The 1095431-nt window shown below is 52.0% G+C and overlaps 65 protein-coding genes, 2 long non-coding RNA genes, 2 other non-coding genes and 2 pseudogenes across 153 annotated transcripts in view; 47 read left to right on the top strand and 24 right to left on the bottom strand.

Annotated features, from left to right (window-relative positions):
• The first annotated feature begins 5483 nt into the window (after positions 1 to 5483).
• Positions 5484 to 34912, top strand: EZH1 (enhancer of zeste 1 polycomb repressive complex 2 subunit). 8 transcript variants are annotated; one of them, XM_053660098.1, is made up of 21 exons: positions 5484 to 5535; positions 6860 to 6933; positions 15965 to 16092; positions 16214 to 16342; positions 17521 to 17640; positions 18743 to 18863; positions 19860 to 20036; positions 21193 to 21295; positions 21748 to 21911; positions 22294 to 22385; positions 25156 to 25336; positions 25597 to 25793; positions 27734 to 27825; positions 28761 to 28801; positions 29266 to 29391; positions 30601 to 30779; positions 31266 to 31361; positions 31799 to 31880; positions 32380 to 32460; positions 32873 to 32957; positions 33239 to 34912. In XM_053660098.1, the coding sequence occupies exons 3-21, from the start codon at positions 15976 to 15978 to the stop codon at positions 33297 to 33299; spliced, it is 2244 nt and encodes a 747-aa protein (XP_053516073.1). In that variant the 5' UTR covers positions 5484 to 5535; positions 6860 to 6933; positions 15965 to 15975; the 3' UTR covers positions 33300 to 34912. The 8 variants fall into 8 exon arrangements, 7 of the variants coding, with proteins under 7 accessions (XP_053516073.1, XP_037004824.1, XP_053516070.1 ...); XM_053660095.1 differs by lacking the exon at positions 5484 to 5535 and adding an exon at positions 5554 to 5755; XR_008390629.1 differs by lacking the exons at positions 5484 to 5535; positions 33239 to 34912 and adding exons at positions 6005 to 6562; positions 31982 to 32064 and having other exon boundaries at positions 32873 to 32891.
• Positions 34913 to 35720: 808 nt separating this feature from the next.
• On the bottom strand, positions 35721 to 49380 carry CNTNAP1 (contactin associated protein 1). The gene is made up of 24 exons (XM_037148966.2): positions 49195 to 49380; positions 48225 to 48326; positions 47939 to 48132; positions 47341 to 47488; positions 47049 to 47252; positions 46329 to 46513; positions 45611 to 45754; positions 44715 to 44976; positions 44085 to 44234; positions 43666 to 43837; positions 43098 to 43204; positions 42820 to 42939; positions 42253 to 42456; positions 41892 to 42048; positions 41680 to 41807; positions 41259 to 41444; positions 40572 to 40793; positions 40101 to 40340; positions 38976 to 39329; positions 38725 to 38852; positions 38178 to 38271; positions 37759 to 38004; positions 37611 to 37658; positions 35721 to 37119 (listed from the first exon to the last, which is right to left on the bottom strand). The coding sequence occupies exons 1-24, from the start codon at positions 49256 to 49258 to the stop codon at positions 36770 to 36772; spliced, it is 4209 nt and encodes a 1402-aa protein (XP_037004861.2). The 5' UTR covers positions 49259 to 49380; the 3' UTR covers positions 35721 to 36769.
• A 755-nt stretch (positions 49381 to 50135) lies between these two features.
• Positions 50136 to 52132, top strand: CCR10 (C-C motif chemokine receptor 10). The gene is made up of 2 exons (XM_037148969.2): positions 50136 to 50159; positions 50931 to 52132. The coding sequence occupies exons 1-2, from the start codon at positions 50136 to 50138 to the stop codon at positions 51996 to 51998; spliced, it is 1092 nt and encodes a 363-aa protein (XP_037004864.1). The 3' UTR covers positions 51999 to 52132.
• Positions 52133 to 54116: 1984 nt separating this feature from the next.
• On the top strand, positions 54117 to 63114 carry PLEKHH3 (pleckstrin homology, MyTH4 and FERM domain containing H3). 6 transcript variants are annotated; one of them, XR_005083050.2, is made up of 13 exons: positions 54117 to 54742; positions 56691 to 56746; positions 57108 to 57187; positions 57277 to 57468; positions 57554 to 57711; positions 57823 to 57943; positions 58718 to 59024; positions 59609 to 59816; positions 60027 to 60163; positions 60450 to 60582; positions 60783 to 61216; positions 61552 to 61743; positions 62234 to 62321. XR_005083050.2 is itself a non-coding variant. In XM_053660713.1 (13 exons), the coding sequence occupies exons 1-13, from the start codon at positions 54581 to 54583 to the stop codon at positions 62408 to 62410; spliced, it is 2373 nt and encodes a 790-aa protein (XP_053516688.1). In that variant the 5' UTR covers positions 54118 to 54580; the 3' UTR covers positions 62411 to 63098. The 6 variants fall into 6 exon arrangements, 4 of the variants coding, with proteins under 4 accessions (XP_053516688.1, XP_037004888.2, XP_037004880.2 ...); XM_053660713.1 differs by having other exon boundaries at positions 54118 to 54742; positions 60027 to 60154; positions 60783 to 61241; positions 62234 to 63098; XM_037148993.2 differs by having other exon boundaries at positions 54118 to 54742; positions 60783 to 61241; positions 62234 to 63097.
• A 390-nt stretch (positions 63115 to 63504) lies between these two features.
• Positions 63505 to 68239, bottom strand: LOC119052032 (tubulin gamma-2 chain). The gene is made up of 11 exons (XM_037149025.2): positions 67955 to 68239; positions 67552 to 67664; positions 67200 to 67367; positions 66813 to 66881; positions 66369 to 66448; positions 65807 to 65933; positions 65092 to 65178; positions 64857 to 65006; positions 64282 to 64434; positions 64029 to 64190; positions 63505 to 63904 (listed from the first exon to the last, which is right to left on the bottom strand). Exons 1-11 carry the CDS (start codon positions 68001 to 68003, stop codon positions 63707 to 63709), a joined length of 1356 nt encoding a protein of 451 aa, XP_037004920.2. The 5' UTR covers positions 68004 to 68239; the 3' UTR covers positions 63505 to 63706.
• Positions 68240 to 68335: 96 nt separating this feature from the next.
• Positions 68336 to 74620, top strand: LOC119052041 (uncharacterized). 2 transcript variants are annotated; one of them, XR_008390735.1, is made up of 5 exons: positions 68336 to 68392; positions 69889 to 71034; positions 71172 to 71380; positions 71916 to 71995; positions 74044 to 74620. It is a non-coding gene; the product is annotated as an uncharacterized LOC119052041 (long non-coding RNA). The 2 variants fall into 2 exon arrangements; XR_008390736.1 differs by lacking the exon at positions 69889 to 71034 and having other exon boundaries at positions 68341 to 68392.
• A 16990-nt stretch (positions 74621 to 91610) lies between these two features.
• Positions 91611 to 96428, bottom strand: TUBG1 (tubulin gamma 1). Its single transcript, XM_037149013.2, has 11 exons — positions 96311 to 96428; positions 95910 to 96022; positions 95584 to 95751; positions 94507 to 94575; positions 94158 to 94237; positions 93580 to 93706; positions 93255 to 93341; positions 93020 to 93169; positions 92446 to 92598; positions 92193 to 92354; positions 91611 to 92004 (listed from the first exon to the last, which is right to left on the bottom strand). The coding sequence occupies exons 1-11, from the start codon at positions 96357 to 96359 to the stop codon at positions 91807 to 91809; spliced, it is 1356 nt and encodes a 451-aa protein (XP_037004908.2). The 5' UTR covers positions 96360 to 96428; the 3' UTR covers positions 91611 to 91806.
• Positions 96429 to 96684: 256 nt separating this feature from the next.
• On the top strand, positions 96685 to 114258 carry RETREG3 (reticulophagy regulator family member 3). Of its 2 annotated transcripts, XM_037149041.2 has the most exons (9): positions 96686 to 96989; positions 105068 to 105174; positions 106869 to 106899; positions 107826 to 107952; positions 108556 to 108640; positions 109656 to 109793; positions 110843 to 110925; positions 111554 to 111686; positions 112104 to 114258. In XM_037149041.2, the coding sequence occupies exons 1-9, from the start codon at positions 96751 to 96753 to the stop codon at positions 112559 to 112561; spliced, it is 1401 nt and encodes a 466-aa protein (XP_037004936.1). In that variant the 5' UTR covers positions 96686 to 96750; the 3' UTR covers positions 112562 to 114258. The 2 variants fall into 2 exon arrangements, with proteins under 2 accessions (XP_037004942.1, XP_037004936.1); XM_037149047.2 differs by lacking the exons at positions 106869 to 106899; positions 107826 to 107952; positions 108556 to 108640 and having other exon boundaries at positions 96685 to 96989.
• A 1052-nt stretch (positions 114259 to 115310) lies between these two features.
• Positions 115311 to 120344, top strand: PSMC3IP (PSMC3 interacting protein). 6 transcript variants are annotated; one of them, XM_053660058.1, is made up of 8 exons: positions 115386 to 115478; positions 115567 to 115667; positions 115845 to 115934; positions 117944 to 118055; positions 119080 to 119225; positions 119354 to 119407; positions 119516 to 119575; positions 119652 to 120344. In XM_053660058.1, the coding sequence occupies exons 1-8, from the start codon at positions 115445 to 115447 to the stop codon at positions 119706 to 119708; spliced, it is 654 nt and encodes a 217-aa protein (XP_053516033.1). In that variant the 5' UTR covers positions 115386 to 115444; the 3' UTR covers positions 119709 to 120344. The 6 variants fall into 6 exon arrangements, with proteins under 6 accessions (XP_053516039.1, XP_037004986.2, XP_053516045.1 ...); XM_037149091.2 differs by having other exon boundaries at positions 115313 to 115478; positions 119516 to 120344; XM_053660070.1 differs by having other exon boundaries at positions 115313 to 115478; positions 119354 to 119575.
• On the bottom strand, positions 119948 to 124743 carry MLX (MAX dimerization protein MLX). Of its 4 annotated transcripts, none has more exons than XM_037149065.2 (8): positions 124644 to 124743; positions 124142 to 124178; positions 123577 to 123666; positions 123220 to 123326; positions 122866 to 122965; positions 122566 to 122665; positions 121997 to 122198; positions 119948 to 121048 (listed from the first exon to the last, which is right to left on the bottom strand). In XM_037149065.2, exons 1-8 carry the CDS (start codon positions 124683 to 124685, stop codon positions 120992 to 120994), a joined length of 735 nt encoding a protein of 244 aa, XP_037004960.1. In that variant the 5' UTR covers positions 124686 to 124743; the 3' UTR covers positions 119948 to 120991. The 4 variants fall into 4 exon arrangements, with proteins under 4 accessions (XP_037004960.1, XP_037004952.2, XP_037004977.1 ...); XM_037149057.2 differs by lacking the exon at positions 124644 to 124743 and adding an exon at positions 124465 to 124572; XM_037149082.2 differs by lacking the exon at positions 123577 to 123666.
• Positions 124744 to 125421: 678 nt separating this feature from the next.
• Positions 125422 to 129576, bottom strand: COASY (Coenzyme A synthase). 4 transcript variants are annotated; one of them, XM_037149100.2, is made up of 10 exons: positions 129476 to 129576; positions 128365 to 129075; positions 127528 to 127742; positions 127118 to 127249; positions 126798 to 126987; positions 126651 to 126715; positions 126435 to 126519; positions 126162 to 126259; positions 125926 to 126072; positions 125422 to 125824 (listed from the first exon to the last, which is right to left on the bottom strand). In XM_037149100.2, the coding sequence occupies exons 2-10, from the start codon at positions 129062 to 129064 to the stop codon at positions 125783 to 125785; spliced, it is 1674 nt and encodes a 557-aa protein (XP_037004995.1). In that variant the 5' UTR covers positions 129065 to 129075; positions 129476 to 129576; the 3' UTR covers positions 125422 to 125782. The 4 variants fall into 4 exon arrangements, with proteins under 4 accessions (XP_037004995.1, XP_037005015.1, XP_037005009.1 ...); XM_037149120.2 differs by having other exon boundaries at positions 126651 to 126700; XM_037149114.2 differs by having other exon boundaries at positions 126798 to 126984.
• A 6521-nt stretch (positions 129577 to 136097) lies between these two features.
• On the bottom strand, positions 136098 to 140283 carry HSD17B1 (hydroxysteroid 17-beta dehydrogenase 1). 2 transcript variants are annotated; one of them, XM_053661367.1, is made up of 6 exons: positions 137894 to 140283; positions 137620 to 137787; positions 137299 to 137478; positions 137111 to 137204; positions 136445 to 136622; positions 136098 to 136357 (listed from the first exon to the last, which is right to left on the bottom strand). In XM_053661367.1, the coding sequence occupies exons 1-6, from the start codon at positions 137988 to 137990 to the stop codon at positions 136148 to 136150; spliced, it is 927 nt and encodes a 308-aa protein (XP_053517342.1). In that variant the 5' UTR covers positions 137991 to 140283; the 3' UTR covers positions 136098 to 136147. The 2 variants fall into 2 exon arrangements, with proteins under 2 accessions (XP_053517342.1, XP_037004422.2); XM_037148527.2 differs by having other exon boundaries at positions 137299 to 137787.
• Positions 140284 to 140373: 90 nt separating this feature from the next.
• Positions 140374 to 147397, bottom strand: NAGLU (N-acetyl-alpha-glucosaminidase). The gene is made up of 6 exons (XM_037149129.2): positions 146951 to 147397; positions 145522 to 145669; positions 144498 to 144644; positions 144031 to 144116; positions 142780 to 143036; positions 140374 to 141757 (listed from the first exon to the last, which is right to left on the bottom strand). Exons 1-6 carry the CDS (start codon positions 147340 to 147342, stop codon positions 140547 to 140549), a joined length of 2241 nt encoding a protein of 746 aa, XP_037005024.2. The 5' UTR covers positions 147343 to 147397; the 3' UTR covers positions 140374 to 140546.
• Positions 147398 to 147412: 15 nt separating this feature from the next.
• Positions 147413 to 152539, top strand: LOC119052132 (uncharacterized). The gene is made up of 2 exons (XR_008390847.1): positions 147413 to 148161; positions 151898 to 152539. It is a non-coding gene; the product is annotated as an uncharacterized LOC119052132 (long non-coding RNA).
• Positions 152540 to 153917: 1378 nt separating this feature from the next.
• On the bottom strand, positions 153918 to 202798 carry ATP6V0A1 (ATPase H+ transporting V0 subunit a1). Of its 7 annotated transcripts, none has more exons than XM_053661364.1 (22): positions 202696 to 202798; positions 200683 to 200844; positions 192233 to 192311; positions 190978 to 191075; positions 189922 to 190050; positions 184314 to 184417; positions 183868 to 183994; positions 183126 to 183208; positions 182424 to 182517; positions 180130 to 180342; positions 177677 to 177827; positions 176166 to 176305; positions 175715 to 175869; positions 175232 to 175322; positions 173519 to 173637; positions 172759 to 172975; positions 172283 to 172390; positions 167549 to 167656; positions 166642 to 166659; positions 161879 to 161996; positions 161402 to 161573; positions 153918 to 155499 (listed from the first exon to the last, which is right to left on the bottom strand). In XM_053661364.1, exons 2-22 carry the CDS (start codon positions 200797 to 200799, stop codon positions 155406 to 155408), a joined length of 2535 nt encoding a protein of 844 aa, XP_053517339.1. In that variant the 5' UTR covers positions 200800 to 200844; positions 202696 to 202798; the 3' UTR covers positions 153918 to 155405. The 7 variants fall into 7 exon arrangements, with proteins under 7 accessions (XP_053517339.1, XP_053517336.1, XP_037005038.2 ...); XM_053661361.1 differs by lacking the exon at positions 202696 to 202798 and adding an exon at positions 201944 to 201962; XM_037149143.2 differs by lacking the exon at positions 202696 to 202798 and adding an exon at positions 201944 to 201962 and having other exon boundaries at positions 184314 to 184396.
• A 4390-nt stretch (positions 202799 to 207188) lies between these two features.
• On the bottom strand, positions 207189 to 227457 carry LOC119052181 (zinc finger protein 212-like; annotated as a pseudogene).
• CAVIN1 (caveolae associated protein 1) lies at positions 227273 to 240810 on the top strand. The gene is made up of 2 exons (XM_037149163.2): positions 227273 to 227926; positions 237767 to 240810. The coding sequence occupies exons 1-2, from the start codon at positions 227456 to 227458 to the stop codon at positions 238466 to 238468; spliced, it is 1173 nt and encodes a 390-aa protein (XP_037005058.1). The 5' UTR covers positions 227273 to 227455; the 3' UTR covers positions 238469 to 240810.
• An 8035-nt stretch (positions 240811 to 248845) lies between these two features.
• STAT3 (signal transducer and activator of transcription 3) lies at positions 248846 to 304708 on the top strand. Of its 4 annotated transcripts, none has more exons than XM_037149195.2 (24): positions 248846 to 249072; positions 281456 to 281606; positions 282480 to 282624; positions 283193 to 283291; positions 286212 to 286307; positions 286470 to 286551; positions 286756 to 286850; positions 287016 to 287167; positions 288803 to 288961; positions 289111 to 289203; positions 290044 to 290103; positions 293202 to 293231; positions 293331 to 293424; positions 293530 to 293577; positions 295788 to 295871; positions 296555 to 296653; positions 296794 to 296929; positions 297571 to 297623; positions 297861 to 297955; positions 298078 to 298217; positions 298638 to 298847; positions 301622 to 301664; positions 302009 to 302071; positions 302697 to 304708. In XM_037149195.2, the coding sequence occupies exons 2-23, from the start codon at positions 281479 to 281481 to the stop codon at positions 302031 to 302033; spliced, it is 2166 nt and encodes a 721-aa protein (XP_037005090.1). In that variant the 5' UTR covers positions 248846 to 249072; positions 281456 to 281478; the 3' UTR covers positions 302034 to 302071; positions 302697 to 304708. The 4 variants fall into 4 exon arrangements, with proteins under 4 accessions (XP_037005090.1, XP_037005077.1, XP_037005083.1 ...); XM_037149182.2 differs by having other exon boundaries at positions 301959 to 302071; XM_037149188.2 differs by having other exon boundaries at positions 298638 to 298850.
• Positions 304709 to 305921: 1213 nt separating this feature from the next.
• On the bottom strand, positions 305922 to 325720 carry LOC119052172 (signal transducer and activator of transcription 5A). Of its 2 annotated transcripts, none has more exons than XM_037149212.2 (19): positions 325663 to 325720; positions 323818 to 323955; positions 323344 to 323500; positions 322195 to 322284; positions 319960 to 320134; positions 315325 to 315455; positions 314948 to 315099; positions 314306 to 314461; positions 313730 to 313909; positions 312129 to 312216; positions 311910 to 312032; positions 311417 to 311509; positions 310884 to 311090; positions 310291 to 310385; positions 310080 to 310210; positions 309470 to 309625; positions 308717 to 308768; positions 308300 to 308404; positions 305922 to 307242 (listed from the first exon to the last, which is right to left on the bottom strand). In XM_037149212.2, exons 2-19 carry the CDS (start codon positions 323943 to 323945, stop codon positions 307080 to 307082), a joined length of 2382 nt encoding a protein of 793 aa, XP_037005107.1. In that variant the 5' UTR covers positions 323946 to 323955; positions 325663 to 325720; the 3' UTR covers positions 305922 to 307079. The 2 variants fall into 2 exon arrangements, with proteins under 2 accessions (XP_037005107.1, XP_037005098.1); XM_037149203.2 differs by lacking the exon at positions 325663 to 325720 and adding an exon at positions 324734 to 324846.
• A 5147-nt stretch (positions 325721 to 330867) lies between these two features.
• STAT5B (signal transducer and activator of transcription 5B) lies at positions 330868 to 385998 on the top strand. Of its 8 annotated transcripts, XM_053659872.1 has the most exons (22): positions 333888 to 334365; positions 351176 to 351324; positions 357316 to 357433; positions 357667 to 357819; positions 363447 to 363583; positions 365973 to 366129; positions 367188 to 367277; positions 369360 to 369534; positions 372569 to 372699; positions 372928 to 373079; positions 373565 to 373720; positions 374090 to 374269; positions 374648 to 374735; positions 374813 to 374935; positions 375516 to 375608; positions 378227 to 378433; positions 379501 to 379595; positions 379706 to 379836; positions 380687 to 380857; positions 384599 to 384650; positions 384963 to 385067; positions 385758 to 385998. In XM_053659872.1, exons 5-22 carry the CDS (start codon positions 363456 to 363458, stop codon positions 385882 to 385884), a joined length of 2361 nt encoding a protein of 786 aa, XP_053515847.1. In that variant the 5' UTR covers positions 333888 to 334365; positions 351176 to 351324; positions 357316 to 357433; positions 357667 to 357819; positions 363447 to 363455; the 3' UTR covers positions 385885 to 385998. The 8 variants fall into 8 exon arrangements, with proteins under 8 accessions (XP_053515867.1, XP_053515847.1, XP_053515827.1 ...); XM_053659852.1 differs by lacking the exon at positions 357667 to 357819; XM_053659880.1 differs by lacking the exons at positions 351176 to 351324; positions 357667 to 357819.
• Positions 360649 to 360784, bottom strand: LOC119052198 (small nucleolar RNA SNORA21). Its single transcript, XR_005083082.2, has one exon. It is a non-coding gene; the product is annotated as a small nucleolar RNA SNORA21 (small nucleolar RNA).
• Positions 385999 to 392339: 6341 nt separating the features above from the next.
• On the top strand, positions 392340 to 396788 carry GHDC (GH3 domain containing). The gene is made up of 9 exons (XM_037129790.2): positions 392340 to 392717; positions 392900 to 393210; positions 393519 to 393640; positions 393774 to 394275; positions 394687 to 394879; positions 394992 to 395063; positions 395140 to 395273; positions 395667 to 395752; positions 396023 to 396788. Exons 2-9 carry the CDS (start codon positions 392913 to 392915, stop codon positions 396239 to 396241), a joined length of 1626 nt encoding a protein of 541 aa, XP_036985685.2. The 5' UTR covers positions 392340 to 392717; positions 392900 to 392912; the 3' UTR covers positions 396242 to 396788.
• Positions 396789 to 397370: 582 nt separating this feature from the next.
• On the top strand, positions 397371 to 399371 carry HCRT (hypocretin neuropeptide precursor). Its single transcript, XM_037129678.2, has 3 exons — positions 397371 to 397497; positions 397966 to 398143; positions 398979 to 399371. Exons 2-3 carry the CDS (start codon positions 398123 to 398125, stop codon positions 399348 to 399350), a joined length of 393 nt encoding a protein of 130 aa, XP_036985573.1. The 5' UTR covers positions 397371 to 397497; positions 397966 to 398122; the 3' UTR covers positions 399351 to 399371.
• Positions 399372 to 401673: 2302 nt separating this feature from the next.
• Positions 401674 to 417530, top strand: KCNH4 (potassium voltage-gated channel subfamily H member 4). Its single transcript, XM_037129734.2, has 16 exons — positions 401674 to 401893; positions 403680 to 403913; positions 404220 to 404366; positions 404492 to 404619; positions 405390 to 405633; positions 405977 to 406134; positions 408928 to 409135; positions 410206 to 410400; positions 410824 to 411023; positions 412624 to 412873; positions 413406 to 413650; positions 414295 to 414333; positions 414515 to 414870; positions 415135 to 415241; positions 415875 to 415948; positions 417135 to 417530. Exons 1-16 carry the CDS (start codon positions 401818 to 401820, stop codon positions 417528 to 417530), a joined length of 3057 nt encoding a protein of 1018 aa, XP_036985629.2. The 5' UTR covers positions 401674 to 401817.
• Positions 417531 to 420401: 2871 nt separating this feature from the next.
• RAB5C (RAB5C, member RAS oncogene family) lies at positions 420402 to 440312 on the top strand. Of its 4 annotated transcripts, XM_053660305.1 has the most exons (7): positions 420414 to 420512; positions 434814 to 434919; positions 435840 to 436092; positions 437591 to 437742; positions 437954 to 438076; positions 438910 to 439003; positions 439464 to 440309. In XM_053660305.1, the coding sequence occupies exons 3-7, from the start codon at positions 435927 to 435929 to the stop codon at positions 439577 to 439579; spliced, it is 651 nt and encodes a 216-aa protein (XP_053516280.1). In that variant the 5' UTR covers positions 420414 to 420512; positions 434814 to 434919; positions 435840 to 435926; the 3' UTR covers positions 439580 to 440309. The 4 variants fall into 4 exon arrangements, with proteins under 4 accessions (XP_036985626.1, XP_053516280.1, XP_053516281.1 ...); XM_037129731.2 differs by lacking the exon at positions 434814 to 434919 and having other exon boundaries at positions 420402 to 420512; XM_053660306.1 differs by lacking the exons at positions 420414 to 420512; positions 434814 to 434919 and adding an exon at positions 432666 to 432683.
• An 820-nt stretch (positions 440313 to 441132) lies between these two features.
• HSPB9 (heat shock protein family B (small) member 9) lies at positions 441133 to 442470 on the bottom strand. The gene has a single exon (XM_037129732.2). It carries the CDS (start codon positions 441630 to 441632, stop codon positions 441150 to 441152), a length of 483 nt encoding a protein of 160 aa, XP_036985627.2. The 5' UTR covers positions 441633 to 442470; the 3' UTR covers positions 441133 to 441149.
• Positions 442471 to 442894: 424 nt separating this feature from the next.
• Positions 442895 to 450401, top strand: KAT2A (lysine acetyltransferase 2A). 3 transcript variants are annotated; one of them, XM_053660297.1, is made up of 18 exons: positions 442895 to 443301; positions 443449 to 443572; positions 443943 to 444088; positions 444193 to 444282; positions 444578 to 444759; positions 444841 to 445032; positions 445905 to 446011; positions 446213 to 446323; positions 446404 to 446543; positions 446647 to 446855; positions 447072 to 447198; positions 448052 to 448162; positions 448599 to 448742; positions 448965 to 449073; positions 449175 to 449211; positions 449296 to 449359; positions 449496 to 449580; positions 449719 to 450401. In XM_053660297.1, exons 1-18 carry the CDS (start codon positions 442963 to 442965, stop codon positions 449910 to 449912), a joined length of 2511 nt encoding a protein of 836 aa, XP_053516272.1. In that variant the 5' UTR covers positions 442895 to 442962; the 3' UTR covers positions 449913 to 450401. The 3 variants fall into 3 exon arrangements, with proteins under 3 accessions (XP_053516272.1, XP_036985658.2, XP_036985659.2); XM_037129763.2 differs by having other exon boundaries at positions 448965 to 449079; XM_037129764.2 differs by having other exon boundaries at positions 442896 to 443301; positions 446407 to 446543; positions 448965 to 449079.
• Positions 450402 to 450874: 473 nt separating this feature from the next.
• Positions 450875 to 458959, top strand: DHX58 (DExH-box helicase 58). 2 transcript variants are annotated; one of them, XM_037129781.2, is made up of 13 exons: positions 450875 to 450940; positions 451191 to 451359; positions 451538 to 451739; positions 452095 to 452285; positions 453025 to 453141; positions 453562 to 453688; positions 453858 to 454049; positions 454979 to 455232; positions 455750 to 455899; positions 455986 to 456147; positions 456814 to 457004; positions 458005 to 458101; positions 458352 to 458959. In XM_037129781.2, exons 2-13 carry the CDS (start codon positions 451192 to 451194, stop codon positions 458523 to 458525), a joined length of 2025 nt encoding a protein of 674 aa, XP_036985676.2. In that variant the 5' UTR covers positions 450875 to 450940; position 451191; the 3' UTR covers positions 458526 to 458959. The 2 variants fall into 2 exon arrangements, with proteins under 2 accessions (XP_036985676.2, XP_036985674.2); XM_037129779.2 differs by having other exon boundaries at positions 450875 to 451009.
• A 2398-nt stretch (positions 458960 to 461357) lies between these two features.
• On the top strand, positions 461358 to 512559 carry ZNF385C (zinc finger protein 385C). 8 transcript variants are annotated; one of them, XM_037129679.2, is made up of 9 exons: positions 461358 to 461416; positions 484651 to 484902; positions 503735 to 503883; positions 506037 to 506147; positions 507420 to 507585; positions 509358 to 509654; positions 510177 to 510373; positions 510704 to 510814; positions 511313 to 512559. In XM_037129679.2, the coding sequence occupies exons 2-9, from the start codon at positions 484653 to 484655 to the stop codon at positions 511547 to 511549; spliced, it is 1518 nt and encodes a 505-aa protein (XP_036985574.2). In that variant the 5' UTR covers positions 461358 to 461416; positions 484651 to 484652; the 3' UTR covers positions 511550 to 512559. The 8 variants fall into 8 exon arrangements, with proteins under 8 accessions (XP_036985574.2, XP_053516083.1, XP_053516093.1 ...); XM_053660108.1 differs by lacking the exon at positions 461358 to 461416 and adding an exon at positions 470261 to 470593 and having other exon boundaries at positions 503738 to 503883; XM_053660118.1 differs by lacking the exon at positions 461358 to 461416 and adding an exon at positions 470261 to 470593 and having other exon boundaries at positions 509502 to 509654.
• A 110-nt stretch (positions 512560 to 512669) lies between these two features.
• NKIRAS2 (NFKB inhibitor interacting Ras like 2) lies at positions 512670 to 518884 on the bottom strand. 3 transcript variants are annotated; one of them, XM_037129686.2, is made up of 4 exons: positions 518795 to 518884; positions 515564 to 515671; positions 514925 to 515166; positions 512670 to 514287 (listed from the first exon to the last, which is right to left on the bottom strand). In XM_037129686.2, the coding sequence occupies exons 2-4, from the start codon at positions 515655 to 515657 to the stop codon at positions 514048 to 514050; spliced, it is 576 nt and encodes a 191-aa protein (XP_036985581.2). In that variant the 5' UTR covers positions 515658 to 515671; positions 518795 to 518884; the 3' UTR covers positions 512670 to 514047. The 3 variants fall into 3 exon arrangements, with proteins under 3 accessions (XP_036985581.2, XP_036985580.2, XP_036985579.2); XM_037129685.2 differs by lacking the exon at positions 518795 to 518884 and adding an exon at positions 516546 to 516635; XM_037129684.2 differs by lacking the exon at positions 518795 to 518884 and adding an exon at positions 516632 to 516728 and having other exon boundaries at positions 512672 to 514287.
• Positions 518885 to 519216: 332 nt separating this feature from the next.
• Positions 519217 to 548950, top strand: DNAJC7 (DnaJ heat shock protein family (Hsp40) member C7). Of its 3 annotated transcripts, none has more exons than XM_037129681.2 (14): positions 519217 to 519329; positions 533217 to 533305; positions 534002 to 534126; positions 534494 to 534607; positions 535346 to 535420; positions 538829 to 538947; positions 539843 to 539996; positions 540628 to 540792; positions 541598 to 541689; positions 545107 to 545180; positions 545563 to 545709; positions 545937 to 546089; positions 548118 to 548180; positions 548625 to 548949. In XM_037129681.2, exons 1-14 carry the CDS (start codon positions 519253 to 519255, stop codon positions 548660 to 548662), a joined length of 1485 nt encoding a protein of 494 aa, XP_036985576.2. In that variant the 5' UTR covers positions 519217 to 519252; the 3' UTR covers positions 548663 to 548949. The 3 variants fall into 3 exon arrangements, with proteins under 3 accessions (XP_036985576.2, XP_036985577.2, XP_036985578.2); XM_037129682.2 differs by lacking the exon at positions 519217 to 519329 and adding an exon at positions 519695 to 519963 and having other exon boundaries at positions 548625 to 548950; XM_037129683.2 differs by lacking the exon at positions 519217 to 519329 and adding an exon at positions 523997 to 524040 and having other exon boundaries at positions 548625 to 548950.
• A 1315-nt stretch (positions 548951 to 550265) lies between these two features.
• On the bottom strand, positions 550266 to 557121 carry CNP (2',3'-cyclic nucleotide 3' phosphodiesterase). Of its 3 annotated transcripts, none has more exons than XM_037129774.2 (4): positions 556961 to 557121; positions 555109 to 555775; positions 553067 to 553206; positions 550266 to 551700 (listed from the first exon to the last, which is right to left on the bottom strand). In XM_037129774.2, the coding sequence occupies exons 1-4, from the start codon at positions 556961 to 556963 to the stop codon at positions 551251 to 551253; spliced, it is 1260 nt and encodes a 419-aa protein (XP_036985669.2). In that variant the 5' UTR covers positions 556964 to 557121; the 3' UTR covers positions 550266 to 551250. The 3 variants fall into 3 exon arrangements, with proteins under 3 accessions (XP_036985669.2, XP_036985671.2, XP_036985670.2); XM_037129776.2 differs by lacking the exon at positions 556961 to 557121 and adding an exon at positions 556792 to 556910; XM_037129775.2 differs by lacking the exon at positions 556961 to 557121 and adding an exon at positions 556712 to 556796.
• Positions 557122 to 558368: 1247 nt separating this feature from the next.
• Positions 558369 to 580402, bottom strand: ODAD4 (outer dynein arm docking complex subunit 4). The gene is made up of 12 exons (XM_037129794.2): positions 580219 to 580402; positions 578179 to 578310; positions 577770 to 577920; positions 577044 to 577105; positions 576608 to 576773; positions 575064 to 575288; positions 574680 to 574887; positions 569515 to 569601; positions 567806 to 568002; positions 564124 to 564224; positions 561563 to 561653; positions 558369 to 559181 (listed from the first exon to the last, which is right to left on the bottom strand). Exons 1-12 carry the CDS (start codon positions 580339 to 580341, stop codon positions 558643 to 558645), a joined length of 2082 nt encoding a protein of 693 aa, XP_036985689.2. The 5' UTR covers positions 580342 to 580402; the 3' UTR covers positions 558369 to 558642.
• Positions 580403 to 585535: 5133 nt separating this feature from the next.
• On the top strand, positions 585536 to 624928 carry ACLY (ATP citrate lyase). 2 transcript variants are annotated; one of them, XM_053660021.1, is made up of 29 exons: positions 585536 to 585659; positions 589756 to 589937; positions 591143 to 591265; positions 593141 to 593203; positions 593671 to 593861; positions 594271 to 594350; positions 595424 to 595554; positions 596341 to 596459; positions 597219 to 597355; positions 597981 to 598042; positions 599495 to 599612; positions 601412 to 601566; positions 602018 to 602108; positions 603196 to 603225; positions 606281 to 606422; positions 606700 to 606868; positions 608642 to 608746; positions 609525 to 609721; positions 611625 to 611706; positions 612311 to 612421; positions 615577 to 615704; positions 616262 to 616355; positions 618584 to 618738; positions 619806 to 619956; positions 620153 to 620296; positions 622649 to 622762; positions 623112 to 623194; positions 623451 to 623527; positions 623934 to 624928. In XM_053660021.1, exons 2-29 carry the CDS (start codon positions 589779 to 589781, stop codon positions 624026 to 624028), a joined length of 3306 nt encoding a protein of 1101 aa, XP_053515996.1. In that variant the 5' UTR covers positions 585536 to 585659; positions 589756 to 589778; the 3' UTR covers positions 624029 to 624928. The 2 variants fall into 2 exon arrangements, with proteins under 2 accessions (XP_053515996.1, XP_053516002.1); XM_053660027.1 differs by lacking the exon at positions 603196 to 603225.
• A 1268-nt stretch (positions 624929 to 626196) lies between these two features.
• On the top strand, positions 626197 to 638205 carry KLHL11 (kelch like family member 11). The gene is made up of 2 exons (XM_037129729.2): positions 626197 to 626814; positions 632449 to 638205. The coding sequence occupies exons 1-2, from the start codon at positions 626270 to 626272 to the stop codon at positions 634028 to 634030; spliced, it is 2127 nt and encodes a 708-aa protein (XP_036985624.2). The 5' UTR covers positions 626197 to 626269; the 3' UTR covers positions 634031 to 638205.
• Positions 631071 to 631201, bottom strand: LOC119037580 (small nucleolar RNA SNORA51). The gene has a single exon (XR_005080224.2). It is a non-coding gene; the product is annotated as a small nucleolar RNA SNORA51 (small nucleolar RNA).
• A 204-nt stretch (positions 638206 to 638409) lies between the features above and the next one.
• KLHL10 (kelch like family member 10) lies at positions 638410 to 644579 on the bottom strand. The gene is made up of 5 exons (XM_037129773.2): positions 644386 to 644579; positions 641202 to 641691; positions 639722 to 640339; positions 639000 to 639149; positions 638410 to 638789 (listed from the first exon to the last, which is right to left on the bottom strand). The coding sequence occupies exons 1-5, from the start codon at positions 644577 to 644579 to the stop codon at positions 638415 to 638417; spliced, it is 1827 nt and encodes a 608-aa protein (XP_036985668.1). The 3' UTR covers positions 638410 to 638414.
• An 837-nt stretch (positions 644580 to 645416) lies between these two features.
• On the top strand, positions 645417 to 654108 carry NT5C3B (5'-nucleotidase, cytosolic IIIB). Of its 10 annotated transcripts, none has more exons than XM_037129765.2 (9): positions 645417 to 645476; positions 645668 to 645766; positions 646351 to 646420; positions 646507 to 646553; positions 648795 to 648880; positions 649437 to 649526; positions 651503 to 651665; positions 652549 to 652749; positions 653467 to 653731. In XM_037129765.2, the coding sequence occupies exons 1-9, from the start codon at positions 645465 to 645467 to the stop codon at positions 653635 to 653637; spliced, it is 939 nt and encodes a 312-aa protein (XP_036985660.2). In that variant the 5' UTR covers positions 645417 to 645464; the 3' UTR covers positions 653638 to 653731. The 10 variants fall into 10 exon arrangements, with proteins under 10 accessions (XP_036985660.2, XP_036985663.1, XP_053517311.1 ...); XM_037129768.2 differs by having other exon boundaries at positions 645419 to 645476; positions 653600 to 654108; XM_053661336.1 differs by lacking the exons at positions 645417 to 645476; positions 645668 to 645766 and adding exons at positions 645579 to 645667; positions 648038 to 648242.
• A 2415-nt stretch (positions 654109 to 656523) lies between these two features.
• On the bottom strand, positions 656524 to 663741 carry FKBP10 (FKBP prolyl isomerase 10). The gene is made up of 10 exons (XM_037129803.2): positions 663436 to 663741; positions 660903 to 661048; positions 660416 to 660605; positions 660163 to 660308; positions 659634 to 659823; positions 659316 to 659461; positions 658633 to 658825; positions 658164 to 658306; positions 657802 to 657965; positions 656524 to 657560 (listed from the first exon to the last, which is right to left on the bottom strand). Exons 1-10 carry the CDS (start codon positions 663678 to 663680, stop codon positions 657375 to 657377), a joined length of 1749 nt encoding a protein of 582 aa, XP_036985698.2. The 5' UTR covers positions 663681 to 663741; the 3' UTR covers positions 656524 to 657374.
• Positions 663742 to 664755: 1014 nt separating this feature from the next.
• Positions 664756 to 670876, top strand: P3H4 (prolyl 3-hydroxylase family member 4 (inactive)). The gene is made up of 8 exons (XM_037129805.2): positions 664756 to 665312; positions 665496 to 665648; positions 665759 to 665930; positions 666600 to 666728; positions 667694 to 667839; positions 668492 to 668575; positions 669979 to 670123; positions 670441 to 670876. The coding sequence occupies exons 1-8, from the start codon at positions 664833 to 664835 to the stop codon at positions 670461 to 670463; spliced, it is 1332 nt and encodes a 443-aa protein (XP_036985700.1). The 5' UTR covers positions 664756 to 664832; the 3' UTR covers positions 670464 to 670876.
• Positions 670877 to 680380: 9504 nt separating this feature from the next.
• JUP (junction plakoglobin) lies at positions 680381 to 701671 on the top strand. 5 transcript variants are annotated; one of them, XM_037129757.2, is made up of 15 exons: positions 680381 to 680522; positions 690191 to 690403; positions 691893 to 692152; positions 692393 to 692631; positions 693353 to 693554; positions 694357 to 694501; positions 694615 to 694718; positions 695917 to 696255; positions 698041 to 698196; positions 698409 to 698528; positions 699122 to 699272; positions 699398 to 699519; positions 700100 to 700139; positions 700414 to 700579; positions 700899 to 701671. In XM_037129757.2, exons 2-14 carry the CDS (start codon positions 690196 to 690198, stop codon positions 700563 to 700565), a joined length of 2238 nt encoding a protein of 745 aa, XP_036985652.2. In that variant the 5' UTR covers positions 680381 to 680522; positions 690191 to 690195; the 3' UTR covers positions 700566 to 700579; positions 700899 to 701671. The 5 variants fall into 5 exon arrangements, with proteins under 5 accessions (XP_036985652.2, XP_036985651.2, XP_036985653.2 ...); XM_037129756.2 differs by having other exon boundaries at positions 690188 to 690403; XM_037129758.2 differs by having other exon boundaries at positions 680401 to 680605; positions 690188 to 690403.
• Positions 701672 to 710619: 8948 nt separating this feature from the next.
• On the top strand, positions 710620 to 719905 carry HAP1 (huntingtin associated protein 1). 5 transcript variants are annotated; one of them, XR_005080221.2, is made up of 13 exons: positions 710620 to 711053; positions 712101 to 712180; positions 712561 to 712677; positions 712774 to 712946; positions 713130 to 713235; positions 713313 to 713373; positions 714646 to 714776; positions 715124 to 715198; positions 715513 to 715641; positions 715790 to 715881; positions 716927 to 717077; positions 717287 to 717385; positions 717685 to 717773. XR_005080221.2 is itself a non-coding variant. In XM_037129797.2 (13 exons), the coding sequence occupies exons 1-13, from the start codon at positions 710627 to 710629 to the stop codon at positions 718921 to 718923; spliced, it is 2421 nt and encodes an 806-aa protein (XP_036985692.2). In that variant the 5' UTR covers positions 710620 to 710626; the 3' UTR covers positions 718924 to 719905. The 5 variants fall into 5 exon arrangements, 3 of the variants coding, with proteins under 3 accessions (XP_036985692.2, XP_036985695.2, XP_036985694.2); XR_005080222.2 differs by having other exon boundaries at positions 717287 to 717391; positions 717685 to 717767; XM_037129797.2 differs by adding an exon at positions 718557 to 719905 and having other exon boundaries at positions 716927 to 717385; positions 717685 to 717888.
• Positions 719906 to 725965: 6060 nt separating this feature from the next.
• Positions 725966 to 726397, bottom strand: GAST (gastrin). Its single transcript, XM_037129690.2, has 2 exons — positions 726187 to 726397; positions 725966 to 726066 (listed from the first exon to the last, which is right to left on the bottom strand). Exons 1-2 carry the CDS (start codon positions 726395 to 726397, stop codon positions 725966 to 725968), a joined length of 312 nt encoding a protein of 103 aa, XP_036985585.2.
• Positions 726398 to 738712: 12315 nt separating this feature from the next.
• Positions 738713 to 741297, bottom strand: EIF1 (eukaryotic translation initiation factor 1). Its single transcript, XM_037129789.2, has 4 exons — positions 741107 to 741297; positions 740227 to 740390; positions 740014 to 740115; positions 738713 to 739535 (listed from the first exon to the last, which is right to left on the bottom strand). The coding sequence occupies exons 1-4, from the start codon at positions 741135 to 741137 to the stop codon at positions 739491 to 739493; spliced, it is 342 nt and encodes a 113-aa protein (XP_036985684.1). The 5' UTR covers positions 741138 to 741297; the 3' UTR covers positions 738713 to 739490.
• A 19034-nt stretch (positions 741298 to 760331) lies between these two features.
• LOC119037531 (hsc70-interacting protein-like) lies at positions 760332 to 779916 on the bottom strand (annotated as a pseudogene).
• An 8473-nt stretch (positions 779917 to 788389) lies between these two features.
• KRT17 (keratin 17) lies at positions 788390 to 793437 on the top strand. The gene is made up of 8 exons (XM_037129704.2): positions 788390 to 788858; positions 789907 to 789989; positions 790370 to 790526; positions 791134 to 791295; positions 791910 to 792035; positions 792129 to 792349; positions 792442 to 792467; positions 793216 to 793437. Exons 1-8 carry the CDS (start codon positions 788430 to 788432, stop codon positions 793308 to 793310), a joined length of 1299 nt encoding a protein of 432 aa, XP_036985599.1. The 5' UTR covers positions 788390 to 788429; the 3' UTR covers positions 793311 to 793437.
• A 13578-nt stretch (positions 793438 to 807015) lies between these two features.
• Positions 807016 to 809967, top strand: KRT16 (keratin 16). The gene is made up of 8 exons (XM_037129702.2): positions 807016 to 807613; positions 808087 to 808169; positions 808321 to 808477; positions 808591 to 808752; positions 808843 to 808968; positions 809275 to 809495; positions 809588 to 809622; positions 809728 to 809967. The coding sequence occupies exons 1-8, from the start codon at positions 807101 to 807103 to the stop codon at positions 809814 to 809816; spliced, it is 1386 nt and encodes a 461-aa protein (XP_036985597.1). The 5' UTR covers positions 807016 to 807100; the 3' UTR covers positions 809817 to 809967.
• A 15505-nt stretch (positions 809968 to 825472) lies between these two features.
• Positions 825473 to 832179, top strand: LOC119037492 (keratin, type I cytoskeletal 14). Of its 3 annotated transcripts, none has more exons than XM_037129701.2 (9): positions 825473 to 825649; positions 828439 to 828567; positions 829609 to 829691; positions 830246 to 830402; positions 830566 to 830727; positions 830809 to 830934; positions 831028 to 831248; positions 831343 to 831386; positions 831926 to 832179. In XM_037129701.2, exons 4-9 carry the CDS (start codon positions 830271 to 830273, stop codon positions 832018 to 832020), a joined length of 780 nt encoding a protein of 259 aa, XP_036985596.2. In that variant the 5' UTR covers positions 825473 to 825649; positions 828439 to 828567; positions 829609 to 829691; positions 830246 to 830270; the 3' UTR covers positions 832021 to 832179. The 3 variants fall into 3 exon arrangements, with proteins under 3 accessions (XP_036985596.2, XP_036985595.2, XP_036985594.2); XM_037129700.2 differs by lacking the exon at positions 825473 to 825649 and adding an exon at positions 826162 to 826194; XM_037129699.2 differs by lacking the exon at positions 825473 to 825649 and having other exon boundaries at positions 827866 to 828567.
• Positions 832180 to 866867: 34688 nt separating this feature from the next.
• Positions 866868 to 870844, top strand: KRT19 (keratin 19). The gene is made up of 6 exons (XM_037129703.2): positions 866868 to 867393; positions 869198 to 869280; positions 869479 to 869635; positions 869930 to 870091; positions 870205 to 870330; positions 870462 to 870844. The coding sequence occupies exons 1-6, from the start codon at positions 866977 to 866979 to the stop codon at positions 870714 to 870716; spliced, it is 1200 nt and encodes a 399-aa protein (XP_036985598.2). The 5' UTR covers positions 866868 to 866976; the 3' UTR covers positions 870717 to 870844.
• A 4673-nt stretch (positions 870845 to 875517) lies between these two features.
• Positions 875518 to 879881, top strand: KRT15 (keratin 15). Its single transcript, XM_037129796.2, has 8 exons — positions 875518 to 876104; positions 877040 to 877122; positions 877246 to 877402; positions 877804 to 877965; positions 878049 to 878174; positions 878353 to 878573; positions 879004 to 879029; positions 879553 to 879881. The coding sequence occupies exons 1-8, from the start codon at positions 875613 to 875615 to the stop codon at positions 879645 to 879647; spliced, it is 1362 nt and encodes a 453-aa protein (XP_036985691.2). The 5' UTR covers positions 875518 to 875612; the 3' UTR covers positions 879648 to 879881.
• An 8255-nt stretch (positions 879882 to 888136) lies between these two features.
• On the top strand, positions 888137 to 891987 carry LOC119037571 (keratin, type I cytoskeletal 13-like). The gene is made up of 8 exons (XM_053659404.1): positions 888137 to 888720; positions 889306 to 889388; positions 889578 to 889734; positions 889881 to 890042; positions 890131 to 890256; positions 890345 to 890565; positions 891230 to 891255; positions 891589 to 891987. The coding sequence occupies exons 1-8, from the start codon at positions 888262 to 888264 to the stop codon at positions 891711 to 891713; spliced, it is 1359 nt and encodes a 452-aa protein (XP_053515379.1). The 5' UTR covers positions 888137 to 888261; the 3' UTR covers positions 891714 to 891987.
• A 7843-nt stretch (positions 891988 to 899830) lies between these two features.
• On the top strand, positions 899831 to 903311 carry KRT36 (keratin 36). Its single transcript, XM_037129728.2, has 7 exons — positions 899831 to 900280; positions 900951 to 901033; positions 901298 to 901454; positions 901978 to 902139; positions 902244 to 902369; positions 902546 to 902766; positions 903134 to 903311. Exons 1-7 carry the CDS (start codon positions 899831 to 899833, stop codon positions 903309 to 903311), a joined length of 1377 nt encoding a protein of 458 aa, XP_036985623.2.
• Positions 903312 to 909147: 5836 nt separating this feature from the next.
• Positions 909148 to 912660, top strand: KRT35 (keratin 35). The gene is made up of 7 exons (XM_037129738.2): positions 909148 to 909618; positions 910423 to 910505; positions 910695 to 910851; positions 910960 to 911121; positions 911416 to 911541; positions 912004 to 912224; positions 912513 to 912660. The coding sequence occupies exons 1-7, from the start codon at positions 909148 to 909150 to the stop codon at positions 912658 to 912660; spliced, it is 1368 nt and encodes a 455-aa protein (XP_036985633.2).
• A 7237-nt stretch (positions 912661 to 919897) lies between these two features.
• Positions 919898 to 924916, top strand: KRT32 (keratin 32). The gene is made up of 7 exons (XM_037129746.2): positions 919898 to 920365; positions 921061 to 921143; positions 921305 to 921461; positions 922680 to 922841; positions 922921 to 923046; positions 923776 to 923996; positions 924478 to 924916. The coding sequence occupies exons 1-7, from the start codon at positions 919898 to 919900 to the stop codon at positions 924605 to 924607; spliced, it is 1347 nt and encodes a 448-aa protein (XP_036985641.2). The 3' UTR covers positions 924608 to 924916.
• An 11418-nt stretch (positions 924917 to 936334) lies between these two features.
• Positions 936335 to 940069, top strand: LOC119037533 (keratin, type I cuticular Ha7-like). The gene is made up of 7 exons (XM_037129748.2): positions 936335 to 936828; positions 937018 to 937100; positions 937858 to 938014; positions 938378 to 938539; positions 938632 to 938757; positions 939228 to 939448; positions 939843 to 940069. Exons 1-7 carry the CDS (start codon positions 936337 to 936339, stop codon positions 939949 to 939951), a joined length of 1350 nt encoding a protein of 449 aa, XP_036985643.2. The 5' UTR covers positions 936335 to 936336; the 3' UTR covers positions 939952 to 940069.
• A 9046-nt stretch (positions 940070 to 949115) lies between these two features.
• LOC119037534 (keratin, type I cuticular Ha7-like) lies at positions 949116 to 953933 on the top strand. The gene is made up of 7 exons (XM_037129749.2): positions 949116 to 949544; positions 950561 to 950643; positions 951641 to 951797; positions 952084 to 952245; positions 952344 to 952469; positions 952863 to 953083; positions 953801 to 953933. Exons 1-7 carry the CDS (start codon positions 949116 to 949118, stop codon positions 953931 to 953933), a joined length of 1311 nt encoding a protein of 436 aa, XP_036985644.2.
• An 8950-nt stretch (positions 953934 to 962883) lies between these two features.
• LOC119037512 (keratin, type I cuticular Ha1) lies at positions 962884 to 966252 on the top strand. The gene is made up of 7 exons (XM_037129727.2): positions 962884 to 963231; positions 963434 to 963516; positions 963847 to 964003; positions 964705 to 964866; positions 964960 to 965085; positions 965258 to 965478; positions 966117 to 966252. Exons 1-7 carry the CDS (start codon positions 962884 to 962886, stop codon positions 966250 to 966252), a joined length of 1233 nt encoding a protein of 410 aa, XP_036985622.2.
• Positions 966253 to 975834: 9582 nt separating this feature from the next.
• LOC119037515 (keratin, type I cuticular Ha3-I-like) lies at positions 975835 to 979015 on the top strand. Its single transcript, XM_037129730.2, has 7 exons — positions 975835 to 976197; positions 976284 to 976366; positions 976861 to 977017; positions 977806 to 977967; positions 978061 to 978186; positions 978359 to 978579; positions 978958 to 979015. The coding sequence occupies exons 1-7, from the start codon at positions 975850 to 975852 to the stop codon at positions 979013 to 979015; spliced, it is 1155 nt and encodes a 384-aa protein (XP_036985625.2). The 5' UTR covers positions 975835 to 975849.
• Positions 979016 to 987187: 8172 nt separating this feature from the next.
• LOC119037520 (keratin, type I cuticular Ha3-I-like) lies at positions 987188 to 992351 on the top strand. The gene is made up of 7 exons (XM_037129736.2): positions 987188 to 987535; positions 988697 to 988779; positions 989752 to 989908; positions 991020 to 991181; positions 991275 to 991400; positions 991573 to 991793; positions 992225 to 992351. Exons 1-7 carry the CDS (start codon positions 987188 to 987190, stop codon positions 992349 to 992351), a joined length of 1224 nt encoding a protein of 407 aa, XP_036985631.2.
• Positions 992352 to 996192: 3841 nt separating this feature from the next.
• Positions 996193 to 1000635, top strand: LOC119037521 (keratin, type I cuticular Ha3-I). The gene is made up of 7 exons (XM_037129737.2): positions 996193 to 996543; positions 997586 to 997668; positions 998157 to 998313; positions 999546 to 999707; positions 999801 to 999926; positions 1000099 to 1000319; positions 1000518 to 1000635. The coding sequence occupies exons 1-7, from the start codon at positions 996196 to 996198 to the stop codon at positions 1000633 to 1000635; spliced, it is 1215 nt and encodes a 404-aa protein (XP_036985632.2). The 5' UTR covers positions 996193 to 996195.
• A 9302-nt stretch (positions 1000636 to 1009937) lies between these two features.
• LOC119037496 (keratin-associated protein 17-1) lies at positions 1009938 to 1010258 on the top strand. The gene has a single exon (XM_037129705.2). It carries the CDS (start codon positions 1009938 to 1009940, stop codon positions 1010256 to 1010258), a length of 321 nt encoding a protein of 106 aa, XP_036985600.1.
• Positions 1010259 to 1015906: 5648 nt separating this feature from the next.
• LOC119037488 (keratin-associated protein 16-1) lies at positions 1015907 to 1017451 on the top strand. Its single transcript, XM_037129693.2, has one exon. It carries the CDS (start codon positions 1015907 to 1015909, stop codon positions 1017449 to 1017451), a length of 1545 nt encoding a protein of 514 aa, XP_036985588.2.
• Positions 1017452 to 1022018: 4567 nt separating this feature from the next.
• KRTAP29-1 (keratin associated like protein 29-1) lies at positions 1022019 to 1023092 on the top strand. Its single transcript, XM_037129750.2, has 2 exons — positions 1022019 to 1022979; positions 1023022 to 1023092. The coding sequence occupies exons 1-2, from the start codon at positions 1022019 to 1022021 to the stop codon at positions 1023090 to 1023092; spliced, it is 1032 nt and encodes a 343-aa protein (XP_036985645.2).
• Positions 1023093 to 1034088: 10996 nt separating this feature from the next.
• On the bottom strand, positions 1034089 to 1035161 carry LOC128626773 (keratin-associated protein 4-7-like). Its single transcript, XM_053661291.1, has 2 exons — positions 1035150 to 1035161; positions 1034089 to 1034436 (listed from the first exon to the last, which is right to left on the bottom strand). The coding sequence occupies exons 1-2, from the start codon at positions 1035159 to 1035161 to the stop codon at positions 1034089 to 1034091; spliced, it is 360 nt and encodes a 119-aa protein (XP_053517266.1).
• Positions 1035162 to 1038739: 3578 nt separating this feature from the next.
• On the bottom strand, positions 1038740 to 1042548 carry LOC128626772 (keratin-associated protein 9-1-like). Its single transcript, XM_053661290.1, has 2 exons — positions 1042125 to 1042548; positions 1038740 to 1038825 (listed from the first exon to the last, which is right to left on the bottom strand). The coding sequence occupies exons 1-2, from the start codon at positions 1042546 to 1042548 to the stop codon at positions 1038740 to 1038742; spliced, it is 510 nt and encodes a 169-aa protein (XP_053517265.1).
• Positions 1042549 to 1047684: 5136 nt separating this feature from the next.
• LOC119037557 (keratin-associated protein 4-3-like) lies at positions 1047685 to 1048275 on the bottom strand. The gene has a single exon (XM_037129786.2). The coding sequence runs from the start codon at positions 1048273 to 1048275 to the stop codon at positions 1047685 to 1047687; it is 591 nt and encodes a 196-aa protein (XP_036985681.2).
• A 4829-nt stretch (positions 1048276 to 1053104) lies between these two features.
• Positions 1053105 to 1053467, top strand: LOC119037537 (keratin-associated protein 9-2-like). Its single transcript, XM_037129751.2, has one exon. It carries the CDS (start codon positions 1053105 to 1053107, stop codon positions 1053465 to 1053467), a length of 363 nt encoding a protein of 120 aa, XP_036985646.2.
• Positions 1053468 to 1066190: 12723 nt separating this feature from the next.
• On the top strand, positions 1066191 to 1066832 carry LOC128626771 (keratin-associated protein 9-7-like). The gene is made up of 3 exons (XM_053661289.1): positions 1066191 to 1066228; positions 1066304 to 1066498; positions 1066700 to 1066832. Exons 1-3 carry the CDS (start codon positions 1066191 to 1066193, stop codon positions 1066830 to 1066832), a joined length of 366 nt encoding a protein of 121 aa, XP_053517264.1.
• A 3331-nt stretch (positions 1066833 to 1070163) lies between these two features.
• On the top strand, positions 1070164 to 1073047 carry LOC119037538 (keratin-associated protein 4-12-like). 3 transcript variants are annotated; one of them, XM_053660652.1, is made up of 2 exons: positions 1070164 to 1070248; positions 1072581 to 1073047. In XM_053660652.1, exons 1-2 carry the CDS (start codon positions 1070164 to 1070166, stop codon positions 1073045 to 1073047), a joined length of 552 nt encoding a protein of 183 aa, XP_053516627.1. The 3 variants fall into 3 exon arrangements, with proteins under 3 accessions (XP_053516627.1, XP_053516629.1, XP_053516626.1); XM_053660654.1 differs by having other exon boundaries at positions 1070164 to 1070250; positions 1072592 to 1073047; XM_053660651.1 differs by having other exon boundaries at positions 1070164 to 1070251; positions 1072584 to 1073047.
• A 6181-nt stretch (positions 1073048 to 1079228) lies between these two features.
• LOC119037556 (keratin-associated protein 4-3-like) lies at positions 1079229 to 1079666 on the top strand. The gene has a single exon (XM_037129785.2). The coding sequence runs from the start codon at positions 1079229 to 1079231 to the stop codon at positions 1079664 to 1079666; it is 438 nt and encodes a 145-aa protein (XP_036985680.1).
• A 10001-nt stretch (positions 1079667 to 1089667) lies between these two features.
• The window catches only part of LOC119037553 (keratin-associated protein 9-1-like), a 16872-nt gene continuing 11108 nt past the window's right edge, over positions 1089668 to 1095431 (top strand). The window contains exon 1 of the mRNA XM_053661287.1: positions 1089668 to 1090246. Coding sequence (XP_053517262.1) covers positions 1089668 to 1090246 — 579 coding nt within the window. The remainder of the gene's footprint in view (positions 1090247 to 1095431) is intronic.

The following is a 1095431-nucleotide window of genomic DNA, read 5'->3' as shown; positions in this document are numbered from 1 at the left end:
TAGCAAAATAATTTACTTTTTTGTGGGTTTTTGTGCATGTGAGTGTATTTTAAGAGAAAGACTGGGAAAAACTGAAACATCCAATTGCCGCTCCACTTATTTATGCATTCATTGACTGATTTTTGTATGTGCCCTCACCAGGCATCAAACCTGAACCCTTGGCATATCAGGGGGACATTCTAATCAGTTGACCTACCCGGCCAGCACTGGAATCATTTAGTGTGTAATTAACAAAGGCTAAGAAGGCCCTTTCTAATATTCTGGCTTGGAGGTTCAGAGTTTAAATTTATAACAGCCATGGACAAGGGTTTATTGTGGACCTTTCCTTACTTGCTGAATTGAATGCATTATTATGATCCCAAAGGAACTAGGGGTCAGGAGCTAAGTACCTGGGGTTGGGTGGAAAGCTGGGTTTTTGAGACCAGAGGACAAAGTGTCCAGCAGAGGAGAGGCTTCAAAGATTGAGCCCTGTTTCCAGGCTCAGTGACGTCTAGGCCTCAATTCACTTTGGAGCTGCCTTTGCCTCTCAGCATTCAGGGAGGGGTCTGGCACTTGGGCCGGCCCCCAAGGGCTGGACAACAGCCCCAGTTTCTGGTGACCTTCGTGCAGACTTTTAGGTTGTGCTTTGCTTTATTTTGTTGTTTGTTTCCTCACAGCAGGGTGGCCTTTCCCTGCCTGCTTCTGGGTGGGAACTGGGGGAGGGAAGATGGTTCGCTCCCATCTCCACAGCTGTGTTTACACGTCCCTGTCAGAGACTGTCTGGGGTCCAGCCGTTCCTCAGCCCTTTGTGTCCCTTCAGAGAAATGTGATTTGATATCCCTGTGGGCTTCGCAAGGGAGGGGCGGAATGAGTCAAGGGGTTACCATGTAAAGGGGGCTGGAAGGAAGTGAGAAAGCTTGCGAGGGAGGATAGTGCAGAAAGCTGTTTGAATTCTGGGAAGCATCATCTCCTTCCCTTTCTGTCTGTGGCCTGAAGACCAGCAGAAGATAAAAGTGCACTCAGACCCCGCCTGCCCCAGAAGGAACAGAGCGTGACCGTCATTTCTGGTCACTGGGTAGAACGAGATCTCGCTTTGTAGTGGGGATGCGAGTGCACAGAACAGAACACTCTTCCCTCAGGCTTCACGGGGGGCCTGAGGGAAGTAGTCACAGTCACAGCCAATGTTACAGCCAATAAGATCATGCTCAAATACACATAAATTTAGAAGGATTTAAGAAAATGGTCAAGTAAATAATGCTCTTCTCCAGGGAGCGAGCGGAGCTGGTATTAATCAGGATAGCAGTGTTGCTGGACTCTCAGCCAAGCCCAGGCGAATGGCTGCCAAGGCAAATCAGGCATCAGGTTTCAGAAATTAAACACATAATTTTATTTTTCCGCAGTAGGGAACTTTCGGAAAAAGAACCAGATCTATTAGGCTACGCAGCACACTTTGTTCAGCTTCTTTCGGCCCCAAAGGCCTCCAGTTTAAGAGCAAGATGAGCAACTGGAAGCCAGAAGTGACACAGTTATTCCTTTCTCCTATTGACTGCCTGGGGGTGGGGCTGGGAGGAGTGGGGCAGGGGTAATGGTACTGTTTTTCAAAGGTCCAGTTGCTGACCACTAGCCAACAGTTTTTCCACGAATTTATAGGACAAAGACCTGAAGGGCTGGAAAAGAAAAAGTCGTAGAGGAAAAGCTGGCCAAACAAAGATTGGCTGATGGTTTCTCATGAACCACAGTCAGCAAAGAAAGCGGCTGGTCTCAGGAAAAATTCTCTTCCATCACCGTAAGGGGGACCCACCTGGCAGACGATTTCCCCCAAGAACCCCAGGCTTGTTGGTGATGGAGAAAGTTGTTTTCACAATTCTCCAGTGAAAAAGAATTATGAAACCCTGGGTTTAGTCCTATGCCAAGTGTTGTGGATATCGAAAACGTACACGGTGAGTGTAAAAGGACCACTGGAGCTGCCGCAAGAGACCCAGGAGGGCTGGAGGCTTAATGAGGAGGTGGAGCTTGTGCTGGTCTGCAGAGCTCTGATCTACAACCTGACATAAATTCCCTCACCTTCCTTCTTTCCCCCCTTAAAATATTTCTGAAATATTATTATTTCTGTAATAATATTTCCTTTATTATTGCAAATTTTCTCTGTCTCTCTGCTCTTATCACTCGGCATAGTCTCCTACAGCGGTGGGGGCCACTCCCGCGAGGTTAGTGACCATCCCATATGTTGATGGTTCCCAGATTTCTCTCCAGTCTCAGCCCTGCCAATCAGATCTTCGGAACATCTCTCCTTTGATAACTCACATTCTTCCTTTCAACAATTATTTTTATGTGGTGTAAAGGTTCTCGAACGTGGTCACACAGGGGAATCCTTGGGATGCGCTTAGAACTTGTGGAGCCCAGGCCGTAGCCCAGAGCAATGAATCGGAGTCTCTGGAGGTGCGAGACAGGCTGCAGTTATTAAAGTTGCCCAGTTTTCATTTCAATGTGAGCCAAGTTCGAGAATTCACTGATCTACGAGGTATATGGAAAGGAACTTTGCTGCAAATCACCAAGTATGTAGGAATTTTATTTTTATTTGGTACTTAATTGGACAGAAACAAGAGAAAAACAGCAAAGTCAAAGCTTCCCGTGAAGGGGAAAGAACACTAAATTGAGAACCCTGATACCCTAGTTTAAGACCTGATGGAGCAATTTTTTATGGGTGTAAGGGAAGTCCTTTCACTCCTTACCTCCGGAAGAGCCTTGAGTGTCACACCGATATCCCTCCTACCTACTTCATAGGGTTACTGTGAACATTATTTGAAAAATAAACATTGTAGGCTTTCACAGTTGTACACTGGAGACAAATTTAAGGTAATATTATTTTGGTTTTAAGTTTTAAATTTATATTTTGAAATAATTTTAGATTTATAAAAGGGCTGCAAATAGCCCTGGCTGGTGTGGCTCAGTGGACTGAGTGCTGGCCTTAATACCAAAGGGTCGCTGGCTCGATTCCCAGTCAGGGCACATGCCTGGGTTGTGGGCCAGGTCCCCAGTTGGGGTTACAGGAGAGGCAACCACACATTGATGTTCTCTCCCTCTCTTTCAACATCCATTCCCCTCCGTCTAAAAATAAGTAATTTAGAAAAAAAAAAGTTGCAAATAGTAGAGCTGCTTCCTGTATACCTTTCAGCCATCTTCCTCAAATGCTGAGGAAGTGCAACTGCCAAAACCAAGAACTGAGGTTAAGAAAACACTACCCTGGCTGGTATGGCTCAGTTAGTCGGGGTCAGTTCCTGATCAGGGTATGTGCCTGGGTTTCGGGTTCTGTCCCCATTCGGGGGGCCCACAGGAGGAAAATGATTAGTGTTTCTCTCTCTCTCTTCTCCTTCCCTTCCCCTCTCTCTAGAAACAATTTTTTAAAGGACTCATAAAATGCTATTCACTAACCTGTGGACTGTATTCTGGTTTTATTATCCCACTGGTGCACTGGGCCCTTTTTCTGGGCCAGGACTAAATCTCGGATCAGGCATCACATTTAGTTGTCATGTCTCTTCAGTCCCCTCTAATCTGGGACTGTTCCTTCCCTTTTCTTTCTTTTATGACCTTAACATTTTTTAAAGGAACTGGCCAGTTCATCTGTAGATTTCCCAATTTTGGATTTGTCTAATGCTTCCTCATGGTTTAACTACGTTTGTACATTTTTTTAAAAGAATACTACAGATGTGATTTTGTGCCCTTCTAACTGCATCGTGTTGAGAAGTACCTAATATGTTCACTTTAACCACTTGGATAAGGTGACGTCTCCCAAATTACTCTCCTCTAAAGTTACCTTTGTAACTTAAAGTTATCTTCACAGGAGATACTTTTCGATACAGGCTAATTTGATTCTAAGTGATTGGGAAGACTATTGCCAGAAATAGAGTGAAGTGTAGGACTTCAGGTGGAGATGGTAAACACAGCTTGTCTCTTTGCACAACCACATCAAAATTACAACGAAAATATAGAACAACCATCACTCAGACATGTTAGAAATCAAGTTGAATGGAAGCCTGACAGCTACAGAATTAAGCCACATCCGTTCAGTCTGGTTGGAGGGGCAGTGACACGGAACTGGCTGGTCCCATATCCATGTGTGGTGGGTAAAAATTTGAGAGGGACATATAGTGAGTGAGGAGTCCCAACCCCACATCAGGCCCCCCAGTCCAAGGTTCCAATGCCAGGAAGATAAGTCTCCATAACTCCCTGCTGCAAAACCCAGCAGGGATTAGTTGGAAGAAACTTCTGGAGTCCCAAGCAGCTCCTCTTAAAGAACCCACAAACATTCTTACTCAGACTCACTCCTTCTGAGTTCCAGCATCAGGGTAGCAGCTTGAAAGGCACCAGTGGCACACAGGAGGCAACTGAAGTGTCTGGCAACAAGGTAAGAGCTGGGAGACAGCTCTCTCCCATACAAAAAGGTGGGCAGAGGCCATTGTCCCTTTTCTGAACCCTCCCCCCACAGAATCACAGACCCAGCAGACCGGTGCCATACCTGAGACAATATCAATATAGCTAACACTGTTTGCCCCACCCTGGAGATTTCCCAGAGACTCTGTCCCACCCAACTTACAGCTTACTTAAGCTGCTTTCCCTATGAATGGCTGGTCTTGGCTCAGGCATCACAACTTTCTAAATCCTCTCAAACAAGCAACAGCCAACCCCAGTGAGTCCCCAGCCCGTCCCTCTTGCTAACTGGCTCCAGGCCCAGCACTAGCAACAGCCATGTCAGATAGCTTTATAGTTCAGGCAGGTGGCCCCAGGCAGAACACAGGAGGGGGATGACTTTGGTCCCCACAACCCGGGAAACTCCAGAGGCTGGCACCCAATGGCCAGATACAGAGCATGTCAGTGCACCACCACCCTGCCCCTGCACAGCTGATCCTCCAGGGAGGGCAGAGGTTGGTGGTCAGTGATCACAGCCAATACAGTATAGAAAATGGAGTAGCCAAAGGACCTATAGGAATGACCCATGGAAAGGAACAAAGGTGTGGGGGTATTACCTGAGGCACTGGGGGTTGCTGGGTACAGGGGGGCAAAGGGAGAAAAATCAAGATGACTGTCATAGCATAATCAATAAAATATAATTTAAAAAAGAAATAGAGTCAGATGTGAATAAAGCAAGAATAAATGCAGCCCATAAACAGGTGTTTGGGGGGACTGGTAGGTGTGAGGGATCTGTATCAAGGAGTTCCAGGTTAGCTTCAAATCCTGAAGTGAGACGTGGGGATGGTGCAATCAATGGATAAGATCTTCAAGAAATCAGTGGCTCCTCCATGTTTCCCAGGAAACCTGTCCCCTGACAGCACCGCCTTGGAAACCTTAGGGCTAGAGCTGTACCACCTCGACCCCTGAGCACTTGGTGTTGGCACCCAATGTCAGACGCTTTTAAAAGGACGCTCAGGTGACCCGACCAGTAGGGCGATCGGGACAGTGCGCACGCGCCGGAGGAGGCGCGGGGCGGGGCCACGCGCGGGGGTGGGGCCTCGGTGCGCAGGCGTCCTGGTGGAGGGTGCCTGCGGCTCCGGATGGAGGGTGAGTGAGTAAACAAGCCCGGGCCGGGCGGTGGGGCCGGGCCTGGGCACCTCTCCACCCTAGGCCTAGGCGGGAGAAGCGAAGGGGTCAGGGAATTGGGAGGAAAGGGAAGGGCACGCTGCCTGTCTACGAGGAGTAGTGGGGCGCCCACTCCCGGTTCCGAGGGCTGGGGGACGGGGGCGACGGGGCGAGTGAACCCCCGGCCAGGACCGCGTCTGAGGTGGAGAGGGCGGTGTGTCCGGGAGGTGGAGCGGCGGGGGCGGGTCCGGAGACGAGGAATCCCGTTGGAGGGCGGGGTGGGTGGGTAGGCGGGAGCCCCAGAGTAGTGAGGGCGTGGGTGGGCGGTGGTACCTGCGGAGGCCCTTAGCTAGGTGGATTCCCACGGACCTGGGGCTGTGAACCGGGAGGGCCGGACACAGGGGCTCAGCTTGGGGGTGTTGAGGAAGGGGTGGCAGTAAAAAAACAGGAAGGGGCTGGGTGGGGTGAGGCGAGGGAGGTCCTAAATTGGAAAATAAAATTGGGCTCTCACGGGGTGGAAGCGGTGCAGACGCCTCCTTAGGTTTGGGGCGCTGGGCGCCTCTCGCCAAGTTTAGTCTCGCACCTGTTCTTGCCCACCTCGGAATTTTCCTGGGGTTCAAACAGTAGAAGGGAAAGAACCTTAAAGAAAAATTGCAAGGTGTTGTGTTTGGGACGTGCGCGTTAGAAAATGTGGGACAAACTTATTTCAGCAAAAAGTAACTACTGATAAATTGTTTGGTTGGCTAGGAGAGGGAAGGAATGTGGAAGGATGTTAGTGCAGCGGGTCGAATATTAAGAGCGGGCTTTTGTAGGTGAATTGTAAGGATGTAGATATATGGAGAGCCTAGGTGTGGATTCTGGCTAGAGGGATGAGGGTAAGGAAAGGAGCCCAGGCGAACGATGTACTATGTGCTCATGAGGACCGCATAGAGAATGTGCTCCGTTTCTCCACGTTTGCTGCGAAACCGGCATTGAATGAAGTTTCCAGCCTCAGAAGTTGCTGTCAGAGGTTCTGTGAGAGCTTGTCTATTTTAAGCCTTGGAATCCCCAGGGCTGGGATGGTTTGGCATTGATAAAAGAGATTACTCACTTACATAGAAGAAAGTGTGCGTTTGAAGATAAGTACGGTTTTATACCACAATTACAATAGAGGCCAGGATTATCTATAAAAATGTAATGATGTTACTGTCAAGGTTTATTTATGTTGAGTGTGTGTATCACAGTATGAATTAACTCTCCCGGAACTGGGATATTTGTTTGTTTGATTTTTATCCTCACCCAAGGACTTTTTTCATTGCTTTTACAGAGAGAGGGAGAGAGAAAAGCATCGATTGGTTGTCTCCCATAAGCACCTTGACCAGAGATTGAACCAAAACTTAGGTATGTTCCTTGAACCGAGAATCCAACAGCTAACCCTTCAATTACTGGACTTTGCTGCAACTAAGTGAACCACATTGGCCAGGGCCTGTTTGTCTGTTTTATTCACGGATGTTCCCTAAGTACCTAAAACAGTGCCAGACACACAGTAGGTGCTCAGTACATATTTGTGGGACACATACATTGCAGGCAGATCTCTGGGTCTGGCAGTCAGAGATCTGGATCCTAACTCTGCTCCTAATTGGCAGAGTCCTTGTAGTCCAATCATGGAACTTGATGTCAAAACACAGCCTTAAAACTACAAGGTTGATATGGTTTCATTATGCTGTTATTTGAATTCTCTTTGAAACAGCACTAGAATAAGGAGCCTAGAATTAAAACAATGAAATTTTTACTACCAAGACCACTTTTGTGAGAAGGCAAAAGGTGAGAAAATATAGTTGGACTTGTTTCTCTTGTCTTACTTGCCTTTGAATTAGTCTGCCTTTAAGGAAAACTATTTAAAGTATTGATTTTGTGGGTTTAATTTTCAATATCTGAAATCTGGCTTCCTTAGTCCTCTGAGAATCAGTTTCTGCCCTTAATTCATGCTTTATGTGAAGCATGTAACAATTCATTTCCTTAAATAGTATATCTTTTTCCTGTTTTAGAATAAGTGTTAAAAGTTTCTACTTTGGACCTTACTGGTGTGGCTCAGTTGGTTGGGCATCATTCTGCAAACTGAAAGGTTGCTGGTTCAATTCTGGTCAGAGCACATGCCTGGGTTTTGGGTTTGGTCCCTGGTGGGGGGCACATAAGAGAGGCGATCCATGTTTCTCTCTCACAGTGATGTTTCTTTCACTGTCTTTCCCACTCTCTATAAAATCAATAAAATGGTTTTTGGGTTTTTTAAAAGATTTTATTTATTTATCTTTAGAGGGGAAGGGAAGGAGAGAAATATCAATGTATGGTTACTTCTCATGGATCCCCTGCTGGGAACTGGCCTGCAACCCAGGCATGTGCCCTGACTGGGAATCGAACCACGATCCTCTGGTTCACAGGCCTGTGCTCAATCCATTGAGCTATACCAGCCAGGGCTGGTTTTTTTGTTTTTTTTTTTAAATAAAAGTAAGTTTCTACTTTGTTAACTGGCAACTTATGAAAAAAAGTTGGAGGCAACAACACTAAAAACACATTACAATTCTACATAGGGTAGTTGAAATTAACAGAGAAAAAAAGGCATGTGGAGAAAGGCATAGCGAATTACACCAGTTATATTAGGATTGAGGGGGAGGATTTAAAAAGGGAAAACTGCTCTTAGGGAATACCTCCATTCTAGGAAGTCCCAGCTTTTTTTCTTTTTAAGTTTGTTCAAACTGTGTTTTGGGCTGTTTTCTGTCTCTCTAGTCCATCAGCCTGTGAGTTGAGACTTGAGAGCTCGAAAACGTAAAGTGAAGAATTACTTAATGGACAGTTAGAGTTACGTGCTTCTCGTGTGTTGTGTTCTCTGACTTGCCCTAATTGATTCAAAATGGAATAACTAAAAAGCCTTATTTTTATTGAATGATAATGAGCAGTCACTAAATATTAAACTTTGTGCTAGTGTAGTACAGAATCGGCCAAGATAGCTGTTAGGAGATTGCTTTAACTATTCTAAGTGATTGTTGTGTATCCTAAGAGCTAGTGTTTTCCTTTGGGTCTCACAAAAAAAAAAATCAATCTGTCTTTGATATTTATCACCATTGTCTCCAGTGCAAGTGATCTTATTCTTTTAATGAAGCAACACTAGGAAATATTAGTGCTATAATTTTATTTTAAATAGAATTCAGGATCACAGCTTCCTGTGAGGTGTTTTTATTCTTTCTTTTGTTTTTTTGAAGATTTTATTTACTTATTTTTAGAGAGAAGGGAAGGGAGGGAGAAAGAGAGGGAGAGAAACATTGATGTATGAGAGATACTTGCCTCTTGCACGCCCCTTGCTGGGGACCTGGCCCACAACTCAGACATGTGCCTTGACTGGGAATTGAACCTGAGACCTTTTGGTTCCCAGGCCAGCACTCAATCCACTGAGCCACACCAGCCAGGGCAGGTGTTTTTTTCTAAGTTTATAGTTCCCAGAACCTCAAACTAATAACAAATGTAAATATCTTGGAGAAGTGGGAGAGTGAGTATAAGTTAAAGATGTGTTTAATACAGCCTACTTGAAGGATCTGTCATATATCTGGCCACAGAGTTGACATTAACAGGGATGTCTATGAAATTGGTGATTGCCACACCGACTCAGCTGTGCGATACTAAAGCCATTTGCAGAGGTAGGTTCATCCCTACCGTTTATGTTTCATCTTCACCATGAACTGAAAAGGAAAGGGTGAGGTGGAAAATTTTAAAATCTACAGGCATTACTTAGCCTGTTGTTTAATAAAATTATTTGTTACAAAAGAGAAAGTAAGACAAGCTTCTGCAAAGGGACACCTTTTTGTGGATAGAAGAATTTCATAGTTTGGAATTTTTACATTCTGATCTCAATCTAAGGTTAAGAATATTGTTCCTAGCCCTGGATGGTGTGGCTCAGTGAATTGAGTGCCAGCCTGTGAACCAAAAGGTTGCTGGTTTGATTCCCGGTCAGGGCACACGCCTGGGTTGCAGACCAGGTCCCCAGCTAAAGGTGTGTGAGAAGCAAGTGATTGATTATCTCTTGCATATCGATGTATCTCTCCGTGCCTTTCTCTCTCCCTTCCCCAATCCCTAAAAATAAATAAATAAATAAATCCATTTGAAAATAAAATCAGACTGTTGTTCCTAAAATCTTTTATCTCCAAACATTTCAAAACTGGTTTTCCATTTCTAACTAGTGGCAAACTACAGTCTGGTTTAAGCCTTTGAAACAAATTGAGATCCAATTTTCTAGGGAAAGATTTCCAAGTTTTTAATAGCATTCTTTTCCCATAGATATTTGAATTGTAAATAAGGTAGTTACTATTTCTAATTGTCAAATATTAAAATTTTTTTTCAAAGGTTTTATTTATTTTTAATACATAAAAGTTTGGAGAGAGGAAGGGAGTGAGAAAGAGGAAACATCAGTATGTGGGTGCCTTCTGTGCGCCCCCTACTGGGGACCTGGCCTGCAGTCCAGCAACCTTATGGTTCACAGGTTGGCACTCAATCCACTGAGCCACATTAGCCAGGGCAACTTATTTTTTTTCTTTAATCTGCTTTATTGAGGTAAAATTTCACATGTAATAAATTATTCATTTCATGTATATAGTTCAGCAAGTTTTCATAAAAGTACATAGTCAAATAACCATTATCACACCAAAGGTATAGAAAAGTTTATCATCCCCAAAAAGTGCTTTTACACTCCTTTCCTTTTAATCGCTTTCCCCAACCCCAGCCCCTAATGATCCCTAATCTACTTTCTGTCAGTGTACATTTGCCCTTTCTAGAATTTTTGTAGTGGAATCATATAGTATGTCATTTTTTTGTGGCTGATTCCTTTCACTTAGCATAATGCTTTTGAAATGTGTTGTGCATGTATAGGAACTGTTCATTCCTTTTTATTGCTGAGTGGTATTTCATTGTGTGTATATACTGCACTTTGTATGCATTTGCAGATCCCTAAATATTTGTCTTGTTTGCACTTTTTGGCTCTTATGAATAAAGATGCTATGAACATTTGTGTACAGGTCTTTGTGGGGACATATATTTTCATTTCTCTTGGAAAATTAGAAATTGTATGTCAGGTTACATGGTAAGTATATATTTAACTTAGTTTATGTATTTATACTTGTCCAACTGGTTTCCAAAGTGTCTGTACCACTGAGCACTTCTGCCTCTGCTGTATGAGGATTCCAGTTTGTTCTGTATCCTCACCACCAGTTGGTAATACCAGTTTTTTTTTTTTATTTTAGCCATTTCAGTGGGTTGTAAGAGTACATCCCTGTGGTTTTGATTTGCGTTTCCCTAATGCTTAATAGTGCTGAGCATCTTTTTGTGCACATTTTTGTCATTTCTATATACTTTTTGGTGAAGAATCTGTTTAGATGTTTTTGGGGGGTTTTTTTTGCTATTTTATTGTGTTTTGGAGTTATTTATATACACTTATTTTTAAACTTCTTGACCAAAACATGTTTTGGAGGGGTTTTTTCCCCAAGATTTTATTTATTTTGTTTTTAGAGAGAGGGGACATGAGGGAGGAGGAAAGGGAGAGAAACATTGGTTGGTTGCCTCTTGGACATGCCCAGACTGGGACCGAACCCACAACCCAGGCATGTGCCCTGACCAGAAACCGAACCAGTGACCTTTCGCTTTGTAAGATGATGCCCTAGCAGCTGAGCCACCAGTGGGTCAGGGCACAGGTTTTGGAGTTTAGTTTCAGTGCATATGTGAACTAAGTGAACATAATGAAAAGTTCTAATACTTAGTAATAGCTTAGTACTAAACTGAAACATAAATGCTGTTTTGCATGTCTACGAACTAAAGAACAGATCTAATAGAAATATAAATATTTTTATGTGCCATTCCCACTGCTGAAGAGGAGTAAACCCATTTCTCCAAATCTGCTGTAGTGAATGCTAAGTGTTTTGTTTGCTTAATTAAAAAACAATACTTGAAGTGATAGTGGTTGGTTAGTGTCAGATGCTATGAGAGCCAGTCTGTGGCTATTTATTTTAATCATACCTGTCTGTTCCCAATAGTATGTCTCATCTTCCTCGCACACTCTGCAGGGATTGGCTAACTGCCGCATAAACATTCAGAGACATTGAAGACCCATTAAAAGGCAAAGCAAAATAAATAATGCCTCACTGGTCACATGAAAGTCAAATACTATTTTTATTTTAAAAGGAGGAAGTGTGGTTGTTTTACAGTATGATGATTAAAACAATGGCATTTTTGTGTATAAGGGTATTCTCTGGCTAAATAACATTTTTGAGTAAAATTAGAAGTGCCATTAATTACTGGACTATTTTGGTGTATTTACTGTTGACTCAACTTTTGGCAAAATATGGGAGATCACATTTGCAGTTATAACTCCTTAAATAAAAATACTGATATTTTTCTGTGGCTGTCTACTCTGAGAAGTCTACACACACACACACCCTAGCAGCTGTGAATTATGTTTTTTTCTATTACTTGATCTCCAGTTTTAAATGAATGCAGCAAACTACTGAACTCACCATACCAAAAAGGGAAATGAGTTCCAAAACAAATGAGAAAGGGAGTTAAAACCCAGTTTTTGAGGCATTTGCGAAGACTCACTGGGTCGTGATCTGTAACATTTGGGCCACTTGCCCAACATCGCAGTTAGGGTAGCTGCAGGTTTCTCAAGGAGGCAGTCGTGTCCTCCGTTTGAACCATTTTTTCATTTTCTGCAGTAGACTATTAATCTTGTCCTACAGAAATTATATGAACAACTACTTAATACTACGTGGGAGTGTGGTGTGTGTTCATAAATAGTTGTATCAGTCAGAGTCCCTCTTTTGGCCCCATTCCATAGAAGAATGAGAAATATTGAAAAGAGGGAGAAGAGAGGCGGTGCAATTCGCAGGAGAGAAATTCGGGTCAGCTTAATTTTTTTTTATAACCCAGCATTTTAACACTCTGAGATTCAAATTCCTAGTTTATGCTGTTTTTTCCTTCTTCCAGAGAGAATATTTAACTCAGGGAATTCTGTTTTTAAGAACTTGAATCATCCTTGGCTGGTGTAGCTCAGTGGATTGAGTGCAGGCTTACAAACCAGACAATCGCGGTTCGATTCCCAGTCAGGGCACATACTGGAGTTGCACACCGGTTCCCTGCAGGCCACTTCCCAGCAGGGGACGCACGAAAGGCAACCATACATTGATACTTCTCTCCCTCTCTCCTTCCCTTCCCCTCTAAAGATTAAAAAAAAAAAACAAAAAAACTTGAATCAGTTAAGTTTATAGTAAACAGTGAGTCTGTCTTGCATTTTTACTATTCCTTCCTTCCTTCATTTATCCTCTAAGTTTCTGATAGCATTACGTCAGTCTGTTTGGTCCGGCAAGTGAAACCAAGTCCCCGGGCGTGAGTGTGATCATCACGACTGGGCTGTGGCGTGTGCGTGGCAGTGGGTTCAGTTTTGCTATTTTCCTGTCTGTGCTGTCAGTTCTCGTGGGAAGAAGCAAGTAATTAAAAAATGATTCTTTAGAAGAAATATAATAGTAAACTCGAAAAGAAAATATTTTTTTTAATTTATTTTTTTAAATTGATTATGCTGTTACAGTTGTTCTATTCCCCCCTTCATTCCCCTCCACCCTGCCCCCCCAACCCCACCATTACCCCCCTTTAGTTTATGTCCATGTGTCTCAAGTCCTTTAGGTTCTATATTTCCCATGCTATTCTTGCCCCCCCGATCTATTTTCTATCTACTGTCTATGCTACTTATTTTCTGTACCTTCTCCCCCCATCTCCTCCTCCCACTCCCCTGTTGCTAACCCTCCTTGAGATCTTCATTTCTATATTTCCACTCCTGATCTAGCTGTTCTTTTAGTTTGCTTTCGTTTTAGGTGTGGTTGTTAATAACTGTGAGCTTGTTGTTCTTTCACTGTTCATGTTTCTTTAACTTCTTTTTCTTAGATAAGTCCCTTTAACATTTCATATAATAAGGGCTTGGTGATGATGAACTCCTTGAATTTGGTCTTATCTGAGAAGCACCTTATCTGTCCTTCCATTCTAAATGAAAGTTTTGCTGGATAGAGCAATCTTGGTTGTAGGTCTTTAGATTTCATGACTTGGAATATTTCTTTCCAGTCCCTTCTTGCCTGTAAGGTCTCTTTTGAGAAATCTGCTGACAGTCTGATGGGGATTCCTTTGTAGGTGATTGTCCCCTTAGCTCTTGCTGCTTCTAGGATTCTCTCCTTCATTTTAATTTTGGCTAATGTAATTATGATATGCCTTGGTGTGTTTCTTCTTGAGTCCAACTTTTTTGGTACTCTCTGGGCTTCTTGGATTTCTTGGAAGTCTATTTCCTTTGCCAGATTGGGGAAATTTTCTTTTATTATTTGTTCCAAATAATTTTTCCACTGGTGGTTGTGTCTTTCCCCCTTCTGGTACCCCTATAATTCGGATATTGGAGCGTTTAAAGATGTCCTGGAGGTTCCTAAGACTCTCCTCATTTCTTTGAATTCTTGCTCCTTGACTCTTTTCTGTTTGGCCATTATTTGGTTTCTTCTGGTCCACTCCATTGATTTGAGTCCCAGTTTCCTTTTCAACGCTGTGGGTTTCCTGTGGAATTCCATTCATTTCCATTAATTTAGCCTTCATATGTTTCTCTAATTTGTGGCTATAATCAACCAGATCTGTGAGGATCCTGATGACCAGTGTTTTAAACTGTGCGTCTGAGAGTTTTGCTATTTCTTCGTCGCTTAGATTTATCTCTGGGGCTTTGAGGTCTTCCTGCGACATTTTTGGTCTGTTCTGGCCCTTTAAATGTGAGAAGCGGCGCCTTGGAGTCCCAGGTCGCTGGGTTGTGACGCTGTATGTGGGGGCGTGGTCAGAGCGGGGGAAATGGCGGAGCCCTCTATCGCTGCCGCAGCCGCAGCCGGTCCAACCGCCCACTCCCTCGCTCGCGCGCAATTAGGCAACCGCAGTCAACTCGCTGCACCGCCTCCCCACTGTCTCCTCTGCAGTCGCTCACCCGGTGGGTTGCTCGGTCGCTCACTAGGTCCAATCCTGGGTTTGGAACCCGTGCGTCTGGATTCGCGCGTCTGGATTCCGCGCCCAGGTCCGACCGAGCCCTCCTTTGCAACTCCTCACTAGACGTCGGTTTCGCCCCTTACCGGTTGGGCTGAAGAATTTGTTGTTGGCGGACTTCCGAAAAGTTCAGTTTTCCGTGTTCTGGTTGTGTTTTCTGATGCTAATATTTAGTTGTCCCTAAACTTGGTTGTGTGAGGAGGCACGGCACATCCACCTAAACCTCCGTCTTGGTGGAAGTCCAGAAAATATTTTTAAAGAAATTTTAAAAAACAGAGTCTGAAACTTTAGTTTCTGTTTCAAATTTTGGCTCTTCCTAGCTCCTTGGAGTGTTTTCAGAAACTTAAAATATTAGGTTAAGTGAGCTGAACTGGTGGTTCTCTAGGAAACCTAAATAGTGAATATAGAGTAAAAACATAATCCTGTAGGTTTTGTTGAATTTTTAAATGTACGTAATATTTGTTCTTTCCCTGAAATAATTGATGGGGCTGCAGGCTGAGCCTAGAAATTGGTTCAGAAAAGCAGAATCGCGAACTTGGTGATTGCGAGACTATATCTGTACACGTGACTGGAAGGAGAGAATTGAGTGAATAGAGGACCCTCCCGACATCAGCATCTAGTATTGCTGAGACAGTGGGATCACTGACTTCAAGACCACTCTCTGTTCTCTTTTGAAAACCCGAACATTTGTTTTGCCTTCATATCTTACTGTTCCTCTGAAGAACAGAAGGCACATTAGAAAACCCAGCCCTTTCTCTTGCCTTCTATGGGTAGGTAGTGTGTGTTATACATAAGTACTTCTTTAACACTGTGACTCTTAAACACAAAGTTATTGCCAGCGTTACATATTTCCATATGTCTTGGGTTTGACTTGGAGGTGAAATTGGGCTGTTGTCACATCCTCCTGTATTGCTGAGGGTGTGACGCGGTTCATCAGCAGATGCAGTTTTATAGCTCGGGTCTTTCCATGACCCCTTTGATCCTGACTTCATTCTTGCTGAACATTTCTTTTACTCCAAGTAGTGAGTAGGCTTCAAAATTTCCAAGTAATTCAAGCTCCTAAATATCTATGAGAGAACTTCTTGGCCACAAAATTAAAAACAAGTTGTCACAAGAAGACAAAGGGTAAGCTCTTTGGTAATGAGACCAGGAATTAAAAGATTTTCCCATCAGGGGAAATCTTCTAATTGAAACTTTGTGTTGAACTCATAGATTTGGGTTCCTTAAATGTATGTCTTTATGAATAAATGTAGCGGGGATGAAAGTAGAACTGACCGTGTTTGAATTTGAGGAATGCTTTATTTTGAGGCAGTAAAGTGCTGTTTCTCATCCCTGTCTCTGTTAGATTACAGCAAAATGGATATACCAAACCCACCAACTTCCAAATGTATCACTTACTGGAAAAGAAAAGTTAAGTCTGAATACATGAGACTTCGACAATTGAAACGGCTTCAGGCAAACATGGGCGCAAAGGTAAAGAATAATTCCTGAGTGAAAGTCTCTGTGTTTTAATACATTGATTCTATGTGGAGGGGTTGAATTTTTTTTTTTAATTCTCTTAAAATCCTAACAACTTTTTTCTTGGCTTTGCTAGGCTCTGTATGTAGCAAATTTTGCAAAGGTTCAAGAAAAAACCCAGATTCTCAATGAAGAATGGAAGAAGCTTCGTGTTCAGCCTGTCCAGTTGATGAAGCCTGTGAGTGGGCATCCTTTTCTCAAAAAGGTACTTCCGGGTGTCTGAGCTCAGCCTTCCTCTCTTATATTTGTGATTAGAAAATAAGGATAATGACACAGCGGTTATACTCAGTTTTGAATAACGAGGATGGAAATTCTGTAGCTTAAAGCAGAAACTTTTGTCTGTTGTTCTCATTTAATGAGCATAATCACAGGTTTTTCATGGAAAAACAAAACATTTGGCTGTGGCCGGTGTGGCTCAGTGGATTGAGCACCGCCAGCCTGTGTACCGAAGGGGCCCCTGTTCGATTCCCCGTCAGGGCACCTGTCTGGGTTGCAGGCCAGGTCTCTAGTTGGGGGCGTGGGAGAGGCAACCGATCGATATTTCTCTGGCACATCGGTGTTTCCCTCCCTCTCTTTCTCTTTCCCTTCTCTCTCTGAAAAATGAACAAATATAATCTAAATAAATAAATAAAGTTTTCTCTCTACCTATTCCTATTTAGGAAAAAAAGAAAAACAAGACATGTGGTGTCTACCTTCCTGGGTTCTGTATCCAGGCTTAACACAGCCTCTTTTTGTGCCTGGTTAGGCACCTTCAGCACGTTGACACTGGAAAAGGGTCCAGGGGTGCCCTGGATAATGGGCAGGAGGGTAGCGATCAGAGAGATACCCTTGATTGGAAATGAACAAGTTTTCTTGTTTTGTAGAGCAATACTATTTTTAAAATACAAAAAGCAGGCAGTGTATTGAGAGTGATTTTGTTTCCCAAAGCAGGATATGACTATGATTTGTTTTGCTTTCCCCTGCACTGTCTGCGTCACTTGTGCAGCTTGGTTGGTGTCTGCTGTCTTAAAGTTTAGGTCTTCAGGAAGACTTCCTCCTGTGCCTCCTCATAGGACTTTCAGAGGCCCTTTACTGTTGTTCGCAGCCCAAGGAGACCAGCAGTTTTAGGTCGAAATAAGAAGCAGGTGTGGGATTTGAATAAACATCATTGAGTATGGGAAGCACTGTGCTGGATCGGTAGAGGATGCAGAGGTGAATTAGAGACAGTCCTGCTTTCCACAGGTTTACAGTGCAGTGCTTCGTTTTAGGAGCTGACTGCCACAAAACATTTAGCTTATGTGAAAGAATTGGAAGGCTACTAGGGTCATTTTGGAAGGAAACTCTGATTCTGTCTTGGGCTGCGTCCTTGCCTTCCCCCTCTCCATGTTGTTGTTTATGTTTCAGTGTACCATAGAGAGCATTTTCCCGGGATTTGCAAGCCAGCACATGTTAATGAGGTCTCTGAACACAGTTGCCTTGGTTCCCATCATGTATTCCTGGTCCCCTCTCCAGCAGAACTTTATGGTATGTATTGAAAGCACTGGTAGTTGTTTAAACTCTTGCAATTTTTTATGTTGACATGCTGGTACTCCTCTTAAGATAAATATTGTCAGAGTACACTTAACAAAGCTTAGACATGCAGGGCAGAATGCTTTTGTAATTTATGTACTCTGAAAAGTAGATTGCAAGTCGTTCTAACTTGTTAGATGTGCTCTCTAAGGTTTTTCCTGCATTAGTGCTGGTTCTTTTTTGAATGAGTGAGACTGGGCAAGACTCCAGTTTTTCCTTACTACCCTGGCCCAATTTTGTAACATTCTGTGCAGTTAAATGCAGTCTAAATCAAAACACTTGAGGCTTAAGCAGGTTGACAACTCCCTGCCCATGGCTTAGTCCTTTCTGAATCCCCTAAAGGCAAGATGCTGTGAAAGCACCTGAGCTAAATGAGGTGCACAGGGATCCACAGTCCTTTCATCTGGGCCTTTGTGCTGACTCCTGCCGGGGTCATTTGTGGTCCCGATAAGCAGTCTTCTCTTCATACTGCCATTGCTTATCATCTGCCTGGCGACAGATAACATTTCTGACTAGAATGGGATATAGGTTTACAAAAGGGAATCCTCTCTTAAAATAAAAGTTCAGAGTAACTTTACTTTGATAGTTGAGGATTTGAGAATGACTATGTTCTCTGCTGAACCAAAAAATGAAAAAAATTATTAGTATTGCTTATTGCCAGAAAATATTTGTAGTTCATACTGCGATTGATTTTGACATTCCCACTAAGTATATATTTTTATTTTTATTTGATTTTCGAGGAGACAGGGCAGGGGGAATAGAAAGAAAGGGGAGAGACATGGATTTGTTGCTCCATTCGTTTTTGCATTCATTGGCTGCTGCTTGAATAGGCTGTGACTAGGGATGAACCTGCAACCTTGGTGTGCCAGGACAGCGCTCTGACCAACTGAGCCACCTGGCCAGAGCAATGGCCAGTTTTCAAAATGCGGGGAACTGTGAACACAGGCATTTGTAGGAGATTCAAGCAGCAAATAAAGCTCAGCAAAGATTTAGTTAAACAGAAAAGAGGAGCTGCATAGTGGATTCATGGAACGAATCACATCTGGTTTGATTTCAGGTAGAAGATGAAACTGTTTTGTGCAATATCCCCTACATGGGAGATGAGGTGAAAGAAGAAGATGAAACTTTCATTGAAGAGCTGATCAATAACTACGATGGGAAAGTCCACGGTGAAGAAGGTAGTGGTGCTGGGCTCTTTGGGAGAAAACTTTGTGCCTCTTCTTTGGTCCATCATCATCTTTTATCTGCTGCCTTGCAATGCGCACACTAGAGAACATTCCAGTGTAGTCACCTGGCTCAGAATAGTTTTATATTAAAAATATTCCAGTTAAATTTTAAAAGGAGTTGGGACAGAAAAGGATCATATAGTAATTGGTGACAGGAGAAAGTTACGTGTACAATTGGTTTGATTTTAGAAGTTTTTTATAAATCCATCCTAGGCCACTGATTCTTCACTTTCCATTCTCCGAGAATGGCAGTGAGCTGAACTCTGTTCTACGGCCCTGATCCCGATGTCCCCGAGGTCGATATCTCAGAAGTTGGCTATGATATCCTGCCTTTCCCAGAAGAAGGTCATTTGGATTTAGTAGTTCTGGAAAATGCTGTCATTGTGCAAGAAGTGGGGAGATGGGGAGAGACTCCCATGGATTTGCAAACCAGTAGCCTCACCTGCTCTTTTGACAATTGTGGGCGCTGATAAGATGTTGTTGAAGTGCATTTATCCTCTACGCCCCCTAGTGTTCAAAGACTTTCTCCTAAGGTGTAGTGTAACTTCATATAATACGATTTTAGAAAAAAATGCTGTCTTTTTCAAAGAAGTCACTACTGGCCAATTAGCAGCAAAATCAAGTACATTTTCATTGTATCATTCTTTTTCTGTCCCACTTATATTATTTGCACATTTCTCTGAGGTTTTGGACCATAAATACAGTGTGACCTGTGACTGTAGAAGTGAAGTAACCCAGTAAGAATAAAGCCTATAACTCAATTTCCCACTCTAGTCAGCTGAACTGTTGCAGGTGTGTGAGCCTGTCAAATTATCGAAATTCCCTCCATGTAAACATGTACACACGTCACCCAGCTGGGCCTCGGGAGCCAGTACGAGAAGACCTTCCGAGGAGGACTGATGGCAGATGAAACAACCACTGCTCCTCCATTTAATCCTTATGTTTCAGAGATGATCCCTGGGTCTGTCCTCATTAGTGATGCTGTTTTTCTGGAGTTGGTCGATGCCCTGAATCAATACTCAGATGAGGAGGAAGAGGGGCACAATGACACCTCAGATGGAAAGCAAGATGACAGCAAAGAAGATCTGCCAGTGACAAGGAAGAGGAAACGACATGCTATCGAAGGTAAACAGCACTGCTTCCTTATTATCCTTCAAAGTGACGGGGACAGGGGAGAAGGAGGAAATAGAGTCACTGCTGGTGTTGGTTCACTTAAAATGAGGACAGTGACCGCTGACTAATCACTCACGAAGCTGCAACCCAGCTGAGAAGAAGTAGAACTTAGAGTGCAGTTTCCACTTCCGTTATAAAAGTGGTGTATTTGGAAAACATGAAAAGTTACAAAGAACAGAATGAAATTACCTCGTAATCCTGCTCCCTAGGAATAAACAGCATTAAGATTTCCTTCTAGACCTAAAGAAATGTAAAATGTGTGTATATAATACTATTACACTGTTATATTTTAAATATATGTCATTTTTAAGTACATACATGTCAACCTGTTTGTGTTATGTGAATTTGGGATTGTGCCGTGTGTGCATACACACATATATAATTCTGTTTCCCTTTTTTATGTAACCTTATGAGCATTTTTCCATGTTTTTAATATTTAATTATTTCATGTTTAATTATACACATTATTTAATTATGCCGTATGTCCAGGGACATAGTGTCTCTTTTGGTAAAACTATAAGTTATAATACAATATTAGTCTTGGGGTTTTTTTTTTTTAAGATTTTATTTATTTATTTTTAGAGAGAGGGGAAAGGGGGGAGAAAGAGAGGGAGAGAAACACCGATGTGTGAGAGATACATCGATCAGTTGCCTATCACATGCCTCCAAGTGGGGATCTGGCCTGCAGCCTAGGCATGTGCCCTGGAAGGGAATTGAACCAGTGACCTTTCACTTTGCAGGCCAGCACTCTATCCACTGAGCCACAAGAGCCAGGGCCAGTCTTGTTTTATCAGCATCAACATTATGATTGGATTCTGGTATATTCAGGTCTCCATAAAAACTGTGGTTTTCATCTCCAGCATCTATCTAAGGCAGTGAATTTTGTTAATGTATAAATGACTCTGATTTCTTTATTTACTGGTAGCCTATCAGATAAGTCCAGGTAGCCTTGACTTTCTTTAAAGGCTATTTCTAAACAGCCAGTGGTTAGATTTACAAACCAGCTCTAATCAAAATGCTGTGATAAAAGGAAAAATCATCAAATAGTCTCATTTGCATATTCTAATTATAGATAGCACTCAGGAGCTTTTTGTCTTTTTTAATCCAGGCAACAAAAAGAGTTCCAAGAAACAGTTCCCAAATGACATGATCTTCAGTGCAATTGCTTCAATGTTCCCTGAGAATGGTGTCCCAGATGACATGAAGGAGAGGTAGGGAAAGCTGTCCCTTCAGGCCATGTAGAGTGAGCGGGCAAAATTTTTATTCAGGCCTGCACTTTGGTTAGTAGGAAGCCTTATTTATGGTAAGTGCATGAGGATTTGCCCACACTTCTGATTATTACTTGGCTTACCCTGAAATACCCATTTCCACATTAAGGGTCCCTGGATTTCGAGTAAGTCTGGGCAGAGAGCTTTTATAATTCTGCCATTTTTCTGGAGAGTGACCCCAGCACCATCCTTATCAGATCTTCCCCTCCCCTACTTTCAGACATATGCCCACCCGTCATACCAACTTCATTGTACACCATTTGTACAATGTCCCTCCTACGAATTCCCACGCTCTCTTGGCTGACTGCACCTGGATGACTCTCAGCACCCAATCTGTGTTTGCCCAGTGGAGACAGTGTCTTGGAAGGAACTCTTACCTCTCTTTTCTTAAATAGGTATCGGGAGCTAACAGAGATGTCCGACCCCAATGCACTGCCCCCTCAGTGCACGCCCAACATCGATGGCCCCAATGCCAAGTCCGTGCAGCGGGAGCAATCACTGCACTCCTTCCACACACTTTTTTGCCGGCGCTGCTTCAAATACGACTGCTTCCTTCACCGTGAGTAGGCTGCTCTGAAATGCTCTCCTGTTTTCCCTTCCTAGTCACTATTTCCTTCTCTTTATTTTAGTTTGTCATACGGAGTTCTTGGCTTCCACTCTGAAGGTGGCTTGACTTAGGACCACTCTGTGTTTACATGTTGAGTTGTAGTGCAGTGCGCTTTGCAGGGTCAGGACAGAATAATCATTGATGTCATTGTTTCCTAATGCTTCCTAGCTTGAAAGGGTTGTGTTGGTACTGGAAGTGATTAAATTCTGTGCACCTTGATGGCAGCTGTTTATATCCAAATCCTCCCACACTGGCTCCCTAACGCGATTCTGTTCCTCCCTCTCCTGCCAAGTGGAGCAAACCACTGGAGACAGGACACTGTTGTGTTTTCCAGCTTTCCACGCCACCCCTAATGTGTATAAACGCAAGAACAAAGAGATCAAGATTGAACCAGAGCCATGCGGCACGGACTGCTTCCTTCTGCTGGTACGTCGTTCTGAAGCCGTTCTACCCTTGTTAACTCTTCGAGCAGGAAGTGCTCCTTGGGCTTTCTGCCCCTGGGAACACAAACCGAGTGAGGCAGTACATAGCACTTGGGGGTCGTAGAGTACAAATAAAACGGGACCTCAGCTCTGAAGGCGCTCCCAGATACGGAGGCAGTGGGGCCTCGGAGTTGGTCTTACGGGGTGAGGTTTGAAGAGCACTGATGGCTTTCCTGCCCCAGGTTATCATGTATGCAGACTTCAGAGCCTGAAGCTGTATTGTCTGAATTGAGCTGTGTGTTTATGTTTAACTTACAGAAATGTATATGCACACGTTCTATTTTACTACTTTTAGAAGTCAGTGCATATTCAAATGCTGGACTGTTTTCCCCTAAACTTTTTTTTTTTTTAAGATTTTGTTTATCTTTAGAGAGGAAGGGAAGGAGAGAAGGAGAGAAACATCAATGTGTGTGGTTGCCTCTCATGAGTCCCCTGCTAGTAACTGGCCTGCAACCCAGGCATGTGCCCCGACTGGGAATTGAACCGCGATCGTGTGGTTCACAGGCCCGCACTGAATCCACTGAGCTATGCCAGCCAGGGCTTCCCTAAACTTTTTATTAAGAAAATTTTCAGTTATGCAAAGAAATTGGAAGATACCTGTGTCCTCAATTTAATAGCTTTTTTCATATTGACTTTATTTCTATATTTGCGTGTATGTATTTTGTGCTGAGCCATTTGAAAATAAGTGCAGACATTGTGATGCTTGTTTGCTAAGTATTTCAGCAAGCATCTCCAAAAAATAAGGCATTCTCTTGGATATCACAGCTAAGAAAATTAACAAGAATTCCATAGCATCATCTATCTGTTACATATTCAGATTTTTTAGTGGAACCAGGAATAGCTGGTATCTTTTCAATCAAAGATCATACAGTCCATACATCATATTTGGTTATTGTATCTTCTCAACCTCTTTTATTATTTTAAATCTATTTATTGATTTGAGAGAGAAACATCAATTTGTTGTTCCATTGATTTATGCATTCACTGGTTGCCTCTTGGTCGTGCCCTGCCTGGGAATTGAACCTGGAACCCTGGTGTATTGGGATGATGCTCCAAGCAACTGAGGTACCGTACCTACCAGAGTTTCTCAGTCTTTTTTAATCTTAGATGATCACACCTTTCTTTCTTTTCTTTTGAAAAGTTAGGCTGGTTGTCTTGTAGGATGTCCCGTATTCTGGATCTGTCTGTCATTTCCTTCTGGTGCTATTTAACTTTTTACTCTGCCCCCTGTTTCCCATAAAGCTAGAATTAGCTTGGGAGGCTTCATTATACTCACGTTAAATATTTTGAGGAAAAATATAAGTGATACTGTGCATGTCACATCTTAGCATAGGTACATAATGCCAGATTCACTTAATTCAGAACTTTTCTTTTGAGCCCTGCCTGGTGTGGCTCAGTGGATTGAGCCATGGCCTGCAAACCAAAGGGTCGCAGGTTCAGTTCCCAGTCAGGGCACATGCCTGGGTTGTCGGCCAGGTCCCCAGTAGGGGATGTGTGAGAAGCAACCACGCATTAAAAAAAAGACACTTTTGGAATTGCCATTGATATCCTTATTAATGGTAAATCTTCATCCTTTACATGTAGATTTAGTTTTCAGAAACAGCTATAAGTCTTTGGGAACCAAGTGGGGTAAGAAGATAGATAATGAAGCTGAATGATAGTTATTTGGTCTTTAAAAAACGAGAAAAGAGCCCTGGCTGGTGTAGCTCAGTGAATTGGCTGCGGGCTGGGAACCAGGGGGTTGCGAGTTCTATTCCCAGTCGGGGCACATGCCTGGGTTGCAGGGCCGGGTCCCCAGTGGGGGCCACATGAGAGGCAACCACACATTGATGTTTCTGTCTTTCTCCCTCCCTTCTCCTCTGCCTAAAAATAAGTAAATAAAATCTTTAAAAAGAGAGAGAGAAGAGAAAAGCAAACCTGAAAAGCAAACCTGGCTGGTGTGACTCAGTTGTTTGGAGCATCATCCCATAACCAAAAGGTTGCAGGTTCAATTCCCAGTCAGGACGAATCCCTAGGTAATGGGTCCGATGCCCAGTCTGGGCTCGTATGGGAAGCAACCGTTTGATATTTCTCTCTCACGTGGATGTTTCTCTCTCTTCCTCCCTTTCTCTCTAAAAGTAATGAAATATATATCTTTGGGTGAGGATTAAAAAAACATAGCTATAAAATAGTGAAAATTATTCTTCCAAGTTTGATACACTGATTTAAAAGGAAGTTCCAAAATTAAGTAGTAATATTATACAAATTCAGCAATTACACGTTTTGTTGAAACAGAGGCAAGGCAGTAGAGTGTAAAGAGCAGTGTGGCTCCTGGTCCCCACGCTGGAAAAATGAGCTATATACCCTCCAGCAGGTTCCTCCCCCTTCCCCACCTCATTACCTCATCTACAGCAGAACGTGTTCTCAAATTTCGAACAATTAATATGCAAATGAATTTTAGATACAGCTCACTGGAAAGTGGAAGATGCATAGATTATATCTTTTTAAGATCACTTTGTAGGGCAGCTCTTTCACAAAGAGGTGGAAGTTACTAAGTTTTAGGGTGTTTGCTGAGCGGCTGTTATGTGGTCACACTTATCTGGGACAGCAAACAAACTAGAAAGACAGTGTTGCCGCACGTGAGCACAGGGGTTGATGAAGATGTTTCTTGGCGGTGGGATAGACACGGCGACTGGGCCCATTCAGGTTTTCTGTCTCCAACCCGTCTGCCGCAGGAAGGCGCAAAGGAATACGCCATGCTGCACAACCCTCGCTCCAAGTGCTCTGGCCGTCGCCGGCGAAGGCACCACATGGTCAGCGCTTCCTGCTCCAACACTTCAGCCTCTGCTGTGGCGGAGACTAAAGAAGGGGACAGTGACAGGGACACGGGCAATGACTGGGCCTCCAGCTCCTCAGGTACTGTGAGCAGAGAATGATCTCTTCTTCCCACCCAAGGACTTGGATGAACCCGGGATCACCTCCAAACACTTACCATTACTATGTTTTATAAAATTGCTAATTTTTCCACAACTTTACCTATAAGCATTGGATACAGGGAATATTATTTTTGTTCCTAACTGTGCTGCTTTTAAGTAATGTACTTCTGAGTTTGTGGCCAAGTCCCGATGACAGCTGCAGCGCACCTTCTTCGTTTCTCTTACTCCTTCCTGTCTTAGAGGCCAACTCTCGCTGCCAGACGCCCACAAAACAGAAGGCGAGTCCGGCCCCACCCCAGCTCTGTGTGGTGGAAGCGCCCTCGGAGCCTGTGGAGTGGACTGGGGCTGAAGAGTCTCTTTTTCGTGTCTTTCATGGCACCTACTTCAACAACTTCTGTTCCATAGCGAGGCTCCTGGGGACTAAGACGTGCAAGCAGGTACTGTCTGAAAGTGGCCGGAGTGAGATGGGCCCTCCTTTCGTGCACCACTCTGTCAGCCCTTGCTGTCTCGTGGGCCCGCCTGTCTGGGCAAAGCTCTCGGGCTCAGCCCTCGTGAGCCTGTGCTGCTAGGCCATGAAGTGAGTCTCCAGACACGGCCCCCCTCGGAGGCCGGGCCTAGCAGTGCTTGGGGACCTGCCATCCTCCTTGCTGGCTTTTCATTTCTATCTTTAACCACCATTTAATTCTTCTGAATGTTTCAGCACACTTTTAGCTTCTTCTTTTGGTTCCTGCTTTTTCTTCTAAATGTGTATCGGTTTTCTAGAAGAGACCCCGGGTCTTTCTGGGGATGTTCTTACCTAGTGTACTCCTACTCCTTAGCCGCAGCTGCTGCGCCCTCCATCAGCCTCCTCATTGCTTTATCTACAGCTGTCTTACCACGGGGTTTTCTGATCACCACCCCCAAAGCCAGGCCTAGATCTCACCCCGCTCACTCATACTGTCACCAGAGTCACGGCTTGACAGTAGCCACTGATGCTCCGCAGTCAGGACAAGAATGCCGGAGAGATACTAACTAGAACAGGGACCGTGAATCAGGTGACCAAGCCAGTCTGTCCACAAAGAAAGGAGCACCAGGGCTTGAGCCCTGCCCACAGAGCTCCCTAATTTCTGGAGGAGTCTCTGTGGCCTCATCTTCCTGCTCCCTTTACTTAGAAAGAGCAGTAGAGCCGTGAGTCGAAGTGCCCACTGCTCTCATTGCGGAGCTTAGACCTGTTTCCCTGAGACACAGGTTCTTAACCTAAAGTTCTATCAAAGTGGGTGCCAAACAGTTTTCATGCATATTTCCTAAGAAGAAGATTTATACTTTTCATAGAATCTCAAAAGGGCCTGTAACCAAAAAGGAGGTGGTGTGGGTGGGAAAGAGCTACAAATGAATGCTGTAAAGGAAGAAGCACAATGAAAGGGAACCCGCCTTCTCCTAGTCAAGGCTCTGACATCTTTATACCAGCAGAGGGAGCTAGTACTGGTAGACGAGGGGGGCTCAAAAAAACCCTGAATTATAGATAAAAGATTGTCTACTTATTCTTACATGTTTAAACTTCTGTCACCTTCAAAGTACTCTCCATTTAATGCAACACACCTGTTGAGCCTTTTTTCCACTGCTCAAAAGTTTTTGAACTTCTTGATTTTGATGGTTTTTAGTGTTTCTGCCATTTTTAATTTCACCTCTTAACACACTGGCAAAATGTTTCCCTTTGAGGGTTTTTTTCATACAAGGAAACAAAAAAAAAGGTTGCTTGGGGCAAGATCGGGTGAATAGGGAGGGTGGAGCCCGGGGGTCATGCAGTTGTTAGTCAAAAACTGCTGAACACTCAGCACAGCGTGGGCAGGTGCACTCATAAATTGCCCATTATGAAATGGGCAAATGTGTTGAAAGAGTCTTCAAAAAAACCTCACCAAAGCTGAACTCAGCCTTTCACAACAACGCCAGCTGCCACACTGGTGCAGATGGGTTCCTAGAACACTCAGCCAGGGAGTCCCATACTATAAGGGGCCTGCCCTTTAGAAGATAATTCCGATCTTTGGGGGTCTCCCATCGCGTGTCAGGTCTTACATTCACCATACAAGGTACACAAAGTTGCCCTTCGTAAGGGTACTGTTGTTAAGCCCATATGCAGGGCTTTGTAGGTAGAGCAATAGGTGAAAGCTACTAACCACAAAAGCTGTTAACTGTGTTCAATATCTCCCCTTTCTCAAGTCAAGATAAATTCATGAGAACTTCAGAGCTGTTGTCACCCTGACTCTCTCTGACTATAGAGATGCTCAGTCAGCTTCCTGGAGCTCTCTAGCACCCTCCTAAACCCCTCCCCTGGCTGGATCACTTACGTGACCACCTAGCTCAAGAAGGAGTGACAGGCCCTGTTGGATTTCTTTTCCAGGTCTTTCAGTTTGCAGTCAAAGAATCACTTATCCTGAAGCTGCCAACAGATGAGCTCATGAACCCCTCTCAGAAGAAGAAAAGAAAGCACAGGCAAGGGTGGGACAAAGGACTTTCTGTGGACAAGCTGTTCCTGGGCTCTGCCCTCCCCTCAGACTTCCCATCTGCCTCCCTCTTTAGCCGCTGCCCATCCGTTTGGCATTGCACAACCGAGGGCCAGTCTGCTCAGCATTCCCTGTGGGTCTCTGCCTCGGGCCAGCCTTTCACCCAGCCCTGGATGCTGAGAGTCATGAGATAACTGTTTGGTTTTCTCTTAATCTGGCCAGTGGGAGGAGATCTAGCCTCACTGCTCCACCGTGAGGCCATTTTCCTCGTTTGGTGATTAGTTCACCACAGTGCCCACTTCTCGGCCCTGACCAGAGTTGTTTCGGCTTGTTGTTGGCACCTGTATTGTTTATCTAAGTTGCACAATAACACCATCTAGGTAGCCTTTGCGTAGGGGTCGAAGTTGTTTGTTGTTTTTTTAAATTGACTTTCTGCTTGGCTTGGTTCCCTAGTGACTATCACCTACTGAAGGAAGGAACTAACACCGATTCCAGATACAGGAGGAATCCCCATGGCTGCTCCCTTTCAGTTTCTTCACTCAGAGCATATTCCCAAAAAGCCTTCTTACCTCCCCATCTTGAAACTCCCCCCACATTTTCCTCTCCCCAAAGGCCAAGGAGAGGGAGAAACAATAGTATTATAATAGACTAGAGGGTTTTTGTCTCTTGTTTTATGTATGTTTCTTTGTTAAGGGTGGGGACTGTTGTTTATGTTTAAGTCTAGAGGCATAGTCCAGCAGCATTTGGGATGGATTGGACTCTGGCCTCTCTGTGCCAGAACAGAGGCCTCCCGTGCAGGGACTGGGAAGGACACTCTTCAGCTACCAAAGCACAGTCCCTCAGAGTAGGTCACATTGTCCTCTACTTGAATCTGCAGAGTCCCTCAGGACCATGACCCCAACCTGCCCTGTCTCTCTCTTTCAGGCTGTGGGCTGCACACTGCAGGAAAATCCAGCTGAAGAAAGGTAGGTCCCACCATGGCCTTCTGCAGTTCAGCTTGGGTCTCACCGTTGTGGCCCTCCACCGGCCTGCAGCTGCACTTGTTGGCCATCTACCACGTCTGCAGGTTGCAGCTTTTCTGCAGCAGCTGAGAACAGCTCAGCTTCTCACTGCAGCTGCAAAGATCTCTTAGGAGGTAGAGTTAGGGGCTTTGTGGCCTCTGACCTTCATAGTATGCCATTTTCCAGTGTAGACTTCATTCAGTGCTCAAAGAGCTGCCCTATAATCCCAGACTGTTTCCACACTTTCCCCACAAAACGAATCACCCCATCATAGCTTATGAACAACCATCATCTAGGGTTGCCTGTCATTTCAGGCACTAAATGTGTGTCCAATGGCACTCTGAATCAGCGCCATTGGACACCTGGGAGGGAGGGCAGTCAGGGAGCGTGGCCACTGCAGTGTCCTCGTCTGTTCTCTTCTCTCCTAGATAACTCTTCCACCCAGGTGTACAACTACCAGCCCTGCGACCACCCAGACCGCCCCTGTGACAGCACCTGCCCCTGCATCATGACCCAGAATTTCTGTGAGAAGTTCTGCCAGTGCAACCCAGACTGTAAGGGCCCTTCCGTTTCCCCATGTCTGGCAAACGGCACCCTCGGTGCCGCTCAGGTTGCCCAACCTCCTGTGCCTTTTGCTGCTTACGGGGTCTTCTGATATCTGTTTGCTGTGCTTCTGATATTCTACAAGAGACTGAAGATCTGGAAATGTCATTTTTTTTTTTAAACCCTTACCTCTGTGGTTCTAAAAACAGCAATTACACAGAAATCAGACGCTTTCCCAACTTCACCTTCCAGGGCAGAATTAAGAAACATGAGGATCTTTTTTCTTATGGAGCAGTCACAGCCTCCCTTTCCAGAATGTTTTATAACATACACAGGTTACAGTTCTGCCTGTGTCCAGTTTAGTTTAATATCTGGAGTTTTAATATCAGGCTGGTCTGGTTGTTAGCAAACGGTAGGATGGAGGCTAAAAGCGCTTCTCTCACTTCTCATCCCACCATGCCCTTCCCCCTCAAAGCAGTGTGCTGGCAGCCCTTGCAGAACTCAGTGCCCAGGCAGCTGTGCTGGAAATGCCTCCAGCCCATGCCAGATACCAGTCTTAACCACAGAAGAGGGGCGCTCGGACTGGGGGGCAGGGGTGCAGGAGGGTGGCACAGAACGGATGCACTCGGCTCTCAGAATGACTTGTTTTGATGTTGAGTGTTTCCCAGTGAAAAACACTGATTTCATCTTCTTTGGGGTACTACCCACCTCCCTTCCAAACCCCACCCCCAAGGAGGAGGGAGAGCGTTGTTGGGGGATCTCAGGGAACTACATGTCCACAGTGAAACCTTTTTTAAAAAAATTTTTTAAAGATTTTATTTATTTATCTTTTAGAGGGGAAAGGAAGGAGAGAGGGAGAGAAATATCAATGTATGGTTGCCTCTCGTGCGTTCCCTGCTGGGAACTGGCCTGCAACCCAGGCATGTACCCTGCCTGACTGGGAATTGAACTGCGATCCTTTGGTTCACAGGCCCGTGCTCAATCCACTGAGCTACACCAGCCAGGGCTAAACCTGCTGTTTGATTCTCAGGCATGAATGTTGGATAGTGCTCCGTTTTCATTGGGAAAAAAATTGAGTGTATGGTTATTGGGCAGGGAACTTCTCTCCTATTTTACCAAATATCCTTGAACACGTCATATTGACTTCTCTGCTGTCCCTGAGTCAGACCTGACCAGCACTAGCCAGCTCTTCCCCCAACCTTACCTGCTGCCCCGCCCAGGTCAGAACCGTTTTCCTGGCTGCCGCTGTAAGACCCAGTGCAACACCAAGCAGTGCCCTTGCTACCTGGCCGTGCGGGAGTGTGACCCCGACCTGTGTCTCACCTGTGGGGCCTCCGAACACTGGGACTGCAAAGTGGTTTCCTGTAAAAACTGCAGCATCCAGAGGGGCCTCAAGAAGGTGAGGGCTTTTCTCAGGATTCTGGGCTGGGCGATGCAGCGGGAAGGGCTGGCCGGACCCCAGCAGCCTGTTTCTACCGATTCCTTAGAGGGTTTGTACGTGCAGGTGCTTGCTAAGTCCTGAAAGACACACGTTTACTGAATTAATAAAGTTTCTCTCCCAGCGGTGGGTTAGAAAAGTGACACCTTGAACTGGCCAAATGGAAAGGAGCAGAGAGGATGGACTGGTCATTGATGTCCATTTTTACTGGACACGTAGCAGTGAATTCCCGTAGACTCAGGTTCAGAAAGGCCCAGGTCTAGAGGAAGAGGGTCACGTTCTATTTCCCTCCCACCAGAATAGGGTGGCCGAGGTCTTTTTCTGTTTTCAGATCCTGTTACAGTTGCTAGCTCTTTCCACCTTGCCCCCCCCCACTGTCCACATGCACACCTCACAGATACCCCTCGTCACCCACACCCTAGTCTGAGGTTTGTCTCTCTTCCCCAGCACCTGCTGCTGGCCCCCTCGGATGTGGCCGGATGGGGCACCTTCATTAAGGAGTCTGTGCAGAAGAATGAGTTCATTTCTGAATACTGTGGGGAGGTGAGTGCTATCGGTTTGGCCCACACTCTTATGTGGGGAGGTGCTGTTGAGAAACCCTGATTTTCTGTGGTCCAGACTTCTGTGAATTAGTCTCTAAATAACTCAGTGAGTTCTCATATGGCCTCTTGCGGGATCCCACGGAACAGTTTGCAGTCCTTAAACAAACCACTCTTCTTCATCTCTTTGGCAGCTCAGGCCATACAAGAGGGGCAGGCGGGGAGGGAGGGAGGATGGCTCTTTTCAGCCTCCACACTGGCCAGCCTAGGTAGGGATTGAAACGAAACACCCCGAGCTCAGTATGTTGCAATTTGCCTCATGACACTCAGTATGTGACACCACCACCACTCCCGACTGCTGTCTGTGGACAGGGCTCCGTGCTCTGAGCAGACAGCCTGACACCCCCCCCCCCGCCATCTGATCCTTTTCTGTCTCTGCAGCTCATCTCTCAGGATGAGGCTGATCGACGAGGGAAGGTCTATGACAAGTACATGTCCAGCTTCCTCTTCAACCTCAACAATGGTACGGAGTCCCCCTCATCCCAAGGTGGTCTTGAGCAGGTCCTCCTACCAGATGTGCCTTGTCATGGTCCAGGTTCAGGTCAGCTCTGAATCTTCCAACAGATGCACAGAGCAAGGTGGTGAGATTGAACTCAGAGACACCATGCGCCACAGTTCACTTGCTTTGGGAGAACTTCCATCTCCAGGTTGTGTTTGTAATCGGAGCACTGAGCACTCACACCTCAGAAATCTCCCCTCCCAGATGAGGGCAGGAGCTCCACAATTCCAGCAGGGGGGGCCCACGGGGAGTACTCCCGCATGAAGCTGCATTCTTTTTTGTTTTTTCTTTTAAGCTGCATTCTCATGCTGCCTGCTTTCCCAGCTCCTACTAGTACACTGGGCTTCAGAATCCCACTGGATTGTCTTGTTTTCGTTACTGTGTGATTGATTTTAAGTTCAGGCTCAAGAAGCTATGGACTGGCCTGGCGAGCTCACAGTCTTCCTCGGTTTACTTTACACAGATTTCGTAGTGGATGCAACCCGGAAAGGAAACAAAATTCGATTTGCAAACCATTCAGTGAACCCCAATTGTTATGCCAAAGGTGAGTTCCCAGTGGCGTGGGAGGTGGGCTGGGGAATGTATGCTTCATTTTCTATGATTTCTATCCATTATTTACTCGTTTTAGCTGAGTTACTTTTTGTCCAGAGATAATCATGATTAATGTCTGATACCATTTTGAGCCCCCATCTCTCAGTTTTATAATGTCTTTTTTTTTTCAGTGAAGACATTATAAACATTTCTGCCAAAACACAAACCTTTTAAAGATAATTCTTTCCCCATGTCAGTTGTGAGAAAAAGAGATCTAAAATCATACAGGCAACTTCACTGACTACTTTCTAACTCCACTTCATTTATGTTTTCACTGGGAATTGGGAGAAAATTCATCCAGAGCCAGACTGATTATTGGTTTGGGGTGGACTAGGAACCTAGCCCTGGGTCTATCCTATTTGCAGTGGTCATGGTGAATGGGGACCATCGGATTGGGATCTTTGCCAAGAGGGCAATTCAAGCTGGCGAAGAGCTCTTCTTTGATTACAGGTGAGGCAGCCAGGACTGGTTCTACAGAGGTGGCCCTAGAGGTGGAAAGGGTGGCTGCTGGAATTGATTGGGAGGCTTAAGTGGGTGATACGGAAGAAGGAGAGGGTCTTTTGGTGGTCAGGGCCTTTTCTTGGTTCTGATCCCGGTGCCTTGTCTCAGAAGGGGAAGCATTGCTAACTGCTGTTAAGAAGTGGGAGGGGAAGTGAAACGGGAGGGGACTCCATCTTTTTAATCACAAAAGCCTTGATGGTAATCTCATTCCTCCTCCTGCTCTGGGACAGGTACAGCCAAGCTGATGCCCTCAAATACGTGGGGATCGAGAGGGAGACTGATGTCCTTTAGCCCTCCTGGGCCCTGCGCCTGCGCTTATGGTAGCAGCACTGTCTTTGCTTTCCTGCACACACCACCACCCCTCGACTTCCTGTGCTCTGTCTCCCATGCTGAGAAAACCCCCCACCCACTCCCTCTGTAGTGAGGCCTCACCCGTGTCGGCGGGAACCACACTGTCTCAGTGAGAGGGGAGACAGAGGCATCTCAGGCTGGGGCTCCTGGGAAGGAGCGTTGCGGGCAACGGAGGCTGCTGCTCGGTCCCCAGAGGAAGAGAGCACAGGCTCGGGGTGGGTGATGTATGCTTGACTGATTTCTCGTCACCCAGGCTGCAGGCCTCCGAATCAACTCAGGCAGTTCCTAACAAGCATCAGCCTATAATTCTAACTTCCTGAATCAAGGGTCCTTAGATAATTGGGTTGCCAGCCTCTCTCTTGGGTCCTAAGACCCAGAGAGGACAGGATAAGTGAAGTTTAGTACCTGGAGCTTATGAGTGGTCTGGGTTAAAGAAGGGCCTGGCAGGCAGTGCAGACGAGATTCAGTGGGGAGATGGGTCACCTCACCACCTCTTCCTTCCTGGCAGGGTTCAAACTGTTAGGGTGGGTTCTGAGCATAGACATTCAGTGCTGGGAAAAGAGAAGCTAAGGGCCATCCTTCCATGGACAGAGTGGGCATCAGCCTGATGATAGCAGGCAAACTGCTGAGCTTGGGGCCCAGCAGGCTTTGAGGGACCTCTGTGTATCCTGGAGGATGTGTTTCTGATGCCCCGCAACAAGAGCCAGTGCCTGGTTAGCTCCTCCTAACATTCTAGCTTAGCAACTGCAGGCAGGCATCGCTGCTACCGAAGAAGCATGAAGGGTGTGTCAGGCTGGGTGTGAGTCTCCTATTCCCTGGATCTGTAGTTGTTTCCAGGCCTTCCACTGGCCTTAGAGGCCAGGCCCGCGGAGCCACTGTTACTTATCTCTTCCTGGTAGATGGGTGCAGGCCTGGACTAGGGGGAAGACAATTGGTGTGACTGACTTTCCTGTCTGTAGCACCTGCTCTTGGAAAGGGTGGGTTGACAGTGTGTGTTTGGAGGTGGGCGAGGGGCTCCCACATTGTGTGTGTTTAGTTAGGATGGCATCCTGTGTGTGCACTGCGGACTGGCAGGGGGTATTTGCAGTGTCGAGAAGACTACCCGGGCCATTCTGTGGTGCCGTTCTCTCTGGGATTCATGCAGAGCAAAGCACTTTATTTCTTTTAGAAGATCTGTAGATTGGGGTAGAGTTTGAGCCAAGGTTTCTGAGGTCCTTGCCCAAATCCCATTCCTGAGAGAGGGGAGGGAGAGAGGTGGAAGATTTCCCTCCAGCTCTGTCTCTTTGCCTGGCGGAGGTGGGAGGTGCTGCCTTCACACAGAACTCAGTGAGAAGAGGCCAGCACTAAGAGCTGCCCTGTGTCTATGGCTGCTTGTGCTGAGCTGGCAGGGAATAAGGGGTGTTGTGCTGGGCAAAAAGGACATGGGCAGGCGTAGACTGGCCTGAAGAGGGTCAGAATGGGGAGCAGGCTTCCCCCTGCTCTCTGGGAAAGCAGAGCTGTTCTTTCCCCGTCTGTACTGATCACGCCCTTCCTCCAGCCCCTCCAGGCACTTAATAGCAGCAGCACCCACCACAACCCTGAAATGAACTTCTGCTGCAGTTTGTGTTGGTCGTGTTGGGGGGACACCTTCCAGCTGAACTGTGGGCTCTGAACTACTCATAAATTATAGGGAAAACCAGAGACAGTTGAAGGAGGAGTTAAATCTGTCTGAAATGCCAGGCACTGGCCATGAGGAATAAGTAGGTGGAGAAAACTTACCTGTAGCCTTCGAGAGGCTGGACTGACCCTGCTCTGCCCTCAGTGTGTAGTGTCACCGTGGGCCGACCCTCTGTCCCTGGTGTGTCAGGCCACTGATGCTCCTGTCTCTCCAGCATTGCCATCTTTCCTTGCTGGCCCCCACCTTCCATGACGGGTGCCAACCCCTGCCCCTGGACCAGTAACGATGAATGGAGCAAGGTGGTGGGGGTGGGGGAGGCTGGTATATATGTGCGGCTTTATTGCCGGTGAATTTCACGCACTTTAAAGTCCTGTGGCTTGTGACCTCTTATATGAATAAAGTGGCAGAATCCATTTGGGCACATTGTGTACTGTCTGCTTTGGGGCTGGAAGGAGCCAGGGTTGGTGGTACAGGGGCAGCTCAGGCTGAAGCCTTAGCATTCTGATCCCCACTTTTCTGCTGAGATCTGGTGCTGGGGAGGGAAGGGCATTGGTGAGAACCAGGCAGGCTCCTGGTAGGTCACACAAGGACTCCGAGGGCTCCCCTCAGAGATTTCCAGTCCCTCAGATTAGTTTCCTTAAAACCATCGCACTACCCACCACCCCACCCAACCAGGACACCAGCCACCACACACCGACTGGGGCTCTGCCACTCTGCTTTATTGGAATGGTGCCAAGTCCGAGAGCACAGCTTCAGAATAGACGCCGGGTCAGACCGGCTGAGGGACCGGCTGGCCACACAGCATCTCCAGCACAGGAGAAGTGAACTGCAGACCGTGGCCCCAGCACAGGACAGGACAAATCGATTGATTTTTTTCCTTTTATATAGAAACATAATTTAAAAATTAGAGTGATATATAGTGGTTCTCTAGAGAGAAACTTGGCAACAAAAAATATATATATAAAGAATATGACCTCCTGGGCAAAGGAAGCAGCTTCTCTGAGCGGAGGAAAGAGGGCTCCTCATGCATTGGAGGGGGAGCCGAGCCTTTGGACAGGCGGCAAGCCTATTGCATACCTTGGAGGGAGGAAGAGTAAAGGGCTGGCTAGTCGGTGTGTCTGCATGATTTTTTTTCTATGTTGCAAGTTTTATGGCTTTGGCTAAAGCATGTGAAGCAGCGGAGGTACTAAAGTGCTAAGCTGAGGCCTCTCAGTCTTTGTAAAAAACAAAAGAGAAGGAGAGCCGGGGCCAGTGGTGAAGCCCTCCCTAACCCCCAATGGAGTGGACACAGGTGGAAGACATTCTGTAGGGCAGGGTTAGACTGGGGGATATGATTCAGCCACCTCCTCCCCCATACCTTGTGCATCCCTACAACCCCACACATCTGTCCCTGCTGAGATTGAATGTTTGAAGAGAGACAGTTAATCTCTTCTGCACTCTGTTAATCCCTGGCAGCAGCTGGGACAGGGATGGCAGGAAGGACCTGTCTTAACCCCATGAGGCTTCTCCTTTGTGGCAGAAAAACAATCAGGAGCCTGGAAAAATGGAAATGGGCAAGGCATTGGTTTAGGCAGTGAGGCTTGGCCACTCCCTTTGGTCCCATCTGTAGCTCTGCCCACCAAATTTGGCAGGAAGGGCATCCTCTATATGAGTAGGACCAGCTAAGAGGAGCCAAATGTCCCTGACAGGGTTGGGTGGAGACAGGTACTGGGGGATTCGAGAAAATGGACTTGGTCCCTGAAGCCCTTCTGATTCACTCAGACCTGGACTCCTCCAAGATCTGGGGTAGGTTTTGGTCCCGGGGACCTGGGGCTAGGCCTGGGGCTGGACCTGGGCCTGGGGCTGGACCTGGGGCTGGGCCTGGGCCTGGGGCTGGGGCTGGGCCTGGGGCTGGGGCTGGGCCTGGAGGTGGAACTTGGGTGGAAGCTGGTGTAGGGGCTGTGGCGGGGGCAGAGCCTGAAGTAGGTAGGGGAGGTTTGCTGCCAGGGTAGTCGTGGGTGGCCTTGGGTTCATTGGTGTGGTAGGAACCCTTGTAGCGATGATGTTGCAGATAGAAGAGCACCAACATTCCCACCAGTCCCAGCAGCAGGAAGGCTACCAAAACTGAAGGGGGAAAAAATTCAGGGCAGATCTTAGGGATTTCACCTACACATAGACGCGCATATATCCTTCTGACTAAAGCAGACGTGTGCAACAGTGTCCGCTCTACAACCCATCAGGCTTCCCTAAGTGTCTGCTAGGTCTGAACCCTGGCTTATCCCCTGCTGTCTTCTATTTTTAATATTCTCTTCGTGTCCCTGGTAGTTACTGCAGTTTCTTCTCTCTCTGGATGTTACTATATCCCCATTTCCTCATTCCTTACCCATAGCCGCACCTTAATAATTCAGTTAAAAGTGTAGCATCCTCAAGCACTTAAAAATCTCTAGCTCAGTTACGTGCCACCTTCATTCAGCATTGCCTGTCTCATCCTTCTTTGCACCACTGTGCACCTGGTGCCTTCGCCACCCCTCAGCCCTGGACACATGGGGCGGGAAGGGGGTGCTGACGGTCAGAGGGTGGAGTCAGGAGGTCTGGGTGGGGATCGCACTACTCACATCCTAAAAGTATGGCGACCCATCCTTCATCATGGTAGTATGGGAAGTCTGAAGAGGAGAAAGCACTCGTTAGGAGAAGCCTCCCTCCTTGTGTGGTAAAAACCACTCTCTTTCCCCGTCACCCCTCTTCTGTGTTGTGGGGACATACCTGGGGGCAGGTACCAGGGGTCCAGCTCAGGTGGCACCTCTGCGACAAGGCGTGGCATGGCCCCACAGTTAGATTCAGACAGGTCCCCCTGAACTCGAAGGGCCTCGGCTAGCTCTGCGGTCACGGGTCGAGGGGTCCGAAAGTGGGCCTTGAGGGGAGCCACATTGTTGAATCGAACACCAGACAGGCAGCCTGAGAAACCTGGGGTGTTGTAGCGCTGGATCTCCGGGTCAATTACTCCCGTCTCTGGGGGAGAGAGATGAGTCTTGGACCACCAGTAGCCCTGTCCCCTCCCACCAACTGTAGGTACCCACTTGTCACCACCTGCACTGCGAGTCCCAGTTCCTCCACTCTATTCTAGGCTCCAGGGACTTTGCCCACAATTTCTTACCCCAAACGCACTGTCACCCACAGCTTACCCATGACACGGCCTAGATACAAGGCCTTAGGTGAGTCCAGCTGGCTGTCCACCAACAGGGAGAATTTCTGCTCTGTCAGTGGGAAGTAGTCCACCTGAGGCGGGGCGGGGGAAGGAAATGAGGGGGGAGAACCAGAGGCAGACGCAGCCACGATCGTGCAGGAACTCGGCTCGAATTCTGTCCTCGGTGGTGTAAGTCCTGGCTCTGTCCTCGGTGGGCGACCCCTGGGCCCAGGTACAGGATTGGGTGTGGAAAACCCAACAGCCTGGTTTGGAGCCTTGTTTTTGCAGCTGCTGAGTGGTTTGACTTTGGGAAAACCACTGTACTTCCTGAGTCCATGTAAGGATTTGTAAAACAGCTGTAAGAACACCTGCATAACTGAGCTACCGTGAGGCCCGTTGTTAAGAGTCACACGAGGTAACAAGTGTGAAGATGCTCTGTAAACTGGAATGTGCTCTATAAATGCTAAACATGTGACATTTTCCTGGGTGCTCCCACCTAGACCATGGGGCTACGGTCAGAGCTGGGCCGCCTCCCTCGCACACACCTGGACAGAGAGACTGCGGTAGACCCGGGTGATGTTGACACTGTGCGGTTGGCCGTCAGTGACGGGTCGGGTGGTCAGTTGGTACACGTAGGGACTGGTGCCCAGCTGGTACCGCAGCTGCAGAGTCCCTGTGGGGTGTGGAGGGGAGGTCTCCTCTCAGGTCCTACAATCCCCATTATCTAGGGTTCTTGCAGGTATCAGTGTGTCATGGAGGAGCCAGGGTAGCAGAGGAGCACCTGTCGGGAGCTTACCATCCTCCTTGATGAGCACGGCCATGTAGTCGCGCACGAAGGAGCTGACATAGAGTAGGACAGCGGGGGCGGAGTGGGTGCTGAAGCTGAAGGACACTTCCTCGCCAGTGACGTTATAGACGGGGCCCCGGTAGCCAGGCACAGGCCGGCCAGGCTGTGGGTAGTCGGGCAGACGGTAGCCGGGGCCGTGGTAGCCAGGCACGTAGCCAGGAGTGTCGTAGCCAGGGATGTAGCCTGGCTCGTAGCCCGGCACCGGCCGGCTCAACATGTGGGAGAACTCCCGGGCTGCCGAGCGCAGGGCCGACTGCAGGTTATAGCGCATCCAGGTGCCGGGCTCGAAGAAACCACCGATATCTGAAGGCAGAGGTAGTGAGATCAAGGCCTCGTCCCCACGTGAAGACACTGTCTGTGTCAGCCACACATACCTGCCCCTGGGACTTGCCTTCAGTTCTTGCCACCAACCACAGTTTCATCTAATCCAACCCCTGCATTTTACAGGTGGGGAAACTAAAGCTCAGATGGGTGTTGTTGCTTAAGAATACACAATAAGTGGAGAGCCAAGATTAGCATGGAGATAGCATGACCCCATCCAGCACCTTCACCACTACTCACACTTCCAAACCAAGACCAGGGGTCTCTTGCTGGTCCCTAAGCCCCTGCCTCTCCCTAACTCCGCCAGACTTGCCGTCAATGACCCACTTGCTCTGGTGAATGACAAGGTTCTCCTTAACCGAGAACCAGGCTGGAGGCAGGTGTTAGGAGTGCAGCAAGGGTCAAATAGGAAATGGCATAGGAGGGCCTCATGCAGCCTGAGGTGGGTATGCTTGCAGGGGGGGTAACCTGTGTTACCTTGGTGACAGGGGAAGACGGGAAAGTTATTTGCTTGTTGCATCGGAGTTCTTTTCCTACCACCTAGCTGTACCACCCTTTCTTGTCCCATTTTATGCCCTTGGAGTCGCCCAGCATCCTCAGCTGCCTGATGGCCCCAGCTCAGGGCTCAGGAACCTAGGCACAGCTCGTTTTCTTCTGGTGCTGACCTGATACCCTCCTTCCTTTCTTCCCTGCCACCCCTGCATCTCCTTACACCCTAGGGCTCCCTGCCTTCCCACAGCCAGCAGTGCTGACCGTGGTTGCAGTATGGTCCATCAAATGCCGTGAGGTCACAGTCACATGTGTAGTAGCTGTAGCGCTCCACGCATCGGCCTCCATGGAAACAGGGGAACCGGGGGTGGGCGCAGCGGCCCGTGCAGTTGGGTGAGGTACCCTCAGAGGCATTGGCGCGTCCTTCCAGGTTCAGAGTCACTCCATTCAGACGCATAGCCCTCAAGCAGCCCACGAAGGGGCGCCTCTTAAACTCTGCAGACCCTGGGAATGGTGGGCAGGTCAAGAAATGGGTAAGTGTTGGGGCTGGGAAGGGAGCCAAGCCGGAAAAATGGAACAGAGCCGGGGACTGGAAGGGAAAGGTGGGCCTTCGGCTCACTGGGAAGCAGAGGGGATTGGGAGCTAAGACATGGGGTCCCTGGGAACAAGGAGAGCAGCCTTGAGAGGGTGGGAAGGTTAAGGAGGCTTCAGACCTGCCTCTGGGTTGCCACTCACCGACGTAGAGGGGCTGGTCGTACTCCAGCCAGATGTAGGTCTGCAGGGGCATTGGCCGCACCACCCAGGGCCGGTGGTCCACGCGGAGCCGGGCCTGCTTCACGTTGATGTCAGCCCGCACCAGGTGCCACTCATCATCATTGAACTCAAAGTCCTCCGAGTGCACCGTAAGGTTCTCATCTCCATTCCCCACATCGAAGGCGAAGACCACATCCCGGGATGCTAGACCACGTGGGGGTGAGGGGAGAGACTCAGACCTCCAAGGTCCCACACAGACCACTCAGCCAACACCACCTCTCTTCTTCACTCGGAACCCCTAGAGTGCCCCTCCAGTTTGTCTGTAGCCTGGGACAAAACCCATAAACTGCCCAAACCCTTGTGCCCCAGGTCTCTCCCAAATTTATAGACCACTGAGCCAGCTTCCCAGCCCCACTTCTTGGGTTAGAAGCACAGCTGGTCAGGTAGGAGTCCAGATAAGGAGCCCAAGGCCCAGAGAGGCGAACGGGGTGCCCCGGTCACAAAGCCAGCTTTCCAGACAGAGCTCAGCCCAGGATCCAGGGTCCTTGAAAGCCCACTCCATCCTGCCCCTCACAGGGGCATCTGGCCTGGTCTCTTGCCCCAGCTTCCACCTACCCCATTTCTCCCCAGAGAACAACACCCCATGTTCTTCCCAGTACGTCTGCTCACTGTTTAGTTCCACCCGCACGTAAGGGCGGCACCACTGGTAGTACGGGCCCCCCATGTTCTCTAGGAAGACTCCTGAGGGAGCCGAGGTCCGGAAGTAGAAGGAGATGTCGAGGCTGTGGTTGGCACAGATTGGAGGGAAGCGCAGGGTGGTTCCGGTGTGGAAGGAGATAGTGTTCCAGGAATTGCCTAGAAAATCAGACGGAGGAGGGCCTTGTCCGGGAGGTTGGGGGGGTGGGGTAAGGGAGCTTCAGGGGAGCTGGGGGAGGAAAGGCCAAGCTGACGGCTGGGGAAACCATAGTATCGTAGCAGGACCTGGGGTGTCTGGCCGTGTGTCCTGCAGGCACCTGGGGGGTCAGGTGGCCTAGATGTTGGAAACAGGAGAGCCAACCCTGGAGGGTACACAAAAGGGCCTGCCACTCACGATCGCCATAGCAGCGCAGCGGCCTCAAGAAGAACTGGGCCTCAGAAGTGGAGCGGTTTGTGTCCCCCACCACCACCTGAGTGACAGGCAGGTGGTCCACAAAGGTCAGCAGTCCCTTGTCGGTTCTCCTGTGGAGGTGAGATGCGGAAGCTCAGCCCCTGCCTTTCACATGCCCAGGGATCCAGAAAGCCCTGGCCCTTTGTCTCCCTCACCACTGGGGCTGGTCAGCATCACAGTTACAGTGCAGAGCGGGGTCCACGCAGCTCCGGTCCAGGCCACAGGCGCAGCGCTGGATCCCAGGCTGCGAGCCTCCCCAGTAGAAGTGCTGCTCCTCGTTTCGGCCGATCCAGAAGCTGTATGGGTAGCCTCCTGGGAAGAGGGGCAGGTGGCTTCCAGGCCCTGTCCCTCCACTGGCCTCTAGGCTCCCTTCTTGCCCTTCTAACCAGCCCGGGGGCTCTTGCATCCTCTAGGCCAAGGCTCCAGCTTAACCATCTGGTTTCTTTCTCCCAGGCCACCACTGGCCTCGCCTCCAGCTCTCTGCCTCACCCTCCCAACCCCACCCCCACCCCCAACCTGCAGTGTTGAGCAGCCGGGAATTGTAGCAGGAGAATTCGATCCATTGTTCACAGTGCTGGGAAGCGTTGGCCAGGGCACCGACTTCCTCCCAGGATGCATTCCAGTACTGGACAGCCCCCAGGAATGGCCGCTCCATGCTAGAGCCTGTCACCCGAGTTGTCCACAGCCTGTCATGCCGCACAACTGTCCATGCCCGGTTCTCTGGGGGAGGAGCAGGGACAGCTGCGGCTGGAGATGGGCATTCTCTATCCATCTCTCTGCCCACCTCCACCACCAATGCTGCAATTCGGAGCCAATAAAAGTGGCCAGCAGCTGCACTCCAGCCCAGCTTTGGGCCCCGGGCCCTGTAGGCTGGAGGTGAGGTGCCCAAAACCAGGAAACTAGAATTTATCTGCAAGGCTAGATTACAAATTCGAGAGTGTCCCTTTTCCCTTCTGCCCTCCTTGAACTCCACCGCAGGTTACTCCTTCTGGCCCCTGGCCACCCTTCACTCCTTCCCTGTTTCCCCCACAACCCAGCATAGCCTTGTCAGCTGCCCCTCCACCGCCAGTCAGAGCCCCTTACCTCGGATGTCACAGTACACCACAAATGGCTTCAGGGGGCCACTGCCGTCAGGGTCGATGGTGAAGTTTCCAGAAGTTTTCCCACTAAGCCGATAAGCCTCACAAGATTCCTTATACAAAGCTGGCAGGTGGTAGAGTGAGGGAAAGGCAATTACGGGTTCAGAGGGCTAGGAGAGGCAGCCCCACCACCTCTAGCAGCCTCGCGATCCCCACAACTTTCTCCTGACCCCCCACCACTGTCGCTGACTCTTCCCCATATCCCACAAGTGAAAGGCTTACGTTCATGGCAGGTCACCCCCTTGTAGCCGGTCAGCTCACAATAGCAGATGAAGTCATCCCAAGACTGGTAGCAGCGTCCATCATGCTCACACATGTTGGGGCTGCACCTAAGGATGGGGCCGGCACCGAGGGCAGAAGCCTTGTTGGGAGCCCGAGAGTGGGGTCTGACCCCCACAGGCCCCGTTCCCAGCCCCCGGGAGCGCCGGAACGCCATGAGAGACACCTCGCCCAACTAGCCACTGTGGGCCGAAATGCCAGGGCCTCAGGCAGACCGCAGGGCTCAAGTACTGTTCCCCCTTCCCTGAAAGAGCAAATAATGCTTTGTATCGCACCCCCAAGAGAAAACCTTCTAGGGCCAAAAAATAGATTCCTCATTTCCATCCTGAGCATATGTCACTTTAAGGGGAGACACAGGAGGTGAGAGGTCAAGGAGGAATCATCTTCAGGTGGGAGACTGAGGCGCTGGGACCAGAAGAAAGATTGTTGAGAAAGGCCACTCCCTTTGGGACGTCGAGGAAGAGGGCTTTGAAAGGGCTCACTTCCGGCAGGGAGAGGAGCTACCGGATACCTGTCAGTGATGCCACATGTGTCAAAAAGGATCTCGGCGAAGTGTCCAAGCCGCCGGCCCTCCACCAGAGTCAGGTTGACCAGTTGACCGTCCACCTTGAACAGCTCCATGCAGCCATGGAATGCTGTCTGGTTGGAGTGGCAGTCCCATCGACTGGCCGGCTTGGGACAACCTGGAGCAACCGCCCCTGTGAGGCCCTGCCCACAGGACACCCCGAGGCCCTCCCCAGGGAGATGCCAAGGCAGAGCCAGACATGAAGGGAGGAGGGCAACAGGTAATGGTGACTTTCCAGTTCCCACAGCCCCAGAGTAGAAGGGGTTGATCCCTACACAGCTCTCCATGTCGTCCCACCTGGGTGGACTCCCGTGGCAGCCTTCCCTCCCAGGGACGGGGGTCTGGCAGGGTTAGCTGACACTTACCCCCAAAGAAGTATGAGGTCCCTGTACGGATCAACAGCGGGTATGAGACCCTGACCTCCGCCCCCTCCACATCATCGATGCTGATGACTGCGTGGTTGTCCTGTGCTGCAAAGTTCACCTCATGCCAAAAGCCATCATTCAGGCGGAACCCTGGACAGGAAAGGAGGCTGCTGTTGGTGGGAAAGCACCTGGCCCTAGGAAAAACGTGCTTTTCGTGGGGAGGCAGTACCCCCACTTTGTGTCCCCCTCCCATTGTTAACACTTATCACACTGAGCGGTGACATCCCAGTGTCTCTCTTCACCATCCATAACCCCAGCAGCTTGTACAGAGTCTGCAAAGTTGTAAATGAGTAACAACCACCTCCAGAGACTCCTTGGAACTGGAGAATATACAGGGACTCTCAGCCTTCCTGCTTCTCCCAGCACCTAAGGCCCCTCAGGTCTGCCCCAGGCCCAGCTGCCTCCATCCTCTCCCACCTTTTCCCAGGGTCCTGGGACCTCCTGCTCTGCCCCCCTCACCCTCTCACCCCTCTCCAATATGCAAGGCCTCAGGCCAGGCCTACAACCTCCCCAGGTCTCCTCTGCCCTTCTAGGGCCTCCTAGTGTCCCGCACCCCCATCCGCCCCTCACCCGCGGCGAACTGCAGCTTCTTTCGGCCCGTCTGCGCGATGGACACGTTGACCTGCCCTTCACTGAGCATCAGCTCCACGTGGCCCAGCCCGTCCCCCAGTTTGGAGTAAAGCAGCAGTCCTGTGAGGTCCCAGGTGCGGAAGCGGAAGGAGACTGCCAGGCGGCCGCGGCGCGGGAAGCCAGGCACTTGCAGGAAGTTGTGCGGACCTCCGAAGTTGACCGGGTGAGGAACCGGGTCCAGGCAGCGGAAGGCCACCTTACCCTGGGGCGAAAGTGAGCATCCATCAGCGGTCGAAAGCAACGGGCCTCTGCTGGGAATGCCATTTCCATACTGGTCTAAGATCTTTGTCACAGCGCTCTCTGGGCTTGGGAGCGTGGGGCCCGGGGGTAAGACCTCCATCCCTGACCCTTCTCACCCCCCTAGAAACATGTCCAGCTGCAGAGGGGGTCTCCGCTGGCTCGCTATCGCTGATCTACACCGTCTGCAGGGTGGCCGCCTCCTTCCTTCCGAAGGCCAGAGGCGATTTCCTGCAGGTTTTACTGATTGCGCGCTCCTGAGCTGGGACCGAAGGATTCCACCAACGCGGCCAAAGTTCAAGTCCCTACGAAGCCACCGCACCTCTGCGCGCCCCCTGGCCGCGCCTCTCCAGGCGTCTGCACCTGATTCTCTTTACCTATTCATTGAGCTGGTGGATGGCCAGACCACAGCTTCCTAACCGGGCGGGTAAAGGGGGGAACTTTGGACTTCCCGAATTTCCGTGATGCCCCCCACTCGAGCATCTGGCTGCGGAGAGGTCCTGGGCTTCTGTCTGATGGTCAAGGTCTCTCCCCGCTCCACCTCTTTACTCTGGGAGCGGCTCTGCTGTCCCCTTCTCCCAGACCCCCTGCCCACTGGCCTCGAAGGTGATCCGCGAATGGCGCCGCACAGCCAGGTCCGCGATGTTGACTCGGTTGAAGATGATGTTTTCCATGCAGCCACGGAAATTATGCCGATAGCCGAGGTTTTTCTGCGCGGCTCCCACCAGGCCCCCGATGAACATCTACGGTCGGGGTAGGGGGTGAGGTTCCGGGGTGCGGGAGCACCCGCGCACACGCGCGCTTCCCTTGCGCTCCCCGCCATACAGCTTTGTAAAAGGCTTGGGATACTCATCCCCCCTCCCCCCCCATCAGTATTAACGCTGTAAGCTTGCTGGGCCCCCCTACGTTTGTGTTCTAGTCCCGAACCCAACACCAAGTGGCTGCATGCCGTTGGGCAAGTCCATACAACTTTCTGGGATTCTTCACATGCAGACCGGGGCCAGGGTCTTTACCAACTCCATAGAGCTGGGCAACCCAGACGGGTAATTTTCCCATCTCGCCCAATCCCCTACATCTAGATTTCCAAACTGCATCTCAGTAATTCTGGGCGGGGAGGGGGCGCCGGGGGATCTGTATGTTAACAGCAACAACGACAAAACCTCAGGCCTTTGTGTGAGCTACAAATTTGCCAAAAGCTGCCAGGATATTCAGAAACTGTAAAGCAAGAGCTTGTCGTTGGACGGTGGAGAAAGTGCTGCCCCCCCCACCGACCCACCCAGCATGCCACTCAATCAAAAGAGCCCCTACTCTGCTCACCTCGGAGTCCAGGTTCAGTCTCTCGAAGTCGCCATTGAGAATAAAACGCTGCACGTAGCCATCCAGGGTGAGGTTGGCTTGGCGGCCAAATCGGTCCACGCGCACGTAATGCCAGTGCTGGTCATTGAGGACCCCGCCAGCGCTCACAGATGTGTGCCCGGGCCTCGGTTGGATGGGGCTGCTGCCTGAGGGGCAGTAGGGCTAGGTCAGGCTTTGAACCTGGAGATCCCCAGTAAACCCCCCAGGCCAAGCAGCAGCCAGGGGGAGTGTGCGTACAGAGAGTGGACCACCAGGAGTCTGGGATGGAGTGGTGGTCATCGGCAAGGATGTGACTCAGGGTGAGACAGTTAACCTCTTTGGGCCTCTGTTTTCCTATCGGTAAAACTTGGGGCATGATAGCTGCTTCTACTTCATCATGTGGACGTTCCAAAAAAAAAAAAACCCCAACTAATTAGACCAAAAAATAATGTCCATTTAGTGTGTGTGTGACATTTTTACAGTGAGGAGACTGGGACTGAAGTGCTGTGTCCAGGGTCACACCGCTAGCAGGTAGTAGAGCTGACACTGGAATCCAATCTGCTAACTCGCTGACCAGGGTTTTGCTAGCACCAAATTCTACGCGGGAAAGGCGGGGTGGTCGGTCCCAACAGAACAGGGCTTCGGGGGCAGGCGCGGGTTGGCGCGGAGAAGATGCCTCAAGAGTCGCACCGGTTCGCTCACCCAGGCTCATGTGCAGCAGCAAGTGCGCCCCCTTCAACTCGAGCGTCACGTAGTCGCCCTGGACGCCCTCGGCGTGCAGCAGGAGCCCGTCCTTCTCTTCGGTCTTGAAGCTGAAGGCGATCACGTCCCACAGGCTTCGGCTGACCCCTCGCGGAAAGCGGTACGAGATGGCATCATCGCCGTCGAAATAGAGCACGTCGGACTCTGCGCAAACGACCGCAGGTGGGCCGGGGACCGGGGAGTCTGTGTGTCTCCCAGGGCCCCTCCACGACGTCCGCGCGCACTCACTCACTGTAGGGACAACCGTAGACGCCCAGCCTCAGGCCGATCTTGCCGCGCGGGTTCCAGGCCAAGGGCACGATGCGGAGGTAGCGCGCGGTGAAGTGGTAGTGCAGGTCGTGGCGCACCACCGCCGAATCGTTCACGTTACCGAAGAAGGTCTGAGGGGGGAGGGGAGAGGAGTGACCGGTCCCCACCCCGGACTTGTTCCCCAGCAGCCTCCCAGCCTACAGTTGTCACCCTCAGCCAATCTCCACTTCCCAAGAGCAAACACTCCTTGACCTCCCCTGCTTTCAGGGCTTGATGCAAACACAACTCCCCTAGCCTAGAGTGTCCTCTCCCACGATCGCATCATTTCCTCAGAGCTCAACTCAAGGGTCACCTCCTTCAAGAAGTTCTCCCAGATTTCACCCTAGGGTTGTCAAACCCTGCCATCCGGGAGTGTCTTGCACATATGGCGAGCTTACAGTCCCTCCAGACGGAGTCTCCGGAGTGGAAGTCACTGTTCCTCATCTGTGCCCTCACCATCACCTCCTCCCCTTCCCCACAACTGAATGCCCAGCCCAAAGCTGAGAAGGTCCCCAAAGTGCATGTGCAGGAGGCTGGAGTACCGCATTGTGCCCTTGCTGGTAGAATGGCGTCCAGCTGTCCACTCGGTCTCCATAGAGCAGCATGTAACGTGTGACCCAGTCCCAAGAGTTAAAGGAGCCCTGTGTGGCCACGGCCCGAATCCGGTGCTTCTTCATTAAGTCGATCTGGAGCCAGGGATTCGGGTCCCCGATCCGGGGAGACCATCCGCTTATGCCTACAGAAGGGGCGAGGGCTTTCGCTACTGGCTCCCCCTCTGCCCGCAGCCCTCCAGATCCACCCCACTTCTCCGTGGGGCCAGGTGCTCACCGTGCAGCCGGGCAAAGCGCGGCGTCGTGAAGAGCCCATAGTAGGAGGAGGCACCCAGGGAGCGGGCGTACAGGGGCCCAACCAGCTCTTCGTCACAGCCGTCTGGGTGGGGGGAACAGTCGTATGGGTGGGGACAGCCCCTCCCAAAGGCCCCACACACTGATCCATTAGAGCTCCTCCTCCTCAGTTCCCCAGAGGCAGACCCAGACCTCACTTAAGCCACCTAATCAACCTAGGCCGCAGCAAGTGCTGCTGCACGCTCAGGGGAAGAAGCTGCCTTCTTTGGGGGAACCCTTAAGCCAGACCCTCCCTAGTCCCGTTCCTGCGTTGATACCCGCGGGGCTCAGAATCTCCAACACACAGTTAGAAACTGAGCGTCTTTCAGAACCCGAGTCAGCCTGACAGCAATCCGGCCGAATCCTGAGCAGCGCTCCCACTCAGCATCCCCAACCTGCACCGATTCCAGATCCAGGCCTTGGTCCCAACCCCAGCCAGTCCTGGCATCACCGTCAGCTCCATGTCCAACCTTAGCAACAATCAGCCGCCAACTCCTGCTTGGATCCCAGCCCCAAAGTCCAGCCCTCACCCCCAAACCCTAGCCCCTGGGCCAGTGCTAAGCCGAACCCCAGCCCTTGGCAAAACCTTAACCCAACCCCGGGTCACCAGTAACACCCTTATTCTCAACCCTCAAACCCAGGCACCGGCTCCGGCTTGGATCGTAGTGCCAAATCACGGCCAGGGTCGACTCTATCCTCAGCCTCGGCTCCGAGCCCAGCCCCAGCCCTGGGCGCACGCGCCAGTCTCGGAGCTGCATTGCGGAGCGCGGGGGAGAGGAAGGAAAGGATGAGAGCGAGCGAGCGCCGGCCGGGAAGGGACCCACGACCACCCAGCCGCAATGCGGTTCGGGACGCGCCCTGCAGGCTTTGAACTCCTGGGCCCAACCCTGCCGGCCTCTGAGCCCCGCACTCACAGTAGCCCCAGCCCTGAGCTCCTGAGACCGCGGCAAGCAGGATACAGAACAGCCGGAGACTCATCCTGCGGGGTTGCCAGGTCTCCGCGGCCGCCTCCCGGTGCCCCGCTGGGGCTAGGGCTCCAGTTCCAGCTCCGGCTCCCAGCTCTCCTGGGGTTCGCAGCGGGTCACAGTCTCTCCTCTTCACCCACCCTCTCTCTTTCCTTCTCCTCCGACCCTTCTCTCCCCCCGCCCCCCCTCCCTCAGTCGCTCCTGGTTCTCCGCTGTTCTCTCCGCTCTCCTTTCCACCCTCTGTCCTCTCACCTCCCCCCTCCCCAGCCTCCCTTTCCTAGCGGTGCGCTTTCCCGGACCCCGCGCAAGCGCGCGCCTCAGCATTGCTTCGAAAGGGCGGGGGTAGAGAGCCTCCAGCCACCGGGAAATACCCTGAATAACCGAGGCTGGCAAGGACTGTGGTCGCAGGGGAGGGGGGGGGAAGGGAGGGCGTGGAGAATCCGAGGCGTGGCGGGGGGGGGGCGAGTTGCCTGTGGATGGGGAGAAGAATAAGTAAAACATTCTAACATTTTCCAAAGGCAAATTACGAGTATGTTCCAAGCACCCTTGGTAGGCATCCTCATAACCCTGTGAATTCAGCATTTTTACCTTTTACTCCACTTTGCAGATGAAAATCCCGAGGCTCAGAGAAGTAAAAAACAAAACAAAACAAAAACAGAAAAACTTACGATCACACAGGTAGCTAGCAAAGAAGGATATTCCAAAAAGCCATTCTTTTTGTACTGAAATAGATTGTTTTTAGGGGGTGGAATGGTAAAGTTAGGTAGAGAGGGCCCGCAGACCCTAATACCCACCGCCCTCTTGGGCCCTCTCCCCGCCCCTTCCTTCCTGTCCCACTAGTTTAACTTCTGTCCCCAGTGGCTACACCTCAGAAACCTGTGTGGCCAGAGATGGAGACTGAGCCCGCAGAACAGGTGGGCCTGGGGCCAGGGAGGGAAGGATTGCAGACAGGGAGGGAAAGGGACAGGGCGGGGTCCCACACCGGGCAACAGGCCTCTGCAGCGTTATGATCTATCCAGGACGCCTGGAGCCATTTGGGGTCAGGAGCCTCCAGAAAAATGGGGCTGGTGAATGTGAGGGTGGGGTTGGGGGATGGGGCTGGAGCTGAAGGGAAGGGTGAGCACAAAGTAGAGGTCTCAGGTGCTAAAAAAAAAAACCTGAGCCCCAACTCTTGAGACCCGCTCATCAGGAGCAGTACAGTGTACCTGTACTGGAGGTAGACGTGGCAGGTGGGGAGGGGACCAGGCCACCAGGCTGAGGCAAAGCCTGCACGTGTACGTTCTTCCAGGAGAGGGCGCTGCAAGCAGAACGGAAGCTCCAAGACTTATTAACAATACAAACCCTTGGCCTATGAAAAGCACAGATGCTTCACATCCATTATCTTCCTATTTCAAACAATCCTTATTTCGAACAGCCCTGCCGGGTGGGCTGGTCAGGATTTCTAACTTCTACATTACGTATCGCGCAACTGAGATCCAGAAAGGGCAAGTGGCTTCCTCAAGGTCACCCAGAAAGCCGGATGCAGAGGCAGAAGGGGTGCAAGGGAAGCCAAGGCCTGTTGCGGGTGTGCTAGGGAGTTTGGAAACATTTGTACCTTCTCGGCCCTTAGAAGGGGTGGTGGGAGGGGCAAGTGAGTGGGGAGAGAAGGATTCATAAAGTCTCTCCTCTCATTTTGCCCTCCCCAGGTCTCCCCGGGCCCCTATTCCGGGTACAGTGAAGACACATACTCGCCTGGGCCATTTCCAGAGGTTTGCCACAAGGCGGATGTCCAGGCCTTCAGTCGAGCTTTCCAATCCAGTGTCTCCCTGACGGTGGCTGCCCTGGGTCTGGCGGGCAATGGCCTGGTCCTAGCCACCCACCTGGCAGCCCGACGTGCTACCCGCTCGCCCACCTCCGCCCACCTGTTCCAGCTGGCCCTGGCCGACCTTCTGCTGGTCCTGACCCTTCCCTTTGCTGCAGCCGGGGTTCTGCAGGGCTGGAGTCTGGGAAGTGTCACCTGCCGTGCCATCTCCGGCCTCCACTCGGCCTCCTTCCACGCAGGCTTCCTCTTTCTGGCCTGTATTAGCGCTGACCGCTATGTGGCCATTACGCGAGCCCTCCCAGCTGGACCTAGGCCCTCCGGGCCAGGCCGAGCACACCTGGTCTCAGCCATCGTGTGGCTGCTGTCGCTGCTCCTGGCATCGCCTGCTCTCTTTTTCAGCCAGGACGGGCAGCGGGAAGGCCAACGGCGCTGCCGTCTCATCTTCCCGGAAGGCCTCACTCAGACGGTGAAAGGGGCGAGTGCGGTGGCCCAGGTGGTCGTAGGCTTCGCGCTGCCGCTGGGGGTCATGGCGGCCTGCTATGCGCTCCTGGGCCGCACGCTGCTGGCCGCCAGGGGGCCAGAGCGGCGGCGCGCGCTGCTCGTCGTGGTGGCCCTGGTGGTGGCCTTCGTGGTGCTGCAGCTTCCTTACAGTCTCGCCCTGCTATTGGATACAGTGGACCTACTGGCCGCGCGGGAGCGGAGTTGCCCCGCCAGTAAGCGCAAGGATCTGGCACTGCTGGTGACCGGGGGCTTGGCTCTCGCCCGCTGCGGCCTCAACCCCGTGCTCTACGCTTTTCTGGGCCTGCGCTTCCGCCAGGACCTGCGGAGGCTGCTCCGCGTTGGGAGCTGCAGTTCAGTGCCTCATCCCCGCGGCTGCTGGCCCCGTCGGCCCCGCCTTTCTTCCTGCTCGGCTCCCACTGAGACCCACAGTGTTTCCTTGTGGGACAACTAAGGCCACGAAGCAAGAGGGTGCAAGCCGAGGAAATGAATCTGGGAAGGCAGTGGGAAGGGGGAGTAGGTGGAGGTACGCTGAAAAAGAGGTAGAGACCTACACGAATTGCTTATGTACTTTGCCACATTAAATTGATAACATGGAAATGAGATACAGCCCAACAACTGTTACTATTTTTGAGCCACTGACTTGGAAGTGATTTGTAGCCGGGCAGAGCCATGGGTTTCCCCTCCACCCCGCCCCCACACCTCCACCTCCAGAGCGCTGGGCTCTGAGTGGAAGGTGATGAGAGCCTGAGTGGGGGTGGGGGGCTGCCGAGCCTGCTAAAGCCCCAGGCACTGGACACCCCCGCCCCCCCTTCACTGCTCTCTGCCGACAGGGGAGAGGTGGGAAAGCTGGCAAGAGAGGAGGGGCGGGGGTTCCTCTTGAAATAGCTAAGGAAGAGCTTTCTAACAACCGGAGTGCTATCCAGTAATGGCTGCCTTAGTAAGTACCGCGTTCGTCGCCAATGGAATGTTCAGGCTGAGTCTGTCGGGACTGTGTGTGCCTGTGTGCGGTGCGGGGGACCGGGACGAGGCAGGTGATTCCCGTTTTGAGTGGGCTTTTGGATTAGATTACCATTTTATAGTCTCTGCTAAGGTTCTGTGGTGGAAAAGAAAAAATAAATAAAAAGTTGAGTCGGAGTTTTTTCACCTTGGAGAGACACCAAGGAGAGATTTCCAATGTGCAAATTTCCAAAGAGTCATTATCATGAGCGTGGTGGGGGTGGAGGTGACTGCTGCTCTCAGTCTTCCCCGGGAAGGGGTCCAAGGAAACGCACCGAGCCTGCCGGAAAGAGAGAGGTTAGACTTTGGGAAGAACTTCCCTGCAACAAGGGCCTGGGATCCAGACAGGGAAGCGAGTGTATCGCTGTGGTGTCTCCACGCCCAGGAAACCGTGGTGCAGGCCACTCTCATCTGGGGCCTGGGCCAGGGCAGGATGGTCTGTAGAGAGGGTCGCATTGACTCCTGGTCTTTGTTTCACACAATCACGACAGGCAGGATGGTGTCCACGTGCGACAACTCTCGCAGTTTAACATCCGGTCAGCAAAGCTGTCCGGCCACTCCAGCCAGCAGTCTGGGGACCTGGGGCAAGAAGGGCGTGGCGTGGCGGGGAGGTCTCCAGGGAGGCGCTGGCTTGATGTCCCCGCCCTGTCCTGCCCAGCTCAGCTCGGACGAGCCTTTCGTCCCAGAGCCTCTGGCGGCTGAGATGGAAACGCGGCATCCAGCGACCGTGAACTTCGGAATCGGAATGCACGCAGATGGCACCGATCCTCAAAGTGCCCCACGCACGGACCACTGGGGGTCAACCTGGAACCCTCCACCGACCGACCGAGGAAATCGTCGCTGAGTCAGCAACGCACGCGCGCGCCCGCTGTGGCCCGGGTCCCCCGCCCTGTCTCCGGCCCCGCCCCGGGTTAACCCCTTTCTGCACAGAACCGCAGGAGGTCCCCCCTGAGAGGCCTGCACTCTATCCGAGGACAGCAGAATTGCCTGGAACCCCAAGTCACTCTCCCTACTGGAGTTTAGTGAGCTGTACGCTCTAAATTAGGTTTCTTCACTTCGAAAAGGAGGTGACTCATGCCGAGGACTTGGACTTCATCCCCGGCGGAGAGCCACCTCCGGGGCTGTGCCTGGCGCAGGTAGTCTCAGGGGCGCTGGGACCTTACGCAGGGGTTCAGAGGACAGCAATCGGGGCCTGCCTCTATGCCCTCTGCTCTTCGTCCTCCAAAGCCTCTTTTTTCAAAAGGGTTTTTAATCTGTAGGTTGGTGCGCCAAGAGTTAAAACCAGAGCTTGAAGGCGGGCTTCCGTGACGTCATTAGCACTCCGCGTCCGACCTCAGAGACGGGGGCGTGACTAACAGCGCACCGCTCCCTCCCTCCCCATTCCCTGGCTCCTCCTCGCTGTCACCAAGCCAGAGGCACATGACGCCACCCGCCGCCGTTCCAGTAGCTTGATTGGTGGCCGCGCCCGGCGCCAGGCACAGGGATTGGGCAGAGGAGGCTGTGACGAAAATTGGACCCTGCCCAAAAGAAGGGAGGGGAGAGAGAAGGGAGGGGCCAGAGGGGAGGGGATTTGGGAGGCGGGGTCCCGGCGCGGTGCTCGCGCCCCTTGCGCGCCAGTCCCGGGGCTGCAGGGAGCGCAGAGCGCGCTCTGGGCCCGGGCCCCGGCCACCGGACGTTCTACCGGACACGACCCTCCCTGAAGCTTGGACAGCTGCCCACCTTGGACACTGCCCCACACAGGGCTGGACACTACAACGGACACTACTTCCCAGCTCCGGACATTGCTCCCTCCTCCCCCCTGGGCCCTGGACGATTTTCCCCCTCCCCCTTCGGGGGCCCAGACACTGAGCCCCCGCAGGCTCTAGCGACCAACCCCTGCACCCCGGCTGCAGACACTGCCTCCTCCCAGTCCCCTTCTCCCTTCCCCTCCACCCGCCCCGTATTTCCCCCGACTGAGTAGGAGCCTCGCCAGCTTCTCCGACCCCCTGCAGCTTGGCCCCGGCTGCCCAAGCCCCCATCCCCCGGCTGCTCGTCCGGATGCCTCTCCCCGGGGGATTGTGGTGGCTCCTCTGCTGCCGTCGAGGCTTTACTCTTCTGCACCGGGACTACGGGGACGGCGAACTTAGCGGGGACGGGGACGAGGACGAGGACGAGGAGACCTTTGAGCTACGGACCCCGAGTCCAGCGGGCGGCGGGAGGGTAAGTCCCCGGGGTTTGGAGCCTTGTCTCAGTCCCTCTCACCACCACCGACCGTCACGCCTGATCCCGCTCCAGACTCCAGCCAAACGCCGAGCTCTTGGCAAGCTGGGGACCTGGGAGAGGTTTTTGCCTGGGGCCAGAAGCCCCCGGGAGCTCAAGAAGCAGCCCTACTTGGATGTGCCTGGGGGCCTCGCGCCGCACGCTGGGCGCTGTCCACCTGCTGGGGGCCCGGAGGCAGGGAGGCGTCACGCGTGGCCCAACCTGGCCCTGCCTCACCCTTCCCCGCCGGGCCCGCGTCCCATCCCATCTCCTTCCGCCTCCGCCAGAGCCGAGGAATGTGGTGAGGCCGGCTGGGCGGCTCGGACGCCTGGGTCCGCTCCATTCCCAGGTCGTGAGCGCTGAGCGCTGGGGCCAGATGCGGGAGTTCCCGCCTCAGGGACCTGGGCAAGGGGGAGAAGGCATCCTCACATTGGGGTCCGTGGCGGGGACCCCATGGAGAGGGCTTTGGGAGCCACAACTCTTGGAGGACTCCTCGTCGTTACCCTCAGGACAGAGCTCTCGGCCCTTCCTGGTGAGCCTCCTGGGAAATCCCGGAGGGGATGATGCGGGATCATACTGTCTCCCCGGTTTTGTCGAATCTCCTCCTGGAGAAACTGAGGCACCATTGGTGTGGGAGACCTCCATCCCCCGAGGTCCCCTCTCTGATTCTGGGGCAGATAGGGCAGCCAGATTCCCCAGGTTTGTGACCTGGGTCAGGCTCCCATCCCCCGCTCAGGGGTCCCCAGCAGGCCTGGTGGCTCGTTGCCCGGGTAGGGCGGGCTGTGCCGCCGGGGCCGGCGCCAGCACCTGGCGGAGGCGGAGGGCGGATAAATATAGAGGGGGGGGGGCAGGGAGGGAAGCAGGGGACTGCGATTAGGGGAGTTGGTCTAAGAGTGGTCAGCACCTGCCCTCCGCGGCGGCGTGGCCAGGAACCCCTTTCAGATCCTCTAGAAAACAGGTGGGTCTTCGCCTCCGGAATGCACAGGACGCAGGCGTCCTCGGGCTTCCAGGCTGCGCAGGGTCAGCTCTGTGAACCGCGCCACTGCCTCCCTCGTGCTCCACCTCCACCCCCCTCCCGGGAGCTTGGGGACAGGTGTCCCTGGCCCCCCTTCCCCCACCTCCCCCTGCTGGCTTCAGCAGTCTGCCCCAAATGGGACGATGGCACAGTTCCTGCCTGACCTGGCTCCTGGACGGGTCTGCGGCCTTTCTCAGACCCCAGTGCACAGCTGAAGTTCCAGGGCAAAGGGGGAGGGGCAAACCCCCCTTCGGCATCTCCCCGTGAGAGCGTGTGCCATTCCTCTGCCGGGCCAGCCCTTCCGGAGCCCCAGCAAAGGCGCAGGGTCTCTGTTGACAATGAGACGCAGGGGTGTCTGTGGGGGGCGAAGCTCTTGGAGAAAGCCTGTACCAAAGGGATCCCTCTCCCTTTCATTCATCTCTGTGCCCACCTTCTGCCTGCCTATCAGGCAAAGAAGGGAAAATAAAGGGGGGGGGCTACTTTCAACCTGCCAGACTCGAAGGGACTTCATCCACCTCTCCCTTTTCGAAGATCAGGATGCTAAGGCCCAAAGACTGAAGAGGACTTACAAAGTTCCTCTTCTGCTTCCCTGGGGAGGTAGTGCTGGAGCTGGTACTAGAGCCCGGGCCTCCTGACTCCTTGCCCAGGGCTCCTTCCACCCTCCTGAACCCCTTACTGCATCTTCGAAGGGTGATGAAAGGTAACAGACCAGGCTTCTTAGCTCTGGCATTTCCGTAGAGACTGATGGGAGGGGCCAGCCCAGGGTTTCAGCTTACTCCGTCACCTTCACCACCCCACTACTGATTCCTCAATCCCCTGAGCAGCGCTGACCTGAGGGCAGAGGCCGCGGGCATCCCTGAGGAGGGCTCTCTGACCCTGAACCTGTGTCCCCAGGGCCCGCTGGATGTGACGCTGACTCAGCCTGTGAGGGGTGGGCCTATCTCAGACAGGTGAGCTCCTCCTCTGCGTCCCATGGTCTGGAGACCCCAGCCTGTTCCAGGACCCCCCATCCTTGCCGCCTTCCCTCTTGCGATTGTGCAATAAGGGAGAGTCCTTACTGCCGGACGCTGTGGTTTGGCTAGGGTCCCGAGGGGGCGGTCCGGCTGGGGGGGCCCCCGAGGAAGAGGGGGGGGTCCGGGCTATTTTTGGTGCGAGGTCAGACCGGCCCAGCGGTTCCCACAGCCTGGGGGAAGGGTGCCTAGCCTAGGAGCAGGCACCCCTCGCAGTCTGGGGAACCCCTGTTGAGGAGCCCCCTGGAGGCGGGGTGCAGGACCCTCGGTCTCGCCCAACGCTTCCTCCCCTCTGGCCCAGGCTGCAGAGCTGGGAGGAGACCCGGAGCCTCATCCCGGAGAAAGGGCTGCTGGAGGAGGACTCAGATGTCGTCGTGAAAGGTGAGGACCCATCTTACGCACTTTGGATGTCCCCCCAGTCCCAAGCCTTCAGGGAATAATGTCTTTGCCTGGTGATCCTTTCTCGCCAGGTTGGCTGTACCGTGAGACCCGCGATCGAGGGGCACGGCCCTGGTTGCCCCCCCGCCGGGCCTGGTTCGTGCTCAGCCGGGACTCCCTGGACCAGTTCAGCAGCAGCGGGAAGGGGGCGCGGCGCCTGGGGAGCCTGGTTCTCACCAGCTTGTGCTCTGTGACCGGCCCGGAGCGCAGGCCCAAGGAGACCGGTGAGACCTTGTGGGGACTCCCTTACCTCCTTGGGCAGTAGCCCCAGCCGGCTCTGATTGCCCTGTCGGCCTTTCTTCCCGCCAGGTCTGTGGTCGGTAACCGTGTCTGGCCGGAAGCACAGTGTGAGGCTCTGCTCCCCGCGCCAGGCCGAAGCAGAGCGCTGGGGGGTGGCCCTGCGCAAAGTGATCGCCTCCAAGGCGCCGCTGGAGACCCCCACCCAGCTGCTGCTCAGGGACATTCAGGTACTGGAGAGGGGACTCCGTGGAGGAAGAGGAGGGCTGTGGGCCCCGCAGCTTTCTGCATTCGTGGGGGGCCCCCTTCTCCATCACCCTGACTCTTGCCCTGGCCTCCAGGAGAGTTGCGGGGACCCGGAGGCCGTGGCCCTCATTTACCGACGAAACCCAATTCTGAGGCACACCAGTGGAGCCTTGTACGCCCCGCTCCTGCCCCTGCCGTATGGCGTCAGCGCCCCAGGTGAGTGACTGGAGCCTTTGATTGGGGGACCTGAATGCCTTACCCCGAGAGACCTAGCAGTCCTCGGGGCACCTACCCAGCCCCTCACTTTTTAAAGGGTGAATCTGAAACCAGAAGCTGACCAGACTGCTACCAGGGGTGGTGGGATAAAGAACCAACACACACACACACACACACACAGTTCCCATGACCTTCTTTTCTGACTACTGTGTCCTCCATGAGTTTTTACCCTGTCTTCTATTTTTTCATTATACTCTTAAGACCATGCCGTACTAACTTTATGAGTGGTGGGAAAGCCACCGTGGTTGGGATCACGTGCTGGCCTCATCCAGCTGTATTTCTTCCCAAGTGGGTCTGGGGACTGGCCCAGTCCTCCAGCTAAAGGATTCAGGGGGACTGGCAGAAGAACCCAGGTTTTCTGACTCCAAGTCCAGCCTGTGTTCTGACCTGTAGTGACGGCTCTCTGTCCCCAGTTACAGAGTCTGGGTTTGAACTTCTGTCCTTCAGTCTTGTCCCTCTACCTTAGTGACTAGAAGTGCAGCTTTAGCAGATGGGCGGGGTGGGGTGGGGGGGGTCCTGGGAGGCAGGGGTTGAGATTTTGGCCTTGTGGGGTCCACTGCTTTCCCTTCACTCTTCCTGTCGTTCGTACTCTCCCCTCCTGGCCTCCCCCTGTCCCTTATACTCCCTCTGACCTCCCCTGGTTCGTGCCTTCCTCCCAGGGCCCAGCTCCGTGTCCCCTCTCCAAACCGTCCCTCCGCCCCCACCCTCCCGCAGGTCCTGGCTACGCACCCTTGCGAGAGGAGGCGGTACGGCTGTTCCTGGCGCTACAGGCCCTGGAGGGGGCGCGGCGCCCCGGGCCCCTGATGCAGGGTGTACTTCAGACCTGCCGGGACCTGCCTGCACTTCGTGACGAACTCTTCCTGCAGCTGGCTAAGCAGACCTCGGGCCCCGCGGGGCCCCCCGGGTTCCCCGATACCCAAGACCCCGCAGCCCTCCGGTACTGGCAGCTCCTCACCTGCATGAGCTGCACCTTCCGGCCTGGGGGAGCTGTACGAGGTCACCTCCTGGGACATCTGGAGAGGTGAGAGGGCTGGGGCGGGGCAAGGCCTTGGCACACCACCGAGGGAGCTATGGGGCTGGGAGAGAATGACGGGCCTTTGGAAAGGGGTTGGCAAATGGAGAACTGAGACCCGGAGAAGGAGAGGGACTTGCCCAAGGTCAGGGCCCCTGCTAATATGTACAACGCCATTGTAGGAATTACAGGATCATGTCTCACTTGCCCGCGGAGGAGTTGTAAAAAGGCGCCCCCTTGGAGCAGAGGAATAATCAAAAGGGTGCTTCTCCCCGAGGCCGATGCAGTCCAGCATCAGGGCTTTTAGGTTGGAAAGCGGCAGGCGGCTAGATTTTGGATTTCAGCTCGAAGGAGGAGGACCTTGGAGACTTTGGGGATTAGGAGGGGCAGATCGGAGAGAGCTGCCAGGAGCGTTAGGAAGTAATTCACCTCCGTGCAGAGCTCCAGAGGTCGATTCGGAAGAGCGTGTCTCTGGCGTAAAGTTGGAGGGGAGGGAGTGGACGAGATGAATTAAACTAGGAAGTAAGAATGTGAGAGGCAGGGGGAGGGGGAAGGCCCTCCGGGCACTGATCTGCGGGTTCGCCCTAACCCAGGACCGAGCGGGCGCTCCCGGATTCGGAACTGGCGGAGTACGCGCGCTTCATCCGCAGAGCGCTGGGCCGGACGCGCGGCCGAGAGCTCGTGCCCTCGCTGGCAGAGATTTCCGCGCTGAGCCGACGGCAAGAGCTGTGGTGTACCGTGCACTGTCCGGGGGCTGGTGCCTGCCCCGTGGCCATAGACTCCCACACCACAGCGGCGGAGGTAGGGCCAGAGAAAGACCCCTGACATTGTACCCCTGTCCTTCCCATGCCCGGCTCCCCTGGTACGCAGACCCGAGGTTCACCCGGGCCTGAGAGTCGTCACTTGGGTGACGGGTGTGTGTGGCAGGACTAGGGGAGCTGAAAGACCCCTGCGGTTGGGTCAGCCCCTCCGGAAGTCCTGACTCGCCCCGCACCGTCGTTCCCCCTCCAGGTTGCTCGGGAGCTGGTGGGGCGGCTGGGCTTGGCTCGAAGCCGCAACGCTTTCGCGCTGTACGAGCAGCAAGGGGCCCAGGAGCGAGCCCTGGCTGGGGGGACTCTCGTGGCCGACGTGCTCACCAGGTTTGAGAAGTAAATGTCCATCCCCAGCCCTGCTGTCCAGTAGCCCATCTTCCTCAGCTTCGGTCAGCCCCTAAGCAAACATTTATGAGCGCTTGCCACTTGCCCCGAGCGGTGTCGTAGCTGGTTCCGAGACGGACTCCCGCCCACCAGTGGTTTGCTGTCCAGCTTCCAGGCCCATCCCGGGGGTCCCCAGAGCCCTGGCCCCGCCCCCAACACCTGGCCCCTTTCCGCCCCAGCCGGGGCGGGGGGATGGGGGCTGCCCCCGAGTCGCTTAGCACTGGGTTCTCGAATGCAGATTGGCGGCGGAGGAAGCTGGCCCGGAGGACTCGCCCGACCCCGGTTGGAGACTGTGCCTGCGCCTTCACGGACCCCTGCGCCCCGAGGGGCTGTCCCCAGACGGTCACGAGCTGCCTTTCCTCTTCGAGCAGGTGAGGATCTCTAGCATTCACGCCCCACACACCCAAAAGCCTCCCGAGCCAGAATTCCCTCGCCGGGCCATCGTATTTCGGCGCTGTGGCAACCCCGTGGGAGGCTTTACTCGAAACCGGACTTAAGACGCCTCGCCCCGAGGTGTTTTCACGGCCGCACAGCCGCCGCTGCCTCGCTGACTCCGGCGCCTCTCCCGCAGGCTCACGCTCTGCTGCTGCGCGGCCGTCCTCCCCCGCCCGACGACACGCTGCGCGCCCTGGCGGCGTTGCGCCTGCAGAGCCTGCACCGAGACTTCTCCCCGCGGGCGCCCCTGCCGCGCCTGGACCGCTTGCTGCCGCCTCCCGCCCCGCCGCGTGAAGACCCTCCCCGCCCGATCTCCAGGCCTCCCCCGTCCGCCGCCCTGCTGGCCAGGGCATTCTGGAGCGCGGGCCTGGCCAAGAGGCCAGCGGAGCGGGTCCAGCGCGGCGGGGCGGGCAGCGCGGCGGGCCTCACGGCCCGGGAGGGAGGTGGTGGCGCCGGTATGGCGGCTGCTGTGCTGGGCGGCTGGAAGCGGCTACGGGGCATGGGCCGAGCTGAGGCCATGGCTGCCTACCTGACTCTGGCGGCGCAGTGTCCAGGGTTCGGCGCTGCTCGGTATGAAGTACTGGAGCTGAGCACGGTGAGGGGGAAAAGGGCGAAGGGGACTCTGGTGGCCCAATCCCTACACCTTTGCCCCAGAGCCAGAGGCCCCCACTAAGGGAGTCAACTCGTTCCCTACATGCACCTCAGCAGCCCATCTCAGACCCCAGGGGTCACCGGCCCTTGGGTTCTCCCAGTTCCGGAGCCCTAGCGCCCCCTCCACACATGCGCTGTGGATCATGGGGGTAGGGGGGGCACTGGGAAACGACTGCTCTCAGCCCTCTCCTCCAGCCTAAAATGATGCTGCAGTGTCCCCCTTTTGCACCCTGACTCTGCCTGTTTGTCCCCAGGAGGCTGGTGGGGGTGCTCCACAGAAGCTATTCCTGGGCCTGGGGGCCAAGGCGATGTCCCTCTCCCGACCTGGGGAGACTGAGCCCATCCACAGTGTCAGCTACGGTCATGTGGCCGCCTGCCAGCTAATGGGCCCCCACACCCTGGCACTGAGGGTGGGAGAGAGCCAGCTCCTCCTGCAGAGTCCCCAGGTGAGTGGAAAGAGGAGTGTGGAAGGAGGGAGGGAAAAGGCTGTTAAGAAACGTTTATTAAGCACTGAGCATGGGCCAGGTGCAGCTCACTCTAGGCACTGGTGATGGGACAGTGATGATGGAAGAGCTCCAGGAGTTTAATGCTACGATGGGAAGTGCAGTGTGACAGGAGGTGGCCTCAGCATTAGGTGGGATGGTCGAGAAAGTACAGGCAAAGAAGGTGATATTTAAACTGCTCATGGGCAGCTCTGGGGGAACAGCATGCCAGGTAGAGGGAATTGCAAATGCCAGGGCCCTGAGATGAGAATAAACTTCGCTTATGGGGAAGCACAGATAAGGCAGTGTGACCGGCACATCGTGAGGGAGTGATGTTGAGAAAGGAACAGTTGTAGGGGCAGCTCAGGTCAGGCCTTGGTAGGGAGCCTGGGTAGGGGGTGAGATAGGAGAGCCCCGTGGCCCCTGGTGCATCCTGACCTCTGCCCTCCCTTAGGTGGAAGAGATCATGCAGCTGGTGAATGCTTACTTGGCTCACCCCTCCCCGGAGAGGCCCTGCGGCAGTGCTGCTCCTCCCTGCCAAGACCTGCCAGACACCTCCTCTCCCAGCCAGCGCCGGGGCCTGGACGAGCCCCAGGGACAGTCTGGCTGTTTGGGGCAGCTGCAGAAATGAGCCTGCCAAGAGGTCACGACCTCCCTCCCTTCTCCGTCGTCTCTGGCCTGGACTGCTCTGAGATTGGAGGGAACCATGGACCCTTTTAGCCCTGCAGGGACAGGGCACACCCCATACCCAAGGGCTGCAATGGGTGCAGACAATTTTCTAGTTTGTTTCTTAATTTATTTGTAGAAGGAAAGCAAAAAAAAAATTCTTATTTACACAAACCCTTCCTGTGGGAGCGTTGTCAGTGGGACAAGTTGGAGCCCCATAGGTCAGAGCTCCACCCCTGGGACGCCCACACTCCGAGTTTTCAGCAGGGCTGAAGGGAGTCTGGACACCACAGGGCTCCACCCTTCTTGACTGTCTGGATTTAACCTCCTCCTGGCCATTGTGCTGCCACTGGCTGGTGGGTGGGGTAGAAAAGAGGGCAGCTGTGGAGGCTGCAATCACTTACCCTCTCTTCCCCACTGAGTGGAAGAGAGGTGGCCTGCTGGTGTCCCTGAGGCCGGAGGCCAGTGAGTCATCAGGACCACCACTACCCAGTTGCTACGCTGGTGTGTCTAGCTTGTAGGGCCCATCTTTGGTGTGCCTGCCTACTGCCTTGGGCCTGGATTGGAGAGAAGCCTGGGACAGGATTAGACCCAGAAACTTCTCTGGCATGGATAAAGGGCTTGTCAGGATCGGCTCAGCCCTGCTCCTGGGTTCTGTTTCTGCTTTATCAGGTTGGATTGGATTGGGTTGAATTTCTGAAGATCTATACCCTTAGGCACTGGGATTCCAGAGCCCCAGCTTTCCTGCCCTGCTCAGGATGCTGGTCCTTCAGTAGTCAGACCTCATCGGTGAGTAGAGCAGCCTGGGGCCATATTGATCTACCCTGGGGTAGGGACTTAGGCATGGACGATAGCAGACCTCAGTAATCAGTCCTCTGTAGCCCTGACAGTAGAGCTACCTCCAGGAAAACAGCCTCATTGTAGGCACAGGGATGTCAACAGAAACAGTGGACACACTAAGACCAGGACTAAGTGGCCATTCTACCACCCCATGCCTGGGCGCCGGGAAGGAACTTGAAGGGCCCTTTATCATCCCCATAGTCACAGACCAAGCCCTGATTATATTCACAACCAAGCTTTATTATCTTATTGGAGGTAAACAGGCACATCGAGGGTTAGGGCATGGAAGGGAGGGAGCACGGGTAGCTCCTGAGCTGCAGATGCACCTGAAAGAGTTGCTGGTGAGGGGAGTTTGGGTCAGAGGAACCGACCAGCATGATAGGAACAATGCTCATGGTCCAGGGGGAGTCGTGGGAGGACGTCACTGCTCCTGGGTGCCCCAGGAGATGTAGTCTGGCCGCGTGGCCGCGTGGTACTCGTCAATGAGCTCCTGCACAACCTCCCTGGACCTGTCCAGTTCATCAAAGTTCTCCTTGAAGATGTCCTCCTTGCGGAATTGCTCCAGGAAGGCCTCCCGCTTCCGCAGCTTGTCGTACTGCTGGCAAGAACTTTCAAAGAGCTGAAAGAGAAATGTCCGTGGTGGGAGCCAGTGCAGGATAGGGGGCGTTGGAACAGACCTGGGGAGAATGACGAAGGGGCAAGTGGAACAGAGTGGCCAGAGAAGACCAGGAGACTAGTCTCACCGAGGAGATGCTGGTGTGGTTGGCCATCATGAGCCCGCTGACCCGGTGGGCAGAGGGCAGGTAGGGAGACTTCCTGGACAGGGCCACCTGGATGCTGGCCGGGCCCCAGGGGATGAAGTTGGCCAACTTCCGTTCCCGGATCCTCTGCAGGCTCTTGTGGACCTGGAAGTGGGGGCAGCGCACAGGGGTGGTGGTGGTCGCCTCTCCTCTACCCCTGCAGGTCCCAGGGGTGGAATGAAGGGGCCTCACCTACCTGAGTGGGGTCCACCTCGCCCTGGATGATGTTGAGGATGGCGATGTAGCAGTGGTTGGTCTGGCGATCCCGGCCGGTGGACACCATCACGTTCTTGGGCTGCAGCAGCCGCCTCATGACATCCAGGACCGTGGTCTTCCTCACACTGGCCACCTGAGGGGAGAGTGGGCCACGGGGACCAGGCCAGCACTCAGGGCACAGCCCACACATGCATGGACAGAGACAACAGGCCACAGGTGGCCCCCACCAGACTGGGGGCAGTACGGTCTCTTTGGGCCGTGTCTTCAGATTCAGGTCTACACTGAGCCTCTGCTGTGGGGTTGGGACTCTGAGCTGGGCTCAGCTCAGCAACCTCATGCCCCTGTGTGGGAGCATCAGTGGGTCCCCTAGTACAGCCCAGGCCCTGCAGGGGAGCCAAAGGCAGGGGGAGAGGACAGCCAGTCAGCAAGGAAGTGGTCCAGTCAGTGCTGGTCCCTGAGCACAGAGCCTGCTGGGCCAGCAGGGAGAAGAGAAAGGCCAGGTGGGGCCTCCTGGGCCAGGGGCAGTTGGGCCTGGGACACTGAGGCCCCTCTTACCGACTGGTCTGTGGTGAGGGGGGTGTAACCAGTCATGAGGAAGTGGAGCCGTGGTGTGGGAATGAGGGAGGCGATGAGGCCGATGAGGTCATTGTTCATGTAGCCCGGGTAGCGCAGGGTGGTGGTGCTGGCAGACATGATGGTGGACACCTGGGGACAGGGACAGCATGCTGTGGGTGGGCCTGGTCAGGGGGTGTTCCCTTCCGCAGGCAGCAGCCCAGGAGTGGGGGCCCACCAGCTGGTTGATCTGGGAGAAGGACGGGTTCTGGATGTGCAGGCGGTCCGTGGCGATCCGGTTCAGGGCTGTGTTGTCCAGCACCACCTGGGGGGACAGAAGAGGGTCACGGCACCTTTTTGAGGAGAAAGGGGGCAGAGAAAGAAGTCATTAGCTTAGCCCCCTTCTAAACTCCAAAACCAGGAATTCAGTGTGTTAATTTAAAAGAGAAGGACTGTGTCTGGGGCATCGTGAGACAGGTTTCTACCATCCAGCGCAGTAAATAAATGTTTGACTATCCCCATGAGCCAGGCATGGTGTGTGGCTGCTCTGGAGATAACAAGGAAAGTAACCAGGCTGGTCTTCCCCCTCACCAGGTCACCAGACTAGCGGCGGGAGCTTGACATTAAATGTAAAACAACAGAAAAGGATAGTTACAGCCTGAAATACGCACAAAGGCATTTGACTTTGACTTGAGTGGTCAGCAAGGTTTCTGCTAAGAAAGTGACCCTGGGGCTGAAAATTTAAGCATGAGCAGGCATGAAGAGGCTAAATGGAGACACACAGGGGACTGTGGGCAACTTGGCATCAGGTACTTATTTCATAATTTGGGGCACCAGGAATGGCTTTGTGGGTCCTCTTGTTTTCTCGGCTGGGGCTCAGGAAGGGCAGGTGTATGTGTCCGTCTGGTTTGGAGAGGGGGACTCAAGTCCCCCACTTCCTCCTCTGTGCTCACCACACAGTCTGCGTTCTGGGTCAGCCGCTTGAGCGTGAGCAGGGAGTTGTAGGGCTGGACCACCACGTCGCTCATCTCGTCCTGGTTGGGAAACACTGAGTACGTCTGCACCAGCTTCTTGGGGTACCTGGCAGTGAGGAAGAGGGAGGAGGGAAGGTCGCACAGTGAACTGAAGGACTCTCATCACTGTTCATCTCTGTCTTCTCCAGGGATAACAGGGGCCATTCCTTTCCAAGGGCCACCAAACTCATATCACAAAAGGGTTTGTATAAGAGGGCAGAAGTGAGTCTTCCCAGCACAGGAGCCAAAAAGCAGAAGCCAAAAGCATCAAACCCTGTAGGTCCCCTCCTCTCCCTAGGTAAACCCCCAGGAATGACTGCTTCCAAGATGCTGCCTAGGTCGCCAGGCCCTGTTCCTTCCTATGGCTCAAAGGGCTAGTAGCAGGCCTTCCAGTCCAAGAGAAAAAAGTGACAAAAAAAAAAAAAAAAAAAAAAAAAGACAGACAGACAAGACATTACCCAGGAAGCTAGGGCTAACACCCTCTCCCCAAACACAGGCTTACCTGTCATTCAGTCGCTCGAGGAGGTAGGAGCCCAGGCCAGAACCCGTACCCCCGGCGATGGAGTGACACAGCACGAAGCCCTGCACCGGGAGGGATGGAGAGACAGTCCCCAGGGACCTGGGGAGAGGCTCCAGGCTCGTCTCGTTCCCCACTCCCAACACACACGTCTCAGGCCTTCCTCTGTGTCCACCCAGGCTGAGGCTCCCCGGGAAGAGTGACTCATATCTGAGAAGCGGATGCCATCCAGGCTAGGGTCTCCTTGAAGACAAGGACTGGACCTTATTCGCCTCGATATCTCACATCTGAGGCTCAATAAATAAGGCCTGACTTGAAGTGCCCTCCTCGTCCGTCCCCCCCGCCCCGTTCAAGGCTACCTGCTGACCTTTCCCCAGCACTTGGCAGCTTCCTTGTTTTTTCCTTCCCTTCAGTGGGGCGGAACCTCACCTCTAGGCTGTCACTGCCATCTGCTTCTCGGTCTATGATGTCAAAAATATCTTCGTGGATTTTCTCACCCTGCACAGAGTCACCGGGAGGGAGGATCAGGACGAAGGTTCTGGAGAGCATGTCCTTTCAGCACCAGTAACTCTACCCGGGGACACTGCTGCCATCCTCAAGGAGAGCCACGGCTGCGGCCCTCAACCCAGAAAAGCTGCTTTGCACATGATTTGCACAGTTTGCATAAACCTCTCCCTGGCTGTCCCTCTTGTTAGGGTATCTATCCCTTTGTCTGCTATTATTGTTAATCAGGTCTAGTTAGATTCCCAGGCTGCTTGAGCCTGCCTTACCTAGGGGAGAGGACATCAAGGGTCTCTGAGATGGCCACCTGAATACCTGGGAGAATCCACTGGCCCAGTTGTTGCCAGCTCCTCCTCCGTGCTCTGACAGGTAGATGTTCTCTGGGTTGTAGAGCTTGGCATAGGGCGAGTTGAGGATGGAGTGGATCACCCGGGGCTCCAGGTCCAACAGCACAGCCCTGGGGATGTAGTGCTCATCGTCGGCCTGTCAGCGGGAGTCCAGGAGGGCGCCCACTCAGCTATGGCTGAGTCTGCCATCCTCCTGACTCTGGCTGCTGCTTGCCCTCCCTCCTCCAGCCAGCCGCCCGGGTCCCTCTGCCCAGTCAGGGTTCCCAGTACCGGGAGTTTGCCCTTCCCTTCAGGCCTCCTGGCCAAGTCGCTGGGAGCACCTGGTAGAAAAAGACGTCCTTGCGGTCAGTGCCCTCGGTGGCGAATTCCTCCACGATGCCCTCGGGGCTGATACCATGCTCGGCGCACAGCTGTTTCCAGAACTCGAACCCAACTAGGGGATGGGGAGAGATGCCTGGTTCTGCTAGAGTCATAAGGCCCCAGAAGCCCAGGGTTAGATTCACAGGCTGTCACACTCAGAGGCTGGATCCAAGACGCCTGGTCTGGGAGCCGTGACAGCCTTGGGCTGGAGGCGCAGCTCTGGGTTTGGGGCTGGTTCATCATGCGCAGTAAGGCAGGGGTCATGGGAGGAAAAGGGGAACTGGAGGATGCCAAGCGCTTGGGTGGGACCCGAAAGAGCAGAACCGGAGGAGACTGGAGGGCCCCCGGCGCACGCTCGCTCACTCTGGTTGCCGCACTGGCCCAGCTGCAAGGTGATGATCTCCCGGGGCATCGCTCTTCAGAAGCGGGCGTTCCAGCCCGGCCCGGCGGGAGTCAGGGACACAGACGAAAGCCTAGCAGCCGGACGCGCAGGACGTGGAAAGCGCGCTCTCTCTTCGTCTTTTGACGTGGGCGCTCGGTCTGCGCGTGTGCAGTGCGGGTCTCCCCGCGGCCGGCGGGCCAGGATGCCCAGGTTGGGCATCATTTTCACCAAAACACTTGCAGCTGGAATTCAGCACAGGCGCAGAGTGAGGCCACGCCCTCTCCGTAAACCACCTAGCTCCGCGCCTGCGCGACGAGACTGGCTGGGGCGGCAGGGTTGCGACCCCAGTGTTGGGGAGGTGAGGGGAGGGGCGGGGACAGCGGCTCAGTGGTGTGGAGTCCGCCGCGCGGTGTAGGCAGGTGAGTGACTGCTCGATGGAGGGGCTGCAGTCAAAACAGTTTTTTTCTTTTTAATTTTTAAATTAAGTATCTCTAACAGAAAATTGACTATTTGAATCACTTTGAAATGTATCATTCTATGGCAGAAAGTACATTCACGTTGTTCTGAAGGCCTCAGGACCATTCATGCCCAGAACTTTGTTGTCTTTCCAAACTGAAACTCTGTTCCCACAAACAGTAACTCCCCATCGCCATTCTACTCTGTCTCTGTGATTTTGAGTGTCCCAGGTACTCGCACAGGTGGGATCACACAGTCTTTGCCCTCTTGTGTCTGGCCTAATTCTCTTACCATAATGTCTTCAGGCCTACTCCATGTTGTAGCTAGTGTCAAATTTTCACTCTTTTTTAAGGATGTATAACATTCCATCGTGTGTGTATTTTATATATATATATATACATATATATTTATATATATGTATATATAAAATATTTTTATATATTTATATTTATATATATTTTATATATTTATATTTATATATTTATATAAAATATATTTATATATTTATATATATTTATATGTTATTTATATATATTTGTATATATATTTATATTTTATATATATATAAAAATGGAGGCCTGCAGAACAATGTGAACAAATATATATATATTTTTTCTCACATTTTGTGTTTATGCATTCATCTGTCAACAAACCCTGGGGATGCTTCCACGTATTAGCTATTGGGAATAATTCTGCTTTGAACATGGGTGTACAAATATCTGAGTCTCTGCTTTCAGTTCTTCTGGGTCTACACTCAGAATTAAAATTGCTGAGTCATGAGGCAATTTCATGTTTAATTTTTTGAGGAATTGCTGTACCCTTCTCCACACTGCTGCACCATTTTACGTTGCCACCAGCAATGCATTAGGGCCCCAGTTTCTCCACATCCTTGCCAACGGCTTCTCTCTCTTTCTTTTTTTCTTTCTTTCTTAATAATAGCCATCCTAATGAGTGTAAAGTAGTATCTCATTTTGGTTTCTATTTTAACTTAAATTAGAGTTTGAAACATACAAGCATGACTTTGTTCTTTTACTATATATATATTTTTTAAGATTTTTTTATTTGTTTATTTTAGAGGGGAAGGGAAGGAGAGAGGGAGAGAAACATCAGTGTATGGTTGCCTTCGTGCGTCCCCTGCTGGGAACTGGCCTGCAGGGAACCGGCCTGCAACCCAGGCATGTGCCCTGACTGGGAACCGAACCGCGATTGTCTGGTTCACAGGCCCGAGCTCAATCCACTGAGATACACCAGCCAGGGCTCTTTTACTATATATTTTTGTTTTGAAATTATATATTAATGGTATGAGACTGTAATATTCTTTTGTAACCTGCATTTTCCACCCAGCAGTAGATTTTTGTAACTTAGCAATGTTGATATCTGTAGACTTGTTTCATTCTTTTTAACTGCTTTATAGTATTTCGTCAGATAGATAAAACCAATTCATTCTGTTTCCACACAGGGGCGATTTTATTTCCACTTATTCCCTGCTACCTCGAAGGAGTATAGGATTTGTTTGCTTGTGAACAGGAAGGAAGATATTTCTTCCTGGTTTTCATTTTCCTCCACCCGCATCCACCCTCTGGTTGTTGGATCTGAATTTTTGTCAATACCACGGCTGCTCAATGAGGTCTTTTGGCTGCAATTTGAAGTTACAGTCACAAGTGAAGTCGATTCTATTTTCTTTAGAACAGAATATTCTAGTGAATATTTTTGTTAGTGACCTTCAGAATTGCCTGTTCACGTCCTTTGCCCATTTTTCTATTTACGCAGACAAAGCGATCCATCTTTTCCTTCTGGTTTGCCCCTGTTAAAGAAGCCTTCCCCTCTCCCCGCATCATAAAGCTGGGTTTTCTGTGCCTTCTCCAAAAGCCCCATCTTGGTTTCCCTCGGTCCCTGTAGGTCTTTAGTTCATTTGAACTTATTTGGAGGCCTTCTGGAAGACAGGGATCTCCTTTGTCTTCTGCATATGGACAGCCAATTGTCACCTAACCGATTATTGAAGCGTCGGTCTCCTCCGCCTCCGCAACACTCCAAGCCCGCGCCCAGATCGCGGGCCGCCTCTGGCCTCTCTTCTGCTCGGCTGGGCGGTGCGTCCCAGTCTGGCTGGCTTTCTCCTGGGGCTGCTGCAGAGGCGCTAAACCACCGCCGCCAAGACTCACGCTCAGACAATGTTTTTTTGCTTTCTTTTCTCTCTTTTTAAGAGAACTCGGCCGCCTTCTAGCGCCGACCGCTAGGAATCCCCTGGGCTTCTTTAGAAGAGTCTGGCTTGCCCCACGCCCACCCCCTCCCCGGCCTCAGCTCAGTTTCCCTCCCTTCGCCCTACACAGGCTGCCCGCTTGTTTCCTCCAGCCAGGCTGAGAGACGATCCCGAGCAGCCGCCTGCAGGACGGGCTGCTTCGCCCTTTCAGGGAGGGTTTGGCTGCACCCTTTGAAGTTTGAAGGTGGGGTGCACGCTCCACCGTTAGCCTCGCGCCTCCCCTCTCGGCCAGAGTCGCTCCTCCAGGGCCAGCTGCCCTCAGAGGCTGTGCCAGGCCCCTCTCTGAGTGTGCCCGGGTGAAGAGGAAGGCTTCAGAGATGAGAGTCAACCTGCCAGGCCTCCCTCCTGGTGAGTGTGGGTCAGCTGTTTGCTTCCTGGAAGATAAGCTGGAAGCAGTTTGTGACCACTTGTGAAACACAAGAGTTTAATTTCAACCTTTTCTTAGGATGAATAACAGTGCATTGCTTTTCCTCCTGTTTTCGCAGATGTGGGGAACGTCCTTCAAACCCCGTTTTATAGGCGAACAGGTCAGAACGTGTGAATTTCTCTGAGTTGGAGAAGTCGCAGAGTCAGTTTCCTCTAAGAAGCCACCTCTGACCAGCGAAAGGCTCCTCCTAGTCTGTAGACGCGGACTGGAAACGGGTGCTTGTGTACATCAGGAGAGCGGAATGTGAATGCTCCTGGGTGGTAGCAGGTGTGCTTGTGCTTTCCATTTCTGCTGAGAAATGACCAGTTCGTGTCTGTTAAGGGCAGGGGACCAGCACTCAGCACTGTGCCAGAGTCATGGACAGCACTCCGTACACATGAACTGTAGCCACGGTTATCACCAGATGCAGTAGGAACTGAAAGGTAGTTTGGCTGCTGTTACAGATGAAGGCTCTTGTGCAGGGTTAAAAGCAAAATGAGTGGTTGCTTTAAATAGATTTTTAAATATTAAAACCTACTTATTTGTCATGGTCCTATAGATTTGGTTTTCTATCTGACTTTATGGAGGTTGAGCAAAAGGCCCAGGTTCATGATCTTTCTAATGGGTTTCAGATCCAGAGTCTCAAGGTCATTACCCATGATTACTGGGCATTGAGTTTAATTTGCTTGGCTCCATATTCTATGATAATGTACTGGGACGAGGCATTCTTTTGTCCGGGGCCTTGGTCTGGGTCTAATATAAGTGTAGCATTTGTAAACTAACAAGCTGGGTGAATGTCTTAAGCCTTTATTTGACATTCCAGGTGGAAAAGACATTATTTGGGCTGCACCTTCATTTCTGTCTTTTCCTGGACACCTGACCTGCCATTTTTCAGGAGCTCAGGTATGTTGGGGAGGGAATGAGGCAGAGGTGTGAGGTGGGGAAAGGAAGGTGTGTCTCAGGGACTGGGAGGAAGAAAGCTAGAGCAGCTTTAGATCTTGAGACTGGGATCCTATGGCTCCAGGGAGTTTAACTTTCAAAAGGAAGCGCAGGGAAGATTTAATGAAGGTGAAGGTGAAGAGCTGAAGCTCTTACTTTAACTCTTAAGTTACCTTTACTTGAAGGTAGGTGTATGCTAAGTTCGCACTTTGGTTATGAAATAGAACACAATGGGGTATTTTGTTCTGTGTTCTTTTCTTTAAAAAAAATTATTTGTTTATTTTTAGAAAGAGGAGAGAGAGAAAGGGAAAGAAACATCACTGTGTAGTTACCTCTTGCACGCCCCTAACTGGGCATCTGGCCTGCAACCCGGGCGTGCGTCCTGACTGGAAATTGAACCTGCGACCTTTAGGTTCAATTGGCACTCAATCCACTGAGCCACACCAGCCAGGGCTGTGTTGTTTTCTCAAGGAAAAGGAAATAAGCCTAAGAGTAATTCTGTTTGTGGTCATTTGCTCATTCATTCATTTGTTCTGCACCTTTTTACTATGCAGAGTACAATAATAGGCGCTGTGGAAGTAGAGGTAACGGACCCAAGTGCCCATGGCCTTGTGGAGAAGACACACAGCAAGGTTAGCACACAGTGCAGAGTGGAGAGCCTAACTTGACGGAGCAGGGAGAGGCCAGAGAATTGGGAAGACTTTTTGGAGAAGGTGGTTGCCTGGCCTAGACTTGAGTGTCCCAGTACGAAATGACCAGGTGGGAAAAATGGACAAGTGTACAAAGCAATATGAAGGAAAACCAACACCCAGAAAAAGATGTATAAATGCCACCCAAGTGGCATTTAAAGCCATGGCCATGAATAAGGTCATCGAGGGAGAATGAATGCTGTGGGGTGGCCCTGTATTGGAAGAGGATTGGAATAGAACCTAACAGAATACAATGCTTAAGAGGTAGAAAGGAAGACTGTATTGCAAAGAAAAATATAGGCGTGAGCAGGGGAAAAAAACCAGAAGAAACACTAATGCATACCAGTGAGGGTCATTGCTGACCCTCTTCTTTTCTGGCAGAGCCCGGGTTTTGTTCTGCATCCCACCCTTCTTCCAGCAGAAAACCCTAGTTCATCCAAGCTGATTACGGTTATCACAGTTTCCTAGCCAGGAGCTCATTTAAGAGGGGACATACGATGCAATTCAGGTCAATGAAATGCGAGGAAAGTTTCCTGGGGGCTTCTGGAGAAGGTCTCCTCACTGGTTAAAATAGACACACAGGAAGAGACACCCTCTTCTTGTTGCATGTTGTCACTTGTGGATATGGCACCTCGAACTGCTACCACCACTGTCCTTTAACTGCAGAGAGCGTCTTGGGGAGGAAGCCTCCTGCTATGGGTGGTAGAGCAGAAAGACAGGGGACACCTGGGTCCCTGATGACATTGCTGAGACATCAGATGAACCAGCCCTGGAGCTTCCCCATGTCTAGACCTCTTCAGCTGTGGGATATATTTTTTCTCTTATGGTTTAAGCCAGTGGTTTTCAACTGGTGGGCCACAGTACACAGTGCGCCACAAGACTTTATAAAACATGTAATACCCGAGGTTTTAGTCAGGGGCACTGACCTATTTTCCTTTCGATTGTCAAATAAAAACATGACAAAGCTTTGCACAGTGGCAGCATCAAGGCCAACGAGGTTTATCTGAGGAGCGACAATTGCTAATTGAAAGGAAAAAAAAATGACAACAGAAAACACCAGGGCGGCGGGGGCGTGGGCTGGGTGGGTCCCGATGGGTTTCCGAGGGGCCCTTCCAGGATCTCTCTTAATAAATAAAAAAAAAAAAAACACCACAATAGCCATTCAGTATGAATGAATCAAATTTATACCTGTTTTTTTGTCAGATTGGCAATAATATAGTATACTTTTTGGTGTGCTGCAGAATTTTAGTAATGAGTTAGATGTGCCGTGAGGTGAAAAGGGTTGAAAATCGCTGGTTTAAGCTGTTCTGTTTGGACTTGCAGCTGAGAGCGCGGCCATAGAGAAGCAGACTGCAGAAGCCCAGGAAGGAGAAAGCGGCAAACAGCCAGTGGGGCGGCATCTGAGGCTGCGGGGAGATGGTGGATAAGGAGACGCCAGAGGAACCTTTGGGTCCGGGGGAGCGTGGTGACTTTGGTGAGGACGGTGATCCTGGGCCATGGGAGGAAAACCCAGATTCCAAAAGGTTACTTACCCTTACACATAGTTGGCGCTAACGAAATCATATTTTGTCATTTGAGAAATTATAAAATTGAAACATGAGTGGAAAATAACAAGGTGAGCAGGGACTATATAGACTTTAAAACAAGGATTTTAGCCCTGGCTGGTGTAGCTCAGTGGATTGAGCGTGGGCCTGCGAACCAGATGATCGAGGTTCAATTCCCAGTCAGGGCACATGCCTGGGTTGCAGGCCAGTTCCCTGCAGGTCAGTTCCCAGCAGGGGAGGCACAAAAGGCAACCATACACTGATGTTTCTCTCCCTCTTTCCTTCCCTTCCCCTCTAAAGATAAATAAATAAACTCTTTAAAAAGAAAAAGAAGATACATATTTTAAAAAAAACAAGGATTTTAATCTGGGGCCCACGGATCGCCTCCAGTGTATCTATGGCTACAGTTTGGGGATCTGTGAATTCTAATTTTTTGGTCACCTCTAACAGAAATTTAGCCTTTCCTTCAATTAGGTCTAGAGGCATCACACCTCGGTAGCATTAGCAGTACCTGCGACTATGCCACCTATAAAAGTCACACCTGCTTTAATATCACATCACAGTTTGATGAATATGTTACAAAATATTGTTTATAGTCACCACTACTTGAAAACAAAGGGTATCTTTGCCTTGGCCCGGTAGCTCAGTTGGTTAGAGCATCATCCTGATACCCTAAGGTTACAGGTTCGATCCCTGGTCAGGGCACATACAGGACTCAACCAGTGAACGCCTAAATGAGTAGAACAGAGAACTGTTGTTTCTCTCTCGCTCCTCAATCTCTCTCTCTCCCCCTCCCTCCCTCCATCTAAGATCAATAAATAAGAATTAAATAAATAAAAGTCAACAAATAGAACTTCAGAAAAAAGAATATATGAGCTATCCACTTCAAGATTTTTTAAATTGTAGTGCATTAATAAAGGACACACAAAAATAAAAGAAGCATGTGCATTACTATGTCACAACTTTAAAAAAATCGATTGTAGCAACTGTATGTCAATATCATTGATTTCCATGGTAATTCTATGTGTATGGTTGTATGCGTTCACAGACATTACCTGCCAGACTGCCAAAGACATTCCTGATGTGAAAAAAAGGTTAAGAACTCCAGCTCTGGGGCAGGGAGAGCAGGGGAGGCGTGTCCACCGGAAATGGGCCTGTCGCGTGTGAGGAACTCACTCTTTAGCACACAGGGCAGGCGTCCCTGTTGAAATGCTGAAGGGATGGAGAGGGGATTGTGAGAGCCAAGGTCCCTGAGGATGCTGGAGCTATTCGGATGCAGGGCTCAGGTGGAGAGATTAATACAGGAAGGAAACTTTTCCCACAATAAAAGAGAGGAAAGGATGAGTGTAGATAAAAATAAGTGTTTTAGTGGGGTGGGAGTGCCGGCAGGAAGTTGAGGGGGTTCTGCCTGATGGCTTCTATTTTCACCGTGAAGTAGGAGTGAAGTTGTCTGCTGCGGGTGAGAATGAGGGGAGGCAGGCGATAAAGGCAGGGAACAAAAGAGAGGGTTGACACAGACAAGTAGAAGGACTACCAGTCCAGTGGGGCAGGGAGGTGGGGCAGTTAGAGACCACCAGTTGTCATGGCAACAGTGGGGGGTATATGGGTAGGAGTTGGGGCAGAAAGTCAGCTAGAGGCAGGGCTGGAATTTTACCAGGAGGTTAGGGTGAGGAGCGGAATGAAGGAAGGCTGGATCAAAGTGTCCAGGCTGCGTGGAGAAGGATGTGAAGCCGGGAAGGGCTGATAGCTTGGGAGAGTGAAGCCAACTGTGGGAAGAATGAGACAACGGGAATGAGAAAGTGGTGGTACGGGAGTGAAGCAGTCAAGTTCAAGGGTGAGGAGTAGTTGGTGGGATGGCAGGTGCTGAGGGCTGTCCACACAGTGTGGGTGGGTGACAAACAGGAAGGTAGGAAAGGGCATTGGAGGTGAGGAGGTCAAGGAACAGCCAGTCCGGCCAGGACCATCCTTGTGGATGTCAGCATTTCTAGGATGAAGGTAAAGCTTAGAGTGGAGAGAAGGCCTGAAGAATGTGGAAGGGTGGAAGCAGGCAGATTTTTGGAACAAGTGGTGGAGTGTGGTGGTGTTGGGTAACATATGCCTCGAAGGAGGAAGGTTATTGCAATGAGGTCAAATAGTAGTGGTTTAAAAGTAGCAATAAGGAGATAAAAGAATGCCTACCCCTCCATGCTCCTTGCTGTGTAGCCAGGACTTCAAAAAACAGACAAAAAAAAAAAAAAAACAACCTACCCTTCGGTAAAGAGGCCGGAGAGAATAAGACAGTTGTGGACCAGATACAAGCTAGTACAGCGGTTTCCAACCTCAGAAGACAGTTTCCCTCCATGTCCCACCCCAACCAAGGGGCTTCTATACACCAGCAAAGGCCTGTTTGGTTTTATCACAGTGGTAGGGGAGGAGGTACTGGCATTTGGTGCCTAAAGAACAGAGATGCTCAGCATCTTGCAGGGTCCCTTAGTGATGAATTGTCCTGTCCCCAAATGCCAGTAGCACATCTCATGCACTTTGTAGATGAGGAGATGAGGGTTCAGAGAGCCGATATGTGTAATGTTTTGGAACTTCTGTAGTCTTTAAAAAAAAAAAAAGATTTCATTTCTCTTTAGAGAGAGGGGAAAGGGGGAGAAAGAGATAGAGAGAAACATCAATGTGAGAGAGAAACAGCCATTGGTTGCCTCTGGCAGGCCCAACCAGGGACTCAGCTTGTAAACCCAGGCATGTGCCCTGACTGGGAACCAAACTATTGGCAGAGCGGCCACAGCCTGCTAGAGCTGGACGGGACATGGAGATCATTAGTAATCAGGCCTTCCCAACCTTTCCCCTCGCTGTTCTCAGAGATGTGCAGCACCCCGAGGAAAAGGAAGGGAAGAGGCAGTTTGCTGGGGGCGGGGAGGTATCTGCCTGGGTGCCCTAGGGACAGAGCAGCACCCATTTTAAGCGCCCTAGTCTTTTTCAGCTTTTCATTTTACGAATGAGGGAATGGAGGCTTGTTTCTTTTTCCTTTTTGAAAACGTTTTTATTGTATTTTTTTCATTACTATTTCGTTTTCTATACGCCCCTCACCACAAGGCTTGTTTCTTTTTCAGAAAAAGTATTTGCATTATGTATGCATAATAGTATTAGTCTTCATGGTCTGTATTTTTCTTTCTTTTGAAAGTTGTGCCTCACCTTCCTTTTTACAGTAAATATGATTTCTTTTTTTTTTTAAGATTTTATTTATTTATTTATTTATCTTTAGAGGGGAAGGGGAGAGGGAGAGAAACATCAATGTATGGCTGCCTTTGATGCATCTCCTGCTGGGAACTGGCCTGCAACCCAGGCATGGGCCCTGACTAGGAATCGAACCTCGATCCTTTGATTCGCAGGCCCGAGCTCTATCCACTGAGCTACACCAGCCAGGGCAAGATTTCTGTTAGACTCACGATGTATTTGTGTTGGTGCCTTCGTCACAGCTCCTTTCCACGGTCCTGTTGTCCCGGCTGTTCGTGCTTCTGTGTCTTCACAGGTGGTTTTCCTGATGCGATTCAAAAACATTTCCAATGTGACAAGAGATTGTGTTTTCTGCTACCGTGTTACTATATTGTTATATTTAATAAGTAGAGCTCTTTAAGCATCTGGGGTTAAATTATTATTGCTTTATGTCTTTTTAAATAAGTTTACTTTTTACTGTATTTTTTTCATTACCATTTCCCCCTTATACTCTCTTCCACCTTCACTCTCCCCTCCCCCTACTGTAATTTTATATTTATATATGTGTGTATGTGTGTGTGTGTGTGTATATATATATATATATATATATATATATATATATATAAATTTTGGTCTATTTTGACTATTGATGTCAGTACCTCTCTCCAACTATGTCCGGTTAGTGGATTTGGCTAATTAAAACTACTTAAAAGCCCTGGCCAGTGTGGCTAGGTTGGTTGGAGTGTCATTCCATACACTGAACGGTCACTGTTCGATTCCCGGTCAGGGCTCATGCCTAGGCTGCAGGTTCAATCCCCATTCTGGGTGTGTGCGGAAGGCAACTAATCAATTTCTCTCTCTCTCTCTCTCTCTCTCTCTCTCTCTCTTTCTTGAATGACAATAAAATAAACCTTAAAAAAACTATTTAGGAGATGACTAGAAAAGAACTTTTGACCTGGTTTTATTTTCCCGCTCTCCATCACTTGGTGAAATGCACACCAAGCTCCGAGAACAGTTCTTTAGCTGTCTCGCCAGAAACAGGAAGGTCTGCCCCTGACCGATGTGGCTCGGCGGGCTGGGTGTGGTCCGCAGAGTGAGAGGTCCCGGGTTTGGCAGTCGGGGTCGCGCCCTGGTTTTAGGTTCGGTCCCAGGGTGCTGCGTGTGTGAGAGGCAGCCAGTCGCCATTTCTCTCTCACGTCTCCCAGTCACATCTCAGACGGATGTTTCTCTCCTCTTTCTACATCCCTTCCCCTCTAAAAATGAACGAAACCTTGAAAAAAATCAGAAGACCCAGCCCTATATTCACCTTTTAACATTTTTTTAAATTTTATTTATTTATCTTTAGAGGGGAAGAAAAGGAGAGAGGGAGAGAAATATCAGTGTATGGTTGCCTCTTGTGCATCCCTTGCTGGGAACTGGCCTGCAACCCAGGCATGTGCCCGGACTGGGAATCAAACCGTGATCTTCTGGTTTGCAGGCCTGCACTCAATCCACTGAGCTACACCAGCCAGGGCTCACCTTTTAGCATTTTTTATTAGTGATTTTTTTAGTTTGTTTTGGAGCTCTTGCTTTCTTAGTCCTAGCCTGCCTGCCCCTCTGGCTCCTTATCTCTTCAGACTATGACTTTGGCTGTTGACCCTGGGCCTCTGCAAGTCTGTGACGGTTCTGAGATTTCCCCAGTGAAAATTGAGAGTGATAGAAGCGAGTCAGCAAGTGTGCTTTCTGGATGGACCAAGACCAAACAGGTTGAAACAGTGCTCCTTCTGTTGAATCAGCCAGTGATCACATAAGCCAGGAACCCGGGAAACAAGCAGTGCCCAGCGCCCTGGGCTGCGGCGCAGGAGTGCCGCTTGGCTTCGGGTGCTCTTTGTTAATCACGCTCCGGAGCAGGCATTCTCAAACCGGTCCGCGTGTGGGGATCAAAGCCAGCTTAGCCTTATCTTCCCTAATCTGAGTTGACAGCTGTGTGACACGGTCCCTCCCCCTTGGCATGTCTTAGAAGTGTTTGAGAGTGCAAAAAAATATATATTTTGTACTCTGGAGCCCTTGCTTTGTCAGTGTAGATTTGGGTTTTGAAAGGAAAAAGTAAAGTTGTCTTTATTACAGGAAACCTGAGACATGACTGTACAAAGAAAACCCTAAGGGAGTATAAAAAGAGGCCACTAGAACTAATAAGTGAGTTTAGCAAGGATACAGGATACAAGACCCATATACACATATCGCTTATATTTTCAATTAAAAATTTGTATTCTTCATTTTAAAAAATCGTGGTAAAATGTACATAACAAAGGTTACCATTTTAACCATTTTAAGTGTATCGTTCAGGGCCACTGAGTACACCGTGACACTGTTGTGTCGCCATCAAGGTATCTTCTTAACGTGCAGAATTTTTGATTGCTACGCATGTAGCTAGCTACACACACATATACACGGGAATATATAGTGAAGAAATGGGGAAGTCTTGTATATGACCTGCATTTCTTTTTTAAAAAATATTTTATTTATTTACTTTTAAAGAGAAGGTTAGGGAGGGAGAAGGAGAGGGAGAGCAACATCGGTGTGGGAGAGAGACATGGATTGGGTGCCTCTCGCACATGCCCATGTGGGGACCTGGCCCGCCACCCAGGCCTGTGCCCTGACTGGGAATCAAACTGACGCCCTTTCTGTTTGCAGGCTGCTGCTCAACCCACTGAGCCACACTAGCCAGGGCTATATTACCTGCTTTTCTACTTCAAGACAGAAAAATGTTTAAGCGCTGAGTTATACGTATAACTGACTTACCAGCCAGTCTGTGACTGCGTCAGATTTCTCACACTTCCTTGGGAAGAGAGGAAAAAAACTAATAAATCTGTTAATGGTAGATGACAGTTTATACCATGTGAAATAACCTCAACCAGGTTACTATTAGTTTAAACACTACAACATCAAAACATATTTGTGGTAGTGAATATAGGAAATACAGGTAAGCAGGAAGGACTGATACTGCCCTTTTAGGAATTCGTAACGATCCCTTTCAGTACTGGAGGATTTAAACAGTATTAGCTGGTGTGCAATGTAATTGTAAGCCACAGTCAGCACGCTTCAGTGTCAATAGCAACTCGGGGTTAATACTGAGTTCCTGGCAATAAAAACATCAATCGGCTTTCCTTCTGGTTTTGTACGAAAGGAAACCTTGTGATCCAGTCATGTTATATGTGTCTGGGTTTCTTTTTTTTCCCTCCCGAATGATGTTCGTCAGCTGGTTCAGTGGGCGCACGTGTGTAGGGCACAAGGGTACGTAGTGTGTTTTGGGAACTTTGAGTCGGAAGAGACTTCATTTTACCAAGTGTCATTTCCATGCCTCGGCGATCGCCAGAATGGGATAACACAAAAGTCTGACGATAAGAGTCTGGCTTCTGTTGAATTTGAACGAGAGGTGTCCGTGCCAAATGGGGAACTGCCAATGGCACGCGCCTTATCGGCCCCGGTAGAGGGCTGACATCGCACACTATTCCTTGGAATGCAGCATCCAAAGGGCTTCCGTGCCCTGTTGGAAGGCACCACCCTCTGAGAACAACAGGCCCTTTGATCTAGGAGCCCAACGCCACAGACCCCGAGGCCCTAGTCAGTCACGGGTGCCCCCTCCTAGTTTTCCTCTCGCAGTCATGTGACAGGTTATTTAGATTAAGCCAGGAGATATCTTGCTCATCTTTGTTGTCTTCAGCATTTATCACATTGCTTGGATCTTATTAGCTTCTCAATAAATATTTGTTGAGTGAATGAATGGTGAAACCAAGGCCTGGGGACAGGAAGTGACCCGCCTCAGATCACAAATCCGGTTAGGAACTGATAGGTTACTTTTTGATAACATTTTAATGACATTGCATTGCTTGAAAGCACATGTTGAGAGGCCAGAATCTGGCTGGGTCTTGGAGCAACACTCTGGCAACACGGTACTCGCAGACTGGAAATTCATGTGGTGGTCCACAGCATCAAGAGTTGACTCAGTCCTGGCTGGTTCGGCTCTGTTGGTTGGTCGTCATCCCGCAAAGCAAAAGGTCACCAGTTTGATTCCTGGTCAGGGCACGTGCCTAGGTTGCAGGTTTGGTCCTGGTTGAGAGGCAACCGATTAATATTTTTCTCTCTCTTTCTCCCTCCCTTATTCTCTCTCTAGAAATGGATAAAGTGGGGTTTTCTTTTAACCTCTTACAAAGCAAGAAAAAAGAAGAGTTGACTCCGAGGTCCATCTCAAGAGCTTTTTTTGGTACCTTAAAGTTTTGCTTTTTTTGCTAATGCTCTGCCAGTCTGAATGGCGGGGACGTGTTTGTGGGGCGGAGAAAGCTGCCTTCGCTGCAAAAAGCTAGAAGGGAAAAAGTTCCTAATCTGTGGAGTGTCAGTGAGACCTCTCCCCACCCTGGGGTCCACAGACCCTCGATTATGTTCACGATCAGTCTTTGTTGGAAATTGCAATCATTTTTGGCATAGGCTAGGGAAGGTTTGGTGGCATCCCTGTGTGTGTGAGAGAGAGAGAGATGAACACTTAGCCTCGTGCCAAGACCAAGGTTGTTTTGTTGTTGTTGTTTGGAGGCAGAGAGGGTTGGAGGAGGATACTGACAGGAGAACGCCAGCTCAGGGATAGCTGTGGCTTTTGAGGAATGTAATCTGGCGGTGAGGTGGCAGTCGTCCCTGAGCTCAGCAGAGCTGACCTGACCATGTGCGCCAGGGAGGTGTGGCCCAACAGACCTGGTGGAAGTCCTTTTCATCCACCGTTTCGAGGTGCCAAGGTGAGCACCAGACTCACCTGACTTGCCTCCATGGCCGTACGGGAAGGTGTGTAAGGTCTGGGCTAGACCTGTGTGTAGGGCTGTACTGGTGTGGGCAAGGGGCGGGGCCTGCGTCCTGCCTCCCTGGGTCATTAGGAGCCTGCTGCCTCAACCGGGTGGACCGGTGCGGACAGCACCTGGCTGGACCTCAGGAATGAGGTCGACCAGCTTTTCCCCCCAAATCCTCTGCAGGCTTTTATGGACATGGAGAACAAGTAGGGAAGAATGAAGTTTAAGCTCTCACTCTTCTGACTGCCTGTTTTGTTTTTTTTTGAGGTGCCATCATTTCTTTATTTTTTAATTTCTCAATTTCAGTTGACATTCAGTGTGCCCCATGTGTTTTGTGTGTGAGTGTGCGTGTATGTGTATTAGAGAGAGGGGAAGGGGGAAAGAGAAGGCTGGCACGCACTTACAGGGGCCTTATCCATTGGCGAGGGGATCCATGAGTGGCGTGTGCCAGGGCGGTAATGACCTGTTTGGCGGCTCAGGGCGTGCAGATCAGCAGCTGCCGTATCACCTGACAGCAGCAGTTACCTGAAGGCACGTACACACGTATATGGGTCAGAGGCTCTGGTCAGGAACTTGCTGAATGAGCAGGGGTCAGTGGCAGTGCCTACAGAGAAGTAAATACTGTGCGTTCCAAGGGACAGAGCTGGTTGGGATGGAAGTCACTGTGGGGAGGTCCCTGCACACAGAAGAACACCATAGTGTTCTCAGGACTGATATGTTTACAAGCCAAGAATTTCCAGGGGTCACGTTAGACTTCACTTAAGGTTGTTTCCTGGCTGTGGGTGGGGGACCCTCTTCGACTGTATTGCCTATCACTGTGTCCTAGAAGCAGAAATAGTGGTCTGGCCTTCCTGAGCCTCTTGACCTAAACCCTGTATTATATGCTTCTCTGTTTCATTCTTTTCTTGAATTTCAGGATATATATATTTTTTTCTCTCTCTCTCCCCCATCCCTTCCTTTTTGAAAATTTTATTTATTTATTTTTAGAGAGGGGGAGGGGAAGGAGATAGGGAGAGACACATCAATTGGTTGCCTCTCACTCACCCCAACTGGGGGCCTGGCCTGCAACTCAGGCATGTGCCCCAGCTGAGAACCGAACCATGGACCTTTGAGTTTGCAGGCCAGCATTTAATCCCCTGAGCCACGCCAGCCAGGGCAAGGTATTTTTTCCTACTATCCCTGTGACCAGTGCTCTCTGTGATTCATTTCTAGCCTGGGGGGCCAGGCTGATAGAATACTCAGGATAGTACCATTACCAGAACTGGAATCTAAGTGGGCAAGAGAGGAGTTCTGGGTAGCAGTTCTCTCGAGATTTAGGAAGCCTCAGCAAGGGTGGGACGTGGAGTGGGAGCTCTTGGAGACGACTATGGACCAGGGGAAGGAAGAGAAATCATTTTCAAGACTTGGGCACGAGGTGGGACTGATCCTGAGGCTCTCTCTCACCTCCTCCTTCTCGCTGTCTCTTGACCGAGGCTGTGCTCCTTGAGTGACGCAAGATACTGGAAGTCGTTGCACAGGAGCTCATCTAGTTGGCAAGCATTTCACCCTGTGGGAGCCCTTCCAGCTGAGTCAGTTCTGACCACACCCTTTTCCCAACTTACTTGACAGGTTCGACCTTGAAACTGCTCTACCTCCCACTGGTATCCCATTTTAGTGCAGTCGTCCACAGATCCAGTTCATGATTCATGACTATTATTTCATCTTGTAGAAAGTAAGATACTTAGAGTCCCTATTTCATTTCCATTCAGGCGCTACATGGCACTTTGTATAAGGTATCCATTGAGGACATGTCCAAAGGATCAAATGTCGGAAATTCAGCTACATCAAGCCATTTGGGTTCCTGATACCATGCATCAAAGGAATTGAAAAAATTCATTTCTCAAGTTAAGTCGCAGCAAGTACAACCCTTCCTCCCTGCCCCCCTCCTTTCCTCTTTGAAAACGGTCTAAGATTCAAGTCCCAGTATCCTGATCTGTAGGCCACGGGTGAACGTACAGATTTTGCCTGGGGCACTCTATTATCTGATGGTGTGGCAAATCTTCTAATGTCTGGTTAAAGGAAAGGCAGGGAGCAGCAGGAGTGGCTTCGATAGCCTTCTTCCGTCTGTCCAACCCACGTTTGTCCAACAGCTGCCTTGTGCTGGGTCCTGTGCCTGGATGTCAGGCAAGCAGACACAAAAGACACTGTCGTAGGCACAGAGGGGCCTAGACCAGCGAGGACAACAGGGACATGAGTCACCAACTGAAACACAATAGGGTCATCGCCAGGAGAGCAGTGACAGGGTGCAGGTGACCCTGAGGAAGCTCCTGGCTTCTTTTAAGTGGAAAAGCGGTAGTTCCTCATTTTTCTGCTATTTTTACCTTTGTTACATTTTCATCAGAAAAAAAATCCCATGTAGATATAAGCATCACAGCAGATGCCTGAGGAACTATCGTTCTCATGATCGGCTGAAACATTCGATCCCCCAGATTCCCAGTGGATCTTAAGTCTTATTTGTTTGAGTGTTGTCTGCTCTCGGAGGGCATTGCATTAGCCAGCCCTGGGGGGAACACATGTCAAAAACCCGCTGTATAACAAGTATTGATCATGCTTTATAGTGAAGGAAACGTACCTATTACAAAATTTAAGAACATCTATTTTCATATTTCCCGTATTTGAAGAAATTAGTTCTGAGGCACAAGTTGGTTGAATGTATAACTTTTAGGGATTAGACTTTGCAGATACTTGTTTTTAAAGAAATCTTTTTTAAAATAAAGAGCTAAATCATGTTTGGGGATTGTTCAGAAAAGAAAAATTCTTATCTATATATTCTCTACATATGAAAATAGATTTATGAAGTTTAGGCCATGATGTGAAAATGAATGTAACCTCTATTCATTTTGAAGAAATGTATAACATACATCCTAATATTTACAACAGCATGCTCCAACAATTTTCAAGTTGGAAAAAGATCCGTTAGATTTTAATTTACTAACTTGACCAGCAGCTCAAAATAACTTCCATTCCATGTGTACAATGTTGTAAATTTCTACATAATACAGATTATGTAATTGTATTCTTTAGTTGGTTTGGGGAAATTGGCCTTTTCTGTTACTTTGGATGAATCGTGGTTAGATGCAGATTGGAGATGGCCTTACTTACCCGTACCATTGGATCAAAAGCATTATTTTATTTTATTGATATTTAAATTCATATACAGGGGCAAGCCGTGAAGGCCCCTAGAGAATCCTGAGTCCCACTATTCATGCCCAGTGAAGTTCCTCCCTTGCAGACTCCAGGCTTGGCCGTGAGGCTGGCCTTGGCCAGTGTGCACGACACAGCACAGGAGGGTCGGTGCTTGCGCACTGGGGCTCAGCCTCTCGCAACCCCCTCCTGGACACCTGTGTAAGGAAGTGGGCCTAGTCTCCTGGAGGCGGGGAGGTCACCAGGAGGACTGATGCTCCCAGCCCAACACCAGTGGCCAGATGTGGTGACAAAGCAAACTTGGACCGCCCAGCTGTGGGCCGCAGGGGACGGCAGAAGCGCTGCCCCCGTAACTCACGATCGCGAGAGAAACATCAGTGTGCCTCTGTGTTTTCCGGTGAGTTTTTGTGCAGCACCACGTGACTGAAATGATGTCCTTTTACCTGGGATGTTCTGCTTTGTAAGTTGCTCTGAGGGAGATGGAAAATATTTTACACATGGAATGGAAGTTATTTTGAGCTGCTGGTCAAGTTAGTAAGTTAAAATCTAACGGATCTTTTTCCAACTTGAAAATTGTTGGAGCATGCTATTGTAAATATTAGGATGTATGTTATACATTTCTTCAAGATATTTTTCTCGTGAAAGTAATATATTCTCACTGGAGAAAAATGTAAAAACCTGAACATTTTAAAAATAAAAAAATTAGGTATTATCCTGCGATCCAGACATCTATTGATAATCATTTTCGTGTGTTTTTCTCTTTTTTAAAAAATTGTTTTTCCCGGACTTGTGGCTCAGTGGATTGGGCATCATCCCGCAAACTGAAAAGTCACCAGTTCGATTCCTGGTCAGGGCACATGCCTGGGTTGTGGGCCAGGTCCCCGGTTGGGGGCGTGTGAGAGGCCACCAATCAATACTTCTCTCACACATTGATGTTTCTCTCTTCCTCGCTCCCTTTTCCTCTCTCTAAAAAGTAAATTGAAAAAAAAAATCTTTGAAGATAAAGAAATAAAATCTTTAATTTTTTTTATTGATTAATTTTTACAGAGAGAGAGAAAAGGAGGGAGGGAAGGAGAGAGAGAGGGAGAGAGAAATACCGATGTGTTGTTCCACTTATGTACGCATTCATTTGTTGATTCTTGCATGTGCCCCGACCTGAGATCAAACCTGCAACCTTGGCATACTGGGGCAATGCTCTAACCAACTGAGCTACCCAGCCAGACCAGGGAGGGCTTGGTGTGTTTTCTCTCAGCAACTTTTCTGTGCTCCATTTCATATGTTTTAACATTTAAGTCAGGCTCGGGGAGAGTGAGTGTGTATATAAAAGTGTGGTTCAAGACAGTCTCGTGATGTTGGTACAATTAAGTACCTTGCTTACCGTAGTGGTTACATGAAGGTGCACACATCTGATCAAAATGCTCAGAGCTCGGCACACACAAACAAGTGCCCTAGCTGTAATAGGTGACCTCTGCACATGCTCTGTGGGTTGTGCCAAGGTCAGTTTCCTGGTTTGGACATTGCACTGTAGTCATGCAAGAAGCTGACGCCAGGGGAGGCTGGGCGAACGGTGCGGGAAACCTCCTGTTCGCTTCTTGGTACTTGTGAATCTATCATCATTTCAAAATGAAAAAGAACTGTCTGTAGGTAGAGTTTGGTGCCCTACTTTTTCCATTTATATTTTTGTTTTTAACAGAAAGAGAACGTTCCACATTTTGCCTCCATGTGTCCTGGTCACTTTTTTTTAAATAAAATATTTTTTAAAGATTTTATTTATTTATTTTTAGAGGGGAAGGGAAGGAGAGAAATATCAATGTTTGGTTGCTTCTTGTGCATCCCCTGCTGGAAACTGGCCTGCAACCCAGGCATGTGCCCTGACTGGGAATCGAACCAAGGTTGTTTGGTTTGCAGGCCCATGCTCAATCCACTAAGCTACACCAGTCCTGGTCACTTTTAAGAACAGTCTCAATATACAGGGTGCAGCACAAATAACGCCCTTTTTGTTACAAAAACTTTAAAAAAAGATTTTATGTATTTATTTTTAGAGAGAGGGGAAGGGAGGGAGAAAGAGAGAGAAACATCAGTGTGTGGTTGCCTCTCACATGGCTCCCACTGGGGACCTGACCTGCAACCCAGGCATGTGCCCTGACTGGGAATCGAACTGGCAACCCTTTGGTTCACAGCCTGCACTCAATCCACTGAGCTATACCAGCCAGGGCTGTTACAAAAACTTTTATTACAAAATCATAAGCGTGTAATTCTATAAAACAACAATATCACACTCAAGCACAGCATATGACATTTTAGGTGAAATGTCACCCTCCCAACTACACTCAATGGCGTTACTTTTGCCAGATCCTGTATTTTATTTAATTTATTATTATTATTTTTAATATTTTATTTACCTTTAGAGGGGAAGGGAAGGAGAGAGGGATAGAAATATCAATGTATGGTTGCCTCCCGTGTGCCCCCTGCTGGGAACTGGCCTGCAACCCAGGCATGTGCCCTGACTGGGAATTGAACCATGGTTGCTTGGTTCCCAGGCCCACGCTCAATCCACTGAGCTACACCAGCCAGGGTAAGATCCTGTATTTTAGAATGAACAAGTTACTTCACCTCTCTGAGCCATTTCCCTACGATGATAAATGACAACCATCTTACCTCCAAGGATTCAGATGGTTATTGGGGGTGAAAGTGCATCATGAAGAGCAACATGCTGTGCAGATAGTAATGATGCTACATTCTCCACCCCCAGTAAAACTGGGAACTCCCTTAGGCGGGGTCCATTGTGAATGAAGCCCAGTGGTGGGCAATGTGGTCTCTAGTTTCAATAATGCTTACTTAATTCATAAGCAAACAAATGTCTGCTAGGCCTAATTCAGCCCTGATCATTCATATGTACTACTTTAAGATTTTATGGCCTTGGCTGGTGTAGCTCAGTGGGTTGAGCGTGGGCCTGCGAACCAGAGGATCGATTCCCAGTCAGGGCACATGCCTGGGTTACAGGCCAGGTCCCCACTGGGGGGTTGCAAGAGAGGCAACCACCCATTGGTGCTTTCTCCCTCTCTCTCCCACTCCCCCTCTCTCTAAAAATAAATAAGTAAAATCTTAAAACCAAAACTGTTTCTGTTAGTTTTCCAGGCCAGCCCCTACCCTGCTTAAGATACCCAAGAGGCAATGAAAAGTGAGCCAGTGGCGGCAGGCATTAGTGAAGGGCCCTGTGTACTGGATTTTGGTCGCCTTGCCACTGCACAGGGGCTGCCTGTTCCTAGGGAGATCTAGAATGCTTGTGGCTGGTGGGGACCATGGATAAGGCTTCCTGGACTGATCACCAGCTCTGTTCTGCGTCTGTGCTTACCCTCATCACCTCTTCGCCTCATCTGCAGCACCTTTCCAAAGTCATGGTCCCTGAGTTTCTGATTCGTTCACACCACTCTGTTTTTGGTTATGTGCTTCCTGCTGCTGGGTCTCTGCCTCATGCAGGTTCGAGGGTCCCCTAGCGTCCCATTACATGGAGTGTTCTGGGAACATTACCTTTTGTCGACTTGGTTTCTCTTCTTTGTTCAGTTAAAAAAAGGCCCCTAGCCCTGGCTGGTGTAGTTCAGTGCATTGAGTGTGGGCCTATGAACCAAAGCATCGTGGTTCGATTCCCAGTCAGGGCACATGCCTGGGTTGCAGGCCAGTTCCCGGCAGGGGATGCACGAGAGGCAACCATACATTGATATTTCTCTCCCTTTCTCCTTCCCTTCCCCTCTAAAGATAAAGAAATAAAATAAAATAAAATAGGCCCCTGTTCCAGGCCTGAGCATTCTGCTTTCTCTCCAGTCTTTTTGCAGCAGCCTCTCGCAGGGACTGTCACCGCTGTGGCTGGCAGTCTCTCAGGCCACAGGGATTTTTCGCCACCAGCACCACCTGCTGCCCTGATTCCCGGAGGCGCCTCTCCCTTCCCACCTGGTCTCCTCACTGCCCTCTAGTTGACGCACAGTACGGGTTTGCTGCTGGCCAAGAGCAGGGAGGAGCTGTGTTGGTGTGGGGTGATGTGTGATCTGGAAATAGCTGTGGGGGAGGGGCTTGGCTCTGAAGCTGACATGAAGGTGTTTGCTCGCCCTCGTAATGCCTGGCACTCAGCAGTCAGAAAACGGAGGCATCGTTACAGATCCAATTAGTTCTGCCTCCTGGGGAGGCCCACTTGTCCAGGGTGTTTACTCCTTACAGTTGGAGACCGCAGTACTATCCACACAAAACTTTTATCCTGGACTAGCTGGGTGTTTCCTCTGCCTGGGGCTCCACACTCTTACTGGATCCTGCAAAGGAAGGCCCTGGGATCCTTCGTGGTGTGGAGGCGGGCCAGCCAGCCACTCACATGTAGCAGTCTGGCCATATCTGCAGTCTTATGACCCCCCCCCTTGTGCAGATCCCCACATGATGAAACACTAGTCATCAGGGGCAGGAGCAGTAAAGGGGGTGGAGCAAGGCCAGGGACCCAGTGGTGCAGGGGTCAGAGGTAGAGCCAGGAAGGGACCAGGTGCAGGCTGGTTTTCCCTGAAGGCGGGTTTTCCCTGAAGTCATCTTCCTCCCTGCTGGGAGAACAGGCAGTTGGTTGACGCCCATCGGCTGGATCTCCCTGAGTCAGCCTTGGCAACCAGCGGTGACAGGCTCTGTGACAGGCTCGTGGCCTCCCTGCCACCCCTCACGCAGCCCAGGGCCTGCCTCTGACTGCCCGTTCTCTGCTCAGCAGTCGTGCCAGGGTTCTGTTCATAAGGGTATGGCCCATATGCTGTTCTCTGTGTTTACAGAGCTTTATTCAAGATAATTAGGCTCATGAGAACAAAAGTGTGTCCCAGGCCAATAGTGAGCAAGAGGGAAAAAATTATTCATCTGTCCAAAGTTCCTGGGTGCTCTTCAGTGTCTGTAGGGAGCTGCCGAACTCTTTTAGGGCTGGTGCTTCCTTCGCGTGCTGAGCTCTGCCAGCTCCAACCCCTCCTCCACTGGGCCTGACCCCTTTGACTTTGGCCCCAGACAGCCTGAGGTGCTGAGGGTAAGAAGGCAGGCACGGCTCCCCAGCTGCTCTGACCTGGTGATGGCAACACTTCGTAGGGGTACCTGTAGCCAGTTGAGGCTGACACCCCCTTCCCTGGATTGCATCTGCCCTGTCTGCACAGGTGTTCAAGGTCCTCACGTCCTCTGATGACCAGTGGCTCCAAAAGACCTCAGCAATGGGATGGATGTTCCTACACCAGCCCTGTAAGATGTCACAGGAGGCAGGGTGGTGTCCAACAGTCAGGAACACAGCCAGGCCAGCCGGGGTGGGACTCCAGCTCTGCCATTTACTGGTGGGGTGACAGGGTCAATTAAACTCTTGGCCCGTTTCCTCGTTTATAAAATGGGATTAATAGTACTATCCACCACTTCAGAGGGTGTCAGGAGGATTAAACAAAATGTTTACTATCTAGCGCAGTGCCCACACGTTACTGCTCCTACGGTCTGTCCCTTTGAGGTATATGAGGGCCTGAGAGGGGCCCTGACAATCCACCACCATCTAGGGACAGCCTGCTTTGCCCTTTTGATCCTGAAGATTGAGATCACTCCGTTTTTACTATTTCCCTTCCACCACAAGTGGAAGGCCCTGGCCCTGTGACAAGACCACCTGAGACCCAGTTTGGGCCCTGTTTACGGTCTAGGCTTTGGGGTGGTCTCCTGAGCTAACTGTCCGAGGCTTCAGCTGCCTGACCAGTAGCTCTCCAGCGCTGCCCCACTTGCTACAAGACCAAAGACGGACTGGGGCGGACTGCATTGCCTGGGGGTACCTGGTGGCGTGGGTGGCAGCCGCAGGTCTCTGCTGTGACATGCAGCAGGACACTCTGCTGTGGGAATGTAAAACCGGTGCAGTGGTCACCTGCTACAGGGAGGGGTGGGAAGGAAGTGGGACACTGTCAGGGAGCAAAGTAGCATCTGTGGGCCTGTTTACTCTGGAGAAAAACTTTCTCAGGTAGCTCCACCCCACCCATGTTCTCTAAGTCCAGGCAGAAGGAGAAGCGAGGGCCAGCTGTTTGCTCAGAGCTGCAGATGCTGGAAGTGGGGGAAGGTCCTGTCAGCAATGGAGAGAAAACAGGCATTTCCCTTCTTGGGTTCTCCAAGCCTTCAAAGAGACCAGTGATTTATATCCAGTGCTTTATTAAACATAAATAGTCTCATAAAAGGAGAAATAAATGTGCCCCCAGGCCAACAGAGCATGTGTGTTTATGACAAAGAAATGTACGAGGTCCCTGATCTGTGCTCGGAGGGGGTGGTCAGCCAGGCGAGGCCTGGGCCAACCAGTAAGGCAGATGAGGGTCTCTGTCCTGGGGTGCTCACTGCTCCTGGGTGCCCCAGGAGATGTAGTCTGGCCGCGTGGCCGCGTGGTACTCGTCGATGAGCTGCTGCACAATCTCCCTGGATGTGTCCAGCTCGTCAAAGTTCTCCTTGAAGATGTCCTCCTTGCGGAATTGCTCCAGGAAGGCCTCCCGCTTCCGCAGCTTGTCGTACTGGCGACAGGTCCTCTCAAAGAGCTTGAGGTGGGCAGAAAGCAAGAGTCACAAAGAACTTGGAGGAAAAATATGGCCCAGAGAGCCAGGGAACCAGGGCTGGGCTGCCTTCACAGTAAAAAAAAGCCAGAAGCAGAACAGCAGGGATGCAAAGAGGTGAGGCACAACCAGGAAAATTATTATGGAGAGAGAGGTGCAAACCGTGAACTCACCGAGGAGATGCTGGTGTGGTTGGCCATCATGAGCCCGCTGACCCGGTGGGCAGAGGGCAGGTAGGGAGACTTCCTGGACAGGGCCACCTGGATGCTGGCCGGGCCCCAGGGGATGAAGTTGGCCAACTTCCGTTCCCGGATCCTCTGCAGGCTCTTGTGGACCTGGAAGTGGGGGCAGCGCACAGGGGTGGTGGTGGTCGCCTCTCCTCTACCCCTGCAGGTCCCAGGGGTGGAATGAAGGGGCCTCACCTACCTGAGTGGGGTCCACCTCGCCCTGGATGATGTTGAGGATGGCGATGTAGCAGTGGTTGGTCTGGCGATCCCGGCCGGTGGACACCATCACGTTCTTGGGCTGCAGCAGCCGCCTCATGACATCCAGGACCGTGGTCTTCCTCACACTGGCCACCTGAGGGGAGAGTGGGCCACGGGGACCAGGCCAGCACTCAGGGCACAGCCCACACATGCATGGACAGAGAGAACAGGCCACAGGTGGCCCCCACCAGACTGGGGGCAGTACGGTCTCTTTGGGCCGTGTCTTCAGATTCAGGTCTACACTGAGCCTCTGCTGTGGGGTTGGGACTCTGAGCTGGGCTCAGCTCAGCAACCTCATGCCCCTGTGTGGGAGCATCAGTGGGTCCCCTAGTACAGCCCAGGCCCTGCAGGGAGCCAAAGGCAGGGGGAGAGGACAGCCAGTCAGCAAGGAAGTGGTCCAGTCAGTGCTGGTCCCTGAGCACAGAGCCTGCTGGGCCAGCAGGGAGAAGAGAAAGGCCAGGTGGGGCCTCCTGGGCCAGGGGCAGTTGGGCCTGGGACACTGAGGCCCCTCTTACCGATTGGTCTGTGGTGAGGGGGGTGTAACCAGTCATGAGGAAGTGGAGCCGTGGTGTGGGAATGAGGGAGGCGATGAGGCCGATGAGGTCGTTGTTCATGTAGCCCGGGTAGCGCAGGGTGGTGGTGCTGGCGGACATGATGGTGGACACCTGGGGACAGGGACAGCATGCTGTGGGTGGGCCTGGTCAGGGGGTGTTCCCTTCCGCAGGCAGCAGCCCAGGAGTGGGGGCCCACCAGCTGGTTGATCTGGGAGAAGGACGGGTTCTGGATATGCAGGCGGTCCGTGGCGATCCGGTTCAGGGCTGTGTTGTCCAGCACCACCTGGGGGGACAGAAGAGAGTGGCAGGTTTTGAGGATTTGAAAGAACAGGAGCTCTGCCTGTGCCTGGGCTTTGAAGTTTAATTTCCCTTGAGCCTCACAGCCAGAAAGACCCATCCAAAAGGGACTTGCACAGTACTAGGGACCAGAAGGAGGCCTCAAAATGGAATTTCTAAATGCATGAAAGTGATGAAACAAAAAGGGGGTTTGGGAGTTGGCAAAGGTAGACTCCAGGGCTTACCACACAGTCTGCGTTCTGGGTCAGCCGCTTTAGCGTGAGCAGGGAGTTGTAGGGCTGGACCACCACGTCGCTCATCTCGTCCTGGTTGGGAAACACTGAGTACGTCTGCACCAGCTTCTTGGGGTACCTGGTGGGGTTGGGAAAAGAGGGTCAGGACGTGGAGCTCCCAACGACTGTCTGCAAGCAGCTGAATCTGGATGCAGAGAGTAGCGTGGGTCCACGAGATCAATAAAGAGATACTTGACTTCTGTCAGTCTGCAACTTTCTCCAAGGGCAGGGATCAAAGATTCCAACTCCATCTTAGGATCATTGTAGGATTCCATCTTAGGATCAAAGATTCCAACTCCAAACAGTCCAAACTCCCTGAACCTTCATCTTTTCATCTAGGGCCCGGGTTCTAGGCTCCGGCCAAGCCCCAGGAGTGAATCAGGTTCTCAATAATCACATTGTGACTTTCCTCCCTCCAGGAGAAACCAGAAGGTCCCTTTCCTGCTCCAGTGAATAGGAAGGTGTATCTGGAGGGACTTCCGGTTACTTGGGAAACCAAGTCCTCCCAGCCCCTGAAAACACAGACATACCTGTCGTTCAGTCGTTCTAAGAGGTAGGAGCCCAGGCCAGAGCCTGTCCCCCCAGCAATGGAGTGACACAGCACAAAGCCCTACACAGGAAAGGAACAGCCAGTGTCTAAGTGTCATGTGGCAGGATTTCATACTGGACCCATCCCACAATTTCTCAGACTCCTGTCTTCCTGAGCCCTCTCCTTCCCTTCCCGGATTGGGAGATTGTGTTTGATTTCCCAGAAAGTCTGGTGGTTTCTGTCCAGTGGAAAGGGTACAAGGGTGGGTCTTGTACCTAACAGGTGGTTTCTATAGGGTATTACTGAGCCTTCCTTATGTTGATTGCCACCCGCATTCCTGAGACACTCACCTCTAGGCTGTCACTGCCATCTGCCTCCCGGTCTATGATGTCAAAAATGTCTTCGTGGATTTTCTCTCCCTGTACAGACACGGGGAAGGTCAGAGTGGTGGGACCATGAGACAAGGACTCTGACATCAAAACAGTCACCCTTGCCCTGGCCGAGTCACTCAGTTGATTAGAGCATCACCCGATACGTTCAGGTTACAGGTTTGATTCCTAGTCAGGTCACATGCAAGAATCAACTAATGAATGCATAAGTAAGCAGAACAACAAATCGATGTTCCTTTCTCTCTCTAAAATAAAAAAAAAAAAAAGAATGCCACCCTTCATAGCACCTAAAAGTCCTTTTTTGGAGCACAGTGGCCCTGCTTTCTATTTGCATTGAGAGGCCATATAGCACAGTGGCTGGGGGCAGGCATTCTATGTCCAGACTGCCTAGGTTCATGCGTTACCTCTAATTCCATTTAGCGGAGTGACTCTGGGAAGGCTACCTAGTCTTTCTATAGCTCAGTTTCCTTAAACATATAATAAAGGTAACAATACTGGTCCCCATACCCTTATCTAAAACCTTTCGTGCTTATGTTTTGGGATTCAAATATTCAGATTCTAGAAAGGTAATATGGTCCATGTAATGTACGTTCATCAAAATGCCAGTGGGGGTCTGAGGTGCGCTAATCAAACATATTACTAGTTCTGCAAGGAAAGCATGAGTAATGACAATAAATTGGATAGAAACTATAAAATAGCCTGTCTTCACTGAGAGTTGGTTTTGCTACTAAATGAGTTGCAGTCTTTTGCTTTCAGATTTTTTTTTTTTTTTAAATTTTGGAAAGGTGGGCAACTGTCTACGGGCTGGTCAGGGGTTTAAATAAGTTAATGTACATAAATCACTTAATGTGGCCTGGTACAGAGCACTAGCTAGTGTAGTCTCTCAATAATATTACATAGTTGACTTAAAGAAAAGAACTCTCCTTGGAGTCTCTCTCTCCCACTCCTTTCTCCATCTGATTTCATCTCTCAGGGGTCATAGGGCCTGTCCCCACACAGGAAGGGTGTGGAGGCTCCTGCCAGAGAATGGCAAATGACCTGGGAGAATCCACTGGCCCAGTTGTTGCCAGCTCCTCCTCCGTGCTCTGACAGGTAGATGTTCTCTGGGTTGTAGAGCTTGGCATAGGGCGAGTTGAGGATGGAGTGGATCACCCGGGGCTCCAGGTCCAGCAGCACAGCCCTGGGGATGTAGTGCTCATCGTCGGCCTGTCAGCGGGGGTCCAGGAAGAAACCCAGTCAGCAAAGGCCTGCCCAGTCCTTCGTCCTCCCAGGCTCCTGGCTGTCGTCTCTCTTTCAGCCCAGAGGGGTACTGACCAGGCCGTTGCCCTTCCCTTCAAGCCCCCTGACCAAGTCGCTGGGAGCACCTGGTAGAAAAAGACGTCCTTGCGGTCAGTGCCCTCGGTGGCGAATTCCTCCACGATGCCCTCGGGGCTGATACCATGCTCGGCGCACAGCTGTTTCCAGAACTCGAACCCAACTGGTCAGGGAAGAAAGAAGATATCTGGGTCTGGGCAGGTTCCAACTAAGAGCTAGGGGACTGAGCGATAGGAAATAAAGCTCTAGGCGTTTCGCTTGACAAGAAAAGGGCTGAATACCAGGGGCCGGGCAGGGAAAGGCCCCTCATGGTTGGGGCAACTGGACACTGGGTCAGGCATGTTCCACCTTTACGATCCTGGGAAGGGGCAGATGGGCGTCTACGACCCCACACAGAGATCCCATTGAAGCTAAGGTGCCTGGCTAATGGAGGGGCCGGAGGTTCGCTCACTCTGATTGCCGCACTGGCCCAACTGTAGGGTGATGATTTCCCTCGGCATCGTTCCTCAGGAATCTACGTTGTTGCCGCTCCCCGCTAGCAAAGCCGCAGCTCGCTAGCCCGCTCACCACACCACGCAGGCGCCAAACAACCCGCTCCGCCCACAAACTTTCTCCGCTCCAATGACAATTGAGTTCTGGTGATGGCACTTCCTTATTCGTTTGGCGTCTGTCATGGAAACTGCGCGTGCGTGCCTCTGGAGGCTCTGCGCCCGGGAGAAGGGGAGGTGCTTTGATGCAGCATTCTCTCCCCTAGGTGGACGTGAGCTCAAGCCCTTGCGCAGGCGCGGTGTCGAGGGAGGCAACTTCCCCCGGCGGAATCGCGCGTTTGCGCAGTTGGTGTTATTGTGATTGTCGGGCCGCGGCCCCGGATGTGGTGGCTGTCGGGGGGTGATGGCGGAGGCAGAGGGGGTGGCCGCGGCCCCGGGCCCAGCTTCGGGGCCGAGGTTCAGGGGCCGCGGCGCTATGTCAGGCTCCTTGGAGCGGGACCAGCAGGTTGAGGCGGCGCAGCGGGCCCTGGTGAAGGTGCTGGGACCTTACGAGCCTCTGCTGAGCCGAGTGCAGGCAGCCCTTGTGTGGGAGCGGCCAGCCAGGAGCGCCCTGTGGTGCCTGGGGCTGAACGCGGCTTTCTGGTGAGAAATTGGACCCTCGGAAACCCACCGAGGCGCGAATTCGTCAGGTTTCTCTAGGGCTCCACTTCTCGCCTCCCCTGTTTAAGGTGCTGCACTGGCTCTTTCCTGTCCCTGCTTATTTTGCCTCACCTCCCTCCACTCCCGCCCGCAAGCTTCGCACCGCAGTTCTCCGCAGGGCCTCCCAGGTGTCTTCCCCGCTCTGCCTCCTCCCGCAGCCTCGTCCGGCACATCTGGCGGGAGCTTTTGGTAACACCTTGAACCGCCCTCGGTGAGCCAGAGCGCCTTATTTTAGCGAGGGAAAGCTGTGTCCTTTAAGGCCATCACCTTCTTTCTCTTGTCTGCTCAAATGTGCCTGGAAGACTCCCCGGAGATTTTAGTAGTTACAATTGGGGTAGATGCGTGAGGTCTTGAAAAGGAGTGATAAGGAAATCTGCTCGAGCGGTATGAATTAGAGCATGTCTAGTTATCCTTTTGCCCACTCCAGGAAGTTTGAGAAGTCTGAGCGTCAGAGCCTCCAGAACTGCAACTTGAGAGAAAGTTATAAGCTTTTAGAGAACGGTTGTGAAACAGTGATAGTGAGATTTCACCCCTTTGAAAACCACTGAGGATTGCAACTGCTTCTTGTTCCAAGGAATTAGACATCTGTAGCCATGGCTTAGAGGCCAGGAAATTGAGGATGCCCAAGACTGTAAGTTTTCCTGAGCTGGGAAAGTGGGGCTAAAATATACTTGAAGAATCCGTGTCGTGCTCTGTTGCAATGGAACTGCTGCTTCTCTTAGTTGTCCTTATCTAGAGTGGACTTTGGTCTTCAATCGACCTGCCACGCTTGTGTAGGGAACTATTATTGATCAAATTCCTCGGGGAACTGAGGAGAGGGGCGGGGCTTGTACACATGAATGAAATAAGACTATTCTGGATGAGCCTGAAACAGAATAAGCCTGAAACCAAAATTTTTTTGGTTTTGCTCAAAATAGCTTTCCTCTTAAGATTCTTGGTTTTAAAACTAAAGCATTTATTCTCTTTTGTCTGAAAGAAGATTTTGTCAGCTGGGGCAAAACATTTTGAGTTCATGGACAGGAAGACACAATGGGCAACTATTCAGTTGATTTTGTCACAGTCTGAAGGAGACTCAGGTTTAAGTTGTCACAGTAGTTTCTGCCATTTTTTGCTTTCAGAGTCTTCAGCAAACGTGATGATAAACAACTTAAAAAAAAGAGCACTCTATTTTGCGGGGGTGGGTAGTAATTCTTCCTCAATCCCTGGTACCTACTTCTCTCTTGTTCTCTGTAACCCCATTCAGGAGTGTTTACCAAAATGACCTTTTCTTTGTTTCCTTCTGTGTCCCCATCCCAACGCCAAAGCCCAGACCATCCAGTCCAAACCTCATTTCCCACATTGGGATTGTACTTGTAGGGGAAAAAAGGGCGGTCCTCAATAAACTATTTTGTATCAAAATGTGCCTGGCTGGTACATAAAAACTTCATCAAGATTTCAATGAATCCTGATAAACTAAGGGTTTGTCAATGTACCTGGGTCAGTAGCATGGAAGTGGTTATTTCTGTGGAGGGGACTTCCTATATGCCCCTTGCCCGAGAGCGATTTTTGGAGTAGAATTCAGGTGGAGGTCTACATATAGGGAGCCGCTCTGACTGAGACACATCTATAATGTTTCAGTGTTAGCCCAACAGTGCTTACTTAATTTTATTAATATGCTGTGCTTAGAATCTCAGATCCCCTTTGCCTGCTGGTCTCTTAAAGAGCAGTGTTGTGGTTGGTTTTTATCTCGGGCATTTGCTGGTAGCTTGCCTGCTGTGTATCCAGAACAGCAATCTAAATAGGTGGGGGAGAGATATAGCAAAATGAGGGTGTGACTCTTGACACCGAAAGCAAATGGATACACCATTGCCTGTGAAGGGTGCAGAAGGATTGATAGCATTAAGGCCCCAGCGGTTAATACAGTGTGGCATTGGCGGTCACAGAATTGATTGTATTAGTAAATGTGCTTCCTGCAAGGTAGTTTGAGGTTCAAAATGAAAGTCAGACTTCACATTCCAGTGGCATCGTATTGAATATGGGTGTCAGTATTTCACTATGGAATGTGGAAGAGTGACTTTAATTCTTGGACATTTCAAGTGTTGGAGAGATGAAGGAGGATCATTGGCTCAGGTCAGAGGGAAATCATTTCCTTATTTGTTTAGAATAATGATATATCACTAACTGAAGTGTTTTATACATTTCGAAGTTTAGAAGATTGGGTAGGAGTGCAAAAAATCAGAGTTCAGGACGGTGACTTTTAACTGTCGTCAGTGTTTTGTGAGGGTTTTTCTTTACCTGTGAGTGTGCCCGCTTAACATCTTAATGAAAAGACAACATAAAAAAGAGATAGATGGAGATGCCTTGCCACTATAGTATTTCAAGCCTTTCACTTAAAAATTTTTTTCTTTCACTTTTCACAGAAATTATGGTGGTTACATCAGAGCTCTTCCAGCCCATTTGGCGTCTGGTACTGTCACGTTGTCGTCACTAGGATAATAATACTCATGTCAGGCCTTCATTTCCAACTGCTTGTATTTTATTTTAGTTTTTCTTTTCCTTCTTTTTTTCTTTTATTATTTCCCCAATTGCTTGTGTTTTCATTATCCTCAACACCACCTATAAAAGAATGATTTGGGGAAGAATACAAATATGAGTCAGAAAGAGTGTTTCCCGAGAGGATCAGCAGAGAACCTGTTGGAGTAGCTTTTCAGCTGGACACAGACCCAGGAGATGGGGGAGGACAAAGGAGCCCTGGAAGTGTGTGCGGAGCGCGGGGTTCACGGGGTTCAAGGAGGGAGGGCCGGAGGGCCACCCTGAGCTCCTCCCCAGTTTTCAGCATTCTGTGATTCCAGGTGGTCTTTCCATCGCACGTAGGATTTAGAGCCATGCACAGGCTGATTTGGATCTGCTTTTACAGTCACCTGAGTTAACCATATCATATTCTAGTGAATATTATGGACTCTGTCGTTTTCACCAATGGGAAAAACCAAAATGTATCCCCACCCCGAAAATAAAAATCTCCCCAAATTAAAAAATGACCCAGAAAGTGCTTAAAGGTGGATAGCAGTGCTGATTTTAAAGGTTAGCACTTGAGCAAAAAAAAAAACACTGATGCGGAACAGGAAATAGAAGGGAGGGCACATTTAAGTAAAGACATTTGTTCTGTGAAAAACATGTACACATCAAATTTCAGAAGAAATCTGTAGAGCAAATGTTTCTGATGATAGTCTTTAGAGGGTTCTTGTTGCTTTTGGCGGCCAAGAAGATGCCCTGGCTTTTATGTTGTTGTTTTGGCCCTTTTGCCATCAGTTTTTACCTGTCCCAATTACAAAGTTGGGTGCTTTCTGCTCACTAACATGAGGTAGGTCAGAGCAGCTCATTGGTTTCATTTCTGGTTTTGTGCAGGTGGAACTATCACTACATGACAGAGGCTGGGGTAATTTTTTCATTCTAATTTACAGCAACTGGCTCGCTAACCAGGGAGCCACAAGTACTGCACAGTGTGGGCTTTCTGTCCCCATAGGATGAAATGCTTTGTTCTGAAGTGTCACTGAGACAGACTTGCTTTGCAATTACAGAGGAACACAGAAATCGTGTCTTCTTTGATCGAAAGTAGACATGTGGCCCTGGCTGGTGTGGCTCAGTGGGTTGAGCGTGGGCATGCGAACCACACGATCATGGTTCGATTCCCAGTCAGGGCACATGTCTGGGTTGCAGGCCGGTTCCCTGCAGGCCAGTTCCCAGCAGGGGATGCAACCATACATTGATGTTTCTCTCCCTCTCTCCTTCCTTTCCCCTCTAAAGAAATAAATAAAATCTTAAAAAAAAAATTAATGCCTTTTGACTTAGTAAATCTATGTAAAGTAATCAATCATAACTAAAGACAGATTTATGCTCAGTGATGTATAGTTCAGCTTTACTTTATTACATCAAAAGTTGGAAATATCCTAGTTCAGTTAGGGAAAGGCTTAGAAGACTAAATGTTTATATATATGATGCAATCATTTTTAAAGTTTTTGATGTCTTTCTGATGATATAGGAAAGCATATGTATATATTGTTCAATGAAGAAGAAGGTTTTTAAACCAGATGTGCCATATACTTCTGTAGAGTTATTATATGTGTATATTTTTTTAAAGGAAGAGAATAACCTCTTCATAGGTTGGGGTATATGTGTGGACAGTGGTCATTTTTAAAAACTTTTCAATGGAAACTTTAAAACACGCACGTAGACAGAATAATGTCTAGCACTGTAGACCCTGCTTTGCCCATTTTCAGCTCACGATTGACTGTGTGTTGTCTCACCTCAGTTCTTTCATGTCTCCTTGAACTTGAGGCAAATTCTAGATGTCATTATTTCATCTGTATTTCAGTGTGTGTCTGAAAAATAGACTTTAAATACTACTACCACTGTCACAAGTAAAAAAAATAGTGATTTCGGTCAGTGTTTAAATTTTCAATTTTCTCATAAATGTCTGATTTTTTTTTTAAAGCTGTTTGTTCGGGTTAAGATCCAAACTAAGTCTCCGTGTTGGGACTGGTTGCTCTGTTTTTACATCCCTTTTCCTTTGTTGGTTCCCTTTCCGTCTTCTTCCCTCCTTACCTTGTGTTGTTAAAGGAACCAGTCTGTCCCGTGAAGTGTCCTACAGACTGGATTTCGGTGACTGCGCCCTCGCCCTCGCCCACGGCCTAGCCTGTTCCCAGTCCTCTGTATGGCCGGTGAATTGGTAGTTGGATCTAGAGGCCTGACCGGATTCAGGTTCAAAAAAAATTTTTTTGCAAGTCAGTGTATTAATTTCATGTTTATTTTCTTGATTACTTATATTTTCTAAACTTTCTTCAATGAATATGCTTGCCTTTAGAAGTAGGAAAAATAAATATAAGGAAAAACGAATTGTGAACCCACAGTGGGTAGAAGGAGTAATGGTCCGTGGGCAATGAATGCCCAGTTTGAATAATTTACATGTGACTGTCCAGAGTTGACTACATTTGCCGTTGTTTTTGTTAAGTTGGGAAATTCTCATGCTGATTATAGTTGCTGGAAGATTTTGCATGTTGTCTTACCAAACTTGTACACTGTTACAGCTGCATGTAAATTTTTTGGCCTGTGTGAATAGACATTGCAGAATTAAACTAATCCAGAGGGATCTTTCCTTATTTTTCTTCCATCCCTTACCTATACTAGTTCCAAAAGTACTGTATCTTCAACTATTATGTCTGTCCTTGGAAATAGTTGCAGAGTTTTTTACAGGTAGGCTTTCAGGTTACCTGCGTAAAATGCCAATGATAGTGTGACCCTCAGCATATCCACAACACACTTATTGAGAATGATAATCCCTTTTTGTTTAGAAATGTCATATGGAGGGCTCGTAGAAAAGGGGCACACACATATTATGTTCTTTGATAGACCCTCGGGTCTGTCAAAGTATTGATATTGATATTGTCTAGTTACCTTGGAGGGATTGGCTCTAGTAGTTTGAGGTGATCCTTTTTCTTCCTTTAAAATAAATGATTTATTTATTTTTGGAGGAGGGAGAAAGAGACGGAGAGAACCATTGATGTGTGAGAGAAACATCGATGAGTTCCCTCTCACGTGGCCTACAACCCAGGCATGTGCCCTGACCAGGAATCGAACCAGAGACCCTTTGCTTTGCAGAGACCCTGAGCCATACCAGCCAGGGCTGATCTTTCTTTAATTAGGTTTTTATCTATATGAAGGAAACTATTTTTTTCAAGAAATGTTATTTTATACCATGCAAAAACTCTTCCTTTGAAGTTCCTGCATTGGCTTGTTCAATAAAAGGATACATCTGGTCCTAAAATTGACTTATGGATCAGAATTAGTCTTGTTCAAGGTGTTAGCCTTCATGACCCAGAAAATACACCCTTTGTAAAACTCTTACTAGATTCGCCTTCAGAATCCAGTACCCTTGGTCACAAAAGGCGTTTCATGGTCTGACTCCCGTCTCTCCCCCAGCTCATTCCCTCCTCTGTTCTTTACATTTCTGTCCTGTCCAAGCACTGCTCTCACGTATGTCACGCCAGCTGGCTGTTCTTCCTGTCTTAATGTCGTCTTCTTCCCTACATCCTTTGGCCAGTGTTTTCTTACCATTTGTCCTTCCAGTTCCAGCTTAGATGTCTTCTTTGTTATTATTACCATGGCAGGTTATATTGCAGACACACGCACAGATGCATAAATACACTTGAAAGTAAGGTCCGTGTCTATCTTACTGTCTTCCGTAACTGGACAGTTTATGAGTCATTGGCATGTAGTAGGAACTCAAATGTTTGCGGGGTTGAGTTGAAGCATCGGTAGGGGGCTATAACAGGCTACTGAAATAGTCCAGGTCTTAGAGGAACAGTATTTCTATCGCTGTCATCTCTAGAAAACCACCTTTCTTAGGAGAGCTTAATATCCTTCCCTACTGCAGTTTACATTAGTGTTAGTAATTACAACCTGGGCAGTGGAGATTGCAGATGGTCTAGACAACCTCCCCAGAGAGCTATTTGAAGTACTCCGGAGAAAACAGCGGTCATGCTGTGGCCCGCTACTGGGGTAATAGAAGCAGCAGCACTGGGGAATGGGAAGCTCTAGAGCCATTATCCTCGGCCATGTTAAATTTGCTTGTTTGTTGGGGTGATCTGGCTTTGGAGAGATTGATGGCCTGGGCCAGCTCTGGAGGCTTATTTCTGCTAAGCCTCTCTCTTTCTTTAACTTCATGTATAATTATAGTGTCCTTTAGGTGGTGGGGTGGAAAATTGGAATAGGGTTGTCCCTGGTGATGGGATTTCTAGGTTCTTGTTTCATTCCATCCCAGACATTATATCATTTCATCACAAATATTTTAGTATATACTTCTGAAAGATAAGGACTCTAAAAATAACTTCTATAACATCACACCTAAAAAAATTAATAATAATTGCTCAATATCTTCAGCTGTACAGTGTTCAAGGTTCCCAGGTTGTTTATAAATCTGTTGTGATTGATTCCTTCAAATAAGAACTAGCTTTTCCTTCATTTTGTTAATGTGTGATACCTTACATTTATTAATGTAATGTTTTTGAATGTTGAACCACCCTTGCATTCCCAGAATAAATCCTAGGGATTGATCATGGTGTATACTCCTATTTACACCATGCTGTTGAATTCAGCTTGTTAGTGTTTTATTGAGTGTTTTGCATCTCTATCCAGAGGGGATGTTTGTCTGTAGTTTTCTTGTAATGTCTTTGTCTGGCTTTGGTATTAGAGTCACTCTGGCCTCATAAGATGAGTCAAGAAGTATCCCTCTTCTAAAGTTTTTGGAAAGTTTAAGTCAGATTGGTGTTATTTCTGAAGAACTGACTTTCATTTTATTTTTATCCTCACTCAAGAACCTTTTTTTTTTCCCATTGCTTTTAGAGAGAGAGGTAGGGAGAGAGAAACATCATGTGGGAGCAAAATATTGATTGGTTGCCTTTTGTATGCGCCCCAACTGGGGATCAAACCAGCAACCTATTGGTTTATGGGATAATGCTGTAACCAGCTGAGCCACACCAACCAGGGCTGAAGAAATGGCTTTGAGACATAGCTTCAGTGCTTTCTGTGTGACCTTGACAGCACTTTACTTTTTGGGCCTTGGTTCCCAAAGGATATCCATTTGAATTAAATGTTCTTTAATGCATCTCTACCGGTTTGTTGCCCTACTGTCAGGTCTAGTTTGGTTGAAAGATGTTTGCTTTCATCATAACAACTTGTTACCAAGGATGAATTTTTCCCTGACATTAACAGAATCACAGACTTAAAAGTTGAAAGCGTCTTGAAGAGGGTATTTGGCTTAGTTCTCTGCCTTTATAGAAGCAAATTGTGTGTCTTTCCCATAGGTAAAACAGATGAAATTCAGAAAGTTGAAGTGATTTTTCTCAAGGTATATAACTAGGATTTAAGTGTATTTACCACAGAGCCTGTCGTGCACATGCGGTCTTTTCTGAAACTAAATTGTCATTCAGTCTTAATTGAATAATGACCCGAATAATGACCTTTCTTCTGTTTTTCCTTCTCTATAGGTTCTTTGCACTGACATCCCTTCGTCTTGTATTTTTACTTGCATTCAGCTCGATGATCATAGTGTGTATAGATCAATGGAAGAACAAAATCTGGCCTGAAATAAATGGTGAGTTCAGTAGCGTTTAGAACACTCTGAACTGGAGTGGTCTTTCCTGTCATTTTTACCTTTAGTTTTGGGTGTTTACGAGGGAGTATGTGGAACTGGGGCTGTCTTTTGACGTTCACATTATTGGCTTTAGGAGACATTTGAAGGGCTAGTGCTCCATTGCACGTAGTTCCTTAGGACTCGGTTCTGCCCTTCCCACTGTCGAGCTCGGGAGGTCTCTGCTGGCCTCCTGAGACATGCTTGCCCCCGTAATTGGCCTGAGGAATAAGTAGTCCTTAAGTTTTTAAAAAATAATTCACTTCATTGGATACTATGTCTTTACTAAGGCAGTATCACTTTGCCTCTCAGGAGTTTCTTTTAAATTGTATATTTGCAAAGCATTAAGCTAAGCGTTATGATTTATATGAAGTATTCTAAGATACGGTTCCTTTCTCAAAGATTATACACACATAAGGAAAGTTAAATGACAGTTGTAGAACAGTGCCAGAGGTGGCATGGTTCACCTTGTGACCAGTGTGTTTGTCGTGTATTTTTGCCCCACCTCAAGCCTTGAATGAAGCAAAAGATTTGGACAGGTAGAGAGAAAACTGTGTTTCCAGAGGGACCAGTGGCTTGATTAGTCTGAGGAGCCAGAAACTGCAAAGTATCTCCTGAGACCAGAGAATTGATGGTTGCACAGGAGTGACGAGGTCTTTAAGAGGAGTGCTAGGAAATAAACTGGAAGTATGTTGGGCTTAGATTTCATAAGCCTTTGAAGTTAGACTTAGAAGTTTAGGCTTTACCCAATAGGTAGTAGGAGGGCATTGCAGATTTTTAAAATTAGAGCTGCATGCTGAAATGATATTAAAAATTGAGGTTTTGATAGCATTTTACAGGACTACATGGAAGGAGAAAGGGGAAGGCGCTAGACCAGATAGGAGACTGGCAGTTTGTGGAAAGCAGTCAGGGAGGCGTCTGTGGGAACAAATGGTGGTGAGCTTGGAGAGCTGTGAAGGAGGAGGACCTGATAAATAGGGGGCTAGAAGAGTAAGGGATAAAAGCTGACCTGGGGATTTCAAAGCTAGGGCAGCAGGAGAACGGCATTGCGGTCAGCAGACGTAGGCAATGTCAGGCAGTGGGGTTGGTTTGGATGGGGAAAGAGGGAGGGGAAAATTGATACGGGTTTTGGGCATGTTAATTTTGCAGTGTTGGAAGGATATTTAGAGCAGAATGTGCAGGTTTTAAATACATTCCCGTCCTATTTTGCAGAGGCTTCAGGGAATCATGTCAAAAGACTTTATACTACTCACCATAGTTAACGCATCCCTTTCTTAAAAGAGTAGGCAGATTTCTTGGGTTGGAGTAGTTACGTCTCAGTAACCTGGTGCACATTGGTGCATTTGAGCAAACCGGATACACTTGGGTGGGGTGAACTATTTTTTGTGTGTACCTTGGCTCCCAGCTTCAGTAATTAGAAGAGGCCCTATTGCTCCATTTGGATCCCCCCTGCCCCCCAACCCCTGTGTGCTGGAGAGTAGAGCAAGCGTCAGGCATCATTCCCTTGTCTGCAGCTCCCTAACTCTGGCAGTATAACAGAGTGTCTCCTTATTTTGCCCCCAAACCTATTAAAACTTGAGCAGTCAGACCGACAGTCTAACATTTTCATGTTTAGTTTTCCCTACCAACTAATGCTGGTGTTTGTTTTAATATTGTAGTGCCAAGACCCGACGCATTAGACAATGAGAGGTATGGAATACTAATTAAATCCATTTTTGTTGCTCTGATTGATTCTCTTGTTGTAATACTCTGGTTACCTGTTGTTAACCCTGTGTTCTGGACAAAGTGTGTGCTGAGAACCTAGTCTGTTCCGAGTAATCTTTTGAACAAATTCTAAGGTTCAGGCAGCAGTGATATGTTGAGATGGCTAGTGTCCTCTGATATTTTTTAAAGAGAAGTTTCCGAACTTCTTACAGTGTCCCATAACTTGACATGCCAAGGAATTAGCTGCATTATCCAGACCTAGTGTGAAAACCAAGAGGCAGCTTATTTCATTTGTCTCCTGGCTTTTATACCAGGTCATTTAGTGTTTTCTATGACCTCTGGTTCTTTTAAGTTCCCTGGTCAGAAAACACCCTGGTTCCTGGCATCAGCAAGCCAAAGATTCCTCTTGTGTCTTACAGCTCCTGCTTTCATTTCTTGGTTCATCCATCCCATATGTGCGATCCCAGTAATTTTCTCTGCTGTGGTTGATTTTCGGTTTTGCTTTGTTTTCTCTCCGAGGGGCATATCCACTGTCGCCTCCTCCTCAGTAGTGGTGGTATCTGACCGCAAGTCACTTTCACCCCCCAGGTTGCAATCACAGCAAATTGCAGTGGTTGGTGCAGGGACGACGTTTCTAAGCACAAAGGGCCTTGGAGCTGGTGGCAGGTTTACACAGGAGGGTTGGGCTGTCTGCTCACAGGGTTGAGCTGTCAGAACAAGTTTGCCCTCGTAGTCCCTAAATTCAAGTTTCAACCTGGTGAGCCAAGAAGAAAGTCATGCTTCACCTCCAGAGCACCTAGGACAGCCACTCCCCTGTCCTTATTTAAACCCGGAAACAGTGGCTGCCTACACGGAAAGATGAGGGAACCCTCGGCACCCTCCTTTCACGGCTCCCCCTTCTCTCTCCATAGCTGGGGCTTTGTGCACCCTCGGTTACTCAGCGTGCCCGAGCTCTGTCACCATGTAGCTGAAGTCTGGGTTAGTGGGACCATTTTCATAAGGAATCTTTTGCTTTTCAAAAGGCAAAACCCAGGCAAGGTAAGACCCTTCCCTTTTTCCCTTTCACTTTTAAACTGAAATAACCCTGTCCTACATATCCTTATTCAAGAAAGAAAAGACCATGACTTCCGTAGAGACAGAGGCAAGTGGGAGGAGAGGACTTCTGACCAGCCACTCAGACTGAAGCAAGGGCTCGAGGACTCCTCCTTGGGCCTTGCCTCTTAGATTAGACCCTGTGTCTGCCCCCAGAAGGGAAAGAGAACTTGCTTGTGTGCATTCTGTGTCGTGTTAAGCATGTGGCAGGTTGTTGGGCTTTATTTATTTTTTTACTTTGACTTAAAAAACCCATCACCAGCACTTACTTTCAGAGAGAATATTTGGCTAAGTCCTATTCAAACCAGTTTTGCAGCATGAAAGGTGCAGCCCTACAGGGCTAGCCACGTAAAAAGGGTTTGAATAGGTTCCCAGAGAGAATCATTCTTGACCGCAAAGCGATCAGGTACATCCGTCATTCTGATGTGTCCATACTTTACTCATAGGTCATAAAGAATTGTTCCAGTCCCATCTCTACCTTACCTCCCTTCCTCACCCCAGTCCCCTGCCATGTAGCAGAAACTTAACACTGTGTCCTAACTCCCCCAGTTCTGCTTGCTGAGCTGTGGGATACTGACCTTTTTGGCCGTCTTGGGCCGCTACCTCCCTGGGCTCCTGCTCTCCTATTTAATGTGTAAGTATGGCAGACACTTCTCCCTGTGCGCTTCCTCCACTCATAGCTTTCCCAGCCACAGCCACCTCTGGGTCTAGGGAGTGGACTTTCATCGTTTGGTTCCCCAGGAAATTGTACCTTTTAATTTTTTCATGGCCTGTTTAGTGTTATGAAATATCTTCTTACATGTATAGCAGGCTTTCCGCGTATGAAGTCCTTATCTCAGCAACTCAGCTTTAGAAATTGAACAGGGTCCGCTAACAGATGCTGCGTTACCAACGGAAACGGGCCATCTGTCCCTGTTGGAGGAGGGGAGTTGTAGAGTGCATGTATATTGTGTAGCAGCAAAACATAACTTTTCCCTAAAGATTTTATTTATTTATTTTTAGAGGGGAAGGGAAGGAGAGAGTGAGAGAAATAAGTGTATGGTTGCCTCTTATGTGTCCCCTGCTGGGAACTGGCCTGCAACCCAGGCATGTGCCTTGACTGGGAATCGAACCAGTGACCCTTTGGTTCTCAGGCCTGCTCTCAATCCACTGAGCTATACCAGCCAGGGTGCAAAACATAATTCTTAGGGGAATCCTCTACTCGCTTCTGTTGAGAGTGTGTTTTTCCCCCTTGGAGCACAGTTCTATAATTACTTCCTGCTGGCATGAACTCCACTTGCTTGAGACTGGAGGAACTGAATAGCTGTGGCTGTGGTCTTTATATAGCGGAAGTTCACCTGATTTGTTGTGTAATTTCTGAGCCACTGTTACCATTTGGCTTTGTTTGTGGCTCAAAGACATACCTGTGTGAGTGACTACACTGCCTTGTTCTGCCCTCGGTATATCGGCTCTGTAGATGGCTGCATTAGCGTCTTCCTCCAACAAAGCCTCCCTCGTGTAGGAGGGAGACTTGGGAAGATGACCAGAATTCAGCATAACTGTCCCACGCTGAGTGTTTGAGCTACATTGACACACAGTGGCAGAGGAGTAGGTAGGACTGGGTTGTGCAGCCCCTTCTCCATTTTGCCATTATTTCCCACCCCTCTCAGTTGTCACGGTCATGATGTGGCCCCTTGCTGTGTACCACCGACTGTGGGATCGGGCCTGTGTGCGGCTGAAGCCAGCTCTGCAGCGGCTGGACTTCAGCGTCCGCGGCTACATGATGTCCAAGCAGAGAGATAGACAACGTAAGTTTAATAAGGAAGCTTCCTTCCACTTGGGCAGTTTGGGGAAGAGAAGGAAAGCCCATAGGTCTGACATATGGGTAGGTCCTCAAAAGGGGGACAAGTGGGGTGTGGTTGGGGTGTAGCGGGTGGGAGATCAGAGTGATATCTATTCCAGGGAAATCTATGCAGGCTTACCAATATTTCTCATTTGGACAAGATACTCCCACTTTAAACAAATCTGAGAAAAGCTCTCCTGTGTTGAGTAAAAGACTGTGAAGACATCCCTAGTGTTTGCTGCTTTTTATGAAGTGTTTTCTGTAGCCCGAGCGCTGTGCTGGCTGCTCTCCACACATCATTTTATTTAACCTTTACAACAACCTTGAGAAGTGGGTGGTATTACCTTCCTTTTCCAGTGGAGGACATTGAAGCTCACAGTTATTAGTTGGCAGAGTAGGCCTTTTAACCCCCCACGCCGGGCCTCTCTTCACTCGAGAGCTGCTGGAGGTGACTGCTGTCTCGGAAGCCAGAAGTGCACTAGCCTGCAGTCCTCCTGCATAATGATGACGGCTGTGTGAGCCTTTCCTCTCCTGTGGTCTGATCAGGGTGGGTGTTGCCTTAAGTCCTGGCCTTCAAAGAGCCCCACATGGCCACCAAAGCCCTGCTCTCTCTGGGGCAGCCAGTTGAATTAAGTGTCAGCCCTCAAAAGCCTGACCTAACTAAGGTAGGGCCTCTCCCTTTGGCCTCAGTGATAGCGTCTACTCTCCACCTCGAAGTCCAGTCTGCCCCTCACTGATCCTGAGAACTGCTGACAAGCCTGGTAGTTGATCATCTGTCCAGAGCAAAAAGGGTTGGGGGGAGGGCTAGGGAAGGGGGAGCTCTTGGGAGAGAGCTCTTTCTCTTCTGTGTTATCAGCGAACCTTCTGTTCCTAGGCTCTGCAACCCGCAGTCTTAGGCCCACATTCAGAGGGGTTGCTTCTCTTGTTCTCATTTTCTGTCTTCAAAGTCCGAAGTGGGCGGGGGTTTCCCCTCGAGGGAAGGAGGCGTCACGGCCTTCTGCTCTCCCCACACAGTGCGCCGCAGAGCTCTACGCCCAGAACGAGCCGTGGACGACCACAGTGACAGCGAGGAGGAGCTTGCTGCCTTCTGTCCTCAGGTACCTTGGCTACAGGAGCTGCACCACTGGCTAGTTTTCTTTAGTTCCCTTTGAACATCCGGCACCTCGCAGTTAGGCCGTGAACTCGTGGCTCAGATATCCCTTCCCCTGCCCCGTGAGAGCCCAGGCGTGAGTGTAACTGGCACTCCGTGAGGAGAAAACCTAGAGTTAATGTTGGGACTTTGTACGTGGACCTCAGTTTGAGCCTGGTGACCAGCACACCCTCTTCCATGTCTCCCTTTAACTCCTCCCATCATGGCAGAACTTCTGGAACTGGTGTGATCATCTTTTAAAGAGCCCTGCTCGCCTTTGGTTGGGCAGTGCGTGTGTCCTCCAGGCCACCTGTGAAAAGTATCCTCTGGATAAGTTTGCGTAAGAGTAAGTAGCTGACCGACTCCCGAGACTGCTTTCCTTCACTCACTCGAGATCGGAGGATAAGGGTGTTTTCCTTGGGGGAGCAGCCTAAAAACGGTCGAGATTTTGACAGACGTCCCCATGTGCTCCTGGTTACACTTGTGGCTCAGGGTGGCCTTTAGGGCCTGCTAATCAGTAAAGCTGTTACTGGGGAACTGCATCTGTTCTCAGTGGCATCATCTCTTCATGCTTGGTGATTTTTTTCTTTCCAAAGCTGGATGATTCTACTGTTGCCAGGGAACTGGCCATCACAGACTCTGAGCACTCAGATGCTGAGGTTTCCTGTACGGACAATGGCACATTCAACCTTTCACGGGGCCAGACGCCTCTAACAGAAGGCTCTGAAGGTGAGGTGGACCTTGGGTCTGAGTTGATAATGGCTTTGACTGTTGCCTTTCAGCTTCCCTAGACATAGGGGATACTGCCCTCTCTCCTGCTTCCTGAGTAGTGCATCGGGTGGCAGAGCAGCCTTAGGGGTGTGGCTACAGCCAGGATGGCACAGCTGCTCTCCTTGAGCCTCAGTTCCTTGGTCACCTCAGGCTGTAGGTTCATGGGGGGCATAGTGGGAGAAGAGAGGGGAAGTTCTCTGGCCAGTAGAGGTCACAGCAGACTGTGGAGGGGAAAAGCTGACTGGTGCCACAGGTTTTGGTCCCCGCCCACCCCGGCCCCTTGATACCCAGGGAGGAGAAATCTGGTTACAGGGGACTGACTGTGGGGCGGGGCCAGGCAGCTGCCATGTCTCAGGCACCCTCCTGTTCTTTCAGACTTAGATGGTCACAGTGACCCAGAGGAATCCTTTGCCAGAGACCTTCCAGACTTCCCTTCCATTAATGTGGATCCTGCTGGCCTGGATGATGAGGATGACACCAGCATTGGAATGCCCAGCCTGATGTACCGTTCCCCACCAGGGCCTGGGGAGCCCCAGCTGCCCCCTGCCAGCCGGGGCGAAGCTGCACTGCCGGAGCTCCTGCTTGAAGCCCTGCCTGCCGGATCCAGCCTTACCAGCAACCTTGCCGGCCTGGTCTCCCAGGGCATGATCCAGCTGGCCCTGTCAGGGGCCTCCCAGCCAGGCCCTTCTGGCCCACCTCCACGGAGAGCAACCAGAGGCTTCCTCCGGGCCCCCAGCTCAGACCTGGACACTGATGCTGAGGGGGATGACTTTGAACTTCTGGATCAGTCAGAGCTGAATCAGCTGGACCCTGCTAGTTCCAGGAGCCACTGAGGCAGAGACTCCTTTTGGGGGTCACTGTGGTTTAGGTTTTTATTCTCCTCATCCCACTAAAGGTGAAGGGGCAAGGGAAGAACCCAGGTCCTGTCCCCTGAATATGTGTGTGTGCCTGGTGGCCCGGCTGGCGCTCAGAGGGCTGCTGAATGCAGATGCTCCCTTCCCTGCTACCAGCTGGGTGCCCGTTTCTAAGCTCAGTCAGTGAAGTGAGAGTGTGCTTCCTTGGGGAGGCTTCTCTCCATCGGGATGGTACTCGTGGGGGACAAAATAGTCAGGGGCATTGGTTCCCCTTTGAGGGGGTGCTGCTGTTTGCTTCTAGGTATGGGTGCTTGGGGGCCCTCAGTGAAAGAAGAGCCCTTCTTCTCCTTCCTCCTTCATCACCTCCCTGGAGGTTCAAGTCAGGCAGCAGCTGGAACAGTTGCATTGTCATCCTCCTCTTTTGCTAAGCCATGATTTGATTTGTCTTTTTTTAAGCAGTTTATCGTTTGGTTCTGCAGAGCAGGCCTGTTCCCTCTGCTCCAGCTCAACCTCATTTCTTGAGGCCTCATCTCCAGTGCTCCAAATCATTGCTCGTGAAATCTAAGAAATGTGAACCTGGTGAGAGAGTGGGCCTCTTCTACGTCATCGGGCTGCGAGGTCAGCTGGCTGGGAGGGTGACTGCTTCTGTAGCTCATGGTCTCACTGAATCTTCAGGAGCTGCCTGGTTGTCTTTGGTGCTGCTAACCCTCTGGCTCCGTTTGACCATAGGCCTGAGCAGCCAGCAAAGCAATACCGTACCCGTTCCCGTGTTCCTGCTCCTTCCCCTGCTCCTCCTCTGGAGAAGCAATGTTCCATGGGGGATGCCAGAGTAGCACTTTACAGATGGCTCAGTGGCATTCATCCCAGGAGCCACCAGCTCTTCTTGCACCAGCTCTTCTTATTCCCTGTTCAACTCCTTTAGTACTTTTTATATTTCATTGCTTCCCAGCTTGGTAGGGCCTCTTTTAAGGATGAGCCCATTGAGCAAGAATATGTCTGTAATGAGCAGAGACCCCTCCAAGGGGTATCTGTTAGACTGCCCCTAGTAAAAATCATGTGAGACAAATACCGAAATTGGTAATTCTATGTGTGCCAGCTTACATCCTCTCTCTGCCTCCAGGATCAGAGCTGAAGCCAAACTCTTATCTCTCTCTCTCTCTCTGCCATTAACCCTTTGCGGATCCTCAGGGACCACTCCCCCAACACCCCACACCTGGGTGAGGGATGCTGGACAGAGCCCATTTTCATGTGCTACAGGTGGGAGTGTACGAACATGTTTGCTCTTGGTTGATGGACGAGGTAGAGGCCAGGAAGTGAAAATAGTTAACAGTGAGAAGGGAGAAGAGCAACGTGCCTATTCCATAGACACGTGTGTGAAGGCTGGGGTGATGGCATCTCCCTGTGTCAGGGTTCTCAGATTGTGGACACCTTATCTCTCAGCAGAGCCTAGATGTCTTACAGGTCTGTGATGTGGGAAAAAATGGGAGGTGTGGGAAAGGAGTGGGATTTTGTGTGTGCATGAGTGTGTGCAGCTTTAGGCCTTGGGAGTTAGTGAGAGGGAGGGAAGGAAGGAGAGCAAACTCTTTGGACGGTGTTTCTTGTACATGGGGGATCCTGCTCTGAATCTCCTTAGTCCTCCACTGTGAACTGGGGTGGGGATGGGGTGGGAGGGGTGCTGGGGAATAAATCTTGTATGAGAACAATCTTTGAGAGACTAATGTTGAATGGTGTCCTCGCCTTAGTAAGTCTTCTCTCATTAGTCTGACGTGTGATAACTTGAGGTGAGAGCCTAAGAAGAGGAGGGGACCTGCTTGCCCACGCCTGTTTTCCCTTGTGATGGTCAGAACCACCGTGGTTGGAGGCCAGTCTCCTCCCTAGCAGAGCCCAGACCTGGGCATGTCTCGCACTCTTGGCCAGCATCTAGCCTGCAGTCATCACTTCTAATTCTTGATATTGCCTCCGAAACGTGTGAAGACAAGTATATTTCAAAGGCTAATGAAATTTTAGGTAACAGGTCTTTAAAAAGTAACACCACCCTTCCTCTGCATTGTTTGGGCTGCGGGGACAGCTGCTCTGAGGCCTTAACCGACCTCAGAAACTAGAAATACTTATTTTAGGCTTTGTCCCATTGACCACTGTGGGCAGGAGTGGAAAGCACCTGTCAGGTGTTTCCAAAAGATTGACCGACCCCACCAAACGGAAACTTCTAAAGCTTTGTGGCTTAACACTAGCTCCCTCCCAAGCCTACCTGTCCTTGGCGTTCGAACCTCAGTGTGAGTCGAGCGCCCTCTGTGGGCGGAACTCGGTAACGGGCCAACAGGGCTGACGAGCACTTTCCGCGGCGTTTTACGCAATGAGTCTTCGCGACCACCCTCCTGCGTGTACCCCTGGCTCCCACTTTACAAACGGGAAGGCTGGCTGGCGAGGAGCCTCGGGCCGTGGGGTAGGACACGTCCCTGTGCGTAATGGCCTTGTGACCTTGAGCAGGCCGCGGGCTGGGCAGGGGCTGCCCCCGTTGGACGCTCAGCCCTACTCCGCGTCACGAGCGCGTGGCCGCCGTCGGGCTGGGGCTGGAAACAGAGGCGTCATTTACCGCGGCTTTCATCCCCACGGGGCGGAGGAGCGAGGTTGGGGGCAGGCGCCCCGCCGCCTCCGCAGAGACCCGGGAGGTCGGGGGTCGGAGCGACCCCCAAGTTCTGAAGGAAAACCAACCGCGGTGCCCCGGAAAAAACGCTGCGATCCTCCGGAAGGCTCCGCCTTCCGCCTGTCCCCGCACGGGGGCCGCCCCTCCCGGCGCCGGAAGGAGCCGTTGCCCGAGCGACTGTAACGTCCGGCTTTCGGAGTTTGGCGGCGGGAAAAGCCATGAGTAAAGGCCGGGCTGAAGCTGCGACTGGAGGTAAGCAGGCCTTGGGAGACCGGGAGGCCCGGCGGGGAGGGCCTCGGCTGACTGGCCCCCCGCCCCGCCTGGCTCATCTCTGCCGTAGCCCCCGGGATCCTCCTGAAGTACCTGCGGGAGCAGAACCGGCCCTACAGCGCCCAGGATGTGTTCGGGAACCTGCAGCGGGAACACGGACTGGGCAAAGCGGTGAGGACCCTCTTCCGGGACTCCCCGCCTTGGGGTCCCTCGAATCAGCCTGGGGTCCTGCACTCTCGCGGCTGCCGTTCTCCCCTTGGGCTTCCTCGGGCTGTCGCGCGCCCCGCGCTGTCACTGGCTGCCCCCCTCGGAGTCACTCTAATTGCTCCGCACCCTCCCCTCTGCCAGGCGGTGGTGAAGGCGCTGGAGCAGCTGGCCCAGCAAGGCAAGATCAAAGAAAAGACGTACGGCAAGCAGAAGATATATTTTGCGGACCAGGTGAGGGAAGCCTGCGCAGATTCTCACCCGCGTGAGGGCCCAATATGAGGTGGATCGGTACCTGGTGTGAACTCTCTTAGGGAGAATTGAGGCAGTCCATAAAGCGCAGCTGTCTGACGCCATGAAAAGGGCCCCAGCCGTTCTTTAAATCAGCTTGTGCTCCCTTGCCATGACCCACACACACATTTCATTAGATTTCTAGACTTGAAATATAACAGAAAATCCTGAATTGTTGCTCCCAAGACCTCTTTCCACTTGGAAGGTCTTGTTCCCAATCATCTAGATTAGAACCACCCCTTGCCAGATGACTTCCTTGTCTCCACTCCCATGGCCAAACACACATAAGTTTTGTATCTCCAGCCCAGCCCTCCATCTGGGTGTCTTTCAGATCATTATGACTAAAGTAGAATGCTTCACCTCACACTGGCTCCTCTCACATTCTTCTTTCGTAATGGAATCACCCTTCACTCGAGTCAGAGACTAGGAAGCCATTCCTAACCTACCTCACGTGGCCGGCCAGCCATCAACGTCCTCTCCTTCCCACCTGCGTCACTGCGCCAGTCCAGGTGCTCCTCGTCTGCTGCAGTACCTAACATCTCCTGGCAGAGCCACCTGTGCTCCTGCAAACCGAGTCATGCCATTTCCCTCCCTGAAACCCTGGCGCTCTCCATAGCAGGTGAAAGGAGGCCCTTGGAGACTTGGCCCAGCCTGCCTCTGACCTTCTATGTCCCTGTTATTTCTCCACCCATTAACACTGGGCCATTTCTGTGTGTTCTACTCCTGGAGCCTCTGCTCGTCGTCCTTCCACTGCCCAGAGTTTTTCAGTCCCTTCTTCCTCTTCTGCTTCTGCGCCCAGCTAATTCACTCAGGCCTTAGAACTTCACCCAGGCAGCACCTTCTGCAGAAACCTGTGAGTGCTGGACGCCCTAAGTTAAAACGGCCTCTTCAGGCGCTCACCTCTGGAGGCGCCCGCCCTGTTTACAGTTGTCTTTTTACTTGTCTCCTCACTGCACTGTCCTAGGACATCTAGACTAGACCCCATTTCTCATTCATCTTCCTTTAGCACCCCCACAGCATTTAACAACCAGCAGACGTTAAATCTTGTTTAATTGAACCAAACCACCGTCAAGGTTTGGGAAGACGTTAATCTTCCCAAAGGAGGTTTCACCGTGTTACTGCCTTGTCGAAGGTCCCCTAAAGGAGTTGGCAGGTTTTTCTGTGAAGGATCAGACTGTTAATATTGTCACGCTCTACAGGCCAGTCGGTCTGCACAGCTACACAAGTGCAATGGCTGCTCACGTCCGCCACTGCAGAGCAGAAGCAGCCATAGGTAATATGCAGTGAATGGGGGTGGCTGTTTCTATGTCTTTTTGAAAACACCCATCTGGTGGGATTTGGCTCATAGCCTGTAGTTGACTGCCACTTGCTGTAAAGGTTTACCTGGCCTTAGTGTAGAGTTCAGACCGCCCAGGATGGCACTCGTGCCCTTTCTCACCTGCCCCTCCATGCCCACCAACTGAGGAGACCCCTCCTAAGCCCCACCATGGTCCTGTTCTAGCAGCTGGTTTCCCGTGGGAGGGGCTCCACGGACTTCTACTGAGTCCTCCCTCCATGCCTCTTTGCCTACCCAGAGTCTTCCTATTGTGGAAACTAATAATTAGGTATGAACATTTTGGAAAGAATGTTCCTTTACTTATTTAGCCCAGAGAGAGGTTTAACCACTAAACCGACAAGATATTCGTCCTACTCAGTATTGTGCCAACTTAGAACCCCTTGAGGATAGGTATGAAGTTTCAACTTTGATACCTATCAACTTTTCAACTTTCAACTTTGGACCCAGCACTAAACCGAATGACTTCTCAAAAGTACACTCCCACTATTTACTCGGGCCCTTTGGAAGGTTGGGGAGACCCAGGTTCTTAAGTAGTGCGAACAGTGCCTTTCTAGACATGGGTTCCCATCCTGTGCCAGACATCAGCCCTCTTCTTTCTTCTTCTTGTCTTTGGCAGGACCAGTTTGACATGGTGAGTGATGCTGACCTTCAAAGCCTGGATGCCAAAATTGTGGCCCTCACGGCCACGGTGCAGAGCTTGCAGCAGAGCTGCCGCCACATGGAGGCTGGTAGGAACCAGCTGTTTGGGAGGGTGCCCCTGGCCCCGGGGTCAGTCCAGAGGTCAGGAGTTACCAAGGGAATGGCTGTCCCATTGCAGTGAAGATCCCTTTGCTGGGCTGCCATGGCATTACATGAAAAGAAATGTGTGACGGCCGGTGGCTTTTGAAATATAAATGGGCAAAACAAGTACTTGCTTTGTTTACCATGATTATCAGTATGTATATTCTTCCCACACTTCCCTTCATTCCGAACTCTTTTAACCGGCTACAGCTAACAGTCTGTTTAGCCTCACACCAGCCCACTACTTGTAGGAGGAGGAGGAGGAAAAGACTATTGGCTTGGCCAAATAGTACGTTTAGTTTTATCCATGAAAAAGACACTTTTTCATTTTCCCAAATAACTTTATGTTGGCTGTCTCCTGCTATTGGCTTCTAGTGGGTAGAGGCCAGGGGTGCTGCTAAACATCTTCCAGTGTATAAGACGGCCCCACAACAAAGGGTTATTTGGCCAGAATGTCAATAGCACCAAGAAACTTCATAAACCACTTTTGACACTTTTGATTAGTCAGAGCATCTTCTCCATCCATATACTGCACAAATCTTTTTTTTTTGGTTTTCAGTGGTGTTTTTACCTTTCTTGAAATAAAAAAGCATAATATGCTGAAAATGGGGTATATTTTCATCTTCAGTATTAAAATGGCTGCACAAAAATTGTTTTGCTAATTAAAAAAAATGCACACTGATATGATTGTCACAAATACAATCTAACAAAATTGTTTCAAGTTAAAGACAACTAAGCACTACTAGAGCCATTGTACAGAAAAAACTAAAGGAACTTTTTGGCCAACCAATAAACTGGTAATTGTGTAAGTTTTCATCTCTCCTGAGCATTTCCGAATAAGGGGCCCATTCTGGACCCTAGGTGTAGAATCCAGAGCCAGCAGAGGCTTGTTTGCCTACCTCAGGGAGTGCCCAGGGGGAAAGAGAACACCTCTGGGGGACAGCAGCTGACCTCAGGGAGATGTGGTTTCAGAGCTGAAGGAGTTAACCAGCGCCCTGACCACACCCGAGATGCAGAAAGAGATCCAGGAGTTGCAGAAGGAATGTGCTGGCTACACCGAGAGACTGAAGAACGTCAAAGCAGCCACCAACCATGTGACCCCAGAAGAGAAAGAGCAGGTGGGTTAGGGGGGTGGGCCAGCAGGGCCAGCCTCTCTCCTGCAGAGCAGTGAGGACAAGGGTTGACCCCAGTGACCGCCTTCTGCCATGGGGCTAAGGGCTTAAAGGAACCCGTTTTCCCCATCTAGGTGTACAGGGAGAGGCAGAAGTACTGTAAGGAATGGAGGAAGCGCAAGAGGATGGTAAGTGCAGAACTCCAAGGCAGGCCCTGCCTGGAGACAGCAGCCCCAGAGCCGTCGGGCAGTGCCCAGGCCTGCCCATCTGCAGAGGGTGGGTTTGCTTCTCCTCAGGCGTCAGAGCTGTGCGATGCAATCCTTGAAGGGTACCCGAAGAGCAAGAAGCAGTTCTTCGTAAGTGGCTCTTGCTCCTTTGCTTGCTCCCCTGGGCTGTGTGTCCAGGTCTCTTTCACGTCTCATTGCCCCACAGGAGGAAGTCGGGATAGAGACAGATGAAGATTACAACGTCAAGCTCCCAGACCCCTGAGAGCCGTGGCAAGACTGGCGGGTGGGGAGAGATGTCCTGGACTGGCTGCTCCGTTTAGGCCAGTTTTTGTTGTTAGCGCCGCTGCTTTCCGCCTTTGAGCAGAGCAGCTGGGAGAGGGGCACAGACCAGTGTCAGGCGGAGGGTGGGGAGTGCTGGCTGCCCCAGTGGATGGCTATGCTCATTACATCGTCCACATTTCAGGTGCGTGAGCTTACTACCCTTTAAATTTGGGACAAAGCTAAAGGAGAGCATTTGGCAGTATTTATTGTAATATAATTTGATATAAAAATATTTAATTTCCTCTGGATAATCAAACCTCAAGATATCAAATCTGAGGAAGGCAATGAGGGAGCTGGGGGACGAGGGTAGAGAGAGGCCATCATGCACAGCAGTCGGGGAGCACAGGGCTGCCCCGCCCCGGACTCCCTTGGGTTCTGTACACCCAGGCAGGCCTCCACCCACCCCCAAGCCCTGGGAGGAATGCAGGCAGCCCCAAGAGATGGTGGAGACCTGGGTGCGCCTGACTAAAGCTGGGGAGGTTTTGAGGCCCAGTGAATTTTCTAAAATTGTAACATTAACAAAATTGTGTTGTTGGTATTTAGAAAAATAAAAACTTTAACATGTGGTGCTGTGTCACATAGGGCTTTGCTGTGCAGTGCTGCTGCCTGTGGGGACAGAGAGGAGTGGGTGGGGAGGTTGCTTCTCTACTGCCCAGAGTAGAGAAGGAAGAGAGCAGGGGCAGGAGCGGGACCCTGGCAGCCCCTCCCTGCACCGGCCAGAAAGCTGTGGCTTTACTCTGGGCCAACCAGGCAGCTCTAGCTTGGGCATGACTGGCCTTTCACCCTTTGCAGCTGTGGAAGTAGTTCCTCTGAATCCTCCCCTCCTGTCCATCTACTGCCAAAACGGCCAGACTTGAGCCAGTTATTGCCCGAGAGACCAAACAGGCCAACAGTAGTTTCTAAATATGAGTAGCTCATGTGCCAAAATTTGAAACCTGAGGCTTAGGAGAAGGGGGGTGCCCAGAGCAGACCCCCATTCTGAGGACTTCTATGGGGAGGGGTGGGTGAAGATTGGGCAGGTTCGAGCTCTATGGTCAGTGTAATAAATTAATCAGAAGCTTTCACAAAACAAACACCCCAGCCCCACTGAGAACGAGGCGGGCTGGGGACCCAGACACCAGGGGGAAACCAGCTGACTGGCATCAGGTGTCGCAGTCCACCCTCATAAGCCCGGTGGCTCTGGGACCAAGTAGGAGACAGGCCTCTCGCTGGCTGCTCTGCAGGTCAGTAAAGCTGGTTCTTCAGCTGGTGCAGCACACCGATCACGATCTCCCGTAGGGTCTGTTGGGAGGAGAGTAAGAAATGATGCTCAGGAGAGGTGCGGAGCTGTCTGTGACGCCTGCCTCCGTCAGGTGTGCTCTCTGTAGTGAAAGCAGCCCCCGGGAAGCACTGAGGTCTACAGTTCACTTTGCAGTGCTCCCAAAACAGGATGGAGAGATAGAGAGCTATACGATAAAGCAAGTACGGAGAACATTAACAGCAGAATGTTAGGGGTAAGGGGTCCCCAACACCCAGGCTGCAGACTGGCACCAGTCTGGCCTGTCAGGAACCAGGCCACACAGGAGGAGGTGCGCGGCATTTGGCCTGCATCACGGCCTGAGCTCTGCCCTGCCCTGCCCTGCCCTGCCCCTACCCACCCACCTCCATCCATGGAAGGAGGTTGGGCACCTCCATCCACTTTAGGTGGTAGACACATGAATGTTCATTGTACATTCTCTTGGTGTTCCAGTATGTTTAAAGTGTCTCACAATAAAAATGTTGAGAAATAAAAAGAAAGCAGGAATCTCAGATACAAGTTCAAGCCTCAAAAAAAGTGACTAATCCTCAAAAACAGAAGACTCAAATTTAATAACATTAACAAACTACACTATTACAAATAATAAGTCCCAGGAAATGCTACCTTACTAGACCCAGGGTTGGGGCCAGAAATCTTTCCAAAAACCCCAAGTAATTCTGCTTCAAGTGATGGGGGCAGCCGAGGTGGCCACAACATGGGCTAAACCAAGGCCGAACGTGACCTTGCTGGGGTAAGTGCTCAGACCGTACCTGACAAACTGTAATAGGAGAATCTGGACTTGAAAGCAGAGGGGGAAACAAGAGTATTTAAAGTTGTAGAAACCCTTTGAAGAAACTCAAAATCTGCGACCTGCTTTTCTGAAAATGGGTTGGGTCCCTCTGCCTGAGGTCCGGGAGGAGACCCCAGGTCCCAGGACCGCTGCTGCCCCGTACCTGAGGTTTACAGTGCTCCTCAATCCAGCTGAAGACACAGGCCGATAGCTCCTGAAAGCTGGCCATGGAGATGGAGGCGTTGAAGGACTGGAACAGGGAGTCCATGATACCTTGAAACACGTTGAACTTGACCTGGTCAGAGACCTGGTCTTCCCCCTCATGGGGGTTATCCTGGTGCGCCTTCACAATCTGCTCATAGTTCCTGAAAGCCAGCAGACCGGAGCTAAGGTGCTAGCTACAGCAGCCTTACCAGGCCAGGAGGAAGAACAGGGTGCCCCTATATCCCACTGCCACCCGGAAGGGGACTCCTAGAGACCCTGTGGGCTACATTCATCAGCTAGACATTGCTTCTGGGACAAGAATGGAGACCTGTTTCCTCCAGCCTTCCTTTCATCACCCTAACAGGCTTTCCAGAGTGTCTGCTGTGTTGTCAGGGCCTGATGGGGTACAGGGTCCTGCCTCCAAGTGACCACTCGAGGGAGCAGGAGTATTATCTGATGGGGCCTTCGAGCTGGAGTTGGCCTGGGTCCCTCAGGAGCCTGGTCCCCATGGTTCAGCACCCCCCTTACACTTTCATGATCTTTAGGGCCATGACGTCCTTGCGTAGAGTGGACACCTCCTCCTCCTGCTTTTTCTTCTCTTTGTGTAAGAACTGGATGTAGTCAATAGCTAGGGAGCAAGGGAGGAGGTGGGAAGGGGGGTGGACACAAGGAAATCTCAGGCAGAGGACAAGGCGGATCTTGTTTCCTCTGCCCCCATCCCCTAGCTCTCCCCCTACAACCACCCCACCGGGCCAGGCCAACCACACGTCAGGCTGGCCTCCTCCCAGCCCACGGCTCCAACCCTGCCGGCACTCTCCCTGGCCGTACTCTTCTGCAGAACAATGGCTTTGCTGAGCTTTTGGGAGCCAATGGAGAAGTCCTGCTGCTGGCAGGTGGGGACGATGGTCTGAAGGTCGTCATAGCCCCTCTGTGGAGAAAGCGTGGGAAATAGGTTCCTAAACTTGGAGGGATCAAAGGCAAACTGGCACAAAGCTTTTCTTCCATGACACTACATTCTATGCTCACAACTAAGCGGTGAGGAGCCAGAAGCGGGGAGGAGCTTCATGTCCAGGGACGAGACTCGCTGTCCCCAGGCCACTTGGGGCTGTCTGCCGGGGTCAGGGCACAAGGAGTCTCAAGTGCTACGGGCCTCCCTGGGCTGGCCGAGGTCTCCCCAATCACCTTGATGGCATCCCTCCTCTTCTGTTCAGCTTGAGTGTGTGCTCGCCGCCGCCGGTCCTTGTAGGATTCCTTGTAGGACTCCTGGTGGTAATCACTATCCTCGTCATCTACACTCAAGAGTTGGAAGCAGGAAGGGGTCACTCTGGGGTCTAGTGAGGCCCAGCTAGTCCACCTGTCCCTACCTGGGAAAACTGTGTGCCCAGATGGCCGATGGGAACCTAATATTCTAGATGAGGTGAGACCCTGTGTCTAGCACTAGGGCTCTAGCACCTCACATAGAGAGCTGGAGCTTCCTGTCTAAGCAAGATACTAAAATGATGGTGTATCTGAGCCCCACCAGGGGATGTTACTGCCTACCTGTGTTGGGGACGGAAGAGGCACTGGTGGAACCGATGCTATTAGCTCTGGACACTACACTCCCCTTGCGGGTGCTTTCTACAAAAAGCCCTGGAAAAAAGAGGCCCCGATCACTAAGGAGTAAGGTGGGGGGGATCACTGCTAGCCCCTCAGACACCTGTGGGCACAATGGTTCCCTGATTCTTAAATGCTCACCTCTTCCCTTAAACTCAAAAGCCAGCCATACTGGGCCACCAACTTCCTGTGGTGCCATGCTGCAATGCTCCTGTCCCTAGTGCCTACACTGCTCCTATCCTGCAGTGATGCTCCTTGGCTCACGAAGTAACGTCTGGGCTTGATGAGGGCTGTCGCTGTTCCCATCACTTCCCTGCTGCAGGACGGAGGGAACTAGAGGCCACCTTCCCATGCTTCCAGCTAACCCTTCCATGCTTCCAGCTCCTCCCTGTTTCAGGTTCAGGGACAGTGGACCGTGGTCAGGTGTGGCCGACCAGGCCAATCAAACCTACAGGGCTCAAGTGGGAGTGTCAGCCACTCCAGAGCTGAAGCCGGTGGGGGAGGCACTCACCGGGATCCAGGCTGTTGTCGCTGTAGGCATACTCCACCTGCGGCACCGAGTAAGGGAGAAAAGCTCATCAGACCTCCATTCTGGAGGCAGTCGCCACCTTTTACTCTGCGTGAACGCGTACGCGCACACACACGGGTGCGCGGGCAACTAAAGGACAGACACACACGTGCAGGTAATTAAAGGATTCACTCCAGAACTAAAACTGGTTAGTTCGTGGGAGCGCTGCCCCTCTGCATGATCCCGCCCGTCCCACACCTACACTTCCCCAGTCCCAAACCCCGTATCCTCACACTCGCGCACACAAGCCTCAGTCATCTCCCCACCTTGGAACGCGCGGGGGGTGAGCTGTCTCCTCTGCAGCCCCTGGGCCCAGAGAGCGAACTAGAGAGCGAAGGCTGGGGTACTTCGGGGACCAGGGAGACTTCCCTCATCTTCCGGGGCCCCTACGTGCACGCACCCGACCCGCCCTCCCCTCACCAGCGTGCTCGCCCACGGGGCTTGCCTTGATCCAGGGGTCCTCTGGGGAGGCGCCGGGTTCCGTCATCTCCAACCCAGCACACCGGAAATCAACTAGCGGGTGCGCGCGCGTCTCGCCGCGCGGGGGCGGGGGACGGGGGGGAGTAGCGCGAGGCGCACCCGTGTGACCCAAACGCACCAATCCGCGACCAAAGGCAAGGGGCGTGGCGAGAGTGGTGCGCCTGCGTAGCGCGGGGAAACCGATTCCCGCAGAGCGAGCAAATTCTGCTTTTTGGGTTGGTCTCGCCCTTCTTTCGGGTGGACGGTATGAAGCACATTTTGTGAAATGGGGTCCATTCAAAAGCCTTGTTCTAGTAGTGTTGCAGATAGTTGTGCATACCTACACTGCTAGGCCCATCCGGCTCCTGGGGACACCTTTCCCTGCCAGGCCACTCGGACTTGTAGCCTTGGCCACCTCGTCCCACTTCAGGCTGCAGGCTGTGATGGCAGAGGCCAGCCTGGCTTGTTGAAGGACGGTCCTCCTAACACTCAGCCCAGCGTCTGGCTGGGTATTTGTGGAATTAACGCTATCAAAAAGGCTGTTGGGCAAGTTATGCTACTTTACAGATAAGGAAACTGAGGAGCCCAGAAAGTGTGTAACTTGTCCAGAAGCACACAGCCAGTCAGTGGTAGGGCCAAAGGCCATGCTCTTAACCACTGCACTGCTAGCTTTCAGCCAGGCCTGCGCGCTGCACTTGTGGCTCAAGGGTCCCAAAGACACCCACCCAAAGGCATCAGAACAGAAAGCAGACACCACACAGGCAGCACCTACAATCATTCACTTTTAATTGTATTAAAAGTTCCAGTAATTGCCTTCCCCTGACCCGCCACCCCCACCCCAGCCACAAGTACTACAGGCAGGGGTAGGCAGGAACGAGGTTGGAATGCCAGAGGCCTGTTCCCCTATGGACCACATCCTCAGTGATGGCCAAACACCAGCAGGCTGGGTAGGCTTCCCGTGTCCACCAGGCACTGCCCTGCTATGCCCAGCTCAGAGCCGTCTAGGCCCAAGCTCTAGGGTGAGCATTGAAGCCCCCATTCCTTCTCACCACTGGATCTCTCTTCAGTTCCAGGGGCCCATCTGGCCCTACAGAAAACTCATTATCAGTCGTGGCCTGATGGCATCTAGTGGATACGCTTCTGTAGGAGGGCCCAGGCTTCCTCCACCTTTGGACAAGCCAGAATGTTGGGAGGAAGGGAGAACATAGTCAGACAGGGATCCACTGGCGACTCCATCCCCACAACCCAGCCTTTCCCTGGGCACCAACCTGGCGCTGGGTGACATGTGGCTCCCATAAGGTGCTCAGCACCACGTGGCTCTGATCCACAAGCTGCTGCCCACTCATCTGGCTCTGCAGCCGGCTTTGAGCTGCGGCCTCACTCAGGCCGTCCCTCTCCACAATTCGTCTCACAGCCTGGACACAGACATGACATTTGTTGGACCAGGGGCTTAGAGCAGGATGCAGTCTGCAGTGGAGATGGGTAGCACATGGGCTCCAAATACCTCAGTCTCAGGGATGACAATGGTCCACACCTCATGCACCATGTTCTGCCAGCCCGCTTCAAGCAGTACGGCGGCTTCAATCACGCAGACACGCTTTCCTATAAGGAGACCCCAGTCACTGCCAGCGGTACCCTGCCACTTGCTACCAGTCAGAGAGCCCATGAAACACAGTTCTTGGCAAAGGGGACGGTCTAGCTTGGGGTGGGGACACTCTTCAGAAAAGCATGTGCTTAACTGCATCCCTTAGGCACTCCCATCACCCCTCCGACTCACCCTCAGCCACAGCCAGGTCCATCTCCTCTCGAGCCAGCTTTGCGATTATTGGCCACATAATGTCTGTGAGCATCTTCAGCTGCTTCTGAGGAGCAAGATAGAGGGAGTGGGCAGTGGTTACCTCCCCTTGGAGATGGGGCCAGCCCAGAGAGGTCCATTGGGCCCCAGCCCCTGGGTCTATAGCAGCTGACAACCTTTGGAGAGGTGTGCATTTACCTTGTTCCCAAAAACCCGGCTGCCCAGGACCTTCCTGTTGATGGTGCCATCTTTAAGGAGAATATCTAGATGAAGAGACAGAGGACTGGGCAAGGAGACCGGGCCATCTCCCCACTTTGGCCTCCTTCAGTCCTGTCCAGTTATTACCTGTTCCAAAGGTTTCCAACACGGGCTGGTAGGCAGGACCACCTGGGGCGTAGGCTCGATGGCCCAGCTGGTCACTGTCGATGATGAATGCCCCCAGGCCCTTCAACCGCTGAGATACTGAGCTCTTCCCAGAGCCACTGATGCCTGTCAGCCCAATGACATAGAGACCCGGGGGGAGCTCGGGCCTCTTCTGGGGGTAGATAAGAGGAACCCCAGTTACCAGGGTCCTCAGGCCCATGCTCGGGCTAAATCCTTTAGTCTCTGCCTGCCAGCATTTCAAGCCTACCCAAGCAGAGGGGAGGAAGGGAGGACATGCTTACATGTGGAGGCCGAAGCAGGTTTCCCAGCATTCGCTGGCGGAAGCTGGAGGAGCTGACTTTGTCCTCCTCATTTTCCTTGTGGTTTAGGTCCTTCAGTAGCTGGATCTGGTACAATGCAAGCTCTTCCAGGCCCTAGAGTAAAGGAGGAGGGGTGAGGAGGGGGAAAGAGGGCTGAAATGAAGAAGGGCAAACACTGACACCCAACTTGCCCCCTTTATCCTCCCCTACTTACCCCAGAGGCAGAGCTGGCCTCAGAGAACAACCCGGGAGCGAGTTCCTCCCTGCCTCTTTCTACCACCTTGAGCCCTCTCTCCTCTTTTCTGGGGTCATGGTATATTTCCAACAGCCCCCCCCACAGTAGCCTTCCCCATCCCCATCCACTCCCTCTGCCAATCTCCCTCGGGGGTTACATTCTCAAGGCGGAAGCGGTTGACGGCCATCCCCCCACGATAGGTCTCCTCGCTGACCACCAGGAACTCCAGGGAGGGGTCAGAGCCAGCAGGCCCATAGGGGTCCAGCAGGGGTATGATATCAAAAGTCAAGGAGGGCTTGATGTCCACCAGGAACTCACTCAGATGTTCCACACGCTCTGCGTAGGGCTGGAGCAGCTCAGGGAGCAACTTGCCTGAGGAAGGAGCCCAGAACAGTGAGACCTTTTTATTGGGGAGGAAGAGTATGGGCCAGTTTGGGGAAGAGTGTCCCTAAGCATCCTATCTCTAGAGGAGGGTGGCAGGAAGAAAGGGCTGAGAAGTGGTCGGTGACAGGAAAGCTATGACGGGAAGGCACCGGGGAAGCACAGTAGTCCCCACGAGGGCTGGCATGTGTCTGGAGAACTGGCAGTACCAATGGGCACCAGAGCCAGACGCAGACTTTCAAGAACCATATCATGCTTGAGTCCCCTCTTACTGTCTCTGCCACCGCTACCTACAACTTACTCGCCCATTTATTCCCAGGGTCTCAAACTGCAGGGTTCCTCACCTGGAGACCTTGTTAAAAGTGCAGATTCCTTGGCTCCACATTTGGGGGTTCGGATTGAGTGGTGACTAAACCACACACTGAGAAAGCTGCTTTTACTCATTTAACAAGATTTCTTTAGCACCGAGTGCTGAATGTGTGTGACATTTGGGGCGGGGTAGGGGGTGGGGAGCGAGTAATGGATGGCCCCACCCTTTCTCAATCTTGGCATGGTGAGTGCAAGGAGTGTTGGGGGTTCTCCACCACCCTAATCCAGCGTCTCTCCCACTCACTCTTCAACAGGTCTTTGTCTGCTACTCCCACCACAAGCTGCTCCTGGGCCAGGACGCATGCGACACTGAGCAACACCTTGTGGGCGTTGTGCAGGCGGTCAAACGTGCCACCCAGAGCCCCGCGACGGTAGCCACGCACCGGCTGCTTCGGAGATCTGGCCACGGGGTAGGATGGCTTAATGGTGGAGGGTAAGGGATTGTCCGGGGGCTCCACGGGCGGCTCTCCATGCTCATCATCGGGGTAGAGTAGCACTGAAGAAAGTTGCGGACAACAACTGTAACAGCTGGTGGCATAGCGCTCTAGTTGCTGCTTAACCGGGTTGTACTGGCTTCTGTCCAGGGTCTGGAAGTCAGTCAGCACCACCTCCGGCGGGTGGGCCAAGTTCTGGACTGAGCTGGCTGGGGGAGGGAGAAAGGTGCTCTTGGTTCGGATATTGGTCAGCAGGATTCTGATGTCCAGGTTCGTGTGCATGTTGGCGCCAGCATATAAGTGCGTGATGAAATCGAGAACCTCAAACGTGGCCTGCACGGGGCTGGACTGGGGCTGAGCCGGGCCCTCCAGACTCAGGCCCGGCTGCAGGTGTACGTAGAGTGTGTGATTCACCAACTGGGCCGCGGAGGTCAGGATAGGGGCCAGGCGAGGGGCCAGGGAGGCCAGCGGCGTCGTCAGTACCAGGAGGCCCGACCGGAATAAGGCCATGCTGCCTAAGCCTGTAGACAGACAGTCAGGGAGACCAGCAGAGGGTGACTGAGGGGGATGTGCCCGAGGTCGATGTCTGTAGGGGACCTTGGACCCAAGGGAAGGAACGTGGAGAGGGGCGAGGTCTGTGCCAATTGAGAGGAACCCAGGGGCGGGGACCGGGCTTAGTAAACAGAGCCTCGGGGCTGTGCTGTAAGACTCAGTTTTCTCATCTGTAAGACGGGGAGGTGAGCTTGCTGAACTGAATCGAAATCCTGGGAGAGGAAACCGAACAGGAGCCCCTGAGTCATAGGGTTGGGGATCCAGAAGCCTTGGGCCCTCCTGCTAAGCTTCACCAGGGTCTTCAAGGAATCAAAGGAGGGGACTAAAGACAAACACTCAGGCTCGGCTAGGTCCCCTACTTACTGATACCTCTGGGGTTTGGTTCCACTTTCAACACCGCTAAAGACTTTCCCCAGATGCAACCCGGAAACACTGGTTTAGGAATTGCGACTCCGAGCTACGGACACCGAGAAGGGCCAAACTACCCATAGCAGTCCGGGGCAGCATTCTCGCGAGATTTAGAAAGGGGCGGGGCGGAGTCCGGATGTTTGGGAAATGGATAACTCTTCTCTCTGGACCTCTCCCGCGCGAGACTGAGCAAAGTAGGACAATGCGAGCTTGAAAGCCCATTTCACGAATGCGCTTCAGACCCTGAGAGAAAAGTTGGCTTCAGCCAGGTCATCAAGGGCACAACTACAAAGGCAGAACGCCTGGCTTTCTTAACAAATTACAGAGACGGAGGTGAGGGGTTACAAGGTAATGCTTAAATTAGGGTTCAGCGTTCCTGGAGTCCTCCTGCTCCTTGCAGTCCGAGGGTCCTCACGTGGGCGGCCACAGGAAAACTCTGGCCAAGTCCCCATTTCACCGATGGGAAAATTGAGGTCCTGTATGTTTCAGGAACCATCTAGGGAAGTGGTGGCGGGCGCCATGTAATGTGACTCCGAGGCCAACGTGGGATGCTCTAATATCCCACAAACCCAGTGATGCGGCAGTTGGCGGGGGAGAGGCGGAGGAGAGCTCTGTGTGAGCTCCGTGGAGCCGCCAGAGGATGAAAGTGGTCAAGACAAAAGCAGGCGAGGGCCGAAGCCGAGGGCTTAACTGTGAGGCAAGTGAGAGCTGGAAAGGCTGGGATTGGTAGCCTTCGTGAGGGGGAGAAGCCAGGTTGCCATCAGGAAAGATTTTAGGTAGTTGGTGGTTTATTTTCCCAAACAAAATAAATGCTAACTTTCACATCTAATTATGTGTTTGTTTTTCGTATTCTTAGAGTCTCTCCTCCCCGCCCCCCCACCCCCAATGTGTATAAGCCTATGGCCCCACAGAACCTGGACCTGCCCCTGGAGTCAGGGATGGAGAGTTATAGAGTCCTGAAGGCACTGAGGTGAGGCTTTCTGCAGGAGTCCACTTGCAGGTTGAGTTTTAAAGAGAGGAGTGGTTTGGCCCTGGCTGGTGTAGCTCAGTGGATTGAGCACGGGCCTGCGAACCAGACAATTGCAGTTCGATTCCCAGTCAGGGCACATGCCTGGGTTGCAGACTGGTTCCCTGCAGGCCAGTTCCCAGCAGGGGACGCACAAAAGGCAACCATACATTGATGTTTCTCTCCCTCTCTCCTTCCCTTCCCCTCTAAAGATAAATAGATAAATAAATGAAATCTTAAAAATAAATAAATAAATAATAAAGAGAGGAGTGGTTTGAAGAAGCAAATTGTAAAGACTGTTAGGAATCACTCTGAAACATCTGTGCACACAATCCCATGTGCCTCCATGGGGTCACCGTCAGACCAGGACATTGAGGGGACAACTGCTGGTTGACCTTGAGTTGGACCTAGGCACTAGGAAGCTCCTCCCCTGCCCTTGCAACTGATATGCTCTGTGCACACTTCTCATGTGGGAGCTGTCTTCAAGGACAAAGCCTCGAGACAGCAATGTGTTGTTGAGACCATCTGGACTGTATAGTCTCCTTAGAAACTTTTAAGGTTCTGGTGGAGGATGGGGGTGGAGATCTACTTGCCTTGGGTCCACCCTGGACAAGCCTATACGTAATTTTTCTTCTCGCTTATTAAACACCTAGCCACTGTGCTGTACACTTGAAACTAATACCAAGTAATAATGAGTGCCAATCGTCACTGAAAACCGAAAGTTTAAAAAATGCTACTAACCTGGAGTGCCCTGCTTCTTTCTTCCTTACCCTCTGTGTACTGGGGGCTGGTTTCAGATTCCACCCAGGGAACTCCCCAGGTTGCAAACCACCCAGAAGAAATGGGCCTTGGACAAGAGGAATCTGCTGGGGAAGTTCAGGTTGGCCATTGACCCCTGTATGCGGAGGGGCCGCCTGTGTGTTAGAGGCTTGTGGGCCACTACGTGAGCACAGGGACACCCCAAACGCCAGAAGGTCTAACGTCCTGTTTGAGGAACTGCACATAGTTGGCTGCAGCAAAGGAGGGAACCCAGGGGCTGCCACGGCGGGCTGGCCTCCACGGTGGGGGTGTTGGCCGGCCACCCACGCCCAGCTAGAGGCTGAAGGTGGAATTAGAAAATTGCAAGAAGAGCTGAAGTCAGAAAGGATGTGCAGTTGTCCACAACTCTGCTCGCCTTGAGGCTGGCAGACGGGTGGGAGAGCAGGATCGTTGCAAAGCCCGGGGGGGGGGGGGGGGGGGTGCATAAGATGCCTCAGATTAAGGCCTGAGTGCTTGTGACAGAGCCTGACTGGGGATCCCGGAGGTGGAATCCCTGGGAAAGTGAGAGGGAAGGGGAGGATATTGTGGTTGACAGTGACATGGACAAAGCACCCCATGCCACCCAACCCCTAATGAAAAGGAAAGCTGGTGTGGCTCAGTGGATTGAGTGCTGACCTGCAAACTAAAGAATCATGGGTTCGATTCCCAGTCAGGGTACATGCCTGGGTTGCGGGCCAGGTCCCCAGTAGGGGACACTTGATTGGCAACCACACACTCATGTTTCTCTTCCCTATCTCTCCACCTTCCCCTCTTTAAAAATAAATAAATGAAAAATTTTAAGCGATTTTTCCAAGAACTTTAGGTACCGCCTACCCTGCCTCCAGGAGCCCGCAGCCATTGACCTTTGCGTTCCACATGAGATCACAAGCAGTCAAGGTGGCGTCTGAGCCATCGTGTTCCAGAGAGAAAGACAACTGCCTGGGGCACAGCTAACCGCCCAGGGCAAGCGCTGCTGCAGGTTTTTTAAATCTAATCTTCCCTGAATTTCAAATTCCTCACCGTTCTTTGTTCTCTGGTATAAGAAGGCTGGCTTGAAAGGAAATGTAAGGTGGTCTGGTAGAGTACAAACCCGCAGTCTTCTCAGATCGCAGGCCATCTGAGTAAAGTGCCCATAGAGATTCTATCCTTGTCTCTGCTTATTGGGTCTGGTAGGTGACAGGCAGCAGAAACACCAGCTTTTCCAGTTTCAAATGCAAGACATACGGAGGGGAGAGGAGCCGGATGATCTGATCCAAGTGCCTTTATTTGAACTGTGCTTACAGGTGGGCTGAGTCTGGACCAGTTGCAACCCCAGAGAAGAAAGCAAGAATGGGATTTTTAAAAGAAAAAGCGCAGGGTTTGTGGGGGGATAGGGGAGGGATTAATGTCTTGTTCTTCTGGGCCGGAGCCTCTTGGTTCCAGGATGTGTCAGGGCAATGGGTTAGATAAAGGGCTGGGCTGTTCCCAGGCACACGAAGGTCAGGCTGACCACTGGCCTTTGTGGCTCAGTCAGGTGTTGACTGGGCCAGGTAGGAGAGAGTTTCAGTTAAGCCTCAGGCTATCAAGTCAGTCGGGATAATTGAGTCATGGGCAGCGGTTGACTCAGCAGGTTGGAAACTGGCCTGACTGGGTCATGTGCCGTCTGGGGGCTGGGAACTGGCCTGAGTCTTGTAGGAGGCTACTGCAGAAACCCAGGAGAGATGGTATTGCAGGGGCTCGGGTAACTTCCAAGTACATCTTGAAGACTGAGGTAGCGCTGTCAGCATTTGCTGGATTGGTTGAGGGACTAGAGAGACTGGCGTTGAGTATCGAAGGTTTTTGGACTAAGCAACCGGAAGCATAAAATTGTCATATGCTGAAGTAGGGAAGACCAGAAGGGCTGGAAATCAGAAATTGGGGTTTGCACACATTAAGTTTATTAGGCATAAGATGTTGAGCAGCATAGAGAGTAGGATGGCGGCTATTGGGAGCTGGGAGGTCAGGGGGTGGAGGGATCAAGCAAAAAGGATAAAGGACTCAAGGCCATGGGCAACAGTGGGGTGAGTGGAGGGGAAGGGAGGTGGAAGGGTGTTATATGATAATGGAAAAAGTACAATTTAAAAAATTGAAAAGATGTTCAGCAGGTAGTTCAGATATATAAGCTGGAGTTTGTGGGGGACAGTGAAGTCGGAGATATGTGGGAGTTTTTGTTTGGGGGGTTGGGGGGTCATCAGCATGTAAATAGTATTCAGAGTCACGGGACTACTATTGAATCACCCATCAGATTCAGATTCAGGTACCTGATGTGCTCCTAGGCCAACGCATCGAGACACTAGTGCTCAGGGACAGAGAATGTTTTATTCAATTTGATCAAAGTGAGAGGACAGAAGAGCAAGATTGCTCAAATCTGGCTCTTCCAAAAAGCAAAAAAGTGGGGAAATTTTAAGGGGATAGACCAGCAAGGGTGTCAAACTCATTTTCACCGGGGGCCACATCAGCCTCATGGTTGCCTTCGAAGGGCCGAATGTAACTTTAGGGACGTATAAATAGGACTTCTCCTTAACTAGGGGCAAGGAGCTCGGTGCTGCCACCAGGGCAGGACTCTGCCACGGGCCTCGTGTTTGCTGCCTGTGAGATACGGAGTGAGGGGGGCGGGGGGAGTTTCAGGGAACTGAGAGAGAAGTCTGTGTTTCTTTAAGTCACAGATAGCTTTTTCTGCATGGGACTCCTGGGTACCAGCAACTGGTCCCTGCTACCTTGAACACATTCTTTCCTTCTGCAAAACAAACTCATAAAATTCTCTTCCTGACCCTGAAGTTATCACCTCCTGATATGCAGATGCCAATTCAGCAACTAAAGGGGTTGAACAAGCAGAGTGGTTAGTATTTGAACAAAGGACTAATTAAGGGGGTACTGCTGGAGGGAATGGTGGTACCAGGTAGAGGGGAGGCAATGGGGGGAAAAACTGGGACAACTGTAAAAGTGTAATCAATAAAAAAAATTTTAATAAAAAAATAAAAAGTGCAAAGAAAAGAAATTATTTCATTTTAGCTGCCAAAAATACTATGCGCATTGAAATAACAGGGGCTGTGCTACAGGACTACTTGAGATTATTAATTATTTTATTTTACTTTAAAAGATGTTTAAACATTTATTTTATTTTTGTTCAAGTGCAGTTTTCTGCCTCCCCCCCACCCCTCCTCACCACCCCAGCCCCTTGTTATTGTCTGTGTGTCCTTTATAATTGTTCCTGTAAACTGTCCACCCCTTTCCCCCATTATCCCCTCCCCTCTCCCCTCTGGTCACTGTCAGCCTGTTCTCAATTTCAATGTCTTCGGCTATACTTTCTTTGCTTGTCTGTTCTGTTGCCTAGGTTCCTGTTAAAGGTGAGATATCATAAGGTATTTGTCTTTCATCGCCTGGCTTATTTCACTTAACATTTGAAGTGTGCATCTGATAGGTTGGCTGCTTGGTTGTATTTTTTCTGAAGCTTTGATCTGTTCTTTCATTTGGGCCTTTTTTTTTTTTTTTTTTGTCTTGGACTGCTTGAGATTATTAAGAGTGTGGATGCATGGAAGAGAAAGTGGTCACGGTCTGCCTTTCTCATCATCACATCATGTTCCCCCCTGGCACCACGGGTGACCTCTAGAGCAAGGTCACACTCTCACACCCGGGCTCGTAGTGGACAGTTCTCCTGGGCCAGAGCTGTGTGGCCCGGACACTTTCCTGGGTGTTGCAGGGACAGCAGACCTATCTGGGCCGCATGGCAGGGAGATAGGCAGGGAGTGGGTAGCTGAGGCCCCTTCCTGAACCTTCCAGGGAGGAGCAGAAGCAGCAGGAGCAGCTGCAGCAGGAGCAGAAGCAGCAGGAGGTCCGAAGGCTCAGAGCAGCCCACTTTCTGGAAGTGTGGGCAGGTTGGGGAGCAGCGCCTCCTTCCCCCGAGGTCCCACACAGAGCCCCAGGAACCCCAGCAGGTTCCTCTCTGTTCCCACTGCCAGGCCCCTGGTTGTCTTCCCTCTCTCCTCGTCTGTCCCTCAGTACCATCCCCTCAGGGTACCCCTGCCCCTTTCCTCTGCCTGAAACCTGCTCCCCCAATTTCTACCTGTTCTCTACCCCGCCCTCCAGCACCCAGCCCAGGAGGCAGTTAGAAGGAGACAGGCTCCGCACCCCACAGGCCCTTTCGGGGGCTCCTCCATTCCACCTCCCCCGGCTGACCTCAGGAAGGAGTACGGGCCGGTGAGAGGCAGCTTCTGGGCTCTTGGGAATCTCTCCCCACAAGTTTTGTCCAGGGCAGGGGGCAAAGTACAGGATAAGTGGGGCTGTTTCTTTTTGATTCACTTGGCCTTGTTTCTTCTTTCCACATCTGGCTTCTGGATGGGACTAGTTACAATACCAGTCATACCACTAGCAGTAATAATACTCATGCCTTCTGTGAAGACCTCTATACCAGCACGTTCAGGCATTATCTCAATTAATACTCTGATCCATGACATACATATCATACCCACTTTACAGGTAAGAAAATAGGCTCCCAAAGGGTAAAGAACTTGCCCGAGGTCCCATGACTAGTGGCCAAGTCAAACCAGATTTTTTCCCCTCCAAGTCTGCCTAACTGCTACTGCTCAGACGAGAGTAGTGGACTGGAGGCCGACCCTGGCTCACTCTCCCCTCATCCTGGGAGGTTTCCCAGTAGGTATAACCTGAGCTAACACAGTCTTTCCCGGTTGCCCACTCGCGGTGCAGTTCTGCTCCATTTTCCAGAACCGCACATCCCCGGGGGACGCAAAGGAGAGAGAAGAAGACCATGGGGACCAGGCCTTTATTGCGGGGCACCTGGAGGAGCGCCGAGCTCAGGGTCCCCCAGTTCCAGCTCCGGCCTCGGTTGGGGCACTGTCGGGACCGGTGGTGGTGGGCTTGTCACTGAACACTAAGCGGTGCATGGCAGCAACGTAGCTGCAGCCGCTGGGGTCAGCGAGGCGCAGCTGCACCATGGGCAGGATGAGCTTGGAGCTGAAGTAGCGCAGGGCGGGCTGCGGGTCGCGCAGCGCGGTGAGAAAGACCTGTGGAGGAGGGAGGGAGCGCGTTAGCTGCGGCTGGGTGCCAGGGCTCTCCAGGCGGCTGGGTGCCAGGGCTCACCAGGCACCCACCTCTGTCACCTCCTCTGGGTCTTGCGCCTTCTCGCGGAAGACCTGCTTGCTGTGGCGCTGATATTGGGAGAAGAGGTTTTGGGTTTGGGCGTCTACATTGTCCAGCACCACGCTGAGGCCGTCCTGGAACTTCTCCTGGAAGGCGGTGCGCACAGGGCCGCACTCGATGAGGCTCACACTGGGAACCGGAGAGCAGCAGAGCAGCGAGTGGGCTGAGGGCCGATGAGAGCAGGGCCCCCGGCCTGGCCCCCAGCCCCCTGCTACCATGCAGCACCGGGAAGGAGGGTGGGAAGGGGTCTGTGCACGGGCAGGTGACTAGCGACAGAGCACTTGAAAAGTGGTTCTCTGCCCAAGAGGGGCTTCTACATGCATCTGAGGCTGTGAGAGCGGATCTGAAATCAGAATTCCAACTTGGCTGGGTAACGTGCTGTGTGACCTTGAGGCAGTCAGCTAACCTCTCTGGGCCAGAGCTTCCCAATAATTAGACACCTCACTAGCTAGGTCATACCATGTGTGGGCACAGAACAGTGCCTGGCGCACAAATATGGGCTGCAATGGGGACAGGCCAGGGGGCCTGCCTGGGAGCAGCTCCAACGAGAGGAGATGGGATGTGGGGGTTCCCAAAGTTGGGGTTCAGAGGGTTCCAGGGGCAGGGTGGTGACTCACTGGACCCCAAAGGGCAGCAGCAGAACCGCCAGACTCTCACATAAACCTTCGATCGCGAACTTGCTGGCACAGTAAACATCGTTGAAGGGCATCCCTTTTGAGGGGAGATGAGGCTGCTAAGAGGCGGAGGGGTGCGCGTCTGTGGAGAGCAGGCTGTGTCCCCACCCTGCCGGGCCCCTTCCACTCACCCATCAAGCCTCCCATGCTCCCGGTGACCAATATGCGTCCTGATCGCTGGCGCTTCATGTCCGGCAGGAAGGCCTGAAGCACCCGCACTGTCCCGACCAAGTTCACGTTCAGCACAGAGCCCACGGCGTCAGCTGAGTGCACCTCGAGCGGCCCGAGCAGGCCCCGACCAGCGTTGCACACTGCGAGGAGAGGTCTAACCCCTTGTGCCTCCCGCACTGCCCTCCGCCCCAGCCGGGGTCCTGGTGCTCCCTGGGCCTCGGGACACCTAGGTTTGGACACAGGGCAGGGAAGGCTCTGGCAGGCATTTTGGGGAGGCTCACCCAACACGTCCACGCGGCCCTCGGTCACTCGTGCCTTGGCTGCAGCCACAGAATCTGCATCCTGTACATCCAGCTGCAATGTCTCCAGGGAGCCTGGAGGACACCCTTGGGACTCAGCCGCCTCCCACAGTGGGCCCTGCGTGCTCAGGTCCCGGAAAGTGGCATACACTGGAGGGCGGGGGAGGAAACGAGGATCTGAGCAGCTGCTCGCTTTACCCAGATTCTCTTAGACCCAGGGCTGCCCCCTTGTCTCCATCCAAATCCCCTCATGTACCTTTGAAGCTCTGAGATGGGTCTGACGCCAGACGCAGGGCCAGGTGCAGGCCGATGCCGGAGGAGCAGCCGGTGATGAGCACCACGGTGCGGTCCATGGGGACAGGGGCGTGGGAGAGGCTCAGGGAGTGTCAGGCTCTGTCTCTGGACAAGATATCACCTACTCTGTCCTGCCCATGCCTGCAGAGCTCCCCGCCCCTTGTTGTGTCTCCACCTCAAGGCTGATCCCTCCGGAGGTCCCTGGCCAATCTCCCCACTCAGCTCTCCGGTCAAGGCAGGGATGAGGCCACTGCTGGGCACGCCCTCTCTCCATTGCTGGTCAGAGGCAGGGCAAAACTTTGCAGTCAAGAAGTGAAGGCTCGGAGGACTTCTGCCAAGATGGAGGCACAGGTGGAGACACTGTGCTTTCTCACACAACCAAGTTTGGAGACAACTAAATATCAGCAACAGAAAACACAGCCAGAATACAGAAAATTGAACTTTTTGGAAGTCTCATAACAACAAATTCTTCAGCCTGATCGGTAAGAGGAGCGAAACCAGCAGCTGGAGGAGCGGGAATGCACAGGAAAACTCGGTCAGACGGATTCGGGCACGCGGAACCCAGGCGCAGGGTTGGACCTAGTGAGCGACCGAGCGAGCGACCACGGGAAACAGCCAGGGAGCAGGGCCGAGATTTGACTGTGGTCGCGCATTCGTGCGCAGATAGACAAGCGAGGGAGTGGGCGATTGGATGGGTCCCAGCAGGCCCCAGTGGCGAGCTGCAGCGGAGGGCGCCGCCATTTTCCCCACTCTGACCCCACCTCCACATACAGCGTCATAACCCAGCGACCTGTGTGGCCCGGGCATGGGGAACCGCCTAAGGCTCTGCTCAGCAGGGAGAAACAGCAGAGGGGGGTGCCATTTCCCCGCTCTGACCACGCCCCCACATGCAGCGTCACAACCCAGCGACCTGGGAGTCCAAGGCTCCGCTCCTCCTACTTAATGGCCGAGAATAGACCAAAAATGGCTCAAGAAGATCTCAAAGCCCCAGAGCCTATAAATCTAAGCGATGAAGAAATAGCAAAACTCTCAGATGCACAGTTTAAAACACTGGTGATCAGGATCCTCACAGATCTGGTTGATTATAGCCACAAATTAGACAAATATATGAAGGCGAAACTAATTGAAATGAATGGAATTGCACAGGAAACCAATAGCAATGAAAAGGAAACTGGGACTCAAATCAATGGAGTGGACCAGAAGAAAGCAAATAATGGCCAAACAGAAAAGGATGAAGAAGCAAGAATTCAAAAAAATGAGGAGAGGTTTAGGAACCTCCAGGACATCTTTAAACGCGCCAACATCCGAATTATAGGGGTACCAGAAGGAACAGCCACCAGTGGAAAACTTATTTAAACAAGTAATAAAGGAGAATTTCCCCAATCTAGCAAAGGAAATAGACTGCCAGGAAATCCAGGAAGCTCAGAGAGTCCCAAAGAAGTTGGACCCAAGAAGAAGCACACCAAGGCACATCATAATTACATTAGCCAAGATTAAAATGAAGGAGAGAATCCTAGAAGCAGCAAGAGATAAGGGGACAGTCACCTACAAAGGAGTTCCCATCAGACTGTCAGCTGATTTCTCAAAAGAGACCTTACAGGCAAGAAGGGGCTGGAAAGAGGTATTCCAAGTCATGAAATCCAAAGACCTACAACCAAGATTGCTCTATCCAGCAAAACTTTCATTTAGAATGGAAGGGCAGATAAAGTGCTTCTCAGATAAGATCAAATTCAAGGAGTTCATCATCACCAAGCCCTTATTATATGAAATGTTAAAAGGACTTACCTAAGAAAAAGAAGTTAAAAAAATGAACAGTGAAAGGACAGCAAACTCACAGTTATTAACAACCACACCTAAAACAAAAGCAAACTAAAAGGACAGCTAGATCAGGAGTGGAAACATAGAGATGAAGATCTCAAGGAGGGTTAGCAACAGGGGAGTGGGAGGAGGAGAAGGGGGGAGAAGGTACAGAAAATAAGTAGCATAGACGGTAGATAGAAAATAGGTGGGGGGGGCAAGAATAGTATGGGAAATATAGAATCTAAAGAACCTGAGACACATGGTCATAAACTAAAGGGGGGGTAATGGTGGGGACGGGGGGTAGGGTGGAGGGGAATGAAGGGGGGAATAGAACAACTGTAATGGCATAATCAATAAAAAATAAATAAATTAAAAAAAAAAAAAAGAAGTGAAGGCTCCCAGGTGGCCACTGAGCACCCTGGGCGGATCTTCCCACAGGGACAATTATAGTTTCCAAAGTTTGCTATTGACGGTGTGAAAGGAGATGCTTCGAGAAGGCATTCTCAGGTCAAAGGTCAGGGATCAGTATTAAAAATGGGATTACTAGGGCAAAGGGTGGGCAGAAGCTGCCTCACACTGGGTCTGTGCTGTAACCCTGGCCCTTCCAGCGCCATAGCAGTGACATTCAGACAGACAGGCCCAGGAGATTCACCAGTTTAATTAGTTGTATTAAAACAGTACCTTAACCCCCAATTTGGGGTGGTGGGGGAGGGCAGCTCACTCCCCTCCAAATCTCCTTCCCCCCATCTGACTGGCAGGTCTGGAGTTCCTTCACCCAGGCCTGGGGGGCATATGGCCCAGGGGTGGTTAATCTGTCACAAGGAGCCAGCCACCCACCGGGGGTAGTATTTGAGGAAGAGCTGCTTGGCCAGGTCCACAGTGTCACCTTGGGGCTGGTCAGAGTACCTCCGCGTGTTGAGGACAAAGGTCTGCTCTAGCTGGAAGGCGTCTTTATCGAACTGCTGCTGTTGGAAAGGGACCCCTCGGACCAGGCTCTCAACCAGCATGTCCAGGAAGAGGCGCCAGCGGGGGGTGTAGTAATCGGCCACCAGTCCCGCCAGCTGCTTGTTGGCGTAGTCGAGAATGTTGCCCTCTGGCCCCCAAAGCGTCAGCTGGTAGCGGCTGTTCTGTTCATAGAAGCGGGCCTCGGCCTCACTGACCGCCATGGCCCGGGCCTGCTCCAGCCAGCTGCCCAGCAGGAAGTGGCTGTCACTGGCCAGTATGCCATCCAGTGAGGGCAGAAGCTCGTAGGCCAGGATGCCTGCTGCCCTCAGCAGGGGAACCAGCTCCTTGCTCAGGTAGGCAGTCCTCACCTCCTCGTAGTACAAGGTGACCAGCTCCTGGACCGCCTGGCGACTGACGTCCACCAGGTCGTAGCGGAAGGCCGGGCTGGTGGCCAGGGTGGGGGCGGCCGTCAGCAGCAGCCGCCAGGCCTCAAACACGTCTGATCGGTTGTACCAGACCGCGGTAACCAACTGGAGGGATGGCCGCCTGACGAGCGGGCTGCGATTGTGGCCCGTGCAGGCGTCACCGGAGCAGTTGTAGACGCTCCTGAGAAGCAGCCTCCATGCCGCCTCCGCACCCCCGTGGGAGACCCCATACCGCCGGGCGGCAAAGCCGGTCACCCAGGCCCCCAAATCTGTCACGGGATCCTTCCGCCAGCCCAGCTCAGCCATGAGGGCGTAGACCACTTCGTTCTGGCCGATGCCTTCAGGCGCCATGCCCGTCCCTGCCATGGTGGAGTTGGGGAAGAGGCGGGCGGCTGCGGGGCCTCGGTTCACAGCCTCCAGGGCCCCGAACAGGCCGTGGTTGCCCCCAAAGTTATGCAGCATGCACCAGATGAAGGGCTGGCCCTGGAAGGAGGCTGTGCGGTGGTACACGGGCTGGCTCTCAGCGAACAGGTCCAGAACCAGGAGGCGGCCACGGGGCACTGCCCTGAGCACTGCCCCCACCTGCGCAGGGCCCCAGAACTGAGGCTGGTGCTGGAAGAGCCAACCTTGGAGGAGCCATACAGCGTCAGGGTCCACTGTGGTGGGCGTTGGGAATAGAAAAGAAGGGTGATGAGAAAAGCAGAGAGGCCAAGGGAACACTCACCCATTCTACAGATGAGGGACAGGGGTCCAGAGAAGTTAAGTGACTAGCACAGGCTCCCCTTTCCCCTGTACCCCCACCCAGCAGGGCGCTTCCTCACACACACCCTTCCCCTCTCCTTCTCTCCCAGCTGCCACCAGCTGCCGTCCGCTTTATGGAACATCTGAATCGCCCGGAGGGCTGGTTAAAACACACATTCCTGGGCCCCAGTCTGCTCCCGTGACTCAGAACGTGGGCCCAGGAAGGGAGGAGGCTGAACGTGTGATCTGGCAGGCCCTGGGCACCATCAGATGGGGGCAGCGCTGCTCTCGGAGCCCTGAGCCACCCGGCTCCCCTCCTGTGTGACATGGAGGCCTCCCCCAGCCACTCAGGACCTGGCTCAGTCCACCCTCCCCTGTAGGTGGCAGGAAGGAGCACTCAGCTCACACTGGTGCCCCAGGAAGGGTACCTCACAGCTTTGGGCACATTCTCCAATCTCTAGCCTGAGTTAAGTACCTCAGCATGGAGGTAGAGACCAAATAAAACACGGGGTGGGCAGAAGTAGGTTTACAGTTATAATGCAAATGACAATAAGTAATAACAACACAAGAACAAACCCTGTGTTTCAAGTACTCACAACGGTAAACCTACTTTTGCCCACCCCCGTGTTTTCAACAGCCGGCATTTACCGGCACTTCACTCTGGGCCAGGCACCCTTCTACTCCTGAGGGAGCCACAGACAAGCAACCGAGGCACCAGGAAGGAGGCGGCCTGTCACAAGTCGCACAGGCAGGAGGGGGCCGTGCCAGACCTTGAGCTCAGAGCTCCCCCCTCAGCCGGTGTGATCAGATGAGACGAGGTTTGCGGGCAAACCGCCAGGTGCTTTGTGTCCGAGTTGGGTGCTATTCCAACCCTCTCCCAGCCCCACCCCCTAAGAGCCCAGGGGCTCCCCTTCCCCGCCTCCCACTGGCACCAAACCTGTGGTCATGGCCCGGTAGACGGCGGCAGTGGCTGCCGCAAGGTAGGAGGGCTCTGAGGACGGGGGCTGCATCTCATTGAAAGTGTCGGCCCCGTAGATGTGATCGGTGCCAAACTCTTTGGTCAGCTCCCGCAGGAAGAGGCTCCCCACAGTAGGGAACAGGGGGTCTTCCGGAGCCAGAAGGAAGGAGCAGGAGTAGGAGCAGTTGAAGTGTCCCCAGCTGCCCATCTGGGTGACATTGACCCGAGGGAACACCCTAGTTGGGGGTGGGGACAGTCCAGACATTCACTGGAGGCTGATGCAGTATTCACCACCTGTCTCATGAACTCACCCAAAGCTCCTGGGATTCATCCTGGTCCCCCATACCCCCGTGCCTTTGCACATGCTGTGCCCCTGTGCCCGCAGTCCTCTCCTCCTCCCTCCCTGCATATCCAGCTGGTTACGCCTTGACAACTTTTAGGTTCCACCTTGTCTGCAAAGCTTTTGCTGCTTCTCCACTCCCACTGTCTGCAACAAGCAGTACTCGCTTTCCAAGGTCTGGCCCAGTACTGCCACCGCTCTGAGACCTTGCTGCCCGCTTCCCCAGGCAGAAATGACCTTGACAGAGAAGTGGGCCCTCTGTACCGTAGCCCCCCCCCCGCAACCTGCCTCCCACCAGGGGCAGGAACTCAGTGCACCTGTGCCCCCCCCAGGGCCCAGCACAGAGCCTGGTCTGGCAGCCCCAGACAGCCCAACACACGTTCGCTGCCTGTGTGCTGGAGGCTCCTGCCTCTCAGGTTGGAGAGACAAAGGGGTGGCCAGCGAGGCCAGCAGCGCGCACTGAGCACCGTGAGAATGGAGGAAACTGGGTGCTCATGGGCATGAAGGAGGCAGCAACCAACACTGGGGGTGCCAGCAGGACTTCCCGTGGGAGGGGAGGGCTCAGCTGGGCCTTGAAGCATTTTCCCCAACCACAGGGGTGGAGCGGGGAGCACAGAGGAGCAGGAAGGACTGAGAACATTGCCCCCCGACTACCACTCACAGAGCTGCCTTTTGCTAAGACTTCACGCCAAGCCGCATATACTGGCATTTTACAAGGGAGATGGCTGGGGCACAGAGCGGTTACATGATCGGTCCAAGGTCACACAGTTAGTGGGTGGCAGGGCCGGGAACCAAGGCAGGGCTACATCCAGAGCTTCGGTTTTCTTTAAATGTCTTGTAGGAGAAGATAAATTCCATCTCTGAGCTGAGTGGGTGAGGGGGGGGCTCACCTGGTTATAGCCTTGGGGACATGCCCTGCGAATGCCGGCAACACGGGGATCATGCCGAAGGAGCGCATTCGGTCCAGGATCCGATGCTGAGGAGGGTGGGGGGGTAGGGAGCTGGTGAGCCTGACCCAGGATGGGAGGCCCTCACTCTCCCAGGGCACACAGAGTCCTCAGGGCCCAGCTAAAAGCCTTGAGACCAGCCAGACACCACCCTCGCTAGGCCTGTTACTGTCTAACCCAACACTGTGCCTTCCCTTCCCCATTATTATTATTAAGATTGTATTTATTTACTTTTAGAGATAAGGAAGGGAGAAAGGGAGGGACAGAAACATAGATAAGTGGTCTCTCTCTGGGGGACCTGGCCCACAACCAGGGCCTGACTAGGAATCGAAGCTGGGACCTTTTGGTTTGCAGGCTGGAGCTCAATCCACTAAGCCACACCAGCCATGGACCCTTCTCCATTATTTTACCTGCAGGTAAAGCTGCTTGAGGTGCCAGGAGTAGGGCAGGGGGCCACCCCAGGTGTGCAGGTTGCCCATGCGCCCCCAGGCCAGGAAGGCAGGGCCAGTGAAGTACTCATCGATCTCTGACTGGGTCAGGCCCAAGGCCAGGTACACCTGCAGAGGAAGGCAGTCCCCATACACGTAAATACACTGATCTCCATTCACTGAACACTCATTCACTCACCTCTTCTCTGGGCTGTGCCCTACAGTTACTCAGACAAAATGCAACCCCCACCTGCAAGGAGCCCACAGTCCAGTAGAAAGAGATTTGTGAACTGGTGCGTTTACTAATATGTCACCCTTGTTATACAGGTGAGGTGGGCACAAAGGGGCTCTCCCCCAAATGAGGAAGGGGCCTAAGGAGACCTCATGAAGCAAGGCTGGCTAGAGTGATGGGTAAGGAGAGCTCTGTGGGGAGCCTAAGCACCCCAAAGTTCAGCCAGAGCCCTGATGGTCCAGGGACGGAAGCTCCTGGGTCTGGCAGAGATGGAAGGCAGTGGCACTCTCCTGAGTGTGTTAGTGGAAGGTCTGGGCCAGATTCGCTTTTGTGCCCCAGAAAGGGGCACTCTGGCTAGCAGAAGGCTGAGAGTCAAGAGTGCTGTTCAGAGGCTCTTGTAGGTGTCCAGGAAGAGGGCACGAGAGCCTGAACGAGGGCCATGACTAAGGATGAAGAGGATGAGGTAGGTTAGGAACTGCCAATGAGACAGAATCGGCAGAAGCAGCAGATTGAGTGGACATGAGGGCCGGGGCGGGGGGACCTTGACTTCTCAAAGTGTTAACAGCAGCGTGCTGGGGTCCTGCTCTCCATAAGCATCCCAACGTTTGTCTCAGCAGCGGGAGCCTTGGTTTGTAGGTGTGCAGAAGGCTGGAGCCACCGAGCACACCGCAGGCACTTCCAGGGCCCTTATGCTCTCTGTGCCAGATGCTGTGCTGATGTGGGGGTGGGGGCAGGGCTGGGTCCCCTGGGGTGGCCCATGCCCTGGGCACGTACCCGCTGCCAGATGGCCTCCTGACCACTCCAGGCCAGCGCCAGGTTGATGCCATTCAGAGCCATCCAGTCAATCTCCTGCTCCCATCGGGCCCAGTCCCACCACACGAAGGAGTAGCTTTGTGTGCACACGTTCTGGTAATATCGGTACCTGTGGGCAGGGGCGTGAGCTAGGGTGTGTCCCGGACTTCCACCATCCCGGATGAGCTCAGAGGGTGGGTGGCCTGCCTCCACATCTAGCCCAGAGGGGAGGAGTTCCACCTGTGGCCCCTCTACTGCTTCACTTGGGGATCTACCCCAGGTGGAGCTAAGACTCAGGACCCACGGGCCCCCAGCACTCCTTCAGGGCTCTTGAGCCCCACAGGCATTTGAAAGCATATTCCATTCAACCCTCCTAGAATCCCTACTCCGGGCACGGTGTGGAAGCGCTATCTGGCAGAGGTGGTTCCTGTCTTGGAAGGGGGAACACATCACTCCCACACAGTGAGGTAAGAGCTAGAACAGAGGCCTGGAAGAGGCATGTGGGTCATTGCCCAGTAAGTATCTTCGAAGAGAGAGTGGGCAAGCAAAGAAATGACATTTACTGGTCACCAGTTATGCAAATCCTGCTCCCGTCACTGTGCAAATCCTCACAACCAACACTGCAGGGTAGAGGTCAATGTTTCCATTTTTCAGATGAGCCAACCAAGGCTCGGAGAAGTGAAGTGACTTGCCTCAGGACACATAGCTTTTAGAGGCTGAGGAATAGAGTGAATAAGTAAAGTATAGTCACTATGGTCAAGCTGCTAAATCGCTAAAATTATGTAGGTTGCAACATGGGGAGACAAATTTTACTCTTGTTTTAACTTGTCTGGGAACTTAGACTTTTGATCTTCCGGGTCCTGCATCAGTATTTGGATGTGCAGCCCGCTGCAGATACCCGCACTGGAGATCCAGATAACGCTTGGATTATTCCTGAAGGACTAAGGGACAAACGGTCATATCCAGCCCACGGGGTTACCTGGAACCCACCCAGAGGTTGAGTGCAAGATGATTCTTCTCAAGAATACAGCTTTTACAGCTAGGACCCTGAACGTGCCCCCCCACCCCTCCGTCTCGTCTGATCTCGGAAAAATGTACATTTTACTATAAGAATTCTAAGCGTTTCTTTCTTCTTGGAAACACTCTTGAGTATTGCTTAATTGCTTCCAGTTTACATACCCTAAGACCCTGGAATAAATCTTTATCATTTATTTCTACCCAAAGCTTCTAGATTCTTTTTGAGTTAGTTGGACAAGGCAGAGCTGAGATCTGAAGCCAGAGGTGTGCGGCCCTAAGGCTAGCGCTTCCTACCAGCCCAGCGCTGGGGTGGGGCGGGACTTCAGCAAGGCGGGCGCGTGGGCCCGGGGCTGGAGGCAGCCACACGGGAGCCAGGGGCCAGTCCCGCCCGTACCTGTTGGGCGTGGCCTCGGTCAGCTCCTCCGGCAAGGCAGGCAACGGCTGCGGCAAGTGCAGCTGAGAGCCCGACCAGGCCACGTGGCAGCCGCAGAAGTCACGCAGGTAGCGGTGCAGCCCCACGGCAGCAGCTACACCTGTGGAGCCGAGCACCCGCACCTGCGCCCCGGAGCCGCCGCCGCTCAGGCGGTAGGTGTCCAGGCCGGACTCGGCCGCCAGGGAGCGCTTCACCGACACCGAGAAGGCGGCCGCTGGCCCGGGCCCCAGCAGCCGGACCAGTAGCTCCCGCACGGCCTTTGCCTCCCGGGCCTCGTCTCGGGCCGGGGCACCCTGCACGGCCAGTAGCAGGAGCCCCAGGGCCATGGCCATGGCCACGGCCACCACCTCCATAGTCCAGCGGTATCAACCCCGCCCATGGAAAACCAGTTCAAGACTCAGGGGTAGCGGGCGGGCCAGCCTGGAGCCAATCAGCCGCGAGTTTCAGGTCACGTGGAAGCGAAAGTTAAAGCGCCCGCAGGCAGCTCGGAGACTGGCTTCCGGGCGGTGGACCGCCGCGGGAGGGAGTCTTCTGGCTGCACGTGGTGCGGGGGCGCGTGACTCCAGGAACTTCGGAAGTCCAGGGCCGGTGGTGGCCCGCTACCCTTCACTGGTGTCTTCAGATGCAACGCCCTTTCCCGCGCCTATCACGTTCCTTCCACTCCTCCGGGCAGCACCTCCCCTCTCCTGGGGGAGACCTGGAAACCATACACCCCTGTGAAGATTGCCACTGCAATTGCGATGCTCTGAAGAAATACAAGGGCCTCAGGCTTCCAAAAGGAAGTGACGCTTAACCTGAACTATATTGTGAGTGACTAGAAGAGTCGGAAACATTGGAGGGAGAGAGAAATGAAGACCCCCGAAGGATAAAGAAAGCTGGGCAGATTTGAGGAACTAAGGTCACGCACACAGTTGGAGGGGCCATGAGCCACGGAAGCCTAGACTGGCAGCGGTGGGGCAGGGCCTAGCGGACTTGGTAAGGTCGCTCCTTGCACCTGTAAGGGGCAGCAGCAGCAGCACAAGGCAGGAGTTATTTGTATTTGTCTTGTTGAGAAACAGAGGGCCAGTGAAAGGAAATAACTCAGAAAAGATCAACACCAGTAGGAGAGCCGGACTGGGACCAGAGCTGGAACTCCTGTCTCGAAGACCAGCATTCTTGCCACTGTTCCCCAGGTGCTGCGCCTTCTCAGGCTACCTCTCTGGGCACGGAGGGGTTGAGCTGGGCTCTGTGGTGGACCCTTTATTTTTTATTTTATTGATTATGCCATTTCCCCCTTTATTCCCCTCCACCCTTCACACCCCCTCTCCCCACATTCCCCCCCCCAGTTCATGTCCATTTGTCATAAGTTCCTTAGCTTCTACATTTCCCACACTACTCTTGCCCTCCCCCCTATTTTCTACCTACCATCTATGCTGCTAATTCTCTGTACCTTTTCCCCCTCTCTCCTCCTCCCACTCCCCTGTTGCTAACCTTCCATGTGATCTCCATTTCTGTGGTTCTTTTCCTGATCTAGCTGTCCACTTAGTTTGCTTTTGTTTTAGGTGTGGTTGTTAGTAACTGAGTTTGCTGTCCTTTCACTGTTGATATTTTTTAACTTCTTTTTTTTTAGATAAGTCCCTTTAACATTTCATATAATAAGGGCTTTGTGATGATGAACTTCTTGAATTTGACCTTATCTGATAAGTGCTTTATCTGCCCTTCCATTCTAAATGAAAACTTTGCTGGATAGAGCAATCTTGGATGTAGGTTTTTGGATTTCATGACTTGGAATATTTCTTTCCAGCCCCTTCTTGCCTGTAAGGTCTCTTTTGAGAAATCAGCTGACAGTCTGATGGGAACTCCTTTGTAGGTGACTGTCCCCTTATCTCTTGCTTCTAGGATTATCTCCTTCATTTTAATGTTGGGTTATATAATTATGATGTGCCTTGGTGTATTCCTTCTTGGGTCCAACTTCTTTGGGACTCTGTGCTTCCTTGAATTCCTGGAAGTCTATTTCCTTTGCCAGATTGGGGAAGTTCTCCTTTATTACTTGTTTAAATAAGTTTTCCACTTGTGGCGGTTCCTCTTCTCCTTCTGGTACCCCTATAATTCGGATGTTGGAGCGTTTAAAGATGTCCTGGAGGTTCCTAAGCCTCTCCTCATTTTTTTGAATTCTTGTTTCTTCATTGTTTTCTGTTTGGTTGTTTTTTCTTCCTTCTGGTCCACTCCATTGATTTGAGTCCCAGTTTTGTTTCCATCACTGTTGGTTCCTTGTGCATTTTGCTTCATTTCACTTAGTTTAGCCTTCATTTGTTCCTCTAATTTGTGACTAAAATCAACCAGTTCTGTGAGCATCCTGATCACCAGTGTTTTGAACTATGCATTTGATAGATTGGCTGTCTCTTGGTCGCTTAGAAGTATTGGCTCTGGGGCTTTGAGCCGTTCTTCTTGAGCCATAATGTTTTGGTCTGTTTGCGCCTGTTACATATGAGGGGCAGAGCCTTAGGTGTTCACCAGGGCGGGGCAACCCAGGTCACTGTGTTGTGATGCTATATGTGGGGTGGGGTCAGAGAGGGGCAATGGCGTTTTTTTTCTGCTCTCTCTCAGATCTCTGTCCCCTCTGCTGTTTCCCACAAGCAGATTGGGCTCTTCTGGTGCTGGTTCCCAGGTATGTGGGCTTCTGCACCCTCCAGAACCCTGTGGATCTCTCCAGCGAACTCTCTGTGAACCTGGGAGCTTCTCCTGTCACCTCAACCCCCAAAAGTTTTTCCGATTGGTGCTTTTAGGCTGTATTTCCCGTCACTGTGTCCCTGGGTTGTGTGGTCTGTCTCACTGCCCGTTTTCACCTGGTTTATCTGCACACGAATGTGTGTCCCCGGTCAGCTAGCCGCCTTGTGTGTCTCACTGGGTTTGCTCACTTCTTCCCTGCACCCATGTCTGCTAACCATCACCTCTTCCTGCCAGGACCCCTCTCCACTGGCCGCCGAGTCCGCCCCTTTTACCGGTCTGGATGAATGGTTTGTTGTTGTCGGACTCTGGTACAGTTCAATTTTCTGTCTGTTCTGGTTGTGTTTTTGTTTCTAAATCTTTGTTGTTCTTTAATTTGGTTGTGGGAAGAGGTACAGTGTTTTCACCTATGCCTCCATCTTGGCTGGAAGTGCTGCTCAGTGCTGTAAAAATGGGCAATTCCATCACCACCTTCAGGGCCCACTTGGTCTTGTGCACTGGAAGCCTGGTGGGACTGTGCCTCTTCCTGCCCCAGGAGCCCTGGTTAGAGGGGACGCTGGAGCTCCCCTCAGATTCCATTGACAGGGCTGCCTTCCCAGCTCCCCAGCCTGCCCAAGGCCTGTCCTATGCATGGCCTAGGCTGCCCCCTGGTGACCCTTTAGAAAAGCTTTTCTAACAGGAGCATGAGTCCTTTTGGAGGCAGGTGTAGATTTTTGCGGAGTGCCAGGCCTGAGTGAAGCTGCTTAGAAACAGGAAAGGGATCACAGGCGGCTTGTCAATCTGGAGAATCTGGAGTCTGGGCCAAAAAAACCCCACAGGAGTCCCCTGAGCTCTCCCTGCTCCCAGCTGCAGCCACAGCTGCAGCCCCTCTGCCTTGCTCCCGCTCAGTGAGCAGCCCTGTCAGGAGGTGCGACCCCGCTCTCAGTTCCTGGTATCAGGAGGTTCTCAGCCTTTCCCAGGGAGTGGCTGCAAGACCAGGCCAGAGAGAAGTGCCCTCATCCAGCTGTACCACCTCCCCCCTCACCCCCACCCCATTTTCCCTCCAGCTGAAACTTACTAGGTTCTCCTCCTGCCCAGACCTGCATTTCTGGATCTCAGGGAACACACAGGTGGGGTCTGGATTCACCCAGAGTGGTGGCGGTTGCGGGCAGGGGAGGTAGGTTGGGGACCTCATCCAGGGGGCTGGTGGCACATTTAAAGCTGAGTTCATAGCTGCCAGGTGGGAGCTACAGGGGTGATTTGGAGCACCCCCCACTCTTTTCTTACCCTCCCCTTTAGGCTGGGAGCTCTTTGAGGGCAGTAGGGGGCTGGGTGAAAAAGTTAAGGTATAAAATATTAAGCATTTGCTAAAAAAGGAGGAAGATGTGTTGTTAATGATTTGGAATGTTACTCAAACTATATTCTCTCCTCCCGTGGGGCACAGGGATGCTGCAGGTGGACTTGACTTTTTCAGTTAATGTGTATGAAACACGTAGGCCAGGCCCTCCGCTCTCCATTTCATCCCGACCTTTCTTGTTCCTGGCCTTCCCACCCGTGTCCCCCAGAACACCGTCCAGCCCATGGAGTTGCCTGCCTGTCACAACCCAGCTAGGACTACACTCTACACTCACCTTGCCAGTGAAGAGGACTGAGTCCTTCCCTGTCTGGCCACCAGGGGGCAGCCTAGGCCATGCATAGGACAGGCCTTGGGCAGGCTGGGGAGCTGGGAGGCAGCCCTGTCAATGGAATCTGAGGGGAACTTCAGTGTCCCCTCTACCCAGGCCTCCTGGGGCAGGAACAGGCACAGTCCCACCAGGCCGCCAGTGCCCAAGACCAAGTGGGCCCTGAAGGTGGTGATGGAATTGCCCCCGTCTTTACAGCACTGAGCAGGCCTGAAGCCACCCTTTCCATGCCGGTCCTAGGACGGCAAGATGAGGGGCGTTCGCTGGACAGGGCACAGACTCACTCCGCAGATGTCTGGGGTCCAGGGAGTCCGCCAGGAGGGGCTCTCCCACTGTAATCCTGCCCCAGGAGGCCACCGACACGCCCAGTGGCCAGTCCTAGGTACTGGCCATCTACCTTCTGTCTCTATAGATTGGCCCATTTTAGACATTTCACATGGATGGAATATTATGTGGTCTTGCATTTGGCTTCTTAGCATAATGTTTTCGAGGTCCATTCATGTTGCAGCATGTGTCAGTACCTTATTCTTGTTTATTGTAGAGTAATACTCATTGTACGGACGGACTGCCTCTTGTTTACCCAGCTGATGGACAGCCGGGTGGTTTCCATTTGGGGCCATTACAAATAATGCTACCATGAGTGCTGTGTAGGAGTGTGTGCGTGTCTGCACGTTTCTGCTGTGGATACCCAGACGTCGCATTGCTGGGTCTTCGTTGCTTCTAGTCGAACATTTTGAGGAACTGCTGGACCGCTTTCCAAAGCAGGTGCTCCATCTTACATTCCCACCAGCAGGCACTAGGGTTCCAATTTCTCCACACCCTTGCCGACACTTGTCATGAATTTCCTGTATTATAACTTTTCAGCGGATGTGATGTGGTAGCTCCACCGGTTTCTGATTTGCATTTCCCTAATGACTAATCACGTTGCGCATGTTTGCATGGGCTTATTGGCCATTCAGTCTGGGGATGCAGAAGGCCAACCGTGTATTTATTGAAGAAAATCCAAGTATAAGTGGACCCGCGCAGTTCAAATATGTTATTCAGTGTTCAACTGCATGATTTGCAAGTATTGTCCCCCAGTGTTAACATTTTAATTCTGTCCTTTGAAGCAAAAAGTTTTAAAATTTTGCTGAAGCACAACTTACATTTTACCACTTGCATTTTTGCTGTGGTATCTAACGCATTTGTTGTTGTTGTTGTTTTTAAAGATTTCATTTATTTATCTTTAGAGGGGAAGGGAAGGAGAGAAGGAGAGAAATATCAATGTATGGTTGCTTCTGGTGCATCCCCTGCTGGGAACTGGCCCCTGCTGGGAACTGGCCTGCAACCCAGGCATGTGCCCTGACTGGGAACTGAACCGCGATCTTCTGGTTCGCAGGCCTGCGCTCAATCCATTGAGCTATACCAGCCAGGGGCTCTAACGCATTTGTTGTATCTAAATCATTGCCTAACCCAAGGTCAGGATGAAGACTCATGATTTCCTCCAAGAGTTTTATTTAGTTTGTACTCTTACTTCTAGGTCCATGGCTCATTTGGAGGGAACTTTGTATAGAGTGTGGGGTCGTGGTCCAAATTCAGTCTTTTCACACGTGGACACCCAGTGGTACTAATACCATTTGTTGAAAAGACTTTCTCCCTATTGAATTATCTTGGCTCCTTCGTGGAAAATCAATTGACCATAAAAGTTAGGATTTATTTCTGGCTTCTCAATTCAATTCTATTCCATTGATTCCTCATATCTGTTTTAATTAGGCCTCCTGTTTTAAGCCAGTAACAGAGCAGAAGCTAAAAGAGTTCATTTACCTGAATTTCTTTTCTGGACTTCAGGAGGAGCCAGGCCAGGGGAGCTGCACCCGGGCCTACTCCAGGGCAGCCGGCCTGCCAGGGCGGAGTGAGCTTGAGGCTGGGGGAGGGGGTGGGCACACACAGTGAACAGGGTGTCCGCCCCTTCTGGAGCCCCAGTTGTCAGCCTGCTGCCCACATGCCTTTCGTAGCCCCTGCCCCAGAGGCCCCAGGAGGGAGGAGCACAGAGGGAGGGCACTGGAAAAGAATGTGGACGCCTTACATGGCGTTAGGAGGCAGAAGGTGCCCTCCCTGCCCACCCTGCCTGCACGGACAGTCTGCAGGCTTTTTGGCCACCTGCCCACCTTGGCACCTTGCATTCTCCAGCTGCCCTGAGAAACTGCACACTGAGCTGCCTCACACACCAAGGCCAAGGGCATCAGGGCTCACAACAGCCAGGCTACGGAGTCCTGAAGAGCACAACTGGAAAAGAGGGAGAGGGCAGGCAGATGCCCAGACCCCCACAAGCCCCTGCTGGCTGGATGGGGAGTGTGGGAAGGGGAGATGGAGCCGGGGCCCCACGTCCCCTCCCCACCACATGTAGTGCCTGCCAAGCTGCCTTGGCTCATAGGAGTGGAAGGTGCCTGTGAAACTTGAGATAAGGTGAGAATTTCACAAACTGATTGCCCGTTAGGGCCACTGCTGCTGTGGCCTTCGCTGAGAGACAGTGATGCTGGAGGGAGGGGAGAGAGTGTGAGCACAGACAGGCAGCCTTCTCCTCGGGGTCAAACACACTTTATTCAGCACAGGAATGTTTCAACAGGGGGGCCTTGGGCCAGGTTCCTGACACAGAACTTGGCTTCAAGCCTCACTGTAAACAGAACAAAGATCATCACGTAAACCGCAGGGGGCACGGGGGGTAGGCCTCCACACAAGGTCCGGGCAGGTCGCACTGGCCAGCACAGGGCACCTGGGGTGGGTGCTGCAGCCAGGGCCAGGCCCGCCCTGGGGAGCTGAGTGAGCGGCTTGAAGGAGCTCACCCAGGCAAGTCAGGGTGGGAAGAGGACAGGGCCTGGCTGGCTCGGGGGTTATCTCAGCGCTGAAAGGGACTGGATCCATTTAGCTGACGCAGCCAGGGCTGCCGAGTGCTTAAAAGGCCCCAAGACCCACAGCCGGTGTGGGGGTGACAGGGGAGCCGGCCCCTTGGGGGTGCTCACCACCAGCTCACAGGCAGGGCCGTGCAGCTCTCACAGCCTCCAGTCAGAAAACTGCAAATGACAGTGACCTTCCCTGCCCAGGACCTCACTCCTGCAACTCGGGGCTCCCTGTGGAAATGGGCAAGGGCACCAGTGGGCAGAGCAAGGCTGGCCTGGCAGAGAACCGCCCCTGTGGACTAGCTCTTCACTCGAGACTCATGATTTGGGGGTGGGGAACAGCCTCAGGGTCTGCACCAGGAAGAGGGTCCATTTAAACCCTCTGCCCAGAGGGTGTGCTGTGGCAGGGCCCACCCAGGACCTGAGCAGCAGCTCCCCAGGACCCTGGTTTTGGGTCACTCCCAGCTGTGCTATTAGGCAGGGTGCAAATGGGGAAGGGAAAGAAGGGGATTCTGGGAGGAAGGAGGAGTGGGTATGAGTATAGAATGGGGATTAGGAAGGTGGTGTTGGGTTCCCTGGGACCTTTGGGGGTGACAAGAGAAGCCATGCATGATGGCACAGTGGGGTCCATCACTCCAGCCGAATTCCTGATTACCAAGTGCTCTGAAGACTGGAGCTGGGAGATGGAGGACAGAAGCACCATCCTCTGGGACCCGCGCCAGCACCCCAGTGGCACCCCCACTGCAGCCAGAACTAGAACGGCCGGAACAGAAGCTCCGAGTCTGGGTGAGGGTGGGGAAGGCCCTCCCCCCATGGGCTTCAAGCTCATGTGTAAATGCACCACCAGGGGGCAGAGAGGAGCTGCCTTTGGCTGGATGAGGAATGAGGGGTGGGGAGGGGTGGGGGGCAAGGCTGGTGGTGCCCAGGAGTGCGACAGCCAGAGCCCAGCTTCTCTAGAAAATCACTGCACGTCAACACACCAAGCTGAGGCGGCAGGGGACCCGGGGGAGGGCTGGGTCTATCTAAATGACCCACAGGTGGCTGGGGGTGGGTGGCAAGGATGACTCAAATGCCCCGAAATCCAGGGATCACAACCAACACGCAAGAGGAGACACAGCTAATCACCACGGAGGGAGTGGGGGAGGGCAGCAGGCACACAGCCCCACGAGGGGCTCACTCGTCAAGCTTCCCTTCCAGAATGTGCTCGAAGGAGAAGGGTAGGAACTTGAATCCGTTCCCGCTGTAGAATTTATTCTGGAACTCGACCCTGGGGAAAGGGAAGAGGGAGGTCGTCATCCCACAGAAACCTGGGATTTCACAGTCGGGCTAGAAAGATGCCCGACCCCGTGCTCCCGGAGGCCCTGCCTTCCTAGATGAGCTTGGGGGAGCTGCCCTGCCCCCGAGGGCTGTCCCTGCCAGCCCACCAAGCCCAAACCTGTGACTCCTGACACAGCCCTGCGTCTGATGCCCAGGGCCTGCCCTTGGCCCGAGCGGCGCCTGCTCTGCCCTGCTGAGCAGAGAGCCATGTGCAGAGTTGGCGGGCGCGAGTTTCTACCAGCCTCCCGGACTCCGTGGCCTGGCAAGGCTCGCGGCAGACCTCCGAGGGAAGCCCCCAAGCGGCTGCGAGCTCAGCTCCAGGAACCCCTCCAGCCCCACTATTTTCTTGCTTGTTTGTTTCCTTGCGGGGAGGAAGGAGAAGGGAGGTTTCTGAGTGAACACTGGAGGCTTTGGATTTAGGGGAGGAAATTCCCAGGAAAGGGGGTGAGTCAGGAGGGGAAGTCTCCTCAAAGCCATGGTGCAAAAATATGCTCCAACTACAAAAACATCTGAGGAAGAATTCTTCTCTTGGGGCCTGAAAGGAAAAACAGAGCTTTGACTCCCTCCCCAGGCAGCCCAGCGTTCGGCCCGCCCATCTCCCTGGGGCCCTCTCCAGCTCGGGGGGCAGGAAGGAGGGCGCGCTCCCGAGAGCACAGCCAGCTTCCTTGGCTGTGCCCCCCCTGCAGACGCCCTGGACGGCTGCCCAGCAACCAAATCAGCACCAAATAAGGGCAGAAAAAATGCGTGATTCAGAGGATAGAAAAGCCAAGGAGAGCTGCCCTGAGGAATAGTTTCCACTCAGGGCTATGTGACCCCGGGGGCGGCAGAAGCCCTGCAAGAACAGGTGGGGCTGGGGCTGGGGCAGGCCGGTGCAGGACGTGGGAATTAGCAACAAGTATGGGGAGGGGGGCCTGGGGCCGTCACCCCGTTTGTGGGCACCAGGACTGTCTGTGGGTGGCACTGAGGGGTCCACAGAGGCCCCTTTGGCTGTGGGTGCTGGCTGAGGACGCCGACTGCAGAACTGCCAGCTCCACCCTGGGGAGAAGAGTTTTCTGTGGGGCCGGAGGAGTGGGCGGCCTTCTCCCCCAGCCCACAGTCCAGGGGCCGGGCCAGGGTCCCCCAGCCTCCCAGACGCTGGGGAATTCCCATCAGTGCCTGGGCCATGCTCCCAGGGAAAATGGGATGCAGGAGGGGGAGTTTCAAACTAGTCAGTCACAGGACTCCAGGCCAGAGCGATTCCCACCCAGGACCTGGATTCGCACCCACGCCCCGGCACTCCTCAGAAGTCCAGCTACGGCCGCCTCTGGGGCAGGCGGTGGAGAGGGGCAGGGGCTTGCTTCCGGCCCACTGCCGTTAGGTCTGACTTCTTCGCCGTGGGTAGGCTGGTCTGCACGTGGTGAGGGGTTTCTGAACAACTGCAAATACGTGGACGGGTCCCACTCCCATTCAACAGTACGTAGCCAGATGGTGGGCAAGTCACCTTCGGGCCCTGGAGGAGTCAGAATTCTGACCTCCTGGCTGGCTAATCTCACAAACTGGGCGAATGGAGGAGAAGCTTCAGAAGTTTTCAGATGCCCGTGGGGTCACCACCCTTCTCTTGCTGTCCCTCTGCATGACTCTGGCTCGGGCTGACCTCACCTGCCTCCTCGGCCGTGCTCACCCAGCCTCCTGGCACGAGCTGGAAGGCGATTTCCCTGTCGGCCTCCCCACCCTCCTCGCCCTTCAAACCAGGGAAACGTGTGCTTCCTGAGAAAGTACGAACACGAAGTTCTCTGTGTGCTGGGCCCGCTGGCCTCCACGCAAGTGTTTCCTTCCTTTGGGCTCTGTTTGGCGAGCCTCCGGGCCACGCCAAGCTCCAAGCCACTAAAATGCACCTCCGAACCCCATAGTTGTGAGGACGGCCCAGGCAGTCAGATGAGGTGCTGTCACCCCTTCCAGCTGCAGCGCCTGGCAAAGGCCACCCGGTGGCCCAGAGGATGACTGGCAGCCCCAGAGAGTCAGCCCCTGCAGTGTAAGAGGAAACCTTGTTTCCTTGACGGGGTGCAGGAGAAGGAGTTCTGGGCCCTCTTCCCTTTCCTGGCAGGGTGTGACTGGGGGGACGTGGTTTTAGAAAAAGGATTCCAGGTCCGGCTGCTTCTCTGATCCTTTCTGTCACTTGAGGAACAGCACAGGGCGGGAAACACATGCCCGTCTGTCTGATGGCCCAAGGGTCCGACTGGGCTGTCTGGCTGGGGCTCCGTTTCGGGAGTGCTCACTTCTCCTGGGCAGCCGTGCGCTCGCTGGTGCCTAGGTGTCTGCAGAGGCACCACTGTGTTCCTCCCAACACACTGGGCCCGGTTCCGCCCCGGCTGCCATTGACCGCCCTGAGCATGCAGGTGTGCACACCTCCACGTGTGTGGGCTCTGCTAGGTGAGGAGGTAGGCCACGGGGCCACAGTTGCTTTGCTAAAATCAGCTTGGTATCCATGGTTATTGAGACAGGCCAGTAAGCCAGAACAAGTGGAAGGGGAAGCTGAGGCAGATGGCTGGACAAACTGGAGGGGCAATTTACAGCCAGATAGAGTCACCTCCCTGGAGATGACATCTAGGTGTCAGTTTTGTTTCAGCTCCAGGCCCAGAAAAGCAGCAAAACCAGGTAGGCGATGCCAGGACTAACTACAAAGACTAAAGACCCTCTGCCTGCCTGTCACTGACCAATCAGTGGAGACCACGACCCCAGAAGGGCCACACCTGGAGAATTGAGGAATGTTCTACTGGAACCCTCCCCTGAGACCTCCCCTAAGATTCCTGCCTGCGAGAGAGATAAAAGCCTGGAGACAAAGGAGCCAGGGCCCACGCACTCGCCCTTCCTTTCCTCTTCTTCCCCCACAGGCGCGGCTCCTGGACTCAGAGGAACTTGCAACCAGGACAGCAATGCAGCAGCAGCCGCAGCAGCAGCAGCCCACCCCCAGCTGACCCCCTGAACCTGTCCCCAGGGCCCCCTGTTCTCTGCCTTCCCAGTGAGCCGAGGCAGCCCCGCCCACGCTCTCCTGTTGCTTCTTCCATGCTCAGCCCTTCCTGTGTCACTGTCCCCAGCTTTAGTAAACGTGTCCTCACGGCCACCTGGACTCGTGTTGTGCAGTCTTCCCTGCACGAAGTGAAGGACCCACACACCCCGGCCGGGCCCAGGCCCCTGGTCTGGCAGCACTGTAACTACTCGTCATATCGCTGCTCTTGCCAGTTCTGGAGAAGAAAAGACAGCTCCTTAGCGAGACAGGAGAGCTCACCCACTGGGGGTAGTTGGTGGGAGAACAGGACGGCTCAGAGGGCGACGGAACTAGCAGGCTGGTGCGCTGACCTGCCCACTGCTGTTTTCAAAGGTCACCCAGCTCCTCCTGACCCTGCATGGGTCTTACTAGCGGTTTATATTCGTTATCGAATCACAGGTTTTTCTTCTTGTCCCCACGGAAGGGACCCAGAACCTGTACAACGGGGGCAGCCTTTGCTGCGTCAGAATCAGGAAAGCCCAGCTGAACACCAGGGGTCAGGTGACAGGTACAAAGACGTCCAGGCTGGACACCGGGAGAAGCGGCAACCGTGTCCCCGCAGCCATTTCCAGCAGGACCAGCCGCTCTCAGGCCTCACAAGATGGCCACGGCCCCGAGCGCGTCCGGGCCCAGCGGGCCCAGCACCCCGGGCGCACGTCCGCGTCTGGCCAGCAGGGGGTGCGCGGGCACCGGTTTCATTCCCTTCCTTTCGGTGGGGGGACCTGACGAGCTCCTGACGGGGTGTCTCCCTCCCTCCCGCCGGCCGGGGGTCTCCCCTTCTCTAAACAGACTAAACGCAGTTTCTCTACCAGCCACCGCGGCCAGGCGCCCTCTGCACAGGGCACCCCACCTTTAGGCGGGGCCGCCCTGACCTGCGCTTGACCAGCAGCGTGCACTGCACCAGGGCGCAGGGAGAGTCGCCTGCTGTGCAGAGCAGGTCGTGTGCGATCGCGGCGACCCTGTTGGCCGTGACGCTGCCTGTCTCGTCCCACGAGAGAGCGGGCGGCTCAGAGAGCCGCGTGCTTCCTCGGGCAGCGCGGGCAGAGCCGGGCTTTACCGCCAGGCAGGCCTGGTTCTGCAGCCGGCTCTCCCGCAACAGGCCACTTCCTCGGCTCCTTTGCGAGGATGAGGGAAGACGCCTTCACTGGGAGACCGCAGGTGAGCCTGCAGACGAGGTAACCCTTCCCGCCGCCACAGAACGTGACCTCGCCCCTGCCCAGGCTCCCTGCCCCACACCGTGGTGGGCCCAGCACCTCGGCTGCCCCCCACCCCGTCCCACCCGGGATCAAAGTGGGGTGATAACTGGTCCCGCAATCCCAGGGCTCGGGAGACAGAGAAGTGACCGGGGAAGGAAGGAAGCCAAGAGCACAAGAAAAAGTGAGTCACGGCAGGCTGGCTCCAGGGACGGTCCCCCTCCCCGTGGAGCAGCTGTGGCCGAGGAAGTGTGCGCGGCAGATAAGCTGCGGGCAGGGGAGCGGCCAGCCTCGGGCTGGACAGAAAACAACCCGGGAGGGTGGAGGGAGAAGGGGAGGGGGCCTGGCACTGAGAAGCCACAGGTGCCGGCACAGCCGGCCAGGAGCTTTTGGGGGAAGGCTGAGTCCCGGCCCCTCTCCCCCGACGTGCCTCACGCTGCTCCTCTGTGATTTAGAACAGCGAACAGCGGAACCTTTACGAGACTCAGCTGTATCAGCACCAGGACAAAAATCAATTTAAGGGGTGCGGGAAGAAGTTTCTCAGGTTCAGATTCTGGGTTTTCTTCAGGTTTAGATTAGTGATGGATAGAGACTTTCAAACCCCTCTTCTGACCCTGAGATCATTAAAACCACAGATCACAGATCAGGGATTTCTAAGTTCAGGTCAGTGAGTTTGGGAACCCCTAAACTAGTAAAACTGTGGGTGTGCACACTGCAGGGGGTGTTTCTCTGGAGAGAGGGTCCAGGGCTTCCAGAACCACTGGGGGTGGAGACCCCGTAAGGAAGAATCACAGCATAAAGGAGGAAATGGGGACTCGAGGAGGAGGGGAGGCAGGTACACAGCTGCGGTGTAAGGGCACCCCGTGCACACCTGGAAAATACTTAAACTCCAAAGACAAACTATTTGTTGTTGATCTGAGGTTCTAGCTTAACTGGGCGTCCTGTAATTGTATTTGCTGAGTCTGGCAACCCTACTTGGAGGTCACAGGTCACAGCCCAGCCCAGCCTTGAGCTCTCCCACTCCCTGGGCCGACCTCTCCCCGACTACACAGGGCCATTCACAGCCACGAAGGAACGATGTCAGAGAAAACAAACAGACCTGCCCCCCACCCCAAAGCTGCTTCAGGGCACTAAGACACAGCTAGGAAAGCGGGAATCTGCCACCCACGCCGAGCTGCGGGGGTCCTACTCAAAGACACAAGTGTGGAGCAGAAATGGGACAAAGCATGAGTGCAACACTGCGCTCTAGCACTTCCCTGGGCTTAGGATCAAGAGCTGCTTCCGCTGCTCCGAAGACAGGAGAAAGTTCTACGCCAGAGCAAGAAAAACCCCAAACAAACAAACAAACAAACAAACACGAAGTAAAACCTCAGCAGATCTCCCAAGCCATCATCAAGAGTGCTGGGGAATGCCGGGAAGGCAGAGAGGGGGTGGACGAGGCCCACTGGGCGCTGAAAAGCGAGCTGGGCTCGTCTGTGGGCACTTCCTGAAGCTCACGCCTAAGATAGGCCCCTGGCTGTGAGGATGTGAAAGCAGACACTTCCTAGTGTCTCTGGATTCTGTACAGGAGCAAAGCTGCCCTCAGTGCAGCCAAGGACACGTCCCTGCCCCCCCCACCCCTCCCTTCCCCTCACCAGTGCAGCCGCAGCGCGTGGAGGAAGGCGGAGAGGCCCTCCATGATCAGGAGGATGGCCACGGTCAGCGTGGCAAAGGCGGCGAAGATGAAGAACAGCGCCAGACTCCCTGCCAGGCTCTCCATGTTCAGGCCGATGTGGATCACCATGGTCCAGAGCACCTCAGACAGCTCTGGGGGCCGGGAGAGAGACACGACATCCGGGTCATTGTCGCAGACAAAATGGTCCCTGTGGGCCTTGCACTTCGCCCTGCATCCTGGCTCCCCACGACCTTGGTGGGACCACTGTGCGTGGCTAACCTGGCAGAAGCGCTGACTCTGCCATCTGGACATCACTCTGTCTGCACTTCGGGGTCTGAATAACCCCAGAGCCTTTGCGTAATTTCCACTCTCTTTCAGCCATCCACCCACCCCACCACCGGAGCGTGCCCAGAGAAGGGGGCAACCACCGGTTTCCGCCCAAGAGAAACACACTCACGTGCATGAGCGAGGCTGAGTGCCCAGAGCCGCAGGTAGGAGGCGGTGTTGGAGATGCAGCCCAGGCAGAACTCGATGGTGTGGATGGCCTGGTGGACCATGGTGTCTCCGAAGTCGAACTGCGGTGGAGGAAACCAGACAGGAGGGGTAAGGCTGGAGGGGTGTGAGGAAGTCTGGGCTGTGGCCAGGTGGTGCTTTGGGCTCCATGGCCAGGATGCCCCAGCGTTGGACTCGGGTGGTGACATCAGCTTCACAGCAGCTATGCCGTCCCCGGAGAGCCTGCCTGGCTTCGACCCTGACGGGGACACTCCTGCTCCCCTTGATACGCTACATTTTAATGAACTACGTCGTCCTGAGAGTCTTCCCAACACATTTCGTTTTTTTCCCTGCTAGGCCGTGAGCTTAAGCAGAGTGTATGTGCAAGTCGACAATGCTCAGAGAATAAGACCGTCTGGACTCCCGCGTTGCCCTAGCCGACTCCCACCCGACTCCCACCCGCCGCCCACCCACCGGTGCCCGGGGGGAAGGGGAAGCGCCCGCTGTGGATGCTGCAGGAGAGCAGGAAGGGCCCTCCCAGCTGCGAGGCCCCAAATCTCTACAGTCCCTTCACTCAATTATTTTACAAACTATTGGGAGCAAGGTTTTTCTTTTCTCTCCCCCCCCCCCTTTTTTTTGTGACTTCTGAAGAGATGACACAGGGAAACGTTAGCAAAACTTTTACTGATTGCTACTTGGACAGTTTATTAAGACCGGGCAGACTGTCTACGGCAGGGGCGTCAAACTTGTGTTCACTGGGGGCCACGTCAGCCTGACAGTTGCCTTCAAAGGGCCCGATGAAATTTTAGGGCTGTGTAAATGTAACTGCTCCTTACCTAGGAACAAGGAGCTCCACGTTGGGCCCTGTGAAGGCAGCGGGGCTGATGTGGCCCCCAGTGAACATGAGTTGGATGCCCCTGCTCTACTGGATGGCGTTTCTGTTTTCCTCACACTCCCTTTCTCCCAGTCTCCCTTTCAACGTCACCGTTCTTTCCAGAGTAAAGGGGCAGGGCTGGAGCAGGCTGTGGGGAGCTCACATTCGGGGCTGCCCCATGCACAGCTGGGGAAGAACACAGATGCTCCGGAAGCACAGGGGCATCTCTGGCCTCCGGCTCTCCCAGCGGGGGAGACCCACAGCTGCTGGAGAACTAGAGGTCATTCCGTTCCCGGGCCCCTCCCCACAGCCTGGCCCAGACCCCCGGGGGGCAGAGGGCAGCTGCCCTGCGGGCCTCCCCGGCCTGCCCTGCCCTCAGGTCAGAGTCTATTTTTCACTAGTTTCAAGACTCACATGACTCCACACCCAAAGACCTCATACCAGAACTGCCTGGGAAGTCAGGGGAGGGCAGGACGAGAGGAGGGGCTGGGCTGGGCAAGGCCCACAGCCCTGGCCTCCGGGGTGTGGCCAGCGGGCAGAGGGACCCGCTCCAAGGCACAGTCTTTGAGCAGCTGCCTCATTTCCCTCACTTCTGGGGTCACCCAGAGCACCCCAGAGCTCTTCTTCCGGAATAAGCTCGTCAGGCCACCTAGTGACTCCAAAAACTAGGGTACCCCAGCTACCTCAACCCCAACAGTGCTGCTCCCACCCCTGCTGCCTGTCGCCCCAAAACCCGTGCTCAGAGGAAGGAGAGGCCCCCGGCTTCAAGGAGCCCAGGGCTTCACTCCCAAGAGCAGTCAGTGCTGAGCTCTCTTAGGGCCAGCCACGCCCTGCACTTTTATCCCACCTCCAGTTCCTCCCACAAAAAAAAAAAAAGGAAGGACGAGGAAGCTTCCCTTCCAGGCGTTGCCTGGACTTTCTCCTGTCCTTCATTTTTAACTGCCTGCTTTATAACCTTGGGCAAGTCTTCTGTGTGATGAGGGAAGGTAAAGGGTGAGTGTTCAGGGAGTCTCATGCAGACGCCCTGATGTGTCGGCCATGACTGACCACGAACTGCTGCAGACCCCGTCTCCCTTCCCCGTCACCGCTGAGTCTCGGCCTCCGCCCCCCACACCCCACAAACGGGCCTTCTGGGCTGCATGCCCTGACCTCCCAGCATGAGGTCCACTCTGTGTCCTGACAGAGCCTCTGCAGTGTCCACTTCTGCCGCCTTTTCCTCCTCCCTCTGGAGACACTCGCCTCCCCTACGTTTTCCTCCTCTTCCTCTGGAGGCCCCTTCCATCTCCATCTTGGTTCTTCCTTAAACGTGGGAGCCCCGACCTCAGGCCTGACATCTTTCCTGTCCCACTGCCACTCGAGGCTCCAAGGCCGCCCCCGGAGTGACTTCCAAATGGGCACCTCTGCTCCCACGTTCCCCGTCCCCAGCTAGCTGTGCTCTGTGGCCACCCGGTGCACCACCGGCATTCAGCTCAAAGCCCCCAGGCGAAACTAGGTAACTGCTGTCCTCGGACCCCACCGAGACCTACCTCCAGTCCACTCACGCCCCATGCTGAGCAGTGTCACTACCCGTCTCAGGAACCCAAGCCTGGCAGTCACTGTTGACCGCCAGCATCCGTCAAGGCACCGGGGCCTGTAGCTTTTACGTCCTCAGTCTCCTGTGGGTCCCTACCTGTTCAGGCCTTCTCTCCAGGCCTAGTTCCTTCCTGGCTCATGGCAGAGCGGCTGTCCCCCTGCCGCCCCACTGGGGCACATTTACTGTCACTTCCAGTGCCACCTAATGGCTCCTTGTTGTCCAAACCACCTGTGGCTCATTTCTACCAACCTCCAGCCTCAGCACTCACCAGTTCCCCAAACCTTGACTCTGAGCTTCAGCCGGGCTGAATACCTGCCTATCGCCCAGCCCTGAGGCCTGCAGGCCTCTGCGTCTTTGCAGTGACTATGGATACCGACGATTCTGCATCCCCTCCTCCCTCCACAGAGCCTCCTGCTTGAGCAGGAGCAATACTTCCCCGGGGAACCCTTTCCTGGCCGCCCCTTCCCTGCCCCGACTCCTGTGTTTTCCAGGTGCCCTCCTGTGTTGCCACAGCATCCTGGGCTCGCTTGGGTCACAGCGTCTGTCTGTCATCGAGATGGTCTCCTCAATTTGTCTGGGAGTTCCGTGAAAGCCAGGGCTATGTTTTTCTTCTTTCAGTTTCCGCCTCATTACACAGAAAGCTCGACGTGTGCCAGGCGGATGAATGGGTGGGTGGGATGAACTTGATGATGAGGTGACACAGGAGGGAGAGGCCACTGACCCCAGCTGAGCGGTCCCGGCTTCAAAGGTTTCCCGGTCAGCTGCCTGGTCTGCCGCTGCACTGTGTGCACCCCCGGGAGGGGGGCAGCTGCTCCCCCCGGGCTGGGGCGACGGCCTGCTTGGGGCCAGCGGGTTTCCACAGCCAAGCCAAATGGGGAAGCTCTAGAAGTAGGCTGGACTTTAAAAAAATCTGTTTTGTTTGAAATCTTTAGATAACTGTGACAGCTACCCAACTTTGGCCGTCGAGAACTCAACTGTGTACATTCCCGATAAAGTGTTATGTCTGCTTAGGAAGCTACAAGAAAGAGAACCCCTGAGGGAGCCGTGGGGAGGGGGCGTCAGAGGTGACTGGGACAGCTGAACTACAGTCCGTCTCGTCTGGATGTCCAGCCCCCTGGGACGTGGTTACAAGTAAGGGCTGTTCTGACCGTGACGGTGACATTTGGGTGCTCAGTGAGTCTAAGACGCTAAGAGCGAGCAGTATTGTCGGAGGTGACGTGATTGGGAGAGGGCTGAGCACCTCGCTAATGTGCAGCAGGCGCCCCCCCAGCCCTTCCAGGCAGCTCAGCCAGAGACTGGGCACCGGTGGGCGGTCCAGAGGCCCACAGAACCTCCTGGCCTTTGGGCGGGCCGAGCACTGTCTGTTTCTACACCAAACTGCAAAGGTTCCCCCCTTCCCATCCCACTGCCCCCTTGCAGAGGACCAGGCGAGGCAGGAAAGGGAAGGTAAGCATTTGAGAGGAAAATTTGGCGGGAGAGGAAGATGCAAACAGTGCAGCATGGCCTTTTAAAAACCCAGCTCCAGACTCGTCTGTTACGGAATGAATTCTCACGGAGCCAGAAGGCCTCCTTCGGCGTGGCCCGAACATTGAGCCAACTTTCTTTCTCCCTGTTGTTAGGCTGCGTGTGTGGCTGATCTAATGTGAACTCCTTTCGTGCGGATGCATTGCTTTTTTCTGGGATGCATCTAAGAGGCACAGCCTCTTTTCGGAAGCCGCCTACCTCCCACCCGGGTCCCACAGAGGCAGGGCCGACCCTGAGCAAGGGTGCAGCGGTTCTCACTTCAAGCATCAGCAAGCCGATGAAGGCAGCAGGAAGAGGCTGGCTGCATCTCAGACAGGGAGGGAGGGGAGGCTTACCAGGAGCACTCAGAGGATCAGGGAAGAGACAGCTGCTCCCAGTGGCAGAGCGACCGACCACAGACCACACAGAACGTGGCACTCAGGAGAGGCAGGCAGAAGCCAGTGGGATTTAACCCCTGAGGGGCGTCACTTCAAGAATGCCGCTGCGGACATTACTTGTGGCCCCTTACAAAGCCATTCTCAGAGGTATGAGATCAGTGAAGTCAATGAAACAAAGACAGAGGTGACCGACATGAGATGCAGTGAATGGAGACGAGCGTTTTCAGAGCGCGGGTTCACCGCTGGGTTAGAAATGGCCAGTGAGATGCAGGGGGTGCGGGTGTCGCGTGTGGCCCCCGGATGCAGCAGGCTCAGCAAAGTGACAAGGACGGGGAGAGGAGCCCCAGATAAACATGAAGGCAAAGCAGCCCATTTCTTACCGCTTCGTCCTCGGCAGGCTTGAAAACACAAAGTGACACTTAGTGGGGGGCCGGGGCACACGCAAGGTCACAAGTCACGAACACAAGACTCCCGATCGCTTCTCCGGGGAGGGCGGTGAGTGTTAAAGGGGTCTAGCGAGGTGGGGGGCGGGCCTCCTCGGCACACACGGAAAGCAAAACCAGCAGGGTCTAGAGCCTGCGCATGCTTGTTGCCGTTACTTTCTTAAAAAGTCATATGCGTGGCAAGAGGGGTCAGCCAGATGGAAAAGCCCCGTCCTCAACTCCTGTTCTGTTTGCTTTGAAAAGAATATAACGAATGGATGAGATTCCAAAGTTCAGAGGCTTCGTGGTGCGAATGGTCGGCCAAGGAGACTGCGTGTCCAAAAACGGAGCTTGGAGATTTAGGGAAAGTGCAGTCTCCCTATAAAAAGTACGCAAGTGACATTTTGAACAGGCCCCAGTAAAGTACCTGTGACAAGAGCACATCGGGACAGGGCTTCAAAAGTGACAGGGACTACAGTTCCAACGGAAACCATCCTGGGAAGGGGCAAGGGATGAGGACGCCGCAGACGTGGGCTGCGTGGCCGCGGAGAGCTGGGCGGCCGCGGCCTGTCCTGCCGGGTGCCCAGGAGAGCAGTTAGTAGTGGAGCTCTGCATGCAACTCAGAGTTCAGGGAAGTCGAAGACCAGAACAAAACGGCTGCGGGCTGGGCGGGCAGCACCTGGGGGTTGGAGCAGGGGCCCGCTGGGAGGAGCGGGGCGGCCCTGAGAGGTCCAAAAGGCGGGCTGAGCATTAGCGTTAGTATTTCCATGTTTCAAGGAGAAGACTGGAGTGAGGCCACGTAGAGACACAGACTAGGGCTGACCCGGGGGCGGAAGGAGAGGAGGCCCACGCCACTGCATCTTACCTCTTCTGCATCTTCTGAATGGGTGGAGAGCTGGTCATGCTGAATAATCTCAGCATCCTCCTCTGTCGGTCCGTTGCCCACCCTGATCCCACCAAAGTTGAGAGTTCCCTACACACATGAACAGAAAGAGTAGAATTTGCCTGGGCTTTAATGTGACATTTTGTGAGGGGGGGAGGGCGAAGGTTAGTACATACAAACCTCAGAAAAGCATATATGCTAACAACAAAAACGAAACCCGCTGGTCGACTGGCTAAGTCAGAATGCACCACGGTCCCCGCCCTGGCCACCGCTACCCGGGCCCCGGCCCTAGCCACGTGCACCACCACTTCCCAGCGGGAGGGATGCGTGCAGCTCCGCCTGCTGCACCGAGAGACACCAACCTCGCCATGGTCACTGCTCATTGAAAGGCCTGCGCCAGCGGGGACGCTCGGTACGAACAGACTCTCCTAACAAGCAGGGCTCTATCTGTGAAGCCTTCGATGGCCTGAGTTTTTCTGGAGCTGAACTGAAGAGCAGACTTTCTAAGAGGGAGGGGCACCAAATGACAAACAGGGTGGTTGTAACCTGGTCTGATAAGCTTTTGACAGGAGCCCCAAGGGTTCCGGAAACCTCTCCCAGAAATATGCGGCGTCTCTGCCCCGGAGCAAAGGGCTTCCTCACTGTACATAAATAAGCTTGTGGCTAGGGAATACCAAGTTTTGAAACAAGAACAAAGACTCCCTTCCTTCAGTGGAGGATTCTGGAGTGTGAAAACAAGTCTTTCATAGGCACGTGGGCAGATACTGATGGGCTGTTTGCTTCTGTTCACTTCTCAGGCAGAGTTTTCAGTGGGGCCTCCGGAGCCAGAATTTCTGCATCAACTTGATTGGGAAAACCTCGGGTTTACTGAGGCAAAAGGGCCCTGTGGCCACAAAAACCTGGCAGAACTGGGGTCAAGCCTGGCAGGTACCAATCAGTGCTCAGCCTGCCACGGAAGGGAGGGGCTTAAGAGACGCCCGAGACCCACTTCCTACGGTTTCCGTCTGGGGGCCAAACAAGGTGGGAGTGGGAGCCGGTGCTCCCGCGGCGCGGCCTTCCCCGCGAGCAGCACCAACAGCGTGGGCGCGGGTGCGGTGGCCCACCCCGCGGTTACAGACCGCCGGGCCTCCAGCGCGGGCAGAGTCCCTTCCTTCCGGCAGCGGTTCTCACTTGCTGGTTAGAGAAGCCGCGGCACCAGAATCACGGCGAACGCTGCGTTTCAGTAAGTAGACGTTCTCAAACGCTACTCCTGGAAAGTGTTAATGTAGTAGGTTCGGGGTGAGGCCTGGGAAATCTGTATTTAAAAAGAAATTTCCCCAAGGACGGACTGTAGAATCGCTTTGACTGTCTGTCAAAAATTGAAGATGCGTGCGCCCTTTGAGACACAGCAACCCCACCCACTGCCGGGTACAGGCGTGTGGCATTTCGTCCAGGACAAGGACGTGCCCTGCACTGTTATTGTAATAGCAAAGAACTGGGAACAGTGAACATGCCCATCAGTGAGAAAGGGCTCACATAATTGTAGCGTAACCAACGGAAAGGCCTGTGGAGCGCCGGTTGACTATGAAAAAGAGCATCACTGTGAAGCCACCTCTAGGAGACACTCAGTTTTTAACAGCCTCGTAAATCAAGGGGCAGAACAGATCCAGTTTAAACACGACTCCTAGTGTGTTTCATTTTTCCTATTTTTTCTTCCTTTTTTCCAATGTGTAACATTTAATGTCTATATGCACACAGACACGTGTATCGATGGCAGATCTAAGCTGACATATGCAGAAAAACTCAAAAGCATAATTCTCCTTCTCCTTGAGAAGGAGAAGAGTGCTGGGGACAGGGACACTTCTTGCTTTCATTTGCATTTTCTTTTTTTCCAAATTTCTGCAAGACTTTATTTGAGCCAAACAGGTGACATATCCTGGGAGCAAGATCCCAACTGCTCCCTTACTTGCGTTCTCTAACCGAGTGCACCTGTTGCTTTAATTGTACTTTTCAATGTCAGTAGGGGGTTGTCTGGTTCATAGAATTATCCCCACTTTTATTTCTTCTCCTACTAATTTGTTTGGAAGCAAATATAAGGTTCACCAGGTGGTTCTAATGTGCAGCCAGGTTCGGGAACCGCCGAAGCCCTGGGCACCTCCAGGTCACGCACACATGACACCCAACAACCCTCAGAAGGTGGGCTGAGAGGGTGACAAAGAGCGTGAGTGACAGCAGAGGACTCCCAGGGTGGGACCCAGGGCATGGGAGGCCAGCTCCGAGGCTCCTGAAGCAGAAGGCCCATCCTGAGCTCCCCGCAGCCAGAGGGTAAGGTGAGGGGCAGACAGGCTGAACCTCCCAGCCTGACAGTAATGGCTGCCCTTCCAGAACATGGGGGATGAGAGTTACAGGAAGGGGAAAGGGACACATGCACACCAGCAGAAAAGAGAAAAAAAGTTCAACTGGGATACACAGCTCACGGACCACCGAGAGGACACAGCACAGAACAGAAACAGGTCAGTGTTCACATCCGCAGCTCTTGGGGTCAAGCCCAGGGCCCTGTTACGGAACTCTCACCCCGATGCTTTCAGACCGCCCACCAGATGTTTGGCTGGCAAACAAAAACAAACCCCCCATCCAGTGGGCTACAAGGGCCCTGTGAATGTGCAGGTTTCTAGGCTACAGACTTTTGACTTGAATAGTTGGGAAGAAAAGGATGCCAGACTCAAAGGCACTAAGACTGATGCATGAGAAGCACCCCTTAAAAACACTGGGACTGGCAGAAAGAAGAGCACAGGGGAAAAATGCCAATAAATGGATCGTACGAGTGTGGGCTTTGAGTACTTGTAAAAAATTTCTCGCAGGAAAGGAGAAGGTATGTCCCTGCTTGAAAATAATTTTGAGCAGCAATATTAAAATATCTTCTGATCCAAAATATCACCTCTTAGACTAGTTCTAGAAGGATGATCACAGTAGTTTTCTTAAGTTTCAAATGATCAGAAATGCCTGATGAAAGAAATGGTGATCCATCTAAGTATTTTCTGTTCTTTGAAAGGAGTACATGCTACCAGGGCCCAGTAGTACAGGAGCACTCATTGATGGTGAGACATAAAAATCTTACAGATCCATGATCTAGAACAGTCTGGACTAGTTTGATGTTAGGATGTTGTTAAGATTTTGGTTAAGAGATGTTTTGAAGGACAAATATTGACATGCTTAACAGCCGGGGTGCTGGTATTGAACCGTAAGTCCGTGTGGGAAGAAGGGAACAGCAGCCCAGTGGACGCGTCTGGCCCTCACACCAGACAAACGGTACACGCGAGACACACAGCTGGATGGGGCTCTCACGGGAGTGGCTGAGGGCATGAGGGCTACTGAGCTCTTCACGAAAAAGCAGACGTGTATAAGCTTCCATCGGAGAGACGGTTACATCACAGCCACATGGACCAAATGTCCGAGCGTCATTCTGAAGTAGCACGTTAAGTGTCGGAAATGAATTCAAGAATTACAGAGATGTTTTCGCTCCGTGCTGAAAACTCATCCAATCATCGGTCACCAAAGACAGACACGAAAGTAGAGGAGTCAGGGAGCTGCCATCCTGGATTAAGACTCGGGATGGGACTCGGGAGAGGGTACGACAGCCACTCTGTTTCCACAGACATGACTACGGACGTACTCAGACAGAACGTAGCAGACCAATGGGAAAGATGGCATCAGAATCTACCCCTAAGAAGGGGAAAACTTTTCTGTTGTCCCAGTAAATAACAAGGACATACTTCCCAGTGTACATGTCCCACACTCTCAATATAGTTAAAAAGAATTCTGCTGCACTGTTTGCTACCTTTTTAAACAGAACGTGATGGGCGATTGGTTTGAGTTCACTCACTGTTGCAGCCGCTGCTGCCTCTAGTCCCTGTTGGCTCGGGGTTGGGCTGACAGGGGCCTCCACTGGTTGCCCTTCCTGATAGTGGACGGAAGAAAAGAGGAAGGGAGAAGGAAACAAGAGGGGGGGGAGTGACGGGGGAGACGGATGCGGGGTACATGGAAGGATGAAGATGGTCAGAAAAGGGAGAAGGGGGGTCTTGTAACTCCGCTGCTCTCCAACGGGAGCAGTCATCCAACAGCCATATGAGAGGCATGCAGAAAGATCTGGGCTTTACCAGTGTGATAAGGAAGCATCGCTGCGTAGCTGGAAATGGACATTTGGCAACTTAAGTGTGTGTGTACAGAATTCATATGTACACACACATTAAGTAAACATAAGTATGTATGCTGCTTTTTAAAAAAAAAAAAAAAGAAAAAGAAAACAACATGCTTCAAACCAAAGCTTTTCCCCAGATGTTTAGTTGGGGAAAGTATCACGGTCTTAGTTCAAAAGACAATGGCTTGTGGTCACCGCACGAGCGGGGTCCCAGCCCTTGCAGCCTTGCTGTGTCTGATGCTGCGTCTACACAGACCCAGGCCTGGGTTTTGCTGGGCACAGAATAAGCAAGAGGTGACCAGGAGAGGTAAAAACGTGTAACTTATTCTCTATACCCGAGCTACTCAAAACCGAATCCAGACGTCTGGGCAGCAGAAACATACTTTTTTGATTTCAGTGGGTCCCGCGCTCATGCTAGGGTAGGACAGGAATGCATTTGAAGAGTATGTAGATGTACGCACAGTTCATCAGATCCAATGAGGAACTGCCTTGGTCTTAAAAAAAAACCTAGTAACTTTCAGCAACAGAAATACACCTACCAGATGCTTCTTCCTCAAATACTGATGACGAAGGATCAGTGGCTTAAACAGTAGCATCCACGGTACACAGAGCAAGGCGACCACGACCAGAAAACACTGAATCCCTTTCTGCAAAGAAGGACAAGACACCGCACGTTAATCAAACATGCAGCTTCCCACTCCAGCACGAATTAACCCCCAAAGAGCACGTTCTAACCGATCTGTGAATAACACTGTCCAGTTTCTCAAAGTGCCATGAAGATGTAGCAAAGCCCACAAACCCACAGGAGGAGAATTATCATCCTACCCTTGTTGGATGCAGAAATTATAGCAGACCCTCCCCAGTAAGGGGGACGGGCTGAATGTAGATCTGGACATGTGAATGGAAAGCCAAATTCTACAGAAAGGGATTTTTAAAGTTTTTTTAGGGTCTCAGAAGCATCTCACTTCTTGGCCTTGGGTAACACCTAGGACAGTCCGTTCCTGGGTTGACGCACCTGTCCAGGGTATAGCATTGAGTCTTCACTGTCCTCGTAGGAAAAGAGGAACATGTTTATGAAATGGATCAGAAGGCTCGGTGCTGCCTCAGATGTGTGGGCGTCATAGGCTGTCCACTTGTAGAAAATAAGGATAACCAAGTAGCCAAACAAGGAGGTCAAGAAGATTATTTCGGGAATAAATCCAAAATAGATATTCAGAGGCTTCCTAAAATAGCTAAAAAGGAAGAGAGGAAAAAATGTGAAAAGCAAACAGACCCAGGGTCAAGCCGACACCAAGTGGCGTCCTCACTCGATTTTTTCCTAACGCACCCTCAATTCTGTCTTTACCACTTTAAGAAGCGACAGCCAGAAGCATTGGAGGCAACACAGACAAGTAGAAGTAACTACGACTTCCCAGCCTCTGGACAGCACCACCCCACCATTCTCCCATGAAGGAGAGACGGGAAAATCTAGTACATTCCAAGGCACAGTTCATCATTTCGTGTGAATTACACATCAAGGGGAAAAAAACCTCACTCATTTTGATGAAAATTATACAAGGTTCCCTCAACGATCTTTACTGCAATTCTGAATTGCTAAGGGAATAATGTTAAGTAAATCCCATTTAAGAACATGAGATTTCTTAAGAGCACTTAAAAATATATACATAAAGTGGGGTTCTGAGCTACTAATCCCTCCCCCAAAGTGTCCTAAATTCCTTAGGCAGAAGCATCTTCTAAACAATGCACAGTCTTATGACAGAACCAGGGCAACTCACATATGGTTGAACAGGCTGAGGCCGACCCCAAACGTCATGTGGATGATGCCGAGGATGACAGACATCTTCATCTTAAAGGAGTTGAGGAAGGTCAGTTTGTTGTTGGCGATGTTCCAAATCTGTTACAACCCGAGAGAGTGGGAATGTATCACAAAGAGTGCTCAAGTGGAAAAACAGTCATGCATTTTTTTTAAAAACAGGGTTTTAAAAAGATTATGGAGAATTCTAGGCATATACGTCAGTGGAGGGGCGATGTAACTGCTCCGATGCACCCATCACCTGGCTCGCACAGTTACCGCCCCGTCGCTGGCTCTGGCCAGGCTGGTCTCATCATACCCCCGAGACACCCCCCACTCCGGTTACTGTGAAGAGAAGTCCAGACGTCCTATCACTTTACCTGTAAATATTTCAGGGCAGATCTCTAGAAGGTAAGGACTTTTTAAAAACATGGCCACAATACTGTTACCATACCCCAAAGCGTTAACAATGATTCTTTAATATCACGAAATATATAGCTGCCCTGGCTGGTGTGGCTCAATGGATTGAGTGTGGGCCTGCGAACCAAACAACCGCAGTTCAATTCCCAGTTGGGGCACGTGCCCAGGTTGCAGGCCAGTTCCCAGCAGGGGGATGCATGACAGGCAGCCATACATTAATATTTCTCTCCCTCTCTCCTTCCCTTTCCCTCTAAAGATAAATAAATAAAATCTTGAAAAAATATATAGCCAGTATTCAGATTTCTCTGGTTGTGCCCAAGTTTTTAAAATTAACTCATTTATTCCGAGTAGGGTCCCAGATCCGGCCTCTACACCAGGACTGTCGATGTAACTCTTATGTCTCTAATCTCTGTAGGTTCTCCTTCCAGCCCTTGTTTCTTATTTCTTATTTCTTACAGAACATTTATTGAGGAAATTGGGTTGGTAATCTGTAGATGTTCCCACAATCTCTGTTTTGCTGATCATGTCCCTGTGGTGCTGTTGGTCCATCTACTTTTATTTTTTAAAAGATTTCATTTACTTATTTTTAGAGAAGGGAAGGGAGGAAAACATCAATGTGTGGTGGCCTCTTGGGCGCCCCCTACCGGGGACCTGGCCCGCAACCCAGGCATGTGCCCTGACTGGGAATTGAACCAGTGACACTTTGCTTCACAGTCTATTAATCCCCATTTTAACAAGAAACCTTTCTGGCCCATGATTACGTTTTTGCTCTGGCATTTTATAATCCTTACTGTTGAACACTTATTCTTCAGTTCGCCCTCCCCCCTTTTCTTAAGCACACACTGCAAAAGATTTAATCACACTTTATTTGCCTAAATATTCAAAAAAAATAATTAAATTCTGGGATAAGTTCTTAGAAGTATATAAACATAAGAATGGAAATCTAAACCCACAGGGAAGAATTATTTCTATTTTGTTAAAACATGTGTGGAAAATAAAACTCAAATAGATAAGCTGGGAAGGAGTCCTGAAAATCCTTCCTCCCAGAGTCCGAATATTATCAGTCACCTCTGAGATAAGTAGTGCAGGAAGAATTATTTTGGCTCCCAAGGCACTTGGGTCTTTTCTGGCTTTCCAATACACTAGACAGAACACCCAAGGTTTTCCAAAAGGATGTCAACTAAAAACCAAACCACTCTCTTTACTTTCACTCTCTCACTTTTGGGTCACAATTTGAAATCTCAGTGTCAGGCACAGAGGAAGGAAGGGCTCTTACTGGGTCAATGCCGAAAGGGTACGGTCCACCGAAAACTCCAGGGACGGTCGGGTTCAGCTGGAGCACAGAGTTCCCCAGAAGCGTCTCTTCCCTGCCGAGTCAGGAGGAAAGTTGCATTTGTTTTTTCATCAACAGAGGGAAACTACTGGGTCTGAAAACTGATTCCAAAAGAAACTACTACAGCCACCTTGTCCCTTCAGTAAAAGAACAGGGGCTAGCATCTCAGAGGAAAAGAGACCAGCGATAACAGCCAAAACAAAAGATTTAAACACACATATACAGCCACATAGGGAATTTAGAAAATCTGCTTTTAATTTGCAAAAAGAATCGATGTTCCTAATCTGGTCTCAGTTCCTGGAGACTGCTGGACAAACCACGAGCTTCTTCCCAGGCTAGAACGCCCAAAGAGACAGCGCGCTCTTTTGAAACAGAGCTGACTACGAAAGGAATGAGCTTTGACTTTCAGCTTCTTTCGCAACTTACGTCCAATTCGATATAAACATGGGCCGTACGCTCCAGGACGATCCGAAGATATTGAGAGACTTGGAAAAGCAGTCATTGTAGATGAGGCCAGTGTAGATGGAGAACATGCCCATCAAAAGAATAATGTACCGTCCGCTGAACACAGTGCTGAACATCTGGGGACCAGAAGGAAGAGGTCAACGAAATGTGCTCACGGGAGCTTCCGTTGTGACAATGTCATTTACAAGACACTTTTACCCCCTCCCGGGGCAGAGAGCTTGAATTAAAGACCAAAATACAACACAAACTCGAACTTCACTTTCACGGCACGTGGCCTCTTTTAAGTGTGAAAATGAACATAATTTCTTCATAAATTCATGATAAAAGACTTCCAGGTCATAATATTCACAATGAATGCTTGAGAAATTGCGAAGTTTCAGTCTACTGCAGCTGTGACTTAAATTAATATTACCTCATTCTCATTCTTCTGGGAGAGGATCCGGCTCTCCCTTAACACCATCCATACAGCGAAAAGGGTCATCAAAATGCCATGGCCCAAGTCCCCAAACATCACAGCGAAGAGGAAGGGGAAAGTGATGATGGTGTACGGAGCTGAAAAGAAACCAAAGGATGTCAGGTGGGTGGGTACCAGGCTTATCAGGGTGGTCGCTTTGCAAGGTGTAAGTCTAATCACTCTGTGGTGCACCTGAAACTAACATAACGGTGCATGTCACCCGTGCTTAAAAAACTTAATAAAACTCCAAGGAAGGAAAAAGGCAAAGCACAGAAAACCACAACTCCCAACACGTCATATCCCTCTCTGTATGCTGAGATCACAGTGAGGTGACTTGCTCCCAAGCCGGCCAGATGGATCCTGGAGAGAAGCTTCCCTCACAAAGCAGCGTTTTGCACAAGAACACACAGGAAGTGAGAGTTTTGCCTCTGGCGTTGGCAACAATGTATTCTGTTCTTTAATTCCTTTTTTCTAACCCCTGGGACACTGCCCCAGGAGGCGGCCAGCTTTCTCCTCCTGTGCAGCAGCCATTTTCCAGCTGAGTAAAGCTACTGGGTAGGGGGGGGGAAGCCCAGAACTGGGAGCAAAGCAAGTGCCGCAGAAGACTGCAGCTGGCAACGAATCCTCAGACTATCGATTTAATACTTAACTCTGCAAACCGGGGAGAAATCTGCTTTCTGTCTCATGTGGTCAATAATTATACCATGTTTTCTCTAACCTGGAACAGGGAAGCCATTTTAAAATGTAAGATATCTTGGAAAAAACTTTTTGCTTAAAGCAGTTCCTGCAAATGACGTGCTGTAGCAAGGGAGGTGGCTTTATAGCTGCGAGGGCCCACGGGAGACTCCAGTCCGAGGAGCTCATTCCTGTAAAACCACCTCCTCTTTACATATGTAAGGTTTTTCTCCTCTGGTGGGAGCTTGAATGAGATCACTTCTATACTTCTTTCAACATTTAATAATACAATTATGAAAATGTTACACAAATTTCTATTGTATGACTTGTGCTTCATAATCGGGAGAGTTCTCCCCATAACTTGCACTGTAAAACCAGAGAACGGGACTTCCTCATGGAGAAAAATGGGCGCCTCTTTTCAGGAATTACACTGGGGCTGAGCTCTTGATAGCTTTAGTTTTTTTCTTTCTAAAGATTTTATTGATTTATTTTTAGAGACAGGGGAAGGGAGGGAGACAGGGAGTGAAACATCAATGTGCGAGAAACACATTGATCGGCTGCCTCTCTCACACCCCCAACCGGGGGACCTGGCCTGCAACCCAGGCATATGCCCCGACCAGGAATCGAACTGGCGACCCCTCGGTTCCCAGGCTGGCGCTCAATCCACCGAGTCACAGCAGCCAGGGCAGTATCTTGAGTTTTAAGCCAATTGTTCAGCAGCATTTAAAGCGATGCACTGTAATACACAACAAGAAAATAAAGCCTCTAGAGAGAAACGATTCGCGCTTTTTTACCTGGATTGATCTCTCGGTAAGTTCCAATTCCGTAAGCATCCACGATGTTCTGAAAGCCGTGCGTGAACTTGTTTGTTTTGTTGTAGGTGGGGGGCGTCTGGTTCGTCTGCATCCTGTTCAGAATGGACGGCACGGTGGAGCCGCTGTGTTCCTGCGGAACGGAGCGCACGTGAGTCACTGCGGGCCGAGTCACTGCGGGCCGTCTGGGGCAAGGTCGTGCTTCCGCAGGAGCACGTGGGCACCAAAACCCACTGGGCGGTACGCGCGAACGTATTTTATTCTCTGTAAATGATACCTCAATCTTTCACAGTCTTGGGGAAACAGAAACTTGGCATAAAATTTACAGCAAAAGATTTAGATTAAGTCTGGGGAAGAAAACCGTACTGTGAAAAAACATTTCCTTCTAAAACGTGTCACCAGCGAAAACATAGGCCATCTTCCCCCGGAGACGCCCTCGCCTGTCCTTGGGGACGTGACAGCGTCCCCTGCCCAGGTTTTCGTTTCAGCAGAGCGGAGTACGTGCTCCGCCCCCGTTTCTCCACCTGCTCTACCCACCAATCCCTTGCAGTTCAGTTGCACAGGCTTATTCAAAGTGGCTGCTGGTCACCAGGTTCAAACGTTCTTTCTCCCAAATGCAAGCTTGACTCTGGAGATCTTCCTCTTCTTGGGTAAAAATCTTGATTCCCTAGGACTCCCCTCTCGCTCTCTACCTGTGCTATTTACGTCTCTTTGCTGGCTTCTCCTCCTCGGCCTACCCCAGAACATTTTGGGGCCCTCAAGGTGCTATCTCCAGCTTGCTTATTTTCTCTCTCTGAGGTCTCACTGCCTTCCACCCTCATGAACCCACCCTCATGAACCCATGAACCCTCATGAACCCTCATGAACCCTCATGAACCCCAGCACCAACCCTCAGTCTCCGGTTATGAATGAATGGCAAACAGGCATGGCTTTCTGAGAAGAGTTACTGGGGATCTGTTGTTTTTTTCTTCCTCTGGCTACAATGGCTTTTTCCCTTTTGCCTCTGCCATTGAGAGCCTGTCCCATTATGTGCTTAGCATTTTCACGTGGATTTCTGTGCAGCCCATCCAGGTGATTGAAATTGAACTTAACATCTTTAGTTTCCCTAAGTTTCTGTTGCTGAACTTTTACTTCTATTAATGGAACCATTATATTGCTAACCGCCCAGCTTTGATGCCTCATAAACATTGATTTTCTTTCTCCTTGTATTTCTCCTACACAGTGCCAGAAACCAAGTACACCTAATTGATTCTTTCTTCAGAATGCCTCACAAATTCATTATTTTCTTTTTCTATTGTCAATTCTTACCCCAGGGGTCCTTATAATTTACTAGTCTTGTTTAAAATAACCTCCTAACTGACCCCCACCTATAAACTCTCTCTAATCCCCAACCCAACCAAGATACTATCAACAGTTACTCCTTTTTAAAAGAAAGGTTTTATTTATTTTAGAGAGAGGGGAAGGGAGGAAGAAAGAGAAGGAAGAAACATTGATGTGAGAGAGAAACACCGGTCGGTTGCCTTTTGCATTCACCCCAATCAGGGAACCAGGCCCACAACCCAGGCATGTATGTTCCCTGACTAGGAATCGAACCAGCAACATTTCACTTTGCAGGACGACACTCAGCCCACTGAGCCATGCTGGTCAAGGCCAGATTATTCCTTTAAAACTCTACTTTCATCATGTCCTTCCGCTACTAAATAACTTCCAATGCCTCTCTATTCCCCCTGGAATAAATTTTAAATCCTCTAACCTGGTATCAGAAAACCTTTCTCAATTAGGTTCTAACCGACCTCCTGGTCCCTGGCTCACCCATCATAACTCCTGTTCTTGCCCAACCACAAGTGGTCATCCTGTACTTGCTGCTTTTGTCCATGTTTTCTTCTCACCATTGTCGATCGACATCTTACCCACTCTCCAAAGCCCCAGTGCCACCTTCTTTCTGAAGCTTTTGTCCAATCATCCTAGCTGGCACAGCTAGCACCCTCTCTCCACACACATATACCCCGACTTGCATGTTTGCATGTCCGCTTCTCCAAGGAAATGGTAACACACCGAGGTCTCCTATTTCACAGCCCGACCCAGGTCAGTGCCTGGCTCAGGGCAGCGGTTTGAACTCCTAAGTGAAGCTCCAGGGTTAGACGACAGAAACAGTCTAATGGACTGAGAATAGGGTCAGGAAATGACATCTGGTCCTGAGCTACCCTGAAGAATCAGGGATGTATGACTAAGTCATTTCATCTTTTTTGGACTACAGTGTACACATTTGGAACAAAAGGACACATATCCAATGTATTATCAGGGCACAAGATGAACACAAGACAAATATCATAAAGAACTCAAAGTAAAAATGCCATGCAATGTAATTAATGTGACCGGTGACGGGAACCTCTTTTCCTGGCCGCTGGCTGCACTGCGAGCTGCGGGGGACTCACCGTGCCCCTCCGAAGTGCGAACTGGATGGAGTCAAGGTCAGTGACAGGGCACCAGACCTCTGCAATCAGACACTTCTGAGTCACATCTATGTTGCACAGGTTCAGGGTGTGGTAGATGGCCTTCATCTTCCGCACTTTGATGAACCAGACGCGGATGTTCTTGGCAGCTGCCTGCAGAACCCTCTGGCGGTGGTCCTCCGTTTGATTTAAAACCTTTGGGAGAGAAAGGACCGTGGGAGGGACCCTCCCAGCACCAACCCTCAGTCTCCGGTTATGACTGAATGGCAAAGAGGCATGGCTTTCTGAGAAGGGTTACTGGGTATCTCTTGTTTTTTTTCTTCCTCTGGCTACAATGGCTTTTTGCGGGGGGCCAAAGTATAAGAAGTTAGAGTTCTAGTCACTAAGATTCATTTTTGCTTAGCTTCAAGCTCAAGAGAAACCTGAGAAAACAGATTTTACCTTTTCACTACACATTCGACCTTACTACCAAGTCTAAGACACAGCCACGTGGCCGCTGGCTTTTACTCGGAGCGTGGAAGAGTGGGCACTTTGCATGTGAGGCCCGTGACTCGGACTCGGGGAAGTCAGCATCACAGGCCCAGGCCCTGACAAAGGAGCGAGTCCACACTGAAGAACAGCGCGCCGCAGAACCCCCTGCACACCGGCCCGTCAGGGAACACCGGTGGGGAAGGGGCCGTGCCGCCCCACCGCCTGCCTGCGTCAAGAGAGACCCCATAACAGCAGACAGGAGGGTCCAGAAACCTGAGTGGGGGGTCAGGCTGCCACACTCCACTGTCGTCGGCAGGCAGATGAGGCTTTACCTTCCTGTCAGGCTTGGTGGGGGGTCGGGGACCCTGTTTCGGTGCCGACCCTTTGGAAACCAGATTGGAAGCCAAGACGAGAGTGGGAGAGTCGGGCAAGGGCACTTCACACTCTGCTGCCGTATTTGTCAGCAGATAGTCAAGATTTTAACAGCAGAAAAGGGGCTAAGCCGAAATTGGGCAAGCGACCCGCCACGTATATTTGTGTGAACATCTATCTTAAGTCTCTGCATCTCTTTGAAGAGGAAAAAGCTGTATACTAGTCATTTTAGCACAGTCTCCTTCATGGCTCTTCAGGTGAGTTCGGAGGGCAGCAGTAACTGCTCCCCAAACCACAGCCTTGGACAGTAGAACGTGACCTCCACAGAGAGGCTTAAAAAAAAGCCACGCTGTGTTAGGGAAACTCTTAAGTCACTCAAGAATAAAGGAACAAAGCTAGTTTTTCTCCTTCTGGCTACAGACAATTTCACAATTACAATTATACCTTCTGGAAGGATGCCGAATAAACTTATAATCGACCCTGTCCGTGCCCCCCTCCCCCGCATCTCACTCTTTGGTATTCAGTCTTTTTAAAGTTTCAGCTCATACATACAGCTGGGTTGCACAGGCACTTTAAAATCTACCCATGAGCCCAGGAAGGGGTAAGACAGTCCTAGAAGCCAGGACGTACTAATATGGGCTATCACCCCCGGCAGTTTTGGTTAAACAGGAAGTGCATCTCAGAGGAGCCGGCAGTAGGTCCAGATGCCGGGTCACTTATGGTGGGGGTTGGAGGGAGATGGGGGGGGTGCAACGCGAATTGCAGTCTATTGCGGACACCTGTGCCACTGCCGGGACGACATGCCTCCAGGACTGGCACGTCTACTGATGTTTCAAGGGGCGCTCATCACAGTCCCTCAACAGCAAACAAAGCTCCAACTGGCCGCCCTTTTCCTTCCACATACATGTAAATCATGGCACCTTCCCTGTGGCAAGCATGGTGTGTGTAAACCACACACACCGTGATTTGGTGAAAATCCAACACAGTCTCCTTCTCGGGCACAAGACTTACACCAGGACGCTTTGGCCAGCCTGCGTGGTTAACCTGCGAGGTGACCAGAGTGATGCACACCGGGCTGTCGAGAGCGGCTGCCTCGTTCGCAGTGTGTGTATGCGAGAGGGCGGGACAGACTTTGCACATACTTCTGTATTATCTGATTTCTTTCTTAACTAAGCACACATCTGACTCATCACGAGGAGAACTGAATCCTCTAAGCAACAATGATTTCAGATGCATAGCATTCCTGTCTCATTTGAGGACGATGAATGCCATTTTTAACAGCCATTCCCCGCAACGCTTCCCCTGCTCCCAAGGGCACTTGGCTGGTTTTGGTACCCTGAGCTGCTGCAGGTGCTTGGTGAACTGTTAGCGTTTCAGGCATGGAGACTGGTCTTCTGTTTCACAAAACAAATGCCCTGCAGCCCTCTGCGTACCATTTGGAGATCATCAATCCTGGTATTAACTCCAGAAGCCATTTCCTTCCTCTCCTGGGGCGTCTCAGGGCAGGGATAGAGGGAGGCCCGGAACCTGGAATGTACAGACACAGCCTGGAAACCGGACACTTTGTAACCTATCCAGTTTAAATTATTTCAGAAGGTAACCCTAATTTTCTAGAAGGACCAAAGCAGGGTTAGTTCAAACTGATGCATGATCAAAACAATGGTTTCCAGGGAGTGGCCTACAAATGGAATAATATTGTTGAAACTATCTTGACATTCTCTGTAGCTATCCAATTCCCTTAGATTAAAAAAGCAAAACCCAGTAATATAAATTATTCTTTTTTAATGGCACAAAAGAAAGATCCCTGGGCGGAATTTCGGAAAAGCCTAAGGACCCGCACAACGCCTGCGGCTCGCCACCTGGTAGGCAGGCCCCTCGTCCTGGAACAACGTCGCATTCATCAACCAAGCATCCAAGTTGCTTTCTTGCAGGACAAGGAGCTGTGGCTGTGATGGCCCTTTCAAAGCCGAACTTGGACCATTTCGAATTACGTAAAATAGCCCTTACATTATTCATAGGTATGTTCACGAGGTCTAGGCAAACTAACAGGGTTTGTGTGTCAGGGTTCAATATTCTAAGGCTAAAAAGGGCTGTGCAGCCTGGCTGCACCCTCAGAGGGAGCACGTTTCTCTTACCCTTCGCAGATTTTCTTGACTCGGTTTTTCAGCTGGTCGCCTTGGAAGAAAATGATGAACACTGACTTGTGCACGTAGTCGCCCTAGGCCCCAAGCCACAAGCGCAGGTTCAGCCTTCTACTCCAGGAGAGAGCGTCTTAAATCCCCCCCTGCCTTGGTGGTGCAGGACCGGCTGGACTCCGTGAGGACAGGCAATCCTGCACCCCCACCGCCGTCCCACACCCGCCTCTTCGGCTCCCCTACTATCGCATTCGCCTGTAATCGCTCAGCCCCAAAACACGTTCTGTGTTTCTCCTTGATCTCAACCAGGAGCTTGACACAGACTCTAGGAGGATTCTCCTCTTAGTACAAGTTGGCCCTACTTAGCAATTCCCCTTTAAATCTTCATTGCCCCAATGCCCTAGGCACAGAGGAGAGAGAAGAGCCATTCTTGTCTGTTCCCCATGCTTCAAAATGCCCAGTTTGGAGCCAGATAGCTTTTGGCCCCAGATAAGTAACAGCAAACATATAAGGCTGAAGGTTAAAATGACTGGGAAAACATATTGGCGATCAAAGTAATACACAGGCATAGCGTTAAAATGTATACATCATGGCAGGTAAGAGGAAAAGAGCAGCCCCTCACAGCAGGGCAAACACAAGGGCTCCTCTGTGGGAGGTTGGAGGCAGGTGGCGCCGTGCTGGGTTACAGCTCTGAGCTCCCTTTACAAGACCTACTCCAGGAGACACGGTTCCCTTGTCTTACAGTCACAGGGTCCTCCAGGGGGTTCTCGATTTCAGCCTGTCGCAGGAACACATTCCCCCGGCACACCCGCCAAAGCATGCGCTCAAAAGTAGGGATGCGCTCCCGGTTAATCACACCAGCCACGAAGCTGTGGGAAGAAGAGCCAGATTGGGAAATCTGTTCCCTGCCCCTGGGGTGGGAGGCTTCGAGACAAAGAAGGAAAACGAGGAGAGGGACAAAGACGATCACGAGGCTATGCACCGTTACATCAAAAGGACTGGTAACGTTTTATTCCTGGGCCAGGAAGAGAGTTGCCAAAACACAACTCAGGAACTCAGTCCAAAACAGCTCTCAATGGGCTCAGAAGAGCGTGCGTCTGGGAGCAAGTGAAGGCCAGCCTCTTGCCCTTTTGAACAGCGAAAATGAGCGTGGCCCCACTGAGTGCGGAGGGCTGAAGCGGTACTTACCCCAGCCTTAAAGGTGTGCCTCTTCCCAGCTCACTTGGCTCCAAGAGGGATGAGGACTCTTCCAACAGGTCTGGATCCGCCATCTGCTGATGATGCAATTCAGCCTGAATTCACAAATCAATTAATATCTAATGAAAATAGTTAGTGGCATGCAGGGAACGAGGAACCAGGAGATGAGTTCAGAAAAGAAAGATGAAACACAAACCACCGAGAGAGAGGACGTACCCACAACAAGGACACGAGGAGGATACGGAAAGAAAGCAGAGGGAAGAAACGAGAGGTAAAGAAAGCATAACTGACCCAGTGAAGCAACTGGGGACACGGCTTAAGAAATAACAAATTAAAAAGAAAACGACATGAAATGATGGTGACATGTATAAATCTCACTTGGTGGAAGCCATTTTTTTCCCTTATATTTTCCTAAGCGAGCCGTGAAAGTACCAGGAAATACCTTTGCACGTGGATAGGAGCTGGAGTGTTTCTTCCTTCTGAGCAAAAACAAGGCAGCTCAGCAGATACTCTCAACATCGCATTTCCAGGCAGTTACAAACGAGAATTTTCCCTGAGTGAGGATGTGAGAGATGCAGACCCTCTTCCCAGGGAAAAAAGCAGAGCATTGCCACAGTGTGTGATCTGAAGAAAGGCAGGAGAAATTTCTCCGGGCAGCTGGATTGTCTGTGCTCTTAAAAAAATGTACAATATAAGAACTTTCAGCATGGCCACTGCAGGATAAAATGCTCCCCACTGTGGGATTTAAAGAGCATTTCTTTCCCTAAAAGGATAAGAAGCATGACAGCTGGACAGGCCTGGGCCCCCACTGCATCCATAAAGGGAAGAAAAGGTGAAAACATATCTGAATGTCCTACTTTCTGAGCGGGAATCCAGGAATATTAAAAAGTCCATGCAAGCTTTACAGTTCAAGGGTTCTTGAGAACATAGCTTAATCCGACAATCTAAATCAAGGACAGCGAAGACAGTAACAGATATTAAGCCAACAGAGAGTGTGCGGGCGAGTTTCATTGTTTAGATTTAAAATGATTTCCACCGTGACAGTTTATACAATGAAATGAAGGAGCAGAGGGACCCTCTCAGACGTGCTAAGTCTGTGTTTCCTAACCTCTCTCTCTCTCTAACACATCCCACCATTTTCTACTCCCATGAGGAAGGAGAAGCTGCCTTAAAAAATGAAGGCCAGTCAATGCCCCCGCTGTCCGATCTCCCCAGCTTCAATATCCACGCAATTCTTGTTTGACTGAGGACTAAAAGTAAGCCAGAACAGTCTTCTCTGTCAAGAGCAAAATTAATGGGAAAAAAAAAAGAGGAAACTTTTTCTCCATCATTTTCATTCTGAATTTTAGGATTCTGTTTCTGTCAACTCATAAACAAAAACCACCTCATGGGAACCTCAAATATAAGCCTGAAAGCCTGAAAAAGTGAAAGCAATTGTTTTAGGAAGTAAATTCTCAAAGCAGGATCAACTTTGATTGGAGAAAAAAAAAAAAGGGAAGGGCCACACTGAGCACGAAGAGCGGAAGGGCAGAGAAACACTGTCACGAGATTTGGAAAAGCCTGAGACAGATAACGGGAGCACAGGTTACCACCTGCTGCCAAGTGGAAGTTCAGGGGCCCCTTTTGGTTTCTACTAAAAGTCAAATCGGATGACGCTAAGCCACATGCAATTTATTTCGAGGGTCCAGATGACTACCACCTTGCAGCCTGTTCCAGGGATTCCCTTGGCAGAAACCAGTGAAGCAGACTGCTCCTCACAGGACTCCTGCCTCCTTCCCGTGGGGCCCACGAGACCTGGGACAAATCAGCCCTGGAGATCAGGCTCAGAGCAGACATGTGCTCTAACGGGGACAAATGGTGTTATCTGGGACTCTTCTGGTTAAAACTTCCGATAATATTCTAATTCATAATTTCACTACTTCATACCTAAGAATCCCATGTTTTAGACAGGAAAGTTAAAAATTTTTTTAAATAAAGTAATCGAGCTTGCCCTGGCCAGTGTGGCTCAGTTGGTTGGAGTATCATCTCATAACCAAAAGGTTGCAGGTTAGATTCCTGGTCAGGGCACATGCCTAGGTTATGGGTCCGATCTCCAGTCTGGGCGTGTACAGGAGGCAACCAACTGATGTTTCTCTCTCCCTTTCTGTCTCTAAAAGCAATGAAAAAAATGTCCTCAGATGAGGATAAAAAAATTTTTTTAAAGTAATTGTGCCTGATGAGAAAATAGGATGACCAGAACCAGTAACTGAAGGCCTTTAAAGCAATCTCTAAAACCACGACTTCAAGTATCTAAATCCTAATCTGGGTTCTCCAGTAACACTAACAACACAGCCAGTGTTCTCTAAGGCACTAGCTACGCCCTCTAGTTTGCCTGCTGCCCAATCAGAACGCTGAGACCAGGCCTTGAAACAGGAAGTAGCAGAGCCTCACCAGTCCTGGCTCTACTCTTCCACATAAGCAACTCCTTCAGTTCCAGCTATGTCAGTTACCAAGAGACAACACTTTTATTCCCATCTAACATTAAGACAGAAATGACACTCTATCACCTAAGGCATTTGCCCCCACCCCAAAGGAGATGGAAGGTGGAACAGAAAAGTAAGGAAAGCAGATGAATGGAAAACTCAGAAGGAAAGGAAGGCAGGGGTCTGCATGCCATTAACCATTACTTTTCCAGTCTTCTTTACGTTCTCATATGTTATGGTGCTTATGGTAAAAGATGCAGAGAAATCTCTCCAGCTCTTACAGGTCTTCATAAGCAAGAAGACTGAGAAAAGGATAATCATTAACAAGTCATTTTAAATGCTATGGATAAGAAATGGCGAAGTCGGATTTGTAATCATCTTAAATCATAAGAATATTCAATTTGTTTACCTTTCCCCTGCTATACCGCTCACCAATCAATCATAGACCTTCCACCAAAAGATGGGAAGAATCATTCTCTGATTTAGTCATTTTTCTGCTAACTCATTATTATAAATTATGAACCACATCCACCAGAAAGAAAGCTTTGAACTTGGTAGTGTTTTAGGCCATTTGCAAATCTTCTAATTTCAGGCATGGAAGAAAATCTCATGGAAAAACCTATGTTTTCAAGATTTGAGGGTCTCACGTTTCCCTATCTTTTGTGTTATTTAAAGCGTGCCCTTGCACGGGCACACGCAGCTGCTCTGAGGTCTGCTCCGTCATGGCAGCGACCTCTGAGGCTGCTGTTTAGTAACAGCAGGGCAATGGCTATTGAAAGGGGCCTGGCCGAGGCCGCAAGCCAGTGGCGAGAGCAGGCAAGGCACTTGGAGTGAAGACGCAAAGTGGTTCTTGCCAGACTTCCTGGGCTGCACCGAACGTTCCTCGCTAGGAACGAGGGGGACTGATGACAAAAGCGGTCGGAGAACCTCTCACAGCCAAGACCTCGTGCTCCAAAGCACTTCCAGAAATGTGTGTACATGAGTGTTTGATTGTTTTTGCTTAATTAGGAGGGAAGAACAACTCGCCATGGACTGGGCGTGAAGGTCACAGAGACTCAGAGCCAGGCTTCTCAGCACGGGGTTTTCATGTAGGGGTGTGTCAATCACAAAGAAGCGCCTGACCCCTAACTTCGGATTTTAAAATCATGTATCGTCTTTCCAAGTGGTTCCTCTTATTTTATTTTTACTATTTTTTAAAAATGATAACATAAAGTTTAAGTAACTATTTCTCTTAAGGGAGTCCATTTGTCGATCTTTATCCAGAATTTCTTATGGAATGAACGAGACTAGGAAGCCTATTTCACTCCTTAAACTCGGGAGGTTATGAAAGACCTTTTCATACTTTGCAGCAACATCTCAGCAGTGAACAAAGACTGTATGAAAAGGAAAAAAAGAGGAGGGGGGAGAATTAAGCCCCGAATGATGCTAAACATAGCCGGGCTTTGATCTCCAGGCCAGGTTTACACTGCATCTGGGGGCCGCAGCTGGAACACATTGAGACAGGCTCACACCTGTGAGCACCTGGCGGTCCCCCGAGTCTGGGACGTTTCCTGATATGACTAAGTGATAACATTCCTTGAGTCCAGGGACTTTGTCTTACTCATCTTAGGCCTCACAAAGAGCAGGCGTTCCTCATCAAATCCTCGTGAATTAATGAGGGTGGATACAATGTAGGCAGTGAGCACACTGAAACTCCCATTGCTTGTTCACTAAAACCACATGGTACAGTGGCCACGCCTGTTGCAAAAGATCTGAAAGACTCATAAAGAGTTAATCACACTGTCCCACGCCCTGCAATGGGATGGTAATTGGGGACTTTGGAAAGGAGTTACCATCAGTCTCAAAGTTCTCAACTCAGGGAGCAGGCTGAATATTCACACCAAGCTTCTCTGAATAAATATTGCCAGATTCTGATTCTTGGAAGGACCAGGCAATTCAATTCATAAGACCTTTCCCCCTTTCCCTTGTCCCAGCAGATCTTTTTAACTAGTATAGCTTCTCTAAGTTAACTCCTTAGTTATTGAGAAATGTATCACATGTTCGGATCTCTCTAGCACTGTGGTTCTCAAACTAGCCTGCCCTGGGATTGTCTGGTGGACTCGGACTGCTGAGCCGCGCCCTCAGGGTTCCAGATGGAAGTCTGGGGCGGGGGTGAGAATCTGCATTCTGATGCTGCTGGTTGGAGAAATGCTGCCCTCATCTAAGAACTACAGGGACTTGTCCTTTCCTCCAAAGACAGACACTAAAAGTAGAACTGAGGACACAGCAGCTGCTCACTAAAATGGGCCCTCTATGTTTGAAAAGTTTTGCCACACAGGCAAAAATTTTTTTTGAGCAAAGGAAATAAAGAACTTTATGGGAAGGCACGCTGAACAGCGACTTGAACAATCTCTGAAGTGTCTGACGGTGCTAATTGGGTGGCAAAGTCACTTGTAAAAAAGTGAAGTACCCGTATTTTGAGCCATCAGAAAAAGCACGTCCAGGCTGAAAGCTAAGACTCCTTCCTGAGTTTAATCAGAAGAAGGAAGCCTGTCATCTGGCCACTTAGTCACCTGCATTTTTAATCCAGGAACTTATTAACATTTCCCCTGTATGGCAATGCAGTTGAGTTTATGTGAAAATCCAGGAATTCTACCAATATTTCCATATAGCATTAAAAAAACACAAAGTGTTACGTGTGCTGTCTAAGGTAGTTAAAAGTGTGCTCAAAGACTGATGGGCAAACATAGATAATAAAATTAAAATTTGATGACCAGAGGTTTGGAGATTAAACTTTTGTTATCATATCACATATAATCAAAAGTTTCTTGTCGCTTCAATTTTAACCTTAAACATTTACTTACCTTAATATATAATGTAAAAATTTCAACTAACTATGTTTATACAACTACCTTAGGATTCCTTCCCCCATCTGGAAATGAAAAATTACAAAAAATGAAAAAATATATGAAACTATGTCCGGCTGTGTACTGCATGAAAAATGGAACATAAGCTGATATTCCTTCAACTGAAACAGGGTGTGGAAATGGCACTGCTTTCAAACTAGCAAATTAAAATAATTATTGGAATAAAAATATGGCCCACTTATGCAGGTGTAATATCAGCTGCTCAAATACTGAAATAAACAATAGTCTGACCTCATCAAAAAACTGCTGAGTTTTGCGAAGTATAAATTTTAATTCAGTCAGTTCCAGGAAGTTTCTCTTCAGAGCTTCCTGGTTTGTGTTGATTTCCTTCAGTTCATTTTCAATTTTCTCAAAATTGGCCTACAAGACACAAAAGGAAATCAAACTATTAACTCACACTAAGCTCAGTGTTTTTGCTCTGAAAGATATGAATTCATCCAACAAAATTCTTGCCACCTTAATGGCGATCTTCTGTCTACCCTGCAAATATGTTTTTTCCCAGGGCAATTTTCATTATGAAAAATTTTGTTTAAAATCATCTTTGGTTATATATTCTATCATACGTTTGGTTGCATTTCTCAGGGGAAGTCAGATGGAGAAAATAAATATTAAAATCTATTACCTATTAATTTATTTAGCCTATGAGATTAATAAATTATTAGATAAACTGACATTAATACAATAAGGTTTCTTTTTTTTAATTTTTAAATATTTTACTGATTATGCCATTACAGTTGTCCCATTTCACCCCTTCATTCCCTTCCACCCTGCACACCCCCTTCCCCCACATTCTCCCCCTTTAGTTTATGACCATGTGTCATAAGTTCTTTAGCTTCCACATTTCCCATACTATTCTTGCCCTCCCCCTGTCTATTTTCTACTTACCATCTATGCTACTTATTTTCTGTACCTTCTCCCTCTTCTCCTCCTCCCACTCCCCTGTTGCTAACCCTCCATGTGATCTCCATTTCCATGGTTCCACTCCTGATCTAGCTGTCTGCTTAGTTTGCTTTTGTTTTAGGTGTGGTTGTTAATAACTGTGACTTTGCTGTCCTTTCACTGATCATAAGGTTTCAGTATGCCAATAAACATTTATTTCAGGGCACATGATACTGTTCAACATACTGTTCCATGCCATAAAAGAGACTTGGTTTTAATCCCACCCACAAGAAATCTGCAACCAATGGGCAATGCTGACAAGGAGAGCAAGAATTTCCTCTCCATCCACTTGGCAGTCTCTACATTTCAGTAGCAACACAGCTGTCTGGCTTCTCCAGAATTGTTTACCTCTAAGTCAATCATGTCCCGGGGAAAGGGCACCTCTGGATTTTCGCCAGTGTCCATGATTGGAATATTAGCTTTTCTTATCTCTTTCTCGACAAATCCTAAAATGACAGAACCAAAACATTCCTGTATAGTACATGCCTGGAATTGCCAATATTCGAGGAAATAATAATAAGATGCCAAACATAGCTAAAGAAGAACTTCATTTTAAGAAAGGCACTTTTACATAAAAGAAGCAGAACACATACATCCTTGTTTTCTCTACATTCCTCTTTCTCCCCACATTCTCTAAAGCACAGTTACTCCAAAGAGGATTACCATCCCACTACTGCCTTCTTTCCTCTTCTGACCTTCACACTGGCCCACCCCTGCTGCAGCTCTGCACCCCATGTGACTGCTACCCCAGAGCATGATGGTTCTGGCCACAGGTACTGCAGGCAAAGCAGAACCGCGGAAGAGCCAATTCAATAGCATATTTGAAAACTGACACACGAGTAGACAACTCTAGGTGAAAGGGCTGCATTACATTTGAAAAGAGTTGTCTGCTGAAACAAAACAAACAAAAGGCACGAGGCAGAATAAGACCCCAAAACATGAGAAAAACGTTGGCCACTGACATTTTTTTTAGGATGGGGAACAAATTTACCTATTAGCTAAGGGAGAGCTGGCATAGTATAATAGCAAGAACTTGGGTTTTAGAGCCAGATGAGACAACCTGGATTCAAATACTGATTCCATCATGACCACTTACATTATTGGTCCAAGTCACTTAACCCCTCTGATTTCTCATTTATTAAATGAGGTCACCCATCTTGAAGGAATGTTGTGGGAAATGAATGAAATAAGGTATATGGACACCCTAACTCTCAAGGGGACCTTAATAACTATTAGTTTCTTCCTTTATACATGAATAGCTCAGATTAAAAAGTGGTTAGGCTGACATCTAAAATTGATGGTAGTCTGGGTTCCCATTTCTCAGAATTCTATAATACAATTCTACTCTAAAACCCTTCCCACAAAAAATATAACAAAACAAAACAAAAATAGTATTTTCAGCTTACAGCATTGTTACCTCAAACAAGGATTCCATTAAGTACTACTTACCCCAAACACCACAAACTCTATTGCATACTAGAAATTCATCTAAACCTCAGGACCATAAGATTTTTCCCTCCTATGCTATTTCCTTTCTTTATTAGGAGGGCTGGTGTCTCTAATTTAAGACCAATGACTCATGATAGGACCAAAGGGCACATACGAAGCTTTCGATCCATTTCTTCACATCTTCTAACCTCATTCACAAATTTGCGCTGGAAGACATTCACATCTGGATTTAACTGCAAAATAAGAACACAATGCCAAATAGTCAAACATTGCCTCTATTTCCTCTGTTTCATGAGCCACACACCCTGCAAGGTGAAAGCCAACTTTTGCATCAACCTATGATGCAACACGCTGATCCACCTTGGAGCCGGTCGCACCGACTAAAGTTAGAAACCCTTCCTCGCTGCTGCTACATGTTGGACTGAAGGCAGATCAGGCACGGCACAGACGCTCTTCCCAGGCTCAGAGTCCCAGTCAGCCCCCTCCTCAACACACCACCAAAGCTCTGGACCACTAATGCGACAGAAACTGCCTGGTTTCCCTTCTCTCCTTCTTCCCAATCAGAAGGACACAGAAGGCACACTTCTCCTGTTCTTCCGTTCCAGGTTTCCCACCTTCTAAGTGACAAGCTGGTTCACTCATTCACACATCACAAGTAATTTTCATTTCTAAAATAATTATTATCTTTTTAAAAATAATTTTATTTAGTTATTTTTCAAGTACAGTTTTTGGTCTATTTCTCCCATCCCAGCCCACCCCGCCCCGTGCTCCCCACCTCCCTCCCATTTCCACCCCCCTTAGTTCTCATCCCCGTGTCCTTCATATTTGTTCCTCCAAATAAGAAAATTATTATCTTAATCTTCACCCAAGGATATGTTTATTGATTTTAGAGAGGAAGTGGGGTGGGGGAGAGAGAAAGTGAAACATAAACATCAAGGTGAGAGAGAAACATCAATTGGTTGCTTCCCATATGCGCCCTGACCAGGGACCAAACGTGCAACCCAGGCACGTGCCCTGACTGGGAATCAAACTGAGTGACTTATCACTTTGAGGAACAATGCCCAACCAACTGAGCCACATCGGTCAGGGCAGGAAGAACCACTTCTGTTAACTCTTGTTCTCAGCATTCATTAGAACAATGCTCCCAACACAAAATTACAGGTCGTGTGTGTTTAAGGATTTATTTGTGAGTGATTGTAAGAATTCCCTATAAAAGAGCTTAATGATAGTAAGAAGAAATTAGTATTTAATAACAGATATATATAAAGCAACTTAAATAATTTATGAGACAATCATGAAAATGCTTAAGATCAAACTTTGTAGGATGCAGCTAAAGTGGTGGGGAAAATTATAGCCTTAATTGCATATAACAGAAAAGACTAAAAATCAATGTACTAAATATTCAAATTTAAGATGTTAGAAAAAGATAACAGGAAGTAGAAAACAGCAAAAAAACAGAAATGAGGGAAAGTCCCAGAATAAAACAAAGCCCCAGATCAAAAGCTGGCTATTTTTTCTTAATATTTCATTATTTTTTCTTAACAGCTAGTTATTTGAAAAGACAAAATGGCCAAAATGTTTATAAGACTGAGAAAAGGCAGAAATAACTATAAGAATAAAAAAGGGCAACTATACATAGAAAAGATTTTTAAAATATAATACTAAAATCAGCTTTATGCCAATAATGTCTCAGAAAATTTACATCATAAAGAAACTATTTTCTAGAAAAAAATATAACTACTAAAACTAACTTAAAAAAAGACAGAGTAACCTATAATCTGAAAACACCGGGTCTACAAAGTTTCAAGATAGATTCTATTAATCATTCAACAACTAGATAAGCTCAAATCTTAGAAAAATTAATCCAAAGAGGTGAAAAATGAAGGAATACTGCTCAGATAATACCTAAGAATGGCCTGTATAACTCTGATATCAAAATAAGGTAAGAGTAGTTTGAGAAAGGGTCTTTATAGGCCGATTTCACTTATAAATAATTTTTTAATCCTAATAAAATATTAAAAAACTGAAACCTAAAATTTTTTTTGAAATACACCTCATGACCAGTTAAGTTTATCCCAGGCTTGCAAGCATGACTTTATGTTTTTAAAAAACCTATGCAAATGACTGATGAGCCTATGAAAAAACACTCCCCATCATTAGCCATAAGGGAAATGCAAATCAGAACCAGTGAGATGCTGTTTCATACCCACTGGGATGGCCATGATTTCCCTTTAATGGAAAACAACAAGTGCTAGTGAGGATGTGAGGAAACCGGAACCCTCACGCGTTGCTGGTGAGAACATAAAACGGCGCGGCTGCCGTGGAAAGCTGTCTGGGGACTCCTCGAAGAGCTGAACACAGAATTAGCACGTTATCCAGCAAGTCCACTCCTAGCGGTACTCATACATCCCAAAGAAGTGAATGCAGGCACTCGAACACAGGCTTGCACACAAATATCTACAGCAGCATTACCCACACCAGCCAAAACGATGGAAACGCTCCAAGTGTGTTCATCTGCTTCATGAATAAGTAACAGGTGGTGTATCCATACCAAGGGTGCTGAGAGGTAACAGGGAAGGACATAGTAACACATGCTATAACACGAATGAGCCCTGAAAAACAATATGCTCAGGAAAAGAAGCCAGTCACAAGACTACATACTGTATGGTTCCACTTATATACAGGGCAGGGCAAACTAGGTTTACGGCTATTTGTATGGCAAATAATACAATAATAAATAATAACACAAGAATGAACTCTGTTTCTCGTACTTACAACTATAAGCCTCCTTTTGCCCCACTGGGTATAATGTCCAGAATAAGAAAACCCACAGAGAAAGGTAGATTAAGTGGTTGCCAAGGGCTGGGGGGGAAGAGGGGTGACTGCTAATGGGTACAGGGCTTCTTTTGGGGGTGATGAAATGTTCTGCAACCGGGTAGTGATGACAGTTGCACAACCTTATGAAGGCACTAAACACCACTGAACTGCACACTGCAGAAGGGTGGCATTTTTGGTGTATCTCAGTTAAAAAGAACACGGGCAGTGGAACCAGGTAATCCTGGGTGCTAATCTCTGTGTCCTGGGGTGATCATTTCCATCTATGCGCCACAGGCCCCCAATCTGTACAAGGAGAGCGGCAGGCTCCGCTAATTAAAAGCACACTCTGCTTTGCAGGGTTGTCGTGAGAAATGCCTACATAATAATGCAAAATGTTCAACGTGACATCTACTGAAAAAAATGTTAATTGTCATTATGCTCATGTCAGACAGGAAGGGACTGACGAGTAGGAGACAGTATGTCAAAGAGTAGGAATAGCTGAGGGGACATAAGAGTTTGAACAAGCTGAGTGAGGAAACATGTCTTCTCAGCTGTGTCTCTCCACCCAGAGCAATATCTTTTGCAGAGAAGAGAGAAGATACCAACTACTTCTTATATTGAAACCAACCATTTTGGTGTGTTGCATATTTTTGTATTTAAAAAAAGATGCAAAAAGACAGAAATGTACAAATACGTGTTACAACACAGATGAACCTTGAGAACATTATGCTGGTGAAAGAAGCAGTCACAAAATACACTCTGCATGACTCCATTCACATGAAATGTCCAGAATAGGCAAATCCACAGGAACAGGAAGTACATTAGTGGCTGCCAGGGGTCGTGGGAAGTGGTTGTTCATGAGTACAGGGTTTCTCGAAGTAATGAAAATGTTCTAACATTGATTGTGGTGATGCGTGAATATACTAACATTCTGTGAATATACTAAAAATCATTGAACTGTACTCTTTAAAAGGACAAATTATACGGTATATAATCACATCTCAGTAGAGCTATTAAAAATAGTAGAAAAACAATCTGGATATGTAACCCACCAGATTACTAGATTAAGGAGAAAAAACATGATAATCTCAATAGATGAAAAGGCATTCAATGAAATTCTACAATCATTTTTAATAATAACTTCAGAAAATCACAAATTGAAAGGAATCTGCATAATCTAATAAACAGAATTTTTTTATTGAATTAAAAATCCATCACCTCCAACACACCCTTTATTTATGTTATTATTTTTTTTTAAGATTTTATTTATTTATCTTTAGAGGGGAAGGGAAGGGAGGGAGAGAAACATCAATGTATGGTTGCCTCTCGTGCATCCTCTGCTGGGAACTGTCCTGCAGAGAACTGGCCTGCAACCCAGGAATGTGCCCTGACTGGGAATCGAACCGCAATTGTCTGGTTCTCAGGCCCAAGCTCAATCCACTGAGCTACACCAGCCAAGGCCAGAATTTTTTTAAAAAAAGTAAGAGTAAATATCTTAGTTAAATTGTGGAACACCAAAATAAATACCCTTTAAAGTCAGGAGCAAGACAAGAGTCTATATGACAGATACAGGACATAACATTTTGCCCTATTTCTTCAGTAACAAAAATTCTAATTTTGTTCAGCGTAGCAACTGCTCAATTGAAAACCCATATTTCCCAGAATCCCTTGCAGCTAGTATATGCCATAATCTTGGTGCCAATAAAAAATCAGGAAGGAGGATTTCTGGGATAGTTTTTTTCCTCCAGATATAGGTACCTCCCCTTCCTCCTTGCACTTCCTTCAGTGAAACGCCTGGAGCGGTGGTGGTTATCTAAGTACAAAAGCCAAATGTCCAAGGATGGTCAGAAGGACGGAGAGACAGAAATGATGTTAGGACACTGATGACAGTGTGGGGCTGGGCGCCATGTTACGCGAGAAACGTACACCCCGTCCGTCAGTCGGCGTTTCAGTTACACACGGCTAAACACAATCCCAACCAGCACGAGCGCGCTGTTCTTCAGCTTGTTACTGAAGGTCGCAATGGGCCCGGGGAAATGAGGAAAAGCAAGAAAAGGGCAAGGATGCGAAAGGAAGAGACGGCTGGCTCTCCTACGGCGCAGTAGGAAAGATTCTATCAAACGTGACAAGATGTCAACAACTGGTGAAGCTCTGTAAGAGCAGTCAGGCTAGACATTTTTCAAAATAAAATATTTAGGAAAAAAATGCCAATCTGCAAAAAAGAAAAATGAAATTTTATGCATGACAAAATAAACTATAAACCGAAGGAAAAGACAAGCGACAGCCCAGCACTTATCAGTAAAGGAGAGAAAAAGGTTCGCTTCCACAAAGGTATGAAGCACTTTTACAAACCCTGTAAGTTAACAAGCAAACGACAAGCAAACGCCATTGCAAACAGGCAGCTGATACGGACAGACACTCATGGAAAATGAAACCTATTATGTCCAATACACAGATAAAAAGATATCAAATGTACTAATCTAGAAAATGCAAAATAAAACGGTAAGATACCACTTACAGCCCATTGGGTTGGAAAATTTCTTTAAGTCTGAGCACAGAAGTGCTGATACCATTGTGGAGGGACGCCATGGGCGTGCAAAGAGACCCGCGTGCTGGGAAGTACCCCTTGACAACACCTCACAGTCGGAGGCGCAAAGTGCACGCAGCAACACCCATCCTAGTTACCTCCCTGCAGTGGCGGCAGGTCGGTGGGCTCCCTGCCACTTTCACAGTCACACTGAGACCTCATTCGCCTTTTTCATTCTCATTGTCTCATGAGTGTCCAGCAAAGTATTCCAGAGTCGAATGATGCTTTCACTGCAGACTGACCGCAGAAGCCAATGAGACTCCAGCTTTTTTCTATTAATTCAGACACTAAAAGACCTTCAAAAATGTAAAAGCAGCCCTGACCACTGGTAGCTTAGTTGGTTAGAGCATTGTCCTGATACACCAAGATTGCGGGTTCAATCCCTGGTCAGGGCACATACAAGAATCAACCAAATGAATGCTTATGTAAGTAGAGTAACGAATTGATGCTTCTCTCTCTCTCACACTCAAATTGGTAAATAAAAAATTAAAAAAATGTAAAAGTAATACCACTCTTCTCGTTTTTTAAATATAGCTATTTTTTACAAATGTTATGATAACATAGTGAGTTATTATTATAATTTTAAATGATTTAATAAATATTTTAAACATCTCCCAGTTTTAATTTCTAATTCAGTAATTATGAATAGCTATAACTCACATAAAAGCCCTTTAGGGGTCTCTCTCTTTTTTTTTTAATTAAAAGATTTTATTTATTTATTATTAGAGAGTGGGAAGGAGGGAGAAAAAGAGGGAGAGAAACATCAATCTGTGGCTGCCTCTCACATACCCCGCACTGGGGACCTGGCCCACAACCCAGGCATATGCCCTGACTGGGAATCGAACCAGCAACCCTTTGGTTCACAGGCTGGTGCTCAATCCACTGAGCCACACCAGCCAGGGCTCTTTTTTTTTTTTTTTTATGACTTTAAAGAAGTCTTTAGACCAAAATGTTTGAGAACCACTACCCAGGAGGAACTATCGCAGATAGTTTCACCAGGCGGCATAGACAAGAATTTTCACTGCAACATTGTAATAGCAAAGAACTGCAATCAATCTAAATGTTCATCAGAGGAAATAATGATAAATTGTATATTTTTATAATAACTATATAGCAATTTCAATAAAAGAACTAGCTGCAAGTGTCAACATGATCAAACCTGACAAATGTTAAGTTTTAAAAGTATCTGCTGAAGAATACATACAAAATTATACTATATATTACTTAGTGTTACATACATACATATATAGCAAAAGTAAAAAAATACAAGCATATAGGAATGATAAAAGCAGAAGTCACTGTAGAAAGTTACATCTGGGGAGAAGGGGGAATGGCAGGGGCCTTCAATTATATGTGGAATGTTTATCTCTTAAGTAGATAGTTATTCATTGTATTATTCCCTGTAATTTTTTGTATGATTGAAATACATCATAAGTAAAAGTTAAGACTGCTGAGTGGACAAAAAGGCTGTTAGAAAGGGAGACACTATGGGACCAGATGAAGGATTGCAAATTAAGGGTGACTTAGGTTTGATTTAGGTTTCAAGTCTAGAAAACTGGAAGAATATCAGTGCATGGGCTCAACTTCAGGAAGTCAGGAGGAAGAAATGGTTGGTGAAAAGGTAAGGTGCTGGGATTTAGATGTTCTAGCTTGAAAAGCAGGGATGAGAATGATCCTAGAGAATATAAATTCAGAGAAGGTGTTTGGGGGTCAGGGCCAGAAATACAGATTTGGGACTCACTGAATAAAGATGGAAAATTTGAGAATAGTTGAGATCACCTGCCCTTCCCCCCCACCCAAAAAAAACCCCACGATAAATGGAGATGTGGGTGTGGAGGGAGAGCTTAGGGAACACGGACTCCAAGGGCAGGGGTGGAGGAGAAGAACGAGGGGCTGGTGGAAGAAATCTAGAAGGTCTCAGAAAGGGAAGAGAAGGGATTGGGTCCAGCAGAACACTCCAAAAGAGGTAGTGTAGAAAGGTTCAAGGAGAAAGAGGAATAAGACTAAGTCAGTGGATTCTATCTGTGTAGTGTCAGCTCAAGCTGTGAACTTCCTGAAAACCTGCCAGCTCCAGGAAGCCAATATCGATGCATCTCACACTTTTCTGACCACTCCTCTTTCTTTTTCTCTTTTTTCTAAACGTCATTGTTGTTCAAGTACAGTTGTCTGCCTTTCCCCATGAATACTCCCCCCTGCAACCCCAGCCATCCCCACCTCCCTTCCTTGATTCCACCCCCTCCTGGTTTTGTCCATGTGTCCTTTATAGTTGTTCCTGAAAACCCTTCACCCTTGACCATTCCTCTTTCACCCATCCATTCATTCCAGCAAATACTGATTGAGTATCTTCTATGTGGGCACTAAGGATAAGACATTGAGTGTCTCTGTCTTCATGGAACTTAGATCATAGTAGGGGAAGGAGACTTTAATCAACATCCAAGGAGACTTGGATGAATGTAGAATCACGTCTATAATGAATGCTGTCAATGAGAGGTACATGAGCTTTGAGATGGTGTAATGGAGAATTGTTTCCATTCTCCTTTCAGCAGCATCTATCAGGTCGTAAGCCCCACAGGGCGTACTTCTTTATACTCTCAGACTGTCCATTTCCTTTTGATGTCTTCTCCAACTTCCCAACACAATGCTTCAGAATAACAGGTAGTCAGTATATATTTACTTCTGTACGATACATCTGTAACTGGGTGTTTCAGATCTTGTAATAAATACATCAGAGTGCAGGGAAAGCGATGAAGAAATCTCAGTACCCTGGTATGGGTGTTAAAGACCCCAAAAACAAAGTGCAAGCTTTGAACAGGTTAGTTTGGTGTCCTTCACCTGCATCCCAAGCAATTCCCTGGAGAATCCTTTTAGGATTATTCTCAAAGAGGGAAACAGTAAAAACATAAAAAGGATCGGCACACGACATTCTCAGCTCCAGAAAGACAACTCAAAAAACTGTACCAAAAACAAGGGGGGTGGTGTGGAAATGGGAGGGAGATGGGGAGGGCTGGGGGGGGTGGGAGTAAAAGACAAAAGACTGTACTTGAACAACAATTAAAATTTAAAAAAAAAACTGTACCAATAGTAAGCTGTGCTATGTTTTTTTTTTCAAATAAAAAGCAAAACATTCATCATAAGACAATTGGCCATTACAAGAAAAATACATTTCAGTGGTAATCCAGGAACAATCCACAACTACTTACATCACGAAACTGAACCTTTCCAAGTTCTCCTAGTTCACTGACGCAACAATAAGCAGCTTCTGACTGTAGAAAAAGCTGAGCCAGTGTCATCTCCTCGCTCCGGAAAAGCTCCCCCATGGCGCCAGACAGTACATCAACTGAGTATCTGGATTTTGGTCCAACCTGAGGCAAAAAGAGAAAAATTACATGGTCTTGGGAAGCACTAAGAGGGCTAAGAGCAAACAGCAGCCCAGGAAGTCTCTTCTGTTTTGCATGTCATGTATTCCCGCTCATGCTGACAGGTCTTTAACAACTGTTTTGACATCCTGCTTAGAAAGATGGAAAGGAGAAATTGCTGAGGCTGTTACGGAATCCTCTTCCACAGAAGGCCTGATGAAAAGTCACTTCCTTTGTGGTCAACAACAGGATCAAATGACAATATTTTGGGACATCTCAATACATAAGAATGTATCCAGATTATAAACAGGAACTGGGAATCCCAAACAGCTTTTTAATACCCTGGACACAGTATTATGAAGCAGGGACATTCGCACATCCACTTGGGTCAGGAAACAGAATTTCTACCCTCTGCTGTCCATTCCTAACAGCCCAAGTCCCAGCATTACCCTAAAGCTATGGCTACCTTAAAGAGCTTAACCTTCCAAATTCCCCAGAAAGCACCATTTTCTCTCTAAGGAATCTAAATACATAACCATTATCTCAGAAAAATAAATAAAAAGGAGCCAGCTTGCATGGTATGCTCAATTTCAAGTCAAACATAACAGGAATACACTGGTAATGACAAAGCAGTTTTATCAAGCCACCGAGAATAAGCTTTCGACCTTTGAAGCTTTCTGTTTCTTATCACCACCTTCAAGGTTAATTACATTGCCCCATCTGTTAAAGATTCTCATACTTGGGCCAATAAAGGTTTCATTTTAGGGCTGTCCGATTGCTTGCTGCCAGGTAAGAAAGACAATTTGCGCTATCAGTGGTCCTGAAACTGCAATTATTTATTCTCAGTCAGCTATTGGGAGGCACAGACTGTACCCTCTAAACTCAGCAAAACGTGCAGTATTTTTAGTATCATGAGCGCATCCATAATGATAGGTGAAGCTGGCATCAAAGGGAGAATTACTCTTCGGGAAGGCTGGGAGACATTTTGAGAAATTTGAATGACAAAACCTTTGTGCATTTGACGTTCAAGGCAACAGAACAACACACCCAGATATAAGCAAGGATTTTAAGAGATTATGTAGCTTGACTTCATGACTGTTTATACCTGAATCATCCAAATCAGCTGCTACCAGTCCCCAACACACATCGCTCCTCAATGATGGGATAGATTCCACAATCTCTAAACACAAAATTACGCCTGATCAGCATAGTTCAGAGGCTGCCAATAATGACAGCCCACAATGAGTTGCCTCCCTCCTGTTTTTTAACGATTACGAATATCCCTAGAACATCTCTCCGACTGGAGCCAAACAGAAAACCACAGGCCAAAGCGATTAGAGGATGGGGGGTGGGGGGCTGTCACCAAACGAAATAAGAAAAAACAGTAATTCTGCACGAGATGAACCCAAATAACGCGTCTCCGCGTACGACCTGTCACCCAATCCTCACCACCTAACCAGGTATTTAGATTCACCTGCTTCATTTCCTGTCTACCCGGTGAGCCCAGGCACACCTACCTCCTTAAATAGGGACTAAAAGGGGAAAATCTTCAAGTTGGGACCTCCTTTAAGAAGCCCCCCCCCCATATTTTTCGGACATCCCAATAACCTTCAGTTCCTCCGCATACCCCTTAAATGGGGGAAGGGATCAGGACCTCTAAAGAGAAGTCAACCTCCAATTCTTCTGTCCACAAGAGGAGTGTCCAAATAGGGGTGTCCAAAGGGGTTAACCCATATTTCCTTTCAGAGACCTCAGATCCCTGCCAATTTCTTTGACAAGCGAGGGGGCTGCCAGGAGGATTTCCTGTGCCCCTCGGAGGCCGTTTCCTGCCGCGCTGTACCTACAGCCCCCGCTCACCTCCAGCCGCCAGCCGGGCCACTACCAAGGCAGGCAGTCGCGGCAGACCGAGCCCGCAGTCTCCCCAGCTCCTGGCTGCAGCGCCTGGACGTGTGTGCGTCAGCAAGGCCCCGCCCCCGCGCCGCCGCCGGACTCCGCCCCTAAGATAACCTCATTGAAGTCGGCCAATAGGGTGCGGCCTCCGTCGGCCGCCGCAGTGGGTTTACGCCATCTTGTTGGCCCCGGGCAGGCTGCGGGCTTGGGTGGGTGGATGGATGGGTGGGGCCGGCAGTGCAGGTACACTCCGGAGCTCGGGTGCCCGAACCCTTCAGTATCTCTTTTCTGTAACACTTATTCTCCGGGCGAGGCAGTCTGCTCTCTTTATTTTCGTTTCCAGAGAATCAGTTCACGACTGTTTCTCCTCGAGGGAAGTGGCCTGAAGGAAGGGGAGAAATCATTTCTACGGAAAGACCTGAGAGCAGCACTCACACACACTTTTCCCTTTAGTTTACAGAAAAGAAAACGTGAGCCCTAGAGTGCGGAGCGACTTGCGAAAGGTACGAGAGCCTGCAGCAGAGCCCTGAACAGGGGCTCCTCACTTAACTACGGAAAACTCCCCTTTGAAAAGGTACTTGGTTTAGTCCCTCCAGCAACTGGACAGGGTCTGGTTTTCCGCAATTAACAATGGGGGAGGGGGGAGTTCCCTAAGACCCTGATTTGCATCTTGTTTGGTTGATGATGCCTGGGGGCCCATTTGACCACATCAGGTTTTCTAGTCCTCAAAAGTTTTAAAAGAATAACTTGTTTTGTTTAAAAAAAACAAAACAAAACACGGACAAGTGTTGCCAACCCGTTTTTATAAAAACGACGTTCTCGAATATTGATCTTGATTCCTTTTTCTTGACCTTTTGAAGGGGAGTAGGGATCCCACGTCGTTCGTAATAAAGCGAATCAAGAAGAACTCGGAAAACCGGTTATTCCGTCGCCGTGGGTGGTGGAACCCTGTTGAGATTCATAGTGTAATGAGGAAGACATTCCACATAAAAACCTGGTGCTGATAAGTTTGTCAACTTGACAGTGACGACATCGATCCTGCTTTACCAGCCCAAACGAAATGGGGAAGGGCAGAAAGACACGTTTTATTCGATTTCTCTAGTTCACATTGAGAGTGAAAATAGAATTGAACTGCGTTACGGTTTAGTGTAGAAGTAGCACCTTGGAGAGCCCCAGAGCCTTCCTTTCACTGGTGAACTTACATACTCTTGCTCTCTCAACTTTCTCAGCAAGGTAGAGTCTTAGAAACCTTAGGCAGTGACGCTCATTTACCTTCTCTGAGCCTTTAAAAACAAAAAACAAAAACCATTGTTTTAAACTTCAGAGTCAGCTGCATGCCAACCACCAAGTTTTCATACCCGACCTTTAAGGCACCCATTCATCTGGACTCAGCTTAATTCCCTTGAACTCCCCCCCACCCCCACCCCGTGGCTTTCTTGAAAGTATACCCTCCAGAGCTCTTTTTCTGTCTCCTTTCATCTTCCGCCCCCGGTCTTTCTCCAATATTCTAGTTCTATTCCTGCTTTTCATAGCAGCCCTGCTTGTTGTCAGGTGTAAATGTCTGTGTGGGGGACTCATCTAATTTTTCCATCCACCTCTCTTTTCCAAGGCTCAGAGATAGAGTGTCAAGCTGCCGGAATAATGTCATTCAGGCCACAAATGCTTGCTGAGGCCCTAATATGTGGCAGACGTGATCCTAGGTGCTGGGGATAAGAAGATGAAACAGACACATTTTCTATCTTAAAGGAGCTCACCGTGCAGTGAGAAATTAATAATAATAATTGAGAGAGATATAGATATTGTAGATAGATAGAGACCAGAGGTAGAGTGCAGTGGTTAATATTTATTTTTAACCATTATTTACTTAAATATTTACTTTATGAACCATGCACTTTTCTAAATGCTGTGTAAAGAGGATCTCATTTAACCCTCACAACAATATTGGGAGGCAAATACTGTTACTATCCCCACTTAACACAGGCTATGGTGATGGTGAAACTGAGGCACAAAAATTTGCACAAAGCCACTCGGCTGATCCAGGGCAGGTCGGGAACACCCAGTCAGGCTGCCACCGTGTCCCTTGTGTACACGGTGACCCCTGTTTGCCTCTGAGAAGAGTGCTGTCCCTGAGCCCTCCCTCAATTCAAAGCTTGGTCTGCCACGTAATATCTGTAACCTTAAAGCTCTGTAAGTCCCCCTTTCCTCATCCGTAAAATTGAGTTAATAATAGTACTGACTTCATATGGTTATTTTGAGAAGTAAGAGGAACCTAGCACATTCTTGACACTGTCTGCATTTTTTAAATGTTAGCTGTCATTATCATGGTCATTATTACCATTGTTGTTGACATACAAAACTGTGTAATAGCCCTGAGGATGTCAGAAAAGCTTACATTGAGGGGGGTGGCTTGAGAACAGAGCTTTGAAGGATTAGAGCTCTCATTAAATAAAAACTGTCCCTTCCCCTTAGATCCTTAATCCTGCTAATGACATCATTGTTTGTAATTACCCAGGGTCCAAGCTTACACTATCTTTAATTCCGATTTTTTCTTTCCATATTTAGTTGCCAAGCATGCTAACTCTGGGTCCTGCATTTATTTCTTGCCTTTACCCCCTTCACTCTTTTTTATTTTCACTGCCAATAACCTAGTACAGGTTCATTGCCTCTCTCAGATAACTAAAGAAGTAGTCTATGGGAGGCAGCATGGTGTGTAGTAGACCGAAGCTTTTGTACCATCTGGAACTGGCTGTGACTCTCAGTTCCTCCATTGAGTCCATCTGATATCAGATGTAAGAGAAATAAATCTCAGCTCTCACAGCTACATGGGGTGTGAACTGGAGCAAGTTAGTTCACTTCCTTGAGCTTCATTTTCCTCATTGGGAATCTCATGAGATTTTTCTGTTTCTTTTTATAAAACACAGTACTTTCTACGTGACTTTTTTTCTGGTACCAAACTATAAACTCCTTTTCTTCCCTAGCATTGGGCCTACTCATTCAATAGTAAGTACTGTTTCTTGAATGAATGCACTAATAGAAATCTGCTACCACCAAAAGAACACAGGTATCACACAAAAAGGAGTGTGATCTCATCCTGCCTCTTCTCTATTGCCTTTGTCTTATGAACCTCATTACCTGTGGGGAGGAGCACTCACGGCAGATGCCTGTATTCTTGTAACAAAGATGTGAAGGACAGCAGGGAAAGGATCAGAACAGGAGCTAGAATCAGAAAATGTCTGTGGAGTCCGTGAAAATTGCAGGATCATCAACCTCAAAAAAACAATGGTGCTGTTGTCTGTATTCCATTTACAGTTCTCAAATTTATTCTACATCGAAGCATACCTATGAGGGAAAATGCTCTTTAAATTCAATGAAGAGTACCTTTATTAAAAAATCCAAAATCATCACAAATCCAACATTCCCTTTAACAGATGTCTATTAAGTGCATGCTTTATACCAGGCATAATGCTGGAAACTGGAAATGCAAAGATGCGCAGGAGCTCAGAGTCTACTGAGGACAGTCAAACAACTAACTAATACATAGTGTGTAACATAGCAGCAATTGGAACAAAAGTCAATGGAAGCCCAGAGAAGAGCATTTTGAATTCTATCTGGCTCTGGGAAAGGCTTTAAAAAGACGTGACATTTGCACCCAAGCTGGTGTGGCTCAGTGGATTCAGCGCCAGTCTGAATCTAAAGGTTGCCAGTTTGATTCCTGGTCAGGGCCCGTGCCTGGGTTGTGGGCCCATGCTGGGGGCTAGTGAGAGGCAACCAGTTAACGTATCTCTAGTACATCAGATGTTTTCTTCCCCCTCTCCCTCCCTTTCCTGCTCTCTAAAAAATAAATAAAATCTTAAAAATATATTTAAAAAAGAAAGACATAACATTTGAGATGGGTATAGATAGGTAGATACAGATACCGATATTTTTTTAAATTCTTTTTAGATTTTATTTCAAGTGTCAGGCTGTATTTTTTTTTTAAATAATGAAAATTTTAATTTTGAAAAAGTTCTTCAGAGCAGGGTGAGCAGTTCATTTCAATGATTTCTTCTACTTGCGATTAACAAGGAGACAACAAAAGAAGAGAAAATAAAGAATTATGCTTCCCAGGGTGTTCTGCATACCTGCCCACCCCTTTGGGCCCGCTCTACCCCGTGGGAAGACCTGAAATACTGAAACAGGCCCCCGAACCAGTCCCAGTCCACGAGTGTCAGCATGGATGGGAAAACCCAAGACTTGAAGGTGCCAGAGACACAAACTCAGCAGCAGAACAGACAGTAGGGACAGGCCTGGCCCTGCCCCTCCTCCACACAGTTCTGAGGACTGGGGCTCAGCCTGCTGCTTGGCCAAGGTTAGACAAATCAACTCCCCTCAGGAAGAAGTCAGTTCCTGACTCCACAGTCTGTCTTTGGGGGACCAATGCCAGCCCCCTTGGCTCCCTGAACAGGTGAGGGCTGGCACCCTTAAAGCACCCTTCCAGGCTCCAGGACCAGCCTGCTACCCTCCTGCTGTTGGATCTTTTGGTGCTCCCGGAGGTGATGCTTCTGCACACAGCTCCTTTCACCCTTGGCACAGCTGTAGGGCTGCTCACTGGTGTGAATGCACAGATGCCACACCAAATCCGACAGGTAGCTGAAGCTCTTGCCACAGTAACCACAGATGAGGGAACTGACTTTTCCTCCAGGACATATGGCTGGGCAGAGAAACCAGTTTGTTTCTCCTCTCCTGGACACGATGGCCACCACTGGTACCCTCCTGCAAGTGGCAGTCCTGGTGGGTCACCAGGCTCACCTTGCAGCTGAAGTTTCTCATGCATGCCTCACACTGATGCTGTTCTGTCGTCTTGGACTGGGTCTTCAGCTGTGGCCTGTGCCTAAGGCTGTCCTCTAACTCGAAGGCAGAGAAAGACTCCCACCCTGAGTGGGTCTGTAAATAGGTGGCCAGCTGCTTCTCACAGTGGAAGCTGATCTTGCACTCAGAGGGCTCGTAGGAAACGGAGGTATCCTTTTTCAGCTTCAGGCCATGCCCACATTCCTGACCCAGTTGCACCTGCCTATTAAATTTCTGCTTCAGGGGGCAGCCCAGACTTCTGTCACTGTCAGGGTCTCTGCCACCCTCAGTGGGCTCCTCTACATTAGTGTCCCTGGGCTCTGGTTTCAGGAGGACAGAACTGCCCTGACTCTCCCAGAGCTCAGTCTGCCCCAGGGTCAGAAAAGCGTGCTCTTTTGCAATGCCTGAGAACTCTCCAGGAAGATGCTCAGAGTGTTCCCTTGGGCAGGCACCAACAAAGCCTTCCTCCTTCAAGTCACCCAGCATCTTTGTATCCAACTCCACTTCTCCTTCTGGCTAGCCAAGGACCTTCCAAGAGACCAGAGTCTCATAGTTGCTCATCATTACATTTCTGTAAAGCTCCTTCTGCCAGTCCTCCGGATTCTCCTACTCCTGCTGTGAAAAACAGGCTCTGTCGTTTTTGAGTGATGGGAACACCTTGGGGGCCTCCACCGTGCTGCCTGGGGGCAGCTGCAGGACCCAGAAGTTTCTGTTCTTTAGCAGGTTCTCCAAGTTCTCTAGCCACTCTGCACTGGACTTCCCAGCACAGCCCACTTGCTCTCCAGCTGGTTTCCAAAATCCCTGGTCATCTTCTTGAAGTCAGCCAAATTCTTCTCAGCTGTCCCCATGTGTCTCTCTAGGTTCTGTAGCTAGGCAGCCTGGGACTCATCTTCCCCATTCCCTGAATGGAGGCCACCACTCTGTGGAGTGAGGTCTTTATGGTCTGAAAACAGGACCTTTTCTCTGTTGCTCGTGGAGGCAATGTGGAAGGAGCCAAAGGCGTGGAGGCGCTTCCTTCCATGCTGAGCCAGCACAGATTCTGTTGTGGCCACCACTTTCCTATCAATAGCGGGGCTCTGCCTGATGCCCTTCCGACTGCCTTGAAGGCATAGCTTTATAAAAGAATATAATTTCAGAAGTCAAACATAAATCATTCTTATAAAAAGCAAAGTAAGCCCTGGCCAGTTTGCTCAGTTGGTTAGAGTGTTGTCCCAATATACCAAGACTGAGGGTTCAATCCCCAACCACAAATTGATGTTTCTCTTTCTTGCTGAAATCAATCAATCAATCAATTTTTTTAGATAGACAAAATAGATGTGGCAGACAGAATATTCCTACTGAAATGTGAAAAAATAATAAACAACCAAAGAATGAGAAATTTCTGCTGAAATGGCTAGGAAATAAGTATCTTTTAATTTGGGGGCATTATTTGAGGTTTGTTCATAATCTTCCCTTATACTTTTAATATTTGCTTTCTGGCATCCATTGTTCGGGATGAGAAGTCAGCCATTAATCTTATTATGGTTTACTTGTATGTGATGAATCATGAATGACTCATTTCAAGATTTTTCCTTTTTTTAATAGTTTTATTTCCGTGTGTCTAGGAATGAATTTCTGAGATGGGTAGTGAAGGATGCATAGAAGTTTGTTCACAGGAGGAGACAGAAACAGTACAAATATTAGACTAAAACCAGATTTTCTTTTCATCACAGTCAGCATATATACTAACTTAGCCCAAAACTGACTAAAATGTTTTGATCCAGAATAATCAGGCATTTATGTTGATTTCATCTATAGCTATCTATATGTTTCTATAGGAAAGGAAGTATAGAAGGAAAGAAGAGAAAAAGTACCTTCTGTGCTCCATCTTTCTGTCACTTGAACAAATACAGCATATGTTCAACAGGATCAAGTATAAAATGCTGTTGACCACATAGTCCTAGAAGACATGAGCAATTTCTTATGCAGACTAGCCAGTCTGGGGGTGTCTGAATGGAACTATTTCTCAGCATCTGTAAAAATGTCTAAGCAATAGGTACAACAATTAGTATTTTACTACCAAGACAAAACAGAGAACAGAGGTACCAATCTCACAGTCTCAAAAATTTTTAAAATTGTCATTACAGTGAAATGATTTAAATAAATGTTTTTTCTACTTTTTCCTTTTTTGAGATTGACTGAATACACAACAATTGCCAAAATTTCCACAAATGAAAGGTCAGCTCGTATTTGCTCATCCAACTTACATTTTTAGATGGGGCCTACAGAAGAGTGTGAAAGTTAAACCAAGTGTTTTGAAATATGTTGCTCAAGTGCCTTTTTTTCCCATGTGCTTCCTATATTAGTTTCAAAGGGCTGTTACACAAATACCATAAACGGGGTAGCTTAAAACAACAGAAATTTATTCTTGTAGAGATCTGGAGGCTAGAACTCTGCAATCAGATGTCCACAGGGCCATGGTATTTCCAAGGAATGTCTAGGGAAGAATCCTTCATTCCCTCTTCCTAGCTTCTGGTGGTTTCCTGCAATCCTGGGCTTTCCGTGGCTTCAGGATGTGTCACTCCAGTTATTGCCTCTTCACAAGGCCTTCCTCCCTCTGTTTGTCTGTCTATGTCCACATTTTTCTCTTCATATAAGGGCATCAGTCATTGAATCAGAGCCCACCTTAATCCAGTATGACTTCATCTTAAATTGTTTACATCTGCAAATACACTATTTCCAAATAAGGTCATATTCACAGGTTCCAGGTGGACATGAATTTGGGGAGAACAATTTCAACCCAGTATACTTCCCTTACCAATTTTGGGGAGGAAAGTTTGTTTTGCATAATTTTTCAGCTATTCACCTACAAGTAGTTGGCAACAACCAGTAAAATTTTTATTTAAAATTTGACTTCCTCTTGCCTGAAATCTTTGAGATGCCAGTAGCTCAGTTTAATGATTGTCTAGTCCAATTATGGGTTTTTTTCCCCCTTTTATGTAAAAAGGAACTCTAGTTCTTAAACTATTCTCCCAAGGATCTGGCTTGAGTGCTGGATGAGAGAATTCTCCTGCCGCAACCTTTAGGTGACCTGTGGTCACTTTGAGTGACTGTCATCCTTCAGTGTTGATTTGCAGTTGTGTTCACAGAAGTAGTTTCTTTTGCAGTTTCACTCTGAGTTCCTCTAAATAACACCTTGTTTTTACTTTCAGAGGCTACCAATGTTTAAAATAAAAGTCTTTTGGTGAAAAGTAAAATTCTCTCCATAATAGATTTTGAGGCTTCATTTGGTGTTCAAAGAATGTCAGCTTCCCTTAGCTCTGTTAATGATTACATCTGTAAGTAGACAGGAACGAGTCTAAGGCATGTGACATTTTCTGCAGCCCTCAAGGCTCTTGTGACCAACACATGAGGCAAAGAGCCTTTAACTCCAGGAAGTTAAGAAAGCCATGAAAGAGGCTTCTTTAAAGAAATAAAATTTAGAAAGCGCAAGGAAAGTTGAGATAGGAAGAAGAGACGGAAAGGTCGACACAGTGCAGAGAGGCCTCTTTGAGACATTAGACCTAAAGTATTTGCCCAAGGGAAAAAAAAAAAAAAAGAAACTAGTCCAAGAAGGGTTCTGAAGTACAGGGTCCGGCACATGTTTCTGTGTTGGGTTTCTGGTGACTTAGAGAAAGGAGATTGTACCTGGAGTGAAAAAATACATTGGAAAATTCCAGTAGAAAGGATCTGGTTGATTCAATGGTCAAGGGATAGATCTAACTCGAACTGTTGTATCTCCACTGCCTGGCATTTAAATACACTTAATAAATATATTATTATAATATATTTTTTATTTTATTGATTATGCCATTACATTTGTTCTATTCCCCTCCGCTCTGCACACCCTTCCTCCACCATTCCCCCCCTTTAGTTCATGAACATGTGTCTCAAGTTCTTTAGATTCTATATTTCCCCTACTATTCTTGCCCTCCCCCTATCTATTTTCTACCTACCATCTATGCTACTTATTTTTTGTACCTTCTCCCCCTTTCTCCTTCTCCCACGCCCCTGTTGCTACCCCTCCATGTGATCTCCATTTCCATGGTTCCAGTCCTGATCTAGCTGTCCTCTTAGTTTGCTTTTGTTTTTGGTGTGGTTGTTAATAACTGTGAGTTTGCTGTCCTTTCACTGTTCATCTTTTTTATCTTCTTTTTCTTAGGTAAGTCCCTTTAACATTTCATATAATAAGGACTTGGTGATGATGAACTCCTTGAATTTGACCTTATCTGAGAAGCACTTTATCTGTCCTTCCATTCTAAATGAAAGTTTTGCTGGATAGGGCAATCTTGGATATAGGTCTTTGGTTTTCATGACTTGGAATACTTCTTTCCAGCCCCTTCTTGCCTGTAAGGTCTCTTTTGAGAAATCCGCTGACAGTCTGATGGGAACTCCTTTGTAGGTGACTGTCCCCTTATCTCTTGCTGCTTCTAGAATTATCTCCTTCATTTTAATCTTGGCTAATATAATTATGATGTGCCTTGGTGTGTTCCTTCTTGGGTCCAACTTCTTTGGGACTCTCTGAGCTTCCTGGATTTCCTGAAAGTCTATTTCCTTTGCCAGAATGGGGAAGTTCTCTTTTATTATTTGTTCAAATAAGGTTTCCACTCGCAATTGTTCCTCTTCTCCTTCTGGTACCCCTATAATTCAGATGTTGGAGCATTTAAAGATGTCCTGGAGGTTCCTAAGCCTCTCCTCATTTTTTTGAATTCTTGTTTTTTCATATTTTTCTTTTTGGTCATTTTTTCCTTTCTTCTGGTCTGCTCCCTTAATTTGAGTCCCAGTTTCCTTTCCATTACTATTGGTTTCCTGTGCATTTCCATTCATTTCAATTAGTTTAGCCTTCATATGTTCCTCTAATTTGTGACTAAAATCAACCAGTTCTGTGAGCATCCTGATCACCAGTGTTTTGAACTGTACATCTGAAAGTCTGGCTATTTCTTCATCGCTTAGATTTATTGGCTCTGGGGCTCTGAGTTGTTCTTGAGCCATGTTTTGATCTGTTCGTGCCTGTTACATATGAGGAGAGGCGCCTTAGTTGTTCACCAGGGCGGGGCCACCCAGGTAGCTGGTTTGTGATGCTGTATGTGGGGGCAGGGTCAGAGAGGGAGCAATGGCAATCCTCTCCACTCGCCCGGTCCACCTCACTGCTCTCCCCAGGCCTGTTTATCTGAGCGCAAATGTGCGAGCCCGCCGCCCTGTGCCGGGGCCTGCACAGTCTGTCTCAGTGCACGTCTCTTCACTGGTTTATCTGCACGCAAATGTGTGACCACAGACAGCCAGCCGGGCCGCACCTTCCATAGCTACCCCGCACCTGGGATCTGCGCCCTCAGCTGCCTGTGCACTGCCCGGGTCGGAGGATCTTTTTTGCCTGACCCGCTCCACTGCTGGCTTCACCCCCTCACCAGTTTAGCTGAGTGGTTCGTTGTTTTTGGACTCCGTATTGTTCAATTTTTATGGTTTGATTTCGTTTATCGTTGTTAAAACTTTATTGTTTTTAGATTTGGTTGTGCGAGGAGGCAAAGTGTTTCCACCTACACCTCCATCTTGGCAGAAGTCCTAAATACACTTAATAAATATTTTTGAAAGAAAGAAAACGAAGCTGGAAATATAGTTTCTTAACTTGGGACAAACTGATGTGGGTTCTTTGTAAACATGTACTTATTTAAGGCTGGAGATTGCTATGCCTTGAGTTATTTTTGTTTTTTAAAAAGTCTACTGGGCTGATGTGGTATCTTAAGGAGGGGGCTGTGGGGAAGGGCATCCGCAGGAAACGTGGGAATAAGGACATGGTCTTCAGAAAAGAAAAATGTTTTCGGGGAAGTAAGAAGTTATCTGAAAGAAAACCTTCAGTTGGATATTATGTTGAGCCCTATTTTTTCTTTTTGCTTGAAGTTTTAGAAACTCTGAATACAGATGAACAATTATTTCTATTTAAAAAATATAATTTGGGACAAAAAAATTTCTGGTAATATGTGTAGCCATTGCCAACACTGTTTGAGTAGAAACGTGAGGTAAGTAAATTTTAGAAGCTTTCCAATCAACTTTTACATGCCTCTCTTCTATTCTTTTTTAAAAATCTTCACCTGAGGATATGTTTATTGATTTTAGAGGGGAAGGGAGAGAGAGAGAGAAAGAAAGAGAATGAGAAAGATTGATCAGTTGCCTCCCTTTAGCACTCCTACCTAGGCATCCGACCTATAACTTAGGTAGGTACCCTGACCAGGGTTGAACTTGCAGCCTTTTGTTGTATAAGATGACACTCCAACCAGCTGAGCCACTCTGCCAGGGCCCTTCGATTCTTTAATTTAACACAAAGTTTGGGGCTTGATATGATTTAGTCTGAGGGTGGAGGAAATTGGACAAGGATCCTAACTTTAAGGAACTCAGAATGTATGATGCAATAAGGGTTTTATCAGCAATATATGGATAGTGCGTGGATAAAGGCATCACTAGCTGTGCTTGGAAACCTTTACTGAGAAGATTAAATTTGAGTTGCACCTTAAAGGATCAGTGGTGGTTGCCCGTTCACTACGAACCTGGTATGTTCTTTGCCTGCTCTGCATACTGGGAGTGTTTCCATCACCTCTCTCTGCAAAATTGTTTCTTTCAAGACTGAGTCAAAGATCAATCTTTTAATAATGACAACACTATATATCAAATTTTATGGGCTATCACTAAAGTTACACTGAGTGAGTGATAAAAATAATCATAGGTTTAAATGTGTTCATTAAACAAGAAAGAATTAAGGTAAATTTTTAAAGATTTTACTTATTTATTTTTAGAGAGAGGGGAAGGGAGGGAGAAAGAGAAGGAAAGAAACATTGATGTGTGGTTGCCTCTTACCTCCTACTGGGGACCTGACCCACAACCCAGGCATATGCCCTGACTGGGCATCAAACTGGTGACCCTTTGGTTTGCAGGCTGGCACTCAATCCACTGAGCCACACCAACCAGGGCAAATTAAAGTAAAATAAGCATAACTCAGACATCCGGCCAAGATGGAGGTGTAGGTGGAAGCATTGTACCTCCTCACACAACCAAGTTTAAAGACAACAAAGATTTAGTAAAAAAAAAAATGCAACCAAAACAGACAGAAAATTGAACTGTACCAAAGTCCGACAACAATGAACCATTCAGCCAGACTGGTAAGTGGGGCGTAATTGATGGCTGGTGGAGCGGGGTGGCACAGGAAAAAGTGGCCAGAACAACCCAGGCACACAGGCGGCGGTTGGCAGATCCCAGGCATGGGGTGGCAATGGGCGGACCCAGTGAGGGCACGAGGTGGCTGGCTGACCATGGTCACACTCACACACAGATAAACCAGGCAAAGAAGCAAGCAGTGAGACAGACTGCACAAGCTGGGGGCCCAGCGACGGGAATTAAAGCCTAAAAGCACCAGTTGGAAAAACCTTCAGGGGTCAAGGTGCTGGGAGAGGCTCCCAGGCTCACAGGGTTCATTGGAGAGACCCTTAAGGTCCTGGAGGGTGCACAGGCCCATACACACGGTAACCAGCACCAGAAGGGCCCAATTTGCTTGCTGGAAATAGCAGAGGGGACTGAAATCTGAGAGAGAGCAGAAAAAAAACGCCATTGCTTCTCTTTGCTCCGCCCCCACATACAGCGTCACAACCCAGTGACCTGGGTTGCCCCACCCTAGTGAACACCTAAGGCTCCACCCCTCATACATAACAGGCGCAAACAGACCAAAATATTATGGCTCAAGAAGGAGAACAGCTCAAAGCCTCAGAGCCAATACTTCTAGGCAACCAAGAAATAGCCAACCTATCAGATGCACAGTTCAAAACACTGGTGATCAGGATGTTCACAGAACTGGTTGATTTTAGTCACAAATTAGATGAACATATGAAGGCTAAACTAAGTGAAATGAAAGGAAATGCACAGGGAACCAACAGTGACGGGAAGGAAGCTGAGACTAAAATCAAGTGGACCAGAAGGAAGAAAAAAATTACCAAGCAGAAAAGAATGAAGAAATAAGAATTCAAAAAAATGAGGAGAGGCTTAGGAACCTCCAGGACATTTTTAAATGTTCCAACGTCTGAATTCTAGGGGTACCAGAAGGGAAAGAGGAAGAGCAACAAGTGGAAAACTTACTTGAACAAATAATAAAGGAGAACTTTCCCAATCTGGCAAAGGAAATAGACTTTCAGGAAGTCCAGGAAGCTCAGAGAGTCCCAAAGAAGTTGGACCCAAGAAGGAACACACCAAGGCACATCATAATTATATTAGCCAAGATTAAAATGAAGGAGAGACCTGGCTGATGTGGCTCAGTGGATTGAGTGCTGGCCTGTAAACCACTAGTTCAATTCCTAGTCAGGACATATGCCTGGGTTGTGGGCCAGGTCCCCACTTGGGGGTGTGTGAGAGGCAATGGATCTATGTATATCTCACACATAGATGTTTCTCTCCCTTTCTCCCTCCCTTGCCCTCTCTCTAAAAACAATAAAATCTTTAAAAATAAATAAATAAAATAAAATGAAGGAGAGAATTCTAGAAGCAGCAAGAGCTCAGGGGACAGTCACCTACAAAGGAGTTCCCATCAGACTGTCAGCTGATTTCTCAAAAGAGATCTTCCAGGCAAGAGGAGGCTGGAAAAAGATATTTCAAGCCCTGAAAACCAAAGACCTACAACCAAGATTGCTCTATCCAGCAAAGCTTTCATTTAGAATGGAAGGGCAGATAAAGTGCTTCTCAGATAAGGTCAAATTCAAGGAGTTCATCATCACCAAGCCCTTATTATATGAAATGTTAAAGGGACTTACCTAAGAAAAAGAAGATAAAAAAGATGAACAGTGAAAGGACAGCAAACTCACAGTTATTAACAACCACACCAAAAACAAAAGCAAACTAAGAGGACAGCTAGATCAGGAGTGGAACCATGGAAATGGAGATTACATGGAGGATTAGCAACAGGGGACTGGGAGGAGGAGAAGTGGGGAGAAGGTACAGAAAATAAGTAGCATAGATGGTAAGTAGAAAATAGACAGGGGGAGGGCAAGAATAGTAGGGGAAATATAGAATCTAAAGAACTCGTGACACATGAACATAAACTAAAGGGGGGGAATAGTGGGGGAGGGGTGTGCAGAGTGGAAGGGAATGAAGGGGGAAATGGGACAACTTTAATGGCATAACCAATAAAATGTATTTTTTAAAATATTAAATAAATAAGCATAATTCAACATGTTTTAAAAACACAACAGAGTAAACCCAAATAAGGCAAAAAGAATTAGTAAAGTAAAAATAGCTTAAAGGGTAATAAAAATAAGAGCTACTTCTTTCTGAATACCAATAAAAATAGAAGAACATCTGGTAATGTAAGAGACTACAGATATAATAATGAGAATTGGTTCTAACCACAGATACAGAAGAAATGTTAAACATAAAATACAAAGTCATAAATGTTAATATATTTTTAAAAATATTAATAGATTGAGCAATTTTACTTAAAAATTATAAATGAACAAAACTGACTTAGTTTTACATATTTTCTTGTTTTGTTAGATTCATGTGTTTCACTTTTTGAGAAACTTAAATTGTATTTTAAAATTTATTTGAGAGAGAGAGAGACGAACGGGGGGAGAGAGAGAAAGAGGGGAGAGATTTGTTATTCCACTTATTTACGCATTCATTGGTTGATTCTTGTGTGTGTCCCAACCTGGGATTAAACCTGAAATCCTGATATATCGGGACAACATACTAACCAACTTAGCTACCTGGCCAGGGCAGTATTGTATTTTTAATTTCAGCTTCCATGTGTTCACTGTAACTGTAGAGAAATAGGACTGATTTTTGAGTGCTTATTGTATATCCTATAACTTTGCTGAACTCATGTATTCTAGAGTTTTTTGTAAATACTTTCCTTGGAATTTTAAAAAAGATTTTATTAAATTTTAGAGAGGGGAAGGGGAGAGAAAGGGAGGGAGAGACACATCAATATGTGGTTGCTTCTCACGTGCCCCCCACTGGGGACCTAGCCCCAAACCCCCTGCATGTGCCTTGACTGGGAATCGAACCAGTGACTTTTTGGTTCACAGGCTAGCACTCAATCCATTAAGCCACACCAGCCAGGGCTCCTTGGGATTCTTTACATAGACCATCATGGTATCTGCACAAAATCAGAGTTTTATTTTTTCTTTTTCAGTCTGTATGCCTTTTATATCCTTTTCTTGCCTTATTGTGCTGGCTAGTTCTTCCAGTGCTCTCTTTAGTAAGAGTGATAACAGCAGACATTCCTGATTTATTTCCAATCTTAGGAAGAAAGAATTAAGTCTTTCACTATTAAATATGATCCTAGCTAGGTAGATATTTGTATCAAGTTGAGGAAATTTTCTGCTATTCCTGGTTTTCTGAGAGTTTTTTTTTTTTATCATGAATTGGTATTGAATTTTGTGAAAGGCACTTTCTGTATCAATTGATACAATCTCTTTGTTTCTTCTTTGTGTAATTTATATGGTGGATTACACTGACTGAATTTTGAATGCTGAATCAGCTGTGACATCCTAGAATAAACACCATTTAGCCATTATATAATTCTTTTTTTTTTTTTTAATCTTTTGGTGTTGGGGTCTCTATTTTCAAAAAATTTTTTAAAGATTTTATTTATTTACCTGGCTGGTGTAGCTCAGTGGATTGAGCGCGGGCCTGCGAACCACACGATCGCGGTTCAATTCCCAGTCAGGGCACATGCCTGGGTTGCAGGCCAGTTCCCAGCAGGGGACGCACAAAAGGCAACCATACATTGATGTTTCTCTCCCTCTCTCCTTCCCCCTTCCCCTCTAAAGATAAATAAATAATAAAATATTAAAAAAAAAGATTTTATTTATTTATCTTTAGAGGGGAAGGGAAGGAGAGGGGGAGAGAAATATCAATGTATGGTTGCCTCTCATGTGTCCCCTGCTGGGAACTGGCCTGCAACCCAGGCATGTGCCCTGACTGGGAATTGAACCGCGATCGTGTGGTTCGCAGGCCCGCGCTCAATCCACTGAGCTACACCAGCCAGAGCCTTATATAATTCTTTTTTACATATTGCTGAATATTTGCTATTGTTAAGGATTTTGGGATGTATTTTCATGAAGGATATTGATCTGTATTTTTCTTTTTTTGTACTTTCTGTCTGGTTTTAATATCAGGGTAATACTGGTCTCATAAAATAGGTTGGAAAGAGATCCAAAATCTTGTTTTCTGGAAAAGATTGTGTAATATTGGTGTTAATTCTTCTTTAAATATTTGATAGAATTCTCCATTAAAACCATTTGGACATGGAGGTTTCTTTTTTTGAGCGTTTTAAATTACAGATTGAATGTCCTTAAGAGTTATAGAGCTATTCAAACTATTTCATTTTGGGTGAGTTATGGTAGTTTGTGCTGTTCAAGGAATTGGATTATGGAATATTTACTTAGTCTCAAAATACCACCCTACAAAATAGTTCTGGATGATAAAGAGGGAAAGAGTAATTTTATAGCGGAAAAGTCTGACACCTCGACCACCGGGTCAAGGTTAACACCACTAGCAACTCAAAATCATGTACCACCTGGTAGAGTGCAACAGAAGGACAGAGCATCCCTTTTATGCTACTCCAAATCCAGTCACAAGGAAATATCAGACAAGCCCAAACCTAGCAACATTCTACATCATTGTTCTTTAATCTTCAAAAATGCCAAAGTTATGAAAGTCAAGGAAACAATGAGGTAGCACTCCCTTGAATGAAGGAGGCTAAAGAGAGGCAACAGCTGCCTTTGAGAGGTGGTCTCAGATTGGATCGCTAAGATCTAAGGACAATTTTGGGATAAATGATGAAATGCTGGGAAGCAGATGGTGGGATGTATCCATGTTAATTTTCTGATTTTGATGGTTGTACTAGGTTATATACCTGGATGTTCTTGTTTGTAGAAAATACATAATATTTGGGGGTTATGAGATGTCAGGTTGTCAACTTACTTTCAAGTGGTTTAGAAAAATTATTTTTGACTTAAAAAAACTTTTCTGTAAATTTTAAATAATTAAAAATTTCATAAATGAAAAAAATGTTTAGCTAGTCTCTTCCCATTTTGATCACTCTGTTATTCTAGTGCTCCTAAACATTGATTAATATATTTTACATACATTTGCATTGGATATCATCTACTTATTTGGGAATCTTTCTACATCTTGTATATTTATTTGCTCTCTTAACAACCACTTATAAACATTAAAGTTTTTGAACCATGAATTATCTGAATAGTCAAATTGCCTCTTCCAATTTAATTCATGGAAAAACTTTAAATCATCTCTCTGAAGTAATATAATGGATCCAGGAACCACGTCTGTGCTGATTGCTCATTCACACCAATCAGTGGCCCCAAGGATTCATAGAAATATGTTTTGGTGGAAAAATGAGTCACTCCCCCAACACACAGCTGGCCTGTCCCACCCAGAGCCCCGTGAAAACGTGGAGGTCCGAGGGGAGCCCCGAGCCTCTGCGTCTGAACAAGAGGCACGCTCTTCCCATTCGCACATGGTGAGACTTCGTTTCCTGGGAAGAGGGCCAAGTTCCACAAGTGCAATGGTCTTGCTTAGATGTGTATGGCTGCTAAACGCTTACTGTTTTTATTGCCAGTGCTGTTTCAAAGATCTGGTCTTGGTTCCAACTGGAAAGCTGAGAGGAAGGTGGAGGATCCTCTTGTGAGCAACAGAACGAGTTTAACAAAAAGTCTTCTCGATACCAGTTCCTGACCGGTGCAAGTTACAAGAACGGGCAAGGGCTTCTGCACGTTTCTTGATCCCAGTGGTGTGTCAACCGTTTTGACATGTCTGTTTCTGTAAATGAACATATTTCATCTTCATACAACCTTTGTTTTTTTAAATCCTTACCAGAATATATGCTTACTGATTTCAGAACAAAAGAAAGGGGGAGGGAAAGAGAGAACATCAATGTGAGGGGGAAACATGAGTCAGTTGTCTCCCCTGCGCACCCTGATCAAACCCATAACCCAGGTGTGTGCCCTGACGGATGAGCCCACAACCCAGGTGTTGGTGTACAGGACAGTGCTCCAGCCAACTGTGCCACTCGGCCAAGGCCCTTCCAAACAATTGTCGACATCCCCTCAAATCAATTTTCTTTCTAAAATACCAATCAGCTTCTTTTCCTCTTTTGGTTGCAGTCCTTAATTAGTGCCTTATAACCTTTAGGATAGAGTCCAGACTGCTCAGCATGACTTCCAGGATGCACTGTGATTGGGCAGCTTTTCTCACCCCGGCCTCACCTTTAGCCTGTCTGCCTCCAAACATCTTATACTTCAGCTTTGATAAAATATTTGCCATAGCAAATGGCCTCATGCCTTTACCGAGGAGATCTTTCCTCTGCTTGGAACCCCGACCCCAGCACATGCCACAGCTCAGCTCCTCTGAAGTGCCCCCGACGCCCTTCCATTGACAGCAGTGCCCTTTCCTCTGCACCGTCATCGTTCACTGTATGTGATGCCTTTAGTGGTCGCTGCCCTGCTCGGTCGTCGTTGAGGTCTGTGCCCCGTTCTCATGTGAGACCAGAAGTTCCTGATGACAAGGACCATGTCTTTCCATCTCTGGGTCCCCATCTCCTGGCCCTGGGACTAGCACTTTATAGGCATTTGATAAACATGTGTTTGAGTGGATGGTATTCGAAAATGTTTTTCTGAAGCACTATCAGGTCTCAGAGGGCTTTTTAAAGTATCAAAGATTCGTCTTATATACTCACTGAATATCAGAACTGGAAGGAACCTTAGAAATCACGTACTCCTATTTTTTCATTTACAGATGAAAAAACTAAGGACTAAAGGAGAGAAGAACTAAAAGAAGAAAAGTCACTTGAAATCATATACCAATTTGGAGGTAGAACCAAACTGAATAAATCTGAAGAAATGAGGCAAAGCTACAGAAGGCTTTTTTTTTTTTTTTTTCAGTAAGAAGACAACACAGTAACATTTTAGAAAGATTGACTGGCAATGCTGTACATACCGGATGAATAGGAGGGAAGAGGTTCGAGATGCAGAGACCAACCAGAAAGAACAATAACAACGCAGGCATCAGTGGATAACTACTGGACCAGAGAGGTGGCCGCAGCGATGGGAGTGACAGGGAATGACTACAGGGAAAGGACAAGCAGGCCGTGGGATTTCATTTGCTTAGAGGTAAGGGAGAGAGAAGTGTTAAAAAAACTGCAAGTTGGAGACTGGTGGTTGAAAGGATGGTGGTACCATTGATGGAAGTAAGAAAGTCATGAGAGGTCTTACTTTTGAGGGGAGACATTACATTCAGTTTAGTTTATGTTGCATTGAGATGAGGGTGGGATACCCAGCGAGGCTGTAAGCAGTGGGAGAGGAGAGCGAGCCTGGTGTTTAGGAGGGAGGCTGACATACTGGTGACCCGTCCCTGCCCCTCCTGGCCTGGTGGGATTCAGCAACCACCTTCGGACCCCTGGTAACGCCTGGCCCAGCAGGGGCCGCCAGAATGCTGCTCCAGCGAGACAGACAACAGCATCCCTTCTGATCACTTGGTGTGTCCGTGCCACTGGTTTCCAATACGTTTAACATTTCAGGAAGCAGAGACACTGACTTTAGAGTCATAGCAAAGAGGGGAAAAAAGAGGGAAAGTGACTGGAACCAGAGCAGGGGGCTGGAGGCAGAACCCAGGTTAAACACCTACATTAAGGAAGTAGCCCAAGAAAGAAAAAGGAAAATGGCATGAATATTCATGGCAGGGTTATTCATAATAGATAAAAACCAAAACAACCCAAATGTCTATCGACAAACACCATGTAGCATATCTATACAACGGAATTTTATTCAGCAGTTAAAAGGATTGAAGTACCGATAAATGCTACAGCAGGAGTCAGCTTTGAAAATAAACCACGTGAAAGAAGCCACAGACAAAAGGCCACATATTGTATGATGTCACTCACATGAAGTGTCCAGATCGGGCAAGTCTGTAGACCCCAAGCAGATGGGTGGTTGTGAGGCCCTGGGAGAAGAGAGGAATGGGAGTGACTGACTGCTCAGGGCCCGGGCAACCAGGTTGAATTTCACCTGAGCCCTGTGCTCCTGGAAAACACGGACATTTAAAGGCCTCTCCCTGCCCTCTCGTGTTCTGGAAAACAGCTTACGCAGAGCAGCAGCCCCTCCCTATGACTCACAGGCGCCCTCTTATTTACCTGTGAGCAGGGCAGGCATAGACCCTCCATATTCTCATCCTTTGTCTCATAAACGATACCGACCTGCTTGTCCCCGCTGTGCTCTTGTCTGTGTTTTTTTCAGCTTTGTGTAGCCCTCTCAGTCGAGGAAAACTCCCTTTGGTTTGGCCTTGCGACACTCAGGTCTTAGGGTCGCAGTGTTCTCTTCGCAACAGCAGACCCCTCCCCGACTGTGCAGTAGCAGTCCCTTCCCTCCCGTCAGACACGTCTCAGATAAAGTCTCCCTTCACTAAGTCCGGGTCTGTTTTCTATTTTTTATTTGACAGGTGTTTATTTTCGGGGTGATCAAAATGCTCTCAAATTGATTGTGGTTGCCAACTCTGTGAACGTACTAAGAACCATTTAGTACATTTTAAATAGGTGAACTGTATACTATATAAATGATATCTCAGTGAAGCTTGGGTTTTAAATGTATTTTTAGAAGTTTTAAAAGCTGCTTTAAAAAATGAAGGAAAAACAAGTTAGCAAACGGGACAAGAAATAAACAAAAACAATACAGCCTCACAAAAGGCCACAAGGGAGACTGTCAAAGACAGTAGTGCTAAATCCTGCAGAGCTCAAATAAAACTAGACAGGGAGAGAGAGCTGATAGGAGATGGAGTTTATTAGTGACTTTTCAATTCCCTTTCGGGAGAGAGGAAGCCGGCTTTTTGGATAAACTGCAGAAGCGTAAGGACTGAATTGGGGGTAACAGACCCGCGGCAGCCATCTGGAAAACAATGACTTTGAACTGGAGGAAACAGACGCATCCAGCCTGGAGGTGGCAGGAAGGTAAGAGCAATTACCACTGCAGTTCTCGTTGTCTGTGTGTTGGCTGTTGCTACTTGTATGTAAGATAAGAGACCAGTGCACGTCAAAGGCAAAGGAGAGGGAAGGCTTTATGGAATTTTCATTAATGTATTTTCTGGGTGTTTTCTGTGTGTTAGCCTGAGTCACGGCTTCCCTGAGACTAAAGCCTCTCTCCCCAGAGCAAACCTGCTGTGTCCTGTGGTTGGTTACTAGCACCAAATGAGGCATAAACTAGCACCTAATAAATATTTTTATTGTTTGCTGGTTCAGGAAGTCTATCCTATGTATTAATGTTTGAAAAAGAAAGGAAGGGATTTTTTAGGAAGAGAAATATACAAGCATCATAAGCACTTTCCATATATGTCAGAGGGACAAGAATAGTGCCCATAAATCTGGGGAGAAAAACCCGTGGCAACTGTGAGCCAGCTGCTGAGGACTGGTTTTCTATGTGGGATGGTTTGTTTCTCTGATGTGAAGACGTCATTCATCCCAACCGTTTATTATTAACAAAACATACTGTCTCCCTAGGCTCACTCTCAGCACAGATCCAACACTGAGTGGAACATGTTACACGCCGTGCCCCTCACACCTTGCTGAATCTTCCGAGGTGTAAACTGATAAGACTTAAGGCAGAACCACAGCAAGACATGAGCAATGCCTGGCTTACCCACCCCTCAGCCCTGCCCTTTCACACCTCTTGTTGCCAGTGGGGGGAGAGGAGGAAGGGCCTACCCTCCCTCCTCCTCATACTAGAGACCCTCGCCCTGTGAACCCTCCGCCACTCTCCCAGAAGAAGTGGCAACCCTCCCTGAGCGGCTGGAGGGCCCTCCACTTTGTGTAGGAAAGTATTCGTGCATCTGCCCCTCCTGCGGCGTTCTGGATTTCTCCTTAGGAAGGATTGAGCCTTCCTCATCCTCCTTGAAGTTCCCAGGCCAGTTGCTGGCTCATGGTGAGCAGTCACACTTTGCTGAACACGTGGACGGATGGAGGAATACGATAGAGTGCTGCGAGGTTCCGGCGGCGGACAAGAGTGCAACCTGTTCTTTTTCTGGGCCACAGGGTTGTCTGTCTCCACCTTTGGATCCTTTTTACAGACTCTGCCTCAGCAGCTGAGAGCACACAATGAACAGTTTGCCTTTTAGCAAATAGAGTGAGCAATGGAAAATGGAAAGCATCAACCCTGAATGCAAGCGACGGCATGCTGAATGCAGTCCCAAACGAAGGGAAACTGCTTATTTTCACTGAAATGAAGTCCTCTGAGAATTGTTCCGCTCCAGTTCTGGCTGTGTCCTGTTGACACTAGTTCACCAAGGCTTAGCACGCCCTCTGTCGGATTTAGCTGGCATTTAGTAAGAAGAGGAACAGTACAGAAACATCTAAGTAGGGGTAGGGCCCTTGCTGCAAAATCCTCTGTTAAGGAGGCATCAGATGACGCACGTATTTGCTAGACTACCCCTGGGACCTAATCTGACTCATCTCAAACACTGTCATTCCTACTGGAAGAGTAGAAATATTTTCCTGATGGGAGAGCTGAAATGGCATGGACGTAATTCCTTTAGCAGGTACACAACCACAAAAATCAAGTCAACCACTAGAATTTCTCTTCAGCACCACCCCCACCCCACCCTGCAACAGTGAGGCTTAAATTGTAATCTCTAAATGTCTATTGAGAGAGAACTAGTTAAATAAATACAGTGCATCTGCACTTTGGAAAACAAGACAGCTCCACATGTACTGATATGGAACAATCTTCAAGATATTAGTGACTAAAGAAAGAAAAATGCTGATATATGTATATATATATAATGTATATATATCTTATTTTATTTGATGTTATATGCAGAGGCTTTCTGTGGACGACTCCACAAGACAATAGTAACAATCATCTCCTGGGGAGGAAATTCGGTGCTGCAGACAGAGGTGGAAAGAAACCTTTTCACTATATTTTTGTGTGCTATTCACACTTTGTATCTTGTGTTACCTATGAAAATAATCTAACCAATTAAAAAACGTAAGAACCTTGTGAAGGTTCAGTAAGTTTCTCTACGGTCACTCTTATTTTTTCTGGAAATATTATCAACACCCAGTGGAAACAACTTAGATTGCCAAAATACATTTTCTTTTAAATTCTAAAATAAATTGGTCAGGTCTAGTGGGCATATATGTAATTTTATGTATTATACATGGTTTTCTATATTATATTTGACTTTCTATGTCAGCTATAATCTTATACTTGTGTACCGGTTCATTCTACTTGAATCTCACACAGGAAAGCCATTTGTTTCTGAGAAAGCAGCTGTTGAAGCGTGGGGAGTATTTTTTCCACCAGTCGCTGGGACTGCCCCGGGCTAACCCCAGACAGCTCTCCAGCTCCCTTCTGGGTTGGTGGGTTCTCCAACCGGGTTGACGGAGCCCCAGGTTTCCACCAAGCGATTTTTCACTCTTCCGAACGACAAGGCATGCCAGACTAGAACAGATCTTTTGCCAAGACCATCGTCTGTCCAGCTGGGGAAACCCAAGCCTGGTTTCCTAACTGGGGCAAGGTTTGCCACATTTCTGGGGGAAAGGCGGGTGCTGCTGCTCCAGGGAACTCACAGCTCCATTGCTGTGCTCGAGAGCACAGTGGGCTTGCTCGGGCAGCCTGGACTCCCTGGGCTTCTGAGCTGAGGGTCCGCCTTGGTCCTGCTCCTTGGTACCCATTAGAGTGTCTGTACATAATGCTCAGGCCGACCGGTGCAAAAGCCGCACAGGCAGGTGGCCGTGCTCATCCTGTAGAATGAGAGGTGCACACTGCGGGAGGAAGTGTGGGAGGAGCCCAGGGACCTGGTTTGAGCCCCAAGCAGGTGCCACCCTGCAGGTGAACTGTGGCCGGTCACTTGCCCTCTCCGGGCCCTCCTGTCCCCGTTCGTCAAGTGAGAAGGTGGGATTTGATCTTTTCTCTGCTGAGCACCAAGGCTTTCAAATGTGGCGAGAAGGGTGCACATTCGAAAGCCTGGGCCCTGCTCTGAGGTTAGTGCCAGCTAGGCCTCTGGGGCGCGGGTAAACACGGAAAAAGCTGGTTTTTAGAGAAAGGTTAGAGGTGGATAAAGGGCTTTACTTTATATTTCATTGCCCATTTTAATAGAATTAAAATAGGGTAACCCTCGTGGAAACCTGGAGGGGCTTTGCAGCCCCTCACCACCACTGGGAGCCTAACGGAAATTCTCTTTCTTCTGGTCCCCGAGCAACCCTTCAGGCTTGTAGAGTAGCAGCTGGTCATTTGGGGGTGTGGGTTAGAGGCCCCTTCGAAAAGATTGTGGATCCTTGTCAGAAACTGGGCACAAACCAACACAACATTTCACATATTTTAAGGCCCGGTGTTCCACCGGTCTTGCCTGCTCCAGACGTCAAAGGCTGAGGCAGGTTGCGGGCGAGCAGAAAAGGGGAGGGAAGGCGGAGCCATGCCCTAGGACCTGTCTCCTCTCCAGCTCGCATTCCTCCGTCGCAGTCCCGCGCTCTCTCGTCGCCTCCGCTTCGTCTCCGGCTCCAACTATTCCAACCATCCTGGGAAGGGTGGGGCGGTCGGCTCTCGGGTCCCACTCGGTTGCCCCCTCCCCCCCTCCTCGTTCTCCTCTTCGCCCCGGTCCCTCCCTTTCTGGGGTGGGGCCAGCCAATGGGCGCCGAGACTCCCGGGTTTGGCCTGGGAGCCCGGGAGCGCAAAGATCGCCCCCCCACAGTTCTGGCCGAGGTCCCGGGGCGCACGGACGTGGCTTGAGTTTCCTCTGCTCTCCGATCGCTCTCACTCTCCTGCCCCCTCCCGCTCTTCCTCCTGTCCCAGTCTCCCGCTCCAGCTTCAGCTCCACCCGCTGGCCCTGCACGGCTCCGGTAGCCATGGAGGACACCCAGCTCCACATCGTCGAGCAGCCGCTCCCTGGGTACCCTGACTCGGAGGACCCGGCGTCCTCGATAGCGCGGGCGTCGGCGGCCGAGGAGCCGTCGGGCGCCGGCTCCGAGGAGCTGATCAAGTCGGACCAGGTGAACGGCGTGCTGGTGCTGAGCCTTCTGGACAAAATCATCGGCGCCGTCGACCAGATCCAGCTGACCCAAGCCCAATTGGAGGAGCGGCAGGCGGAGATGGAGGGCGCCGTGCAGAGCATCCAGGGCGAGCTGAGTAAGCTGGGCAAGGCGCACGCCACTACCAGTAACACCGTGAGCAAGTTGCTGGAGAAGGTGCGCAAGGTCAGCGTCAACGTGAAGACCGTGCGCGGCAGCCTGGAGCGCCAGGCCGGCCAGATCAAGAAGCTGGAGGTCAACGAGGCCGAGCTGTTGAGGCGCCGCAACTTTAAAGTTATGATCTACCAGGTGAGCTGGCGGGGCAGACCTCGCCCCGAGCTCCGCGCCCAGCCCGCAGTCCCAGGCCCGGGGCTTGGGGTCCGGGGACCTGCCCTCAGCGCGGCTCGGCTCTCCCGCCAGCCTGTCTGGGCCCGGGGAACCCACCCTCCTTGGGAGGACCGCTCCTGGGGCGGGGTGGGGTGAGGAGCGGATTCCTGGAGTGCGCAGAGGGGTGCGCTCTGCACCCCGCGTCTCCTCACCGAGCCCCCTCCCTTTGGTGTCAAATGTAGTGGAAACGAGTTAGGAGGCTGGATTCGGGGACACTGTCCCTCGCAGACCGCTCCCAACTTGGGTCTGTCAAAAGTCTACTCCGAGGAAGTTTGGGGGAAAGCCGTAGGTCTCTGGCGGTGTCTGGGACCCGCTGTAAACGGACACTGGCAGCCAGGCCCGGGTTTGGGGCCTCAGGCACTGCCCGCCCGATATAGCGGGTGATTCAGGGCCCAGGCACGCACCGGCGGGGGCTGAGCCAGGCGAGGGACACCATAGACAGCACACCCCCGCGGACCCCGCACCCCCGCCTCAGCCTTGGCTACCTACCTTGTCCCCTCGGCGCGATCTGTCCCTGGCCTCCCGGCACTTTCAGTCCCTTGGGGACGCCCTAGTCAGAGGCGTTCCGTCCTCTTGGCCAGGTGGAAGCAGGCAGGCGGGGGGGGGGGGGGGGGAGGTGGGGTGGGTGCAGAAGGCAAGAGGGGCTGGTGGCAGGGAGTGGACAGCCCAGGCCCACGGTCCGGGCACGGTGAATCACCTCGCATACCTGCGGGGGCGGTGGAACGGGCACGCTAGCTGGAGGAGGCTGGCGCCCTCCAGGCTCCGCCCAGGCGCTTATTGCTTCGTTTGCACCTCATCCCATTCCTCCTGCCAGGATTTTTTAAAATGTAGTTTTTGTGTCTTAACCCCAAATAAACCTGCCCCTCTCCACACCCACTCCCCCAATTCCATTAAGTTGGGCCTCAGCTGAGGGCTTGGTGATCTTTATGCTTGGGTGCGAATGTGCCCAGCCTCGCCTCCTCTCTGCTTCCCGCAGGCCTAGTGGATGTTCCCATCCCAAGGAGGTGAGACCCGGGGGTGGGAGGTAGTCTGTGCTCCCTCTTCCTATTGACGGGAGCGGAAAGGAAAGGAAGGCTGGATTTCCCACAGCCCCTGGGTGAGAAGACCCCTCTCAGCTTTGGCTTCACTGAAGACTCTGGGGTTTGGTCAAGCTGGCTTCCGAGTGGCCATCTGGGATGCCACGTGTCCTGGGGTTGGCCTCCGTAGAGGGAGCTAAGAAAGATGTAGAATGAGACAAGTGTGTGGCGACAATAGACACAGGGAGGTGGGCCAGCTGGCATTAGCTAAAGAGGGGGGCCAGAGGCAGAAGTGACATCCCCCCCCAGGGCCTCCACGCAAGAGGCCTTTAAAAAGCGTTGCCTCTCCCCACCCAGCACTGTCTGGTAGTAAATGTTTTGCCCAGAGTCGTTTCCACTTGGTCTGCTTGGAGAAAGCAGAGTGTGTGTGTGTGTGTGTGTGTGTGTGTGTGTGATTTTTAAAGAGATCTACCTAACACTGAGAGGCATCAAAGGAATCAAAGGAAGGAAAACAAGACAGGGAGCAAGCAAACAAGCCTGATGTTTTCTACCTGGTATGGTAGAGGATTGCCATGGAGGGCTGAGTGGGTGGCCCTTCTCACTTTTAAATGTCCCAGACCACAGGACCTGGGGAAATTCTTGGTCTTGAGGTGAACCTCCCCATGTCAAAGATGGAGATTCTGAGAGGACAGGCATGGAGGGAGAAAGGCTTCCCCAGAGGCCAATAGCATTTCTCTGTCGCTCCCTCTCAGCCACTGGCAGGGATCTGGAGCTGTGTATTGTGTGTCTGTGGGGGGACCAGTCAAATCTCAGGGTGGCTTTGACTGCATCTGTACTAACCCAGGGCCGGAGGAGAACAGAGAGTTGAGGTAGCAGGAATAGCTCAAGCTGAGGTCCCTGAGCCCCCAAACGTCAAGGGAAATAACTAAGAACTAGAAGGGTCCCAACTCTGAGACGAGCTCAGAGATAAAGACTGGCTCAGGGAAGCAGAACTTCCCTGAGATGCACAGCAGATGTTCCAGGTGGGGGCCAGCGGGCGGGCCACTCTGGTGCTGGAGGAAGGCAGAGGCTGCTCCACCCTGAGTCTGCAGGCCAGGGAAGAGACCGAGGTAAAAATAGCCCTAGGCCTTGGCAGACCTAATAGGGAAGATCGGGGGCGGCAATGTTTATGGTAAAATCAGGCCCGTTGGGGTAGGAGGTTTGGGTGGCCAGCATGGAGAGCTCTGGAGAAAAGCCTCGCAGGATGGTGTGAGTTCTCTAGCAGGGGAAGAGGAGATTCTGTATTCCCCACTGCAGATGTGGGAGGTGATGATATGGCAAGGGGGAGGGGGCAGGATGGAGGGAATCCTGAAAGGGTGGGAAGGCCCCAGCTGTGGGGTCAGGTCATCTGGCCTTCCACACCTTCTTCCTGGGGAATGAAGGAGGGAATCCCTTGTGCGGCCCCACCCTGAGCCAGGAACTGCTAGACACAATGACATCACAGGTTAAGTTTGCATTCGAATACACACACACACACACACACACACACACACACACACACACGGAATTCAGCCACTCCCTGGCATTTCCCTCTGTCTCCCAAACAGTGAGTAGCAGTTTGGCACCCCATCCTATGGGATGACACCTAGCTAGGCAACCGTTAGTGAATGAGAGAAGTGAATTCTGCTAGTAGTTTGGGGTCAGTGGATTGAGAGCTGCTGGGAGGATCAGGCAAATTGGGGCACCATCCAAACAGCAGGAACTGTGGTGATTAAAGAGCCAATTCTCCCAGACAGTCATTTGGATATTATTAGAGTTCTTTTAGAATTCAGAAAGGGAGGCAGAAACAAAAATCAATGTGTTTTGGAGTACTTTTAAAAAATTTTTTTTTAGATTTTATTTATTTATCTTTAGAGGGGAAGGAGAGAAGGAGAGAAACATCAGTGTATGGTTGTCTCTAGTGCATTCCCTGCAGGGAACTGACCTGCAGGGAACCTGCCTGCAACCCAGGCATGTGCCCTGACTGGGAATCGAACCGTGATTCTCTGGTTCACAGGCCCATGCTCAATCCACTGAGCTACACCAGCCAGGGCTTGTTTTGGAGTATTTTTGATGAGGCAGTTGGCAACCTGCACTTGGACCCGTCAGACCTGCTCCCAGTGCTTGAGGGTAGGACCAGGAAGCACTTAAAGGGTTGGGGTTGGGGGGGGATCACGGGCATTAAAGGCGAGGAACCAGGGCTGGCTGACTTCTCCCCAAATCCTAGCCCATCCTACAGCTTCTTCTTGGACTCAAGGCAAATAAAGCCTCCTTGTTCCAAAATTCCAGAATTCCAAAACTTGGTCAAAAAATATTCCCAACTCGGGGTTCTGGTCTCTCTTGTCCCCCTAAGCCTAGTGGCCATGGAGAGATTGTTTATCATAGCTTTCCTCCACAAAGCTGAGTTGGGTTGTTTTTCCTGGTCATTGGACCAAAGCATGGAGGACATTTTTAGGGATGTTCGTTTCTTCTTCTTTTTTAATCCTTACCCAAGGACTTTTTCTTTTTCATTGCTTTTTGAGGGAGGGGAAGAGAGAGGGGGAGAAAGAGAGAGAAACATCAATGTGAGACATCAGTTGGTTGCTTCCCACATGCACCCAGACCAGGGATCAAACCCGCAACCTTGTGGTTAAGGGACAATGCTCCAACCCACTGAGCCATACTGGCCAGGTCTAGGGGTATTTCTAAGACTAAAATCATCCTCCTTGCACAGGGCGGGCAACTGGTAGGGAGAGGAGGGTTATTGGCGCCAGGCAAGCACCTCAGAGATGAGTAGTGGTTTGTTCCTTTTTCTTTGGATCATACCATTGTGAATGTTTTATCATTTTGTCATGGTAGAATTTTTGAGTTGGAAGATGCTTCAGAGATAATGAACTTGTTTCTTCACTCTGCATTGGAGGAAGCTGAGGCTCGGAAGGGGAAGTGACTTGCCTATTGTCACTCCAGTGATTGAGGGGTCAAAGCTGAGGCCAGAACCCAGGGGTACACCACCCTCTCTTCTGCTGCACTTTCTTTTTGAAAACAACATTTCACTCACTTGTTTTAGAGAGAGGGGAAGGGAGGGAGAAAGAGAGAGAGAGAGAGAAACATCAACATGAAAGAGAAACATCGATCAGAGAGAAACTGATCAGTTACCTCTCTTCAGCCCCAACGGGGAACCAACCCAAAACTCAGGCATGTGCCCTGACCCCTGATTGGGAATCAAACCGGCCACCTTTTGCTTTGTGCGCCACACCCAGCCAGCTGAGCCACACTGTTCAGGCTTTTGTGGCACTTTCTGCTCCTCACATCCTCCTTCCATCCCTGGGCCCTACAGCAGAAAACAGGGCGGAGGCCAGTCTGGGCAGAGGGTTGCTTCCGGCTCCTTCATTCTCTGAGGGAGACAGTGTCATGGCCCCGGCACGGGCCGCTGCGTGTGTGCGTGTGTGCAGCAATGGCTAGCGGGTGGCTAAGGTCAATGGCCTTCAGCTGCTCAGCCTCAGAGAGCTGAAGAAGAGTCAGTGTGTGATCACCTGGCCCAGTGACAGTGTGTGTGGGCACAGCAGAGTGTAAGGACTGGAGCTCCCTGCCCCGTGGGGGTGTCCCCTGGTGTGGCCTCCGCATCTGTCCAGATGAAGACCACGTTGTCTCCTCAGCCTCCCTGCCCCTCCCTGTGCCCCACCGGGCAGGCTGGCGCCTGCTGCTTTGTGTTGCTGTGGCCGCAGGCCTTTACTCCACACTGCTTTCCTTGGAGTCTGGTGACATACCCAGTGTCCCTCTCCCCTGACATCTTCTGATTGTCCAAAGCAAAGGTGGTGGCTCAGCCCCTCAGGAGGGAGAGTCGGGAGCTGCTGCTGGGTGCCCCAGGATGCAGGCCCACCTGTCATAAAAACAGCTTAATTTCTCTGTGCATCTTGGTGTCTGCTGGCTCAGGCATGGGTGGTAGGAGGGGAGGATGCGGCCAAAGGGAAATAGCCAGAATGTCCCTCTTCCGTGCCTCTCCCCCTCCTCATCTGGGGTGGCACCCCAAGGAATAACGAGAACTGGGATCAGCAGTGTCTGACTCTGAAGATGGCGAAGTTGTTTGCCTCCGCTTTTACTCATCGGAGCCTCCCCAGTTAGAATCCAATGACTGGCCTCTTAGAAAACTCCTTTCCACCCCCAGCAGGCTCTTCCCCCATCACCCCACCCCAGACCCCCCCAACCACAGCTGGTAGGAGGCCAAGGCCGGGACTGGGGAAGACCCTAGAGGGAGGATGGGAGGGGGTCCATTTAAACCGTGTTTATGAATTCATGGGCCCAGGCTCGTCCCACCCTATCAGCCCCAGGGCCTTCTTGAGGAAGCATTTAAAATGTGGTTCCATTCTATCCTAATTCATTGTGTACTCCCTCCTCCTCCCTACTCACCCCTCCCGACTCTGCATGCTCACCAAGGCCTCCTTCTCTCAGCCCTATCTGCACCCATTCCAAACCCCACTTAAACCCCTTTTCCTCATCTTAGCCCAAGAAGAAGCTGAATGCACCCTCTGACCTGGTCACACCCAAGATCGTGCCTTTTGACCTTCTGCCTGAGACTGAGCCCTTTGACCTGAAGCCTGATACAGTGCCTGAGATCCCACCCTTTGACCAGCCGCCTAGGGCACTGCCCTATTACCCAGAACCTGTGCCTCTGCCCACCCCACAGGAGCCGACAGCCGGTGGGGGCTTTTAGGGTCTCCTGGAGCCCCAGGGTCTGTGGCATGGGGTGTCCCTACTGTCCACCACGAGCTCTCCGCTTGGTGGTGGTCAGGGCAGGCGGGCGGCCCTCTTCCGAGACACCGCCCCTTGGGGTGGGGGATGGGTGTCATGAAATGCTCTTGTATTAGGCAGAGTTCAGGGGAATGTGGTGTGTGCAGTAGAGTGGGAGGTGGAGGGAAGGCTCCTCCCTCCACTTCTTGGTTTTTGTCTTAATAGCGACACTCCAAACACCATGCTTGAGCTGCACCCAACGCTGCCCTGCATGAAATTGCATGAAACTGAGCCAAGGCTTCGGATTCTCCCTTCCCTTGGCCTTTCTGCCTCTTCCCCAGGGGCAGGCCAGTTTGGCTCCAAGCCTCTTAAGAGAAGCCCCAGGAGGCCCAAGCCTGGGGTCTGCTCTGTGCCCTGTACACCTCCCCCCATGTAGCCAAGGAAGACATTTACACTTATTTTTTCCAGGTTGTTTTTTTTTTAATGTTTTGCAAAGAGATCCCTTATGTTTGCCAGATCCTGCCTTGGGTGGGGCACTCAAAAGCTGCCAACTCAGAGATGCCAGAAGGGGGGGTCATTTTAGCTGTTCTGGCTTAGGTTCTCTGGCTGTCTTGTAGGACACTGTTGCTCAACTTATTTTTTTTCATAAGCCTCTGCCTGAGGGGTCCTTGTAGACATTTCCCCCTAACTGTCCCCTCCTCCATCAAGCTTGAACCCTGCAGTTATATTATGTCTCTGTTTATGTGCCGGGACTCTTTGGAATACCAGAAACGATCACAGTATCTAAACTTCCCCTTCCCCGCAAGAACCTGTTTCCATCTTCCTGGGGACAACATCGCCCCACTGGGAATCACTATAGCAAAAAAGAAGGACCGTCTGCCTTCCGTGTCCCCCACCCCTTGTCGTGGCCGTCTCAAGTGGAGAGCCCAAGTTTTTAAGACACCCTCTCTCTCAACTCTCCCTCGGTCTGCACCCACTTCTAACACTGTGTCTCAGCAGGTCCTAGGTCTCGGAATTCCCTTTCCAAAGGCTCCCACCCAGAACTATCTGACATTGTCCCTTCTCCCTGACAAATGTGAAGTGCCTGGCCAAGGACCGGGCACATATTAGGTGCTCAATTAAATTATAATCATAAAATTTTCTTCATAAGCTACAGGATCTTAAGTTTATACAGCAGAGTTGGGGAGTGGTGCAGAAGGGGCTGCGAGCTTCTCTGGGGAGTCCTGGGCTGGTGCCTTCCTGGGCTGGGGAGCTGTGTGTTGGGCAGGGGGGACAGGGGAAGATGTGCATGTTTTTGTTCAGACCTGGTCATTAAAGGTAACTCTGGAAACCAAGCCTGTTGGCAGTGGTGGTTTTGTTTAATAAAAAAATGTGAAAATGGAACAAGCAGAGCCCTCTCTCCTTGCTACCTGCTGAGGCCTCTCCTTTGGTTCAGGAGCTCTGCCAGGGAGATAGGGGTGGGACAAGGGTGCCTGGCCTGTGTGCCCAGGGTAGGGGAGAGGTGCTCCGGGATTCTGTTTACGGTTGTTGTAGCAACAGACTGGGTGGGCCCAAGATAGCGCTCCGAGGCTGTGAGTCATAGGGGAAACCTGACTTGCAAAGGGGGAGAAAAGAGAAAATCCATTAATGGAGGTGAAAAGCTAAGGTCCTGGTGTGGTACCCTTTCCAGAACCAACCTACTGGACATTGCTCAGGAGCTTGGGCCAAGTCCTTTCTTCCCTTGTCCCCTGACTTCCCACCGGGAAGGCATCCCCTCTGGTGTAAGCCGTCACTCTGGGGGAAACCTACAACAAGGAGGTTCTTCTATTCACAGGCCCCTATGTGGCCTGAGGGAGTGCCCCCCAATCCAGAAATAATCTTCCCTCACTGGGCTTGCTCCCAGATGTTGTCTTTGAAGCCTTTTATCAGACACTAGGAAGATGGGATTGGCTGCAAGAAATCTTCAGCTCTCTCCCCAGCCCTGTTCACTTCCAAGCTCAGTTGGCAAAGACCTTTATCTAGGAAGCCAGAGGCCAGGGAAACCAGCCAGCTCAGCCTTTATGGGGTAGGGTGGATCAGCAGGGAGAATCAGGGATGCTGGGAGTGGGGCAGAGAGACAATGAGGATTTGTTTTCCAGCAGCTGGGACTGTTTCCTGACTATTCCCCGCCCATCACCCTTAATCCTTCCAAGCCCATCCACATTGTCTGAGTTTAGTGAAAGGAGGGGTTCTCCTCTACCCTCTGGTGTCCAATGTGTGAGTTTTTATTCTGGGAAGCTGTAAAGGAGAGAGCAGAGCTGGGTTGTTTTTTTGTTTGTTTTTTAATACAGGGCTGCAGGTAAATTCTGGGTGGAGACAGATGAAGAGGTAGTGGAGAGTTTAGTCCCAAAATGGCATGAAAGAGAGAGGACTCGAGTAGTGGCCAGAGAGAGCGGATTGCAGAGACCCAAAGAGTACAGAAATTAGAACTAAGAGGGAATGCTGAGAGAAGTCGGGGCCCCCTACACATGGAACAAGGAAAACACCCCTCCAATGCTTCTGTGAGTGTAAAAGACAGAGGGATGAACAGAATGAAGTAGGATGCCCACAATAGTACTAAACCAGCTATGGCAAGTAGAGACTACAAGTCCCAGCATGCCCAGGGCCCAGGTAGCCTTGCCTGCTGGGAGGTGTAGTCAAGGAATGAGAGCTTGGGGTGGCTTGATGCCCAGAAGAGCTGGTGCCCAGTTTGGGAGCAGAGGTGGAGCCACTAGTCCCTCTTTGTCCCTGCTAATGCTCTTGACAGGGAGGGAAGGAAGCTGGGAGGGGTGTTCCTAGTTTTCACTGTAAACCAGGAAACTGGGGGGGGAGGTGGGTGGGAGGGAAAAGGAAAGAAGTTGGGGGGCGGTATGGGCGGGGCAGGAATTTCTGTAGCAGGTGGTGCAGAGCTACCAAGTGGCCAGTGTGTGTGTGTGTGTGTGTGTGTGTGTGTGTGTGTGTGTGTGTTCCTGAGAGGGCTCAGCTCATGTTGCCTCACTTTTTTTTTGCACATTGAATTTATTGGGGTGATGTTGGTTAATAGGATCATATAGGCTTTAAGATGCCTCATTTTCCTCAGTTGGGGTTTTCTTACAATACTGGGAACAATCTCAGAAAACCCTTTAGACACCCTCTCTCGTTCCTTCATCTGAAGTCTCTAAGGAGCATCCGGGCCAGGGAGGAGGCCCTGCTTACCCTCAGGGTCATGTCTCTTTCTGTGGTCAGCCTCCCCCTTACCTCATGGTTCCTGAGCCGGGGAGCCCCTCCCTTCCATTCCAAAGTAGGGAAGTCCGAACCAGAAGAAATATAAGGGCTGGGAAGAACACCTGCCAGCCAGTTTTCTTCCTCTTTCTTCTCTGAATGTCTACCTGGTGGGAGAGACGGGAAAAGCACTGGTGGAACCAAACAGTATGAGGAGGTCAAGCAGTGGGGCTGGGGCCATGGTTCTTCCCTAAAACTTGTTCTGAAATGGGTTCAAGTGTGGGAAACACACTCTCTTTACCTTGACTTCAAGCTGCCCTACTTGGGGGGTCTGCTGATACTGGCTGTGTGTTCATCTCCCTTCCCCAACCCCTCGACCCCTCAAATCTGAAGGAACGGTTTCACAAACCCCTTCGCTTTTGGGGCCTGGCTCGGGCAATGCGTGACTTAGTGCACCAGAGGGCGCTCTGCGCATTTCCAAAGTTAAGTTGTGTTTCTTGAGAGCACGGGGTAAAGAGTGATTTAACTAAGGACGCGGCTGGAGGGCCACGGAGATATTTAACCTAAGTGCAGTTAATCTCCGACCCGAAGCCTTCTTCCCCCCTCTTCCGCCCTCGCCTGTAGAGTATCATTCAACACGTTTGTGGGATGCAAATGAGGTGCCTGTGCCAGGCGCTGGGGATGCAATGGCAAACACGGTCAGGCCGATTTCATGGGGACACGCACTCCCCAGCATCACCTCCACCCTGCCTCGGGTTCATTCCTTGTCCCCCGAAGTTCCTGCCCAACCCCCCTCATCTTTTCCGCTCTGCTTTCCCTTCAGGATGAAGTGAAATTACCAGCCAAACTGAGCATCAGCAAGTCGCTGAAAGAGTCGGATACGCTGCCCGAGAAGGAGGGCGATGAGCTGGGCGAGGGCGAGCGGCCCGAGGAGGACGCCGCGGCGATCGAGCTGTCGTCGGACGAGGCGGTGGAGGTGGAGGAGGTCATCGAGGAGTCGCGCGCCGAGCGCATCAAGCGCAGCGGCCTGCGGCGCGTGGACGACTTCAAGAAGGCCTTCTCCAAGGAGAAGATGGAGAAGACCAGGGTGCGCACCCGCGAGAACCTGGAGAAGACCCGCCTCAAGACCAAGGAGAACCTGGAGAAGACGCGGCACACGCTGGAGAAGCGCATGAACAAGCTGGGCACGCGCCTCGTTCCCGTGGAGCGTCGGGAGAAGCTCAAGACCTCTCGAGAAAAGCTGCGCAAGTCCTTCAGTCCCGACCACGTGGTCTACGCGCGCTCCAAGACGGCTGTCTACAAGGTGCCGCCCTTCACCTTCCACGTCAAGAAGATCCGCGAGGGCGAGGTGGAGGTGCTGAAGGCCACCGAGATGGTGGAGGTGGGCGCCGACGAGGAGGAGGGTGGCGCGGAGCGCGGCGAGGCCCTCGATTTGCTGCGCGGGAGCAGCCCCGATGTGCACACGCTGCTGGAGATCACCGAAGAGTCTGACGCGGTGCTGGTGGACAAGAGCGACAGCGACTGAGGGGGAAGGCGGGGCTCCGCCCCGGAGGCCTTGCCGCCCCGCCTCTCCCGCCCCCACCCCGGTTCCTTTCTCTCGTGAACTTTCTCTTTTGCATTCTTTCTCGGGCCCAGACGGCTGACATATTTCTAAATTGAGAACACCTTCCCCTCAACCAGCACCCCCCAAGTCTTAGAGCTGTCAAGACCAGAGGGGGAGGCAGCCTCCACAAAGGTCAGCCCCAGTTTGGGCGTAGTCTGGGTGGAAACGGAGAGGGGACCGGCCCGTGCTCTGGTTGTGCAAGCTGGGGATCCTGCGGCAAAAGGCTGTTGCTTCCATAGTCGGGGCCCGCTGGGGGCGGGCTGCCTCCCCCGGCACCCCCTCCCCGCCAACCTCCTCCTCACACATCCAGCTCTGTCATTCCTGCTCACTGAGCTCTTCTTTCTTATCCTGATCCCTGGAATCTTCGAAGCCAAAATTAATGTAATAGAAAAGAATGAATCCTGAACGAGACCTTTGTGCACATGGGAGGCCCCATACTGGAAGGACTTGAAAGTTGCTTTTGGGAGAAAAAGCCAAGCATGAGGGTCTAGCACAGGCTGTATCTGCAAAGCGTCCTGACCAGGAAGGCTGGCGCCAAGCAGAGCCCTGGGGAGCGGGGCGGGGTGGAGAGGGGTGCACTTGCACGGCCAGGCACCTGCACACAGGAGCACGTGGCTGAGGCTTTGGGAAGCAGAACAGGAAATAGCAGAAGGTGGAAATGGGTTAAGAGAGGACCATTTGCCTTGTTAGCAGCATGAGAAATGCAGAAAAAGAATTGTCTTGGGTTCTCCTTATCCATCTCAGGATAAGGAGGGATGATGAGAAAGAGAAAAGAGAGGTAGGCCTCACCCCTTCCCTCAGCTGGGATCTGCATGGTGCCCCAGGGCCAGTCTATCTCTCAAAGCGCAGAAAATTGGGGTCCCAGAAGGGGGCAACATCTGGCTGCAGAGAACTGGGAATTAAGAGGGAGGCAGGCTGGACAGAGAGCAGGGTGCTGAGGGCCAGGCCACCAGCTGAGAGCTGGAGGGGAAGCATGTATGGAGCCACTGGCGGCCTCTTCTCAGGACCCTCCCCTAGGACTAGCAGAAGACCTGCAGAACCGGCCAAGACCACCTTGGCCTGGTGGGCTCCTCTCCTGAGTCTTTAGGGCTCACAGGATTGCTGCTCCCAGGTTCTCCTTGGGACACTAATGTCCTGCTGCTCCTCCCCAGTAAAGGGGGCTGCCAGAAGCAGGCACAGCTCCCCTCTCCTGCCAAGTCATTCGTGCCATGGCCCACAGGTTCCCTGAAGAGGAAGCTGGAGGATTCTTCCTTCTCCCCCATCTCCTCTGCCTTATCCTCCCTGCTGTGCTTTTTAAATTGCAGCCAATTGCTTTCAGGGGTGGAGGGAGACAGGGAGCCTGGGACACAAACCTTTTTACAATACAAAGTTTTGCTCCTTTCCCCCCCTCACCCTGCACTTTCTTGGTTCCTTTCTCTCTTGTGAATATTTGGAGACAGGTCAACTGAGGCAGGACGGGGATTGGGACAGGGTGCTGATGGGCTGAAGGGGTCTGAGTTGTGGGCAAATGCCGGTTCCTGCGGGCTCCGGGGAGTCTCATGTTGCTGTGTCCTGGTGAGCAGCCTGACCAATAAACCCGCTTTTCTAAAAGGATCTGTGTCGGACTGTGTTCTCCGAAGACAGTTGTGTATAGGACGACTTACAAAGGACAGGAGGGGACCATGGAGAGAAAAAGAGAAGACTTGGTTTAACCTTGCTGCACACGCATGCAGCGTGTGTGGGGTATTATTGTCATCCCCAATCTAGAGATGACGAAACAGAGTGACTTGTGGGAGGCCACGTAGCTGGTAAGTGGTGGAGCTGCGATTCTGAGCCAGGCATCCGGTAACCCAGGGCAGACTGGATGTACTTCCCAGCTGCCAGGAACTAGCCCTCCAGACACGCCCAGTTAGCAGGAGCTTCCCCCAAATACACACTTGGGAGTCATAGGCCCAGAGGTGGCAGCTTCAGGGAGGGGAAAATCAGAGGCCCTGGCAACAGGGGGCTGAGTGTCATACAGAAAGGATTCCAGTGTGTGTTGTATGCTGGTCGTAGCCACACAGCATAGTTAATCCTCCCCGTGACCCTGGGACGGGCACTTGTTCTATTGTTTGTACAAGTCTCTCTCCCCGGTGAGCAGTCTGCCCCACCTTCCCACAGGTTGTGGATTTCCCAGACCAATGGACTCAAATCATCATTCGGGTTCTGCTGGCAGCAGAAACACTTGGGAAGGAGTGTCCCTAATAAATACTGCTTGACCAAAAGTCCGTATACTTTTTTTTCCCCATGAAATAAAAGATACATTTATTTTCACCAATAACTTTATTGGTTTGGATATTTTCAGTATGTTGGCTATCTCCCACGTGATATAATGTTGATTGTTCTCAATTAATTGTCTCAGTTTGATTGTCAGCAACCTCAACTGGTCTAACCAACCGTGGAGCATCGTCCAGCAAGAGATCTCCAGCATCAAACTTTGCAAACCACTTTTGACACATTTGATCAGTCACAGCACCTTCTCCATACACTGTGCAAATCTTTTTTTCATTTAATTTGCATTTTTACCTTTCTTGAAATAATAAAGCATAATATTCTGAAAATGTTCTGTATCTTCTTTCATCTTCAATATTAAAATGGCTACACAAAAATTCACCAATTTTGAGAAGTTTTTTAAAGGTTTTAGTTATTTATTTTTAGATACAGGGTAAGGAAGGGAGAGAGGGAGAGAAACATCAATGTGTGGTTGCCTCTCGCGCGCCCCCTACTGGGGACCTGGCCCACAACCCAGGCATATGCCCTGACTGTGAATTGAACCAGCCACCCTTTGGTTTACAGGCCAGCACTCAATCCACTGAGCCACATCGGCCAGGACATTGATATGTTTTATTTATTTACTTATTTATTTAAAAGACTTTATTTTTAGAGAGAGGGGAAGGGAGGGAGAAAGAGAGGGAGAGAAACATCAACGTGTGGTTGCCTCTCACGTGCCCCCAACTGGGGACCTGACCCCCAACCCAGGCCTGTGCCCTGATCAGGAACCAGTCCTGCCACCTTCCAGTTTTCAGGAGGATGCTCTAATCAACTGAGCCACACCGGCCAGGGCTCTACCTCTCCTCTTTCACCAACCTCTTTCCCACCTCCCCCCCAGTCATACTAATCACTCCCTTTTCGGGGCGTCCATAGAACTTTATGTCAATAAACATTTGTTGAATGAATGAATAAATTAATGAATTAATTACAAGACTTTTTCTATTGCAAGTGACATAAACTTGCCTCAAACTGGCCTCAGCAGAAACTAAACAAGCAGAGAGGAAATTAGTGTAATTGAAAAAGATCCTGATGAGAGAGGTCTAGGGGTGTGTGGATGTAAGTTCTGATGTCATATCATTAAGAATTCGTCTCTTCCTATCTTCTCTTTTCCACTGCGTTTGTTTCATTAAAATCAGGTTTCTCGCATGTGTTGGCAAAGACGACCACCAATGACTGCAGGTTTATGGCTTTAACAGCTGAACAGGCCCAGTTTAGAGGGTTTCTTTCCAAACCCTTCCAGCTAGAATCTCAGATAACGACACCCATCCACCCTGATGGGTCGCATCTTCAAGTCAACATGCCTCTGGCCAGGTCTAGGCCACGCACCACCTCTAGAACCCACCTGAACTGTAGGATTGAGTATTTTTAAAAAAGGCTGATTCCTGAAGGGAAATTGGGTTGCTGTTATTGATAAAAAGGGGAGAGGATGCCAGGCAGACAAAACAACAGATGTTCTTTCTGAATTATCTGTTTGTGATACTGTGCTAGGAGCCATGTGACTAAAAAGACAACAACCGCAGCTCTTGATTTTAAGGGGTTTGTAATTAGTGGGAGAGGCAGACGTTCAAAATAGCTCCGACAGAGGACTGTGAGCCAGTTGAAGCAAAATGCAGTGGGGTTGCCCTGGGGTGGCCTTAGGACCCCGGAGAAACTCAAGGGAGGACTTGGGCTTAAAAGTCATGATTCTAAACCTCAGTAGGATTTCAAATATATTTTGCTGCAGGGAAGAGATACTGTTTTACTTGATTTTTTTTTTTTACTTGATCTTTATGTCACCAGAGCCTAACAGAATCTCAAATACGATTGTATTGGTTAATGTCATTTGGATGAAAGTAGAAGAAAAGAAACTTATATTGAAAAGCAGCCAAGATATCCTCTGGACTCCAAGGAACCGCTGAGCGGCCAGGCAAGGAGGCGTAGGAATCAGGGCGTCTCCAGGGACTTCTGGGAGAAAGCTGATGCATGGCCCTCTCTAAGATGCCGACATTAATGGAACCCAGGCTCTGTGCCTCTCCGTTTCAAATTCTAAATTCCTGGCAGAGAGAATCTGATTAAGCCAGTTAACATTAGTGTTTACCCTGGGTTCCATAACCTGTGGCCAGGAGGACCAGATCAGGTCGCACGGATGTGGCCGAAGCTACCCATTCCAGTGTACGATTGGGGGAGGGGAAGAGCAATTCCCAGGAAAGGAGGCCTGGAGCCAGGCAGGACCCAAGAGACACCTCTTGAAACAGTAGGTACTCAACACATGTTCATTGAACGCAAGCAGTGGAATGTGAAGTTTCTTTAGGCAAAGGGAACGGCATGCGGGAAGACGGGAAAAGTGGGAAAACTGAAGGCACGACCAAGGAAATAGTTACTAGAATTATGGAATGCAAGATACAGAAGGGGTCTTTAAAAAATTATGTGTTTACTGATCTTTAGAGAGAGGCATGGAGGGAGAAAGAAAGGGAAACATCGACGCGAGAGAGAAACACGTGCCTGAAATTGCAACCTAAGCATCTGCCCTGACTGGGAATCAAACCGGTGAGCTTTCGCTTTGTGGGACCACACCCAACCAACTGAGCCACACAGGTCAGGGCTAAAAGGAGTCTTTTTTATAGATGGGGAAATAATCATTGCATGCAGGAAGTTGCTGCTGACCCAGGAGAGAAAGTAATTATCTATGCCTAGTGAGACTCAGCATAAAAGTTCTCAGGAGACAGGTGACCCTGGAAGTGCTTGGAGTAGATGAGAGTCAAGGGGGGAGTAAGGGCGTGAAGAGGATGGGGTTCAGAATCCGCGGCGTGTGCCCACCTTTAGGGGGAATGGGAGTTGGGATGGCCGGGGAGGGAGAAGGGTGTCTTGCAGGGCTGTTTCATAAACACCATCTCAGGTAATTCTGGTCTGTATTGCTCGCTCCTCTGTTCAAAGTTCCAGCCACCTCCCTGCAGGGCCTTGTCTCTGTGGAGTGACCAAGACCCCCACCTCTTTATCAAGGATGGACGTGTGGTCCTTCCCTGGCTAATGAAATCTCCTCTGCCGGCAGTGTGGAGTTTTGAGCCACAAGCCATGGAGACTGAACATTTTTATTAGTGGCCTCAAGTCAAGTCACGACGAGGAAAAGGCAGAGTTTTAGTGGAGGGTTCCTTTCAGGGACCCTCTCTGGTGAGATTTCTGCAACCGTCCTGGGGGGGAGGGGTGCGGATGTTTAACCCTTCATTCAAATCTGGGAGAGGTCTCAGCTACCTTTCAATAAGTTCTCCCCTTGCTCCACTTTGTTTTACTGCATGAGATAATAAAAGCAAACATATGTTGAGGGTTGCAAGGTGCTATATCGTGTGCTTTGCCGGTTATCTCATTTAATCTTCGTGATGACCCAGGAGGTAGAGGGTCTCCTATTCTCTGTTTCACAGAGAAGCACACGGAAGCTCACATGGTTAAGCAATCGGCCCCAGGTTATACTGCTGGCTGGGCGGCTGAGCAGTGGACCCTGCCAGGACCCGGTTCTCACCTGCCATGCTCTACTTTCCAATCAACTTGAAAGTATTTCCAATCAAAAGCACTTGAATGCAAACTTCCCAAAGGTCAGCATTCTAGTCTCTGTTTGAAGACAAGGGTGCTGAAGCTGAGAGAGGTCAAACAATTTGTCCATGGTTGCACTGCTTATTCTGTGTGGGGGCCGGGATTCGGACCAAGGTGTGTCATTTCAGCCCCCATCAGCTTTCCAGTTAATGCAGTTTGCTGCCATCCACCACTGTGATGGTCGAGGAAGGGAAGTGCGTCTAAGGGAGAGGATGAGCAACCATGCCAGATCCTACAGCCAAATGAAGTGAAATGACTGAGAAGACATCAGCTGGGAGGAGTTGAGGTCCTGACGGCCTTCGAGGGCCCTGAGTTATGGAGACGAGAGGTCAGAAGCCCCAACCTGGCAGAAGCCAGTCTGGAGGCACAAGTCGGGGTGAGGACCGGGGAGCCAAGCTAGCAAAGGGGGGTAACTTGAGGGTCAAGATAGGAAAGGAGTATTTTTGGAGCGAGAAGGAAGGGAATAAGTGGAGAGGGTCAGGGGGAGAGGAGAATTGCTGAAGCTCAGAAAGGGCCCGGGGCGGAGCCAAGAGCACTCCCACTCATTCGAGAAGTATTTCTTGGAACCCATCCCCAGGCCCTGGAGAGACAAGGAAGCACCGGACAGGTAGGATTCATTATCTTTGGAACAGATGGTACAATGAGGAAGACAGATAATAAACTGTAAACAGATCAGTAAAATGAGAATTATGCTAAGAAATAAGGAAACACCATATAGAGATAGAGATTAAGGGGCTGGAGTAACTACAGGTGAGGGTAGTTAGGCAAGGCCTCTCTGAGCAGGTGAGACCAGAAGGGTGAGAAGAACTAACCATGCCAAAGCTGGTGAAGGAAAAAGTCTGGCATATGCAAAGGCCCTGAGGTGGGAAATGGGTGGCTGGAATTTAGTGGGCAGGAGGAAAGTTGGTGGGGTAAGTAGGGCCTTAAAGAAAAAGGAGAACTTTTTTTATCTTAAGCCTCATGGAAGCCACTGAAGGAACAGAATGTCATAGTATGAATGATATTTTAAGCAGCCTAGGAAAGGAGCTTAATCTAGAAAATATCGAGGGGATTGTTCTTCAGACAGGAGGTAAAGGGGATGCTTATATTGCCTTTCATGACCTAACCTCAGAAGTCATGTAGCATCATTTCCACTATATTCTATTTATTAGAAGCAAGTCACCGAGGGAATGGAATTAGACTTTACTTTTAGATGGAAAAAGTGTCTAAGAATTTGCAGACAAGTTTGTATACCACCACAAACTCACTGGGTCTCTGCATTCTGCCTTTATTCACCTGATGGGTAGAGACGAGGGCCTCCGCTTTCCCCTGCTTTAGACCCTTCTTTGGGGATCCATGATGAAAGTTAGGCTCGGAGACATAGTCAAGAAAGAGCAGTTATTCTGGATCTCGAAACAGACCACTTGGACTTGAATCTTGACCCTGTCATTTAGCAGCTCTGTGTTCTTGGGGAAGTCCCTTAATCTTGGGCGAGCCTCATTTCCTTCGTCTGTAAAGTTATGGTATCCTTCTCATGGGATCACTGTAAGGATCGAATGAGCTACTACATGGGTTATACAACAAACTGAAGAGTACTGGCTAGAACACAGTAAACACTCTGTAAGTGTTCGCTATTGCCAATATGATTATTCAACACATTCATTACTATTTAATTAAATCAGCTGTAGGCGAGTTCTGGGCTAGCTGGTAAATGCTTTCAATCATGTGGGCAGAGAGTCCGGGCTTTGGAGTCACCCAGACCCAATTCTCACTCTGAGTTTACCTGTAGTTTCTAGCTGTGGGAGCTTAGACCCGTCTTTCACTTTCTCAACCACAGTTTTCTCAGGCGAAAATGAGAATTATAATAGTACCCGACCTCCCTAGGTTCTGGTGAGGACCCACTGAGGAAATCTGTGTAAAAACCTTAGCTCAGTTTCTGCAACATGGTTATTACTTAATGATTAATGTTAGTCATTAATTTTATTTATCAGGAACTGGTGAATTCATGGGTACCTGACAGTCTGAGGACGAGAATATCATATTAGATGGGGAAGCAATCTGCTGTGGGAGTCCGGCCGAAGAAGAGATTCATTTTGCCAGGAAGACTCTCAGGAAGCCCAGAAGTAATCTGGGAACTGGGCTTTGAAGAGTGAGTAAGAGTTTCTCTGGTAGGAAATGAGGAAAGAGAGGGGATTCCAGGTGGTGGGAAGATTCACAATGGCGTAAAATTGTGGAGGTGCTGACATGTTTGGAGGAGGGTGATTAATGTAGTGTGGGAGCTTAAGGAGTGAGAGAAAGAGATGGTGCTGGAAAGGGGAGTTCAGGGCAACACACTGGCTCAACTAAAAGAAACTGCCATGTTTAAGTCAAGAGGACTGGCAATGTGGAGAAAGGCCAGTGGCTGGGCTGGAGAGGGGTTTTGCAGGTGGAACAGGTAAGCTCAGGGGCAGATTCTCAATGTGAAAGCTGGGGAGGGCAACGAGGGGATCGAAAGCCAGCTGCTGAGTAGTCATGGTAGGAGGGCAGCATTTGAGTGGACGGAACAAAGCTATGGGATGTGGAGTTCCAAAAACCTGGCCCTGCAGCCGCCTGGTACACCTCTGAGTATCTCCATGATCTGAGATCGTCATACTATTTTTGGCCTCCGTTTCCTATCAGTATATAACATGGCCTCTCCTATCTGCTACACATAATTGTTGTGAGAAAGAAAGAGGTAATGAGTGTGTAAGGGCTTTGTAAACAGTAAATAACTAGGCCGATATTAGACCCCATTTTACTAGGGAGGCAGTCAACTGCATGGGACAGCACAGCTAAAGCAGAGCTTTGGGAGGTGGAAGGTGGGGATATTCGTCCTGGTTGAAGATAAAGGTAGACACAGCAATCGACACACACACACACACACACACACACACACACACACACACACACACACACACATTACAGATAGATACAGCAATTTCCACACTGGGCCAAGTCTATTAGGAGGGCAGAGGGAACCTCGATTCTATCACCAGTGAGCCTACCAGTTTGCTCTACACTGCTCTCACCTCTCACCTGGATATAAATAAAGTGGTCCAGAGGTCCAAATCTGGAGACTTTAGCTCGGCTTCAGGTATCTGAGGAACCATGAGAATATACTGCTCATGCTGGATGTTTCTAGGGCTAGAATCCGTAGTCTCCAGCACAGTCCAGAAGGATCTGGGGCCACACCCCTACCGAAGGTTAAGAGTCATTGATTTTCTCACCAGAAATTAATAAGAATAGCTATCCTTGGGGAGAAGAACTGGGGGAGGGAAGGGGTAAGTTTTTCATGTCTAATTCTCAACTTTTCTGAACTCTTCGAATTTCTAATCACAACATGTGTTAGTTTCATTGAAAAAACGTCATCAGGGGTTATCTGGGTGATGACATAATGAGCCCGTTTAAGATTTCATCTTTATACCCCTTGGTACTAAACACAACAAACACAAACACTAATAGCTGTTATTAAAAAAAACCTGATAATATCAGCACACGTGCGCGCGCACACACACACACACACACAAATCATTTCATTATGCAAAGTGCATCCTCTATTATGTAAGGTAGAATGTCTACATTTCCTCTAAACTCCTAGCTTCAATGCAGTATTACTTGCTATCTAAGTTGACCAGGAAAAAAAGGACAGGCAATTTCAGGTATGTCAACTCAGATGCATAAAAATAATGTGTATATGTGTCAACTTTTGTGTATGTTGTCTTCTGCATTCTTGTGAATTGGCCAATGTGCGAGCAGTTGGCATTTGATGTTTCAAGTGACGGAACGGAGAACAGGGTTAAATCCACTGTTCTCTCCCCACGCACTCTAGTAATTACTCTATTTCCACGTCATATTTCCGGGTGTGTGTGTCCCGCCTCACGCAGAAACTTAAGTTCAAAGCAGGCAGGAGTCACCCATGTTCTTTTTGCTGTCCCCAGAAACCCAGTTGAGGTGTTGGGCCCCTTGAGGATCTGGCGATACCTCAGGACTGTCTAACTGACTGATTCCCACGTGGTAAGTAGCTCCCACTCTCGCGGCCACGTGCTGTCAAGAACCGGAAAAAGAGAGAGCAAGCAAAAGAGAGCCGCATCGGGGCATTTAAAGTGTCTTGACGTCACGCACTGCCAGGAACTCAGCTGAGTTTTTAGCAGGGCATTCCAGTCATCCTTCCTCCCTCCCCCTGGGCTTCTGGGCCGAGACCTCGGCAATTCCCCTGCTGCTGCGGAGGGAGGAGCACTAAGACTTCGGAACAGCCCGTACGGGTGTTCTCAGCCTCGGTTGACTCCGCCCTTTCTCCCAGAGGCTGTTCTCATTGGTCAGTTGGTGGAGATTGGGGCGTGCAGTACAAGCTCCGAGGCCTCTGGGTGGAGGAGAACAGTGGCTGTCTCATGAATTATGCAGGACAGAGTGTCGGGGCCAGGCTGGGGCTGGGCGGGGATTGGCTGGAGGGGCTGTAATTCAGAGGTTTCCGGAGCTGCGGCGTAGTCAGGGAGGGAGAGTCTGGGGTTCCGTCGTCGCAGCGCAGGGAGTGAACCCGAACCGGATCCTTGACGAGCAGCGCCGCTCCGCTCTCTGTGCCCCGTCTGCTAGCAGAGACCCCGCGGCCCGAGGGATCCCGCGGCCCGCACCCCGGCGCGAGCACACCCTGTCCTGTCGGGCCTCAGCCCGAGAAACAGGTGAAGGGGGCGAAGGGTGGGGCCGCCCCTCAGTCCCGACGGCTCCCAGGCCTGGGGATCCCGGGGGACGTGGGAGGGCCTGGGAGCTTCTGTGTTGTTCGGGGAAGTTGTGGAAGGAAACTTCAGTGGGGCGGGACGGTACGAGGAGACGCGGAGGGTTGCTCTGAAGGGACAACTCCCGGAGATGACAGGAGCGGGTCTCTGAAAAGACAGAGGGGGCTGGAAGGAAGTTTCATTCTTCGGAGAAAGGGGAGGCGACGAGGAAGAGAGAATGGGCTCGAGGGGGAGGTCCGTGGGGCGAGAGCGCGCTAGGGTGGGGGTGGCAGGAGTGAGGGACAGCCCCCCGACTTCCTGCTCCCTGGGGCTCCAGAGACGTCCGGCCGCAGGAGCGACTGTCAAGCCGCTGGAGGTCACCGGGAGGTGGGGGGGGTGTTGCAGAGAGCCCCCGCCCCCATACCCCGGCCTTGCCCTGTTCTCGATCCTTTAGGAACCAGCCGTGCCCCTCTGGAGGTGAGAATAGGTGTCTTCCCCCTACAGTCCCCCCTAGTTGGTTGTGGGTAGGAGTATTGCCTAAGAGTCAAGTTTCCTGTAGGGAAATTGACAGTCTTACATACTCTTTCTAAATTCCCTGCCGTCTTTTTCTAGGCTGGGGTAAGCCGTGCTTCTCTCCAACCGCCTTCTAAAAAACAAAACAAAATAACACCCCCTCCCCCATCAAGCCAGCTCGAGAGAGAAATAAACCTCTTTTCTCCTTGACATTGTTCTTTTATAAACACCTGGTAAACTCGGCCAGAAGATAAATAATTGAGCCCTTGCGTTTACTGGATTGTGGTGTTGCTTAATTGCATAGGACAGAATGAACCAATCGAGAGTAGGAGTTTTTTTTTTGTCTCCGAGCCAAGATCTTGGGTAAATGCAGAGGAGAGGGAAACAAAGACAGGCTAGGCTGGCCTTGGGGACGCAGTGCATGCAGACTTTACCTGTGTTTGGGCTGTGTGGCCGGGGTTAAGTGAGCAAGACTCAAACTGTCACCTCAGTTGGGTTTTCTGTGTTTCGTTCCCATCCCTCTGTTATATCAGGTGTGTGTATGATGCTGGCACCCATTTTGAAAAAAATAAAAAATGTATATAATGTGCATCTGCGGATTCTATTACAGGGTATATGTATTTTGTGTGTGGCTTGTAACTTTTTGGTTAGCTGTGCTGATAAAGCATTGGTCTGAATAAATCAGAATGGCACATTCTGTTATATGTGCCTGTTAGACTCTTATAACTTGATTCGGCCAACTTTCTATTTTACTATATGTTAACTACGTCTGTGTTCCCTGAGTCAACACATCTATTTCCTTATTACATGTGCCAGACTGGAATGCTAGCAGAATTTATGCTCAGACATTTGCATAGTGGGATAGGGAAAGAAGTCTGCAGTATACAAAAAATCATTGGAGCTGTTGGAGAGTCTGTCTTAGTCACTAGCAAATTTATGAATCTTTTATACGTAGTTCTTTTGGGAAGAGAAAACATGTGGAAATATTCAGTTAGGACTTGACCCACAAGGGGTAGACAGTTTATAAAAACTTAACCCTATTTTGTAGGTAAGGAAATTGAGACTAAGGGAACAAGACATTTGCCCAAGACAGCTGAGGGCCGTAGTGGTGGGACTCACACCTTCTGTAAATTGTGTTCTTTTGCTCAGGGAGTTGGTCTTGATTTAGAGATAGTGCAGACCCTGTTGGGGAAACTGTCAGCGAGATTCTAACGAAGACCTGGACAGTGAAGTACCAGGAACAGGCCATGAGACTCCATGGGAGATCTGTGATATACAAACAGGGGAAAAATACAAAAGGGGTTTGCTTGGGTTGTTTTTCTGACTGCTCCAACTTGGGAAGTAACTAACTTTTCAGTCGTGATTTATCATCAAAATCTAGCTCTTTGCCAATGGAAAGAGATGTTTATGTAGGCAAACTTGTAGATAAAGAACAGTTGTGACCTAAATGTCACTTCCACTAAAGTGCCTGTGGCTGAGTCAGTGGTCATTTGTGTTTTCAGAAAGTCGCTTTCTCCTCCTTGCCCCTGCACGTTCCGATGTGAGATGGGGCCGAGATAGTGACCCTCATTTCAGACATGGAGTTCAGCACCTTTCTACCTTCTAGCGCTCTCAGAAGTGGTTTACAAATCAACAAGTATTTACTGTTTGCAACTTAGTGAAAGTTGATGTGAAGAATAAGATAATATGTTTATAGAACTTGTAGTTTACAAGAGGCAACTTGATAAAATGCTTTACCTGTACAACTCAAAGAGATGGTGCGACATTGTCTGATGTTCAAAAAATTAGCTACTTTATATAAAAAAAATACATAGCACAGATAAAGAGCACTTCCGTTACCGTGGGAAGTTCTGTTGAATAGTGTTGCACTAAAGGCTGCAGGTCTGTAGAGGAAGGGGAGGTTACAAGGCCTGGAGTTGCCTAGGAAGTCTTCTTGCCAAAGGAGAGATTTGATCTGGGTCCCAAGTAGTGGCTGGAATTTGATAGGTATAAAGAATTGGGGGCGGGGAGGTCTGGGGGTATAGCACAAAATCCTGGTAGATGCGGAAGGTAGTGGGGAAGAAGTGCCTACTTATATGATATCTTGAATACAAGACCAAGGAATTTCAGTTCTGTCCTTTTGTAGGGGAAGCTTTTAAAGATGTTTGAGGCCCTTGCCACGCAGCTCGGTTGGCGAGTCAGTTTGTAAACCGCAACTTTGCCGGTTCAGTTCCGGCCAGGGCACATGCCTAGGTTGTGGGTTCAATCCCTGGTTGTGGTACATACAGGAGGCAACTGATTGATATTTCTCTCTCTCCCTTCTTCTCTCTCTAAAATCAATCAATTACAAACTAATCCAGAGCCAAAAAAATAATAATAAATGAAGATGTTTGAGGCCAAGTCCTGGTGTTTTGTTATGGCGTGTCTGGTGTTGGTTAATTTGTGCAAAGTGTATCAGTGCACATGGCCTCTGCCCTAGTGCAGTTGTTGAGATTGACCTGATACACTGGGCCAGCACCCAGAGAGAGGTGTCCTGATTTATGCAATTTGTGTGGATTAAGTGCAGAGATGTTTTCTGAGGGATTTTTAATTGGCTACAAATTGACCATTCACATTTTGTCTTATGCATTTAAAAGATTTTACTATAACTTTTGGCTCATTCATAAAAACCAGCCAAAGAGCACATGAAGGACACCCCCAGACCCTGAAAATCTCTGGTGTCCTGGAGCAGCCTTGGGGAGGTCCAACAGGGTCATATTGGTGGGCTGTTTCAGTCTTTGTTGGTTGTGGTGAAAAAAATTAACGTGGTTACATATTCATTGCTAGGGACTTACTGTGGCACAGTTTAGTCAGGACGGCCAGATGGTTCTTTGCTGGTAAATTGTTTGGAATGTCTCCATTTTTTAAAGGAAATAGCCTAGGGAGGAATGAATTTCTGTTATGGTTAGTTCTCATCATGTCAGGGTAATCACAACTCTTGGTTCTGTTAGGCACACGTTCTACATGGAGAGCCGGTTATTGTGCGAGGCAGGATCCAAGGATAATGAGACATGGTCCCTGTTTGCACAGAACTGCAGGCATTCCTGTGAGAACCAGGGAGTGTGCCAGGTCAGTAGGACTAGGGCAGAGCAGATGACAGAGGAGCCGTTTCAGGCTCAAACTCTGGAGTCAAACAGCTCTGAGATTGGATCTTGGATCTGCTCTTTCCTAGTCAGTGCCCAAACCTCAGTTTTCTTATCTGCAAAAGCAGAAGATAACAGTACCCGTCTCTGAGGGCCATGGAAGATTCAGTGAAATAATACAGGTAAAACCCTGGCGCATGGTAAGAACTCCATAAATCCAAGTTCTTATTAAGTGTCTTATTAAAAGAGATTAATTCTCTTCAGGGGTGAGAAAAGGCTTTGCCATACAGGGGGTTTAGCAGGTGGGAAGCCTGGAATAGGGCTTTGTAGGCTGAGTTAGGAACTCAGAGCTAAGTGGTAAACAGTTGCATTCAAGGCTGCAGGGATGGAGTGGTAAGAGGCTGAAGACAGTGTGGTGCATTCAGGAGCTCCAAGTGCAAGTTCTTAAGTTGGAAGTGGACTGAGGGGAAAGGAAGCTGTGGAGCTGGAGCTCTCTCATCCCTTCTCTTCTGTTAACGATTGGGTTCAAATGTCATTAAAATAAGCTCTTTTGTCCTGTTTACAGAAGTAATATATGTTTGGTAATTCTCAGAGGGGCAAGGGTGTGGAGGCAGGCAGAAGAGGGAAAGGTGGGGATAAATGGTGACGGAAGGAGACTGGACTTTGGGTGGTGAACACAATATATAGATGATGTGTTATACAATTGTACCCTTGAAATGTATATACTTTTTAAACCTGTGTCACCACAGTAAATTCAATACAATATGTGAAAAATAATTAAAGAATACATGTTATTATAAAAAATTTAAATTTGTAGAAATAAAAACTATGTATATATCCTGTGAATAGTTTGCTGTATATTTCTCCAGATTTTTTTGCAGCTTTTTCTACTTATCAATTTATCTTGGACAGATTTATTGCAAATTCCTTTTTCATAGTCTAATGAAAGGATAGTAAGGAAGGCAAATCTCCTCCCCCGACCCTGATAAAATAAGGTTTGGATTTTCTGGTTTACCTTCCTGTTATCTCCATCCATAGTAAGTGATTCTAATCAGTGAACTTTTATCTGACCTTTGACTTTTTAGCTACAGTGGGCGAGGAACTTATATTTTGAGCTTTTCTGAGGTGACTGCTATTGCAATGTCAATGCTTGGCTGGTGTGTTTGAGGGTTTTATGGTCCCCAGTCGCTGTAAGAGGGAAAAGAATGGGCTATGAGGTCAGACTCTTCGGGTTTTCATCCTGATTCACCACCTCTTAGACCTTGGGGTCAGTTGCTTTAACTTCTCCAAGTTTCAGTATCTCCATCCAAAAAATGCAGGTACCAGGTTCTGTTGGAGGGGAGTTGTGAAGATGAAGCAAAATAATGTATGTAAAGTACTTTGCACAGTGCCTGGCAGATAACCAACATTTTTTAGTGATAATAATTAATATTATTAAAAACTGCAGTATCTAACTGCAAAGTCAGGAAGTTATAATTCACGGTAGCCATTAATGACTCAAAACAAGGAAAGAAGGAGTAACTGGGAGATTCTTACCTAATAAGAGCAAACTAAATGTCGTGGGCCTATGGGGGTTCACACTCTGGTGGAGGAGATGGACCAGAAATTCCCGCTTACACCAGTGTCCCAGTGAGAAGTCGCTCTGCATCTTCAGGTGCCTATGATTGAGGCTCGTTTATTTGAAGCATTAAACATTAAACACATGATCAATTTCTTGCTACTTAGAAACTTGAACAATCCCTTGAAGTTCTTTATGACACAAAAAGTACAGATACTACTGAAAGTTTGAGGGGTAGAGGAGTGAGGCAAGGCGGGGGGACAGTGTACAGTGTGGGGGTGCAGCAGAGTGAATGGAGTGTGTGAGGCCGGACGGCGATTCGCTTCTCCTCATCTGCGTGTATGTGTGTGCGTTTGGAAGAGCGTGTTTTCACTGGAGGAGTGGAGCTGCTTTCCTGTCCTTTAACTCGTGTGTGCAAACGAATTGGTATTCAAAGTGGCCTTGTGGTGAAGAAGCAGCCCTCGGCTTCCCTACACACAGGTTCTCTGCACTCCAGCTCCGCTGCGTGGGACGGGAGAAGGCAGGAAGGAAAGGCCTCCCAGTTGTTTCTTGGCTGTATGTGCGGCAGGAGGAAGCCAGCAGCGCTTGAAAGAGAAAGTAAACCTTCTGGTAAATAAATGGCTTCCCCATTGTGGAGGAGGAGTGCAAATTATTAGGGGGATGTTTGGGTAGTTTTTGTAGCAGCGATTTCTGAAAACTGATTTAGATGATCGAAGGTAAACACAGTTCAGAAAAACCCTGCCCTGTCTGCTGTTAACCACCTGTTTTCCCGCCTTGTCGATTGATTTTATTCCTTTGCGGTGTCCTGGCCTCTCATTCTTGGTACAAGAATTAGTGGACTCGAGTCTGCATTTGAGCACCTACTTAGGTGAAAGCTTCCTGAAGATGTTTTTTGCAGCTTTTCTAATATTAATTTGGTCTTGCTGTTTAGCAAGTACTTTTTCTAAAAGTCTCAAAGCATTAGACTTTTACTTTGCTCTACTCCCCCCACCCCCATTCCACTCAGATGTCATCCTCAAAACCTCCAGCCCCAGACGTTAGCTGTGTAATTACCTCTCCTAGAAACCGAAGTGCAATATCGCATCGAGTTAGCATTCAAAGCGTCGGCCTTTGAATTTTTTCCTACTTGTGGTTTAGACACAATAAATATTTCATCTCAGACTGACTGCCTGGCAGGTCCTCTTTGTATCTGGGCCTCTTTTTATCAATATGTTAGGGGAAGCGAATTTACTGAAACATGAAACAAACTAAAACATAATTAGGATGGTAACTGTTTCACACATAGGGGCAGGTGGAATAATCAGAGCATTCTGAAGGCAAATGTCAGTATTTATTCCTAATTCCATGTGTCGCTTTCCCTGCATCAGAGTGCAAAGTGGGAGGGGGACGTCAGTGGGTAAAAGCACACAGGATGCTTCAGGGTCCTACTCACCATGGTGAAGAATCGAGAACCACTGTGGCTCAGGATGTCCACTGTGGGGGGCGCTGGGGTTGTACCTGACAGGGGACAGGCAGTTTACGGGAACTCTCTGTACTTTCCACTTCATTTTGCTTTGAACCTAAAGCTGCTTTAAAAATTAAAGTTTATTAATGAAAAAAACAATAAAGCCTGTTTCTTTAGAAATATTCGAGGTATCCTGGGTCAGAAGTGCCCTGTATGCAGCTGTGTGATTCCACAGACCTCTGCCTGTTTACCTAAGCCTTACAATGAGAGTACGGTTCTTTTATACCCACGGAGAATTTTTAAAAGATTTTATTTATTTATCTTTAGAGGAGAAGGGAAGGAGAGAAGGAGAGAAATGTCAATGTATGGTTGCCTCTTGTGAGTCCCCTGCTGGGAACTGGCCTGCAACCCAGGCATGTGCCCTGACTGGGAATCGAACCTTGATCGTGTGGTTTGCAGGCCTGCATTCAATCCACTGAGCTATACCAGCCAGGGCCCCCACGGAGAATATTTTTGAAGTAATGGGAGAATGAGACTGGAGGTGGGGGTCAGAGAAGACCCCTACTGCCTCCGGATAGTTTTAAACTGTTTCCCTTTCCACGGGAAAGATGAATGTGAGTCTTAACCATAGATTTGTAGCATGAATATATTCATTTTGTCTTTCAGTTACAGACTCCAGTTTTCTTGATTATAAAAGTGATGTTAAGAAAAAAAGGTTCAATTTAGTACAAAAAGGTGTGCAGTAAGTGGAAAGGCTTCTCCCCACCATCTCCTGAATGCTCTTCCTCAGGGACTGCTAGTCACGTTCTCTCACGTACCTTTTCAGAATGATTTATGGGTACGCGTGCAGACTTTCTCTTTTCTCTCTCCACAGGAAGGAGCAATTGCACACAATAACTCAGTGTCTTGCATTTGTCGCTGCATCTTAGAAAACAGCTCCCGTGAATGCGTTCGTGTCCCTCTCGCATCTTTAAGGTCTGCGCAGCAGTATCCTGGGCTGTGGGTGTTACTGTTTTGTAACGACCCCCCTCGTGACAGGCAGGCTGTTTGCAGAACAAAGGCAGAAAACAGCGTTGTAAATTTTCTCATTTGTGCTCAGACACACACAAAAATCTGTACATGCATACTTTTAATCTTTTGATCATATACGAATACTGTCATACTGCCTAGAAATGTAGTTTTTCAGTGAACGGAGTGCACATTTCCCCCCTTAAACTTTCATTCGGGGAGCAGTCTAGCTGCTTCAGTACCTGAAACCCCAGTGTGTGTTTGTCACCTGCGCAGGTAGGAATTACTGCTGCTTTCCACAACCTGATTTTTTTTGAAGATTTTATTTCTTTATTTTAGACAGAGAGGAAGGGAGGGAGAAAGAGAGGGAGAGAAACATCAATGTGTGGTTGCCTCTTTCATGCTCCCCACTGAGGACCTGGCCTGGCCGGCAACCCAGGCAAGTGTCCTGACTGGGAATCAAACCAGTGACCCTTTGGTTTGCAGGCCGTTGCTCAATCCACTGAGCCACACCAGCTAGGGCCCCAATTTTTTTTTAAGCTTGCTGTTCATATAGCTGTGTGCCAGGGCCCATCTTGCATTGATTGCAAGCATGCCATTCCTAAAACACAACAGACCGTTTTGTTTCAGCTCCATTGCTCCTTTGGCCAAGTGGGGCAGGGGTTGTTTTCGATATTTTGTATTGTTTGGAGGGATGGGTTGCTCACTGATATTTTTGTTTGAGCTTCCAGTAGCAGCAATTCTCAGAGTATCGTCCAGCAGACCCCTGGGGGTTCCTGAGTTCCTTTGAGGGGGCTGTCAGGCTGTCTTTGAAATCAAAACTACTTTCATAATATTTGTGTTTTTACTTAGTGGCCTTTTCACTTATACTATTAGTCATTGTATTCATTGCACTCACAGGAAAAAAAACACTCGACTTCACTTAATGTCCATGATGAAACAGTAAACAGTATTAATTTCATTGTCTCTCAACTCTTGGGGATGTTTCCTTTTGGTTTTCTGTATGGTAATGGGAGGCCCACAGAAGCGCTGCTGCCGCTTGCAAGCCGGGTGGTCATATCACAAGCCGGGTAGTCATCTCCGGCAAACGCACTGTGCAGTTGTTCGCACTGTGCAGTTGTTCAGTTGCTATCTCAGACTAGCTGCTTTTTCCATGAAACACCGTGTGTTTACTTGAAAGAATGACTGATAGACCTACTGGGATACTGGTAACTAATGCGTTTGTTTTTTTTTTAAAGTGCACACTGAAATGTATCCACATCTGGAAGGTCTGCATGTGTCGGAAGTAGTGTTTTCAAAATGATTAGTTCTAGACCTTATAAAACTATGCATGGAAAGACATTCTATTCTAAAAGCAGGATAGACTAACGGATCTTAATTTAACCAAGTATTAAAAGTTCATGATAAAGTTTCATATTTCACACTGCCTCTAACCTTTGAGAAACTATCACATGTTGAGTTTTGGTGCAGTATCAAAGAAGGACATCCAAAATTACCTGAAAAGGCTGTTAAGATACTCTCTTCCCTTTTCCAAATGGTATACAAGGCCAAATTTTCTTCATGTACTTCAACGTAAACAACATGCTACAACAGATCAATCCCAGAAGCATGCATAAGGGAGGGCACAGCTGTGTTCTATCAAGTCAGACATTAGAGAAATTTTGAAAAACTTTAACAATGATACTCTTTCCATTTTTTGGAAAAATATAGCTATTTTTCATATAAATGTTATTTATGTTAACATGTTCTGGGTTTATTATTTTTAAATGAGTTAATATTTTTAAAATTTCTCATTTTTTAAAAAAGATTTTATTTCTTTATTTTCAGAGAGAGGGGAGGAGAGAGGTAAAGAGAGGGAGAGAAACATCAGTGTGTGGTTGCCTCTCACTTGACCCCTACTGGGGAGCTAGCCCACAACCCAGGCATGTGCCCTGACTGGGAATCGAACTGGCAACCTTTCCACTCAGTCCATTGAGCCACACCAGCCAGGGCTCAGTTTTAATTTCTAATACAAATACTAACAGATATAACCTGTATAAGCAAAAACACCTCACTGTCCTCAGTTTTTAAAGCTTAAGTTCTGAGAGCACATTTTGAGAACTCCTGGTGTAAAAGTCTTTGGCATAAGAACCCCTGGGGTATTTGTTTAAAAAGAAAAGATTCCATGGCTCTGCCCCAGAGATTCTGATTTAGTAGATTGACGGTCACTTTGACAGGCGGCCAGGTACTCTGGTGCAGGTGGTCCTCGGTTTGAGAACTGCTGCTCCAAAGGACCATGAACTATGAAAGCTCCGGGTTCGTGAAGTCACATCCAAAGGGCTTTGGAATCGTCGTTGTTTTGGAGGTCAAGGCAAATGGTAGGGTAGACACGTAGTCCACTGAGGGAAAGGTACTCTGGAGACTTATTTTTATTCTGTTTACTCGTCTTCGTATTTATGAATCTGAGTATTAACCAGTAACAGATTATGACTATCAAAACAATCGTGATTTGACTGGATTAATGTTCAATATTTTTTTTTGGATAGAATATCTGTGAACTTGGTAAGACAGTTTCTGACTGCTTGAATTACTTTCTAAAAACAGTTTAAGAATTGGCCAACCCTGGCCAAGTAGCCCAGGTGATTAGAGCAGCATCCAGATACACCGGCGGTGCAGGCTCCATCCCGGGTCAAAGCACCTGACCTGCATCAGCCAGTGACTGATAAATAAGTGGAAGGACAATCGATGTCTCTCTCTCTCTCAAATCAAATAAAAATTTAAAAAAGAATTATCTTGCCCTGGCTGGTGTAGCTCAGTGGATTGAGTGCGGGCCTGCGAACCAGACAATCGCGGTTTGATTCCCAGTCAGGGCACATGCCCGGGTTGCAGGCCGGTTCCCTGCAGGCCAGTTCCCAGCAGGGGACCCACGAAGGCAACCATACATTGATGTTTCTCTCCCTCTCTCCTTCCCTTGCCCTCTAAAGATAAACAAATAAAATCTTAAAAAAAAAAAAAGAATTATCTTTAAATTTTCTAAGTGTTGATCTATTTAGACATGTCTAGAGAATAATGTTAACTTTCATTTATTAATGGTAAAATAAGCAAGCCTCTCCCTTTTTTCTTTTAATTATTTGTATAATAAATTCAGAGAGAATTTTACTTGTCAGAGATCTTACAGCTGAAATAAGGTTTTAAGACTGATAATTTGACCCCACTGTCCTGGGAGTTTGAAGACTCCCAGTCTGTTTTCTGGCTCCACCCTTGTCTGCATTGTGTCTTAAAATTTATGTTCTTATCTGTGAAGTCGGAATAAGCACCTGCTTGATAAGGTTGTTACGTTATCCAGGCCAATGTTGGTTGAGTAATTGACCCGTTCAATGTCAATTCCTGCTTCAGGGTAGGTTGTGCAAGAGTGTGATTTTAGAATTTCGATCAGAAGCTACCCCCTTGCATACTGGAATAGTGTTTCTTTTTTCTTTTTCTTTTTTTAATTGTTGTTCAAGTACAGTTGTCTCCATTGGAATAGTGTTTCTTCATTATTTTCTAAGTATTCATTCTTTTTCTTTCCGATTGAGCCTTTTCTTAACCTTCTCTGTGTGGATGCTAATGGATAAGATCAGCTGTTCTCTGAAGAGTGCTTATGTCCTTTAGAACTGGGATGCACAACCAGGCCATGTGTTTTTCAAGTAAATTCATTGTGATAAGACTTCCGTAGAAACCTTGTCTAATTGGGGAGATAGCTCATCTTTCATTTTGAATATAATTTAAACTTTATGGGTCAAATTACCCTTTAAAATGCTTTTCATAAAGCTCAATTCACACTTTTAAAATATTTATAAACTATATATTCTTAGAGCAGTTTTAGGTGTACAGCAAATATGGGCAGAAAGTACAATGTTTCCACTCTCCCCCACTGTTCCTGCAGTTAGTAACATGTTGCGTTAGTGTGGTACCTTTGCTACAATTGATGAGCCAATGTTGATATATTATTACTAGTTAAAGTCCATAGTTTACATTAGTGTTCATTCTATTATACATTTTATGGATTTTGACAAATGCATAATGCCACGCATCCACCATCACAGTATCATACAGAATAGTTTTACTGCCCTCAAATCCCCTGAGCTCTTGTGTTCATCTTTCCCCCAGTCCACGGCGACCACGGACCTTTTTAGCATCTCCATAGTTCTGTCTTTTCCAGAATATCATGTAGAAGGAATCATATAGTATGTAGCCATTTCAGATTGCTTTCTTTCACTGAGTAACATTCATTCATGTTCCTCCATGTTTTTTTCATGGCTCGGTAGCTCATTTCTTCTTGTCGCTGAATAATATTCCATTGTTTGTATGTACCAGTTTTTTTATTGTTGTTCAAGCACAGTTGCCTCCATTTTCCCGCCGCCACTTTCCACCTCCGCACCCACCCTCACCTCCCACCCTTATTCCTGCCCCCCTTTAACTTTGTCCGTGGGCCCTCTATACATGTTCCTTGACGACCCTTCCCCTTCTTTCCCCCAGTATCACCCTCCCCACTCCCCTCTGTTTATGTCAGTTTGTTCTTTATTTCAATGTCTGTGGTTGTATTTTTCTTGCTTGTACCACAGGTTTTTTTTTTCCATTCACCTATTGAAGGACATTTTGATTGCTTCCAAGTTTTGGCATTTACGGAAAAAGCTGCTATAAATATTTGTGTATAGTTTTGTGTGTGTGTGTGTGTGTGTGTGTGTGTGTATACAGAAGTTTTCAACTCATCTGAGTGATTGCTAGATTGTGTGTTAAGAGTATGTTTAGGTTTGTGAGACCCTGTCAAACTGTTTTCCAAAGTGGCTGTGCCCTTGTGCATCCCACCCCCCCAGTGGATGCGAGCTCCTGTTGCCCCCCCCTCCCCGTCCTTACCAGCATTTGGTGTTTTGGGTTTCAGCCCTTCTCGTAGGGCGTTAGTGGCGTGTCCCTGCTGTTTTCATTTGCCATTTCCTGTTGGCACATGATATCAAGCATCTTTTCGTGGGCTTCTTTTTCCCATCTGTATATCTTTTTTGGTGAGGTGCCTGTTCAAATTATTTTTTAAATTGGGTTGTTCTCTTATTTTTGAGAGAGTTTTAAGAGTTCTTTATGTAATTTAGATAAATTTAATTTTTCCTTCTTAAAACTTTTTAAAACTATCATAATATTCTGTTTTAGTATGCAAGTTCATGTAGAAACACTTTGGGCTGCTGGTGGTTAGTGTACCAGGAACAAGGAAATAAAGTATCCACCTCTCTCTCCGGGACATCGCTGGGGCTGGCCAGAGGGCCGCAGTCCAGGGTGCACACCGGTCTTTGGTTTACCCTCTCTGCCCTTACATATAATGTGCTGGGTGGTGTGTTGATTCCTCCTTAAGACTTGAACATGGCCGAGCCTTGTGGGATTAGAATAATGGAGAAATACTGAAGATTTAAAAATCTTTTGAGGGCCCTGGCTGGTGTAGCTCACTGGATTGAGCCCAGGCCTTTGAACTAAGGGATCGAGGTTTGATTCCCAGTCAGGGCACATGCCTGGATTGCAGGCCAGTTCTCAGCAGGGGACACACAAGAGGCAACCATACATTGATATTTCTCTCCCTCTCTTCTCCTCTAAAGATAAATGAATAAAAAATCTTTAAAAAAATCTCTTGAGGGAGGAAAATCACTATTTCTAGAGGTTGTCCTTCTCGGGCCCTGTCTAATCACTTTTTGGGGGTCAGATTAAGGGATAAAAGCAAGGAGCCGGTTCTGTCTTCCTGGGAGCCCTGAGAACCTCTAAGTCCATGAATCCTCGGAAGAAAAGTGGCAGGAGTGGCTGGAGTGCCTTTTGACTTCTTGGCGGCTATACCTGGGGTTCAGAAGCATTCACCTGATTGAAGGAGGTGGTGTTGCCAGTGATCTCTGCATTACCACGCTGACGAACGCCACAGCTCTGGCGCCGCTCTGCTCAGCCTCTCGCGACGTTGGACACAGTCGAACGTTTCTGTTCTTCCGGCTTCCTCGACCCCCGGCGTTTCTTCAGTCCTATTGGTCTTTCTGTTGCACCTGGTTCATCCTCTCCCTGGACACTAATGCCGAAGTGTCTCGGGCCTCCGTCTTGGCCTCTCTTCCCTCCTCTTTTTCTGTGTTCCTCTACGATGTCGTTGTCTCAGCCTTCACTCTGGCTTTAACTGTCGTCTCCATCCTGACGACTGCCCAAGGGGCACCTCCAACCCAGGTGTCTTTAGGCTCCCAACGCCTGTACCTCGCTGTTTGTTTGAGCAAGCACAGCCTGCATGTGTCTCCTGTGTATCTTGTCTAACACACAGCTTTCTCACTGCAAGCTGCGCCATTCTCCCCAACTTTCCCCACCTAAATAAATGGCACCACTCCCCTGTGCAAGTAAAAAAATCTAGAAATATCCTTAATTCTCCTGTTCTCTCATACCTCTGCTTGTCTGCAAATTATCAGCAAGTCTGGTTGGCTCTACCTCTTAAAGTTTTTAAAAATTCTTTTAATTGTCACACCCGATTTCTGTTTCCACTTTGTGGTAGATACCCTGGTATCTGCTACCACATCTGGTAGACCAGATGCCCTGGAAATGCTCCCGTACAAAACAGCAGCAACAGCAGCAGCAACAACAACAAACCATTAAGAAATGCTGGGTAAACCGAGCTCTTAAGAAAATGAGGGAAATCTTCAAAGGCAAAAATCAAATGAATCCTCACCAAAGGAAGGGGGAGAAGAAGCCAGCCTGCAGTGGGGGTGGGGGTGGTTAGCTAGCCCCGTTACTTAGGGTTTTTAGTTGACAGCCCATTCTAGGGAGGAGACACAGTCTTGGGCTTGGTAAGGAATTCGAAAGCCAAGTCTCCTGAAAGAATCCCTCCCTAAGCACAGGTCTGCCCATTTGAAGATTTGAATTTACACTATCTTTCTGGTCTTGGAGATGCCAAGCTGAGATTTTAACATAAAAAGGGTCTGTTTTCCTGAACAAATAGTTACTTCCTGCAAGTTACCTGATTATCTAAAAGTACCCCAGCCTGCCCGAGGTCACTCAGGGTCATCTTCACTGCTCTTGTCTCCAGTGTTAATGATCTCCCTGGTTCACTTGTCTCCGCTCCCCCACTCCAGGCCAGAGGCCCGTCTGCCCTATTCACTATTCTCTACTCCCTGCCCTTGGTTCCAGGTGGGGCTTGTTGTTTGTTTTTAATGAATAAATGGGTGAATGAATGAGTCAAATAAAGAGATCCCTCCCTTCTAAGAGAATATAACATGATGTTACCTGATGTTTTTTTATTTTGGTCCTAAGCATTTCATTTTAAAAGATAATTTTAATTTTTATCCAAGAAATACGTACAAATAATTTAGAAATTGAAGAATACCGAAAGACATATTGAAAAGTCTTTTGTCCCCCACCTCCTTACTTCTGTCTACTGGTTGCTTCCCAGAGACGGCCACTTTCAAAGCATTTCGTTTATTCTTCTGGTCCATGCTTCTAAGTAATAAACTTATACTGCTGTTCTTGATATATCAAATTTTAGATAGCTTTTAACTTTCTTATCATTATTGGTGAAGATTTTTAACAAGATTTTATTCATTTATTTTTAGAGAGAGGGGAAGGGAGGGAAAAAGAGGGGGGAAAACATCGATGTGAGAGAGAGACATTAATTGGTTACTTCTCGCCTGCTCAGCAGCCGGGGACCAAACCCACAACCCAGGCATGTGCCCTGACCGAACTGGCAACTTTTCGTTTTGCAGGCGACGCCCAACTGACTGTACCTCACTAACCAGGGCAGCATCATAATTTTTAAACCACTTTTCTCAAACCACTAGTCATACATTTTATTTGAACCAAATAAATACTGTTCACTGATAAGCCATGTAGCCTACTCTGATTATGTTTCCCCTCACATACAAATATTTGTGTTGGTTTTTTTGTGGAGTTAATTATTTTATTAACATTTTCCCTCTTGGACCTCCCCAAGTGTTCTAGCAGGTCTCTGAAAACTGCCTGGCAGTTTGCTTCAAACACTTACACACATTGACAATGTATTCGTTATTTTCTTGGCAACCCCCTTTCCATGCCGCCCGCTCCAGTCCCGCGGCAATCCGAGGCTCACTGGACCACTCTCCTATGTTGGATCCCCTTCTTCTGGACCCAGCATCTTCCTCCTTCTGGGTTTACTGCTTCACTGGGTGAAACTCCTATTCTGGTGACACGCTGTCAAAAAAGGGGGCACGGGAAGTATATTTTTTGAGCTGTCGCATGTCTGAAATGTCTTTTTCACCCCTGATGATCCTTTGGGTGGTGATGGAATCCTTGACTCATTGTGCTGAAGGCGTTTGTGGCTCAGTTGCCTTAGACTCTGTTAGTGTTTGCATTCAAAGGCTGATGCTGTTCTGATTTTCAGTCCTCTCCAAGAGACTTGGTTCTTTTCTCTGTTCTGAAATTGCACAGGACGTGCCTTAGTGTGGGTCTGTTTGATTTTATTTTAATTTTTATTTATTGATTAGAGAGGGAGAGAAAACGAAAGAGAAAGAAAGCAACTTGTTACTCTTGTATGTGCCCTGACCGGACATCCCGCCTGCAGTCTTGCCGTGTGGGGACGGTGCTGTAACCAACTGTGCTACCTCTTGGTCGGATATGGGTCCTCTGCACAGAGCATCTGCGTTTTATTTTATTTTGTTTTTGCTTCCCCTCTGTTGCTATTTTCGATATTTTTTGTTGTTGCTGTGGACTACGTTCCAGGAAGTTACCTTGATTCTATCTTTCAACCCATCTATTTAATTAAAACTCTTTTTATTGATTGATTTTCCATAGAGAGAGAGGAAGAGAGAGAGAGAGCCAGAAACACTGCTATGCTGTTGCCCTTATTCATTCATTCACTGGTTGACTCTTGTATGTGCTCTGATTGGGGACCAAACTTGCAACCCCGGCGAATCAGGACAGTGTTCCAGTCGGTGGAGCTACCCAGCCAGGGCCCATCTATTTAATTTTTCATTCTGGCCGCCATTTTCAATTTCAGGAACTCTTTTTCTCAGTTACCATTTCCAGCTTCATCTTCATTTTTATCCTGTTTCTGTTTAATGAGTATAATTTGTCTCTCCAGGGATAATATTTATTGTGCAATTTTTGGTGCAATTTTTGTCTCTCCTAATACTCCGAATCCTGGGTCTGTTCCTTTATTCTTATGTTCATCTCTATATCATCTCGGAGGTTTTCTTCGAAAGCACGTGGTTATTGGGTTTGTCACACACTGGGCTTCTCTGTGGCGTTGGAAGAGGCTCTAGCTGCCAGGGTCCCGGGAGCCGACCTGTGGCTTCCTTCCTGCCTAATCTCTGTGCTTCAGTGCGGCCACGACTCTCTTGCCCACAGCCGTGTCTGGCGTCTCCCAGTCCAGACTTAGCTTTCTCCAGACAAACACGAGTTCTGTCTCCTGCCAGGTTTGGGGAGATCTGGGGAATGTAAATGCGCTGCATACATATTTTCAACCAATTCAACAGCACATGTCGTGAAATGTCCTCTTTCAGACACCAACAGTGTGCTAAAGTCTCATTATTGCAGTTTAAGGAGACACAGCTGTACTGTACAACAGTTTAGCTTTATGGGTGAAACCTTATTATTTTAAAACACTCTTTTGATGCTTACCTTTTAATATAAATTCTGTTGGGAAACTATATTTGATTTATCACTTACAGTAAATTTTCATGAATTGTTGCACCTATTAGCTCATTCTTAAGGAAGATCAGCTCATGCCATTATATGAAGTTAATTAGCTTCTTATGGTATTTTAGTCTTCTTCATGCTAAAAGTATGTTACAGATATTTTTATTATATTTTATTGATTATGCTATTAGAGTTGTCCCAGTTTTTCCCCTTTTGCCCCCCTCCACCTGGTACCCCCTTCCCTCCAGCATCTCCCACTTAGTTCATGTCCATGGGTCGTTAGTGTAAGTTCTTTGGATTCTCTCTTTCCTATGCTATTCTTAACTTCCCCCTGTTTATTTTGTTCCTACCAAAAATGCTTCTTAATCCCTGCACCAATCCCCCATTCTCTCCCTTCCCACTCTCAGCTGATAACCCTTCAGATGATCTCCATATCCATGATTCTGTCCCTGTTCTGGTGGTTTGCTTTGTGTGTTTAGATTCACTTGTTGATAGCTGTGAATTTGTCGACTTTTTAATATTCATGGTTTTGATTTTTTTTCTTAAATAAGTCCTTTTAACATTTCCTGTAATAATGGCTTGGTGGTGATGTATTCCTTTAGCTTTATTTTGTCTGGGAAGCACTTTACCTGCCTTTCAATGCTAAATGATAGCTTTGCTGGCGAGGGTAATCTAGGTTGTAGGTCCTTGTTTTTCATCACTTTGAATACTTCTTGCCAGTGCCTTGTTGCCTGCAAAGTTTCCTTTTTGAGGATTTATGGGAACTCTTTGTAGGTAACTCTCTGTTGTTCTCTTGCTGCTTTTAAACTTCTCTTTTTATCTTTAACTTTTGACATTTAAATTATGATGTGTCTTGGTGTGTTCTTCTTTGAGCCCAACTTGTTTGGGATTCTCTGTGCTTCCTGGACTTATATCTCTATTTCCTTCACCAAATTAGGGAAGGTTTCTTTCATTATTTTTTCAAATAAGTTTTCCGTTTCTTGCTCTTCCTGTTCTCCTTCTGGCTTCCCTGTGATTAGGATGTTGGCACATTGGAGATGTCCCAGAGGTTCCTAAGCTTATCCTCGGTTTTGTTGTTGTTGTTGTTCTGTTTATTCTTTATATCTTCCTTATGTTCCCAATTGTTGATTTGAATCCCAGCTGCCTTGAGAGCCTCATTTGCCCTTCTCTGTTGGTTTCCTATGGATTATTCTTCACTTCACTTAGTGTAACCTTCATTTCTTTCTTTGTTTTTTTGCTGTACTCAAGGAGTTCTCTGAGCATCCTGATAACCAGTGTTTTAAACTCTGCATCTGATAGGTTGGTTATCTCTGTTTTGCTTAGTTCTGTTTCTGGGGTTTTGTTCTCTACTTTTATTTGGGCCATAATTCATTGTCTCTTCAATTTGGCAGCCTCCCTGTGTTTGTTTCTGTGTGTTAGGTAGAGCCGCTTTGACTCCCCGTCTTAGTAGCTTGGCCTGTGTAGAAAACGCACCTGTAAATTGTGCGGAGTGGAGCCTTAGGTAATTGCCAAGGAGGGGCACCCCCTTCACTTCCTTGTGGCTGTGTGGGGAAGGCTTGGAGAGGGGACAGTGCTGCCGCCTGGCTTCTGGCCGATCAACTTGCACTTGCCCCATTTCCAATCACTTCACCCCCTTCCACTATGTGACTGGTGCCCTTCCAGCTGCTGCCCAGGTGGGCAATCCCAGAGGGAGTGGGTTTGTGTATGTTCTGAGACCGTTTTGGACCTTCAAGCAGTGAAAATCCAGTAGTTTCTTCTGGCCAACCCCCACTAGCCTTTACAGCCAGAGGTAATGGGATCTATCTTCCCTGTGCAAGAACCCTGGGCTGTGCAGTCTGGCCTGGGGCTGGGATCACCTGCCCCTACGTTATCCCTCCCATTAGTGCTGCAGCACTGCATTCCCCTTCCACAGCTCTGCCCCTCCTCCTCGTCTGGATGAACATGTCTCCTTTAAATGCTTGGCTGTCGGACTTCCATACAGCTGGATTTTCCGATGGTTCTGGGTGTTACTAGTTTTGGGATCTGGTTGTGATTCCATGGTTGCGAAGGAGGCGATGTGTGTCTACCTATGCTTCCATCTTGACCTGCTACAGATAATTTTTTAAATGTATTTCATTTTTATTCATTTATTCAACAAATATTTGAGCATCTGCTAGGCGCTGGGGAAGTAGCAGTGAACAGAAGAAAGTCTTTGTTCTTAAGGAGCTTACATCCCTAGCAGGTGGTGGTGGAAGGAGCTAAACCAGAAAATAAACACTATATTGGAGGGTGATGGATAATGTGAAGAAAAATTCAGCAGAGGTAGATGTACTGTTTTAGATAGATTGGTGTCAAGGGACATCCATGCAGAGACCTGACTGAGGCGAGGGAGTGGGCAGTGTAGCTGTCTGTCTCCGGGAAGGGCTTTCCAGGCAAGGGGAGTACGTACAAAAGGCCTGGGGCAGACGTGTCTGAGGCGTGTTTCAGAAGCAGAAAGGAGACAGGTGTGAGCGGAGGGGTCAGCAGTGGGCAAGGAGGTGAAAGAGGCATCCAGGGGCAAAAGGGATTATCTGGTGGGCCACAGTCAGAGTGTGGATTTTTTTTTTTGAGTTGGTTTTAAGCAGAAGAATAAAATGGTCTTATTTATATTTTGAAAGGATTTGTAATGTGGGCCACAGGCTGTAGAGAGACGCGGGCGAGAGCATCGGGAGCAGTTGGGAGTTGAAGGCAGTCTTCTAGGTAGGACATGGTGGTGGCTTGGACTGAGGTCGGATCACAAGAGCAGTGGAGCTGGAAAGAAGTACTCACATCCGAGATGTGCTTTGAAGACAGAGCCAACAGAATTTATTCATGGATTGGGTGTTGTGGGGAGGAAGAGGAAGAGAGAGATCGGAGTCAGACCTTATTTTCAAGGTTTTCAGCTTAAGCACGTGCAAGAATGGAGTTGTCATTTGCTCAAATGGGGAAGATTGGAGGGGAAGTTGGTGGGGAGAGGTTTTTAATAGAGGGGTTAGTGTGGGATACGTTAAATTGAGGTGCTTGTTAGATGTTCAAGAGCACATACTAAGCAGGCAGTCAGATATAGGACTGTGAGTTCATGAGACAGGATAGGGCCAGAGGTGCAAATTTGGGGATAGTCAGTGTATAGTTATTTTGAAGGAGTGGGACTGGGTGAGTCATGCAGGAAGTGAGAGCATAGAGGATAAAGCAATGAACTATTTTAATACTTTTAACAGCAAAACCTTCTTCTTTGAAATTGCACATTCTTTTCTCATGGAAGTTGGACTCTGTATAAAAGTGGTATTCTATCACTATGTCAGTAAAAATGTCATTTTCGACACCAAATGCAACCAACTACCTCAAATTTAGGGCATGAAGCAGCAACCATTTCATGATGCTCAGGGATTCCGAGGCCGGACTTTGAATGGGCCCGGCAGAGGTGTCTCACCTGCGCTGCGCAGCGTCTGTGACCGGCTGGGGGCTGTCGTGCGCCTCCCTCACACACGCGCCTGGGCTGGGGTGGCTCAGGGGTGGTCTCAGCGGGAACTGGAGACCCAGTGCCGCCTTGTGCGCTCTCCTTTCTGCCTTGGGCTTCTCACAGGGTGTCTGCTCGGTTCTGGACAAGGAGCCTTCAGAGAGAATCAGGCGGAGGGCATGGCCTTGGAAGTTGCATGTGGATACTTCTGTCACACTGCTGTTTGGAGCAGCCACGGGTTTAGCCAGGTTTAAGAGGAGGGGACAAAGATCCTTCTTCCAGTGGGACAGGTATTGAAGAATTTGGGGTCATGGTTTCCAACCACCACAATGTTCTTTGAATTTGAGGTTCTGCCCCCATTCCGTAGTTACTTTGAAGGAAGGAGCTCTAAGCCAGGATCCACGGATATGGACTCTCAGCCCCAGTTACAGATTGCTTCATGCTTGGGAAAGTGGCCTACAGAAATTTGCAAAAAGGTTCTTCCTTCTCTTCCAAAAGTTTGATCTCTATAGTGGGTTTGTGATGTTGAGATTCAGGAATTAAGTTTTCGTTCTCTGCTTTATTTCAGTTGGCTATTTTAGAAGAACATTACTAACTTACACAGTGTTCTGGATCATTCTGCATCAGTGGATGTCCTTATGACTCTTTCATTTGGGCTTTGGCCAAAGACAGCAGAGCCCACAGCTTTTCCCAGCAACTTGCCCTTTTCCCTTCAGCTGTCTTCAGGCCTGGAAATTTTGACATGACAGTATGCTGGCCCAACCTACGATTATTTCTCAAAGGCTGTACTTCTTCTGTTTTAAAAAGTTGGCAGTCTGCCTCGGACCCCTGCGAGGATGTGCCTGCCAGCATTCACAGCTCACTGGAAGGATGCTTTGCTTCTCTCCAGAAAAACTTCCAAACTCTAGGTACAGCCAGTCATATAGGGTAGAGCTCATCCCATTTTCCCAGAGGTAGAAGCCCCATGGGTGTCGTGCTTGTGGCCATCAGTGGCCGTCCAGTAGAAAGTGTTGCCGCACATGTGCAGGTGGCAGTGAAGGAAGCTGTGAAGGAAACCCTCGCTCGTTTTGGCACCTTGCGTCTAATACTCGGTTGGAAGCCCTGGGTCTGAATGGATATGCATGAGGGTTTGCCAGCAGAGAGCAGAGCTTCTCCTCAAATGGAGACGGTGGAATTAAAACCAGAAAAGGGTTCAGCTGTGTGTGTAGGTGCTGCAGGCATCAGAGCCGAAGCGGTGATCGGACCGGAGGTGGGTGCGGGACAGCCTCTCTTACACTCACTAGCAGGAAGGGGACGTGCAGTGCGACGGAGGGGAAATTCCCATTTGAGGCCGGAGTATCTGTGAGGAAGGAACAAGGTCTGCGAGGGGTGGAGGTGAGGGAGAGAGACTTAGGCAGGGATAAAGATTTTACGGTGGACGTTGAGAAGTTAGTTATGTACTTCAGCTGGGGGAGTGCTGCGATTTTACTCCTATTGAAAGGTCAGTGCAGGACCATCGTTGAATTTTTCATAAAGCAAAATGGAAAGGATTGTTCTGCTCCTCAGAATACAGCGTCTTAGCCTGGAGAATCTGGCATATCGATGTAGTTGTACTTCACACCTGTGGTTTATTCACTCGAGAATCTTTTTTGAGCCCCTGCTGTAGGCCAGGCCCTCAGCTGGGTGCTGGGGGTGAGGGAGAGGACACATGGGGAGTAAAAGCCGAGCGTCTGCCTGTCCTCCTGGAGCTGGCAGTCCGCACAGTGGTTATTAGCGCAAGTTAGGGCATCACAGTGCCCAGGTCCAAGCCGTGAGGATGGGGGTGGGAGGAAGGCGTGTGGAGGGAGGCCTCGGTGTTGTCGAGTAGCTGGGGGCAGAGCAGAACGAGTGCCACAAGCTGTGGTGCCAGCTGACGCAGGAGAGGCAGGGCTCCCAGGCCACCTGTCGCATTCCGAACACTCACAGACACTTTATACCACGTGCTTCGTGTGCGTTAACTCTTCAGTTCCAACAGTGACCCTGGGAGGTACGTCCCGTGTTCTCCCTCTTCTTACCGATGGGGAAACTGACACACAAGGAAACAGAATAACTGGCACCCACATACATCTAAGTGGTGGAGTCAGAGTTCACTGTGGCCCCAGAATACGCTCTAAGCACATCACTCTTCTGACTTCATGTTATATCTTTTGTTTCATCCTGAGAACAGTGCAAAGTCATCAGCCTATGTCATTTATTTGTTTATTGGAGAGAGAGGGGGAGAAATCAAATTTTTTATTGTTCTGCTTATTTCTACATTCAGTGGTTGATTCTTGGATATGCCCTGATGAGGGATCAAACCTGCAACCTTGGCACATCAGGACAATGCTCTAACCAACTGAGCTACCCGGCCAGGGCAAGTCTGTGTCTTGAAAGGTCTCTCTACAGCGTGGAAATGGCCTGCAGCAGGGCGAGCCTCTGTGGGGAGACAGTTCGAAGCTCTTCTTGTGGCTCAGCCGCACTGTGGCTCCAAGACTGGGGGAAGGGTGGAGTTTATCAGTCAGCTGGAATACAAACCCTGGACATTTTGGGGTAAATAGCAATTTACTACACTTATAGCAGCATTTATTCTTGGATCGCAGCAACCTTATGTCTTGAGGGAACGGAACCTGATCCTAATTTACAGACTGAATAGTCTGCAGAGGCCGTCCAGCCCAGTTGCTCTCCGAGTATCAGGGTTACTGCTGTGATATTTCTCAGGGCGAGCACTTAACCTCCATCTGAATACCAAACGCAGTAAGGACCTGAGAGGTTGTCCCTTGCTCCTCCTCACTTTCCTTGAGTTGCCTTTGCCCTTCAACCAGTCACCAAGTTCCATGTCTCCCTCGTTAGTATCTCAGGAAGATGTCTACTTGAAAACCTTTCTTAGGTGCTACCCAAGTTCAGGCCACCACCATCTCTCACCTTGACTATTTCTTCCAGAGGGATCTTTCTGAAATGTAAATCAAATTATCATTTGTCTGCTTAAAACTTGGCAGACCTCACCATTGCCCTATTCATTACCCAAGAGCCTTCCCCAACCTCCTCTCACGCCACGGTCTCCTTATGCGTTCTCTGCCGTGTTCTGCTTCATGACAACTGCTGCCCCCCCCCCCCCCGAGACTGTCATCCAGTTCACTGGGAGCGAGGACCAGGGCCCGGCTTCTCAGAGCCCCTTCGGTGGTTCTGCTGTGCAGCTGGAGCTGAGCCTTGACCTCCGCTCGTTCTCCCGGCTCCCGGTGGGGCCACACACTAACCTTGTGGGAGGAACTTAGAGATATTGAAACCTGGTCCCCGCTCGCAGCGATTCCAATTTGGTATCTGGTTTGGTTTCCAGGCAGCGCTATGTACTTACTTATTAAAAAAAAAAATATCTGCCCTTGTAATTCTAATCTGCAGCCAGAGGGCAGAATTTGGGAATAGATATTATGGGGAAATGGACCGAAGTTCTGGAGAGACTTACCCTTTCATGTACTGATCTCCAAGAATGTGAAGAGCCTCTTCTCTGTTATTTAGTTTTTTTCTTTGCTAACCCCACTTCCCATTCTCCAATTCTTCTTACTGGACAAAACATTCGAGTCTTTGGACTTCTTACACCCTGACTGCCCCTCCCTGATGCTTTTGTTGTTTAGGATGCCATTTGAAACGTGATAGGACTAGAGTATCATTCTAGGTAGGGGCAGTTTCAGCAGCCCCAAGAGACCCTTCAGTTGTGACTCTACATATGTCTGTTAAAATACCATAAGGTCACAGTGGCTTGGTGTCATGGTTGACGCTTGGGTTACCGAAAGATCAGTGAAAACTCCCACTCTGGCATAATGGCCAAGAGCAGGAAGTCTGAAAACGGACCACTGTGTCCAGGTTAGGATTCCAGCTCCACACCTTTAACTACCTGTATGACCTTGGGTGACTCACCAAAAACCCTGTGCCTCAGTGTCCTCCTCTGTGAAAGGGTTAAAAATAGCATCTATCTCATAGGATTGTAGTGAAGATGAAATAAGTAAATAAATATAGGTCGAGTGCTTAAGGCAGTGTCTAGCACATAGTACTATGTAAATATTAACCGTGATCATTAGTTATTTGGATTGCTCTTAAACCAAGGTAATTTCTTCTCTTTTTCTCTATTTGGATATCACTTAGTGTTTTTACCTTTTGTCTTTTTAGTACCTTTTTAGTTTTTGGTTTTTACCTTTTGTCTTCTGTCTTTCACCTTTCAGGTGAACTAGGAATGATTAGGGCACCGCCCAGTCCTTTTGTCCTCTTCTTGTCCCCTTGCGCAAACCCCAAATCACTGCGTTGCTACCTTCCTCCCGTGGGATGTGATGCAAAGTCTGATTAAAATGCATGTGTTTACCTAGCAGGGAAAACTGACTTTATCATTTAACTTGGCTAATCCAAGGAATTAGTGTAGGTTTCCCTGGGCATTGAAGCAATGTTGATGAAAGGGATTCCACACTGCGGGGAAGGAACAATATAGCAATGAGGCCCACACTCAGTGCCCTGTTGTGGAGGAAGGATGCTGTGCATCCATTGTGGTTTAAAAAAATTTTTTACAACAACCCTTAAAAGAGAGGGTACTTCCTCATTTTACTGAAGAAGAGGCCTGTTCAGTAGTCAAGTGATGTTTCCCAAACAAGCAGCCAGGGAAACAGCAGCCAGGGCTGGCACCCCTGCCCAGCCGGGGTAGAGCCTCTTGTCTCGTGGCCTTGAACCCCACTGCTTTGGAGGGATGTGTCTGGTTGGGGGAGCGGGAGAGCCACAATGTGGGGAGGCCCCGTGACACACAAACTTGGTCTGTTCTGTGGTTTTTGTGTAGTCAGACCAGTTCTCAGGCAGCCTCAACCATAAACTGCACACTTACTAATCAACAACGCATGTCTAGCTGTGTTACTTCCAATTCAGAGAAAATTACATTCGTAATCGTGGTTCGATTCCCAGTCAGGGCACATGCCTGGGTTGCAGGCCGGTTCCCTGCAGGCCAGTTCCCAGCAGGGGACGCACGAAAGGCAACCATACATTGATGTTTCTCTCCCTCTCTCCTTCTCCTCCCCTCTAAAGATAAATAAATGATCTTAAAAAAAAAAAAAAGAAAATTACATTTGTTAGGCGCTTGCTCCTTTAATCTGAAGTATTTGTCATTAAATATAGTGCCCATCCCAAATGAAGTATGGACAATACATCAGTTTGTCTTTTTAAATGTCTTAACACTGTTAAATTTGAAATAATAAGGGGTCTTGGTAATTCATAGTTCTTCGATGTTTTTTCCCAAAGACAGCTGGGTGAGCACTAGATTTGGGGTAATTCTTTTGGTTTTGTTTTTAAAACCCTGGCTGCCCTTCAAGGACCAGAGGTTTCCTTTCCTTTTTGCTGTTTCGCATTCCTGGTAGTCTCCGCCTCTCAAAATTAACTGTAAACCTGATGTATTTTTTCTCTGTTTCTGGATATACATTAGATAACTATGCAAAGGTGGAGTAATGATAAGGTTTGGAATGGGAAAAATAATGTGTTTGGCACAAGATGCTTTTTTAACTCTTTCTAGAAGAATTAAAGTAAAATAAGAAGGAGGAGGGGAAAAAAGACTTTTTTGGCTCCAGGGTGTCATTAAAAACGGTTTTTTTCTTATTTCTCCAAGCTCTAGCCCTCAGTAATTTAGTACTCCTTTCATATATTCAATTTTGGAACGTTTGTGGGGAGCTGTAATTCAAGTTCTCTTGCATCTCAGTGTTCATTTTTGTGAGGAAGAGTTGGTTTCTGACTTTAGAGCAAATCCTATTATTCATAGTTGAAATACTTGAGTGTTACAATAAGTATGGATCAGGTTAGGCACTCAGGTGTTAACATTTGGTCATTCTAGGAAATCAATATTAGATTTATGTATAAACTTGTTATAAAGGCATACATCTAGTTTTAAACCTTATAAAGGTACTATTTGAATTTGTAAGCAGTGAAATTGTTTGTCATGCCAGTGCACTTATTTTTACTTTGTATTTATTGATTTTTAGAGAGAGAGAGAGGGAGGAGCATCAATTTGTTGTTCCCCTTATCGATGCCTTCATTGGTTGGGTTCATGCATGTGCCCTGATTGGACTCAAACCCACAACCTTGGTGTGTCAGGACAGCGCTCTAACCAACTGAGCTACCTGGCCAGGGCCCAAGTGTTTTGAATCATCTTTTTTAAAACTGAAATTTTAGTCTTACTGTCTAGGGTAATTATGAATGGTTAAGTTAACAACAGTTCAATAAAGCTGCAATATTTAAATGTGGACTCCCTCTCGCTCATTGTACCTTTAATCCTACAGTCAGTGTTTCATGCAGGTTGAGTGTCTTCTTCTGGCGTTAATTGCCTTTCATGTCTTCTCCTCCCTAGTTTACTCTAAGGAGTTTGCAGCTACTTCATATTATTTTTGGAATGTGATGTGAGAATCAATAAATTGGAGCTTGCAAATATAAGTAAATCCAGTGGGTCTCAGTGGGTTTAGTAGGATTATATTTAAACCACTAATAGAAACCAAATGGTTGTTTTCTGGACTTTAAACAAAAATTTTCTTTGTATAAAAAATGTTAACTATATAATAAGCTTTAAAAGAGAATACAAAGCTGTAAAAATACTATGATCCCAACTTAAAAAAAAATGTATATATATACATACTCTTGAGAAAGAGTAAAAGGAATTAGACCAACACTATGTCATTTATAGTTCCAGACAGTGGGGTTCCCCCCCCCCCAGTTTGCACAGTGAACGTTATTACTTTTATAATCTTTTAAAAATATTTTCTTAAAGGGCTGTTTTCTACAGCAGTAAGTGCAGCTACATTTCTATGTTACTTTATTTATACTCTGCCTTAGCCACCGAGCCTTTCCTGACAGCAAAGAGGATTGTTGTGTAAGGAACAATAAAATACCACGGGAATGTTCTATTTAAGATATGGATATTTCTAATACAGAGTCTGGCCAACACCCAGAGAAAAATCGCGTGACATGTTATGAGGCGGAAAGTATCTTCGGATCACTTTCTGTTCTGGACGGGCCTGGTTTTCCTCCCCCTCTTCACCTTCTCCCCTCCGGCCCTCACCCCGATTGTAAACCCACTGGTGCGTGAGTGCGAAGTCCAAGTCTTAATGTAAAAGAAGTTTTATGAAATGATGTCATGAAACTCTTTGGTAAGTGATCCTGGCTTATGTTTCTCGACTCGCCGTGGTTAGCTTAGATGGCAGCCTGTGAATGAGAACTGCGACTTGGGCCCGACCTGTGGCGTGATCTTCATGGTGAGAAGTTCCCCGTCAGGCCGTGGTTGTTTGTCTCATGACTGTTGTTGGTAAAGTTATCCCCAAGGGGTTGAGAAATTCCTGTTTTGAAAAGTCCACAAAGTCTTTGGTGACTTACTGTTTCATTTTTCTTTTTCTTTTTTCTTCAGCTGTAGAAAATAGTATCACTTTTCCTTCATATGCTAACATTTACTGTCTTCTAAGCTAAATTCAGTAAACACCTTGAGAGAATTAAGCCCCGAGTCATACCCTGGGTGAGCGAGCCACCGTATGAAATGAACTGACCTCTCTCCTGTGCACGCAGAATGGTGCTCGGTGCTTAAATGGTTGTGCAGATCACTTTCTGTGTCCTGGGGTTTGGTGAAAGTGGTCATTAAATCACAGACTCAGAATTATTCCAGAGGTAGGAAATGCTTTAATTAGAATTTAATGGAGTTCTTTAGATTAACTCACCATTTGAAAAACGAGAAATGAGGTTGGGAAATAAATTGGCCTCTGTAAAATTTTTTTCCAGTAAAACAGTTACCACAAAGCTAGTTGGCACTGGTTTTCCTAGATAACTTGGCGAGATCGCTCAGATACGCTCTTCTTAGGAAGAGCATTGGGTCTGAGCGCACTGGGGCCCCTGTTGGTTAAACAGCGTTTGCAGCTAAGCAGCCAGTGTGGAGATCGCTATCTGGTGCTTTGCCCTCCAGCGACTACGCTGAGAAGGGGAACATAACATGAGTCATTGCGGCTGCTTGAATTTTTATGGAGAAAACTTACCTGGTTTCTGGTTTAAGAAACAGCACAGTTATGGTTCTATTTACTGAAATCCCAACTAAAATCCCAACAACGACAACGATGACATCCTCTGAGTTATGGACTAGAAATGACTTGGACAATCTTCGACAGTTTGTTGTTTGTTAATGGAACATTACTTTGAAAACGCCAGTATTCATGAATGACCCCAGTGTTCATCTGCAACTGATCTGGATTAAACGGATGTTACTTAATGGTTTTATCTGAGAGCGTCAGGGAACAGACTGTAATGGCTCTATGTCTGTATCAAAGATAAGCAACTGACAACACTGGAGTATATTTCGAAAAGTAGGTATCTATTTCTTTAAATCACTTTTTTAGAAGAACCACAGCTTTTTGCTTACGTAAGAGCAGCAGTGTTCAGTAAAAGTGGAATAGAAGTCATATGTGTAATGTTAAAGTTGCTAGTAGCTATAGTAAAAGAAGTAAAAAGAAATAAGTGAGATTCATTTTAATACTATATTTTAGTTTACCTAATATAGCCAAAATATCATTTCAGTACTAGTGAGATAGTTTACCTTTTGTCTTTTTTTACTAAATCTTCAAAACCCAGTGCGTATTTTACACTGAAAGCACACCTCAGTTTGAAGCAGCGGAATTTAAATGTCCAGGAGCCATACGGGGGGCAGAGACCACTGTACGGCAGGTCTGGAGTTTCAGTTCATTTGCATTGCAGTGGAATCAACATAAATTGGCCTAATATACAGCTTTCTATGCAAATCAGGTCCTGAGAAACGTAAGGCAGATACTGATGCTTTTAGCCTATGAGGCAGATTTTAACTTAGTTCTAATGCGAATATTTTTAAAAATATATTTTATTAATTATGCCATTACAGCTGTTCTATTCCCCCCTTCATTCCCCTCCACCCTGCATACCCCTCCCCCACCATTCCCCCCCTTTAGTTTATGAACGCGTGTCTCAAGTTCTTTAGATTCTATATTTCCCCTACCATTCTTGCCCTCCCCCTATCTATTTTCTACCTACCATTTATGCTACTTATTTTCTGTACCTTCTCCCCCCTTCTCCTCCTCCCACTCCCCTGTTGCTAACCCTCCATGTGATCTTTATTTCTATGGTTCTGCTCCTGATCTAGCTGTCCTTTTGTTTTAGGTGTGGTTGTTAATAACTGTGAGTTTGCTGTCCTTTCACTGTTCATCTTTTTTATCTTCTTTTTCTTAGGTAAGTCCCTTTAACATTTCATATCATAAGGGCTTGGTGATGATGAACTCCTTGAATTTGATCTTATCTGAGAAGCACTTTATCTGTCCTTCCATTCTAAATGAAAGCTTTGCTGGATAGAGCAATCTTGAATGTAGGTCTTTGGATTTCATGACTTGGAATACCTCTTTCCAGCCCCTTCTTGCCTGTATGGTCTCTTTTGAGAAATCTGCTGACAGTCTGATGGAAACTCCTTTGTAGGTGACTGTCCCCTGATCTCTTGCTGCTTCTAGGATTCTCTCCATTTTAATCTTGGCTAATATAACGATGATGTGCCTTGGTGTGTTCCTCCTTGGGTCCAACTTCTTTGGGACTCTTTGAGCTTCCTGGATTTCCTGGAAGTCTATTTCCTTTGCCAGATTGGGGAAGTTCTCCTTTATTATTTGTTCAAATAAGTTTTCCACTCATGGCTGTTCTTCTTCCCCTTCTGGTACCTCCCTATAATTCAGATGTTGGAGCATTTAAAGATGTCCTGAAGGTTCCTAAGCCTCTCCTCATTTTTTTGAATTCTTGTTTCTTCATCCTTTTCTTTCTGGTCATTTTTTTCCTCTTTCTGGTCCACTCCTTTGATTTGAGTCCCAGTTTCCTTTCCATTACTATTGGTTTCCTGTGTATTTTCCTTCATTTCAATTACTTTAGCCTTTATATGTTCCTCTAATTTGTGACTAAAATCAACCAGTTCTGTGAGCATCCTGATCACCAGTGTTTTGAACTGTGCATCTGAAAGTTTGGCTATTTCTTGTTCGCTTAGATTTATCGGCTCTGGGACTCTGAGTTGTTCCTGAGTCATGTTTTGATCTGTTCGTGTCTGTTACGTATGAGGAGCGGAGCTTTAGTTTTTCACCAGGGCAGGGCCACCCAGGTAGCTGGTTTGTGGTGCTGTATGTGGGGGCGGGGTCAGAGAGGGACAGTGGCGGTTCCCCCTGCCGCTTCCTGCCGCTGGGGCCTGTGCGGTCCATGTCACTGCTAGCTTCTTCACCGGTTTCTCTGTGCGTGAATGTGTGACCGCAATCAGTCCTCAGTGGGTCCACCCCCTTGCACCCTCAGTGGGTCCAGCGCCTTGTGCCCTCAGTGGGTTCTTCCGCTTCTCCACATTTGGGATCCGCCCACGGCTGCTGGCGCACCTGGGTCGTACTCCCGGGTGGGTCCCGTGGATCTTTCCTGCCCGACCCCGCTCTGCTGCTGGCTCTGCCCCTCTTACTGGTTTTGGCTGAAGTGTTCGTTGTTGTCAGACTTCCGTGTAGTTCAGTTTTCTGTGGTTTGGCTGCGTTTTTGTTGCTAAAACTTTGTTGTTTTTAAACCTAGTTGTGCAAGAAGGCGCAGTGCTTCCACCTACACCTCCATCTTGGCGGAAGTCCCTAATGCTAATATTGAAAGAGAGTTCCAGTGACCTTTGGTTTCTTGGTGAGGGTCATACACACCCTGGTGATAGAACGTCAGCATGTAGCAGGTAGTCTGCTCTGAGAAATAAGTGAATCAGGAGGTCCGGTTCCGTGTGTGTATTCAGTCTTTCATTAAATGTCCTCACTGTCCCAGAAAACCAGCTCTCTATACTTTGATGTGTATAGATACCTTAGTTTTTGACTATTACTCAGTTATTTTTACAACTTCTTAAGGCTACATGTTCAGTGTCGCTATTCAGAAAGAGAACTGAAGGTGGTTGGCGGGTTGGTTTCTCATACCTGAACATTTCCTTTGGGGTGGTCACTGACCTGAGGATAATATATATGCCTGGTATTTAGCTTCTCTTCTCTCTTCCCAGACTGAGAAATGTATAGGACAAAATTACTTTTTGTTGAGTGGGAGAATCCTAGGCAGATCCCTGCTTATACTCTTAAACCTGTAGTTTAGAGTTAGCCCTCTGTCTTCCCTGAACATCCACACCCCACGTGTTGGTCTTTGTTCAGGTTTACTCTGTGTACTTCCCAGGGCATTGAAAGAGCTGTATGGTGGAAAGAAAGGCTCTAACAGCTGTCGAGCATCTGTTGTAAGCTAAGCACAGAGCTGGGGCCTTAGAAATATCTCAGCAGCCTTACGGGATGGGAATTATGATCTCTTTTTACAGACAAGGAAGTGGAATTCTGGAAGTCATTTTTCAACTTCACATACCTCCAGTAGACAATTACAGACCTTGGCACCATGCCCACATTATCATCACCTTTCGAAGGAGCTGTGACATAGTTCCAGAAGTAGAGATTGTGATTGTGTGTGTGTTGCTCTGAGCTGGCAGAGACAAGCAGGATCCTTTCCAAAGCATCTCTTACCCCTAATCATGGACCTGACGCCTGTGTTGGGTAGACAGGGTGTTTCTGGATTGTTTACCCTGCTGGGGCTTGTGGTGACCATATGACCCCTTTGGTTTACAGTTGGGACCTCTGACTGCAGCAGGATGGCCCAATGGAATCAGCTACAGCAGCTCGACACACGGTACCTGGAGCAGCTTCATCAGCTGTACAGTGACAGCTTCCCGATGGAGCTGCGGCAGTTTCTGGCCCCTTGGATTGAGAGTCAAGACTGGTAAGTCCTTCCTGAGAAACTCCCCAAGTTGTTAGGTTTTGGCTTGCATCAGGAAGCATGATCTGTTCTAGCTTAACTGTGTGCCATTTCATTGAAAAACGTATGGGTACAGGTGACGGGGTGAAAGATCAGGAGATAAAGAGCTATTCTTGACCTTGTGTGAACATCTTCTATATTAGAAGCACACACATCGGACCACCTGCTTGCTAGTGGGTGTTTCTAGGACTGATTTGGATCTCACTAACTTGGTGAGATCCTCTGTGTGTTCTCTGATGCTCTGGAGATGTGCTACCAGTATTTATCTGGATGAGAATTCTGTCATGGGTTGAAGTTGGGTCCTTGCATATGATTTCCCTTTAATTAAAAGAAAGAGACAGAGTAAGAGAAATGGACTTGTTCATAGAGGAGATAATGGCACAGAATTCCAACAGCTGTTTCCTTCACTTCAGCATGTTCAGATTCAACTGTTAATTTTGGCTTAAATCAGGGCTATGACCTAGCTTTTCCAGAATTTGGTGAGGGCCAGGAAGGTGATTCAGAGCTATTGGAGATGGGCCGTCCTACTCTGGGATTGCTCATTTGCTACTAATAATCTGACCACAGAGTTGACTGAGAATTTAAAGGAAAACACCATGCAATATTCTGTATAGACTATGAGTGGCTAATAGTATCTAGAATAATTTTTATAGTGATTAAATTGCTGATCGGTATTGTTGCCAAGCAAGTTAAACGTAAAATGGTGAGTGGATTAAAGTATTGGGTTTGCCTTGCGTTTTATTTTTCCTCCTTCACCTGGGTTTTTTCCCCAGGGATGGTAACGTGGGTGTGTGTGTAGATTTCAGAGTCATTCTTTATCGTTCTTCCTTTTCCTAGGGCGTACGCGGCCAGCAAAGAGTCACACGCCACTCTGGTGTTCCACAACCTCTTGGGTGAGATTGACCAGCAGTACAGCCGCTTCCTGCAAGAGTCAAATGTTCTCTATCAGCACAATCTGCGGAGAATCAAGCAGTTCCTTCAGGTGTGATGAGAACCTGACCCAGCAGAGAAGGGTTTTAGCTTTCTCTCCTGGAAGTATTTCTTTTCTCATTTGAGAACCTATCTTGTACTTGAAATCAAAGAAGTAATTAGCCCTGTTACCAAATCTTTGTGTACTCACCCAAGGGCATCATTACCTGAAATTCACTTCTTCGGTCAGTTGAAGTAATAGTGATTATTATGTTAATATTACATTAACATGTTAATAACGTGATTGTAACCAGAGCCTCCCCTCACCGGAAGATGAGGCTGCTTACTTTTCATGTTAAAGGTTTGGCCGTAATTGGACGCAGCAGGACCTAAGCCCAGGGTAGCAGACTGGCCAAACCATCAGAGGAAGTGCCTTCTCTCGCAGCCCGACAGACCGCCGCCTTCCCTTCTCCCCTCGTCCCCCACTGATCGCAGCCAGGATTTGAGGCCTTTGTTTCCCTGTTTCATGTAGTAAATGTTACGCTCAATGTAGGAAGACTGTAGCTTTAAGCCAGCAAAATTCCCATCCACATCTCCTTAGTCTACCACTGCTTTTCACTCTCCTCCTGTTCTCCTTACAGAGCAGGTATCTGGAGAAGCCCATGGAGATTGCCCGGATCGTGGCCCGGTGCCTGTGGGAAGAGTCCCGCCTCCTGCAGACCGCAGCCACCGCAGCCCAGGTGAGACCCGGGCAGGAGATGCGCCGCCCTTCTCGCGTGCAAACATGTGCTCTCGTGTGGTCGTTAGGACGTCAGGACGCACGCAGCCCTCCGGGGCAGAAGTGGGTGTTAATGTGGGTGTTTGGGATTTTTGAATTTTGTACACTGAAAATCACTTAATTTTTTTCTGAATATATAATTTCTTCCCCTTAAAAAAATTAAAACATTGCAGAAAAAGTACAAGTAAGAAAGTTTCTTAAAAATTTGAAATGTCACTCATTCCCTCCATTATTTCTTCCCAAGAAACCAACATTAAGAGTCTGGTCTAAATCCTTTCACATCTTCCTCCATAAACTGTGCAAAACACACACACACACACACACACACAATTTAAATGGGCTTACTTTTCTTCATCTTGCTTTTTTCATTTAATGCAAATCCTTCTAAGTCAAGTAATATAAAGCGAACTAATTTTTTTATTTGCTGCTTCACCGTCTGGTGTGGAGCTGCCGAAACTCAGTCACCCCCTTCGATAGACATTCACTTCATTCTGTCGTTTTGTTATAAATGCTACTTGCAGTGTCCCTCTGTATAGATTCATGCTTTGATTTCTCTATGATAGATTTTTATAAAAGAAGTTTTAAACATTTTTTTTAAGGATCTTATTTATTTTTAGAGAGAGGGGAAGGGAGGGAGAGAGAGGGAGAGCAGCATCACCGTGAGAGAAAATCATTGATTGGTTGCCTCTTGTAAGCACCCCGACTGGGACTGAACCCACAGCCCAGGCATGTGCCCTGACCGGGAATCAAACTGGTGACCTTTCGCTTCACGGAATGGTGCCCAACCCACAGAGCCATGCCCGCGGGGACTCAGTGATGTGTTTTCAGAACGCAGCACGTGTGTGCGTGGTCTGTGGCGCTGTCATGTGGCAGCAGGTGTCTGTGCCGCAGCTCAGGTAGTAGCACTGAGAGGTATTCGTGACAGAGACTGAATGACCCACAGAGCCAAAAATGTCTGCCTCCTCGCTCGTAGAAAGTCTGCAGCCGCTGACCTGGGGCTGCCAGTGGACACCAGAGGCCTCAGCCCAGGCCTCTCTGTTATTTTCTCTGTGTCCGTCGCCTGGCATGTGCGCAAGTGTCTTTATGGGTGCAGCCCGAGGAGCTAGGAAGATGAGCAGACGTGACCCCTGCTGGCAGGCCTCTCGGTCGGGTGAGATTGTAGGCACACACACTCAATGTGAGAAAAACATGCAGGAGGACGTGAGTCATCCTGCCCAGGGAAGTCAAATAATGTCACCAGGAGAGCAAAAGTTGTACTGAGTTTGAAGGTGAAAGAGTTCAGGTGTGCTCCGGCGGCAGCACACGCCGGCTGAGTGGATGGTGTGTGGGGAAGCCATGTGAAAACACGGCGTGCGGGAAGGAGTGGGTGGTTCGGGCTGACTGACGTGCAGGGAGGGAAGGCTTCCGTGGTTATGAGAGTGTGTGAGACGGCCGTCTGTGCTGAGCTGGGGCGTTTACACCTGGAAGTGGCACTAGACAGCAGTTCACAAAGGAATCAGAGGTGCTGTTCTGCAGGTGACAGTGAATCACATCTGTTTCTCCTTTAAGTGCAGTACCAATCGAGAAACAGAATGGGAGTCAAATACAGATGAAAGTATCAGCCGTATTGTTGGTGGAACAAGACTGGAAAGCGTGGCGTGGGTGGGTAACCGTAGGCCTTTCTGACTCCTGGCCCCCGCAGTTAGATCTCGGGATGGAGACATTGGGTTTACAGAGCGGCTTTTCCCCAGCCATCCGCAGAGGCCTTCAGAGACCACAGACTCACAGAGATCGGTCTCCAGAACTGCTTCTAGAGACCAGGCCCTCACTCCTAGGAAGGCCAGGAGCAGGAGGAGACCTGCTCAATCTCGCCAATCAGATGAGTTGCCCCGTTTGAAGAAGTAGGGATGGAGGTGGCTTTCTCAAAACTTCTAAAGGGAGTCTGTATTCTGTGGGCTTGGGTAGGGACCATGGGAAAGGGAGAGAATGGCTCCCTGTGAAACTGGCATAGTTAGATCTGTTTTGGCGACTTCTGTTAGCAGTGTAGAGGCCTGATTGGAGGTGAAAGGATCAGAGGCACGAACATCAATCAGCAGCTGGGGTTGAAACGGAGGCAGTGGCACTAGAGATGGATTCGAGACTGCGGCACACAGAGTGGGAGCCTCTGGTGAGGCTGACGCCAAAGACAACCGGGGGCTTTGAACTTGGAGCACTGGGTGGACAGCGTCTGTCCTAGGCCCTCGGTCCCACGCCATCGACTGACATCTCTGGCCGGTGCCAGCGCTACACTGCCCTGAGCGCCGCAGCTGTTGTATGTGTGTGTGTGTTTTTTAAATCAGACAATATGCTGTTACTTTGACAAAAGTTATAACTTTCAAGTTTCATGTGCTACTTGGCCTTTTTAAGGTACCAGCCTCCCCTCCTACTCCAAGATACTGCCTCTTGATAATGGTATTTCACCACAGGACGAAATAATTCTTTATTATTCCACAGCAGTGTGCTGGACACTACGTGCATTTAAATAGGCATCCAAAGTCTGCTGTCCTAAGCTGTTGTGAAATTTTTAACATACTCACCTAGAATGAGCTTTCGGGAGGTGGGGACTTCAGCTCAACATGTCTCAGTTCAACATGTGGTCTCCTAGTGCAATCCACAGAGTAGGCCTACAGTATGACCTGGGGGTAGAAGGCCAAGGACGCAGGTGAGACGAGGTGAGAGCTTTTCTGGCGTCACACTGACAGCACCTGGAGGGCGCCAGCTGCCGCCTCTGTCTCCCTTTGTCTCCCGGTGGCAGCAGCCTCTCGAGCCAAACGGGAACGGGAGTGCCGTGGGACGGAGACTGGACGAGGTGTTTTTCTCCCCACGTCTCCTGCATTCACATGTGGCAACTCCCTTTTTGGCAGCAAGGGGGCCAGGCCAACCACCCCACAGCTGCCGTGGTGACGGAGAAGCAGCAGATGCTGGAGCAGCACCTGCAGGACGTCCGGAAGCGAGTACAGGTGAGGCGGGTCTGGGGAAAGGCCCCTTCTCCTGGGGGTATGGCCCGGGGGTTCTGCCTGTGTCTCTCTTTGAAGTTTTGGCTCCACTTTTCTCACAGCCTTTCTTTTCCGTCTCCCCAACAAGGAGCTGTTTTCTACCTCCATTCACGTTTGTTTTCACAGGATCTAGAACAGAAAATGAAAGTGGTAGAGAACCTCCAGGATGACTTTGATTTCAACTATAAAACCCTCAAGAGTCAAGGAGGCAAGTGAATCTTAGAGACGTTAGAAATCTCCTGTAGAAAGTGAGTTTGTGTTACCTGAGTTTCAGGAATTACTTGTCTCGACTCTGCGCTCAGACCCGCTTTTTGGGGGTGGGCGTTCTTAGGGGCTACTGTTGCCTAAGGGAGCCTGCTTACCAAGGGTAGGAGTGTTCCCTCCAGCCAAGAAGTTTTTCCTTCTGCTGCAGACATGCAGGATCTGAATGGGAACAACCAGTCAGTGACCAGGCAGAAGATGCAGCAACTAGAACAGATGCTGACTGCGCTGGACCAGATGCGGCGGGTACGCCCTGGGGCCGCCCCCGCCGCAGGCCACCTCCCTGGGGTGTCTGCATCTCCGGGCAGAACCGGCCTTGTTCCTAAGTTCCTCCCCTGGAATTTGACCGCAGCCTGTGGTTAGAGACGTTCTGAGGAAGTGTTTTCTGACTTTGTTTTGGTTTCCAACCAGAGCATTGTGAGTGAGCTGGCGGGGCTTTTGTCAGCCATGGAGTACGTGCAGAAAACTCTCACGGATGAGGAGCTGGCTGACTGGAAGAGGCGGCAACAGATCGCTTGCATTGGAGGCCCTCCCAACATCTGCCTAGATCGGCTAGAAAACTGGTAAGGGCTGAAAGAGAAGTTTTGCCTCTCTTTCTAGAAAGCTGGGCTGAATTATGGCCATAACTGCCGGTCCCAAGCGTTGGGGCCTATATCTCAAAGGTGGGGGCTGTTCTAAGGCAGATACAGCTCTAAGAGTTAACACTTTCACTTTATTTGGATGTTAAAAAAAACAAAGATATATTTATATTAGTATATTTTAAGTCTGTTTTATAACTTGACGTTTTTGGCTTAACTGTATTTAACAGACTAAATTAATAATCTAAAATGACACATGCTCTTTATAAAGGGAAAAAAGTTCAAATCCAGAGAATTAATAAAGAGAAGAAAAGTCTTCTCAAACAGAATTACCCAGAAGCACCTACAGCTAAGATTGTGGTGACCAGCACTCGAGACAGCTACTGTGGTAGATACGCATATAGAGATAGAAATCCAGACATTTTCACGTGAGTGGGATTGCTCTTTATACGCCCTTCCGTGACCCGCTCTCTTACCATTCGGCCAGCATGGCCCCGTGAGCACCCTTGATGTGCGAGGCCCGGGAAGGAACGGCTGCACCAGCTGAAAGGCAGTAGGAGAAAGTTGACGTCATGGAAAACCCAGATTCGCAGAGCATGGAACTGGAAATGCAGGGCAACTCTGTGTGAGAATGCCTTGCTAACCCTGAGTTTTGTTAACTTACTGAAGGCAGTTTTAAATGTTTTCTGATCAGAGAACCAAAAAGCTTAAGTTCTAGGAATGGGGGGATGAATGGAAGTGCCAGAGAGGAGCCAGGGAGCTCAGAAGTCCTGTCAGCTGTCCCGCCCCCCCCCCAGTGCCCCCCCCCCCCCCCCGCATCTTCTGTCTCCTCCGTCTGAGGTCGTTTAGTCTTCATTGAGCTAGTGGTAGGCCATCGAGGAGAGACACTAGTATTTCCTATTCTTGGGGACAGGCTTAACCAGCCTTTGTCTCCCTGTCCTCTTTTCTTGTGTGCATTCTGTCACCCTTTTGAAACATAAAGTCATATCCTTTGATCCATCGAAAGTTGATGTTGAAGGGCTCGGGGATCATGCAGTTCAAGACCTTCTCTCATGCAAGGGGACATCAAGCCCCACAATGGTGAAGGGACTTGGCCCAGGGTTGCACAGGTAGTGAATAGCAGAGCTAACTCAGACCCATCTTCTTGGGTTGTCTTACCTCCCGTCTCCCTGGTCCTCACATTTTGGTACAAGGATAAGTTAGGTTCTCCACGTGTGGGTTCTATGGCTTGTCACTTTCCAACGGTAACTCCTGAGCACCTCCTATGGAAACTCTTAAATATGGTAGCAGAGGTTTTGACACTTCTTCTTTTGTGCCCAGCTACCTCTTTGAAATGTAAAATTTTAGGAAGGGACTATTTTAAAAAGGCAAAGGAATTTATAAATTCCCCCTTTTTTATTGAATGCAGAGTAAATTCCCCCTTTTCTTATTTAGTTGAATTGTATGCCTACAGATGGTAAATGTTAGGTTATGCATATTTTACGACAATAAGAAAAGCCCCCCTTTCTTATTTAGAGGACTGCAGCGTGGTGCTTACGGCTGGGGTATTCCCTTCTTCCCCACCTCACGTACCCGTGTACCCTCCCTTCGGTAACTGGTAACTTCCTTATTTAATGGCAGGATAACCTCATTAGCAGAATCTCAACTTCAGACCCGCCAACAAATTAAGAAACTGGAGGAGCTGCAGCAGAAAGTGTCCTACAAAGGGGACCCTATCGTGCAGCACCGGCCCATGCTGGAGGAGAGGATCGTGGAGCTCTTCAGGAACTTAATGAAAAGGTAACTTAGAATCCTTGTCCCTCCCCCCATCACTGTCGCCCGCCCCCAATCGCATCCTTAACCCAGAGACGGGCTCCCTTCAGCCGCACAGGATGAAGGCTGGCCCCCCACTGCGCAGTGAGTGAACTGCTGTCCGCTCTCCCTTTCAGTGCCTTTGTGGTTGAGCGGCAGCCCTGCATGCCCATGCACCCCGACCGGCCTCTGGTCATCAAGACCGGCGTCCAGTTTACGACCAAAGTCAGGTGGGCCATGGACTTCCACTTTTGGTAGCTGGTTTATGGAGGGACGTTCTTCGGACGAAAGCACAGTCGGAGGCCAGGGCTGTTCTTCGCAGGCATCTCAGGCAGCACCGAGGCGGGTGTGGAATTCGCTGGCGTAATATGAACTCGATTTTTGTTTCCTCCGCCAAAAGCTAAGGAAGAGTCATCTTTTTGAGGTTACCAGGCCATGTCGTATAACGTCAGTCCTGGAGTCTGGGAACACAGTGTTTCCTTCTGCCCCTCGAAGGGGGCAGAATAATGCCAGTCGTTTTCTGGACTTGGAGCCTGCTTCTCCCCGGGTATTTTCAGGGAGGGAGTAAGGCTTAGTGGTGTAGAGCTAAGGGGCACCGCAGGGCAAGTGGGTGGTGGGCCTGCGGTGGCGCGTTACTTTCACACTCGAGTCAGACAGGTGTGCTGGGGTTTGCCCTCCTGCGGTGGAACTTCCCACTCAGAAACTCGGTGTGGTGTTAGGTTTCAGGTTTAATGGAAAGAAAAGCAGCTGCAGAGCACGTATGACTGTAATGGCTTTTATTATCCTTTGCTGAATCTCTCACAACTTTGTCCAAGTTCTTACTTCTTAGGCTTTTTTTTTTTCAGTACCTTTGGCCTAAAGGGAGGATGCTTCACTTAACATCAAAGACAGTACTGGCAGAAAGAGGAATTCGGGGTTGTCATTATTCACCTCTTAAAAATGAAGAGTTATAAATTTTATGTTTCTTTAGCTAGACGTTGTTAGGGGAACCTTATGATGTTTTGTTTTGTTTCTAAACTAGATTGTTTTTTTTCTTTGCTCAGAAATTTTTCTTCTCTTTTTGGTAATAGATTGCTGGTCAAATTCCCTGAGTTAAATTATCAGCTTAAAATCAAAGTGTGCATTGACAAGTAAGTACCCTTTACCTTAGCCCTTTTTCCTTTTTTTTCAAGTGACAAATGAGAGCTTTGACAATCATCATATGAACTTCAGAGACTTTCTCTCCCTTTAGAGATCTCTGTTTCTTTGAACAAAAGTTCTCATCAGACTTACAGTGCGCTGTCATTTACGCGCCTGAATAGAACCAGAGTTAGTGGTGCCGATGTGAGCTGTGATTGTTGTGGTGACTTTGAGTCCTTCCTTTTCTTTCATTTTTTATTTATAAATGTAATTTATACATATTATATAAAACTGAATATGAGGAAAATGGATGTTTTAAATTGTTCTACACTTCACCATGATAGAATAATTTTCAGAATTTGACAATACCTTTCAAATATTAAAATACACATAGCTCTTTTTTATTTAAAGATTTTATTTATTTTTAGATAGAGGGGAATTGGAGGGAGAGAAACATCAATGTGTGGTTGTCTCTTGTGCGCCCCCGCTTGGGGACCAGTTCTGCAACCCAGGCATGTGCCCTGACTGGGAATCAAACCAGTGACCTTTTGGTTCAAAGGCCAGCACTCAATCCACTGAGCTACACCAGCCAGGGCAAAATACATATAGCTTTTCAAAAAATATTTATTTATTTTTTTTAGAAAGAGGGGAAGGGAGGGAGAAAGAAAGGGAGAGTAACATTGGAGATACATCGATAAATATACCCCCACATGGGGCCCTGGCCTGTAAGCCTGGCTTGTATTCTGACTGGGAATTGAACCAGAACCTTTTGGTTCACAGGCCGACACTCAACCCATTGAGCCACACCAGCCAGGGCTAGTATATAGCTATTAAAGAGATTAGAAAACAGAAAATGGCCCTGGCAGGGTAGCCCAGGTGGTTAGAGCATTGTCCTGATATACCAAGATTGCAGGTTCAATTCCTGGTCAGGGCAAATGCAAGAATCAACCAATGATAGCATAAATAAGTAGAACAACAAATTGATTTTTTTCTCTCTTTTCCTCTGTCCCTAAAATTAATAGAAAAATAAAAGAGAAATATATTCATTGTACTTTTATTTTCACATAATTATTTATTTGGAAATTATACTAGAATAAACTGGAAAGTAATTACTAATGAAATAAGGGACTTGAGGAAGGTGGTAGGTTTCATAAATAAATAAATAAATAAGCAAAAATCAATAGCTTCAACCATATGTTAGTATTAACCTATCTTATGTTAGAAATATAATAGGAAAATGATCTCACAATAAGCAAAAAAAGTAAAAATGTATTGTGATCAGCTTAACAGAAACGTGTAAAGTCTGTTTGAGGAAGACATTTCAGTGAGGAAGGGAGAGTGTAAAAATGGAGACAAATAAGCAATTAATGATACCTCACAACTTGATATTGTGGAATTAGAGAAGTTAGTTTTACTGTCCATGAGAATAAATTCCAGGTGTATTTATGTGTTTAAAGAAAAGTATCTTAAAAGTAGGCAGGTGTATAAGTAATGGTGGCGAAATGGCCACATGGTAAAACCACTCTGGGAAACAGTCTGGCAGTTTCCTAAACCGTAAACGTGCACCTCCCTGCGTCCCAAACTTTCCGCTCCGAGGTGTTAACACAGAGAAATGAAAGCGCACGGGCACATGTGGGGGCTGTGAACAAATGTCCATTTGTAGGTCGATGTCTGTGCACAGGCGAACGAATAAACCGGTCTGTGGTGTATCCGCAGAACGGAGTGTTGCTCACACACAGAAGGGAACGGACTGTTGGGACACGTGAATAAATCTCAGAAAAATTATGCTGAGTGGAAGCATCTGGAAGAAATACAAAGTACATAGGATATATTTCCATTTATGCAAAATTCTAGACATGCAAATGAATCTGTAGTGGCTGAAAGCAGATCAGCCGTTGCCGAGGAAGGGGGTGGGGTGGGGTGGGGTGGGGGGGTGGGAAGTAGAGCGCAGACAGGTGCGGGGAAACCGAAAATGGCAGGTGTGCTCCTTATCTCGGTGGGGCTGATGTTTCGACAGGTGTACATCGTATATATGCATCTATCAAACCGTATCAAATTGGGCATTTTAAATGGCACAGTTTATTGTTCATCAATTACACATCGAAGCTATAATACAAAAGGAATGTTTTTTTAAAAAAAGAAAGGTAGGTTAGACATAGGGAGACTATGATGATGAAGACTCTGAAGTTCTAAAATGGGATATATGGAAATATATCTTCTGAGTGGTTTAAAAACTGATCAGTATTTATTTGTAAACACACTTGGAATACACTGTTTAATAAATAGTAACTATTTTTAATCCTAAAAAAGTAAGAGAATATGTAGCAATGGAGACTTTCAAAACAGTATAAAATAATAAAAAGAAGGAAAAGACCAAGAAATGTGACTATTTAAAAAGACTACATATTAAAAACACAGAGTTAAAGAGCAATGGACACACAGGGAATAATAGTATATCAACCGGGACCATCTGGGTGGCAGGTAACAGTGAACCCTCACAGCAGATCCAGGGGAAGGTACACAGTAAGGAAGTCTGCCCCCCAGCGTAACCGGAAATGCAGAGTTAGGCCGGCTTCCTGACAGTGAGATTAGTGACTCACTGACAGCATCAAGGACCCAGAACCTCCTGTCTCTTCTCTGTCATCATAGTGTCTCCTGCTTTCCAAGGTCCCCTTCTGGGTTGCAACACGATTGCTTGTGACAAAGGCCACACGCTTCCTTGCTCATGTTCAGCTGAAGCTCAGGAATGTGTTAGTTAATCCGGCCTGGGGTACAGTTCCTTCTGAGTCTAACTGAGACTGTGTAGGTCACGTCCTCACCCCCCTGGACCTCTGCACTGTGGGCATGCAGTGCTCTGATGGACATGATGAGCAGCGTCCAAGTTCAGTTAGGAAGAGGGCAGCAGGTGTCGGGTAGGCGACCAGCTGTGTCTACTGCGTGAGCATGCACAGGGTTGTTATATTTCACACGTATGATGTAATTGAGTAGCGTATCGAAATTCCCAGCAGCACAGCCATTTTCTATCAGAGTAAATTACTGGGGTTGAAAGTAGATTTTTCTGAAGAAACCCAGGGACTGTCTTATTAACACGGGTTTGTGTTCTCAACAGGGACTCGGGGGATGTAGCCGCTCTCAGAGGGTGAGTTCAGCCTAGAGGCTTCCTTCCGTTCTGTTCGGTCTAACTTCGTCCTCCGGCCCCCCAGTCACTTACGTGGTGGGTTTTTCTCCTGTGATTCAGATCCCGGAAATTTAACATTCTGGGCACAAACACGAAAGTCATGAACATGGAGGAATCCAACAACGGCAGCCTCTCTGCAGAATTCAAACACTTGGTATGCTGGGGAAACCTGCACCCCCATCTCTGTGGGCCCCTGGCAGAGGGAAAGGGGAGGGGCGAGAGCCTCACGTGACAGGGATGCCCTTTGCTTTCCTTACAGACCCTGAGAGAGCAAAGATGTGGCAACGGGGGCCGAGCCAACTGTGACGTGAGTTTTACTGGGGGCGGAGGCCAGCCTGGAGGGTTCTCTCCGAGGGGGAGAGAAAAAGGGCCTAGAATTACAGCCGCCACCCAGCAGTTTCAGCTGCAGTCATTCAGAAAAGTCACCGTGGACCAAAACGACACGATCAGAAGTCCCATCTGCCCTGGGTTCTCAGGCTTGGAGATCAATTTCCTCGATCGCCCCAGGAGTCAGATCTTGGAGCAGTAGGAGTGGAAAGTACCCCTGCGTGCTACCCACACCCATTTAGTGACACGGGGGCCTGCTGCTGGCCGGGGCTTTCCAAATTCCTCTTCCAGTGCCTGCCAGCTGGCACCACTTGGCTCCATTTTTTTATGACATTTTTCTCACTGAGGTGGGATAGAAGGATGTAACGAATCCGAGCTAAAACAGTTTTAAAAAGAAAAAGAGCAAAACCTATCTGTTGTTTATCCCCCTTATTTTTTCTCTGCCTCCCACTGATTCAGATTATTGGATTCTCCGTGTCAAGAATAAACTTTAAGAAAAATAGGCAAATGTAACCAAAAACTAGTTTTTAATCTTTTAAGAAAAATTGTGACACCCTGCTCTTTTTCTGGTATTTGTCTCTGAGCCATTTTTTTTCTCTCTTCTCTAAAATGTAGCCGGTCTTAAAAAACAACAAATTAGATTTATAATGCTTGACAGTAAAGAGTGAAGTAGTTTATGTTCAGTGATATGTTAAAATGTATATGGCATTGTTTGTTTGGAAAAAAGCAAGATGCAAAATAATCCAAGTAGTATATTAGTATATTCCTTTAAAAATATACTACACTGCTTTTTGTATATTCGTGTGTGCATTAAAAAATTCTAGAGGCATGGACAAGAACTAGAGGGGTGGAAATGGGAGCGAGGTGGGGAGGTCTGGGTGGGTGGGCTGGGATGGGAGTAAAAGACAGAAAACTGTAATTGAACAACAATTAAAAATTTAAAAAAAAATTCTAGAGGATGCTCTGGCTAGTGTGGCTCAAAGGATTGAGCACTGGCCTGCGAACCAAAGGGTCGCTGGTTGATTCCCAGTCAGGGCACATGCCTGGGTTGTGGGCCAGGTCCCCAGTAGGGGGCGCTCGAGAGGCAGCCACACATTAACCTTTCTCTTCTCCTTTCTCCCTCCCTTCCCCCTGTGTAAAAATAAATAAATAAAATCTTTTAAAAAAATTCTGCAGATCTATACACCAGGCAGCGCTTATGAATTTGTGCTGCTGTTAGTATTGGAGGCTACTCTATACTGTCTCTGTATTATTTGCATTTTAAACTGAACACATATTACCTTTAAAATCAGAAAAAGAATATTTTAAAAATGAATTGAAATTTCCACTTTTCGAAATTCATTGGTAACTCTTGTTTGAAACAAGGCTGCCGCTGACAGTGGGAGTACAGATCGTTAGGGCTGCAGCGGAGAACCATGTGTCCTTAGAAAACGGACACACCGTATACGTCAGCAGGGCCACTCCTGGAAGTTAGCAATAGGGAAAGCGTTGCACGTGTGTCCCAGGAGACATGTGCAGAATGTCACAGTGGCATGATGACAAGCCCTAAACACGTCACATGAATACTCGCCTACGCCAGGACGGGTCAGCGATCTCTGGTGTAGCCACGTGATAGGACACCACACAGCAGTGGAAATGAGTAGGATCCCTGACACACACCCACACAGATGCGAAAAGGGAGTCACCAAAGAATGCATGGCGTGTGATTCCGTGTGTATAAGGGTCACAGCATCTAAAATAAACTATGTATACTGTTTAGAGATATAGTTATGGTGAAGCCATAATTATAAAGCTAGGAAATGATAAACCCAAAAAGATAAAGTAGCAGTTACACCTGAATGAGGAGGGCAGGGAACAGATTAAGGAAAGACCCAGAGGATCTCAGTGGTAATGGTCTCTTCCTTAAACTAGGTGGCAGGTGCACAGCGTCCATCATTTTGTTTCTCTCTGCACCTCGCCCATCTTACAAGTGACCGGTCGGCTCTGTAATATTATAAAACCCAGTGAGAGATCAGGGTGAGAGCTGTCACACTGGCGAGTCCTGGTGTTGACGGGCGCATATGGGGGCCCGGGCCCTGGCGGTTTGCTTGTGGCCACCCAGTGGGTTACCCTCGTTCGTGCAGCGTGGCTGTGGTATGTTACTCTGCTCCCCAACGCTGTCAGTCCTGAATGCCGTTCTCCGTGCCGTAGGCCTCCCTGATTGTGACTGAGGAGCTGCACCTGATCACCTTTGAGACTGAGGTATATCACCAAGGCCTCAAGATAGACCTAGAGGTGAGTCCTGAGGCAGAATGGGGATGTCGCCATATGCGAGGGTCAGGACAAGACCTTCTGGGTGGGGTTTTACTGCAGAAGGGGGATGATGACTCTGTGTAAGGCACTGTGTTTGTTTTTTGCTTGTTTTTCTAAAAAAAACCCTTTAATACCCCATTCGAAAGTGCAGTTCTGCCTGAGTGCTTAGAAGACACATGTATACTCAGCTGTAAGCAAACTTGATACGAAGGTCTGTATTTAGAAATTGATGGTAGCTAATTTCTAAAGTTTGGGCAAAATATAGTTAAATAGCTAGTGTTTTTAGCACACAGAAAATTGTGGCCTTTGCATTTTCCTCTCCCGATGTTCTTGATCTTTAAATTAAAGATACGCCTGAAACAGCAGGGACCCTAGTCTTTGATTTCTGGAGCCTCTCCGCTCACCGGGCAGACACGGCTCCTGTTCGGGGAGGACCCGTGGCCCGTGAGTCCAGCTCTGAGCCAGTCAGGCTTTACCCACCCCCGGCTGCAAGCAGACCACAGCCCGAGTCCTTGGCCCGTGCTCAGCACCCTCCCGCCTCTGGTGGCAGTGGTGGTGGCTCACAGCACGGCCTTTGGCTCCAAACCCCAGAGACACCGGTGGAGAGATTCTTGGAGCCGAGAGGGCCATCTTTCTCACCCACTCATCTCCCGCCCACCCCACAGACCCACTCCCTGCCCGTGGTGGTGATTTCCAACATCTGCCAGATGCCAAATGCCTGGGCGTCCATCCTGTGGTACAACATGCTGACCAACAACCCCAAGGTCAGCGCCGTGTCCTCTGGGGGGAAACCTGCCTTCTCCCCCCCCAGCTCCTTGCTGCCCGGAGGCTGTTGTGTGGCCTTGAGCAGGCCCCGCCAGCGCTGCCCTCTCATCTAAGTGAGCAAATGTGTCGTTTTCGCCAGAATGTGAACTTTTTCACGAAGCCCCCCATCGGAACCTGGGATCAGGTGGCCGAGGTGCTGAGCTGGCAGTTCTCTTCCACCACGAAGCGAGGGCTGAGCATCGAGCAGTTGACCACGCTGGCAGAGAAACTCCTAGGTCAGCACTTCACCTCCTTTCCCTCCTACACTCCTCAGAAAAGGGGCCCGTCTGTGGGGCCCTTCATTTAAGAAAGGTGACTGAGCAAGGCTCCTGGTCGGGGCCAAGGGTGCAGGCCCCGCAGGGGGAGCTGGGTGTGGAGGAAGTTGGCCTCCTGGTGATCATTCTTACCAGCTGGGTGGCAGATGTCTTTTCCCTTGGTGGCGTCTCCGTCACCCTCCCTGGGCCCTACTTTGTCTAATCTCAGGATGATACACGAAGCGCGTGCTAGAGGGTAGAGCTACAGGCCTCGCGTCCCTGTCCTTTTCTTCAATAAACTGGTTTGTTTTTCATTTTTTTTCCTGGAAAAAATTTTAGTAGAATATTTTATGTGCTCCCTGGACTGTGAGTAGCTTTGTCCTGTGCTGTCACCAAATGTGACCCTTTAATACCAGCTATCGCCTTATTAGTGTGTGGGTGCGTGTGCTCGCTTGTGTAAGCACACGTGTGCATGTGGGCACCTGGTGGCCACCTTCAAATACAGGAAAACCGGTGGTTTCATGGCCCATTGAGACAAATGTATGTGAGTATTGTTCTGTTTCAAGAAATAAGATCTTCATTCAAAGCCGGAAATTACACTGCTTTATTCTTTTTTCCTTCAGGACCTGGTGTGAACTATTCAGGGTGTCAGATCACGTGGGCTAAGTTTTGCAAAGTAAGCAATCTTGTCAGCTCCTTGCCATCACATCTTGGGAGCAGGTGTGGGAGGTGGTGCTTACCTGTAGGGTTGTCACGGAGGGCACTGGGCACAAAGGTCCCAGACTCGTAGTCTAGCGGCCAGTAGGCCCCACCTGGGGACAGCCAGGCCCGAGGGTGTTGGTGGCACTGAGCCCCGAGGAAGGAAGAGGCTAGGGCGGTGGTGGACTTGACTTTCCATTGTTCTTTTCCCCAGGAAAACATGGCTGGCAAAGGCTTCTCCTTCTGGGTCTGGCTGGACAATATCATCGATCTGGTGAAAAAGTACATTCTGGCCCTTTGGAACGAAGGGTAGGTTGACACTCTGGTGTCTGGCAGCTTGCAGAGGTGTGATGAGTCACCTGCCCTCTTGGCAGGCCTGGGGCTGGGACCCCTTCCATCCAAACCTACTTGCTGTTTCTCTTCGGCTCCAGGTACATAATGGGCTTTATCAGCAAGGAACGGGAGAGGGCCATCTTGAGCACCAAGCCCCCAGGCACCTTCCTGCTAAGATTCAGTGAAAGCAGCAAGGAAGGAGGCGTCACCTTCACTTGGGTAGAGAAGGACATCAGTGGTAAGCTTGGCTGCTCCCCCCACTCCTTTGCTGTTGCTAGTTCCAAGCACCCACTGCCCTCTAGTGGGCAGAGGTGGCCTTGCACCTCCTGCCTGAGGCTTGCAAAATTTAGGGGTGACTTCTTTTCTCAAAATTCTCCCTGCGGAAGGATTAGTTTTCCAATTTTGTTTTGCTCGCTCCAGGGGCTAATATTTGCCTAAAAATTTGCAATTTAAGTTTTAGTCTTCATCTCCTTTCTTACCTATCCTGTTCCTGTATGTTATGCAAGTTGTTGTTTAAGTGTATTACCTGTGGCCCAGCCGGGTAGCCTCTCCAGAAGCCTGGCGAACATGTTCGCAGTGCCAGGAGGCTGGGCAGGATGCCCGGGGTGCCCGGCCGCAGGGTGGCATCATTCCCCCTCCCGTACCCCACCCCCCGCAGGGAAGACCCAGATCCAGTCGGTGGAGCCGTACACCAAGCAGCAGCTGAACAACATGTCGTTCGCGGAAATCATCATGGGCTACAAGATCATGGATGCCACCAACATCCTGGTGTCGCCCCTGGTCTACCTCTACCCTGACATTCCTAAGGAAGAGGCGTTCGGAAAGTACTGTCGGCCAGAGAGCCAGGAGCACCCCGAGGCCGACACAGGTAGTTGTTGATTTTCCACGTCAGGCCCTTCTGGGGAGAAGGGGGAGGCTGTAGGGTCCTTGGAGAACGGACAGGTGAGTGCCTGCAGACCCAGTGACCAGAATTCCTCTTTATGGGAAGGCACTTTGCAGAGGAGAGGACTCAGAGTCACCAGTCTGTACCCCCCCAGGCAGCATCTCCACCCCCCAGACACACCCGAGACGCTGCAAAGAGAAAGCAAGGGTAGAATTCTTCAGTAATAGGTGCCCAGGCAGCAGAGCGCGCCTCACCTAGCAGGTGCTGGGAGGCTTGTGACCCAGACCTCAGTCTGGCGCACTTCCTTTTCCCCGTCACTGGGCGCCGTCAGCAGCCTTGAGTGGGACGGAGAAAGGCGCCCTGGAGGAAATGAGTGTTCGCAGCAGCAGCTCCGAGAGCGGAGTCAGGAGGGCGGTGATTGAAGGGCTGGATGGTAACCAGTGGGAGGGCTGTGCAATGCGGTATGCAGACTGTGCAGCTGTTGAACAGGAGATATTTTTAATGCGTCCGTGTAAGTTGTATGCGAGTAGCTGAGTATTGAACCTGTAACCTGAAGGAGCACTGCCTTCAGCGTGGAGGGGCGGAGCCCTTCTGGCCTGGTCCCACCTGTGTTCCTGCTTTCGACTCTCCGGGTTCCCTGATGAGGAATCTGTGATTTGCCATTTTTGTTTGTATTTAACTTTTCTTAATCACGCAGCCAACAGTGGTTTAACGTGACCCCGTGAGGTTACCTTCCCTGCCCCGGCTGGTGTGGAAAAGACGGTGTTTGTGCCGAGAGCTCGCACACGAACTCCCCAGCTTCGCTCCTGCTTTCTCGTAGGGATTCCCTCTGGAGAACTTCTCGGGGTGGGAAGAGGAGGAAGTGGAAGAGGGAATTTGAGCTAGTCGACAGTTGGCTTTCCTTTCCCCTTGTTCTGGTTTTGAGTTTTGTTCACATTCTAGAAGAGTTTAGCTCTCACTTCCTGTCTGCCACTTATCTCTCTTTCCATGCTGTGCTTCGGTTGGGAGGTGTGTTTATCAGCCCTCGTCACGCTGCTCTTTGTTCCTCCTGCAGAGGACACTCAGGTCCATGTGCTGGTCCTCCAACTAATTAAGTTTTCAGGGTCCAAGTCCCCAGTCCGAGGCTGTGTCCTCTGCAACCATCTGCCCCTCCTGTGTGCCAGGCAGGCACCAGCCTTTCCTGCCTGGAAACATCGGTGTTTCCTGAGGGGCAAAATGCCTGTCATGAAACAGGAACGAGTGATTTGAGGGCTTCGCCTGCCCCTGGGGAGGCGGGTGTGGGCTGAGTGCAGAGAGGGGCTCAGCACGGTGAGCCCGGAGCCTGGGGGTGGGGTAGGCGGGGCACGCAGGGGTGGCAGCGTGTGCCTGGAGCCCTGTATTAACACGGGGGTCCCCAGGCAGGTGGGCCTGTGACTGTTTCCTTTCTCCCCCCGTCACAAAGTGTTACTGTCTCCCTCTGAGGGAGGTAGGTGGTTTTCCAGGACTCTTCCTTCCTCCTTGCTCCTCCGTAAGCCCACAAAGTCCCTCCTTGTGGTTTGGGGAGAGAGACCCCTCTTAGAAACGACAGATCCCTACCGTACACACTGGACAGAGCACGCGCGTAACCTTGAATGGAGCCATAAATCAGCTTAGTCCCAGCCCTCCCGGGCTTGAGCTGCCCCTTCCCAGGCTGAAGCTGCTTTCTCGGCTGCCTCGGTCACAGGGTTAGACCCTCTCTGTCTGGGGCTCAGCTACCCAGAGGCCTGGGCCAGATGGGGCTCCGGGACACCAGCACCCGCCTCCGTGGCCTGTGTGGGGCTGCACTGCCCGAATCTACTTCACAGCCAAAAATCGAACTTAGGGGCAGGGACCTGAGGGCCCCTTGGCTGTGTGTTTTCTCAGACGGTCGTCATCCGTCCCGATCCCTCAGTTTCTACAGAAGCCTCTCGCTTTGTAAATGTGCCTCTCTCCACCCACCTCACTGCACCCCGTGCCCCAAGTTTTGTGCCAGTATCTCCAAGCTTCCCTGGCCTCTCGGTGTAAGCACGGAGCACTGAAAATGCATTTCTTCCAATTTTCACACGTCTCATTACAGGACAAGGGTTATAAATGACGGAAATGGGCGCCCCCTCTCTTCCCGGTCCCATCTATTGTGTACATGAGGGGCGAAGCGTCCAGCCCCAGGTTCTGGGCTCCTGTCTTCCAGTCCAGAGTCCACAAACATCCCCCTGTGACAGAGGCTGCTTTCTGTGTGACATGGTTACCCAGCGGGAGAGTTGCTGACACCCTTGCCTAAAAACATAGTAGAGGCAGATTAGTGCCAGTGGGAATGGAAGGTGTGACCCTTGGCTGTGGAACCACGCGCATTAGAGGCTTCGTGTCCCCTGAGAGGCCTGGTGGCGCTGGTACCCGAACAGGGTGCCCAGGCCACAGAGCTCTGCCCCTGCGTGCGGAGAAGCATCTGAGCCAGACGGCCGGGCCAGCAACTGCCCCCAGACACACCCCCGCAGTCAGGTGTCGGCACGGTCCGGGCACAGGTCGGTGAGGGTGTGCTGTGCAGTCCTGCGGCTAAGGAAAGCTCTACCGAGAGAATTGAGCTTCCTTCCAAGCTGCACGTGCCTCACACATCGAACAGTGCACAGTGAGGAGGGGCAGCCTCGGAGCGGTCCCTGCTCGCAGACAGAGTGAGTTTCCAGGCAGCCTGGCGAGGCAGCCGGCTTCCTCCCGCCGGGCACCAGAATGGGGTCCCGACGAGTAAGCCCCTGTTTTCCTCCTCCCAGGTGCCGCCCCCTACCTGAAGACCAAGTTTATCTGCGTGACACCGTAAGTGGCTTCCTTTCCCAATTTCACCTTCATTTCTAATGTCCTCAGTTCCCCCTGGGGTGGGACGCTGGGCACGAGTTACCCCACAAAGGGTTGGAAGGCCCTGGGCTGTGTTTAGTACTCCAAGTGACCTGGTGTGTTTAAGAAGTTTGAGCTTTTATTTTTCCGTTGGAGACCAGAGTTTGATGGCTTGTGTGTGTGTGTTTTGTTCTTTTTTTCTTCTTTTTTTTTTTTTTTACCCACTGTGCCTTGTCAACCCGGCCCTCGCCGTCCCGCTGCTCCCCTTTCCTACAGAACGACCTGCAGCAATACCATTGACCTGCCGATGTCCCCCCGCACTTTAGATTCATTGATGCAGTTTGGAAATAACGGTGAAGGTGCCGAGCCCTCCTCGGGAGGGCAGTTCGGTGAGTATTTGGTTGGCAGGCGTCCCTGTGAGGGAAGTTGGTCCCCCTGGGGTGACCTCCCGTGTGCAGAGCCGAGCGCTGGTCATGCGGCTTGTAAAAGGGGCCTGAGATCGGCGTTCTCCACCAGCAACGGGCCGTGACGCGCATTTAAGTGTGAATTTCTAGTAGTCACGTTAAAAACAGTGAAAAGGAACAGGTGAGGTTAATTTTAATATTTTCTATTTAGCCCAATAAATCCAAACAGCTGTCATTTCACTGTGTAAGAGGAAAATGGATGAGGCTTCTCGCACTGGGTCTTTGCAGCCTGCCGGGTGTTGGTAGCTGCAGCCCCTCCCGTGTGGACCCCCCCCCCCCCCCCCCCGCGGCTTCAGGCTGCCACTTTCAGTGGGGAGGCCTGGTCGTCTCTGAACATACAGAGTTGCGAGTGACTCAGGTCAGCGGGGACCACCCTTCCAGAGGGCAAGACCCCGTAGAGAGGAGTGTGGATCTGGGCCGTCCGACTGTGCCCCTCCAGGGCGCAGGTGGCCTGAGCCTCCATCCCCCAAAGGGTGAGGGCTGTGCCCTGCTGGCTGGCTGGCTGAAGGGCTCAGGCAACTGACCCGGCTCTCCCTGTGTGTCCCTCCAGAGTCCCTCACATTCGACATGGAGCTGACCTCAGAGTGCGCCACCTCCCCCATGTGAGGCGCCGCGGGAGGACCGGAGCCGCAGAGAGAGACAGGGAGGTGCCTACCTGTGTCCCACCCCCACAGCCAACCCCCCCGGAGCGTCGGAACTCCCAGCGCTGTGGTTCCGGATTTGTCTGAATCTCCTCCTCCTGCTGTCTTTGAGCGATCTGGGCACTTTTTTCAAATAGAGAAATGAATGAATGTGGGTGATATGCTTTTATCTACATGCAAATTAAGAAAGCGTTCTCTGATACTGTGATCGGGGATGTGGAAGGGGCGGCTGGAGGGAGAAAAAGGAAACGCTGTTTCTTCTTTGCTCCCCGGCCCTCCTTTCTCAGCAGCTCGCTAGACAAGTGCCTCTGTGCGCGGCGTCCCTCCGCCGGTCTCCGAAGCTCATGCCACAGGCTGCCTCTAGCTGCGAACCCTGGCATTGCACTTTTAACCTTGCTAATGTCCAAATAAAAGAGAGGACTTGCAAAGCCCCTAGGTTTCTTTTTAAATTAAAAAAATAATAATAATTAAAGGGCAAAAAACATTGTATCAGCATAGCCTTTTCTGTATTTAAGAAAACTCAGTTGATGGCCTCCTTGGTGCTTTGGGCATTTGGCTTTCTCCAGGCTGAGACTTTATATAAACCCTGAAATGGGCTTCAGATCCTGAAAAGATGTCTGGAGCCGTGGTTTGGCCTTTGGTTTTGAAATAGGAAGGTTGAAGGAGAACCTAAACATTCTAGATTAAAAAAATAAACAAACAGGGTTTTTATTTTCCCTTTTATGTGTTGGCCTGTTAGTGGGTCGGGCTGGCCAGAGGGGTGTTTATAACTTGTCCCTCTCCTCCTGGGCTCGTGCCCTTGTTCCAGAGCCCAGGTGGAGCTGCAGGTGCCTTGTAAGGAACGGGATGGTTCTCCTTCCTTCCCCCAGTCCACCTGACCCCCTCGGGTGGCGTGGCTCCTTGCAGTGTCCAAAGGTCCCTCGCCCTGTTTGCTTTAGGACTCCTGGTCTCAGGACTTCCTGGAATAAGAGGGAGAAAGGTAACAGGTTGAACGTGACTCAGACTGTGGGGCCCCAACGAAGGGTCTGGTTGAGCTCAGGGAATGTGGTTCCTATCCCAGTTTTTTGGCGATTGCCTGCACCTGTAAATTACTTCTTCACGTGGCTAAGCCAAGGGCGGAGGCTCAGCCCGTCCGTGTGTGAGGGAGTCGCACCCAGCCGCCCCGCCCCCGACCGTTAACTACCACCTGTCCACTGGGGCCCCACAGCCGGGGCAGAACAGGTCAAATTTACTGTGTCCTTCAGAATACTTAGGAGCGTGGGGGCTGGTCTGTGATGTGGGGGCCCCTCTAGCCAGAGGCGTGGCTAGAGTGGGGCATCCAGAACCACTTTGTATCATTTGGTCAGTGTCTGTAGATGCCCAAATTGGCCAGCTGCTGAATTAAGGGGGTAAGGACCTTCTCTCCAAGACCAACGGGTTGCCTCGGCCTTTCTGCCCTCCTGCCTAGCAGTGGTTGGCACGGAGCCCTCCCCTCGCCAGCAGCACTCTTGTTCATGACTTTGACTCATGAAACGAGGGAAGGTTTAGACCTGTGGCAAGGAGCCGGGCGTCTCTGGAGCAGATGCAGCCAACTCGGCGCTTTGAGGCAGCATTCGTATCTGGTGGGTCTAACTCCGGTCGCAGCCAAGTTCTGAGAGGAGCCGAGACTTGGTCTGCTCGCTCTCTGAAAGAACCAGGTCCTCCAGAAGCTGCCGGTCTTCCCTCCATTGTCCACCCCCGCCTGACCCCAGCCCCACCAAGGGGTTCCCATCGATCGCTTAACCTACTTACACAGTGGTTTGTAAGCTGCTGTTCTGGCCACTGCATCCAATTCCAATGTATACTTCATAGTGTAAAAATTTATATTATTGTGGGGTTTTTTTTTTTTGTATATTGCTGTATCTACTTTAACTGCCCAAAATAAAAATGCATAGGACCTGTCTGATGGTGTGGCGGCTCCGTCTGGCCGGTGGAGGTCCCTCAGACACAGGGCAAGCCTGAGTCCAGAGTCCAGACAGGAGGCTGCGGCCTGGCGTGCGGGGGGGGGGGGGGGTGTCACCCGAGCCGCTCATCCCTGAGCGGAGCAGCCCTCCCCACCTTGTGGTGGTCACCAGCTTCCAGGTAAGGGCTCACTTGGGAGCCAGGGGTCACACTCCTTTGCACAAAGGCGTCAGAGTGGAGACCCCCCTTCTCTCTCTTCCTCCCTCCCTGCTCCCTCCCGGGGCCTTTGCAGCTGGGCCTCCCGTCTGGGGCCTGATAAGCCACCCCAGGCCACCCCCAAGGCCTGCCCTGCCACAGCGGCTCCATTATCACTCACTCTTCAGTCACTCCGTGGGGACAAACTAAACACCGAGCTGGCTGCTGCTCGGCCCGCAGTTAGCGGTGATAATTCACAGACACAGGCGCCCACTCTGCTCGCCCGCCCCCTCCCCCGGAGCCGGGTCCCACGGGCTGATCTGAGCACCGGTGTGAGATATACGAGCCGCCTTCCCCCAGCAGAGATGGAAGCGAGATTAGTTTCGCTCAGGCGGGGCTGGCGGCTGCTTCCCTCCCCGCCCACCCCCGGAGCCCTGCTCTGGGCCCCTGCGCCTCCCAGGGCGAGCTGCCAGCCCCTCTTCCCTCGCTTTGAGCTCCGAAATGCTCTCCCCTCCCCCCCACAGGGGCCCAGGGACAGCCCCTGGACCTTGGTGCCGGAGGGGTACAAATGAGGACCCCAGCCTCCAGCTCTCCTGCGACCCTTTCAGAACACAGTGGCAGCAGCGTGGAGCCATCTGCTGGTCTCTGGGAAGAGAGACTGTTGTGCGGTGACCCTGGCCCCCGGAGCGGGGGTGGGGGGATGGGGGTTGGTGGAGAGTCGCCTCGGCCCTGGGCCTTGGCCACTTCGAGATTGTTCATAGTGGTCACAGTTCTTCCCACCCTCATGTCACCTTCCCCTAGTCATCCCCGCCCCAACCTTTCCCAAGACCTCGAGTCCTAGCCCGTCGGTCTCCTGAGATTCACCGACAGTGTTGGGGTGGGGAGGGGTTGGCGCCCTTAAAGCCCAGACAAGAAGCAGCACGTGACAGGGCCGCCCCTGCAGGACGGAAGGGACAAAGCGCCACCAGGGCTCCCCAACCAGGAGCTTCAAACCAGCCATTTTATGAAAAAAATATTTTATTCAAAAACACTTTTCACAAATGTATGGCCTATGTACAAAGTACAAAAGACTCCCCCTTCTCATCCCCACCTGCCTCCAGAGGTTTAAACCCCTGGCGCCCGCCTGCCCGCAGTCAGCTGCCCCTGGCCTCGGGCCAGGTCTTCTCAGAGGGCGGAGCCCGCGGGGCTGGAGCCCGCCTGCTCCGACCACAGCCAGTTATGCAACTGCACTGAGGCCTCTTCCAGGTTCCACCGCCCAGCAGAGGAGAGGCCGAGATCGGCTCTCGCCCCTGCTCCAGGCCGCACGGGCTCTGGCATCCAGGGGAGAGGCTGAGTTGCTGCTGTCTCTCGCTGCAGGCTTTTTCCTGGATTGGAGGGGATCTGCCCTGCCAGTCCTGGGTGCCCTGTTCACGCACGAGGTCCTGGACCTCTCTTCCCCTCTCCTACCTCTGGTGTAAGCAAGAGAGGCGAGGAAAGAAGTCTGGGGCCCGTGGAAGGGAGGGGATATTAGGTGGGACGCGCTGGAGCGTGGGCAACAGTATTACGCTGGGGGGGGGGGGGCAGAAGGCTGTGAAATGACATACCAAGGCCAGCTTTGACAGGCCCGGCTCAAATGACCCATTTCTGCTGTGTTAGGGACATGGCCATGACCTAGATAAGCTCTCAGTCCACAAAAAGTCTGGAGTCCATAGTCATTAGATAAAGCATGAAGTATTACTCAGAACTGAACCCCCACCCCCTCCTGGGGGAGGAAACAATAGGCCAACTTGGGAGGCAAAGCTTCTAAGTCAGGAGTAAAGCTTGCAGACGTCACCTCTGTTCCCCTTCCTGATCATTTCGTTCGCCTGGCTGCTGAAGAGGGAGGCCCTGGCAGGGTTGGGGGACCTGCCCTGAGTACCCGACATGACAGAAGCAGCTCTGTCGCTTCCACAGGACACAGGCCCAGGGGGCTTTGGGAATAACTTGATCTGAGAAAAAGGTGGCGGCGGCGGCCGCAGCCACACACCCAGGACCACGAAGGCAAGGCGGGCACACCTCTCACACAAACGCACACACGTATGCACGCATGCGTGTGCTGTCTGCAAAGGCACCAATATGCAGAGCGACACTAAAATCACAATGAAAACGAACCCTTCACACGCGTCTTGCTTCCACAGAGAAGTGTGGGGTCCACACACTCAGGAGAGCGAGCCCCTGGCAGAGGTGAAGAGCCCCTCTGGTGGGGACAGGCGGGGGTCCAGACTGTCCATTGGGCGGCGGAGCAGCTCCTCCACGTGCCGGGCTACGTCCATGGTCTCGTCCAGGTCGAATTCTCCATCCTGGTCGAGGACCGGGTCGGGGCTGGGAGAGGGAGGGGGACGTCAGAGGGGGCTGGCCTGCCTCACCGCCACAGGCTCCCGGGGGCCGCCTCGGGCCTGTTCCCCACGCAGACTAGAGTCTCATGGGAACAAGACCAGCACTGTGAGACCCCTGCACCCCAAGTTGCATTAGCCAGTCCCTGGCTCTTGGAGAGGTGCGCTGGTCTCAAGTCTCCCTGCCTTGCTGAGTGATCTCGGGGGTCCACTTTCCTTTCCACATCCTCATCTGCAACTCATGACACAGGGGCCAGCTCTGCCCACCTGTGGCCCATTCCACCAAATCCCAGCACCTTTCCCTGCGCACCTCCCATGACCTGGGCCTCATTACCACCTAATCCAATCCTTCCAGCCACCTGTACGGCAAGCACTTATTTACCCTACTTCACAGAGGAGGAAATGAGGCTGGCCCGTGTTCAGAGTCTTGCTCCGGGCCACCTGGCTGGCGGGAGGAGTCGGATTGAAACTCCTGTCTTTGTGACCCCCAAGCCTACGGTGGTCCCCCTTGTAGCTTGAGCCTCCCAGGCACCCAGACATCCACCGAGGGCCACCCACAGTTCAGAAGAGAACTAATTCTCTACCCTAGGAACTCCACAGAGGAGCAATTAACACCTCATTCCACCTGACTCCTCAGAGCTGTCCCACGGGAAGCCCCTACAGCAGCCTCACGTGCACTGAGTGCTCCACCCACACTCTCCGTTGGTCCCGACCCCAATCCCGTGAGGCAGGTATTCTCGCTCCCATTGTGCAGATGAGAAAATTGAGCATCGGAGAGGCTCCATAATTTTCCCAAGGCCACACAGCTAGTCGGCACCTCAGCGAGGAACCGGCTATGTGCAGTTTCAGAAAGCTCTGTGCTGTTTGCTGCTTGATCTTACCCTCTTTGCTCCTGGGCACATGCCAGAGCCTGGCCTGGGTCGGGTGGTCTCAGACCCAGAGGAGCTCTGTGTTCCTGGCCCACCAGCCCTCCTGGGGTCCAGCCTGAGGCCAGCTGCCCAGTTTCCACCCCCTACCCCACGAAGCCCTGGAAGAACACGACCTACTTCTGGGGGTACATGTTATAATGAGCCTGGGGACACACAGCGGGGGAGGGAGCCTGGTCCATGTAGGTGGCACTGCCCCCAGCGGAGTCTGCAGATGTCACAAACCTGTAGGAGGAAGCAGAGCAGAGCCTCAGCGGCCTCGGGGCAGCAGTGGACTTGGGGAGGGGCCCCGGGGGCACCTGTAGGTCTTTTTCGGGTGTAGGAGGACCACCCGTCCACGGGGCCCGGGGCTCCAGCTGCAGGAGTGGGGCCCTGGGGACTGGCCTCGTGGTGACCAAGCCCAGTTCCCGCCCCGGGGCTGAGCCAGGTTTTAGGGGGAGGGGAACGCTGGGCCCCTGAATGGGAGGGGGCGGTGGTGAGGGGTGAGGACAGCCAGGGGAGGAGAGAGGCGGCAGGAGACCAGGGCTGACCACTTACTCGGGGACCACTTGCTTGATCTGTGGCTTCACGTATCCGTCCCCTGCTTTACCTGCCGAGGGGGAAACGGTGATGAGAACCAAAGCTTCTGGGAGCTTGCCAGGGAATGGAGGCCCCACCCCATGGAGTCTGCCTCCCACCCACGTCACTGAGGGCCACAGCGAGGATGAGATTTCCCCGGGGCCCTGAACGAGCACCCGCGGACTAGACCGGCCAGAGGGCTACCCAGATTCCCATCTGTCCTCCCGCTTCCTCTTCTGGCCCTTTGCTTTCCTTCTGCCCACTCCCACCCCTGCCGAGGATACAGAATCACTACCAACAAGCACACCTGACCCGTGGATAGGGCACAGGCTGAAGAAGAACCTGTCCACTGTGCTCCCTACACTGAAGCTGGGGGCAGGGTGAAGGGCGGGGAGTGGAGACGGTGTGGACGGAGGGGAGCGTCGTGGGCTCTCTCTGGGTTAGAATTACCCAGGCCGCTCCCCCAGCACGGCAGCCTCTTCTTCCAAGGGCACAGAAGTGAGAGTCCACCCAGCTTTTTTTTATGCAGAGAAGAAAGTAGACTCAGAGGTTTCTCTTTCCTTCTCCTTACTTGTGAGCCCTGAAATCTTTTCCACGTGTGCTTTGCACCATCCCACGACCAAAGCCCAAGGGGGACTGGCCACTGGGCTACATTCCCGGGGAGTCCCCACCACGTAGCCTGAGCATGTGTCCTGGGGCTGAGGGGTTCTCGAGCACCAGGGCAGGACGCACCGATCACGGGAGTGTAGTACTTGGAGAAGACCTCGTCCTTGGGCCGGTCGGGGAACACGTAGATGAGATAACTCAGGTCCCCCAGCCGGTCGGCCAGGGACCGGATGGAGAAATCCCGTGTGGTGAATGGCTTCAGGTTCCACAGGTTGCGGTCAGCTGTGAAAAGGACAAGCTTGTTCCCATGACCCGCCACCGTCAGGAGGAGGACCAGGGTGGTGGGGGTTTAGGGCGGGCTTGCGGATGGAGACAGCCCGGCTTTTGCTGCATCCCCACCCCTTGTGCTGCCTGGCCCAGAGCGAGCAAAGAGCCAAGGGAACGTTCTACCCAGCAAAGAGGAGAGCTGCCAGGCGGGGAGCTGCCACCAAGGCTGGGTCAGGGCGGAGGAGGGAGGGCATAAAATGCCGAAGGACCCGGCCAGTGAGTCTGGAGTCTAGGGGCCAGTGATTTTAGGTTCTGCAAAGCGGAAAATGATAGAACGGGAATGAGTCTCTTCCCAGACTCTGAGCTCAGGTCCTGTCTTTCCCACAGGGCACCTGCTGAGGCCGCAGGCCTGACGGAGAACGGGGGCAGCGAAACCGGGGCTGCGGCCTGGACCACAGAGGGCACTCACGGGAGTCGAACTTCCAGGCGATGGTGATGCCCCCGATTTCTGAGTCGCTAAAGCGCAGAAGGAAGGTCCCATCGGGCTTGTTGATGAGCAGGTCGTGGGCCTGTTGCTTATTCACGAAACCTAAGATCGCCCTGGGTGCACGGAGCATAGGGCATCACTGCCGCTGCCCCCAGAGCCCACGACTCCCGGCCTCCCAGCCCCCACTCCTTACCCATCATTCCAATGGGGCTTGTGATGCTTCTTCAGCACCTCCATGACCCCGTCGAACCACTGCCAGAAGGTGTAGTTCCAGCCCGGCAAGTTCTCCTGAGAACCCCGGAAAACCCACGTCAGGGCCGGGGCCCCTGTCCTCACAGGTGGCAGCCGGTGCCCTCTCCTGATTCTTCACCCTACTTGTCCCACACTCTGGCAGTCCATAAGCTGCCAGACACGGTCCCCAGCCCCTATCCTGGTGACTGGGAGTCACCTGGTCCCTGGCCTCACAGACACAGAGGTCCAAGGAGATCCTTCATGGAGTGGGGGTGGGAGCTGGACAAGACCCCCACAGTCATTCCTGCCTACCCTCTTCATTTTACAGGGGGGTAAACTGAGGCATGGAGAAGAGAAGGGGCCTGGCAACCTAGCGAGCAGGGCCAGGGCTAGAACCCCAGGATGAGACTCTCGTCTCCGAGCTCCCTCTTGCTTTGACTGTTACAGCTGCCTGCGTTCCTTGGGGTACCAGTCCCCTCCACCTCTCCGGCTTGTAAGAGCTGCTGACCTCAGGCAGGGTTCTGCCTGTGAGGGGGGCGGGCCGCGGTCCCTCACCCTGTTGAACTGGGACCAGGACACGGACATGCCGCTGTAGTCCTCCAGGTGGTTGCTGCTGCTGTTGAACAGTTTCTGCGCCAGGAACACGAGGTTCTCCTTGGTGAGGCCCCGGTTGCTCTGCACTTCGGCCTTGAACTTCATGTTGAGCGCCTCACACAGCTGCGGCCACAGCACTTTGTCAGGCACGGCAAATGGCACCCTGCCCTGGGAGGGACACAAGAAAACGGGCAAACAGGGAGACTGAGGGACTAGGAAACATTTCCACACTCACACAGACGCACAGGGGACTGAGGAAGATCCAGAAAAGGAAACAAACACAAGGTTAGGAAAGAAAGTGGGGGTGGCAGGTGCAGAGCGGAGGGGGCCACGGGATAGAGACCCAGAGCAGGGCAACGAGGGCAGGGGTCAGGGGCCCGAACCACAAGCCGAAGGAAGGTTGGGGCCAGACCTCAAAGACCAAGCTCACAGACCCGACCATGACCCTGGGAAACCCTAGGGTCTAGACATGGGGGTCCCGTGGGGGGCCTCACCGGCTCAGCGAAGGCATTGTCCCACAGCACGGTGGCGGTAGCATTGTGGTCCTGGCTGCCATGAACAATGACAACCACAGGGAGGGACAGGGTCTGGAGGAGTCGAAAGAATGAGAGTTGACGGCACAGACGAGCAAACGACCACCATCTTGCCCTCGAGTAGGCAAGACTCCCAGCCCTCGGTGCTTACCCACAGTCCCGACCACAGGCCCCTCCCAACAAAACCAAAGCAAAAACAAACACAGAAAACACATCTTTCTTCTTGGCCTGTTGCCTAAGTTCTGTGGGCAGGTGCCAGATTATAATATAACCTCACAAACAGGCACCGGCAGAGCGAAAGTAGGTTTTCTGATAGCATCGCGGGGCAGCTGGTCCGAGACCGGGGAAGGGAGGACGCGGAGCCCCCTGACTTTCCCGAATTGGACAGCCGGCCTCGGCCAGGGCCCTCCACTTTGCTGGGCAACCTGTGGGCGGTGGGAGTGCAAGGTCTCACCTTCACCTGGAACACGAGCTCATTGCTGCCTACGCTGAACTGAGACTCAAACAGGACTGTGAACTTCTCCTCTGTCACGGACTCTGCACCACGCCGGTCGGCACGCTTGATCCGCTTCAGTGACTGTCAGGGAGGGTCAGAGGGGGACAGGAGACCGGAGCTGCTTACAAGGAATGAGCTCTGGACAGACCTTCCCTGAGAGGCGGGCCCCGTCCTCACCATGTTTCTGAAGTGGGCGCTGAGCGTGCCGGTGGCCTGGTGATACTCCATGACGCAGCAGTTGTTCAGGATCTCGCCACTGCACTCGCTGGGGGAGAGAGGGGAGCGCCATCTCCGCACAGGCCCCAGGCCAGCAGCGTGGGCCTGCCTGCTGGCTGGGGCCCGCGGCCTCTGCCCCATCCGTACGATCGTTCCCCGGTGTGTCTCTGCCCTTATTTTCTCATCAACCTGAGAACACCCAAGCAAGGGCTTCGAGGGCAGGGCCTGGGTCTCCATCACTGGGTCAAAAATGCCTTGGGCATCAAGACTGATCTGAGGGTCTTTGGGGGGGCTTGCAGCTTCTAGTGCACTTCAAATCATGGCCACGGCCTACGAGGATCCCCGTGACCCCCCTCTGCCCACCTCCCTGGCCTCACTGCGTTCCCCTTCCCCCACTCGGGACACGCGGGCTTGGTGCAGGCCTCAGGACTTCTGCGCCCGCTCTGTCTGTTGACACAAACACTCCTGCCCTTCTCAGTCAGATCCTAACTCAATACCTCCTCGGAAAGGCCTTCAGCCACCCACATGGTGAGGAAATCTCTCTCCAGATGCTGTGAGGCCTGTTTTACTCTCTGTCTACAGCTTATCACTTTTTGACACTGTCTTATTTTCTTTTTTCATAGTAATTTATTTATTTAGAAAGGGGAGAAGAGGGAGAGAAACATCAGTGTGTGAGGGAAAATATCGGCTGCCTATTGCACACCCCCAGCTGGGGACCTGGCCTGCAACCCGGGCGTGTGCCCTCACCAGGAATTGAACCGGCAACCTTTCGAGGAGTTCGCAGGCCAGCACTCAATCCACTGAGCCACACCAGCCAGGGCGACAGCGTCTTCTTTGCAAAATTATGAAAGACTGTTTCCCTCCCCAGCCAAAATATAAGATCTGAGAGAGGGAAGACCGCCCCACGTTCCTCCTCATCCTCCCTCAGACCAGATGGCAGGCCTTCGGTGACCAGCCTCCACGTGACCAGCCTCCCACTTCACGCACTTACCCCTCCTCATTCATTCCCAGGGACCCTCACGGGTGGCTTTCCCTGACCCCAGGACCCCAGCCCCGGGTTCTCTATCCACACGGGCGCTTTCAGGACAAGGCATGTTCTCTCTGCCAGGAAGTCTCTCTCCACACACGCTCAGTGGCTACTCCCATTCATCCCGCAGCCTGAAACTGCCACTCTGCTCCGCCCACGCCATGACCCACTTCCACAGTGCCCTACATGTCTCCCTTGTCACACACCAGCGGTCATGTCTCCTGTCTGCTGCCTGTTCTACTGGCCGAGTGATCGGTGAGGACAAGGTTCTGTTTGGATTGCACCAGGTCCCAGGACTCAGCACACCCTGGGATGCCCCAGCAGTGCCGTCCTTGCTGACCTGTTGCAGCCTGGCACAACGGGACAGAAAGAAGGAACCAGGGAGACCCAAGGCCACGTCTGCAATGCCAGGAAGAAGGCTGCAGGGAAGGAGGCCACGCTGTCCCGTCACTGGGACTCCAAGTGTAGGACAGGCTAAGCCCCCAGACTGCACTTAAACTTGGACAGGGGCACCTGTGAGAAGGGACGTGCGTACTTGCGGGTGTTCTCGTTCTTGAGCAGCGACTTGGCCTGCTGCTCACTGATGATGGTGGCCTTCACCTGCGGGGGGTTCATGTGCACGTTCAGCTTCCCACCCACCAGCAGCCGCACCGTGGCTGCGAACTTGGTCTGGGTCTTCAGGACCTGAGGGGGCTGCTTCTCGATGATGAATGTGCTGCAGGGACACGAGAGGCGCGGACTCAGGGACGGGGCCCCGGCCCCTCCTGGTGGGGAGGGGGCCTCGCACGGGGCTCAGCAGGCAAAGGAAGGAAGAGCACCGGGCAGACAGAGACCCTGTTCCGGGGGGGCCACTGAGAGCTGGGGGGAGGCAGGAGGGGAGCCAGTGAAATGACCTTGGCATTGGGCAGAGGCTGGGGGAAGCCAGGGCAGCCCCTACGGAACTCACAAGAGGAGCTGGGAAAGGTCAGCACCAAGCAGTCATGGCTGCCAGGGAGACAAGGATTCAAGCACCAGCCTGCCATGGGCAAAGCACCCCCAGCTTCCCACCCCATCCCACCCCTTCCCTGCCGACCACATGCAGGGCTGGGTGTGGCCGAGGGGCAGCAGTCACCTGGTCACCAGGGCTGAGATGATGTCTGTGATGGTGGCGTTGACCTCGGCCAGCATCTCCTCCACTGGGCCGGGGATGGGCAGCTGCTGGCAGAGGTGCTCAGCTCTGCGGATCTGCTGCCGGTTCTGCCAGATGATCTCAGCCAACTTCTCACACCTGCCCACGAGCCCCAGGCCACAGAGAAGGACAACGGCTTCACCCCATCCCCCACGACACAGGTGGAAAGGCTCCCAGCCTGAAACCAGCCCCCCAAAACCCAGCCTTGCCCCCACCCGGGAAGGCTTCACCCTTCGGCCACCTCTCCTGTGCACTGAGCACAGCAGAGCGGCCCTGCCTTCCAGAAACACAGAGAGACACGTGAGAGGTGTCACCCTAAATGGACCCCACCAGCCGGAGCCTCACCCTGCACCCCGGCCCTGCTCCACTCCCCAAAACAGTGACTCCTGTCCAGGGAGGGACAGGACTGGGGGCACCAAGTCTGTGTCAGGAGCCAAACCCACGGGGGAAATGAGACCTGCCACAGGCCAGAGTGGGCCACCCGCCTATGAAACACAGGAGCAGAGTAGGCAGCTGGGAGCTCCTCCTGGGCCCAGGCCGACCCTGCCCGCCTGTGCCCTGCCCGCGCCCCCCCACACCCAGTACCAGGACTGCAGCACGTCCAGGCTGCCCTCAGGGGGCCCTCCGTTCCCGGCCAGCTGCTGCCGCCGCTTCCACTGGATCAGCTCGTCGTCCAGAATGACAGTCTGCTGCTTCCGCAGCAGCTGCAGGGTCTTCTGGTGCTTCTCGGCCAGCTCCTGAGACAGGGGACAGCAGGCCCTTCTGGGCACCGGGACCACAGCCCTGCAGCGCCTCTCCCAGGGGGCGGGGCTGCCCGCTCCCACCCTGCTCCTCCTCCCAGGCCCCCCGCAGGCCTCCCGCGTCCCCAGGGCCTGGCCGTCCTGCCGGCTCGACCCCTCTCTGGCGTGTCCTCCCTCGGGATGTGGACCCGCGCCTGGAGGGCAGGGACGAGGCCCACTCACCACCCGGTACTGCTGCAGCGTCTGGGCTTCTCGCTGCAGCCAGGCCTCCAGGGACACCTGCTTCTGCTGGAGGGCCGTCTCCCGGCTCAGACGCTCCTGAGGGTTCAGCTGGGCCAGCTGGGCAAACTGAGCTAGAGGAGGGGACGGGACAGCCATGGCCATGATCTCCCAGCTTCCAGCTCGCAACACCCTCAAGCTGACACGTCTTACCAATGGCACCTCAGGGCTCCGGTGGCCCAGGGTGCCCACAGTGAGCCCGCCCCACTCCCTGGCCCCTGCTCTGAGCTCCCCTCTAGAGACAGGGAGACAAGCCTGTGGGTCCAGCTGAGGACCCCGCCCTGGCCCGCACGGCTGGCTGCCCGGCCTTCCTCACGCCACACTGGGGTCCAGCCTGATGCCACACTGCACAGTTCGAAGTCAGCTGCGGCCGTTCACTGCCTCGGTGCACTCGGGCTCCCCACGAGCAAAATGGGAGAATCCTGTTCCCGGCCGCAGTGGGTTGCCATGGGGATTACAAAACGGTCACACAGAAGATGCTCCAGAGGCACGAGCAGCTCTCGGCCCCAACCTCCCCCCAAACCCCCTCAGGGAAGGCCTGACGCGCACACGGCCGGGGGGCCACCTGCTGGGGCACAGGAGGGGCCCTCAGGGAGGAGGGCGTGTCTGCGTGTGTGAAGGGGCCTCACGAGTTTGTGCGGTCGGGTCGCTGTGAGCTCAGCTGCCCAGCAGGGAGAGAGAAGGGAGGGGACAGACTAGAGAGGGAGAGAGAGACTCTGACAGAGAGAGAACGGGAACCCAGGGCCACGCAAAAGCCGCAAGATTCCCTCAGGAAAAGGAGGCAGCTCGCTTCCTACCAGCTTCAGGGAGCTCACCAATGGCCGGACTAGGGACTCAGTGAGGCCTCATTACCCTTATTTAAAAAATAAGTTATGATCCGTAACTGCTGTGGTTCAGTAGGTTGGGGTCACCGGTTCGAGTCCCTGTCACAGCACATGCGTGGGTGGCAGGCCAGGGACCCAGATGGGGGCGCCCTAGAGGCAACTGATGGATGTTTCTCTCCCATATCCATGTTCCCCCCTCCTTTCTCCCTCTCTAAAAGTAAATATATAAACTCTTTTTAAAAATAAGTTACGAAATGCTTAAGACATCAGGAAGGTAGAAAGAATGACAGAAAAAACACCTGTGAACCCAGACCCGGCTTCAGGAATCAAACATCTGCACAGTGACAGCCACCCGCCCCCACCCCGCAGCCTGCAGGCCCACCCTCCCGCCACTGAGGGACCCGCTCTCCTGCAAACCGGGGGACTGCGCCCTGCCAAGAGCCTTTGGGACACTCGGTGTTCTGACTCGGCCGGAGTCAGGAAGACGTGAGCATCAGCACGTCCGGGCCAAGTTCCGGGCCAAGTTCTTGGCAGGCCTCGCGGGCCCTGCCTCACTGACCTGGACCCGGCCTGTGGCCGCGGGAGCAGGGACGGGGTGAAGAACTGCAGGCGGCCAGGAAGGCGGGACGGAAGGAGAGTTCGGAAAGGCGGCTCCGACGCAGTGCGGGCCTGAGCGGGAGCAGCGGGGTCCAGCCGGGCACACGGCAGACCAGTCTGACGGCCGCCCTGGGGGCCCGCCCCCCACGGGGAGGTGGAGGCGCCCCCGGCACCTGTGCCCAGCCTCCCCGTGCATGCGACCCAGTTAGGTGTCCCCTGGTAAGTTGCAGAGCTTTCTGGGATGGACGCCAGGGCATGTGGGGGGACTGTCCACCCCACCACAGGGAGCTGAGCACCCCCTTGCACGAACGGGTCACTGGTCTGGGTTTCTGATGAGCGATGGCAGCTCCGACCGACCTGACTGGCACCGGGGGCACGGACCCAACCAGCGTCCAGCTCAAACCCATGCGGAGGAGGCAGACACCCAGGAACCGGGTCTAAGGACCGTCCGCCTGCCCTGGGCCTGGGGCAGGAGCGAGCCCGAGTCTCCTGTTCCCAGAGCTGGGAAGGGGGCGCCCTCTCTGGGCCGGTCGGGGCAGAACCCGACGGGAGGCAGACGAGCTGGAGCCACCTGGCCACCACTCACTCAGCGCCCGCGGCGTCCGGGCCACGTGCTGGCCTCGGGGACAGGAAACACTGACCAGGTGGGGGGGGGCCAAAGAGGCAAAGGAGAGGAGAACCCTAGAAAATTAAATAATCAATTAAAAAAGCAGAAAGAGAGAAAACTGATACGGGACAAAACTGAGAGTAGATACCAAGCAGGGACCTCAATGCCAGTGTGTGAAACGTGACATTAAATGCTGGTGGACTGAACACCTTCATCCAAAGGAAGACGGTCGGGACCGACACAAAGCCAGGCAACGACGTGCTGTCTGTGTTTCCAATGACAAAAGTGCGGACGCACACACGCGGAGCCGACGTGGGACCAGAGGCCAGAGAGGTTCTGGGGACGCCTCGCACAGCAGACTGAAGACCGGAGGTCAGGAAGGGTGTGTCGCAAGTATTAGTGACCGTAAACGTTTATGAATCTACTACCAAAGCTTCAAAGTGCGCACAGGACATATTACTCACTGAGACAACGGGACAAGCACCCGGTTCCACGGAACCACAGGGGATTCGGGCGCCTCTCTCCCAGCAGCTGACGGAGCCGCTCGGCTGAACGTAAATAACTAAACACAGACAGACAGACAGAGACTGTGGGTCTCTTAAGTGTGGACCAGGGACACCCAGGCGGGCCTGAGACCCTGCAGGGGGCCCACAGAGCCAAAACAGTTTTCAAAGTCCTTTGCCTTTTTCTATTTTTTTTTTTTTTTTAGATTTTATTCATTTATCTTTAGAGGGGAAGGGAAGAAGAGAGGGAGAGAAATATCAATGTATGGTTGCCTCCCCTGCGTCCCCCGCTGGGAACTGGCCTGCAACCCAGGCATGTGCACTGACTAGGAATCGAACCCCGATCCTTTGGTTCACAGGCCCACGCTCAATCCACTGAGCTACACCAGCCAGGGGCTGGCCTTTTTTTCTTGTAGTTTTTCATAACTATACATCAGACTTTTCCAGAGGTTGCCAGGCACTTGATACTACAATCGATAGGCAGGTCCGGCCATATCCCACTCACCCTGGCATTGCAGAGACTTTAAATGTAAAGCAAGGTCACTGTGCTCAGTAAATGTTCTGGAAACGATGGGTCTTGTCAGTTTTGTTCTTACTTTTTTTGGTGGCACTTTATTATGTTAACATAGTAAATATATGTAAATATTTAGAATATGTTTTATACCATATCTAGTATATATGATTTTGGTTATATTATGCACAGGTGGAATATATAATATTCTATAAATATCTACACTAGAACATACATATAAATAGATTAGCCCTCTACTTATATATAGATTTAAAAATTAATATTATTGTTACATTTGTTAACATGATTGAATTCATTAGTGCTGCTCTGGAAGGAGCATTGTAGAAAATACGTACTTTTCGAGTCCACCAGAGACATTCACCAGGACCGAACACAGGCTGGGCCACAGAACGAGTCCCAGTACATTTAAAAGCACTGAGACCACACCTACAGAGCATGTTCTCTGACTCAGTGGAACTCAGTCATGAAATGAAAATAAAATCAATACTGACGGGAGGGCTAGAGAAGAACACATATTGGGAAATGAACGACGCCCTTCTAAACAGGTGGCACCGGCACCGGAAGAGAAACTGGAGAGCCCCTCACACCGAGTGACAGGGAACGAGTGACAGAGAACACGCAGCGCCTGCAAAACCGCGAGACGCCGCGGCAACTCTGCTCAGTGGGAAACTCATGGCTCCGAATGTCTACATGGGACAAGGACAGGAAGGTCTAAAGTCAGTGACCTCAGACTCCACCTGAAGAGGTGAGAAAAAGGGGAGGAAGGGAGAGGCAGCTCGGGGCGCCCGGCTCTGCCTGGGCCCGGGAGGTGCAGCCTGGGTCAGTCTGGGGGGGGGGAGACGGGCCCCCATTCAAACTCCTCAGACTGTGCCCCGGGCTCGCTCCCGGGAGCTGATTTTTCTGTCCCCACACCCTTGTCATGGCATCACAGCAAACTACAGACTAGGGGTTGGGACGACTTTCCACTGTCACCCCCTCCTGCCAGCTCTGCCTCCTGGGAGGCTACAGAACTCGAAGCCCCGAGCCCCACCTCTCCCCGCCCGGCTCAGCCTCGGGACTCCCAGCCCCCGCTCCCCCTCTCACTGGGGGGCACTCTGCCCACACTCACTCCTCACTCGCTCACTCACTCAGATATTCGCTTGACCACCTACAACTAGGGAGAGAGCATTAGTGATTACAGCACAGGGATATCATGACACCTCTCTGCAACTTTCAAGCAACACAGGCCAAGTCTCTTGTTCTCTGAACCTCAGTGTTACCGTCTGTGAAGTAGGGATAATGCCGCTGCCTACACCCTGGAACTGTTATAAGGGTTCCACTGAATCACACTTGCGAAGGGGGGTGGCCATAGGAGGGGCCGTCTCCTGCAGCCATTACTCCTCCCAGGTTTTGGGGAAGGTCCCCCGGAAACAGACAGGGCCCCAGCCCCAACCCTGCAGGAGCCGGCAAGGTGGCCCTCCCTCCCTCCCGCCCCCCCATCCACAGCGCACCCCCCGCCCCCTGCAGCAGCCTCACCCTGGATCCTCAGGCTCTCCTGGTACTGGATGATGAAAAACTCCTGGGCCTGCTGCAGCTTCTTCAGCTCGGTCTCCGTGTCCTGCGTGACCAGTCTCAGCTCCTCAAACGTCTGGTTGATCTGCAGGTGTTTCTGGGACATGGCGTCCACCAGGGTTCCAGCAGGAGAGGCACCCTGGGGATACGGCAGATACACGGCTGCAGGCCTGGCCCGCGCCAGAGCACCAGCAAAACGGTACATCTCGATTCTCCCGGGAGACACTGCAACTGAGCACAGCCCAAGAGCTCCTGGGTTTTTCTGGTAACGACGATGCTGACGATGCTGACGATGCTGATGATGCTGCCCTCCGCCCACATTCTTTCCCGGTCAGACCCCAGGGGCTGTGCTGGGAGCCGGGACAGAGGGGGGATAGAGGCGGGTAAACTCACACCACCTCCATCCTCTCTCCAGGCCAATGGGACTGGGGAACAGGGAAGGAGGGCAACCTCTCACAGGGGTGACCTGAAGACCCCAAAGTGAAGTCACGAGGGACAGGGGAGGCACCATCAAGGGCCTTGGGAATCGAGACATTTAAGTGAGCTGCTTTGAACTTTTCCCAGGCCAAGTCTTCAGGCCTTTCCAGTGAACTGTTCCCAGGGGAAATTCCAAACCCCTCTCCACAGCCCCCTGCCCTGGCAGAGGGCAGCTGCCGCCCTCCGCCCCCCAGCCCCACCGCCGCCCAGCACGCTGGTTCCTGTCCATTCCTTCAACACACAGCATGCTCCTGCCTCAGGGCCTTTGCAGTTGTGGGTCCATCTCTCTGGAACACGCTGGCCCCACCTTCCTGACTGCGGACTCCCACTGCCACCATTTCAGAGCAGCCTTCTCTGAGGGCCGAAGGGAAACAGCACCACCCTCATCTGAGAGCGTCTAGCTCTTGTGTTCACTCCTAGTGTGTTGCGGGCACTAGGACGTGAGCCCTCCCAGTGCGGGGACCACATCTGTCCTGTGCACCCAGAGTCCCCAAGGCCCAGGACAGCAGAGGCTGGGGAAGGAGTGGCTCCCACCCCCCACCCTGGCCAGGACTGTGCCTGCACCAGAGACATGTCTTTTTGGCTGGAGCCAGAAATACTTGCACATTTGCAGATGGCTCTGTGAGTCAAGGGACAGGAGGGTGGTCCCGCAAGACCCTCTGTGGCCCGGCTCCTGCGTCCTCTCTGGCCTTCCCTGCCAGGGCTCCCTGCTGGGCTCCCTTCTCCCCAGCTGCTCTGGCTACTTGCAAGTCTTCAAATGAGCTAAGGTGGCTCCGGCCTTCCTGCCCTCACGTGGAACTCCTGCTCGTCCCCGCCCCCACCCAGCCCCCGGCCTGCCCCGCCTGCCCTGGTGCTTTCCCACATGCGCCCCCAGCACACAGCCCACTGCTGGAGGACCTGCCGCCACCTGAATCCCTTTTGGGGGCCCAGGTCTCTGTGTGCTTCTCCACACACCCCGGGACCGCCCTCCAGAAACACTCACTGAATGAAGCCCTGCACCAGCCTTCCCAGGGACAAAGGGACAAAAAGGACCACCTGGGCTCCAGGCGCCAGTCAGCGGCCCTCACCTGCCTGACCTCCTTCTAGGAAATTCGCTTTGTTTTATTCAAATAGTGTGAGGTGTGCACCGTCGTCCGGGCAGATGTTCATGCCTCTGTGACTCCGGAAGGTGGGGGACGAGCCCCGGGCCTGCTCCCTGGGCCTCGCTGCCTCGGCCTGTGCCTGCCTCTGTTTCCTGCCACGGACCGCACCAGACAGGGTTTCTCACTGGCCGGACCCCAGTGCTCAGCGACACAGCCTCTCCCTGGTCATCTGTGCCGCCCGCCACCTCTGACCTGGATGGACCCTCCAGGTGTAGGGGGGGGGTGCTGGGCACTTCCTCTTCTGTTTCATCGGTCTGTCCATCTATCCCTGGCCTGTGTAGTATCTCATTTAACCTTCACAATAACCCCGCAGGGAGGTACTATTACTGTCCCTACTTATAACTGAAGACACACGGGCTCAAACAAGTCCAGTCACTTGCTCAGGTTACGTGGCTAGGAGGTGGCAGGGCCAGGGCCTGAAGCCAGGGGGTCACTCTATACCTGCAAATAAAACTGCCCCTCACACCCGCTCATGTCCCTGACTCCTCTGCTGCCCTCTCACCCCAGTGTATGTGAGTTGCAGTTGTGTCTGCACAGGAGGGATTGCCGACCCCACTGCCCAGACCCACGGGACACTCACGTTGTTGGCTTCTCGGACCAGCCTCTGTTCATTGTACAGAATGTGCCGGATGCAGCGCACCAGGTCCATGGGGCAGCGGTCGTACGTGTTCTGAAAGGGTCCGAGAGCAGCTACCGGGGCCGTCCCAGTGCTGCACCTGCACCTCCCTCCCCCACGGGAGCCGCGGGACTCTCCCCGGACACCTCTGTGCCACTGGACTTGACCCCCAGCCCCCAGATCTTCATTTGGTTGCATTGCCTTAGGAGCCCCCTGCTCACAAAGCACTTCCAATCCACCAGCCCCTCTGATGTAGAAACCCTGTGACACAGCAGAAATGGCTGTCCCCATTTCAGAGGTGACAAAACTGATGCTCAGAGAGGGTAAGTGCGTATCCAGAGGCAGGCCAGTGAGTGAGCAGATGACTCAACACTCTGAGCACCTGGTGCCAAGGTCGAGGTGCTTCCCGCCGTGCTCCAGCCCTGGCTTCCTGCGCTGCTGCCTTCTTCACCCAGGTTTCTCCTGCTGCCTCCCTCTTTGGGGGTGGGCTTTTTGTCTTCCTGGCCCCTCCCCTCATGTTCAAGAATGGTTCTTGGAGAAATACTAATGAGTTCTCATAAATGCTTGACTAGGATTACCACCCACACCCCTTTTCCGCTTCCACAAAAACTCTCTCTCTGCCCCCTCTCTCCATCCCCTTGGGAAGAGGAAGCTACATCTGACATCTAAACCCCAGTTCAAGGCTCTTTCATTCAGTCCTGCCCCCAGGTGAACCCTGCCCCCCTCCTGCCCCACTGCAAGAGCTCTGCCACCTCTCACAGAGCCCCAGGAGGGAAGTCTGGGTGCCTCGGTCCCTCCATTCTAGAACCGCCCAGTCTTCCTTGACTGGGTCTGCTCCACCCCTTCTGCTCGCCCAGTCCAGAGTGCCCTTTCAGCCATCCCCTCGTCTCGGGAACCCACCCACCCTTTCCCTCTGCTCTGCCATGGGCTAGAGGAATCCAACGGGTCTGGTTTAGAAAGAGGGGGTGGGGGAAATCGAAGCACCGAAAAGTTGCCAATAAGCTCAGGGTCATGTGGTGAGTCAGCGGCCAGGCCAGAAAAACCCCCGGTGCTGATGCTGGAAAGAGAAGGTGGCCAGCGCCTGCCTGCAGGTGACCTGGCCTCCACACCCACCTGGAGCTGCGTGGCGTAGTGCCCCAGCTTGATCTTCAGTAAGAACCCGTCTTCCCCCACCTGGTGCTCGGCCTTCTTCTGCAGCTCCTGCACCAGGCCCTCCAGGAGCTGGGTGGCTTGGGCTTGGTCCTGGGGATTTTCTGGATCAATGGCATCCCTTGGGGCAGGGCGAGGGAGAGAAGCCTGCTGTGGTACCTCCTCGGCCAGAACGTCAGGCACCGAGAGGGACGTGGAAATCCCAAGGTTCCTCCCTCAGGGCACTCCGGAGCCCACAAGACTTGTTCCTGGCAACTCCACAGGCATCAGAGTCTAGAAACATCCCCTCTCCCTTTCCCTGTTCCCCTTTCCCAAGAACGCGGCCCCTTCCTCACAGAAACGAACACACAGAGCCAAAAACAAACCACAAAAAGAAGAGCCCTAAAGGCCAAGGGGTCTGGCTGGCAGGGACCCGCAAAGGAAGACAGGGGCACCTACCATGGCTGGCCCTCGATCCACTGCGCTAAGTAGTGCCGGACCTCGATGGGGAAGTGCTGCCCGTACAGCCCCTGCATCTGGCGCAGTGCATCTCCCTGCAGCTGCTGGGCCTGCATCCAGCCCGCCATGTCCGTTCACCTAGGGCGAGCAGAGGGCTGAGGAGGCGCCTCCCTGGCAGGGCGAGGGCTGGGCCTGCCCCTGGCCCTGCCGTGCCCACCCATGCCTGGACGGCGGTCAGGCCAGGCCCCTCCCCTCCCACAGACACGCTTTCCTGTGCGGGAAGAAAGATGGTGAGCAGGGGAAGGCGCGCCCTGCCCTCCAACGAGGAACCCGCTGAGGCTTGGGGAGGGGCTCTCGAAAGTCAGGTGCCCTCCTCCTCTTCCTCTCCCCTCGCCCCACCGGGGCTTCCCCAGAGAGGGGACAGCTAAAAACTGAAAGAGAAACTTGGCGGCGGAGGCCCAAGGCCCTCTGAGGAGGGTTGCAAGAATCCCCTTACCCAGCCTCGAGCCCCGCGCACCAATCTCCGGGAAGGGGGGGGGTACTCCAGCCCAAAGTTACGCTAACGACGCCGTCCACTGGACCGCTGGGGCCCTGCGGGCACGTGGTGGTGTTGTTTAAAGAGGGCTGGGGCGGCGGAGGCTCTGCCGGGCCGAGGAGCCCGTGGTCTCCCACTGTCCGGCCCGACAGCGCCCCCTGCCCACTGCGGGCGAGGACGGCGCGCGACCGCGCCGCCGTCCTTCCATCTGCGTCCCCCGTCCCTCGTCCCCGCTGCGCCCGAACTCCCTCTCGGTAGCTGGGACTGTTCCCTGCACCCGGCTCGGCCGTCGGGCTTTGGGTCCCGGGGCGCGGGGCGGGGACTGGGGTCGAGTGTCCCCTCACCGCGCGCCTGCCCAGGACGCGCCGCCGGGCCACCCACCTGGTGGCACCGAGCCGTCCGGCGGCGGGGCCGGCTCTGCGCCCGCGGCTCTCGCTCCGGGCCCGGGCTCCAGGCGGCTGCGGCGGAGGCTGTTACTACAGGAAGGAGCAGAGAGCAGCGATTTCCTCCTCAAAGGTCAGCTGCCTCCGATAGACCATACACAGCGCGCGAGCTCTCGCCAACACCCCTCCCAGCCTCTGTCGCTCCCTCCCCGCCTCCGCCCTCGGTCGCTCGCTCCCCGGCGAGTGCGCAGCGGCGGCCTCGGCCCGGGCCCCGCGCCCTGAGGCTGGGCGGCGCGGCCGCGCGCGGGGGCTGCCCCGACGGCGGGGTCCCCGGGGAGTCCCAGCGGGCCCGCTCCTGCGGCCCCGGGCCGTGGCGAGCAGAGGTTCAGGAGTGGCGGGGAAAGGGGGTGGGAGGACCGGGAAATCCCGGGCCCTGGAAACCCCAAACCCGGGCCTTGGTTTTCTCATCTATAAAAAGGGAGGGTTGGACTAGCTGGAGTTGCCTTCCAGCTCTTGCATTTGTCATCTTTCAAGTCCCTCGACTAAAAAAGTTAATGAGTGTGCGTGTGTTCATGTGGGCAGGGGACACAGCCTTTGTGACTTCAGAGGCAAAACCCTAGGAAGGGGAAAGACTGGGGATTCCAGCCAAGCCAGCTGGCTCACGCCAGGGCCCCACCTCCCCTCCTCCCGTTACTCCCTCCACCGTGCGCTCATCTTCTGCCGCTGAAACAGGAAAGAACCTTGGCAGTCAACATGTTCGAACCTCCCCCCACCCCGAGATTTTGCAGATAAGAAATGGAAGTCCAGAGAGGGAAAGGGGCTTGCTCGGTGTGATACAATGGGCCCGTGGTCTAGTTGGCAACTGACCCATAAATGATTCTTCCCCTCCCCTCACCCCAACCCAGTCAAATCTGCAGCTGGCCCTACCTTCAGAAAGGTCCAGCGAGAGCTGTCCTGCGTCCTCGCAAGCTCGGGACTGCCGATAGGCTCTGCCAGACCAGAGAACAACCTCCCGAAGCCTTGCCTCGGTCACAGCCCCTCCCCGAGAGCCCCCTTGGGGGGGTGTGAAAAGTTGGGCAAGACTAGACTGGAAGTCTTCCATCCCCTTTGCCCAGCTTCCCTCTCCTCTGGGCCTCCTGCTGCCTGGCAGCTGGTATTGGAGCACCAAGGGAGGGGCCAGGCTGGCTGCCCTCTCCTGGCCGAGCCGGGCTGAGGCTTCTGTCCTGGGGGGATCGTTCTCTCCCCCCACCCCTCCCTAATGCCTTTGCAGACCTGCCCTTTCCCTCCGCATTCCCTCCCCCACCCCACTTCCCTACTTTCTTGCCCCTCACTCTCTCCCCACTTTCATTTGTTTTTACTTCAGAGGAAAACTGAAGTTGAAAGCTGCAGAAGCTGGAATGCCCAGGCCCCATACACACCCCCACGTGTGGTTGCAGTCTCAGTTGACAGGATCACAAGGGAAGGAAGGGAGAACTGTAGGGGGGGTTTCTCGAAGGACTGAGGCAACCTTGCTCTTTAGATGTTCCACAGGGCAGCCCCGGGAAGGAGGAAGTGGAAAACCTCCCCCCCCCCCCCCCGGGCAATGGGCTCTGCAGGGGAGGCTCAGAGGCCTGGAGCTGGGGGACCCTTGCAAGGAGAGGCAAGTGTCAGAGCTGGAAACAACTGTAAAGATTTTGCAAATGGGGAAACAGAGGCTGGAGAGGGGAAGTGACTTGGCCAGTGTCACGCCGCCCGGCAGGGGCAGGTCCAAACCCACTGCCACATGGCGGGTGGGCCCAGCTCGCCACCGAGGCCTGCCAGGCTCTCGCTTTGAGCTGGTGAGCAAGACCATCAGTGGGAGCAGATTCCTTGGATTTCCAAGTCCCCTGAGTCGCCTCCGGAAGACCATCCTCGCCACCTACCCCACCTGGGCATCTGCAGAGGATGACATGGGGGTGCCAGCTCCAGAGTGGGAGCCCTGCCTGCCTACTTCCAGGCAGCCCCATCTCCAGCCTCCTCCCCAGGGCCAGCCCCACCCGCAGAACATCTGGCTGGGTTGGGCTGAGCTGGGTTAGGGGGTGGGTAGTCCTGGGTTCCAAAAAGCCAGCACTGAGGTGCCAGGGAACAAAACGAGTGGTTGGGCTAAAAGATGTGCCCGGTGCCTTCAGAGCCCCCCGGGCCCCCTTCCCCAGTTTGTGTCCGACTGTCTCCCTGGCCGAACTCTGCCTGTCCCTCCACGGCCTCTCAGACTGCGAGGCGCTGAATCCCATTGTGCCTCACTGTAGGTTTCCTCCTCTTGCCTTTTGATTCTTCTTCTCCTTTTGAGTCGTTCTCCGGGTCTCTGACTTGTTCTCCGTTTGGTTCCGTCTGGGTTTCTCTCCGTTTCTTTGTGCTTCTCTTCTCCCTTGGAGACACAGTGGGAAGGGGAGGGGCTTGGAGCCTTCCCAGGATGGGCAAAGGCCGCCGGAGGGGGTGGGAGAGGGAAGGGGGGCAGAGTTGGGTTGGGGGCAGAGGTGACTGTGGGCACAGCTCCGGACAACACAACTCCCCAGAAATGTCAAATCCGGTGTTTCTCTCTGCTCCAGCCCCCCGGCCTGGGTCTCTGCTGTTTCTCACCCCAAAGCACCCTGGTGTTTTGGGGGCCCAGACTATAGAGGGGAGAAGCCGAGGCCCAGGGGGTGGGGTTCAGGGAGATCAGACACTGCCCAGGGTCTGGACTGAACTGGGGTCCCAGAATGGCCTCCTCTAATTGCCCCTCATCCCGAATCCAAGTCACAGCATGACCTGGGGAGTGAGGAAGGATTTTTAAAAATCAAAGTGATTTTCAAAAGTCTTGTGGGAATACGCTCCCTCGAAGAAGACTGACCATATTTTATCAGGAATAATAATGGCGCCCGCGCTGATCTGTCGTTGCCACAGTGGGCACTAATCCTGAGTGGGGCCATGGCGCATCTGTGTGCAAACATGTTTGCATTCTTTGACTCAACTCATCCCTGTGATAGCCACGCAGGTAGGCAGGACCGGCATCATCCCCTGACTTGGTTCAGGAAGGACACCTGTCCGCAGCTGTCCAGCCAGCAGGTGCCCCACTGGCTCCAGGGTCCACGCTGCCTGGCCCCGTGGGAGCGGCTCTCAGCACACCCTTTCTTGACCTCCCCAACCCCAGCACACGTCTGCAGAGTGAAGGTGTCCCCTTGGGCTGGGCCACCCGGTGCTGGTTCTGTGTCACTTCGTGCACGTCCACCTCCAAGTCCGTCCCCGCCCCTGCTCTGTGGAATGAGGCAGGATGACCCGTGTGTTGGTTTGCGTTTGGGAAGGAAGGGAAGAGTTTGCCCAAGTCCCATTTCTGCCCTGTCCTTGGAGACCAGCCATTGAGGCCCGCTGATGCCACTACCCTGGAAAGAGCAGGCGGAGGGCACCTTGACCCAGCCTCCCCTGGGGAGGGCAGAGAGACGTGGCACAGAGATGCCTTTGTCTCCTCTGCTGCGAGTCCCTTCTTCAAGGAGGGCTCCTGTTGCTCAGGAGCCAGAGGGGAGGCGGGGTGGAGGTGAAGAGCCTTCCCCAGAAAGCTGGAGGCGGTCCAGGAAGATCTTTGTGTCCAGGGGAGAGAGAAGAGCTGGGGCCCTCGGGCTCTGAAACCTGCCGTCTCACCCACGCCCCGGCCTTGCCTCTGCTGGCACTGCCCACCTCCGCTCCGGCTCCCACCCCAAGGCGACTGGAAGGGGCCGCCGGCCCGTCCTCGCTCTCTGACTCTCCCTGAGTCTCCTCACCCTGTGCCTCCCGGTAGAAATGCCGCCAACATTCCTGTTTGTTGAGATGGGGCAGGACCAGGGCCTGTGCGTGGGAATGCACATGGCGGGGACTTTTGTGCAGATTTAGGGCGGGGGAAGGAGCCACTGGGGCCTGGGGGAGGCTTGTCCCCCCTGCCTGCCTCTGTCCCCTTCCCTCTACCACTCTTCAGAGAAGTCAGTTTACAGTGAAGTCACCGAGAGAGCACAAGGCCATCCCGCCCGAGGCACCGCAACTGTCCTGGGTTTCTAGGAATAGAGTGAGAGGAGGGGGTGGGGCTGGCCGGTGGGTGGGAGGGGAAGTCCTGCCTTCTTCTGCCCCGAGGGCCTGACCACCTGCCTCGGAGAGGTGCTGGCAGGACCCAGGGTGAGGTGGGGGCGGTGTGCAGCATCCGGACTGAGCGCTTAGTTCCTGACCGGTCAGGAGCTCAGGGAGGAGCCTTGCTGGCCTGAGGAGGCCTGGGCCCAATCCTGCTCCCATCCTCATCCACAATGACTACCTGGCCCCTCTTCCCGCTGAGCTAGTTTCTCCTCCTTCCAGCCCAACAGGAAAGCTTCTGTGGCTCCGCCAGCCCAGTATCCAACCGCAAGCCCTCTGGGGGTTGTGTGGGAGGGGGCTGTGCCGCTCCTTCCCTGCGGGCCCCCACCACCCTGCCACTTTCCTTTGTTACGACTGGGGGGGGATTCCTTTCTCCTCTGTTTCTTATTGTTCCCTTGTTTCTTACTGCACAAACCCACCCACATTCTCCCTGCCCTCTCCCTCACTCCAAACCTCAAAAGTAGGCTCCCAGCCCCAGGAGCAAGTGGAGAAGATGAAGCCAAAGTGAAGAGTGGGCCAGTGCCCAGTCCCCTCCTCACAGGCTACTGGCCTGGTCTTCCTTGGCTGCTGCCATCCCCCCAAAGCCTGGGCCATCCCAGCACTCCAGGCTTTGGCCACACAGTTCCCCCAGTGCACTGGCTTCTCTCGACCCCAAGCCTTTGTGCCCTCCAACCCACCTGTGTGGAACGCCATTCCTCCCTTGGCCCCCTGGAGACACCTCCTTGCTGTTCGCAGGGCCGGCGTGGCACAGAGAAAACCACCAAGGCTCTGAGGTCCTTAGGTGCAAACCCTGGCTCTGCCGCGTGACCCTGGGCACGTAAATCTGCTTCTTCGAGCTGAGCGAGCCCCTCTGTACAGAGGACAGCGAGACCAATCCTGTCCCAGGGTCGCTACGAAGACTCACTCCAGTGCCTGGCACATGGTGGGTGCTCTGAGACCTTGGCCAGGAGAGCTGGGCGTTTTCTTTACAGCATTCCTGTAGCCTCTCAGTTCTGCTTGTACTGTGGGCCTCTTCGTACGGCTCTAACCAGTAGCCTAAAGGGGTGCGTCCCAATGCTGGGTTCAGATTAGTAGCTTCAGAGATATTTGGTGGGTTAATGAAGACCCCTCCAACAACAGCACAGGGCAGACTCTGACAGTTCAGAGAGTCCCCTGCATCTGCAGACCTCTGTTTCCCTCTCTACCTCCTGACCCACAGCACCCAGAAGGCTCTTTCCTCTGCCGCCGTGGCCTCTGCCCGCTCAGTCCTACTGACCTGCTTTTCTGCTCATGGCAGCAGCAGCAGCAGCCTCATCTTTGCCTGGTGCTGACTTTTGAGCTCTTAAACCACCAGGCAAGCGGGCAAGATAGTGGCTAGAGTGATACTCAGCCGCCTCCCCTGTGTCAGCCCCGCCCTCTCTGGATATCGCCCCAGGGCTCTGGGAGACCAGGGCACAGTGACCCTGGTCTGGGAGGTGGGGAGTGGGGGGAGGCTGAGGCTCTCCAAGGAGCCACCCCCTTGGCTCTGGCTGGAAGGGAGCCCGGACAGGTCAGGCAACAGGGATCGGCGGGGGAGCGGTGTGTGAGAATCTCCAGGCGGAGCCCCGTGAGGACCTGCACACCCCCCTCCCCAGTGCCATCCCTCCACCCCACCCCCAGGTCCGCCCCCTCCAGGCCCCGCAAACCACTTGGGGGCTGGGCTGAGGTTAAAAAGAGAAAAAAAATGTTCGTTTATCAAGTACCTTCTGCAAACCACGCATGGTGTTTAGTTACTTTCATAATCACTCTCTCTTCGTTTTTCCTTTTAGAACATGTTCTATTTTCCTGGTGTTTTAGTAGGTAGTACAGCATACGGTGGTGCAAAATGCAAAAGAGTCGAAAGGGCAGATGGTAAAAAGTTTGTCTCTCTCCTCTCCTGTCCCCCGGGTTCCCTCTGCAGGGGCAACCGCAGTTACCGAAGTCTTGTGCGTTCTCCTGGAAGATTCTAGGCATTTACACACATATCCTGGACTTTAGCTCCTGTGACTTACACCGAGGGAAACTGAGGCCCTTCGAGGCGCGGAGGACTTAGACTAAGATCACGCACCTGGTAAGTGGGCAGAGCTGGGGCTTGGAACCAGACCTAACCGTAAAATGCAGCTATTGTCTCCACCCACCCTCCGGCAGAAATAAACCGTGGTACCGTGGAGCCCCTTCTGAACCACCGCTGGCAGCAAACGTCTAGTCTGAGGCCCTGGGGACCTGGGTGCCTCTGCCTTCCTGTCTGCTGAGTATCCATCACCTCCCCCTTGTGGCTCCAGGGGAAGCCAACTTAAAAGGGAAGAATCACACCCCTACGGAGGAAGGGAAGGGCCCAGGTGTCCTTCCTGGGCTACTGTGTGGCCAGTGGTCCCCCGGGGTGCCCCTGAGTCCTGGGGTCCAGAGAGGGCTGGAGGGGGAAGCTAGATGAGTGTAGGTCTCTGGTTAGAGAGGATTGAGGTTGTGGTTTCAATTACATTTCCAGAAAATGGCTTCATGACCTCCCTGTGGCTGGGCAGGGCTGGGGAGAATGTGAAGAGGGGGGCCTGCGCTCTGTGGTGGCCACATGCTCATCCATGAGAGCAAGGGAGGTAGGCTGGGGCCAGAGCTGGCTGGGAGTGAGTCGGAGATCCGGACAAGGCTGCCCTCCAGACTCACGGGCCTCTCTCCCTCCTGGGTCAGGCTAGCTCGGGCTGGGAGGTGACGTCGACTGTGTCCTGTGGGCCTGTCTTCCTTTGCAGGTATGCCTCTGGGAACTTTAAAAAGAACTTTTAAAGTTATATATATATTTTAAAAGATGTTACTTATTTATTTTTTTAGAGAGGGGAAGGGAGGGAGAAAGAGAGGGAGAGAAACATCAATCATTTGCCTCTCATTTGCACCCCAAACAGGGACCACCAAACCCACAACCCATGCATGTGCCCTGACCAGGAATCGAACCGGCGGCCTTTTGCTTTGCTAGACGATCGTCAAACAATTGAGTCACACCAATCGCAGTGCCTCTGGGGCCTTTCTGTGTGGGCTCACTGTAGGATCTTTCGGGATTCTAGCTTCCTGTTCAGTTTCTTTCTTTCTAGGACTCCTTGTGTGTCATGTCTCAATCTGGCACCCCCCCCCCCAACTGAGGGGATTATACCCCTGAGGTCCAGGAGAAGAGACTTGCACCTCATCTGAATTGGCAGGTAGGGAGAGATAGGCATTGGACCTTCTTTCCTGCCTCAGGTTGACAATATCCTTGTTTTGCTGAGGCAGTGACCCTGTTTGTGCACACAGCCAGCCAGCTCTATCTGGTACCTAAGGGTCAGTCAGGTATGTGCTAGGCTAAGGTGAAGAGCAGAGCCTTCCCTGCCCCACCCTCCAGGGCATTCAGACCAGCACCCGGCGGCACGGCAGCCGAGGCGACTGGACTGAGTCCTAACCCTGACCAGTCCTAGGAAGGGGGGTGCAGATCTTAGCAGTTATTAAAACAGTTCTGATAGTTAACAGCTCCACAGTGCCATATAGCAGCAGAAGCACTTCATATGCATTAACTCCCCAGAAGGAGATGAGGTAGGTCCTATTACTGTAACTGTGTAACAGTGAGGAAACCGAGGCAGAAAACCTGCTCCAGGTCACACAACTCAGGGAGTTCACAGTGAGCCTGGTTTTGGAGTCTGTGCTCTTAGCTATTACACAGTCCTCCTGGTTTCCATTTCTATTCCTAGAGCACACAGTTTGTTCCTCAAATATTCACTGGGTGTCTGCTCCGGAATGGGCACGGAGGGGAGTTGTAGAGGGGGGAATGGGATCTTGTGTCTGCTGTTGGGGGCAGAGAAACATGTAAACAAATTGCCTTTCAACATGAGAGGTGCCAGAATAGAGGCATGAACATGTGGTGGGGAACAGGAAGGGCGAGGTTCTTACTGCCTGGAGCCAGTGTCACCAAAGGGCAGACATCAAGAGCGCAGGAGGACATTCCAGGCGGAGGGAACAGCATGTGCGCAGGTTCGAAAGCTTACGAGACAGAGAAATGCGGTGTGTGCCCTGGTGTCGAAACCTCATGCACAGTGACTGTGGCAGGTGTTGCCAGACAGCTCAGGGCTGGAGCTTCCGTCCAGCTTCCTGCTCAGGCCTGTCCTGCCCCAGCCTCCAAGCTCCCTGCACCTACTCTGTGTGATGCCCTGTGCCAGGTATTGGCCCAGAGTGTGGGATAGAAGCAGGAGCCTGGGTCAGGGAGAAGGACTTTGTGATCAGCTGCAGACACAAGGATCTTTGTGGCTGGTGTTATTCTGGAGGTAAAGGGGAGGCTGTTGGGAAGAGCTGCCAAAGGAGGATTATGGGAGAACTTGGGGACTTGCTGACCCAGGTCATCCCTGAACAAGAAGATTTTCGGACTGTAGAGAAGGGACCTCTGTGTGTGTGTGTGTGTGGGGGGGGTCCTTCTCCTTCTGCCCCTGCAGCTGGGGCTCTGGGGATCTGACATGCCTTGCTTTGGTACTGGCCCTCGAAGGGTTGCCAGGGAAACCGTTGGCCAGCTCCCGAGATGTACCCAGAGGAGAGGACAGTGGGTGACTCAGGCTGTCTTCTCAGAGGCTGCACCCCCGCCCCATTGCATGGAAAAGGGTCTCCAAGACCTCTTTCCCTTGCATCCTACAGCAGTGATCCAGCTAATTCTCCCTTTTCTGGATAGTGCAGTCAGCCCCTCCCGCAGCGCTGACTGGTGGGAGCTAGCAAGATTCCCCAGGGAACAAAATGGTCTCAGACGCCCTTGTGCCCCAGAGATTGACTCTGGAACAGTGGACGGATCCGGTTGGCCTTGGTGAGCGTCAAGTGCCGTGTCTGTCCAGGCCTTCCGCCACCGTGGTGGGAAGCAGCAGACGCCCTGCCTGAAACTCCCTCCTGGGAGCAAACCCGGGATAATTATTGATGGGACAGTGGCGGACTTCTGACCTCGGCCTGGGAGGGACAGGACCCAGGACGCGGGCCTCAACCAGGGGGAAGAGAGGCAGGCGGGCGGGCGGGCGGCGGAGGGGGGGCCAGTCCGCGCGACACACAGTGACCACAACAGTACCGCCAGGGCCCTGCTGCTGGTGGTGGTCGACACTAGGCAAAGCAGCGTGTGCTCGTGGCCGGTGGGACCTGGCTGGGCAGCCAAATGGGGAAACCACCCTCGGCCGACTGCGAGGGGCTGCGCGCGGCGCCGCTTCCCCGGAGCGTGCAGCGGCCCCGGGTGCGCGGAGCCCCCGGGTCCGCCCCGGGTCCCCCCAGGGCGGCCGCGGAGGGGGTGCGGGAAACCGCGGGGCTGGCGAGCGCGCTCCAGGCGGAACCAGGAAGCGGCGCGCGCTGGCGCGGGGCGCGCTCCGGGGGGCGGGCGGCGCGCTCGGCCGCTGTGGGCGCGCGAGCGGCGCGCGCGCCCCCGTGGGCCCCGGCGCTGGGAGAGTCGGCGCTCGGAGCCGTCACCCGGGCGAGGATCCTGCGCAGGCGGCTGCGTGCGGCGCCCCGGCCGAGAGAGGGAGCGAGCGAGAGGCGGGCGGGAGGCAGCCGCTGGCGCCCGAGGGGCCGAGCGAGGTAGGAGCTGCGGGACCGGTCCTGGGCTCGGGGCCGGGGGGGGGGGGAGAGACTGGCGAGTCCTCCCCGGGCGGGGCCCCGCGCCCCAGTCGCCGAGACGCCGGGCTGGGCCGCGCGCCGCCATCGCTCCGGGGCAGGGAGGCGGCCCCGGTGGCCGGGCGCGGGGTGTGGGGCGGTGGGGGCGGTGGGGGCGCGGCACCGGGATACGCGGGCGGGGGGGGGGCGGGCGGCGCGTGGAGGCCGCGGCAGCGGAAGGTGTGCAGTGGGGGCGGTGCGTGCGCGCGTGTGTCTGGGGAGGGGGTGTGGGGGACCCCGGCGCACACCCCTGAGATCCCAGGGGACGGCTGCCTGCCACTCACTCTTTGGTGGTGCAGTTCCGAATAGCCCCCGCCGCCTTTTTGCTTTTCCTCGGTTCCAAAGAGGTAACTGCGACTCCCGGGGGTGGGGTGAGCCCGGGGGTGCCCGGTGGGGTGGGGGTTATTCGCAAAGCTTTAGGGAACAGTGCCTTATAAGGAGTCAGGGCGACAAATACGATCATTTCGATCAGGCTCTGGGTGCGGGGACCCCACAGCGGGACCCGCCAGGCCTGGGTTCGTGCGTGTGGCAGCGGGATGCAGCGTGTTCTTTTTTTCCTAGCCCAGGGTAAAGCGCGAAAAAGTGCTCCTGGTGCCGGGGTAGTTCTAGAGAGTCGGAGGAAGGGGACTCGAGTGTCCCAAAGGCTGGTCCGAGGCTAGAGGAATCTGGCAGGATGGTAATAAGGCGGATCAAAGAGGAGAGAACTTACGAGGAGCAAGAGGCGACTGCAAACACTTGTAGCCAGCCAGCAGTGATGGAAAATGCAAAGAAGAAAAACAAGTACCAGTTTTCAGGAAGACGAGATTAATGAAAACCACAAGAATTTTACAGGCACAGAGAGATAGCAGTCCTCTCCTTCCCAAAGAGCCATGCTCAGGTTTTTTGGTTTTTGTTTTTTTCCTTCGTGTCCCCCGTGACCCTGTCATAGCTTTGTATCAAATAAACAGTGCTAAAAGCAGGTCATCGAAGGTTAGATCCGGGAAGGGCCCCGGGGATTGTGCTACATTCTTGGCTGGTACGAATGAGGAAACTGAGGCCCAGGTAGGTGGAGCTAGGGCCTGCCCAGGTCACAGAGTTGTGTGGTCGCTCAAGGCCTGAAATGTCTCTGCGAGGATTCCGAGAAAAGTGTTGTCCCCAAGGCACAGTGGAGTGGGAGATCTTTGCCTACATGCAGTTTCATGAGCTGTCTCTGGAATGTTTGGGGGGAATGCCCTGTGAAAGGCTAGTGTGTCACTGAAGTATTAAACTGATGTTAGGTGTTTTTTTTAAGTCTTCGAATGGTTTATCGCCTACTCACATGTTAGGTTTCCCAAGTGGTTGGATAGCCACCTAGGCCATAATAAGCTTTCAGCTGTTGAGTATTATCTCAAATAATGTTATCGCTCAATTAAGATAAGAGAACTTTGCCTCTTTTTGCAAGGTTCCCCTATTCCTGTACCTGTGTTTGTTTTGTTTATAGTCATTTGCTGTGGTTTTTAGAAGAGCATGCATTTCATTTAGTACGCCTTCACATTTTTTAAAATTTTACTTCGTTACACTGCGGACATTGGATTGGTTCTGATCACTTCAAATGGATTCCATCATTGGAAGGTTGATTGTTGAGGCTCCGATGTTTTTGGTTGTTTCGATGCCACTTTCCAGCTCATGGAAGATCACAGCTGTAAGAATTGAGAGTGTAAATGGGAAAAGGGGCTGCTGGTTTTTGGAAAAACGTACTGTGTGACAATTTGTAATGTCTGTTATGCTTAATTCAAAGAGTACCACACCTTTGGTCAGGTAAATGTTATCCAGCAGATCTCTTGTTTTCTGTTGCCTTTGGGAGATGAAAATTTCAAGCCCCTGGTTGAGACATAAAGGAAAGAATGAAGAGACCTTTCTTTAAAAACATCAGGAAAAAAAAAGAGTTGATGTCTATCACCAGAAGTTTGGTTATTGCATAATTTGGTGCTAAAGTCTGCATTAACATCTTAGCCATATATCCTGCTAAGTAACTTATCCCAGCTCCTCACTAGTTCTTGGCTTTTCCAGCATTCACATTTTTGCCAACAGGATATTAATATGGGTCGTGCTAAAAATGTGAGGTGGGTGTGTTTCTCGGAGGGGCACGTCGAGAGCTGTGCGGTGGAAGGGAAAACCGTGCTATTGTTTGGAACGTTACGACATAAATATTTTGGTCAGCACTTCCTATTGTGGGCCAACTTCTCATTTCATCTTCACTTTCTTGCTCTCCATTGACTTTTTAAAATAGTAATTATACTTGCCAAAAAAACCCTCCACATCAAGACTAGTAGAAGATGTCCTTTCTTGCTCTTTTCGTACTTATGTCAGTTTTTTAAAAGTTATATTCAGATTATTTCAAGTTACATTCAAAACTTTTGTGACTTGTGTTAGGTTTATATTTATGAATGGTTTTGTTTTGTGGTGGTTCATCTGGCTTATTTTTGTATAGGTAGGTAATACAGGTAGTCTTAGGAAAGGAAGAAGTTATAAGTAGATAAGTTATATGTTCAACATTCAAGTGCAGATTGAAGGTAGAATAAAAAAAAGGTTAAGTATTCTAGTGCCCTACACACCTGTATGCATTCATAAAGTACTCATAGATTCCTGGACCTCCTAATTACCAGTGATACATTTTTCCTTTCTATAGAGTACAGATTACCACAGGTTATTCCTACAGAAGGAAGAAGAAACCTCCCATTTTTATTCATCTGTCTTGAGCATTGGAAACTTAACTCTTTTAAAAACTTGTCTGATAATTCCAGTTTGCTGAGCTCTTCAGAAAAATACTCCTTTTACTACATAATAAAGTATCAAAATAGTTAGACTCTGCAACTTCTTAATAAAAATAATGTGATGTTAACGCTAAAGTATCACCGTCTCCAGTGTTGTGTGGTGTTCAAAGGAAAAAACTTTTCTTTAACCCTGAGCTTTGTTAACTGTTCTAAAATCAGAAGTACGTTTTCCCCTGCAATGTTGGAAACACAAGTTTTATGCTTGTTTGTGGGAATAGAAAGTCAAATTGAACAGCCTAGTTTCCATTGATCAGACCATTTTGGGGTTTTTGTACATTTCAGTTGTGAACATTACAGCTTTAAAAAGTTTTGTTTAAAAATTGTGTTCACTCTTCATTAGCATGTCCTTATTTTAAGTAGAGTATTGATGCTAGAATTAAAAAAAAATAATGATGGAAAAAAAAAGTAATGATGATTCTTTACTACTGAAAAACCTAAGCCAGTTTGGAGAAGATTCTGCACATCTAAGTCTATGCTGTTTTCACTAGTCACAGGAAGGAATGATTTGCGGCTGCTGGATTTTTAGTTGATTGAACGAGACCCTCACTGTCGGTGGTTTCAGAGTTTTAGGCGACGTTTTATTACTGTTGTTAGTTTTGGTCGCACCCATGACTTCCTTGGAAGGTATCTTTGAGGTTTGGTTTCCTTTTTTTTAAATGGTGATATTGGGGTGGGGGGTGCTTCCTGTTTGTATTTTCAAAATTAGGGCCACATATGAACCTTCTCTGGGTGTCACATTCTAATTTCAAACAGCGACAGGCATCAGATGCTGTGTGGTTTGTCTTTCACCTGTCGGCTTGCTTCATGGCAGGGTTACGAAGCGCAGCCTGAACTCCCAGCTGGGAGGACAAGGCTGTCCTCAATCCTTCCCCAGTTCTCTTCAAGGGGTAGCAGCCCGGGAGGCAATCTTAGCAACAGCAAGAGCCTAATTAACCAAAAAAAAGGGGGGGTGGGCTTCTGCCATCTGTTTCCTCCCAGGTACCCAGAACATGCACAGCACTAAGGTAGAGTTGAACCCTATATCGGGTGCCCTGGATGCCCGCCTTTGGAGGAGGGTTGCCCCAGCGTTCTGTCATCCAGAACCCCAGGGATTAGCAGAGGCGAGAGCCGTTTTTCTGACCCCACCTGAGAGCCACGCAGAAAGCCATGGAGGAGCTAAATACGAGAACCAAGAGAGATGAAGGGGATGGCGGAACAGTTTTGGAGAAATCGCCCTGAGCCATAGAACTCTTCCCTCACCTTCCTGAGTAATTGTCACGTGGTAGGCTGCTGCGTGTGTGCACGTTGGAGGGTGAGTCGAAGTGCGTGCATGAAAGGCGTGTGTGATCATACTGCGTCAGCGGTTGAAGCAAGCGGTCCTTCCTGGGCCTTCAGCTACCTTTATTCTAAGCACTGTAATAACTCAATAGGCTTGTCATTAAATTGGCACTCAAATATGTTTGCACTTTAGGGGCTACTTAGCGCCCCTGAATTTTCTTTTGGACCCATTACTAAAAGCAGGGCTGCGTTAGCGTGTGCACAGTTCTGCATTATGCAATTTGTAAGTAAGTTGAATACATCGAGTATCTGAACCTCCCTAGTATCAAGAAAGGAGAGGTTATAATTTGTCATATACTGGATATTAACTTCTTGGGTTTATTCAGAACAATGACATCCATTCCCATTGTATTATGATACTGCTAAGATGAAAAAATTCATGTATTGATTAATAAAGAACATTTATTTATCTTTTGGAAGCTGACTTGGAAAATCTGCTCGAGCGCGCTCTGTCCATTCATTCTTACCTTGCCTTTGGCGCCCTGAATAACCCTTTTTATTTTCCCAGATTTCTATTGTGAAGAGAAATATTTCCATATTCTGTGCACTGCATAGAATGGGTTTTTGAAGTGCTTGTGCTGACTCATTTTTTTAATTGTACTGAGATACGGAGTATGGTTTGAGAGCAGTAATGAGATTCTCAGAAAATATGAAAACTTTCCTTACTGACTCGTTAGAGAAAGGTTGGGGAAGACAAGGGGAAATACATCAACGAGCCAATCAATTATTGTTATTTGTTGGGATTAATTTGGTGACTAATATTTTCAGTGCCCGTCAGGCTAGTAAAAGTGACTTCAGCTTTACTTTTCAATGGTAACAGGACAAACCCATGAGTTTTCTAATACTGCTTGCTTTCCCCTGATAGTTTTTTTTTTTTTTTTTTGCATATGGGAAGTGGGGCCGAAGTTAACAGTAATAGCCCCTTCGTGATTTGTATAAAAACAGTGACTTACCACTCTAGGCTACAGCTCATCTGAGAAGATAATACTAATTCTCTATATAATCATCATTATGCCATCTGTCAAAAAGGGATCAGAAAAGTCATTAAAAAGTAGCTCAGATGATGTCCAAAGCCTAAAAAGTACAGAGATAATAAAACTAATACCTAACACTGTCCACTTACCATGCCAACCAGACACTGTCGTAAGCTCTTGCCTTGTTTTAACTCGTGATCCCCTTGCAAGGGGTGGGGGGGCATTATCCTCAGCTGAAAGATGAAGAAATGACCACAGAGAAGTTAAGTAACTTGTCCAAGGTCACATTGCTGGCAATGACTGGGCTGGATTCAGCTCCAGGGCAGCTGATTGGAGAGACTACATTCTTGACCCCTGCTCTGCCCCTTTGCAAGAAGACAGTGGCTTCTTTAAGGCGTGCATTTCTTTATTTATCTTCCAAAATGAACTCTTGGTTTATTTGTTTATTTGTTTTAATGAAACATTTTTATGTACACTTGAAATTTTTTCAAGGATGAAGATGATGAGTGTTGAAACAGAGAGAGTCTTAATTTTAACTGTAAGCGGTGCTATGCTGCTCCCCACCAGCATTAGCGTATATATACACACGCTAATATATATATATATATATGCAGCGTAGGAGAGGAGCTATAGGCTGTCTTCTTGGCCTCTGTTGGCAAACAAAAGGATCCTCCTGGGCCAGAACGGCATCCAACACAGTGTTTGCCGACCGAGGACGCAAGTGTGTCCATTTCATGTACAACTTTGCCTTGAAAGGATTTATGGTCCTAATGCTGTTTTACTAAAGCTTTTGAGAGCCACTAATGGTGATTTCTCAGGTAGAAGGGCTTAAGAATTTCAATTCGGGCGAGGGGGAAAGGCAACGGAACGAATCACTGTGTTTGGAGCTATACAAAAAAGGTTATTAGGAACTGGCCTCAGAAACGTGTTCCTTGCTGTATCTGGTGCTTCCTTCCTCTCAGCGCTTTACCTTGCAGGTGAATTGTGAGGTTAAATCTTGGAGATGCCATTCACAGCCCTGAAGTCTAGTGATCTGCATTGGAGAGATCAAGTCAGGGACGATGAAAACTTCAGTTCCCTGAGCAGAGCGGAGAGTGTAAACTAGTTCAGATAAACAGAGGATGTTAGCCTCCAGGATTGTCAAACTGTCACCTTTGACCAGGGTTGAATTTTCTTTGAATGTTGACAAAAGTTACAGTGTCAGTGGAAAAAGCTTAATGTGAAGTATCTATAACTCAGAATTTCCTTGTGTTTGTGTCAGTGAGATCCTACAATTGAAGCTTTTTTTTTTTTACATGTCTGTTGAGTTTTAAGAGCCTTCAGTGGGGTTTTCCAGCCTTTAGGTGAGAGTAAATTAGAAAGTTGGTGAAAAACTGTTTTGTGTTGTCTAAAATTCAGAGCCTGTAGTTGGTGGCAAATCACTACATTTTTTTTTAAAAGAATGGGGTTTAGAAATCCAACCTGGGAGAAATGTCATAACCGAGCCAGGCTCACAAATGCCATTGTAGTATTTATAAAAAGAAACTGTCGAGCTCTTAATCTGCTGAAGTACTAAGAATTGGAATCGATCAGCTTTGTTATATAGCCTTCTTCAAGATAGCATTCATAGTTTAGGTAAAATACCTCTCAGAAATAATGCTAATTGTATTTGTTTTGTTTCACATTCTTAAAAGTCTCTCGCTCATCTTTTAGGCTTGAGAAAAGTGGAGATCTACAGAAATAGACAGCTCTTTACAAAATGTAACAGTTGGTTTACCCTGTGGGTTTATGTATTTAGGATTTGCGATCTGTTTCTGGTAGAAAGTGAGGGAGAACTACAGCGAGAACTGGCCGTTGTGCAGCCTCCCTCCACACGCGCGGAAAGTCTGATATGTAGAGAGATGCAGCGCCAGTGTCCCTCCTTGCGTCGTTGTTACTGTTTCACCTGTGCGATGATGATACATGGAAGCCCTGAAGCTTATCCGAAGCGTGTTTTAAGGATGAGTTTGTTTTGCAGTTAGTTTATATATCAAGTAGCAAGGCATCAAAACACTGTTGAAGGATGGAAAACATATGGCTTTCTGAATGACACCACCACAGTTAACATGCTGAGCCGGCGATGAAGCCTGAGCCCTTGATTTTGCAACACCAGAGCATAGCCCATGAGTGTAAAGGAATGGGTCCTTCAGTAAGATAACTTGTTACCTGAAGCACACATTTCCATTTGTGCCCTAGGAATGGGACATCCTCAAAATGGATGGTTTTGAATTTTTATTCCCCAAGCGTGAACAGTCGAGTTTGGGCAGGACTTAGCATTATGTTCCCATTGTATTTTTAGGTAAATTTGAACAGGACAAACTTAAAATAGTGGCTTTTATGAAGTAATTCATAAAAGAATGTATCGAGATACACACAGACATGCAAATATTAAAAACTTCTGTATGCTCCAAATGTCAGAAACTAAAGGTAAGTGACAACGTGAGAAAACTATTTTTAACATACAGGGCAAAATGTTATGAGTTAATATTCTTAATATACAAAGAATATAAATAAATAAGAAAAAGATGGTTCTCCCAATGGGAAAATGAACAAAAGAAGAAATACAAATGGACCATAATTACACAAAATTATGTTCAGCTGCACTAGAAATCAAGAAATGCAAATAAAAACAATGACATGATTTTTCCAGTTAACAGAGTTACAAAAACTAACAATATTGAAAAAAGAAAAACAGTGTTGCTTAGGAATCTGAAGGAAACTGACACCTTCATTACTCATTGGTTGAAATGTAAATTGGTGCTTTTTTGAACTTTGATATACGTAGGGAGAGCCTTAAAAATGTGCCTTCCCTTTGACCTAACAATTCCATTTAGATGATGTAACCTGAAATACGCTCAGAGATTTATGTAGCACAGGGATAGTCCTCACGGCGTTACTTAAAATAGCAGTGAATTGGAAACAACTTCATGTCCAGCATTGGAGGGTTAAGAACTTAACTGATAGGTTGCCGTACAATGGATTATTATTCAGCCATTTCAAATCATGGTATAAAACATATTTAATGACTTAGATAAGGTGTATAATATATTACTAAATGAAAAAAAAATTACAAGAAAATCACAGACAGTGGCGCTGAGAAAAGAACAGGCGTTGAGAAAAGATTTCTTCTGGGCTGCGAGAGTCTGGATGTGTGTGTACCCGCTTCCCAGTATCTCCTGCTCATTATTACCTGTTTCATGAACAGGAAATGTTTCTGTAATCAAGAAAATAGCTGTTTTCAGGGAGCGAATAGAGAAAACGTGGTACATATCTTCCTTCTTTACATTATGTACATAATGGAGTATTACTCAGCCCTAAAAAAGAAGGAAGTCCTGCCATTTGTGACACCAATGAACCTTGAGGGCATCAGGCTAAGTGAGAGAAGTCAGGCAGAGACAACCACTGTACAATCTCACTGAAATGTAAACCTAAAAAAACCCAAAGTGCTCAGAAACAGAGCAGATTGGTGGTTGCCACGGGCTGGAGGTGGGGGAACCGGTGAGGATGGTCAGAGGGCATGAACTTCTGGGGTGAGTTCTGGGGATGTGACACGCAGCACGGTGACTGTAGTTCACAGTCCCGTATTGTATATTTATTTTAAAGTTGCTAAGAGAGTGGATCCTCCGAGTTCTCACCTCCCCCCACCAGCACACACACAAAGAGTAACTATGCGGTGGATGTCGTAGCTGACCTTATTGTGGTAACCATTTCGCAACATGTGCGTATATCAAATCATCACATTGCACATCTTAAAGTCACACAATGTTATATGTCAGTTACATCTCAGTAAAGCTGGCGGAGAGTAATTTTTAAAGTAACATTGGTGTGTTGGTTTAGAGCAAGAAATCTGGTTTTTGTTGTTGGTTTGTAGTTCCTTTTTAGGAGCAGAAAAATGAGTAGTTTATGATGTTTGTGTTAAATATTTGGCATGATATACTTATTTGGTATGGTTATATGACATATTTTGTCGAAGAACTATGTTAAAATCATTATCATTGTATTCAATGTTTGAAGAGTTAAAATAATTTGAACTTGAGCACTGACTTATTTCCTGTATTGGGTGGAATGCTCCATAAGTTGATGGAGAATTACATTGTCTTCTAAATATGACAAAGAAATCACATAGTTTTACTTGTGTGTGTGCTCTGCTAAGCTGTCATTCTTTTCATGTTGAAGGTGTGTGTTTTTTTCCAACTTTTGGGAAAAAACTGGCTTAACTTCTTACCACCTTGAACAATGTATTATTTCAAAATATTTTCTGCATTTACTTTTGTACTGCTTTCTCTTTCATGATGATACCTATGAAGGTTGCTAGATTTCTTTTTCATGTAATTCTATTAGTCATGCTTAAAAACTTCTCTAAATGTCTATGATGGTATTCATTTGGGAATATGTGGTAAAGGAAATCTCTAGTGAAGTATACTTTCTCTTGGGTGTATGTCATTGTTAATACAAAAGACTTGTCTTCTGATTTAACTAAACTTACATTAAGTAGTTTCTTTGTAACCAGATTTAATGTTTAAAAGCATTTGAACATTGTAAGGAGTTTAAAGAAGAAAAATGAAAATAAATGATAAGTTGATGTTCTAGAAGAATTCTGGAGCCTAGCTGTAATATGTAGGTCTTATCACTTTACAACAAATAAAATTACAGTCTTAAAAAATAGGTATTTTTGAGCCCAGCAGAAGACCTACCTATTTTATCTAAAATTCATCTTACATAAGGTAGTAAAATCTACCTCTTAGGTTATGCCTTGTAAATTATTGTAATAAAATTTGCTGTAACAGAATTTTAAGTCAGTTTTGAGACTACCAGAACATAAAAGAAATCATTTAGTATCTTTTAATGCTTTTTAAAAAAAAGATTTTATTTATTTACCTTTAGAGGGGAAGGGAAGGAGAGAGAGAGAGAAATTTCAGTGCCTGGCCGCCTCTAGTCCATCCCCCCCTGGGAACTGGCCTGCAACCCAGGCACATGCCCTGACCTGGAACCGAACCGCAATCCCTTGGTTCGCACGCAGGCCCGCACTCAATCCACTGAGCTACACCAGCCAGGGCAGCATCTTTTCATGGCTTTTAAACCTGAATCCATAAGTAGTTAATTCAAATTCATGAAGGTAAATATTTCCACATGTTGAAAATAAAACCCTATACACATATTGCTCAATATGCCTTCATTAATAAATACCATTGACTTTGTTTCTTTTGCTTATCACTTCTTACCTCCCCTGCCTCCTGAAAATGTGATAATCTTATTTAATCCAAAAATATGTTTACCTTTGGTTTCAGCTTATTTGTTGCTGGTTTTCCCTGTAATCTGTTTTATCGCTGTGATATTATTGTGACCAGTTAGACCAGTTTCTTCTCTTGTGTGTCTGAGTCATTTTCAACAAACTGCGTGATATTATATAAATCATGTAAATTTGGGGCCTCGCGTTTAGCATCATATATTTTATAATAATGGCATCGGTCAATTATTTGAGATGTTTTTAAGTGAATATATAAAGTGATGTATTGCGTTTCTCATTAAAACTGGGACTTGTTTGTGTTGCTTGTCTCTGTCCGATTTTGAGAAGGCAGCTGTCCTCTCGGAGATGAGCCTTTCCAGCCTGTAGACCTGCCAGTTGTCTCTTTAAAGAGTTCAAATGTATGTAAGATGCAAAAGATGCAAAAAAAAAAAACCCAACAAATGACAAAGGATGTAAAAAAAGGATGCAAGATTTAAAAGATCCAAACATAATTTTGCTTGAAACTCTTTCATCTTCTTTTTGTCTCTTAGCTCCTGAAAGACTTTTTGAAGGTTTTTTTTGTTTGTTTGTTTTGTTTTTGGCGGGAGGGTTTAAAATACTTCCAAAGTGAATAAAGAAATGTATTCCAAAGTTTTATGGTAGTTTGGCTACCAATTAAGGTAAGACTTAGTAAGTACTGAGTAAATATTTGTTGACTAGTGAATGAATGGACTGTACAGTCACATTTGCTTTTTAAGGCAAAGTCAGACAACACCTCGACCCATTAAACTGGGTGTGCCAGTGGCTCTTAACCCTTTGGGGAGCAGGGGGCCATTTTGAGGTTCCAGGGAAACCATTGACTCTCTTCCGAGTGAAATACGCGCACATAAACTTTTGCTTACACTTCGAGAGGCTCCTGGAGTCTGGGTGCAAGCACCCAATTCAAACAGCCAGCTCCCCATTTCCATGGGCACCCGACTCAGAAACTGCGGACAAGAGAGAAATCATCTGAACGTTTGGGTAAAGCAAACCTCTAGTCCGCTCTTGTTATTCGGGGGGGCTCAGAGGGGACTCGTTTCCTCAGAAGGGTGGTAAATATCGATCGACTCGAACATTCAAAGATAGGCCGTGGTATAACCCTGCCGTAATTTAGTCAGTCTGTGAGTGGATATTTAGGTTGTTTCCAGTTTTTCGCTTTTATTGACGATGCCGTGGTGCACGTGCTTGGACTGAGGAGGCTCTTTTTGCAGTTATCAGACCATCTTCTGCATGTGGGCTCCAGGACTGGAGTGGCCGAGTCATTTGCGTAGGTCCTGCCCACTGCCCTCCAGCAGGACTGCCCCAGCTGATACGTCCACCCGTAGCTGGCGTCTGAAACAAAATGATGAAGGGTGATTGGGTTTTATAAGATCATTGCTCAGCTGAGGTCTTGGGGTTTACCTAGGGATTTTTCATCTCTTTATAACTTTGTTTCTATGAGAAAATGTTCTCTCTTCCAAACAACAAGCATGCAGATGGATTTTGGAATATGATTTTATTTGTAAGGTGATCAGGAAGAGGGTGCAGGGAAGAGGGTGAGCGCTGCTTGTTGTTTTATCACAGAAGGGTGTAAGGGCCTGAGTATTGAATTTGGATGCATCAGCCTAAAGTGTCCCTTGTCACCTATATGACCTTGTGTACTTACAACTCTAAAACAGCCCATTCTGTTTTAGATATTACTCAACCATCAAATTACTTTTAGACAGTTTCTATTTTGTCTTGCTTTGGGGGAGTGTTTGAAACAGAGATGGCCTAGAAAATAATAGTATTCTTTTGGTCCTAGCTACTATTCATTTTTATGATATACTTAAAATTACAGATGAAATTTCTCCTTTCCAAAGTGATTTTTACCTCCGCTAATGTTAGCCTGGTCTTAGGAGGTACCTAAGGGAGGGCAGTAATTTTCAATTCTCTACGCATGAGGTGATGAGAACTCCGAGTGCTCGAGACTGGACAAACAGGGTTTTAGAGGTCCATCGTGGTAAAGAGATTCTGGAGCCTCTGGTAGTGCCTAAGCCCCAATGCCCTGGGCTCTCCGGGCCTTCTTAATGGTCTTTTTAGAGATCTGATTCTGGAAGGAACCTTCGAAGACATGAATGGAACTTCTATGTTGCTTTGAATGAATGTTGGCTGATATCTAAGCCAAACTAGTTGGCTTTTTAATGTCAAATAAAACATCCAATATCTTTTAGTAAGGAGGACTTTAGGAACCCCTTGTTTTAGTATGGTGCCCCAAGTAGGTTAATTATAACACTTGAAACATTCTGAGGTAGCCCGGGCTGGGACGGCTCAGTGGACTGAGTGCCAGCCTGCGAACCAAAGGGTTGCTGGTTCAATTCCCATTCAGGGCACATGCCTGGGTTGTGGGCCAATTCCCTGGTGGGGGGGCACATGAGAGGCAACCACACATTGGTGTTTCTCTCCCTCTCTCTCCCCCTTCCCCTCTCTCTCTCTAAAAATAAATAAAATCTTTAAAAAAACATTCTGTTATACTTTACTGAATGTCATTTATTTCTCAATAAAATTGAGGATTATTTCCATAGAGGAAAAATACTTTTCCCAATATAATATGGCAACTTATCTTAGAACATTTAATAGATTTTCTTAGATGGAAATGTAAGAAAAGCAGGAAAGCAGAAGTGATCTGCTCAGGGCAAATGAGCAATGGATACAGTGGCGGAAGCCTATACAAAAGTTATTATACTCCAAGGAGTGTAATTCTTTTGTTTTAAAATTCATTACCTTCATTATATTGAATAAAAGGTCACTGTGCTGACTTGAGAAACAGCTGGCGTATTTTCAGACGCTTCAAAATATCTGTGTTCCACGTAGGTTCTCCACCGTGATGGCATTTGTTGTGTTTGTAGGATTCAGCCTATATTTTATTCTGTGGGGAAAAGAAGAGATTAAATGTTTGCTAGCCACCTGCCACCTTGTGTTTCTTTGTGCTGGTGGGTAGAAGCTCGAGTCCCATCGTGAATTTTTAACTCCGTGTTCTATGTTTAGTACCTTGTAGAGACTGAATCCGCAAATCATCTCTGAAAGGTAAGTGGTTCGATTGTGGCGAGCACGAAAGTAACCCTCCAAGTAAAACTGTGCCGGGGAAAAAGCTGGACTAACACCACATTGAAATGATCGTACCTTTGGGATCCCGGGTGAGACCTGGGTTGCTTTGCACATCCCGTAGCTCCTTAAATGCGACCACCTTTAGGCAGGGCTGAACGGATGTCCTGGTCTCGTAAGGAATGGCTTTCACAAAAGCTAGTCATCACCCTCGTTATTTGGATTTTGTCGCGATCCTTTGAAAACTTTTTTCCAAATATTGGTTTGAAAGCACAGACTTTGTGGTTTACCTGTAAGGTTCTGCAATACTCAAGTGGTATCCTATTCCCCCCCAACAGAAATAAAAGAACATTAAAAACAAAAATGAGAAAATACGGTATAGACTATGTATTTAAACTTTCAAGCATTTAATAGTAGATGCTAGAGTGTACGTCCCACGAAGACACCCCTGTGTTCTTCCCTGCCAGGCCTCCGGTACCTGGAGTGGAGCCTGGCGTGTGGCTGGTGCTCAGTTAGGTCTCAGTTAAACAAGTCCTTCCTGTTTTATGAGAGTAGGCAGGCGCGCTTCTGTGATTGTAAGCATTGGTTGGTGCTGACGGTGCCTTCGTTCCATTGACTCCCCTTGGATCTCCGGAGAGGGCACGCGCAGACACTGCCTCAGCCCTCGGGAGGGCTGAGAGCTCGCCTTTTCCTGGAGAAAAGAGAGAAGAGAAGGGAAAGCAGGTTCTCTGTCTCCTTTGGATTTCAGAGTTAAGAACTGGCTCCCCCCCCCCATTAAATTTTTTTTAAAAATCATTTTAACCATTTTTAAGTGGCACCAAGTCTATGCTGTGGCGTTAAGTGTATTTATATTGTCATGCAGTCATCGCCACCATCCCGCTCCAGACTTTCTCCTTGTCCCCAACTGAAGCCGCACCGGTCAAACACTCACTCCCATTCCCTTTCGCCCGCCCTTGGGATCGAATGCTTTCTACGTATGAACGTGACTGCTCTGGGTGCCTCATGTAAGTGGGATCCTATAATACTTGTCCCTCTGCGTCTGGCTTATTATTATTTTTTTTTAATATGAGTCTTTTGCTCGGAGACTTGACAGTTTTTCTTCCCCCGGATTTTTCTAGCTTTTGCTTTGTCCCCAGACCTTGCCAGCAATACGTGCACAATGCGGGTCCCCAAACAAGTCGACCCAACCGCTTGTCGCCTGCCACTAGGCGGGTATGAAAGCTTTGAAAATTGATTCCTAATCTGTGGGCTTGTCTCCTTCAAGTCTTGCTGATAAACCTGCACTGACAATAATGTCAAAGATCAGTCTCTCTCCACGTTTCATAAAGCAAGTTGTTTTCATTGTTACAGCCTGATTCGGAACTGGAAAATTACCGGTACGTCATTGTAGCTGTTTACATAGTCATTAAAACAAACTCCACATAAATGGCAGCAGCTGCTGAAGAGGGTTTGCTTGCAGCTTCTTTAAGAAATTATATGGTACTGATTTTTCTTCTCCATTTTCCTATTTTCTTTGTATTTTCCCCCTTCCTCCTCCCCTCTCTCCCTCCTTCCCTGTCTGTCCCTCTTTCCCTGCCTGCCTTCCCTTCTCCCTTTTTTCTTTCTTTTTCAGTCTCATTTTTTGAGTAGTTGCTACAGAAACAACCTGGCCCTGTTATCCAAATATGAATAACATAGTAGTGGCTCTCTGTCAGTCTGCTCAGAGGGGACAGGGAAAAGAGTAAGGGAACTAAAACTAAGGAGGAAATATCCTTATTTCTTTTAATTAAAATTTTTATTAAAAAGATAGAAACTGAACTTATTGAGGAAGAAGAAATTTACTAGGAGATCTGATTGGTAAAGAAACAGAGCGAGGGAGAGCCGAGGAGAATGGTTTGAAAAGCAGCCTGTGCATTATGGGTTTCAAGCAGGATCTTCTTAATCTACGGGCGATTTTAGAGCCTCTTATGCTGACTTGAACATAGGGCCAAAAGAGTGACTTTTCCGCCACTGTATCCATTGCTCGTTTGCCCTGAGCAGATCACTTCTGCTTTCCTGGACTTTATTTTCTCAACCTGTAAAGAGGAAGGGGGTCAATAACTAGATTTGACCGTAAGAGTTTAGGCCGGAGCCACGAGACCATGAAAGGTATTTTTAAATTCAATTTTTTGTGTGATGTCTACAGCTGCCGGTGTTAGTATGCCAGAGACAGAAGTGCTAACAATGAAAAGTTACCCCCCACCAAAGCCGCTCCCGTCCGAGAGGGGAGATGGTCGTGGTGGCGTTCAGTCAGCACAGTGCCCTGGGACCTCTGCGCCTGCGGGGATGCTGGGAGGCTCTTCTGGTGCTTCCTGCTCAGATGTGAATGCACATCTGTCGCCACCATCGTCCTGCCCCCAGGTCTTCCACATTTAGATGGCCACCATTTTGAAAGTGTGCTAGTCACAAATAGATTCTTGCATTTCCCATTCCTTGTCGCGGGGCCAGTTCCGTGCGCTTTCCTTGGCACTGGGCTTGGTTTTCTTCGCGGCAGCAGCTGCTAATTAGTGACAGCTTTTGAGCAAGCAGCTTGTCATTTTTGGCAGGGGTAGGGGACATCCATAGCAATTCACGGCTGTATTTTCATTTGCAGAATGTCCTTTGCTACATGGAAATATGTCTCAACTAAAAAAATAGTCTGCAGGCAAACATGCTGTATTTACTGAAATAGCTGCATGAGTTGGCATTCGATCCCGCAGTTGAAGAGCCCTCGGGAGATAAATAACAGGCTCAGGGTCTGTCAGACCGATGCCATGAGTCCTGAGTCATCCTTCCAACGTTAATTAATCCACATTCTGGACGCAGCACTTTACCCTCTTGTTTTGGCGCAATAATAAGCCATTCTGGACCGCATTTGGTAGTGTACATGGTAACTGAAGAAGCGAACTGTTGGTAGACATTGTGCTTTTCATTTATACTCAACTTCTTTTTCGGAGACATAATTAGGAGAAACAGTTCAGTGTGCATGAAGAAGAAGCTTTCTTTGGAATTTCTGCTCACGTTAGCCTCATCCCATCTCATGTAATTCTGTCTCTCGAAATTGCCACAGTGGGGCATTAGCGCTGTTTTACAAACTTGTCTCGATATATTTATGGAAAAGTACAACCGGCGATTATATTTACCTTGATTAGCAGTGACGATGAGTCAAAACCCCCGTCACAGTTTCTGTAAAGTGTGATTCAGTCCCATTATTCCTGTAACCAGGACCCAAGTTAATGAGCTCCATGGGGTTAAAAATAACATCTTGAAGGAAATAACTGACCCACCAGCCATTTCCCCCCATTTAGGTTCTTTTTGTGACTCAAAGGTCCACCAAAGTTGGATATAACGCACAACTTTTGAACATCCACCATGCGCTGAGCACTGTGTTGAGGAATCCAAGTCAGTGCACGGCAGCTCCTGCCCTGGGGCCACTCGCGGTGCGGTTAAGCAACAGGTGAGTAGTCGAATCTGCTCTAGTTCTGATGCCCGGGGGGGGGGGCGCGTTCTCATTGTCGAGAGGGAAGGCATTTCATCTTTTAAGCCTGGGATGATCAGAACAATCAAAGGCATGGGACACAGGTGTTCTGTTGATTCTTTTTTGAATCGGAAGATGTTAAAGATTAGGCTCGTGCGGAGATTAGACGTGTAGATGCCCAGGTTCCTTGTCTCAGGTTTCCCCTTGACATGTCACACAGCACTTAAATTCAGACGTTTTCCACGTGAGAGTAACTGCTGTATTTTTCAGACCGGAAGATGCACCCCCCCCCCAAATTGGGGAGGGAAACGGGGGTGCGTCTTACAGTCCGAATGTAGCTTACCTGGCTCTCTGCGGGGGGTGCACAGTGGCTGTGTTACTTATGTTATTAAATATGTCACCACATTTTCTGGCTTCAAAAATTTTTTCCTATTTTCCTGCTCTAAAACCCAGGTGCATCTTACAGTCCAAAAAAATTCAGTACTTCTCAGTGGTGTGGCTTGGTGAGCCCAGATGGTCTCCTGACGTTCAGCCGGTGATTTAGTGTACACTGCGCACAGTGATGCGGTTACCGCCACACTTGTCACAGCGGGGTTCCCCCTTCGTATCTGGCCTGTCACTCCGTGCGCACATCAGCATTGAGTGGACATTTAATTGTTGGTGTAATGTGGACGGTTACCCAGATGACAGCTGACTTCGGTGTCTTTTACTGTGTTTTCTCACCCCCCCCAGGACACCTCACAAGCTGTTCTCTCATTCGTGTGAGGGATTACTGTCGCTTTAATGAGAAAGCCAGAGAGCAGGACACTCTCTGGTAAACACTGGGAATGGTTAATAGCGTACTCTGTGAAGACCAGTAAGGAGTTTGGGAACAAATACGACAAGGATAACCAGACACTCTGCCTCTTACAGGAAACGTCGCGTTGTCCATTCTGACCACAGTGGTCGGGATCTGGGTTTTGGCCTAACTGCAAAGTCGCCCACCCCCAGGCCCGTTCTCGCTCTTCTCCCCCCACTCCCTTTACAGCCGAACGCCTTTAGCTGATTTCTGGTCGACTCGGAGGGGCGAAGGCAGACCACCAAACCCACGTTAGGTTTTACACCCTAACTTGGCTTCCTCTGATTGAAGATTTCTCCTCTCCATGTTCTCTTGCCTTTAGGAAAGGAAATCCCATATACAGCATTTCTGGAGTGCCAGAGGGTTTTTTTTTTGTATCTGTGAGTGGCACATGTGTTAATTCAGTTTGTAGCTTTTATCGTAAAGTTGCCCTAAACCACAGGTGTCGTTGTCAGGAAGGGCTCACCTGGACGGGTGAGGGGCCTTGGGCAGGCGAAGTGCGGGAGGACGGCGCAGGTGCTGGTCCCAGCTCCCTCACCTTCTTGCATCAGGACTCTGGGCAGGTTCCTCCACCCCGAAGCCTGTTTTCTCATTGATAGGAGGAGAATAATAATGGTGCTGCCTTACAGCTCTGCCATGAGGGTCCAGTCGGGGAGCATGTCAAGGGCACAGAGCAGCGCCTGAGTCCATGAGTCCGTGACACAGTGGGGCTCCCCGAGTGTCTCTCATTAGAACGGTTACCATTACGCCTGCTGCTGCTCGTGCTCCCTTTGTCGTCATTCACAGTTCGGTGATTAAGTGTAGGGAAGGCTTGGCAGTGTCCTCGTTTGTTTTGTGTTCAGCACGAAACGGTTTCTGGTGTTTGTAGCAGCAGTTCACTCAGCGTATCCAACAGACTAGCGAGTGTTTCCTTGAGCCCCACACTGTGTCCCTTCGAAGGAGGCCGTCTCAGAACGGGCTGCCTACGCTGCACCGTCAGAGCCTGCAACGTTCAGAATGCAAGCGTGTCTCACAAAGTCTGGTTGGTGTCTCCGTTGCCACCACAGCCTGAAACTAATGAGTTAGAAACCACACGGAGCCCTGTGCCCTGCCGCGGGAGGGCTTCGGAGGGACTTCACGTTTTCTTGTAAGTTGTGTGTGGACAGCTAAGCCAGCAACCAGTCTGGTTGAGAAAACTTAAAAAGTCATTTTTCCTTCTTTCTTCACCTTTTTTTTAAAAAAAGATTTTACTTATTTTTAGAGAGAGGGGAAGGGAAGGAGAAAGAGAGGGAAAGAAACATCAGTCGGTTGCCTCTCATGTGTCCCCCTACTGGGGACCTGGCCCACAACCCAGGCTTGTGCCCGGACTGGGAATCGAACCAGTGACCCTTTGGTTTACAGGTCAGCACTCAATCCACTAAGCCACACCAGCCAGGGCTCCTTCACATTTATACTCAAAAGGATCTAATTTGTTGCCTCTAAGAAGATTGAATACATAGATGCTGTCTTAATTTTTAAAAGTCTATGCAAGAATGTGTTGTTTGTTTGGGGTGGGAGGGTTTTTAATATTATTTTGTAACTACTTGGGGTTACTACTAAAGAAGATTTAAAATCATATTTTCTGTCCTCTTCCCCTTTTTGTTGGTAATTGTGCAGCCTTCTCTCCATGTCTAATCTGAAAAACTATGTGGTCATCATCTACACGCTTCTACTGCTGTTGGCCTCGAACCCGGCCAGTGCTTCAGTGTGTCGTGTGACAGTCTGACTTTGGTTTGAGACGAGGAAAGCTAAAGATTTATTTCTCCATCAGTCACCTAGGGACCTTCCACGCTGTCACATTTACTGTAGCCCAAATACCATTTTATTTTTAGGTAGTGGCTTCTGGAGCGTTAGCGTGAACTCCGGGATGGTTCCAGCCCTGCCCTTTTCCCCAGGGTTAAGTCTGCCGTTAACTCTGGTGGTTCCTCACAGTCCCTCTGCCGTTCACCCATGTCGCTGCCTGTGGTCCTGGCGTCTTGAACGCCGTCCAGCGACACACTTCAAGGTTGCGGGTCTCACGTCGGCTCTGTTTTTCTTTGGAGCTTTACGGGAAACCGAACGCGGTTGCGTACAAGGTGCAGAAGCAGGAGGGGAAGTTGGCAAGAATTAGCTGCTTTCTGTTTGGTCTGTCTGAGGCAGCTGACCTTTTGGAAGGAAATCGCTGCTCTTTGCTTCTTCCTGTAACCGTGCAGCCTGCGAGAGAAGAGGCACAGAAGCCGTTATCCTGGCTGACGGCTTGGTGCAGAAGCTGTTAGCTGAGAGGTGGGAGTTTTTCAGTGCACCTGTGGGGTGTTGCGGGAACGTTCGCTCAAGTTCATGGTGCAGAGATACCCCAGTAGGCACGTAGTGAGAGGGAACGAATCCATTTCCAGAAAAACCCCTTTGTTTTAGCAAAAATATTTGTATTTTATTGCAGAGTGCCACTGTTCATGCTGTGGGGAAGGTAACTTTGTGCCCAGTTTCAGTTCATCTTCCTGTTGAATGTTCTGATATTATTTTATATTACTTTTTATATTGGATAACCTTTTTCCACCAAGAGGCCAAACATTTTGACTTTCCTTAAGACACAGTGAGCCCTCCTTTAAATGTCATTTCATCTCAGGATTTGAAGTCGCTCCGAAACATCTGCTGCCGGTTGTGGGCCCCACCTTTTCCGCAGGTGTTGCCCCCCCCTGCATGCTGGCATTGCCCCTGAAAGCTGCAGTCGGTTGGGCTTCACAAATGGGACGTCATCCCGTGAGCAGACAAAGGAACTAGCTGATGAGGCATTTCTCTGTGAGAAGACAAGATTTTAGTTTCCCACTTATTTTTAACAAAAATATACTTAAGTTCATTTTCTATTTTTTTGAAGGATTGACATACAAATGACTGTTAGCAAAAATGAAGTAGATTATGATTATGATAAATGCAGAGAATGCAGCCACCCGAAAGGAGAGGGGATGTGGCAAGCTACAGTCTTCTGCGCTTCGTTTGGGTTCGGTGGAGAAGCGGGCTGTTCCACTGGGCGGAGTTCAGTCTCTTCCCCAGGTTTGCTGCGGGTAGCGGAGCTCGTCGGGTGGGCGCTGGCGTCGAGGCAGGTGGAAGCGAGCTGTGCGGTGTTGGGAGAATCCTCGCAGGGTCTCCTTAGCGAGACTGCCCGGCAGTGCCGCCTCTCTGTTCTCGGAGACCGGCCCGAGCCGCTCCCCCTCAGTGAGATAGCGAGGAACCCAAGAGGGAGCACACACCTTGGTGTGGTTATAAATGTAGGTTCTGGACGCAAAATAAGTTGCTGTCAACAAAACAGGAAGATTGCCCCCCCAGTTCTGCAGGCCTTTGGGTGGCGGCAAGTTTAGGAACCCATGGCTATGGCTTCCTGGGGTCTGCTCTTCTCACTGTAGCCTTCTAGAGGCCTTGAACGTTACCCTTGAACTATCAAGGGTCTTCTCATAGGCCAGTTGTGTTCAGGTGTGTCCCTGGGGGTAAGGGGCATGTTGTTTTGAAAAAAGAATTTTTGCACTGCTGCGAGTGGTCTGTGCACTTCATTTGATTAACAGTTGGTACAAGTTTGCAGAGACACTGCTTAGTCACATCAAAGGTGGAAAAAGAGCCAAAGATGAACTTAAGAATATACTATTTCTTGTCTTGAAATACAACTTTCCCAAATATTCCTCGTGGTCCTTCTTTATTTTCCACATTTCTTTCAGAAATCACAGTTAGACCTACTAAGTTCAAACTCCATTACCCCGGAGATCACTCATCTCCAGATGGGTGTCACATCCAGCTTACCGTTTCTGCCCTTCAGTGTTGTGAACGAGGGTGCGGACATTTCCGCACACACAGAATAAGGGGGAGTCGGTGTGACACATGGCTCTAGAGTCATCACTCAAGTTCAGAATTACCCAACTTTGGTTTATCTTTTTTTATCTACTTTCCATGTACATGTTTTTTTTGTTTCTTCCGGACTTCAGGAAGTATTTCAAAATATATTTTGTGCCATTTACTTTTACACTATTTCTAGAAGAAGATGTTTACTAAACAAAAGAATAAAGACTTTAAATAAAATGTCATGTGGATGTCAAAGTTACAAGTTAATCTTAGCTGTTAATGATCTTGAACCACTACTTGAAAACAGTAAATCGCTATATATTTGAAAATGATAGACTTGCATTTCTTTCGAAAAAATTTTATAATTCTGAATTTTTACTATTTCATGCCCTACTCAAATCAGGATACGCAGTTTGTAAGGCAGTGCCGTGACCCGGACACTGTCATGTTGGGGGACGGTTTCCTGCGTCTTTTGTGTGTCTTTTTATGGTTGGTTCTTGCAGGACAGTGAGTTGTACCAGTTGCCCAAGATTATTAAATTTACATTTCAAGTTTTACGCCCTAAGCAAAGTTTAATAAGTACTTTACAAAGTCAGACCCAAACTCCTTCACCTAAATGTGATAAGTCACGTAAATACAAGTCGTTTAGTTCTTGTCGACCTTCCTCTGGTTCTTGTCCTTCCAGCATCTGTACCCTGCGCATGCTTTTCATTTAACATCCTTGTACTTGTACTTGAAAAAATGTGTCTGCGTGGCCTTATATTTCAACATAGCCTTTCTATTTCATTTTTCTAATTTTTTACTGTGTTTTTCCACTACCGTTTACCCCCCTGGTCCCCTTTCCCTCTTCCATCACGCCACTGTGGTCCTTGTCCGTGAGTCCTGTCTCTTAACTGTTGCAATCAGACCAAAATGTCATCCAATCGTTCTCCTACTTTGGCCATTTAGGTCATTTACAGTGTCTCACCATTGTGTGTTGTACTGATGACTAAGGCTGTCCCTGGGAGTTGGCCTGGTGCAAAGTGCTCTCCAAAGCGGATTTTGCTAGGTGAAAACTTAATGCTGTGATTCTCAACGGTAATAAGAGGGAAGGGGTTCTCGTTCATGGCACAGAAACCCAGTTTATGGTCGAGGCTGAGGAGATTTTGTTTCCTGAACTGAAGGATTCACGCTGTACAAGAGGCACATGCTGAGATGAGCTGGTCTTAGTGATTGACAGTGTGAAGTGGGTAGAGATGCCGACCTTCACCAGGAATCCCGAGGCTGACACGAGGTAGCCTGAGGTCACGTCTTTCTTTTCCGTGATGCAGATGCCGTTTCCCGAGGAATGTAGCTGACGTGTGAGTGACCTGGAAACTGGTAGGGATGTAGCTTCTTCCCACATGGGTTGTGCATACCGCTAAACGGATTTCAACACAGATCGAAAACGTACGTGCACTCAAGCTGCGGGCGGTGGGGGGGGAAACGGATTTCAACATAGAACAAAAACGTACCTACGTGCACTCAAGCTGCGGGCGGTGAGGGTGGTGGCGGGGGCTGGCTTGTACGGGAGCGTCCTACCAGCTTCAGCACAGTCTTAACTAAATCCAGGGTTTTATGTACCGCCAGAGACAGTTTCCAGATGAGACTCAATTCTCTGTTCTCATTGCCTTTCTCAATAGATTTTCACCCTTGTGATTTTGGGAAAACTTCAAATTACTGAAAAATTGAAAGAATTAGAACAAAGAAAACTCATGTACACCTTGCGTAGACTGATCAGTTGTTGACACTTGTTACATTCAGGGGGTGCCTCCTTCTCCCCTTCTCCTTTGAAAGTAAGTCACCGCCATCATGACTTACCCTTAAGTACTTGAGTATGTTCTTGACACATATTTGGATATGTTCTTGATATGTATTTGAGTATTGATTCATACGTAATAAACACTCAAGTCTGTGCCAAGAACAAGGTCATTCCATACAACCTCAATGTCATTATCATTCTCAAAAACTGTAACATTCATAGAGTGATATCCAATTAGAGGCCATTTTAAAATTCAACTTAAAATCTTTAAATTTTTTAAAAGATTTTATTTCTCTTTAGGGGGGAAGGGAAGGAGAGAGGAAGAGAAATATCAGTGTATGGTTGCCTCTCGTGGGTCCCCTGCTGGGAACTGGCCTGCAACCCAGGCATGTGTCCTGACGGGGAATCAAACTGTGAGCCTCTGATTCACAGGCCCGAGTTCAATCCACGGAGCTACACCAGCCAGGGATGAAATCTTTAATCTTTAATTGTCCCAGTGACATCCTTAAGCGCCGTGGGTTTTCTTTTTTAAATTACGCTCTGGGTAGTTATCATGTGTGCTTAGTGTCCTCCACTCTCCAGCAACTCCCCATGTCTGTCTTTCCCTCAGTCTCACAGTTTGTGTCTGTCCGACTGCCGCTTCATGAGCAGAGGTGACACACGCGGTTCACATCTTCTCAGTGCGTCACGTCTGGAGGTGTACAGTGTCGCTCTGTCCTGTGATCGGGGGTGTGTGATCACCCCACAGGGTGTCGTCTGCCAGCTTTTCCCACTGGAAATACACCTGTGCCCCTTTGCGAATAACTAATGTGCGAGGCAGCACTCTGAGGCTGTGAGAATATCCCGCACTCCAGCAGATGGTGACTTCTGAGCATCCTCTTCTGAGTCTGCTCTTTGCTTCTGGGATTGTGTGTTGGGCCAAGATGTATCTAAGTGAGCATTTAAAACAGATGACAACCCACGGATTGCCACTTGGTCTTTGTAGTTAGCTGCCCTTCCTCTTCCTCATGCTCTCCCCCCTCACTCACTTTTTCTCCTCTTCCCAAAATAATACGTAATGATTTGGCTGTCACGTAAAGATTTATGACTGATTGTCTTCCCAGAATTATATCATCTCTATGTTGCTTGGGCACATTTTTCCTTGTTTATTTCTTTGTGAGCCAAATACTTTTATTCTTTCTGTTCTCATCCCATCTGTTTAATAATCTGATTTTGTCAGAGAATTGTCTTCCTGATTGCTTATAAAGTAGTGTTTAGAATTTTTTTTTTAAGAGCAGATGGCTCTGGTATTGACGTACTTCGAGATGGGAAAGTTTTACTCTAACCTTCTTGCTTGATGTTAGGCCAATTTTAATATGAACAAAAGTCTTAATCCTTTATTACTATTCAGCATTTTTCTGTCCCTCCAAGTTCCTACTACTGGGTAACCGCCACTACTGAACACACGTAATCACAGTCATATTGACATAAATGGGGAACTTGCTGTTTGTATTCTCTCCAAAGCCCTCTAGTCTTTAACTGGAGCTAACGTGGTTCATAGTTTTGAATCCCAATTCCTTGCCTTGTACTTTTCAGCTTGGAAGCAGTGTTTACACACCTTCTGTTTCATCTGCCAACTAGCCCAACCAAGCCTTTGCCCAAATCAGAGCCTCGTAATATTTGGTTTCCTATTCTAATCTCTTATTCCTTTTTCTTTAAACTATAACATATGGCAAACATACAGAAAATTACAAAACACAATATGACCGGGCACCACAAGTCCACAAGACAAAGGGAACACTGTGGCGGGTGGAAGTACAGGCTCTGGGGCCAGACTGCCCGCTTCTGGCCCAGAGGGTGCCCCTCTGTAGTGGGGGGGCCTGGAGCAAATATTCTGTCCGCAGAAGAAACCCGTACCCGTTACACATCCAGCCCTGTTACCCCAGCCCTCGGCGACCGGCTGTCCACTTTGTCCCCGGGGGGTGGCCTGTTCTGGGTGTTTCATGTAAGTGGAACTTATACTCCGTGGCCTTTCGTGTTGGGCTGGTTTCACTGTAGCAGAATGCTTTCAAGGTTCATCCGTGTTACAGCACCAGCACTTTATTCCTTTGTATATCTGAATAATATTCCATTTCATGTTTCCATTTACGTCCATATTACTCATTCGTCCACTGATGGACCTTTGTGTCCTTTGTCCTCTTTGGCTGTTGGGAATGACGCCGCTGTGAACGTTGCATACAAGCTGGTGCGGACGTGTGCGGTCAGTCCTTGAGCATATGTCCGGGAGCGGAATCGCTGGGTCACACGGAAATTCCGTGTTTAACCTTTTGAAGAATCGCCGGATTGCCTTCCAAAGACGTCACGTCGTTTTACAATCCTGTTTAATGTCACGTCTCAAGTCTTTCCTCTATAAAACAGGGATAATAATAGTGCCTACCTCCTAGGGTTTTGTGAGGATTAAATGGTAGATTCATAGAAGCACTTACAGTAATAAATAATATAGTAAGCATTCAGTATATGGGAGTGAGTGGTAGATCTGATGGTGGATAAAACACTAATGAATGTTACTTCAACTCATTTTTCAACCCTCTGAAATTATTTATCAGATGAATCAAAATATTTGTTGCTAGTAATTCATGCTTTACCCAGTTGGTTGGGCTTCATCTTGCAAACCAAAAGTTTGGCAGTTCAGTCCCTTGTCAGGGCACATGTCTGGGTTGCAGGTTCAGTTCCCGGCCAGGCACATACAGAAAGCAGCCAGTCAGTGCTTCTCTCTCACATCGATGTTTAATAAATAAATAAGGTCTTTACTAGACTTTTATTTTACATTTTTGACTACTTGTAGGCAAAACCTACTTTCCAGCTCTATCAAAGCTTTTCGCCCCCTTGTCACACCACCGGCTGAAGCGAGACAGCGCAACATGCTGTCGCTTCACCCAGAAGCTGGGTTTTTACTTCGCCCTTTCTTGACGGCTCCGTGGGCCTTTAGCGAAAGGCCCAACGAGTGCTTTTCAAAGGGGCTATCAGAGCATTTTTATGTAGTAGAATTAAAGTATATTGTAGTTATCAAAATAAGGTGGTTACCACCTCATTTACCAGCTATTGTTCTTCAAATGGCATTTTAGAAAATAACTATTATAACATGTTAATCTTTAGAGCCATAAAAAATATTCTGACAAATGCTAAGAGCTCGGCATTCCACTCTTCGGTAAAAACAAAGAACCAGTATAAAACTCAAGACAAAATAAATAATGTGACGTTTACACACCCATGGACACATGGCGTGTTACCCTGGTCTTTCCGAGACAATGGTAGACCCCTGGGACGTGCTCAGCCAGAGGGCGTGTGGAATATTTACCAAATATTTGGTTTGTACTTCATCACTCAGCAAAATTACTGACTGCTCACTGTGGCAAGTCCCTGTGCCTGGCCCTGGGGACAAAGTAGTGAGTAAGTGTGTTCTCTGCACCTACTGTTCTTAAGAGTTCAGTGAGGAAGATGGGCAAAAACAAGTTAATTAAAACTCAAAGGAAATATTACAAATTGCAGTGTATGTGATTAAGGAACATATAGACCATTGTAGGTATAGACTTACCAAATTATAAAATTCCAGTTTCAGTTTCTTGCCTTGGTATTTCACACTTTTATCTTGTTCCATAATAGCTTAGAAAAGAGCTTATGGATTTGATGAAATTGTGTGCATACATTTATTTATGCAACAAAATTCCCGATTGCTTGTGTGCCAGGCACTGTTCTGGGCCCAGGAAGAGGAGCCGCGGACACAGCAAAGCCCCTGTGTTTGTTCTGACTTCGCCCCAGAGGGAAGACACTGAACAAACGTGTGCTAAATGTCAGGAAGCGATCAGTGATGTGAAGGAAAACGGGGCAGATGGAGGGTAGTGACCAGAACGCTATTTTACTTGGGTGGATTGAGAAGGAGTCTGTAAGGAGAGAAAAATTATCCTGCAGTTTCCCTTCTTTGGTGTCTGGGGTCAATTCAGTTGATGAGTACAGGACACAAGACAATGTTTCCATCTGATGGTGTCACTCACATTTGCGACGAGAGCTACGAGGAGGTTTTCCTTCTTCCCAGCTCCTACCTGCTTTCTTTTCTTCGTTCCGTTCTCGTTCTCCCGTGTGTGTGCATGCCTAAGCACCCTCAGCCATCCACCATCCGTCCCTTTTACCTTTTATCCAAAAAAACATGCTTTGGTATCTGTCTCAAGTTTCCAGAATCTCGGGATATGATTTATCTGATTAAAAATTGCATTGTGCAATTAAATGTCTTCCAGATGTCTTATTATAACATGGAGAAAGCTCTTCTCTCTGTATCTTCCTCCCAGCAAACTCTCAGTCGTTGAAATCTGAGGTCTTGGATGATCTTAGTGATCCCAGCCTCCCTGCCCCAAAGCCCTGAGTAAGGTTATACACCGCTCAAGTGTTCTATAGCGTGGCACAAGGCTAAAATAGGTAACTGGCACCCACCCCGCACCTCGCTGTTGGCCGGCGGACTGGTGCCATAAATAGCGCGATGCTACGCGATCGGACGACAACTGAGATGGGATTTGTGTTCCCTGACACATATGTGTAGTTTGTATGTAGAAACACCATACGTGTAGTTTCTGGCATTCAAAAAAATCAGGGTCCAATTCACTGGACCCCAACTGTGGCAGAGCTCTTGGGAGGATTGTGCAAATGAGTAGCCAGATAGTTTTGGATGGAATTCAAGAGAGCCCGGTCTTATACCAAATTCTACACCGTGGATCAGAGCGTTGGAGCAAGGTTCGCCTTTGTTCCCGCGCGTGTGCGTGAGATCGCGCTGTCGTCAGGTGGTGCCCAGACAGTTCCTGCCGGGTGAATTAAAAATGCCTGAGGAGACACCTTGGTAGTTGTGTAAAACCATTTTCCTGGAATATAAAGAGCGTGTTTTAAAAACCTACCCACGGTTGGAATATAATGGTTCCTGTTTCTGGCTCTTCGCTGGAAGGTCTTGTTTTTATGTCAGAAAGGTTTTTAAAGCCTGTAAGTTAACACAGCATTACTTCATCAATTCCTTAGCAGTAACTCAGAAGGTGAGCCTTGGGGTATCTGTCCAGATGAGTCTGTGCCCTTCTTTGTGCAAAGCATCATTGGGTGGGTATCTAGTCATAACACATAGGGTCCAGTTCATGCTTTAGATATTTGGGCCTTTACTGGGTCTTTTCCAGAATGGCATGGTGTGTTTATAGTATTTCTTAGAAGTCAAAATACCAAATATGAGACAAGTGAATTTTAAACGTTCCCTGTGCTAATTATTGATCGGTGCTGCTCAAAATGCTGTGCGCTGTTGTATCCAGTTAGGGACGAAAGTCACGGAAGTGTCTCTGGCGTCCCAGCCACAGGCAGCTCTTCCCCTCACGCCGGTTCCGTGCTTTCGCTCACAGGACTTCAGCGCGGCTTGTAGTCGGAGCTTTACGGACCCAGGTGCGCAGCTTCCCGAGGCACGCCGGGGATCCACGTGGATGAAACGTTTTAAGCCAGAATTCCGTTCAAGAACCCCGACCTTGGGTCTAGCAGAGAGGGATGAAAAAAAGCATTTATCTGTAGCTTTTATAACTGTAGCGTGAATATTTGCTCTAGGGGATGGAAAAGGGAAAGAAGAAATAAGAAAACCTCCCAAACCGCTGATTGTTTGTCCAGCAGATTGTAAGCATGGCTGTGTGGATGCAGGCCCAGCAGCTGCAAGGGGATGCCCTGCGCCAGATGCAGGGGCTGTATGGCCAGCACTTCCCCATCGAGGTCCGCCACTACTTATCCCAGTGGATCGAAAGCCAGGCCTGGTGAGTGAACAGAGTCCCCTCCGTCGTAGTTCGTGAAGCACGGGCATGGAGGTTTGGAGAGATAACGTGATGGACACTCCAAAACTTGTACGTTTAAAAAAAAAAATCATGGCCCACAACAAAGGTATTTAACCTCACCTGGGATTTTTAGAAAGATGGAATAACTCTTGGGATTTTTAAAACAGGGTATCTTCCCTTTAGTAGTAAATTCTGGCTAAAAACATTTGAGCATTATAGCTCATCGCAGAAACAATTCACAATATGTTCTGAGTTCCCACAGGGTGCCTGGCAGTCGTAGGTAGTAGAGGTTCCTAATGAAAAAAATCGAAACCTTTGTCCACGTGGAATTTGGTGCCAAATGGAGAGACCAGGTATATCTAGTCGCACACTTTAATAAAATATATTCTTAGCAAATTTAACAATGGAGACATTGGCGTTTTTAAATTGATATGCCATTTATGTATACACATTAAAGGCTAAAGGACAGTACATCAAAACATTAACTATGATTGTATCTGGGTGGCAGGTTTAATGAGCATGTTTCTTTTTCTTATTTTCTAAATTACCTTTATATATTCAGGGGGGAAATTGTTCTAAAACTCTTTCGGAGTCACTACGCTGCGGTGTGTAGTGTGTATCAGTGTGTACACTGATCACAGAGCTGTTGAATGGGCCTCGCTGCACCCCAGGGTGTTGTCCGCTGCTCCGCTCGGGGCCTGGCGCCTGTTCCGTTGCTGGTCGGTCTGACCTGACACGTCCGTCCTGTGCTTCATGCACCATCACCGCCGCCACCGCCGCGGGTGGAGGGTCCCCTCTGACAGCCCGGGCGGAGAGACGGCCTTTACGCTGCTGTTGGAGGAGGGCTGGATACACGGCAGAAACGTCCTCCTGCAAAAATCGCAATTGTGTGTTAGTAGCAGAGTTTTCTCCAGAAGCTGGAGAGCACCAGGAAGGCAATTTTCTAGGCAATTAAAAAAAAAAAGCCTCATATAATTAAGTGAGAAAACAGAGCTGACTGTGAGCATGTCGACTGCACCTTGCTCAGTGCTGTTCCGTTTCCTTCAGTTGTAACAATTTTGGAGAGCTCAGAAACACTGTGATAGAAAGTGTCTGTTGATTTAAAATTTCACTTAGTAGATTTCCCACATCGTCTTCTTTTCTTTTTAAAAAGTTTTTATTTATTTGCTTTTAGAAAGAGGGGAAGGGAGGGGGAAAAAGAGGGAGAGCAACATCGATGTGTGAGAGAAACATCCATCAGTTGCCCCTCCAAACCAGCGACCTTTCGCTTTGCAGGACGGCACCCCACCGACTGCACCGCCTCCTCCAGATGCAGATTCGAGCGTATTATTGGATAAAGTCTGTTGTCAGTGTTTGGGCACACCTGTTTGTGCCTCTATTTAAAATTATTTGTTGTCCCCATGGGGTTAGAGATAACAGCACTTTTTTTAAAAATCCTCATCCCAAGGATATGTTTATTGATTTTAGAGATAGGAAGAGGAGAGAAGCAGATACAGAAACATTGATGTGAGAGAGACCCACCAGGGCGAAATAGATGATGGGACTTGCTGGCCACCAGCAGATGTCTTGTCAGGTTCAGACCTGGGCAGCAGGAACTGAATGTTACTTTAGTCCGGTAGCTGGTCAGACAAATGTAGTCCCGCCAAATAGCCAATTGTTGCCTAAATTGTTTAAAAAACAAAACAAAGAGTCAGGGAGGGGGTTGAGAATGGGGGAGAGAGGGAGCGGGGAGGGAACGAAGGAAGGACCCACCATCCTGACCCCGCCACCAGTTAAATGGCTCCGAATTAGCACCAAGTCCACAGTGTGGTTTCTTTGCTGCCTACGGGTCCCAATCTGTATCTGATGTAAAGACTTACAAGCGTATTCTGTCTTAACATCTCATTTCCAAGGCTTCTTAGAAGTAGCAACAACTGTTGTATCACCTGTCTTCAGAAACACTCTATGTGTAGGTAGCAACATTGTCAAGGGTGGAGAAACAATGTAGAACATTCTCAACCTTGTGGCCCTGACAGCCTTGAAGGGGCAACTGCAAACGGGATTGTCAGGGTCCGCATTTCCTTCTGTGTCCACACAGCGCCTTCCCTCTCCCTTGGTTCCCAGGCGATAGCGTAACATCGGTAGGAAGAAGGACCAAGGACAGTGTGTCGTAAAAAGAAAATGAACTACTAGGCAGTCCACTGAGGTAGTTAGTGGATTCGGAATTGGCGAATGTAGGCGTCCAGTCAGTTTAAATTGAACTCCCTAAAATTTGCAGAGAGCATTCTGTAGAAATGACTTTAGCCAAAGGGAGGCGTGATGTCTTGAGGATGCATTTACATAGGCTCATGTGCATGTATGTATACATATGTATGTAATTTCTTTCCCCTAGGGACTCAATAGATATTGATAATCCACAGGAGAACATTAAGGCCACCCAGCTCCTGGAGGGCCTGGTGCAGGAGCTGCAGAAGAAGGCCGAGCACCAGGTGGGGGAAGACGGGTTCTTGCTGAAGATCAAGCTGGGGCACTACGCCACGCAGCTCCAGGTGGGTGTGGAGGCCAGGTCACCTGCAGGCAGGCGCTGGCCACCTTCTCTTTCCAGCATCAGCACCGGGGGTTTTTCTGGCCTGGCCGGTGACTCACCACATGACCCTGAGCTTATTGGCAACTATTGGGTGCTTCGATTTTCCCCACCCCCTCTTTCTAAACCAGACCCGTTGGATTCCTCTAGCCCATGGCAGAGCAGAGGGAAAGGGTGGGTGGGTTCCCGAGACGAGGGGATGGCTGAAAGGGCACTCTGGACGGGGCGACAGAAGGGGTGGAGCAGACCCAGTCAAGGAAGACTGGGCGGTTCTAGAATGGAGGGACCGAGGCACCCAGACTTCCCTCCTGGGGCTCTGTGAGAGGTGGCAGAGCTCTTGCAGTGGGGCAGGAGGGGGGCAGGGTTCACCTGGGGGCAGGACTGGATGAAAGAGCCTTGAACTGGGGTTTAGATGTCAGATGTAGCTTCCTCTTCCCAAGGGGGTGGAGAGAGGGGGCAGAGAGAGAGTTTTTGTGGAAGCGGAAAAGGGGTGTGGGTGGTAATCCTAGTCAAGCATTTATGAGAACTCATTAGTATTTCTCCAAGAACCATTCTTGAACATGAGGGGAGGGGCCAGGAAGACAAGAAGCCCACCCCCAAAGAGGGAGGCAGCAGGAGAAACCTGGGTGAAGAGGGCAGCAGCGCAGGAACCCAGGGCTGGAGCACGGCGGGAAGCACCTCGACCTTGGCACCAGGTGCTCAGAGTGTTGAGTCATCTGCTCACTCACTGGCCTGCCTCTGGATACGCACTTACCCTCTCTGAGTATCAGTTTTGTCACCTCTGAAATGGGGACAGCCATTTCTGCTGTGTCACAGGGTTTCTACATCAGAGGGGCTGGTGGATTGGAAGTGCTTTGTGAGCAGGGGGCTCCTAAGGCAATGCAACCAAATGAAGATCTGGGGGCTGGGGGTCAAGTCCAGTGGCACAGAGGTGTCCGGGGAGAGTCCCGGGGCTCCCGTGGGGGAGGGAGGTGCAGGTGCAGCACTGGGACGGCCCCGGTAGCTGCTCTCGGACCCTTTCAGAACACGTACGACCGCTGCCCCATGGACCTGGTGCGCTGCATCCGGCACATTCTGTACAATGAACAGAGGCTGGTCCGAGAAGCCAACAACGTGAGTGTCCCGTGGGTCTGGGCAGTGGGGTCGGGAATCCCTCCTGTGCAGACACAACCGCAACTCACAAATACTGGAGTGAGAGGGCAGCAGAGGAGTCAGGGACATGAGCGGGTGTGAGGGGCAGTTTTATTTGCAGGTATAGAGTGACCCCCTGGCTTCAGGCCCTGGCCTTGCCACCTCCTAGCCACGTAACCTGAGCAAGTGACTGGACTTGTTTGAGCCTGTGTGTCTTCAGTTATAAGTAGGGACAGTAATAGTACCTCCCTGCGGGGTTATTGTGAAGGTTAAATGAGATACTACACAGGCCAGGGATAGATGGACAGACCGATGAAACAGAAGAGGAAGCGCCCAGCACCCCCCCCCCCCCCGACACCTGGAGTGTCCATCCAGGTCAGAGGTGGCGGGCGGCACAGGTGACCAGGGAGAGGCTGTGTCGCTGAGCAGTGGGGTCTGGCCAGTGAGAAACCCTGTCTGGTGCGGTCCGTGGCAGGAAACAGAGGCAGGCACAGGCCGAGGAAGCGAGGCCCAGGGAGCGGGCCCGGGGCTCGTCCCCCACCTTCCGGAGTCACAGAGGCATGAACATCTGCCCGGACGACGGTGCACACCTCACACTATTTGAATAAAACAAAGTGAATTTCCTAGAAGGAGGTCAGGCAGGTGAGGGCCGCTGACTGGCAACTGGAGCCAGGTGGTCCTTTTTGTCCCTTTGTCCCTGGGAAGGCTGGTGCAGGGCTTCATTCAGTGAGTGTTTCTGGAGGGCGGTCCCGGGGTGTGTGGAGAAGCACACAGAGACCTGGGCCCCTGAAAGGGATTCAGGTGGCGGCAGGTCCTCCAGCAGTGGGCTGTGTGCTGGGGGCGCATGTGGGAAAGCACCAGGGCAGGCGGGGCAGGCCGGGGGGCGGGGGGGGGGCGGGGGGGGCAGGAGTTCCATGTGAGGGCAGGAAGGCCGGAGCCACCTTAGCTCATTTGAAGACTTGCAAGTAGCCAGAGCAGCTGGGGAGAAGGGAGCCCAGCAGGGAGCCCTGGCAGGGAAGGCCAGAGAGGAAGCAGGAGCCGGGCCACAGAGGGTCTTGCAGGACCACCCTCCTGTCCCTTGACTCACTGGGACCACAGAGCCATCTGCAAATGTGCAAGTATTTCAGGCTCCAGCCAAAAAGACATGTCTCTGGTGCAGGCGCTGTCCGGGCCGGAGGTGGGGGGTGGGAGCCACTCCTTCCCCAGCCTCTGCTGTCCTGGGCCTTGGGGACTCTGGGTGCACAGGACAGATGTGGTCCCCACACTGGGAGGGCTCACGTCCCAGTGCCCGCAACACACTAGGAGTGAACACGAGAACTAGACGCTCTCAGACGAGGGTGGTGCTGTTTCCCTTCGGCCCTCAGAGAAGGCTGCTCTGAAATGGTGGCAGTGGGAGTCCGCAGTCAGGAAGGTGGGGCCAGCGTGTTCCAGAGAGATGGACCCACAACTGCAAAGGCCCTGAGGCAGGAGCATGCTGTGTGTTGAAGGAATGGACAGGAACCAGCGTGCTGGGCGGCGGTGGGGCTGGGGGCGGAGGGCGGCAGCTGCCCTCTGCCAGGGCAGGGGGCTGTGGAGAGGGGTTTGGAATTTCCCCTGGGAACAGTTCACTGGAAAGGCCTGAAGACTTGGCCTGGGAAAAGTTCAAAGCAGCTCACTTAAATGTCTCGATTCCCAAGGCCCTTGATGGTGCCTCCCCCTGTCCCTCGTGACTTCACTTTGGGGTCTTCAGGTCACCCCTGTGAGAGGTTGCCCTCCTTCCCTGTTCCCCAGTCCCATTGGCCTGGAGAGAGGATGGAGGTGGTGTGAGTTTACCCGCCTCTATCCCCCCTCTGTCCCAGCTCCCAGCACAGCCCCTGGGGTCTGACCGGGAAAGAATGTGGGCGGAGGGCAGCATCGTCAGCATCGTCAGCATCGTCAGCATCGTCAGCATCGTCGTTACCAGAAAAACCCAGGAGCTCTTGGGCTGTGCTCAGTTGCAGTGTCTCCCAGGAGATCGAGATGTACCGTTTTGCTGGTGCTCTGGCGCGGGCCAGGCCTGCAGCCGTGTATCTGCCGTATCCCCAGGGTGCCTCTCCTGCTGGAACCCTGGTGGACGCCATGTCCCAGAAACACCTGCAGATCAACCAGACGTTTGAGGAGCTGAGACTGGTCACGCAGGACACGGAGACCGAGCTGAAGAAGCTGCAGCAGGCCCAGGAGTTTTTCATCATCCAGTACCAGGAGAGCCTGAGGATCCAGGGTGAGGCTGCTGCGGGGGGCGGGGGGTGCGCTGTGGATCGGTGGGGTGGGAGGGAGGGAGGGAGGGCCACCTTGCCAGCTCCTGCAGGGTTGGGGCTGGGGCCCTGTCTGTTTCCGGGGGACCTTCCCCAAAATCTGGGAAGAGTAATGGCTGTAGGAGACGGCCCCTCCTATGGCCACCCCCCTTCACAAGTGTGATTCAGTGGAACCCTTATAACAGTTCCAGGGTGTAGGCAGCGGCATTATCCCCACTTCACAGACGGTAACACTGAGGTTCAGAGAACAAGAGACTTGGCCTGTGTTGCTTGAAAGTTGCAGAGAGATGTCATCATATCCCTGTGCTGTAATCACTAATGCTCTCTCCCTAGTTGTAGGTGGTCAAGCGAATATCTGAGTGAGTGAGCGAGTGAGGAGTGAGTGTGGGTAGAGTGTGGGTAGAGTGCCCCCCAGTGAGAGGGGGAGCGCGGGCTGGGAGTCCCGAGGCTGAGCCGGGCCGGGAGAGGTGGGGCTCGGGGCTTCGAGTTCTGTAGCCTCCCTTCCAGGAGGCAGAGCTGGCAGGAGGGGGTGACAGTGGAAAGTCGTCCCAACCCCTAGTCTGTAGTTTGCTGTGATGCCATGACAAGGGTGTGGGGACAGAAAAATCAGCTCCCGGGAGCGAGCCCGGGGCACAGTCTGAGGAGTTTGAATGGGGGCCCGTCTCCCCCCCCCAGACTGACCCAGGCTGCACCTCCCGGGCCCAGGCAGAGCCGGGCGCCCCGAGCTGCCTCTCCCTTCCTCCCCTTTTTCTCACCTCTTCAGGTGGAGTCTGAGGTCACTGACTTTAGACCTTCCTGTCCTTGTCCCATGTAGACATTCGGAGCCATGAGTTTCCCACTGAGCAGAGTTGCCGCGGCGTCTCGCGGTTTTGCCGGCCCTGCGTGTTCTCTGTCACTCGTTCCCTGTCACTCGGTGTGAGGGGCTCTCCAGTTTCTCTTCCGGTGCTGGTGCCACCTGTTTAGAAGGGCGTCCGTCGTTCATTTCCAAATATGTGTTCTTCTCTAGCCGTCCCGTCAGAATTGATTTTATTTTCATTTCATGACTGAGTTCCACTGAGTCAGAGAACATGCTCTGTATGTCTGTCTGTCTGTGTTTAGTTATTTACGTTCAGCCGAGCGGCTCCGTCAGCTGCTGGGAGAGAGGCGCCCGAATCCCCTGTGGTTCCGTGGAACCGGGTGCTTGTCCCGTTGTCTCAGTGAATAATATGTCCTGTGCTTACTTTGAAGCTTTGGTAGTAGATTCATATATGTTTACGGTCACTAATAATTGCGACACACCCTTCCTGACCTCCGGTCTTCAGTCTGCTGTGCGAGGCGTTCCCAGAACCTCTCTGGCCTCTGGTCCCAGGTCGGCTCCGCGTGTGTGCGTCCGCACTTTTGTCATTGGAAACACAGACAGCACGTCGTTGCCTGGCTTTGTGTCGGTCCCGACTGTCTTCCTTTGGATGAAGGTGTTCAGTCCACCAGCATTTAATGTCACGTTTCACACACTGGCGTTGAGGTCCCTGCTTGGTATCTACTCTCAGTTTTGTCCTGTATCAGTTTTCTCTCTGCTTTTTTAATTGATTATTTAATTTTCTAGGGTTCTCCTCTCCTTTGCCTCTTTGCCCCGCCCCCCACCTGGTCAGTGTTTCCTGTCCCCGAGGCCAGCACGTGGCCCGGACGCCGCAGGCGCTGAGTCAGTGGGCCCAGGTCAGTGAGGCAGGGCCCGCGAGGCCTGCCAAGAACTTGGCCCGGAACTTGGCCCGGACGTGCTGATGCTCACGTCTTCCTGACTCCGGCCGAGTCAGAACACCGGGTGTCCCAAAGGCTCCTGGCAGGGCGCAGTCCCCCGGTTTGCAGGAGAGCGGGTCCCTCAGTGGCGGGAGGGTGGGCCTGCTGGCTGCGGGGTGGGGGCGGGTGGCTGTCGCTGTGCAGATGTTTGATTCCTGAAGCCGGGTCTGGGTTCACAGGTGTTTTTTCTGTCATTCTTTCTACCTTCCTGATGTCTTAAGCATTTCGTAACTTATTTTTAAAAAGAGTTTATATATTTACTTTTAGAGAGGGAGAAAGGAGGGGGGGAACATGGATATGGGAGAGAAACATCCATCAGTTGCCTCTAGGGCGCCCCCATCTGGGTCCCTGGCCTGCCACCCATGCATGTGCTGTGACAGGGACTCGAACCGGTGACCCCAATCTACTGAACCACAGCAGTTACGGATCATAACTTATTTTTTAAATAAGGGTAATGAGGTCTCACTGAGTCCCTAGTCCGGCCATTGGTGAGCTCCCTGAAGCTGGTAGGAAGCGAGCTGCCTCCTTTTCCTGAGGGAATCTTGCGGCTTTTTCGTGGCCCTGGGTTCCCGTTCTCTCTCTGTCAGAGTCTCTCTCTCCCTCTCTAGTCTGTCCTCTCCCTTCTCTCTCCCTGCTGGGCAGCTGAGCTCACAGTGACCCGAGCACACAAACTCGTGAGGCCCCTTCACACACGCAGACACGCCCTCCTCCCTGAGGGCCCCTCCTGTGCCCCAGCAGGTGGCCCCCGGCCTTGCGCGCGTCAGGCCTTCCCTGAGGGGGTTTGGGGGGAGGTTGGGGCCGAGAGCTGCTCGTGCCTCTCCAGCATTTTCTGTGTGACCGTTTTGTAATCCCCATGGCAACCCACTGCGGCCGGGAACAGGATTCTCCCATTTTGCTCGTGGGGAGCCCGAGTGCACCGAGGCAGTGAACGGCCGCAGCTGACTTCGAACTGTGCAGTGTGGCATCAGGCTGGACCCCAGTGTGGCGTGAGGAAGGCCGGGCAGCCAGCCGTGCGGGCCAGGGCGGGGTCCTCAGCTGGACCCACAGGCTTGTCTCCCTGTCTCTAGAGGGAGCTCAGAGCAGGGGCCAGGGAGTGGGGCGGGCTCACTGTGAGCACCCTGGGCCACCAGAGCCCTGAGGTGCCATTGGTAAGACGTGTCAGCTTGAGGGTGTTGCGAGCTGGAAGCTGGGAGATCATGGCCATGGCTGTCCCGTCCCCTCCTCTAGCTCAGTTTGCCCAGCTGGCCCAGCTGAACCCTCAGGAGCGTCTGAGCCGGGAGACGGCCCTCCAGCAGAAGCAGGTGTCCCTGGAGGCCTGGCTGCAGCGAGAAGCCCAGACGCTGCAGCAGTACCGGGTGGTGAGTGGGCCTCGTCCCTGCCCTCCAGGCGCGGGTCCACATCCCGAGGGAGGACACGCCAGAGAGGGGTCGAGCCGGCAGGACGGCCAGGCCCTGGGGACGCGGGAGGCCTGCGGGGGGCCTGGGAGGAGGAGCAGGGTGGGAGCGGGCAGCCCCGCCCCCGGGAGAGGCGCTGCAGGGCTGTGGTCCCGGAGCCCAGAAGGGCCTGCTGTCTGTCCCCTGTCTCAGGAGCTGGCCGAGAAGCACCAGAAGACCCTGCAGCTGCTGCGGAAGCAGCAGACTGTCATTCTGGACGACGAGCTGATCCAGTGGAAGCGGCGGCAGCAGCTGGCCGGGAACGGAGGGCCCCCTGAGGGCAGCCTGGACGTGCTGCAGTCCTGGTACTGGGTGTGGGGGGCGCGGGCAGGGCACAGGCGGGCAGGGTCGGCCTGGGCCCAGGAGGAGCTCCCAGCTGCCTACTCTGCTCCTGTGTTTCATAGGCGGGTGGCCCACTCTGGCCTGTGGCAGGTCTCATTTCCCCCGTGGGTTTGGCTCCTGACACAGACTTGGTGCCCCCAGTCCTGCCCCTCCCTGGACAGGAGTCACTGTTTTGGGGAGTGGAGCAGGGCCGGGGTGCAGGGTGAGGTTCCGGCTGGTGGGGTCCATTTAGGGTGACACCTCTCACGTGTCTCTCTGTGTTTCTGGAAGGCAGGGCCTCTCTGCTGTGCTCAGTACACAGGAGAGGTGGCCGAAGGGTGAAACCTTCCCGGGTGGGGGCAAGGCTGGGTTTTTGGGGGCTGGTCCCAGGCTGGGAGCCTTTCCACCTGTGTCCTGGGGGATGGGGTGAAGCCGTTGTCCTTCCCTGTGGCCTGGGGCTCGTGGGCAGGTGTGAGAAGTTGGCTGAGATCATCTGGCAGAACCGGCAGCAGATCCGCAGAGCTGAGCACCTCTGCCAGCAGCTGCCCATCCCCGGCCCAGTGGAGGAGATGCTGGCCGAGGTCAATGCCACCATCACAGACATCATCTCAGCCCTGGTGACCAGGTGACTGCTGCCCCTCGGCCACACCCAGCCCTGCATGTGGTCGGCAGGGAAGGGGTGGGATGGGGTGGGAAGCTGGGGGTGCTTTGCCCATGGCAGGCTGGTGCTTGAATCCTTGTCTCCCTGGCAACCATGACTGCTTGGTGCTGACCTTTCCCAGCTCCTCTTGTGAGTTCCCTAGGGGCTGCCCTGGCTTCCCCCAGCCTCTGCCCAATGCCAAGGTCATTTCACTGGCTCCCCTCCCGCCTCCCCCCAGCTCTCAGTGGCCTCCCCGGAACAGGGTGTCTGCCTGCCCGGTGCTCTTCCTTCCTTTGCCTGCTGAGCCCCGTGCGAGCCCCCGTCCCTGAGGCCGCGCCTCTCGTGTCCCTGCAGCACATTCATCATCGAGAAGCAGCCCCCGCAGGTCCTGAAGACCCAGACCAAGTTCGCAGCCACGGTGCGGCTGCTGGTGGGCGGGAAGCTGAACGTGCACATGAACCCCCCGCAGGTGAAGGCCACCATCATCAGTGAGCAGCAGGCCAAGTCGCTGCTCAAGAACGAGAACACCCGCAAGTACGCACGTCCCTTCTCGTGTCTGCCCCTGTCCTCAGCCCTGGGAATCGGCGGCCTGGTTCCCTGAAGGGAGCTTCTGGGGTCAGCTGGTCTGTGTGGGGATCCTGGTCACCCTTCTGGCCTGTTCTGGCTGTCAGAGAAGGAATTTAAGGGCGAACTTCTGCAAAGATAGTGTGATTTTGTCCCTTTTAGGAATATGTTCAAGAGAATTTTTTGTATGTTTTATGTTTATTTTTTTACGTGTTCTAAAGCTGATATTTCCTCTCAATGACAAGTTTTTAAGTGCCTTCTGAGTTTCCTCCCACCCCAAGCGTATTTCTGCCCCACGGGCGCTGAGGCCCGTGTGGATTTAGAGCCGCGCCCCTGTCTGCTTCGCAGTGATTACAGTGGCGAGATCCTGAACAACTGCTGTGTCATGGAGTATCACCAGGCCACCGGCACGCTCAGCGCCCACTTCAGAAACATGGTGAGGCTGGAAGGAGACGGGCAACGCAGTGTCCCCAGTTGTCTGAGTCTTTGTCACAGTGATTTTCTCCTTTTCAGTCCCTGAAACGAATCAAGAGGTCTGATCGTCGCGGAGCAGAGTCGGTGACAGAAGAGAAATTCACAATCCTGTTTGAATCACAGTTCAGCGTTGGTGGAAATGAGCTGGTGTTTCAAGTCAAGGTAAAGCCCTTGTTGGTGTGCGTGAGTGTGTGTGTGGGGGACTTTGCATCCCAGAAGAATTGTTCTGATCACCGTTAGTGTCCTCTCTCTGGTAACTGACGAACCAAAAGTGAGAAGACCTCATCCTCAGAACTGTGTCTTTTAGCTTCTGTTGAGAAGGAGCCAACAATGATAAACTGAAGCGGCTGGAAGTCTAGGTAGACAATGAACGAGGAGAAACATCACTCAGGAATCTGAGTAACGGTTGTAGTCAGTTTTAGAAGATGTTTGTACTTGTTGGTTTTTCTCCCTCCTGGAAACATCTCCATGCTCTCCTTCCTCTCTCTGGTGCTCCACGTGACTTAGAGAGCTTACCCCATCCTTCAGAGCTATTTAGTAAAACCTCTTATTGCACCCAAATTGTCTAAGCCTGTGCCAGTGTGGAAAAGTCTCAGTGTCCCTGGGCGGTTCTCACTTCGGGTCCGAGCGCGACATGCGCGGAAACCGGAAGAATGAACATGCGGTGATGGAAGAAAAGAAGAGCAGGGGCAGGACGCGGCGCCGCCCGCGGGGGCTCAGCCGGTGTCCCGTGTCTTTGCAGACCCTGTCCCTCCCGGTGGTGGTGATCGTCCACGGCAGCCAGGACAACAACGCGACGGCCACTGTTCTGTGGGACAATGCCTTTGCAGAGCCTGTGAGTGGGTTCCTTGGGCCTGTGGGCTCGAGATCTTGATGCTGGGGTCATGGGCCTCTTTCGTGTGTCATCCTCAAAAAGCGTAGGAAAACGCCCTTTCTCCTGGTGGGAGGCAGCAGAGAGCGCTCGCAGGAAATGAGAAGGGGCCGGGCTGGAAGGCAGGCCGGTACCCCAACGCCAGCGCCAGCTGTCCCTCCTCTGTGGCTTTGGGACATTCACTCTACCTCCCTGAGCTTAAGGGTCCCCTAAGCGTCTGCAGCACGGGGATGACAGTGCTCCGTGGTTTTCAGGGAGATTACATTAGATAAAACGCCAGGCACACAGACATGCTCCGTAAGTGTTGTTCTGAATCCTTGGGGGAAACCGTAAACGGAAATTGGGACTCGGGTTCCTCGGCAGGGTCCCCGCCTCTCTCCTCTCCCTCCATGGACGCTGCCCTAATTACCGCATAAGCTCCACCTCCTGTCTCTCCCCTCCCACACCCCGTCCGTGGGAAACTGTTTTCCACAAAGCCCGTCCCCGGTGCCAGAAGTGTTGGGGGCCGCTGTTCCAGGGCTTAGACCTCCCAGGAGGTTACTTCAGCGTAGAACGTGCTTCCTGTCGTCTTCCTTCCAACAAACGAGGGCGACATTTAATGTCAGTTCCAGGTTTTAGATTCTGTGATTCATCCCAGGTCTCTCATGAAGAATGAGACGCTTTGTCTAAGGGTGACCACTCGATGTTCTGGGGTCGCGCACACAGGTGCTGTCTGCGAGCCACTGGGGGCCACTCCACGAGCGTTCCATTCCCGGAGCCTCCCAGCAGCACGTTATGGGCGGGCGTGTTCCCAGCAGAGAGGGGTCCGTAAAGGTGTCACGGAGGGGGTTAGGCTTGTTATTTGGGGTATGGAAGTGTGTTCTTCTCTAACATGAACAGTCTTACATTCTCAACAGTTTTCTTGAGAGAATGTTTTTGCTGCAGAGGCGCAACTTTTTAAAAAATGTATTTCTTTTCATTGTTGTTCAAGTACAGTTTTCTGTCTTTTACTCCCATCCCAGATCATCCCCCCCAGTGCTCTCCACCTTGCTCCCATTTCCACCCCCTTAGTTTTTGTCCATGTGTCCTTTGTACTTGTTCCTGTGATCTCTTCTTCCCCCTTTCCCCTGAAATTCCCTCCTGAGGCGCGATTTTTATCAGCAATTCTACTACACTTGGGCGACAAACCCTTAGTTTGAGACTCCTTTTAGGAACTCTCTGCCTTCAGCCTATCCTGATGAGCCCCCCGGACAGGACGGCCCCATCCCCGCTCCCTTCCCCGCCTGTCCACACGCCTGTCCGCACCCCTGTCTGCACGCCTCTGCTCCTGCGTCTTTGGCATCTCCTGCAGTAGGTCGTTGCTGAAGTGTCTCGACTAAATAAGTATAAGCGTTTTTAACATTCCCAGTATGTCAATAACTACTGCGCATCTTGTGCTGGTTTAAAATAAGTGCATACTTGTAGGAATTTATAGGTATATTTTTGCATAAGTCAGTATAACTGCATTGCCATACTGCCTAGCTAAAGACTGAAGGCTGATGCATGGATACCCATCTGTGGAGGTGTGGTTAAATGTACAGGGGAAAATGATATGCATTTGCTGGCCTGTGCAGAATACTCATGGGGGTGTAGACAAGAAACTAGATCACACACCTTTAGGGAGAGGAACTGGGTTGCTAAGGAACAGGAATAGGATAAAAGATTTTATTTGCTAATTTTTAGAGAAAGGGGAAGGGAGGGAGAAAAAGAGGGAGAGAAACACAGATGTGAGAAATATCCATCAGTTGCCTCTTGCACATGCCCCGACTGGGGATGGAACCAGGGGCCTTCTCACCTCAAGAAATGACGCCCACCCAACCAAGCCACACTGGTCAGGGCAGGCCCTCCGTACTTTCAGATTTTTGTATCGTGTAGGATTTCCTATGCAAAAGTATTTCTTTTTCCAAAAACAGTTTTATAATAATTAAAATTAAGTACAACGGCCAAACAGGATGAAAAGCAGTTACTTAAAAATACATACTCCGACCTGTTTTTACTAAACCCTTCGTACTCACAGTGACTCTTCTTCCTTAAACGGTTTCACTCTGAGCTGCAGCTCTTTGTCGGCAAGTGTCAAAGGCAAGGGTTACAGTTGCGCACACACCTGTATGAACACATGCACTCTTGCACACACACACACACACACACACACACACACATTTCTCTCTCTGTACCTAGAGAACCAGTGTTTCGGATCGCTGTTCCCACTCAGTCCAAGTGTAAGGGACAGACCTCGGTCATGTTTTGCTTTTTGTGGCTGTGAGAACATAGGCTTGGATCAGACGCTCACCAGCTCATTACAGAGCCCCGTAGACTGCAGGCAGTCACGCCTCACATTGTGTGCAAAGAGGGTAAAACGAACCGAACCGTCTGAGTTTCCCGGAACAGCATGTCCCAGGAAGGTTTGAATTTTATCCTCAGGCTCAGTTGAGACAAACGTTTGTAACTACGTCCAGCCATTAATGTTTTTTGGGTTTTTTTAATTTGTTGTCTTTTTTGCAGGTTGAGGGAATAAATCATGCAACTCTTTTCTCATGAGGTTCTGGCTTGTGTGTCCCTCCCAGGGCAGGGTGCCGTTTGCCGTGCCTGACAAAGTGCTGTGGCCGCAGCTGTGTGAGGCGCTCAACATGAAGTTCAAGGCCGAAGTGCAGAGCAACCGGGGCCTCACCAAGGAGAACCTCGTGTTCCTGGCGCAGAAACTGTTCAGCAGCAGCAGCAACCACCTGGAGGACTACAGCGGCATGTCCGTGTCCTGGTCCCAGTTCAACAGGGTGAGGGACCGCGGCGGGACCCGCCGGACGCCTTCAAGAGTCGCCCCTCCCCCGCCCTGTGCTTTCCGTCTCCAGTAAAATGTGCCCAAAGTAGTGGGAAGCTGCTGAGTAGACAGACGACCGCATGTTTTTGTGTAGAAAGCCGTCTGTTTGAATACGTCAGTGAGCTTCACGTGCAGCTGTGCTTTTTGTAAAGGAAACAGCAGACAAAGCCAATGTTCACGTAACTCGCGGGAAGTGGAGCTTTGGTGGCGACCAGAGCGTCTGGCGCCGTCCCCCGGATTTGGTGCTCCCCGGTGCGTGATGCGGAGCCGGCCTCCCGTGGGCCCCTGGGCCCACCTAAGGCAGCGCCCATGAAGGGAACTTTTCCTCCGGCATCTGTAACTCAGATGGCACCTGTCACATCTTTGATTTTAAATTTAACTTTCATTTCTCTCCTTAATACCCACCCCCCCACTACCAGTATTTTTAAAGCCCTAATTCAGAGATCTCATCGTCTCTGAGTGTGACCCTTTTGAATGGTGGTGTGTTTGTTGACCAGTCGGCTGACGTGTTCGCAGGCAGTCGGGGGCATTTTGATAAGGGGTGCAGAGAGATCAGATAACTCCGTCTTTCTGGGGGTTACTGGCAACTGCTGCGGGACGGGCCAGTCTCTGTGGCCTGCCCGTGGCATTTAATCCAGTTCACATTTACAGCACCCTGGGCGTCTTGTTAAAACGCAGGCTCTGGTTAAGTAGATCTGAGATGAGGCCTCAAAACTTGCATTTCTCAGAAGCTCTTGGGTGATGCTGCCACCACTGGTTACAAACCCCACATCCGAGAGGGGGAAGGCGCGCGCAGCAGGGTCCAGGGAGGGCACCGGGCTGCTTTCCTCCGCGTGCTTGTCCCGTCTGTCCTTCGGTGTCTGAACCGTTCATCTGGGGAGACTCAGACGGGCCTTTATGTTGGCCTGATTCTGGCAGAGCGGATGTTTGTCTGCCGTTTGAGTTTCCTCGGTCCAAGTGTGTGCAGGTGCCGCTCCGAGTGTTGCCTTTTGCCTCATCGTGTCCTCTTGTGCCTCCGACCAGGAGAATTTACCGGGGCGGAACTACACCTTCTGGCAGTGGTTCGATGGGGTGATGGAAGTGTTGAAAAAACATCTCAAGCCTCATTGGAATGATGGGTAAGAACTGTCATTTCTCAAGTCAGCAATAGAGTAAGAAGGTTGTCTTTCTGGAGTTTTAAAAAAAAAAATCACACTCTGCTTCTGCTCCTTTGACCTCTGTGACCCAGGGCCATCTTGGGTTTTGTGAACAAGCAACAAGCCCACGACCTGCTCATCAACAAGCCGGATGGGACCTTCCTGCTGAGATTCAGTGACTCTGAAATCGGTGGCATCACCATCGCCTGGAAGTTCGACTCCCGTGAGTGCCCCTCCCTTTTCAAGGGTAGAGCCAAGATGGCCCGAGTTAACCGCTTCTGTTGCAAAATTACTTTAACATGGTTTGTTGAGTACTTATTATTCGCGGGGGCCCTCAGTACAGAACAGATGTGTGGCCCTGTGTAAAACCTTACTGAGGAGAACACAAGTCCTAATTTCAAGAAACACAGTTGTGTGACCCAGACGCAGCAATCTGCAGTGCAGTGGCCTGTCCCGAACCTCAGCCGCCTCCCCACTGAAAAGTCCCCTTCATGCTGCTCAACCCGCAGCTCATCCCGGAGAAGCGTTACTTGGATAGACTGGCGTCACTAGCCCAGAAATAACTCGCTGCTTCAGTTATTCATGTATACTGACTAACACAGGGATACCTATGTCCTGGGTCATTTTCACGCCAGAGTGTTGGTTCTTTCCTCTGACCCTCACAGTAAGACGAGTAGCTTTTGAGTATTGTTCTGTTTTGTTGGTTTGACTTAGAGATTTAGTGCCCCTTCGTAGTGCCCGCACGTCCTCTGGCTGTGGACGTGCCTTCTCTCTCACGTCCTTTTGCACAGGGAATCAGGGAGGCGATGAGAAGTGTCCTCTAGAAAGAGACAGAACACCGTTTGAACTTGAAGCTGCCTAAGGGAGGTCACTGGGTCTCCAGGGAGGCGGCGTGTGCATTCCCCGTGGCTCCGAGAAACAACTACTTGCTCTGTAACCTGTGGTCACTCTAAAACGGAGATTTTTACTGGTGCAATTTGAACGGCGATGTTTCGTTTTTAGTATAGGGGAGTATTAAGATCTCCTGTTCAGAAATCATGTTTAGAATGTAACTGTTGTCTTTATCGATCTAGAGGAAAGAATGTTCTGGAACCTGATGCCTTTTACCACTAGAGACTTCTCCATCCGATCCCTGGCCGACCGCCTGGGGGACCTGAATTACCTCATCTACGTGTTCCCCGACCGGCCCAAAGATGAAGTATACGCCAAGTACTACACCCCGGTTACATGCGAGCCCGCCACTGGTAACCATGTTTGCATTCTGCTGTGGGCTTGTCGCGTTCTGGTTATGTTTTCGTTTTTTGTGTCTGTCTGTCTCTCATGAAAACCAGCACAGTTGGCACAGAGTCGTTGCTGTTTGAGCGTCATCCAGGGCAGAGGTAAACCCCGGGCTGTGTTCTTCAGACACACAGAAAATGCACCTACCACTCACCCCAAATATCAAACTGCAGGGAACAAATGGCTTTTAACACAAGCTTAGGTCAGACACACTCAGGAAGGTAACATTTTGCTTTTCAAAACATAGACGGTTTTGTTTTCTGAATGTTAAAAGTATTATAAGTTTATTGGAAAGTTTCCAGACAAGTATAGAAAACCACATATCACCCAGCACTTCTCAAGTAGGGATGAACCACCATAGGTGATTCAGTGAGTGTTTTCCCAGTCTGTGTCGGTGCACACCCTGCTCTCAGTCAGCCGGCCATGGGACGCTTACGAGGCCCTTGCTGCGTGGAGGTGAAAACCTGCGGCAGAAGGGAGACAGTAAAGAAGTAGAGAGATCAGTGCGTGTACGTAGGGCGGGGAGCCGGGAAGACACAGATGCGTGGTTAGAGGAAGAGAGAGGCAACAGGAGGGGCTGGGGGGTGTCTGCCCTGCTGCCTCTGCCTCCTGCCCCTGCTCACCCGGCTCTGGCCGCCCAGGCCCTGCTCGGGGCTCCCAACACGCCAACCACATTTCTGTCTCAGGACTTGGAGAGCGGTCCGGGAGGTTTCCCCAGGGGCGGCATCAGAATAGATCCGAATGAAGTGAGGGCGCTCTGTCTGAAGAGCTGGAGAGAGAGCATTCTAGGCTGAGAGAACGGGCGCAGGAACTCTGAGATGGAAATGAGGTTGCCATGTTTGAAAACCCTCAAGAGGGTCTGGAGTCCCGAGCGGGCTGAGCAGGGAAAGAGGGAGAACAAGGGCGGAGCGGGGCAGGGGCCAGAGCACGTGGGATTGTGCCACACGTCAGCTGCCGGGGTCTGACGTTTTTCCCAACGAGCATTTATTGTTAGGCCATGATTCAGGATCCTAGGATGGGGGGTACCCAGGCCCCCTTTCACCTCCCTGGGAGAAGGATGGAAGACAGAGGACAGGTGGGGTGCAGCCAGTTCAGATCTTCCCAGGAAACATGCCTTCTGCCCGGCGGTCACCCCAGGCCGACACTCAGGCTAAGGGGCAAGGGGACTTGAACATGTGCTGGCACCTTTTGCACGTGGAGACACCACCCCCTTTAGCAGTCACTGCTGCCTCAACGGGGGAAGTCCTGGCTGTTCAGCCGACAGTCCCCAGTCTGGTCTGGCTGGGAGAGCGGCTGTCAGAAGGGGCAGTCGTGTGGCTCTTGATTTCGGCCGTGGTATCTTCTGCCATGTTGCTGACTCCCAAAGACACCCCTGAAGCCGCTCACAGCTCAGTGTGACCCTCAGCCAACACCCTTTTTTTTTTTTAACATAAAAGTATATCAGGCAGAGTTACAGGTCAGTACATATAATCATACAGCATCGTTTTAATGATTGCATAGAATTCCATCGTAGGGCGATTCCACATAACATGGTCCCAGTTGTTCATTTCTTACAGCTACTGGTCATGATTCATATTGAGATAACCTGGTACGCGCCTCTTGTTCAATTTGCTGAGGATAAATTCCTAAAGCACCGTTTAGGGCTTGAGTTCACACTTTTTAAAACATGTGGACACATCCTGGCAGAGCCCCCCTCCAGGAAGCGGCGTCCATCCTCACCCGCCCCTCCCGGGTGTCTGCTCCTCCTCCCGCCTGCCGCAGACTCTGTTCGTCCGTCTCGGGCTTGGCCGTCTGATCGGCACAAAGTGGTATCTCGGTTCCCGTTTCCATTTCTCTGACTCTAGGTCAGGCCAAAACGCCCTTTCATCTGAGGGCAAAAACAATAATAAGTAGGACAATAGGAGCAGCTAACATCTGTTGCATGCTTACTCACACGCCAAGTCCTTTTCCGGGTATATTTTTATGCAGCATCTCATTTACTCCTCAAAACAGGTCTGGGAAGCAGGTGCCATTAATGGCCCCCTTTTACACAGGGGGAACTGAGGCACAGAGAGGTCAATAATTTGTCAAAGGTCACACAGCTAGGAAGAGGCCAAGCCAGGCTGTGAGTTCAGAGGGTCTGGCACCAGACCTGTATTTTTTTAACCTCGACATTATGGGCCATTCGTATTTGTTTCCCGTGAGGTGCGTTCATGTTCCTCGTGTCTTCCTTTTGCAGTTTCTTTTTTACTTAACGATGCGTAAGTAGTTTTTATAGTAAATAAACCCTTTATTACATACAGCGAATATTTTTCTCAGCCGGTCATTGTTCTTTTACCATGTAAGTTTTATTCTGCTGAAGGTTTATTTTGCGGAGCCTTGTAACGGGGCTGCATGGCCCAAGCTGCCCACCTGTCCCCTGAACACATTGCCTCCCTGCCCTAGTGGGACAGTTCTATTTCTAGGTGGGAAAATAAGCCACAATGTTTTTAGATTTATATGCTGTTTTGGATTATATCTGTCACTGCTTCTTTTTGTTAGCACAGCTCATCCAGATTTTTAAATCCTATTTTTTACAGCATTTCTTTGGTTTTTATCTTTTCTGCCCATCTGTGAAATTCTCTGTAGACTGTAAAGCACAGAAAACATGCGATATTATGAAAAGGTAGCCCCTGACGTTTGAAGCCCACGAGAAGCAGGTTAGGACGCCAAGCAGTCTGCAGGCCATGCAGCATGTCACCATCTCAGGCTGCCACGCCCTGCTGACCGTGACGTGGTCTTCACAAGTCCGCCAGAGTCAGGACCAAACTTACTCCCAAACCCCCAGTCCCGGGAAACTAGACTTCACTCGCTGGCTTCACACAGTCACATTCCTGCCACCTCCTTAACCGGATTTCCACAGTCAGCCTTTTAAAAAGCTATACCTATGGCTGACCAGGTCACTGTCGGGTTCCTCCCGTGGCCTGCCACGCCCCAGTGGGTGCCGTGGTGCGTGGAAGGGAGACCCACGCCAGCTTTTCTACCAGCCACAAGGCATAGGCTGTGCTCCCTGGAATCAGATGACCCCAGATGCGGGTGCCTGGATGACAGTCCCTCTCCTAAGAGTAGACACTCAGAGTAACTTCTGTGATTGGCAAGTCCGATCAATTCCTCTCTAATGCTTAGTAGACTTTTCTGGGCGATCCCTGGCAAGTGTCTGTACACCTTCCGCTCGAAAACCCCCAGCAAAAAGGAACAAGCTCTTCCCAAGACAGCCCATTTCTTCTGGGGGACGGTCTAGTCTGGCGACCTTCTCCCTTCTGTCACTGGGGGTTTGTCCTCCTCTCAGTTTGCCTGCTGCTCCCCACCTTGTTCTGTGGGACACAGGGCAAGTCCTGCCCTCCTCCTGCATCTGCGACTGAACTCCTTAGAAGTCTCTTTTCTTTTCACAATTGGTACGTGCTGATGCTTGGTCTCGACTTGTATTGAAGTACATATTTCCCATGGTTTGAAGAATGCGTAAGCACATCCAAGCCAGTGGGAATTCTCTCTTGACTCACAGTTTCAGTGTTGAAACCTCTCTGTGCCAGGTCGTCCTGACAGAGTAAAATGTGAAGTGCTCACATTAGATCCTAAGATAAAATTTCGGGGTCGTATCCTATCCTAAGAAAAGGTGTGATGCATAAGGGAGATTTCATTTTTATTTCATCTGAGAACTTTGGTTCTCATCACCGTTCCCCCCTCGGCAGCTAAAGCAGTGGACGGATACGTGAAGCCACAGATCAAGCAAGTGGTCCCTGAGTAAGTGGTCAGCCCTGGTCTCCTGCCGCCTCTCTCCTCCCCTGGCTGTCCTCACCCCTCACCACCGCCCCCTCCCATTCAGGGGCCCAGCGTTCCCCTCCCCCTAAAACCTGGCTCAGCCCTGGGGCGGGAACTGGGCTTGGTCACCACGAGGCCAGTCCCCAGGGCCCCACTCCTGCAGCTGGAGCCCCGGGCCCCTTGGACGGGTGGTCCTCCTACACCCGAAAAAGACCTACAGGTGCCCCCAGGGCCCCTCCCCAAGTCCACTGCTGCCCCGAGGCCGCTGAGGCTCTGCTCTGCTTCCTCCTACAGGTTTGTGACATCTGCAGACTCCGCTGGGGGCAGTGCCACCTACATGGACCAGGCTCCCTCCCCCGCTGTGTGTCCCCAGGCTCATTATAACATGTACCCCCAGAAGTAGGTCGTGTTCTTCCGGGGCTTCGTGGGGTAGGGGGTGGAAACTGGGCAGCTGGCCTCAGGCTGGACCCCAGGAGGGCTGGCGGGCCAGGAACGCAGAGCTCCTCTGGGTCTGAGACCACCCGACCCAGGCCAGGCTCTGGCATGTGCCCAAGTGGGAGGGAGAGATTCGATCAGATGTTAGTTTGGTGGTGGGCGGAGCGGGGGCAGTTCAGGTGTGCAGCGTAATGGTTAGCAGAGGGCGGGCATTTCAGTCTGAGCCTCCGTCCAGCTAGCGAAGGACTCCACTCCCGAGCGTTGAGAGCAGAAGTGGTTCTCTTCCCGTGAAGCCTGGGCCGAGAGCACAGGCAATCTTGGACCGCTCACCTGCCTGGGCGCGGGGCTCGAGCCAGTCTCTGCTCCTCGTCATTGGCCTCTGACAACCGTTCCCTTCTCCTTCATCTCCTTTTTTTTTTTTTTTTTTAACATTTTTTAAAGAGAGAGGGAAGGAGGGCGAAAGAGGGCGAAAGAGAGGGAGAGAAGCATCAGTGTGTGGCTGTCTCTTCTGTGCCCCTGCCAGGGACTCGGCCTACAGCCCACACTGTGTCCTGACTGGGAATCGAACCAGCAACCCTCTGGTTCTCAGGCCAGTGCTCAGTCCACTGGGCTACGCCAGCCGGGGCCCCTCATCTCTTTTCTTTCTCTCCCAAGCCCTGACCCCGTCCTCGACACCGATGGAGACTTCGATCTGGACGACACAATGGACGTGGCACGCCGCGTCGAGGAACTCCTGGGACGACCCATGGACACTCAGTGGATCCCTCACTCACAGTCGTGACCTCGCATCTCTGCCTCCAGCGCCTCTGTCTTTGCCAGAGGAGTTAACTCTTGTGGATGTTTTAATTCCATGAATCACTTCTCTTTGGAAACAATACTCATAATGTGAAATGTTCATACTAGTTGTGACTTTAGTGTTTCTGTGCATGGTGACACCAGTGAAGGGAGTGTTTGTGTTTGTGTGTTTGTGTGTGTGCGTCTGTGCATTGCGGTGTCCCTACCCCTTGCTGTCCGGGGTGTAGCTGCAGCATTGGGGCCACAGATGAAGGCTGTGGTTGTTCTAACCTTGTACGAAAAGGCAGTTAGTTCCATGAGCCCCGGGACTCGGCCCTGTGTCTCGAGGGAGGCCGAACCTTGACATGTGGCTGTTCGAGTAAGAGAAGGACAAAGGGAGGAGAAAGCACCTTCTCTCTAGTGAGTCTGTGTCACTGTGTCTGCCAAGCAATTGGTATATAACCACGATTGTCTCTGCTTTTCTGCTGAGATGTACAAACTGCCTTTTGACGAGGAAAGTCAGTCCTCCCTCCCCTTGCCCCCACCCCGGAACAGGGGCAGCACGGGAGGACTGTTGGGGCAAGGAGAATCAGGGGTCTTCAGATGGGCGGTGGCCTTTTCAATAACACTCAGCCCGTCGGAACGTTCGATGAACGTTCTCCGTCCCTCCCTTGCTGTCTCCCCCCGCCCCCGCGCCCTTCTCTTACGCAGTTCCTCCTCGTGCACACATGTGCGGGCACGTTCGATGAACTAGAGGGAAGGAGAGGGTCACGTAACGGGAGCTTACAGTGCGGAAGCCCTTTGTGGTGCGGCCGGAGCAGAAGCCCAGCCCTGACTCAGGCACTGAGCACGGTCCCCTGTCGCCCGGGGAAGCTGCCGTCCAGTCTGCCCCGCCTTCCTCCGCACTGGAAGGCTTACTGATAACAGCTTTTTGCAAATGTCGAATGGCGTTTTTGTTTCTAAATTGAGACTTCTTGTTTTCCCCTTCCCACCCTAATTTGACTTCAAAATGCTTCCTTCCTGTGTCAGGTCCTGTGCCACTCATACCCAGGTCACCTCATGTCCCTTCACTGCTCACCCACAAGGCCTTGGGCCGTGGGCGGCAGGAACGTGGTCTGAACCCAGGGCCGGCGTGACCGGCAGGTGTCGGTGCCCACCTGGTGCAGGGCGCTGGGTGTCAGGCATCGGGGGGATGCAGTCAGCAGGAGCGCTAGAGGTGTGGTGAGCTGCAAAAAGAAAACTAAAAGCCTCAGCAGAATTGTGTCCGTAGTTTCTTCTGTAGCTTCTTCATACCAGAAGGAAGGAACGGCTGTGGCAGGCAGGTGGGAAGAGAGGGGAACAGGTATAGCTTTCGGGTTGGGCCCTACAAGGTCACCCCTAGCCCCCTCTCCAAAAGGAGGACATGACCACACTCAGGAGAGAATGGCCCTAAAAACCTTATTTTTATACATGTGAGTAAATAAACATATTTTTTTTACAAAAAGAACTTCTGAACTTATCAGTGTTTTCATGTTAAAGGAGAATATTCCTCTGTAGTAAATTATTTATTGGAAGATAACTTTTTAAAAGCTGCTGTTCGCCCTGGCTTGGTTTCATACACTGATTTATTTTTCTACGCTGGGCAGTAGACTCTCTGCCTCTGAGGAGCCAGTTGATCCTTCCATGGACACCAGCATTGATGTACGATGCTGCTAAGCCCCCTATGTACCCGCCTCAGCGTTAGTTTGAAGCGCCGCCTGTGAGGATAGGTGTGGGGAGGGGGGAGGCGGAAAGGAGGCCTAGCTGTGCTCGGACCGAGCGGAAGGAGCCCTCACCAGCCCCATCACTTGGACTTCCCAACACCCGTCTGTCTGCGAGCGGTGCCCTGGTTGGCCCAGCAGGGGGCGTGGGGGCACCGGGCTGTGAGCTTTCAGATCAGCAGTGGTCCGGGCCCTGGGGCGTGCTGAGGGCGGGGCTCTGCCTGGGCCGTGGGGCAGAGGGGACCGGTGCTGCGTGTGGTTTTCCGTGCTTGTATAGTTGCTGATCCGTCCTCAATTTTCCTTGAGGCTGTGCCCATGGATGGGAGAGATCTCTGACCGAAAGGTGTGCTCGCTCTCTGCATTCTATTTGCTCTCTTCTCCCTGTCCATGAGAACCAGCAGAGGTCATGGTCATGGGAAGCCGTGGCCGCCCCACCTCTCGCCCGCCCCGGACACTCACACGTCATCCGAGTGTGCGACTCCTCGTGTGCTCTGTGCAGGGTTTTGTGGGGGGCCGGGGTGGGGGACAAAGTTAATATAACTTAAAGTGGAAGTATACTTTTTATAATTTTTCTTCTTAAAACTTTGTGAAATCATTTCATATACATATTTTAGTGTTGAGACAGACTGGTCTATAGCTACCAGAAAAGTATTGTGTACAGTTTTACTTGGGGAAATCACAAAATAGTGTATTTTGTGCTACAATAAAGATTTCCTCTGAAGGGACAGCCTTGAGTCCTGTTTTATGTTTTCTTTTTTCCAACAGGTGGCGCGAGAGGGTGGCTGGGTCAGGGAAGTCTGAAGCCGCCAGAGCGGCGCGCGTCTGAAAGGGGAGCTGGTTGGGGGTAGGCTCCTCCAGGCACTGGGCGCCAGCTCTGATGGCGGACAGTGGCGTTTCTTACCTTCCTGCTCATCTGATGCCCTGGACGTTAGATGATAGTCTTCATCCCCTAGCCCCCCAACTGCGCACTCCTGTTAGGAAGCTCACCGTGAAAACGGTGCTTTTAGAGCTCTGAGCGCTGCCTGTGGGGCGAGAAACACTGTTCCCGCCCGCAAGAGCCTCGAGGTCAGGAAGAGGCCGCGTACAGCACCAGGTGCGATGAGACACCCGTTCACGCTGCCGTGAATAACGGTGTCCCAAGGCCTCTATCAAGTACAAAGGGACACAAGAGGAAGGGCACTGAACAGCTTGAGCTGGCTCTTAAGAAACAAATGGGAGGTGAGAAAGGAGAAGGCATTCATTCATTCTCTGAAGTGGGCATGTCACCCAGAAGTGCACCATCATCTCCAGCCCCAACACCAGGGACCAGAGCCATGGCCCGAGTTTTGGCCCCAGAGGGGAGTGAAAGGCTCCAGAACAGAGAGCTTTGGATATCTCCTCAAAGGAACCGACTGCACTTGAAAGGGAAGTTCAGGCGTGCAGGTGTTCTTCCAGACGGCAGAGGTTGTGGGGAAAGACAGCCGGCAGGAGAATGACGGGCTTCATTGGAAATACGGCCTGAGCCGGGGTAGTTTGCTAGAGACAAATGAGGAAAGAGGTGGCCGGGAGGAGCTCTCCTGGGGTCAGAACAAACCTCAAGTGCCACCCTTGAAATGATCCCTTTAAGGAAGCCTGGACTTGATTGGATCGGTTTGTGGAGCAATTTCTCTTCCAGGGCATTGTTGAAATATATATAATCAGCCAATAATTAGTGTAGTTTAAGAGTTGGGTGTGGCCAGGGAAGAGCTCTGTGAAGATCACTGTCACACTAGGGTGACCAGGCCCGCTGGAGTCTGCAGCCCTGATGAACAATAGCAGACCACACTATGGGGTTGGTGCTGGGGAGCAGATACACGTGCTTAAGTGGTCCAGCCACTCACTGAACAAACAATACCATGCCCTGGAAATTTACAAATATGTGGAAATAAAACCGTATGCTCTTAACCAACCAACAGGTCATAGAAGAAATCACAAGGGAAATTAGAATATACTTTGAGATGAATGAAAATGAATACACAGCATAAAACTTATGGAATGCAGCTAAACCAGTGCTTAGGAGGAAAATTATAGCTGAAAAGACATTAAAAAGGAAGGGATAGGGGTATAAGGGGACTAAATGGTAATGGAAAAAAAATACGACAAAAATGAAAAAGAAAAAGGAAAAAATCTCAAATCAACCCAACCTTTCACCTTAAGACACTGAAAAAATTAAAAAACAAGCTAAATCTAGAGCAAGCAGAAGGAAAGGAAGAATAGAGCAGAAATTAGTGAAATAGGGAATAGAAAAACAATAGAGAATATCAGTGAAACCAAAAACTAGTTAGTTTTTTGAAAAAACCAATGACAGTGACAACATTTCACTAAACAGAGAAAAAAGAAAGTGGAGACATTACTACGGATCTTACAGAAGTAAAAGGGTTACTATAAACAAATATATGCCTATATATTGGATGATTTCAATAAAATGGACACATTCCTAGAAAGACGAACTACTGAAACTGACTCAAGAAGAAATAGATCATCTGAATAGTTTTATAACAAAGTGATTTTTTTTGTAGGTACTATTAAAAACTACCTACAAAGAAAAGCCCAGCCCCAAATGGCTTCACCACTGAATTACACCAAACACTTAAAGGATCCCAATTATTCTTTTGATAAAAAAAACAACAATAAACTGTTTTATTCTTCCACTTCAGAGGTAGAGGACACACCTGTCCTTAAGAGTTTAGCATTTTCACAGAGAAAATTGCCCCTGTGTCACCTAAAAGGAATGTTCTTACACAGATAAGGAGGTCCATCGAGTTGTGCAATGACTTGAAACGTACATCTCTCAGCAAGTACGTGCTGCCTGGCTGCAAGCCGCCTGTGTTCCTGAAAGCTGTGTATTTCAAGTTCCCGTTCTCTTTCAGATGTGGAGATCCATCATCTGGCTGCTGTCCGGGCTGCTTCTCTCAGTGAGTTCTCTAACAAAGTCTCTGTTTAATTCTTTGTCAGCCTTTTTCTTTGGTCTCGGCCTCATCCGCCTTTGAAGGTCACTTTCAGTGCACAAAGGACACATCAAGATAATGAAATGATAACCCACAGAGTGGGAGGAAATATTTGCAAATCATAAGGGACTTGTTTGTAAAATATATAAAGAACTCCTACAACCTAATAAAAAAAAACAATTAAAAATGTGTAAAGCATCTGAAAAGACATTTCTCCAAAGAAGCTATACAAATGGCCACTACACACTTAAAAAGATGCTTAACATCATTAGTCATCAGGAAAATTAAAATTAAAATAGACTAGGCCCTGGCTGGTGTAGCTCAGTGGATTGAGCATGGGCCTGCGAACCACACGATCGCGGTTCGATTCCCAGTCAGGGCACGTGCCTGGGTTGCAGGCCAGTTCCCAACAGGGGACTCACGAGAGGCAACCATACATTGATATTTCTCTCCTTCTCTCCTTCCCTTCCTCTCTCTTAAAAAAAAATAAATAAATAAAATCTTTAAAAAAATTTAAAATAGACTCAAGTCACTTCACACCCCACTAGGATGGCTAGATCAAAAGGTCAGATAATAACGAGTGTTAGCAAGGATGCAGAGAAATCAGAACCCTCACATACTGATAATGGAATGTAAAATGATGCAGCTACTTTGGAAACCAGATTAGCCATTCCTTAAAGAGTTTAAAAAGAGAAAGAGAGAGAGAGAGTTGCTATATAACCCAGCTAGTCCTCTCTTGGGTCTCCATACAAGAAAAATTAAAACATATGCCCTGAACTGGATCGGGGGCACACTACCACGTAGAAGAACCTCAGAAACATTGCCCTAAGGGGAAGAAGACAGACACAAAGACCGTGCGTCATATTCCATTTATGGGAGATGTCCACAGTGGGCAAATCTATAGAGACAAAGTGGATTTGCGGTTGCTTAGGGCTGGGGTGGGCAAGGATGGGAAGGGACTGGGGGATATACCTAAGGGGTGTGGGGTCACTTTTGAGGTGACAAAAATGTTATAAACTGATTTTTGGGGTTCCACGTAACTGAATGGGATCTGTCCAGAAAGTATCCAGTCATGTACTATACAAAATAGAGATATTTATTGAAAAAGATACAAGCTACAAGAAACATTGTACACAGGACGGTGACACCTCAGCCCCCTTCAAAGTAGGCACCTTGGGACCTCACACAGTTCCCTCAGTCGCCATGAGCTGCCCTGGCATTTTTCCTGAATCTCATCAACGGTCTGAAATCTCTTCCCTTTCAAAGATGACTTTGACTATCATGTGTCATGTATTTTGAGAACTCATGTGTGCGACCAGCTCGGCTACAAAGGGGAGTGAGATTGTTTTTTTGTCTTTGGCATCTCCCAGCGGACTGACTGGGATGCACATCGCATTCTGGCATAATGTTTATTCAGTAATAAAAGTGTTTTCTTTCTCTACCACCTTGGGGGAGAGGATTTCTGGATTGAGAGAAAATGTTGGTTTTTAACAGTTCTCAGGCTTGAGTCTGCTCCAGGATGGGGTGTGCCCGGCCCCAGCTGAAGCTGCTTAGCTGCTTCCTGTCACTCTTTTCCACAGTCAGCTTTCTCTTCCTTCACCTGCACAAGTGTGAGGACCACGCTATTCCAGCCCCAGCTTCCCACTGCTGCCAGCTCCGACCAGCACCCAGCTTGTCTTTCCTCAGCAACCTGCTCCTTTAAGAGCACCCCCAACCTCAGCTCCGCCCTCAGGCCCAGTGGCCGGATTTCCCTGTCGCGAGGCCCAGCCCTTTAAAGCCATGGCTTCACCTTTCTGGCCGGCCTGTATGTAGAGATCTAAGTGCTGAGGGGCCTGGATGCTGGGAGTGGGCATCAGTAGGCTGTGACAGGTGCACGTGGGACATGAGCCACTGCCCAGGGCTCAGGAGGGACACACAGCAGGGCAGGGTGGACCCTGGGACGAAGCAGAGCCACTAGGAAGTGGGCAAGATCTCGTTCAATAAGCAGCCTCTGTGTGCCAGGCACCGTGGCAAGCCCTCTCTGCACCTTCTGAGGGGGTATTATATGCCCATTTGACAGACAGGGGGACGGAGCCCAGAGCAGCCGCTCAAATTACATACAGATAACAAGTGGCAGAGCCGGGATCTGAACTCAGGTCAGTGTGGCGCTAAAGCCTGCTGTTCTCTCTGCCTCATCTGCCTGACAGGAGGTCCTGGCTTCTCCCCAAGCTTCCTGTGTTCTTGGTTTTCCTGTGCCGGTGGAATGGGGGGCGGCGGTAAGAAATGAGTTATCCCTTGCGCCCCCAGTACCAGCGCTCTTGTCCCTTCCTCTGCCCAGGAGCTGCCTGGAGATGCTGCTGCTGCTGCTGCTGTTTCCGCTGCTGCTGCTGCTGTTTCCACTGCTGCTGCTGCTGCTGCTGCTGCCGCCACTGGCCGGGCTCCGGCAGCAGCGGTCCCCGGGGCCCGGGCTGGCCTGGCTGGCCTGTCTCCAGCGCCGTGTGGCATGGGGCGCCCTGTGCTGGGCAGCTGCCTGGCAGCGGTGGAGACTGGAGCAGAGCACGCTGCATGCGGGCCAGAGCCAGCAGCAGGCCCTGAGGTGGTGTCTGAAGGGAGCCCCCAGCCCCCGCTGCCCCCTCAGGGGGGGCACAGGTGTGTTTTCCAGGGTCTGGGCAGGTGGTCCAGACAGAAAGAAATCACACGGGACAGTCAGACTCCACCACCTGAAGACCCCTCTTCCCACCCTCTGCTGCCAACCCAGAGAGGCCTGTCCCAGACACCCTCCCCGGGTTCAGGGTGGGTTTTCCCATCCTGGACCCTGGTAGCCCCTCCCCCAGGCCTCTTCCATGTCACTGCATGTCATTCCACGTCCCTTCCTCAACGGTCTCACCAATCTTGCCTGAAACTCCTGGGAAACTCTGTGGCTTCCTGACCCGTTTACGGTGTCTTTGGGGCTACAGATATGAGCACCTTCCGGAGTCATCTCCCTCTGACCAAGGCCAGCGAGGCGCAGGAAGAAGAAAGTGGGGAGCAGCTCCTGCCGCCTACCCCAAAGCAGCACCACGGGACGGCCTCTCTACAGGTAAACAGCCCTCCCCTGGACCCCAGCTTGCAGGCACACCCTCCTCTCAGGGTGGGCAAAGAATCCCCAGACCGGGGGCTCCTCGGGGTCTGGCTCAGGCGGGGGGCCAACACCCTGTCCCTTCTCCCCTCAGGCCACCTTGATGGGTCTGGCAGCCCTGAACAAGGCCCATCCAGAGGCACTGGCCCCAGGAGGCACAGCCTGTTTGACTGCTACATCCCCCTGGCCCAGCCCCCTCCCCTGGCCTTGGCGTGTCCCCAGCCAGGGGAGCCCCCCTGGAGTTAAGGACCCCGAGGCCCTGCTGCTGGAAGCACTGAGGTCCCCGGGGCTGCGGGTACTGGAAGCTGGGACAGCAGTCGAACTCCTGGACGTCTTCTCGGTCCTGGGGGCCAACGGCGAAGCGCTGGCTGAGGCACTAGCTTCCAGGGGCCCGGGAGCACCTCTGCCCTGGCGGGCAGCTGAGCTGCGGGAAGCCCTGGAGCAGGGGCCCCGAGGGCTGGCCCTGAGGCTCTGGCCAAAGCTGCAGGTGGTGGTGACTCTGGACGCAGGAGGCCAGGCCGAGGCTGTGGCTGCCCTGCAGGCCTTGTGGTGCCAAGGGCTCGCCTTCTTCTCGCCTGCGTACGCTGCCTCTGGAGGTCAGCAGGACTTGAGGGTGGTGAGCGGAAGGGCAGGGGGCAGAGGGCACCCAGCTAGTTGCCTCGGAGTGAGCCCTTCATTATTATCTCATTTAATTCTCCCAACACCCTGTGTATCCTCCCAACACCAGCAGCTCCATTTTACAGAGGAAGACACAGGCTCATAGAGGTTGCACAAATCGGCAGAGCACCAGCCTTTACCCCCAGGTGTGCCACATCCAGAAGCGCTGCCTCTTCCCAGTTAGAGCCCTAGAGGCCGGCCATGTGCTGAGCCTGGGGGAGCCACGAAGGAGCGGGTGGAAGGGCAGCAGTGGGATCAGGTGCTCAGAGGATTGAGGCGCAGGGCCTGGGGTAAGGGCCTAGCAGGAAGCCTCAGCACCACAAGATGAAGAGGCTGCTTGCTCCCCGCAGGGGTGGTGGGCCTGAACCTGTGGCCAGAGCAGCCTGGTGGACTCTACCTCCTGCCCCCTGGTGCTCCCTTGATTGAGCTGCTCCCAGTCCAGGAAGGAGGCCAGGAAGAGACTGCCAGCACCATCCTGCTGGCCGAGGCCCAGAAGGGCAGGGAGTACGAGCTGGTGCTGACTGACCACGCCAGCCTTACCAGGTGATGACCGGCCTCCCCGAGGCCTCCTCAGGCCCTCCAGGACCCCACTGAGGGCAGGGGCGTGAGCTAATGGGTCCTTGGGCCTGACTCACCCCTACCCCTACCCTGCCAGGTGCCGTCTGGGCGATGTGGTTCGAGTGGTTGGTGCCTATAATCAGTGCCCGGTCGTCAGGTTCATCCGCAGGTAGGTGACTTCCCCGGAATCTGAGGAGCTGTCCTCGTGCCCTGGGCCCCTCTGCCTCCCTCTCCCTTCTCTCTAGGCTGAGCCAGACCCTGAGTGTGCGAGGAGAAGACACTGGTGAGGACGTGTTTTCTGAGGCCCTGGACCGGGCTGTGGGACAGTGGCCAGGGGCCACGCTGTTGGACCATTGCTGCGTGGAGAGCGGCTTTCTGGGTAAGCTTCCCTATCAGCTCCTGCTCCTCATTCCCAAGCTGGCTGCCCCTCAACCCATAGCCATCCTGCTGAGACACCTCCAGGAAGAAGGGAAGACCCAGCCTCCTTAGCTGCTCCTAACAAAAGTCCTTCCCCAGGTCTAACTCCCATCCCTCCGGCTGCAGTCTCTCCCCATTTCCTTTCCTGCCCTGTTTCATATTCAGGACTAGGCCCGGGTTCCTCTCCATTTCCCCACCTGCGCTCCAAGCAATGCTTGTTTCCCCAGAAATCTCAGAGTGGGGAAGGGAAGCACAGAGCGAGGAGCGGATGTGGGGCTGGGGGGGGGAGAGGCAGTGGGCGTGGCTTTGGAAGTGGCCTCGTTCACAGTAGTGCTGTGTGTGGGTTTGTCTGCAGACTCCTCTGGGGGCTCCGCTCCCCACTATGAAGTGTTTGTAGCCCTGAGGGGGCTGAGAAACCTGTCTGAGGAAAATCGAGACAAGGTAAATGACACAAGGACAGGATCTGTCCCTGGGACTGCGTGTCCCCTTTGCTCTGCATGCCCCCAGGTGCGGTGGACACAGCAGAGTGACGGGGAGGTCGGGCAAGGAGGGGGACTTTCCTGGGGCTTGGGGAAGGGCGGGATGAGTCCCACAGACGCGCACGTGTCCACATGAAACTCCTGCCCACACGTACGCCAGGCACTGTCGTGGGCGCCTCCTCCACACCCCACACAGCCGCGCACAGGCATCACTCTGCCCTTCTGTTCTCAGCTTGACCACTGCCTCCAGGAAGCCTCTCCCCGCTACAAGTCCCTGCGCTTCCGGGGCAGCGTGGGCCCTGCTGGAGTCCACCTGGTGGGGCCGGAGGCCTTTGGGGCGCTCCGGGCAGCCCTGGTGGCCCGTCCCTCGTCTCCCTTCCCTCCCGAGATGCCCCGGGTCCTCAGGCACAGGCCCCTGGCCCAGCTCCTGCAAAGGAGAGTGTTGTCCTGAGCCGAGGCCTGCCCACTGCCCCCCACCCCCCGACCGCCGAAGTTGCCTCTCTCTTTCCTCTGGGGCTTCTCTGGATGGGGAGCCGTCGGCCAGGGTCTCTGAATCTGTCACCTGTCGGGCTCATCAGAGCTGCCGGGCCTCAGGGAGGTCCGACCTAGTCAGCCAGGTCTGAAGAGCGACTTCGGGGTGTACCAGATACCAGCAGTGCCCTGCCCGGAGCCCCCGGAGCCCTCTCTGGAGGAAACTGCTGGACAGTTCCCACACACGCCAGAGGCTCCGGTGCCTCTCAGCCCAGCACGCTGGGCGGGCCGCAAGTGTCGGGAATTAAGGTTCCCAGGAGCGACTTTCCGTGAGCGAGGAACAGGAACTGCGAATACGCACCTCAGCTTCATTGTCCTGCAGTGCGACCTCCTGAAGTGCATTCTGCACCAGCTGCCCACAGGGGTGACGGTTAACACAGTTCTTGTGCTTTCCTCCCGTCCTTCCTGTCCCCACTGCCGTATGTGTTTTCTGGGATCACCTCCCAAATAAACCTCTTGCACCCAGATTCTTGACTCAGGGGCTACTTTGGGGGAAACTGTAGTGGTCCTTGTGCTCTGCTCCTGCTGCAGCCTGTCACCTCCCATGTCCAGGCTTTCCCTGCTTTCTCCGAGGGGGCAGGCCCTGAGGGCGTGTGCCCCCAGGAGCCCTCGGCCCCCCTGCGATGGCCTAGGTCAACCCAGAAGGCACAGACCTCCTCCTCCTGCCTCTCTCCATCCCAACCTTAACCCAAATGTGAGGGCCTTGCTTGCTGTCCAGCCACCTCCCTCCTCCGAGGGAAGCCACAGCCATGAGGCCCACATCCCACTACCCCTCGTGGGTTAAGCACCGTCACCTCCAGGTCTTTGCTCAAGGTGTCCCTTCAGCAGAAGTAGAAATCTTTTCCAGGAAGGCCTTTCCAGAGTCCTTTCTCCCACTGAGCTACCAGACAAGCCGGGGCACATCCCCACCTGGACTTTGGAGTTCCTTGAAAGCTGGGCATGTCCCATGCCCACCGTGGCTTCAGAGTCCAGTGAGGCCTGACGTGGAGCAGGTGCTCCGTAGACAGGGCCCTGAGTGAGGGAGACTGCAGCATGGTGGCGCCCTCCCTGCCGACGGTGGGACGGAACCCCGCCCGTCCCCTCCAGCAAGAAAGCTGGTGAGGTCCAAGGATAACAACACCAGCTGCTTTTCTCCCCACTGCCGAGGATCAGTTGTCAAGGCTCCCCATCTTGGAGGTTAGTGGGAGGAAGGGGCTGAGGGAGGAGGAGACCAGCTGAGAAGGCTTCTTCCACAGACGAGGGCGGCCCTGGAGCCTGGCAGATCCCAGAGGCAGAGACGAGGAGCAGAGGGAGGGAGGCCCGCTGCCTGGGTGCCCTCCCCACCCCCGCACACCCTGTGGAGAATGGGTTTCACAACTGCCTGCTCTCCTGACCCTCATTAGCAGCTGCCCCTCCCCACATCGTCCCGGCTAGCGCCCCAGCCTGGGCCTCTTTTGTGATCCCAGATTCCTAGGTGCAAGGTGGCCTCATTAGTGCCTGGAGACCACCCATCTCCAAGGAGCAGGCAGACAGACAAGGGGGGCACCAGAGGCACAGAGATCCTACTCCAGCCTCTGGGTGCCTTGGCGGCCATTCCTTGGGCCCAGCCTGGAGACGGCCGCCCTGCGTGAGGCTAATCTTAGACCTGCCTTTGTCTGGCCCCAGAGTGGACGCAAGTGCCTGTCTCTCCCCCGCCACCTCAGAGCACTATAAACCCCAGGCTCCCGGGAGCTAGTAACAGTCGACAGCCTCAAAGTTCCTAGCCACCTGGACCACTGCAGGCGACACCATTCCCTGCTACTCCACTCTGAGAGCAGACACCATGAGCCCTCCCTCCACAAAGGTAAAGGCCCAGGGGTGGAGGGGACGCATCATTCCAGGGGGCAATGAGAATGCTTGCTCAGGGGCTGGGAGAAAGGCTAGAGGTGTCTCCTGTCTTGGTCTTCTCCTGTGTAGGCTCTGAGGTAAGGAGGGGACCGGGTGGACCCTTGGCAGAGAACCCACCTTGGTTGACATTTGATTGTGCCCTGTTCTACTGAGAGCTTGTGTTTATTGAGCACTTACTATTCATCAGGTGTTGGGCTTGCACCCATCCTCTCATTTTATCCTCCCAGCAGCTCTGCACAGCAGGATTTAGTTAACACCCAATTTGCAAGTGAGGAGGCTGTGCCCCTGAGGGTAGGGAACTGGCCCAAAGCCCAGTTCGGTGTCCCCTGCAAAGGAACAAGACATCTTGGGTCCTGCTAGTCCTCGATTTAAACGAGTTCACCACTGTGGGAAGGGGAAGCGGGACTAAATAGGGCCTGTTTCCCTATCCGAACTTCCAGTGCAGACAGACTCTGACACACCTGTTTTCAGGTGGAGCGGCAAGCACTCTAATGGGGGTACAGCGAATTAGGGATACCCAGAGGAGACAGGATTCATTCTGGTCAGGGGGTCTCGAAAGGCCTCCTGGAGGAGACGTTGTGCTGAGATGTGAAGGATGAGCAGGTTAAAGGCCAGATGAAACCCTCTACAACCCTCACACAACATTGCCAAGAGGCAGGAAAAAGGGAGGGACGAAGAGGGAGGGGCGCAGGCCAGGAGGTGGCGCGCAACCACCAAGCCAAGGCCTGGGTGGATGGACTGGAAGCGGGCGCGGCGGGAAGGCCCACAGCACCGGGTCTCCACCTCTCTAGGTCTCCTGGGTCGCCGTGACGCTGCTGCTGCTGCTACTGTTACCACCTGCGCTGCTGTCGCCCGGGGCAGCGGCGCAGCCCCTGCCCGACTGCTGCCGCCAGAAGACGTGCTCCTGCCGCCTCTATGAGCTGCTGCACGGCGCGGGCAATCACGCAGCCGGCATCCTCACTCTGGGCAAGCGGCGGCCCAGCACCCCAGGCCTACAGGGCCGGCTGCAGCGCCTCCTGCAGGCCAACGGCAACCACGCAGCCGGCATTCTGACCATGGGCCGCCGCGCGGGCGCAGAGCCAGCGCCGCGCCCCTGCCCCGGGCGCCGTTGTCCCGCGGGGGCCGTCTCTTCTGTTGCTCCTGGGGGACAGTCTGGGATCTGAGCCTGTCCCTAGGCTATGACCTGGCCCTGCCCTCTCCCCAGTGCACTCCCGATATCAGCCCCCAGAAAAAAAGGGCAATAAAGACGAGTTTCCCTTAATGTGGCTGGTCTCTGTTCCTGTGTTGTGGAGTCCCGTCCTCCAGGGGGCGTAAGAGTTTTGCGAACTATAAAGAGCCTGAGAGCCTGGAAGCCCGGCTCTGGGACACCTCAGCTTGGGCGTCGTTGAATATGAAACACTCCTGGATAGGGAACCCCAGAGCCAGGATCCATGCAAGGTCTTGGGGTGCGGGCAAGACCTCAGATGTGCGTGCTTGGATGGGAGGATGCGGGACACATCTCTCGATGCTCTGCTGCATCCAGCCTTTACCTCGAGAGAGGAGAGGGAGGGGAGCAAGAAGGGCTGCCCAGAGGAGTCCCGGCGGGGGAAGGGTTGAGGGTAGAGCCCGTGGAGAAGGCAGGGAATATGAGGTTCAACATGAATCATCCAGAGTGGCTGCAGCGTGGGGTAGAGAGTGTGGAGAGAGGTGAGGCGCTGGAGGGGAGGCGGTTAGGTCGTGCAGCCAGGATGGTGAAAACCTTTACAAGTCATCAGGCTTTGCACTTTATTCTGTAGGTAGCTGCAAGTCACGAGTTCTTATGGCAGGGATGGGGCAAGATTTTCTTGCAACTTTAAGTGGAACACACCAGTTACGCTTTGAATCGTGCCCCCTCCCCAAATTCATGTGTTGATGTTCTAATCCCTGGGACTTCAGAATGTGACCTTATTTGGAGGGTCATTGCATATAATTAGTTAAGATGAGGTCATATGGGAGTGGGGGCAGAGTTCTTATAAAAAGGGGGAATTTAGTCACAGAAATGCACGCAGGGAGAATCCACTTCAACATAAAGGCAGATGTGGGTGATGCATCTCCAAGCCAAAGGTCGCCAGCAGCCCACTGGAACCTAGAGCAGAGGGATGGACCAGGTTTTCCCTCACAGCCTTCAGAAGGAACCAATCCTGCCATTATCTCGAGCTTGGACTTCTGGTCTCGGGAACTGTGAGACAATTTTTTTGTTTAAGCACCCAGTTTGCGGCACTCGGTTACAGCAGCCCTAAGAAGCTCATACAGCACCCAAAAGTAGAAACGCAGCCAAGATGTGACTCTTTTAAGCAATCTAACATCCCAGATAGTGCTGGGTTCAAACTCTGTGGGGAGAAGGGCATGGGCAACTGGCATGTCCCCCCACGACCATCTTTCCGCTCTCACTGGCCTTCACTGTTTTGTTCTGGGAAGCCGTCCCCTAAGCCTCCAGGTTCAGCTGCCCCAGTAATTTTCTGCTTCTGTGGTGAAAAAGTCATTTGTTCTCACCTGGGTCCTTCTTACTGATGTACTGGTTAGGGCTCAGAGAAAATGTAGTTCAAGGTCCACCAGTGCACGGGAGATGTGCAGACTGATTCTGTCCACCTGGAAACTGTCTTTCTCTGTCCCAGAGTTGCTCCCAGCCTCTCCTCCACTTGCATGGCAGCAGAGAGAAGGAGGGTTACATCAAGACAGTAGGAAGAGGGAGGATAGAGAGAAAATGGCTCTCCGACACACTTATTTTGTGTCGATGCATTTGCTACTTAATTCTCACAACCACTTGAGGTGAAAATTATTAGCTCCATTTTACAGATGAGAAAAGAGAGGCCAACCTACACATTTAGTAAATGGCAGAGCCGGGATTCCACCCGGTGGACTCCAAAGCTGTTTTCATCCACCCTGCTAGACTCAGAGGTAGAATTTGCCAGTGTGCCCTCTGCAAACTGAGGCATACCTGGGGGTTACGCAGTGTTTTCTAGAAGTTGAGGTCCCAGCCTTGCCTATCCCCAAACAGCAAAGCTAGTCTCTTTAACCCTAGTTGTCTCACAATGGAACAGCAGGGTTCTGAGGGTGCTGCAAAACAGCCCAACTCCAGCGGGCAGGCAGCACTGTGAACCAAATACCATTCCCAGCGTGGGCGGAGAGTAGGGAAGCCCGTGGGGCGGAGCCACGAGGAGAGCCCGGGAAACCACACGTGGGGGCGTGGCCGCCCGGGAAGAGGCGTATCTGCCACTCAAGCCCCGCCCCAACTCTGCGAACCTCTTCTTCCCGGTAGGCGTGTCCCGAATTCTCTCCGCCAGGGACTCGCGTGGGCCGCTCCCCTTCCCCAGGAGGACCGCAGAGAGAGGTGCGGGTGTCGCTGGTGGCCCCTCCCCGTGCGGGGACACGTGGCGGGCGCGGGCTGAGCCCGGGGGAAAGGATCTGGCCCGTGGGGAGAAGCACCACCGAGGCGGCACCGAGCCCAAGCGAAAGCCGCGGGGTTGGCAGCAGAGAGGCGGCGGCGGTTAGAGAGAGAGTAGGAGGCAGGCGGGCGCATGGGGCACCCCGGCCCCGCCGGCAGCGCGCCCCCTTGGGCCCGGCCGAGCTGAGAGCACCCCACCGCCAAGCCTCGACTGGCGCCCCGAGGCCATGCCGGTCATGAAGGGGTTGCTGGCCCCACAAAACACCTTCCTGGACACGATCGCCACCCGTTTCGACGGCACGCGTGAGTGGGGCCGAGGCTGGGGCCGGGGTTTCGAGCTGGGCGCCAAGAACGGGCCAGCTTGGGTCTCCCGGATGTGCTGAGACCGGAGGCGAGAAGGAGAGTGGAGCCGAGGGTCTAGGAACTTCCAAAGACGCGGTAAAGGAACAGCGCTAGCAGCTCTCTGCGGTGCGAGGCGGGGAGAGAGCCCCGAGTGCCGGGGGCGAGCCAGCGGGTGTGACTGGAGGCGTGGAAGGCCGTTCATGCAGCAAAACGGAGGAGAGGCCTTGGGAGCGTCCTACTCCGGGGCAGAGCTCGGCCAGGGGCGTGTAGGGCGGTATCCGAGCCACCGAAGTCGGACGTTGCTGTCCGGAGCTCCGGAGCCCAGATGGCTCCAGCATCCCCTTCCCCCAGGAAAAGAGAGAGGGAGGGAGGCAGAGAGGATCAGACTTCGGCAGGACCTAGTTTAGATTCAGGTCACTCACCCCAAGATCTTGGCGCGTCTGTGTCTGAGGGAGGTGAGGCAAGAGAAGCGGGGTGGTCCGCGTGAGGAAGGGAACTCCCTGCTCGCCCACCCCAGCGTGAGTTCCAGGTTCAGCACCTTGGACAGCCACACTCCTCCCTCCCCGCCTCTTCTCCCGCCGATCCCTTTTCCTACTTTGCAGCCTAGAGGTCGCTGCCTGCCCCTCCCAAACACCCTGGCTGGGATGGGGTAGGGGGTGCTACCCTGCTGGGGGGCGAGGGGAGCGGTACCCGAGGGCGGAAACTGAGCTGCCGGGGGACCTACCCTCCTCCACACCCGCCTCCCTTGTTTCCATAGCGCCCATCACCGGGGCAACGGGCTCTGGGAGGGAAGAAGGAAGCTGCTGCTGCCCAGGACCCAGCACCTCCCAGGCACCCTCCGTGTCCCCATCAGCCACCCCACCCTCATACAGTCACCCTTCCTAGTGTCCTGGGGCTGATTGTGTCTCAGGTCCCTTCCCTCAGCTGAGACTCTGTCCCTGGGTGGCCCACAGAGCCCCCCTGTGGCCTCCCGCCCATTGGATCTGGAGGGAGCTAACTCGGGGCTTGCTGCTGGGGTTGCTGGAGCCACAACTTCACTGCCTGGTCCTGCCAGACTTTGAGCACTGGGGACAGGCCACCTGAAATTAGCTAAAGAGATGCTAAAAAGGGGACCTTTCTCGCAAGGCAGGGAATGAGGACACTACTCATCACTGTAGTCCTCCTCCCACAAAGGGGATTAGTGAGTTTGGGGCATCTCTAGCTTCCTATCGACAAGACGGGTGTGAAGGCAACAGAATCTCTGCCTTGTCCACTCTCCAGTAGGATGACAGGGCAGGGGCTGTGCTTTGAAAGCTGTGCCAGTGTGGAGGTCTCACTTCATCTTCTCAGTGCAACACTGACTGCGTTACCAGAGGTTCTCCCCAGCTGAGTGCGTTAACCTGCCCAAGCTCACACCGTCAGTAACAGCGGAGGTGGGATGCCGAGCTCATGTCCTAACTCCCCGTGCTACACTGCTTCCCACAGTAAGGTCTCACTCGCTTGAAGGCTAGTGGATGAACGACACGAATTCTTTGGTTTCCTAGTAGTTTCTGTCCCAGTTCCAGGACACTCTTAGGTCCCTGTCCTTTGCTCTATCTCTTCCTACCTCTGAGAATATCCCAAAGGGGGATCCAGGAATCACAGGAAAGGAAGCCTGAGAAGCTTCTGACTCTGTTAGCTCTCACCACAGCTTGTGGGAGGTACAGCCCACCCAGAAGCTGAGCTCCCCTCCTGGCCTTGACCTGATCTTGACCTCTTCTTTTCACAGATAGCAACTTCCTGCTGGCCAATGCACAGGGCCCAAGGGGCTTTCCCATCGTCTACTGCTCAGACGGCTTCTGCGAGCTCACAGGTTACGGCCGCACCGAAGTCATGCAGAAAACATGCAGCTGCCGTTTCCTCTATGGTCCGGAGACCAGTGAACCAGCCCTGCAGAGGCTTCACAAGGCCCTGGAGGGACATCAGGAACACAGGGCTGAAATCTGCTTCTACAGGAAGGATGGTGAGGGACCTGGCCTGCCTGCAGCCCTGTCCAGACCCCGGGCTTGACCCAGAGTCCACTTGGCACAGTGGAAGCCTGGGTGCTGGTTCTCGCACTGCCATAAGCTGACTGTGTGACATTGAGTGTATCCCTGACCCTCTCTGGGCCTTGGTTCTCCCATCTGGAAGGTGAAGGAGTTGGCTGACATATCTGGAGTTCTTTCCAGCTCTGAACTCTTGCCAAACCCTTTAACGATGCCCAGGAACCAGAGGGGTTAGGGATGCCATGGGCTGCTCACCCTCCCCCTCCATCTCTCCACACCTACAGGCTCGGCCTTTTGGTGCCTCCTGGACATGATGCCCATCAAGAATGAGATGGGCGAGGTTGTGCTTTTCCTCTTTTCCTTCAAGGACATCACTCAGAGTGGAAGCCCAGGTCTTGGCCCCTCAGGAAGCCATGGGGACAGTAATCATGGTAACTGCAAGTCTGGGGAGAAGGCGAGAATGGTCAGAGGTCCGAGCCCCAGGTCACACCAGACCTCTCCCGACCCAGCCTCATGGGGTGTGCCCCTACTTATCTCCATACCTTCTTCCCAATAGAAAACTCCCTTGGCAGGAGGGGAGCCAGATCAAGACTTCGATTCACCAAGAGACAGAGCCGTACTGCCCTCCACAGACTGACTGGCCACTTCCGCCGCCGGGGCCAGGGAAGCCTGAAAACCAACAATGTGAGTCCTGCCTCCACCCCAGCATTTCCCTGTCTGTCCGGTCTCCCTCCAGTGACTTGTTTCTCTGTCCATTTCTCACGTCCAGCTCGGCTCTGTCCCAGGTCCCCCCACATCTCCTTCCATCCCCATCACCCTTGCTTCTCCCTGATTCACATTACCCTGCTCAGGACTTATCACAGGCTGGGGCTCTAACAGCAGCTATAGCATCGCCCTCTGGCTGATAAATTTACCCTGTTGGAGGAGGGATGAAACCACAAGCTGTGTCCCAGGGAGAAAGGCCCCGTGGGGGGCCTCGCACCCAGCCCTGTGCACTGCTCCGTGGCCCTGGTAAAGCTACGGGGTTGAGTTCCAACCCTCTACGCGGTCCCTTAGGGCTACAGGGAAACGGGTGTTGTTCAGCCTGCCCTCCTCCTAGACACACCGATCCTCCGCTGGGCTCCCAGAACCCAAGAGGAACTTGAGAGAAAAGTTTGTGACCCCTCAAGCCAGGGCATGTGCCTGATTTGTCATCATATCCTCAGGCAGGGTGAAGGTCTCGCCTTGAAATACTCCCCAGAACACATGATTGATTCGAAAGGAATCCCAAGCAGTAGCTTGTCAGAGGAAGGGTCAGGTGCTGGACCCTGGGACCCTCTCCTGCACTTTCTGCCTCTCCCCATGGCCGTGTCTGCAGTGCCCGCTGCCCCTTCCCTCATTCCCAGCCCCTCCCTCTCCCAGCCTGGGCTCCTCTTGCCCCCAAGTGTCCCCAACCACCACCTCTCTCCCCTTAGAACGTGTTTGAGCCAAAGCCATCGGTGCCTGAGTACAAGGTGGCCTCCGTGGAGGGGTCCCGCTGCCTCCTCCTCCACTACAGCGTCCCCAAGGCCGTCTGGGATGGCCTCATCCTCCTCGCCACCTTCTACGTTGCAGTCACTGTCCCCTACAACGTCTGCTTCTCAGGCGATGACGACACCCCCTTCACTTCCCGACACACCCTTGTCAGCGACATCACCGTGGAGATGCTCTTCATCCTGGGTTGGAGCCCCTGCCCCACATACCCTGGTGGGGGGGCTGGGGAGGGCCCACTCAGTCCAGCTTCGCCCTATTCTGGGCTGCAGGACCCAGTCACTCAGAGCCCTCCATCTCCAGGTTTTTAAGGTATAATGGTCCATGTGCCCTGATTTCCGACCCCTGCTGCCTGCTGCCTCTAGGCCTCACCTCCTTAAGGAGCAGCCAAAAGCCCAATCGGTCCTCCCCATTCCTGCCTCTAAGTCCATCTTGGGTCTCGAAGGCTTATCCCCAGCTTACCCAGTTCCTTGGCCCCTTGGCCAGTGTTTCTAGGCCAACACACCCTAGTAACAGCCCCTTGCACCCCCAGATATCATCCTGAACTTCCGCACAACCTACGTGTCCCAGTCGGGCCAGGTGGTCTCTGCCCCTCGTTCCATTGGCCTCCACTACCTGGCCACCTGGTTCTTCGTCGACCTTATTGCCGCTCTGCCCTTCGACCTGCTTTACGTCTTCAACGTCACCGTGGTGAGTGAGCCCCGTCCCACCAGGCAGCCTAACCTCCCAGCTCCGGCAGAGCTTCTCCCATTAAGGGAGTGACTTCAGACTCGGGCTCAGTCCTTCGTAGCCCTCCGTCCGGGAATATTTGGCAGGAATCTGCTAAAAGCAGAAGCAGTCCTGTGGTGGGAGCCGAGAAGGTTCCAAGAGGGTCTGTGTTCTTGGGAAGCTGAGCTCACAGACTCTGGGGAAAGCCGAGACAAACGAAAAGCTAAGTAGGGCTACCGAGGCGGCGCTGGCCTGATGCCGAGCAAGTGGTACTTTTTACATTTTTATTCAACAAACAACTGATGAGCATTTAGCTGTCTGCAAAGCACTGCGTAGGGCATGGTCAGTGTGGGGAAAAGGAACAGGATTCAGCCTCCAAGCAGCCAAGCTGCTGAGGGGGCCTGACTCCTGACGGGGATAGTGGGCACAAAAGAGGAAGAGGTGAATAAAGTGGAAGATCAGGTCCAGTTACTGGGGAGGTGGGGGCGGGGGGCTGGGCAGGGAGCTAGCTGACCTTGGAGCTCCAGGCTGGAGCATGGGCACGAACGGACATGATCAAAAATCTAGCTGGTGCCGGGGAGGCCAGGGCACCCGAGTTGGGCAGAGGCGAGGGTGGCCTGGGAAGGGTTAGTAAGAGGTGAGAGGGAGCCAGACTGTAGATGAAGAGTGGGACTGGCTGGCAGGAGAGAGAGCATTTGGGGGCAGCATGCAAACCCAGACAAGGAGACAGAGGGTGTCGGGTGGGTTTGGAGATGGGGCGCTGGGACCCGTTTTCCTCTCAGATCCCCAGGGCGCCTTTGAGTGTGGCCAGCTCCGCACCCGGTTAGTAGATAGTCGGTCTTCTTGGGTCGAGGGGGAGGGAATCCCACCCTCAGTCCCCAGACCCCCTTGGTTTTGGTTGGGGAAGTGGTGAGCAGTTTCCCCGTGTGCGCCTCTCTCTGCCACACTCTGCTATAGCAGGAAACCACCTACACGCAGCCCGATTTAACTAGCCGCCAACGAGCGGTGGGCCTCTTCTCCTGGCTGTGTACAAGTGTGTGCATGCGCCCACACATGTGCGTGTGTGTGTCTGCCCCGAGGCCCTGGTCCTTCCAGGCACAGCTCCCAACCCTTCCCCATCCCGTGTGCCCACTGCAGACCACTGTCCCTGGGGAGACAGGGTCCCTCCCTTGCAGGGAGGACTGCAGAGAGCTCCTTGTCCCCCATCCCAGGCAGTTCCCCTTCCTCTGGTCCCTTCCGGAGCCCATTCCAGTTAACTAAGTTCTTTCACACATGTGTCACTCAGGAGCCTTGCAGTAAGCCTTCAGGGCAGATTCTCTTATCCTTCTTTTTCAGAGGTGGATACTAGGTTCAGAGAGGTTAAGTGGCTTGCTGAAGGTCACACAGCTAGCAGTGACAGGCAGATGATTGGGATGAGGTCTCTAGTCTGCTAGTCTAGTATTCTTTCCAACACAGTGCCCTGCTTCCCAGGAAACCAGGGCGCCTGAGTGGGTGGTCTGGTATTTGGGGAGGCAAAGGGCAGTGCTGGGGCTGGAGGGAGGTGGGGCCCGGAGGCGCAGCAGAACCATGGGATTGAAGGAGCCGGGCGTGGGGCAGTCTGGTCAGAGGAGAGGAGGGCCCCGAGGGAGCAGAGCCCAGGGACAGGAGACTGAGGGAAGCCATGAAGAACTAAAGTCAGGAGCTCTGGGAACTGGAGGCAGGCATTAAGCCCTGGAGAGGGTTTATATGGGGGACTCAGGGCCACCTCCTTCACCTAAAATGAGGTAAAATGGCAGGAGGTGGCTCAGGAGCTGTGTCGGGCCAGGGCTGCCAGGGCTGCCCCTGGGACCCCTGGAAGGACAGTGAAGGGTCTTCACAGCAGGTTACCCACCCGGCCCAGAGTGCCCAGCCCTAGCAGTGGGAAGGTAACCCTCACCTGCTCCTCATCCCTGAGTCCGGAAGACCTAACTGAGCTTTAATGACCACAGTGAAAACAGTTGTGGCAATGACAGCCAACGTTGACAGGGCCCTTACTAGGTGCCACACCAGCCCCACCGACCCCCAGTCACCCAACGAGGACTGAGATCTCGGAGCCCAGGCTCCCTTAGTCCCTGCTGTCCCTCCTTAACGTGTCGGCATGACCCTCTCATCTGCGGCTGGCCCACAAAGGAAAAGGCCCCTGAGCCTCCCCAGTCCTTGCCTGTCCCCACTCTACCACGTCTCTCTATCTCGAGGGCGACTCCCACCACAACCGCTGTTGTTACCGACAACCACAGTTGATTGTGCCCAGGGCGCTAGGGACCTGTGTGTGGGCCGGAGGTGTTCTGTCTACTCCCCTGCCCTCGGCCGGGACTTGCTCTTCCACAGCCCACGGGGCCAAGAGGCAGCATGCCACCAAATGGACTTTGGGCGTCCGCCCTGTTGGGCTGACTTTGGATTCCTTGGTCTGTGTCCTTGAGCAAGTCACTAATCTCTCTTAGTTTACTCATCTGTAAATTGGGAGCGGGAATGATAATTGGGCTGAGGGCATAATCGGTTTATGAGGCTTACAACTGCTTAGCCCCGTCCTAACACATAATAAGTACTTACTGTTAGCCATTATTAGTTTTAGCATTATTCCCTCCCCCCCCCATCCCCTTGCATTTCCTGGCCATCTTCTTAGGACAACAGAGATGTTCTTCCTACTGTCTGGCTCTAGGACTCTGACGGCAAGGTGCTGGGGAGGGACCTGGGGGTGGGGCACGCAGGCTCTGGGGCGCTGTGCCTCTGACAGCCTCCCCCGCCGCACTGCTGCAGACATCGCTGGTGCACCTGCTGAAGACAGTGCGGCTGCTGCGGCTGCTGCGGCTGCTGCAGAAGCTGGAGCGGTACTCGCAGTGCAGCGCTGTGGTGCTCACGCTGCTCATGTCCGTCTTTGCGCTCCTTGCCCACTGGATGGCCTGTGTCTGGTACGTCATCGGGCGCCGGGAGATGGAGGCCAATGACCCGCTGCTATGGGACATCGGTGAGCCACTGACCCCAGGCTTTCACTGACTACCCAGCCACCTGCCCTGCCACTCAGGCACCCAAGCCCACGCCTCCGCCAGTACCCACACCCCCACCCACATCCTCTATTCATCCAACCAACATGCATGGAGCTCCTTCCAGATCAGTCACGGGAATACTGATTGGAACACAAGGGCTTTGCCTTGGGGAGACCTCACAGCCTAGTAGGGGAGCAAGACTGGTGACAGAAAACCAAAATACAGTATGAGTCACTCTCTCGTGGTGAGGAGGGTGTTTGGGGCAAAGGGAGCAGTACCCCTCCCGGGCCCCCTTCTGGTGGCTCCTACTGCCATCAGAATAGAGTCCACACTCAGTGCACGCCCTGCGTGCGGTGGCCCGCTCTGTCCCCTGCCGGCTTCTCTGCAGCCCGTGCCCCCTGAGCCGCAGCCACGCCAGCCTCCCTCCAGCTCCCAGGTTGCGCTGCTTTCTCACCGTGGGCCTTTGAACATGCCTTTCTCTCTGGAATCCTTTCCCTTTTGTCTCCCCTCCCTTCACCTAGTGACTTGTATGTTCCTTGCAGGCTCAGCTAAAACTCTCTGTCCTAAGGGAGCCTTTCAGGAACCGTGTTCTTCCCGCCCACCCTGCTGTGCTGGGCCTCCCTAACCCAGTGTGACTCCTAAGATACCCTCTAGCTCCCCTTTAGTAGCTCACCTCCCACCCGCAGTGATTTATTTCATGTCTCTTTCACCTCCGGACTGTAATTTCCAACGGGGTAGGGAGACTGTCTGGCTGGGTCAAGTTCCAGCACCCTGTACACAGGAGGTACTCAACAAACTGTGAGCAAGTGGCAGAGACCCCTAGACAGGCAGCAGTGTAGGGCGTTGGTAGCCTTGGACCACAGCTATAACCAATCCACGGTAGGGAGGCCCAGGCCAAGGCTGCTCCTCACATTTCCTGTGCCAGCCCATGCAAACTTCCCCTCACCTCTATAAATACTTGACCAAAGGCAGGTGCAGGCAGCCCAGGGAAACCCAGTTCTCCACCACAGGGTGCAGCTGGGGTTTCTTGCATCCCTGCTCTGCCCCCCAGGCTGGTTGCACGAGCTGGGCAAGAGGCTGGAGGTGCCCTATGTCAATGGCTCCGCGGGCGGTCCATCGCGGCGCAGTGCCTACGTTGCTGCACTTTACTTCACGCTAAGCAGCCTCACCAGCGTGGGCTTTGGCAACGTGTGCGCCAACACCGACGCCGAGAAGATCTTCTCCATCTGTACGATGCTCATAGGCGGTGAGACCAGGCCTGCCAAGCCCCGGAGTGGCCCTGCTAAGCCCAGCGTGCAGATAGGGAAACTGGGGCCCAGAGAAGGCCATCCAGACAGCCTTGCATGCATTCATAGAGCTGTCCTCTGCGCCTACTACGCACTGGCCCCCAGGGATGACACCGACAGGCGTGCCTCTTGCTAAGGGGATGGGAACCACAGGTTCATGACCTATTTGGCGGGGAGGGGCATGAGAGAAGCATCAGGTCTGACCCCCACCCCTCAGGACCACTTTCTATCCCTCTCCTCACGCCAGCTCCTTGCACCAGGTAGGCATGTGGCAGCCCACTGGCTCTCCGGCCCTTCCCTAGGAACCCAGACCCCCGTCCAGGGCAGGGTGGGTTCGGGAGCCGGTGCCTACCCTAACCTGCTGCCCGCCGCCCACGCTGCAGCGCTGATGCACGCGGTGGTGTTCGGGAATGTGACAGCCATCATCCAGCGCATGTACTCCCGCCGCTCGCTCTACCACCGCCGCATGAAGGACCTCAAGGACTTCATCCGCGTGCATCGCCTGCCGCGGCCGCTCAAGCAGCGCATGCTGGAGTACTTCCAGACCACGTGGGCCGTCAACGGCGGCATCGACGCCAACGAGGTAGGGAGCTGGGACTCCTGGTCTGTGCTGCGTGGCGGTGCAATGGTGCACGCAGGGCAGTGCAGAGGGGGGCCAGCCTCTGTGGGTTTGGAATGGAGGCACCCCGGGGTCCCCGGCAGTGAGGTGGTGTTTACAAGGGCACGCACCCAGCCAAATCCACATCGCTTCTCCTGCGCACTAGAATTTGGGAGCTGAAAGAGAGCTCAGGCCATAGCTAATGCCACGCTCCCTTCAGCCAACATTTCCCCAGCACCTGTAGTGGGCCGGCCTCTGTGTTGGGCGCAGGGAGCTCCGAGGTAACCCCACTCAGCTCTTCCCCCCAGGGAGACGCCAGTCTGGTGAATAAATCACACAGTGAATGGGACTCTGCTGTGGGGATGTATGTGCCACTTGGCATCCTCGCTGTGTCCGGGCCTAGAGGGGTCAGGGAAAGTGGCACAGGAGACGGGACACCGTGAAGGACAATCAGGGAATCGGCCTTAGAAGGCCGGTCCAGGCAGAAAGAGCAATGGGAACTCAGGCCTGGAAATGCTGATGCAAAAGAGCGGGGTGAGTTCAGGGAACCGGGAGCAGTTCCCTGAGCCTGTGGGTCTGAGGTGGAAGCTCTGGCTGGTGGAGAGGGAGAGAGTGCAAGAGGCTGGGGGGCTGGCCCGGCTCATAGATGGCCTTGACTTTAGACTTCATCCTCCCAAATGTTCAGACTGGGGAGTGGCCTGGGGATCTGGGAGGTATTTCTGAGAGCAGGTGCCGTGGGGCTTGGTGATCCTGGGGGCAGGAGCAGAGCTCAGAGTGACCCCCAAGGCTCCGGCCTGAGGAAAGGTTGCAGTGAGGACAGGACAGGAGGAAGGCTGCACTTCAGGGTGAAAATGAGGGTCCCGAGTGGGGTCATGGTGAGAGCGCGGTGCCTGTGGGAGATCCAGGTGGAGTGTGCCTTGGAGTTAGTTGACAATATAGGTCTGGCCCCTGGGCTACAACTCCGGGCTCACAGGGAATGTGGACGTCGTGGAGCTGGGTGCCGTGATGCAGGGAGAGCGTGGAAAGTTAGAAGGGAGCCAAGAGGCAGGCTGAGGATACGGAGGCTGGGGAGGCGATGGGGACCAGAGAGAGGGCAGGAAGCCACAGGGGCCAAAGGGCTCCATAACGTGAGGATCGAACTGTGAATGTCAAGTTTGGCTCCTAGGGCGTTGTTGGTAATGTTCAAGGTCTAGTGTAATCCTGCAATTTACAGGTAGCCCAGAGACAGAAAGTGGTTTGCTCAAGGCCCACAGGGATTTAGGAGCAGGGCCGACTGCCAGTCTCCTGACTTCCAGTTTTTGGCAGACCCACCGGGGACGGTCCTTGCATTCGAAGGGCTGAGCAACGAGGACGTGTGTGAGTGACCAGTGTGTGTAACCCCGGGCCATGGACAGATAGCACAAGAGCTGGTCTCTACCTGGCGGTAGGGGCCACACACGAGTTAAATGGAGGTTAGACAAAAGAAGTCTTCCGGAAAGTCAGGAATGGATAACTTCAAAGTGACAGCTCAGAATATTTGTAGAAATCAGGTAGCAGCTGTGGGGGTGGGGGGTGGTGGCCAGAATGACCCATGGCCCTTGTGCAGTTGCTGCGTGACTTCCCCGACGAGCTGCGAGCCGACATCGCCATGCACCTGAACCGGGAGATCCTGCAGCTGCCGCTGTTTGGAGCGGCGAGCAGGGGCTGCCTGCGGGCCCTCTCCCTGCACATCAAGACCTCATTCTGCGCTCCGGGCGAGTACCTGTTGCGCCGCGGGGATGCCCTGCAGGCGCACTACTATGTCTGCTCAGGCTCGCTGGAGGTGCTGCGTGACAACACGGTGCTGGCCATCCTGGGTGAGCATCACACCGCCACCGACCACGTACCATGGACCCTTCCCCCAGAGGCCTTGGGAGTGGCGAGAATCTAGGGACGGGGGACACCCCCTGTGGACAGCTGGAATTCCTGCTGCGAAGCACTCTTTCTTGGTCCCTTCTCCCTACTACTGCCCCATTTTGACCTTTCCCCTCAAGCTCTCCCCTAGTCCCTTGGCCATCCCTCAACCCATCGACCCTTCCTCAGTCGGCTCTTCACCATTGACCTTTGACTCCATTGGCCGTTACCCTTTAACTGACCCCTCTGGCCACTCTTTATTGATCATTCCTCCAGCCCACTGACATCCCTCACTGACCGTCTCACAACGTCACCAGTCATTCTGACCTTTTCCCAAGTCCACTGATCACTTCTGTTAGTCCCATTGGTTGGCCACCTCCAGCCATCCTTGGAACACACTGGCCACCCCTCAAATCCATTGACTAGGTATATCCTCTTGGCCCCTCAGCCGCAGCTGACCGGCCCCAACTCACTGTCCTCCTCCCTTACCCACAGGGAAGGGGGACCTGATTGGGGCAGATACCACTGAGCCAGGGCAGGAGCCTGGGTCAGGAGCAGGCCCGACCCGTGTGCCGAAGACCAGCGCGGACGTGAAGGCGCTGACGTACTGCGGCCTGCAGCGGCTGAGCAGCCGGGGGCTGGCGGAGGTCCTGAAGCTCTATCCTGAGTATGGGGCCGCCTTCCGCGCTGGCCTGCCCCGGGACCTGACCTTCAACCTACGCCAGGGCTCCGACACCAGTGTATGGAAACCCCTGTGGCCTCCGTCTCCTCTGAGGTTCCTTTCTTTACAGCAGACCCACCGCCCCCGGCCCCAGAGAGACCCTCGGGCATTGCCTTACACCCTGAAACATCCTCTCTCAACCCCAGGCAACCCCATCCATTGCCCCTTCCATGCTTAACACCGTCCAACCCTACTGGCCTCCTCCTCTGGCCATCAGCCCACCCATGGACCGTCTCTCACCACCTCTTCTTCCGACTCTGGCGGCCCCTCATCTCCTGCTGGCCCTCATCCCTCAGCTCCGCTCCAGACTCCCCGGAGGGCCTGCACTTTGGAAACAGTCCCCTCGTGTGCCCCTCCTCTGTCCAGTCCCTCTCTGGACTAGGAGCCACCCCCTGGGGCTTCCTCACCCTCCAAATGTTTCCCGAGCCTGTTTTAGTTTCAGTCTATATATAGGTTACGCCGTAGGCCTTTGTCTTTTACTGCTTTTCACAGTGACTTTCCCCTCAGGATCTCTCTGAGTTGGAGTTGGAAGTATCTCTGACTCATATCCACAAAAAGAGCCCGTATTCTCAAACCCCAAAGCAGCGATGGGTGGGACTAGGAGGTGTTGTACTCATGGAGTGGGGAGGGGTGAGTAAGCTGAACCCCCTCTGTCCCCAACAGGGCCTCAGCCGCTTTTCCCGATCCCCTCGGCTCTCTCAGGTGACCTTCCCTTCCTGGGTGGGGTTGAGGTTGCCTGGCGGGGGTGTTGGGAGGGGGCACCTCTCCTTTGCTCCTCTGCTGCGGGGAGAAGGGAGAGGGGACGGGGAGCAGGAAAGACTGTTGTTTAGTGGTGAGGCCCGTCCTTCACTGTCCTGCAACGCCGCTGCCCCTCTGCCCACAGCCCCACTCGGAAAGCCTCGGCTCCTCCTCAGACAAGACCCTTCCGTCCATCACAGAGGCCGAGGCCGGGGCTGAGCCTGGAGGTGGTCCCAGGCCCCGCAGGCCCCTCCTGCTGCCCAACCTTAGCCCAGCCCGGCCGCGCGGCTCCCTGGTCAGCCTTTTGGGTGACGAGCTGCCCCCATTCTCCTCGGCCCTCGTCTCTTCCCCTTCCCTGTCCCCATCTCCATCTCCTGCTCTGGCTGGCCAGGGCCACAGCCCCTCCTCTCATGGCCCCGCCAGGGGCTCTGCTGCCAAGAAGCCCCCCCAGCTTCTTATCCCCCCACTGGGAACATGTGGACCATCGGACCTCAGTCCCCGGTGAGACACCAGCCACCCCTGCCTTCCCCACACCACTGCTGCCTTCCAGAACCTTCTTGGGGCTCTGTCCCCAGTGCTCCTCTGTTTCTGTCCCATGTGCCCGCTGTGCCCATCCTGCTCCACCACAGCTTGCAACCCACGCCATGCCTTTGACTGTTGCTCTTCCCCGGCTCCCTGGCACGGCGGCCCTATCCACCCTCTGCTTGCTCTGCTCTGGCCCTTACCCTCTCCACGTGGGACTGATGACCACTGCCCCTGTCCCAGGGTAGTGGATGGCATTGAGGACTCTGGCAGCTCAGCGGAGGCCCCGACATTCCAGTTCAGCAGGAGGCCCGAGCACCCTAGGTCCCACTCTCAGGCCCCTCCTGCAGGTAAGGGCCAGCAACGGTCTCAACGCATAGTCAGCTATTCATCTGCCATTCACTCATTCATTCATCCATCTATCCATCCCACGTGTAGTAAGGGCCTGCCACGTGCAGGTGCTGTGCTCGGAATGCGCAGATAAACCAGAGCTGGCCCACATTCCTAGCGATCACCCAGTCTAATGGGGCAGACACCTGTGTACTCAGAGAAACGATTCAGGAACAGCGAGCTGATACCACAGCTGAGACCAGAACAGGGCTCTGAGGTAGGAAAGGAGAGCCCCCCTTAGCTGCCCCTCCTAGAAGAGGGGGCTCTTGAGTTGGGTCTTAAACCCTGGGTAGGAGTTTCAGAGGTGGAGTAAGGCAGGCGAAGAAATGCAAAAAGGCATGACGAGAGCATGTTACGTTCAGATATCAAAAAGAAGATTCGTGCCTAGAAACCAGAGGGGTGGGCGGCCTGCGGAAGTCATAGGGCCTCAAGACCAGCCCAAGAGTTCGGTTTCCCCATCATCCTGACCCCAGAGCTCCCTCTCCTCTGGTCCTCTGTCTACCCCGTGACAGGAAGGAGCCCAGCCCAAGCTCTAGACTTATGCTCCCTGCACTCACTGCATCCCTTCACCCCGTCTGTCTGTCTGTCTGCAGGGACCGGGCGCAGCCAGGAACTGGCCACCGGGGCTGAGGAAGTGAAGGAAAAGGTCTGCAGGCTGAACCAGGAGGTGGGTGGGGGCCGGCTCCTCCCCTCCAACCCCGGAGAAGATAGTTTTGGGATCAGAGGCATGCCTTGTACAAAAGCATTTCAGGATTTGCAGTCAGAGTCCTGAATTTAAGTGTTCACACTAGCTGGATGATCTTAGGCAAGTCCCACAACCTGTCTGAGCTTCGATTTCCTCACCTAAACACCGGGGAAACGATCCACCTTCCAGAGTTGTTGTGAGGATGCAGTGAGAGCGTGTGCCTGCTTCCTCTCTTTTCCCAGCCGGCTTAGGCCGTCCAGCTGGGAAAGGGGGCCGCGCCGAGAGCCTCTCCACCGTGCAACACTCTCCTGCACCGAGTACCCCCAACCAAGTCGCAGTGCTCAGGCCCTTCCCTCACCCCAGCCCTGGGAAATGAGTGCTAAGCAAACATGGGGGCAGAGGAGAGACTGAGAGGCCTTCAGCCTTAGGGCACCTGGAACCCAGCGTCTGAGTCCTGGTCAGGAAGAGCCCAGACTCTGAATGCAGAGACTCTGCCTCCTCCCCAGGGATCTCAGAGTTGTCGCCACAGGCCTAGCCCTTGGGAGTCAGCCTTCCCTCCAGATAAACATCAAGCTCCCCAGGGGAGCAGCTGGGGGGAGGGGCAAGGCCTGGGGCTGGGGGCGGGGCCCAGCCCAAGTTCTGCAGGATTGAGGGCCAGTGCTGCTGCTGCTGCTCACAGTTCTAGGCCAGCAGCTCCATACCTATCTTCTGGCACCTGGCAACGCTGGTAAAATGTAGCTTTCTGGGTCTCTCCCAATTTGGAATGTCTGGGGTCCAGAAATCTGCATTTTTATGTTTCTCAGTTGATTCTGTACTCCCTGAAATGTGAACACTTGCCATTGTGCAGTGGGATCACCCAACGGTGAGGCTACATCTGTGGTTTCAAAGCCACGCATCCTCCTTGAGCACATTTTTTGTGCATCTCGTAAAAGTGGGGTGTCGGGGAGGATGGCAATGGCTGCCATCACTAACCTTTTTTGGAAAGGTCTGGGGTATTTACACGTAGACCAAGTAGCCCCTTCCTTGTTTTGCTCTCAGGGTGGCCATGAGCAGAGAGTGGTTATGAAAAGATCTTGTAAGCTGTGGGGCAGGGCAGGGGTGGGGGGAGGGTGGCGCACCCAGGAGGGTAGCGGTGACACCTGGGAAACGACTCCTGTATCTCCAACAGATCTCCCGCCTCAACCAGGAAGTGTCTCAGCTCAGCCAGGAGCTCCGGCACATGATGGGCCTGCTGCAGGCCAGGCTGGGCCCCCCCGGCCACCCAACAGCCTCGGCATGGCCCTCAGACCCTCCGTGCCTCCAGCCCAGGCCTCCATGCATCTCTCCCCATCTGTTGGGACCACTGCCTCGCCTCCAGGATACTACTCTCGCTGAGGTCCACTGCCCAGCCACCGTGGGGACAGCAGAAATGAGGGCTGCCCCCCACAACCTGAGACCCTGCGTGGTGTCCCCCTACCCCTCAGAGCCGGACCCCCTGGGACCCTCTCCAATGCCGGAAGCCTCGCTCCGGACCCCAAGTCTTATGAGACACAGCTTCCGGCCCAGGTCAGACACATTCCACTGACCCCGGCCCCGGGCCCAGGCCTATCTGGGGTGGGCATTGCCACCGCCATCAGGGAAAGGCTGGGCCCATGGCCGCCAACCTTGGGTCAGCAGCCACCAGCTGGTCTGGTTGGCTCTGGATTCTAAGAACTTTTTCACAAAGCCTGGTCACTCTGACCCTCTTTCCTTTTCCAAACCTCTTATCCTCTCTGGGAGGGGAGCCACCTGGGGCCGTGGAACCCGACAGGCATGAGAGCGAACGCAGTGCCCACTGGGCTGGGCAGATGAGACGTCCTGCCTTCTCCCCAGGACCTGGAGGCAGGTAGAGATGGGGGAGCAGGAGGGAGCTGGGAAGGGCCCCGGATCCAGCCTGGGGAGAGTGAGGCAACAGCAGGCGGGACCTTGGTGTCTAGAGCCGGAGGGATAGCAGATTCCATGCAGAGACAGCATAGTGATAGTGTGAGGTCTTCTGTCCCCACCCCTGTGCCTCTGCCGGAAACCTGGAGAGTAATGTTGCTCATTACTCTCTAGAGTAATCTATTCGAATCTAGAGGGCTAGATTTGAGATTCCCGGCTGGCATTTGAGCAACCCAAGACTCCTTAGGCCTCCTACTATCAGCCCAAGCCAGAGGGGCCCCCAGCATCCCACAGCCCACTCGGGAAACAAACCCATGACCCCCAGATATGCATTCCTGGACTCTCGGCATTTCTTTAAATTAGAAATGAGTTACCAACATCAAAAATCAGGGGAGTACACATTAAAAACCCAGATATCCCCGGCTCTCTAAAAATTTTTGGGAGATCTGGCAATCCTGAGCCAACATTCCACCTGGCAATAATCAGCTGGCCTCGGGTGCCCCTGTCTTCTTTAGATGGGACTGAGCTCTCCCCCTCTTCATGGCCCCAGTGTTTCTTGACCATCTCCTGATAGCCTGCTGCCTTCCCTCGTTTGTCTGGTTTCTGGGATTTTGAGTTTGCAGTCCTTGCCTTAGAGTGTGCTTGAAGGCTCCTATGTCCCAGGGGGCACTTTGGGGGCCCAGCGTGTCTACTTCTACCCCCTGGGCATGGGCCTGTCAACATTTTTGTCTCTCTCTGCAGGCCCGTCACCGAAGGTGGTCTCTTCAGTCCCAGCAGCATTCCCTGTCCCTCCCCTGCCTCCGGACTTCAGCCAAGCCTGTTCTCCCCTTTTCCAACATGGTCTCACTCAGGGCCCTGACTTCTCACAAACTCACCCTGGGCTCCAGCTCTCCTTTACCACTCAACACCCGGGGCTTACTTTTGGATAGGAAATAAATTATTTATTTTTGTAGGTGTTGTCTCAGGCTGTTTCTAGAGGTTGGTTGGAGAGCCCCAGGGCTTTGGAGGAGCCCACACCATAGCCACTCCCCCACCATACCCCAGGGCCCTGTCGCTGTCTCTAGAAAGGGGAGAGGCGCCAGCCAATTCACTTGGCACCACATTCACGCCAGCAGAGGCCCCAAGGATGAGGCAGAAACATTAATGAGTCACTGTGGGCCATTATACCCCCTCCTCTTTCTACCCCGGTCACAGCCATAGATTCAGACACAGTATGTGGGGGGCAGGGGGACAGAGTCCTGGCTCAGTCTCACCTTCAGACCTGGAAAGGGCCCATGGGACTCCCCACTGATCCTGTACCTGCTGCAGGCCAGGTACAGCAGGGTCTGGAAGAAGAGCTTGTCACCAGCCAAGAACCTGGTAGGAATCTCATCCTGCCCCATCCCCTTTGCTCTCCTCAGCCCTGCTTTCCCTCCTCTGATCATTGCAGGGATGGATGGGATGAATGTTATGACTGCTGTTAGAAAGAGGCCCCCTGGAAACCAGAAGGAAATAAGTGTGGGCAGTTTTGTGGCAGGTCTTCCCAGAGAGTGCAATTCTTCAGTTCAGAGTATGACTGGTGTTGGCTGGTGTCATAGAAGCAGTGCCCACAGCTGTCTCTGGGGCGAGGTTTGATTCCGTCGTACAGGTGTTGAGTAGTGTCCCTGGGGGTGAGATGCAGAAGCAGAAGTATGGTCTGTGTTGGAGTGTAGGGGGTGGGCAGACGCATTAAGTGGTCCTAATCCATACGGAGGGGAGCAGAAAAAAATAGAAACGGCCCTGATCCTTATGAAGGGCAAGGTGGGAGCAAGCAGAAGTGGTTCTACTCTGCATTTATGGGTGGGGAGACTCTGTAGTTGGCATCAAAGACGACAGCTAGTCCTGGCTGGGCGTGGGGCAGGCAGAGGCAGCGGCAGGGGAAGTTCTGATGTATTTTGGAGTCCAGCCAAAGGAGGAGGACCCTGGTTGACCGCTGAGCAGTGGCAAGGGCTCTCTCTTTGATCTCACCCGGTAGCCTCCAGAGCTTCCATCAGCGCGCTTCCATCACCTTCCCCATCACCGAACGTCCCCAACAATCGGGCTCCCAGGGCTGACTTGACCCGAAAGGGCCGCCAGGGGTTCTCCGTGTTAGCGACAGCTCAGGGCTGCTCTCCGCGGCCTCATGTGCCTATTCATTCGCATCGCGGTTTTCCTTTCCCAATTCTGCACACACCGTTTTCCCCCCTCTTCCAACGCTCCGCCACCTGCTTCTCCTCCGGGCTCCCGGAACCCGCGGGGACGGGGTTGGCAAGCCGGGCCTTTAAAAAGTTCACGGCCAGGCTCCGCCTCGCCGGGAGCGGGATCCACCCTACGCTCGAGTTCCAGGCGGCCTCCGACTCCTCCCAGCCCTTCGAACTACAAGATCAGCCGTCCTCCGCGCGCGCTCTCCCGCCTCTCCCGCGCCCTCCGTGGGCCACGCCTGCGAGTCGGCCAAGAGGGTTCAAGGATGCTTCTCATTGGTCTCTTCGTCCTGTCAGTCACCTGGAGGATTGAGGGGCGGGTAGAACGTGGAGATCCGGATCCGGAGCGGCTGAAAGGCGGAAGTGGAGGCCGGAGACACCGCCGGGGGGGAGAGGAGCGGAGCCTGTCGAGCCCCGAACCTAAGTAACGCCGCCGCCCCGGAGCCGCCGTGAGTGCCCTGTCCCGGGACCCAGTGTCTCGCTCGCGTTGAGGTGTCTTCGGAGTAGTCTTTCCTCCCGCCCATCCCGGCTTAGAGGGAGACTGACCCCTCCTCCGACCCGTAGCCCCCTCTTAAGGAGTTCCCTAGGCGTCGGGCCAGAAGGGGAGCCCTTCTCTCCTTCCCTTCCCTGCCTTTCCTGAGCCTTGGGAGACTCTCGTGGCCCCGCTATGGCCTGTCCAGCCCGGCTGTGGGAGGGAGAGACCCTAAGTGCCGCTCCCTCTGCTCCCAGATTTGGAGGGATCTTTGCCAGGTGTGAAGGAAGGAGCCTGTCCACCTTCTCTTTTAGAGATGGTGAGGAGTGCTCTCTGTCGCGGTTTTCCTGCCCGTGTTCCACAAAAACATTTGTCCCTCCAACTGTAGAGGGATTTAATGTCGATTTCCTGGAAGGAGGGGGTGGGGGTCCTGGGTGAGACCATTCCACACGCACACGCTCCCACAACTCCTTTACTTCCTCTCTTTCCTCAAGCCAGGGAGCCAGCCGGCATCTCAGCAGAGTTTAAGTAGGAAGGAGCTGTCTTCTCCTTGTCTTGCCCTCTCCGCCCCCCAGCCCTGCACTCTAGTTGCGTTGTTCTCTAGTTGTGTGTCTCCCTTCCTGCCTCTAAAAATTTTAGCTGAGGTTTGCTCAATTCCAGCTACAGACCAGGGTGGATCTGTCCATTCATTATCTTCTCTCTCCCCTCCTCCTCCCCTCTTGCTCCAGGCTCAGGGATGCCCTCCCAGAGCAGGGGAGTGGTTTCCACGGCTCCTCCTGAGACTGCTGTCTGCTGGTCTTTAGGGTGGAGAAAAAGGACCCCAAACGAGGAGCTTGGAATCGAAGGGTCCTGGGCTATCTCTTTCACACTCCCAAACACTCGCATGCACTTGCACACACAACACACACCCCTCCCTTATCAACAGGTGGACACCACTTCTAGTTCCAGTGTCTATCTCCCATCCCTTCCGGGCTTGAACAAATTGTAGATTACAGAACACTTTGAGGTCACAGTGGCACCTCCGGGCCCTCTGGGTTCTTAATGTGCTCATTTTTGTAGCCCAAAGACTTCTCATACGTGCCAGAAAGCACCGATTTCCCCCAGCCTTTCCCAGAGACAGCCCGTGCTGACATCTGATCCTTGTCCATTGCTTGGGACTTGGTTGTGTGAAATGGCTGCTCTCTCAGATCAAGCTGGGAGGTTCTTTGTTATGTGGCCAAAGTACAGGACAGAGACTGTACCTTAATGAGAGCAGCCTGACTCTCCGAGGCTTTGGCTGACCCCAGCTATCTACAGCAGAGGCAGGGCGGGAAGGCCCTGCCATCTTTGGGAGTTTCTGTAGCTCTTCAGTGTTCTGGGCAGGCTTCACTGCCCTTGGATGCCCTGATAAGTGCCAGTCTTTTTGCCTTGAGATCTTTGTGATTACTTCTGGACTGTCAGGGTGTCTGGCTCCTCCAACTTCTGAGCTAGACCTGGGATGCACTTATTTCATTTTTCATTGCACAAATGAAAACACCTTTCTTAGAATCAACAGGCAGATCACAGTCTTTCTGTGTGTGGGCCTCTTCCGAGGGTCACTGGAGACTTGAACGGGCAACCTCCTTTCTCTCAGCTGGTTCCCCTGTGCTTCTGAGGGGCAGAGCCAGAGAGGCCTGACTGCTGACCGAACTTACCTCCTCAGTGGTAGGCGATGGATTCTGGAATGCTTCGGAAGTCACAGGACGAGGCTTGCTAGCCTTTCGAGGGGACCTTCTTTGCATGGATGCGCTCTTCCAGTTCTGCTTCTGAAATAGGCTTTTGAAGGAGACTCTCTCCCTTCCAGAGAGACAAGGAAAGCACCAGCATTCTGTATGTTTAGGCAGCCACTCCTGGAATCCAGAACTCTTAAGAGATCTGACAGTGCTTGGCAGAAAGAGAAAGGGCTCTGTGGGGTATAGAAGCCCCTTTCTGATATCCTTCCTCTCCTCCCTTTCCTCTCAGGACTGGTGGTCCTTTTTCTGTCTTTATGCTGTAGAGTAGTGGTAACCATTAATTTTTAGCAATCATTTTCAAGTTGCAAAGTTCTTTTCACACATGTTCCTCACGAGGGTCCAGGGAGCATGTGGGGTTGGTGCCTCCACTTTAGAGATGATGCTGAAGAAATTTACGTGGCTTGCCTTAGAGCATACAGTTAGAAAGTGGTAGGGCTGGGATTTGGGATTAAATGTGGCCTCGTCTCCCCTAATTGTGGGCCCTCCCTTGGTCTGTTTATTAAAGGAATGGACATGCAAGGTGAGCAGGCAGCAGCTCAAGTACAGACCCCCTGGCGTTCCTAACGCCCGTCCTCTGCCATCTTTCTTCCCCACACCTACCCCACCCTCCTAGCCTCTTTCTCCACCACCTTTTCCTCTGCCTGCGGAGGCCATGGCAGTTACGAGTCCCAAGTCAGTAATCTTCAGGGACCAAGAGTTTGCTGACAGCTGCATGCTATTAATTTCTTGGGAACCTAGAAGTCATAATGGCTAGAAATTGAAAGTAAAAGCAAAAGCGAGTAGACTCAGGGGTCTCTCTGGGCAGGGTTAAGGGCATGGGGACCAGCAGAGCTGGCCTCTACTTAGGCCCCTCATTCCGCTTTGGTGCTACCTGCTGCTTGCACGTGGGAAGAAGGTGGCTGTCCACTGAGAGCTCTTTTCACCAGCATTTACAGGGAAACAGAACAAAGTCATAACGTTTAAATTCAGCCCCACCAAGCAAGTACTTTCTAGACAGAACGTTTTTCTTCTAACCCTTGCCCCGTAAACAAAGGCAGTGTGGTGTGGTGGAAGGCAGGAGAGCTTCAGAGCAGCCAGACCTGATTGTCATCTGGACTCCGCCATTCACCGGTTGCACGTGGTCTTGGGCTTTTACTTGACCTTGCTGAGCCTTCGTTTCCTCCAGTATAATGGGGATACAAAATATCTTGTAGAATCAGCAACAAGGGGGAAAGGAGCTAGTGCAGTTCCTGGCTACAGAATAGACAGTCAACAAAATAACAATTTTGTGGGCCCATGGGGTTTTGAAGGTGTATCATAATTCATCCCAGTGAATCTGAGCCAGCATTTGTGCCAGGTGTCTCGGGGTTGCCCAGGGCATTGCTGGATGGTGTCGCGTATTTTCTTGTCTCGTAGATGTTAAACAGAATTGATGTGGGTTGTGATCCCATTTTATGGGTCAGAATGCTGAGGCCATGATTGTGTCCCTCCCACTGGGGCTCCCAGACCCTGCTGGGTCGTGCGCTGTGGCCACTCAGATCCACAGACCAGATGAGGTCTTTGTGTCTTCTAAGCAGTTCAGTCTTCCTCGGTTTTAAACATTTTCACAGTAAAACGGTCCTCGGTCTCTTATAAATTGGAATGCAAAGTTTGCATGAATTTAAGCTAAATTTTCCAGGAAACTTGAGGACAGTATTTCGGTTGCAGCTTTGGACTCACTTGCCGGGTTTTGGGGGGTTTGCATTCCCCTGCCCTCAACTTGAGTCAGGAGTACTTTTGTTGAGGCTGTTTGAGAAACACTGCATCAGGCAGGATTTGTAAACTGGGATGTCCCCAAGCCCAGGTATGAGTGCCTTGAAGAGTCTCGGCAGAGGAGAAGTAGAATATTTCTCAGGGTGTCTTCTGCATTCATAATCTGGTATAACAAGAGATGAGTTTTCAGAGTAGGTGTCCTCATCTGCTGTACATGGAAACAATAATTCAAGTAAAAGCTGCACTTTCTGAGCTTTGTCTCTTGCGCGCCAGGTGCCCTTGAGTGTCCTGTGTGTGAGCCCTGCAGAGCACCGGTCGTGGCCGGTGTTGACCGAGTGTCTGGTCCTACCGTGGCGCCTGGCATGGTAGTCCCCACTGTGGCCGTTCAAGGGCAGACATTCACTCCTGCTCTTGCAGCAGGTGCCTGCCTATTTCCGTTAACACACTCCCTCAGCTCCTGCTTTGGGGGTGTGGTGACCTGGGATTCACACTTCACACTCACATATCCATCCGATCCCAAAGCTGGTGCATTTCTGCAGTCTGCCCACTGGAAGGTTGCTCACAGATAGGAGAGCAAACAGGTAAATAGGACGAGTGTTAAGGTGTAGACGATAGAGGAGGTGCAGACAGATCACACACTAAATTCCAGAGGGTGGAGCGCTCCAAACCTCTGTTTCCAGGGAAGGGGTTCCCAGGAAAAGGCTGGCGTGGCTTTGGCCATCCACAGTCCTGTTGGCTAACTTCTGCTGCATGTGGGTCTGGGCACTGCGCTTCTGCAGCTGTGTAGGGGCAGCGGGGACCCCGGGCCAGGACTTAGCAGGGGTCAGCGGAAGTGAGTGTAACTCGAGTCTGCGGGGGCTGCTCTGCACATCCGCACAGGCCCATTCTGGAGACGGTGGGCTTCTGAAAGTGGCACCAGCAGGTGTTTGGATAGATAGTGGGGACAGTGGCCCTCCCTTGTGTTACCCACAGGCATGGCCTTTAAACTCCTCGGCCCTGTGCCCGCAGGATTGGGGTATCTTCCTCTGCTCAGCTCGAGACCTTTTATTTCCACAAAATAGATTTTTAAAGATTTTATTTATTTATTTTTAGAGAGAAGGGAAGTGAGGGAAAAAGAGGGAGAGAAGCATCGATAGAGAGAAACATCAGTCACTTGCCTCTTGTACGCCCCCACCCGGGAACCGAACCTGCAACCCAGGCCCATGCCCTGACAGTGAACTAACTGAACCCATGACCTTCTGTCTTGCAGGACGACACCAGCCAACTGAGCCACACCGGTCAGGGTGACCTCACAGCTATTGATAGGGCTCCCACCAAGCCCTTTCCACTTACCCCTCAGCCCAGCTCCCTGGGAAGTTCACTCATGTTTGCAACTTGAGTTTATGGTGACTAGAGTTTTGGGGTCTCTTTTTGTCACAAGACGAGCTGCTGCCTTTTTTAACAAATAAACTTATTTCAGAATAGTTTTAGAAAAATTGAGAAGGTCATACAGAGATTCTCACAAACCCCTGCATCCGGCTTCCACTATTATTAACATCTTACATGAATATTGTGTGTTTGTCGCAGTTAGTGCGCCAATGCTGAGACGTTATTGTTAACTAAAGTCCACACTGTATTCCAACCTTCTTAGTTTTTACCCACTGTCCTTTTTCTATTCCAGGACCCGTAACATTTAGCTGTCTCGTCTCCTTAGGCTCCTCTGGGCCGAGAGAGCTTCCTAGCCTTCCGTGGCGCTTCGTGACCTCGACAGTCGCGAGGAGGACTGTTCGGGTGTTTCATAGCACGTCTCTCATTTGGGGTTTGTCTGACATTGTCCTCGTGATCACACTGGGGTCACGAGTGTGAGTTTTTTGGGGAACCACAGGTGGGGTGCTGTTCTCATCACGTCACATCGAAGGCAGATGTTGTCAGCATGCCTTGTCTCCGTGGGCGTCAGCCGTGGCCCCCTGGCCGAGGTGGTGGCTGGCAGGTCTCTGCTCTGTAAGGCTGTTGTGTCTCCTCCCTGCTCCCTGTCCTGCTCGGAGGGAAGTCACGAGTATAGCCCACAGGTGAGGAGTGGAGGGTTATGCTCCACTCCCCGGAGGCGGAGTGTCTGTGAGTCACTGGGAATTCTTGAACGCCATACACCGGAGGTTTGTCCGTTCTCTCCCTTTGCTTGGTTATTTAGATCAGTATGGACTCATGGGTATTTAGTTTATACTTCAGTTTGTAATCCAGCGCTACTGTGTTTTATTGTTCAAATTGTTCCAGCTTTGGTCCCTGGGAGGTCTTTCGAGTCTCTTGGACTGACCCCATCTTTGTGGCGGTTTGGGTTTTCGTTTTTTCAGCACTTCACTTTTTGGGGGACTGTGAGATGCCGCAGGCTCACCTTGTATATTTCTTGCCCGGTGCGGGAGTCGGCTGTCTGTCCAAGGCCACTGCCTCTTTAGCAGACATCTCCTCCAGGTGTGTTACTGTGGAGACACGTGCATGGACGCAAGTTGCTTCTTCTCCTGATGGTTAGTCTCAGTGGCTGCGACTCCGGAGCTGGGCAGGGTGGGGGTGCGCCTGGAAAGCCAGCGTGTGAGGATCCCAGGAGCTGTTACCAACAGTGGTGCGGCGCCTCTGCTCACCCGCGCTTCTCGTGCCCCTGCGTGCCGCTCCGGCCCAAGAACAGTCACGGTCAGTGTTTACTTTTGAGCCGACTGACTCTCCCGTTGGGAAAATGAAGCAATAGTTGATCTCTGTTTCAGGTGCTAAGTTGTCCAGCCAGACCCTTCAGGACCCTGGGTCTCTTAGAGAGTCCACATGGTCTGGGCCAGCACATTTTTGCTGCCTTTCAAAAATGGACCAGCCCTCTGGGGGACTCTGCGCAGGGCTTGCGGCTCGGGCCAGGCTGTCGTTCTGGGCCGTAATCCCGACTCCCTGACCAGCAGACCCTGCCGTGGCTCTGCTGTCTCTATAGGTGCGTGTGTGACTAGAGCCCTGCTGGAAACACCAACTCGGGGTATTAACAGGAGCTGATTTACAAGCCTCTTGCCTTCTATTCGTAGCTCCGTGTGTGTCCCCTGCAGGTGGCTGTGTCAGAAGCGTCCCAGGCATGGGGGAGGGCGTGGGTGGCCTCCCTAACCCTGGCTGACTTCCTAGTCATCAGATGGTTCTTGGAGCTACTCGGAGGCTGTGGTGATTAATGACGCGGATGTCCAAACCTCTAGTATTTTCAGCCTGCTTTTTTTTTTTTAAATATTTATTTATTTTTAGAGAGAGGAGAAGGGAGGGAGAAAGAGAGGGAGAGAAACATCAATGTGTGGCTGCCTCTCGCATGCCCCCCACTGGGGACCCGGCCTGCAACCCAGGCATGCGCCCCGACTGGGAATCAACCTTGTGACCCCTTGGTTCACAGGCCCGTGCTCAATCCACTGAGCCACACCAGCCAGGGCTCAGCCTGCTTTTTAAAAGGAACTCTGGTTTCTTTGTCAGCTGTCCTAGTCCTGTCCCCTCCCCCTCTCCACAACTGAACTACTTCTTCCCTTTCCTGAAAGAGGCTTTGAGATGGAAGGGAGGCCTTTGGGCTTTAAGATGGTGTGTGTTGCCGGGCAATTTTTTTAAAAGGGGCTGTCATTTGCCTGGTTGGGGGTTTCAACTCAACGCTGATTTTTTTCCTTGGGCGGTGGTGGTCTCCCCCTCCGTTTTTGTGGCTGTGGAGGCCAGTCTTCAGAGGGTACAAGGTTAGGGTTGTCGATAGGACACCCCAGCTGCAAGCTGTCCCTTCTCCTAGGACACTGGTGACAGTTGTTTCAGATTCTTCAGGCTGTTGTGCTGAAACCCCACGGACTGGGTGGCCTGTAAACAAGGAAGCTCATTTCTCACAGTTCTGGAGGCTGGAAGTCCAGGACCAGGGCGCCGGCGTGGTCAGACTCTGCAGAAAGTCCTCCTCCGGGTGCAGAAGCTCCTGGAGCCCCTTCTGAAAGGGCGCTGACCCTGATCAGGAGGGCTCTGCCCTCTCGGCCTGATCAGCTCCACAGGCACCATCTCTGGACACCATCACACGAGATTAGGATTCCAACATGGATTTTGGGTGGACACGAACACTCCAACCGCAGCACTTGTCTAATTCAGCATCCTCTGCAAATGGGGGGCGGTCGAGAATGGAGCCCAGGGAAATGTGAATAGTGCTGAAGGTTTTGACTGAGGAACCTGCTTCCTTCATTGGGGCTTCGAGGGGCAGGGGCTCCCTGCCCTGTGAATGCTCCCCGAGGGAGTCTCGCTCTGAGCCAGGCCCTTTGCTAAGGGTCCTGCGTGCGTCCTCTTCCCAGTGGCCCTGGGAGCTGGGCACTCCTCTCTAGTTCACACGTGAGGAAGTGGGTTCGGGAACATGGCACAAGGCCACCCTAGTAAGTGGTGGCTCCAGGACTTGAACTGAAGTTTGTCCGACTCCAGCACTGGTTCCCTTCCCCCCCACGCAGAAGGGCCTGTCTGGGGTGTGGTGTCTTCTCCGCTGGGCTGTGGATCTCCCTGGGGGCGTGAGCTGTCTGGTGTGTGTTTAAGCCTCCAGCTGCGCCATTGACCCGCCAGACTTAGCCAGGCCTGTATTTCGGGCTTGCTTCACAACATTTATGCGCACCTACTGTGTGTCGGGCTTGATGTTATATGCTGTTGAAACAGAGGAAACCCAGACAGTCTAGCCTTGGAGAGTTTTGTTTTGTGACCCCTTCATCTGCAACAGCGCCCCAGTTCCTCTCACCTCCTCACTCCCAACCCTCGAGCCCCCGAGTTCTCCAGCCCCTCCACCCACAGCAGTCTTTGGGGAGTTTGGGGCCATGTAAGGAGGGTGCAATTCATAATTCATTCATGAAATGGGTTCAGACCTATTCATTGCCTGATTTCTTCACCTGGCTCCCTTCTACAGTTCAGCAAAAAAATTAGGAAAGAAAACGTCAGCCTAAAATGTTGTCCTTTGGCTCCCAGGCTCTGCAAGCAGCCGTTGTCCCTCAGACCTCGTGTGTGTGTGTGTGTGTGTGTGTGTGTGTGTGTGTGTGTGTGTGTGTGTGTGGCTGCTGAGCGAGGGGAGTTTGGTTTGCTGGTATCTGGTGCCCAGTCCTCTTTTCCCCTGTTCTCCTCTCAGACGGGGCCTGTGTCCTCTGCTGTCTGCTTAGGAGCTGAGGGCAAGACGAAGAGGGTGGCAGAGTGAACTGGCTTTCTTGTAATTTTTGGGTTTTGTAAAGACAGGAAAGGTATACAAAAGGTGTCTGTTGCAGTTGTTGGTATAAATGAACAGGAGTCACTGATGACCCTGACCTTTGGCAGAGATTTTTGGAGTTTTTCTGGGCCTAGGGCAGCAGCAGAAGTAGCGCCTGTGCTGGCTGGTACCTCTGGCCCCTACAGAGACCTCCCCCGAACAGAGGGGAAGATGGTTTTCTGCATGGATGAGATTCTGGTTAGAACTGTCCTAATGAATAGGAACTGCATGAGTAACGCAAATACAGGGTAGTTGTGAGGCCTGTGGACCAGCAGGTGTCCTGCATCCACCCCGCTGGCTTGCACGTAACTCGTGCTCCATTGCGGGGCCGTGGCAGGTGCAGGCTGGAGCCAGGGAACAGCCTGTGCCTTGGCGGGCTCTCTTCTTTGCATCCCACCCGGCACTGTCGGGAAAGAGTTGGGTGGGTGTGAGCATCACACGGCTTCACTCCCACCCCCTCCATGCCCTGTAGCTGGACATGTGTATCAATTTGTGCTGCAGAAAGCACCAGACTTTAAACTGAACTTTTGCTTGGGGTGTCTTACAGAGCTGCCCTAGACAGGACCAGGAGATCTGCCCCAGCTGTGCTGGTTGAGCTGTGCTGAGTTGGAGGCCAGGCCCTCTTAGGGAGAGGCTCTCTCCGGAATATCATTGGTAGGACCCAGGGCCCCTGCTGCTTCTTCAAATCACTAGGCAGGACAAGCCTTCCTGGTACAACCACAAGCTGTCTCCTGCCCACGTGATCTTCCTCCCTAACCTGTCACCCAAATGCATGGCCCCTCTTTGGCCTCCAGGATCAGTGAATGAGAACCCTAGAGCTGCCCGTGAACCCTGGGCCTTTCCGTGGACAGTGTGGGCAGGTCACACTGACCAAGCTGTGTCAGCAGCTATGTGGAGATGCCCCCCACTCCCATCAGCCTTCTCTGGTGGGTGCAGGAAGAGAGGGAGCAGGGACTGGAGGTTTCCATCCTTGCCCTGAAGGTAGCGCTGACTCCGCTCCTCTCAGCCTCCTTGGGGAACCCGTCTGTTGTCAAGAGCTGAGCAGCAGCCTGGAGCTCCGGGAAGGATTTCTTGGTGTTCTTGCTGGAGCAGGGCTCTGGGAAGCTGGCGGTCAGGCCCTTGGGGCCTCCACCTAACACAGCCTAGCACCTGTCCACAGTGACACATCAGGCCTTCCCCCGTGAGGGAGAGGGCCGCAGAGACAGCAGTACTCTGTCCGCTGACTCCCTGCAGAGCTCCAGCTTCAGCCTGCACAGTGTGGGGGGACCCCTTGGCCATGGATCCTCAGGCTTTGAGCTCCTTGATACGCCTGCATGCTGGCTCCTTTTGCAGGAGTTGGCGGAGTGGTGGCCTAGGCTAGAGCCCTAGGGGACACTCAGTCGGGCCATGCTGTGCTGTGCTGTGCAGGTCCAGGCACTGGGTCCCAGAAGAGCCTCGTCAGTGGATGGGGAGTGAGGTGAGACTGATCTCGGTTAAGACCGTCAGGACAGGGTGACCCGGCCCAGTGGTGTGGGGTAAAGCTCACTCCCAGTCCCCCTCTGGCAGGTTTACCTCCCCTCCCCCGAAAGGGAGTCACCTGCGTGGCTGTGTGAGGACAACATCCTCTTCCTCTCCCGCCACCATTTCCCCTGAGCCTCCGGCTTGCCGGTGGGACGAGGAGTCCAGACCTGGCCTAACACACCCCATCAGGGTGCTTTTGAAGTGTCACCCAGGCTTCCAGGGCCCGGCTTCCTCCATCACCCTCTCCAGGGGATACATGGGCCTGTGGAAACACCCTCCCTTTCCCGTAATTAAAGCCGTTTTATTAAAGCGCACGAGGACTGTGGCAGCACCATTGTGGTTGATGCGATGGTGTTGGTGGTCATCCTGGGTTTTCTGTCTCCGATGGAGGAGCCTTGCTGGAAGTAAGAGTCCCCTGGTCGGGCTCTGCCACCGTCTGGCTGTGACCCTGAGCAGGTCGCCTTGCTTCGCCTTCCCCTCCTCTGTCATTAGGAGGAGGAGGATCAGGCCTACAAGGACCCTCTGAACCCTGACTGGTGCGATCAGTGGATTGGGTGTCGTCCTGGAAACCGAAAGGTCACCAGTCGATTCCCAGTGAGGGCACAAGCCTGCTTTGCAGCTGGGTCCCCGGTTGGGGGCGTGCCAGAGGCAGCCTATGGATCTCTCCTCTTTCTCCCTCCTTTTCCTCCTCTCTAAAAATGAATAAATGGGATCTTTTTTTTTTTTAATCTTTTGAGCTTTGACAACTGCTGAGTCAAAATCAGGTAACCTCTTCATATGACAAACCGGCCGCTTGGTAGAACCTTGCCTTCAGGCTGATGCTGTGCCGATAGGCTGTGCATCGTTTCGTTGGAACCTTCCGACAACCCGCTGCGGTTAGGATTAAATACCACCATTTCATAGGTGAGGGACTGAAGCCGACAGTGGTTGCTTGTCTGATTTGGCCGAGGTCACTTGGCCAATAAAAACAGCAGAGCCAGGCCCTAACCAAGCCTGGTTCAGCCTCCGGGTCCTAACCTGCTAGTTGTGTTGAAACTGCGAGTGGGCGCCCCCTGTGGCTCGTGGCTTGTGTTGCTTCAGACTTGTCTGCCCTCTGGGTCTGCAACCAGCCACAGGCCTGGGTCGTCCTGCTGGGAGTCTGCCCTCCGGTCCTGTGTGTGGTAGTGGTGATTTTCTCCTTTGAGGGAGAGCTGTGTTCTTTTTTTTTTTTTTTTTTTTTTTAATATTTTATTTATTTATTTTTAGAGGGGAAAGGGAAGGAGAAAGAGTGGGAGAGAAACATCAGTGTGTGGTTGCCTCTCATGTGCCCCTCACCAGGACCTGGCCCACAACCCAGGTGTGTGTGTGCCCTGACTGGGAATTGGACTGGCAACGCTTTGGTTCACAGGCTGGCACTCAGTCCACTGAGCCACACCAGCCAGGGCTGATCCGAGACTTTGGGTGTCTTCCACCTTAGCCTTTGAACCGAATTCCCTCTCCTCCTGGGCCTCACGTTTCCTTCTCTTTAAGCTAACAGGTTGCTTCTGCTTTTGTCTTGTGTTGCTCAACTCTTCTGATGTTCAATATTCAGGAATGCTTTTTCCCAGAGTACAGTGTAGCTAAAGAGTCACAGGCCAGAGCCACCTCCAAGGGAAACTGGGCAAGGTCACTTGGTTCTCACCACCCCTGTGCCCCGCCCCCCCTCCCCTCCCCTTGCTGGTTAACCTTGACTGAGCCTTGAGTGAGTGAGTCTCCAGCCCAGCCCCTGGTCCACAGACTGTGATTGGTTTCCCCAATCAGCTCACTATCCAAGCTGTGCCGGGACTGTCAGCTAGAGGAAGTTGCTGAAGCAAACAGGAAGCGTGAGAGACACCCATCAGCTGGAATTGTTCACCCTCTTACCAGGAAGGACACAAAAAGCATGAAGTGGGTGACTTCGTGGATTAGAGAAGAGACTCCACGTCGAGAGGTTCTAACGCAGTCGGTGGGGGTGATTTTCTGAGTGCCTGGGGTAATTCTGATGAAAAAAGGTTGGAGCCCCACTGCAGTGTCCGGAGCAGAGGAACCCAAGCAAGGAAGAGCGGTGCTCTGCTTTTCTGTCCCTTTCTCTCTGCCCTTGGCCCCAGGGCTGGCTGGGCACATGCCCACTGTGCCAGTTCGCAGGACTGAGTGTTCAGGAGCTTGGATCCCTTCTGCCCATTCGTCTTTGTTGTGGTGAAGGGCGGGGCACGCCCCCCGGTGCTTGCTGCACCCCTGACTGCACCCCGAGCATTCTCGAGACTGGCTCAGGGGGAGAGATTTCCACAGTGAGATTCCCTCCCCTAGGCGGCAGTCCAGCTCAGTGCGAGAGTTCACCTTTACCACCTGCCAGGGAGGGGAGGGCGGATGGAAAGCTTCCCGGGGCTCAGGCCCTCTGCTGTCTTAGACATCCCTCCCCCCCCCCCCCCGCACTGTCTGGGTGTGCCCTTCATGGCAGAATCAGCTTCCTCTGTGCTTTCTTGTCCGGGAAGGTTCTCCAGGTATGTTCACGTGATCACCGAGTGGGGCTGGGAAAATCACGAGGCAGCAGGCTGCGAAAGTGCTGGGTGTGCCTGCTCAGGTGTCTCTGGCAGGTGGGACCAGCATCCAGGCAGAGCGTGGCACCAGCCAGTGGGTGCCAGGTGCAGGACCTACGGCACTTTTAAAAAATGCAGATACTGGGCACTCCTCCAAAGCTGCATTGGCGCCCCAGGGACCACCGCACATGCGGTTTGGATGTGCCGACAGGGTCAGGAACCACCGCACTAGAGTGACTTGCCTTTCCTTCTGACTGGTTGAAAAGTCAGATTCTGTTCAGTCAGGTTTGGAACCCCTCCGGTTTGATAGAGACAAGACTCAGATATTACCTGTTTTTCTCGTCTTATAGGTGCTGGTAGCCACAGTCCCCACTGCCTTTTTTATTTTTTAATTGGGAACTGCACCATCTGTTCCCTTCTCCCAGCTCATTCAGGCCTCGTCTAGTGCCCCAGCCACACTCTGTTGCTTGGTCAAGATTCTGTGTGGCGTGGATTTGTGGTCATAGCCAACCTGTAACCCCGCTGTGGTGTCCCCCGTCGCTGTGGTTCTGCCTGGCTCTGGGTGGCTCCTCCCACTGTCGGGAGCATGCAGGTACTGCAAGAGTCATGGGACTGTCGGTTGTAGGCTGGAGCCGGACCTCGCTGGGCCAGCAAAGCTGCTGCCACAAAAAAGTCTCGTTCTCCCAGCAGCCCAAAACCGAACACCGGGCGGACGTTGTCTCCACCCTTCTTCTGCAGCAGGGGGACGGCAGGGAGACACGTGAGGGTGCGGGCTGCCCACGGTTGCGGACCAGGCTCTGTCACCTGTGCACTGGGTGGCCTGGAGCAGGGCATTAATACCTGGATGTCAGGCTTTGTCTTAAGGTTAGAGGAGATAACAGTTGTGCAGTTGCGCAGCGAATGCGTGCTGTCCCCGAGAAGCGTTTAATTCGGTGAGCCCTCTCCGATTCCTGTGTGTGTGTGTGCATGGCGGGGAGGCATCCTGGAGAAGCTGGAAGCACAACAGACTTTGTCTCAAGGGCGAGAGAGTCTTGCAAAACCACTGATGGGGATGAAAAGCAAAGGCATCTTAAACGATGAGCTGTTTCAAAGCTGGCATTTCTTTTCACTAATCGAGATTCCCCCCCCACCCCGCCCATTCTTCCTTCCTTGTACTCTCAGGGAGGAGGCGGCCCTGTTTCAAACCTCTTTTCCTTTGGTGCTGCCTAGAAAGGAAACTCTTGTTCCTGGTTCGTGAATCATTCTTCCTGAGGCTTAACTTTTTGAGCATGTTGCTGGGAGAGCCTGGGTGTGAAAAACGATTTGAGGCTGTGCCCCGTGAGCCCTGTGCCGTCTGCCCCTCGCTCAGGGCAGATCGCTGCTCCCCACAGACGGTCCCCTTTACACCGACACCCCGTCCTGTCCCGACTGCAGGGGGACGCACCCCCGGGCCAGGGGGCAGGTCAGGGCTGTCCTTGGGGCCCCGTTCCTGAGACCCGTCCTGCCAAGACTCCATGCTGCGAAGGGCAGTCTGATCCGGATCTTCTTTCTCCACCTTCATTCAGACTCTGCAGTGTTCACGACGTGGTACCTGCTCACAGTACTCGCTCGTAAAACACTCTGTGTGTGTTCTGATAGCCTTTAACGCAAGTCTTCTAAGGGCTTCTGAAGGTAGGCTACTCATCCTTTGCAGTTCTAAAACTTAAAAAAAGTTGGCTCCCCAAAGCTGTCGCCAGCCGAGTGACTGACATGTCAGTGCTGGGCCCCAGCTGCTGGGGGCACAGGTCTCGGTGCCCCGTGTTTGTTTCCGCCCTCCCACACCTCCTCCCACTCGTCCCTCCTCCGGGTCACCCTCTGCCTCTGCCAGCAGAGAATGGAACTGAGGTCTCTATTTAAGAGGGAAACTTGGCAGCCGCCGGTGTGTGTTTGGTTTTGTGTGTGTGTTTGGTTTTTTAATGCGTGTGAGACTTCTGGCCCATAAAAATGAGAGAACGCGGGGGAAGCGGCTCAGGGTGAGGCTTTGATCCCGGTGCCCAGTCCAGCCTCAGACAGAAAATCGGTCAGTCCTTCTGGAGATGGCGGGACAAAATGGCAGTCGGGACAACACCTGGCGCTGGCTGGGCGCTGGCCCCTGCGTGTCCTCGAGGTTGGCTGAGCACCTTGTCCGCAGAGCTTTCTCCCAGGACTCCCCGGGCTTTACACAGAGGTGGGCTGGGAGCACGGCTGCCAGGCCGCAGGTTCGCCGTTTGCCGACTTAGATCCTGCCGTCTTCCTGGGCAGCTCTTCAGGGCCCCAAGGAGCCTGCGGACTCTGCTGCCACCAGGCGGGCTCGTGCCCACCCCTGTCCTATGCGTGTTGATCTGTGTGTGCATGTACACATTTGGGTTTGCTCAGAGCAGGAGCCCGAAGTTGGGAGAGCGCTTTTCTCTTCGCCTCACTTCCTGGCAGGGAGGGCAGGGGGTTGGGGTGAGGGGCGGCTGTCAGCCAGGTCGGCAGGGAGGGCAGGGGAGAGACCTGGGATTTAAGAAGGGCTCGCTGCTCAGCCGTCTCCGTCTCCGACTAACCTGGTACTTCTGGTTTCTCACTTGCAGTTGGAGCCCCCTCCCCAGTAAGTGCCTCTTCGCGTAGCGCCGGCCGCTGCCCTCGCGCTCACTGGTAGCACTGCAGCGGGACGGGCCATGGCGGGTCGGGGAGGTGCAGCGCGACCCAACGGACCAGCTGCCGGGAACAAGATCTGCCAATTTAAGCTGGTCCTGCTGGGGGAGTCTGCGGTAGGCAAATCCAGCCTCGTCCTCCGCTTTGTCAAGGGACAATTCCACGAGTACCAGGAGAGCACAATTGGAGGTGAGTGGGCACGGGGGAGCAGGGGCAGCCTCAGAAGGCCAGAGGCAGGCCTCAGCATTGCGTAGAAGGGAGCTGCCTGCCCCGTGGGACTAAATCCGCCCGGAGCAGCAGCCCCTCCCTCACCTGGGCCCTCATCAGGTCCCACAGCGGCTCCCCATGCCAGAGTCCCGAGGAGCTTCCAGTGAGAACCAGCTGGGAGTTGGAGCGGCTCCCCCTCCCAGTTCTGCCTCTTCACAATTTGTGCGGCCTCGGTGGAGACCCTTCCTCTGACCCGGCCTCCGCAGAGGCGGGGGCCGGCTCTGGACTCCTGCGGGTCCTTCTTACGGTGCCAGGCCATGGGTCTGCCCTGCCCTCTCCCACTTCCCAAAATGGGGAAATGGGTGGTGAGTGAGCTGGCACTTCTGAAGGTGACCTTTACCCTCTCTTGAGCTTAGAGCCTGTTGTTGATTTCGCAGTGGTCAGCATTTAGGATGGAAAGGTCTGGACTCAGCCCCCCGCCTTCGTGGCCAGTACAAACCTTGAGGGGCCAGGGCCAGCCTTGGGTCTGAGTCATCTTCTCTCTACCCCTCGGTTGGTAGGAGGTTTCCAGGCAGCTGGAAACAGAATGGGCCGTGTCAGCAGCTGCTGCTGCCTCCTCAGCACTCGGGTTGGGAGCTGGGGAGGGGAAGTGAGGCGGTGCCTGTGCCCTGGGGGGGGCAGACAGGAGAACAGACTCGCACAAACGGCTCTCTGCGACCCCCCTCTGGGTCTCTGGGCAAAGGGGACCCCCCACCTGCCTGCCCGGCTCCGGGCCTCCCCCCGGGAAGCACATGGGCAGGTGCTGTGCGCCCCCTCACCTCCTCGGGCCAAGGATAGGGTCTCTGTGTCTCCTGAAGGTCATGCCACGGGTGGCCAGTCAGAAATGGCCCACTGTGGCGAGCCAGTGTGCCTGGGGGTGGCGGGGGCGGTTGGGAAGTGGCCACCCAGCCTCCGCCTGGCAGTGGGACAGTGTGTACTTCTGGCGTCCCCAGCATAGCTGTGACAGCGTCCTCAGGAAACAGAAGGCCAGCGACACCCCTGCGCGGAGCCGGCCGAGGGACCAGGGAGGCTTCCAGCTGGACTGTTCTCCCTGAGGGGCGGGGGGGAGGAGGAAGAGGGCAGGTGGGCCCACCCTTCTGAGCTCAGAGCCAGGCCTCCTGGGGCTCTCCTTCTCCGGCCCCTTGTGCTCCTCTTCCGAGAGCGCTCCTGAGACAGCCCAGGCACGCGCAGGCGTCCCCTCCCCGACCCTGTCTACTGGGGGCCCAGGAAGCATGTGCACGCCACACCCCCGCACACACGCACGGACACACAGACTTCGCCTGTCCTGCGCAGGCCTGCTCTGGTGGTCGCGGCGGGGTCTTCTGCGGGCCCGTCTCAGGAGGAGGCTTCTGAGTGCCAGAGCCGGACGTAGCAGTGGAGATGCGTGGGGGCGGCTTCCTGAGCCCCTCCTTGCCTGGTAACACCACCTTCCCCCTTCCAGCGGCCTTCCTCACACAGACCGTCTGCTTGGACGACACGACAGTCAAGTTTGAGATCTGGGACACGGCCGGCCAGGAGCGGTATCACAGCCTGGCCCCCATGTACTATCGGGGGGCGCAGGCCGCCATCGTGGTCTATGACATCACCAACACAGTAAAGAGTTTCCCTTACTCCTCAGCCCTGGTCCCTGGAGGGGGTGTGGGCAGGTCTCCTCTGTCGTGCGGGGGTGTCGCACCAGAATGCCCAGCTGGTGGTGCCTTGGACAGCATGGCGCCTCGGCCCTGCTGGCTGGAGCTTCTCTAGTGAGCGGCCTGGGGCAGGATGCCTCCTCTGTCCCTTTGACATTCCGGCCCTGTCTCCCCAGGACACGTTTGCACGGGCCAAGAACTGGGTGAAGGAGTTACAGAGGCAGGCCAGCCCCAACATCGTCATCGCGCTTGCGGGTAACAAGGCAGACCTGGCCGTCAAGAGAGCCGTGGAGTTCCAGGTGTGGGGGCAGACGGGACTGGGGAAGGAGTAGGCTGGCCACCTCGGGGGGCGGCAGGGGCGCTGGTGTCTTCGGTCCTCTCCTGACCTGAGCCTGGGCTGGAAGGAGTCACCTGTCCTTGTCTCGTGGCAGCAGGGGGTGCGCACACACAGATAGCTGAAGTTTCTGCTGTCGTTTCTGTAAACTTTTTAACGAGGCTTACTGAAAAGGAAACACTTCTTTTCATGGAGTACATGCACACAGTTAAGTTTAAATAGTACAAGAAGGCCTATAGAATTAAGTCTCTAACCCTAGAAAGTCAATCTCTCTTCCCCCAAGTTCCTTAGCTTCTCATCTTTCTAGAAGTATGTGCACACCTATGAGTCCCTTTCTTTAATAGAAGGGAGTGTGTTTTACATACCGTATATTTAATTTTTTTTCCAGTCCGTAACTGATGGACTTTGAGGTTGGTTGTAATAGAGACTGGAAACAGAGTTGCCATCACAGGCACACACTTCTGTGCTCTCGTTCACTTCGCGGCTGTATCCGTAGGCTGGTTTTCCAGAAGTAATTCCTAGTTTAGAGATTCTGAAGAGCAAGAAGGCAGAATGCACATAGGGCACCTGCTTAATGTCCGTGAGCTGAGAGGGGCCGCCCCCCGTGGGGAGCAGGGCGCCTGGTGCAGGCATCTCAGAGGAACCCCGAGGGCAGAGCTATAGGCCCAGAAACCCGTGAATTGCCTCTGCTGTGAATAAGGCGCTGTCATCAGGGGAGATTTTTTTATCCTGGGCCACAGCCCCTGCCAACTGCCGACATTTCCCTCCCACCCGCTTTCTCACCTCCGTCCAAATCAGGAAGCACAAGCCTATGCCGATGACAACAGTTTGCTGTTCATGGAGACATCAGCAAAGACCGCGATGAACGTGAACGAGATTTTCATGGCTATAGGTGAGCCGCCTCTCCCCCGCTTCCCCCAGCGGGGCATCGCTCTTACCTTTTGCTCTGCAGTACGTCTGTGGGGCCCTTCACCAACAGGTCTTTCACCCTTCTCAATATTCTGACGAAATTACTTTCTTCTTTATCTGACTCAAAGTCTCAACGTTCCACCTCCTGACTTCTTAGCTTGCCATCCACCTAAAACCTGACATCACCATTCTACCCATTTCTCAGGATTTTTTTAGCCCACTTGGTTCTGAAGTCATCCTGCCGTATTAGCTCTGATCTTGAGTAGGTCATTTAACCTCTCTTTGCCTCAGTTTCCTGAAATGCTCAGAATGCACCTGGCGCGTAGAAGTGAAGCCATCGGTATTGCTGATTGAGTGGTACAGGCCGGATTCTATTCACTTGGACTTGGGAGACAGTACTAGAGTATCCCCACAAACACATCTTTCCCTCCTCTCCCAAACAGCTAAGAAGCTCCCCAAGAACGAGCCCCAGAATGCAAGTGGTGCTCCGGGCCGGAACCGAGGCGTGGACCTCCAGGAGAACAACCCAGCTAGCAGGAGCCAGTGCTGCGGCAACTGAGCCCCCCTTGCCTGCCCACTGCCCCCCCCCCCTCCGCCTGAACAACCCGACTGGAATCCACTCTAACCAATCGCACTTAACTACTTGGGCCACCACTGGGGGGAGGGGGGGCAGGGGGAGGGGTCCACCATGATTTCTCCATCTAATTTTGTTCATAGGCCGGAGCGAGTTATTCCACCTGCACCTTTCTGTACAAATACTAATGCAATTTTAAGTCTTAAGTCACTTTTTTAATATATATGATCATCTCTTCCCACTTCCAGCCCTTTCTACTGCTCTCCCACTCTCCCTTTGCTGGGTATAGCCACGTGCCCCTGCTGCCCCCACCCTTGTATCTGGGGAGGCAGGGGTTGGGGCAGCACCCTCTTCTCTTCTTGCTGATGAGCAGACCCAGCAAGAGCATCCATATCCGTACCGTGTGTGAAGTGTGCTTGGTTCTGGGCCATGGGGCAGGCCCTAGGGACTAGGGAAGGGAGAGACAGCTCTTCCCTTGGCTGCCTGGCTGGCTGGCACCAGGCTGCAGTCCCCCTCACCCCTAACTCTCAGCCGGGAGAGCGACCACAGCATTATTGTGACAGCCACGAATCCACTGCCCAGTCCACCCCACGCCCCTCATCCTTGGTCACCCTGACCTCTGGCTCTGAGCCCTGTTCTGACCAAATCACGATGATGAGTATTTGGGGGTGGGTGGGTGAGGGGGGGAGTGGGAGGGAATGGAACCAACTTTTTCTGTATTTTGTATTGTATGTTTTCTTCAACATGTAACCAATCAGTATCTTGTCAATATAGTCAGCCAATGGATCCACCTCCTGCTTGTCTGTCTTGTCTTTGTCTGGCAGACTGTGTCCTCTCTAGCTTACTTAAAGTTAATTTCAAGTGGACCACTGAATCTTGTGAGACAAAAGCTACCCACCTCCCAGGGGAGGGGATGCTGGTGGCCATGGTAAGCAGGGGGTGGGGCCTTACCTGCAGGGCTGATGGCTCAGGGCTTGGATGTGACCTGGAAGCGAATCTCACCAAGTTTGAAGTTGGGCGTCCTGCTCCCTCACCACCTCTAGGTCATATTGGGGTGATGTGCAGTCTGGATTGAAAATAGTTGGGCTCAAAATCAAAACAACATGAAAAAAAGGTTGGTCTCTGAAACACCAGAAACACGCTCTTTGGCAGTTTTGGTTAATCTGTATCAGGACTGTGAGGGGCTGGATCTTCTCACCCTCTTCCCTGAAGAGGCAGAAGCACCAATGAGCAGCCTCACACCAGGTCCAAGCCATTCCGATCCCCGGTTCTGGAACCAGGTAATTCTCGAGCCTTTCCGGCTCTCTGCTGCTCCCTGCTGGCGCCGCTGCTCTCAGCAGCTGGGGCCCGGGACTGTGGGTCCCAGCGGAGCTGAGCTTAGCGCGGCCCTGCTCTTTGTCTATAATCCCTCACTTCTGGCCCCAGCTTCTCCCAGGACCAGAGTCCTGATTTTTAGTTAACCACCACCTTGACGTGCCTTTCCAGCTCTGACCCCAATTCTGAGAAAAGACCACAGACACTAAAGCTTTTCTGCTCACTATGGTGGTTTATTGGGTCAGGCTGGGTTGGGAACCTTCTTAGAGCCGCGACTCCTGAGTATGGAGGATTGTCCTGTTGGGGCTTCAGGGGGAGGCAGTGGCCGGCACTGGCCCCGGACACAGAGATGGCCCGAAGGGGTCAGGCAGCAGGTCATCGCGGCGGGATCCAGGTCTAGCGGTAGCAGCATTTGGCGGTGTACCGTATGCGCCAAACGGTAGGAACCTCCATCTGGGCTGTAGCTCTCCGTTTGCCGCTGGCCGGTCACCTTTAGGCATTGGCCGTCCACTTGTACCACCAACTCCTCGGGGCTGAAGCCATGGGCATTCACCTTCATCTGGAAACCATTCTCCGCGTGGACATTGTCCCGCATAGCTGCCGCATCATCTCTGAGCAACCGCACCGGCAGTGTAGCCACCTGGTTCTGTTTTGCGACGGCTGCGCTAGGACTCCGGGATGCCAGTTGGCTCCCGCTGAGGAGACTGCTACCAACCCGCTGCATCCAAAGCAACTGCTGTCCAAAGGCACGAGGCTTTTAGTATAGCACTCAGCGCTCGCGCACAGGGGCGGGACATGAGAAAGGTTCCTCCTGCGTGTGCCCCGCCCAGCCGCCCTCCTGCTCAGCAGCTCGGCTCCTTCCAGCGAGGCTCCCTTTGCTTTGGCAGAGTCAGTTTGCGGTCATTACACTCGTCCTACCTCCATGTGTCAGGTTGTCGTTTGCCCTGGCACCCCCGTGGCTGCTTTTATTCTGGGCCCTGCCCCTTTCCTGGGCCCCTCCCCAACTCCACCAGAGGGCCCACCTGGTATGGAAAAGGCCAGAGGTTACTGGTGCAGAGCAGAAATGATAGAGCCATCCGGGCTCTTCCCCTTCTAAGAATTGGGCCTTGGGACAAGAAGGATTGTCCCCCAGACAGAGACATTGGAGTCTGAACACAGGATAACCCATATTCATAATGTCCTGCCTTTCTCTATGAGGGCACAAATTTGTGACACATTGGGAACCAGAAGGTGGACACATCTTCCTGGCTTCACTCATCCTTCCTGGGCCTGCTGTGCTACAGGCGCGGGCTGAGCTCAGGGACCACAAAGATTAAGAGCCAGCCCAGCCCTCAAGGTGCCCATGGTGTTGAGGGGAGAGTCGTTCGAATACACGGGCAAAGGCCTCCACCCTCCTCTGCCTCTGCTTCATCCCTGCTTTGGTAGCCTTGTTTGTGACCACGGCCAAGCCTCTGGTGCTCAGTACTTTGATAACAAACTCTTTGTGGAAGTATAAGTGTACCTACAGAAAAGTGCACAAAAAGGGTACAGTTGAATTATCCCAAAGAGAACACACTTGTGTAACTAACTACTTCACAGGTCAAGAACTAAAACTGATGCTGCTTAATCTCTGTAGCTGTAACTTTGTCTCCCGAAACAGTGGGACAGGGTGAGGGTGGGAGGGAGATGTGCCTGGAAGCCAACTCTGCCCCAGGCCGGCACTTCCGCACTAGAGGTTTGGCAGGATGGCACAGCCCATAAGTCCCACAATCAGATGCCTGTTTTCTAGGATGCCTCTCCTTATCCCCAAGAGGACAACAATCTCGACTATCCTGGAAGCCTCCAAGAGAGATTAAAAGTAAGGAGGAATCAATCAGAGGCGTTGGCTCGGGCCTCGTTCACCTGTCTGGGACTAAGAGATAGAAAAGTCTGGAAGGCGTAGGCAAAGGGAGCAGAGTTGGAAGACTACAAAGCCCATCATGCTCCAGGGCAGTGACGCCTGCGCAATAAGCGCCCGTTGCCCATGCGGCCCTAGGGCAGGGAGCGCCGCGCTGCGCTCCGCTGCGGGGGAGGCCATGGCGGAGCCTTCCCAGGCCTCGACCCCGGCCCCGGCCGCGCAACTCCGTCCCCTTCAGGCCCCAGCCCCTGCCCCAACTCCGACTCCTACCCCTAGCCCGGCCTTGGCGCCGACCCCGACTCCCACTCCGGCACCAGCCCCCGCCCCAGCTGCAGCCCCAGCCGGGAGCACCGGGACTGGGGGACCCGGGGTAGGAAGTGGGGGAAGCGGGAGCGGGGGGGACCCGGCTCGACCTGGCTTGAGCCAGCAGCAGCGTGCCAGCCAGAGGAAGGCACAAGTCCGGGGACTGCCGCGCGCCAAGAAGCTTGAGAAGCTAGGGGTCTTCTCGGCTTGCAAGGTGGGGGCGGGGCCTGGGGTGAGAGGGGGCGGGGCTTGGGACATCCCAGGGCTCGGGTGGAAATGGGAGCAAAGCTCTGGCTGAGGAGCATCGCTCTCCATCCCTGGGGTAGGGACAGGGTTTTTTGACTGATCCTTCTGCCTCCAGGCTAATGAAACCTGCAAGTGCAATGGCTGGAAAAACCCCAAGCCCCCCACTGCACCTCGCATGGACCTGCAGCAGCCAGCTGCCAACCTCAGTGAGCTGTGCCGCAGCTGTGAGCACCCCTTGGGTAAGGCAGATAGTGCCCTTGGAGCTGGAGGCAGGGGAGAAGCAGGTGCTGGCTTCTACTTGGACAGGATAACTTAAGGGCCACAGAGCTTCTTAAAAACCAAAGATGCTTTCTCTCTTCGGAGGGTACCCCAATTCCTCCTTAGAAGGCTGCTTACAGGATATGCCCCAAGGGAGGAGAAAGGACATCTGCCAATACAGAAGAGCCAAGGGGCCACCCAAGGACTGACAAAGGAGCAGTTGGCCTTGTTGCTGTTCACAGTCCCTGGAGGGACTGAGGGTGTACCATGGCTGGTGACGAAGAGGGGCAGGAAGTCCTGTTGACATCTTCTCTCCATTCTTCCCAACTCTACCACCTGGTCTTTTTGCAGCTGACCACGTGTCCCACCTGGAGAATGTGTCAGAAGATGAAATTAACCGGCTGCTGGGGATGGTGGTGGATGTGGAGAATCTGTTCATGTCTGTTCATAAGGAGGAGGACACAGACACTAAGCAGGTCTATTTCTACCTCTTCAAGGTGAGCTTCCTGCGAGTGAAAATGAGTGAACAAAGGAGTTGAGACTGGTGGCCGCAGCTCTGTTCTCTGCTGACCTTTACCCCTCCCTCTCCCTCTTCCTCCAGCTCCTTCGGAAATGCATCCTGCAGATGACCCGGCCCGTGGTAGAGGGGTCTCTGGGCAGCCCTCCATTTGAGAAGCCTAATATTGAGCAGGTGGGATGAAGAAGGGGGCAGGGGCACTGGGATTATCTTGGAGGAATGAGGAGCTCGTGTTCTCCATCCTCCTCAAGCTGCAACAGGGGAGAGGTTCCAGCAGGGAGGGTGTTTCATGCTAACCTCCAGGTGTGCACAGAGGTAGGGAGTGGGCATAGTTTCTCTTCACAGAGAGCCTCAGAATGAGAGGAGAGCCTTGCCCCTGCCTTCAGGAAGCCCCTAGTTTTGGATAAGAAGCCCATGCTGGCTGCCCACGCTTCCTTCCTGGTTTTGTCCCCCACCCACCTCTTCGCAGGGTGTGCTAAACTTTGTGCAATACAAGTTCAGTCATCTGGCTCCCCGGGAACGGCAGACCATGTTTGAGCTCTCAAAGATGTTCTTGCTCTGCCTTAACTACTGGAAGCTTGAAACGCCTGCCCAGTTTCGGCAGAGGTCTCAGGCTGAGGATGTGGCAACCTACAAGGTCAATTACACCAGGTAGGCCCAGCCGGGGACAGCATGGGGAGAAGCCTGCGGGCTCAGTGGTTTCCACTCTCACCACCTCCTCACTCTCCGCAGGTGGCTCTGTTACTGCCACGTGCCCCAGAGCTGCGATAGCCTCCCCCGATACGAGACCACTCATGTCTTTGGGCGAAGCCTTCTCCGCTCAATCTTCACTGTCACTCGGCGGCAGCTGCTAGAGAAGTTTCGGGTGGAGAAGGACAAGCTGGTACCTGAAAAGAGGACCCTCATTCTCACCCACTTCCCCAAGTAAGGCTCCTTCTGGCCTATTGGGATTTTGCCCCAAGTTCACATCATCCCTGTTATCTCCCTTTTTCCAGGAAGGCTTCCTGGATTGGTCCTGCCCCTCCCTCCATGAGCCTTCTGGAATCTGGGCATCTACCTGGCAGACTTGCCTGTAGCCCAGATACAACTTGCTCGCATTTGCCTTTCGTAGCAGTCAGAGGAAGGCAGGTGCATGGCCCCAGCGCCAGCACTGCCGCTGCCCACAGCCCTGGTAGCCATTACCCATTTGTTCCCATGGGGCCTGGACACAGCCTCAGGACCCTTCCGACTACAGCATTCCGAGAGAAATCAGAGCTTACACTTGAGATGAAACCAGTTTCTGTTCTTCTTGTAGTTCTTTCTGAAAGCTATTCCTCTCTTCTGCCTCTCCTTTCGTTTTAAACCTGCTCACAGCTGCCTGTTTCAGGAAGCCTTTACTGACTAAATCCAGGTCCTCCAGTGTCCCTTCTGCTACCATCCAGGAATCAGGCCGCAGGAGGGGGTTGAAATCGGAGCCCCATTTTAATACCGCGGCCCAGGGTGACTTGGTGCCCTACCTGGCCATACAGTACAGCGCAGCATCAGTTCGGACCATGCCTCCCCATTCTGTATACCACGGCAAACCAGGCCTCTGGTCTCTGCCCTGGCTATGCCCTGTCCTTCTGCCTTCAGCTAGGGTCTCCAAGAAGCGGAGGGCTGCAACTCCCCCTAGTCTGAAGGCACAGTCTCTGTTTTAGGCTCCCAGTTCCCTGAGAGGAGGAGGCTCTGTCTCTTTGACCCTCCGCAGCCCCCTGGTGCCTGGCCCAGGCTGCTCCCTTGGCTGGGCGGAGCTGCGGACGGACCGTACCCTCCCACAGGTTCCTGTCCATGCTGGAGGAGGAGATCTACGGGGCGAACTCTCCGATCTGGGAGTCAGGCTTCACCATGCCACCAGCAGAGGGGACCCAGCTGGTGCCCCGGCCAGGTATGTGCCACAGCAGGTTCTGCAGGATCTCTGCTCGGCCTTCCTGGCTGAGCTCCGGCCCCCTGCCCTTGGAAGAGGGGCTGTGAGTGGCTTCAATGGAGAAATGCCGGAGGGCTAAGTGAGGGTCAGGGGTCAAGTACCCACCAACACCTTTGACGCCCACCACCCCCATCCCAATCCGTCCGTCCGTCTGTCTCACAGCTACAGTCAGTGCAGCCGTTGTTCCCAGCACCCCCATCTTCAGCCCCGCTATGGGTGGGGCCAGCAACAATGCCTTGAGTCTGGATTCCGGAGGTGCTGAGCCCATGCCAGGTGGGTACTTGACCCCTGACCCTCACTCTCCTGCCCCAACTTCTCTGGCTGCCCTTGGAAGACCTTGCCCACCTCCCCAGCAGGTGAGAAGAGGAAGCTCCCAGAGAACCTGACGCTGGAGGATGCCAAGCGGCTCCGCGTGATGGGTGACATCCCCATGGAGCTGGTCAATGAGGTCATGCTAACCATCACGGACCCTGCTGCCATGTTGGGGCCCGAGGTAGGCGGCCTGGCCTGCTGGCCTGCTGGCCTGCTGGCCTGCAGGGGTAGGGTGCCCTCGTGGGCCTGTGGCCCTGGCTCACCGCCCCTTCTCTGGTGCGCAGACCAGCCTGCTGTCGGCCAATGCGGCCCGGGACGAGACAGCCCGCCTGGAGGAGCGCCGTGGCATCATCGAGTTCCATGTCATCGGCAACTCGCTGACCCCCAAGGCCAACCGGCGGGTGTTGCTCTGGCTCGTGGGGCTGCAGAATGTCTTCTCCCATCAGCTGCCGCGCATGCCCAAGGAGTATATCGCCCGCCTCGTCTTTGACCCGTGCGTCCCCAGGAGACCCCCCAGCCCCAAGGCGCCATATCCTGTGCCTGTCCTCCTCGGCCTCCATACCCCTCCCTAGGTTTCTTCCTGCAACCTCTGGGAATTCTTTCTCCTCAGTTCCCAGCCCTGAATACAGTTTAGGCCTCCAGGGCTGTGGGGACCTGGAGAGCACTTGGGGAACAGGTAGGGACTATGACCTGTCCCCTCTCCCCTCAGGAAGCACAAGACTCTGGCCTTGATCAAGGATGGGCGGGTCATTGGTGGGATCTGCTTCCGAATGTTCCCCACCCAGGGCTTCACAGAGATTGTCTTCTGTGCTGTCACCTCAAACGAGCAGGTCAAGGTGAGTGCATGCCCCAGCCTCTGCCCCATCCCACCTCCTGCTGCTGAGTTTGGCGGGGTCAGCAGCCTGCAGCCTGCAGCCTGCGGCCCTTCTTTCAGTGCCCAAGCAGTTCCATACTTCCCCACAAGGTGGCACTGGTATTCTGAGCAATGGATTGGGAAAACAACTGTTGACAAATGGACTCTGAGAATCAGTAACAGGTTTAAATGAAACTGAATTTCTCTCATCACAAGAACCTTTACATACATTGGAGCATCAGTAATTTTTACGGTAGCCCTGCGCTGGGTGATAGGTGTGGTTTCTATCCTTATTTGGTCACAACAGACCCACTGGTGGGGCCCCTGGTTCTCCTTTTCGGACCCCAGTTCGCCTCCTTGGTCCTGACTGACGTGTGGGGGAGTGTCCCTTCAGGGCTCGGACACCGCCACAGGCAGCGCCCTTGGTATTCCCCTTCTCAGTTCTGAGGCCCGAGGCCCAGGAACCAGGGGCCTGTGGACGGCTGCTTCCTGGCTGGGTTTGGACCCCAGCCCTGCCGTGGCTGGCTGCCTGACCTGGGACTCATTTCCTCGTGTAGCCGAGTTTCCGTTTTACCTTCTGTAAGTTGGCAGCAGCATCTGCCTCATGACTTGGCCTAAGACTCGGCCTGTAAAGTGCCAAGCACCGCACCTGACGCACAGCAAGTGCTTAGATATCCAGGGTCCTTCAGTTTCCTCCTCGTGAACCCCACTCCTCCGCTGGCCGCGCCCCCTCCTGCCTGCCTGGCTCCCTGGCTCCCCGCCCCCTCTCAGGTGCGCTGCCTCCTCCCCGGGCTCCGGAGACCAGCGCAGCACCAAGCCTGCCCCCTCCCCTGCAGGGCTATGGGACTCACCTGATGAACCACTTGAAGGAGTATCACATCAAACACAACATCCTCTACTTCCTCACCTATGCTGACGAGTATGCTATTGGCTACTTCAAAAAGCAGGTGACCCTCGCCTTACCCTACCCCACCCCACCCTGCACTTGCCTGCTGCCTGAGGAGTCGTTCCGTCTAACCCCCTGGTGTGGGTGGACTGGGAGTCCCTTCAGGTCCCTTGTTCCATCCAGTATCTGCAGGGACACCCTGTCTCCTTGTCTTTCTCCCCCTTTCTGTCCCAGTAAATAGGGCCCCGCGGGGCAGCAAGGCAGCCAGCAGAACTGGGGGGCTCTTATAGCGAGTTGGAGGAGCAGCTGACCTAGAATCTTTCTAGGGACACACAGCCTTCAAAGTGCAGAGCACCATGCCCGAGACTGCCAGCGAGGGGGGATTCAGGACCTGGGGGATTCAGACACCATGCACGCCCCCGGAGACGCTCCTGGGGAGGGGCCGTTGAAGTTGGAAGGGTCTCACTGATAGGTGGGCCGTGACTCCCACTCCCTAGGGCTTCTCCAAGGACATCAAGGTGCCCAAGAGTCGCTACCTGGGCTACATCAAAGACTACGAGGGAGCAACGCTGATGGAGTGCGAGCTGAACCCCCGCATCCCCTACACGGAGCTCTCCCACATCATCAAGAAGCAGAAGGAGGTTGTGTGCGCGTGCTCTTCCACAGGGCCTTCTGCGGGGTGTGCGTGTGGGGTGTGTGCCACGTGTCTGTGCGTGTGTGTATGGGAGGTAGGGGTCTTGGTTCTTCCTCTTCCTCATGGGAATGTTAGGAGGAGCAGCACCTGGATTTGGGGGCGCTCACTGCGGTTCTGGGAGGGCAGATTTCGGGGCTGGGCTTGGCCCCTCACACCCTTCCTTCCTCAGATCATCAAGAAGCTGATTGAACGTAAACAGGCCCAGATCCGAAAGGTCTACCCCGGGCTCAGCTGCTTCAAGGAGGGTGTGAGGCAGATCCCTGTGGAGAGTGTCCCAGGCATCCGTGAGCGGGGCTCTTGGGGGTCGGGCGGGGGCGGCGCGCTGCTTGGAGTGTGGACAGGCATTCTTAGGGATGGTCTTTGCACTCCCGCTTCGCAGGAGAGACGGGCTGGAAACCACTGGGGAAAGAGAAGGGGTGAGTGTTGTTGGGGGGCAGCGGGCGTGGGGGCGGGGGGAGCAGAGGGACTGGGAGCCTCAGGCTTGGCATCTGTCGCCCCAGGAAGGAGCTGAAGGACCCTGACCAGCTCTACACAACCCTCAAAAACCTGCTGGCCCAGATCAAGGTGGGGAGACCAGGCTCCCTTCTGGGGGTCCTTGTGCTGGTGGCTGTGGCTTTATGACCCGGTGTGGGGTGGGTGGCCGTCACGAGCTGGGCGTGGGGCACAGTGGGCCTGTCCTCAGCTCGTCTCTTCTCTCCAGTCCCACCCCAGTGCCTGGCCCTTCATGGAGCCTGTGAAGAAGTCGGAGGCCCCTGACTACTACGAGGTCATCCGCTTCCCCATCGGTGAGGATGCCCATCCCACCCCTTCCTTCCACTTTCGCCCACGTGTCTACTCCTGCTCCTGCCCTCACTGGGCCACGCGGCCCCTGGACCCACTCTCCTTGGCTTCCCAAAGACATGCCCTGTGTCCCACTGCCCCAGACCTGAAGACCATGACAGAGCGGCTGCGGAGCCGTTACTACGTGACGCGAAAGCTCTTTGTGGCTGACCTGCAGCGGGTCATCGCCAACTGCCGCGAGTACAACCCCCCCGACAGCGAGTACTGCCGCTGCGCCAGCGCCCTGGAGAAGTTCTTCTACTTCAAGCTCAAGGAGGGAGGGCTCATTGACAAGTAGTCCCCAGCCTGGGACCTCAGCCTCAGCCTCGAACACCGCCACCTGGGGTCCTGCTCTGATTCCTAGGGAGACCCTGGTGCCCAGGCCCCTGTCAGCTTGACGCCCCAGCCCCTGGGCACCCGGAGCCTACAGACCTGACCCTCCCTTCATTGTGTCTGACCTGGTGTGGGGCTCCTGGGGCTGCGGCTCAGCCAGCCCCTCGACCGGGGCCGGTGACCCTGCGTGCGCTGGTGGCTCTCAGCCCTGGTCCCCGTGGAGCTGTGGTGTCTGAGTCCTGGGCCTGGCCCAGGTCACTGTGTCCTCAAGGACAGGACCACCAATTTTGGTTGGAGTGCAGGGGCTCCAGGGGTTGGGAGTTCAACGAACCGGAGGGGCCCTGCCTTGCCCTGCACTGTTCTGTCGGTCCCCCAGGGGTGGGGGGCATGGGGACCATTTGTTTCTTGGCATTAATCCCTTGGAGGGATCAATAAAGCCCCTTTTTTTCTCTGTGTGGTGGTTTCTTCGGTGGTGTCCCAGGCCTCAGCAGGCCGACTCTGTCCGTCCCTACCAGTACCTCCTACAAGTTGGAGACTCAAGCTCAGGGTGTGCTGAGGACCCCTCCCCAGCAAGCCCATGCCTGGTCCCTTGCCTCTGGGACTAGGACCTTCCTGACTGTCAGGTCCAGGTGCCTGGAGGGCAGGTGTTCGAATCCCCCGGCTGCCTTCGCTAGGTGACAGCGTGGTTGTGGCTGACTCCAAAAGGAGTGGGGGTAGCATAGGTGGGCTGGGTCGGGTGGGCGGGTGGAGACTGCTCTTGGGGATGGGTAGCTGGCAGGGCCCAGAAGTTAGGAGAAGGTGCTTTCCAGGCAGCATTTCTGCCCTCTGAGGCCAAGGGGAGGCAGCTGGAGGGATTCCTAGGGCGGAGCTCCAGCTCTGCTGGGCTGGCTCCTCCCCTCAGTTTCAGTTTCCATTTACAATCACGGGGGAGCTCAGTAGTTGGCTTCCGGGCTAAGCCAAGCCAAGCAGGGCTGCCCTTGACAGGTGGTGCAGGTGAGGCTGGGCAGGGGTCCAGCCTGCCTTACTCCGTCCTGTCTCCCCTCTCGGCCCATCAGGTTCCTGGTGGGTTCCACCTCCCTCAAGCAGGGGGGAGTCTTGGGCGAAGGGAGTTTTCTGCACCAGACTGGGCTGACCAGGAGCAGGAAGAGGGCAGATCTGAGGGGGGCCAGGGCTAGGAGAGCACTAGGAGGGCACCGGGAGGGCACCAGGAGGACCAGGGGTCTGAGCCCCCTGCCATTCTCAGAATGGAGCTGCGACCCTACCAGTGGGAGGTGATCATGCCTGCCCTGGAGGGCAAGAATATCATCATATGGCTGCCCACGGGCGCTGGGAAGACCCGGGCGGCTGCTTATGTGGCCAAAAGGCATCTTGAGACCGTGGATGGAGCCAAGGTGGTTGTATTGGTCAACAGGGTAAGTGGCCTCCCCTCAGTGGACTCTCAGCTCCTCGGGTGCTTCTCAGGACCTTCCAGACCTCCAGAGCTGCTGGGACCATCTCTAAGCTCACCTTCCACCCACCCCAGTCACTGACTCCTCCCCAAGCCCTGCACCCTGGTCCAGCTTCCTCTCCCCATCTCATCCGCTCTCCCAGGTCCACCTGGTGACCCAGCATTGTGAGGAGTTCAGACGCATGCTGGATGGGCGCTGGGCCATTACAACCCTGAGCGGGGACATGGGGCCCCGACCCGGCTTTGGCCATGTAGCCCGGAGAAATGACCTGATCATCTGCACAGCCGAGCTGCTGCAGATGGCACTGACCAGTCCTGAGGAGGAGGAGCACGTGGAGCTCAATGGTGAGGGCTGTGGGCACCCCGCCTGCCACCCCCAGGGCCCCTCCTCTAGTAACGACATGGGGGGATGTTGTGGGAGTGAGGGTTCTCCCATTCGCCAAACCCTAGCATCCGCCCTAGCAGAGAAAGACCTGGCTACAGTGCAGGGTCTTGGGCGAGTCCCTTCCCCATCTTGAGCCTCGATTTATTAATCGGTTAAATGGTAAGTCATCCCTGACTGGCTGGTCTCTGGGGTCTGGCTGCAAGTTATGAAGAGGGGAAGGAAGTCTCAGATGAGTCGTAAGAACCGCGCCAAACAAAGCCCATGGGAGGAACGGCTTTGCGACATCGGTTCACAGCCTTGCCCCTGTGTCCCCAGCCTTCTCTCTCCTCGTGGTGGACGAGTGTCACCACACGCACAAAGGCACCGTCTACAACAGTATCCTGAGCCGGTACCTAGAGCACAAATTCTGGAGGACACGGCCCCTGCCCCAGGTGCTGGGCCTCACAGCCTCCCCAGGCACTGGCAGGGCCACCAAACTTGATGGAGCCATTGACCACATCCTGCAGGTCAGCTTGGCCCCTGTGACCCTCCCACCACCTGACCCCCGGGACCTCCCTGGCCTGCCCTACCCTATGCCCACCCACCCTAGCCTGGCTCACCCAGGCAGGGTCCAGATCCCTCCCTTACCTAAGTGCCAGCCTCCAAAGCTTTCTTTAGGCCCTTAGAGTAAACACCCACTCTCTACTCGGGCTTACAAAGTGCCACGTGACCTCACCCCTGCTCACGGTCTTTCACCTCATTTCCTCCCCTCCCCCTGACTCCCGCCCCACTGGCCTTCTCTCTCTATCTCGAACGTGTCGGGCTTGTTCCCATCCCAGGACTCTTGTGCTTGCCATTCCTTCTGCCCTGAATGCCCTTCCCCCTGCACTTGACCTGTACTTGACCTGCCTGGCTTCTTCTGGCCATTCCAGGAACCGCTTCAGCGTCACCCCTCAAACCCTTCCCCGATCACCCCTGCTGTACTCTGTCACATTATCCAATTTCACTCTCTTCAGAGCTTGTTAACACTGCCTGAGTAGTTCAGTATCCATCTTCCCAACTCCCATGTAAGATGCTCTGTGTTGCCACTGTGCAGAACAGCACCAGGCACAGAGGGCAAGCAAGCAATACCATCAATACGTACTGAATAAACGAATCCCTACCCCGATGGTCCTGCCTCATCTGGGACCCATCCTGCCCCAAAACTCTGCCTGTTGTCCCCAAGGACCCCCTTCCATTCCGATGAACCCCTCTCTGTTGCTCCAGCTCTGTGCCAACCTGGACACGTGGCGCATCATGTCACCACAGAAGTACCTGCCCCAGCTGCAGGAGCACACCCGCCAGCCCTGCAAACAGTACGACCTCTGCCACAGGCGCAGCCAGGTGTGTGGAGGGAGGGACACAGGGCTGGCCTGGGGCCTGGGGTGAAATTCAGTTACCTGAGGTTGAATCTTGACTTCATTCTCATGAGCTCTGTGACTTCGGCCTCCTTGCTTATGTATCTGAGGCCCTATTTCCTCTTTCCGTGAAATGGGGCAGATCCTCCTGCTTGGTTTCATTCAGATGCCACTGAGGACATCTGTCAAATCCCTGGGCACACAGCAGAGTGCCTTTCAAGCCATAAAGCCGGGGCACTTTGTGCTGAGTCTGTGCCAAGTTCCCGCCTGTGATGTGGATACTGCCCGGTGTCTGCCATGACAAGCTGGACGCGGGTAGACATCACTGGGCTCGAACCCGACCCCTGCCTCCAGACACACCAGAGCTGTGTAAGAATTTCCTCATTCCTTCACTCTTCTTGTCTAGGACCCGTTTGGGGATATGCTGAAGAAGCTCATGGAACAAGTACACGACCACCTGGAGATGCCTGAGTTGAATCAGAACTTTGGGACGCAGACATATGAGCAGCAGGTGGTGGAGCTGAGGCAGGCCGGTGAGAGAGGCTGGCTGGCGGAGGGCGTGGCAATTGGGGCGGTCCGGCATCTGGTTGGTCTGGGCGTAGCCTCTAGGGGGTGGTGCTCAGCCTCTGGGGGCGGGGTCTAGGCAGCAATGGGCCCTGGGGGCGTGGCCACTCTGACCCTTTGCCCCACGTGCGGCTGCAGCCGCTGAGGCCGGGCAACTGGAGCGGCGGGTGTACGCGATTCACCTGCGACGCTACAACGACGCGCTGCTCATCCACGACACAGTCCGCGCTGTGGACGCCATGGCTGCCCTGCGGGATTTCTATGAGAGGGAGCGTGCCACCAAGACCCAATTCCTGCATGCTGAGCGCTGGCTGTTGACACTGTTTGATGGTGAGGCTCCTGGGGAGAGAGGGGGCTTGGAAGGCGACTAGAGGTCAGAGGCCAGGCCTAGGCTCAGATGCAAGTTAGGAAGATGCCAACAAGACTTCTTTCTGGGGCCCTATTTTTCTAACCAAAAGTTAAGGCCGTAGATATGACAAAAGATGTATGCCATTATTTGGGAAGGTTTGCGTAGATCTAAAACCTAATTTACGTTGTTGACAAAGATTTTTTTAAAGATTTTTTTAAAGATTTTAAAACATTCATTTACCTTTAGAGGGAAAGGGAAGGAGAGAAGGAGAGAAATATCAGTGTATGGTTGCCTCTCGTGAGTTCCCTGCTGGGAACTGGCCTGCAACCCAGGCGTGTGCCCTGACTGGGAATCTAACTGTGATCGTGTGGTTCACAGGCCCACGCTCAATCCACTGAGCTACACTAGCCAGGGCTTGACAAAGATTTTTGTAAACCATTTAATTGGGATTGTCAGGGTAAGTCTGGGATATGTGGTACCTTTAAACTAGGAAAGTGATGTGGTCAGAGGGTGAAATTTAAGGCTAGAGGCCTTAGCACAGGCGGAAGGGGCAAGGATCTTTCTGAAGAGACCCAAGGTTGAGTCAGTCCTGGGTTGCAGAGGTCAGCATGGAAAGGTCAAGGGTCATCCTGGTAGCAGGGCTGAAGAGGGCTACTGGATAAGGCATGTGAGCAAAGAATTTCAGACTGCAGTTCCCTGGTGTAAGGCTGGTCGGCCTTGAGGCTGGTCAAGCACAGGGTGTCCTTACGGGTGTTCTTGCTGCTGCTGCTCAGGGGAAATTGGGCAGGAGCAGCCCTCCTCAGGCCCCCTCTGGACTCCCGCCCTCTTGTCCCTGGGAGCCACCCCCCCTCACATTCTGCCCACCTCCAGGCCTGAGTCCTGTGCTTCTGTTTGTGGGCTTTGCTGGCAGACCACAAGAATAAGCTGGCCCTCCTGGCCACTCATGGCCCAGAGAACCCGAAACTGGAGATGCTGGAGCAGATCCTGCAGGAGCAGTTTAGAAGCCCCGGCAGCCCCCGGGGCATCATCTTCACCTGCACTCGCCAGAGCGCACACTCCCTCCTGCTCTGGCTCCAGCAGCAGCCTGGTCTGCGGACAGTGGACATCAGGGCCGAGCTGCTGATCGGGGCTGGGCACAGCAGCCAGGGCATCCATATGACCCAGGTGAGGGCTCTGGGGAGAGGAGCTGAGGCTCGGGAGTTCCCCAGGGGAGAAGAGGAGGGGAGAGAGTATTCAGTGCAGAGATGGGGGTGGGGGCTGGTTATCCCCAGGCAGAGGACAGAGCTGGGGAGAGAGATGGGTGCTGAGATCCCCAGGGCTGAAGGTTCCTCCAGTCTTAGGGTCTCTGGGAGCAGAGAGGCAGAAACTTTGGGATCTGCAGGGAAAGAGGTGAGTGATGTCCTCAGGACAGAGGATTAAGGGTCTGGGGTGCCTTGTGGAAGAACCGGTCCTGAAAGCTTCTGGAGTACAGGGGCAGAGACCCTTAGGAGTTAGGTATTCACTGGGGAAATGGGCAGGATCCTGGAGGTACTTGGAGCTAGAGATGGAGACTCCATCTCTAGAAGAAGTTCCCTCAGAAAAGAAGCCAAGGTTTTGAGTAAAAGGGATGAACCAGGAGAGACTGCGCTGGCAGGAGGAAGTCACCCCATGTGTTGTCCTGTCTCTCCTCCCCCACCCCCAGAAGGAACAGCAAGATGTGATTCGCAAGTTCCGGGATGGCACCCTGAACCTCCTGGTGGCCACGAGTGTGGCAGAAGAGGGACTGGACATACCCCAATGCAATGTGATCGTGCGCTATGGGCTCCTGACTAATGAGATCTCCATGGTCCAGGTGCCCGAATCACCCTCTCAACCGTCCTCGGAGGATCTGTGTGGGAACCCAGCCCCACTCAGGCCCCTTCTTATCTCTCTTTCCAGGCAAGGGGTCGAGCTCGGGCCGATAAGAGTGTCTACTCATTCGTGGCAATCCAGGGCAGTCGGGAAGTGCGGCGGGAACAGACCAATGAGGCACTAGAGACTCTGATGGAACGGGCCGTGGCTGCTGTGCAGGAGATGGACCCGGCTGAGTACCAGGCCAAGGTCTGTGGGCAGCCTGGGGAGCAGGGCTGTGGACATTCTGCCCAGAAGGGCTCTGATACAGACACACACACATCCCCCTTCCTCTGGGGGCCAACTTGGCCCACGGGGTGATGGTCTGAATCTAGGGCAAGGCAGAGGCCAGGGATGGGGTTGCCAGGAAGACGCTGGCTGTTTCTCCAAAATTCCTTGGGAACAGGCCTTGGCCAGGGCTTTTAATGTATCCTCATCACCAAATACTTTGTGTATCTGTGAGAGCCACCTTGCGGCCCCTTTGGAAACAAGCAGAGGGATAGCAAACAAAGTCACAAAATAAGCCCAGAACCAGGACTGAAATTGGTCCCCTGAGGCAGTCACCATTGCTGAGCCTCGTGCAAGATTGTCCCTATGCACTCCTGTTGTCCCAGCGTAATTATTCATGTGCCCCGCGTCAGATTCAAAGAAGCAATGCAGCCTCCACAGTGGGGGCAAAGGTTCGGCTAGCAAGCTTGCCTTGCCCCCGTTTCCACCTGCCCAACCCACTGTTAGTTTTCTCCATCAAGATGCTTCTGAGAGCTCCAGGGAGGGCTGAGGAAAGTCCCTCTGGGGACTAAGGGACTTAAGTCTTTGGGAGCCCTTTGTCCCCCTGGGAGGGTGTCTTTGATCATGTCTCATGCCCGGGGTCCCCAGATCCGAGACCTGCAGAGGGAAGCCCTGGTCAAGCGGGCAGCCCAGGCAGCCCAGCAGGACACTCGGCGACGGCAGTTCCTGGCCGAGCACGTAAAGATCCTCTGCGTCAACTGCACGGTGGCCGTGGGCTATGGAAGTGACCTGCGGAAGGTGGAGGGTGCCCACCATGTCAATGTGAACCCCAACTTCTCGTAAGACCTGTGGAAGGGGCTGTCCAGATGAGAGGAAAGGCGGGGTGCACTAAGAGTTTGAGAGGTTAAAGAGCATTTTAACAAGCACCGAGGTGGCATTTTTACAATAATCTAGTGAGACGGGTGAGGAAATAGAGGCTCAGAGAAGCTCAGCAACTTGTCCAGCCTCCCACAGCCACTATGTGGTTGAGCGGGGGTTGGAATTCAGGATATCAAATGCTGAGGGGCCAGAAACTGACCCCCTCGTCGTGCATGCGTGTGCTCCGAAGACATCTAGAGGGGCTGGTTGTCTCTGAGCCGCCCCTTATCTACCCTCTGCCCGCTTCAGGGTAGCCTTTCCCCACCCTCTATTCACTTATCCATTAAGTGTTCATCAGGCACCTACTGTGTGCCAGGCCACTGTGCCGAGGGTCTTCACACCTTTTCTCTCATTTGAGGACGTAGCGGCCAGGTCTTGAAGGACGGGCCGGGTTTGACCCTGAGAAGAGGAGGGTAGATGGGTGATGCGGTGGGAGGAACGCTGGTGGAGTGAGTGGAAGCGATGGTGAAGGGTGAGATTCTAAAGGACGACAGACTGGCCTGTGAAGGATCTTGAAGTCAGACCTGAAAGTTTAGCCTTTACTCTGTAGGCAGCGGGGAGTCTTGGTGGGTTTTGAGTGAGGGGATGTCAGGATCAGCTTTACCTCTGTGGAAGATCACTCTGGCAGTTGGTGGGAGGGTAGTGTGAGGGCAGGAATAAGGATGGAATGGGGTGGGAGGGTGGGGCAGGGAGACCCACTGGGACAGCGAGACGGTGAGATTGTCCACGTGGGCAGTACTGAGGCCTGGACATGGGCAGAAGGGAGCGGAATGGAGGCAGCACAGGCCGACCCTATTGAAGTCTCTGGGCCTCTTGACAGGCAGGGAGGTCCAAGGCCCGGGCAGAGGCTCAGCATGTAGGATGGCATGTGGTGTGGGGCTGGGGTCCACGAGGGCTGTGGTCACTCCCCTTCCTTTCCAGGATCTACTACAATGTCTCCACCAAGCCTGTAGCCATAGACAGAGTCTTCAAGGACTGGATGCCTGGGGGTGCCATCAGCTGCAAGAACTGTGGGCAAGTAAGTGCTGGCACCATGGCTCTCAGCTCCAGCCTTTACAAGTCCTCACTCTGAAGAGGAGGCCCAGACTCTGTCACCAGGGGGCGCTCACTGGGGTGGAGGAGACAGCTGCCTCTGTGAGTCCCCAGTCTGAGTCCCTGATTTAGGGAGCCCACACTGTCAGGAGGGCATTCAGAGACCCTAACTTGATGAGAAAAGCCCCGTCTGAGGGTAGACACCCAGACCCCACAGTCTCTATTCCACCCCTCAGCCCTGGGGTCTGCAGATGATCTACAAATCAGTGAAGCTGCCGGCGCTCAAAGTGTGCGGTGTCCTGCTGGAAACGCCGCGAGGACGGGTCCAGGCCAAGAAGTGGTCCCGCGTGCCCTTCCTGGTGCCCGACTTCAACTACACGCAGCATCTGTCGGAACTCTCCCTGGACTGATCATCATGTCACTGCAGTATCCATCTCGGCCTGTAGGGGGCGCGAGAATCTGCAACAGCCACCAGCTTCCCCAGAGCAAAGTCTGGGTGCAGGTCTCTCCTGCCTGAGTCACCAGCTCAGGGCTTCTTGCTGACCAGCCACAGAGGAACCCCAAGTGCCCAAGCTGTCTTGGCCTCCCACACTGAGGAAGCAGCTAGAGGGCCACAGCCCAGCCCCTGACCCCACTTACACCTGCCTAGGTGCTTTCCTACGCACAAGAGGGAGTATGGTTGGGGGCGGGGGAGCGGAGAACTGAGTCAGGAGAATGGCCAGACTGTACAGTAGAGCCCCCTTATCCGTGGTCTCACTTGTGCAGTTTGTTACAATTAACTGCGGTCCAAAAACTATTAAGTGGAAAATTCCAGAAATAAACAACTCATAAGTTTTAAATTGCATACCATTTCGGGTAGTGTGATGAGACCTGGCGCCGTCCCTCGGGCCGCGTCTGCCTGGCGGGCAGTCAGCAGCTGTCCAGGTACCAGATCCAGGTACCAGAGCGTCTGTCTGCGCAGGCTTCCCAGGGCTGCGTTCGAGGAACCCTCATCGTGGCCTCGCACTGCATCGCGAGGCCTGGTCGCCTTACTTCACCTCCCCGCATCTCCTCACTGGACCAGCTCACGTCCCCAGCGGTTGAGTACAGGACAGTAAGATATTTTCAGAGAGACCACATTTACATAACTTTTATTACAGTATATTTTATACTTCTAAATTTTATTTATTTTTAGAGAGGAGAAGAAAGGAAGAGAGGGAGAGAAACATCATGTGTGGTTGCCTGTCACGTGCCCCCTACTCAGCATCTGGCCCACAACCCAGGCATGTGCCCTGACTGGGAATTGACCCCTGACCCTTTGGTTTGCAAGTGAACACTCAATCCACTGAGCCACACCAACCAGGGCTGCTCTTTTTTTTTGTAAGATAAGAGTTCTATTTTATTAGTTGTTAATTTATTACTGTGCCTAATTTATAAATTAAACTTTATCCAGTATGTATGTATGTATAGGAAGAAACAGTGTATGAAAGGTTTGGTACTCCCTGTGGTTTCAGGCATCCCCTGGGGGTCCCGGAACACACCCCCGTGGATAGGGAGACTCCAGGACTAGGAGTCACTGCAGTTGCCCTCGGCCCTTTGACACTCCTCCCCTGCAAGGCCACCTCTATTTTTTTGAGGCTCCCCATAAATTAAAAGTAAAGAAATGGAAAAATGGTGTAGAGAGTGTGTAGTATTTTTAAAACAGATTCATTGAAGCATAGTTGACAAAATAAGCTACGTATCTATAGTGTTTAACTTGAGAGGTTGTAATGTATGTTTGCACCTACCTCCACAGTCAAGACCGCGAACACGGACAGCCACCACCCTCAGAACTTCCCCCGCATCCTTAATAACCCCTCCATCCTCCCCTCCTCTCCATCAATCTGCTCCGAGGTGCATTTGAGGGTTAACAGTTTTGCTTTTTAACACCCCTCTTTTTTGGCTACCTTGTAACCTTATTTGGAGAGACCATCAGAAGTCTACCTTTGAGAGCCATTAAGAGCCATGGTTCCTGTCCCCTCCCGCTCATAACAGGCTCCACCCCTAATGCCTCCCCTCCCCCTAACCCCCAGCTCATTTCCCCAGGACTTGGGGGAGGCCGAGAGGATCTGAGGGGTAGGCATAGAGGTGGGGGAAGTTACAAAGGCCTAAATTTTCTGTTCTCATTTTAACAAGAAAGAAAGAAAGAAAAAGAAAGGCAAGATCTAGGTTGATTCTTCAGGGAAAGGGCTATTTCTGTAGTAGAAGGCCCAGCAGGCAGGAGTCACCTTCAGGAGGGAGGGAGGGGCTAGGGCAGAGATTCGAGAGCAGCAGGGAAGTCCTTCCTGCTGTCTAACCTCCTCTCCCACTCGTCCTTGGGCCTGCCTCAGGGTGGATGAGAAAAAAGTACTCTCCCCTGCCCAGTACCTTCGTTCTTCAATCCGTCTCTTCGCTGATTGAGAGTAATATTCCAGTTCTAGTCTTTCGGGTTTGCATCCCGCCAAGAGAGTGCACCCTTCTTTGCCAAGACCCCTCTTCCTTCTAATCACCCCCTTTTTCCCTTCTGTCCCATCTTTGCCTCTGGGGGTCCCTTCTGCATCCGCTCCCACTTCACCTCCAGTTGTTACTGCCCCTGCAGCAACATGCCTCCTACAGGTCAATAAAATTAGCGACAGGGGGCAGAGGGAGGAGCGGGGGCCCAGGGGTGCTAAGCTCAATGGCCTTGAATGCGGCTGGACGCACGGAGTCCAGAAGCCTGTCATTCCAGGGCTAAACTGTGACAGCTGAGGGACCTGAGCTGGCTTTGGGGGCCGATGGGGGTTGTGCTGGAGGGAGAGAGATGCACCGCGGGAAAAAGACAACCAGGGCACCTAATGGTCCCCTCAGTGGCCTGAGCCCTGGGTGGGGCACCCTGACTTTAGAGGGGGTGTCCTGTCACAAGCTGGGAGAGCTCTCTTGAGCTCAGATGGAAAGGGGAACTCAAGCAAGGAGGGGTTCCCGAGTTTTCTTCTTCCTGTGGGGGGTCTTCATATGGAGCCACTGCCTCCAGGGCAAGGCCGCCTGAAGGAGGGGGTTTCATGAAGTCCTCAGGACCCAGGCATCCTAACTTCCCAGCCCTCACAAAAGCCAGAGCCCCAGACCTGCCTAGTGGCTCCCCCTTTCCTTCCCACCTGAATCAGCCGGTCCACCCACCCGACTGAGACTCAGGGTGGGGCTAGGCCGCAGCTCCCCTTCCCAGGCCCCGCCCCCGGCCCGCCCCGCCCTCACCCTGGCCAGCCCAAAGCCGCTGTGCGGAGCGCAGCGAGAGCAGGTGGCCGCGGCGGGCTCCGTCTCTGCCCCGCAGGTAAGTCAGCGACTCGGTCTGGTCCACGCGGAGGACCTCGAGGGCAGGACGGGCGAACAAGGCAGCCCCTTACACCTGTCCTGTGACCTCATCTCAAAACTGGGGGACTCCAAGGGACAGTGAGGACATCCCTATCAGCTCTGAGCTCCGACCCCCAGCATCTAGAGGGTGGGACTAAACTCCAGGCAAGTTCCGAGGGTCCTAGCTGGCTATCCCTGATGCCTGGCCGGCTCCGAAGGATGGGAAAGGGCAGAGCTGTGTGTATTAGGCACACAGCTTTCTGGAGGAGAGCAGGTCGGGCTTGGTGACTGCAGGACTCAGGGCGTAAGGAACCTCACTGATTAGCGTGCCCCAAGCCTCATCCAAGGGCAGCACCCTACCTGGCCCCCTGTAGAGAGGGGTGGGGTGATCCCAACAGCTTCTGTTCTATGTGCAAATGAGGTGAAGGCCAATGCCCAGCTGAGCTGGGGCCTGGCCTTTCTGATGAGCTGCTGGGCACCTGCAGCACTTATTTACACCTGGGTACAGGTGTGCACGGGTGAGGAAGATGAGGGAGAGGGGTTGTCCAGATGGCCTGAGGGACCTAGAGGCCTGGGGACCAATTAGACTTTTTCTGTGTCTGTGCCTCAGAGCCAGATGGGGGGAGGTGGTCATGGAAGTGGACATGGGGTGGATTCGTACCTTCCATGTTGGGATTTGGGCTGTAGAAGAGGGGTCCTGCTTCCCAGAACTTCAAGGAAGGCCTCGTGGAAAAGCAGGTCCTGCTTAGAGCTCTGAGTCCCAAAGGAGAGTCAGACGTCGGCCTCTGGGCTGGGCTGGGGCGGAGCAGAGGACCCGGACTGCAGAGCAGAGGGAAGTCAGCACACTGCCGGACCCAGCCCGGACCCCCTTGACCTTCCAGGTCATCACAAACCTACAGACAGACCACGTCCAAGCTCAGGTGGGAGGGCTTCCTGTGTCTAATTTCCCTGTTCCGTTGTTTCTTCCCACCACACACTGTCGTTGTCAGGAAGTTCTTTCTCATATCTGACCTTCATCCCTTCTGCTTCCGTGCCAGCTTCTTGCTTCTGAGAGGCAATGTGCTATCGTGGAAACGGTGGGGGCTTTGGAGTCAGTTAGACTTCAGTTCTGTCACCTCCACCTACTGCGTGACCTTGAACGAGTTACTTCCCCTCTTTGAGTTCACTTCCCCACCTGTAAAATGGGGATAATAATAGAACCCAGCTCATAGGGTGGCTTCGAGGATTAAGTGAAAATAGGCCTGTAGAGCGCTGAGCACAGTGCCTGGCGCCTGGTGAGGGCTCAACAAGTATAAGTGTCCCCTCCTGTGTGGGACAGCAAAGCCGATCTGCAGGGGGTGGGGTGGGGGTTGGAAGTTTTTTAAAAACTTGCCCAGAGAGAGCCATGCCCTTCACCACTGCCGTTCCCTCAGCCCCCACCCCCTGCTGGTCCCCGGGGCCTCTGCTGGACCTGTCCAGGCTGCCCAGGGCCCCTCACCTCCTCCTCTCTTTGTCACCCTGTCTCTGTCTCCAGGGCAAGGAGGGGGTCCCAGCAGGGTGGGGACCAGTGGCAGCAGGAGCCCGCTTAGGGCTGTGCCTCAGCAGAGCACACTGCCTTAGACGCTGAAAAAATGTTCCCTTGTCATCACCTCCCCGGCCTCCCCACTGCCAGGCATCCGCAAGGTGGGATCGAGCTGCACTTTTTCCAGGAAGATAAATAACATAAGTCCCGTTTGGGGGCCGTCCAAGCAGCGCTCCGATGAAATGGGAGCCCCGGTCCCTGGCCTGCGGTCTCCAGGCTGCTGGGGAAGGCGAGGCCCCGATAAACCTGGGCAAGGGAGGGTGCCTGTGCCCTGGCGGGGTGCTGCTCCGGCCACCACCCTCCCTGTGGGGTGCGGAGTCAGCAGGGCCAAGGGGGAGACCTTCCCTCGTCCCCTTCCGGTCCACATTTCCCATACCTGTGCCTCTGGAGGCCCCTGCCCAGATGGCCACCACCCTGTTCCCAGCTCACGCAAGCCTCTCCCCTGGGTGTTCTCCTCCGGGCAGGTTATGCACTGGGTCTGCACCAGAGGGGCGGCTGGAGACAGCGAAGGGGCAGCTGTTGCCAGGGCATGCAGATGGAGCGGGGGCGTGAGGCTGGGTGTCCACATGCATGCAGCGAGTCCCTTGTCATGCAGAAAGGGGCTGGCAGTAGGGAGGGGCGGGGTGGCGGGGCCGGGCGGCGTGGGGCTGTTTCTCCCTCCGTAGCATTGCCCTCCCACAAAACTCCCCAGAGTCAGAGATGTCTAGGTTAGAACCACCAGGTCGTTAGGAAAGTATATTTTAATTAATAATCGGTTTGTTTGATTTATAACTTTTAAATATTGAGATGTGTGTATGCGGGCCCCCATTTGTCCTCTCGTCCCAGGCCCTGCAAATGTTAGGGCGGGCCTGGCAGCACCTGGGACCGCCACCGCTGTTTGGTGAACCCCCATCCCACCGGGGGCCCCCCAGCTCCTGTAAACCAGGGCTTAGGACAGTCCTCCCCGGGACCAGGAAGGAGTGTCAAGGTGAAACGAAGACTGTCAGCCGTCACCAACGAGCAGTCCCCCCTTGGGCCTCCTGACCTCATTCTCCACCCAAAATTGGGACAATTTTTAAAAATGTCCTGTGATGCTTAATAAGAGGGAAAGGATGAGCAGGAGCGAGGCTGCGTATCCTCTGAGTGTGGGGAGGGCGTGGGCAGTCACTGGACCCAGGAGCAGGGAGGGAGCTGGGTGGGGCCACGGCAGCAGGAAAGATGGAAGTTAGACTGGGGGACGGTCAGGGCCGGGCCGCACCGCCCCTCCAGCTGCCTTCTCACAGAGCCATGTGCCGGTGGCCAGGATGGGGGCCGTGTGTCTGAAGTGTGGGCCCTCCTGAAAGTGTGTGTTTGGGCCTTGGATGGGGAAGCATGAGGGGACAAGCTGGCCAGGTGGTGGGAGCCATCCCTGGTGGGGAGGAATGGCATGGTGCTCCTGGCTGCCGTCGGATGCCCTGTGGCACCTGGACACCGCGTCTGTCCAGAGGAGAGAGCCGTGCAGCCTTTTCGTGGCCGTCTCTGACTCATGCCGGTCCAGCTAGGCTGTTTGAGGGTCCCACCTGCCACCTTGGCCTCCTCGGTGCTTTGAGGTGCTTGACGGAACTCAGCGGATGTGTGTTTAAACACACTCGCGTGCACACTCACACTCGGACACACCCAGGCATGTCAGTGCCCCCGACACTGACACACAGATGCTGCCGCACGCAGCTGCACCCCCCTAAAGCTGTTTCAAGTGCAGTCGTGGGAACAGACCCCCACAGACCCTCCCCGCACTTGACTTCCCATACCCCGGAGCCTTCACCACGGCCACAGTCTCACTCTCTCCCTTGTTGGTGGCTTTTCATTCACCTTGGGTGACCCGCCAGCTCTGTGGCCAGGGGCCAGATGCCTGCAGTGGCTCAGCGTGGGGGACAGAAGGCAGCAACTGCCCTGCTGGGATTTCTCGAAATCCCCACTGAGCTTGATGTCTAGCACCTCTGGTCCCCCAGGTCTCACAGCGGGCGTCTCCAGGTCCCCAGTCCCTCTCAGTCCCTCTGTCCCTGTGTTGTTCTGGGGGGTTCTTTCTGCCTCAGCCTGTAAGTGTGTCTGCCCCGCACCTCCTGCGCGCTCTCTGCCTGGCCCAGCCCCTGCGCCCACGCCGGTCCAGTTCTGTGTGTCTCAGTCTTTTTTGCCCTGGGGGGTCTTTCTGTCTTTGTCAAACCCAGACTCTGTGTGTGTCTCTGTCTGTCGGTCTGTCTCTCTGGTTTTCTGTGTGTGTTCTCACCCTCTGGCTGTCGCATGTGCACACACACACACACACACACACACACACAGACTTCCCCACTCCCTCCTGCCTCACAGCTCTGTCTGATTGCCATTGCTCAAGTCTGCCTTTCTGCGTCTCTATTTCTGTCTTTTCCCCTCTCCATCTCTGCCGCCGACTCTGGGAGTGTGTGTCTCTTCCTCCTCTCCCTGTCTTATTCTCCTGAGGTGTCCCGGGGCACAGGACAGCCAGATGTCTCAGAGTGTAGAAGACGGTGGCCAAGCGTCCAAGGGTCTGGGGCCGCCGTCCTTTCTGGGCCACCGCAGTGCCAGGCAGGGAGTCAGGGAGGCCGGCCCGTCTCTCCCAGCTCCTCTGCTGAGAACTTAGGATCTTGGGAGCTTTGGCTGCAGACCGTGGAAGGCTGATCATCAGCAACTAGGCCTGGGAGCAGGGCTGGGGGTTCAGGTGATGGGGGGGAAGAGGGCCCCTGTCTTTCTGGTGGATCCGATCTCCTCTGAGCTGAGGGGAGGGTGAGGGGACTTGGAGTCCCCTTCAGAAGAGGCGTAGACCTGAGTGGGGCTGAATCGACACTTTTCTTTTTCCTCGAAGCAGCCAAGCCCAGCGCACCCACCCCAGCCCCAGCTTCCTGCTCCAAACCACCACCTCGCTCCCCACCCTGTTCCAGAAATTTCCGCCAACTGCCCCTGGACTGTGGGGCCTGACCAAACAGCCTCCCTGCGCCGCTCCTGGGCGCCCCCACCCAGGCCTCTCCTCGCTGCCACGGCCTCCTGCACAGCAGCGGCTGTGTTGGCTGTTTGTTTGACTAAGGTTTCCTCGGGTGGGGTGAGGACCGGCTCCACCGAAGCTGCTCTCCACCTCGAATGCCCCGGCAGGAGGCCAGGCCCCCTGCCACACCCCCTGTGCCCTCGCTGCCCTCCCCAGGGCCCCCGCAGGGCTCTCCCACATCCCCAGGCCCCAGTCTCCTCCACCCTCCTGACCTCAGGTCTGTCCATCCGCACATCCGACACCAGACACCCCCCTCCTACCGGACAGGCAGGGTAGGGAGGTCTGAGACGAGACACCCCTGAACACCAGCCTTGCCCCCGGCCGAGGGGAGGGGACATGCCCAGGGAGGGCGCTGGGACCTGGCACACTTAGGTTCTCTGGGGGCGTCCCAACGAGGAACACATACATGGGGGTGGTCTTCGAAATGTGGGAGAGGTTTGCCCACCTCTCATTGGACCGAGGCTCGACCCAGCAATAGTGAGACTTGAGCAGAGGGATAATTCCCTAGTGAGTTTGCATCCATCCCAGAAGACCTCCCTGGCCCCCAGGGTCCTTCCATCCCCGGGTTTTGTATGGTGCTGCTCTGTATACAGAGCCGTCCCACCCCACCCTCTGAGCACCTGGAAAGGTAACATGTCCCCATTCACAGAGTCTGACTCTAGCCCAGGTCTCCTTGCTCCCCACAGCTGGGCCTCCTCCTCACACCGAGCTAGCCGCTCCTTGGGCAAAAAGAACCCCAAAAAGAACCACATGGGGTGCAGCCATATCTTGCCTCTCCCTGCATCTCCCCCTCACCATGTCTCCTCCGTCTCCAATGGCCTGCAAGGAGATTCCGTCCCCACGTGTGTTTCTGGCTGGGAAGGGAGTGTGGGAGCAGGCAGTGTTCCGTGACCTCGTTCCGAGGTCTGTTGTCCTAGTTAGCAGTTTCCTGAGGGGAGAGGGACACGAGGAGCTTTTAGAGGTGTTTTCGACCATTTGGGTGCTAACTGGGAATGAGACTGTCCCCAGGTTGAGGCTGGGGACAGCTATTCCCAGGCTGCAGGATGAGATGTGGGGGCAGAGAGGCCAGAGAGGGGATCAGGAAGTTTCCCCAAATAGCCTGGCCAGCAGCCAGCACAGCCCAGGGTGGAGGGGCAGCTCAGCTGGGGGGCAGCTGGCCAGTTGGCGCAAGGGCCCAGACCTTGGGAAGCTGGGCACGGGGCAGAAACGAAGCGGGACTAGTACCGTCTCTCCCCTTCTCCTGCTGAAATGCGCTTCTCCGGAACTTGGCGTCATGAGTAGGGCCGAGACGGAGGGGGAAGAGTGGCGTGTACACCCTGTTCCTTTTCTCTCTCGGGGGGCCTTTGTAAGCCCCAGCCCCTTCTCCTGCCCCTCCCCGCAGTGATACTAATTTACTGATTCATTCAACATATAACACGGAGCACCCTTTCTGTGTTATACCTGCTAGGCCCAGCCCTGGGAATTCACTGAGGAATAGGCAGGGTGAGTAGGAAGGGATGCCAGGAGGCAGGAAGGAAATCTGCCTTAAGGAGGACAGTGAGGGACGGCCTCTCAGGGGGGCTGTATTTCAGCATCAGCCCTGAGGGGGAGAGGGGAGCAGCCCCAAGGACAAGAGGGCTCCAGGCGGAGGGGACAGTCTCCAAGAGCCAGAGAAAGGGCCGAGCGTGGCTGGAATGTCAGGAGCTAGGGAGGGAGGGACACAAACACAGATCAGGGTATTTTGACCTGGATATTTTGACCCCAAGGATGTTTTGAATGCAAACACTTTAAACCAAAACATACCAACACTGGAGATTTTTTTAGAAAGTGTTTTCCAGTTTGAGCGCTATTCCTTTCATTTAATTCCTTGATCAGATGTTCCCATTTTTTTTTCTCTGTGGCACAAGTGAAACAACTTTCCACTTTTTCATTCCATTTTAATTTTACTAGTATTATTTTCACTGACATCAATTCTATATAAAAATTTTTTAAGGTATTTATTTTTTTAGACAGAGGGGAAGAAAGGAAGAGAGGGAGAGAAACATGAGCGTGTGGTTGCCTCTCCAGCGCCCCCTACTGAGGACCTAGCCTACAACCCAGGCATGTGCCCAGACTGGGAATCAAACCAGTGACCCCTTGGTTCACAGGCCAGTGCTCGATCCACTGAGCCAGGACCAATTCTGTATAAATTTTAATGCCAAAATTCACTGATTAATTTGGCGTTTGATCAAACTTTCCTGACCCTGTTCTCTGTCATTGTGCCACTAACTGGGTAAACTCCCCAATTTTATAAAGTTTAAATTAAAAAAAAAAAAGATTTGTGGTCAAGATTGGATTCTTCTGTCCATGGCAGTCAACAACAAATCTTGTATCCAGTTCCAAGCATCTGCTACCTCGACTACCCGGTTCTAACCTGTGTGCTTGGGTGAAGAGTTGTATTTACACCTCAGTTACTCTGTGGGAGGGACCTCGGTGAAGGGGCAGCTGGGGAGAAAAGAAGGCTGGGGTGGAGGAGAAGCCTTTTGAGCACCTATTGTGGGTTATACTTGTGGTTTCCGGGTTTTCAGCAGAACGGTGACACAATCAGATTTGCCTTTTTACAAGGCTCCTCTGCCCTGATTGGTGTGGCTCAGTGGGTTGGGCGCCAGCCTGTGAATTGAAGGGTTGCAGGTTCAATTCCCTGTCAGGACACGTGCCCGGGTTACGAGCCACATCCCCGGTGGGGGGTGTGGGGGTGTGGGAGGCAACTGATAGATGTGTCTCTCACACACTGATGTTTCTCTCCCTCTCTTTCTCCCTCCCTTCCCCTTTCTCTAAACAATAAATATTCCTCTGGTCATATGAAGAACAGCCTGGCCAGGGAGGGCAGTCAGGAGGTTGTTACGTTATGTCAATCCAGCTGGTAAAGAGAAGTGAAAGGATTGAAGAAAGACTAGGAAGGTAGAAAGGGCAGTGTGATTTCTGTCCCTCTCCCCCGGACCCCAGCACCGCCCTCCCCACGGGCCCAGAGTGACCTCAATGTCATTCCCCACACCCTCAGCGCCTGCCCCCCCTCCTCAGAGTCTGGCCCCTGGAGTTTGCACAGGGCGGAGACCAGCTAGAACTGGGGTGTTTTCCTTGGGGCTCCCTCCGAGTCTCTCTCCTGACTGAATGCCGCTAAGGGTCAGGGTCAGGGTCAGGGATGCCCTGCTGAAGTTTGGTTGGGGGTGGTCCTTGGCCGGAGCAGCCAGGGCGGCTGCAGAGCTGGCAGTGAAACAGACTCAGACACAGGGCACTTGTGCGGCCCCTGGCTCCAAGCTCAGGGTGTGACCCTGGGCAGGGGGACAAAGAGGCCTCTGTCAATCCACGCAGGGCACAGAGCCCACCTGGGCCAGTCCCGGTGCCAGAGGAGCCAGGGAGTTGGGCCTGGGGGCACTTGGAGAGAGAAGGCTTGAAGGGACACAGACCTGAGGCTGGGAGTCAGCTGGGGCAAGTCACTTCCTCAGGCTCGTCACCTGTCAGTGGAACCTTAATCCCAGCCTCCCAGACCCAGTGCATCCTGGTGCCTCGCCTTCCTAGAATCATGAATTTTAAAACATTATCTAACAAACACAGTTATTACCTTGTGCCTGTTTGTGAAACAGTTTACGATTATTGGTTCATTTCACCCCTGTAACGACCCTGTAAGATACTCTAAGATGAGGTACTCTTTATCCTTAGTTTACAGGTGGGGAAACTGAGGCATGAAAGTGGCCAAGGGTAGGATTTGAACCCAGACAGTATGGGTACGCTATGGTGCTGCAGTGGGAGGGAGAGAAGTCAGGCTCCGGGAGAGGAGTTCAGGGCCCAGAGACCCAGGGCAGGACAGGGGCTGCAGCAGGGACCCCAAGGAGCTGGCGTCTTCGGAGCAGCAGCAGCTGTGTCCAGGGGAAGCTGGGGCAGATTTCGTGTTCCTTCCACACTAAGAGTCATATACCCTGTGGGGCGCCAGGCTTTGTGCCACATACCTGACCCCTGGGAGCCTGGGTTTGGCCAGTCTTGACCCATGGACATGGGACAGAATGGCAGGGGCACTCAGCCCAGGGGCTGAGGGTAGTGGGGGGAGCGTCCGCGCTCACAGCGGTGGGGACCTTCGGACTTCAGGATACTGGACTGGCTGAGAAAGGAGGCGGGGCCTCCCACCGAGCGGGAGGAGGTGGAACAGTGCGCACTGAAGCCGCAGGTGGTCCTGGTGGGCGTGGCCAGAATCCGCCGCGGAGTCTGAGCTGGGATATGCTCTGCCACAGGCGTCTCTAGACCCTCTTCACAATGTCCGGGGCACTTGTTAAAAAGGCAAGCGCTGGGCCACACCCCTCCACTGAACCCTAACCCCTGGGGTCCGGGCCCAGCCCAGGAGGCCTGACAGGCTCCGCAGGTGATGCTCTCTGGGCCAGGCACTCAGGAGTCCGGCGGCACCAAGAAAATCTCACTCTTGGCACATCAGAATCACCTGTGCAGAGTTAACAATCCCCAGCGACCTGGCCACGCCCCAGACTAACCCTGTCGGAATCCCTAAGGAGGGGCTCAGGCACCAGAAGTTTTCCGAGTTGCCCCGGCGATTCCCGAGAGCTGCTGTGGTTGAGCACCCGCAGGTAGGCCTGTCCTTCGGGTCAGCCAGGTCTGAGCTGAACTGTCTGCTTCCCAGAGAGGCCTCCTTTGGCTACCCGTCCTCCTTGACCTTGTGTGTGTGTTTGTCTGCTCGTTAGTGAGCCTGTCTCCCCTGGATTGCAGGCTCCGTGGGGGCCCCTGGGGGCCTGTGTTCACCGCTGGATCCCCTGGCATAGAATGGAGGCCCTGGCACAGAGTAGGTGTTCAACAAACGGTTATTCAGTGAGTTCACCGAGCCCCTACTGTGTGCCAGCCACAAAGGGAGACTCTCTCCCTATAGTGTCTCAATGCTTCTAACAACTCTATGCAGTGGATACCATCGGGCCTGTTTTAGGATCGGAGAGGAGGAGCAGCTGGCTCAAGGTCTGCCGGCTCCAGAGTCTGTCCTGGGCCCGAGTGGCTTCCCCGCCAAGGCCCCAGAGCCGGTGCTGCTGTGAGAAGCAGCCCCACAGCCTGGAGGCGGGCCAGAGCGCCCGAGAGAGGCATGGGCCACATTGAAACAGCCTGTCTTTGGGGCCTTCCTTGGAACCTCTTGGTTGGTTTTGAAAGGCGTCCTTCATGGCTTGCAAGGGCCGTGTGCTTCTGCCCGCTGGACCTGTTTGAGGGGAGGACTCCTTGATGTGGTCAGCAGCTGCTCCTTGGCCAGAGGGACCGTGGCCACCCCACCGTCTTCCTCAGCCATGAGGTGTGGAGGCTGTCCCCTCCCTCTGGCCCCAGGGGCCCCTGGATACTCAGGGTCACCCTCAGTCTCCCCTGTCTCCGTCCTTCTAGGGTTAGGATGGAGCAGGTTCCATTTCTCACGGAACCTGAGGAAGGGGAAAGGACCCAAAGGTCTGGTGGGGAGGCGGGGGTGGGAGGGTTCTGCTGGACCCACTAACTAAATAAAAGCATCAGGAAATGAAGGGTGGGTCAGGGAGGCTCTTAATTTGCACAGGGTTGATCCTGGCTGGTAGTCAGGGCCTCTCCCAGCCTCTTCTCAATGCAGCTCTTTAAGTAAAAGGGAAGGTGGCCAAGGTCCCAGTGAGGACCCCTGGGCCGTCAACCTTTCCCGTGCCTTCCATGCAACAGTATTGGGAAGTCCCCCCAGTGAGCTACCTTCTAGACTGCTGTTATTGCAGCTAATCTCCCATAGAGGGGCCCCCCTTGCTGTGGGTATCCCGGTTCCTGGCCTTGTGTTCTCTAGCTCCAGTCTCTTCTACACAACCCAGGCAGTTCTGCCAAGCTGGGTGAGGAGGTTGAAATAATTTCTGTTGCATGGGCAACAGACACAAACCGAATGCAACCCTGAGCCGGGAAAGTTGGGGATGGGCTGGCAGCATTGAGGCGAGGTGGTGGGCAGGAGGGGAGGCGTTTAGTCAGGTCATGGGGCGGACACCCTGAATTGGGACAGAGGATCATTAATAAGGTTTCTGGGGTTCCATCCAGGCCCATTTTCTCCCCCCTCATTAGTTTCTAATGCAGAGCTGAGAGGAAGTCCTTTCTGCAGTCTGACCACTGTCCCATATGCTGTTACTAAGAATGCCATACCTCACGTCATGATGGCTCTTGATAGCTCTACAGGGTGTTTCCTATGTATATTATCTTTCTAAAAAGATTTTATTTATTTATTTTTGGAGAGAGGGGAAGGGAGGGACAAAGAGAGAAACATCAGTGTGTGGTTGCCTCTCACATGGCCCCCTACTGGGGACCTGGCCTGCAACCCAGGCATGTGCCCTGACTGGGAATCGAACTGGCGACCCTTTGGTTCACAGCCCGAGCTCAATCCACTGAGCTACACCAGCCAGGGTGTATATTATTCTCATTTAATCTTCTCAGCTGTCAGCCTGGGGTCAGGGGAATTATGATTGGTTATTAGTATTGTTACCCCCGTCTCACTGGTGGAGAAAAGGGGCGTGTTCTGAGTCACAGGTAAGTGGCAGAGTTGCAGCAGACACTCGTGGTTGCCGAGCCCACATTGCCCTGGAGGCCCCCCTTTCCTCCCACAGATGCCCTCTTCCTGGCTCCCTCCCCTCCTGCCTCCCACAACCCAGAGGCAGCCTGGCCCCGGGAGGTCCTCCGGTCCAGCCCCCTGCCTCTAGCCCCGCACAGTGGAGCCTGCGCATGGTGGTGGCCGTGGCTGGCACCTGGAGCTCATCTGGCCAAGGCCCAGGAGAGGGTGACGATGGCAAAGTCGGGGGGGTCAAGGGTGTCAAGGGTGTCAGCTGCCGCTGTTTCTTTTTGGGCAAAGACTTTTAAAGTTTAATGTGATAATCTCATGCTGATTACTGCACACCGAGGACCTCGGGCCCATCCAAGAATCCATTACCAGCCCCACAGGAAGAGACAGTGGAGACTGCCGGCCCTCCCAGCATCGCAGCCCTGCTCCTTGCAAAAGGGCTGAGCCTGGGTTTGTGTTTGTTCTTTGTTTTGTTCCATTTTTAGTGGAAAAATGGTGTTTCTAGATCATGGCAGAGACAATAAAGCAGGGTCCCCCTACTTCCAGACCTGGACCAGGAGCCCCGAAACTTCCCTTTTACACCTGAGCAGTTCTTGTTCTAGAAAGGGGCCACTGGGCAGTCTGGGCGTGAGGCCCCTCTAGGGCCTAGAAAGTCGGCCGGGGCAGGGGCGCAGGAAGTCACCACGCCCCCCACCCCATGTTCCTAGCTGGGAAGCCCAGCCGCCGCTGCTGTCTCCACATCATGCCCGCTCAGAGTGAGCCAATTAGCACCGTGTCTGCTTCTGTGTTCCGAGTGCCTGTCTCATTATTTGGGGATTTATGTCTCGGTCACTGTGAAGGACAACTGTCACGGTTTCCACTGGGAGGAGCCTGGCCAGCCCGGGAGTCCAGGCAGCAGGAGGTGGTGCCACCCTGCTTAGGACAGGATGGGGATTTAATTTCAGGGGGATTTGCAATGGATGGGGCGCCGCCCTGGGCACATGGTGGCTCTGGGCTATTTTAGGAGGCAAAAGGCTGGGGGGTAGGGAGCACCGTGGACTTTTCAAGCCATAGGTGATTCTGCCCTTTCAGTGGGAACGGAAAGGACTCAAGATGGACGGGGCAGGCCAACCCAACACCGGGGCTTCTCCCACCTGCCTGGACCCCAGCAGTCCAGACTTACGACACCATCCCACCCTTGTCCAGGCAACCAGAGGAGCAGAAGCTGCTGGCCAGTCAGGGGTCTGTGGCTTCTTGCCTGAGCTCCCTGGCTACAAGGCTTTGCCCCAGCTTAGCCCTTGGTATTATTAGTATGAACAATTAGTATAACCATCTCATATCTTTGCAGTCAAAATTGCACTCAGGAGAGGCGCCATGGGGCAGGGAAAAGGGCACGGCCCTAAGCCAGGCACACTCAGGTTCTTGTTCCCTGTGGGCCACTTCCAAGCTGGTAATGCAGATTTCGATGTCCCTCCACTTCTCTGAGCTTCAGTGGCCATCTTCAAAGCAGGGACAGTAGCACCTCATTAATGATGCCCATTTATTCATTGGGAACATTCTGTCGGGGATAATCTCCCATCTCCGTCAGTCAGTGATGTTGTTTTGTACTAATTGCCCAGTTTTACAGATGAAGAAGCTGAAGCTCAGAGAGGGACAGTAACTTTCCTAAGCCCACACAGCCCATTCCATTGCTCACGCCCACACCCCACTCCTCAAACCCAGCAGGATGTATCATTCATTTTCAGTGTGCCAGGCTGGAGATTCACTGCAGACAAAGTGGGGGAAGAGGTGATAACGGGATGAGACTCGGCAGCAGTGAGAACTGAGTGGTCCAACTAGAGACTCAGTGGCTTTATTTAGACTCAGGATCATTTTCTGGCCTGGGGAAGGCAATAACCAGGGGCCTGAGCCCCTCCTTGAACAAGGGGGCGCCAGCACTACCTAGCACCTCCAGCTCTCGTTACTAAGAAGAGGTTTTTTTTGTTGTTGTTTTCTTCCTCCTTATCTCACCTTTATACCAAAAAAAAAAAAAATCACAGGGCTTAAGGGCACGTTGGAATAAGGCCTTTAGAGCCACTATGATGTAGAAGAAAGAGAGACTAGAGTTTGGAGTCAACCAAACAGGACTTGCCTCCACCCCTTTCTGGCTGTGTGTCCTTGGGCAAGTAAGATGACCTCTCTGAGCCTCCCTTTCCTTATCTTCCAAGTGAGGAGAGGAACATGGCTTTTCAGGGCTATTAGGAGGATAAAAGGGATCAAGAAAGTATGGGGAGAGCCTGGAATGGCCCCACAACTAAGGGCAGGGCTTTGTCTGTGTGGGGCTGGGTGCAGGAGAGTGTCTCTGCGAGGCACAAGCTGGCACCTGTGGTCCCGCTGAGTGATTCTGACGGGCTGGGCGGGCCGGACAGCCAGCAAGCCTGGCCCTAAGGCCTGGTGCTCAGAGTTCAAGAAATCGCTCTATTGGAAGAAATCAATCAGTCAATCTGTCACTCTGTTGGCAGCTTGATGGGGACGATGAACTCGTCAGCATATTACGTGAGAATAGTGCTGGGGGTGTGGTGGACCCCCAGCTCCACGCAGAGCTGACTCGGTGGTGGGAAAAGCTAAGGCACGGGCGGCATTAACAGGGGAGTGTTGAGGAGGGACGGAGGGGAGTCTTTCCCTTTTTCTGTTCTAAGGAGGACATTGAAAGCTTAAACAAGTTTTGAGAGATATGATTGGAATAATAAAACACCTAGAAACCATTTAGTCAACACATTTTCATTAAGTTGCTTAATACAGGTCACTTGGTCACCATGCAAGGTCCTGGGCAGAAGGGAACAAGTAGAGGCCTAGAGTTGACCCACTCGTGCAGTGGGGTGCCCAGGGCGGGGCTGGGAAGAGACAGTTCAATATATTGTCTTAAGTGCAGTGTTAGGGACCCATCCAAGGCTCCCTGGGAGCGCGCGGGAGGGGCTTCCTCCTGGGGAAGGGGAAGAGCAGCTGAGGGAACGGGTCTCTGTAGCTGGGAGAGGAGACCTCTGAGAAAGAAGCTACAGGCGTTTTTAGCTGGCTGTGCAAAGCGGAGCGTGCTTTGTTCCCAAGGACCAGGGGGCAGGTCTAGAGCCAGTGCATGGCATTATGGGAAAGCCGCTCTCGGCCCCCCCGCCCCCCACAGCGATGAAGTTTCTATCGTTGAGAACTATCCAACAGTGGAGTGGGCTGTCAAGGGCGGCCGTGACCTCCCTGTCGTTCACACGTTGAAGCAGAGACCAGAGGGTAGCTTGTGAGGGACAAGTCACAAAAGGGACAGTATGACCTCTACAGCCCCTTCCAAGTCTCCAGCTGCGGTTTTCTGTGGATAGACAGGATTGTGGATTCTGAGGGGGCATGTGACTGAGTCAGGTTCAAGGACAGGTGCGCTGCGGGATGGCAAGTGGCACGCGGTGTGCTAGGACTGCCATCCTCACCCTGGACGTGTCATTATCTGTTTTAATAACTGCTTAATTAAGATTTGTCACCTACCATACAACTCCCCTGTTTGTAGTATACAGTGTAGCGTGGGTTTACGTTTAGAGTGGAAACAAGTTCACGGATTCATTCAGCAAGTATTTGTCCAGCAGCATCTCTTACGTACCCACCCAGCTTTGTGCTAGAGCTATGGGTACCCGGGAAATAAAGGCCCTGCCCACCCTCCCGAAGGAGACCTGCTCAAAGGGAAGTTAACCAGGGCCTGGGGCAAAGAATAGGGGGCTGGGGACACCAGGCCTGGGGGGCGACTTTGGAGCTGAGGCCTGAGCAACAAGGAAACAGCCCAGTGAAGGTCGTGGGGGCACCAGGTTGAAGACACAGCGGGGACAGAGACCTCAAGACAGAGTGAGCTGCTGGGTGTGAGGACCAGAAAGGGGCGCTGGGAGGCGGGGCCGAAGAGGTGGGGGCGGGGCCGCAGAGGTGGGGGCGGGGCCGCAGAGGTGGGGGCGGGGCCTCCTTCCCAGAAGGCGTGGTCCACGCGAGGCCTGCTGGAGCATGAGGCGGGCGGGCCGTGCTGATACATCTTCTTGGCATACAAGAGCCATTTCTGTCCCCTTTCTTGGGGACTTGCTTTCTTCCCATTACAGCCTCCCCAAAACGAAAAGATGGCAGAGCTCTCTTAGGAGGGGATGCCACCAGCCCCTGCCCCCCACCATCCCCTGCTTGGCCCTTGTTCCTGCGCTGTGCCCCGGACCGCGCACTGATTCCTTGGGAGGACTCGGAACGAAGCCGGGCCACAGGCGGGGTGAGGTTTCTCTGGCAGGCCCCCTCTTGCCGTCTCCCCTGACCTCCAGAAACGCTTCCTAGGACCAGCCCGGAGTCTCCCATTTGGTGCTCATTTCCTGTGTGACTTGAATCAGTCACTTAATGTCCCCAGATCTTTCATTTCCTGCTCTGTAAAATGGGGATCAAACCAATCCCAGCGGAGTAGTTATGAGGATTGAGTGCGATCCCTCCTGGCACCCAGTAGGTGCTCCATGAACGTCTGCTTCCTCCCGCTCTCTGAGTTTCCCCTCACAAGACGGGCAATTTGCAGGGGGTCGGGGAGATGGCAGGAGGAGTGGCCAGTGGGAGACAGCCACTTTGGGGTCGCCTTCCCTGAATCTGGGACCCCTGGGACAGCCGAAGGGCACTCTGACCTGGCCCGCGCCAGCTGTAAGGGACAAACTCCCCAGTGGGCCCAGCCCTTCTCCGGGAGAGCCCCGTGTACCTCCTTTCCAGGCAGCGCGCAGCCCCTCAGTGGCCCACTTCCCCGGTTTGCCCGGGCTCCGCTTGGGGCGGCGCAGCTCCTGGCACCTGCTCCGCCTGGGCGGCCCAGGGGCGGGGGCTTGGGAGACGCGGCGGCCGCTCAGGGACGCAGCGGCCCGGGACGCACCCTCCCGGGACTCGCCCGCCGCGCACCTCCGTATCGCCCTGGGTGGACGCGAGCGGCTAGATGCAGCCCTGCCCGGGTCCAGAGCGCCCTTAAGGTACGTGCCGCCGCCCCCCATCCCGGACCGCACGCCGCTGGGGCTGAGCGCCCGCCGGGCCGGCCGTGCCCCGGGAGCGGGGGTAGGTGGCTCTCTGGAGCTGCGGGCGTCGGTGAGGACCTTGTCCCACCTGGAGTGCGGGGGTGGGGTGGGGGGAGGAAGGTGGGAGACAAGAACCCCAGCTTAGGAGAAACCGAGGTTGAGAGGGGGGACAATAAGGGCGATGGTGAGAAGGACTTCAGCTCCTGGTAGGGGAAGGGAGGCTGGGGACCTCGGGGCAAGGAGGGTGAGACCTCCACCCTAAGGAGAGAACCAATCTCTGGAGTCGGGCTCCACTCAATGCCTTGTTTTTCTGTGGAGTGTAGAGAACCCCCCAAATCAATGCACCCATATCAGTTTCTGGGGTAGAGTTGAACGGGAGGGTTGAGGGAAGGAAGGTATATCCATCCTCTCTTTGGGGGTGCGGAGAGCGCACTTTCGCGCTCCTCCACCTTCCTCCATCACAGCCGTCGGAGGACTCCGTGTCCCGCCCCTCCCCCTTCACGCAGACTGCCTCCTCGTCAGCGATGGGCTAGCGCGGGCCCTCCTGCCCTGCCTCCTACCCACGGCTCTCACACCTTCTCGGGGCCTCCCAACCCTCCTCCCCCTGGCTTCCGGACTCATTCCCCAAGCCCGATGTGACCCTGCTGATGATGCAGTCACCGTGCTCCGGGCGTGGGGTTTGGGGGAGCTGGCCTGGGGGGCCAGACCGTGGGTCAGGCTGAGCTGTGCCAGCAGCCTGGGCCCTGCTGACCGCAGGAGGCAGCCAGGGGCCTGGGGCGTCTCCTGTACAAGTCGGGTTTCCCAGGCCTTGCCCGGCAGCCACGGGCTAGAAAAGGGGGCACTGAGGCTAATACGCCCTTCCCAGCCCCTCCCCCACCACACCCAGCACCTTAGAGGCAGCTCTATGGACCCTGCAGGGAGAAATGCAAGTTAGAGAGCAAGAAGGACTTCCTTCCTGAGTGTGTGTGGCTTGAGGGTCTTGGGGGGAGTCTCCCTGCCCAGGAGAGCCAGCCCCTATCTTTGGGGGTGTCAGGAGGGCCTCTGGAACCCCTAACCAATAGAAGGTAAGGACAGGGCAGGCTGGGGGAGGGGAAATGGTAGGGGACAGTGACTTCATCCCTGGACCATTATTCTCCTTCACCTCCCATGCCCTCCCTCTCTCCCTTCCTTGGAGCCGGAGTGTTGACTTTCAGCACCTCTTAGCCAGCTCACTCCTGAAATCCCCAGCACCCAGAAGTCCAAGGGAAAGGCGACAGGCTTCCTCTGTCACCACCTTGGATGGAGAGACAGCCATGGCTGCCTTGGTTTGCCCAGCAGAGTGCCCACACACACACCTGGCCCCTGACAGCTGGACCAGCCATCAGTGCAGCCCCTAGCACCCCCCCCCCCAGCAAAGCAGGGATGTGTGGGCCACGGGCAGGCACGGCTGGCCCCACTCAAGCCATCCTACCCTCTAGGTGGGACTCTGCCTCTTCTGGGGAGTTTTGGGTGTGGCTCTAGGTGGGCCCAGTGAGCTGGGCTCACAGAATGGCTGAGGTGGTGCCAGTCTGTGGTGACCACACTAAAGTGGGCGTTCCCCTTTCCTCACCCTAGGAAGGTGTCAGTCCTCGGAGAGGGAACAGAGACCAAAGTGCTCCGTGGTAACCCCTAAGGGACACTGAGGCAGCAGCCCGACCCAGGAGGGCTCCTCCTTGACTAGGACAAGAACAGACAAGGCCTCTCTTCTTCCAGACACTTCTCTCTGCGGCTGGGTCCGTGGGGACGGGAGATGCCACACTCCTGCTCATGACCTGTGAGTGACTGGGATGGGGGCCACCAGTGTCTGCACCCCCTGCCCTGATCATAGGATGGGGAGGAACTGGCCCTACTCACCTGCCTCCCTTTTCAACTCTGAGCCGCAGATTCCTCGTTAGTAAAGCCTCAGAGGATAGTTACGAGGGTGAACAGAGGCGATGTTCCTACAGTGCCCAGGAGGCAGCAGGCACTCACTACTGGGCAGTTCTTCCTCCATGTCCACCCCATCAGCACCCCTCCTGCCCCCGCCTACCTCCTTAGAGGCAGCTGTTCTGTGCTGCCACGCCGCCCGCAAAGGACCTAAGAGATTAGCTCTGCCCATCCCCCTCTCTTTAAAGACGCAAACCAAAGCCCAGGGGGGCAGGGACTGGCCCAAGGCTGATCCAACCGCCAGGCTCCCTTCTCAAAGGCAGGTCCTGGGACCTGGCTGGAGGAAGCGGGAGGGTGAAAGTTGGCAGATGTGGGGGAAAATACCAGAATGTAATTGGGTTCATTAAAGGTTTGGTGAGGGAGCCCTTCGTGCCTGGCCAAAGGCTGGGGACAGGCCGAGAACCTTCCTCTCCAGTTAACCCTTCGGCAAAAGCAGCTCTTTGTTGAGGACCCAGTGGCCCAGGCTGCAGCTGAATCAACTCTGGTTCCACATTTGGTGGCCTCCAAAGGTCTCTCTAGCCAACCCTCTTCGAGTGGGCAGACAGAGAATCCCGCCTCCCTGAAACGCAGCCCTGAGGTCCATTGTCACTCAGCAAGAAGTGGAGGGGAGGGGGCCCCCCGGCTCCGCCTGGGTGCTCCCTCCATCCCCTAGTGCCTGTGGCTCCCTGTGGATGGGCAGGCGGGCAGGCAGGCAGCAAGCCTGGCCTCCATCAGCTCTCCAGCTCTGGTGCGAGCCAGCCTCCAAGTGGGAGGCTCCCTCCCCAGTCCAGCCCCCAGGGAAGGGGGCAGAACACAGGTTTACCCCCCACCCCTGTGTGAATCACAGATAGGCACCCAGACACACGCATGCTCTTTTTCTCTGCTTTCACCCGGTCTTCTCTCATGTTCCGTTCAGTTCTCCCCCTTCCCTCACATCCTGTCCTCTCAGCCTCTCTGGCTCTGGCCCTGACTCATCCTGACCAGGGTGTGGCACCTCCCTGCCTGGCACCCCAGCCTGACAAGGTCTGGGCGTCCCCAGGCCCCCCCAGCAGCCCCACTCGGACTCAGTAACCCCTCCCCACCCAGCAGTTCCAATCAGGGCTTGATGGGCTTTAGGGCGAAGTGGGACTGGGCAGGAATTAAGGACTTGGGCTCTGGAGCCAGACAAGTGCAGGAGCAGGTCTGGCCCTGACCCTGTCGGAGCCTGCTCCCTAATCTGTGACGTGGGGTAATAGGTTAATAATAGTGCCCACCTCATGGCGTTGCCGTGAAGTTTAGGAGAGATCCTGTGCGTGAAGCTCCTGGCTCACAGTAAGCTCTCAGTAAAGTGGTTGTCGTTCTAAAGAACGGTGGCCTGGCAGCTGGGCAGTAGAGAGGGAGGCAGGGGAGTTTGTAGAAGAAGATCTTGCACTGTCTTTCCAAGCACTTTGAAGAGTCCACGCTCCTGCTCCGGGACCGATTCCCTCTTCTGTTAAAGAGAGCATGTTGACCAGGTGCCGTCCAAGCGCAGGCCGGGCTGGGGTGAGTCATGCTGGCTCTGAATAGGGGCCAGCGCAGGGAGTGCTGGATGGATGTTTGTGTGCCCTAAAAACTGCCCACCCCTCCAAATCCGGGTGGGAGCCCTAGCTTAGCCTGAGTGGTGTAACTCCTCAGGGGACAGCTGGGAAGGCTGAGGCACGCAGGGCAGGTTGGGGCAGGCCCAGCAGCCTGGCTGTGGGGGACACAGTTATCCCCGGAATCCAGGAGGGCCCTGTGAGCCCAGAGGCTGTATATCATGGAGGTTTAATCGGCCCCATGGCAGATACTTGTCTGCTCGCTTGGGCCATGTCCTCGGCATGCCCGTCCTAAGTTGCACTGATATTTCAAACCCCACCCCCATCCCCTTTCTGGAGGGGCCAGGCAGCTCCCTTGTCACGGCCAGGAACACTTCTTACCCCTGGCCAGTTGGACGCCCCTCCAGCACTTGCACCTGGTACTCTCTTCCTGCTGGGAGAACAGGAGGAGACTTGTGAAAGGCAGGAGAATAGCTGGGATGACGCCCATCAGAGGTGCGAGGGTGCCGCGTGTTGGCGGGGACTCAGTGCAGCCTCGGAGGGGTAGTTCTCATAAAGTGATGGAAGTGACTTTCCAGTGTGGCAAAGCTGTGTCGCGGATTCCAGGCATGTTGCCCAGGAGCTTGGCATGTCTCAGAGGGGCAGCCTAGTTGCCCCAGGAGTGTGTAGGAGTGGGGTCCTGCCTGCCTGGAGGAGGGGTACCGAGTTCCACCTCCCATCTTCCCTCTGGGTGCTCGCTGCGCCACCTGGAGGCTTCCTCTGGCACTGCATCCCAGCCACATCACCCTGCAGAGTGAAGGGAGGCCCTCAAATGACCTCTGACCACAGAAGAGTCAGGCGCAGGTGGGTTTGTCACCGAGGGCTGTTGTAACAAGGTACTACAGACCAGGTGGTCTAAACAACAGAATTCGTTGTCTCATAGTTCTGGAGGCTGGAAGTCCAAGATCAAGGTGTCATCTGGGTTAGTTAGTTCCTTCCGAGGGTGGCGAGGTGTATGCCATGCCTCTCCCCTAGTTTCTGGTGGTTTGCTGGAAACCCTTGGCCTCCCTTGGCCTGGAGAGGCATCACCGCGGTCTCTGCTCTCACCGTCACATGACATCCTCCCCGTGTGAATGACGGTGCCCAAATTTCCCCCCTTATAAGAACACTGGTCCTGTCCTATTGGATTAGGGGGCCACCCTGCCCCAGTATGGCCTCATCCTAACTTAATGAATAACAATGTCTGCCACGGCTCTATTTCCAAACAAGTTTGTGTTTCATATTCTTGAGTGCCGGGGTTTGGGATTTCAACGTACAAATTTGGGAGGGCACATGGCGAGTCTTACATGTTCAGGGACAGTCTCATTCCGTGATCTGGGCACAGCGACTCCCACATTGTGACAGAACTACTCTGTGACATGCGCACAGACTGAGCAACACGGATTCACCTCAGTGAACGATGGGGTAACAGAGACGTTCACAGGGACCCTCATATGCCAAGGCAGACACTCGAGGTGACAGATCGAGGTGACTCTGTCAACAAGCTGCAAAACCAGCCGCACTGCGAATTAGTAATGGCTGACTTTTCCAGGACGCTGAGAAGTGTTTTATATAGATCAGCTCATCTAATCCTGTGCTTGTGACTTAGGACCTGTTAGTCATCACCCCCATTTTATACACAGACGAGGGGACCAAGGCTGAGGTCACACAGCCGGTCAGTAGCCGCGTGAGACTTGAACCCGGGTGTGAGTCAATACAGAGCTCGTACTCTTAGTGGCTGTGCCTCTCCCATTCACACGCGGTCCCCCCACGTGGGGTGACAGATCTGCTCTGTGGGAGCCCTGCCCGCGAAAATGATAAGCAGCTTTCTGAGGTGGGGGGCAGGCCCTGGGGCTCCTGGACTCGAGAATTTAATTTTCGGTGTTCAGATGTGGGCTCCACCATTGGATGTGTGGCCTTATGAGAATATTAGGTCCCCACTTCACTTCTCTTGGTCCAATTTGCAAAATGAACTTAGGGAAAGGAAAATGCTCTTTAGGGGGATGTATTAGTTTGCTTGGGCCGCATAATAAAGTACCACAGCCTGAGCAGCTTAAACACCAGAGATGTATTTTCTCACAATCCTGGAGGCTGGAAGCCTGATCCAGGTGTGGGCAGGGTTGGTTTCCCCTGAGGCCTCCTCCCTGTGTCTTCACGTGCTCTCCCGTCTGCAGCTGCCTGTGTCTAATCTCCTCCCCTTATGAGGTCACCTGTCATTACTGAATTAGGACCCATCCTAATGACCTTATCTTATTACCTCTTTAAAGACCCCCTCTCTAAACACAACCACATTCTGAGGTGCTGGGAGTTTAGGACTCCAACATAGGAGTTTTTGGTGGATGCTCTTCAGCCCATAAGAGAGAGAAGCTCAGTCACACCTCACTGAGGCCCTAGCCTTGGGGACCCCCGCCCCCGTCCAAGAAAGACACACAGTCCCTGCCCTCAGGAATTCTGTCCTGGTGAGGGGCCCACAGGCCCTGCCCTTGGGACGTCCCCAGTGTAATGCAGAGGCAGGAAGAACACACACAGATTCGGAAAAGAATTAGTAATGAAAATTGGCACTGTTCAGTCCAAGAGAGGTCACTGAGCTCCCTGAGAATAAAGCCCACTACAGGCAGGGGAGTCAGGAGGGAACATTTCCGAGAAGTGAGTCAGGAAGGAAAGGCCATGGAAGATGAGGGGCCTGGAGGGGTGATGTGTGGGCTCTGTGGGAGCTAGGGTGTGTGCGTGTGTGTGTGTGTGTGTCCATCTGTCTGAATTCAGCAGACCATGGCTGTAGGGCCCAGGTCTCCACTAAAAATACCAACTGTTGCCACAGGCCGGGCAGCCAAGACAGCGGGGCGCATCTGGAGCCACACGGGGAAAGGGTGGGGATGGCTTCACACACGGCCACCATTTGTGACTGTCAGCTGGCTGGGCCCTGGACGCAGGGAGGTTGGGTTTCTGCATTCATCACCCTGGCCAGTGGCTGCTGCATCTCCAGCAAGCGCCACATGCCTGTCTGTCACAGGATTGTCAGCGCCTGCCACAGGGCTGAGAACACGGCTCTGGCTTCCCAAAGCCACCTCCAGCAACCTCACCGCTGCCTGTCCCTGAACGCCCACCTGCTCTCCAAGAGCCGCCACGTCCCCAGGGGGCGGCCGCCCTGCGTGCAGACATTTCTGACACTCCTCCAGATACTCCTGCCTCTTCATGCAAACTGCTGTGTTCAAAACAGACCCCAGACCCCATGGTGCTCCCTTCGCTGTCCTCAGGTTGGGGGTCTCCAAAACCTGGGGACTCTTGGCTGGGATAAAAGGCCCAGGCATCTCTGGGTCTTTTTTTTTTTTTTTCTTTTTAAGATTTTAGATGGAAGGGAAGGGAGGGAGAAAGACAGGGAGAGAAACATCAATGTGTGGTTGCCTCTCATGCGCCCCTCTACTGGGGACTTGGCCCGCAGCCCAGACATGTGCCCTGGACTGGGAATTGAACTGGTGACCCTTCGGTTCACAGGCTGGTGCTCAAGCCACTGAGCCACACCAGGCAGGTCTAGATCTTGAACCCGTCTTGCTCCTTCTATGTAGTCACACCACTCAGCCTTCGTTTATTTGTCTCCCTCTCCATCTGCTCAGGTATGAAGCGGCCACTGAGCCCATCTCCTCCCGCTGAGAAGGAGCCCCCCATACCCGGAGCTGCTGAGTGCCCTCCTCCGCCCCCAGAGCCACCTAAGCCCAAGCGTGAGAGAAAGCGGCCATCGTACACGCTGTGTGACGTCTGCAACATCCAGCTGAACTCGGCAGCCCAGGCCCAGGTGCACTGTGAGGGGCGGGCCCACCAGAGGCGGCTGCGGCAGCTCAGCCTGGGAAAGGCCCCCGCAGGGCCAGGTCAGTGCGGAGGGTCCCTGTAGTCACAGACTGGGCTCTGGGCCCCTCCGAGGGGCTCTGGATCTGTGGCTTCTCTCTGTGGGGTCTTTGTGTCTGGAGCGCCCTCGGTGAATTTTAGGGTCTGACATCTCCCAGATGCTGGCAAATTTTGTTTTGCATCTGGACAACTCTCTTGCGGATTTCTCAGATCTGAGGGTCTTTGGGTCTGAGGCTTCCTCTTGAGGGTGTTCTGGGTCTGGGGGATAACCTTGTGGAGTCTCGCGGGATCAGGACCCCAGTCTGGAGCACCCAGGCAGGGAGGGTCTCTCAGACAAGGGCCTCACCTGCAGGGCATCCCTGGCTCCTGCTGTGGTGTCCGCAGGCCAGTCTAGCCCATGCGCGACATTGCAGTGTGTGTGTGTGTGGGGGGGTGGACTAGGGAAGCCCCTCTTCCTTCGGCCACTGTACTCCTGGCCAGGATTTCTGCTTCTCCCTAGCTGGGGTGACTTTGCTGAGGTTTGGCTTCAAGCACCAAGGGGCAGCCGGCTGCGAGGCAGATTTCTGGGGGAAATGGGTGAATGCATTTGTGAGGGTGATTCCACCTGACAGGCGCACAGGGGCCGTGGGGAAAATAAGGAGAAGCGGGCTGCCGGCTGGCGGGGGAAACAAGTTCAGAACCAGGCCCAGTGTAGGGGAGCTGGGAAGGGCCTGGTTCTTGGAGACAGCTGCTGGAAACCTGTCTTGCAGCCCCGGTTGGGTAGCTTTGCCGGAGGGCTCCACTCTGAACTCTGAACAGGGCTGCCTGTTCTTTCGGTGAATATCTGGGCACCCACTGTGTTCTCTGTACCAACTGCATGAGGCCCAGAGGCAAATAAGTTCCAGTCTCTCTCTTCAAACCCCCCTCCCAGACTCCCGGGCCAAAACGGAATCCGTCTTTTGGGCTGAGACCGACACACACACACAAAAAAGATGAGTGTTGTGGACACTTCATGGGACATATCCCCGGGGACACAAGGGAGAAAGTCAAGTACACCTGAGGACAACAGGAAAGGCCTCCCGAAGGGGATGGGACATACTGAGCTTAGGAACCGGGATAATGGAAGAAGGGACGCTATGGGAAGAGGTCACCGCGTAAGCAAAGCAGGGAACACTCTGACAGCTGGTACCTGCTCTGCTACCTGAGCACTTGGGGACACCAGGGGTGCGAGTGTAAGTACGAGGGTATCTGAGCGTATGGATGCTTCTGGAGTGCGTGCGTGAGCTCAGGAGACATGCGTTAATTCCTGAAATACCCACAGCCTTCTGTATCCAAGCCACTGTTTGGAGGATTTGGCTTTTTCCCCAGCTTTATTGCAATATTATTGACATACAACATATGTAAGTTTAGGATGTACGGTATGACGATTAGATGCACCTGTGTATTATGAACTAATCACCACAATACAAGCTAGTTAGCAACCCGGTGCCCTCAGGTATTTACGCTTTTGCACGGGGGTGGCGATAACAGTTGAGATCTACCCTCTTAGTGCCTTTCAATTATACAATACAGTATCATTGATATAGTCGCCCTGCTGGGCAGTACATCACAGACGTATTCATCTCAGACCTGGATGTTTCTATCCTCTGACCAGTGTCCCCCCCATGTCCCCAGACCTCCAGCCCCTAGCAACCACCTTTCTACTTCACTTCGATGAGTTCAGCTTTTGAAGATTCTTTATTCTTCTTAAACACTTCCTACAGGGTTTGTCTGGGAATCCGCATACCCACCCATTAGGAGAGCGCTGTCTAAACAACCCCACCTGCAGAAGTGTTCGTCCAAGGTGGCCTCAGGCTTCCTAGGGCTCACACCGGGGCTTTGAGAAGTCAAAGGGAGAGGTGACTTGACTGGCGTCAAGTTCAGAGGAGTGACTCAGAGGCTGGATCCTGGGGACTGAAAAGGGACCCCAGGCAGGGGGACAGAGCAAATGCCCTGGGGCCTGAGCCCTTGGCCTTCTGAGAGCAGGGTGCTGGGCGTGTAGCAGGAGAGGAGGAGCTGCCTGCGAGGGCCTCCCAGGAGGGCGGGGCATTTGGCCTTGGAACTGAAGGTAGTGGGTGTCCCTGAAGGGTTGTGAGCAGAAGTGATTAGTGTTTTTAGAGGTCTCTGGCAAGGGGGAAGGGTAAGACTTGGGGGTGCATAAGGAAAAAGGGGGCAAGATGGAGGAAACAGATTCTGGAGCCTTTTCTGTAGCAGAACCGTTAGGACTTGATGGCTGGTGGACTGTGGGACCTCAGAGAGGAGGGAGGAGCCAAGGATGACTCCAGCTTAGGTGATGTTGTGATGGACAGCTCCGTTCTCAGGGGGGCCACCAGGGGGGACGCAGGTCTGGAGGACAGGGTTGGATGGGGGCGGCCAGTCCTGTGGCTCAGGACACTGTCCTGCCCCAACCCCCCTTTTCAAAAGGCCTCTTCAGGTCCTGCTTCTAGGCGGCGGCCCCTGCCCCTTTCCCCTTCCCTGCCCACCATGCCAGTGTGGGGACAGCAGGAGGGGTGTGAGAAGACATATCACAGCGTCGGATACCCGTGGCCAGAATCAGGCTGCTCGGAGGGATGGGTGTGGGGACCCCCTTCACCTGGTTTCCCTCTTCACACAGTCCTTGTCGCCTGAGCACTGGGTAGGTGTGAGGACACCAGGAGACCCGATGCCCGGTATTCTTCTCCGGATTGTTAAATGGGACCTGGTGAGTCCCTGTCCCTGCCGCCATGGCCTAGGCCTGCAGCCCCGTGCGGTCCTGTGCCGGCCGGGTGCCAGCATAGGCATGGTGCCGGCACTCTGCCCTGAGCAGGGCTCGGCGCCTGCCGGTGGGGCCCTCACCCTCTGGAGGGGAGCCAGCCACGGGGCCAGACCTCCCAACTGCCAGGCTCAGAGGAGTGAGTGGCCCTGTGGGAGCCCGGGGGTGTGACAGCTGTGCGTAGGGCCGGGGTAAAGGGTCCTCAGATTTCTGGGAACCCTGGAATTCTGGGGCGCCAGTCGGAGAAGCTGTTCTCCATTGGCCTGGTTACCCCTGCGCCTACTCTGGGCCGTGGTCCCCCAACGTCCACTCCCCTCCCACGAATTTCTCCTGTATCCTCAACTCTCTGAGAGCTGGGGGTGGGAGAGGCAGACCTCAGCAAGCGGATGTTGGCAGCTGTCCTGAGGTCGCGGATGCGGGGAAGTGTGTGGAGCCTGAAGACTGGGCCTCAGCTGAGAGCCCAGAGGGTGTGGCTGAGTACTGGGAGGGAGCCACGCCTGCCTTCAGGGAGGCTGGAGGGGCCCTTACCACACTGCTTTGTCCCTGGGTCCGTGAGGGAGGTGTAGCGGTGGGATGTCCCAGTCAGGCCGGGGGGCTCCCTCCCTGGGAAGCCCCTGGAGCTGTCACTTTGATTACTGCTCTGTGGGGCTGGCGGCTTGCACGGAGTCAGGCCAGGCCGTCACAGGCTGTGGAGGGGGGCCCCTCTCCTGCCCGTGCCCCTGAGGCTGTCTGTGGGAGGGAGAGATTGGGGCTTGGGGGGGCTCTTCCTTCTCTGGGCTTCCTCACCAAGGCCTGGGTCAGAGGCCTCCTACTCCGCCACACCCAGCTCCCTGCTCAGAGTGAGCCTGAAAGAGGTGGGAGAGGGCCCAGGATGGGGAAACAGCAGGCCCCCCGCAGGCAGCTCCCCTCTTCCAGGGACTCCCCCAGCTGCGCCAGCCCGCCCCGCACCCTGCCTGTCTCCCACACGGCAGACCCTTTCATTCTCTGGGACTGTGTCTTTAGCCATCTTGCACCACAGCGGCTGTGGGCACCGGAAAGCCCCGCCCCAATACGGCTGCACGCAGGGACCCCAACGACCATCACACACACACACCCCTAAACAATTTAGGGGTTCACGAACATCTGCAGGGAAGAGGTGTGCTGGCTCAGCCCTCCTAAATCTAACCCCTAGTGTGGTCGTTGGGCCAGCACAGGGCACAGGGGACACCTGGACGAGCAGCTGTGACCTACCTCCTGTGCCAAGCTGGGCACTTCCACGTGCAGCACAGCCTGCCCCCCCTCACCCAGCCATCCCTCGCTTAGATGGTGACAGTCAGTCCTCATGTTAGACCCCGGGATACTGGAGCTCAGAGAGCTTAAGCAACATACCCAGTGTCACACAGCTGGGTTCCGATCCCGGGGTTTTCTGACTCTAAATCTGGTCTCACGTGCCCTCTGCCCCTGCTGCAGAGGCGGAGCCTGGATGTTTCAGGCTAGAGCAGGAGGGAAGGCCCAGAGAAGGCAGCCCCGCTCCCAGGAGATGGTTCCTCAGGTGCTCAGGCCCCCTGGTCTCTGCTCTTGCTGTGTGCCTTGGTGTCCGCATCTGAGAAATGGGGCAATGCCAGCCATCTCCCACTCTGCTGAAAGAGAGGGGATCCTCCCAAAGCCAGTTGGTCCCTCCCCTCATCTCTTGGACAGACTGACCCAGCCACCCAATCCAGGGCCTACTCCCGCCCCCCCCGCGTTATCCATGGCAACATAGCACCTGAGGGGAGAGAAGGGGCTTTCAGAAATGACTTACTGAAATGGCCAGGTGAGCCTTGGGTGCGAGTGCAGGGTAGACACTAAGGGGGACAGGAAAACAGAGATGGAGTCAGACTATGGATATCAGGGCAAAGACGGCTGCACCAGACACCGCTGTGCATTTGGGGGCGGGAAGGGATCCGGGCTGCAAGTGGAGGGCGCCCTTTGCCCTGCACCCTCAGAGCTCCCCTAGCTCCGTTCTTCTGATCAGTTCCTCCATCTCCTCTCCAAGTCGTAGACTGCAGAAACCTCTGGTTGCATTCTGAGCCCCAGAGATCAAAGACCTTGAGCTGGGTCATGCCTGAGTCACTGGCTTGATGAGCTCCTCACCCCTCCTCCCTGCAGATAGATTAATTTCAGTCCCATCAGGAGGCCCCGGAAGCCCTCCAGCCTGTCCCCCACCTCTTCAGCATCTCCCTGGGTTGCTGGTTCCTCCTCAGTCCCTCCCCCAACCCATCCTGAGGCCTTTGGGTGCAGATTGCAGAGAACCCGTGCGCCCCCACGGCCTCTGAGAAGTCCTTGCAGTCTCGCCGTTGCCTCCTCTGGTTCTCCTTAAGTGGCAGGTGACAGAAGCATGTCTCACTCTCCTGGACGGCCAGCACACCCCCTCTGCCACGTGTGAACCTGACCATCAGCACCTCCCCCAGGGACCACCAGGCAAGGCCAGGCCATCTGGGTGGAGAATTAGGGGGCTTAGCTCAGATCCCTGCCCCGGCGGAAGACAAAGGTTCCGTCTGTGTCTCTCGGTGGGTTAATTAGCTCTGGGCTTGAGTTTCCTTTTCTCCCCACACCAGCAAGTCCCCCAGAGCCTCTTCCTAACAAACCTGTTTTCAGGAGCTGCCGCTGCCAACCCCTCCCCAGACCTCCTTTGCAGCTCAGGTACTGGCTGCTCCAGAGATTACAGGTTATTGTCTGGTGGAGACAGGATGCTGAGGGGGTGGGGGCTCGCGCTGGGACCCAGGCTTGGAATGTGAGGCTGGATCCAGCTGTGGGTTGGCTGTCTCTGCCCGGTCCACCCCCCTCCCCGCCAGCCACCAGGTGCTCAGGTGAATAGAGAGACAGCCTGTTTTCAGGGACAGGAGGCAAGCCAGGGGCAAATGGAGGGGAGAAAAGACAGGGGGTAGGTGGTGGAGAGGAAGGAGTGGAGGCAGGGGAGAGGTGTCAGAAGCTCGAGCTGCTCAGATGACCACCGTCACCCTTCCCTGGCATTGCTCAGGTAGCGAGTCCAACAGGCCAGACTAAGAGGAGAAAGCCACCTGGGCTCCCTTCCCCCACTGCCACATCGGGCAGACATTGGGACAGTGTGGTGACATTGCTCAGGGCCTCAGTTTCCCCTTCCACAAAGAGGGTAAATTTAAGGGAATGGTGGGCAGATTAGTCAAGCTGGACAGAGAAGCGGGTTCCTGGGGCAATAGGCCCTGAGGCGGGGCTCCGGAGTTTAGTGGCAAGGACTGGCTGGCCGGCAGAGAGGGGCTGGCAGCACCTCCTCTGAGGGGTCCGGGCAGGGTCAATTATTTGCTTCGCTGTAAGAGGCACTAGGCGGGGACGCTCCCTGACACTGTCCCCATCCCTAGTCTCCGTATTTGCCCTCTGCTCTACCCCCAGGGAAGGAAGTACCTGGTTCTTTCTCCCCCTGGTAGGGATGAAAGGAACCAGGGACAGGGCAGCTCACTCCTGGCGAAGGGAGAGAGAGCCTGGTAACCACCGCTTTCCAGGCACGAGCAGGAGCCCCTCCCCTGCTCCCTCCCCTCCTGTCCCTCGCATCCCCCACCCCCTCCCCTCTGTCACTCTCTGGCTGGGTTTCATCTGCTCTTCACTCTGTGCTCAGCGGTGCCTACGAAGAAGAGAATGCTCTTGGGTGAGTACTGAGGGCACGGGAACCGGGGTGCAGAGGGGGCCCGGAGACCAGAGAGGGCCTCCCCCAGCCCCACCCTTCTCCTGCTGTTCTTGGCCCCCAAAAGTTGTCTGTTGAGAGATTCCCATATCCAGTTGACTCGGTACCTTTTCCTAGGTCCAGGGCTAGGCAGGGGAGCCCCCACCCTGGCTGGGGACAAAGCTGGGGGTGGGAGTGGCAGAAGAGTCGGGGAGTTAAAGGACCACCCCGCAGGAATGAAGTGTGCCGCACACTGGGGCGGTCACAGGTCCGGGAGCCTGAGTCAAAAGTTCCCTGTATCAGATCTCACCTCCAGCTGCCTCTGAGGGCAGCCTGGAGCCTCCAGGGAGCGGTAGGGGAGGGGGCTGTTACTGCAGTGGAGAAAGAGAGAGAAGCAAACCGAGGGAGCCGGGCACACATCTAGGGGCCCCTACCTGAGATCCAGCCGCTGCGCTGGAATCAAGGCTGATACCCCGCCGCGTCCCTGGTCTGCCGGCTCACCTCTCCACACTGGGGCTGTCTGCTCCTCTTTGGGAGAGACAGCCGTGACCTACTGAGGGGCCCTGTTGGGAACCCCTTCCATGGGGACAAGGGCTGGAGGCTGTGGAGCTAGGGCAGGGTCTCTCTTGAGACTGGGCTCAGGGTGTCTTTCCCCAGCGGGGAAGGAACTGGTCTGGGACATCACTGCCTCCTGTGTGCTGGCTGGCCCAGAAGTGGGTGGGGGGCTCTGGAGGATGCGGGGGTGGGGAGGGACGCCCCCCTGGGACTTGGTGGGAGTAGACAAGCAGCAGGTCTTGGTTCAGTCTCCCATTCCTTGCCTTGGGCTCTCTCTCCTTCCTGGACTTCCACTTTCTTTGCAGAGTTTTTGTTTTATCTGTGGTAGAAACGGCAACTCTTCTGTTTGCGGTGTGTGTGTATGCCTGGGTGGGCAGGGAGACCCCACCCGCTGCCCCTGTGGCCTGAGGGAGAGAGAGAAAGGGACTCTGGGTGCAGCCGCATGAGCCCGTGTGTGTGTCGTGTGCATCTCGTTTTGCAGGTGAGGGGCACACACGCACCTGCCTCCGAGGAGCGTGTCTGCGTGTGGACCTTTGTGTCTGAGCCTCTGTCCGTGATAGTGTGTGCCCACTGTTTTGAATCGTCTGCATATGCCTTTCTAGGGGCCTGTGTGTCCTCGAGTGTCTGTCCCTCTGAGCGCATCTTTGTCGAGCGTCCTGGGTGTGTACGTGCATGCTTGTGCGTGGCCTCTGTTCCTGACTTTGCCCCGGGTCAGCACGGGTACCTCTCTCTGCGTGTGAATGTGTCAGCATGCAGAGAGGGTGTCCTCACGGGGAGACGCGGTGCCCGGGAGTCTGGGCCTGCAGCCTCTGTGTGTGGGCCTGTGGACCTCACAGTCCCTGTGCTCTTCCGTGTGTCTGTCCTAGCGGTGGCACAACAGCAGGGCGATGTTATTTCAGGAGTCCTCCGTTCCTCTCTCCTGCCCCAGCCTCAGCTGGACCCCTGGGGGTGGCCTCTTTTCTGCCACACAGTCTGATTCGTTCATGTGTCACCAAAGCAAAAACCCACCCTTTTGAGGCAGCCGTCCAATGAAATGTGGGTCCCAGCTGTGACCCCTGGCCAGGGTTGGGAGGGACTGCTCTGAGTCACGGCCAAGGCAGAGCTGTTCTTCTGCAAAAACCCACCCAGAAAAGACCCTCTACATCTAACCCACTTGTGGGTAGAGAACTTTAGACCTATCGGGCTGTGCAGTGCCGTTCTGGGGCAGGCGTGTGGGCCGTGGTGTCTCCCTTCAAGCAGTCACACGTGTGTGTGCATGTGCCATGACTCACGCACCATCCCAGCAGCCCTGGGGGACGGGTTCACTGTGAATGTCAGAGGCAGGCAGCGGACGGTGCAGAGCAGCTTGGGGTGAAGGGGGCTCCGGGAAGTTCCCAACAGCCTCCAGAGAAGCCCGGACCTCAAATCCACGTGTACCCTAGGCCTTGTGTGGGAGAGTAGTGGACCCAATTGTGAGGGGCTGAAAGGCACTTCTGGGTGCCTGTGTGCTGACTGGAGGGGAGACTGAGTCACCGAGTGCCCCGGCAATGCCCCTTCAAATGACCTCCACACCCAGCAACTCAATTGGTCCTTAGACCCATTCAGGTCCTGCCCTGTCTCCCTCACCCGGTGCAATTCCCACTTCACGGGTGAGGAAACTGAGGCTCTTGGCCATGTGTCCAGCCCAAGTCCACTTCAGAGCTCCACTGCAGGGCTCTAGACTCCAGGTCAGGAAGGGTCAGGACGATACAAACCCACAGCCCTCCTGCATGGAACTCACACTCTGGGGCGGGACCCCTGTGCGCCTGAGCATTCCAGGAAGAGGGCCCTCCTCCCTCTCCCTGACACGCCATTTCCTTCATCCCCGCTACAAATAACGACAAATAACTCAGTGGATTAAAACGTTGAGCTCCCAGCTCAAACACCTCCTGAGGCTCCCCACCGGCCAAAAGTCAAAACCCCCAGCATTCACTGTGAGCCTCCCAGCAGCAGGCGCTGCCCGGGGCACACTCACCCCATCCCCGCCCCCGCTCCACCTGGACCCGTGTGAGCCTGCGCACTGCCAAACGCCCCTGTTCTGCCAGTCCCCCTGCCTGGAACGCCCTTCCTCTGGTAACGTTTCACTGACCCTGCTGTGAAAACTAATTGACTCTCCCGGAGAACCTTGGGCTTACTGCCCGCTCCTCCCTGATCCAAGCATTTTGTTCCTAACTCTCTGAGCACGTGCCGGACTGTAGCCTCCATCCGCGTGCTCTACCTGGTTTGGCACTCCACCTGCGAGCTCCCACCTGTGAGCTCCTCTAGGAATGGACGGGTAGCTGTGATGAATGAATGAATGAATGAATGAATGAATGAATGAATGAATGACTCCTTCCTGCAGACTAATCTCAGTAGCTCCTGCTGCAGTGCACACAGCGGGGCAAGGATGCGGGTGACCCAGGCTATGTCCGCCGTGGCTGGGACACGGTGGGCCGCAGACGGGCGCTGCCGGATGAGCCCCAGGGTGAGGGTCGCCACCACCTGGCCTGTGACCCCGGCCTGCGTTGACTGCTGGCGCCTCTTCGCCGCGGTTACTACTAGTGGCTGCTGTCCCTCGGTGAAGCCGGAGGAGACCATGGCCAGAGCGTCCACCGTGCAAGATGGTGGCTCCAGTGTCTCTGTGAATCTGTGCGGGCAGGACTGGGACGGGTGGGGTGCCCCCTCCCAGAGTTGCCCGGCAGGGGGCGGATGACCAGGGCTGTGGGCCCTGCTGGCGAAGGCAACCGCCAGCCTGGGACCAGTACCTCGGACAGACCCATCTGAGGGGTCCTCCCCAACGCACCCCCCAGAAGTTGTTCCCCAGCCCTCCGAGTCCCCAACCCGGAGGACGGGCCAGGCATGTCGGGGGGCCTAGCCACACCCGGGCTGTCAGGGAAGGGGTCGCCTACCTCTTCTCTGCCCGGAGCTTGGACCCTTTTAGTGGGGTCCCAAAATAATGGGGCCCAAAGCAGCTTGGGGAAGAGGCTGGGCGCTACCATCCTGGGGCTGAATAAACCCTCCATTTGAGGCTTACATGCTGGGTGAGGAGGGGGTGGCGGAGCCAGACGCTATGCCCCAGGGCCCCGCAAGTTGTGCGGCTCCCACCAGCTGGCCAGGGTGCGGAGAGGCGTGGGGGCCCTGGGTCTGAGACACAGTCGCCTCGGACCGCACTCCCCCAGAGCCTGCTTCCCTACGGTCAGGGTGGGAAAATACCAAAGACCTGTGTCCGTTTTTCTGTTTTTTCTGTTTTGTTTTTCGAGTGGCACTGTCCAGTAGAAGTTTCTGGGATGTTGTAAACATTCTTTGTCTGAGCCGTGTAATGCAACAGCCGCTAGTCATGGCCCACGTGTTGCTGTTGAGAATCTGAACTGTGGCTAGTGCGACTGAGAAACTAACTTTTAAATTTTTAAATTTAATTCTGATTAATTAACTAATTTATTTTTAGAGAGAGGGGAAGGGAGGGAGAGAGAAAGGGAGAGAAACATCAATGTGTGGTTGCCCCTCGTGCGCCCTCCAGCAGGGACCTGGTCCGCAACCCCACCATGTGCCCTGACTGGGAATCGAACTGGTGACCCTCTACTTCACAGTCAGGCACTCAATCCACTGAGCCAGACCAGCCAGGGCACGATTCTGATTAATTTTAAACAGCCACATTGGCTAGCAGCTACCAAATTGGACAGTGCAACTGTAGAATCGCCATCTTTCCATGCCTCCTTTCTACCTCTCTTTTGACCTTTTAGCAGAAACATTCAAGGCCTGGTAGGCATTTTTACCCCCTCTGTGGAATGGGGCAGGAGAACCAGTTTCTAGGTGCACGGAAAGGATCTGACAAACTTGGCCTTGCGCTTCCTCCCCATTCTAAAACCCTTTGGGTAATGGGCTGGACAAGGTCACTGAATTGCAGGATTTTAGGAGGAAATAATGTCAAAAGGCAGCTGTTTTAATCACCCAACAGTCACCCAAGAGCCCATTCCACTGCTCCTGCCTGAGAGCCCATGTGTCCTTACTCATTCACTCCCTAAATTTTGTGGTATATGTACTGGATTCCCTTCTCTTGGGTTCAGGGGGGAGGGGGACGAGAGAGAGACAACACCCAAATGCCAAGCAATAGAACTGCACAGAAATAAGTAGATTTGTAATCTGTGGGGAGTGCAGTGGAGGGAACAAGTGGGTTAGTGACAGAAAAGAAAGGGACTTTCTAGGAAAGGATAATGAGAAGCCTCTGAGGGGGGACTAAACTAAGCCCAGAGGGGAAATGGAGGGTGGGAACATTCTGGAAGAAAGCACAGCATGAGCACAGGCCCTGAGGATGGGAACCTGGCATTCTGGAGGAACCAAAAAAGGGCAGGTATAGCTGGAAGGGGAGGGACAAGTGGCCGCCGGCGAGGTCAGCAATGCCCGGGCCCTTGGCAGAGCCACAGCAGGATTCTGGCGCGGGTCCCGGAGCCACAGGCTGCAGTGGAGGCTTTCAAACAGTGTTTTCAAAGTCTCCTCTGGCTGCTAGGGTTGGAGTGGCTCGGGGACCGGTAAGAGTAGAAACCCAGACAGCCCCCAGGAAGCAACTGGCCCAGTCCAAGCCAGAGATGCAGGTGGCCCAGGGGAGAAGGGTGGCAGCGGTGGCAGCGAGAGAAGGGACGAGTGAGAGGTAGACTCTGGAGGTGGAGTCCACCAGGACCTGCCGATAGACCAGGTTGTGAAGAGAGGGCTGCTTAAAGGGGCACGCTTCTGCCCAGAACATCTGGGTGGGAGGATGGGCCATTTCGTGGACTGGGGACACCTGCGAGAGGAGCGTATTTTGTGGGGACACAGGGAGAGTTCCGTTAGACAAGCCAGGAAGGTGGTTGGGTGGAGAGGTGAGCTGCCCAGAGAGGTGGCCCAGACTGGGGTTGTATGTTTCGGTGTCCAGCAGAGGTGGTTTCGAACTCTTTGGACAGGCCGAGGTTGGAAACCGGGGGGCGGAAATGAAGGAACAGGCCAAGGAGTGGCAGATGTAAAGGAAAATCAGGGCATGTAGAATCTTGGAAGCTAAGAAACAAAAAAATGTGTTTCAAGGACAGCGTGGGGAGCAGTGCCAAATGCCACTTAAGAGTCCGGGGGAAGAGGACCGATGAGGTTCACCCACACCTGGTGACACAGAGCGCCTGTCCTTGCCCCAAACAGCTGTGCCCGGAATTCTACTCACCCGCCCCTATCTTACCCCCCCACTAAGTGCCAGGTACCCCACGGGGTGCTGAGTGTAATATCGGGTGGACGCGACCGTCGCTGCCTTCTCAGAGCTAGACTCATCTGGCCAGCGCCCTGAGAAATGGGAAGTTCTTTTATGTACGTAGCCAAAATAAACCCCTTCATTCTTTTAAACGACCGTTTTTTGCCGAGAGGCATCTGCATGTCCAGCCCTGTACAGAGACCTAGAAGATCCAAAAATGAACAAATGTGATTTCAGTCTTCCAGGAACCGAGCACAGAGATGCAGGGAGAACTCTGGCATCCGCACACTGTACTGTGAAGAATCACCCACGGGGGATTATGGGAGACAGGAGGGCAGGGACCAGCCTAGGGGATGTCTGAGCTACTCTCCAAGAATGAATAGGAGTTAGCCAGGGAAAGAGGAGGGGTAGGGAATTCCAGGCACAGAGGATAAAGGCAGGAGCCAAAGTAACAGTCCTGTGTGTGGGAAGTGAAAGCATGTGGAGATGGCCAGGCGGACAGACAGGAGTGACGGACAGGAGGCTCTGCGGGTGTCCAGAGGCTTGGGAGGGTCGGACATGGTGAGGTGTGTAGACTCAGGCAACAGGGCACCACTGAAGAAGCAGAAGCAGGGGAGGGACATAGGTGGGTTTGTGGGTGGCCTTGCTGTCTGGCTGCTGCGAGACAGATGAACTTTGGGGAACAGCTGCAGAGGTGGAGGCAACTGCGTAACCCGGGCGCAATGGCGCAGGCCAGAGTCTCAGTGTGGACTGTGGGGTCGGGAGGACTTGGGATCTAATCCTGCCTCCGGCACTTACTGCTTGTGGACCTCGGGCCAGTCACATAAACATAAAGCCTCGGTCTCTTCCTGTTCCAAATGAGGACAATGCCACCCTCCGAATCTCTGCAGGAGGATTCTTGGTCCCGTCTTAGAGTCACTGCAGGGCGCATAGCACAGGGCCTGAGCTTGTTCACACTCAGTACGTGGTAGTTGCTGCTATTATGGGTAGGCATGGAGAGGAGGGGACAGACAGGTTTGAGAGGTAAATCAGGAAGCAGGGTTGGCGGGTTTTGGCCATCAGCTGGACATGGCCTTCTGGTCCTGAACTGATTCTTCTGGCCTCGTACCCTGGGTGGGGCCGTAGAGTGGGGGACATGCAGGCAACCAGCTAGGTCTCTGGTCTGGGGCTCAGCCCCCCACTTCTGGGCTACCCTTCCCAAAACCGCATTACCTGCGTGCGCGTGCGTGTGCGTGTGCGTGTGTGTGAGGAAGAGAGCACCAGAGAAAAACAAATCCAGTTCCTCAGTCCTGTGGCTCCAGAAGCTCAGCTTTGTGCTTGCTTCCTTCTGTTGAAATAAATGACTGGGGACTGGAGGAATCAGGCATCCTTTGGGCGACGAGTCAGGAGGTCTGATTTGTTGCTCTGGCTCAGAGATTACTCCTGAGTCCTGAGGACCATTCTGTCTCTAGGACTCAGCCCCTCTACCTACAAAATGTGGCTGCATAGATGGCGCTGGTCTGAGTTCTGGCTGCTTCAGCTGTCAGCAGGGATCAATGCCTTGTCCTGGATGGAGGGAGAGCCTCAGGTGGGGCTCAGGCCCCCATCCCTCCCCACTTTGGATAACTGCTCTATGGCCCTTTGCGTAACCCCACCCACTCGCAGTAGCTCTTTCCCATTGGGCCCCGTCCACCCCTCAGCCCGGGAGAGCTCTGGGGCAGTGCGAACCCAGGGTGGACTCCCTGACAACCTCCCTTGTCTCTTTCATCTCCAGTCTCCCAGCTAAGTTAGATGGACGGTCCACATTAGCCGGGCAAGCTGCCCCTCTTCTGCCTCCCCACCAACTCCCCTTGTCAAGGGCGATGCCTCTGTGTGGGGGGAAGCTAAGGAAGGGGGAGGGTCAGAGCATTTGGGTGGGAGTTGGGGGTGCCCTGCCCCTCAAGCGGGAATGGTGCCCCCGGGGAAGAAACCAGCCGGAGAAGCCTCCAACTCCAACAAGAAGTGCAAGTGCTACTTCAACGAGCACTGGAAAAAGGAGTTTCCCTGGCTGGACTTCGACTACGAGAGAAAATTGATGTTTTGTCTCGAGTGCCGCCAGGCTCTGGTGCGGAACAAGCGCGGCAAAGCTGAGAACGCCTTCACCGTGGGCACTGACAACTTCCAGCACCACGCTCTGCTGTGCCACGTGACCCACCGCCAGGCTCTGGCTGTCAACCAGGGCCAGCCCACCTTGGAGGCTGAGGGGCCTACCCAGACCTGGCAAGCACCCCTCCCTCCAGGGGCATCGAGGTGGAGGCGGACCCGGCCAAAGTGGCTCTGCTGACTACCGTGAACTGCATGGCCAAGGAGGACGTGCCTGATGACCGCTGCTCTGCCCTGCTGGAGCTGCAGAGGTTCAGCCTGTGCCAGGCGCTGCTGGGCACGGAGCGTGGCGATTACTACAGCCCCAGGAGGGTGAGGGACATGCAGGTGGGTGGCAGCCAGAGGTAGGGGGAGGGCTTGGGGAGGGAGGACACTGAGCCATCTGGCCCAGTGCCAGGCCCCTGGGCAGCGGCCAGAGCGCTTCATTCATACCTTCACCGGTCAGAGCCTTCACGGAGCGCGCTCTGTGTGCCAGGCCCTGGGTCAGCTGCGGGGGGCAGCCAGACCAGGTCCTGTCCTCGAGGGCACAGCGATGCTCCCCTTGCTACCTGGGCCAGAGAGAGCAAGCTGCTGGGCCTGGGGGCGTGACTGGCCCACAGAAGTGTTTTTGATGGTTTTTACAGTGTTTTTTGAAAAACTTAAATTAGCTTCCGAGTCTAACAAAATGAAAGATTACATATAAAAATCTGGATTTGTTACTTGTACTGAAAAACTAGGTCCCGGTGCTCTCGGGGCATGACATGGTGGAGCTGGGGAGCAGGTCCATTCCCTCTGCTTTGTCCTTGGCCCAGGGCAAGCTCAGTGTCACCCACGTGGCCCCCGGCGGCATGCAAATTGCAGCTCTGTCCTAGGTACTGCCTGTGCGAGTCCTAGGGGCTGGGAGGTGGGGAGGTGACCTCATCTTAGAGATGGGAGACAGACAGAGCACACAGCTGCGGCCCTGTGTCGCTGGCCGGGAGTGGGGAGTGAACATGTCCATCAGTGAATCCCTGAGCAGCAGAGAGGAGGAGACCCCCCGGGGACAAGGCAGATAGATGAGTGATGCTGTAGTAACATGCACATAACAAACTCTGTAGAATCTTTATGGTTCATAAAGCATTTTACATTTCTTTACTATTATTATTATTTAAAGATTGTATTTATTTATTTTTAGAGAGAGGGGGAGGGCCGGAGAAAGAGAGAGAAACGTCAATGTGTGGTTGCCTCTCATGTGCCCCGAGATGGGGACCTGGCCTGCAACCCAGGCATGTGCCTTGACTGGGAATCGAACCAGTCACCCTTTGGTTCAGGAGGCCGGCCCTCAGTCCACTGAGCCACACCAGCCAGGGCGCATTTTACATTTCAACAACAAAAAGTTACATTGATAACTCACAACCACCTTTGGAGGAGATTGGGGGCACCTATTAGCCCGATTTTAGAGCCGAAGAAACAGCTCAGAGAGGTAAAATCATTTGCCCAAGGCCACACACCCAGTAAGTGGCAAAGCTAGGATTAGTCCCCAGTTCTGACGCCAAGGCCTGTGCTCTTCCTGTCACCCTGTACTATCTGCCTCTCGTTCTCAGGACGAGCCTCACCGCCCTCCCCCGCTTCTCTCTCTGGCTGTCCCAGGTAGCCATTGCCGGCGTCTTGCATGCAGAGGCCTGCCAGTGCCTGCAGGCGTCCCCATACGTGGGGCTGGTGTTGGACAACACCACGGACTGGCCCGAGTCCCCCAGTCTGGCCCTGTTTGCCACTTCTGTGTCCCCCTGTGATGGCCAGCCTGCCACCACCTTCCTGGGAAGTGTGCAACTATCGGAGGGCGAAGCCACCCCTGGCCAGCTCCTGGACGTCCTGCAGGCCTTCGACATGTCTGCACCCAAGCTGGCCTGGCTCAGCTCCAGCCTCCCCAGGGACCGCCTGGGGGTGTGGGCCTGCAGCTCCCGGCTGCCTGCCCACTGCTTCTGGAGCTCCGTGGCCTCCCCGGCCGGCCGGATCCCAAGCCCCCGGCCTACCTAGGTGAATATGAAAGTGTCCCGGACGCCCTGTTCTGCCTCCACAGTGGCCCCAGTTGCCACATGGTCCCTGCCCTCCGGGCAGCACTGGACCTTGCAGCTATGGACCTGGCAGGACCCTGGCCAGTGCCCTGGGCCTCCTTGCTGCCTATTGTGGAAGCAGTGGCTGAGGCCTGGCCTTGCCTGGTGCCCACACTGGAGGCCTCTGTGCCCACCTCGCCAACGGCTAGGGCACTGGCCCTCGCCCTGCCCCAGTTCACCTTCGTGGCCTTCACCGCCTGTTCCTGGACACTCTGCCCTGCATGCAGAAGCTCGCCTTTGTCCTGCATTGGGAAGACCTGGACTTGGCCTTGCTGCAGCCCCTGGTGATGGCAGCTGCAGCCTCTCTCCAAGCACAGCAAAGCTCCGGTGACACGCATCTCCAGGGCTTCCTGCAGGAGCTGGCATCCTCCAGCCCCGACTTGGGCGGTGGGCGCTGTACCTACCACGGCTTGGAGCTGGTTGGCTACTCCGAGGCTGCAGTCTGGGGCTTGGAGCGGGCTGTGGGACTCCTACTCTATGCCCTCACTGGACGCCGTGGCTGCGTTCGCTGCGATCTTCGATGTCTGCCTTTACCCGCAGGCGCCTGAGGAGTTGGGCGTGCCTGAGGAGTTGGGCGCACATGGAGAAGTGTCACTGCGGCTCCTGCTGCACATCTATGCCCCGGATGTGGTGCACCAGCGTGCGTTGGGCGACTTTACGCTCTTCAAGTGTGTGGTCTGCAGCCTGGGGCAGCTGAGCCCACGGGCTCTGTGCTCCAAGCTGGCATGTGCACACTCTGAGCTACAAGAGCTCTTCCCTGACTTCGCAGCCCTCGCCACCCTGACCTTGGTATTGCCCATGGGTGCTGGCCTCCTGATCAAGGTCAGCCGCAGCCAGGAGCTGTGGTGGAGGGGGCAGGGCGGAGCAGGGAAAGGCCGAGGTGACCCTGTAGTCAAGATCGCTGTGGATGGTCCCCCACTGTACGAGTTTGACTTTGCGATGGCCGTGGAGTTCTTAGAGAGTGGGTGGGGGGAGGGGCTGCTGGGATCGAAGCTCACAGGAGGGTGGCCTCCTCCTCTCTAGCCAGCCAGCCTGGGTCCCTGGGCACTCTAAGGGCGCATCTGGATTTGATGGTGCTGCACCCCGGCTGACTTACTAACTGTGGCCTTCCACTCACCTTCCCCTTGCTTCCTCTGCTCCACGCTGAGTACTAACTCAGCCCTGTGGGCTGTGGAGGAGGGGTAGTTTGAGGGGGATCTGGCAAGTGGGAAGAGATGCCAGGGTCTGGGGTACCCTAAATATGTTTCCTGACCATTCTAGAGTTGGGTGAGAAGTAGCTCACCCTTTTCCCTCTGGATTTGTCTCAAGTTTCGGCCCTGAGAAGTTGGGGATGGAGGTTCTTGGTGTGGGGGAGGAGGACTGGGTCTCCAGAATGAAGGCATCGAGGGAAAGAAGAATGGATGGGTTCGTGACTGCTTCTCAGCCCCCTGTGGGCAGCACCCCTTCAGGCGTGACTGGGGAGCCGATGGCCGTCCTTGTTTCTGACACACGGCACAGCACCCGCTCTGTGCACAAGTAACAGTTCGAGGGAGGCCGTGGTACCCTCGCTCCCCTCCCCACCACTGGGCCGCCTGAGGCTTTTCTGTGTATGACCATAGCATATAGAGACACATCAATCTATAACTGTGAAATAAACCTATCTTTCATAGCGGTCACATATAAGTCTAAAAGAACTTCTTTTCATTTTGACAGGGTCCAAAAAAGTGCCAAATGAACTGGATTTGTTTCTGTTTTTTTACTTTCTTGAAGTCTGGTTGTTCTTCCAAGTTCCTTGCCTCAGACCTGTAAGACCAAAGGCTGAAACCACAGTGCCATACCCGCCCCCCTTGCCCCCCACCCTGCATCAATCCCTCCCCCTGCCCGGGCCAGGCCCAGGGATACATACCATTGGAGGGCTTTTTGCCTCCTGCAGAAGCAGGTGAGGCCTCATCAGAGCTGGGGGACACATTCATTCAGTTTCCAAGGGTTTCCCACCCGCTGCTGCAGCCCTTGCCGGGAACAATGTGGGGGTCTGGAGTAGGGGAGTTAGAGTTAGTGAGAAGAGGGGGGGTCTGACGTTCCCCCAGGGCCCCCTGGGTTTGGGTTTAATTTACAATAAAGAGGAAACTCAGCTCATGTGCAGTCTCCATGGTGGTGTGTGTGTGTGTGTCAGAAGCCCGCCCTGACACCTCTGTCCCCTTTCTTGGCTTGACCCTGCTTGGGGGTTCAATTGGGCCCATGTAGGGTTGGGAGGTCATCCTCCTGGGCCGGGAGCTTTATGCTGTGGATTCCCTGATTATGCTTCCCCAGTAGTGGAGGAGAGAGGCACAGAGGTGGGCTGTGACCACCCTGGGCTTGGCCAGCGCTACTTGGTGAAGCGGGAGACAGGGGCTCTGCCCTGGCTCCACGCCCAGGAAGACGCCCACCAGCCTCTTCTGGCTGTGGAGGCGTGGTCGCCCTGTGGCTCCCATTTCCAACCCTGCCCTTCTCCCTCCTGCAGCAGGCCCGGCATCCAGCGCCCCCAGCCCTCTGCTGGCCTCCCTGCCCCTGCCCACCAGGCCTCTGCAGCCCCCGCTGGACTTCAAGCACTTGCTGGCCTTCCACTTCAATGGTGCCGCCCCGCTCAGTCTCTTCCCCAACTTCAGCACGGTAGGGGCTGGGCTGGTGGGCGGAGCATGCAGCCCAGTGGGGGGTGGGCAGGGAAGGGGGGCTCAGGGGGCTGCCTCTCAGAAGCTGGGTCTAACCGGAAGCTCATTCTCCCCCAACATCCCCCAGTGACTAGTTGCTCCCAAAACAGAGACCAGCTGGGTCCAGCTCTCTGGGCCAAGGAAGTAGGAGGTGCCATCGGCTCCCCCAGTTGCTGGGACGACAGGAACCATACTGCAGATTTCACTGGATTTTGGTTTAGGGACTTCTGCAAATGATTTGTGTATGCCTGTGTGCAACTGGGTTTAGTCTGTGTTTCCACAGGTCTTTGTTTGTTATTTGTGGGTGTGAGCGTGTGTGTTGGTGTCCTCTGTGTGTATGTTTGCAAACAACTCTTAGTTTCTCGGTATGTAATGTGTGTGCCTGGTTACGGGAGAGGTGTTTTGTGTCTTCATGCGGACTGTGTGTGTGTGTGCGTGTTTGGTGTGTATGGGTTGGGGTGAGGGAGCCTTTGCCTATGACTGTGTGCCATTTGCGTGTGTGAGTGTCTGCATGTCTCTGAAACTTGTAACTGTCTGTAAGCTCAGTGGTCTCTATTTTCTAAAGATTTTATTTATCTATTTTTAGAGCAGAGGAGAAGAGGGAGAGAGAAAGAGAGAGAAACATCCATGTGCAAGAGATACATTGATTAGTTGCCTCTCACATGCCCCCTACTGGGGACCTTTGGGTTCACAGGCTGGCACTGAATCCCGGAGCCACCCCAGCCAGGGCTCAGGGGCTGTCTGTGTGTGTACTTGTCTGTGTATTTCCACGTGTGTATATGTGTGAAAAACAAGCATAGTGAGCATGAATTAGACTTCAGTACAGGAACTGTAAGGCATGCCCCTACTTTTTAATTTTGAAAAATCCAAGTGTTGTCATCAATAAGCCTTGCCCCTCAGCCTCAGTCACCCTGAGAAATCTCAGCCTCCAGGGTTGCACAGAGGTCCCCAGGAGCCTGAGCCACTGGGGGAGGTCCTCTGCCCTTAGGTTTCTGCTGTCACTTGCTGACGTGCTCTGTTCAAGTGCATGGTCCCTCAGGAGCAGGTGACGTCTCTATTGTCCTGATCACTGCGGGGCCCTGCGGGTCGTTCTCTGAGGCCCTGTTCTCTTCTCTCAGGAAGGCTTGGGGAGTTTTTGACAAGCAAACCCAGATGGCTTCTGCTTTTAGCCCAACAGTCTAGGCCCTGAGGAAAGGGAACATGAAGGCTTAGTTTGAGAGAAGAAAAAAGTAGTTAAAATAAGACCAAGACACACAGGTTAATATTCCAAAGAAATGATTCTACTACTCAGGAAACCCTCTGGCTTCTCCTTGCTGTCACGGCGCCATCCGGGGCCCTCCCTCCCCTGATTGAGACTCCTCCCTCGGGCCCTGTGACAGTGGCAGAACTCACAAAATAAGCCTGATCTCCCCCTGCGCACAGGCCCAGTACAAGGCTGGGTTATGGGAGAAGAAACTCTAACAGAGGGACTCTGTCTCCTCCCTGCGTCTCCCTGGCCCCAGTGCTCTGTTCTAATGGTCGTAATTCTTGTGAATGAGAAAAAAATAAAAGCAGACCAGAGGGGCAGCAAGAGACACCAAGGTGTGATCATCAGGACATGCTTCTATCTCTCAAGGTCATGGGTGGCTAAGTTGGCTGGAGCATCGTCCAGTAACCAAAAGTTTGCAGGTTCAATTCCCCATCAGGGCACCTACCTAAGTTGTAGGTTTGATCCCCAGTCCAGGCACGTAAGATGCCCAGCCCAGGTGTGTATGGGAGGCAACCAATCAATGCTTCTCTCTCGTGGGTGTGTCTCTCTCTCCCTTACTCTCTCTACAAGCATGTCCTCAGGTGAGGATAGATCAATCAATCAATCAATCAATCCTGGAGGTCACCCTGCCTGTCATCCTGCCCATCCCCCTGCCTCCAAGCGGAAGTCCATGCTGACAGAGAAAGTCTGCCAGGCAACAGGCTGTTTCTCTTCCCGTGTCCAGCGTCACAAGGATGGGAAAAGTTATTCCTAGGGGCTGACCACTGCCCTCCTTGATAGTCTCCGGTTGTTTTGCATTTCGTACTGCTCCCCCCCAATTCTGAGGCTGACCCCAGAGTTACTGTGCCCTCCCACCTGCTTCGCAGATGGACCCAGTCCAGAAAGCGGTCATCAGCCACACCTTCGGGGTCCCCACCCCTCTGAAGAAGAAGCTCTTCATTTCCTGCAATATCTGTCACCTGAGGTTCAACTCCGCGGTGAGAGGGAGTAGTGGGAACAGGCTGAGGGGGGGGGGGGACTGGGCAGGGAGAGGGCTGGAGATGGGGCTTCTGGGGCCAGCTGCGGGCTCTGTTCTCCATCCCCGGCTGCAGAAGAGGCACTCACAGCCCTTTATTCATCCATCCTCTTCTCTGCTCAGAGTCCTCTGCCCCTTCCTTCCCTAGTCCCCCTGGGATCCCACTGCCCTTCCCTGTACTTCTCTCCCGTGTTCTGAGTCCTACCACGAGAGAAGACTGCCCCTCCCCACTCTGGGTCTCAGGGGCTGCCCTGGCAGCTTCTAGTTTGGAGCCGAGTTCTTAAAGTACCTGAGAGTTTGTGGAATATGTTCATGCCTCTCACCTTCATTAGTTCTCACGGTACATCCGTGAGGTGGATAGAGGTTCAGTGATCATCCCCACTTTTCGGAGGAGGAAACTGAGTCTCAGAGAGGTTAAGCAACCTGCCTGAGGCGATACAGCTGGTAAGTAGAAAAACTGGGATCTGAACCCAGGCCTGGCTGGCCCCCAGGCCCTGCATATTTTCTGCCGCGGCCTGCGCCTAAACGGTGAAGGAGCCCTGCTCTGGCCTCCCAGGGAAGGCTCGCCTTCTGTCCAGGGAACTCTGGGGCTCGGGGAGATGCTCTCAGCTGACCTGTTCTGGTAAAAGTGTCCGGAGGGGGCTGTATTTACTGCATTGGGGAGCAACAAGCAAGGACCACTGGATGAAGGAGGGAGGGCACTGCCAGGCCAGATTTGGGGGTTCCCTTCAGGCTTTCAGGTTGCAAGGTGTAAACGAGCTGGAGAGACTTCACTCCAGGAGAGAAAAAACGGAACCACATACCCCAGAACGGGGGGAGCTCTGTTTTCCCCATTTGTGCATTTATTATCTTGGCCACTAACATGCATCGAGCACCCGCAGTATGGATGAGGCACCTACACAGGCTCTCATTTAATTCTCAGGGTCCCGTGAGGTCAGTGTGAGCACAGAGGTTGTGGGTGAGGAAACTGAGGCTCACACAGGCGAGGCGACTTGCCCGAAGATGCACAGCCACTCAATGGTGGGGCCGGAATTTAAAGCCAGAGGCCGCTCGCCTGGGAGCCCTGGGATGAGAGTGTGTTCCGTAAACTTCAGGGCCATGTGTACTCTGTGATGGCAATGGCAATGACAAGGATTCGCCCCTGTGTGACCTGCCCCCTGCCTGGGGCCAGCTCATGGATGGGACATGTAGACTCAAGAGAATGAATGGTGACCCTATGCCCTCCCTACCCCAGAACCAGGCCGAAGCACATTATAAAGGCCACAAACATGCCAGAAAACTCAAGGCCATTGAAGCCGCCAAGAGCAAGCAGAGGCCCCAAACCCGGGCCCAGGATGGGACGCTGGAGTCCCCAACCCTACCTGTAGCCACTGGAGCCCCCACAGAGCCACAGAGCAAAGGTCAGTCCTGAATTCTCCTCCCATCTCCCCACTCTCGGTCTAGTTTCTGATGAGGAGTTGAGAGATTTTTTAAAAACTGTATTTCTTTATCTTTAGAGGGGGGGAAGGGAGGGAGAAAAAGAGGTAGAGAAACATGATTAGCCATTTCTCTCATGTCCCCAAATGGGGACCAGACCCACAGCTCAGGCATATACCCTGATTGGGAATCGAACTGGCGACCCTTTGATTCGCAGGCTGGCACTCAATCCAGTGAGCTACAGCAGCCAGGGTGAGAGATGTCTTCTTATTTTTGCTTATATTGCCATATTCCTACGTAGAGGAAAGGGACACACATCACAAGTGGGGGACCCAGTGACTCCTCCTATCTGAGTATATGAAGGTCGAGAAGTACCTCTCAAGCACCCAGAAGCCTCCCTTGGCCCCCTTCCAGTCACCCCGTTTTCTTGGGTGTCTGTAATGAAGGACCACTAACCGAGTGACTGAAAACCATTGAAATTTATTTTCTCACCATTCTGGAGGTCAGATGTTTGAAAGCAGCACATCAACAGGGTCAATTCCTTCCTGGGAACTGAGAGGGAGAATCTCTCTCTCTCAGGTCCAGGAAGAAGCGAGAAGTTTTTTCTTCCCCAGAAACTTCTTCCGAGGAGGAAGTTTCATGCTCCTCTTCTGGCTTCTGGTGGTTGCCGGCAGTTCTCGGCACGCCTTGGCTTGTGCCCCCCCATCTCTGCCTCCGTCCTCATGGCTCGCTCTCCCGTGTGTCTGTCTCCTCACGTGGTGTCCCTGTAAGGACCCCAGTCACTGGATCAGGGCCCACCCTAATCCAGTATGACTTCATCTTAACTAATTTCACTCTGCAAAGACGCTCTTTCCAAAATAAGGTTGCATGCTGAGGTTCCAGACGGACATGAATTGTGGGGTGACACCCTGCAACCACCTATACCCTTACGCCCAGAGTACCTACGATCCTGGCTTTTCTCGGTGTACACAGTTTCGCTAAACCGTGTAGAACGTAGGCTTCTGCGTCTGGGCTTAGTTCACCTTCCCTGAATGTCCGTGACAGGCATTGTGAGGTTCTCCCGTGCGGTTGCGGTGGCAGCACTAGTCTGTCCTTTTCCGTTGCCGTGTAGTATTCCACTGCATGGCCATGCAGTGGGTTTTTAAAAACCTTTTCTCCTATTGATGGACACTTGAAGTTTCCAGTTGTTGCTATTATGAATACTGCTCGCTGAACATTCTGGCACACTTTTTGATTTCCTTCTATTTAACTGCTAATAACTAGACTCTCAAGGCAGTGACGGCTTTCTGAGATTACTCTGTCTGACTTAATCATTTCAAATGGGGAAACCGAGACCCAAAGAGGCCCAAGTCTGCCCAGTGAGTTGGGATGGTACGGCGGGGTCTGGAGTTCAGTGCTGGTGGCGTCTGCACCAGTGACCTGTGCACTCGGCCACACCACCCCTAATGTATTGGTGTTTAAAATCATGGTCTCGCCCTGGCTGGTGTAGCTCAGTGGATTGAGCGCGGGCCTGCGAACCAGACAGTCGTGGTTCGATTCCCAGTCAGGGCACATGCCTGGGTTGCAGGCTGGTTCCCTGCAGGCCAGTTCCCAGCAGGGGATGCATGAAAGGCAACCGTACATTGATGTTTCTCTCCCTCTCTCTGTCCCTTCCCCTCTAAAGATAAATAAATAAAATTAAATTAAAAAAAAAAATCATGGTCTCCAGAACCAGCTCAGGCCTCACCTCGGTGCCCAATGCCTTCCATTTCCCCAGCACTTCCTGCAGACCCCCCGCCTGGCCCCCCACTCCAGCCACCACTGACCCTGGACCCAATACCCCGGGAGCTGGCCCACTCAGAACTCTTGGATGCGGCCTCCTCTTCCTCTTCTTCCTCCTCCTGTCCGCCCTGCTCCCCAGAGCCCGGGAGAGAGGCACCAGGGCCTGAGCCGGCGGCAGCAGCTGCCGGAAGTGGTGTGAGTGGGGAAAGCGGGGGTGAGAAGGGGCGCCTCTACTGCCCCACGTGTAAGGTGACCGTGAACTCCGCCTCCCAGCTTCAGGCTCACAACACAGGTCAGTGAGTCCCGCCAACTGCAGATGGGGAAGGGGCGGGGCGGGGAGGCCGCCTCTTCCCAGAGGTGGGCTGACTGGGGTTTCTGGGCACTTTGCCGAAGGGCTTAGTGACAGGGGCATTGTGCTCAGTTGTTACCGGGCAGGGCATCTCAGGTCGTCCCACTAATGCTTGCAGAGGGGTAGCTGGGAGGAGAAGCAGGAACTGGAGGGTCACTCCAGACGACAGGAGACACCTGGTCCATCTCTCTGAAGGCCAGACCCAGAGGGAGGGGCTGAGATGAGAGAAGGCAAGCTGACCGGTTACACTACAAGAGCTTCCCTGGGGCAGGTTGGCTGGAAGTGAGAGAAACCTGGAGGACCTGGTGGAGACGGGAAAGAGAAATCTCCCATGGCGGCCGTGGGGATGTGTGCCGCGCAGCCTCGCAGCTAATGGGACGACCGAGCTGGTCTAGTTTGGATGGGTCTCTGCCTCATCGCAGCCTCTCTTCTGTGCTGATAGACCGTCCTCTTTCCTTCCACCAGGAGCCAAGCACCGGTGGATGGTGGAAGGTCAGCGAGGGGCTCCCCGGAGGGGCCGGAGCCGCCCGGTGCCCCGGGGAGGAGCTGGACACAAGGCCAAGAGAGTGGCTGGGGCTCGCGGGGGCAGGCAGGGCCCCAGCCCCCCTTTTCATTGTGCCGTCTGTCAGCTCCAGGTCAATTCAGAGACGCAACTCAAGCAGGTGGGAGAAGGGAGGCCGGGACTAGGGTTGGCGTGAGGGAGTGGGACCAGTGCCAGGGGAGGGGGACGGAGGTCGGCTGAGGGGAGAAGGTGGTGGTGGAGCAAGGCCAGGTGGAGGACAAGGAGCCGGGCTAGCAGGGCAGTGGGCTCCCGGAGGGCGAAGGCCAATTCTTATCTTCCCTTCCCAGGGCCACCCCAGCGGATGCTCAGTAAATGTAGGTTTGTTGTGTGAATCGTGGGTAGAGAAGGATGAGCTAGTCACGGACGGTGGGGTAGTTGGGGGTCCTTGGGCTTCCTCATCTTGTTCCCAGTCTGTCTGTCTGTCCATTAGCACCTGAGCAGCAGGAGGCACAAAGACCGCCTGGCCGGGAAGCCCCCCAAGCCCTCCAGCCAGCACAGCAAGCTGCAGAAGCACGCGGCGCTGGCTGTGAGTATCCTCAAGGTATCTGTCTCCAAGCAACGGAGCTGGGAACCCAGTCAAGTGGGGGCGGGGAGTGGGAAGTGGGGGCCAGCTGGGGGGCTAAGGCAGGAATAAAGCCACCCCCCACCCCTTCCAGGCTGCCCGGGCAGAGAAAGAGCTGGGGTTGGGTTTTTAGCTATCTCAGGATCTGCCCGGAGGAATTTCCGGGGAGGTGGGCCTGGGTAGGAATCTCAGGGGCAAGAGCAAGGGGTGGGGCGTGCCATCTCCTAGAAACCATCTCTGCCTCCACCCAGCACAGCCTCCTTCCGTGGCCCATCATGATTCTCCTCCTTCTGGGCAGGAAGACAGGTGGTGGAGAAAGCCCTTTGGAATGAATGTTTGGGGGTGGGAAGGGAGAGGGTTTAGTTTTGGAACCCTAACAGGCATGTTTATCCTGCCTCAAAAGGCCCTAGGACAGAGCTCAGCGTGGGGGGCGTTTTCCGGGGCCAGGCTGTGCCTAGTCTTCTCTCTCCTTTGCAGTCTAAGCTGGCCTTGCAGAAGCAACTCACCAAGACGCTGGCAGCCCGCTTCCTGCCCAGCCCGATCCCTGCCACGGCCGCGGCCATCTGTGCCCTGCCAGGCCCCTTGGCCCTCCGGCCTGCCCCCACTGCGGCCACCACCCTCTTCCCGGCTCCCATCCTGGGCCCAGCTCTGTTTCGCACCCCAGCAGGGGCTGTCCGTCCTGCCACGGGACCCATCCTCTTCGCCCCCTATTAGCCCTCCTAGGGAGGCCAGGGCCGACTTCCCAGCAGTCACTCTCCCCAAGATGCCTCGGTTCCTCCATCCTCCGGGGAACTTTTTACAGCCTAGGGGCTCCTGACCAATCGAGGTAGAGCTGGGCTCCTTCCAAGGGCAGCTGCCCCTCATTCCATCTGGACTGGGGATTCAACTCATAACCCCTGGCCCCAGGGCCACCCTCACCCTCATGTCTCTAGCCTCCTCTGGCTAGACCTGGGCTCCCATGCATTTCCCAGACTGACTTACAGGGAGCAAGCAGAGAAATCCCAAAGGTCTATGCAAAATCCAGCCCCAGCCTCACGGTGCCCTCACTTCCCCCACTCCAGACCCATACGCCCCTGGCCAAAGGCCCCAGAAACCTTAGCTTCTGGCCTGGGGACAAGTATGTGCCTGACCTCCACTGCCATGTGCTGGCGAGGCCCTCCCCACTCACTGGGTTCTCTGGAGAGGGGCTGGAGATGAGGGGTGGGCTGGTAGTCGGCTCAAAGGGAAAAGGACAGGATGACCCTGGGGGCGTGGTCAAGACTGGAGGGCAAGGGAGCGGTGCTGAGGGGGAGTATGGCCCTGCGGGGGATGGTGCTGAAAGCTTCCGGGGGGTCTTCATCTGCTTGAAAGGGATGGGGCTAGGCCAGGGTGGTGAAGATGATGTTCTGCCTGGGCCCAGTTCTAACAGAGAAAGGGATCAACCCCCTCTTAGCCTTTTACTGATTTTCCCGAACCCCAGCTCTGGGGTGGGAAGCCCTGGGTCTTCCCCAGACTAGAGACCCAGTGAACACCGAGTCCCCCAGGGGTCCCAGACAAAGAGCCTTCCTCTCTAGCTCTTTACCCAACTGGTCCCCAGCACTAAATTCGGCCTTCCCTCCTCCCAGCCAGCACCCCAAGCCTCCCTCACCGTGAAGCCGAGTGTTGGGATCCAGCCTGACGGTCCCACAGACCCAGTGGGCTGTCATCAAAGTAAATGTCACAACCCCCGTCCTGCCCCAGCGCCTCTCGCCTTGCCCCCAAATACGGGACTTTGCCAGTATCCAACTGTATATTTTTAAAAAGATATTTCCAACTGGAGATAAGGGGGGAGTGGGAGGGAAACTTTTTGATAACAGTTGTGGTTTTATTGTGTCCAATTGCATTAATAAATGAACATTAAACCCAAGCCTATATATGCCCCAACTTCACTCACCCAGCCCCGGGCGCTTGCCCCCGCTCACCCCTCCTGCTTTGGGAAGAAGGGACATGCACTGGAGGTGGCCTGGCTGTGTCCATTAGAAGCACAAAGTGGCCACAGGAAAGTTGTGGGTCATAAGCTCACTTTGGAGCACGTGGAGAGAGCAACTGCCCTTCTGAGCCCCAACAGACCTGTCAGCTCCTGGGAAGCTGCGACTCGTGTGCCTTGTTCTGTTGAGGCATCTGAGGTAAGAAGGGCTAGAGGAGCACCTTGTCCAGCCTTCACCATGGCAGCATATTCGTTTATAACAGGAGATTTATAAATAAAGTCCAGCTGAAAGCTGAAAACAACCACAGGAGGTGGGTGAAGACCAGTGGCTATGGGTGCAAGGTTCCCCATTGGGCACTAAGCAGCCATTCTGGCACCTGGAGTGCGCCCCTGCCCCCTGGTGGTTGTCAGGGGCAGTGTCCCAGCCTCCAGGGCGGGTGGGCATAGCACCTTGAAGAGAGAGAAGCAAAGGGTAGGTACATACACACAGTCAGATGGCCCGAAGCCATGTGTGTTATAAAATCACAGGACGGGAGTGGATCTCGGTCACCTAAGAAACTCATGTCACCGTACAGATGAGAAAACTGAAGCCCAGAGAGGGGAAAAGCCTTGCTGGGTCACAAAGCCCACTGGTGACTCAGCCCATGAGGCCCATCTGCTCTGTAAGCAGGAAGAGGAAGCGAAACGATGGCGGGAAGATGTCAAGTAGAAAAACCACACTTCCCGGGAGGTTGGCTCCTTCCAGCCAAGGTACAGACAGGAGGAAGGCCAAAGGTCAGGGTGCTGGATGAGGAGGCACCGCCAACACTAGTATGCTCACACACACACACACACACACACACACACGAGACCTGGGTGCCCTCTCCCTGGAGTCCAGGCGAGTGCTGTGTGTGTGCTGTGTGCATGTATGTGTGTGTGTGTGTGTGTGGCAGAAGCCTAGAGGTGTGGGACCTGTGATCAGAACCAGACCCCAGACTGGGCACTTTTGCATGGTAGCTCTGCTTCCCATTCCAGGACAGGTGGAAGGGGCACCGACCCACAACTGCCCTAGGTCAGAGAGGGGCAGATGTGATGAAAGCTGGGGTGGGGGCACTAACCTAGACTATTTGCATTTCCCGGAGTGGGGAGGGAGCCAGAGTGGCCTAGCCTGGGACAGCCCGGCTGCCCGCGCTAGCAGGACCTTCCCCTCCCCCCCCACCCCGACCCATCTTCCAAAGCCCCGGAAGCTGGACTGGGGTTGGGAAGGTGAAGAAGGGATGGCAGCTCTTCAGCCATCCAAGGAGCCGCTGCCCTTGTTCTTGCGGCTGAGGGGGAAGGCGGACTTGCTCTGGGGCTGGGTCATCTTGCTGGCCAGGTAGATGAAGGGCTCCAGCAGGGAGCGGCGGTCGGCCACAGAGACCTCCCACAGCTTCACCTTCTCCGACTTGGCCCAGTGCTGAGCCACATCTGCGTCCACACGCCGCTGCTCCTGCAGGTCACACTTGTTGCCAAGGACCACGATGGTGACCTGGAGAAGAGGGATGGAGTTCGGGCTTGGGGACATACCATGGACCTTAGGAATGGGTGTGACTCCACCACCTAGGAGTCCTAAGATAAGGAAGGTCTTAATGGCTTGTGTCTCATCTCTTCCTCTATTAGAAATCAGAGTGTGTGTGTGTTGCAGGAAATCGTTGCTTTTCCCTTTCCTTCCTCTGTTCCGATTCTGGCTTCCTCCTGGCCCTCTCACCAGGAGTTCTACTACAAGCCCCGAGTCACCTACACCTGCTCACTACTAGCTGTCAGTTCACTTTTGGCTAAGTCACTGGTGAGGAAGCACACCCACGGTGCCTGCAGCTTGAAGAGGGACTCGAGAAGAGAAGGGTTTTCACAACTCAGAGTACAGGACCACTGTAAACACAGACTAGTGTTTACCACTAGTGGGCCTCATGTGGTAGGTCAGGGACCTCTAACACTAAGGAGAAGCCTCTCCGGTTGAGCCGTCTAAGCACGGGGACACCCCCATGGCTGAAGGAACCCTCTAGTGGCCTCCATCCCTCCTCCAGCTCCTAACCCAACTTCTGGAACACGAAGGAAAAACAGGGCCACGCCACGCCTCCCAAAGCGAGCCCAGGGCTCCCTCCACCGGTACTCCCTCCCATCCGCACCTCCTTCTTGTCCTTGGATTTGTCGATTTCCTTCTTGAGCAGCTCCACGCGTTGGAAGGACTCCCGGCTGTCAGTGCTGTAGACCAGGACGTAGCCGTCGGTGCAGGAGAAGCAGTGGCGGGGCAGCTCCGCCCCGTCTCGGAGCCCCCGGGTGTCATAGAAACGCACCTGCTCCCGCACCCCCCGGTCGGTCTCGATGGAGCCCACGTAGATGTCCTCCTGCGTCTCAATCATCTCAGAACCTGGGATAAAGCGAGAGCGCTCGTGTGTAGGGAGGAAGCAGACAGGAAGCATGAGTGACTGAGTGTGCGCTGACAGGCTGCTCAGACAGGGAGGGAAAGAAACGTGGGGGCTGAGGAGAGGGGGGCCAGACAGAGTCTGGCAGGCCTGGAATGATTCGGGGAAACCGACATGAGTCTCATGTTCACACCGCGCTGGGCAAAAGTGAAACCTTCCTCCTCATCCTGGACAGTGGGATTCCTTCCTCCAGACCTAGGTGTTGTGGGGCTGGAGGGCATGGTGCAGACACTTCACTCCAGAAGCAGATTTTTAGCTTCTCTCTCTGTGTGGTCAGATCCTGCACCTTATTCTTTAAGTTCTTCCATCATTCTCCCACGCCCCCCACCCCCCCACACTCACCCACCACATGGTTCCCGTACAGAAGCTGCTCCAGGATTGACGTTTTGCCCACAGATGCCTGGCCACACACCACCACCTTGCAACTCTTCCCCATGCTTAGCCTTCAGCCTTGAAGAAGAGAAGCACACCGGGTGAGGTGGGATGGACCCGGAGGGCAGACCTGCCATAGCTGAGAGCCCGGGTTCCGAACTGCATGTCCAGTCTCAGCGGTTCAGCACTGTCTCCTACACTAGTCAGGGTGCATGTCACAAGTTATGGTGCCTACGTCCACTACTGCCCAGAGAGCTGTGTTTTACTCATCTTTATTACGCCCCCTGCCCAGCCAGTAACTGCTGGTGGGAGGCACATGATGTCACAGAAGTGGGAAGAAAGACGCTGGTTTAAGTGAAACGCTGGCCAGACTCCTCTCTGTGCACAGGACTCAAGACCAGCTCCTGAGGGGAGGCTGTGCCCAGCTTCCTCTTTTTAACCATGACCCCACGGAGAAATAAGCAGAAATACTATTTTACGTGGATACGTTTAAAGCTATTCTTCCTAGTGAACAAATAACGAGACTACTGTATTTTGCTTTCCTGTGTAACTTATCTATGCAATTAATCCCCTCTGATTCCTAGTCAAGTTCATGGCTAAGATGAAGACCATCTTAGCCATGGACTTGAAAGAATGGAGCGAAGGAATCTAAGTGGTGATAAAGGGGCTCCGGAAAGGAGACAATTTCTGCCGCCTCTGGATTGACAGACCCAGATGAGAAGGCTGAGACACAGAAAGCCCTTCTCTGAAGATGTCCCAGAAATCCCGAAGGCATTCTCAAACGCAGGCTTCCCAGAAGCAGCCCCAGACTGACTCCTCCCGAGAGCAGACTCAGAGGTCACTCCCCACAAAGGTTCCAAACAGAAACCTCTCTGGGGGAAACTTCTCATTACCGACCCTCCTACCCCCGCCCAAAGGGCCCGGTATAGTGAGTCCCACGATTAATAGATACCCCAAGACAGACAGAAACGGGGCTTTGGCTCTGCCACGTAAAGCGGCCCCTACGCGGTGGCCGATCCCGGCCTTCCAGCTCCGTACCTCCCAGGGCCCTGGCAGCACCCGGGCCGGGACCCAGAGACGCCCGGGGACCAAGGGAGGGGCCGCACAGCCACGGGACTCCGTTCTTCCGGGTCGACTGGGCTTGATGCCGCCACGCCCCTCCGCCACCGGCAAGACGAATTCCTGCGGCAAAGAGCGGGCGCCGTCCGCCCAGCGCCCCCAGAGGCCGGCGGGGAGAATGACGGCCGAGACCCTGACTGGAGGACATGGTACTAGGCTCTTTGGACGTGGGGTGCCTTTGTTGTGTCTTATGCCCAGATGTTCTTTTTGTAAAGGCTAAGACAGTACAATAATACTTAATTTATCCGGTCGTTTAGTCATCAAGTGTATTGTGAGCGCCTATTCTGTGCCAGCTATAGGACCACGTAGCTGGAAAAGCGGTCGAATTAGACACTGTAGCTGCCTGTCAGAACGTCACCATCTAGAGGAGCTAGACATCTAATCCAAAAATTACAGAACAGCATGGTAAGAACTATTACAGAGGTGCTATGGGAGCACAGAAGAGGGACATTTAACTCTGGGGGGGTGGAGGTGGGCATCACGGAGAACTTCCTGGATTAGGTCATGTCCGTGCTAAGTTGGAAGGGCTTGGGAGGAAGGGTAGAGAAAGCATGGCAAAGATTCATGGCATTTTTCTGGAACTACAAGTGCTTGGCTTCAATACTGATGGTAGAAAGGAACCAAATAGTCCAAGGCCTCATGCAGGAGGCCAAGGGTTTCTAACTGTATTCTGACAGCAGTGGAAAGTCATGGGTAAATTTCAGTGAAATAACAAGATAAATTTTTGCTTTCAGAGGGTCATCCTGGCAGAAGACTGAAGATTGGAGAGTGATAAGACTGAGGTACCAGTCAGGAGACTTGGTAGTATTCCAAGTTTTTAAAAAAGTGACGAGAGCCTGAATTGGGATGGAAAGGAGATAGATTTGGGAGACTTTTGGTAGGAGAATCAACAAGACTTGGTGATAAATTGGGAGTCAGGAGTGAGAAAGAGGGAGGAATGCATGATGTCTTCCATCTGTCTCATTTGATGACCAGGAGGAAAATAGTGAATCCATTCAACAAGATAAAGAATTCAGCAGAAGAGAATCAAGTACAGCATTTGTTTTGTCTGTTGTTGAGGGGTGGGGTGAGAATAACGAGTTCAATTTAAATATGTTAAGCTTTAGGGACTTGTGAAACATCTAAACGATTCCACTGGAGAGCTGGATATACAGCTCCAAGCTCAAAAGAGTGGCCTAGACTGGGGACACCAACTGAGTTGACAGTCACCAACAAAGTTAAAGCTGTGGGTGATGAGGTGGCTCCGATGCAGAGAACACAAAGCAGGAAGATGGGGAAAGAATGCCCCCCTGCAGTGGCCAGGTTTTGAGCTACTGGCAGTCTGGCAGGCGGTGAGTCTGTGCCTTCCCGACTCTGAACAGGGTCAGTAGGCACCTTGGAGAGGGTTGCATACATGACCTCTTTCTTCCAACCCACCTGGCCACTCCCATTCTCTCCTAAACTAAGGGTGAATTTGGTTTCAGGTTCCTTGGCACTCTGGGGGGCAGGGACCACGCAAGCAGTTTATGGGCAATGGCACATAGTTTTACTGAAGGAAGAGAATAAGATCCCTTTGAAATTCCCTTGCCCCCTTATATAGTTCCCTGTGGCTTTAAACTCAAACTCCCTCAATTTAACCTCGGTAAGCCCCAACTGAATTCAAGTCTACACATATTATTGGTTGGGGTGAGGTACTACAAAGATGATTAGGTTGTGTCCCTGTCCTAAGTTCCCAATTCAGACTGCATTCAGCAAGACAAGCCTGCTGAGCAGGGAGTTTTATGAGGAGTGGGGACACTGGGGCACTGGGGTAGGGACATCACCCCATGAGCTGCTGCCTTATAAACGCTAGGGCAGGGTCTGGGGCGCTGTGCCACTCTTCCTAGGCCTAATGCTGAGACGGCACTCCCAGGCGGCTGACATGAAAGCAGCATCATAAAAGGGTCAGCGTCATTAGGGTGATGAACCAGTTGGTGCTTGGAGATCCAGAGGGGGATGAAAGGCGCGGGGTGAAGCCGTCCTGCGTTCCCCTGGCTTGGCTGGGCAGGGCTACCAGGGGCCGATGAAAGCTAGGGGCACCGGGCTCAAAGTGTCTCTTCTCACCTTTCCCGGGAGGAGGCTGTGGATACACTCCAAGGTCGGGAAGGTAGTAACTTCTTTTCCTTCAAAGTCCTGGGTGACCGGGTCCTCACCCAACTCGGACTCCCCTGAACCTTACAGAAGACGCGCCAGGATTGGAAGTTGCTATGGCAACGAAGCTCTCGGAATACTGAGGAAAGCCAAGGCAGAGAGAGGAGATACCCTCCTGGACCCCCTTTCGATCCATAGTTAAAGTGGCGCCCCCCACGTCCAGGAACCGTCCCTGGGGTCCCGCCGCGGCATGGAGACCACCGTGGACCTCCGGGGACGGGAGGTCGCTCTGGCCCCAAGCGGAGCTTCTCGCTGGTAGACGAGCCCGAGGGAACCACTCTGGGCGCAGCGCGGCCGAGCTGCTCGATGGTCCGACCGGAAGTGCTCTGCACCGCTGGCCTCCCACCCGGCTCTCTGGTCTCGGCGGTAAGATGGCGGCTGCCGCGGAGTGCGATGTGGTAATGGCGGCGACTGAGCCGGAGCTGCTTGACGACGAAGGGGCGAAGAGGTAACCAGGTAGCAGGGTAGTGGAAGGGGCGAGCTTCGGCTCCGTGGCTCCGGGTAACCCGTCCCAGCCAGGATGCAGCTCCCAGCTGGCTGCGATGCCCCGCCCTCCGCGGACCCCCCTCACCCCAACGCACGCTCGCGAACCAGTCCGGATGGACCCCCTGAAGGGGCGCTCTCGGAGGTCGGACCTCCCCTCCTGCTTCCGCCTGGCTGGGGAGTTGAGGCGTCGCGCCCTTCTCCAGCAGAGAAATGTCGTCCCTGCGGTGGAGACTGGGTCTTTGAGGGAATTTGAGGTCTGTGTCGGCGTGGGGGAGGCGGCCCGGCGACCGGGAGACCTTCCTGACGTCATCCCCGACCCCCGCCTTCACTTCTGTGCATTGTTGTCGATCAGCACTTTGCATCTCCACCGCCCGTGCTCGCCTCACTCTTTTCTGCACTGATTACACCCCAGCGAGCACTAGTCTGGGTCCGAGGTGATTCTGTGTCTCTATTATTGACCTGGTCGGCCCCTACCCGCCTCCCGCCCCCCATTACCCCAGAAGTCCAAAATGAGAGAAGGAAGGAAGAATGAGGGGCTTGTTTTGCTTCTACAGGACAAATTCTTTTCCCTCCATCCGCCCCTGCCCCCACCCCAGGTAATATCTTCGTTCTTCCCAGGACTACGATTCCTCCTTAAGTTAAGTGGGAAGGAAGGGGGCAGCTGCTTGGGCGCTGTTGACACTGCCGGGCAGCTGCAGTGGCTCAAGATTGCCAGGTCGGACTAGCCAAGGGAGCTGCTGAGTGAGTGTTTTTCGAGAACACTCTGGATTCTGGCGACATCGAGGGCAGGTTGTTGGAAGTGGGGTTGGAACGCAGTCCTGGGTAGACGCGCTTGTCCTAATCCCTGAAGCAAAGCTAACCAGAAGGTTCTGGAAGTTTATCCCTTTCTTATCCGCTGCAGATTCATTGATTGTAGCCCTCTCAGGCTCCTTCCCACAGGTTTCGTAGCTTTATACCAAGCCCATTGGGTCTTCAGCCTGGGCGGTTTGAGGTGGTGATGTAAAATTAGTGGGTGAGGTCTGAACTTGGGATTCTGAGGTTTTTGCCATCGAAATTGGAAACGGAAGATGTGTTCGGTGAGGAAGGAGTCAATGTCAAGCAGAAGGGTGGTCGCTGTAGCCAGTTTTCCCAGTTCGGGACCTGGTGGAAGTGAGAGACTGGCAAGGGCAGCAGGTCCTTGGGATGTCGGAGGAGTCCGTGTTCCCGCGTGCAGGCTCATCTCGTGTCGGAGGCCAAGTGGTACCAGATTGTTCCCAGGGATTGGACCTCGGTGTACCAGCCTCGGCCCTGGAGTTCTTGCTAAGAAAGAATCCAGAGCCAGGACTCCAATACAAAAGTAAAGGTGTGTTTAGAAAGTCATAGAGGTGGAAGTGAGCTGTGGAAGAAGTCAGCCATCTGAGCGGTGTGAGCTCAGGAACAAGTTACAGGGGCAAAAGGACGGTAGGAGGGTAGGAGAGAGAGAGGCAGGGAAAGGTAGGGCCTGCTCCAGAGAGTGCTGCTCCAGGTCCTCCCTCTTGAGGTCAAGGACAGATCCCAGTATAGTATTCGTCAGTTTTCCAGGTTATTCTTGCAGAGTCATCATCTCTACTGACTAGGAAGGGGTCATTAGTCAGTGCAGCTGGTCCTGATGTGAGACGTGGCTTCATTTGTCTGGTTTTGCCCCTTTTCTGGGCCTGGGCCCAAAGCACAGCTGAGGCCTAGATACAGTTGATGTGGGTCAGAACTTCATTGTCCTGGGGGTGGAATGCTTAAGGGCCATTCACCAGCACCCAGGGGGAGGAAGGGTTACCCTGGGGTGAGGCTCTTGTTTTCCCAGTTTTGCCTGTAGGCACCCAGGGCTTTTTGCCCTGATGACCTTCTGTACTTGGCCCATCACCTTTGCTTGGTTCCTGTCTGTCCAACTGCCCTCCACACTTGGTTTTGAGTTTTCACATCAGCCTTAGTTCTTTCCAGGTATTTAGGGCTAAGCATCATCCGCATCACTAAGGAAGTGTAAAATGGAACAGAAGGCTACCACCAACACAGACCTTAAATTAATTGTCAGGTTAACTTCATGTGAAGAGCTCTGTGGTTCTTTGCATTGTAAATAGGGCCTTGGGCTGTAGGGAACTTCAACTCATTCTACTCAGTGTAAATGTCTGATGGAGGGACTAGCCCTACTTTGGGTTCCTCTTCAGAGCCCCCTATTTAAAGCAAATCCTTTTTCTTAAAAAAAATTTACAGCCTTAGAGGATATTTTATCATAAAGTTACAGTAAATGAACCAGAAATATTAGGAAACAGAACTGGCGATGCTGTCATGTTGCTGCATTGCCCCAGACATGGCGGTCGGTAGCAGCAGGACCACAGAACAAGGGAGGGTGTTGGCTGCTGTGAGCTGCCCTGTTTCATGGAGTTTAAGATGCCATTGGCTGTGAACACACAATACAGACAGATGATGGATTACAGAATTGACACCTGAATATAATTTTATTGACCAGTGTCACCCCAGTACGTTCAATAAAAATTAAAAGTAAATAAAATAAGAAATGTAAAAAAGATGTCATTGACTGTAAAATGTAGTCATTTCATCTACCACTAAGAAGAAATAACTATAAATTCAACTATGAAAAAGGCATTCTTACTAGACTTAGAGTTATAAATATTTATGTATTTTGAACATAATAAAACAGACGTTTATTATACTTCACTTAGGTGAACAAATCACAAAGAAAATATAGAAATAATAAAAGTCACAGTTTGACTTTCTGCCGTCCTTAAGAAGAATCTGTTAGTAAGAAAAAGCCTTGTTTATGTATGGTTTTCCAATGCTGAAAATGGAGTGGGAATTCAGGAGTTTTGGAGTAAGGTGCTTTATATTTTTTCATGAATCTCGGAATCCTCCTGTGTGGCCACAGCAGAGGGCAGGGATGGGAGCATCCCTCATAACTGCCCTTTCCTACCTGGCTTGAAGTGCCAGTTGGCCAAGTTCACATCTCCGGAGACAGTTTTATTACCAGTTCACTTGGGGACTCAAGAGTTGGTGGGTCTCTCAGGTTGATTTTTATGAAGCCCAGCGAGGACTTCCTTGCATCCTGGCTTAGGGGCCTCCCACTGCTGCTGCTGAATTGTTTCCGTCCCGCAGCTGGGGCAGAGTGAGACGAGCTTGCAGGACACTGGACCTCATGATTACAGCATTTTCAATGGCTACAGGTTTTATTTCCTTACCTTGAGTGTCTCTAGAGAGAAAAGAAATGGACTTTATTTTTTTGCCTGTCACTGTAACACAGCTTTTTTTCCCCACAGCAGCTGAGAGGCTAAAATAAAAGATTTATTAGTTGGCACTCTAAAACATATCAGTGCTCTGGACATGATTATTTATTTTTCCTTTGCCCACCAGAACAGATAAAACAATTTGTGAGCCAGGGGAGTAAATTGCATAGGGCTTACATTTTAGCTCAAAGCCTTACATTTCCCTGGGAAGGTGCTGATTGTTTTACGTAATTTCTGAATGCCGGCTTTGATCACATTTCCTGGGCTGGGAAGCAGCGCGGTCTCCACAGGTCTTTGTTATGGTAAAATGGAAGGATTTCAAGTTTGCTAATTGAGAAGCCGCTTCTGTGGCTCCTCACGTACCTGGTGTGAGGCTTAAATAGCCAGTGGGAGCCACAGACTGAGGAGCGAGGACACCCTTCCTTGAGCTGATAGCTCCTCTGTTTCTGTTTCCTCATGGATGCAAGCAAGAGCAATTGTTTTTAGGTCCTTTTTTTGTACCTAGGTACAATAAGCGCTTGACGGATTTTGCCTTTTATTTCTCTGTTCCTACCGTTGGTGGGAAGCACTGAATCTGTATCCCAGGATTTGCTGTAGTTGCTGATTGCTGTGGCTTCTTGGAACATTTTGGGGTTCATGGAGCATTCCCCTCCCCCTTCCTCCTCTCATCCTGTTTCAGTCCTTAGGCATTCGTCCCCCTAATCTTTCTCTTGAAGTTCCAGGGCAGACAGCTAGAAATTTCAGTAAGCCTGCAAGTTGAATGGGAATTGATCTTTGACCTTGAACCCAAATCTGTGAGAAACACTGCTCTCACTTTTATTTTTGTTTTGAGGTCAGAGATGAAGAAGTGGGAGATGGGACAAATGAGTCATGGTTAAGGGAGGGGTAAACTAGAAGTGCAGAATCCTGAATACCAGCAAATTAATTGAACCCTGATACCAACAAGTGGCCAAATTGTTAAATAATCTTAACTGGAGCAGAGGAAGGGAGGGTCTCCTTGTTTCTTGCTCTCTAATTCAGATCCACATATTAACCAGAGCCAGGTAAATTGAGAGCTATTTTAATAAAATGTTAGGCCAGTGAGCGGCAGTTGCTCTAATGTCTAGTCCATTCCCAACGACCAGAATTCTGATTGGCTTAAAGCCCAGCTGTATTGTTCATTCCAGCCAATCAGGGATTAGTTTAGTCGTCGAAGCTGGTATTTTAAGCTTTAAAAAGCTGACTGAGTACCCCTGGGCACTTGCTTTTGCTTTCTTTTTCTAGGACTTTAGAAGATTGGAGAACAATGGTCAGCGGCTGCCTAGGTGCCTTGTGGTCTGATGCAGAGTCCCTCTGAGAGCCCATTTCTCCCTTATTCCACTAGTGTTTGGTCCCCTTTCTCCAATGCTGAGTGATGTGGAAGTTACTTAGAGGTCATTCCAGGTATTCTTTTGAACTGTCTGAATTTCAGCAGTAAGGGCAGGAATCAGAGTGTATGTTATCCCAGTTGTATATTTGTTTTCTTTGGTTGAAAATTTTTTTCTCCTCCAGCCAGATCAAAATGGCAGTTTCATGTGTTTTACTCCACCATCGTCGGGTATGAGTGGTTTGAGAATGATAAGATGAGGAGGAATATTTGACTTTTAAAGTCTAATTTCGAGACTTGTTCTTTTGGCATGTAACTTAATGTTTGTGTGGGGAGGCCAGACCGCCTGATAAGCAATGTGTTAACTATCTCTTCTGATTCTAATATTAAACTTTGGGGTGGGGGGGGTTGAGACATGCAGGAAGGGGCCTCTCTTATTCTTTAAGTTTCTGTCCTGAGAGTTTGTTCTCAGTTTGCTCTGAGGCAGTCAGCCACCTATTGAACTAAAGAACCTAGAAAACTTTGGAAGCAAAATACTATATGATAATTCATATTCCCCACATTGGTTCCCATCTCCACCCCACCTCCCAAAAAAACCCTCAGAAAACAACCTTTTTCTTAGTACCTCAGTGCTAGATTTTTTTTAAAAGATTTTATTTATTTATCTTTAGAGGGGAAGGGAAGAAGAGAGAGGGAGAGAAACATCAATGTATGGTTGCCTCTTGTGCGTCCCCTGCTGGGAACTGGCCTGCAACCCAGGCATGTGCCCTGATTGGGAATTGAACCGCAATTCTCTGGCTCGCAGGCCCGCACTCAGTCCACTGAGCTACACCAGCCAGGGCTCAGTGCTAGATTTTTGATGGGTGCTAGTGTTATCTATCTATCTCTTGATTCTAATGTTAAACTTTGGCAGGGGGCAGAGATGTTACAGAATGGGGAACCAAGGAATAGGAAATGATGAGTTTGGGGCTCTGTTATGCAAACAAGTCTTTGCATTCCCCAAGCTAATTCTGCAAGGCCAGTGCCTGGTGTCCTCAGCGGCTCCAGGAAAGCTGGTTTCTCTGAAGCAGCTTCTGGTTCTGCGCTCTTTCCCCAGGAGTAATCGAAGGTTCGGTAGTCACCACAGGCTGTGACTCCTCCCATTTAAGGAACCAGCGTAACTCACAGATGAAGCAGCTGTTTCTTCGGACTGCCCTTCTGCCCGCACCAGTGGGGCTTCTGTCCACATCCAGCTGACCGGTTTCTCACTTTCCCCCTCGTGGAAGGAGGCAGCTGACCCCAGCCTGTGCCTGGTGCCTTACCCTACTTAAGCAGTAGAGAGTGCTGCTGTCTTGTGTAGACTCTGCCACTGACTCAGCTCGGCGCCCGTGGCCCCTCTGGCTCTGCCTCTGTTGAAGCTTCCCCCGGAATATCTAGACAGAAAGATTTGAACTGTGTTTATAAATTTTATTCATCTTCATCGTCTTCTTTTGGGGGAGGGCAGGTGTTATTGTGTTTTTGTGTTTTGAAATGAAAGCAGAATCTGTGTATTTTATAGGAAATTGGGTAAAGGAAGCTGGGTAGCTCACCTTTACCAACGGGTAACAGGTGGATAGAGCCCACCCACTCTGTTTTCTCTGCGCTTCTGTGAAGCCTGTATTTGCGCTCAGCATGCCACACCTCTTGCATTTCGCAATCTCTCCATCTGTGGAATTGTTCTAGGTTATGTGTGGCTTCCACCGACCTATGTGAAAGTCAGATCGTCAAACCATCCCTAGATTAGTCAGGAGATAAAAAAGAATAGTATGTATTTGGTAAGACAGAATCTAAGTCAGTCTCCTAGGCTCCTTTTACTTTACTCTCTCATGAAGGTCAGAGAGATTACAGCGTGAAACAGGCCCTGGGACATGCCAGGGACAAGAGGTCTCAAGCTGTGGGAAGGAGAAAGGAATTTCTACACTGACGCTGGCTGAGATCCCATGAATTCTGAAGGGTGGAGGACATTTCTAGATCAGCAGGCAGCTAGTAAATCTGACTGAATAAAAGAAACGGGTTTGACAGTCACAGAGTAAGGGTGACATTTTGGAAGTAGTAAATAGAGTAGGAATGCATAAAGGACACTGTGTCACTGGCAGTGTGACGTGTTATTGTTCACAGATGAGGGCATGAAAAGAAAAGGTATCTAAGGCCCTTGCCAACAAGATAGTCTCCAAAGTCAGAGGCACCTAAACACGCCTCTGTGCTAACAAGAAGATCGTATGGTCCTCAGTTGTAATTTTAGCACTGCTAGATTTTTATTCTAAGAAAATGGAAAAAAAAACTGAACTGAACTCATTCAAGCTGCTGCATCTGTTTTGATTTAAAGTATTATTCATGCCATTGGGAGAGCTGGACTTTATTAAAAATACGTTATTCTAGCCAAATACTTTTTTTTCTTTGATGAGAGAAGGCCCTGCCTTCATTCATTTATTTATTTATTTTAATATATTTTATTGATTATGCCATTACAGTTGTCCCATTCCCCCCTTCATTCCCTTCCACCCTGCACACCCTCCCCTACCCACATTTTCCCCCTTTAGTTCATGTCCATGTGTCACAAGTTCTTTAGTTTCTACACTTCCCATACCACTCTTGCCCTCCCCCTGTCTATTTTCTATCTACCACCTATGCTACTTATTCTGTACCTTTTCCCCCTTCTCCTCTTCCCAGTCCCCTGTTGCTAACCCTCCATGTGATCTCCATTTCTATGGCTCCACTCCTGATCTGGCTGTCCGCTTAGTTTGTTTTTGTTTTAGGTGTGACTGTTAATAACTGAGTTTCTATCCTTTCACTGTTCTTATTTTTTATCTTTTTCTTAGATAAAAGAAAGTCCCTTAGATAATGTATAAGTTCCTTTAACATTTCATATAATAAGGGCTTGGTGATGATGAACTCCCTGAACTTGACCTTATCTGAGAAGCGCTTTATCTGCTCTTCCATTCCAAATGAAAGCTTTGCTGGATAGAGCAATCTTGGATGTAGGTCCTTGCCTTTCATGACTTGGAATACTTCTTTCCAGCCCCTTCTTGCCTGTAAAGTCTCTTTTGAGAAATCAGCTGACAGTCTGATGGGAACTCCCTGTAGTTGACTGTCCCCTTATCTCTTGCTGCTTCTAAAATTCTTTCCTTCATTTTAATCTTGGATAATGCAATTATGATGTGCCTTGGTGTATTCCTCCTTGGGTCCACCTTTGGGACTCTCTGAGCTTCCTGGACTTCCTAGAAGTCTATTTGCTTTGACAGATTGGTGAAGTTCTCCTTAATTATTTGTTCAAATAAGTTTGCCACTTGTTGCTCTTCCTCTTCCCCTTCTGGTACCTCTATAAGTCCAATGTTGGAACGTTAAAGATGTCCTGGAGGTTCCTAAGCCTCTCCTCATTTTTTTGAATTCTTATTTCTTCATTCTTTTTTGTTTGGTTGTTTCTTCCTACTGGTCCACTCCATTGATTTGAATCCCAGTTTTCTTTCCATCACTATTGGTTTCCTGTGCATTTTCCTTCATTTCACTTAGTGTAGCTTTCATTTTTTTCATCTAATTTGTGACTAAAATCAACCAGTTCTGTGAGCATCCTGATCACCAGTGTTTTGAACTGTGCATCTGGTAGGTTGGCTATCTCTTTCATTGCTTAGAAGTATTGATTCTGGGGCTTTGAGCTTTTCTTTTGTTTGATCCATACTGTTTTGGTCTGTTTGCACCTGTTACTTATGAGGGGCAGAGCCTTAGGTGTTCACCATGGTGAGGGAACCCAATAGCTAGGCTGTGATGCTGTATGTGGGGGTGGGGTCAGAGAGGGAGCAGTGGCACTTGTTCTGCTCTGTCTTGGATTTGGGGCCCTTCTGGTGCTGGTTCCCGGTTGTGTGGGCTTGTGTACATTCTAGGACCCTGTGGGTCTCTCCAGTGACCTCTCCTGTGAGGCTGAGAGCCTCTCCCAGCACCTCAACCCCCAAAAGTTTTTCCAGTCGGTGCTTTTAGGCTTTAGTTCCCGTCGGGCCCTGGGTTGCGCGGTCTGTGTCACTGACCATTTTTTTTTGGTCTGGTTTATCTGCGGGTGAATGTGTGACCCTGTCGGCCAGCAGCCTTGTGCCCTCACTGGGTCTGCCCGTTGCCACCCCACGCCTGGGATCTGTCATCTGCGCGCCTGGGTCAGTCCGGCAGCCACTGCTTTTTCCTGTGCAACCTCTCTCCGCCCCTCTTACCAGTCTGGATGAATGGTTCGTTGTCAGTTCAGCTTTCTGTCTGTTTTGGCTGTGGTTTTGTTTCTAAATCTTTGTTGTCCTTAAATTTGGTTGTGCGAGGAGGTACAGTATTTCCACCTATGCCTCCATCTTGGCCGGCCAAATACTTTTAAAAAAGATTTTATTTATTTATTTTTAGAGATAGGGGAAGAGAGGGAGCAAAACATCAGTGTGTGGTTGCCTCTCTCATGCCCCCTACTGGGGACCTGGCTTGCAACCCAGGCATGTGTCCTGACTGGGAATTGAACAGGTGACCTTGGTTCGTAGGCAGGAACTCAATCCACTGAGCCACACCAGCCAGGGCTAGCCATATACTTTAAATAGATAGATAAAAGCAGTGTGGTATGTTTTTTGTCGTACAAATATTTAATCAGTATTTGTTAGGGTGAGAATGTTGTGAAGCCATGCTGGTCTTTATTTTTCATGGGCTGAGATAGAGTACATCTTAAAATGATACTCTACGAGTAGTGAAGCATCTCATCCCTGTTTAATAATCTACAAATGTGCGTTGTGTGAAGCAGTTCCAGAGTGAACCCAGACATGCTGAGAATGTTTAAAAACTACCACCCAAAGAATCCTGCATTAGCAAAAGCTGATTAAAATTTCTGAATACCTCTTCAATTGCTAAAAGGCAGACTAGTTGGCCTAAGGCAGGGATCTTGCTTAAGTGTACAACTTGGAAGTATTTAGAGAGAAAATGGAAATTTTTATGGGGCGTCTAATTTGGGGCACACTGCAATATCAGCTATGGTGTTTTAATGTGTTTTTAATTTAGCTGAGCTGTAAATGTGCAAAGTTGGCTGGTAACCATGAGCCCAGTTGTCTATTTGATCACATGATGATGAACTCAGCTAAACCTGTGCGAAATGATTCCCTTGGCAGTGTTTGTGGAGTAATAGCATCTGCGATAAATGAGTGCTGAGTTGGGGGAGAGAGAGAATGTACCTGCATGATCAGAGGATATACACATGTGATGTAAAAAACCAGGTTTTAAGAACTGCAGTTTTCCAATTGTTGGGAAAAACAAAAAATGTTACACGTAGCAAAGCGAATGAAGGATGGAATCTCTTTACGTCTGAAGGGAGGCTGGCCCCAGCCCTCCAGCCGTGATCCTGTTGTAGGGGCTTCCCCACAACATCCAAAAAGGATAGAGGGTTTTTTGCGGTTTTTAATTTAGTTTAATTTAATTTTATTTATTTTTAGACAGAGGGGAAGGGAGGGAGAAAGAGAGGGAGAGAAACATCAGTGTGTGGTTGCCTCTTATTGGGGAACCTGGCCTGCAACCCAGGTGTGTGCCCTGACTGGGAATCGAACTGCAACCCTTTGGTTCACAGGCCAGTGCTCAGTCCACTGAGCCACACCAGCCAGGGTGAGGATGGAGTTTTTGAAAACCTTTCTTTAGTAGCTGTTTTCATAAGATCTTGTAGCTGGCTATTGAAGTGAAAGGACTGGTTTGGTGGAGGTAAAGGCATTTCCAGCATCTCTTGAAAAATTGGGAAGATGACATTTACACTGTTTACAATTGACCCAGAGATTGAGTGGGGAACTGGATAAATTAGTTTGAAGCTAAAAACCTTCAAACCAACAGGATCTGGAGGAATACTCATAGGACACCAGGAGTTAGGAAGCCCGTGCAGCCACCATGGGTGCCTCAGTGGCTCTCCCGTTGTTGGAGGGCATGTGGCATTGTCACCATAACCACTTCAGAAGGCCGTTTCGAAGATCTTCATTGGAGTTACTTTGAAAATCTAAACAAGTACTAGAGATAAAGTATAGCTGTTAATAGTGGTATTCGGTCAGTTATGGCCAAGTGTATATTTTCCTATGGTATTACATTTTAGGATTTAGTCTTAGTTTTATTTTGTGGCCATAGAAGATTATCTGTAGTTTAATTTAGTCCCTTTTGGAATTATTTTCTTTTTTAGATGTTCCTGGTGAAGGCAGTTAATTCTTTTCTGAGTACTGATGTGTTTTAGTAGATATGTGTTGTATCTCACTTCACTTGCATATCAAATGAATTGACCTTGGCAGTGAGTGGAGTGACCGATGCCACCACCAGATTGCCTTCAGTTCCAGTGTTAACCTGCTCTTCTCCTTCTTTTCCAGTCCCACGCCTTTGACACCTCATCCTTCAGGCCCTTTGCTGTAAGGGCAACTTGAACAAGCTTCAGCCCTTTCTCAGACTCCCAGGGCAGGACTTGAATGGATTTGACCCTGGAATTGTTCCTGATGCAGCCTTGTTCAGTTCTTGCTGCTGCCATGCTGGATTCCAAAGATCCACTCTTTCCTCGGCTGGTCTCACAGGGTCAGGCCCATTGGTTAAAGCTTGTCATGTATTTGGTGGGAGGTTCACAATGGAGGAGGGACTCCACTTTGGGCGTTGGACCTGGAGGCAAAAAATAAGCATTAGTCTAAAAGCACCAAGTGCCTATTGTTCAGGCAGCTGTTAATCAACCATGTTTCTATGAAAATAAGTCCTTTTCATGAGGCAGTTGTGTGGGAATAGCTAATTCTGGCCTGATGCTGTGCAGTGTGAGGTTAAAAACATGGTAACTTGTCACAACACAATTCTTCTTGTTCTTCCTGCTGTGGGCTGACTCTACATTACTTGCTTTGTTTGCTCTAGAATGGAATCTACTCACCATTTACTAAAATGAAATGCATTTCTCGGGGGAGGCAAAGTCCAGTTTACTAGGTCTTGTATTTTAAAGGAGCCCTGTTCTTTCTATGACTAGGTGTTAGAATGTCATTTAGCTCATTTAAATCCAGGTTGCTGTTCAGGAGCTGGATTTTATACATTGGGCTACTTGGTGTCTTGGTTTAAAGAAGTCCGTCTGCATCGCCCAGGTCTTGCTCCTCCTGGCAGCACAGATTACCTTTGAGTCATAGGCCATAGGGAGAGGTGGGCGTCCGAGAGAACGTACAGCGTTATGGGAAGTGCAGAGATTTGGCATCTGACGGTGCGGTCTGGCCTTGTAGCCTCAGGCCAGTCTTTCACCTGGAAGCCTTCATTTTCTCCTTTGAAGAATAGGGATACTGAAACTAACATAGTAAGAATATGATGTGTGGAAAGTGCCTGGCCTGAATGATTCTCACCAGTCTTGCACGGACGCCATCCTTTGCCATTCTGGTGGGAGCCAGAGCTGAACTGGCTCTCCCCCGTGGGGCAGTGTCACACAGAGGAGAGGACACCTGCAGCAGCTGTGCAGACTGCTGTCTCTGTGGCTGGCGAGCTCTGCACTGCCACATAGCCTTGGCGCAGGTGCTCGATGTCTTTGCCTTTCCACAAGAATTTGTGTATTCTTAGCCACTAGCCAGCTGCAGAGATGGCTGGATCCTCTCAGGTGCCTGTTTGGGCCTGCTGTTCCCTTTGAGTTTGCTACTGCCTTTCCTCCCAGGAATTTGACTCAGCCTCTGACATCCTGTGCTGGGGAAGCCCTTTCTTCTATTCTGTTGGCCCGCCTGCGCTGAAAGGATGGGTTCCTCCTAGTTTTTATGTGGCGCCTCAGTTCACTTCGAGCTGCAGGATGGTTGGTGTGCGCCATGTAGAAAGACGGCCATCGGTCCCCCAGACTTGTAGTCAGGAGACCCTTCCTGAGGGCTTCCGACAGCACGGGGCCTCTCCAGGCATTGTGGCCGTCAGTCTTTCGGCAGGGAGAGGTCATGCCCGTTCTCCTTCTCCTCTCTTCAGCACTCTTCGTGTTAGTGAGGCTCGCCAGGGCAGTCATGGAGCAGAGTGGAAGGGGGTCGCCCCACCAGGAAGATGGCAGCTTTGCCGGTTTGTATTTTGAAGTAGATACTTAAATAAATCACAAATCTCCCCAGTGCCAATATTCCTAGAATCTAGCTGTAAACTCCCACACCATTACCAAGGTTAAGAACAATGCACTTTTGTTTCTACTTCAGGCAGCCCTTGAACTCAGCTCGTGTTTGCATGTGTGGGGGACAATAAGAGAAACCAAGGCTTCCTTGTAACAAAAGCGCTCAGTTCTGCGCTCAGTTCTGTAGTAATGGTGCAGTAATCATTTTGGCAAAGAATTATCTTTGCCGCTCAGGTCGGGCAGTAGAATGGTTTTGGGTATCTTTGACAGAGGGTACTGGGTGGTTGTTCCTTAAAACGTTGTCAGTCATGTTGGAGTTGGTGTTAGTTGGAATTATATTCCTTGGGCAGGAATATAATTCCCTATGATAAACATTGTTTCTTTTGGAAAGTACAATTTGTCTAATGGCACAGCTTCAAAAAAATGTATCGGGTTAGGGCAGAAATTCTGAGATTACCCAAGATGCTACAGGGATGATAGAGGGGCAGAGGGAATACCAGTGGGTGGGGGCTCCTTAGAGCATGGCATGGCAGCCTGTACCTCACATGTCCCTGTCATCCAAGTTCTTGGTCTTTGCTGTCGTTCAACTCTGTTTTCCATCTTAAACATCGGTATGCTGTGCTTTTAACTTCCTTGCCATCTGCTTTTGCTCTGCTTGTCCTTCCAGTGACAAATGCATGAGCCACTTTTCAAGAGAATAAATGATTAAAACTCGAAGGGTATGACCCACTTTACACTGAGAAGTCAGTTGCCTCTAATCACAGTATCTGTAGGTCAGTTTTTGTACGTTTGCTGAAGTAGCAGCTGTTGTGGCACACTGGGAAGGAAGTGAATATGTCAAGATTCAGTCTCGGTGAGAGAGTATCTAAACTTGTCTGTTGTAAGGAGAATGACTACAGGTGGGAGTAACAAGGCAAGGCAGGTGACACGAAAGAGATTTTCTTAGTTTAAATGTATCTAAGTAACAAAAATAGCATCTGAAGACCCTGGATTCTTTCATTAGCACCTCCTTTTGGTCCATCAGCCTGTCAAACAAATCTGTGAATTCCTTCCGGTATCACCCTGACTTTCAGCTTAATGTGCCAGGGACTCTAGACCAAAGATTGCTCCTGGGAGATTGCAGAGGTGGTTTTTCCAGGTATGGGTAGTAACGTGGTTCTCTTTCTCTTTCCTTTTCAGGAAAGCAGAGTCTTTTAAAGAACAAGGAAATGCATACTATGCCAAGAAAGATTACAATGAAGCTTATAACTATTATACGAAAGCCATAGGTGAGACGGACCTAGTGCTTATGCTGGAAAATAATTGGCCAAATACTGTTATTAATAGCTCCTCTCTAAGAAGTAGCACATCTTCAAGCTTAATGGCTTCATGAGGAAACTACTTTTTTTTTTTAGCTTAAGTGGGTGGCAGTTACTTTGGTAAATGAAAAGCAACTCCAGAAATTTCAGGTGTTATGGCAATAGGATGCCCACCTAAATGCATTTCAGTGTTGGCATTTTGTTCACGGTCTTAGAAGATGGCCTTTTGGAGATTGTCAGGACTCAGTTATTTCCATGTTCAATTTGCCAACATATTTTAATCCCATGCCAGCATTTTTCTCACCTGACTTGATTCAGACTTTTTCCACCCCCAGCTGAACAAATGCAAATATGTTCTCATATCTTATTACATAAAACGCAGTTCATTAAGAAAATAAATATGCTGACCCCTATTCAAAAAGATAATTAATGCACTTTAAAGCTAAGTATAAGTGAGTTTTTAAAATAACTTGTTTGTTTTTTTTTTTAATTGGTTGTACTGTAGTTGCTGTCCATTTGCACAGGCAGTCAAAAATTTGACAGTGGCTTTTTAAAGAGAATGTCATAGTTCCTATTTTACTTTGCTATATAGTACTGAGGGAGATGGCCCGTGAGACTTTGAAGCAGTGACCCATTCTAAACCTTGCTTTATACCCTTTCCTGTAGATTTGTGTCCTAAAAATGCCAGCTATTACGGGAATCGAGCAGCCACCTTGATGATGCTCGGAAGGTTCCGAGAGGCTCTGGCAGATGCACAGCAGTCAGTGAGGTTGGATGACACTTTTGTCCGGGTATGTAAGGTGGCTCTTTGGGGAGGACTGGGTTGCTGCACTTGACTTCTTTCAGCCCAGGGTTTCTCAGTCTCAATGCTGTTGACATTTGGGCCAGATAATTCTCTGCTGTGAGGGCTGTCCTGCACAGCGTTGTAGGATGTTTAGCAGCATCCCTGGTCTGTAAGGTATAAGTAGCACTCTCCCACCCCCACCCCAGTCGTAACCATCAAAAATGCCTCCAGCATTGCTGAATGTCCCCTGGAAGGCAGAATCAGCCCTGGCTGAGAACCACTTCTCTGGCCATTTTTATCCCATGTTGCTGCTGTTGATTTCTGTGTGTTTAGCCACTCATGCTCCTTATCCTTCTTTCTTGTGTTTGTTCCAGGGACATCTGCGGGAGGGCAAGTGCCACCTGTCTTTAGGGAATGCCATGGCAGCATGTCGCAGTTTCCAGAGAGCCCTAGAACTGGATCACAAAAACGTTCAGGCACAACAGGAGGTACGAGTCTGATCTCATCTGTATTGAAAGAGGCAGCGTGGTATGTTTGGGTGAATAGTGACTTGAGAGTCAGAACTGAGATCTAGTCTCACTTCTGCCATCAGCCACATCTGGGTGACTATAGGCAAGTCTCGGAGTCTCTCTGAGCCTCGGCCTTCCTGTCTGTCAAAGGAGTATTGAATATGATTTGCAGCTTTCAAGATCTGTGAAAATTGGAGTGTTTCCGAGATGGTGGGGGCGGGGCAGGGGGATAGGCAGATGCATCAAGGAACTGATTTGAGTGAGGCTAAAGAATTTAGTAAATTCAGATCCTGGTTAAATAATGGCAGCTGAATCTTGCTCACATTACTCATGGATATAATTCAGTGAGGATCTCCAAGCTTTTGTATATGCCTTGCCTTCGTTTTGTATATAGCAAGGCATGATTCTTGCATTCCTGAGTTTAAGTTCAAACTGAGGGTAAGGCTTGGGCCTCGGCCTTTCTCTTAAGGAGTCTTGGCTGCATCTTTACCAACCTGATTTATGAAAGCCTATGGTTCTGATTTTCTTAACACAGTCATCAGCTTTATTGCACAGCAGTCAGTGAGGTTGGATGACACTTTTGTCCGGGTATGTAAGGTGGCTCTTTGGGGAGGACTGGGTTGCTGCACTTTATTGATTTATTGGCTTTATTGATTTTTGTGGTTGTTGAATTTACAACTTCATTAAAACTTGCTTTATCTGATTTTTCTGGTGTAGTTCAAGAATGCTAACGCAGTCATAGAATATGAGAAAATAGCAGAAACGGATTTTGAGAAGCGGGATTTTCGGAAGGTAAAGTACAACTATGAGGAAATTCACCTACGCTTTCTCACAAAGCCCTGTGTGTGTTGTGTGTGTGTGATAATTAAGAGCAGTAGTATGGTACAGAAATCTAGAGCAGTGTGTGTAATTTGACTTTGCCCTTTTTTTAAGACTTTATACTTTTTAAGAATAGATTTATTAGGTTCACAGCAAAATTGAGAAGAGGGTACCGAGATTTCCCACATGCTCCCTGCCCCACTCAAGCACAGCCTCCCCCATGGTCAGCATCCCCCACAGAAGGTACATTTGTTACAGCCAGGTTTTTGGCAATTATGAATAAAGCTTCTATAAACATCCACATATAGATTTTCATGTGGGCATTTTTCAGCTCCTTTGGGTAGATGCCAAGAAGTATGACTGCTGCACTGTATGGCGAGGGGATATTTGGTTTTATAAGAAGCTGCCAAAATGTCTTCCAAGGGCTGTGCCATCCTGCTTTTCCACCAGCGACGGTGTGAGTTCCTGCGGCTCCCCGCCGTCACCAGCGTTCGAAATGATTTTTTATTACGTCACTTTTTAAAATTATATTTGGCTTTATGATAAAAGCAAAATGAATTCGTCACTCAAGTTTATTCCTGCTTTTGATTTACAGTAGTGGTCTAAACGTGTGCTTGTAGGAAGAAACAATAGGAAAACCCAGTTGGGATTAGATGGGTTTGGGTGATCCGTTTTTATTTGATGAATGAGAGCTCGCTCTAACACCAGCTTTGTAGGAGCTGGTGGAGCTAGAAATCACAGCTAGGGAGAGGCCCCTTGTGCGGGTTGAACGGTATTGGCAGCCTGTCCTCACTGCCTTGTTGACACTGGGCTTTTCTGCAGAAGCGTACTGCTGTCCCTTACGGAGCTGTGTGGTACTTCGTGGAAATTTAAACCCAGAAGTATCTTTTTAGGTCTACAGTGGTTATGCTTCATCTGTATCATAATTCCTGACTCCCTTTTTTAGATGGTGCTCAGAAGTAGTTTTCACTAGAGTTTTGAAAGGGAGGTAAAAGGCCCCCAAAAGGTTAAAGACCCCTGTTCAGGACCGGTTTCTAGGACCACCCGGCAGAAGGTTGTGAGTACCAAGGACTGGAGTGGTCGCTTCATTGGTAGGCTTTTGTTTGGTGCTTTCTGCAGCAGGTACTCAGTGTTCGATAATAGGGTACAGTTAAGAATTATTCTAAGGAGCATGTGTGAATGGCCCGCGGGCATGGACCCCAGGGTGGGGATTGACTGTGGGGGCGGGGGGAGCATGGGGGGAAAATTGGGACAACTGCAATAGAACAATAAAATATTTTTTAAAAAAGAATTATTCTTAAATCTTACACTGTTAAGGTCTTATTTGGTAATAAATGTATCTGGTTAGCTTACGGAGAGTCCCAGCATTAACTTGTTAGCATCCCTCTTCCGTCCATTGGTTTTTATATCCACAGTATCTTTTTAGTGTGACTCGTAAGAGTTTTTTGTTTTGTTTTGTTTTATGTGTATATATTTGGAAAGTGCTACTGCCTCTTGTCATGTTCTCTGAGGTTTACATAGGCAAAAGCTTTGTCTTAAAAGCTGTCTTTGGGCTTCTTTTCTCTTGCTTACTCTGGAACGAGAATCCCCAGTTTGTGACAGAATCCTGTTTGTGACATCCCAACCCCCCCCCCCCCACTGTAGCTCACAGTGATGTCATAGATGAAGAATTATGATCCTGGCCGGGGAAGCAGATGAAGTTGGAAGAAACAAAGATCTTCTTTGCCTGCAGCTGTCCACAGTCATGGGGAGGTGGGGGTGGGAAGTGAACCCCGGAGCCTCTGACACTCCCCACGACGACCCAACCGTCTCCATACAGAACGTTGGGAAAGCAGCAGGGTGTGGCTGCTGCGATTTTGACCCACTGCTCCCTTCCTGCTCCCCCCGTTCTTTTTCATTTAAGGGGGAAAAATTAGCCCTGTGACTCTACCGTGCATACTACCTGAATTGTCATATTGTCCTTAGCACTTCCAGAACACTAACCTGTGCCGCTGAAGGAGAGGCAGCCAATACTGCAGAGCACCCTCCCCATGGGGCAGTTCATAGTGTTGACCCACCTCCCCAGATTTTTTAATTTAACTTTCAAAGGGGTGCTTTCGGTGGTTCAAAAGCTAGAAGAGTGTAAGCATAATGGGTTTTGCTTTTGTTTTTGCGTGAAAGGTAATATGCTCTATGCCTTTATTTCATTTAACAGGCCTTGAAAGTCTTTCTATATTAGTATCTGGAGATTGAATCTTTGTTCTGTTAGAGCCACATCGTATTCCATTGTATGCAGGTCTGCATTATCTAACCAGTCTCCTGTCATGGACTTTGAGTGTTTCTGAGTGCCCAGACTTAGCCTCCTCCTAGTCCCTATGGCCAGATTCTTAGAGGAAACAGGTGTCTCTAAACTCCATGTTTCTCCTTGGGGTGAATTAATCTTGGAGGAGAATGCAATTTAGCAATCTCCCAGAAATAGCAGTAAATCGAAAATGAAACCTCAGAGAACAAACTTTTTTTTTTAACTCGTTCAAGTACAGTTTTCTGTCTTTTACTCCCATCCCAGCCCCCCCCCCAGTGCTCCCCACCTCAAACTTCTGAAAAGAAAAAATGGAAACATAGAGAACCTTTATGAGGCTGAGTGAATTAATCCCAGCTCTGTGTGTGTGCTAGCGAGAGCCTCTTGGCTTTTGTTTTGTGTAGCACCATGTCAGATACAGTAATCTGGTGTGGTCTATTCAAGATCATTTAAGAAGAATGTTTATTGGTATGTTTCTGCACCAAAATAAAAGTGGAAGAGTGGCCACGAGGCTACTCAGAGACGTGAGGCTCATGGTACAGGAAGGAGAGAACCGTGAGCACTTCCACCAACACAGGGAGCAGTGATTCCATGCCAGGTTGTTTTTGGTACTTTCTGTCTTACTAAGCATGATGAGTTATGCAAAGTAGCAGCTAACAGTTTCTACACTAGAAGAGTTTTGATCATGGTCATTGTGGATATGATTTACCGTGGAGGCAGCTTAGCGAGATGATTAGGGTTATGGGCTCTGCAGTCTTAGTGTCTAAGATTAAATCCTGTGTCTGCTGCTGGCGGCTCTGAACAAGTTATGTAATCCCTATGCTTTAGTGTTCTCATCAGTAAAATAAGAGTAATAATATTACCTACTTTATAAAATTGTGTGAGCATCAAATAAGTTAATACATAAAATACTGGTAAATGCTGTCATTATCATCTGGATCAGCTGCTCTCCTTATTTCAATGACTTAGATGAATTAGATATGTTCTTAAACTCTGATATCACTCTCCTTTGAATCTGTTATCTGTGACCAAACTAAAATGAAGATGTTTTTGGAGTCCAGGATGAAAAGCCTTATTTTTATTTGTTTTCTTCTTCCCCATAGGTAGTTTTCTGCATGGATCGTGCCCTAGAATTTGCCCCTGCTTGCCATCGCTTCAAAATCCTCAAAGCAGAATGTTTGGCGATGCTGGGTCGTTACCCAGAAGCACAGTCTGTGGCCAGGTATGAAGTCAGGCCAACTCTGTGTCGAAAAGTCAGATTTGCCTGCACGGGTGCTGTTTGGCAGCTTCTGCGTAGTAGCAGTGCTAGCACATGTCCTGCAGGCAGACCAGCTAGGACCAGCTGGACCTCCCTGTGACTTACAGCCAAGATTAGACTAAATTTGAAAACCCATAGGGAATACAGGGGTATCATAGGTACTTCAGCTGTGTGTGAAAGAATAGATGTGCAAATTTGTTTGGTTTTTATTTTTAAATGTCCTTTTCTGTCTACTCCAGGGGTTTGCAAACTATGTAAAGGGCCTTATAGTAAATTTCCTTTTTTTTTTTTTTTTTTTTTTTTAAGATTTAATTTATTTTTAGAGGGAGGGAAAGAAAGGGAGAGAAACATCAATCTGTTGCCTCTCTCGCACCCCCAACCAGGAACCTGGGCCCACAACCCAGGCACGTATCCTGACCAGGAACAGAACCAGCCACCTTTTGGTTTCGAGGGTGGCGCTCAGCCCACTGAGCCACATCAGTCAGGGCAGATACCTTAAGCTTTGCAGGCTCGGTGGTTTCCATTGCATCTGTTCCATCTGTTCGCCTCTGCCATTGTTGTGCAAAATTAGCCTTAGGGAATAGGTAAACAAATGATGCCGCTTGTTTTCAATCAAATTTTGTATACAAAAACTGGTGACAGGTGGGATTTGGCCCTATGGGCTGTAGCCTGCCAACCCATTCCAATAAAGATTATGAGACATTAAAGATCAATGAAGGTGATTTATTTGGGAAAAATGCCTACCTTTGGATACTTTCCATATTAGAAACATGATCAAGAAAAAAGAAACCCACAAATGATAGTAACGGTGGGGAGATCCAAACCACAGCTCAATGCGCCTTCTCTCTGGCTGCTGCAGTGACATTTTACGGATGGACTCCACCAATGCAGATGCTTTGTACGTGCGAGGTCTTTGCCTTTATTATGAAGATTGTATTGAGAAGGCGGTTCAGTTTTTCGTGCAGGCTCTCAGGATGGCCCCTGACCATGAGAAGGCCTGTGTTGCTTGCAGGGTAAGTTCTAGGCACCAGATCTGGGTGGGAAAGAAAGCTTCCCTTTTGAGACTTTAAGAGAGTTGGATGGTTTTAGAACAACGGGAATGTGGTAGACCCATCTTTCTGCCTTGCCAGGATGCTTGGTCCTTTTAGTAGAAATGATTTCAGGGGAGCAGTTGAGATCTTGCTCCCCAGAATATGTTGTCAGTTTGGCTCACATACACTCTTGTGGAATTTCTACATATTAACACCACCACCCCCCCCCCCCAGAAAACAGATTTCAAGACTACTTTTTTATTTTGCCCAAAGGTAAATGGGATCAGATGAGTCAGATCCTTTTAATATCTAAGTGCTTTTTTCTTTTGTTCTTCTCTCAGTGAAGAAGAGGTAATGCTTGTCCTGGGGGAGTGGGGGGAAGCCTTGGGAAACGTGGGTCTCCTTAGTATTCCTTTGTGAATCTTGGTCTCTTCTGTCCACTCTGTAGGAAAGCAGAGGGATGAAAAACTAGCCCAAGGGTGGTGTGGAATGGGATCAGGGTCTGTGTGAAGCTAAACCACTGGGATCAAGAAACTGGAAGTAGACTCTGGTCTCTGTGCAGTGGTCTGAGGCTTTCTGGACGTGAACTGACCTCCCCTGCTTTCCTCTGTAGAACGCTAAAGCACTGAAAGCAAAGAAAGAAGATGGGAATAAAGCCTTTAAAGAAGGAAATTACAAGCTAGCCTATGAACTGTACACAGAAGCCCTGGGGATAGACCCCAACAATATAAAAACAAATGCTAAACTCTACTGTAATCGGGGTACGGTTAATTCCAAGGTAAGCTCTTGGTCTGGGGCTTGGGTCCTATGGAGACATTTTTAAGGGACGTGGAAGAGGTCTTGGGAAATCTGCCCAATGAGGGGAACCCAGAGGACAGGAGACAAAGTTGATTGGTATCTCAGCCCATTAGAACCTACTTCTGAGAGGCAAGCTTGTATCTTTTCTCTGGAACTTAGGGGCATTTGGGGGATGGTTTGGAAGGTTGTTCCCACCTGTTGTTCTTCAAGGTCTTTTTCCCCCCAGAGAATGACTAGAGCTTTGGGATAATTTTTAAAGCAACTATTATTGCTTCTTTTTGCCTAAGCAAGTGATTCTTTTTTAGGATGCTTTGGAGGAAATGGGAATATGGGTCTTCAGCATAACTGATGGTCCCCGTGCTCAGCTGAGAGCAGCCCGAGCACTTCCGTGGTCCTGCACACTCTAGGAAACAAGAGTGGGCTCCTCGCAGATTTCCAGTGGTTAAAACCCAGTTATTCCGATTCCTGTGGTTGGTCTCTGGAAGAATGGAGGGCAGGAGCCACCCTTCCATTTTTATGTCTGGGTTGGGCACTAACCGGGAATGGTATAGGTGATTTTATCCTTGCAGATAAGTGTGCCTGGCTTCCATTACTTAAAAAAAACAAACCACCAATTTTGGGTTTAGTGTCCTCAGCCCACTGAGATACAGGCTCTCTCAGTGATCAGGAACAAGTGTGACAGGGAGCCAGCAGGATCGGTCCTCGTAGAGTTCTGAAGCCATGTGCACAGCTTCTGGGTCCCCAGCACCGCCGTGTGGAGTGTGACTGCTCTCTCTCTCCTGAAGCTTAGGAAACTAGATGATGCAATAGAAGACTGCACAAATGCAGTGAAGCTCGAGGACACTTACATAAAAGCCTACTTGAGAAGAGCTCAGTGGTGAGTGCCCCTGCTGGGCGGGGGGAAGAGGGAGTTGCTGCTGGCCTGCCAGGGGAAGTGCATTACGGATGGTGAGGCAGACCCGGGGATGTTGTGAGGTCATTTGGTCCTTCCCCCTGCCTCTAGGTGGGATTGTTCCAGCCCTAGACTCTCTTTATAGACCTCCAGCGGAGGAGATTGCACAAGCTCCCTCAGTCTCCCATGCCTGTGTCTTACGCCCCTCACGGTCAGTAAGTTTCCTCTGATACCTGACCCAAATACCTTTTGTTCAAGTTTAAATCCATTTCCTTTGGAGATTGTTTGTGTTGTACACTTTTGCTCTAACTTGGCACAGTGCTTGGCACATAGTGAGTGTTCACTCAATAAATGTTTTGTTGAATGAATGTATGCTGCTTGGAAAAGAATCTTGAAGACAGTTGAGAGCCTTGCTTACTAGCCTGTTTGCTCTGGGTTTAGGGAAGACAGTCTTGAAGTTAAAAGGGATTTAATCTAGCTGGACCTCCCAGTAGTAAAAGGACCCCCCCCCTTTGGAAATACCTGCCTGACGACACGGTGATTTCCAAGCCAGGACGTGCCTGCCTTTAGTGCCCAGACTTGCTTCCAGAGTCGGGGTGCTGCCCAGCGCACTTGTCCCCTTACTCTTACACCTGCCAGCGTCTCTCCGTGCAGGGACGTTAGCAAAGAGCTAGGAGAGACCCCTCTCAGATGAGACCCCTCTCATCTTATTTCAAGTTCCTTCCCAGACAGAGAAGACCCCCATCTTTGGTGTGTGTGAGTGGGAGGGCTAGCTGTCGTACACCACCCTCCACACCTGTCCTGGCCCTCACTGGGACATGCCATGTCCAGAGAGCTGGCGCTGTCCTGAGCATGATGAGGCCGTGGTTCTCATAGGGACCGAGTCTCACTAGCGGTGCAGTGTATGGCCTACTGCCCATGTAGTTTTCCCAAAATCATCCACATTTTTTAAAAATAGGAAAACTGCTACTGTGTGGAGTGGGGGTTTTGTTTTTGCGAATTTCTAAGTGTTTAGCTGAGTCTGTCAAACATACACAGAACTGTAGACTTTCTGAGACCACTGCCTGATGTCTTACCGTCACGGACCACTGGCAGACGAGTGTGGGAGCTCTGGAGGATGAGAGTGCCCTTCGACCCAGCTGAAGACTTATTTTAACAGATGCAGAACACTACAACACGTTTATGACAGTTTTATCTGTAATAACAGCAAAAAAGGGTCACCTACATACCTAGATACATGATACTGTGTTGCATTTGGAATACTCTTCAGTGGTGAAAGAACGTAACACTTTTTAAAAAAACTGGTTTTAGAGAGAGAGGGGAAAGGAGAGAGAAACATCAGTTCATTTTCTCTGTAATTATGCCCTCACTGGTTGATTCTTGTCTGTGCCCTGACCGGGGATCAAACCCACAATCTTGGTGTATCAGGACAACAGTCTAACCAACCAAGCTACGTGGTCAGAGCCAGAACATGCTCGATTTGTTGGAGGATGATGGGATGGAGGATTATTTTCTTCATATGTGCACAACAAATAAAAATCAGGACAGCAGTTGCTTTGATCAGACAGCTCCTCGTCTTTGTGGTGGAAGTCGAACTGCCCTCTGAGTGGCTCTGCCTTTGAGATCCCTCCACAGGGAACAGCGCGCACTGCTGGGCACAGCCGGCTGAGGACCAGCAGCAGCCCCTCAGGCAGCTGCGATCGATAAGAACTGGAGATCGGCCCAGTCCAGAGCCTTACCAGAGCCCCGACCCTTGCCCCAGTCTGCCTCAACTTGCCCCTAAAGTTGGGAGGTGCCAGATCTTCGCTGTATTCCCCCATTATGAGCTGGAGTTTCCCATTTTCCCTAAGGCTCTACTTTTCTATTATTTTTCAATTTCAGGAAAAAAAATTTTAGATGTAAGAATGTCCTAGAATTTTTTTTTTAATCCTCACCTGAGGACACTCTTTCATTGCTTTTTAGAGAGAGAGGAAGGGAGAGAGAGAAACATTGATGTGAGAGAGAAGCATTGATTGGTTGCTTCCCACACGCACCCGGGCCAGGGATTATGCGCCAGGATTGGGCACTGAACCCACAACCTAGGCGTGCACCCCAGCTGGCAGTCAGACCTGCAACCCTTCTAGTACAGGACGACGCTCCAACCAACTGAGCCACACTGGCCACGGCTGCCCTGGAATTTTTTTTAATTGTGAAGTAAAAATGCACATCACTATAACATAAGCTTGTTGAACATACCACCTGTGGGTCTGTTTGCTTATTTGTTAGATCATTCTATACCCAGGCTGTCTGTCAGTTACCAAGTTTCTTTTACTTCTCTTTATATTATACCTCATCCTTTAAATGGGTTCCCTGGGCTCCGAATAGCATTTGTGCCCTCTGTCCAAAGGGCATGGTTTTGTCACCATTTTTTTTAAAGGCATAAATCAAGATGTTGACAGAAAGTCAGAGATGCCTCAGATGTCGGGCTCCGGCCACACGAGATACACTCCCTTGGCCATGGCCTGCAGGCCTGCTGGGCCCAGTGGTGTTGGGGGAGGTGGGCTCGTGGGAGCGCTAGGGTACACTAATGCTCTGTTGTGCAGCAGCCTGCCACAGTGCAGGGCCACTGCCCGCGCCCCAGGGGATGGAGCCTGTCTCCAGAACTCCTGACACAGTCTGTATGCCCAGTAGGCCAGTCTTGGTGCCAGCCATCTTAGCAGGACACTAAAGATGCTTTCTTCGCTAAGAGTATCTGTGGAAGAAACACTTCAGTGGTTTGGCAGTCAGCCTGTTGAGCTAGGGTCCTCTCACCTTGGGCCAGGCCCCTCCTTCACTATTGAAATGGAAGCAAGCCTGTTGAGTTTAGAGGGTCCTTTTCTGTCTCATGTACATCTCTCAGGTTGACTGGTCTTGGTGGAAGCAGTTGCCTGCAGCCACTTCTACCCCGATCTTCCTGGTGGCTCACTAATCCCACTTCCGCCCTGGATTGAAGCTGGCCCCGCATGTCAGTGGCACTCTAGGTTTCAAAGCCCTTCCATACCCATTTATCTCACTTTGTAATTTTTCTCATGTCTTTCATTCCCAGTGATCAAGTAGGTGCTTTCACATCACCTCTCATGAGGCAGGCCAGATGCCTCTTGGTGGCTCTGTGAAATCAGAACGAACTTTCCTGCCCGTTGCTTTCTGCTCAGAGCAGAATATCACTTTGCTGGTTGAGTGCAAGTGGCATGAGACCTGTCTCTTTTTTCCTCGAGGAAGTGGTAGTTAACTTTTTCACAGCTAGCAAGAAAGACTCTTGTTTCATGAAGCACCTCAACCGAAACTCTGTGTGTGTCTCTTGCTTGAGCCATGCCTCTTCCTCTAGAGTGATACTGAAGGCCATTGGAACTGATGTCACTGTCCTGCCCTGTATTTCGTTCTCAGTTACATGGACACAGAACAGTATGAAGAAGCAGTGCGAGACTATGAAAAAGTGTATCAGACGGAGAAAACAAAAGGTAAAGACGTTCGGGAGCATGTTTCTCAGGGAACTTGTAGGCCCTAAAGCTGGACACAGGAGTGTCCAATTTGAGGTCAGGCTGTAGCCGGAGCTTATCTGATCACCACCAGGAGAAAGTGAACAGAAATTCTGAGTGCAGGCTGGAGCATATGTTTTCTGGTCCCAAATGCAGTCCCTTTTGCTTCCTTTTCTATGTGGTTCGACTGATGTGAGGAACCCTAAATATGAGTAGATTTTTTTTTTTAATCTGTAGTGAGGATAAAACAACATAAAAGTTCCTGATATAGTTAACGAGGCTTCTGACTCCAGGGCACCTGGGCTGGGACTTGGTAAGGAATGCCAGAATCAGATTTGTCCTTGATGCGCGGTGTCTCCCCCAGAACACAAACAGCTCCTTAAAAATGCACAGCTGGAACTGAAGAAGAGTAAAAGGAAAGATTACTACAAGATTCTGGGAGTGGACAAGAACGCCTCTGAGGATGAGATCAAGAAGGCTTACCGGAAACGGGCCTTGATGCACCATCCAGGTAGAGCGGCTGGGGGGGCGGACTCTGGGAGGAGCAGGCCAGGCGGGCCCGCCGCCAGGCTCCGTCCAGAATGAACACCTCCCAGGGGCTCTTCACTGGGCGGAAGGCGGGACTGAGTTCAGTGCGTTCCACATTTTGGGAAGTACCAAATTCTAGTCAGACATAAAGTGGTTGTAAACTTTTTTTCTTGAGACTCCAAGATGAGTTCCCTGTACTCCTTCCATTAGATCGGCACAGTGGAGCCAGTGCCGAAGTTCAGAAAGAGGAGGAGAAAAAGTTCAAGGAAGTGGGAGAAGCTTTCACCATCTTGTCTGACCCCAAGAAAAAGACCCGCTATGACAGCGGACAGGACCTGGATGAGGAGGGCGTGAACATGGGCGGTGAGTTGGTTAGGGCAGCCTGGGGTGCCTCCTACAGCTGTGGTGTTTTAGGATTTTCCTACAGACAATCTAGAGGGAGAGTCTACATAATCAGCCAGTGACGTGCAGTGACTTGTCAAGTGCACACTTGAAGAAGACCTGTGACATGTGAGGCACCGTGCTGGATGCTGGAAATGATGAAGCTGAATCAAACTGCTTCCCTGACCTCCAGGAACCCAATCTAAGAGTTTGCAAACTTCGGTCCCCAGACCACATGAATAAGCGAGAGCAAGGGAAGGCATGGAAGTGCAGCAGAGCAAAGCATCCTTGGGAGCTGCAAGGGTCCCTGTAGGAGCATAGAGAATATTCAGGCTTTGCAACGAGGAGAGGCAAGGCCAGAAAGTAGCAGAGCAGACCTCAGGAGGCCTTAGGGGCTGGAACAAGGAATACGGGCTGGACATTCTTTTGTCCCCCACTGCAAAGTGCACGCTGATGTTTGTGTGCGTCATACATCCCTGTGAGCCCTCCCAGGTACTGTTTTCCCCAAGAGACGTAGAGGGAAGTGAAGCACAGCCATCAGCATCATCGCCCACCATGAGCTCGGTCAGAGGTCAGTGAGGCCTTGAACTGCGTTCACTTCTCAGACCACAGTCTCTAATGCCAACAACTTTCTCACCACTAAGAAGACCTGTTGGAATTTAAAACAAGTTGACGATATGTAATCCTGACCTGGTCTCCAGTTCAGAGAGCGAGGGAGAGTTTTAAAAGCCCAGGTTTACTAGTAGTAAGTAAGTGTTGCTCTGCCCCGCAGCTGAGAAGAGCTGTAGTCCATCAGAAGTACTGAAGGGTTTAGGTGGGGGAGCTACGGACCAGATTTAGGCTCTAGAAGTACATGTGACGGTGGCGGACAGAGGTGGTTTGGGAGGAGATGAGGGGGAAGGCACAGCGGATGGGAAAGGGCCGGAGGACGCAGCTGGAAGGCAGCAGTGGACTCAGCAGGAGTTGGTTGCCAAGTGTGTTGGGAAAAGCAAAGGGCTAAGCTGAGAGTGGCTTTGGCACAGCAGACTCGGGGGGCCATTCACTGAGTGGGGGGACTCAGGAAGGTCACAGATGTGCTGGCAAAGAATTCACTTTCAGACATAGGGTGCCTGTGGATACCCTGGCGGAGAGAGATCTTTCTGTGCAGTGTAGGGGGACAGGCAGGGGTTGGGGACTTTGGACCTGCTGTGGCCTGATGACAAGGGCACAGTGCTGGAATCAGAGCTGGGCTTTTCCGTTATTTTGCTTTTACTGTCCACGTGACCTTAGGCAAATTATTCGAACTCCCTACTTAGGTTTCACTGAGTATAACTTGGTGAAGATATCCTGACATTGTTAGTAGGATTCAGTTATGTTATGGGTGAAAAGAACCTGGAGCCATGATCAGCACCTAGTAGGTGCTTTTTAAAAAACACGATTTCTGCCCTGGCTAGTGTAACTCAGTGGATTGAGCACGGGCATGTGAACCAAAAGATCGAGGTTCGATTCCCCATCAGGGCACATGCCTGGGTTGTAGGCCAGTTCCCAGCAGGGGATGCACAAGAAGCAACCATACATTGATATTTCTCTCCTTTTCTCCTTCCCTTCCCTTCTAAAGATTTAAGGAAAAAAACCAAAACACGTTTTCTGACATACAGTTCAGACAGCATACAATCAGACAGATACAAATCATTGGTCTTCTATTTTTTCCTGGTAGTGTATTAAGGGATAAAGTTCAGCCTTTTCAGTAGCAGCCATAGCATTATATACAAGGAGAGTGTAGGGAAAGCTGCGACAGCAAGTGCAGTTGGCGTTCTGAGTTGTGGGGGAGAGGAGCCAGCGTAGCCCAGGAATGGGGTCAGGCGGTGAGCCTCGAGGGGCGGCTCACCACCGGTCTGTGCGGCTGGGAGTAGGGAGCGATCCTGTCTGGGAGAGCACTGGAGACCACCTCTGCCCAGGACACTTCCTCCTTAGACGCTTCCACTTCTCTCACCTTTTGGTTCCTTCCCCATTTCTCTCTCTGCCCCACAGATTTTGATGCCAACAATATCTTCAAGGCATTCTTCGGCGGACCTGGGGGCTTCAGCTTTGAAGGTGAGTGTGCCTGCTGCTCTCGGGAGTGCCCGGATCACAAGCCGACACGGGCTCCCTAGTCGGGCGGCTCTGAGAGTTGGGGGGCTCCTGCGTGGAGGCAGCAGGACTCTCGTCTGGTAGGGCCTCGCCCACTCAGTGTTGCTGAGGGTGGCAGGAGCGAGCTTCCCGGACACCCCTCGCCTTGGGACCATTATCACCGCACTTCCATTGGCTCAGGGAGGCGCTGCTAAGCCGCCCGGTGCCAGGGCTGGTCTGCACAACGGGAGGTGTTAGAGTGTGTGGACTCCACATGTGCTCACGTGCTCCCTCGCAGCCCAGGAGGTGTGATGCCCTTGGACCTTTTTCTTTGGCTTTGAAGCAGCCAATGGAGACTTTTCCATAATCAGAGCGGCGCTGTTTCCTAGCAAACCCAGAGTCAACTGACGTGCTCTTCTTTCCTCACAGCATCTGGTCCAGGGAATTTCTTCTTTCAATTTGGCTAATGGAAGGCCATCATCCAGAACTCAGAAAATGCAGACTTGCTCAGTGTAACCTTGAATGTGGACACAATTCACCTCCTCCATCATGTCTCCATGTCTTTAGAGCAGTTTCGTTTTCTTAGTTGGATGCCCTGTGTCTGTGAGTCGGGTGAAGGAAAGGGAGCCAGCACCGAAGACTGCGGGTAGGGGAGGGAGGCGGGAGGTGAACAGGGAGGCAGCTTGTGAATTTTTGTTTTATGGTATAACTTTATTAAAAAAGAAAAAAATGAAGAGAATAAAATGTTTTGACCCTTTCTGGCACTTTGCCCTGGCAGCTGCTTTGTCGGTGGGCCAGAGCTGAGCCCCCAGCACAGAGGTGGTGCTGGTGTGGACTGTAGGCTCAGCAGGCCACCCCGCAGGGCGGTGGGCACCCAGAGGCTGGTGGCCAGTGGGGTCCTAGGTGCCTCTCCCCAGTGTGTTGAGCATGTAGGTCCTGAGCAGGTGCTGCCTGTACAGCCAGGCCCAGTCTGATGCCAGTCACAGGGGACTAAGTTCAGAAACATGCTTACGTTTTGGTGGGGGCCACCGGAAATCATGAGCAGCTGTGTGTCCACAGCTCGCATGAGCACAGGTGGATGCTAAGTGCCAGGCCAGGCCAACCTAGATGAAGGAGGTTTGCACAAACTCTCCCAGTTCCTATTGCCAGTGCAGGCTTCAGGGGGGACACAAGGTAAAAATCTTGCCTCTCCGACTGCCAGACCATTCATTCCCCAGTGAGACAGGCAGCTCCTAGGCCCAGGGTCTGGTCACTGGCATCAGCTCACAGCTGGGAACACCATTCTTAGCAGATGCCTGTGCTGCTGCACTGGTGCCCCTTTCTGCATGGGAGGCACACTGGGGAAGGGAGCAGTGGCCATATGTCATGCTGGTTGGGTCAGGCTTAGTGTTTGTAGGGGGTGGATCTTGTTGGGATTTCCAGGCAGAGAGGCTCTGGGTGAAACTCAGGGTTTCGGTGCTTTGGTGGTAGACATGGTGGGGCAAGACCTTGACCAAACAGATATCTGATGTCCCTCCCTTTGGAGCCCCTGCCCTGTTCTTTCCAATCTTCCCCCTTTGGTGCCAGGGCCATGGTGAAGTGATGACTGATTTAGGCCAGGAAGTCCCTGGGTAGCGGCCTAAGCCCATTGGCTGGAAGAGACTGTGAATGTCAGGCCTTCCCTTGGGTTTGAAACAGCACTGACCTGAGGGTGTTCTTCTGTAGAGAACTGGGGAGACCCATACTAGGAGTTTGGGGTCTTGCTTCTCTAAGAAGTCTGATCATACTGGGCCAGGCACACCTGTGGGCCTGTTTGAGTCATTAACAGGATGCGAGGCTCTGTGCCCTGCGTCCCTCAAACCCAGCCAGCCCCCACTCTCTGGGCATCTAAGACAGCCTCTCTCCTTTCTGCCTCTTTATGAAAGCCAACACTGTTCAGCTGCCCACCCTCGCCACAGCTGTGCCCAGCCAGCAGCGGGGAGACAGGACCGATGGCCCCAAGCTGTAGGACAAAGCCAGTCCTGACACACCCAGCCTTTGCCCCAGGGAAGATGCGAGGGGCACCGAAGGGTGAGAGAGAGCGCACACAGCTGGGATTAACATGATTTATTTCATTATCAGTCTTACAAGTTGCTGAGGTTGGGCAGAGCAAGGACTGGCACTCAAATCCCAAGCACTTTGTCAAGTGACAACCTAATGAGCAAGGCCCCGGTACTGAGCACAGGGCAGCCCATGCAGCAGTGTTAAAGCCCCTTCCCAGAGGCTCCAGGTGGGCTGAGCCCTTAACAGTCAGGAGTCCACCCCATTGGCTCTTAGTGCCCACCAGCTCCCTTTAGAGGAGGCAGAGAAGGCCTCCAGGGGCACCAAGGAGGCAAGATGGGCCAGGCAGACTGCAAGACCGGAGCGCCCACACCACGCACTGTCTCTGGCCTCAGTCTCCCATCCGTGCAACTGAGCCACACCCCTGGAAAGGATGGCCACCCCATCCCCTTCCTGGGGTGAAGCCAGCAGCCAGTTTGGGCTGTGGCTGCTGCTTATTGTTTTCTTCCCTAGTTATCAAACTGTTACCTAGTTACAATGTGAAGAAGGAAGGGACAGGCACTTAGGACCAAAGGTGGAAGGCAAACCCCTTTTTCTACCCTGGTAGATAACCCCAGCTGTCCTGGGGCTACAGTGATTAAGAAATGGGATCAAAGCCCAGGGATCGTCCCCCTCACATCCACCTCCACTACCGGTGTTTGGGGCTGTAGGGACGTGAAGCCCTGAGGTCCCTTCCCCGCTGGCCAGGCCTGGGCAGCAGTGAGAGCAGGGCTCCCGGCCAGCTCGGCCCAGCCTCCTCAGCTTTGGTCCAGGTTCCCGAACGGTACCCACCTCCCACCCCTTTGTGTTGAGAACTTGAGTGTTAGACAGGAAGGGGGGGTCAACAGAAAAAGAAGGGCAGTTATTTTACAAGCTTTTAACAAGTTACAGGAAGGTTAACTGAGTAAAAAAACCTTAAAGATCGAGCAGAGGGTGTGCTTCCATCTCCTCCTTCCCACCTAAAGGGCGAGGAGCACGAGAGGGGTGGTGAGGGCACTCAGTTGATGGTGCAGGACAGAAAGGCACCCCCCTTGCGACTGCCATGTGTGGGCACCGGTTTCCCCTTCCCATAGTAGCCCGTGAAAATGGCCCTGACCTTCATCTTCTTAGCCAGGTTCAGCATCCAGCGCCCATTGCCCAAGGAGAAGAGCTTGCCCCGGGCCAGCTCACCCACCTCCTCCCCTCGGCTGCCCCCCCTCTCCTGCCGCACAATCTCCAGGAGGTCAATGCCTGTCTGCACGGCCTCCACTTCGTCCGCACAGCCCAGGGTGATGTGAGCGCGGCTGCCCCGGGGCAGGCTGTCGGAGGGAGACAGCTTGTCCACGTCATTTGGCCACAGCAGCAGCTCCTGCTCACTGAGCTCCACCTGGGCTCCCGTCGTCTTGGGCGTCACGAAGAGGGCACAGATGGTCAGCGTGAAGGCCTTGGAGTAGGACTTCCTCACCATCTGCAGAGAGAGAGAGTGAGGCCACGCCAGAGGTGGCAGCCTCCAGGGAGGACAGCTACAAAGGTGGGGTCTGACAGGTGAGCCCAACGAAGCAGAGCCCCTTGACAAAGGCGTGTCACCCCCAAACACGCACGACATAGTTTGTGTGGTGTTGGGGGTGACTTTCCACCAACTGTTGGCTGACTTGAAAAAGCCAAGGTGCAGAGAGGCAAGGGTTAACACCAGACTTCTGCGTTCAGAACCTAGTACCCCTCACTAGCTGCAGGGCAGACAGCAAGCTGTTGGACCCCTCCAGGTTGGCCTGTTCACCCCTAAAATGTCGGTGACTAGCACTCCCCCTGTGTGAGGGTGACAGGAGTGCCTGGGTGACGAGCTTGGAACGGCGTCGGGCACATAACAAGTGCTACTGTCATTACCATTCAGCTCCCCCTGGTAACAGGCACCCTGGCGGCCAGGCCACACCCTGGAGGGCAGGGCGAAGGCTCCGTCAGTGCCTTTAAGCAGAGTCCCTGCACAGCTCAGCTTCTACCTGATTCTCCAAGAAAACCCATCCCTGCCACCTGGCACACAAGTTCCGTTTTTGCTCACAATCCTTTGCCTCAACGGCCCCTAGCATATAAAAGATGCCTAACGCATGTCGCTACATGAGTGGGTGGTTAGTTGGTAGTGGAAAGTGTTACACACTGATTCACACAGCTGTGCTAAGTGCGAGGAATACAGGGCTGGACCAAAATAAAAAAGCTCGCCCTCAGGGAGCTTCCATGAGTAGGAAACCATTGACCACCCAAGTAAATGGCAACCTTAATAACCTAGGCAGAGAAGTGGGTGGAGGGTCAAGGAAGGCCTGGTGCTAAGAAGCAACCTGAAGGAGGCTGGAGACAGCTGTGCACATCCAGGCACCAGATCACCATGTCAGGCTCAGCGCGAGGGTTCTGCTGTGACGTGAGGAAGGGGGGCTGGTTACCCCTAGGCCAGTAAGCCTCACTACCCCTGGACACTCCCTACTCTGGGGCAAGGCCTGTCCTCAGACCTGCGGACAGAAGCCTCAGAGCGCCAGGCTCTACGGAACGAGAGACTCCTAGACTCCTAGCCCGTGGGACTGAACGTAGGCTTGCAGAGGCCAGAGCCAGCGCCAGAGCCTGCTCCGAACCAGCACCCCCCGTTACACCACAGAAGAACCAGCGCTGGCGGGCAGGCCTGGGGACAACCACAAAGGCTGGCGGCACCGCCGGCCAGGCCCCAGCCAGGGCGCCCGAGGTCCGTGCAACGAGGCCATCCAGAAGGGTGAGCAGGAGATGCCGTTTTTCTTGAGCTGTCGTCTGCTTTCTGGACACTGCCCACCCCCACCTCTGCTGGTGTCACTCACGTCCTGCTGGATGTACTCCTCCGCCCCGGCCGCCTTCCCGTAGTCACAGAACTTGGTCGTGCAGTGCAGCATGCCTGGGGGTCTCTTCCCGAAGTAGGCGACCAGGTCAATCTTCTCCCTGGGCTCATCCCCAGACACAACTGCAGGGAGAGAGTGGGGTCATCAGGGCAAAGCAGGAGCACCCCACCCTCTATCACCAAGACCACTGAGGCCCAGAGTAAGAAAATCAAACATTAAGCATAAATCCTGGAGCAGCACACTGTAATTCATGTATCCGTTAGGTGAACAAAGCAATAGCAACTCCAAAGCTATAAAAAGGTGCGTAAGTTCCCTGGGACTTTACATCATGTAGATTTTTACGTCTTCCCCAGACCTGAACACTAAGGCACTTATAACCCAGAGGTGGGCAGTGTAAGCCAAAGGAATGAGATTCACCAGCACCACATACAAGGCGGACCCCCAAGTCATGAAAAGGAGGGGAGAAAGAAGATGCTTAGGAACTACGTGCTACAGTGGAGGGAGCCACAAAGAGCATAGTTAACATCCATTTGATGGGTCAACTGATTGACCCCTGCCTGTCGATGAAGTCCAACACTTGGGGTGGTCAAATGTCCCAGCTTCCCCACAACCACCCAGGGGGCTACTAATAGGGCCTATGTCACTCAGTGGGATGGTCACCTGGCCACCACACCACAGCCAAAGACCTAGCAGCCCCATCTGATGGGTGAGGGCCTACACAGGCCTGGGCTGCAGTGGGGCCTGGGGTGGAATGGGGTGGCTGGCAGACATGACGAGGTTTGGAGTGTCTTGATTTCAATTCCCAGACTCCAAGCCTTCTGGCTAGCTTAGAAGCCACTAGTTTTTTTTTCCCCTCGTTCATCTGCAGAATCAAGTACTAGCAAGAACGTCACTCACTACCCACGGAGGAAGCCTCTACTCTGAGAGCAGACCTACTCTGGGGCCCAGTACGTTTTTCTCCTGCTGTATCCTGGCAGAAAAGGGTTCCAGTTTATAAGGGTAACTAACTGGCAGCTTCAGAGGCAGCCGCTGTCTAGAGCAGAGCCACCAGCTCTAACCAGGAGCCCTGCCTCCAGGGTGCTTTTCTCAAACTATTCACAGGTTCAGGACTCAAACCCGGCCAGTGTGGCTGCAGGCTCCACATGGCCTGGTTTCCCAGTGTTCAAGCTCAGGAGCCCAGCAGTGTTCTCCAAGAACACAGGCACACGTTACCTGCCTCTGAGCAAAACAAATATGGCCGGTGGGGGATATTTCAAATACGAAGATAACCTAAAATTGGGGGGAACTGGAATGGGTTCAAAGAACACACGGATTAGGGGGCGACGTATCCCCAACAGGCCACTGCAGAATGAGAGTCACCAGGGCCTTTCCTTACCCAAACCTACCCCGTCACTGAAACAAACCGCCTTTGCCAGGAGACAGCCCTGGGGAAGCCCCTGTGGAAGTCACCAGAGCCTGGGCTCTCAGCTGCTGCTTAGGGCAAACCCCACACCCCCTCTGGGCCTGTTCTCCCAGCTGCAAAACAAGGGCGTTTGGACTGGGTGGGAGACCGTTCTTTGAAACATGGGGTGCACTGGGTGGCCTAAGGCCTGGGAACCATCCCCAGTGAAAGCACAACAGTCCTAGCTATAATGTTTTTGCAGCACTGGGGGCCACGGAACATTTTATTTTAGAAAAATGGTTCTGTTTGCTAAAAATGAGTTTGAAAACACTGGACCTCTAAGGTTACAAAAGATGCTGACGTATTTTCTGCTATGACAGTAACTTGTTTTTCCCACCTCTAAGACAGTCAGTGTCTAGATTTCCCCAGAAGGGAGCAACTGAGCAGAAGCATGAAGCGGGAGGGAAGCAACTCTCCCCATACCCCACGGTGCTCCCACCACCCAAGGCTACCTCTGCCTGGTACTAGGTGAGCCTCCACCCACTTCCCCCCTCGCTCCCAGTGCGTTGAGGACACTGTGGTCCTGTGCACACTGCACAAGGACCAGGCTAACTGCCCCCGCCCTGTCCACCCCGCCACCTACAGTGTCTCAGCTCTTTCTTGAAAGCTTTGTGGTTGCCCAGCTCATCCAAGAAGGTCTGGCCAACTTTTCGGAGGCTCTCAGAACTCTTCTTGGTCAGAAACCAGCCAAAGAAGAGTGGCAGGAAGTCCTTCTCCAGCCCAGGCTTGAGCTTCTTCAGCTCATCCACCGACAGTGGCCACTGGCTCTTCTCCTTGAGCTGGGCACAGTCCAGCCGCCAGGGCGTCTTGGGCTCCACCAGTACCACCTGGTACTGGTACTGGTCGGCTATTTCAAAGAGCTGCTCCAGCCGCTCCCGCTCGTGGTTGGTGTCATCCAGCACAAGGACCCGGGTGTCCCGGCGGCAGCAGTCAACCAGGTCCTTGTCCAGCCGCTTGTATGCCTCGGAGAAGCCTCCTTGAGCAGGGGTGATCTTGTAAGTGTCAGCAGACACCATCTTGGTGCTGTCGCGGTACCTGTCCCTGATGATCCGTGCCAGAGTAGACTTGCCACTCCCCGGCAGGCCGCGAAGGATGAAGAGTGTCTTGCACTCTTGCAGCGTGTCTACTGTCTCCTCGTCCTGCAGGAAGGGAAACTGCAGCTCAGGCTTGTCCTTGGCCCCTAAGGATGACATCTTGCGGAAGAAGATCTTGGGCAGGAATGTATGGCTCTTTCGAGAGAAGCCTCTATTCTGTGTGAGGAGAGGAAGAGCAGATGTCAGCCAGGTCACTCGTAACTACCTTGCTCGCTTGTCTCTGGCCTCATTCTAACCCAGAACCCTCCCTGCTTGGAGCTCTCCAGCCCTGATTGACAGGTACCCCGGGTGCAGTGGACTTGCTGTCTTCTCTCTTCTGTAGCAACTGCTTCTGGTTGTGGGGGATGAAGGGCGCACTTGTCGGAGTTTTACTGTACTCTCACTTGCCTCTAGTTAGAGCTGTAGCCCCAAGAGTCACCCACTGCTGCCACCTCTAGAAGAAAGTGTGCTGGAAATGTGTGCAGGGAGGGCCTGAGGCAGGGGTCCTAGAGTGGACCCCCCAACTTTTATATTCTCAGCACTTATTGAGAATGTCCTCTTTGGGGATAGGTGGCTTAGTCTGGGCACAGCCACAGCTGCCCTGGCTCTGAGCATGCAGAAGATGTTGTGGGTGGAGAAGCGTTACCCAAAGACTGCCTCCCTTCCCCCAACAATGGTAGCAACAGATAATACTCTCTTGTCTGGGATTGGGGGGGACAATGGTCCCACAGAAGGGCTGGTGGGGGGCAGGGCAGGAGAGCGCTGAACAAAGGGCCTCATTCACCGCGCGTGCCACCTCCTCCTCTGCTCTTGCCCCCGCCCCCGCCCCCCTCCCGCCGCTCCCAGTCCTGGTCTTTGTGCCCGCACCAGGACTGGGCGGTACAGGGCACCTGTCTTCAGGGTCTAGTTCTACCCGCCATGCTGCTGCGTGTCACAGCACCTATCTCAGCCACTTATTTTCCTGCCAGCTAAAAGCCACAAGTGACAAGTTTTTACTGTAAACTGTCTTCTCTGCACCAGCTCCGCCTCCTGCCAGCACCCGGAGCTGAGATGGCCCACTGGGTTCCCAGACGAGCCTCCAAGGCAGGGGAAGCGAGGGAGGGAGGCACATACCATTCGGTCGGCAAGCCCACGGTCCCTTCCTCTTCCAGAGCCCGCCCTGCCCCACTGTGTGCTCCTCGCTTCTCCCCTACCTCTAGGATGCACCGGGCTGCCAAGAAAGCCTCAACTCAAGCCCGGAACCTCAGGTCTTATTTGCATGCCACTTCCTCCCGAAAATCCCCCAGTGCTCCTGTTCTCTGCTAAGGCGCGATCCTGCGCCCGGCCCACTCCTGGCCTCCCGGCCTTCCCGCGCATGCTCACCATGATATCCGAGGACTGAGCGCAGCCGTCGCCGCCTTCGCAGGCACTAGCTCTCCGGGGCCGCCCGCCTGCGCGGAGGGACACGGAGTCCAGCGATATTGCGACCCCCTTCCGAGCTGCCTTACATAGCCTGGGGGGCGGAGCGCCCTCGGGCGGGCCAGGCGCCTTCTATTCTGCGCAGGCGCAGGAAATCGAAACTGACAGGGCGTGGGGTGGGTGGGGTGGGGAATGTCAGCGCGTGGGACCGCCTACGGGAGTGCACACCTGCGGCACACCTGGGGCCGGCCCGCAGCAAGGAGTGTGGGTTAGGGATTCTCCGGCCTCCTAGTTCTTGGGTTAATAATGAACTCTTTAAAGAGGAAAGCAATCACCCTTCCCTGGTCCTGCCCTGAGATAAGAAGAGGAGAAAGAAAGCAGTGTCGTACAAGTGCAAGGTCAGATCCCGTCTTTATATAAAATTTTGGTATTTTATTCATCATGGGTTTGCAATTTTTGAAATATATACATTGCATTGAAATACTGTTTATCTTGCTTACTGAGTTGGTGCCTCTGAAATGGTGCAGCTGACATGCCTCACCCTAGTCCAGGCCCCGTCCCAGCCTAAATGTAGCCTCAGCCCAACTCTGCTGGGAATTGTGGGGACAGAACCAGGATGGCAGTGGACAAAAGGACAGATGAATAACCTTAATGAAACTAATTCATCCTCTGAGGCAGCTGCTCAGCCGCCACTTCCTCTGGAAAGCCACTGAAAGCGTGGGTGGATTTTGGAAAGCGGCCTGTGTACCGAGTGCCGTGCTAAGCACTCATAAAATGCCCACAGCAACCCCTGCTGCGGGCACCCTTTCCACAGAGGAGACAGGAAACAGGCCTGGGAGCCTGGCTGACTGGCTGGGCAGAGGGAGCTCACTGGGACCGGCCCTTAGCTCCTACTCCCAGCCTACTTCCTGCTCTTGGGCAAGAACCTATTTTCTTCCTCTGTTCCCCCAGAGGACAGTCCCTGTTAGTGCCAGCATTCACTTCATTCTGCTGTCAGGGTTTATAGGTAGGTCTCCCTCACTGAGTGATGGCTGAGGCTGTCCCATCATTTTTTCTTCCATAGAGCTTCCCACAGTGCACTGCACAAAGCAGGTCCTCAGCAAGGTGAGCCAGTGGTCAGCAACTGGGCGGACACCTCCACCCCCAGGCCTTTCTCTTTCCTGCCCCCTTCGAGCTGTCCTGGTTCTTACAGCCCACCTGTTGCTCACCCTCCTGAGAGTCTTCTTAGCACCTTTCTCTTTCTTCCATAAGGTTCTTGGACAGGGCCTGGGGGAGAGTACCGAGCTTCACACCTTGGTCACCCTCTAGGTCGGGCCTTGCTTGGGGGCCTCTGTGTTGCTCAGCCAGTCAGGGCAAAGTCACAGTTCTCCTGGGGAAGTGGCATGCCACGCCAAGCCACTCATTCTCTAAGGCTGTTCTGAGAGCGGGCAGGGTGAGGAGGCAGAATGATAGACTCAGCGCTCATAAGAGTGAACGATATATATTTAAAGGGAAAACAGTATCAGAAAGAGGCAGAAGTGACCCGTAGGACCCAGGCCACATTTTTTCCCATTAAAAAAAAATCTCAACTTGAAAGCAGTTTCATAAGATCCCCGTGGTCCCTGTGAACACCAGCCTCCTGGTTCTACTGCCTACTAAAAACTGCTTTATTCGTCTTTCTTTTCATCTTTTTCCACTTTTTCATCATTTTCTGTTTTCATGTCTCCCAATTCTGTTTCCCCTCGTTCTTCCGACTCTCTTCTGCTGGATTCTGAAAGACTCTCCTCGTGTCCTTCCAATTCCCTTTTGATGAAGTCTTCTGAGAGTTTTTGATCCAGATTGGAAGACCTCTTGTAAATGTCTGTCGATTCCCTTCTGTTCACTTCTGATTCTCTCCTGCCTGCTTCTCCTGATCTTACACCCAGTTCTCCAGACAGTCCCTTGGCAATCTCTCCCGAATCTATTCCCACGGATCCCAGTTCTCTTCTGGAGGAGCTGGTTCTCTCTGTTTCTCTCTGCCTGTCTTCCTCCTGTTCACTCACTGCAATCAGAGTGTCTTCATAAGATGACTCATCCTCTGTATCTTTCTCACTGCCAGCTCGCTCTCTGTCCCATTGCTTCATCACCATCTCGGGCTCATCTCTCCTCCTTTTCATTCCTTCCTTCTCCTTCGCCATCACTGATGCATAATCCAATGCAGCAGCCTCTACCGAAAAACAAGAGGAAGGAGGAGAGAAAGGTGTAAGTCTGTCCATCTCTGGGCCCAGGTGAACCCCAGCCTGCGCAAGCCTGTGCTTCTAAGAGAAGGACTCCTTTCCAGAAGGAGAGAAAGGGGCTCGTGCATCGCTGAGCACCAGCCCTGTTCCAGGCATTGTGCAAGCCGCACAGATGACACCGTCTGATTGTAGGGCATGGTGTCATGAGTGTGTGCACTGACACTGATGTGAGTTTGCAGTCAAGGGACCTGAGGTTGATAGAGAGAAATCACAGACCGTGATCACACTGCAAATCGGTGCAGAGTCAGAATTCGAACCCAGGACAGTCTGCCCCCACAGCATACTCTTTCCCTACAAGAAATAGTGTAGGTGCTGAGAAAGGACAGAGGGTGCCTCTTCTCCAGCAGCCTCACTCTGCATTTCCCTTGTCCCTGGGAAGCACATTTCATCATTTCGGTGGGACATTCCCTGTAAAAATATGAGCAGACTTCTCGCAGCAAGTTCAGCTGGAGAGCTGCTTACAACCAGAGGGATCCTTGCTCCCTGTTTTTGCCAGCTACAGAGAAAAGCCACCAGTCTCCTCCTGAATCGCCCCCACATTCTCTTCCTAGAAGCCCTTGGTCTGTAAGGTGCCTACTAGGACCGGAAAAAGGCTGCCGTTTGGTGGCGAAGGCTATGCAATGCCGCCACCTGCTGTTGTGGGAGGGAAGTGCCCAGCAGCTGCTACTGGGCGCAGGGCACTCCCTTCGAGTTCTTCTACACCTTCCCCAGCACGTAGTCTGCGGAGACTGGCGAGGGCATGTGAGGGAGGATGCTTGGAGCATCTGCCATTTCCCACCTGTGTCCTTTCACATCTGTTGCTCTTGTGGCTTTTGACAGCAGCTCCCAGGTCATGTGGGGCAGAGGAAGAACCCCTCTCTGGGGGGATCCAGCCACCACAGGACAGGCACTAGTTAACGGAGGGCCGTCCCTCTTCAGGTGCCCACAGACTCCACCCCCAGATTCCCACTACCAAGCCCGGATCCGGGAGGGCTTCGGCGGCAAGGCAGCTGTGTCCTCTTGGCTGCAGGGTAACTGCGATATGACTCGGGCCCCCGCAGAAGGGCAGGCGGAGTCGGGCTTGTGGCCAGGACGGTGTGGAACCATGGAGAAAGCCTGGGCCCTGGAGCCAGGCTGCCCCAGACGGAAAACCGCCATGGGACTTCAGCCCCTCTGCCTCCGTGTCATCTGTGAAATCAAGCGACCACTAATGCTTATTCCACAGTGTTCTCTTTGGGTCAGATGAATCTGAACATAGTGTATGAAGTCCCACAAAGAGTGTCTGGCACGTTGGGAGCACTGAATGCAGAGCAACTTCTCTCATCACTCATTCCCTCTGGGGTCTGTCCCTGATGACTGGGAGGGGCCCGGGGTCCCCAGTCCCGGGGTCCCAGCCCCTCCTCTACTCTCACTTCCTTCAGAGAGCCCGGAGCCAGGGAGCAGAAGGCCTCTTTGCTCCCCGAGGCCTTGGGAGGAAGAATGTGATACGGCGGACCCATCTCTGCACCTCAGCCCACCCTCGTGCCCCTCTGCGCCCTGCCCCTGCCCCTTCTCTACCCATGCTGTCCCCAAAGAGCAGGACCACACAGCAGGGGACAGTCACTGTGTGACCCAGGCAGAGCACTCCACTTCACTCGACCTCTGTTGCCCTGAAGAGCCCCTATCTCCCGGGGGCCGTGAGGGCTGAAGGACAGGCCTCACCAGTGCCCAGCACACAGGAAGAGCCCCAGAGTGTGGCTTACTGTCCTTCCGCCTCTTCGTTCCTGCTAGTCCCTGCCAGGAATGCCCTCCCTCTTCCATCTTGCACCCGGAAAAACCTCGGGCATCTTTTGAGCCTGAGAAGAATGATTCTTCCCCTTCGGAGCCTTCTCTGTCTCCCCAGAGAAGACTGAGCATTTTGCCTGTGCTCACGGCAGAGTGAATCTCCCAGCTCAGCAGCCACCTGCAGGAGCCCATCTGGGGACACCTCTACTGGCCTGGCTTTCCTGATGAATGGGTGGTGGGCTCCTCAGGGGCCAGCCCTGAGCCTCTGTCTCCCCCAAACCTCACACCTTCCTGACACCTGATAAGCGCTCAGCAGATACTCAATGAATTAGTTGAAGGAATAGAGGAGTGGGCTCTCTGGGCAGACCGCAGCCCAAAGTGGGCTGGGTCGCCTCCCTCTCCCACCCCAGGGAAAGGCTGGGGCTGCCACTGGCTCTGAAATCAGAACGCCCGGTGGTCAGTGCTGAGCCCTGGGACAGGAGAAGCTACTGGCGGGTGGGGCCGGAATGATGGAGGGAAAGCGGAGGGAAGTTCTGGGGCTGCGACCTCAGGGGCTCCGGGGACTTGCCTTTCTCTTTCTCTTTCTTTTCCCTGAACAAATCCCTGTAGTTTGTTTTCTTCAGCTCGTAGATGATGCCCTTGTTGGCATCGTCCAAAGCCTGTGGGTAAAAATAAACATAGATTAAAAACAAACAAACAAAGCCTGTGGGTGACAGAGGAACCAATAAACTCTCATACCCCTCTTTGGCCCCTACACTTCCCCTTTCACCCAAGTCCCAGCCCCAGGAGCCAGGGCTCTGCACTACCCACACCCTCGTTTGCTCCTGGCCCCTCCTAGCGCTCCTGCCCGGAGGGACCTGGAAGTATCCAGGCTAAGTGGTATGAGGTACCTGACTACAGGGAGCTCAGACCTCGTTTCCCTTGGGCTTAGGCATGTATTTGGGAAGGGTGTGTATCCACCGATCTCCAACTTTTTTTACCTAAAGCTTCCAGCCAATGCAAAGGCTCAAGACAAGTCCCTAAGCCAGCAGCAGGGCAGCAAGCCACAAAAGGCACTCAGACACATGCCGCAAGGGGATCTGGGATGGCCTGCCTTCAGAGGGGATTGCCGGGTGACTGCAGAGTCCCTGGGGGCCTGGATCTCAGCCTGTGCACAATCAAGGGCAGGCTCTGCCTTCTTCCTTGTGACTTGCTTGGGCGGAGCACCCCTGGGCACTCAGAACCATCTACTGAATGACCACCAGGCCTGGACACCCTTGTGCAGTGTTGGTCTGCACCTCCTGTATGCCTTCCTGCCTGGAGGTGCCCCTACGGGTGGGTAAAAGGTCAGGGACCGGGTCCCACGAGGAGCCACAGGCACTGCTCTCTGCCTCTCAACCTTCCGACACCCTGCCCAGCGCGCCAGGGGACCTCGAGCCCTCCTTGATGGAAAGCCGCACCTGCCTGCCTGCTGGGGCTCTCTCGCTCTGAGCACCCTGGTCCCTAGGGCCCTGGTCATGACCGAGAGGCTTTTGTTACAACTTTCCTGCTGACACCAAGCTTCCTGAGGGCCAGGACTGTGGTCATCACCTTTGGGCTGGACAGTCCAGGACGACTATGGGTCAGCAAATATTTGCTGAATTTAACTGCCACGATCTCTCCGAGTATTTGCAGGGTGATCATGTGGAAGCAGATTCGGTGGGAGAGAACGGGGAGTGTTCCCCAGTGAAGGGGAGTGTTCTGCCTCTGGAGGCTGGATTTAAAGGCAAAGGTGCACATCGGGGAGCCAACCCCACTCCAAGAACGAAAGTGAGGTGACAGTCACCCTGGGCCAGGTGAAAACAGGTCATGGACTGCCACAGGGTGGGGCCCTTTCGGGAGCGACTTCTCCACCATGACCGGGAAAACAGGGTTTCACCGTGGTCTTCACAAGCCACACTCTTGCCCCCTGAAACTCCAACTGGGTCAGGTGGCTTCTTTGCCATTCCTAGACCCTCCAGTCCAGGCTGGCCCACCAACTTTCTGGGGTTCTTTGCCCCTAACTCCCTCCGCCATTGTGCCCCAGTCCTTGGATACAGGCCAGTGCCTCCTTTCCTGCCTCCCACACATTCCTCAGCACCCACAGTCTCCCGTGCCTTCAGCCCGGCCAGACCTGCGGTCCTTGTCCTTCAAGGCAAGCATGAGGGCCCCCTCCAGCTGCAGCATGTTCAGGATGTCACTTCCCAGGGTCCCTGCACCTCCACTGTGTTTCCTGAGGCCCCGCCCCTCATCCCGCCCACGAATTACTACGCAGTCTGGCTCCTGTCAGCCACAGGGCAAGGGGTCGGGGACCCTGCATCATTCACTCGAGCAGATGCTTTCTGGGGGGCCCAGCTACACGCTGGTGGTGGCTCTGCAGTTTCGACATAGGACAGACAGCTCAGGGGCAGCAGTCCGGCCGGCAGATGGAGGGAGCTGGCTGGGGGCTCATCCTCCTACTGAGCAGCCTACTGAGGTCGTGCATCGGCCTGGAGTGGCTCTGGGAGCAGCGGCTTTGCCTGTGTTCTCTGCCCCCCCGAAGCCGACAGCCTAGGCCAGCACCATCCAGCAGACATATCTGCGCCGATGGGCCCACTCAGGATCCGCAGGATGTGGCGCCACAGCCACGAGCGGCTACGGGTGCTCCTGATGCCAACAGTGCGACTGAGAAACCCAATTTTAAATTGTGTTTGCTTTTAATTCCTTTTCGTTTAAGTAACCACACGGGGCCAGCGGCTGGCTGCCTTATCGAACAATGTGGTCTCCTGGGAGGTAGCATTTTTGAAACTGCAAACCCTAAATCAGTTCAGAATGTCTCCACCAGCGTGAAGTAACAGAAAAATTAAAAACAGAATAGGAAATACCAGCATCCAGAGTAGAGATAAATACGTCTTGTAAAGCTTTCTATTTTTTGTGTGTGTATTTCAAATAAAAATACGTGCCTGGTGCTGCTGTATGAACCGATGGCAGACCTCTGAAAGGGTCAGCCCGCCTGCCGTGTGCGCGGGGGTTGGTGGGTAAGTGGAAAGGCCCCGTGGGACAGCTGGGGGGCTGAGGGCCCGCCCACCCCGCCCACCCCCTAGCCACGCCCACTCCCGAGCCCCGTGGAGGCCCAGCAGGGGGAAGGCTCACGCTGATGATGGCCTGCTGCGCCTCGTTGTTGTGCAGAAGCTTCGCTTTCTCCAGGGCCTTCTCGAAGTTGTTCACGGCCGCCTCGAAGTCTCTCAGCTTCACTGGAGAACAGAGGGGAGGCACAGCACGGGTAGGTGGTGACACTGCGTGCCGCAGGACGCGGCTGCCCTGCGGGTGCCATGCCCCCGCAGGAGCCCCTGGCCCCCCCGGACCCTGGGAGGGTGACCCGGTGTCAGCTGGAGTCAGCCCCAGGTCTCGGGCAGCATCGCGGAGATGCCCGGTGCCACCTCCCCACTAAGGGCAGAAGCTGGGACCCGCGGCATTCAGAGGGGCAGGTGAGGGAAGGGGGCCTGGGCCCACATCATGGGTCTCTAGGCCAGGGGGACACCTCACTCTTGCCCTATATTTAGATTGTGCCAGAGAGGAAATCCACATTTTAAAAACATTAGCTCAGGTTCTTTAAGAACGACTGTGGGAGACTACAGAAAACATGGAAGGGTCGGACTGACTCATGGGCCAGCAGCTGGGATCCGGGCTCTCGGAGGCCCCTCTCCCGGGGTGCACGCTGAACCCAGAGCAGGGGTGGCTCCTCTGAGCCCACCACCCCACCAGGCAGTGCTGGAGCCGGGACGGGAAGACCCACTGCCCTTTAAAAGAGCTTAACTTCGGCCCCTGGCTGGTGTAGCTCAGTGGATTGAGTGCCAAGGAATTGGCACCAAGGAATTGAACCAAGGAATTGTGGTTTGATTACCAGTCAGGGCACATGCCTGGGTTGCAGGCCAGTTCCCAGCAGGGGACATATGAGAGGCATCCCCTCTAAAGATAAATAAATAAAACCTTAAGAAAAAAAAAAAGAGCTTAAGTTCTGGAAGGAATGGGAGAAGTCCTCACCAGTCAGGGTGCGGGGACCCCATATCTTAGTTCCTTCACACACCGCAGCTTTCCGGAATAACCGAGTATGTGTCTGCCCAGACCCACCCCCTCCCGAGAACTGCTCTGGGATCCGCGGGGCAAGGGGGCCCAAGGTCAGTGTCACTCCGACACTGCAGGTCTGTATAGGAGTCACGACGCCTATTCAAGTAAACATTAAAGACTTTTTGTTTGTTTTTAACTGACTCTGTCACCCAAAGTTATCTCGACTCTGGGGGCTGTTCTCCTCTTCTTTCCCACTCTGCGCAGGCACAGATCTGCACGCTTACACTTCATTTTTGTTGAGCTGTAAGTGGGTTTCCCCAAAGCCTGCAGCTTTCTCGTCACTGTTACAGGCACCAGGGGGCGCCGAAGAGAGGGCAGGAGGAAGAGATGGATAGCCACTCGGTGTTCATTGCGTGCCAGGCCCGGTTCTCGGAGCTCACACGCTCACTATTGCTTTATTTCTTTACACCAACCTCTCTGGTAGGGACCACAGTTACCCCTGTTTGCGGAGGACGGAGCTGAGGGACCCAGAGCGGCACTTGCCGAGGTCCCTGAGCCAGGAGGGCCCCGAGCCCAAGCTCTGCCCCGGAGGCTGTGCTGCCTCTAGAATCCAGGGGGCCCCCCAGGCTGCTGTATGTGCTTTTCCAACTCCGGAGCAGGAACACTGAGACTAGGGGCGCAGGCCCCAGCTCTCCCGGGGCCCGAGGGCCCAATAAATCTTGAAGAGTGGACGCAGGATGATGTCCACCCTGAGGGATATGTCCCGTCTCTGCTTCAGCTTGCACAATGCCCTCCTGAGAACAGAAAGTAGTTCTAGGAAAAGCCACAGTAATCGTGTCTTTGACTTAATTTAAAAGCTTTCAGTGGTTTTCCCTGTGCTTTTAGGAAGCAGCGACGATTTGTAACTGGGCCCGTGAGGCCCTGTGACTCCGGCCCCTCCTCAGCCTCCTCCCTCCAAACCTTCCTAGGCCCCAGGAGCTCCAGCTAACACTGGTCTCCTTCAGCTTATGAAGTCAGCCCAGCCCCTGCCCGCCTTCCTAAGCGCTGTCCCCTCAGCTCTTAAAACAGCTGGTGCCTTCTCATCCCTAAAGTTTCTCCTTAAAAATTACCTCGTTAGCCCTGATCAGTGTGGCTCAGTTGGTTGGGTATTGTCCCGCAAAGCGAAAGGTCGCTGGTTCAATTCCCGGTCAGGGCGCATGCCCGGGTTGTGGGTTCAGTTCCCAGTTGGGGCACATATGAGAGGCAACCAACTGATGGACTGTTTCTTTCCCTTCCTCCCTCCCTTCTCCTCTCAGTAAAACAAATTAAAATTAAATAAAATATATATAATATAATATAATGTAATTAATATGGTATAATATAATTAATATAATATAATTAATATAATAATAAAATTGCCAGTCAGGGCACATGCCTGAGTTTTGGGCCAGGTCCCCAGTAGGGGGCATGAGAGAGGCAGCCACACACTGATGTTTCTCTCCCTCTCTTTCTCCCTCCGTTCCCCTCTCTCTAAAAATAAATAAAATCCTAAATAAATAAATAACGTCTTTTTTTTAAAGTTACCTTTTCAGACAAGGGGGCAGGAAACTGTTATCGGGAGGCGCCACGTATTTGTGGCATGGGTAGAGGAATGAAGGACTGTGCCCCTGACCATTAGCACTGGTCACGCCCCCTCCCTCACCGGTCACGCCCCCTCCCTCACTGGCGCCAGCTGTGCACCCGGAGCAGGAGCAGCAGCGTGACAAGGCCCGAGCTTCGGAGCAGAACAGAACTGGGCTCTAGTCCCCGCTCCATTGCCTATTAGCTTATGACCTGGAGCCCTTCCTATTTGAACTTAATATTAGGAAACATTTCAAATACACATGAAAGGAAAAGGAGCAGCGTAATGAACCCCGGTTACTCATCCCTCAGCTTCAACCTCTATCCCAATACCGCCCCTCTTGTTTTAACTGTGTCTCCTTACCCCTGCCCCTTGCTGGGTTATTTTTTTTTAAGATTTTTATTTATTTATATTTAGAGAAAGGGGAAAGGAGGGAGAAACAGAGGGAGAGAAACACCGATTGGTGGCTTCTGCACCCCAGCTGAGGCCTGAACCCAAAACTCAGGCATGTGGGCCGACTGGGAATCGAACTGGTGACCTTTCAGTTCACAGGCCAGCACTCTGTCCACTGGGCCACAGCATCCAGGGCCCTTGCTGTTTTTTTATTTAAATGATTTATTTAAATGATTGAGATGTAACTCCCGTATCACACAGTGCACCATTTCTAGGTACACGGTTCAATGGTGTCTGCCACATTTACAGAGCTGCACCACGAGCGCCACAGCTCAGTTTCAGAGCACTTCCGTCACTCCAGAAAGTTCCCCTGTGTGACCTGGGGGGATCTGCCGAAACACTCAGCACCTCGGTTTCCACATCGACAGAGTGAGGACGATGACGCCCATGTCACCGGCTTGCATAGCGATTAGATGCAAGAATGCCAATGTGAGGGGCACCGAGGCAAGAGGAGGTGGTGCTGTTTTGGTGACCACACAGTGCCCTTCGTGGGCAGGGGCAGCTCTCAGGGTGCCCTGAGCCCTAACTGAGCTGAGCCCTAAACAGGCACTTATGCTGGTCAGAATGGAGGGGCCGATCCCCACTCGCAGGGTCACAAGTCCTCTGGGCAGGGGCACGCTGGGAGGTTAGGTTTGGCCCACAGAATTCCCAGCCCAGGCGTGGCAGCCAGGCCCGAGGGCTGGGAACAGTAGGGTGTCCTCTCCGAGCCCATACCTTGTGCCTGGGCCACCAGAACACTGGCGTTCAGCTGCCACTCAATGTCCCCCTCTTCCTCCGCACACTGCTGGGACTTCTCCCCATAATTCTGGGCCTGCCAGGCCTGGTCCAGCTCCAAGTAGCAGCGGCCAATCTCATGGAACAGCCAGGTCTTCTCCAGAGTGGTCTTTGCCAGCGGGATCTTCTCCTCCCACCTGGGGACCGAAGAGCCAGGTCAGTGTCTCCTACTCTAGCCCGGCACTCGGCTGGCTGCAGGCAGTCAAGGCCTCCTACTGATAAGAACTATTCTCCAACCACCAGTTCTTTTAGAGAAGGGGTGGTGCTAACAATGATTAACATCTTTTAAAACTTTCAGCCCTGGCTGGTGTAGCTCAGTGGATTGAGCATGGGCCTGTGAACCAGATTATCGAGGTTCGATTCCCAGTCAGGGCACATGCCTGGGTTGCGGGCCGGGTCCCCAGTAGGGGACACACAACAGGCCAACCACACAGTGATGTTTCTCTCCCATTCTTTCTCCTTCCCATCCCCTCGCTCTAAAAAGAAATAAAATATTTTAAAAAAAAGAATAGTAAGTATATATAAGGAAAAAACTGAACACAGACAAAAGAATGGAATGCAAACCAAAAAAAGTTGAGAGTAGGATTAGAATTGGTACTTGTCTTTGGGTGGCGGGACTGAATAATTTTTCTTCTACTTTTCTGTATTTCCCAAATTAACATTTATTTAATAGTAAGCACATATTTACTATAAAACTTTTTATTATAGAAATATGTAGGTGAGCACTAGCCTATGAACCAAAGGGTCACCGTTTCGATTCCCAGTCAGGGCACACGCCTGGGCTGCAGGCCAGGTCCCCCTTATGGGGCACGTCAGAGGCAACCACACACTGATGTTTCTCGCCCACTCTTTCTCCCCCCCTTCCCCTCTCTCTCTAAAAACAAATAAAATCTTTAAAAAAATGTACGTGAACTCTCAGACCCTCTGTCTCCCACCATACAGACACCAGGGGCCATTCAGGAAATGGAAGGTCGCCTCGCCGAGATGAGCAAGTGCATTTCAATCAAGCGAGAAGGCCTGAAGGACATTTCTGTCTGTACCAGGCTAGCTGGCCCAAGGAGCGGGCTGGCCCAGCCCAGGCTGGTCTGCGGCTTCTGCCCTGAAGTTCCCCTGGGGCTGACTCACTCCCCTGCAGGAGGTCACCAGCCCCGGGGTTGGACATCAAAAGTCCAGCAGTTGGGCCACCTACCAAGTTCAGACTCTGTTACCCTTGTCCTCACGTGATCAGTCACAGAACAGGGTCAGAAGTCCCAGACTCCATTGGTCCACCAGTTCCTGAACTGGTCCAGGGTAACAGTCACCCCGAGCGCTTGCTAAAACAGATCCTTGTGGTCCAACCCAACCCAAACCAGTGGAATCGAAATTTGCAGGGAAGAGGCCAAGGGATTTGAATACCTACCTAACAAATGCTGGAGGCGATTTGCCACTGGGTCGCCCTGAGAAAATGCTGCTTCTGGTCTACTCCGTAATCTAACTGTTGAGCCCCAGAGTTTACAGCGCAGCTTTCCCATGGTCACCTAGCGGAGCTGGACCAGACTTGGGTCTTCTCGTGCCTCTAGGCCTGGCACCCCAGCCCCAGGCTGGGCGTCTGGTGTGAGGGTGGGAAGTCGTGGCCCCAAGCTGTGGCGGGGCCATCCTCGGTCACTCACGTGTCAATGGCTTGCTGGAACTTCCCAACTCGGGCGAAAACCCTGCCAATGTTGTCCAGCGCTCGAGACTTGGCATCGGGAAGGTCGCTGTGGGGAAGAATCAGGAGGAGCTGTTCACTAGAAATCAGTCTTTCCCGGCACCGCGCAAACAGAAAAGAAGTCAAAGACAGGGCTCCTGGCCTCAGGGTCCAGCTTGAGGGACGTGCCCAGGCTGGAGGGGTGACACACACGGGGCCTCTCATGGCCTAAAGCCAAGAATGAACTTTATGGGGACCTTTCCAGGGGACCCTTAGTCACCTGTTTGCAAAGGTGTCCACTGGATTTAGTGATTCTCCTAGGAATTTACCTCAAGTGGATGATGTGACATTGAGGCACTGTTTATAGGAATAAACATTGGCCCTGGCTGGTGTAGCTCAGTCAGTGGGTTGAGTGCAGGCCTGTGAACCAAAGGGTCATCAGTTCAATTCCCAGTCAGGGCACAAGCCTGGGCTGTGGGCCAGGTCCCCAATGGGGGGTGCGTCAGAGGCAACCACACATTGATGTTTCCCTCCCTCTCATCCCCTCTCTAATAATAGATAAATAAAATCTTTTAAAAAATAATTATTATTATTTTTTTTTAGAAAGAGGGTAAGGAGGAGAGGAAGAGAGGGACAGAAACATCAATGTGTGATTGTCTCTTGTGTGCCCCACTCCACCCCAGGGGGCCTGGCCTGCAACCCAGGCACGTGCCCGGAGCGGGAGTCAAACCAGTAACCCTTTGCTCCACAGGCCTGCAGTCCATCCACTGAGCTACATCAGCCAGGAAAATCTTTAAAAAATTAAAGAAAAGAATAAACATTGGAAACAATCTGAACTTTATCCACGCCTTAGCGCCGGCAATTTTTGGGGATAAAAAAACATCCTTGATATATTAAGTCAGATTATAGTATATTCTATGCCTATCCCACATTTTGGTTAAAAATAAATACGCAGGCCTGCAGCGTGCGCTGTGCTCCTGGCTTCGGCGAGGGGCCCCAAGCCGGGCGGGCCATGGACGCAGCTCCTGGAGCTGGAAGAGGCGAGGACCCGGCCTCCTCCCCTCCAGCCTCTAGAGGGAGTGAAGCCCTACCAACACCTCGATTTTCACTGGGCCCAGAAGTAGCGCTTCTTAATCTCCAAACCGGTTAGACAACAGTATAAAACCGTGTTGTTTGAAACCACCAAAAAAAAAAAAAAAAAAAAAAGCAAATAAGTAAAAAGTGGGCATTTTTTAAAGTGGAGAGAATGGAGGTCTAACTATTGACAGTGATTACCTAAGGGAAATGAGTACGAGGGAAACTTTTAATTTTCCCACATTATTTAAATGTTTACAACACTCATGTGTCATCAGGAAAAAAGAGTAGGACATTTCTGTGAAGGAAAAGACACTCGCACCGCCTGCCTCCATCGTTTATGGCCACCTTGGGAACACTCTGAGTTCTGCGTTCAAGATGACCTCCCTCCTGACAAATAAACCGAGAAGGCCGCCGCGCACCCCCCTGCCTGCCCTGCCCCTCCCCGCCCCGCCCCCAGCATTCCGCTCACTCGCCCCTTATCCGGGGCCTCGCCGCCCCTCCAGCGCCTGCAGCCCCACTGGCTCCGCGACACCCACCTCCTCCGTCCAGCCTTCCCACTGTGGCCCCCTGCCTTTCTCAAGTGCAGATCTGATCAAGATGCTCATCTGCACAAGGATCTGGGGAGTTGCCCCTGCAGCGCTGACGGCCACAGCAGAACGGGGGTGGGGGTGGGGGTGGGGCGGGGGCCGGCCCAAGTGCCCCCAAAGAAGACTGTCCGGTTCTGCTCCCAGCACCACGCGCCTGGGAACCAAGCACAACACTGCGAAGCTTATGTAAAATCTGACTCCTCGGCCTTTAGTACCTTCAGGCTAAGGTCCTTCTTCCTCTCCCCAGGGCGGCTTCCTGTCCTCCCACTCCGCACGGGGCCTGGCCCCCAGCCCTGCACGCTACCCGTGGGTCCCCAAATCCTCCAACCCCGCCACCCCCCTCAGCCTAGGGGGCCCTTCTCCCTCCTTGTCATCCCTTGCTGACACCCCTGACCTCTCTGAGGCCTCCTTGGCTCCCCACAGGGCTCCCACCTGACTCTCTCCTTAGACCCTTGACGGCACTTTGCACCTGCTGCTGCCCACACCACCTCTGATGTCAGCTCCCCTTGTAAAGCCGGGGGGGGGGGGGGGGGGGGCTCCGTTATGGTGTGATGAATGAGTTGTAAGATGGTAACTCATCCATAACAATAATATGTCGTATGTAATAATAATGAGAAAGCACACAAGCAAATCATCCACAGAGTATTCAAGGAAAGAAGCGAGGTCCGTGGGCATTGGAGAAACTACTTAGACGAGTTGGGATTCGAGCTGCACCTGGAGGAATGCCAGGCTCTGGGGCCGGGAGGGGCACCGAGGGCACCATGTGGCTGATTAGCAAGAGGCAGAAGCTGGAGCACGCTGAACTCACAAGTAAGACGGGAGACCCGTTTGCGGATCTTATAAAGGAAGTAGCTCTGAGGAACGCCTCTGTTTGTTCAGCCACTTAGCATGCGTCTCCCGCGTGCCCGTTTGTGGCAGGTGCCAGGGAGGGAGGAAACCAGCGACAGTCCCATCCGGAGTCCAGAGTCTAATAGGGCAGACAGGCCCCGCGCGAGTGTGGGCAGAGAGCGCTGAGGAGAGATTGCTAAATCACCCCTGGGGCGCAGGGCAGGCTTTCCAGAAGGAAGACACTTATTTACATTTTGAAGAATGGGTAGGGAGGAGTTGATGAAGAAAGGATGGCGGAAAAGGAGGTCCTGTTTAGGGACTAGCAGGAGCAGAGCCACAAGGTGTTGGCAGGGGCACAGTTGTTCAGGGGCCCGAAGAAAGCTGGGTCAGGAGAGACCAGGACCAGCCAGGTGAGGGAAGGCAGCAGAACTGGGCACTTGAACTTTGTCTGACTTTGCATTTGTTTGCACTCAGGGCCAGCTGGGCAGCAGGAAATCCAGGTCAGAGGAAACACATAAGAAGCAAAGGAGGGTCCGGACTGAGCTGTGGGAGGGAAAGCGCAGGGCAAGAGGCAGGTGGGCAGGACCTGGGGGGCTGAGCGGGGGCAGTGACGGGAGGGGGGAGGTGTCTGGGCAGCAGCCTGGGCTCCTTCTGGGAACCCAGTGGCCACAGTGACACCCTCACGGATAGGGACCCTGGAGCAAGAGGTTTGGGGGAATGTAAGGGATTCCTCTTTGGACATGTTAAATTGGGCTTCCTGTGGAGCACCCGAGTGGAGACGCCTTAGAATCAGCTGGATATGTGGGTCTGGGGCTTGGGAGAGAGTCTGGTCAGAAGTAAGATTTATATTTCTCTGGGGCATGGGATATAGTTGGATCCAAATTACTGTGTATACATCTTATTTAATTCGCATAACCCCTGTGAACTGGCATTATTACTATTTTTAAGATTTTATTTATTTATCTTTAGATGGGAAGGGAAGGAGAGAGGAAGAGAAACATCAATGTGTGGTTGCCTCTCATGCGTCCTCTGCTGGGAACTGGCCTGCAACCCAGGCATGTGCCCTGACTGGGAATCGAACCTCGATAATCTGGTTCACAGGCCCGTGCTCAATCCACTGAGCTACACCAGCCAGGGCTGAACTGGCATCTCTTTACTAGAGATGAGGAAACAGAGGTGAGCAACTTAATCAAATCCACACAGCCTCTGAGGGCCGGGGCCAGCCGTCAAAGTCAAATCTGTCTCCAAAGCAGGTTGGCTTTTAAATATTTTCTGCTTCTGAAATGGCCAACATGGGAAACCTGCTTGCCGCAGCGTAGGCAGGTGAGAAGTGAACTGGGAAGGGCGGCACACAGGGCTCTGATGAAGGAGGAGAGGGCAGGTGGCAGGGATGGTCAGGAAACCCAGTTTAACCCAAACGCAGGACTGACACCGGGGAGTCTCGCAGAAGGAGGTCCAGAGAGGCCTTGAGCGGCAGGCAGAGGCGTTTGGTTAGCCTGGGGGCGAGGAGGGGCCAAGGCCTGCCCGTCAGCAAGGGACGGAGGGTTGGCAGATGGCAAGCAGTGTGTCTCTGGAGGTGGCGTGTATGTGGGAGCAGCTGGAGATGGGGACAGCCAGGGGCCGACCTGCGCATAGACACAGGATGACAGGAGGCTGAAAGAGACTCAGAACTGCGGGACCAGCAGGGACCAGGTAGGAGAAAGTCACGAATGACTCCAAAGGCTCAAACCTCGTGCCCAGAAAGCCACGGGACCTCTGAGAGTGGGCCACGGGGTCTGGGAAGAGCTGGTTCCTGGGAGTATTGATGTTACTCTTACTCTGGACACACAGCGAAGTCCTGAGGTCTTTCTGTGTGCTCTGCACGCTGTCCTCCCTCCCACCCTGTCAGGTGAGGCTGCTGTCACAGCCGCCTGGAGAAGGGACGCTGAGGCTGGGAGAGGCTAAGTGCCTTGCCTGGGAGACACAGTTTCAAAGCTCAGTTGGCCACACTCTGGAGCCCCGGCGCTTGCTCAGCACTGGGGAGGGCGCGGGCCTGGCTGAATCTGCCCCCTCCCCACTTGGTCCAGCCTCCTCTTGGCCAGTGTTCCCCTGGCAATGCCCTGTGCTCTCCGGCCTCACGCTGCCTCCTGCCTGCCTGCCCCAGTGACTTCTCACAGGCCAAGTGTGTTCCCCAAAGCCCAGTCAACTCCTCCCAGGATGTGCCACTCGTAGAACTGGGTTCTGTGCTTTTCCCTCATGACACTTGGCACAGAGGCAATTTATTCGCTATGCCACTTTTTCTTTCATAGCTGCAGGGACACGGACCTTGTGTCTGGTCACTGTCGTGTTCCCCGTGATAGCCGCGGCATCTGGCACGCCCAGGGTGGAGGAAGGCTTGTTGACATGAGAGTCTCCCCAAGAGCCAGACCCCTGGGAGCTTTTTAGAGTTTGCCCTCGTCCTGGTGGCAAAAAGGCCGACGGTCTCATTCCACCCCTTACCCTCCACCCCTTGTCCCCAGGAGGTGGCTCCTCCCTCTGCAGCTTTGACCTCAGGCAAGCAGGGCAGAAAATAGGAGTTCGGCCCCCTGCAGCCCTGGCAAAAGGCGAGATGCACAGTCCAGCCCCACTCTGCTGCCGGCCCCCGGGCCTGGCCCTCCCGGCCTCCAGAGGCACTCACTATTCCCTGGCGATCTCCAGGTCTTTTCTGTGGCTCTGCAGGGCTGCCGCCATGTGCCCCAACTCAATCTGGGCGTTCCCTATGCAGCTGTACAAGTTTCCGACCAGTTCGTCCTTGCTGGGCACCTCTTCTTTGTTCCATTCCAGCACCTTCTTCAGCACTTTCTCAGCTTTCTGAAGGCTGCCTTCAGCACTGCCGCTGGTCAGCACTGGGGAGGGGGAGGAGCGATGTGCAGGCGTGAGCAGCCTCTTCCTGTCTGAGGGGCGCACCCACCTCCCCGCCACCCCTCCATCCACAGCCCAGGGCAGCCGGTGGCTGAGCTATGCTGTTGTTCACTTCCCACCCTGGCAAAGGCCCCGCCCCTCTGAGGACACCACCACCCACACATGTCAATGTCCTCCAGGCTCTTGAGGATGTAGTGGGCCGTCTGTGAGGGGCTGCGTTTGCGGTTCCCCAGCCATTTCTCTTGCATCAGCTTCCGGTCACGTTCCCTGGCGTAGATGGGCTTCTGCTGCCTCCAGAAGTCACTGCGAGAGTCCAGGTAGTTGATGCCGGTCATGATGAGGTCCTCCACGGTCAGGCCGCGCTTGACGGTGCCTTTGATCAGGTCTGTGGGAACAGGTGTGAGGAGGAAACCACCAGAACAGGCATCTAAGGGCCTTGCCTCCTCTTGGCTCCCTGCCCCCTGGGGGGACCTCTGCCTGGAGTTGCAGAAACCATGAGTAAAGCAAGAGCACATGGGTGCCAGTGTGGGTCTGTCTGGGCCCAGGCAAGGCCAGAGCCCCGCCTCCGGGCATTCTCACGGTACGCGGCTTAGTGCATAGGCCCCTTATGGCAAGGTGTGAAGAGCTAAAGCAGGGGCAGCTGGTGGAGAGCCCCCAGCCTGTCAGGGCTCCCGCATTGCAGGCTTGTCCTTAAAGAAGACAAATGCACGACCCAGCCCAGGCAGCCAGCACCCAGCGGTTTCCCAGATGTTAGCTGGGCCAGTTAGGTGTGACCTGGGAGCTGGAGGGGTGTGCGCAGGTCCTGCCTGCCACCTGAACAGAGGTTGGAGCTGGTAGCAGAGCCCCAAGGCCGGTGGAGGTCATGTTCAGGCCACCCCCCCTCCCCCAACAGGGGAAAGTAAGCACGCAGGCAGGTCTGTTACGCAGGCAGGTGTGTTACGGAGGCAGGTCAGTGGTGAAGCTGCCCTGTGACACAGACCTGCAGGGAAGCCTGCAGAGACCTTGGAAGTCAGCTCTGGAGGAAAGCCATTTGATTCAAGGGTGATCCCTGCTCAGGCTGAAGAGCTAATGGCAATAGTCCCATCGTGCGTGTTTATGTAAAGCATTCATTTCGAGGCTCCATCCCACCTCCTGACACGGCCAGCACAGCGTGGCAGAGCGCTGGACCAGAGGTTAAGGCGCCTGGGCTCTGGTACCAACTCCACCACTAACTTACTTGTCAAGTTACTCCTTGAACAGGTTACTCCCCAGTCAGGGTCTCTCTTTCCTTCTCTATAAAAGGAAGGGCTGTCCTGGATAAGCTGGGGGACTGTCTAGTTTCAGTGTCCTACGATTCCCCTCTAGGGCCTCCCAGCCGGATTACTTTGCCCTCTGTCCTTACTGAAGGCCCAGGGGACGTCCCCTTCAGAGACAAGTGGGAGAGGAACCCAGAGCTCTGGAGTTCCCTCCCAGCGTACCATAGCACTCAAGAGCGCTGGTTCTGAAATCGAACTTCCCGGACTCAAAACTGAAAGCTGCGTCACTGCTTACCTGTGTGGGACCTTAGTGACTTAACCTTTCTGCGTCTGTTCCCTCATCTGTGAAATGAGAGTAGAACCTGTCCACAGGGACATGTTGGCTGCTCTCAGAGGACAGGCTCTGCCTCGTGCATCCACCTCACACCCCCTTTGCCTGGTTTCCTGCTGCAAACAAAGTGTCTGAAACCTTCATCCAGCAGGAGCTTTTCCAGATACTCCTTGTCCACGTAGAGCTCGCCCAGGAGCTGGCGGACAGTCTTCTTGCTCTTGAGGGAGCCCTTCCGCTTGGACTCTCTCGTCGGGGGGTGCAGAAGGTGTCTCACCAGATGCGGCTTCTGCAGGGCTTTCATACTCTGGGAACACAGAGCAACAGCGCCAGAGCCTCAGCACGAAGCACAGGGAGTCAGGGACCAGGGTCTGTGGTCCCATACTCTTCCTCTGGGACCTCGGGCCCGGGCACAGCTGGACTCCCAGGGCCCCTCTAGAGCTGGGGCGGAGTCCCATGCTGCCTGCGATGGGTAGGAGCCAGCTGCTCCCAGGCAACAGGGCACTCAGACCTGTGTGCCTCAGACACGCGCGGCCTCTCCTCTTGGGGGATGAAGCGTCAGAACCAGGGCCCTTACCTCGGCCTGCTTGCTCAAGAAGGAGAGGTCTCCTTTGTTCTCCAGCTTAATGGAAGAAGGACCTGTAAGAACAGAAGCTGGGGCTCAGGTCAGCCAGGCCTCCGGCGTGATCTCTCACATATTTTTAGGTGGAAATGGCTGCCTCAGGCAGGGGGATGGCGGATGTTGCAAAGCTGGCTCCGAGCCAGCCTGGCAGGCAAATGGTAAAGGTTTGGTGTAATGCTATTGTAGGAGCTAGGCAGCCCTTGCTAGCTCAAGGCCATGGCAGCCAGATTTCCAAACAAAGGGAGATCTCCATCTCATGCCATTTCCACACTCTGAATCCACGCTAGCAAGCTCTCACTCCTTCCTCCTCCCCCATGACCCAAGGCTAGCTCTTGTGTAAGAGAGGAAGCCAAAGACTAGGAAAGACTAGGCACAGGACTCCATTCGACAGTGCGACACCAGGCCAAAAGGGGCATACTCATCTGACTGGGGTGAGCGCAAGAGCCCTTCTTATCTGGCTTTGAGGGTAACCAGACTCTGCAGCGCTCAGTACTGTGGGCAGGGGATTGGCTCCTCCGGTGAGTGGTTCCTAATCCTCAATGAAATCCGCAGCAGTCAAGTCCAAGCATGGGATTCCCTATAGGCCTTAGTGGCCACCACCCAAGACACCTCAGGCCTTCCTCCAGCCCTAAGAATTCAGAGAGACTTCCTGGATAAGGCAAAGGCCCCATGGCTACTCACTGCCCACGGAGTTGTTGATGGCTTCCTGGGCTTTCTGAATTCCAACTTTGAATTCCCGATCAGGCCACAGCTTGTAGCCTCGATGATAGAACACCAAGGCAAACTCAAAGTCTCCCATGGTATACAGGGTCTCAGCCTTTTGTAAAATCCCCTGAAATGGGAGGATGTCAAAATCAAGGTGGGCAGACAAGGCCTTATAGGACTCAGGTGTGCTGAAACAGAAGGGTCTTAAGTGGAGGGTCAAGGTTGGGATACAGGGGCAGAAAGCAAGGCAGGAGACCTATCAAGGCAGAGAAAATGGCATCAAACTCTAGCCAGTCTGGCTGGTTCTTCCACCTCTACTCATCAGAGAGCGCTGCAGACAAGGGCAATGTTAAAGCAAGATGGAGCTCTCCACCCTTATGGTCACCTTGCAGAAAGTCGGGTCCCCCTGGAGCGAAGCCTCGGCGTCCTTCAGGGACTTCTCCAACTCTCCCATCTTCAGGAAGCACTTGGAGCGGGCGACCAGGCAGTTCTTATCTCCATTCTGAAGGTAAAGAGCCTGAGAAGGGAACCACTCACGTTGACAAGTACCAGGCAGGGCAAGGTAGAAGCTGGACTGGAAATAGCAGCCTAAACCCTTCTGGCAGAGTATCAAGGGGACCCCTCGGGGCAGGCAGCAAACAGGTCTTTGGGTCTTATCAGATGAAAAGCAGCATGTTATCCATCTTTGCTCATTCACCTCCATTATCTGCAAGTGGCTCATCTTAAACAAGGTCAAATCACAAGCCACTGGCTGAGATGTGAGAATATACTATTCTGAGGATAATACTGAATTTTCCTGGGTGTTGGCAGTTCTTCCACTCCACTCAGACAATAGAATCTTAGGATGTTTGGTGCATACCACATTCAACCACAAAGCTGAAATGGATGCACGACACACTCAAAATCCATTCCAAAGGCTAAGCATTCTGCAAACTAACAAAATAGATTTTAAGACAATCTGCAACTTGAGTTGTCCATTCTACCAGCCCTCTTTTGTTATATAGCTTGTTGAAAATGAATCACTATTTCAGGTGATTAAGATGAAAATGGGCCCCTAACATGTATGGCTCAGTGGGTTGAGCGCCACCCTACAAACCAAGAGGCGCATGTGCCCACATCAGGGCACGTGCCTGGGTTATGGGCTGGGGTCCCTGGGCTGGGGGCATGTGAGAGGCAGCCGGTCAGCGTTTCTCTTGCACATCAATCTTTCTCTCTTTCTCTTCCTCCCTCCCTTCCCCTTTCTCTAAAAATAAATACAATCTTTAAGAAAAAAAAAAAAAGATGAGAATGCCAGCAAAGATGAAACTGTGGTTTGGGCCCTAAAGTGGGAGCAGACTCACCATGTCCTCTTTTCTTCTGTTTGAAAGATCTTTACCGAAGTCCTTCCTGAAAGCATCAGACTATGTCTACCTCTTTCTAACACCTTCCTACTTTTCCAGGAAGAGGAAATAGCTATTGTATTTCATGAGGGAAAAAGCCACTTTTCACCCGAAGCTATCTTCCCTCAGGGTTTTCTTTTCTATGAGGTTCTCCAGGACAAAATATGATCCAAAAAAGAGGAAAATGGATGGGGGGCAGGGCTCCTGAACTCAGCTAGTGGCCCATCTGGCCAACCATTTCTGGTTTCAGGGTGTGGTCGGTGATGGACGAGATAAAAGACTCTGGGTAGCAGATGAGAAGCTTGACTTTAGGACGAGTGTCCGGACAGATTTACGAGAGCTGTTCTGCCACTACTCCCTTTGGAATAAGAAGTGGCTATTTGTTGTAAAAGAAGTGGTCATAAGAACATCTAAAAACTTACTTGTGAGGGAGTGTCCTTTGGTGGTTAGCAACTCAGAACAGGAGTCTGAGTGCCTGAGGTTGGCTCCTTCTCTGCCACTTGCTAGTTCAGTGATCTTGGGCAAGTTACCCAACTTCCTTATCAGTTTCCTTGTGTATAAAATTGTGTAATAACAGTGTCTCCCCCATAAGCTTCTCCTGTGCTTAGCAGTATGCCTGGTATCCTAAAACGACACTTAATCCCCTTACTTAGGGTGGGGTGGAGCAATTTATACTAAGGTTGTGTGTGATAATGTTAGTTATTTACTGACCACCTTCTATAAGCAACTGAGACTTCACTTCTGCAAGAAGTCTCCCAGCCAATCTCCTGGCCAGTGAAGGGAAATTGGGTCTGCTCTGTAGGAGGCCAGTCAATCATAAAATACTAGAGTGAAAAAGAAGAGGTCATGCTGAAAGGCACAGAATGGTTAGTAAGAATCAGGCAGAATGCAATGGGAACTGATAGGAAATGGCTTATCCGTCACAGTGGTGCATTAATCAGGAACAAGTGAACAGAAGTAACAGGGTCATCCGGGCATCATCAGGACCTCATTATCAGGAATCCAAAGTGGTGATGGATGATTGATAGGTTCAGAGCATGACTCACGTTGCTGAAACTACGGGCAGCTTTAGAGAACTCCCCGCAGAGATAAAGCCGCTCGCCCTCCGCCATATAAGAGGCAAAAGTGCTTCGCAAGCCGTTCGTTTCTGGGTCCTCTATCTCCGACATGATGAAGGGATTTGGAGACGCTGAAGCAAGGAAAGGGAGGAGGGAGGAAAAGCAGCGGAGAACCTCGGCCTGGCTTGTGGAAACCCTGTCTCTTAGCAACGAGGATGCCTAAAGCTACTTCCGGTCCCTCGCTTTTGCCCCGCCCAAGTCCGGGCACGGCCGCCGCCATTGGCCAGTCTGCGCTTCGTCGTTGCAGCTGCGCATTGGGTGGAGGTGTGACTGTCGCGTGTGAGGTGGGGATTTGCTCTTGCACGCTTCACCGGTTCTCTCTGTAGTTGAGTCGTGTCCAAGATTTACAGCCGGGCAGAACTCCGAGTAGGGATAAGGCACGCGTGGCGAGGACATGTTCACCGCGTGGGCCAGGGGTGGGAGGAGAGCACTGGGCTCGGAGTCGGATAGTCTGCGCAGTCTTCCTTTTCTTCGTAACCCTGCGACTGGCTGGGAAGGGCTCTAAGTCTTTAATTTTCTTCCTGCCAAATGAACGGGAAGATGCTAAAACTTTCAATATATGAGGGTCTGCATGAGACAAGATGGAAAATAACGTTGGGCCCAACCCTCAGTTGAACACATTTATTTATTGAACCTCTGCTCTTGGTAGGACTGGATCAAGGCTTTTCCTGACACGCTTCCCTCTTCCCTCCACTCCAGCCCCACACGAAATCGGACGAGGTTCCAACAAACACCCTTGCCTTTACTGCATTACTTTTAAAATGTCAACTTGCAACATCAGTAAGGTTGTGACCCGTACTAAGGCTGCTTGCAGAAGTGAAGTCTCAGTTGCTTATGGAAGGTGGTCAGTAAATAACTAACATTATCACACACAACCTTCGTATAAATTGCTCCGCTCCACCCTAAGGGGATTAAATGCTGTTTTAGGATACCAGGCCTGCTGCTAAGCACAGTTCAAGCCTACAGGTGAGGTAGGGTTATTTATTATTCGATTTTATAGGTGAGAAAACTGATAAGGAAGTAGAGTAACATGCCCAAGATCACTGAACTAGCAAATGGCAGAGGAGGAGCCAACCCCAGCACTCAGACTCCCATTGGGAGATGCTAGCTGCCAGACTATGGAAAGGCAGGAATGTTGTATTAACCCTGAATCTCCAGAATTCAACGCTGGCACATAGTAGCAGCTAAATAAATCATTGCTGAAGTTGAAATAGTAAAATGATACCCTTACCTACACACACACACACACACACACATAAATGAGAACATGGGGAAAGGGGGAACTCTGAATAAACTCAGTGGATTGTGTGTCAATTTCCTGCTTGTGTTTTTGTACTGAAGTTCTTCAAGGTGTTACCATTGGGGGAACTGGGTGAAGGGGTGCATAGATGCCTTTGTACTATTTTTTACAACTGCATATGAATTTACAATTATCTCAACATAAAAGGTTTAATTAAAAGAAGAGTGCTTCTATTTTTAGAGAGAGGGGAAGGGACGGAGAAAGGGACAGAAACACTGATGTGTGGTTGCCTCTCATGCCCCCCCAGCTGAGGACCTGGCCCACAACCCAGGCAGGAGCCCTGAGAGGGAATTGAACCAGCATCTCTTTGGTTTGTAGGCTGGCACTCAATCCACAGATCCACACCAGTGAGGGCTGAGATTAATTTATGTTTTATGTGTAGCTTCAAGTTATTTATTCTCCCATGGAGGTCATTTTTTTGTTGTTGTTGTATCAATTTACTACAACCCACAAACCTATTCAACTGCTGAGGGGCATCTGGGCTCCATCCAGTTTTTGGACATTCTCACACGTGTCTCTGAGCACATGTATGTAGGAGATTCCCCAGGGTATGTACTGAGGAGTGGAGGGTCTTGGTGTATGTTACTCTTCAATTTTAATAGATAATTCTCAAACCGATGGTTGAATCAATTTGCCCTCTCATCTACCTTAAGGTCATGCATTTGGGACTGCATTTGTTGTTTGTTTTTGGTTTGTTTGTTTATTTGTTTGTGAAATAAGAGAATTGGACTAGGGGATTCCTGCAGTCCTGTTGAATACAGATGCTATCTCTGGTTGGACCTCCCTGGGGCACCTTCCGAGGGCACGCGGGCCCTGGGCACCATTTGGAGGATGGTCAGTGTGGGGCAAAGGTGAGAGAGAACCTCGTGGTTCTCCACAGGATGGGCCACGATGGGTCTCGGCTATAAGCCCCTGTCTCTAATTGTCACAGGGAGAGAGATGGGTTTAGAACTGTATGCTCAGGTGGACCCTGCTCCTCCGATGCTTCCCCTATAACTTATTTCTTTGAGTTACGTGTTCAGTCCAATGTCTATCCAGTTATACATACAGTGAGGGTCTACCATGTGCCCAGCCCCGTGCTAGGGGGATGCCGAAATGAGCAAGGCACACACTCCTGGGTCTCGAGGAGCTCACCGTCAAATGGGGAGTCCCATTGGATATGATTTTCTTCCCCTTGTCACCTGCAGCAGGTATCAGTGGACCAGGCAAGGGATCTGGTGGCAGAGGGACAGTTGCTCATCTGTAAAATGATGTTGCTGTGAGGATTATGTGCTAGCACCCATGCCTTTCATGTAGCAGGTGCTCAATGAGTATTGGCTACAATGGATTAAAATCTAGAAGACAGGCATTAGGCAGTGTGAGGCTGCTGAAATGAAGACAGACTGCCCAATGCCTGGGCAGAGAAATGGTACCTATATCCTTTTGTGTCTAGTAACATGAATCTGTCCTCCAACCCATTTTAGAAGATTCAAATGGGAAAAGCAAAAGAGTTTAGAGAAGAGAATAATGAGAAGATGGGGCCATGTTGATAGATTCGGGGCACAGGAGTCTCTGTGGGGACATGATGACATAATGAAAGTCTTTTCTAGAGAGGCCAGGGTTTGAGGGATGGGGGCAGAGGCCTGGAATGGGACTACTGATAAAACGGAAAAACCTCGGTGATTGGCTCATGGATCCTCTCTCCAGCCAGCACCGCTCTTCCCTCACTCTTCGGACAGTTACTTTCTCATTGTCCTTGGCAAGACTCATGAAACTTGGCCCCAGCAACACCTTGAGGGTGACTTAATCACTCAGCAGAGTGTTTACTAGGTACTGGGCCCTATTCAAAGTGCCAGAGACACAGTAGTGAAGAAAACAAAGATCCTTATCTTCATGGACATAGGCAAGTATATCTGAAAGATTTGTTAGAAGTGAAAGTGTTGGGGCAAAGAGCATGTGCATTTTTAATTTTTATCAATTTACTTTTATTTTTTACTTTTTAGAGAAAGGGGAAGGGAGGGAGAGAAACATCAATGTGCTTGAGAAACATTGACTGGTTGCCTCTTCCACACCCTCAACCAGGGACCTGGCATGCAACCCAGGCATAGGCCCTGACCAAGAATCGAACTTGTGACCCTTTGGTTTGCAGGACGATGCCAGTTCACTGAGCTGCACTGGCCAAAAACTTTAAACATTTTTTTGTTTGTTTTTAGGGAGAGGGGGAAAGGAGGGAGAACAACATCTATATGCTAGAGGCTAGAGATACATCCATCAGTTGCCTCTAGCATGCCCCCAGCTAGGGACCTGGCCTTGACTGGGAGTTGAACCAGCAACCTTTCAGTTTGCAGACAGTGCTCAATTCACTGAGCCACACCAGCCAGGGCAAATTTTTATCAATATTGCCAAGTTATATACAAAGGGTTCATTATAGTTTATGTTCCATCTGTGTGCCTCTTTCTGAACCAGTCTAGCTTTCTAACCAGAAGGATAACTCCTGCACCGGTGATCCCCTCTGACTGCAATCTTCCCACCAACTTATGAAGAAATGAAGACCCTGAGTTGCTCTGCCCCGGGCCAGAAATGGAATACCTTCATAGTTGTTTTCTTTACCTTCTCTGAGACTTGTGCTACTGGGGAAGATTCTTGAGCTCAATCCATGTAGGGGTGGGAGAGTCTCTAGGACCAAGAAGAGGAGCTATTTCAAAAGGATGCCTGTGAATGAAGTGACCTAAAACTGACATCATCTGGGATCACTTGTTTCAGGCATGTGATCCTGGGTACAACTGGATTGGGGGAGGAGGACTTGGTAAAGTTTTTGTCCATAAGAACGTCACAACATTGCAATAGTGTGATTGTCACCCAGATGCTTGGAGGGGACACAGGCATACTGACTCTGCACACTGGCTTGACCCCTTAACCTCACCTGCTCAGCCCATGATTCTCCACCCTAGAGCTACACAGCTGTTAGGGTCAGGGAGCAAGCTGGAGAGACCTAGAAGGACTGGGGTAGACATTGCGAAGCTCCAGAACTTCGGAGCAGAAAATATTATGTCCGTGTTTCTAAGACTGTCTGATTTCAAATATTCTGACACAAGTTCACCAGGAATTGTCAGACCAAGTGTCCCAGTTTTTGGTTCAGAAAATGTCGTCTGTCTCAAAGGTAATGGGGAAGAGGGAGGCAGCTATTCATTCATTCCAGTAGTGTCTATGCGTGGGGTGGGGGGAGGGGCAGGGAGGAGCAGGAGAGTGGCAGACATGGCCCCAGCCCTGCGCTGGAAACTTCCGTGAATCCGCGCGGTGTTACTAGCATCATCATAGCCCCACTTGCTCCACCCACTTGCTCGCCCAATCCCACACTGGGAAGACTGACGTGTTGCCCTCGACTTTCAGCCTCGCCCCACTGGTTCAAGCGAAGGGATCCAAGGGCATGTATATGGGAAAACAGTCTGCCACGGCTGCTTAAAAAGTGGAGCTAAGCAACTGGGTTCAGTATGGCCGATTTCAAGCAGCTGGGAGGCGGACGTCAGTTTTTTCCCTTGGGGAGACAGGAAGGAGATTCCAGGTCCCCAAAGCAGCTCAAGAGCCAGTTCGGCCAACACCCTCCCCGCCCCCCCCAACCACACCCCCATCGGAGTGGCGGTCGGCCCTGCCCCTAAGCGATCAGGCCACGGCCCCCAGCCCGGTACTTTCTCCTCCCAGTGTAGCCCGGCCCATCTCCCCACCCGAGGCTCCGCCCCCGATCCTTCCCAGGCTCAGTAGGCTCCGGAAAGGCGGCACCCGCGGACTGTTTAAGCTTCTGGGATGGATACGCTGACTGGACTACAAGTCCCAGAAGCACATGGGCTCGCCCATGGGGGCGGAGCTATACAGGGCAGCGAATTGGGAGGAGCTCTGGCGCTCAGGCTAGGGAACGCGTGTAACCAATAGCCGGGCGGTTCTCGACGTGTGCCGATGGGGGCGGGGAGAAGCCCTCCAGGGCCCGAACAAAAGCCGGATCCCGGGCGGCTGCGGGAGGCTGGCGCGCTCGGGCTAGTTGGACGTTAGGATAGGTCCTCTGTGGAGGGAGCGCCGCGCACAGACTTTCGCAGAGGTGAGTAGCGGGTGGCCGCTTTTGTGGGAGGGCTCCCACCTGGCCCAGGAGATTCTTGCCTCCCTCCCTCAGCTCGGAAATGCCTCCACCGGTGCTGGCTGGGTGTTAAAGCGCCGTTCATGCACGTACTTGGAAGTTTTGGGGGTCTTAGCTTTAGGTTAGACTTCGTCCGTAAGACAGGCCAGCAGCCACGTGCAACTAACTCCCAACTCTTCACTTTCCAGTTCCTGGGAGTTTGCACAGGCTTGCCGCCATCCTTGCTTCTCTTCCCTCCGCTGAATTGCATTTACTTCATGCTGGCGCTCCTCACCTCTTTTCGGGGCCAGTTATCGAGCTTCTCGGGCTTTATCGGGCCACCTCTTGCCCCCATCCGGTCCCCGCACCGGATGCGGAGGACGGGAAGTAGAGACATCGGTGGCCACTCACCCCCACTCCGACACCTCCAAGCCGGGCTCAGGCCCTTCCTCTTAGTTTTATAGAGTTCACTGAACCCCGCGCCGAAGTGGAGGGAGCGAGCCGGGCGTGGAGCAGCGTCGGGCCACGCGGGGTCGGCCTGCCCTAGGCTGCCCGAGGCCTGGCCTCTCCGCGAGGACCTGGCCATAGAGTGGCGACGCCGGAAGGACCCTCCTCGCTCTGGAGGTGCCGTCAGGCCAAACCTCTAAGCGACAGATGGTCAGAGTGCCCGTGTGCCTCCCCACCCCTGGCGCTGACACCGAGCTTGGCTGAAGCAAGCCCCTCAAAGGGCCAGAGGATGCTGCCGCCGCCCTCCTGTTGGGCCTGGCAGAAGGCCAGTCTCCGTGCCTGCTGCCCTCTCCAACCTTGGCAGATACTGTGCAGTTCTAAGGAGTTAAGCCATTAGGTGGTCCCTGGCAGTCTGCCTGGGAAGAGGGTTCTGGAGAGGATGGTGAGGAGCAGTGCATAGCACAGTAACTTTGCTGCGTGTTTCAGCCAGCTTAGTTCCCTGGATTTCTGAAATGTTGGGCAAGGGACAGCTATCTACCAGATGACCAGATGACCAGCTGACCAGATGGGCGATTTTCACCTCTTACAGAGCTTCTTAAACAGCTTAGGAGACTTTGACGGAAAGATCCCTCAGACACTGGGCAGCTGGTACACCGCCCCCCCCCCTCGCTTTGGACACTATGTAGAGGACACTTGCAGAACTGCCCTGTCCTGTACTCCAGGGATTGCCTGTTTTGTCAAAAAAAAAAAAAAAGTGCAGTCTTAGGGGTACTAACCTTAGAACGAGTACTTTCTGTCTCTGATTCTGCACCACTGGATGTGTCCCAGCAGTACATGCCTGGGGAACAGGCTCATTTCTTTCATTCAGCCTTCCCTGTGGGCTGCTTCTGCCCTCGGTGGCTGCTGTACATGAACTCAATCCTGGGTTACATACCCTGTCTGCAGAAAACACCTCATTCAGCTCATAGGTTCCTCCCTTGGAGAGAGAGAGTGAGAGTGTATGTGTGTTGTTTCAGGTTCTTTGGCATGATTTCTCCCAAATGGCTCACGCATATACCTGTTATTAGGTAACTGTTTCTTAGGCCCCAAAGCCAATGCCTGGAGTCTCAGCTCTGCCCCGAAACCATTTGCTGCCAGTTTGACAGCACATTCAGCTTCTGAGAAGGCGGCTGAAGACCTTGGGGCCAGGGCAGGAGTGGGGGGGTTCCTCCAACCCAGATTGGTATATACCTTAAGTCTTGTTACTAGTGCAGTTTTTAGCTGCAGGTCTGGGGCCATCAGTTTTGTTAATCACAGGCCAGCACCTTAAAATGGTATGCACAGTCGGGGACCTGCACACTTTTCTGGGCTTTTCTTTGGGTGCTCACACAAGCCTGGACCTCAGACAGGTTAAGGGCTGCTATCCCAGAGAGACATCAAGGCCCCACTGAATGCTTAAACTTGCCACTTATGTCCACCCAGTTCACTTCCTTGTTTTGCGAGCCCTCTTAGTGCCTTGGTGAAAACGCAGAGGCGATTCTTTCCCTGCTTTTATTCTGTCTTGTAAATTCTCTGCCTTGGCTTTGAGAGGGCTTACCCACCTAAGCCAGAACGGTCTGGTGGCAAATCTCTTATTTTGGTAAGCTGGCACATCTTTTCCTGTATCGTCCCCCTGGTGTGTCTTCTCTCCCATCTTTTTCTGAGGACCTTATGGAGATGAGCTCTTGAATCTGAGATTTGACCTGGTGCTCAAGAAAATTGTGACTTTTCAGCTACAGAAGGTCCCTTTTCTCACCCTGTCCTTTCCAAAGGTGGGTCACTGTCTGTTTCGGCAGGTCGAGGGGCTTCCTTCTGGATTTTGTGGTCACTTGTGTCCAATGTGTGTGAACTACTGAGGGTGGTCAGAAACGGTCCCCTTCTTGCTCTGCTTGATCTGCCCTGGGCTGCACTCTGGGAGGGGGGGCAGGTGTACCCATCTGATTTCAGGACCAGTTTTTCTGGTCTGAGCCAGGAAGGTTGGGAAACGGAGCTGGAGTGGGAGGGGGTGGAGGACAGTGCGGTTGGCTGAGGCATCTCCTTCCGAAACTCACGTTGAGATGGAGCTGGAAGTCACTGGGGGTGGTGGTGAAGGGCAGAAAAGGAAATATCTGCTTTGAGCCCCTTCCCTGCTACTCCACTTTGGGCCAGACACTAGACTGAATGCACCCATTGTGCCCGGCTGGAGACCCACTGGGAGGCCGAGGGAAGCAGCCAAGCCAGGATTAGAACCTGAAGCTCCAGCCTGGCCATTTGGGAGGGAAGTGCAGAGTGGCTCCTGGAAATGGAGACCAACCTTCCTGTGTGTATAAACCAGCCAGCTCCCTAACTCTGCTCTCCTTTATTTTCACTTGCCTTTTCCTCTCCGGATAATTAAACGGCTTCAGTTCTGGATCTTTGTGGGAGAGACGGGACTGACTTTGCCTCATCTGGCCAAGCTGTAGCACAGTGGCTTGATTTCCTTTCCTGCCCCTATTCCTCTCCCCAACTCATTCCTGTCACTGCCGATTGGAGAAAATGGGTGTGTTGGGACAAAGTGGTGGGAAGGGAAATGACATTGTCACACAGACCCTCCTCCCCTTTTTTTACATGGCATATTCCTTTTAGAAATGGTCTTTTTGAGTTGAGGTGTGGGGTTTTCCAGTGACCAGGAGTAAGGAGGTTTGGGTTCACATCTTGTATCCCCTGCTAGTGGGTTAGGCTTTTGGGGTAAGTTATTTTAACTCCTCTGAACTTCCATTTCTCATCTAAGAAACAGGGGTAGGAATCTCGGTGCATCTCACAGGACTCACAAAAGGCGAGTTTCTGTACACATGTGACCGAGGATGGTTTTTGCCTCCTCCCAGCCCCAGCTCAGTTAGAAGTGACCAGTGCAGGGTGGTCGCCAGGGAGGCCTCTGTTTTGCTCTAAATTAGCAGCTGGGTGACTCAGTGGGCCGGGTAGGTTGCACTTAAGGTCATAGGTTCTCCCACCCTGTGTTTGCTCTGAACTTGGCCGGGAGAAATGAGCTTTGAGATGACTGTTCCTCTCTGCATCTCAGGGGACTTGATCTGGCCAGAGGTTAGTTAAACTTGCTGGCCTGGCCTTCAGCTTGGTGGTGCATGTAAGTGTGTAAAGGGGGAGAATCTGGGTGTGGGGGAGACAAAACCTGTAGGGGGAGTAAGGCCGGCATTGCACAATTTGGCTTTGCTCCCCACAGGTAACCAAAGGGTGTGTTTCAGTGTATGTGCCCACCTTGGGTGGGACCAGTGCGTAGGTTTGGGTCACGCCGCTGGTCAGCCGGGTCTCCCCATCCACCCGCCTTTGTTGTGGGGTGAACGTTGTCACGGGTGAGCTCATTTGCCTAGAGGGAGTGGGCATAGGATGGAGGCCGAGAGGGAGGCCACAGGGTGGAGGCTAGGGGAAATGCCAGGTTTATATTTCTCTACCGTCTTCCCTCTCCCACCACTCCCCCATCTTCTGTGTTCGAGATGCCATCCCTCCTGCTGGCAGCCCTTTTTCTCCCTCTTGAGAGGTGCTGAGATCTGGTTCTGTTGTCTGGGAGCTTGTGCCTGTCCTGCTGGAGAACATAGGGCTTCCATTTTCTTCCCCTTCTGACCAGCTCCTCTTCCCCCAACAGGCAGAGCAGGTCCCTCTGCAGCCATGTCAGCCAAGGCGATTTCAGAGCAGACGGGCAAAGAGCTCCTTTACAAGTACATCTGCACCACCTCGGCCATCCAGAACCGGTTCAAGTACGCCCGGGTCACTCCTGACACAGACTGGGCCCGCCTGCTGCAGGACCACCCCTGGCTGCTCAGCCAGGTGAGTTCGTCCCCATCCCAGGCCCTTCATCCAGGCCCAGGGTCCGAGGAAGAGAGAGCGCTTGGTTTGTTGGAGATGTCCACATGGGTCAGGCGAAGGCGGACTGTCCGCAGCGGTGGGCAGCATGCAGTGGGCTGAGCAGGATTTTGGGTTCCGCTCCCCGAGTGTTGAGGTGCCCTGGCCAGGCGTGCAGAGAGCACGCATTTGGACCTGGACAGGTGAGTCCCAGTGGCAGCTGTCTGTTTATTAACCGTGTGTCCCGGACCAAACCATCCTACCTCTCCGAGCTTCATGGGCATAACACTCACCACGTGAGCTGTAAGGGTGAGCAGCAGGGTCTGGAAAGCAGTTAGCAATGCTGCCTGTCACTGGGTGATGTCCAGTGACAAATAGGTGTGTACCACCCCCCCACCCCCTCAAGCGGGGCACATCAAGAATGTCAGGGCCATGAGAAAGTGGGGCGTTGTAGTTGACGTAGAATGGCTGACGGCCCGGGGCGGGGGCAGCCTGGCGCAGAGGCTCTTCTTCAGACCCCTGCAGGGCCACTGTCGGGAGGGCTCGGGAGCTTCAGACTTCCTGGGCAGGGCCCAGAGAGCAGGACCAGGACCGAGGGCGGGGTTCTCAGGGGTGCAGGTTTCTTCCCATTAGGAGGCAGGCCGACCGAAGAGGAAGATGCCTCTGGACGCAGTGAGTTTCCCGGCACTGGAAGTATATGAACAGTGGCTGGGGGCTGCTTGTTGGGCTTGTAGACAAGGTTCAAGCCCAGGGGCGTGGTTGACCAGATGACCTTTAACGTCCTTTGTCAGCCGAAGGCTCTATCTCTCTGTTCTTCCTCTTGGAGCATGGGATGGTCCCCACTCTGAGTGTGAGGGAGACAAAATCTGTAGGTTAAACCTAAAGCTTATAGTTTATTGAAGTTAAGACACACACGGGGGAGGGGAGGGAATCACTTTTCAGCAGGTGTTTGGGGAGCACCTACTCTGTGCCAGGTCCCAGCCTGGGCACAGACAGTTCTAGATTCCTGGTTGTCAAAAGGAAGATGTGGGCTGAGACGGGTGAGGGAGGCTTCCAAGAGCTGCCCCTAAAGGAGGGTGGGGTCGTTTCGGGGAGCGGGGACGCATCGGAAGCCACCTAGCCTATCCTGTGCTTCGGGCTTACTCTGCCCTCTCTTTCCTTGTTCTGAATACAAACCCCTCCTGTTCCAGAGCTTGGTGGTCAAGCCAGACCAGTTGATCAAACGGCGTGGGAAGCTGGGCCTGGTTGGGGTCAACCTCACTCTGGATGGAGTCAAGTGCTGGCTGAAGCCACGGCTGGGACAGGAAGCCACAGTGAGTCTGGGTGGAGGGCTGGGGGCCATGCTGTGGTAGTCACTAGACTGGTAATCCCACGGCCCACCGCGCACTGGTCAGACTGCAGCCTGGGGAAGGCAGTAGTCCTGGGGGGCTGGCTGAGTCAGCCGGGCCAGCCTTGGGGCTCACTCCCAGCTCCCCCGGTCAGGGAACGGCCAAGGAACCCTGGTACCATTCGAAAGTCAGGCGGAAGTGGTCTTTATTGGCCTCTTTGTTGGCAATCTGAGATGGGAGTTCCTTTCTTTTCAGTTTCCGGAGAGGGTGTATGGTAGCTTGTCATGACAGGCAAACCCTGAGAGGTGGGGAAAAGAGGCAAAGAGGAGATGTGCCGCATCATTTAGGCAGAGATGAGACTGGGCCAAGGCCTGGGAAGTGACGGTGCTGCTGAAGACCGGGAGGACTTCTTGGCTTCGGGCTTGGTGACTGATCTCGGCTAGCATGGCTTAGGAAGGCTAAGAGCTGCTCAGAAATAAAGTTGCATTTCTTCTCACTACCACAGGGAACTGGAGGACTGACGGGAGGGATGGGCAGAGGCCTGGCTTAGAACCTGGCTTTGCCCTGCCTGGGGTGACTGGACTGGGGGCGACTCTTCTTCCTCGGCTGACTCAGAAGTAAGCGCAGGTGGCAATGGAGCCATCTCCCTCTCTGACTGGGCTTTCTTAAACCAGCTCTTTGCGTTAATTCCCAGTTTCTGGCCCTCGTAGTAAAGAGGATTCCTTGAAATTATACATGAGCCTGGGAGGGCCTGAAGGATCCTGGCTTTTGTGCTTCCAGGCCTTTGGGGAGAGGACAGCAGGGCTGGGGGCTGAGCAGTGTCCCCAAGGACACGCTCCCCTCTCCCCCTCCGGCCTTGGTGAGGGGGTGTCGGGAGGTCGGGGCGGGCCAGCAGCAGCTTGGCTCAGGATCGGCTCATTGCCTCTGATGGGTCACTGTCTGGTCTCTGACTCAGCAGTGACGCCGGGCGGGTGGGGCTTCAGGACACACTGTGATGAAGGCTGTCTCCTCGGCTGCCACCAGGGACCCACTTAAAGTGATTAGCTCTGCAGGCCTGTTGTGGTCAAGTCTGTGGGGGAAAGTGTCCGTGGTCAAGCTCCCACTCTCCCCTTCCCGCCCCTGCCCCACCCTGCGCCACGTCTGGCTTTCCTCCCGGGCTGGCTCTCCCAGCCTGAGCTCCGAGGTAGAGGGCCTTGATTTGTCTGAGCTCTTTAATTTATGTGCCGGCAGGGTGAGAGATGACTCCTAATCTGTGTGCTTTTGGGGCTGGGGCAGTGTGTCAGCTCGTTTATCACCCTTCAGAGGAGGCAGGGACAGACTGCAAGGTCAGTACGTGTCGCAGTATGGCCGGCACAAGGACAAGCGGATGGGAGAGGGGATCTCCTGAGGACTTCTGTGGCTTAGGGCAGTGGATTTCCACCCTTTTCGTCTTGTGGCACACACACAAACTACTAAAACTCTGAGGCACACCCAAATATATTTCTTTGCTGATCTGACAGAAAGAAAATAGGTATCGTTTTGATTCATTCACACCAGATGGCTATTGTTCGTTGTATTAGATGTTGGCATTTTTTCATTTGACAGTCTAAGGGAAAAGAGGTCAGTGTCCCTGACGAAACTGTCAGATGTTGTGTGTCGCATTTCTGCCGTGTAACAGTTGAAAGTTGCCGGCTGGGGGTCTGTGGCCCGATGGCCCTGTTTTCCAGAAAAGTCTCTCTTTGCCCAGTGTCCTGGTGGCAGCGCTCAGGCCCCACCTCTGATGAGAAGGTGAGATGCAGGGAGCAGAGGCGCTGCCTCCCTGTTCTCCGGGAGGAAGACATGCCGTCGTCCACCTGAGCTTTGCCACCCCTGTCTCTGCAGGTGGGCAAGGCCAGAGGCTTCCTCAAGAACTTCCTGATCGAGCCCTTTGTTCCGCACAGTCAGGTAGGTGTGAGGTGGCTCCAGGCTGGGTCTCCTCTCTCCTGGAGCCTTGGGCTCACTGACCTTCAAATGGTAAAAGGGAAGCTCACGCTGCTGGAGAAAAGTCAAAGGCACCAGAGTCTAGCACGCCGCACTGAAGGCCCGAGGGGCCCACGGAGCAGGGGGTCGGGAGATGCAGGAAGGGGCTTAGTGTGCAGCTGGAGGAGGCGGCACCGGTGGCTTCCCAGTGATGAGATGAGAAGGACTTGTAGGCAGGGCCCCTCCCCGAGACCAGGTCGTGCTGGCTCAGTCTGGACCGTCACCCAGCAAGGCAGTGGCCTCTTCTCTTCCCTCATGCCCCAGAGGGAGGTGGTAAACAGCTCTCCCCGGTGAATGCTGTCCATGGGTTTTAGAAATGAGACTTCAGGGACTGGGCTCCTTGTCCCCCAGCTCACTGCCCCCACCCACGTGGTGCTCTTGCTCCCTGCAAGGCGGAGGAGTTCTACGTCTGCATCTATGCCGCCCGAGAAGGGGACTACGTCCTGTTCCACCACGAGGGGGGGGTGGACGTGGGCGATGTGGACGCCAAAGCGAAGAAACTGCTTGTCGGGGTGGACAAGAAGCTGAATCCCGAGGACATCAAAAAACACCTGTTGGTCCACGCCCCCGAAGACAAAAAAGAGTTGAGTGAGAGGGTCTGCAGGGATGTGGTTGGGGCGGGGAGTAGGGAAGGCTGGGGGTCTCTGGGCACAGCAGGGAAAGCAGAGTGGACTTCCCTGTCTGGGTGGGAGGTGGGGAGCAGGCGGCGGGCACATACCGCCCCTACCCCCACCGGTCCCGAGGAGAGGAGCTAGCTGGCTCGCACTGAAGTATGCCATCCGCGTCCCTCACCTTGCCCCTGTCTGTCTGTCTGGCGCCTCCTCCGCTGGCTCCCTGCCTGACAGCTCCTTTCCGCCTCAGTAGCTTGATGCCCAAGGAGCGGGCTTGGCAGAGGAGAGCAGGGGCGACGGCAAGGTGTCAGGGTGGCAGCGCCGTTGCTGCTGAGCCTGCTCATTGATGGGTTGGTCATCTCTCTCTCCCTCCCTGTTTAGGATTCTGGTCAGTTTTATCTCTGGCCTCTTCAATTTCTATGAAGATCTCTACTTCACGTACCTCGAGATCAACCCCCTTGGTAACTGGCTCTGCGGGGGTGGGATGGGGCATGGGTCGGTTACAGCAGGGTGCCAGTGCTGGTAGGGACGTGGCGTGGATGAGCAAAGGACCAGACCTCCGTGTGTGGAGGGCAGGGCAGGCAGGTGTGCGTGGGCAGAGGGATCTCCGGGCTCACTGAGTGCAGGCTTCTGTTTCTGAGCTCTCAGAAGACTCTGATCGGTCCCCTTTCACCAGCTCCAGCTTCTTCCTTTGGCCTTGACTTGTTCTGTGATGGGGAAGTCCTGTGTGCTCTGAGGCTGTTTCTGCCTGTGGGCTATGCTGTTCGCCCAGCAGCGGGGCCGCCTCTGCACTCTCCTGACCCTTCGGGCCCTCCTCCTTTCCTCTCTGTGCCCTCGGAGGCCCCCCCTCCAGAAGTTGGTCAATCATTGATCCCCAAGGTCTGGAAGCCTTGGCCAAGCCTATCAGGCCGGGAAGGAGGTCGGTGGTGTGATCTGGCTCTGGCCAGGGCTTCTCAGGGCAAAGTCCTGATTCCAGAGCCAGCTGGGGATACAGCCGCTCTAATGGACCAGATGGTTCTGTGCTGACTTAATTAGCTAAATGGCCCTGGGGGAAAGGGAAGATGGATGTCTGGTGAGGCGGCAGTAAAGGCGCCCCGCTGGCCGGGGCCCCTCGAAGCCTCCCGACTCCCCCACTCACCGCCTGACAGTGTGGCTTCCCCCAGCCTGTACCTTTAAACATTTTTTTTAATGGCAAGGTTGTGGATGGGTAAATGGTTAGATATTTAAGGCACATTGTGTATCATTTTATGAAGTGTTCAAAAATTGCATAGCAACTAAAACAGACTTTCCTATCATATTTATTACCTGTAGGTCAGGGTGGAGGAACCTGGTCTTAAAGGATTTCTTTTTCCTTTGATGGGGGAAAGCTGCGTCTCCTTGAGAATTGTTCTGGTTCCTCGCTCGGCGAGGAAGCCATTAGGCCTGTGTGGGACCTGGACCCCGTGGGAGTGGCGTGTGGGAAGTCTGGGGGGGTGGCAGTTGGTGGTCACCTCTGCCTGGGGCAGGGGTCTGAGTGCCTCCATCTTTCTCGCAGTAGTGACCAAAGGTGGCGTCTATGTCCTTGACTTGGCGGCCAAGGTGGATGCCACTGCGGACTACATCTGCAAAGTGAAGTGGGGCGATATAGAGTTCCCTCCCCCCTTCGGGCGAGAGGCTTATCCGGAGGTAAGGCCGGCTCGGGTGGGAGAGGGAGGGTGATGGGGGCAGGCGGCCAATCTCCGATGAGCGTTGGGCCCCCTTGCGGGCGGTATATTTGGCAGGGAAAGGAAGGTCGAGAGCCATTTAATTTTCTTAAAACCCCAAGGGGGGCTGGGGGTAGGAGTCGGCCAAGGCTCTGAATCCTGGCCAGAAACCCTTTTAGACGTCTCTCTCAATCAACCTCCCTGGGCTCTTAACTTGATTTGTTGCTTCTTGATAGTTCTGAATGGCTCCCCCGAATCTGTCAGGAACGTAGCTCTGCCTGCCACTTGCTGAGAATTTTAATTGCTCCTTTCCACCCCATCCTCTCTGAGGTCCTCATAGCAGAATCAGGCCTGCATGACATGACGTAACCCTGGCCAAGGAAAGTGGCTGGGCTGGGGGAAGGCGGGGGGGGGGGATTGTGTGATCTGGGCGACAGACGCTCGGAGGGGGTGCTGGTGAGGAAGCGGTGACACAGCAAGGCTTGGGACTTGGGCAGAGAGCCAAGGACTTGCAGTCCTAGAAAGGAATTGGGAAGTTTGTCCGCAGGTGGGGACAGTGGCAGTGGGTGGTTTTAGGGCGTGAAGATGCCGTCATGTTTCGTCCCAGGCACGTAGGGTCCCCACGTAGCCTCTCCTCCCTGGCCCTCTTAAAGCAGCCGAGAACCTCTTCCTATGTCTCCAGGGACAGGAGCGGAGGGGCCCGAGGACCTGGGATGTTGGCAAAGGGAGTGCCTCCAGGGCTCACCTGTGTTTGTGGTCTGGTCCCTAGGAAGCCTACATTGCAGACCTGGATGCCAAAAGTGGGGCGAGCCTGAAGCTGACCTTGCTGAACCCCAAAGGGAGGATCTGGACCATGGTGGCGGGAGGTGGTGCCTCTGTCGTGTACAGGTGACCGAGGGGGCTGCCGACGGGGTGCCAGTCGGGTCCATAGGTGTGTGGGCCGGGTCAAGTGCTTCACCTCTGGACGTCTAGTTCCTTGCTTGGTGCAGAGCAGGAATCGTGGGGTGCGCTGGAGGATCCATGCACCTTCCCATTTGCTACAAAAGGATGTTATTTTGATTAGCTTTTCTGGAATTAGTGATGTGGGTTCCATGTAAGGCTACAACACACACAGAAAACAAACCAGAAAGCGAGGGTCGCTGCACCTCCCCACATGTGCCAGGTCACCACGGTGACCACTTTGCTGTGTGTGCTTCCAGGTGTTTCAGCGCCCGTGGAAGTGTGCGTCCTTTCACACTTCATAGCAATATTGGGATCCTAGTCCACACCCTTTGATAATCGAGTGCTTAGCTGGGCTTCCTTCTGGCTCCAGCAGTTCTCCGTGGCACAGCCTGGCGGAGACTCTGGGAAAGCGGTTGTTTCGTGTCGGGAGGTGGTCTCTGTCCTCTTCACTCACCTGCGCCTGTCAGTCCGGGGCCCCGTGGTGGCAGCCCAGCGCTGGCAGACCGTGCTGCCCGGGGGGCCTGATGCAGCACCGTTGACCTTCGAGTGTGGCTCGTGTGGGGCTCGGGGTCCAGGATCTGAGGGGTCAGGTCCATAGTCAGACTTCAGGGCTTCGGGGGTGTCTGCGTGTCCTCCCAGTCACTAGGCCACCACCCTCTGCTGCTCAGGTCAGACCCAGCACTGACTTCCGTGTCTCCCTGGCAGTGACACCATCTGCGATCTGGGGGGTGTCAACGAGCTGGCGAACTACGGGGAGTACTCAGGTGCCCCCAGCGAGCAGCAGACCTATGACTATGCCAAGACGATCCTGTCCCTCATGACCCAAGAGAAGCACCCAGAAGGTGAGACGTGCGCTACAGGGAGCAGCTTTGGGCTAGCGGACACTGAGGTCGTGCCCAGTCCTTTGCAACCCAGGGCTGGTCATTTAACTTCGGGGCCCTGGGTTCCCCTGCTGTGCAGTGGGCAGTGACAGTGTCTCTCAGAGGGGGTCTCAAGTAGCTAAGGAGATGACTTAAAGCCCTGTGAGCAGGGTGCGAGGGACGAAGCGAGGCGTGCTCTCTCTGGCTGCTATAAACTCGGTTTGTGGATGTTTATTACCTGGCTGTGCCATTCCACTGTTGGCAACTACGCTTACCAGTCACCCTACCCAGAACCAGGTGGAGCGAGGTTCCCGCCAGGCATGTCCAGAAACCAAGCTAGGTCTCTGGACGGCCGTCTGGGAATTACGTAGAGATTCTGCAAGTTTGGATTGACCACTTGCTTCGTGGTGTGGGGGATGGAGAGTGGAGTTGATAAGCCCGAGCGTTATCAGGAAAGATCAGCCAGTATCTCCCACCTCTGCACTGACACCTCCTAACAGCTGGCAGACCCTTGCTCAGAGGAGAGAACTCTCAGTCAGCTGTCTGGTAAGATACTCAGGTCCCCCTTTCTAACCCTTTCTTGACATCTCTCTCACTCCAAACCCAGGCAAGATCCTCATCATCGGAGGCAGCATCGCAAACTTCACCAATGTGGCTGCCACATTCAAGGTAACCAGCTGTGGTGGCTGTGCAGTTTCTGGGGAACATGGGGAACCAGGGGTGGGAGGTTCTCACACGCAAGGCTTAAAAAGAAGCAAGCTCCCGTGAATTGCCCGGCCCAGATAGAGGTCCTTCGTGGAGGAAGCAGAGAACCCCGGGACAGATCTGGACCTGTCTCGGGGCAGGCAGCTGGCACTCACTGGGCCGAAATTCTCCCATCTGAGGTGTGGGGACAGAAGGCAGAGTTCTGCCATCCCCCTTTCAGGACCAGTTCTCAAAGAACTGTCTCAGTGCACCCTCATTTTCCACCCCCAATTGTGAGGCTCAGTTCTCTGCAGCTGCTGCTGGTCTTGCATCTCTCAGTCCCCAGCCCCTTCTCCAAAAGGTCAGAATGAGGGAACTGTTCTGAGGGTCTGGGGCTCCTGCTCACCCAGCCCAGGGCCGTCAGCCGGGGTCCCTGTAACACGGTCAGGGCCACGGGCACACAGCTTTTGAGCGTGGCTGCTGGTCAACTAGGATGGTCCAGCTGACATATTTCAGGAATTGGCCCCCTCAAGCAGCCACCTCAGGAGGCCATTTATTACTCCCCACTGCCAGGGGCTCATTGAAGCCATTCGTTGGAATGTGCCCTGTCTGGTGCTTTCAAGTAGGTGGTGAGAATAATGAATAAATAAATGTCAACCTTGTGAGTCTGCACTCTCAAGAAGGGGAGGACCAGGCCTCGTCAGTCCTGCCTAAAACAGGGTGTCCCTAACTGGACCTGACTCCGCAGACAAATCTGAAACGGGTCCAATCTCCAAGCTTTGTTGTAACTTCGAGCAGCCCTTTGATAAAGCCAGCACGGGTGTTGAGGGCGGGTTGGGTCCGGAGCAGGGACCGGGGGAAGGGTGGCAGAAGTTAGACTCTGGGCTCAGTCAGCCAGTCCGTGTCTGCAGAGACAAACTTGGTGCGCACCTGTGTATTCTCTGAAGTTTCCAAAGTTGATCCTCAGTGTGAGGGCGGCTCCCTAAATCTGGAAGAAGCTCTTATGGGACATTGACATTTAAGTCGTGTGTGCCTTGCAACCTGTGAGAACTCTTGGATGGGGCCCCAGCATAGATGATTCTCCCCACCCCAAACTGCAGTGAGATAACAGAATGACTGTACATGGGACAAGAGAGAGAGTAGCACAGTCTTGCTGATACTGGGAGCCCAACACCCTGTTCATTGAGGGGTGGCCCTCCCGGCTACTCCAGATTCTCATCTCAGCATCTTTACGAGTGATCGCAGATGCCAGGCTTTTTGGTCGCTTGTGCATAGCCCAGTCCACACACATAAAACACTCGACTGCCGGGGCTTGCCACGCATCACGAGAAGCCGCCTTGTTACACACGCCCAGGTACATTGGTTTATCACAGTTGTAAGTCATTGATTTACGGCCACCTCGTTTTTAGTCACCTGTCTGTCCCTTTGTGCTTCCAGGGCATCGTGAGAGCGATTCGAGATTACCAGGGCCCCCTGAAGGAGCATGAGGTCACCATCTTTGTCCGAAGAGGTGGCCCCAACTATCAGGAGGGCTTGCGGGTGATGGGAGAAGTTGGTAAGATGGGGACTTTTCTCTCCCAACCCCGAGCGTCATGGCCTGCTTCCTTGGGGGTCCTTCCGTGTTCTTCCACCGCTCTCTCCGGGTGTGCAGCCTGCTCCTGCTTCCACGTCCTGCCCTCTGGTGTGGACAGGACACAAGCTTCATGGGGCAGGAAAGCATGTTCGTTTCACAAATACGTGCGGAGTGGCACCTGCTCTGTGCCGCGCACGGGGGTTGCAGCCACACGCCTGGCACGTGACAGCCAGCCGAGCCCTCGTACGGTTAAGGACATTGACTGCGATGTCGGGTTGCACCGAGTGCGTAAGAAGGATAGAGCAGGTGCAGGGGTAGTGTGTGGGGGTCGGGGACAGGGGCGGTTTTCTGTGGGGTGATCGGAGAAGGCTCGACTGAAAAGGTGGCTTTGGGCCGAAGACCTGGAGGAGGGGAGGGCACCGTTCACGTGGTGACTGTCTGCAGGGGAAAGGACAAGTTCCAGACCCGAGGGGGAGCAGGCCGGCGTGTGCAGGCCCATGGGGGGGGGCGGCCTGGGGAGGGGCCAAGGGGGCAAGGGGCAGGGTGTGGGAGACGGGGCACTGAAGTGGCCAGCTCAGGTGTGTGGGCTAGTGCGGGACCCTGGGTCGGCAGCCATGGGAGACCCAGCCAGAGGAGTGACTTGGTTTGCCTCGAGTTGGAAGGCTTAGTTTAGCTGCTGGGTGCACCAGAGGGCAGCCAGGGTACAGGCAGGGAGCACTCTTAAGAGACGGCAGCAGAGTCCAGCACAGTGGCGGCCGGATGTGGGGAAGAGGGCAGGGCGCAGGTAGAACGGGACAGCCGAGGGAGGAGAGGGCGTAACGTCTGTTTCGGTTTCCTTTGTCCCTTCCGCGTTCGGAGTGTGAACCTGCAGGTTCATAAGTCGTCGAACTCCGAGCTTTCGGGAAGTCTGGGCCCGTAGTCAGGACTGGCGTCAGGCCTCCCTGAGCTGACCAGACGGAGCCTGAAATACTGAGATACGCGGGCTCCGAGACCATCAGCTTTGGTCTTGAGCAGAATGCGGACCCCACCACGGGTCAGTGTGTGTGCGGCAGGGGCTCAAGTGAAGTGCCAGAGGGTGACAGATGTGAGGTGCTTGTGCTCACTGAGTGTGTTCTCTGACTGGAGAGGCAAAACCTGTTCATTTTCCCAAATCTGGTGTCCATGGTGAACACCAAACCCGCCTCAATCAGTTGAAGCACTGCCAAATTCTAGTCCCCCCAAAAGTGATTACCCGCCGCAGGCCCGGCCCCCGGTACAGTGCAGTGGATGTCACTAGGTCGTGGTTGGAACATCAAACCAGTAAACCGCTGTTGGAGCAGGATGCTGTCAGAAAGGGCTCCACACAGCAAAGCAAGGGGGGGGGGTGCTGTCAAGGTCGTCGGGAGGCGGCGCTTGGGCTGAATGACGAGAACAGCTGGCCCCGACCTGGGCGAGGGAGCTCCATGTAGAGCAGGAGCAGGGCCAGTGCTTAGGGACAGTGGCCAGGCCTGGGGCCGGAGAGTGAGGTTGAGGGGGTTGGAGAGCCGGGACCCAGGCTGTGCACGGGAGGTGCGCGGACCCAGGATGCTTCTAGGTCCCTCGGGCACGGCAGCAGGGCTGTTCTCGCTCTCAGTCAGCAGGAATCCGGTGGGCGATGAAGGTATGACAGCTGACTTGGGTCATTGGTCTTGCACAGGAAGTGCCAGGCGTGGGGCAGGACCCTAGAGGACCTTTTTGGAGTCACGTGGGCTCAGGCACTGATCTGAGCACTTGGGTGACGGACTCTTTTCCCTCCTCCACAGGCAAGACCACCGGGATCCCCATCCACGTGTTTGGCACCGAGACTCACATGACGGCCATTGTGGGCATGGCACTGGGCCAGCGGCCCATCCCCAATCAGCCGCCCACAGCCGCCCACACCGCAAACTTCCTCCTCAATGCCAGTGGGAGCACGTCGGTAGGTGCTGGCTGGCCGGCCTTGTCGGCCCCTCACACCCCCATCCCGTCCGGGACATGGCGCCGTCTTCTGTCCCTAGCCATTTGGGGAAATGTGGGGGGAGGTGGTACGTGGTTGGTTTCATGATCTCTGCCGGGTTTTTTCTGTGCCAGTCCAGGTAGAATAATGGGAAGCTCGGGGTTAAGTGAGACCTGAGTTCAAATCCTGCCGAAGGAGGTATCTCGGCAGTTACCGTCCCTGCCCAGAGCCCCGCTTTGCTCACCTGGAGTGGGGAGACAACACTAATTCTTGCCTCAGGAGGCTGTTGGAATAGCGCTTTTGGAAGTAGCTTGTAAAGAACAGTGCAGTACTTGGCTCTCGTCACCTGGTTTCTTTGGTGCCTCAAGAACCAGTGGCTTTTGTTGCTGGCTGCCACCTGTGACGTCCTCTCCCTCCCCTTGTCCTACCCCAGACTCCAGTGCCCAGCAGGACTGCATCTTTTTCTGAGTCCAGGGCCGATGAGGTGGCACCTGCAAAGAAGGCCAAGCCTGCTGTGCTCCAAGGTAACTCCCAGTGGTTTTGGACCTTCCCTGTCCCCCTCCCCTTTCTGGGCCTCACGGGGCCAGCAGAGGTGATGGTAGGCGTGTGGGCTTTGCTGCGAGAGTGGGCAGGGGCGTGGGACGGGAACAGACATGAGGATGTGCCAAGCCTTCCCCGCAGGCTCTCCTGGTGCTGAGAACCCAGCTGGGCCCGGGTCACCCCACTCCTCACCTTCTTCTCTTTTACCCCCTTACCTCCTGTGTCTGGGTGAGGGTGAGCAGGACAGGGAGGCTGCGGAGGAGACAGGGTTACAAACGTTCCAGGGGGTGGGCAGGTCGGTCTCCCAGGCTCTGCTCCTGAGTGGAGGGCAGAGCGAGCTCCCGTGTGGCGGTAGTTCCCGCCCACCCCATCCTCCGGGGCTCCTGCGAAGACTCTGCCTTCCGGAGCCCCCTGTAAGGACACGCGCTGCCCACCAGCCCGTTTGTACTTCACCTGCTTTGTCTCCCCCTCCTCTGGTTCATCAAAGACGGGAGCCCTGCCAGCCAGCCCTGGCAGCCAGCGAGCAGTAACCAGCTTTAGTCACTGCTGGGCTGGCTGGCGTGGCCTGTGCATCCTCTTCCTGGTACGGGCAGAACATGCCTGAGGCGTTTTGTGAAGGAGTGACACTGGCTCCAGGTATCCAGGTGGAAAGCCACTGCCTTGTAGTCCCCAAACCCACAGCACACAATGACAAGTCCGACCCATCTCCGCCTGATCCTTGTGAACTTTGTGGGAACAAGGGTTGGTGGTCAGAGGCTGGGACCAGGCCGGCTGTCCCTTCAGAGGGCCTGGGGCAGTTTGGTGTTGAGAGCACCCCCCAAGCCTTCATGTTCCTCCCGCCCCTCTCTCTGCCCACTTTGGTCCTTTGCTGCTTCTTGCTTTTGCTCTGCTGATTGGTGCTGTCTTCTCTTGCTGGCTTGACTCCTGTCTATTGCGGAATAGACGAGAGACGGTGAGGGCATCAGCTCTGCCAGGCGGGTCCATGGGACCCTTCCCTGTTCCCACCCTCTCCCTGCAAAGCTTTGGGCCATCAGTAGGTCACTCAGTTGCCTTGGTCATTTTCTTTGACAGATTCAGTCCCAAGTCCAAGATCCCTGCAAGGTAGGATGCCCCTGCCCTTCCCAAACCTGCGTGTGGCTTGTTAGTGGGTTTCAGTCTTAACCATTTGCTTCGTGTCCCCCTCCCCAGTGGGTTGCAGTGTTGTCTGGTATATTTCGTCCCTGCCTTGGTGTGGCCTTGCTCCCTCCCCTCCCACTCCTGCTCAGTGCAAGCCCCCACTCATTGATCTCCTGGCCTTGTGGCAGTCTCTGGCTCCAGACTTGGGGCTGAAGGGGTGAAGAGCCAGGCCCACAGCCTCGGAGAGTGGAGTGTGCCGAGGAGGGAGGGTCCTCCCGGGAAGGAGGGAGCCATCGAAACTCAAGGGGAAGTGGCAGAGCACAGTGGGCCAGGAGGAGAGCCACGCACCACCCGGTTCTCGTCTGCATCTCATGATGGTTTCGTTTACTTTCCCCACCTCCCGACTCTGTCCCAGAGCTCCCAATACCAGGGACAAGTTCAGATTTTCCTGGGATTTGGGTGGAAGACAGGATAGAGGAGGAGAAAGAGAGAGACCCGGAAAGGTGTGCAGTAGAAGGGGTCTGGGCTCTGGTGTCTGAAGTCACTGTGGAGGACTGTTTTTCGTGCACCCTCACACACAGAACACACCTGTTCACCTTTTCAAAGCATCAGGGCTTTGTTTAACTTGACATTCACAGCATGGGAGATTTCACTCTGGGGGACAGGAGTCTTCTGATGATATTTGATCCCTTTCCTGCTCAAGGGAGGGGGAGGGATAACTGGGCATGCTTGCTTAGATCCCTCCAGAAAGGCCAGGAGTGCAGCTCCTAGACTATCTGGCAAGACTCATTGTTTCCTGAAAGGCATGACCTGAGGCTGAGCCCTGGGCAGAGAACAGGGGCTGCTCCAGTTCTCCCAGAGCTCAGTCAGGCCTAGGGGACTGCCAGTCCCCAGCTGTGCTGAGGAGCAGGTGAGGAAGGACAGCTGGTATCAGAGTGGGCCCCTCCCCATCAGCCGGTCTAGAGGAGGAGGGTAGTGAAGGGACTGTTATCCTCAAGCCAGGTTTCTTGGGCGGAGGAGGGCGACTCCTCACTACTGGTGGGCCGAGGATTACTCCCATCAGCTTTGGCTCCTCTCCATTGGAGTAGGCGAGCACTCTGGTTCTGCCCCTTTCATGAGGGAGGTGAGGTGGGTTTGTAGGGACGCAGGCTTAGTTCTGACTTCTGTGGCCTCCTGGGTGGACAGACGTGTGTGTGTGCGCGTGCACAGGTCACACAGGGACTCGGGCGCGGGCTCCCCTGAGGACGGGCAGTGGCTTATATTCCTCTTCCGCTCATGCACAGTCGAGCTGTAATCCTGGCTCAGACGCCAGATGGCCTGGGATCTGTCATTTGGCAACTCTGGGCTTCAATGTCCTACTCGCTTAGGTGGCTTCCCTTGTTCCATGATCTCATGCCTCATCAGAGCCCAGATGGGCCCAGTGACGGTAAATTCTGGGTGTTTGCAACATCAGGAGCCTGTGTCAGGAGAAGCTCAGGCTGGGATGGAAGAGGCGGGCCTGTGGGGACCAGAAGCCTCTCTGCCTTGGGAAAGTGATCTCCTGAAATCATTTAATCAGACCTTGAACTCGGTCAGCCAAATCTGTGTTAGTACAGTCGGTTAATGAATGTCAGATGCCACTGGGTTCGGCCCTGTTTTCCCCAGGAGCTGAGAACCTCCCCTGAGGGCCACCCTCCTGCTTGGGACTTGCAGGGAAGGGAGGGAGAGTTCACCGCCTGCGGCGAAGGAGCCTTTCCCTTCAACGCTGAGGAATCCACTTCTGCCAGATATTTTCGTTCCTTTCCTTTGCCCCTTACCTCTTTCCTGCTGGCTGGAGAGCCCATCCAAGAGCATTGTCCTGAGCGGGAAAGAGCCACCTGATCGAGGGAGGAGGCCGGCCTTGCCCCGGCCAGAGCCTGGGCCTGAACCTCCATTAAAGATAAAGCTGAGCAAACCTTTCCAAGGGACCCTCACTGACCTGGAATCCTGAGGATTCAGACCCTGACCTGTGGTGGTTTATATAAGTCCAGATGTCGACGGGTGATGAGGGTTGTTGGAGAAGTTGTGCGAGGGGAAGACTCCCCCAAAACCAGAATTAATTTATTAAAAATTGTGTATTCTTACATGTTTACACTTTAGTTGCCTTCAGAGTACTCTCCAGTTGATGTAAAACACCTGATGAGGCGTTTTTCCACTGGTCAGAACAGTTCTTGAACTCACTGATTTTGGTGCCTTTCAGTGTTTCTGCCATTTCTTGTTTTACCTCTTCTACAACTATAAAATGTTTCCCTTTGATGACTTTTTTCATCCTGGGAAACAAAAAAGTGTCCCTCGAGAGAGATCTGGTGAATAGGGTGGGTGGGGCACAGGGGTCAGGCTGTTTTGGGTCAAAAACTGTGGAACACTCTGCTCTGTGGGCAGGTGTGCTCGTAAATCACCCATCGTGAAATGGGCAAAGGTGTTGGGCCTTCAAAAAATAATTCACTGAAGCTGAACAGCCTCTCACAACAACACCAGCTGGTGCACTGCTACAGATGGGTTCCTAGAACACTCACTTAGCTGGGAAGCCTGTACTACAAGGAGCCTTCCAGAAGATAAATCTGTTTTGAGGGGCGGGGATCTCTTCTTGTATAATATCCTGTGGTCACCAGAGTTGGGAGAGCTTAACGCTTTTTTCCAGTGACTTTAAAAGTAATTTATCAACTGTCCATATGCATATAACCAGGAGGCTGATTACTATTTGCCTTTCCTATGAAACTGAAAAGGCCCTAAGAGACCTGCTCTTTGCATTGGGAGTCCTTTCTCTGTTCGTTGCTGAGCTGTTTACCAGCCAGACAGATCTTCCGAGCTCTTTTTACCTCCTGCCACCTCTTTCCAGAAGAAATTGAAGCACTTCCTCCTGAAGTTCTCAGAATTCCTCCCTCTTAATGTCCCTTTGTGGTTCTGATTAGCCACCCTCCCTGGACTTGGGACGTGGAGGGGTCTGGCAGGTGGCCCCTGCCCCTACGAGTCTCACAAGGGTGTGTGTCCTGGGTGCACTCGCCGTGTCTTTGCCCACCAGGAAAGAGTGCCACGCTCTTCAGCCGCCATACCAAGGCCATCGTGTGGGGCATGCAGACCAGGGCCGTGCAAGGCATGCTGGACTTCGACTACGTCTGCTCCCGGGACGAGCCCTCGGTGGCTGCCATGGTCTACCCTTTCACGTGAGTCACGCCACAGCAGCGAGGCTGCCTCCTTCAGTCCCATCCCCTTCCTCACGAAGACGGAGCTGGGGGAGCAGCTGGACGATCCCTTTTGCTGGGGAAGCGACTGTCCATCTCGGACTGGGGCAAGCCACGTTCCTGGAAGATCTTTTCCAGTAGATGAAACACTTAGAGGGCAGAACCCTGCCTTCCACCTTCTAGATGAAGCGCCTCCCCTTGACTTTCCCCTCCCCAGCCCTGACAGGTTGTCCTGACCCCCCCTTCACCTTCCTCGCAGTGGGGACCACAAGCAGAAGTTTTACTGGGGTCACAAGGAGATCCTGATCCCCGTCTTCAAGAACATGGCTGATGCCATGAAGAAACACCCGGAGGTAGATGTGTTGATCAACTTCGCCTCCCTCCGCTCTGCCTACGACAGCACCGTCGAGACCATGAGTTACGCACAGGTAGGTTGCTGGGCCCTGGGGGGCAGAAGGGGTGTTGGGGAAGAGCTCCTAGGGGGCGTCCAGGGTCACTGCCACCTGGGACAGATGGCCAGGACTTGGGGCTGGCCGCTGATCTGGGTGAAAATGGCTGGAGACACTCCATCTTCAGAAGGCGGGGCAGTAACCTAGGGTGGGCTGGCCGCTCGCCTGGGCCAACAAAGAGCCGGGTCAGGGTCAGCTGCTCCCGTCTCCCCGTGCTGTCCAGGCCCAGCTTTAAGAACAGAATCAAAAGTACTTTCTTATACAATCATTACGTGTTATAGGAAAAATGTAATTAATGATAAATACAAGAAAGAAAGAAATAACCTCAAGCCCCATTGCCCAGAAACACAGCTGCTATTTTTGAGTACTTTCTTATCCATACCTTTTCCTAGATTCAGCCAAATGGAATAATATTTTACAGAACTATCCATTTTCTTCGGTTGCTCTTTCCACGGCAATAAATATTTATTGGTAGCAGCAGTTTTGCTTTGTCAGGTCTGGTGATGAGCATCTTGGAGTAATTTGAATATGTCCTTAATTATTTCCCCAGAATAAATGTCTAGAAATCAGACCGCTGCATCGGAGTGGGCAGATTTCAAAGCCCCTGGGGTCCGTCTCAGCACTGGCCGGGCGCCCCCAAAAAAGCTGCGCTGAGACGGACCCCATCAGGGGTGTGAGGCACCTCCTTCTCGGTGCTCGTGCCCACACTGTGTGCTCAGATTTTATAGACGTGCAATTGGCCATTTGAGAGGCATTCTGTTTCATCTTCACACCTTTAATTATTACTCTGAGCTTTTAAAAACATTTATTGGTCATTTTTAGTCTATAATTTGGCTTCCCCTATTTTTTTTTCTATTGAGCTGTTTGTCTTCTTTGTTACTGATTTGTAAGACACACACACCCCCACCCCACACCCCGGATAGAATAGGATATTGATTCTTTTTTCAGAGTTACTGCCTGGTCCCCGACCGGTGTGGTTCCGGCGTGGTTCAGTGCCAGGCTGGAGAAGATAAACCGGTTTGGGTATCTGGTGAAGCGAAGGTGCAAGCGCCCGAGCTGGAAATGAGCTGGGTTTTTAGTCCAGGTCAGAGGTTGGCAAAGTGCAGCTCAAGGGCCAAACTAGTCCTCCACTTCCTCCTGCAAATAAAATTTTGTCAGAATGTCCTATGCTCGTTCATTTATATGTTGTCCATGGCCCTTTCATGCTACAAAGGCAAAGTTTAGTTACCATAGAGACCACGTGATTGACAGAGCCTAACATGCTATTTGATCCTTGGTAGGGAAGTTTGCTGGCCCCCAGACTAGAGTCAGAGATGGCTCAGCCTTCCCTGCTCTCTCCCCAGTCCCTCAGGCTCCCTCCCCAGCCCACTCTCTGGCCCGAGTGTGGCAGCAGCTGGTTTCTATCACTTACGGGCTCTGTGTTCTTGGGGACATAGAGTCGGGGACTCAGAGGGCGCCACGGAGAAAGCCATAGACAGCTACTTTGTGAGCAGGTGGGACACAGGTATCAGTCCTGTGCACTGGGGACAGGAGAGTACACCGCAGCTCGGACTGCAGGAGGGCTGGTGCGATCAGCATAGGAACAGAGACCTGTGGGAAGAAGGGGTGTGTGTCGCTAATATCACTTTGTCCTTAGAGCCTGGAATGGCACATGGGAGGAGCGTGGAGGGTTCTTTCTTTCACAGTCGCTGCGTCCTTACCCCACCCAAGGAGAGAAGTGAGCGAGGGGGCACTGCTCTTTTTTCCCTTTAGATCCGGACCATCGCCATCATAGCCGAAGGCATCCCCGAGGCCCTCACGAGGAAGCTGATCAAGAAGGCAGAACAGAAGGGCGTGACCATCATTGGACCCGCCACCGTGAGTGTCCCCTCCAGAACGCCTTCTGCGTGCAAGGCTTTTATGAATTTCCGGGCCCTTGGGAGACTCACTTGTGGATTCTTCTGTCTCCTGAGTTGAAAAGGTTTAGGGGGCACCTCCTGAAAGCCAGTCTGTCCATTTCCAGTTAGTTCTTAAAGGGCTCTTCTCTCCCCAGCCCATGTCACCTGTACAGTGTCAGGGGCCGAGGAGCAGATTCTTGGTTTAAGTGTTTGCCTCCTCATTTGGCATCTCAGTCTTTGATTGTTCCTTTGACCGTAACCCGAAGGAGAAGATGAGGCCTCTATCTGCAGGATTTATTTTTGGCCTAAAGCTCTTCCTGTAAGGCGAAATTGCTCTGTGACTCTTTTGTTGTTTTTTACTTAGTTGTCTCATTGACATTTATGTGACGGGAAGACAAAAGGGCCTCCTGTCTCAGGGGCAGCGGGTGGCTTTGAGCAGAGGCACACACCCGTTGGAGCCCTCTACTGGGCGCTGTCACTCGTGCAGAGCAGAGAAGGTGCCATAACCCTGAATGTACCTTTCAGCAGTAAGCCATCTTTTACAAAGGAGGCTTGCTGTTTTCTGTGTGCTGTCTGTTGAGGGAGAGAGGAGATCCTGCTGAAGCAGGAGACCGGATGTGCGGGTGCCAGCTCCCTTGGCCGTTTCCTCCCCGGGCCCGAGCAGGGCGGGCTGGCAGTGCTGGGCTCGGGGAGTCCTCGGGGCTGTGCTCAGTCCGGAGCTCACCCTTCTCCCCTGACTGCCGATTCTGCCCCTGCAGGTTGGAGGCATCAAGCCCGGGTGCTTTAAGATCGGAAATACAGGCGGGATGCTGGACAACATCCTGGCCTCCAAGCTCTACCGCCCTGGCAGCGTGGCCTATGTCTCGCGTTCTGGGGGCATGTCCAACGAGCTCAACAATATCATCTCTAGGACCACGGATGGCGTCTATGAGGGCGTGGCCATAGGCGGGGACAGGTGATCAGCTGAGGGCCAAGGGGACCTCCCATACTGCCTGCTGCTGCCAACTTCCTACTGGCACATAATGATGTTTCTTTTTCTTTCTTTCTTTCTTTGTTGTTTTTTTTTGTCTTGTTTGTTTTTCCATTTGCAGTCGACATTCAATATTATCTTAGTTTCAGGTAGGAATGTTATCTTAAGTCCATAAAACGGGGCATATCCACTCTTGTCTCAGGACCAACATGGGCATAAAGACCAGAAAATACAGGGGAAAAGGAGTTTTAATGGCATCGGGCCTGTGGGGTAGATCTGTTTATTGTCCGAGGCGGCCATAGGGGGGCAGCAGAGTGCTGTGAGGAGCAGGACTGATTCTGAGATCAGACCAAAGGGGTTCCAATCCCAGTTTCTCTGGACAGGTTACTTACCCTGTACCCCCAGACGTCTGTCCTCAATGGGTAAAATAATAGTGCCCACTTCATGGAGTTGGTGGGAGGATTAAGTGAGGTCATGTATTATAAAGAGGCTAACGTATTATGGTCTTGCACTTCATGAGTACTCAGTAAGTGTGTATTGTAGCTAATCACAGTGAAAGGAAAAACAGTGTTCCTTTACTCTCTGCTACTATCACATTCCCATTTCTGGCCAGCAGCCCAGAAGTTTCAGTCTGCATATTCAGGGATTTTTATGGAGGCTTCATCATGTAGGTGTGATTTCTGATTAATTCAGCCATCAGCCCCTCTTCCCTCTCCGCCGGATGTGGGGTGGGGCTGAAAGTTCCAGGCTTCTAATCATGGCCTAGTCTTTCTGGTGATCAGCTCCCATCCAGGACCTACCAAGATCCTGCCTCATTAGAGTAGAAGATATTTCTGTCACCCAGGAAATTCCAAAAGATTGAAGACCTTCCACCACCCCCATTGCTCAGGAAATTAAAATGTCTTAGGCGCCCGGTGTCAGGAACCAGGGTCAAAGATCAAGCGCTGGGACAGAAGAGGCGCTCAGCACCCTAGCACCCAGGAGCGATCCCGAGGGTTGGGGAAGCTCTGGGTCCCGAGCCAGGGGCAGAGCAACATGTGCATTTCCTGTTTTACGCATAGTCCCGTTTTTGTCAGAGGGAACAGTGGTCAGTCCCTAGCACCCTCATGGACACCGGCCATTGCCGGCTGGCACTATTACTGCAACTATTACTGCTGCTACTGTTCAGCTCCGAGCAGAAAGCTCCAGGGAGACAGAGTCACCTTGTCAGTCTCCCTGGCTCTTCCATGTCATTTCAGGTGGGTCACCTGGCTGAGGAAGGACTTCCTGTCCAGCTCCTTAGGGGAGTGGCTAAACCTTTGTCCTCTGGCTGCAGTCAGCTGGAGGGAGGCCTGAGGTCAGAGGGGCTTATCCGCGTGGCTGGCCAGGTGGCTCTTCTCTGTGACCTCTCCACAGGCTGCTTAGCGTCCAGGTGACGTGGCTCAGGGCTTCCCCCAGATGGAGCAATTCAAGAGAAAGGGCCAGAAAAAGCTGTTCTTTTTGTGACCCAGCCTTGGAAGTCAGTATTATACAATCACGTTAGCCATGTTTTGTTCATTAATTAAATCCATCCTGGTGTCAGAGGAGAGGTGTGAGGTTCTACCTTCTGAAAAGAATTTGTGGACATGTTTTAAAACCACGTATGTGCTGTCCAGGTACCCCTTACCACCAGACAGACCTGTCCGGGCTTATCAACTCTCCTTCCTTCCCTTTTCTTCTCTTCCCTTGTGATCTGTGTGCCCCCTCCCCCAGCCAACGCCCAGTTATTCCTAAGGCGTCTCTGGACCCTCCGTGGGCATCCACCCCCACAAAAACCCCACAGCGTTTACGTGCCTCCCGTACCTGCACACCTGAGCACACACTTCCCCAAGCCCCCTGCTGATCCTGTGTGCCCTCCTGCTCCCACCAGGTACCCCGGCTCCACGTTCATGGATCACGTGTTGCGGTACCAGGATACTCCAGGAGTCAAAATGATTGTGGTTCTTGGAGAGGTGAGTCACAGAAAAAAGCTCTTTAGTTTGGCTGGTAGTTAAAGTTATGTATGACACCAGGGATTTAAAAATTCCCGCATTTTGGCTGCATGTAACTTAAGGTGACTGTCCCTGCTAATTGCACCCCTTAGCCTATGGGACCTAGGGATTGTTGCTTTTAATGCTGCTTTTCCCTAAAAAAGGGGGTTTTGCCTCTCAGTGGCATAAGATGTCGTAGTGCCAGTAGGAAAAGAAGCTTTATACAGCTGACCATGGCCTCTACCTGCTGGGCAGTGGGTAGCTGGAGGAAGAAGTAAAAAGTGTGATTTGGGGAGAGTCCTGTAACCCCACCCTGTGCCTCTGACAGGTCTTGTCCTGAATCACCTTACCTTAAGTTAGGAAGGCGGAGACCCAGGGACTCTCCTAGGTCCCTGCTGTTCTTCCATGCAGCCACTCCCAGTCTTCCAGGATGTTTGGGCCCAGCCCATGTCCCCTCATTTTTTAGCTGAGGTGAGGCTCTGGCACCTGCCTGGCCTGGGGCAGATCTTCCTGCCACGGTGCTAGAGCAACGCGGAGTGCCTGCCCGCAGCTCACAGGCTTTTCCGTGTTTCCTGTTCCTCGGCAGATAGGGGGTACGGAGGAGTATAAGATCTGCCGGGGCATCAAGGAGGGCCGCATCACCAAGCCCGTGGTCTGCTGGTGCATTGGGACCTGTGCCACCATGTTCTCCTCTGAGGTACGGCCGGTACATGTCACCTCTGCGTGGGGGGGGGCGAACCGTCACCTTACAAGCAGCTAGGTCCTTCCACGCATGCCTGTTGCTCGCTAGGTTACTACAAGGTTTAGCTGGGGCCCTGCTTCTAGGAGCTTAAATGCAATGGGAGGAGACTGACTCAGTGGCAGATTAAGGCGAGAACCAGTCTCGGAGTCCCTTCTAAAATGGGAGCGACCTGCTGTCTGGAGAGTTGAGGTGGCTTCATTGAGAAGAATTTAGCTGGGCCAAAGGGAGGCTGGGGAGGGAGCGGACTTGCTGCTCGTGCAGAACTGGGAAGGCACCTGGCGAGATGGTCTGTGCAGGCAGAGACCGTGGACGGAAAGGTTTGTCCAGCACATGACGTGATGTGGCGTAGGGCGCACGTGTGCTGTCACCGAATGTGTCTGGCATGTCCCCGAGCAGGCTCTGAGTGAGAGGCCTCGTCCTCGTGTTGTGTGGAGGAGACGATCAAACCTGGCCTTCAAGGCTGTGGCAACAGTGGCCGTCCCCGTGCCGACACCCTCGGTTCTTCCTGCCAGCAAGCCCGAGTCAGTTTTCCTCTCCAGAATGCTTGCCTTTCCCCATCAGATTCCTGCCCACCTCAAAGTGGCAACGTTTCCCCCGTTGTAAAGGCCCTTGTCCTCGAACCAGCAGTTCCATTCCTATGAACTTACCTATGGGTATGCGTGCAAAGAATATTTCATTTCAAAGTAGTGTATAAGGCTTCACCGCAACGTCGTAATGGCAGAAAACGGAACGGCCTACGTGCCCGTCGGAAGGGTGCTGGGCCATCACAACACAGGCACTCGGGGGAGGCAGGTGGGCCGGAAGAGGGGACCCAGAAAAGGAGGCCCGGAAAAGGGGTTTCCATGTGTTGATACAGAAGTTTAAGATTTGTTCAGTCCAATAGAGGGCAGGGTGCAGTAAATATTTATAATACCCATTTTGGTAGGTATCAGCTCTGTGCGCGTGTGCGTGTGTTCTTTTCAAGTAGATGAAGCAGGAGTGGGTAGGTGGCAGAACCCAGCTTGGGGTGAGCTCTGTTTTCACAGGCTTTAGCGTCAGGTGCTGATGGGCCCCGTGGCATGGGCAGACCATGTGGCCTTCCTGGACCTTTACACTGAGCTGTCACATAGAAATGGTTGGTTAAGTAAGTCATCGTAAATGTCTAGCACATCCAGGTCTCAGCAACTATTCCTTTTGGTTCTTATCTCATGAAGCTGTTTCTCATTTTTTTTTCTTTTTAAGGTTATTTATTTATCTTAGAGAGTGGGGAAGAGAGGGAGAGAAACATCCATGTGAGGTTGCCTGCCACTGCACCCCCTACTGGGGACGTGGCCTGCAGCTCAGGCACGTGCCCTGAGTGGAAATCAAACCGGCGACCCTTTGATTCACACAGTCAGGCACTCAGTCCACTGAGTCACACCAGCCAGGGCTCTGGCTTTCTTCTTGACCACTTTCTCCTCCACCCCAGCAGCCAAAAATAATGTCTCCCTCCTCCTCCATTGATCCTCCTAACCCCTCTGCAATGCCAGCCTCCCCCTCCCCAGCTCCACTCTGCCTCGGACACCTCCAGGAGGGCAGGGACCTTGCTCCTCTGTTTCTGGCTGGGCACTCATCATCACCCCATGGGTTGGGCGGGTGCTAAAGGGGTGTTTTGGTTTTATTTTTAAATGAATTTCTAAGACTTACCAAATCTTAAGCATAGCAAATATAAACTAGTACAGCGACTGCCTAGCTTATGTTTGAATTCACATGACCTTGCAGAACTTTCCACCCTGTGGAGATTAGATAAACCTCTACCCATTGGCACACCGAGGCGATTCCTTGGGAAAAACCGAATTAAAAACTGGGGAGTGGGAATAGAGATCAGGGTTTATTGGGTAGGCGGCATTTTTCAGAAGTTTGTTCCACAAAGCTCAGGTCCATGAGGTGGTTCTCCAGGCCAAATACACAGAAAAACGAAGGGCCTTTATAAATTATAAACATGCCATGTAACCTGTCTCCCTCCCTTTCAGCGTTTTGTGTTTTAGTTTTAAGAAATCTCTGGGTTAAAGAAACTTGTTTGTTTCACTGCCTTGGGCCAAGCATTTTCTAAGTTTATTTGCATACAGAACCTCTTCCCGTCCCACTCACCCGCACAGATTAAGTTCTACAGAGAATGTGTAACACTCACGGCTCCTAAGTCTACTGGTTAAGAGCATGGTCAGAGGCCAGGTGCCTGGGTTCAGAGGCTACCTCGCCTTGTCTGTGTGGCCTTGGGCAAGTTGCTTTACTCCTTGGCTTTCCATTTCCTTTTTTTAAAGAAACAGTTACAGGTACTGAAAGATTAAATGAGTCGAGCTCTCAGAAAGGTGCCTGGATAAAGTGAATGTTATTTAAACAGGTTAGATGTGATTGTAATGACCCGCCACGCCCTTCCTAAGCCAGGGTTTTTGTGCCGGAGGTTTCACTGGGTTAAGTGGTTTTCCCCATGGCTTCGTCAGAAACATTGGTTTTTCTTCCCTCTTGCTCACGTCCCACAGTCGGTCAGCCCCCACATTCTACTGGGTGTCCATGTTACCTCCGTGCATGCTCAGGTGCAAGGTGGCAATCGCTCATTGGCTCCAGGTCACGTTGCCGTGTGGGTGCAAAGTCCGGCTTCCAAAGAAGCTGGGAATCAGCACTTCTACGTGAAATCTTTTTATTCCTTAATACTGGTACCTATTTCACAAAAAGCGTGTGTAGGACGGACAGATCATGTCTGTGAGCTCACTGTGGCCTCAGGTGGCCAGTTTGTAACCGTACTTCTCACCTGTTACTCAGAACTAAGTCCTCTCCTCCATCCCCCTGACTGCTGCCCCAGGGGGAGCCAATGAAGGGTTTGGACACCCAGGCTTTGAAAATATCCCAGCTCCAGTGCATAGCTGTGTGACCTTGAGTGAGCTCCTGAATGTCTCTGTGCCTCAGTTTCCTCATCTGTACAAGGAGCCCTCCATGGTAGCTGTTTGGTGAGCCTGCTTGGGGCTGCATGAAGGGATGTAAGAGGAGTGTGTAGCAGGGTCCAGCCTGGGATGAGTGGTGATATTTCCCAGGAGCCTTTGTTCTATTTCAGGGGATTAGCAAGCCCAGTCACACTGCTCTCCTTTGCCTTCCAGGTTCAGTTTGGCCATGCTGGAGCTTGTGCCAACCAGGCTTCTGAAACTGCAGTAGCCAAGAACCAGGCTTTGAAGGAGGCAGGAGTGTTTGTGCCTCGGAGCTTCGATGAACTTGGAGAAATCATCCAGTAAGTGGAACTTGGGTGGGATGCCAGCCACGCCCTCCCTTTCCAAGTCCCTCCTCTGGGCAGCAGCCTCTGTGACCTGGAGGTGTCTGATGTTCCTTGTCCCTCTGAGCCGCTGTTATTTTGTTTGCAGAAGCAGCAGTTACAGGCCATTCAGGCCAGTGTTAAACAAAACATGTCTGGTTTCTTAACCTTTCTACTTGGTTGGCCATAAATGAAAGGTGAACGTAGAAGTGTTTAAAAAGTGTCCCCTCTAACTGCTGGGTAGAGTTAGTGAATATCCTATTGTTTCTTCCCGTTCCTCCTCTCTGTCCTTACCTGACCTCCAGATTCAACTTCCTATAAAGCCCCATTCAGGAGAGTCTTGGCCAGAACCTGTTCTCATTGAGTTCTTGGGCACGTAACTGGTAGAAGCAAGCCACTAGCAGGAAGGGAGCACCAAGGAGGGAAACCGAAGTGTGTGGGTTCGATGGGGGCGCATTGCTGGGATGGCGTGAAAGAGCGGAGAAGACGGGAGTCCACATGGGTGTCTTTTCTCCTGCCCTTCCTCCGCCCCCCAGGTCTGTGTACGAGGATCTCGTGGCCAAAGGAGCCATTGTACCTGCTCAGGAGGTGCCTCCCCCCACGGTGCCGATGGACTACTCTTGGGCCAGGGTAGGTGCCATGTGTGTCCCTAACGGTGTGGGCAAGGGAGACGGGGCTGATTGCCTCGAACCCTTGGAAACCAGACCTGCCCCACTAGTTGGAGCAACCACGTGATCGCTGGTCTGGGCTCCAGACCACGCCCCCTAGCGGAGGCTTCTCCGAGGGCCGAGGAGAAAGTGGGTTAGTGACTCGGGTCCGCCGCCTCCTGTGCTGGAGCTCGTGGGCAGCGTCCGAGAGTGCAGGGGCCGTGCGTGTTTCCCACAGGCAGCTGGCCTGACCTGGAAATGGGGGCTGGGGCAGACCATGTCCCCTGTAGTTGTTCATGCTTCCTAACAGACTTCAGGGTGAAGCAGCGTCCACTCGACCTTTTTGTCTGAGGAGTGTGGATAAAGAGCTTATTTTCTTGATATGTAAGAACTCTTAGAAATAAATTTATTTAAAGACCCAATTAGCCCTGGCTGGTATAGTGGATTGAGCGCGGGCCTGCAGATCAGAGGATTGCGGTTCGAATCCCAGTCAGGGCACATGCCTGGGTTGTAGGCCAGTTCCCAGCAGGGGACGCACGAGAGGCAACCATATGTTGATATTTCTCTCCCTCTCTCCTTCCTTTCCTCTCTAAAGATAAATAAAATCTTTAGCCCTGGCTGGTATAGCTCAGTGGATTGAGCACAGGCCTGTAAACCAAAGAATCGTGGTTTGATTCCCAATCAGGGCACATGCCTGGGTTGCAGGCCAGTTCCCAGTGGGGGACACACAAGAGGCAACCATACATTGATATTTCTCTCCCTCTTTCCTTCCCTTCCCCTCTAAAAATAAATGAATAAATCTCTTTTTAAAAAAAATCTTTAAATAAATAAATAAAGACCCAATTAGAAAAATGGGTAGGAAAGGGCCTTTCAACAGGAAAAAATGCTCAACTTCACTCATTAGAAAAGGAACCAAAGTAAAAACTGTGATACCAACTTTCCCTATCAGGCCGGCAAGGATACAGAAAACCTCCTTCGGCAGCAGGCTGTGTTTGTGTGGCCTCGAGGGGCTGGTGCGACCCGGAACTGAGACAGCCTTTCCGGCAGGCAGTCGGGTGACAGGAAGCAAATTTAAACGTGCACCCACCTTGTGGCCCAGTGATTCCACGTCTAGAAAACTGCTTCAGAGAAATGCTAACACATACGAATAAAGAAACATTGGAGAATATCTTTCTGGGTGACAGTTGGCAGTGGAGGAGCAGCTGAGTGGCGGCACCGCCGCGTGGGTGGGCGGTGCACAGCAGGGAAGGGAAGGAGCCAGGCCCGTGTGCGCGCGGACGTTGCAGAGCTGCTCCGGCTTGTCAGGCACATGCAGCACAGGGCAGCGTGTCTGTGGTATGCACGCCAAACAGTGCAGTCCGTTTTCCACGTGTTCTGTGTGCGTAAGAGTGGAGAACGGTCCAGAAAGCTGTCCACTAAACTAACAAACATGAAGGCGAAAACCGAGGGAGGGGTGGAGGCCAAAGGCAACAAAACTTTACCTGTTCTGTTTGAAACTTTTAAAAAGGAGAAGGTATGCACGTAATTTATGTGTAAGTTAAGAGCCTTTTTTAAAGCTCGTGGCGGGGACAGTTGAAGAAATGGGCTGGGGCTGCACTGGTTGACGACACCCTGTGTGCCTGAACTTGGGAAGTGGGGGATTCAGGAGCTCAGCCCCCCCCCCAACCCCGGTAGAAGACATCTTGAGGGGATCCCCCATATCCACAGCCACGTGCCTCATCGCATTTTGGTGGGGAGTTGGTTGCTGTATGTGAAGTGTTTCAATTTTTTCCTTTGGATTCGTTCTTCCATTTCATGGCCAGGTGGCCTGGGGCGGCTCAGTGAGCCGCCCCAGGCCTCACTGCCACTGCTGCAGCGCAGAGGACGATTGTCCTTTGTGAGGCCGGAGTGGACCAACAGCCATAGACGGCCTGGCGCGCTCAGGGAAGAACAGAGCAGTGCCGGAGCCCAGCACTCCTGGTTCCCGCACCTGAACCGACCCAGGGAGGGGCTGCGTGCTTCTTCCTCGGGTGGAGTTTGTCTGTCAGGCCGGGTGGAGAGGTGTGAGCGGAGCCGTGAGCCCCACACACTGGAAACCGTGGCCGAACACGTGGCCACCGGATTGTAAGGCATTCCTGGGACGCTGGTTCTCGGGGCTTGGACAGTGGGGAGGCCCAGGAGAAGTCTCTGGGCATCACAGCACTGCTTGCTTCTTCCCTTGTCCCTGCTCAGGAGCTGGGCTTGATCCGGAAACCCGCCTCATTCATGACCAGCATCTGTGACGAGCGGGGACAGGAGCTCATCTACGCAGGCATGCCAATCACCGAGGTCTTCAAGGAGGAGATGGGCATCGGCGGAGTCCTCGGCCTCCTCTGGTTCCAGAGAAGGTGAGGTGTGGAAGGAAGAAGTTGGTAGGGCCCTGCAGCTCGGATGTAATGATTTTCCCCTGGTGGGAGTGGGGGTGGGGGGCCTTAGGGAGCATGTGAGCATGTCCGGGGTCAGCCAGTCTTTCTGGCCACAGATCAGTATAAGGCCAGAGGAAAGAAGTTCGGGCTGCTGTGTCTTCCAGGGACAGAAAGGCCAGTCTAAACCAAGAGAAGGAGAAAGCATGGCTCAGTCAGGAATCTTGGTCAGCCTCTTTTTGTGGGGAACTCAAAGACATGGGATGGAGTAGATGCAGGCCGAGAGAGAGAGAGAGAGAGGTGAGGGTTAGTGGGGGAGTTCTGGGTGGATCTGGTAGCTTAGAGAGTGCGGGGCTGGTAGAATTGCTGAACAGCCATAAAGTACCTTGTGTCATTAGTCTAAATGTGAGAAAAGATTGATTTTCTCCGCTCCCAAGCTTAGCCCTCCCCTGGGATTGACAGCTGGGCAAGGAGGCCAATGGGAACATGTTTCACAGAGCCCTGGCTTGGGATTGGCAGGTCAAAGTCTTGGTTTGTGCCATGCCCTCATCTGCAGAGAGGTGGGTCTCAGTCCTGCTCTGGGAAGTGTTCGTGAGCTATAACACCTGAGCAGATTTCACTCTGCTCTTGCATTCCCCCGTCTCCAGACTTCATTCTTTGTTGCTAGTTGGTAGGATGGACACTGGGGGAGGCCTAGGGCCTCCTGCACCGTGAAAAGGCGGGAACCCCCCCACAGTCTGGTCCGTAGAGAGCAGCCACACGTACAGGTCAGGTCCTGTCACAGCAACTTGTGCCGACAGCTGCTGACCGAAGGAGAGGTTTCAAACGCTGGTTGCTGACTCTGTATGTGAAAGCAGTATTTGTTATCAGCAGAGTCCAGAGCTGCTCCAGCCCTATAGTTGTGTGACAGCGTCAGACCTGGTTTGGCAGGTCGCTGCTGCCCTTGTTGAGGGAGGTGGGCGAGAGGAGCAGCAGGTCCTCGTCCGTGTGCTCAGCAGCTCACCGCTGTTTCTGCCCCACCCCCACCCCCATCACTTTCGTCACTCCTGCAGGCTGCCCAAGTACTCCTGCCAGTTCATTGAGATGTGCCTGATGGTTACGGCTGATCACGGGCCTGCCGTGTCCGGAGCTCACAACACCATCATCTGTGCCCGGGCTGGGAAGGACCTGGTCTCCAGCCTCACCTCGGGGCTGCTCACCATCGTGAGTACTGTCATTCTGGGAGGTGTGCAGTGGGGACACTGGGCTTTGGCACCATGCTGCTTGGCCACAGCAGGGTCCTGGGAGGAGCCCTGGAGAGGGAAAGTCCATGCTGGGGCTGTTCGGGGCATACCAAACTGGTCTGCAAAGCAGAAGAAGGCTCACAGCTCAGGGCAGCATGGGCTTGCTTCTCCTACAGGGGGATCGGTTTGGGGGTGCCCTGGATGCAGCAGCCAAGATGTTCAGCAAAGCCTTTGACAGTGGCATCATCCCCATGGAGTTTGTGAACAAGATGAAGAAGGAAGGAAAGCTGATCATGGGCATTGGTCACCGAGTGAAGTCGGTAGGTGGTTCTCCTGAAGGAATGGGGTCTACGGGCTTGAGGGGGATAAGAGAGCGTCAGTTTGGTCGAGAACACCCAGGCCCTCAACCTCAACATGCAAAGCTTCGCGTGTGTTGACAGATGCCAGTGTTGTAATACAAACCACCTCTAAACAGTTTTTGTTGCATTCAGTTTTGTGAAAATATAAGCTAAAAACTCCTCCTATGAACCTTATAGGAGAAGGGACTGAGGTCAGGGTCAGGGGGACATAAGACTCACCTGAGGCTCGCTGCCTGCTGCAGTGAGGCACAGCTCCAGAAATCTCAGTGGCTTCCAACGGCAAAGGTTTGTTTCTTCCTCACCCCACCCCCCACCCCCCACGCACTGTGGGTGGCCTGTGGCCCTGTTCTCTGTCCTCTGCACTGAAGCCGCAGTTCTTGTCTTGGAAAACAGTCATAGCAGCGCCACGTGAAAGCTCTTAAAGCTTCTTGCTCGGGAGCTGCAACCTCGCTAGAATTTCACTGGCAAAAGAAAGTCTTGTGGTTAATAAGTCTGACATGACCGGGAAGAGCAGTAATATCAGGGAGAGCTTGATTGGTAGAGGTCAGGCGGTGAATATTTTAACCAGTTGATAGAGAATCCCATAGGGCAGGTAGTTGTCCGTGTGTCCTAGAAGCGAGTTGTGTTCAGAAAACAAAGGGATAGAGAAGAGGTAGGGACAGCTGCTTGGGGCCTTACAGGGACAGCTCCTCACAGGACCCTTTGCCTTGGAATCCTTGGCCCTGTGGCTCTAGAAACGTCGTGCAGCCGGTCACTCTGCTGGTCTAGACACAGCATATGACTCACATTCATACCTCGGGGTCCTTGACTCAGTCACCTTGGCAGTGTCCTTCTTCCTCCTGATGCTTACTGATTGTATTCCCTCCCTCCCGGCTCTGAAAGCAGCGCGTGCTCGTTACAGAGGACTTAGGAAATGTAGAGTAGAGAACTATAAAGAAGAAAGCAAGGGGGCCATGCCTGCGATCGGTAAGAACACCCCCTGCCAGGCACCTGCATGCTTGGCCAGCTCCGGGCAGCCCTGCAGAGACTGTGAGACCAGCAAGGGCTGCGCTAGAGCCAGGGGAGGGGAGGTGGTTAGTGCAGAGAGGCTTTCCATCGAGGCTCTTCAGAACTTCGCTCGGCCACCCCAGCTCCCAAGCAGATAGCATCTCTCCAGTCCAAATGGTGTGGGGCCTCTTTCTGAGATAACATCAGGCCTGCACTGCCTCACTCCGTCTTTCAGGCTCCTTCCTTTCTGGAGTCCATACCATCTAGGGTGTGTTTGCCCAGGGAGGGGGGCACAGTGGCACTGGGTTTGGGCGCGTGCGCAGTCCATCTCACTCCCTCACTGATAGATCAGTGTTCAATGTGGGTCTCTGAACAGGTGGTTCATCTCTATCCAGTGCAGGTCCAGAATTTCCCCTAAAATTTCAGGCTGCTTGCTTAGTGTGGAACTTGGTTACGCTTGACCAGACTGCTGAGCTGGTAGGCAACATGGCTAGTGGCCGGAACCTCAGACCTCTGGTTAGAGAGCCCCCTGCCACTTCACACAGTAGGACCCATGGCCAACTCAGCATCTCCAAGTCTTTCCGTTCTTTCTCTGTAGCTCAAAAGAGAGAGCCTAGCCCCAGCTGGGTGGCTAAGTTGGTTGGAGCATTGTTCTGTGCATCAGGAAATTGCAGATTCGATCCTCAGTTGGGGCACATAAGGGAGGCAGTCGATCGATGTTTCTCACACTGATGTTTCTCTCTCTCTCTTTCTTCTTCTCCCCCTGCCCCTCTTCCTCTCTCCCTCTCCCCCTTCCCTCTTTCTCTCTCAAATCAATAAACAGATCCTTGGGTGGCTATTTTTTTTTTAAGATTTTATTTATTTATCTTTAGAGGGGAAGGGAAGGAGAGAGGGAGAGAAACATCAATGTATGGTTGCCTTTTGTGCGTCCCCTGCTGGGAATTGGCCTGCAGGGAACCGGCCTGCAACCCAGGTATGTGCCCTGACTGAGAATCGAACCGCGATTGTCTGCTTCGCAGGCCCGAGCTCAATCCACTGAGCTACAACAGCCGGGGCTTAGGGTGGCTATTTTTTTTAAGTTTTTTAAAAAAGAGAGAACCTAAAAGGCTGTTTTGAGGCCCAAATGAAGTGTGAGAGGCCTTTAAAAACCTTAAGCCCCAGGGTTGTAGTCTGCTGTTCCATGGAGTCGTAAGCGTGGCCCTGGTCCCTAGAACACACCTGGACGTGAAATGTACAGTTGTGTCTGCCTGGGACACGATGAGCGGGACGGACCTCTCGACAGCAGTGCCAGAGTGGGTTCCGCTGTAACTCTGAGTCACTTTCCAGATAAACAACCCAGACATGCGGGTGCAGATCCTCAAAGATTACGTCAAGCAGAACTTCCCCGCCACCCCGCTGCTCGACTACGCGCTGGAAGTGGAAAAGATCACCACCTCCAAGGTAAAAATGTCCCTGACTCCTGAGTCACAGCTTTGGGTGAATTTCCGGGGGGAAATGAGACAGCCAACTTACTGGTTATGTGGCTAAAATTAAACCTGGTTTTCTGGACATTTGATTTGTTACATAACTAAGTTCAGCAGATAAATGCAAAGGGTCACCCAGGTGTCCAGTCCTTTGCTAGACATTGAGGATTGAACTCAGTAAGACAGTCTGCGCTAACCGACTGGGACGTTTTGGTGGGAGATTTTTAAAGGTGATCAGAATGTGTAGTGTAATAGTACTAGTGATAAATTGCAAGGAGAAAAAGGAGAAATAATGGTAAACGTTTTGAATATTTTTGCCTTCCCAGAAACCAAATCTTATCTTGAACGTGGATGGTATCATTGGCGTTGCATTTGTAGACATGCTTCGAAACTGCGGGTCCTTCACTCGGTGAGCTCTGCCGCCCTGGCACACTTTCCACAAGTTTGAGTTTCGTTGTTCCCTCCCATCTCTCACAGCAGTGCACTGTAGAGCACTTAGAAAATTGGGAGAGGTATAAAAAGAACAAAAATTGCCTCTCCTACCACCCAGAGCACCCCTCTCTTCTCCACTTGGAAGTCAAAGAGAGCCAGTATGGTCGTGCAGTCTGGGGGAGAGGGCAGCCGTGTGAGCTATTTTAAAACTGCACGTTGGTTGTGTGTTATAGGGAGGAAGCTGATGAGTATATTGACATTGGAGCCCTCAATGGCATCTTTGTGCTGGGAAGGAGTATGGGCTTCATCGGTGAGTTCGTTGTTACTGTTTTCGGGGGGGCGGTTAGGGTGGGTTTTTTTACCCCATGGTCCAGCTGCACCACTTAACCCATGTGGTTTCTTCAAACGAGACATCACATTGACTTACTCTTTATTCGTAATCCTTCCTTACTTCTACTCCCCCCCCCCTTACCTTGGTTCCTTTGTCCTTGGAAGTGACTTCGATTGCAAACCCAACAAAATGTAACTGGTTCCCACACTTCCCTTTTCACCATGCCTGACATCTGCGTGGAGCGGATCTGGATTTACCTCCCCCTTCTTTCTCTGTACCTGCCTTTTGTATTGAAAAACATTTCCCTTTCTTGTCCTTTTTCCTTCACCAAACTTGAACAAACTCACGAACTCTTAGTAAGAAAAATGCATTTGCTCCATTTTAGGGCACTATCTTGATCAGAAGAGGCTGAAGCAGGGGCTGTATCGTCACCCATGGGATGATATTTCGTATGTTCTCCCGGAACACATGAGCATGTAACTGAGCCAGGAACCCTCCTGCTGCGGTAAAGTGAAGGCGACTCCTCCCTGGGGGAGTGCCGTGCAGACAGCTGGCACTGGAGCTTACTCTGTAGGGTGGGCCTGGGATGTAAACAGCCGCTGGCAGGCAGGCTCTGGAGCCTGGCACCCACAGGCTAACACTGTACAGTCCACACACGAAGAAGCTTGCTATTTTTTTTTTAAGCATAGAAATAAAAACCAAGCCAATACTTGTGACATTTGCTCCTCTATTTGCTGTATTTGTTACATAAAAGCATCTAAGCTCTGTCAGGATAGTGTTTTTCCTCATTGTAGGGCTTTCTGATGTTGCTTTCTTTTTTCCATCAGTTAAAAAGTTTTTTTCCCTTTGCGGAAGGGAATGAAACTTTTAAGACCTCAAGATAATTATACACTTAAAGCACCCCTGATGTCTTGTTTTGCCACTTCCCTTTCTTCCTGTTCATATAACATAAAGAGCATTGTATTAATCTGATCTTTTTAGGATCTTTTTGTATGTTCTGTGTTAAGGGTTTGTTTGGTATCTCACTGAAATGTTCCATGTTGCAGACCAAAGTCTGCTTATGTCAGGGGGTTGAGACCATTGAATCCTTAGCTATTGTCACAAAATATGTGGAGTAGTAATTTAAAGTGTAAAGTTGTAACATACATATGTTTAAAATGGAAACACAAAGCAAAAAGCTGTGAAATGTCTTGAGTCTTACGTTCTGTGTGTTCATGCGACTGACTTGTCTGTCCCTCCCTGAAGTTGTGGGTCCGAGGACTCCTCTCCAGCCAGATTGCGTCTGTAATCCACAAAGATTCTGGGCAGCTGCCACCTCAGTCTCTTCTCTGTATTATCATAGTTTGGTTTGAATAAACTATACAGTAACAATAATATTGACTGCAGTCTCCTGTCATACATACCCCTTCATCTCTATTCCTCTGAACTGTACTTTCTAACTTTACTACATGTAGTTTTAAAAAAGTTAATCTACCTCTTTATTTTTAAGGAATTAAAATACTATTTCCAAAAACAAAACAGCCACCTCTAAATCTACACCTCCCTCTTTCTCAGTGAATGAGAACCAAAGCTCTGCCCACCCAGACACTCAAGCCAACAACTTGAGACGTGCGGGAGTCCTCCTGTACTTCTCCATCTGGTTGACAAATCCTGTCAGTCTATCTTGTTGAAAAATAATTTAAGTATAACTGGCATTAGTTTCAGGCATATGACATAATAATTTGATATTTGTATACACAGTGAAATAATCACTGCAGTAAGTCCTACTTATCATTCAGTGTCCCTTTTAGCCCTCTGATGGGTCCCTATCTGGTGTGCTAACTTGTGCCCCAGTTCTAATTTTGACCTCTCACAGTCCATTCTCCATGCAGCCACCAGTGATATAAAAACACCTGATGCCCTTGCTTAAAACCCAAAAGTGGCTTTTGGTCATCTTTTTTAATTTTTAAAAAAGATTTTATTTTTAGAGAGGAAGGGAGGGAGAGAAACATCCATGTGTGGTTGCCTCTTCACGTGGCCCCACTGGGGACCTGGCCCACAACCCAGGTGTGTGCCCTGACTGGGAATTGAACCGTCGACCCCTTAGTTCGCAGGGTGCGCTCAATCCACTGAGCTACACTGGCCAGGGTGCTTTTGGTCATCTTTTTAAAGAGTAAACAGGGAACAGTGTAGGTGTGGGGCAAGCACTACAAACCACATCACGCATCTCATTTAATTCTCACAGCCTTCTTCCAAGGTACATTAATACTGCCCTTTTTAGCAGATAATGAGTTCACAGATAATAATTAACCTGCACACCCTCATTCATGAGTTGCCTGCCCAATTTATCCATAAGTTGGGGTTCAGTCTCAAGTCTTTAAAAATTTACTCCAAAGCCATTTAAACATAAAAATTCTATGTTGTCACCAAGACACGAACAATGGGTGACGGTCTAAGGAGGCTTTTTACAAAATGCCCATGATGAAGAGAATGCTACTCAATAACGGAAAGAAGACAGGCCATTCCCCACCGACAGTTGGGTAGCAGACCTCAGGACGAGAACACTGGCGTTCAGCTTACCCGACGTAGAGCGGAACCTGGCAGGCGCGGGAGCGCCTGCGCAGTCCCCTCTGCCGACTGGCTCCGCCCAGCGTCCACTATTTATTCCCAGAATTCCTCTGTGTCGCCCCACAACGGCTGGACCGTTCAGAGACTGCGGCGGCCCGGCGCGGCGGCGTCAAGATGGCGGCTGCGGCAGTAGCGGCGGCGGCCGCAGCAGCCGCAGCAGCATCCCTGCAGGTCCTGGAGATGGAGAGCATGGAAACGGCTGCCGCCGGCTCTGCGGGGCTGGCCACCGAAGTCAGGGGCAGCGGCACGGTGGACTTCGGGCCCGGGCCCTGCTTATCTGCCATGGAGGCGAGCGGGGGCGATCCGGGCCCGGAGGCCGAGGATTTCGAGTGCAGCTCTCACTGCTCGGAGCTGTCGTGGAGGCAGAACGAGCAGCGGCGCCAGGGCCTCTTTTGCGATATTACCTTGTGCTTTGGCGGTGCCGGAGGCCGCGAGTTCCGTGCCCACCGTTCGGTGCTGGCCGCCGCCACCGAGTATTTCACGCCCCTGCTCTCGGGTCAGTTCTCCGAGTCCCGCTCAGGCCGAGTGGAGATGCGCAAGTGGAGCTCCGAGCCCGGGCCCGAACCCGACACGGTGGAAGCCGTTATCGAATACATGTACACCGGGCGCATCCGCGTCAGCACGGGCAGTGTGCACGAGGTGCTGGAGTTGGCCGACAGGTAGGCAGGGGACTCAAGTGACGCAGGGGAGGTGAGAGGTGGTGACGCTGGCCTCCCTGCGGAGGCCTGCAACCAGCTACGACGGCGCAGGTGGGGAAGGCAGTGCCTACAGGTGGGCTCGGGTGAACCCTGAGAAAATGGAATCGTTTGATCCTGCGTGCCTGCTGTGTGGCACCTTCAGCGCTGGGCGCTGAGGATGTCGCTGACCAGTCCAGTGAGCGGAGCTCAGATTCCAGGTGCAGGGACAAAGGCAGTGGAAAGCAAAGCCCCCCCAACTTCTAAGTGTGGTGTTGACGTTAAAAAGGGATGAAAGGTGGGGCAGGGGGATGAAAGGATAGTGACTGGTTAGAGGAAATACCTTTCTGAGTAGGTGACATTTAAACGGATCTCTGTACAGCAAAGATGAGGAATGAACCTTCCAGGCAAGTAGCGCAGAGGCCCTCAGGCAAGATCCAGTTCTAAAAAAGAAAAAGTCAGTGGAGCTGGATATAGTGGATAAGGGAGAGGAGGGTGTGTGAAATGCGTTGGTATAAGGAGTTTGGATTTTCTTGATGATGGGAAGCTGGGTAAAGAAGTTATTTGATTTAAATTTTTAAAAAGATTATTCTGCTGTAGTGGAAAATGGATTGTAGGGGCAGGGAGGAATGCCCCAGAGGCTGGGCAGGAGTCCGGTGAATGCCATTTACAGAGTTGGGAGGAGCCTGCTTGGGCAGTATTGTGTTTCAGATACAGTATTTTAGCAAATACCTATTGAGTACCTATTATGCACCTGATCAGACACTGGGTTTTAAGGTGCTGGGAATTTAGTGGTGAACAAAACAGACAGAAAGGCCCTTTTCTCATTGCGCTGGCATTGGGAGACAGACACCAGATAAGTGAGATAGCACATCAGGTGATTGTCATGGTTATGATGAAAAATAAAACGTGACATATAGAAAGTGCTGGTGGAGCCCTGGCTGGTGTAGCTCAGTGGATTGAACTTGGGCCTGCAAACCAAAGGATCACTGGTTCGATTCCCAGTCAGGGCACATGCCTGGGTTGCAGGCCAGGTCCCCATTAGGGGGCACGTGAGAGGCAACCACACACGATGTTTGTCTCCCTCTCTTTCTCCCTTCTCTTCTCTCTAAAAGTAAGTGAATAAAATCTTTTTTTTAAAGATAGAAAGAAGAAGAACTTTTGGTGGAGAGAAACTTTTTTTTTTTTTTTTTACAGTGAATAGAGAATCCTTACAAAGAGGACATTTTGCAAAAAAACGAGGGAGTCAAGGTGAATCAGTGTTTCAGGTGGGGGCAGAGGTATAAAGGCCCTGAGGTGGAGCTTGTCTGGGTGGTGAGAAATAGCAGGAGGCTGTTGTGGCTGGAACAAAGGGATGCCGAAGGGGAGCAGGAGGGGCCTCCGCGCGGTGATGGGAATGGACCCAGACCCCATAGGGCCTTGTCAGCCTGTGGCAGGACTTGAACTCTTACTCTGCATGGGATGGGAAGGTATGAGGCAGAGGGATGATGCAGGACCATTTTAAGGGTTCTGCTTGTTGAAAAAAGAAGGGGGCCGCAGGGAAGGGGCTAGACGCAGAGGGCCCAGTACAGGAGATTGTTGCATTGGTGGTGGAGACTTGGATTGAGGAGGGAGGAGTAAACACCTTTAAGAAGTGCTTCAGTTCTGTCAACATTTTGAAGACAAGAGGAGATGAATTTGCTGATGGATTTGATGTGGGGTGTGAGGGAAAAACTGCTAGTTTTTGGTCCAAGCAGTTGGAAAGTTGGAGTTGTTATTTATTAACATGTGGAAGACTGCTGGAAAGCAAGTTTGGGAGAAAAATCGGGAGTTTGGTGTGGGTCCAGAGGTCTGAGTAGGCGGTTGGATTTCAGAGCATGGGGAGCTAGAGATTGGGAGGAAATGAGCAGATAGAAGATCATTAAAGCTATGGGACTGGATGGAATTACTTAGGAAGAGAGTGTATGTCGAGAAGCCAGGGGGTGGGACTGAGAACCAGCAGAGAAGACTCAGCTCATGGAAGCCTGGAAAGAAAGGCTGCCTGGGAGGGCGGAGCCAGTCATGTCAGCCCTGTCTGTGGGAAGTGGCCATCGAAATTGGCGATGGGTCCTTGATGGCATTCGTTGACAAGAGCCATTTTTAAATAAAAAAAATATATTGTGTGTTTTTTTTTTAGAAGAAGGAAGAGAGAGACATGAATTTGTTGTTTCACTTATGCATTTATTGGTTCTTTTTTTTTTTTTAAGATTTTATTTATTTTTTAGAGAGGAAAAGGGAGAGAAACATTGGTTGATAGGTTTGCCTTTTGCATGCCTCCAGTGAGGGGGGGACCTGGCCCACAACCAAGGCAGGTGCCCTGACCAGGAATTGAACCGGTGAGCCCTCAGTTTGCAGGCCAGCACTCAACCCACTGAGCCATACTAGCCAGGGCCATTGGTTGATTCTTGTATGTACCTTGACCTGGGATCAAACCTACAAGTTTGGCATACCAGGACAATACTTCTAACCAACTGAGCTACCCTGTAGCTATCAGGGATTTTTTAAAATACATTTTTTTAATTGGTTTAAGAGAGAAGAGATAAACATCAGTTTGTTATTCAACTTATTCATGCATTCATTGGTTGATCCTTGTATGTGCCCTGATGGGGCTCAAACTCCAAACCTTGGCTTATCAGGACACTAACCAACTGACTTACCCAGGCAGGGACAAGAGCCGTTTAAATTAGGTCTTGCTGCACAAAGGATCAGAAAAATGATACACATGGAAATGTTTGCAGAGGAGTCCAGGGAGATCTTTTTCCCCCTCTCAAGGACAGAGGGTATTAGAGCACGTTTGTGTGCTGATGAAAAATGAATCAGTAAAGAGGAGAAATTGATGTTACAGGAGCAGGGAAATAATTGCAGGAGCAAAGTCCTTGAAACCAAGAAGGGGATAGAAGCCATATTAAAAGTGGACGAGTTGGACTGGGGAGGCAGAGTTAGGGTAAAGCTGTAGTCAGCTTGGGTGGTGGGAGGATGATGGTTCCACCTGACGGCTTCCCTTTCCTCAAAGTAGTGCTGGGCTGGGCCATCCATTAGTGGGTGGGGCGGGGTGGGCAGGTACAGATCTGAGAGGGCTGGGGAGGAGGGGGAATAAAAATGGGTATCCAAGGCTCATCACATTCACTCATGTAGTGTTTGCTTCTGTCAGTGAGCATGTGTTTTTCAGATTTTTCCTTGCTTTACTGGGCAGTCGGGGGTAAGGGGGAGGAGAAAACACCCCAGGCACTTTACTTAAAATCTAACTCCTCACCATCTGTCAGCTGCTGAGCAGCTGCCTTGTGTTGGGTACTGTTCCACAGCGCCCTGCCACCTCACATCTCATCTGATCGGCTCTGAGGCAGGACCCCCTCCCTCCCCCTTCCTCCCCCCACTTACTCTGTTGGTCATACCTACCTTGTAGAGCACTTACAGCGTAAATAACAGGAAGTGCAGTATGCCATGCCCATCACATGGCAAATACCTCGTATGTGCTGTTGTTTCCGTGGAGCATTGGTTCCAAACACTTGGAATATGTATTAGAATTACCTGGAGTGCCTGACAAATACCGGGGCTGGAGGAGGGGGAAGCCTGGGAACCTATGACCGTGGCGCCCAGGCATGTTTGGGAGCTACTAGAGCTCTTACCACTCCCTTTGTTTTATGTCGAAGATGGTATCTTCCCTGAAGAGGAGGAAGGGGGCCTATCTTAACCATTTTTATATCATTATTAGATAGCGTCATTCATGGTCATTGGCAGGAATTCAACACCAACAGGAATCCCCAATTTGGGGTGCGGTGAAGAAGAAAACTATTCAGTGCTAAACAGCTCGACTGTGATACAGCACAGCTGTGAAAACAGCATGGGCTGTGCAGCAGCTCACTTGTGATACAGTGCGGGTGTGAGCCATGCGGCCAGGCCCCTTTCCAAATAGACAGCTCTGCTCCCTGATGGTCTGCTTTGTGCTGCTCTACTCTGATCCTTTCTGAGCTGCTTGCTGTTTAATGAGACAGCTTTGGTGTTTCAGCTCAGCCCAGCACACACGAGTTCCAGTGGGAAAGGAAAGTTTGCGCTTAGAGCAGAAGGAAGCTGGCTTATGTGGACGGGAGTCCCTGCTCTGGTCTCTGATTGGTCTGTCCTCATGCAAATGAGGACTTCAAATCTTCACAGTTTAATTGGTCCAGAGTTTTTTGTTTGTTTGTTTTGGTTTGGTTTGGTTTTTGGTTTTTGACTTTTTTTTCCTTCCATGTCCCCCCATTCACAATACAGACCAGGCACAGGGCCTGGCTGAGGCGTGCAGGGGGTGGGCCTGCTCTGCCTCCTCTTTCTGTCCAGGCCGCGTGAGAACACAGCCTGTGCTAAGCACCGGGAGGCCTGGCAGAGTTTTTTTTAACTTCAGCCCTGGTTCAGTGGATTAAGTGCCGGCCTGCAAACCAAAGGGCCACTGGTTCGATTCCCAGTCAGGGCATATGCCTGGGTTGTGGGCCAGGTCCCCGGTGGGGGGACTCATGAGAAGCAACCACACATTGATGTTTCTCTTTCTCTTCTCCCCTCTCTAAAAATAAATAAATAAAATCTTTAAAAAAATAAAATAAAATTTAATTGAGGCCCGCGCAGGTCCCAGCCTAGCTGTGGCTTGGGGTTGCTATCCGCCTCGTAAAGCAAAGCAGAGGCTTTGTCTCCTGAGAAGACAGAGTCGTCTTCTCCTCTGAAAAGCCTCCTACATAGTAAAATAAATGAATGAATGAACAAATAAATAAGTAAATAAAATTTAACTTCAAACAAATTTTGGTAAGCAATTTCTAGTCGGTCACATGCCAAACCACTTTCTTTTTTTAAACCTGTGTGTCCTGCGCGCATACACACACACACACACACACACACCCCCAAACCTATTTTTTTATTGTTGTAGTTTTATTTCCTGGCTTCTTCAGATGTTTGAGTTTGTTTTTTCACCCCTGCTTTTAATGGAATGCAGCTTGGCCCAAAGTGCTCCCACACTCCCTAGCACCCTCCCTTCATTTGCTGACCCAGAAGAAAGGTCAAGTGGAGCAGTGATTTAAACCTGACATGAAACCTTCACTGCTGTCGCTTCTGATGCTTGAGCAAACACCCTCCGAGCCACAGTTCCTATATGATGCAGTCAGTGCTTAATAAAGTCTCTCCACTGAGACCCTGCCGCATCCAAGAAGAGGCTGGTGACTGGCTAGGGCTTAAGGCAGGATGGCATAGGCAGCTTTGAATTGGGATCTGTCTGTGCCAAGGGCAAATTAAAGTGAAAATAAAGTATGGGACGGTTGTACTTCTGGAAAACCTTACATAATTGAAAAACTCCACTGTGTGTGTGTATTAGACATATTATGTATAATGTATAATTTTATACAGACTACGTAATACAAATAACTTAAAACAGATCGTATATAAAGATGGTTTTATATATGCTTATAAACATACTTTTCAGCATAATCCATTTTAATTCAGGAGGATTTGCTTTAATTCAGATATTGTACATAAAGTGGAATGAAGGTGACCATTTCAGTTTGTATAATTCAGATGCTCTCAAAATGCAGCCACTGTATTTATGCACATTTGAAAATTAAGCTTTCTTTTTCTTGATTTTAGGTTCCTGCTAATTCGTTTAAAAGAATTTTGTGGAGAATTTCTTAAGAAAAAACTTCATCTCTCTAATTGCGTGGCCATTCATAGCTTAGCTCACATGTATACCCTGAGCCAGCTGGCTCTGAAAGCCGCCGACATGATACGGAGAAATTTCCACAGAGTGATCCAGGATGAGGAGTTTTATACTTTACCTTTCCACCTTATTCGAGACTGGCTGTCAGACTTGGAAATTACGGTTGATTCCGAAGAGGTTCTTTTTGAAACGGTTTTGAAGTGGGTTCAGAGAAACCCTGAAGAGAGGGAGCGATACTTTGAAGAACTTTTTAAATTGCTCCGATTGTCCCAGATGAAACCCACTTACCTTACTCGGCATGTTAAATCAGAGAGGCTGGTGGCCAACAATGAAGTCTGTGTCAAGTTGGTGGCCGATGCGGTGGAGAGGCATGCCCTGAGAGCTGAGAATATACAGTCGGGCACGTTCCAGCACCCCGCTTCTCACATCTCGCTGTTGCCTCGCTATGGGCAGAACATGGACGTGATCATGGTCATTGGGGGCGTGTCAGAAGGAGGGGACTATTTAAGTGAATGCGTAGGGTATTTTGTGGACGAAGACAGATGGGTCAATCTGCCCCATATTCATAACCACCTGGATGGACATGCAGTTGCGGTAACAGACTGCCACGTGTATGTTGCTGGATCAATGGAACCAGGGTTTGCAAAAACCGTGGAAAGGTATAACCCAAATTTTAATATATGGGAACATGTTTGTAGTCTGATGACAAGGAAGCATTCTTTTGGACTAACGCAAGTCAGAGGGAAGCTCTATAGCATTGGAGGACACGGCAACTTTAGTCCTGGCTTTAAAGATGTTACTGTTTATAATCCCGAGCTTGATAAGTGGCACAACTTGGAATCGGCACCAAAGATTCTTCGAGACGTCAAAGCACTAGCCATTGAAGACAGGTTTGTGTACATCGCTGCCCGCACTCCTGTGGACCGGGACACCGAAGACGGATTAAAGGCTGTGATTACTTGCTATGATACGGAGACTCGACAGTGGCAAGATGTGGACTCTCTGCCGCTTATTGACAATTACTGCTTTTTCCAAATGTCCGTGGTCCATTCCAACTTTTATCAGACAGCATCGTGCTGTCCTAAGAGTTATTCTTTAGAAAATGAAGAAGCAGTCAGAAAAATCGCCAGTCAAGTTTCCGATGAGATCCTTGAAAGCTTACCTCCAGAAGTCCTAAGCATTGAAGGAGCAGCCATTTGCTATTACAAGGATGACGTTTTCATTATTGGAGGCTGGAAAAACAGCGATGATATCGACAAGCAGTACCGGAAAGAAGCCTACCGGTACTGCGCGGAGAGGAAGAGGTGGATGCTGCTCCCTCCCATGCCGCAGCCTCGCTGTCGAGCCACGGCCTGCCACGTGAGGATCCCGTACCGGTACCTGCACGGCACCCAGAGATACCCTATGCCTCAAAACTTAATGTGGCAGAAAGACCGGATCAGACAGATGCAAGAAATACATCGGCACGCCCTAAACATGAGGCGAGTGCCAAGCTCTCAGATTGAGTGCTAGGTTCTCTAACACGTGCAGCCTAAGACAGTTACGCCTGTTTGGTGAGGGTGAAGATATCCAGACTGTTACTTGAAAAAGGGTGTCGATAACTTATTTTCTACAGGAATTGATTGTTGCCTCCTATAAAGGAAACAGTTAAAACCGGAAGACTGGGAAACTCAGTACGTGGTGATTTTTGTTAGCTCGCAGCCTTTCCGTGTCTTGGTCCCGTCTCTGGTGTGTGTGTGTGTGTGTGCAAGCTAATAAACAAGATCTCGTTAAAGACAAGTGGGAAAAACAGGTGCAGTTACTTGGCTTGTTTTCTGCCAGGAAGTTCTGACCCCTTTGTCCTAGGGACTTAGGTGTTGAACATGCTTTAAGCACCAGTTTTATTTGCACATTTACCTTGATACTTCTTTTCATTTTGTCCTGAACGGTTGGTTTTGACAAGATCGGAACTTGCGCATTGAGCCCTCGTCTGCCTCTCACAGACTGAAGGTTGAGGGGAAAAGCACAATATTTCAGCAAGGTGGCTTTAGAATGTTTGCATTGATATTTTGTTTATCCAGAAATGCTCTTTAGTTTTCCTTCCAGAAGAGCTGACTGATGAGGAATTTGTGATTGGCTCATGCATTTAAAAAATATTTTTCATTTCTTTAGCAGCTGAGTTACCAACTTCAAGCTGTCACTCTGAGGTGATGGTAGTTGGTAAAAGTATTGATCTTTGACTGAATACGGAGGACATTATATATATGAAATTCATTTCTCTGACAATTATTAGTATATACCGAGAACTCAAAGGCATTAAAATTTTTTAAAATAATTTTTTCAGGAGTTGCAGGCTTATTTGAGGATAAGTTAGTGAGTGTAAATAAGTAATGCCTATGACAATCGACACTCAATGCCTTCAATTTTAAATTTTGCCCTAATATTTAATAGAATCCTCATTTCTTTCTGAAAGAATTTTTTTAATGGGAAAGAAATAACAATTTGGAGAAATGTTGCTAAAGAGAAGCCTTGCTGTTTCTCAGCCCTGATTGTTATGTTATATCCAGTTGTCCTAGACTTTTTTTTTTTACAAGAGTGTATTTGAGCCTAACTGACCACAGAGTCTGGGAGCAAGACCTTGGATGCTCCCCAGTTGCCCTAGACTGTCAATGAAGCTTAACCTGAGCCTAAGATGTAAAAATTTAAGGGCATAATTCTGGCTCTTCAAAATTTATTACTGTAGTTATCTTTTATTTGTTTTTATGCATTCATCTGATTCTCTTACACACTCCCAAGCTTTATACAAATTAACACTCAGGTTGACAGTTTTAGCACTTAGTGACTTCTGCTCTAACTGTTTGCAGTGGGGTCCAGTGTATTTTTCGTGTTTCTTTTGGAATGTCTCTGTTTTCTTAGACATTCCAGAATACTGTCCTAGAAATTAAATTCTAAGTGACTTTTTTGTTCCCTACTCCATTATGGTTAACCACCTTATTAGTCATATCAAACATCAAAAAATGAAAAAAAAATACAACCAGAAATTCAGATCTCAGTTTGCTGCAGGACTGTTTAATCCTTGGACTCTATACTAAGAACTTTCCTGAAATTTCCAAATGGATATCTCTGCCTAGTACAGTTTTTCAATAAACACATTGGAAATCTGCTTTAAAACCATTTAATTTAGCCCTGGCCAGCCAGTGCTGTCGGCTGGGGCGTAGCCCGGTGCACTGGAAGGCTGTGGGCTGCTGGTCAGGGCGCGGACCCAGGCTGCGGGATTGCTCCCCAGTCGGGAGGCAGTGGGTCAGTGTTCCTCTCTCTCTCCCTCCCTCTCTCTTGCCCCTCCTTCCTCTCTCTCTGAAATCAATAAACATATCCTTGAGTGATGATTATATTTTAAAAATAATAAAAACCATTTAATTGAGATTGGGGGTAGGAAAACTGCAAGCCATATTTCTATGTGAGGATATAGTATCCTACCCAACTTCAGCCATTTTCTCAATTTCTCTGTATTTGAGGTTATTTTAATAAAAGCCATTGGATCCTGAAAAATGCAAATTCTTAGTAGTGAGAGGTCTATGCAAGTAAGACAGAAAAGCTCGTTGGATGAAGTTCTCATTTCTCTCTAGTGGACTGCTAGCAAACTTCCCTTTCTTGGTTGTTTAAATAATTCAGCAGCTCACTAGGTTGCCAGTTTCTTTCTAAAAGGTGTGATATAAGGATTTGGGGCTGTGTTTGTTTGTGTTTTGTCTGGTTTTCTGAGAGTCATTACCAACTTATGTGGAAGGATGTCTTTCACATGATATGGCAGAAGTTATAACTCATAAGATTGAGGTATAATCTGGTTTTGAAAACTTGATTGAAATTGTTGTTTTTTAACTTAGCAGGCAGGTGGCCTAGGCCGTGGGTGGAGCGAGGGGTAAGTCCTTCCGTGCATGGTGACGCGTGCAGGTTTTCCTGACTGCTGACCTTCTGATGTTCACATTTGAGTTCACACGTGTGGTTTCACATCAATAACCTTTGTTTTTGAAATATCCTAACTAACTCCTTAATCAGGAAAGAAACCAGATTTGCTTAAATCTGTTCAAGGCTGACATTCTGAAATCCTAAACTGGAAATAACTTCCCGGCATTTTTGGAAAGTTTCCGATTATGAAGAGTCTGAAGCTGCTCTTTGGGGGTCCAAATGTCCTTTTTGATGAAAACTTAAAGATTGTGTTTTGCGATTTAAGCAGTTAAAACTACAGCTTTAAAAATGCGGTGTGTATTTAAGCAAACCTTTTGTTGTTGTTGCTTTTGGTTTTGTGGAAGGAAAAGAGTAATTGATTATATAAAAAGTAACAACTCTACATAACTTTGAGTGAAGCTACTTCTATCTCAGAATGGATGTCTTTTAACTATACCTTCCAACCATGGTTTCTTAAAAAAATCAGTGGTGTGTATTGAGAATGTCAGTCATGAGCTTAGTGTTTAAGTATCTCATTTGCAGTTATTTGCATGACTGGTCTTGTGTATCTTGGCTTTTGCTGTGCCAATTCAAAAATATTTTGCTAAAGAAAAATCTCAAAATTCATTGACATCAATTTTGTTTTGATCAGCTGGTTTTGTATAGTACTTCTGGGACCAAAACATTTTTAAATATTAACTTCTAAAATATAGAACAGTTTGGTGCTGGAAAGATGGTGTTTATGGGAAATTTGTGTGTTTATGTATTTTAAGCTCGTTAGGCTGCTGGTAAGGCAGTTTCTAGGGCACACTTCATGTTTCTTGATTAGTGTAGCATGTGGTATGTTTAAATACACTACTCTCTGCCTCATTATTCTATGTGAACACTATACTATTGGTAGACAGGTAAGCTAAATTGTGTGTTTTAGTTACTTGGCCTAATCAAGCATAACCAAAGGGACTTTTTGTGCTATTCTTAAATTAAGCTTAAATAAATAATTAAATAAAAGGGCATATTGGTCGCATTTCGTGTCTTTCAAAAACAAAGAGTTGTGAAGCATGTCCATCTGCCTACACTGTAAAAATAGGGTGCCTATTGGTTGCTATGTAACTGTAGAATATTTGAGAAACAATTCAGTCTTCTTTTAACTGTCAAACCTTTTGGCACAGTTCATCACTCCAGTTTGTTACTTTGTTGAGACTAGTCATTTTCGTTGTTATAATGCTAACATTGTAACATGTTCTGGTCACTGGAAACAACAGAACTTATGGCTGAGTGATGCAATTCAGAAACAACAACATCCTGTGGTGATCGTTTTTGCTTCAAGGCATTTAGGTAGCCCAGTACCTGCTGCTTGTTGCTCACTTTTGTGGGGCTTTTGTCTTGCTCTGTATGACAGTGAAGCACATACGATAGAGCACTTATGAACTTAATCCCCCTGCGAAATGCACTCCCGAAAAGTAGCGCCTGCTAGATGTCTGAAGACCTCAGCACCCCTGTGCCAGGCCCAGCTCATTGAGTTGTGTGTAACGCACACTTAGTTCAGGCTGATGCACAGTGGGTTTGGGGGGCCAGCAGTATCCAAGCCCCTATTCTGCCAAAAGTATAATCTGGATGATCTCCTGTAAGTCAGGAGATGTGGAATTTAGGGCACTTTGAGACATCGCGTTGTAAAATAGCTTGTTTTGTGTTCCTAAAGCTCTCTTGTTCTGTGTTCAAGTACTAATGGTCTCATTGTAAGTGCTAAATAAATGTATTTCACTAGAGCTGGTTTGTGCACTGTGTGATTTTTCCTTTTTCAGCGTGTACTTTGAATATCCTTTTCTTCCTTCCCTCTTACTCCCTCATTTGCTTAGTCCTTGACTCCCTTAAGTTGAACATTTTCCAGTACTCTTACAAGTTTAAACACTGAATTTATTTTTAAAAAAGAATTAATTCTTATTGCTTAGACTTTTTATTAGCTAAATGAAGAGACTCATACAGGCAGGGTACTCGTTGAAGCGGAGTACTTTACTTCGTCCCGCAGTGCCAGTCCTGTGAAATTGTCCCTTCTGGCCGCGTACTCCCCCACGTTGGCCAGCCCCGGGACCACGCAGCAGCTCAGGGCGCTGCGGTAGATGCTCATGTCGTGGGCGTCGTACCACTCGTCCGTCTTCTCGTCGTAGCACTCGACGTTGAAGGTGGTGGTGAAGCCGTTGAAGCCGCCCACCACGAACAAGAGGTCGTCCACCACCTCGATGCCGAAGTTGCTGCGAGGATTAAACATCGTGGGGATCGTGCGCCAGGTGTTAGCCACCGGGCTGTAGGCCTCTGCACTCCTGAGTCGGTTCGCTCCGTCGAAGCCGCCTACCTGTAGGCAGCAGCGAGACATGGCCAACTGTTAACCCTTGGTTCTGATCACCTGGGAGGCCCTTTCGGGGGCACTGGTGATTCCACGCCTCCTTCCATTGTCTTCCTCCGGGAGAAAACCTTTTCAAATGCTCACTCATAGTAGCGCAAACCTGTTAACTAACAGAGAAGCGCGAGGTAGTGTTCTTGCCAGGGCACGAGGCGCACTCACCGCATACACGTGCTCTCCGTAAGCGATCACGCCAATCCCACTCCTCCTGCTCCTCATGGGCGCTATGACGGTCCACTGGTTGCTCTCGGTGTTGTACACCTCTGCTGTGAACAGGCACTCGTTTCCGTTAAAGCCGCCACAGATGTAGACCTGTGTGACGGCAGTCCCAGGTGACCCCAGCTGCCACTTCTGGGCTCTGGGAGGGTGTGTACATGGTTGGGGGGGGGCATTTTGAGGCCCGTCTGTACACACTGAGTTTCTTTTGTTCATGTGTGCTGGATTGCTTTTTAGTTTTAGTTTTTATGGTCATACTCGGCGTTTATTACCGTGAAAGGATGCAAAGAAAAGCTCAGCCAGGGGAAGAGATTCACGGGGCAGAATGCAAAGATGTTGCAAACGAGGAGCTTCCAGTTAGCGCGTCCTCGTGGAGCTGGGAGCAGCAGGACTGAAGGCGGATCACGGGGGACCCTCATCCAGGGGGCCTCACCCGAGGCCTGGGTTCAGGTTTCCTAGAGGTGGCTGCCTGAGTGCCTGCCCTGATCACGCACTGCTTTTTAATAAGCAACGTAAGAAAAGATAGTAACAAAGGGCGACTCGGTCGCCTGATGAAGGAGTTAAACTGCAAGAGTGCTGGCTTGCTTCCTGTCCACCCCCAGAATCGAAGAGGAGCGCTCTCTCTGGGCCCCTTCGCTTTCACGCCCCGCCCCGGCCCCCAGGTTTACCTTCCCGTAGAGTGTTGTGGCGCTTGCGTCACTCCTCTGTTCGTGCATGGGGGCGATGAGGGTCCACTGGTTGGTCTCCGGCTCGTAACGCTCGGCCGTGTTGAGACGCACGTAGCCGTCAAAGCCTCCCATGGCGTAGATGAAGTTGCTGAGGACCGTCACACTGACGTAGCAGCGTCTGGAGTGCATCGGGGCCACCTGGTGCCAAGTTTTCTTAACCGGATCAAAACGCTTAACACTATTGAAATAGTCCACGCTATCAAACCCCCCAATGATGTACACGTAGCCTTTCAAGTAGGCGGCCCCGTGGTAGGCGCGGGGGCTCTCTTCCTCACACGTGACGTTCACCCATCTGTCTGCCCGAGCGTCATATGCCTCAATGGCATTGGTGGGGCTCCCACCACTCCAGCCCCCAATCGCAAACAGGATGGCGTAGGGCAGGCGGGGCCTGGTCAGTGGGTTGGTGAAGTCCGAGTTGGAGGGTCCATTCATGTTCAGGTCATACATGGCCTTGAGGGCGTTAATGATGACTGGCTTGCATTCCTCGCTGTCTTTGACATAGTCATTCATCTTAACATTGTTCATGAAGTACTCAGCATGCATTAGGGCCAGGCGGACCTGGGGAGGAAACGCAGCAAGTGATTTACAGTGAGGCCAGGGCGGCGGGAAAACCCACATCCTTAACCCCCCGTTTTACAGCCTGCCTTGCAACTGCAGTAGGGCCACTTTTTTTTTTTCTTCCCCAACTCAATTTAAAGATTTGTTTTTAAGAGGTGGTTTACACTTGGATGCTGAGAATGAGCTAGAAAACGATCAGCAAGATAGCCCATATGTTGGCCACTGCACGGTCCTCCTAGACCCAAAAAGCTGTAGTAAATTGTTCCGTGCATCAGTATTTGTCTCTGTATGTAAAACAGCGCAAAGTAGCACCAAATGACTATGAGTTCAGTTTCTCTCTTGGTTTTGGAAAAAGAAGACCCTTTAGAAAAAAAAAATTGTTTTGAAGGCCTTGTCCTCTCTTTCCCCCACTGCCAGAGAGAATTTTGACCAAAGAATATGGCTGGGATAAAAGGAACTAGCAATGCCAAGGACAAAGAATTGCACCTAGTTCCAAAAACTAGTAGGTGATGCCTTCTATGTAAGTCTATGTAGGCCCTTGCTGGTGTGGCTCAGTGGATGGGGCGCCGCCCTGCTAAATGAAAGGTTGCTGGTTCTATTCCCTGTTAGGGCATAGGCCTGCATTAAAGGCTGGGTGGTGCAGAGGGCAATCAATCGATGCTTCTTTCCCCCTCTTTCTCCCTCCCTTCCCCTCTCTCTAAAAATAATAAATTAATTTAAAAAAATAAATAAGTGTATGTAAATACAGCCCTGGAATCTGTCAAATCTGAATACGGTTCTTAGGACCATCTCCCCTGGATAAATGAATCAAAAGCGAGCAATTCAGCATCCCACACAGACACAAAAAAGAATTAAACTTAACCTTGGGGAGCAACGCTGAAATATGCTGCTTCCTATTTTGGGGGTCATGAGCAATCCATTTTAAAATGGCCTCAAAAACAGCATCTTCTTGTTTGACGTTTAGCTCGTCTTTCTCAATGATATCCTTCAGTTCGGTGACCGAGAGCTCTAAAAACTCTGCCGAGACCTTTACCATCTCCTCAAAGTTGTGCAGTATGAACATGTAGGCTTTCTGCCTGAGTTCCGGGCAGTAGTAGTAGTCTGTGAACTTGCAGATGCCGATACAGTTGTCCAGACACAGCTCTGACTTGAGGAACTCACAGCAACCCCTTACGATGCCCATGATGTTAAACTGGTCTGCGGCAGCCAGCAGCTTCTCCACATTGTCGGGTGTGATGGGGACCGACCTGGTGTACGCGTACTCGATAATCAGCTTCATCATGTCGGGGGAAATGCCTGGAATGTTGTACACCTTCTTCTCAGTGTTGTTCCAGCCACTCGTAAACAAAGCTCTGGGGAAAACCAAACAAACAAACGAGCAGTCACTGGACCATTTCTCTCCAGTTTGCCATCATTTATTTCCCCCATTTTATTTCTTGTTGAGGAGAGTTTGGACGTTTTCCCAAGAGCACATGGGAAACAAACCGGCCTGAGGAAGGAGAGGGGAGAGCAGACTGCGCTTTGCACAGTGGGCAGGAGAACTCGTCCAGGAACTGTGGTCACTCCCATCACCCTCATGATAACCAGAGCCCTTTCCGATTTTGCAGGCGGAGAAATTGGGATCCAGAGCTGTGAGTAAAACCCAGGTCTCTTCTGTCCCAGCCCAATGCCCATCAAACTCTACCTTGCTTAAGGAAATTAAACTTGAGCAATTTATGTTTAAAATTAGTAATCTCCCTGGCTGGCTTGGCTCAGTGGATTGAGTGCCAGCCTGCAAACCAAAGGGTCACCAGTTGGATTCCCGGTCAGGGCACATGCCTGGGTTGTGGGCCAGGTCCCCAGTGGGGGTTGGGGGGGTGCACAAGAGGCAACCACACACTGATGTTTCTCTCCTTTTTTTCTTCTCTCCATTCCCTTCTATCTTAAAATAAATAAAATCTCTTTTATTTCAAAAACAATATAAGTAATCTTCAATCACCACATGCCCATAACCTAATCTCTTCTGTTGCTACCTCCTTGGGCCAAGGCACCACCATCTCTTGCCTAGACCGGGAGTAACTTCCTAACTGGTTTGCTCTGGCAGCTCCAGACTTCAGCTGTATCCGAGCCACCAATGTTCCTCTTAAACTCAGCGGGGGTGTCGGCCCAGGATGGCTATGGATGCAGCCCAACACAAAGTCCTAAATTTACTTAAAAACTTTTTTTTTGGCTCATCAGTTTTCAGTAGTGTCTGTGTACTTAATGTGTGGTCCAAGACAACTCTTCTTCCAGCATGGCCCAGAGACGCCAAAAGGTTGGACACCCCTGCAAGTCAAAACCTTCCATTGACCTGGCTAGCATAGCTCAGTGGATGGAGCATGGGCTGCGAACCAAAGGGTCGCTGGTTCAATTCCCAGTCAGGGCACCTGCCTGGGTTGCAGGCCAGGTCCCCAGTGGGAGCCACTTGAGAGTCAACCTCACATTGATGTTTCTCTCCCTCTCTTCCTCCCTCCCCTCCCCTCTCTCTAAAAATCAATAAATAAAATATTTTAAAAAATAAAATAAAAAAACCTTCCATTGACTTCCCTGCTTCTGCAGAGTAAATACGAAGTCCTTACCAGGGTCTGCAGAAGCCCCATGACATGAGATCTCCACCAGTCACTCCTCTCCGAGGGTATTTCCTCCCGCCTGCCCCCCTCACTCTGTCCCTTCCTTGGATGCCCCAGAAATGCTTCCATCCTGGGTCCTTTCCCTGCCATTCCTTCTGCCTGGATTTCTGGATTTCTCACTCCATTCCCTTGAAGCCTTAGCTCACATGGAACTTCGTCAGCACAGTGATAATCCTATTTAGAATTGCCAGCCACTACTTTTTTTCCTTGGCCCTTACAATCTGGTATGTATCTTACTAGTTTAAAGCCCATTCTTCTCCCTACCAGAAGATAAGCTTCATGAGAACGGGAATGTGAGTCTCTAGTCATTGTTTTATTTCCAGTACCCACTAGGGTCCCTGTCACAAAGTAGACACTCAATAAATAATTACTGACTAAATAAGGGACTGCTATCACACTATGCAGCTGACTACTTTTCCAGGTGTTGAACAAGACAGAATTCCCTGCCCTAGTATATATTTTGCTCCCCTCTTCTAGGGGGGGTTGAAGAAAATATGGGCTTAGAGGTCAAAGTTTTCTCTAGAGCAGGGTCTGTAAATATAGCCACTGGGCCAGACTCCACCCACCTCTTTTTGTACTACCCATGACGTAAAAGTGGTTTTTTACATTTTTTAAACGGGGGGGGGAGGAGGAGAAGAGTGTTTCCCAGCACCTGGAAATTAGAATAAGTTCAGAATCGGTGTCCATAAATAATGTCCCTGGAACCCAGCCCTGCCCTTCCATTCAGTGTTAACTGGGGCTGCTTTCCTGCTCCAGAGGCGGAGCGGAGCAGTTGCACGAGAAAGAGACAGGTGGCCTGCAGAGCTAAAGCATGTGCCGTCCGGGCTTTCTGTACATTCTGCTGTAGACCCAGAAAGGAATTTTTAGCAACGGGCGGGACACCCCGTATCTGGATAGGAGTGGATTACTCAGACATTCGAAGCTCATGAGCAAAACAGCCCTTTTATTTCCTGGGTGACAATGGTTGGTGCCCGAACTCCCTTTTTTCCTGCATCCCCTTCCCATCCCCTCAGTCCTTGTTACCTGACCACCCTGTCTGAGCTTGTCTGTGCTGGAATAGGGGCAGAGGGGAGGCGGAAGTGGCTGCCATCTAGGTTCAAGCAGGAAACCCGGTATAGGTGCTTCACTCTCCCAAAGGTTGGTGTGAGTGAGAGTCAAAGCGGGGGAAAGCAGCTGGCCCACCAGTAGGTGGTCGAAATCCAGTTGAACCCCAGAGAGAGGTCTGGTGTTCAGTCAGAAGAGGGTCGGGCCTCTTGGGGTGACAAAGGCTACAGGGAACCCAGAGCTTTGATGGTGTCCCCAAACTTAAGATGGCCGGGCGGGAAACCTGAAATAAAGCAAGAAGTCTCCAGGTGCACCCAACCCCTGCTTTGGCCTGGTCTAGCTGCCCTGTTATACCTAAAGTAGGAACTGCAGCTACAGAGGATGTTCTTATGGGCGTTGAACTCAAAGCCATTGACCTTGATGACCACATCGCAGAGCTTGCCCTCCAGCCTGAGCTCGTTGAAGATCTCACAGGTCATCGCACTCATCTTCCTCTCCATGTGAGGTTGGTGGAACCGGGTGGAGGCCGCGCCGCTCTCCATCTCCATGGCACCCCGGGACCAGCTGAGACAGGCTGCACTCCCCAGGGGGTCAGGAGGGTTCTGGGGGGGCCCTTTAGCCAGCTGTCGCTCCTTGTCCCTACTACATTTTTCATGTAGGGTCTATCGGGCAGCCCAAGTTCCAGAATCCTGGGCCTGCGGTGAGATCACCCTCAGGATTGTGCTCTCAGGTTCTGGAACCCTCTCCTGTCCCTGTCCCCTTCCTCCTCCCCTCCCCCACCACACTGTTAGGCTGACAGTCACCCCACACCTCCATTGTACCCAGGGTGGGACTGGGACTACCCACATGCTACGAGTTTCTGTTAATTCTGATTCCTGTGGCCCAGCTCCATCCCTGCAGCATTGTCCATCCGCCCTCTTCAGCAGGTCCTCGCTTGGCTCCCCAACCCGGAGTTCAAGGAAAGCAAGAGGAGGCAGAAAGGAAAAATAAAACTTATTAGAATTTCATTCTTGCCCAGTGTGTCCAGGGCCTTCCTGCCCTCTGGACATGAGGTAGTCACTCATTTTCTCCTGATGAGGAGAGGGACCAGAAATACCTCCCGGATTTTTAACAATTCGCTTTATGGCTCCTTCACACCCCCTCCCACCCTGCGGCTTTTTTTACTTTTATTTCTTGTCGTGCAAACTATAAGCCCGGAAATGATCATGGGTGTTGTGGTTTTGGCTCTAGAAAGAGCAGCATCCAGTAACTCCAATTCCGTGGGACCGGCGCCCTCCTCAACACAGCCTGGCGCGCGACAGCCTCCCGGGCCCGCCGGTGTCGCGTCCCCAAGGGCCACCCCCCCCCTCAACCCGTTTGGCTCTGGCGAAGACGCCTGCGCAGTGAGGTCGCGGGGGCGGTACTTGTCCCGGTGCGGCTCGTGTGCGAGCGTCATGGTGGAGGAGGTGAGCCTGGAGGCACGGTCCAGCGTGGCCCGGGCCCCGACCCCCAGCGGGGTGCCGCGCCACCCTGGCCAGTAGGCCGGGGAGCCCCTGCGCCCCAGGCCGGGCCTCGCGGGGTTGCCCAGGCGAGTCCCGGGCTCCCCTTGGGCCCTGCGCGGTGCCGGGGTCAGCGGTTCTCTCGGGTCTCGGGACAGGTGAGCGCCCTGATGAAGGCCACGGTCCTGATGCGGCAGCCCGGGCGGGTGCAGGAGATCGTGAGCGCCCTCCGCAGGGGCGGAGGCGACCGCTTGCAGGTACCGCCGGGCGAGGGCCTGCAGGTCGGGGCGGCTGTGGAGGCGTCCTGCGCGTGTGCTTTCCCGCGTGGCTGCGGGCACCTGCAAGCCAGCAGCCTTCAGAAATGGACTGGAGGCTGAGGGCAATCCGTCGGTTCGCCCGTTTTGCCTTGGGGGAGAGCCCGTCTGCCCCAAACACCTACATTTCAAATGCCTCAGTAAGGTCATGCTGCTTCCTCTAATTAGACAGCCGGCACCCCACACCAGGCCCTGAGGCCTCATTTTCCACACTAGCCCGGGTCAGTGAGCTCCCCAAGAAGTTGCAGATGTGGAAAGAGGTGATTAGAGGAAGGACCCAGGGCATTGAAATGGGTGCTATCGAAAGAGCCAAAGGGGTCTTGATTCTTCAGCGTCTTCCACCCCAGCGGTGGCCCTCCTTGGGGTTGGCACTGTGTTAAGTAGGACTAACACAGCCCTGGGCAGCCCTCCCTAACTCCTCCAGGGCTCTGCCCGCAGTCTGAGCACTCCGAACCTTCTTCCCCAGGCCGACACAGGGCCCCGTGGGAAGGAGTCTGCCTGGGCATCATCTCTCTTTTGCATTCTAGGTCATCTCTGATTTTGACATGACCTTGAGCAGGTTTGCATGCGATGGAAAGCGATGTCCTTCTTCCTACAGTAAGTCACATACTAGCTTGCTTTGCTGAGCTTGCCAAGGGGACGGCTTGTAAGGGGCGAGTGAAAGGTGCTTTGTGTTTCTGCAGACATTCTGGATAACAGCAGGATCGTCAGCGAGGAGTGCCGGAAAGAGGCAAGTTACCCCCTTCTTTGCTCATATATTATTACTTCAAATGGCTCTTGGTTAGGACCAAAGATTACAGAGTAGAGAACTTGGAAGATTATTTAAAAAAATTTTTTTTGGCTTTCATTGAGCCTCTAGTCTTGATACAAGGAGACATCTTTTCCTGGTTGGCAAGACCAATAGTTACTAACTGCACTCCGGGCATTATGCTCACTGCTAGTTACAAAGTTTACAAGAAACTTCAGTGTTTGTTTTTTAACCCTCCCACCACTTTGAGAGACAAACAGAACCAGTATTGCCTCCATCTGACAACTGAGAAAACAGGTTGGGAGAGGTTGGGCCACTTACCTAAGGTCACGCAGCAAGATGCAGGGCTCGGCTTTCCCCTGGATCTGATTCTGTCCCAAACTCTTTCCACTACGCTATGCTCTTTGCTTGATAATATGTGTTAGTTTTCTGGGTTAGGCAACCAGCATCTAGAACAACTTCCGAATTAATGTCAGCCTCTTGTACGATAACTCTGTTCCCATAAGATGCATGCACATATTGTAAAGCGCTCCCTGTGGCCTTGGAGTTCATTCTACTTTGCTTCGCATGCTTCCCTTCAGAGGCCCCTTTGCCAGGGCAGAGCCCTGCTAGCTGGAGGTTCTCTGAGGGGCTCTTTCTGCTGAGTAGCTGCATCATTCAGTTCCGCCGTGTTATGAAATTCACTAAGTGACATATTAAATGGTCTGTTGGTGTGTCTTATTGGTGAGCCCCTCCGATACTCTGTCATGATTACGGTACTCGGTATTGAGATGGGCAGTGGCTTATAGATTGTTCTTACATTTCTTTTTTTTTTTTTTTTAAGATTTTATTTATCTGTAGAGGGGAAGGGAAGGAGAGAGGGAGAGAAACATCAATGTATGGTTGCCTTTTGTGCATCCCCTGCTGGGAAGTGGCCTGCAGGGAACCGGCCTGCAACCCATGTTCTTACATTTCTAAAGCCTGGCTTCCAGAAAGCCACTTCCAGCATAAGGCAGGTTCCGGCTCCACCACTGATAGCTTTTAGCAAGTCACTTCTTTCGGTTCCTAGCAGAAGTGATATATCAGCTTCCAGGAAGCTGCATCCACAGATAAAAATAGTAGGTGTGAGTGCCCTCTCCCAGGATAAGGAAGCCAGAGAAAAGTAAGGTTTTTTGTGGGGTTTTTTTTTTGGTGTTGATAGACTCCTGAAAAAACTACTAAAGCAAACTTTATATATAAAATCTTTTTCTTTTTAAAAAAAGTATGTTCTTCTGTTGAGTTCTATTATACTTTTAGAGGAATGTTCTTTCACTCCTCCCTCCCCAAATTAAACCCCGCACACACTGAGAATACATTTCAGGAGCTGTCTGCCCTGGTGAATGTGTGATCTTTGCATTAACCCTCTTTGGACCCATGGTCAGGGACAATATTTGATCTCATAATCCTCTGAGACCACGCACATATGAAAATTACAATTCTATACCCAGTCGATTCCCATGTTTATCGGGCACTGCCGCTGACTGGCCCTGCGTGAGACACGCTCCCTCTCCAGGAGGTCGGAGGCTCTGGTGTGTGGAAGGGAACCGAAGCCAGAGGAGGCACCTGTGTTCCCTCGGTGGCAGAGTGATGGAGGCGCCCACTGACGCGCTGTGTCCCAAACTACAGTCCTCTAGTTCCACTTTTGTGATTTTGGTGGGTTTTTTGGTTTTTGTGTCTTTTTTTTTGCCATATCTATGTATTACTTTCACTAAGTATCTTTTAAAAAATTGATCTGCTTTAAAAAATCTGAATGCGATTAACTTACAAAAGAAAGAAATAATCGTGAATGCATGAGTGTGATATGCTAGCTTTTTTCTAACGCACATTAAAACAAATCTACAACTAACAAAACAAAGTGTCCATGTATTCCCTGAAGCAAGCTCGCCCCCCCACCTGAGAGAGCGCACCGCCTTGTGGGAAACACAGCATTAAATCGGTTCGTAGTGGGTAAGCCTGATGAATGAGCTAGTCAGTAACAACAGGATCCAATCGCCCTCTTACCTGATAGCACAGCTCTTCTCGTGGTTGATCCTTCCACCGCTCTGCTGGGCAAGGGCCAAGGGGTGACTAGTGCTGCAGGTCCAGTCTCTCCCTGACACGAAGTCGCACCATCTAGGTGATTTTTTTTCTCACACTAAACTGTAGGACTTTGCTGGGGAAAGTGCAAGGACACTAATGGCTTTTCTCCTCCTTTGGTCGCCCCAGCTGAATGCACTCCTTCACCACTACTACCCGATTGAAATCGACCCACACCGGACCATCAAAGAGAAGTTACCTCACATGGTGGAATGGTAAGCGGTGGTGGTGCTGGTGGTGGAAGCTCCTGGCCCTTGCGGTGGGTGGCCTGGTCCAGAAGGGGGCGCACTTTTCCTGAGCTTCAGTGGGATCACGAGCTTCCTTACCTTCCTGGATGCTGAACGGAATGCCATCTGCCCACCTGCTGTGGCTCTGGCTGTGGCTGCTACTAGTGCGGGGGCCCACCCAGAATCCTCGGGCTGAGTTAGAAGCCCCTTTCTCCAGGGGAGTGAGTGCGTTGGGGAGATAACCTTTCTGTAGAAAGCAGTGTCACTGGACAGGGCCCCCGGCTCTGCAGAGTGGGGCCGTGGAGGGGGATTCAGTGACCTTTGACTTTAGCAGTTAGACGACCCACCTGTCGTCTCTCGGTTGTGTTGCCTTTTTTTTTCTTTTTGATGGACAACCAGGGTCCTCCAGGGAATGGCTCTGTGGAACAGGAGGAGGCCACCTCCATTGTCAATACTTCCAGAGGGGACTTGGCCCTGGAAAGGGAAAGGTCACTTTCATTTCTTCGAGGTTGAATTTGGGGTTTTGTGGGGTGTTTGTTTCTAGGTGGACCAAGGCGCACGATCTCCTGTGTCAGCAGAGGATTCAGAAGTGTCAGATCGCCCAGGTGGTGAGGGAGTCCAATGCGATGCTTCGGTAAGCTGCTCGCTGTGGGAAACGTTTGAAGCTGGTTTGCTCACACAAAGAGGCTGGGGAGGATCGGAGAGGAATTAGCTGCTGGGAGAGTTAGAGGGGACCTAGCACCATGAGCACCTGAAGTGGGCAAGGTCTTGCTTTTCCTCCCTGGATACAGCTGCAGGATTTTCTGCCCTTGGGTGCTTCCTCGGAAGCAGTCTGCCGGTAGTGGATGTGGTGTAAATGTGACCAGGGCTGCCTCTCCTAGAACAAACAGCACCTCGCTCATTTTTCCCAATGGTAAGAAGACTTTTAGCCTTGGCTGGTGTGGGTCAGTGGATTGACTGCTGGCCTGTGAAACAAAGGGTCGCTGGTTCAATTCCCAGTCAGGGCACATGCCTGGGTTGCGAGGCAGGTCCCCAGTAGGGGGTGCTTGAGAGACAACCAGACATTGATGTTTCTCTCTCCCTTTTTTCCTCCCTTCCCCTCTGCCTATAAACAAACAAACAAACAAATAATCTTATTTAAAAATTAAAAGAAAAGACTTTTGGGGTCACCATGGTGACTGGTGTTCTTTAGCCAGACGTGAGAGCTGGCTGGCCAGGACCCTCAGTCCTTGAGGGCCTTCACAGAGCAGCAGTCTCTGCTGGAGCGTCTGGACTGGAGAAGAGATGGGGACATGTGGGGGGAAGGTGTATGTCCCTAAGGATTGTGTGTCCTCACTGTGGGGACACGCTAGCTCATGAAGAGCTAAGAGAGCAGAGATGTGTGCGGACCCAGTAAGCGCCGGGCTGGGTAGGTTCCTCAGTGAGCCTGCCCCAGGATGGCCGCCTGGCTGCGTTCTGCAGCTGGCCTTGAACAAGGGAGTGTGAGTGTGTGCGCCCGCTCACACGTGGGTTTTTCGGTACATAGAAACATGGGCCTCTGAGTTTGACATCTGCACTCTCACCCAGCTGCAGACCGAAAACAGCATTTTCTCTCCTGTTTTTCCACAGCCAGATCACTCTCACATCCCGAAAACGGTGTTTCCGACCTGCAGTCAGGAGTCTGCAGACTCGGGGGGCCGACTGTATGCCTTGAGCTGTGCCATTGTATCTAAGGGGCTTGAGCAGCCGTGGATTTGGGTGTCCGTGGGGGTTTTGGAACCAGTCACCCTGGGGTTACCGAGAAACAACTATAGTTAAGTTTTGGGGAAGCCAAAAGTTGTATCTGGACTAGAGGCTGGGAAAACTGATTATTTAGTCACAGGAAATTTAGTGACATGGTCACCTGCAGTAATGTGTAAAATAGAAAATGTGCCTAATTAATTGGATGATTAAACTAAGGAAATTTCCGGGCCCCCCCCCAAAATATACATGGATTTTCAACTGCATTGGGGGTCAGTACCTCTTACCACTGTGTTATTCAACAGTCAACTGTAGAACAGAAACAAAAATGGTTAAGCCCATTCATATGAAGTTCAAGGACAGGCAAGGTTAATCAATGGTGATGTGAATTCAGAATAGAGGAGGATGGCATTGACTGGGAAGGGACATGAGGGGACATTGATCTGGTTGCTAATTACACGGGTATATGCATATGTCAATATTAATTGAGCTGAGCACTTAAGGTTTGTATACTTTAGCCCTGACTAGTGTGGCTCAGTGGGTTGGGTGTCGTCCCACAAACCGAAAGGTCACCAGTTTGATCCCCAGTCAGGGTATATGCCCAAGCTGCAGTTCCCGTCTGTGGTTGTGGGGTGTACGAGAGGCAACCTTGATCCATGTTTCTCTCTTGCGTCGATGTTTCTCTCCCTCTCTTCTTCTCTCGCCCTTCCCCTCTCTCTAAAAATAAATAAATAAAAATCTTAAAAAAGTTAGTCCACTTTAACCACGTGCTGTATTTTATACCTCAATTTACAGCGTCTTTAAAGAAACCCGAACGTGTATAACCCGCGTAGGAGATAAAGAACAGTAGCAGAGGCGATGCCATTTCAGAACCCGTCCCTCTCTTTCCAGAGAGGGCTACCAGACGTTCTTCAACACCCTCCACCAAAACGACATCCCCCTTTTCATCTTCTCTGCGGGCATCGGGGACGTGCTGGAGGAAATCATCCGCCAGATGAGAGTGCTGCACCCCAACATCCACATCGTGTCCAACTACATGGATTTCGACGAGGAGGTGAGTCCGGTCTCTTTCGGGCTGGACCCGGGCGAAGGGGCGGGAACTTCCTGCCAAAGTACTTCCCCCCAAACCTTAAGCCCCACCTGGGGAGGAGAGGGGGAGGAAGGCATGCTGGCTTCTTTGTCCCTGGGCAGCTATTTATTTATTCATGCCAGCTAAAGACAGTCACTTTGAGAGGACCAGCTCTTTGATGTTTGGCCAGCAGTCAGCTCTCTGCCGCAGGGACCTAGTCTAGGGCTCAACCAGGCCCCATGTCACTATCATGGGTCACATGCCGTTCTAGGTCCTCAAGGGCTTGGACTTGGACTTGTTTTTCTAGAGCCAGAGGTGGGCCGCTCTGACTCACCCACATTCTAACTACTTCCCCTTAACACCAGTGGCTGGAACATCCACGCCTGTGCACCGTGGTTAAGGACGTGGCCCGAAGCGGAGCTTAGCACACTTGTCGCCTGAACAGTGCTTGAGTCACAAGCTTTGCGCTTCCACCAGAGTCGGTGACCGACAGCAGTTGGTGGCTCCTGTTAGTTTACAAGTTTCAACCAGGGGTTGCAAACTTTCTGTAAAAGGCCAGATATCGTAGGCTCTATGGGCTATCTGACCTCTGGTGCAACTAACTGCTCAGCTCTGCCATGCAGAAAAGCAGCCACAGGCCAGATGTAAATAAACGGGCGGGGCAGTGCCAGTAACTCTTAACTTACAGAAATAGTTCAGGTCTGGCCCATGGGCTCCACTTTGCCGACCCCGAGTGTGGACTACAGTGAGGTGTCAGTGCTATCTACAGCTTTCAGGATTTCCTTTCCTCTGTAGCAGGGACGGCGGTAAACCAGCACTGGATGGGTCCCTGTAACCCTCCCATCTGTCTCTTTTCCTGATCATCCAGGGTTTCTTGCAGGGATTCAAGGGCCAGCTCATACACACATACAACAAGAACAGCTCCGTGTGCGAGAACTCCAGTTATTTCCAGCAGCTCCAGGGCAAAACCAACATCCTCCTGCTGGGAGACTCCATGGGGGACCTCACGATGGCCGATGGGGTTCCGGGTGTGGAGAACATTCTCAAGATTGGCTTCCTAAATGACAAGGTGAGCAGGGGGCCGGGGCTTCCTCCTCCAGTTCCCGTCAGCAAATGCTCACCAGACACCTGAGCCCCAGACCCGCACTGAGTGGTGGAGGTTCAGGGGCGAGACACTAGCCGTGTTCTTCAGGAGCGTGGTCCATATTCTCGCAGGGAAACGGGAGCTACCCAGTGGGTAACGAGTTGGGAGACAGGGCGATGCCAGTCATTTCATCAGAGCGCACAGGTGCCAAGTGCTCACCATATGTGAGCGACACCGACCCACTTAACCCTCACGACAGCCTTTTGAGGCAGTGACCGCTGTGCCATTTGACAGATGAGGAGACAGGCAAGGAGGTCAAGTAACTGGCCCAAGGCGACCTTGTTTAGGATGTGTCCGGGCTGATTACCAGCCCTCCTGAAACATACCTGCACAGCACAGTTGAGGTGGGAGACGCCAGTGTTTTAGGACATGGCTTTCTAATTTAGAGACCAAAAATATAAGAACAGAGCAGCGGCCGACAGCAGAAAACAGTGTGAAGTCAGGCTGGATGGCTGCCAGCCCTCACCCTCAGCCTGCACCTGCCTGAGCCCCCAGAATGTTCCACCTTTGTGAAAATTCAGTCCAGATACTTTAGAGCTAAGGTTTGGTTTTCACATGTTAATCCTGGTTACTGTCCTTTTGACCATGACCCCAGGGTTCATTGTGGCAGCCTGTGCCCATTGCCATCTGTGTTTCCAAAAGGCAGGCCCTGTGACCTTGATCTCCTCCAGGGGACTGTGGCTTGAATGCACCCCTCCCCCAGCCCCAGGTGCACAAGAAGCAGACACGGGCAGAGGGCAGACCCTGGGCTCTCAGTCTCCCCACCCCCTGGTAGGTGGAGGAGCGGCGGGAGCGCTACATGGATTCCTATGACATCGTGCTGGAGAAGGACGAGACGCTGGACGTGGTCAACGGGCTGCTGCAGCACATCCTGCACCAGGGGGACTGGCTGGAGACGCAGGGCTCCTGAGTGCGCAGGCGCAGGCTCCTGTCCCCAGCAGCTGTGACGGGGAGGGGCGCCCCCGCGCGGCTGTTCCTCCGCTGCAAGCCTGGTGTGTACGGAGGACAGTCCACAGCACCCACGAGCTGCGGGGGCCCTCACCCTCCCCTCCTCCTTTCCCTGACGCATTCTGTGTTCCCTCTGGGCTCTTCAAGGCCTGAGGGAGGCTCTGCCTGGTGGGAGGTAGCAAAAGTCATTCCCGTGAGTCGGACCTGCAGGGCGTTCACGTTCTGGGGACCACTTGGTCCAGGATTCTTTCTTTTCAGAAATGCTTACCATGGAAAGCTGTTCTTCAACAAATCGGATGTGCAAAGCAGGACAAAATAAAAAAAGTTAAAACAGGAGCTGTTCTGATTTGGGGTTTGGGGGCACAGAGCCTGGATCCTTTGGCCCTGGAGGTGCAGGAACACAATTTGAAAAGCACCAAACCAGCCCAGAAGGCCCCCTGAGCGTGGCCCCAGTATGTCTGTGGGGGTCGGGGTGAGCAGGGGGCTGAGGAGGGGTGTGTTTCTGACCCGGAATCATTTGGCTTTATTCTGATGCAGCCCTTGAACTTGAAATAAAGTTGGGATCAGCTGGGTCTGACCAACCCTGTCTGCAGAGCCCCTTCTTTAGAGGTCCCCAGAGGGATCATCTACTTGGGTGTCAACTTTCCCCGGTGCCCTCCGCTCCCATCCTTCTTCCTCTCATGGATCCAGGGCCACTGAAGTGGGTGGCTTGACAGGGGTTGGGACCAGGAACCTGTAGCAAAGCAAACTAGAAGTGTTGTTTTTTTTTAAGATTTTATTTATCTTCAGAAGGGAAGGGAAGGAGAGAGGGAGGGAAACATCAATGCATGGTTGCCTTTTGTGCATCCCCTGCTGGGAACCGGCCTGCAACCCAGGCATGTTCCCTGACTGGGAATCAAACCGCGATTGTGTGGTTCGCAGGCCTGCACTCAGTCCACTGAGCTACACCAGCCAGGGCTAGAAGTGTTTTCTGCTCTGCTGTTTCGCATTGTTGGGCATTCTTCAGGGGTTTTTTTCTCCCCCTTCTCCCCTCCCTGTTGACTTATGGTCCAGAACTAGCTGAATTCTCTCTAGGGTACCTTTTGAAGAAAAAAATGTAGACCAACTGGTTTACTTGGCATTTTCTTAGCCTGTCCTCAGAGAAATCAGCCCCTCGTGCTTCCCAAGGGTGCCTGGCTGTTGGAAGCTGGTGTTTATCTGTAGACCTGAGTGGAGAGGTCTCGGGAGTGTGGACTGAGTCCTGCCGTGGTGTTCAGATGTGGGCCGGTCAGTCCTCACGGCAACCTTGCAGGCAGGTTCGGTTCACAGGTGGCTTAGAAAGGCCAGACCCCAAACCTCCCAAACCCCACAGCTGGGAGCCAGAGCTGGGTCGGGGGTTCCTGAGCAGAGCTGGGCCTGTCCCCTGTGGCCTGCACCTGGGCCGCCCTATTAAGTCTTAGGGAGTGGTTGCCACTTAAGGCTGGGCCCGTCCTGGGCAAGGAAGCGGTGCTTGTGGGAGCGGCTCAGTGGCTGGCTCTGTCCTCTCTCCTGAGCGCCTTTTCCACTCCTTCCCAGAATAGTTTGGGTCATCTGCCGGGGTCCAGCCTTGGCAGGGTTCAGAGTCCCCGAAGGATGGACGGTGCAGGCGAGGAATGAGTCAGACACCGGATTGGATGCCAGAGAACAGCCAGCCTCTGTGGGTCTGAACGAACTCGAAGAGTTTGATTCAAGCTTTATTTTTATAGAGATTGATACGTAACATTAAAGGAGCAGGTGCACCGCATGAAGTTATGTTAAACAAAGGTTATTTTGACTGGGAGAGTCACAAATTAGACAATTAGAGCTAGCTGTATGAATAGAGCTTTTGATGTCCTGCTTTTCTTATCTGCTTAATTCTACTTGATATTTATTTTTTGTCTAAGGTAGAGGAGGGGCTGTTACTCCATCAACTTTTAGATATTCAGGGGCTACTTCATTAAAGGGGGACTTTGTTCTCTGACCAAGAAATCATTTTGTATGACTTCATTGGAATTCTGCAGATCATTGGACCTGAAATGCAGGTGTCTAAAAATCCTGCCACCTATTAATCACAAAGACAGACATGCAGGGAGAGATAGACCGGAAGTCCAGCCACAGTTGCCTCTGCTGTGCAGATGCATCTTATCTGTCCCAACTGTGTCAGGGGACAGGTGTTGGTTGGCTCCTGACAGTCATCCCCATTGAACTGACCGGAGGCCAGCAGGGCAGGTGACAGCAGACAGCCTGGCTGGTGGCTGATGCCAACGCTCCCCCCATGCCCCCACACCAGAGATCTGAACTCAGCGACCTTTCCTCTGACTAGTGGGAGGATGGAGCAGGTGGCGGTGCCTGGCAGCCGGGAGCAGGGGAGGTGGGAACGCCACAGCATTGGGGATGATCCACGGGAAAGACGAGTCCATCCTATGCAGTTTGAACTTCGTGCGTGGTGTCTGAGGTCTTCCCATTCACGTGGGACACATAGGAGACGAGGGTTATCTCTCCACACCTCCCCTGTGGCCCCTTCTCCTCCGGGGTCACTCACTCCCTACCCTCCCTCTGGCAGACTGGGGCTCCTGGCCCCGGGTCAGGACCCAGAGTTGGGCGTCAGGGAGGCAGGAACCTCTGGAGGGACGAGACTGAGACTTAGGGACACGGTGTCCTGAAGGGAGAGTCGTGGGGACAACCTGTGGTTCCTCTTTCCTCCCAGTCTTTGGGTCTGAAGGCCTCCCCCCAATGAAAGACCACTTCCCCAGGCCTCTGGTTTAGTCTTTTATTTGTCACAAAGGAGAAGGAGATCCAGCACCAGTTCAGCCTTTTGGGAGTGCACACTGCCCGCCCACCCCCAGCACCCGGCAGTCCCTGGTGCACCCTCCGGACTCGGCTCCAAACCAAGAACTTCATTTTATAGCCCCGGGATCCAGCTGCATGGGTTTCCTCACCACCATTTTTTAATTTTCCTCCTCTTCCTCAGTCCCTTAGCGAAGGCAGCCTTCCTTAGGGATGAAAGGTCACACGCAGGCCAGCCGGGACCTGCAGCTCCTGGGGGCACCCCAGCCTCGAGGGGGAATGGGCCAGGTGGGTGGGGACCGTACAGTGTTAGGGCTGCTCTCCTGGTGCCAACCCTCCGTGGCACCAGCCAGAGCTGTGGGGGGAGGGTGGGGGTTCTGCCTGCCCTGTTCATGCTTCTGGGAGCTGCCGTGACAGAGAGGGGGCAGGACTGGGGATGGTGAGGAGAAGGACAAAGAGAAGGAAGTTTGGGGAAATAAATGATGAGCTGGGACCAACCCGGTGGTGCCGTGGCATTGTGGGGGAGGGGCCGGCAATGGCCTGGTCCAACCCCAACCTCCACCGGTCCCCAGGTTGGCCCTGTGACTCCAAAACTCGTGAAGGAAGCGGTGTGGGTCGGACCAGGAAAACCAAGGAGAGGTCTGTGCGGTGGACGTCTCTCCGGGCTGGTAGGGAGGCCAGGGTGGTCACCTCTGACCGCTCTGCGGACGCTCTCAGACCTCATCCCAGAAGAGGGGCGGGTGCCCGCTGCAAGTCCCCCCGCCCACTGTCCCCCAGAAGTGGGCGCTGCTGCCCGGCCCGGGGCCCCAGCTCCATCCTCAGAGCTCCTCATGAACCAGCTCCTGGTCCTCATCCGACTTCAGCTTGAGCTCCTCGGCGGTGATCTTGCCGTCCTGGTTGCGGTCCTGGTTCTGGAACATGTCGCCTATGGTTTTCTCCGAGTCCTGCCCCGGCAAGAGGCGTCCTTTGCCCTCACTGACTTGAGCCTTGATGAAGGTGGAGAACTGGGGAGGAGGAGAGCCGGGGAGGGTGGGCATGAGGCGCAGGCCCAGGGCTCATGGGTGCCGCGGAGAAAGCAAGGCACGAGGCACCTAAGCACGAGGACCCAGCCGAGGGGCAGGAACACGGGCGCAGGCAGGAGGGTGGACACACACCTTGTTCTTGCCAGATGCCACCATGCAAGGTAGCTGCTTTTGGGGAGAGAATATGGGGATGGTCGCTTTAAGGACAGAACTCCTCACCCACCTCCTCTGGGGGGACCTCGCCATCTTTGTTGACGTCCAGGTCTTCGAACAGGTTGGCGGGAGGGTCATCATGCCACACAAACAGGTAGCCCTCGGGCAGCCCCTCCTCCCGGGACACCAGCTCCACCTCAAACAGCAGCACAGCGCTGCCAGGGACGCCCCGGGCTGGAGGGAGGCACAGAGGATAGAAGGAAACAGTCCCTTGGGGCCAGAGGCTGGGCCTGGCTTTGCAGCCCGCCCAGCATGCTCCCCAACTTGCAGGCCTCCGTCCCCGTCCTGGGGGCTGGAGAGGGGGCTGTGAGGCGTTCACAGAACCATCTGTCAGGGGCACAGGGATGGATCAGGCCTGTCCCCGCCTCTCACCTCCGCTCTCCCCGTGTGCCAGGTGCGGGGGGACCACAAGCTGCCGCCTCTCTCCCACACACATGCCCTGCAGGCCTGTGTCCAGGCCCTCGATCACCTTCTTGGCCCCAAGAGTGGCCTCCTGCGGGGCCTCATAGTCATGCCTGGGAAAAGAGCGGACTCCCGGGTCAGTGCCCCTCCTTGTCTCCCAGCAGTTCATACCCATCATGCCCCCCATTCCCTACCCACAGGTCACTCGTCCCAGTGCCCAACCCAGAGTGCTGGGCCCAGTGGCTCAAAGATGGGACACCCTTCTCGTCTTGCCATTGCCCCTGAAGTGTGGCCCTGAGGGCTCAGCTCCCCTGCTGCCAGCTTCACCCTCTCCCCCTTTCTTCCCTGTATGCTCCCCACAGATGGGAGCGTACAGAGAAGGGGGTGCTATGAGGACTCCCCTCACCCGGCCCACCCCCCCGCCCAGCCCCAGACCCACGAGGAGAAGAGCCTGGTGCCATCTAGCAGAGAGCAGTTGTAGTGGTAGCGAACGAAGTCCCCAATTTTGGAGGTCTCGTTGCAGGCCTCTGGGGCCCTCGACAGTGTCTTGATTTCCACTGGATCTGCAGGGTTGTGGAAGTCGATGACGTGGACATCAAAGATCAGCACAGCTGAGCCAGGGATCTTGTCTCCTGGGACCAGAATAGGGGGGTGCGGTCAGCTGGGAGTCTCGGGACGTCACTCGAGGTCTCCATGAAACCGCTCTGGGGTTTCCAGCGAGGGTGGGATGGGGTAGGGTGTGTGTCCGCGTGATCAGGTCTTCTAGGGAGGGGGGAGGGGGGACCTGCCAGGGGGAAAGCCCTTCACACTGTCTTGCAGCCTCCCAGGAACTTACCCAGCTGATCAAGGTGATCAGTCCCATTTTATAGGTGAGGACGCTGAGGCTTCCAGCAAGGCTGGGTCTCAATCCAGGTCTTTCTGCTTCCTGGGGCTATACTGTTTCTGCTCTTGCATAACCACCCCCCTCCCCAAACCCAGCGTGGAGGAGGAGGAGGGGGAGACTGCCCTAGAGAAGAGGATGGAGTCCGTGTGGCAGGAATGGAGTGGGTGACCGGTTTTTGTGATGAGAGGGGCAGAGCTGGGGAAGGTCACTGAGCGGGAGCGGAGGTACCACAGGCCTACCAGTCCCATTCTCCCCGTAGGCCAGGTGCGGGGGGACGGTGATCCTCCGGCGCTCCCCCATGCAGGCGCCCTGCAGCCCCTGGTCCATCCCCGGGATGATGTAGCCCTGCCCCACGTAGGTATTGTACGTGTGGTTTCGGGAGTAGCTGCAGGACAAGGCAGGGAGGCCAGTGAGGAGGTCAGCAAGGGCCCTGCCCTTGGAGGCAGCTCGGAGCCACCCTGGCTGCTACCTAGGTGACCCCCAGCTCCTGGCACTTTCCTTCCTGACAGCTTCTTGCCTACCCCCAGCCCCAACCCCCGCCTTGGGAGCCCCCTGACCTGGAATCAAAGAGGGTGCCGTCCATCAGCGAGCCGTTGTAGTGGTAACGCATGAAGTCGCCGGCCACGGCTCTGCGGACACAGCCGGGTGGTAAGTCCAGGGTCTCCAGCTGGACGGTGTCCTTCGGGTTGTGGACGTCGATTAGTAGGACATGGAAGACCAGGGAGGCCTGCGGGGGGATCACAGTCCCTGGGGAAGGGATAGGCTTGAACCATACAGGTGGAGAGCAAACCCCAGCTCCTTCTTGCCTCAGGAAGGCCTCTGTGGGAACCCTGCCCAGAGGTTCTAACCCTGCTCACCAGAGCCCCTGCCTTGCCCTCAGCAGCCCTGCTTCTTCCCCTGTGAGGCCTGAGCTAGATTTTCCCCTGGCCTTCGCATGAATCGGAAGGCACCCCATCTTAACGAGATGGTCACCAAGGGCCAGGTTTCACCTCCTTGGCTGGGTGCCCTGGCACAGCACGCAGCCCAGACAACTGCACGGGGCAGCCCGCTTCCGGAGCGTCCCCGGGAATCCTCGCCTGCCCTTACCATAGCCTTTCTCGCCATAGGCCAGGAATGGAGGGATGGTGATCTTCCTTCTCTCTCCAGGACACATGCCCAGCAGCCCCTGGTCCATGCCCTTGATCAGCCAGCCGGAGCCCACGTACGTGTCGTACGTGCCGCCTTTGCTGTAGCTGCAGAGAACCCGGCAGCCGTGATGCTGCTGGAGGCGGGTGGGATGGGCCCCGGACCCCCTCCCACGCCACAGCCCCCCGCACCCCAGGGCTCCCTCCACCCTTACCTAGTGTCAAAGGTGGTGCCGGCCAGCAGGGTGCCGTTGTAGTGGTAGCGGACGAAGTCACCGTCCTGGACCGTGCGGGGGCAGAGGGGCGGGCGCAGCAGGGTGCTCACCTGCACAGTGTCCGCCTTGTTCCACACGTCCAGCAGGACCACGTCAAAGTAGAGCGTGGCGTCCGGGGGAATGAGCCCCGCTGTGAGGGCCAGGCAGCAGGAGCTTAGCCCCCTCTCCACCCCTATGGGTCCCCTTCTTCCTGATCAAGCTGTGATCCCACCCAGGGTCCCGTTACTGTTATTTCCTTTCCTTCCACGGAGGGCGGGGGTGGCAGGAGACAGACACTGCAGTTGCAGGCCGGCTGTGGTTCACATTTTGTAGGCAGGTGACCTTGGGCAAGTCACTCTCCCTCTCTAAGCTTCAGTCCTTTCAGCCATGAGGTCCTTGGCTCCACCCCCCGGCACCCTCTTTGCCCGCGGTGCCCGGCCCCTCTCACCGACGCCGATGCTGCCGTAGGCCAGGTGGGGAGGCACGATGAGGCGCCGCCGCTCGTTGACGCACATGCCCATGAGGCCTCGGTCCATGCCAGTGATGAGACGCCCCACACCCACCACGATGGCCACCAGAGTGCTGCGGTCATAACTGGGGAGACAGAGGGGACGGATGGGATACCTTGAACTCAGGGGAGGGTACACGCAGCCAGATGCTTCCCTCTGCCCTGGTCGCATACACGCTTAGTAGGTACGTACACGTACACACCTGCGTACGCAACCCCTCTCCGTACACGAGTGTGGATTCACACACTCCTCACCTCCCCCCAGAGGTCAGCCGGGACCTCCAGCTTAAGAGGCTGGGCCGTTACAAAAAGGAAGTCCCGCGAACTCTAGGCGAGGGGTGGGTGCAGGCCTGCCCGTCTGCTGCTGCTCTCCCGAGGGGAAGGTAAGGACCTCATGGGGGACAAAGGGGACACTTATCGAGCATGTAGGACATGCTGGTTAAATGCTTGGCATTTCATTTTTTATTTTTAAATATATATATATATATTTTTATTTTTAGAGAAAGGGGAAGGAAAGGAGAGAGGGATGGAAACATCAATGTGTGGTTGCCTCTCACACGCCCCCTACTGGGGACCTGGCCCACAGCCCGGGCACTTGCCCTGACTGGGAATTGAACCTGCGACTCTCTGGTTTGCAGGCCTGTGCTCAATCCACTGAGCCACTCCAGCCAGGGCTAAATGCTTGGCATTTTTGCATTCATGGTTTTCTTTAATTCTTTCCCCTGTGAGGTGAACATGATGGTTTTCATTTTTCTTATAAGAAAAAAAAAAACTGAGACACTGTTCTTTCTTTATGAGAAAAACCTTTTTTTATGAGAAAAACCGAGACTTGCCGCACTCAAGGTCACAGCTCACATGTGGTCTGCAGGGCGCCGAAGCCCGTGTGCCGGGGCTGCACCAGGGGTGAGCCAAGGAGGAAAGGAAGGGGAAGCAGGGCGGGTGGGGGACCAGGACTGGATTTCAACTCTGAAAGAGCCTGTTCTGAAACTGCCGTGGCTTTATTTGTTTGTAGTTACAGTTTTCATTTATTTTAAGTTTGCAGAAGTTAAGGGAGGCTGGAAGTCTGATCAAAGAGGGGCATGGATGGTGGAAGTTTTCCAGGCTCAGCTCTGCATAAACTGGGCCCAGCCTGGCTCCCAGGGACCCCCCCAGGGACACCATCCCCCAAAGCCACACCCCTCCCCCACTCCTGGCAGTGGAGGACTCGGGACTGTGCGGCTGGCAGCTGCCTACCCCTCATTCTGCCCACAGAGCTGTTTTTACCGCTGCCCTGCTTCCTTCATGGTGCCCTGTGAGGGCCCAAGCGCCCATCAAACACTTTCAGGGCATCTGGTCCTCCCCAGGGTCAAGGCTAATGTGCATTGAACCCTTTTGGACTTCCAGGCACTGTCTCAAGTCCACTTTCATTCATCAGCTAGTTTGAGTCCTATCGTCAGCCTTAGGCAGTAGGGACTCGCTTTTTTCCGCTTGTTTATAATAATCTCTATTTTTCAGATTTAAAAAAAAGTGAAGCTTCAAGAGGCAATACTTCTTATCCGTAGTCACAGCCTGAATTTGAACCCAAGGTCCTGGACTCTGGAATTTGTGTTCTTACCCAATATACCGCCTGTCCCCAAAGCCATGGCCACTGATTTCCCCTGGGCCGACTTGTGTGTTTCAGGGAAGGGTCTGGGAGGAACTGACTTCTTGGGTGTGGTGTGGGGGTTTGTGTGTGTCACTGAGACCCAAGGTTCAACCCAGCCCTGCCCTGCCCCCCCCCCCAACAAAAGAGGACTTGCCAGAGCTTCTGGACCAGCCCAGAAGCTGGTCTCTCAAACCCCAAGGCTTGCAAGATGGGCAGCAGCCCTGGCCTGAGAGCTAAGTAAGATGGAGGGAGCTGGGGGTGCAGGGAAACCCGGAGAGAGCAGTGTGCAAACCCTCTGAGGGTGGCAGGTCCGACCCGGTGACACGTGGACAGACAGGGTCGCTACACATCCAGATCCATCCAGCTGCCCTGTTGTGATGCAGGCCACTTAGCCGAAGGGTGCCACTCACTGCACCCCCTCCCGCCCCCCAAAGCTCCACTCCCTGTTCTCTGATGACAAAGGCACTGAAACTGGGGGCTGGAACCTGAAGGGAGGCAGGGTGGGTGGGCATGTGGGGGTCCCAGGCTGAGACCACTGGAGGGTTCACATGTATCAGAGACCACGCTCTTCCCCCCAACCCTGTGGACCAGAATGTCCCCCTCCTGGTGTCTTTAAGTAAAGGAATGGTAAGTAGAGCAGTTCACCCGGATTATCATACATCCTGGGGAATATGAGGAGCTCGTGTGAAGGAAACTGGGGTCCTTGGAGAGGCAAAAGTTTGAAACTGAGAGCTGTACTTGGAGGGAGTACCCGAATGCAGACACCGCTTAAAAGGGCAACGAAACCCCCAGGGCCTAAGAGGGCTCCGGGGGGAGGAGTGGTGAGTCTGGGGCCACCCAACCCATTACCTCGAATCAAACTTCTTGCCATCCTGGAAAGTGCCGTTGTAGTGGTAGCGCACAAAATCCCCCATCTGCACCTCCCTGGGGCAGGCCCTGGGGATGTGGTACCTCTCGATGACCACGTCTTCCAGGGGGCCCCCGGCCGGGCTGGCGCGGCCCAGCCCCCTCCCCACGGCGTGCAAAAGCAGCAGCAGCATCTGCAGCAGTGGGGGCCAGAGGAAGGTGTGGCTGGGGGACCACGCCGGGAACATGGTGCCTGGAGCTGGGACGGCGGGCAGTGAGGCCGAGAGAAAGAAGGGCCGCCACCAAGCTCCTTCCCCCCCCTCCCCTACTCCCCAGCTGGCTCCCCCTCTTCCTGTCCTCTTTCCCCACCCCCCGCCCTGGCCAGTCCACGTGGAATGGGGGCTGGGGAGACTGAGCTGGCGGGGTGAGGGCGGGGGTGGAATAGAAAGAGAGGGCCAGGCCCAGAGTTTTGAAGACCGAGGAATGTATCACAAAGAACTCCAGATTCCCTTCTCATCCCCCCACCCGGCCTGAGAGTCCTGGGGCCTAGCCGGGGAGGGAGGTTCCAGAAAGATGAGAAGTCCGACTTGACTCCCTACCAAAAAAAATTTAAAATCCTCCGGAGCCCCGGGGTCCTAAAGCCAGGCTGAGGCATCTCTTGCTTCTTTTGCTGGTACCCCACCCTCCCCAATCAGAAGCTTCTTCAGAGGGCTGGCGAGGCTTCGCAATCTGAGGCTGTTCCCCATCCCTACTGTCCCACGGACGGCTTCTCCAGCCAGGGACGAGGAGCCGCTTCGTCCTGCAGAAGCTGGACTTTCTGACGTGGGATGGAGATTCAGTAGGAGGAGGTGGTGAGAGCGGACGGTGTGCCGGACGGAATCAGGTGTGCGCCCCCCGGCGCGGGCTAGGCGAGCACCCGGAGTGACCCCTTCAAGACTGGGCGTGGGGCGTGTGCAGAAGGGGCGCTGTAATGAACGGAAAACTAGGTCTCAGCGCTTGGGCAGAATAGCAGGAGGTAGCACTTCTTTCACGACCTTAAGGTGGGGGGGGATCGTGAAAGAACACGTCTTTGTGTGTGTGTGTGTGGGGGGGGGTTTCTAGGCTCCCCAACCTTGCGGGAAGCGTCCTCCACCCCAAATCTGTCGAGGGGAAGCCGCAAGCACAGGGGGCCGGACCAACGCGGGGAACTGAACATACCATAGCGCCCTCCGAAAAGGGGAGACGCAGCCCTGCGCCCCTCCGGGGACCTGACCTGGGCCACTACGAGCCTGCCTGCCACAGCGCCCGGCGCTAAGACCCAGCGGGCACGCCGGCTCCGCCCCCGCCCCGTCCGCCCGCCCGCCGGCCGGGCGCCGACACTTTCTCCGCTCCGGGAGCGGGCCGGCCGGCGCGGTAGGGGCATGGGGAGGACGGCTTGGGTGCTGCTGTGGCTGCTGCTGGGCAGCTCCGAGGCGCAGTACGAGAAGTACAGTTTCCGGGGCTTCCCGCCCGAGGACCTGATGCCGCTGGCTGCGGCCTACGGGCACGCGCTGGAGCAGTACGAGGGCGAGAGCTGGCGCGAGAGCGCGCGCTACCTGGAAGCGGCGCTGCGGCTGCACCGGCTGCTGCGGGACAGCGAGGCCTTCTGCCACGCGAACTGCAGCGGGCCCGCGCCGCCTGCCGCCTCGGCCCTGGGGCCGGAGCCCGGCCCCGACGGCGGCCACGACGACGAGTGGGCCCGCGAGCTGCAGCTCTTCGGCCACGTCCTGGAGCGCGCCGCCTGCCTGCGGCGCTGCAAGCGGACGCTGCCCGCCTTCCAGGTGCCCTACCCGCCGCGCCAGCTGCTACGTGACTTCCAGAGCCGCCTGCCCTACCAGTATCTGCACTACGCGCAGTTCAAGGTGGGCTCCCACCCCCGAGTTCCCCACGCGCTCCCGCGCCCTGCTGGGCCTCATCGCCCCCAGCCGGCGTCGGGTTTCCCGTCCGTCAAGGCTGATCGGGTGCTGTCCTCGGTCCCCAAGCCTGCTTGTGCGCTGAGGGCAGCCGGCTGTGGCCCTACTGACCAACTCTGTCCCCACCTCCAGGCTAATCGGCTGGAGAAGGCGTTGGCCGCGGCCTACACCTTCCTTCAGAAGAACCCCAAGCACGAGCTAACCGCCAAGTATCTGAACTATTACCGGGGGCTGCTGGACGCGTCTGAGGAGCCCCTCACCGACTTGGAGGCACAGCCCTATGAGGTGGGGTGTGGGGGCAGGGCTGGCCCTGAAGTGCCCCCCTAATCTCCCCATAGGACTTGCAGAGGAGGGGAGTGTTGGATTCCCCTGACCCCCACCACGCTCCCCTCCAGGCCGTGTTCCTCAGGGCGGTCAAGCTCTACAACAGCGGGGATTTCCGCAGTAGTGCAGAGGACATGGAGCGGGCCCTGGCCGAGTACCTGGCTGTCTTCGCCCGGTGTCTGGCCGGCTGCGAGGGTGCCCATGAGCAGGTGGACTTCAAGGATTTCTACCCTGCCATAGCAGGTACCCCCACCCAAACCCACGGAGCATCCCTTCCAACCACCCCTGGGCCCTGCTCAGAGCAACTCGGGCCCCAGAGCATTTATGGAGCCCCTACAAAGAGCTTTGGAGGTAGTCAGAAGTCATTGTCACCCCACCTCTGGGAGCATGCAGCGTGACAGTGGAACAGATCCCCAGCCGCTGGGTGCAGAAGGGCTGAGTCAGGGGTGTCCAAGGTGCTGGGCGTTGGTGGAGAGAGGCAGTGACATCCCAAGAAGCACCCAGGGAGGTGGGTGCACAAACTTCCCAGGCAGAGGTCAACGCAGGTGCAAAGGTGCCCAGCTGAGATGGGAAGCTGCCCAGCACTTGTGCACCAAAAGCTGTCTGTGGCCAGAAATCACATAGTCTGGGGGTTTCTAACTGCTGGGGTCCCTCGGAGGGAAGCAGGATGGGCTTTGCTGAGCGTTTCCATCTGGGCCTTGGTCCTGCATCCAAACCTCACCCACCACTCTTCAGAGAGCCGAGCTGGGGCAGTGAGTCAGCCCTGTCCTCAGTAGCCTTCCTCAGTGCTGCTTATCCTGCCCTCCTGCTCTCCTGTGATTGCAACGGGCTCTGCAGGCAGAGCTGGGCCTGGAGCATCTCTACCACCCCGTCCGGTTGTTCGGCTTCTCACCACTGCTTCCCACCCCACAGATCTCTTTGCAGAATCTCTGCAGTGCAAGGTGGACTGTGAGGCCGACTTGACCCCCAATGTGGGTGGCTTCTTCGTGGAGAAGTTCGTGGCCACCATGTATCACTACCTGCAGTTTGCCTACTATAAGTGTGAGCTTCCTGGTGGGCGGGGGTCGGGCAGGGCAGGGCAGGGGGAGCAGAGAGCACTGCACTGGGAGCATCACAGTCACAGGAAGCTGTCCCTCAGAATTGAGGCCCCTGGGGAGTGGGAGGGTGATGGGAGACACCCATCCACCCATCCGGCGCTGGTGGGTCAGGTGAGGGGCTTGTGGGAGAGACTAGAGAGCAGCCTTGGGGGAGATTCCAGGGCCTCTTGGATGCCTTGGACTGCCCTGTCTGACTAGATAGCCAATAGCTGCAAGCACTGGATAGTTTACAAAGCTCTGCCACATCTGTTTCTCTCACTCGATCCACTCACCACCCTCATCATCCATCCTCACTACTGTCCATGCAACTGCCATTATTGAACCCATTCTCCAGATGAGAAACTGAGGCTCATAGAGGGCAAGGGGCCATTAGTCACATAGCTAATAAAAAGGAGCACCAGGACTTAAAGCTTTCCTCATTTGTGGGAGACCCTGGCCTCAAGGGGGGCTGAGATGGTCAGTCTCCAGGTTCCCGCAATGCAGAGATGCCATGATTCGAGAGGCTGCACTGGAGTGGGGGGGCTGAGCACCAAGGGACCAGGGGACCATTCCTGGGTTCAGTTGGCTAAGAAGTTGAGGTCCGCCACTGGCCTCTAATTCCCCAGGGACATTATTCTCCAGCTGTGTGACCTTGAGTGATTTACCCACCCTCTCTGGGCCTTGAATTTCTTGTCTGTAAAATGAGGATGACAGTAATGTTGAGCCTTAAATGAGGGCCTGGCACACAGGAAGGGCCCAATACATCCTCGCTTGTATTACCTTTGGGCGGGATGGGGTGCCCACAGGTAGTCTGGAAGACGGCTAGGGAGGCCGGGGCGCTGCACTGCGTGGGGAGGTAGGGGTGGGCGAGGTGAAGGCGGACAGTGCCAGCAGTGCCAGGGCTGCCCCTCACCCCTCATCTGTCTGCAGTGAACGACGTCCGCCAGGCTGCCCGCAGCGCCGCCAGCTACATGCTCTTTGACCCAGAGGACAGTGTCATGCAGCAGAACCTGGTGTATTACCGCTTCCACAGGGCTCGCTGGGGCCTGGAGGAGGAGGACTTCCAGCCCCGGGAGGTGGGCATCGCCTTTCGAGGCGCTCTTGGGACCCCGTGGTTTGGTGAAAACCTCTGGCTTCCTCAGAAGGCAGGATGGGAAGTGAAAAGAAAAAATGTGGGTTGTGCTTCGAGCCCTGGGTTCAGACCCAGCCCCACCAGCCGCGTGGTCCTGGGAACCCTGCTAATGCTTCTGAATCTGTTGCCTCTCGTGCAAAACGGGGATGGGACTACCTACCTTGCCAGCACAGCCTGGGATGTGGGAGGTATACAAATATCTGTTCGTTCCTGCCTGCTCACCTCTACCCTCATCATCCTCACTATTGGCCTTTGCCCTTCTTCCCTGGGGAACCCCAACCTGCACCAACCGGGAAACCCCTTGGGGGGGTCTAGGGCAACACTGGCAAACAGGGCCCACGTGTGCTCTTGCCTGTTTCCTTGTCAGTGGCAGACATTGCTCATCATTCAAGGCACCCTTTTCTCACGGATCTTCAGAATCCTTCTTAACCCAGCTCTCCAAGCAGCTTCAATTTTTCAATCAGCATGAGAGCTGGTACCTGTTCCAGGCTCCTTGATCTGGGAAAGGGCCAGAGGACGCACATCCTAGGTGCTCTGGCTCTTCCACCATCTGGCAGCAGGGTCCAGCTCACCTCACTGTCCTTCCTTCCTCCCAGGAGGCCACGTCCTACCACAGCCAGACGGCTGAGCTGCGGGAGCTGCTGGAGTTTGCACACATGTACCTGCAGTCAGATGATGAGGTAAGTGCCCTCCCCCGCCTTCCAGGGCTGGGTGGCAGGGCTGGGAGGCCGCTTGGTCGTTCTTGGGTCACTTTGGCAGAGGTCAGCCTGGCAGTCAGCTGTTGGGAAGCAGGAGAGATTCTTCTGTCCCTTGTCTACACCTCCTCTTGTTTCCCGACTCAGTGTTCTCACGTGCCCCTCTCTGTATGTCTGAATTGTGTCTCCCCTGGGCCCAGCTCGGGGCGCCTCCTCCAGTATTCCCTTACTGTATGCCCTGGCTGTGTTTTCTGGGCTTGCAGTGCCAGCTCTGACCCTCCGTGCCTCCCTGGGCCTGGACTTACTCACAGTCCTGGCCCACCCCACCACGGCCCCTTTCTCCAGTCCATCTCCTAGAGACCTGTGCTCTCAGACAGGGGACCAGGTTACTCCCGGCTCTGGCACAGCACCTGGCACAACGGGGCTGGTGCTCAGAAGCCGAGTTTGAGTGAGGGAATGAGTGCAGGACACCAGGAAGGAAGGTGCGCAGCGTGTTACTCTGATTCTGAGTGAGGGTTTGGAAATCTGAATTCTCTCAGCTGGTCCTGCTCAGGGCATCTTTATCCACCCCCTCCCTTGTTCCAGCACCCACACTCCCCTCTCCGAACGTGGGGGCTGGGTCTACACTCTTAGCATCCAGGTTGGTGCTCACCAAACTTGGCTCCACCACTTCCCAAGTGGGCCAAGTCTCAGATAACCCTCAGGTTTCCATTTCTTCATCCATCGACCAGGGAGAATAATGCCCATCTCACGTCATGTGGTTAGAATGAAATGAGATCACGTTTGTGAAGCACGTAGTCTAGAGATGGCCTGTGGTAGGCACTCAGCGAGTAGTAGCCATTTCAACTGCTGTAATGCGTGTTTGGGGCTGGGGCAAATCGGTGAGAGGCACAGTCCCTCTCCTAAGTGGAGGCTGTGGGGGGAGGCACAAAATCCTTTTCCTTGTGGGAGAGGTCAGCACAGGACCCCAGAGGACCCCCAGACCCAGCCAGGGCCATAACAAGGGCTGAACCCCGGAGCTGATACCTGGGGCCAGAGGGATACACGTGAGCTATCCAGGCACTGGGCAGTAAAGGCATCCCTGGCTGGGAAGAGCATGAGCAGACAGTATGCACGGACTAGCAGTGTTCTCGCAGGGGTCTCTATACTTAAAGGGTGGGCTGGGGAGGGGGTGATGCTATGCTGACGCTGAATCTTTGCTGGTTGGGCCCCAGGTATCCATCAGGGAGGGGGCAGCTTGGGAGGAGGACTTCGTGGGTGAAACCCTCACGTGGTTCCTGCAAGAGATCTTGAGACAGAGACCAGCAGGGAGGGCCTCTTGGCCAGGGTGGGAGCTGACCCAGGTTCGTTCCTTCTGTGATCTGGTTTCACGCCCGGGGCTGCTTTAGATGGAGCTGGAGGAGACAGAAGTGCCCTTGGAGCCTGAGGACCACCCATCTGATGCCGAGTTTGAGGGGGAGGGCGACTACGAGGAGGGCATCTATGCTGACTGGTGGCAGGAGCTGGACGCCAAGGGTGATGAGGCCGAGGCCGGTCAGTGCCGTGAGCCATCTTGGTGGCGTGGGGAGGCAGCCTGGGGTGGAGGTGGAGGACAGCAGGATCGGGCACTGGGCTACAGAGGCCGGGGAACATGCATGTCGGATGCTGGGACCCCCTTCCTCTGGGGCTTCCAGGCAGTTGACAACCCCTGACCCACTTGGTAGGGGGTGGCGTCCTTCCTGGGGGCAGGAGCCAGCTGAGACCTGGTCCTGGGGAGCCTTACTCCTGCCCGCCCCACCTCCCCACAGGACAGCACCCAGACACCTGTTGGGAGCGGGCGGGGGCTCACGCCAGTGCTCTCTCCTTTGCAGAGCCGGAGCCTGAACTCGCATGAAAAGAGGGCCATCCCTGCACCTCTCAAGAGCTGGGGAATCCTGGGCCCGATGGGGGACCACCCTCACCAGCCTGGGCAGCAGCAAGAACTATTTATTAAAAGTGTAAAATGGACATAGCTGCCCAGGCGCCCTCTGGTCCCACCTGTGAGCTCCGCTCCACCGACCCCTCCAGCCTCCTCGCCGGGTCTCTGGTCCCCAGGATGGTGGTGCTGCGGGCAACTGGCAGCCTGTCCTCCTCCCGGTGCACGTCTCCTTGGGGAGACGATTCCAGCCCCTCCTCGTTGGGGGTCTCGGCTTGAACTGCAGAGACAGCGGAGGGGCAGCCGGTGTCATGAAGAACGCTGGGCCCGTAGTCCAGTGGTTCCTGGCGCACTGGCCGTGGGTGCTCAATAAATGTTTCTTGTTGAATGAATGGCAAGCCCTGGGGTCCACTCTCCCCTGGGCTGTGTGGTGAGGGTGCAGATCCTTCCCTCTGCCCCCATCTCCCCTCATGTGTAAATGCAGAGGCAGGTGAGGGGGCACAGTCTGCCCTCTGCCGACCCTGGGCGTCTGCGACCGGGAGGAGCCGCACCTTGTCATTGCAATTGGCCACCAGGGGGCGTAAGGACTCAGGTTCCACCTTGAATCCTGGGAAGAGTAGTTTCAGAGTTCTCAGATGGGTTCTGTATTTTCCTAGTTCATTCAGCATCATCACTTCCCTCGTGGAATGTGGCGAGTGAGTGGAAGGGGCCGAGGACACTTACTTCTGGTTTCCATGTTCCAGGCATTGGCCCAGGTTCCTTGGGATCAGTGGGCACGCCCTGCCGGCTGTGCCGATTCTCCACAATGCGGCCTCTGCAGCTAGAGGGGCCCTGGGACTACAGTGTGGTGACTTGAGACTTCGAGGTGGCGGTGGGACTACTAGACTGTCTTGCTCAATCTTGACTCTAGTGGGGCAGAGAGTCCAGATATGTGGGGGTGAGAGGGGTGTCTGGTGGCTGTCACCCGGCCCTGTGACTCACCAATGTCCCCTCCATGCTCCACAATGGGGGGGGGCAAAGGGGGCCTCTTTGGGAAGGGACCCTGGGCCCAGGCCTGCCAGGTGGCAGTGCTGCCCCTTCCCGGTTACTGGCCTACGGGCCGGGCCGGCTGGTAGAGGAGCCTTCCCGGTGACTGTAGGGTGGAGCGAAAGCTGAGAGGCCTAGTTCTCAGCTGCCACACCCCTACTTCCCCAGACGTGCCAGGTGACCTGGCCTGGGCCCCGCCCATCTCTGGCCCTGAGGACTCCCTACCCCACCCAGATAGATGAGTGTGGGAAGGCTGGAGTCTTGTGGGTGGGGTCAACGGGGTGAAGGTGACCTCACTCCTCCCTCCTACCCCTCCCTCCCTCCTGTAGGCAAGTCTGCAATGGAAGTGTCTCCTGGGAGCTCTCAGGTGCCAGGGTCGCCCAGCCCAACCCCATCCCTTTCGAGCTGCTGTGTTAGCTCCCAGCAAGGCTCTGCCCCCTCCTGCTGGGAGGGGCTGTCCTCTGGGGCTGGCACTTCAGCGGGTGGGGAGCGGGGATGTGCTGGAGCCTGCCTGTGTGATGAGGAGCCTTGGAATCTGAACGGATGGGTGGAATCTGAAAGTGCTGGTGTGCAGGAGTGCAAAGGTCTGCATGTTTGCATGTTTGTGGCTGTGCGAGGCTGGGTGTGAGCATGTTGCCTGTGTCAGAATGTCTTCCGCGGCAATGTGACTAAGTGTGTCTCTGTCCCCGTGTGTGTGTGTACAGAGTGTACCCATGGCAGTGTGTACTGTGTCCCCAAGTGTCCCTGTGCATTTGGGAATGTGAATCTGGGGGGTTCATTCACTCAGAATGTATTTATCGATTACCCCCTGGTGCTGGGCGTGCAGTAGTGGACAAAGCCAGCCAAGCACCCTGCCCTGGTGGAGCTTGCATTCCAGCGGGGAGACAGGCAGTAAACAATAAATGTTAAAAGATACATTAGATACATAGGATGGAGAAATAGAGCTGAGTAAAAGGATGGGGAAAAGTGAAGAAGGGATGCAGTTTTAGAAGTGTGTTGACGCGTATGTCCAAGCGTGCATCTGAGAATGGCGTCTCAGTGTGTGTGACAAGGGTACCCCCTGGGAACACAAGTCTGGCCCCTCTCCAGGCACCAGTCCCCCAAACAGGCCATCGGCCCAGGCCTTCCCGGCCAAAGTGCCGTACTCTGCTCCTCTTTCCCAGGCAGTGCCAGCCCCTCCTCCCTTTCCCCCATGCCAGCCTCTCCCCAAGCTGGGCCAGCTCCCCAAACCGGTGGGACGGAGTCCCAGCAAGTCCCAGCGTGGGCGCTCTCGGGCCCTCCAGCCCATCTCTGACCCCACCCAGCCCAGACGCGCTTGCCTGCGCCAGTCTGCCTCACTTCGCACCCACCCAGCACCTCATCAGTCATGACATCTGTAGTAAAATGGGTAGGAGGTTAGGGAGAGGCCAAAAAGGCCAGACTCAGATGCCACAGAGGTGTCCCGAACCCAGAAAGACCCCTCCTGAGGACAGAGTCTCTACTACAATGTGCCGAGTGCCTACGATGGGCCAGACACTTGGCAGGTTCTTGATAACACCCATAACAGTCTTGCAACAGAGAGAAATGAGAAGCAGCTTGTCCAGGGTTCCTCAAGGAGGGTAGTGGCCGAGCTGCATTTGAACCTTTTTCCCCCCGAATCATGCTGCTCAGAGAAGGGAGGAAAAGGTGGGAACGCTGCCCAGGTCTCTGGCCTTGGCCTCGCCCTTTTCAGCTGTCAGCGGGGGCCAAAGAGAGGAAGGCGAGGGCCAGACCTGGAGACAAACGGCCCACACTGCCACGGCTCACCTCGGGAGACAAGGAGTTTCGGGGGGTGTGGGGGGGGAAGGGCAGGTGGGGGCCTCTCTCAGGCCTGCTCCCAGAGCCAGTGCTGTCCCACTGTCAGCCCCCTGAGATTGGGTGTGGTGTTAGGGGGCCTGGGGACAGACTTGCTGGAGTCCCTTAGACTGGCCTCTTCTTGAATCCTAAGTGAGGGTCAGGTGAGGTGGGGGGAGTCCCATGGCCTTCCCCCCAATTCTAGTATATTCCAATGGGAGAAATTCCCCCTTAGGTTTGAGAAAGTTCTTGAAGTCTTCCCCTCTTGTCCCCCTTCTCTGGGAGAGTAGAGTCCTCTGGGGACAAAGAATGGCACCCTCCTGTGTCAGAAGGCTGGGTCCAACCACAGAGCCTGATCGGAGGAGTCCTGGCAGTGGTGGGCTCCAGGCAGCCCCCACACACACAGCTTCCCCACACTGAGGGCTTCATCTGGGCCTCCTCTGCAATGTCTGTGAGGACAGCACTGGCACAGGTCCCCCATTTCACAGATGGGGAAACTGAGGCCCTGAGAGGCTAGATTGGGCCAGGGCTCATTGTAAGGTAGGCTGGTGCAGTCCTGCCCAGCCCGCTTCCCCGGGGTCAAGCTCCAAGGTGACTGGGGGTTACATTGGGGTGTTCTAGGGGCTGGGGCCACTCACCCCAACCAGCCCCAACCTAAACCCCAGGCCAGCCTCATCACCCCATAATCACCACTGGCCTGGGACCCACCTGGCGCCAGGTGCCTGGATAGCATCTTGTTTGTCCCCCAAACAGCCCTCAGTGTGGGAGCATCTGTCATGCCCATGACTCAGATGGGGAAACTGAGGTAAGGGAAAGGACACACATGCTGGCTTACCCACCCCCACACCACCACATACACACACATATACTTGGTTCCCTGAATCCATGAAAGAACTCACTAAGATAAGTCACCTCCAAAGAAGAGACCAAAAGAACTTGACATTTTCCATTTCAGGTCACCTTTTCCATCTGTCCATTTTTTCTTTTAGAAGTGTGATGTTATATTCCTGGAGCAAAGTAAGAGGTGGTCACTGGAGAGTCCTCTTGGCTAAATCCTTGTGGCCTTCCTGGAGGAGGCGATTGGGAAGGCTCAAGGTTCAGCCAGTCTAAGTGGGGAGCCTGGCTGTCTCACTGGCCTGGGTGGGTGTAGGGGAACTTTCCATTATCTCCAAATGTGGTTGTGCACCAAGTTACAGAGACACAGGGACAGGAATGAAGTCAGGAAATGCTTGCCATATGACCTCAACCTTTAGCACAATTATTTTGATAGACTTGTTTATTTTTGATAATATATTGGTATACTCAAAAGAGGAAATGTCCCTGGTTTCTCCCCCAGATCCCCTCACACACACTTTGAACGGAGCTGGCTTCTCCCCAGCACCCTCTTCCCAGAGGGGTCCAGCCTCCTCCAGACCCCCACCCCATGCTCCCTGCCCCTCACCCTCACGACTCCCAGGTTCTCTGCTGGGGCCATCAATTAACTATGAGATCTGAGTCGTCTGCTTCTTAAACTGGAGGTTGAAGTGCTGATGAAATATTCAAGGATCTCAACTCTCAAATTCCCTGGCGGCCCAGGGAGGGGCCTGGGGCAGATGGGATTATTGTATGAGGCCCGGGGGGGGGGGGGGGGGGTGTCCTGACTCCGGTTCCCACCTTGGTGGGGTTGGAACCTGGGGTTGGAGCGGGGCATGGGGGGTGGAGAGGCCAGGGAACTGGGGGAGGGTCTCTGTGCATAACCGATGGCGGTGGCTCTGGGAGGCGCCTGCTCTGGGAGGCGCCTGCTCCGGCTTTAGAGGGTTTAGAGGGAGTGAAGGGAGGTTACTGTTTAGACCCCTGAGGGGAGCTGGAGGGCAGAGCTGGCGGGCAGGAGACAAAGCTTCAGGTCCCGGCCTGGCCTGGCCTGGCCAGGAATGTGCTTGTGCGGTTTTGGGGGAAGTTCATCCGTCTCCTGACTCCAGTCTCAGTTTCCCCATATACGCAAGGAAGGAGGCTGATTAGACTGTTCCTTCTTTTTCTTCCCGAGGACTCTCGACAGGTGGGGGAGAAAAGACATTCCTGCCGTGATCGTGTGTGTGTGTGTGTGTGTGTGTGTGTGTGTGTGTGTGTGTGTGGAGGGGTGCCTCTCTGGGCAAGGGCGCCTGTCAGGACAGGCCTCTCTCCTGCCTTGTGGGGGAGGGAGGGGCGCGCAGGCTGGCGGGGCGGGTGGGGCCCTGCAGTGTCAGCCTGCTCGTGGAGTTGCCCAGCCAGGAGCAGGAAAGGGGGTGACTCAGGTGGAAAGGCCTCCCCCCCCTTCCTCCCCCCACCCAGTCACTCAGGAGAGGGAGGGGTGCTCAGAGAGATGGGGAGACCCAGGACCAGCATGCAATCCTGATGTTTTCAGCCCACCCTGTTGGGCTCCTGAGGTCCTGGAATGACACCGTGGGGGCGTTGGGGTGGGCTAGGGAGGGCAAACCCAGGACAGACCTTCCCTGGGGAGGTCCTGACCTTCCTCCAGCTGCTGCCCCCGCCGCCGCCAGCCCCTGGTATCTCACCATGGCCTGCGCTATTTCTGGCCCATCCTTATCTCCGTTTTCTTGTCTCCCTGTTTTCCCTTCGACATTCCACCCCCGCCTACCCATCCTACAGTGAGCGAAGTGTTGTTGGAGCTACCTCTATAATTAAGACCCCAAGCCCACCCCTGGCTGGGCACACACCCAAAGCACCAGACCCTGGCTCTGGACAGCCTCTGGCCTCCAGGCTCCTCCCCTGGACAAAGGGCGGCAAAAAGGCAGGAGCACCCCTACCTCAGGGCCCGGTACCCTTCTACCCTTCTCCCGCTCCGGGGGAAGCTGGTGCCCCTCCTGCCGGAAGTGCCTGGGGCCCAGAGGCTCTCCTGCAACAGCCAGTGTCCTCTCCGGGCTCAGGGGTCACTCTGAGCAAGTCTCCCTAGCCCGACTCCGAGGGCAGGGGCAGGAGTGTAAATGGAGTCTCATACTCAGGGATCTAAACGCCTTACAGATCAAGGCTAACAAACTGGTGAAGAAGAAGATGGACATCCACAAGGAACCGAAGGGCCAGGACGGAACTAGAATTCTGGCCTGTTCTTGGAACATGGCATTCCGGGATGACGGTCCCCCGCCTCCCCCGCCCCCGGACTGTCTCCCCTTTTCTTCGTGCCCTGGGCCCCCCACACCGAGGAGGGCCTCCAGGACACACATGCAGATCCCCCCACTTGAATGTCTGTGCTGTGTCCATCCCTGCCCCATCACTGCCCCTCATCACCCTTTGCCTACACGTGCCCGTACAGTGTGTAGTGCTGCTCTCCGTCCTCGGGAGGCAGGGCCAGCGTAAGGGGCCTGCAGGGCCTACAGGCAGGGGTGGGTGCTGGGCAAGGAATTCCTAAGAGTGTCAGGCATCCAGAATGTGGTCTTGAAGAGGAGATGCATGAACTCTGTGTAGGCTGGTCCCGCGTGGGGGGTGCAAGCCCAGGAGGACCAGTGCAGGGGTGTCCAAAAGGCAGGAGCCTTTCCCGGGTCTGCAGATGGCTCTCCCCTGGCTGAGAGCAAGCCCGTCCTTCAGATGCCTCTTGCCCTGGCTGGTTGTGGCTCAATGGATTGAGCGCCAGACTGCAAATTGAGAGTTCAGTGGTTTGATTCTCTGTTGGGGCGCATGCCTGGGTTATGGGCCAAGTCCCCATTTGGGGGCATGTGAGAAGTAGCTGATTGATGTCTCTCTCACACCAATGTTTCCCTCTCTTTCTTCTTCCCTTGCCTTCTCTCTAAAAATAAATTAATAAGATATATATTTCTTAAAGATGCTTCTTGAATTTTTGCATTGCCTTTGACTCCAGCCTGCCGTGGAGACAGTCCAGCCGTCTGTCGTCCTTCCCACTGCTGTGACACCAGGGAGAGCTGCTGTGTGATGAAGAGGGACCACCATCAGCCCGAAGTTTATCAACCCATCAGCTCACCCAGTCTTTCATGGTAGAGGGCGCCGTTCCTGAGGCCAGCTTAGGCCCAAGAGGAGAGAAGGGTGTGCATGTGTGTGTGTGTGTGTGTGTGTGCATGTGTGTGTGTGTGTTGGGGAGAGAGCTGACAGGCTGGCGTTTGTGTATCTGAATCTGTGCCCATGAGTGTATATCCCCAAGGCCCGGGCACGAATGCTGTGGGCGGATGTGTGTGTGACGTGCACAGACCTACACCTCTGCCTGCCTGTCTGGGGAAGGGGCCCCTGCAGAAAATGGGCCGGGTCTGAACAGAGCACAGCATCTCTTCCACATCCTTACATGGCCCAGAGGCCTGTGGAGGGCCAGGGAAGCAGAGGAGCGGAGGAGGCCCCTGGCTGTTGCTCACCTCCCCCCAGGGCAGCGCCTCCTCCCATCTCTCCCCACCTCCCCTCCCTCCCCAGTCAGCCCCTCATCCAAAGACCCCTGTTTGCCAGTAAAATCTGTCTCTGGAGCAGCTGGGGATGGGCCACTCAATGCTCTTTCCTTCTTTACTCTGAGGCCCCAGAAAACTGCAAGGTTGAATAAAACAGATGTGTTGTTAGCAGCCCAGGAACTCTGCTTCCACTAAGCTTTGGGCAAGAGAAATGAGTTTAAACTGCAGAAATATGAATGGAGGCCAAACACCAGAGGGAACTGACCTGTGTCAGAATGAGGAGACAATGGGATTCCTATAAGGGAGGCTGGAGAGTCCCCTTTTCTGGAGATCTGGTCGACAGAAGTCCCTGCCTTTAAAGGCTTGGAGGCTGGGGTTAATTGGGTAAGGTGGTCTCATGGCCCTTCCTTCAAGTTCAAGCTACACAGGAGACTGTGGCCACAGCAACTTTCGTCTGACCCCTTCTCCTTATCCCCAGGCCCCTCTTCACCCCACGTGCCCATGTACCCCATGCAGACAGCTGATGAGAGTAAACATCAGTTTCTGATCCCTTTCTGTACCCTCAGTGCCTGGCAGGCGCATAATAGGCACTTAATAAAAGTGCAGAGGCTTCTTGAGCTGGGAGGAGAGGCAACTCTTATTCCGGTCTTTCCTGCTGCTGGGGTGGTGCTTCCACCCAGCCCCAGCCCAAGTGCTTGGCTCTGAGACCATCGTGTTGCAGCAGGTTCCAGGCTGACAGGCAGGGAGCATTCTGGGAACACACACACACACACACACACACACACACACACACGCTTTAGTTTGAAGCCTTATTTCTACCCTTCCACTCCACTCCACCCCGGCCCCTCCACCCTTCTGCGGTCCATGAGTTCTGCCTTTCCTGTAACGCTGAAGTCAGGAGAAAGGGAGGGGTTAAGCCAGTGTCTTCGGGCATGGGAAGTGTGTCAGTGTGCAGGGTGGGACTGGTGTGGTGGGCAGGGGAGGGTAGGAGGTGGGAGGGAAGAAGTGACACCATGGTGGTGACAGCAGCCTAGGGTCGTGAGCTCTTTTCCTCCCCAGCAGGGGACTGGCCACTGTGCTGTGGCAGGGTGGCAAGCAGACAGCTGAGTCAGGGGTAAGGGAGGGAGCAAGACACTGAGGTCGGCTGGAGGAGGGAGAGTGAGGGAGACAAGGCAGAGGGCAGGGGTCCTGGCCCTGGCGTGTGGGGTGGTAACTAGTTAGGAATGTTGACATCCCCTGGTCCCCTCCCAGAAGACTTCTTGCGTGGCACAGGCCTTTAGAAGTGACTGGTTAGCCACTGTTGCTGTCTCTGGTGGGGAAAGTGGTCAAGAATGCTGCTGGGGTATCTTCACTGAGCCCGTCCTGGGTGCTAGCGTGGGGGTTACAAAGCTCTTCAGAGGAAGGCCCCTTTCCAGAACAACCACGCCCCAACATTCCTGTACACAGAACGGCCCAGGTGACCTGTTTACATTTAGCCCTTTGGGAGTCCTTTGAAGGTTGGGATCGTTTTGATTTTCCATGTCATCAGGGTCTAACCCAGTGCTTACCATACACTTGGCACTCAGTACTTAAGTGTTGGTGAATGAATGGAGGAACCTTGGCTGTACAGCCACCAGCAGGCATTCAGTCTGTCAACCACACAAAGACCGCTGTCTTCTTAAGCTGCCTATTGGGGAGTTCTTTCTCATAAGTAACCCAGAGTCTCCCTCTAACAAGCGCCCCCCCCACTTCCTTTTATGGCAGCGCTGAGTTCCTTTAGATCCACTGTCTGATTTCTTACAAACGATTTTCTCCAAATCACGGCTCTTCTGTCTCTACCCCGAATATTTGTTTTCACCTTCCTCTGGCCCCTCCCCAGTGCTTTGACATTTTACGCCTACATCATTTCGTGGTAATGATTTTTCAGAGTCATCGTAAGAATTTTGAAAACCTCGTACCATTTATTTAAATTCTAACATTTAGCAGTTGTCCGGGTGATTCCCACACACAGCCCTGTGAGAGATATAGCTAATGTACCCATTATACAGATGAAGAGAAACAGTGAAAGATGAAGTACTGTGCCTAAGATGATACAACTACTGAAGGGCCGAACTCGGACCCTGGCGTTTTATTCTAAATCTCATGGACACTGCACCTTTGGGGGGGAAAAATCCCAACCCAGAAAAAGCCTATGAAATGCTATACAAATGTTATTACGACTTTGTGGCAAAGGTGAATAAGCCCAGAGAAGCATCATACTTGACGCTGAGTTGGCTGGCCTGTGAAGGCATCTGTCCTTTCCTTTGGCGCCCTCTGACTCACCTGTTGGACAGGTAGGGGGAAGGGGACAGTACTGAGTCTTACCTGCTCAGACGTAAGGTGGGGCAAGACACACCCCATTACTCCCATTGGTTCTTTCCTTAGGCTTACTGACAGTTCCTTGCCCAATCAGGAGGAAGTAACCTTATATTTGCCAATAGGTACAGAGTTACGATAGAACCTTAAATTGGAGGTCGTCCCCAGAGCCGAATGGCAGTCCCTGGGGCCAATGGCCAGTGGATAAACAGAGGAGGCGGTGGAAGAAGATTGTGGGCGAGGCTCCGCCCCTCGATCGGACAGTCAGGCGAGGCAGCCAGTGAACCCGCATCAGAGGGTGGGCGTGTCCTCCAGGGGTGGAGCTTTGAGGGGGCAGGAGGCGTGGCTTGGCTGTCAGGTCCTTTCGCCTTTTGTTCAGTTACTGAGTTGCTTCCTTGGCCAGAGTCCGGAGCAGCCGCCGCCCGAACGCGCCGAGCTTAGTTCGCTGCTCACGCCGGCTCCCAGCCCGGCCTGACCCCAACCAAGCCCGGCCAGGCTCCCAACGCAGGTGCGGACGATCGCGGCTAGTATCTCTGGGGCGAGGGAAGGGCTGCAAGCGGTGGAGAGGCCGAAACCTCCGTCTTCGGGCAGGTGAGGGTGGGAGCCGGGGAACCTCACCCTGCACCGGCGGCAGGGGGCGCGCCGGGGTCCTGGGCGCGGCGACCTTATAAGGGGGCACAAGGCTCGGCGGAGTGTGCTTGCTGGCCCCGAGAGCCGGGGATCTTCGAAGAACGGGAAGTGGTCAGGGCAGGTGCCTCGGGAATTGCTCCTTCCCCGGGGCCCCCGTAGCTCGCCCGACGCCGCGTCCCTGACTCTCGCCTGACTTGCTGGGGAGACTTTGACCTGTTTCGCCTGCGTCCCAGGGCTCATCTGGTTAGGAATTCACTGTTTGGGAAACTTGCTGCAGCTGGTCTCTTTGGGGCCACCCTCACCCCACCTCCCGCGTCATCCTTGCTTTCCCTCCCTCTCTACTCCCCCAGGCCTGGGTGGGGCCCTATTGTCTGCGCCCGGTTTGCCCAGCTGTCGGGCCGAGCGCACATTTTCCCAGGGATGCGGGCCCTACCTGCCCAGCAGGTGAGCACTCGGAGTCCAGAGGCCCAGTCCTCCGGCTCCCGGAGCCTCACTGGCACTGTACCTGCCGCGCCTCCTTCCGCTGCGGGGGGTGCCGGCTCCCGGGGTTGCCGGGCGAGGGCTCGCCAGCAGAGGTGGGGTGGGATGACAGTGGCACTCGTGCAGGGCCGGCGCTGCGCCCAGCGGGTGTCCGGCACCCGTGGCTCGAACTGGGGTCTGGGTGGAGGCGTCGTGCACGGGTGGAGAATTCACCCGCCCAATTTCCAGTAGCTGCGGCTTCCAGAGCGTTGATTTGGGGACAGGACTACTCTCTTTTCTAACCTCTTTTTGTAGGGGGGCGGGGAATCACCCGAAACAAACTTTCCAGAAGTATTCATGGTAGCTTTTTCTGGGGATTTTCCTGCCTCCTTGCCCAGGGTTTACCCCAGGTTCATAGGGTCCTTCTGGGAGCAAAACCCCATCCCCCAGCCGGCCAGGCTGATCCAGGGCCAGTGCTTGCGTTCTGACCCTGTCCTCCCTGCCTCCACCTCCGTCCTGTTTGCTGGGCCTCTGGGGCTTGAGGTGGGGGTGGGGTGGGCCGAAGGGGAAGCAGCTTCTTCCTTCTCTTCCTGCCTCTGGGGACCACCACACCCCCTCCCTAGAAGCCTGTGCTGCTGGCTCTCGCCCAAGCTCTGCCCCCTCCCCAGGAAATTTTTTTTAATTTCCCCTACCTGGTCCCCCACGTTATGTAGCAGGCTGGGAATTGAGGGCGAAAAACGCGGAGCAGTGGAGGTTGATTTCCATTCGATTTCTGGATTTTGAGGGTGCATTCCTTCTGGAGGCTTTTGCCGTCCTTTCCCCTTGTCCTCAAGGGAGTCCGATGGGGAAAGTGGGGCAGAAGGAAGGCTGCGGGGGGGAAGGTGTTCCAGGCAGAGCTGCGTTAGCGCCTCGGGGCGCCCAACTTTCTCAGCACCCTTCCCCTGGCCTGAGCTGGGGGTCTCCACCAAGCTTCCAGCAGTGTTTTTTTTTTTAAATCGGAAAAGTGGTCTTTTTGCAGGGACCTGGAGCCCAGCCTCTTTCGGGAGCAGAGGGGGAAATGTGAGAGTCAGGGTCTCTCTCCATCCTCTGGTGAAGGGATGATAGGGCTGCTTGTCGGGAATCAGGGCTGCTTGTCGGAGCTCCAGGGTCTCACCACCTCCTCCTGTTTGTGGATGAGACAGTGGGGGCTGGGATCAGAGCCCCCTGGAGGTCCCACACCCCGAAGGATCCGGCTTCCTCCCCATCCCACTTCTGCTCTAGCCCGGTGGTGTACCTATGGGAGCCGGCAGGGCATGGAATTTGGGCCCAAGTAATCTGTTTTCCTTCTCAGTGCCGAAGTAGAGGAGGGGAAGGCATTGTAATCGCATTGGTTAAATGATTAGTTTAGCTAATCTGGTTTGTGGCTCTGATGAAAAGATAATGCTGAGGAAGGATTGTTAGGAAGTGCCTGGTGAAAACTGGCTACTTCCTGGATGGAAGTGGGGAGGGGGGAGGTTGGATCCAATGAGTCATTTCTTGCTAGATCAAACCCTAGCTTGGGTGACAAGAGTCTTCTCCCCGCCACCCCCCCCCCAAGCTCCACCCCATTCCTTTTGGAGGCTGTTTGGGCTGCCGGGGCCGAGGCTCTGAGAAGGCAGGCAGCCTGCGGGAATGAAGGCCCGGGCTGGGGCTGGGGCTGCTGTCTGCTTCCCTCCTGGAGGCCCGTGGGGAAGGTGCCAGTGAGGCGGCCACTCCCCGGCCTGGAAAGGATGACAGGGGGCACCAGAGAATGAGATGGGGTGATAGACTCCTCAACAAAAGGGCTATTTACTTGGAGAGGTGTGACCGTGGAGCTGCACTGAGCACAGAGATTTGGGCTTGGACTGAGCAGGGTTTGAATCCTAGCTATGGCACTCATTTCACTCTGGGGCCTTGGTCACGTCACTGTGCCTCCTGTACCTCCTGAGCCTTCGTGACCCCCTAGGTAAAATGGGGATAGTGATATCTACCTACCCAGTAAAGTACTGATAAATGGTAACTTAAGCAAGGGAGGACTCTGCAGATGCCCAGAACTTTCATGTACTCTTCTCACTTAATCCTCATGACTGGCCCAAGGGGCAGGTATCAGGATCCCATTCTACAGACGAGGACCTGGAAACTCGAGGAAGTTAGCTAACTTCCTGGCTGCACCTCGAGACCGAAGCAGAGCCAAGGCATTTAGGTTCTCTGGCTCCAAACCCAGAACCTGACCTGGTGTATCGACCTGGTGAATCGCCCTGGTGAGGTTCTGGGAAGCGGTTTTCTGCTACTCCCTTTTGAGAGCCTTGGCTCAGGGGTTTGGGGAGAAGAGACACCGGAAGGGCCCAGGAAACTGTGTATGGGTGGTGCAGGTAGGGGCAGCTTTGTCAGATGGGGGTGACTCACATCCTAGCCTCCAGCTTTCTGAAACCTCCCTTGTGACTTGGTTTTGAGTTCCTGGTGGTGGCAGCGGAGTCTCCTCCAGGCCAGGGTCTGTGGGGGTGTGTGGAGGAGGTTGGGGGAGGGAAGAGGAGAGCAATGGTCAAAGCTGCTGCTGCCTCCTGGCTAGAGCTGTGGGCTGTTCTGGGCTTGACCCTGTATGGGAAGTGGGAGTTGCCCGCTTTGCTGGGGGCTGGGCCTCTGCCAGGATAAGGGGGAGGGTGCTGCTCCCTGGAGAGTGGGGAGAAATGAGAGTCAGATTTAGGACTGGGCCCACGTCCTGTGTTCGCACTGGGCAGTCCTGCCAGACTACTTTTGGGGTGAAGCCGGCTATCTATCCTCTGCTTTGGGGCCCAGGGGTCTGGGGGCTGCAGTGTGGGACTGTTTCAGCTGCTGGAGGGCCTTTCTGGTGACGGGGCTGGTGAGGCTTTAAGGAGGGCTGGTGACACTGTCCTCTCAGACCTGCCCAGGTCTGGCACTTGTGTCAACTGGGCACCTAACCCCAGAACGGGCCTGGGAAGTCGGGGCTTCTGTAAAAGCCCATCAGCACTGGGCTTCTGCATCCTTTGAGGGCGGGGGGGGCCCCAGGCATGGGAAGTATCGGTGCTGGAGGAGAGAAGGCTGAGGAGACTTGAAGTGACAGAAGGAAAGAGAAGGGACTTAGTTGGTCCCGCTGTTAGCTATAAAGAGGGTAAGGGCCTTGCAGTTTTTCCTCACCCGTGAAGATACAAGGCCGACCAATGCTCTCATGGAACGGATGTGGCTAGACGGGAGGAAGGAATTCCTGTGCGTTAGAAATGAGATAGTGAGTTGAAGAACAAGAGAGAGATGGAGGCTCAGAGTTGACTCTTCTCTGAAGAAGGTGAAGCAGGGCCCCGTGTGCCTGGGGAGGACCGAGAAAGCAGGCAGCTATCACGACCCTTTGGGGTGAATCTGAGGTCTGTTGGGGTCCCTGGGGAAACCCTCAGTCTCGTGCCTTCCAGGAGAAAAGAGACCTGTCCGTGAGAGGGGCAGGTGTCCCTGTGCCGCCAGCTGGCCCAGTCACCCTCGTGAAGAGAAAGAGAAGTGTGTCTGGGGCAGGTCATCGGGGTTTGTGTCCCTGCAAGCGAGACCTTGAGGCCTCTCTCCTGGGACATGGTTGAATCTGGTGGATGTCTGAGGGGGAGGGGCTTGGGCTGCCCCAGTTTCCAGCAACTTCCTTGGCCAAGCCTGAAGAGAAAGTTGGTTGACCACTCCCCTTTGCTCAGCCTCCGGCACCTCAGCCTTTAAAGCCCTCGGGGCAGAGAGCTCAGCTTTCTGTGACCTGCACGGAGTGTGGGTTGGCAGGCCTGCTCTCTGTCTTGCTGTGGATTCTTATCTCAGAGGGGTGAGGGGGGTGAGGGGTGGCAGGCCCAGGGGAGAGTTGGGGCCCTCTGGGCAATGAATATGCTGCTGGTTTGGGGGTGAGGAGGAGGTTGGACTCCCCTCCTTCTTGACTGAAACAGGACTATCTGACTACTGCAAAAAACAACTGGAGAGTTAGAAAAGTCTACTGGGGAAGCCAAGAAACCGAGGCAGCTACCGCAAATATTTGTCCCTTCTCTTCTCTTAGCACCCTCTTGTGTCACAGTCTTCATCTTCGGGGTCTCACGCTCTGTACAGAATACCGAATTTCAACCAAATCGTTTTCCAAATCCTCATTTTCTCCAGCGAAGGCTGAACAGGGGTTAACAGTGGGGGTCTTTCCTGCTCTCCCAGGAGAGGGCTAGGCCACCAGCCTTGTAGCATAAACCCTGGTGAGTCACAGCTGAGGAGTGACACCAGTTGGGGCCATCGGCTGCCCAAGCCCCCGAGGTGGGTGGGGTGGGGGTGGGCAGAGAGGGCAGTCCGCCCTTGTGTATGGAGACACATTGCTGGCATGTTGATGTTTCCTGAGGCTGGGTGAAGTGTTTTTCCACCCCCAGGAGTCCAGGTTCGGGGTCATCTGCCCGTTCGGGATTGTGCTCACTCAGGTCACCAGCAGGGAATGGAGCCCCAGCTGGAGCCCTCTCCGGGGGCGTCCGGAGGCTCCCGGGTCGCGCCACCTGGCCTGGCATTTCCCTCTCCTCCAGGTCTCCCCTTCATCTTCCCACCCTGGGTGTTTGCTTTGGGCAGGAGCCCAGAAGGAAGAAAACAGCCGGCAGCCGGGTCAGCCTGACTCGAGCCAGTCCTGTGGCCACTGCTTGGGTGCCCTCCAGACAGGAAATGAGGGTGTTGCTCCAGAAGCTCCAGATAGGCTCCTGCCTTCTCCTGTCCCCAGGGCCGCCCCTGCTTCAGTCTCTGTCCACTTGGCACGACCACCTTGATGGGGAAGATTATGGCCTGCCCAGGACAACAAATCTGCCGGGGCGGGGGGCGGGGGTTCCTCTCGGAGCCACCAGTCTGTGGGGAGGGGCCTGGCTGGGAAGCCCCGGCCCAGTGAGGGAGGCAGGGCTCTCGGGCGAAGCCGTCCTGTCTCTGTACCTCTCCAGAGTCTGTTTCCATCTGTGCTGCTGGCCAGACCTCAGCTGGAGCCAGAGACGGAGTGGGGGAGGGTGGGGGCTGGCGACCTGCCGAGCCCAGCCTCTGCCCCGGGGCTGCTATGTGGGGAATGTCCATGGGCTGACCACCTGGCTGCGGAAGGCAGCGCATGTGACTGGGGAGGCAGGCTGCACGGCGACCCCACCTGGCCTCCCTTCCTGGGATGTAGACATGGCACTTAGTCCCCAGCCATGCCCCACCCCACCCCTGGGACCCTCATCAGAGGGCTCAGGGTCTGGGTCCCAAGCCTGGCTGCCGGCCACCTTGCCCAGACTGTCTCTGCTGGCCTCCTCCTCCCCCATTTCTTTGCTTCCTTAATGGAAGGATGCTTGCCTGCATCTTTCCGGCCCACAGAGGGCTTCCATGGTCACTACTGTGTTCGGTCCACACAGCGGTCCAAAGAAGCACAATCGTCTCCACTTTGTGGGTGAGGGGCATGAGGTTTAGGGACATGGCGTGATGGCCCATGGGCACCCAGCCAGTGGGGGGGCCGAAGCCCCTCTCCCGACTCCACGCTCTCCCACACTGCCCATGGCTCCCTTTCTCTCTCTGTCTGAGCCCATGATTTGAGTCTGCAAAGGGCCCAGCCTCTGGCCCGAGGAGCCTCCGGGCCCGCCCAGCCTGCTCCTCCAGCCTGGTTCCCGCCCCGCCTGGCGGCCTGCGCCTGGCCTTGTTTCCAGGTGTCTCACTGACACTTGGCACCTGCAGCGCAGCCCAGCAGTGCCTGTCACGGACAGTGGGTGCTGGTAGGAGCGGGAGCCTGATGTCACTCTGGTGGGAGTTATTTTTAATGCCAGGGCTGGGCCATATTCTGCCAGGATAGCCTTGGATTCAGGGTGCCCAGTGCCAGCCTGCTGGATAGGCTGTGCCGAGAAGGAAGCAAGAATGAAGGGGAAGAGGACGGCGGCCCGATAGATTCCTCCGCAGTGTGGACTGGTGGGGAAGGCTCCTTCACACACCCTCCCCAGGGCCCTGTCTCCTCTCTTCCTTCCCTTGCGCTGCCCCCCACCCCACCCTGTGGCCTCTTCCTCCTGCGATGCCAAGAATAGCGTGGGCTGCTGGAAACAAAGGCCCCCCTTCAGCTCAGAAAACCGCCCTGTGTCTGGCTCTGCCCGTCTCTGTCCAGGGCGCGAGGGCAGGGCCCGCGTCTGTCTCGCCCACTTCCACCCTGGTGCTGTCCAGGGGCACTGGCCTGTCTCCTCCAGGTCCAGGGTGGAGAGCGGTGAGACCGAACTGGGTGCGGCCCTCTCCGCCCTGGGAACTGCAAAAACAGCACTTTTGTTTCTTATGGGAGAATTTCCCTGGCTCTCCTGGGAAGTAGGTGGGAGAAGGTGGGGCTGTTTGTCCGTCCCACCTGAGGTCTGAAGTCTGTCTTTCCAGCCTTCCTGTTGTGGGAATTGCTCTCCCGTGATCTGGTGTGTGACCTTTCTGAATTGCTTTTTGGTTCTGCCCACCCTCGGCCTCCTCTTGCCTGTCACGGCAGTCCCCGGCTCCTTGTTCCTAGAATCCTGGACGCCAGCATTCCCCTGAGACAGAAGCACAGAGGGGAAAAAGAATTGGCCAAGGACGCTCAGCGAGTTGGTGGAGGAGCTGGGACTAAACCTGGGAATGCCTGTTTTCCCAGCCTGTGCTCGGCCTCCAACCTTTGACCTCAGCTGCTGCTTCTCTTGGTGAGGGGGCTCAGCCCCTCCCCTCTCCTTGACCCCAGGGGTCCTTCTTTCCCTGGCTCCCCCTGCAGGAGCCAGGGGAGCAGCCCCGGTTAGTGACAGAGGCTGGTCTGCAGTGAGGCTGACCTGTGTCTGAGCAGAGCGCCCCCGCGTCCTCAGGGTCCAGCCTCAATTTCTTCACCTGGAAACTGGGAGTAATAAAATGCCTGCCAGGGTTGCTTGGAGGGAAGAATGAGGTTCATTCGATAGTAAAGGCAGGAAGATGCCCCCTGTCTTAGGGACCCTCTGATCTCTGTGAGGACTGTGGTCCCCTTGGGCTGGCGGGGGGCATGCAGAGGAAGCGTCCCTCCTGTGCCAACCTTGGGCAGCAGGCAGGTGAAGGGATGGCCCCCGTGGTGCTGGGCGAGGCCTGCCAGCTTCTGGCTGGAAGCACCAGGGGTAGGCAGTTGCCTCTGCAGGGGCGGGGGGCTTTTCCAACTGTGGTGGTGGGTGTTTTGACCATCAGGCCCAGAGATGCCCCGCTTGTCTCCGAGTAGACTTGGCAGAAACTCACTGTCCAGGCGTTGGCTCAGCCATCCTCCTGGCCGAGGGGTATTTATTTACAGCGCTAATGCAGCGTATTTCCCGAGGCAGCCTCACCTTCCTTCTCCTGGCTCCACGACAGGCATGCGCCTCCCCAACTCTCCTGTGTTCCCTCTCTCCAGGGAGGGCAGGCGCGCGGGCAGGGCGATGTGGTTGGGGGGGCCGGGGGCTCCCCCTGAAGGCTACACTTGGTCAGTGCCTGGGAAGCGGCTGGCACATCTGGTGGCATCGAGCCGGCTGCCTGGTGATCTGGGCCTGCTTCTGTTCAGCAGCCCGAAACTCTGAGTCACGCAGAGTGATGTGATGGGGGAGGGGAGGAGGCTATGGGAGCCGCTCTGGCTCCTGCCGCTGCCCGTTCCAGGTGTGCTCTGGGCCGGGGGAGGAGCCAGGCATCACCATAAAAGGCAGTGAAACCCGAAGGGTCCTTCGTCATCTTTTCTCGGGGAGGGTGGCACCAGCCAGGCATCCCTGGGAGGACAGATCCCTGGTGATCTGGGCTGCTGGGGTGGGGCCAGGCTGCACTGGCCATCCCTCCCTCGTTCTCACCCGGTCCCCCCACACAGCGGGTTTAAGGTGCTGGGTGCTACCCAGCCACAGGGGTGGACCAGCCCGTAGTCTTTTTGCTGACAGAGACCACACTGGGTCTGCAAGGCTGCAGACTTGGGTGTCACTCATGCTTGTACCTGGTCCCAGCTCTGCCATTTCGTGCTGGGCCGCCTTGCCTGGTGGGGGCCTCAGTTCCCACATCTGTGAGTGAGGAAGCAGAGTGTGTGTTTTGAGACCCGCTTGTGAGGATGGTGTGTTGGTGGAAGGTCTGACACCAGGTGAGCCCTCACTTGAGCCTGGCTTCCCCGACAGGGAGCCAGACAGCAGGTGGGGATTCGCCTCCCTGGGACCGAGTAGGGCCCAGCTCTTCACTGCCCTCAAGTGGCCCAAGTCTCTGCAGAGAGAGGGAGGGGTGCCTGCCTCGCTTCTCATCCCTGGCCTGGGCTGGAGGAGGCCAGGAGGTGTGCACACACCTGTAGGGGAGAGGCAGTGCCGACGCACGGCCGCTGTCCCCAACATCTGTCCCCACTGTGAGCCGGGCACCACGCTGGGTCCTTTACAAATATGGTCCTCACGACAACCTGCTGGGGAGGTGGTGCTACCCCACTTTACGGATGGGGACACTGAGGCTCAGCGGGCAGGTGGATCACCCTGGTAGCACGTGGCTGAAATCTGAAGCTGTCAGTGGGACTCAGAATTCTGGACAAGGTTTCCAGGGGCTGGGGTGCTGGAGAGACGGGGACTCTCAGGCCCTGGGCCTCCGGGGCCACTTGCCATCCTGCACCGTCTGCAGAAGTGAGACCCTGAGGGACCCTGGGCACCTCTGGCTGCTTTCAGCAGCCTCCCCAGCTTCCCAGAGAAGACTTTCTCACTGCTTCCCTGTCTGACCAGCCGGCTCCTGGTGCAGTGACCTCCAGCAGCTTTCCCAGAGAGCCCCAGTGGGTTGGGGGGAGGGGTCTGCGGGACCCCAGGAGCTGTTGGAGGCCTTGAGTGCTTCCCCTCTGGGGGTGTTGGGAAGGGTCAGTAAGGCAGGGGAGACCAGGGCTGGGTCGGGGCATCTAGCTTTTTATTGCCCTACCCCCCATGGGGTTCACCCCATTCTGGCTGGAGGTCACAGGCGCAAGCCCAGGACTCATGCGTGGATATCCCTCCCTGGGCCTGGTGCCCTTGCAGCCCCCAGCTCCCTCACTGCAGCCCCTGGGGCCCTTGGGCTTGCCTTGGGAGTAAGAGGCAGAGGGCAAGCTGGGGGCTAGGCCAGCCAATGGGATGCCCCAACGGGGCCAGCTGATTTCTTGACCCTTCTTTGTGTCCCCAGCAGCTACCATGGATGTGATGAACCTGATCGAACAGCCCATCAAGGTGACGGAGTGGCAGCAGACGTACACCTATGACTCGGGCATCCACTCGGGCGCCAACACCTGCGTGCCCTCGATCAGCAGCAAGGGCATCATGGAGGAGGAGGAGGCCTGCGGGCGCCAGTACACGGTCAAGAAGACCACCACGTACACCCAGGGCGTGCCTCAGAGCCAAGGTCGGGAGCCCCGGGTACTGTTCCTTGGGAATACTCCAGCAGAGTCTTGGGCCCTGCAGGGGTTCAGGGTAAAAGGACGCAGACTCTAGGGCCTCCCAGTCTGAAGGAAGAGGCACAGTTGTCTTCGGTTGCCCCCACCTGGGAGGGAGGCAAATTCTACCTCGTGAGCCTCTGGAATGGAGGGGAGGGACAGGTCCCGCCCACCGGTCTGAAGTAAGAGATATGGTCTTTGCCTTCCGCCCATTTACAAAATGATGGGGGGGGGGTGTTACCTTCACCCTCCGAAACCCAGGGGCTGTAGAAATTCATCGTCCTTCTGTTCTAGGACCTTCAAGGTTGATGGGGAGGCCAAGCTCCAGCCCTCAGGGAGCCCCAGTCTGGAAGAGGAGGTGCAGTTCTCAAGCCTGAGAGCTCCTGGTGGGGGGCGGGGAGGCATCAGGACTGGCAAGCTCATGCCGACACGGAAATGGGCTGGGGCCAGGTGGTGAAGTGACGGAGCCAGCCCTGGGGGTTAGGGATACAGATGCCCCACCAGCGTGCAGGTGGGAGACCCAGGTCGAGGTCTCCTCCCCAATTAATTGGAGGGTGGAAACTCTGCCTCCCTCTCCCTGGGGCACCCGCCCCGGCCAGGGCAGGGCTGCCTGGGAAGCCTGGGTAGCTGTTTATGAGACTCCCGGGTCCACCCAGGAGGAGGAACCTGGAGTCTGAGCTAAGGATCCGTTTTTGGCTTTCTGAAACCGGCTGTCCTGACTTTGCCTCTGATCAGCTGTCTGTCACTGGGTGTCTCCTGCCTCTGAGGCTTGATTTGCCTGTCCATGTAATGGGGGAATTGCCTCCTTCGGGGATGATGGGAGTATAATTAGAATCAGGAGATTTCAGGGGTGAAGGGAAGCAGGTTGTCTCATCTGACCTTGACCCGGTTGTTAAGGGAGGGGCCCAGAGTCGAGGTTTGGGCTCTGGAGTCGGATTGTCTGAGTTCAGATCCCAGCGTGGGTTCCTGTAACTTCTCTGTGACTCAGTTCTTCCATCTATAAAGTGGAGATAATAATAGTACTTACCTTGTAGAGTTGTAAGATTAAATGAGAAAATACAGGAAAAATGCGTAATTCACTGCCAGGTACACAATAAATCCTCCAAAGGTGTTAGCTGTGCCTACTAATAACAGCAATCACCAACGTGTTTGCAGTGGGATGTGCCAGACACACGAATCCTTTCCAGGGCAGTTCACGACTATTATCTCATTTAATTCCCATAAGAATTCCCTGTGGTAGGCGGAACAGATGGTGTTCTCACAGATGACCTAACAGGTGGTGGTGACCTCCCCAAGGGCACTGGTTAGAGGCAACATTTTAGGTGGGGTGCTGGGCCTTTGGTCAGATTGGGAGGCAGCCTAGAGAATCCCGGGGGGCTCTTTGCACAGCCCACCCTGTTCTCCTTCTTGGCCTCTTCTCAGCCTTCTGCAGCTCAGTCCATGTCCTTTGGCCCCTAGGTGACCTGGAGTACCAGATGTCCACCACGGCCCGAGCCAAGCGGGTGCGGGAGGCCATGTGTCCCGGCATGGCAGGGGAGGACAGCTCACTACTGCTGACCACCCAGGTGGAGGGGCAGACCACCAACCTGCAGCGGCTGGCCGAGCCGTCCCAGCTGCTGAAGTCAGCCATCGTACATCTGATCAACTACCAGGATGATGCTGAACTGGCCACCCGGGCCCTGCCGGAGCTCACCAAACTGCTTAACGATGAGGACCCGGTCCGTGAGGGGCCTAGCTGGGGTGGGGGCAGACAGGGGAGGGAGAGGACAGGTGTGCACAGAGGGGAGGGTCCTACCCGGGACAGAGGGAGGTCACTGACCCAGAGCCTCATCAGCAGGGAGAGCTTGACCTAGGTCCCCATGAGCTTTGTGCAGGGGGTCCCCTGGTCACCTCCCTCTCACAGTGGCAGCTGGACTTGGCAGATCTGCTCACTTCCATCCTTGTGTCCACCCCTCCAGGTGGTGGTGACCAAGGCAGCCATGATCGTGAATCAGCTGTCAAAGAAGGAGGCGTCGCGGCGGGCCCTGATGAGCTCGCCGCAGCTGGTGGCCGCTGTCGTGCGTACCATGCAGAACACCAGCGACCTGGACACGGCCCGCTGCACCACCAGCATCCTGCACAACCTTTCCCACCACCGCGAGGGGCTGCTTGCCATCTTCAAGTCTGGCGGCATCCCCGCCCTGGTTCGCATGCTCAGGTACCTACGTGGGGCTCACGGTGGGGGCCCAGGGCCTCACTGACCTGGCCTCCCCCTCCCTTCCCTGGGCTTCCACATGACATTCACTGAGCACCTACTATGTGCCAGGTGCAGAACCACAGCCAGTCTTGGTAGGTAGCTGGTCATGTCACGAGCAGGTTAGGGATGAGGCCACAGTGCATTCTTGGGCAGCGGGTGTCTGACACTGTTCAGACCTCTGAGAAGCTGCTGACTGTATAGCAGGGCTGACGGACGGGTGCAGTTGGGCTGTTGTGAATGAAGGGAAGACTGTTCCCTCGCCACCTTCATCTTTCTGGCCTCCCAATGTTGATTGGCCGCTTTTCTCTTCCCCGTGCTGGGTGGTGAGTTCCTCGGGGGTAGACCGTGGTCTTACTCCCTTCCGAGCCCCTTGCAGGCCTATCTGGCATGTGGTTTCCATGTAGTAGTTACTCTACATGGTAGGGACAGGTATCAAGGGGACCTACCCTCTGTTCGGCTACAGGCTGGGAGCCTAGGAGCAGGAGAGGTTGTGGTCCCCGTGGGGAGAGGGCAGGTGCTGTGTGCCCTGTGCGTAAATGTGGGCTGGGTTCAGGGACGATCAGATGATAGCCAAGGGCGGTTTCCACGGGGGTGTTGTTGCCGGAGAAGGCTTGTGCAGGGCCTGACATTTACGTCAGGGCCCTGGGACCCGACTCACTCGAGCCTCTGCCCACCACCCCAGCTCCCCCGTGGAGTCGGTTCTGTTCTACGCCATCACCACGCTGCATAACCTGCTTCTGAACCAAGAGGGCGCCAAGATGGCGGTGCGCCTGGCCGACGGGCTGCAGAAGATGGTGCCGCTGCTCAACAAGAACAACCCCAAGTTCCTGGCCATCACCACCGACTGCCTGCAGCTGCTGGCCTATGGCAACCAGGAGAGCAAGGTGGGCCCTCTCTACCCCCAACCAGGACTCACTGTCCCCTCGTTCCATCCTTCCGTCTCTCTGTGGCCTCAGACTGCCGCCTCCTGACCACTTTTAGGTTAAATATGTATGTAGGTGCAGTTATTTTACTACATAGCTATTTTGAGGATAAGGAGAAGGAAAAAAACCCATTATTCTCCCACAGCCGTTGTTATTTTGATGGGCTTCCTCTGGTGCTGACTTGTGGGCATTTTATACGTAGCTGTCGTCGCAGCAAAGGTATAGCTGCATTAGTTTTCTACGTGACATTAAACACATTTTTTTTGTTGTATTGTCCTCAGAATCACCCTCTATAATGGCAAATAGCATTTCATTCCGTGGCCACCCCAGATTTATTTTGAGGGAAGGCACCCAATTGCTCCTGATGTTCCACCTTCGTAGACAATGCTGGAACGAACATCTTTGGGCACAGAGCTGTTCCCAAAGAGTGGGAAATTTTCATCAGCAGGGCTAACGTTTTTAATATTTCTAGGCTTTTCGCCCAATTGGCAGATTGCTTTCCAAACTGATTGTGTTATTCACAGTGTCATCGGTGGCGATGTTTATTCATACACTTTCACCTCGTCCTTGCCAGCACTGTGTCTTATCCTGTTTTCAAGGTTTTGGCTTATTTAATAGTCACAGTCTCTTCAGGTCTTAGCTGAAGTCCAGTAATGGCAGCTCAGTCAGGCCCCTTTCCCTTCCCTGTTCGTTGTCACGCTCCGTCTTGTTCCTTGTCACACTCCCTGTCTGCCACACACTCATCCTGCCCCTCTCCTCATAGCTCATCATCTTGGCCAACGGAGGACCCCAGGCCCTCGTGCAGATCATGCGCAACTACAGTTATGAGAAGCTGCTCTGGACCACCAGCCGCGTGCTTAAGGTGCTGTCGGTGTGTCCCAGCAATAAGCCTGCCATCGTGGAAGCTGGTGAGGAACGTGGCCTGTGATGGAGGCCCGTGGTGGGGGGGGCCTGGTCTAACGGCTCGGCTTGGTGAGCTGTGCTCCCCTGTGGCTGACGAGACCCTTGTCCCCCACCGCAGGTGGGATGCAGGCTCTGGGCAAACACCTGACGAGCAACAGCCCCCGCCTCGTGCAGAACTGCCTCTGGACCCTGCGCAACCTCTCAGATGTGGCCACCAAGCAGGTGAGGAAACGGTTCGGGCCTGAGTTCCCCCTTTGACCCCCTTGTCCTCCTGTCTTACTGTGTCCAGCCTCCAGCCTAGGTCTGACCCTAGGAGTCCTGGGAGGCCTCAGGCCTCTAAATCTTGCCCTGTTGTGGCAGAGGCTGGAAGTGCCCCGGTGGCCCTCACCCCTTTAGCTTGAGGCTCTGATTGCTATTGGGAACTCGGGAAGGGGAATCAGTGAAGGGGGCTGCTTCTCTAAGCTGGGTTTCACAGGGCACCAGGGGAACAGCTTTGACCTGGACCCCGGGGCGGGGAGCAACAGGGCGCTAAGAGACAGCTGGGAGGCCCCAGTGGTGAAAAACACAGTTTGAGGGGGAAAAAAACCCAAACAGTTTCAGGACACATCTCTTTGTCCTTCCTTACAACCTGACTATCATTCCTAAGAGCCCCATCCACAGGCTGTTTTGTGAGCACCGGCCATGGGCTGGACTCTCGGACATCCTCTCAGTCCCCCTCCCAGGACTGGAGGCAGAGGGTGGGGCGGGTTGTTCAGATGGAGAAACAGAGGCTCGGGAGTTAACTAAGGCCCTTGGTCACGGCTAAGAAACGGCAGGGTGGGATGTGAACCCAGGACTGTCTGTGCCCAGAGCCCGGGTCTTCCTGTTCCACCACATGCCCCCAACCCCTAGGGGGAGCGAGGCTTCCTGAAAGCGGATTTGGCCTGGGGATCCCCGAGGGGGCCGCCAGATCCAGAAGGGTAGAAGCACGTAGAAATGGGTCTGCTGGGCCACTGAAGCCTGCGGCCTCCTCCTCAGGCTCCTCCTGGCCTGGGGGCTGCCGCCCTTGGCCTGAGTGGGACTCTGCCTGCTTCTGAGCATTCGGAGGAGGAGCCGGGGGCTGGAAGAAAGAGAGTGGAGCTTAGAGACAGGCCTGGGTTCAGATCCTGCTGGCCCCACTGTGGGTCCCAGGGCAAGCCACACAGTCTCTCTGTCTCACTCGCCCACAGGGGGGCGCTGCTCTCACAGGCATCAGCAGGATCACAGGGATGAAGGTGCCCTGGTGCAGAGGCAGGGCCCTTTGCCGTTATCAGCTGAGTGGGCTTCAGACCGCCATCCCCCCCACCCCGACCCCAACCATCAGGTCATCTCTCTCCCATGGGCCACACACGGGAGCCGTTGGGAGTGCCTCTCACACATCACTGCCTTCCCCCGACCCTAGGAGGGACTGGAGAGCGTGCTGAAGATTCTGGTGAACCAGCTGAGCGTGGACGACGTCAACGTCCTCACCTGTGCCACAGGCACGCTGTCCAACCTGACGTGCAACAACAGCAAGAACAAGACGCTGGTGACGCAGAATAGCGGCGTGGAGGCTCTCGTCCACGCCATCCTGCGCGCCGGCGACAAGGACGACATCACGGAGCCTGCCGTCTGCGCCCTGCGCCACCTCACCAGCCGCCACCCCGAGGCCGAGATGGCCCAGAACTCCGTGCGCCTCAACTATGGCATCCCGGCCATTGTCAAGCTGCTCAATCAGCCCAACCAGTGGCCACTGGTCAAGGTACAGTCGCCGCTGTGGGGGGGTTAGTGCAGGGAGGGAGCGCCCCGCGGCCAGGATTGGGTGCCTAGACAAAGCTGCTGTGAGGAGAGGCCCTGAGAGAGAAGTTTGTTCCTTTCTCATGGTATGGTTTAGACCTACACAGCCGCTCTGCTCCTGGGAGCCAGAATCTTTTTTCTTGTAGCTCGGCCACCCCCAGTGGCTTGTGGGATGTGTCATTAAACAGCAGGCTTTGACTTGGTAGGCTTTGGTGAGATTCTGCATTTTCTTTTTTAAAAAACATTTTTTTTATTTATTTTTAGAGAGGGAGAGAAACATCAATGTGTGGTTGCCTCTCAAGCACCCCCTACTGGTGACCTGACTTGCACCCTAGGTGTGTGCCCTGACTGGGAATTGAACCAGCGGCCCTTTGGTTCATAGGCCACTGCTCAATCCACCAAGCCATAGCAGCCAGAGCAGATGCTGCATGTTCTAACAAGCTCCTGGGTGTTGCTGCTGGTCCACAGAGCTCACTTTTTTTTTTTTTTTTTTTTTAAGAGAGAGGGGAAGGGAAGGAGAAAGAGAGGGAGAAAAACATCAATGTGTGGTTGCCTCTCACATGGCCCCTCTGGGCACCGGGCCCGCAACCCAGGCATGTGCCCTGACTGGGAATCGAACCATGACCCTTTGGTTTGCAGCCCACGCTCAATCCACTGAGCTACACCAGCCAGGGCCAGAGCTCACTTCTTATTGGAGAGGATCCAAACAAGAGAGTTGTGCTCACAGCAGTGGTTGGGCTGTGTCATTCCTCCCAATGCATTCTGGTCCCAGAAACCTGGGGGGGCAGTGACCAGGAAGTGGGACACGTTACTGTAGCCCACACCCTGGAACTCGGTCATTTGGCTACATGTAGGCACAAAGGGACTAGCAGTGTGTCAGAGGACCAGGTGTCTGTTAACTCAGGAGTGATGCTGAAAAGGACAAGGGATTGGAAGGATTCTGCGGGACACCTGGTACCTGCCGCAGGGAATCCTGGGTGTGAGGGGGCAGGGCCTTCTCAGGAGAGCCAGCTAGCTCTAGCTACATTTTAGACAATTTAACGGGACAGAGAAGAATGACTATAAGTGATTATGTACATTTTTAAAAAAAATTCATAGTGAGACTAAAAAGGGCAGCTCGTGGCCCTTCGTTGGGCTTGATGCCTGCTGCGAGCCCGAGGTGGGGAGGGGTCTGCATCCTGACCCAGCAGCTAACTGACAGGTGACTGTGGCGGCTCGTCTGCCCTGTGCTCATGTCCCCACTGCTCACACAGCTTTCATCCCTGCCCCCCTGGCTTCTTGTTTTGAGGATCAAATTAGATGATAAATTGCCTTGCAAGCCTTGCAAGACCCTGAGGGACTCTCGGAGGGCAGAGTGCCTCCTGAGAGTCGGGGGACCCTGGGGAGGAGATCACAGCCCTGCTGGGGATGGATTTCTGTGTGAGCATCACCAAGGGAGGAGGCTTTGGGCTCGACTGTAGGGAGGTCTCCCTGATAATCAGCGTTTGGGGTAAGGGCATGGGGCTGGCAGAATGTTCTGAATATAGTATCATTTTAGCAGGGGCTATTAGAGTAGACAGATGAGAATTCACAGATCCTAAGGAATAAGGGACATGGGATGGGGTAGGCTTAATCTCCGGAGACCTTCAAGCGCATCTATATCCAGCTCGGGGGACAGAGAGATGACAGGGCAGGAGGAGATGTTGCTGGGAAACTGGGGTCCTCCAGACACTCAAGAAACAACCCTGACTGTGGTCCCTTTTCTTGCCAGGCAACCATCGGCCTGATCAGGAACCTGGCCCTGTGCCCAGCCAACCATGCCCCGCTGCAGGAGGCGGCGGTCATTCCTCGCCTCGTCCAGCTGCTGGTCAAGGCCCATCAGGATGCCCAGCGCCACGTGGCTGCAGGCACCCAGCAGCCCTACACGGTGAGCGGGCTGGTGGTGCCTGTGGCTGCCCTCCCTGGGGGCAGGATGGCCTCTGTGTGCACATGTGTGCACACGAGTATGTACACTCGGGGAGGCAAGTTACAACCAATACCCCTCTAAGGACCAGCGAGGTTTTGTCAAGAGTGTTGGGGGCTGTGAGGTCACGTCCCAGGGTCGCCTGTTGCCATGGCTCAATGCGCCCTCTTGTGCAGGATGGTGTGAGGATGGAGGAGATTGAGGAGGGCTGCACTGGAGCCCTGCACATCCTCGCCCGGGACCCCATGAACCGCATGGAGATCTTCCGGCTCAACACCATCCCCCTGTTTGTGCAGGTGAGTCTGGGCAGGTGGGCAGGAGTGGGTTCCCCGACCCCTGCTGATCCCCACTGCTGAGCTGGGAAGGTTGTCAGCCACGGGTCCGGTGATGGATGTGGCGTGGTGATTGTCTTGCTTTGTAGCATTTCCTTCCTTCCTTCCTTCCTTCCTCCCTCCCTCCCTCCCTTCCTTCCTTCCTTCCTTCCTTCCTTCCTTCCTTCCTTCCTTCCTTCCTTCCTTCCTTCCTTCCTTCCTTCCTTCCTTCCTTCCCTCCCTCCCTCCCTCCTTCCTTCCTTCTTCAAGTATCCGTGTGAACTCACAGATCTTTAGGAAAAGTTTTTTAGTAATACAGAAAATGGTTCACGCTATGTCAGATGGAAAGATAGGGTAACAGATGACTGAAATATACCGACGTGTTAACAGAGGCTGGGTCAGTCTGGGTGGGGATTTGTGGCTGGCTTTCTTTTCCGGTTATTCATGCTTTTCTTAGACTTTCTTTGCTTAGACAAGTATGAGCTTGGGTTACGTCCAGAAAGGGGAGGCAGGGGTGGGCAGGGCTCTGCGGTGCGCTACCTGCCAGCCTTACCCCACCCCGCACCCCCTCCCCGCAGCTCCTGTACTCGCCGGTGGAGAACATCCAGCGTGTGGCTGCTGGGGTCCTGTGCGAGCTGGCCCAGGACAAGGAGGCAGCTGACGCCATTGATGCTGAGGGGGCCTCGTCCCCACTCATGGAGCTACTTCACTCCCGCAACGAGGGCACTGGTGAGAGGCTATGCTGGGGGTTGGGGGGCGAGGGAGGGGCCGGGCCTTGTCCCCTGTGTCCCCACCCCCCTCCACCGAGCCTGGATGGAGGCAGGTGCCTGACGGGGCCTTTCCCCTCTGCTCAGCCACCTATGCCGCAGCTGTCTTGTTCCGAATCTCCGAGGACAAGAACCCAGACTACCGCAAGCGCGTGTCCGTGGAGCTCACCAACTCCCTCTTCAAGCATGACCCGGCCGCCTGGGAGGCCGTGAGTGTCCCGGTGGGCCGGGGACGGCACTTTCATGGGGGACCGGCCATCCTGGCAGCGTCATAGGTTTTAATTTTTCAGTTGGGTCATTTAGGACGATTCTCAGGAGGTGGGAAGAGTAGGTTGAACCGCCTTTCTGTTTTTGACCAACCCGAATGGCAATTTAATTTTGCCCACACTAATATAAAGTGTTGAGGCAGGACCCAGCCTGCAAACCAGGCATGTGCCCCAACCAGGAATTGAACCGGCAATCTTTGGGTGTGCAAGCCAGTGCTCAATCCACTGAGCCACACCAGCCAGGGCCTGGCAGCTATTCTTGAGTCTTTTCCCTTCCAGTCCCCTTCCCGGGGCTGTTATTCTGTGGGTGCCCCCAAGCACGACTGGTGGGACCCTTCCCCCTGGCAAGGTGCCTGCGGAGAGGAGGCGATCAGGGTACTGGGTAGCCCCACTTCATCTTCTGTCCCCACACAGGGCCTTGGCTTCTCCCCTGGCCCCCTTCATAGAAGCATCTCTAGTCACCCACCCGCAGCCCCCGTTTTCCGCCCTCCCCACCCCTCAGTCTCTCCGTCTCCTTCCCCAGGCCCAGAGCATGATCCCCATCAATGAACCTTATGCAGATGGTAAGTGGGCGCAGCGTTCTCAGGGCCCTGGGGAGCGGGGTGGGGGCGTGGGCGTGTGAGTGGGGGTCACTGTGTCTCCAGGGCCAAAGGCCCACAGCAGCTACTGTGTAGTGTCCACACGAGCTCCTGCCCAGGTCCCTTGACGTGGAGTTTAGGGAAGAGGGTCAGGCCCCCCCGGGGTCAGGCAGAGGTAGAGGAGGCGGCTGAGGGCTGTCCAGGCCTCCCCACCGGGTGGCCTGCGGACCCTGGACAGCGTCCCCCTTCTCCTTCCCAGACATGGATGCCACCTACCGCCCCATGTACTCAAGTGACATGCCCCTGGACCCCATGGAGATGCACATGGACATGGACGGGGACTACCCCATCGACACCTACAGCGACGGCCTCCGGCCCCCCTACCCCACTGCGGACCACATGCTGGCCTAGCCGGCTCGACCTCAGTAAGGCACTTCCCGCTTTGCAGCCTCCCTGCTGCTTGCGGGCTGCTGAGGCCCGCTTTCCCTTCCCTCCGGGACCTCTCCTCCCGGAGGCCCTCTCATGTGTCTGTTGACACTCTGGCTCCTTGTGGAGAGGAGTGTGGGGCCTTTTCCTTTGAGCTCCCCCACGGGAGGTGTGCCTGGGCCTGCCTTGATCCTCTCACCTTGGCTGGGGCAGAGTCCTGCCCCTTCCGTGGGTGGTGGGTGGGTGTCGTGGGAATGGCACAAGCTTGTAGGGGACACAGGCCTGCCCTGAACCCTCTGTGTCTGTCCCACCCCCCAGGTGCGGCTCCTCATCGGAGAGACTCTCGGTGCAGATGATGGGGCAAGACAGAAAAGTGCCTGAGCCTGGGGGGCCGGGGCCGTGACTTCCTGCCGAACCCCGTGCCTCCATAGGGTCTTTCTTGGGATGGTGACCTGCTCCTGCTTTTCTCCTCTGGGCTGTGGGCCCACGGTGGCCCGATGGCCCTTCCCAACCCTGTGGCCCTACCACCGAAGCTTTAGATTCTGTCCCCCAGCAGTGCCCGGCCCCTGTCCCGGCTGCCTGGGTCTCCAGCTGCCCCGGCCCACAGGGCTTTGGTTCTGTTTCTGGGTCTGGTTTTCTCACTGAACTCCGCCTGACCAATTGTCCTGAACCCCTAGGGTCTCCAGGATCCAGGTTCAAGGCCCAAAGCCCTAGAATCCAAAGCTCCCCTTGAGAAGTTCAGGGGCAGTGATGTGGAGAGTGAGTCCCCCGCTCCAGGACCCTGCCCATCTCTCTCCCCAGGGTGCTCAGTTGGCTTTGGCCCCCTCCCAGGGGGGGCTCCGGGGACAGCTCCCTCACACCCCCGTCCTGCCCTCACGACTGCTCTACCTGACCTGAGAAGTGCTCTTGGCTGACCCCTCTGGTGTGCGGTGAGGGGCTTTCTCCTCCCCTTCCTCTTTCAACCCACCCCCTAACCTCTTGCACATGGGTAGGGGGGCTGGCCCTTTCGGAGAGTTTTATTATCGCTTTATGTTTTTGGTTATTGGTTTTTTGTATAAACCAAAGCAATGAAAATAAAACTAACACACAGATCCAGTGGAGGCTGTTTGGGGGCATGGGGTGGGGAGACGGGGGCTTTCTTAGCAGCCTTGTGGCCTCCTTGGCTGGATCCCAAGTGTCCTCACAGCCACCTTGTTTGCGGGAAAGACACGTGGAGAGAGGGGGGTTGGAGAACGGAACGTTTAGGGAGACAAGTCAATTTAATTTAATACAAACCCATAGGGCTCCAACTTGGAACCTTAGGAGGCTTAGAGGGGCTGAGAGGTGACCTTCAGGGACACCAGGCCTCACTGTTTCCTGTGCGCCGCCGCCTCACTGGCTTCTCGGCCTCCAGCCCTGCCCCTCTGGCCTGAATGTACATATGGTGGATTTCTCCTGGGCCTAACGCTCCCTGTGGCCCGTGGCTTGGAGTCCAGGCCCCTCTGTGGTCTGCAGAGGCTGGAGACCCACTGGCCCCGCCCCCTCATTCTGCATCCTCCACATTGGTTCCTGCCTCCTGATTTTTGTCTGTGCTGTTCCCTCTGCCTGGAATGCCCTCACCTGCTCACCCATTGGGATCCATTTCAGCCCTCGCTCCAGGACCTCCCTGCTCCCATCCAGACGGAGCTGCTGCCCCTTCTCTGCTCCATGGTGCCCTGTGCATGGCCATCATCCCACTTGTCATGCTGGTGTGACTGTGAGCTGATGAGACAGTCCCCCAACCGCATCTTCAAATTCCCCCTCCTGGGGATGGCTAGTTACTGCACACCCGCCAAGCCTGAGACCTCTGGCTCCCATTCTCCTGCTGGGCCAGTTGCTGCATTTCTGTTGCCTGGAGCTCGGGCAGTGGAGGGAGGCCATGACCTTGCTGCACAGACGTGGTGCCGGGAAGAGGGCAGGGAGCCCCTCCGGGAGGCAGCCAGGAGGTGTAGGCAGGCGGTGTACGTGGCTGAGCTGAGCACTACTGAGTGGAACCATGGGACAGGAGGGGACAGACGTTTCAGAGGTCTTGTAACAGTGCACTTTCTCTGCACTCTGTTCAGGAGGGCCTTAGTCTGTTCTGGCTGCTATGACAAATTACCATAGGCTGATGGCTTAAACGACACACATGTCTTAGTTTGGGAGGCCAGAAGTTCAAGATCTGGGTGTCAGCAGACTCAGGGTCTGGCGGGAGCCCACTCGCTGGCTTTCAGGTCAGCGTGGTCCTGTGGCCTTTCTGTGGTGCATTCTCCTAAGAGACAGCGGGATCTCTCTCTCTCATAAGGGCGCTGAGCCCATCGTGAGGGGTCACCCTCATGACTTCGTCATAACTATGTCCTGAAGGCCCTGCCCCGAAATACCATCACACTGAGGCTCCAACATATGTGTCTGGAGGAGCATAAACATTCAGTCCATAAGGGGACCCCGGCAGAAAACACTGAGCTTGGAGGATTTGGGAAAGAGACAGATTGCAAAGGGTCTGGTGAGGCCAGTGAAAGACCTCTCCTCGCTCTCCCTGGCCAGTCTTTCCAAAAGAGGACTGGAGACAACTGACAAGGAAGGGTTGCTCCCTAAAATTTAAGAGCAGGCAGCGAGGCACCCATGTTAAGGGTCAGTGCTAGTCATGACAGCTTCATATCAGGGGCTGAGCATCCTGGTAGCCTGGCCAAAAAGGGAAACAAGTTCATCCCAATGGAGTGAGTTGGCTGATTCTTCAGTTGTCAAGAAGGATCTGTCTGAGACTTGTGACCTTGAGAAAGTTCAATTCACTTATCTGAACCTCAGTTTCCTCACCTATGAAATGGGTATAATAACTGCCTACTGAATGTGAAAATGAGATGAGAAAGCAGAGGGATGCCAGGAAAAAGAAGAACTTCTACTCTACCTACCCAGGGACATAGCTGGATATTGGCTGGAAGTTGTCACATGACCCTCCCTTATTGCCTGGGAAGCTGGGAAATCGAAAAGGCTTCAGCTGCACACATTGTCCCCTTGATAAAAACCCAGGTTCTGAAAGTAGAGTGAGAAGGGACATAGGCGACATGGGTAGACAAGCAGCGACTAGGAATGAGACCTGAGCAGCCTCATCCTTGTCGGCAGGCTCAGTGGGATGGGCAGCGAAGAGCTGAGCGCCTGGGTTTCAGCAAAGTCGCTGACCAGGTAGCAGACCAGAAGGGGAAACGCAGGCTCAGGTGAGGTGGACAGACCTGGCTGCGCAGCCACACCCGAGGAAGCCTGGCCCCGTCTGTCTGGGGGCAGGTCACTGCCAGGACCTTCCGTCTGCACGTCCACCTCTGTGGGTATCAGCAATGCCCGTGGAGACTGACACTGACCTGGCACAATGGCAGGGGCCACGCTGATGATGGCAAGGGGGGCTTCCTCTCTTGATGGCACAACCAAGGCCTGAAATATTGGGGGCAAGCTGGGATGAGGGGCAGCATCCAGCACAGTGGGGTTTCAATAACCAGTCACTGAAACAAGTCTTAGAAACGAGTTATCATTCGTGGACCTAAAACTGCTCTTAAAAACAACCTGTTGATGAAAAAGGAGTAAGTTATTAAAAACAGTGAGTTATTAAAGCAAGGCCTGCTCTAGAAAATTCTAAAAACATGTCCCTGCTCTTTGTTCTCCAGCCCCCGAGGGGAAGGGATGAGAACCTTTGTTCCCTGGGCTCCCTCCCCCAGAGCCACCTGTTTCTGGTCTGGAGAGGCGACCCCTGAGGTCACTTGCTGAAACACCTGCTACAAGGCATGAAGTCCCTGCTCAGCAGTTCCTCAATCCATTAAGCCCATTTCACAGATGAGGAGCACTGAGGTCCAGGCAGAGCTTGCTCTCCGCCAAGGCTCTCTGCGACATCCCTTGTTGAGCGGGTGCTGAGCGCTCAGGGCAGGCGTGGGCACCGCCACCCTCTCTGGGCACACAGACCCGGCCCTGCCTGTGCATCCGGCACTGCCGTACCCCCGTTGTGACAGCCCTCCAACAGGACTAAGGTGCCCACACACCTTTCTGGAGCCCCTGCCAGGTGCAAGGCGCTCAGGTGGGGTGACCTCCAGCACATGGAGAGCCCTTGCACAAACACTTCACGCAGGAAAAATTAAATAACCACCTGAGACTTAGATGTTCAGCCCAAGGCCCTCCTGGAGTCCAGTGACGGTGATGCCGGTGGAGCAGGCAGAGAACGCTCTTGGCTTCCTGGACCAGGATTCTGGGGAGACCCGGGCCTTGAGGAATAGCCTGGGGTCAGCGATCAGCACGGCCTGTCCACGGGCTGGCTCCGCTCATCGGCTGAGTCACTCACCAAGGGGTTATTGACTTCCGGGGGGTCACTGAACTGAGACTGATCAGCCACTTATCAGCATGAAAAATGTGTCACCGGCTACACAAACAAAGCCGAAACAAAACTCAAAGTATATGTTGGCAGACTCAACAGCGGTCACTCCGGGTGGCCGCAGAACCACAGGTGGCTTATAACCCTTTTGTTTATCTACTTTTAAGGAATACCATCTTGTTCCTTATGAAGGTTTGAATACCTCTACCAGAACTCTCTATGGGAAAACGACCAAACATACGTACAAGTAGAGAGAACCGAGTCTCCATGTCCCGGTCACCCAACCTCAGTCGTTACTAACCTTCTCCCGTCTTGTCCGCTCCACCAGCCTCATCTTGTTAAGTGAGTTTAAGCAAAATCAGACACCTGGGGTGTCACCTGGAAGTGTGTCAGGGCATTTCTGTAGCCCAGGGGTTTCGAACCGCTTTTGTGCCTCAGGGGGCGTCTGCGGGTCCCTTCTCGGAATAGCCTTTTCAAATGCCCAAGATAAGATGTGTAAGATTGTAAAGGAAGCCTATCACATACACAAAATCTAAATCTATTATACTGAGATACAGTGATGGAAGTATTTTAAATGCGTGAGGCTATGGAGATACATGGGTGCCCCTGTTAATACGTCACCTTATAAGATCTGACAGCAGGCCTGTTGCTGTTGTTACAGGGACAGAGGTCCGGGGTGGCGGGGCACAGGCTCCCCTGCACCTTCCCTGAGCTGGGAGACTGGAGCAGTGGGAGCACAGGAGCTCTGGGTCAGACAAACTTCGTGATCCTTTGTCCCTGATGCTTTCTGCTCTGTCATCTTGGATAAGTCACGTGGCCTAGGATAACCACTGGCCGTCCCATCTGGGCCTACAGATGACTATCTGTAACATCCTTCCAGGGGCGATAAAATAAAATAACACAAAGCATGGACCTGGGGTGGCTCAGTGAATGTGGGTTCCTCCCTCCCTGCCTGTAACCCCATGAATTGCCCTGGGAAAGGCTTAGCATCTGGACACAAACCCAGAGGAAGCTGCTGACTCTGGGGACAGAAGTTGGAGAGTGAGGGGCTCCTCAGTGTTCTCCCCGGGGCCGGAGGTCGCTCAGGAGGCCCAAGGGCCAAAGAACATCACAGCTCACAGTCATTGCCCGCCCATGGGCTGGACACCACTGACTGTGCCGCCCTCCCTCACGGTGGGCGCTGTGGGTCCCTTCTCATCACTCCCAGCTGCTCCCAGCGGAGCCTCCCGGGTCAGGCCCGGCCCTATGACCTGCCTGCCTGCCGGACGCAGATCCATAGCTCACGGAGGCCTCCGCCTTTGGCTCCTTGAGAAAGCGAGTGGGGGCTGAGCTGACGGGGCTATGAATGAGAAGTGGGGGGAGTTGACTGTGCTGGGGGTGTCCCACCCAGGGCCTGCGGTTCCTGTCCTTGCTGGAATTCCTCGTCTCCCAACCGGCACCCCCTGGAGCCTTCCCGGTGGGGCTGACCTGCCCTGGGCATGGAGGAGCACTGGTCCTGGAGTCCAGAGCTCGAGGCTGGCACCCTTAGAGGGTAGAAAGGTGAGCCCTCTCCAGAGCTTTTGCGAGTTACTACCCCCACTGCAGGCTCGCCAGAAAAATCCATTGTGTTCATTCAATGAGACCTGAGTGTCCACTGAAACTGGAGTCCTAAGGATGCAGAACAGACACTGCCCTCCATGTTACCTAAACAATCATCTTGTGCCCTGGCTGGTTTGGCTCAGTGGATTGTGTGCCGTCCTGTGGGCCAAAAGGCCGCCGGTTCGATTCCCGGTCGGGGCACATGCCTGGGTTGGTTGCAGGTATTTCTTGCCTATCGATGTTTCTCTTCCTTTTTCTTCTCCCTCCCTTCCCCGCTCTCTGAAAATAAATAAATAAAATATTTAAAAAATAAACAATCATCTTGTAAGTAATAGAATCTTACAGCGAGAAGCAAGAGAGGCTGCCACAAAGATCTGGGAGCAGGGGGGCTTCGAAGAGGGGCCCGACCTCAGCACGAGAGCCGAGGTGAGCAGGAGGGGCCTAAAGCCCGGGCGGGTGCCGTGAAGACAAGAGCCTCCAGGCGGGAGAGGGCGTGGCTGGGTCAGAACGGCGGACTTGGCTCTCTCCCTAAGATCCTGGCCACCCCTCACTGTCACCCAGGTAACTCCCCTGCCTTCTCTCCCTTCCCTGTCCCTGCCAGGGGCTCCTAGAAAACAGGACAGCAGGCTGCGCAGGTCCCCAACATATTCCCTCTCCTTGTCCCAGGCCAGGGGAAGGGGTTGGAAGCTTAGGGCCCCAGGGGTCTGGCCAAGGACCTCGGAGGGGGTAAAGGAGAGAGGGGGCCCTGGGGCCTGCCAGAGACAATGGGAGTGTGTGTGTGTCTGTGTATGTGTGTGGCGGGGGGGTTCTCACCTGTCCCCCGTCCAGGACACCCTCTCTGTCCTGCTCCCCAGTAGGGCACGGAAGGTAGTTAGTTCTCGAGCCTGGCCCTGCCTAGACCCCTGGCACGGACCCTCAGGGACTCTTGCCATGGGGCACCCAGTCCCAGGTGACTTTTTCCCAGGTCAGGCCGGGGGAGGTGGCCTGAGCCAGGTGTGTGCTGCCCAAGGCGGGGTGTCAGAGTGACTGCGCCCCAAACTCACAGCTCTCGTGGGGGGTGTGCCTCCTTCTGTCCTCTCTCTGGTCCGGCAGGAGTTGGAGGGCAGGAGGCTGAGGGACTGGCCCTGCTGACCTCTTGGGTCAGAGCAGCGACCGGATGGGAAGGGGCTCGTGACTCAAAGACGTCACTCCAGCGGTGCCTGCGGGGCCTTCTGGGCTATGGCAGATAGCGGCTGGGCCAAAACCTTTACTGGAAGAGCAGCCCAGGGCCTGAGCCTTAATTTCTCTGTGAAATGGGCCGCTTTGCCCTCTCTGCCTCTTCGGTGGGGTGACTGACCGACCTTGTCCCTGACAAGCTGGAAGGTGGTGGCATGATGTGGGTGGCACTGCTCTCTGGTGGCTGGAGCTGGAGTGGCCGGGCGCCTGTGCCTGGACCCAGACGGTGCTGCCCCCTGGGGATGGGCAGGGTCCTCTTCATCTCTCCGTCTTCACTCCATTTCCTCCTCCTTCTCCCCAAACTTCCCAGGGGCCTCAGGACTGCTTTGTCAGGAGCGGGGATAATCCAGTTCAGCAAACGTGTCTGTTCAGCAGGCGCTGAATGGGCCTGTCTGTCGTCCCGTCTGCGCCGGGTGTTGGACCGCAGAGCTCTCGCAGACACGGGGCGACTGTCTGGCTAGTGGGGAGCCGCTCCTCTCCAGAGCGCCAGCTTCACAATGAATGAAAGTATGACACGTCCCAGAGCTGCGAGTCCTGTGGGGCTGGAGTGGAGGGGATGCAGAGGTGCAGGCGGGACCCCGACCGGGAGGGTGTGAATGTGGCCCCCGTTGGCATGGCGACGGTAAAACTATGTGAGATTGGAAGGAGGGGCTGACAGCTGACTTCAGTCCTTCTTGTGGAAGATGGGGAGTCGCCAGGGGTGATGTGTGTCTGTGTGTTAGTGCTTTAGAAACCACTTTCTAGCCGTGCCAGTGGGTGGGGGGGTCTCATTCTGGGAGGTGAAAGGTTCTGAGTCAGATGCGGGCGGTGACTGCACATTCTGGGAGTGCACCCAAATCCATGGATGGACACGTTCAAGTGCAAACTTTAGGGTATGCAAATTATAGCTGTTTTATTTTTTTAAGATTTTATTTATTTGTTTCTATTTATTTTTTAAAGACTTTATTTATCTTTAGAGGGGAAGCGAAGGAGAGAGGAAGAGAAATATCAACGTATGGTTGCTTCTCGTGTGTCCCCTGAAGGGAACTGGCCTGCAACCCAGGCATGTGCCCTGACTGGGAATCGAACTGGTGACCCTTTGGTTCGCAGGCTGCGCTCAATCCACTGAGCCACACCAGCTTTTTTTTTTAAAAAAAAGAGGGATAGGGTTGTTATGGACTAAATGTTTGTGTCCCCCGAGTTGGTGTGTTGAAACTCTAACCACCCCCCTGCCCCGTGTGATGGTATTTGGAGGCGGGGCCTTTGGGGAGTGATTAGGTCGTGAATTCTCACGGAAGGGAACTGTGGTCTTAAAAAAGAGACCTCCCTCCCCCCTTCTGCCGTGGGAGGACACCACGGGGAAAGGTGGTCATCTGTGAACCGGGAAGTGGGCCCTCACCAGACAGGGGGTCTTGGACTTCCAGCCTCCAGAACCGTGAGAAACAAAGTCTTGTCGTTTGGGAGCTGCCCGCTCTCTGGCCTTTCGTTGCAGCAGCCTGAACGAGCTGAGACTCAGCGCCTGGTCTTCATATTGACGGAGTAATCGGTATTCATGAATGAATAAACGAGCGCAGATAGAGGGAAACATTCTGACCACACGCTCCCCCGGAGGGCGGATGGGCAGGGTACTCTGATCCTCCTTCCTGGGTTGTGTCTCTTGTCCCTGACGTGTCCTGGGCGTCTGACCCTGAGGGCACCTGGTCAGCAAGCCTCCGCCCCAGATGCACCTCGGGGCCCTGTCCTGGGCTCAGGCTCCGAGTGGTGGCTGTGTCTGGGGAAGGAGCTCCTGGAATTTCTTACACTTGACGGGAGTGGGAGTGGGAGGGATGGACTGGAGATGGACCCACATCGATGGAGGGTGCCGGGCGGAGGTCAGCACCGTCTGGGGAGAGGCCTCAACGCAGAGGAGCTTTAGAGGGGAGATACCAGAAATATCTAGGCAGTAAATTGAACCAGACTTGGTGACTGATTGGGTACTGAAGAGAAGGGGACCAGGGCACCAAGATCCATCCCGACGTCTTCAAAGAAGCATTGACTGGCCCTCTCTTTCTGGGCCTGCAGGCTGCCCCAGTCCCAAGGCTTAGAAATGGCCACTGGACTCTTCTGGCGCCTACAGTTCACTCAGGATTTCCGGCGACCCCGTAGCTGTCCGTCCCGTGCTGGGCGCAGGGGGGACATGCCCCTGCGCAGAAGGGGTGCACACGCACTCCGACCACTGCTGGCCTTCGGATGAGGGATGCTCTGGGGCGGCGGGAGAGGGTGGCGGAGCTGCCTTTACCTGGACACGTCCGAGCGGGTCTCCGGAAAGAACAGGTGTTTGCCAGGGTGGAGAGAGACGGGCAAGGTGAGTGCGCGCTGGAGGTAAATCTGGAGGAAAGGCAATAAGGCCAATGAAGGAATGAGAGAGAGGGCTGTCCAGGGCTGGAGTACGGCAGTGTGGACGCGAGGGTTCGAGAGTGTGTGACGCGCCAGAGTGGGCAGCGCGTGGAGACCGTCCTGGGGTCTGGGTTGATCTCTCAGCCCTCGGGGAAAGAAAGACACGATGTTGCCCAAACTCACAGGCCAACTCCAGGAAAGAGAGGAGGAAGGGGGTGCTCCCAATTAAGGACTTCCGAGTGCCCCCAGAAGCTGAGGTTTGGGGCAGAACCATTCTCTGGAGGTGGAGAGGGGAGGAGAAGCCGTGCACTCATAGCCAAGCCCGCGCGAACCAGCTGGAACCCTCGTTCGAGTCTCTGGCTCCACTTTAATTGTTTTTCCTCTTTTTTTCTGCCACCACGAGCTCGCCCACGCGCGAGCTGCGGGCCTGAGCACCACTAGTTGCTCCTCGGCCGCCCCCTCCCGCTCGTGGATCGGCCCGGTGGGCGCCGAGCCAGGCGCAGGTTATAAAGGCCGAGCTGTGACGGCTGACTGCTGTCCCGAGATGCGCCCGATGGAATCGGGCGAGGGCTGCGCCGGGGATGGGCCCGGGGACTCCCCAGCGATGACCCCCGCACCCCCGCCCGCAGCCAGTCCCGCTCCAGAGCCCTCCGCCGAGCGGGCGCCCGCTGCGGGACCGGTAGGGGGGTCCGGATCCCCTTCCGTCTCGGGACCCCCAGCCGGAGCTTGCCCGGTTTCCCAGGCTGGGTCAGAGGCGGGAGCCTCACTCGCCCCGGTCCACGGGGATGCCCAGTCTGTGCCCGGCAACTCGGACGCGCCGAGGACCCACTCCATATTCCAAGGGTCTCCTGCTCCCCAGACCCCTGAACTGGGGACGGGAAAGGCAGCGGACGTCTGGGAGACGCAGGCCACCTGCACTGGCCGGCGGCCGTGGGTGTCGCGCCCGGAGCGCTCCACCTTTATTCGGGAGCAGGAGGAAGGTAAACCAACCTGGTCCCGGGACCCCGAAGCCGGGGAGGGCTAGGGCAGCTTAGGGGAGGAGGGGGCGCCGTCGGGTCCAGGCGCGTCGGTCCCGCTCCTCCACCCGCCCACGCGTTGTCACTGCCTGCAGTGCCCATCCGGTCGCCTCTTCCCCACCTCCTCCCCTTCTCTCGGTCCCTGATTTCCGTCAGTGGGTCAGGTCCCGGGGCCCGCGCGCTCCCCCGCCCCCACTGCGCGCCTGTTGCTGCGCCAGATCTGCGCACTCTCGTGCCCACCTCCCGGGTCTACCGCAGTGCCAGGAGAGGGGCGGGGGCTGCGGGAGGGCGCTGTCCGCGCGCTCTGAGCCTGCGCTGGCCCGCAGCGCCAGCCACCGGAAGGTGGGTGGGCAGAGGGGGAGGTTTTGCCAACCTCTTGGCTGCGGGGCGGGTTAAGGTGCAGCTCTCCCCAGCTCCCTCCAGCCTGGGGGTGGGCAGGCCCTCAGGCAGACTCTGCCCCTTCTTTTCCCTCCCCTCCCTCTCTGGAGATCTGTGGATTGGGTCTGGAAGCTCAGGTGCTCCGACTCCAGTGCCAGAGAAATCGCGTTCCCTCTCCTCTCCGCGCGCAACAGGTGCAGGGGTGGTGACTGCGCCTGTTTTTATGACCCGCGAGGCCCCGACGAGCTGGCCATAGCTCCCCTCTGGTTAAGGGGCGACGAGTCAGTCTGCGGGTTCTCCCAGTGCCAGGGAGCCAGGCATCCTGAGAGCCCATTTCCACCTGAGTCTGGAGGATTGTGGTCTCCTAACCCCTCCGGGGGAGGGGGGGGGCGGCGAAAAAAGGAAGAAAGGAAAAGAGTCCTGTTGGCTCTGGGAGCAGGGAAGAGAATACTGAGTCCTGGGAGATATGGAGGGGAGGGGACGGCGGGAGCAGGAAGGAGCCCAGTCGTCTCCCCTCTTGTTGCTAACCCATGTTGTCGAGGGAGAGTGGGCACAGGGCAGGGAAGAGAGGATGCAGGGCAGCAGGCTGACGCCCCCCTTCCGCTGACCTGGCTGCTCCACTTTCTCTTGCAGCACTGTGTCCGGACCAACCCCTGTCAGTCAAGAAGGCCACCCAAGGGGATGTCACAGTGATGACCGACTTGCCAGAGGAGGTGTGCTGCCACCCTGCCCCACACTGAGCCCGCCCGGACTTTAGCCGGGTCCCTGTCTGCGTTCTGTCCTGTAGGGGCGGGGGTCTTGTCTGTTTCCTGCCTGGCCGCCTCTCTAGGGGCCAAGCTGAGAGTCCCGCTTATGGAAAGCAGGTGAAGGTAAGATGTCCAGGCTGGAAGAGCTTTTGGAGTCAGCTGGTCTGATCTGCTCTTTTTCCATAAGGGGAAACCGAGTCAGGCCCCACCTCCGGTGAAGGGCAGACTCTTGCGCGACTTGCCTAGCTTCCCTCTGACCCCTGCGCGCTCCCTTGCTTCTCCCACGGGTCTGGGAGACCCCAGAAACCCCAGGAATTTATTTCCCATGGATGGGGGTCCCCCTGCAGAGAGAGTGGGACCTGGATACAGCGGCTCACATAGACCAGTCCCTGGTGAAACAGAACGGTGTTCTGATGGAGGAGAACAGCAAGCTGGAAGCCATGCTGGGCTCGGCCAGGGAGGAGGTAACTGGGCAGGGGAGGGAGTGAGGGGCGTGCCCTCCGGGCCGACCTGCAGCTCCTGCGCCCCGCTCTGACCCAGGGCCACTCTCCCCCTGCCAGATTTTACACCTTAGACACCAGGTGAGCTTGCGGGATGACCTCCTTCAGCTCTACTCAGACTCCGACGATGATGATGATGATGAGGAGGAGGAGGAGAGAGAAGAAGAGGAAGAAGAAGAGGAAGAGGAGGAGCAGCAGCAGCAGTGTGATCATCCCTATGAAGCCCCTGAGCTGTGAGTGCCCTGCCTTTGTACTGGACGATCCAGGTTTCTTGTTTGCAGACAGGGGCCTGGACGGCCACTGTGCCTGTCAGCAGGGGCTGACTGAGGTGCCACACTTAGCCCAGGAGGGCTGGGAGCTGCCCTCCCCAGCCTGACCCCTGGCAGCACCCTGACCCCCATCGCTCCCCTCCCTAGGACGCTGCCGAGCGAGCCGGAGCTGCCGCACCACTGCCCGCAGCTGGAAGCCCTGCAGAAGCAGCTGAGGCTGCTGGAGGAGGAGAACGGGCAGCTGAGAGAGGAGGTGAGACTCGGGAAGAGGGCTAGCCCGCGGGCAGGGGATGTTGACCGGCCTGCTCCTTCCTCTCTCCCTCCTTCCAGGTTTCTCAACTTGACGTCCTTGAGGGGGAGATGCTTATTCTGGAATGCGTGGAGCGGTTTGGTACGTGAAGTTGTTTCTTGGAGCAGAGGGCAGAACTCAGGACCCGAGACCTGAGTTCAAGTCCCAGTCCAGGCACTTCCTAGCTGTGTGAACTTGGACAAGTTCCATGACCTTTCTGAACCTTCATCTTTAGAATGGGGATTGATAATCTCAGCCCTCCTGACCTCTCCAGGGGTTACAGCTGAGGAAATGCTTTGTGCAAACTGTAAAGAGCTGTACAGAGGCTGTGGTCTCCTCGAAGCCGGTCTCCTTTTGTTATCTGGGACAAGGGGAAAAGGGCTGGAAGCGAAGCAGGGAGGGAGCTGTGACCTCCCAGAGACCAGGCACCCGAGGCTCCGGGGCCAGGGCACTTCAGAGTCCTGCCTCAGACGGCAGCTGTGCGTGGCCCTGCGTGTTGATGAAGGTGGGCCAGGCATGGTGTTTGGGCCCCAAGAGCTCGGCCTGGCTGGTGGGATGCAGCGTTGAAGCGGCAACCGCTCTTCCCCTCACCTCGAACCTCATCCTTCTTTCCCTGTGTTCCCTGGCTTCCTGAACGGCTCCATGGGTCCCCAGACCCCTAAAGGGGGAGCCAATCCTCCCATTCTGTGGCTCCTTCCTTCTAGGAAAGGCTCAAGTCTCTCTCTCTTCCTCCCTACCCCGGCTGCTGCTAGCCCAGGCCACTTCTGAACTGGCCTCCCTGTCTCCGCTCCGGCCTTCCCAGGTCCCTTTGCACACAGCCTAAATGACTTTCCTGAAAGCGCGTTTGCCTGTGTCACTCTTCTTCCTGAACCTCCCCAATAACTTCCCATTGGCTGAAGGATAAAGCCCAACCTCCCCGCCAGCCTCTGAGATCTGCCCCCTGCCCCAGCTGCTTCGTCCCAGCCTCCTGTGATGTCCTCTGGGCCTCCCCACACCCAGCCTGGGCCTTTTCTTCTGCCTGGCTGAGCCCTCTGTGCCCCCTGGAGGTCTTCACTTCGAGATTTTGCAAAACAAGGCCGGGCTGAGTCCTTCACAGCTGCTCCGTCGCAGTCAGCAGTGTGCACCATTGTGACTTCTATTCCCATCAGTCCTCGTCTTGCTAGACTTGAGTTCAGTGGGGCTGGGACCAGGTCTGGCTGACCGCGCACCCAGTGCCCTGCTCCACGTCAGTCAGTAACGGTTTATTGGGAAGGAGACCTGAGTTAGGAATGCTACCCCGGCGGACCCAAGGGTACTCTGCAGGATCTGAGGGTGGGGGTGGACAGAGGCCTCTGGGAGGACCAGAACTGACTCCCTGTCCCCACTCCTCCTCAGCGGAGGCCAGCCAGCAGATGGCCGAGCTGTCGGAGGTGCTGGTGCTCAGGATGGAGAACTATGACCAGCAGCAGGAGGAGGTCACCCAGCTGCGGACCCAGGTCACCAGCCTGCAGCAGCGCTGCCAGTCGGTGAGTCGGGGTGTGTGTGAGGCTCCCTCCCTGTGTCATGGCGCCAAGGGACCATTTCCCTGCCCCTACCTCCCGGAGCTGTCAGCTTAGCCCCAGGCCAGAGATAAGAGTTGGAGGAGGCCTCAGAGAGCCCGTGATCTTGCCCCCTCATCCCAAGAACGGGGCCAAAGAGGTCCAGGAACCAGGCCACACACCCCCCTCTTCCCCTTTTGGCCTGATTTCATGTGACTTCCCATTGAAAGGGCTGCCAAAGACTCACTGATGTGCCTGGGAGGACTTGCCCGAGGCAGGGGGTGCACGGCAGCTGGATGCTCTGGGTGGGGCTCACCGGGCTTCGGTTCTTCCAGTATGGGGCTGAGACCGAGAGGTTGCAGCAGCAGCTGGCTTCGGAGAAAGAGATCCAGATGCAGCTCCAAGACGAGGTGAGCCCCCCCCCCCCCCCCGGGTTCCTGCCCTGGTCCTTGAGAGCCTCCTCCCGGACTCTCCCAAGAGGACAAGCTCCTGGCACCAGGGGTGGGTCTGTCTCTTCGCCCTCAGTGTCTGGCACTGGGCCCGACAGGTGGAGGTTCAGTCGGGGTCTGAGTGGAGTGGAGTCTGGGTACCTCCTGGGGTCACCCTGTGTGTCCTTTGGGTCTGCAGTCTGGGCCTCCTGCCTCTTGGCCCAGCTTTCTGGCCCCCTGGGGAGGTGGTGGGCTGGGGGTGCCCGAGTCCCAGCAGCTCCTGTGGTGGGTTCCAGCTGCAGGACCTTCGGGAGAAGTACATGGAGTGTGGGGGTGTGCTGACTGAGGACCAGGAGAACCCCCTCCGCCAGCGAGCCCCTGCGTCCACGGGCTCTGCCGCCCACTCTGCACACAATGGCCCTGCGGTGAGGACCTCCTGCCCGAGGCCTTTCCACTCCTGTCCCCCGTGTCTCAGCCCTGCTGGATGATTTCTATCCTCAGTCCCTTTCTGTCTCTGGAAGTGTGGGTGGGGCTCAGTGGGGACCCTCTGGTCATGTCCCCCCTACTCTATAGGAGGAGCTTCCAGGTTGCCAGGAGTCCCCGGCTAAGGAGCGCAAACGGTCTGTGAGGAGAATCGTCTTGGACCCTCTGTACATTATGGAAGGGTACGTGGCCGGGCCCCGGGCCCTGCTGACCCGCACCCACTCTCGCCTTTCCTGCAGTGCGAGGCTTTGCCCTCCTGTATCTACCTTCCTTCAAGGCAGCGCCCGTCCTCCTGCCTCCCTCTCCCACCTTGTTCGCTGCCCAGCCCCTCCCACCCCACTGGCCTTTTCTGTAACCCCAGGGTCTGGGTCTGGGCTGCTCAGTTCTCCCTGGGGTTCCTGCCTGCTGGGGCCCCAGGGACCTGGCGGTTTTAGCTTCCGTTGCCTTGTACTGTGATGGTCCTTCCCTCTGTTGAAGGAATTCTGAAATAAACTCAGAGGAGACTCTAAACCTGGGGTAAGCCAACCAGGGGCACCCCTGTCACCTCCCCTCACCTCTCAGCAGCCAGACAGCTGCCTGAAGCTGGCTCTGTGCCCCCCTAGCCCTGGACGAGGCCCAGATTTCTGTTGAGTAGAAAGTCATTCTGGGAAGAAGCTGCTTCCTTTTACTTCAGATCTTGCCCCATTGGTGGCTGTCCGATTTCAGGCAGCCCCTAGTGGACACCGGAGCCTTCCCTTTCCCTGCCCAGGGCTGGGAGGCACATGGACAGTGGCCTTGGAGCTGGGAACACCTGGGCCTGAGTCCTAGTTTTGATCCCTTTCTTGGCTGTGTGTCCTTGAGCAAACCACGTGACCTGTCTGAGCCTTACTATGAAAACTAGCTGTGGGCTGGGGTGTAGAGGTTAAATAATGAAAGAGGGGGCAGTGGCAATATTATCCCTGTTAGTCCCTGCTGAGCAGCAGGGTTGGGGGCTCAGGGAGGGCAGGGCCTGGGCGGTGTTAGAGACCCTCTTCCTCCTTCCTGCTGTGAGCTCTGGGGTGGCTGCGAGTTTGATACCTTGAAGGGGCACCCAGTTCCCCTCCCTCCCGGCTGGGACAGAACTGTGTTGTAGTTCTGGGTCTGTGTATAGACTGAGCAGAGGGTGGGATTACTCCTCAGCCCTCGACCCCCATGGCGATGCTGGGGCTGGCAGGCGGGGGCATGGTAAGCCTTCGTCTTCCTGCCCAGGTGTGAGCTGTACTGCAGTGAGGACCAGGAGCAGGAACAGGAGCAGGAGCAGGAGCCAGGGTTCGAGGCCGAGGAGGGGTCCATGCCGGCAGAGGAGTTCACACTCGTGGAGCTGCTGGTGCCTGAGGAGGATCTGGGGGCCATAGAGGAGGTAGTGCCGCCCGAGGACAGGGTGACGGACCACGCGGAGCTGGTGTTGGAGGAGGCTGAGGCCTGGGAGGAGGTAGAGCTGGAACTGGATGAGGCGGCCCCGAGGAATGTGGTGACCTCAGACCTGGAGGCCAGCAGCTTGGGCCTCTCACACCTGGACATTAAGCATGTCCTCCAGCAACTGGCCAACTGGCAGGACACCCATTACAGGCAGCAGCCGAGGCAGAAGACACCCCAGAAAGGTGAGTGCTCCCATGGGGCCTCCCTCCAGCCAGACGGACAAGCTGCAGATCGTCAAGCCGATGAAAGGTGAGGGTAGGTGAGCCCCCACCAAGTGCTCACTTACCCCAGCCTGGCCCCACCCAGTGTGCTGATTTGCATGGACTTTGTGTATCACTTGCCTAGACACCTCAGGTTCCCCTCAGCTGGGATGGGCCCCAATGCTCATTTACATGGAATTTGCATAGGATTCCGGATCTCCACCCCCTTTTCTCCTGGGGGCTGGGCTGGGGATCAGGGCCAGGACTGTAGCTTCCTTCCCTTGCGCCTCAGCTTCCTGTCTCTGCCCACCCCCTTTCCCACCACCCTCGTTCTTCCCCACCCCCAAGACTCCCTAACCCTGCAGCAGAGGCAGCAGGAAGCCAAAACAAACATGGGGGACAGGACCATGGAGTAGCAGCCCTGGGTGCAGACCAAGAACTCTCGAAGGCTGAAGCAGGACAGGGCCAGCCGCCCTCCCATGGCCTGGGAGGAAGCGGGGCCTTCTGCGGCAAAGGCCTCCATCAACAAGGGCAGTCGGACAAGTCCCCTGGGTGAGTCTGAAGGTGGGCTAAGGCCTCCGGCAGGGTGGTGGCGTGGGTCAGGGTCTCCTCTCCCCAGCTAGGAGTGCGGAAGGTTGGGGACCTGAGCCTGCTGAGTGCGGGCCGTGTGCGGGGCTGTGTGAGCCCTGCCTTCTCCAGGGGCTCATGAGACATCAGCGATGATTCACTGACACATGTCATCATCTTTAATCTTATCTCCACACCCCTGTGGGTAGGTATTATCACCTCCATTTATTTGGGGAAGAAACTGAGGTTCAGAGAACAGAGTAACTCGTTCAAGGTCACACAGCCAGGGTGGATCTGAGCCTGGTCTCTGCATTATTAATTCATAACGACCGCCCTGGCCCCTCCACCTCCTCTGAGCCCGTCTGCGGGATGAGCCGTGATGTTTATAACCTGATGGCTGCCTCACCGTTATATCTGGACTGCCTCCACTCAGATGGCCCTTTGGTCACCACAGGGTGGCCTCACTAGGGTCACCAGGTGAGGCTGTGCATGTTGTAAACTGAATGGTGACCCGTATGGCAGTGGGAGACCTGCGTCACTGTCAGAGGTGGCTGTCTTCTGCTAGGGCTGCCCAGGCCCCAGCCTCTGCCCACTGCCCAGGCCAGGCCTGTGGTCCTCAGGCCCCTCCGTTCACATCCACCCTTCTCTTCCAGGGTTTGCTGTTTCCCAGCAGCCTGCAGAGGCCCCACGGACAGCCTGAAGCCCCTTCTTCTGCTGCCTAACCAAGTCCCACCCGCCTCCCCTGTCCTTCCCACCCTCCAAAACGGGACCCCCATCTGTCACCAGCCCACCCCATGTCCTGATGAACCCGAGCCGGAGGTCGAGGGCCCAAGCCATGACGCTCTTCCGAGACGTGCTGAAGGACGCCCGGGCCTCCTTCTGCAGCCAGTGCGAAGGCTGTGGTTGCTGGTCCCGGATCGCAAGGTGGCCCCCAAACGCAAGGTGGCCCCCGATCTCAAGGTGGCCCCCGGGCAGGAGCAGCCCAAGGGGAGGCCCACGAGCTACCAGACTGAGGTCTGAGCTGAGGGCCGGGGGTAGGCCTGGCCCAGGAAGTTACTCTGAGCACCCTGCTAACAGCATGCTCTTCATTCCTTGGCTCCCAAGCTAAAGGTGGCTCCTGAGTCCTTGTCGACTTTTAGGGATCTCCGTTCTTGGCCCCTTTCTTCTGAGCCCCTAATTCCTGTTTGTCACTGGTGTGTCTCTACCTGTGGGTGAGGAGTCCCTCTGCCCAGTCTTGTGCCTTCCCCCGCTGTCCTGCCCCCCGCCTCGGCCTGTGAGCACCCAGGCTCCTGCCCTAGGCCCAGTCACTCCCTCCCACCGTGCGCCCCTCGGTGCCCTTCCAGATGTTCTCCCATTTCCCACCCTTTACTCGTCAACAGCTGGAGCCAGGAGCGCAGGACCCCCACCTGTGCCTGCCCTGCTCCCCGCAGTGCTTCTCGCTCTCCTGTTGCTTGTCAGCCTGTGTATGTGCCGGCGCAGGAAATAAAGCAGCTACCTGTGCACCGCTGGGTCTGGTCTCGAGACATCTTTCAGGGAGCGTGCATGCGTGTGCACGTGTGTGTGAACGAATGCACCCTGGTGTGGCAAAGTTGTGGAGAGAAGCTGGGCTCCAATATCGAATATGCCCAAAGCTTTGATTACACGGATTACTTAACCATGTCAGCAGCCCCTGTGGGGGGTGGGGTGGTGGTGGTTGTCAGATGAGGGAATTGGCCCGGACAGGTTAAGTGACCCTCCTAAGGGTCTAACAGCTGGTCATGGAGCTAGGACTTGAACCTGAGACTTTGCCCCTGACTGGTGTTGCTCATTTGGTTGAGCATCGTACTGAAAAGTGAAGGCTCACTGGTTTGGTTCCTGGTCAGGTCATATGTCTGGGTTGTGGGTTTGGTTCCCAGTTGGGGTACATACAAAAGGCAACCAGCAAGCGATCGACGTTTCTCTCTCACATGGATGTCTCTCACCCTCTCTCCCTCCCTTCCCCTCGAAAAATAAATAAATAAAGTCTGGAACCCAAGACGTCGGACCTCCTGATCCTTTCTGCTCCAGGGCCTCCGACCTAGTGCTCAGTGTGAAGGGTGGAGCAGGGGTGAGGGTCTCCCTGTCTCAGACAGGGGGCCCCTGGAGGCGGAAGCAGACTTGGATCGGGGTTTGAAAACAAATAGTGTGTTTGGAAGGTGATCCCAGGAAGCACTCTTGGAAAGAGCTGGGGACTTGAGAACAGAAGGAACCTAATGAAAGGGAGTTTTAGGCAACCGAGGCCAATCCTGGGGAATTCTGGGAGGAAGTGTAGTGTTTTACAACCCATCACTGGCCAGCATCACTGACATCTCCTGGGAGTTTATCAGAAATGCAGAATCATGCCCTGACCAGTGGGGCTGGCTCAGTTGGGTGAGTGTAGTCCCGTAGAGCAAAGGGGTGCCAGTTCGATTCCCAGTCAGGGCAATACCTAGGTTTTGGGCTCTATCCCTGGTCGGGTGCTCACTAGAAGCAACCAAATGCTATTTCTCACATCAATGTTTCTCTCCCTGCTCTTTTTTCCCCTTCCCTTCTCTCTTAAAAATAAAGAAAAGAAAAAAAGAAATACAGAATCTCAGGTCCCACCCCAGACCCATGGAGTGAAAGTCTGCACATTATCATGGTCCCTCACAATGCACATGCATGTTAAAGTTGGGGTCACACCAACATGGAGCCCATCTCAGTTATCCCACTCAAGTGGTGGGGGAGCTGGGACAATTCTCCTTCTGCACTGGCTGAGCGCTGTTCCTGGGGGCATTAACTCACTGCCGCCCTGGCCCCCCCCCCATGGGCTGAGGCAAAGACCCCTGGCAGAGAGAGACTGGGCTTGTAGCCGAACGTGGTCAGCACGTACAGGATGGTGAGCGCCAAGGGTATGGGCGGGGCCCGGGAGCCTGCTGGAATCCACCTCCTGCACCAACGGAGCAGGTAAGCTCCATCGTGGAGTTCCCTCTGGCCTGGCATTGCTTCTTTAAGATGACGGCTGCTCAGAGAATCTGAAAACAAAACTTCACACCTGGAGGGCAAATGGTATAAGCTGCGATCCCCACGGCGGCCGTTGGCCCTCATGCCTTCAAGCGCTATTCTCATCTCTGTTCTCAGACGGAGGACTCCTCCTATATTCCCCGCATCCTTGGCTGCTGGTCCACGTTGCTTTCCTGGTGCAGTAACCTAGACCTTCACTCCTGAGAGGTCTGAACCCTTGGTCGCCATGCCCACTTCAGGCCATTGCTGCTGCACCTTGCTGCTTATGGTCATCTCCAGGCAAGGAGGCCCACGAGGCACCCCACACCCCAGACCCTGAGCATGCCTTCCTTCTCCCACCGTGAGGCAGTAACGCCAGCTCCTCGTGCTAATCAGAGTCCACAGCCTCTGATAGTAACTGACTTTTCTGTTTGCCGTTTGACGGCACAAAGAGCCAAAAATGGCCGGGCAGCAGCTGTGCCTCTAGGGTTTAGGGGAGTCGAATGTATTCCCTGGTAGGCGCGTCCTCACCTAGGAGCCAGGGTTTCTGGTCCAGAAGTGTCTGGAACTGAGAAGACAGGGGGCACAAACCTGAGGTGACTCTTGGCAGGGAAGGTGACAGGGGCCACTTCCATGCTACCCCTTGGGGTCTGGGCCCATGTGTTCTGGATGTCACGGTACAGCACTGTGTAATAACCCCTGGCTCAGAGTACATTCTGCACCCTAGTCCCCTAATGCACTTAAAAAAAAATCCTCTCCAGAGGACATGCTCACTGATTTTAGAGACAGGGGAAGGGAGGGAGAGAAACATCCATGTGACAGAGAAACATCGATGGGTTGCCTCCTATACATGCCCCAACCGGGGACTGAACCTGCAACCTAGGTATGTGCCCTGACTGGGAATCCAACATGTGACCTTTTGGTTTACAGGTTGATGCTCCAACCAACTGAGCCACACAGACCAAGGCCTTAGCTTCGCCTTTTAATTCCAGTTTTCTATCAGACCTGCAGTTTCTGGGTGACATGGTACATGGTGGGACAAGTGGATCTCCCAAGGCCACGTGCTCATTGCCGTACCTTTTCCACGATAAAGCAGACAGATCCCCAAGGTCATGTTTTATAAGGTTGAGTGACAGCAAGTCACACACTGTAAATCCTTAGATGCTCTGTGTCTCTGTGGTGCTGGTGGAGGTACTGGCAGGAAGGCCAAGTCATACGTAGAACCTGGGTCAGTCCCCACGAGGATGGCCCAATGTCCCCTGGAGGGTGGAAGGTATCTATCTGATGTGATCAATTTACAACAAGCCGCTGGCTGGGCCCCTGGAGGCATGGTGCCAAGTCAAGGGCTCAGAGTTGGTCTCCGCCGCTGAGGGGTCAGATATTCAACAGAGGCTGCAGTTCAACTGGCTGTCGGGCCTCTGCGTAACCTGTCCCTGCCAGCACTGTCACTGTGTTCACGGGTCCAGAGTGCCAGTGTGGAGTAGCTGAAGGCTGTGTCTGGCTGATTTCCATGGCACAAGCCATCCTGTCTGCTGGGATGGTCAGGCGGCTGCTCTCAGATGGACACACATTGTGCCTTCTCTGTCATGGATCCATCTATTCGCCTCCTCACCGGAAATCTTTGTTCCCTATTTTCCATAATCTCCCTCCTACAAGTCCCCTACAATCAGGGCAGCCGTCTGCCACTGCCTGGAAATCCGTAGGTATCCTGCTGCCAGGCCGCTTCTCCCTCCCTGCCAAGTTGACGAGCAGGTCTTGTAGGAGACCCTACTCACGGGAAGAGCTGTCCCTCGCCACTGTTTTTCGCACCCCTGTGCGGGCCGTAATTCAGCAGCAGTCCAGTTCCTGTTTTTCCTGGCGTATCAAGCCTACCCGTTTGTGAGCGGGCCTGGATTCTTCCTCATCTATGAGCTGGTCCCAGGGAGCTTCCAAGGAGGCCATGGGGGTGAGCCGAGGGGAGGTGCGGTGGACATAGGTACCTGGGGGCCTGGGGGCCTGTTTAGTAACTGGTTTGCTCCCTCTGGCCCTCCTCAGGCCCCGTCTCAGATTCAGCATTTACATCCTAAACCAAACCTCTGCTTGTCCCACTCAACCTTGAGATGTGGAGGGTCTAAAAAATACCCTGCTGGTGATGGGCCACTCTGGTTGCACAGTGACCTAGTGTCCAAAGGTCATGTGCTTGTTGCCTACCCAGGCTCAGGAGCAAGCCGCAGCGGCTTTTTAAATAGTGAGGAATTCGGGACTTCCGCCACGATGGAGGCGTAGGTGGAAACACTCTGCTTCCTCGAACAACCAAATCTAAAAACAACAAAGTTTTAACAACAATAAACGTAATCAAACCACACAGAAAATCCACAATACGGAGTCCGAAAATAATGAACCACTCAGCTAAACTGGCACAAACAGATTAAAACATGGCTCAAGAAAAACTCAGAGCCCCAGAGCCAATAAATCTAAGCGATGAAGAAATAGCTAAACTTTCAGATGCACAGTTCAAAACACTGGTGATCAGGATGCTCACAGAACCGGTTGATTTTAGCCACAAATTAGAGGAACATATGAAGCCTAAACTAATTGAAATGAATGGCAATGCACAGGAAACCAATAGTGATGGAAAGGAAACTGGGACTCAAATCAAGGGAGTAGACCAGAAGGAAGGAAAAAATGACCAAACAGAAAAATATGAAGAATCAAGAATTCAAAAAAATGAAGAGAGGCTTAGGAACCTCCAGGACATCTTTAAACGCTCCAACATCCGAATTATAGGGGTACCAGAAGGGGAAGAGGAACAGCCACCAGTAGAAAACCTTATTTGAACAAATAATAAAAGAGAACTTCCCCATTCTGGCAAAGGAAATAGACTTCCAGGAAATCCAGGAAGCTCAGAGAGTCCCAAAGAAGTTGGACCCAAGAAGGAACACACCAAGGCACATCATAATTATATTAGCCAAGATTAAAATGAAGAAGAAAATCCTAGAAGCAGCAAGAGATAAGGGGACTGTCACCTACAAAGGAATTCCCATCAGACTGTCAGTGGATTTCTCAAAAGAGATATTACAGGCAAGAAGGGGCTGGAAAGAAGTATTCCAAGTCATGAAAACCAAAGACCTACAACCAAGATTGCTCTATCCAACAAAGCTTTCATTTAGAATGGAAGGACAGATAAAATGCTTCTCAGATAAGATCAAATTCAAGGAGTTCATCATCACCAAGCCCTTATTATATGAAATGTTAAAGGGACTTACCTAAGAAAAAGAAGATAAAACTCACAGTTATCAACAACCACACCTAAAACAAAAGTAAATTAAGAGGACAGCTAGATCAGGAGTGAACCACAGAAATGGAGATCACATGGAGGGTTAGCAACACGGGAGTGGGAGAAGGAGAAGGGGGGAGAAGGTACAGTAAAGAAGTAGCATAGACAGTAGATAGGAAATGGATAGGGTGGAGGGTAAGAATAGTAGGGAAAATATAGAATCTAGAGAACTTGAGACACGTGTTCATGAACTAAAGGGGGAAATGGTGGGGGAGGGGTGTACAGGGTGGAGGGGAATGGAGGGGGGAATAGAACAAATGTAAGGGCATAATCAATAAAATAATAATAATAATAATAATAATAAAAATAGTGAGGAATTCTCTTCCGCCAGTGGCACTGGTTCCGGAATGGGAGTCCTCGCACGCTGACCCCTGGGCCACATCTCACCCCTCACCTATTTTCATACAGCCTGCCAGCAAAGAATGGTCATTGTGTTTTACATGATCACACTTTAGATGTTTATTTGAATGCTTCCACAATAGTCTTGTCCTCGCCTCTTGGCCTGCAAGGCCTAGGGTATTTCCCATTTGACCCTTCCGGACAAAGTTTGCCAGCCCCGGAGCCTGCGCTGCAGCTCTCCTCCAACTCCCATCTGTCCTGGACTGAGAGGCCCTTCTGGAGGCACCGACCGCCCAGCGTTTCTGGCCTGCCTGGGACTCGGAAAGCCCTCGGGGGCACGTGCCGGTGGGAGGATGCCTCCGACAGACCCAAGACCAGTGAGGGGCCATGGGCGAGGCACCAGCAAGGGCCGGCGCCAGCCACTCTCCCATCTGACAGACATTCGTTGGGTACCTCCTGTTTTTGGTACCGAGGCTGCAGCAGGGAAGAGGGGCACGTGGCCCCCACTCTCACGGGCTTTCCCTTACGAACTGGGGAGGCCGACAACACACTGACAAACAAAATGCTGCAGGTTGTGACCTGCGTGCACTCTAGAGAGAATATAATGCCCCCATTAGAGAATAACGAGGGCCAGGTGTGGAGGGTGAGAGGCAGAAAGGGCAGGTCGCTCAGGAAGAGGTGTCTCCCTCTGGGCCCCGTGGAGGAAAAGGGCTGCCGGCTGCCTTTGTGCCGTGGGGGGCAGAGAAGCGAGGACCAATGATCTGAGCGGGAAAGGGCAGGGCGCCTCTGGGAAAGGAAGAGACAGGGGGAGAAACGGGGTGCCCAGGATGGCACCCACCATGCAGACTGGCTCTTGGAGCCTTGACGAGGAGTATAGATTTTATTCTAAGTGCCATGGGAAGCATGGGAAGGTTGGAGTGACATCATTGGAAGCTTTTAAAAAAGCTGTCTCTGGCCCTGGCTGGTGTGGCTCAGTGGATTGAGTGCTGGCCTGAGAACCAAAGGGTCACCAGTTCGATTCCCAGTCAAGGCACGTACCTGGGGTGTGTGCCAGGTCTCCAGTGGGGGGGGGGGCATGAAAGGCAACCACACAGATGTCTTTCTCTTTCCCTTCCCCTCTAAGAGTAAATAAATAAAATCTTTTAAAAAACCCCCAACTTCCTCTGGTTGCAACCCCCCCACTCCTGTTCTCCCACCCCCAAGTGGAGATTCTTGCTCAGTGTGAGGCTGTGGGGGACACCAGGAAGGCTGAGCCAATATCCCTGCCCCTAGAGGGGTGCTCAACTCTCTTCCCTACCTGGGCCCTGCCCACAACTCCCCTCCCTGGCCCCGTGACACGTGACACAGTGCGATCCATTGGAAGCTACTTTATTTTGATTGGTTTTCCCTGGGGTGGGGCTGGGAGGCCACGGGCTCTGCAGCTCGGTTCTAGGGATGCTGGTCTCCATCCTCAGCACTGCGGCGGCCAAAGTCCATCCATCCATATGCTTCTTCTTCCTCCAGCCACGGCCCCTGCTTCTTGGATAGGTCTGAAGATCAGAGTGGGGAGAGGAGGTAAGGATGGGGCAGGACACCTAGCCTTCGGGACTGAGGCCAGGGCCCAAATGGGCTGGGTGAGGCAAGCAGGGATGGCTGTCAGCAGCTCCTACCTGCCACCAGGTCTGGGGGGCCCTGGAATCTCAGCTGCCTTTGGTGGCGAGAGGCTGGGCCCAGCCGGTCGGGTGAATGTGGACCCAGGCCCCGATGGACCCCTGGACCAGACCGTACGTCCTGCAGCTGGGAGCCAGGCTTCCAAGAAGCTTCGGAGAAGGTGGCCAGAGCCAGGGCCAAGAGGAGCGCGCACACACACAGTCGCTGCATCTTGTCTGCCAAGGAGAGCAGGGCCCAGCTTAAAGGCAGGGCAGTGTCGGCACCCAGGGGGCAGGTCTGCAATTCCACAAGGGCTTGCGAACTGTTCCTGCTCAGTGTGGCAGCCACAAGCCCCATGTGGCTCTTAACACTTAACTTAATTAAGATAAACAGGCCTTCGCTTGCACTACCATGTGCCGAGCACACGCCTGGCTGGTGGAGACCCTGTTGGGCAGTTCAAATGCAGAACATCACCGTCATCATGGGGAGATCTTTTAGGAAGGGCTGTTCTGGGAAAGAGCTTGAGATGGGGTCCAGGAACCCTGCGTTCCAGTCCCAGCCTTGCCCAGTAACTTGGATTGCTTCTCCCTCTGGGCCTCGGTTTTCTCCCCTGAGAGATGGGAGATTAGCATTGGTCCTGCCCACCTCCCCAAGCTAGGATGCAAATGGAATAAGAGGGTCAGGGCTGGGCCCTGGGTGAAGCAGCAGATCAGCTCAAGGGCAAGGGTTGCGAAGCCAGGTGGGTCCTGGGGCTGTGACCTAGTCAGGCCCTGGGCTAAGGGAGGGGCCCAGGGCCTGGAGACATGGAGATATGAGCTTGGTACCTTGACAGGGCGTGTGTGTGGGGTCCCATCAACCCTCTTCCCAGCCTCTCACTCCCCTCCTGGGTGCTCTCACCTGCAGAGCTGGGAGTCCCCTGATGCTGAGGTCTGTCTGGTACCTCCCAGTCCTCTGCTGGGCTGGCAGCTCCAACCCTGCCTTATAAAGCCCTCAAGGCCCCTCCCAAGCCCTCTTCCCCCACGAAGCCAGACTCCCCACCACAAGGGGAGCAACCCCAGCCCTGCCCTGCCACCTAGAGTTCATCATCTGGATGTGGGGGAAGGGAAAAGGAGCTGACTTCAGGGTGGCGGGCAGGAGCAGGGTAGGGGCAGTTCTTCAGCTGGGCATGAAGGCAGGCCGCAGACAGGCTCCCTGGGGTCAGGAACAATGTCCCCACCAAGTCCTCGGGGTCAGAGGCTTGCTGCTCATCTCTCAGACTACTTCTCTTTGGGGGGCTGGTGAGGCAGATGAACCGAATGACCTTAGATGCAGAAAAAGCATCTGTCACCATACATTGACGTTTGCAGATTAGGAAGTGCGTGAATGTGGAGTGACATATTGATCGGCTGTCCCTTTGGTAGGCCTCTGCAAACAGGGCGTGCCATAGTTATCAGGAGCAATGGGCCAAGGGCTGATAGCCTCGCTCTCTGCCTGCTGCGTCCAGTTGGCTCTGAGACCCCGGCATCTTCCCTCACCCGGAAACCCCTGAGCACCGCCCCCTCTCCTTGAGCCCTCTCTGCTGGGCTGGATTTAGCTTGCAGCTGCCCCTGCATCTCCCCAGGCCTGCTCCTCATCCCCCACCTCTTGCAAACCCCCTTCCTAGAGCCAATTCCTTGAGGCTCCTGCACTTCGAGGCTCATGGGAAGACAGTAATCTACACAATACACCACCAGTTTTCAATATAGAAATACATCTTCAAATGGTTAGCAAAGAGCTCTGACTACCGTGGCTCAGTTGGCTGACCGTCATCTGGCAAAGCAAAAGCTCCCGGGTTTAAATCCCGGTCAGGGCACCTGCCTGGGTCACGGGCCGGGTCCCCAGCTGCGGCGCTTGCCTTTGATGTTTCTCTCACACATCGTTTCTGTTGCATATCGATCTTTCTTTCCCTTTTTCCTTCCCTTCTCCTCTCTCTCCAAAAAATAAAATAAAACAACAACAAAAAAAATGGTTAGCAAAGAGACCCAAGGGTTTGTCCAACATGTTCCAGGAAACCAAATGGAAGGCTTTGCTGACCTGTTTGATAACTGCCTGCTTGGGTCTGGTTTGGGTGCATGTAACCAGCTCTAGGCTGTCACGTATCCTTCCGCCGCGGAGACTAGAGATTTTGCTTTTGTTCGTGCGTCATTAGGGTCCTTCCTGGGCTGGAGGAGTTTAGAGGCCCCTTGGGTCCTGGATAAAGGGCAGTGGTACCCACGCTCACAGCCAGCTTTGCAGAGAATTAACAGGTGATGAAGAAAGCAGGTTTTGAGGTATCCATGGCAACAAGTGGCCGAATGTTCTGGTGAATAACCACCCTAATCCAGAGCAGGTCTCGGTGACTCAGCAGATAGAATGAATGTAAATGACCGAAACAGTGCGGGGGTTGGTGATAATAACTGAATCACAGAATCTCAGAGGTGGAAGGGACTTTGAAAGTACTGGCAGGGGTGGGGGGGTGGACAGAGGGGAGCAGCTTTGCTCATACCCTGAGATGAGATGTTTGTGTTGCCATGGTGACGGAAAATTATGAGCTTTCAGCAGAGTCCTGCTTGTACCAGAACGAAAGACTTGATTTCTGCTGCAGGGGGGTGGGGGGTGGGAGGTGGAGGGTTGGGTGGGGGGGGGCATTATGCTCCTTGGCTTTTCTTCTTCCCCCTCCTTCCCTCCCTCCCCCTCCTCCCCTCCCCCCCTTGTCCTCCTTCCTTTTTTCTTTTTTGCCCCTTGGGTTGTCTTCTGCAGGCTGGTGGCACAGGGGTGACAACTACACCAGGGAGGTGTGGACCCCTTCCCGTTAGGCAGGCGGGCAGAATGCCGCTGGGTAGGGCACTGGCCAGCGTGCAGCAGGGCTCAAGTTCACAGTCAAGAGAGAAAGCCCTCGCCCTGAGAGCTCACCATCAGAGTTGGCACCTTCCCCTCACAAGGGACCCCGTGGAGCTCTGGGCAGTTCTGTCCCTTTCTGAGCTGCTGGTTCCTCCAGGAACTGAGGGAAATAACTTGGGGGAGAGCTGTGTGCAGGTGACGTACGTAAGGCACCGTGCACAGTGCCTGGAATTTCAAATTAGTGCCCGGGCATCTAATTTGTCTCCACCTTCTTTCTTTATCCTCTCTGGGCATCCGTTGGCCTGTCTGTAAAATGGGAATCATTCATTCCTTCCGCACAGGGCTGCAGTGAAGGGGAAATGTGACAAGGACTGTGCGCTCACTGTCATGAGAGAGTCTCACCTCCCCCAAGGCATAAGGAAGGTAATTCCCTAAAAAGCACCTTTTCTGAACCCAAGGTTTTTTCTCCCACTGGCGGTGACGCAGAGGGATGACCGCCTTGAACTGTCACTGAAGGAGGCAACAGGATTGGAGCCCGTGGAGCCTGGCCCTGTCAGAGACCAGCGCCTGCTGGTATGAGGAGGGTTTGGGGTCTGGTGAAGCTGGGTGGAATCCAGGATCTAACACTCTGACTAGCAGGTGACCAGAAAATCCAGTGTCTAGGTCTGTCTACCAAGTGGAAGACCAGATCCCAGACCTGGGGCCCCGTCCCCGCCCTGTGGATCCTGCCCCTGCGCTCCCAGTGATGACTGCTACATGCCAGCCATTGTCACCACTGCCAGCCCTGTGCATGAACGAATGCAGTTGCTCTTTATCACGATCCTGGTACGTAAGTGGGCGTGTGTTCCAATTCTACACGTGACGAAACAGGCCCGGGCAGGTGAAGCAATCCGTGTCCTGAATTCACGTGACCAAGGAGAGCCGGGCTCAAATCTCACCTGTTTCTGGACCTTTCTTCTCTGGGGGGGGGGGGGCAGGGTGGTGGTGGGGGGCAGAGTAATGATTCTCCAAAGATGTCCACACCCCAGTCCACAGGACATGTGGATGTGTGACTTGGGCAAAAGGACTCTGCAGATGTAATTAATGTTACAGACTTTAAAACAGAGTCCTGATCCTGGATGGTCTGAGTGGGCCCAATTTAATCAGATGCGCCTTTAAAAGAAGAGAATGCTCTTTGGCTAGAGGCAGAGCTTCGAAGAATGGAAAGGACTTGACCTGCCCCTGTTGGGTCCAAGGTGGGAGGCGGAGGCCTGCAGGACAGGGTGTGACCCCAGTGGAGGCCCCACAGCCACAAACAGCTGAGTTCAGCCAACATCCTGCCTGAGCTGAGAGGCAGATTCATACCAGAGCCTTCAGCCAGGAGTGCAGCCCGGGCCACACCCTGCTTTTGGCCCAGTGAGCCACACCGAGCCTGGGCTTCTGGGCTGCAGAACTGTGAGAGAGTGGGTTTGTACAGTCTGAAGCCTTAATTGGTGGTAGTTTTTTATTTTTTTTGTTCCTCATCCGAGGACGTGTTTCTTGATTTTGGAGAGAGAGGAAGGAACTGAGGGGTGGAAGGGAGAGAAAGAAAGAGAGAGGGAGAGAGAGGAACATGGATGTGAGAGAGAAACATCGATCGGTCGCCTCCCATACGTGCTCTGACTGGGGATCAAAACCGAAACCCAGGGGTGTGCCTGACTGGGGGTGGACCCCACAGTCTTCTGGTGTATGGGATGACGCTCCAACCAGCTGAGCCGCCCTGCGGGGGCAAATCGGTGATAATATTTAGGGCGGCAACAGGAAATGCGTGCAAGGGTTTCCAGCCCCAGGAAGGCTTCTGTCAGTGAGAAGCAGCCCCAAGTGAGTTTGCCTGTGGTTTTCCAAATGCATTAGGGTGGTGGGCTGATCATCTGTTCCATTTTCACTGCAGTTATTGAGCGCCTGCTGTAAGCCAGGCTTTGGTGAGGCCCTAGGGTAAGAGACGAGCATGGTGGCCCTTTCCCTGCCTCGGGGGAGTTTAGGTTCTAGGGGAGGGGTCACATGCAGAAAAATAGACATGACAATGGTGCCCTGTGAAGGGGAGAACAGTTCCTGGGAGGGGACCTCTCCAAGGGCAGCTCTGCAGCCTGACCACAGGCAGACTTGGGAAGTGTCACCGTTATTGGTGATCGCCATGCTGGCTTCCTTGATGGAGGAAAAGGCAGACGCAGATGGTGGCTCAGTCACGCTGTCCCAGGCAGTGGGGCCTTGGTGGGTGTGAAGGTGCTGGGACAAGTAGTGACACCTGGGAGGTGTTTGTGTCAACGTGGGCATCCATGGCCCCTTCCCCAGGCAGGGGGTTGGGGTGGAAGAAGGGCCTTGCCTGTTGTCTGGGACCAAGAGGACGGCCAGCATGCTGCTCTCTGGCTGAGCTGGAAGGCCACCCACAAACCTCAGGGGCCAGGGGACAGACCTGGACACCTGGGACTGAGAGCAAGAGGGCGCCCCCAACTTAGCTTCTGCCTTCTCCTGCTGGCCACCCCTCTCACATTCTCACCTGATGGCCACCTGTGTGTTTGGAGCAGTGGCTCCCAATACACAGCTCACATTAAGATCACCTGGGGAGCCCTAAGCCCCACAATTGCATTCAAGCCACACAGCACCCCAGTCCTTTCCTGGGCTGGACTCCCAGCTTGGCACTGCCTGACCGTGTGATCTAAGGCCAGTCACCATCTGGAGGGTGGTATGGGCACTTGCCCTCCAGGGCCGGCGTGAGATTTGGTCCCCCACGCAGGTAAGTTCTGAGTTAGTGCTATTATTGTTGGTGTCCTCCTGACCGCAGCCTTACGCGTACCTCCTGCCGCTGCATTCTGCAGACTGAGAATAATCTCCCCCTTTCCTGGATCATTTTGTCTCCACTCTTCCTGCAACAGTCCCTGGCAGCCCCCGCTCCCCTGTGGGTTAACGCCCCCTCCTCCATGCAGGCCTCACACTAGCTCCTTAGGTCTCCCCATCTTCTGCCTCCTGCAGCGCTGGGTCACCCTGGAGCCTGCATCGCCCCCCCCACCCCATCTTACCAGCCACACCTTCAGCTGGCCCATGAGCCCTCGCAGACACATCTTCACTCTCAGACTGGAGCCCAGAGTCCTGTTTGCTGACGGTCAACACCCAGCGGATGTGTACTTGGGATTTGCGTGTTTCATTGTAAGAACATTTTATTTTAAAAAAGAACTGTGGCAAGCAGGGCAAACTGGACTGCACATTTATTTCAAAATGTATAAAAAAAGAAAACGGATAGACAGGAGATCAAGACTTATATAAATTACAGATTCTAGGTGGTAGCAGATGAGTGCTCACATTAAAATTATCGTATTTTTCGGACCGTAAGACGCACGTAGGTTTTAGAGGAGGAAAATAGCAAAAAAAATTTGGTGAAATATTTAATAACATAACATAACATAATATTTCACCAATGTAAATGTAAACAGAACTCAACAGCAGCATTAACCGTTATTCCTCCCAAATTTGTCGGGGGTGGGGGAGTGCGTCTTATACTCCGAAAAGAATATGGTAAAAATTTCTGTGTATTTGAACAGTTTTATAATAAAATATTAGAAAGTATTTTATTTAGCTATGTCAGATAGTGGTTTTTAAATGGGAAAGTAATTCTAAAAGTACCTGCGCTAGAGAAGTATTTACTCAGGTGCATTTTAGAGTCGAGGAAGTGTGGTCGGCCAGGTGAAGGTGTTTACCGTGGCCCCGCAGGCAGGAGGTGAGGGGGCTGAGCTGTGAGCCTGGCCGGTTGTCCTAAACTCTGAGTACTGCTGCCTCTCGGCCTCCCGTCCCACCCTTTCCCCAGAAGCCCAGTCTACCTCCCCTGTGACCTCCACTTCCTCTACTTGCCTGGGTCCTCACAACCCATCTACCTGACCTGACCTCACTTTCCTCCCTCCCAGCCTGGCCCCACGGTGTGCCATTTCGGTTTTGTGGCATGCACGTACAAGAGGTTGCTACCCCTCCTCTGCTTCGGAACCTGCCAGGCTGGCCCCCAGTTCTTGACGGAGGACACTGCCCCCTCTTTCTGTCTCCCACTCCGTGCAAACAGGGAATGTTCCCCAATCCAGCCAGTTGATTCAATTGCAGATTAATATTCTGCAGCTGGGTTGTTGCCTGGCAACCTTGTGAATGTCTCTTCCTTCACTCCCAAGGTCATCTCACTGTCAGTCCCCTTCTGCTGGCCACAGCTGCAGTTGTCTGAGTCCTTCTGTCCTTTTGTCCTTTCCTTCGTCACTGGAGGGTGCAGAGCCCCGTTCAAGGCCAGCCCCTTCACCAGGCCTTTCAGCCCAGACGCTCCTGCCTGCTTGGAGACCTTGTGCCTTCACTGTTTCATGCATCCATCCATGCATCCACCCATTCGTTCATCTATTCATTCAGAACAGTTTTTCTAAGTGACTTTTTTTTCTGCGCCAGGCACTGTGCTGACCCTGGGTGCACAGTGTTGATCGAGTGGGTCTTTGTGCCTGTTCTCTTGGAGGGGAGACGGTTTGAGGAGACCCTAAAGTGCCGTGAATAATTATGGGGGGAGAAGCCTTCTCCTTCCCCTGGACCTTGAGGCTCTCCCCCAAGCCAGCCTGCTGACACCTGCAACATGTTTTTACCTCCCTTCCCCCTACACGAGGTGATGCCTCCCTATGGGATGAAGGGTAAGCTCCCTACTGCTGACTATAAAAGCCATAGATTCCCTGAGCTCAGTGTCCCTCAGCTCAGATGCAACTACTGTGGGTCCGTATTATGTCACCAACAAGGACCCTGGGGGGTAAGAGGAACTGGTGCAAATCATGCCGCCAGCTGGGTCGCGAATAACCAACCTCTTCGTCTCTGAGCCAGGACACTCCCATCCGCTGACGGCTGTGGTGCATCGGCGGAGGGTGACCTGTTGAGAGCCGGGTGAAACCAAATACCCAACTGAACACGGTGATGGGCCTGTAGTGTGCCAGACGCGCAACTGAGGCTCAAACCTGGACAGTCTGATTCCACAGGCATTTTAAAAAAGCCTTCCTGCTGCTTTCCTGTTCCCTCCAGGGTGATCTTTCGCTTCCCTTCGCTCTGTTGCCTGCCGAGCCAGTGAGTGGGGTGGGTTGGAGTGATGGACAGCAAGGAGAAATGGGGTGGGGAAGGTTTGTTTTTTTTTAATCCTCACCCAGTGCTGTATCCCCAATGTACCCATCATTGTATTTTCCCCTTCAGCATCGTCTTTGACATTCTGGAGACATCTTCCTCGCAGGAGTGGGAGCTGCAGGTCTGGTGGAGCTTGATGGGGGTGGATGGGCAGATCACCATCACTCATGGGCCACTCCAGTGGTTCTGCCTTGCGTCCCTGAGAGCTGAGCCCGGGCTGGTCCCACTGTGGAGCTCCCTGGTGGGTTCCATGACTGCCGGGTTTCTGCACCTCTCCGATAGAGCAGTGGTACTCAGTACATCCTCTGCTCAAACCGTTTTCTGCACTTCAACTGTTTTCATGGGGATCTAACACTGTAATGAAAAACGCACTTCTGAAAAAATGACGAGTCACCGTGATGCTGGTTTATTTTTTTTTAACCAGCTCGCAGATCACCATATGCAGTCTGCTGTGTTTATGGTCCGTACTGGCACTTCTCAAGCTTTGTAAGATGGAGGTTGCTAGAAGGAAGACAGGTTCCGCGGGTCTGGGGAGGGGTGGATAGTCTGCACCAGCTCCCAGGCAATGCCGAGCAGCGGTCTTTCATTCTGTCTCCATGGTGGGTCACGGAACCAAGTCAGTCCATCTCCCCGCCGCTGACTTCGTTCTTCAATGTTTTCTGTCGTCTAGCAGAAACAGAGTGAGAATCGATGACTGGACACACACACAGGATGACCGACATGTTTGTGCTCCGCATTAGCATCCTGTGTGTTTCCTGTTTTTAACCAGCCGTCCATTCTGGGTATAAATCAGCCATAAAGGACTATGAGTAAAGACAGTTTAAACTGTGCAGCAGTCAAACTGCTGTGACTGGGCGATGACGGGCCAGTGGCTGTGGACAGAGTGAGTCATGCGTGGTCTTCGGAGCACCATGGAGTGTGTCTGCCTTCTGCCCGACACACCGTTGGTTTTAGAGATATTTACCCATGTTTCAAAATAGTTATTAATTTTAAAAGTTGACACTAAAATGGGCACTGCTGGTGCTTGTAATGATGGGCCTGGAAAACCTTTGTTAATCCCTGGGGCTTTGTAGGCCTCGGGAAGAAACTGGGGACCAGGGATTCTTAATTGTTTTTGGTAGTGGGTGCTTTTAAGAGTCTGATAGAAGTGTGGACAGTCTTGCAAGAAAATGCCCAGATGCACGTCACACGCAAGAGAGAGCTCATGGTCTCAGGGCTGGGTTCTCAGATGCCGGTAACCACCTTCCGGCCCTCGACCGCCCCCCTTTCAAACCATCTTACATGAAGTACGTGCTCCTGATTACTTTCCCCGAAGTTCAGCTCTGACGCTTCTCTCCTGCTTGTTTGCTCAGCAGCCCCCCTTACCCACAGCACCGTGTCCCCAGCCGTGGTCTGCGGCCCTCCCATAAGGATTGGCTGATGCTGGTTAAAAAGGCCAGTTCCTGGGCCCCGCATCAGGGCTTTGGGGCCAGATTCTCGGCTCTCGAGGCAGGGGCCGTTTGCCCGGAGCCTGTGCACCAGGCATTCCAGCGTGATGCTGACGTACCTGTCACAAAATCAATGACACGCACCCACTGGTCAAAGAGACATATTTTCTTGGTGACATTTTTGAAAAGATGTGTATAAACTTCACAAATCTAACTTTTGTTAACAATAATTAATGTTCTTTCTCTAGAACTTTGCATTTATATATAGTGACATAAGAATTCTACTTCTGTTAGGGCCAGTGTTACCTTTTGGAGTGTTAAGCAGTAATTCATTCTGATTTTGAGGTGGTTGGGTCAGATTTTAGAGATGATGCATTTCTTTTCAGTTTAGACATTTTGGTAGGCCCTTGAAAACCAGTGGGGGGGGGGGACCTGAGCACTGTTCAGCTGACATCCAGGTGAGCTGAACTGTTCTGGGTGGGATCTACAGTCTGGATTAAAAAAAAATTATTTTATTGTCGTTCAATTACAGTTGTCTGTGTTTTCCAGCCACCACTCTCCCCCACCCCAGCAAACACAGTCTGAATTTTTAACGCGCTTCCCAGGAAGAGTGCACTGTATGAATATCTGAATTAGGACTTTAAGAGTGCAAGGAATTTTTAAAAGCAAAGAAAAAAAATCATAAAAGGAAAAAAGTACAAGAAATTACTGAAACATCTGAGGTTATGTGCTAATTTTGAAATAATTGTTTATCTCCTAAAAAAAATTAGTCAAGGAGCCCTTAATTTTATTATTTTTTTTAGATTTTATTTATTTATTTTTAGAGACAGTAGAAGGGAGAAAGAAAGAGGTAGAGAAACATTGACGGGTTGCCTCCTGGCCCACAACCCAGGCGTGTGACCTGACTGGGAATTGAACCAGTGACCCTTTGGTTCATAGGCTGGCACTCAATCCACTGAGCCACACCAGCTCAGTGGGCAATCCTTTAATTTCAGAGCCTTGTGAACTGTGTTCTGACACAGATGCCACTAAGGATGGTAGATGAAGAAGGGGTCAATTCCAGAGCTACTTGGTAGAATGTTCAGTTCACAAATATAGTTTCTTTACCTATTTATAGAACATACAGCAATTTGAATAGGTGTTAAGTAGTTTTTGGAAATTTCTGTGTAGTTTTAGCTGACGGGTTTTTATTGTATTAAATTACAACATTTTAAGGAATGTCTAGCCCTGGCTGGTGTGGCTCAGTGCATTGAGCACCAGGCTGAGAACCAGAGGGTCGCTGATCTGACTGCCAGTCAGGGCACATGCCTGGGTTGTGGGCCAGGTCTCCAGTGGGGGGGACGTGTGAGAGGCAACCACACATTGATGTTTCTCTCCATGTCCCTTTCTCTTCTTTAAAAAAAAAATCTTTGCTTGTCCCTGTTGCAGAGAGGGGCCTGGGGGATGGGCACGAGGGCTGTGGCTGCCCGGGGTGGGGCAGGGAGACTGAGAGTGGAGGAAATGGACCACAAGGGGAAAACCATGGCTGTGGCTGAGCCCACTCCGATCTCACACCAACGTTCTGGCGCTTATTTCCCTCTCCTCCCTTCTCCCCACTGCTTCTCTCTCTGAATGTTTTACCTTGGGGCTAATGTGTAATCAGTGAGTTGATGTGTAAGTGCTTGGCAAAGGCCTAGCACCTAGTAAGCACTATTATTTCTGCTTTATGCAGGGCCTTTGTTTCAGCCAAAGGTCCTGGGTGCTTTTACCGCTGGGCCTTGACGCCCCTGCCTAGCGTGCCCTGCGTCAGAGGGCCCTGCCCATGGGTGGCAGAGGGAGACACCCCAGTGCTCCGAGGTCCTGTGCTCTCTGGCCAAGTCAGTGGTGGCCCTGGCCTCTTTCTGCCTCACAAGGCTGTTGCTGGTCTTATAACCCAACAGGGTGTCTTCTTGACTCACCTTCGTGTGTCCCTATTCCCCTTGGTTTGCACTGCACAAACGAAGTCTCAGTGTTGGTAAAATGAGCTACTTAAAATGTGAAGGTACAGTTCATCTGGTGGGGAGAGCAGATGGAGTTCTAGGTGAGGTGCTATCACTTACCAACCTTGGAATTTCCATAGTTGAGTTTCCTGAACCAACCGGTGGAGACAGTTACGCTTTATTTTAGGCCTAAGATACACCCACGAAACATCAATCAGAATGGGGGGTCCACAAACCCCATTTATGTGTAGAAAATGGTTTCGGTTGGTGCCGGACAGCTGACTGAACTGTGGTATTGCTAGTTTACTGCAGAATAATCCCCTTTGAGAAAAACAGAGGTCTTTCAAAGGCACAGGATGTTAGCAGCTGGACACAGAAACTGCACATCAACCCACGGTGGTTCCTTCATTTCAATCCATCTTCTGTGGGTTTGGCCTTCTGTGTTGCTTCTTAGAAGTTCCTCTAGGAAAAGCCCTTTTGTTGTAGTCAAACCTTACTGATTTAAAAGTATCACCTAAATGTTTTGAACAATGCCAATGGCTGGAACCAAGTGGTTAAGTTTCTTAAACATATCAATTTTGTAGAAATTGGGGTTATAATCTACCAGAATCCTCTTCTGCTTCTAGGGCACTGGCCTCTGGCTCAGCTTTCCACCAGACCCCCACCCCCCTTGTTCCAGGTTGACCACCACCTGTAAGACAGGGGCTGGCAAGAAACAAGTCAAGTGTTGATTTCTTATAACCCCTCCTAGTCGTTGCCAGCCTATCTCAGTGTCTGATATCAGGCCTAGTTTATGATCCACCTGCTGGGAGAACTATTGTGTTTAACAAGAACCCAGATGCAGACCTCGAACTCTACTACTCACGGTCCCGTCAGGAACAGCCCACCAACACTCGATTTCAGCTTCCCCAACACGTTTAGCACTAAGCTTTTCAATACCACAAACCCAACTTCCTGGAAGTAGTAGACACTTGCGTATCTTTTTAGGGGTTTGTAGATTAGGCCACGTCCCACACCATGCTTGTGTCCTTTTGGGAAACCTGAAGGCACCAGCTAAATGTTTTCCTGGCCTGGATTTGTTCAGGGCTGCTGAGCAGCTTTGGGTGCAGACGGGTCCACTGCCCACTTTTAGGGCTCCTTCACACACACAAGACTGGCTATATATAAAATCAAATCTGCAAGTCGGATGTTTCTGAAAACAAGTTTTATTTAAATAAGGGTTTAAATACATTACATAACATTAAAACTGAAGGGGGAAAAATCCAAAAATCAGTTCATTACTTCACATGGCATTGGGCAGCTGTCGCTAGTAAAGTTGTGAGCACTACAGCTAGCTAGATGACTGACATCAGTTTGAAATTTGTTCCCTTGTCAAAAGTTTAACTCTGATGGGAGGTTGGCCTCAAATTCTGGTGTTTGGACATCAATTAGCTGGGATATGTCTGGTTAAAAAGACCTTGGTGGCACACCAGATATACGCATCACCCTGCTTAGAGGGAAGGTGGCCACTCTAAGCTCCACCCACTGGTCAGGTTGGAGATCTTTGACTACCCCAGGCTCCCTCTAGCGGTAACATGCTGCCGCCTCACCCCTCCTGTCAGCTTCACCACGGGCTGCTCAGATGGTGACATTCTAGGAGGGCAAGGAACTCTGGCCAGACATGGCCACCTGTGATCTTGGGGCTCTGCACTTGGCTGAAACATCACATTATTGCTTTGTTTCAGGGTGGACACTGCCAGGTGCCTCCTGCCTGACCTCCGTTTAAATGAGGGACTTCAAGACTAGACAGCATGGCTCTTTTCAGTTTATTGCATGAAGGAGTTACACTAGTCCGAGTTAAAAGCAGACCCCAAATGGTTACATTATACAAGCTGTGAGGTTTTTAAACTTGTGACAAGGGACAGAAGGGAAATTCTACTCATTGCAAGGAAATCCTCACTTAAGCTTCAGTGAGCCAAATAGCACTTAAAACCCATGAACCTTCAGCTGGTCGTCCTTAGCCAGTCCAATCTGCAAAGAAAAAAGGGGAAAATTTCAAAGAGTGGATAGAGCATCAAAGCTTCCAATTTTGGTGCCAATAGTCCTGTCTTCCTGCTCCTGTACCGGGCAAGGGGAGTCCAAGAGCCAAGATGCATGCCTCTCCCCGCTCCAGCACGGTGACTCAATTTGGGTACTCAGTTGGAAAATGACCTTGCAATAGAATTTTAGCTATTAGGAGGAACAGCCAACCAGACTTCCTGCTTATCATCAGTACTTCTCTGTATGCAGTTTAAATCTGCAGTCTCTAAAGTATATCTCTAAAAAACATACACTTAAGGCAGACAAGTCCCTTCTTTTTAAAATACATTTGTTTATGCCCTTCAAAACTCCACCATTTTGCTTAGCCCTATAAAATGAAACTGGTTTCCCCAGCAGAAATTAAACAGAGGTGGCAGGATCTGACATTGGCCAGGGCAGAAGCTCAAATGCACCAAGTGACTGAACTCACCTCTACCAGGAACTGGCATATGTTCTTGCGCTGGTCACCCTGTAGCTGAATTACTTCTCCATATTCTGGATGCTCAATTACAGTACCATTGCAGGCAAATTTCTGCAAGGAATGCAAAGCAAATTAGACGATGCAACAGCACTAATAATCTCTTTCGGTAAATAAAACACAGTACCCCCACGTGAGCAAGTTTGCATTTCCTACAAGACCTACCTTCTTAAACGCCTTCACTAATTTCTTTTTATCGTAATCATCAGCGATCCCTTGGACAGTAGTAAGGGTCTTCCTGCCGTTTCTCTGTTGAATTCTTATATGGATATAATCCTCAGTGCCAGCAGGAAGCAGATCATCACCCTTACTTGCATCAGCAAAGGGGTCTGGAAAGAAAGGTCAAGTTTAGAGCCGTTGTGGCTTAGATGCCACTGTCGTCCCCCCATCCCACCAGGTCTTTTGTGCATGCAAAAAACTAACAGTGAAATAGCTAAGGGCTGAGTCAGATCAAGTATGTCCTTTTTATGGGCTCTCCCCGAACAGGTCAGTCCGGGAGGGCCAGCTTTCCAAGATCCGTGGAAAGCCTCGGCACCCGGGCCCGCCCTCGGAGACCGATCACGTGTCTGGGCAGCCAGGGCTGACAGGCAACGCCCCACTCGGCTGATGCAACCGGCCGGAACCCGAGCTCCGAGGCGGAGCCAACTTCCCGCCCCATTGGCGCGCGCATTTGTCACTTAGGGCTGGAACCGCCTCCCTCTCCGGAGGCCGGGACAACGGCGGTGACGCAAAGGACGTGACGCAGGAGTGGCGGGAGGGGGCGGGTGTGGCCCGCGGTGGCACTGGAGCCATTAGTAAATGCGCCACCCGAGACGCAGGGCCCGCCCAAGAACTGACCTCTCGCCCTACCCTTCCGGTCACGCTCAGACACCCACCCCCAAGGCCCAGGCCGTGTCCTCGGGGTCCGCGAGGACAGATACCTTCATTCTACCCAAATTTAGGAAGGCCTGGAGGGCCTAGAAGCCGTCCGGGCCCCATTTCCGGGCCCGGACAGCCGTGCCGCCGCACCTGGGCCTTCGCCCCACGGGGCCTCTCCTTAGCTTACCGAAAGAGTGGAGGTTCTGGATAGCGGACATACGATACGATTCCTTTTCCTCGGTGGAAACGGCCTGCGGAAGGCTGCGGCGGGAGAAGGTGGGCAGGGGGGACGGAGCGTCGGGAAACGAGGGGGGCTCGAGGGGAAGGTTGCTGAGTCCTCGGCGGCGGCTCAGCGACTGGGGCGGAGGGGCGGTGCCTGTATTCACTTATATAGCCGCCCCTGTGTCGCCAGCGCGTTGCCCTCACGTCTCGACCCCGCCCACGGCGTCCAGCCCCTAGCGTCCAGGTGCCGGCGCTTCCAATTGGTCGAGGGCCGGGGACGCAGGCGGCGCTTGCGCAGGAACTCAGTGCGGTGGGAGGGCGTCCTGGCTCGGGGAGGGAAGGGAGGGGGAGGGAAAGCTTAGTTTGGGCGGCTGTGCTGGCCGAGGAAGGTGTCGGCCGCGCCGAAAACTGGCGGAGTCTTTCGGACGCGCCTGCGCACTGTGTTCTCTGTCAAGTTTCGCGTTTTTGACCCTGTTGCTGCGGTACCTGCCCCAGGAGGGGTTTTTGTGGAGCAGATTGGCAATCTTCAGAGGGGATTTAGATGCTGAACCTCCCAAACAATACAGATTACCACTATCTGGTACTCACCTAGTCACCCGCTTCCTCTTTGTTTACAAGATTTAGGGTGGGCCTTTAATCAACATGCAATAATATAACCCAAACTTTTGTTAACCTGAAAATAAAAAGGCCTTTCAGAGTGAGAGGCAACTAGCATTTATTTGCGCTCCAAAAGAATAGCTATTGAGAAACCATTAATTTAAGTGGAAGCCCAAATGATGTTCCCATTAGCAGACCAAGGCAATGGGTATTTATGAGGAAGGGGAACGATTACATTAATAGAAGGAATTTATTGGTGCAGACAGCAGAACATGATGATGTTAATTTTATACAATGTGTTTAATTTTCAATCCAGTAGTCATAACTGCTTTCTGTTTATATTTATAAATAGTTTTTTGGGGACACAGTGTTGTCCTAGGCCCAAAGGTTGTCCAAAGGTTATTTCATCCTGTTTGAAGATTCCAAGGTTTGAGGCATAAGAGTTCAAGGCAGTGTGTCTCTTGCGTGGCAGCTCTGGCTCCGTTTTAAAGTAGTTTTGTTTATTACATATATATTTTGACCACCTTAACTTTATCACTTAGATTAATTTATAATGATATCTCAGATATCATTAGATGAATCTAACTTAAAAACAGGTTAGCCTCTAAATCTGTCATTTAGATAATGTAAGGAAAGAATGTCCAGCTCGTTAGCATGAGTTCAAGGGACAGTAACTGATTCTGGGGGCAGGAGGAGAGCTCAGGCACCCGAAGCATGGGTCATTCAAATTGTGTGGGGTAGAGCCTTCCCAGAAGGTAGGTGAACTAGGTCCTTCAACACAGTCAACTTTCTTGCTCTTTCAATGTATTAATTGAAATGCTCCCAGTTGCAGGGGTGAAAAAAAAAGTGGTCTTAGACCCCAGGGCAGCTGCCAGGCAGGTCAGATAAAGGAGTGCAGACAGCGAAGGGTGACGTAATGGGGTGTGATGGGATCCGGGTAAAGCGTATGCACCTGCAGCCTATTGTGCTAGATCTTTTTCAGGAGAACCTGGAAATCCAGGTGTTTAGTTTGATTTTTAAATGTTGCCAATAAATTGAATTTTTGGACAATACTGTTGCCCATGGGCTGCAAAGTGAGAGGCTGCTCAAACCCGCCACCCCCACCCCAAGGTAGTAAAAGCTAGGTGGACTTAATAGTTTGTTTTGATTCTGTATTTACTAGGTAATCTTCTGATTAATAATTTGGTTTCTGAGATGTCAGGAAAGGCAAACTGTGGCTGGAAGTCCTGGGCATCCAAGTTTCAGTTCCATCCCAGTCTGAGAGGCTGAGGACCCGACATGCCCTCCACCCGCCCTCCACCCGGATTCACAGACGTGGCGCTGCTTGCAAGGGGTTTGGGGAGAGAGCGTGAATGACAGAGCTCTCTCTCCAGGTCTGCACATATATGACAATTTCAAATCATCATGTGGTCCAGTTTATCAATCTTACCTTTTAGGAAAAGATCTTATTAAAGAAATCCTTTCTCTGCTTTGAGTTTGTAAAGTGATTCTGTATTTCCTTTTGAGAGTCTTAAAGCTTTGCTTTTCACTCATAGGTCTTTACACCATCTGGAATTTATTCTGTGTGTGGTGTGAGCAGGGGTCTAATTGTTGTTCCTATATAGATGGCCAATTGCCCCAGCACCGTTTACTGAATAAGGCACCTTTGCCCCGCTGATTCATTGTGCGTTCTCCATCATAATCATATGTGTGGGCTCATTTTTAGAGTCTTGGTTCTGTTCCACTGTTTTTATCTCTAAGCCACAATCTCTTCATGGCAGGAGCTCTACACACTGTCTTAATCTGCAGTAGAATGAGACCCTCCCTTTTGTTGTTCTTCAGAATTATTTTGGCTCGTGTTGGCCCTGGCTCTCTGTCAGGCTCATGGTGTATCATTACTCCCCATATTCTACAGCTGTTCTATGAAGCACCCCGAATTTTCTCATCTCAGGGTGTTCGTGCATGCTATGCCTTGGTACATTCTTCCCTCCTCTTTGAGGATGTATAAGAACTTTTAACATAACCTATGGCCCAACATTTTATTTTTAAATTATTATTATTATTATTATTTTGATTTTTTATTTATTTATCTTTAGAGGGGAAGGGGGGAAGGAGAGAGGGAGAGGAACATCAGTGTATGGTTGCCTTTCTTGCGTCCTCTGCAGGGAACTGGCCTGCAGGGAACCGGCCTGCAACCCAAGCATGTGCCCTGACTAAGAATCGAACCGTGATCATGTGGTTCGCAGGCCTGAGCTCAATCCACTGAGCTACACCAGCCAGGGCTAATTATTATTTTTAATTGTTCTATCACAGTTGTTCCAATTTTCCCCTGTTGCTCTCCCCTTCCCACTCCTCTGCCCCCCTCCCCAGTCAATCCTCACCCAGTTGTCCAAGTCTGTTGGTCATTTATACCTGTTCCTTGACTAGGCCCTTCCCCCTCTCTAGTTGCTGTCAGTCTGTTCCTTGTTTCTATGCCTCTGGTTCTGGGGGTTGTTGTGCTTATCTGTTTTTGTTCAATAGTTTTCTCTTATAGGGGAGATCATATGGTATTTGTCTTTCGCTGCCTGGCTTCTTTTTTTTTTTTTTTAAGATCATAATTACGTATTTTTAGAGAGGGGGAAGGGAGGGAGAAAAAGGGAGAGAAATATCAATTGGTTGCCTCTTGCATACCCGTAACTGGGGACCTGGCCCACAACCCAGGCATGTGCCCCAACATGGAATGGAACAAGCAACCTTTTGTTTCACAGGCCAGTGCTTAATTGACTGAGCCACACCAGCCATGGCTGTTTCTGATATTTCATTGTTGGTGTATAAAAATGCCTTCAATTTCTGAATATTGACTCTGTATTCTGCTATTTTGTCAAATTCATTTATTAAGTTGAGTAGTTTTTTTGTGGAGCCTATAGGGTTTTCCGTGTACACTATCATGTCATCTGCAAATAATGACAGTTTCACTTCCTCCTGTCTAATTAGGATGCCTTTTTATTTCTTTTTCTTGTCTGATCACTAGAACTTCCAGTATTGTGTTGAATAAAAGTGGTGAAAGCAGAAACCCTCATTTTGTTCTCAATCTTAGGGGTGAGATTTTAGTTTTTAACCTGTTGAGTATGATGTTGGCTGTAGGTTTCTCATACATGCATTTATTATGTTGAGTTATGCTCCTTGTACTCTCACTTTGCTAAGTGTTTTTATCATAGGTGGGTGCTGCACTTTATCAGATGCTTTTTCAGCATCTGCTGATATGATCATGTGATTTTTGTCTTTCATTTTATGTGGTGTATCATGTTTATTGATTTGTGAATGTTATACCAACCTTGCATCCCTGGGATGAATCCCACTTGGTCATGGTGTATGATTTTTTGGATGCATTTCTGGATCTGGTTTGCCAATATTTTGTTGAGGATTGTAGCATCTATGTTCATCAGCGATATTGGCCTGTAGTTTTTGTTCTTTGTTGTGTCTTTACCTGGTTTTAGAATTAGGATAATACTGGCCTCATAGAAAGAGTTTGGGAGTCTTTGCTGTTCTTGAATTTTTTTGGAGTAGTTTGAGAAGGATAGGAGTTAGCTCTTCCCTAAATGTTTGGTAAAACATGCCTGTGAAGCTTTCTGGTCCAGGGCTTTTGTGTGCCAGGAGTTTTTTGATTGTTGTTTCAGTTTCACTAGTTGTTATTGGTCTGTTCAGGCTTTCTGCTTCTTCTTGATTCAGTTTTGGAAGATTATATGTTTCTAGAAATTTGTGCATTTCACCCAGGTTGTCAAATTTCTTGGCATATCTAGTTGTTCGGAGTAATTTCTTACAATCCTTTGCATTTCTGTAGTATTGGTTGTGATTTCTTCTCTTTTGTTTTTGATTTTATTTATTTGGGTTCCCCCCTCTCTCTTTTTTTTTTTTTTTCCTTGATGAGTCTGGTTAAAGACTTGTCGATTTGGTTTATCTTTTCAAAGAACCAGCTCCTGGATTTATTGATCCTTGGAGTTGTTTTTTTAATCTCTATATCATTTAATTCTGCTCTGAGCTTGTTTATTTCCTTCCTTTTCCTGGCCCTGGGCTTTGTTGTTGTGTCTTGTTCTTATAGGTGTAGGGTTAGGTTGTTTGTTTGAAATGTTTCTATCTTCTTTAGGTAGGCCTGTATTGCTATGAGCTTCCCTCTCAGGACTGCCTTCGCTGTGTCCCATAGGTTTTGGGTTGCTGTGTGTTCATTTTCACTTGTTTCTAGAAACTTTCTGATTTCTTCCTTGTTCCCATTGTTAACCCACGCATTATTTAATAGCATGTTGTTCAGTCTCCATGAATCGGAATGTTTCTGAGGTTTTTCCTTGAGGTTGGTTTCTAGTTTCAAGCCTTTGTGATCTGAGAAGATGCTTGATGTGAGTTCAGTTTTTTTGAATGTGTTGAGGCTTGTTTGGTGTCCTGTCATTGGTCTGTCTTTGAGAATGTCCCGTGTGCATTTGAAGAGAATGCGTATTTTGCTTTGGGGTGAAAGGTTCTGTATGTATCAGTTACGTCCATTTGATAGACTGTTGTTCAGTGCCACAAAATCCTTGTTGATTCTTTGCTTGGAAGATCTCCATTGTTGACAATGGGGTGTTAAGATCCCCTACTATGAGTGTGTTGCTGTTGATATCTTTCTTGGTCCTCCAAAATTTTCCTGATACATTTGGGTGCTCCTACCAGCATCTTTTGATTGTTTGTTTGTTTTTATCCTCACCTGAGGACATTTTTTCATTGCTGTTAGGGTGGGGGTGGGGAGAGAGAGGGAAGAAGAGGGAGAGGGAGAGAGGGAAACGTCAGCGTGAGAGAGACACATTGATCATTTGCCTCCCATACGTACCCTGACTGGGAATCGAACCTGCAGCCTTTTGGTGTGTGGGATGATTCTCCAACCAGCTGAGCCACCTGGCCGGGGCCCAACATTTGGATTTTTGCAGTTTGAACTCTGAGACTGTTTATAGAGGATGACTGCTCCTTGAACTTGGAAACTGCCTGCAGAATGAACAGTCTCTGTGCTATTTGATTTCTGATGATAAATAACCCAGAAGCTTGTGCTCTACAAGCCTGAGCCAGAACCGGGACTGTGACAAATGCCCAATTCTTGGCTGCCCACCGTTCTTGCATCACAGCCCCGCTCGCTGACCACTGGGTCAAAGACAAATGACGTAAGTTTGCGGTCTCGTTTCCCCTAGCAACCATCTCTTTGACCATCAGCTCCTTGCAATGATTGCCTTTAAAAAGCAAGCCTTATCCCCTCCATTTTGTATGTTTTTTCTTTTCTTTTTTAAATTTTCACTCCATTTTGGTACATGTCTTTGGTTTATGCCCAGGGCATGTCCCTGATTTGCAAATCATGCGCGAATAAAACTCCCTCTTAATTTCCTTTGGGATTTTTGTTAACGTCTTCCTTTGGCACCTCCTGCTCGCCCTCCAGGCCTCAGCCGGGAGCATCTTTTCGTGTGAGGAGGCTGCTGGGGCCCTTCTCTGCACCCTCACTACTTTGGCATTTATCGTGCTACATTTTGTTCCTTGGACTGGTTACATAATTTGCTGGGCCCACCGTATGTTCCTTTCTTAATTCCAAAGGTGTAAAAGGAATGACAAAACTGTCGTTTTTGGAGTATTCGAGATCTTGCTCAGTTTGGTCCAAATAAACTCATGAAACACTCTCTACAGGTTTGAATGTTCGTACCTTGACACCCATGAATTGGGCCCTGCCCCTTCCCTCGTTCGTCTCCCTGCTAGGCTGTGAACTCCACTGTGTGCCTGTGGTAGGTGCCTGGCACACAGTGGGTGCTCAGTGCTTGTCCAATAAGCATGTAGATATACCTTGTACGTACTCAGGTACGAGGAACGGCTCCAGCCTGTGACCTCTGCACCCTTTCTTTAAACCCCCACTTGAGGATATGTTCATTGATTTTAGAGAGAAAGGAAGGGGGAGGGAGAGAGAAAGAAACATCATCAAAGAAACAAAGATTGGTTGTCTCCTGTTTGTGCCCTGACTGGGGATTGAACCCACAACCTTTGGTGTACGGGATGAGGCTCCAGCCACGTGAGCCACCTGTCCAGGCCTCCGCCCTTCTTTTTCAAAGTTAAGACTCTTGCCTCCAGAAGGAGCTGCTGGACCTGGCCTCTTGGCGTAGGGCAGGGAGGGGTCCCTAGGTAAGCCCCATTTCCCAGCCTCTCTGCAGGGACCTGTGTACCTCTCAGGGCTCTCCTTCATCTCCCATAAAAGGAAGGTTGGCACATTTCTGAGGCCTTTTCCAGGTCTAAAGTCCAGAGCTCTGTGCTTGCAGGCTGGGAGCGTTTTGAAGGAGGAGCTACAGGAGTCCTCCGTCGGTGCAGAGGTGGTTCTGGCCCTGGGAGCTTGTGGGGTAACAATGGAGTAAGGGTGAGTTAGTCTGAAAGTTACACGGGTGCCCATTAACTCAGCCCAATGCACGACTGTGCTCCTCGGTCGGTCTGAGGCCCTGGCCCCGGCTGCCAGGGTCAGAGGGCGGGATGCTGGCTCTGGAACCCTGAACTGGGCATCACCTCTCTGTCTTCCTTCTGGGTGACTTGGTCTCTCCCAGCCTCCATTGTTCTCATCTGTACAAAGGGCTAACACCTTTCCCTTAGGCTTTGTAAGGGGATTTGAAGAGCAGAGTGAATATATGTGGCAGGATAAAAATGGGACTTTATCAAGTCACTAAATAGATGACACCAGATTCCCAGGGGACCGGGAGACAGATCCTCTGAGAACAGCAGGGGACCAGAGCGAGTCCCTCAGCGTGGGCATGGGATGGGGGTGGGAGTCTCTCTATGTGGTCTCTTTGGGCATGGCTATGGGGGACACCTGGGGACCCTCAGCCTCAGTGAAGTTCCCTAGGGCCCCAAACGTGGCAAGGAAGTGGCAGAATTTTCTCCCAGGAAGGGGTTGCACCAAACAGGGGTCTCCCTGGTCACCAGGACAGATGGGTGATCTGGTCCAAGGCCTCTCCCCCAAAACCTCTTGGTGCTACAGAAAACCCCTCACCTAGAGAGGCCCAGGGAACGGCGGAGCCCCTGCCACATCCAGAATCAACTTCTGGGCAGCCTGATGGGATGTTCACCGGGACAGGATTTAAGTTGACTTTAAGAAAGTCAAATAGACCTGGCTGGTGTAGCTCAGTGAATTCAGTGTGGGCTGTGAAACAAAGGCTCACTGGTTCAATTCCCAGTCAGGGCACATGCCTGGGTTGTGGGCCAGGTCCCCAGTGCAAGCCACGTGAGAGGCAACCACATACTGATGTTTCTCTTCCTCTCTTTCTCCCTCCTCCTCCTCCTCCCTCTAAAAATAAATAAAAATATATTTAAAAATCATTTAAAAGAGAAAGAAAGTCAAATAAATGTGGCATTTCTTGCATTCTTTATTGGGGAGCTATCACCGTGCATGTGAATGACTGAAAGAGTGCACACCCCTCCCCCGCCCACCCACCTCCGCGCACACACGTGCACACACCCACCCAGAAGTTCCCAGTGAGTGAAGGCGTTATTCTTGCCGCCCAGGTTGCTCAGGTCTGCCCCAGTGGGAGATGCGTGGGAGCTGCTGGTTCTGACCCTGTGGGGTCCCACGGGCAGTGCATCACCCCTTCACCAGGAGGAGGATGCCTGTGGGGTGCTGGAAATGACTTTGATCTTGATACGGGTGGTGAAAATTCATTGAGCTGGACCCTCTGTGGCAGTGTGCTTTTGTGTGTTTGTCCGTTACACTTTACCAGCACCCCCGCCGCGCCGCGCCCCGCCCCGCCCCGCCCCGCAGCGGCCAGGCCTCTTCCTCCTCGTTCTCACTCGCCTTCCCCTCGCTGCAGACTCACTTCTGCCAACCCGAGGAGGGAACTGCCGCACTGCCGCGGGGTTCCTCTTTGCCTCTTTGCTGGCAGAGCATCTGCCTTCTCCATCCTGCTATCGGCTCCTTCCGGCCTCTTCTTCCTCCTCCTCCAGGAAGCCCTCCAGGAGCCCCTGTAGATGGGATGAGGGGGAGGAGGCCTTGCTTAGGTAGGGGGATGAAGGCCAGATTGCCTGGTTTTCCTCCCCCCGGGCAGTCAGCCTGAGCTCACTGAGGACGTGGAGGAGGGCCAAGCCTGGCACCTTTCCTCAAGGAGCTCATGGCCCAGCAAGGCTCCAGGCTCTGGAAATGCCAGAACGGGCACTGAGGGCCCTGCCTTCTGCCGGGGCGCGGGAGTAGAGTTCCCTGGTGTGTGTGTGGGGCGGGCGTTCCTGAGGGACAGAAGAGCACTGGACACACTGCATGGAAATCAGGTCAGACCTGGTTCCTTTCCCAGGAGAAGCCGATAGGTGTTTGGGCAGGGCTTTCTGCTGGGGACTGCGACCACAGCTCCTCCAGCCTCCTTTCATATTATTTTTATTGTTAAAAAAGCTGATACAAGTCACACAAGGGCCACCTCCAGGAAGGCCCTTCTGTGTGCCCAGCAGCACATCAGCAGCGGCGCCCACGTTCTTCCCACGGACTTGAAGAACTTTCCCACCAATTGGGAAAGGGTAGGTGGTTTGTACTGAGGACCCAGGAGGTGAAGGGTGGGGGAGGTGGGGCAGAGGGCAGCAGGCTCCGGGAGGGGTGCCGGTGGCCTCAGCCGTGCTGGAGGCGGGACCTGGCTCCACGCAGCTGGGGCCTAGGAAGGCTTTGAGCCAGGGCCTGGCATGATCAGCTCTGCCTTTGAGGAGGAGGTCCCTCCTTTTCCCCTTTCCCCTCCAAAACCAAAAGTCACTGAGGCCGCAGTGAGCCAGCGGGAGTGGTGTCCTGAGTTAGCACTCGCCCACGCTCAGCCCTCCCCACTCCTCACCACTTCATGGGGTGCGGCTGGTGTCCCCCCCACTGGCCTGCGACCACCTTTCAGCCACACCTCTGCACCTCGCCCCCAGCACTCAGCTGCAAGCCCATGTCACCTCTCTGGGCAGCCCCTGCTCCACTCTACAACCGCTCATCTTCTCCAAATTAAATTCAGCTCCCAAAGGGCACAGCAGCTACGGCCCAGGTGGCTTTTGAGCCCTGGAAGTGGGGCTAGTCCAGTTCGGATGTGCTGCCTGTATAACGTACTAGGGTTTGAAGACTGAGTGTAAAAAATTTGTGAAACATCTTAATCTTTATATGATTTGCTTATTGGAAAAATACTTTGGATACAGCGGGTAAAATAAAACATTGTTAAAGTTGATCTCACTTGTTTCTTTTTACTTTGTTGAAAATGTGGCTACTTAAGAAATTTAACGTGGCGTGCACTGAATTCCCACTGGACAGCACTGCTCCAGGTAAATCCAGACGGGAGAGCGTGTCTGCGTGGCTCAGCCCGGGTCCACGCCACACTCCCACACGTGGCTGTCTCCCCAGCCTTCTCACCGACGTCAGTCTTGTTTGCTGGTCATCCTTTGCCCCAAACAGCTTAGCAACTGTCCCCCTCTACCCGAGATAACACTCTTCCTGAGAGGGCCTACTTCCTTTGGTTCTTTTTGGTATTTCCCTCAGTCGTAAAATTACATAGTCCAGTAGACTCTTGAACAATGTGGGGTCAGAAGCCTGACCCCTGCACAGTTGGAAATGTGCTTATACCTATTAACTCTCCAAAAACTTAACTGCGAATAGCCTATGACTGACTGGAAGTCTTACAGACAGTATGAACTGTTGATAAGCATATTTTGTAAGTTCTATGTATTATAGACTGTATTCTTCCAGTAGAGTGAGCTGGACAAAAAATGTTATTAAGAAATCATAAGGAAGGTAAAATACATTTACAGTATTTATTTAGAAAAAAAATCTATGTACAAGTGGATGCATGCAACTCAAATCCATGTTGTCTAAGGGTCAACTGTATATTTTTAATATATAAAAATTTTAAAAGTAGAGCCCTGGCTGGTGCAGCTTAATAGATTTGAGTGCTGGCCTGCCAACTGAAAGGCCGCTGGTTCGATTCCCAGTCAGGGCACATTGCCTGGGTTGTGGGCCAGGTCCCCAGTAGGAGGCATGTGAGAGGCAACCGATTGATGTATCCCTTGCACAACGTTGTTTCTCTCCCTCTCTCTCTCCTTTCCCTCTAAGAATAAATAAATAAAATAAAAAATTAAAAAAGTAGAAAAGTGACCCCCCCCAGCACTTGTTAGTTACCACCTAGGGGGTGTCCAGGACCCATTTTGACCCGTTTTGTCTGTTTATGTGAATGTTAGGAAGGCGTCAGCTACTTGGGGTTGCCCTGCCTTGTTCCGCATCAGGCAGCAGGCGGCCCCTGGCTCCGCTTAAAACAGGAGCGGACAGCGCAAGCTTGGTGCACTGACCCTGTGGAGGAGGCGGGGGGGGGGGCTTCTGCACACCCCACCAGGCAGATCAGAGATCTTTGCTGGCGAGACCACCCCTGGTCTCTCTAACGCTGTCTCTTTTCCCACTCAGTACCTGCCTTTGCTGGCTCCTGCCTCCCGAGTTGGATCCCGTCCCAGGGCCAGCCCTTAAAGTCTTCCTCTCTTGGGTTTGCAGTCGGGCTCTGCCCCTTGCCTTCCCCTGAGCGGGCACAGCCGAGACCCGTCTCCGCTTGGCCAGACAAAGGGTGTGCCAGCCTCCAGGAGGCCTAGCTAGCAGATGTGCTTAGAGACATCAAACTTTTATTTCTATTATTTTACCTTTGAACACAATGCATTTTTATTTCAAATCAGTCTGCAAGCTGTTTCTGAGTTGCCTTTTGTCCTGAACTAGATAAGGGGGTGAGCTTCTGTTATATATGTGTGTTTGTGTCAGGGTGAGGCCAAGAAGCAAGCAATGACTGCATAAATAAGTGGGATGACAAATCGATGTTTTTTCTCTCTCTAAAAAAATCAATGCAAAAAGACTTTGGGTCTAACTAGCCAGTATTAGGCAATGCAGAGGACAGAGGTACATGTTGAATTGCACCATGTGAATTCAGTCGGCGAGTTCAGACTGGAAACGCCACAGGACGCGTGATTGGGGGGGTGGGGGAAGAGAGGAGGTTCTCCTAGTTTGAGAAACTCAAGATGCATGTACCCAATTGCTCTCTGTAGACTTACATAGATCCTGAGTTTTTAAAAATCGTCATTTATGAGAGCTAGAAATGTAAACATTGACCATAAATTGGATTACATTCAGTGTGATATTATCATATAGTAAGAAACATATTTTGGTTTCTGTGCCCAGTTCCTGGCTCAGGGCCCCTAAAATTCTTGTAATTTCTTGAGTGGTAGGGGTGCTTGGAGCGTCTTTCATTATAATCGGTTCCTCTGGCTTTTAGACACAAGAGCCTCTAAGATCCTTGGAATCTCAAGCAGGGGTGTCCAACCCACGACCCGTGGGCCACGTGCGACCCAGGACGGCTATGAATGCGGCCCAACACAAAATCGTAAATCTACTTAAAAAACATTACTTAGTTCTATTACTGTTTTATTACCTAGATATGTCCATTTTGTATATCAGCGATCACCAACTTGGGACCTGGTCGACTATTTTAAAGGATTGTGGAAAGGGCCGCTACGTGATGAGGGTTATTATGTGAGGACTTGTTTGCTTATCTGCGGTGGTGGGTGGATATCGTGAAAACTGTGCACGGACCTTGTTTGTGCTCATCGGTTTTCGTTGGTGTTTGTGTGTTTAACGTGTGGCCCAGAGACACTAGAAGGTTGGATGCCCCTGCCCTAGAGTGAGGGTGTCTGTATGCCAATGAGATGACTGGGCGCTGGGGCTGGAGCCTCGGGATGGGCGCTGGCGCCAGAGGAACTGGCCAGGGATTGGAGGGCTGGAACTTCCGGACCCCCCCAACCCCACCCCAGGAAGGGGGCGGGGCTTGATATTGAATTCGTTACCAATGGCCAATGATTCAGTCATGTCTACGTGATGGACAAGTCTAAACAACAGGGTTCAGGGCGGTTCCGGGTGGTGAATACACGCGTGTGTGGGGAGGGTGGTGCACCCCAATTCCTCGGGAACAGAAGCTCCTGACCTTCCAGACTTTGCACTTTCTTCCTCTCCATCTGGCTGTTCATCTGGATCCTATTTTATAATAAATAGCCTTCATAATAATCTAGTAACAGTAAGTAATGTGTTTCCCTGAGTTCTGTGGGCTGCTATAGCACATTATCGAACTGGAGAGGGACCTGTGGGAACCCCTGATCTGTAGTCAAGTCAGACAGAACGAGGTGACCTGAGGCCACCCTCTTTGCGATTGATAGCTGAAGTGGGCGGCAGTCTCGTGGGGCTGAGTCCCTCGCCCCGGGTGGGAGCTGTGCTAACTCCAAGCAGGTAGCGTCAGAATTACTTGGGGAGGAAAATCACACATGGGGTGCCAGAAGTCTTGTGAATAGAGAAACAATTTTCTAAATAAAAAATAAAAAATTGTGCGAAGCCTGCCCTTTTCAAAAAAGCCAGCCTTGTCAGGCAAGCCTGCTCTGCCCCCAGCTCATATCAGCAGCCACCCAGGGCCAGCCCCCAGCCAGTTCGGGGCACCTTCCTTTCCCCTGGGCTGCCTCCCTTTTGCTCGAGCCCAAGCTACATAAAATCTGACTGGAAATTTCTCTGGGGTTCCCCCTTGATTTCTGTCTTGAGGAGCCCAAGGACCCCCACACTGGTAACACTCTAAAGGTCCCCAACTGATTCCCGCTGTCTTGGGCCTCTTAGGCCTTCTTCCGGGGGAAACACATTCTCACGTATGAGGATGCTTCCTGCGTTTGGGCCTCGGTTCGGTTCAGTGTCACGGGCTTTATTTCCAGGTCTGCCTCTGAGGGGGTGTCAGAATCCCAGGGGCCCCGAGGACCAGAAACGCCTCCGGGCACAGGTTTTTGGCTCCAGGCGCTGCTCCCTCCCATTCGACCCCCGGCTGCGTGCTTCTGGGGGGGCCACCTGCGTGAAAGTGGGAAACAACAGACAGGGCTGGGGGGCAGCACAGCAGCGACTCAAAAACACTACACGGAAAATTACAGTATGATCCTTACACCCAGAATGGAGTGTTGTTCAGCCTTGATGAGGAATGCAATCCTGGCACATGTTAGAGCACGGAGTAACCTTGAAGACATCGTGCTAAGTGGAATAAGCCAGCCACAGACAGACAAACACGGCGTGACTCCACTTATGGGAGGTCTCTAAAGGAAACAGACCGGGAGATGTGGTTGCCAGGGGGCGGGGGGAGGGGAGAATGAGGGATCCCTGTTTGATGGGGACAGGTCACTGCGGGGTGACAGGAAGGTTCTGAGGATGGACGGTGATGCCGGTCGCACAGCAGTGTGCACACACTTGAAGCCACTGAACTGCACACGTAAAGTGGCTAAAACGGTAAATTTTATGTTCTGTGCCTTTTGCCACAATAAGACACTTGCTTGAGCAGGTGGACACATGGTCACCAAGTAGATTAAAGGACATTAACACACGTGTATTCCCCCACTGCGATATTTAACAAACACCCCAAACTTAGCAGGCCCTGCACTGAGCCCCTAACCTCCCCCGCCCACCGGAACTACGGCCTTCCCACCACAGGTGATGGAGGCCCCGTCTCCGTGGAGACATTGCCCTTGACTCTTCTTTCCCGCCCCACACCCATGGCCCAGGAAACCCGGGGCTCGCTGCACCGGGTACCCAGGGCCTGCTCACTGCACACCACGCCTCGGCTCCTGCCTGGGACCCAGCCACCGTCATCTCTGGCCTGGGTCATCACCATAGCCTGCAGTGGGGCTCCGGAAGTGTGCCGGTCTGCACAGGTTCCCCGAGGCCTCTTGTGGTCAGTCCCTGTCACCTCTCTCAGCTCATCCCAGCCACTCTACTCTCCACCCCCACAGGCTCGGTTGCCGGGCCTACCACACGCCTGAAAGGCTCCCACTGCAGCCTTGGGGCTGGTGTTTGGGGTCTGGTGGCTTCTCCCCAGATGTCTGCACACCTTCCCCCCCAGCAAAGTCTTACAGAGGGGGAAAACATAACTTTGCCTGTATCCTTCTAAGTTTTTGGCTGAGACCCCTCTGTAATAGAAGATTAACAAGAGAAAAGCAAACAGAAGTTTGCTAACATGTTGGTCTCATGCATACATGGGAGGTGCCCAGGAAAAATGAATAACGCCCCGAGGTGGCTTAGAATTCAAGCTTAAATACCAAGGTGATGGTGAAATCTAGGCCTGTTAGGGAAGAGTAAACGATTTTTATGAAAGATGAATGGGCCCGTGAAGTAGCTGGGAGGTGTGAGGGACCTGACAAAGTTTGGGTGTGGTACTGGCTTCTTGTTTCCCCTCCTGGGGCCAGAGCCAGCCTCCCCCTGTTGATAGGGAGAGGATTTGTGACAGCGGAGCCCCTTTCGGAGCATCTGTCTTTAGGCAGAAAAGGGGAGTTTAGAGAGAGCTGCTCTCTGCATCTGCTGTTGTTTGAGTGCCTACATCTCAAAACAGCCGCTACTCCGAAGTAGCCTATTTTGGGTGGCTCCTCCCGCTGTCCTGCTGCATCAGGGTTTTAGTTAAATGTCTCCTTTGTACTGAGGCCTTCCTGACCGCTATTTTAAACTGCAGCCTCCGGCCGGTCCTCCCGTACGCCTTTCCTCGTGTTACTGCCCCTTATTCCCACGGCACCTTCCTGCGCCCCAGGTGATTCACGGGCTGGCGGTTGATGTCTGTCTCCCCCACTGTAGCCTAACACACTTTACTGACGAACCCCAAACCATTTAGCGCAGGGCTGGGACCACGGTCGGGGCTCCGTAAATACCAGTCAAAGGCATTTGTGCATTAAAGGGATTTATTTACCATAAAGTCTGTACGCTTGTGAGCAATTGCTCCTGCTTCTCTGTTACAAATTCATTACTTCCGTTGTCGGAAGGACGTCTGCACCAGGAGGCCCTGACAGCACCTCGGGCGGAAGTCCTGGACTCCTGCGCGGTTCCTCCATCAGCGCCATCTGCTCTCTCCCAGCGCCTCCTCCATCCCACCCCCCGCAGCCGTCGTGCTCTTTTCCGGAACGGATCCCGGGTCCAGCTGCACCCCTGCTCGGAGACCTTTGCAGTTCCCGGTGGATGGAGGATTAAGTACGAACCCCCTAGACTGGCGCGCAAACACCTGCCCACGAGGCTTCCAAATGACCTTTCTCTCTGCTCTTTGCACCCGATCTGCGCTTGGGACGAACTGGATTTTCCTTAGAACCCATGTTTTCCTGCCTCCCTGCCTTTGCTCAGGGTGGTCCCTCCACCAGGAGCGCCTTCCTACCTCTCGGCTTGCTCCAAATCCCACCTGCCCTTTAAGGCCCACCGTCAACATTATTTGCTACCTGGAGCCTTTCCCGAGCCTCCTCTAGTGATGCTCTCTCTTCCGTCTTTGGAACTCAGAGTGACTTTTTCTGGGGGGTATCGGCTGCTGAGTTGAGTTTGGGACCATGTCATTTCGTAGCAGCCCTGCCGGACTATAGGCTCCTTCAGGGGATGGGCTGTGCCTTCTTCCATGTTGGACCCCCGGAGCCCCAACATAGTGCCCACTTTTCGCTCAACCCAACTGTTTACCTCGCCCGAATGCAGAAGGGCAGAACAGGCGCACTTCCTCCTACGACCACAAGATGGCAGCACAGACCGGGCTTTGGGACGGAGGTGAGGCGCCCCCCCCCCCCCCCCCCCCCCCCAGCCACCACGTTCCTTCCACTTTTCCAGGGGCCAAAGTCCGAACAGGTAGCCGGGTCCCCATGAGGTGGGCGGAGGAAGGTCCTCTCTCTAGGGTAGAGTCGCCAGCTGGTGGCCTGGCGTGTGGGCACGTGCTTTCTGAACTGCCCTTCCCGAGGTCTCCTCTGTGGTCTCTTTTCCAAGAGAGACCCAGGCGGCGTGGAAGGGGCGCTGGGCAGGGGTCGGCAGGTTTGGGTCCCGGTTCTGCCCTGAGGCGTTGGGCTAGTGTCGCTGTACCAGGAAAGGGCCATCACAGACTCCTTTTCTAGGCAAGTGCCCGTGATTATCCGACTTCTTGTCCTTCCCCAGCCGCCCTGCAGTGTTCCCCCGGGTAAAATGTTGGCCGCACTAAGGATCCTACGCTCACCACTTTCTCCACCTTTCTGTGATACTGTGTGGCCCAAAAGAGGGCGAGGGGAGGCTCCTGGGGCCGCAGAGGGCCCTGCCCCCTTCTCAGGGCCCACGTATTCCCCAGCTGAGGCAGAGGAGCCCCATCCAGGCGGATGAAAAACATCACGTTTCTTAAAATTCCTGCCCTGTGACCACTGAGTAAGCCTCACAGTCCCGCAGCTGCTCACCTGTAGAGGGAAGGGCCACACTTCCCGGATGGCAAATTACAGGTGCCCAGTGAGTGGTAGCTGTACTACGACCACGTCTCCACCTGCTCCAACATTTGGTGATTCTAATTTGAGACAGAGCAGGTGGGAATCCAGGGATGCCTGAAATATGTTTGCCAGTGGAGCAGGAGAGAGGAGAGCGGAAGGACAAAGATGTCCGTGGAGGGTCAGGGCCGACTTGGGGTCCCCCGGGGAGAGGGGGTGTGCAGGGAAGAGGTGGAACTGCCTCGGAGGTTGAACCCTTCTCCCTGGCAGGGCTCCTCCAGGTGCAGGGAGGCTGGGTGCGTGAGGACAGCGCCGGGCCTGCCCAGTAGAGGGCGCCCCGAGCACGCAGGACCTCGTCTTGAGTTTCATTAACTCCTTATCCGACTGGATTTTTTATCCTGCGCTGTGGGTATCGTCACCGTTTGCAATGGTTGGTCTATGTCCCTAGTGGCAATTGTGGATTTGCCTGTAATCAACACAGTAGTAATTCATTCACCCAATTAACACCGTTGAGCACCCGCCAAGTGTCAGACATTGTACTGGGAGGAGCACCCCTGACAACCAGCACCCATGATCCATGTGACAGAGGTCAGTCCGGGGTGCTCACTGGGGAGCACTGAGGAAGAAGGGTAGCGCCACTCCTGTCACCACCCCTCTCACAGCACCAGCTCTGAGGTGAGCAGTGTTATGCCTCTTTAACAGTGGAGAAGATTCATGTTCAGAGAGGTTAGGTACTGGCCCCAGGCCACACAGCCAGTAAGGGGATGAGCTGGGCTTTGCACCCAGTGCCTGGCTCCAGAGCGCCCACTCGCCTGCCCTGAGACTGTGTCTGCCTGGGAGTGGCCAGTGACGATGGGATGGGATGAGAGGCTGGCATGGGGACAGGGAGGTGACTCCATCTGTGAATGCCTCAAGGGGGCAGGAGAAGTTTCAGGGTGGCTGACTTCATCCGAGAATGAGGAAGAACTGCCGGGTCATGGGATACTAAGGAGTACGCATGCCTGCCTCTACTGCCTCATGGTGGCTCCACGTTGAACCTGTGCATTCACCCAGCACTGGAGGCTCTTCCTGGCACAGCCCCTTCTCCCTCCAGCCCGGTCTTGCCCCCTTTCCCTGGGACCCTCTCTGTTCCTGCCTCTCAGACCTTCTTTTGGAAACTTGCTGGGCATGCTCCCTGCCTCCAGGCCTTTGCACGTACCTGCGCCCTCTCCGTCTGGCTAACTCACCCTTTCTTTAGGCTGCTCGAAACCTTCCCTGACACCCAACAAGGTCAGGCCGCCTTGTGGGCTGCTGGGTTCCCCCTAGAGGTGCCCTGTCGCTCCTGACTGCCGTTATTGGGTAGTGGTCTATCCCACCAGACGGTCAGCTCCAGGAGGCGGGACCACACCGTCTGCTCTCAGGTGATTCCAGCATCTAGTGCAAGCTTGGCTCAGGAATTTGTCGAAAGAGTGAATGCACAGTGAGTGAAGGTGAGAAGGAAGGAAGGATGCCAAGCCAAATGCATGGGCGGGAGGATGTGGGCCAGCAGACCTTCAAGTCCCGTGTTATCACCCTCTGGCCACAGCTCATGTTCTCTGCTTAACAACCCAGGAACTGGACATTTGGAGCATCTAACTTGTGACAGGCACCCGCTGGGCACTGTCACATGTATTCTCACCTACCAAGTAATAAACAGGAATGAGGTGAAATGTCTTTGGTGGGCAATAGTTTGGAGGCTTCGATCCCTTCCCAGAATAATTTGCAATTTTTTTCTCGGCCTTTGAACCCTGGCTGTAACAGCTCTGCACTGTCCCTCCTTCACTGTTTGGGTCCTTGCTTGTACTTCCGAATAAGGCCACAAGGTGGCGGCAGAAGCTAAGAATCGGGACCCAGAGGGTGCCACCAGTCCCTGACCGCCAGCAGGGGACGCTGCTGCTCTGCCAGGTGCGCACTGAGGTGGGTCAGGTTTACTAGCAGGACTAGGGAGGCAGGTCAGTCCTGCCAGGAGTTGGGGGTCCGTCCGGACCTCTGCAGGGGGTGGAAGGCTCTGTGACAGCCTCACGTTTTCTCATTTGTACAGTCTTTTAAAAAAATTAGTAAAGAAAAAAATAGGGTGAATACATCCTTCTAATTTGTTTAAAAATATTTTTTAAGGTTTAAAAATGCTTGAAGTTTATAATTCCTAGCAGGAAAACAGTATCTGAAGGAATAACATAAAAGCAAAACACTGTAAAATATTACAGCTGCATGTGGGGTGAGGGTAGGGATTCTCTGCAAAGCGCCCCAGTTTTCTTCACGAGAAAGTCAGAGGCGCACCTGTTTGTATTATGGCGCCATCCACTGGGTGATCTAACCCACTGGGTGCTCCTCCTTCAGCAAGGGCTTTATCTGTCCGAAGGTCATTACGCTTGACCTGCTAATTTGGCTGACCATTTGCTGATGAGATTCCTAACCTTTGGGTTGCTCTGATGTTTTGACACATGCGCCGGGTCCTGGGCCGTATTTGCCGGATCCTAGAAGGCCACCACAGCTTCTGGATCCTGAGTGGCTTGTGAGAACCTCTGGACCCCGGAGGGCCTCATGGGGCCATGCATTTCCCCCAGGAAAGCCGTCCGGAAGAGAGCCACACCGAGTTCCCGACCGCGGCCGACTTCTCCCTCCCTCCGGGCTCTCTCGTGTTCCTTCGGAGCCTTCTCGACCCTTTCCATTCTTTCTTTCACTTCTCGCTCCTCACATTTCCGCTCGTACTTTCCCTGATGTTCTGCAGTTTTCTGGGCCCTTGGTTGAACTTTCAGCATTGCACTGGCCTCTTCATCAAGGGCAAGGTCATGGGCTGCTTCTTCCCAGTGGCCCGGAAGTCTTACTGGGCTTCCGTAATTTGGTGACGACACCGGCTCTCTTGGCATTGGGAATGGCTGAGCGAGGATTCAGCTTGGTGGCATCTGTGGACAAGTCAATGGCTTTCTGTAGGTCACCATCATTTAGTGGTGGCCACTTAAAAAAAAATAGTCATTTGCCTGATCCATCATCTCCTCAGTGGTTATCTTTGCATTTTCGCCCTCACTTCTGGAGGAGCACCGGGGTCTGGTTTAATCATCCCTTCATTGTCCATTTCTCATTATTGTTATTATTTTTTTTTCAGAGGGGGAAGGGAGGGGGAAAGTAAGGTAGAGAAACATCAACATACAAGAGAAACATCCACAGGTTGCCTCTTGCAGGCACCCACCTGGGGACCTGGCTACACTGGGAATTGAACCTGCGACCTTTCCGTTCACAAGCCCATGCTCAGTCCACTGAGCCACACCAGCCAGAGCCGTTTCAATTTCTAGATAATTCCCCTCACTTGATGGTTGGTCTGTCTTTATGTTTCCTACACCTTCTTTCTTACTGTCTTTTACTTCCTTGTTATTTTCTTCGGATTTACTTTTAGGAGGAGCAGGTGGTGTTTTACCTCCCGTGTTCTCCACCCGCTCTCTCGGGAAGTGCGTGTCTGCAGGGTGCAGAGCGCTCAGACCCTGCGGCCCCTGCGCACACACTTCCGCCCAGACCCCGAGCTCACTCGCTCGCTTCGTGGGAGTCTGTGGCTGGGAGGCCGCAGGATGCGTGGGCGGGGCTCAGGTGGCACCCGATTCCCCGCCTGGGCGCTAACTCGCCGCGACCTCGTGCAGGGGCTGTGGGGTGCGATCTCCACAGACAAACTTTTTCTGTGAGAGGCCAGATGGTAAGTATTTTAGGGATTGCTGGCCACGTGGTCTCTGTCGAAAATGCTCAGCCCTGCCCTCCAAGTGTGGCACTCTCCATGGACAAATGGGCGTGGTCATATTCCAATACATGTTTATCTGTAGATGCTGAATTTGAATTTCATACAATTAAAATTTTTTTTATTTATTGACTTTGAGAGAGAGAGATTTGGTTCTCGTATTTATGCATTCATTAGTTCATTCTTGTATGTACCCTGGCCAGGGATTGAACCCACAACCTTGGTGTATTCGGATGATGTTCTAACCGAATGAACTACTTGGCCAGGGCAAATTTCTTACAGTTTTCACATGTCATAATATATTGCTCTATTTCACTTTAAAAAACTATTTGAAAATGTAAGAAACAATCTTAGCTCTTGGACGCAGTGACCGCTGATCTAGGTCAAGTTCCAGATCAGGGCCTGCTGGCATACAGTAGGTGCCCAATTAGTGGTCACTGGCGTTAGCCACCAGGGGGCGCCAGCAAGGGCCCCGTGAACTCCTGTCTCCAGCAGCCCGTGGAGGATGGCGGGGCACTTCCTCCAGTTTGAGGCGCGGTCCTTCCGCCAGGGGCGCCGTCACCGTCCTCCCTGGCAGCGTGCGAGGCTGCGTCTTCAGGGCTCCCTGCCTCAGCCTTGGCAGCTCCCTCCTCCTAACGACTCCGTCATTCTGTTCATCTTCCAACGCCCGGTCTCACGGTCTCACGGTCTCTTAGTAAACGTTCTGTTTTCCTGAGGTATTGAGGCCTTCACCTATTTTAATCGCGGGCTTCACGAACTTTGACAAATGGACGCACCCAAGGGACCACCACCACAATCAGGGTTGGAGACAGTTTCCTTCACCCCAAAAGCTTTCCTCGTACCCTTTCCTAGCCAACCCTGGCTTAAAAAAAAAAAGGAAAAATAAAAAAGAGTCTCTCAATTATCATGTGCTTGCAATGCGCCAGGCTGTGCGGAGATGCTTGACAGGTTCTGCCTCAGTGAGGCCTCGGGAACCTGGTGGGTGGGCCCATCGTTGTCAGTGGGCACCTTCCAGCTCAGGACCCCACGCTCTGGGACAGGAGGACACGTGCCATCATGAGGAGGGGGCACAGCTGGGATTCGATCCTGGCCTGCTGGTTCCCAGGTGCATCCCTAACCACTCTCCTGCTGCCTCTCTCCTGGGGCCCTGTGCGCACACCCCCTTCCCCACCCCGCGGATGGCTGGCTACTGTCACTCTGTGACCCGGGCTGGCCGGCAGCATGGACGTCCCCTGGAGCTGCCACAAGTGCAGAGTCTCAGGCCAGGCCCACACCTACTGAGTCCCCAAGTCCAGTGCTGTTGGGTCACTTGCCCTGCCAGAGGGGCGTCCTGGAGGGAGGGGCTGAGCCCACCCCAGGGCGCCCCCTGCAGCCCTGGTGAACTCCATGGAATCAGTGCAGGAAGCAGAGGTGGGGGGTGGCTTCAGGGAGAGAGGCTGGGGCGCTGGGGGTCAGGAGCCTGTGGGAGGGGTGAGGCCGCAGGCAGCCCGAGGTCCGCCCGCTTGGAGTTTGGAGGTCTCGCTCTGCACTGTCCTTGTTGACTCAGGGAGCCTGGGTCCCTTTGCATCTATTTATTTATTATTTAAAAAGTTATTCTTTTTTCGCATTTAACATTCTTTTGTGTTAGGGCCAGGTGTACCACGTAGTGGTTGGAGAATCATCTCCTTCACAGCGTGTTCTCAGTGTTTCCAGGACCCACCCTGCACCATCCTGGTTGTTACAATGTTGTCGACTATATTCCTCCCTCTGCATTCATTTCATTTGCATATCATTAGCATATCTCTCCACCCGCTCTTACATGGGGATGAGTGGACTGGATTTGGGAGGGGGGACTGGGATGGAGGACTGGAGCGCTGGGGGCGGGGGGCGTGGGCTGCAGCCCCAGGCCAGGCTCCCCACTGGGTCTGGAGAGAAGTATGGGGCCCTCTCTGGGTGGGGACAGGGGCCTGTGTGGTCCCCCAGGCTCTGGACGGAGCAAGGCTGGGGTCCAGGCTCCCCAAGCTGCCCTGCCTGGAATGGGCTATTCACGCAGCAGGATTCTCTAGGCAGGGAGAGAATCCTGCAGACGTAATGCTGAGCGAGAAAGAAGACAGGAAAGAAGCCGTGCTCGCGAGCCTAGTTTTGTAGAGCACAAAAGTGTGCCCAGGGATCCACGTCGCCAGGAGTAATGGTGACTCTTGGGGGCAGGGGTTAGTCCCTGGGAGGGGTGCGGGGGACTCTGGGAGGTGCCCAGACTATTTGGCGATCTGGGGACTGGTTACACCGGTGGGCTCATTGTGAAAATGCACCCAGTTGTGTTTGGGATCCTACACTTCCAGTCAGCACACTGTGGAGCCTGCCGGGGCAGGGGCCTTCATTCCCCAGGGGCCCCGGCATCCGCGCCGGGGGTGAGGGGATCCTGCAAGTGGCTGAGCGTGTGGCCTGCTGTCCCTCTGCTCCCAGCCAGGCCAGCCCCCATGCACGCCCCACCCGGTGGCCTGGTGGTCCCGTGGCCCTGCAGCTGGCGCACTTGCATGGACAGGCCTCTTTCTCTTTTGTTTTGCCAACTCGAGGCTCCGGAGGGCAGGTCTGGATTGGACTAGCAATGGCTCATGTGTTTGCCCAAAGCAGTCACCTAGGTTGGGTTTCCGAGGGTGGGGGGGTGCAGAGTCTCGGCTGGGGATGAGAGACAGTGTTTGCCTGTGGGGAGATGGGTCCTTCCCCACAGAACCAGGTCCTCCCCCTCCCCTGCAACGACCCCTATCCCCACCAGCTCACCTGGCTGCAAGGCCCCCAAAGGCCAGCTCCTTGCCCCTTTGCCAGTCTCGCCTCCTGGGCTCTCACCCCAAAATGCCCATACCTGTCGTGCCCTCTGGGGCATGGCCTGTTCACATGCCTACGCCCCCTCCCGCTCTCCCCCTGCCACTGCCCCCCACTGGGACTCAGCCTCTCCCTCCCCTGAAAGCTTCCCTGCCCTGTCCCCACGCGGCCCTCTTGGTGCTGCCCTGGCTTCCTGTACCATGGTGTGTGTCCCCGACGTTGGGAAGGGGCCTTGGCTCTGCCTCCCCAGCCTCCAGCACAGAGCCAGGCACACAGCTGGTGCTCAATAAATGATCTAATGAATGAAGGCTGGCTTCTGTCTGAGAGGCAGGGGGCTGAGAGGGAGGGAGCCGGGAGAAGTCAGCAGGGGTCAGGCCCGGGTTCTCTGGGCTACTGCCCGGCCGTTGCTGGGAGACAGAGGAAGGGTAGCCCCACCATCGGGGCCAGCGGGGGGACCCGCTTTCCCTCCAGCACCAGTCCTGGCTGCAGCCCTGGGCCCCTGTGCCCAGCCACTGGTGGGAGCCAGCCCCGGGCTGGGCCGTGGGCCTGTGGAGCCAGGGGCTCCCAGACAGCCATGGCCCCAGGCAACTGCCTGACTCCTCCACCTCTCTCAGCTCCTGACGGGGAGAACAGAACTGGGATGCCCCTCAGGGACCACCCTGGCCAGCTCCTGACGCTACAGCCGGGGACACTGAGGCCCAGAGAGGGGCGGTGACTTAACCCGGTGTTCTAGGGCCCCTTCTCACAGGGTCTGAGACAGGCTGGGGTATGAAGTCGGTCCTGGGGGTGGGGGCATCGCGGTGCCTGTCTTGTTGGGGCTCCCGCTCCCTGGGCCCCTGCATCGGAGCAGCGGGGAGCCTGCCCTGCCCCCACACGCTCCACCTGGCCTGGCGTGTCCCAGAGCCAGCAGAAAGGTGGGGCGGCAGGGCCGGAGCAGGTCCGGATCAGCCCGGGGAGCTTCAAGTCCCGGCAGGCCCTCCCTACCCACAGGGCCTGGGAGTGGGAAGTGCGCGTCCACACCCCAAGTCCCCCCACCCACACACTCAGCCTGGGGCCCAAACATGGCAGGCTGCCAGTCCCCAGCCTCCCGCCTTGGCAGCGGAGACACAACACCCAGCACTGGAGACTGTTTGTCCTGCCCGCGCCGCACCCCAGCCCGGGCCTGCGCGCCCTGCTGTGGGGGGGCCTGGCTGGGGCTGGGGAGGGGGCAGCGGGGCCCTGTGGACCCGGAGACCCCTTCCCTCCCTGCCCGAGCTCACGCCAGCCAGGGCTGTTGTGCCAACGACCTTGACTGTGTGGCCCCGATCCCAGCCCCTCTCCCAGCCTGAATCACGGGACAGAAGTGGGGGACGGAAGCAGAGCTCTTGGAGGGGAGACCAGGGGTGAGGGGCACGTTTGTTCTGGCTGTAGACAGCAGGCGCCCTTCCTGGCGGGGGTTATGGGAGGTTCCCCAGCTGCCGGGGTCAGGGTGGGGGGCACCACGGGGTGGCTCCAGTATTGTGTTTGGGGGCTGGCTGAGCGGGTGAGGGGGGTGGGCAATGTCAGGGCCCGGGAAGCCTGGTGGCACTGGGAGGGGAAGGACAGTTTTTCTGGTCTGCACTGGCCTTTGGTTTCCATGGTCTAGGGCTCGGTGTCTGGGGAGCCCTCCGTCTGAGGGAGACTTCCAGGAGCTCCCAGTCTCAGGAGGAGACACAGGCCCTGTCCTGGGAATTTGGGACACCTGTACTGGGTGACAGAAGCAGAGCTGGTGGGAGCCCTCAGCTCAGTTGAGAGCGTGCGGCCTCTGAGGTGGGGTGAAGCTTCTGTGGCCCTGGGAGGGGTCCCCGAGGGTCTTGCTGCCTCTCCTCTCTGAGCTGGTGGGTCCTCTCCCCAGTTGCCAGGCCTGGCCGAAGCCACAATGAATTGGTCACCGCTTGTCAAATGCTTCTAGGTTAGGCAGTAACTCCCCACCACCTCAGCCCTACAGTCTGGGATGGGACTGCCACCGGCCCCTTTGACAGATGAGGAAACTGAGGCTCCGAGAAGTGATGGGGGAGGGGGCTCAGGCCCCATGGGGTGGGTTGCTCTGTTTAGAGGACCTAGTTCTTTTAACATTTGGGGGTTTGCTGTGGGCAGACCCTGGGCTGTGCAGGAGAAGGTCAAGTTAAAGAGAATCGCTGCTGTTCCAACAAGAAGGCCCAGTGGGCGTTGCCCTGGCACCTCGGCCCCTCGTCAGGCCCTGTCCCCAGTGTGAGGCAGGTGGGGTGGGCGGGGTGGGTGGGGTGGGAGAGGCTCATCCTGCTGAGGCTGCAGCTTCCCGGCCCACCCGGGCTGAGTCAGGGCTGGGCGGGAGCCACGGGGGTGGCCGCTTTCCCAGGGCCGGCCCGGGCGGCATCCACATTCCTCACACGCAGGGTGCGCCAGGGCTTGGCTAGGCCAGGTGTGCCGCGCCCCGCCCAGGCCCCCGCCCGCCCTGGGCCAGCTCAGCACCATGGCCTTGTAAGGGACGGGTCTGGCAGCTGCTAGGAATGGGGTGTGGGAACTGCTGGCCTTGCAGATCCTTGTTGGGTGGGGTGCAGGCTGTGGGGGCAGCCTGTCCTGGAACCCCAGTCCCCACAAGGGCCTGGGCAGTTGGGGCGCCCCTGCTCACCCCCTACTCTTGCCCCCCTTTGCCTCCGCACTTGGAGAGCTGGGGGCTGGTGCTTAAGACAGGCTGTGGGTGGGCTTTGACCTTGCTTACTACTCAGATGGTTGGCGGTCTGAGAGCTGGGGGCGGGCAGCATTCTGTTTGTTGCCCCCAGTCTCTCAGGGAGGCCTTTGTCCTCACCAGCTTGGAGTTCTGGTGCCCAGTGGGGTCCTGGGACACAGGCTTTGCGTGGGGCCCCGTGCCCGTGGGGGCATCCACGCTGCGGGGCCATTACAAACAGGCCGCCACCCTGGCCCTGCTTCCTCCACACCCGCTGCTGGGCTCTCTGCACCGGCATCAGGGGCTGGGACGGATCCCTGTGTGGGTCGGTCAAGGTCAGTCCTGCCACCTGTAAAATCTGCTTCCTCTCTCTGGGCCTCAGTTTCCTCTCCTGTGGAAGGAGGGCAGGAGCCTCCCACCTGCCAAGGCCCCTGGGCTCTTGGGGGCTGAAATGTGACCTTGAGGTTGAGGAATTGCTTTGGGACCTGAGATGGGCTATGCCGGGCCCCCGCTGCTTCCCCGGCCGGGTCCACCCCAGCCCTGCAGCCTCTGCATCAGCCTCTACCAGTCAGGCCTCAAGCCTGGAACTCGGGGCCTTGCTCGCCGTCTGCCCTTTTCCTCCCAGTGCTGCTGGGGAGCCAGCATTTCCGTCACTGCCCTTGCCTCTCACCCCGTCCCCTGCCCTGTGGCCTCATCGGTTTCCAGCTCAGCCTGTGGGGCCTGGGCTGGTCCCCTCCATCGTGCCCCTGCTGCAGGCAGGGCCGGGCTGTTTCTTGGGTGGGCCCAGGGCAGCTTGGGCTGCAGAAATCCCCTCCCGGGCCTTGGTGGGAACAGCCAGGCCCGGGCCCTGGGGCTCAGGTGGGCGTGGGAATTCCGTCCTGCAAGGACAGCGGGAGCGGGGACACTTAGGGCCGTGGGAGGGAAGTCTGAGAGATGAGCCTGGATGGGGACCCCGGGCCTGTACTGAGCTCCAGGTGGCCAGGGAACCGCAGGTGGAGAGAGGAGGGCAGGGTGGGTGCCACCTTGGCCCCAGCCGGCCCACCACTGAGCACTGGGGGCAGGGCCGGCCTGGGAGGTGTCAGGCTGGGGTACTCCCTCCCCAACCTTTTTTTGTTGAACCCTAGGGCTGTTGTTCTGGGGGTGACCCTGCTCCCATTGACCTTCTGGGGACTGTGTGGCCGCCATTCTCCATCCCCTGCCCAGGGCCTTGTGGCGGGAGGGCAGCAGTGTGTCTCTGGGAGGTGCTATTTGCTGGGAAGAAAAATGCCTCCGCCGCCGAAGGCCCAGTTGTTGTTGTTGGTGTGTGTGTGTGTGTGTGTGGTGGGGAGGCAGTTGTTCTAGGGCAGGTGGTCTGGGCATTCAGACCAGGGTCCTTGCAGCTGGCTCCTGAGCCATGAAGGATTCTGGGAGATGGCACTGAGAGCTGGGTCCAGGGCAGCCTGGGAAATCATGGGAACAGGTGAGAACAGGCTGCAAGGGTGAGGCAGCAGCCGGAATGTGCAGGCAGGAGCAGCCCCACCCTCCCTCACCCAGGGACAGGCCCTAGCAGGGGAGCCGGAACCCAGGGCCCTCCCCAGCTGCACCCCCCATGCTCCGCCAGCCTCCCAGCCCCTCTCCCTCCTGCGGGGTTCCCTTGGGCCCCCTTGATCTTTGCTGGGCTGTAGCCAGCGGCCCCTCAGGGGAAGGCCTTTTGGGAGAAACCGGCGGCTTTCCCTGGAGATCCCCGGGCCCTGGGTGCTGTGTGTTTCTTTCCGACCCTTTGCACAGGCAGACAGACCCTCAGGCACTCACTGGGGCTCCTCTGATGGTCAGGGAGGCACTCGGCTGCAACCTGGATGGGGGGTTTGGGGGCGTGGGGTATCTGGGCCAGTTCTCTCCTGGGACGGGGGACTGTGGCACCTGCCAGGCCTGCAGCCTCTGGGCACATGCTGTTGGCCCCTGCAGGGAGGCTTTGTCCCTCTTCATTCTGCACAGTTGGCCCGGGCGCCTCGTGGCCTTCGAGAGAAAGGCCACAGTCTTCGGCAGTGACATGTAGGGCCCAGCCAGCCTCTTCGCCCAGCTCCCATTTCATCTCTCCCTCCGCAGCCACCTCTCCGGCCTGGGGTGCCCCACTCCTGCCCGAGGGTGCCAGGCCCCCATGCCTCCTGGCCTTTACCTAGGCCAGTGTCTACCTGTGACCCCTGCGAGTACAGGTCCCTGCTTGGACCCCCTCCCTGGCTATCCTGACTCTTGGGGTGCCAGGCGCCCCCCTCAGGAACTCCCGCAGCCCTACATGCTGGGCGTCTGTGATGCCCTCCCTGGTGGGCCAGCTCGTGAGGTCCAGGCGTCTGCCTTGGAGACAGAGCTCCCCAAGATCCAGATCTGGTGTGTGGCCCCGTCCTGTCCCCAGGCCCTCCCTCATGTGTGTCGGGGAGGGAGAGAAGCTCATGAACAAGTGGAGGACGTCTGGGGAGCTCCTCAGTGGCCCTGGCCCTGCTTCTGCTTCCCCTGGTCTGGGCAGAAACACCCATCTGCCTTGGGATTGGGGTCCCCTGGGAAGATTCCAGAAATCTCTCTTGGGATCAAGGAAGATACAGGCTCCTTCTCCCCCTGTGAAGACTCAAGGTTGTTAATAGGCTGGTATGTGAGGGGCTCTGAGTATGTGGATGGGTGTGTAAAGTATGAGCAGCGAGAGGCTGTGTGAGTGGGAATGTGCACACGTGTGTAAGTGTGTACAGGTGTGTATGAGTGCGTGGAAGTGTGAATGTGTTAGCCTGTGAGTGTGTATTCATGTGCGAGGCTGGGCAAATCTGCATGAATGTGTGAGTGCGAATACAAGTGTGTAAATGGGTTTGCGAGTGTGAGTGGTTGTGTAAGTTTGTGAGTGTGTGTGAGCTGATTGTGTGAGTATGAGAGTCGGTGGATGTGCGTATTAGTGTGTGTGTGTGCATCTGTGATGATGACGGGTGAGCCTGTGACTGATATCAGTGTGACTGCGTGAGACTCGTGAGTGCGAGTGTGGGAGTCATGGAGTGTGTATGTGAATGTGGGTGAGTGTGTAAGAGTCTGAATGAATGTGAGTGTGATTTTGTGAGTGTGCATGTGAGCCTTGTGTCAGTCTGTGGTTTATCCTGGAGGGGGGCTGACCAGAACCCAGGGCAGTAGAAGCTGCTGGGCTTTCCCTTCCCCAAGGCCGTGGTCAAACCCAGGGAACCCACCCCCGGGAGTTCTGGGGAGACCCAGGGACCGTGAAGGCTCAGTGGGCCCCAGGTGAGTTTACTCAGGGGGGGAGTGCTCTTTTCTCTCCTAGAGGCAGTTGTTTATTAAACAAAAAGAAATAATGTCAAATAGATTCCAAATACTATCGATAACATGTGTAGGATTTAAGAATTAAGATGCAATCAACACTCATGAACTTACCATCTAATTTTAAAAACTCTGAGGAGGTTCCTCCCCACACCACCCCTCCCTCTGCAGTCTCGATTTGGGGGTGTTATTTCCTCGCTTCCTTTCGTAGGTCTGGAGTTCTCCGCTACCCCTTGTGGGTGCCCCAGCGTCTAGTGAGACACGAGACTTTTCCCTGGCACAGGTCTTGGCGGGGCCAGAGCGGCTCAGTGCTGCCCTCTGCGGGCGGGGACGCGAGCTTTTTCTGCTCTTCACTGGGCAGTGAGCGGCCTGGGCGAGAAGCCCCGCCCAGGGGACCTTGTGAGACCCCACAGAGGTGGACACACTCACTGTGCAGCATGCACAGGGCACGCCAGGACACTGATGCGCACACTGGGCACTCACAAAGCTTTGCGCACAGACACGCCCCATCTGTTGTGAACTGATTGGGTGCCATACTTTGTGTGGGGCGCCCAAGAAAAGCACCGTCCCTAGGGAGGTGGCAGCGGGAAGGGGGTGGCCCCCACAGGGGGGAGAGTGCTCTGCCCCAGCGACACTCACGTTTAGGGCTGGGAAAAGCTGGTGAAGGCAGCTGACTTTGGAATGAGTGGTTTAATAGAATGACCTAAGGTGGGGGGCGGGGAGGAGGGCTTTATGCCAGACAGGGCAGGATTTTTCTGAGAAAGGAGAATGGGGAAAGCTGGGGATGAGGCATGACGTAACGCACGGGCCAGCTTCAGGAAGGAATTTTGTGTCCGTGGGCCTGGAGACAGAGGAATGGACACAGTGGCCCGGGCTGGGTCTCTGGAGCTACAGCGGTCAAGGGACAAAAGGGGGAGGGGTTGAAGATGGTGAGGGGAAACCAGGTCCCTGGAGAGAGAGGGCCGGTGTGAAGACCGGGTGGAGTCCCCTTGTCTCCAGACCCCCGCGATACCTCTCGGGATGGCGGAGCAGAGGCGCACGACCCAGGATGGCCGGCAGAGGGCGCTCCAGGCACAGATTTGAGACTCCCGCTGATGGGCTGGAGAGTGGGGACTCAATCGTTTCTTTCTAGGAAAGCCCAGGGGCCTGCGGGAGGATTCCGGCTTCACCCTTGGGAGCTAACGAGCCCAGGGGTGAAAAGAGACGATCCATGAAGTGTGAGCCCCAGAGTGTCTTCTTTGTCCCCTGTCCTTCTCCCTGGTCAGGCACTGTGTGGTCAGCGTCTCCATCCTCTCTCCAGGTGCTGACCTCACATTTCTGGAAATGTGACTGGCCATTTGGCCTGCTCCGGGGGTGCTTCTTTGGGTTGCTAGGGTCTGTCGGGTCCAGCTGGCCTTTCTAGAAAGTTCCCCGGGGTTCCAGCCCCAGGGCTCTGCCTCTGCCATTGTCTGTGTGACCTTACTGCCTCTCTGCTTCCCTCACCCACCTCGAGGAGGAGGAGGACTTCCACCTGCCACATCCTAGGATCCTGGAGTTCTCAGGACCAGGCACTGCCCTCCTCCTTTGCCACGAAGGCTCCCGTGAGCGGGATTGTGGGCACAGCCAGGTCCAGCTCAGACAAGCTGTGGCCAAGCCCATTGACTCCTTGGTGGAGGGCGGTGGACTTACGGAGGAACACGTCCCTTCAGCTGTGAATGACTCCTTCCACCTCCTGACATTTCTGTCCAGGCAGAGGCCCCTCAGACTCAAGCCATTCACTTTCTATTCACTTCTGTAGTTACGGAGCATCATCTGCTGTCTCAGCCTCTGGGGACACAGAGGAGGCAAGGTCCCTGCTCATGTCTAGAGGAGGTGACGATAGGTGTGACCACACAGGGTGCCAAGTGCTTTGAGAGCAGTGCATTGTTTTCTTCTTCTGAAATTGGCTTGGATTCCCTCTGGTTTCCAGTGTCAGCTGGTGACATCACTGCCCAGCCACCTGCTCATCGCCGAAAATGCTGCAGCGTCTTCCTGGTGCCTCCCCGGCTCAGGCCCGACTCCCCGTTCACCATGGCGACCGTCCTCATCCCCACCCTGGCCCTGGTCTCTCTCCCAGGCCATCGCTCCAGGCCCGGCCCCCCATCTGGCTTTCTCCTCATCACCAACGTGAGCCCTTCTGAAACTGTCTTGTGCCTAGGTGCATAAAAGAAAAAGAAAAACCTAGCAAATAGGACTTGAATGAAATCATCTGTTTGGAGAAAGACAGTATGAACAATGGAAGACCAATGGCCCCTGGGAAAAATGCATTTGCAAGCCAGGAGCCAAAGGCCTCATTCCCCCATTTACCAAAAGCTCATACCAGTCAGAAAGGAAAAGACCCCCCCAAAAAATTAAGTAAGGAATAGACCAGCAGCTGGGCCGTAAGAAAGGAGAAGGAAAAGAAGGGACCAAAGAGCACAGGGAAGGATGTTCAATCTCACTCATAATGAAAGGAATGAAAACCAAAGCAACCAAAAAAGAGAGGTCTTTTTCAGTGATCAAAAAGGCAAAAATTGGGAAACAGTACTAGACAAACCGTGAAACCTTGCTGAGACCCAGTGCGGGCAGATGTGCGGGGGGGGGGGGGGTCACTGCCATTCGTGGCTGGTGGGGGCGAACACTTGCAGAGCTTTTCAAGAAGGCATTTTTTTTTTTTTACTGTGGAAAATTTCAAATATACACAGAAGTAGAGCGAACAGACAAACGAACTCCCATAGGCCTGTCACCTGTTAGACCCAGCTAGGAAAATTACAGCTAGGGCATTACCCAACCCTAAATCTGCAGTTCCTGGAATAGGGTAATGAACAAACATTCGAGAACAATTGGGTTTAAAATTCTAGCCAAATAAGGTAACTAACCAGGGCCCGCCAGAAGGTGCCCGCCAGCAGCAGCACCCACCAATCAGGGACCCTCGCTGTTTTTAAATAAGCCAATAGCTAACCGCCACCTCTGCTTCTGTATGCCTTTGCTTGCTTGCTAGAAAATATAAATACCCAGTAGTCTGTAAGCCAGGCGCAACTTCCATTTTGTAGCTCTGAGTAGCTACGTGACTCCGGTCACAGTTGGGAAAGTTCGCCCCTGCGCAGGAAAATCTTTGGCCATTAAAATTTTTATCAATTCGGTTCCAGACTCCGAGAGTGTGTATTTACCCACCGATCGTCTACAACATCACCCACTTTTCATAATTGTCACACGCTGCCATTCTTGTTTCTCCTCGTCTTGCGTGCAGGACGTTAGCGTGTCCTCAGGCAAACTCCAGATATCATTTCATTGTACTCCGGAAGGAAATCCGGAAATAGTTACCAAAGTAAGACAGGGACTTACCCTTCAACCCAGCAGTCCCACTGCTAAAATTTCCCCTGCAGAGCTAGACACGAAAGCTCACACCGCTGTCTGTTGAGGGAGATTGACGTCACCATTGCTTCTAAAAGCAAAGGAAGCTGGAGCCCAGAGAGGCGGTTGGTAGCGACAGGAGGAAGGAGATCATAGCTGCGGGCCATGGTGGATCGGAAACAAATGAGGTGGCTCGCCAACAGATATTACTGATGGGGAACCAGAGGCATTGATGAGATCGGTAATATCCCTTTGTAAGTAAAAATCTTTATAAAGTAAAATCTTTAGAGTAAGTAAAATCTTTATAAACAGACACACGCACAGGGAGAGAAAACAGACCTCGGCAACGCTTGGGCGGGGTCAGGCCAGACTCCAGTGAGCCTCGCCAGGTGGTTTCCCCTTCTCCCCTTCCTTCCGATCCGCGCAGTAGCTGTTCCGCCCACGTCAGTGCCTGGTCAGTTGGTGCAGAGATTCCCAAAGTGGCTTCCGAGGGACCCCAGTCCCAGCTGCTCCTCCCGGAAGTGGCTCCCTGGGTGGGTAAGCCTGGGAAGCACGTACGTAGCACATCATCTTTCCTTGGAGGGTCGCAGTGCCCATTAGCTTGTGGAAGGGCTCTGGGAAGTCTGCGGTAAAACAAGCAGAAACTGACCAGGGTGTCCCTTGCCCTGGCTCTCGCCAGCATGGCCTGGGCCCAGCTCTGCCAAACTGGGGATAAGAAGCTGTTCTGTGCGGGGTTGGCCCTGCCCCTCTCAGACCCTTGCTCACCCCATTCAGCCGCTGCCTCTTTCCTTATTCAGTTGCCCTCTTTTTTTAAAAAAATATTTTATTAATTTATATTTAGAGGGGAGGGGGAGGAGAAGGAGAGGAAGAAAAGCATCGATGCGAAGGAGAAATATCTATCAGTCGCCTCTTGCATGTGCCCTGACCGGGGACTGAACCCGCAGCTGAGGCAATCTGCCCTGATCGGGAATCGAACGGGTGACCTTCCGCTTTGCGGTATGATGCCCAACCACCGGTCACTCCGGCAGGGTCAGTCGCCCTCTTCAGTGTTACCTAGGAGAGGCCTTCCTTCCCTGGCCCCCGAGCTCCCAGATTCCCCTTCATGTCTCCCCGGAGACCGTATCCTTTCCTGCTGCGATTGTCACCTCCTCTCCTGCTAGAACAGCTGCCCCGTGAGAGCAGAGATGCTGTTTGCTGCGCTCATCACCGTCCACCCAGAGCCCAGGTCAGCGCCCGGCGCAGAGCATGTGCTCAGCTGCTAGTAGCCAAACGAAGCTGACCCTCACGGGGTCCACTGTCCTTAGCGTTCCTACTGCCTCCCCAGGAGGTGCTGGTCCACCCACAGGCCTGCGGGTGGTCCCCGACACGCCAGGCGCGCCCCCTCGCCTGGACGACTCCTCATCGCATCTTCTCTGCCTGGCAAAGCCCTGCCCTGGCTCCAAACCCAGCTTTGCTGTCCCTCCCTGTGAAAGTGTCTTCAGAGGTCCGGTCTGAATGAGTCGCTCCCTCCCGCCCCTCCCAGGTGCTTGTGTACACATACCTTTATTGCCGCTCCAAAAACACAGAGGTGATGGGCTGTTTGTGTGTCTGTCTCTCACTCGCCCGCCTCCGGTCCTGCTGGGCAGGGCTGGGCTGACTCAGCCCTGAGTTCTCTGCCCCCGGCGACTGCCACACAATGACCAGCAGTGAATGGTGCTGGAGGATGACATCTGGCTTTGGGCTCTCACTGCCTGCGCCTGTGCAGCAAGCATCAATTGGGCACTTACTGTGTACAGTGCACTGAGTTAGACCTTGCAGTGGGTCAGAGATAAAGCAAAGGATGATAATCCTTGAAAGGGAGCAGATCCACCTCCTGTAATTCTAACACAAGTGAGAGTGGCTAGCACTCACTGGTGCTAGAATGGGCTCCGGAAGTGTGTAAGTCATCACAGGGACATAGGTCTGACCCTGGGGGTTGTCAAGGTCAGGAGCTGTGGTTCCTCCCCATCAAACCTTGCTGGGGAAAGTGCTTTGCCTGTGAAGTGTGGAGTGAAAAGCCCTCAGGGCCCGGTCCTGAGGTGGAGGCAGCAGGGACTAGGGCCTGTGAGGTTCAGCACAGGGAGCTTTTCCCACGTCAGTGGGTTGGGGCCTTTTCAGGGGCAGGCGGGGCTTGATGGGAGGAGGTGGTGGAGGTTCCGTGGAGTCTGGGCCTCGCACAGGCGTACTGCTGCTCTGTCCTGCTGTTTCACCCTTGGAAAGGGTGGACGACTTCCCTTCCCAGTGTAGACCTCGGGGTGAGAGCCCTGGGTGTGGAGGCCCCTCCGCCTTCCTCCCTCCCAGAGTCCTCTCCTCCTGGTCCTGCCCCCTGGTCTTCCCTCCTTTGTCCCTCCCTCCAGGGTCATCCTTCTGCACTGCCTGGCCCTTCTCCTGCCTTGTTGGTCGGGCAGGAGGGGCACCCGGTGGTGGCCTGGGTGGTCAGCACCACGGCGGAGAGCTGAGAGGACCCCTTTCTTGCCAGCTGTGTTATGTGAAGGAAGGAGGACACAGGCCATGCTCCAAATATCCCCGGGGCTCCCCTGCAGTGACGCGACCCCCACCCCAAGTCAGCTCCCAGGCTGGGGGTTGGACATAGCTGCTGCCTTGAGGGAGTGTCCAATCAGAGGGGAGAAACAAGCTTTTCTCTTGGGAACCCCAGGTCACACCTGGCCCTGGAGGAATTTTCTCCAGGTACCAATGGAAGAGCAGGTACCAATGAGAGGGGATGAGAGTGAGCAGCAAGCCCGGAGGGGCACAGAGGGTGATGAATAGATGGGCAGAGGGACAAGGCCCCAGGGCGCTGGGAGACTGGGGTCTGGCAGGCAGAAGGAGCCAGGAGCTCCCCCAGGCCCGATAGGGGGACCACCAGGAGTTGCTGCCCCCTCACCTCCCCCGTAGCTCCCTCAGGCCAAGGAAGGGGGTGGGGGAGGGGAAAGCAGGAGGGAAAGGGGTGAGGGAGGAAGGGCAGCCGGAGGGAGGCAGTTCTGCCAGCTCCGGGAAACAGAGTTTCCGGCTGTGCCAGGCCCAGGTTCTGCTTCCCAGGCTTCCTCCCGCCCATTCCCGCCGCTTCCAAAACCGGAAAAGCCAGCGCCAGTGTTCAGGCTGCCTGTCACTACCAGACCCAATAAGCGGAGACAGGTTGAAATCTCTATGGGTGCTTTACTCAGAGGCCCGTGGTCTGAGAAGACAGTGGGTTCACACCCTAACAGACTGTCTCATATTTCCCTTCAAGCCTTTTTCTAAGGGGGCAGAAGTGGGGGGAGGGCTTTGGGGCTCAGTAGAAGTGGCAGTCTGGCAGTCTCCCTGACACCCTTCGACCCGCTGACCCCTGACCCGTGATCTTCTGTAGCTGTGTCCTGGGCAGGGACTGTCTCTCCCTGGAACAGGAGACGCCACCTGGGTTGTCTCTCGTGGAGGACAGACGTCAGTCGCTGTGGTCTCCTGGGCGTGCCATTCCTGCAGTCCCTGAACTGATAGCTTTTCACGTGGCTTAACTACTAGGCTTATGAACTATTACTCTGAACTAAAATTTTCCAACCTTTGAGTCCCCCATCCGTTCTGGCCCTCCCTCCCTGCTTTGCCCCCTCCTCTTGCCCTGGGCCCCATCTAGGGCACTCTGGCCTCCCTTCGGGGGGAGGGGCCTCAGGGCCTGACGTGGCTTTGCCTGGAGAGCCAAGGTGTCTGCAGGTGTCTGGGTCCTCTCTCTTGGGTCCACCCCAGACTCATCTGACGAAACCAGGCAGAGGGAGGTGGCTGTGTCTGCTTGTCCCTAGGGAGGGAGCACCTGGTGACAGGACCACGGTGGGGTGGGGGGGCGGAATCCTTGCTTCTGACTCACCTAACTGGGAGGGGGCTCCCAGGAGCCCCAGGAATGTTTTACGTCTCCCACAGCCCCGGGGCAGGAGGCGGGCCTCCTTCTGAGCCAGACAGAAATCATCACTGGGTGGCGCAGGCCTGGGGCCTCAGGAGAGCGGCTGGGGAAACAGAATAGAAGAAGGGGATCCCTCCTGGGGCAAACCCGGCTGCCGGGAGGGTGTGCAGAACAGAGGCCGGAACCTGGGCACGCGGCCTGAGCTCAGGGGAGAGGAAGCTGGAGAGGGGCAGGTGCTGGTGATGGGCGCTGAGGTTTTGGCGATTCTGCAGGGAGGAAGGAAGGTCGACAGATTCTCTGTCCCTTCAAACTGGGCCTCAAGGCAAAGGTCTGGGGGCTTTGGGGGTGGGCTCTGGGGAGAGACACTGAAGGGGGCTGGTGCCTCATGGCCTACCCCCCATTCCCCGCCCATCTGCTCCAGATTCTTGCTGGAAGGTGGGCGCTCCCTGCCTGGAGGGAGAGTGGAGGAAGCCGGGGAGGCCAGCCCCGGGTGCCTGTAGCAGCAGGTGGGGGGAATGCCTGCCCTTCCCTGTGAGGGCGACCAGCTGGGCGAGGCCTGCCTCTGGCCCACCCAGGTGACCTCGGGGTCTATTGGTTCCCTCTCTCCCCCCCAAACAGTCTTGGAGTGCCAGGAAGTCCCTCTTGATATCCGACCTTGGGAAATAGCCCTGGTGCTCTGACAGTGGCGTTGAGACCCTTCCCTCTACCCGCCAGCAGCCCTCGGAAGCCCCAGACTTCTTAGGCAGGGTGGGAGCAGGATGGGATTGGGGTTCGCCCCTCCTCTCCCAGGTAGACAGCTTCCGCTGTCCCCACCCTTCAAGCCAGGAGACACCTTTGCATGAGAGGCCAGCCGCCTTCTAAGCCGGAAGTCCTTCCAGTAGTCTAGTCTCATCACAGCATCTCCAGCTGCACGGAAAGCCTGGCTCCCTCCCTGTCCCCGTGTGTGGCAGCGTGCCCAGGCCACCCGCAAGCTCCCTGGGGAGCCAGGCTCGTCCTCCCCTGCCCATCCCATGGGCCCTGGCCGCCCCTGGAAGCTCCCCGTGCAGACAGGCCCCGTGCAGACGCCAGTGTCCTGGCAGCACCTAAACCTTTAGCGCCACAGAGATTAGGCTGGTAATCTCCTTGTTGGGTGGTGGCGGGTGCCAGCGGCCAGGATGTGGGATCGGGCTGCTACCTCGTAGGGTGCAGGCACAGCGCTTACCGGTTGATCACCCTGCCCCACAGATCCTGCTGCTCCCCCCTCGTGCCTCTGGCAGGGGGCCTCAGGAATGGCTTCTGCAGCTACTGGGGGATGAGGGGCCCAAGCGGCCACCCCAACCCTCTGGCTTCGTCCTCCCCGTCAGCCCCAGGGTCACTGCTGTCACTAGCTCTCCAGATTCCTTCAGGGACGACGGGAGACAGGAATTACCCCCATTTTACAAGTGAGGAAACTGGGGCCCATGAATTGACTTCCTGTTAAGACTTGGATCCAAAGCACGTCTAGTCTCCTTAGATAAGGGGCTCCCCAGGCCAAGGCTGCAGACTTGGGATGACCCCCAGAGACCTGGGGGCTCCCCAGGTCAGAGGCGGGTCCTCTCTCTCAGCCTGGGGGGCTCTTCAGGGCCATGTTGGGCCTGGTGAGGGCATCACTCTGAGTCTCTGCACCCTCCCCCTGGGGACCAGGAATGCTGGGTCAGGGGCCAGAGCAGCCTCCAGGGCTCAGGCCTGTGGAGCCTTGTTTTCTGGGCTCTTTCTGGCTGCCAGGGCTGGGTGGGTTCTCCAGCTCCTCAGGAATGAGCTCAGAGGCTAATTGCTGCTGAGGATGGAGGATCACCCTACCCCGGGGCTGCGGCTCCAACACCACCTTTGTTTCTGAACAATGGGCTTCTGAGAGGGGCACCTGCCCAGGCCAGGCTCTGGCAGGGGAGGGGGCGGGGGTGCAGTCAGCACGTCCATCCTGAGCCCCAGGCCCTGGGCGGCTGATACAGGAGCAGATTACATGGCTGGGGTTTTGGCTTTGACTTCAAGGGCCAGGGGCCCAGCCCCGCTATAGCCTGGCTATAAAGGGCTGCCCGGGGTCTCTGTCCAGACCAGACACTGCTCCTGACCGGTGGCCACCATGGCTGCCACCAGCAGCAGCATCCGCCAGTTCTCCACGTCCAGCTCTGTGCCCATGGGGGGTTTCTCTCGGGTGTCCTCGGTCCGTGTTGGGGGCGCTTGCCGAGCCCCCAGCCTCCTGGGAGCCGGAAGCTGTGGCAACATGTCGGTTACCTCGTCCCGCTTCACTTCGGGCTTGGGAGGCGGCTACAGCGGGGGCTATACCTGCAACCTGGGTGGGGGCTACGGCCCCAGCGTCAGTGTGTCCGATGCCCTGCTGGGGGGCGGCGAGAAGGAGACCATGCAGAACCTCAACGACCGCCTGGCCTCCTACCTGGAGAAGGTGCGCGCCCTGGAGGAGGCCAACACCGACCTGGAGCTGAAGATCCGAGACTGGTACAAGAAGCAGGGCCCCGAGCCCGCCCGTGACTACAGCCACTACTTCAAGACCATTGAGGACCTGAAGAGCAAGGTGCGTGCGCCAGCGGGCTCCCTGCCTTTCCCCTCCGTCCTCAGTGCCTTCTTCTGACTCATTCCACCCCAACTCGGGGCCTTCGAGGGCATCTCTGTCTTAGGGCTCCACCGTTCACTCACTTGATGTGGCCCAAGCCCTGTGCCAGTCGCTGGTCTCAGGCCTGGAGGATGTCCCATGCCGGGAGGGTGTTTGGATTCCCCCTTTCTGGGAGGGGTGGTTAGGAGGGTGGTGGGGGAGTGAGCGGGGAAGGCTTCAGAACACTGAAGGCAGAAGAGGGCCTTCCAGGTGGGAGGGCAGCGTGGGCAAAGCGCGGGTGGGGCAGAGTGTGATGTTAACTGCTGGGAGATGAGGCTGGGCATCTCCTTCCCGCATTCCATTCCCCTCTGGGTCTGCCTGCCTGCCTCACCTCCTCCAGGCAGTCCTCCTGGAGGGATGGCACTTGCCTCATATCCCAAGACCTTGGGGTCCCTTCAGCACTTTGAAGTTCAACCTGTATCCTGTTCACTGTGCTGATTTCACTGGCACATTCTCACGGCAGCTTTCGTTGTGGGTCCTCCTCACTGTCTCGGTCATGGTCACTCTGGAGGTCCCTGAGGGCAGAGGCTGTGTCTCCCTGCAGACTGGGGGAAGGGTCCCTGAAGGAGGGGCTGTGTCTCTCCACTCAGGCTGAAAGCCCCTAAGGGAAGGAATTTCTCTCAGTCCGATGAAGGAGACGACTCTCTCCCGCCCTCTTTCTCAGACACTCCTGACCTCTGACAACACGGCCTTGGCATTCTACGAATGTGCCCCTGGAAGGTCCTCCCACACTGCCGCCCTCAGGGGCAGGCGAGAGGGCAAAGAGAAGCAGAGGGCCCGGCTCGGGGGAGCAGGGGTGGGGCCGGCTGGGCCCCTGAGGGCCAGGCCTGCTGTCTCCTGGTGGAGGACCGGGCGGGGCTCTGCTCTTCGAGGAGCTTCGCCTGCTCCCTCCCGGGACCTCGGCCAGGCAGGGGACTCCTGCAATTTCCCCCTGGAAGCAGAGCTACGTGGAGTGGCCGATCAGACGCTGGGCTCTGTCTGGCCAGTGGGGAGCCCGGGCGAGTCAGTGTGCTCCCGATGCCATCTGGGGTCAGCCAGCTCCTCAGTACCAGTGCCCAGGGCACCCCAGGGCACCCCGCACCAAGCCTTTGCCCCTGAGTCACTGCACCCCTCAGGGGTGTTTGCAGCTGCCCCTGGCTGGGCCCAGTCAACATCCTGAGCAGCGAGGTGGGTGGGAGGGACCCACTGAGGCCTGGGCTGTAACAAACTGGCCCTGGAATGACACGGGGTCTGGGCAGGTCACTTCCCAGACCCAGGGTGAGCCTGCCGGGGCTGCCCCGCTTCCACCTCCTGCCCTCGGCACTGGGCCTGAACGCATTCCAGACTCCACCCCGTTCATCTGCTCCCTCTGGGCCTCGCTCTCCACCCGCAACACCATGGCCCGCGACGGGAGCTTCTCTTGGGCATTTCTCACAGCAGCAGCTACTGCGGCTGTAATAATAACCAACCCTCAGCTCCTTCCAGAGTCTCCCACGTTCTCATTTAAACCGCCTGATGACTCCATGGGAAAAGAAAGCTTTGCCCTAGGTTTGCGGTCGGGTGAGCTGTAACCTCATTAATTAGCTAATTAATTACATAAATGTTTCCTGGGGGCCAACTCTGGGCCAGGTACTGGAGCTGGGGCTGGGGATTTTGAAGGGAGAGACAGACACGGTCTTGTTTCCTAGAACTCAGAGTTCATGGAGGGGGAAATAACCAAAAAATGTCATGGAAGAATCACACTGGGGAGAAGTGCCGTGGAAGAGAGAAGGGCAAGGGAGGAGGTGTGTCCAGAGGGGGAGATCCGGGTGCGGAATCCAGGAGGGCTTCCTGGAGGGGGTGGCAACTGAATTGAGAGGTAAAGTTAGGTAGGAAAGAGGGAGTGAGGTCCAGGTGGCTTGGGCGAGTGACCCCATGGGGGTTGAGGGTACACATGGGTCTTCTGGCATCGGGCCCCCACCACTCTGTGAGTCCCCCAGGAGGGTCCTCCGAGGAGGGGACCACACCATGGGAGCTCCCTTCGTTCTGGCACACTCTCCGAAGGGCCGCAAGGCGGGTGTTGTAGGACCTTCCCGGGGCTGCTGAGGGTGCCTGCTCACGGAGCCCATCCTCCCCCCAGATCCTGGCGGCCACCATCGACAACGCCGGCCTGGTGCTGCAGATCGACAACGCCCGCCTGGCCGCCGATGACTTCCGCACCAAGTGAGTTTGGGCCTCCAGGGCCGCTGGTGGTGGGCCCAGCCCTGCACTCAACGAGCCCTCTGTGTGCACGGGAAGGGGCCTGGTGGCACTTTGTGGCTCACGCCTCCGCCCCCACCAGGTACGAGACGGAGCTGAACCTGCGCATGAGCGTGGAAGCCGACACCAATGGCCTGCGCAGGGTGCTGGACGAGCTGACCCTGGCCAGAGCCGACCTGGAGATGCAGATCGAGAACCTGAAGGAGGAGCTGGCCTACCTGAGGAAGAACCACGAGGAGGTGAGGCCAAGTTGGGAATGAATGCAGGAGAGACGTGCTTGGGGGCAAGCCAGGCTGCGGCCTCCAGATTGTCCTGGGCCGGGGCCACACTCCGCATCCAGTGCCCCTCCAGGGTGGGTGCCTGGTCCTGACCTGGGTGACCCTTAGAAGTATGATACTTCCCATGTCCCTTCAGGCACGGCCCCCTGGTGTGGTGGCGGTGAACTACCTAAGGAGCAAATCAATCTAGTGCGTGCTACTGATGGCAATGAATTTGACTGGTGATAGAGCAGCAAACAGCCAGCGAGCACATCACGAGTGAGCCACACACAGCAGCTGTTTATTTCAGCTGATACCGACACCAGCGCTGGGAGGAGGGTGCTCGTTCTTCCCCTCACCAGGGGAGAAACTGAGGCTCAGACGGGCTGAGGGACTTTTCCGAGGCTGCGTGGGCAGCTGCCCTCCAATGTCTGACCCACGTCCACCGCCAGGTCCAGCTCCGCCACTCTGCCACCCCTCCCGCCTCCCTTTTCAGAGAATGCTCAACCCAGGCCCTGCAGGGGGACTCAGGAGACTGTGGCTCCCTCCTCAGCCAACCTCTGGGCTGGCCTGAGCTGGGCAGCCCGATCCTGCAGGAGCCCAGAAAGTGTCCAGTCGGCCCGGAGGCTGGTCGTGGGGACTGCATTTCCTAAGAGGCCTGGTCCTCCCAGTTGACTTGGGGCTGCTTTTCCCGCTGCTGTGCCGTGGGGTTGGCAGTGGGTGACAAGCATGGTGAGTGAGGCTGTCCTGGGTCCTCCCCACCGTGACAGAAGGTGGCCATGTCTCCTGACCCAGCACACGGTGGGGGTAGACACTGAGTATGTGTTGGGGAAGATGTTTTATATCCACAGCCTGCACACGTGAGACATGACATCTGCTTCCACCTTCAGGGTGAGGAGCTGCTGGCCTGCCTGTGTCTCTCTGTCTGTCTGTCTGTCTGTCTGTCATCAGCGCCTGTCTTCCCGAGGTGGAGAAGGCAGGCCTCAGGGTCTCTCCCCAGGATGGCCTGGGTGAGCCCCTGCTCTCCTTTCTACCCAGGAAATGAACGCCCTGCGGGGCCAGGTGGGCGGGGACGTCAACGTGGAGATGGACGCTGCCCCCGGCATCGACCTGAGCCGCATCCTGAACGAGATGCGCGACCAGTACGAGAAGATAGCGGAGAAGAACCGCAAGGACGCTGAGGAATGGTTCTTCAGCAAGGTGGGTGGCCCTGAGCGAGCAGGTGTGTGCACACGTGTGCTGAGTATGGGCTGGAAAATGTGTAGCTCCCCAGCCGTTCCCATCTGGAAGGCCCTTCGGAAACAAGTTGGACCAGCTCTCGTGTTTGGATGCAGATTGGGAGGCTCAGAGGGGCCTTCGCCTCACACAAACCTCCGCTGTGGGCTGGGGAACAGATCCAGGTCCCCTCACCCACAGCAAGGGCTTCTCCCGTGCAGGCCTTTGCAGATGTGTGTGTTCGGGTGCATGACGCATACCCTGGAGAACACCCACCAAGCAGCTACAGCCCCCTAGGCAGTGACAGGCACAAATGGAGTGAAACCCAGGGCCCGTCTTCCAGCGGTGCTTGCCACTCAGGAGGCCAGAGTGATTCCACTACTTTCCATGTGGGCACAGAGGGTGTCTGTGGGTGCAGGCGTGTTTGGGGCTCCGCACAGGCCCTCGATGTCCTGGGGGTGGCCCTTGTCCTCTGCCCCACCCCCACAAGCCTCCTCAAGCCCCTGGCCCGCTCTGCTTCCAGACAGAGGAGCTGAACCGCGAGGTGGCCACCAACACTGAGGCCCTGCAGAGTGGCAGAACGGAGATCACGGAGCTCCGCCGCTCGGTGCAGAACCTGGAGATCGAGCTGCAGTCCCAGCTCAGCATGGTAGGGCTCCCGCCCCCTCCCTGCCCTGTCCCTGTCATCCCTGCTGGGGCTCATCCTCATAGACCTCCCGCTGGGAGAACAGGAACAGGCGCTCCTCTCAGCCCTAGTTACCGCTGCACTTTGCTGGCTGCACCCACAGCCCAACTCAGCGGGGCTCCCCTCTGGGTGGGGAAGAGTCCCACTCTGGGCTCACTCGTCTGCCTACCCTCTGGCCCACAGAAAGCATCTCTGGAGGGCAGCCTGGCGGAGACCGAGGCGCGCTACGGGGCCCAGCTGGCCCAGCTGCAGGGGCTCATCAGCAGCCTCGAGCAGCAGCTGGCCGAGCTGCGCTGCGACATGGAGCGTCAGAACCACGAGTACCAGATCCTGCTGGACGTGAAGACGCGGCTGGAGCAGGAGATCGCCACCTACCGCCGCCTGCTGGAGGGCGAGGATGCCCAGTGAGTGGGGGCGCCTGGGCATCCGCTCCAGTGGGCTGGGGCTGCTTCACCCAGGGAGGGACGGGCGAGCTGCAGCCCCGGCACCAGCAAAGGCCGGGAGGAGCCGGGAGGCTTGCAGGGGCCCAGACTGAGATCGCTGGCTGGGGTCTGGCCTGAGGAGTGCTGAAGCCCCCACGAAAGCACGTGGACTGGATGGCGTGGGCCTGGGGATAGCGTGGGGGTGTTGCACAGGATGGATATGATCAAGATGTCTCAGAACATTGCTCTGGATGCGGAGGGAGAAATGGGTCAGCGAGGCCAGCCTGGGCCCGGCGCACCTGTCGGGAGGCTGGAGCAGGGCCTGGGGCAGGCCTGCAGGGAGGCAGGGTGGCAGCAGGGAGAGGCCTGGGCATCGGGGCTCGTGGGCCTCACGTGGGACTCAGTGAAGTGTTGAGTGAGCACATGAAGGCCTGGGTAATGATGACCAGTATGGTTCTGCTGACTTGTGGTCGGTGACGTCATTACCCAGGATGGGATGAGGAGTAGGGTGGCGGCCTGGCTTGGAGTTAGGAGGGTGGGTGGGGGCGCTGCCGTGAAAGGGCTGAGAACATCCTGAGTCTGAGTCTCCAGGCTTAGTCATGCACTCCAGCTCTTTTGTTCCCCCAAGACGGTGAAGTCCGCCTATAGTCTAACCATGGTCTCTCTTGCCTTGAGTCTATTTGTTAGGCCCTGCCAGGAAATAGAAATCATGGAAAGACCAGCCTCTCCTTGTAAATCCCTGGTCAGCTGCGAAGTGCCTCTGGGCCTCCCACAGGGGTGTCCTCCTCCCTACTCCTGCCCAGGAGCCCGTGCCCTTTGACCCTTGTGGTCGCCATCCTCTTCCACGTTCTCCCAGCTGTGATTTGCTGGCATCTCTCACCCTGGGCTTCCCCAGCTACTTCTCCTCTCAGGGGCCTGGGCTCCCAGGCAGAGCCCTAGGTTGACAGGTCCCCCTCTCCCTTTTTGCAGCCTGGCCAGCCAGTACTCCTCATCCCTGGCCTCACAGCCCACCCGGGACGGTAAGTCTGCCTCATCCTGCCCGGAGGGTGTGGGAGAGTCTGAGGACCCTTCTGTGTGGCAGATTGGGGGAGGGGCTCCAGCCTGAGGTGCCCTGCATCCCCCGCTCTGCCGTCCACAGCCACGGTGACCAGCCGTCAGGTGCGCACCATTGTGGAGGAAGTCCAGGACGGCAAGGTGGTCTCCTCCCGGGAGCAGGTGCATCGCTCCACCCACTGAGGCCCCTTCCCACCGGCAGGAGCCCAGCCTGGAAGGTTGCGGGGCAGCCCTCGCCGCCAGCTCCTACCACGCTACTGCCGAGCCCCGGGTGCCCATCTGGGCCGCTGCCCAAGAGCTGTTGCCTTTCTGGTGCTGCTTCCCATACCCCCTCACAGAGGGGGCCTCCCGAGTTTGCCCCAGTGACCGCTATTAAAGCTTTGCCTGAAGTTCAAGTGTGATCTGGTGTGGTCATTGGCTTGGAACAGTGTGGGCTCAGGGATAGGGAGGAGAAGAGTTTGTTAAATATTTGGGTGGCACTTGTCACCTGCCAACCTGTTCCACCCACCCTAGTCAGGCCTGGGGCTTCTGGGAGGATGAGAGGGAAGGAGAATGACTGGGGGGCGGGGGGACGGGACAGCCCCACAGGCCGGGAAAGTTTCTATGAATCAGCCCCTGGGGCCTCTTTGCCTTTGGCGTGTCCCTGGGAGGGCCCTTAGATTTTCCAGCGAATTATGCCTATTATAGAAAACTCCCGCCTTCGCCCACGTAGGTCTGGAGGAGAGAGGCTGAGCAGGGGGCTTTCTTAAGGAGGGGTCTGGGGCGTGGGTGGGTGAGAGGAGGTGGCAGCAGCATCGCCAGCCCAGGAAACCAGACTGGCTCTGCCCAAGTCGGGGGTGTGTGTGGGGCGGGGTGGCTGCTCTGCATGTCAGCGTGGGGGGCGTCCTGTTTGCTTTGGTGGCTTGGCAGCTGCCCGGCTGTTGGGGAATCTCTCGGCTGCTGGCGGGGGCTGTCTGGGCCTGTCTGGGAAGTGGAAGCCACCGGCAGTCTGAGACAGGACTGTGTTCCACCCAGGAGCCTGCTGGGAGGGACCCTGGGACCCAGGCCGGGCTGGGAGTGGTGGGCAGGGCAGGGTAGAGCCATAGGGTGTCTGAGGGTCCCTCCTGGGTCCATCTCAGGGGGGTGTCTGGGGAAGGCTGTGTGTGTGGGGGGGTCGAGGTGGGACTGGCTGGGAGGGTCTCGGGAAGACGTCCTTCTTGGGCAGTGTCCTTAGGCTGGGACCTGCGGTCTATGCCCTTCACCTCACCCCGAGGCCTCTTGGGGTACAGTACTAGGAAAGGTGGAGAGGCGCACGGCCTTCGGGTCGCCCACTCCCCTGTGCCCTGGCACTTCTCTGTCTGCTGTCACTTCTCCACCCTGTAGCCAGGCTCCTCTTTGCGGACACAAACCCAGGACCCTCACCTGTCAGAGGGGGGGTGGGGAAAGGTTTGGCTGGGTCTCCAGGGAGTCCCAGGGGTGGGGCAGGTCAGAAGACTGGCCAGGTGGCATTGTAGGCCCTGGGGGGCTTCCCTGGTCAGGGGGCTTCCCTGGTGTGAGGGCTGTGCAGAGCGGGCCTGTGTGCCTGGAGCCCCCCTGGGGGCGGGGTCTGCTGCTGTGATATCAGGCACGAGGCCCTGTCAGCTCAGCCCTGCAGGTGTGTGGGGACCCTATCCCGCTCAAGCCCCCATTTCCTTACCTGTAAAATGGGCAGCTCACCTGAGACCTGACAGCGTCGCTGTTTTGTGTGGTTTCGGTTTAGTTTCCAAGGTGGGACGAGGGCTCACTCCTCGCTGTTTCCCCGGGGCCAGGGCTGTGGAGCGTGTTGAAGGACAGTAACCCCAGGTGGGGGGGCTGCTGGGTTCCCCAACCATCTCCCTACCTGGCAGGGGCAGGGTGGCAGCTGCCAGGGAGGGCTTGGTGATGGTGACGTCCTGCCTCTCCTCTTCTCCGTATTAGGTCATGGGAAAGCATAGCTCGAGGGCCTGCCTGAATCACAGGTGACAGGCTTAGGACCAGAGACACGCACACGCACAAGCAGACACCCAGCATGGGGGTTTGGAGAAATGAGGCAAAGCCCCGCTGGTGGGAGGGGAGGGGGCCCACAGCCACCTGGGAGCTGGCCGGCTTCCAGGGGTGATGAAAGCCCAGGGGAATGGAAACAGAGGAGCAAGTCTGTTGCAATCGCTGCGCCCGCCCACTTGTCTGTCTATAAAGGAGGCAGGTGTGCCCCAGCAGGGACTCTCACCTGAGGCTTCTCTAAACCCCCTCGCTGTGCCCACCCGCCACCCATTGCCGCCACCATGACGACCACCATCCGCCAGTTCACCTCCTCCAGCTCCATCAAGGGCTCCTCCGGCCTGGGGGGCGGCTCCCGCACCTCCTGCCGGCTGTCGGGGAGCCTGGGCGCTGGCTCCTGCAGGCTGGGGTCTGCCAGCGGCCTGGGCAGTGCCCTCGGGGGCAGCAGCTACTCCAGCTGCTACAGCTTCGGCTCCGGCGGTGGCTATGGCGGCAGCTTTGGGGGCGTTGACGGGCTGCTGGCGGGAGGTGAGAAGGCCACCATGCAGAACCTCAACGACCGCCTGGCCTCCTACCTGGACAAGGTGCGCGCCCTGGAGCAGGCCAACACTGAGCTGGAGGTCAAGATCCGAGACTGGTACCAGAAGCAGGCGCCGGGGCCCGCCCGCGACTACAGCCACTACTACCAGGCCATCGAGGACCTGAAGAGCAAGGTGCGGCCTGCTTGGGGGAGGGGGCCTGTGGGGTCCAGGACTCCTCTGCCCGCACTTGGAGTCCAGCCTGGGCGCTGTCACAGGGCTTCAGGGAGCCGAGGACAGAGTGGCCCCACTTGGCCCCTGGGAGCCCATCGTGGGGCTGCCCTGTGGGTGGCCTGTTTGCCCTTTTCCTGGGGCAGCAGGCTGGGCCGGGGGCAAGCAGGCCTCATGGAGCCCTTTTCAGCTCTGTTTCCCCACCACGGAGCTCCTCGCCACCTCGTACTGTGATAGAAAACGGCGAAGGGACACAGGAGAGGGGCTGGGCTGGGCTCCCGACGCTGCCACATATGTGGACACCTCCCTCCTGGAAGCAAGAGGGGGAATTTGGGCGATGGTGGGGTGAGGGGGCCGAGTGAGTGCCCGATGGCACCTGCTGGGAGGTGGAGACAGGAGAGTGGGGGCGGGACCTCAGGATGCCTCTGCTGAGCCTTATTTGGGGATTTTTCTGGCCTCCCCATCCTCCCGCTGCTCTCTCAAGGGTGGGGATGCCTGCTGGCGTCCCAGGTCAAGGCTTAGCAGGGGTTATCACTTCCAATTTGAAAATGCCGTTTAGTGAGAACTCCTTTAGCTTCCCTGTTGGGAGAGACCCTCAGGGGCACCATCTCCCCAACTGTAAAATGTGGGGGGTGCCCACAGACTTCTGTTTTCTGGGGTCCTGGGACAGCTTCTGTCCTGCGGCACTGTCCCATTCTCTGGCTCTCTGGAATCCCCAGCCTGAGGACCCCCTGGGCCGCCTGCTCTGGTTTTGAGCAGAGCCTGGCCCGGGGTCTGTGCTGAGGGAGGCAGGTCCCGGGGGAACAGGAGGCAAGTTTCAGCACATCAGACTCCTGCTGGCCCAAACCTCGCCAACAATCACAGTGCAGCAGAAGGGAGACGCTGTGCAGGGAGGGCACCTCTCAGGAGAAGACAGTCGCCCTGGCCCCCAGGCCAGAAGACCCATCTCAGAACCTCCGACTGGCCTGAACTGCCCCTGCCCAGTGACCTGACTATTCTCCCGTCTCCCCAGATCCTCACGGCCACTGTGGACAATGCCAACATCCTGCTGCAGATTGACAATGCCCGTCTGGCTGCCGATGACTTCCGCACCAAGTGAGCCTTCCCCAGGGAGCTGGGGAGAAGCTGGGCCACCCCTCCCTACCCTCGGACTCCTGGTTGCTTGTGGTGTGGGCCAGGAGCTGGGGGTGGGGGAACCCACCTCTCAGTCCAGGATATGACCAGTGCTGGGGGGTGCTGGGCTTAGGCAGGTGAGGTAAGAGAGCAAGAAGAGGGGAGGCAGAGGAGAGAAGGGGGACGCCAGGTGGGGTGGGGCCTTGCCTAACTGTTCCCAGGGCCTCGGGGCTGGAATTTGCTTTCACTCCTCCCCATCATGATTCCTCATAGGCCTTAGAGCCCTGGCCAAAGCAGGGTGCTGGCCAGAACCGGGGCCCACCAGGCCAAGTCTAGACTGAAGTCTATGGTTTCCTCTGCAGGTTTGAGACGGAGCAGGCCCTGCGCGTGAGCGTGGAGGCAGACATCAACGGCCTGCGCAGGGTGCTGGACGAGCTGACCCTGGCCAGAGCCGACCTGGAGATGCAGATTGAGAACCTAAAGGAGGAGCTGGCCTACCTGAGGAAGAACCACGAGGAGGTAAGGTGGAGGGGGCGGGGCTCCCGGGCTGCGCCAGGGCTGAAATCGAGGAGGCATGCGGAGCAGGTGCTCCGGGGCTGGCCGCCTTATAGCGCTGTCTGGTCTGTGGGGCCCTGGTCCCCGGGGTCCCGAAGCCAGGGTGCAGGACAGCTTCCCTCTGCTTCCCTGCATCTGAGGGACCTCCCAGGGGCCCCTGGAGGCCTCTTCTCCTCCCCCCCTTCCTTCCCCCTCCTAAGAGCAGGAGAAGAGTGAAGAGGTCTCCTCCTTGTCCTGCTCAAACCCTTGAATCTGGACCCTTCGTACAATAGACGTTTGGAAATTAGAGGGGATATCCTGGGGGCACAGGCCTAAGAATGAGACTTTATCTTTGGGAAGCCCTCGGTCTAGTGGGAGAGGCACAGAACCTCCCTCAAGGAGCCCCAGTCTGAGGGTGGAGGCAGAGCCCATACAGAGCAGGTGGACGAAAGGTAGGAGGGTCAGAGGGCAGAGGACAGGCAGACCAGGGAGAGGTCCTTGGGAGGGGTCTGGAGAACTCATGTGGGAAGGGGTTGGAGCAAGAGGTCAGGACAGCCCCAGATGCCCACACCATAGTCACTGTCCTCCCCAGGAGATGCTCGCCCTGCGGGGTCAGGTGGGCGGCGAGATCAACGTGGAGATGGACGCTGCCCCCGGCGTGGACCTGAGCCGCGTCCTGAACGAGATGCGTGACCAGTATGAGAAGATAGCGGAGAAGAATCGCAAGGATGCTGAGGACTGGTTCTTCAGCAAGGTGGGTGCTGTGGGCCAGAGGCCTCTCCCAGTGGGTGGGGTGCAAGGACCGAGTGCCAACAGCAAGCCCAGTGCCTGGCATCTTGGGGGCACCCTCCCCTCAGGGAGCTGAACGGAGCCCAGCAGACCAGGCTCACCCATGGCATCCATAGGCCTGGAGTTTGGCTAAGATCTGGGGGTGGGTGGGAGCTCTGCTCCGGAATACCGCCAGAGGCTAAAGTCCCAGAAGATTCTTCTGTCTTTCCTTCAAGAAGCCAGGAGCTAGCATCAGCTGCCTGGCTACTATCCAAGAATAAGGTTTCTTATTCTTGTGCCTTCTCCTTGGAGGAACTAAAGATAAAAGCTTATCATTTCAAAGGCGTCTGGGCACTGGGAAGTGGGAAGCTGGTGAGCAGGCACTGCCCCCGCAGTCAGGTTTGGGAGGAGGCCAGAGACACCTAGGGGAGGTGGGGAAGGTGACTAAGGTCAGGGGTGTTATGGGGGACAGGGGAGCTCCAAGTGCCTGTCTGGGCACCGAATGGACCCTGGGCTGAGAATATGGAGGGCACGGGGCTCGTCGGACTCGGAGGAGGTATCTCAGGCTCACTCCTACGCCATCCTGTGTTCTGTCTGCAGACGGAGGAGCTGAACCGCGAGGTGGCCACCAACACCGAAGCCTTGCAGAGCGGCAAGAGCGAGATCTCTGAGCTCCGGCGCACCGTGCAGGCCTTGGAGATCGAGCTGCAGTCCCAGCTCAGCATGGTAGGGGGCGCTGCCCGGCCTGGGGACACTGGACCCTGGAGGGGGCGGGCACTGGTCACCCTCTCTGACCCTGCCCCTCCTGCCCTCCTGCAGAAAGCATCCCTGGAGGGCAGCCTGGCGGAGACGGAGGGCCGATACTGCGTGCAGCTGTCCCAGATCCAGGGGCTGATCGGCAGCGTGGAGGAGCAGCTGGCCCAGCTGCGCTGCGAGATGGAGCAGCAGAACCAGGAGTACAAGATCCTGCTGGACGTGAAGACGCGGCTGGAGCAGGAGATCGCCACCTACCGCCGCCTGCTGGAGGGCGAGGACGCCCAGTGAGTGGGGGCTCTGGGGCCAGGGCTGTGGGCCTGGGGCTGGACGAAGCTCTCAGACCCACCTCTAACCCTTCTCTCTGTTTTCTCTGCAGCCTGATTCAGTACAAGCCCAAAGAACGTAAGTATTTTGGTGGTGAGGGGTGGGGCAGCGCGGGGCAGACACTCTGCGCCTTGCTGAGGGAGGGTCGCCAGGAGCTCCCAGAAATGAGGGCTGGGGAAGGGGCCCATCAGCGCTCAGGGCTGGTGCCCAGGGGAATCAGATGAGGCAGACACTGGCCTGTCTGATGGGGAAACATGGTCCTAGCCCTGGAGACTCAGCTCCGATGGGGAGATAGGGACATGGGCTCGTGGTCTTTGCTCTGAGACCCTATAGGTGAACAAAGCAGTTCTGGCCCTGGGCTTTCTCCTCTGATGGGAGAAAGGGGCTCGGTCCTTGTCCTCCAGATCTCAGTCTGACGGGGAACATAAAGCCCGCGCCCTGGGGTATCTAGTCTAATGGAGATGATGGGGACCAGAGCCCAGTCTTATGGGGGAGGCAGGAGCATAGTCTATGCCCTAGAGATCCACCGCGCTGTGCGGAGGCCCAGTCTGGGAGGCGCTGCCTTTGCAGAAGGACACGTGGGTCAGATTTGCTCCGCCCATCTGGGAGGCAGGACACACACAGGGGCACTAGCAGAGGGACACGGTGGGAGGGAGCAGTGAGGGAAGAGGGACACGAGTGTGGATGGGATACTGAAGAGCCAGCAGGGGTGTGGACGCCACACCGCTACTACTACAGGGGATGACAGAGCCTGCGCCTCTCAGGGGCTGGGGGCGGAGCCAGGGTCTCCTGGCCCCGCCTACCTGTCCTTGTCTGTCTCCTGCAGCGGTGACCACGCGTCAGGTGCGCACCATTGTGGAAGAGGTCCAGGACGGCAGGGTTATCTCCTCCCGCGAGCAGGTCCACCAGACCACCCACTGAGGACTCTGGCCCCCAGACCAGCCCCCCAGGGCCCTTCCTTGGCCCTGCAGCCTCTGGCCTCCCAGCCTTAGCTCTGTGGCTTTTGCTTTCTTTCCCACATCCCCTGCCTGACCAATAAATCTTTTTGACTCGGATGTAGAGTGCATTCTGCTTGTGGCCACTGAGGTGGGCCCTCCGAGGGTTGGGTGAGGGGAAGCAGAAGCGTTGGGCGGGGGCGGGGGGAGAGTGGATGATCAGGGAGGGGTCTGTGAAAAGACACACACTGGGGTTGACTTAGAGTCTCAGACCAGGGCAAAAAGTGGGTGGGCAGAGCTTGTGTGTGTGTGAAGGGGTGTTGCATCTCCCAAGGATCTGTGGTCCTGTGGAGGGCATCTAGGCAGTGCCAGACCCAGGGTGGGGTTATTGTATGGGGGGGTCTTAGGTGGCCCCTTCCTGTGCTATCAGTAGGTCTGTGGCCATGGGCAGTCACTTCCCCCCACTGAGCCTCATTTTCTCATCCACAAATAGATGAGAAGGATTCAGGTGTGGGAGCAGGGTCCCAAGGTAGGATCCAGTCAGCTGCTCCTCGAGGTCTGTCTTCTGAGAGGGGCCGAGGGTGGGAAAGGACAGCAGTGTGGGAGCGACCCAGGGGGAGGGAACGGCGGGGGGGCAGGCTGGATGGTTGGGGCCCCCACCCCTGCCTACCCTGAGAACACGAGCTGGAGTCCTGTGCCCCTAGAGAAGGCTGTGGACCCTGGCAGCTGGGGGAGGAAGGCGGGGCCTCTCTCGGGGACGTGTCCTTATATGGTGAGCTGCTGCTCAGAACGGGGGTGCTGGGGGTGTTGTACCTGGGGAGCGGCACCACCCCCTCTTGGTAGTTTGGCCTCTCTCAGTTTCGGCAGCTTGGTGGTGGGGGTGCAGGGGGCAGGGGTAGCCCTGCCAAGCCACGCCCAGGACCCTCGGCGCCCCAGCCCCTTTCCCAGTGTGGCAGGTGATGAGCAGTTGGGGCAGAGCCTGACACCTGGAAGTCTGCCTTTGAGTAAATCCGGAAACCACTGGGCGGGGCAAGCCTGCTTTCCTGGTTTTCTTTGAGAAGTAGGAGTGGGTAGAAGGGGTTAACGAGAGGAGGGGTGCCCCCCACCGCAATTCACTGACAAGCCCGGGACTGTCTATTGCTGCACAGTCAGATCCGGGTGTCCAAACACCTGCTGGATCCTGGCGCCTGGAGACTGAGGGCGGGGCCTGGGCGGGGCGGGCAGGGCGGGAGCAGGTGGGGCAGTGGGCAGCTGGGTGTGGGGCTTTGGGCAGGTCCCAGGCCTTCTCTGGACCTCAGAAGCTGCAGTAGAGAGGAGTGAGGTGAATCCCAGCTAACGGTGCATCTGGCCCTGATACTGAGGGTGGTGAGGACAGCGGGGCTCCTTCCTGTGGTGGGGACTCCTGGTTGGTGTCCGGAGCCTGGGCCTACGGAGGCAACGGCAGCACTCCCAGCAGGTTGGGTATGCGGGTCCTGCTCCATCAGACACTGGCGGCTCCCAGCTGCCTGAGCCACAGTCAGGACAATGATGGAGGACAGGCAGGTGGCACAGCACCCCTCAGGCTCCTGCATACGTCTGGCCACAACCAGCAGAACCAGCCCTAGGCTGAGCATGGCTCATCGGGAGCATGATCTCATTTATTTGAACAGCGGTTCCGGGAAGCAGGAAGGCTCTGGGAAGAGGCACCCCATTGTGTACATGGGGACACTGAGGCTCCGAGGAGCAGTGACTCAGCCCTGTCTGGAGCCTGGCATGCCACGGGTGGCTCAGGGCGCTGGACAGACATGGCTGTACTGGGAAGGGGAGCCCAGAGTCCCACCTCCTGCCCAGCCTCAGGCTCTTAGGCAGCGGTTCTCTCTCCCCAGACTCTGGGGGTCCATTCCTACAGGTGCAGTGGCTGAGGGCAAGTCAGAATGTGGGGCTGGCCAGAGACAGCTCGGACTGTGTCCCTCTGCTGGGGAAGAAGCCCCTGCCCATAAAGGGAGTGGCTCAGGGGGCCGTAATGGAGGCGCAGCCAGGTGTGCTGGGAGCTGAGCTGAGAGGCAGTGGCTGCTGTGTTGAGGTTGGGGGTCCGCGGGGGATAGTCTGGGGCCCAGAGAGGGGAAGCTCCGCCCTTTCCAGAAGGGCTCTGCCCAGGCCTGGTCAGATGGGGGCCACAGGACACAGTAAATAGGTTTGGGGGCCTCTGGTCCCTTGGAGATAGTGTGGGGGGACTTTGGTGGCTTTGTCCGGCACCCCACACTGACCCAGGTTTCTGGGGCCATTGCCTGTGGCTAGGCTGGGCGACTCTGCAGAGGGTCTCAGGGTTCATCTGCACCCACCCACTTACCCACTGCACCAAGTGTTTTGCGCCCTATCAGAGACCAGCTGGTAACTGCCTTAGGCGCCGCCTCACCCACTCTCATTGGACAGACACACAGGCACCTGACTCCCAGGCTCAGGCCCAGGCCAGTGGTGGCCTGTGACTCTTCCTCCACCAGAGTCCCACGCCCTGGAAGGGTGACCTGGCAGTGCTGCCTGTTGGGAGACACCCGGCCGTTACTCTGTCCATGGAACTGCATCGCTCTGTGCCCAGGTCTGCAAGGGGCCCCGGCAGCAGGAGACACAGGCCATGGCCCGCAGGGACCTTGAGGGACCCCAGCCTTGGAGTGGCGACAGGGCACAGGGGTGGGCTGACAACACTCCCTCAGCCTTCAGGCAGCGTGGGTGTCCTGTGCCAGCCCACGATGTGGGTGGCTGAGGAGAACAGAGGGGCCAGAGCCAGGACGGTTCTGCCACCATGTACGGGGCTGAGGCTGTAACTGAGCTTGTCCCAGCTGTGGACTTCCCTGAGGGTCTCTTGGCTGTGCAGACCATGGAGGGACTGTGACAGCCCTCACCCCTGGAAGGGACTAGGCGTGGGGCCCGAGCCTGGATCAGGGATATTGCCCACTCCCGGAGAGCCCGCCCCATGCCCTGCAGGCCCCTCCCCAGCACGGCCTGATCGCCCTGTGCTGGGATTGCTTCTGCCCCCTCTTTCCGCACCAGATGGTATGCTCCCAGAGCTTGTCTTCTTTTTATATTTCCATATGAGTGCACATAGTAGGTGCTTTGTAAATATCTGTGAATAAATGCAATTCGATCATCCGTCTGTGCTAGGTGCTGCCGGGGTCCAGCCTCAGCAGGTCTCAGGGTCCCCCAAAAATGGATGGTGCAGGTGACAAATGAAGAGTCAGACACCCCATTGGATGCCAGAGAACAGCCAGCCTCTGTGGGTCTGACCGAACTCACAGAGTTTGATTTAAATCTTATTTTTATAGAGATTGTTACATAACATTAAAGGAACAGGTGTATGGCATGATCAGTTAAGCAGAAAAAAGCAATACAGAGGGAACTAGGAAAAGTACAGGGAATTCTATAGATTCAGTTATGCTAAACAAAGGTTGTTTTGACCAGGAGAGCCATTAATCAGACAATTAGAAATAGCTGTATGTACAGAGTTTTAAACATCTTATTGTTGAATAGATGTTTATTAAAGTTCTTGGAATTTGGCATGGTCAAAAGGATACGCTACACTGAACAGTTGTTATAGGAAGTTTATCACAAGGCCTTTGTGGTGTCTAACTTAACTATCTATCTTTCTGTCTAAAATCTTACTTTATGTACTTTGGACTCTAACTCTTTTTAAAAATATATTTTGTTTACTTATTTTGAGAGAGAGGGGAATGGAAGGAGAAAGAGTGAGAGAGAAACATCAATGTGTGGTTGCCTCTCATGTGTCGCCTACTGGGGACCTGGCCTGCAGACCTAGGCATGTGCCCTGACTGGGAATTGAACCGGTGACCCTTTGCTTCACAGGCCTGTGCTCAATCCACTGAGCAACACCAGCCAGGGCTGGACTCTAACTCTTTAGCAATTGTTTCTACGTGCTCAGTTTGTAATAGTTAACCAGCTTCTCCTGCTTCTTTACCTGTCTAATTCCATTAATATATATTCCTGTCCAAGGTAGAGGAGGGGCAGTTACTCCACCAACTTTTAGATGTTCAGGGACTATCCTATTAGGGGGGACTTCGTTCTATGGCCAAGAAATCATTTTGTACAACCTCGTTGGAATTCTGCAGATCATTGGACCTGAAATGCAGGTGTCTAAAAATCCCACCACTTATTATCACAAAGACAAACATGCAGGGAGAGATAGACCGGAGGTTCAGCCACAGTTGCCTCTGGGGACAGGTGTTGGTTGGCTCCCGACATCTCCTCCTTTTTATTTTTTAAGCACAAGTTTTCCACTTCTAATTGTTCTCTTCTGATTCCTCTTGCAAGGAGTCGGAAGGCTACTGGAAGAAGACAGATTCCAATGAGCACAACTTTAATGATAAGTGCCAAATTAATTATGAAGGATACAAGGTCTTGACCATTGATAAATGTTTTAAGTTTATTTTAAAAATCAGCTGCTACTTGAGACACGGGTAGAAGAGTGCTATCAGATTTACTAATATCTTGAATTTCCCGATGTAAAGTTTTTAGATCTAAACCTATGTTACTATTATTCCAAATACCTTGCAAATGATTTTGAACCTTATTCCAAGCAACTATAGAAGCATTATATTCAAGAGGAGTAACACATCCACTGATATTCAGCATGGCATTTTAGTGTAAGTCTTACCTTAGGTGAAAGTAGTTGGTTCCCTATGTGGGTTTTTTTGTGCAGAAGTTTAGGTACAACTTATTAATGATTGTCAGGCAGTAAGGATCAAACAGTAGATAACATACAAAGAACTATTAGGACTTCTTCTAAATCAGGGTCTATCAGCTAAAAGGCTCCAAAACTTTGGGAAAACAAACTCATTTTCTGCTTGGGTCTTTATCATTTAATTAAGATCATTCTTAGCAAAGCAGGCTTCACAAGATTTTACAGATTCCTTTCTCAGGACTAATTACCCAGGGAGCCCACCATTCCCAGCACAGGGCTGCACTACCCTCAGTCATTGTTTCAGGCTTTAGTCAGGCAGGGGAAGCAGATAGCCAAGGAATTTAGGAGACTTCTCACAGACAAACTGAGGGCTCAGGCTTCATCAAAGCTGAGGGCCGAGGGTCCATCGCCCCCTTTCTCCATAGCCCCCCAAGTCCTTCCCTGGGCTCTCCATGTGATCATGCCTGTCTTAGGTCGTTCCCCCCTTGGGGAATCTTACCTGTCATTGGCTAACTGATCAAGCATTGAGGACCAGTTATGGAAAATGGAGCAGAAGCGGTGCTCCTGCCAGGGAGATAAGCTTTGTCTCCTTAGTGGCTTATGGTCCGAAGGTCACTCACTCAGTCTTAGCCTTTGGGGGTTTACAGCTCTTGAAACTGGGCAGGGCGGTTCCCAACATCTCCCCCCTTTTTTGTTTTTTAAATGAATTGTAGCTGTTAGGCCTGTGAAACCTACTATTTACTATTTCTGAGTAATTTTCTGTGTCAGCTGATCTACATGCTGGGCAGTATGGACCTTGTGTTAAAGCAGTGGTAGAGGCTGCTACTGCTCCGATGATGGCTGTAAGAGCAGTGATACCAATCATTAAAGCCCCCAGAAACCTTTTCTGACCTGAAAGTGCATTACTCATATCCTGAATAGCTTGTAGACCTGGACCGTCATACCAAGGTACGTCTAGTTTCACAGGAAGCACGATATATGGTGGCTGCTGGACAATTATAATTATGTCTGTCTAGATTTTTTGAGAAATGCAATTAGTTAATATGCAGTCTTTGCAAGAGACAGAGTAGTAGAGTTTCCTTACCTCTTATAGTAATGTCTAGTGCACTTTTGGGCCCTTTTATTAAAATGGCATATGGGGCTCGTACACAAGCCTGAATAAAATGAATTTTGGGGGCAGTGGTAGTTTTATTAGGGCATCTTATGCGCACAGCATCCGTGGCGGCAGCTAATTGCCATAATTTAGATTGAATATGTTGTTTATTGTCAACTGTCTTGATGAAGATACTATCAATCTATCTTGCTGAATACTATTGTGCTGTAGAAGAATTTGGAGGAACTATTCTAGAGACATAACCAGAAGAAAATATGCTTGAGGGGATCACAGGAGATTTGCCTAAAGGCAGAGTGCGATTAGTTACAGACCAATCAACAACTGAATAGGAAGGTTGCTGAGCATGTTGTAGGACTCCCGTTGAAAATACACAAGGACTCCAAGGAGGGTACCCTGTAGCCCTGTCTATAGAAATCCAAACAGTATCACTTGGAGGACTGCAGAGGGGACTCTTGTGAAATTTTATATAAAAGGTTAAATTCATCATCTGATATAGCCACAAAGGTTATAGACCACATTTCGAGTAGGCTTTGATGGTCTTTGAGTTTCTCAGTGGCTGGAGGAGAGTCAGTGAGTCTAGTTCTCAGATAAGAATTTAAACATCCAGGAGGGGGAGGATCACCCATAAAGGAAAAGCAAATAGGTGGTGAATCGGAAATTCCTAAGAAAGCGAAACTGTCATTAGTTTGCAGGGTGACATGAGAACTGGACTCTCCCCCCAGCAGTTTGGTGTTATTTATAAAGACGGGGATGCTTTCAGTTTCTCACCTCGCCAATTGGAGGATAGCAGGTTTAGGGATATATGCCCAATGCATTTTTTTTAAAGCAAAGGTAAAAGATACTTGACACGCAAGCACACCTAACATGGCAACAAACAAGGTAGAAGGGGTTTTAGCCGCGTGTTGTTGAGTAACAATCTCTTTGCTTCTTCAGTAAGTGCCTTGATCTGGCCCCAAGTAGGGGGGCCTTGGTGTTACCTGTCAATAGGGCTAGGCAGCCTCCGCTTCTGTCTTGTAGGTTCGGGTTGCAGAGGGGTGGAATTGGCTGGTTTGAGAGAGGGGTGCTTGGGTTAGAAATGGCAGAGCTCCTGGGGGGGCAGTTGTTGGAACTTTCTTGCTGGCGGTGGAGGTGGTAGAGTTGGACAGCGGTGGTTGTCTACAGGGTCAGATTAGATGATCTGGCATCCACACGGGAGAGTACTCGTCCTGTGGGAAGACACAGGCTTATCCTCTTCCCCAGGTTAGAACCACATCAGGACCTTTCCGTTGCCCAGTAAGCAGATCCTTCCATTTCACTAAAGGCTTAGGTTTGTTATTCCCCGGATTCCAACGTTTTTGGAAGTTTGTACTTCCGTCAGGGTTGGCATTGAGGAAATTAAGAACAAAAAGAGCAGGATACAAAATTTGATGAGGGGAGCAGAATTTAAACTCTCCTTCCTGCAATTTTTGCATTTGGATTTTTAAAGTCTGATAAGCTCATTCCACTACAGCTTGCTCTTGGGGGTTATAGGGAATGCCAGAGCCATGTACTATATTGAAAGTAACATAAAAGTTTTTACCAGTATAAGCAGGGGCACTGTCTGTTTTCAGAGCCTTGGGCATTCCCAGATAAGAAAATGCCTGAAATAAATGCTGTACCATGTCTTCGTAAGCTTCCCCAGTCCTCGAAGAAGCAACAATATAGTATGTGAGTAGGTCTCAACACACACATGCACACATCTTTACCAAAAGGTGGGACGTGAGTAACATCCATCTGCCAGAGACCACGGGGTCTAAGTCCTCGAGGGTTAACTCCCGTGGATGTCTTAGTAAAGGCTTGGCAGTCAAGTCATTCTTTAATAAATTGCTTAGCTTGGGAATGATAAAGAAACAGTCTTTTAACTTTTTCTATTACTTTTTTTGTTTAGTTTCGGGGGTTTTATTCCAGAAGGGCAACTTCTGGAAGGGCTTTTTTAAGCCCTTAACCTTTGGCTTTCCAGTTTTTGCAATAGGTAGGGAGCATTGGCTGAAAAATGGCCTCAGTTTTAAAAGTGCCTTACTTGGAAAGACAGGCCCTCTGCTGTTTTTGCAAGCTTCACTGAGTTGGAGCAGCAAGTTAACTGTCTTGTTGTTTTTAGGACTTTGTAGTTCTTAGGTTTAGAGTTTGTAAGGAAAATGGGGAGTATGAGGGACGTTCTGTTCAAACATGTTTTAGACAAAAGTGGTTAGGTACATGCCAAGGGCCTTTCGTGACTCGATTGACTAACCGTTCCCTCCGGGAGAATAGCCAGTTCTTCTCCAAGGAAATGATCAGTGTTTATAGGCACTGAGTTAAAAAATAATACTTAGTCTTCTGTGGAGAAGGGCTAGTTCTCCTCGGGAGATAGTACACTTATATTTTATTTTTACAGTAAAAGGTCACGGCTCTGGCATGATGTAACAGTATTGAAGATCTCATTCTATTTATTGAAACGTTTTGAGACTGAGATGTTATTTTTTAAATAGAAATAAAAATAAAATTCAAGCAAACCAATATTTTCAAATTAAATCCTCTAAAGGAGGGAGTGAGCCACTAGTCTTTATCTCATACCACCTGGTGCTGTTTCAATTTCAGCCCAACTTTTCCTAAATAACTAAGTCTAAAGATCCCTTATCAGGGAAATATTTAGCAGCTTTAAAAAACTGCTAAATTAGCATAAAACATCGCTCTTATTCTTTAGAGAGCCCATTCTTGTTGTTAAAAGGTTTCCTTTTTACTTTTGATTTCTGCCATTTCAGATTCCACAGCCCATTCTAAACCTTAATTAATTAACTATTGTGGTGGGTCAAGAATGTACTGTTGGTGAAAACCGTCAGGGAGGGCTGCCTGGTGTCCAGGGTTTCAGGTTTTTCTCACTGTCTAAGACTGAGGAGGGGCTCGAAGCCCCAAGTGACCAACCTTTATATCTTGCTCCCTGATTGAGCTGAGAGTTAAATTACTGTGATTGAAATTTCCTGTGAGGCTCCTGCACATTTCAGGGATTAACCCCAGACACCTCCGCAGGGCCCCTACTCAGGTGGGAACGCCTGAGACTTCAATCCGGAGGGAGGAATGCCTCTTATTTTTGGTGCCTCAGCAAGATAAATAACCCTGCTAACTAACTCTGAGTTTTCAAAGCAATCTTCAAAGTCCGGTTGAAACCGAAACACTAATTTCTTATCTGTTTTTCTGTTCACAGGCAGGTGGAGGGAAAAGGCAGAATCAAAAGGGCTGCAAAAAGCAGCTTTCAAAGAAAGAATGAGCAGAGGTGTTTGTTAAAAAAAAAGCTAATTGAAAGGAAAATTCACTGCTCTCTCTCTCTCAAGCCTATTTCTCCTTGCGTGGCCCGTCACCGGTAGCTTTGTTGCAGCCAGCGCCCTTGTGGCTTTTAAATGCTCGACCTGTGTCCGTGGGGTGCGGCCATAGCCAGAGAGAGAAAGTGTCAGCAGGGATATCCTCAGGCCGTGGTCAGAACAGTATCGCTTGACACTGTCACCAGCCCTGAGCCTTGTATCTCTATTAACTGTGCCCTCTTCTGGAAACATTCTTGCACAAAATGTAGGAACCTACCTGTTTGATGAGTAGTAACTCTCATACCTTTCTTATTAAGCATATGTTGAATGATTTCAATAAAGAGTCTTCTTTCTTTAGACTCAATATGGCCCATACCTCTCAATTTAGTTTTGATATTTCTTCCCACCACACTCAACCTCACTCACTGGAGGGGGCTTGTGAAACCCTACAATGGGGTCCTGGCCATCCCGAGAATGGGGGGGCCTCCCCTCTGGGTCCCTGTTCAGGCACCACTTGCCAGGGTCCAGCCTTGGCAGGTCTCAGGGTCCCCAAAATGGACGGCGCAGGTGATGAATGATGAGTCAGACACCCCATTGGATGCTGGAGAACAGCCAGCTTCTGTGGGTTTGACTGAACTCACAGAGTTTAAGTTTTATTTTTATAGAGATTGTTACATAACATTAAAGGAACAGGTGAATGGCATGATCAGTTAAGCAGAAAAAATCAATACAGAGGGAACCAGGAAAAGTACAGGGAATTCTATAGATTCAGTTATGCTAAACAAAGGTTGTTTTGACCAGGAGAGCCATTAATCAGACAATTAGAAATAGCTGTATGTACAGAGTTTTAAACATCTTATTGTTGAATAGATGTTTATTAAAGTTCTTGGAATTTGGCATGGGTCAAAAGGATACGCTACACTGAACAGTGGTTATAGAAAATTTATTCCAAGGCCTTTGTGGTGTCTAATTTAACTATCTATCTTTCTGTCTAAAATCTTACTTTATGTACTTTGGACTCTAACTCTTTAGCAATTGTTTCTACGTGCTCAGTTTGTAATAGTTAACCAGCTTCTCCTGCTTCTTTACCTGTCTAATTCCAGTTAATATATATTCCTGTCCAAGGTAGAGGAGGGGCAGTTACTCCATCAACTTTTAGACGTTCAGGGACCACCCTATTAGGGGGGACTTTGTTCTCTGGCCAAGAAATCATTTTGTACAACCTCAGTGGAATTCTGCAGATCGCTGGACCTGAAATGCAGGTGTCTAAAAATCCCACCACCTATTAATCACAAAGACAGACATGCAGGGAGAGATAGACCGGAAGTCCAGCCACAGTTGCCTCTGCTGTGCAGATGCAGCTCATTCGTCCCGACTGTGTCAAGGGACGGGTGTTGGTCGGCTCCCGACAAGGTGCTTTACTTATTTTACCTCTAACACGCCTCTGGAGTAGTGCTGACCTTTCCATTTCCCAGAGAAGGAAACCGAGGCTCTGAGAGGCCCAACGACTGGTCTAACATCTGACCCCAGTTTGCCCGACTCCAGGCTGCTCTGTCCTGGCTCCTTCAGCCTCTTCTCTCTTCACCCTCCCTCGGAGCCTGTGGTTCTGGCTGCCACTGGGGCTCCCAGCTGCCTCCTCTCTTCCCTCCGTCTCCCTGGCGCCCCTCCTCTTGTGCTCTCTCCCCTGGGCCCGACTGGTTACCAGAGAGAAAACCGTCCCTGTCCCCAGGATCTGCTTTGTCCCGTGGAGCTGATGCCCTGGGCCGGAGGAGTGCTGGTGATCAGTCAGGTCTGGGGATGGTGGCAAGCTGAGGCGTGGTGTTGGCCAATAATATTTCCTGGCCGGCCTCGGATGAGATGACCTCACACCTGAAATGGGACGGCCCGAGGAGGGAGCGGTGAACCCGCTGCCTGGAGAGGCGCCAGCTGGGCGGAAGCAGGTGTCCTGTGCCCACAGGCCTGGCGACCTTGGGGCAGGTGTAATGGAGGAAAAGCTCCTCCCACCTTCTTTGCCAATTCAGGTCTTCAGAGGCCCAGCCGGAGCCACCCCTGGTTTGGCCACCTTCTGAAGAGGGGCTCGGAGGCAGCCCCCCTCTACTGCTGGCAGCCTGGCCCAGCAGAGCACCCAAGGGTTTTCTGCACTGGGTGCTGCATTCCTGTCTTAGTTTTCTCTCCAGGTCAAATGATAAGTTCCAAGGCTAGAGGCCACGTCACACCTCCCCCACCCGCTATGCCCCAGTGCTGGGCACATGTTGGGCGCCTGGTCTGTGGTGTTGACCAAATGGTTTGCTGGTGGGCCAGCAGCTTCCTTCCCAAAGCTTCTCAGCCCAGGTAGCTCCCTGCACCTTCCGGGCTGGGCCCGTGGGACACCTCTCCCCCAACCCCCACCAGCTCCACCTCCCTCTGCCCCCCATCTGCTCCGGTTTCCAGGAATGGGGGAGGGGCATCGGCCCAATTAGAAGAGAGGCAGAGGGTATGAGGAGACAGAGAAGGAAAGTCCCCAGAGGGGACTTTGAGCCTCTGTCTCTCCGAGTCCTTGCCATGTAACCTGGGACAAGTCTTTTGCTCTCTTGGGATGGAGCTTGGTGGCCTTTGGGGACCTCAAAGGCCACTCCCAGTTCTGGGAGTGGGGTCTGTAGTTGGACCTGAACTCCAGGTCCATCTTGACACCTGGGACAGTAGGATTTTTGCCCAAAATTTTAGGGCCTCCTTGCCCATTTGGAGGGTGTGGGGAGGGGAGCACACTCCAGGCCTGGCCCTGAAGGTGTGTGCCGGGCACCGGCCCTGCCGATACCTCTGGGGCCTGCGCCCACAAGCCGAGTGCCTGACGGGACGCAGTGGCGATGACGAAGCCGGCTCTGCTGAGGCAGAGGATTTCAAGGGGGTATCGCCCAGCAGAGCTCAGGCTGGGGCAAGCCCTCTCTGCCCCTCCTGCCGTGACGGAGAGGCACTTTGGGGCGAGGACAGCGGCTAGCGCCAGGGGTCACCCCTCAGACCACCCCGAGGGAGCCTCTGATTTTGGGTCCAGGCCTTCCCAGCCCTTGGGCCAAGGTCCTGCCCACTGGGCACACAGCTGCCTCCAGGTAGCACAGGCAGGTAGATGAGAATGGACACACGGCCCCCGTCTGCAAGGCCTGAGCTCTGGGTTCTAGTCCCGCGGCAGTGACTCCAGGGCATCCCCCCGGTCCCTGGTGCTCCCTGTCTTTCACAGGATGAATTCGAGACAATGAAATATGCGGGAGACACAGACACACACAGAGGGGTCCAGGATGGCAGAAATGGCTCCCACGGGACAAACTGACAGACGGGTTCAGACACCTGTTCCCCCTGATGGCAGCCTTGGGAAGCCACCTTCCCAGCTCCCCGTCTGAGCACCATGGCAGGGACGGGCCCTCACCGCACCACGTGGCACATGCAGGCACTCAATCCGCTCCCTGGGCATGGTGGGCGACTAGAGAGCCACCTCCCCCTCTCTCTGCTGAGAGAGTGAACCCTGGGTGCAGGGTGGGGACTCGAAAGCCCATGGTGGGGTTCTGGGGTCACTCGTGGCACCAGTGGCAGGATGGGGACTCCCTCCCATCACAGTTTATCGTGGGTGCCAGTAACCAGGTGGAGCAATGCATTGTGGGGCTGCTCAAAGGGTGGGGGTGAGGGGCCCAGACAGGAGGGCAGGGGTGCGGGAGGTAGGTGCCAGAGCGTAGAAGGGGGCTTGGGGAGGTAGGTGGGAGGCAGCTGTGCCCGAAGGAAAGAATGGGGGCACCGAAGGGGCGGGGGAGGGTCGGAGCGGGCTGTGGGGGGGAGGCCAGAGGGGTTGTTCATGCGGGTTCCTCTGCATGTGTCAGGTGCTGGGTTCCCCCTTTTACAGATCGAACCTGAGGCCCAGAGGGGCCACAGGGGCTGCCTGTGCTGTGCAGCGTGGAAGGGGTTGGGCTGCCTCCTGTCCAGCTCATGGGCCTGCTGGTCCCCACCCCTTCTGGAGGTCCTGGGGGCTCAAAGGCCTCCTCCAAGACAGACTGGGTCCAGGAGAGGAAAGAGAGTGACAGAACTTTTAGAACTAGAAAGGACTTCGAGATCCCCCGGCCCAGCCTGGCCGTTTTGCTGAGGGGACACAGGCCCAGAGAGGGCAGGTGAGGGACCTCCAGTCCCAAGGTGAGCAAAGCAGAGGGAGGCTATGAACCAGAACCTCCTGCCAAGAGCCGGGCGTGAAGGGTGCCCCTGGCTGTACACTGAGCCGGACCTGCTATGGCATCGCTGAGGCTGTCACCGTGGGGCAGGGAGTCCTTCCATGGGCTGACTCACTGCCTGGGGACGCAGCCGCCACAGAGCCGCCTGTGCCAAAGCCCTGCTGTCCCCTCGGGCTCCAGGAACAGGAGCAGATTCCCACCGCCTAGCCTGAGTCACGAACTACTTGCTTTTGTGTATTTGTTCTCAGCCCCACACCCCTCAAAGCTGGGTGGGAACTCTGAGCAGTGCAGAAGTGAATGGACCCCAGGCTGAGTAAGCGGAGCAGGGAGTTGGACGGGACCCGGAGTGATGAAATGCAAAGGGAACCCCGAGTCAGCAGTTGGGGCGGCCCCACCTTCCCCAGGTGCATATAAAGGTGCCTGGGGTTGAGGCCGTCCCAGCACCTTCTCAGATCCTGAGCACCTTTCTCTTCTCTCTGCTGACTTGCTCCCTCACTCGCCTCCCTCCTCGGCACCATGACCAGCTGCAGCCGCCAGTTCACCTCCGGCTCCATGAAGGGCTCCTGTGGCATCGGCTCCAGCCGCATGTCCTCTGTCGTGGCTGGAGGGTCCTGCAGGGCCCCTGGCAACTTCGGGGGCATGTCGGTCTCCACCTCTCGCTACTCCTCCGGGGGGGCCTGCGGGCTGGGAGGCGGCTATGGCGGTGGCTTCAGCAGCAGTAGTAGCTTTGGTGGGGCCCTGGGAAGTGGTTTCGGTGGTGGCCTTGGTGCCGGCTTCGGCGGTGGCTTCGGCGGTGGCTTCAGTGGTGGCTTCTGTGGTGATGATGGTGGCCTCCTCTCTGGCAACGAGAAGATCACCATGCAGAACCTCAATGACCGCCTGGCCTCCTACCTGGACAAGGTGCGCGCCCTGGAGGTGGCCAATGTCGACCTGGAGGTCAAGATCCGAGACTGGTACCAGAAGCAGCGGCCCGCTGAGACCAAGGACTACAGCCCCTACTTCAAGACCATCGAGGACCTGAGGAACAAGGTGGGTGGGCCAGGCGGGTGGAGCTTTGAGAGAGGTCATGGCTACGGTGGCCCTTAGAAAACCACTTGCTAGCGTGTCCGTTTTACAAACAGGAAGGCTAAGGCTGGCCTTGGGGGAGTGGCCAAGGTCCACTCAGAGAACTGGTGGCAAAGGCGCTTTTTCAGCATCTAAGTATCTGAGCTGGCCTGGAACCCTGACTGTTTCATTTCCTGCAGCCTTCTGTGCAACACCCCTTCAGCTTCTCTCAGTCCTGCACCCAGGATGGGGAAGTGGGAGAGGTGGGGTGCATCCCCTACATACCCTAAGCTGGGTGGAGAGGGCACCCAGCAGCCTGGCCGGAGGAGCAAAGGGCCTGACCTGCAAGACGGGCAGCCCCCAAGTTCGGGGAGGCTCCTTTCTTTCATCTGCGCCCTTTGCACCTGAGCGGCAGGACCGTGGCTCACCCTGCCTGCTGTCTTTCACCCCCTCGGCAGATCATCGCCGCCACCATTGAGAACGCTAAGCCCATTCTGCAGATCGACAATGCTAGGCTGGCAGCTGACGACTTCAGGACCAAGTGAGCATCCCTGTGGCCCGGCTGAGGGCAGAGGGTGGAGGGCAGAGGGCAGGGGGCGAGCAGTGGGGCTATTTACCCTGGAGGACCAGAAGGTCTTGATCCTTACAAGCCTCACGGATGGAACCTGACGCCCTGACCTCTGTGCTGCTAGGTACGAGCATGAGCTGGCCCTGCGCCAGAGCGTGGAGGCCGACATCAACGGCCTGCGCAGGGTGCTGGACGAGCTGACCCTGGCCAGAGCCGACCTGGAGATGCAGATCGAGAGCATGAAGGAGGAGCTGACCTACATGAAGAGGAACCACGAGGAGGTGAGACCCCTGCTGGCATTGTGCATGGGAGGCTGATTCGATGGGGCTGCAGGTGCGCCTGGGGTCGGGAGAGGCCTCAGCTGGGCTGACCACCTTTTGTCCTCCCTCCCTAGGATATGTTCGTCCTGCGGGGACAGACTGGTGGGGACGTCAATGTGGAGATGGACGCCGCCCCAGGTGTGGACCTGAGCCGCATCCTCAACGAGATGCGTGACCAGTACGAGCAGATGGCAGAGAAGAACCGCAGAGACGCCGAGGCCTGGTTCTTGAGCAAGGTGAAGCCTGGTCCTCAGCCCTCCTGCGTGACTTCCCAGAGGGGGGCACGTCTGGAGTGCCTCACACCTGCCCTTTTGTCCCCATCTCAGACCGAGGAGCTGAATAAGGAAGTGGCCTCCAACAGTGAGCTGGTGCAGAGCAGTCGCAGCCAGGTGACCGAGCTCCGGAGGACGCTCCAGGGCCTGGAGATCGAACTGCAGTCCCAGCTCAGCATGGTGAGGACACCCTGGCACAGCCCCAGCCCCAAAGTCACCAGGAGTGGCCACCAGCCCCTCAACATGGCCACTGCACAGTTCCACGTCTCTTTCCCCGAGAGCGGGCCTGGAGGGGCTATTGTACCCAGTTTATAGATGAAGAAATGAAGGCCCAGAATGGTAGAATAAGTTTTCTGTCTGTTGTCTGGACATCAGTAGCCGAGCTGGGGTCAAAAATCATGCACCTCACAGAAAACATGCCCAGAGACCTGGAGAAACAGCAGTGACCACCTCTCATGGCTCTCTCTCTCTCTCTCCCACTAACAGAAAGCATCCCTGGAGGGCAGCCTGGAGGAGACCAAAGGCCGCTACTGCATGCAGCTGGCCCAGATCCAGGGGCTGATCGGCAGCGTGGAGGAGCAGCTGGCTCAGTTGCGCTGTGAGATGGAGCATCAGAGCCAGGAGTACCAGATCCTGCTGGACGTGAAGACACGGCTGGAGCAGGAGATCGCCACCTACCGCAACCTGCTGGATGGCCAGGACCCCATGTGAGTGCCCCATCCCCGAAGTTCTGCTCGGTACCCTTTGGCCCCCTGCTGCTCCCAGTACCTCTAACAGCTCTGCCTTTTCTCCCCCACAGTCTCTACTCTCCTGCCTCCACGTCCGGCCGAGATGGTAAGGCTTCTGTGGGTCCCGGGCACTTCTGAGCCCTCCCTTCTCCCTGTGTGAAACCAGCTGAGCCCCCAGAGCCTTTCTCACCTCTGCTCCTCTCTCCCACAGTCTCCTCTTCGTCTGGTCGCCAGACCCGGCCCATCCTCAAGGAGCAGGGCTCCACGAGCTTCAGCCAGAGCCAGAACTCCAAACAATGAGCTGCCTCAGCCAGAGCCTCCTGCCCACCTGGCGGCCTCACCTCCAAAAGGCCTGGGTCAGGCTCCTCTTCTCCCTGCGCAGGTCCCAGCTGTCTCCCCTCCCTCTCCGCTGGTGGCGGGCTAATAAAGCTGAGTTTCTGATTGATGCAAACCTGTCTGGCCTCTGTTCTTGAAATGATGAGAGGGGAGTTGAAGCTACCTCCCAGGAACCTTTTGGGGCCCCACAGCCCGAGGAGTGCCAGAAAGACCAATGCTCAAAAGAGTGTGTAGGGTCTTCCTGGTAGACCTCCACACCAACAGGAAGTGGGGGGTGAGATACAGGAGGGGAAGGGCTCACGCATGTGGGCAGATGTGACATGAGGCATTTTAAGGAGGTTCTTTCCTTAGACCCTCCTAGCAACTCTGTGACCTGCGTGTGGTCAGGCCCATGTTGCAATGGAGACAACCCAGGGATTCAGAGAGGTTAAGTAACTTGCATGAAGTCACACAGAGAGGAAGTGGCACAACTTCGGTTCATGCCCAGGGCTGTCTGGCTGCAAAGCCCGTGCTTCCTTTCATGCCACCCTGTCTCATTAGGTATTTTAATGCACAGACTCCAACACTTGAGCTCTTAGCCCTACCCTTGGCTCCTCACATTTGCTCACAATGATTTTTGTGTTGGATGGTGGAAGGGGGGGGCCTTCTGCCTCATGGATGGTGTCTATGGTTAGAAACTTTAAGAAAATAAGTAGCATAGATGGTAGATAGAAAATAGATGGGGGGGCAAGAATAGTGTGGGAAATATAGAATCTAAAGAACTTGAGACACATGGTCATAAACTAAAGGGGGGGTAATGGTGGGGATGGGGGGTAGGGTGGAGGGGAATGAAGGGGGGAATAGAACAACTGTAATGGCATGATCAATAAAAAAAAAATTTAAAAAAAAAAAGAACTTTCTTCTCCCAACTTGCTCTTGGTTAAAATACCCTCATCCCCTCTTGGTTAAAATGCGATTAGTCTATCCTAATTTCCTCTGTAACTCCTTCCTTTTCCTTTTCCCCATTTCCCTCAGCCTGTAAATTTCATGCTGACAAGTCCCCTAGGAAATGTCTACCGCCCACGCTGTCCTCCTCATGCCCCGGTCCCTGCCACATTCGGGCCTGCTTCCTGTCTCCCTGGAACTGGCCACAGCCACTCCCCAGGGCTGCTGGCTGTCCCTCTGTTGCACTGCCATTTCTGCCCAGTGACCCTTCTGACAAGAATGTGGTCAAGATCAAGAACAAGGAGGCGACCAGGGCGCCTCTGCTTAACCGCTCATGGTGCTCTGTTTCCCCTCCGACCCGTGGCCCTTCCCGCTCCACCTGCTGTGCTTCCTTCCCGCCCTTCCCAGCTCGGCACGCGTGACTCAACCACACCTCACTGCTTGCAATACGTCCCACCTCTCGCTTCCATATTTTGAAATTTTTAATGAAAAAAAACCAAAGTTATGCATGTATAACATAGTAAAACCTTTTTATAAAAAAGGCATCCCAGTGTGTGCCCCCTCCATGGCCACCTCCCCCTTTCTTAGCTGTTCCTTTCGACATTTGCCTCCTTGTTTCTAACAGCAGGCTTCACGACTACTTCTTGATTTTTTTCAGTTTTCCTGTTTAATGCTTGACTTCCTGCCCTGAAGGATGGGGTCTTACTTAGCACTTACACAACACCGCCCTGCCCGCTTCTTTCTTCCCTTCTTCCCATCCTCTCGATATAGTCGTATTTTCATCAGATAAATGTTTCATGTGTACATTACTAGGACTGTTGAATATTATTCAGAGTCAAATCATATTTTATAGTATGTTCAATTTCTTGGGAATAGGTGTCTCTTTTTCAGCTCGTTTAGGTTCTTGATGTGTCTATCACTAGCTTATTGTTTCCTTCACTGCTGGGAGTGTAAGTCTCCGTATGTTGAACACTCTCCATTCCATCAATTCCACCTTTTCAAAGGAGTCCTGCCCCGCGGCCCTCTGACCCCCCGCTTTGGTCTGTCTGGGGCTCTCTCGGCTGCTGTTACCCTGGAACCTCCCTTCACTGCCATCTCTGCTCTCCCTTCTTTCTGGGCTGCAGGCCTTGTTCCCTGGATCCGGAGCTTCCTTTTCTTTTCTTCCCCCTTTATTTTCGTAAAGCACATTCTCTAGTGGTTTCTGAGAAAGGGTTCATAGACCTTTTAGGTCTGAAAATATGGTTGACCCTCACTACCCTCAGTCTTTTTAAAAATATATTTTACTGATTATGCTATTACGATCATCCCATTTCTACCCTCTTCATTCCCCCCTGCCCTGCACACCCCATCCCACCCGCATTCCACCCCTGCTCATTGTTAGTTCATGTCCATGGACTGTACGTGTAAGTTCTTTGGCTTCTTCATTTCCTATACAGTTCTTAACCTCCCCCATCTGTTTTCTACCTTCCATTTATGCTATTTATTCCCTGTTTCTCCATTCCCCCCCCTTCCCCGCTGATAACCCTCCACGTGATCTCCATTTCTGTGATTCTGTTCCTGTTCTAGTTGTTTGCTTAGTTTTTTGTTGTTGTTTATTTTTTAGGTTCAGTTATTGATAGTCGTGAGTTTGTTGTCATTTTACTGTTCATATGTTTGATCTTATTCTTTTTCTTATTTAAGCCCCTTTACAATTTCATTTAATAATGACTTGGTGATGATGAACTCCTTGAACTTGACCTTATCTGGAAAGCACTTTATCTGCCCTTCCATTCTAAATGAGAGCTTTGCTGGGTAGAGTCATCTTGGATGTAGGTCCTTGCCTTTCATGACTTGGAATCCTTCTTTCCAGCCCGTTTTTGCCTGTAAGGTCTCTTTTGAGAAATCAACTGATAGTCTTTTGGGAACTCCTTTGTAGGTAACCGTCTCCTTTTCTCCTGATGCTTTTAAGATTCCTTATCTTTAATCTTGCATGATGTAATTATGATGTGCCTCGGTGTGTTCCTCCTTGGGTCCACCTTCGCTGGGACTCTTTGAGCTTCCTGGATTTCCTGGAAGTCTATTTCCTTTTCCAGATTGGGGAAGTTCTCCTTCATTATTTTTTCAAATAAGTTTTAATTTCTTGCTCTTCCTCTGATTTGGACGTTGGAATGTTTGAAGTTGTCCTAGAGGTTCCTAAGCCTCTCCTCATTTTTTTGAATTCTTGTTTCTTCATTCTGTTCTGGATGAATGTTTGTTTCTTCCTTCTGCTCCAAACTGTTGATTTGAATCCTGATTTCCTTCCTGTCACTGTTGGTTCCCTGTACATTTTCCTTTATTCCACTTTCCATAGCCTTCACTTTTTCCTCTCTTTTGTGACCATACTCAACCAATTCTCTGAGTGTCCTGATTACCAATATTTTGAACTGTGCATCTGATAGGTTGGCTATCTTGTCACATAGTTGTGCTTTTTCTGGACCTTTGATCTGTTCTTTCATTTGGGCCATTTTTTTTTTTTTTTTTTTGTCTCAGCATGCCTGTTACTTAGTAAGGGGCAGAGCCTTAGGTGTTCCCAAAATAGGACAGCCCACATCACTGCGTTGTGACACTGTGTGTGAGGGAGGGGTCTGAGAGGGAACAGTAGTGCTTGCTCCACTCTCTGATGGTTTTCAGTCACTTCCCCCACCACCCACAATCAAATTGGACCCTTCTGGTGCTGATTCCCAGGTGGGTGGGCTTGTGTACCTTCTAGGACCCTGCGGGTCTCTCCAATGAACTCTCCTGTGAGGCTGGGAGTTTCTCCCACTGCTGCCTCAACACCCACCGGTGTTTTCAATTACAGGTTTGAGGCTTTATTTCCCCACGCTGGGACCCTGGGTTGCGAGGTCTGTCTCGTTTCCCAGTTGTTCCTCCCCGTTTATCTGCATGGGAATGTGGCACTGCCTGGTCCACCAGCTGCTGCCTTTCCTGTGTCCTCTCTGCCCGGCTGCCCATCTCTGCCCCTCCTACAGGTCTGAATGAATGTTTCTTTTTTAACTCCTTGGTTATCGGACTTCCATACAGTTCGATTTTCTGCCAGTTTTGGTTGTTTTTTGCTTTTAAGTTTGTTGTTGTCCTTCTTTTGGTTGTGCAAGGAGGTATGGTATGTCTACCTACACCTCCATCTTGGCTGGAAGTCTACGGCTCTCATTCTTGGTGGACGGTTTGCCTGGGTATGAAATTCTAGCCTGAAAATAATTTTCACTCAGCATCTGGAAGGTATTATTACACTGTTGCCTGACTTCAACAGTGTTGCTATTAAGTCTATGCTAATTTGATTATCGATTCTTTGTACTATCCTGCTCCCACCTCTTCCCCCAGAACTTTTGGGTTCCTTTCTTCCTCTCTAGCAGGCCGAAATGCCTCATGTTCTGACTTGATGTAGCTGTGTCCTCACCTGTTGGACTGGGCTCTTAGCAGAGTCTTTCAATGTGGAAACCCATGCTCTTCACTTCTGGGAAATTTTCTTGAATATTTATTTGATGTTTTGTATTTCCTCTCATTTTTCAGTCTTTCTGGAACTCCTCTTTGACTATGTAGCTCATTCTATTTACCATCTAATTGTCTTTTTTTTTGGTTTTCTGAGATTTTCCAAAATTTTGCCCTCTAATTTTATTATCTAGAGTTTTCAAAAATATAATATATATATATATATATATATTTTAAAGATTTTATTTGTTTATTTTTAGACAGAGGAGAAGGGAGGGAGAAAGAAAAGGAGAGAAACATCAATATGAGAGAGAAATGTCAATCATTCACCTCTTGCATGTCCTCAACCAGAGACCTGGCCCACAACCCAGGCATGTGCCCTGATTGGGAATCGAACCAGCGACCATTTGGCTTACAGCCTGTGCTCAATCCACTGAGTCACACCAGCCTGAGCTGATGTGTATTTTGATACCTTATAACTCTGCCTACTTTTTTTTACTAGTCTCTTGTTCTTTTGTCGAGGTGGAATATTTTATCTCAGCCTATTAATCATGGCTTTAATAATGCTCCTGTTTAGCATATAAAATATAACTACAGTCACACAGAATGTGCGTACAGTTTTGTGTTCAGTTTTTTTTTAATAATAATTTATTTATCTTTAGAGAGGAAGGGAATGAGAGAAGGAGAGAAACATCAATGTGTGGTTGCCTCTCATGAGTCCCCTGCTGGGAACTGGCCTGCAACCCAGGCATGTGCCCTGACTGGGAATCGAACCGCGATCATGTGGTTCGCAGGCCTGTGCTCAATCCACTGAGCTATGCCAGCCAGGGCTGCATTCAGTTTTCACTGATATTATAAAAGAAGCACTTCCACGTGTTATTAAAGGTGTTATACAGTGCTCCCTCCGTATCTACAGGGGATACGTTCCCAGACCACCAGTGGGTGCCTGAAACCATGCATGGCCCCAAATCCTATATATGCTATATTTTTTCCTATGCATACACCCTACGGTAAAGCTGACAGCTTCTCTTAGGCACGTGTGAATTGCCAGCGTCCCTGCTGTTGTGCATTGGGACCACTACTCAGTAAAGTAAGGGTGACTTGGACGCGAGTGCTGTGGTGCCACGACAGTCAGTGTGGCCACCGAGAAGACGGGCGGGGCGTCCAGTGTGGACAGGCTGGGAGAAGACTGGGCCACGTGCAGGCGGGACAGAGTGGGACGGCAGGGGACTCTATCACGCTGCTCAGAATGGCGCACAGTTTAAAACACCGGAGTTACTTACTCCTGAACTTTCCCATCTAATGCTGCAGACCATGGATGACCATGGGTAACCGAAACCACGGGAAACGGACCTGACGGGGAGGGGAGAGACCGCGGCACCTTGTCGGTGCTGTTTGTTCGTTTTCCGTGGATGTTTAGTGCAGTGCAGCAGTGAACAGCTTCCCACAGGAAGCTGTCGCACACGTTTCGCACTGTATCTTCAGGCCGGGTTCCCGGAAGTGTGATGACTGGGTGAGAGGAGGAGGGATGCTGGGAGGTTCTGGATGAGTGTTGCCACACCCATTTAACAAGAAGCTGGACCAACATGCATATTTTGCTATCAGGGATGGGAGTGCCTGTTTCAAAACATGCTCCCCCACTTTGAGTATTTCCTTTTAAAAATCTCTTTTGTAAGTCGACTCATCTGTCACGTTTCAGGTTGAGTTCTGGAAGGACCCTTACACCCGGATGTAGTCCGGGCCCAGGTGACTAACACCTCCAGAGCTGGAGTGCGTGCTCGTGAGTTTTTCAGTGACGAGATGCTGAAGCAGAGTGTCTCCAACACCGTCTGCCTGGGTGTGGGGACCGATTTTAACAACGCTGCCCCTGTCAGTGTCTTCAGGTGCACTCATGGGCGGACCCTTCAGAAGCTCTGTGACAAAGGCCTCTATTTGACACCTGGGGAAACTGAGGTCCCAAATAATTAAGGGGGAGAAAAACTTTCTTGGGGTCCCCCAGTTAGTAAAACTTCTCGAGAGTAGGGACCACATTTCTCCTGTTCATTGCTGCATCTTGTAGACAAAAAGTGCGAACCCCTTTAAAGAAGAACATTATCGAGGCAGAAACGTGAGTTTCTTCTTCAGTAGGGGAAGCAGCTTTTCTGTCCAGAAATGCCTTGCTGCCTGAATTTCTCAAACTAAGATTCGAGTCCCAAATCAGACTGCAGCTTGCTCTTGGCCTCCTCCCCACTTCCCACCACCTGGCTGCTCTCGGATGTTCCTTGTACCTTGTCTACTTTGAACACGCCCTCAGACTCTTCATGCTTGACTTAGTGTCGACATTTGTGAAATATTGTTTCAGTTAGCTGCGTAACGTGCTAAAACAATGGCTAGAGTGGGAATTAATGATAGCCTATAAAGTGGACCTGTTGACGTGAATGAATCAGGGGTAAGCTCGTAAGGTTTTGCTTTCTTTGGGTGCATTGTTTCTGAGAGCTATAAAAAGCATAGCGTCTCTCCTCGTCTGAGATAAGCGATTTCTGACCAGTCTTCCCACTGCTGTAGTTTGTTTAAGACCGGCGGGCTCCCTGAAACGTAAACACGGGTGACGCTTTCTGTTTCACCTGTTCCCACAGCCCTGAGACAGCACCCAGCCTGTAACAGACTCAGTAAAGGTTTGTGGAGTCAAACCATGGGACTGGAGTGGAAGCCTCTGTCCTTTCTGGGCTCCACCAAACCTTCTCAGAAGCACATTTCTCCAGAACAGACTTCTTTGGATTCCGGGGGCCTCTCGTCATGTTGGTACAAGGCAGCCCCCATGGTAGATGTTGGTGAGCAGCCGTGGAAGAGGGAGCAATCATCTTCATGAACCATGGAGGGACACGGTCCGACCCGCGAGGGCTGAGGCACCCGGCAAGTGGAGCTCCTCACCGGGCCGTGCACATGAAGTGTGGTCACCACTAGGGGCTGATAAAGCTTTGTGTCCTCTCTTCCCCAATTGCCCAGGACTCCTGAAGGGCTTTGAGCAGATCAGGGGGTGTTAAAGCAAAGATGTCTGTTTAGGAGAGTCCATTTCTGACCTGGCTCCCAGTTAAAACTCATTTCTGGGATCCAAACATCCCTGTCTCTCCTAGATCATAGCATTGTTACTCATAAAACAGATATGTTGCCTTGGCTGATGTGACTCAGTGGATCGAGTGCTGACCTGAGAGCTGAAAGGTCACTGGTTCAACTCTGAGGGCACGTGCCTGGATTGCGGGCCAGGTCCCCAGTAGGGGGCGTGTGAGTTGTTTCTCTCCTTCTCTTTCTCCCTCCCTTTTCTGCTCTCTAAAAATTAAAAAAAAAAAAATGTTTTGGTCTTTCCAGCTTTAATCTGCCATATGAATAGTGTGACAACATAAATGGAAATGTACAAAATATAAACATTCCCCCATTGTCCTACGCCCAGGGATTTTGTTCTCCCAGGTTCCTTTCTGGCCACCTCATGTCTGAGTCCATGACAAAGGTGATTTTCAAATCCTGAAGGGGCTGCATTATTAAATGAATGAGTTCACACAAATAAAAGATCAGTATAAAAGAACATATGTGTAATTTATTTATATGTGGCCAACACGGGAAACAGAGTGACCGCCCATCAGTGGGGCACAGGTCAGTGAACAGTGGTCCATTCACGCTGTCGGACACTCAGCAGCCATCACAGTCAATAAACTGGACCCGTGTCAGATGCGAGAAGCGACTCCTCAAGGAACCGGGGAAGGGAAAGTCAGGACGCAGAAAAGCACATGCGGGATGCTGATCTCACATGTGTGATTAAGTGAACACGAGTCACCCCTTTACGTAAATGCGCGTGTGTGTGTATATATGGTTATATGAGCACCAAAACTACGAAAGGCTACCTGTGAAGTTGTCACTGTGGGTTACTTCAGGGGCAGGGTGGGAGGCTGCTGTAGGTGAGTGGGGAGTAGGAGGGCAGAAGGGACCCCAAAAACACGGAAGGAAGAAAAGAGTGCACACATGTGCATAAAATTGTGTATGTGTCTGTATGAACACAGAAAATAAACAAAAAATCTATAACCAGCCTGAGCTGGTGTAGCTCACTGGATTGAGCACGGGCCTGTGAACCAAAGGGTCGTGGGTTCTATTCCCAGTCAGGGCACATGCCTGGGTTGCAGGCCAGGTCCCCAATAGGGGGCATGTGAGAGCCAACCTCACACTGATGTTTCTCTCCCTCTCTTTTTCCCTCCCTCCCCCTCTCTCTAAAATAAATAAATAAAATCTTTAAAAAAATCTATAACTAAAGAATGAGTTACTTTGTTGAATATCACATTAACTTCCTTGTTAAAAACATATTGCACACACTCATCCTGGGCTGTCGATTTCACGATGCTCTGTAATAGATTTTTTTATCATCTTAATAATTTTTCAGTGTGCAGTTCAATGGCATTAATATATTCACCTTGTTGAGCAACAGATCTCTAGAACTTTCTCATCTTGCAAGATTAAAACTCTGTGCCCACCATACACTCATTCCCTCCCCTTCCCCCAGTCCCTGCTAACCAGCTTTCTACTTTCTGTCTCTACAGTTTTGGCTACTTTAGGTCCTTCATCTGCTGGAATCCCACGGTGTTTGTCCTTTATGTGGCTGGCTTATTTCACTTAGCATATCATGTCTTTCAAGTTTATCCATGTGGGTTAGCATGCGACACCATAGATTTTCAATCACTTTGTGCTTCGATAATGATATGACCACACAAGTCAAAAGCGATAACCAGGCAGAAAGGATTGAAACTGGAGCAGGGCCGCAGCCAACTCGCAGCAGGCGGTGTGGAATAGTGGAGGGAGGCAAGAGGCCAACCTGGACTTGAACTCTGAGCTCGACAGCAGGCCATTCCTTTGTCTCTCTGTGTCTCAGTTACCTCTTCTGGCAATTCAGGGTATTAATATCTACCTGAGGGGGTTCATGTGAGGATTCAAGGCAATAAAAGGCAGACAAAGCATGCAGTCAGCACCCGGTAAATGTTTGCTCGCTCTTTCCCCCTCCCTTTGACTGTTTTCAAAGCAGATTGGCCTGTTCTTACCTCATTTGATTCTTGCAGCACGGCTGGGGGACAGACCCCTCCTCCCCTGGCCCTCTGCCAAGACAGACTCCCAGCTTTCTTACCAAACGGACAGCGTCATCCCATTTTACAGGTGAAGAAACTCAGGTGCAGGGAGGTCGAGCGACTTGCTCAAGAGTGCATGACTGGTAGGTGAGGAGTCAGAGTTCCCCACCCCCACGCCACCTCCGTGCAGATTCTAGGTGAGCAGAGGCCTGGCCTGGAGCCCAGAGAACGCGGCCCATGCCCAGTTAGCGGCTGCTCGGGGCCAGGTGTGCTGGGCTGTGGGGCGGGAGCAGGGTGGGGGGCTACAGGGACCAGCCAGGAGCTGCCCTGGCATTCAGTGGGACCCTGGCTTACAGCACCCAGGCAGGGTGCTATTCTCCTGGAGGTGCCTCTGGGGTGTGCAGGGTGGGCTGCGCTGAGTAAGGCCAAGCTCCTCAGCCCCCTCTTGGCTGCTGCCTCCCCTCCCCCTCCCCCTGCAATCAGGCAGTGAGGTGTTTCCATTGTGAAATGCAAAATGCTACATGTCAGGGCTCGACAGATTGATTGTCTAGACTTGAGAAGGTCCAGGCTTCTACATTTTAAGGGAGAAAATGTTCAAAATCATGCCCCATTTTAACCTTAAAATCATGCTGCTTAATCTTAAAATTGCATCATGTCTGCAGTCATTGTGCTGGGAATAGAAAGAAGATGTAAGAACACATTGCAAACCTTCTTTCAGTGTTTGCCACCTGCCATCTGATTCAGCACAGAAGTCACCGCACCACGGAGTGAATGAGTGACCTGGCGGGGGGGGGGGGGGCTTTGCTGCTTCCCTGTTCTGCTGCTTCTCCAGATAAACACAGCGTCAGCCAGCGTTTATGTCAGAACCGCCGTGTTTGTCGACTGCGGCTTTAGGGAGTCAGAGTTGGGCAAAGACTGAGGATTGCGTCCTGTGAGAATCAACTGACCACATGGAATTTGCAACGAAGAGTACCTCTTGTTCCGTGTCAACCGAGTGCTACACATCTCTCATATTAGTCAAATTTATGATAAAATTGTGTATATAATGTACACACAGGCTCTGGCAGAAATAACGCCCCCGTTTATCACAAATTTTTTTTTTATTACAAAGTCATCAGCGTGTAATTCTGTAACATAACAATATCACACTCAAGCACACCATAGGGCATTTTAGGTGAAATGTTCAAATTAAACTATAAATGATGACACCCATTTTATTACCCTGCCAACCACACTCAAGCAGGCCTTAATTCCGCTGGACCCTATATATTCCCTCGGTCCCTTGGGTTAAGTATTTGCCAGCACACTTCTCTGGCTTTCACAGTTTAAACTAAGAAATTCAGGTGCCCCCGTGTGGGTTCCAGAATCAGACGCTCCGACAGAAAGTCAAGTGCAAGAAGTGTTTTGGGTGGTGTCTGGTGAAAAAACGTGAGGGAGCAGGTGGGTGAGACGGGGAAGGGAAGGAAGCCAGTATGGGGCGTGTTACCAAGCAGGTGAACACTGTGGACACCTGTAGCTTAATCCTGCTGGGGGTCCCCAAGAGACTGCGAAGAACATACGCCTCAAAATTCTTCCCAACCGACAGGGGAGCTGGAGCCTTGGTCCTCCGATCCCATCGGTCACAGGGGGACGGCGCCTCTCAGGCTGTGGGCGGCGTCGACCCCCTAACGCTCCAGCCTGCCTCCTGCACAGGCAGGGCGGGCTCTGGTGGCCAGAGGCCCTCAGGCAACAGTCTCTGGTACTGACATTCGGAAATCTGGCCAGTCGGTGTCCAGGAGAGGTGGCTGGAGCTCCGTGGTCCCAGGAGGCAGGCTGGGATGCCACCAGGGGTGGGGGAACTTGCTTTGTGGAGCCTGTTGGCACTTTTGGGACACTCACACATTTGGTGGCAGCTGGGAGGGGTTCAGCTCTTAGAGGCTGAGGTCCCTGCCTTTCCCTCCCTAAATCTATAACATGGAGACAGTAACACCTTCCCCAGACATTGAATGAGAGCATCAGTGGCAATGGCTAGCACAGTGCCTGACAGAGTGGGACTCGGTCAACTGGAACTCTCTGTGTCCCTCAGATTCTGTGAAGGCAGATTCTTCACAGGCCTTAGACCTTAGAAGATATTTGTCTCTCTTGACAGTCAGATGCGTCTCTTGGTTAGTGGGTCAGAATTTCATATTCCATCATGTTTCCCTTTTTGTCTTGGCTGCCAGGAAACCCAGGACTAGGTGCCAGGTAGAGCAGGCTCTTCCCTGGGTACCACCTCCTCCCTGTGGCAGTGGGCGCACGGTGGGGTGGCTGTTTGGCTCATAAAGGTTGAGACCAAATCTGTGCCCCACCTTTTTCTGATGACAGGCCCTTCCTCTTTGGTCCTGGCGGCAGGGGCCACATACGTCCACAGGGTGGGTCATATGGGAGTCTGGCCACTGGCCACCCAGAGGCCTTTCCTAGGGCTTTTCAAATTCGATCTGATTGTCTCTGGCCATGTGGCTGAAGGGGGAGTTGAGGGCTGTCCTCAGTCGTGGTTCTAGTCTTGTGGAAGAAGCCAGGGGGCAGAGCAAAGCCGGAGTGTGTGTGTGCACACGCATGTGTGTGCAGATATAACCCCTGTTGCACTGCTAGGGCTGGGAGAAGAGCCAGGTCATGGGTGAGGCTGAGCGGTGGGTGGGGCCCCCCTGGACACCGGAGCTGCTGCTCCTCCATCTCCCTCGTTCCCAGGCCAGGAGAGCCAACGCTGGGCCCCCCGCCTCAGGATGGGGGTCCTGCCGGCAGCCCCCATGCCTTCCTTCTCCCCTCACACCGGTCCGTCCTGCTGAGTCTTCCCCAGCAGGGCCTGCCTGTTCCCGTAGACTCCGCCCCGCCCGGCCCTCGGAGACTCACGGCTCATCACCCCAGCTCTGCTGGCCCCGGCAGCTCCCTCGAGGCCGCCCTCCTTTTCTCGTCACTCTGACGCCCCGACACTTTCCTGGACTCCTCTTCGTTCTTTGCCTCTGTCTTTGCCCAACTTCTGATACCTGTTCCCCATGTGAGCTCTCTCCTGCTCCTCACTGGTCAAGCTCTGGGGATTGATTTAAGGGAGTTTTTTTTTTTTTTTAAACCAGACGTTTACTCTGTGCCTAACACCATGCTGGCCACTTGCCGTGCATTTTTCACTCCTGTCCACAGTCCTACTGGGTAGAAATTGCTATTACATCCACTTGTTGGGAAACAGGCTCCGAGGGGCTTGGCCAAGGTCGAGTGGCCACTGAGGCCCAGACAGGAGACCCCTCTGCTCGACTTGGGAGGTCCTGCTGCTTCCTGGACACCTCGAGGGGCCAGCCTGGGGGAGGGGTGGGGCTGTGTGAGGCTGAGTGGGCTCTTCAGCCTCTGAGGGAGGTGGAAACCCCTCCTTTTCTCTCTGGAACTCCCCGGGACCCTCCCCTGCCTCCCCCTCAACCTCCGACCTGCCGCCCCTGTAGCTCAGGATTCCTGACACGCCATCATTCTCTTTCTCATTTGCTGAGTTTCCTCGAGTTCCCACAGCCACACCCCTGACTGGGAATGTCCCCTCCCCACTCCACCCGCCCAGGGCTCTTCCTTCTTTCAAAACCTGAGTCAAACACAACCTTTCCAAGAAGCCTTTCATGGGCTACCCACCCCACCTGGTGGCTCCTTCAGCCCGAGGAGCAGAGAAAGCTCTGGGTTCCTTTGCCCTCCCCCATCAGACTGGATCCCCAAGGGCAAGGGCCGTGTCTCCTCCATCAGACTTGGGGGATGACAGGAAATTTAACATGTTGAGCGTCCGCCGAGGGAGAGACTTGCGGCCCCTAAAGCACTGTCGTGAGCTACAGGAGGCGGGCACAGGCCACAGACGCACAGCTGTTCTTACGCCGCACGACCTCACCCAGCCTGGCTCAGCTTCCTGGGCAGTGGGTGTGTTAAGCATTTTGCACTCTCGGAGCCGGCTCTGCTGTGTAACTTTGGCCATGACCCTTCCCCTCTCTGGGCCTCGGTTTCCTAATCTAGAGTTAAGAGGCTGGTCTAGATGACCATGGAGGCCATTTGGCTAACTTTTGGGGACCCTCTAGCAGGAAAGGGACCTGTCAGTAGAAGGTGAAGCTTGAGGAAGCCAGACACAGCTGAGATCAAACCCTGGCCGAGCAGCTTCCTTGCTGTGGACTGTGGGGATGTCCTCGACCTCCGAACCTTCTGCGTCGGTAACACGGGTGGTCAATGTCTGTTCTGTCGGCTTTCACAGCTGGCAGGCTCAGACGGGGCCAGGGACATGGGAACACTTGGCTCAGCACATTTGTTGTGTCAGCTCAGCCTCTCACGAGGACACGTGGCCCAGATGGGCCGGCCGGTCCGGGAAAGCTGCGGGTGGCAGGTTTCTAGGGAAAAGGGCACCCAGGACTTGGTGCCTTTCTTTCCTAAGCCTGGACACCCCCATCCCCAAACGTCTCCTGAGAGCCAGATTCTCTCCAGAGCCCAGACGCAGAAGGCTCTTGGGCACTGAGAGCTCTTTCCCTCCACCCGTGGATGCGGGAGCTAGTGGGTGAACACTTAAGGAGGGACAAGATAATTGCGTAGTTGTAAAGTATTTTCTCAAGGCATTTACTAATTTCAGTGGGCAGAACAGGAGCAGGACACTGGAGAGATCGGAACACCACCTCCCCCATGAAGACGGTTCACGTCACCAGCTGATAAGACACGTCAGCACGGGACTTACGTACCTGAGAAGGACCCAACACCATTTCTGTGTTTTTCTTGCCAAAATGCACACCCTTGACCTGAGGATGTGAACATATCAGAGAAACCTGAACTGAGGGATATTCTATAAGCAACCAGCACTCTTCAGAAATGTCAAGGTCATGAAAGACAGGGGCTGTCACAGGTGGGAGGAGACCGAGGGGACAGGACAACTAGTGGGGTGTGGAATTCTGGACTGAAGCAGAGATAACTCAACAGAAAAGGGTCGTTCATGGGAAAACTGGTGACACCTGAATGCGGTCCGTGGCTCAAGTGCATTGTTGGTTTTGGTCATCCTATGATGTCCACGGGACATTTTCCTACGAGGGAAGCTGGGTGCAGGGCGCACACGAACTTGTCACTACTTTCGCAACTTTTTCTGAAAGTCTAAAATTATTTCCAAATAGAGAATTAAGTAAATGAAAAACAGATTTCTCTCCTTGAGCAGCTGTCTGTTGGCAAAGGAGCCAGAGCAACTGGGTGGTGGGGGGTGTGGCCTGGAGGTCTGAGGGTTCTGCCCCCCTGCTGCCCACCCCCAGGGCCCTACAAGCAGCTCCTGGAAGCCCCCAGACTGGCCTTGCTCACCTCTTAGCACAGCTGTCTCTTCACCACATTCCCACAATGTGTCTCTGCCATGTGATACCTGCTGATCTGTCAGAGATGGTGTAGCAGGTTGAATAGTGTCCCCCTCAAGTTCATGTCCACCAGGAACCTCCAAATTTGACCTTATGTGAACAGGAGTCTTTGCAGATGTGATTGTGGTAAGAATTGAGATGAGATCTCACTGGGCCGGAGGGGGGTTGTTAAATCCGATGAGGGTCCTTATCAGACGTACAAGGAGGACACAGCACCCTGACTGGTGTGGTTCACCGGGCTGGGCATCGCCCTGCAGAGCAAAAGGCCAGGGATGCGGTTCCTGGTGGGAGGGCGAGGCCTGGGCTGCGGGCCAGGGCCCTGGTCGGGGGCGTGTGAGAGGCAATTGATTGGCGTCTCTCTTGTACACGGATGTTTCTCTCCCTCTCTTTCTCCTTCCTTCCCCTCTAATAATAAGTAAATAAAATATTTTAAAAAAAGAAAGAAAAGGACACAGAGAAAAGGACACGAAGACTGGTTAAAGACAGAGGCAGTGGCCGGAGTGTCGCGGCCACAAACCAAGGGGCGCCAGGTGCCGCCAGATGCCAGGAAGAGGCAGGAAGGGTTCTCCCCTGGCCCCTCCGGAGGCCGTGTGGCCCTCTGGCCCCCAGAGCTGTGGTGCTTTGTCAACGGCAGTCCCAGGGAAGGACTGCGTAGGAATCGCACTTTTCTTATGTTTGTTCACGTCGTAAGTGGTTTTGAGGTGTGTCCTCTCTTCCTTCAGGCTGGGGGCTCCCTAAGGGAGGGACAGTCTGTCCCATTAGCTTGGGCTGCAAGGGTGTCGGCTGTACATCCCTCCTCGGACCGGCCTGTTCTTCCTTAGCCTCCCGTCCTCTGGCTCCCTGCCTGGTCCTCAGCACACAATGCAGACTCTCTGGGGGGGCTGCCTGGCCCAGTGGCTTCATCTGTTTGGATTGGCATGGGCCCCCCCACAGGCCGGTGCAGGGAGACTCACCAGCCGCAGGAGGCACCGCCCCAGGCTCCGCTGGAGGAGGTCAGGTAAGGGCACCCATTCAAAGCCGGCCTAGGAGTCCAGCGGTGGGGGGTACCGCAGGCTCCCACAGACCATCCCCCTCATCCCAGGAACTCCTGCTGCCCCAGGAAGCTCTGTCTCCCCGAGATATCTCCAGCGCCAGTTTGGGCCATTGGTGCCTAGTTCTGTGTCTGCAGGGAAGAGGACTGGCCTCGGGCTCTCTCAGTCAGGGTTCTAGTCCCAGGTTGGGGAGAGATCAGACTCGCATTCCACGCTGGGTTCCAGGGTCTGTGGGGGTGGGAGGGCTGGCAAAGGTCTCTCCTTAGTCTGTGTGCAGGAGTTTACGCGCCACGAGTTCCCTATACCGTCCTTACCTTTTGGAATTCCCCTGGAGGGGGAAGGAGGGAGCCTGTTCTGGGTTCCATGAGTGAGGAGTGGGGGAAGGAGAACTTTTCCTGTGTCCTGTGCTCTGGGGAGACTCTAGTGCTTCCCTGCAGTGGAGGGAGATGGGTGACGGGCTGTGCGCCCACCCTTGCTCCCTGGGTCCCTCTGGATGACCCGTTTTTCTCTGGTGAGTCCTCCTCCCCACACCCCAACCCACAGCTGACAGCGACATGCCTCCTAGTCAAAGCGTTTGTCCCTCAGCCAGAGTCCCTGCACCGGCTCACGGGGGAATTATAGGGCTCAGCCGAGGTGGGAGACCATTCCGCGGAAGGAGATTAGGAGTGTCTGTCGGGGGTGGGGCCCTGGCTTACTCACATCCCTGTGAGTTCTCTGCCTGCTGCAGATTTGGGGAGCCCACAGCCGCAGTGTTTGTCTCAGATCGTCCTGTGAACGCAGCTGCCTGAGCCAGGTTGGGGGTGGGGGCCGCTCCCCGACATGTGCTTTGATGGTGGTGAGGGGCGGGGGAGAGGGAGGCTCTGGTTCTCTTCTGGGAGCAGCTGATCCTCAGAAGAGTGTTGGAGCCTCCAGCAGGGGCTGTCGGGGCCTGTCTGGGGAGATGGGACGTGTCAGGCAGCCCCAGACATGACCGCATTCCTCCCAACGTGCCCGCGGGGTCTGTGAGGCGGGGTCTGTGAGGCTGAGGGGCTGGCGGGAAAGCGAGGTGCAACCGCAGGGGGTGCCTTTGGAGGTTGTCTGGGAGACGAGGGAGAGCTGAGGTCTTTTAGGCAGAACAAAAATGAGGCCCTGGAAATGTCCCCTAGCCCTCAGGGCCTCGGGCGTCAGGGACCCTCGAGTCCACTGCTAGGTGCCTGTCCTCCCACCCTCCTTCCTCCAGGTCCACAAGGGGCTTTAACAGCAGTAGCTAAGGCAGCCCCTCCCACCACCGCTGCCCTGGGAGCCTGGGAGGATCCCTGGAGCTGGAAGCTGGGCCTGTCCCAGGGGTACTGCTTCGCCCCCCTCTGGGGCTACAACAGTGCCAGCCGGCTTTGTACCACACCGGGCATACAAAACCCTGGCACACACACTGCCGAGTTGGATTCTGGGAGCGTGACTCTGCAGTCGGCAGGGTGGATGGGGTTCGCTCCCACTTTACAGATGAGCAAACTGAGGCTCAGAGACGTGTCAGATCCTGGGTCACACGGGAATAAATGGCAGGGCCAAGACTCCCCGGCTGCCTGCTCTCGCCTGGTGTCCCTTCTGGCTGGGCCAGTGATGCCCCTGGCCTTTGGCCAGACTGAGCAGCCAGCGCCATGGGTCTGTCCACAGGTGCGTGGAGGCTCTTGGAGTCTGTGCCCAGGGTTGGGGAAAGCTGCCTGGTTTCCCTTTCACGGGGGTGTCAGGGTGGAGGCCTGAGCCACGTGACTGGCTGGGAATGGTTCAGGGATGTGGCCAGTCCTTAGCAAAGTCCAGCAAATCAGACCTGGGAGGGCCCCGGACTTTCCTGTCTCTTTTTATACATGGCAGTGCTGCAGGGGCAGTTCTGTGCTCGGTGTAACCTGGCCGCGCTGGTGTTCCTCTGGCAGGTGCCACCTCGAGTTGTGGGCTCCCTCTAAGAGGACTGAGTCTCACGTAGTTAACGGGGAGCTCACAGGCACCCCGTTTATGGTGCAGAGGTCCTGCTCCCTGCCAGCCAGCTGAGCCCTGGCTCCCCGGCCCGACGGGAAAGTGTAGCCCGCAGGTCCACACCTTAGCCTGCGAACCACACCCAGCGGGACAAGAAACCCAAAACACCCCAAACAATGAGTTTCCAGTAAAATATGAAAGACATGACAAGGCAGAGGAGAGGAGGGGTCTGGCTGGGAGCTGGCGCTGCCCGCGGGCGCTGACAGCCCAGGAGACTGGGAAGTGCCAGGCCCGCCCCTATTCATGACTATAAAACACCTGCAGCCTTTTCCAACTTACCTGAGCACCTTTCTCTTCTCTCTGCTGACTTGCTCGCTCACTCGCCTCCCTCCTCGGCACCATGACCACCTGCAGCCGCCAGTTCACCTCCTCCAGCTCCATGAAGGGCTCTGGTGGCATCGGTGGGGGCTCCAGCCGCATGTCCTCTGTCCTGGCCGGAGGGTCGTGCCGGGCCTCCGGCGGCTTCGGGGGCATGTCGGTGTCTTCCTCCCGCTACTCCTCCGGAGGCGCCTTCGGGCTGGGGGGTGGCTATGGCGGTGGCTTCAGCAGTAGCAGCTACGGCGGAGGCCTGGGAAGTGGTTTCGGTGGAGGATATGGTGCTGGCCTTGGTGGTGGCTTTGGCGGTGGCGGCTTTGGTGCTGCCGCCTTTGGTTCTGGCTTTGGTGGTGGTGATGGTGGGCTCCTGGTGGGCAGTGAGAAGGTGACCATGCAGAACCTCAACGACCGCCTGGCCTCCTACCTGGACAAGGTGCGCGCCCTGGAGGAGGCCAACGCCGACCTGGAGATCAAGATCCGAGACTGGTACCAGAAGCAGCGGCCCGCTGAGACCAAGGACTACAGCCCCTACTTCAAGACCATCGAGGACCTGAGGAACAAGGTGGGTGGACCAGACAGCTGGAGGCGTCATTCCAACTCCCTGGCTCTGGAGCAACAGATGCCTCAGGCCACTGGCACCTTTAGATTTCTAGGACAGATACCTCCCTCTGGCCCTGGATGCCCCCTGCAGAGCTGGGCCGTGGGAGGACGGTCTCCCTTCACGCCCTTGCTCATGCCCTCTTGGACTCCAGATCCTCAGACCCCTCAAGACCAGGAGTTCTCTCCCTTACATTTTACAGAGGGAGAAGTTGATGCCTTGAGTGGCACCATGACCTGCCCAGGAGCTCCCAGCTGAGGCTGGAATGCTTCCCCTCCACCTGCCAGCACAGGAGACAGCTACCTGCTCTCCAGCACAGGGGAGGAGCTAGGCTGTAACGGGACCAGGCTAGACACCCAAACCGTTCATTAGCTCATTAGTCTGGGCTGTGGTGGCTGCCGCCCATGAGCCCTGGCACCCGTTGGCCCTCCCCACAGCCAGGTGAGACGGCCAGTGGCAGCCAGCCCACTTTGGGTGCCCCTGTGCCCTTGCAGAAAGGGTTCGAGGGGCTTTTGCCATCTGACTCCAGGCCCCCGCTCCCACCTCACCCGAGGGGGCCTTCCTCTTTTCTGATCCCCTGTGACACCTGGGTCTCACTTTTGTGAAAGCTCCACCAAGTTTGGGGGGCTTAAAAAGGAAGCTGTGCCTGCAGGGGGCTGGCCGACTGGCTGGCGCAGGAACAGAGTTCAGATGGAGAATCGGGTCTCAGCCAAGGGGGGTTAAAGCCCCAAGAGTTGTCTCAGGTTTTGCGGCAAGTTGGTGGTAAGACCGCAACCAGAACTCAGGAACTTCTGATTCTACGACCAGGGCTCCTTCTTACTCTCTCTGTTGACCACGAGTCAGCACGGTCCTGAGTCACAGCTGGATGACTGGAGGCTCCCCCTGAGGCTGCTGTGGAGAAGGCTTGTGGGAGGGGGGTTCTCAGTCCGGAGTATGAAGCTGGCTGCTGTGCAGACTGGCCAGCGATGTCCACTTGACTGACGACTTGTGTTCTCTCCGTTTCAGATCCTCACAGCCACCGTGGACAACGCTAATGTCGTCCTGCAGATTGACAATGCCCGCCTGGCTGCAGATGACTTCCGCACCAAGTGAGTTTGCAGTGGTGGCCCAGAATGTCCAGTCCCCCCAGGGTGGGGCGTTTTTGGAGTAGTGTTCCTGAAACAGAGCTGACAAGTGCCAGGATGGCCGCATGAAAACCCGTTAGGGTGCTTATAAAAACACCAGATTCTTGGGCCCCACCCTTGGCGTTCTGATTCGGCTATTTTAACAGGCTACCTGGGTGAATCTGATCCACAGCCAGGTTTGAGAGCCACTGTTTTAGGGAGAGGCGCTCCTCACTTCCCCATGTGCCCCAGAGGTTTGGGGGGCAGTGGTATTTGGAGGCCTTGTGTGCTATTGTTGACCGAAGCTAGCAGCATCTCCCTTCCCTGAATTCTGTAACATGATCAACTGCCTCACTCCCTGCCACCTCCCACTCCCCCCACCCCAGGAATGTTCAGATGTGAGCAATCCATGGGTGTTGAGCCTAAACCACACGGGGGGGGGGGGTGCCAACTATGGGAAGAGCTGCAGGGGGAAGAGAACAAAGCCTCCAGTGTGGCCAGGACGGGTATCTCATTCCTTCTCTTTCGGGTCTTTCCAGGTACGAGACGGAGCTGAACCTGCGCATGAGCGTGGAGGCCGACATCAATGGCCTGCGCAGGGTGCTGGACGAGCTGACCCTGGCCAGAGCCGACCTGGAGATGCAGATCGAGAGCCTGAAGGAGGAGCTGGCCTACCTGAGGAAGAACCACGAGGAGGTGAGAGCTCAATGGAGAAGCCAGCTTCGAAGATTAGCTGGGAGGGAAGGAATGAACTTGAGCTGGTGCAGGGCGATGTTCAGGCCAGGAACACCTCTGACGGGAAAGCCCTATTGGCTGCCATAGTAAGGCTCCCACTGGGGACTGTTCTGTGGTTGTGCAGGAGATGAATTCCATGAGAGGCCAGGTGGGCGGGGACGTCAATGTGGAGATGGACGCCGCCCCGGGCGTGGACCTGAGCCGCATCCTGAACGAGATGCGCGACCAGTACGAGAAGATAGCGGAGAAGAACCGCAAGGACGCCGAGGAATGGTTCTTCAGCAAGGTGGGTGCCATTCGGGTGGAAGAGACCGGGAGATCTGCTTTCCAGGAGTTTCCAGGGTCAATGATGTTTTCTTTTCTGCAGACAGAGGAGCTGAACCGCGAGGTGGCCACCAACACCGAGGCCCTGCAGAGCGGCAAGAGCGAGATCTCCGAGCTCCGTCGCTCCGTGCAGAACCTGGAAATCGAGCTGCAGTCCCAGCTCAGCATGGTAGGGGGCGCTGTCAGTCCCAGGTGGGCCCAGGTCTAGGAGGGAAAGAATGATCAACTCAATGATCCCTATTCCTCTTTCCCTCCCTCACAGAAAGCATCCCTGGAGAACAGTCTAGAGGAAACCAAAGGCCGCTACTGCATGCAGCTGGCCCAGATCCAGGAGATGATCGGCAGCGTGGAGGAGCAGCTGGCCCAGCTGCGCTGCGACATGGAGCAGCAGAACCAGGAGTACAAGATCTTGCTGGACGTGAAGACGCGGCTGGAGCAGGAGATCGCCACCTACCGCCGCCTGCTGGAGGGCGAGGACGCCCAGTGAGTGCCCGGCCTTCCCTTCTGGCCCACCCCCTCACCATTCACTCACTGCCCCCCATGTGTTTAACAATCTTGCCCCTTTCTGTCTTCACAGCCTCTCCTCCCAGTACTCCTCTGGCTCTCAATCATCCAGAGATGGTAAGACCTTCTTCCTCATCCAGCCTCAGGACCCCCCTGGTCTCCCCGCAGGCCTAGGGTGTTGTGCAGGGGCTTCTTGAAGGTTGGGCTAAAGTTTTTTCACCTGGTGTCCCTTACAAACCACTTTCTGAGCCCTTCTTAGGGCTAGGAGCTGGTGGCTTCCACTTTTTAATTTTGTCACCCAGTGTCTGCCGCCGACCTCAGGGTTCTGGTGGTCAGCACCATGGACAGGACCCACAGGGCTCGGTTGTTCTGGGTCTATTTGGGTCACTCTGGACTGAACCAGGTCTATCTGAGTTCTTAGGAGACTCGGGTCTGAGAACACAGACTCTGCCCTGGCCTTAGGGAGCACTGATTGGAGAGGGAGGTGTGCTGATCACATCAGTGCTGGCGCAAGAGCCGAGAATGAAGAGAGAACCGGGAGAAAGGGCAGCAGGGAGACAGTTCACCCAATTCCTCTCCAGTCCTTGGCCTCCCTGCTCCTTATTTCTTCACTGTGTGTTCACTGCTGCTGACGCCTTCTCTCCCCTGTTCCCCAGTGTCCTCCAGTCGCCAGATCCGCACCAAGGTCATGGACGTGCACGACGGCAAGGTGGTGTCCACCCACGAGCAGGTCATTCGCAGCAAGAACTAAGGCTGCTCAGCATTGCTCAGGCCTAGGAAGCACCCTCCACACACCGGGGGACCCCCTCTGCCCCCCACACCCCCTGCCCTACAAGCAGTTCACACCCCAGCCCTGTCCGCCTTGCCCCCTCCTGGCACGCAATAAAGCTTCATTATCCGAGTTGCACAACTCCCACCTCTGCCTGGTCATTGTCAGTAGTGGGGGTGGGGGGAAAGCGGGGGAAGCGTCTTTTTGAAACTCATCATAGCACCTGGCTGTAGCCTCTGGGACCGGGAGAAAGGGCCTGGGGGAGGACTGGGCTCTGGTCCCAGGATGACTGTCACCATCTCCAAAGATGCAGACAGAAGGAAGTGTGCACCAGGTCATGAGTGGTGTCTCCCAGGGCTGGAGGCTCATGCATTTATTCACTCATTCATTCATTCATTCATTCATTCGTCCATTTATTCTCCAGATCTTATCGAGTCTCTTTCGTGTGCCAGGCACTGTGCTAGGATTATCACTGGGGATTTCTCTGAGAATATATTGAAGATATAGGTCTTCTTTTTTTTCATTTTCTGATAAGCATACACACATTTGTATACAATTCCTGGGGTTTGTAGGTTCCTAAAGCTCTTCAGGGGAAGTCTGTGAACCTAGTAAGAACTCCCGCTGCCCTGAGTTTTGTTTCCCTTCATCTCGTTGTTCTTGCCTCCAGAGCCGGGTCTGAGTACTGACTGCTTTCAGTTGACATAAAGCAAGTTACCATCTCCAGGCCCCAGTTTCAGCATCTGGAAAGTGGGCAGAATGTCAGCACCTTTCTGTGGGCTTGTTGGGAGGGTTTTCTGGGAGAATGCGTGTGCGGGCACTAGCGCGGTGCCTGGCCAGTGCAGGCGTGTGAGCAACACTAGGTCAGCCCCCTCTTGTGCGCGGTGGCTCTCTGTCCATGACAAGACCAAGGCCGTTGTTAGAGGCTCTGGGAACAGACTCAGTGGTCTCTAACTCTGGCTCTGCTCTGCACTAGTTTTGTGATCTTGGGCAGCCTCCGTTTCCTTACCTACCCCGCAAGCATGACTTCTGCTTGTTGGTGTTCATATGAGAATCCGAGAAGGGAATGTACATTGAGAGCCAGGGCCGTGGAAGCCTCCTGTGATGGGAAGCCTCCTTCTCTTTGGGGGGCTGGAGAAGGAGGGGGAAGAGGAGGACTTCCCTTGAGTGAATAGTGAAGATTCCAGACGTGGGTGGGGCTCGCTGTCCCAAGCTAGGAGAAAGCTGCATGAATGAAGCTTCTGGGGAGAGCCAAGGGTGGGCCTGGGGTTAAAGCAAGATGTAGTCTTTGAGGGCAAAGGGGCTACCAGCTGCAGTTTCGGAATCAGACGTCCTTGGTTGGAGTCTTGGCTCCTATACTGACAGTCCTAAAACAGTTTGGACAAAATCCTCTCTTACAAAATGGGAAATAAAACACTTAATACATAAGACTGATGGAGGGTGGGATGATCTCACACTGGCAACGAGTTTCATACTGTGGTTAGCACACAGTTGGCCCTCTATAAAGGGTGCTCCAAGAGGGTGAGTTATTGGGAAAAGGAATGCAGCAGTATGGGTTTCTCCTGACCCTGTCTTCACTCCTGGGGAGGGAAGTCTGCTTCGCACCCCTGAAGCCCCTGGGTGTCTTTTTCCCTGAATTCTGTCATTAAGAAGGGTGGTTCTGGGGCGGTCTGAGTGAGGCTGGGCCAGGCCAGAGGTGAATGACTAGAGTTTTATATGTATTTAAGGAAGAGGGGGGGTTTGGAGGAGCTCCCTTGGGGAATGGGAGGGGATGGTTTTGTGACCGTAGGAGTGATAGGACCCTAAAGAGGGGCTGCCTGACTCCCCAGGGATGCTGGATCCTGGGGACCAGCACTCCTAGCTGGGCGTTGAGCTCAAGGGGAGCAAGTCCTCAGGGAGCGGTCCATGTTTGAGAGGCCTCACGGGGCTGGACCCAGGGCAAAACACCGGCAGTCCGTTCTGCACTGAGCAGACTGGGCCCAGCCTGCTCTGCTCTGCACAGTGACCCCTGAATACCACTCTGCTTTGACGGTGGTGCCAGGCTAAAGTTTCTATCCCCAAAGGAGATCTGCTTTAGGAGGATATGGTGACGTGAGATTTCTCAGACCTGGGTGTGGCAGGGTGAGCTTCTCCGCCTCTTGAACGGCTGCCATCACTGTCTGGAGGGAATGCAGATGGGAAGGCAGGAGCTTGCTTGATGGTAAAGATGGCAGCTGGAGGCCACGGGGCTCACTGTGGGCTCAGGAGTGGGAGGCGAGGTGGTCAAGCAGTGGGCTCTGTGGTGGTCCCAGCCTGTGTGGCTGAGCCCCAGAGGAAGAGAGCGGGCTGGGATCCCAGGGTCCCACAAGGAGCTCACTGCCCTCTGGGGCTCTCCACCCCCCACCACGCCCTGCCAGCAAAATTGGAGCCCACGCTTTGGGTCCTGCTGCTGACCAGTGCTGTCATCCACAGGGCCCGCTGCCACCAGCGCCCAAACAGGACCAGGGCCAGCCACTCTGACAACTGCTAGGCTGCCTCCCCACCCTCACCCCTGATCTAAGAACCAGGGAAGCGACTCCGTAGCGCAGACTAGTGGAAGCAGGAGGAGTTGCTGCTTGGAGTCCTGGTGGGTCACGTGGTCCCTTGGCTCCACTTCCCCCAGAGCAATCTGGGAGGGCTGATCCCTCCTGGCCCTCTCAGAACAGAAAGGCGGTGCTGGGTGGGAGTCTCCTCCAGCCTCCTAATCTTGGGTGACAGTGGCCTTCCCAGGCTGGTACTCAGGCCTCTGGGCCCTGATCAGGCTCGTGCCTTATTCCTCGCTCTGTTTTTTCCCAGGGATGGGATGGTCTGAAGAGCCCAATGAGACCAGCATGACGTTTTCTTAGCTGAGAGTTTCGTTTTTGGGATGGAACCCACCTTGAAATTCTGGGTCCCCCTTTAGTTTTGGGGCCTTTTTTATTGAGGAAGGACCTCAGATGTGTCCAGGCAACTTCACAGGCAATGAGTGGCTTATCCTCCTTTGGTTCCCTGACCAGGTGAATGGTCTTCCCGAGGCCACACATGACCTGGTTTGGGTCATTTGTCCAGCTGGTCCTGCAGGCTGCTGTCACAGGAGGCACCCCAAGGAGGCCTGAAGCCTGGACGCCAGAGGTCCCGGGGTCCTGGCAGGTCCCGCCTCACTGAGCTTGGGTGCTGCCACACAGGGGACAAGGGGATGCCAAGGACAATGACCTGGCCTCAGGCAGACACTGGGCAGGCACCAGCCCTGAGGAGCTGCCTGGGGCGGGGCCACCGCCTTCTGGATGGGCTTCCCTGTGTAGCACCATCAGCTGCAGGGCGGGAGCTGGGAAAGGGAGCCTTTTCCTTTGAGGTATGCTGCTGACTTTTGGGGTGACTCGGCATGGGAGAAGGGGTGAAAAGACACACACAGAGACAGAAATTCAGGTACAACAGAGAGAGACAGAGTCAGAGAAAGATCAAAAGGGAAGGTCCTGGCCAGGACTAGGCAGTGAGGATCGTTCATTCATTCATTGGCTCTCACAGTGTTTGAAGCTTTACTGTCTTAGGTGTGGAGGACCCTAGGGGGGAACTGAGGCAGACTGAACCAGGAGAGAGACAAGATGAGGAGGAAGGCCCAGAAAGTATGTGAGGCTGGGGTACTAAAGGGAACCCCGAGTCTCGTGCTCATTCTAACTCCCACTTCCTACATGACAAGTCCCACTCCACCACCTGCTCGTTCAGCTCTGTGACTGTGGCCGACACAATTAGCCTCTCTGAGCCTCAACTTGCTCACCTGTAAAACGTTGTAAGAATTAGTACCAACCTCCTCAAATGGCTGTTAGATTAAATATGATGGGACAGGCAAAGCAACGGGGATGTTGCCTGTAGCACAGGAGGACCCTTGACCCAAGAAGCCTGGTCCTGCACCCTGTGTGGCCTTCTCCCAGCCCCACTCAGCACAGGTCCTCGATCTTGAAAGGGTCCTCGATCTTGAATGGGTCCTCAGCAGACTAGGAGGATGGACTGAGAGTAAGTGAAAGGGCTGAGAACCCAAGTGGTTGGAAGGAAGTTGGGGGGCAGACACGGAGCCGCTGACGTGCAGGAGACTGCTCCATGGTGTGCTGGGCTCTTTTAAGCCGCACAACCACCTCGTGCGGTCAGAACTACTTTCTGCCACCGAAATCCTTTGCTTTACCCAACCCTCTGCTCTGTAGCCCATCGGCCTTCTGCCCTGAGAGTCACAGGGCTCCCTCCCACCTCAGGACATTTGCACGTGCACTGTGTCTTCCTCTCCCAGCATGCTCTTCTCCTGGCGCTCACCCACTCACCCTTCACTCAAGTATCTCTTTCTCTGGGAGACCCTCCCTGATCTCCCAGACCACGCCACACCCCTGTTAGGTGGTCCCCGTTTTCCTACTAAGAGCATTCTCCCAGTTTTGAATTATACATGCATTTTTGAGGGTCTGCTTTACTCCATAACTGTCCAGGAAAGTAGGAGCTATGTCTGGCTGGCTCATCACTTTATTCCCAGTATGTAGTACAATGCCTGGCACATAGTAGGTGCTCAATAAAGGACGAATCCAAACTTATAGGCCAAAGAGGGGAAGCAACTTTCCCCAAATAAGTGGAAGAACCTGGCTTTAGCCAGGTTCCTTCAGCCCTGCGCAGTTCCAAAGCCAGTGCCCCAACCTCTCTGCTCGGTGTGTCCTCGCAGACGTGAGGCTGAGATGTCCAGACTCTGGTGGAGGAGCTTCCTGAAGACCCCCCATTCCCCCACCCTCACCCATGCCCTTTGGTCTGGTGGAGTCTGCCTAGGTGGGGTGGTGGCAGGCTCCTAACGTGTGAGGAATGAATCAGTGCTGACACACAAGTGCAGGCTCCTGGACCCTGAAGCATCTGTCTGGGTGGCTAACATGGGGGTGGGGGTGAGGGCCAGGCCACACCTTCCCTCCCTTCCCCAGCCCAGCAGTTGGCCACAAGATGACTCAGGGCCCTCCCTGGGCCCCACCCGGGCCCCACCTGGGCTCAGTGACAGACAGTAAGAGAGGAGGAGCAAGTGGAGTGTGAGCGGCTAGTACAGGCCAGCAGCAGCACTCTAGTGGCCAGAGAAAGGCTGTCCTTGTCCCCTCTCCCCAAATCCCTATGCCCCTCGCCTTTGGGATCTCCCCCTGCCTGCTCACCCTGGTTCTGCCAACCCCTCCTCCATCCAGCTCAGGCACCCGGGACCTGGAATTTACCCCCTGGAGTGGCAGCGTCAGCATGGGGGGTGCGGAGGAGGTGAGAAGGGCAGAGCCTTCCCTGGTCGCCAATCACGCTGCGGGGCTCGTGAGCAGAGCTGGGGAGAAGCCTGGGAGAGGCGTGCAACCAACGTGCTCACCACCGACCTCGCTCTAAGCTCTTCCCTCCCCCATGTCAGGCAGTCAGACAGTGCCTTCGGTATTCTTGGTACTGCCTATTTAATTTTTAAACACATTGTGTACTATCCATTTACATATTTATTGGGTCCAATACACAAGCCCACTTTTCATTTCAACAAAGATATATTTATGAAGAACGTCCTACATTATTATATTACTACCCCCCCCCCCAATGAAAATCAGAGTCACTCGCCAGACACAGGAGGAAATGATATAAATAACTAGTGGATTTCTAATGAGGTGCTGCTGCTTCCTGAAGGTTCTGAGCTCAAGGTTGGCTCTGGTTTCGTTAAACTGGAGACTGGCAGGCAGGGAGGGGTGTTGAGTTCATAGCGTCCGACCAAGACGTTCTCCTCGACTGGGGAAAGGACTGAAAAACAGAGGAAGGAAGCACTTTTCTCACTACGTGGGGCCATGCTCCTCCACCCTCTCCATGTATTGCCGCAAAGTGTCTCAGGACACACTGCTCCTTTCCGAAGCCCGAACGTCTTTAGCGTCAGCCCAGAGGTCATTGCCTCTTTTACAGGCATTGCTGACCACTCTGGCCCCTTTCTTCTTACCTTTGGTTCTCAGCATCTCCTCCTTGGAATGAGTGGTTATTTTTCCTTCATCCCAACTGTGTTGGGATTCTGCCTGGACCAGACACATGGCTGGGCACTGGGGCCAGTACCAGATGAGCAGCTCCTACTGTTGGCACGTGGGTAGAGTGTGGGAACTGTAACAGAGCTAAGTGCAAAGCCCAAGGGGGAGAGATACAGGAAGGCTTCATGGAGGAGGGGGCATACAGCTAAGTCACAAAAGATGAGTTTTCTGGGTAGAAAAGACAGAAAGGGACATTTCGATTGCAGGGACTTGGAAGAGCATTATCGGAGGTATGAAGGGTGGGTGGGAGCGTCGTACGATCTGGTTAGGGGACCCGGGGAATAGTGGGAGTTGGGGCCAGAATGGAAAGATCGGGATGGGCCTTGAGTGCCAGGAATGTGGGCCTTGTCTGGGAGGTGGAGGGAAGTCAGTGAGTGACGTGGTCAGAGGTGGTTTGGAGAGACAGAGCATCCAGAAGAGTGGCTAAGGGCTGGCGGTCCTGGTGAGGGCAGAGTCCAGAGGGACTCAGGGGGTTGAATAGACAGTCCCTCTGGACTCTGAATGGACAGGGGGTTGAATGGACAGAGGCAGTTGAACATTTGTAGCTGGTGGGGGATCTGGTGGTGGTTTTAGTGCTGGTAGTTTTGGCAGTGGCTTTGGAGGAAGTTGCAGGGGCTTTGGTGGTGGTGCTGAAGGCGGTGATGGTGGCATTCTGACCACTGATGAGAAGAGCGGCCATGACTGCAGACTAGTCAGTGGCCAAGGGAACAAGGGCAGAAGCAGAGAGACCCGTCTGGAAGGAGGCGATCCAGGTGAGAGACCGTGACAGTCAGAGCAGAGATGGTCTGAGGTGACTGATCCTGGGCTGAGCTTGAAGGCGGCTCCGTCAGGGTTCTTGAAGGAGCGCACTCTGGTGTGAAGACAGATTCCTATCAGGAGTTCTCGTGTCTTCTGTCTGAGCAATGGACGAGGAAAGCTGGTACTCAATGAGATGGGGGCACTGTGAGCAGAGGCCCTCGGGGTGGAAGATGAATCCGTTTGGGGCGTATTAAATTTACCATGTCTTTTAGGCTCTGTTACGGGCTGAGTCGTGTCTCCTGAAATTTGTGTTGAGGCTTTGACCCCAGTACTTCGGAATGTGACTTTACTTGGAGACAGGGCTGTTAAAGAGGGGATGGAATGAAAACGAGCCTGTTAGGTTGGGCCCTAATCCAACCTGCCAGGTGTCCTCACAGGAAGAGGACCGCTGGACACAGAGAGACGCTGAGGAGCATCTGAGGACACAGCGGGAAGGCGGCCACGGCAAGCTAAGGAGAGAGGCCTCAGGGAAACCACAGCTGCCGACTCCTTGGCTTTGGAGTTTTAGCCTCCAGAACTGCCGGATAGTACACTTTTGATGTTCCGTCACCTAGTCTGTGGTGTGGTGTTCCAACAGCCTTACAAGACAAAGACAGACACCCAGGCAGCCTGGAATCACCTCTTTTACTGAATTCTCTAGCAGTCGGGGTTTTAACCTGTGGAGATCAGAACGCAGGCTCTGAAGGTGGTGTGTTAGGGGTACTGGGCCAGTCATAGCATCTCCAGCCAAAACTCCCAGGGACCGAGGGCTGTGCAGCTGGGGACCGCTAGCATCTGTGGGCACGGGCTTGGCGGGACTTTCTGCCCCATGCTGCTGCTGAGCTGCGGGCGTTGCTGCTCCTGGAAGCCAGATGTCTGTGGCCACTGCTGCCAGAATGGATCCCATGGGGCACCTCCTTCAGGACATCAGCTGCCAGCTTGCAGACAGATGCAGTGTCTTGTTGTGGTGTGTGCGACAGTGGTTGGGACAGCCTGGTCACAGGCCTCGACTCCAGCTGCAGGTGGGCCTAGGAGGTTCCTTTCCGGCTTCCACGTGGGGAGGCACAGCCCTCAGGTGGAGAATTCCTGTTCAAAGGCCCCAGGTGCCCAAGAATCGGAATAATTGTCTGGAAGAGGAAGGGTCAGGGACAAAAACTTACGGAGAACTTACCATAGGCCAAGCACCATGGTAAGCACTTTGTATGTACTGCCTTACTTAGCCTTCCCAGCAACCTCACGATGCTGTTCATTTTTAAATTGCCTAGGTGAGCAAAGTTGGTTAGAGGGATTAAATAACTTGCCAAAAAGATCGCACAGCTTCGAAGGGGTGGAACCGGGATTTGAACCTGGGAGGCATGATCCAAGGAAGCAGGGATCATCACGCCCGTTTTACAGATGAGGAAACTCTAGCTCAGAGAGGTTAAGTGGCGGGTCTGAGGTGGCACAGCTTGTCAATGACCAAGCAAAGATTCAGCTCCAGTGTGGCCTGGCTCCAAAGCTAGTGTTCTTCCTGCTTTCTCTGCCCTCCAGTAATTATTAAGCCCCCACTGAATACAGAGACAAGCAAATCCTATAAGTGTTGTGGGAAATGAAGCGAAAATGAGGGATTGGAGTACGAGGTGGGGGGGGTTGTGGGTGAGTTTTTTTTCAGAGGCCTCTCGGAAATGCCTTTTGTGAGAAGCACAAAGAACTGGGGAGGAGACAGGTGACTTTGCACAGGGAGATTCTCTCCTGGGAAATCGGTTTCCCAAATCGGAAGGCCTTGGGTCTGTGTTTGCCAAAGGGAGGAAAGGGTTAACGAGGGAACCTTGGAGGAATGAGGCCGGTCTCCCGAAAACCCCTTTGGCTCCGGTGTCTGTTATTCCAAGGCTCATAAAGCTGGAGCACTTTGATCTCTCCCAGTCCCGCTCTCCTGCATGTCGGGGCGCTGCTGCTGGCTCTCGTGGCCTCTCCCTCTCAGGCCCAAACAGGAACCAAGTCGGTTCCCTTCTCTGCTCCTCTTACTAGACCAAGGACGACTTGAACTACCCCAGGGGATTCTCACGAAACCTAAAGGAAACTTCAAGGAAATGAACCATCATCAGCAACAACAAATAAAACCCAGGAGAAGCAGTCCAGTGTGAGTTAGAGATTTAGTGAGGAGAGGTGAAGCAAGAGTGGGAGTCTCAACACCGCTTCCTTACGAGCACATCTGACTGGGATCTCCATTTATTTTATTGATTGATTGAGTGACTGCTTGATTTTGTTGATTTGAGGTGGGGAGAAACCTCAGTTTATTGTTCCCCTTATTGACGCATCATTGGTTGATTCCTGTATGTGCCCTGACTGGGGATTGAAGCCGCGACCTTGGTGTATCAGGACGACACTCTAACCTGTCGAGCTGCCCAGCCAGGGCTCTATCTATTGTAATTCCTTCTTCAGATCATTCCTTTACCTGTTCATCCATCTGACTAGTATTTATCGGTGCCCTTTCTGTGTCAGGGATTGAAAATAAATAGAATTTTGAACAACAGGTCAGCGCAGTCGGTGACTGAGGGGATGGAGGCTGTGGAACCCAAGAGGGCCCCTGGCACAGTGTTGGTGATCAGAGAGGCTTCCTGTGACAGGTGGGGACAGATTCCACGTGTCATCTCATTTATGTCTCACACCGGTGAAAGGCAGCTACTGTGGCTTTAATTTACAGATGAGGAAATGGAGGCTCAGAGAAGGGAAGTGACTTGCCCAAAGTTGGCCTAGCTCCTGATCTTGCTCCCCTGGCACCATCCATCTGGGCTTTGACGATTCTAGCTCTTTCTAAGGTCAGAGATGGGCTTCTGGAGAACAGGGAAGAACTGTGTTGAGACGACCTTGCAACCAGCTAGGAGTGAGCTTGGCTATGTCTGGCCTCAGTGTCCCCTGGGAGGGCACTTTGAGCTTGTTAAAGGAATGAGTGACGGAGCAACAAAGGGAGGAATGAGGGCGTGGAGCCAGGCGGTCCCTGAGACCCATCTGCGCCAACACTGTCTGGTTCTGATGCTCAGACAACTTCAGATGGCTCTGCTCTTCCTGAGCTTTTGGGAGTCTCTTGCCCGGGAATCTCTCAATCCATCTTCGCTGCCACCAGCGCCTGGAGCCTCAGGGACATGCCATTGTCACCCTAACTCAGGCCAAACCCAGTGAAGCGCGATCCCTTTCGTCTGCTCCCCTCCAAGTGACCAGGACATGTTGGGGATTGCCAGGGAAATTTTCACCAAGACAGAGGGAGTGCTTGTCCCCATACACTGAGGTTGTGGGTTTGATCCCCCAACGGGCCACATACAAGAAGCAACAATGAGTGTGTAAATAGTGGAACAACAAATCGGCGTTCTTCTCTCTCACATCAATAGTTAAATATTTTTTAAAAAGAAGGAAACCTCAGGGAAATGAATCAAGAAAACACAAAGCCCATAAGAAAGAGAAACATCTGAGGCCCAAAGGGGAAGTGGTGATGGAGAGGGAGGTTAGCTCCTTTGCACCCCCTGCTCACCGGGCGCCCCACGTTCGGCCCTGGCCTACCTTCCCCAGGTCGTTGACCCCTTCATTCAGCACGTGCTCGCGAGGGCCTGCTCTGTGCCTGGCACGCAGCCAGTGGTCGGGGCTGCACCACGGCCCAGGTGAGCACAGGCTGCGCCCTCGAGGGTCCCTCGGGGGAGACCACCAGTGGCAGCAACCGCAACGCAGCGTGTGACTCCCAGTCTGGGGATGTCCAGGGCCTTCCGGGCACACAACAGGAGTGTTCAACCCAGTCTCGGGTGCAGGGAACGCCCCCTGGAGGAAGGGCTGCGACAAGACCCGAACAAGGGGTTGGATTTATTCGGGTGATAGTTGATGGGGTTGGGGTGTGTGCGTGTGTGTTGGGGTGGTGAGTGTCCTGGGCACGGGAAACTGCATGTCAAGGCCTGGAGGTGACACTGAGTCACAGTGAAGGAACTGGAACATATTATAGTGCAGAGTGTGAGCGGGTGCTGGTGAGGGTTGGTGGTGAGCAAGTCATGGAGGATTTGCTCACTAAAAGTGAGCAGACTGAACTGTATCCTGAGGGCTGCAGATAAGCCCGTACCGCTTCCACCCGCACCTTGTCTAGCCCTATGGTGGGGAACAAGCCTCTACTGGCCAAGAATGGCCCGCCGTCTGTGTTCCAGACAAACCCTTCCTAGGAGAAGGTGAGTCTGGCAAGAAGACCAGTGGCCTCCATTTTGGTTGGAAGCTGCACAGGCGCCGGGCAGTGTCACCCATGAAACTGCCTTGTCCAAGTCACCGCAGGGCCAGGCTGCGTCATTGCTTCCACAGCCCCCCATGTGCGCCCATTGTGCTCTGCAACTGATGAGGTCTGGGAGGGTCCCCCCTTCTCCCCATCCCCACTGATAACAACTGCAGTGCTCACGGTCATTGTCATCCCATCCATCCTCATCCTTACTGTATCTGGACCTCTTTTGCGCTGAGACTGTGGCGGGCCTTTACGTGAGCTGTCTACTTAAATCGCACAACCGCCCCACCTCACAGATGGGGACCTGAGGCCGAGACCTGTGCTGGGACTCAGCTGACAAAGAACCTGAACTGGTCTCTCAGCCCCCCCCCCCCCGACCGTCTCCCACCAACTGAAATAATCACAGCCCGCTGACTGGGCACGGAGACCGACACCTCCCGTGAGCAGGAAGACTGCGGAAGCCCTCTTCTTAGGAAGCGAGAAGCCACAAGTGAACCATGAGTCCCTGTCCCAGTTATTTCTTGTTTCTGAGCCTTGGTGTCCCCACATGAGGTCCCCAGTGTGTGGAACAAAGGGAGGGACAGTGAAGGAATGAGGCCACTGGTGTAGGCAGTGCCCACGGACTTTCCGAGCCACAGAAATCCGTGATTCATGATCTGTTGGAGTTTTCTCTGCCCCTGGGTCCCACGTCCATCTCCGCTGTCACCACCCTCTAGGACCAGACACGAACCAGCCACATCCCTTCCCTCCGTTCCCTTCAGCGTGATGTGGACACGCTGCGGTTTTTCCGAGGGAACTTCTGCCAGCCCTGGTGGATACATGGAGTAGATACAGAGGAAACAAAGAAAATTTGAAACCCACAGCCAATAGTGCTATTTGCGGTGCAAAATGTGTGTGGGTTTGTGTGTGCTGGGGGAGGGGAGGCTTGCTCAGAGCAGCCTCTTCATTAGGCTTCCTAACCGGAGCCCCTTCCGGAATTCTTTGGGCCTGTGAGTTTTCCCTTGTGTGCTCCCTGGGTGGTGGGAAGTATGAGATAACCCCCCAACCACAACCGTTGTGATCAAATCCAGTGGGAAAGGTGGAAGTACACGAGCCAGTCATGGACCTCACCACCCTCCAGGGACACACAGTTGAACGGAAACAACGTCCCCGTGAGCTGAGGGCCCTGAGAGGGGAGGAATCCAGGCTAAGGAGCTCAGGGGCACCCACTCTGGCCATGGACGAGGGTCAGGGGTAGGGTTAGGAGCAGCAGGTGGGAGCAGAAACTCGTGGAGGTGTGTGGGGCGTGGTGGGAGGGCGGAGGTCTGGAAGCAGGAGCTAGCCCGGCCCATCGCGGAGTCTGGGAGAAGTGTGACGTGGTGGAAGGAGGAAGTCCCCAGGCTGCGCCGCCGTCTTGTGTCCAGTTTCTCGAGCCATCTTGGACGCTGCTCCGAGTCTGTGGCCCACATTTCCTGTTTGTGCAGGCGACAGCTGGGGGAGAAAGGAGCGTTGGCCTCCAGTCCAAACACGTTCCCCTCTCCCAAAGGGTACGCTCTCACCCCGTGGTTCTGGGAGGAAGCTGGGTTTCGGAGAGGCTGTGTCTGGTCTAAGGGCCGACAGGTGGTGGGGGACTCCCGACTCTCCTGGATCTGGGCCCACAGGCGTGGGGTCGATTCCACGGCTGGTGGGGTTTCTTCCTGGCATGTTTTCTTCACCCCTGGCAAGGGATTCAAGGATGTTTCGCAGCTTCCCTTGGTGTATGCTCTGAGTTTGTGAGCCCGGGGGTCCCACTAAACTCCACTTACAACAGGACCGTGAATCGAGGGGACTGCTCTACTCCGGGAAGTTTTTAGACATTTGGGTTACATTGTGATTCCAACAGGTCTGGGACAGGGAAGGGGGAACCTGGGCTGACCAGATGCAGGGGTGTGGTGGGGCGGGGCGTTCAGCCTGCCAGGTGTGGGCAGTTTCCATCAGCTCCAGCTTCTTCGCAGCTGTGGCAGCAGCGGCCCCTTGTGGCCATTCTATGCGCAAGGAAGCTGAGTGTCAGATAAACTTCAATTTAGAACTGGGGTAGGAGGATCTTTCCTTAGGGAGATGGTCTCTTCCGCTCTTTGTTGCCAGAGAGGGAAAGACACAAGCACAGGGTCACACAGCTAGAACCAGCTCTGTGGACTTCTAGTCCTCCTGGAGCTCTTTCTCTTCAATTACTTCTCAGCTCAGCGCCCGTTTGCTGTTCATAGAAAGGTATCCTTTTTCTGAAAAAAGCCCCAGAAATGGGGCCTGTCTGGGCAAAGGCAGGCCCTCCACCTAGGCTACTAAGAGACCAACAACCCGCAGGCTGCCAGATAGTTCGCCAGCCTCTCTCTTCCCATCCATCTCCTGCAGCTGGCTCCTGTGGGCTGGCCCACCAGGAGCCAGCCTTTTTCTGTGTATCCTTTTTCTGGAAACTATTTGCTCATATTCTTGCTCTTTTATTCCTCCTAGGTTGTTGGTCTCTTAGTAGCCTGGGTGGAGGACCTGCCTTTGCCCGGACAGGCCCCCCTCTGACCCTTCTCTTCTTTCGGAATTGAACAGAAAGAGTCAGGTAGGTAGTAGGAAGTCTACCTGGTGATGGGGCAGCGATTCCCCATATGGACTCCAGGGGGCGCTGTGGTATCAAGTTGGTGGGGCCCTGGCCGCCAGCGAGCTCTACCTGCCGAGGACACAGGTTGCTGCAGGAGGCTGGGGAGCTTGCAAACTCTGGGGTGTGGCTGGCAGCCTGCCAGGTAGAAAGCTGTGGCTGGCTCCCAGGTGGACACTACCACTCTTTTCCGTGGCTCAAATGCCAGTCTCTGATCCACCTCGAAACCCTGTCTTCTCTCTGAGCCTCTGAATGGCCCAGGGAAGATGAACCAGCAAGATCATTGCCCCTGTCACTAGTCTGGAAAAGAGTTTCCCAGAGGCCAAGGGATTGTCCAAGTCCAGCTGGCTGCTGAGACAGCCCAGCCTGGATCCAGGGCTTCGGACTCTGCGTCTAGAGCCCTTCTACACGGGGTGCCCCTCTGAGTCCCATTCAGGGTGAATGGGAAGGTGTGCTTAGTGGAAGGCAGCTGCATTGCTACTGGCCCACGGGGCGTTTGGCCGGTGCAGTGTGGGGAGAGCTGGCTCAGGCGTTGGAGCCAGGGCTCGGATGGAGCAGAGAGGGGCGGGGCTGGTGGGGTGAGGGGCAGGGCAGGGCCTGAGGGCTGTGGGATGAGTCACTGACCAGCTCAGATAAGGCAGAGGGAAGGAGGGAGTGCTGGGGCCGCCGGGCCTGGAGGCACCAGGCACCGAGAGAGCAGGCATGGAGGCAGCCCAGTGGAAGGAGGGGAGGGCCCAGTGTGGGGCCAGCTGCCCCAGGAGCTGCGGTGGAGAAATGTGGCCTGGGACCTCTCAGTGGGTGGGCCTGTGTGGAGAATGGGGTTCAGAGAACCTGTCAGGCTGCTTTCTGCTCCCTGCCTTCTCCTGTTCTTGCCCCTCGCTAAGGCCTTTTCTCCCCACCTGGATAGCTGGGGGTAGAAAAGAAGCCTCTGAGGGCCTGTCTCAGGCCCTGTGAGGTCACCATATAAGACAGACAGACCAAGGCAACTTCTGCACGCGTACCAGGCCCACTGCAGCTGGCCATCCACTTGGACTTCAGCCACGCTTGGGTCGAGGTGCCCGTACGATAAGATGGGCTCTCAGGGGAAACTGGACGGACTTGAGAGAAGGATTTGGAAGTGTGGACAGAAGCAGGGATGGGTCTGCACCCAGGGAGAAGCTGAAGGGACAGGGATGGAGGGAGCGGTGTGATGGGAGTTGGGGAGGGTTGGCCGTGGGGCAGGGGTGTTGCAGAGGGGATAGTTCGCCAGGCTCTCTCTTCCCACCCATCCCCTGCAGCTGGCTCCTGTGGGCTGGTTCACCAGGCAGCCAGCAGCCAGCCTTCCCAGCAGAGAGGGGAGGAATGAACTGGTGTTGAGATCTGGGAAATTGAGAACATAGCCTGACCACAGCAAAACAGGCTGATTTTCATCTGTTTAGTTTTGAATTTTGAAACCCCACCCTGTTCCTGCGCGCGGTCTCTGTCAGCAAACAGCTAACTGCCACGTCTGCTTCTGTTCGACGCTTGCTCGCTCATCCCTATATAAGGACTTAGCTGTAAGCGCTCGACGCGTCTCTCATCTGCAGCCCTTTGGGCACCGTGTCTCTGGACACCCTGAGAGTTCGCCCCTGCACAGGTTAGGCTTGGCCAATAAAATAAGATCAAAACCCTGAAAGGTCTTCGAAAATTATTCTTGTGTTTGGTGGATATAACACTCCAAAGTACCCGGGAGAGTTTTCAGGGCCATGGGGGACACACGCCAATGAATAGCAGGCCCTGCCCTCAAGATGCCTGTCTTCTAGCAGAGGGGATAGGAGCCAACCAACTCTCTCCAGGTGGGGAGACGACAGCCCAGGAGAGATTCAGAGAAAGCACCGGATGGGCTCAGAGGAGGCAAGCAGCTGCGGTGGAGAGGGTGCCAGGCCTCATAGAGGCTGTAAGGAAAATGTCGTGTATGATTTCCTTCACACAAATTCAGCGGCTTACAGCAGAAATCGGAAACGGGTCTTATGGACTAAACTCAAGGTGCCAGCCGAACTGTGCCGCTTCTGGAGGTTCTAGGGAAGAATCTGTTGCCTTGCCTTTTCCAGCTTCTAGAGGCCGCCTGCCTTTCTCGGCTTGTGGCCCCTTCCTTCAAAGTACATTCCTCCAACCTCCATTTCCATGGGCACGTCTCCTCTCTCTGACTTTGGCCACCCTGCCTCCCTCTTATTAGAACCCTTGTGGTCACACCGAGCCCACAGAGATAGTCCGGGACAGCCTCTCCCTCTGCAAAGTCCTTCCCTGCCAGGTCAGGTGCCTGTCTATGGGTTCCAGAGGTTTGGACTAGTGCAGTTTGGGGGGGGCATGATCTGCCTGTCCCAGGGGTTGCTGGAGATGGGACAGGGTTCAGACATGTGAAGGCCAAGGGGAAGGGCCCTGCAGGTGGAGGGGACAGCCCGGGCAGAGGCACAGGTGTGAGCACATGAGCAGCACTCGCCAGCACCTGGTATGTGCTGGCAGGAAGGTGTGGTTTGGGGGAACCGGCCCGGGAAAGCTGAAAGGCCAGCACCTGCTCCGTTTCCAAGTAAATTCAGCTGGCCCCTGAGATGAGGTGGCAAATACTGGCCCCTGAGGTACGTCGGGCCCTGCTGGGCACCAGATTAGCATCACTGTTTACAGTGTTCCTTCCACTGCTCAGGCCCTGGTCCTGGCCAGTCTGACCTTTGAAATTGGCCCCTCAGTGGTGGTCTCTATTAAGCCCTCTGCCCCCCACAAGACCCCATGACAGGCAGTGTTTTCATTTATCACCCACAAACCCTGAGGCTGGTGTTGCTAGAGACCGAGAGGTTCTGAGAGGTTAAGTAAATGGCCTTAAGTGACACAGCTTTAAAATAAGTAATGGGCCCATGAATTCAACCCAGGCCACATTTAATAGTGGAGGAAACAAGCTCGGGGAGGTTAAATAACTGGGCCAGCTGGAGAGCGGCTCTCCAACCAAGGTGTGGCTCATTTCAAAGGCCAAGCTGGTCGCTGCCTCATATGCAGTCACTCATCAATCTTAACTGCCACACTACTGTGCTGCACTGCCTAGCACCTGTTTTGTGGTTATTTGTAGCATCTTTCCCTGTCTCACCTGCACCCTGTTTTCTTGACAGGGAGCTGACAGGGGCTGGACCTGGGTCTCTTTCATCCGTGCATTCCCCACTGCACTGAGCCTGGGCCGGGCTCAGAGCACACGCCTGGGGCTGGGGGGAAGGCAGGAGGCTTCCTGGGTGTGGCTCTGGTGAAGCTGGTAACTGCTCAGGGGCGCCACCTGGGGCCGCTGAGACCCAGAGGGTCTGCCGGCTTGGTGCCCTGCTGGGCCCAGGCTTCGGGGGGTGGGGGAGTCCAGCTCATCCAAATTTCTTGGCAGATCTGAATGCCCAAGTTTATTTTTATTTACTTTTTTTTTTTTTTTTTTTACAAATATATGGTATATTTAGTTTTTGGAAGATCATATATTTTATATACAGATTTGGAAGCCTTCATATATAGATTTTGGAAGACTATAATACAGCACAAAAAGTTAAAAGTACAGAGAATATATGACAAAGTGTTAGTCTTCCTGCACCCTTTGAGTCTAATCGCCCAGGTCTCCCCCCCCCCCAAGAAGTTTCCCACGCTGTCACTTTCTTAAAGTGTGTCTTCCTCGCGAGATCCTGCGTACCCGCAAACGTGCGTGTGTGTGTGCGTCGTTCCTGGAGCGTGCGTGCGCAGGGCAGCAGGCTCTAAACACTGCTCTGCAATCTTTTTCATTTAATAAAATATTCTGAAAGCTGTTTTTCTCAGTCCCACATACAGCTGCCTCGTTCTCTTAGACGGTGGCACCGTATTCTGCCGTGTAGAGGTCCGTGCGACGGACCCCTAGGTGTTTCCCGTGTTTCGCAATTACAAGTAAAGCTGCACTGAGCGACCCAGGACATCACGTCATCTTGCGCACAGGCAAAAGTGCACCTGAAAGGTAAGTCCCTGAGAGAAGCGGAGGGATCAAAAAATTATAGGTAAATTTTTGGTAAATATTGGAAATCACTCTTCATAGAGTATATGCTGATTTTCCTGCTACTCAATGAGCAGATTGCCCAGTTCCCCGTATTCCCAACCAATAATACGTTATTTATTGCTTTTCATCTTTACCTGGCTGACAGGTACAAAATGAGATTTCACGGTAGTCTAAATTTGCATTTCTTTTGTTGTGAGGGAAGTAGAACAATTTCTTTGTTGAAATGCAATTTGTGTATTCTTTTTCTGGGAGCTATTTGCTCATATTCTTGCTCTTTTATTCCTCCTGGGCTGTCGGTCTCTTAGTTACTTGTAGGAACTTTTTATATGTCTTAAGGAGATTAGCCTTTGGCCCGTGAAATAGGTTGCACTTTCTTTTCCCTTTGTTATTCCCATAATTTCTGCCACAAAAAGCTTCCTGCTTATTACTTTTCACCTTAGATACTTGCATACTTAATCTTATCTGCTCTGTAATTATCCCTCTCGTTCTCAGTAGTTTTTGCTCCTGTGATTGATTTAAAGCTTTAAAACTCCATCTCACATAAAGCTTTTATTTTATTTTATTCTTTAAAAGACTTCACTTATTTCTTTTAAGAGAGAGGGGAAGGGCGGGAGAAAGGGAGAGAAATGTACTGTGAGAGAGACACGGATCGGTTGCCTGCTGTGTGCTCAGCCCGGATCAGGAATTGAACCGGGGACTTTTCACTTTTCGAGATGGTGCCCAACCAACTGAGCCACACTGGTCAGGGATCGTATAAAGCTTTTAACGGTTACTATTCTCATTCACATTTGGAGATGATTCTCCATGGATATCTTGCATTTCTGTCCATCTTGCAACCAGAGACACCAACAGCCTTTGCTCTGGTCTGTCTGTTCAAGGATGTGTCAGTGAGCTGCCTTGGAAGGTGGAGGTAGTGTTTCCCTGTACAGGGAGGGAGGTTTTTTCCTCCTATTGTTCTGTGTAATAACAATGATGTTTCCCCCCTGGAAGACAGATCAGACAGGCTAGCTTGCAAACCAATGATAAAAGATTTGGTTTTCCAAAGCTTGGAGTTTCTTAGTTGGGAGGCAAAACCCAGCGCATAATGAAGCACCCAGCTGGGTCTGGCTTTGCATGGTCCCCACGGTACCTGGGGGGCAGGGCAGGAGGAGTCAGTGCAAAAACATGAGTCTCCAGCTGCCTGCTGTGCTGTGGGTGTTGAAGTCCTTTTCGTCTCTGACCTAGGGATCTCAGGTGTTCTGCTGGGCTAAATGCGGCAGGCTGACTTGTGAGCTTTCACAAAGAATAAATCTCAGACCCTGACAATTTTTGACAATTTGGCAGCTGGGCAGAGTGAGGCTTTGTGATGGCCTGGGCCCAAGGTCACCCAGGTAGGAAGCAGCAAAACGGGGCGTGGAACTGGGCCAGGCTCGCCTTCCCCTGCCAGCCGCCAAGCTGCCTAGGGCCGGGCTTCTCATGGCTGGTGTATCTTTGGGTCTCCCCCACAAGTTCATCCTGGCTTCACACAGGAGTTGAGTGGATCTCATTCCTGGGCTCATTCAGTGGTTCTCAAATTTGGCGAGCCCCAGACTCTCCTGGGGAGCTCACTGTTATAGTTTGGCTCACCCACAGAGATTTGATGCAGTGACCCCAGGGTGGGACCTAGGAATGAACGTTTTAAACCAGCAGTCCAGGTGATGCTGCCCCAGGTGATGCTGCCCCAGGGGGCCTAAGGAGCACACTCTGCGTGAGTCGCTGCTATGGAGAACTGGCTCCACTGAAGGCTTGTGAGCGGTGCCTGGATTACAGCTGGCAGAGGCCCTGGGGACTGGCTCTGAGGGAGGGGCTGCAGATGTTCGGTCTTGAAGCGATAAGGCTAGGATTCTGGGGGCGGCAGAGGGAAGGAATGAAGGGGGCGCTGGGACAGCCACCTGGGACAACAGGCCTGTGTTCCCAGCTTCAGGGCACCTCGTTCCTGGCTCTCTGACTCATGGGGCACTTTGCGTGTGTCACCGTGTGAAGCCATGGTTGGGTTCTCCCGGAAAAGGAAAATTCAAATCGAGTGGCCTGACCTGCAAAGGCCTTTCCTTGCCTGAGGCTGGCCAGCTCCGCAGCCTCTACTGCCCAGATTCTCCTTTGGCACAGGGGTTAGACCCGAGGCACTGGGCCCGACCTCCTGGGATTGAATCCCAGCTCTGCTGCTTACTGAACGTGAGGCTTAATAAATTGCGCTCAGTTTCCTAGTCGGTGAAGTGGGGATATCGCTGTCCACAGCAGCAGCTCCAACACAGGGGAGCTCGGTGATCCGCACAAGTCAGTCTATGCCACACACTGGAACAGAGTCAGGCACGTAGACAGTGCAGTTTTTGCAGGGTCCTTTGTTACTGGAACTCGCCACCCATCTGCCACATCCTTGTTCCCCCTCCTTCAATTGCTGCTCATCCGGAACTCTGTTCAAGGTCCTCCTCTTCCAGGAGGCCTTCCCTGCTCACCCAAGGCCTCTATCAGGGTGGTCTCCTTCCCTGTGCTCCCTCAGCTCTCAGGTTTGGTTCTGGTTTCTCCTCTGACCCTGGTCTGCCACCTGCATTAGCCAGGCGCCTGTGGTGTTTACCTCTTTCTCTGCGGCGAGCTCAGATCTCCCCTGGGGCAGACAGCCTGGATCCACAGCACCTGTACCTGCACCTGCGCGCTGGTCTCAGCTCAATGGGACACCAGCTGTGTGATCCCAGGCAGGCGGGTCCCTGCTCCTATCTCAGTGTTCCAATCTGTAAACAGACGGAACTGGGCCAAAGTACCAGTTACTGAGTCTTGAAAGAGAGAGAACCTCTGCTTAAGTAAAATCCTACGGAAAGCTGGGGATGTAAAACCGGTGGGAACGGAGCTGCTTTGGGTGAAGGAGTGTGTGTGTGGCAGTGAGTGTGGGTGTGAGGGAGGGTGTGGGTGGTCGGCAGCAGGCCTGTGCCTCTGCTGAGGGCTCTGCAGGCTGGGCTGGAACCCTCTGGGCTGGAAGGTGTGGGAGTGCAGGGGTTTGTCCCGTTCCTCTTGCCAGACTTACAGTAGTTGCTTAATATGTTACATAGTGGTTGAGATGAGGATAAGGGCAGGGTCAAGAGGGCCTGGAAGAAGTGGGAACCTTTGGCTTCCCGAAGCCTGCCTTCTGCTCACCTGAGCTTGCCCCAGATACAGCCCTGCCTGGGGGTGTGTTGGGTTTCCGTGTGAGAGGCCCTTGCCGGGTGTTTGCTGAGCCCGAACGGTGTCTCTGGTGGGGGTCCTAGTTCCACAGGCCCCCCAGCCCCAATTCCAGACAAGGCCTGTGGAGGAAGTGCCCCAGCCCAGTACATTCCACTGATTGGGGGCTGGGTCTCAGGGAGGGAAGCCTGGTGAGAGGGCTGGGGCTGGTGCTCTCTGGGTCCTGCCTGGAAGTGAGGTGCCCGAAGAGGTTTTGTCCTCCGTCAGTGCTGTGTGGAGAGGGGGAAGCAGGGGCTACACTCCCTCCCAATACATTGTCCATGGACCAAAATGCCCTTTGCATACCAGGCTCTGGCAGGAGGTGGGGTCTCAGCAGCTCTTTCTCTGGGCAGAGGGCATCTGCCCCATCAGACCCCAGACCTGGGCATTCCTGGCGTTCCCAGCTACCAGCAGCCCACCTGGTTATGGCATTCTTTGCCATTCCTGCCTAATGAATGTTTCTCTTGCAGTCAGCTGGAGCCAGGAGGGACCCGAGGCAGCCAGGGCTTAGTGTTCTGTCACCAGAGTGGCTCTGAATTTCAGCTGCTCTCAAGAATGTCCCCTCCCCCTCCACTCCTCTGGCTGCCTTCTTCTCTGGGGAAGAAGCAGTTTTTCCGGAAACTTGGCTAACCTGATTATCTTCCCCGAAGTCCACTGGGTCTCTCTTGCCAGTTGGAAGCCAGTGGAGCCTGGGGCAAGTCAGAATTGAAAATAGAATCAGCTGCCCGCACCTGGCCCCACCCCCGAGTCATTGAGGTGCTACTTGTTCATCGTTGCTTTGTTGAAAATTCAGACAAAGCAGGCCCCGGGCAGAAGGCGTCTCCCTACTGCCCACCCCGACTGTGGGCTCCGTGAGGGCGGGGCCTGGGAGGACCCAGCCTTCATTTTTTCCCCCTCCCTAGAGGGTATCAGTGCTGGCAGACACGGCACAGTGTGGGCCTGGTTAGAACCCAATGAAAACCTAATTCTGCCAAGACTTCTTCCAAAGCAGTTTCGGGATGACCCTGGGGGTGACCACTCTCCTCCTGGAGGGGGGTCGGATGAGATAAATGGGCCCAGACTGAAACCGGAAGAGACACCGGCCTTCACGGGCTGCCTGTCACCACCAAACCCAGCAAGGAGAGCCAGGGATAGAATCTTTACGGGCGCGTTACTCAGGTGGCCGGTGATCTGAGAAGATGGTGGGTTTGCACCCTAACACACCATCTTCTCTTTTCTTTCCAGGCGAGCGTTTTTATAGCAGGAAATAAACCAGGTGTGGTGAGGGTTTTGAAGTTCAGGGAAGATTAGGTAAAAGAAGCTGCAACATTCCTGTCCTGGGCAGTTAACTGTTCCCAAGGATGGGTGGTGTCAGTCGCTCCCTGAAACACAATGGCCAGATGCCTCCACTTGTCCCCAGGCGGTGATCTTTAGCAGCACCCCAGGAGGTCGGCTGTTTCTCCCAAGAGCCAGGATGGGCCTTATCTGTAGGTTTTGAAACAAAAACTTTAACATATGCATTGCTTTCTAGGCTTATAACTATTTACCTTAAACTAAAATTTTCCTACTCCTGAGTCCCCTGTCAAGTCCAGGCCCCTGACAGTGCAATTGCCAGGCTCAGTCCTCAAGGTAGAAAAGTCACCGTCATCCCCCCCCCCCCCCCCCCCCGTGCTGCCTTGCTGCGTGTGATTCCATCAGCTTGACCTGTGGGCTCTGCCTTCAGAATAGACCCCATGAGGCCACTTTCCGTGGGTTCCTGGGCTTTATTATGAGCCTCTGGTCAGCTGTCTAACTCTCCAGAGGGCTGCAGTGCTGCTTGGCTGCAAGCCCAGCCCCCTAACAAGACTGCGGACCCTTGTGCCTCCTCCCCTGGGGAAGCCCCCTCACCACAGGCTGCTGGGTGTTCTCCGGGGAGTTTGCCTCTGCTGTGTGGGTCCCGGGGTTGGAAGGCTCCTCGACTCATTCGAGTATCATCTGAGACAGGACAGCAGGAAGCTGGGGAAATTCCTTGGCAAGGGTGAGAGGGCAACTGAGGCAGATAGCTGAACACAATGGCTGAGCAATTTACAGCCAAATAACAAGTGTTCATCTCCCTGGAGATGGCATCTAGGCTGCAGTTGCATTTCAGCTCCAGGCCCGGAAAAGCAGCAAAACCAGGTGGGCTAGGCCAGAACCAGGTGTGATGACTAATCTGCCTGTCACTGACCAGTCAGTGGAGACCAGGACCCTGAAAGGGCCATACCTGGAGAACTGAGGAATGTCTGCTGGAGCCCTCCCCTGAGACCTCCCCTAAGATTCCCACCTGCAAGAGAGAGATAAAAGCCTCAAGACAAAGGACCCAGGGTCCACACACCCTCCCTCTGGGGAGCAGCCTGAGCTATTTCCTTTCAGGTTTTCTTCCCCCACTTCTTTCCCCAGAAGCAGGAGTCTCCTAAACTCTAAGGCAATGGAACGCTGGCAGCTTGTCCCAGGCCCTTCCCCTGAACCTGTCCCCAAGGCCCTGCTTTTCTCTGACTTCTCAGTGAGCTGAGGCAGCCCAGCCTAGGTTCTCCTGTTGCTTCCTGTGTCACTGTCCCCAGTGGATGGGGACGTTTATTAATACATTTAATAAATATATTCTCATAGTCACTTGGATTTGTGTTATTAAATGTTTTCTACTTGAAGCCAACAACTGACTGGCCCTAGGCAGATCCACTCAAGGCCAGGCCCCTGTCTGGTAACATGTCTGGTAAGATGTCCAGTAACATCGGCCTCTCCCTGCTGATCGCCCTTCACCCCTGCCTGGCTTTGCTTTTCCTCACGCACCCCTCATTCCTAGAATTATATCGTGTCTCCCCAACCCAGAATGAAAGTTCAGGAGGGCAGGGAGTTTTTGAACACTTTGTTCTAGAAGCTCCAAGTCCAGCAGTGAAACTGAGGGTCCTTATGACTTCGATTAAATTTAGCTTTAAATCATAGTTCTAGAGATCACCCCTCTCTCTCCCCTGTGGATAAGAAGCAACGTTGAAGGAAGCAAAAGACAGTAGCCTGGACCTGGGACCTGACCAGTGAGCACGCAGTCCAGGCTAAAAATAACATCCTGACCTAAGTTCTGTTTCAGCTCCTGAGCCCTGAGGGGGAATGAACACAGGCTAAAAAAATGGATACGCTTCCTCCCACCTCTCTGTGAACTTCTTGGGCAGGAAAGGGGTGAGGACCAAAGGTTCTTTCTTAGTCTTTTGTTTCTTAATAGACAACTTGAAACTCCATATCCCCAAAATGCTGCTTTAGGGCAGCGAGTTTCATTCCTTTCAGTCCCTCCTTTGACAATAAGTGAAATAACATCCACGCTGCGGAAGCTAAATCGGCAATCTGCTCTGTACTTCACTGATCCCATAATTCAGGCCTGAGAGTTCAAGTTGGTTCATAAAGTGCTGAGTCTTATTTCTGGAGCAGTGAGGCAGGCAGTCTTCCGAGGTGAGTTCTGTATTGTCTAAGCAAGCAATCAGACGTTTACTAGGGGTGTGCTTAGGAAAAGAAAAGAACAGAGGTTAACAGTCAAAGCGAATTATAATCTGGTTTCTGAGTCTGTGAGACTGTCAGTTGAGAATATTTCTACATATCTGGCTCAAAGTTTCTTTTGCGGGAATGAAGGCAGTGACACTTGACAGGCTCCCCTGGTCTGCAGTTGGACTGTCTGGTAATGTCACCAGGTTCTCAGGTAAATTCTCTGGGTGGTTTCACAGACTCAGTCACTGAGATTGTTTAAGCGTGAGCTGTTGTGGTGATTTCTCACGACTTCTCAGAAAAGAAACCCAACCCAAACCAGTTCTAGTTCTCAATAATTCCAAGTCAAATAGTGGGAGAAAAAGAAAACATTAGTGTGGAGGGCTGTCACTAAAATCTTTAAGAAAATTAGAAAAATTCAGGATCCAGTTTATAGGTGAAAGATAATTGACTGAACTAGCATCTAACATCCACAACTGTGTATTATAGTTTCTATTGAAACACAATGTCTTTTCCTAAAATCACCCTCATTTTTATCAATGGTAACCAAATTAAGGCTAATTTATTATGCATCTCCTTTTAATAAACTTGGCCTGATTATTTGCGTAAACACAGCAAGAATAACGATGTTGGAGGCTCTTTAAAAAATCTGCTTTTCTGGAATTGCACACAGAATCTCCAGATTGCACTGTAGCCTCTCCAGGCTGAGAAGCCAAGCCACATAGTTGCCATATGCCTTTGCCTGCAAGGCCTATAGCCCTGGGTTAATGACCCAGGTTCAAAGTCCCCCAAAACGTCCCGAGGTTCTTTCTTTGCCGTCTCCTGGGAAGACCACCATCGCTCCTTACCTGGAAAGACTGCTCTGAGCCATGTGAGCAAGGTACTGGGTTGTTTTCCCAAGGGGGTTTTATTTGCCCCCAAAGTTATCTTAATTCCTTGAAGCTTCCTGGTGACACCCGAGTCCATGCATTTCTCTGTCAAACATGACATGCCCCTCAAAGTCTTGGTTAGTACAACCAGTTACCCGCTGTGTCCTGTTAGAAAAAGAACGAGTTCTTGCTGAATTTATGCAAACAAATGTATTGCCATGGAAACAATAATACCCACTCACTGAGAGATTCTAAAATCTGGAGGGTGAAGGAGCCTAGCTCCCCCCACCCTCCCCCACCACCAAGTGACCCACCAGGCCTCTCCTTGAGGGGTCAGGAGCTTGAGGCTCACCAAGTAAACACTCAGTCCCCAGGAGGGGTGGGGCAACCCTGTCCTTCCTGGGGTGTGGAATGTGGAATGTGACAGCTGGGGGGGGGGAGCTGCCCCTCTCCCTTCCCCCACTGGCCTGGACAAGGGTTCGTTCCCCCAGCCCCTCCCCAATGCAGCGCTCTCTCCCCTCCCCCATGATCGGCCCAGGTTCCAGTCAGTCTGGTTTTTCCTCCTCTGGGGACTCCAAGAGGAACACAGTGGGCCAGCCTGACCCGGCCCACCCTGCCTCCCCTTTCCTGGTTTCCACTTGTGGGACATGACTGGGAGGAGCTGCCATGGACCTGGTTGCTGGCCCAGGGTCCGCATGTTCTCACCCACCTGGCCCATGCAAGGCCTTGGGGCCCGGTATTTCTTTCTTGTCTCTGTCCTTAACTCTCCACCCGAATTACTAGAAGTTGGCATCCTCTCTCTTAACTGGTCTCCCCACCCCTGGCCTTGCCTACGTCCCTCCCAGCAGCCTAATCACTATGTGGAATCCATGGCAGTTTCTAAAATGTAAGATTGACCCATTCATATCCCTGATTGATGTGACTTTCCATGGTCTTCTGCATAAAGTGCAACAACCCCTTGGCTGGGTTCTAGTCCCCCCACCCTCCCACCCCCTTCTCCACCTCTCCCTTGGCCCCCTCCCCTTAAGGAACTCAGTCCTGGTTGTTCCCCCAGCAGGTATCAGTGATTCTGCTCACTCTTCCAGGCCCCTGTCCTCCCCGCCCCCGGCCTTCAACACTCATAGTTCCCGGTCTTTCAGCCTCTTGCTCAAGCGTCGTGCCCTCTGAAATATCTCTCAGCGCTCCAGGCCAGAAGTGAGGGCTCCCTCCTGTTGCTCTGCCAATGTGAGAAACACCCAAACCTGTAAGAACTTTTTTTTATGAGTTTGTGACAACGATTGCCAGGGAGCAAAATCTCAGCAGATTGAGAAAATGCTCTGGCCACTGGCAGTTTTGGCCCTTACTTTATATATCAGAATCAAAGGGGAATTAAGAAAGGGACTTCCACCAAGATGGAGGCATAGGTGGAGATGCCGTGCTTTCTCCCACAACCAAGTTGAAAGACAATAAAATATTAGCAACAGAAAACATAGCCAGAACACAGAAAATTGAACTTTTCAGAAGTCTGATAACAACAAATTCTTCAGCCTGACCGGTAAGCCAGCAGCTGGCAGAGCAGGACTGCACAGGAAAACTCGGTCAGACGGACTCAGGTGCGCGGATCCCAGGCGTGGGGTTGCAACGGGCGGACCCAGTGAGCGACCAGCGTACCCAGCGAGGGTGGCGGGTCACTGTGGTCCTGCATTCGTGCACAGATAGACCAGCGAGGGAGTGGGCGGTGAGACAATGAGACCGAGCAGGCCCCAGCGGCGAGAGGCAGCAGAGGGGGCCGCCATTTCCCCGCTCTGACCCCGCCCCCACATACAGCCTCACAACTCAGTGACCTCAGCGGCCCTGCCCTGGTGAACACCTAAGGCTCCGCTCCTCATAGTTAACAGGTGAGAACAGACCAAAAATGGCTCAAGAAGATCTCAAAGACCGCCCCAGAGCCCATAAATCTAAGTGATGAAGAAATAGCAAAACTTTCAGATGTACAGTTCAAAACACTGGTGATCAGGATGCTCACAGAACTGGCTGATTATAGTCATAAATTAGAGGAACATATGAAGGTTAAACTAATTGAAATGAAAGGAAATGCACAGGAAACCAATAGTGATGAAGAGGAACTAGGACTCAAATCAAGGGAGTGGACCAGAAGGAAGAAAATAATGGCCAAACAGGAAAATATGAAGAAACAAGAATTCAAAAAAATGAGAAGAGACTTAGGAACCTCCAGGACATCTTTAAATGTTCCAACATCTGAATTATAGGGGTACCAGAAGGGGGAAAGGAACAGCCACCAGTGGAAAACTTATTTGAACAAATAATAAAGGAGAATTTCCCCAATCTGGCAAAGGAAATAGACTTCCAGGAAATCCAGGAAGCTCAGAGAGTCCCAAAGAAGTTGGACCCAAGAAGAAACACACCAAGGCACATCATCATTACATTAGCCAAGATTAAAATGGAGAGAATCCTAGAAGCAGCAAGAGCTAAGGGGACAGTCACCTACAAAGGATTTCCCATCAGACTGTCAGCAGATTTCTCAAAAGAGACCTTACAGGCAAGAAGGGGCTGGAAAGAGGCATTCCAAGTTATAAAATCTAAAGACCTACAACCAAGATTGCTCTATCCAGCAAAACTTTCATTTAGAATGGAAGGACAGATAAAGTGCTTCTCAGATAAGATCAAATTCAAGAAGTTCATCATCACCAAGCCCTTATTATATGAAATGTCAAAGCGACTTACCTAAGAAAAAGAAGATAAAAAATATGAACAGTGAAAGGACAGCAAACTCACAGTTATTAAGAACCACACCTAAAACAAAAGCAAACTAAGAGGACAGAGCTAGATCAGGAGTGGAAACATAGAAATGAAGATCACATGGAGGGTTAGCAACAGGGGAGTGGGAGGAGGAGAAGGGGGGAGAAGGTACAGAAAATAAGTAGCATAGACAGTAAGTAGAAAATAGATGGGGGGGAGGGCAAGAATAGTATGGGAAAATATAGAATCTAGAGAACTTGAGACACATGTTCATGAACTAAATGGGGGGGAATGGTGGGGGAGGAGGTGTGCAGGATGGAGGGGAATGAAGGGGGGAAATAGAACAACTGTAATGGCATAATTAATAAAATATATTTAAAAAAAGAATTAAGAAAGGGATGAAGGGAAGACTTTATAGAGTAAGAAACTTAAAGACCTAGCCAAAAAAAAAAAAAAAAAAGAATCAAAGGGGAAGACGTGAGGGGTTTACATGACATCCATTGGTGGTGGATTAGGGAGGCGGGAGAAAGCAAAGCAGGGAGATCTCGGGCTGGACAAAAAGTGAAAGGAATAGACAAATACTGTTGTCGCATTTGTGGGTATAAGGGATTGACAGTCAACAGTGAACACGGTGACAGTACCAGTGAGGGGCTGCAGTCTGCTCTGGTGCAGCTGTGCCCTGGGAGGTCGGGGAAGAGATGGAAGTTACCCTGCCATTCCAAAGGTATGTTATCCTAGGTGTGAAAAAGACGACAGACAGGCCCAGTTAAGGTAAAGGTTGACCTTTGTCAGGGAAGGTACCGGCCCGGGAGGTGGCTGCCTGCCATGACCTGCTTGTAGTTGGAAAGGTTTAATTTCCGACCACCCCGTGGGGTCACTTTCAGTCTCTGAGTGTGTGAGTCCGCCATGCCGGCCTCCCCTGAGCTTGTCAGGTTTAGGATGTGGCCCTTTTTCATTCCCAGTGCCCATTTCTCCTTGCAGACACAATTCCCGGCACCCACACTCTTTATTCCAATGGTTTGTTTGAGGCCTAAATGCCTGCTGGCTTCCTAGTTCTAGCATGGTGGCCGGCATAGTGGCTACTGGCCCCGACACCCCTAGGTCTCCTCCGGTTATTTCAGAAAGACCCCAGGGGAACTCCCCCCTATGGGCTGCCGTGGTGGCTGCTGGCTCCGTGGGTGCACTGTGCCGTTCCCCCTGCTGCAGCCCCGCTAGTCCCGTGAACTATGAGGGCAGCCTGATAACACCATGAGGGCCAGCAGGGTTGACTCCGTGCTCCCAAAGCTTCTGATCCTCGGGAGCCAGAGCAGGAGGGGCTCCCCCCAAGTCCAAGTCGTTGGGTTGAGGGGCCTCCGCCACCCAGACTTTTCCCAACCCCCTGTTGAAAAGTTCTGCCACCTTATCATTGCTTCCCATCCTCTTTTTTAAAGGAAAAAAAAAAAAAACAGTGCAAAGCAGCAGTAGAGGCAAGAACCTAGAAACCCCTTGGGGGGTTCTCTGCTCCCCACATCTGCCATTCCTCCTAACTTAAGACTAGAGAGTGTCATGGGTGTGAGTGGGGATGAAGATGCCAGCGTTGTGTGCAGGGAGGGAAAGAAGTGTTTACTAGATTAGATACAGCCAGGTCTAAATGTCCATCATGGAGTGTTTTTAAAAAATGAAAAAAAAGCCCTGGCTTGTGTAGCTCAGTGGATTGAGTGTCGGCCTGCAGACCAAAGGGTCGCCAGTTCAATTCCCAGTCAGGGCACACGCCTGGGTCATGGGCCAGGTCCCCAAGTAGGGGGTGTGCAAGAGGCAACCACACATTGATGTTTCTCTCCCTCTCCCCTTTGTCTAATAATAAATAAATAAAATCTTTAAAAAAATAAAATTACAAGTTAAAAAAGTTTTCAGTTAGAGTTGACACACAACGCTATATTAGTTTCGGGCATGTGACACAGTGATGTGTCACTATGCTGTGCCTTACATCCCCGTGACCATTTTGTGTTTCTTAAGAAATTATTTGTTTTCAGTTAACAAGTAACACATAGATTCATCCTTGTTGTAAAAATCTGAACGGCCGAGGTGAGCTGGGGCCCCCTGACCACTACCCTTCGGTGGGCTTCTCTCCTAGGAAGTCACTGCCGTCCGGCTGGTGTGCTTCCTTCCTTCCGTGTGTGCTGATGTGCATGTTCGTGGGCACCTGATTTATCTTACTGTCTCTTATCATAAGTGCTGCTCCCTCCCTGCTTTCATTTTACCCAAGAACCCGTTCTTTAGGGTTTTTACAGCGCTGTATACTGACGTTGCTCGTTCTGTTTAATTTCTTCTGGCGTAATGCGGCAGTTACGCATGCAGTTTACTCAGCATCTGCCCGAGAGTGGTTGTTTCTGTCTTTCTGCTATCACAAACCTCGCTCCTGAGACCACCCTTTGATACGCCTCCTCGAATATGCGGACCAGGGCTTCCTAGGGGCGAATAGGAAAGAGTGGAGCTGGGCTGGCAGGGGGTGTGAGACGCTTTATGGAAGAAACAGACAAACCGCTCTGCTAAGGGGTCCTGCGAACCACCTCCGGTCAACACGTGGGAGGGAGTGCGTCTGCCCACAGCTGTTTGAAGCTTTGCCAGTCCGATGGGGAAGAGTGACTCTCCCGGCTTCTCCTGGCTTCTCCCGGCTGCCTGAGTTGAGTCGAGGGTTGGGGAGGGAGCCCAGTGCTGTTCACAGTCCCATGATCCACTTCTCCTGGCCAGATCCCTGGTGCCCCAGTTCCTGAGCTTCTGGGGTTTGTGTGGACAGTCTGCCTGTTTTTGGTGGGCAGATTATTTACTTCTGTAGCCTAGCATCGTGCCTGAGGAATAGGGGATGGGGACTTGGTACATGTTCCTTGGATGTAGGAGCAGGTGAGAAAATACCTGGAGCATCTCCTGCCCGTGGCCCCCCTGGGAAGGGGATGGTGTCGGTTTACATGGCAGCCAAGTTCATGAAGTCCCGCGCACTTTCTCCTTTCTCTCCTCCAGCTTACAGATCTTGCTCTGTTCACACACATGAGTCGTCTCCTCTGCTAGGCTGAACTCTGACCTCCCTTAAATGAGGCTCATTCATTTGAGTGACCAAATGAATGACTGGTATCCGAGCAGGGACAATAAGTTAGGACCTCGGTGGGTGATAACGATGCCTTCCCAACTCGAGGACTCTTTCTGCAGGTCCGGGGAGGAAGGTATCTTGATGCCCATCCCGTGACAGGAGGGACTGTACTAATGGTTTGGACTGTAGCTTTAGGGATTTAAAGATGTGGGCTTGAACTCTGGGTCCCTTACTTGTGTAACCTTGGTCAAGATATTAACCTCTTTGAGCCTCAGCTTTCTTGTTTGTTAAATGGGGATGGTAATACTTAGCTCGCATGATTAGTTGGGACAATGTGTATGAAGTGTTCAGCATGGTGGCTGGCACAGGAGATGCTGGCTGCCATCATCGTCACCTTCGTCACCATTAGCACTGCCATCATTATCAGCACGGGCATGACCACACCACTGCCTTCTTACCCAGGGGCGAGGACGCTCATTCCCACCTCTTTCCGGTGGTTAAAACTCCCCTACCTTTAACCTCCACCCTCTGGGAACTGATCTGCATCAACTAAGTGTAAGAAGGTTCCAGTGTAGGTCCAGGTGGAGCTGCAGAGACTGCCCTGGGTCTCAGGACTTGGAAACTCATCCCAGCCCCGCTTCAGTTAAGTAACTGAGGCCCTTGTGGCCTCAGGCAAGTAACTTGACCTCTCGGGGCTCCTTTGGGCTGGATTTCCTATAATATGTGGATGGTGCTCTTCCCAGTAATTCTCCATCCGTAGATCAAAACAATTTTAGATTTATTTTATATGAAAATATTAAAATGTGAAGAAAAAAAGCTGTAAAGATGGTCATCATAGCACAGCATTAAGAGCAAAACTGGTAATGATCTAAACACCCGACAGAAGGGACTGGTTAATTCGGGGGGTGGATTATTAACAGTTGTTACCCGACAGAAGGTTCTGTGGTGCAGTACGAAGCAAAGTTACATCATAACACTTGCAGTGGTAATTAATGTGCCATTTAACAATAACATCATATAATAAAGTAATAACATTGAGTGCTACTGCCAGGCCCCGCCATGGACTCTTCATGAGCACCATCTCATTTACCCCTTAAAACAGCCCCACAACATAGGCTGTTATTATTGGTTATTAGCTCTGTTCTACACGTGAGGGGCTGAGGTCTCCAGAGCCCTTGGTGCCACGCACCGTGAATCTCTCTGGGAACAAGCACTGTTTCTGACCTGGTCTGGCAATGGCTGCCCTTCCACACAGAGCTCTCATGCACACTGCGGGGGCGCTGCAGAAGTGAGCTGGAGGAAGGCCGGGCAGGGTCCTCTCTGGGTCTGTCTGAGCTCTAACATCCCCTTTTTGGCATTCCTGACCCTGGGTGCCCCTCCATGGCAAACCGGGGCCTCCAGCCTGGAGGCTGGGGCTTGAGAAGGGAGCTCCGGGGGTCAGGCTCTGCCCTCATGCAGCCCGAGGCAGGTCCGAGATGCCTGGCCATGGGCAGTCTGTTTACTGAGTGGGGGCAGAAGCTTGGCTCTCAGTTCCCTACCTGGGGAGCTCAGCCTGCACAGGTTGTCCTCCTGGGCGTTTGGTATGCCCGAGAGGTGTTCAAAAGCCACATAGCTCCTGGTGGAAGGTGCTAGGCACTGTTTGGGCTACAGAGCCAGGGCTGGGGGATAGTCCCAGACTCCGGCCTACAGTTCAGTCGGGCTGACTGCTCTTGGAGTTGGCACAAGATTTAAGGGAGCAGGGTGGGGTGGAGGAGGGGAGCTAAAGGAGTTGTTTTGGAACTGGGACTTCCTTGGAAGGGACAGCACAGCCTCTGTCACACTCAGGAACGTATGCCAGGGGCTGAGGGTCACAGGGCTGGAAGCCAGACTCTGTCACTCCTGGCTGTGGACCTCTGGCAAGTCACTGTCCTCCACCCTGGGACTCTCTATTTCCTCATCTGTAAAATGGGGGTGGGAACACCCTTTCCCCTGGGCTGCTGGGAGGGTACGAGATTTGAAAAGCTTTTGTAAAAGGTACTATACTACAGTTAATTGTCCTGATGGTTATGGCCTGGGGGTAGAGGGCTGGGACTCCAAGCCCCTCTGAAGTTTAGGGGGCTCACAGTTCCTTAATGTTTAGGGCAGGACTGTTGGTTCTGTTCTTTGTTTCCTAATGCAAAATCTCTTTCCAGACCCTCCTATCAGGCCAGAAAAACAGACACTCTGGCTAGGCTTAGTGTACATAGCAACTATCTGGCCCATCTCTCCTTCCCCCTCCACAAGGAACAGGCCTCCTCCTTTGGGCTAAATAAAGAGTGACTCAGGTCAGACCAGCCCCGGTGGCTACGGGCTGCAACCTTTGTGAGGCTCAGCCACACCCTATGTTCGCCTTTTCCCCATTGGGGACCAACCCACTTGCAGGCCCCGGTGGCTAGTTTAAACAGCCTGAAGCTGCCCTTTGCAGCCGCTCAGGGCTGCTCCTGGGGGTGGGGGTGGGAGTTTGTGTGGGGTTCCCTCTCCCTGTTCCCGGGCAAGTTGGTGGGTGGAAGAAAGTTTCTTAGGGGCTAGTTTCCGAGTCTGGGGACAAGTCTTCCTTTAGCCACAGGTGACCCAGATGATCACACGCAGAGAGGAGGGCTGATATTTCACCGGGGACACTGCGACCTGGAGGTGGGGAGTGACTAGCCCGTCTCCCTAACACCCTGTCAAAAGGCCATAGGGGCCTCTGTCCTGAAACGGGTGACTGCTCTGACTTGAGGGCAGATGGAACTTGGGACACTTGTGAGGGCTGGGGTCCCTGGCGTCAGTAATGGGCGGAGGTGGTGGCAGTGCCCAGCAGCAGGCCTGGCCCCTCGGACCGAAAGGGCAGGTGGAGCCGTTGAGCTGGATGAAGGGCAGGGTTGGGCTGTGCGTGGAGAGGAGGGCCTCCTTCCTCTATTATTAAACTTCACTTTGCGGGCATCTTCGCCGAGGCCCCTCATCCACCCCTGTACTAGGATGAGGTCATTAGGTACAAGGACTCAGCCCCTGGTACCCCCCCCCCCCCTCTTCACTGCTCACAAGGAGAGAGGGATTCCATTCCATTTTTGCCTCTGGGCACTAAATGTCTCATGGGCAAGTTACTTGCCTCCCTCAGCTCAGATTCCCGGTGGTGGATCCCTGAATGAATGCAGCCTTTTTGGGAGCGGGTGGGGTAGGCTGCTTGCTGTGAGTCCTGAAGTGAGGGGTCAGCCCCCAGGTGTGACAATGCTCTTTACAATCCAGCTGCAGACCTGCCCCCAGGTGTCTATTATCAGCTTGCGGCTTTGTGTGGGCACAGCAGGGTGGGGCAGCTTTGTCTCAGGAGGCAAGCAAGGGTGCAGTTCAGAGCTTCTGTATGGGGTCAGGGGCTGAGGGACAGCAAGGGGCCGGTGAGCCCCAAGGGGTGGGCCCTGAGAGGCTGTAATTCTGAGTAGGGTGTAGGAGTCCGGTAAATGTAATTTGGGGGGGTTAATTATGATCACAAGGAAGGGGCTCAGGATAGGATTCTAAAGGGGGACTCTCACTGAGAGGGGAGGAGTATATTTTCTCAGAGGGGCCCTATTTCCTGAGGGGTGTCAAACTTGTGGTGATATTAACAAGGGTCAGAATGTGAACTGGGAGGGGGTGTCTCAGTAGGTGTGTGATGGCGGTGAGGATGGCAAGGAGGGGGCAAGTCCTTGGGGCTCCAGAAGTGGCTGGGTGGGGCACCAGGCCGCAGGGCAGAAGCCTCTGGCCCCTGGGAGGGGAAAGTTGGAGGCAGAGCCACCAGGAACTGACCAATGGGGAGACGGCCTGTGCTTGCACTCTGGAGCCTGCAAATTCCTCTGGGCTCAGATATCCACCCCGACCTCCCCCCTCCCCTGGGCCGCCTAGGACATAAAAAGCTCCAGGTGCGAGCCGAGCTACTCCTCCTGCAGACCACAGGTCCTTTGGTGTCTCTGCTTCCTCTTTCGCCATGACTTCCTACAGCTATCGCCAGTCGTCGGCCTCCTCGTCCTTCGGGGGCCTGGGCGGCGGCGTCGTGCGCTTCGGAGGGGGAGTCTCCTACCGCGCGCCCAGCATCCACGGAGGCTCGGGCGGCCGTGGCGTGTCGGTGTCGTCTGCCCGCTTCGTGTCCTCGTCCTCTGGAGGCTATGGCGGCGGCTATATGGGCACCGCGGTCGGGTCCGACGGGCTTCTGGTGGGCAACGAGAAGTTGACCATGCAGAACCTTAATGACCGCCTGGCCTCCTACCTGGAGAAGGTGCGCTCCCTGGAGGCGGCCAACGGCGACCTGGAGGTGAAGATCCGAGACTGGTACCAGAAGCAAGGGCTCGGGCCCGCCCGCGACTACAGCCACTACTACCAGACCATCGGGGAGCTGCGGGACAAGGTGGACAACGACGGGACGCGGGAAGCACACCTATCTCGCAACCCAGCTCGGCAGGCCGGGAGAAGCGGGAGGCTGGGGCTGCGGGGCGCCAAGGCCACTTTCGGGCGGGGCGGTAGTGAGCCCGTTAGGATGTGGGAGGGCCGCAGGGTGGGGCGGAGAGAAGGGAGCAGGTGAGGAAGTGCAGGACAAAGAGGCAGGAAGTGGAGTGGGGGTGGCTGGACCCGGGCTTAGAACTGGGGGCCCATTCCCCACTGGGGTGGGGAATGTGGCAGGGGCGGGGTCGGAGGGTGGGGAGACCAGGGAAAAGGGGTCCCTGAGGAGTGGCAGGACGTGAAACACGGCTGTGGGCGGTCCTGAGGTCTAGGCCAGGTGCTGCCGTCGCTGCAGGAAAATGAAGAGTTTGGTCAGGGAGGAATCTAGTCCATCCCGGGCTAGCCCCGCCCCCTGCTGTCCCCGCTGCTCGGGGTTGGCGGCAGGGGGCGGGGCGGGGGGGGCCCTCTGCATTCCTTTGACTGGGCAGGTCTGGTTTCCATCATGCTCTGGCCTCTTGCTGAGGGGCCCAAGGGACAACCTGGGAGTTGAGAGAAGCTCTTAGGAGAACTGGAGAGGCCAGCAGGGGCCTTGGCACGTTAAGAAGGGACGTAGGCTGTGGACTCTGAACAGGATAAAGGAGGGACAGATGAAGAGGTCCTGGGGAATCTTTGCTTTTGGACGCCTCTGTCACTGGGAGGACCCGGTAAAGCAGCACTTCTCTGTGTCCTGGGCTGGAGACCCAGGTCTGAGCCATAGGCGCCTAGAAGGGCCCTGGGAGCCTGCAGGGTGGGGCTTGGTCCCCACCCACAGGGAAGAGCTTGGAGCTGTGCCCTGAAGAAGGCAGGGGAAACCAGAGGGCTATTTAATGGCCTCACAGGCTGGGTCTTTCCACAACACTGCCCAGAGTGCAACCCGGTGTCTGGCAGGGTGCTGGGTGCTGGGTGCTGGGGCACAGATCACACTGGAGACAGGGAGGGTGGCCTAGATGACCACTGTGCTTTCACACTTCTCAAATCCTGACCTAAGACAGGAACCACGTTTTAACATGTGTCCTCACATTCTCTCATGCACACACACAGTGGAGCTAAAAGTTTCTTGCAGCCAGCCTTACCGTGAGCAGTCCCTTCTGATATGTTCTGTCCTGTTTCATTGAAAAACTGCAAATCAGCATGCAGCACAATGACTAAATAGATCATGAAGTGAGTGTGAGCAGCTTAATCAATGGTGTGACCATGACGCTCAAGTTAGAGGAACTCGGCATTGGGGGTTACCTTGGACAAGGGATCCTGAACTTCACTTCCCACCTGGGTGAAATAGGTGTATCCACTGCCCCGGCGTGAAAGATGAGGTGTAAGGTGCTCAGCAAATGACAAAATTCCCGTTCCTGAGGCAGAGTGCTTTGGGTGGGGCTTGCAGACAAGGGGCAACCCTGGACAGTTCCCTGCATCTGGTTTGCGTGTCACTACAGACAGCCTCCCTTGACACCATGTCGAGTTCCCTGGGCACAGGTCTCAGAGACTTCCTCTCCAGGTTTACCTCCCTGGCCTCCCCTGCTCATTCCCTGCCCCTTGGCTCAGCCTCCTGGGCAGTGGTGAGAAACCACTGCTTCAACTCCTGGGCAGGGACCGATTCCAACACCTCCCAGGGAGCAGGCCTGTGGGCAGTGGAGGGGTGGCTGGGGCTTGTCTCCAGGGGGCGACCTCATGCTCATTTGCTCTGCTCTGTCTGAGAAGAACGTGCTGTGCCAAACTGCCAGCCTTCTGTCTTCCAGATTCTTGGTGCCACCATTGAGAACTCCAAGATTGTCCTGCAGATCGACAATGCCCGTCTGGCTGCGGATGACTTCCGAACCAAGTGAGCTTCTGTGCCCTGGTGGGTGGCAGAAGCTAGGGTGGGAGCGAGGGAGGCAATCCCAGGCCCTTTTTTGGGGCTCAGTGCAGTGGGGGGCGAATGGCCTGCAGCACACTCTCACAGACCCTGGGCCCTGGGGGTGAGGAAGTCTTCAGAGGTGCAGAGGAAGTGCTGGCCTGACTGTGGCTTTTCCTCTGAAAGGTTTGAGACGGAGCAGGCCCTGCGCCAGAGCGTGGAGGCCGACATCAACGGCCTGCGCAGGGTGCTGGACGAGCTGACCCTGGCCAGAACTGACCTGGAGATGCAGATTGAAGGCCTGAAGGAGGAGCTGGCCTACCTGAGGAAGAACCACGAGGAGGTGGGTTTGCAGCTGGGCCACCCCAGCTTCCCAGGGCTGAGGACATGTTTGTGTCCTGAATCCTCTGACCATGGCCACACTCAGAGGAGTCTAGACCAGCATGGCCGTAGGTGTGGAGGATGGCTTCCAAGGCTCCAGCCGGGGATGGTTGTGACCCATTTCATCCTGCAGTGCCAATTCCCAGGCCTGCACCCGAAAACCAGCCCCCTTTGGCCTGAGAGGTTGGGGAGTTGCCTGGCCCAAGCCCAGCAGGTTCTGGGTCCTGACATGCCCATCTCTGCTCCATCTTTCCAGGAAATCAGTGTCCTGAGGAGCCAAGTGGGTGGCCAAGTCAGTGTGGAGGTGGATTCCGCTCCTGGCATTGACCTAGCCAAGATCCTGAGTGACATGAGAAGCCAGTACGAGGTCATGGCTGAGAAGAACCGGAAGGATGCTGAAGCTCAGTTCATCATCCAGGTATAAAGGGGGAAGCAGGTGCCCTTTGGGGAGGTGGCCAGGCGAGAGGGCTTGATGCTCCTGGGCGGAGGTCTGACTCAGGGCTCGTTTTTCTGCCTCCTCCCTTACTGCAGATTGAGGAGCTGAACCAGAAGGTCGCTGGCAACACGGAGCAGCTGCAGACCAGCAAGACGGAGGTCACTGACCTGCGCCGCACCCTCCAGGGTCTGGAGATTGAGCTGCAGTCTCAGCTCAGCATGGTATGTGCCCGCCTCCCTGTGGGATGCACACTCCTGTCTTTGTAGACCTGGCTCGTCTAGGCAGTGGCCGGGCCCATGCCCTCCCTGGGAACCAGGCTCTGCTGAGTTGTGTTTTCTCTCCCTGCCCTCAGAAAGCCGCCCTGGAGGGCACGCTGGCGGAAACAGAGTCCCGCTTTGGAGCCAGGCTGGCACAGATCCAGATGCTGATCAGCAGTATCGAAGCCCAGCTGACTGATGTGCGAGCTGACATTGAGCGGCAGAACCTGGAGTACCAGCAGCTCATGGATACCAAGACTCGGCTGGAGCAGGAGATCGCCACCTACCGCAGCCTGCTTGAGGGCCAGGAGTCCTATTACAGCAAACTGCCCACTACCCTGACCCTCTGAGTCCAGCAGCCTCCCTGGCTTCCTGCTTCTAGCAGAGGCATGGATGCTTCTGGGTAGGCGAATGGGAGGGGTGGGACCTTTACCTCTAGCTCCTCTGACCTGTTAATAAAATTTTATAGCCCAAGGGAGGAAGGACATCGGGTTTATTATCTCAGCCCATGCAAATGGGCCAGGCGTTGGCCCCGTTCTAGGTTTTATTTGGGTCAGAGTCCACCCTGTCCCAGAATATGGAAAGGTGGGTGCGCACAAACTCCAACTGTTAGTGTAATTCCTGTTTGCAGAAATCTTCATTAACCTGTTTCTTAAAACAAGCTTATGAAATAAGTGCCACGCCCATTTTACAGAGGGGTGAACCAAGGCTGGGAAAAGTGAGGCGGTCTGTTGTGCTTATAGCTGTTCCAGCACATGGCAGAGGGGGGACCGGAAACTGGTTTTTGTTTCCAGATTAGTTTTCTTTTAACTGTACCCCTCTCTAAGGTTGGTGCTGGTGTGGGAAGTTCATGTTTACTGCACCTGTTGTGTGCCACTTAATCAAACCAACCCTAAAAGTAAGTGTGAATGGCATCTTACAGAGCAGCTTGTCCCAGGCTGCACAGCAAACACAGGGCAGAGTGAAGACCAGAGTCTAGGTCTCCTGACCCGTGGCCCACAGCGCCACTCTGGCGGCGGCACCAGGTCCAGGATCCACTCCACTTGTGCCAGGTTCTTGGTACATTTCAGCCTTGCCCCATGGGAAGGCCGAGGACTGGGGTCCCCTGGGGCGGTTCCTGCTGACACATTTTTTCACCTGAAAGGGAATGTCTGGGGCTGTGGTGAGGCTGCATCCTGGGGGCAGAGTGCCTGCTGGCGGGCATCCAGTGCAGGCACTAACACAGTTGTCCATTTCTTGGGTGGTCCCACGTGAACCCTGCACGCCCACATCCCATACCTGGGCCCAGGGCCTGGATGGGACCCAGATGTGACCCAAACCTCCCACACAGACCCCCAACCTGGCTTGCCTGGGGCCGGGCCAACTGGAACAGGAGTCCCAGCTTCCAGGTACAGCTCTGCCCTTGGGTGGGTATGGCCACGGCCCTGTGGTTTGTAGCTCAGTTGCCAAAAACAGAGGCCAGTTAAAGGTAAATAAGTCCCGCTTCACCCTGGCTGAGAGGTTCAAGCTGAGGGGATCTGTTCTGGTCCCCTAGATTTGTGACAGCAGTCCTACCCTGTGAGGGAGGGGTGACGAACCCCCTACCGCACCAAAGGTCTGTAGGGGAAAGGAATGCTCCACATTGTGCTAAAAAGGCCCGTGACCCTGTCACTCCCCCTGCTAGTCCTGAAGGTGGCGCCCTGTGGGCCTCAGAGGTTTATTAGTGAGATACAAACGACAGGGCTGGTGACTGCTGCGCCCAGCTCTTCCCTCACCTGCTGCGGCCCTGGGCCAGGAGCCCTTTCTGCCACCTCCCCAGCTGTTCTGCTCTGGCTTGGGGCACCCACAGCCCCCTTCTCCCACTGAACTCCAGAGGCCTTGGAACCAGAGGCCTCACCCCCAGGCTGGGATTGCCCAGAGGCATTTGTCCCTGTTCATGAAAGCCTCCGTTGTCACAAAGGAAACCCTCCCCCATGCCCCAGAGGCCCCAGGAATGTGGCTGCGGGGCGGGGCCTGGGTCCACACAGGTGGGGCAGGTGACTGGGTCACAGGTCTGGGTGCTGGGAATGAAGCTGTGCTTTGTGTGCATGAGTGGTGGAGAGAGGGCAAGGGCAGGGGCACTTCTGTCTCGGTCCGGGAGCTAGAACTGGGGGTGCTCTGTTGGTAGAAGTGGCTGGGATAGAGAAGGAGAGGGAGAAAGGGGGAAGCCTTTCTGTCTCTGCAGCTATGTGGCCACTTTTGTGGGCAGAGCACTTCTTGCCAACCATGTCACTCTGTCCCTGTGAGTCAGACTGGGCTGGAGTTACTGCTATTTCCCGAGTCGGCAGACTGAGGCTCAGAGAGGAAGCGGGACGACCCGAAGCCACGGAAGTGAGAAAGGCAGAATTTGCAGGCAGGGCTCCAGGCCCCAGTCTGGTCCTGCGCTCTGTCCAGCCTCTCCCTTTGCGGGGCGGGCAGTGACCATCATCAGATGCTCACTGTGGCCTTGCAGCTGGTGTCTGTGATAAGGCCTAACTTAAAAAAAAATTCTGGTAAAATAAAAAAAACATGCATTTTACCATCTCAACCATTTTTAAGTGTACAGGTGGGTGAAATTAAATGCATTCACATTGTTGTGCGACTGTCTCCACCATCCATTCTCATAACTCTGATAAAACTAAACCCTCACCTATTAAACAGCCACTTCCCGTGTTCCCCACCCTCCCCACCCCGACCCTGCAACCTCAAATCCACTTTCCATGTTCATGATTTTGACTACGTTGAGCACCTCACGTAAGTGGAAAGATGGCCCAAGTTTAAGTCGAGAACCTGACTCAGAGGTTTAGACACACCCAGAGGTGGAGGCCAGCTGAGCTCTTTCCAATGGGCAGCATCTCCCCATCTCTAGGGGCGGCCTGTTTCCCATGGACCAAGTTCTGAAACTGGCACAGCATCCTGGGGAGGCTGCAGCTGGGGCCGAGCCAAATGGAGCCCGACCTCCACCCTGGCCAGCCATCCCCACCTGGTGCTAATTCGCATGCTCCAAGGTCCCACCCTGACCTTGAGCTCACAGGAGCTACTGGGACCGAACCAGGGATTTCCAGTGGGGTGGGTGGGTGGGCAGCTACTGCTCTGCACAGGCCTGAGAGCAGAGGGAAAGCTGCCCCAGGGGGCTGCTGAAGGGGAGTCAGTGTGCAGAAGAGGGGCTGGCTGGGGTCCAGCCCTCCCTGGCCTGGGGGGAGATGGCACGTAATTGTTCGCGTGTTAATTGCTGGGGCCGTACTGTCTGCAGAGGCTCTAATGAGCTATGGCTGATCTGACTGATTATTTTTCTTTGGGAGGAAGACGGTATTGTCCCACCCACGAGACAATACCGCGCTGTCTGGGCCCGGCACTCAGAGGTCTGACTGACTGTGAGGTTGGGAGGAGCCCGCCCGCTCAGGCCTGCGGTCCCCCTCCCGGCACCCCAACTCAGGCGCATGAATCTGGGGTCAGTAGGTGGGACCCTCTTTTCCTGTCCTCTCTGTGAGTTGGGGTCAGAGGGCCCATCTGAGTCCTGGCTATGCCCCTGGCCAGCTGTGCCGCCTTGCCCAAATCTCTCCCCGTCTCTGAGCCCCAGCACTTTGCGAACTGTGAAGTGTGCAGTGGAAGGAAGGGATTACTGTTACTGAGGCAATAATAACAACGGCCTGAGTTGCCCCGTATGCACTGTCTGTGGGAGAATATGGAGCAGTGATGTGGCTCACGGGCATGATCTGATGTCCAGGGACAAAAATTCCTCCTGGTGAGGGTACTCAGGAGCCCCAGGTGATGGACATCTGTCCTTATCTCACTATCTGGGCTCTCAGAAGATGGGGAGCTAGGAGGAAGTGGGGGGGGGGTGGGTGGGTGGCTCTTGGGCCTCCGGGCTTCCCTGAAAGTGCCATCTGCTACAAGGAAAGTGAGACTTAAAGATTTCACAGGCAGTAACTAACAGAGGTGGGGTTTGAACGTTGGTCCGAGGGGCCGCAGAGCCCCGCAGTGCAGCTCTGGGCCAGGAGCCCACTCCTGACTCTCTGCTTCAGTCTTGCTTGCTCTCCCAACCCCTGTTCTTTCTGAGCCCTGCAGCTAAGGCCACGCCTCCAAGCAGCACTAGTCACAGGTCTCAGGTATCCCTGGAAAGCCAGGCCCTGAGCTGGTGGCAGAGAAAAGGGCTCCCCTCTCTGGCCTTAGCATCCTGCTCTGCGAAGTGGTGCCTCTGCCTTCGAGATCTCAGCCTGCATGCCAGGCCCCTATCTCCTTCCTCCCCCCCACAGCTCAGGCATGTACAGGCCCTCCCACTGCCCCCCCCCCCGCCAGCCTTGCAGCTTCACAGGACGATGGGGAGGCAGCTGGGGAATCTGTCCCTGCTGTGCAGTGACATGCCTCTCCTTGGCGAAGGTAGGGTCTTCCTGAAACTCGCCTCGGTCTTATCTGCTGAGGTTTGCCCCAACGTGTCCCAGGAGTAAGCAAAGTTTCAGTGACATGTGCGGTTGGCAGGTGGCGGGGTGATCAATCAGCCCCTTGTCAGCCCCGAGCCTGCTGGCTTTCGTGAGGGTGCCAGAGCAGTGGGGCTGGGGCTGGGGCAGGGAGAGGGGCGGAGGAGGAGTGTCCATTTGGTAGCGACAGCTGCTTGTGCCTTCTGGTCACCTCGGCTGGGACTTGACTCAAGACCCCTGCCCCAGTGCTCAGCCTGTCGCCAAGGGCCCTGCATCCTCTGACCACCAATCCCAGAGACCATGGGGGTCTGTGAGTTGGATGACAGAGAGCAGGGATGGGAACTGAGAACATGCAGCTGGCCAGCTAGGGGTGAGGGTCCTGGGCTGTGGGCAGCAGAGAAGTCTGGCTGAGGGCAGAGCTGGCCCAAGCCGCTCCAGCTGTGGCGTGATGTGACTGTGCTCCCTGCTACTCACTCAATGTGCGCACGGAGTGTAAAAATGAACCTGAAATCCAAGTGTTAAAACTATGGCCTGGGGCGAAACACCACTCGTTCTGAATCATCTCTTTTGTTGCATTAAAAAAAAAAGGAAGGAAAGAAAAGAAAAACTCAACACCAGCCACACCGAGGTGTACAGGCAGCTGTGTTTGTCAGGAATGCAGAAGGAGGTGGCTTCCTTTTAGGGGAGGAGACGTGAACCCACAGCACCCTCCACAGGGCATATAAGGAGCCCCGGGGCGGGGGGGTGACAGGCACAGCACTCTGGTTTCAGGGCAGCCCGTACCTCCCGCCACCATCTCCTGTGCTTTTGCTGAGACCCCAGGGCCTGGCCATGAGCACCGCGTTCCTGCAGGCTTCTTCCTCCACCTTTGGAGGTGGCTCTACCCGGGGGGGCTCCCTCCGGGTTGGCGGAGGAGGCTTTGGTGTGGGGAGTATCTATGGGGGAGGTGGAGGCCGAAGTATCTCAGCTTCTTCTGCAAGGTTTGTCTCCTCGGGGTCAGGAGGGGGCTATGGGGGCGGCACGAGCTTCGGCTTCGGTGGAGGGGCTGGTAGTGGTTTTGGTGGAGGCTTTGGTGGAGGTTTTGGCGGTGGCTTTGGTGACTTTGGTGGTGGTGATGGTGGCCTCCTCTCTGGCAACGAGAAGATCACCATGCAGAACCTCAACGACCGCCTGGCCTCCTACCTGGAAAAGGTGCGTGCCCTGGAGGAGGCCAATGCCGACCTGGAGGTCAAGATTCGAGACTGGTACCAGAAGCAGAGCCCCGCCAGCCCGGAGCGCAACTACAGCCACTACTTCAAGACCATAGAGGAGCTCCGGGACAAGGTGAGCCCTCAAGGGTCAGAGACAGGGGGGTAGGTGGCTGGTGCCCTGCCCCCGTCTCTAACATCAGCGCTCCTGCTGCCTTGAGGAAATCCTTTCCTGCCCAGGCAACAACTGCTAGTGGGTAACCTTGGCAAACATAGGGCCGGGGGAATGCTTTGCAGGTGTGCACGCCGGCATCCATCTGCTCAGCTTGGCAGTGCAGGGCTGATCCTGGGAATCTGGTCAGGACCAGTGGGGGCCAAGGAAGGTGCAGTTACAGAGAGCAATCGCTCTCCCTGAACCACACACCCTGCAGGGCTCTGCCTGTGTCCTTTACTTCTTTTGCAAGAATGATGAGCGCAGCTCCAGGAGCCCTGAGTGCCAGGGCTCCTGGCCACGCCCTCTGCCGTTGTCTTTGGTACCCAAAGCACTGTTGCGATTTAGAAGACCTGGAACTCGTTATGGGCTCTGCAGTCCACTCACTCACCTTATTCCTCACCTGGATGGGTTCCCGCAGCTGTCAGACGCCTTCCTCAGCTGCCCTCCAGGTCCTTCCCACCTGCTGGAATGCCCTGTAGATCCTTGGCCATGTCAAGGCGTGCAGGGGGCCAGCAACTCCGAGCTGTCCAAGGGGAGCTGGTGGAGTCTATCCGAGAGGGCTTTTGTCAGACCCGCCCCATTTGCACCCTGCCCACTGCACTCCTGGCCAGGTAACTGGCCAGCAGTTACCGACAGCAGTCGGAAAGACCAGTCCTGGCTCCTTGGTCTTTTACACCCTGGAGGCAGGGGCAGAACAAGCAGGGGGCACCTGAGACAGGGCTGAAGTCTGCTTCAAGGACCCTACAGACTCCTCTTGATGGTGACAGGGGAGAGATTGTCAGTGTGGGGCGGGCCGGGCAGGGAGAGCAACGGGGAGGAGAGAGGGATCCTCTCCGCACGGGTTCTGTCTCCTGCAGATCCTGGCAGCCACCATCGACAACTCCCGGGTCATCCTGGAGATTGATAACGCCAGGCTGGCTGCAGATGACTTCAGACTCAAGTGCGTTCCTGACACCCTCTCCCCTTCTGCATGCCCCTCTTATCTTGACCTCTCCCCTCCCCCAAATTCAAGCAGCCCAGACCCCTCACCCATCTTTACTTTGGGTTCTCTGTCTATTCCCAGGTACGAGAACGAGCTGGCCCTGCGCCAGAGCGTGGAGGCCGACATCAACGGCCTGCGCAGGGTGCTGGACGAGCTGACCCTGGCCAAGACGGACCTGGAGATGCAGATCGAGAGTCTGAAGGAGGAGCTGGCCTACATGAAGAAGAACCACGAGGAGGTAGGGGTGGTGAGACCAGGGTGGGGCTGCTGGGACCTCCTCACAGTTGTCTTAGTGGTTCAGAAATGCGCCCTACACCTGCCAAAACAGGGATCCCAGGGAGAGGAAGGTGGACTTTTTTCTGGTGACCCAGACCCCTCTGCTTCTCTCAGCCATGGCCATGAGCTCATGCACCGGCCCTACTGCCTTGAGGTCCTCCCCTGGTAGCACCTAGAGAGGAAGAGAGACCCGAGAGCTGAGGGGCCCATGTGATCAAAACTCTCCCTGAGCAGTGGGAAACAGAGGCTGTGTGGGTACAGGGCAGAGCCGAGGTCCCAGAGTGAGTTAGGGGCAGATGAGGAATGGCACATGGGACCCCAGCGTGTCTGCTCTCTCTGCTGCCCTCTGTCACCACCCTGCAGGAGATGAAGGAGTTCGGCAACCAGCTGGCCGGCCAGGTCAACGTGGAGATGGACGCGGCCCCAGGCGTGGACCTGACCCGTGTGCTGGCGGATATGAGGGAGCAGTACGAGGCCATAGCCGAGAAGAACCGCCGTGATGCCGAGGCCTGGTTTTTCAGCAAGGTGAGTCTGACCTCCCAGCCCGCCCTGGCTCCCCAGATCTCCCGGAAGCCCATGGGGCTCACTTCTTCGTGTGTGACCTGCAGACCGAGGAGCTGAACAAGGAGGTGGCTTCCAACACAGAGATGATCCAGACCAGCAAGACGGAGATCACGGACCTGAGACGCACCATGCAGGGGCTGGAGATCGAGCTGCAGTCCCAGCTCAGCATGGTGTGGCCACCCGCCGGACCCCACCCTGCCCTAGTCTACCCCACCCTGTACGGCTGGTTAAGCCTTGTCATTCCCAAGCCCCCAGAGTGGGTCCCTGTGTCCATTCCATGGCTCTCCCCGTGCCCCTGGAATTTCTTTCTAACCTGACGTGGTGTCTATGGATCTGTTGCCCCACCAGAAAGCCGGGCTGGAGAGCTCGCTGGCGGAGACGGAGTGCCGCTATGCCACGCAGCTGCAGCAGATCCAGGGGCTCATCGGCAGCCTGGAGGCCCAGCTGAGCGAGCTGCGCTGCGAGATGGAGGCTCAGAACCAGGAGTACAAGGTCCTGCTGGACATCAAGACGCGGCTGGAGCAGGAGATCGCCACCTACCGCAACCTGCTGGAGGGCCAGGATGCCAGGCAGGGGCGGGGTGCGGCGGGAGGATGAGGGAGGGGCCAGTTGTGGGGGGTGCGGAGAGTCATCCCGGGGTGCATAGGGATGCAGGGAAAGAGAACTGAGTGAGGAGAACGGGCTCTGGATTCTGCACTCTGGTCTTTGGCTGTTACTCTGGGCAGGTCTTGTCACTTCCCTGCACCTGTGGGTCTTCTGTAAGTGAAAGTGATTGGGCTGGTTCCACCCCATGCAGGAGGCAGGTGGGGAGTGATCATAGATCAGGATCGGTCTGCATGAGGCCGGCACGTCTAGACAAGTTTCCGGCCTCTGGAGAAGTCAGATGTGAGGGTGGTGGACGTAAGGGGGCTGGAGAGGACTGCTGAGCTAGCCACCAGAGCCTCCCTTAGAGAGCCTTGAGCTTCTGCCTTTGCTGACATCTGCTTCCCCCTCTTTCAGGATGGCTGGCATTGGCACCAGAGAAGGTAAGAAGGCTTAGCTATTCCTGAGAGGGGAGGGGCGTGGCCGAAGCCACCATTCCACTTTGGAATGGAGAGGAAGGAAAAAGAGGCCGATCACGCCAGGAGGGCAGGGACATGCCCATTGCTGTCGACTCGTCTTTCCCAGTGGGACCTCTATCCACCCCAGTAGATTTGGGGTTGAAGATTTATCGAGAACCTTCCAGGCTGAGCAGGCTCTGAGCAGGGCAGAGCTCCCCAGGCTTCACCTTCACGCACTTACACCGGGATGCCTGGGATTTCTCCTGGTGCACGTGCAATTAAAAGCCCTGCTGCGCTGTTCACTGCAGGGCATACCCACTGCAGCCACCCTCCATCTCTACAATGAGCAATTCAACAGCAGCCTTTCTGGCAGCTCTTGAAAGACCGGCCACTGGCCATTCTCAGGGGTGCTGTCCATTTCTCCTGGAGCTCAGCCAAGGGCCTGGTCCCCCAGGGATGGAAGAGAGCAGGGAGTGTCGCCCACACTAAAACTGCTCCTTCTTTCTAGCCTCCCGGGGAGGTGGCGGTGGCAGCAAACTCCACATCAATGTTGAGGAGTCAGTAGATGGGAAGGTGGTTTCTTCCAGCAAGAGAGAAATCTAAGCGCCCAGCACAGGAGAGTGTCCCTTGGCACACTGTGCCCCCCCGCGCCCCCAGTGGAGGAGTGGCCAGAGGGGCTGGAAAAGCCAACTATTTCTCCCTTGAGCTCCTAGCTCAGGAGGGCTCCTGCCTCCTAGTTTGGAGCTTTGCTTGCTCTCCCTCCCTCCCTCTGCCCTCCAGCTCTGCCTGGCTCCTTCCTGTAACAAGTTCATTTGCACTGTGTCTGTCCATGCAATAAAAAAAAAAAAAAAAAAAAAAGGCTTTTCCTTTTGCAAATATCTCTTGAGAGTGTGTCTGGTTTTTCTGGTTGGGGCCTCTGAGGGGGCCCAGGGCCACACACTGACGTCTCCCCCACCTCGGCCTTTTCCCTGCCAGGTCATAATTCATTCTTTGGGGTGCCCAGGGTGCCCGGGACAAACCCATACTGCCCAGGCCACTTGCTGTGCTAACTCGCTCCATTTGGTGGTCATGGAAACGGGAGGGGGTGGAGAGGGTGGGGGGCGGTGAGGAGGTGGTTTCTGAAAGCAGTTGTGCAAACTTAGCACGACTTGACATGCCGAGTAATGGTTTACTGAACGGTTGCGTGGATTGTACTGGTTCTCCACTGTATGGTTGGCACTGTGCTAAGCACGCCCACCCATGGGTCTCATTTGATACAACTGTGGGTGGTCAGGATCGAATCATCTCATCTTAGAGATGAGATGAGAAACTTAGCGATGGAGAAGTTGGGGAGATGCAGGACCTGCCCAGTGGCCTCGTGGGTGAACAGTAAGCAGCAGGGCTGAGATTGAGCCCCCTGTTTGCATGACTCCATGACTAGGGCTCCTTTTGGGACCTCAGGCTCCGGCCCTTCGAAGTTCATTGCCAGGACCTTCCTCCTTGCCTCTGGCCATCACCACACTTGCTATTTGAACCCCACTCCTCTCTAGCCAGGCACACCTGGCCTCCAGGGCGGCTGAGCCAGCTCCTGTCTCCAGCCCCTGAAGAGCTGGCCTCCATGCCCCTTGAAGCCACTATTTCCTATGCACGAAGCACTGACAGTGCCCAGAGAAAAAGACATCAGCTCCAGGAAGCCCTTCCTGATTTCCCCACAGTTAAATATGAAGCCACACCGATCCCTTTTGCCCTCCTCTGGCCACATCCCGCTCTTGTTCTCCTGACTCCAGCGCCTGCACTCAGGCGTATCAGAACAGTGGCCTCCGTGCACACCTGATTTGTTGCCTCTGATCCGGGACTGGTTCCTCTGCGATTCTTAAGCCCTAGAGAGCGGGCAGGGCATGAGGAAGTGGAGAACTCCGGGTGCGGTGGCTGGGCTGGGTCAGTGGGGAGAGGGAGAACTGGTTTTAGTCCTGCTGGAAAGAGCAGGTTGGGGGTGCCTCTGTTATCCTGGAATCAGATCTTTGGGGGACAGCCAAGCCCTCTGGGAGGGGCCCCTGGGTCTCACTGCATGAAGCTCCTTGCCCAGCAGCCTTGGTTGGAGCAAAGCTTTCTGGGCAAGATTTAATCTCAATTGTGTCCCCTGAGTACACCCTTTGAGACCAGGTTTCCCTGGGGCTGGAGGGAGGAGACAGAACTTACTGAGTGCCCACACTGTGCCAGGCTCCGCGCAGGGCGTTCAGCAGAGGGCTCCTCACTGACTCTCCCCACGGCTTTGCCAAGGCGGATCAGCCTTTTGTGTCGCTTTTCAGAAGAGGAAATGGAGGTTCAAGGAAGTGAAATACCTTGAATACAGTCACACACTAGGAAAGAGTGAACCTGACTCCTTCCCTCTGATTCCATACCCTCGCTTTTCCCTGGATGTCACGAGGGTGACAGGAGATGGGACGCACCTTTCTTTTGCTCTGAAACTCCCTTCTTAACCTGTGTGGGCAGCTCGTTCAAATGTCATGCAGCCACTATGGTCAGAAAGATTGTCCTTGCACCTCAGCTTGGTTTCTCACCCTGTGGCTTAAGCTTATGCTGAAGCCCAAAGCACCAGGTACCCTGTCCCCAACGTCATGGGAACAGCCAGTCTCCTCCCTGAGACCCTCAGGCCCAATGGCCTGGCTATTGCTCCCCACCCTGCCAACCTCTGGGCCCCTGCTGAGAAGTCTGGGGCCTTCTAAGCAGTCAGCAAAGGGTTTTCTCAGCCTTTAGTTTGCAAGACTAACAACCTCTGCAATGGTGCAGAGGGGCAAGGTGGGGCTTGGCCCGCATCCCTGGCTTTGTCTCAGGGCTGGCCCTGGAGCTGGGGGAGAGGGAAGCGGCTTCTCTCTCCCTGGACCATCCACCTATTACTGTTCTCCTCAAGATTCCAAGAGGGGCTGTCAGAGAGGTCCTTGGACTTGACAAGTTCTATTCCCTGCCTGACTCTGGAGTGAGATACTCACACCCAGGGGCAGCTCCTGCCAGGGTGAGCCTTTAAATAGTGTGTGGCAGAGATGGCCCGCCCGCTGCCTGCCCCTGGGCTGAGGTCAGGCTTGGATTCCAGCCAATCTGAGCAGCAGGCCCTGAGCCTCCCTCTTTCCCACAGAGGGAGGGCGGCTTTGGGACCAGGGATTAGGGCCCTGGGCGTAAGTTTTGTTTAGGCTGGGCTTCCCAGAGCCAGCATGGGAGGTGCCCGCTGCCACTCTCTCCCTGAGGACTTTGGCTGGCCCCTGTCCCTCTCTGGGTCTCAGTTTCCCCATCTTGAAATGGAGGAGTCTGGCCAGACACGATGATCTCGAAGGTCTCTGTGAGTTGATGTGCACCCTGGTACCTCGGAGGGGATCCCGTGCTGTGAGACCCGAGACAGCAGGCGGGTCTACTCCATGCGCTGCTGTGTCCGCCAAGCGGGTGCTAAGCGAATACTGTTGAACTAATGCCTGCACGTGCTTCTCCTTTGCTTTTTCCTGCTTTAGACAAGGCTCTGGATGTTCACTAGTATCTTCGGCATGTGCCATCACCTGTCCCTCCACAGGCAGCTGGCAGCACAGGGAGCTGGTAGCTTCTTTTCCCATGAGGTCGGGAGCTGGGGTGACCTCTCCTGTTTGCCACTCCTCAACCGAAGCCAGCAGATAGCGTACCCCTGGAACGGCCCCTCAGGCCTTTGTGGAAAGCCTCCCCGGGCCAGGAGCCGAACGTGGAGGTTTATTAGACAAAGACCTGTCTTCAGGGAATGGGAGACTGAGCAGGGAAACAAGACAGGAATGCCACCAACTGTCACTTGTCTGGTTGTTGTAGGTGCCATGCTGGCTGCAGGGACCAGAGAGAGAGGCAAAGCAATGTGCTGGCGCAGGGCAGAGGCCCAGAGGACTCTCGACCCGGTCATCCCACAGCAATGAGCGGGCACATCCTTTGTGCAGTGGAGGTAAGAGCGGCCGTCTGCCTGCCCACACCTGGGTCAGGTGCTTCTCTAACATGAACTCACCAGATGCCTGGTTTTCAGTAGTAGCCACTGGGGCCCTGAAAGGTCGAGTGACTTTCTCAAGGTCACACAGCCAGTCGAAGGCACCTGCAGAGTTAAAACTCAGGCCCAGCGAATTCAAAGCCTTTGTGGACCTTGCTGGGTTTCTGGGAATCCTTTTATGCCACAAAAAGGATAAAGAGGATATAAAAAAGGATTTTATATGATTATTTTTACTTAAAAATTATTAATTTATTTTTAGAAAAGAAGGGAGGGAGAGAGGGAGAGAAACATCAATGTGGGCACGCCCCCCCACTGGGGACCTGGTCTGCAACCCAGGCATGTGCCCTGACTGGGAATCAAACCAGTGGCCCTTTGGTTCGCAGGCTGGCACTCAATCCACTGAGCCACACCAGTCAGAGCATAAAAAGGTTTTCGGAAAGATGGGTACTGTGGAAGTGAACGGGCCTGAGGCATGAGGCCAGTCTGCAGAAGGCTGCTGGGTGCTGCTGAGTCAAGCAGGTGCTTCTGCGGGCCGGGGCCTGGTCTGCTTTTTGGGAAGGGTCTGCCTTTCAGGAGAGGCCCCTTCCCTGTGGGGGACCTTGAAGCCTTTTGGGGCTGCAGGACCCTTGGAGCCCAGCGAGAGAGGGGTCTGACCCAAGATCCAAACAAGGAACCCCGGATGCGGAGCCTGGGGACACGGTGTAGGCCTCGGCTCTGCAGCCGAGCAATCCGGTGACCATGGACACCCTGGGGACTCAGAAAGGAAAGTGCTCAGGGAAATTTAGAAGTCATTTCAACGTGAGGCCCAGTGAGCTGGGGGCAGTTGAGCTCTAAGTCCAGGCATCTCTTCTTGTGTCCCGCTGCCCTGACCTTGGCCTTCTGGGTCTCAGTTTCCCCTCCTGTGAAATGGGGAAAGGGTGGGAAAGTTCCTACAACAACCGTGCCTCTGACATTAGGCGTCGTGAGGGCCCTCACAAGCCCTGAGGTTTGGGGCTCATGCCGAAAACCCACAGCAGAGAGGCTGGCCCATCAGGCCTCCAGCTGCATGGGCTTTGCCGCTGTGGGAAGCGGAACCGCCCAACAGCCAGGCCTGGCGGGAGGGGAGGGCCCGAGAATGCAGAGGTCAGCAGCAGATACCCCTGTTAGGATAGGGTGGCGCTAACCTGGGCCTGAAAGGGATTCACCCGGCAGTGGTTACAGGCCCAGGCCCTGGGGCCAGAGGCTTAAATCTTGGCTCTGACACAATCAAGTTTGGGCAATGTATTTAACCTCTTTGGGCCTCAGTTTCCTCACCTGAAAAAAACGATATGATAAAAATAGTGGAGCCCTGACCTGTGTGGCTCAGATGGCTGGGTGTGGTCCTGCAAACCGAAAGGTCACCATTTCAGTTCCTGGTCAGGGCACATGCCCGGTCCCCCCCACCCCCTGGTTGGGTGTGTGAGAGAGGCGCCTGGTTGATATTTCTTGCTCACATCCACATTTCTCTCCCTCTCTTCCCCACTCTCTAAAAACAAACAAATAAATACATAAATAAAATCTTTTAAAAAATAGTTGAGTTGTCCTGAGGACCCCCCAAAATCATGCCACTAGAGCGGTCCCCCTGCCCCCACGCTCAGCTTTTTTTTTGTTGTTGTTTTAATACCAAGGAATAAACAGAAAAAAAATATAAGTAGTTTTTATCATTTGTATCCTTCACTTTGCTGCAGGGGAGTCTCGGGGCCTTGGCACAGTCTGGGAAGTCCTGACTAGTGCATCATCGTGCTTCTTGCTGACATGGATGCTGGCTCCTTCCTGAACAGACAGCTCCTCTTCTTTGTCTTTTGTAGAATCAGACATTGCCACCACCTTCTCCAAATAAGACCTTGGAGGCCACAGTGGGTCCTGCTCAGCGTAAGGGTCACATTGTTCAAGAAACGTTAGCCAGGGTTATTTTATTATCTTTTAACTCATGTAGAATGGAACACCCAGAGACCATATGTGGAGTTCACAGCCAGTCTCTAAGACAACATCAGGTGGAGCACAGAGAGCCAGAGGCCAAATTTAAATCTTGACTTCCTGGTGACCTTGGCCAAGTGGCTCGGCCTCCCTGGGCCTCAGCTGCCCCATCTAAAACGTGGGTCAGTAAACATCCTTTCTGGTTCTTGTGTGAACTCAGTGACAGCGTTAAGTGCAGCCTCGTTTCCAAGGGGTGCTCACGAATGCAGCCTGCCCTCTCCTTCCCTGGAAACTTACTGGGCAGGGGCCTGAATTTGATGTGATTCACCAGAAAGCAAAGCAGAGCCCTGGCTGGTGTGGCTCAGTGGACTGAGCACGGGCCTGCGAACCAAAGGGTCGCTGGTTTGATTCCCAGTCAGGGCACATGCCTGAACTGCTGGACAGGCCAGGTCTCCAGTGTGGGGGGCGCACAAGAGGCAACCACACATTGATGTTTCTCTCCCTCCCTCCCTCCGCCTCTGTCTAAAAATAAATAAATGAAATCTTAAAAAAAAAGTATGAGTGAGGAAAGTCCTAGAATTTATTCTATTTAAAAAAAAAAGAAAGCAAAGCAGAAAGCTCAAGACCAGCAAACAGTGCTTCAGCCCAGCCTCTGTCCTACCCCAATTAAAGCTGGACAAGCAGAGGGAAAACTGGGTCCCTGGGGTGGGCTTCTGCCCAGCTTCCCTCAGGAGGGCCAGACACATGGGCCCTGGGGTTCACCCTGGGTCAGAAGACAGTATTCCTGTGTCAAGGCTGCAAGGCCCTGGTGGGGAGGGGAGGGGAGGGGAGGGGATGGGCCATGCCTTGACCCTGTGAGAAACACAGGTCATGGCCACCCCCTGTTTGTACTGCTGGGGCTTTGCAGGATCTCCGGTATTGTCCTCAGAGAGGCGTTGGCCCGAACCTGCTCGGCAGCCCCGGGAGAATGTCACTCCAGGTAGGCAGGTTCCATTAATCACCTATTTGTCAGTTTTGATCCTCTACTGAGAGAGCCAGAGCTCCTGCTTCAGGCTGAATTCAAACCTTTTCAGAGGGAGAGCTGAGCCATCAGTTTGGGGCAGAAGGGCTGGGCCAGGTCAGGGGTCAGCATGAATCCGTGGGCTCACAGTGGTCCTGGAGCACCCACAGCACCGCCTGGCTCTCTCCCTGGTGCTGACGCCCGCTGGGCAGAACGCAGGCCAGCTCCCCTGTCTGCAGAAAACAAAGGGTGAGAAAGCCCTGAGAACCCTCCTCTCTGGTCTTGCTCGCTGACTCAGTTAAGGGGTTTCCAGGGTAACCTCCAACCTGTGCTGCCCCATCCCAGCCTCTGGTCTGGCCCCATCTAGACCCTCTGGCTGGGATAGGCCTGGAGGCTGCTCCTGAGAGCTTGTTCACGGCAGCCCTGGCCTCCTTGGGGGAGCTGGGCCGGGATCTTGAGTCCAGGGTGCTCTATTCTAGGACCTGCAACCTTCTTCTTCTATTCTGGGCTCTGAGGGAGCACCTCAAGGCCCTTTTTTTCCAGGTTGAGTGGTAAGGCTCACTGAGCAGCAGCTGAGTTTCAGCCACTTCTAGAGAGGGACCCTGGCCCCAGGCCCTGAGTCACATTCTCCACTGTGGCCCCTGGCTGAAACACTCACAGGTGGAGACAGATGTCACATGGTGGGGGGCCAGCAATGGCCCTGCGGAGGTGCTGCAGGCCCTCTTTCCAGGCTTGGCTGTGCAGCTAGGGCAGCTGGTGTAAGGGACTCACGAAACACGGGGTAGGTCTGACCCAGGCTTCTCAGCCTTGACACTGTTGACTGTCTGGGTGAGAGAACTCTTTGTTGTGGGGGCTGTCCTGCACACAGTAGGGTATTTAGCAGCACCCTTTGCTGCTGTCCTCCCATTGTGACCACCGAATGTTTCTGAACATTGTCAAGTATCCCCTGGATGGCAAAATAGCCCCAGGGCTGAGAACCTCCGACTTGATCTACGGTGACAGAAGTTGGAATGTGGTTGTCATAGGGGTGTGGGAGGTGGGCAATCAATTGGGAAAGGCACAAGGAACTTTAGGAAGGAGGCTGGAAATTTTCTGGCCAACATATGCTTGCACAGGCAGATGGCGTGCTCACAGAGGTGGCTGTGTGCATGCATAGGCAGACACATGCTTACACAGGCAGACGCACACTTGCACAGGTGGCCGTGTGCTCACACAGGTGGCCGTGTGCTGGCATATGCAGGCACATGCTCACACAGGTGGACACACACTTGCACAGGTGGACACGTGCTTGCACAGCGGACGTGTGCTTATGCAGAAGTGAAAATGCATTAAACTAGACACATGACTTGCACATTTTATTATATGAAAACTATACCTAAGAAATGAGCCTTGGTGTTAGGCAGAACCAGGCCTGGGGTTCAGTCCTGACTCTGCCCTTGAGGTTCAGTGTCCTCAATTGGGGAGAGAATAGTAGGCCCACCTGGCTGGGCTGCTGCAGAGATTAAACTTTCAGTCATTAGTATGAAGTTCTTGGCCCCGTGCCTGCATGTGGTGAGGGGTCTGAGAGTATGTTCTTTTATCACGTACAGGGTCACTTCCTCTTCCCGTGCCTCAGTTTCCCCAGCTGTGTTGGATGGTCCCTAAAGTTCCTTGATATGTGACTTTATCTGATGGTCTTGGAGCCACTTTCTTCTTAGTCTAAACACTTTCAAGGTAGTTGATTCTACGGTGGATTCTCAAGTTTGTCAGTTGCCACAAGCACTGGGGCCGAGGTAGTGCTGGGGTGGATGCAGAACATTCCATTCAGAAGTTTTAGGAATAGAAGGGGGAGGCCAAGGGCTGCGGTGGCCTTGCAGAGCACTGGACCACTTTGCAGCCACCTCTCCCTTCAGAGGAGGTTCCTGCGAAGCCTCTGTGTCTGGGTGCCCATTCCAACATCGGGTGGGGCCAAGAGCCTCTGGGAGCGAGTTCCTGCAGTGGAGAGGTGAAACAGAATTCAGTTGTCAAAGGGTAGTCTCAGGCAGAACACTGTTTCCTCTGAATCATCCCTTTTGTTAGGGATTTAAAAAAAAGCCAGTTCTTCCCCCACCCCCAAAAGGCACAACCCACCTTGGAGAGCAGAGTTAACTGGGCTTGTGGGAAACAAAGAGGCGCAGCTGGCACCGGCCAGAGGGTGGGGAGGGAGGAGAGGGGATGGGACGACTGTCCAACCCCTGTGGAGGGTGTATAAAAAGCACCCACTGGGGAAGAGCCACAGTCCTCAGCTCAGGCCAAGCCAAGCTCCTGCCTGCACCTGCTCTCCATTCGCTCTCATCATGAGCAGCCTCCTGCAAAGCTCCTCTGCCAGCTATGGAGGTGGTTTCGGGGGTGGCTCTTGTCAGCTGGGAGGAGGCCGTAGTGCCTCTGCCTGTTCAAACCGATTTGTCTCTGGAGGATCAGTTGGGGGCTATGGGGGCGGCATGAGCTGCAGCTTCGGTGGAGGGGCTGGTAGTGGTTTTGGTGGAGGCTTTGGAGGTGGCTTTGGTGGGGGTTTCGGCAGCGGCTTTTGTGACTTCAGTGGTGGCAATGGCGGCCTCCTGTCTGGCAATGAGAAGATCACCATGCAGAACCTCAATGACCGCCTGGCCGCCTACCTGGACAAGGTGCGCGCCCTGGAGGAGGCCAATGCCGACCTGGAGGTCAAGATCCGTGACTGGCACCAGAAGCAGAGCCCCGCCAGCCCAGAGCGCGACTACAGCCACTACTATAAGACCATCGAGGAGCTCCGGGACAAGGTGAGACCTTGAATGTCAAGGAGGGTTAACATTCTGTATAGGACAGAGCTGGAAAGACCAGGAAACGTAGTACCCCAGGGGACCAGCAGATGCAGTCTGGGTGGAATTCTTCCATTATTTTATTGTTGTTAGTATTCATGTCAGTGCTTTCATTGCATATACACAAATGGATGGGCATATGGGTAGGATTTTTCCTCTGCTCAGCTGGCGGATCAGTTCTGGTGCAGTGGTGAACCATGTGTAGCTGGGCTGGCTTCCTCCAGACCCAAAGGAGAGGGCTCTCAAGACAGGGGCCTGGAGAGGTTGCTAGTCCGAGGCCGTGGAGAACTGACCAGCCACAGATGTTCTTGGAGGCGTCCTCTCCCTGCAGTGCAGCTCCTGGTCTCCCCTGTCATGACCAGAATGCAGGACACGAATGCTAGAGTAAATTGCAGGGACCCAGCTGGCCCCTCCCTTTACAGAAAAGGAACCCAGGCCCAGTTCACGTTGCCTGAAAGTGTGACGACAGCCAGTCCTGCCCAGGTGTTCTCAGCCCTCCTCCCCAAGCTCCTGGAGACTCCAGTGGCCACCTTCTGTGTTTTGCAGATCCTAGCGGCCACCATCGAAAACAACCGGGTCATCCTGGAGATCGATAATTCTAGGCTGGCTGCGGATGACTTCAGGCTCAAGTTAGTTTATTTTTCTCATTTGCCTTTCCTAGCAGTCTCTTATTTTAGACAAATGCTCATCTGAACGAGGAAATTAGAGCTTCCCAGGAGTGAATGTCTTGGAGAAAAGTCCAGTGCAGAGGTGGTGGTAGTGGTGGGGTGTCTAATATTATCTGCGTTGCTTTTTCAATTAAAAAAAAAATCCTTCAGGTACGAGAACGAGCTGGCCCTGCGCCAGAGCGTGGAGGCCGACATCAACGGCCTGCGCAGGGTGCTGGACGAGCTGACCCTGGCCAAAACGGACCTGGAGATGCAGATTGAGAGTCTGACTGAGGAGCTGGCCTACATGAAGAAGAACCACGAGGAGGTGAGAGAGGCCACGGGGAGCCTAGTGCCGTGGCCAGACTCAACTCTCCTCTGTGAGACCTGGAAGGGCTTTCCAGAACACCCCAGTAGCATCCAGAGACAGGAAAGACAAGGAGCTTCATACCTCTTCCTTTCCCTTCCCCACAGGAGATGAAGGAGCTCAGCAACCAGGTGATAGGCCAGGTCAACGTGGAGATGGACGCCACCCCAGGCATCGACCTGACCCGAGTATTGGCGGAGATGAGGGAGCAGTACGAGGCCATGGCCGAGAGGAACCGCCGTGACGCCGAGGAGTGGTTCCAAAAAAAGGTGCCCGGCGCTCTCACCCCGTGGAGCCAGGGGCTGCCTAGCCTTCCACCCGAGCTTCTGCATCACCTTCTTCCTGCTTGACTTTCAGAGCGCAGAGCTGAACAAGGAGGTGTCGTCCAACACTGCCATGATTCAGACCAGCAAGACGGAGATCACAGAGCTCAGGCGAACGCTCCAGGGCCTGGAGATCGAGCTGCAGTCCCAGCTCAGCATGGTACACCGTCTGCCCCTGGCCAGCGGCCACTCCCGCCAGGTCTCCCCTGGGTCTGCCTCCCCTCGTAACTTGCCTATTGCCTCACCAGAAAGCCGGGCTGGAGAGCACACTGGCAGACACGGAGTGCCGCTACGCCATGCAGCTGGCGCAGATCCAGGAGCTGATTAGCTGTATGGAAGCCCAGCTGAGCGACATGCGTGCAGACACGGAGCGGCAGAACCTGGAGTACCAGCAGCTCATGGACATCAAGACACGGCTGGAGCAGGAGATCGCCACCTACCGCAGCCTGCTTGAGGGCCAGGATGCCAAGTAGGTCCTCACCAGCCTCTCTCTTGGGCAAGCGAATGCAGGACCCTCGATGTCAGAGCAGGCCGTGTCTTAAGGATCAGGCCCTCGGGTCCTGGATGGGAGGGGACCTGACTGAGCTTGAACAGCCTGGGTGAAGATGTGGGGTCAGAGCTCCCCTGTTCTCTTGAGTCAGACTGTGGGGGTATTTCCTCAGCAGGCTGAAGAGTCAATCCCTTGGGACATTCTAATTCAGGCCTCTGAGTTGGACTGGCAGAATAAGGACCATGGAGAGAACATCTCATTCTGGAAAAGTACTCACATCAGCTTGGCCAACAGAGCTAGTGAAATGGCCATGTAACTGCCTTCAGACCAGTTGTGGAGAGCAGCGTGCTTGTGGGCTCAGGGCTGGATGGGTGTGGGACAGAGTGAACCCGAGGGCAGACAAAACTTCCGGCAGATGCTCTGCATTTAGAGCCAATCACCTCTTCTCCTGAGGCCTCAGACAGACAGACAGACAGACCTGGAAGGCATCTGATGCTGCTGCCTGTGGGCTGAGGGCACAGTTAGGTGAACAAGCCCAACTCGGGGGCCCCAGATGACGGTCCGAGGTGTTCCATCCAAGGACAGGAAAGCAGCTGCCGTCAGCGGTCTCTCTATTCATGGCTGCCTCTCTCTTCTCCTCCAGGTTGGCTGGCTTCCCCTCCTCAGGAGGTAAGGACCTACGAGTGGGAGAGGTTCCTGCTCACTGCCCCCAGGGGAGGGGAGGTGGGAGGGAGGCAGTGCTGGACTCCCGGTGTAGGGCCCAGGGCACTCTGGTGAAAGTGGTCATTTGCTCATCTGTTTCCCTTTCAACGTAGATGGCCCTGCCCCAGAGCGCCACTGGGCTGTCTTGGAGAAAGCCGGCTTTGGGGACAATCATACAGAGTCCTTATTAACTAACCCCTCACCTGACCGGCGAGGGGGTTTGGGGCCCTCCTGGGGCCGCTGACCTGGCCTGTGGTGAGGGTCTCCAGGCTGAGCATCTCTTGCCTCCTTGTTGTCCAGCAACCACCAGAACCGGCGCCAGCGCCAGCGCCAGCGCTAGTGCCAGTGCCAGTGGAAGCGCCAGCGCCAGCGGAAGCTCCGGCAGCCCTACTACTGCTCTCCCCTCTTCTGTTCGCCGTACCTAGGACGCTCATCAGTCTTAAATCTGTGTGGAGTCCCCTCCCTGTGTCTTCAGCATCCAGAGGAGGAGAGGACTGAAGTTTCCTGCGAGAGAGAGGGAGGGTCCGCGGGAAGCTGGGTCGCTCTGCTCCCCGTCCCCCATTCTCTAGGGTGGACGTTCCTTACTCTTCTCACCAAATTGGCTTCCTTTTCTCCCTGACCTGGCTGGTCTGATTTCTTAGCTTCTTTGCTAAAAAGAAAAGATAAGTCAATAAAGTTTCCTGCCTTTTTGCAAACGTATTTTTGATTCTGGCCTGTTTTCTGTGGGTGGCACGTGCCAAGACCCCGATTTGGGGCTGTGGGTGGGCAGGTCGCCCCGACAAGCCCAGCCCAGGGAGCTCGCAGTGGGGAAGGCCGCAGACACTTGAGCACGCCGCCAGCACACAGGCGCAGTAATTGCAGACATGGGTGGGTGGGGCACGGGAGGCTCATGGACGAGGGCAGCGAGCAAACAGGGACGACTGGGGCAAAACGGAGCCGTACAGGGGCACGTGAGTAGCACTTCAGAGGGCGTCCAGTAATAAGAGAGCAATGGCTCTAGTGGAGTCAGTTAATGGGGAGACGCAGATGAGAGGTTTGGAGGGCGCTGGGGTGGGATGCAAGGGGCCAGTGCAGGGCTACTTTGGGGAGAAGGGGGCCCAAGACGATTGGTCCAGTTCTGGCCTGCTGCCTCCCTGCTTCCTGCAGAGACGATGGGCACCCAGGCCTTAGTGCCCCCTGGGCCTGCCCCAGGGCTCTGCCACTCCCAACAACCATGGGACTCAATGAGCAACCTGCCCTTCCTCCTGCTCCCCCCCACCCCCCGCCCCCCGCAGGCCTGGCCCTGCTCCCGTGCCTCCTCTGTGGAAGTCCCAGCTCAGGCTCACGGCCTCCTCTCACTCAGCTCACTCCTTACACGGTGACTGGCCTCCTGGACTCTGGTGGTGCGGACACTCTTCTCTTTTTCCTCTTGTCCATGACTGTTTATGAATAAAAGCACTGGCGCTGTGCATTAATGGAGGAGATTCTGAACTAGAGGAGACAGTGACAAAGGGGAAGGTGACACTGTGCCCGCACTCACGCTGCACAGGGCTCCTCTCACGCTTTATTTCTTGTACCTTTGCCATAATGCACGAGCTGGCACCGCTGTACCTGCCGCACACACCTGAAGGCTGAGGCTCAGGCTGGCTCAGTGAGCCGCCCGGCGGGAGAGGCCATGTCCCAGCATGCTTTCCAAGATGGCAGCTGGCCTTCATCAGAGTCAAGCGTTCAGCTCTGGGAACATGGGTGGGGTGGGGGAAAATGCTCTTTCCTAAGCCCCAGTGTTTAGGGGACAAAGATATCAACCACAGAGCATTCTCATGGTGTCCCATGCCTCAGAGCTCTAGAACGAGGCGGCTCCGCACGGCAGGTGCTGCACAAAGGTGGCTAATTGGCGAGTGAGTCTTGGCTGTGAGTCCTGGCTGCTCTGTCACCCTATTTTTTGCCGGCAGCAAAGGGCGCCTCCCTCTCCCCAGGCTCCGCCCAGATGGCCGACCCAGTGCACCTCCAGGCTCCCACGGGGTTGCGTGTCCTGGCTGGGTCCTGCAGGGGGCAGGCTCACTCCAGAAAGCAGGTGAGTTCCTGGAGGGCCACCCTCTGGGACACAGAGTGAAGGGACAGGGCTGTACGCCTGGTTGCAGCCTGGCCTACTCCCAACATGGCCTCGTATTGGGCAGCTGGGCACTGGGGGGAGCAGAGTGTGGCTGGGAAAGAGAAGAGAGAGCTTCCACAGCAAGGCTGTGGTCGGTGGCACTGCCCCCTGTGTCAGCTGCTGGGCCTCTGTCCCTCCCTGCGTTAGCTGGCACCTCTCGGGGGCTCCTGAGGGCCTCCTCCCTGTCGGATGATGTTTCTGAGGTTTGGTGGCTGGAGTGGGGCCGGGTCTGTGGACTGCTTCCCTGTGAGTGGCTCCCTGGGGCACCACAGAGTTGGGAGCAATCAGGAGGGTGGGTGGGGGCTGCAGTTGGGGGCGGAGATGCGGGGGAGTTAACCAAGAACTAGAGTTCACCCGACTGGCCCGTTTTTATAGACAGCCGTAATGACTCTGTGGCTTCTTTCATCCCGAAATCTCAGGGCAGGTTGAAAGTGGAGTCCCTCGTGTAAAGCGTGGGTAATGACAACCTGGAGCCCACAGCCTGGGGTGCAGACACGCTGAGAAAGCCACTGGGCCCCGGCCCCTGTAAATGCAGATCACAGAACCCGATCAAACGGGGAACGTTGCTTTGTGGTTCAGTTAAGTGGTACCTGAACCAAGGGGATGCGGGAGACGGAGGTACCAGCTTCTTTCTGCCTGTGGGCCTGGCTGTGCATCTCCCACAAACCACATGTTCTCTAAGCACACCAGGGACAGCAGCGGCAGCCCTGGAATTCTCCATAAAAGCTGGGTGGGGGGAGCCAGGCCCTGAGTGCACCCGAGCAGGAGGCCCTGGGCTCTTCCAGATGGGAGCTGTCAGCCAGCGCAGCCGCTCAGGAAGAGCCGCACAGGGTCAGGAAGGCAGAGCTTGGTTGAGAAGACCACGGAGGTATGGCTTAAGGCTGGGGTCGGGTGGCTCTCTGGGTCTCCCCCATGGCAAGAGCAGTTTGCTGCCGAATCCCGAAGCCCTGGGCAATTCCCCAAACCGTAGTCTGGGGGAGAGAAAATACCTTTGTATTGTGGGGGAAATGAGAGTGCCGGGGGCAATTCTGGCCTGGTACAGGGGGCGTTCTGAGGCCTTCTCCGGGTAAGGTCAAGGCTCATGGGGACTCAGGACCATGCACAGAGCAGCACATGGGAAGCTGGGTCCCTGGGGTGCCCTGCAGACCCCAAAGCCTGGGGAGTAACTCCTATTCAGAGCCATGGCCCACTCGTCAGCTCTCCTGAGGCCTCCGAGCAGGGGCTCTGGGCTCTGTAGACAGGGTTGGGTACAGACCTCCTTGGTCACCTACTGTGTGTCCAGCCCGTCCTGAGCTTGGTGAGGTCTGGTGACAGCAGGAGGTAGGCAGAGGTTTGGGGCACAGGCTGGGGGCATAAGAAATGGAGCAGAAAGGGACTTGCTGAATCTTGCCTAGGAAGATCTGAGTCACCCTCCCGGAGGCAGTTGCCATCAAGGTGGAATGTCACAGAGGTGGCCAGGACAAGAGTCAGGACAACTCAGCACTGTCTGTGTCCCACTCGCTGGACCTGTGAGGGCAAAAATGGCAGCCACTCAGAACAGAGAATAAAGGGCAGAAAGGGGAGATTTTCCAAGGGAAGCCAGATATACCTGTCCCCAAGACCAGTCAGTCTTGGGGACAGGCCACGGGGCAAGGAAGGAAGGAACAGCTGTGTCTCGTTTGCCAAGGTTCTCACTGAGGACTGCCAGGTAAAATGCAAGACGCCCAGTTAAATCGGAATCGCAAACAGACAATGAATCATTTTTTTATAGTAGTGTGTCCCAAACACTGCCTGGATTTTGGGGTGACTAAATCTGGCCCCCTTAGCCTTAGTGTGTCCACGAGCACTTCTGGGTCTCCCCCCACTGAAGCCGAGTAAGCCAGGCCTTCCTCTACCTTTCCAACGAATGAAATTGGTAGCTTAAAATGTCTTAATTGAAGTTTTTCACCCCCACGATGTTTTCTTCCACGTGGGGTACCTGCTACTGTGTGTCTGCACTGGCACCCCACATCAGCGGGCAGTTGTTCAGCCACAAGCTGTTGATGTGGTTATTTGACACAGAATAGAGAGAAACTGCCTTTCTGGGCGGGGCCGGGAATCTCAGGCGCTTTGTCACTGGAACTAATTGTTACAAGGAAAAAGCAGTAGGGTGGGTGTGGGGCAGTGAGATCAGTGTGGGTCTCCCCTTTCCTGGGTGACTAGCTGGGTGGCACCTGACGGCGTTAAGACATGGGATCAGCATTGTTTAGATGCCTGTGACGGGTGGGGAATTCTGTGGGGACATCAAAGGTGGGACAGGCAGCAGGACACGACTGGGAAGAGGAAGTCTACGCCAGCAGGACACTAAGAGAGGCAGCCATGGACTTCCTGAATGATCTTAGTCCCCTTGGTGCCCAGTGTGACTCGGCTGCTCCGTGGTCCACTGTCTGCTTCCTCCAATGCATTTGGGGCGGTATGGTGTGGTGGTGGCCGGCACTCTCTGACCACCGCCCAGAGAAGCAGGTTAAGGGGCACACTGCTCAGAGAACCCATTTCCTCCTTGCGCTTGCGGTGACAGGCTGTGCCTGGTGCCCTCCGCATTGGAGGGCCTGTTCAGAGCCGGGCAGGAGACTCAGGTTTGATTTTTCATCTCTTTTTGCTCGTGGAGAACCTTGGCTTTCAGATGGAAGCTTATTTAAGGATGGAGACTTCTTTTTTACCAAAGAAGGAGCTACAAACTCAGTGGTTGACTTTGAACTCGGTGGCCTTCCACGGTGGGCTTGGGAAGAGCCAGGGTGCTTTCTGCTCCTGTGGCAGCACCTCCTGAAACCGGGGGTGAGTGGGCAGAGAGCACCTGTCAGCCCCGTGGCCCTGAAACCAGCACCTGTACTTGAATGGGGTGGGAGAGGCGTTTGGAAGCTTGTCAAGGCCAGAGGCCAGACAGAGTCCCGGCTGATGGTCCCTTCAGCCCTGGACATAGCCCCGGCCGCCACTTTTCTCAGCAGCTGTCTTTCCTGGTGCAGCTGGGCCAGGCCTCTGAGTCAGCACCACACGAAACCGGGGTGAGTGGTTTGTGTGCTGGAAACAGTGTTTGGGTCTCAGGCTGCGTGGGCTCCAAGAACAGTGTTGATCTCTGAAACCTGTGACATGAGTTCCTGTTCATCAAGCACATTTCAATATGGCTCCCACACTCCTGGGAATGAGATGTTATGATCTCCATTCCCCTCTTGGGAAAACAGAGGCTCGTATCATGCAGTAGCTTGAACCTAGGTCTTGCCGAGTCCAGGCCCAGGGCCCCTGCCGCCCGGCTCGACATGTTCTGAGCCCCTTCTTCTGCAAAGCCAAGTCCTGGCTCAGGCAGCCAGAGATGTTCTTTTAACCTGGGCGTGGGGTGATGCCTGCTCCAGGGCCTGAGGACACCGTGCCTCAGAATGGGGTCTTCTGGGAGCAGCCTTGGGGGGTGGTCAACGCTGCCCCTCCTGCGGAGGACAGCCAGGAGGAAGCCTGGGCCAGTTTGCGCAGGAAAGAAAACCCCACTGTGTCCTGGAAGGGGACGTATTTCCTCTTTCTTCTGTGGGTCAGTGACAGAGAAGGGATGGTGACTGTGGGAGATGGTGAACGAGGCAGACACATCCAGGTGACTTCTGGCTCTCTCCACAGGAAATGCTGGGCCCCAGATCCTGTAGTGTCCGAGATGCGATGGCCGCAAGCTCGCCATGTCCAGGCCCTTCATGTTCAGACGGGAACCTGGGGCTCAGAGTGGAGGTGGGTCACACGGGGACTTTGGGCAGAGCTTGGCCTGGAGTCCCGGTTCCCTGACCCTTAGCCCAGTGCACTTTTGATTAATGTTGGAAGAAATAATCTCAGAACAGGACCCTATGTTGACATAAAACCTGTTGAACGGGCAGCCTGATTTGCTAAACACAGAACAGGTGGCTTTTCTCTGGGGCTGGATCACCATGACGGGTGGGATGGGCTGTCACCTGCTGCTGTCCAGGGAGATGAGTCCCGGCTCTCTCTGTGGTACAGGTAGAGCAGCTGCTACACTCAGGCCTCCCTCATCCCACAATGGTCCACGCTTCTGCGTAGAAGAGAACAGAGCAGTTCTTCCCGTGAGGCCCCTGCCACACTCGCCTCCAACAGGTGGCCTCGGAGTCTACAACATTGAGAAAGGCAGTGGACTGAGAGCGACTGAAAGACCTCTCTGGCTAGCTTGTCACCTGACCCAGGAGGACCGCGTGCCTCTCCTCAGCCCCAGGGAACGCCTGCATGGACGCTGGCCCACGGTGGCCCTACTGAGCAGCGGCTGAGAGGGGGGACAGCCAGAGCAGCTTAGGGTCTGCTTAGTGAGTTGCCCTGAGAGAAACCTAGAGTCAGCTTCAGATACAGGTTTCACAGTGGAAGGGCTAAAAGAAACGAGAACACCAATTTCAGCCAGAGACTCCGAACAGAGAAGAGCTGTGCCGGGCTCACGGTAGAGGCTGCCTGCGGGGCGAGTGCGCTGTGTCACAAATGAGGTAAACTGAGGCACACTGAACACTGAGAAGGCCCCACAGTAACCGAGAGACTCTACACTGGTTGTCCTAGAAAACAAAGGGGGCACTTAGAGGAGGCCTGGTGAGAGCTCCGGTCCCTGTCCTCATAGTCCAACGGGTCTCCACTGAAGGTCGTTTGCCCCCAGGGGATATTTGGCAATGCCTAATGATATTATTGGTTGTCACCACCAGGGGAGGGAATTGTTACTGACACCTGGTTGTAGAGTCAGGGGTGCTGCCAACATTTTATGATGCACAAGAAGCCCCCACAAGAGAAAAACACATGGTCTGTTTGTCAACAGGGCCAAGGCTGAGACACCCTGGGATGGCCCCGCCCAAGTCCCCACCAGCCGTGCAGGGCAGAGGGGCCGCTCAGAGGCGCCGAGGCCAGGGCAGCCGGGGCTCTGAGGACCCTCTGCCCGGCTCTGGCTCCCAGGAGGAGCTCACCAGGCAGCTCTCGGGCATCCTGTCCAGGTGCCCACTGCACTGGGGGAGGTGCTGTGCACCACAGCCAAGCCTCCTGAGTAATTTCAGAGAGAAGCTTATAAAGCATTTTAAGAGGTTGGTAAATTACCACTCCAGACGCACATAAATGCTTCCATAAATTCCGGCCTTGCGAAGCAAGTCCGTGTGGGAGAGGAGGGACGGCGGCCCGCGCCTTCGGGGAGCCGCGTGGGGAGGCAGAGGACCGCACTTCCCTCTGCTCCTTAATCCTCGGGCTTCTCCTTCTAGCTTGCTTCCCTGTCTGGCAGTGCTTTGTTTGTTCTGCTTATTCCTTTCCTATCCAGAGAGGCTTCACTGAGCGTCTCTGTATGCAGTTCAGGGACTGGGGGGTGGGCAGAGCAGGCCATTTGGGGTCCTGATTCTACCCTCCTAGGTTTAGAGAACTGGGGGCCACAGAGAGGCCTGCTCTCCAAAGCAGCCCCACTTTCAGGCTCACTCCCATGGTGCTTTGCTGGCCACAGCCATAAATGACCAATGGAGACTGTTCGCTTAGACTAACCAACTTCTCTATAGCACCCAGTGGTTTTCGAAACACTTTTACTCCTGACTTTCGATCAGTGTGTAGTAGGCGGGGCAGGTTGTCGATCTCTACGGTCACGATGAAGACACAGAGGAGGCCAGACAGGCGGGGACGTGGTCACAGCTCATCCGCAGAGCCAGGCTTTGAGCTTTGGTCTCCCATCCCTAAATTCTGAGTGGTGGCACTTGACCTTGGTTGTGTGGGGGACGAGAATGCGGGATTTGGGGCCTGCGAGCCCCGGTTGCAGCGCCAGGCTCTTTGCTCACTGCCTGTTTACCTGAAGCAAGACTTGATGTATTTATTTTCTAACCATTCTGAGCGTCATCTCCACACTGGGAAGATGGAGACACTGTTGGCCACATCCTGAGACTGTTGTGAAGTGTAATTGAAGTAATTACATAGATGCGCCAGGGATGTTAGTTTTCTCTGCTCCTTTTTCACTATCTCTGTGGCCCGGACCCAGGGCAGCAGCTGTGAGGGTGGGGTCATGGATGACGGTGACAAATGGACAGATCGGGCTCCTTAAGGGAAGACACGCCAACAGGGCAGGAACCCAGTGTCATTTGTGAGGCCACTCCCAATTTATAGGATCTGGTGCAAAGTCTTTGAAGAGGTAATAAAATTCATATTCTGTTACAGAGAGGCAACAGTGGAGAGTCCTGACTTAGCAAACCAAATTGGACATTTTTTTTTTCTTTTTCTTTACAAGGCGGGGAATCCTGGACGGGTAGCAGAATTTGTGTTCTTATGAGATTAGCTTTCCGGGCTAGGAATAGATTTCCCAAGAGTAACAGGACAACACCCCACGAAGTGGGTATATAAGCACCCCAGAAAGGCCTGCAGAACACAGTGCCCCAGCTCTTGGCTCAGCTGTGACATTTCCTTGCTGGCATCATGGCTACCCAGCTCTGCTCCCCCATCTTCTCTTCAGGGTCTGTCAAGGGCCTCTGCGGCTCGGCAGCTGGCACTTCTCGGGTGTCCGCTGCCTGCTCCATGGGCTCCTTCCGGGCTCCCAGTCTTGCTGGTGCTGCGGGATCTGCCTCTACTGGCAGGATGGGCTTCTCCAGCCCTGGGAGCTGCTCCTACCTGTCCTCTGGGTGTGCCCCCTCTGGCTTTGCTGGGACTGGGTCCTGGTTCTGCGAGGGCTCCTTCAATGGCAGCGAGAAGGAGACCATGCAGTTCCTGAACGATCGTCTGGCCAACTACCTGGAGAAGGTGCGGCAGCTGGAGCGGGAGAATGCGGAGCTGGAGTGCCGCATCCGGGAGTGGTACGAGACCCAGATCCCGTACATCTGCCCAGACTACCAGTCCTACTTCAAGACCATCGAGGAGCTGCAGCAGAAGGTAACGGGGGCCTGGCCCCCGTCTAGCCAGGCAGCCCAGCCCCTGAAGGGGTCTGTCCCACTTCAAAGGACTACAGATGAAACTATAGCTCTGAGGGAATTCTCATATCTTCCTCTTTGGGGTCTTGATGTCCTGGGGGCACCAGACCTCTCTGGGCTGGTAACCTGTGGCCAGCCCTTTCTCTCCTCCTCTCTCTGTCTCAGCTACACGAAGGTCAATAACATGCATTGAGCCTCTATTGGACACGCTCCTCTCTTTGGCTTATTTACTCCTCATCTCAGAGAGATGGGCATTCCTGGACCCATTTAACAGATGAGGAAGTTGAATTTTAGGGAGGTTCAGCAACTTGCCCAAGATCACACAGCCTGCTGGTGCCGGTTGCAGAGCCCGACTCCAGCTTGGTCCAGTTCTCTCTGGTCACCCTAGTGCTTCCTACCAGGCCACTCTGAGAGCTACAGATGTCAGGACCCATGGCCACTGACACCCCTCCTATGACTGACACTCCCTCCATACCTGGGCTCAGGGCTCAGGGCTCAGGGCTCAGGGCCAGAGATGCTGAAGGTGCTGGTGGCACTCGGAGGTGTGGCCTCTGTGAGCTGAGCTACCCCATCCCAGCCACCCCTATGCTGCTGGGTCTTCTCCAGCTCACAGGGTACCCCTTGCTTCCCAGATCCTGCTGACCAAGGCTGAGAATGCCAGGCTGGTCCTGCAAATTGACAATGCCAAGCTGGCTACCGATGACTTTCGGACCAAGTAAGTGGACCTGGTTGGGGAGGTTTCTGAGTGGTTCCCTTCTTTCTGTCTCCTGCCCTTGGGAGCTGGCGAGGTGGCTGTGAGGCCAGAGGAAGCTGCAAGTGGAGCATTGCATGCAGCATTGGCTCCGGATCCCTTCTGGGTCAAGGGAAAGGCCTCTGTGCTGCTGACCCCGAATCAGCCCTGCAGCTGGATGGCAGGGCAGGGGGCCCTCCCTGTGCGTGGCCCCTTTGCCGCAGTCTCGGCAGGACTCCGTGTGTGCAGGTACGAGACGGAGCTGGGCCTGCGGCAGCTGGTGGAGGCCGACACCAACGGCCTGCGCAGGATGCTGGACGAGCTGACCCTGTGCAGGGCCGACCTGGAGGCCCAGGTGGAGTCCCTGAAGGAGGAGCTGCTCTGCCTCAAGAAGAACCACGAGGAGGTGAGGCTGGTGCCACGCAACCTCCCAGTGTTTCCTGTCCCACAGGGAGTCTTGGGCAAAACAGTGTGACAACCACCTCCACAGTGACTCCAGCTGACATTCGTTCATAGCTTACTGGTGCCAGGAACTACGTGAAGCACTTTACCTTTCAGTTCATCCCCACAATAATCCCAGGAGGGGTGTACTAATGATAAGCTTCATTCTACAGACAAGAAAACCGAGGCACAGAGAGGTTAAATCACTTGCCCAAGGTCACACAGATCCCACACTGCTGCCCATAACACCGAATCTCCATTTGAGCTGCAGTGCCTGCTAACAATTCCGTTTGCCTGGTACTTGCATCCTCCCAACTCTCTGAGGAGGGAAGCACAAGTCCATGAGGAGACTGAGGCTCAGAGAGGTTCAGTGTCCTGTTTAATGTCACACAGCTAACAAACGAGGGAGGGAGGTTTGAGTGCCGCTCACCCGAAACCCCATCCAGCACCCTTTTTGCATCTTATGCCTTCTCGGCTGCTGTTTTCAGGAAGTCAGCACACTGCGGTGTCAGCTCGGGGACCGGCTGAACGTGGAGGTGGATGCCGCCCCCCCTGTGGATCTCAACAAGATCCTGGATGAGATGAGGTGCCAGTACGAGGCCCTGGTGGAGAATAACCGCAGAGACGTGGAGGCCTGGTTCAACACCCAGGTGGGCTGGGGGCAGCCCAGCAAGGCCAGCTCCTGTGGTGGGGTTACCCTTGACCGTCGCTTCACTTGGTCTGACCCTGCTCCGGGTACTCTCCTGTTTCTCAGACCCAGGAGCTGAACCAGCAGGTGGTATCCAGCTCTGAGCAGCTGCAGTGCTGCCAGACAGAGATCATCGAGCTGAGACGTAACGTCAACGCCCTGGAGATCGAGCTGCAGGCCCAGCATAGCATGGTGAGTGGCCCCTGCTGGAGGGGCCGGCCACCATTTGTGGCAGGCAGACTCCCTGACCCTCCAGCCTCAGCACTTGGATCCCCATGGGTGCGGTCATGGGCATGTGCCGCATCCCAGGGCTGTGGGTGTCTGGGCGGGGTGCCCTCCCACGGGCAGCACCCTCTTTCCCGCTGCAGCGGAACTCCCTGGAGTCCACCCTGGCGGAGACCGAGGCCCGCTACGGCTCCCAGCTGGCCCAGATGCAGTGCCTGATCAGCAACGTGGAGGCCCAGCTGGCCGAGATTCGCTGTGATCTGGAGCGGCAGAACCAAGAGTACCAGGTGCTGCTGGACGTCAAGGCCCGGCTGGAATCGGAGATCGCCACCTACCGCCGCCTGCTGGAGGGAGAAGACTGCAAGTGAGTGGCCGTGGCCCTGGGGAGCCAGGCTTGGGGAAAGGGCTCGTCACTCAGTGCTGTGCTGGCGGCATCAGCCCCTAAGTGGCTGTTACAGGTGAAGGGGGACTGCTCCAGAGCCTCTCAAGAGAGATTCCTCCCAGCCCTGGACTTTAGCGTTCACAGGGGGACAGGCCACTCCAAACATCGTTTTAGCTGGGAGTTTCTAGTCCTCATCCCTGCAGCCCTCGGGGATGTCCCAGGCACGGTCTGAGGCCCTTGTCGTCATCCCCCACCTGCCTCACGTTTGGTCCCCTCAACCTGTTTAACTTGATGTCAGTGCGATGCCCTGGTACCACACACACAACCTGAAATGATCTCATTTCCGCAGGCTTCCTGCCCACCCCTGTGCCGCAGAATGCAAGCCTGCCGTTAGGGTTCCTTACGTCTCCAGCGTGTCCTGCGCCCCGGCTCCCCAGGTCAGCACCCAGATTCGAACCATCAAGGATGAGATCAGAGACGGGAAAGGCATGTCCTCCAGGGAGCACATGAAGGCCTGCCAGCTGTAGTGGGCGGCCCAGCCCGCCGGGCGCACCTGGGCCCACAGGACGGAGGACGCCCCTGTGGCTCCCAGCTCCAAACGACCCTGCTTCCCTAGAGAGGCTCCCCGCTGAGCACATTTTTCTACCAAAATACTTCTTATATTGTGTTTCTGAGCTGCACTGCTTTTATGCATGCAAAGTAGTTTTCCCTGGAAATTTACCCAATAAAGTGTTCTTCCGGCATAGCAAACACGAGTCCATCTATTCTCATGTGGTTAGTGAGTGGGGGCGTTTGATCAGGGCCGCACTGAAGTCGTGAGTTTTGGTTTCAGCTCTGCCTTCTCGGGCTCCGGGTGATGGGAAGGGACAGGGTGATTAAACATATTTAGTAACAGGGACACCTCAGTCCCTGCTCCACCAGATCAGACACTCAGCCAATCCCAGTGGGTGCCGGCCACCGGGGGTGACCCCAGAAGAGGCATGGGTTCCCAGGCCAGTCCTCCTCAGTAGCCCCGCCTGGATCTGTCTCCTTTTCCTTTAGCTTCTCCCTTTACCCTGCTCACCTGCCCTCACACCTGACACTGGGACAGTCCCAGAGAGGGGGTTCCGGGACCAGCCAGAGAGAGGCAAACCCCAGGCTGCCAGCCTGGGCCAGCCACCCCAGGGAGGGACGTTGGGTGACCTTGGGGTGGATCCATGTCCCCAATACTGGGTACAAAGCTGAAGTGAGAGGTGGTGGGGACAGTGCAGTGGAGGGGGGTCAGACACGGAACCTCACAATGGGGTAGAGTCCAGAGTGCCCCGGATTCTACAGGTGAAGCCGTGCCCACCTGGGCATTGAGCCAAAACGTGCCAGGCCCCGCACCCCTCTGATCAGAGGAGCGTGGCCCGTGAGAAGTCCAGGGCCCTCATGCCTCTTCAGTTGAGAACACAGGCCCAGAGAGGGCAGTGACTCCTGCGGGCCACACAGAGGTGAGAGCGGCAGTCCGTCGCTGAGCTACGCAGCCTCCACCTCGGCTGCTCTTCCCGGCACGCAGATCCTCAGCCCTCTCTCCGCGTCTGGCTCTGTGCCTGTATCTGTCTCTTCTTTTTCTGCCTCTGGAAACTTACTCGAGCCCTAGACCTTTGTGGGAAAGAGGTGGCTGTGACTGATGTCACTGTGAATTTGGTGCTCAGCCAGAGGTGCAGCAAGCACACCTCGGTTCTCAGGGGGAGGTGCGTGCGGGCAGACAGGAGCACCCTGCACCGAGCCTGGGCCTGTGTTCGGCAGCAGGCGCCCAGTCACGCCATATGCCCTCTCTGGCGTCGGCTGGCTCACCTGGGAAATGGGGCTGTAGGAGGCTCAACATGTGCACAGCACCCAGGAAGTAGCTGTGAGCATGTGTAAATGAAGAGCTCCTGGGTGGCACGTGGAAAGGGGGAGCCCCCACCCTGTGGGCTGGAGTTCTGTGCTTGGTTACCCGGCAGGGCATGGGTGGGTCCTGCGCTGTTAGCCAGCAGCACCCTCGGAGGTGGGTGCTGAACTTGAAGGCCCAGGCCTCAGAGGGCCTGCTTGGCTTGGGGGCAGGAGGGCCCTTCCATCGGGTCTCACTCTCCTGCTGCCCTGCTCCTGCTCTGGGGCCTGCGGTCTGCAGTCCCTGGCTCGTGCCTGAGGCTCAGGAGATGAGAGGCAGGCAGCTGGGCACACAGAGTGCAACACCCCCATTTGGTTCGCTGGTTGTGGGAGCAGCCAGGGTTTGGGGAATGGGCTGAGCCTTCTGTTGTGGCTGCAGCTCGAGCAGCCTGGGTACTGTGTCTGAGCAGGCAGACGACCACACGGGGTTGTGACCTGACAGATAATCACACCGTCACCTCCTCGCACCACACACGCAGTGTATTTCTGCGTTCACTCTGTGGTTTACAGAGTGCATTTGCAGCCTCATCTCATGCACGCTCACAGGCGCTGTATCTATGGAGCTTTGTCTAGCCTTCTCTTAACTTGTTTAGAGCACCTGTGCTGGTTAAGGAACCCCTCTTCCTACTCTCAACCTCACAGACACCCTCAACGGAGTTCCAGTTTAAATCACTAACCAGTGTGCATGCCAGAAGTGAACACTCGTGTGGACCAGACATTAACACAGCGAGCGAGCGGCAGAATTCCATCAGCAGATGTGCACTGGGTGCTCCAAGCGTGGAAAACCCAGGGCTAATGCAGGGGCCCCTTAGGGAGAAGCAGGCGAGGAGAAGCAGCTGTAGATCACCCCACGCATGACCACACAGCACCAGGGTTGGCAGGTGGGGGTGAGGGCAGGCTGCCAGGTCCCCGGGAGGGGCAGAGATCACTGAGGGCTGGGACATTCAGGAAAGGCTTAGGGAACATTTAGAATTGATGGGCACCTTGGTGGGCGGGCAGAAGCAGGAGGAAGGGGGGCGAAGGGCATCTGAGAGCATGGCCAAGTGGGATGTTCTGGGGACAGCACAGACCCCACCTGAGCAGAGTGGGAAGTCTTACCGGGAAAGTTATTAGAATGCTTGCCAATAATGTTAGTTCTTGCTGATAAGGAATTCTAGGTAATTATTTTGTTCTATTAAAAAGAATACTAAGAAAGGATGAAAATAGACCAGAACAATTTACAGGATAATTCATAGCTTTAAGAACATCACTTATATGTCTTATAAAATAATCTAAAAAACTTATTAGAAACTTTCAGCCGCGCCTTTCATGCTGACGCCTCCCTTTGGGCAGAATGGCTTCGGGCCCAGGGAACGCTTCGCTCTCTGCCAAAGGGGCTGATAGTCCGAGCAGGTGCCGTTTGCCACACAGAGACGCCTAGTCCCCTTTCATCACCAAGTCTCACTTTCCTCATCTACAAGAGTAAGGATGATAAGACTGACTTTGGAAGCATCTTTCTCTCTCAGCTCTCTACCCACGTCTTCTCTCCTTTCATCGTTCCCTCCCTTTCTGTCCTCCCTTCCTCTCAAAATCCTTTCTTTGCTTCCTTAGTACCATTCACAATGGGCTAAAGCATCCATTCATTCATTCTGAGACATCCAGAAGCCCAGCATTGTGTTTGACACTATAGAGGTTTCATATTCATTTATTTTTAAAGATTTTATTCATTTATCTTTAGAGGGGAAGGGAAGGAGAGAGGGAGAGAAATATCAATGTACGGTTGCCTCTCGTGCGTCCCCTGCTGGGAACTGGCCTGCAACCCAGGCATGGGCTCTGACTGGGAATTGAACTGTGATCCTTTGGTTTGCAGGCCCGCGCTCAATCCACTGAGCTACGCCAGCCAGGGCACTGTAGAGGTTTCAATAGCAGTACCAGGTCAGTCTTCACCCGCAGGAACTCACAGTCTTCCTTGGAGGTCAGGCCTGAAACACAAGACAATTAGAGGATACCAGTGACCGGAGGGCCAACAGATCAGCCGCAAGTCTCTGCCTCGAGTGTCTGGAGCTGGCAGGGTACAGCAGGGCTGAGCAGGGGGCAGGCTCCTGGAACATCCCAGGCCTGCTCATTCCTCTCTCACATGGGGATACAGATGACGCCTATCTCATGAGACTGGTGTAAGGAGCGCATGAGAATGCCTGGAGAGCTCAGTGAGGAGCTTGGCAGGTGCTAAGTGCTCGACCAGTGGAGGCTGGTGCCCTTGGCCTTGTTATTACCAGGGCTGTGTGGGGAGAGGGATCCCGTCCAGGGAGCACAGGTGTGGAGCCCTGCCTGGGAACCCACGAGAACCCTGGGGCTGTATAAACAGACCGTGGCTTCCCGGCCTCCCCTGCTCTCGGTTCTCTGGGCTCCAGGGTGGCTGCGGGAGGCTGCGGGGCTTGGGTGGAGCCCTGTACTCGCCTGGGTGGGAAGCACAGACACGCAAGGAGGTGCAGCCAGGTTCTCAGCTGCATCCTTGTGCCAGGCATGGGTTTCCAGGGAGGAAAGGCTGAGGGAGCCAATGGGGGCCAGGGAAGCTGGTCACGCCAGGCCCCCAGGTGTGGGATGGGCATGGTGACTCATGGAAGCTCTGTGTTTGAGGGCCCCCGACATGTACCTGGCCCGTGGGGTGGTGGCCTATGTGCTCAGAGACTCTACGCACTCCCTAGCGACAGCTGTTTTATATCACCGGTGTGACTATAACAAGACTCCACCCATGTGGGGACGAGCGGTCATGGCAGCTGTCCTTCCTGAGCTGGTACCACGGGCAGGTGCCATTCTAGAGGCTTCATGCTCACACAGCCCTCAGAGCAGCCCTAGGAAGAAGGCACTATTATCCTCTTCTCAGTTATGGAGGAGGAGCAGGAGGAAAGAGAAGAGGAAGAGGAGGAGAGAGAGAAGTTTAGTCACACAGCCTGTACGTGGTGGGGCTGGGACTCAAACCCACAGAGGTCGCAGGTAACCACGATGCTGTGCTCCCTCCCCTGGGACACCGGGGGCTGCTGGCCACCCCCTTGTGGAGCCCACCCCATCCTGTCCTCCTCTCCTTTCTCCACGGAGCCTGACCACCTCTGCAGCCCAGGACGAGAGTCAGCAGCAGCGGCGGAGGCTGCTGGTGTAGTGGGCAGGGCCAAACTAGACTTGGACTGGCATCTTGGTTCTGCCTGTCCCTGGGTGGTGGTCTCGGTCGCCTCGGCTTCAAGGTGGGAAAAACGAGCCCGGGCTCCCAGGGCAACGGGGGAATTACGTGAGACCTTCATGGGAAAGCGCTAAGCGCCCGCCCGGGGGCTGCTGGTGCGCAGCTCACAGTCCTCCTTACGGAAAAGACAACAATACAAGTGACTGGAAGGGTGAGCGGGACCCCAGCTCGCAGGGCGGAACAGAAGGCAAATCCCGTTGGCCGACCTGGTGAGACCCCCCCCGCAGCCACACCTGCCCTCTGGTTCAGCTCTCAGCCCCTCTTCCAGGCCCCACTAGCTTGGCGGGTGGGATTTTCTGGGATCATAACCCACCCTTGTCAAGCTTTCTGGGCACTAGTCCCGACAACTCCTGTAGCAGAGCTAAAACTCTGAAGGCCAGGCTCTCTGTGCCTTTCTGAGGGGGCCTGGGAGTCAGGAACACGCCCCCCGGCCCCCGACAGCCAGAAGGAAAGCGTCTCCACCTCTCAGCTGGGCCTGGGAAGACAGAGCTTCCTATCTGTGGAGGGGCCGGCGGGCCGGTCCCCAGGGAGCCGAGCTCGTGTCACTTTGGCTGAAGCTGAGGCTGCACGAGCAGAAGGGACCTCCTGTTGAGGGAGGCAGTGGGATGTGGCCACTGAGGCTGTGCTGTGTCCAGGGCGACCAAACGAACCATTTCCCCCCGGGGCCTGAGGGCTTTCCAGGGACACGAAGCTTTCGGCACTGAACCCAGAACAATCCTGGGGAGACCGTAGTGGCTGGGTGCCCCGGCCCGTTCTCCTGAGCCTCTGTGTCTCCTTGGCCTTGAGGCCCTGCTTTCCTGTAACAACCAGGCTTGCTCTTCCGACCCGAGGCCTCCTCTACTCCCTCGGGCCCATAAAAGAAGACAATGCTGGAGAAAGTCAAGGCCGTGGCAGGACGCCCACACCTCTTCACGAGGCCAAGGGCTGGGCCCTGATCACAGGCCCCTTTGAAGGCCCCACAGAGACTTGGTCTTCCCAGCAACAGGGGGTGGTGGAGACGAGTCTCCACGCAGCCGCCAGTCCAACGGGGCTCCTTTTTTACAAGGCCGGGAAGTGTTCACAAAGCTAAATAACAGGTTAACGAGGAGGTATCATAGAAAGTGGTATTAACTTTACGAGGAGAAAACACTTTGTCTGGCCAAGGCCGACGCCCACTGGGGCAGAGATATAAGCCCCGGTGAGGAGCTGGACTTTTGCACTGGGGGGCGGGTAGCCAGCCTTGAAGGTCTGTCACTTGTGTCCTGGCTGCTGAGGTCATGGCTTCCAAATGCCTCAAGGCCAGCTTTTCCTCAGGGTCTCTCAAGGGCCCGGGAGGGGGCTACGGGGGCTCCGCACGAGTGTCCACCATGTACTCCAGCAGCTCTTGCAAGCTCCCCAGCCTCTCCCGGGGGGCCCGGAGCTTCTCCACGTGCTCAGCGGGGCTGGGCAGGAGCAGCTACAGGGCTGCCAGCTGCCTCCCTTCTCTCTGTCTCCCGTCTGGAGGCTTCGCCACCAGCTACAGTGTAAGCGGGGGCTGGTTTGGGGAGGGCATCCTCACTGGCAGCGAGAAGGAGACCATGCAGTTCCTGAACGACCGCCTGGCCAGCTACCTGGAGAAGGTGCGGCAGCTGGAGCAGGAGAACGCCAGCCTGGAGAGCCGCATCCGCGAATGGTGTGAGCAGCAGGAGCCCTACCTGTGCCCCGACTACCAGTCCTACTTCCGGACCATCGAGGAGCTGCAGAAGAAGGTAAGGGGATTCGAGTGGCGTTGGCTGCCTGGGGGGCTGGTGCCACCTGCACTGGGCTGGAAGCCAGGACACCTGTGGTGGTGGCCCTTCTCCCAGGGGGCACTGCAGGGGTCACAGGGCATGTTCACACCGTGGCCTCGTTTGCTTCTCCCAGTAATCTTGTAAGGGAGGCATCGCTAGCCCATTTAATGGATGAGAACACTGAGGCGCAGGCTGGTTCAGTGACTTGTTTAAAGTGGTCCACCTGGCAGTGTGTGGAGCCAGAACATGAACATAGGCTCTATGAACTGACTGTGTCACCTTTGGTACCATAGCCCAACTCGTCTCTGCCCACTCCCTCCTCCTCCTTCTCCTTCAAGGTAAGGGGATTGAATTTGATGAGTTTGGTGCAGGTCATGTTTCCTAGACCTAGTCCAGGAAAGGAAAAGCCTGTTAGAAGTTTCCTTCTTGCCCAGCCCCCATCTCCTACAAGTCTCAGCTGTCTGCCGAGAAAGGCCATCTACGACCAAGGAATCACAGAGCAATGCCCTTGGTAGTAACCTGCCCAGAGACCCCAGTGGCCTGGGCAAAAGGAAGACAAGAGGGTCTTTCCTGTAGCATCTCCACAACTCCCTCTATTTCAGATTCAGGTCACAGATGTGTTGGAAGGGACCTTAGTAGCATGCCCAGAAGCCCTCATGGGGGCTCAGCTGCTGAGAGCCCAGGGATGGGCACTGCCCTTTGTCCAAAGGAAGCGTATCCAGCTGGGGGCACCCCACCCTCAGAATGTCCTTTCTTTCTCTGAAGTCACTTTCCCTCCTCCAGACTCTGTGCACTAAGGCAGAGAACGCCAGGTTGGTGGTCCAGATCGACAACGCCAAGCTGGCCGCAGATGATTTCAGGACCAAGTGAGTGTCTTGCTCACCTCTCAGGGTCTGGCAGAGCTGGACATTGTCCATGTCTAGACTCAGGGTTTCAGCTTCATTAAGTCCCTGAGGCATTAAGGTGGACACACAGCACCAGGCCAGTCTGGGGTGGGATCTGCCTTAGATACAAAAAGGGAATGTGGCTTTAGGTGTCCTGTATGTGCCTGCCAGGTATGAGACGGAGGTGTCCATGAGGCAGCTGGTGGAGTCGGACATGAACAGCCTGCGCAGGATCCTGGACGATCTGACCCTGTGCAAGTCCGACCTGGAGGCCCAGGTGGAGTCCCTGAAGGAGGAGCTGCTCTGCCTCAAGAAGACCCACGAGGAGGTGAGTGTGGGCCGGGAGGTGAGCACAGGGAGCAGGTAGGTGTGGGGAAGGAGGGAGAGTGAGGCAGCCGGCTGGGAAAGTGAGCACTGACCCCAGTCTGTGCCACAGGAAGTGAACTCTCTGCGCTGCCAGCTTGGCGACCGCCTCAACGTCGAGGTGGACGCCGCTCCGCCTGTCGACCTCAATCGTGTCCTGGATGAAATGAGGTGCCAGTACGAGACCCTGGTGGAGAACAACCGCCGGGACGCTGCCGACTGGTTCAACACCCAGGTGGGCACCTGAGAACAGCCTGTGCAACAGGGACGCCCCGTGGGCCACCCAGGATCGGCTTGCAGCTCTGGACCAAGAAACCTGTGTTGGAGACCCAGCTCCGTTTTGACTTCACCAGGCATCTTGGGCAGGTTGCTGTCCTCTAAGCAAGGAAGTCCTCAAGTGTAAAATGAATGGTTTGGCCTGGGTGATCTGGAAGGTCCTTCTTGGCTCATGACCCTAAGTGGCCTCTGTTAGACCTCTGCAGTTGTGTCCTCAGTCATCCTGACCAGGTCCTGGGTATGTACGTTTCAGACCGAGGAGCTGAACCAGCAGGTGGTGTCCAGCTCAGAGCAGCTGCAGACCTGCCAGGCGCAGATCATCGAGCTGAGACGCACGGTCAATGGCCTGGAGATTGAGCTGCAGGCCCAGCAGAGCATGGTGAGTCCCGAGGCTGCTGGGGACCAAGCCTCGCTGCATGTGAAACCTCCAACTTCCATGTTCTGACCACAGAAGGCAGGCTCTAGTGGTTCAAGTTCTGGAGTACCTGAGATTTTCTATGTAGGGCCCAGCCCCCATTCACAAATGTCCAGTGGTGAAAGACAGGAGGCCTGTAGCTACCGACATGTCCAGGCAGCTGCTCCTGTATTTGCAGAAGCAGATTCTTTCTGAGTTATTCAGAGATATTATTCATAGATTTACACTCTCTAGACCAAGATGGCTACGGGGGCTAATTGGTGCATCTCAAGCAAGAAGTCTGACTGTGGTTTGCTTTAGAAGAAAGTGATTTTCTGTTCTTGGATTCTGAGGCTACACTGAGACTCAGATGGATTAGGTGTATCTTCCTTGCTCCTCCTCCCATCTCCAAACTCCTGTTTCTCTATGCAATCCTTGCTTTTACAGAGAGATGCTTTGGAATCCACCCTGGCAGAGACTGAGGCCCGCTACAGCGCCCAGCTGACCCAGATGCAATGCATGATCACCAACGTGGAGGCCCAGCTGGCCGAGATCCGGGCTGACCTGGAGCGGCAGAACCAGGAGTACCAGGTGCTGCTGGACGTCCGGGCGCGGCTGGAGGGCGAGATCGCCACGTACCGGGGCCTGCTGGAGAGCGAGGACTGCAAGTGAGTATCCCTGCACTCTCTTACCTCCTGGGTACAATATACAATGTTCTGGGAGGCAGCACAGGGCCTGGGCAGAGCCCAGCATTCAGAGTCAGGAGCCTTGGGTTTTAGTTCTGGTCTTATTACAAATTCAGCACACGAACCTGGCAAGTCCTTTGTCTCCCTGGGCCTCTTGTTTTCCTTTTGGTGAAATGAGAGGGGCAGGACTAAGTGATTTTTAAGGTGATCTGAGTTATTAAAAACAGCAACTGGAGAAGCATACTGATCTGCTCTTTTTCTTTCTCTTAGGCTCCCCTGTAACCCATGTGCTCCTGAGCCCTCGCCCCCCAAGTCATGCCTCCCCTGTCTCCCTGCAGCCTCCTGTGGCCCCGGTGCAGCCCGCACCACCTGCAGCCCCCGCCCCCTTTGTGTGCCCTGCCCAGGAGGCCGGTTCTAAGAGTGACTGGTCCAGAAAGTCAAGGCCATTGTCTCCAGGGCTTGGGCTTGGCCACTACTGAACCCTAACCCTAAAGCCCAATCCCTTCTCTTTGTGCAGAGCCCAGGGCCTGGCCCCGAGTGGCCTCGCTGCAAACACATGCCATAAAGTTTCTCAGAGCCTGTCACTAAGGCTGGCCGTGCCCGAAGGCTGCGACTCCTCATCATTTCAAAGGGGGCTGGGGGGCCTCTGTTCTCAGGCTGCCTCTTGGGTCAAGATTTTCTTCTGGGTGCTGTTTGAGTGGGTTCTGAAATGCAATGGAGGGCTCCAGAACAATAAAGTGCATTTGCTCTGGCTCGAGATGCCTAAGTAGCACCGTTCAGGATCGTCAGCGTGTGTCTCTGCTGGGCGAGATGGGTGACTCCTGGGCAGATGAATGGGGTATGTTTGACCACGTATGATGCTGGGGACGACAGGGTCCCAATGCTCCTTGTTGGGGTGGGTAGAGGTCTGTAGTGGGGCTTTTGCTAAGCTTTCCTGGTGAAGACCTTTCTCCAAGAGTCCCATGTGGTGACAGATGTTACCAAGCCCCTCCTACCATTCAGTATATGTGGTCACCCTGGGGTCCCAGAGGATGGATAAACCTGGGACCAGTACAATGGGAAGCACCTTGGGGCCACTTTATTAGCTCACGTCTGTGGTTCTCAAAGAGCAGCCATGTGAAGTCCCACACCAGTGTGCTTTTAGGAGTATGTTTACACCACCCCCACTCTCTATTGCAGCCCCCTTCACTCAGCCTGCCTGTCCAGCAAACCCCCTGAACACCCACACTCCATCAGAGTCAGGAGATATGAGAGGGAGCGGCCATCGTGACTTCCGCTCAGAACCCACTCAAACCCAGAGATACTCGTCCTTAGGAGGCTCATGGTGTGCTTGTGTGCCCTCGACACCTGATAAGGCACAGGTGCTTTTGGGTACCAAGGCATCTCAGCATAAAAGTGGGTGTTGCCCCACATCCTGACCCAAAAGGTCTCACCTGTGTCCAGAATGTTCCCTTCACTCCACCCTACTCCAAACAGACAGTGGCAAACATCAAGTCCCATCAGTCCCGATGGGAAATGCAGGATGATGGTGAGACTTTCTGAGATGGAAAGGAAGGCTGGTTGTCCCCAGATGGCTGTGGGCTCTAAGATGCCAAGAACACATGCAAAGGAGCTTCAGTGGTGTTGAGAGTTGTTACAACATCCAGGATGGAAAACAGATTGGGGAAGGTGCTAGGTAACCCTAGGACCCCACCTCTTAGGGGTGTTCCGTGTAGTTCACCTTGATTCAGCTTTAGAATCCTCCCTTTTCCAACCCCCTGTACAAAAAGGAGGCCCGGGGCTTTGGCTTCTCCCAGCCCTCTCATCCCTGTCGCTCAGCATCACCTCCAATTTGAGCTTCTTGGAATGCCTTGGCTAGTTCAGCGGAGGCCCAGCCACCCAAAGAGGTTGGTGGTCTCAGGATCATGCAGTTCATTCAACATACCCCCCACTGAGCACCTTCGGGCCAGTTGGTGAGTTAGGTGCTTAGGGCAGGACTGACCCTTGTCAGAGGGAGGTCTGGGGATGGGCAGGGAGGAGCCCACTCTCTGCCTCTTTTCCTCCCTAACTCGGTGGTGGGAGGCCAGCCGAAGGGGGTTGTGGTGTTAGAAATGATGAACAAGGGCTCCCGACATGGGTCAGACTGGCCTGAGCTCACTGCTCGGTTCCACCCACTGCCTGGGAGACCTTCTGCAGGGGCAGGTCTCAGTTTCGTCATCAGTAGACGAGAACGTGGTGTTGACTGTGTTGTCAGGTCCCTCCGGCTATGCCAAGCTCATGCTGAGTGTTTGAAAACTGGTCAATGTGTGGAGTTGCTATTCTAGCTGGACGCCTGGATTGCTCTGGCAGTGGGCATCTATCCTTCCCTGTCTAGGGTTTCATTTCTGAGGTCTCCTTCCAAGCAGCAACATCCAGGGCAAACCAGGCCAGACAAAGTGAATAAGTAGTTACATGACTTTTTAGCTAATTCTGACTCGGAGCAAAGTCAGTGGGAGAAGCCACAGCCAGTAAGCGGTAACGCATGTTCTGTAGAATTCAGGGGCCTGTGTTAACAGTTTTACATAAGCCACACTCTTCCTCTTTACCGTGTTCTTTGTCATGCAAGTCCCTTCCAAATCCATGCTAACTCCCTCCAAGATGGAGGTAGCCAGGTCCTGCCTTGAAATACTATCTACATTATTTGCTTGGGCTTTTTAATTGTAAACTGTTTGCATTTGGCCAGAGGTCCTCAGCCCTGGCTGTACATTGGAAGGACCTGGAGAGCTTTAAAGTACACAGATGACTGATCTGAAATCCTGAAATCCTGACTTCAGTTGGTCTGGATTATGGCCTGGTGTTTGGGTGTTTAAAAGCTCTCCACGTGGTTGCAAGGTACAGCCAGGGTTGAGGGCGCTTTTGGCAAGACAGCTGAAGGGGGGCTCAGGGCAGCTCTGGTGTGGACCTCATATGACCTGGTCCCCACAGTGTACTTTTGACTGTTCTTGGTTTTGGCTTCCCCGCCCCCTCCTTCAATTTCAAACATCTGTACTGAATTTTTAATTGCAGCTATCATATATTTAATTCCAAAGAGCTATTTTTAAAAATATATTTTATTGATTATGCCATTACAGTTGTCCCATTTCCCACCCTTCATTCCACTCCATCCTGCACAGCCCCTTTCCCCCACATTCCCCCACCTTTAGTTCATGTCCATGTGTCATAAGTTCTTTAGCTTCTACATTTCCCACACTACTCTTGCCCTCTGCCTGTCTATTTTCTCCCCACTGTCTATGCTACTTATTCTCTATACCTTCTTCCCTCTTCTCCTCCCACTCCCCTGTTGCTAACCCTCCATGTGATCTTCATTTCTATGGTTCTGCTCCTGACCTAGCTGTCAGCTTAGTTTGATGTTGTTTTAGGTGTGATTGTTAACTGAGTTTGCTGTCCTTTCACTGTTCATATTTTTATATTCTGTTTCTTAGATAAATCCCTTTATCTGCACTTTATCTGCCCTTCAATTCTAAATGAAAGCTTTGCTGGATAGAACAATCTTGGATGTAGGTCTTTGGATTTCATGACTTGGAATACTTCTTTCCAGCCCCTTCTTGCCTGTAAGGTGTCTTTTGAGAAATCAGCTGACAGTGTGATGGGAAGTCCTTTATAGGTGACTATCCCCTTATCTTTTGCTGCCTCTAGGATTCTCTCCTTCATTTTAATCCCGGTTAATGCAATTATGATGTGCCTTGGTGTGTTCCTTTTTGGGTCCACATTTTTTGGGACTCCCTGAGCTTCCTGGACTTCTTGGAAGTCTATTTCCTTTACCAGAATGGGGAAGTTCTCCCTTATTATTTGTTCAAATAAGTTTTCCACTTGTTGCTCTTCCTCTTCCCCTTCTGGTACCCCTATGATTTGGATGTTGAAATGTTTAAAGATGTCCTGGAGGTTCCCAAGCCTCTCCTCATTTTTTTGAATTCTTGTTTCTTCTTTCTTTTCTGTTTGGATGTTTCTTTCTTCCTTCTGGTCCACTCCATTGATTTGAGTCCCAGTTTTTCTTTCCATCACTATTGGTTCCCTGTGCATTGTGCTTCATTTCACTTAGTGTAGTCTTCATTTTTTCATCTCATTTGCAACCAAAAATCAACCAATTCTGTGAGAATCCTGATCACCATATAAGGGGTGATCACCAGGGTGGGGCAACCCAGTCGCAGGGTTGTGACGCTGTATGTGGAGGCGGGGTCAGTGGCAATGGCGCTTGCTTCACTCTCAGATTTCAGTCCCCTCTGCCACTTCCCACAAGCAAATTGGCCCCTTCTGGTGCTGATTCCCAGGTGGGTGGTCTTGTATCCATTCTAGGACCCTGTGGGTCTCTCCAACAAACTCTTCGGTGAGGCTGGAAGTCTCTCCCGGCACCTCAACTCTCACAAGTTTTTCTAATCAGTGCTTTTAGACTTTATTTCTCTGCGCTGGGGCTCTGGGTTGCGTGGTCTGTCTCGCTGCCTGTTTTCCGCCTGGTTTATCTGTGCATGACTGTGTGTCCACAGTCAGCCAGCTGCCTTGGGCCCTCACTGGGTTCCCTCATTGCCACCCCACGCCTGGGATCTGCTAACCGCTGCCTGCGCACCTGGGTCGGTCTGGCTGCTTTTTCCTGCCTCAACCTCTCTCTGCCAGCTGACTCTGCCCCTTCTTACCAGTCTGGATGAATGGTTCGTTGTTGTTGGATTCGGTACAGTTCAATTTTCTGTCTGTTCTGGTTGTGTTTTTGTTTCTAAATCTTTGTTGTCCTTAAATTTGGTTTTGTGAGGAGGCACGGTATTTCCACCTATGCCTCCATCTTGGCCAGAAGTCTCCAAAGAGCTATTTTTAAATTTTCTGTTCCTCTTTTATAACACCCAGTTCTTGTTTCAGGGATGTAACTGCTATACTTATACACATAGGTTATAACAAATATACACACATATATCATAACAGATTGTTTTAGAGCCTGCATTATTTTTGTTTTCCCCTAAATTCCTCTTCATTGTTTTGTTTGCTTGCTTTGTCTGTTTTTAATGTTGGGAAACTTCAAATGTCTAGTGACTCTTCTGCTCATATTTAATGACCAGGCGCCAAATGGAAACCGATGGAAGTTTCCATGTGTATGAATACATGGGCAAACTGGCTGTTTGGATGGTAGAACTTCCTCAATTTGGTTTTCGCAGGTCTTTTCTGTGGGGTCATTCTGTTTTTCTAGAGTGGGGAGAAGGAGGCTGTCTGGGGCCAGGACCTGACATGTGTCCTATCTGCACTTTATTTGTTTAAATGGGTCCTTTAAATAGGTCCTGGCCCTCTTTGGCCCCTGACTCTCACCAGTATTGCTTTCTTGTTTTTCCCCATGTTCTTGGCTTTATCTGCATCACTTTCCCTTCTAAGCCTCCCAGTTTTCCTATTAAATGTATGTGTTCGGTAGTTTGCTTTGGCCTCAGAGAGGCTGGGGTACGGTGGAAAGTCCTTGGATTCAGACAGATCTGGGTGCATCCTCTTGCCCTGGAGTGACCTTCCCCAGCCCCCACGTCTTGTGAAATGTACCCAGCTCAGGCATGTGGGCTGGAACCCTGGTCTGTTGTGGCTTTGAACACTCTGCTTTTCTTTATTGCATTTGAGTAGCATGGACTTTGCTGCAAGATGTCTTGGGGACCATGAGGTGGGACAGTATCACAGTGCACAGTCTCTTAGCACCTTCCTGGTGTCTATCCTTCTAGTCCCTGTCCCCCTCACCTCCCACCCCTTCTTGCTATGACTGTCCTGAGAACTTCAAACTCTCCTCCTCTCTCTTCCTCTCCTGCCTTGCCAGCCAACATAAAGGTACTTGGGGGCCCATCTTTTACCCCCAAAACTTCTTAATGTGTTTTTTCAAGTAAAGATTTATTTTTTCTGTAAGAGAAATTTTGGTGGTATGTGTTAAGATACACAGCTTCTTATACTTCAGCTGTTCTCAAAGCTGCCTGGAGATGTGTTAGACCCGGGTGGCTGGGCCTCACCCTCAGAGTTTCTGCCTCAGCTGGTCTGGGGTGAACTTGAGAAATTGCATTTCTAACACGTTTTTGAGGGATGTTGATGCTGCCACTCTGGAGACCACACTTTGAGAACCATTGCCGCCCCTTATTGCAACACTAATTACCTTCTAGTTTTTTAAGGTGAGGATTAAAGAGGCAAATTAGTGCCGAGCACCCAGCATAGTGCCTGGCATCTGTATGCATTCCATATATGTTGGTTATGATTTGGAAGCCTGGTCTGTTGAGTCTCACGCATTCCATGTAGCTGGGATTGCGTCCATCCCTCTTCCCATCTGATTCCACTGTCTTCCCTTCCAGACAAAGGGACTGGAAATCAAACTGAGAGGTAGTTTAATCTAACCCTTTCAATTTGCATGAGGCCCAGAGAGGCAGAGTGGCTTTCCCAAGGTCACACAGGAAGGTAGAAGATAACATTTCTATCTTGACTTTTCTGAAGCAATAGAAATAGTATATGAAAAATAAGATGAGTGCTTATATTCCAACATTACTTCAAGAAGATTAATAAATACGATGTGTCTGTGTAACACACACATTAAACATGCAGTGTGTGGGCTGGCAAGCATTGCAGGCAAGGGCCGAAAACCACCGGTCCTGCGTGTTGCTCTCTTGAGGAAGGCCCAAGGCTTCTATAGTCGGAGTTGCCTGCTCCCGATGCCCTGGCTTAGCTTGTCCAGGGCTGCAAAGTGTCACTTCTCCAGGGAGCTGGTTCACACGGCCTCCCTTCTCTGAGTCCTGGAGAGGGCCCTCCCTGTCCACCACTGCAGAAGGTGAAGGCAGAGCCTGTCCCAGCCTGGCCAGCCTCAGTCTCAACAAATAATTGACCCTGACCACTCTGTCCATGGAGCAGTGGAAAATGAAGGGGAGGTCTAGAGATAGTCAAGAAAGGGTATCTGCTTCCCAGAGACGTTCATGATGCTGAACTTTTTCTCCACAAGTGGGGCTCTCTCACCTCCCTTTCCCAATAGTGTCCAGCTGAAAAGATTGCCTGTTTCTTAGGCTTGCTGTCTGCATCCTGAGTTTGCTCTCCCCGCCCAGGTATGAATTCTTCACCTGGGTAGGATGATGATTTGTGTCCAGAAGCCTGAGAGGCTGTTTCCTATCTCCTGGGGGTTTGTGCTGCTGCCAGTGCGTTGGTATAGGGCTGTCACCCACACACTTCCTTTTCGAGGGGCCAGGCCTCTTCCCACATTCAAAGGAGCAGCTGCTGCCCCACAGCATGGTGGCCTTTCCCAGGGCCGGGGCGGGTGGGGGCGCAGTGGGCAAGGCCATCGGTGGCATGGGGCCAGGCCACCGTGGTCTCCTGGCAGCTCCACCCTGGTAATGAGGGCCCAGGCGTGCAGGTGAACCTTTGAAGATGTGTCCAGAAGCTTTCCCCTGGTGATCAATGACAGGAGCCCAGAGTCCCGCTTTAGCCAAATGACATGCTTGGCCTCTTTTATGAGGAAAGGAACTCCTTATTGGAAACTAAATGACAAATTAATTGGCAGCTTCCTCTGAGGCTGAGTCTAAACATCAACACCACCCCCTGATGACTTTCTAGTGTAAACCCCCTCACTCCTAGGGTATAAAAGGGCCTGAACAGGATGGGGTCTGTAGGTGTTGGTGTTCTGGCAGCTGCAGCTGAGGAGGAAGGGCCTCCCCAACATGACGTCCACCTGCTCACCTGCCCCTATCAAGAGTGGCGCGCGGCCATCCTCTGTTTGTTCCAACAGCATGAGCTGCCGGCCAGAGCTGTGCCCGAGTTACGTCTGCCAGCCCGTGACCTGTGCGCCTTCTGTCTGCGTGCCCACCACCCACCGGCCGGCCAGCTGCTTCCCCAAGACCTATGTATCCAGTTCCTGCCGACCCAGCAGCTGCTGGCCATCTGGTGCCATCTCCAGCTCCATGGGTACATGCAGCTGGTACTGTGAAGGGACCTTCAATGGCCATGAGAAGGAGACCATGCAGTTTCTGAACGACCGGCTGGCCAACTACCTGGAGAAGGTGCGCCAGCTAGAGCAGGAGAATGCCAACCTGGAGAGCAAGATCCAAGAGGCCTGCCAGTCCCAAGTACCTATCATGTGTCCTGACTACCAGTCTTATTTCAGGACCATTGAGGAGCTCCAGCAGAAGGTGAGGGCAAGTGGTGACTGGTCTCACTGGGAAGGCAGCTGGAATGGCTGCCGTTCCAGATTGGAATCTCACCATTTACTTAGCTACGTGCATGGAAAAGACACTTCCCTGGGGCATAGAATTATCTCATAATTTGAGCATGCAACCAGGGCACTGAATGTGGAAAGAGGCCTGGGATGTGGTGTCAGTGCTACCACAGATTCATGGCATGACTTTGGGAGGTTCCTTCCCTTCCTTAGGCCTTGGTTTTCTCATCTGTGGAATGGGGATAACAATGATCCTTACCTAAAGGGGCTGCCAAGAGGGTTCCATGACTGGATGCAGATAAAGTGCTTAGCAAAGCCCCTGGGACACGGGGCATTTTCAGTAAATTTTAGTGCTTGTTGAGGACCCTTCTCTGTTATAGGAATGACTTCTGACTTCAAGGGATTCTTTCCTTCCCTATTGGTCATTGAATCCAAAATGGGGCATTTGGATTTGTGAAGACCCAGGTGCTTAAACAATAAATCCCATGTCTCCAAAAACCAGCAGTTCACTCAGTACCCACCCCCCACCCCCAGTGTTCCAGGGAAGAGGGGCTTCTGCAGGGATGGATGCAAGATTGCTGAGTCCCACTGGCTCTGTTTTCTTCTCGTTTAAGTTCTTTATCCTTCTCCTTGTCCTGGGCTGACCCCTCTGTGTGCTCTGGCCTGCAGGTCCTATGCACCAAGGCAGAGAATGCCAGGATGGTGGTGCACATTGATAATGCCAAACTGGCTGCCGACGACTTCAGGACCAAGTGAGTCTGGCCAGCGGGCGGGGCTGCCCTCTCTCCCGGGCCTGGCTTCTGGCAGCTTCCCATTGATTTCACAGAGAGTTGGAAGAGCACCAGCAGTTCAAGGTCTCCCCTGAGTTCTCTGTTCATTCTCACCCCTTGTTGCTGACCCTGTCCCCCTGCAGGTATGAGACGGAGCTGGCCCTGCGGCAGCTGGTGGAGGGCGACACCAACAGCCTGCGCAGGGTCCTGGATGAGCTGACCCTGTGCAAGGCCGACCTGGAGGCCCAGGTGGAGTCCCTGAAGGAGGAGCTGCTCTGCCTCAAGAAGAACCATGAGGAGGTGAGCCCTGGAAAGCAGAATGTGGAAAGAACATGGGGTTTGGGGGTCAGAGAGACGTGGGCTGAAATTCCCAGGCCGGCCATGTACTGTTTCTGTGACTGAGCCCCCTCACCTCTACACTGGGGACAGCACTATCGGAAAGGGTCGCTGTGAGAATTAGATGAGAATTGAATGTCCCTTGCTCAGTGCTTAGAAAGGCTGGCAATCCCCTCTCTGCATTTCCTGGACTTGCATGACTGCCAAATGCTTTCTTGCTGCATTGGTTTTTCTCACGGGAGCCGAGTTTCAGGGGAGAATGGTGCGCTGGGGCCCCAGGGGTGTCAGGCTCTGGAACCCGCACCTGTCCGCCTCTGTGAGGTTGGACTGCTGGCACGACCCCCATGTCTTCTACGGGAGAGTTGAACTGTCCGGGTTTCTTCTTTTTTCCTGTCCCCATCCTCATCTTCCTCCTCTCTTCTATTTGCATACAATACATTTAGTCCAAAAGCCTAGGTCAACCCTTTACTTTCTGGCTTTTCCTGGGCACCTGTGTACTGCGACGCCCACTTGAGCTCTGCTGTTTTTGTTTTTTTCCTCCTTCCCTGGGTTGACTCTCAACCTCTTGACTTGGGATTTGAAAGAACAAGTGCCTGTGAATCCTGGCTGGGTTTCTTTAGGCCTAAGTGTAAAGTAACGATCAGTCACTATGTATTTGCCAAGTGCCCCAAGGTGCCTGACTCATCCCACCTAATCAGAGAACTGGCACCTGAACCAGGAAGCCACTAATGAGGCTTATCGCATACTCCAGGGCCTCGGTGACAACTTCTTGTCTTTGACAGCCAAACCTGTGGAGGTGCCTGCGGGAATTTGGCCTTGAACCAAGTGAGGCCAGGCTTCTGCTGCCCCCCTTCCCAGATGAACACAGGCGGGAAGGGTGGACAGGGACACAGGGGCACAGGCTCCCCGTGTTCGCTCAGATGGATTAACAAACCTTGATGCTGCTCTTGGCTTCTGCCAAACGGACAGGAAGTGTGTAGCTGGAGTGCCTCTCCCACGAGGAGGGTGTCCAGCTGGAGTCGGAAGGCCTTTGGGATACTACGGGGCACACCGTGGTCCCCAAAGGGCCCCTTTTAATGTGGAGATCGTCAGCATTTGGTGTCCTATCTTCGCACACCGCCTCAGGGGGTGAGCCTGGATACTGCAGCTTCGCACTTACCTGGGGCCCTTGTTCCTCTTCAGGAAGTCAGCGCCCTCCGAGGCCAGCTTGGGGACCGCCTGAACATTGAGGTGGATGCCGCGCCCCCCGTGGACCTGAACAGGATGCTGGAAGAGATGCGGTGTCAGTACGAGATGGTGGTGGAGACCAACCGCAGGGATGTGGAGCAGTGGTTCAACACGCAGGTGGGCCTCTCGCCGGTGGGCCGGCCCCCCAGTGTCCCCGAGAAGGCACCCCAAGCCTCTTCTGTCTCCCCCATTGCAGATGGAGGAGCTCAACCAGCAGGTGACCACGAGCTCTGAGCAGCTTCAGACCTACCAGTCGGACATCATTGACCTGAGACGAACAGTCAACACGCTGGAGATCGAGCTGCAGGCCCAGCACAGCCTGGTGAGTGCTGCTGGGTGGCCACCCCTTCCCCGGCTTTGGCCCCCGGGTGCCACCGGGTGCAGATGTGGGCATCCGGGAGGGAGGAGGCGGGCCCAGATTCAGCCTCCAAGGATGCGTGCCCAGCTGCCCTCCCCTGGAGGAAGGTTTCTCTCAAGATCCAGCTTGAAGATAAAATGGGCACCTCCAATTGTGCATGGGTCAGGCGGCCACCGTCAAACACGACTCCCCGAGAATGCTTGTTCTCTGCTTAGCCCGCCCTTCCAAACTCATGCTTCTCCACCCTACCTGTGGAGGTTTAAAAAAACCTCATGCCCAGGTTCCTCCCCAGAAGAATGAAATCAGTCTCCGGAGGGGCCTGGGCCTGGGTGTTTTTTCAAAAGCTCCTATATGGTTCTAACATGCAGCCAGGGCTGCAGACCACTGTCGTAAATAATGCCGTAGGGAAGGAGCCTGGTGGGTCTCGGGTCTGAAGCCCGAAGCCAGTCTAAGGTTGGAGAAGGAAGAAGAGATTCAGAATTACACGGGCCTGTGTTCAAACCCTGGTCTGTCACCTACCAGGTGCTTAACCTTGAATAAATCCCTCGACCTTTCTGGGCTTTAATTTCCACAGTGACTTAGGTAGGGAGAGGTCATTCCCAACCCCAAAGAGCAACTGGGCTCTTTCTGGATCTTCCCGAATCTGGCTGTAAAAATTCGATCTGTTCCTCACAGTCTTTCCTTCTGCTTTAGAGGGACTCCCTGGAGAACACACTGACGGAGACTGAGGCCCGCTACAGCGCCCAGCTGGCCCAGATACAGTGCATGATCACCAATGTGGAGGCCCAGCTGGCCGAGATCCGGGCCGACCTGGAGCGGCAGAACCAGGAGTACCAGGTGCTGCTGGACGTCCGGGCCCGGCTGGAGTGTGAGATCAACACGTACCGGGGCCTGCTGGAGAGCGAGGACTGCAGGTGCGTGGGCCTGGCTGAGGGAGGTGTGTGGGAGGGTTGGGGAAGCCATCGGAAGCAACTGGATCTACCCATAAGGGAGAGCTCTGGCTTAGTTAAGAAGTGATTAGGAAGCTGATAAGATCTGAAGAAAGGCAGGTATTCATGCTGCCATCCCTAAACCTGGCCCATTGGAGAGCATTCTGCTCCATTCCTAGTCAACAAACTCCTTCCAAGTGCCCAGCATGTGCCAGGCACCAGGGGCCAGACCAAGAGGGATGAGGATAAGGCATCTGCTCTCAAGTTGTTTCCATCTGTCCAGAGAGGCAGGCAGACAGTTAGGTGGCCACTGGGGTCACGCAGGTGGAGAGGACAAAGGCTGGGACCAGGGAAGTGAGTAGAGAAGGTGAGCAGTGGGTGAATTTGGGCAGCACTGGGGGCAGAACCGGCTGAGCGTGTTGCCCACTCTGCTTCCTCAGTTCCTTCCTGTGCCTTTCTTCCGCAGGTTGCCCTGTAACCCGTGCTCCACGCCCTCGTGTGCCCCCTGCACACCCTCCCCAGCTGTGCCCCACACCGTCTGTGTGCCCCACACCGTCTGTGTGCCTTGTGTGCCCTGTCCCCAGGCCCGCTACTGAAGTCCTTCAGTGCCGGTGAATGCTGGAGGGACCGGAGCGGGGCAGCTGGCGCCTCCGCAGGCTGAGCCTGGCCTCGGTCAAGTGGCCACCCACCGAGAGAGCTGGGCCGGCGTGGCCAGCAAGGAAGCCTGCGAGCAGTGTCTGTCTGCAAGGCCCTCAGAGACTGCGGGGGGTATCCCGGCCCCCAACGCTTAGAAACAACCACTCTCTCCCATGAGCTAATTGTCTCTGCTGATGTTTCCAGTTCTCTGCCATCCCGAGAGCGTGTGTTCTTAGTCAGCTGGCCAATAAAGCCTCATTCAGCGGCGCTGCCAACGTCTTCCTCTATTTGTCGTTTACGATGCTGTCTCTGCCAGCCAATACCACTACTCAGTTGTCATCCAGAGGAATGTGGCTGGATTCTGTACCTCTTTTATGCTCCTCTGCTTCCATAGAGGGTCAAGAGGCATTTCCCAAAAAGGCCCACATGCCAGAAACCAGTTAGGACCAGGCGATTGGTTCAGAGCCAAGTAATAAAAACAGAAAAAGAAAAGGGAGATAATTGTGCCAGGAGCCCAGGCCAGACAACTGTCAATGAGAGTGTTGCTGTGATGGCCCCGCCCCTAAGCCTCGCTGCAGCTGGAGGGGGGTGGGCTCTGCATCAGGCTGGTTAACCCAGGTGAGGGTCCCCTGACACCTTGTCAATGCCCTGTTTAATCCTTGTAACAATCTATGGGAAAGGGACCATTATTTTATTCATTTTACAAATGAGGGAACTGAGACCCAGAGAGGTTAAGACACTGGCTCAAGTTCATGCAGTTAGTAATTGGTGGACCCAGGACTCAAAGACAGGCCTTCAGCCTCCAGAGATGCTCCACCAGTTCACCTACCAAGTCCTCACCGTTTGCAAACTACAGCTGGGTCGAGGGAATACCAACAGTGCAAGTGATCGCCACCATCTAGGCACTTCTTAGTAGAGAGGGAGCTAAGACCAATGCGTGGGCCCCACTCCTTCCTCAATAAGGGCCTGATGACAAATGATAATGAGTAAGAACCGTCCTACCACTTACTGAGCGCTCCTGATGTACCTCGTATTGTGTGGAGTGCACTACACAGATGAACTCGTGTGGTTTTTATGGCCACCTTGCAGGGAAGGAATCGTGCCCATCTTACAGATGGGAGACTGAGGTGCAGAGAATGGTTTTATCAGCTGCAGGCAAGTTACAGGCAAGGAGAAAGATTTGGACCCAGCTTCCACTGTAGCATTATTCTAACCACTATACTACACTGCCAGATTTCTACCTAGAAAGAGTGTGCACACTGACAAAGGCTGGAAGAAAGTGCTGGGGAGAGCAGAGAAGGCTTCATGTAGCTGGTGGTAGCCTTTGAGACTGACCTGAAAGGTCGAAGGGGACGTCTGCAGAGTCAAAGAGAGGTACAGCTGTGTGGGGTCTTCGGGGAAGCCGGGGTCCTGCCTGGGGTCCTGGAGTGGCCCTGCGGCTGGAGCAGCAGGTTCCTGGGCCAGACTGGTGGAAACAAAGCAGAGATGGTAGAAAGGTGTTAGACCGTGGGGGGCCTTGGTTACCCCACAAAGAGCCTGGACTCCTTCCTGAAGGCAGTGGGGGGCTGCTGCAGGGGTGAGGGTGACGCGACAGGCAGGGTGTTTTAGAAAGTTTCCCAAAGGAGTGTGAACAGCGGGGCTGGGAGGCAGCGAGGAAGCTGATGAATAGTGTGGAAGAGGCTGAGGGGGGCCTCAGCTAAGGCAATGACAGTGGCAATGGGAAAATAAGGGAGCAATCGGAGGGACTCAGTGCAGGATTCAACTTGGCAATGGCAGATAAAGAGGAGAAAGCCGGGAACAGGAATCTGGGGCACCCTTTTGAACCTCACCCTCCAAATGCGTACTCTAGTTCTTCCTTAATGAGCTAGGGTGATGTTTTCATTAAGGATCTGCCCTCTGGACCTGCCAAGAAATTATGAGGAATGAATTGGATCCTGAAGCTGCCTGGGGCTGTTTGGACCTGAGTCCACATGTCTGGCAGACAGGGCCATGAGCTTGGCTGGAGACACGGACACGCCGCTTAGCTGGCCGTGGTTCCTGGGTGTGTGTGTGTATGTGTGTGTGTATGTGTGTGTGTAAAATTTCAGTGAGCTGAAATGCCAAAGTACAGGGTCGGGTCAGGGGGCTCTGGCTATCTGGATGTTTTCCCGAGTACAAACCAGCTTCCCTTCAATTCCTGTGCCAAATTTGTCTAGAATGTGCTTAGCTTGACAAACACAAGTGACTGAGCTGAACTAAACCTTTGGTTCTAGAATCCTAGGTCCAGTCTGTCCAATATGGTAGCTACTAACTACACTGGGCTATTGAATGTTTGATTAAATAAAACTAAGTAAAACTGAGAAGTTCGGTTCTGCAGTGGCACCAGCCACATCGGTTCAAGCGCTCAGGGCCTTCGTGTGGTTAGTGGTCCCGTACTGGACAGTACAGACGGGGAATATGTTCACTGTGGTAGAAAGTATGTTGGACGGTGCCATGCTAGGCTGCCAGAGTCGAAAGGGACCTTCCCGGTGAGCGGACCTCGCCTCCCACAGGTCCAGACGGGGAGTCTAGAGGCCCAGGCGGGTGGAAAAATGTGCTCACGGACACACAGCCGACAGGTGGGGATCAGAGCCAAGTGCTCTGATGCCAAGCCTAGCGGGTCTCTCTGAGTTTGTTATGCTTTCTCCAAGCACCAAGGTTTGTTATTCTTTCAGGCTAATAAATATTTCCTCTTTCCCCATCGTTCATGTCCTTGAGAAGAGAGACATTTTCTCTGAGACGCTGCAACTCTTTCCTGGGAGTATAGTTCCCTTTCAAACAACAACGAGCAACCTCCAACCTCAGAATCTCCTCATTCTTTGAACCTTTGGCTCAGGAAGAGCACAGACCTCAGGCTGTGGCCAGAGCTGTGGCGGGAACAATCATTCAGGACTTGCAGGCTGCGAGTCCAGGCCCCTGGACCATGTGCAGACTTCTGCAGGCTCCTTTACCCCAGCGTATGTTGTCCAGCCCAACCTGGCCCTTGTTCCCACACCTGTGTGTCATTCCGACTTGCCAAGACCTGTCTGACCACTCAAACGCCCGTTAAAACTTTTTATGTGAAACCAAGCCCGACAGACCCAGGCCAGGAGTGCTGCCCCCTGCTGGGCACGGACCACGGACCGGCACCACTTTTGGTGTTTGGAAGGTACCTCCAAGCTAGAGACTCCTGAGCTATCCTCCTGCTGAGCCCATCTCTCTTATTTGATGGATGAGGAAGCCGCGGGCATAGACTTTGGGAAATATGTCCACCGGCACCAGGACCTTCTGGAAACTGGGCCCAGTGCTACACATACGGGGGATTCTCAAAGGAACTCCGTCTTCCTATCAAAGCATTTGGCTTTAATTAACCCCGGTTTACAGGAGGGCTCAGACAGGGCTGTGGTACAGTAATAAAACCACGGGCCTATTTGATGTGTGGGAGAAACTCCCACAGGCAGCAGGGTCCTCCTCGAGTGAGACTTGGAAAGAAAGAACCGGGGATTCAAAGGTACAGCTTTCCCTGAGGCCATTAAAGAGCCCGGGACTCATGCCCGCCCCTCATGGTCTGAGAGTGAGGCCCTCTTCTGAGGAGGGAGTGAGGACGCCCTGGGCAGAGTTGCCTCCAGGAATCCTGGCCAGAAGGTGAGGCTCCCAGGAAGAAAGGCCCAGGGGAACCGGACACAGGGACGGGGAGACGGGCGACTGTGGACTGCAACGCACTGAACTGACCCCCGCAAACACACTGGGGGCGCTTTCCCTGCATGATGGAAAAAGGCTGTGCCAGGTGATAACTGGGAGATCATCGACAACAAAACAATTCTCTTGGGGAGTTTCACACGTTTTAGCATACGAGTGCAATAATCTCAATTTCGCTAAACAGAAGGTTCCCGGGATCGCTGGGCGTCTCATTTTTTTGAACCAACAGTTAAGTTTGTTTCCAAACAGTCCTTTCCCTTAGCCAGGAGTAAGTAACCAAGCGCACTGAGGAGCATCTTGCCATGCACGAAACTATCAGTGCCTGGGCTGGAACCCTGATTCCACTGCGACCGTGCCGTGCGAGTCGGGCAGACCCCCAACCCCTGTGTGTCTCAGTCTCCTTTTCTCCTTCGGAAATGGGGGTATTTCCACCTCCTTCCAAGGGTCTGTCGGATAGAATGCACCTGAAAGGCCTATCATGATGCCAGTATGTGGCCAGTGCTTGCTGCAAGGTCGGTTAAGGAAAATCTGCTTTGGCAATAAATGCCCCTGTCTTCTGATTTCCCCCAATGGCCATGGCAGCTGAGTCACTTTTCTGATCCACTTGAAGCTCTAGTTTCAGAAATCACAGCCATAGCGGCAGCAGCAACAACAACAACATACCGGCAGCTTTGCTTTACTCCAAGGTCACAGAACCTCTGGATAGACTTCCGGTCTTGCTCTAAATGCCTCAGTAAAGTGCAGGGTGCACTATCTGAGGCCCTGAGTTCAGTTCTGGAGCCCACCTAGGTGCTGCCCTCCCTCCGGCAGCTCGCAGGGCTGAGTAAAGCTCTCCCCTCCTGCTCTGAGGGATCCCGTTTTCAGGCCTCGTTCTCTGTGCTTTGCTGAGTGGGGGTCAGCAAACCTCTGCTCATAGGTCAAATCCCGTCGCTGCCTGTGTTGGTCAACATCTTTTACTGGAACGCGGCCACACCCATCGCTTTCATATTGCTGTGCCGGCTCTGCCCTATAGGGGCAGAGCTGAGCTGCCTGACAGTGAAGAGACTGGCCCGCAAAGCCTAAGCTATTTACCATTTGGCATTTTAATAGAAAAGGTCTGATGCAGAGGAGGGAGGGCGTGATGGAGTCAGGAGCCCCAGGCCCCAGCCCTGGCCTGTGGCCGACTTGCTCTGTGCCCTGAGGACCTCACAGCCCCTCTCTCCTCTCCAGCTGAAGCAGGAAGGGGGTGCATTGGGGCCCAGAGTTTAGTTCTAACAGTGTAGCACCCCTCATTCTGTGCCCAGTCTCTCTGGGACTCCTGCCCTGAGACCAGAGGACCCCATGCTCAGTGACCTCTACCTCTTTAAGAGGACTGCTGTGTCTTTAAGACCATGGCACTCCAGGGAGACACCAGATGGTCCCTCAGGGAGCAGAATTTCTCAGTGGGGTGTCTTTAAAGAGATAACACAAAAACGTCCCTTTTGGCAACAGAGGGCAGTAACAAGGACCCCAAAAGCAGCCACCTCTCTCTTTTATGAGGTGGGGAGCTCCTTACGGAGACCGAATAACTGACTAATGGTGGCCTGATGACAGTGGACATGAGGACATCATGGGGGAAGCTTGCAGACTGCACCTGGGCCCTCAGTGGGGCGCTACATGGTCTGGGCAGGCCAGCACTCTCGCACTTGAGTGCTTGGCCCCGTAACCAACCTGCAGCTCAGCTTTTGAGGACTATGGCTTCCCACTATAGCAAAAGCTGTTGCTTTTCCAGCCCTGTGAAGTTTGTTTGAAGGCTCTTGGCTCCAGGCAGGCTGTGGCAAGCAGCTGCCATAGGAACTCTGTGCCCAGGGGCTGCCCAGCCTCTAGCACCACGCGGGGCCCACCCGAAAGGGAGTAGCCCATCTAGTAGCCATTTTCCCGGAGCCTGCAGTTCATGGCTAGTCCAGCTGGGCCCTTCTAGCGGTCCCCCAGCTGGTTCCCTCCCAACACAGGCACCTCTGACTGGCTCAGTGAAAGCAGGAAAGAGACCAGGCAGCTCCTCAATGACCAACTACCAGAGGACACAGTAGCTGCAGGAGGGGAATGAGGAGCTGGGGGCTGAGACCCAGCAGTGGAGCAAAAGGCAGCTCCCCAACATGCGCTCCAAGTGCTGCCCCCACTCTGAGAGCATCAAAGAGTGGCCCCAAAAGGTAAGGTGAGGCCTGGAGCTCTGACCTCCATGGCAGGGAGAGAAAGGTGAGTACTGGTGTAAGAGAAATGGAGGGGTTGCCTGGGGTGGGTGGTGACAGTCCATAAATGTTCACGGGGATGCATTGCATTAGCCAGAAATGAACTTGGGTGTCAGATGCCCCACCACCTGGTCCTACACCCGGCTCCATTTGACTGGCACTGCGGCTGATGATTGGGATGAGAGGCCTCTGATCAGAATGTGGGTTCACTCCTTCATGATCCAGATCTGCCTTATTTAAGGACTTGCCAACATTCCTTTGGTAGTGAGTGAGCCTCGGCTATGGGCAAGTTGCTGTTCCAGGCGCTGTTCCAGGCGCTGTGGAGCAGACGCTGCCTAGGGAGTGAAGCTGTGTGCTTTACCTCGGCGTTCAAGGCCCTGTGTCCCAAGCCTCACTTTCTGTAGCTCACGCCTTTCAAATCTTCTTCATACCGCCTGTGCTTCTGCTAACATGCTTGGCCACCCCCATAACACTGCTCACAGTGGTGACGTTATCTTTCCCATCATCGCGCATCCAAATTCCGGCTGGGCTTCCCAGCTGGGTGAGCCGTCACCACCTCCTGGGAGCCTCTCTAGAGGTGACCCCATGGGTTAGCCACCTTGGAACCACCCCAGATGTTCAAATATGCCAGCCCCATATTTGAACACCTCTTATGGCATTTTCACCTCTCTGTTCTGCTCTGGAACCCTGTTCTGGACCAGGTGGTGAGTAGGATGAAGCACCTAACTTCATTTGGGGAAAAAAATGAATCCCATTAGTTTGGTATTTTCTTTTCCATGCTGGTGTTCGGCGGGCGTGCCTGGCCTCTCCATGTGGTGGTTTCCACGGACTCCTTCCTGACTGCTGACAGTCGTGGGCACCGTGTTTCTGATCTCACTGTCAGTTCCACTAGACGGCCAGGCTGGGCGGGGAATTTCCTCCGCATTATCCCTTCGAAGCCGCCCAGCACCCTCCGAGGTGAAGATTACGGTTTCTATTCTATCCAAGAGCAAGTGCACCTTCGTGGAGAGCTTACTAGGTGTCCGAAGTTGGCTGAGCCTGTATGCTCGGCTCCATTCAATCCTTCCAATGGTTCTAAGAGGCAGATAGACCCACTGTTGCCACTTCTCAGACGAAAAGATTTTAAGCTTCAAGGAGTTGGTAGCTGAGCCTAAAGTCACGGAGCTGATAAGCTGCTGAGCTATGACACGGGGGACACTTAACGGCTGTGTGGGTGCCCATGAGGAAGTGGGTGAGGAGGCAAAGCCAGGGCAAGGGGACCAGGCCTGGGGTCACGGGCTTGGCTGTGCAGGCAGGGGCTCGGGCAAGGCGCCTCCCCTTGTCCACCTCACTGCTGCCCGACCCCGCCCCTGGCGGCTCCAGCGCTCCCCTCTCGCACGGATCTATGGCAGAATGAGACGTGGAACCCCAACCCACCCGGGTTTGCGCTGTCATAGAGGTCAGCCTGTTCCGCTGCAGACTTAACTCTAAGACCCGAAACTGTAAAACTCCTACAAGAACACACAAGATAAAGTCTCCTTGACCTGGGTCTCGGCGGTGATTTTTTGGTTACGACGCCTAAAGCACAAACAGCAAAATGAAAAATAAATAAGCAGAGCTACATCAGGCTAAACAGAGAGCATGCCTTTATGTGCAGGGTGGGGTGAAAGTGGGCTTACAGTTATGAGTATGCAAAACACAGAGTTTATTCTGGGATTATCAATTATGGTATTATTCTCCATACAAACAACTGTAAACCTCCTTTTGCCCCACCCTGTATTTATTTATTCTGACAACACTAAGCTTTTAAAAGGGGACGACGGTGAAGATTGGAGACCCTGAAGAGGGAGGCAGCTGACATTTATTAAGTGCCTACTGTGTGCTGGGCATTAGGTTGGCAGGTCTACCCCCCCGGGGGCCTTCGCTCTGAACAGCAGCCCCGAGTGTGAATATTACTGTAATGTTCATGGGGAAGATGAGTGTGTTTCAAGGTTAAGTAACTTGGTTGAGGTTGGGCAGCTCAGAAATTGAGGTTTTTGGCATTTTCCATTTCCGTTGCTGCGAAGTAACAGAAAATGCGAGTGCGGGTCTCTGTCCCCGGCTCCTGGCACAGAACTGCTCAATCCTGTGGAGCTTCCTGGGTGATAGGACAGCCTTTTGTTCTAATGAGGCCACTCCTGGTGGGGTCTGGTCACGAGAAAGACCAAGCTACAGTTAGAAGTTTGGAACTTTCCACCGGCTCCCATGCTCCAGCAAGGGGACTGAAGACTGAGTTCATGATGGAGCACGCCTGTGTGATAAAGTTTCCATAGAAATTCCAGTACCTCCCCCGACGTCTTGCCTTCTGTAGCTCCTCATCTGGCTGTTCATCTGTATCTTTTATTATGTCCTTTTTAGTGAAATGGTGAATGTAAGGAAGTGATCCCCTGAGTTCTATGAACATCTACTAAATTATTGAACCCAAGGAGGGGGTTATGGGAACCCTAATTTACAGCCAGTCAGTCAGAAGTACCAGTGACAACCTGGGAATTGCGATCGGTGTCTGAAGAGGAGAACAGTTTTGTGGGGTTGAGCCCTCAACCTGTGGGATCTGACATGAACTCGAGGCCGATAACGTTAGAATTATAGACATTCAGAGGCGGTCACGGAGAATTGACAGGCTTGGTGTGTGGAAAGCCCATCTATCTGGTGCTGGAAGTACTGTGAGTGTGAGACAAAAGAAGAAAAAAACCAGGGGCGTTTTCTTTAGACAGTTGCAAAGGAAAACTAGTTTCAACTTTGATCTGCTCTTGGGCCACCGAGAGGGTAAAAGAAAATGGTGACAAGTCTAAAGGCCTCGGGGGAGTGTGGCACCACCCACATAGGCCCAGCGTGGGGTTTGTCACAGACGTGTCCCCCGCTCACTGCTGAGGCAGGGACTGTGTCGGGGAGATGCACTTCTAGTGTCCAGAGTATGTCGCAGGAGGCGGGAACATAACACTGATCAGTGAGTAATCATGGGCTGTGGGGCTGCATCGAAGAGACCAGGTGGTAAAAATCTATCTAGTTTGGAAGAAAAGGTGCCTTGTCCATTCATCAAAGCTTCAGGAGCTGCATACCTAGAATAATAACTTGATATGCTCAGGCTCTCCTCCTAAGAGTCTTTATGCTTTTCTTTGGCACTATTTCCTAACACCGAGGACACACGGCAGGAGCAGGCTCTACCCACGGGAGCTGTCTTCGGTCTCTGCACCCATTGCGATGTGTGATGGGTGACGTTCCCGTGCAGAGCACAGGCCCCTGGAGGCTCCCACTCACCGTCCTGCAGCATATATACACGGTTGGCTGCGGGTTAGGCACGATTTTCAGGCACTAGCCTGCAACTCTACACCTTTCCCTCCCAGTGGTTGAGATTCACTCACAGGTAAAACACTGGGTTTGAACATCCAAGACCACAGCTCCTCACTTCCACCTGCAGTAGACTTCCTGCCTCTGGAGAGTGGTGTTTCTAAAGTCGGAATCGGTCCAGAGAACTTCGTGTGTACAGGCTGAAGGGTCCCGTCCATCTCTCACTTTGTCCTCACCACTTCTTGTCAATGAACCTGGCTCATATTTGATCACCAAGGGTCACAGGGACTCTTTTTAAAGGGCTGGGAAGCAAGGATCCTCACCTCAAACTCATCTGAGAAAAATGCAAATCAGTAGAAAGAAGCGACCTTACAAAGGGACATGCAACTTCAGTGTCATTATGCAAAACAGCGTACTCGATAGAAGCCCAGCCAGGACCATTATGGCGCTTCGGCAGAGGGGAGCATCATCCAAACATATAAAGCTTCATCAGTGATGCTACAAAGTAAGAAGTGCTGTTTATGTTGAGATGGAAGAAATCATGGACTTGAGCCGATGAATGAATCCTGCCAGAGAATAAGGCCAAAAGCGGAGTTCTATTTAGCAAGTCAAAAGAAATGACTTTAAAAGTCAAGTTCTCTAGTTCACAGAGAAGCTTGTTGCTATGGATGAGCTGGGGAGAGTAGCAAGGGGGTGTCTGAAGATGAAACCTATGCAGATTGGGAGGTCTCTGAAGGATGGGGTAGCCTGGCCTGGCAGTGTCTTCTAATTATAGTGTCTACAAAGGGTTAATCATTGATGAGCTCTGAGTAACCTTAGGCCAAAGCTGACTGCTAGTTACCTTTCCTTAAAAACCCAATCTGGACAGAGTCAAATTCTGTATTTCTTTTTGATAGAACTCCAGTGGCCTGGGTTTCACCAAGGCACAGCTGGTTTCTATAGAGGTATCTGTCCAGTTTTTGCTCAGTGCTCAAAGCACTAGCAAATACCCATTTTCTTACCATTTTGAGGGGGAGGTCTTACTCCACATTAGGTCTAGGTCAGTCTTAGGAGCCTATCTACCACCTGCTACACATTTTGAGAGGAGACTTTTGAACTCTACCAGTTAGCTATCTTGGTTCCCTGGTTCCGAGAGCTGGTAGGGAGTGGGATGCGGTATAAGAATTTTGGAACTAGAGCTTTCTCCTGGGCATCGCCCTGTGTGGTCCTTGGGGAACCTGCCCTACTGCTTTGGTGCCCTAACATCTGTATTTTCTGAGGCACAAGGAGAAATGACATAGGACGCCAGGTTCTTGCTTTATCTCTTAATTTCAACTATTTGCCCAGTTTGTTGACCTTTTAATCCTTCTTCGTTCTGGCAATGACACAGTTGTTTCCCTGTTGACTTAATAAAACAGTATTAAGTCAAACAGGGGTGGGCTGGTGGTCAAGTTGACGAGAACAAGAACAGGTTCTGGAGTCTGAAGAAACTGAACCTGCTATCAGGCTTGGTCCCTTTACAAGGGCGTTGGTCTTGGGAAAATGACTACACACCTCTGGTTCTAGGTGCCTACTTCTTTCTTTCTCTTATAGAATTAAGATAATAATACACACCTCACAGGGTATGGTGAGAATGATCAGTCCTGGAACACATACATACTGTAGGTGCTCGATAACAGACTTTGGAATCAAAGAAGTAAGGCAGGAGGAGGACCTATAGTGACTCTGGTAACCCAATGTTTGAGTTTCATGGCCAAGTTCTTATTTGGGGTGAAAAAGATTATTGTTCATTTTTGTTTGTTTCTGACTTTCTGAGCTCAGCTTTCTCGGTTCAGGTCAGACGTGGTTTGCAGGGTCACCCTCACACTGATGAGCCTCTCAGACACCCGTGGCCACCCAAGTGGTGGCTGCTTCCCGATGGACTTTACATCAGGTGTGTGGCAGTGCCCTGAATTTCGGATGGGTCAGGAGATGCATGTTGGATGAATGGGCTTACTGAAATCTACCTGCCCTTTCAGTGAGTCTGAAAGGCAAACAACTGGAGAAAGAAAAGATGTAGAACTTACGAATAAACCACATCATAACATCTACTAACCAGGAACCAGGGCAGGGAAGGCTGGTTGAGTCTTAACCCAGAGAGCAGGCCAAGCCCCGGTCAAGGTATAAACATCCAATGGCCAACAGGAATTTTGTCCTTGGGAATAGAGTAAAAACTTCTGATCTCCGGCCATCAGACAACCTGATATCAAAGAGCCAAGAGGCCCCTCAGGTCGTCAGCATTCCTTTAACGAGGTGAGGAACTCCCGATGGTAAACCCAACAGCTGAGTAACAGGGTGACGCTGCAACGACAGGCCGAGGACCAAGGCCGCCAGGTCAAAGCACCGAGCCAACACCCACCTGGCACGGGGTATAAAAGGCCTTGGAGGGAAGGGGGTTCTCAGACTCAGACTCGCGGTCTTTCCAGCTGCTCTGAAACTCCTGTGTAGCCTCCGCCCACACCATGGTTCCCTGCTACGTCAGCTCATGCCAGCCTCTGGACAGCACCAAGACTCCTGGAGACAGAAATTTCTGTGTCCCCCCCACTGACATGGGGGGCCAGCCTGGGGTGGAGGACAAGATTGCCTCCCTGGGCCTCTCGGCCACCCTGGCACATGCCAACCGCGTCCGTGTGGGGATGACCCCTCTGGGCCGACCCAACCTCTGTCTGCCCCAGAGCTGCCACACCGCTTGCCCCTTGCCAGGGACCTGCCACATTCCAGGCAACATAGGAATCTGTGGAGCCTATGGTGAAGGCTCCTTGAATGGGCACGAGAAGGAGACCATGCAGTTCCTGAACGACCGCCTGGCCAACTACCTGCAGAAGGTGCGCCAGCTGGAGCAGGAGAACGCGGAGCTGGAGACCAAGATCCGGGAGTGGAGCAAATGCCACGAGACCACCGTGTGCCCCAACTACCAGTGCTACTTCCGCACCATCGAGGAGCTCCAGCAGAAGGTGAGGTTTGCAGTAGCCTGGGGTGTGCCGGGTCTGAGGGAGGCGGAGGGCATCGCAAGGCAAACACCCCTGTAGGCCCAGAGAGCTTTGGGTTTTTGGGTTTTCTGGAGCAGGAGTGTGGACAGCACGCATAGGGCTGAGCCCGGAGTGTGATGTTTGTGTGTGAACGGTCTTCCTGGTTTTCCCCAGATCCTATGCAGCAAGGCTGAGAACGCCAGGCTGGTTACCCAAATCGACAATGCCAAGCTGGCTGCTGACGACTTTAAAATCAAGTAAGTAAGGGCTGAAGAAGGCCCAAGTGGCTCCCTCCTTCACCTAAGCCCCAGTGTCTAAATGTTTGTTGAATGAGTGGATTACTGTTTGGTTTCTTGCTCCCTAAATTCCTAAATTAAGAAACCTCATAGAAGGTGGAGGAGAACAAACACTAGTAAGCCAACCATGTACAGCACAGCCTAGTATTAATCCTACTTCATTTATTCCCTGAAAGGGAAGACGAGGCTGCCTGAGCTCATTACTCACGAGCAAAGTAAGATTTCAAGAAAAAACTAAATAAGGATAGCCATTGAATTTCACAGATCAGTCGGGACAGGGTCCAGATTTACGTATGAAGAACCTCAGATACCAGACATTTCCACTAAATAAAGGTGAGAGATGACCGCATAGCCCAACGTAACGAATAAGGGAGCAAATCAAGGTCCACTCTCCCCACTGTTGCTTATCCTACGTAACATTAGCTCATACAAGGGTGTGAGCCCTGTACTGAGTCCTAAGATACACGACCTTAGGCAAGTCAGTTAACCTTTCTGAACCACAGCGGCTTCAATGCACAGTGGTAAAAATATAACTGCGTGACTGCTTCACCAGACCACGACCCCTTTGAGAAGAGGGGCTGTGTGTAATTCCTCTCTGAGACCAGGGACTGAGCTCAGCGAACGAATGAGGATGCAAGGTGATGAGGAGGTGGGAGCCGGGGTCGGCCACGAGGGGCTCTGTGGGCGCCTTGTTGACTGCGCCTCTCTTGTGACGAAGGCACGAGAGCGAGCACTCCCTGCGCCTCCTGGTGGAGGCGGACATGTGCGGGCTGCACAAGCTCCTGGATGACCTGAGCCTGGCCAAGGCCGACCTGGAGGCCCAGCAGGAGTCCCTGAAGCAGGAGCAGCTCTGCCTCAGGAGCAACCATGAGCAGGTCTGGTCCTGTGGCTGCAGACTCAGCGGGGAGGACGTTGGGCAGAAAAGGGAGCACTCCCCTCACCCAACCCCATGGCTCTAGGATCAGAACCTGGGCCCATTGGCATCGGGACACTGGGCTGATCGGGGCCTGAGTCGGGCTGACTCTGTGGGATGTGGCAGATTCTTTTCTGAAGGTTTGCCTTGTGCATTTGTTTAGGAAGGTCTCCAAATGGGCTCCTCCCACGGGCCCCAGGAACACTTCCCATTTGTGTGCGTGGGGTCACCCCTCATACTGCTTGTCAGGAGAGGGGCGCAGATGCCCTCTGCTCTGTCAGAAGCCCTTTTCTCACGTAGGGCGTGGGTTCTTCTGTCCCTGCAGGAAGTGAACACGCTGAAGTGCCAGCTGGGAGACAAGCTCAGCATCGAGCTGGACACCGAGCCCTCCGTGGACCTGGGCAGGGTGCTGGAGGAGATGCGGTGCCGGTACGAGGCCATGGTGGAGACCAACCGCCGCGATGTGGAGCAGTGGTTCCAAGCCCAGGTGAGGCGGGGCCACAGAGTGGGGGCCGGGGGAGCCCGGCTTCCATGTGGGTCAGTGAGCTGACCTGTGTTGTCTGACCCACTGTGCTTCAGTCGGAGGGCATCAGCCTGCAGGCCATGTCCTGCTCAGAGGAGCTGCAGTGCTGCCAGTCGGAGATCCTGGAGCTGAGATGCACGGTGAACGCCCTGGAGGTGGAGCGCCAAGCCCAGCACAACCTGGTACGGGTCCTCCTTCACCCTCCCTGCACTCAGTCGTGGCCTGGTGGCGGCACCTCTGAGAAGTCTGCCTAGTTGGTTCCAATAACATTAAGTTAGGGCTCAGTCTGTGTCCCTCCCTCCCTGGTGGAGGTGACTTGCTGGTTTGACCCAGAAAAATGGTTCCTATTAAAAGTGAATTCCACTTCTTCACAATAAGGGGTGAGGGCTCAGGCACTTGCCGTATGAGATTTTACTGGGTTTCTACTTCACATCAAGTACTCGAGATATCAGAGGGTTACATAACACAGTTCAAGCTGGATTTGTTTTGTGTATGTACATACACACGGTCACCCTGACAGCGATTTCTCCAGAGCTCTGGGGATGCTTGGTGACTGCTTAGGCTTAGCCCCCTGCCTGGTGAGTTTGACCCTGATTTTCACTCCTGAACTTTTTGTCCCCTGGGCCTCTCTCCCCACTGCTTCCCACCGCAGAAGGACTGTCTGCAGAACTCCCTGTGCGAGTCCGAGGCCCGCTACGGCACTGAGCTGGCCCAGATGCAGACCCTGATCAGCACCGTGGAGGAGCAGCTGGCCGAGATCCGGGCCGACCTGGAGCGGCAGAACCAGGAGTACCAGGTGCTGCTGGACGTCAAGGCGCGGCTGGAGTGCGAGATCAACACGTACCGGGGCCTGCTGGAGAGCGAGGACTGCAAGTGAGTGTGATCTAGGCAATTTCTGGCCGAGCCAAATTTCTGACTGCCAGATTCCTCAGAGATAGCTGAGGTGCTCGTGGAAGGAGAGCTCATCCTAAGGAACGGGCCTTGCTCGGTGACTCATTTACCATTGCTGGTGTGTGCACACTGTACCATTGATAGACGGTACACAGGTGGTAGCCGGGTCCCTCAGCCACATCCCCCCAGGGGACACCTGGATATGGAAAGCCACAGCTGAGTGTGGAAGAGGGGCTGTGAAGGAGGTTCCCTTGGGCTCCGTGGTTTGTTTGCAGCAGGCCTTTCCTCCACCATTGTGGTCTGAGCTTCTCTGTCCCCACCACTGGGACGCCTCCGTATTTTTCATGTCTAACTCTTCCTTCCCTGTCTCCTGCAGACTGCCCTGCAATCCCTGCTCTACGCCGGCCTCTTGCACCCTCCGTCCCAGCTGTGCCCCGCCGAGCTGTGGGTCTTCCTCAGCCTGTAGAGCCTGCGCTGGGAGCTGATTCTGAGGGTCCGAGTTCCAATGCAGGAGGTTGGAGCTGTTCCCACTGGGGCTGGGCCTGCCCTCCCCTTGCTTGGTCTTCCAGAAGCACTAGACCCGCTGAAGGCCTCTTCACTGAATCCAAGGGCAGCAGATACTTCTAAGTAGTGGCTTCCTGTTTGTGCCTTAGGCTGTTCCCCCCCCCCCCCAATGTTGTATTTTCTTGTCCTTAAACTACTGTTCTTTTTGTCCCAGTCTCTCTTCTGGAATTTTGGTTCCACTCCAGTGCTTTGGAATCTCTTAAAATGTAACTGGGCTCCTGTATTAAATGGTGAATAAACCTCCTTCCTGTATCAAGTGCTCTCCTTCCTGTGTTGTGATAAAGCGCCGTGGCCCTCCAGCCCTCGGGTGGTCCCTGGCCCTGACATGTCACTGTCAGGATCTCTCTGGGGCACTGGGGCCTGAGCCTCGGGATGACTGATATGCCCTTTGCTGACACTGGATGTGCCTTTATCTTGCCCATCGATCCCTGTAGGCTGGAGAAAGGAAGCTGTGTTGGTTGCCAAGTTTGTATTCCTTCAGAACAGCTCAGAACTAACATGTCCCTCCTGTGTTTTTGGCACCTTCAGACCCTTGGTGTTTTGTTCAAGAGCAAAATCAGACAAATTAGAGTTCCAGCCCAGTCAAAGGGAGGTCATGTTGAGAACTGCCTTGGCCAAGGTGCCAAGTTCTTTCTGTCATTTAAACTGGCCCCTTCGGGGAGGCACAGAATTTTCTCCTGCTCTCAGACACAGAGGCCCAGACGGCGCCCTGGAGACAGCTGTCTTGGTCCTGGCCTGCTTCTGGGATGTAGTTTTCTCTAGAGAGACGCTGCCATCGATGTGCGTGCTGTCTCTTCTGCTGCCACCTTCCAGGTGCTGGGGTGGGGCCTGCAGTGGCCACAGGCGCTCCAAATGCCTGCCTGAATCTGGGACGTGGCTCTGACATGGGCCGAGGGGCTTCACAGCCAGATCCTTGGGGAGCAGCGCCTGAGGGGCTGTGCTCCTTCCGTGCTGTGCTAGTCAGTTTCACTTTTTGGCAAGTACTGAATGTGTCCAGCAGAACGAAGCTCTCAGATCTCAGCTCACCCATGTACCGTGGTCTGAAGACCAATATAAAGTTGGCCCTTCTTCATGGAAGCACAATATGGCAGCAACGGCATGTGTTGTAGAGTTGGGTGGCCCCGGGCTCTGCGACACCAGCTGAGAGCAGCTGGCCAGGTAACTGCACTCTCCTGAGACCTACTCCTTGGCTGTAATATTAGAATAATTGTATTTCCCTCTCACTGTTGTTGAGGGGTAATCCATATAATGTTCCCCGCATATAGAAGGTGCTCAATAAATATCGGTCTATGGGGTTCCCTGGGGACCAGCAGGGACAGTCTTCTTCCTCAAGGGAAGGAAGAGCTGACGAGGTGGCAGTGGAACCCATTAGTAGCACCGGGGGCCACATTTTCCCATGTTGGTGGCTGGGAAGTTGGTCCATACTCCCACCCACTTACAAACCATCATGAAAACCATCCACTGTTTTTACTGGAGTTCAATTTCTCACTCCAAGTGGCCTAACTGAAATTTTTAATAAAGTTTTCTTCGGGTTGTCAGAGGATAGGAATGTCTATTGGGCTCTCGGGCTTCCTTCTATCAAGTAAGCCCCCAAAATTGTATGTTTTAAGGAGTGACCATGACCCCTTCCTGTGCCAGGGCCATGGAAGTCTGGTCTGTCTCCCACTTCCCTGGCCAGGTCACACCCCGAATACACTCTCACTGTGAGACCCCCATGGCTACTAGGTGTGGCAGGAAAGGCTGCTCAGACACAGGTGGGACTGTGGGCTAGGGAGGCTGGCAGGTGGCTGGCCCAGGGCACTCGGACCTTGTGGTTTTACTCTTACAGCCCGAGGGCTCAGGGCTCCCTCTGGCACCGTACCCCAGGCACTCCTCTTCCTCAGGGTGGTTCCCCCATCTGCACGTCTCAGACCCCTCTGTGGCGTGGCTGCATCACGATATGGTATCTGGTTTTGTTTTGGCCACAATAATTTCAACCAGATTGGTTATTTTCTTTCCCTGGGACGTTTGCTGCCTGGGCTTGAGACTGGGCCCAGTTTTGAGCCACCTCGCATGAAGCCAGTTGGTCTTCAGTTAACCAGCCCTGCACTCCTGATGTGCTGGTTTTATAATACTTCTTTCCACTTGGGTCTCTTCCAGCTCCTCCACCACCATGTTTTTCGACTCCGAATGCCATTTTTTTCAAATCCCAGTAAAGTGGAAAGGCATACATGGGGGGGTGGTGGCTTTGGGCCCCGGGGAGTAGTCGCCGGCAGCCAATGACAGAGCTTTGGGAAGGGACCACCACTTCTGCTCCCACCACTGTCCATGCCGGGAAGCCAAGAAAACCAAGGTGGAATTTAGGACTTTCCAGAATGGGAGCATTTTAAATTTAGACACTAGTTTGTGTGTGTGCATGTGTGTGGTCCATTAAATGTGATACCTAAAGTTCCACCTTGACCTCTTCCTAAGAACAAAATCAAATTTGTCCCTACTGATGACCCCTTAGGATGATCTTCACCAGCTCATCTTTCCAATCTTTTTTTCATCCACAGCTTTTCATTTAGTGAGTATTTAAAAATCCTTCACCTTCTCACTTAATGTCTTAGCTCTCAAAAATATAAATACCAGCCCTGGCCACATGGCCCAGTTGATTGGAATGTCATACACCAAAGGCTGCAGGTTCAATCCCAGGTTGGGGGTGTGTATGGGAGGCAACCAATTGACGCTTCTCCCTCTCTCTCTCTCCCCACAACACCCTTCTAAAAATCAATAACTATATCCTCAGGTAAGGGTTAAAACATTTTTTAAAAATACCAAACTCATTTTATGATTAAAAGACACCTCATTTAGAATATAGACTATGCTTGTTTTCAAAAGACACTCCCTGTATCCAAGATATCTCCCCTGTTTTGAAGATTCCCAACGCCACACCCCTCTGATGTCATCCTTCTATTGAGAATCGGGGCTCCTGTTCAGGTTTGAGCCCCTGGGTTAATTCAACCTCTCTACCTGCCTGCAGGTGTCAGACACCTTAGCAGCCCAGGAGAGTTTCTCCTTGTGTCCAAACAGCCCAGGTTGCTGTCCCTGGCTCCAAGCATTTGTCTCTGACCCCTGGTGGGCCATCCCATTCACTACATTTCACACTCTTCAAACCTAAATTGCACTTCTCTCTCTTGAGCCAACTCTTTGCCTTGACTTCTCGGCTTCCCTTCCCATCACATTATTGTCCCAGGAAACCAGGGGTGGCCTCAAGGACATTTTGGTGTGTCCCTCCCTTCTTTGGTCTGCCATATACAGCAAATCTCTCAGCTTTATAGAGTCCTTTGATAACATCTCTGTTTCCCATCCCTTCCTTCCCATTGGCATGGCTGGTGGCTAGTAAGGACCTCCTCCTGCCAATCTTTCAAGTTCCAGATCAAGTCTCTTTGACACTCTACATCCCTAACACTGTGACCTCGCCTTCCTCCGAGTTACACAGGCCAGCTCTACTGCTCTCGGTTTTTCAAGAAGGGGGATTTCTCTGATTCATCTCTGTACCCTCTGTGGAGACTGGAGAGGGCGTCGCTGTGTCAGGAGCACATGGATATTGGACCACCTAAAGTAGGTGGCTGGGAGAAGGTCACTGATGAAAGTAAACCCTGCCTTGGTGAATACTGCCCATATATGTACATACCTGTACACATATACCGGCCTCTTCTTAATACAAAAGCATCCAAAATTTTATTTTAAAGCCCCATTTAAGGGTGGTAAGAACTACAGGGAATATATTCAGAGGAATGTACTCGGGATGGCAGGCAAGGGGACTCAGAACCATGCTGAATAAAGAACCAGGAGTGAGAGGCTTCCAGTCAAACTGGCGGCGTAGGCAGCCATGGCTCATCTCTTTGCACAACCACATCAAAATTACAACTAAAATATAGATCCACCACCACTCAGAAATGTCAGAAATGGGTTTGAATGACAGTCTGACAACTACGGAATTAAAGAAACCGCATCCATCCAGACTGGTAGGAGGGGCACAGATGTGGAACAGTCTGGTCCCTCACGCATGTGTGGAGGATGAAAATTCAGGAGGGATATCTTGGGAGAGAGGAGTCCCAGCGCTATATCAGGCCCCCCAGGCCAGAGTTCCATGCCAGGAAGATAAGTCCCCACAATTCCTGGCTGCAAAAACCAGCAGGAGTCGGTGGAAAAAACTGCTGGATTCCTAAGCAGTTCCACACTGCTTAGGAATAAGAGGAAAAGAGCTAAATGAAATGGAGATAAGCAATCTATCAGATGCAGAGTTCAAAACACTGGTTATAAGGATGCTCAAGGAACTTAGTGAGGACCTCAGCAGCATAAAAAAAATCCAATCATAGACAAAGGATTCACTAATTGAAATAAAAAAACAATTTACAGGGAAACAACAGGAGAGTGGATGAACCAATAAACCCACACACAGACTCACCTACTCAGACTCACTCCCTCTGAGCTCCAGCGCTGGGGTGGAAGCTTGAAGGGTACCAGTGACGTACTGGGAGAAGCTGAAGTGTCTGGCATTGGGGTGAGCAGAGGTCATTGTCCCTTTTCTGAGCTCTTCCCCTGCAGAGCCACGGAGCCAGCAAGCTGGTGCCATATAGGTGGGCTAACACTGCTTGACCCACCTTGGAGATTCCCAGAGACTCTGCCCCACCCAACTTATGGGCCTACACAAGCTGCTTTTCCATGTGAATAACGGTCTTTTCTCATGCTTCACAGCTTCCTAAATCCTCTCAAACAAGCAGCAGCTGGCCTCAGTGAGCTCCAGGCCAGGTTCTAGAAGCAACCAGATTAGTTTCACAGCTTTGCTTCACCTGGGAATCTATAAGCCCAGCATAAGTAGCAGCCTTTTCAGGTTGCTTTATAGCTCAGGAAGGAAGGATCTGGATAAAATACAGGTGAGGGCTGACCTTGGCCTGCACTATCCAGGAAACCCCAGTGCCAGTACACCCAGTGGACAGACACAGATAATTTTGGAGCACCACCACCCTGCCCCTGCACAGCTGATCCTCCATGGAGGGCAGAGGTTGGTTCGAGGATACAGCCAATCTTGCAGCTCACTGGCCTGGGCAAATCCCTCCCATTGATCTGCTATCAACAACCAAAGCTCAAGTGCAAGAGGAGGGTGAACTCAGCCCACATGAAGGGCACACCTTGAGTACCCAGTTTGGGTGACAGGGGAGGCTGTTCCATTGGACCCTACAGGATATCTACTATATTAGGGCACACTACCACGACACAGAATCAAAACAGCTCTACCTAATACATAGAAACAAACAGAGGGAGGCTGCCAAAATGAGGAGACAAAGAAACATGGCCCAAGTGAAAACAGATCAAAACTCTAGGAAAAGAGCTAAATGAAATGGAGATAAGCAATCTATCAGATGCAGAGTTCAAAACACTGGTTATAAGGATGCTCAAGGAACTTAGTGAGGACCTCAGCAGCATAAAAAAAAAATCCAGTCATAGACAAAGGATTCACTAATTGAAATAAAAAACAATTTACAGGGAAACAACAGGAGAGTGGATGAACCAAGAATCAAATCAATGATTTGGAACATAAGAAAGATATAAACAACCAATCAGAAGAACAAGAAGAAAAAAGAATGCAAAAAAATGAGGGCAATATAAGCAGCCTCTGGGAGAACATCAAGAGGCCCAACATTTGCATCATAAGGGTGTCAGAAGAGAGAGAGAGCAAGAAACTGGAAATCTATTTGAAAAAATAATGAAAGAAAGTTTCCCTAATTTGGCAAAGAAAATAGACAGGCAAGTCAAGGAAACACAGAGGGTCCTAATGAAGTTGGACCCAAAGAGGACCACACCAACACACATCATAATTAAAATGCCAAAGATTAAAGATAAAAAATCTTACAAGCAGCAAGAGGAAGGCAGTTAGTTACCTACAAAGGAGTTCCCATAAGACTGACAGCTGATTTTTTCAAAAGAAACTTTGTAGGCAAAAGGGGACTGGCAAGAAGTATTCAAAGTGATGAAAAACAAGGACCTACAACCTAGATTACCCTGGCCAGCAAAGCTATCATTTAGAATTGAAAGGCAGGTAAAGTGCTTCCCAGACAAGGTAAAGCTAAAGGAACCCATCATCACCAAGTCCTTATTATGTGAAATGTTAAAGAGACTTATGTAAGAAAAAGAAGATCAAAGGTATGAACATTAAAATTACAACAAACTCACAACTATCAACAACTGAATCTACAAAAACAAGAATGAAAACAAAAATAAACTAAGCAAACAGTGAGGACAGGAACAGAATCATAGGTATGGGGATCATTTGGAGACTTACCAACGGGAATGGGAAGGGGGAAGGGGGAGGGGGAGAAATGGGGAAATGGTGCAGGGATCAGGAAGCATAAACGGTAGGAGCAAAATAGACAGGGGGGAGTTAAGAATAGCATGGAAAAAGGAGAAACCAGAGAACTTACACACATGACCCATGGACATGAACGAAGGTGGGGGGATTGCTGGAGGGAAGGGGGTTACTGGATGGAGGGGGACAAGGGGAAAAAATTGGGACTACTGTCATAGTGTAATCAACAAAATGTTCTTAAAACAAGAAAAACTATAGCTAGGCATAGGAAATAGAAAGATGAACAAGAAAAAATTCCTTGTGTGGTCTACATTCAAATGAGCACAGGCAGTAAATAAATAAACAAGATAAAAAACAAACAAACAAACAAACCAAACAGGAATGAGAAATCACCCAGTGGTCACAAAGAACCGAAGGTCTGCCATGAGGCAGAGTTACTGGATTCATCCTCTCTGGGACCCCATGGGGTAGAACGAGAATGTAAATTAAATAAAGGGCAAACTCTGACTTACTTGCTAATGTATCACCAGTGCCCAGCACCTGTGTCTACGTGGCATAGGTAGGTACTCAATGATAAATATTTGTTAAATGAATGAATAAAAGAGTACATGAACACGATAGGTGAAAATAGCAGGGAGGCAGATTTGTCCCTGCATAAAGAACTTTCTAATAATCCCTATGCTGTAGGTCTCTGAAGGCAAAACTGGCTGTTATTTAGCTCTTGATTCTACTGTCTTGCACAAAGCCTGGGGTACTGTGAGCCAAGGGGCCAAGGTGGCCAAAGACGAGATGAGTCATCCCAGAAAATGGTGGCCCGGGCAACTAGTTAGAGAGAGGTTATCAGAAAGGATTCACTGCCAAAGGGTCCTGGACTAGAGAACTTTGAGATCCCCTTCGAGTTGGGTATTTCATAACTGCTGCCTCAGGGCCTTCCTGGTGAAACCATTCATCTCAAGAATGGGGTCAAGGGAGCATCTGCATTAGTTAGCATAGTCTAGAAGCTGGCTGGCTGCCCTCTCCCAGGGTTTATTAAACAATTGGCCACTGGCTTGTTTGTCTTAGGAATAGAGGAGGCCATAAAACTTCTGATGCTCTGACTGTGTCTGAGGATTAAGAAAATTCAAATTTTGTTCTAGAATCTCCTAAGTCATGGGACCATCAAGGTAGGGGCATTTCAAAGAAATGTGAGAAGTTTCAAAGGATGCACGATCAAAGTTCTTCCGCGTGTGTCTTTTAAAATAAGGCGAGGAGGGACTCGGTGGGTGAGAACAGCAGTGTCTAACAAGCATAAGTGCTCAGAAAGATGGGGAGGTGCCTGAGAACAGATGCCCTAAATCACTCCCCCCCTTAATTAGACTGTAGACTCCAATACACGGGAACGTAGTTTTATTTCTTGGGAATCAGATTCCCTGGTTTCATTCCCAAGTTTTTCCTCCACTTCCAAAGCTGCTCATCTGCTTCCCACTCAGACAAGACAAGTCTCCATTGCCAAAACCAGCTTGATACCTTATAGTCTCATTTTAATTCCATTTAAAATCCTTTAATTTCTCATTTGACTTCTCGGACCCGTGAGTTATGGAAGTTTGTTATTTAGTTTTCAAACACCCAAGTCAATTTAGCATTTAGGTTTCTCTTTTATTGTTCTGGCCTTGTGTTTCCCACTAATATTTATACAGGGAACTTCCTTCTCTTTTCTGTTGCTTTCTTTCAGAAGGAAGGAGCATGGCTATTTTTCTTCATAGTTGAGCCCAGGCAGCTACCAGCGGCACATTTTATCTTTGACTTTTACCTGCACTTTGACTTTGACCTTTACCTGCAGACTGACTGTGTGTGGGATGGTGCTGGCATTCAAGGCTTCTCACAGTCTGGGCCGAACGCGGCTTTCCGGGGCTGGCATATATGTGCTTCTTGTGAGCACTGATGCAGGCAGGCTCTCCTCTGTTTCCCAAACGTCTTCAATTCTTCTGCTCATTTTCTCCGTGAGAGATGTTGTCTCTCCCGTTCCTCATGGGATCATCATTCAAAACCCATTTTAAATGCTCTCTATTCTGTGAAGTCTTTTCTCTGGTCTCTCAGTGTGATCTTTTCTTCAAAATTTCACTGCTTCTTTATTTTTAAAAAGTTGTTTTTTAAAACACTCCTCCTATTGCCTTTATTAATATCTAGGCCATTTATTGTCTTCTCTCTCTCTTATTAAAATCGAAACCCCCCTCCCTCCCAGCAGACTAAGCAGAGTCCCACCTTGGACTCTTCCCATATAGCTGCTGATACAAACTCATTGTGTTTTTCCTCTTCCCTTGGCGTGCCTGGCGGTCTAACAGTTTAGATTTTGCCATGATGAGAACATCCCAAGGTAGGAGAAGATCACGGGTGTGACAGAGATTTTGAGGGAACTTTAGGAGTGTCTGGATCGCAGTCACTTCACAGATAAAAGCTGATAGAAGGGAAAGAATTCATTGCCCCAGAATGTGGGCAGCTCAACAAAGGGCTCTTTTCCAGCCTCTTTTCTAGGACTCTGCCCGGATGAAAAGCATCCTAGGCCTCTTTCATGAACTCATTAACTCTTTACAGGAGACGAAAATCACTGACTAATCGAGTGATTGTATGACATTTGACATAAATATTAATGAGCAAAATGCCAGTTTTCTTGCACCAACTCCCAGTACAGGCCTATATAAGACCTAGAGGAGAAGCAAGGTTTTCGTTCCAAGCCATCCAGCTGCGGACGAAATAGGAGTCCAGCCTTTTAGAGCCATGACTTCTGACCACTGCGGTTCTCCCCTCTGTGGGCAGGTTTCAGAGGCTGAGCCTGCCTCTCTGGGCCTCTTGGCTACCCTGGCACATGCCAACCGCGTCCGTGTGGGGATGACCCCTCTGGGCAGACCCAACCTCTGTCTGCCCCAGAGCTGCCACACCGCTTGTCCCTTGCCAGGGACCTGCCACATTCCAGGCAACATTGGAATCTGTGGGGCCTATGGTGAAGGCGCCCTGAACGGGCACGAGAAGGAGACCATGCAGTTCCTGAACGACCGCCTGGCCAACTACCTGCAGAAGGTGCGCCAGCTGGAGCAGGAGAACGCGGAGCTGGAGACCAAGATCCGGGAGTGGAGCAAATGCCACGAGACCACCGTGTGCCCCAACTACCAGTGCTACTTCCGCACCATCGAGGAGCTCCAGCAGAAGGTGAGGTTCCTGGTGCTCCAGGTCCTGGGTGGGCAAAATATGGCCTGGGGGCCAAATCTGCCCTGCTGCTTGATTTTATAAATAAAGTTTTATTGGCACAGCTATGCTCGTTCATTGATGTATGGTCTATTGCTGCCACTGTAGTGGCAGAGTCATGACAGAGACTCATGGTCTGCAAAGCCTAAAATATTTAGTATCTGGCCCTTTACAAAAAAAGATGAATAACCTTTGCAGGCTACGTCCAGGGCCTGGACTGGCAGTGCAAGCCGCACCAGCTGGAATTGTGAGATTTTTAGATTGTGGGAAGAGGATCTCTTGAGTGAAGGTGAATGGGGGTGTGTAAAGGATGAGACTTCGGAGTTGGCTGTCCAGGGTTCTGAATTTATGCTCACGTACTCACAATTCCTAAATTGTAGTTGCAGAAACAGTGCAACCCAAATGCTGGTGCAGTGAAGGGGGTCAGAGGAGCACGTCCTAATGCCCTGTGTGAGCCGGTGTGATCCATCAGTGGCACTGGCCTCTCATCTGCTGTCCCCTTTGATTATCAGATCAATGCTTCTTAAGAGCCTACATCTTAGCTGTGGAGACAGAAAGACCAAGATTGTCAGATGGGGGCCACGGGAATCTTGCTGGATTCAGAGAAGACCTCCGAGGAGGTTGAGCAAACGAGTGGAAAGGACTTCTTCTTGGGAATGGACCTTATCTAACACTTTCACAGCTAGCCATTGTTCTCTGGTCTAGACTCCAGGTCTTCTTGTTTATATCTGCTAAGCATCACATCTGGCAAACAAAGTCTTTGTTATACGTTCAGTTTGCTACTACCGCCCATCTCCCAGTTCCTCAGACAAGCATCCTCTTGCACCCTTCACCCACCCTGCACCATGCAAGCGTCTCGTATGTGTCTGGGAGTTTGTGTTGTCTGAGGGGATGCTGCAGTTTGACCCCTGGCCAACAGGACCTGAGGGTCACAGATGGCCTGCGAACAGTGACTCACAGAGCCTACTTTCTTTCCCCAGATCCTGTGCACCAAGTCTGAGAACAACAGGCTGGTTGTTCAAATCGACAGTGCCAAGCTGGCTGCAGATGACTTCAGGACCAAGTGAGTTGGGGTTGGACGGGGAGAGGGAGGAGCCAAATGTCTCTCCTGGCTTCTCTCTTGTGATGCAGTTGATGTCAGCAAAGCAATCAACCAGGACCCAAACCAACAGTTTTAGCAAGAGAAAACAAAGGGCATTAAGCCCAAGATCTTAGAAGAAGCACCCCCCCACCAACCCACGTAATTGTTTAGCTTTTATAGTTTATGACATGATTTAGAATTGTCAGTCACTTGATTCTATTGTAAGAAGAGCCTGGTGAGGCAGGCAGGGAAGGGCAGTGGTGGCCTCTTCTTCATGGGGACACAGAGGCTCAGGGCACTGAAGTGACTTGCCAGAAGTCACATGGCCACTGAGTGGCAGAACTGGAACTCAGGCCCCGATTCCCTACCCCGAGGCCACTTCCCAGGAAACTGCTGCCCCAGTGAGGATGCAGCTCCGCACTGCAGCCTGACCAGGCTGTGAGCGCTGATAAGCATGATTCTGGGGAGGCTCGTGAAGGTCCAAGGGTTCGTCCCACTGGAGAAGGCCCGCCTGGGAGCAGGAAGGGGCACGACACCTCATTGTCTTTCTTCAGGGCACTGTGGAAGCCTCACTCCTTTTGAGCTAAATAAAGCCATATCCTTCCTCTCGTCCTGGTATTTGGCTTCTAATTGGAGGATTCCAAGGTCCATCTCAGTAGGGAGAATGGAAGAGGGGGCTCTGCAGTGATCCTGCTGCACTGTAATGGCCCGGGTGCTCTGCTGCCTCCTCTCTGGCCATCAGCCACGGGTCCATCCCGGCATCCTCAGCACTGGCCACTCTGCCTGGTCCATCTTAGGCGCCTAGTGTTGAATGACACTAGGGGGACAGGCTGTTGCTTTCTGGCCATGAGCACACTACCCAGGAAAGGCCGACTCACAGTCAGACTGAGGAGAGAGGCCATTGAGGGTATGGCTGTCAGTCGGGTCTTGGGGCCCTTTCTGCTTTTAAACCCCAACTCCTGTACTCTCCCTGGTAAAGGTACCAGATGGAGCACTCACTCCACCAGCTGGTGGAGGCTGACGTCTGTGGCCTGCGCAGGGCGCTAGATGACCTCACACTCGCCAAGTGTGACCTGGAGGCCCAGGTGGAGTCCCTGAAGGAGGAGCTGCTCTGCCTCAAGAAGAACCACGAGCAGGTGGGTGGCTCTTTGTGTGACCTGTGTAGGCTTCTGGGGGGTGAATTCAGGCCCATTCAGGGGAAGAAATGAGTCTCTTCCTCCTGAGCAGGATGGAAGCTCTGCAGGCCCTGCCCTGAAGTTACCTTGTCTACCAGATGGGGGATTCTGGCTTTTGGGGGGGTGTTCTGCATCCATGGAGGAGCACAGGGAAATCAATGGGCATGACGGACAGTGGGAGATCATTGAGGCTTGGGGTGGAGGACAGTGGGCGCCCCGTGAGCAGGGTGTCCTCCTGTGCTCACAGGAAGTGAACACGCTGAAGTGCCAGCTGGGAGACAAGCTCAGCATCGAGCTGGACACCGAGCCCTCCGTGGACCTGGGCAGGGTGCTGGAGGAGATGCGGTGCCGGTACGAGGCCATGGTGGAGACCAACCGCCATGATGTGGAGCAGTGGTTCCAAGCCCAGGTGAGGCGGGGCTGCAGAGCGGGGGCGGGGGCCGGGGGAGCCCGGCTTCCACGTGGGTCAGTGAGCTGACCCGTGTTGTCTGACCCACTGTGCTTCAGTCGGAGGGCATCAGCCTGCAGGCCATGTCCTGCTCAGAGGAGCTGCAGTGCTGCCAGTCAGAGATCCTGGAGCTGAGATGCACAGTGAACGCCCTGCAGGTGGAGCTTCAGGCTCAGCACAACCTGGTGAGCTCCTTCGAGTGGGTGGAAGGCTCAGCTCAGCTCCCACTCGTGCGAGCAGTTCCAGATTCAGTACATGCCACCCTTAGATACAGACAGGACACGGTTTCAACATTGACCTCATTTCCTTTGCATTAAACATTCTCATGGACACGGATGCTGGGGGGACGAACATTAACCCAGATGAGGGAGGTTCTGCAAACCTATGCCAAGGTCTGTGATGAAGAGCCACAGCACACTGGCACGTTGGCAGCTCCTCCAGCTGGGGAAGGCTAGTGGGAGCTGGACTGTTCTCCAGGTCCGGCAACGTCTTGGGGTGTTGAGGTCTGACTGCAGGGCCTGAGGGCAGGAATCCATCCATGATTTTTAACTTGCTCCTCCTTTCCTTTGGCACCGCAGAAGGACTGTCTGCAGAACTCCCTGTGCGAGTCCGAGGCCCGCTACGGCACTGAGCTGGCCCAGATGCAGACCCTGATCAGCACCGTGGAGGAGCAGCTGGCCGAGATCCGGGCCGACCTGGAGCGGCAGAACCAGGAGTACCAGGTGCTGCTGGACGTCAAGGCGCGGCTGGAGGGCGAGATCAACACGTACCGGGGCCTGCTGGAGAGCGAGGACTGCAAGTACGTCACCTTGTGTCTGTGTCAATGTCCTGTGTAAAAGCAGGGACCTCTTATTGGCAATGCCCTAAAAAGAGGGGTGGCATCGCAGATGCCATCTTTGAAGACAAACTTGCTACCCAGTCAGCTGGCGAGCTGCCGGACGTAAGGAGGGTGTGCAGTTTTGAGGTAATGAGGTCATGCCGACCATTGTATTGACCACGAGACTCTCCTAGGTGCCAGCCGCTGCCACAGGGGTCACCATACAGGGAGCTCAGTGCGTTCAAGTTTTACCAAATTCTCTCTGGAAGAAGTAGCGGGGATCTTCACACTCGGCATTAGAAAGTACTGCGTGGGACCAGCACCCACTCCCACGTAGTTCCTCAGTAGTGTTGTGAAAAAGGCAGGGTGACTGGTACGGCCCTTTGAGTGATAAGGAACAAGGTTAGGGGCTGTGTTTAAATTAAGAGCATGGCCGACGTCTGGCCCGCTCTTGCCCATCAGTCTTTCTGCCTTTTCACCTTGTGCCTTTCACGTGGTGGGTACCCAGTCTCTTTTTACACACGGGTGCTCTGAGCTTGGGCCACAGCTTCTCTGTGGACTCTGGAAAGTCACCCCCTTTCTAAAGGGATCTCTAAGGTCTAAAATCCTGTTGCCCCTCCAATTCTAAAGTGCTTATATACTTTTGTCTTTTACGTACTTCCAACGCCAGTGTTCTAGGCATCTGTTTTCTCCCTGCAGGCTTCCCTGCAACCCATGCACGACCCCAGCCTCCAGCACCCCCTGTCCAGCCCCTGCAGCCTGCAGCACCTGCTCTCCCTGCCTTGCCCGGCCTCCACAGGCCTCCTGTGGACCCTGCTCATTGCCCGGATGATGACATATTCCTCAGCCCGAGGTACCAGAAAATGGAAAACGTTCCTTCGGCTCCCCCAGGCCTGCCATCCGAGCCTCACTTCCTCGGCCGGCCCAGGAAGACAGGCCCTGCGGGGGTGCTTCTAAGTTGTTGGGCTTTCCCGTCCAGCAGCTCAGCTCTGGCCCCTGGATTTGTGCTTTCTTTTTTCTTTTCTAGTTTCTCTCTCTCACTGCTTCCTGGTCTCTCGGAGATGCGGCAGGTAGCCTTGTTTTTATTTTACCAATAAATTTCACTTCTGCAGCAAAAAAGAGCCCTCTGCCTGCTGGTCTGTTTCCCCACTCCATGCTGACAGCGTTGCTGGGAGCTCCTTGGACCAGCCATTCCCAGAGAATCAGGGCTTGCGGCTCGCTCACCAAGGTGGTTCTGGGAGATGGCAAAGCCATGGACGACTGGGCCTAAACTGGCGCAGAGGAGACATACCTGGCCCTGAACCTGCTCAAGACTATTTAGAGGCACATTCACAGAGTTTTTAAGATACACACACTAAATAAAACCCCTTTTATGTGGATGAAGCAATATGGTTCTTGTGCAAAGGAAAAGCTCCACCCAGAGGTTCTGCTGGGCTTCCCCAGAACGCCCTGCATAAAGTCAGCTTTTGTGATCTCATGCTCGATCTAAGCAGGACACTGTGCTGGGCTTTACAGACATGGCCACCAAGGGTCCCACAGAAACTCTATAAACAGGGAGCAGCTGTTATTATTTCTAGCTGCTGAGTCCAGATTTGAACCTCAGTCTCTTTGAACTAAGTCCAAAGCCCGTGCTCTGGAAGCTTTGAAGGGAAAAAAACGTAAACAGTAGAAGGTGTACGGTGGTGGCTGTTGAAGTGTGGTCCTCCAACTAGCAGCAGCAGCAGCACTACCTGGACATGTGTTGAAGATTCAAATTCTTGAGCCCTGTCCCAGCCTTTCTGAATCAGTAGTCTGGTTCCCAAGAGATCCAGATGATTCTATGTGCTCTCGCATTCGAGAACCTCTGGGTTAGGGGGCTTATTTGGAGAATGAGCTCCTGCCTGGCCACACGCTCTGCAGAAGGTGTGTGTGGCCTTGCTCCCCAGTAAGTCCCATGGGCGAGGAATGCCTCAGATCACTGACATAATTAATTTCCACTGCATGTTATGAAACTCTGGATACGTTAAATGGTGGTGATTGCTGAGTCTGTCAGACTTTCAGTCTAGAAAGGGTCAGTCAAACTGAGCCACCCAAGCTCCTCCACGGGTCCCACTGGCAAGTCCTCCTGGTAGCTGCTGGGCTTGAAACTTGCAGGTAATAGACACATGGACCTCAGGGTCCATATTTAGGCAGCAGTGGCTGAGAACAGCATGTCTCTGGAAAGCAGCATTGCAACTGGCCAAAGAGGAGGGGCTGTGGGTTTCCCATCTCTGGAGACATTCAAGCAGGGTCTTTGCAGCCACCTGGTGGGGATGTTGAGGTGGGGACTCAGGTGTCTGATGAGGCTGGATGAGATGATTGTAGAGGGTCTTCTAGTCCCCAGATTCTATGATTCCAGCTTTCTAGGTCTTATTCATTGGTGAAACCACTTCTGAATCGAAGTCGCTTGCTGAGACATTTACAAAGTCTGGCTGATGGTTGTTGAATCCAGCCTACCCTGGTGCAGGAGTGAGCACTGTCCCAAGCCCCAGGGGTGGAGAAAGCTAAGCCGGGGACTGGCTGCTCTGCCTCCAAGTGCCCTCAAGGCTAGATTCTTACCTGGTGGCTACTGTCTGTGCAGGTAGGACTGTTGCTTGGGAGGCGTCAGGGCTCCGGAGGAAGCTTTGGAAGAAGGGTCAAAGGCTGTTAAGCCCTCCTCTCCCCTCCACTGCGCCTCTGCCTTGTTTCCCAAGCGGTGGAGGTGTTTGGGCACAGGTGACACACCTCTGAGGCGCTTACCTAAGAGTGGGTCCCCACAAGAAAGAGCCATTTTGATGAGTCTTAATTTAGCCCCCTGGCCCAAACACCTTCACCTTCTCCTTTGTACTTAAATAGCTCCTTTCATCCAACAAGTTCAAAGCTGTCTAGCAAAATAAACCCAGTTGTTGTTGAACATGACAGAGTAGGCAAGCATTGTGTTTGTTCAGGAGAGTGAGAAGTGAGTCATTCAGAGACTGAGGGATTCTTCTGGTGACATGGAATGAGTCAGTGGGGCCCCAGGATGATTGACCCGTATTTCTCAAGTTCACATCCCATGCCCTGTCATTTGTAATTATAACATTAGCTTTCGTGAGACATTGTTTGTGTACGTGCGCGTGTGTGAAGTGGTTGGAGTTCCTGGGAAGAAATGCTGGGTGGAGGGGCCCATTATGCTTGGGGAAGTGTGAAGAGCTTCTCTAGAAACCAAACAGCCTATCATTACCACCGTCACTATCATCACCACCACCACCACAAACACTGTTTTTTTCATTCTCCTCCTCCTTCTCATCACCACCACATATCTTCATCATCACATTGTAATCGAAGGTCACATTCATTGAACTCTTACGATAAGCCAGACACTAAGTTATGGATGAGCTTATATGCACAAATGCATTTAATCCTTATAGCAGTTCTATAAAGCCAATGCTTTTGCTAGCCTCATTTTGCAGATGGAGAACCGAGGCTCAGAGAGGTTAAATAACACACCCAAGATCACACAGCTACGACATAGTGGAGTCAGGATTCAGAGCCAGGCAGTCTGCCCCCAGCAACTGCTCTCTACCTCCGTGCTTGGCGGAGGCTGAGTCTCAGATTGTGCCCACAGAACCTTAATTGCCCCCCGTGCTTTTCCTTGAAGGAAATGAGAGAGTGTTTATGCTAGAGAAGCCATTTCTGTGGATTTATGCTACACAAGGTGGAGCGAGGAATGGAATTCCTGTAGCAACTTAAAATAGCATGACTACCCTGGTCCTTTTAATGCCTGGGAATCATCACAGAAGGACAACCCATCCGCTGCCATTACTACAACCACTTTGTCTATCGAGGAAGAGGAGAAAAACAGTCAGAGCCCCTTATATATGTTCATCATTGTACCATTTACAAAGCACTTTTGTATGTGTTATTCAGTTAGAGCTCCCTTCCTCCCAAGCCCCAAGGGAGACAGAACAGCGTCACCAACCCCATGCTGCTGCGGGAGAAGTTCAGGGTTAGGGGCCCCCTCAGTTCTCACAGCTGGTCTCTCCCAAGCCCGAGTCCTCTCGTCCCCAGTCCATTGCCCTTTCCCGGCACTGAGCCACTCAGGGCTCTGCTGGAGGTACGTCTGGGGAGCACCGCACATTCAGGCCCACTCTCCATGCTGCGGAGGCGGGGCCCAGATGCATGTGCACGGGGAGGGTACTGCAGAGCCCCGGAGTCTCCCCAAGGCCCGTCTCCCTGGTGCTTTCTCCCACTGTGCGATGTCCTCCCCACCATACCACATTCAGACGGAGCTTCTGGTCTTTGGCTGTCTCCTGGCCTGCCTCCGTGGGGACTCCCTCTTGATGCTGTGTTTTGGTATTCAAATCTCCCTCGGCTCCCTTCCCCCTTCCCCTCCCTCTAGTCAGAAGTCCTCACCGCGTGCTCAGCCCTTCCTTCCGGCCTCCAAGGCCCTGCAGGACAACGCCTCCACCGCTGGAGGGCTGGGATCCGAGGCGGCTGCACTGTGTCCGCTCACCAGCAGGTGTCACTCTGTGTCTCCCCACTGACCTCGTTGCCCTTTCCAGTTCCTCTTTCACCTGTTTGGTTTAGCATTGCCGCTTTTCTTTCTTCTGCCCCCTGCCACATCCCAGAAGCCTCCTTCACCTGCTTTGAAACGCATCTCAGTGCCTGTGGGGGGACCCTGTGGGACTGAAGTGGTGGGCAGTCGCCCCCACGGCCTTGTGGTCTCCAAAAGGACAAGCACCAAACACCGAAATAACGAATTACCAGGCCTGATTGAAGCAAAGATTCTTAAAAGGGAGATCAGTTGTATGAATCCTACCTTGTTCCCCTAGAGAGCGGGTCACCAACACACCTCGGGGACACAGGTAAATCATCTGAAACGACCCCAGCTCCTGGCTAAGAATCATGAACTGGGTTGAAAAGCCCCGACCGGGGCTTGGGGCAGGAACAGGAGTGGGAAGAAGTGGGAATTGGGAAGAAGGAAACTTTGGGGGAGGGTGAAGGGCCCAATTACATTTCTTTATATTAGATACAGGTTGCTGTGGACCTGCCTGTCTGCCCAACAGGACCGAGAGCTCATGGAGGAAGGGGCAGGTCACCTCCCTGCTGCCCCCGTCCTCCCGTCCCCAGCCCTGGCACTATGCCAGGTGCTTGGTAGCTGTTCAACAAATGGCCGCTTTCCTTAATGTCTTACATACAGCCCTCCAATTATAGTAAACGCAAACGTATTTCCAAATGTCCATCTCACATCTTTTAAATGTCTCACCTCCTTATGTGTTTATTTCACAGCTATTTTGAGGGGGCTCATATTAGCCTGAATTGCTCATAAAAAGATTATCCTCCATCAGAACTATGATTCTATTTTATCATTTTAGTCCCATGCCCAGCTTAATAAATGCATTTTAAATAAAATTGAATTAAATAAAGACGGTGGGTCCGATAGTCCATTGACTGCTCAGTTTTGCTCTGAATGAATAAAATTTTCAGCTATTCCAATTAGGAAATCAAGACAGTACATGAAATCTGATCCTAATCCGAGGAAGCTCGTGGAGACCTTCTAAGGCCAGGGTCCCATTTTCCCTATTAATTCAAGCAACACGTTCACTCAAGCCTGTTGCTATTCTGAAAACACAACAAGAAAAAGGCCAGATTTACAAGGGATGGCAGCAGTATGCCAACTCACCAGCCAGTCCCTCTGCCGTCTCCCTCCTGAATGCTTGTGCCCTTCTTCAGGGAAAAAGCAACCTCCAGGTAACCTGGAGGGGTGACCTGCTCTTTCCTGTGTCTTCCGTGTGGCTGTCGATTAGCCGTGACCTGAAGTCCATGCAGGTCTGACTCCCTCTGCTCCTGTCTTCCCTTCTCCTCTGCACACACCACATTCGTTCAGGAACCGGTAGCCTGGCCGCGTTGTGAACTGCACTGCCTGCACGCAGACAGTGTGTTTCTCAACCAGACAAATCTCAGACTGGATCAGGGAGGCGATGCTCTGGTCTGGACACTTTGGAACAACGTCACTTCTTTCAGAAGCCTCAGCAGCTGTGGTCTCGTGTCTACAGGTCTTTTTCAAGTCATTGCTGCTTACATCTCCCAGGACATGCAGCAGGGTGGGCCACTCTTCTGATCACCAGTTTAGGTTGTCTTGGTTACTTCTCAGTTTTGCATCCTGTAGGTTCATTCTTGTGAAGATGGGGTAGCTTTGTCCAATACACGTGGCCCCTTGTGGTTCTGAGAGTTCCTTCTAGGCTTCCTCTTTCCCTCTTCATGTTCTTTCCTCTCTTACTAAACACACTGCTCCCTGGTTCCATCTCTCTCCATTTCTCTGATCTCGCTGCTTCGTACGCATATTCTGTTTTGGCTTGTCAACTCAATCCTTGAATCTTCTCATACTGGGAATGTGCATGCTCTTCCTGGACTAAAGCCTCCGCAAGGCTATGCTGGCCAATCAGTAGATAAGACCACAGAGTTTGACGGATGCTGCTGGCATTGAGTCTGTCCTCAGGGGAACCTCCTGGGGAGGCAAAGAAGACGAGATGGAGGAGACAGTTCCTTGCTGGAAGCCAGCACAGCAGAGCAGGTTGATAGGAGTCGGGGAGCAGAAGGCTGTGCTTTTCCTATGAGCAAATGCCCAACAGCCTGATTCACAGGCCCTTCCATTTGTCCCCAGCCCAGAAGAAGTGAGACAGGAACTTCCTACTGACTGCCGCTGCCCAGCCTTGCATCCTTCCTCTGCAGTCTCAGTGATGCCTGCCTCAGGACCCACCTATTTCTTCTCCTTTAATTGCCTTGGGAGAAAACAAAGAAATTTTGATTTATTATAAGCCTAGGGCTTCTTTGTAGTGTGATGGGGCATCTTAATGGCATTATAATAAGTGGTGATAATGGCCTTGGAGAAGGTAGATGAAGGACCTTTTTTTGAATCTTGGACTCAAATGGAGAGCCGCAAGAATATTATCATGAAAGCTTGATGGGGAGAAGGACTCCAATAAGTTGTCAATAAAACTGCCACTCTGGCTGGCAGCCAAAGCCACAGTAGAGGTTGCTTCTTCTACCCAAGATGCAAGTGGTACCCGGTCATGCTTGTAATTATGCAGCTTATGTGTATATTCAGACCTTTGGCCACCTCTTCTTCAGGTCTTCTGATGCCTTCCTTTATCCCTCAGATCAACCCCAAATGCTCCAAGCTTGCCTTGCCAAGTCACCAGCTTATGCTGTCTCAGCATTTTCTCTCCTGGTGAACAGGTCCTTGGATTCAGTTACACAATCATAGAGCCATCCTTGGTATCTTTTAACTTTTGGTTTGGTTCTTAAACCAGGCTATGTGTAGCCCAGTGAGCCCAGGTCACGATCAGTACATCTCCCTGGTGTATCAGTTTCACTTAGAGAATTAGGTAAAAGGTTAGACGGTTTAACTGGAAATTGTGGAATGATTTTGAAATCAACGTGGGTATATTATGAGATATAAAGTCAGTTCACGTGATGCTTTAAGATCAGCTTCAGACTTCTGGTCAAGATGGAGGTGTAGGTAGACATGCTTCACCTCCTCGTGCAACCACAAAAAGAATTACAACTAAATCTCAAAACAATACTCGGAACTGTCAGAAAACTGAACCACATGGAAGTCTGGCAACCAAGGATTTAAAGAAACCACATTCATCCAGATGGGTAGGAGGGGTGGAGATGCAGTGGTGGGGCAGAGAGGCAAAGAAACTCCATGTGGTGCAGTGAGGCAGTGGTGGAGGCAGAATGGATGCAGTTAGTCCCACATTCATGTTTGATAGATCAAAATCTGGGGAAGGACACCTTGAAGGCAAGTGATCCCAGCCCCAGGCCAGACCAGACAGCCCAGGATTCTAGCACTGGAAAGAAAAATCCCCATACCTCTGGCTGTAAAATTCAGTGGGGGTTGGAGTGATGGAAAAAAACTGCTGGATTGTCAGAAAACTCCACTTAAAGGGCCCACATGATCTTAAAACATATGCAAATCCATCCACTATGGGATTCAACACCTGGGCAATAGCTGGAAGGGTGCTAGTCACATACAGGGAGTTGATGAAGTGAGTGGAAATGGGGAAAGTGCTGGGCAAACCCCCAGAGACCAGGCAGTGGCACAGTCCCCTCTCTGAGCCCTCCCCCAACACAGAGCCACAAAGGGGTGAAGTGGGTTGCCCCACCCTGGTGATTACTTAAGGTTCTGTACTGCACAATTTATAGGTGATTTTTACATGGAGTCAAAGCAACTCTACCTAATACACAGAAACAAACACTGGGAGGCTGCCAAATTGAGGAAACAAAGAATTGTGGCACAAATGAAAAAAACAGAACAAAATTCCAGAAAAAGAATTAAGCAAAATAGAGATAGCCAACCTATCAGATGCAGAATTCAAAACACTAGTGATCAGAATACTCAAAAAATTTATTGAGTATGGCAACAACATAAAGAAAGAAATGAAGCTTATACTAAGTGAAATAAAGAAAAATCTACAGGGAACCAACAGTAAAGGGAAGGAAGCTGGGATTCAAATCAATTATTTGGAGCATAAGGAAGGAATAAATATTCAACCAAAACAGAAAGAAGAAACAAGAATTAAAAAAAAAAAGATGAAGAAAAACCTGAAGATACTGTAAGAAGACTCTGGGAAATCTCTAAATGTGCCACCATCTGAATTATAGAGATGCCAGAAGGAAAAGAGAAAGAGCAAGAAATTGAAAACTTATTTGAGTCAAGGATAGTATAGGAAATGGAAAAGCCAAAGAACATATATGCATGACCCATGGACATGAACTAAGGGGAGGGGATTGCTGGAGGAAAGGGGGGTGCTGGTCACAGAGGGTAAAAGGGGGGAAAATTGGGACAGCTGTAATAACATAATCAATAAAATATACTTTAAAAAAAGATCAGCTTCAAAGGCTTGTGGAGGCCCCTCTAGTGGGGGCCCCTCTAGTGAGCAGGACAGACCTGCTCACTCTGTCCTAATGCCGTGGATACCCTCGTGGAAAAGCCCACCAGCACCTCCTTATTCCTTTCTCACCTGCCTCCAGATCCTTATCCTAGGGAATTGAAATGCATCTATGTGGATCTCTCAGCATGCATTTTTTTCAGCATGATCTCTTCCTCTGGACCCTTCCCTGATCTCAAACTAATTATCAAAGCCTCTACCTTTAAAATTCTTCTACAGTCCTTCTAAGTGGTGCACAGGAGGTGACAACAAACAGCTGTCCATCCTTCTCAGGCAGTTCCTATCCACCTAAAGGCTTCCAAGCCTTGGGGTGTTTTAGCGTTGAAGGATTCTCTTAAAGCAGGTGGAAAGAGTGTCCATTGTTACCACTTCATACAAGTGCCTCCCCGACTCAATCCCAGTCCCTCTCTAGATGTGCCAGGCGGGCCAGGAGATGAGTCTGATTATAGATGTCCAGGATCACATGACCTAGAAGAATGTCATTGGATGGACCAACTCCCAATTAACAAGGGCAGTTACTTGGGCTAGACAGTGTATCCTCTTTGAAGGTCTACCACAAACCTCTGATTTCATGGGTGAACTGCCTGAAGAGGAGTCCTGACTTAGCAAGAAGCCCAAGTAAAGAATTTTATGGGACAATGGACTCTTCTGAGGAAGGCAAATAACAGACTGAAGGGAAGGGCATTTGAAAAGTAGTGAAGACGTAAAAAGAAAAAAAGACTTTATAGTCTGTATCCACACCCTTAGCGGGGAAGGTATAAAGGCTCCCAGGAGAAGGAGACCCACACGCTCCTTGGAGAACTGGGACTCTGTCTTTTGCTGGGTACCTTTCTCTTTCCTGGCACCATGCCTTACAACTGCTACCTGCCCAACCTGAGCTGCCGCTCCAGCTGCCCCTCCCGGCCCTGCGTGGCCCCCAGCTGCCACAACATCCCCCTGCCCGGGGCCTGCAACATCCCCGCCAACGTGGGCAACTGCGGCTGGTTCTGCGAGGGCTCCTTCAATGGCAGTGAGAAGGAGACCATGCAGTTCCTGAACGAACGCCTGGCCAGCTACCTGGAGAAGGTGCGGCAGCTGGAGCGGGAGAATGCGGAGCTGGAGTGCCGCATCCAGGAGCGCTGCCAGCAGCAGGAGCCGCTGATGTGCCCCAGCTACCAGTCCTACTTCCGGACCATCGAGGAGCTGCAGCAGAAGGTGGGAGCCTTGCTGTCATTGCTAAGCAAGGGGAGTTTGCCATGATTCTCAGTCTGTGGCAGAGAAGTGTGTTTCTTGCTTCTATGTCATCATAATATTGCTTCCCCTTTTTATTTCCAAAGTAGCTTTTTAAGCCATTTTATGGAGGTGGATGGTTTTCTGTTTATTTTCAATCCTCACTAAGCAACCTCTTGTTCTCCAGATCCTGTGCACCAAGTCTGAGAACGCCAGGCTGGTGGTACAGATAGACAATGCCAAGCTGGCTGCAGATGACTTCAGGACCAAGTGAGTTTGTTCAGAATGCGCACTGGGGTTTGCTTTATTGTTTAACCCCAGTTTGGGATTCCCATAGCTTTACTGAAAACTGGTTTGCTCTATTGGTCACGAAGGATTCTGCAGAGATTGGGGGGAACCCAACAAAGGAGTCACAAATATAGATGGGGACTCAAATCAATCTGTTGATTTTTGTATCAATATTGGGCCTTGATAGCCTCCAGAACTGTCTCCTGGTTTCACTCTTGTAGAAAGTGGGAAGACAAGATGAATGGGGTTATCAAAGACCATCCCGTGAGTCTTGGGGGTCTGCCAGTTCCTGCTCTGATCCCATCTGTGCAGGTACGAGACGGAGCTGGGCCTGCGGCAGCTGGTGGAGTCGGACATCAACAGCCTGCGCAGGATCCTGGACGAGCTGACCCTGTGCAAGTCCGACCTGGAGGCCCAGGTGGAGTCCCTGAAGGAGGAGCTGCTCTGTCTCAAGAGGAACCACGAAGAGGTGAGACCAGAAATGAGAAATGAAGAAACCTGATTTAGTGTCAGGCTGAGGGTGGCTTTAGTGATTTCCTTTAAAAATACTAACTTTTAATAATGACAGAAAAAGTGAAAAGGTAAAACCTATCCTGAAAAGATGTCTCTTTCACACAAAACTGAGTTTCCCTGACCACCCCACCAACTTGTGATTAGCTACTGAGTTGTCGAATGACTCCCTACATTGTTATATTCACGCTGTGAAGTCATTTCTCGTCCCCAAAGGCCGAACAGCCAAGCCTGGTGAACTCGAGTCTCTACTCTTTCAAAGTCTTGGTGAAGAATAACCTGGGGTTCTTTCTTCTCTGTCTTGGGAGGGGCCATTAAATGATTTTCTTACTTGATGTCAAGAATTATTTGACACACGATCTGAAATTGAACAGTCAAATCTTTGTACTATGAGGTCATCTGCAGCCAATCAGCAAACTGAAAAAGTAGAGCATTAGTCTGTCCTTCAGTGGCATCCAAGCAAGTCCTTGGGAATGTTTAGAGTCCAAGGATAGCCATGGTGAGGAGGGAGCTGGGCTACGTGGAGCGCAGACCACTTTACCTTGAACTGTCATAGATTGTTCCACTAAGTTTCTTTCCTAAGGAAATAGGCTAGCAGGGCTTCAAGGAACAATGCCATTTCCTCGAATCTAGTTACTCTTGGTTTTTTTGCATCCATAGGAAGTCAACACCCTGCGTTGCCAGATTGGAGACCGCCTCAATGTGGAGGTGGATGCCGCCCCCACTGTGGACCTGAACCGCGTGCTCAATGAGACCAGGTGCCAGTATGAAGCTCTGGTGGAGACCAACCGCAGGGACGTGGAGGAATGGTTCACCACCCAGGTGGGCACCTCAGCACAGGGCCACTCAGGATCCAAGGCCCCCTGTGGCCCTCAAGCCACAGTCTGATCCCATCTCTTACCTTTGGTGTCTCAGACCCAGGAGCTGAACAAGCAGGTGGTGTCCAGCTCAGAGCAGCTACAGACCTGCCAGGCAGAGATCATTGAGCTGAGACGCACAGTCAATGCCCTGGAGATCGAGCTGCAGGCCCAGCACAACCTGGTGGGTATTGTCCACACCTCCTGGTGACAAATGTGAGGTCAGGGAATCAGAGTCACTGGCAGGCCTTTTGGGTCACAGTCTCCTGAACTCTTGAAGCTGTGGCTTGCATGGAACCCTGTGGAGGGACGTGTTAAAGGAGCAGCTCTGTGACATTCCTTATGTCCCCCCACAGAGGGACTCCCTGGAGAACACGCTGACAGAGACTGAGGCCCGCTACAGCGCCCAGCTGTCCCAGGTGCAGTGTATGATCACCAACGTGGAGTCCCAGCTGGCGGAGATCAGGGGTGACCTGGAGCGGCAGAACCAGGAGTACCAGGTGCTGCTGGACGTCAAGGCGCGGCTGGAGTGTGAGATCAACACATACCGGGGCCTGCTGGAGAGTGAGGACTGCAAGTGAGTACCCGGCAGGAGGTGTTTGAGGAAGCCATGCACACATATAAGCATACTCATCATATGCAAGAAGGGATTGCATATCTTGGAAATGATATTATGCCTTCACACTAGACATGGTCAAATAGAACTCAGAAAACAGTATCATCATCACTAAAAACATATAAGTCGAGATTTGCTTGATGAATACACAAAAATTGTACAGCCAATTCTTTGCATGCTACTGTGATAATATTGATAGAAGACAAATGATATTTTTTACATTTTATTTTACTATATTTTGTAGAGGGTACATTTTCATATACAACCTCATCTGGTCTCACACACAGTTGAGAACAGGAAGGCTGGGTCAGTATTCTCCCCATTCTGTAGGAGAAGAAACTGGGGCTTGGAGAAGTTAAGGGATCTTCCCAAGGTCACTAGCTAGGAATAGAGAGTGCTGTGTGTCGAAGCAAGAATTTCAGGGTTTCTCTTTAGAAGTTTGGCACTTAATTTGAACATGAGCTTTGCAGGGGCTGAGCCTGTGGCCTGTCGGTTATAGGTCAGGCCACATCCTGACAGGCATTTCATTCTTGGGGTCTCTCTGGCATGTGTTACAAGTTTCCCTCAATTCACCTTTCCACATCATTCTTTTTCCCCAGGCTGCCCTGCAACCCCTGCGCCACAACCAACGCATGCAACAAGCCCATTGGGCCCTGTGTCTCCAATCCCTGTGCCCCCTGCACACCTTGTGTCCCCCGACCCCGCTGTGGACCCTGCAGCTCCTTTGTGCACTAGAGCCCAGGAGCTGCCAGAGGAGAAAGGAGGCAGGGCCCAGGGCTCCAGAGCTTTGACCCGGAATGTGTCTCCAAGTCTGAAGACACACTTTGCATGGCCAGAGACACTCAGTGGGTCAACCAAGAGAACTCATCCACCTATTCCAGACCACACTCCCTGCTCACCCCTTCCTTCCCTGGGGTCTGTTCCTTCTTTGCTTCTCCAGAGAACCCTCCCAAGTCCCAGCAGCCTTCCCTTGGATTCTCTTAATAAACTTGATTTTCCTGGCAAAGCAGATGCCTTTCTCATTGCTATTCATTTGTTTCACCACGCCTATCACTTGAGCACTCTATAAAAAGCCACTTGAAAGTCAGGTCATATAATGACCTGACTCTTGGATAGGGAGCCGTTCTATGCCTGGTGGGCAGAGGGCTGAGGCAGGGTGGCAGGAGGAAGGGCGGGGCAGCTGCAGGGCTGCAGCTCCTCTCTGCCCTTGACCATCCCTGGATTTTTTCTCCACTGTCCCCTCTTGACCTGGACATCTGCTAGAGCTGATCCTATCCAAGTCCAAAGAGGAGAGGCACAAGTTGGGGCCAGAAAGAGGCTCCGAAAAAAGCTCACCTCTTCTAGGCAGGAAGTTCTAGGGTCCAGCATGTGTCACCTGGGTTATTGGTGGTCCCAGTGGCCTCAGGAACACCTAGGAAAGGGACTTCTGACTTGTCTGCCAAGCCCGGGACTTCATCCTTCCTCCTGTGTGGGTGGATCATAAGCCTGGGCTCCAGCCGCGCTTCCCCTCTGTGTGCGGGGGCTCAGAGACCCCTCACCTCTTCACTTGGTACTCCTGCCTTTCTCAGTGCAGTCCAACCCGTACCTGCTAAATGCCTCCTCTGCACAGCTGTTGGATGGTGGGGAGGGGAGAGTCACATAAGGGAAAAACAGTCCTGGCTGCAAGTTATTTATAGTTTGTTAAAAGGGATAAAACTCCTCCCCAAGTAGTGTGGTTACAAGGCATAGCCCTGGCACCGTGAACAAAAGCTGGGGAAACAAGCAGATCTCCAAGAACTGAAAGCAGCATTCATCAATAATGGGTATCTTTCTTTATTTCTAATAAAGAGCCATGGACAGGCTGAACATTGACTTGGTAAAACCTCAGAGGACCATTTAATAGGAAGGGATGAGAGACCACTCAGGTCTTCAATTTTTCCCACTAACTTGCCCATCCTATCAGGCTTCCTGAGGCTGGTATCAGACCCCACTTGAGTGAAACAGAGCCTTGTGTAACTGAAATGATAAAAGAAATTGAAATTATATATACTTTTTGATAAAGCAACTATTTATTCTTTCTACCCTAACTTCCCCTGACCCTCATTTTTAAAGCCCCATTTCCAGGATGGATTCAGATTTGCACACTTTGCTACTTGGATCATGAAAAGTCTCTGTCCTGCTCTAATGTGGTTTGCCACCATGACTGTGATTTCCTCCAAATCTAAGGTCAAGCTCAGTCCGAAGTTCCTGCCTAAGTTTTCTTATTCCTTTATTGTGCATTCTGCTTATGTAGGTTATATTTTACAATAATGCCGAAGTAATTCTCACAGCTCGTGTGGTAGTCAGAAACATCACTCCTCTTCCCTAAAGGGTCCCTGTTCTAATTCCTGGGACCTGGAATATGTTAGTTTACACACAGAGGGAAATTAAGGTTGCAGATGGAATTAAAATAGCGAATCAGCTGACCTTAAAATGGGGGATGGTCTTAGATTATTTGGTGGGCCCAACGTAATCACGGGTGTTCTTAAAAGTGGAAGAGGGAGGCAGAAGAGAGGGTGAGGGAGGTATGACTGTGCACGCAGGTCGGAGTGGTGCGGCATGAGGACTCGACCCAGCGCTGCAGGACTTGTGGATGGAGCCAGGGGGCCCTAAGCCAAGGAATGCAGGTCGCTTCCGGATGTTGAAGAAGGCGAGGAGATGGATTCTCCCCTGGAGCCTCCAGGAAGGAGTACAGCCCTGTCAACCCCTTGATTTTTAAAAAACTGTGGCAAAATATATATGACATGAATCTACCACTCTGACCACTTTTAGTGCACCATTCAGGGCCATCAAAGCTTTCACTCTGTTGTTCAGCCACCACCACGATCCACTTCCAGAACCTAAACTTCTTTTTTATTCTCACCTGAGGACATACTTACTGATTTTAGAGAAAGGGGAAGAAAGGGGAAGAAAGGGGAAGAAAGGGGGAGAGATAGGGAGAGAAACATTGATGTGAGAGAGAAACATTGACTGGTTGCCTCTTGCATACGTCCTGACTGGGAACCAAACCCATGATCTGTCAGTTTACCAGACGATGCTCCCACCAACCGAGCCACACTGGCCAGGGCCCAGGACTTTTTCATCACCCCAAACTGAAACTCTGTACTTGTTAAACTTCCCAGTTGCCCCGGTCCCAAGTCCCTGGCAACCCCTATTCTACTTTCTGTCTATGAATTTGACTATTCCAGGTATTCCTTGTAAGTGGAATCTCATAATATTCATCCTTTTTGTGTGTGTGTGTGGTTCATTTTACTTGGTATGATGTTTTCAAGGTTCATCTATGTTGCAGCACCTATCAGAATGTCATCTTTAATCCTTTAAAGAGTAAAGAATATCCTCCTGTATTTTGTTCGTTCATTCATTCCCTAATGGATATTTTGGTTTTTTCCCCACCTTTCAGCCATTGTGAATAATGATGCTATGATCACTGGCGTACACATATCTGTTTCACTCTGTGCTCTCGATCTTTCGCATATGTGTCTAGCAGTGAATCGCCACATCACATGGTAGTTATATATTTAACTTTTTGAGGAACCATCATATTGTTCCCACAGTGGCTGCACCATTTAACATTTCTCTTGGGAAGGCACAAGTCTTCCAACTTCTCCACATCCTCGCCAATGAGTTATTTTCTGTGTTTTTTTCTTAATAGTCATTCTAATGAGTGTGAAGTGGTATCTCATTGCAGTTTTGATGGTGATATTGAGACTCTTTTCATGTGTGTTTTGGCCATTTGTATATCTTCTTTGGAGAAAAGTCTACTCAAGTCCTTTGCCCATTTTAAAATTAAGTATTTTTGTTGTCATTGAGTTGTAGGAGTTCTTTATAAATTCTGGCTATTAATCCCTTATTAGATATATGATTTACAAATAGCTTCTCTCATTCTGTAGTTTTCACTCTCTTGATCATGTCCTTTGATGCACAAAAGTTTTAAAATTTTATAAAGTTCATTTTGCCTATTTTTCCTTTTGTTATCTGTACTTTTGGTGACATAAATAAGAAATCATTGTCAAACCTACAGTCATGAAGATTTTCCCTTGTTTTCTTCTAAGAGTTGTATAGTTTAAGCTCTTATGTTTAGGTCTATGATCCATTTTGAGTTAATTTTTATATTTGGTGTGAGGTAAGGGATGTATTCTTTTGTATGTGAATATAATTTTCTCAGTACTATTTGTCAAAAAGGCTGCCTTTTTCTCAATGAACTTGACATCATCTTTGGAAGTCATTTGATCATATATGTGAGGGGTAATTTCTAGACAGTATTCTATTCCATTGAGCTATACGTCTGTCCTTATGCCAGTGCCGCACTGTTTTTATTACTGTGGCTTTGTAATACATTTTGAAATCAGGAAGTGTGAGTCCTCTAACTTCATTTTTCTGTTTTAAGATTATTTTGGATATTTGGAGTACCTTGAAATATTTAAATCTTAGGATTTTAAAAAATTTCTGCAAAAATCATCACTGGGATTTTGATAAGAACTGTACTGAATCTGTAGATTGGTTTGGGTAGTATTGTCATTTTAACAATGTTAAATCATCCAATCCACAGATATGAGATGTCTTCTTGTTTATTTATGTCTTTAAATTTCTTTCAGTAATGTTTTATTGTTTTTAGTGTACAAGCCTTTTGTCTCCTTGGTTATGTTTATTCCTAATATTTTATTTTTTTGATGCTGTTGTAAATATATATATTTTAAATTCTCTTTTTGGGTTGTTCATTGCTAGTGCATAGAAATGCAACTTAAAATCTTGATTTGAACCCAGAGTAAAACCTTGATTATAAACTTATGTCAGACTTCTTACTGATAGAAATTTAAGATAATAAATCTATGTTATTTTAAGACACTAAAAATGTAGTAACTTGTGACAGCAGCAACAGGTAACAAATACAGCTCATACCTACTGAACATTAAGTATGAATTAGGCAAAAATACTAGGAGCTTCTGTTAATTAATCTTTATGTCAGTGATATACAGTAAACCCATTTTCTAGATGAGAAAACTGAGCCTTTGCTCAAGCTGTGATTTTACTCATAATCATGGTTGGTTATTCAAAATTATAGGATCTGAACCAGGTTTTAGCTATAATTGCACATAAGATACCACTACAAGGTATAAAGAACAATAAAAAAAATCAGAGCATAAAAATATATCCAGGTCAATGACCTTCAAAGTTGTTCTTTGCACAGAGCCCAACTAATATTTGGAAAATCTCTTGAGGAATTGGTTTTAGAGTTAGTTATAGGCCACCATTATATCAAGGCTTTTCAAAAAATTAACTTGTCTACTTTATTTACAAGGCTTCTCTTTGAATAGCTTCCAAATGATCAGACCCATCCTTATAACACAAAGGTTTACTATCGACAAACTGGATACTGTAAAGGTACAGGCACGGCAAAGCAGCAGCTCCAAACATGCTCTGAGCTGAGCGAGCATCACCCAAGTAAATGAAGAGTTTGGCCTTGTGTAAAGCTTTTTGGATTTGCCAATTCTGCCATGTCTTTTAAACACAAAAATCTGTCTTGATAGCAGCCTTAATTTTGTAAATGTGTTCTATGTTTTCTTAAACATTTCCACGTGGCTTTCTAATTATTTCCAGGTACTCTGTCACCATCATCAGACACACAGAGAAGGATGGTGGTGCTCAACCTTGGCTGTGCCTTGGAATTACCTGGGGAACTTCAAAAAGTGTTGAGACCCGAGTCAGCCCCTCCGAGAGCCTGATTTCATTGGTCTAGGATGCAACCCAGCCACTGGGAGTTTTAGAGGCTCTACAGGTAGTTCTCATGAGCCAGGCTGCAGCCTACTTACCAGAACCTGAGTTATATTTCTGACTTATCTTCTCATTAGCTCTGTCTTTGAACAGGATAGAAGCTTCTTTAAGCTTCAGTTTCCCCAAAGGTAAAGCAGAAGTAACAATCTCTTCCCTGTTTTATGTACTTGCCAAGAGATTCATGGAAGACTGGGTTTATGAACATGTGTAAACCAAATATTTCTATTAGGATAAAGAAGTACAGTCATCTTAACAAATTTCGTTTGGTTTCATGCCTAACAGTAGAATTTATAGAGCATCCTGTTGCCTTCCACACCATTGTTTCTCTCTTCTCTAAACCCCCCTCTCATCTCCACACCAGGAGTGAATCTTCTCCTTAGCCCTATTTAACACCCATTGGCCACAGGCCCCTGTTCTGATGGGGCCCCCAGGTTCCTTCTCAGTTGGCATGTCCAATGCTCTTCGGTGATTGGTTTTACTGACTCCTGAGCTGTCTTGGTCCACGGTCTTAGCCGACTGGGCTTATCACTGTCAGATGTTTGAATTTTTCCTAGACTTACATCCTGAATATTTTTGTTGATTATTTTCCTTTCTGTTTTCCTAAAAATTTTGTATTTGGTATTGGGATAGAGCTAAGGCGCTTTTCTCATCCGTGGATTTGGGGTCAAAGCCACTGTTTGGGTACTTTGAAGCCTGAGGCCACTCTCGGCATCTCTGGGAAGAGAAGTGCCACCCTGGACTCCTAATCCTTTTTCTCTATAAAAGCTCATTTCATTACTCCCAGGAGTCACACCTCCTCACAAGCTTGTGGGATTTGTCACTTTTTAACCTCTGTTCTATGGAGGAATAAAGCAATATGCAGGAAGCCTACCTGTGTCTTCCTGTCTGTCCTCAGAGCTGGCATCAAAATTCATGACCGGATTTCCATGTTTTCTCCCAGTCCCTGGGCTCCAACACACCCTGACCTAGGCAGTGTGTCATCTCTCTAATTCATAGTGACGTGTGATGGGCTACACAGACTTGAATGTACCTACTTGTGTCATACATACAAGTTAAATTTCTTCCCAGTGTCTCAGATCCCCTATTTCTGACATTGGTGACAGTCCCAATGGATGGAATCCAGACTCTTCGGGGTAAGACACTATGTGAAAGGTCCTAGTAGACCACCTGACTAGAAAGTGACCTATGGATATTGATCTCCTTCTGACCTTACTCTCTGCGCCTCAGTTTTCTCCTCCATAAACTCAAGTCCTTCTAGCTATAGAGTGCTTTGATTCTGCAACACGGAACTTACTGCTGAAGTGAACATTACAAGGTTAAAAGTTCAAGGCTAGACAGGTAGGTTTTCTCCCAGATTCTAAATCACCTTCGGTCATGCCATTGTGCATTTTCATTTGTTTAGATGCTAACTCCAGCCCCTGCTATTTAATTTCCAATCTGGACATATCAACCAATTATGAAAAAGGATGGCTGTTTCCCTGTAGAGAGAAAGCTAATGAGTGTAACCAGGTCTTAGTTCAGGAAGGTACTGTAGACAGTAGCTGGGTGAGAGACTGCTTGGGCAGAGTGGCCTTTAAAGGACTGATGGGGAAGTCGGGGGTGGAGAACAAGGCCCCAGTGGGGAACAAAGCAGAAAGTACAAGCAGGACAATAGGGACAGAAATTAATCTATGATTTCCTTCCCCTCACAAATCAGAGAAGCTTCTGTGCCAAATGTTTTGCACTGTGCATAGGTATTCAGGCTCAGAAGGGAGACACCTGAGTAGCTTAAATCCCAGCTCTGCCATTTATTGGCTGTGGCTTGGGAAGATTCTGAGTCTTTCCTATCTGTGTCTTTCATCTGTAAGGGGAATAACTTTATAGGCCAAATTTATAGGGTTGTTGGAAGGATTAACTGAGAATTGTGTCATAGCACTTAACACCTTGTTTGGCATCATCACCATCACCATCATCATTATTATGAATACTTGCACAGAAAGGCAAGGCTGGAGGATTCCCAGAAGATGCGTAGAGCCCATTTCAATGACAGGAAAGGAGGCTTTGGTGACAATACAACCCCATGTAAAGGACTTGTCCTCCTCAAGAACGACCCCAAATAAGATGACTAAGCCCACAAGACCAGGAACCTAGCAAAGAAGGTAGGGACTATAAGCCACCTGCTAACTTCCTATTCCAGCCACCAAGGAAATGCTAAAATTTGCATTTTCATTGATCAAGGCATGAATATAGTTCTGTGCCCTTAGTGCTGGCAAAGTAAGTGAATGGTTTTGATCACCATTGGGCTGGCATGGGCAACCTGTCCAGGTGTCTGCTCAACAAAATCAAATTGTCAGAAAATTCTTTATCTGAATCATTTGGGTCACCAATAGGAAGGGGGAAGGTTACAGCAATAATCGTCATCACCCCTACCCCATCCATATTCAAACACACTATCTTACTGAACCTGCATGGCCAAACTATGAGGTGGTTGGCATTATTATGACTTCAATGTAAGAGATGAAGAAAGCAGCCCTGGCTGGTGTAGCTCAGTGGATCGAGCACAGGCCTGTGAACCAAACAACCATGGTTCAATTCCCAGTCAGGGCACATGCCTGGGTTGCAGGCCGGTTCCCAGCAGGGGACGCATGAGAGGCAACTGCCCATTAATATCTCTCTCCCTCTCTCTCCTTCTCTTCCCCTCTCTCTAAAAATGAATAAATAAAAATAAAAAAAAGAGAGATGAATAAAGCAAGTCAAAGAGGGAATTCACTTCTCTGAGGTCACATTGCCAGTGAAGATGTGAATTGAGATCATTTAGCTCCGGGTACATGCTTTTCTGTCCCTTCTACACTGCCTTTGAGTCCAAACTCACCCTTCTTAAATGATTTACATTGAGTTCCACAAGTAATCTTTAGGGAAGTCTATCTAAACTATGATTTTATTTCTGTGCAGCACAAAGGACAGATAGAGTGACAGAAAATAGAAAATGAGATAAGAAAGCTACTTTGTCAAAGGCTCATTATTGAGTCCTGGCTGGTGTGGCTCAGTTGGTTGGAGTGTCATCCCGTACACCAAAAAGTTGCAGGTTTGATTCCCGTTCAGGGCACATACCTGGGTTACAGGCTCAGTCTCAGATGGGGCACATACAGGAGGCAACCAATGGATGTTTCTCTCTCTCTCTCCTTCTCCCTCTTTCTATCTCTAAACTCAGTGAAAAAATGTCAGCAGGTAAGGATAAAAAAATTAATTATTGGGCAAGAGGGTCTGGAAGTGTCAAAGGGTGCCTAACCCCAGAGGTGAAGGGGAGACATGCACTCACCGCAGACGGTGCCCACTTCTTCCAGAGGACAGTGTCAAGCTGCATTCTCACGGGCGCTGTGACTTGTTCTGGGAGCATCTCAGGTTGGCAGAGCCACACCTCTAGGAATGTTCAATGATCTTAGAAAGAGAATTTAGTCTAGGAATAAGGCAAGAGAAATTTCCAGAGACTTTGAGATAAGGTCACCATGAACACAAAGGTAGTTCTGAGCACCTTACTCCGGGTTTCTTTTTCTTGTTAAGTCTGAAGTATTATGCTCCGCATTTATGCGGTGGCACTGCCACTTGGACTCTCTGTAGACTATTCCCAGCATGTTTCCTGCTATATATTTCTTCTTTTTCTCACCTTGGGGGAGATTGTCACTTCAGTGAAAATTGGTGAACTTCAAAGGGCCAGACAGTAAATGGTTCGGGCTTTGCAGACCATGTGGTCTCTGTTGTGACTACTCAACTCTGCCCTTGCAGAATGAAAGCAGCCCTAGACAATACATAAATGAATGAACATGACTGTGCCACTAAAACTTTATTTACAAAAAAGGGCAGCAGGCCGAACTTGGCCTGTGGGCTGTAGTGTCCTGATCTCAACGTCAGCACTATTTCTACCCAGTCTACTCGTTTCATTTCCCGACCATGAACACTCAGTTATTTTTTATCTCTCTCTTATTGACAAATTCCCTACCCCCAATTAATATTCGCACTGAGTGAGGCTCTTAATCCTTGCAGCTGATACAGGATGAATTTCTGCTATAAAGTCAAGTCAAACACTAAAATGTGGGTACACTTGGAAGAAGGTCACCAGGAGACAGTTCATGCCAAACTTTCTAGGGAGTCCAGGGGCAGAACTTCATGGGTGAGGAGTCCCAAACTACTCCACCCCATGTCCCTGGACGTCCTCCCCTCTGAGTAATGGGAACAACCATTTGGGGCTGTGATGATTCTGCCTCCTTTGAAGCCATCTGATTAAACTCTGATTTCACCAACCACCAGTACCCAGGAGGAGCCCGGTGTGACGCAAGATGAATGGAATAATTTTATGGGATGAGGGGGGACTCTGAGACAGCATCTAACTAACATATTTTGGAGAAAAAAAATTACCTGAAGCATTAGGAAAGGAAACTATGCTAGATGCCAGGCCCCCACCCACAATTTAAGGGTATAAAAGGACCATGGAGGAAGAAGAGACTCAAACTCACCCACATCCACCTCCATCAGCTCATCTGTTCTTCTAGCACCTCTCCCGGCACCATGCCTTACAACTGCTGCCTGTCCAACCTGAGCTGCTGCTCCAGCTGCCCCTCCCGGCCCTGCGTGGCCCCCAGCTGCCACAACATCCCCCTGCCTGGGGCCTGCAACATCCCCGCCAACGTGGGCAACTGCGGCTGGTTCTGCGAGGGCTCCTTCAATGGCAGCGAGAAGGAGACCATGCAGTTCCTGAACGAACGCCTGGCCAGCTACCTGGAGAAGGTGCGGCAGCTGGAGCGGGAGAATGCGGAGCTGGAGTGCCGCATCCAGGAGCGCTGCCAGCAGCAGGAGCCGCTGATGTGCCCCAGCTACCAGTCCTACTTCAAGACCATTGAGGAGCTGCAGCAGAAGGTGAGGGGCAGGGTGTGTGGGGTGCAGCAGCCGGCTGTCTTTGAACACTAAGACAAGTGGACCTCACAGTGGAGTCTTGTTTTCAGATTCTGTGTGCCAAGTCTGAGAACGCCAGGCTGGTGGTGCAGATCGACAATGCCAAGCTGGCCTCTGATGACTTCAGAACCAAGTATGTTGAGACTTTTAGGGCAGGTGGCATCCGAGGTCCTTACAGCTCTTTCATGACACTGTGGGCCTAACACTGCCTGGAAGGGAAGCAGTACATATCCTCTTATGGCTGGATATGAAAAATCAGTTTCCGAGATCCAGATTCATATGGTATCCGCTCCTCAGGCTCTCTTTCTGGATGGTCTCCTGAAGCCCCTGAATTCAGAGACTGAAATTAATTCTTGGAGAATCAATTGCTTTGGTGGTACATTAACCAACAACATGGAGAGGAGAGAGAGACTCCATTCCAGGAATCCCCATGGGCACTGTCTGGTGTGAGGATGAGTCAGGTCCTCTTCAGCCTATCCATGCTGAGCCTGAGGGACACATGGAAGGGAAGGGATGGGAAGCTGTGTCAGTTCAAAGACAGCTGGGCCAATTCCTTCAAAGAGGACCCGGGGCAGGAAGATGGGCTTCCTCCCTGGCTCTTCCTCCCACACCAATCTGTGTGTGCAGGTATGAGATGGAGCGCTCCTCCCGGCAGCTGGTGGAGTCGGACATCACCAGCCTGCGCAGGATCCTGGATGAGCTGACCCTGTGCAGGGCCGACCTGGAGGCCCAGGTGGAGTCCCTGAAGGAGGAGCTGCTCTGCCTCAAGAAGAACCACGAGGAGGTAAGAGGGAAACAAAATAAAACAAGAGGCTTCAGAGCTAAGCTTCCGGCATCAGGAGGCAATTGCCATCAGGATCCCCGGGCGGGCACCCTTCCCCGAGGAACTCAGGGTCAGCCCAGGGAATAATGACAGGACATCCACAGCAGGCAGTCAGGGAAGCTGGGAGGGCTGGGCAGGAGGTGGCGGTGCTGAGGAAGGACATCCACGGTCTCTATTGGTCACTGTTAGGTGCCGAATTGGGTGGTAGAGATTGAGAGAAAAAAAAAGAAAAGAAAGGAGATGTGGCCCCTCTCTTCCAAGAGCCCATAGTCTAGTCTCTAGTCTGAGAGACAGCCATGTAAAACCTTGATCCAATACGGGCAGAGGGAAATAAGTGCTGGATTAGATGGGTACGCAGAGTGTTCTGGAAGTAATCCAGTCTGCCTGAAAGGAAACATGTCAGAGGCATGTCACAGGCAGGAGGAAGATGACAAAAGGGGCACAGTGAGCTGTAGCTGAGGGTGGCCCATGGATGTGTGTGGCTGGGCATGTGGTGCCTATCGGGATGTGTCAGGAAATGATAAATGACCTGGACATGCCCAGGAATTGGGACTTGGTCTTATAGAAAATCTGAACCTGTTCAGTTTTCTGAAAAAGAAATTGAATTTATTTTTACACAATATCTGTGTTTTTGGAAAGAGCAGGATATTCTTTTCAGGGCATTTTTTGGCAGGCTCATTCTCACTCGACCATAGCAGAAAGATAGAAGAACTGTTTCTGTGGGTTCATTGTTCCCCTTCCTCCACCAGGAAGTCAACACCCTGCGTTGCCAGATTGGAGACCGCCTCAACGTGGAGGTGGACGCCGCCCCCACCGTGGACCTGAACCGCGTGCTCAATGAGACCAGGTGTCAGTATGAGGCCGTGGTGGAGACCAACCGCAGGGACGTGGAGGAATGGTTCGCCAACCAGGTGGGCACCTCAGCACAGGGCCACTCAGGATCCAAGGCCCCTTGTGGCCCTCAAGGCACAGTCTGATCCCATCTCTTACCTTTGGTGTCTCAGACCCAGGAGCTGAACAAGCAGGTGGTGTCCAGCTCAGAGCAGCTACAGACCTGCCAGGCAGAGATCATTGAGCTGAGACGCACAGTGAATGCCCTGGAGATCGAGCTGCAGGCCCAGCACAACCTGGTGGGTATTGTCCACACCTCCTGGTGACAAGTGTGAGGTCAGGGAATCAGAGTCACTGGCAGGCCTTTTGGGCCACAGTCTCCTGAACTCTTGAAGCTGTGACTTGCATGGAACCCTGTGGAGGGACGTGTTAAAGGAGCAGCTCTGTGACATTCCTTATGTCCCCCCACAGAGGGACTCCCTGGAGAACACGCTGACAGAGACTGAGGCCCGCTACAGCTCCCAGCTGTCCCAGGTGCAGTGCATGATCACCAACGTGGAGTCCCAGCTGGCGGAGATCAGGGGTGACTTGGAGCGGCAGAACCAGGAGTACCAGGTGCTGCTGGACGTCCGGGCCAGGCTGGAGTGTGAGATCAACACATACCGGAATCTTCTGGAGAGCGAGGACTGCAAGTGAGTGTGAGGCAAAGGATTTCTGGGAAAATGTGTGGTGGAGTACACAACACTGTGGACAATCACATGTTGGCCATATTTTCAGCACATCAAATAACACACATTAATCTAGTGTCTACTATGTGACAGTTAAGCCATACGTAAGGTTAAAAGCAAAGGGCATCCCCTACCTCAGGGAGCTAACAATGGAAATAATATTTTTCAAAAGGACAATTTTCTACTTCTGCCCATGGCATTCTGGGGAAGTGGAAAGGATTTGGTGACAATCACATTTGATGGAAAGAACTCTACCCACTGAGAACTCATAGGTGGCTGCATTAAGCCTTGGTGTTTTCTATACTCCCCTCCCTAATGCATTCTAAAACTCTGTTCTTTCAGCCTCCCCTGCAACCCATGTGCTACCACCAATGCCTGTGGAAACTCCTGTGGACCCTGAGGCAGCTCTCAAACAGGTTGCTGTTGACTTAAATACTGGCATCCTCTTTGAAGACTACAATGAAGCTGTTTAGATCCAACCTAGTAAAGGCCCCAGGTCCTGCCTTTGCCAGAGCTCAGTTGCCACAGAAACCTTGTCATGCCAACTGTGATATTTCTAGATATGGAAAGTCTTTCCGGATGCAATGAGCAAAGACGCACCATCTAGACCCAGTGTCTGGAAAACTCCCTCCCACTGAAGGTTGAATCTCTGTATCTGAAGATGTCCAGCTCTCAGTCATCTGAGCTCCAGGTATTACTTTAGGGCGTTTCCTTTACATATTGTGTTTCCTGCTTTCCCAGCTTCCCTGGTATTCTCTGGAATGCAAGGAGGCTACTTCATTTACTTCCCAATAAACTTTATTTCTCTGGCATTGTAAATGTGCTTCTCATTCATATTCATGCATTGTAAAGTACTTCTCATGGCTGTTTCATAAAAGTACCCTTTCATTAAGAGGATGAAATGAGTCGAATGACTGAAGCCAGCTATCATTGTCCACTGGTAAATGAGGATGGCGAGGGAGGGCCATCCTCCTGGGAGGCTCCCATCAAGGGGAGACCATGAAGAAAACCTGGCCTTCAACACTCATGCCCATCTTGCCTTCGCTGTGGGGCCCTTGGCAACTCTGAGACTCTTCTCCAAACTCACTGCTATCTCCCATTGTCACCCTCATCACTATGAAATTCTCTGCCTCCTTTTCTCCAACATTGTAAAGACCAGCTTCTGTAGAAGAGGCTCAAAGAGCATCTCCTCTCAATGCCTTCTCCTCTCAATGTCTCAGCTGCATCACCAATATATGAGACCTGTTCAGAAGGTATCTAACCATGTAATGTGAAAAATAGAGACATTTATTGAAGATACAAGATACAAGAGACTTTGTACATAGGACAATGACGTCTCAGTTCCCTTCATAGTAGGCACCTTGAGACCTCACACAGTTCTCCCAATCACCATCAGCTGCCCCACTGTGTTTTCCTGAATCTCATAGACAGTCTGAAATCTCTTCCCTTTCAAAGGTGATTTTAGTTTTGGAAAAAGCCAGAAGTCACAGGGCACCAAATCTAGGCTGTAGGGGCACTGGGTCACCTGGGATTTGAAGTTTTGCAAAAAAAAACTCTGAATAAGATGTGATACATGAGCAGATAGATGTATTGTTGTGATGAAGCTGCCAATCATCATTTGCCCATAGCTGTGGACTTCTGAATCATCTGAAGAGTTTCCGAAGAGGAATGTTCAAGCTTAATGCAAAATTTGGTGCTGATTCGTTGCTCTATTTGCTCAAGTCCTTTTGAATGCAATGGCCACAGAATACACATAGAGTACACACAGAGAACTCCACAGTGTCTACTGCCCCCACTGACTAGTTCAGCGAAGTCGTCATTGTTCATGCACGTGCATTCCAGTCCACTCTCCTTGGCTACCAAGTTACATCAGTGTTGCACAAATTTTATTAACAATGTCTAGATTTTTTTCTGGACAGGCCTCGTAGATATCTGTCCTTCCCTCAAGATGTACCTTCAATGGTGTCGTGCATGTTCTAGGTCGTCTTCTTCTATGTCTAACTGCCTGTCCACTGCCTCCCCTTTAGCCTGACTTTCTCTTTCTGTCCCCAGTGGAGGAAATGCCCAGATTGTTACATGCGTAATGGCATGTAACATGTAAATGGAAATACCCTTGGCTCCTTGGTTTTCTCTCTCCACTCTATGCGGATGATGCCCAAATCTCACTCTCACCTGAGCTCAAGTTCCAGTCTTTGCTTGCTGGTAGGACAGTTTCACTTGGTATCAGACCATCACATCACATTGTACTAAATTTAATTGGATTAAAACTTATTTTTGCCAAACTGGTTCATCATGTACTCATTTATTATGCCCGATACTTTATAATCTCAAGATCCTTTAAATGCAGGCAGGCGCGTCTCCCTACCTCCCTCTCTTCAAGTTTACTCCTCCCTCCAGGTTTTTGCTCATATCTATAATGTTCTTCCATAATTTCTTTACCATTTTACGTCCTTTTATTTCAAAAAAGGCCAACGTGCATCAATCTCCTCCAATACACGCTGCCCCTACCCTACCTCCCTCTTGCCTCATTTGAGAATTGTTAAAACTCTCTGTTCTACCGACCACTTGACAGATTGTCCCTTTAATCTGATGCTATATGACCAACACAACCACCATCAGTTATTGGGCGTGTGCGCCTGTACTCTGTGGGGTGCTGAGAACACAGAAATAAGTGAACCCCTGTCCTGACCCACAGCATGTGTAGAGTCCAGGGTGGATAAGACAAAGAGATAACCACTACACACAGACATTAATGTGGCCCAAGAAAAGTGTAAATAAAGTATGACAAATTTCTGAAGTCTGAGGGAGTGATAAGAAGAGGCTCCAAGAAGGAGGTGGTGACGCTGACTCTGGCCTGCAGTGTCCAAGGAGTTATGGATGAGATGAGATAAATTCACAGAGACTACCAAGTCCTGTGGAGGAAAGGGACGGCACAGCTACTCTCTCAAGGGGGGAGTGCCTCAGAATGGTCTAGCCACTCTCTCAAGAGGAGAGTGAGCCGACCCTTGCCTTGACAAGCTTTTATTGGCTTTCTAATAGCATACATCAAAGAAGGCTTTCATTCATTATACTTAGGTTTGCTTTAGGTAATTACTTTTTACAGATAGCCACAGAAGGGATGTTACTGATCACTTCTTACAGATTAATAAGGAAACAAAATGTTGCAAATGCAAGGGAACGATAAGAGTAACAGGTCTGGTTACACTTCAGTCCTTGGGAGAATTAGCACAGACTTCAGGAAGTTACATTAAAGATATGCAGCAAGGGCTTGTGCCTGAACTCAGGGTGAGAGAGTTTTAGCAAGAGCAAGTCACAAAGCAGCCTAGGTATAACGCAGGCCTGGTTTCCCATGGGAGAACTTCTTCACGGGTGCGGTCCTCTGGTCCTCCATGCCGACTTGCCTCCCACTGGCTTACCACATGGGTGCTGAGCTACATTTCCACATCTCTCGAAGCGGTTCCCTACAAGGTAGCGCTCAGTCAGGGCTTTAAAAACCCAAATATTCTGTTTATAAAAATTTTGTCTGCCTGTCTCATTGACTACATGCCCTTCAAGAGACACAGTATCTTCACTTGATCAAAACCTAGTGTAAACCGTAGAATGCTTTACGTGTAACAAACAGGGAACAATATCACTAATGAGGATTCATGAGGAGGACATTAAAACTTTATATACTTCCCATAGTTCCAACTTCAATCAACTATGACTGTATGATATTAGCATAATTCTGGAATACAGTTTGATGGGATATGTTTGGACAGATGAGTGTGTGCAGGTCTGAGAGGAGGGAAAGTTTTTTCAAGCATGAACTTGGCCTGGCAAGGAGATGAAGCAGGGGGTATGTTTAGAGCCAGACAGACCAATTTTTAGCCTGAAGCAGAGGATAAATATAGAAGATGAAACTGCAAGTAGGTAAAAACCATATTTGGCCTTGCTGTGAATGGTTATCTGTGAAATTTCCTTGTAAGGAAGGTTGGCAGGTGATACATCAGGAAGCTATGTATAGGTGGGATTAGGTGGGGAAGAAGGAAGTTCAATCTGGAGGCTGATGAGAAGTGAGGACCGAGAGGGTGGAGGTGGGGTGGGGGTGGGTTGCAGAGGTGCAGCTCGGGACCAGGGAGCTGATTGGAGGGAGAACAGGGGAGGGAGGTAGATGGAAACTAGTACTAAGTGGATAGCTATTCTGGGTCAACATGAGTAAAGGTTTGGAGCCTCAGAAAATGAAACAATAGTGTATTTCCAGTGGGAAAAAAGCTGCAAAAAAAAAAAAAAAAAGAGACTAGATTTGGGAGAAACGTTGGCATTATAGAACAGTAGAGGTGTAGGGGTTGTTAAGATTTTCCGGGGGAAGATGTTAGTGTGTGGGAGGACAATGGGGACACTGATAGCAATGAGAGACTAGACCTGGGGCTCCAAAGTCCCTGGCCTGAGGCTCTGCCCTGGCTTAGCCGGGTCTCTGAAGACAGAGACGATCTCTAGTTAAAAGCATTTGGAGAGGGAAGGGGAGGGACGGATGAAACAAGAAAAGTAAAAGAAGGCAGAGTTTTGGTGAGGGAGGGTCAGCAACATCCATGTCTGAGAAGGTGAGAATGCAGACAAACCCACGAGAAACGGCAATGGGGAAATCACTGGGGGCTGGAGAAAGAGCAGGGGCTGAGGGATTCTGGGGGAAGATGTAGTTCGGTGCCTCTTTCCCATCTGTCTCAAATCGTCAAATCGATAGTGACCCTAATGCAAATGTTCGAAACCATACCTTTGTACTCAGCACGATGCTCACTTTGCCTTACCCTCTGTGGTCTACTCACCGTGTTTTAGCACCTGCCGCCCCCTTTGACCTCAGAGCACTCACATACACAGGTTTACATTCCTTCTGAATCCAGCTTTCCCAGAAGACCAGGACAATTAAGTTAGGTTGCTTGGGATCATTTCATGTTCTTTTTGACTTCTCTATTCTAGACCGAGTACAGTTAAAAACATACTGATGAACTTTGTCTCTTTCTGCCTGGGTTTGTCCCTTAAGAGTCTTGTTGAAACTCCATTCCCGCTGGGAGTCCAGGACTGAACTTGAGAGAAGCAATGGTGGCTTTGGGGAGGGTTTGCAGAATGAACCCCAAATCCCATTTCAAGGTGTTTGTTCCTCTCTTTGCTCAGTGACCTTACTACTGGCTTGACTCATTCTCCAGGTCCCCTTCTGCTTGTTGGAAACCCTGTTGGAGCATCTTCTTGGAACCCAAACCATTGGCTTAGTTCTTGGATTACCATTGCAATTTCTCCTCTCAGTGCAGTGAGGCTGGGTGGTTGATAACTTGGCAACAGCCACCTTTATGGAGCAGTCTGTGGAAGCCCCACATTCTGGTCTCATAGGCAGCTCTAACTGGGGTTGGCTCAACAGGATGGGCTGGTGTTGGTATTGACAGTGTTTCTGCTTCTCTAATTCTCCCCAGTGGGGGATGTTCCATCTGTCTTTGGCACCGGTCAGTCTCCTGCTCGGTGTGTGCCTAGTGATGGCATTGTTGGCCTCTCCTTGTCATTTGTACACCTTAAAATACAAGTATTTGACAAGTGGTCCAATACACTACTTAGCATTTCCCAGCAAACACATTTTGCATTTCTCTTTCTTTTTAACTGAATTTACTGGGGCGACACTGGTTAATAAAATTATGTAAGTTTCAGGTGTACAGTTCTATAACACATCATCTGTACATTGTATTATGTGTTCATCACTCAAAGCCAAGTCTCCATTTCTCATGGTGAGAATTTCAAGGGCTGGTACCTGGCCATGAGGGAAGATGGTTTGGGGAAGAGAGGGGTGGCCTCCTAATGCCTTTAAAGTCCTGTCACAGGGAGGACGGCCTCAGCGGGCTCCACTCCATGGTTAACTACCACTGATGAGTTTACGCGTCACCTCTCCCACGAAAATAGCCTTGGCTTCCATAATAAATAGCATCCTTAAATCTCGACTGTAATTTGCGTCTGCCACAATTACATGGGCAGGTGTACAATCTTTCTGTTTGTTAGGATTTCATTTGATCATCATATTTATTGAGGGGTCATAGACTAGAGACAATGCCATTGCTTATGTAAAGGCAACAATTCTCAATACATAGTAGGTGGAGTAAATAGAAAGCAATTGTCTTTCAGAATTCCTGGGAAGCTAATGGAAACTTGGCTGTCTTCTCTATAGACTCAAGTCTTCTCAATCATTATCACAGTTACTTCTACTCAGCAGTGGGAATAGTTGTGTTTTATTCTTTTAAAAAAAGATTTTATTTATTTTTAGAAAGAGAGGAAGGGAGGGAGGAAGAGAAGGAAAGAAACATGAATGTGTGGTTGCCTCTCACATGCCCCCTACTGGGGACCTGGCCTGCAACCCAGGCATGTGCCTGACTGGGAATTGAATGGTGACCCTTTGCTTCCCAGGCTGGTGCTCAGTACACTGAGCCACACCAGCCAGGATGGAATAGTTGCATTTTCTAAATTCTACCTTCCACTGTTGAAGATACGTAGATTCTTAGCTCTGGATTATTCCATTCTGATGGAGGTAGAAGCTATTGTAGTGGTTATAGGGACCCTGTTGACATAGGTACCAGTTTACAACACACGATGCCTTTCCTTTTCTTTACAAAGTGCCATTGTCTAGATTTTCCTCTTTGGAAGCTTGGGGCATAGAAGAAGGGGAGAGAGAGAGAAAAGCCTATGAATCCAGCTATTCTCTGTGTGTTGTTTGCTCTCACCCAACAGAGCTTCAGTCAGTTTGGTACATATTTGAAACCACACACTCATTCCCCATCTCTTTGCAGGCAGAGAGTCAGGCGGGAGGGCCAGTGAGCTGAGGAACCTGCACGTGGGTGAGATGTTGGGGCCTTGAAAGCACAGGCTGTGGGAGACCACACATTTTCTCCAAAGCCGCTGTCTTTCATGAAAGTGTATTTGAAGCTCCATCTTGGAAATGACTTGTAGAACCACCCAAGAAATGGACATCATTATTTTATGGTGACAATGTCTTTCTGACCCATTAAAGATGCTACTTAGTTTGGTTGTTTATCCCACTGACCAGGTTTGGTTCCAAATGATATCTGGCTGATTCCAAAAACAAACACATCCTCAGGAGATGAAGATTGGCCTTCAGTGAGGGTAAGATAAAGCAATGTCCCGGGCCGGGAGAACAAGTCGGAGGAAGGGGTGATGTGACCAATGGCTGTACGGGAGGAATCCGCATGGAGCTTCCAAAAGGAACTACTTTAAGAAGCAGCTGTCAGATTTTGAGCACTGATGGATTAAACATGACGTCTTTATAGTTCTTACCTCCATCTGGAACAGCATGAATATCTGTTTGCCAGGATGGTCACAAGATGCCATTATGCATGTAACAATGTGGTGGCTTTTCAGGGTCACGCCCTTTGGGGAACTGGGCTCAGGTGTTTATGTCAAAGCAACCGAGGGTTTCCTTCTTTCTAGCTTTTGGTGGGTATCACACTTTCCCACGTAGTCGACTTCTTTCCGTTAGAATAAAAATGACCTTTTCTTCTTTGGTGGGGAGCAGGCTTTTATTTGTTGGCTCATTCTGATCCAGGACTCCAGCCTCCTAGTGGTTGAGTCCCACTGAACTCAGTCCATCTGTGTACGGCTGCATCGCAGCAGTGAGGAGATTGGCAGAGAGAGGCAGTTCGAGACAGAGCGAGCATGGCTGCTGGAATCGGAGAGCTCAGGGTGGGAATGCTGGCCCTACCGTGAGCACGAGCCACCTCTCAGAAGCGTGGTGTCCTCATCTACCAGCCCTGCAGGGCTTGCGTCACTGAAGGAGGTGACGCACCCGAGGTGCCTGGCCCAGTGTGTGCTCCGCAAGCAGCAGCCATCCTAGTACCGCTCATGCTGTGTATAAGCACATGGCACAGTCCTCGTGTTAGTTTTCCAAATGTCCTGTGAACACTGAGGACAAGCAGAAATGCAGCCTGGGGGCTTCCTGCAGCCCCCACTAGGCAGAGGCTGCCATTGCCTCTACTTGCCCTAGATGGGATAGTTAAGGGGCATTGAACTTGCCCAGCCTTCTAAATCTTTTCTGGTCTGACCTTCCAGGATTCTCTACACAACAGGATGGTTTCCAGGTGGGCTTCCCGAGATGGTTTTAGTCACAGAGTCCTCACTGAGCAGGAGCTGAGTGGGGCCCAGAGTGGTAGCCTTGTTAGGAACACAGAGGCCCAGAAGTGCCTGTAACTTGGGGGGACGGGGTCCAGCTGTCGGTCTCCCTCAACACCCCATGAATAAGCACTCTGTAGGCAGGTAATAGGCTGGTCACTTTGAACTCTTCACTTAACCAACCAGCATGATGGGTGAGGAGTCCTGACTTAGCAAGAAGCCAGAGTAAAATGTTTTATGAGGCAAGGACTTGTGTGAAGTGGCCAAAAAACAAATGGAAAAATTGGTAAACAGGGTAAAAGAGGGCAATGCTGTATGTGGCTGCCCCACCCTCTGCTGATGAAATATAAGGCCCTTGGAGAGGGCCAGGGCTCACACTGGAGAAAAGGAATCAGGCTTCGATACCGACCTGTAGACCTCGCTCCCTCCTGGCACCATGCCTTACAACTGCTGCCTGTCCAACCTGAGCTGCCGCTCTGGCTGCCCCTCCCGGCCCTGCGTGGCCCCCAGCTGCCACAACATCCCCCTGCCCGGGGCCTGCAACATCCCCGCCAATGTGGGCAACTGCGGCTGGTTCTGTGAGGGCTCCTTCAATGGCAGCGAGAAGGAGACCATGCAGTTCCTGAACGAACGCCTGGCCAGCTACCTGGAGAAGGTGCGGCAGCTGGAGCGGGAGAATGCGGAGCTGGAGTGCCGCATCCAGGAGCGCTGCCAGCAGCAGGAGCCGCTGATGTGCCCCAGCTACCAGTCCTACTTCCGGACCATCGAGGAGCTGCAGCAGAAGGTGAGCGGGGGCCCCACGCTGCCAATTTAGTGAACTGTTTATCTACATTTAACATGCCCCCTTCTGAAGGGATTCAAGGCTGCTCAAAGCTATTACTAAGAATGATGAAGACATAGGGCTTCATCAGCTCAGGTATGACCCATCAGGTAGTCTTCGAACATCCATTTGGGCATGTGCACAAGTGAGAATTCCTGGCCAGAAACACAGGGACTGAAGTGGGATAACTTAAGAGTCAGCACGGAGGTGGGACTTAGCACACAGTGTACACCAGGAGGGGCTTCCCAGAAGAGGCAACATCTGAGCAGAGTTTGGAGGATGAGCACTATGCCAACTGCACAAGCTCTCGAATCTCAGAGGGGAGCTACTGTCTACTGATCTGTCGTTCTAGAAAGGGAGTGCCAGGGAAGGGCCATGTGATCTGAAGAGCATGCACCCACTGACCCGCGCTTCCTACTGGGCACTGTGTTGGAGTGGGGGATGCAGCACTCAGATGACCTAATAGGGGAGAGAGGTGTGGCAATGAGTGGCCACAGCGAAGGTGATAAGGTGCATAACTAGCTAAGGGCAAAATACTGTGAGAGCTCATGGAGGAAGCGACCCCCTGTAGGAACTGGGGAAGGAAGGGACTGTGGGTTATGCAAAGGGGTCTTGTCACCACCTTCGGTGGGTGAGGTCATCTCAGGGCACTCCAGGTAGAAGGAGAAGCTTTTCGTGACAAAAGCCTCATCCAGGGTAATATGAGGGAAGAATGCAGAGAGATCAGCAGGGCGAATAAGTTGGTCAGAGACTAGGCTGAACACCCTGTCCTGGTTTGTCTGGGATCTTTCTAAATTTAGCACCCCAAGAACCCCCTTAGTCCTAAGCAAACTGGGGCTCTGGTCCCCCTATGTGAGGCTTGGTGCCCAAGATGCTCACTTCCTACAGGAAGCAGGCAGCAGACCAAGAAGAGAAGAATTCATGACAGAGGGTACATCCCCTCGACTGTTTCAGTTTTGAAATGGTCTGTTCTATTATTCATCCTCCTTTTGTCCCCAAACTGAAAATCTGAGAAGATTCTAAACTGTTTAGAAGAAATGTGGCTGGAATAACATAGCTTTCCTCGTGAAGACACAAGGCCTTCCTTCTTAGACTAACTCCTTCCACAATTAACTCTGGCTCCAGATCCTGTGCAGCAAGGCGGAGAACGCCCGGCTGGTGGTGCAGATTGACAATGCCAAGCTGGCCGCGGACGACTTCAGGACCAAGTGAGAATTTTTGAATCATCAGAGAAGCCCAGTGAGGGGCAGGCTGAACCACAAAGGGAAGGACCCGGTGCTGGGAGTACGCAGGCACAAGCTGTTTGCTAGCAGGGGGAGCGGGGGTCGGAGTGGGGGGGATGACACAGTGTTCTTGCTTTGGGGTCATTAGGTTCGCCGTGTCAAAGTCTCCTCTCCGAATGCAGAGATTCTGTATTTTAAGTTTACTTTGAAGGTGCTCAAGAAACTGCCCATTTTATCTCTTTTTCAACTTAATGTCTGGATCAAGTTGAAAAGTGAATTTCACACTGATTTCTTAGTATCGGGTAGTCACTCTCTGCCTATTAAAATAGTGAAGACAAAATCCATTTCAGGGAATCGGTCAGTTTTTCTAGGGATGACCATGACAATCCTAAAATCCTCGGCATTTCGGTGGGACTCTGCAGCTGACAGTGTGATCTTACCTGTGTCCTTTCTTCATTCTCAGTCTAATCCGACAGAGTAAGTGTTAGTGTGGTTGGTTCCCATTTTACAGATGAGGAAATCGAGGATCAGAGAGATTAAGAAACTTATCCACAGTCCTAAGGACAAGGTTGGGTCTACCATTGGGTGCTTTTCTCATGACACCCAATGGCTTCCCAGGGTGGCTGGAAAGGAGTGGAGGCAGCCCGTGCAGCAGGCTGATAAGTTTACAGACTCACTTCTGAAGGCAAGATGGCAGGACTTAGTGGACAGGAACCCATGAATGGGGTTTGTGGAACATACTCAGTTACTACGGATTAGAACCTTCTTTCTGGGTCTCAGGGCAGAAATAGGTCTTTTTACTCAGCGTGGTGATATTTTCTTCATAAACTTTGAAAAACTTCATACACAAAGTTCATAAACTTTAAAAAATGTCAAAATACAGGTCAACCAAAGAAAGCCTAGGAAAAGTTCTTCCTCTTTAATCTCCTTGACCTTTGGCTGTGTGTCCCCCTGCAGGTACGAGACGGAGATGGGCCTGCGGCAGCTGGTGGAGTCGGACATCAACAGCCTGCGCAGGATCCTGGACGAGCTGACCCTGTGCAAGTCCGACCTGGAGGCCCAGGTGGAGTCCCTGAAGGAGGAGCTGCTCTGCCTCAAGCAGAACCACGAGCAGGTGAGGGAAACCCAGCCCCCACTGTCCTGATATCGAGAGTCCCTCACTCTGCTGGGCAGGATACGGCAGGTCTTTGCTAAAGTACACCCTGGAGCTAACAGAACATTTTGGGAGCTGCTCAAAACATATTTGGGAGATTGCTAGGGAATGAGTCACAGGCCTCCATTTCAAAAAAATATAAAAGAGTGTGGTCAGCTGACCTATCTCTACTTGGGGCCAGACCTGTGGCCAAAAGTCCAGACAAAGATGTTTAAAATACTTCCTATTGTTGGATAAGACCTGTTATCTTCTGAACAGATGCCTAAGGCTGGCTGAGAATGGAAGGAGTTAGCAAACTCTTTGTAGTATGCGTCACCTACACATCAGAATCCATGATGGTTGGACGGACAGATGTGTGAAATGAGAGAAATGAAGAAACTCAGATAATGGTTGGTTCGGACTCAGGGCTGGATGTAATACTAGGAAATCAGATGCATGTCTCAAACATTAGATATTTTTTGTCATTAATTTTTTTTTAATTTGCTGATTTTAGAGAAAGAGGAAGGGGCAGGGGACGTGGGACAGATAGACAGACACATACATACCTGCTTATTTATGCATTCAGTGGTTGAGTTTCATACGTGCCCTGACTGAGGACTGAACCCGCAACCCTGGTGGACCGAGACAATGTGCTCACCAGCTGAACTACCCGACCAGGACAAACATTAGATACTTAGAAAAGGAAACAACCATTCATAGATAGTGTATAATGGTAGAAGACATAATATAAATGGGAGCTGGAAACCTGGTTTCTCTATATTTAAGTAGTGACAATTATAAACCAGTTATCATGCCAGGCTTATCGCTGAGAAAAGAAAAAAAATCAGAAGAAAATGATAGAATGTTGGAGTGGGACCACATGTTGGCAACCATTGGATCAGGCAGCCGCACCACAGAGATGAGGGGGGACTCAGGCAGGAGGCCTGAATCACAAGGGGTCACTTAGCTGGGCTTTGTGTGAGCTGGGTTTCACAAATTTCAGTGCAATCTTCTTCCCACTACGTCAGACTCCCTCAAACAGAGTTTATTTCAGACCATTTCTGTGGGTTCATTGTTCCCCTTCCTCCACCAGGAAGTCAACACCCTGCGTTGCCAGATTGGAGACCGCCTCAACGTGGAGGTGGACGCCGCCCCCACTGTGGACCTGAACCGCGTGCTCAATGAGACCAGGTGCCAGTATGAGGCCGTGGTGGAGACCAACCGCAGGGACGTGGAGGAATGGTTCGCCAACCAGGTGGGCACCTCAGCACAGGGCCACTCAGGATCCAAGGCCCCCTGTGGCCCTCAAGCCACAGTCTGATCCCATCTCTTACCTTTGGTGTCTCAGACCCAGGAGCTGAACAAGCAGGTGGTGTCCAGCTCAGAGCAGCTACAGACCTGCCAGGCAGAGATCATCGAGCTGAGACGCACAGTCAATGCCCTGGAGATCGAGCTGCAGGCCCAGCACAACCTGGTGGGTATTGTCCACACCTCCTGGTGACAAATGTGAGGTCGGGGAATCAGAGTCACTGGCAGGCCTTTTGGGTCACAGTCTCTTGAACTCTTGGAGCTGTGACTTGCATAGAACCCTGTGGAGGGACGTGTTAAAGGAGCAGCTCTGTGACATTCCTTATGTCCCCCCACAGAGGGACTCCCTGGAGAACACGCTGACAGAGACTGAGGCCCGCTACAGCTCCCAGCTGTCCCAGGTGCAGTGCATGATCACCAACGTGGAGTCCCAGCTGGCAGAGATCAGGGGTGACTTGGAGCGGCAGAACCAGGAGTATCAGGTGCTGCTGGATGTCAAGGCGCGGCTGGAGTGTGAGATCAACACATACCGGGGCCTGCTGGAGAGCGAGGACTGCAAGTGAGTACTTGGCAAGCAGTACACGCCCAGTTGTACTGAAAGATAAAATAAGGACTTTGTAGGTCAAGTTTCAGAAGCCACTGTGTCTGCAGAGACCAGAGGTTTATATTATAGCAGGGGGAAGTGCAGTGTATTTGTTGCTACCATTGCCTGGCCTAAAGGTACTTTCTGGTCCAAAAGATACTTGAGAGAGTGGACTTCCCCACGACTCCAAGGTTACAGAGGGAGGGCTCGGATGCACCAGAATGTTTCCTCTTTTCTGCCACTGCAGTCTCTGGCTTTGCAGAAGGGGTGATGGAACAGGCTTGGCCTCCTAAGGGGTCAGAGCATGAATTCTGCTTGTCTCCATGTCAGCTTGGGTTGAGCCCCCTCCTTTTGAAAAATTTTAATTATTCCTCTCATGCTGATGAGCTAATGATTCTGTGTCCCAGGCTGCCTTGCAACCCCTGCGCCACGACCAACGCCTGTGATAAGCCCATTGGCCCTTGTGTCATCAATCCCTGTGCCCCTTGTGGCCCCCGAACCCGCTTTGGGCCCTGCAGCACCCTTGGGTGCTAAACATCCTGGTGCCAGCAGGAGGATTGTGGGAAGACAGAAGGACCACCGATGGAACATCCCTATTTCCCTGATGCCCAACACAGCAGGGCCCTACTCCAGGCATTGCAGTCAGTCACAGGCTGGAGGAAGAACATAGGTCTGGGGTGTGGCTGGCTCTGAGCCCAGCCTGCCTGCTTCTCTTCACTCAAGGCTGCCCACCTGTGACCTGTGACCTGCCCTGAGGGTCTGACAGGTTGGGGCCGGGAAGGTGTCATCCGAGACTTCCTGTGGTTCCCTCTGTTGCTGTGACCTTTTCTTGCAGTCCCCCAGTCCCTTTGCACATCTCCTAATAAACTTTCCTCTTGCAAAGCAGAAATGGTGTGTGTTCAATGTGTATGCGCTTCTTATAAACCCACTTGAAAGCTTAAGGCGGGCTGTGTAGTTGAATCCTCCCCCAGAAGGTCTTTGTCATCATTCATTAATAATCATTAAGCACAACGAGGGCCAGCAGGAAACCAGTGGGACCACTAAGGTGAAAGGCCTCATCTAAATATATAAACTCATTCATTATAGGACCTTGCTCAGTAAAATACAACCGTTACCATTTCTAGGAAGTTCCACTTTTTCTTTTCCAAGTGCACACAGGAGGAGGGACAGGAGCTAACGCTCACTGAACAGCAACCAGGTACCAGGAACGGCACGGCTCGTCTTTTCTCTTATTCACACAGTAACAGCCGTCGGACTGAATGCAGAGCCGGGGAGCCGGGTCTCTGAATGTCGGTTACACGTGAGGTGGGGCTGCGAGAGACTGAAACTGATTCAAACGAGCACACAGAGCTGATACCCCCGTCACAGCCGTCACTGGGAGAGATGGGACTATGTTCCCCAAACACTGCCGAGACTCTCTCCTTTGGGCAAGGCTGAAGAACTGAAAATAGGAGCCAGGGCCATCTCTTAGGTTTGAGTGGTACCCAGCCGAGTTCTGAAGTGTTTCTCTTTTCATTTGACTGCTTTAACCACTGGGACTAACTCTGGGTTTGGGGATCCCTCCTCACAAAAGTTCTTTAGAATCAAACTAGCACATTGAGTCTTTGCCAATGCAGTAAGAGATAGCTTTGCTGGTGCCTGGCTCCTGCCGGTGCCCACTGATGCCTGGCCATAGGTCCCCTGGCCACGGTCCCCGACTTTGGCCAACCGCTGGTCATGTCTTCTCTCCTTGAGATACAGCTGGTGCTCTGTCCCCCTGCTGAGATGATGCCGGTTCTAATCTTGGTCTCACTATCATGCTCCGCTGTTGTTGGAGCTCCCTCATCAAGACCACAGGCAGGAGGTCTGGAAGGTGACTGAGTGGCACTCCAGGCCGTGCACGGCATGTCCCAGACCCAGCTGGTGCATCCCAGCCTCTCTTCCTTCCTGCAGAGCTAGTTCATCCCTAGGAGCCCCCTCTGGGCCTTGCGCAGATGCCCTTGTGCAGCTGGTCTCATCAGGTCTCCGTGTGTGCTGGGACCACTGTCCACCAACAGTTACCTACAGCAGGGACAGGTGCCCCCAAAGACAGGGACCATTGTCTTTTGGGTTTGTTGCCATGGCTGAAAAGCCTACTGCCAATCTAATGGTGATTCTGTTATTGATAATCCTTCTTAATCTCTGATTCTAAGATTGTCTCTTTGCGTGGAGTGTTGTGCAGCTTCCCTGAATCATGTCTGGAGGTGGGTCATTGTTTCCTTCTTAGGATCAGGGCGCCTCTGGAACGCACTGGGAGGGAGCCCCTCCTTTCCCTGGTGCTGCGTCGAGGCACACAACCGAATTCTTTCCTCGACACCTCTCTTTAGGATGTGAAATGCATTTCACGTTATGCTTTGCAACACAACAGAAGTTACAGGCGTGGACAATTCTGAGTGCTTCTGCTTCTTGGGTCATAAAGTGTTCCTACATCACCAATTATTAGGGAATCGTCAGATCCAAAGAAGCCTGATATCGCAAACTGGGGGACGTATACTAATTGTAAAAATGTCTGAATTGTGAGAGCAAAGCTCTGGAGCTTTGTAATCGGGCGTACAAACTGTGCCAGGACTTCTCTAACAATCAGCATCTCGGCTCAGGGTGTTTAAAGACTCAGTAACCAAGTCTGGTGTGGGTGCTATTTTAAGGGCACAGGTGCTGTGTACGGTGCGCGACCCAGGAAGGGTCCTGGCGACTTGCCTGTATCCGAGACCCTCTCCGTGGCTCTGATCTTACGGAGCCCCTTGGCTGCTCTTGACAGTTTTGACCTTCACCTCCACTTTGAAGCTCTCTCCTCCTTGACCTTCTGTCTTGCCAAGAATTCTCTCTCTTCATTTTCTCTTGTCATTTCTCCATTTCTCCCTGGCTCTTTTTCTTTGTCTTGCTCTCTGGTTGGGGAATTTCCTGAAGTTTGGCCCTCGGCCCCTTGTTGATCTTCTCTTTGTACTCTGCTCCAACGCTCGCATCTGCACTGGGATTACATCTGTCATCTATTCTAGTCAATTCCAAGGACTGGCTGAACATTTCCCTGTTTCCTCAAATGCAGCTCATCAAGAATGAAACTACATCACTGCTCTACTGAGACCCTTCCATGGCTCCCCACTGCCGTTATGATAAAGCCTAAAACCAAAGGGATGTAAAGGTCCTTCATGTCTTCAGAAAACTCAGCTACAGAGAGAGGTGGCCACATAAGTCCTGACAATGCCATGTTCAAGGTGAGCTGCGAGCCTGGAGAGGAGGAGGGGAGAGAGGATCTGTCAGATGTTAGGAAAGAAAGTAGGTTCTATGCAGCCGCAGGGGAGGAAGGAGAGAACCGGCTTCTCCTCCACCCTCAGCACTCCCGGCTCCCACCATCCCCATTGAGCTTCTCCCAGCCCCTCTGATGCAGAACCTGCCAGCTTACTGAGGTCTATAGAAGTTAGGGAAGGAGGTAACCCACTTATTTACGCAGCACAGTATGATGAAAAGAACAGAGATTTGTGCTGGCATCCTGGTTTCTCGATATACTAACTCCCACTCTCTATGTCCCAGTTTGAGCACCTGTAGAATGGGAGTAATATCCTTTAACCTTAAAGGGTCACGGGGAGGAGTGATTGAGATCCTGTTTCTGAATAGTGTCCAGCACCACCGGGTCTGTGCAGGTGCTCATCAAAGGCCAGCTCCTTCTGATTGTGACCCTGCTCTTACCCTCCCCTCCATTCCTCACAGTGCCCTCACAGTGCAAACTAGGACCTCGGCAAATGTCTGGTATTTGGAAGATAGACATTATCATGGTTGTGGGTGGTGCCTGCTGTCTCAGCCACCAGGGCCTTTGGGAACCAGGCTGTTTCAACAGCTCCAAAGGGATCTTGTCCTCTTTCTGAGAACCATGGATTTGGAACCTGGCATTTGCAAATCTGACCTAGCAAAACATACGCAGGTAGCAGCTAAGTTTTTCTCTCTTACGAGAGGAGCCAGAGGCTTGCCAAGGAGTCAGAGCTGTGAAGCTGGAAGCGAAGGAACAGTAGTGTCCCTGGGCTGCCGCGCCCCGCTCATAAAGGCCAGGGCGTTCGCGAGGCCAGCCCTTTGAAGCCACAGTGTGACGCTCCTGCCTCACTGACACGCCGCATGGAAGAGGCGTGCTGAGTGAGGGACAAGCCCGAGTGAAGACTTTTATGGGGCGAGGGACTCCTCTGAGGAAACACGACAAGCTGAGAGGAAGGGCTTTTGACAGTCACCAAATAAGTAAGAAAGAAAGGGCTGACTGCCATGTCCACACCCTCAGTGGAAAGGGTATAAAGGCTCCCAGGAGAAGGAGACCCACACGCTCCTTGGAGAACTGGGACTCTGTCTTTTGCTGAGTACCTCGCTCCTGCCCAGCACCATGCCTTACAACTGCTACCTGCCCAACCTGAGCTGCCGCTCCAGCTGCCCCTCCCGGCCCTGTGTGGCCCCCAGCTGCCACAACATCCCCCTGCCCGGGGCCTGCAACATCCCCGCCAACGTGGGCAACTGCGGCTGGTTCTGCGAGGGCGCCTTCAATGGCAGTGAGAAGGAGACCATGCAGTTCCTGAACGAACGCCTGGCCAGCTACCTGGAGAAGGTGCGGCAGCTGGAGCGGGAGAATGCGGAGCTGGAGTGCCGCATCCAGGAGCGCTGCCAGCAGCAGGAGCCGCTGATGTGCCCCAGCTACCAGTCCTACTTCCGGACCATCGAGGAGCTGCAGCAGAAGGTGAGGGTGGGGTGGGGTGGGGCCCACACTGCCTGGGCAGGAAGTTGTAGGGAGGGAATCTGAGATATGACTCGGAAAGAAGATGAGCTCTAAGAGCGATCGAAACACAGGGGTTCAAGTCCGGCTTTTCCATTGTGTTTTCTTGAGGGCTCGTGTTATTCTAGGCCCAGTACTGTTAGGTCTGAGTATTTGCATAGTGTTAGTCTATGTGGCGGTAGCAGCACTTTGCATAAATAAGCTGTAATTAAAAGCTGCCTCTGAGCGCTTCTGTGCCTTTGCCAAGCTCTGGAATCATTACCCTGGGGTGAGAGAAAAGACGGAACTCAAGAGGGGAGCTGAGGAAGTGGGGCCGTTGGTAAGAATGGACCATTTTCCCTTCCCTCATCCGGACTTCGGGCCACTCTGACCTCTGGTTGCTGTCCTCCTGTGGGTACCCAGTCTCCTCAACTTTACTGTCTTGCCCTGGGTGCTCTGGGCCTTTCCTGGCAAGCACTGCCCCGCAAGGGCAGAAGAAGGCTGGCTAAAGCCAGAAAAAGTGAACACTACCTACCAGGACACAGTGCAAAGCCATCCTGGGTGGCTGGGAGGGCGTGGCGTTTGCATGACCCAGTCCTCCCAAGGCCCCGCCCCCAACTGCTAGTTTACACATTGACCTTCCTCACTGGATCGGAAGTCTCCTCAGGGCATATGATCTAGCGACCTGGTGCTTACTCATTTTTACATCCACAGCTCTTAGAACCAAGCAGGATATATAGTACATTTTAAAAAATAAATGCTACTTATTATCAGCTTCTCAGAATTGCTTATTAGGAAAGAAAAAGAAGGATGATTTATCTACTGATACTTCCCTTATATTTTGGTGCTCTTTTCAAATTTAATTTCTTAAATATTTACTGAGCACATAGATAGAATTTAATAATTTTATATAAGACCCACTGTGATGGTTTTTTTTTTTTCTGCGTCTTCCGTACACGTGAATTTGTAGGGATGGCTGCTGTTGAGACATAGCCAAGCTCACTCTCGAACCTTTTGGGTCCTCCAGATCCTGTGCAGCAAGGCGGAGAACGCCCGGCTGGTGGTGCAGATCGACAACGCCAAGCTGGCCGCGGACGACTTCAGGACCAAGTGAGTGGCCCATGGGGTGATGCCTTCCCTCTCTCCTCTCTGTCCCCTTAGCTTGTCCTCACACTGACAAACATCGACAAGGCCCTTCCCTGGATGTTTCCCTCCAAATCTCCAAGGCTGCTCAGAGCTCAGACTCTTCTCCAGATTCAGCCTCTTCCTCCTGCTCCCTGAGGAATGACACCCCTATTGAGTGCAGAAGTCTGCTCCCCGGATGCACTCCGGTGCAGAATTCAACCAGGAGAATCTGGGAAATAAATTAATTTTGGAAATATCACCATTTGGGGGGGCTTTTATCCCCTTAAGTCCACCAGCTCTGTATTTATTAAAAAAATTACCAGTGCATTTTTCTGTAAATGCTACTTCCTGGAGATAAAAGCCTAAATGAAGTAGAAGGCTGTAGAACATATGAGCCCCAACTCCCAGTCGTCTGACAAACTAAACCAGAGTGAAGGCCAGGCCTGTCTCTGATTCTCCTGTATGTATCACAGGTACGAGACGGAGCTGGGCCTGCGGCAGCTGGTGGAGTCGGACATCAACAGCCTGCGCAGGATCCTGGACGAGCTGACCCTGTGCAGGGCCGACCTGGAGGCCCAGGTGGAGTCCCTGAAGGAGGAGCTGCTCTGCCTCAAGCAGAGCCACGAGGAGGTGAGGTTTCCCCAAAGAGCAACAGCATTGAACTTGCCGAGGCTTGTTTCTAACCCCACGGGCAGCAAGTGTGGGAGAGGCTTAGCTAGCGGGGGAAGGCGTCCTCCAAACAAAAAGAATGAGTAATATCTAAAAATTCCTGAAAGCAGATTCAGGTTTGTGGGCCAGAGGCAGGAATGGGAATGAAGGACATACAGCCACTCAGCAGCCTCCTCTGTTCCCAGGTCAGCGCAGAAGGGCTGCAGAGGCCTTGTCCCAATCCTCCTTGTAGCAACCGGAGAGGCCAGGACCAGGCCTCTCCACATGGCAGGAGGGCTGAGCTGGCAACAAAACCCCTCTCTTCCTTCATTCTGAGCTTTTTCTGCCAATCAGAATTGCCTGAAGGAAACTGGGGGGAAAAAAGCAGTGGACTCAGCATCACTGCTTGGCTACACGACAAAGAAGACTGATATGCAAACCTTAAATTCCCTAACAATGTGAATGGTGATAGTTAATATTAATCAAATGCATACTGTGTCCAGAATGTTGTGCTCAGTGCTCTAGAACTCCAGAAGTAGCTTTCATTTACAGAGGAAGAAACTGGGGCTTCTAGAGGCGTGTAGAAGCCATATATAGTAAGAGGGAGAGATGGGGCCCAATTCAAATCCGTCTGACACCCACCTAAGCCTGGGCACCACACCATGTTGGCTCTGGGCGGAGATTAGCAGGGAAATGAACAGACACTTGTTTCCTCCAGCAAAACCTATACTGGTGGAATCGACAAATCCCCAGTTACGTCTATTCTGCGCCAGTGTGGCGGATTTTGGAGTAAGCATTTTTTAAATTCCTCTTTAGCCAGACCCTATCCTTTTCATTATCCGTGGTTAAGAACCTAATGTAAGAGGCTATCTGGTATACCAGCAAAAACACCGAACTTGGTGTTTGGGGTCCACAGTGCGGATCGGGGTCCATTACATCTCACCTCTCCAACTGAGGAGTGGTACTCTGAACATGGGGGTGGAAGGAGGTCATGGACTTGAAAGCACTTTGTAGACTGGAATACACAAATTATCATGAATATAAAACCCAGTTAATGAGAGGATCAGAGGGAACGGAGCTGTTGAAAGCTTACAAGTGATCACAAGTTGAATTGCATTCTCATTGGAGAGGATTGGATTCCTTTGTGATATTTTAAATTTTCAAATCTTTAAAACTGAATAAATACTGTTAAAATATTTTAAACTTTCCATCAGGAAGTCAATACCCTGCGTTGCCAGATTGGAGACCGCCTCAATGTGGAGGTGGACGCCGCCCCCACCGTGGACCTGAACCGCGTGCTCAATGAGACCAGGTGCCAGTATGAAGCCCTGCTGGAGACCAACCGCAGGGACGTGGAGGAATGGTTCACCACCCAGGTGGGCACCTCAGCACAGGGCCACTCAGGATCCAAGGCCCCCTGTGGCCCTCAAGCCACAGTCTGATCCCATCTCTTACCTTTGGTGTCTCAGACCCAGGAGCTGAACAAGCAGGTGGTGTCCAGCTCAGAGCAGCTGCAGACCTGCCAGGCAGAGATCATTGAGCTGAGACGCACAGTCAATGCCCTGGAGATTGAGCTGCAGGCCCAGCACAACCTGGTGGGTATTGTCCACACCTCCTGGTGACGAATGTGAGGTCAGGGAATCAGAGTCACTGGCAGGCCTTTTGGGTCACAGTCTCTTGAACTCTTGGAGCTGTGACTTGCATAGAACCCCGTGGAGGGACATGTTAAAGGAGCAGCTCTGTGACATTCCTTATGTCCCCCCACAGAGGGACTCCCTGGAGAACACGCTGACAGAGACTGAGGCCCGCTACAGCTCCCAGCTGTCCCAGGTGCAGTGCATGATCACCAACGTGGAGTCCCAGCTGGCGGAGATCAGGGGTGACTTGGAGCGGCAGAACCAGGAGTACCAGGTGCTGCTGGATGTCCGGGCCCGGCTGGAGTGTGAGATCAACACGTACCGGGGCCTGCTGGAGAGCGAGGACTGCAAGTGAGTGTAAAGCTAGTGATACTTTCCTTGAGGGCACGTGAGGTTGGTGTCGGGGTGAGGCGTCTTCTTGATGGAAGTGAATTTGTAAAGTCAAGCTTTTGGATGGCTGCCAAGGAAGATATAAACCAAGTTTGTTCAGCATCTTCCTATTTCTTCAGTTCATTTTACCCTAATTTGCCCCAATGATTTTGTCTTCAGGCTCCCCTGCAACCCCTGTGTCACAACCAATGCATGTGACAAGCCCATTGGACCCTGTGTCTCCAACCCTTGTGCCCCACACCCTCGCTGTGGGCCTTGCAATACCTTTGTGTGCTAGAAACATCGATGGCAACAGCAGAGGGGCCCCGAAGTCACACCCTAACTTCACCCAAACATCTCCAACAGTGACCGGTTTGGATAAAGGAAGAACCTTCTATCCGCACCAGCTTCCGGGGGTTACCTGCAGGCTTCTGCTGCATTTCCTGGCTTGATTCTTTACTATACGAGACAGCAGAGTCCACTCATTGTCTCTATCTTCTGAAAAATATAGAGAAATCTGTAACAGGATCAAGTAGTGTCTACTGTCCCAGTGACATATTTGCATAATGTGCTATACTTTAGCAGGTACTTATCTAGATGTGATTTTACAGTAATTACATTAACTGTGACCTTGCTGATGGGTACCTTAGGAAACTAAATGTAATTGGAAGAAATATTGCTTGTCACTCTTTTAGTCTTTAGAGATGCAATAAAAGATCCCTTGTCAACCTCTTAATAAACTCTTGTTCTGGCACAAAAGTGATAATTGTCCTTTTCGTTCATTAATTCCAAAATCGGGTGTCTTACATAGATAAAAAGTAAGCAGGGTTCCTCCGTCAGATGAAGGGGTCATTTGTCCCAGTATACGGTCTGTGGCCTCTCCTGCAGGAGAGGTCTCGGCCGGACATCACCCACCCATTGACGGGGGTTTTGCATCTGGGAAGGAGGAGGTGGGGGAGGACAATCACATCCGTGACAGCCCCTGCCCACGTTTCCTGACAAGGTTCTACCGAGGGAACAGGTGAGGGCAGCAGAGACACTGGTCAACCAAGGAGGCAGTGAGTCTCGAGAGAGAAGCTGTGTCAGCAACGCAAAGCACTGTGACCTGGAAAGAACTGGGAAAAACACATGCAGCCAGCAACGATCTTCCTGCCCCCGGACATCGTGCTCCTGGTTCTCTGGCTGAGTTGTACCACCAGCCTTCCTGGGCCTCTGGCTTGCAGGTTGTGAGGCTCCTCAGCCTCCATAATCATATGAGCCAATTTCCGTGAAAAATACCATTTTTATGTATCTACGACAGTTTCATAACAAATCTCATCATATACATAATAAATCACATACGTGTTCTTTCTTCTCTTGGCTCTGTTTCTCTGGAGAACCGCTAGTACCTGCAGGGAGAACACCAAGTGGCAGGTGATCAGGTTTGTGGAGACCCATGCGTCCCAAATGTACCACAACTGGCCCGGGAAGCTTTTCTTGGGACAGGAGACTGCCATGGAGATGAGTGTGCATTCCACGTGGGCCATCTTTTCTGGTTCTCACACTTCCCTGGCTTCAATGAACCTGGAGGTATTGAATTAAATTTGCCTTTGGGGTCAGCTCAGAAGGCTCCTCTTCTTCCTGCAATTTCCTTGCTGTAGGAGGAAGGAAGGGAGGGAGGGAGTGAAGGAGGGAAAGAGGGGGAGAGAGAAAAGCAAAACAGAGTGTGAGAACGTAATGTAGGGCTCAGGTAAAGGGTTATTAATAAACCTCAGGAAACGGCTGACACTGGGACACCTTGGTTTTGCTGCTGGGGAGAAAGGAGAGGGAAGGGGCAGAGGACAATGACTGTAGGCTGTTAGCATCCCAAAGATTAGGGAAAGGATTGCCTGGGAGCGAGACTATGCAACGTCCTCTCTTATCCCCCATGCGCTTCTTATAAGAGCTAGCCTTCCTGTTGACAGAGACCCTCCGCTCAAGCCTGGGCCAATTTGTGACCGCAGAGGAAGTGATACCATGTGACTTCTGAGATTTTTCACAAAAGAAAAAGCAGCTTCCTCCTGGTTCCCCTGAGATGCTGGAGACCCAGATCCTGAGCCATGAGGAAGCCCGAGCAGCCTTCCTGCCTTTCCAAGTGACACCCCAGACATCACAGAGCAGAGACCAGCCAATCCGCCACGCCTCTCCAGAACTCCTGATCCACAGGATCCATGAGGGTAATAAAATGCCAGTTGATTTACAGCACTATGTTTGGAGTATTTGTTACGCAGCAGTAGTGACTGGAACAAGGGCTTTCTCTGGGGCCTCTGGTTTGTCTTCCCCTCGAGCAGGAACCCAGTGAAAGCATCAGGCATTCACTTCTCTATTTTCCAGCATCCATGAAATTCTAGGGGCTCTAAACAGGGTTGACTTTCTTTTGCCAGCTGTATTTCTCATTGTAACAGTGGCTGAAATAAACATAATGTACTAATCAGGTGGTAATTATAGAAGAGGCTGTCCTAACAAACTCATAGAAGATTCACGTATTAAAAGGTTCCTTATAAACATTTTGTAGACATTAGCAGTTGCGGCTCCTGCTTAACCGAGGAACGACCCTGACTGCAAGAAGTCAGGATGCCTGAGGTGCTGGGGTGGGCTTTGTGACCCGAGATCCCCATCTTCCAGGTTGCTGGCGCCTGAATAAAGCCATTTCCTTTGTAGCAGCGCCTGCCTCTGGAGTATTGGCTGTTGAAGCAGCAGGTGGCCAGGCCTGCGTTCCGTTACACAGAGACCACCCTTGCAGACATTTCCTAGCTTGTCTTTTATTCCTTTAAAGATGGCAATCCACCGTATTGTAATCTGTTTGATAGCTCCAGGATCTGAAGTCTTTGTGGTCTGTTTATGATGCACTGTTGTTTCTCCTGGCCCTCACTCATGGTGCCTTGTTTCCTTGTGGGATCAGTCATGAATGACTGAGTCGTCCCTTGTGTCAGCCAGGACATGCTACATTACAGCTACCACAGTCCCCATTGGCTCTTGAACTTCCCAAATCTTAACCATGGGAGTTCCTTCCTTGCTTCTGCTTAAAGTCCAGCAGAGGCCATTAGGAGGCGCCAGTCATCCTACTTACTGGAGAACCCGGGCTGAGAGCACCTCCAAGTCTAGCTCCACCGCCACAGGTCTGCTTGGTGGGGGAGGGGGGCGACTTCTGCAGTGACTCATACAGCTTCGGTCACATGTTGTTAAGCCGAGCAAGTCACTTGGTCATGCCTGGCTTCGGAGGATGTAGAAAAGCACATTCTTGTCATACTTCTGAAAGGCAGAAATATTTGGTGAATAACACTAATGTTTATCATCTCTGTTTTCCTTGGAATATTATTTGTGGGGCTTTGTCTCTAACATACCAAGGGTGTGGCCCTTTGGGGTCCCAGCTTTAAGGAGGGGGGATCTGCTAGGGGAGGCTCTACAGTGGGTGGGACCTGGGCCTTATGTTCCATCTCTACCCCCCTAGAGGACACAGAACCTGTAATCTGAGCTTGTTGGACGCAGCAAATGCCCTTGAGGGAGCAGGGGTTTCAGGGCTCAGTCCGCCTCTCTGGGCGTCTACCAGCTGCTCCGTTCTTTGATAATTTTTCGGCAGTTTGTACCATCTTCCCAGTTCTTTGATGCTTTAAGGAGACTCAACGTTTTAAAAACAAGGAGACAGCAGCATATTTGGTGATTTTCCTGATGCAGGTTCACGCAAAACGGCCTAGTCGACCACAGCCCCCGAAGGAGAATTTCTGGGGCTGTTCTGTCCACTGGCCAGTACGCGGGGCTCTTTCAATATAAACACACACGCATGAAGTACAATGAACAATTCAGCCTCCCCATCACACCGGCTGCACTCCCAGCGCTCAGTGGCCCAGTGGGTGCCACGTTGGGCGGAGCAGACATGGCACGGTTCTGCGGTTGTGGCGGGTTCTGCATGACGGCGTGGTTTCCAGACTCCACCAAGCGAAGCAGCGACTGGGAATGAGGGAGGGTGAGGGGGGCACGGCTGCCGGGACCCCACTCTCTCCTCGTGGGCCCTCTGACTGCACTGCACTGCGAGGGGCCATCTCACATTTGTTTGTGATTTTATTTATTCATTCATTTAGTAAACAGTTGGGAGTGCCCACCATACGGGAACCATGGGCGTAAAATCCATGAGTAAAATACCAGTGGTCTCTGTGGTTGTGAAACTTATAATCACTTGAATATATTCTTATTCTAAGACTTAAGACAAAGAGGTGATTTTCTCTGGTTCCCCCAAGAAAGCCTGGTGCAGAGGGAGAATAGGCTTCAGGTGCAGACAGATCTGGGTTCACATGGAAGCCCTGCATCTTCTAATGAAGGTGGTTGACCTCCATGAGCCTCAGTTCCTCATGTACAAGATAAGGACACTAATACTTATTGCATATAGTTATCTTGAGTATCAGCCAAGAAAACAGAGAGAAAGTGCTAGTGCAGTACCTGGCACAACTGGGAGGGTGGTAATGTGCCAAGAGATGGTTTAGTGGCACATGATTTAAATCAGTGCCACATAATACTATAAGCTTCTCACATCGAACCAAGCTTCTCTTGAGTTGCATCTGGTGAAGCTAGAATTGGGGCTTATTTGGCAATGGTCTCTAACAGAAACATCGAGAGCTGTACATGTAATGTCACCTGGTGAACACTAGAGGCCGCCAGAACAGATGCCAGGCCCAAGGACTCCAGCTGCGACCTCCGCACCTTGCTCTTAATTGCACGCCAAGAATCCATTTAATGTGCACTTAAGGCCCCCAGTTAGGAACACCAGGGCATTTTCTGTAAAGCAGTATCAACCACACCTCAAAATAAATTCCTAGTGGATAACATCATTAAGTGTTAAAATGCAACTATAAAAACGGAAAGTTAGTAATTGTCTCGTTTGGTGATGGTGAAGAAGTTTCAAAGCATAAAAGCAGCAGAAAAAAAATTGTAGAAAGATTTTCCTACATGAAAAAAAATTGTACACATAAAAACACCACAGACACAATGAAAAAGAAATGACACTTCGGGACAAATTTCGCAACACGTGTGAGTGACAGAAAGGAAAGTTACTATGCATAGCATAAAATAAGCTCTTATCAATAAATTAGAAAAGATGAATAATAGCTTAACAGAAAAATTGGCGTGAGCAGATAATTCCCAAAAATAGAAATAACAGTGGCCTATGAAATACACTACTAGTTATGAAATAAGTACAAATAAATAGTATAATGAAATTTCATGATTAGACTATGAATCACAACAAATCTCTTGAAAAAGAAATAAGTGAGAAAAAGTCAAGCACCACACGATTTCATGGCTATGGGGCATATAAAACAAAAACTCATAGACACAAACAGTATGGCGGTCACCAGGGGGAGGGGGGCCGAACATGCAGTGATGGAAGGAGATTTGACTCTGGGCAGTGGGCACACAATGCAATAGACAGATCATGTATCACAGGAATGTACACCTAGGACCTATGTAATTTTATTAATGAATGTCACTCCAATAAATTCAATTAAAAAAACTGGTATTGGGACAGCACCATGAAATGGGTGCAAATGGGGACCATTTTTCTGGAGGATAATTTTAAAACATTTATTCACAGCCTTAAAATTATTAACATGCTGAAGATTCAGTAATTACGTTTCTGGGGAGGTTGCATAATTACGTATTTTAGGGAGGTAAGAAAGATGCACAAAGGTTCACATGTACGGAAGTTCATCTCGGCATTTTGCTTTCAATATTGGAAAACTGGGAACAACTTAGATATCCAACAACAGGGAAGGTTTACATCCACATGAAAATATAAATGCTCACATGTTTATAATATTTAATAATCAACATATTTATGAGCATTTTTGCAGGTTAAGTACAACACTGTGCATAAATCAGTTTACACAGTATGATTTGATTTTGTAAAACTGCGTCAGGAGGAAGCCTTATAATAGCGCAGGTCTCACCTTTCTCCTGAGGTCTCCTTCACTACTGCTTGTGGCGCAGGCATTAGTGGGGTCTTTCAACACCCACTGCCCACCGTACAGGGTTATTACTGTAGAAACACAGAGGGGGTGACTCGAGTCAATGCTTAGCTTATGCAAATTGAAATAGACTTTTGTGGTGGGGGGAGTGACAGAGAACACCTTGGGCCTCCCAGGTGGGTGATGGAAGGATGCAGAATTTGTGGAGAGTGGGGAAGAACTCAGGTATCTCAGCTGGTGCCATCAGAGGGAGGATGTGGTCGGGAGTAAGAGAGGACCATGCAGCTCCATGAACTGGTGGCCAGTCTCTTTTATGCTATGGGACTGTCCAAGGCCCCCAGACTCAGATTCTGCCTCCACTTGAAGGATGATGGGGAGAAATCCTGAATGATTTCTGACCTTACACAGAAGCGACTTTTCCTGCTCCATAAGCTGGAATGAAGATTTGAAATAGGTTTAAGTAGACTGAGAGAAAAACATTTACATATTTTTAACGTACTTTGGAACATGGATTTAGAAATTTGTATCTTATATGTGGACTTGTATCTATATACATTTATATTGATATCAACCCCAATGTAAATATTTAGAAAAAACAAAGGAATATAAGATAATTAAGAGTAAAATATTGTTGTGGGCTTACTGATTTTTCTTATCTTTAATTTTTTTGTATTTTTCAATAATTCCACAGTAAGTAGGTGTCAAATTTATAATGTAAACATTATTAGCATTATTAAAATACAGCATTAAAGGCTAATGACAGGCTGGGAAAAACATTGTTAACTCACAGTACAGATGAAGCTTTGATTTTCTATTTCACAAAGGACTCCTATCAATCAAAGAAAAAGACCAACAACCTATCAGAAAAATGGACCATGGAAAAGATGATTGACAGAAAAGGGAGCGTAAATAGCATGTAAGCATGTGAAATATCGCCTAGTTTTATTCACAATAATGGCAATGCAAATTAAAGCTATTTCAAGATCTTATCTTTTTCCTATCGGAGAGTCCAGGCCGCTGACTTCAATCACACGCCGCTGTGTCGGTAAAAGCGTGAAGAGACGCCCACTCCGTCTGCCTCTTTGTGCTTCGTCACACACTGCTGATGGGAGTGGGCACTGGGCCTTTCTGCAGGAGGGCTTGGCCCCGCCCATCAATTAAACACAAAAACCCATGGGCTCAGCAATGCCTCTTCCAAGAGTTTATGGGGGAAGACATATAGAGATATGCTAAGTTATATAATAGCAAATACTAAAAACTAAAGTTCATAATAGCAAAGTATTGGAAACTAGAAACAAATGTCTTTCAATAGAGAATTGGCTCAATAAATGATTGGTACAATTAACCGCGATAAACAGCTTTATGTACTGATATGGAAGGAGCTCTAAGATAGCTTGTTAAGAAGAAAAAAGAAGAACGGTGTGCATATTATGCTACCATTTGTGGAACGAACTGTATAAATGTATCTTTTTGGATAGAAATCATAGCTAATTTTATCAAACAGTATGTGGCCCATCACTGTTCTAAGTGCTGTGTTTCCGTCTGCACTAATCCGTCTCACCTTCATGGCGGCCCTATGAGATTGGGGCCGTTACCACAACCTCTGTCCGTGTTACAGATGAGTAAATTTGGGTACAGGGGGGAGTGATACTGGGGACAGGGGGAGGGTGAGTGAGAGGCAGGCCTGGGGGGACACAGGAAGAGAAGGGAGAATGTTCTCTGCAGCCCTTGTGCACGGCGACCACACAAATGCACTGTCTATCATTTAAAAAGAATGAAAAGAACCTGCCTGCTGTGACTGTTACTGCATTATACTCACCCCGAGGTGTCTGTCCATCTGTAGGTGTGGGGTGGTTGGGGGGACCCTGAGCCAGGGAACAGAGCATCCGTGGCCCAGTGGATCAGGAAACAGAGCAGGGTCAAGTCCGGCCCAGAGGCCATCGTTTGTACACTAATAAAACAAACAAACACCCCTTGCAGACGATGGTCAGGGCAGCACTGAGTTCTGTCCGTGTTTCCAATCCATCTGATGACCCAGTCACCTGGGAAACTTGACAGCGGCTGCTCAGGCTCCGGGGAGCACACGGTCTGACGGGACACAACTGGGTGCAGGTCGGGACCCGCATTTCTCAGAAGCCCCCGCCCCAGGCAATTCTGATGGAAAAATCTGGTTTAGGAACCCAGAACCACATGGGCTTTGGGGGTTCCTCCCAGTCCTAAAATTCCACATCCCATGATGCAGGTACTGGGTCAGGTCAGACCCAAGTCACCTATTCCTTCTCGCTGTCTCCATTCCCCTCGCCTCCTGGTTTTCAGTCCTTCCGGCCCTTTCTAGAGGCTGCCTCATCTCCAGGCTCATGGGAAAAAAGGAAAGGAAACTGAAAAGGAGGGACTGTGTCCCTGGATCTAGATCTCCATGGTGACCGCCACCCTCCACCTCCCACTTCCAGAGGGCGGAGCCCACAGGCTCCGGAGTCACCATTCCAAGGCATGACCAGGCCCTGAAGCCCAGACGGGCACAGGAGATCTGGCCCGTCTCTGAATTCACACATGGACCCGAATCCTCTGTGGATTCATGTCTTCCGATGGCATTTTCTTCACCAGATGATATTCTGGCTATTTTATACGCTTTTCTCTCTTTCTTCCAGGTGGTCTTTAAAAACGTGCACATTTTGACTTCAGTGCAGTTTTGGATGTTCAGTGACCATCCTTCCCCCTCTCCCACCCCTTCCCCCTCCCCCCTCCCTTCCTTCCTCCTCTAAGTCCTCCTGCATCTTCTCCTCTATCTCCTCCATCTCCTCCTCCTGTGGAGGAAAGGCCTGGGGCCAGGGCGTCTCAGGTTCCCACCACTGCTCTTCCAGCCCATTTAGAGAGATGGGTGTGCGTTCAGCGCACTGCACAGCCCAGAGAAACATGTTTCCCCCACCCTCTACAGGTTTATGGTGAGTCTCTGCATTTCACAGGGCAGTTATTACTCATGATTGATGGTTACTGACCAAGCCCAAGCAAATGTGCGGCACCCTCTGCATACCACACACACATATGCACACACATATTTGGCGCCAGAATGAAGATGCCATTCCTAGCTGGGAGGAGCCACATGGCCAGACCTTGTCGGCAGCCTCTGCCTGTGCTAGAAGGTGCAGGGCATCTAGCTGTCCCCAGTCTGGTGTTCCAGGATTAGCATCCATGACAAAAAGAGTTGGCTACCCACTTTCCACCAGAGAAGACGTGGAAGAGGCGCACCCAGGCCAGAGCCAGGGTTTGCCAGGGCCCCCTCCTCCCTCCCTCCTCCCTCCAACCTGGGCTAATGAAGGCCGGCCCATGTTTGAGCACGATGACAGGTCTTCCCAAAGATGTATTTTTACCCTCTGGACAAATAGCAGTTGGGACGAGTGGGGCTTTTTTTATGAGTTGAGGTACTCCGAGCTGGAAAATAAACAGGCAGCTAATGAGACGCTCTCGGGGAAACTGGCATAAATAATAACAACAAAAAAACACATACATCTGTCCCTTGTGCCAACACCCTTGGGGAGGGGATATAAAAGCTGCTGGCCAGCAAGTGCCAGCCAGACTTGGGGAACTCCGGCTGCGCTCCTGACCTGCGCCCTGACCAGCCGGGATCATGGGGTGCTGCCCCGGGGACTGCTTCGGCTGCTGCCCTCAAGAGGAAAACTGCTGTGAGATGTGCTGCTGCGGCCCCTGCTGTGGATCTTGTTGTGGATCTTGCTGTGGCTGCGGAGGTTCAGGCTGCGGAAGCTCAGGCTGCGGAGGCGGCTGTTGCGGGTCTTCCTGCTGTGGATCTGGCTGCGGGGACGGTGGCTGCGGGGGCGGTGGCTGCGGGGGAGGTTGCTGCGGGGGCTGCTGCGGATCCAGTTGCTGCGGCTCCACGGGGTGCTGCGGCCCTGTTTGCTGCCAGCCCACACCTGTCTGCGACACGAAATGAAGACCTCTCCTTCCTGCCTCACGAGGCGGTCTCAGGGAGCGCTGGCATGTGCTCCAAGAGGAGACCCGGTGTCTCCAGGACCTTCCAAGGCAGTGTCCTGCCTCCCGTTTTATTTGTAGAGGAGGCTTGTTCTCCTGTGCCCGCCCTGGTGTTTCAAGGCCCTGAGAACGAAAGCCTTATGCTGGTGAGGAATTAAAGCCAGGTGCCACCCAAAGTGATCCCCGAAGCTGGAAGGGCGAATCCCCCCCCCACCCCCACCCCCACCCCGCTGTGGCTCGATGTTAATGAAGATGAATGTCTTGGCACCATAAGGCACCCTCTTATTCAAGGTGTCCTGGGACTGACCCCTCTCCTTCAGCTTTTGGCTGCTTTTGAGATACAAAAAATCCCTCTTTGTTAACTTCTTAATAAACTCGAGCATGCTGGCATAACCAAATTAGTTCTGCCGCCTCTTCCTTCACCCCCTCTAGGGCCCTGGACCAGGCAGGCTCACTCTGGAGTCCACAATAGGGCTTTTGAAAGCTAGTTTGTGGGTCACCCTGCATCAGAACTGCCTGGGAGTAGTTAAAAGGGAGATTCCGGAATCCTCCCTGGACCAGGCAAAATCAGTGCATGCCTGACTTGGATGGAAATCTGTGTTTCTTGCAAGAACCCCAGATGATTCCAATGCACTGAGGTTGGAGAACCATCCTTGTAGATGGACGCTGCCCTGTGGTATATAAGAGTTGCATGGGGAGCCTTTAAAAATGCAGACCCTTGGGCTTCGCTGCTGGAGATTTTGTCCATCAGCCCCAGGGTGGGGGCCCTGGGCTCTGCATTTTTAAAAGCTCCCAGGTAAGGTCGGATGGCTGGCCAAGTTTAACCTTGAGGGAGGTGCATGGCTTCCTTCTGCGTTGCAGTTCTTCTAGGCTGGCTCCGCCCGAGGCTTCAGGTTGGGTCAGAACTTTCTGGTACAGTCAGAGGAGAAGGCTCGCCGGTAAGACCAGCTTGGTTCTGAGTGGAAGGGTTCCTGTAGCGCAGTTTTGACAACACACGGGGCCTAAGGATGTTCTGGGCAGCCGGCTCCCTCCTCCGGCCTCGTGCTTTGGCAAAAGCTGCCTGCTCTGCGTTAGGGTTTTGTGTCCTGGAACCAGCTGAATTTCTTCTACAGGAGTCCCCCCCGGGTGAGAGGAGCAAGCCTGACCATCTGTGAAGTGGGTTCAGCTGGGAGGTTGAAATTCAAAAGACAGCTCTTTCAAACTCTTGCTGAATATGATCTCGAGCTATATATGGAATAAAACTAATTCCACTTCTGCCCTGGGAGAACAATATTAATTTTTAATCCTACAAAGCAGTGTTTTACTCAACAAACAAAAATAATTTTGTGATTATAAGCACAGCAATGATTCTTAAGAATATGAAAAAATACAGAAAAATATAAAGAAGAAATGATAGCCACCCAAATTCTCGCCTTCAGGGTTTATTACTAACACGTATCTTTCCAGGCTCCTGTGTAAGCGTATTTTCAAACAAAACTCGGGTGATGCTGCTTTCACTTTTTTGCCTTAAAATTATTTTCTGTTTAATTTTTATAAACTAACTTGGAGATATAATTTACATGTAATAAATTACTCCCACTTCAGTGCACTGTTTGATGAGATTTGACAATCGTGTATGTTTAAATAACCATTATGGCCCTCAAAATCTAGAACTTTCTACCGCCTTTCAGATTGCCCGGTGCCTTTGTGCAGGCAATCCTCTCACCCAGCCTCAGTCTCAGACAAACATCGATCTGCTTTATGTCATTATAAACTTTGCCGTTTCTAGAATTTCATATAAAGGAAACCATATGCTGTGAACTTTTTTACTTGGAATAACAACTTTTAATATTCATTCATGTTTTTGTAGCTATCAATAGTTCATTCCTTTTTATTAAGTGAATAAACTACACTGCATGAATAAACTACATTAAGACTATTTATTAACTGATGAACGTTTGGGTTGCATACAGTTATTGGCTATTATGAATAAAGGTGTTATGAATATTCATGTGCAAATGTTTGTGTGGAAATATGTTTCATTTATTTTGGATAAATACTTAGGTGTTGAATTGCTTGGTAGGGAGTATAGTAAGTGAATGGTTCACATTATAAGGAACTACCCAACTGTTTTTGCAAAGTGGGTGTACCATTTTTTATGTCTGGGAGTTCCAGTTGCTCCATGTCCTTGCTAACACTTAATATTGTTATTCTTTGTATTTTTAGACATTCTAGCAAGTGTCTAGTGATAGCTCCTTGTGTTTTCATTTTCTTTGCTGCATTAAAAATTCCAGCAGATTAGCAGTATCTTGCTCCAGGAGAGAATTTGAGATTTGTCTATGCCCTGGTTCAGTTTTAGACTCTATTATTTAGGTCACTTTTGTTCTGCCTGGAACTGGCCTCTTCAGTGCTGACTCTGTAACCCCAAGGACAAAGCCACTGGCAGAGCAGCAGCGTGCCAAGGGGACACCATTGCCAGAGGTCACTTGGTCTACCGGGTGCAGTTGTGATTAAGAGCAGCCAATTGTTTTATTGCTCATGACCATGGTTATTTTTTTAAAATCCTGACAGAGAATTGCCCTTTTTAGCTGTCCACAGAGGTCCTTCTTCACTGATTCAACAAATCTTTGTAGTGAACTGCCTATGTATCAAAACACTGCACCAGGTGCTGGGTATGTATCAGGGAATAAACACAATTCTTACCCATCTGGTGCTTATCACATCAAAGGACACAAGAGAGAGTAAAAAGAATAAAGTAAAAATGGGCCAGACCAGGAATTGTCAACCTTTTTCATCTCCCAGCACACATAAACTACTTACTAAAAATTCTGTGACACACCAGAAAATATTTTTTTTGCTGATCTGACAAAAAAGGTATAATTTTTATTCATTCACATCAGATGGCTATTTTTGTGTTGGCTGTTTTCATTTTTTAAAAATCTGACAGTCTAAGAGAAAACAGGTGTGTGTCCTTGACTGAACGGTCAGGTATTGCGTGTTTTACAAATTCTTGCAGCACACTGTTTGAAAATTGCTGGGCTAGGTAGTTAAAACAGTGGCTTATTCCACTTAGCAGGGAAGGATTCTTTGAGGAATTCAGTCTAATACAATGGGGGATGTCAAGCAAGTTTTTCAGCTGATAGCAACTCTTTTGGGAGCAGGGGCATCTCCATCTGGAAATTCACTGCTGGTTCAGCTGAGGGAGAGAAAGTGGATGGACAGGAGGGGAGCTGCAAAGCCAGAGATTAGGGTCTTGCATTCGTCTCCTTGCCTTGCCTTCTGCACTGCTCTCTAAAAGTTCTCTTCTTTTATAGCCTGAGAGCCACATCTCAAAGGACAACACTCTCTCTTCCCAATCTTTCACTTTCAACGCTAAGTCCTGTAGATTAGATTCTGCCTCTTTTTTAAAAAAAGATTTTATTTATTTATTTTTAGAGGGGAAGGGAAGGAGAGAGGGAGAGAAATATCAAAGTATGGTTGTGTCTTGTGCATCCCCCGCTGGGAACTGGCCTGCAACCCAGGCATGTGCTCTGACTGGGAATCAAACCATGATCCTTTGGTTCGCAGGCCCGCACTCAATCCACTGAGCTATGCCAGCCAGGGCTAGCTTCTGCCTCTTTAAAACATCTTCTATTGCCCCAGCCCCAAGCCACTGCCCAGTTTATGTTGTCACCACGAAGCTTTAGGGTAATTGTCCCAGACCTCTAGTGGTCTGCCCACTTCCAGACTTGCTCTCCTTCTTCAGTTCCATCTCCACAGCCAGGGAGACCTTTCTGAGGGGCAAACCTGATCAAGCTTTGTCCTGCCCAACACTCCCAGGTATCAGTGGAAAGCCCAACAATGGCCGTGGTCCACAGGCTTTTCATGGCTGAGTGCCTAGTAGCCCCTCTGGACCCATCACTGTCCTTTCCCGTCCCCTTGCACTTTTCATCTGGCCGTGGGACCATTTGCTGCTCTCCAATGTTTCATGCTCTGCAGAAGCCTTCCCCACCTTCCCCCAAACCACGCTGGTGTTCCTCCTGGGTGCCACACAGCACCCCGCGCATCCAGGTATCGCAGCACCTTTGTCTGTATACGGTGCCATAACTGCTTATGGAGGTATCTCTTTCCTCTAAACTGGAGCTCCTTATGGCTGGAATTGCAACTCATTTGTTCCGTGTCATCACAGAAGCCATGGTGGCTGGTTGCAATAGATGAATAACATTGAAATTGAGCACATGATTGCACAAATTGATGAATAAGGAGAAGAATGACAAATGAATGGAGAAATGGTTGAGCTTTTCCAGAGCTGCCTTTTTCATTGACGCTGAAAGCACATGGCAAGGCAAGGCAGGGCCTCGGGGGCAAGGGTGTCAGGCCTCGGCTTTCAGAGACCGAGGGTGTGTTTCTCTCCTCATGTCTGTCCCAGCAACGGCACTGACGCAGCCCTTTGAGAAAGCATGTGCGCCCTTTGCTTTTGTTCACAATGTGTTTGTGAAAAGCCTTGCTTTTTATCCTTTGGATCTTTCACGAATCTTTCTTTTAGGAGCTGTTAAAATCACCAAAGGACAATAGAGATGTCATATGAGAAAGTCGTACACCTGAAATGTAGTTATTAGCCAATATTAGTCTAATAAATTTAATTTAAAAAATCACCAAATGCAAGAAGAACTCTGGAGGTCTACTGGATGCTTGAGGTGCAGATGAGAGGGAGAGAGAAAGAGGAGACAGAAGCAGAGTGACCAGGTCAGGTGCCTTCCAGGGACAGGTAGAGCTGGTGGTCTGGGGCAGGGCTGCTCACCGAACAGGACGAAGGATAGCACTGTGGGCTAAGCCTGTGACATGTGGCTGTGACAGAGCCTTCTGAGGAAGGTCTGTCCAGCCAGGATGGTGAAGGGGAAGAAGAGCAGCTCTGATTATGGGGCAAGCCACGTGGGACCTTTATCAAGTGACGAATGTTTTGATTCCAACCCCTCTTCTTTTCCTTTATCTACAGTGGAGGAGGAAGAAGGTTCCTTAGCTTATGGGATTACTGATGGCTTTAAAGAAGATCATTGCTGTAAAGCACAAGCATTTAAAATCCAGCCCAGAGATCCCCTATCCCACGGCTCCCATTGCAGGTCCTCTCCACGGATCTCTGTGTGTCTATTGTTAAGTAAATCATGGCATTGCAATGAGTTTGCCTGCCTGTCTGTCTGTCCACTAGAGAGCGACATCTAGGAGAATGAATGAGTCGGTCTGACACATGGGCATCCCTTGTGTCCTGCCCAGGGCTCGGTACAGAGGTCCAGAAGATGGATAAATTATAAGTTCCTCTCTTCTTCCCCTGTCCATGATGCTCAGAAACACAGATCATTCAGCTTGGAGGCGATGATGCTTCTTCCAAGATGCTCTGTAGCTCCAAGGATTCCAGATTTAGCAAATCAGTAAACAAACAGCTTCTTTATGAGTGGATAAACAACTTCAGGTCAACAAACCTTTGCCATAATAAGATGTTCCTCTGAAAAGTGGCCCAAACAGCAAGGAGGAAAATGATGCTGGAGCTCCAAACAGCACGTGCCAGCAAGGGGGTATAAAAACGAGGGCCCCCGGAGCTGTCTCAGTCAGGTAGCAACCTCACAACACTCTCAAGGGAGCAGAGCCACCTCCATCATGTCGGGAAACTGCTGTTCTAGAAAATGCCCCTCCGTGCCAGCCATCTCTCTCTGTTCCACTGAGGTGAGGTGCAGAGCACCCATCTTCTTGCCCAGTTCCTGCCAGAGCCAAACGTGGCAACTGGCGACTTGTCAAGATGGCTGCGGATTGTCCAGCTGTGGCCCACAATGCTGTCAGCCTTCCTGTCCTGTGAGCAGCTGCATTCAACCCGTGTGCTGTGAAGCCACCATTTGTGAGCCCTCCTGTCCTGTGAGCAGCTGCTGCCAACCTGTGTGCTGTGAGGCCAATACTTGTGAGCCCTCTTGCTCCGTGAGCAGCTGCTGCCAACCCGTGTGCTGTGAGGCCACCACTTGTGAGCCCTCTTGCTCCGTGAGCAGCTGCTGCCAACCCGTGTGCTGTGAGGCCAGCACTTGTGAGCCCTCTTGCTCCGTGAGCAGCTGCTGCCAACCCGTGTGCTGTGAGGCCAGCACTTGTGAGCCCTCCTGTTCTGTGAGCAGCTGCGCCCAACCTGCATGCTGTGGGGCTGCTTCCTGCCAACAGGTCCTCTGTGTGCCCACCCCCTGCCAGCCCATCGTCTGCACGCCCAGCTGCTGCCCAGCTGTCTGCACTGTGCCTAGTTCCTGCCAGCCAGTAGTCTGCGAGCCCGCCTGCTGTCCGCCAGTGTGCCCCACCCCTGGCTGCTATCCATCCATCTGCTCTGTGGGCAACAGCTGCCAGGCTGTTTGCTGTGACCCTAGTCCTTGTGAGCCATCTTGCTCGGGGCCCAGCATCTGCCAGCCAGCTTCCTGTGCAGCTCTTGTCTGCGAGCCTGTCTGCCTTCGCCCTGTCTGCTGTGTTCCAAACCCTTGTGAGCCACCCTGTGTCCCTAGCACTTGCCAGCAGCCCGCTTGTTGTGTCTCCAGCATCTGCCAACCCATCTGCTCAGAGCTTAGCCCCTGCTCACCCGTGGTCTGTGTGCCCCCTCCATGCCAACCTACCTGTTATGTAGTCAAGCGCTGTCAGTCTGTCTGCTGTCCTGCTTCCTGCTCACCTGCCCCCTGCCAGCCTTCCTGCTGCCGCTTGGGGTCTTCTGCTTCTGCCACCTGCCAACCAACTTGCTCTCGGACTTTCTACATACCCAGCTCCTCCTGCAAACAGCCTTGCACGACTTCGGTTTCCTGCCGCCCAATTTGTCGTCCAATTTGCCGCCCAATTTGCCGCCCAATCTGCTCTGGATCCCTCACCTGCAGGCAGCCATATGTGACGTCCATCTCCTATCGCCCTGCCTGCTACCGCCCCTTTTGCTCCATCCTGCGCCGCCCGACCTGTATCACTTCCATCTCCTTCCGTCCGCTGAGCTCCTGTCTGCCTTGTGCCGACCCCTGCAAACAGGATTGCAAAAAGTCCACTTGCAGCCAAGTGGATGGTGCTGACTCCACTCCCTGCAAGGCGGAAGTCTGCAAGGCCGATCCCTGCCAGCCCATTGAGGCCAAATCCACCAGCCCAACCACCTGCGAAGCCGCAGCCAGCCAGCCTGCTGCCACCAAGCCTGCCAATTGCTGAACTGACCTCAGCCCGCCAATTCCTGCAAAGCGAACCTCCGACTAGAGAGAAAACTCGACTGCCCCACCCGAAGCTCATCATGACTTAGCTAGAATCTTTTTCTTCCTGCACCATCACTTCCGTCTGCTGCTGCTTCAGAGAGCTGATCAGGAATGCCAGTGTCTGCGAGGTCCAGATGAAGGCCTCCTGGGCACTGAGAGGGAGACATTCTGGGTTCCTGTTTGCCGCGGCCATCAAGCTTTGCCATCTCATCTCAAGTCTCTTTTCTGTCACACATTTCTTTCACTCCTCACGTGTGCACTCCCTTGCTGGGTGTGCCCATGTTCTTTGGGGACTTCTTCAATGGGATAAAGATGTGTAACTGTCCAATAAAATCAGCTAAGCTGAAGTGACACGCTGTTTTCATTGTGCTCTTGTTAATGCCACAGTCTCATCAGCTGACTTGCTTCGGCTTTGAGAGCAGCTTCTCTCATCCATTTGTCCATCCAACAAACTTTATTGGGTAGCCCTTAGGTGCCAGGGACTATGTGAGGCTCTAGCAGAGAAGACAAAAGTCTTAGTCCCTGCTCTCAGAGGAGTGCACGCCAGTGGGGAGACAGGTAGATAGAGAGACAATGAACTGTACTCCATTGTGCTAGATACTGGGATAGAGGCAAGTGCAGGCACTGAACTCAGCAGGGTGTGAGGGGGAACCAGGGAAGGATTCTTGGGGCCTGAAGCCTTGTCTTTCAGCTCAAGTAGAAATTAACCAGTTAGAACCCAGGAAGGAAATGTTTTCTAGGCAGGAGTCAGATATAAATGAATGGGCTTGTGAGCGCACTGTTCACTAAGCGAGGCCTGGGCAAAGGTGTGCTTGGGGGAGTGGTGAGCTCTGAGGTCAGAGAAGCAGAGGGCAGCAGGGAGCTGCCCTCATCAGGCCTTCTATGCTGGACAGAGGCATTTGGATTTAGTGCAGGGCTGATAGGAAGGCATCAGGGAGCTGTGTACAGGGCAGTGATGTGAGGGCACTGTGTTTTGGAATGTCTCTTGGGCCTTGGTGTTGAGAACTGCATGGAGGAACATGTTCTTGGATGTAGAGAGACTGGGGAGGAAGCCAGCGGCTTTGGGATCCCCAGTGTGGTAAAAACAAGTGTGGAAGGCCATACTTACAATAAGAACGGTAACCTGGATTTCTTGTGCGAGATCTTTGCTTATGTTTTCCTAGTCCCTATGAGATACACTCTTTGTGTAAACTCCATACATAGCCTGTACAATCTCTAAAAACAGTTTCTTCAAAGCAGTCACCCCTTACACTTAGTACACAGAATGAATGAAGGGCTATCCCTTGTCCTCAAGGTACAGCTTGGGCTACCCTAAGCACAGGAGAGGGTAGACCAAGGTTCTCAACTCTGGCACTACTGATATTTTGGTCTGGATCATTCTTTGTTGTGGGGCTGTCCTATGCATTGTATGTGTTAAGCAGCATCCCTGACCTCTATTAACTAGATTCCAGTAGCATCCTTGGATTGTAACGACCAAAAATGTCTCCCTTCAGACATTCCCAAACATCCCCTGGAGGGGAGTGTGTGTGCAAAAATCACCCCATTTGAGAACCACTGGGTTAAACAATGGCAGGGGGAGAGCTCATCCTGTCACTGGTATTGAAGTTGCTGTCTCATTGGGATATTGGGATTTATATCTGTCTCCTTCCAGAGCCAAGAGAGGAGCTGGCCAGATTTTAAATCTCTGTGCCAAGAACAGACTCAGTGTCTCAGGTAAACCACAGTCATTCTGTGAGATTTCTTCTCCCCTATTTTACAGGTGAAGAATATAAAGAATGAACAAAATAGAGATCCATTAACAGAGATAAGAAAATAGTGGTATAGTCACACAATAGAGTATTAGGCTGCAGGGAAAAATGACTGTACAATGGCTGCATGCCACATAAGTGAACCTCACTGGCGTAATGTGGGTTGATACAAGCAAGCCTCAGAGAACACGCACATATCTAAAGTTCAGAAACAACACACACATGCATTTACATGTATGAGTGCACATGTATGTACACACATACACAAATTTGTTATACATACTATATATAACATATACATTATATTATATATGCTACTCTAATATATATTCTGCATCTATATTCTCAAGGGGGTGATAAAGACAAGAATTGGATAGTCAGCAGGTAACTAATGTACAAATGACTAAAACCCATTCTGCCCAAAGCCTGTGTTTTTCTGTATCATCATGTTTCTTGGTGTGATCAGAGCAGCCCTTGGTGATTCACCAGACTTCCTTAGTGCCTTTAACCACAGCAAAATGGAAGTTGTTACTATTGAGAGATCTATGTTTTCAGCTTTATTGAAGTATAATTGACAAATAAAGTTGTCAGATAGTGAACGTGTACAGTATCATGATTTGATATATGTAGTGAAAGGATTCCTCCCATCTCAATAACAAACATATCCACCACTTCATGTATTTGTCATTTCTGATGAGAACATATAAGTTCTCTCAGCAAATTTCAATGACACAATATGGTATTTTGAACTATAGTCACCATGTTATACCCATTAAATCCTCAGAACTTATCACCTTATGGCTGAAAGTTGGTACCTTTTTATTGACCTCTTGAGAAGTTTCTTTAAGAGAAAGGCAAAAAAAAATTAGAGAAAAATAGATGTAAAAATGGATTTCTTTGAAACACTAAGAGTGGTATGTATGGGTCTAGGATATTGGCATCTTTTTCAGATTGAAGTTGATGTCGTTTCTGAAATATACTTAAGTTTCATTTTGATTGACTTACTTGGGTAAGACTAAAAGTATTCTTGGGAGATAAGAGTTTTGGGATGCAGACAATCAGGAGTAGAACACAGCGCAGGGCCCCTCGTAGTTTGTGAGATGTTGAAATGAATAGTGACGAGGGCAAAAGAAGTGAGTGAGGCTGTTACATAAGAAGCAATGGTAGAGGGAGGCATTTTAGCCACAAGAGGACAGTTTTCCAGGCATCACTCAACCCCCAAATTTCTCTTTTTAAAATAAGAGTGAGAGGGGTAGAATGTGGTGGTATTTTGTATCTGGTACTTTGAAAAGTATCTTCCAGGATTTTCAGCATTGTCCATGACTGTGAAGCAGATGGTAAGAACAAAAATAACCTGAACAATGCAGTTGAAGGCCTCTTGGTTCTTTGAACACTAGGTTATGAGCTAAGAGATCCAACAGAGTAAGTTATAGCAAATGCAGAAATCGGGACGAGCCTTGTCTGACTCCCAAAGACCCAATCTTTCCATTCTGTTGTGCATGTCCATTATGAACAAGGCTAGGATGTGGACCAGCGCAGACCGGTGCTGGGGGCTGGAGACAGCTGGTGAGGCAGAGCCAAGACCAGCCCAGAGGAAGAGTGGAAGAATCAAAATGCGCCTTGCAAATCCCCCTTGGAAGAGGTTGATTTAACAGGAAAACAACTCCTCCTTGCAATAATCCTCATGTCACTTTGGGTGATTACGTTTTTATATTTATAGGATTCACATGCTGTTGACTACATAGTATGAGTTGAAACTTTCTTAATGAACCATTTGGTGGTTTTAAATTTCGAAGCCAAAAGATCGTCCTTGGATGTCTGGATAAGCAGAGGTAAGTTCTCAGACCCTTTTGATCTGGCTGATGATGGCAGTTGTTGAGTGGGCACGTGATCCCCAGCAGGGGGCCAGGGCCACCCGCCCGTGAGCAGGTGTGCTGATGCACAAATGTCAGCCTTCAGTCACCACGTTGGCCTCTCCCCCGACCCTCCCAAAGTCAGGAGGTCCTAATAACGGTTAATTTCAGGGGGTTTTGGAGTCAGCCCAACATTAGTTTGAGTCTTATTTCTACCCTTTATTCCTTGCATCATTTTGGGAAAATTACCTAAGTTCTGAGTTAGTTTTGCTACTGCCAACACGGTGTGACAATTACACCTCCTGACGAGGCTCATTGTAAAGATTCCATGAAACGATGCAGCCAAGGACGTGGTATGGAGTAAGTGTGTGATAAATGGAAGCCATTACTATTGTTACTGGTACCAGCAGAGTTGATTTTCAGGAAAGCCGAATGAGAAGGTTCTAGAAAGAATGTCCTTGGGATGCAGGGCCTTTCTGTTCACCATGTCTGACATCGTCCTCCCTTACCTGGGTCATGGCTTCATTATTGGATTGCGTGGAGCAGAGCTGCGTTCCCGGCGGAAGCGTGGGCGGCCCTGGCTAGGCAGTGGCCTCCTGATGAGAGGTTAGTGCCAGGAAAGGCCTGCTTCGGGGAGGCTGCAGGACAACAGCCTGTAAAAGTGACAGCTCATCTCAGGGCAGGGGCAGCATCAAGGAATCCAAACTTAGCTGAGAAAACTCCCCACTCAACAGACACGTTTAAAAAGCAGGACACCATCTCCCAGGCTCCCGAAGCCTGCTAATCAGATGTTTGTGCTCAGACCAGCAGAAACAATAACAAGGAAAGATGCTCCGTGTTGTGGCACACACCCCTGGTGCACAACTATAAAAGCCCCTGTGTGTCAGATGTGTTTCAAACTCAGGTGCCCTGAGTTTGTAATACCATGGCCAGTAGCTGCGGTCCCGGAATCACCACGGCCATTCCGGCTATGCCCACCATCTCCATGTGCCCCAACTTCCAAAACGAAATCTGTTTGCCTAGTTCCTGCCGGACCAGAACATGGCAACTGGTCACATGCCAAGAAGACTGTCAGCCGTCCAGCAGTGCCCCAGGTGGCTGTGAACCTGCTCCTTGCCAGCCGACCTGCCTTCAGGAAACGTCTCGTGTGGGTTTTGTTTGCCAACCCATTTGCTCCTACACAGCCTGCGATGAACCCGGCACTGGTCAGCCTCCTTGCCTGGTGAGCTCGTGCCAGCCCTCCTGCTTGGAACCCACCGGTGGTCAGGAAAAGTGCTGTGAAGTCAGCTGCAGTCAGCCAAGCTCCTGCAGGCAGCCGGTCTTCGTGTCCACATCACATCAGGCAGTTTGCGGCCACTCAGTCTGCTGTGACCCGAGGGCCTGCCAGCCGTCCTCTTCTGAGGGGACTTCCTGTCCTGAAACATCTTGCCCACCAACCGTCTGTGCAGCTAGTCCATGCCAGCCAACTGGCTTCCAAGCAGGTTCATGTCACCCCGTTAGTGGCCAAGATCAGCTCTGCAAATCAATTTATTACCAGCCCATCTGCTACATTTTCAAGACTAGCCACTCAGTTCCCTGCATGCCTGTTCCCTGCCAGCCATCGACTTGTGTGTTCGATTCTTGCCAGCCTTCTTGCTGTGTGACCTCCCCTTGCCGGCCTCTGTGCCGCCCACCGGCTCCTTCCATATCCTTCATCTGCCAGCCAGGGGCTAACTGCCAGGCCCCCTGTTCTGTAAAGAGCTCTTGCAAACCAGCTTCCTGTGGCACCCTGCCTTCTGGCCAACCAACTTGTGGTGGACCTACTTTCTGCAGCCAGATTGGCTACAAATCCCCTTCCGGCCAACCAGCCTGCTGCGTGACAGGTTTAGGCAAATCGTCCAGTCTGGGTTCCGCTTGTTTCCAACCAACTCCTCCACATCTCTGCAAAGCCAGCACCTGCTTGCCCACTTCCTGCCAACGCAGCCATGAGTCCGGCTTCGGTAAGGCAGCCCTGGGCTGACGGAGTGCCCTTCCCACCTCCGCTGTGGCCTGTGGCTGTCTGCAAGCGCACAGCCATCCGTGGGCCCGCCTCTGGCCAAGCACAGTGCTGCCTGCTTGCTGACATTACTCCCAGTCCAGCCCCACGTTCTCTCCAGGTACAGGCGAGGGGACGTGTCCAGCCACGAAGAGATCCTTCTAAACCGGGGAGAGCCTTTCCGCATGCATGGTCCACACTGTAGCTTGCGTTTTCTGATGCAATGCATTTCGCTTACGCAAAACCTTCTTTCCAGTTTTTCTTTCGATGCTGCCCTGTCTTGAAAAAGACTCCTTTGCTGCTAACCGCTAATTAAAATGGGACTGGTTGAACAAAATGAGTAAGACTCAGAGTGCTTTCCTTCCTCTCAATGCTCCCTTCCGTAGATTTCCACAGGTCACGTTCGACAATGATGACCTCGGACCCTCCGACTTGGGTGGGTCTGAGTTTGGTCTGCAAGGGCAGCTGGCGCCTGGAATTGGAGGTGGTCAGACATGAAGCGAGGAAGGGCAACAGTCCCCTGGCCTCCAACCTTTATATCACCAAGAGCTCCTTAGAGCTGAGTGGCCTCAGTTTCCCCACAATGAAGAGGCCTGGGAAGCCAAAGTCAGATGTGGTCCAGGGACACCACAGATTAAAATAAACACACGGTTTCAGCCGCTGAAAACAGATAAGGGTCAATTCACTTAAAACTGGTTTAAATGATCAATTCACCTCATGGCCAATTTAAACAAAATAAAAAACTCTTTAGAAGCTTTTGGCAGTTGTTCGCTACATTTCTGACAGTTTACAAAAGAGTTTTAAAAAGCAACTGGTCTAAGGGAACAGCTGACCAAGTTTTTTATTTCTAACGTGTAACTATCGAATCTAAACCTTTTAAAAATGGTTGGGTTGGTTTTGGGGGTGGGAGAGCTTGGATGAGGATTTGTAGTGGGCACTTGGAGCAACAGTGCAGACAGATCCCTTCCTCAAGGGGCTCTGGCCTCCTGTGAACCAGGGGCCCTGGGTCCACAAAGTGATGCAGGTCCGAAACCCAGAGTTCTCACCCAGGTCCATAGCGGGGTGTGCACTGCCGCATTTCGGCGACAACATAGGTTTTAAAGAAAGTCTGTGGTCTAGCACTGGGAGAGTGGGGAGGCACTGAGGGTTGATTCCTTCCATGGGGTATTGTATTAGCCTGCTTCTCCAGAGGGAACAGAATGTCCGTATTTTAAATATTTCAATATTATTGATTTAAAGGAATGGCTCATGTGATTATGGAGGCTGGCATGTTCAGATCTGGGATCCGTGGTACGGGCCTGCGAGCTGGAGACCCAGGAGAGCTGGCGATGGACATGAAGCCTGACAGCTGTTTGCGGGCGAATGTGCATCAAACAGAACTATGCACCGCTCTCTGCTTCTTGGGAAAGTGTGGTGCACAAGGGAGAACAGAAACTAAGTTAATTAATATATAAGTACATAAAGAAAAAAACGAGAGAGGGACCCTGCAAGGACTAAAAATGATAACGTGCCACCTAAGGAATATAATTGACTCAATTATTTGCAACTGAAGTCTGCAAAGAGAATTCAAACGAGGAAGACAGGGAGAGAGGGACCATGGTATCTCAAAAGGATCACCGTGGATGGGATGTCTTCTGGGAATGACACTCTCATGGGCGCCCTGTTTAAAGTCTTGCTCCCATGTCTTCCGTGGAGATTTCAGAAAAGCTTGAGGGAGGATGAGGCTCTGGGAACCGGGACGCATTTACCTCCGTCCTGCACACACTTTCCAACAACGTTCCTTACGTTACAAGCTGAAGGAGTATTTACTTCTTTATTCTCTAATTCTTCATCTCTAGCATTCTCGAGATACTTTGCGCTAGTTATTTGACCCATCTAAGTCTGTCTTATTCTCTTCATTGTTCCCGTTAGGAATCTCTCTGTTGTACTGGCAAACCTTGTCCACTGGCCACGTGCCATCACACAAGCTACACACTTTAAACATGTCAGGTGTAAGAGGCGTGTTGGGAAGCCTTGTATCTTTCTTATGCTTGGCACCAGTTTAAATAACAGAGCCTTTATGAGCTGCTTTTAGGTTTGCTGGAACTTGCTGATGAAGCATCCGAACCTCCCATTATAAACCCTGTGCTGCCTGAACGTGCTCACAGCCAAATCTTGACTTACACGTCTGTCCTGGGCAGGGAGCGGTTTTGGAAACACAGGGGAGTCTTGAGAAAAATATGACAGACCCCACCACCCCAAATCGACATGTTCTCACACCTGCTTTGGATCTTTAGGAAATGGAACAGAAATACAACGTGACCGATGAAGTGGAGGTCCTCTCTGTACCCTTTCCAGCGCCGTTTATCTTCTTTCCTTCTCAGACACAACCCAGGTTGCTCTTCTACTCACTGTTCGACTGTATGAAAATACGAGCAACACAGGGTGGAGCAAAAATAGGTTTACAGCTGTTTGTATGGAAAATGATACAATAATCAATAAATGATAATCCCAGAATAAACTCTGTGTTTTGTGCACTCACAGCTGTAAACCTACTTTTGCCAAACAACATACATAGTATTAGGGTTTGGAAATTTAAGAATTTATATATGCATATATAATGTAAAATTACGAAATAAACTTTTCCCTTAATTATTGCTTTTAAGAATAAATTTTTCATTAAGAATTAAGATTTGTAGCAACCATCAAGCATTGTAATTCAAATAACAATTTGTTAATTATGAAGAATAGAACTCTAAATTACATTTTGATGCATGGACCCGTTTCATTATGCTAGTTACCTATTCCTGCATAACAAACAACCCCAACACTTACTGGCTAAAACAAGACACATGGTTATCTCACTGTTTCTGTGGGTTGGGAGTCCAGGCGTGGCTCAGCTACGTGCCTCTAGCTCAGGGTCCCTTGTGAGGCAGCTGCTGAGGTGCTGGCTGGAGCTGCAGCCACTTCACGGCTTGGATAGGGGAAGATTCACTTCCAAGCTCTCTCTGTGGCTGTTGGCAGGCCACAGGTTCTTGCCAGTTGTTGGGCAGAGATATCCTTTCCTTGCCATGTGGGCTTCTGCAGACAGTGGCCAACTGCTGTCACAGCAAAGCAGCTGGATCCTCCCAGAGCAGGTGGTCCAGGAGGGAGAGACTGAGTGCATGATATGGAAGTTACAGCCCTTTTACAGCCTAACCTTGGAAGTGGCATCCCACCAAGTTCGCTCTGTTCATTAGAAGGGAGTCAGTAAATCCAGCGCACACTCAAGGGGAAGAGACTCCACAAAGGTATGACAACCAGGGGCTGGGGATAACTGGAAGTCATTCGAGAGGTTGTCTAGCACAGGCTGCTTTTCTGTTCCCCAGTGATTCACATGCTAAATACACTCCCTCCTTCTCATTTGTGTATTTTTAGAGAGAGGAAGAGAGGGAGAGAAATAGCAACATGTGAGGGAAACATTGATCAGTTGCCTCTCGCATACCCCCAACTGGGGACCTGCCTGACTGGGAATCAAACCAGACCTTTCGCCTTGAGGGGTGACACTTAACCAACTGAACCACAATAGTCAGAGCTACCCTCACTCCCTCTTAAAGTCCCCAAATCTCATCTTATTACAGCATAAGCTCAAAGTCCAGAATCCCATCATTGAAATTAGGTCCAAGAGTGGATGAATCTCCTTGGGCGCGTCTCCTTAAGTACAGCTTCAGGGATATAATTCTTCTAGATCTGTAGACTTGTGAAACTAAAGACATCTTTACCTGGCTCTCACGCACTCAACATACAGTAGTAGAACAAGCATAAGATAATTGATACAGACATTTCTTTTCTAAGGGTGGGGAGCATGGGGAATATAAAGCCGTTCCCAGTCTAATTCTGAAATCTAGTTGGACAAGTGTTGGAAGTTCCTTGATTAGGTTTCCATGCCTGGGACTAATTCCCCATGGCTCTTGGCTTTGCCTTTTGGGCTCTTGGTTCTCTGAACCATCTGTCCTTCTTCATGAAAAACAGCACAAATATACCGCTAGCACTAATCTCAGCCTGTTTCCTGCCAGCCGAATGCTGGGGGTCCAAAGACCTCTCATGCTGTATCGTCTCTGCCCTGCTCTGGTCAAGCCCGAATGTTTTTGCATACATAATTCAATGACCTCTGGGACCTCAGTTGGAAATATTCAGATGGCTAGAGGCTAGAGTCACTTAGCTTCTTCAGTCACAGGCGTGACGCCTGGGATGGGCTTAGCGGAGCCTGCCAACCAGAATGCCTAGGTGTGGCCTTTCTATGTGACTTGCACTCCTCTCAGAATGAGGTCAACTTTTGGAGAGGGACCATCCTGAGAGGGAGCACACAAGCTGGGTCTGCAGCAAGTGGACCCAATGCAGGTTTGGTCACAGCAGCTGGGCCCCCATCAGGTAGGCTGACCACAGGCACTTTTCCACTTCCTGGAAAAGTCAGACACCAAATAAGAGTCTTCCTAGCAAAACCTTCACATTCTCGGTGCTCCATCCACACGGAGATCTCAGACCTCCTCTGAGGCCCAGGTCTCAGCAAGAACTAAGAACAGACCCCTCTTACAAACCTGGATTTTCCTCGCCAGATACAGTCCTGTTGACAGTTCATGGAGCGTGAGTTGGGTGAGGGGTGGATGCAAACGCATCACACACACACACACACACACACACACACACACACCCCATATATAAATATATTAGCAGTACACAGTGAGGACTTTACTTCACATTAAAATTCTTAATGCTATTGTGAAATAAGGTGTGATCTCCTTAATCAGATCAAAAGAAATTAAAACCTCCTTTCTCTCTATCTGCCCCCCTGACCCTCACGCTGTTGCAAGTTTTCAGAGGGAAACATCACAATCTTCATTTTTAATAGCTCAGGCTTGAAAGGGAAAAACAATATATGAATAAACAAATGGAAAGCCCTGGTCTCCCAACGACACACCCAAATCTTGGGCAAACTACTGGCTTCTGTTTATTATGCCCTTAATCTTTCCCTTTACAGAGGGTCGGGGGTTTTTTTCTTTTAAAAGATGGAAGAAAAATAGAAGTGAGCACTGATTTCTAAATCTCAAGCACAAACATAAGATTATCAACACAAAATAACACACCTTTGTCCTGTTTGATGGCCTCTTAGTTTGTTTATAATCATTTTATGAAAAATATTTTTAAAAATCCTTACCCGAGGATGTGTTTTTATTGATTTTACAGAGACAGTGAGACAGGATAGTAAGAAGATAGGAAAATTCTGGGGCAAGTGGAATGGGGAAATTGAGCCAAGAAAATCAAACAAGACCAACAGTCCAAGAAACTTGCAGCCCACGGGTGAGTTTTAAGAGCTTATTTCAGATCAGGGACATTTGAGAGTGAATGTTCCACCCAGACCAGAAAACAGCTAGCCTTCCAGGCCATAAGCCACAGGAATTTGAATGCAAATGGAGAGAAAACACTGGAATAGGGGAGCCAGCTTGGAAAGAAGCTGCCCACTTCCATTTCAGCTCCCCTCCCAAACAGCAGTCTGCATTCCCCCCAGGAATCTCCCCTCCCCAATCTCCCCTCCCCGATTCCTACAGGCGGCTCTAGCCCTGAACTTGGTTGGCCTCCAGTTTCAAGAAGAAGGGGGTGGGGAGAGAGAGAGAGGACTTGCTCCTTTAACTTCTGGTACTGATTCCTTGCTCACATGTAGCTGAGGAGTCCCTGTTACAGTTCATTCTCCTGTAAGTTCATCAGCAGGCATCCTTGCTTCATGGGCTTGGCTAATGTTGAGTTTGCTCCAATATGTGGCTTCACCCTTGGTGTATAAACAAAATCACGTCCAGGACTTAATCAAGGCTGTGAATTCTACCCCAAATGCCTTTTGGAAGACAGCCTACCTGCTCCTTCCCCCTCTAAGGGAATGCCTATTATCGTGACTATATGTATGGTTTCCTTAAAGCAGAAGCTCTCTGAATGCTTATGGAATTCAGAGAACGATAACATGTCAGTAGCAATCAATTAAATAACGATGGGGTAAGGCAGAGCGTTCAGAGACCTTAAAGAATCTCAGGCATGGCAGGAATCCTGATAAACTTCCTGCCAGGTGGTTGTCAGTTCTAACGCTTGAATGCTCAGTAATCAGAAGTTTATGCACTCAGGGCGGTCCATTCCATCCTTGGGAAGCTCTTTCACTTTCTCCACATTTCAGGTTGTACCCATTCTAGGCCCCCCATCGGAAGCATCTAAAGTTGTACAATCAGAATGGCATTTTGGAACCCTCCCCTCCCCTTATCAGCTCCGCCCTCTATTTCAGTGCCTTTGCCAGGAAACCACATTCCTTTCCCTTGGAACATGGCAGTTATCTCCCTGCTCTGTATAGGGTGGTGCATCGAGAAAGCATTGCCCTGACTGGTTATCACAAATTTTAAGATGGTTGCAGAGACTTAAGAGAACAATCCTAAGAATGTTTTTAAAGATTCTTAAAAAAAAAAGATTTTATTTATTTTTAGAGAGAAGGGAAGGGAAGGAGTAAGCAAGGAAGAGAAACATCAGTGTGTGGTTGCCTCTCCCACACCCCCCACTGGGGACCCGGCCCACAACCAGGCATGTGCCTTGACTGGGAATTGAACAGGCGATCCTTTGGTTCACAGGTTGGCAGTCAATTCACTGAGCCGCACCAGCCAGGGTGTGTTTTGAGAGACTCTTAGATGGGGAAAGGATGACCACTTATCCAAGGCTGAGGCCATGACTTTATGTCAGGATGGAGAAGGCCGGCCAGGAGCTGTGCACTGACATTCAGGAAATAAGTAAGAAACAAATCAGAGTGAAGCAAGCTCGGCTCCACTGAGGGGAGGGGCCTCACGATCGTGAGGGGCCTCACGATTTAAAAAGACAATGAACAGAGTGGCTGTCAGTAAAGCTGGGGGCGTGAGATGATTAGCATGTTTGATTGACTGGTCTATCATTTAGGAGAAAATGCCAATTTGTTCCCCAAAGTGGCCACACAAATCTATACCACCCTCCACCCCCTCAAACATACAGGAGATTCGGTGGATTCACATGCTCCCAAAATTCTTGATATTATCGACCTTTTAAGTTGTTTTGCAATATAGGGGTATAAGTTGGAATCTTGTTGAAGTTTGATTTGTATTTTTCTCCGTTGGTTATGATTTTGAGTATTTTTTTTTAACTTTTACTGGCTGCATGTGTTTCTTCTAACATAAAATTCCTAGCCACATCTTCTACCCCATTTTCTGTCGAGTTGTTCACAGTTACTGGTTTGAGAGAGTTGGGTTCCAGAGACGAATCCTGTGCCTCCGTCTGGGCTGTGAATGTTCTTTCCCGTCATCACCTTTGGGACAAAAGCACTGAGCTCAGTGAGCCCCCGACCTTGTCAGAAACAGTAAAGAGCTGTTGTTTTTTAGTCACAGCTTGTAATAAAGCCACAGATAATTAAAATAATTAAAAAATCTATTTTATCCATATCTTATGCCCCAATTTTCTTTCATGATATTATTAAATTGTGTCTTGTTTCATTTTAGCAGATGAATTTTCCAAGAGTTTTATCTATTTTGTTCACTTTTCAAAAGGCCAACCTTTTGGCTTTGTTGGAGTCACTCTTTTTCCTTTATTGCTGTTTTATTAATTTCTACTGTTTTTCTTTTCAGTGTTTGTTTTCTTCTGTGTAGTCTGGAGGCAGTACTACTGCTTTTCTCCCCATTTCTTAAGATGAGGCATTGAACTCATTAATTTTGAGGTTCTCTTCTTACATAAAGATTTAAGTATATAAATTTCCTTAAAACACTGCTTTTGTTGCATCACATGAGTTTTTCTGTCACGTTTATTATTATCCAATTCTATATATTTACATAAGTCCTCTGTGGTATGGATTCTGTTCTTGGGTTTTGTACCTTTATTTACTTTCCCCACCCACCTTAGTTCTGTATGACACAGCCAGAAGGGGGCGCTACTGGCATCTAGTGGGTAGAGAGAGGTCAGGATGCTGCTAAACATTCCTCGATGGTTGCAACAGGCACCTTCAGCAAAGAATTACCTGGCCCCACATGTCAACAGTGGCAAGGTCAAGGAACACTGCGGGAGACTGATATCTAAACACAATGAATAAATATTATCACCTCAACTTCTCTTCTTCCCCTGCTATGAGCTGACTAGACAACTTCTTCAGGGACTACCAGATATGTTTGGGTTTGACTCATGCTTCAGCTTCATCTCATAGAACTCGGGTGGTGTTTTGTAGGGATAGTGGAATGTCCCAAAGGTAAAAATTTCATGATGCTGTTAGCTCAATCCACAGGGCTCTGCCCATACTTAATTCCTTTGATAATGATGTGGTCAAGAGAAAAAAGAGACTGAACGTTTAGGGTTACACGAAATATGGCCGAGGGTATGTGTTTTACCTGTTCCTGTTTAATATTCCACACTATACGTGGACGGGTGAAAGAGACCACCCACAATGCCATTTACGGTGTTGTTTTCTTCTTCTCTTTTTCTTCTCTCTCTCCCTGTTTCCCTCCCCTTCTTCTTCTTTCTCCTCTCCTTTCTCCTTCTCCTTCTCTTTCTTCTCATTCCCCTCCCTCTCTTCCCCCTCCCCCTCCTCCCCTTTCTCCTTCTTCCTTCTCCTCTTCTTCTTTTCTCCTCCTCCTCTACCACCTTCTCTTCATCCTCATTCCTCTTCTTCTAGAAGCCATGGGTTTCCACCACACTGAAGAACCCAGTATTGGATTTGAGTGGAGAAATATCACAGATTGTAGATGAGGTTTTGAACACACCACCCAAATATTTTGGATCTTAGTACGTTTGAAACTTAGTGCAAGTTTTTATCAGCCAGGTTTGGATCTCTGTGCCTAAGAGTTGGGATGTTTTTTTTTTGCAGTAAATTAAAGTCATGCTGCTTGTGTTTGTCATACTGAAAAAAAAACAACAAACCACTCAACTGATGCTTTTGGAGACTTTGTATACGAGAGACAGCTCTCCCATTACTCAGTTGGTATAATCATAAAGTGTGTGCTTTATAGCATTTCTGATATTTTCTCTTAGGTCTACATTCCATTGCCACTGTGACACTGGCTTCTCCCACAGTGCTCCTTTCCTGTCTCACATCCACACTCCCCAACCAGTGAGACCTGCTCTTTGCAAATAAACTCCATCCACTTACATCTCTTCTGCAGAGTCACTTCTGGGAGAAACCAAACCACGACATTGCTTTGCCTCCTCAGTTTCAATTTCTTCATCTCTAACATGGGAACATTTATACCTCCTTTGAAAATTTCTTCAAGAATTAAAGATATGTAGATAAGGTGCTTACTGTATACCCAGCAAATAGTGGGTCACCCAGAACATGTTCGTTTCTCATGTCAATCACCCAAACAGCCACCAAGGAACAGCAATCAGCAAGTCTGGCCTTGGCAGTCTCTTCAGAGCCTCCCAGATTCACAGCCTCAGAACTTAGCATGTGTCCCAGACACCAGCCTGGCAGGTGCATCAGAGGTCCCACTACTGTTCCTGAGGAGGGGGCCCAGGCTCCAAACTGCTCCAACCTCACCTCCAAGAAGGTCCAGGCAGCATTGCTTGCTCCGGACCAAAGCACCAGCCTTCTGTCCATCACGGCCACTAGGCATGCACAGCCTCTTCTCCTGTTCTTCTTTCTCATGTTCTTCCTGTGCCCCTGGAACGTAAGTTTCTCTCTCTCCCAAATGCTTCCTAGTTGACTGAGGAAGCACAGGAGAGTCTCTGTTTCCTGAGAGGGGTCAGGTATTTAGTCACACATGCCCCCTGCATCGTTTCTCACTTCCCAACTTTGTTCTCACTACGTTCTCTCAATGTTTTCATCAGAATGGGAAACTGCCTCAAAGCTGGGGAACATACAGTGTTCTGCTGGGAATGACTTACTCCCTTCTACTCTGGTCAGTAGGTGCTCAGGAGAAGGAGGCCACACAACAGTCGGATTTACATGAGGGCAAAGGAGTCTCTTTAGATGAGTCCTTCCTCGTGAGGATGCACTGGATGCTCCCCAGCATTGGATGCCCTTGAGAGCATGAGTAGCTAGACAGCACCAAAGACAGGAAAGGATCCTGCACCCAGTAGGGCTCTAAAATGCAGCTCCTGCTGCCCTAATATGTAGCTGAGGTATGGGACACCAATTTGGGAAGAACTTTGTATGCAGGTGTTATCTACATGTATGTACAAGAGATATTGCTTCTGTGGTGAAAGACACTCAAACGAACAACTTGCTCGTGCTCAGGCCCAAGATTTCTTTCCTGATTTGTCTTGAAGTAGAAACTTCAGTGCCAGTGAGCAGAGGTGTAAGACACAGTCCGGGCTCTGAGTCTGAGTCTGCCCATCTCAGCTGTGTAACATCACTCCATGAAAGGTGCCCACGTGAAGGATGGAGATAATTATTTGTGGGGGACTAGATGAGGCTCAGAGTGGACAATGCATGTGATATGCAACATGTGTATTATCTTTACATCAGGAGTGCTGGACAGTAAAACAAAATGCAATATGGGATGCACAACAGTACAGAATTTATTAAGAAATATAGGTAAGACTCCCTGCATCGAGGGAGCCAACTCAAAGTGTCCATGAAAAGAAGAAAGCAGGATTACAAGAACCATGAGTACACTGATACAGAAAACATGACTGTGAAGATTTTCAATAGTTGGAGAAAACCTAAGAACAGTTACAAGAATTCATTTTTCTAAGGTACATGGAGGGAGAGGCTGAAGATCCTGATGCAGAGTCAAAGCAGAGACCATAACAGTGTATCAAAGACTCGCAGAGCTGGCCCATGACCCACACACACTGGAGGAAGAGGACCAGGAGAAGCCCTCTGCACTCCATCAAGCTGCTTCAGAGTTTTCATCAGGCAAATAAAGAACAGAAATTATGATCAAACATGCTGGCTGTCAGAAAAGTCTAGGTAGTGAATGTTTTTCCAAAATGGTGAGTCAGTTAACAGGTGGGATGTGAAGGTGGTGATTCTTTGGAGAGGCAATCAGCAGCAGCAAGGGCGGCAGCAAGGCTGGCAGCAGGTGGTCCTGCAGCAGGTGGTCTGACAGCAGGTTGGGCGGCAGCAGGGCTGGCAGCAGCTGGACACACAGCAGGGGCGGCAGCAAGGCTGGCAGCAGCTGGACACACAGCAGGGGCGGCAGCAAGGCTGGCAGCAGCTGGACACGCAGCAGGTTGGGCGGCAGCAAGGCTGGCAGCAGCTGCTCACGCAGCAGGGGCGGCAGCAGGGCTGGCAGCAGGTGGTCCTGCAGCAGGTGGTCTGACAGCAGGTTGGGCGGCAGCAAGGCTGGCAGCAGCAACCACACCCGCCACAGCTGGACCCACAGCAGGTGGGCTGGCAGCAAGGGGGAGCAGCACATGGTGTCAGGGAAGGAAGGTGAGTTTCTGTTCACAGGTGAGTTTCTCAGATTCTGATGCCTCCCTGTTTCTGGGGCTTTTATACACTGGACCCCCTTCCTCTACCCCTACTCCCTCCAATTTGGACCAATGAGCAGGACTTTCCTTGTTGTTGTTTATGCTGTTTTCTCTAGTCTCTGGGAATTATAGAAAAGGAAGTTATTCATTCAGTGTTATGAATATGTAGAAAATGAGTGTTTAATGTGTTTCTTAATTGAGAATAATTCATAGAAACTTTTTCAGATATAAGGAAGATGGTCACATTGTCAGCATCGTTCCTGCTTTGTTCATAACCTGGTCACCTGGTCCACTCTCCGAGCTTCTGCTGGCCTCATTAGGCTCAGTACCTTTCACGTCTTAGTGCTGTTTCTGCAACTGTAATTTGATTGGGGATCATCCCTGGCATGATGGGCAGGATGCCGACACGTTTGCAGTGACAGAGTGAATCCATGCCTGAGCCCAACTTTGTGTTGGGGAGGAAAAATTTCTCCTTTACCCTTCTAGGTTCTTTTTGCTGGTCTAAGAATTAACTGGACAAAAACTGATTAACAGGGAAAACACTAGCAACAGTTGAACAATATGAATACCTCCTGTACCCATGGGAGAGACTCGGGGACTAAGTCACACCCCCAAGATGGCATATAGCTTCACCTTAGATGCCATCGTCAGTGAAAGACAAAGGAAGACCTTGTGGGTGGGGATTTGGTTATGGGAGGTGGCCAGGAAAAGCAGAGCAAACAAGGATGAAGTTGTCACACACAGGTAAGTCCCTTCCTTCTCCACTGATAAGAGTTTCTAGAGACTGAGTCATGCCCTCCCCCTGGTACAGTGTGACAGACGCCCTTACAAATGTGGACTTTTCTTATACCTGTAAATATCTCTTACAAAAGGGTAACTTCCAGTTGGTTTTCAGAGCTCCTCCTCTGCTGTATCTTAAAAGTAACCAGCTAAAATATCCTTTTCCCCCAAGAGACATATGTTGGGGTGACAGATTCTACTCCCTACACTCCTGCCTTGGAAACTTTGCCAGGAAGTTCCACAATCCAAAAGCTAAGTTGATCGATTCCTTTACAACTCATTGAACCAGGACTCTCAGTCCTGAGATCAGGTCAGTGCCATTAAAAAGCAGTGACTCATTCAGGAGGCAGGTGATGCCAGAGGGCTTCCAAAGGTAGAACCAGATTGTGTGAAAAACCAGTTATTTAATAAAGCATTTTTATACAACAAACAGAGAAAAACAAAGTTTAATGTTTGGAGCAAACCATAACCCCAGCCTGACTCCAGAGGGCAGCCATTGAAGGGAAAAGAATATTTGTAGACGGAGGGGTCAGCGCATCCTTTGCAGTTTGAATGTCTTTGATGACGTCATCAGGGGGTTTAGATAAACTTTTGGCGTGTCCCACAGAGCCTCAGTCCTGACGAAAATTGTCTAAACCTAAAGTATTGTGGCAATTTCTCTGAAGTGTATATCAAGTTATTTAATACCTTTGTAGTGCTTCAAAAAAAAAAGGGGGGGGCAGCTTTAGTTCTCAGTGATTACAAATCACAAAGGATTGGAGAAAATTTGGAACATTAGTTCAGAGGGTCATAGCCAAACATGAGGAAACTAGAAGATTCAGAGAAACAAAACCTTAAAAACAATGAATAGCACTAGAATCTAATCTCAACAGGTGTGTATTAAAGTTTCTACTGAAACAAAATTTTCTCCTCTATACTCACCCCCATTTTTACCAAAAGTAATTGTAGTAAAACTAATTTGTTTTCTTAACAAATCTAGTCTTATTACATTTGGCCTGCTTATTTACATAAGAGTGGCAAGAATACTGATGGAGTATATAGACTCTTTTATATATTTATTTTAAATTTTATTAATTTATTTGAATGCCCTGGCTGTTGTGGCTCAGTGGGCTGAAGTGTCGTCTCATAAACTTAAAGGTCTCTGGTTTGATTCCTGGTCAGGGAACCTGTCTGGCTTGTGGGTTTTGCCCCCTGTTGGGGCATGTGCGAGAGGCAACTGATTGTTATTTCTCTTACACACGGATGTTTCTGTGCCTCCCTCCCCTCCTTCCTCTCTCTTTAAAATCAATAAGCCTGTGCTTGAGTGAGGAGTAAAACAGAAAAATTTTCCTGGGTGGCGTAGCTCAGTGGATTGAGTGCCTGTGAACCAAGGGGTTGCTGGTTTGATTCCCTTCAGGGAACATGACTGGGTGGCAGGCCAGGTCCCCAGTAGGGGGTGCGGGAAAGGCAACCACACATTGATGTTTCTCTCCCTTTCTTCTTCCCTTCTCCTCTAAAGATAAATAAATAAAATCTTAAAAACAAAACGGCCTAATGGGCTTATGTACCAGTGCTCATTGAGCTTTTAGAAGCAGGTGGTCGAATACATTTGTAAAAAAGCAGGATTATCTGTGCATGGAAAGGTTTATTTTCAAAGCTGTGTGGTCAGTTCAAAGCACACATCTTCCCAGTAATCAGATCGCTGTTTTCTTTGAGTTTGTAAGAAGACCTACATGTAAGACCTTGGAATTAGAATCAGAGGTCCTAGCCCTTGACCAAATTCTGTCTGTAAGTAGCCAAGTGACTTCAACTCATCTGTAAAAGGGAGGTGATCATCTTGGTTCTGCAAGTTGAGGGGTGACTGCCAGGCTCAGAGTAGATAAGACTTGTGAAATGAAACTTGAGTGTAAGGACTTCAGAGTAAATGCTATACAAAAAGTAAAATCACAATGTAGGCTGGATGATAGCAAAGACTATTGGGAAGCAACCAGAGAAGCTTCCCACAGCTGGGGCAATAAGCAAGTAATCATGAAAAGAGAAGGATAATGAGCACATCAGATGGTTTAGAGGACATTCTTCAGAAGCCTGGCTTGGGGGATGGGAGAAGCGGAGCAGAGCCTTTTTTGGCAACTTGGCTAGCTTCATAGTTATGTTAAAAAGCTGTGGCAGCCACTTGAGGCAAGGGAGATGGGAATGACTTTCTGAGTGTATCTTAGCTTGTGACCTAGCCTGGGAGCTTAGAGCAGGGAAGTAGTTCCCTGCAGGGAGCCACACCTGCCTAGATTAACAATGGAAACTGGAGGAAGGCAAAAGATATGGGGAGAGGGAAGATGTAGCCCACTGTGGGAGGAGTCGGAAACGGGGTCCTGCTGGAAGATCAAGGCTGGGATTTGAAACTAGGCTCAGCAGCCATCCACTGTCTTGGCCACGAGGGCAGTAGTAGTGAAGAATGAGGTATGCTGTCAGTAGTAAGGGATTTTTATCATGTGGCTTGGAGGGGAGGAGGAGAGCCCTGCAGGAGGGATGATGTAGCAGCTATGATGTTCTCTCTCCCACTCTCTCTCTCTCTGTGCCTGTGGTTTGGGAAGGAGAAGGGGAGTTGATCATGCAGTTTGAAAAGAGAATGGTGAGAAGGAAGATATAAGCAAGCAGCCATGCAATTTATAGTGAGGAAGGAGGCCACGTGGACTGTCCTAATAAGCCAGGAGATGCTGCTGCTGTGATCGTGCCTGCTCTACCTGACTCCAGGGCTGCCAAGGATTTCCTTGCAAGGTCCTGACCTGCTGTCCCTGGACTTCACCTGGGCTCTCAGCACTTGTGCCTTTTCTCAACTAGTATATGGACACTGATGACAACATATTCCAGATCCTGCACAGATAAGAAAATGGGAAACTTTTGAGCATGTTTTTGGTTAGCAGCCTGGTGGGGAGCAGGGAAGTGCTGGGTCTCATGGCAAAGGAGGGCTCTGAGCTGAGGTGCTCTGAGACACCCCAAAGTTGGCATATTGTAATAAAGGCCTATTCCTTCCAGCATTAATAGTTGGGTCATTCTCCAAGGTGCCACGAGGATGGGCCCCAGTCTGCTTAGTAATGAGCACATTAAAAAAACGATCATAATAATATAGTAATAAACATGGAGGAAGCCTATGCTAATGAGTTGTGCTTTATCTGACTTACAGAAAAAGTGGCGATCATTCCTGCAAGGCTGACACAATGACTATAGGTCAAGGAGACCTAACACCTGAGCTCTCACAGAGATAACAGCAAGTAAAGGTGAGGAAAATGGGCTGAAGTTGACTGCATCTCACCCTGCCCATGCACAGAACCTTGTAATCAAGAATGACTAATAGGAAGATGGTGGTAGCTGGATGTCAGTGAAGCCTGGTTATTGTGGCAGTGACTAAAGAGGTGACAGGTTGAATCTCAGAATGTTAGTTTGTGTGACAAGATTCCATGGTGAGATGATCAGCAGCTGGAAGGCTGGCAGCAGCTGGATACACAGCAAGGGCTACAGTAGCAGGTGGGTCGGCAGCAGGTGGTCCCACAGCAGGTGGTCCCACAGCAGGCAGGTTGGCAAGAAGGGGAGCAGCACAAATGGGTCATGGTGTCAGGGATAGAGTATGGACTCCTGTTCAGTGGTAAAATTTCCAGAATCCCATGACTCCTCCTATGCTGGGCTTTGATACATGGTACCTCCCGAAGTTTGGACCAAGGAGGAGGACTTTCCTTATTTTTGCTTATATTTGTTTTCCATATTCACTGGGGGAGATATAAAAAGGAAGTTGTTTCTTAAATGATATGAATCTTTAGAAAACAAGTGTTTAATGTGTTTCTGAATTGAGAATAATTCATACAGACTTTTTCAGATAAAAGGAAGGAAGTCACATCATCAGCATCATTTCTGCTTTGATCACTTCCTGGTTGTATGATAAAGTTCCTGATGGCCTCCTAAGGGTCAGGACAGGTGTCCCCCCCAGTTTGTTTCTCCAGCTGACTTCAAATGTGACGTATCCCTGTGGTGTGTGGCATGATGCTGATATGTGCAAAGGGATGAAGGGAAACCATGCTTGAGTCCAAGCCTGTTTCCCCACAAAAGCCTGATTCAAGACCATGACAGAGAGCCCTCTGGAGCAGCCCGCCCTACCCGTGTTCCCCAGTTCTATTGCAGACACTTGAGTGGAGAATGTTTGGCATTATCTCTTTCATACGCAGGGCAGAACCAAAGCAGGCGGGTCAAAGCAGGAGCCGGGACTGAAAATATCAGTCATTTTACCTCCTGGGTGACCAGTAGTCCTGATTATCCAGGACGATGGGGTTCCTTGGACATGGGACTCCCCAGTGGTACAACTGGGGCAGTTTGGGCCAGCCAGGATGGGCTGTCACTCCGGTCCTAACCTTGTTAACCAGCAGAGTCAGTGACCTCACATCACTGACTACACATTTACTGTGTTGTTTTCTTTTTCTTTCTTCCTCTTTTTCTTCCTTCTTCTCTCTCCCCCTGTTCCCTCCCCTTCTTCCCCCTTCTCCTTTCTCTTCTTCTTCTTGCCTCATTTTCCTCCTCTTCCTCCTCATTCCCCTCCTCCTCTTCCTCCTTCTTCCTTTTCCTCTTCTTCTTCTTCTTCTCCTTTTCCTCTACCAACTTTCTTCATCCTCATTCCTCTTCTAGAAACCATGGGTTTCCACCACACTGAAGAACCCAATATTGAATTTGAGTGGAGAAATACACAGACTGTAGATGAGGTTTTGAATACACCACCAATATATTTTGGATCTTAGTGCGTTTGGAACTTAGTGCAAGTTTTTATCAGCCAGGTTTGTATCTCTGCCTAAAAGTTGGGTTTTTTTCTCTTGCAGTCACTGAAGGAGACTGCTTGTGTGTGTCACACTGAAAAAAACACTCAACTGATGCTTCTAGAGACTTGGTTTGCACAGAGTTGGCTCCCTCATTACTCAGGTAGGATGATCATAAAGTGTGTGCTTTATAGCATTTCTGATATTTTCTCTTAGGTCTACATTTCAGTTGCCACTGTGATACTGGCTTATCACACAGTATCAATTTCCTCATCTCTAACATGGGAACATTTGTACCCCCTTTGAAAATTTCTTCAAGAATTAAAGATATGTAGATAAGGTGCTTACTGTATACCCAGCAAATAGTGGGTCCCCCAGAACATGTTCGTTTCTCATGTCAATCACCCAGACAGCCACCAAGGAACAGCAATCAGCAAGTCTGGCCTTGGCAGTCTCTTCAGAGCCTCCCAGATTCACAGCCTCAGAACTTAGCATGTGTCCCAGACACCAGCCTGGCAGGTGCATCAGAGGTCCCACTACTGTTCCTGAGGAGGGGGCCCAGGCTCCAAACTGCTCCAACCTCACCTCCAAGAAGGTCCAGGCAGCATTGCTTGCTCCGGACCAAAGCACCAGCCTTCTGTCCATCACGGCCACTAGGCATGCACAGCCTCTTCTCCTGTTCTTCTTTCTCATGTTCTTCCTGTGCCCCTGGAACGTAAGTTTCTCTCTCTCCCAAATGCTTCCTAGTTGACTGAGGAAGCACAGGAGAGTCTCTGTTTCCTGAGAGGGGTCAGGTATTTAGTCACACATGCCCCCTGCATCGTTTCTCACTTCCCAACTTTGTTCTCACTACGTTCTCTCAGTGTTTTCATCAGAATGGGAAACTGCCTCAAAGCTGGGGAACATACAGTGTTCTGCTGGGAATGACTTACTCCCTTCTACTCTGGTCAGTAGGTGCTCAGGAGAAGGAGGCCACACAACAGTCGGATTTACATGAGGGCAAAGGAGTCTCTTTAGATGAGTCCTTCCTCGTGAGGATGCACTGGATGCTCCCCAGCATTGGATGCCCTTGAGAGCATGAGTAGCTAGACAGCACCAAAGACAGGAAAGGATCCTGCACCCAGTAGGGCTCTAAAATGCAGCTCCTGCTGCCCTAATATGTAGCTGAGGTATGGGACACCAATTTGGGAAGAACTTTGTATGCAGGTGTAATCTACATGTATGTACAAGAGATATTGCTTCTGTGGTGAAAGACACTCAAACGAACAACTTGCTCGTGCTCAGGCCCAAGATTTCTTTCCTGATTTGTCTTGAAGTAGAAACTTCAGTGCCAGTGAGCAGAGGTGTAAGACACAGTCCGGGGTCTGAGTCTGAGTCTGCCCATCTCAGCTGTGTAACATCACCCCGTGAAAGGTGCCCACATGAAGGATGGAGATAATTATTTTTGGGGGACTAGATGAGGCTCAGAGTGGACAATGCATGTGATATGCAACATGTGTATCATCTTTACATCAGGAGTGCTGGACACTAAAACAAAATGCAATATGGGATGCACAACAGTACAGAATTTATTAAGAAATATAGGTAAGACTCCCTGCATTGAGGGAGCCAGTCAAAGTGTCCAGGAAAAGAAGAAAGCAGGATTACAAGAACCATGAGTACACTGATACAGAAAACATGACTGTGAAGATTTTCAATAGTTGGAGAAAACCTAAGAACAGTTGTAAGAATTCATTTTTCTAAGGTACATGGAGGGAGAAGCTGAAGACCCTGATGCAGAGTCAAAGCAGAGACCATAACAGTGTATCAAAGACGCACAGAGCTGGCCCATGACCCACACACACTGGAGGAAGAGGACCAGGAGAAGCCCTCTGCACTCCTTCAAGCTGCTTCAGAGTTTTCATCAGGCAAATAAAGAACAGAAATTATGATCAAACATGCTGGCTGTCAGCAAAGTCTAGGTAGTGAATGTTTTTCCAAAATGGTAAGTTAGTTAACAGGTGGGATGCGAAGATGGTGGTTCTTTGGAGAGGCAGTCAGCAGCAGCAAGGGCGGCAGCAAGGCTGGCAGCAGGTGGTCCTGCAGCAGGTGGTCTGACAGCAGGTTGGTCGGCAGCAGGGCTGGCAGCAGCTGGACACGCAGCAGGGGCGGCAGCAAGGCTGGCAGCAGCTGGACACGCAGCAGGGGCGGCAGCAAGGCTGGCAGCAGCTGGACACGCAGCAGGGGCGGCAGCAAGGCTGGCAGCAGCTGGACATGCAGCAGGGGCGGCAGCAAGGCTGGCAGCAGCTGGTCACGCAGCAGGGGCGGCAGCAAGGCTGGCAGCAGCTGCTCACGCAGCAGGGGCGGCAGCAGGGCTGGCAGCAGGTGGTCCTGCAGCAGGTGGTCTGACAGCAGGTTGGGCGGCAGCAAGGCTGGCAGCAGCAACCACACCCGCCACAGCTGGACCCACAGCAGGTGGGCTGGCAGCAAGGGGAGCAGCACATGGTGTCAGGGAAGGAAGGTGAGTTTCTGTTCACAGGTGAGTTTCTCAGATTCTGATGCCTCCCTGTTTCTGGGGCTTTTATACACTGGACCCCCTTCCTCTACCCCTACTCCCTCCAATTTGGACCAATGAGCAGGACTTTCCTTGTTGTTGTTTATGCTGTTTTCTATAGTCTCTGGGAATTATAGAAAAGGAAGTTATTCATTCAGTGTTATGAATATGTAGAAAATGAGTGTTTAATGTGTTTCTTAATTGAGAATAATTCATAGAAACTTTTTCAGATATAAGGAAGATGGTCACATTGTCAGCATCGTTCCTGCTTTGTTCATAACCTGGTCACCTGGTCCACTCTCAGAGCTTCTGCTGGCCTCATGAGGCTCAGTACCTTTCACGTCTTAGTGCTGTTTCTGCAACTGTAATTTGATTGGGGATCATCCCTGGCATGATGGGCAGGATGCCGACACGTTTGCAGTGACAAAGTGAATCCATGCCTGAGCCCAACTTTGTGTTGGGGAGGAAAAATTTCTCCTTTACCCTTCTAGGTTCTCTTTGCTGGTCTAAGAATTACCTGGAGAAAAACCGATTAACAGGGAAAACACTAGCAACAGTTGAACAATATGAATACCTCCTGTACCCATGGGAGAGACTCGGGGACTAAGTCACACCCCCAAGATGGCATATAGCTTCACCTTAGATGCCATCGTCAGTGAAAGACAGAAGAAGACCTTGTGGGTGGGGATTTGGTTATGGGAGGTGGCCAGGAAAAGCAGAGCAAACAAGGATGGAGTTGTCACACAGAGGTAAGTCCCTGCCTTCTCCACTGATAAGAGTTTCTAGAGACTGAGTCATGCCCTCCCCCTGGTACAGTGTGACAGACGCCCTTACAGATGTGGACTTTTCTTATACCTGTAAATATCTCTTACAAAAGGGTAACTTCCAGTTGGTTTTCAGAGCTCCTCCTCTTCTGTATCTTAAAAGTAACCAGCTAAAATATCCTTTTTCCGAAGAGACATATTTTGGAGTGGCAGATTCTGATCCTTGACACTCTTGCCTTGGAAACTTCCCCAGGAAATTTTGCAATCCAAAAGCTAAGTTAATTGAATTCTTTTTTTTTAAAGGAAAATTTGAGAGGTGACTTTGGTGTGTAAAATTATATAGGTTAATTTTGTAATACATCATCTGTATATTGCGTGTGTGTTTAACACCCAAAGGCAAGTCTCCTTCCATCACCATATATTTGAGCTCTTTTATCCTTTACTACCTTCTCCCAATCCCCTGTCCCTCTAGTAACCTCCACACTGTTGTTTGTATCTATGAGTTTTTGTTTGTGTGTCTTATTTGGTCATTTGTTGTTTTCAGTTTTATATCCCACATGAATAAAATTATATGGTTCTAGACTTTTTCTATCTGACTTATTTTACTTAGCATGATATTCTCAAGATCCATCCATGTTGTCACAAATGGCAGTATTTCATCTTTTCTCATGGCTGAGTAGTATTCATTGTTTATATGTACGACATCTTTATCCAATCACCTATTGAAGAACACTTTGATTGTTTCCATGTCTGGCCACCATGAATAATGCTTCACTGAACACAAGGGTACATATATCTTTATGAATAAATGTTTTCATTTTTTTGGGGGGGGGAACACCAAGAAGAAGGATTTCTGAGTCATATGGTAACTCTATTCCTAATTTTTTTTTAGTATCCTCCATACTGCTTTCCTAGTGGCTGTACCACTTTACATTTTGTTGTTGATAATAACCATTTTAAAGGTGTGAGGTGGTATCTTGTTGTGGTTTTGAGTAGGCTTTTGCTACTTTTCATATGGAATCTTCAGACTGAACTTTTAATAGCCTCTTGAGGCTAAGAAGCCAAGGCAGACACTTGCAGTCAGCTTTGCCTACAATACCTATAGCTTTGGGTAAATTTCACTCTTCTTGAGGTCACCAAAATATTCTGAGGTACTCCCACAACAAACTAGCACAAATTTCTCTTTCCTTCTTTAGCCTTTCATGAATATAATATCTATTTTACTGTAGAACTTAACAACCTCAGCATACATGTTTTTCTTTTTTATTAAGTTAAAAACTTTTACTTAAAGGAAGCATTACTGCTTCTCTAAGGCATATCAGAATTGCCAGCATCACTGCCCTTGAGCTTTGAGGTCTTATTAAGTAAATACGGGCGACTTGAAAACCAGCACTGCAATAGCAAGACAGTGCATCTGACAACTGAGGCAGCTACTAAATGACTCACGGATGGATGGCAGACAGAGTGCAGATATGCTGGGCAAAGGGATGACTCACCACCCAGGTAGGATGAAACAGGGCAGCATCAAGTTTCATCCTGCTACTCAGAATGGCATGCAATTTAGAACTTATCAATTGTGTTCTAAAATTTACCCTTTACTATTTTGGGACCACAGTTGACTATGGGCAACTAGAACTACAGGAAACAAAACCTCAGATTGGAGGGAAGACTACCATATACTGAAAAGCATATAAAATATACATGCATAATGTAATATAAATAATTATGAAGCAAACATCTACGCATCCCAACACCCAAGTCAAGAAACAGGGCATTCCTCTCTCCAACAGGGCCCTCGATGTGTCTTCTCTCCACCCCATCTCTCTCCTTTCACCTACAGGTACTCACTGTCCTGCTTTCTAAAGTAACCTTTTCACTGATTTTTTATAAGTTTTTTTTTTTTTTTTTTTGCCTCGGAGGTGTCTGTGTCTGCAGGTTTTTAAAAAAGATTTTACTTATTCGTTTTTAGAGAGAGAGGAAGGGAGAAAGAAAAAATGGGAGGAAACATTGATGTGTGGTTGCTTCTTGAGCACCCCCAACAGGAGACCTGGCCTGCACCCAGACATGTGCCCTAGACTGAGAATCAAACTGGTGACCCTTTGTTTCACAGGCCAGCACCCAATCCACTGAGCTACACCAACCAGTGCAATTTTTTTTCTATAATTTTATCACCTAGGTATTCATTTAAAACAACGGAGTTTAGTTTCACATTTTTTAATTTTATATAAGTGGAATCTTAATATATGTATTATGTGTTTTTATTCTTTCATTCAATATTATGGAAGAGTGTGGCAGGCAACTTCTAGATGGCCTTTAGATGGTGTTCATGGTCTTATGTAATTCCCTCCCATTCAATAACTTGCTTCTAACCAACAGCACATGGCAACATCAAGTGGTTAAGTTTGAAAAGGTTGGGACTTTTCAACTCGCAGCCAACTTTCCCTCCCCCTTACGGGTTCTGATGAAGCAGGAAGCTGCCTGGGAAAGAGATATCTGTGCTGCCAACATCTGACCAGCATGGGACTGTGACTTTCACTCTAATGGCCCTTGAGGAATTGAATTGTGTCAACAGCTATGTAAGTGAACCTGGAGGTGGATTCTTTTTCAGTTAAGACTTTAGACCTTGGTTGCAGTCCTATGAATCATTACAAAATAGAGACCCCAGCTGAGCCGTGCTTGGATTCCTGATCCACCAAAACTGTGAGAGAGTAAACGGGCATCATTTTAAGCTGCTAAAATCTGAGGTAATATTACATAATGACAGATAACTAGCACAGATTTATCTAGTACCACACAACACAGAGATGAGGGTGAAGAGAGTGAAGGGTGCATAGCCATTAATGCACTAGAATAGATGTCATTGTAAGGCCAGGAAACCCAACCAGCTGAATAAGCTCCCTAAGAGGACTCTGGGGGTACAGTATATATATAATAAAGTAATAAGGAATGAACAGGTAAGGAGGTCGGCAGCATCATTTAGCAATATGGTAGTCCATTGTCTAAAGTACAGAATATTGCCATAGAACTGAGCTCCCAAGGAGCAATGGGGATAATAACATCCTTGACAGACCAGGTGGCAGCATTTAACTGTAAGAAATAGTGTGGATATAAATATGTGATGGGCAGCAATTTTGGAATGACAACTGGGGCAAAGTGATGTGTGACCCACAGGCTGAGGCCAGCGATCCCGATGGAAAATCATGATTCCTCACCTGGTTTTCATACCTACAACCCACTGACTGACCCATTGAAAGAGGCCAGTCCTGCAAAACTAAGGACCACAGCAGGTGCATGTACCAGTGATCTCTCCAGTCCCTTCCCAAAGGAATCCACGGCCATTTCCTCAGAGGAAATAGGAACACCCTGATTGGATGTTCTTGGTTACTGGATCTGAATTGACACAGTTGGCAACCTTTCGTAATATACTAAGAACTGTTTTCAAGGGCACTGGTAGTGAGATTGGAACACTTGTGTCTTAGATTGGGTGCCCTCAGGAACAGACCGCAAAACTGGGGCTTAAAACCTAGGAGTTTATTTGGGAGATAATCCTAAAAGGCACTGTAGGAAACCTGGGAAGTGATCTGGGGAAGGGACAGACAGACCAATATAAAATGATTTAATGAGGAGACTACTCCTGTAGGGAGCTGGGGTTTATTCCACGGAGGCCCTCTGGACTCTGGCACAACTTGCCCCCATTTGAGGAGAAAGAAGCTGGAGCATTGCTCTGTCCCACCCATCCACTGGTTGAGAGCACTGGTCAGGAGCACTAACTCCTGACTCCAGCCAGTCCAAGGTTTGCTCCACATCCAGAGAAAGTCCACAGGCAGAGGGATCAGAGTGTTTGCTATAAGAAACCATCTCCCTAAATTAGAATAAGAATGACCCAAGCATAGAGGTAGAAACCCTGCAAACGCTTGCTATAGTCTGCTCTCTGCAGAGAAAAATGACAGAACAATCAACAGCTAAAGATGACGAGTCAAGAGGAAATCATGAAACATGAGGCTGTTGCTTTGTATGCCTGGAAATTTAAGATTTATTTAAGACTTAGGGACATCTCCATGTAAGAAAAATCTGGCACGGAAGAAATATATCAGTTGGGATGACTTGCTGGTTGAAAGCTTTCAAGAGAAAATTCAAACTTTGTGTTCTTTTAGGAGACAGTAACATGGTGGTGGTCAGGGGGGCAGTATATTTGGAGGCCAAAGTCAGTAGAAGAATCAGTTGGAACTGATGTTTTTCAATTGGCCTCTGATGACTCATTTCAATGGGACGACATTAAGAAGATGGGTTGGTGAAAACCAGGTGGACACAGGTCAGGGCAATTAGCAGCAGGAACCACTAGAACAGACTGGGCGGCAGCAGCTGGTCTGGCAGCAGCTGGGGCGGCAGCAGCTAGAAATGCAGCAGGTGGGTCTGCAGCAGCTGGAGCCACAGCAGGAGGGGCGGCAGCAGCTGGACACACAGCAGCTGGGGCGGCAGCAGGGAGTCTGGCAGCAGGTGGGGCGGCAGCAGCTAGAGATGCAACAAGTAGGCCTGCAGCAGCTGGAGCCACAGCAGCTGGAGCCACAGCAAGAGGGGCGGCAGCAGCTGGACACACAGCAGCTGGGGCGGCAGCAGCTAGAGATGCAACAGGTAGGCCTGCAGCAGCTAGAACCACAGCAGCTGGAGCCACAGCAAGAGGGGCGGCAGCAGCTGGACACACAGCAGCTGGGGCGGCAGCAGGGAGACTGGCAGCAGGTGGGGCGGCAGCAGCTAGAGATACAACAGGTAGGCCTGCAGCAGCTGGACACACAGCAAGAGGGGCGGCAGCAGGTGGTCCTACAGCAGGTGGTCTGGCAGCAGCTGGGGCGGCAGCAGGTCTCCTGGCCACAGCCCTGGTCAGAGCAGACAGATCCACAACAGGAGTTGACCATGGTGTCTGAGAGTGGAGGTTCTGGGTGAGTTTTCAGGAAGGTGGGTTTGGAAGGTTTGGAAGTCTGCTTGTCCAGGTCCCCTTTTATACCCTGCTAAGGGGCTTCTGTCATCAGACTCAGGGCTCTGTCCTTGTCATTGTTTGTCCTAATTAACAGGCAATTATCAAATTAGCTAAGTTTGTTTTCCTGGTTAACCCTTTCAAGATGGATGGAAAACATTGCTTCCTTTTCCTGATGTGTTAGAATTCATCAGTTAAGCTCTCCCTGAATCACCTCTTACTTGTCTCTCTTGCTTCAGCTTCCTCAAAGAGAGCTGTCACATGATTTCTGCCATTGGACAATGTGTGTCTTAGTCTCGTGTTGCACAGCAGAGCATGTCTCCCCATGGGCAATGAATAAAAGTTCTAATAAGCCACACTCTTTTTGGTGACTTGGGAGGATAAAGCTGTCTTTTAGTTTGATGGCTCATTCTTTGTGAGTCAGGCGGGCGGAGTTTTGAATGTGAAACCGGGCATCGCTAGCATGAGAATAAGGCTCTTAGGACTTTTCCCTCCCTGTTGCGCATCATGACCCATTTTTCTAGACTTTCAGGTGGGAGACTAATAAGTGTTATGAGGAGGAAACTAAGTCATGAAATTTTGATATTTCTTCTTTTCCCTCAGCTTTATTGAGGTAACTTAATACACAAAAATGCATTTGTGTAAAGTATATATTTTGATGAGTTTGGATTTATGCATGCTTCATAATATCCTTTCCATAATTGAGGTAACAGATATATCACCTCCAAAAGATTCTTTTCTGTCTCCGTGTTTTTTATTTTTTTTGTTTTTGTGATAAGAACATTAACCTAAGATTTACTTACTTAACAAAAGATCATTAGAGACTACTAAGAACAATGATATGATGTCAAATTGGACAGGCTACAAGAAACAAACAAATAAACATACACCCCACCTGGCTAGATGTGCATGAACAAGGTAGAAATCAGAACATCGGGAAGGACCAATTTCTAATAAAATGAATGAATTGCGATAAAACATCCCAACTGACAAAAGTTCAGAAACAGATTACTTCATTGGTGAATTCTACCAAACAGTTCAAGAAGAATTTATTAACAATTTTTTCTCAAATTCTTTCAAAGCATACAATAAAAGGGGATAACCAAAACCTTTTCTATGAGGCCAGCTCTCTCCTGACATCAAAACTAGACAAGGACACTGCAATAACAGAAAATTGGAGTCCAATACCTCCGATGAACTTAGGTGCAAATTTCTCAAAAAAATATTGTCCAACAGAATTCAACAATACGTTAAAGGGATCATACACCATGATAAAGTGGGATGCAAAAGTAGTTCCACACCTTGCAAATCAATCAATTGATGTTATATATAACATTTACCAAATGACTAAAAATCATATCATAATCTAAAGAGATGCAGGAAGGACATTGGACAAAATCTGACATCCACGTATGCTAAAAAGTCTCAAAAGTGGGTCAGGAGGTAATGTACCTCAACACATAAAGGCTATATATAATAGCACAGAGCTAATGCCACATTTAATGTTGAAAAACAGAAACTTTTTCTCTAAAACCAAGAATAAGATAAAAATGCCCACTCTTACCACTTTTAATCCATAGAGCGTTGGAAGTCCTAGCCATAGCAATTAGGTAGAAAAAGAGATAAAGACAATCAAATCAGAATGGAAGAAGTAAAACTGACTCTAATTGTAGATGACATAATATTACATATAAAAATATCTAAAGACTCCACCCATAATTGTTAGAACCAATCAACAAATTTAGGAAAGTTGCAGGATACAAAATCAATATATAAAAATCTGTTGTGTTTGCATACACTAATAAAAAACTTTTAGAAAAAATTAGAATTGCACTGACAATCTCATCAAAGAGATTAAAACTCTTGGGAATAAATTTAACCAAGGAGAAAAAATATCTTTACACTGAAAACTAAAAGATATATATGAAAAACATTTTAAAAACACAAACGATGGAAAGATATTCTGCACTCTTGGATCAAAAAAATTAATATTGTTAAAATGTCCATACTACTTAAAGCAATCTACAGATTCAATGCAATCCCTATGAAAATTCCAATGGCATTTTTTACAGAAATAGAAAAAAACCCCTAAAATTTATATGGAATGATAAGAAACCCCAAATAGTGAAAGCAATCTTGAGAAAGAAAAGCAAAGCTGGAGGCATCATGTGCCCTGATTTCAAACTATATAACAAAGCTATAGTAGTCAAACAATATGGCATTGGCACAAAAACAGACACATACATCAACGGAACAGAATAGAGAGCCCAGGAATAAATCCACACACATATGGTCAATTAATCTATGATACACTTTAGGGAAAAAACAGTCACTTCATTAATGACGTTGGGAAAATGATGCAGCTATATGCAAAAGAATAAGAATGGGCCACTCACTACCTTACACCATACACAAAAATTAACTCAAAATGGATTAAATATTTGTATAAGCCCTGAAACTATAACATTTCTAGAAGAAAACATAGGCAATAAGCTCATTCACATAGATGTCGGCAATGATTTTTTGGAGTTGACACAAAACAAAGCCAAAATCTTCTTTCACTTGTTTCACCAAACAAGTGAAACTATATCAAATTAAAAAGCTTCTACACAGTAAGGGACAGCATTGACAAAATAAAAAGGCAAATGTCTGGGTGAGAACAAGTCTTTGCAAATTGTGTAGTTGATAAGGGATTCATTTCCAAAATATATTAAGAACTTACACAACTCAACAGCAAAACAAACAAATAAACAGTCTGATTAAATAATGGGCAGAGGATCTGAATAGTCATTTGGCAAAGAAGGCATACGGGTGGCCAATAAGTACATGGAAAGGTGCTCAACATCACTAGTCATCAGGGAAATCCAAAATAAAACAACAATGACATATCACCTCACACCTGTTACAATGAGAATAATCAAAGAAAGAAGACCTAAAAAGTGTTGGCGAGGATGTGGAGACAAGGGAACCCTATGCACTATTGGTGGGGTTATAACTGGATACAGCAACTATGCAACACAGAATGGAGGTTCCTCAAAACTTTAAAATTGAACTGCCTTAGGGTCCAGTGATCCCATTTCTGGGTATTTAACTGAAGAAAACAAAACCACTAACTAAAATAAATATATACACCATATGCTCACTGTAGCATTACTAGCAATAACCAAAACATGGAAAAGTCCTAAGTGTCCATTGATGAATGAATGGATAAAGAAAATGTGATATATAGCTATATCTATCTGCATATGTAAGTATAATATATAGATGTAACATATATCTATAATAAAATATTATTCCATCATAAAAAGAAGAGAATCTTCCTATTTGTGCCTCCATGGGTGGACCTTGAGGGCATCACACTAAATAAAATAAGTTAGACAGAAAAAGACAAATACTATATGACCTCACTTCTATGTAAAGTGTAAAACAATGACCTCAAAGATATAGAGAGCATGTTGGTGGTAGCCAGAAGTGGGGAGTGGGGGTGGGAAAAGTAGGTAAAGGGAGTCAAAAAACACAAATTCCAAGTTATAAAATAAATTAGTCATGGGCATGTAATGCACAGTATGGTGACTATAGATAATAATACTGTATTGCATATTTAAAAGTTGATAAGAGAGTATATCCTAAACATTCTCAACAAAAGAAAAAAAATAACATTTGTAACTATGAATGATGATAGATGTTAACTAGACTTACTGTTGTAGTCATTATTTTGTGATATATGCAAATAGCACATCATTATGTTCTATACCTGAAACTAATAAAGTGTTATATGTCAATTATACTTCAAATTTTTAAAAGCCCTAGTTAGGTACCAGTAGAATTCAGAAGGCTCACAGTATCAGGGAGAGCGGAAGACCCTGCTGGCAGAGAAATGTTGAAACATTGCTCTATTCTTTCCACACTGTTGACTCTACACTTTCCCTACAACTGGACAATTTCGCTTCTACAGACCCACCTAAAAGACTGAGTGAATGGGGCACAAGAGAATTTAGGAGATTATGGCTGGCAATTTTCCACATTTGCTGAAACCTGCATTTATAAATTCAAGTATACTCTGGCCATCATCTTATCTCATCAGTTTGTCTCAGTTTGTAAAAGAAGTACATGCGAGTTGGGATGTCTCACCTGAGATACGGGCACAGCTGGAAAACAGAGATGGAATGTGAATGAATCAAACCCAGTGGGCTGCCTGTGCCTCTGTTCTCCTATTTCGGTGCTGATTCACGTGCAAAAAGCATTGGACCAACCGTCCTCTACCCAGGTGTCTCTGGTAGGACTGGGAAACACATTTCTGGTAGTAGATCCTTGAATCCATCTTTCTGGGAGCTCAACTGAGACTCAAGAAGATTTTTATTCAATACGGAACACATCAACTCCTGAATCTCTCAGAGAATTCCCAGTCTAAATATGGACAAAGTTACAAAACCAGGAAAACTCTTCTGACCTTCCCCAACCCAGTGGGAAATGTCACGTGACTAAAATATTGCTGGGGATGATTCCTGACTGTCTCATTTCTGAAGAGGTCCTTAATATTACTAATTAAGGAAAAGATCAAACAGTTTTTACATAAGTTTCAAATACAAAGGGAGTAAATTTCTCCTTGGCAATTCCCTGGTAATTACCAAAAAACATAAACAAGGAAAGTCCTGCTTATTGGTCCCAATATTGGGGGTTCAGAGTATAAAAGCAGTAAAACAGAGGGGAATTCATCAGAATCAGAGAAACTCACCTCTGAACAGGAACCCACCCCACACACCTGACACCATGTGCTGCTCCCCTTGCTGCCAGCCCACCTGCTGTGGGTCCAGCTGTGGCGGGTCCGGTTGCTGCTGCCAGCCTTGCTGCCGCCCAACCTGCTGTCAGACCACCTGCTGCAGGACCACCTGCTGCCAGCCCTGCTGCCGTCCTTGCTGTGTGTCCAGCTGCTGCCAGCCCTGCTGCTGTAGCACCCCTTGCTGCCAGCCCAGCTGCTGTGGGTCCAGCTGCTGTGGGTCCAGCTGCTGCCAGCCAGTTTCCTGTTGTCCTGTGTACGTCCACAGAACCTGCTACTACCCCACCTGCTGCTGTGTGCCTGGGTGCATAGCCTATGACTGTGGATCTGGCTGTGGCCAGCCCTGCTGCTGCTGATCACCTTGTTGGAGAACCACCATCTGTGTAAACACCTTCTGTTACCTGACTTGCCATTGTGGAAACAAGTTAACCTTCCAGACTTTGATGACAACCAGCATGTGGGACCACAATTTCTGTGACTCATCTGTCTGTTTAAAGAAACAGCTTGATGGAGTGATTAGAACTTCCCTCAGTTCTCTTCCTACCGTGTGTGTGGATCTTGTCCCAGCTTTGTGCATCCTCAATATGCTGGGATGGTCTTGGCTTTGACTCTGAAGTCAGGAGCAGTGGCTCCCCCTTAAGCAACTTAGTCAAACAATCTTCATAACGTAATTACTAGGTTTTTATAACTGAATAATAAGCTTCATAATCATTATTCCTTACGATGTACTCATGATTCTTGTATAAGGCTTTCTTCTTTCAGCATCACTTTGAATTGTCTGACTTGATGCAGATCTCTTCTCTATGTGTTTCTCAATAAAGTCTATGTCATAACTCATTCATGTTGTGCTTGCTTTATTGTGCAGCATTCCTGATACAGGGCTTTAGATACATATTGCATAATACATGCATCATTCATTCTGAGCATCACAATAGCCCCCTTATCTACAATTTCAGAAAAAAAAATCATTGTGTAATGTCACAAACTAATAATGCACAGACTCAGACCCAGGACTGGGTCTTTGGTTCCTGGCTCAAATCACTTAAATTTTCATGTCAAAATGTAGAAGTCTGAGCCTCGGGTGACTGCATCCATGGCAAGCTGTGGTGCTGTCATCACTCAGTCAAAGTTGTCACTGGGCACGAACACACCATGAGACACTCCAGTAAATTTCCACACTCCAGATGCACTTTTCCCTGCTCTCTACCTCTTCATGGTAACTACCCCTCACCAAACAGTAACTGCTTTCTCTGCTTGCTCCTCCACTGATCTGAGGAGTCCAAACTGATCAGATCACAGCTATAAAATTAGATTATGTCCCCTGACAAAGAAAGCCCCTTTCATAGGAGTAGAACTACTAACCCAGGAGAGCCTAAAGGGATGATGGGATAGGAAGCCCAGAATCCCAAGTATGTTGTAGGGGGTTAAAGTGAAATGGTCATCTCTACTTTCACCCATTATTTCTGAATCCACATACTGACTTTTATGGATATATAACTATAGTACTACATATATGTAAAGCAAATAATGGTCATTGGATCAAAATATATATCACAGTGAGAATTCTGCAAGTTGTTACCTCTACATTGGCATCTTTGCTGTACATCTAAAACCCCATTCCAATTTTTACCAGGCCAGCAATTTCTCTGTTGTGTGATGTATGGTAGATCCATGGTTATGTGCCTATTGTTTACCTTGTTTATCATGGAGTGTGTTCCTCTGGTCCAAAACGGTGCTATCCAGGATCCTAGGACAGTAATACTGTAACCTGGTGGATAGCCTTGCAGACAGAGAAGGCGATTTCCAGTCTCCAAACATGTAATCATAATATGGAAGAACTGCCTTCTTTACAAAAGTGGTGCAGTGTAGAACACTGGCTCTGTGCTGGTGTTTGTTTTCATGATGGACATTGCAGACAAGGGTTCAGCACCATCCTTATGACAACATAAGACCCAAATCAGCACCAGTACTTAGGACAACAGCACATACAACAGAGGAAGCCATGGGGAAAGGGAGCCCTTGCTGTTGATCCAGGAGACTCTGTCCTGCCACATGGTGGCTTTGTTTATGCTCCTTTTGTATGTATTTGTGCACCTGAGGAGGGGGACAGGTTGGGTTATCTCAAACACATAGTTGTGCAGTGTCCTAAGTGGTGGGTACTCTTTGGGGGCACTGAGGTGTGACGCAATGGGAAATACTTTCTGCCCATAGGCCATCCATATCCACATGACTCTCCTCCAAATGTGTTTGTATTCTAATCTTGCTCCATCCAGGAATAGATGCTATTAATCAATCAGGCCTTTCAGCATTTGCAAATAGACATCATTCTTTTTTTTAAAATTTTATTTTATTGGTTATGCCATTTCATTGTTCTATTCCCCCCTTCATTCCCCTCCACCCTGCACCCCCCACTCCTACTATTCCCCTACTTTAGTTTATGACCATGTGTCTCAAGTTCTTTGGATTCTATATTTCGCATACTATTTTTGCCCTCCCCCTATCTATTTTCTACCTACCGTCTATGCTACTTATTTTCTGTACCTTCTCTCCTCTTCTCCTTCTTCCACTCCCCTGTTGCTAACCCTCCATGAGATCTTCATTTCTATGGTTCTGCTCCTGATCTAGCTGTCCTTTTAGCTTGCTTTTGTTTTAGATGCGGTTGTTAATAACTGTGAGTTTGCTGTCCTTTCACTGTTCATATTTTTTATCTTCTTTTTCTTAGATAAGTCCCTTTAACATTTCATATAATAAGGGCTTGGTGATGATGAACTCCTTGAATTTGGTCTTATCTGAGAAGCATTTTATTTGTCCTTCCATTCTAAATGAAAGTTTTGCTGGATAGAGCAATCTTGGTTGTAGGTCTTTGGATTTCATGACTTAGAATACCTCTTTCCAGCCCCTTCTTGCCTTGTAAGGTCTCTTTTGAGAAATCAGCTGACAGTCTGATGGGAACTCCTTTGTAGGTGACTGTCCCCTTATCTCTTGCTGCTTCTAGGATTCTCTCCTTCATTTTAATCTTGGCTAATGTAATTATGATGTGCCTTGGTGTGTTTCTTCTTGGGTCCAAGTTCTTTGGGACTCTCTGAGCTTCCTGGATTTCCTGGAAGTCTTTCCTTCACCATATTGGGGAAATTCTCCTTTATTATTTGTTCAAATAAGTTTTCCACTGGTGGCTGTTCCTTTCCCCTTCTGGTACCCCTATAATTTGGATGTTGGAGCATTTAAAGATGTCCTGGAGGTTCCTAAGCCTCTCCTCATTTTTTTTTGAATTCTTGTTTCTTCATATTTTCCTGTTTGGTCATTTTTTCCTTCCTTTTGGTTCACTTCCTTGATTTGAGTCCCAGTTTACTTTTCATTACTATTGGTTTCCTGTGCATTTCCATTCACTTCAATTAGTTTAGCCTTCATATGTTCCTCTAATTTGTGACTAAAATCAACCAGTTCTGTGAGCATCCTGATCACCAGTGTTTTGAACTATGTATCTGAAAGTTTTGCTATTTCTTTGTCACTTAGATTTATGGGCTCTGGGGCTTTGAGATCTTCTTGACCCATTTTTGGTCTGTTCCTGCCCATTAAATATGAGGAGCAGAGCCTTAGGGGCGGGGTGGGGTCTCCAGGGCGGGGTCGCTTGGTTGTGATGCTGTATGTGGTGGCAGGGTCAGAGTGGGGAAATGGCGTCCCCCTCTCCTGCTTCCTGCCGCTGGATGAGCAGCAAAGCCTTAAGTGTTCACCAGGGTAGGGTCGCTCAGGTTACTGGGTTGTGACGCTGTATGTGGGGGTGGGGTCAGAGCCGGGAAATGGTGGCCCTCTCTGCTGCCTCCTGTTGCTGGGACCTGCTCAGTCCCGTCTCACTGCCCACTCCCTCACCGGTCTATCTGTGCAGGAATGCGCCAGCACAGTCAACCTGCCGTGCCCTTCACCCTTGCTGGCTCCGCTGGTGGCTCACTGGGTTGCACTCACTAGGTTGTTCACTGGGTCAGCCCTTTGCAACCCCATGCCTGGGATTTGTGCTCCTGAGTCGTCTGATTGAGTTTTCCTATGCAACCCTGCTCCACCAGCTGCTGGTTTTGCTCCTCTTACCGGTCAGGCTGAAGAATTCGTTGTTATAGGACTTCCGAAAAGTTCAATTTTCTGTGTTCTGGCTGTGTTTTCTGCTGCTAATATTTTGTTGTCTCTAAACTTGGTTGTGTGAGAAAGCACAGCGTCTCCACCTATGCCTCCATCTTGGCGGAAGTCTCTAGACATCATTCTGTAGCTTCACGTCCTCCACATTCCCATCTCATTGGGAATATTTCCTCTTTTCACTGCCTTTACAGACCAGAAGTTTTTCATCAGTTGTCGTCAAAGTTCTTCATCTGGCATAAAAGCCCATGTTAGGGCAATGAAATGATGAAATTGCAGGTTTTACATGTTTACATATCATAATAAATTTGGTTTTTGCAGAAATCACATGGAATTGTGGTAAGAATATTACCCATGTGTCCTTTAGTCAGTGAGGTGAGCACTAAATTGTGCTCTTTTTCTTGTGTATGCTATAGCTCCTTCTTAGCACTTTGGTTTCAATGTTTATAATTTAAAAAGAGAGGTAAATTTGTGTTATGCCAGGTGTACAAGATAAATAAAACAGACAAAATCTTAGATTATTGAGAAAAAACTACCCTTTACTAAAAATAGGTATGGTGGATAGATTTCTTTCCGCAATTCCTTTGAAAATATAGGAACTGTGGTCTCTTCAAGAAGGTATTTGCCTATAGACTGGCCAACCTGGTAAAAGGGAAAACGTATAAATAAAACACTTCCAGATTAGTCCATGGGTGGACATAATATGTAAGATGGTAGATGAAAAACACAGAAATATTTGTAAGAGATGATGACACAGTACATGTAAGGAACAATTTATGAGTTGAATATATTCTATATTTTCTCCCAAACATAGAGCTAGTGAGTGACAGAGCAGGAATTTGAGAGTCTTTCTTATAATTGAAATCCCATAACCAATCTATTGTATTCTACTTCAACAACAGAAAACTGATGGTTAAAGATAAAATCAGAGATATGTGAATGCAAAATATTTGTGCAAACTCAGTACACAAAATGGACAATGCAAACTTAAAGCATCTTATAAAATTGGCACAGACACAAATAGTAAGATGATAACAAATATCTGCATATTTCAAGGATATTATAGTCTATGAGACCAGAATCTAGAACATTTTAAATGTTTAGAGAAACTACTCTTAAGTTCATCTTCACAATAAAGATCCAAATGGCAGGGCCATGGGAAGGGCCATGGGGAAATAAGCATCATAAAATACATGCAGTCAATAGGGAACTGCTGTATTGAGAAGTTAATTCCATGAGGTGGGGAAATTGTGGCAGAGATCAGAGTAAAGGGAATGTGATTTTGCAGCATGGAATATGAGGAGACAAGGTGTCTAACGGGGGGGGGGGGACTGCTCAGCAATGCCATTCTGACTGTCTAATCACAAGGGAACCCAATGAGCAAAAGATGCAGGAGGCTGGGGGTTGGGGGATGTATGCTCACATTAGAATGCTCTCTTTATGACAGATATTAGCAATAGGTATGGGCTACCATGGGGGTAGGAAGTCACATCTCTGGAGTTATTAAAGCATCAACCAAACAACCAGTTTGCAGATACTGGAATGTTGTACCTTCGATTTGCACTCTCTGTGAGTGAATTCTATCGGGGGACTCTAAGAGTCCTTTCTATTGATGAGTCTCTTGGAGGTTCCTAAATTCTCTGTCTTGTTTAAGCACTGTAACTGAGTGCTTGCTGGCATTGCTGTCATTCACAGAAGTCCACCACAAGCATTCAAAGATGTAACATTAAAATAAATATTAGTGCACCATGAAATGGTTATCCATTCATCTAGAGAAAAAAGTTCTCTCCCCAAATTCTTTCAAGTTGGTTTTTATAATTGTAACATATGTATAAGGGGCTGAATTTGATTCTTGCAGACTCAGACAACTGATACCATTTACTCACAATGAGTGAGTTCACCTCTTGGGGCATAACTTTATCCATCCCCATAAATTAGTAAGCCTATTTATGAAATATAATTATAAAGGTAGTAACTATAGTTTTATATTCTATTTGACCAGTTAGCACGAGTGTCAAAAAGGGAAGTCAAATAATAACAGGAAGTTTACTTTCTGAGCAAAGAATCAGAAGTAATTTAGAAGAACAAAATGTTTACTGGCATCCCCTGCACTCATGTCAAACACATGGTCTTGCCTATGGAACTGGAAGACTCAGGTGCAATGTCTCCTCCCCTGTGTGGTGCTAGCTGGGCACTGCCCACCTTTGCCTATGTACCTCTCCTGGCTCTGAGCTTCCATGGTTGACTGCCATATACCCTTTTAAGAAATACCCATTCATTTGTCCAAGTCCTCAACCAGCCTGTCAGATATACTGCTCATCTTGATAACATGCTTTCTTTCTGAAGTGCCCTGCATGCATTGGTTCTGTTCCTGTTTGTGTCTTTAAGGTCAGCTTTAGGAGGGCAATCCTGTCATCTGTAGAGAATATGACTGTGCATGTAAAATGTCCAAAAAGCAACTATTAGAAATAATCATGAGCACGTTTCTGTAGGCTAAGAAGTCCAAGAGCAAGTTGATCACAGATTAGGTGTCTGCTTGAACCTACTTCCTGGTTTGCAAATGGCTGCTCAATTGCTGTATCCTCCAAAGACAGAGAAACAGAGGGGTTGGGTGGGGTGAGGGGCTCTGGCCTCTTTTTCTAGTTATCAGAGCACTAATCCTATCATGAGGGACTTGTCCTCATATCCTCAGCCAAATACAATTACTCTCAAAGATTCCTCCTCCAAATTCCATTACATCAGGTGTTAGGGCTTCAGCATGTAAATTTTGGGAGGGGACATTCAATTCATAGTAGTGAGGTAACAAACACATCATCTGCAATCTGCCCTTTGCTCTTCTTAGATCAATCTCCGTTTCTTTAAGGCGGCGGATGGCCACAGTTTCTAGAACTAAAAGAAGAAAAGGAGGAGAAAGAGTAGGATTAGGAGACAAGAGAAAAAGAGCAAAGAAGCTTTATAACTCCAGGAACTAGAAAAAGAAGAATTAAGAAAGACCAAAGTTAGTAGAAGGAAAAAAGTAACAAAAATAATAGCTGAAAGAATCAAAATGCAGATAAAAAGACAATAGAAAAGATGAATGAAACTAAGAGGTGGTATTTAGAAAGAAAAACAAACAGAAAAACCTTTAGCTAGACTCATAAAAAATAATAGACAGAAGACTCAAATAAATAAAATCAGGAATGAAAGAAAATGCTACCTGAACAATAACATTAAATTTTTTTAAAAAAATTAAGAGAGATGTTACAACTGTTATATAAGAAATATAAAAATTCATAAAAGACTACTAAAAAAATTGTATACCAACAAATTGGATAATCTAGAAAAATAAATAATCTCTTAGAAACAAAATCTGACAAAAAATTTATAAAGAAATAGATAATCCAAACAGAATCATACTAAAAATAAATGGACTCAATAAAAAACCTCCCACAAACGTAAGTCCAGAAATAGATGGCTTCACTAGTGAATTCCACCAATCATTTAAAAAAGAATTAATACCAGTGTTTCTCAAACTCTTCCAAGTAATAGAAGAGGAGGGAACACTTCCAGTTCCATTTATAAGGCCAGCATTACCCTGATACCAAAATCAAACAAGGACACCAAGAAAGAAAGTTACATATCAATATCCATAATGAACAAAGATGGAAAATTCTCAACAAAATATTAGCAAAGAGAATTCAACAAAAGACTAAAGGTATATGATTAAAGGAATCATATACCTTGGTCAAATGGGATTGATGCCAGGGATGCAAAGATGGCAAGATATCCACAAATCAGTGTGACTCATCACATTAACAAAATGAAGGATAAAAATCATATGATGATCTCAATAGAGGCAGAGAAACATTAGACAAAATTCAACACCCACTTATGCTAAAAATACCAACAAGGAGTATATAGGGAGAACATACCTCAACATAATTAAGGCCATATACCACAGCCCACAGCTAACTTCAAACTCAATGGTGAAAAGCTGAAAGCTTTTTCTTTAAGATCAAAGTCAACACAAGACTGTCACACAATTCTTTCATTCAACACAGTATTGCAAGTTCTAGCCAAAGTAATTAGGCAAGAAAAAGAAATAAGGCCATGTAAATCAGAAAGGAAGAAGTAAAAGTCACTCCATTTGTGGATGATAGAATATTATGTATTAAAAAACCCTAAATACTGTTAGAAATAATTAACAAATTCAAGAAAGTTTCAGCCCTGGTCAGGTGGCTCAGTTTGTTGAAACATCATCCCATGCACCAAAAGGCTGCAGGTTCAATTACTAGTCAGGGCACATACCTAGGTTGCAGGTTCAGTCCCAGGCTGGGGCATGTAAGGGAGGCAACCAATCAATGTCTCTCTCTCACATCAATCTCTCTCTCTCTCTCTGCCTCCCTTCCTCTTTCTCTAAATATATCCTTGAGTGAGGATTTAAAAAAGTTACAGTCTATAAAATCAATAGTTTATAGACTATTTGATAGTCGACCTTCCCCAAAGAGAGCAGGAAATATCACATGACCATGTGATATCACATGATCAGAAATGTTTCTGAGGATGACTCCTCACTGTCTCATTTCTGGAAAACATTGTTAGGTAGAATTTCTGATTAAGAAAAAGATCAAAAGGTAATTTACATAAACCTCAAGAAATAATTTCCTTTTAGACAAATCCAAGATAATTATCAAAACAAAACAAAAAAACAACAAGAAAAGTCCTGCTTATTGGTCCCAACATTGGAGGTTCAGAGTATAAAAGCCTCAGAACAGAAGACATCATCAGAATCTGAGAAACTCACCTCTCAACACAAACCCACCCTGCATATCTGACACCATGTGTTGCTCCCCTTGCTGCCAACCCACCTGCTGCAGGACCACCTGCTGCAGAACCACCTGCTGCCAGCCTTGCTGCCGCCCTTGCTGTGTGTCCAGTTGCTGCCAGCCTTGCTGCTGTAGCACTCCTTGCTGCCAGCCCAGCTGCTGCGGGTCCAGCTGCTGCGGGTCCAGCTGCTGCGGGTCTGGCTGCTGCCAGCCAGTTTCCTGTTGTCCTGTGTACGTCCACAGAACCTGCTACTACCCCACCTGCTGCTGTGTGCCTGGGTGCATAGCCTATGACTGTGGATCTGGCTGTGGCCAGCCCTGCTGCTGCTGATCACCTTGTTGGAGAACCACCATCTGTGTAAACACCTTCTGTTACCTGACTTGCCATTGTGGAAACAATTGTCTTCCTCAACAGTTATGCTGGACTATAACTTCTGTGACTCATCGGCCTGATTAAAAGTTCTGAGTCAGCACGGTGGAGTTCACAGGACTTCCACCTTCCTCCTGCGCATATGGATCATGTGCCAGTTTCATGAATCCTCGATATGGAGTTAGGGCCTTGGCTTTGATTTTGAAGTAGGATCACCCAGTTCCTCTAAGTAACTTCTCATAACTTTTCATAGGTTTCCGTGATTGACTAAGGATCTTCCTAATCATACATTCTTTATCAATGTACTTATAATTCTTGTATCATGCTTTCCCATTTTATAATTACTTTGAGTTGTCTTTGTAGAAGCAGGAGTCTTACCTGTGTTTCTTAATAAATTCTATATCATAATTCATCTATATTGTGTTTTATTTATTGTACAGAATCCCTGACTTAAGGGATTAAATATATATTGCATACCATATGCATTATCCATCTGAGCATCCTAAGAGCCTTACCCCATCATCGGTATCACCAAATTCCAGGGGGAAAAAACCATTTCATTGTACAATGTTAAATAGCTAATACTGAAGAGACTTAGGTCCACAAGGGGCTTCTTCTGTTCCTGGTCAGAGGCATTTACATCTACATATCAAAGATGTAGATGCCTGAAACTCCCGATACATCCAATTGACACACTGGGGTTGCTGTCATTGCTCATTTCTTGGTAAGAGATAAAGGCATGCATTCTCCGTGAGGGATCTTACACAGAAAACAGATGATGGACACTAGAAGCATCTTTAGAAAGTGACACAGATAAAACTAATGAGAAATAAATGTGAATGCCCATATATTTCATGGAACTTGTGTTCCACTAAGATAGAATCTAATATATTTAAAATATACAGGATAAGTACTTTAAACTTCATGCAAACAAAAAAAGATTTAGCTGGAAAGGTCAGCAACAGGGGCCTTGGTGAAGGGGGCAGGAGAGGGTGTCGGGGTGAGTATCTTCAAGTTCATGCAGGCACCAGGGAATTGCTGTTCCTAGTCAGAAGTGCATCCCACATGGTGGGGAAAACCACGCAGAGATTGGAGTACAATGAATGTGGTTTTTCAGTACAGAATAGCAGGAGATAGTTTGTCTAATGTGGGGAGAAAGTTCTTGGCAGTGCCGTTCAGACTAATACAAGTAATACCAGGTGGGAGAGGATGCCAAGGGCCAGGGGGATTGGATGTTAACCTTACAAAGCCCCGCTTTATGGGACATGTTAGCAAGTACGAAAGGCTACCACAGAGGCAGGAACTCACATCACTGTAGGCATCTACATGTCCACTAATCAACCAGTTCACAGACACTGAGATGTTGATCAGGGGTTTTTCAGCTTCAGCAGCTCAATTTCGTCAGAGAACTCTAAGGGTCTCTGCATTCCTGAGTGTCTGCAAAGTCCCTAAATATCTCTGTCTTGTTCAGTCAGTTCAGTTAGTTGACTGATTGCTGAGAGTGTGTCATTCTCTGAAGTCCATAGCATTCAAAGCCATAGCGTTTTTAAAGAAAAATACAGGCTTTTGATGAAATAATTTAACCATTCAATCTGGGGATAAAAGGAAGCTGTCTTTCCAGCACCTTAACAAACAGACCAGAGCTGAACTTCACTCTTGGGGGTTTAAAAAGATGATCTTATTTACATAGGAAGGGTGAACCCAGGCCTTAGGGAGTAACAACTTCATTCAAGCCCATAAAACTCACATGGAAATATCTTAGTTACAATAGTAAATGTAATACTGAAGACTTCATAAGTCTTTGGGGCTAGTCATTTCCCTATGCACGCATACCTAAAAAGAACTCAACTATCAACCAGAAGGTTACTTTCTGAACAAGGGTTCCAAAGAGCTCAGTGAGAAACACTGAAAGTTTCATGGCATCTCAGGCATTCATGATGAAAACGTGACCTTGCTTAAGGACCTAGAAGATGCCTGTGCAGGTCCCTCTCCCCTATTCCCCGTGTGGCTGTGTTGTGAGCCCTTGGAAAGTGGGCCTTTCCTGTTGCTTCTCTCAATTTCCATGGTTGACCACCCCACCCCACTTACATATTTATTTCTGCAAAATCTTTAGCTAGGATCAGGTTAATTCTTCTAATGTTCAAGCCATCTTTTCTCTTTGAGGCACCTTGGTGTGATTCTGCTCTGTTCCCCTCTTTGGGGGTCACTTTTAAATTCTTTTCAGGACACTCTTATAGGCTTTATTTTACAGTTATTTGGACATTCCTGAGGTCACCCCAACTGTGCCATTTCTGACATGTTAGTGCATACTTCCTTTTGAATCATTTCTGCTGTAACACTTAAGAGCCAATAATTTATATCATAAAAGTACAGATCACGTACCATGCAAATGTATACTTGAAACCCACATAGTCTTATTAATGACTGTCACCCCAAGAAATTTCATTAAGAATATTTTTAAAAGTCTACTTTTAGGTACTATAGGATTTCTTCTCCAATGTCTTTCATACTATAATTATAAAACTGAGTGAAGTAGGTCTCTCTTAGACAGTTGCATAGGCTTTTACCTTTTAAGCGTTTATTGGTCAGGTGATAATTCAATATTATCAGCTTGTTACTTCTGATCCATAAATTGTACTTCTCCCCCAAGATTCTCTTCAATGAGTTGTGCTGATGCTTACATATTCTATAGTAATTTCATGATCCTACAGTGTGAGTTGTGGGTTAAAGACAATTTCTCAGTTAAATTCTCAAGAACAATACAATACTGTTGGGGAAACAAACAATTAGTCGTTTCTGAAAATTATGTTCACCAAATGACCTATATTGGAAATTAATAATTTGCCTACTTTAAAAATAAATGGTATATCTAGAAATAGTTTAAACAAGTAGTCAGAACCAAAGATAAATCAGGTATCATCTTCACTAATCCAGCTCCCTCATGGAGAGAAGCGGGGGAGAGAGAGAGAAAGAGAGAGAATAAACCAAACGCGTCATTAATGAGTTGAGGTCACTGACTCTACTGGTAAACAAAGGTCATACTAGAGTCACCTGGTCTTCCCAGTTTGCCCAGAGTCAACCAAGTTATAGGACTGAAAGTCTCATGTCCCTGGAAACCTTTTTGTTCTGGGTTATCAGGACTATGGGTCACCCAGCAAGTGAAATGACTGATGCTTTCAGTCCCAGCTTCAGTTCCTGCCCACCTGCTTGGGGTCTGCCCTGCATTGAAGAGAAACTAGGGCAGACATCCTCCACTCGGCATCTGCAACAGGCCTGGGATACACGGGTGGGATAGGTTGGTCCAAAGGGACGGTTGTCATTGTCTACAATCAGGCCTTTGTGGGGAAACAGACTTGGACTCAAGTGTGGATTCAGTTGGTCCCTCTGACACAACAGCCTCCTGCCCCTCATCACAGGGATATGCCCCAACCTCAGTCAGCCCAAGGGATAAAACTGGGGAGGGCATGTGTCCTCAATCCATGCAGGAACAGTGCTGGTGATGACACCACCTTCCTTCTGATCTGAAGACATTTCAATGAATTATTCTCAATTAAGAAACAGATTAGACACTTTTCTAAAGATTCATATCATAAGAAACCAACTTCCTCCTTGGCTATTTCCCTGTGATGACCAAAACAACATAAACAAAAACCAAGAGGGTCATGCTCATTGGTCCCAACATTGGGGGGTCCAGTGTATAAAAACCCCAGAACTCTAGAAGAAGGCATCAGAATCTGAGAAACTCACCTGTGAGCAGAAACTCACCTTCCATCCCTGACACCATGTGCTGCTCCCCTTGCTGCCAGCCCACCTGCTGTGGGTCCAGCTGTGGCGGGTGTGGTTGCTGCTGCCAGCCTTGCTGCCGCCCAACCTGCTGTCAGACCACCTGCTGCAGGACCACCTGCTGCCAGCCTTGCTGCCGCCCCTGCTGCGTGTCCAGCTGCTGCCAGCCCTGCTGCCGCCCCTGCTGCGTGTCCAGCTGCTGCCAGCCTTGCTGCCGCCCCTGCTGTGTGTCCAGCTGCTGCCAGCCTTGCTGCCGCCCCTGCTGCGTGTCCAGCTGCTGCCAGCCTTGCTGCCGCCCCTGCTGCGTGTCCAGCTGCTGCCAGCCCTGCTGCCGCCCCTGCTGCGTGTCTAGCTGCTGCCAGCCCTGCTGCCGCCCTTGCTGCGTGAGCAGCTGCTGCCAGCCCTGCTGCCGCCCCTGCTGCGTGTCCAGCTGCTGCCAGCCTTGCTGCCGCCCCTGCTGAGTGTCCAGCTGCTGCCAGCCTTGCTGCCGCCCCTGCTGTGTGTCCAGCTGCTGCCAGCCCTGCTGCCGCCCCTGCTGCGTGTCCAGCTGCTGCCAGCCCTGCTGCCGCCCAACCTGCTGTCAGACCACCTGCTGCAGGACCACCTGCTGCCAGCCTTGCTGCCGCCCTTGCTGCTGCTGACTGCCTCTCCAGAGAACCACCACCTTCACATCCCACCTGTTAACTGACTCACCATTTTGACTTCACTACCTAGACTTTGCTGACAGCCAGCATGTTTGATCATAATTTCTGTTCTTTATTTGCCTGATGAATACTCTGAAGCAGCTTGAAGGAGTGCAGAGGGCTACTCCTGGTCCTCTTCCTCCAGTGTGTGTGGGTCATGGGCCAGCTCCATGCGTCCTTGATATGCTGTTATGGTCTCTGCTTTGACTCTGCATCAGGGTCTTCAGCCTCTCCCTCCATGTACCTTAGAAAAATGAATTCTTATAACTGTTACTTAGGTTTTCTCCAACTATTGAAAATCTTCACAGTCATGTTTTCTGTATCAGTGTACTCATGGTTCTTGTAATCCTGCTTTCTTCTTTTCCTGGACACTTTGAGTTGGCTCCCTCGATGCAGGGAGTCTTACCTATATTTCTTAATAAATTCTGTACCATTGTGCATCCCATATTGCGTTTTGTTTTAGTGTCCAGCACTCCTGATGTAAAGATGATACACATGTTGCATATGACATGCATTGTCCACTCTGAGCCTCATCTAGTCCCCCACAAATAATTATCTCCATCCTTCACGTGGGCACCTTTCATGGGGTGATGTTACACAGCTGAGATGGGCAGACTCAGACTCAGAGCCCGGACTGTGTCTTACACCTCTGCTCACTGGCACTGAAGTTTCTACTTCAAGACAAATCAGGAAAGAAATCTTGGGCCTGAGCACGAGCAAGTTGTTCGTTTGAGTGTCTTTCACCACGGAAGCAATATCTCTTGTACATACATGTAGATAACACCTGCATACAAAGTTCTTCCCAAATTGGTGTCCCATACCTCAGCTACATATTAGGGCAGCAGGAGCTGCATTTTAGAGCCCTACTGGGTGCAGGATCCTTTCCTGTCTTTGGTGCTGTCTAGCTACTCATGCTCTCAAGCGCATCCAATGCTGGGGAGCATCCAGTGCATCCTCACGAGGAAGGACTCATCTAAAGAGACTCCTTTGCCCTCATGTAAATCCGACTGTTGTGTGGCCTCCTTCTCCTGAGCACCTACTGACCAGAGTAGAAGGGAGTAAGTCATTCCCAGCAGAACACTGTATGTTCCCCAGCTTTGAGGCAGTTTCCCATTCTGATGAAAACATTGAGAGAACGTAGTGAGAACAAAGTTGGGAAGTGAGAAACGATGCAGGGGGCATGTGTGACTAAATACCTGACCCCTCTCAGGAAACAGAGACTCTCCTGTGCTTCCTCAGTCAACTAGGAAGCATTTGGGAGAGAGAGAAACTTACGTTCCAGGGGCACAGGAAGAACATGAGAAAGAAGAACAGGAGAAGAGGCTGTGCATGCCTAGTGGCCGTGATGGACAGAAGGCTGGTGCTTTGGTCCGGAACAAGCAATGCTGCCTGGACCTTCTTGGAGGTGAGGTTGGAGCAGTTTGGAGCCTGGGCCACCTCCTCAGGAACAGTAGTGGGACCTCTGATGCACCAGCCAGGCTGGTGTCTGGGACACATGCTAAGTTCTGAGGCTGTGAATCTGGGAGGCTCTGAAGAGACTGCCAAGGCCAGACTTGCTGATTGCTGTTCCTTGGTGGCTGTTTGGGTGATTGACATGAGAAACAAACATGTTCTGGGGGACCCACTATCTGCTGGGTATACAGTAAGCACCTTATCTACATATCTTTAATTCTTGAAGAAATTTTCAAAGGAGGTACAAATGTTCCCATGTTAGAGATGAGGAAATTGAAACTGAGGAGGTAAAGCAATGTCATAGTTCAGTTTCTCCCAGAAGTGACTCTGCAAAAAAGAGGTAAGTGAATGGAGTTTATTTGCAAAGAGCAGGTCTCACTGGTTAGGGAGTGTGGATGTGAGACAGGAAAGGAGCACTGTGGGAGAAGCCAGTGTCACAGTGGCCACTGAAGTGTAGACCTAAGGGAAAGTATCAGAAATGCTGTAAAGCACACACTGTAGGATTATCCCAACCGAGTAATGCGCGAGCTGACTCTGTGCCAACCAACTCTCCAGAAGCATCAGTTGAGTGTTTTTTTCAGTGTGACACACACAAACAGCATGCCTGTCAGTGACTGCAAGGAAAAACCTAACCCTTAGGCACAGAGATAAAAACTTCCACCAAGTCCAAACCCGCTAAGATCCAAATTATATGGGTGGTATATTTAAAACCTCATTTACAATCTGCAATTTTTCTCCTCTGAAATCCAATACTGGGTTCTTCAGTGTGGTGGAAACCCATGGTTCCTATAAGAATAGGAATAAGGATGATGAAAGGTGGGGCGGTAGAGGAGGAGGTGATGAAGAAGAGGAGAAGGAAGAAGGAGGAAGAGGAGGAGGGGAGTGAGGAGAAGGAAAAGGAGAAAGGAAAGGAGGAGGAGGAAGGGGAGGGAAACACAGAGAGAGAGAGAGAGAGAGAGAGAAGAAGGAAGAAAAAGAGGAAGAAAGAAAGCAAACAAAAACAACACAGTAAATGTGTAGTCAGTGATTTGAGGTCACTGATTCTGCTGGTTAACAAGATTAGGAATTGAGTGACAGCCCATCCTGCCTGGCCCCAACTGCCTTAGTTGTACCACTGGAAAGTCCCAGTTTCGGGAAACCCCTTCATCCTGGATAATAGGATTACCGGTCACCCAGCAGGTAAAATGACTGATATTTTCAGTCCTGGCTTCTGCATTTACCCATCTCCTTTGGTCTGCCCTGCATATTATGCCAAACATTCTCCACTCAAGGGTCTATGATAGAACTGAGGAACACGGGTAGGGCGGGCTGCTCCAGAGGGCTCTCTGTCATGGTCTTGAATCAGGCTTTTGTGGGGAAACAGGCTTGGACTCAAGCATGGTTTCCCTTCGTCCCTTTGAACAGATTAGCATCATGCCACACACCACAGGGATACGTCACATTTGAAGTCAGCTGGAGAAACAAACTGGGGAGGACACCTGTCCTGACCCTTAGGAGGCCATCAGGGACTTTATCATACAACCAGGATGTGATCAAAGTTGAATGATGCTGACGATGTGACCACCTTCCTTTTATCTAGAAAAGTCTGTATGAATTATTCTCAATTCAGAAACACATTAAACATTTGTTTTCTAAAGATTCATATCATTTAAGAAACAACTTCCTTTTTACATCTCCCCCAGTGAATATGGAAAACAAATATAAGCAACAACAAGAAAAGTTGTGCTCCGGGTCCAAACTTCGGGAGGTACCATGTATCAAAGCCCAGCATAGGAGGAGTCATGGGATTCTGGAAATTTTACCACTGAAGAGGAGTTCATACTCCATTCCTGACACCATGACCCATTTGTGCTGCTCCCCTTCTTGCCAACCTGCCTGCTGTGGGACCACCTGCTGTGGGACCACCTGCTGCCAACCCACCTGCTACTGTAGCCCTTGCTGTGTGTCCAGCTGCTGCCAGCCTTCCAGCTGCTGATCATCTCACCATGGAATCTTGTCACACAAACTAACATTCTGAGATTCAACCTGTCACCTCTTCAGTCACTGCTACAATAACCAGGCTTCACTGACATCCAGCTACCACCATCTTCCTATTAGTCATTCTTGATTACAAGGTTCTGTGCATAGGCATGGTGAGATGCAGTCAACTTCAGCCCATTTTCCTCACCTTTACTTGCTGTTATCTCTGTGAGAGCTCAAGTGTTAGGTCCCCTTGACCTACAGTCATTGTGTCAGCCTTGCAGAAATGATCGCCACTTTCCCTGTAAGTCAGCTAAAGCACAACTCATTAGCATAGGCTTCCTCCATGTTTACTATATTATTGTGATCGTTTTTCTAATGTGTTCATTACCAAGCAGACTGGGGCCCATCCTCGTGGCACCTTGGAGAATGACCCAACTATTAATGCTGGAAGGAATAGGCCTTTATTACAATATGCCAACTTTGGGGTGTCTCAGAGCACCTCAGCTCAGAGCCCTCCTTTCCCATGAGACCCAGCACTTCCCTGCTCCCCACCAGGCTGCTAACCAAAAACATGCTCAAAAGTTTCCCATTTTCTTATCTGTGCAGGATCTGGAATATGTTGTCATCAGTGTCCATGTACTAGTTGAGAAAAGGCACAAGTGCTGAGAGCCCAGGTGAAGTCCAGGGACAGCAGGTCAGGACCTTGCAAGGAAGTCCTTGGCAGCCCTGGAGTCAGGTAGAGCAGGCACGGTCACAGCAGCAGCATCTCCTGGCTTATTAGCCCAGGCCACATGGCCAGAATAAAAATTTACATTCTACCACATACAAGAGCATAAAAATAAAATATCTAGGAAAAATCTAATGAAAGATGGGCAAGATTAGTAATCTCACCAAGAAATTCCATGAGCAACCTACTGCTAGGTGTGTATATATCCACAAGAAACCTCTATCTATGTTCACCAAATGACCTACACTAAAAATTCATAGAAGCACTATTTTTAATAGTTCGAAACTGTAAAAAACTACATGTTTCTCATGTTGACTATAATTTATTATAGTCAACAAATAAATTGCATCATATTAATTCAGTGGAATATTTTACAGCAACAGCTATGAAAAACTGCAAATAATTATGTTGTCAAATCTCACAGTCGTAATGTAGAGAAGAGCCAATTCTATAGTTCTTCATTTACATAAAGGTCCAAGAGAGTGAAGCTGACCTGCAGGGTTACGAGTCAACACAGTGATTGGCAAGCATTGGGGATGTGTGAGGCCATATAATTTGAGGGATTTGGGTTAATTTCTATTTCTTAATCTGGTTGTATTTTGATATACTGCATTATATTGGGAATTAATAATTTGCATACTTTAAAAAAATGGTTTATCTAAAAATAGCTTAAACAACTAGTCAGAGCCAAAGATAAATCAAGTATCATCTTCACTAACCCAGCTCCCTCATGGAGAGAAGCGGGGGAGAGAGAGAGAGAAAGAGAGAATAAACTAAATGTGTCATCAATGACTAGAGGTCACTGACTCTACTGGTAAAGAAGGGTCATACTAGAGTCACCTGGTCTTCCCAGTTTGTCCAGAGTCGACCAAGGTAAAGGCCTAAAAGTCCTATGTCTCAGGAAACCGCTTTGTCCTTGGTAATCAGAACTATCGGTCACCCAGCAAGTGAAATGACTGATGCTTTCAATCCCAGCTTCAGTTCCTACCCACCTGCTTGGGGTCTGCCCTGCATATGGAGAGAAACTAGGGCAGACATCCTCTACCTGGTGTCTGCAACAGGCCTTGGATACACGGGTGGGGTAGGTTGCTCCAGAGGGACGGTTGTCGTTGTCTACAATCAGGCCTTTGTGGGGAAACAGACTTGGACTCAAGTGTGGATTCAGTTGGTCCCTCTGACACAACAGCCTCCTGCCCCTCATCACAGGGATATGCCCCAACCTCAGTCAGCCCAAGGGATAAAACTGGGGAGGGCATATGTCCTCCATCAAAGCAGGAACAGTGCTGGTGATGACACCACCTTCCTTCTGATCTGAAGACATTTCAATGAATTATTCTCAATTAAGAAACATACTAGATACTTTTCTAAACATTCATATCATTAAAGGAGCAACTTCCTCCTTGGCTATTTCCCAGTGATGACCAAAACAACATAAACAAAAACCAAGAGGGTCATGCTCATTGGTCCCAACATTGGGGGGTCCAGTGTATAAAAACCCCAGAACTCTAGAAGAAGGCATCAGAATCTGAGAAACTCACCTGTGAACAGAAACTCACCTTCAATCCCTGACACCATGTGCTGCTCCCCTTGCTGCCAGCCCACCTGCTGTGGGTCCAGCTGTGGCGGGTGTGGTTGCTGCTGCCAGCCTTGCTGCCGCCCAACCTGCTGTCAGACCACCTGCTGCAGGACCACCTGCTGCCAGCCTTGCTGCCGCCCTTGCTGTGTGTCTAGCTGCTGCCAGCCTTGCTGCCGCCCTTGCTGTGTGTCTAGCTGCTGCCAGCCCTGCTGCCGCCCAACCTGCTGTCAGACCACCTGCTGCCAGCCTTGCTGCCGCCCTTGCTGTGTGAGCAGCTGCTGCCAACCCTGCTGCCGCCCCTGTTGTGTGTCCAGCTGCTGCCAGCCTTGCTGCCGCCCCTGCTGCGTGTCCAGCTGCTGCCAACCTTGCTGCCGCCCTTGCTGTGTGAGCAGCTGCTGCCAGCCCTGCTGCCGCCCCTGCTGCGTGTCCACCTGCTGTCGGCCTTGCTGCTGCTGATTGCTGTTCCTTAAGAACCACCATCTGCACATGACACCTTCTGCTAACTGACCTGCAATTTTGGGAACAAATTTAGTTCAAACATTGCTAAGAGCCGGCATGTGGTCACCAAAATTCTTTGCGGCTCATCTGCCTGTTGAAAAGCTGAGAATCAGCTTGACAGCATGCAGAGCACCTCGCCTTCTTTTCTGGTGTCCTGTGCCTCATGTGCCAGCTTCCTGCATTGTTATAAGGAGGGCATCCTCCGAGTAACGTAGGGAAACCAAGTCTCATAACTTTTCCTTGGGTTTCTGTTACTGATCTTAGTCTTCACAATCATGTTTCTTCCTCAGTGTACTTGTGATTTTTGCAACCTGGTTTTTAAACTTTCATTATCACTGGGAGTTTTCTCTGTAGATGCAGATATTCTTAATATTTCTTATATCCTGTATTTCTTAATAAAGCCCGTGCAATTATTCATTCTAAGTTGTGTTCTGGTTTATTATGGAGCCCTCCTGACATGGAGACCCCTGTCTCTCAGTGCACACCACATGCATCTCCACTCTGAGTCTCAGGAAAGCCTCCCTTGGGTTACAGTCTCCATGCATTCAGAGGAGAACCTTTCTCTGTGGGACGGGCGGACTTGGGAAGAAGACCGCATGCCCTGCTCCTCCCAGGGGCACTTACATGGGCCTGTCAGGACAAGTGGAGATGAAACTGGGAACGAACACCAGCAACATGTGCACCCGAGTTTCTTCTCTAATGACGGAAGGAGTGATCTCTTACATGTGCTGATAGTGCTTGTGCTTGTGGAGCTCTTCCCAAATCAGGGTCCTGTGGCCGCCGTGTCCACGGGGACCTCGGACAGCTTCAGTTAGGTGCACGGTGGCTGCATTGGAGAGCTCTCCTGAATGCAGTGAACCGTCCTTGTCCCAGCCCCTCCTGCAGTCCACCTGCAGCAGATAAGGTTGAGCATCCACTGTGTGCCCTCATAAGAGAGGCTGGTTCATCAGGACATGTCCTTGGCATCATGTAAACCAAATTCTTGTATGGTCTCCTTCTCCTGTGTTTTGGAGAACAAAGGAATTAAGTAATTCCCTGAAAAATGTAGGCCCTGTATTATGTTCCTGATGTTTAAGCCACCTGCTTCAGTTAGTTTTTATGAGGACAGATGTTCCTGTATGAAGGGCCCCATATCAGTGCCTCCTGCTGACAAACAGCACATTCAGTAGTGTTGGCCATGGTGAGCGAGAGCTTGTGCTGTGGTCCCGTGCAAAGCCTCTGTCCCTGCCACTGTCACAACACCGTTTGTGGTCCATCTGCAAGTCCTGGAGCCCCCGAGGAGGGAGGTGGGCTGAACTACTCCAAACTCCTGGCTGTCTGCTGTCCACTCTCCACTGGGCATTGATGTGGACACAAAGAAGGAATGCTTTCTGTCCACACACCTTGTCACATCTTCCCGATTCTTCCCGAACTCTGCATCTCTAATCTTTCCATCTCACTCCTTCCAGGCCTTGGGCCGCCCCACCCAGCCCTCACCATGTGCCCACAGCCCTCGAACACCATCTCCTTGTCCGCTTTTCTTCTCAGCCAAACCTAAGACTGAGCGCACTGGTCTCGGTTCTTTCCACGGGGCACGTTTTCACTTTCCACTCCCTTTTCAGGCCAAATGTTGTTGACTGGTTTTAGTGAAAATTTCATTTCTGGTATAATAACCGCTACTGGGGCTACCACTCGGCAACATTTAAGGTATTTCATGATCATATATCATGTTCCATTAGGCTTCTGAAGGAATAAATGGAGCTGTAAACAAACCACATTTTCTATAGTTACTTAGGTCAGGACTAAACTCTGGATGTGCTATTGCTTCTTCCAAGTGCCTTCATCTAGATGACTCATTTGTAACTTTGAGATACAGCTTATGTTAAGTTGAGGATAGGAGCATAAACAAAGGAGGGAAAACCTACTTACTGAGGAAAAAGTAAAAGCAAATGACCTAATCTTCATAGTAAGACTTATGAATAGCATTTTTTGTGAGAACCCTTGGATATATGAGAATTAAGATCTCTGAAAGAAGGTATGTGCCTACAGAGTGGCTGATAAAGGAAAGGAAGGGAAAAGGAGAAAGAAACAACTCCAGGCCAGCCCATGGGTGAACATCCTATTTGAGATGGAAATGGGAAGAAAAAGAAGAAATGTACAAAAGGAGAATGACAATATGCATTGAGACACATTCATGAGGGTGTGTAAATATATATTTTCCCCAAACACACAGCTAGTGAGTAGCAGAACGGGAATTGGAGGACTCTGCCATATGCTTCTAATTCCCACAACCGAGATCCATCATCTTTTCCACAATTAAGAACTCATGGTTGAAGATACAGTTGGAGATGAACAGATGCACAGTCTTGGGGGGGACTTGGTACAGACAGTGGGGGATGCTGCCTGGAAGCATCTGCACAAAACTGGCTCACACATCACTAGGTTCTATGTTGGGGATGAGGTGAGAGCCAGAAGCTCTATATAACTTTTTCCTGTTTCTTCTTAGAAGGTGCATAGTTTGGGGCTTTATATTTCTATCCATGACCCGTTTTGTAGAAGATGTGACGAAGGACAGGCCCAACTGCTTGTCTCACACATGGAAACTTAGCTGCCCCAGCACCATTTGTTCAGAAGCCCACACTTTCTCTGCACAGTCATTTGACAGCTTTCTCACAAATCAATGCATGATGTATGTGCGAATGCACTTCTTGATGCTCCGTTTTGTTCCATTGATCTGTACCTTTCAAATTTCACTAATGTATACTTCCCAAAACAGCTTTAAGCTTGCATTCAGATGGTGTTTTCCTGTTTGTGCAATTGCATGCAGGTAATTTGCTTCCCTCAACACTGATTCCCTCAGCTCTTCCCTCCCTCACTGTGGGGACAGTGATGCCCACTTTTCAGGATTGTATGGGAATGAGAAAGAACACAGATAAAACATCTAGCTCAATACTCAGCATATGGTAAGACTTCTATAGGTGTTAGTGATTCTTCCCATCTATTTTTCCATGTTGGAAAATTGAGGGACCTGGCAGAGAGTCCCAGATATATCCTTTAGAGAGATCACACTTTGTGTCACATCTAGTGTGTCAACTGCCCCTAAACATCTTTACATCTCTTAAGAGGGTGACCATTATAAAATCTTCTTATGTTTCTCCCAGACCTGTAGTAGCCCTGGGTAGCTAATGTAGCTGTCCTCTTGATTAGCTGGTTTTTCATCCAAGGATCCAGGTTTCTGCCTCTTGGAAACCAACCCAATGCCCATCTTGTCTTTGAAACTGATGCCCATCCTTTTTCCTTCTCATTTCTCCTTCCTGATTTTTCCTGAGAACTCTGTGTTTAGTTTCCCTTAGCTGATGAGTCTGTATCTCAGAGAGCAGGGGGAAGTTGTATTGTTCCCTTTTATGGCCTAGAGATTGTGATTGGATCAAAGGGTTATATGCCCATTGCATGGTTAGCTCAATCCTCATGACCCTAGACATTCATCTTCCCTCAACAAGGTCAGGAGATCAAATTGCCTCAATGTTTGGCAGCCGGGGATATATGTCCTGAGCTTGTGGACCTCACAAGTGTGAATCATACTCCCAATTTCTGTTGAGATCAATGAATAATACCAATGCCAATTCTATGACATCAAAGAACAGGATCCTCTAGACCTGGGGAGGTCCAAGAGTACCAGTCACACTCACATGACTTTCTGATGACAGAAGCTGCCAGTCACAGACCAGAACCCAGAGAAACTGTCAGGGCTGCCGTCTCTGGCTAAAGCTCTTATAGCAGTCTCTGTGGTTACAGAGGTAGAGAGAGTGTTCAGGAAGAGCCCTGTAGAGAGAAAAGGGTTCTGTATATGAAAGGGGTAATTCTTTTCACTGGTGGAGAAGCAACACACAATATATACCTTCCCTGTATCTAGTGGCCAGTGTCATTCACCTGTAGAATGATGTCAATGAAAGTTTTCTTCCCCTGGAATCAAGTATATTTGTGTGCATAGGATCTGGTGTGTCAGTTCTGAGTTATATGGTACATCGATTTCTGATCACAAGGAGGAGAGTGATAATGGGATTATAATCTCTGCTCTGCCTACCCTGGAGGGCTATTGTGAGACCCGAATCAGTTAAAGCATGTAAAATGCAACTCAGAAGCAAGGCTTCATAAAGAAAATGCTGGAAACACACAGAAACACGGCACAGGGTACACGGTAGTGCAGACTTTCTAGGAAAGGGCAGAAAGAAAGACAGTTGAAACTGACCGTGAAGAGCTTAGTGACCAAGCAGAACTGACTAAGTACAATGCACGTATCTAAACTAATGAGTAATAATGATCATTGTGGAGAGCTAAATATATATCCTAATGATTTGTTGAAATGCCCTAGAGGCAAGAGGTGATGATGACTTTGGTTGGGTCTGAGACTGCATTCAGGTGAAAGTCAGACAGACCTGACCAGCACCCGACCTCGAGGAAATGAGGAAGAGTGAAGCCAAAGGGAAGCAGGCGCATCCCCTCTGCAGGGCCCATGAACTGTCAGGAGACGGCGACAGCAAAGCTGAGTCAGCACGTTGTTTCTCAGAGAACGCAGGAAACAAGTTTCCTGCACGAACAGAAGCGTTGGCTAAATGGTTGAAGAAAGACATCTCTGGTGGGCAAGGTTGGCAGCAGCTGGACATGCAGAAAGGGTGGCGGCGGCAGCTGGGCCAGCAACAGGTGGTCCCGCAGCAGGTGGTCTGATAGCAGGTTGTGTGGCAGCAAGGCCAGCTGCCAGAGGACCTGCCACAGGTTTGTCCACCGCAGCTGGGTCCACAGCAAGGGCTGCCACAGCAGCTGGGTCCACAGCAAGGTGGCCCCACGGCAGCTTTGGCAGCAGCGAGGCTGGCAACAACCAGACCCACAACAGCTGGACCCACAACAGGCGGGCCAGCAGCAGGTGGCCTTACAGCAAGTAAGCCGGCAGCAAGGGCAACAGCAAGACTAGATTGTTGTGTCAGGTATAGAAGGTGGACTTCTGAGCAGGAAAATTCTCAGAATGTGAAATCTTCTCCGTTAGACCTCTCACACACCCCAATTTGGGGCCAATGAACAAAATTTTCCTGGTTATTATTTATGATGCTGTTTTCATGACCCATAGGCAATCGCCCAAGGAGGAAGCATTCCGTAAGTATTATGAATCTTCCGAAAATAAATGGTAGGACTGTTCTCCTAATTAACAGATAACCCATTAGAACTTATTTCCGGAAATGGGAGAGATAGCCAACATCAAAAGAATTATTAACTATGAATCATCATTTTTTAAAGAAAGAGGACACCCTCTGGTCATATGCTACTTCAAGCTACTTTGGAGAAGAGGCCACAGCCATTGTCACCAGTCACTTTCTCCCCTCGACACCCCTTACATTGGACGCTGCTTCCATCAGAAGGCATCTCTGAAGACAGAGCACGCAGAGATGATCACGAGTTCGAGTCACATTTTAACACACTTTGAATAAAAACCATGTTTTAAGCAGATTTTTATTGGCATTGCACAAAATTCATGTGGTGAACAGAGCAACACTACCAATAAGAATCAGAAACAACAAGAAGAAATATGCCAAAACGCAATACTTGGGGTTCCTTTTCCAACTCACTAATCTAGAGCCGTATCCTTTCTTAATGCTCAAGACCTGTTCACAGAGCGGGGGAGCAGGTGCTGCCCCCTCCTCTCCAGGGTCCCTCAAAACATCATTCTCAGTGGGAATTTCCCACTGGCTTTCCACATCTGCGGCCCCATTGGCTCTGTGTCCTGAATGCACGACTCGCAGCTTAGGCCTCTGCTGAGTCAGGGAAAAAAGAAGCACATGGACACTTAGTAAGAAACAGTCCGTCTCACCCCAGCCAATTGGAGGAGAGAGCTGCAGCCTGAAAATTACATGATATGCGTAAGGAAGAAACACAAGAGTTGGGCTGAAGGAAAGATTAGAGAAGATACATAATAGAAAGGAAAAATGCATTCCATCTAATTCTGCAAGAAACATGGTTATAATGATCTAATTGAATAATTATTTACCTATTAGATAAACAATAACAAGGAAGAAGCTGCCCCAACAGGGTATAAAGGGGGACCTGAGCAAGGAGATTCAGGAAACTCACTCTACTGGAAACTCACCCAGAACCTCCATCCTCTGACACCATGGTCAATTCTTGTGGCTCTATCTGCTCTGACCAGGGCTGTGGCCAAGGCTCCTGCCAGGAGACCTGCTGCTGCCCTCCTACGTGCTGCCAGACCACCTGCTGCAGGACCACCTGCTGCCGCCCCAGCTGCTGTGGTTCCAGCTGCTGCCGCCCCAGCTGCTGCCAGATTCCCTGCTGCCGCCCCAGCTGCTGCATTTCTAGCTGCTGCCGCCCCAGCTGCTGTGGTTCCAGCTGCTGCCGCCCCAGCTGCTGCCAGATTCCCTGCTGCCGCCCCAGCTGCTGCATTTCTAGCTGCTGCCGCCCCAGCTGCTGTGGTTCCAGTTGTTGCAGGCCCAGCTGCTGTGTGTCCAATTGCTGCCGTCCAGTCTGCTGCCAGACCACCTGCTGCCGTACCACCTGCTGTCGCCCAGTCTGCTGTGGATCCTCTTGTTGCTGAACTTGGTTTCTCACCTCCAGCCCTGAGTCAGCTACCAGTGCATCAGTCTTGGTCTCACTTCCTTTCTCCATAGCACCTGACCCTGTTCTAATCAGTTACTATCTTTATCAATCCCTGTCACCAAGTAACTATTTAAAAAGCAACAATTTAAACTGAATACCCAACAAAAGCTCCAAGCTGGCATTCAGTCAGATGACTAAATGTCTACACTATTTCATGGGATAGGCTTGACCTTCACATTGAATTATGTCTGATAAAGTAACTACCTCTTAATAAATACTTACTCTCCTGGTATCAGAAACATTTGTGGCCCTTAATTATTTATTTTTTTAGTGTTGATTATGAATTGGAGATAAGTTAGGATACGGGTTAAAGGAACAAAGATACTGATGTTGCACGTATCAGTCAAAGCCTTTATCAGAGAAAATGCCAAATAATTAGTTTTTCTCCAACCAGATTGCCCACATTGTCTACCATCCAGTTTATTGAGAGAAAATAAGAACATCCTTTTTTACTAAATGGAATTATAAACCACTTAGCAAGATCTTTGTGCCCCTGGGCTCTGGGAAGCTTGTAAATTGAATGAGATGCAGTTCCCATCCCTCGGGCAATCACACAGAAACCTCGAATTTAATAGAAAGACATATGTCAGGTAGGGCCTGTTGCTAATATTGGTGAGAAAGAGGAATCTGTTCTACTGGAGAAAAGTAACATACAAACAGTGATTCCTAGGAATAAAATGTGTCAAGCCCCACCCAACATTTAGAGGAATGTGTGTAGCTCACAGACACATAAGGGAAAATGAAGAAGAGGAGGAGATGAGAGTAGAATGTTTATATTCTTATGAAGGTAATCTTTATTTAAAAGGTACCAAAAAAACTGTCTCTGCTCCGGACTGTGGACTGGGAGCTGGGCCACCTCCTTCCAACCAGAGCGTCTCCATGTTGCCTGATTTATACTGAAATTTTGCAAGAGACGTGGTTATAGTGAGCTTCTAGGTGAGAATGCTATTTTAAATGGCTTTACAAGGCTTGGAAATCAAGCAATTCACATCAATACTAATAATGAGCATGCAATACTAAGAAGGAGGTAAATGGGAAAATATACACAAGAAACGCTACATGTTAAAGCACCAGTACAAAAAACTCCCCGCAGCGCTGAGCTGGCGGAGTTCTCCAGCTCTTCACTGGTCTGTGGGTTTGTGTGCCATGCTACCAAAGTGAACGTTAGATCTTATACAAATTGATCTTTCTGATACCACTCCTCCAGCCATATCCTGGACAATATCCAGGGACCACCCATATCAGAATAATTTGATACATTATTATTATTATTATTATAAAAATGATATTTTCTGCAGCTTTAAATTTACTGCATCCAACTATCTGGGGGAGCAGGCTGGGAAGTCAGCAGTAGTATCAAGTTCCCAGTGTAGCTTTAATCACACTGCTGCTCCAGAGCCACTGCCCGCCTGGCTCTCCAATGGCGCTTGCCGCTCCACAAGCACGAGCACGAGCACGAGCAAGAGCACGAGCAAGAGCACGAGCACACTACGCTGTCCCCTGCCTCTGTCCTCTGTGTGTGTCAGGATCTGTGGCTCAGGGTTGCTCTCCATCTCTCTGTCCCTCTCTTATTCTTTAAGGTCCATGTCCCTTTGCTGCATCACTTTTAGACAATTAGTTACGTCTCCTACAAGGTTGGGGTCCATAGAGCTAGGCTCTCTACGTGGAACTATTCTTCGTATGGTTCCTATTTGTTCATTCATTTCTCTACTTCTTCACACTGAGTTTCTCCAAGGTGGGGACCGCATGACTCATTCAACAACCATGTGTGAAGAGCCAGCCCCTGGCCGGGCTACGAGCTAGGCGTGGAGGTCATGAAAAAGACCTACTAGTCTCCTTTCTTAGGAAGCTCAGCAAAGTGATGAAATGAAAACTGCCTTATGACCCAGCAATGCCACTTCTGGGTATTTATTTTTAATAAAACCCAATTCATTTAGAATGGTAGGGCAGATAAAGTGCTGCTCAGATAAGGTCAAGTTAAAGGAGTTCATCATCACCAAGCCCTTATTCTATGAAATGTTAAAGGGACTTATCTAAGAAAAAGAAGATAAAAAATATGAACAGTGAAAGGACAGCAAACTCACAATTATTAACAACCACACCTAAAACAAAAGCAATCTAAGCAGACAGCTAGATTATGAGCAGAACCATAGAAATGAAGATCACATGGAAGGTTAGCAACAGGGGAGTGCCAGGAGGAGAGGGGGGAGAAGGTACAGAGAATAAGTAGCATAGACGGTAGGTAGAAAATAGACAGGGGGGAGGGCAAGAGTAGTGTGAGAAATATAGAATCTAAAGAACTTGTGACACATGGACATGAACTAAAGAGGGGGGATGGGGGGAGTGGGTGTGCAGGGTGGAGGGGAATGAAGGAGGGGGAAATGGGACAACTCTAATGGCATAATCAATAAAACATATCAAAAAAATAAAATTAATTAAAAAACAAAACAAAACACTGATTTGAAAGAATATATGCAGCCCTATGTTCGTTGGAGCATTATTTACAATTGCCAAGATATGGAAGCAGCCCCAAGCACCCATCAGTAGATGAGTGGACAAAAAAAACTTCTGGTGCATTTATACAATGGCGTTTTACCTGGCCAAAAATAAGAGTGAAATCTTATGATTTGCAACAGCATGAATGAATTTAGAGGATATCATGCTACGTGAAGTAAGTCAGCCGTAGAAGGACAAACACCATATGATCTTGCTTATAGGTATCTAAGGAGTAAACTGAGTGAACAAACAAAACAGAAACAGATTTGTAGATGCGGAGAGTGGACTGATGGTTGCCAGAGGGATTGGGGTTGCGGGGCTGGGTGGGAAAGGTGAAGGATTAAGTAGCAAGTGGCAGTCACAAGATAGTCACGGGGATGTACAATACAGTATAGGGAATATAATCCATGATACTGTAATACCTTTATATACCAGGTAGGTACGTGAAATGTTGGGGGGACTGCTTCGGAAAGTATGTGATTGGTTAACCCCTGTGATGTACAGCTCAGTCTAATACAAAATAATGTTGAATGTGAGCTGTCATTGTGAAATCAAAGTAAAAACAAAACCACATGAAAAACACAAAAGGAACATGCTCCCAGAATATTACGAGTGGGCTACCGGACGGAGGGTGGCGGTTTGGGTGAAGAGTACCAGGAAGGGCTTGCTGGAGGAGGTGGCGATCCCTAACCCCTAGGAAATAAGGCCGTGCGGAGGTTCACGTGCGGCACCTGGGACGGAACACGGGAGCTGCCCATCACTGTGCGCCGGCTGGGGCAGCGGTGGCTCCGCAGCTCTCTGCAGGACTCCCGTTTGGGGAGTCTCTCAAACCCAGCCAAAACCTTTTAAAATGAACATCTCTGACCAACATGTCGCCCGTCTGCAAACATGGACCCACTGCTGTGATCCCAGTTATGAGTCACGTGGGGCTCTTCCAGGCCCCAACCCAACCCCGGCGTGACCCTGTGCATCTTCCGGACATTGGAGGCGATGGGGTCATTGACTCACTTTCGCTCTCAGGCCTGTATCTATTTTAAGGGCGTGGCCCGTTCCTGGGAATGTTGGTGTTGGGGCGATGATCTATTACTTGGGTGACACAGTCCCTGAACCGTCATAAATGAAATAGAAGGATGTGAATATAGGTGAATGTCTCCTACACCTTTTAAATCTCTTGCTATGACTATTACACAATAAAATCTTGTGAATTTGGACACAGCCCATTTGGGACACGTGCAATGCTAATTTTCCCTTGTCTGTGCCCATAAAATGATTGTTTGTAGGGCAACTTGAGAAGGTAAATATAATTGCAGAAGATATATTTAGCTCATTGTGGACCTACCTGGTGCTAATTACAAGTGAATCATATTAATCTGTACCCAAGCCTTGAACTTATCACTTAGAAGTGTTCTTTAGCTATGATTCTCAATTATGGTTTAAATGTATTAGGGAAAAAAAAAGCTAAAAGGCATTATCTTTAAAAGTTCTAGCTAACTAAATTAGACTAATCTGCTTTCTTGTTTTTTGAATTAGTGAGATTTCATTATACTGTTTCTATGGAGACATGTTATACCTTAGTATTTTATCCTAAAAACGTCTCTAACATTATTTAAATGTTTTCTCAGACTCCAAAAACTTTTACTGAGTATTTATTTACTGGGTGCCAAGCATTTTGCTCGATGCCAGGAATCCAGAGGACAGTCACATGGCTGTGGTTCCACAACACAGGTGGGCTGAGCTCTGTGGGACACGGAGGGAATGACACCAAACACCTGTCCGAAGGAATGAGAGGAGGTGTCATGGAGGGCCACAGGGCCAGGCTCCTGCCAGGTAGTAGATAAGGCGATTTCCCAGGGAGCGGGACAGAATTATAAAGGCCAGAGTCTGGAAAGTGTGGCTTAGCCTTAGGGCAGCGATGTCCACCCAGTGTGTCGCAAGAATTTCTAAAACATGCAGCACCTGACTATTTAGTTGGGGGCACTGACCTTTGCTCCCTTAGGTTGGCAAACAAAAAGTAAATGACAATAGCCTACACAATAACAGCCATCTGGTGTGAATAAATTAAAATTATACCTATTTTTTGTTAGATCAATAAAAATATTTTTTTTTGGTGTGTTGCAGAATTTTAGTAACTAGTTTATGTGTGCCCTGAGGTGGAAAAGGTTGAAAATTGCTGACTCAGGGCAATGAGGAAGATGGGAGAGTGATGATGATGAAGATGGAGTTGGGATGGCAGGGGTGTGAAGAGTGTTGTGTTGTGCTAGGGGGTTTGGGGAACATGTGAAGGGGGCCAGGGAGTTCACAGTCTTTCACCCCAAGTCCCTACTCTAAGTCTGGCGAAGTCACACGGAGTCTGGCGAAGCTGTCAGAACAAGAAGCCATAGTTCACAAGACATGTTTCTCAGCTAAGCCCACTCTTCTGTTTTAAAATTTGATTTTATTTAAAAAATACTGAAAAGACAAACTGTCTCTAATCATCACAACATTAAAAATCACAAAGTGATCATCTTTTTCTTAGATAAGCCCCCTTAACATTTCATCTACTAAGGGTTTGGTGATGTTGAACTCTGTTAACTTGACCTTATCTGAGGTCAAGATGAGAAGATGAGGTCATCTGAGAAGATCAAAAATATGAACAGTAAAATGACAACAAACTTACAACTATCAATAACCAAACCTAAAAACAAAACAAAAACAAACTAAGCAAACAACTAGAACAGAAACAGGATCACAGAAATGGAGATCAGAGGGAGGGTTATCAGTGGGGAGATGGACGGGGGAGAACAGGGGAAAAGATACAGGGAATAAGAAGCATAAATGGTAAGTACAAAATAGGGGGAGGTTAAGAACAGTATAGGAAATATAGAAGCCAAAGAACTTATACGTACAACATATGGACATGAGCTAGGCAGCGGGGAGCGTGCTGGTGGGAGGGTGGTGCAGGGCAGAAGGGAATAAAGAGGAGAAAAATGGGACAACTGTAATAGCATAATCAATAACATATATTAAAATATATATTTAAAAATGAAAAAAGATTTACATGAAGTGAGAAGTAAAACTCTCCCTAGTGACTTTCCTACAATCCCTAGATTAGAATGATGGATATCATTCCTGACTTCTTCCCTTGTTTATACAAATATATCTATGTACACCTATCACACTCCCTCCTATGGAATCAATCACATGGCACATTTATTCATTCATTTAACAAATATTTATTGAATGCCTACTATATACCACGTACTTTTCAAGCTACTGAGCATTCAACACCCAACAAGAGCTTATATTCTAGAAGGATGACACAGACAATAAGCACAAAAATGAACAAGGTAATTTCAAATAAAGACAGGAATTAGGAGGACAATTAAAAAACAGAGAGTACAGTTGTGACAAGAGGGACTGGGGAGGCTCTTAAGACTGGGAGGTCAGGGGTGCTTCTCTTGGGGAGGGAATGATGTGAGCTGAGACTTGAGTGATGTCGAGAAGCTAGAGGTCGTGAGCTGGAGTTCAGCCTTTCAGGCAGAGAAAAACTAAAAGATAAGGCCCTATAACGTAAACAGGGACAGAAAAGCCACCAGTGTGCCTGGAGCCTAGTGAATGGGGGTGAGGAGGAGGTTTCTAAGGGATGAGCCTGGAGAGGTGAGTAGAGACCAGTCTAGGAAGGGCATCATAGATCAGAACTTAGGATTGTTTTTCCCAAGTTCAAAGGTAAGCCATTGAAAGATTTTAAGGACAAGAAGAACTGTGACTGCTCTCTGAGAACGGAGCATAGATGAGCAAAGGAGAAAGCTGAGGGACTCATTAAGAGATGATCACATTAGTACACGTGGGAGCAGATAGCTCCCAGACAAAGACTGTGGCAAAGCAGAGAGAAGTAAATGCATTAGCAAATGTTCTGGGGACAGAGTGGAGACCATGACCTCGATGTGAATGGCAAGTAAAGGGATTAAGCACAGGCCATCTAGAATTTTAAATTAACAACTAAACCTACAAATGTGTCATTCACTGATATGAAGACTGAGAGAGAATCAATCTGGGGGAAGAAGGAGACCAAGACTTCTGTTCTGACCACATCAACTGGAGATGAATGTTATTCACCCCAATAAAGATATCAAGTAGCAAGCCCTGGCTGGTGTAGCTCAGTGGATTGAGCACGGGCCTGCGAACCAGACAATCGCGGTTCGATTCCCAGTCAGGGCACATGCCTGGGTCGCAGACCAGTTCCCTGCAGGCCAATTCCCAGCAGGGGACACATGAAAGGCAACCATACATTGATGTTTCTCTTCCTCTCTCCTTCCCTTCCCCTCTAAAGATAAATAAATAAAATCTTAAAAAAAGAGGCAAAGTCAGAGCCTTGCGGGTATTTCAACTTGCGGGTATTTCAACATTGAAAGATCAAGAGAGGAGAAGGTGCCACAAAGGAAAATAAGGAAAGACGGCCTTCAGAATTTCAGAGTGGGATTACTGGATTAGAGATTTGTCTTATAATTTTAATAATCACTCCCACACCATCCTGCAAAGAGTGATGATATCCATTTACACTTTCAAAACACATTTCTAAACCTGCTGGTTTTTCTAAATGCCACCAGTCAAGCTTGCTATTTATTTATTTTATTTTATTTATGCCAATCTGAAAAGAAGATAGTATTTGGTTGCTTTAAGTGGCATGTTCTTCATTACAAGTTGATTTAAACATCTTTTCTAACGTTCCTGGGTTATTTGCACCTATTACCTGAAGAGGGAGTAGAGTGTGTGACCCACCACAAAATATGCCTTTTGGGCATAAGAATTCCCAGAGGGTGATTATTTTAAACAACAGCAGAGCAGAAGAAGCCCTGAAAACTGAGAAGTTACTTTTTCGTAAGAGACATTTACATTTTTAAGGAAAATCTCTGTAAGGGTTTCTCCCTCCCTGTACCAGAGAAGTGTGCCTACCGGTAAATCTCAACAGAAAAGGTAACCCGGACCTGCATGACAACCGATTGCTGAGCCTTTCCTGATAACTCCCCCCGACTGGCCCCCACAACCTTTAACTGGAGATGGTATTTAAGGTGCAGATGTGTGCCATTTGGGGGACTTGGTTTTCCAGAGTACTTCCCATGTATACAGGAGGTGTACATGCCATTCAACTTCTGTTTTTCTCCTGCTCATCCCTCTTTTATTACAGGAGCATGTCAGCCTGAACCTAGAAGGGCAGAGGTAAAATTATTTTCCTCCCTGAAGCCCTCTCCAGAGCCCCCCACCTGCACACAACATGCCCCATTTAAGCCGGTTCCACAGGTGCCTCTGCTTCATTCTTTAAGTCGTCCAGTTGCTACAGCTCCACTTAAAACTTCGGTCTCTCATTTTGGAAACCTGAGCCTCTAGCTATGCACAGAACTACTCCGGGAACTACAAAGAATAGTGAAGGGAAGTCTAGGCTCCTCCCCAGATCTTCTGAGTCAGACTGTTTGATGGTCTGTGTACCGAGAATCAGGCCTGGCACTGTGCCCCTGCCTGGGACTCGTGGCTTCCACTTCCAGTTCACAGTGAGTCCCTTCCCTCCCAGCAGGCACTGCTTTCTTGCCCACTGAGTAACTTACAGGTATATTTGCTTATGGAAAGCTCTCTTGTGAAATGTGTACCATTGGGCAGCCCCAATCTACATTCCAGGGCAGGATTGAGATTCAAAAACTTTAAAAACCAGCTGCTCAAAGTCACTAATTCATCAAACTAGACACAGGCTTAGCCCTAGAGGAGGAGCCCAAAGCCCTCTCTCGGATTCTTGGCTTTAACGTTTTCCTCTGGATCACAGGGACGTGGTGGGGGCCCAGGGCAGTGGTGTTCACCAACAGAGCTTCAGTACTTTAACCACCAGCCAAGCTGCACTGGTGCTACTGACCGAGCCGCACGCTGGTCTGTGATGCCCCAACCATCAGCCCCAGACACTGGAGGGGTTCAGAATGACTCACCCCAAGATCTGTCTGTATGATATGCAGGTTATTTTGACCTAAAGGCAACCAAGATCCTCTAGGCTCATGGGAAGCTTAACAACCTAGAAGCATTTAAATGAGGGGCCTTGCCCATGGTAAGAGTTATTACCAAAAATGAGTTCTTATGACCTATCTGTAGGGTAGAGAAAACTTCTAGTTATTGAACAGTTGCTCTTCTTACTGTTCTACAAATGACCTTCCACCTGTCTAAAGCCACAAGGCATCTCACCTTGTCCTAAAGTCAGGATGCCAAGGACACCTCATTTTAACCTTTGGCCCCTCAATCTTTCATGTGTGGGGGGGTTCCCACACACAGACATGTCATTAAATTTGGTTGTTTTCTCTTGTTAATCTATCTCATATAAACTTAGTTAGTAGATCAGCAGGGAAAACCAAGGAGGGTCAAGGAAAATTTCTTCTTCCCCCAGAAGATCTCAAAAGAGTGTAGGAGCATGAAAGACTTCTAATTTTTTTCTGTTTACAAAAGGAAAACAAGTCATCAAAGAAAAACTAGAAGAAAAAAGTGTTAGAAGAAAATGAAAAGTTCCCATAAGCCTATCTATCAGAAATAATTACTACTATTTCTAGTAATTATGTCAATATTTTTCTATATACTTTCTTTTTACCTAATTGAAGTTATACTGTATATTCTATTTTGTGTATAAATATAAATATTTTCAGTAACATAAGCACTTTATCAATGCCAGTGGTGATTTCTGCAGGGCTATATCCGTTCCAGGTACATCTGTTGTATAAAAAGAGGAAATCTGCCAATATTTTCAAGTCCAGGAAATGGGACGAGAACACAGTCTGGGTGTCTTGGACATTCTCCTGACCTGCTGACTGACTATTTTTTGCTAACAATTGACCACGCTGATGGACTTTACCTTGTTTTCCATGTTAAGATTCTATCCTTTGGCTGTGTGGCTAAATCTTTTCCCTGTAAGTAATGCTGCAAAAATTGTGGGCATGGGGAAGACCCACAGATGGGTACATGTGGACTATTTCATGTCAAGGTCTACGTAACAACTGCCCTGTGGGAAGAGCTGCAATATCTGTGGACCTAAGTGATGCCTCCAGGAAGGAATGACAGGAGGTGACTCAGGAGGAAAGAGCAGATGGAGTGAGAGTCAGCACACTCAGCATACAGTACTTTACCAGCCTGGGAACCAAGGACGATCACACAAAGGAAGACCATCAAGGTATGATGCAGGAAGAGTCAGGGGGATCAATCCTAATCCACGAGGAAAAGGAAACATTATGCATCCATCTTGAAAAGGTTAACCAGGAAAACAAACTTAGCTAATTTGATAATCGCTTGTTAATGAGGACAAACAATGACAAGGACAGAGCACTGTGTCTGATGACAGCAGCCCCCTAGCAGGGTATAAAAGGGGACTTGGACAAGCAGACTCCCAAACCTTCCAAACCCACCTTCCTGAAAACTCAACCAGAACCTCCACTCTCAGACACCATGGTCAACTCCTGTTGTGGATCTGTCTGCTCTGACCAGGGCTGCGGCCAGGAGACCTGCTGCCGCCCCAGCTGCTGCCAGACCACCTGCTGTAGGACCACCTGCTGCCGCCCCAGCTGCTGTGTGTCCAGCTGCTGCCGCCCCTCTTGCTGTGGCTCCAGCTGCTGTGGTTCTAGCTGTTGCAGGCCTACCTGTGGCATCTCTAGCTGCTGCCGCCCTACCTGCTGCCAGACTCCCTGCTGCCGCCCCTCTTGCTGTGGTTCCAGCTGCTGTGGTTCTAGCTGCTGCAGGCCTACCTGTTGCATCTCTAGCTGCTGCCGCCCCAGCTGCTGTGTGTCCAGCTGCTGCCGCCCCTCTTGCTGTGGCTCCAGCTGCTGTGGCTCCAGCTGCTGCAGGCCTACTTGTTGCATCTCTAGCTGCTGCCGCCCCACCTGCTGCCAGTCTCCCTGCTGCCGCCCCAGCTGCTGTGTGTCCAGCTGCTGCCGCCCCTCCTGCTGTGGCTCCAGCTGCTGCAGACCCACCTGCTGCATTTCTAGCTGCTGCCGCCCCAGCTGCTGCCAGACCAGCTGCTGCCGCCCAGTCTGTTCTAGTGGTTCCTGCTGCTAATTGCCCTGACCTGTGTCCACCTGGTTTTCACCAACCCATCTTCTTAATGTTGTCCAACTGAAATGAGTCACCAGAGGCCAATTGTAAAACCTCAGGTCTGACTTATTCTTAACCTGATCTTGGCTTCTAAATATACTGCCCTCCATACCATGTTACTATCTCTCTCCAAAATGAACACAAAGTTTGAATTTTCTCTGAAATCTTTCAACCAACATATCATCCCAATTTATATATTTCTTCCCTGCCAGATATTCTCATATGCATCCAATCCTAAATCTTAAATAAATCTTAATTTTCCAGGCATACAAGAGCCTTGTGTCTGATTGTTACTTCTTCTTGACTCATCATTCTCAGCTGTCGATTGTCCCACTGTTCTTTGCAGAGAGGAGACTATACTAGTTGATATCAGGATTTTCAACTGTACTCCCTCATCATCCTTATTTATAATAATAAGATGGTTTCTTACAGCAAGCTCCTGGAATTCTCTGCCTGAGCCCTTCCTCTGGATGAAGGCACAAGTTCTGTGCCGGCTAGGGAGTTCAAGTCTGCAGGAACTGTGCCTAACCAATGGATGGGAAGGGTCGATACTCTCCCCTTAAGTTGGGGCCAGTCTCTAATGGGCCTCAGTGGAATGAACCCCAGCTGTTTCCAGGAGCAATTTCCTCATTACGTCATTCTATGTTGACTTCTATCAATTCCCTGGGCCACTTCCCACATTCCCTGCAGTGCTTCCTAGTATTCTCTCCCTAACAAACTATTTGATTTTAGTTTATTAAATCCCCTGTTTTGGGGTCTGCTCCCAAGGGCACTCCATCTAAGACACCGGTGTTCTAAATCTCATTACCAGTGTCCTCAAAACATTTTTCATGTATTATGAGTGGTTGCCATGCGGTCACGGTCCAGCCTTGAATTATTGTCAATTGAAACACTACGCCTTTTCAACATTTGCTCTTTCTTGTTGCCATTTTTTCCACAACTATTTTTAGACGCGTGGTCTTCACTTGTTTGTCTCAATTCATCATGTCTGAGAGGCAGGGCACACCCGCAAGTAACACAGCTCAGCACGTTAGCACCTCTCACCCCAACCTGTCTGTCCTAGGTTGGGTTTATTAAAAGCAGAGCTCAACATGAGGGTTCTTGCCCAGGTGATGTACCAGAAGGTGCTCTCGGGAGAAGAAACCATTAAGAAATGGAGGGAATCAGGATGGGAGAGTAAGAGAAGAGAGGCCAAACTATGGCTGCAGTGAAGTTATAAGATCATCTGACCCCACAGATTAGTGATGTAAACAGTAAGTACCACAGACCACCACTCCACCTCCCCCCAGAGGCAAGGTGGCTGGGGCTTTGTACTCCTACACCAGTCCTCACTAGCTCTGGCCCACCCTGTTGGGGAGAAGGGGTGGAGGGCCACACCGTGAGGGGTGGGGGCTCCTTTAGGGGAAAACAGTAACCTGGAGAGCACGCGGGTTGACCAGTGTTCGCCACACTCACACTAGTCCACACTCAGACTAGCTTGGGGAAGTGGTGCTTATGGCAAAAGGGATCTATCTGGATGGGGTGTAACATAGTCTCCCCCAAACGCTGTTCAGGCCCATGCATCTTTCCACTAAGCTCAGTCCAACTGGTCAGTTCCCGTTTCTTTGGAAACTTATAAGAGGAGAGTTTGTGGGCAGCACCCCTGCCGTTCTAGTAGGTCTGCCAGGTAGAGGGACCAAATCCTTGTCCCTGAGGATTCTGAGTCCTTGGTTACTATGTCCTCATCCACTGCAGCTGTTAAACTTGTCCCAAATCAATTAAAACTGGACATAGAAATACCAAGAATGCCCTCAGGTGATCACCTAAATGCTAAACATACTCTTCTGTGACCCCATTGCTTCTTCCTTCACCTGCTGATATCCTTTGTGCTAGCAGCTCAAAGGAATTAGGTGGCAGTCATAGCTTAAATTCCAACCAGACCTTTACTCTGTCTCTTTAGAGGTAGGTCTTTGCTGTTAGAGCTAAGACATCTAGAAGCCCAGAGCCTACAGTTATGGGGGAGGAAGGCGTAGATTCCCTAGAGTCGATCATGGTGGGGAAGGTGAGTATGAGCAGAGCAACTCCTCCTTCAACCCTGGGCTTCTGGATTAATGTATTGTACCAAGGGACCATGTTGGCATTTTGGGTATTTGTCATTGTAAATTCAGACCTTGTCTCCAACTGCATCCAAATATAGGGGTGTCCCAGTCTTTCCTAAGGAAAGTAGCCGTAGATTCCTTTGGGAAAGGACTGGAGAGATAACTACTTTATACACTTCGGTGGTCCTTTGTCTTGGAGGACTGGACTGTTTTGGTGGGTCCATGCTTTGGGGGTGTGAGAGCTGGATCAGCTCTGGAACCTGGGTGAGGGGTCATGATTTTCCACTGGTTCACTGACCTCAGCCTTTTGCTCATTTATTAAATGTTTTTAAACACACACACACACACACGTACCTGCCCCCCTCCAGAACTAGAATTTATTTATAAAAAATTGTGTATTTATTCTTACATGTTTAAACTTCAGCCACCTTCAAAGTGCCCTCCATTTGATGCAATACACCTATTGAGACCTTTTTTTCACTGATCAAACAGTTTTTGAACTCGTAGATCTTGATGCCTTTTAAAAGTGCTTCTGCCATTTGTTGTTTCACCTCTTCCATATCCGTAAAACATTTCTCTTTGAGGATTTTTTTAACCCAGAAACAAAGAAAAGTCACTTGGGGTGAGATCTGGTAAATAGGGAGGGTGGGGAATGGGGGTCAGGCTGTTTTGGGCCAAAAATTGCTGAGCACTCAGCGCAGTGTGGATGGGTGTGCTAGTCAGTCACCCATCTTGAAATGGGCAAAATAAATTTACTGAAGCTGAACGCAGCCTCTCACAACAACACCAGCTGGTGCACTGATACAGATGGGTTCCTAGAATACTCGTCTAGTGGGGGAAGCCTGTATTACAAGGGGCCCACCCTCCAGAAGATAATTCTGTTTTGGGGGGGTGATCCCCCCCTTGTGTACAAAGCTGTATCCTTGTTAGCTGTGCATACCCTTTTCTGAGGGACACCAAGCTCTCTTGTCCACACTGATAGCTCACTGTTGCTCACACATCACTCTGCCCTGGTCGTCATTCCAAAGTTGCTACTCATCAGACATGTAATTTGGGGATATTATCATCCCTACTACTTCTGTGGCGCAAAGTTCTGTGACAATATTCCCTATCACAAGTGTCAACTTTAAACAGTCCCTGCTGAATTTCTCAATATGCCGGGACTGCCCCACCTGTTCATGCCTTGTTACATCAGTACACGGTGGACCCCTGAGCTGTCCTAGGGGGTACAGTGAGTTGGATTTTCTGGCCTTAGGACTGTATCTCTTCTACCATCTCCACTTCTCTGCACCTTCTGATCCCTTCCTTCTCACCTGTGTGTTGTGTGGCATAAGATAAAATAAAGTGGTCACAAATACTAAAAGGTGATACAGAGGAACAGTATGCAAATATAAGCATATTCTCTTTTACCAACAATTAACCTTATTTCACATTTTACTTTGAAATAACTATAATTGCACAGAAAGTTGTAAGAGTTCAGCAACATCCTGCGTACCCTTCACCCAATTTCCCCCACTGGTCACATCTTATTCATGGCACATGTCAAAACTCAGAAATTTACACTAGTACAAACCACCGATCCTGTTTGGAATTTACCAGTGTTACATGTGTGAGTATGTGTGTGCATGTAAGTGTGTGCAGTTCTACGCAGTAAAATCATGTGTCCTGTGTAGATTTGAGTAACCACTATCACCATTAACATACAGAACTGTCCTCCCTGGGGCTTCTCTGCAGCCACAGCCACTCCCGCCCGCTCATCACCCGGAACCCCAGGCCACCACTCCGCTCTCCATCTCTACGGCTGTGTTTCCAGCATGTTCTACAAATGGAAACTCACAGCGCGTAACCTTTGGCTACTGGCTTTTTACGCTCAGCATCACCTCCCGGAGATCACGCGAGCTGTTCGGTATACCAACAGCTGTCCCGTGTGATGGGCACACAGAGTTTGGTTCGTTCTACTATTTCACCTGCAAAGAACATCTTAACTGGTTCAAGCTCAGATTCATTTATTTGCTCTTTCATTTACTCATTCATTCATTTCTTTGGGAAAGTTTTTTGAGGTTTCCTGCTTGCAGGCAAATACTGCCACTTTTCAGTTTCAAGACATATTGTCTAATTCGAATGAGGTTGGATTTAGGAAATTGTATCTGTTTTATTCACCTCCTCTTCCTTGTGGCTTTTTAAAAGTTTCATTATAAACCCATTTGTTTTCTTCTGGGACTAAAGAGTTCTGATAGTTTAGTCTTTCTTGCAAGAGAACCACGTTCCTTCTGAGAATTAAAATGCCACTTTTTTGGATAATTATCAGCTTATGTCTTAGTTAATTTCTGAAAGGAAGACAGGCTTGCAGTGGGTAAATATTTGATAGAAGTATAGACATAAAGGTTGTATATATCCCTGTAGCCTACTTAGTTATGTTCAAGATTTAGGAGATATGATAAATTTAGCATTGACTTGGAAATATAGCTGTAGAGAAAAATAATTTCCCCAAAGTTCTATAGCACTTTCCTAAGTCATAACCTATCTCAGCAGAATTCCCTTTTCAGCATGCACAGCTGGGCATTTTACTTTGGATTTTTTTCTGCTTTGGATGATCACAAAGGGACATTTATGATGAAAGTTGATAATTTTAAAAATTGTGATTTTACATGACTAATCCTGAGAACCATCAATTCTCAAATGAAATCATGAACACAGATAGGCGTAAAAGAAAAAATAGTCAAGTAAAGGAGACTTCGATACAGTCATACATTTATGGATTTGTAGGACCGAGAATCACATGAGACCCCCCCACCCAGGGACATTCACCCAGTGAGGTGTGTCCCAAGTAGACTCCAAAATAGACCCAAGGAGTATAGGAATTAAATAGACTAAAATTTCAGTTTAAAGTCACTATGGAAATAAAGACATTTATAAAAATTAAATAGGAAAGCTAGTTCACTTCTGGATAAAGAAAGGAGGGAGCTAATTATGCATTCGCTAAACCAAAACCAATTCCATTTGGGTGAAAAACTCAATAAAAAACGAAACTGTTTATGTACTAG

This window comes from Artibeus jamaicensis, unplaced genomic scaffold, assembly GCF_021234435.1.
Source record: "Artibeus jamaicensis isolate MK-2021 breed Jamaican fruit bat unplaced genomic scaffold, CSHL_Jam_final contig_2259, whole genome shotgun sequence".
Lineage (NCBI taxonomy): Eukaryota > Metazoa > Chordata > Mammalia > Chiroptera > Phyllostomidae > Artibeus > Artibeus jamaicensis.
Note: the sequence above shows the minus strand (reverse complement) of the source record. Positions and strands in the feature narration are given on the sequence as shown.

What these genes read in the sequence shown, in the direction of transcription:
- EZH1 (XM_053660088.1), top strand. Translation starts at nt 6,423, where the DNA reads ATGAGGGTAAGGAAAGGAGCCCAGGCGAACGATGTACTATGTGCTCAT. An exon ending in CTCTCCAGCAGAACTTTATG is followed by an intron (nt 17,641 to 18,742) that starts GTATGTATTGAA and finishes GTTTGATTTCAG; the next exon opens with GTAGAAGATGAAACTGTTTT. An exon ending in CTGGGCCTCCAGCTCCTCAG is followed by an intron (nt 25,337 to 25,596) that starts GTACTGTGAGCA and finishes TTCCTGTCTTAG; the next exon opens with AGGCCAACTCTCGCTGCCAG.
- CNTNAP1 (XM_037148966.2), bottom strand. Translation starts at nt 49,258, where the DNA reads ATGAGTCTCCGGCTGTTCTGTATCCTGCTTGCCGCGGTCTCAGGAGCT. An exon ending in GGGGGTGACCTGCCATGAAC is followed by an intron (nt 42,940 to 43,097) that starts GTAAGCCTTTCA and finishes ACCACCTGCCAG; the next exon opens with CTTTGTATAAGGAATCTTGT. An exon ending in CGTGCTCATCAAGGAGGATG is followed by an intron (nt 38,853 to 38,975) that starts GTAAGCTCCCGA and finishes CACACCCCACAG; the next exon opens with GGACTCTGCAGCTGCGGTAC.
- CCR10 (XM_037148969.2), top strand. Translation starts at nt 50,136, where the DNA reads ATGGAGACTGAGCCCGCAGAACAG. An exon ending in AGACTGAGCCCGCAGAACAG is followed by an intron (nt 50,160 to 50,930) that starts GTGGGCCTGGGG and finishes TGCCCTCCCCAG; the next exon opens with GTCTCCCCGGGCCCCTATTC.
- PLEKHH3 (XM_037148976.2), top strand. Translation starts at nt 54,918, where the DNA reads ATGTGCCTGGGGGCCTCGCGCCGCACGCTGGGCGCTGTCCACCTGCTG. An exon ending in GTATGGCGTCAGCGCCCCAG is followed by an intron (nt 57,944 to 58,717) that starts GTGAGTGACTGG and finishes ACCCTCCCGCAG; the next exon opens with GTCCTGGCTACGCACCCTTG. An exon ending in TCCTCCTGCAGAGTCCCCAG is followed by an intron (nt 61,744 to 62,233) that starts GTGAGTGGAAAG and finishes GCCCTCCCTTAG; the next exon opens with GTGGAAGAGATCATGCAGCT.
- LOC119052032 (XM_037149025.2), bottom strand. Translation starts at nt 68,003, where the DNA reads ATGCCCCGGGAGATCATCACCTTGCAGCTGGGCCAGTGCGGCAACCAG. An exon ending in CCCTCACCACAGACCAGTCG is followed by an intron (nt 64,435 to 64,856) that starts GTAAGAGGGGCC and finishes CTCTCCCCTCAG; the next exon opens with GTGGCCAGTGTGAGGAAGAC. An exon ending in GCGAGGTGGACCCCACTCAG is followed by an intron (nt 64,191 to 64,281) that starts GTAGGTGAGGCC and finishes CCCCACTTCCAG; the next exon opens with GTCCACAAGAGCCTGCAGAG.
- TUBG1 (XM_037149013.2), bottom strand. Translation starts at nt 96,359, where the DNA reads ATGCCGAGGGAAATCATCACCCTACAGTTGGGCCAGTGCGGCAATCAG. An exon ending in GGGCCAGTGCGGCAATCAGA is followed by an intron (nt 96,023 to 96,310) that starts GTGAGCGAACCT and finishes TTCCCTGACCAG; the next exon opens with TTGGGTTCGAGTTCTGGAAA. An exon ending in TCTCCCAGATCAACCAGCTG is followed by an intron (nt 93,170 to 93,254) that starts GTGGGCCCCCAC and finishes CCCTGTCCCCAG; the next exon opens with GTGTCCACCATCATGTCCGC.
- RETREG3 (XM_037149041.2), top strand. Translation starts at nt 96,751, where the DNA reads ATGGCGGAGGCAGAGGGGGTGGCCGCGGCCCCGGGCCCAGCTTCGGGG. An exon ending in CCTGCTCTCCTATTTAATGT is followed by an intron (nt 108,641 to 109,655) that starts GTAAGTATGGCA and finishes CACCCCTCTCAG; the next exon opens with TTGTCACGGTCATGATGTGG. An exon ending in CAAGCAGAGAGATAGACAAC is followed by an intron (nt 109,794 to 110,842) that starts GTAAGTTTAATA and finishes CTCCCCACACAG; the next exon opens with TGCGCCGCAGAGCTCTACGC.
- PSMC3IP (XM_053660064.1), top strand. Translation starts at nt 115,445, where the DNA reads ATGAGTAAAGGCCGGGCTGAAGCTGCGACTGGAG. An exon ending in GGCTGAAGCTGCGACTGGAG is followed by an intron (nt 115,479 to 115,566) that starts GTAAGCAGGCCT and finishes TCTCTGCCGTAG; the next exon opens with CCCCCGGGATCCTCCTGAAG. An exon ending in AGATATATTTTGCGGACCAG is followed by an intron (nt 115,935 to 117,943) that starts GTGAGGGAAGCC and finishes TGTCTTTGGCAG; the next exon opens with GACCAGTTTGACATGGTGAG.
- MLX (XM_037149057.2), bottom strand. Translation starts at nt 124,572, where the DNA reads ATGAGGGAAGTCTCCCTGGTCCCCGAAGTACCCCAGCCTTCGCTCTCT. An exon ending in CTCTTCCGTCCCCAACACAG is followed by an intron (nt 123,327 to 123,576) that starts GTAGGCAGTAAC and finishes TCTTGAGTGTAG; the next exon opens with ATGACGAGGATAGTGATTAC. An exon ending in AGGAGCACTGTAAACCTCAG is followed by an intron (nt 121,049 to 121,996) that starts GTACGGGGCAGC and finishes TCCTCCCAACAG; the next exon opens with ACCCTACGGGAGATCGTGAT.
- COASY (XM_037149100.2), bottom strand. Translation starts at nt 129,064, where the DNA reads ATGGCCTTATTCCGGTCGGGCCTCCTGGTACTGACGACGCCGCTGGCC. An exon ending in AGACAAAGACCTGTTGAAGA is followed by an intron (nt 127,743 to 128,364) that starts GTGAGTGGGAGA and finishes CTCCTTCCTCAG; the next exon opens with GCAAGTTGCTCCCTGAGCTG. An exon ending in GCCGGGTTTTTGGGAACAAG is followed by an intron (nt 126,520 to 126,650) that starts GTAAATGCACAC and finishes CTTGCTCCTCAG; the next exon opens with AAGCAGCTGAAGATGCTCAC.
- HSD17B1 (XM_037148527.2), bottom strand. Translation starts at nt 137,990, where the DNA reads ATGGACCGCACCGTGGTGCTCATCACCGGCTGCTCCTCCGGCATCGGC. An exon ending in GAGCATGGGAGGCTTGATGG is followed by an intron (nt 137,205 to 137,298) that starts GTGAGTGGAAGG and finishes TCCCCTCAAAAG; the next exon opens with GGATGCCCTTCAACGATGTT. An exon ending in ACCCAGAGGAGGTGACAGAG is followed by an intron (nt 136,358 to 136,444) that starts GTGGGTGCCTGG and finishes CCTCCTCCACAG; the next exon opens with GTCTTTCTCACCGCGCTGCG.
- NAGLU (XM_037149129.2), bottom strand. Translation starts at nt 147,342, where the DNA reads ATGGAGGTGGTGGCCGTGGCCATGGCCATGGCCCTGGGGCTCCTGCTA. An exon ending in TCAAGCAGCTTTACCTGCAG is followed by an intron (nt 144,117 to 144,497) that starts GTAAAATAATGG and finishes CACCCTCCTCAG; the next exon opens with CATCGGATCCTGGACCGAAT. An exon ending in GTCCCCAAGGCTATAACCAG is followed by an intron (nt 143,037 to 144,030) that starts GTGAGCCCCCCC and finishes ACCCCCAACTAG; the next exon opens with GGTGTTCCCTCGGGTCAATG.
- ATP6V0A1 (XM_053661361.1), bottom strand. An exon ending in GGGACATGATTGACTTAGAG is followed by an intron (nt 190,051 to 190,977) that starts GTAAACAATTCT and finishes TGTGTCTTGTAG; the next exon opens with GCCAATTTTGAGAAAATTGA. An exon ending in TTACCGAGAGATCAATCCAG is followed by an intron (nt 176,306 to 177,676) that starts GTAAAAAAGCGC and finishes GTTTCTTTTCAG; the next exon opens with CTCCGTACACCATCATCACT.
- CAVIN1 (XM_037149163.2), top strand. Translation starts at nt 227,456, where the DNA reads ATGGAGGACACCCAGCTCCACATCGTCGAGCAGCCGCTCCCTGGGTAC. An exon ending in TTAAAGTTATGATCTACCAG is followed by an intron (nt 227,927 to 237,766) that starts GTGAGCTGGCGG and finishes CTTTCCCTTCAG; the next exon opens with GATGAAGTGAAATTACCAGC.
- STAT3 (XM_037149177.2), top strand. Translation starts at nt 281,479, where the DNA reads ATGGCCCAATGGAATCAGCTACAGCAGCTCGACACACGGTACCTGGAG. An exon ending in CTAGATCGGCTAGAAAACTG is followed by an intron (nt 287,168 to 288,802) that starts GTAAGGGCTGAA and finishes ATTTAATGGCAG; the next exon opens with GATAACCTCATTAGCAGAAT. An exon ending in CTCCTCGGGAGGGCAGTTCG is followed by an intron (nt 302,072 to 302,696) that starts GTGAGTATTTGG and finishes GTGTCCCTCCAG; the next exon opens with AGTCCCTCACATTCGACATG.
- LOC119052172 (XM_037149212.2), bottom strand. Translation starts at nt 323,945, where the DNA reads ATGGCGGGCTGGATGCAGGCCCAGCAGCTGCAGGGAGATGCACTGCGC. An exon ending in ATCTCAGCCCTGGTGACCAG is followed by an intron (nt 313,910 to 314,305) that starts GTGACTGCTGCC and finishes GTGTCCCTGCAG; the next exon opens with CACATTCATCATCGAGAAGC. An exon ending in CGCCTGGAAGTTCGACTCCC is followed by an intron (nt 309,626 to 310,079) that starts GTGAGTGCCCTC and finishes TCCTTTTCACAG; the next exon opens with CTGACCGCAACCTGTGGAAC.
- STAT5B (XM_053659892.1), top strand. Translation starts at nt 363,456, where the DNA reads ATGGCTGTGTGGATGCAGGCCCAGCAGCTGCAAGGGGATGCCCTGCGC. An exon ending in TGGTCCGAGAAGCCAACAAC is followed by an intron (nt 367,278 to 369,359) that starts GTGAGTGTCCCG and finishes CCGTATCCCCAG; the next exon opens with GGTGCCTCTCCTGCTGGAAC. An exon ending in TACATGCGAGCCCGCCACTG is followed by an intron (nt 380,858 to 384,598) that starts GTAACCATGTTT and finishes CCCCCTCGGCAG; the next exon opens with CTAAAGCAGTGGACGGATAC.
- GHDC (XM_037129790.2), top strand. Translation starts at nt 392,913, where the DNA reads ATGCTGCTGCTGCTGCTGCTGTTTCCGCTGCTGCTGCTGCTGTTTCCA. An exon ending in ACGGGACGGCCTCTCTACAG is followed by an intron (nt 393,641 to 393,773) that starts GTAAACAGCCCT and finishes TTCTCCCCTCAG; the next exon opens with GCCACCTTGATGGGTCTGGC. An exon ending in CTGAGGAAAATCGAGACAAG is followed by an intron (nt 395,753 to 396,022) that starts GTAAATGACACA and finishes TTCTGTTCTCAG; the next exon opens with CTTGACCACTGCCTCCAGGA.
- HCRT (XM_037129678.2), top strand. Translation starts at nt 398,123, where the DNA reads ATGAGCCCTCCCTCCACAAAG. An exon ending in TGAGCCCTCCCTCCACAAAG is followed by an intron (nt 398,144 to 398,978) that starts GTAAAGGCCCAG and finishes CCACCTCTCTAG; the next exon opens with GTCTCCTGGGTCGCCGTGAC.
- KCNH4 (XM_037129734.2), top strand. Translation starts at nt 401,818, where the DNA reads ATGCCGGTCATGAAGGGGTTGCTGGCCCCACAAAACACCTTCCTGGAC. An exon ending in ACGTCTTCAACGTCACCGTG is followed by an intron (nt 406,135 to 408,927) that starts GTGAGTGAGCCC and finishes GCACTGCTGCAG; the next exon opens with ACATCGCTGGTGCACCTGCT. An exon ending in GATCCCCTCGGCTCTCTCAG is followed by an intron (nt 414,334 to 414,514) that starts GTGACCTTCCCT and finishes CTCTGCCCACAG; the next exon opens with CCCCACTCGGAAAGCCTCGG.
- RAB5C (XM_053660310.1), top strand. Translation starts at nt 435,927, where the DNA reads ATGGCGGGTCGGGGAGGTGCAGCGCGACCCAACGGACCAGCTGCCGGG. An exon ending in CCAGGAGAGCACAATTGGAG is followed by an intron (nt 436,093 to 437,590) that starts GTGAGTGGGCAC and finishes TCCCCCTTCCAG; the next exon opens with CGGCCTTCCTCACACAGACC. An exon ending in AGAGAGCCGTGGAGTTCCAG is followed by an intron (nt 438,077 to 438,909) that starts GTGTGGGGGCAG and finishes CGTCCAAATCAG; the next exon opens with GAAGCACAAGCCTATGCCGA.
- HSPB9 (XM_037129732.2), bottom strand. Translation starts at nt 441,632, where the DNA reads ATGCAGCGGGTTGGTAGCAGTCTCCTCAGCGGGAGCCAACTGGCATCC.
- KAT2A (XM_037129763.2), top strand. Translation starts at nt 442,963, where the DNA reads ATGGCGGAGCCTTCCCAGGCCTCGACCCCGGCCCCGGCCGCGCAACTC. An exon ending in GGGTCTTCTCGGCTTGCAAG is followed by an intron (nt 443,302 to 443,448) that starts GTGGGGGCGGGG and finishes TTCTGCCTCCAG; the next exon opens with GCTAATGAAACCTGCAAGTG. An exon ending in CAGCTGTGAGCACCCCTTGG is followed by an intron (nt 443,573 to 443,942) that starts GTAAGGCAGATA and finishes GTCTTTTTGCAG; the next exon opens with CTGACCACGTGTCCCACCTG.
- DHX58 (XM_037129781.2), top strand. Translation starts at nt 451,192, where the DNA reads ATGGAGCTGCGACCCTACCAGTGGGAGGTGATCATGCCTGCCCTGGAG. An exon ending in AGGGCATCCATATGACCCAG is followed by an intron (nt 455,233 to 455,749) that starts GTGAGGGCTCTG and finishes CCCCACCCCCAG; the next exon opens with AAGGAACAGCAAGATGTGAT. An exon ending in CGGCTGAGTACCAGGCCAAG is followed by an intron (nt 456,148 to 456,813) that starts GTCTGTGGGCAG and finishes CGGGGTCCCCAG; the next exon opens with ATCCGAGACCTGCAGAGGGA.
- ZNF385C (XM_037129679.2), top strand. Translation starts at nt 484,653, where the DNA reads ATGAAGCGGCCACTGAGCCCATCTCCTCCCGCTGAGAAGGAGCCCCCC. An exon ending in ACCTGAGGTTCAACTCCGCG is followed by an intron (nt 506,148 to 507,419) that starts GTGAGAGGGAGT and finishes TCCCTACCCCAG; the next exon opens with AACCAGGCCGAAGCACATTA. An exon ending in GCTTCAGGCTCACAACACAG is followed by an intron (nt 509,655 to 510,176) that starts GTCAGTGAGTCC and finishes TCCTTCCACCAG; the next exon opens with GAGCCAAGCACCGGTGGATG.
- NKIRAS2 (XM_037129686.2), bottom strand. Translation starts at nt 515,657, where the DNA reads ATGGGGAAGAGTTGCAAGGTGGTGGTGTGTGGCCAGGCATCTGTGGGC. An exon ending in GTACGGGAACCATGTGGTGG is followed by an intron (nt 515,167 to 515,563) that starts GTGAGTGTGGGG and finishes GCTTTATCCCAG; the next exon opens with GTTCTGAGATGATTGAGACG. An exon ending in AATCCAAGGACAAGAAGGAG is followed by an intron (nt 514,288 to 514,924) that starts GTGCGGATGGGA and finishes CCTCTTCTCCAG; the next exon opens with GTCACCATCGTGGTCCTTGG.
- DNAJC7 (XM_037129681.2), top strand. Translation starts at nt 519,253, where the DNA reads ATGGCGGCTGCCGCGGAGTGCGATGTGGTAATGGCGGCGACTGAGCCG. An exon ending in GAAGCACAGTCTGTGGCCAG is followed by an intron (nt 538,948 to 539,842) that starts GTATGAAGTCAG and finishes TGGCTGCTGCAG; the next exon opens with TGACATTTTACGGATGGACT. An exon ending in TCAGACGGAGAAAACAAAAG is followed by an intron (nt 545,181 to 545,562) that starts GTAAAGACGTTC and finishes TGTCTCCCCCAG; the next exon opens with AACACAAACAGCTCCTTAAA.
- CNP (XM_037129774.2), bottom strand. An exon ending in CAAGAAAGAGCTGAGACACT is followed by an intron (nt 553,207 to 555,108) that starts GTAGGTGGCGGG and finishes CTCTCCCTGCAG; the next exon opens with TTGTGTCTGGGGATGAGCCC. An exon ending in AGGAGTACATCCAGCAGGAC is followed by an intron (nt 551,701 to 553,066) that starts GTGAGTGACACC and finishes CTCTCTCTGCAG; the next exon opens with ATGGTGAGGAAGTCCTACTC.
- ODAD4 (XM_037129794.2), bottom strand. Translation starts at nt 580,341, where the DNA reads ATGTCGGAGATAGAGGACCCAGAAACGAACGGCTTGCGAAGCACTTTT. An exon ending in CATCAACAACTCCGTGGGCA is followed by an intron (nt 577,106 to 577,769) that starts GTGAGTAGCCAT and finishes CTGTTCTTACAG; the next exon opens with GTCCTTCTTCCATTAAGCTG. An exon ending in TTCCAGCAAGCCATTGACAC is followed by an intron (nt 568,003 to 569,514) that starts GTGAGTGACCGA and finishes TTCGGTCCCCAG; the next exon opens with GTGGGAGGAGAAGATCCCGC.
- ACLY (XM_053660021.1), top strand. Translation starts at nt 589,779, where the DNA reads ATGTCAGCCAAGGCGATTTCAGAGCAGACGGGCAAAGAGCTCCTTTAC. An exon ending in CAAGCCTGCTGTGCTCCAAG is followed by an intron (nt 602,109 to 603,195) that starts GTAACTCCCAGT and finishes TTTCTTTGACAG; the next exon opens with ATTCAGTCCCAAGTCCAAGA. An exon ending in CCACCATGTTCTCCTCTGAG is followed by an intron (nt 612,422 to 615,576) that starts GTACGGCCGGTA and finishes TTTGCCTTCCAG; the next exon opens with GTTCAGTTTGGCCATGCTGG.
- KLHL11 (XM_037129729.2), top strand. Translation starts at nt 626,270, where the DNA reads ATGGCGGCTGCGGCAGTAGCGGCGGCGGCCGCAGCAGCCGCAGCAGCA. An exon ending in GTGCTGGAGTTGGCCGACAG is followed by an intron (nt 626,815 to 632,448) that starts GTAGGCAGGGGA and finishes TCTTGATTTTAG; the next exon opens with GTTCCTGCTAATTCGTTTAA.
- KLHL10 (XM_037129773.2), bottom strand. Translation starts at nt 644,579, where the DNA reads ATGGAGATGGAGAGCGGCGCGGCCTCCACCCGGTTCCACCAACCTCAC. An exon ending in AGCTGCAGTTCCTACTTTAG is followed by an intron (nt 641,692 to 644,385) that starts GTATAACAGGGC and finishes GGTTTTCCCCAG; the next exon opens with AGCTTTGTTTACGAGTGGCT. An exon ending in ACGGAGAGCACGTGTATGCG is followed by an intron (nt 638,790 to 638,999) that starts GTGAGTGCGCCT and finishes TGCTGCCTACAG; the next exon opens with GTAGGCGGCTTCGACGGAGC.
- NT5C3B (XM_053661336.1), top strand. Translation starts at nt 646,394, where the DNA reads ATGGAAAGCGATGTCCTTCTTCCTACA. An exon ending in GCGAGGAGTGCCGGAAAGAG is followed by an intron (nt 646,554 to 648,037) that starts GCAAGTTACCCC and finishes TTCTATACCCAG; the next exon opens with TCGATTCCCATGTTTATCGG. An exon ending in TTACCTCACATGGTGGAATG is followed by an intron (nt 648,881 to 649,436) that starts GTAAGCGGTGGT and finishes GTTTGTTTCTAG; the next exon opens with GTGGACCAAGGCGCACGATC.
- FKBP10 (XM_037129803.2), bottom strand. Translation starts at nt 663,680, where the DNA reads ATGTTCCCGGCGTGGTCCCCCAGCCACACCTTCCTCTGGCCCCCACTG. An exon ending in GGCACCCTCTTTGATTCCAG is followed by an intron (nt 659,462 to 659,633) that starts GTCAGGGGGCTC and finishes CTTGTCCTGCAG; the next exon opens with CTACTCCCGAAACCACACGT. An exon ending in GGCACACGGGGAGAGCGGAG is followed by an intron (nt 657,966 to 658,163) that starts GTGAGAGGCGGG and finishes GCCTCCCTCCAG; the next exon opens with CCCGGGGCGTCCCTGGCAGC.
- P3H4 (XM_037129805.2), top strand. Translation starts at nt 664,833, where the DNA reads ATGGGGAGGACGGCTTGGGTGCTGCTGTGGCTGCTGCTGGGCAGCTCC. An exon ending in TGGAGGCACAGCCCTATGAG is followed by an intron (nt 665,649 to 665,758) that starts GTGGGGTGTGGG and finishes GCTCCCCTCCAG; the next exon opens with GCCGTGTTCCTCAGGGCGGT. An exon ending in GCAGTTTGCCTACTATAAGT is followed by an intron (nt 666,729 to 667,693) that starts GTGAGCTTCCTG and finishes ATCTGTCTGCAG; the next exon opens with TGAACGACGTCCGCCAGGCT.
- JUP (XM_037129757.2), top strand. Translation starts at nt 690,196, where the DNA reads ATGGATGTGATGAACCTGATCGAACAGCCCATCAAGGTGACGGAGTGG. An exon ending in TGCTTAACGATGAGGACCCG is followed by an intron (nt 692,153 to 692,392) that starts GTCCGTGAGGGG and finishes CCACCCCTCCAG; the next exon opens with GTGGTGGTGACCAAGGCAGC. An exon ending in ATGGCAACCAGGAGAGCAAG is followed by an intron (nt 693,555 to 694,356) that starts GTGGGCCCTCTC and finishes CTCTCCTCATAG; the next exon opens with CTCATCATCTTGGCCAACGG.
- HAP1 (XM_037129797.2), top strand. Translation starts at nt 710,627, where the DNA reads ATGGAATCGGGCGAGGGCTGCGCCGGGGATGGGCCCGGGGACTCCCCA. An exon ending in TGACCGACTTGCCAGAGGAG is followed by an intron (nt 712,181 to 712,560) that starts GTGTGCTGCCAC and finishes GTCCCCCTGCAG; the next exon opens with AGAGAGTGGGACCTGGATAC. An exon ending in CTGCACACAATGGCCCTGCG is followed by an intron (nt 715,642 to 715,789) that starts GTGAGGACCTCC and finishes CCTACTCTATAG; the next exon opens with GAGGAGCTTCCAGGTTGCCA.
- GAST (XM_037129690.2), bottom strand. Translation starts at nt 726,397, where the DNA reads ATGCAGCGACTGTGTGTGTGCGCGCTCCTCTTGGCCCTGGCTCTGGCC. An exon ending in CCCCCCAGACCTGGTGGCAG is followed by an intron (nt 726,067 to 726,186) that starts GTAGGAGCTGCT and finishes TCTGATCTTCAG; the next exon opens with ACCTATCCAAGAAGCAGGGG.
- EIF1 (XM_037129789.2), bottom strand. Translation starts at nt 741,137, where the DNA reads ATGTCCGCTATCCAGAACCTCCACTCTTTCG. An exon ending in TAGTGAAGGCGTTTAAGAAG is followed by an intron (nt 740,116 to 740,226) that starts GTAGGTCTTGTA and finishes CATTCCTTGCAG; the next exon opens with AAATTTGCCTGCAATGGTAC. An exon ending in TATGCCAGTTCCTGGTAGAG is followed by an intron (nt 739,536 to 740,013) that starts GTGAGTTCAGTC and finishes TTTTCTTTGCAG; the next exon opens with ATTGGACTGGCTAAGGACGA.
- KRT17 (XM_037129704.2), top strand. Translation starts at nt 788,430, where the DNA reads ATGACGACCACCATCCGCCAGTTCACCTCCTCCAGCTCCATCAAGGGC. An exon ending in TCGAGGACCTGAAGAGCAAG is followed by an intron (nt 788,859 to 789,906) that starts GTGCGGCCTGCT and finishes CCGTCTCCCCAG; the next exon opens with ATCCTCACGGCCACTGTGGA. An exon ending in TCAGTACAAGCCCAAAGAAC is followed by an intron (nt 792,468 to 793,215) that starts GTAAGTATTTTG and finishes TGTCTCCTGCAG; the next exon opens with CGGTGACCACGCGTCAGGTG.
- KRT16 (XM_037129702.2), top strand. Translation starts at nt 807,101, where the DNA reads ATGACCAGCTGCAGCCGCCAGTTCACCTCCGGCTCCATGAAGGGCTCC. An exon ending in TGAAGAGGAACCACGAGGAG is followed by an intron (nt 808,478 to 808,590) that starts GTGAGACCCCTG and finishes CTCCCTCCCTAG; the next exon opens with GATATGTTCGTCCTGCGGGG. An exon ending in AGGCCTGGTTCTTGAGCAAG is followed by an intron (nt 808,753 to 808,842) that starts GTGAAGCCTGGT and finishes TCCCCATCTCAG; the next exon opens with ACCGAGGAGCTGAATAAGGA.
- LOC119037492 (XM_037129699.2), top strand. Translation starts at nt 828,031, where the DNA reads ATGACCACCTGCAGCCGCCAGTTCACCTCCTCCAGCTCCATGAAGGGC. An exon ending in GCAGATGACTTCCGCACCAA is followed by an intron (nt 829,692 to 830,245) that starts GTGAGTTTGCAG and finishes GGGTCTTTCCAG; the next exon opens with GTACGAGACGGAGCTGAACC. An exon ending in TGCAGTCCCAGCTCAGCATG is followed by an intron (nt 830,935 to 831,027) that starts GTAGGGGGCGCT and finishes CCTCCCTCACAG; the next exon opens with AAAGCATCCCTGGAGAACAG.
- KRT19 (XM_037129703.2), top strand. Translation starts at nt 866,977, where the DNA reads ATGACTTCCTACAGCTATCGCCAGTCGTCGGCCTCCTCGTCCTTCGGG. An exon ending in TCGGGGAGCTGCGGGACAAG is followed by an intron (nt 867,394 to 869,197) that starts GTGGACAACGAC and finishes TCTGTCTTCCAG; the next exon opens with ATTCTTGGTGCCACCATTGA. An exon ending in AAGCTCAGTTCATCATCCAG is followed by an intron (nt 870,092 to 870,204) that starts GTATAAAGGGGG and finishes CCCTTACTGCAG; the next exon opens with ATTGAGGAGCTGAACCAGAA.
- KRT15 (XM_037129796.2), top strand. Translation starts at nt 875,613, where the DNA reads ATGAGCACCGCGTTCCTGCAGGCTTCTTCCTCCACCTTTGGAGGTGGC. An exon ending in TGAAGAAGAACCACGAGGAG is followed by an intron (nt 877,403 to 877,803) that starts GTAGGGGTGGTG and finishes ACCACCCTGCAG; the next exon opens with GAGATGAAGGAGTTCGGCAA. An exon ending in CTGGAGGGCCAGGATGCCAG is followed by an intron (nt 878,574 to 879,003) that starts GCAGGGGCGGGG and finishes CCCCTCTTTCAG; the next exon opens with GATGGCTGGCATTGGCACCA.
- LOC119037571 (XM_053659404.1), top strand. Translation starts at nt 888,262, where the DNA reads ATGAGCAGCCTCCTGCAAAGCTCCTCTGCCAGCTATGGAGGTGGTTTC. An exon ending in TCGAGGAGCTCCGGGACAAG is followed by an intron (nt 888,721 to 889,305) that starts GTGAGACCTTGA and finishes TGTGTTTTGCAG; the next exon opens with ATCCTAGCGGCCACCATCGA. An exon ending in TGGCTTCCCCTCCTCAGGAG is followed by an intron (nt 891,256 to 891,588) that starts GTAAGGACCTAC and finishes CTTGTTGTCCAG; the next exon opens with CAACCACCAGAACCGGCGCC.
- KRT36 (XM_037129728.2), top strand. Translation starts at nt 899,831, where the DNA reads ATGGCTACCCAGCTCTGCTCCCCCATCTTCTCTTCAGGGTCTGTCAAG. An exon ending in TCGAGGAGCTGCAGCAGAAG is followed by an intron (nt 900,281 to 900,950) that starts GTAACGGGGGCC and finishes CTTGCTTCCCAG; the next exon opens with ATCCTGCTGACCAAGGCTGA. An exon ending in CTGGAGGGAGAAGACTGCAA is followed by an intron (nt 902,767 to 903,133) that starts GTGAGTGGCCGT and finishes TCATTTCCGCAG; the next exon opens with GCTTCCTGCCCACCCCTGTG.
- KRT35 (XM_037129738.2), top strand. Translation starts at nt 909,148, where the DNA reads ATGGCTTCCAAATGCCTCAAGGCCAGCTTTTCCTCAGGGTCTCTCAAG. An exon ending in TCGAGGAGCTGCAGAAGAAG is followed by an intron (nt 909,619 to 910,422) that starts GTAAGGGGATTC and finishes TCCCTCCTCCAG; the next exon opens with ACTCTGTGCACTAAGGCAGA. An exon ending in CCGACTGGTTCAACACCCAG is followed by an intron (nt 911,122 to 911,415) that starts GTGGGCACCTGA and finishes TGTACGTTTCAG; the next exon opens with ACCGAGGAGCTGAACCAGCA.
- KRT32 (XM_037129746.2), top strand. Translation starts at nt 919,898, where the DNA reads ATGACGTCCACCTGCTCACCTGCCCCTATCAAGAGTGGCGCGCGGCCA. An exon ending in GCCGACGACTTCAGGACCAA is followed by an intron (nt 921,144 to 921,304) that starts GTGAGTCTGGCC and finishes GTCCCCCTGCAG; the next exon opens with GTATGAGACGGAGCTGGCCC. An exon ending in CTGGAGAGCGAGGACTGCAG is followed by an intron (nt 923,997 to 924,477) that starts GTGCGTGGGCCT and finishes TTTCTTCCGCAG; the next exon opens with GTTGCCCTGTAACCCGTGCT.
- LOC119037533 (XM_037129748.2), top strand. Translation starts at nt 936,337, where the DNA reads ATGGTTCCCTGCTACGTCAGCTCATGCCAGCCTCTGGACAGCACCAAG. An exon ending in GCTGACGACTTTAAAATCAA is followed by an intron (nt 937,101 to 937,857) that starts GTAAGTAAGGGC and finishes CTTGTGACGAAG; the next exon opens with GCACGAGAGCGAGCACTCCC. An exon ending in AGCAGTGGTTCCAAGCCCAG is followed by an intron (nt 938,540 to 938,631) that starts GTGAGGCGGGGC and finishes ACTGTGCTTCAG; the next exon opens with TCGGAGGGCATCAGCCTGCA.
- LOC119037534 (XM_037129749.2), top strand. Translation starts at nt 949,116, where the DNA reads ATGACTTCTGACCACTGCGGTTCTCCCCTCTGTGGGCAGGTTTCAGAG. An exon ending in GCAGATGACTTCAGGACCAA is followed by an intron (nt 950,644 to 951,640) that starts GTGAGTTGGGGT and finishes TCCCTGGTAAAG; the next exon opens with GTACCAGATGGAGCACTCAC. An exon ending in CTGGAGAGCGAGGACTGCAA is followed by an intron (nt 953,084 to 953,800) that starts GTACGTCACCTT and finishes TTCTCCCTGCAG; the next exon opens with GCTTCCCTGCAACCCATGCA.
- LOC119037512 (XM_037129727.2), top strand. Translation starts at nt 962,884, where the DNA reads ATGCCTTACAACTGCTACCTGCCCAACCTGAGCTGCCGCTCCAGCTGC. An exon ending in TCGAGGAGCTGCAGCAGAAG is followed by an intron (nt 963,232 to 963,433) that starts GTGGGAGCCTTG and finishes CTTGTTCTCCAG; the next exon opens with ATCCTGTGCACCAAGTCTGA. An exon ending in GCAGATGACTTCAGGACCAA is followed by an intron (nt 963,517 to 963,846) that starts GTGAGTTTGTTC and finishes CCATCTGTGCAG; the next exon opens with GTACGAGACGGAGCTGGGCC.
- LOC119037515 (XM_037129730.2), top strand. Translation starts at nt 975,850, where the DNA reads ATGCCTTACAACTGCTGCCTGTCCAACCTGAGCTGCTGCTCCAGCTGC. An exon ending in AGGAATGGTTCGCCAACCAG is followed by an intron (nt 977,968 to 978,060) that starts GTGGGCACCTCA and finishes TTGGTGTCTCAG; the next exon opens with ACCCAGGAGCTGAACAAGCA. An exon ending in TGCAGGCCCAGCACAACCTG is followed by an intron (nt 978,187 to 978,358) that starts GTGGGTATTGTC and finishes GTCCCCCCACAG; the next exon opens with AGGGACTCCCTGGAGAACAC.
- LOC119037520 (XM_037129736.2), top strand. Translation starts at nt 987,188, where the DNA reads ATGCCTTACAACTGCTGCCTGTCCAACCTGAGCTGCCGCTCTGGCTGC. An exon ending in AGGAATGGTTCGCCAACCAG is followed by an intron (nt 991,182 to 991,274) that starts GTGGGCACCTCA and finishes TTGGTGTCTCAG; the next exon opens with ACCCAGGAGCTGAACAAGCA. An exon ending in TGCAGGCCCAGCACAACCTG is followed by an intron (nt 991,401 to 991,572) that starts GTGGGTATTGTC and finishes GTCCCCCCACAG; the next exon opens with AGGGACTCCCTGGAGAACAC.
- LOC119037521 (XM_037129737.2), top strand. Translation starts at nt 996,196, where the DNA reads ATGCCTTACAACTGCTACCTGCCCAACCTGAGCTGCCGCTCCAGCTGC. An exon ending in TCGAGGAGCTGCAGCAGAAG is followed by an intron (nt 996,544 to 997,585) that starts GTGAGGGTGGGG and finishes TGGGTCCTCCAG; the next exon opens with ATCCTGTGCAGCAAGGCGGA. An exon ending in CTGGAGAGCGAGGACTGCAA is followed by an intron (nt 1,000,320 to 1,000,517) that starts GTGAGTGTAAAG and finishes TTTTGTCTTCAG; the next exon opens with GCTCCCCTGCAACCCCTGTG.
- LOC119037496 (XM_037129705.2), top strand. Translation starts at nt 1,009,938, where the DNA reads ATGGGGTGCTGCCCCGGGGACTGCTTCGGCTGCTGCCCTCAAGAGGAA.
- LOC119037488 (XM_037129693.2), top strand. Translation starts at nt 1,015,907, where the DNA reads ATGTCGGGAAACTGCTGTTCTAGAAAATGCCCCTCCGTGCCAGCCATC.
- KRTAP29-1 (XM_037129750.2), top strand. Translation starts at nt 1,022,019, where the DNA reads ATGGCCAGTAGCTGCGGTCCCGGAATCACCACGGCCATTCCGGCTATG. An exon ending in AGGCAAATCGTCCAGTCTGG is followed by an intron (nt 1,022,980 to 1,023,021) that starts GTTCCGCTTGTT and finishes ATCTCTGCAAAG; the next exon opens with CCAGCACCTGCTTGCCCACT.
- LOC128626772 (XM_053661290.1), bottom strand. Translation starts at nt 1,042,548, where the DNA reads ATGTGCTGCTCCCCTTGCTGCCAGCCCACCTGCTGTGGGTCCAGCTGT. An exon ending in GACCACCTGCTGCCAGCCTT is followed by an intron (nt 1,038,826 to 1,042,124) that starts GCTGCCGCCCTT and finishes GCTGTGGGACCA; the next exon opens with CCTGCTGTGGGACCACCTGC.
- LOC119037557 (XM_037129786.2), bottom strand. Translation starts at nt 1,048,275, where the DNA reads ATGGTCAACTCCTGTTGTGGATCTGTCTGCTCTGACCAGGGCTGTGGC.
- LOC119037537 (XM_037129751.2), top strand. Translation starts at nt 1,053,105, where the DNA reads ATGTGCTGCTCCCCTTGCTGCCAGCCCACCTGCTGTGGGTCCAGCTGT.
- LOC128626771 (XM_053661289.1), top strand. Translation starts at nt 1,066,191, where the DNA reads ATGTGCTGCTCCCCTTGCTGCCAGCCCACCTGCTGTGG. An exon ending in TGCCAGCCCACCTGCTGTGG is followed by an intron (nt 1,066,229 to 1,066,303) that starts GTCCAGCTGTGG and finishes CACCTGCTGCAG; the next exon opens with GACCACCTGCTGCCAGCCTT. An exon ending in TGCTGCCGCCCCTGCTGCGT is followed by an intron (nt 1,066,499 to 1,066,699) that starts GTCCAGCTGCTG and finishes CTGTGTGTCCAG; the next exon opens with CTGCTGCCAGCCCTGCTGCC.
- LOC119037538 (XM_053660652.1), top strand. Translation starts at nt 1,070,164, where the DNA reads ATGACCCATTTGTGCTGCTCCCCTTCTTGCCAACCTGCCTGCTGTGGG. An exon ending in CACCTGCTGCCAACCCACCT is followed by an intron (nt 1,070,249 to 1,072,580) that starts GCTACTGTAGCC and finishes CACCTTCAATCC; the next exon opens with CTGACACCATGTGCTGCTCC.
- LOC119037556 (XM_037129785.2), top strand. Translation starts at nt 1,079,229, where the DNA reads ATGGTCAATTCTTGTGGCTCTATCTGCTCTGACCAGGGCTGTGGCCAA.